Source organism: Schistocerca piceifrons, chromosome 10, assembly GCF_021461385.2.
Source record: "Schistocerca piceifrons isolate TAMUIC-IGC-003096 chromosome 10, iqSchPice1.1, whole genome shotgun sequence".
NCBI lineage: Eukaryota > Metazoa > Arthropoda > Insecta > Orthoptera > Acrididae > Schistocerca > Schistocerca piceifrons.
In genome coordinates this window covers 100,385,737-101,539,169 of record NC_060147.1, presented here as the reverse complement: position 1 = coordinate 101,539,169, position 1,153,433 = coordinate 100,385,737, and the positions used below count along the sequence as shown (strand labels likewise).

Here is a 1,153,433-nt window from a genome sequence, read left to right as displayed (position 1 = left end):
CGACTGATGTGGATAGATTTGACAGTGTCTAGCAAGAAAATTAGGATTGTGTCAGTATATTCGCATTGTGAAGGGGCAGATCAAGATAAGATGGATAGTTTTTATGAGGCACTCAGTGATGTAGTTGTTAAAGAACAAGGACAGTGTTCTGCTCATGGGTGATTTTAACGCCAGGATTGGAAATCGAACAGAAGGGTATGAAAAGGTTATGGGTAAATTTGGAGAGGATATGGAGGCCAACAGGAACGGGAAACAACTCTTGGATTTCTGTGCCAGTATGGGCTTAGTAATCACAAACTCCTTTTTTAAACATAAGAACATTCACCGGTATACTTGGGAAGGCAGGGGAACCAGATCTGTCATTGACTATATAATAACAGATCAGGAATTCAGGAAGGCTGTGAGGGACACACGTGTATTCAGGGGATTCTTTGATGACACTGATCATTATTTAATCTGCAGTGAAATTGGGATTGTGAGGCCGAAAGTGCAGGAGGTCAGGTCCATATGTAGGAGGATAAGAGTGGAGAAACTTCAGGATAAGGAAATCAGGCACAAGTACATAACAGCGATCTCAGAAAGGTAGCAGTTAGTTGAATGTAGTCAATTACAGTCACTGGAAAAGGAATGGACAAGGTACAGGGACACAGTACTAGAAGTGGCTAAAGAATGTCTTGGAACAATAGTGTGTAAAAGTAGGATGAAGCAAACAGCTTGGTGGAATGATACAGTCAAGGCAGCCTGTAAAAGGAAAAAGAAGGCGTATCAAAAATGGCTACATACCAGAACTCAGGTAGACAGAGAAAGTTATGTTGAAGAAAGAAACAAAGCCAAACAGATAATTGCAGCATCCAAAAAGAAATCGTGGGAAGACTTTGGAAACAGGTTGGAGACTATGGGTCAAGCTGCTGGAAAACCATTCTGGAGTGTAATTAGCAGTCTTCGAAAGGGAGGTAAGAAGGAAATGACAAGTATTTTGGACAGGTCAGGAAAACTGCTGGTGAATCCTGTGGATGCCTTGGGCAGATGGAGGGAATATTTAGAAGAGTTGCTCAATGTAGGTGAAAATGCGATCAGGAATGTTTCAGATTTCGAGGTAGAATGGGATAGGAATGATGATGGAAATAGGATCACATTTGAGGAAGTGGAAAAAATGGTCAATAGATTGCAGTGCAATAAATCGGCTGGGGTGGATGAAATTAAGTCGGAACTCATCAACTACAGTGGAATGTCAGGTTTTAAATGGCTACACAGGATAATTGAAATAGCCTGGGAGTCGGGACAGGTTCCATCAGACTGGACAAAAGCAGTAATCACACCAATCTTTAAACATGGAAACAGAAAAGATTGTAACAACTACAGAGGTATCTCTTTAATCAGCGTTGTGGGTAAAATCTTCTCAGGTACTGTTGAAAGGAAAGTGCGAGTATTAGTTGAGGACCAATTGGATGAAAATCAGTGTGGGTTTAGGCCTCTCAGAGGTTGTCGGGACCAGATCTTTAGTTTACGGCAAATAATGGAGAAGTGTTATGAGTGGAACAGGGAATTGTATTATGCTTTATAGATCTAGAAAAGGCATATGACCGGGTTCCTAGGAGGAAGTTATTGTCTGTTCTACAAGATTATGGAATAGGAGGCAAACTTTTGCAAGCAATTAAAGGTCTTTACATGGATAGCCAGGCAGCAGTTAGAGTTGACGGTTAATTGAGTTCATGGTTCAGAGTAGTTTCAGGGGTAAGACAAGGCTGCAACCTGTCTCCACTGTTGTTCATATTATTTATGGATCATATGTTGAAAACAATAGACTGGCTGGGTGAGATTAAGGTATGTGAACACAAAATAAGCAGTCTTGCATATGCGGATGACTTAGTTGTGATGGCAGATTCGATTGAAAGTTTGCAAAGTAATATTTCAGAGCTAGATCAGAAATGTAAGGACTATGGTATGAAGATTAGCATCTCCAAAACGAAAGTAATGTCAGTGGGAAAGAAATATAAACGGATTGAGTGCCAAATAGGAGGAACAAAGTTAGAACAGGTGGACGGTTTCAAGTACTTAGGATGCACATTCTCACAGGATGGCAACATAGTGAAAGAACTGGAAGCGAGGTGTAGCAAAGCTAATGCAGTGAGCGCTCAGCTACGATCTACTCTCTTCTGCAAGAAGGAAGTCAGTACCAAGACTAAGTTATCTGTGCACCGTTCAATCTTTCGACCAACTTTGTTGTACGGGAGCGAAAGCTGGGTGGATTCAGGTTACCTTATCAACAAGGTTGAGGTTACGGATATGAAAGTAGCTAGGATGATTGCAGGTACTAGTAGATGGGAACAATGGCAGGAGGGTGTCCACAATGAGGAAATCAAAGAAAAACTGGGAATGAACGCTATAGATGTAGCAGTCAGGGCGAACAGGCTTAGATGGTGGGGTCATGTTACACGCATGGGAGAAGCAAGGTTACCCAAGAGACTCATGGATTCAGCAGTAGAGGGTAGGAGGAGTCGGGGCAGACCGAGGAGAAGGTACCTGGATTCGGTTAAGAATGAAGTAATAGGTTTAACATCAGGAGAGGCACCAATGTTAGCACTGAATAGGGGATCATGGAGGAACTGTATAAGGGGGGCCATGCTCCAGACTGAATGCTGAAAGGCATAATCAGTCTTAAATGATGATGATGATGATGATGATGCAGTGTGTCCTAGAAATGTTGCGGCAAACTTCTAAGGGAGTGGGGCCATCGTGAGAATTGAGACTTGCTTAGCAACCCATGGCCGCAGACGTCGTTGTGCCGGAGGGGAACGTGAGGAGTTCCTCTTTTGAGCGCCAGCCAGCATACGGGAAGCACTGCTCAGTATACGATAGGTGCAGACATGCACTTAATGTACGGAATAGCCGAGGGCAGTGGATGCACAGCTGGGCGCATTTATCGAGAACGCTTTCCATACGGACATCAAACTCGCCACAGTTTGTTTGCACGTCTGCATCGAAATTTTTGAGAGTACAGGTCACTAAGAAGTGGCCGGTTTGGTAAGGTCAGGCCACGATCTGCGGGTTCAGATGCTGTGGAGACTAATCCAAGCACCAGCACACACCGGGGTCACGAAAGTCAGGGGGTGGTGACAGTACATACACTGATGGTGGTAGTACAGCGTACACAAGTTTTCAAAGGGCAGTGCATTGGCGGAGATGTCTATTGTACTCAGATGATTAATATGAAAAAGTTTCCGGCGTCATTATGGACGCACAATGGGAATTAACAGACTGTGGGGAAGGCTTACTAAAGACTGCGTTTTATTGGCAGGACACTTAGGAAATGTAACATATCTTCGAGGGAGACTGCCTACACTACGCTTGTCCATCCTCTTTAAGAATACTGCTGCGCGTGAGGGATCCTCAACAGATAGGACTCACAGAGTACATCGAAAAAGTTCAAAGAAGGGCAGCAAGTTTTGAATCATCGGGAAATATGGAAGAGGGTGTCACTAAAATGACACAGATTTTAGGCTGGACATCATTAAAAGAAAGGCATTTTTCGTTGCGACAGAATCTTCTCACGAAATTCCGATCACCAAGTGCGAAAATACGAGTATTTTGTTGACAACCGACCTACGTTCGGAGAAACGATCACCACAATAAAATAAGGTAAGTCAGAGCTCGTACGGAAAGATATAGGTGTTCGTTCTTTCTGCGCGGTATATTGGAATAATAGAGAATTGTGAGGGTGGTTCGATGAATCCTCTGCCAGGCACTTAAATATGATTTGCAGAGTATCCATGTAGATGTAGATGTAGATGTAGATGCGTGGGACATTCCATTTCGAAAGTCGTAAGGGAATTCGATATAACGAGATCCACAGTGTCAAGAATGTGCCAAGAATACCAAATTTTGGGCATTGCTTCTCATTATGGACAAAGCAGTGACCGACGGCCGTCACTTAATTACCGAGAGCAGCAGTGCATGCGTAGAGACACCAGTACTAACAGACAATAAACACTGTGTGAAATAAGAGCAGAAGACAGTGTGCGATGTACGACAAACGTATCCGTTAGGACAGTGCTACGAAATTTGGCGTCAGTGGGGTATGGTAGCAATCGATCGACGCGAGTGACTTCGCTTCCAGTGCCTCTCCTGGTCCCGTGAACATATCAGTTTCACCCTAAATGACTGGAAAACCGTGGCTTTGTTAGATGAGTCCTGATTTCAGATGCTAAGTGCTCATGGTAGGGTTCGAGTGTGGCTCAGACCCCACAAAGCCATGAAGCCAACTTGTCAACAAGGAACTGTGGAAGTTCGTGGTGGCTCAGAAGTTGATGGTGGCTCCATAATGGTGTGGGCAGTGTTTTGTGGAACGGACATGGTCTTCTGGTCCAACTGAACCGATCATTTGCTAGAAACTGTTATGTTCGGCTGTTTGAGGACCATTTGCAGCCATTCATGTTCGCTAACATGTAACTGGGCCAAACTGTTCACGACTTTTTTGAAGAACATTCTGGACAATTAGAGGCAGCCTCACAGGTTGCCCGACATGAATACCATCGAACATTTATGGGACATAATCGAGAGATCAGTCTGTGCACAAAGCACTGCACTGGTAACACTCTCGCGATTAAGGGCGACTATAGAGGCAGCATGGCTGAAGGGGACTTTCAGCGACTTGTTGAGACCATGCTGCACTACGCCGGGAAAAGGGAGGTCCAACACGATATTATGAGTATCCCATGTATTTTGTCACCTGAGTGACATGTCGTTGCCTCGGAGTTAAGAAAGTATCGTAGCAGTGTCTGGCGTCTTTTGAAATTCGAGTCCTCACACTCCTTTCACCTCCAAAGGGTACAGTTACTGCACCCAGATGACCGTCCTGCATGTGTGTTTCGCAGCCGGCCGGGGTGGCCGAGCGGTTCTAGGCGCTACAGTCTGGAACCGCGGCACCGCTACAGTCGCAGGTCCGAATCCTGCCTCGGGCATGGATGTGTGTGATGTCCTTAGGTTAGTTCGGTTTAAGTAGTTCTAAGTTCTAGCAGACTGATGACCTTAGAAGTTAAGGCCCATAGTGCTCAGAGACATTTGAACCATTTTTTGTGTTTCGCGCAGTAACTTCTACAACAAAGTGACCGAGACACACATTTTCCAGAATATGTACTGCTCACTGGTGACATCACATTCACTAACGGTGGCGGATTCAAACACCACAATTATCATCTGCCGTACCAGTAAACACCGTGGTGTATGGCACTACTCGGCGCGGGACCACTCCACAGTGAATGTGTGTGTGTGTGTGTGTGTGTGTGTGTGTGTGTGTGTGTGTGTGTGTGTTGTGTGTGTGTTCGGGGGTGGGGGGCGGAGTGGGGAGACTGAAGCGCCTAGAACCGCTGGGCCACAGTTTCTTCCCGGCATGCTTCAAGATGTTCTGGCAAACGTGTATGTGTTTCCAAAGCGATAGGGCTCCTACTCTTCTTGGACTGGCTGTTTGTAGGCATTTGAACAAGTCATTTCTGCATCGATGGGTTGGGCGTGGTGGACCGCTTCCCTGGTCTCCGTGCTAACGGGATTTATCGAGCACTGGTTTCTCCCTGCGGGGAGCCACGAAATCTCTCAAAGTATCGAGAGCCTGTAGAGTCTGAAATGAATCTCGTCGCAATAATCTTTTGCGCAGCTGCTACGATCAAAGAAACTGCCCGTGTGTTCGAGCGTGTCCTGCAGTCAATTCTCCGCCAGTGTCACGCACACTTGGCGTCTGATGGCACAAACTTCGTGCATCTGTTGTAACACTAGAGCTGTATTCACGTCGTACACCATGTTTCAAACGAATCACTGTCACGTTTCCGATCATCGACCTCTGCTGCCACTTATCCTTGACATTTGCGGCCATGGATGCTGTTGTTATTCCTCCCGTATAAATTTGTCGCAATATTTCTGGGATACTCTGTATAACATATAGGATTTAAATATCGTTTTTGTCCAAAGAGATTCTACTAAAACAACGCAAGAATTTAGATTATATTTTAGTCGACGGTAGCGCTTTTGGGCAAGGAAGAAAAACTGCTCAATGCATTGATCTTCATTACGAAGTTAAAATTTGCCCCAAATCTTACTAATGCTTCAAGAAGCTGGCCAACGACACCAATAACAGTAGCAAGTGGAGAAAGTAGCTTCTGTAAGTCAAAATCAATCACGCACTTTTTACATTAGACTACGTACTATACAAAATCGCTTTAATGGTTTGGGTTTGAAGCAACTGAGCGTGAAATTGCTTATCAAATAAATTTAAAAGTTGTAATAAAAAAGCTTGCAGAACAGAAAGTTAGAAAAAAAGATTTTTGTGATTTTAGTGTAGTTGATTCTTAAGGAGTGACAAACTGTTTTTTTGTCCAGGGGACGTACCTTCTAGAGCTGGCCCTTAACACTGACTCATTCTGTCGTAGTTTCACGTATCGTTTGAATTATTCGTTCGTTCTTTCAAATGAAACCCTCTTAATTTTGAATGCCGGATCAGTTTCAAATCTGCCACTTCACGGCACGCACGCGTCAGAGACGGTGAGTTCTGATGCAGGGGCCCTTCAGCGTGGCCAGTGTTTGGAGCACTCGTCGTCGGGTCCTCTTCTACGTGACGGAGGACGCCATCATTAAAGGCGAGAGAGCGGCGCATCAGCCGTACGGTGGGATGACGACGGTGAAAATTTGTGCCGGGCTGGCACTCGAACCCCGGTGTTCCCGGGTCGCCTTACCATTTGGCTGTCCGTACACCACTGACGGCCCGACCCAAGCTTCCTGAAGTCATCTGCCATGTGTCTACAACTCGTACATTCACCGTGTGCATTGCCGTACAGAGGAGACATTTTTCTTGAAAGTCGGTTGCCCCGTGTCGGCGGATAAATACGATATTGCAGCGCCTGTGTTATTCCGAATAACGATGCCAAGTTCCTTCGGACATGGAAGTACGTCGGCAGGACTACACACTGCGGCGAACACAGCCGTTATGAAATGCGTCAAGTAACAAGACGACCGTTAACGATAAGCGGGAAAATCCAGTTTTGAGTCGCAGTCCGGCACAAATTTTTGTTGTCGTCATTCCATTATAGAGCTGATGGTTGTCAGTTTCGCAATTGCGAATACAGTTCACGTATTTCATAACGGCTGTAGTCGCCGCTGTGCCTGTAATTCGGAATAACGCTGGCACTGCAATATCGTACATAGTTCTTAGTTTTTCTGTCGGTGGAGGCATCTATTCATTCGTTCATTGAACTGGAAGCACGGTCTAATGGTTTAGGTGACTGAGTTATCCAGTTATTCTTCTGGAGGGAAACCAATCTGTAGTACATTCATTAGGTGAGGTACAGCATTGGTACACAATACAAATCCGGGTACACATAGCCCTAGAGAGAGGGGGGGGGGGGGGGGGTACGGGAGGGGGTAGATGTAGTCTCATTGCCTGGTGTTCGAGAAGATACTTCAGTGGGTACACCAAAATTAAAATAAGCAATTTATATACGGTCGAAACTGGTTATCATGACGACGACGAAGTCGTTGTAGCCGGGTTTTTGCATTGTTTTTTGAAAAAAAAGTCGTATCAGTCAATTTTAGGCTGCCGAGGAGTTAACACTTCAAAAATTAGTAGAAATACAGAACACGTAGAGTATTTACAACACAGTATTCATGGAGAGGGACTGAAGAGAATTTTTTCCCGTATTTATGCAGTACGTTCAACGATAAAATTCCAGTGAAATGTAAAAACCTATAATAAGTGAAGAAAGACGTGGTAACAATGCAAATTGTTCTATAATGTAAAATGCAGTCCTGGGTAGTGAATGACATACAGTGTTGAGCACGTTTAAAGCTTACTGTAACTGCTGTTTACTATAATAGTCGTGAATGACAACTTCATTCCAGTTACGGCATTACAAAAATTAATCAACAATACCAATATGAAGAGACGGTAATCTGAGCGTAAATTTCACAAAGGCCCAGACTATCTCCTATGTTCCTCTTTAAAATGCTGTTCAGTTGTGATGCAATGTACCCAACACATTGAAAATATCTAACACACATAATCACAAAACATCAACACCGAATACACCATTATTCCGTTTCTGTACTTTGAAAAAATTACCCATATTCCAGTTTAGGTTTGAAATTTAAAAATGTATTAGTTTCAGTGTTTTTGCAAGTTCAACGCCTACGGGGGTGAAAACGGGATGGAAATTTTTAAGAAAATGTATCGTTAATTTAAAGAAATTATAAAGCTAAATCTATTACTACTGGTATTTCAGTGCTATGTTAAATACAAAGTAATATGTGCAAAGGGGGGAAACCACATTAGGGCGCTGGTTGAGACAGATTTTTTGAGATTTTTTTTTTTGTTTTGGTTAGGAAGAATTAATTAGAATTTAAACACATTTTGACATCATTTCATTCATATTTCGAACAGTTTTTGTGAATTTTTTTGAATAATTTCAGCCAAAAATAACAAAGTTAACGCTGTGATGTCCGCTGAAGGTTGTGAGTATAGTTTTTCAGTTACGTGCAGTGCAGCCATTCCGATTTGCATCTGCCATCCGAAAAGGTTTTGATTTTACATAAATAACGGATTTTCTAAGAATATGTTCCTCAACGCAGTTGAGAATAATGAAAATTAAAAATTTTGCAGGCGTTGGAACAATTTGCTTCGATTTTCACGATTTTTTTCTCTGATTACGCAAAGAAAACTACCCTTAAAATCAAGACATCATCTCACAAGTTGAATCATATACTTCGTAATTGTATAAAGAATTACACTAACAATTTTTATAATGATCGGTTCTATACTTTATGAGTTAGACTGCACGCAAATGTGATAAAAACCACTTTGAGGTGAGCGCGTTTGAAAAATAAATTCTCGGAAACTAGAAGTTTAAGGCTCTGGCTCTGAGCACTATGGGACTCAACTGCTGAGGTCATTAGTCCCCTAGAACTTAGAACTAGTTAAACCTAACTAACCTAAGGACATCACAAACATCCATGCCCGAGGCAGGATTCGAACCTGCGACCGTAGCGGTCTTGCGGTTCCAGACTGCAGCACCTTTAACCGCACGGCCACTTCGGCCGGCAGAAGTTTAAGGAAGTTAACAATGGCGTAAAATGCTTACCGATTAATCTGCGATTCCAGCACCATGTAGTAATCCCCCCTCATAGGCTTCGTTTTGCGCTTGCGGCAGTTCTTTCCGAGCTTTCTGACCTTCCTTCGATTCAAATGAACTACGTCGATTCTGCCGGCTCACGCGCTGGTTATCCATTTGTTCGGCATAATTGAAGCTTTGCGTGCCCCATTATTACAACCAACCCGGTCGGTTTTTTTTTTTCCCATCCCTAACGGCATGTGATTTCCCTAAATCGCTCCAGGCAAATGCCGGGATGGTTCCTTTGAAAGGGCACAGCCGACTTCCTTCCCCATCCTTCCCTAATCCTATGAGACCGATAACCTCGCTGTTTGGTCTCTTCCCCCAATCAACCAACCAACCAACCTAACGGCGTGGTGCCGCCGCCGTAGCCTCGAACTGCGGCTGCCAGGGCCAGGGTTGCCGCCGGCACGAGGAGGTGGCGCGGTGGCCGATGCAAGCGCAGAACTGCAGGAATCTGCCTACCTCCTCCCGCCGGCTGCTACCCTGACCCTCACTGCAGCAGGACGGAATGTATTCTTGTGCTTGCTTGCTTGGTCAACTTCGTTATACTATACAGGGTGAGTCACTAACTATTGCCACCTAGAATAACTCTGAAAGTATGTCAGTAGCTGAAAAGTTTGTGGGACAAATGTCGTATAGGACAATGGGGGCCATAATGTTTTTGTTGCTAGGTGGGGTCGCATCAGAGTCATGAAGTGAAGGTCAACTTTGTTTTTTTAAACGTTACATACCAAGTTCGGACTTGGAAAATTTCTGATCGCTGGCATCAGCCAAGAACTTGTAGATGTACATCGAGAACCAGGAGCTAAAGGATACAACAGTTTTGTCTATATAAGTAATGAGTTTGTTAAGAAGGCGTCAGTCTTCATGAAGCCGCACATGCAGTAGCATCAATGGCTTACAGACTGCATCCCATGTGGTTGATTGGGATAAAGGATATAATAATGCGTGAGATCAACCACGAGTTTAATTATTTTACACTTGTCAGCACCTTTCACCCACCCTGACACAGATTCAGATTCATTTATTTTACAATGATTCCTGGTCCTAAGAACCAAGGAAATTGACGACAGGTAATGTTTAAAAAAACAAAGTTGGTTGACCTTCATATCTCTGATGCGAGCCCACCTAGCAACAAAAAATCCAACGTCATATTACGGCCCCCATTCTCCCATGCAACATTTGTCCCACAAACTTTTCAGCTACTGACATACTTTCAGAGTTATTCTAGGTGGCAATAGTTAGTGACTCACCCTGTATAGTATAATGAAGTTGACCAAGCAAGCAGACGAGCACACAAGGGTACGTTCCGTCCTGCTGCAGTGAGGGTCGGGGTAGCAGCCGGCATCAGGAGGTAGGCAGGCTCCTGCAGCACTGCACTCGCATCGGCCACTGCGCCACCTCCTCGTGCCGGCTACATGAAGCCCTGGCCCTGGCAGCCGCAGGTCGAGGTTACGGCGGCTGCACCATGCCGTGAGGGATGGGAAAAAAACCGACCGGGTTGGTTGGTTATAATAAAACTGTAGTTGTAAATAACCGGTACTTTTCGGTCTTTATTTGTTATCAGGTATAACAGGGGTTTTTTACTTTACACGAATAACCATCTATATAAGCGAAATATCGATAACTGAAATTATCGATTTTTTTAAAAAAGGAGTAATTATATTTGCATTGTCTTGAAAGGAGAAACCGACCAGTTAAAACCGATACGGTATTTTAATTGTGAATAACCGGAATTTTTCGTCATTTTTTCTGTTACAATAAATATTATTTTTTACTAATTACCCAGAAAAATTAGACGTATCAATTAGGTATATAGCAGCAATCTAAAATAAACTTTTTTCTGAAAAAAGGATTTTTATATGTGAAATCTGCATTGGTTTTAAATATTGCTTTATTATAGAAAAATTGGAAAAGTGATCACTGCTATTTTAACAACAATGCTGAGAGAAACGAGCAACACATACATACCATTAGAACTGGTACAGCTTTGCTGAGACAATAATGTCCCTGTTGTGTGTGCAAGACTTTCGGTCCGACCTTGTCTAAATGGTAGTTTCTCGCTTTTATCGCCGGACACCCATTGTACTGCAGAATGGAACCAACCATAGTGTAGAAACATTTATATGACGTGATGTAGCAATGAAGTACAATGCTTCATTTGTTTTAAAAGATTACAGATTCGTCTGTCATTTCCATGAAATAATAAAAGAGGAAGGAAATGATGGTAACAGTAATTATTATTCACGAGTCATAAACATACAAATTTACAGTAGCTGTGCACATCAATACATATAAAAATTGCATTACATGTGTCCACTACTTTGCAACCTCCAAGGCATTTAGATTGGCTTGCATTAGATCAATCTTTTTGTGGGATGTTGGGCACAAAGGGCATTGAAGCATGTGTCTTTTGGTTTGTCCTTGTCTACAATAACAGGATATATCTTCTGTTATGAAGCCCCATCTCTTCAGGTTGTCTCTGGATCGTCCAACTCCAGATCATAATCTGTTTCAAAATTTCCACGCCAGTCAGAATCGTCAATGCGTTGCTGCATTGGCAAAACCGGTTTACAGATCACTCAAGTTAAGTGCAGTGGTGCTTAGTTAAAACTAGGGTGGATGTCCGTCAGGATCCGTTGCCAAGTGTGGAGTACTCAGACCATGTGAAGCAAACTGAGGAACTATTGACTGAGAAGTAGCGGCTCAGGTCTCATAAACTAACAACGACCGGGAGAATTGTGTGCTGACCACATGGCCGCTCCATATTCGCTCCCAGTGACGTGTATGGGCTGAGGATGACACGTCGGTCGGTCCGTGCCTTTTCCCCTTCTGAGGCCTGTTCGGACAGGGTTTACCTTCTAGTTTTTAATGTACGTACTGGTAAGTATTCTGTGCCACGAGTTTCACCGTGGTTTACAGAGTACGTATGCAGACGTAGTGGGGAGCATTCCTAAGGGAGGGCGGTGCCGGAGGTCCTCGACCTCTCTGGAAGCGCTAGAGGACTTCCGCGAGGTACTTCAGGCGTCGCCGGCAGCGGCAAGCGGCGGCAACCGGTCGCCGGCCTAAGCATCCAGGCGAGCCGGCTGCCAAGGACCGCCCCCACAGCCTCACACCTCACGCCTCACACCTTCCAACCGGTCCCGCTGTAGGGGCAGGGCGGACGCCGACCTGGCGGACTGACCGACCATTCCCAACAGGGGCGCGCAGCAGTGCTACACCACATCTAGCCTCCAGATACACAAAGTAACTTCGGGCACACCGCAGGGGTCTGTTCTAGGACCATTACTGTTAACAACACGTAAAAGAGACCAGTGTACAGTGTCGTGAGCTCTGTGAGGCTGCTCGCTGATGATGCTGTTGTATGTTGTCATTTTGAGCTCTATAGTGGAAGAGTGCTCTGGTGCAACTCTCCACACTACTCTACCCTGTGCATGTCTCTTCATAACTGCTGCAGGTACATTCTTTTGAGTCTGTTTACTGTACCGAAACCTTGGACTACATTTACCAATTTAACCTTCCCCGCTCCTCACTTATTTTCATGATCAAACTGACAATACCTTGATTCCTCCGGTTGTGTCCTATCAACCGATCTACATATGCATGTACATACTACTCCACAAGACACTGTACAGTCCGTGGCAGAGCGTATGTTGTACCATTACTAGCCATTTCCCGTCCTGCTCCGCTCCTAAATAGGGCGGGGGGAAAAGACTGTCTGTATGTCTCTCTACGTACCCAATTTCTCTTATTTTCGTGGTCCTTGCGCGAAATCTACACTACTGGCCGTTAAAACTACTACATCACGAGGATGACGTGCTACAGACGCGAAATTTAACCGACAGGAAGAAGATGCTGTGATATGCAAATGATTAGCTTTTCAGAGCATTCACACCAGGTTGGCGCCGGTGGCGACACCTACAACCCGCTGACAAAAGGAAAGTTTCCAACCGATTTCTCATACACAAACAGCAGTTGACTGGCGTTGCCTCTTGTTCGCATTGACGGTACTTTGAACAGTGGACGTTACATTTCAGATGTGTTACGACCCGTGGCTCTACCCTTCATTCGATCCCTGCGAAACCCTACATTTCAGCAGGATAATGCACGACCGCATGTTGCAGGTCCTGTTCGGGCCTTTCTGGATACAGAAAATGTTCGGCTGCTGCCCTGGCCAGCACATTCTCCAGATGTCTCTCCGTCTGGTCAATGGTGGCCGAGCAACTGGCTCGTCACAATACGCCAGTCACTACTCTTGATGAACTGTGGTGTCGTGTTGAAGCTGCATGGGCAGCTGTACCTGTACACGCCATCCAAGCTCTGTTTGACTCAATTCCCAGTTGTGTCAAGGCCGTTATTACGGCCAGAGGTGGTTGTTCTGGGTACTAATTTCTCAGGATCTACACACCCAAATTGCGTGAAAATGTAATAACATATCAGATCTAGTATAATATATTTGTCCAATGAATACCCGTTTATCATCTGCATTTCTTCTTGGTATAGCAATTTTAATGGCCAGTAGTGTATGTGGAAGGAGATATGTAAAAACAATACCAGAGTACGTCGTCACGGCCTCGAAGACACCATATGAATATTGGGTTTGTAAATGCCTAGAAGAACGTGGCGTCGACTCAACAAAATCCGCCGCGCGGAGTGGCCGCGAGGTTAGAGGCGGCGGAGTGGCCGCGTGGTGAGAGGCGCCATGTGACGGATTGCGCCGACCCCCCGACGAAGGTTCGAGTCCTTCCTCGGGCATGGGTGTGTGTGTGTGTAAGTTAGTTTAAGTTGTGTGTAAGTCGAGGGACCGATGAACTTAGCAGTTTGGTCCCCTAGGAATGCACACTCATTTGAACATTTGTACAAAATCCGACGTAGTCGCGGGAGAACTGAGTCCTTCATGTATAAACTCTCAGATTCTTGTGAAGATTCAGAGCAAACAGTTGATCACATTGTGGAGGTCTGTCCCCAGAGATGTTTCTGTGGAGCCTGGAAAGATAAAGTGTGACAATTATTGAACTATATGAAATAAAATCTTCATAACTTCTGAAACGTTCAAACTGCGCGGTTCGCCGCGAGGCATGATGGGAATTAGTATGCGCATGCGCATTTAGTTTAGCAACGAAGCCCCCTTTCATTTGGATTGTTTCGTCAATAAGAAAAATTCACTCCAGACAGAAGATGGAGTTACATTCATAAGCAAAATGGGCACATTTCGGAGACTGAGAATCCGCATTTCGCAATCGAGAAGTCTCTTCATCCTCAACCATTGACTGTGCGGTGTACAATGTCTAGTCACCGAATAATCAGTATGATATTCCTTTATGACACGGTGACCACCGAATGGTATGTGAAGGTTTTGGAAGATGATTTCATCCCCATTATCCAAAGTGACCCTTTCGACAAGCAAAACGGAGCTCGACCCCATCGAAACAGGTTGATGCCCTGGAGGAGCACTCTGGCTCTGGCATATCCAGAGGCCAGTGGCATGGGCCTTGATTGGCCGCCATATCCTCCGGATCTGAACACTATGACTCCTTTTTGTGGGACTGTATTAAAGACAAGGTGTACAACAATAACCTCAAAACTAGTGCTGAGCTGACAATGCTATTCAGGATCGGCAGCATCGATGTTCTGACACTCCAGTGGCTCACGCAGAATATCTCTCTTCGTCTGCGCCACCTCATCGCCAGTGATGTCGGCAGCGCGTGGTCTAGTGGCTAGCGTTGCTATCTCTGGATCGAGGGGTCCCGAGTTCGACTCCCGGCAGGGATGGGGATTTTCTTTGCCCGGGGACGGGGTGTTGTGTTTTCCTCATCATTTCATCATCATCGCCGGCCGCGGTGGTCTAGGGGTTCAGGCGCTCAGTCCGGAACCGCGGGACTGCTACGGTCGCAGGTTCGAATCCTGCCTCGGTCATGGATGTGTGTGATGTCCTTAGGTTAGTTAGGTTTAAGTAGTTCTAAGTTCTCGGGGACTGATGACCTCAGATGTTAAGTCCCATAGTGCTCAGAACCATTTGAACCATTTTTTTTCATCATCATCCTCATCATTCGTGACAGTGGCTAGATTGGACTGTGAAACAATTGGGACCTTGTACGGGCGCTGATAACCGCGCAGTTGAGCGACCCACAAACCAAACGTCGTCATCATCATCATCGCCAGTGATGGCAGGCATACTGAACATTTCATAACCTAAATCCGAATATCGGTAGTGACGTTTACATGTTGAATAAAGTGTGTGCACGCCGTAGTTTGTAACTAATTTACGTTTTTTTCATATAGTTCAGTAACTGTCATCCTGCCTCGTCAGTGCTACTCCAATAGCATTTCAGTAGATAGATTCTCTTGATATCACTTTGCAAGGTCAACTGAGGTCAGAACTCTTCCATATTCCTTTTGTACTTTATTGAATAATATTTCTGTGAACTGCGCAAATATTTCCATTGAATAAGTAATAATTAATAACCAGGCAGGAAAACCATTGTGTTAAGCAATTACCGTCTTGTAGAATACGATCCTTGACCACGGTTTCTGTATATCTAAATACACCGGAACAGGAAGACACCTCCATTAGCAAAAAAAACTTAGCACCATAACTGAGACAGAAGAAATAAACAAACACTTATAGCTTTAAGTAACCATGAAAATTACCAAAGTAATACAAGCACAAAAACTTTTAGTCACTTACTAAATTCACATCCTGCAGTGAATATTCATAAAATGGAGCCAAAGGCGTCGTCAGTAGTTAAATTAAAATATCACCTCCATCTGTACAACATAATTATAAAGAGATGGTCGATGCGAACACGGCATACTAACAGTACTTCGCCTGTGAACTAGCGTGAAGAGGGTGTGGAATCACTAGGGCAGACAGTTTCACCGAGAGAGGGCACTTGTGGTATGCGCGAGACACTCGCACACATTAAAACCCATGGATACATACTCATGCGCGTCAAAATTTTAAAGATTGTGCTAATTCAAACCCTCTGTCTTAATAAATAAAACATATCAGAGCCATTTAAAACACCTACATACAACAGAAAATATGAGCTCCTATTTGCCTGTGTCCTAGTGTCAAGTAGGTGAAGCTTGCGTTAAGGACCACATCTAACGAGAGAGAGCATTAGTGTTACGCGCGAGAATCTTGCGCAAATTAAAGACTAGGATACATACTAGCGAAAACGAACGAAATGTTGTAGTAAATCGAAACCATCTGTCGTCATGAATAAAAAACATAACAGAATCATTTAAACCGACATACACATCGAAAACCGCGAACAACAATCATCAAAAATACGTAAAATCACAAGACAGGAAAGGAGCATCTCACCAGCATCAACAGGCAAGAAAACTAGCTTATTGTCAGCCAGACTATATTGCGTTAGAGCAAGAAGGGGCTTGTTTCTAAGCTGCACCTGTTCGTTAAGAATAAATCCATCTTTTTGAGACAGATGTTTGAAAATTTCTAATTCCTCGAATAGGTCCAGTTTCTAGCCCTTACTGATTTCATATAGCAATTCTACGTCATCCAATTTACATGGCGTATGCTATAAGAGCAATGGATGTTCAGCAAACGTGGAATTGTACACGTTTTCCTTATTTTTACCTCGCATGTGTTCTTCATATCTTACTTTAATGGGTCTGCCTGTCTGTCCAACGTAATAGTTCGGGCAGTCGTTACAAGTAATTTTGTAAACTACGGACTTAGTGCCAAGTTCTTCCCGTGCCCCAATAGTATGAATCACTCTTTGTTTTAAGCTCTGATTTACGGAAAAGGCATCTCTGTAACCGTATTGCTTCTGAAGAAGTCTCCTTATCTTGGATGATACGTTCCCAAAAATGGAATATAAATAAAGTTATGACCCTCACTCTTTATCGCCCTGTTATCTCCTAAGGTTGAACATTTTACAGCTGTTTTTTCCTAACAATTTGGTCGTATCCATCGTTAGTAGCTATGAATTTCACTATAGATATTTCTTTTTCTAAACAATCCTGTTCTAATGGTGTGTTCACGGCACGATGAACTGCAGAGTGAAAGAAGGCAATTTTGTGAGTTTGTGGATGATAAGAATCTGCTGGGATAATATTATCCGGAAAAGCATTTTTACGAAAAATGTCGAAGCTAATTGTGTTGTCAAGTAACTTAAGCTCCAAACCAAGAAAATTGAGTTCTCTCTCATCGTTTTGCATCTCTTTTGTGAAATTCATTTTCTCGTGAAACCTGTTAAAAACATGAAACATTAGTTGCAGATCTTGGCCACTCCTTTGAAATGTTATGAGCAGATCATCAACGTAACGAGCACAGAAAGAAATCAAATTACCCAGCCGAATGGATGCTCATACTTTTTGCCATTAAACTGAAAGTAATTATAATCGAGCCCAACCTGCAATAGTGACATAAGTTCTGACAGTTGCGACTCACTTAAAGTTTTATGTTGTCGAATGTTATTTTCAATAATTTTAAAAGTAACCTCCACCGGACTTAACAACGTCGAACGGAGGAGGTAGTGAAATCTACCGCTTCTTTAATTGTTGTGTGTAGGAATTTCGCTGATTTATGGGGACTCTTTATTCCATTAACAATCGGACGAATTGGGTGTTGACTTTCGTGTACCGTAAATTGACTTCTAAGGGTAGGTGCTCTGGGGTTCATGTTAATTAAAGTTTTCCATTAGCTGTTTTAAACCCTCCCAGATCTTGCCACCATACGAGGTTTGTCCGGAAAATACGTATAAAAGCTGAATAATAACTTTATTTTACAATTATTCAGGTATTACAATATGGTCTCCTTCAAAGTACTCGCCCTGAGACTCGATACACTTCTGCCAACGCCGTTTCCACTGTTGATAACATTGCTGAAAGTCTTCAGTTGTGATGTTGTTCAATTGCCGTGTCGTTTCCGCCTTGATGACTTCCACATCTCCAAAATGCCGCCCCCGAAGCACCATTTTGCATTTCGGGAACATGAAGTCACACGGGGCTAAATCGGGTGAATAAGGCGCGTGGTCTGTCACGGTGATTGAGCTTCGGGCCAAAAACTCGCGCACAACGAGTGACGTGTGAGCGGGCGCATTGTCATGATGAAGGATCCACCTGCCCCCTTTTGCCAACTCCGGTCGAACTCGGGCCACACGAGCTCTGAGACGTGTCAGAACTTCAACGTAAAAATTTCCGTTCGGTCTCTGGCCGGGAGGGACAAATTCCTTGTGAACAATGCCCCTAGAATCAAAGAAAACAATCAACATTGTCTTCACATTAGACCTTGATTTTCGCGACTTTTTTGTTCTCGGTTCTCCTGCTAGTTTCCATTCCTTTCTTTGAGATTTGAGCTCCACATCGAATTCGTAAAACCAGGACTCGTCTCCAGTGATGACTCGGTTGAGAAAGTCCCCTCGTTCCTCTGCTTCCAACCAATCCTCACAGCACTCAACCCTCTTTGCTTTCTGTTCTGGCGTCAAGAGCTTCGGGACGATTTTCGCACACAATTTCTTCATTTCAAGTTTTTGTGTCAGGATTTCGTGAACGATTGTTTTGGGGATTGACAGCTCGTCAGCAATCATTCTGACTGTCAACCTACGGTCTTTAAGAACACAAGCCCGAATTCGTTCAACATTTGCATCGGAACTCGATGTCGACGGGCGTCCTGGGCGAGGGGTCATCGTTCACTTCTTCTCGGCCTTCCCGGAACCTTTTTAACCACTTGTTCACGGTTGATTCCTTCAGAGTATTGCCTCCGTAAACCTGTTTCAAACACTCAAAAATCTCACGGCCATTCTTGCCTAGCTTTGCAAGAAACTTGATGTTGACGCGCTGTTCCTCAATCAGAGAGAGCTCCATGACGGCGGCGGGTGAAAAAGGGTAACTGTCAACAAACTGCCGCACACTCCCACACTCCAGTGTGCTCTGACTCGAACCGAGCGTTGATGGGATTGATTACAGCAGTAGTCCCACCTGGCGGTGACTGCAACCTGTAACGTAAAGACATTATTCAACTTTTATACGTATTTTCCGGACAGACCTCGTATACGGCCTGCAATACTTATCACCGCCCGCTGGTCGCAAATCTCAGAATACTCGGTTCAGGATCGTCTACGGTTCTATAGTCTTCATAACTCTTGACGTTAGACGTTTGGTGCTTCCGGTGTAAAACTGCACGTCTCGCAGAAGGGGCGTTTAGCACGTGCTCAAGTTGTCGGCAGTAACGCTAGCAGCTCCGTAACGAGCAATCGGGTTAGGCGCCAGCTCGCGACGGCAGTTCTGTTCGCGGGCCGTAAACGCGGACAATGGCGTCTGCGTTTCCCAACTGACTGTTGGGAATAAGCGCGGACCGTTCCGTTCCCCTGGTTATGCCGACTAAAGGTGCCACGACACGTCGTAAAAGTCCCGCTTTCTCGCAGCCCGAGAAACGACGACCGGGCAGCAGCTGAAAAGACAGCCCTCGCTATGAGGTGCGGAGCTGGTGGCCGAACTCACTGCTTGAAGTCACAAATGTAGATTCCCTTGCTCCCCATATCACAGTAGGGCAGTGGCCCCCAAACTTTTGCTCTGAAGGAACACTTCGAGAATCTTGGTGCATTGATGGAGCACCGTGTTTGTGAAGATAAACATTTTAAAAAAATGAGAATAACTTGTTTTATTAAGGGATAATTTCAATTTTCAATCCTGTCTAATAACACAGTGCTTAATCATTTCCCACGGAACACCTGTGTTCTGCAGAATACTGTTGGGGAAATCCTGCTGTAGCGTCAACCCGCAGCCTAAACGGTGACACTAGATTACCGAAGACACCGACACATTCATGCACAATATAACACTGACGGAAAAAAATCGCAAGATGATGTCTATCCAGATTTCACACCAGTCACATAAAAGAAACACTATGTGATCAAAAGTATCCGGACATCCACAAAAACATACATTTTTCATATTAGGTGCATTGTGCTGCCACCTACTGCCAGGTACTCCATATCAGCGACGTCAGTAGTCATTAGACATCGTGTGAGACCAGAATGGGGTGCTCCAAGGAACTCACTGACTTCGAACGTGATCAGGTGTCATATGTCTGTACGCGAGATTTTCACACTCCCAAACATCCCTAGGTCCACTGCTTCCGATGTGACAGTGAAGTGGAAACATGAAGGGACACGTACAACACAAAAGCGTGCAGGCCGACCTCGTCTCTTGACTGACAGACACCGCCGACAGTTGAAGAGAGTTGTAATGTGTAATGGGCAGACATCTATCCAGACCAAACTGCATCAGGGTCCACTGCGAGTACTATCACAGTTAGGCGGGAGGTGAGAAAACTTTGATTTCATGGTCGAGTGGCTGCTCATAACCCACACATCACGCCAGTAAATGCCAAACGACGCCTCGCTTGGCGTAAGGAGCGTAAACATTGGACCATTGAACAATGGAAAAACGTTGCGTGGAGTGACGAATCGCGGTGCACAATGTGGTGATCCGATGGCAGGGTGTGGGTATGATGAATGCCCGGATAACGTCATCTGCCAGCGTGTGTAGTGCCAACAGTAAAATTCGGAGGCGGTGGTTGTGTCATTGTGTTTTACATGGAAGGGGTTTGCAACCCTTGTGGTTTTGCGTGGCACTATCACAGCACAGGCCTACATTGATGTTTTAAGCACCTTGTTGCTTCCCACTGTTGAAGAGCAATTCGGGGATGGCGACCGCATCTTTCAACACGATCGAGCACCTGTTCATAATGCACGGCCTGTGGCGGAGTCCCTGAAATGGACTGGCCTGCACGGAGTCCTGACCTGAATCCTACAGAACACCTTTGGGATGTTTTGGAACGCCGACTTCGTGTCAGGCCTCACCGACCGACATCGATACCTCTCCTCAGTGCAGCACTCCGTGAAGAATGGGCTGGCACTCCCCAAGAAACCTTCCTGCACCTGACTGAACGTATGCCTGCGAGAGTGGAAGCTGTCTTCAAGGCTAATGGTGGACCAACACCATACTGAATTCCAGCACTAGCGATGGAGGGCGCCACGAACTTGTAAGGCATTTTCAGCCAAGAGTCAGGATACTTTTGATGACATAGTGATCGAAGGTTCCTACAAGCTTGCTCTGTAACGATACAATCGGGTGGCGCCCTGCGACGACACCCTCCGGCTCGGTGATGCTTCAAACAGCAAGGTGTCGACACACTCGAACGAGCGGAAAGGTAGGTTAATGATGTCGCATTGGCATCAAATTTCACCACAATTCTGCCCACTTTGACCGCGGGAGTGTCACGCGCGGGAAGGTCGTCACACCCCCTCTTATCTACATTTCATCCCTTCTTTTGACGCCTCTGCGATGGAGGTCGGAACCGCAAAGCCGAGCGTTGAAATCACACGGTTTTCTTATGGGTGACCGAGGAAAACATTTTAGGCATACCAGAGGTCAGAAAAGGCAACAGAGGGTGGCATAAGAGGCGTCAATGAAACCACCCCTTCCCTTGGGGCGTTTAGTCCCACACATCTCGCGGTCGAAAACGATCTTTCGCAGTGTACGAGCAACAGGACGCCGTTCTTAACGAACTTTGACAGTGCTTACGCCCTCCCCCAGCTGGACGACTCAATCCTTAAGGATATCGTGGGACAGGAGCCCCTTTTAATGCGATCACACCCCTCTGGAGTGCACTGCGACCACAATATTTCTGCTCTGTACAACGTCGAATTTTGGGTGTAAGCGGTGACTTCCTCTTTATTCCCATCCCTCTATGATGGCCCCAGGTCTAGTGATGGGACAACCAGCTGGTTCTAACAACTAACTGGCCAGTCAATTGCTTTCTCGTTCTGTCGCGTGTTTTTTTTTTTTTTTTTTTTTTCAATCGAGTAAAAACACAGAACGACTAAGTCTCTGCGGCCACTGCAGCTATACGAATGTTCTCGGTCACCCTCCGGCTTTGAGTGTCTTCACTGAACGTAAGATACTGACTGACACATGTCTGTAGCGATTACGTCAGTTATATCAACGTTTTCATTCAGTCAGAGTGATTACTGTTACCTTTTTAACCTTTTCAGTTGTACACGAACCAGCGTTGCAACCTTTTTTAGACACAAATAATGTAACTTATTTCAAGGAGAAATCAGAGAACCGGAAGTTCGGGTTCGAATATCAACAATTACGAAAAGGATAGTTTCCTACTCATTGAAAGATACAGGATTACAATTATTGAACTATATAAAAAGAACGTAAATTAGTTACGAACTACGGCGTGCGCACACTTTATTCTAGATGTAAACGTCACTACAGATATTCGGATTTAGGTTAAGACATGTTCGATATGCCTGCCATCACTGGCGATGATGCGGAGCAGACGAACAGCGAAATGTTGCATGACTCGTTGAAGTTTCGGAACATCGATGCTGTCGAGACCTCTTGAATATATCCCCACAAAAAGGAGCCGCATGAGTTCAGATCCGGAGAATATGTTCTCCAGGACATCAAACTCTGTCCTGCTTCGATGGAGTCGAGCTCCGTCTTGCGTGAATTATATCTTGTCGAAATCGGGGTAACTTTGGATAATCGGGAGGAAATCATCTTCCAAAATCTTCACGTACCATTCGGCGGCCACTGTGCCGTCAAGGAATATCGCACCGATTATTCCGTGTCTGGACTCTGTACACCGCACAGTCAACGGTTGAGGATTAAGAGACTTCTCGATCGCGAAATGCCGATTCTCAGTCTCCCAAATACGCCAATACTACAATAACTACATCTTCTGTCTGGAGTGAATATTGTTTATTCACGAACCAATCCAGATGAAAGTGGGCTTCGTTGCTAAACCAAATGCGCATATGTGTACTAATGCCCATCATGCCCGCCGGCGAACCGTGCAGTTTGAACGTCCTAACGCAAACCGTTCAGAAGTTATGACGATTTTATTTCATGTAATTTAATAATTGTCACTCTGTACCCTTCCAGGCTCCACTGAAACATCTCTGGGGACAGTCCTCCACAATGTGGTAAATTTTCTGCTCTGAATCTTCACAAGAATCTGAGAGTCCCCATTTACACATGAAGGACTCAGTTCTCCAGCGAATACATCTGATTTGGTTCAAATGTGTGTTAATTTCTAAGGGACCAAACAGCTGAGGTCATCGGTCCATAGACTTACACACTACTTGAACTAACGTAAACTAACTTATGCTAAGAACAACACCCACACCCACCGTGCCACCAAGGAATTCTGTGACTGGCCATTGTACGCCACACAGTCACTTCTCGATTGCGAAATGCGGAGTCTCAGTCCACCAAATGCGCCAATCTTGCTTATTGACGAACCCATCCAAATGAAGGTGGGCAAGCGCACACTAATTCCCATCATGCCGCATGGCCATCCGTGCAGTTTGAATGTCCTAACACAAGCTGTTCAGAAGTTATGACGATTTTATTTCATATAGTTCAATAATTGTCACCCTGAAATACGCTCAGTTGCAGAAAGGCACAACAAAAAAGCCTTCTTCAGAAAAGGACGGCAAAATACATGTTCACACACACACACACACACACACACACACACACACACATACACACACGACCGCTATTTAGCCGGCCGCAGTGGCCGAGCGGTTCTAGGCGCTTCAGTCTGGAACCGCGCGACCGCTACGGTCGCAAGTTCGAATCCTGCCTCGGGCATGGTTGTGTGTGATGTCCTTAGGTTAGTTAGGTTTAAGTAGGTCTAGGGGACCGATGGCCTCAGAAGTTAAGTCCCATAGTGCTCAGAGCCATTTGAACCATGACCGCTATTTCCCACCTCTCTGCCCAGACGGATCGGAGGTAGCGGTCAAGAGTGTGTGACGTGTGCCTGCTTGTGTGAGTATATTTTCTTTTTTTTCTGAAGAAGGTTTTGGCTGAAACCTCAGTGCATAACAATCTCTCCGTTGTACCTGTCTACAACTCATTGTGTCATCATCATAACGAGAAGCAATGTATGCTTTTCATAATTGTAGTCATTTCAGGGAGAGAAGAACAAAAAGTATATTTCTAAAAAAGAAGTATTTTCAAAATCTCTACGTTTATTTACTTAAATAAGTATTATCAGTATTTCTGGCATTAAATATTTGTTTTTGGTTAGCTTTTGAAGTCTAATAACAGATGCTACAGAGATTTATGTTTAAATAAATGAACAACTGCTATACTTCAAATAGGTAAAAATGGAATACTTACAGGATCACCTTGTTGTTCCCTTACCTGTCTGTCAGTCGGTATGTTTGTTAAAAACACTTTTTCTCAGGAACAGGTAGATGTATCACATTGAAATTTGTGTCACTTACTAAGGTCTACAGTCCCCTCACCAACTAACAAATGAAAGCTTATAAGTCAACGCAGTCAAAATATTTTAAAACTAGCAAACTCACTCAGTAAAATCCATAGGGCACTTCTCGGTGATGTAGAATCGTGAAATTTGACAAGAAGCAGGGTTTCACTGTATTAAGTAAAGGAAAAAATTCGAAAATTGTTAATTTCTAATTATATCAAACGAGAAAGTATTTCTTTTGACGTTTGTTATCCAACTTCAGACTTGAAATTAAGACATCCTCGAAAGTCTTGGCACGCCTGGGAACGATATCGCACGCCTGGGAACGATATCTCACCAGTATCAATGTCGATAACAGGCAAAAATGTTCGAGATTCTCGATTCTCAGAATGGATGAACTGTGCATGTACGTAATTACATTTGTACAGAACCCTCAGTGTGCGAGTCCCACTCGAACCTGGCCAATGTTTTTTCTATCGGTCTCGTTTTTTTGTTTTTTGTTGTTTTTTTTTCTACCCCTTACAGATTAAGAACAGCAGAGGCCATATAGCACTTCCTTGTGGAGCCCCAGATGTAACTTCGATTTCACTAGGTGACTTCCCCTCAATTACCTCGAAATGAAACCTTTCGGATAAGAAATCATTGATCTAGTCGCACAATTGAAGTGATGTTCTGTGGTCACGCATTCTGATTAGAGGCAACTTGGAAGGAACAGTGTCAAAAGCCTTCTGGAAATCTACACATATAGAATGAACCTGAGCTTCTTGAGGATAAAATGAGTGCGAGCATAGCTCCTACTGAGTCACATAAGCAGCAATTCTTCCCTCATTCCATTTGCTGGTAGTGGCCTAATGTACACACCACCTTGCACTATACCAGGGACGCCACACTGGAAGGACTCTGGCTGCATACTTCCCCCACCACCACACCGCTCTGAGCGGGAGAAAAGCTAGAGAGGAAACTGCGAAATGTGCCGCATTTAAATGGAAATGCAGTCGCACTGTATAAGACTTAGTTTCATATTTCATATGTCTCAAAAACACACGTCACAAAAACACAGATTTTCAGTATTGCGTAATTACTTTGGTGCACTGAAGACATATAATGTCTATCTGGTGTATAATGTCGGCGTACGGGCAGGTGCAGACAGTTTCACAAATTTTCGCACTCAGGTTGCCACATAATCGTAAATTACTTAGTTTCATAATCGTAGAAAGCCTTTCATGCACATGTTCATCTGAATACTTTATCACGTTGGAAACTCATTATAGAGACATGTGAAAGTATCCTTTAAAATGTTTTAATACTCGTATAATCGTGAAGTCAGACAGTGAAATGTGCAAAGCTGCGTAATTGAGAAAGCTCACACTACACGATGCGAAATCCAGAGTAACCGTTCAATCAAACAATACGACTGCGAGCAAGAAATTTTTTCTCAATAAAATTTACATACACTATCTTACTCTGTGACAAAATGACTATGTGTTAAATGTTGGCCATGAATGTTCCGAATCTTTGTTGGATTAGAAAACAATTGCTGTAACAGAACTGTTTTCGTAGTTACACAAGAAATAATCACCGAATAAAATGCATCTGACCTTGTCAAATCTGTTTCGCATCACTATGTAGCACTTTCACAAAATACTTAACTCACATCAAACCTCTGATTCTCATAAATGCACTCAGACAATCATTGTGCCTGACTCCTTTATGAACTACAATGATAATGAAATATATGACTTACCTGTGCGCAATGGACTGTTCGTCTGCTCTGCAACCTTGTTTTTTATAAAATAATGATCTGACTGTCAAAATTAAGTTTCACTCACTGTACTCTCGACATGCAATACGAGTGTGCAGTCAAATAAAACCATGAATGCAAATGAAAAATAGGGTACTAATCTCACCAATAAGGAGATAACTTAATCGAAACTTTACGTTTTAACTGAGCTTCGTTAAGTCATAGCAGAAACATGGCAAAAACAGCTTTGCACATTTCTTACACATGAACTAATTCACAAAGTACTCTTTAGCATTTGTCATTGCAGGGGAGGACAGAACCATATAACTTCATTACAATAAACATTACAGTAAATCTAAACCATAAGCACTGTTATAACAACCAGCATAGTAAGTAATTACAAATATAACAAACTTATGTTACATTTTCTCCTTCATACAATATTCTAATCGTTCTGATTAATATTGCTATGTAAACATCATATTATAAACATTGCTCCAAATATTGCTGACTCCCCTCCAGGCAGGCTAGCTTCCGTCTGTTTTAAACCAAGTGCATTACCACACTGTTGCTACTAGTGTAACCTGTTAGTCAAGGCAAAGGCAGGATTCGATTACGATTGTGGACGGGGCCGTAATCAGTTGCTATTGGTTGCCTTTTATAGTTACACACATTTATTTTTAAAACAGTAATTCCAGACTCAACAATAAATAAAAAAATACCACACGTTATTAATGAAGGAATAATCAACTGAGTAAATAATAGTGTTTTCAGTACCTTACAATTTAGCAAATCACCATAAAATACAGATACAGATAACGCTAAAAAAAAAAGAAAACAAACCATTGTGATCACAGGTGAAGGCCGTACACGCCAAGAATGGCAATAAATTAAGAATGTTTAAGAACTCGCTGCAATTACAACTAACAGGCATTGAAAAATTAAAAAGTAAGTGGCCACAAACAGCAGAAGGTGTCAGACGCCAGGAATGGCAGTAAATAAGGTTTTAAGGTTTACTGCTAAAATACAAATATCGAATTATTTTTTAAAGCAAATGACCACAATCACGGCTGAAGACCTTACACGCCAGGAACGACAACTACATAAAAAATGTAGGATCCTGCTGTAAAACAGCAAATACAAGCAAAGGTTAATTAAAAGCAACTGACCACCAAACGGGTGAAATAAGATGATGGTACCTTGTAACACAACCCTTACACTACTAGACTTATTCCAGAAGGCGACCGGAACTATTAACTAGACATACATAACCTTTAATGTAGGCATTACAAGGTATGGTAATAAATAATACAATAATAAAAGACAAGGACCAGTCACAAAAAATGGTTCAAATGGCTCTGAGCACTATGCGACTTAATTTCTGAGGTCATCAGTCGCCTAGAATTAGAACTAATTAAACCTAACTAACCTAAGGACATCACACACATCCATGCCCGAGACAGGATTCGAACCTGCGATCGTAGCGGTCGCTCGGTTCCAGACTGTATCGCCTAGAACCGCACCGCCACTCTGGCCGGCTGACCAGTCATAGAGGGTGCTCCAGGAATCGACTTCTGAAAAGGTCCGGCAACAAACACTTTCGCGAGCGATGAGATAGGCAGCCAAGAGTTGTATTCAGTTCACAAGATGGTAACTCTGACGAGTGGCAGTCTAACGAATGACTAATGATAATTTTGCTGACGTCCAATAAACCAAATGCAAGAATAGAACAACACGGCAGAGCTGGAACCGGCGGTCTGCACTACACCCCCAGAATAGTGTGCTTAGAGCGCCCAGAACGAGAAAGGAATCACTACCACCAGAGTAGAAGAATCACAAATGGCCTAGAATCAAGAAAGCTGTGAAAACTACGCGCCTTACCGGACAGCAGCGGCAATACGAGGAAACGTACACTGCCATTACATACACTAACCCCCAGGGCAGGTAACTGGGGTGTTAGCGGCCACCGGGCAGGAAAAATACCGCTGGTTGAACTTGACAAATTGTAAAAAGCTGAACGCAGTAAATGATAATACGAAGTCGAGGAAAGCTAATCAGATCCGCCTTCGCCAAGCACTCCACTCGCTGCCCTTCGCCTCGGCGACACTACGAGCAGCAACACGACCCCGAGTCACTGGAGAATCGCGAGATGTCACAGTGGTGGAGTTTTCTCGACTTGAATTGAAATTCACTCATCTTAAAGCTTGCTGGATCCGGTTTACGACGAGGTCGTGCACCCCCGTGACCACAGCCCTTCCATCCGGCAGTCCATGCGTGCCGCCAGCGGTCCCGGCGTGTTCGCACAATGCTCCGACCTGGCTCCTCCTGAGTCCCCAACCGAACTGGTCCACTCACACGACACAGAAAAACAACGACGTCGCCCCAAAGATAGGGCAACAGTTACTGCATATCGATAACCGTTGCTGCTGCCACTAGCAGACAGGCAACGCTTGCGAAACGAGTGGCGCAAACATTGCAAACATTGCTTTAAAACAAGCGTTCAGCGCATAGTGTTGTGGAATGGGGAGAAAAACCGCAAACTGCCGTTCATAAGAAGAAGAACAACACCAAAAATGCAACAGGAGCGTAATATGTAGGAAATTGTCCACGCAATCTGCCACCGATGATGCCTTGCAGAAAATAAAGGCGAAACGCGTATGGCACTAAAATAGTGTTTTATTCATTTGCTGTCAGACGGTCCATAAGTAAAAATTATTAATATACCGCAAATGATTAGCTTTTCACAGAATTCACACAAGGTTGGTGCCGGTGGTGACACCTACAACGTGCTGACATGAGGAAAGTTTCCAACCGATTTCTCATACACAAAGAGAATTTGACCGGCGTTGCTTGGTGAAACGTTGTTGTGATGCCTTGTGTAAGAAGGAGAAATGCGTACCATCACGTTTCCGACTTTGATAATGGTCGGACTGCAGCCTATCGCGGTTGCGGTTTATCGTATCGCGACATTGCTGCTCGTGTTGGTCGAGATCCAATGACTGTTAACAGAATATGCAATCGGTGGGTTCAGGAGGGTAATACGGAACGCCGTGCTGGATCCCAACGGCCTCGTATCACTAGCAGTCGAGATGACAGGCATCTTATCCGCGTGGCTGAAACGGATCGTGCAGCCACGTCTCCATCCCTGAGTCAACAGATGGGGACGTTTGCAAGACAACAACTATCTGCACGAACAGTTCGACGACGTTTGCAGCAGCATGGACTATCAGCTCGGAGACCATGACTGCGGTTACCCTTGACGCTGCATCACAGACAGAAGCGCCTGCGATGGTGTACTCAACGACGAACCTGGGTGCACGAATGGCAAAACGTCATTTTTTCGGATGAATACAGGTTCTGTTTACAGCATCATGATGGTCGCATCCGTATTTGGCGACATCGCGGTGAACGCACACTGAATGCGTGTATACGCCATACTGGCGCATCACCCGGCGTGATGGTACGGGGTGCCATTGCTTACACGTCTCGGTCACCTTTTGTTGGCATTGACGGCACTTTGAACAGTGGACGTTACATTTCAGAATTGTTACGACACGTGGCTCTACCCTACATTTCAACAGGATAATGCACGGCCGTATGTTGCAGGTCCTGTACGGACCTTTCTGGATACAGAAAATGTTCGACTGCTGCCCTGGCCAGCAGATTCTCCAGATCTCTCACCAATTGAAAACGTCTGGTCAATGGTGGCCGAGCAGCTGGCTCGTCACAATAGGCCAGTCACTACTCTTGATGAACTGTGGTGTCGTGTTGAAGCTGCATGGGCAGCTGTACCTGTACACGCCATCCAAGCTCTCTTTGACTCAATGCCTTGGCGTATCAAAGCTGTTATTACGGCCAGAGGTGGTTGTTCTGGGTACTGATTTCTCAGGATGCACCCAAATTGCGTGAAAATGTCATCACATGTCAGTTCCAGTATAACATATTTGTCCAATAATACCCGTTTATCATCTGCATTTCTTCTTGGTGTAGCAATTTTAATGGCCAGTAGTGTACGTATATAACCACACCCTGTCAGTTACCTCCAACAGGATGGAACAACGGCCCATACAGCCGGTCATACCTGGGAGCACATTTACACAGTCTTCACTTCTGACAGATTTGTTAGCAGAGGTCAGTCTGGTCGCGGTCGTAGCTGGCCACCCAGGTCACCTGATCTGTTAGTGTGATTGCTTTGCGTGGGGAGCCTTCAAGTCTAAGATGTATCTAAACAGCACTCGCTGTCTTCAAGAACTGCAGCAGAACATTTCAGATGAGACTGCAGCAATTCCAGCAGTCCAGCTACGTTCCGCCTTCAGCAACTTGCTGACCGGGGCCCAAAAGTGCCAACAGATGAGTGGTTGTCACATTCAGCATCTACTATAACCAGATTAGTACTATATTTCCTTTCCTCTGCTGTGTTTCTTTGTACTCTGGAACTCTATTCTCCAGGCTAGCTTTATTTGCTGCACCCTGTACTTCAAGCATACAATGACGTCTTCAGAGCTCGCATGTTCAACGCCAGTGAGCTATGGGAATTTATCCTTTCCACAATGCGATTTTCTCTTTAAACGTATCCACATCAAATCAAGTAGTTTCCCGCCTTGCAATGTTTTGCTATGGGCAGTATGCAGTCAAGTCCAATAAAAATGCGAAGTCTGCAGTCCATTACGGATGTTCTAATTTTTTTTCCTGCTGTTCATTTCCCTTCGTAAATTCAACAATAGCGGATTTTAAGTTGGAAAATGGTTCCAGGCATGCCTCTTGACTGCAGTAATATGTAAAGTCTGCATACTCGTTCAATTCCGTCAAAAACTGCATATGGCAGCAGAATCAAGAGTACAACTTCAAAAAATTTTCTATTCGTACCACCAGTTTCATCGTGTGCCCCATTACTGAGAATTTAACACAAACTGCTTTTTGATGTGCCTTGCTGTGCTGGTACTGCGAACGGCTAAAAGCAAGGGCAAACTACGGCCGTAATTTTTCCCGAGGGCATGCAGCTTTACTGTAAGGATAAATGATGATGGCGTCCTCTTGGGTAAAATATTCCGGAGGTAAAATAGTCCCGCATTCGGATCTCCGGGCGGGGACTACTCAGGAGGACGTCGGTATCAGGAGAAAGAAAACTGGCGTTCTACGGATCAGAGCGTGGAATGTCAGATCCCTTAATCGGGCAGGTAGGTTAGAAAATTTAAAAAGGGAAATGGATAGGTTAAAGTTGGATATAGAGGGAATTAGTGAAGTTCGGTGGCAGGAGGAACAAGACTTTTGGTCAGGTGAATACAGGGTTATAAATACAAAATCATATAGAGGTAATGCAGGAGTAGGTTTAATAATGAATAAAACAATAAGAAAGCGGGTAAGCTACAACGAACAGCACAGCGAATGCATTGTTGTGGCCAAGATAGACACGAAGCCCATGCCTACTACAGTAATACAAGTTTATATGCCAACTAGCTTTGCAGATGATGAAGAAATTGATGAAATGTATGATAAGATAAAAGAAATTATTCAGGTAGTGAAGGGAGACGAAAATTTAATAGTCATGGGTGACTGGAATTCGAGAGTAGGAAAAGGGAGAGAAGGAAACGTAGTAGGTGAATATGGATTGGGGCTAAGAAATGAAAGAGGAAGTCGCCTGGTAGAATTTTGCGCAAACCATAACTTAATCATAGCTAACACATGGTTCAAGAATCATGCAAGAAGGTTGTATACATGGAAGAACCCTGGAGATACTAGAAGATATCAGATAGATTATATAATAGTAAGACAGAGATTTAGGAAGCAGGTTTTAAATTGTAAGACATTTCCAGGGGCAGATGTGGACTCTAACCACAATCTATTGGTTATGAACTGTAGATTACAACTGAAGAAACTGCAAAAAAGTGGGAGTTTAAGGAGATGGGACCTGGATAAACTGACTAAACCAGAGGTTGTACAGAGTTTCAGGGAGAGCATAATGGAACAATTGACAAGAATGGGGGAAAGAAATACAGTAGAAGAAGAATGGGTAGCTTTGAGAGATGAAGTAGTGAAGGCAGCAGAGGATCAAGTAGGTAAAAAGACAAGGGCTAACAGAAATCCTTGGGTGACAGAAGAAATATTGAATTTAATTGACGAAAGGAGAAAATATAAAAATGCAGTAAATGAAGCAAGCAAAAAGGAATACAAACGACTCAAAATGAGATGGAAAGGAAGTGCAAAATGGCTAAGCAGGCATGGCTAGAAGACAGATGTAAGGATGCAGAGGCTTATGTCACTAGAGGTAAAATAGATACTGCCCACAGGAAAATTAAAGAGACCTTTGGAGAAAAGAGAACGACTTGTATGAATATCAACAGATGGAAACCCAGTTCTAAGCAAAGAAGGGAAAGCAGAAAGGTGGAAGGAGTATAGAGAGGGTCTATACAAGGGTGATGTACTTGAGGACAATATAATGGAAATGGAAGAGGATGTAGATGAAGATGAAATGGGAGATATGATACTGCGTGATGAGTTTGACAGAGCACTGAAAGTCGAAACAAGGCCCCGGGAGTAGACAACATCCATTAGAACTACTGACAGCCTTGGGAGAGCCAGTCCTGACAAAACTCTACCATCTGGTGAGCAAAATGTATGAGACAGGCGAAATACCCTCAGACTTCAAGAAGAATATAATAATTCCAATCCCAAAGGAAGCAGGCGTTGACAGATGTGAAAATTACCAAACTATCAGTTTAATAAGTCACGGCTGCAAAATACTAACGCTAATTCTTTACAGACGAATGGAAAAACTGGTAGAAGCCGACCTTGGGGAAGATCACTTTGGATTCCGTAGAAATATGGGAACACGTGAGGCAATACTGACCCTATGACTTATTTTAGAAGCTAGATTAAGAAAAGGCAAACCTACGTTTCTAGCATTTGTAGACTTAGAGAAAGCTTTTGACAATGTTGACTGGAATACTTTCAAATTCTGAAGGTGGCAGGAGTAAAATACAGGGAGCGAAAGGCTATTTACAATTTGTACAGAAACCAAATGGCAGTTATAAGAGTCGAGGGACATGAAAGGGAAGCAGTGGTTGGGAAGGGAGTGAGACAGGGTTGTAGCCTCTCCCCGATGTTATTCAATCTGTATATTGAGCAAGCAGTAAAGGAAACAAAAGAAAAATTCGGAGGAGGTATTAAAATCCATGGAGAAGAAATAAAAACTTCGAGGTTCGCCGATGACATTGTAATTCTGTCAGAGACAGCAAAGGACTTGGAAGAGCAGTTGAACGGAATGGACAGTGTCTTGAAAGGAAGATATAAGATGAACATCACCAAAAACAAAACGAGGATAATGGAATGTAGTCGAATTAAGTCGGGTGATGCTGAGGGAATTAGATTAGGAAATGAGACACTTAAAGTAGTAAAGGAGTTTTGCTATTTGGGGAGCAAAATAACTGATGATGGTCGAAGTAGAGAGGATATAAAATGTAGAATGGCAATGGCAAGGAAAGCGTTTCTGAAGAAGAAAAATTTGTTAACATCCAGTATTGATTTAAGTGTCAGGAAGTCGTTTCTGATAGTATTTGTATGGAGTGTAGCCATGTATGGAAGTGAAACATGGACGATAACTAGTTTGGACAAGAAGAGAATAGAAGCTTTCGAAATGTGGTGCTACAGAAAATGCTGAAGATTAGATGGGTAGATCACATAACTAATGAGGAGGTACTGAATAGAATTGGGGAGAAGAGGAGTTTGTGGCACAACTTGACTAGGAGAAGGGATCGGTTGGTAGGACATGTTCTGAGGCATCAAGGGATCACAAATTTAGTATTGGAGGGCAGCGTGGAGGGTAAAAATCGTAGAGGGAGACCAAGAGATGAATACACTAAGCAGATTCAGAAGGATGTAGGCTGCAGTACGTACTGGGTGATGAAGAAGCTTGCACAGGATAGAGTAGCGTGGAGAGCTGCATCAGAACAGTCTCAGGACTGAAGACCACAACAACAACAACGATGTGCGAAATACTGAATCGCATCTGTCGAGCGTTGTAATTTTCGCTCTTTCATCGTAAACTAAGTCTTTAAATTGTTTCTGCCTGGTTTTTGTCATATCATTCCGTAGCAAATTTGCTATACCCGTCCATTATGTGACCGTACATCGGATAATGGGCACTGAGATTTTTTGTTCTTCTGTTCTGTCACTCCCATTCATTTTCATAGTCTTGTGGAGATAGATCGCTCGATTTCCTTTTTTTGTGAAAAACACTCACTTGGCTTATAATCATTTGCACCACGAACGAATAGTGAAGAGTAAACAGCACTGGCAACACGATTCTGCCGAACTGAAGAGAGTTGTGGCGACCGAAAAACGCTGCACCACTAATATAGAAATGTCGCACTCGAGCGAGTGCTTCCGAAAAGAACCGGGCACAGCCGGAGTGAGGGCGAGCCCCGGGCCACACAAAGGATTCGCGTGCAGATTGGCATGTCGTGGCCGATCCTCTGCTGCACAGGAGCTTGTGAAGTACACTAAAGCGCCAAAGAAACTGATATAGGCATGCGTATTCAAATATAGAGATGTGTAAATAGGCAGAATACGGTGCTGCGGTCGGCAGCGCCTATAAGAGGTGTGGCTAGAAAAAAACCGGACTAGTACTGGTGAAACAATAAAACGAATGCAATAAGCCTGAAAGTCGCGTGGCCTGTCACGTGACTCTCGCTCCGCCTACTGCTCGAGTTTCATCTGCCTCCTGCACTCAGTCTGCCCGTGGCGTCTGTTTTAAGTAGTTGACGTTTTGTCTGTGCGTCGGAAAATGTTGAGTGTACAGAAAGAACAGCGTGTTAACATCAAATTTTGTTTCAAACTAGGAAAATCTGCAAGTGAAATGTTTGTAATGTTACAACAAGTGTACGGCGATGATTGTTTATCGCGAACACAAGTGTTTGAGTGGTTTAAACGATTTAAAGATGGCCGCGAAGACACCAGTGATGACACTCGCACTGGCAGACCATTGTCAGCAAAAACTTATGCAAACATTGAAAAAATCGGTAAACTTGTTCCTTGTCAACTCCTGTTAACTCAGACACAGCTCTGATTGTTAAACGGCGATCTTGTCGAACAAGTTAACCGATTTTTTCAATATTTGCATCAGTTTTGCTGGCAATGGTCTGCCAGTGAGAGTGTCATCACTGGTGTCTTCGCGGCCATCTTTAAATCGTTTAAACCACTCAAACACTTGTGTTCGCGATAAACAATCATCGCCGTACACTTGTTGTAACATTACAAACATTTCACTTGCAGATTTTCCTAGTTTGAAACAAAATTTGATGTTAACACGCTGTTCTTTCTGTACACTCAACATTTTCCGACGCACAGACAAAACGTCAACTACTTAAAACAGACGCCACGGGCAGACTGAGTGCAGGAGGCAGATGAAACTCGAGCAGTAGGCGGAGCGAGAGTCACGTGACAGGCCACGCGACTTTCAGGCTTATTGCATTCGTTTTATTGTTTCACCAGTACTAGTCCGTTTTTTTCTAGCCACACCTCGTATAAGACAAGTGTCTGGCGCAATTGTTAGATCGGTTACTGGTGCTACAATGGCAGGTTATCAAGATATAAGTGAGTTTGAACATAGTGTTGTAGTCGGCGTACGAGCGTTGGAACACAGCAACTCTGAGGTAGCGATCAAGTGGAGATTTTCCCGTACGAACGTTTCACCAGTGTGCCGTGAACATCAGCAAATCTCCGACACCGCTGCGACCCGAAAAAGATCCTGCAATAACGGGACCGACGACGACTGAACAGAATCGTTCAACGTGACAGAAATGCAACTCTTCCGCAAATTGTTCCAGATTTCAATGCTGGGCCATCAACGAGTGTCAGTGTACAAACTATTCAACGAAACATCGTCGATATGGACTTTCAGAGCTTTAGGCTCACTTGTATATCCTTGATGACTGCGTGACACAAAGCTTTAGGCACCGCCTGGGGTCGTCAGCACCGACATTAGACTGGTAATGACTGGAAACATGCCTGGTGGGACGAGTCTCGTTTGAAATAGTATCGGGCGGATGGACGTGTACGGGTATGGAGACAACCTCATGAATCCATGGCCCCTGCATGTCAGCAGGGGACTGTTCAAGCTGGTGGAGGCTTTATAATGGTGTGGGGCGTGTGCAGTTGGAGTGATAAGGGACGCGTGATACGTTTAGATACGACTCTGACGGCTGACACGTACGTAAGTATCCTGTCTGATAACCTGCATTCATTCATGTCCATTGTGCATTCCGAGGAACTTGAGCAATTCCAGCAGGACAATGCGACACACCACACGTCCAGATTCGCTACAGTGTGGCTCCAGGCACGCTCTTCTGAATTTAAACACTTTCGCTATACTCCAAACTCCCCAGTCATGAACATTATTGAGCATATCTGGGATGCCTTGCAACGTCCTATTCAGAAGAGATCTCCATCCCATGGTATTGTTACAGATTTATGGACAGCTCTGCAGGATGCATGGTGTCTGTTCCCTCCAGCAATGCTTCAGATATTAGTCGAGTCCATGCCAAGTCGTGTTGTGGCACTTCTGCCTGATCGCAGGTGCCCTACACGATGTTAGGCAGGTGTGCCAGTTTCTATGTACGTAGACTTAGGTGGAAGTTGTGCCTAAAGAACGGAGAAAGTCCCTGTTTCAAACGACTTTGAAGAAGGGGAGATGATAATGGCCTGTTAGCTGCGAGCAGTTTCACGGAAACTACCGTAAGAGGCCCCATTACAAAGTCATCATAGTCATCATTAAGCGACAAAAGGTCATCGTCCGCTCACGGCACGTCACGTCGTCAGTATCTGTCGAGCTGAGGGGAAGCTGCCAGCTAAAGCTAACGAGTCGCACGCCCGTCGCCTTCTGGTCTGTTCTTAAGCACCTTCGCATGGATTGCAAACTGGATATGAGAAACGCTGAAAGTACAAAATGTAAGGAAAAAAGAAAAAAAAACTACGACAGATTCACATCACGAAACATTTTATTCGAAGGAATGCAAATTACGATAGTTTCAAATTATTTGTAACTTTTGGCAGATAAAGTGATGTAGAAGTGTAACAAGTTTACAGTTGACAAAATGTACAAAAATTGAAGTTTAGGTAAAGGTGTAAAAGCCATGCTTCACCTTCACAGCGTCACCTCACATATTTCGGCGCAGTAACAAAGAATATACACTACTGGCCATTAAAATTGCTACACCAAGAAGAAATGCAGATGATAAACGGGTATTCATTGGACAAATATATTATATTACAACTGACATATTTTCACGAGACGATTGGAGAATGTGCTGGCCAGGGCAGCAGTCGAACATTTTGTGTACCCAGAAAGGCCCGTACAGGATCTGCAACATGCGGTCGTGCATTATCCTGCTGAAATGTAGGGTTTCGCACGGATCGAATGAAGAGTAGAGCCACGGGTCGTAACACATCTTAAATGTAACGCCCACTGTTCAAAGTGCCGTCAATGCGAACAAGAGGTGACCGAGACGTGTAAGCAATGGCACCCCATACCATCACGATGGGTGGGACGCCAGTATGGCGATGACGAATACACGCTTCTAATGTGCGTTCACGCGATGTCGCCAAACACGGATGCGACCATCATGATGCTGTAAACAGAACCTGTATTCATCCGAAAAAATGACGTTTTGCCATTCGTGCACCCAGGTTCGTTGAGTACACCATCACAGGCGCTCCTGTCTATGTTGCAGCGTCAAGGGTAACCGCAGCCGCGGTCTCCGAGCTGATAATCCATGCTGCTGCAAACGTCGTCGAACTGTTCGTGCAGATGGTTGTTGTCTTGCAAACGTCCCCATCTGTTGACTCAGGGATGGAGACGTGGCTGCACGATCCGTTACAGCCATGCGGATAAGATGCCTGTCATCTCGACTGCTAGTGATACGAGGCCCTTGGGATCCAGCACGTCGTTCCGTATTACCCTCCTGAACCCACCGATTCCACATTCTGCTAACAGTCATTGGATCTCGACCAACGCGAGTAGCAATGTCGCGATACTATAAACCGCAATCGCGATAAGCTACAATCCGCCCTTTATCAACGTCAGAAATGTGGTGGTACGCATTTCTCCCCCTTACAAAAGGCATCACAACAACGTTTCACCAGGCAACGCTGGTCAACTGCTGCTTGTGTATGAGAAATCGGTTGGGAACTTTCATGTCAGCACGTTGTAGGTCTCACCACCGGCACCAACCATGTGTGAATGCTCTGAAAAGCTAATCATTTGCATATCACAGAATCTTCTTCCTGTCGGTTAAATTTCGCGTCCATAGCACGTCATCTTCGTGGTGTAGCAATTTTAATGGCCAGTAGTGTATATTAGGCGAGTGGGCAGAACACAACAGTGTCTTTGTGATTTTATAGAAACAGAACGTCTGTTTCCGTGCATAATGTCTCGTTTTTAAACAAAATGTCTTTTGCTTAAAGCACTAGGTCTTACAGATACCGCATCTGGTATGAAGGTAACAAGGCTAACAAAACAAAACAAAAAAAAAACAAAACAAAAAAAAAACAAAAAAAATGCTCTAAGCACTATGGGACTCAACATCTGAGGTCGTCAGTCCCCTAGAACTTAGAACTACTTAAACCTAACTAACCTAAGGACATCACACACATCCATGCCCGAGGCAGGATTCGAACCTGCGACCGTAGCTGTTGCGCGGTTCCAGACTGAAGCGCCTAGAACTGCTCGGCCACTCCGGCCTGCAAGGATGACATATTAGAAAACTCTGGTTATGGGGAAGGCCCCTACCCTCACACACACACACACACACACACACACACACACACACACACACACACACACACACACCAACCGACCGACCGACAAACTGGACGCTTGTAGACGCTTTGGCCAACCTGCCGACCACCTTTTCTTGTGGGGGTGGGGGTGGGGAGGGAGATGTTGGTAAGGTGGGACACTCTACAGCCAACCCCCCCTCCCCCCTCCCCCCACGAATCCACCTAACAAATTTTGTTTGTGCCTGTCGTGAAAACTGTCCGACAAATGTTCCTCGTTTGTCACTGCTCTAGAAATGAATTGCTGTTCTAATACACAGGGTGATTATAATTAGAGTGCAGCTACTTACGGAAGTTCAGGACAGATCGTAACTATGGCAGCGAAACTTGGTACATATTCAAATTTGTTAATGCACAATCGCTTTACAATGGGAAAAAATTTGTTCCAATTTTGGCAACCAGGTACAAATCTGGTGCTGTGAGTGCAAGAAAGACGTATAGAAATGTTTCCATGTGTAATGGATTAGGAATGGGACAACACGAACAAGTGAAAAAGGCGTAATGTTGATTTTATTATTAACACGGTTCGTTCAATATGAGACCGGAGACGACAACGAGTGCTGTACAGCGCCAGACTTGCACCTGGTGGCCAAAATTGGGACTACTTTTTTCACAGTAAATCGGTTCCGTATTAGTGCGTTAGCGTATCCTCCACGCCTCCACGTTTAGCTGGACCTGCGTGAGTAGCTGAACTTTGATTATAACCACCTGGTACATGATAAGAGTGTGAAGCGGGCGAAAATTTACCAATAGAGCTTCTGGAGAAATTTAAAAACTGCAGATGTTTGTGGGACATGGCAAGCGAGAAACACAGCGACTGGGGCGCAAGAAATGGAGCACTTTTTAATTTTTTAACGAATCCATAATGGTTATGTGTGGCACATATTTTATTAATAAAAGACCGGCGATCTCCTGCATTTCAGTTTTTAGGTTTTACTTCCGATACTTATCGGAAATGAAATGAAAACACCGAAATATAGACATACTATTTTAGATTTCATTTGCGAGACATACCAGAAGCAAAATCTGACAACCGAAATATAGACAGTTTATTCATAACATATACATGCTTTATTGTTACAAGTATTAAAATGTCCAGCCTGTATCCAAGCCTTCCATACGAAGAGCAAAGTGTAGGATATTTTTGTTTGTTTTTACTGTTCTAACAGTCGCTAAATGCTTCATTTCGTTTGTATGTCTTGTGTCCATTAGACGATGTGCGCCAGCACCAATTTTAGCCTTTTTTCTTCTAATCTGAAATGTGTTTCTTAAACGTACAGATACATCTTTTATGCTGCATGCATAAATAAATTAATATAGTTTATACGAACATGTTTTGTTTTATTTATTTTGCTTTACCATGCCGTGTTTCCTCAGACAACTATAAATGACGCTGCAGCTTTTAAGAACTATTTTAGACAATGACTGTGAGGAAACAAGAGCACAGAATTTGCCGTCCTTGTTACTTCTAACCAGTGGCTAGAAACCATAACGTAGGCAACAGCCTCTGCCTGCAGCTTTCGCCGTCTCTCATGACTGTATTCCCTTTCCTTGCAAATGATTTGATGATATTCATGAGGTCCAAAATGCATGTTTTATCCGTTCTTAGATAATTACGAAAAACATCGGCTATCAGCTCCTTCTGTAATAGGACGTGGGTGAGTTTCTTTCTTTGCATTAGCCACTTCTTTGCCCACAGCTTTCTCTAGACTTTTTTTGGTGTCTTACCTCCAAAACATCCAAGGCAAAATACCTCTCATAGAGCATAAACTCCGTGAATTTAAGATAAATAGATCCCAACAAAAGGCAGAAATTCACCCAAATTCTGTTGCTTAAGGAGCTGGGAGCGGATGATCTTAGTAAACATCCAAAAATGGGTGAAGCATATGTTTCGAAACTGCTAAAAATCATCAAACCATTCTTAAAGAAAAAGAATACGGTCGTGAGAGAGGTTGTAAACTGCGAGTAGAGGCTGTGAGCTACGTTAAGATATCTACCCACTGGCAGAAGATACAAAGGACGCCAAATTCAGTGCTGTTTGAACCCCAGAATTATTAACTAAAATAATTCCTGAAACGTGCAATTTGATTTATAGTTGACTGAGGAAATAGATCACTGAGCAAAATAAATAAAACGAAAGCCACTCATGTAAACGTTGTTAATTTATTTCTGTATGCAACTTAAAAGATGACCTGTAAGTTTAAGAACTGAAACATTTAGCATCTGTTTTTTTTCTTTATTGTTATTTTAACACCTGAACAATCAGGTAGGCTGGCAGCGGCATGCTACGCCGCTCTTCAACCATAGTGTTGACAATAACAGTACAATAATGGAGAATTAAAATGAACATAGTGACGGGCAAAAAATAGTGGTCACAGATACACATAAAACACGGAGCCGTTCACACTCGACGATAACGACACTGAAAACACGTTGACACGGCGCACATAACACTGATGAATCCGACGGCACAAGTGAACGTAGAAGCGTGGCGGCGGACACTAAAAACACAAAACGACGTCACACACACGAGACACTGATGGCGATTAGCATCTGTGAGAAGCGAAAAAATAAATCCCACACCTTGCTCTTTAGAGGGCTTGGGTATGGGCTGGACTTTTTTAACACTTACAACAATGAAGCAAGTGAATTTCATGAGTTAACGTGCTTTGATTGTCGATAGTTGGGTTTCTAGATTTATTTTATGGTAAGTATCGGTAATAGAACTTTACAACAGAAATACAGAGGGGCGGTGTTGTGTACATAGTTCCGCGTAGTTAGCGCGTACACAACTTTCCCACTGGAGCGCGCCCCGCTAAGCACAACAGCGCAGTCGCACTACGAGATGGCGCTGCCTTAGAGACGGACCAAATTCTGCTTCCGCCGATCCGCGTATTAATATGTCACGCAGCCAATGAGATTGCTGCTAACGTAGAACCTTTTCTCCTCGCGGATCACATTCGCGCAGTGATACCTGGACGCGCGAGGTATTATAACGAGTGTACAGACCTCCGATTAGTCAGTCTGCATTTGTCTGCACCAGTCTATAGTCAAGTTTCAGTCTGCGCCTAATAAGATTATCATATTCCTGTACATAGCCATGAAGATAAATGAATAGACACTTTATCAAGTATCAGAGATATGTGAGAATAAGATTAACGTACCAAGACCAAAGGAACTTCAGATTGTCAATTATAAACAGCATCCAGAATCAAGTTACGTAATATCTATGATTTTTATTATTTTAATAAAAGTGTGTGAAAATTAATCAAGTTCTGTTTAAAGTTGGTCACCGTCAATCTGCTACTCTAAGCGTGCAAGTGGCATTTCTATCGTCTGACCTAACGGCAGAAGATAAACACGCCACGATAAGACCACGAGACATATTGCTGACACTCGCCTACTTCGTTAGAGCAACAAGTCAAATAATCCGATGGTGTGTGTACCGAAGACCTTACAGTACGCACACCACAGTCGGCGAACTTTTATTTTCTCCGTATGCCACATGAAACCATTAAGAATTCGTTAAAGAAATGAGAAAGTGCTTCATACACTGAAGAGCCAAAGAAACGCACACATGCCTAATATCGCTTAGGGACCCCACGACCACGCAGAAATGCCGCAGAACAATGTCTGAAGTAGTGCTGGAGGGATTTGACACCACGAATTCTGCAGGGCTGTCCTTAAATCTGTAAGAGTACGACAGGGTGGAGATCTCTTCTGAACAGCACGCTGCAAGGCATCCCAAGTATGCTCAATAGGGTTCATGTCTGGGGAGTTTGGTGACCAGCGGAAGTTTTTAAACTCAAAGGAGACTTGCTGGAGTCACTCTGTAGCAATTCTGGAGGTATGGGTTGTCGCATTGTTCTGCTGGAATTCCGTCGGAATGCACAATGGACACGAATGGATGCAGGTGACCAGAAAGGATGCTTACGTAGGTGTCACTCGTCAGAGTCGTACCTAGACGTATCAGGAGCCCATATCACTCCAACTGCACACGCCCCACACCATTACAGAGGCTCCAACGGCATGAACAGTCCCCTGCTGACAAGCAGGGTCCATGGATTCAAGAGATTGTCTCTATGCCAGTACACGTCCATCCGCTCGATACAATTTGAAACGAGACTCGTCCGACCAGGCAACATGTTTCCAGTCATCATCAACACAACATTTTAACCGCCTGCCACCCTGGTTACTGAAGAGGCCCGGAGTGATTTTAGATTTATTGCAGTACAAGAGAGATTGCACTCCTGCCACCGTTTTTAATGCAGCATTTTCTGCCATTTTATCTGAACACCACGACTGTGTAGCTGTTTTTACGGATGGGTCTAAACAAGGGGATTCTGTTGGTTGCTCAGTTGTTTTTCCACATCGTGTCCTCAAGGTCCGACTGCCTCAGACTTTTACTGTCTTTGATGCAGAATTGTTTGCGATCTTGCGGGCACTGGAGCACATGAGACATTCTTCTTCTCCTAAATTTCTTGTCTGTTCCGATTCACTCAGTGCCCTTCACTCATTGCAACGTTTGTATCCGGCAGACAAAATTGTCCAGACCATCCAGGATGCCCTCCTCCGACTACAGCGACTGGGGAAGGTTGTAGCTTTCTGCTGGGTTCCGGGGCATGTTGGCATTGCTGGGAATGAAAGGGCAGATCTCGCAGCCAAGGAGGCGTGTCTCGCCCCACAAGTATCTCAGTGTGCTATCCCCTTGCACCCACTCACCTCGCTGTTGAGCTCACGGGTCATGCGCCGGTGGGAGGATGAGTGGCTGGAAGTGACTGACAATAAGCTCCGTATAGTCAAGCCCACAACGCGTGTGTGGTGTACTTCCTTTCAGCCCCGTCGACGGGACGAGATTCTCCTCACTCGGCTTCGAATAGGCCACAGCCCTCTGACGCACGGCTTCCTGCTCCGGCGAGAGGACCCTCCAATTTGTGGTGCTTGCGGCGTCCAGGTCACTGTGCGTCACGTTTTATTGGATTGCGTTTTATTTTCTGACCAGCGGGCCACGGCTGACTTGCCAGCGAACCTGCCGTCTCTTTTAGGCAACACTCGGACGAATGTGGTTAAAGTTTTTAAAGTTCTGTGCCATGTCAAATGTTTTCCCAAAGATTTTAGGGAGAGGATTTTAATTTGCTCACTGTGTGACAAGCTCGCCCATATTTTATGTAAGTGGCCAGCCAATAACAATTTCCTGTGACATTCTTGTTGCTGTGTTTCCCCTTTCCATAGGTTTTACTTTCTTATGTAGCATTTTCCTTCTTTTCCTGCTTTCTTTGAGTGTGCGCTTTAGTTTTCTTAGGTCTGTCCACATTCGTTCCTTTTAATGTGTGTCAGGGCGCTGATGACCTCGATGTTGAGCGCCCATAAGCCCCAACACACCACCACCACTCCATTGTCGGTGTTGACGGGCCCAGGTGAGGCTTAAAACTTTGCGTCGTGCAGTCATCAAGGGAACAGAGTAGACCTTGGGCTCCGAAAGCCCATGTCGGTGATATTTCGTTGAATGGTTCGCACGCTGACACTTGATGATGGCCCAGCATTGAAATCTGCAGCAATTTGTGGAAGGGTTGCATTCCTATGACGTTCAACGATTCTCTTCAGTAGACGTTGGTCCCGTTCTTGCAGGATCTTTTTCCGGCCACAGCGATGTCGGCAATTTGATGTTTTACTTATGATATTCACGATACGCTCGTGAAATGGTCGTACGGGAAAATTCCCACTTCATCGCCACCTCGGAGTTGCTGTGTCCCACAGCTCGTGCGCCACTATAACACCACGTTCAAACTCACTTGAATCTTGATAACTTGCCGTTGAAGCAGCAGTAACCGATCTAACAACTGCGCCAGACACTTGTCTTACTTACGTGATGCCGACCGTAGCGCCGTATTCTGCCTGTTTATATATTTCTGTACTTGAATACGCTTGCCTGTATCAGTTTCTGTGGCGCTTCAGTGCACTGATTTTCTGTTGCTATACTCCTCGCATGACGTGTCCTGCAAACATATGCTGTTTTTTAATATTTTTCCAGAAACTCTATTCTTTAAATTCCGTCCGCCTTTCATATGGTCACGTGTAAATTAATAGAACAACGTTTAATCCTGCGTGGAGTGACGGAGTGACACGGCTGATTTGTTTGGAGTGATTTGGGGAGGGGGTGGGGGGGGAGGGGGATTCCGCTGTTGGGTGGTCCAACCCTTCCAACATACCGACAAGGAAAGTTCGTCGGTCGGTCGGTCTCGAGACGCCTACACACATTTACTTTGTTGGTCGGTCGGTCGGTTGGTGCATGTCTAGGGGCTCTTCAGCATGACAGCAGACCGTGAAAGTAGTTAGCCCGGACTGGGGCATGGTTACTTGAAGAGCGCAGTATGCCTTCAGCAGGCGAGCTAGCAAGCTTTACGGCTACGACAGCGGACTCCGCTGCCTGGGCCGGTGCTGTAGTATGGCCTTTCACACCGGCGCCCCGGATTACATCGCATCAACACAGGACCACAACAACTTCTGACAACAGCAAGTTGCAGTAGCAGAGATTTGTCCAAAGATAACTAAAAAAATTGGTTAACATGGACCTACGTGAAGCATTCATTGCAAGCAATATTCCTCTTCACAAACTTACGAACCCTATTCTCAAATGATTCCTGCGCAAATATTGCTTGAGTCAAAATATACCAGATGAATGAACGTTGCATAAAAATTTACGTGAATGTTCTGGAAGAAATACGCAATGAACTCGACAGCTTTATGTGGATTTCAGTTGACGAAACTACAGACACTTGCGGCCGTTAAATTGCAAATTTAGTTGTTGGTGCTTCAAAAGAAGAACCTTCTTCTTCCTATTTAGCGGCGTGCAAAGAACTTGAAAAGAGCAAATAATACTACGATCGGCAGAGTTGTGAATGAGGATATTAGAAAAATATTTCCAGAAACTTATGCAGATGAAAGGATGTTTGTGCTTATTTCAGATGCTGCTCCCCATATGACCAAAGCAGGAAAAGCCCTCCGAGTATTTTATCCCAGTTTGATTCATGTGACGTGTTTTGCTCATAGAGTACATCGTCTCGCTGAAGAAGTACGTTTTAAGTTTCTGAATGTAAATAAACTGATTTCATCCACAAAGAAATTTTTTCTAAAGGCTGATGCTCGCATCAAGACCTACAAAGGAAAACTACCAAATGTGTCTTTACCTCCCGAATCAGTGGTAACTCGTTGGGGTACGTGGGTCGAGGCTTTGCTGTTTCCCACTGAATATATGGAGGCCATTAGACGGGTAGTAAACGAATTCGATAGTGCAGAGGTTTACGCAGTTTGCCGGTGCAAGGAAACTTTTAATGATGCCGGTATTGCTGTCATTAGCACTCATTTTCTCCATATATCTGCAAGTATTAAAAAGCTTGATACTCGAGTTTTGGCGTCAAATTAATCTATTCAGTTAATGAATAAAATTATTCTAATGAACTCCTCATTTCCAAGAAAACTTAAAGAAAAGTTTGAAAACATTTTAAACAATAAGCCTGGCTTTGTACCACTGTGCCAAATTGATAGTTTTGTTAAGGGGACAGGTGAACTTTTACCAGAAACTATAAGTGCCAACATAGCACTCAAATTCAAATACTGGCTAGTTACCTCGGTTGATGAACAACGGTATTTTTCTGTTTATAAAAATGTTTTGAGTTATCGAAGACACCATCTTACTAGCGAACATTTGGAACAGTACTTAGTCGTTTATGTTTACAATACTGGAAAAATGTAAAATAAGTTGTGAATGATGTTTTGGTCCAATGCTGTTAAAAATTACGATTGTATGTTTCTTTGAATAAAATATTGCCGAGTTTTTGAGCGTGTCTTCTACGTGCGATATACCTCGACGTTGATCCTGTACATACAGGGTGTTTCAAAAATGACCGGTATATTTGAAACGGCAATAAAATCTAAACGAGCAGCGATAGAAATACACCGTTTGTTGCAATATGCTTGGGACAACAGTACATTTTCAGGCAGACAAACTTTCGAAATTACAGTAGTTACAATTTTCAACAACAGATGGCGCTGCGGTCTGGGAAACTCTATAGTACGATATTTTCCACATATCCACCATGCGTAGCAATAATATGGCGTAGTCTCTGAATGAAATTACCAGAAACCTTTGACAACGTGTCTGGCGGAATGGCTTCACATGCAGATGAGATGTACTGCTTCAGCTGTTCAATTGTTTCTGGATTCTGGCGATACACCTGGTCTTTCAAGTGTCCCCACAGAAAGAAGTCACAGGGGTTCATGTCTGGCGAATAGGGAGGCCAATCCACGCCGCCTCCTGTATGTTTCGGATAGCCCAAAGCAATCACACGATCATCGAAATATTCATTCAGGAAATTAAAGACGTCGGCCGTGCGATGTGGCCGGGCACCATCTTGCATAAACCACGAGGTGTTCGCAGTGTCGTCTAAGGCAGTTTGTACCGCCACAAATTCACGAAGAATGTCCAGATAGCGTGATGCAGTAATCGTTTCGGATCTGAAAAATGGGCCAATGATTCCTTTGGAAGAAATGGCGGCCCAGACCAGTACTTTTTGAGGATGCAGGGACGATGGGACTGCAACATGGGTCTTTTCGGTTCCCCATATGCGCCAGTTCTGTTTATTGACGAAGCCGTCCAGGTAAAAATAAGCTTCGTCAGTAAACCAAATGCTGCCCACATGCATATCGCCGTCATCAATCCTGTGCACTATATCGTTAGCGAATGTCTCTCGTGCAGCAATGGTAGCGGCGCTGAGGGGTTGCCGCATTTGAATTTTGTATGGATAGAGGTGTAAACTCTGGCGCATGAGGCGATACGTGGACGTTGGCGTCATTTGGACCGCAGCTGCAATACGGCGAACGGAAACCCGAGGCCGCTGTTGGATCACCTGCTGCACTAGCTGCGCGTTGCCCTCTGTGGTTGCCGTACGCGGTCGCCCTACCTTTCCAGCACGTTCATCCGTCACGTTCCCAGTCCGTTGAAATTTTTCAAACAGATCCTTTATTGTATCGCTTTTCGGTCCTTTGGTTACATTAAACCTCCGTTGAAAACCTCGTCTTGTTGCAACAACACTGTGTTCTAGGCGGTGGAATTCCAACACCAGAAAAATCCTCTGTTCTAAGGAATAAACCATGTTGTCTACAGCACACTTGCACGTTGTGAACAGCACACGCTTACAGCAGAAAGACGACGTACAGAATGGCGCACCCACAGACTGCGTTGTCTTCTATATCTTTCACATCACTTGCAGCGCCATCTGTTGTTGAAAATTGTAACTACTGTAATTTCGAATGTTTGTCTGCCTGAAAATGTACTGTTGTCCCAAGCATATTGCAACAAACGGTGTATTTCTATCGCTGCTCGTTTAGTTTTTATTGCCGTTTCAAATATACCGGTCATTTTTTAAACACCCTGTATCTATTGTTTCGCTGCGACTCAATCGCATCGCATCCATCTGTTACCGACAGCAATAGCAAAGGAGGAACAATTCTTGAATCACGGTATGCCTCCCCATTTTGCAATTTTTTGGAAAATAATCCCAGAAAGGCCCCCTTCCTAACCTCTACCAGAAAGTATTCACATAATGATATCAGCATTCTAAAAGTACCGACTTTTCGCGAGGCTGGCTCTCTTCCTCGTAGTTGATATGCACAGTTTCGACTTTGAGATACAATGCAGGCGGTAACTACCATGTTTTTTTTATTATTTGATCATGCATATTTCGACACTTTTTATGCATTTCTTGAGCATTTTTCATGCGTAACTTAAGGTTTTTATGATGCATATAATCCGGTCTGTAATAATATATCCAATACATAAGTGGTACGTACATAAATAGTACTACGGCTTCTGACGAATCATCGCGTTTGTATTTGATCAGGTGTATGCTTATGATGAATAGAATATAGTGTATAAATAAATCCTAACCCGTACGATCGTGTTTCTTTTTTTCTGTAAAATTAGTGTAAGGAGGTTTTTCTCAGTATTTTTCCTGACCTAATTTTAAACTATAAATTAAATTAAAACTAGAAGTTCACGAAATCAAAACGAAAAAAAAGTCAGGGGTGAAATGGATAAATTGTCAATATTTGAAAATTTGAATTTTCTCATTTTGAGGGCAGTGAAGGCGTGATTCGTTTTACTTGCTAAAAACGTTCAACAGCCTACATAGCATAAAATATTTCTTTATTAAGGCAACTGTTTTCGACAGACTTCGCTGTTATCTACCCGCCTTAAAATGTGTGTGTGAAGTCCTAAGGGACCAAATTGCTGAGGTCATCGGTCCCTAGACTTACACACTACTTAAAGTAACTTAAACTAACTTTCGCTAAGGACAACACACGCACACCCTTGCCCCCCAATTTTGCGTGAGGTTCAGCGTCAAATTAACACGTTTTACAACAAAAAAGAACTGAAGTTAACGGTAAAGTCTGTCGAAACTGGTTGTTTAAAATAGATATATTTTATGCAACCTAGACTGTTGAATGTTTTACATTCCAGAAGTAGCAGGCAAGTGGATGCAGCCACAGGAAGTGCTCGATATGTCCGGTTCAGTACAATGACTCCATGAGCGGTGTAATGGGATGCAGACTTGCTTGCGTGAAGAGACGGTTCGATAAACAACTTTACAGGGCAATATCGATCGAGCAACATTTTTCTCCTAGCAGCGAGGCTAATAAAAACAAGAAAGAGGAGCAACAATCCGGGAGGAGGTTCAACGGACTTCTTGTTGTACAGCCCGCCCACACAAACGCCGCCATTGGCTGCTCTCGAGTTGGCGAGCGGAGCGAACGCCTATGGTGGGGGAGCCTGCTGAACAAAACACGGCGGTAGCGGGCCGTGATTCGCAGAGGGCCGACAGGAGCGCTGGCATCGGCGGAAGCGCGCCATTCGTCTGTCAGCCAGGTGCCATTTGACTATCTGAGCGCTCGCTTCTCTTTGAAGCTCAGTTCGCGACGCGACTCGTCGAATGGTGTACGCGGGCGGCTCTGTTAAGCAGACAGGAATGTTGACACCCGTTCTGTAGAAGCCGCGAGCTCGAAGCTTTTGCCGCACGGCAAATAACGTTACCTTACGCCGACGTTCTTCCTTCAAGGAGAACACAAAAGACTTTCACATCCTCGCGCGACCAAGAGCTGTAAACCCGTCTTACCTACTGCGCGGAGTCAGGTAAGTTTTGACAGTTAATCAAAGGTTAATACAACTGATCCTTTTTCTCTGTTCAAAAGATTGACAGAATATTGGGGGGAAAAGTTTCAGTCTGTTCTGCTATGCTTTCCGCGGAGAATAAAATTCTGTATCGTATCTATGCAAAAGAGATGTAGTGTGTGGACTCTTTCCACATTTTTAGCGAGTGCAGTATTGCCTCTTACTGCCATTATGAAATGATGTTATGGAAAAATTCGCCATAGACGATTCGTAGGTAGTTATCTCTAAGCTGTTTTTATGTTTTCCTCCGTCGTTCACATTTCGTATTGACATCATGTTATCTGCATTTTACAATTTCCGCATCGCTTACTTTCTTTACTGATGGTAAAAATGTGAGAGAGAACCTATAATTGCACATAAAATGTGTAATGTTGTTCTGGATTCATACGTAACTGTTCTGCGAGCAATTTAAACTGTTAGGTGCAGACCTATTTAGAAGCGCTTTGTTTCTAAGACAGCAAGACATCGGAATTTCTAACGGAAGTCACCGATTAATATCAGTAGTTTCTTAGGGTAAACTTAACACATTGGAAGAAACAGCGGTGATTTTTAGTACGAAATATACGTGCGTTTCTTGACAACTTCTATAACCATCTAAGGTGGAACTCATAATAAACTAATGCTTACTATATTAACTGAACAATCGCAGTTGATTTGCATGTTGTCAGTACTCGGACGTGTAATTCTCGCATTTCAACGGGGTTCATTTCTTTTTTTCTTTTCTTTTTTTTTATACTTCGGTTTAAAATCAAGTCATCACGTTTCTGGCTGTGGTAAGTGACTGGCCTTATGTTAATTCCACAAACTAGAGAACCACAGCCAATTAAGAGTGATGTTTGAAATCTTAGCTTTGAACACGCTGTAATTCAATAATATCATCGATATAAATATTCGACTGCAGACAACAGCCTCTAACAATGCATTTGAATAGGGTTTCACTAAAGTTTTCCATATAAGCTCTAGGACCGCGGTTTCTCCAGGGTTTTTTTTTTTTCCTGGTCCAGACTTAACATATATCCACATCCAAGAAGCTAACTGTCGAAGGCTCTTTAAATGTTTTGTCTTATATTAATTGCAACGGTTTTATGCATAAAACTTACGTAGACTTTTTGTTTCTTTCCCCCTTGTGCAGTGCTGCAGCCAGTGGGAATATAATAGTTATAGACTCCGAAATAATTAGAATCCCCCACCACAATGTACAAATTGTCCCAAATGTTTAGGGTCAAAGTTAGGAGCGCCCATTTTGGAAGACGAATTGTAAGTAGCCATAAAAATGTTCCATTTCCGACTCTGTTGAAACCTACGTAATGCCGAATTTTAAATCATTTCCTTGAAAAGAAAACAGCTGAGTATATTATGTTTTCTCCTTTCTCTGACAACTAGGAGGACACACGCAGCCCCCGCTTGCTGCGTGGCATGGGCGCCTTTGGTCAAAATTATAAGGAATGTAAATTAGTATTTGGGCATAGAGAACGAGTGGTCGGATCTTAGTCTGCATATATATTCCGAAAGTCACCACACGGTGTGTGGCGGAGGATACCTTTCTTGTTCTACCCGCGTATGGAGTGAGGGAAAAACAACTGCCTATATGCTTCCATAAGAGACCTGATTTCTCTTAGCTTGTTCTCGCAGTCCTTACACGCGGCTGACGTTAATGGCAGTAAAATGCCGGTTCTCTAAACTTTTCCCCAGTAACGTTTTGCGTTCGCTGCGTTTCCTCCATGTATTTCCATTTGATTTCACGGAGTATATCCATAACCCTCGCGTGTTGAGCGAGGCTGCCAGTAACATCTAGCAGCACGCTACTGAATTGCTTCGATGTCTTCATTTAAACTGACTTGGGGATCCCAAACACTCGAGCGGTGTTCAAGAATGGGTTACACTAGTTTTCTATAAGCGGTTTGTTTTAGAGATGAGCTATACCTTCCTAGAATTCTCCCAATAATTCCAGTCACAGTCCGTGAATTGACACCGTCATCCATCACTTTGAGCGCTTTCTATTGCTGCGCGATTGAAGATCTTTAACTTAATACCCACCAATTAGTTCCTTATCTCAAACTACTCGCTCTGTATAATTTTGATCAGCAGACTGTGTATTGCGGAGTATTCTGTGAATCAGTAAATAGAATCTGCCATAATGTCTTTAGCCACAAGACGTGTTAAAAAAAGAAAAAAAAATGGTTTTCTACTATTCATTTATTCGTATGAAGTAACGTTGAAAATAACCCTGTTTTACACCTACTCCAGCACTTTTTCAAATTCCTAAAATGTAGTTGGAACTCTATCGCTGGGGCATTTTTCAGCTCTCAGTAATGCTAGGGAAACGATGGTTCTTTAAGATTTCCTATATTTGTCGAAACAGACAAGTCATATGGGTCATGTACGGCGAATATGGAGGCCTGCCTGCTTCACGCAAACGGCGTTGTAATTGTAAGTACTACTTGTTATTGAGAGTTCGACTCACGGTGCACTGTGCCACTGGAATCGAAAAACAGTGATGGGTATAACGTTCCACTGGAACGACTGGGCTTAATTTTGACGTCGTATCCGTAATCCCATGTTTCATCACCTTTTATGACACGTTTCAGTAGTTCTGCGTACTTGTTGACTCCATCAAACGAAATCTGATCGTTTTTAATTTGCCACAGTTTTTGTTCGAAGGACAACCGTTCTGGGGCAAATTTTGCTGTCACACATTTCATACCCAAAACATCCGAAAAAAATTCATGACTGAGCCAGTTGGTATGCTAACATCACCGACTTCTTTGATTGTGATCCGGTGATCGTTCATAATCATTTATTTCACTTTTTTCACTTTTTTTATCTCTCGTTGATGTTCTGTGGCATCTAGGGCGCTCGCCATCTTCAGCGTCTTCACAGCCTTCTTCAAAACGGTTATACTCCTCAAAACCCTTATTTTACTCGTCAAAACAATATTTAACATTTCAAAATGGTTCAAATGGCTCTGAACACTGTGGGACTTAACATCTGAGGTCATCAGTCCCCTAGAACTTAGAACTACTTAAACCTAACTAACCTAAGAACATCACACACATCCAGGCCCGAGGCAGGATTCGAACCTGCGACCGCAGAGGTCGCGCGGTTCCAGACTGAAGCGCCTAGAATCGCTCGGCCACAGCGGCCGGCTAACATTTCAAAAAATTTACGCCTCTTCATTCCGTTATAACAAGATTAGGACAAAATAAATTCTCTTATCCATTTTCGTACAAAAAATATTATCACCGCTACTAGCAAAACACATGTAACCTCCTTAACCAGACTACATAAATATCATGTACGGTTAACAGTGTACAGATACTTGTAGGGTATGTTTAGCAACACGAAATCGAAAAAATCTGCCTGTCGGACGAATACAAAACTTGAAATTACAAATTGCGCGTTACTTTTTGAATACGTTTCGTGTATTTTTATAGGTAAGCGTCATGTGTTAATGAGTTTCTGGTGTTGCCACAGAAACCTATCTGTGTAGAGCAGTCGGACAAAAATACGGTAAGACGAAGGAATTACAGAATTTGGCTGCGACTGAGCATTGATTGAAATCAATGGGGAAAGTTGAAAATTTATGCCAGACCGGGATTCGAAACCGTGTCTCTTTGCTTCCAAGGCAGATGCTTTGATCACTTTTTTTTTTTAATCTAATTTTGTTCGTTGCGGACGTCCCATGACACCCGTTCAAGTTCATCGTTTACCCAGTCATTGAGTTTTTGTTTTACAGAAAGCAGTTAGTTAACCCTCTGACGGGACACGCTGGGCTACCGTGCCGACTACTACTGAGCCCTTTCCATCGAGTGGTCGTAGCAACTGCAGGGAGTACCACAGCACGCCTGCCGCCAGGCCCAAATTCTCTCACACACACAACAAATGTAGTGCCTCTTGCCCATTATCCTCAGTACTCGCAGCGTTTCGCCGATTTCCATGAGCTCGGGCCTGGTGTGCATCTGCGCTCAAGAGGTAATTGGTCTGTTCTTTCGGACATCGCGAGAAATGCATGCTAGAACATAAATGCAGATGCTAATCAAGCCGGTAGCTTGCGCTGCTGTTTTTGACCATAAACGGCTCCTGTGCTATGTCCTCAATACGTTGAAAGTATCATTCGTGCTGAGAACAGTGTTCTGCTTAGCTGCGAACGCATTATGTCGGAGCTAAGTGAATTCGAACGTGGGTAAATGGTTTGCGGTCGTGTGGTGGGTGCTTCCTTAACGAAGTGAGCCGAAGTGTTTGATGTTTCCGTATATTTACACCGCATACAGGTAAAGCAGGAAAACATTATCCGCTAAGTCACAACGCGGACGAAAACGTGTGTTGAGTGTTCGTGACAGACAGTCAGTGAAGAGGATTATGACGAAAACTAAGAGGAAGACAGCTGCAAAAGCCACTACAGAACTGAATGTCGCACTCGCAAACACCAAAACAACACTAAGATATTTATAAGCAGGGAAATGCAGGGCGAGTGGAATTCCAAAGCTACACTACTGGCCATTAAAATTGCTACACCAAGAAGAAATGCAGATGATAAACGGGTATTCATTGGACGAATATATTATACTAGAACTGACATGTGATCACATTTTCACGCAATTTGGGTGCATAGATCCTGAGAAATCACTACCCAGAACGACCACCTCTGGCCGTAATAACGGCCTTGATACGCCTGGGCATTGAGTCAAACAGAGCTTGGATGGCGTGTACAGGTACAGCTGCCCATGCAGCTTCAACACGATACCACCGTTCATCTAGAGTAGTGACTGGCGTATTGTGACAGGCCAGTTGCTCGGCCACCACTGAGGTGACCTTTTCAATTGGTGAGAGATCTGGAGAATGTGCTCGCGAGGGCAGCAGTCGAACATTTTGTGTGTGCAACATGCGGTCGTGCATTATCCTGTTGAAATGTAGGGGTTCGCAGGGATCGAATGAAGAGTAGAGCCACGGGTCGTAACACATCTGAAATGTAACGTCCACTGCTGCGAAAGTGCCGTCAATGCGAACAAGAGGTGACCGAGACGCGTAACTAATGGCACCCCATACCTTCATGCCGGGTGATACGCCAGTATAGCTATGACGAATACACGCTTCCAATGTGCGTTCACCGCGATGTCGCCAAACACGGATGCGACCATCATGATGCTGTAAACAGAATCTGGATACATCCGAAAAAATGACGTTTTGCCATTCGTGCACCCAGGTTCGTCGTTGAGTACACCATCGCAGGCACTCCTGTCTGTGATGCAGCGTCAAGGGTAACCGCTGCCAGGGTCTCCGATCTGATAGGCCATGCTGCTGCAAACATCGTCGAACTGTTCGTGCAGATGGTTGATGTCTTGCAAACGTCCCCATCTGCTGACTCAAGGATCGAGACGTGGCTGCACGATCCGTTGCAGCCATGCGGATAAGATGCCTGTCATCTCGACTGCTAGTGATCCGAGGCCGTTGGGACACAGCACGGCGTTCCGTATTACCTTCCTGAACCCACCGATTCCATATTCTGCTAACAGTCATTGGATCTCGACCAATGCAATGTCGCGATACGATAAACCGCAATCGCGATAGGCTACAATCCGACCTTTATCAAAGACGGAAACGTGATGGTACGCATTTCTCCACCTTACACGAGGCATGACAACAACGTTTCACCAGGCAACGCCGGTCAACTGCTGTTTGTGAATGAGAAATCAGTTGGAAACTTTCCTCCTGACAACACGTTGTAGGTGTCGCCACCGGCGCCAACCTAGTGTGAATGCTCTGAAAAACTAATCATTTGCATATCACGGCATCTTCTTCCTGTCGGTTAAATTTCGCGTCTATAGCACGTTATCATCGTGGTGTAGCAATTTTAATGGCCAGTAGTGTATACCGCATACAGGCAAAGCAGGAAAACATTACCCGCTAAGTCACAACGCGGACGAAAACGTGTGTTGAGTGTTCAAAAAAAAAAGGTTCAAATGGCTCTGAGCACTATGGGACTCAACATCTTAGGTCATAAGTCCCCTAGAACTTAGAACTACTTAAACCTAACTAACCTAAGGACTTCACACACATCCATGCACGAGGCAGGATTCGAACCTGCGACCGTAGCAGTCCCGCAGTTCCAGACTGCAGCGCCAGAACCGCACGGCCACCGCGGCCGGCGTTGAGTGTTCGTGACAGACAGTCAGTGAAGAGGATTATGACGAAAACTAAGAGGAAGACAGCTGCAAAAGCCACTACAGAACTGAATGTCGCACTCGCAAACACCAAAACAACACTAAGAACCCTATAAGCTGGGAATTGCAGGGCGAGCTGGAATTCCAAAGCCACTTGTCACTGAAGCAAATGCTCGTAACGGGAAACGTGGTGCCGAAGCCATAAAACATGAACTCTGGAGCAACGGAAGGAAGTCGTTTGGTCCGATGAGTCTTGTTTCACACCTTTTCCAACTTCTGGCCGAGTTCACGTCCCATGGCGGGCGCGGTGATGATTTGAGAGCCATATCGCGGTATTCCATGGGCTGCAAGGTCGCATTAGTGTCAAATATTATATGGCCATTTCGGCAGATCAGGTCCATCCCACGGTACAATGTTTATTCCCCAGTGGTGATGCTGGGAAGACATCAAGCATGATGGGATGCAGGTGATCCACAATATAGCTCACATAGTCCACAGCTGTTCAAAAATGGTGCAAATGGCTCTGAGCACTATGGGACTTAACATCTGTGGTCGTCAGTCCCCTAGAACTTAGAACTACTTAAACCTAACTAACCTAAGGACATCACACACATCCATGCCCGAGGCAGGATTCGAACCTGCGACCGTAGCAGTCGCGCGGTTCCGGACTGAGCGCCTAGAACCGCTAGACCACCGCAGCCGGCTCCACAGCTGTCATGGCACTTTCGACTACTACCACAGACCCTTTCGGTGCCCAGGTGAGTAATGTCCATAGCGCAGTACTGCCGGCCGATGTGGCCGAGCAGTTCTAGGCGCTTCAGTCTGGAACTGCGCGACCGCTACGTTCGCAAGTTCGAATCCTGCCTCGGGCATGGATGTGTTTGATGTCCTTAGGTTGGTTCTAGGGGACTGATGACCTCCGAAGGTAAGTCCCGTAGTGCTCAGAGCTATTTGAACCATTTGAGCATAATACTGACGCACTCACTTGCTTTCGTGTCGCGCTGCATGTTTCGAGCCGCCGTTCGCTTGAATGACTGCCTATCCAGACACGAACATCTACCCGTTGCAACAAGAAAAGGCGACAGGTTGCCGTTGATTAATGGCCCAATTTCGATTATCCCTTGTCCACTAGAGTTGCAACTGATGATGTTGGGTCAACATAGGAACACATTTGCTATCGTTTGCTGCGGTGTTTCATGTTCAACCATGAACGCTGAAAGGCGTTTTCTGAAACACTTGTATCTGCAGCATTGTACGAGGCATGTTCAGAAAGTAAGTGTACAGTTACCGTAACGGGCTGTGCTTTTTTTTTTTTTTTGAGCGTTGGCAATACTGAATGGTAGAGAGGGATTCTCTGACCATAGCGAACATCGCAGAAACGCGCCAGTACATAATGTCACGTTGTGGTGTCCATTTGCCTGAAAGATGTCGGTAAGAAATCGCGCCAAGTGCGAACCATTGATTCGCTTCCTATTCGCGAAAGGAATATACCTACTGAAATTGTATAGCGCGTCAAAACGGTTTACGACGAAGGTATTTAAGTGGTGTACGGAGTTTAGTGGAGGTAGAACAAATGTTCATGAAGAATAAAGGAGTGGACGACCTTCCATTTTGACTATTAGTTTGTTCAAAAAAATCGAGGAACCTGTTCGTGAAGACCGCCGTTTGTCAAAGTGGATGAAATTTCTGTGATGTTTCCACGGCCCTCCAGAACTCTCTTAGACGTGACCCACGCAGAAACGCCGAGACACCGGAAATCTGTGCGCAAGATGGGTCCCCAAACAGCTGCCAGAGCAGCACCAAAAAAATTGGGCCATTAGCGCCCGAGAGTTTCTTGAGGGACTTGATGTGGAAGGCGAGCATCTCTTGAGTTCTATTGTGACTGGAGACGAAACGTGGGTGGCTCATTAAACGCCTGAGACAAAAAGGCAATCGTCACAGAGGCGTCACACTAATTCCCCATCTGCCAGAAAATTCAAAACCGCAATTTCGAGCAAAACAAGATTATAGATTCAGTGTTTTGGGACCGAAAAGGCGTCATTTTGCTCGAATTTCTGCCTCAGGGGAGATCATCAACCCACAACTATATTGCGAAATTCCAAAAAAATCAAAAGGAACATTCGAAACAAAAGGAGGGGAATGCAGACGAGAGGAGTGTCCTTTTTGCACGATATAGCTCGTCTTCGCAGAGCCTTAGCAATCAAAGTGCTCCTGGTCCCATTTGGTTGGGACGTTATTAACCACACTCCCATACTCCCCTGACTTGGCGCCTTCAGATTATCGTCTTTTCATCTCCCTGAAGTGCACACATGAGTGGATCTAGATTTTCATCGACGAGCAGGTGCAGAAAGAGGTTCTGAAATGGGGAAAGGAGCTGGCGAGAGAGTTCTTGGAGGAGGGCATAAAGAAGCTTGCGTTATGGCTCACCATTTGCGTTGATCAGGATGGCGATTATGTTAAAAATAGTCAACAAATGTATCAACAATACCCTGTAACTTCTGGAATGAGATTTTCACTCTTCAGCAGAGTGTGCACTTCCTGGCAGATTAAAACTGCGTGCCGGACCGAGACTCGAACTCGGGACCTTTGCATTTCGCAGGCAAGTGCTCTACCAACTGAGCTACCCAAGCACGGCCCGTCCTTACAGCTTTACTTCCGCCAGTACCTCGTCTTCTACCTTCCAAAGTTCACAGAAACTCTTCTGCGAACCTTGAAGGACTAGAACTCCTGGAAGAAAAGATATTGCGGAGATATGGATTAGCCACAGCCTGGTGGATGTTTCCAGAATGAGATTTTCACTCTGCAGCGGAGTGTGCACTGATACGAAACTTCCTGGCAGATCATAACTGTGTGCCGGACCGAGACTCGACTCGGGAACTTTTCCTTCCGTGGGCAAGTGCTCTACCAACTGAGCTACCCAAGCACGGCTCACGACCGTTCACAGCAGAGTTTCATATCGGCACACACTCCACTGCAGAGTGAAAATCTCATTCTGGAAACATCCCCCGGGCTGTGGCTAAGCCATCTCTCCGCAAAAACCTTTCCTCCGGGAATGCTAGTTCTGCAAGGTTCGCAGAAGACCTTCTGTGAAGTCTGGAAGGTAGGAGACGAGGTACTGGCAGAACTGTAGCTGTGAGGACAGGTCGCGAGTCGTGCTGGGGTAGCTCAGTCAGTAGAGCACATGCCCGCGAAAGGCGACGGTCCCGAGTTTGAGTCTCGGTCCGGCACACAGTTTTAATCCTCCAGGAAGTTTCACCCTGTAACTTTTTTTCCAATACTCTTTTTCTAAAAAGATGTAGTACACGTATTTTCTGAACATGCTTTGTATTGTGTCATCGGGTCTGCCACAGATCGCCGCCATTCTGCTATACAGAGCAGCCAGGCCTCCGACCTACGCTTTCTGCGATGTGGCGTTGACGTCCAACACCTTGTCACTCCCTCGTAGGTTCACCGTCCTTCCAACACTACTTTCCCACACACGTTCACGACTGCAACACGCCAACAGCCAACCAGCTTCGCCGTTTCCAAGATACCATTTCCCACTTCAGAATTGATAATGTCCCCCTTTGCAACCCGTATCGACGCTCCAATGACTCCCCATTTGCTTCTGCTACGCTTATATCCTTTGTTGCATTACGAGACCGCAACGTTTGCAGACGGCATAGTCTCGTGGTGGGCAGTAGTCTGAATATTTTGGGTGATCACTTTATAAACCCGGAAGAGAAAACTGGTTAACAAAACGCGAATTTGGTCTTCCGCAAGTTGTGTTTCGTGACTGAGGCGGCAAGTCTGTCTAACCAGTGACCGTAACTGATGTTCCACTGAACGCTAGCACGTCGCCGAGTACCGTTGCATCGGACGACCTCGGCGCGTCCTCCGGATTGGCGTAACGAAGTGGTTCTGTACCTTGAACCGGCTGGTACGGATGAACAGAGATAACTAACAGCTCAACTGTAGGGTTTCCCATTTGCGATAGTCGAGCAATTAGCGATAGGCTTACTCTTTTAAAACTCAAAATAGCAGCTGCAAAATGCAGGGAGAGAAAGGTAATCAGCTGGGTTGGTTGATAAATCCTGGCGGTTTTGTTTTAAGTGAAAATTCTGCACGAAAAATAAAATGTTTTTTAGAGGATAATGTACTCTACACAACAGTGTGTCATTAAAATGAGGAGTCGACGTCTTCTGCTTTTTGCGTTTAATCGAGCTACCAAAGCCACAGAAACAGCTGGAGGGATTTGTAAAGTGTATGACGGAGAAGCGATGGCCATTAGCATGGCTCAAAATTGGTTTAAGCGATTCAAAGACGGCAATTGCAAACATCAAAGACATGGGTAATCCACCAGGAACTACTTGATCGTAACCAAGCAGTGAACGCGGAACATTACTTCCAACAAATGCAGCGACTCAGGAATGCTATGCAAGAAAAACAACCTTACCGGCGACATGGCATTCCTTCGTTACACGACAACAGTTTCACATCGCGAAGCAGATCGTTCAAACGCTTGACTGGGACGTGCTGCCACATCCTACATTTTCTCCTGATTTCCATCTGTTCCGATCCCCCTCGAAGTACTGCGTGGCGTTTCACTCAAAAATGGCGTGAAATTGAAAGCTTAGCTGTACGATTTCTTCGAGTGAAAACCAGGTGATTTCAACCGTCAAACCAGTGACCACCTTGTTAAGTGGTGGGGAGAAGTTGGAAACAATAACAGAGTATACCGAATGTAACTCTACAGTACCAGAAACCTTTTCAAGTCTTGAACTTCTATTACTTATACAGGGTGTCTCACCTAAATCTGCCATCTCAAATATCTCTGGAGCAGCAATAGATATTCAAAAATGGTTTTCACCAGCATAAATGTACATCAGGGGCTTAGGAAACCAAATACTATGCGAAATTTTAAAACGTAAACAAATACTATTTTCAACACAAACTTGTGTATTTTCAAACAGACATCACCTATTATTTCGTACGCAATCAATAGCATGAAAAATCACAAAAATCATGGCGTTGGTTACATCGCAATACGTCGATTACATCCCGAGAAATTGCGAAGCGAAGCTGACGCTTGAAATGAATGAAGCGCACAGCTAGCGCGCCTCCTGAGACTCAAGCGTGCACCTCACGCTGCCGGTAATCGTGATGTAATTGAGTACTACGTCAGTGGAGTATTAATGTGTGGTGTGGTATTGTATGACAACACATCATTGGCCCATATTTCATTGATGGCACTCCTAAAGGGGGTTAGTTTAGCCCTTTCTCGAGCTGTACCTTATTTGAACCGGTCCATCTCTCATAATGTGTCAAATAATGCGGTAACAGAATGATGGATGTCCTACGCGTAATGTTTATTGTGGCGAAATGACAACTAGAGGTACAATTAGTGGTAACACTCTTGGTTTCGCGTTTCTAAACCTCGTAAGTTCTGAAATATGTGCCCTGTAAAGGATAGCAACGGGGCCACAGTTTCTGACGTAATGCATCGCATGTAGTACTGTGCTCAGAGCAGGGGTTGCCTGCACTGGCGCCTGTATCCTGCCCTAAACATAACAATATCACCACGGCACGCTCTGTCTTCAGTGTACAAGTATCTCCTAATCTAGTCTGTTTAACTTCTCTCTTACTGTAACGTAATTTACATGCGTTGCCACATTAAAACCTGTTTTCTTGTGGCCTGTTACTTTTGCCGTCATCTAGTCGATATGCCGGCCTTCAGTAATGAAGAAAAACTAGATATTACACTCCTGGAAATGGAAAAAAGAACACATTGACACCGGTGTGTCAGACCCACCATACTTGCTCCGGACACTGCGAGAGGGCTGTACAAGCAATGATCACACGCACGGCACAGCGGACACACCAGGAACCGCGGTGTTGGCCGTCGAATGGCGCTAGCTGCGCAGCATTTGTGCACCGCCGCCGTCAGTGTCAGCCAGTTTGCCGTGGCATACGGAGCTCCATCGCAGTCTTTAACACTGGTAGCATGCCGCGACAGCGTGGACGTGAACCGTATGTGCAGTTGACGGACTTTGAGCGAGGGCGTATAGTGGGCATGCGGGAGGCCGGGTGGACGTACCGCCGAATTGCTCAACACGTGGGGCGTGAGGTCTCCACAGTACATCGATGTTGTCGCCAGTGGTCGGCGGAAGGTGCACGTGCCCGTCGACCTGGGACCGGACCGCAGCGACGCACGGATGCACGCCAAGACCGTAGGATCCTACGCAGTGCCGTAGGGGACCGCACCGCCACTTCCCAGCAAATTAGGGACACTGTTGCTCCTGGGGTATCAGCGAGGACCATTCGCAACCGTCTCCATGAAGCTGGGCTACGGTCCCGCACACCGTTAGGCCGTCTTCCGCTCACGCCCCAACATCGTGCAGCCCGCCTCCAGTGGTGTCGGGACAGGCGTGAATGGAGGGACGAATGGAGACGTGTCGTCTTCAGCGATGAGAGTCGCTTCTGCCTTGGTGCCAATGATGGTCGTATGCGTGTTTGGCGCCGTGCAGGTGAGCGCCACAATCAGGACTGCATACGACCGAGGCACACAGAGCCAACACCCGGCATCATGGTGTAGGGAGCGATCTCCTACACTGGCCGTACACCACTGGTGATCGTCGAGGGGACACTGAATAGTGCACGGTACATCCAAACCGTCATCGAACCCATCGTTCTACCATTCCTAGACCGGCAAGGGAACTTGCTGTTCCAACAGGACAATGCACGTCCGCATTTGTCCCGTGCCACCCAACGTGCTCTAGAAGGTGTAAGTCAACTACCCTGGCCAGCAAGATCTCCGGATCTGTCCCCCATTGAGCATGTTTGGGACTGGATGAAGCGTCGTCTCACGCGGTCTGCACGTCCAGCACGAACGCTGGTCCAACTGAGGCGCCAGGTGGAAATGGCATGGCAAGCCGTTCCACAGGACTACATCCAGCATCTCTACGATCGTCTCCATGGGAGAATAGCAGCCTGCATTGCTGCGAAAGGTGGATATACACTGTACTAGTGCCGACATTGTGCATGCTCTGTTGCCTGTGTCTATGTGCCTGTGGTTCTGTCAGTGTGATCATGTGATGTATCTGACCCCAGGAATGTGTCAATAAAGTTTCCCCTTCCTGGGACAATGAATTCACGGTGTTCTTATTTCAATTTCTAGGAGTGTATTTTAATTTATAGCGAATGTCACAGAAATGCAATCTCAGCTATGACACTGTATGCTGAACGCTACCCAGATCTGCAGTGTCCGTCACGTCGAACATTGGCAACATCTGCAAGGCACTCACGGAAACAGGAAGCTGGGCTCCCACAAAACGTCGACGTACAACGCCAGCGACCGGCATTGGAAACGAAATTGCTGCTGCTGTAGCGCACAATCCTCAGGTGGGTGTACGAGAAATTGCACGAGGTGTAGGTATAAGCCACAGTAGTGTGTGCGGACTCTTGCAGCGGCATCGGTTTCATCCGTTCCATATCTCACTGCACCAAGAACTGCACGGGGATGACTTTGAATCCCGCATTCTGTCGTTTTGCACTTCAGCAGTTTCAAGGTAATCCAGTATTCCTAAGCAATACGTTGTTTACGGATGAGACTCCATTTACAAATCATGGTAATGTGAATCTGCGGAACATGCACTATTGGTCCGGCGAAGGTACCGTGCGATGGCCAGCACGGTCCCCCGATTTGACGCCATTAGACTTATTTTTCTGGGGCGCAGTGAGAGAGTATATCAAGAACCCCCAACGACTGTAGAGGATATGCAACATCGTATTGCAGCGGCGTGTGCGGCAATATCTGTAGAAACTCTACAGTCTGTGCAACACTCTCTCATTATCCGTCTGCAAACGTGTATTGATGCGCCGGTCGTGGTGGCCGAGCGGTTCTAGGCGCTTCAGTCCGGAACCGCGCGACTGCTACGGTCGCAGGTTCGAATCCTGCCTCAAATGGCTCTGAGCACTATGGGACTCAACTGCTGTGGTCATAAGGCCCCTAGAACTTAGAACGACTTAAACCTAACTAACCTAAGGACATCACTCACATCCATGCCCGAGGCAGGATTCGAACCTGCGACCGTAGCGGTTGTGCGGTTCCAGACTGTAGCGCCTTTAACCGCTCGGCCACTCCGGCCGGCAATCCTGCCTCGGGCATGGATGTGTGTGATGTCCTTAGGTTAGTTAGGTTTACGTAGTTCTAAGTTCTAGGGGACTGATGACCTCAGATGTTAAGTCCCATAGTGCTCAGGCCATTTGAACCATTTTTGAACTATGGGACTTAGCTTCTGAGGTCATCAGTCCCCTAGAACTTAGAACTACTTAAACCTATCTAACCTAAGGACATCACACACATCCATGCCCGAGGCAGGATTCGAACCTGCGACCGTAGCGGTCGCTCGGTTCCAGACTGTAGCGCCTAGAACTGCTCTGCCACCCCGGCCGGCTCAGTACATGTACCAAAACAATATCGAAGATACAAAGCACAATAACTGACAACGTTGTCTCAAAATCTTCGTCGTTCAGCGAGTTTTGATGTGAGAACCAATGTACATGCTACCCTTCGCCTCGTGAAAATATCTCTGCAAGGATTTTGAAATATGTTTATTGCATACCTTTGCGCATTTTTGGCTTAAATTTCTCCCTTTTCAGAGCAGGGGTCAAAATATTTCTTTGTACTTTATCACTGCGAAAATTGTAACCAGTTTTGAGATTACATAAAAACATGAAACTTCCTGGCAGATTAAAACTGTGTGCCTTGCCCGCGAAAGGCAAAGGTCCCGAGTTCGAGTCTCGGTCCGGCACACAGTTTTAATCTGCCAGGAAGTTTCATATTAGCGCACACTCCGCTACAGAGTGAAAGTCTCATTCTGGATACATAAAAACACTTCACGAACTTGAACAGTACACAGAAAATATGTATATTTCACACAATTCCGCAGATTTTTTATGAGACACATCATCATTCAATTCATAATATTTAGACACAAACAAATATTGTCAAAGAGAACGTCATTCGCAGCGCTTGGTATTCACTGATTTACTCTCGAAAAATTTGTTTGCAACTTTTGGATATCTTTTAAAATAGTTTTATCCGTGAATCGAAATATTACTTCCTTTCACGTATGTTACCGTGCAATGAAACGCTGTACGTTTCACCTTAATGACACGGGGAGCGTGCCAGAGATAAGTCCCTGCAGTCGCAGTATCGTCTGTGTCCTCGGTGGTTCAGTCGGATAGAGCGTCTGCAATGTAAGCAGAAGGTCTCGGGTTCGAGTCGCGGTCGGAGCACACATTTTTCAACTGTCCCCGTTGATATTTATCAATGCCTGTAAGCAGCTGAAGGTCTGGATTTCATTATAATTTCATTCTTCGAGAGCTACAAGATCTTCATGAGGAAACTTCAACTGAAAATAATACAGTTATGATAAAGATACACCGACCAGTGTTCCAAAGTCGCCTGCAAATGGATGTTGGTATCAATGTAACGATGCAATGCGTGGTCTTCATCATTCATGATCCAAGATATATGCCCATGTGTGGCAGTATGCGCTATACTCTCCTTGTTGGGTTGCGTTGGGTTATTTGGGGGAGGAGACCAGACAGCGAGGTCATCGGTCTCATCTGATTAGGGAAGGATGGGGAAGGAAGTCGGCCGTGCTCTTTCGAAGTAACCATCCCGGCATTTGCCTGAAGCGATTTAGGAAAATCACGGAAAACCTTAATCCAGATGGCCGTACGCGGGATTGAACCGTCGTCCTCCCGCATGCGAGTCCAGTGTGCTAACCACTGCGCCACCTCACTCGGTCTTAGTCTCCTTGTAACTGATAAACTTAAGAGCACTGATAATGTCACAGCAGAAACAAAACCGAACCCTAAATTAGGGTACAGAAGGATATAGCAACAGTCATCATGTTGCAGGGACTGATTGTAAGATAAATATTCTGATATTACTTCGCTTAGTCGCTACTTAAGTAATCCTCTAACATTAGCCGCAGACTTATACACACACACACACACACACACACACACACACACACACACACACACACACGCACATCCCAAAAGTAACAAACAGTTGGATCACAGAATGAATTTTTGCTCTGCAGCGGCGTGTGCGCTGATTTCAAACTTCCTGGCACATTGAAACTGTGCATCCGACCAAGACTCGAACCTAGGACCTTTGGCTTACGCAGACAAGCGCTCCACTGAATGAGCTTAGGTTTTGGAACGACTCACGATCACCCTCACAGCTTTGTTTCTAAATCTATGTCCTGCAAGTTACCGGAAGGTGTGTGGCGGAGGGAACTTCTGGTACAACTTCCTTTTCTCCCTCCCCTCGCCCCCTCTTCACCCTTCCTGACTCAGTCACGAATGGTGCGAGGGAAGAATGATTAGCGGCCGGTATTAACCACCGCATTAGCTCTAATTTCTCTGGTTTTTGTCGTCCTGATCATTTTGCAAGACATTTGTGATTGATAGTAAAATAGTAGGCGACTGTTCCCGGAACGTATTCTGCGAACTTTCTTGGTAAACCTCTTCGTGATGCATAACGGCTCTCTTGTAGCATCTGCCACTGCAATTTGCTCATCTCTTCGTAACGTTCCCGCGCCGACTAAACGACTCCGTCACGAGACGCGCCGATGTCTGTTGATACTTCTCTCTCTCATCTATTAATCCCACTTGGCAAGAGCCCCAGAGTGATGAACAGTACCCAAGCATCGATTGAACGACTATTTTGTGAGGCGCTTCTTTCGCGGATGAATTACATCTCCTTAAGGTCCAACGAATCTCAGCCTGGCGCCTGCTTTCTCTAAATTTTTCATGTACAAGAATTTAAGAGAAACGAAGTACTCGGCCGCAATTTTGTACTGAAATAAGTTCATCGGTTACAAGTGAAAATTTGTGCCAGACCAGAACACGAACACGGACTACGCGCATTACGCGAGCGGTTACAATAACCTGCTCTTCCATCTGTACACGCTTCCCATCCGACCCACATTCTCAACTTGGCACACGTTACTAGCGTCCGCTGTCCACCCCCTTTGATCGTATATTTTGTCTGCCTCCCGCTAGAGTTCGGACGTACACTGAGGTGACAGAAGTAAAGCGATACCCTCTGATATCGCATCGGACCTCGTTTTAGCCGGCGAACAGCAGCAACTCGACGTGGCAAGCCGTTGGAAGTCTCCAGCAGAAAAACGGAGCCATGATGCCTCTACAGCCGTCCATAATCGCGCAAGTGCTGCCAATGCAGGATTTTATGCGCAAACTAAGCTCTCGATTATGTCTCATAAGTGTCCAATGAGACGCATATCAGGCGATCTATGTGGCCAAATTATTCGCTCGAGTTGTCCAGAATCTTCTTCAAACCAATCGCAAACAGTTGTGCCTTGATGAAAAGACACACAGTCGTGCATAAAAATTCCATTGTTGTTTGGGATCATGAAGTCGATAAATATATGCAAATGTTCTCCAACTAGCCGACATAAACGTTTCCAATCAAAGATCGGTTCAGCTGGACCAGAGGACCCAGTCCATTCCTCGTAAGCACAGCCCACACCATCAAGGAGCCCCAACCAGCTTGCACAGTGCCTCATTGACCACTTGGATCCATTGCTGCATGGGGCCTGCGCCACTCTCGAAGCCTACCATCAGCTCTTACCAACTGCCATCGGGACTCATCTGACCAGGCCACGGTTTTCCAGTCGTCTAGGGTCCAACCGATATGGTCATAACCCAGGACAGACGGCGCAGGCGATATCGTGCTGTTAGCAAAGGCACTTGCGTTGGTCGTCTGCTGCCATGGCCCTTTTAACGGCAAATTTCGCCGCACTGTCCTATCAGATACGTTCGTCGTACGTCCCACATCGATTTCTGTGGTTATTTCACGCAGTATTGCTTGTCTGTTAGCACTGACAAGTCTACGAAAACGCCGCTGCTCTCGGTCGTTAAGTGTAGGCCGTCGACCACTGCGTTGCCCGTGGTGAGAGGTAATCCCTGGAATTTGGTATTCTCGGCACACTCTCGACACTGTGGATCTCGAAATATTGAATTCCTTAACGATTTGCGAAAAGGAATGTCCCATGCCTCTAGCTGCAACTAACGTTCTGCATTCAGAGTCTGTTAATTGCCGCCATGCGGCCATAATCAGTCGGAAATCTTCTCGCTTATATTACCTGAGTACAAGTGACAGTTCCGTCAAAGCACTACCTTTACGCGATCCTACCGCCATCTGCGTATGTGTATACCGCACTCCCATGGCTGTTGACACCTCAGTGTAATCTAATCTTCAGCATTATTCTGTACCACCACGTTTCAGACCTTCTATTCTCTTCTTGTCTGAACTGCTTATCTTCTGCGTTTCACTTCTATACAAGGCTACACTCCAGACGAATGCCTTCAAAAAAGACTTCCTAACGCTAAAACTGACATCAGGTGTTTACAGATTCCTTTTTTCAGAAACGGTTTTGTCGCTCATGCCACTCTGCATTTGATATAGTTTCCTCCACTGACCCTAAACCACTGCCATCTGCAACTTCAATGGCGTCAAGCAAGAGACCGGTGGAGGGCAGGTTGGAGGTCTGTTGTGTTTTCTGATGAAAGCCGGCTCTGCCTCGGTGCCAGTGATGGGCGATTGTTGGTGAGAAGGACGCCAGTTGGGGGCCTTCAACCAACCTGTCTGTGTGCCAGGCACACTGGACCCACACCTGGACTTATGGTCTAGCAAGAGGGCTCTCGTGGTTATCCTCCCCAAACTGACAGCAAATTCGAACTGTTTTGTTGTCATTCATGAGCAGCATTCCAAGGGAGTGTTTTCTAACGGGATAACGTTCGCCCACATATCGCTGTTGTAACCCAGCTCGCTCTACAGACATTATGGACACATGTGCTTATGGAAATAGATATGCTTTCTTATAAAAGCACAATGGAACATTTCGTACGTATTGTTGAGGAATCGCCAGAAAATAAATGCCTTTTGCTAAAATGATATTCAATCTGTTACTCTTATGGAAACCGTCAACTAAATGACGCAGAGTGCAACAAAAATAGCAACTCACTTCACTATAATTCATTTCTAAAAAGAAAGAGCTGCCAATGCACATAAATTAAAAGTTTCAAACCTTTCAGCTGGCCAAATGTAACAACGATAACCGTCCGATTAATATTGGGTTAGTTGTACTACTCCACGTGTAATGTTTATACAGCAGATTGTTCGCTCCATTTCAGCTGTAAGTGTGAAAAACTGTAACTATTGGCTCCACCTATGGCAGAGACTCGGCATTTTGTCGTCCGTCACATGAATTAGATGTCGGCTGCAAACTTTTAATGGGGTAGAGGTAGGCGCGTGCACAATCTGCGACGTCCCCCGTCAGTTCAAAAAATTTAGAGACTGGGATGATGAAACACAGAACAAAGTTAAGATGGTGGTTTTAATGTTCCAGATGATCTACATAGTCTCATCCCCCCCCCCCCCATCCCCCCACTCATGTGCAACGCACAGAACGTTCACACGACCACGTGAAATTGGCAGAAAGGTCCTTTGGGACGTCGCCCACCTCGCGTGTCTACTCGTTCCTACTTCGGTCTTGCAACTTTCAGAGACCCAATTTGCACTTTCTCGCTTTGTGGCAGGTTCATATTGATATCACCGAGTCTCATCACGCGTGGTGTTTTTTTTTATTTTTTTTTTTAATTTTAATTTTAATTTTTTTTTTTTAAGTGAGCTGTCGCCGTTTTTCATTTAAGTCAAATTGCGGCAGGCGTCCACGCATCGTAGTTTCTGTTCGGGAGTCAAGATGTGCGGGACAAACTTTGCATAAACTTTTCTCTTCCTAGCCGGCCGGGGTGGCCGAGCGGTTCTAGGCACTACAGTCTGGAAACGCGCGACCGCTACGGTCGCAGGTTCGAATTCTTAGCTTTAAGTAGTTCTAAGTTCTAGGGGACTGATGACCTCAGAAGTTCAGTCCCATACTGCTCAGAGCCTTCGTTTCCTGGTCCCGGCGGAGGTTCGAGTCCTCCCTCGCGCATGGGTGTGTGTGTTTGTTCTTAGGATAATTTAGGTTAAGTAGAGTGTAAGCTTAGGGACTGGTGACCTTAGCAGTTAAGTCCCATAAGATTTCACACACATTTGAACTTTTTTTTTCTCTTACTCGGTACGTCCTGGAGAATGTCTTGAACACATGATGTAGAAATGTCACACGAAAACTTTGACCACAATGGCTTCACGCCCACTACTTAACAGTACCTGACACTGGAACATGATTTCGCTGCCTACTGATTATCGTGAACGATGGAGAATGGACTTACCTAACACAGTTGTTCCTTTTCTGCGAAGTAAATACGTCCTTTCTACATCTTGCCGTACAATTGCGTAGCATACCCGCCATTCGTAATGTCACAATGCTGAGAAGACTTTGTTGTGGAGAACCACAGGGAAATGGTTTCTCCATCAAAGTGGTGAATTCAGACAAGCATATTGAATATAAATCAGATTGAAAGGGAAGGTTATTGTTTTAAGTATACTGATGTACTGGTCAAACACACATTTTCTCTTAAATGCTACAATATCTCTTTTAGCCTACGTCATGAGAACGCCTACATCACTGATATTGTTCCAATAATGACAAAAAAGTGAAACCTCTGCAAAAACTTATACTATATGTTCCGGCAAAATAAAGTGAGTTTTGTGAGACACATTTCAAGCGATCGGCAAAATACTGTGAGTCTTATGAGACACTTTTCAAACACAAAAAGAAGACAATGGATGAGAAGAAAAACTGATTGTAATTAATTCATATGTCTTTCTGAAGATCCTTATTAGTTTTGCTCACATGTTTATTTTCTCATGTGAAATAGTATTATAAAAAATTTTCTGACAGTTTATTGTTTGTTCCATTAAAATTTTCAAAGCTCCTATAATACAGAAAAAATGAACAGAACTTTTTGTGGGAAATGTAATGTAGTTAAATTGTGTACTGGGATACGTTTTTGCTAGAGGACAAGATTCTCCAGTTGTTCAAGAAAAACGCATTCGAAGGTCACTTTTGTATGTTTTTCTTGAATAAATCGAAAATTGTAGCATATCTTGAAAACTTACTGCAGTACAAAATTTAACTTCATGTAATTTCCTACAAAAATGTTCAGTTCATCGTTTCTGTAGGACCAATTGTTTTCGCGTAACGAGCGAGAGAATATTAAAATCTCGCGCCTGGTTTTTGAAGGCGTTATGGGTTGCTTAAAAATCAAGTTTTATATAATGTACGATAATTGGCTGATATGTCACATGTTGGGGTAGTTTTCCTTTCATTATTGTGGCAAAACATGATTGACAAAATGCAGAAAAATTCCGCGTGCAAAGTTTGTGCTTCAAACCATCTCTGAAGTTTTCTGTATCTACTGAAAATTTTCGCTTTTGTTAGATATGCCTTTTCTGTTTCCTGTAGTTTGGTTGTATAAGCTCCCACCTTAGTTACTGCGCTAATATCGCTTATACGACAGAAATAAAGTTAAGTCTCTGAATTCCTAAGTGGATTTTATGATCTCAGGGCTATACACTTCTTGAAACCAATATTCAGTATAATCATACGAAAAAATGTGCTATGACCAACCCTAAGTGCGACACTGAATAACTTCATAGGGTTTTGTACCTGAATCGGTAAAAGTGGAACCCTTAAAGCATCACTGTGCTGTCTGTCTGTCCAACTGTTCAAAAGTCTTTTTATCAGGAACAAGTTGACGTATCAACTTGAAATTTATGTCACATGTTAATGTCTACGTCTCCTTGTTGATTTAAAAAAGTGAAGCAGCTGACTCAATGCAATCAAAAGACGCGGTCATTTATGCCGCACATTTTGTTATTCACACACACTCATCAAAACCTACAGGACACTTCCCGTTGCCGTAGGATCATGAAATTTGCCAAGAAGCAAGGTATCACACTGCAACCTAAGGAAAAATCTGAACATTGTTAATTTGTAATTGTATGACACGAAAATTTTTTTTGTCATTTGATATCAGACTGTCTGACTGTCATTCGTGTGTTAAGACCCCTTTTTCTCAGGGACGGGTAGACGTATCAAGTTGACATTTTATGTCACATACTGAGGTCTATAGTCCTCTGGTGGTGTAGAAATGTCACGCTTCGAAGCCAATTCAGTCAGAAGATACGGTCGTTTGTGTTGCATATTTTGATACTCGCAAACTCACTCATTAAAACCTGTAGGGTTGATGTATAATCATGAATTTGGCAAGACGAAAAGTTTCTCAACGCAAGTAGAGGGAAACAATCAAAAATTTTTATATCACAAGCACAAATGTTGCTTTTGTCATTTGTTATTCGGCTTCAAACATGAAATTAAATCGTTCTGGAAAGTTTTGGAAATCGTGGCACCGATATTTGCCAGTATCAATGTTGATAACAGGCAAAAATCGACGACAGCCTTGATTCCTGGAGTGCTCGAACTGTCTATATGTCTAAATACTTAATTAATTTGTAGGGTTGCCTCAGTGAGTGAGTCCTCCTCGCACCTACCGTTTTTCTTCATTTTTGTGTGTGTGTGTCCAATGACTGATGACGGCGACAATACTGAAACGGAAAGGTCCATTTTCACTCTTCTGTACTACACAACCCTATGTTTTTACGCCGTAACAGCTGAGTTTGTGGAAAGCTGAGATCTCTCCAAATAGTGTGTACGTAATAAGACTGTGGATGTTGCCTAGCGGAATCTGTGCGTGAGGGGGACGTTCCCGTCGACTTGTCTGGCTGCTCGCAGCGCTATACATGTCGCAGGACCTGTTGCACGTATAAACTGGTGGAGGGTGTAGGGGGGAAGAGGGGCGGTAAGGACGGGGAGAGAGAGTCAGCCAGCGGAATGCAAAAAGCCAAGGCTGCCCCGAGAGAGAATTTGAGGCCAAGAGGACTGCGCAAGGCGTTTTGCAACGAGCACCTCGCCTCTGCAGCTGGAGCCCTTAGAGTCTGGCCCGCTTTTAACGCTCAAGCTATTAGTATCTGTTCTGTTGGCAGTGTCGAGAACGTCGTCACAAAAAAAGAAAATCGCAATTATGAATATCTGTATTAAAGATCCCGCGGGCAATTTCAGAATGCGGTTCCCTGCGGATCGATACGAGGATCCGGGTGACAAAAGTCATGGGAGACCTCCTAATATCGTGTCGTTCCTCCTTTTTCCCTGCGTAGTGGAGCCCCCTATAGCCGTCCATAATTGCGCAAGCGTTGCCGGTGCAGAATGTTGTGCACGAACTGACTTCTCGACTATGTCCTATAAATGTTCTATGGGAATCATGTCGAGCGGTCTGGGTGGCGAAATCATTCGCTCGAACTCTCCAGAAAGTTCTCCAAACAAATCGTGAGGAATTGTGATTCGGTAACAGGGCGCATTGTCGTCCGCACAAATTCTATCGCCGGCCGGAGTGGCCGTGCGGTTCTAGGCGCTACAGTCTGGAACCGAGCGACCGCTACGGTCGCAGGTTCGAATCCTGCCTCGGGCATGGATGTGTGTGATGTCCTTAGATTAGTTAGGTTTAATTAGTTCTAAGTTCTAGGCGACTGATGACCTCAGAAGTTAAGTCGCACAGTGCTCAGAGCCATTTGAACCATTTGAAAAAAATTCTATCGTTGTTTGGGAACTTGAAGTCCATGGATGGCTGCAAATGGTCACCAAGTAGCCCAACATAACCATCTCTAGTCAATGACGGGTTCAGTTGGACTAGAGGACCCAGATCCGTTCCATGCAAACACAGCCCACACCGTTATGGAGCCACCACCAGCTTGCACAGTGCCTTGTTGACAACTTGGGTGCATGGTTTCGTGGGGTCTGCGCCACACTCGAACCCTACCATCAGCTCTTACCAACTGGCATCGGGACTCACCTGACCAGACCACGGTTTTTTAGTCTTTAGGGACCAACCGATATGGTCACGAAGCCAGGCGATGTCGCGCTATTAGCAAAGGCACTCGCGTCGGTCGTCTGTTGCCGTAGCCCATTAACGCCATCGACATCCTAAAGGATACGTTTGTCGTACGTCCCACTCTGATTTCTGCGTTTATTTCAAGCAGTGGTTGCTTGTCTGTTAGCACTGACAACTCTACGCAAACGCCGCTGCTCTCGGTCGTTAAGTGAAGGTCGTCGGCCACTGCGTTGTTCGTGGTCGGAGTAATACCTGAAATTTGGTATTCTCAGCACACTCTTGAGACAGTGGGTCTCGGAATACTGAATTTCCTAACGATTTCCGGAATGGAATGTCCCATGCGTCCAGCTCCAACAACCATTTCGCGTTGAAAGTCCCTTAATTCCCGTCGTGCTAGCTCCGCCAACACATTGCTCTTTTATACCTTGTGTTCGCGATACTACTGCCGTGTGTATATGTGCATATAGCATCCCTATGACTTTTGTCAGTGTATAGCTGTGTGTTCTATAGGCTGTGGTCGAAGGCACATTTCTCTGCGTCCTCTGCATGGTTCCGTCCCCTAATGCAGGAGTTGTCATCAGGGGCTATAAATGCTCTGAAAGCAGTTTCAAACTTAAACAAGCGCACAATCCGAACTGTTGATACATATCCATGCGACAGTCCGACTGTGACGTCACCACACCGCAGCCCAAGACTTACAAAGACCGTAGGTGCATGTAGAAGGCGCACGCCCCCTAACTCTAGCGTGTTGAGGTTTGAAGCGAAGATGAGAAATGGAGCCGACAGTTAAAGTTTCTCGCATTCATAGCTGAGCTGGACGCTTGTTGTCTTACACATGCAGTACCACAGTTAAGTTAATCTCTCCAAAAATTCGCAATATTAGTGTTATAAAAGAGTTCCTCGTCCAGGGCTTGAAGGTCCAAGGTATGTCGATTAGCCGCCATGTCATGCGGATGGGGGTGGGGGTTGGGGGGAAGGAGGGCGGGGGCATACTACAGCTAAGATAGAAAAATGTTCAAGAAGGAAGTTGCAGGACTTAAAAAGGTCCATCGATTGCTTTCTTTCATTTCGAGATGAATCGGAAAAACCGGTACAAATCGAGTTCTCTGCTACGCGATAATATTCACGTTCCCATACCTGCGCCGGCCGGTGTGGCCGAGCGGTTCAAGGCGCTTCAGTCTGGAACCGCGCGACCGCTACGGTCCCAGGTTCGAATCCTACCTCGGGCATGGATGTGTTTGATGCCCTTAGGTTAGTTAGGTTTAAGTAGTTCCAATTTCTAAGGGACTGATGACCTCAGATGTTGAGTCCCATAGCGCTTAGAGCCATTTGAACCATTTTGTTCCCATACCTGCAATTTAATGTGATCGTAACCAGCGCTAAGGCAAAAAAAAAAAAATTGTTGGTTTGAAAAATTTGGAAAAAATTGAAGAATTTTTCGAGATATGTCGACATCTTGAAAAAAAAAAAAAAAGGCGCTCTCGATTATTGGCTAGTTCTTCTCCGTAGATGACCTTATAATAACGGTCTTAGAATTATTTTCTCTGCAAGTTGTGCTATCATGATATTAAATAAATTTTAGGACTCTATTAATTGTAAGGATCAAAATACGACTTCCAAAAACTTGCATTTTGTTGCGCATGTTTCTTTAAATATCTAAATTTTTGTTGTGTGAAAATAACTTTTGAAGAAAGCAATTGCCGGCGTTTTCCACAAATTAAAAAAAATTACGACCTTCTGGATGTGAAGTAATGTTTATTATTATCATTATTATTATTATTATTACTTAATGAATGCAGTTAACATTCTACAGCAATGCGCTTGATGCAGATTTATATTGAATACTTATATTCTCCAGAAAAATACTACATGTGTTTAATTGAGTCTTAGTGTTAATAACTGAAGCGTGCAGTCACGGAATGCAACAGCTTGAGCGGCCGGTGGTGTGTGTGTGTGTGTGTGTGTGTGTGTGTGTGTGTGGATGGCCTGGGGGGGGGGGGGGGGGGGAGCAGCCGTCGCTCGCTCACTCGCTCTGAAAACTGATTGGAACGGTCTGCGCTTGCATAACCTGTGATATCTCGGCTTCTCTGGGTCACGTACAAACACTCCTTTTGCACTTACTGTGGGGTAGCTTGGAGAGAGATACACGAATGTTCTAGTCGTTTTCCTCTTAGAAGCAAAACAGCCGCAGAAAAATTTATTTAATTTTCAATTTTCTTACGTTTATCATCGTTATAATAATTTTTGTTACAACGGTACTTTTCACATTTACTTCATTACTTCAGTATTTAATTACTTTTGGTACACTCTGCTAACGCACTTCGCGCTTCCAACTTCGCTTTATCACTCAATTACTAATAATAACAATTAATGAAACACGTCCTAGCATTGTTCTTTAAACCTCCATCAAGATCATTGTCGCAAAATGTTACTTGCATGCATTCCCTGTATCAAAAAGAAAAAGGTTATTTCGCCTGCAGAAGATCGTAATTGTTTCTAATTTTGTGGAAAAATGTGAACACTTCCATTATTTAAAAGTTATTTTCATAAAATAAAAATTTATATATTTTGTTTTTAAAAAACGCGTACAATAAAAGTGCTTGCTTTTCGATGTATTATTTTAATCCTTCCAGTTGATAAAACCGTAAAGATATTTAATAGTGTTGTAGCACAACTCTTTGCGAAGAAAATAAATCCAAAACCATTACTGAAGGGCCGTGCGTTGAAATGTTCAGCCAGTTGTCGAGATTGTCTTGTTTTCAGACAAGCGATATCTCTCGAAAACTAAATAACATTTTTTTAATTTTTAAGAGAATACTTTTCTGACTTACCGCAGGCTATGGTTACAGTAAATAGAAAGTATGGCAAAGTGAATGTTAACGAATTGTAGAGAACACGCTTTTAACGGTGTTTTCGGTATATCTTTAAACGTAAGAAAGCAATCGATACCTACAAGAAAGTAATCGACAGATCGTTTTAAGCCCAGCAACTTACTCATTTAACATTTTTCTACCGGAGCTAATGTTTTTTACTTATTTGAGGAAAACCGTCGTCTGCACCTTTGCGAATTTTTTGACATTGTTCGCCATTCTTGTATCGAGTTTCATGAAAAAAAAAAACAGTTTAAAATTTGACTTCCTGTGCCATCGTCTTTTGTTGTTTTCACGTAATAATTTTTTGCAAATTTAACATAAGGCCGGCACAGAATGCTAGGACTGTAACAGCAACTATCAGACAATATGGCTTTATCTGGATATATGTGGCACTGTTCATAATACAGCATTGTGGTGGTGACAAGAAAGAATGAACAGTAGAAATCATCACATATTAAGCTTTAAATATTGTGAACAAGATACCATGCAACAAGTTGTAAACAGGAACCCACGCAACAATCTTAAAATCTGACACATAACGAATAGATAGGATTCAAAGACATTTTTGATTCATTTGAATGTGACGTTCCTCTACCAGATACGCTATTAAGCCCGAAGACTGGTTTGATGCAGCTCTCCACGGTAGTACAAACACGTCACTGGCTTCCTCCATTCACTTAATTTATACCTTAAGCGAAGTATCTGATGCGTTGAAACCTCGAAGTGGAAAAACATGGAAATGGCGAGATATCTCCAAGACTATCTCGCATCTCATCTTGCGCTAGCGTAACCAGCCACTTCCTGGCATTCATCTTGTCATTCAAACGAAGGATCTACAAGAACAGGGCAGCAAGGAAAAAATCGTGGCAGGTTCACACTCTGCGTTTTTAGGTTAAAGTCCATTTGTCTTCTGGCTTACTCCCCTTTTGCATCAAAATACTTTGTCAGGCGTATTTCCAATGAGTAGTTCGATCTCAGGAAGTCTCAAGTTTGCTGGCGAAAGCTCTTCATTGGGCTCGGAACGTATCCAGACAAAAAAAAAGTTTTGTACCATCTTCGTGTATGGAAACGCGTACAGATTCAAGTGATCAAAAGAATAAAAGAATAAGCCTTAAGAAACTAAAAAAAAGCTTTACTGCGAAACAAAAGCAAGATAGCAACTAAAATAAAGACCATCTAGTTGAAGGTACACGTCTTTGAAATCAAACTGACGCACAAAACTTGAGTCTTACATGTCTGAACATGTTTGGTACACAAATATTACATTTCTGGAGGTCGAAAATCTCATCTGCAGCAACCAACATGGGTTCCGAAAACAACGATCGTGTAAAACCCAGCTCGCTCTGTTGATCCACTAGACTCAGAAAGCAACAGATACGAGCGCCTAGGTTGTAACGTGTTATTTATTTATTTATCATAGTCCACTATCTTGAGTACAACAAAGGACCATTACATATAGAATTACATGTGCGTGTATTTTCATGTTAATCTATTTATTTTTCTATCCGTTTTTTCGTGTTCTAGCTGTGAAGTGTTCTTTGATTTCGGAAGGCGTCCGATAGAATTTCGCTCTGCCGCATAGTGAACCACATGAAAGTGAGCGAAATACCATGCCGGCTATGCGACTGGATTGCAGAGTTTTTAGCAAACAGAGTACGAAATGTCATTCTCAATTGAGAGAAGTCCTGAGATATTAAAGTAACTTTGGATGTACCCCAATGGAGAGTTATCGGACCACTGCTTTCCACAGTATACATGGTGAACATTAATGAAACCGGCAACAGCAGGGACGGATTCCTGATTGGAAGTGGAGGAAAAAAGTCTTATGAACACACGTCGCCACGCGGAGTGGCCGCGCGGTTAGAGGCGTCATGTAACGGATTGCGCGGTCCCTCCCGCCGGAAGTTCGAGTCCTCCTTCGGGCATGAGGGTGTGTGTTGTTCTTAGCATAAGTCAGTTTAAATAGTGCGTAAGTCTAGGGATCGATGACCTTAGCAGTTTGGTCCCTTAGGAATTTACACACATTTGAACATGTGTCCGGAAATGCGTCCGTGCCATGGTAAGCGGCGCTGACGAATGACAGTTCCTCTGACCAAGAGCCGTGTGTTCCTTGTGTGTTGCAGGCTGTGTGATTGACGCAGCGTACTGTAAGCTGCAGCTTGGCCCGGTATTCATGTCAGGAGCAATCTGAGACGGTGTTTGTGTACGGCTGAGCGGATGGAAACGGTCGACAGGCAGCACGGCTGTACCATACCAAATACCCTCACAGACAACAGCCACATTACACAACATTTCAAGCCCTTTTTGGGCATTTGTGTGACTATGGGTCCTTCCAGACAGACGAACGTGCAGGGAGGCGGTGGACTGTGCGTGCACGAGATTTGGAGGACTAGGTTCTACAGGCTATTGAGATGAACCCTAGTACAGGCTCCAGGCAACTGTCCGACCAAGCTAGAGTTGTATTGTGTGTGTCGTGCATGCACCGTGTATTCTCCCTATCACCTGCGACGAGTACAAGTATTATCAGCAGCAGAATTGCTCTCTGCGGGACGGATTTCGTCGACAGCTTTTGCACTAGATCATCACAATTATGGGATTTCTGTCATTAATCTTCTTTGCGGCCAACGGCCTTGTCGCAGTGGTAACACCGATTCCCTTCATATCACCGAAGTTAAGCGCTGTCAGGATGGGCTAGCACTTGGATGGGTGACCATCCGGTCTGTCGAGCGTTGTTGGCAAGACATTGTGAAGTAAACTGAAGAGCTACTTGACTGAGAAGCAGCTGTTCTTATCTTGTAAAGTGACATACGGCCGGGACAGCGATGTGCTGACCACATGCCCCTCCATATCCGCATCCAGTGACGCCTGAGGGTCGACTCGGCGGCCGGCCGGTATCGTTGGGCCTTCATGGCCTGTTCGGGCGGAGTTTAGTTTACCGACGAAGAAACCTTTACCAGAACTGGCATCATTGATCTGCATAATCATCATCTGTGGGCTACATGCAACCCTCGGGGAATGACTGAGTCATCTCATCAGCATCGATTCAGCATCAATGTGTCGGCAGGGAATCTAGGCAACCGCGTACTTGGACCAGTTATTATTCCACAAGGCCTCGATAGAGGAATGTACCTGGACTTTCAGCGGAATACTCTGCCTGGACTGCTTGAGAAGGTGCCTTTGGCAATACGACAGGTTAAATGGTTTCTGTAAGACGGAGCACCACCCCACTTCCGCATTACAGGTTCACCGACACCTCAACAGCATCTTAACTGGACATAGGATAGGATGCTGCTAGATTACCGGACTTCCGTACTTTTACCTCGCGCATCTGAAAATCATTGTGTATCCTGAACCAGTTCCTTATGTGCAGGCCCTTCAACAGCATGTTCACGACGTCTGTGATGCAATTCAGAGAGAGGCCGGAGTGCGTGAAGGGCTGTGGCAATCTATGACACGATGTGTCGACGTGTGCATTACATCTCATGACGCTCACTTTGAACATCTTTTGTAACGTGGATGCAGTGCAGTTCTGTACCGTGTTCTGGAACGATTTGTTGTCATTCCACCCACATCATCCATTTCCGGACACATGTTCGTAGGTCCTTCTTTCCTCCATTTCCGGTCAGGGATCCCTCCCCGTAGTTTGTGGGTTTTATTAATGTTCACCCTTTATACAAGCTGATTTAGCTGCCCCTACCTATGAGTTTTATGCAACGTGCAGTTCCTTCAAAAACAATGTGCGAGATTTTCGTATGCTCTTGCTCGTTATGTGTACACTACTAATAATACAAAAAAAATGAACAACACTTTTTTGTAGGAAATTTAATGTACTTTAATTCTGAGCTGGGATACGTTGTCGCTGGAGACCACAGTTTTAGAATTATTCAAGAAAAACGTGTTTGAAGGTGACTTTTAAACGTACTTTCCGAATAATTCGAGGACTTCAGTCTTTAGCGAAAGCGTATCCCAGTACAAAGTTTAACTACATTAAGGTTCCTACAAAAATTCATGTTCATTATTTCTGTAGGACTAATAGTTTGCACGAAGCGAGAAAGAGAAAATGAAAACTAGCATGTGATATTTGAAGGTGTTGCAGGTTGCTTAAGCCCGTAGGTGGGGGCAGCTGACTCACCCTGTATAAATGACATAATGGATAACGTTTAAAGTTATATGAGGCTTTTCGCGGACGATGCTGCTGCATACTCCAGAAAATTATAGCGAAACGCATGGAGAGCTCCTGGCGATGGACGCTTGGTGCAGGGCTCGGTGGTGGACCCTCATCACAAACGAATGTTCCATATTGCGCATAACTAGGCAGAAAAGTGCGTTGTTATATGATTACATGATTCAAGAACAATCACTGGAAACAGTCACAGCCATAAAATATATAGGAGTTTGCGTACAGAGAGGCTTAAAGTGGCACAACCACATAAAACTAATCGCAGGTACGGCAGATGCCAGACTTAGATTCGTTGGAGCAGTTTCACGCTTTCGACCCCTTAAAAACTCTTGAAGGGTCGACGATTCCTGTCGGACAGGGACGTGCAGTAGGTAGTTACGGACTTGTTCATGATGTTTCAGCAAGCGGTCTTCTTCAGTCCCTGGTGTGTCTGAGGAATCATTGCCTCAGTGTTCACGGCGATTTTGCCTGATTGGCATATCGATTCTGGGCTGTACGGCGTTTGAACGGAAACTTTTTGATCGTTCCTTATAGTTTCAAACATAGATCTGAACATGAGGAAGAATGTAGTTCTGGAGGGCAGCATTGTATGGATCTGAACTACGTAGTGTGGGAAAACTGAGAAGGACAAGAATGGAAACTTTTGTGTTGTAGTGTTACAGAAGAACGGTGAAAATTAAGTGGACTGACAAGTTGAGGAAAAAGGTAGCTCTCCGCCGAACCGGCGAAGACGGGAAACTGCTGACTACTAGAAGGGACAGGTTCCTAGGGTGTACATCTATATCCATACCGCGCAAACCAATGTGAAGTGCGTGACAGAGGGCGCTTCCCATTGTAGCGGTTGTTACATTTTTCGCATTCCATTCACGAGTGACTGCTTAAACACCTCTGTGTGCGATGGTGGTATATCCGTAGAATCATTGCTTAAAATTGGTTCTAGAAACTTTCTAAGTAGACCTTCTTGGGATAGTTTGCGTCTGTCTGCCTGTTCAGTTTCTTCAGCATCTTTGTGACACACTGCCACGGGTCAAACAGGACCATTCGTGCTGCCCTTCTCTGTATCCGTTCAACATCCCCTGTTAGCCCTATTTGGTACGGGTCTTACACTTTTCAGCAGTATTCTAGAATGGGTCGCACGATTGTTTTGTAGACTGACTGCATTTTTCAGTACTCTAGCAATGAACCGCAGCCTGACACCTGCCTTACCATCGACTGAGCCCATGTGATCGTTCCGTTTCATATCCGTACAAATTGTTAGAAGCAGGTATTTGTGTGAGTTGACTGATTCCAGTCGTTGCTCACTGATATTGCAATCACGGGATACTATTGTATTTCTGTTTGTGGAGTGCACAGGTATACATTTCTTAACATTTAAAGAGAGTTGCCATTCTTTGTGCCACCTTGGAGATTTGCTCCTCAGTTTGGTGCTACGGAAATAGACGTGTAAAATGAAATAATTAAAAAAACGTTGAGAAATACAACCATGATACTTGAGGGATCTGTGGAGGGCAGAAACTTTATGGGAAGACGGATATTGATATGCTGACGTCAAATAATTTAGGACGTTCGGTATAAGCCCTACTCTGAGATGAAAAAGCTGGCACGAGAGAGCATATCGTACCGGGCCACATAAAACAAGTCAGAAGATAAGAAAACAAACTTGGCGATCATATTTCTTCTGCGAAAACGCTTCAGAGATCAGGTAGGATAAAAAAAAATACGATGGTGCTGCAAATGATTGCTAGCAATCTTTATTCTGGAACTCACCACTTCACGAAAGATAGATCATTAAAAAAGCTTACTCCGGTGCAGAATTTCCTTCCTCTCGATGTTGCAGACACGTTTTCTTAACGAGGTCGCCGTAGAAGCAGTCGAACAGCGAGAGTTTTTAGGGTCGTCAAAGCAGGCCAAAGCGGGATTGTGTTTCATGCTACTACGATCGTTTCCTTATTGTCCGGGAAAATATGTATTGTGTCCCTTCAGAACGAGGTAGGCATCCGACCCGACATTTTCCGAAATCGGATCAGAACAACAATAAAAAACTGACTGACGCCATAAACGCCGTACTGCTGGTATGTAACATCCGGAGGTATTCAACGATCGCTACCAAAAATTGTGTTGCTAAATTGGCGACTAAAATCTTTGTCGTTCACTACCGCTATTTACAGTGAATAATATTTTGTTGCTTTATGAAAGATTTTTATGGGTGAAGGATCCTTTATTGGTCAGAAAGTGAGAGAGTACCCGTAGTTTCGTTTACGCTTGGGTTTTCCTCTTAGGTGACTGACGCTATCGCGTTGAGCCGATAAAAGGAACGCCAGATCCGTCCTGACAAAACTTATGTGATTTCTGTGCTAGTGAACTCGACCATGTTACTCAGATGGGTTTCCGAATTGTGCCTCATGTAGAAAACACGAGCTTACCGAGTAAAGGGCCTGATTTCTGATTGCATACAGCACTTCCTTGCAGAGAGAACTCAACACGCCGTTGTTTACTGAATAGAATCGATAGGCGTAATTTCGGGAACGTAGGCAGGGGAATATTACTGCGCCGTTACGGTTTACAGTTTGTTACGGATCTATTGTGTAAAGTTGGAGGTTCCGAGTTGTTGTCTTTAGGGTCGTCGCAACGCGAGAATCCTGTGGCGAAATGCGCCAAGGCTTACACAGTATCGACGCTTGGCGCAACTGACATTGCAGTTTACATGTAGCCTACTGCACATAAACAGTCGAAGATATTCAGTACCGTTGTGTTACCACTATTAGCGACAAATTACTGGATGTGGTAATTACCGTGAAATACCTAGAAGTGACCACCGGGTGCGACCTAAAGTGGAATAAACCCACAAGCTTGTCCGTCCCCTGCTACAATATTACTATGCAGCACGAGATCTTTACCACATGGGACTGACGGAGGACATCGAAAAGGTTCAGAGAAGGGCAGCTCGTGTAGTGTTACGGGGAAATAGGGGAGAGTCAGTCATTGAAGCAAAGGCGTTTTTCGTTGCGACGAGATCTTTTCCCGAAATTTCATTCTCCAACCTTCTCCTCCGAAGGCGAAAATAATTTGTTGACAGCCACCTACATAGGGGGAAACGATCATTGTAAATATGGTTCAAATGACTCTGAGCACTATGGGACTTAACATCTGAGGTCATCAGTCCCCTAGAACTTAGAACTACTTAAACCTAACTAACCTATGGACATCACACACATCCATGCCCGAGGCACGATTCGAACCTGCGACCGTAGCGGTCGCGCAGTTCCCGGCTGAAGCGCCTAGAACCGCTCGGCCACACCGACCGGCGATCATTGTAACAAAATACGAGAAATCAGAGCACACACGGGAAAGATTTTAGTATTCGTTTTCCCTGCGCGCTGTAAAAGAGTGGAACGGTAGAACAATATTATGAACGTGGTTGGATAAACCCTCTGCCAGGCACTTAATTCTGAATCGCAGGGTAATCACGCACATGTCGATGTAGATAAAAATGTAGGTAGATAAAAATGTAGGAAAAGCATATGTCTGGCTGAGATTCGTGAGAAGAGCCTTAAGTAAATTTAATTCATCCACGAAAGAAGTGGCCCACTTGGATATTATTTACCAGTCTGGGATCCTTACCAAGTAGGATTAATAGAACAGATGAAGAAGAACCAACGAAGAGCTGCGCGTTTCTTCACTGAATCGTTTTGTCGGCAGACGCTGCAAGAGAGGCGTTGTGCATCATGGAGACGTTTACTGTCGAAATTTCGAGAGCGATTGTTCCGGTAAGAGTCGGGCAACATATTACTGCCTCCCACACACGAAGCGTCTAAGACGACGGTGCAGTCTTTCGTCTCTGCTGTTCAGTCTACACGTCGAAGAAGCAATGACAGAAATAACGGAAAGGTTCAGGAGTGGGATAAAACTCAGGGTAAAAGGATATTAATAATAAAATTCGCTGATGGCACTGAAAGAGAAGAAGAATTACAGGACGTACTGAATGGATCGAGCAGTCTAATGTGCACACACTGTGGATTTAGAGCAAAGCGAAGAAAGATGAAAGTAGTGAGGAGTAGCAGAAATAACATTAACTATAAACTTAATTCCGAACTAATGACCATGAAGTAGTGGGAGTAAAACAATTCTGCTAACTTGGAAGCAGAATAACGCATGACAAAGGAAGCAAGGAGGACGAAAATGTTAAAGTAGCGCAGGAAAAGAGGGCATTCTTGGCCAAGTGAAGTTTACTAGTATCAAACATAGTACTTAGTTTCAGGAAGAAATTAAGAAATTTCTTAGAAATATAGTATTGGTTAAAAACAGTCTTGGTTGCAATTTTAGTTTTTTTATTTTTCAACGACGCGTTTCGCCTTATTTAGGCATCTTCAGGTTATCTTTTCTGGATGGACGCGAGAGGCACCAAGTTCTGCATAACGCGTTCCCATGAACGCGTTCATCTAGAAAAGATAACTTGAAGATGCCTAAATAAGGCGAAACGCGTTGTTGGAAAATTAAAAAAAACTAAAATTGCAACCAAGAGTGTTTTTAACCAATACTGTTAAGCACTGGTTTGCTGTTATGCCATATGTGGACTGGAAGAATTTCTCAGAAAGTATGTTCGGAGCACAGCATTGTATGGAACTGGGTGAAGGACTATGGATAAACCAAAAAAGAGGACAGTCGAAGTATTTGAGATGTTTTTATATGTCCATCCTTCTGATTGAAGGTTTTAGACACTTCGACCTTTCACTTGTGTAATAAAATGGAACACGTACAGCCGTCCTTTCTGTGTTATTTATTATATGGCTCCCATTGTCGGTGATTCAATACACCATCTTCAGGCCTTAACTAACGCTGAGGGGCATAACTTCAGTGTATACACGATTCCATTAGTGGCCAACATCTATGAACTATTTTCCGTGGAGTATAACAACGATATTGTGTCTCCAACCATGCTAGTAGTTGCTACAGTCTACGGAAAATAGTTTGTAGATGTTGGCCACTGACCGATTATTTTATACATTGGAGTTAACCCTGTGAGCGTCCGTTAAGGCCAGAAGATGGTGTGCTGAATCACCGAAACTAATTGCCGTACTACAAATTATATCGAAAAGACCTCTGTAGGTGTTCCATATTATTACATGCACTGAAGAGCCAAAGAAACTTAGAAGTGTCGCAACACTACGTCTGAAGTAGTGCTGGAGGAAGTGACACCATGAATCCTGCAGGGCTGTCCATAAATCCGTAAGAGTACGAAAGGGTGGAGATCTGTTCTGAGCAGCACGCTGCAAGGCATCCTACTTACGCTCAATAATGTTCATGACTAGGGAATCTGGTGGCCAGCAGAAGTGTTTCAACTCAGGAGAGTGTCCCCGGATCCACTCTATAGCAATTCTGGACGTGTGGAGTGTCGCAATGTCCTGCTGGAATTGCTCTAGTCTAATTCACAATGGACTTAAATGTATGTAGGTGATCAGACAGGATGCTTACGTACGTGTATCCTGTCAGAGTTGCATCTGTACGTATCAGGCGTCCCATATCACTCCAAGTGCACACGCCCCGCACCATTACAGAGCCTCCACCAGCTTGAACACTCCCCTGCTGGCATGCAGTGTCCATGGATTCATGGTGGTGTCTCCATACCCGTACACGTCCATGCGCTCGAGAAAATGTAAAACGAGATTCGTCCGATTAGGCAACGTCCAGTCATCAAGGGTACACGAGTGGACCGTCGGCTTCGAAAGACCATATCAATGATGTTTCGTTGAATGGTTCGCACGCTGACACTTGTTGATGGCCCAGCATCGAAATCTGCAGCAATCTGCGGAAGGGTTGCACTTCTGTCACGTTAAACGATTCTCTTCAAACGTCGTCGGTCCCGTTCTTGCAGGATCTTTTTCCGGCGACAGTGATGTCAGAGATTTGATGTTTTATCGGATTCCTGATATTCACGGTATACTTGTGAAACGGTCGTACGGGAAAATCCTCACTTCATCGCTACGCCGGAGATACTGTGTCCCATCGCTCGTGCACCGACTGTAACACCACGTTCAAACTCACTTAAATCTTGATAACCTGACATTGTAGGAGCAATAACTGATCTGACAACTACGCCAGATACTTGTTTTCTAATACAGGCGTTGCCGACTGCAGTGCGGTTTCTGGCTGTTTACATATATCCGTACTTGAATACGAATGCCTATACTAGTTTCTTTGGCGCTTCAATGTATTTGAAATGTGGTGCTACACAAGGATCTTGGAAGTTAAGTGGACTGATGAGAAGTGAAGATATTCTCCGCAGAATCGATAGAAGAGATGAACATACGGAAATAACTGACAATGAAAAGGGATAGGATGATAGGACATGTGTTGAGATATCTGGGAGTAACTTCCATAGTACGGGAAGAGAGAATGCATCCAGCGTATAATTGAGGACGTAGAAGAGATTAGCACAGTAGAGTAATTCGTGGCGGGTCGCATCAAACCATTCAGGAGACTAGTGGCAATTCTTGGAACTGCATTTGTAGTTCCCAAACAGAATGCGCTTAAACAGAACAGTAAAATATTGTGGCTGAAGTCGGCGTGTTTCTAGCCGAAACATTCTCAACCTTTAAATTGCAATCGCGGGTAGCCCTTGGCAAAATATTTGTTAATAATATCGTAAGGTAAGTTTTGATTACCATTTTTAATTAACCAAAAGCAGTGTAGGCCGATTCATCTTCGGTAATGTGAAATGCAACCCCTGTATTGAACAAGTGCTCATAGCTCTTAAGGTATGCATTTTAGAGCCCACGTATACTGCACATTTTTTTTCTTGTATTGCTTCATAATACCACCTCTGAAAGCTGCCTACGCTAAATCGAAACAACAACAGTACCGGTACATGTGTAACACTGTCACAGGTATCAGAACGATTTTCGCTTTTGACTTTCGACTCTTTAGTTTCCGGTACAGGGACCCTTTCCTCAAATTGATACATTTATCCTTCTCCATCATCCTTGAAAGTCTGTAACATCATCACGGAATCACCCCCTATACACTGTTGAGCCAAACCATTATGACCACCTGCTTAATAGCTTGTTTGTCCGTCTTTGGAACGAAATAAATCACTGATTCTGCGTATCAGATATCCGACAGTTTGTTCGTTAGTTTCTGACTGTGTGTGGCATTACATGTCTACCCACAGGTCATGTAATTCGCTTAAATAACGGGCCGCTGATTTGCGTACGCGGTGACGGCGGCCACTAGCGACCAGGATCTACATCAGGGGTTTTGGTAGCCGAGACATCAACGCACTATAATGGTTCTCAAACCACTGTAGCACGATACTGGCTCCTAGACACGGAGAGTTATACTGCTGAAAGATGACATCGCCGTCGGGGAAGACATAAGGCATGAACTGATGCAGGTGGTTCGCAGCTTTCAGCGAATTTTCGATTACTACCACACATCCCACGCAAGCGCAAGAGAATGTCTCCCATAGCATAATACTGCTCGCCCCTGCCTGTGCCAGTGGCGCCCTGCACGTTTCGAGTCACGACTCACCTCGATGACGGGGTTTGTGGAGGCAACAGTAGACCTAGTACGGCAAAAATATGATTAGTCCCAAGAGGACACACATAGGAGATGTGAGATAAGTTAATACATATGACAGACGTATAGCACCGACTTCAGCAGTTTGGTCATCTGTCGGATCCCGATGGTCCGTGCCCATTGCGATCGTAACTGACGATGTCATTGGGTCGACGTGCGAACACGTAGGAGTGGTCTGCTGCGAAACACTCTGTTCAACAATGTACGATGAATAGTGAGCTCCGAAACACGTGTGCTCTTTCGGCAGAGATGCCACAGATCACCATCCATCCTACTTTACAGATCAGACGAGTCTCCGAACCCCACGTTCTGTGAAGAGTAGAGGGCGTCCAACCATTTAGAGCCTACTGGTAGTTTCACTGTCCTACTTCCTTGCATAGATGCTCACGACACTAGCACGTTGGACCAGCTTCGCCGTCTTCGAAATACTCGTTCACAGGCTCTGCGTTATAATGTCCCCTTTGTCAAAGTCTCTTATGTTAAGGGATTTCCCAGTTAGCAGCTCACATCTTCGCCAGCCATTTACAAGTGCCAGCGACTATGACATTGACGCTCTGTAGCGTCGTTGGATGACTTTTACCGATATGGGTTCCGGCGTAGAACTTGATCTACCGCCGGCCGCGGTGGTCTAGCGGTTCTGGCGCTGCAGTCCGGAACCGCGGGACTGCTACGGTCGCAGGTTCGAATCCTGCCTCGGGCATGGGTGTGTGTGATGTCCTTAGGTTTGTTAGGTTTAAGTAGTTCTAAGTTCTAGGGGACTTATGACCTAAGATGTTGAGTCCCATAGTGCTCGGAGCCACTTGATCTACCACGTCTTCCCCACAACCTCCAGGAGTGCGTAACATGAGTATTGTGAAACATAGAATACATACATACATACACAGGTACTGGCGCCTTACTTCGACGCTATGATGCATCGCTGGATGACGTTTCCAGGCAGGGGTTCCTATACTCATTTTGTTCCTTAAGACACCTTCTACAGTTAGCACACTGGACCCGCATTCGGGAGGACGACGGTTCAGTCCCGCGTCCGGCCATCCTGATTTAGGCTTTCCGCGATTTGCCTAAATCGCTTCAAGAAAATGCCGGGATGGTTCCTTTGAAAGGGCACGGCCGACTTCCTTCCCCGTCCTTCCCTAATCCGATGAGACCGATGACCTCGCTGTCTGGTCTCCTCCCCTAACAACCCAACCCCCAACCCCTTCTACATTCGCTCCAAGTTTGTCGTCGTCGTTTTGAAATATGCCGTATATGCAAGCTCTCAAATTAATATATCAATATACCTCCCTCCCCACCCCAGATTTTTTAAAGACTCGAACTCCCACGTATAAAACAGCTTCAAGCTTCAGATTACTTTGCAGATGAGTTACTGCGTCAAATATTTGACGTTAATCATGTAACGAGCAAAAATGAGGAATGGTCTGAAATTATGCTTAAAGTTTGTTGGAAGTCGCTAAATGCTCTCATTGTCAAACACTGAATGAGTATAGTCTGCGCAATTTTCGCTCTGTTTTAGGAGAAGCTAGTTTTTCACAAATCTGAATGTTTATGACGTCATTTCTCCTGAACGATGTGCCTTACGTTGATATAATATTACAGGTAAACTCAGTGGAATAAGTGGATACTCTGTGCGAAACATGTTGGGACTAGAGACAGTAGTAAAGAAGTAATAAGTTAAAACGTTATATCTGATCCTGATGTTATACTGCACGAAGAGCGAAAATGTAGAGGGCGATAAACTTTTTACTTTGAATTTGCGGAGGATGTTAACGAGAAAAAGTTCCACGAAGGTTTGAAATTATCTGCAAGCCGTCTTCACTCGGGATGTGTTTGCCGTTGCGAGCTCACCAAACGTGATGTCCGTCGCGGTTGCCGCTCGTTCTGAAACAGCCTCCGTACGTCTCACGGATCACAACGCGCTCCTCAGTCCTCACCGTGATTTCTGATCGCAGCGCTCTCCGGCGGCACTTCCCGGCGTTACGTCTGTGGGCGGTTGTCCAAAGCAAACGGCTTGAACGGCGAACTGCTGCTAGAGGAACGCTACACAATGGCGTATGCTGTACAACGATCAAAGATACATACTAGTAGATGTTATTCGTTAACTCAACCGAATCTCCCATTTTCGGTTGTAAATTGAATGCGATAAAGGGCAGTATCTTGTCAGTTCGCGCATGAATAATATCCAAATTCTCGATGTTGCGTTGACCACCACCACTCTTAAGTAATGTACTTCAACACATCGATTTCGTAAGGCCAACCACTTCGCTTCCCACCTTTCCGAGGTCTTCTCCATCCCCGATGATCCCCACTTTGATTATTCTCTTTTCCCCACCGTCATGGAACGTGCTGATACCTCAGTCGCTCCACTTGCTCCTAGTCTCCAGTACTTGGGGCAGGTGCCCCCCTCCGACGTCAACACTCCCATCACAGCACAAGACATTAAACTTCTCCTCCAGTCCAAACGCAACACGGCCCCTGGTCACGACTGTGTCACCTACCGTCACCTTCGAGAAAGCCCCTATTCCTTCCTAACTGTCCTCGCCCATCTCTATAATGTCATCCTCTCTACTGGCTTCTACCCTGACCTGTGGAAGACCTCCCGCGTCCTCCTCTTCCTCAAACCCAACAAACCCCCTTCTGCCGCCTCTTCCTATCGTCCCATCTGCCTCACCTCCGTCTTCAGTAAGGTCCTTGAATCCATCCTCTCCCACCGTATCCATCGGCACCTTGCTCAACACCACCTCCTCCCCCTTACCCAGTGTGGCTTCCGACCCTCCTTCTCTGCTGACGACCAACTCCTCAACCTTGTTCACCTTCTGTCCCTCCAGCTCAACTCCCGTCACTCCGCCATTTTTGTTTCCCTTGACCTTCAAAATGCCTATGACCGTGTATGGCATCCCGGTCTCCTCTTTAAACTCCAAACCAACGCCCTGCCTATCAATTTTGTCCGTCTGGTCACTTCCTTCCTCTCGCACCGTCCTTCCTATGTCACCCTCCACAACACCAACTCCCGTATCTTTTATCCCACGGCTGGCGTCCCCCAGGGTTCTGTCCTCTCCCCTCTCCTTTATCTCTTGTATACAGCTGATATGCCCAAGCCACCCCCACCAGTTCACCTTCTCCAATATGCTGATGACACCGCCTTCCTGGCTCTCTATCCTACCCTTCAACGGTCTCAACGTACCCTCCAAACCCACCTTAACCAGTTCACCACTTGGTGTAACCAGTGGCTCCTCCGTCTCAACCCCTCCAAAACCCAGGCAATCATCATAGGCCGTACCACTCGCTCCTTTCGCCTCCAAGATTTCTACCTCACCCTTTATGGTCGTCCTATCCCACTCACCCCCACCCTGAAATACCTTGGCCTCACCCTTGACCGACACCTCACCTGGACCCCTCATCTCCTGACCATCCAGCAGAAAGCCCATTCCCGCCTCCGCCTGCTTAAACTCCTGTCCGGCCGGACATGGGGATTGCATCCTTCTACCATCCTCCACACCTACAAATCCCTCATCCGTCCTATCCTCTGTTATGCCAGCATCGCCTGGATCTCTGCCCCCACCCGCTTTTACAAGGCTCTCCAAATCCTTGAATGCCATGCGCTCCGCCTTGCCTTCCGTATCCGCCTTCCTTCCCCCACACGGCTCCTGTATGAACTGATCCCCTTCCCTCACCTCCTCTTGTTCCTCCAACATCTCCACATCCTTTACATTGTTCGCAGGGTTGATCCCCCCCACCCTCTGGTTTCCTCCTTCCTCTCCACCCCCCGCCCGTTGCCGCGCCTCTATCGCTGTATCCCTCCCTCTCTCCACCACCACACCCTCCATCTCCTTCATCAGGGCAATTTCCAACGCCTCCCCCTCCCGGATGACGAACTTCGCCGTGACATATACCCTTCCTTCCAACTATAACCCGGCCTTGTTCCCCCCCCCCCCCTCCCCAGGGCCCCCTTCTCCTCTTTCCTCCTTCTCCCAGAGCGGATTTTCCTCCATCCCCCCCCTCCCCTGAGACCCTGCACCCCATACTTGCCTCTCTCCTTCCCACATCCCTCCCTACCTGGCCCTCTTCTGAGCGCCCCCCATTCCCCTCCCCCATCTCTTCCCCTCCCTCCCTTCTTCAGGTCTCCCTCATCTCCTTGAACCTGGCAGATCCTCTGTATTGATCATCATCAGTGTGCCACGTCAGTGTTGTGTTTCGTGCTGTTTCTCGTGTGCGTCAAGAGGTGTGATTTTAATTGTGTACTGCCTTGAGGTTCGCCGTCAGTGTTACGTTGTGTGCTATGCCATCCGTCAACACCTTTATGCTCCAGTCATACTGTGCCTTGTGTTCTTTTAATCGTCGCAGTGTGTGGCTTTTTGTGTGTGCTACTTTTAAACAGTTTTTTATCTCCATTTTACAGTCACCCTGTTTTTTGTATATTGCCTTCCATGATGTTCTCCCTTTTTTATATCTATGTTCGCCTTCTTCTCTCCTTTGCTGTTTTTAAATGTCTTCTATTGTTTTGTTCTATGTCTTTCGGCTGAAGAGCAGCGCATATGCTGCTGCCAGTCCGCCCCGATGGGGAATTGAAATACAATAAAGAAAAAAAAAAAAAACCATCGATTTCAAGATCGAGATTCATTTCGTAATCTCATTTGAACAGAAGAGAAGCCACTCACCATCATTGAAAAAAATATTTACTGTGTGTGTGTGTGTGTGTGTGTGTGTGTGATATCATAAAAGCAAAAATACCACTGTTTAACTTGTGGTTACTGTCTGACACAGACTGGCAGTCCCATTGATTTCTGGCCATTGGGGAAACATTATAGCTGTCGGCCTATGCCACAACAAATGCAGCAAATACATTATTTATAATCAGTAACATCGACTTTTACGTAGAATAGTTCCATTAAGTTAATAGGAAAGACCCGTGGAAAGAAACCTGTACCTTTGTCTTCCCGGTTCATGACACTACCAGCTATACAACTTCGACGTGGTAGCCAGGTCTCCGTGTTTGTTGTATACATAGTACAGACTGTATGTGCAGATGTCATTGCTTCGGCTCACGACACTATCAATTATACGGCTTCGACGTGGCAGGCAGGTCTCCGTGTTTGTTGTATGCTGGGTACAGAGTGAATATACAGATGTCATTATGTGACATTTAGCTATGAAAAACAGTATCAAGACGACGCGCTTTTGATAGATAGTCATTGTGTCATAGCACTGAGACGGTATACTTTCATAATACATAATTTATAACGCTAAAAACATGAAACACACTAAGCCTTTAACTACCGATACCTAGTTTCCTCTTATTTTATTATAACAGATCGTATCTGAAACGACATGTTTTCTAGAGGTCCTCAATTTGTTGATCTCTTGAACCACATTATATTCATAGCACGTAGTCTATAATAATTTTAAAAAATATCGCACAAAATACGAAGTTCCGCTCTTTCCAATATGGCGGCTCCTAAGTTCTGCTTCTGACGTAAAAACGATGTTGCGTGTCATTGGCCACGCTTCTCTCCGCGAGGCAAAAATCTGACATGCGAAATTCTTCGTTTCACGCTTCGTAGTGCAGTGGAACATGGACTTCCACGCTACGACGTCACCAGCTCCTCCTCCAGGTCGCGTCGGATGACGGCTTAAAGCTTGTCAGAAGTCGCTAAGTGGTCTCATTGGCAATGCTGAATGAATGTAGTTTGGGCATTTGTGCGCGGCGAGTTGCGCTGCCTCAAGACATACTGGGTGATTCAACTACCCCTACCGATGTTTTATGCAACCCGCAATGTAACGTGTGGCCTCCATAAACCACGCGCAAACTATTAGTCCTATATAAAAAATGAATAAGACCTTTTTTCAGGAAATTTAATTTGAGATAAATTTTGTACCAGGTAACGTTTTCTCTAGAGGCTGTAGTTTTCGAGTTTATCAAGGGAAAATGTACAAGACTGACCTTCAGACTCACCTCCACTCCTACACTCAGTCCTCACCAGTCAGGATTTCCAGTATGTTGTTCGTGCCACTCCCTCCTACCACTGTGAAAAAATTTGCAATTGCACGAATTATTTCCCACAGGGAACCTTGTTTGGTCTTCATTCACTGCTCTTATTGCGCCACAGACTTAGTTGAGCACTTACAAATTGTTATAACCGACGTTTGTGTAAATTTTACCTAACAATTTTGTGCATTTTAATAGCATAATACAGTTAAACAATTACGCCGATGTATTCGTCAGGCCTTGTGACTACGAAACTATTGTGTTTGTAAAAGATTGTTTGGGTGGTGGTGTCAACGTAATTAGTTTTAGCGCAATGTTTACAAAAGTGGTTTTTATTACCCTCACAGGCACATTTAGTAAATAACGTTAACGAAATAGCCGTTTATGCTATTGGCGTAATAGCCCAATCAATAGAACCAAAAAAGTCGAGTAATGGGAATAGTTCATGTTGCCAGAAATTTTTGTGCAGTGGTAGGAGGGAGTGCCACGAACAACACAACTAGAAATCTCGACTGCTGAGGGATGAGAGTGGGGGTGGAAGTGCCTGTGAAAGTCACTTTTGTACGTTTTTCTTGAATAACTTGAAAACCCTGGGCTGCAGCTAAAACGTATCCAGGTTACAGTTTAACTGCATTAAATTTCCTACAAAAAGGTTCTGTCCATTTTTTTTCTGTAGGACTAATAGTTTGCGCTTAGCAAGCCAGAGAATATGAAAATCTCGCGGGTTGTTTATTGGAGGCTACACACTGTGGGTTGTATAAAACGACATCGGTAGGGGCAGCTGAATCACACACTATTCACAGTTTGTTGGGTTGGGTTGTTTGGGGAAGGAAACCAGACAGCGAGGTCATCGGTCTCATCGGATTAGGGAAGGAAGTCGGCCGTGCCCTTTCAGAGGAACCATCCCGGCATTTGCCTGACGCGATTTAAGGAAATCACGGAAAACCTAAATGAGGATGGCCGGACGCGGGATTGAACCGTCGTACTCCCGAATGCGAGTCCAGTGTCTAACCACTGCGCCACCTCGCTCGGTTTCACAGTTTGTAACTGTGAAGATAGAACCTCTTAATGACTAGATAGCAACAGCATTTCAGGTTTTTAATAACTGTATGAATTATTAAAAATCTAATTTTTGTTGCCCCTGGAAGCCGTCAGATAGTCGACAGTCCACTAGGTTAGATGTTTAGCAGTATGGATACCGTTTGGCCACAGGTTTACGCGCACTTTTCGGACGCATTGTGAAGTGGTACGTTTCTTTCTTGTCGGGACTGAATCTTTTTTCCCGCTATGGCACTTTTTTTTTCGCCGTTTTCTTGCGTAGCGCACTTGCGTCGCGTCTCGGCCGAATTTTCTCAGAACTAGACACATTACTTGAGCAGAGATCCGTCGACATCCCTCTGTTGTTGTTCGGTTGGGCAATAAAGGTGTGGAAAATCTTGCCAGAAACGATGACCGTGCCCGTCTCGAGGCAATAACACGCAGTCAGCGACAGAAACGAGCAGCATGTTCGCTCTTTATCTTAATGACCCTTCTCGCTCGCCGGTCGTTTCGCGTATCAGCCGGAGATTGTAAAAGCAAGCAGTCAGTATCCCCTTTGTTGCTGCGAGTGGTGCGCGCTGTAATGCCTCATTCCGCTCGCCAAGTTTTGCAAAGCCGAGAAACAGACAATGGACGGTACGCTGCCGCAGAACAGCCCGTGGCGTGGCGCGTCTCCGCGGGCCCCTCACATTCACGTCAGCAGGCGCTGCCTGAGGAGGTGAACATGTTGCGGAAACGCCGTGCTCCTCGTTTTGTTTGGCGCCCACGACAATGGTATCCATTTTACAGCTAGCGAGTTCGTTGTTTCGTAGTAGAAATTCCAGTGTGACATTTTAGGTATAGCGTCAGCCGCGTTTCTGTTCTTTCTTCTGTTTCAAAATCTGAGCATTCTTGTAAGGTTCACTAGTAGGAAATAACCCACCTGAAATAAAGTGGCGTACGTGGAAACTAGCAACCATTATGACTATAGAAGATATAGTCTTGTAAAATCTACATCACATTTAAGCGCTTGGGAGAGAATTCACAGAAGTACTTTCATAGTCTCTCTCGATCGTTCCACACGCGAATAGCACTAGGAAAAATCGTAACCTAAATCTTCCCGTGCCAGCTCTGATTTCTCTCATTTGATTACAGTCATTTCTGTAGTGGACTGACAAAGCAGCCAGTCCACAGTGACGGGTAGCCGAAAGAAAGGCACGCGTACACACACGCCGACTGGCGTGAGTTCTGGAACAGGATAAGTATTGAATGCTAATAAGAAAAGTATGCAGCTCCTCGAATACTTAACTTTTATTTATCCTTGTTGTATACATCGTTCTTCTTGTTGAGACATTTCATACGATAACTATCAAACTATGTAAGGCTAATGGCGCCTTGCTAGGTCGTAGCCATTGACTCAGCTGAAGGCTATTCTAACTGTCTCTCGGCAAATGAGAGAAAGGCTTCGTCAGTGTAGTCGCTAGCAAAGTCGTCGTACAACTGGAGCGAGTGCTAGTCCGTATCTCGAGACCTGCCTTGTGGTGGCGCTCGGTCTGCGATCACACAGTGGCGACACGCGGGTCCGACATGTACTAAATGGACCGCGGCCGATTTAAGCTACCACCTAGCAAGTGTGGTGTCTGGCGGTGACACCACAATTTCTCCCTACGTATATGGGAGTCAACGAAACATTTTCGCGTTCGAAGGAGAAAGTTGGTGATTAAAATTTCATCAAAATCTCGCCATAAAGTGCCTACGTTTCAGCGACTGCCACCTCAATTCGCGTATCTTATCCGTGAAGCCCTCTCCCCTGTTCCTAGAAAATACTAACGAACTGTGCTTCTCGTAAATTTGTATCCTGCGTCAATCCTGTCTGGTAACGATTCTTGCAGCAATCTCCAGAAGAGGACGGAAAAGCGTAGTGTAGGGATGGTTTTCCTTCCACACAACATTTTGTATGAGATGGTCCCAATTCACGTTGTTTGTAATTGTAATTCCAAGGTATCTAGTTCAATCGATAACCATACAATCGATGTGATTTTTCGTGTAACTGAAGTTCAACGGATTTTTTTTTAGTAGCGGGGAACTTTATTTTTCTTATTGTTCAGGTCAATTTCTACTTTGCACACCATGCAGATATCTTGTCTGAATCATTTTGCCGCTGGATTTTATCTTCCAGTGCATCTACTAGACGGTAAGCGATAGCATGATCTACAAACAGTCTAAGAAGGTTGCTCAGATTGTTTCTTAAATAGTTTCTGCTGTATAGCTTAAGAACTTGGGGAAACCCACATATCACATCAGTTTAACTCGATTACTATCCGTCAGTTATTACCAACTGTGCAAGTTCTGACACGAAACCACGAATCGAGCCTCACAACTGAAACCATACTCGAGAGCCAATCTGATTAGATGCTGCTTGTGTGGAACGATGTCAAAAGCCTCCTGGAAATCTAGGAGTGTAGAAAGAACTTGAGATCCACTGCCGATAGCACTAGTTACTTCGTGCGAATAAGGAAACTTTTGTGTTTTCGCAAGGATGTTATTTTCTGAATCCGTTGTCGTGTGACGTAGATCTTTTTTCCGAAATTTTTAATAATACGGTGTATGTTCCAAAATCCTGCTGCAAATCGATGTGAGGGATATGTGTCTATAATTTAACAGATTACTTCTGTTTCGTTCCTTGTGTAATGGTGTTACCTGTGCTGCTTTCAGTCTTCACGTACGGCTTTTTCGTGGACCGAGCCTCCTATACATCCAACCCATGGTCCCTAGTATTCTACAAGTTCCGAGATCTCGGTATGCGGTAGCACTGCACAGATATGGGACACAGACGCGCTGACGTTCAAAACTGCGTACTATAATGGTGTGCAAAATTGACGGACGAAAGTAACTTCTGCATGATGTGTCATTGCCAAGTAGTGAAACTTCGACCATATTTAGAAGAAATGCTACAATGTAGTACTGAAGGTAATTTAAAGAAATGGACAATGAAACGAACTGTTTATTCAGAGACAATAAACACATTGAAGTTATCGTCATTTATGACGGTCTCCTAGACTTTACAAAAGGCGGGACATGTTCTTGATAGGGTGTGTAATCACGAGAGACGGCAGTGCATGCCCTCCAACGTTTTCGAATGCCGGCCACAAGACTGGTCATGAGTTCTTCTGGTACTGCATTCCATTCCTCCATCAATGCGGTTGACAACTGCCGCATGGACAATGGTTCATCTGGACGTGATACAGTAAGTCGCTCTAGCGCGTCCACACGTACTCGAAGGGCTTTAAGTCGAGAGAACTGGCAGGGCAGTCCATTCGCCGAATATCCTCTCGTTCCAAGACCACCTCCACCTGTTGGATGCGGTCGCGCATTGTGGTACATAATAATGAAGTCATGGCCGAATGCACACCTGACAAGACGCAGATGGGGAAGGAGTACAGTGTCAAAATAATGTTGAGTAGCGAGTGTTAGGGTGAAACTTTCTGGCAGATTAAAACTGTATGCCGGACCGAGACTCGAACTTGGGACCTTTGCCTTTCGCGGGCTCTATCATCTGAGCTACCCAAGCACGACTCGCGACCCCGCCCTCACAGCTTCAATTCTGCCAGTACCTCGTCTCCTACCTTCCAAACTTTGTAGAAGCTCTTCTACGAACCTTGCAGAACTAGCACTCCTGAAAGAGGGGGATATTGCGGAGACAAGGCTTAGCCACAGCTGGGGGGGGGGGGGGGGGGGAGGGGGGGTTTCCAGAATGAGATATTCACTCTGCAGCGAAGTGTGCGCTGATATGAAACTTCCTGGCAGATTAAAACTGTGTGCCGGACCGAGACTCGAACTCGGGACCTTTGCCTTTCGCGGGCAAGTGCTCTACCAGTTGGCAGAATTGAAGCTGTGAGGGCGGGTCGTGAGTCGTGCCCGCGAAAGGCAAAGGTCCCGAGTTCGACTCTCGGTCCGGCATACCGTTTTAATCTGTTAGGAAGTTTCATATCAGCGCACAGTCCGCTGCAGAGTGAAAATCTCATTCTGGAGTGTTAGGGTGTTTAACGACCCGTCGACATCGACCCAGTGAGTACCAGGCATGCAACATTATGCCTCCTCAAACTATAACAGCTGGTCTGACAAAACCATCATGTTCGATGATGCTGGACGTACCCTCATGGGGCAACAGGTGGGAACACGTAGTGCACCTAGCAACATTGTCGAAGATGATCGTTTTGGTAGTCCACGTGTTACGGTGTAGGGAGGAATGATGTTGCATGGGTGTACTGACGTTTAAACCTTTGAACAAGGTACGCTCACCGGTCAGCGTAACTGTCACAGACTACTCCTTCCTCATGTGCGTCTTCCCGGGACTGAATCAGCCCTGAGTTCATTTTTATGAATGGCAATGCGCGGCTGCATCGAATAGCGCGGGCTCAAAATGGTTCAATTGGCTCTGAGCACTATGGGACTTAAGAGCTGAGGTCATCAGTCCCCTAGAACATAGAACTACTTAAACCTAACTAACCTAAGGACATCACACGCATCCATGCCCGAGGCTGGATTCTAACCTGCGACCGTAGCGGTCGCGCGGTTCCAGACTGAAGCGCCTAGAACCGCTTGGCCACTCCGGCCGGCAATAGCGCGGGTGGACGAGCTCTTGGAGCAAGAGGATATTCGGCGAAGGGATTGGCCTCCCCGTTTCGCCGACTTAAATCCCACCGAGCACGTATCCGATGCGTTGGGGAGACATAGTGCAGGAACGACCAGCTGGCTGTTTGCAATAGCGCTGGTGGACAGATGGAACGGCATACCACAAGGACTTCTTAACAACCTCCCACCCAGCACGGGAGCACATTGCAGAGCATACGGTGTCGTGTGTGGAGATCACACACCCTGTTAAGAATCATATCCCGCCGTGTGTATTTTCAAGAGGACCACCATGAATCGCGGTGGCTTCAGTATAATTATTGGCTCTGAATTAAAGCTTCATTTCTGCTCGTCTGCCTCCGTATTTCTTTCAGATACATTCCTGTATTGTACTGTAGCAGTTCTTTTCATGTCTGGTCCAAGTCTCATCGAGCTACGTTGTTTGGCAGTGACGCATACTGTGAAAGTTACTTTAGCGTGGCTGGAGCTACGGTCGCAATATCCTGGGAAGAACTGCAGTAGTGGTCGGTAGCGAGCTGAACGAGCGGGGCGCGCCGATTGCTGGACGATGCAAAATCTGGAGCGCCTGCGCAGTCCAGTTTCGCGGTCAAGGCGCGGCCTGGAATGCTGGAGCAGTGTCGCGCGGTGGCTCCAGACCAGGGAGGAGGCCTTGCGTCACGCTCTGCTGCCCGCCACTGGTCCCACCGGCGCGTTGGGCGCGAAACCGCTCTGCGTGCAGAATCTTTGTGGCGACTGTTGTGGGTCACACAACTCACAAGGGGAGGCCACGGCCTAGGGCTCATAGATTTACACCGTCAGTAGACCAGTGAAACAACATAATGTGCAAGTAGTAAGGGGCACTACTCTGGCAATTCAGAGAAAATCGTCTATTATGTAACAGGTGTATCTGTGCCTAGGTGCTAGACGTTAGAGTTCATGGTGGTCAAGTGGTTAGCGTTTCACTTTCATATAACGAACGTGTATGAGGCGATTGTTCGAATTCGCGCAAACTTAATTTTTAACCTTTTTTTTTCGTCACTGGTCATATTTTTTAATTTATATGACATTTCATGTTATTTGACTACTTACTGGTTTTAATTAAATTTAATTATTAGAACAAACATAAATATATCTATCGACAAGCAAATGAAGAAATGCATAGAGTTTTCCTGGAAATGTATGCCTGTATGCCTGTCGTGATTTGCGAAATCTCTTACACATGCAATGTGGTAAGGTACCCGGAACTGCTATGCACCTCGAGGCTTCGATGTCCAGAGACAGAGGCAGGCCCCATTTGGCAGTTAACCTGCGTAGCGGTGAGGCGTCGATTTTTTTGAATATCACAGAATTTACACTTGAACTGCAAAACCGAGCGAGATGGCGCAGTGATTAGCACACTGGACTCAAATTCGGGAGGACGGCGTTTCAAACCTTCCTCCAGTCATCCTCATTTAGGTTTCCCGTGATTTCCCTAGATCGCTTCAAGCAAATGCCAGGATGGTTCCTCTGAAAGCGCTCTGGCGACTTCCTTTCCCATCCATCCCAGCGATGACCTCGCTGTTTGGTCCCCTCCCCCAAATCAACCAACTTGTAATACAAAAATGAGGGTTTCAGCGGGAGTCGAACAGTCACCTCATACACGATCGCTTTACGAAGCTCGAACGTCAACCGTTGGACCACTATGGGCTATAACTTCCGACCCCCTAAGCACAGAGACATCCGTTACATAACAGACGCGTAAAACTTCTTTTGCGATTTTCTCGGAATCGCCAGAGTAGTGCACCTTACAGCTTGCAGATTATGTTGTTTCGGCGCTACAGTCTGGAACCGCGCCGCTGCTACGGTCGCAGGTTCGAATCCTGCCTCGGGCATGGATGTGTCTGATGTCCTTAGGTTAGTTAGGTTTAAGTAGTTCTAAGTTCTAGGTGACAGATGACCTCAGGTGTTAAGTCCAGTAGCGCTCAGAGCCATTTGAACCATTATGTTGTTTCAATGATCTACCAAAATTGTAAAAGGTTGGAGTAAACACTGCAACATTTCAGTCGGAGACTCGACACAATTCGGTGTAATTGGGATGTTTTCCTCTTTTTCGGCGCAACAGTCGTGATAAATTGTAAGAAAGACTCAATTTCTAGCAGGCTGTTCTGGTAGTATACCCCCATAATAAAAAATAGAGTATAGTGAAAACGGTAGTTTCAGTGCTGCAGGTGTTCTACGTAGTCTCTCTCTCCCGCTTGAGTACAACGTACAGGACGTTGCTACAACTATGTGAACTATGTCACAAAGTCCTTCTTCGGGATGATGTTCAACTCGCACTCCACTTTCGCATCTTCTTTGGTCATGCTAAACCACCAGAGACCCATTCTGAACTTTGTCGTTTTGTGATTGGTTCATATTGATAAGACCAAGTGCCGTCACCTGCGACGATTTTTTCCAGAAAAGAGCAGTCTGCCTTTTGCATTTCAAGCCGCAACTCGCGACCACGCTTCGTTGTTTTTGTTCTCGAATCGAGGAGTGCGGGACACACTTTCACACACTTTCTCTTCTTCAAAATACTCTGGAGAATGTCTTGGATACTTGATTTAGAAACGTTGCTCCATTGCGATTTGTATCACAACAACGTTGATACTCTACTGCCGCATGTCCATTACTTAACATTGGCTGCTCACATCCGACTGGTGGAATGCACATCTGTTGTTCACAGTTGTTTCTTCAGGCTGCTACCGTGGTTCATTGCGCTGACGCGAGGAATAAGAACAGTCTCAGAACGTTTCCTGCGGACTGAGTGTATGTGTGTGTGTATGTGTGTTTACATCTCTTAACACAATTGCCGAGTTCTGCGCCTACATTCCCACTCTGCAAACCACCGTGATGTGCATGGCAAAGGGAGCTTCCTATTCTACCAAGTACAAGGGATTCGTGCGTTTGATTTGCGTCTGGAGCGTGGGTGGGATGCCTTTGTGCGCACATTAATCAGGCTGATCAAGTGTTCGCAAATCCTACGGGAGCGATTTGTAGAACACTGTGGTGTATTCCTAGATTTCCCACTTCGTACTGATTCTTGAAACAGTTCAACAGCTGCACTTTCTTGATTTTTTTTCACTTATTTGTGTTTGTTTCCTTACCAATAGATTCGCTGCCACTGCTTCATTCTCGAGCGTCCGAGTATAAAAATAATAGGTAAAGACAGGGTCTAAGCACTAAAGTACAGTGTTCCGTAAATTACATTATACCAGTAATACGTAGACATTTATTTTCCCTCTTTACTTACTCATTCCTTCTCTCTGGGGGCCGGTTAGCAGCAAAGCCGCTCTTCAGACGTACAGGTTTTAAAGCGTACAAGAAGTGGTTAAAGTAATCGATGAGAGACAGCCCTAGATATCTGTTAAATCTTTATTTTACCAGTCTCAATTGCCAATTACAAAAAACTGGCAAGTAACTCCGATCGTTCAAGGATCCATTCTCTTAAGTCAACCTACATAATACGCTATCTCTACGAGTTTTTTTGGAAAAACTAATGAAGCAACTAGCGTAAATCTCGTATTTATTGATTTTGAACAACATTTTCTGATTTTTTTCTTAAGAGATTGTTATTATACGAGGAGTTAAAGTTGTTCTACCCAAAATGAGATGTGTCCACGACAAAAGTCCTGCAGTCTGGAAATCTTATCTGAAATTAAAAAACGAACAATTTTCTTACTCTATAATATGCTGCACACGGAGTAATAGGACAGATTTTTGAAATTTGACAAAATAATGAAATGAAGGGCATCTGAAACAAAGATGTAGTTTTGTCGTGTGTTTTTTGGTCATGCTTTGGCAATAATTAATGAATAAATTAAAATAAGTAATTAGAATATTACTCCTGCTGGACATGGCTGAGAGGTAATTCAGCCAAATTTCGTAAAGATCTCTTTATTAGGGTGCTTGCAGTCCATTCCGTCAGTTTGAGGTACACTGCAATACTCCCTGGGCATGTCCGCAAGGAGTAGTAGGTTAATTTTTTTATTTAAATTTATTTATTAGTTATTGCAAAAAACGTGACCAAAAATACACGACAAAATTACACCTTTGTTTGAAACGTCCTCCGTTTTATTATTTTGTCAAATTTCAAAAATCTGTCCTATTACTCCGTGTGCAGCATATTATAGAGTAAGAAAATTGTTTCTTCGTTTTGTAGATTGAACAGTCCCTGAGAATGTCGAAGATATTGCTCTATTTTACATTGTCGAACGCTTTTTCTATGTCGACAGCTCCTACGAAAGTGTCCTGATTTTTCTTAATTTTCGCTTCTATCAGTTAGCGCAACTGTCTTTCTGGTACATTTACCTTTCTTAAAAGCCAAACTGATCACCATCTAATAGATGTTCAGTTTTCTTTTCCGTTCTTCTTTATATTATTTTTGTTAGCAACTTGGATGCATGCATCGTTAAGCTTATTGTTCTCTAGTTCTCGCACTTATTTGCCCCTATTATCTTCGGAATTGTATGGATGATATTTTTTTGCGAAAGTCTGGTTCAAATGGCTCTGAGCACTATGCGACATAACATCTGAGGTCATCAGTCTCCTAGAACTTAGAACTACTTAAACCTAACTAACTGCGGCTGGTCCCGGCGGAGGTTCGAGTCCTCCCTCGGGCATGGATGTGTGTGTTTGTCCTTAGGCTAATTTAGGTTAAGTAGTGAGTAAGCTTACGGACTGATGACTTTAGCAGTTAAGTCCCATAAGATTTCACACACATTTGAACATTTTTTGAACCTAACTAACCTAAGGACATCACACATATCCATGCCCGAGGCAGGATTCGAACCTGCGACCGTAGCGGTCGCGCGGTTCCAGACTGAAGGGCCTAGAACCGCTCGGGCACTCCGGCCGGCCCGAAAGTCTGATAGTAAGTCGCTAGTCACATAGATTCTGCACACGGGGTTCATTAGTCGTTTGGTTGCCGTTTACCTCGGTGCCACTAGAAATTCTGTAGGGTTCTTATCCATCACTTTCGCCTTATTTGCTAAATTAGAACACGTATTTTCCGCTGCAGTGCTGTTGGCGTGTCTGCTGAGAAGCGGTTCGCTCGACGAGTACTGTGCCTCGGTGCGTTCTGCGGAAGATTGTTTGGTCTCGCCAGGTGCAATTCGATATATCGATCCCAGGCTGTTACGCGGCCGCGAAGATTACGCAAGCGTCAGGTAGGGGAATGAGTGAGCGATGGCAGCGGTCCAACCGCCGCTTCGTCCTGTTGCGTCCCACGGCGCGGGCGGGACATGCGTTGGATGAGGGCGACAGCACCGCTCTCTCCGACATAGTGCTGGTCACGTGAGAGGGGTCAGGGACTGTCGAGGTGCCTGGTGACCCGCTTATTCACGAATCTTGCACCAGAGACAACGCTGGAGGATTTGGGGACAAGTTCCCCACTACCAGGGTAAACACGAAAATAGTTATGGGCCGATGCTGGCCAATGAATGGATCTGCTCGACTGCATGCTCATCGGGTTCTTCCAGAAAGGTTTGAGTGGAGTATAGCTCTATTCATTAGGTTCAAATGGTTCAAATGGCTCTGAGCACTGTGGGACTTAACATCTATGGTCATCAGTCCCCTAGAACTTAGAACTACTTAAACCTAACTAACCTAAGGACATCACACAACACCCAGTCATCACGAGGCATATTCATTAGGATCATCATCATCAACGTGATCATAATCAACTATATGGTCACCATCAACATCACAATCACGACCATCAACAACGGCACGGTCAAAACCACCAACACCATCATGGTCAAAACCACCAACATCATATTCAAAACCACCAACAATACAATCATCACCACAATCAACATCATGATCATCAGTGGTATCAACAGTAATTTGGGCACTGACAATAACATGATCGTCACCAGTAAGAAGATGATCACATCAAAAACAACATAATCAGTATAATCATCAGCACAAGCGTCATCAGTAATAGCATCACGCAGAAAATCTTGTAGATAGGACAACCACAGCTGTGACTAATCATCTTGGGGATTAAGAAACTATTTCGGTTGTGTAGAACACAACTGGTTTTGTGGCACTGAAAACCACATCCTCAGTTGAGATGTAGCTATGTCATAAGAGCTAAGTAGCCGGTTGTATGGTATCCAGAATTCGTTGTCAGACCAAACTAATAAACCACAACTTAACTACATGACACCAGAGGATCTGGTTTTAAGTGTCACGAAACTATTGGTGATCTGGTAGTAAAAAGATTACATACAGTTGAAGCGTTTTTTTTATCCCCAAGAATATCATCATGATCATCAATGTAATCTTGAGCATCAGCAGGGTCATCATCAACATTACTTTGAGTAACAGCATGATTGTCATGCTCTTGGTGATCATTATTATCGTCAACATCAACACTATTGTCATCATAACCATAACAGTTGAAACATCCCCTCAGAAAAATTTATGAATGACTGTGCTGATAAAACTCTTACATTATTTGCTTTTCAAACAGCTGAGCAAAACTGAACGTACTCAGTCATTACTCTCTTTACGTATTCTGATCAACACTAAACTGACACACAATATTTTTAGCGCAACGCAGTCTGACTTTTAATAATCCCTACAAAAGAATGGCCCTGACTAACAATAACCTATACCTTTCATGAATCACTTACCTCACAAAAATCTTCGTTACTTGAACTACTGCAATACAGCGAGCGCCAATACTGCCAGCTAAATAGAAGATTCTAACTACTGAAGTCACTAACTACTGATAGGCATAGTTAGCAAATGAAAGATTTTGATAAAGAACAAACAACGTATTTACCTTAATAGTGTTCAAAAGTCATATATATACCACTTCATGACATCCAGTCTTACAAATTTACCGTCTCTGATGGACACACGTCCAGATCATCCGCTCTCAAAACTCCGCCATCTCTCTCTCCACATCCACCACTGATGGCGGCTCACCTCCAACTGCGCAATGCTACGCGCTTTTAACAGCCAACTGCCCAACACTACAATAGCAAATTCCATCAATGCAAACCAGCCACAGACTGCACACAGCACAGTCAGTGATTTTCATATAGAGCGCTACATGGCGCTACCAACATAAAAACCTAAACACTCTACTTACACAGTCATCATCATCATCAGTCATCATCATTACTGTTATCATGACTCTTATCGTTACTGTTGTCATCATCGTTATTGTTTTCATAATCAATCATTATCATCATCACCATCGCAGTTTCCATCATTATTGTCATCATCATCATAGTTCTCATCATTGTAATCGGCTATTCTGCATGCACTGTGGGATCAAGTCAACGTCAGTATCCATGAATGTTGCTCTTGCATGTGTTCTATTCTCACCTATCCACTCTTCATTAGGACTCGCATCGGACGTTTAGTATCTCTACAACCCACCTGAGCACTTCCTCCGTCCAGCTACGACCTCTTAGCGCCGCCACCTGTCCCGGTCATCTCCATTACACTGTCGTTACTGCCTCTCTCATTCTGTTCTGTGATCCATTTCCTTATGTCCTTGCCTCTTTAAATAATACTCAAAATGCATCTCTCCACATCTCTTTGAGTACCTTTCGTTTTGAATGATTTTTGCATTTAAAGTCCAACCGAGTGCCATAAGCCCAAAACTAGTGATACACAGTGGCTGTAAATTTCCTTTTTAGACGTACTGGAAGCTTTTTCTTGGAAACGGTATATGGTTCACCTCTTTATCAGGGGAATAACTACAGTCAAGGCGTCCCAGGTCAGGTGCTCCTCCACACCGGGTGGTGGCCTCTTTTTCAACTGAACTGAATGTCCCCACGCCTCATCAGTCATATCCTGCTTTCCCTCTTCTCTTTTTTTTCGTTACAGTTGTTATTCGTTTGCTAGTGCAAAATATCCGTTTTTCTATACAGAATTCTAAACATGCCTCAGAAGCTTTTGGGATTACGAAAAGTTTGTATGAACCTGGGTTGGAAAATCCTTCGGCAGGGAGTATGAAAGGATTTATGAATCACTAGCTGAGAAACCCGGCGTTGCCCGGGTATTTATTTATAGCTGTGCCTGAGAAATTTTACGTGTGGGATTTGCACTGAAGCGCCAAATGAACTTGTATAGGTGTGCGTATTCAAATACAGAGATCTGTAAACAGAATACGGCGCTGCGGTGTACCCTTGATGACGTCATCTCCGATGTAGCGATGAAGTGGGGATTTTACCGGACGACCATTTCACGAGTGTACCGTGAACATCAGGAATCCGAAAAACATCAAATCTCCGACATCGCTGCGGCCGGAATAAAAATCCTGCAAGAACGGGAGCAACGACGACTCAAGAGAATCGCTCAACGTGACAGAAGAGCAACTCTTCCGAAAATTGCTGCAGATTTCAATGCTGGGCCATCAGCAAGTGTCAGCGTGCGAAACATTCGGTGAAACATCATTGATATGGGATGTCGGAGCCGAAGGTCCACTCGTGTGTCCTTGATGAGTGCATGATACAAAGCTTTACGCCTCGTCTGGGCCCATCAACACCGACATTGGACTGTTGATGACTGGGAACATGTTGGCTGGTTGGACGAGTCTCGTTTCGCATTGTATCGAGAGGATGGACGTGTACGGTTATGGAGACAACCTCATGAATTTTGGACCCTGTATGTTAGCAGGGGATTGTTCAAGCTGGTGGAGGCTCTGTAACGCTGTGAGCCGTGCGCAGTTCCGGTGATACATGATCCTGATACGTCTAGATAAGACTCTGACAGGTGTTACGTCCGTAAGCGTCCTTTCTGATAATCTGCATCCATTCATGTCCACTGTGCATTCCGACGGACTTCGGCATTTCCAGCAGGACAATGAGAGACCCCACACGTCCAGAATTGCTACAGACTGGCTCCAGGAACACTCTTCTGAGTTTAAACACTTCCGCAGGCGACCAAACTCCCCAGTCATGAACATTATTGAGCATACCTGGGTTGCCTTGCAACGTGCTGTTCTCAAATCCTTCGTACTCTTAAGCATTTATGGACAGCCTCTGCAAGATTCATGGTGTCAATTCCCTCCAACACTACTTCAGACATTAGTCGAGTCCATACCACGTCGTGTAGCGGTACTTCTATGTGCTCGCGGGGATCCTACACGATATTAGGCAGGTGTACCAGTTTCTTTGGCTCTTCGGTGTATTTTGACTGTAGAGCTTCTTTACACACAGCATTTAAAATAATATGACTGGGGACATGTTCAAAGAGCTTGTTTGCTTCACTAAGATTGGAGAGAGACACGTAGAGCTGTCTCTGCGCAAAACAACTGCCACGCAGCGCCCGGCCTTATTAGGCTTCGTTTATGGTCATCGCGTATCATAAGCTCATCGGGAACTGTACACGTTCAAAGCAAAATAGTGAAATGTTAGGAGCAAGCGGGGTTTAGGGTATAAGAACTCTCCCACCTGCGCCATTTTCCGTCAGAATTTCCACTTCTATAGCGTTACAATTGGAGTAAAGCAAGTGAGTGAACGCCTCTGAGAAGCGAGATAATGCATGACGCTGTCGGTCAGTTACCACGCACCTCGCTTTCGGAAGGACTTACAGCCCGATGTTTTCCAGCCACACCACTCTCGCCTGATTATCTTCATTGGATTATTGAGATCACAGAGTCTTTTAGCCATTCTCGTCTATTCAGAACTACTCGACCGTTTCCTAGGCATTTTTATTCGTAATCTAAATGTATCAAAATTTAATGAACGGGAACACAAATCACAAAGCAAAGTTCAACAATTCGTTTTTCCTAGCAAAGATACGAAACTAAAACTACCGAAAGAAGCAAAGTACTGTCGTTAAATTTTTAGTACACAAAGTAAACTCAGGAAATCAGTATATCCTAGGCAAGTCAATTCGTTGGTAGTTTGTATTTGTACAGATAAGATTGCGGCGCATAATTTTGTGACATGTAAACTTCTGAAAATACATGAGTCACTGAGTTAAAAGAATTAACAACGCCATTCATTGGTTCTTTCGTGTACTGCACCGTGATGATTAAACATCCGAACTACGAAGCTAAGCAATTGGTTTTAGATAAAACTTTAGATTACAATATTTCTTTTTCCTGTGTTCCGATTTTGATGGAATTAAGCCTGTGCGTTGCGTCAAGTTACGCTCAAGTTATCTGTGAAACCCAATGAAAATTCGTCTTGCAGTTTTGTAGATTAGAGTGTTCAAAAAGACAGACACGACGGTATTGCAGTTTTATTATTAGCATAGACATGGAACTCACGAAAATGATACATTTACGAAACACATTTGCATTTTAAAGTATTGCTAGAAATGATTACCTGCTTCCGTGCATTCTCTGAGCCTGCGCTGCATACTTTACATACGTTGTGGAAAACTCCTTATGCCTTCCGTATCTCGTCAAATCCGTTTTGGGTACGCTCATTCAGAAGAAGGAGATTGGGAACGGAAGTTCAGTACAGCTGACAACTCTCATAGTAGTAGCACGACCTTGACGAAGATGGCTGATGAGCACGCTGTTCAGTGCCCAGCAATTTCAACACTTCCGAGACGGAGTCGAGTCTCACAGGCACGACGTTTTAATTTATTATTTCTTTCTACTAACTCCTATTCGCACCAATTCTTGCAGACAGAATCCACATTTGCAGCCGAATGTACCTGCAAAATTACATCATTTTACGGCACGTAGTTCAGAAGGTATGACCTCTATGGCTACCGGCCTGTGCCCGAGTGAGATTCGGGCCCCTCTCGAAAGTGTTAAATCAGTCCGTCATTCCATCCATCCACAGCGCGGATTTTAAATGTCCCCAAAGAAGAAATATCACTGGCTTCAAATCTAGTGATCGGACAGGTCATTATGTGGATGTCCCTGGACCAATCCACCTGTTTGGAAAATGGTTATCGAGATAATGGCGAAATTTCCGTGGAAAGTGAGGAGGAGAACCATTGTACGTGAACCATATTCATCAGATGCCCTCTAGTGGTACGAGAATTGGACAAAAATGAGTGTTTGAACATAAATGCAGATGCTAGAGAAGCCTACAGGTTGCGCTGTTGTATTTGACCAAGAATGGCACCTACAGCTACATCTACATTTATACTCCGCAAGCCACCCAACGGTGTGCGGCGGAGGGCACTTTACGTGCCCCTGTCATTACATCCGTTTCCTGTTCTAGTCGCGTGTGGTTCGGGGGGAAGAACGACTGCCGGAAAGTCTCCGTGCGGGCTCGAATCTCTCTAATTTTACATTCGTGATCTCCTCGGGAGGTATAAGTAGGGGGAAGCAATATATTCGATACTTCATCCAGAAACGCACCCTCTAGAAAGCTGGACAGCAAGCTACACCGCGATGCAGAGCGCTTCTCTTGCAGAGCCTGCCACTTGAGTTTGTTAAACATCTCCGTAACGCTATCACGCTTACCAAATAACCCTGTGACGAAACGCGCCGCTCTTCTTTGGATCTTCTCTATCTCCTCTTTCAGCCCGACCTGGTACGGATCCCACACTGATGAGCAATACTCAAGCATAGGTCGAACGAGTGTTTTGTAAGCGACCTCCTTTGTTGATGGACTACATTTTCTAAGGACTCTCCCAATGAATCTCAACCTGGAACCCGCCTTACCAACAATTAATTTTATATGATCATTCCACTTCAAATCGTTCCGCACGCATACTCCCAGATATTTCACAGAAGTAACTGCTACCAGTGTTTGTTCCGCTATCATATAACCATACAATAAAGGATCCTTCTTTCTATGCATTCGCAATACATTACATTTGTCTATGTTAAGGGTCAGTTGCCACTCCCTGCACCAAGTGCCTACCAGCTGCAGATCTTCCTGCATTTCGCTACAATTTTCTAATGCTGCAACTTCTCTGTATAGTACAGCATCATCCGCGAAAAGCCGCATGGAACTTCAGACACTATGTAGTAGGTCATTTACATATATTGTGAAAAGCAGTGGTCCCATAACACTCCCCTGTGGCACGCCAGAGGTTACTTTAATTACTTTAACGTCTGTAGACGTCTCTCCATTGAGAACAACATGCTGTGTTCTGTTTGCTAAAAACTCTTCAATCCAGCTACACAGCTGGCCTGATACACCGTAGGCTCTTACTGTGTTTATCAGGCGACAGTGCGGAACTGTATCGAAAGCCTTCCAGAAGTCAAATGACATCTACCTGGGGGCCTGTATCTAATATTTTCAGGGTATCATGAACAAATAAAGCGAGTTGGGTCTCACAAGATGGCTGTTTCCGGAATCCATGTTGATTCCTACAGAGTAGATTCTGGGTTTCCAGAAGCGACATGATACCTGAGCAATGTCCTCAGTACGTTGCAAGCGTCTGTCGTAAGAACAATTTTCTGTGTAGTTGTGAGTGCATTATGTCGGAACTGAGTGAATTCGAACGTGGTGCTCGTGTGGTGGGTGCTTCGATTACCAATGTAGCCGAATTAATGTTTCAAGAGGCTCCGTATCGAACATATATACCGCATACAGGGAAAGCGGAAAACATCATCCCGTAAGTCACAAAGCGGACTAAAGTGTGTGTTGAGTGTTACAGAAAGCGGTCATTCAAGAGGATTGTGACGAAAAATAAGAGACGGCAGTAGCGAAGGACACTGCAGAACTGAATGTCGCACTCGCGAACCCTGTCATAAATCAAAACACGAAGAGAGTTCCATAAGCAGGGAATTGTAGGGCGAGCTGGAATCCTAGACCACTCATTAGTAATGAAAATGACTCTTGTTTCATCTTGTTTCCAACCTCTGGCCGAGATTACGTCCCAAAAGTAAAACGTGACGGAGTGGTGATTTGGACAGCCATATCGTGGTATTTCACGGGCCCCTTGGTTACCCTACAAAGTCGTAATTCTTCCAAGGATTATCTCACCATTTTCGCTGATCAGGTCCATCCCATGGTACAATGTTCGTCCCGATGGGGGTGCCGCGTTGCGTTGTCCAAGACTGGTTTTGTTAGCAGTAGCATGCATTTTCGCATCTCTCCTGGGCCACCACATTCACAGATCTCAATATTATTGAGCGTTTGTGGTGTACTTTGGAGAACAGGGTGTTCTATCGCTATGTACAAAACTTCCATTGTGCAACTTTCTTACTGTATTACAGGAAGAACTATATATATTCCATCGAAAACGACACAGGATTCATTTTTATCCATTCCGAGACGACTGGAAGCTGCTTTGAATGCCAACAGCTTTCCTACACCTTAGCGGTCATAGTAGTACACTGTCCAGTCCATTAATGGGACCACCGCGAGACGTGCGGGAAGGGAGTTAGTGAGTGTCTGGAAGGTACCTGCAGGGGTGTGGAGCCATGCTGACTACAGTGCCTTCGACAGCTGTGCTAGGTTGAGTATGCGTGGCGCGAATAGCCCGATCGAGGTGGTCCTCCAGATTCTCTTTTGGGCTTTAATCCGGGGAGTTTGGTGGCCGGAGGAGCACGGTAAACTCGTCATGGTGCTCTTCGAATCATGCACTTAAGCTGCGAGCTTTGTTATGAAATGTTGTGTTGTCCTGGTCCCCAAATATATAGCTGCATACCTGCGTTTATCCCTTTATCCAGAATGACGGAATCACCCAGGGCATGCCTCAAAAATATTGCCCAGGCCATAACGCCCCCACGTGCTTTGGTCTGAGGTTTTACATCGTATATGTCGACGGCCATCTGTCCCATGGAGCATAAACCTAGAGTCATCTGAAAAGGCCACCTGTCGCCACTCAGTGGACGCCCATTTGCGGTAATGGCGTGCAAATTCCAGCCCTCGTCGGCGGTGAAGAGCAGTCAGCATGGGCGGACGAACCAGGCGCCTGCTGCGGCAGCCCATACGATACGATACAGCATTTGATACAATTGAAATTCCACCCACCCCTCCTTCTGAAATTGGGAAGATAATAAACTCTCTCAAGAATAAAAGCTCACATGCAATTAATGGCATTTCCAGCAGGATAATAAAAGCTTGTTCCCAAGAAATAAGTGGGATTCTTAGCCAAATGTGTAATAGCTGTCTGAAGCAGGGTATTTTCCCAGATAGACTGAAGTATGCCATTGTTAAACCACTGCATAAAAAAGAGGATACATCAGATGTCAACAACTACCACCCAATCTCTCTTCTGACTGCCTTATCCAAAATTCTTGAAAAAGTAATGTATTGTAGAGGATCTTCACACCTTTGTAAAAATAAAGTTTTAACAAAATGTCAGTTTGGTTTCCAGAAGGGTTTTTCAACGGCAAATCATATATATACTTTCACTAATGAAATATTAAATGCTCTGAGTAACCGTAAGTCACCCGTTGAAATTTTTTGTGATCTATCAAAGGCTTTTGATTGTGTAAATCATGGAATACTTCTAGAGAAGCTCAAGTACTGTGGTATGGATGGGGCAGTGCTCAAATGGTTTAGATCATACCTAACTGGAAGAGTGCAGAAAAGTTGAAATAAGCAGTTCACATAATTTGCAAAAAAACTGGTGATTTCTCAAACTGGGGAACAATCAAGAATGGGGTGCCGCAAGGTTCGGTCTTGGGTTCTCTGCTGTTCTTAATTTATATTAAAGACTTCCCATTCTATACTCACGAAGATGCAAAGCTGGTACTTTTTGCCGATGGTAGAAGTATAGCTATCACACCCAACAGACAAGAATTAACTGGTGAAATTATAAACGATGTTTTTCAGAAAATCATTAAGTGGTTCTGTGCAAATGGGCTCTCATTAAACTTTGACAAAACACAGTATATACAGTTCCACACAGCAAATTGAATGACACCATTAATAAATATAGACTTCGATCAGAAATCGGTAGCTAAGGTAGAATATTCTAAATTTCTTGGTATATGCATTGATGAGGGGTTGAACTGGAAAAAACACACTGAGGATCTGCTGAAATGTTTGAGTTCAGCTACTTATGCTGTTAGGGTCATTGCAAATTTTGGCGATATACATGTGAGTAAATTAGCTTACCATGCCTATTTCCATTGTCTGCTTTCGTATGGCATCATATTCTGGGGTAACTCATCATTGAGTAAAAGAGTGTTCATTGCACAAAAGCGTGTAATCAGAATAATTGCTGGTGCTCATCTAAGATCATCCTGCAGACACTTATTTAAAGAGCTAGAGATCTTCACTGTAGCCTCACAATATATATATTCTGTTATGAAATTTGTTATTAACAATCCGAACGAATTCAAAAGTAATAGCAGTGTACATGGCTACAACACTAGGAGAAAGGATGATCCTCACTACTCAAGGTTAAATCTAACTTTGGCTCAGAAGGGGATAAATTATGCTGCCACAAAAGTCTTTGGTTACTTACCTAATAGCATCAAAAGTCTGGCAGATAGCCATATAGCATTTAAAAGGAAATTAAAAGAATTTCTTAATGGCAACTCCTTCTACTTATTAGATGAATTTTTGGATATAGTAAGTGGTTAATTTCCCAACCTCCACAAAAAAAATTAAAAATATTGAGTGTCATGTAATATTTTGTGTAATGTAATATCTTGTATAGACACCTTTTATTAACTTGCCACGTTCCACATCATTACGAAGTGTCGTATTCATGAGCTATGGAACAAGTACTAATCTAATCTAATCTAATCATACGCAGTGACGGTCACTGAGCGGTCGTTGAGGAGACACTGTTGGTAGACCCCTGGTTCATCTGGGCGGTCGGCTTCTCACCAGTTGCACGTCTGTTCGCCCGTACACATCTCCGCAGCCATCTTTCACGCCTGTCATCTATGGTCCGTGGTGCATCCCAGTTGCCTCGACGCTGGTTTTGGGTAGCGCCATCTTGCCGTGCACGGTATACATTAAGCACGACGGCACGCGAACAGTTCACAAACATAACCATCTCGGAAACGCTTACTCCCTTGGCCAGAAAGTCCATGATCGTGTCCTTCTGGACGTTGCATAAATCGCTCCGTTTCCGCATTACGATGACTACAGCACCTCTTCCGCTCCCACACGACACGCTTTACTTACCCTCCACTGCTAGTGTTGCCACTTGACGTTTGTGAGTAGTTATTGCACGTTGACGTTAAACATAGGCGGTGGTTGCATCAGTGTTACTGGACCGAGCGTGTTGCGTTTTTGGTGTTCCGCATTTTTGTCGAACCTCTGTACATCGTCAACTAAAACAATCATATGTCTGAGGAACGCTAGTTACGTTTCTCTAGTAAGACGTCGTGGGAGAAAGAAAGCCGGACTGTTCGCCAGTCGAAATACCGGCGATGGTCCATGTGATGGTCAATCCACCCTAATCAGCCAATTGCTGTTGAGTGGGAGGGCCGGGCCACGTAAGCAACATTCACAGTTTATAGCAACAACACTTTTATTAAACATTTTTTGGGAAAATAAAATTTTATCTTTAAAATTTTTGTGATAAGGTAAGTTAGCAAAAACTCCTTACAAGCACGGGCAACCGCCCTATTCAAACAACATTGATCTTTAAACAAGCATTAAGTGATTCGCAAGTTAATTAAATTCTTTACACAGTAAAGCTCCCAGAAGGAGGCTACAATAATGAGATAAACTTTAACCAATAATGGATACTACAAAATTTTTTAACACAAAATTAAATACAAAAAGATACGCCCCTTCGTGACACATTTTCAAAAAAGGTGACGTCACATAGGCACGGGCAAATTCAAGTAGCAGAAGGGGGGCCCACTGGACACAGACCAGAGGCGGCTGGACCCAGAGCCCACAGCAAGCGGGCGAGCTGGACAGGGTGAAGGTCTTAAAGCCCGTGCTACTATAGAATTTCAGAGTAAGGGATGGGGGGGGGGGGAAGGGGGAGAAAACGGCAAACATTAATTCCTCAAACGTAAAATAACTACGATGTATAAAATGATAGCCTATTTCACGAACATTGAAATACAAGAGTCAAGCGGGAATCAATAACTAATGCCCTTGACGTAACCCTTAAAGGATCGGGGCGAATAGCATAATACCAAGTCAACTTAGAAATTTAAACTACACTAGTAGGATAACAGATGGTCACTGAAACTGGGGAGCTCATTTAAATTACCCCTTAACAGGATACTGATAAACTTAAACAGTCAAGTAAGGGTACCATTTCACGGTTTACGAGTGAACAAGTAATGCAATTAGATAACACAGAACGTACAGATTCAATGTTAAGCCTGTGACCGAGCGAGGTGGCGCAGTGGTTAGCACACTGGACTCGCTTTCGGGAGGACGACGGTTCAAATCCGTCTCCGGCCATCCTGATTTAGGTTTTCCGTGATTTCCCTAAATCCTTTCAGGCAAATGGTTCCTTTGCAAGGGCACGGCCGATTTCCTTCCCCGTCCTTCCCTAACCCGAGCTTGCGCTCCGTCTCTAATAACCTCGTTGTCGACGGGACGTTAAACACTAATCTCCTCCTCCTCCTTAAGCCTGTGCTTTGAACCAACTATAACAACGTCCACACGGCTCACTGTACCAGGAAAAATATTACAGTTTCACCATACTGGCTTATGCCGTCCGTCACTCCGAACAGCAGTAGTACCAATTAATACACGTCGCTTGCTCGGACTGTATCACATCACAAAATCGAGATAGAGCTTTAACTAAACACAATAACACGCGTTTACTTAAACAGCAAGACAACAGTTTCCGGTCATGGCGCCGATACTTGGGAAGCAAGGATCAGTATAATATGCGCACCAAAAACATGACAAGCAATTCTCACCAAATCTTTTACGAAATTCTTTACAGATCCAAATCAGGACCGCACGACTCGATTCGGGTATTGTGACCGAGTCCAGTTCCCGCACTACAAGCCAGGTTCGGTCTTGCAAACGTGTCAAACACACCACAACCTCTGCGTCGTGCCCCGGTCTGCTCAACAACGCTCGCCTCCGATTCTCCAGCGCCGCGCGGCTCTCTGGCTGTCCCTCTCGAGCGCCACACGTCCGTCGCGGCCAAAAGCCACGTCAAACGGCCGAGCCCAAAGATCACACCATGCCGACCCGATCGATCAATCGATACGAGCCGGCACGGCTCAGTCCAAAACATCACGCATTGCGGAAAGAACTAAGTGCCAATAAAATGATCATAAATGATACCACCAGACATGTTGAGGTTGAACCCCTGCTGATGTCGTCCAGAGTTTCCCGTAAGTTGTTTGAACATTTTATACCCCGCGAGAAATTCGAGATTCACAATGCAACGTCTCAATTACAGCCAAGGTGTCGAGATCCGCAGCTGTGAACGTGGGAAACGAGGAAAAACGAGCGAGTCCTTCAGCGCAGAGTCATTTACCCGAGAGAACTAACGACGTGGCAGTTTAACTAACGACATGGCAGTTAACGGCAGGCTCTAGACAGGCGAGCAGCGCAATATATGACCGGCTGGAGGAAGCGCTCACTCGCCCATTATGCTGACACGTGGCTCATTTTAGTCGAGAGTACACAAAGCCGTATCGCTGGAGCTCGGAGTAACGGCCGAGGAATAGCCAACACTGGGGCAGGTCTTTAGGAGGTATAAACAAGATTTGGGTGGTGTAAATGTCACTTCTACGTAATTCTGTGCAGAGGGAATACGGCACGAGATATTCACGAAAGTGTCAATCTACCTTATAGAAGAAAGGAAATGGTTCAAAAAAATTGCTCTGAGCACTATGGGACTTAACAGCTGTGGTCATCAGTCCCCTAGAACTTAGAACTACTTAAACCTAACTAACCTAAGGACATCACACACATCCATGCCCGAGGCAGGATTCGAACCTGCGACCTTAGCAGTCGCACGGTTCCGGACTGCGCGCCTAGAACCGCGAGACCACCGCGGCCGGAAAAGGAAATGGATTTTAATATCAATTGAAACAACAAATTGCGGTAACCGAACAAATTCACTCCGCATTTCAGTGCGTCTTCATCATGAGGATTTATGTTGATTATTTAATAAGGCACTGGCGCTCTAAATATACAAGTTTTGTGTACAAACAGTGGCACTGTCTTGCAGCGCAAGACAAAAATGTATGTCGATATTATGACATACATAACTAACCTAAGGACATCACACACATCCATGCCCGAGGCAGGATTCGAACCTGCGACCGTAGCGGTCACGCGGTTCCAGACTGAAACGCCTAGGACCGCAAGGCCCCACCGGCCGGCAAATCAGCTGTGACGGGACATGCCTTGTGGTAGGAAACCACAGCGTTCCATCTGATAAGACTCAGACTCTGGCAAGCACAAGCAGATACTACACAGTAGGTTGAACGGACGGGAGACAGAGGTTGCTACTCGAGCAAACAGTTTTATTCGGAAACAGGAATGCGCGAAACTCAGTGATGGCTGGTTTTTGGTTACGAAGAGGAACTGCACCAAACTTTGTTACATCTACAACTTGTTTGGCCACGGCGTACTATGGTAGTAGAATTCACAAATTTGATCTGCGAGTACGTTCAAGGTCATGCTCAACGCTTTGGCCTGTCAACGAACTCAGACTTGTTGATTTTCTCAAGACTCCGATAAACGTAATTCTTACAAATAAGAAATGTGGCGAGTGAAGTTTAGCGATCTGTCTTTTAAAAAAAATTGAATTCTAGAGCTTCGTTACCCTTTTAGTAGATCAATGCAAAGTACTAGAAAAAAATCAAGAGCGCATCAAATGTTATAAATCTGAATCTAAGGACGTCGCAGTTGCATATGATATGTGAGGAACTGCTCTATTAGAAACAGATTACTTGACGATGTACAAGTTACTTGACGATTTTTTAAATTCTTCTGGGCCCGCTGCGTAGAAGATGTCTCTCAACGACATTGTATAATTATATTTTTATAATTCGAAGTACGCTGCTAAGTGATTGCTTTTTTTTTACAATAGGCCTACTTCGGTTGAACTGTCATCAGATTATATCTGATGCTTTTGACGTGCACGCGATATCGGTAGTTCTCTATTTGCTTGTTAGTTACGTTCCGTTGGCGTTATTGTAGTAATAATAGTTAGTTACCACTTTATCTAACTTATTACTTTATGTAGTTCTCAGATTATATTCTATATATAGGGATTTTCGTAACACCTTCTATACAGATAAATAAAAATGCAACAAAGGCAAGTCTTCCACTCCAGAATGTATGCCAATTAGGTTCCTTTCAGAGTTTGCTGATGCAGTAGCTCCATACTTGGCTTTAATATACAACCGCTCGCTTGTAGAAAGATCCGTTTGGAAGAACACACAGAAAATGTAATGGGGTAGGCGAACAAAAGATTACATTTATATTGGCAGAACACTTTAGAAGATGCAACAGAACTACTAAAGCGACTGCCGACACTACGCTTGTCCGTCCTTTATTGGCGTACTGCTGCGCGGTGTGGGATCCTTACCAGATAGGATTAGCAGAGTATGTCGAGAAAGTTCAAAAAAGGGTAGCACGTGTTGTATTATCGAGAAATAGGGGAAATCATTAAAACAAAGGCCTTTTTCGTTGCGACGGTATCCTCTCACGACATTTCAGTAACCAACTTTCTCCTCCGAACGTGAAAATATTTTGTTGACGCCGACGTACGTAGGGAGAAACGACCATCATAATAAAATAAGAGAAATCAGTGCTCGAACGGGAAGACAGAGGCATTCGTTTCTTCCGCGCGCTGTTCAAGAGTGGAATAATAGAGAATTATTGTGAAGGTAGTTCGATGAACCCTCTGCCAGGCACTTAAGTGTGAGTTGCAGAGTAGCCATTTAGATCAGATATAGAATAAGACTGTGTTGTCTGTCAAACAAGTTGTCGCGAAGTTACAAGTATAAAGAATATAATCTCAGACTCCATGAAGTAACACCAACGGAACGGAACTAGCAAGCAAAATGACAGTGTCAGAATCATCGATATCGCTTTACCGTCCGTCATACCCTGATGATGGCAATTCAGCTGAAATAGGCCAACTGAAAACTGAAAGCAATCAAACTTAGCAGCGTACTTGGAATCATAAAATATAATTATACTTGACGGAGATTTTGACATCTGTGAAATACAGGGAGTACATGTAATAGACTTTAGGGGTTTATTGTTCACATAAAAACGTTACGAAAGGTTCATATGAACACGGGTCCGAAAATCCTTCGTTATGGAGATATGAAAGGAATTTCCCATAGTGACTTCTGACTTGTAATGAACCTCAAACCTGAATTTTCACTCACTTTTTTGTTTACAGTTAGTCTCGGCATTTGTTTATTTGTCTGATTCGCCTCTGTTTAGTTTTAGAGGAACTTCCATTAGAATACATCCCGGCAGTGTATTGAGTTTCTGAAATGATGAGTGTGCACTACATCTAAGGCGCAGCAGATGGGAATGCGGACACACTCGTAGACTTGGGTGCTATACGTTGCCCTGGGAGGCAGTTACGTTGTGCAAGAAAGTTTGTACGACTCTACCACCGGTTGCGAGAGACAGGCACATTTGAGGAGAGAATTGCAGATGGTGGGAGACCACGCGATGTACGAACGCCTGAGACTCAAGAACGGGTTTTCGTGCTGTGGGTGGTACTCCATCAACTAGTGCAAGGAGAGTATGGTGTGTCAACTATCGATGCGCCTTAATTTATCCTGAGTGGTTTGATCGAAATTCACTAACAGCCCTTACGAACTTGGATGCGCCTAGTTAGAGCTATCGATCCGAGTGGACGCTACACAAAGGGGCCTGGTAATTTGTTAACTATTTCAGTTAACTAACCCTCGATACTCTCTCCAATTGTCTGACTTCGTATTCAGCCTGAGAAGAAACCAGGACTACCACGACTGCTAAAAATTTCCGCTTCCACGGAACCTTAACGAATAAACAGTCTGTCACTTTGACGTAAATATTTTTACACTCAATAACCAATGTTCCTTCTCGATGTAAGACTTCCACCAAGCAAGCACATTAATAAGTTCACTCTATAAAGTCCACAGCTAAGCACAAATCAAGAACTTCAGTAAATCAGTAGTGGTATAAGCTATTCTTATTATTATTATTATATATACCAGCCGGAAAATACTACTGTCGGAGTACAGGAAACGCGAATATGTTCCTGTTTATTTATTAGTGGGGTACCAGCTGCCTCATTCTACTTTCCTCGACATTTGTAAAAATGTTCTCAAAAATTTTGGCATGTGAACATTGTTGCACTATTTATAACATGCAACTCACTTCAAACTCCCACAAGCTCCCCCAACCGTAACTCAGTCACACCCACCAGTCCATCGCTGTAAGTCACTCATACCCATCCACTCCCACTTGCCCATTCTCGCTCACTCATTCAGCTCAACTCGTCTTCTGTCTCACAGCCAGCGCTTCCTTCGTTCTGTCCTCTCCCTTTCACAGTCCCCCTCTTGCTCTCTCTCGCTGCCACTGTCCTTCCCACTGCTGCTGTCCTTATTGTCACTATCTCTCTCTTCTTCGTTGTCACTGTCGTACACTCTGTCCCTCATTATCACTGACTCTCGCCCACTTCCACTTTCTGCTTCTCTTTATTGCTCTCCCACTGGCACTGTGTCCTTCACTTTTTTTCTAGGACTGTTGTGCCGCTGTCAGCTCTGTTCCATTGCCATAGTGTCCCTCTCTTTCTCTCACACATAAGTTGCCTCCTTCGCTCTTTCTATAACACAACCACTGTCTACTGTCTTTCATTATTTATTACTTTTCCATCGCTTTGCCACTGCCACTGTCTTCTCTGTGAGCATAAAAAAGCGCTGGTATGTTTGCATACCAAAATTTTTGGGAAAATTTTTAAGGGTGTTACGGCAGCTGTGCCCCACTTTTCAGTCATAGCAGTTTAAAATAAACGGAAACATTTTCACATTTTTTGTGCTCCGATAGGTGCATTTTTCCGCTGCTTCCTTTCTTTACCCTGCTGCAGCAGGGCATGTCACTCATACAAAAAAAATGCGTTGCTCACTAAAATTTAGATGCTTCACTTAAGTGAAATTGAAATAACGCAAAACTAATTTGACGCTTCAGAACGAATTTTATGTGCACAGAAATTATGCGTGTGCTTGTGGTTCCCAGATGATAACGGAAACACTTTACACCATATTTTTACGTGCGTATTGTCCATGTACTAGTAGGATAAATTTTGAACTTCTGCATCTTGGAAACGGGTAAAAATATGATGAAAATTTTTAATGTTGTTCGAGAACGGGATCTTAGAAATACCGTGTAAAAATTACAGTCATCTGCTGTGCATAGCCGTGTCTGCGTCGTCGGATGAGTTTTGGTCTGCTGGTGATGGTGAAAATATAATAATAAGCCATTTCTGTGTGGTTTTCCGAGGAACCATACATGAAATAACGGTGCCTGCGAAAGTCCCATGAAGCTCACCGTAGACCACATCAAATGCAAAAAGAACCAACCGATTTGCTCCATTCGCCTAAGCGGGGAGAGGTTTGTAATATTTGTAGTTTGACCCTATAGTGTAGGGTAGTGACACTAAAACAATCCTTTTGTTGGGTATACAAATGGTCCCCAGCACAAGGGCTATCCAAAACACTTGAGACTACCTTTTTGTCACCAATAGAACCGGAACTATGAGCACCAGAAAGTACCATTTTTATTCGCGGCGTTTTTTAACAGGTTGGGTACACGCTATTGCATGCAAGTAGGTTATTGTTGTTGTTGTTGTTGTTGTTGTTGTGCTCTTCAGACCTGACACTGGTTTGATGGAGCTCTCCATGCTACTCTGTCCTGTGCAAGCTTCTTCATCTCCCAGTACCTACTGCAGCCTACATCCTTCTGAATATGCTTAGTGTATTCATCTCTTGGTCTCCCTCTACGATTTTTACCCTCCACGCTGCCCTCCAATACTAAATTGATGATCCCTTGATGCCTCAGAACATATCCTACCAACCGACCCCTTCTTGTAGTCGTGCCACAAACTCCTCTTCTCCCCGATTCTATTCAATACCTCCTCATTAGTTATGTGATCTACCCATATAATCTTCAGCATTCTTCTGTAGCACCACATTTCGAAAGCTTCCATTCTCTTCTTGTCCAAACTATTTATCGTCCATGTTTCACTTCCATACATGGCTACACTCCATACAAATACTTTCAGAAACGACTTCCTGACACTTAAATGTATACTCGATGTTAACAATTTCTCGCGCCATAATTCCCTAACTTTCAGTAATGTTTCGCTTCAAATTGAAATCAAGTAAATCTAGGGTGGGGTGTACAGCGAATACCAGACATCTTTCTTAACAAGACAATACGTGACTGGCCTTTTAACAATATTTTCAAATATTTTGAGACGACCACGGGCGCAGACGGACGTTCCTCGACCACCGCTGCATTACTGTCGCTGTCAGTGACAAGCTCGAGTAATTATATCATTCTCAAACAGTTTTAAGCCATGTAATACGCAGAAAAGCCCCCACCGCGGGTACTTTCTCGGCCTCCACAGTAACTGTTTAAAAACTTGCGGATTAGAGCGCCTTTTCTATTATTAAAAACAGCTTATAGCGTTGGACTTAAGCGATTCGTCGCATAAGAACGAGTATGGAAGGCGCTTATCACATGATGGTCTGGAACATTCTTCATGAGAATCTCGTGTACAGCCGGCCGCTGTGACCGAGCGGTTCTAGGCGCTTCAGTCTGGAACCGCGCAACCGCTACGGTCGCAGGTTCGAATCCTGCCTCGGGCATGTATGTGTGTGATGTCCTTAGGTTAGTTAGGTTTAAGTTAAGTCCTATAGTGCTCAGAGCCATTTGAACCAATCTCGTGTACCCGTACCACCTTGAACAAGAACAAGGATTAAATGAGACAACTTTCAGCCAAGAATAACGTTCTGTGCACGCATGTTAGCAGCGGTCTTGTCCTTAGCATTGCTGACACGTGATCACGGGGCCCCGGCTTCGATTCCCGGTCATCGACGAGAAAAACGAAAGAGAGACCTGCACCGGGCGGATGAACTCCCCAGATCTGGTATCCCGACCAAATATTAGGGTGGTGCATAAGTTCGTAACGCGTTCCTTTTGCATGTTGGTATTCCGGTTGCTATGGGTTTAGTTATCGATTGTTTTTGTTTTTTACTTGTAGTTCACTGTTGCTATTTGAGTTTACATATTGTCATTTTGTCATTTAGAGATGGTGTGTGGGCTATAGACGCTAGAAAATGGAGTGCCAAATAGAGAAACCGGAACGTTTCCGACGTATTCTTCTGTTCCGGTTCAGTAGAGCGGTGACAACCAGCTGAGGCAGCCAGAAACCTTAGTACTGTGTAAGGGGATAATGCCATTGGACAGAGCACGGCAGGAAAATGCTTTTTTCGTTTTAAGGAGGATCGTTTTGGTATTAGTGACTCTCCACGTTCAAGAAGATCTTCGGAGTTTGATGAAGATCGTTTAAACTCATTAATCCACAATGATGCATGTCAGTGTACTCGATAACTGACAAAGGTGATGGACTGTGATCCACCATCGCGTGACATTTGCACGCAATGGGAAAGTTTCAAAAACCGGCTGAGAGGTACCGCATATTCTGAGCCAAAATGACAAAAATCAGCGGGTTGCCGTATGTGCATCTGTGCTTGCTCTTCATCGACTGGCTCGTGTATAACACCGACCGTTCCCATACTGTATCGTTACTGGCGACGATAAATTGTATCTTTATGCTGATATAAAGAAGAAAAAGTAAAGGTTGAACCCAAGCAAAGCAGCAATTCCCAATACAAAGAACAGCGCCCATCCACAAAAGATAATGTTATGCAAGTGCGACTGTGTGGTGTACAACGAGGTGCTTCCCCAAGCTGTAACCATCTCTGCCGACATTTATTGTCAACAAGTGAGACGTCTTGCAGAAGCAATCCAAGACTAACGACGAAGAAGACAGCGTGAAGTAATGCTACTCCACGACAACACTACTCCACGATAACACTACTCCGACAAAAAACATTATACAGTAGTCGGGAAGTCATTCCGCACGCACCTTGTTCACCTGATATTGTGCAGATTCTCACCTTTTCCACTCTCTGTCGAGCAGCCTTCAAGGAACTTCCTTTTGGGATGAAAACACGCTCCGACCGTGGCTCGACGTGTACTTCGCCTCAAAACCACTTGATTTCCACAGTCGTGGAATCGGAAAGTTACTCCAGCGTTGGTAGGCTGTTGTTAACAGTGAGGAAAAATATATTATTGATGACTAAAGTCGCCGTTATGTTTATCTGTTGTATTTACTAAACTTAAGGAAAACAATACGAGCTTACGCTATTCACTGATGAGGCTAGCTTTTCACGTGATTGGATCTTCAGTTATCATTACAATCATGTCCGAGCTTATGAAAACGCTCATGGAAAGCGAAAAGAGTGTCATCAACAGAGGCTGAATGTCAGCATGTGGAGTGTAGTCATCCATCATCTCAGTGGCCCTTACTGTTTCCGGCAAAGCGTGACGTCTTCGACGACCGCCGAGTTTTCGACAGGTGAACACCCCGGCATTTTCAGAATACAAACGCAACGAGGGAGCGAAGTGCAACGAAATTTAAATCCTCAGAAAGACAACACACGCCGTAAGAACTAACGCCACCACACAACAAAAGACTACGTACATCAGAAGTTGTCGCTCTGTTGTTTGACCAGGAAGAGAGCGTGATTACAAGCAGAATTTAAGCAAAAATGGCCGTCTGTATTTATAAGGTCCCTTACTAGTTTAAGCTCAACTACTTCTTTACTAACACAATCCCAGCAGCCGGAACTGGACAGAAATGTTTGCTATATAATTTTCTTTTCTGTATTCGGTGTTTAATGGTTGCTAATATCACGTGATTTGGATCAACTTCTTTTCACTGTCATGACCATTCACCGGGGTAATTTGGTAGGCGTGTTTCTACGTCTGAAAGATGATGCCTATTGAAACTTCGCGATAGTCGCACAAGAGTGGCGCTATGAGGATGCATATCATGTTGGCTTTAAATACACATTTGACGGTCGTGAGCGTTAGTTACCTTTGAGGCTGGACGTGGTGAGTTGATGTCAGTCAAGAATGCCTTTAAAGCGACAAAGACGCCGTTATCGATACCTCACCGAGTTAAACGAGGTAGTGTAATAGGGCTACAAGAAGCTGGATACTCCTCCGATATTGCGGAAAAATTTAACGGGATACAGCCACTGTACATGATTGATGGCAGCGGTGATCAGGAGAATGTACGGTCGCAAGAAGAAAAAAATGGTTCAAATGGTTCTGAGCACTATGGGACTTAACATCTGAGGTCATCAGTCCCCTAGAACTTAAAACTACTTAAACCTAACTAACCTAAGGACATCACACACATCCATGCCCGAAGCAGGATTCGATCCTGCGAGCGTAGCGGTCGCGTGGCTCCAGACTGTAGCGCCTAGAACCGCTCGGCCACTCCGGTCGGCCCAGCATGAATCGTTCCTGTATTGAGCGACCAAGTTCAGGGCAGGGAACCCCATCTCACAAACTGACATCCGGCACCTGTACAACACAATGAACGCACATTTGGATGCTTGCGCTCTACATTGTGGTGGTTACCCCGATTAATAATGTACCAGCATTTCACATTTGCAGTGGTTTAGCTCACACTTGCGTTAACCTGTGATCTTCCGGTATTAATCACTTAAATGTTACGTAGAAAAACGTATTCCCGACATTTCATTACTCTACATTATTTTTTTGGTGTTGCGAATTTTTCCATCAGAGTGTTTAAGCTGACAAACTCTGGGAGGATGAACGGGACACCAAAACAAACATTTTTCTCTAATGTCACAATTGCCAATGAACTTTTTTTAATCCGGTAGAGGACGTAATCGCTATCAACACGCGTGCAATTATGCGTAACATGGGAAAGAATCAGACGAATGTAAGAAATGTCCTTGATGAGCAATTGATAATACATTTCATGTACAAGCTTATCGCAACCTGGAACTAGATGATTATCCACTGAGATCACAGTCTTCACAGTGGTGTCTAGAACAGTGTCAGATGCATCCTATATACCTGCCTTCGGTGCTGTTTATAGATGAAGCAACGTTCGGGCGTGATGTGTGTCTTCAGCATCCACAAATGGCACGTTTTGAGTGACATTAATCCACATGTCACGTTTAGTCGCGCTCATCACTTGCGGTTCTACGTGAATGTGTGGGCAGGTATTGCTGGTGACTACATAACTGGTACGTATCTCCTACCTAGACTGTTAAATGATAGGAATTATTACAATTTTCTCGTAAAAGTTGCTGGATGTGGTGCTACTCCCAAGACAGCGCATGTGGTTGCAGCATGACGGGATGACGGGGCCCCGGCATATTTCAGTCGTCCTCTGCGTCGGTTCTTGAAGCTACAGTTTCCGAAAAGTGGATTGGCAGACGTAGTCCTGTATCGTGGCGTACTCGAGTCCCTGATCTGAACCGTCTGGACTCTTTTGTGTGACGAGAGATGTGTAACCTTGTTTAGAAAACCCCTGTTGAATCAGAAGAGTATCTGGTTGCTCGACTAGTAACAGCAGCAACAAGAGTCAAGGACACTCCCGCAGTCTTTGACGTGTTAGACAGAACATGACCCACCTGTGTAACCTCTGTTTACAAGTCAATGGCAGCAATTTTGAAGCTCTACTGTAACTGAAGTACTTGTTTTGCGTTAATGTTGCTGTCTCTTGGTAATACTTGTTTGTTACTTTTTGTCCTCACTGGAAAACACCTCAGAAAATGTTTTCACTGTCCCATGCAATCTCTCAGAGCTTGTCAGCTTAATTACTTTTCTTCCAGAGAAATCTGCCTCCGCTTCTTTAAAAAATCCTCATAGGAAAGTATGACATTAAATAAAAATATTTATTTCGGTGTCTCGTGCAGTCTTCCAGAGTTTGTCGGTTTAAATAATTTTCACCCTGTAGAGATGACTGGGGTGACATCCACCTCGTAACCGCATTCGTATTATGGAGCTCTGGTGCTGTTTACTCGTTCTGACTCATTCGGCAGTTCCGGCTGAATGCGGCGATTAAAACATTCCTTTATTTGTTTGGGTTATTGTTCGCTCCCAGATCCATTCCTGCAGTGCTTGTTGGCGTATTTTCCGTACAGTCACTCCATGGGAGTGTAACTCCTCGGAATATGGCTTGAGGATTACTTTCTTCGGCATATCTCTCGGCTATTTTCGTTTCGATTGATGCATGAATGCCCTTTGACGCACACGAAGTTTACGTCGGTGTTGTGATGTGTTTGTGCAGCAAGCAAACGTTGCCAGAGGGCGCGGGTACGCTAGACTGGAGTCCAGTCTACTTTCTCCAGCGAGCAGCGGTACCGCGACCTGCATACACGGCGACACTTGTGGACACCCCTGCTGGCCGCTCAGCGTCTTGAAAGCTGCGCGTTTCGTCTCACCGCTGTCTAGTAGACCAAATCCTTCCTTGGTCACCTGACGGCAATAGAATTCTTGTGTTTTTATATACGTATATATCTATTTGTGGTACGTGAAGTTCAGAACTCAAATATCAATTTGAGGACTTCTATGCATCTCTCAGAAATTCTCGAGAAACTAGACGTAGAAGTTTTACCAGCGTCTTTAATACCTTAAAGTAACGACATACTTTGGACGAACTGCGTGCCTCTGTAGTAGACTGCATGCCTGCCACCTGTGAAGTACATTGCTTGTTATCAAAACATCTTCTTTTACTCGTATCTTATCGCCCGACTTTGGTTACGAAGCTGTACGGACACTCACTGAAGGAGTGCTGTTTCCAGCTTCAGTGTAGAAATGTCAGTTAGCAAAATGAACAGTAACCCACAGAAACCTTCATTGATGATGTCATCAACAGACGCCTAGACGCATTAGTTTGCTGTAAATGTAAGTAATTGCGTGCAATAAAATTATTTTATTGATTACCACAATTTTATTCTTTAAAATAATTTATAAACTTAGGCTATACCTACTTAGTACTTACAAATAATTTAATTAAATATCACAGATTAATAAAAATTTTTGAATATTATTACCATTGCTATATGTTTAGTATCGCATCACTAAAATTGAAGCCTAATGAAAAATAATTATTTAAATAACTTTTTCAATACAACACGTTTTTAAAACGGACTGAAAAGCATAGAATAATTTCTCCTAGCACCATGCAGATTCCTAATCCTCATAGAGAGAGCCCCGAAAATTTGTGCTTGTGAATTATTAATAGCTATGACAATACTTGCAAAATTAAAAATGAATAGTTCACACAAGTCACTGACAGTTTTATTGAACTGCAAATGGTATGAACAGCTGCATGATTCTTCTCAACGATGGCTACACTCTATACACGTCTATCGCATGCGTCCCACATCTTTCCTTATAAATTTTTCAAATACTGTCATAGCTATTAAAAATTCACAAGCATAAATTTTCAAGACTATCTGTTTGGGCTTAAGAAACTGTATGGATCTAGGAGAAATTATTTTATACTTTTTAATACGTTTTTAAAAAGTTTTGTGTTAGAGTTTTTACGTAAATAATTAATTTCTGCTTTTTAGTTTTGTGTATGGCAAATTTTTCAGTCGCTTTCAAACATTTTCACAATATTACAACAGAGACATGTGGCAAATTCCAGGTTTATTTCAGTTTTTTTTTCAGCTGAGTGAACTAATAGCTGTAAATCCTTTTCTCCTACGTACACTCCTGGAAATTGAAATAAGAACACCGTGAATTCATTGTCCCAGGAAGGGGAAACTTTATTGACACATTCCTGGGGTCAGATACATCACATGATCACACTGACAGAACCACAGGCACAGGCAACAGAGCATGCACAATTTCGGCACTAGTACAGTGTATATCCACCTTTCGCAGCAATGCAGGCTGCTATTCTCCCATGGAGACGATCGTAGAGATGCTGGATGTAGTCCTGTGGAACGGCTTGCCATGCCATTTCCACCTGGCGCCTCAGTTGGACCAGCGTTCGTGCTGGACGTGCAGGCCGCGTGAGACGACGCTTCATCCAGTCCCAAACATGCTCAATGGGGGACAGATCCGGAGATCTTGCTGGTCGGGGTAGTTGACTTACACCTTCTAGAGCACGTTGGGTGGCACGGGATACATGCGGACGTGCATTGTCCTGTTGGAACAGCAAGTTCCCTTACCTGTCTAGGAATGGTAGAACGATGGGTTCGATGACGGTTTGGATGTACCGTGCACTATTCAGTGTCCCCTCGACGATCACCAGTGGTGTACGGCCAGTGTAGGAGATCGCTCCCCACACCATGATGCCGGGTGTTGGCCCTGTGTGCCTCGGTCGTATGCAGTCCTGATTGTGGCGCTCACCTGCACGGCGCCAAACACGCATACGACCATCATTGGCACCAAGGCAGAAGCGACTCTCATCGCTGAAGACGACACGTCTCCTTTCGTCCCTCCATTCACGTCTGTCGCGACACCACTGGAGGCGGGCTGCACGATGTTGGGGCGTGAGCGGAAGACGGCCTAACGGTGTGCGGGACCGTAGCCCAGCTTCATGGAGACGGTTGCGAATGGTCCTCGCCGATACCCCAGGAGCAACAGTGTCCCTAATTTGCTGGGAAGTGGCGGTGCGGTCCCCTACGGCACTGCGTAGGATCCTACGGTCTTGGCGTGCACCCGTGCGTCGCTGCGGTCCGGTCCCAGGTCGACGGGCACGTGCACCTTCCGCCGACTACTGGCGACAACGTCGATGTACTGTGGAGACCTCACGCCCCACGTGTTGAGCAATTCGGCGGTACGTCCACCCGGCCTCCCGCATGCCCACTATACGCCCTCGCTCAAAGTCCGTCAACTGCACATACGGTTCACGTCCACGCTGTCGCGGCATGCTACCAGTGTTAAAGACTGCGATGGAGCTCCGTATGCCACGGCAAACTGGCTGACACTGACGGCGGCGGTGCATAAATGCTGCGCAGCTAGCGCCATTCGACGGCCAACACCGCGGTTCCTGGTGTGTCCGCTGTGCCGTGCGTGTGATCATTGCTTGTACAGCCCTCTCGCAGTGTCCGGAGCAAGTATGGTGGGTCTGACACACCGGTGTCAATGTGTTCTTTTTTCTATTTCCAGGAGTGTATATTTCGCAAAAAGACGGCGAAGGTAAAAATTAGAGAGAAATTCGAACTAGCACGGGGACTTACCAGCAATCGTTCTTACAGCGAAACATTTGTAACTGGAACAGGAAAAGGGGCAAACAGCAGTGGTAATCCCCGCCACGCACCAGGCACGAAACGAGTAAATATCGCATTAGCATCCAGCTGCGAGCCGTGTTGAAAGTTTCAAGTCTATAACTTATCGGGAAGTTACATTATGTGATCAAAAGTATCCGGACACCCCCCAAAACATACGTTTTTATATTGGGTACATTGTGTTGCCACCTACTGCCAGGTACTCAATATCAGGGACCTTAGTAGTCATTAAACATTGTGAGAGAGCAAAATGGGACACGTCTGTACGCGAGATTTCCACTCTCAACATCCCTAGGTCCACTGTTTTCGATGTGATAGTGAAGTGGATACTTGAAGGGACACGTACAGCACAAAAGCGTACAGGCCGACCTCGTCTGTTGACTGACAAAGACCGCCGACAGTTGAAGACGGTCGTAATGTGTAATAGGCAGACATCTATCCAGACCATCAAACAGGAATTCCAAACTGCATCAGGATCCACTGCAAGTTCTATGACAGTTAGGTGGGAGGTGAGGAAACTAGGATTTCATGGTCGAGCGGCTGCTCATAAGCCACACATCACGCCGGTAAATGCCAAACGACGCCTCGCTTGGTGTAAGAAGCGAAGACATTGGACGATTGAACAGTGAAAAGGCCCGGTGAACGTCATCTGTCAGCATGTGTAGTGCCAACAGCAACATTCTGAGGCGGTGGTGTTATGGTGTGGTAGTATTTTTCATCAAGTTGGGTTGCACGCCATATTGTTCTGCGTGGCACTATCACAGCACATCCCTACATTGATGTTTTAAGCACTTTCTTGCTTCCCACTGTTGAAGAGCAATTAGGGAATGGCGATTGCATATTTCAACACTATCGAGCACCTGTTCATAATGCACGGCCTTTGGCGAAGTGGTTACACGACAATTACATCCCTGTAATGGACTGGCCTGCACAGAGTCCTGATTTGTATCCTATAGAACACCTTTGGGATGTTTCGTGGCAGGCCTCACCGACCAACATCGATACCTCTCCTCAGTGCAGCACTCCATGAAGAACGGGCTGCCATTCTCCAAGCAACCTTCCAGCACCTGATTGAAAGTGTGCCTGCTAGGGTTGAAGCTCTCATCAAGGCTAAGGGTAGGCCAAAACCATACTGAATTCCAGCACTAGCGATGGAGGGAGCCACGAACTTGTAAGTCATTTTCAGCCAAGAGTTAGGATGCTTCTGATCACATAGCGTATTTTAAAACCAATTGCAGAATCTGAACCGAACGGAAAAGCAGACAAGAAAGCAACCTAAAAAAGTGTTAAAATGTGATACTATGGAATATCAAACCAATTGTGTAAGATTAAAGAGTTCCTAGGAAACAGAAGACAGCACGTCAACCTTGATGAAGTGAAATCTTCAGACGTAAAAGTAACTTAGTGGTTGTCGCAAGGAAATGCAGTAGGACTATTCCTGTTGCAAATATCTATAAATGACCTGGAGGATTACGTTGAAAGTTCCAGAGGCTTTTCGCGGATGATGCTGTTGTGTCAGATAAGTCGCAGCGCTAGGAAATTCTAGCAAACTGCTGGAAGACCAGTATGTGATGGAGCGTTGCTCCACTGAGTGACAATTGACCCCAACATAAACGAATTTATGTAATGTATTGCTCATAAATTGGCAAAAAGATACTTTATTGTCTAATTACATGTTTTCAGAACAATCACTGAAAGCAGGCATATCGATTAAATATCTTGGAGTACGCATACGGAGGGATTTAAAATGGAACGTCCACATAAAACTAGTCTCAGGTAAGGCAGATGCCAGACTGAGATTCATTGGAAGAATCCTCAGTGAAATCTCCCCACAAAGGAGGGAGCTTACAAAATCCTCGATCTACCAATATTTGAAAACTGCTCGTCAGTCTGGGATCTGGACCAGAGGGGAGTGACACAGCGCGTTTGCTTGCGAGTGCATTTAGTAAGCACGAGAGCTCTCGGGGATAGTCAACAAACTGCAGTGGCAGAGGCTGCAAGAGAAGCTTTTTGCATCGCCGTGTGGTTTATTGCTTAAGTTCTGAGAGCGTACGATCCTAGAAGAGTCGACCGAGATATTGCTTCCTCTAGCTTACATCTCGCGAAAATACTGTGGACGTCAATTTAGAGATATTATAGTTCACAAGAAGTCTCACCATGAATCCGCCTGTACACGGATCGGTCAGAACCTCAATATATGCTACGACACAGACTGCAGAGTCACACCCTCCGTAGCGGCTAGCAGAGAATATCTGCAGAACAAATTCCAGAGGCGTGCCGCGTACCAGTTACGACATGGCTGCTTCACGGTGTGAAGTAACGTGCGGGAGGCCTTGTAGACTTCCCAACAGCCGACAGAGCTGGCCGGACTGTTAGTGCACTGGACACGCATGCTGGACACGTCGATGCAAGTTTCACACTGGACATCTTTCAAAGTATCTTCCAAATTGTTTCAGTCTGTATTTACATCTACTTCTGCACTCCGCAAGCCACCTTTCAGTGTGTGGCGGAGGGTACATTGTGTATCACTGCCAACCCACCTTTTTCCTCACTCGCAAAGCAATAAACCGAGCGAATCAGTGCGGCACTCACGCCCCCTAACGGGGAGCCAGTCAGTCGGAGGATCCAAAGATAGCACAACGCCGCCGCGGCTCATTCTAAATGCTCCACTGTTTTCGTCAGGTGGTGCATGCGGTCACCAAATGTAACTGCACAACCCCAAACTGTATGAGTGAAGACGGGTTTTTCATGATCAACCTCGTGTAACACTAACCATTTTTTGTCTGTCAGTGAAACGAACTGAAATGGTACTTTCTTTGTTGCAGGTAAGCAGCTATGTTGGTGTCTGACGGAGGCTCATAAACGTGGTAAGATTAAAATTTTTGTGTTCTCATTGCATAACTTTTTTGAATGTGTGTCATCGAATAGATCGTTCTGGCGAGTTGCACTACTCACGAGATAGGCCCTCTGCAAGAGAACACAAACTTCGACAACGACCAGGCGAAACCTCTATCTTTTTAGTGAACGAGGAATATCCTATGCCTCCTAATATTCTGTTGTAGCCCTTTTATGCTACTGAAATTGAAATAAAGAGCAGTGCAGTATTCATCTAAACTGGTACAATGGAATGGACTTCCTCTGGGGTCAGGATGACAATGAGCCTCAGGATAGGTGCCACGTTCTCTTGCTTGAGCTGTAGTTTAAAATTTTTCGCTACACGGCCCACATAAGTAGTTTTTCTTGTATTTTCTGCAGTCAACTTCCAAAATTTTTATTTAAGCGCCGCAGAAGTTATTCTATCGAATTTTGACGAGAAAACAATAGACCCACATTTCAAATGCCTCCTTATTTTTCACTGTTAACGTCAACCTACTATTTGGTAAGGAGCACCGACCAGATTTGTGTGTCCACCTCTGGCGCTGCAATCCGTATTATTAACAACTTCCTGAAATTACATTAAAGTACTGCGAACATACTCTGTTCGACATTATACACCCACACCCCATAATCAGCGTTCAGACCTACAGCCATAGCTGAACCTGTTAGAGTGTCTTAAATCGTAAATGCATAGGTTAGTCGGCAGTAACGTTGCTAGCGAACAGCAGGGTTTCAATTTCGGCATTTGGCACGCATCATAAATTTTCATGCTAGCCCAATGTTTTCAGAATACAAATCGTGTTCAAAAAACAACAGCACTTTTTTGGAAAGAATTTGATTTGTCCGTCTACATCCCCCCGCAAAGTAGATTATTGTAGACTTATGCGAGCTTTTTTCTTTTTGGTCTCAAATACGGAAAAAGTTCTGGAATTCTATCTTTGGGACAGCTTTCAGTCCTCTCAGCGGCATGTTTTTGATCTTATTAGTGCTTGTAAAACCACTAAAACCACAGATTTTCTTTATTTTTGGGAACAGAAACTCACCAGAGGCCATGTCTGGCGAATATGGAGAGGCCGGGGCATCACATCATTGTTTTTGGCCTAAAATTCACGAACAAACAACGAACTGTGAACAGGTGCATTAGCATGATGCAAAAGTCATGAATTGTTTCGCCACAAACCCGATTTTTTTTTTCTCGGCGATCCAAATGAGAGTTAGTTTACACGTAAACTAATGTTTCAGGACTTCTGCATCGTCGTTGACTCCATCTAAACACGCCCGAGTAACGTGTCACTGTTTTCGTTCGAAGTTAAACAATTCGTCGTTAATCGTTTGTTTCACTTTCACCACGATTTGATCGGTTGATGATGTCCTGGGACGTGTAGGGCGTTCTTCATCTTTAACATCTTCACGGCCTTCTTCAGAACACTTACTCCGCTCGTAAAACATAGTCGACCCAACAAAAGCAACATTTAACGTTTCAAAGCCTCTGCTGCACTCCGTTCCGTTCTTATAGCAAAAAATTGAAACAAATTCTCTGAACCCTCTTCATACAAAATATGTCAGACGATAATACCAAAACACATGCAACCTTTTTGACAGCTGACAACAGACTAAGTATCCTATATGAGTAACAGTGTACAGATATCTCTAAGTTAGATACGTTTACTAAAACAACGATGAAAAAATTGCGCGAATCGGACTGGTGCAATCTATTGTTGCCTTGGACTGGATGTGGAGGAAAGTTTAGAGTGTAACCTCCCGTCGATGTGAAGAAGATCGAATTGGCGAATGGTGAGAAAGGTGTCCGTCACACGCTTTTGTGCGAGTTGTCTACAGGCCTTTAAGGTCGTTTCTCGCAATCTCGTATCCAGACTCGTCAATCGGTGCATAAATTTTCTTTCAAGTTACTTCGCTGCATACCCTCATTCACTTGATTTTTCCATTCTGTACAACATCTTACATCTTTCGTCATGTGTAGTCCATTCAACGAAGGAAAATTAAGAAAAAAAATTGCGTGTGGTCGCAAATTTTTGTATGATGGTAGGAGAGAGTGCGATGAATAACATACAAAAAATCTCCACCAGTAGGGTGTGAGCCCGGGGGTAGGAGGTATTTGAAGGTCATTCGTTTATGTTCTTGTTGAATAACCGTAAAACCGCGGCTTCTAGCGAAAATGTTTCCGAGTACAAAATTAAACAAGAAGCAACTACACGGTGTTTTATAAAGTTATACCGCCTCCCGCCCCCAGTTAGCGTACAAACAGGGCCTGGGGTGTTAATTTTCCACAACGTGCTTTAACCTCACTTGGAAAAAAGATATGAGATAACAGTAATACTAAAGCAAGAAAGGAATATGAACAGTGTGCGTAATCTCTGCACACTTTTCTAAGCTGCTAGAAGCGAAACTGATTCTTGGTCTTGTTCTACGGGAGTTGTAGCGTTCTTCTTTCACCACAAACTCTGCCCACTTTTCACTTTACAGACGGACTTTATCTCCCCAGCATTTCCTGTCCAGTTCTCTCAGATGGGTGGACACAATAACATCACTCAGCTCCTGTTTATATTGTGTAGTTATTTTCAGTTTCTAAGTGAGATATTATTGAAAATACGTTACTGTGAAGAATGACTGTGAAGCGTTTAATTTGTAAGTGTGATGCTGTCTGTGACCTTTGTAGTGATGATGGGAATGGGATTAGATTGGTAAATGTGGCACCTTGCCACTGTTTATCAGTGATAGCGTATTGTAAAGCCGCGTAATTGTACTGTTGTCAGCTGGTGGAGACTTAGTAATGACCAGATAGTTACTGAACTTCTATCACTATTAATTGTGTTACTAGTAGACTGCATAAATTTCGTCCATTCAGAAATTGTTGACACTTGCAGAGTGGGCTGCACTGAGTGGAACCTTCAACATCGCAGCGCCTCAGCAATCGTTGGTTAATATATTAAAAAACTAGAAACCCGCCTCGATTGCGAAAAAAGCACCTAGTGTTAACCTAGGTTTCGGCGTAGATAACTACACCTTCTTCAGAACACTTGTGGGTTTTATTGTTCTGAAGAAGGTGTAGTTATCTACGCCGAGACCTAGGTTAACACTAGGTGTTTTTTTCGCAATCGAGGCAGGTTTCTAGTTTTTTAATATGCACTGAGTGGAGACACTTGCCACACATGCACAGTATATCTTGCAAGGTGGGTTTGAATACTTCATATGGAATGGGACTGATCATGACCAAGTGTAGAACAGTAACCTGTTGCAATGCATTCCTTGCCATATTCGTATGTTGATATATCTGAAGCTCCGTAAAACCAAGGTGACCTACTTGTGTTAGAGGTTACTGGGTCTCTTCAGATGTTGGCAGAGCCGAGGCTGGGGTGATGCATTTGATATCCCTCATGATGCATGAAGCATTCCAGCCACTGATAAATGGATACAATGAAATCGACGTACTCGAATCCATATTGACACCATGTTACGCTTGGTACAGCCCCTCCAGTGTGGTAGAGACTTCACAGCTCAACTGTTGCTTTTTTGTGTGTAATAGCTCACTTTACAAGTGCAAATAAGTACCACCTTTACAAGTTGAAAGAATTTCTCCCCTTCTACAGAGGCTCTTGTGTCGTAGCCGTTTTTAACGGTTCTTTTAGTATAACTCCCGTACGCAACACTCCGTCTCTGAAGCTGAGTGGTCAACGCGGCTGACTGCCATGCAGGGTACCCGAGTTCGAGCCTCATTCCTAGCAGGAATTTTGGCAGGAGGACTGGTTGGGGTGCACTTAGCCTCGTGAGGTCAGCTGACCAGCAACTCGACCGATCGGTAGTGGTTTCAAGGTAAAGAAAGCCGACAACGGCTGGGAGAGCGCTGTGCTGACCACATGCCCGTCCATAGCGCCTCCAGTGACGTCGGTGACGGAGGATGAGACGGCGGTCGGCCGGAGCTACTGGAATTTTGTGGTAAGATCTTATGGGTCCAAACTGCTGATTTCATCGGTCCTTAAGCTAACACACTACTTAATCTAGCTTAAACCAACTTACGCTAATGACAACACACACACCCATGCCCGAGGCAGGATTCGAACTTCCGACGGGGGGAGCCGCACGGACCGTGACAAGGCGGCTCAGACCGCGCGGCTACAATCCGTTTAGTTAAGGTCTTCACTATGGTGTCAGTTACGTCTTTAACGAACGGCAGGAAAACCATGGATTTTGTACACGCCCGTACATTTCTGTGATCTTGTTTTGGCTAAGCTCTTTTCATCTCTACGAACGAATACCCAATCTTCATCAACGCACTGGTGAAATATCCCAATTTCGCATTGAGCAGCTCCCATTCACGTAACTGCACTATCGGCGAACCTGTTTATAATAGCTCACCTTTTTCGTCGGTGCTTATCTGGATCCCAATGTGGGTAATAGTCTACGTGCGAGGGCTTTCGGTTCACGGTGTTGCCTAAGCCATCACCTTCTTTCTTGAAGACTAGGAAATGTAATCTACCTTCTGCCTCTTGCTCCGACATACTGAAGTTAATCTTTGGATTAATCTCACAGAGATTTTCATCAAAACGAACCAGTTTCTTTCAGCCTCGTCCCCAGAACACAGACGCGTCACCCACATTGCGGAACTACATATCCGTTTTTTTGGCACTTGCTAATTCCTGTTCTTCGATTGTAAGATTAAGAAATTTGTTGACACCGGGATCGAGGGTCTCCCCCTTGGCAAGCCATTCGTCGTTTATTAAAACTCGCCGTTCCATTGGAAGTACGTGATCGTGACACAGTATTTAAACAGTTCTGTAATATCGACAGACTAAGACGAACCATGCTTAACAGCGGTACAACAAATTGACTACATCTGGCGACTGGAACAAGATGCCATTTAATTTTCCGATAAAGTGTGTCGAAATTCTTGATGTAAGAATCCAGTCGGCCTACATGCGCTCGTAATAGTAGTCAAGAACGTGGCGGTCGAATACATCTATGTACATACTCTGCAAGACACGGTACGAAGTGTGGCGGAGGGTACCTTGTACCACTACCAATCATTCCCTTTCCTGTCCATTGGCAAAAGAAGCGACGGAAAAACTCCTGTCTGTATTTCCCCATCTGAGTCCTCTTTCTGTTACCTTGTCCTCTCGGTGCTTAATGCGAAGTGTATGCTGGCGGCAGAGGAATGAATCTACAGGCAGCCGCAAATGTCACTTCTTTAAATTTTCTTAATAGCGTTGCACTAAAATAACGTAGTCTTCTCTCCAGGGATTTCCATCTGCGTGTTTGTTTGATCGAAAAGTTAAAAAATTTAGCTTCACGCCTCTGAATTGCTTCAATGTCTTTCTTTAATGCGACATGATGGGGATCCCAAACACTTGAACAGTCAGTACTCAACAATAGGTTGCGCTTGTGATCTATACACGGTCTCATTTGTAAATGAGCCACGCTTTCCGAAAATTCTCCCAATAAACAAACCTCGACCATTCTTGCTACGATCCTTTCGAGTGCATTCCACTTGATATCACTTTGCAACTTTGTGCCTGGATATTTAATCGAGGAGACTGTGTCAAGCACCATGCCACTAATACTGCAGTGGAATATTACAGGATTTTTTCCTCTACTCATCTGCATTAACTTACATTTTTCTACACTTAGAGTAAGCTGCAATTGATCACGACAGCTAGAAATTTTGCATACATATTCCTCAGTCCTGCTACAGTCACTTAATGAAGACACCTTACCCTACACCACAGCGTCATCAGCAAACAGCTGCAGATTGCTGCTCGTGAGATTACTTATGTGTGTAAAGAATAGAAGGGGTCCTATTACATTTCCCCGGGGGACTATGACGACGCTTTGATTAACAGTCGTCGTCCAGGAAAACGTACTGGATCCTATTAAGAAGTCTTTGCACTACTCACAGATCTGGGTTCCTATTTCATGTGCTCGGACCTTCGTTGAGAGTCTGCGATGCGCACAGTGTCAAACGCTTTCCGGAGATCTAGGGATATGGAACCTACCTGTTGCCCTTCATCCGTGGTTCACAGGACATCGTGCGAGATAGCAGCCAGCAATGCTTTGTAAACCTATGCTAATTTGTGGACAAATGTCGCATGGAAATTTATTAAATTTGAACTTAGAACGGGTTAAAGAATTCTGGAGCAAAGTGATGTCAAGAGTATTAGCCTGTCATTTTTGTGACCATTCTTTTAACCTCCTTGTTTACTAGAGTCACCCGCACTTTGAGTCATTTGGGGCTTTGTGATGGGTGATCCAATGCCATTACCATAAGTCTGAGCGGAACTTTTTCTTTATGATTTTTTGGCAAAAGCTTGGTGTTATAAAAACTTTACAAGAAGAAATAATAAATATTTAATGTCGCATCATAAGACATTAATTGGAAAATTCTCTAAAATTGTATATCTGAGGGTTAGTTACCACAGAATTTTCCCACATCACAGGTTGAGCCTAGAGATCCTAAATACGGCACTGTTTCTCTGATACAAATGTTCTCCTATCGAAACACACAGCCACGTCAGATTTTTGAATTGTAACTGGAAGCGAAGCCGTGGTTGTAACGTAAACAGCGGAACATTAAACTTTGGCCTGGGTTTAGTGAAAACGCGAGACGGATCGTTGACATGTTTCATCACTAACAGTACGTGGTTCAGCTACGTTTCGATTGGTAAAAAGCTCCACGATTCAGAACCAGTGTGTGAGTTGCTGCAGGTCTTACGGTATAAGAGCCGAGTCAGCTCCGCAGTGTGTTTTATCGCTCATAACGGTGAGCCGTTGACTCGGTCGTTAGTACATTCGTGCAAAAAGCTTTAGTCTGAGGAATGTGCACATGTTGGGCTAATCTCCTGTTAACATGCCGTGCAAACGCTTCTGGAAAATTTTCCATTGACGTTCTGGTGGAAACCGGTACTAATTCACAGCTTCACGGGAATGTGATGATTCTACACGCAGCTGCGTAACAAAAGGTAAATCTGCCATTTACCTTCTCTCCTCCTACTTCAGGTTTCCGTGGTCTGGTTTAGTCAGCTGCAGCGCTCTGTTCCCGCCTCATTTCTACACTCGTTCTCTTCCTCAGCGGTGTGTGGCGGAGGGTGCATACTACATACAATGTGACTCAGCTAAGCAGCTCAGACATTTCCGGCACCGTTTAAAATGTCATAATTCTCTTTTCACCCAGATGAAATGAGAGAAAGTGCTCTCTAAATTACGTACAGTTTCTTTTCATAGCTAAAAGTTGGTAAATCCCAGTTTCTATATATTGCAATATCTCTGAAAGTAGTAATCGGATTTTGGAACGCGAATCGGCGCTGAATATCTCTTTTAGAACTACGATACTAGCATCAGAAATTAGAACCGGTATATCTGTAATTAATATAGCTGTGAAAAGAGGGCTTTTTGACAATTAATTCTGATAAAAATATTGTTAAGATATCTTACACGGTTCAGGAAATATTTGAAGTGAATTTAGCTGAATCACCCTATATAAATCCTCCTTCGTATGTTTTCGCAGATGGTACTCGCGACAAAAGACTCTGTCATCTCACAAATTTTACCGTATCACTGTTCTTGTCTTAAGCTTTCTACATGTTTGCATACAAAAATCTGCAGAAATTTGCATGTACCCTTTTCGTTCTCTAAGGCTTCCTTACTTTTCACTCCCAATTAGGATAATTTTTGTGGCATTGTTTTCCCATCCCCCTCCTCCCCCCAATTTAAAAACTCACTTCCTTTCAGCTCTTCTTCCCGTACCACCAGCCTTAGATTGGTAAACATTAGGGACCTGTACCAAAGGTGTCCAACACTCCCAAAGATTACGGCTTTATGAAGATCAGTGCAGAACTACTCAGTAACACAAACTTTAAAAACACCAAAAATCGGTGTCGGGAAACAAAAATAGTCTTACGCAAGGAACCGTTCTTGCTCCCACAGTATCTAACTTGTGCACCAACGACGAGCACGTAACAAGGCTTGCACCTCATTTATTTATGCCGACGACCTGACCCTCTCGATCGCGCATAGTAATAAGGTAAATATTTAAAAACTTGCCTGCAGTTGGAAACGACCTGTGCAAAATCAAATGGCTCCAAGCACTATGGGACTTAACATCTGAGGTCATCAGCCCCCTAGACCTAGAACTACTTAAACCTAACGAACCCACGGAGATCACACACATCCATGCCCAAGGCAGGATTCGAACCTGCGACCGTAGCAGCAGCGCGGTTCCGGACTGAAGCGCCTAGAACCGTTCGGTAATAGCGGCCGGCAAGACGTGTGGAACAGCTCCACGATGCAACATGGAAATAGCCTGAAAATGGCGATAATGCCGAAATAGGAATATTGTTAATGTAAAACGTCTAGCAATTAGCAGTTATAGCATCATTCTGGTACATTACCGCCTTTTATTTTATTATGACTATTTGTTATACAGCACTGAATATAGTGTCTTTTCTCAAAATTTAGAATCCGGTTTCAGGCAACCACTAAATAGCTCTTTGGCAAACATTCTCTCTCATGGGTTTTATTATAACACTAGTATCAACTGCAAGAAGTACCAATTCCTCTTGATGAATGTTAAGGTCATTAACATATATAAGGGATAGGAGTGGCCCTAAAATTGTACTTTGTGAGACTCCCTTGGTGTTTCCTCCCCGGTCACTAAAATTTGCACTCCTTCCAAGATTGTTTACATTATTCAGCACGACGTTTTTGATACTGTTCTGTTAAATATGATTCAAACCACTTGTCTGTAAAGCCATCAGTTCCATAAAATTCAAGTTTTGGTAAGATAGTAACACGATCCTCGGAAACACCTTGGAAGGATCGCAAAAAAAATACCAACAAGCAATATTTTGTTATTTAGGGGTTGTAACATTAACGGCCACGCTCACTTGCATCTATTTGTTGCTTCCACGCCGAACTACTCTCTCTCTCTCTCTGTGTGTGTGTGTGTGTGTGTGTGTGTGTGTGTGCGCCTGTGCCGTTGCGATAGCTCGTGCTATTCTCCTGTGGGGTGTTTGTAGGTATCGTTGGGCCTCCATCCCGGATGTCACACGGTGCGAGGCGTGTTTGCCGGGATCGTTTCTACCATTAGGCAAGAGGAGGCGGCCGCCTAGCGCAGGAAAATTTTAGGGACGCCGATGGGCAGAAAAAATTAATTTCCATTCAAACAGCGAAAAAATTGAGCAAATGAGGAGAAAAAGATGAAAGAGGAGAAACTGAAACGTCTAATTGTTTTCTAAAGCGTGCGGAACACAAATTTTGTAAGTTGATTGACGAAAGTAAACACATTGCCTCTACATATCTCAAATGTGAAGTAGCCTCTACTGAATACAAAACGGAAACAAACGCTGGAGCGTGGCACATGTGCTGGTTTGCAATCATGTTGCGACTCAGATCTTCTTTTTGTTTTTTCTCTGCAAATCATTTGTCAAGCGTCAGTTGTATTGAGTGGGTCTGTTGATGATTTTAGTTGTACTATAGTTCCCTGCGGGTAATCGACTCACATATTCACAAGCTAGATATTGTGCTTCTCTTTCGCCAAAGTTAAAAGGAGCAAAAGGTAAGTGCAGTTGATGACACCCGTACGTAAAAATGAGTATGTGTCCGTCTGTAGGTTTATCTTTGAGTGTGTGAGACTCGCAGCACGAAAAAAGAACTACACTTTCTCAAACAAATTAGTTGTCGTTTTCTTAAAACTGAGGACAAGAAATAAGAAATTTGGGACATTTGTTGTCCTCAAGCAATTTTAAAGTAATCGAGGACAAAACATGAAGTTGAGGACTGTTCACAGAAAATACGACCGTCCGCTCATCTTAGTTTAATGATTAAAAGTATAATACGAGATCTGCCTTATTGTGCAGTTGGGTGTTGCTAATGGTGGAGGGGTGGAAGATACCGGAGAACTCGATGGAAATATAAAAGAGGAGGCTCATTTTTCAATTGTCACCTAGGGTGCTAGAACACCCAGCAACGGTGTTCAAGATGACTGAGGAGCAACCAGGGTTAAAATTTTATTTCTTTACTAATGGAAGTTGTTTGAGTAGTTTCTTCATATACCTTGTTATTATTCCTTATTGCTTTACTTACCTTATAATTCTCCAATTCGTATCAATTTCGATACTGAAAAATACAAATAAAAAAACAGCAGAATGTATTTGTAAATCTAAGACCTGTTCTCTCCAGTCAAATATCCTGCGCATAACATGAGCGGCGCTTTTGTAGAATAGCGTTCACCTTGCAGATGATTAAGTGGCGGTCTAACAGTTATATGAGTGTCCGTTTCTTTGTAATTCATACAAATCTACAGTTTTATTCCGACCTTGATGAAATTTTGCACACTTTACCCTCAAGAGAAGAGGTAGATCATTGTCTATCTAAGGTTCGTGATCTCACTTGAAACATATATGTATGTAATATATAAAGGGGGAAGGTTGTTACCAGAAATCTCTAAAAGTTCTTTTCCGATTTACTTGAAATTCCTACACGATCCAGTAGTGAACATTTAGGCGAACTTTTGTTACCTGTAATAGCAACATGGTAGCATGTGCCATTTTATTTACGACGAGTCATCGTGGCTTGGATGTAATTCCACTGAAGTTAGCTACACAGAGGCTGGAGTCAATCTGCACTAAACACATCAAAATTTACGACCGACGCTACCCGCCTCCTATCTTGTATCTCATCAATACTTACGGTCATGGAGCACGCAGTTACTGATGCAAACAACCCTCAAGTTATTTTTATTCCTAAAATGCATACAAGCGCTAAGGCAGGTCATGGTTATAGTACCAACAAAAGTCATTAGATCGCGGGCCGAACAAAAGATCGAACAAATCCCGAGATTTTCCGAACTGCGACGTAAACTGTTCGAACAGTTCAAGTCGTGCTAGAACACAGACCTATTTGAAACAGTGAAAGCTGACCTGAAAAATTGGACGACGATTTGTCCAAAAATAAAATTTGGTACTAATTGCAAAATATAACAGCCCATGTCGGAACTAATCATCTTTTCGTACATGTGAAGACGTATTGCCAGTGACTCAGATACACCCTTTGATTTAAAGCGATTGCAGTTTCCCATGCGGCTTCCATCCGCTATGGTCATCAACAGGGCAAGGTGGCAATCACATTGTGTGGTAGATATTAAAGATCCCGGGCAACGCCAAGCATTGCACCTACATGACGCCAAATAAACTGGTATAGGCATGCGTATTCATATACAGAGATATGAAAACAGGCAGAACACGGCGTTGCGGTCGGCAACGTCTGTATAAGACAACAAGCGTCCGGCGCAATTGTTAGATAGGTTATTGCTGCTACAGTGGCAGGTTATCAAGATTTAAGTGAATTTGAACATAGTGTTATAAACGGCGCATGAGCGATGGGACACAACATCTCCGAAGTAGCGATGAAGTAGGGATTTTCCCGTACAACCATTTCGCGAGTGTACCGTGAATATCAGGAATCCGGTAAAAATCAAATCTCCGACATCGCTGCGGCCGTAAAAAGATCCTGCAAGAACGGGACGAACGACGACTGAAGAGAATCGTTCAACGTGACGGAAGTGCAACCCTTCCGCAAATTGCTGCTGATTTCAATGCTGGGCCATCAACAAGTGTCAGCGTGCGACCCATTCAACGGAACATCATCGATGTGGACTTTCGGAGCCGAAGGCACACTCGTGTACTGTTGATGACTGCACGTTCCCTAGTCGGACGAATCTCGTCTCAAATTTTATCGAGCGGATAAACCTCAACAGTACATTAACTCTGCATGTCTGCAGGGGGCTGTTCAAGTTGTTGGGTGCTCTGTAATGGTGTGGGGCGTGTGCAGTTGGAGTGATATGGGACCCCTGATACGTCTAGATACGACTCTCACAGATGACACGTATGTAAGCATGCTGTCTGATCACCAGCCTCCATTCATGTCCATTGTGCATTCCGACGGACTTGGGCAATTCCAGCACGACAATGCGACACCCCACACGTCCAGAATTACTACAGAGTGGCTCCAGGATCATTCTTCGGAGTTCAAACGCTTCCGCTGGCCAGCAACTCCCCAGATATGAACATTATTGAGCATATCTGGGATGTCTTGCAACGTGATATTCAGAAGAGATTTGTACCTCTCGTACTCTTACGGATTTATGGACATCCCTGCAGGATTCACTTTGTCATTTACGCCCAGCACTACTTCAGACATTAGTCGAGTCCATGCCACGTCGTGTTGCGACACTTGTGCGTACTCGCGGGGGCTCTACACTTTATTAGGCAGGAGTACCAGTTTCTTTGGCTCTTCAGTGTAGTAAGGAATAATAATAACAAGGTATGCGAAGAAATTCTTCTGATAACTTGAATTAGTGAAGAATTAAAATATTAAGCCTCGTTGTCAGAAACCAATTCCGAGTAAGATTACCGCGAATTAATCACGAGGGACCACAGACAGCCGCGAGACGCTTGCTTACAGACAGATGCGAGATATTGCTTTGTATCCAGGCTTCAAAATTGCAGTGTGCTTGCGGAAACCGAGAGGGAATTGCCCAGCTGCGTGGATGCACAACGATTTACTGCATAATTTATTACCAACTTTTAGCACCGACTTCTCAGACGATGTTATGGTATGTGTGGTTGCACCAGTATATATAACATTGAAGGAAAAAAGTCGCAACACCAAGAAATAATTAATGTAGCGTAATGACATTTCTTGAAAACATTTGTCTAGGTAACATATGTAAGTAATTTACATTATAAGATCACAGTTCCATGTAAGCGCGAGATACGCCATTGTAAATTTGAAATGCTGGTACATTAATAACCGGTGTAATCGCCAGAATGTTGAATGCAAGCATGAAACATGCATGCATTGTGTCGCACAGGTGCCGGGTGTCAGTTTGTGGGATGGAGTTCCATGCATGTTACACTTGGTCGGTCAATATAGGGACGGTTAATGCTGGTTGTAGATGACGCTGGGGCTGTCCTCCGATGTTCCCTATGTGCACTACTGGAGATGGATCTGGTGATCGATCCAAGGCAACATATCGCCACTCTATAGAGCATGTTGGGGTAAAACAGCGATATGTGGACGAGCGTTATCCTGATTGAAAACACGCCCCGAATGCCGTTCATAAATGGCAGTAAGACACGTCGAATCACCAGACTGGCGTACAACTCTAGAATGAAGTGCGTGAGATAACCCTAGGAATGCTCCTACTGTAATACGAAATTGCAAAAATGACTATGGGACTTAACATCTGAGGTCATCAGTCCCCTAGAACTTAGAACTACTTAAAGCTAACGAACCTAAGGACATCACACCCATCCATGCCCGAGGCAGGATTCCGGACTGAAGCGCTAGAACCGATCGGCGGCACGAAATTGCACCCCAGGCCATAACTCCAGGTGTAGGTGCAGCGCGTCTAGCAGGCAGACAGGTTGGTCTCTTTCTAGTCAACACATGGCCACCACTGGCACCGAGGCAGAACCACCTTTCAGCAGAAAACACAACAGACCTTGTCTCTACCCTCCAATGATCTCTCGCTTGACACCACTGAAGTCGCAATTGGCGATAGTTTGGGGTCAATTGAAAGCACGCTACAGGGCGTTTGCCCCGGAACTGTCCGATTTGTAACCGTTCAGTTGGTGTGGTGCCAACTGCTGTTCGAACTGCTGCTGCAGATGCAGTACGACGCGCCAGAGCCATACGCCGAACGACCTTCCCTCTCGGTAGTGCCACGTGGCCGTCCGGAGCCCGGTCTTCTTGCGGCCGTGCATTATCTACATCTACAATTCTAGTCCGCAAGCCACCCAACTGTGTGTGGCGGAGGACACTTTACGTGCCACTGTCATTACCTCCCTTTTCTGTTCCAATCGCGTATGGTTCGCGGGAAGAACGACTGCCGGAAAGCCTCCGTGCGCGCTCGAATCTCTCTAATTTTACATTCGTGATCCCCTCGGGAGGTATAAGTAGGGGGAAGCAATATATTCGATACCTCATCCAGAAACGCACCCTCTCGAAACCTGGTCAGCAAGCTACACCGCGATGCAGAGCGCCTCTCTTGCCTCTGCCAACCCGATCTGCTACCAATCGCACACTGATGAGCAATACTCAAGTATAGGTCGAACGAGTGTTTTGTAAGCCATCTCCTTTGTTGATGGACTACATTTTCTAAGGACTCTCTCAATGAATCTCAACCTGGCACCCGCCTTACCAACAATTAATTTTATATGATCATTCCACTTCAAATCGTTCGCATACTCCCAGATATTTTACAGAAGTAACTGCTAGCACTGTTTGTTCCGCTATCATATAATCATACAATAAAGGATCCTTCTTTCTATGTATTCGCAATACATTAAATTTGTCTATGTTAAGGGTCAGTTGCCACTCCCTGCACCAAGTGCCTATCCGCTGCAGATCTTCCCGCATTTCGCTACAATTTTCTAATGCTGCAACTGCTCTGTATACTACATCATCATCCGGGAAAAGCAGCATGGAACTTCCGACACGATCTACTAGGTCATTTATATATATTGTGAAAAGCAATGGTCCCATAACACTCCCCTGTGGCACTCCAGAGGTTACTGTAACGTCTGTGGACGTCTCTCCATTGAGAACAACATGCTGTGTTCTGTTTGCTAAAAACTCTTCAATTCAGCCACACAGCTGGTCTTATATTCCGTAGGCTCTTACTTTGTTTATCAGGCGACAGTGCGGAACTGTATCGAAAGCCTTCCGGAAGTCAACGAAAATGGCATCTAGCTGGGAGCCTGTATCTAATATTTTCTGGGTCTCATGAACACATAAAGCGAGTTGGGTCTCACGCCATCGCTGTTTGCGGAATCCATGTTGATTCCTACTGACAAGAGAACCTCCCCATCGCACCCCCCTCAGATTTAGTTATAAGTTGGCACAGTGAATAGGCCTTGAAAAACTGAACACAGATCAATCGAGAAAAGTTGTGTGGAACTATGAAAAAAATAAGCAAAATATACAAACTGAGTAGTCCATGTGTAAGATAAGCAACATCAAGGAGAGTCTGAGGTCAGGAGCGCCGTGGTCCCGTGGTTAGCGTGAGCAGCTGCGGAACGAGAGGTCCTAGGTTCAAATCTTCCCTTGAGTGAAAAGTTTAATTTTTTATTTTCAGAAAATTACTATCTGTCCGTCCATGCGTCCGTCCGATGCGATCACTTTTTTGGGAGTGATTATCACATCCACAAGAAAACCTAAATCGGGCAAGGTAGTAAAATCTTTTTACCCATTCGCCAAGTGTACAAGTTACGTGGGTCGACAACATATTCCTGTCATGTGACGCACGTGCCGTCACCAGTGTCGTATAGAATATATCAGACGTGTTTTCCTGTGGAGGAATCGGTTGACCTATGACCTTGCGATGGTATGTTTTCGGTTCCCATTGGAGAGGCACGTCCTTTCGTCTACTAATCGCACGGTTTTGCTGTGCGATCGCAAAATACAGACACTAAACTTATTACAGTGAACAGAGACGTCAATGAACGAACGGACAGATCATAACTTTGCGAAAATAAAAAAAGCAAAATTTCACTCGAGGGAGGACTTGAACCGAGGACCTCTCGTTCCGCAGCTCTTACACTAACCACGGGACCACGGCGCTCCTAAGTTCTGAGAATCTTGATGTTGCTTATGTTCCTCAAGGACTACTCAGTTTGTATATTTTGCTTATTTTTTTCATAGTTCCACACAACTTCTTCCTGTTTTCTCGATTGATCTGTGTTCAGTTTTTCAAGGCCTATCCACTGTGCCAATTTATAACTAAATCTGAGGGGTGTGCGATGGGGCGGTTCCAGATTCTGGGTTTCCAGAAATGACATGATACGCGAGTAAAAAAACATGTTCTAAAATTCTGCAACAGATCGATGTCAGAGATATAGGCCTATAGTTTTGCGCATCTGCTCGGCGACCCTTCTTGAAAACTGGAACTACCTGTGCTCTTTTCCAATCAATTTTCTCGTGACTACTGCTGCCAGCAATCATGTTCAGTGGCTACATACCTACAAAGTCTTCTGCAATATCGCAAAAGGGATATCCAGCTTCTCGTAGTCCTGTTACATGACCTCGTCCAAACTCTGTGAGCTGTTGATAGAGACATCTTCGTCATCTTCAAGGCATTCTTCACTAATATCAACACGTCCAATCTCAAAGCTAACTAACGCTCACGACCGTTACACCGTTACAGCGTCTAATGAAAGCAAAAATGATGTGCATTCTCAAAGTGGCGGTACTGGCGCCACTCTTTTGTGACTGGCGTGAAATTTTAATAGACGTCGTCCTTCAGATATAGAATCACGCCAATCATCCTACGTTTATCTCGCACATCTCGTTGTTGGTGTCGGGATTTTTTTTGTCAGTGTCTTTTAAATGCAAACCGAGTCTGTTTTCGCCGAATCTTCATATTGAACGATATAGTTGCTCGAAGATGACATTGATTAGCTTTCCTTGGTGCCACGAGTATATTTGTATTGAACATTTACATAAGTAGCATCAAAGTAGTTGTTGGAAGGAGAGTGAGGACATTTAAAAATTAATTACATTGAAATGAATACCCCTAGCTGCATACAGGCGTTGATATAAGTCAACGGGGACAGTTGAAAATGTGTGCCCCGACCGAGACTCGAACCCGGGGTTTCTTGTTTACATGGCAGACGCTTTATCCAAATGAGCCACCGAGGACACAGAGGATAGTGCGACTGCAGGGACGTATCCCTGGCACGCCTCCCGTGAGAACCACATTCTCAGGTTATTGTCCCGCACTATATTCATAGTGCCCCTGCCCATTATACTCACTACTCGCGGCTTGTTGTTGGGAATGTGGTTATCACGGGAGGCCTGCCAGAGACAAGTCCGTGCAGTCTCATTATGCTCGGTGGCTCAGATGGATAGAGCGTCTGCCATGTAAGCAGTAGATCCCGGGTTCGAGGCTCGGTAGGGGTACACATTTTCAACTGTCCGCGTTGACATATCAACGCCTGTATGCAGCTAGGGGTATTCATTGCATTGTAATTTCATTCTAACGAGCTCCATGGTCACCGGTGGTATCTGATCTTTCGGACATGTCTGAAAGAACAGATACCATTCTCATATATATAAAATTTAATTCTTTGGTAATCGAAGTTGTATGAAAAATTGCTTCGCCTACCTTGTTGTTATTCCGTATTATGTTACTTACCCTATTAGCCCCCAATCCTCACAAATTTCGATGCGGAAAAATGCAAATAAACAACTGCAGAATACATTTGGAGATCGAACACAGGTTCTCTGTTTTGCAGCCAGATGCCTTGCTCACAAAACCAACTGCGCTATTGGTGAACAGGGTTACCGTATGGATGCATAAGCGACAGACGTAACAGTTCTTCCTCGATTTCTAGGAAAATATACTTTTGAGGACCATATATGTGATGATAAGAAAATGCTCAGTTTTTAACTATCTGTCGGTCCCATCAATTTAGAGCGTATAGCCTGTCACGAATTTTAGGGGTGCTTTTCTCGAAAACGTGTGGCCAGGGGGCGGTTGGGGGGGGGGGGGGGGCGTGGGGGGTAGCTGTTGAGCCGCAATATCGTAGCGTCTCTTATTTGCGTCCGGTCTACGGCCAGAATCAATGCGCCATTACCGATGTGCGGCGCTCGAAGCGAATTAGACGGCTTATTGTGCCACTAATTATCTAGCGGCCAGGATCAGTTCTCGGCATTGCTACACTTGTACAAGTTCCGCCTTTGCTAAGATTTAACAGACATGCGTTAGACGTCGACACTGACATGGTAGCCACGTAACTTGTCTGGTCGTCGAAGCGAGCCTAGTTGGGCGTCTGAGGCACTGACCAGGTCAAACTGGCGCATGTTGCGGACGCAACGCACGCGAGACGAGTTTTCTTTTTGGCAGTCGAGCAGGTAAGGTGTGTACGTACCCTCCGCCACACACCGCAAGGCAGCGTGATTTCGGAGTGCAAGTGTAGACGTCGGTTTGACCGCAGATCTTGACCGGACACATGGCAGCTGCCAGCCGCGAAATGTGAGTCTAGGACTGCACGCGCCACATGGCAAATAACCCGCCGCAGCGCAACATCAATTTCAATCCGGGCGCCTTTTATGAAGCGCGCGGAGTAAATTGCAAGCGACAGGCGGTCCTAGCATTTACCGCCCCTCCGCCTGAATTATGCCGGTGCTGGCAGCAAATAGGGCACACTAAACCCCCGCTATCGTTATTTACGAGGCAGTAAGGCGCCAATATGTTTCGCAAGAGCACCCGTTACAGGTGCGACATTTACGCGTGCCTCCAATACGGAGCAGAGTTCCCCTCCAGCGGCACTTACCGGTGTCTGGTTAAGCCTCGGGCATAAAGCGAGGTCCACACAGACACGATACGATACGATACGATACCCAGTGTCACAAGCGACACGAAGCAGGACATGGGCCGAGCACATATAAACGTAGCAGAAGCTACTTATACCTTTTCCATAGAACTTAAAAATTTTATTTTAAAAAAATAACATGTGTACCATTTTGTCAGAAACTCTTCAAGAGATTTTTTAAAAAAAATCACTGTTTAATCCTCTCATGAGGTTTTTTGAATTTATCGAATAGGAGAATTTTAATAACTTTTTACTTTAATTCTTCAAGTACAATATAAAATTCATGGAATATTCCATGCACTTTGTCGCATATCTCATTTTATACTCAGTTTCAAAAGTTGGTCTTGAGATAACATTTATTAAATTTATGGAAATAAGTGTACAGAATTTCATAATTATAGAAAAGTTCGGAGTAGGTATTAAAATCCATGGAGAAGAAATAAAAACTTTGAGGTTCGCCGCTGACATTGTAATTCTGTCAGAGACAGCAAAGGACTTGGAAGAGCAGTTGAACGGACTGGACAGTGTCTTGAAAAGAGGATAGAAGATGAACATCAACAAAAGAAAAACGAGGATAATGGAATGTAGTCGAATTTAAAGTCGGGTGATGCTGAGGGAATTAGATTAGGAAATGAGACACTTAAAGTAGTAAAGGAGTTTTGCTATTTAGGGAGTAAAATAACTGATGATGGTCGAAGTAGAGAGGATATAAAATGTAGACTGGCAATGGCAAGGAAAGCGTTTCTGAAGAAGAGAAATTTGTTAACATCGAGTATAGATTTAAGTGTCAGGAAGTCGTTTCTGAAAGTATTTGTATGGAGTGTAGCCATGTATGGAAGTGAAACATGGACGATAACTAGTTTGGACAAGAAGAGAATAGAAGCTTTCGAAATGTGGTGCTACAGAAGAATGCTGAAGATTAGGTGGGTAGATCACATAACTAATGAGGAGGTACTGAATGTGATAGGGGAGAAGAGGAGTTTGTGGCACAACTTGACTAGAAGAAGGGATCGGTTGGTAGGACATGTTCTGAGGCATCAAGGGATCACCAATTTAGTATTGGAGGGCAGCGTGGAGGGTAAAAATCGTAAAGGGAGACCAAGAGATGAATACACTAAGCAGATTCAGAGGGATGTTGGCTGCAGTAGGTACCGGGAGATGAAGAAGCTTGCACAGGATAGAGTGGCGTGGAGAGCTGCATCAAACCAGTCCCAGGACTGAAGACCACAACAACAACAGCCGTAATAGATTCTGAGAAAAAGGTAGGCATACATAAACTTTAAAAAGCTAATTTCCAAGAAAAGCTATTTAAAGTTGAACGTAACCGAAATATCAGTTAACCGTAGCAGCAGATTTGAAATTTTTCGTTTTTAAATAAATTAAAAAAAAAAGGATTGATCTTTATTCGTAAAATTTGCACTGATTTGAGATATTGCGTTATTATAGAAAAGTGGGAAAAGCGATCAGTGGTATTTTAATAACAATGCTGGCACAAACTAACAACAAATACATGGCATAAAAACTGGTATAACATTACTGTCCCTGTTGCCTTGTGTCGTGGCTTGAGGTATACGCGTACGTGCAGCGTGCAGGACTTGCCCCCCACCTGGTCTATACCGTAGTTTCTCGCTGTCGTCTCGCAGACATCCGTTGTATTGCAGAATGGTACCAACCCCAGTATCGAAACATTTTTCCGAAGTGACATAGCTGTGAAGGGCTTATCTGCCATTTCTGTGAAATAATAAAAGAGGATGGACATTATGGTAATAGTAATAAATTAATAACTCAACAACAGTTCATACATAGTATACAATAAAAGTAGGAAGTGGCTGATCTGCTGCCTGTGTCTACATAATATACCTTTATGTAGCTCTTGAAAACGGACAAATCAGACGAAAAACAGATTTATTCATCTAAGTTTTCACCCTTTGGCACTAACTACTCGTATTGCCCAAATAGTGGTATGATCCGCGATTACATGATTTTTGAGAAAAAATCAGTGGGTGAATACTGGCGATTTTCTGTAGTATTCCACCACTTATCACTTTTCGAAAAAAGCAATGTACAGTGGACAAAAAAAGTTTTCTTTTATTTGCCTATTTAATTAAATATTTTGATTTTATGCATCTTGAAACTGAGAAAGTTAAATTTTTTATCTTTCTTATGTGTCTCCGTTTGTTAGAGGAATAAAAAAACCGAAAATCGGTTATCTCAGAAACCGGTTATTCTCAGCAGTTTGAACACTCGGCTTAAACTGGAGTGGGAGGAAAAAACCGATATAACCGAACACCGGTTGTTTCAGCCATAATCGCCGTCCCTAACTGACATGCGTCGCGTTGCGCGACATGTATTGGATAGTGTCGTATCGCATACCTTATCGTCCCCGTGTGAGCCATGCCTCAGACCGGTGCAACTTCAGTCAGTAGCTGGCTGGCAGGAAGGTATCGGGTGCTTATAATTAAACTTTCCCTATTTAACACCTTATAACACGAAAACTAATTGCCGTACCAGTACCAAACTGGTAGCATTCATGTCAATGACATGGGAAAGAGAAATAATGCACAATCAATTCAGTTGAAACATTTTAATATGCTGCTACAGTACATCATCGCATTATATACCGGTTCCATTACTGCTACAAAAGGGGCCCAATTTGGCGCACATCAGTGTCCAGAGGGGTCTGAAAGCGCAGGATTGCATTCTGCACAGCAGAACGAAGCATCTCCGTAGGTATGTTAGCAATCTCTCATGATATGCCGCGCTTCAGATCAGCACGTGTGTGAATGTTCCCCTGGTAAACCCTGTCCTTCAGGTAGCCTCACAACCAGAAATTACAGGGAGTCAGATCAGTGATCGTGCCAGCCAAGCATATGGAAACGATCGGCTCATAATTCGATCGTTTCCAGTTGTGTTTCGGAGAAGCAGGTGAACTTCACGAGCGATGCGCGGTGAGGCCCTATCTTGCATGAAAACTGTTGAGGTCAATGCGTCTCTCTCCTGTAGGGCGGGCGTGACATGCTGGCGAAGCATATCGCAGTAACGCTGGCCAGTCGCACTGCACGTCTTTGGTCATTGGGCGCCAACCTGTTCAAGAAAGAATAGGCCGATGTTGAACGTAGCCGTGAAGCCACACCATAAGGTAATATGTTCACCGTACAGAGGAACTTCATGCACAGTGACTGGAGGTGAAGATCCACACACTCGGCAATTCTGTGTGTTCACCTCAACCGTCAGAGAAAAATGAGCTTCGTCTGTCCGAAGGATGGTCCAGGGCCCTCGTCAACTTCAACCCGTGCGAGAATGTGGAGAGAGAAGTCAACACGTCGTTGTGCGTCCTGTGGTACAAGCTACTGTATGATATGCATCTCGTACGGATCCATATGAGAACGGTTCTAAGCACCTTCCGTACAACTGTCGAGACACAGCACACGCGCTGCCAAACGATCGGGAATTGCGCGCAGCACTGTCTGCCACAGCAACAGCGATTTCATCAACCACTTCTCGTGCAACCGGTCATCGGCCTCTTTCCGGAGCGACGCCCAGTTCTCCAGCTGATTCGAATTTCTTCTTCATGCTCCGTAGAGTAGGTGGAGAAAGAGGACCCTTCCGTAATCTTTCCAGCCAGGCATATTTTTGAAGTGCACCTGCAGCATTACTTTCTTTTTGATAACGCAGCTTCACCAGTAATATTCTGCTCCTTTTGTCTAAGCTGATGTTGTCACGTCAACAAGTGCACTGCGACTGGTCAGGTGTGTGAGGCTATGAATCACGACGACTGATCACGGCAGCCGATGGCCGTGGTTGGAACTGGACGGTGGCGCTGTGGAAATCATGCACATTAATGCTGGCAAGTTTGGTACTCGTGGGGTAATTAGTTTCCGTGTTATAACGCGTTAAATATGGAAAGTTTAATTATAACCACCCGTTAGCACTACTGACTGTAGCGCCTGTCGACGCTGGTGTCAGCTCGCTCTTCTGGACTCAGCAGCCACCGGCTTAAGTTCGCAGCGGCGTCCTGGTCTCTCGATGCACTAGTGGTCATTAAAATCGCAACACCATGAGGCGGCACGCAACAGACGTCAAACTGACGTAAAATGTACTGCGTGCTTGCTTATGCAAATGATCAGCGTTACAGTGCAGCGCCATCTACATTCAGTGTGTAAGGAAACATTTTAAAATGGTTCAAATGGCTCTGAGCACTATGGGACTTAACTTCTGAGGTCATCAGTCCCCTAGAACTTAGAACTACTTAAACCTAACTAATCTAAGGACATCACACACATCCATGGCCGAGGCAGGATTCGAACCTGTGACCATAGCGGTTGCGCGGCTCCAGACTGTAGCGCCTAGAACCGCTCGGCCACTCCGGCCGGCAAGGAAACATTGCGCAGGAGGTTTCATCTACGTCTACATCATCTACATGGATACTCTGCAAATCACATTTAAGTGCCTGGCAGAGGGTTCATCGAATCACCTTCGCAGTTCTCTATTATTCCAATCTCGTATAGCGCGCGACAAGAATGAACACCTATATCTTCCCGTACGAACTCTGATTTCCCTTATTTTATCTTTGTGATCGTTCCGCCCTACTTAGGTCGGTGTCAACAAAATATTTTCGCATTCGGAGGAGAAAGTTGGTGATTGGAATTTCGTGAGAAGATTCCGTCGCAACGAAAAACGCCTTTCTCTTAATGATTTCCATCCCAAATCCTGTATCATTTCTGTGACACCGTCTCCCGTATTTCACAATAATGCAAAATGTGCTGCCTTTCTTTGAACTTTTATGATGTACTCCGTCAGTCCTAGGGGTTTGTGGGCGCACGACAGCAAGGTCTTCAGCGCGCACAGCAGTATTCTAAAAGAGGACGGACAAGCGTAGTGTAGACAGTCTCCTTAGTAGGTCTGTTACATTTTCTAAGTTTCCTGCCAATAAAACGTAGCCTTTGGTTAGCCTTCCCCACAACATTTTCTATGTGTTCTTTCCAATTTAAGTTGTTCGTAATTGTAATACCTAGGTATTAAGTTGAATTTACGGCTTTTAGAATGATTCATCGTGTAATCGGAGTTTAACGACTTCCTTTTAGCACTCATGTGTATGACCTCACACTTTTCGTTATTTAGGGTCAACTGCCACTTTTCGCACCATTCAGATATTTTTCTAAATCGTTTTGCAGTTTGTTTTGATGTTCTGATGACTTTATTAGTCGGTAAACGACAGCGCCAACTGCAAACAACCGAAGACGGCTGCTGAGATTGTCTCCCAAATCGTTTATATAGATAAATCGCTTTTGAATGTTGTTTGCGGAGAGATAGTATTACTCCTCGTGTAACGAAGAGAAACGCCTACCAGCGCGCATTCGAAATTCAGTAGCGGCAGGCTCGTGACCTATCGACACGGTGGCTAACAGTTTCACAGAACTCGTGCTTGCATTCGTTGGGGGTACAGTGACTGCCGTGGGGATCAGCAGAGTTATACCCGACGCCGTGCCGTGTTTCAGCGGCCCGGCGCGACTAGCACTCAAGAGGCGAGACACATTTTTCTCCTGTCAGTGCAAGACGGTACTTCCACGCCACATGACTTGTCTGCAACAAGACAAGTGTCCAGACGGATTGTGAGACGACGTCAGGAGCACCATGGAGTGTCACCGTGGCAACCAATTGGGTGGTGTCCTTTTGTCGCGGCAGGAGAAAGAGGCGCACCAACAGTGGTGCGACCAGTGGTGATAATGGGCACAGGAGTGGGCACTAGGGCTGTAGATATAAGACCGATTTATCAATATTTATTCCAAAAGATAACTACACTACTGGCCATTAAAATTGATACATCAAAAAAATAAATAAATAAATAAAATAAAATACAGATGATAAACGGGTATTCATTGGACAAATATATTATACTAGAACTGACATGTGATTACATTTACACACAAATTGGGTGCATAGATCCTGAGAAATCAGTACCCAGAACAACCACCTCTGGCCGTAATAACGACCTTGATACGCCTGGGCATTGAGTCAAACAGAGCTTGGATGGCGTGTACAGGTACAGCTGCCCATGCAGCTTCAACACGATACCACAGTTCATAAAGAGTATTGACTGGCGTATTGTGACGAGCCAGTTGCTCGGCCACCATTGAACAGACGTTTTCAGTTGGTGAGAGATCTGGAGAATGTGCTGGCCAGGGCAGCAGTCGAACAATTTCTGTATCCATAAAGGCCCGTACAGGACCGGCAACATGCGGTCGTGCATTATCCTGCTGAAATGTAGGGTTTCGCAGGGATCGAATGAAGGGTGGAGCCACGGGTCGTGACACATCTGAAATGTGACGTCCACTGTTCTTAGTGCCGTCAATGCGAACAGGAGGTGACCGAGACGTGTAACCAATGGCACCCCATACCATCACGACGGGTGCTACGCCAGTATGGCGATGACGAATACACGCTTCCAATGTGCGTTCACCGCGCTTTCGCCAAACACGGATACGACCACCATGATGCTGTAAACAGAACCTGGATTCATCTGAAAAAATGACGTTTTACCATTCGTGCACCCAGGTTCGTCGTTTAGTACACCATCGCAGGCGTTCCTGTCTGTGATGCAGCGTCACGGGTAACCGCAGCCGTCGTCTCCGAGCTGATAGTCCATGCTGCTGCAAACGTCGTCGAACTGTTGTCTTGCAAAGGTCCCCATGTGTTGACTCGGGGATCGAGACGTGGCTCCACGATCCGTTACAGCCATACGGATAAGATGCCCGTCATCTCGACTGCTAGTGATACGAGGTCGTTGAGATCCAGCATGGCGTTCCGTATTACCCTCCTGAACCCACCGATTCCATATTCTGCTAACAGTCATTGGATCTCGACCAACGCGAGCAGCAGTGTCGCGATACGATAAACCGCAATCGCGATAGGCTGGATCAAAGTGGGAAACGTGATGGTACGCATTTCTCCTCCTTAGACGAGGCATCACAACAACGTTTCACCAGGCAACGCCGGTCAACTGCCGTTTGTGTATGAGAAATCGTTTGGAAACTTTCCTCCTGTCAGCACGTTGTAGGTGTCGCCACCAGCGCCAACCTTGTGTAAATTTTCTGAAAAGTTAATCATTTGCATATCACAGCATTTTCTTCCTGTCGGTTAAATTTCGCGTCTGTAGCATGTCATCTTCGTGGTGTAGCAGTTTTAATGGCCAATAGTGTATTATATCGGCGGCGACATCTTTTCACCGATACATCGATAACCAAATGGCGTTATTTTTTTCGCAGTTTTCGGTAAATATTTGAAATTTTTCCTTTGAAACTGTAGTAGAACATAATTTTACTTTCACTTTGTGAAGGAATTTTACTTCTTTTTGAGCAATCATCACATACCGTGTTTTTCTTTGACTGTGTGAAGCAAGTATTGGTGACACAAAGAAGGAGTCTGATTGCACTAGGGCACATCGCCATTCTTCAAAAACTGTTGCTGAAAATAATGAACAAAAATCTAAGAGACGAGATTGGTCTTTGCGGTGAGCGGACACACGTGAGGGGAATTGCTCACGTAATTGGCGCTCGGCGCTACCGGCGGAAACTGCAACTTTTAACTTCATCACGTAGTTTCGACAGTAGAACTGCTAGGTCCCTGGCGTTTACAGAAATGATAAAGCCGGGAAGTCGACATGGAGCGCTCTGGACAAAACCGGTATGTGAGAAAACCAAACGACATGCCCATCGGACACTTTTTATTGAGCCACTTACATGCAGTTGCCATTGTTAACATAGTGATTACCACTAAGCGTGAACTTACATCGTTTTCCTTTCAATTCTTGCTCTAAGGGGAATAAGGAGGCTGTTAGCTTGTTGATGTTCAGTAAATCTAATAATAAATCAGTACTTAAATATACAGCTCTAACAACCCGCAGTATACGTATTTAGAACGTGCAGCCGATATTTTTATAGAGCGGTACGTCGATGTTCTTTCCGTCGATATATCGATAAATCGATACTTTCTTCGACAAATCAATGGCCGATAGTGACACTTTTTTAAATATCGGTATATCGGATATCCGATATTTTTAAAAAAGTCGACAGTCCTGGTGGGCACCTCATAGTCTTTATAGGCGAGTGCCTGTTCTGCGTACAACATCGTGGAGGACGTGTCCGTGTGAGGCCGCTCTGAGTAGAAACGATGTTGCGCGACTGCGTTAGTCATCGTCATATAGGCCTGTCACGTGTCTTGTGTGTGAAATGTGTGTGAAATCTTATGGGACTTAACTGCTAAGGTCATCAGTCCCTAAGCTTACACACTACTTAACCTTAATTATCCTAAGGACAAACATACACACCCATGCCCGAGGGAGGACTCGAACCCCCGGCGGGAGGGGCCGCGCAGTCCGTGACATGGCTCCTCTAACTGCGCGGCCACTCGGCGCGGCGGTTTACTCTCAATCAGTATAGTGTACTCATTCGACTGTTCATTCCACTCAATAGATCCTCCAATTCTTCTTCACTTTCATTAAGGATAGCAATGTCGTCAGCGAATCTCTTGAATTTTAATCCCGCTCTTGAAGTTTTCTTTGTTTTCCGTGATTCCGATCTGCCCTATGTATTCGTATTCGCAGATCAGTGCCCACGATAACGCGAGATGCTGTTATTTGGCCGTTCTGCATTGAAAATAATGTCTTCACAAATCCGTTACATATCTGCTCCATACAGTCGCAGCTGTCGTCTAGAACTTGATGTTGCGCAACTTCAGTTCCACAGTGTGCACAATTCCAGCACGTGGCCCTGATGAATTTACGGAGTATGTTTTGTATGCACCACGTCCTACTCTGTGACACCTGCGAAACAGTTTGTGTTTTCTGAGCGACGCGACACAGTACAAGGCTAATGCCTTTCTTCGCGCTGGTACGGTGCACACTTCAATTTAAGTGTTTTGCCCGTATCACCGCAAAGGAAAGCCAACCCAGGAGTCGTCACAGACGCCTACCCTTCGATTGATCTTCTTCTATGTATGAGAGGCAATGTCCTGACTGACTGATTGGCTGATTCATTATTGCCCAGCTCAAATCGCTATGGATAGAAACTTGAAGTTCGGAGTGAATGTGCATCTCATACTATAGGAGTCGTATAAGAAGGGATTTTTAGAGATTCCCACCCAAAGGGATTGAAATAGGAGATGAAGGGTTGTTTGAAAAATGTCGCGATTAAGGAAATTTTGAAACTAGAAATACGAAAACTGGTATTTGGTTTTTCAGTCAGAAAATAAAAAAAATACGTATTTCAGCATTTTTGAAAATTCAAGCACTGAAGGGGTTTAATAATGGGTGAAAGTCTATTTTTGAAAATAAATAGGTACTAAAGAACTACTAAAGGATTTTGAGGGAACATCTGTGTCAACTAGTATTTGACTTCTAGGTCAGAAATAAAGAAAACACGTGTTTCAGTGGTTCCGGAAATTCAACCCTTAAGGGAGTGCAATAAGAGATGAAAATTTTTAATAAAATATTTCGTTTCATCAAAACAATTTGAAAGCAAAAAATGGTTAAAATGGCTCTGAGCACTATGGGACTTAACATCTGTGGTCATCAGTCCCCTAGAACTTAGAACTACTTAAACCTAACTAACCTAAGGACATCACACACATCCATGCCCGAGGCAGGATTCGAACCTGCGACCGGAGCGGTCACGCGGTTCCAGACTGAAGCGCCTTTAACCGCACGGCCACAGCGGCCGGCAATTTAAAAGCAAAATTTATTAAAATTTGTATTTCACTTCTCGGTTGGATATAAAGAAATATTTGTTAGGTGATGAAAGTTGCTGTGAAAATATATCTACAAGAAAGCAAAAGGCATCAAAAATATAAGGGTGATAGATAACATTATGGGGAACAACTTTTGTTAGAGGCAAAATGGTCGCTGATACTTCCCGCCGATGTTAGAGTAGTTTTTTATTAGTTATGCCCCCGAGAGGCGCGGCGAGCGTATGTAATGCGTGTTGCTCATATTCCACAGTCACGTCTTCTGCGTGAAACGAGGTAGGCGGTGTAAATTATTTTCTTCTAAAAGATCGTTCTCCACTTAGATACTCATTCTTAGGGTTCTTTTTATTAAAAGGCACTCTGTATTTACTGAGATAGGTAGTATGCAAACGCGGTACATCTGCTAATTATGTGAAACTTCGTCGTCCCACGGCCGGAGGATTAAAGATAAAGACGCCTGATGTCGTCGGGAAACTTCGCCGAACATTTTGTCCCTAACAAAAATTTTGCCATTAATCTAGACGTTTGATGAAAAGGCTTTGAAACGCGCTATTCACAGGCTCCCTAGAATATTAGCTTTACATTTTAAATAATGGAAACAGTTTGTGTAACTGGAACCACTCAGAAGACTTTACAGACTTGGCGAGCTCGCCATAGAAGCACTCATTTCCCCCAGACTCCTATGTGATGATGCTGGAAGGTACTTTAAGAGGGGGGGGGGGGGTGTATTGATGACTTTGATGACGCATAGAGGCGGTGAAGCCCCGCAGTAGGCTGGCCTCGTGTATCGCGTGTCAGTTCTGCCGTAGAGGATTCCACTAGAGCTGTTTGTAAATACCAGGGATCAACTTTCACTGCCCGATGAGCATACGCGGCTAATGTTATGTAAGCATTACACTGGCTCGGGGATTCTAATTATAACACTGGCAAGTTATGCGGCCATCCGTAGGCAGTGCCATTGTCTCTCTCAGGCTCGTGCTGTGTTTTTATGTGCAGCGCTTAAGATCGATATAAAGTGTGGGTTATTCGCCACGGCTCTGCAGAAACTTCTGCGCTAAAGAAGTTTCGCTTTCTGGTCAACACTGCTGAGAGGTGAATGGTGTCGTACAGCAGCTTTTTTATATTCTCTGTACTTACAGAAACTCGTTCAGTTTTCCATTCTTCTGACTTGGCAGCTTCCTTCTTTATTCACATTTATTATTCCCAATTTGTCCCCCTCCCCTCCCCCGGTTCATTTATTTATTTTTAGGGTCATCTGTCTTCTATCAGTTTAATAAGCCATGGTTACAAAATACTAGCACGAATTCTGTACAGAAAAATGGAAAAACTGCTGGAAACCTGCCTCGGGGAAGATCAGTTTGGATTCCGGAGAAATGTAGGAACACACGAGGCGATGCTGACCCTACGACGTATCTTACAAGATAGCTTAAGGAAAGGTAAACCTATATTTGTAGCATTTGTATACTACAGAAACGTTTTGACAATGTTGACTGAAATTCTCTGAAGGTACCAGGAGCAAAATAAAGGAAGCGAAAGGTCATTTGCAACTTGTAAAAAAACCAGACGGCAATTAGAAGAGTCGAGGGTCATGAAATGAAGGCAGTAGTATAAAATGGAGTGTGACAGGTTTGTAGCCTATCCCCGACGTTATTCGATATGTACACTGAAGAAGCAGTAAAGGAAACTAAAGAAAAATTTGGTGTAGGACTTAAAGTTCAGGGAGAAGGAATAAAAACTCTGAGGTTTGTCGATGACATTGTAATTCTGTCAGAGACAGCTAGGCCTCGGAAGAGCAGTTGAACGGAATAGGCAGTGTCTTGGAAGGAGGATATAAGATGAACATCAACAAAAGCAAAACGAGGGTAATGGAATATAGTCGAGTTAAATCTGATGATACTGAGGTAGTCAGATGAGGAAAGGAGACGCATAAAGTAGTAGATGAGTTTTTCTATTTGGGCAGTAAAATAACAATAATGGACGAAGGAGAGAGGATATAAAAATTAGACTGGCGATGGCAAGAAAGGCATTTCTGAAGAAGAGAAATTTGTTAACATCAAGTATAGATTGAAGTGTTAGGAAGGCTTTTCTGATTGTATTTGTCTGGAATGTAGCCAGCTGTGAAAGTGAATCATGGACGATAAACAGTTTAGATAAAATAGAATAGAAGCTTTCGAAATGTGGTACTACAGAACAATGTTGAAGATTAGATGGGTAGATCACGTAAATAATAAAGAACTACTGAACATAATTGAGGAGATAAGGAAATTGTGCCGCAATTTGACCAAAAGAAGGGATCAGTTGATAGGACACATGATGAGACGTCAAGGGATGACCAGTTTAGTACTGGAGGGAAGTGTGTGTGTCTGTGTGTGTTGGGGGAGGGGGGGGGGAGGTTAAATCGTAGAGGGAGGCCAAGAGATGAAGAAAGCAGATTCAGAAAGATAATAGGTTGCAGTAGTTTTTCGGAGATATCTTTCCAACCTGAATTTTAATCCCACTCCTGAACTCTTTTCCGTGATCCGATATGCCTTATGTATTCGTATCTGCGCCTAGGACTTACTTCTTTCACCTTTTCGTTGCATTACACGTTTCCTAATTTAGCGTCTTCTACCATTCACAGAATGCTAACGACTCTAGCTGTAATGTATCATTTCCTAGCCGCCAACGTGTGGTAGTCCTGTTTACCACTGCACTCGTCTCGGCCTGTTCCCAGTAGCAGGGAGCAAGGTGTTTTATTCGGGCAGAAGATGATGGGCCTCATTTTCCCTAATCCTCCTTAATGGGTTGTGGCCGGACCCGACTACGCGGATTTCGAGGGCGGAGGTCTGGCGTTTTTCAACAGCCTTTGCAGACAGACATCTAAAAGTCGTGCCAAGTAGGAGCACCTTGCAGAAACGTTTTGAGTTCGAGCAGGAAATGACCACTGAAGTTGCCTACATTGTGTTCCTCATTCTGATCGGCTGGAAGGCCCAAACCTATACTACTATGCAAAGGTAAGACTTTGTTTAACGTTGTTACCAAAAATTCTCGAAAAGTGCTTGACCGATTTATTTAATTTTTACACGATGCTCTAATAAACTTCCAGACGGATAGAACATTTAAAATATTAGACAGATTGTTCCTCCTAGATACTTTCTTTCTGTTGAGGCTGGAATCCATGTGATGCCGTTGTGCGCAGCGATCGTTGAATACATTCTTTCTCTTCATATGTAATTTTAAAAAGAATTGTATGCACAACTATGTGCCGTCTTGTTTTCTTCGTTGCAGTCGGTTTTAAAAGCAAACAGGAAAGTTGTATTTATCACTTATAGGATGTTGTTGTTGTTGTGGTCTTCAGTCCCGAGACTGGTTTGATGCAGCTCTCCATGCTACTCTATCCTGTGCGAGCTTCTTCATCTCCCAGTACCTACTGCAACCTACATCCTTCTGAATCTGCTTAGTGTATTCATCTCTTGGTCTCCCCCTACGATATTTACCCTCCACGCTGCCCTCCAATACTAAATTGGTGATCCCTTGATGCCTCAGAACATGTCCTACCAACCGATCCCTTCTTCTGGTCAATGATTAGAATACTAATACTGAATGTGAGTCGTACGAAACTTTGTAATCCAACCCGTTTACAGATTAAAATTGTACGAACCACTGTCATTGAAGCTACTATCCTCATGTATCCAGCAGCTGGAGACATGTCTCTCATTCTCCGTATACCAGTTATCCCAACCGAAGGACGTACTCATTTTAAGTGACTTCAGTCTCAATCAGTGTTTCGTTTGCAATAAGAATAAACAAGTCTCAAGCTCAGAAGGAGGGGGGGGGGGGGCGGCAAAACGACATGGAGAGGGAGAAATTGGAAACGGAGAGAGAGAGATGAGGTGGAGGAGATGGACAGAGAAAAGAGGGAGGAGGTGATGGACAGAGAGAGAGGGAGTAGGCGATTAGGACGTACATGCAATAGCTATACATATTTAGCAACTGCAAAGCATTGCCGAATTCGCTAGTATCAGTTTTTTTCTTTACAACTAATTTAGTCCAGTCGTGAATCTGACTGTGTCATTTAAGCCATAGAGGTCTAGCCAAGACCTTGACAAATAGTTGTTCGCACTGTAGCATTTGGAGAGATGGTACTGGGGCGTGTGGGAGAGCTAATTTAGTTACAAACTAAGGCGTGCACACACTTTATTCAACATGTAAACGTCACTACAGATATTCGGATTTAGGTTATGAGATGTTCGATATGCCTGTCATCAATGGCGATGATGTGGCGCAGACGAATAGAGAAATTCTGCGTAAGTCACTGAAGTGTCCCAACATCAATGCTGTTTTTGACCTCCTGAATGGCTATTTTCAGCTCAGCAATGATTTTGGGGTTATTGCTGAACACCTTGTCTTTAACATAGCCCCACAGAAAGGAGTCGCATGTGTTCAGATCCGGAGAATATGGGGGCCAATCGAGGCCCATGCCAGTGGCCTCTGGGTACCCCAGAGTCGGAATAAGATCCCCAAAGTGCTCCTACAGGATTAAGCACTGTCCTGCTTCGATGGGGTCGAGCTCCGTTTTCCATGAACCACATCTTGTCGAAATCACGGTCACTTTGGATAATGGGGATGAAATCATCTTCCAAAACCTTCACGTACCGTTCGGTAGTCATCGTGCCATGAAAGAATATCGCACCGATTATTCCGTGACTGGCCACTGCCCACCACACAGTCACCCGTTGAGGGTGAAAAGACTTTTGGATCCCGAAATTCGGATTCTCAGTCCCCCAAATGCGCCAATTCTGCTTATTGACGAATCCATCCAAATGAAAGTGGGCTAAACCAAACAATGCGCATACTAATTCCCTTCACGCCCCGCGGCCAAACGTGGAGTTTGAACGTCGTAACATAAACCGGTCAGAAGTTATGACAATTTTATTTCATATAGTTCAATAATTGTCACCCTGTACATCGAAAGCACCCTTCTGTTTGTCCGTGAAATGCGCATTCCGGTGAACACAGCGTGGAGAGTATTGGTAGAGTATCAGCTAAAAACGGCGTGCGGAAGCAAAGGGACCAACTAATTTTAGATCCTGTGTTCAGTTCTGCCAAAGGATGGTGTTGCGGAACTTGTGTTGAGACTGGCGGTAGTCACTTTGAACACTTGCCTCGAGATTACGTTCTTGTCATAATGTGTGAGTCACTTATGACATTGGAAACGTAGATTCGTTTACGGCCATTAGTTCCTTATGTCAAGCCAGCGATGGTCTTTCATCTAAGGGTCTGACACGCGGTCTGGAAAGGAATATTGATGAATCTGCGTCTGTCCGGCAACCAGTAAATAAGCCCGAGGTCGTATCGACCTGCAGTATCGATGGTCGTCATTTTTCACAGGTCGTCAGGTCTGTTTTCTTGTCGTCTAGTTACATTAGACTTCCACTAATGGCATCCACCGCAAAGAAAATTAATCACAAAAGAAACAGTCGAAAGAAGGAAATAATTATCAAGTCTTTTTTTCTGTCTTAAGCGTGCTGTACTTTAATAGAAGGAAAAACCAGACGCGTTTCGCTTTAATTTACAAAGCGTCATCAATGGCGTTTTTCATGTGTTACTCATTTTTACATATTTTAAGTTATTAGCAAAGGTTGCAGTCGGAAAAAAAACTTGGTTGCACTCTCCGCCGCTGCAATTTGTCGACTTTTAGAAAACCACTCTTCCTTTTGGTGTATTTGCCTTGTTTGCAATTCAATTTTATAAAACTTCACACAACTTCCCTTCATAGAAATTTTACCTTGGTCCTACCTGTTTTGTATTCAGCGCTGTGTGTTTGTGTGCTCGTATGTTTTCCGTGTGCGTCGTATGCAAAGAGCCCAAATGCCGCAAACGGAATAGCAGGTTCCCATAAGCCAAAAAGGCGCAAAGGCAGAAAGCTAAGAACGATGGAGGTACTGTCGACTTTGGAAAAAAAAAAAAAAAAAAAAAAAAAAAAAAAACACCACTGATAATACTTTGCAAAATGCGCCTAACGTAACATACTCTTAAAGTGTAGTATACTCTAGACAGAAACGAAACACAAATAGTAATTGATATAAAACAGCTACTGCGTAAAGTAGTAACCCGAAAAAACGGTTAAGTTAATCTCTCTCTTCGATATCAGGCCAATTAGAGGCTAATTTAAAGCCGTACATTCCATGCCTCGGCGCTTTTGAGGATATGAAGCTTTTGATAAAGACGTAAAATGAACCAAGAGTATTTAATTCTAAGAAATACTGCTCCATATGGTCAAAGTTTTTAAGTTATGTCTACACTTAACGTCTTTTCCAGTAAATGTATGTGCAGTTAAAGTTTCCCATTGATCATGTAGTCATCCCACCTAGGAGATCACGAATTTCGTCTTCAGTTAGGTCCACTGCCCGACATACATTCACATCCACCCGAGTGCGAAGAGAGCCGCTCAAGAAAAAAAAGAAAAAAAAACACTTTGTGAAAAAATCACTCTGGAAAAACCTGTGCTGTGTGAGTTGAGATAATGTCATCGAATCCTTGGGTGACGCGCCCAGAGAACGAGATAGCTACTGTTCATTTCCTTATCGTGATATGTGCCGAGTTATGTTGGTTATATCAGACGTCGTTAAGGTGTCGAGAAATGTGGAATGCAGGACCAGCTGAAGAAGAGTACAGCATTCTAACACAGCGTTGGTTATTGTTGTTTATTCTTATCGAAAACTTAAGGAACGTTGTCAGTTAATGTGACGTGGAATGATCTCGACAAGTAACAGTTTTCAAAATGAATCATCTGATGTGTTTGGAATGACCAGTGTTTAGGTCATAACAGTTCAGACGTGCGGCAATGGCATCAAAAAATTGAGAATTGTTGACCGGGAAATTCCTACCCGATAAAACTAAACTCTTCGTTCCTAATGGGATGAACTCATCGGTTGTAGAAATACCGTCTGGACTGTGCACAGTTGACCATGATGATGTGGATAACATCAGATTCTCCGCGCAGCTATTCACGACGGTGGTATGATGTACGCTGTCTGATCAAAAGGATACGGACACCCCTAAGTAATGCGGAATCGGCCGATAGACGTTACGAAAGGCGGACCCGGCATTATAAAAGGAGGCATGGAGTAGTGTGTTGTCAGTACAAAAGCAGTAACAGCAAAATGTGTCATTCAGGACAGCTCAGTCACTTTGAAGATGGTCCACTCACTGGATGTCACCTGAGTAACAAATCAGTCAGGAAAATTTGAACCATTATAAAGTTGGCCGCGTCGACTGTTTGAGACGTGATCGTGAAGTGCCGTGGCAATCCCGTGGAGGAGTGTGTGTGTGTGTGTGTGTGTGTGTGTGTGTGTGTGTGTGTGTGTATGTGGAGAATTCCTGCCAACGTGTGTAGTGCGATGGTGGCATGGAACGGGAGTGTTTTTAGTGGCTAGGTTGTGGTTCTCTTATTGTGCTTAAGGAAACGCTAATGCTTTGTGTACTGCGTACAGAAGAGGAGCAGTTGTAGGACGATGACTGTATCAGCGTGATAATGCACCCTGTCACAGAGCAGCACCTGTGAAGCAGTGGTTTGGGGATAATGACGTTCCTGCAGTGGGCTGGCGCAGTCCCGACCAGAACCCAATGGAACACCTTTGGGATGTGCTAGAACGTGGACTTCGCTGCTGGTTCCAGAGTCCAACATCACTGCCTTCTTCGGTTTCGGCTGTTGAAGACGATTGCACTGCCACAGACGTTCAAGACAGTAGAGCTGAACTTCTTCATGTGACAACCGTTTCGATTTACTACTGATACACTGGAAAGGTAGTAATGCAGTCTAGTAAAAATCAAGCTGCGACCATAAAACTGGCTACGAACATAAACCCTTCCATAAATATTACACATTAGTACGACAGATTTTTTACTACAGTGGATCAGTTGTCGTAGACCTATGTTGTAACAGTCTGCATTTGGCCCTTTCGGAAACTTTTTGTGAATAAAACTTTCCAGATAACTTACACTACTGGCCATTAAAATTGCTACGCCACGAAGATGACGTGCTACAGGCTCAAAATTTAACCGACACGAAGACGATGCTGTGATATGCAAATGATTAGCTTTTCAGAGCATTCACACAAGGTTGGCGCCGGTGGCGACACCTACAACGTGCTGACATGACGGAAGTTTCCAACCGATTTCTCATACACAAACAGCAGTTGACCAGCGTTGCCTGGTGAAACGTTGTTGTGATGCCTCGTGTAAGGAGGAGAAATGCGTACCGTCACGTTTCCGACTGTGATAAAGGTCGGATAGCAGCCTATCGCGATTGCGGTTTATCGTATCGTGACATTGCTGCTCGTGTTGGTCGAGATCCAATGACTGTTAGCAGAATATGGAATTGGTGGGTTCAGGAAGGTAATATGGACGCCGTGCTGGATCCCAGCGGCCTCGTATCACTAGCAGTCGAGATGACAGGCATCTTATCTGCATGGCTGTAACGCATCGTGCAGCAACTTCTCGATCCCTGAGTCAACAGATGGGGACGTTTGCAAGACAACAACCATCTGCACGAACAGTTCGACGACGTTTGCAGCAGCATGGACTATCAGCTCGGAGACCATTGCTGCGGTTACCCTTGACGCTGCATGGTGTACTCAACGACGAACCTGGGTGCACGAATGGCTAAACGTCATTTTTTCGGTTGAATCCAGGTTCCGTTTACAGCATCATGATGGTCGCATCCGTGTTTGGCGACATCGCGGTGAACGCATATTGGAAGCGCATATTCGTCATCGCCTTACTGGCGTATCACCCGGCGTGATGGTATGGGGTGCCATTGGTTACAAGTCTAGGTCACCTCTTGTTCGCATTGACGGCACTTTGAACAGTGGACGTTAAATTTCAGATGTGTTACGACCCGTGGCTCTACCCTTCATTCGATCCCTGCGAAACCCTACATTTCAGCAGGATAATGCACGACCGCATGTTGCAGGTCCTGTACGAACCTTTCTGGATACAGAAAATGTCCGACTGCTGCCCTGGCCAGCACATTCTCCAGATCTCTCACCAATTGAAAAAGTCTGGTCAATGGTGGCCGAGCAACTGGCTCGTCACAATATGCCAGTCACTACTCTTGATGAACTGTGTTGAAGCTACATGAACAGCTGTACTTGTACACGCCATCCAAACTCTGTTTGACTCTATGCCCAGGCGTATCAAGGCCGCTATTGCGGCCAGAGGTGGTTGTTCTGGGTACTGATTTCTCAGGATCTATGCACCCAAATTGCGTGAAAATGTGATCACATGTAAGTTCTAGTGTAATATATTTGTCCAATGAATACCCGTTTACCATCTGTATTTCTTCTTGCTGTAGCAATTTCAATGGCCAGTAGTTTAGTTTAAAATGTGACTCGAAACATTTCTAGTCTTTTTACAGTAAATTCTCGTAAACAGAAGCCTCAAAAGCGGATTCTAATCAAATTGCGTGTGTGTGGAGTATTGTCTCAGTTGTGCGATTGGATTCGTAATTTCCCTGTCACAATTGTGGTAGCTGACGGAAAGTCAGGTAGTGAAATTGAAGTAACATCAGCGGTTTCGCAAGGAAGTAGTATTATGGGCACTCTGCTGTGCTTAATCTATGTACGCGACTTAAGAGACAATCTGAGCAGCCCTCTAAGGCTGTTTGCAAATGATGCTGCCGTATACATTCTAATGAAGTCTTCAGAAGGTCAAAAAGTATTGTAAAGTGACTTAGACACGATATCTACGTAGGGTGGAAAGTGGCTACTGACACTAAAGAATGAAAAGTGTCAGGTCGTCCACATGAGTACTAAGTAAACCTTAAGCGTCGGTTACACGACACAACACTCAAATAGAAATGTGTTCGATTCATATACATTCATTGGGGTTACAATTACGAACAACTTAAACTGAAACATCAGATAGAAAACGTTGTGAGGAAGGCGAACAGAAGAGTACTTTTTACTGGCAAAGCACATGGAAGATGCGACAGATCTAGTAAAGAGATTTCCTCTAGTCCGCATGTCTCTCCTGTTTGGAGTTTTTCGGTGCGGTATGGGATCCTCTCTAGACAGAATCGACGGAGGTCACCGAAAAAGTTCAAAGCAGGACAGCTCGTTTTGTAACATCGCGAAATAGGGGAGAGAGTGTCACAGATATGAGGAGCGAGTTGGGATGGTAGCCAACGAAACGACGGCTTTTTTCGTTGCGGCGAGATGATCTCCAACTTTCTCCTCCGAACGTGAAAATATTTTGGTGGATCCTCCTACACAGGGAGAGATGAACATCGTAATAAAATAAGAGAAATCAGAGCTCGCGTGGAAAAATTTAGGTGTTCATTTTTCCGATGTGCTGTACAAGACTAGAACCGCCTATAAATAGTCTGAAAGCGGTTCTATGAACCTTCTCACAAATACGTGAGTGGGACTTACAAAGCTCTCATGTAGATGTAAGAGAAGACTCTTTAAGTTTAAAAATGTGGGGAACTAGGCGACGTTGTTAATACATCTACACCCATACTCCGCATGCCACCTGACGGTGTGTGGCGGAGGGCACTTCGAGTACACCTCTGTCGGTTCTCCCTTCTATTCCAGTCTCGTATTGTTCGCGGAATGAAAGATGGTCGGTATGCCTCTGTGTGCGCTCTAATCTCTGTGATTTTATCCTCATGGTCTCTTCGCGAGATATACGTAGGAGGGAGCAATATGCTGCTTCACTCCTCGGTGAAGGTATGTTCTCGAAACTTCAACAAAAGCCCGTACCGAGCTACTGAGCGTCTCTCCTGCAGAGTCTTCCACTGGAGTTTATCTATCATCTCCGTAACGCTTTCGCGATTAGTAAATGATCCTGTAACGAAGCGCGTTGCTCTCCGTTGGATCTTATCTATCTTTTCTATCAACCTTATCTGGTACGGATCCCACACTGGTGAGCAATATTCAAGCAGTGGGCGAACAAGCGTACTGTAACCTATTTCCTTTGTTTTCGGATTGCATTTCCTTAGGATTCTTCCAATGAATCTCAGTCTGGCATCTGCTTTACCGACGCTCAACTTTATATGGTCATTCCATTTTAAATCACTCCTAATGCCTACTCCCAGATAATTTATGGAATTAACTGCTTCCACTTGCTGACCTGCTATATTGTAGCTAAATGATAAAGGATCTTTCTTTCTATGTATTCGCAACACATTACACTTGTCTACATTGGGATTCAATTGCCATTCCCTGCACCATGCGTCAATTCGTTGCAGATCCTCCTGCATATCAGTACAATTTTCCATTGTTACAACCTCTCGATATACCACAGCATCATCCGGAAAAAGCCTCAGTGAACTTCCGATGTTATCCGCAAGGTCATTTATGTATATTGTGAATAGCAACGGTCCTACGACACTCCCCTGCGGCACACCTGAAATCACTCTTACTTCGGAAGACTTCTCTCCATTGAGAATTACATACTGTGTTCTTTATCTAGGAACTCTTCAATCCCATAACACAATTGGTCTGATAGTCCACATGCTCTTACTTTGTTCATTAAACGAGTGTGGGGAACTGTACCAAACGCCTTGAGGAAGTCAAGAGACACGGCATCTACCCGGGAATCCGTGTCTATGGCCCTCTGAGTGTCGTGGACGAATAGCGCGAGCTGGGTTTCACACGATCGGCATTTTCGAAACCCATGCTGATTCCTACAGAATAGATTTCTAGTCTCTAGAAAAGTCTTTATACTCGAACATAATACGTGTTCCAAAATTCTACGACTGATCGACGTTAGAGATATAGGTCTATAGGTCTGCACATCTGTTCGACATTCCTTCTTGAAAACGTGGATGACCTGTGCACTTTTCCAATCCTTTGGAACGCTACGCTCTTCTAGAGACCTACGGTACACCGCTGCAAGAATGGGGGCAAGTTCCTTCGCGTACTCCGTGTAAAATCGAACTGGTATCCCATCAGGTCCAGTGGCCTTTCCTCTTTTGAGCGATTTTAATTGTTTCTCTATCTCTCTGTCGTCTGTTTCGATATCTACCATTTTGTCATCTGTACGACAATCTAGAGAAGGAAGTACAGCGCAGTCTTCTTCTGTGAAGCAGCTTTGAAATAAGACATTTAATATTTCGGCCTGTAGTCTGTCATCTTCTGTTTCAGTACCATTTTGGTCACAGGGTAACTGGACATATTGTTTTGATCCACCTACCGCTTTGACATAAGACCAGAATTTCTTAGGAAATTTTATCATGTTGTTGACGACGTGTGGCACTCGTTCCTTACGCCGCGAAGGCTATAATTGCAATTTCGACTTTATCGCAGAGTTACGTGACGAATCCGCGGCGTGGTTAACTCGCTTGCCGCGTATTGTCCGCCTGCCGGAAGACTGGGCTGTGCCCAGCTTCACACGGTCGCAGCTGTGTGTTCGTCCATTATGCCCACAGCCAGCAAAAAGGACGAGGAGCAAGAGGCGGAAGAGGAGGAGCAAGGCGGTGGGAGGCGAGAGCTCTTTGTGTGGGGGCGGTAGCGTAGCGTGAAACCGCGGCGAGTATTGCGTAATGGCGCTCCCATAGCTCGTAGCCGGCCGCAGCCGCCGTGGTTTACGGCAGCGCCTGTGCGGGCCTTGGACACCATCGAAGGCTCTCTACATGATCCTCTTCATGATTTTAAGGCCGCGCGGGGTAGCCACGTGGTCTAGGGCGTCTTGTTACGGATCGCACAGCCCCCCCCCCCCCCGCCCCCCGTTCGAGTCCTCCCTCGGGCACGGGTGTGTGTGTGTTGTCCTTAGCGTAAGTTGAAGTTAGATTAAGTTGTAGCGTGTAAGCTTAGGCACCGATGACCTCAGCAGTTCGGTCCCATTACCGCAAATTTCCAAAATTTCCATGTTTATACTTATTATTTAACTTAATCTCCCCACCTGTGGCACCATAATACTGGGCGCAAACTGTCAACTACATAAAAAAAGACTGTGTAGCTGCGTGTGTCTACAATGGCCACAATGTATATTATCTGTATTTCACTTCACATTTCACCAAGATTTTTGGTTATTGTCGAAGACCCATATGCATATTCAATAGGTGTTTGTGCAATATGTCAATAGGTACTTCCTTTCCTCCTGTCACCTGATGAATGCATGAATGAGTGTGTACAATATAAATTTCAACTTGTAGATCTGTGGGAGTGAAAGTGTGGCAACGGGCTTGCCGCAGCGAATACACCGGTTCCTGTGAGATCACCGAAGTTAAGTGCTGTCGGGAGGTGGTCGGCACTTGGATGGGTCACAGTTTAGGCCGCCATGTGCTGTTGCCATTTTTCGGGGTGTACTCAGCCTCGTGATGCCAATTGAGGAGCTACTCGACCGATTAGTAGCGGCTGCGGTCAAGAATACCATCTTACGACCGGGAGAGCGGTGTGCTGACCCCACGCCCCTCCTATCCGCATCCTCCACCGAGGATGACACGGCGGTCGGATGGTCCCGGTAGGCCACTCGTGGCCTGAAGACGGAGTGGGAGTAAAAGTAGTATGCTACTGTGGCAGAATAGCCAACCGTATTGAGCACGTACTAGGTAGCGAAGAGGTTTCTGTTCGCCTCGGACGGACTTTTTGTACAGATTGGCACCACAAGATTGGGAGGTCTCTGGGCATTTCCGGGGGAATGGGACGCGTGGGTTCCATAAGAGTTCGCACGGCGGTGTTGCGAGAGACGCGAGTCGGGCAACACCGACCAAGCGTGAGAGTGTCTGACCGTAGTTAATTCATTATCTCATTTTTATAGATTTCTGCTCCAGTCAAAATTAACGTCTTGCTCCCATCGCTCTTTGCTCATTGAGCGGTATACGGAATTTTCGTGGTAATTTCGGGACATTATAACCATGTGGACTCGTGATGTATCTTCTCGGTTCAGTCTGATTTACTTAATTGATTATCCAACGAGTGCAATATAACTGAACCGATTTCTGAAACTTGGCTAATTTCAGTTCGTAGTCTAGTTTCGACAATATGTATTCGTTGTCTCAGCACGTGTTAAGTGCGGATCTGAGAGACTTAAGTTCGGAGATCGTGTCCAATTTGCTTAGTTACTCAGATTTTTACCACACATTTTATGCACAATTTTTGTTTGTGACGACCACGTATTCGCAGATTGTGAGAATCGTTACGTGTCACTGTTACTGATTCTCGGTATAAAACTCCCAAAATTTCGTCTGTGGTGCCTAACGCTTCGTCTCGTAATGCTGGAAACATCGTCAGATGCAATTAAGCAGCTCTATACTTTAACAAGGTCAACAAGTGAAACAGTTTGTACGTATCCATATATCAGTCGGACCATGACGTAATCAGACTGCTGCGTCGACTTAGACCACAGATACAGTATGTGGTCAAAATTATCAGGGCACCCCTACGCAAAGCGCAACTGACCAACAAATTGCATGAAAGGCGGATCCGCCAGTACGAAGGACGGCGGGCAGTGCAGCCAGTAGAGAAGCAGAGTAACACCAGAGTGTGTCGGTCAGGAGAGCGCAGTCACTTCGAACGTGCACTGGTCATTGCACATCACCTGAGTAACATATCCACCTTACAAGAGCTGCCTAAGTTGATTGTCGGTGACGTGACTGTGAAGCGAAAACGCGAAGGACAACCACAGCTAATCCGGGACCAGGCGGCCCTAATGTACTGACGGATAGGGACCGCCGTGCGTTACTGAGGGTGGTTGTTAAAAATCGCACGAAGTCGGCAGAAGGAGTCACTCCTCAGCTCCAAAGTGCTACCAGCAGTCGAACAGGCACGATGACTGCTCGTAGTGACTTAAAAAGCATGTGGTACAATGACTGAGCAGCTCCTCATAGGCCACACGTTTCTGTGGTCAGCGATAGGCGACGCGATAGGCGACGGCTGAAAGAGCGGCGCCAGTGGACAGTGGATGACTGGAAACGAGCGACTCGCAGTGACGAATCACGCTACAGCCTGTGACAACGCGATGTGAGTTGCAGGGTGTGGGGAATTCCTCGAGAACGTTACCTGCCGTCGTGTGAAGTACGGATGAGGTAGTTTTCCGGTGTAGGGGTGTTTTTCGTGGTCAGGGTGTGGTCCCCTTATTGCGCTTGAAAAAACGCTAAAAGCGGCAGGGTGTGAAAACGTTTTACAGCATTGTGTGCTGCGTGTAGCAGAGCAGTAGTTCAGAGAAGAGCATGGACGACACACCCTGTCGTAAAGCAATGGTTTGTGGACAATAACATCCCCGTAATGGACTGATCTATCCAGAGTCCCGATCTGACCCCTATGATGAGTTGGAACGTTGATTCGCTCCAGGCCCCAGTGTCCAACAGCATTAACATCTTGGACTTGGGCTCTGGAACAAAACTGGGCAGCATTCCTCCGTAGACATTCAGACACGCATTTCAAAGTATTCCCAGCAGAGGCCCAGCCGTCACGAACCCAAAGGGTGTACACCCCATATTAATGTCCACTAGTAGATCTGTGGATACTACCGATCAGATAAAACAAACACCATCTGAACAAGCCGTGAAGGCCCAACGGTACCTACCGGCCGCCGTGTCATCCTGAGCCGTCACCGGATGCGGATACGGAGGGCGTTTGATTAGCATACAGCGTTCCCGGCCCTTGTCAGTTTTCGTGACAGGAGCCGCTACTTCCCAATCGAGTAGCTCCTCAGTTGGCCTCACAAGGGCTGAGTCCCATCCCGCTTGCCAACAGCGCTCGGATGGTGACTATCCATCACATAGTGTATATACTCACCGGTGCATATTCCCTCCTTCACTTTGCCCGGTACCCGTCTGCTAAGGACAGAACTACCATCTCTCAAATATGTTTCGAATGAGCTGTGGTGGGCGGTAATGCAGGCAGCGAGGCAACCAGGGCTGCAGTCTCCGCGCAACACGGGTGACCTGTTCCGCGGAGCGCTGAAGCGGCCACTCGCGCTTATTTCTCGCTGTTGCTTCGTCGCTCACTCGTTGACTCCCCCGCTGCATTCACTCACGTGTCAGGCGGAGCAAAACACGGCACGTCGCTTTCGACGAGGAAATTAGCTGTGAGGCAGTTGTGAAGGGCACAAAACACCGGCCGGCAGCCGGTTCCGCCGGGGTCCGTGGTTCTTATCCCTGCCGGAATTGAGTTTCTCAACCGCACGTACCGTCGCCGCCAGCTTTCGCGCATTTTGTGCTATGCTTGTCGCTATGCCGTATTTCATCGAGTGAGAAGGTGTTTAGTGACAGGTGTTTTATTGCAACAGTGTACGTGACTCACGTTTATCACCATCATCACTTGGTGTTTGACGGCCTGCATTTGAATTTGCCGTACATTACTGTCTTTAACCATTTTTTTTGTTTCTCGTTGACTTCAGTAAGCAACCTCTTTGGTCCACTTACCCACCATTCATAAACCTGGTTACATGTCCCAACCGCAACTGTTTAATTTTGTTTACTGTTGCCAGATACGTTTGCATATTCTCCTAAGTCTCACGTCAATCTCTCTGTTCGCTGAACATCCCTCAATTTTTGAATGACTTGTAGTTACCTTACAATGTGTTAAAACCGTTTCCAAAGTAAAAACTTCATGAATTTCCTTTCTTTTATCTGTTTATTTCTTTAACGCTCATGAAGAATACGCTTGTATATAGTCTTGTTGCTGTGAGCGATTATTATTTACTTACTATGTTATTTACTGGCCCTTCTCCGTAGCTAAGTGCTCAGCTCGGCTGACTGCCATTCAGAGGAACGGTCTTCGATTCCCGGTCCTTCCAGCGATTTTTCCTTGCTGGAACAATTGGGAGCGCTAACTGTGTGCTTGCTTTATTGTGTTAAACTTTTAATATAATACCCTCTTAATAAGTACATCAGCACAGCATTTTAAATTTTTAAATTCGATGTGTAATCAGGCGAAATATCGAAAATCGAATTCTTGTTGCCCCAACACTGCAACCGGTACCGGATTCCGGGTTCCGAGATTGCGTTTTGGTAATGTAGATTATTGGGCAGATTCTATAGGTGGAGTCACGAGCTGTGGCGGTCGAGTTTAGGGTCGTTCTGCGCTTCTACGTCAGGCGTATTTCGAAAACCAGTGAGTCTTCATGATGATGATTATGTTTGGTTTGTGGGGCCCTCAACTGCGCGGTCATCGGCGCCCGTACAAAGTCCCAATCTTTACACAGTTCAGTGTAGCCACTTTCACGAATGACGAAAAAATGATGAGGACAACACAAACACCCAGTCCTCGGACAGAGAAAATCCCCAACCCGGCCAGGAAACGATCGCGGGACCCCGTGATCCAGAGGCAGCAACGCTAGCCGCTAGTCCACGAGCTGCGAACAGAGAGCGTTCAGTACCGTTCTGAGCGCTCTGCTGTGAATGTCGTAGCCAGTGTTGTCGTTAAGCGTGGTCGTAGCGAGATTTTTATGAATTTTTATTCCAGTTGTTGGGAGTCGTCATCGCTGATGGCGGTGGTAATCGACAAATTTTGCATAAGCAAGCGAAACATAATTTGCGGGTTACACACTTTTGTCAAGTGCAAAGCACATGTACCGGACGGTTATAATAAAAGTGCAGCTACTCAAGGACGTTCATTGTGGACTCTAAGTATCGTGTGGCAGGGAAACTTGATAGATACTCTAATGTATAAATGCGGAATCCATTTAACCGGAAAAAATTAGTTCCAATTTTGACCACCCGGTGCAAATCTGGCACTGTACACTCCTTGTACGACAGTTGACATCCACAGTGTCATTTGACAAGCCATGACGTTTCGTAATATAGTAACTGTCTTTCTCAGTTGTTTGAACTTTTCTGCCCACGTCCCATTCCTAATCGAATTCACAGCACCATTCAGCACCTGGTGGCCAAAATTGGAACAATTTTTTTTACATTGTACATACTTCCGCCTTAACGCATTACATACCTACAAATTATCGTTGCCAAACAATATTACCGCCCACACTGGACTTCTGTAAGTGGCTATATTTTAATTATAACACACTCGCTGTGTGCGTACCGCTACTGTCGCTTCCAACCGGCAACACTACAATCCTCACCCATGGCTCGACCTGCGGAAACCGTCATCGTTCGTGAATCGGACTATAGTCCTCCTTAACCGTTCTGAGACATCAGCATGGTTGCAGAGGTGCTACGTCTGCTACACGGCAGCGGGGTTCTCTGGACTGTCGTTACGGACAGCAGACTGTTACACCGCAGGATTGTTTGGTCACGGAGGCATCAGTCAGCTTGACGGATCTCCGTAGTTGTTTGTAGTCCATGTGTGCGGGCAGTGCCCTGTTGAGTCTCGTAATCGACAAGCATCTCTTCTGTTCATCTACATCTACGTGGTTACTGTGCAATTCACACACACGTTTTTGCACAGGTTTCCACCGTTCCACTCTCGAATAGCAAGCGGGAAAAGTGAAGATCTAAATCTTTCTATGTCAGCCCTAAATTTGTTTTATTTATTGTGACGATCTTTTTTCCCTGTGTTGGAGGGTGCAACAAAATATTTTTGGATTTCGAAGGAAACCTCGTGGAAAGAACTCGCAAAACGAAAAATGCTTTCGTTTTAATGACTGACACCCTGTCTCGCCTATCTTATTCGTGGCACTCTATCCCCTATCGAATAATGCAGAACGGGCGCCCTTTCTTTGAATGTCCCCCTTCAGTCCTATCTGGTAAGGATCCACACTGCTCAGCAGTACTCCAGAAGAAGACGGACGAGTGTGGTGTAAAGAGCTTCTTCAGTAGGTTCCTTGCGTCTTGTAAGAGCTGGGCCATCAAAACACAGACATTGGTTTTCTACGCGATCTTTCCAATTTAAGTTGTTCGAAACTGTAGTTATCAGCTATTCTGTTCAGTCACCGACCTTTAAATTCGTGTAGTTTATCGTCTAACCGAAATGATGTTGTCGTGGTCTTCAGTCCTGAGACTGGTTTGATGCAGCTCTCCATGCTACTCTATCCTGTGCGAGTTTCTTCATCTCCCAGTACCTACTGCAGCCTACATCCTTCTGTATCTGTTTAGTGTATTCATCTCTTGGTCTCCCTCTACGATTTTTACCCTCCACGCTCCCCTCCAATACTAAATTGGTGATCCCTTGATGCCTCAACACATGTCCTACCAACCGATCCCTTCCTCTAGTCAAGTTGTGCCACAAGCTCCTCTTCTCCCCAATTCTGTTCAACACCTCCTCATTAGTTATGTGATCTACCCATGTAATCGTCAGCATTCTTCTGTAGCATCACATTTCGAAAGCTTCTATTCTCTTCTTGTCTAAACTATTTATCGTCCATGTTTCACTTCCATACATGGCTACACTCCATACAAATACTTTAAGAAACGACTTCCTGACGCTTAAATCTATACTCGATGTTAACAAATTTCTCTTCTTCAGAAACGCTTTCCTTGCCTTCGCCAGTCTACATTTTATATCCTCTCTACTTCGACCATCATTACTTATTTTGCTCCCCAAATAGCAAAACTCCTTTACTACTTTAAGTGTCTCATTTCCTAATCTAATTCCCTCAGCATCACCCGACTTAATTCCACTACATTCCATTATCCTCGTTTTGCTTTTGTTGATGTTCATTTATACCCTCCTTTCAAGACACGGTCCATTCCGTTCTCAGCTGCTCTTCCAGGTCCTTTGCTGTCTCTGACAGAATGACAATGTCATCGGTGCACCTTAAAGTTTTTATTTCTTCTCCATGGATTTTAATACCTACTCCGAATTTTTCTTTTGTTTGTTTCACTGCTTGCTCAATATACAGATTGAATAACATCGGGGAGAGACTACAACTCTGTCTCACTCCCTTCCCAACCACTGCTTCCTTTTCATGTCCCTCGACTCTTATAACTGCCATCTGGTTTCTGTACAAATTGCAAATAGCCTTTCGCTCCCTGTATTTTACCCCTGCCACCTTCAGAATTTGAAAGAGAGTATTCCAGTCAACATTGTCAAAAGCTTTATCTAAGTCTACAAATACTAGAAACGTAGGTTTGCCTTTCCTTAATCTAGCTTCTAAGATAAGTCGTAGGGTCAGTATTGCCTCACGTGTTCTAACGGAATTATTTCCGTACTCATGTGGAGAATCACACACTTGCATCGCTCAAGATCAGTTGCCACTTTTCGCACTATGCAGATCTCATATCTAAATAATTTTGTAACCCGTTCTGATCGTATGATGACTTTACTAGACGTAAATGTCAACATCTAAAAAGACTGCTCAGATTGTCTCCTAAATAGTTTATATAGATTATGAACAGCAGAAGTTCTTTCTTGGGAAAGGCCATCCTTGCGGAAACTCAGATATCACTTCCGTTTCGTTAAATGGCTTCCCGACAATTACTACGAACGGTAACCTTTTGACAGGAAATCACGAATGTAGTTGCATAAATGAGACGATACTTCATAGACACGAAATTTCATTAGAATTCGCTTGTGAAGAACGGTGTCAGAATCCTTCTTGAAACAGAGAGTTAATTTGAGAGCTCATGTCGATAGCACTCATTACTTCGTGTGTGTAAAGAGCCAGTTGTGTTTCACAAGAAAGATATTGTCTGGATCCATGCTAGTTCTGTATCGGTAGTTTTCTTCGAGCTAATTGATAATGTTCGATCACAGTACATGTTCCAAAATCGTACTGCTAACTGACATCGGCGGATTGATCAATTCAGCGGATTATTCCTATTTGGTTCCTTGCATACTGGTGCGGCGTGAGCTGCTTTCCAGTCTTTAGTTACGGATCTTTCACCGAGAGAACGGTTGTTTATGATTGCTAAGTATGGGGCTATTGTATCAGCATAGCCTGAAAAGAACCTAGTTGGTGCGCTATCTGGACCGCAAGACTTGCTTTTATTAAGTGATTCAAGTTTCTTTGTTACACTGACGATATCAACGTGTAAGGTACTCAGGTTGGCAATTGTTCTTCATTTGAATCTTGGAATATTTAATCGTCTTCGTAACTAGTGATGGACGTGTACACGTCGTCCATATTTGATACGGATTCAGAAAAAACACGAACAGCAACTAAATATCCATAAAATACAGACAGTACAATATCTCTGAACGGCTGGACACTATGGTGTTGGTGTTACAGGTTTCCGCATGACTTCAGTCTTTCATCGTAGATGGCAACATATCAAGAGAGGTTTCAGTCGATGGTAGGATTCTTCAGGCGGCTGTGCTCCGATCTCCGATCCATACTGATGAGCCAAAATGGCGTGGCCAGCATTTTGCCAGCGTGTTCGTCCACATTTCGAATGCACTACAGCAGCGGTTCTGTGTTGAATGAATTCAGAAGGTCCCTGGTAGGTTTCCGGAGGTACGTGGCAACAGATCTACACACGGGTCACGCAGTTCCCGTGAATTACGCATTGGTAGTTTTTTTTTTTTTTGGGGGGGGGGGGGGGGGGGGTGAGTGAGGTGGAACTGCCAACACACAGTGTCCCAGATATGTTCCACTGTGTGCAAATCACACAAATTTGGTGGAGGAGATCAAAGAGAGTTCAATAGCAGGTCTCTGCTGAAACCACTGTAGCATGATTCTTGCCATGTGAAATGGACAGTTAACCTTCTGGAAGGTGCTTTCTCCATCGAGGAGGACGTAAAGTATGAAGGGATGAAGGGATGCAGGCGCTCCGCAGTAATATTCACGTAGTCCACAGCTCTCATGGTGCTTCCGAATACCGTCTCAGGTCCCACAGTGTGTGTGTGTGTGTGTGTGTGTGTGTGTGTGTGTGTGTGTTTGTGTTTGGAGTTAACGGGCGCTCAAGAGTGAGGAGGTTATAAGCGCCCTTACACACATTAAAAGAAACGAATGTGAGTAAAATAGCGAAATGTTAACATATGCGCTAAGACAATCAAGAAATGTGCTGTACAGGAGATTAAAACACAAGTAAAGCGACAGAGGAGCTAAAAGAAAGGCAGGCACAGGGAAATGTCACTGGCTGACCACTTTAAAACCATTCCCCTAAAATCTCCGGAAAAATATTGGATAGTTCACGAAACTTTAAAACTCGAAACGCGTATGTTTGAATGTTACTTAAAACAGAGGGCGAAGCCGTCGGAAAATCCGCCGCTGCCCGCTGGTCGGAAAATAAAACGCAGGCACGGTGACCTGAAGCCGCAAGTACCACACATTGGAGGGTCCTCTCGCCGGAGCGTCATAGGGCAGTAGCCGATGCGAAGGCAGAAGGACCTCGCCCCGACGACGTGGCTGAAGGAGGTACGCCACGGCCGCGTTGTGGCTTTACTAGACACAGTTTACTCGTCCTCCCACTTACGCAAGACTTTCTATCTCAACAGTGAGCCTGGGGGATTGCACACTGAAATAACTGAAGATCACAACACGAGGTCCCATGGAAGCCTACGCGAATATGTTCCTTTACATAGTACAGCCCACATCGGCCTCTTCCGGTGGCGCGGTGCAGGTTTCGAGCATAGGTTCTACTCGATGACTCCATATCCGCACATGACCATTGACCTCGTTTATTAACAAACGCGCCGGCCGAAGTGGCCGTGCGGTTCAAGGCGCTGCAGTCTGGAACCGCAAGACCGCTACGGTCGCAGGTTCGAATCCTGCCTCGGGCGTGGATGTTTGTGATGTCCTTAGGTTAGTTAGGTTTAACTAGTTCTAAGTTCTAGGGGACTAATGACCTCAGCAGTTGAGTCCCATAGTGCTCAGAGCCATTTTTTTTAACAAACGCGAGACATCCGACCAGGTGACACATGTCCATTGTTCCAAGGTCCAGTTCCGATTATCCCGTGCCCAGTACAAACACAGTTGACGACGTTGCAGGGTCAATATGGGGATGTGTAGGGTTCGTCCGCTGCGGAACCCCAAGTTCAGGAACGTGCTGTGAGCAAAGTGCTCCGGAACGGAACACTTTTGTCTCCGTCGACACTGTACTCTATCGCCAGGTCTGCCACAGAACACCCTTTATCCGGCTTTGCATAGCGGCCAAGCGTCCGACCTCCACGTCCCAACGCCTTGTAACCTATTCGTGATTCCTCTGTCCTTCAGCTGCTTTTCACAGATGCACACCACAGCAACATCCGCCAAAGTCACTTGCTTATACCAGTGAGTTTCCCCGTTTGCGGCACGCATCGTCGTTACAACGGTTCCACATTCGTCTTTGCTCCGATGATATTCATTCCTTGGCATGCCACGAGCCCCCAACTTCATCAGTCGACATTTTGTCTCGCGGTGAGCAGCGGTCATAAAGTGTTGGTTTTTCACTGTATGTTCGCTGAAAGCTGCCTGCGAAGTATTGTCATCAGTATTCGTATTTAAAGAATCTTGTACAATTTATGTTTCTGAAGGTAACTGATTTTCCAGTATCCGTGTAACATACGCGGATCAGTAGTTGTCAGTGGGTGAAAACTATGTCATTATGTGCACTTGAGCATACATCTACACTGGAGGGACAAAAGTCATGGGGTACCTCCTAATAAAGTGTCGAACCTCCTTTTGTCCGGCATACTGCACCACCTAGATTTGGCATGCACTCAACAAGTCGTTGGAAGTCCCCTGCGGAAATACTGAACCATGCTGCCTCTATTGGCGTCCGTAATTGCGAAAGTGTTGCCGGTGCAGGATTTTGTGCACGATCTGACCTCTCGATTATGTCGCATAAATGTTCGATGGGATCCATGTTGGGCGATCTACCTGGCCAAATCATGCGCTCGAATTATCCAGAATACCCATCGCGAACAGTTGTGGCCTCATGACATGGCGCATTGTCATCCATAAAAATTCCATCGTTGTCTGGGAACATCAAGTTCACAAATGGCTGCAGATGGTCTCCAGATAGCTGAAGATAACCATTTCCAGTCAGTGATTGGTTCAGTGGGACCAGAGGACCCAGTACAACCCATGTAAACACAGCCCACACAATTATGGAGCCACCACCTGCTTGCACGGTCTGTTGATAACGTGGGTCCATGGCTTTGTGGGTTCTGTCTGCGCCACACTCGAACCCTACAATCAGCTCTTACCAAATGAAATTGGGATTCATCGGACCAGGCCACGGTTTTCCAGTCTCTAGGGTCCAACCGATAAGCTCACCAGCCCAGGAGAAGCGCTGCAGGCGACGCCTCACTTTTAACAAAGGCGCTCCCGTCAGTCGTCTAATGCCACAGCCCATTAACGCCAAATTTCACCGCTGAGTCCTAACAGATACGTTCTTCATACGTCCCACACTGATTTCTGCTGTTATTTCACCCAGCGTTGCTTGTCTGTCAGCAATGATATGCCAACACCGCTGCTCTCGTTCGTAAGTGAAGACCGTCGGCCAATGTGTTGTCCATGGTGAGAGCCAGTGCCTGAAATTTAGTATTCTCGGCACGCTCTTGACACTGTGCATCGTCCGGCCGGTGTGGCCGAGCGGTTCTAGGCGCGACAGTCTGGAACCGCACGACCGCTTCGGTCGCAGGTTCGAATCCTGCCTCGGGCATGGATGTGTGTGATGTCCTTAGGTTAGTTAGGTTTAAGTATTTCTAAGTTCTAGGGGACTGATGGCCTCAGTAGTTAAGTCCCATAGTGCTCAGAGCCATTTGAACCATTTTGCATCTCGGAATGTTGAATTTCCTAGCGATTTTCGAAATGGAATATCCCATACGTCTAGCTACCGCTATCGTTCCACGTTCAAAGTCTGTTAATTCACGTCGTGCTGCCATGTTCACATCTGAAACCTTTTCACATGGAACACCTTAGTACTAATAACAGCTCCGCCAATGCACTGGCCATTTATACCTTGTGTATGTGATACCACCGTCTTCTGCATGCGTGCGTATCCCCATCCCATGACTCCTGTCACCTCAGTGTGTAGTAGTAGTTGTAGTAGCAGTATTAGTAGTAATAGTAGTTTTATTCGTTCCGCAGATCTATTTTCCAAGAATATTGGACCTGTCTTGGTATTAAAATTTAAGATCAACAAAGATAAAGTAATTCACATATACAAACATTTTATTGCATAGTAACGTTTAAAAACGGAAAACGGCGTGCAACTACAGCTTTTAGATGTCAGTCCGTTGTGACTAAGGTTTGTGTGAACATGAAACTTCACAGCATTCTTGTCCAGATAGATTTCCATGCTGATCAGCAAGCTGCGCAATCGAAAACTGTATGAATAGAAATGAATATACTTGCATACGAGGTGAAACGTTTAATTTCTGTTATGAAATCAGTTGATTAACATATCAGTACCGTAAAGCTGAAATAGTACCCTCTTGTTTGCAGGTAAGGCGATACGATGGTGTGTGACTGTGCTTCCAAAATGTGGTAAGATACACTACCGTCAATTCTTGTTATTATACAACTTTTTTTTTTTATTTCCCATACTGCGGTAGTTCAAGCTCGCCAGTTGTGTTACTCATTGCCCGCATCTCGTGGTCGTGCGGTAGCGTTCTCGCTTCCCACGCCCGGGTTCCCGGGTTCGATTCCCGGCGGGGTCAGGGATTTTCTCTGCCTCGTGATGGCTGGGTGTTGTGTGCTGTCCTTAGGTTAGTTAGGTTTAAGTAGTTCTAAGTTCTAGGGGACTTATGACCACAGCAGTTGAGTCCCATAGTGCTCAGAGCCATTTGAACCATTTTTTTGTTACTCATTAATTTTGGTAGTAACCTCTCTGCAACAAAACACACCTTCGTCAAAACTTAGACGAAAGTTTTGCCTTTTCTTTCATGAGGAACGTAGCATGTTGCGTAATATCCTGTCACGCATCAGTTATGCAGCTGAAATGGTTACGCGAAACCAGTGCAGAATTCACCCTAAACACTTACATAACTGAGATAAATGTTGACATACTAAGTTTGTGTTATTTACTAGACAAGTGCTTAACGTGTTTCAACCATTTCAACTCGTAGTTAGAAAAAGATAATGACGTCACACGCGACGTTTCTCGAAAGTATTACATAACGTTTTACGTAAAATGATTCATCTTCTGTGCGTCCCAAGAAGAGAAATAACAGATATGCGGAATTCAGCGACTACCATAAGTTAGTATGACCTAACTTTATGGAACACTATATTAAAGTACTAATACGGGTTGCGACAACTGAGAGACGTTAAATGCTCGTTCCATTTCATATAGCATTTTAACATCACGCCTACATATTTAATCATGCAGCACACTCCTAATACCGAGCGAGGTGGCGCAGTGGTTAGACACTGGACTCGCATTTGGGAGGACGACGGTTCAATCCCGCGTCCGACCATCCTGATTTAGGTTTTCCGTGATTTCCCTAAATCGCTCCAGGCAAATGCCAGGATGGTTCCTTTGAAAGGGCACGGCCGACTTCCTTCCCTAATCCAATGAGACCGATGACCTCGCTGTCTGGTCTCCTTCCCCAAACAACCCCCCAACCCCCAAAATTATATTCAAAACGAGTCAGTGCACTACCTGACAAAGAAAGTGAAGCTCCCAGAAGGAGTGGAGGAAACAAAATGAAACTACACGGATTGAGACATAATGTGATGTTATTTCAGTGATTACAACATGGAATCAAATTTACAAAGAACTCGACAGTGTAGGCCCACTTATCAGTATGAAGTAGCACCCGATCTGGCCATTCAGTTGGGAAGTGTGTCATCAAGGCGTTGTGTCCTCTCCTGAGGCAAGATACTCCGCAGCTGTAATAACTGTTCCTTGATATCCTAGATACTGCCATTGGGACGGTGTTAATGTCCGATTTGATCCACAAGCATTCTATTGGGAACAGATTGCGGATCTAGGTGGCCACTGTGGTGCCTCAACATCTCGCGTAAGTTCATACACTGATGTCTCATGTGGGGAAGAACATTATCGTGTTGAAAAACGGCACAGCGATACTGTCACATGAGTGATAAAATTTCCTCGGGCTTCCAGCCGCGCCCAGTGGTTTAAAATCCACGAGCTTTCGCCGAGTTCTCCTCGGCCATTGTCAAGTGATACCAGTCGAAAAATTGCTGCTGCTGCCGTTCTTACATAGCCGCGCCGTCTTCAGTGACGTCACTGGTGCTCGCTCCAGTGCCATATACGAGGGTTATTCCAAAAGTAAGGTCCGATTGATTGCCAAATTGAAACCACAGTGAACATCAGAAATGTTTTACTTGTAACAATTTGCTACACCTTTCAGCTACTTCTCTACGTAGTCGCCGTTCTGACTTAGACTTTTGTCATAGCGTTGTACCAACTTTTCAATAGCCTCATCATAGAAGGCAGCCGCCAGTGCTTTCCGCCAATTCTCCACGCTGGCCTACACCTCGTTGTCTGTGTCAAAATGTTGTCTTCAAAGACAGCGGTTCATGTGACCAGAGATGAAACTCAGGGGGAGACAATTGCGGACTGTATTGTGGGTAATCTAACATTTCCATTTGAAAACGATGCAGGAGCATCTTCATTGCCCCTGCAGAATGCGGCTGAGAATTGTCGTGAAGACGAAACAGCACGACAGTTATGTAATGTTGGCTGCATGGCTTCAGGCGAAATTTCTCACCAGGCCCTCGTACTTGGCGGCAGACACTATTTTCTAGACATCTTTACGCACTCACTGCGAGCTCAGAAATGAGAAGAGCGACGTGATGCTAACTGGGGTTATACTAGAGACACTACCCAACACATCTGTGCAAAGCTTTATCGGATTTTCATAGTCGTTTCCATTTCGCGTCCGATCGGACCTTACTTTTGGAATAACCCTCGTATGTCCGTGTTGTCGTTGCGTGCTTGCCGCGCCCGCTTCTACTTTCCGATAGCCGGGTTCCAAGCTGGGTTTAGCTGCAGGCCGCCGTCTTTATTGAGGGTGCTGTCAAAACTTTTTTGACTCGATCGCTTGTTTTGTCACACTGTCCCAAAAACTAGTAGTCCGCGTAATAACAGATGTCTCGGCAAATGCAGTACGGTGTCTGTTTTCTAAAGCATGTTCCGCCACCGCTGATTTCCCAGATTTTCACGCTCATGAGGCCAGACTGCGAATGTTTCGTCGACGTTACGATAAAAACACGCGGGTTCCCATCAAATACTCTTTAGATTTGCTCTCTCAGTTATTTGACGATACTGTTGTGGCTTTATTTAAGCACACTCTGACATCATCGTATTTTTTTGTATGATGGAGTTTATTTTAACCAGACAGACGGCGTCGCGATGGGAAGCCCATTAGCTCCAGTTACAGCCAACCTTTTCGTGGAGCACTTCGAGAACATCGCCCTGGACACGGCTCCTGCAAAGCCTAGCTGCTTTTATCGTTACGTCGACGACGCATTCGTTGTCTGGCCTCATGGGCGTGAAGAGTTGGGAGAATTTTTCAGCCACATCAACAGCAACCATGATAACATCAGATTCACGATGGAAGTAGAGACAGGTGGTGCCTTGCCGTTTCTAGATGTCCTCGTCCGCCGGAAAGAAAATGGGTGTCTCAGCCACAGTGTTTATCGGAAAGCCACCCACACAGACGGATACCTGCATGCTACCAGCTATCACCACCCTTCGCAGAAAAGTTCTGTTCTGATGGGATTGGTGCATCGAGCGGAAGCCGTTTCAGATGCTGAAAGTTTTCCGAAGGAACTGAGCCACTTATGGAAAGTCTACAAAGAAAACTGATGCAAGAACCGGCAGATTTCGCAAGCTATGTTGCCGAAGAAAGATAAGCAGAAGACCTCCGACGAGGGCACGAAGAAGCTGACATTCCTCAATAACAGGAGTGATTAGCCGGCTTCTAGAGAAACACAAAATCGATACTGTTTTTAGGTCACCGGCCAAAATTTGTCAGCTAATGAGGGCTGTGAAAGACGATGTTGGACTCAGAAGAGTGTATAAGATACCGTGAGGGTGTGGACAGCTCTGTATCGGACAGACTGTATGAATAGCGCCGAGTGGAACAAGGGAGATGTTTTAGCCTACGGTTTCCTGAGCAGCGGTGGCGGAACATGCTTCAGGAAACTCGCACCGTATTGCATTTGGCGAGACATCTGTTACTACGCAGACTAGTAGCTTTTGGGACGGTGCTATAAAAGAAGCGATCGAGTTAAAAATTTCCGACAACACACTCAATAAAGACGGTGGCCTGAAGCTAAGCACAGCTTGGAACCCGGCCACCGGAAAGTTGAAGCGGGCGCGGCAAGCGCGCAATGAAAACATTGTCATTTATGGCGCTGGAGCGAGCACCAGTGACATCACTGGCATGCGGGTATATAAGGACGGCAGCGGCAATCATTCGACAGTCACAACTTGACAATGGCCGAGGAGAACTCGGCCGAAAGTTCGTGGATTTTAAACCACTGGACGCGGCTGGAAACCGGAGAAAATTTTGTCAGTATATATCGCCGCGAAACCATGCATTCGTATGCCACATGAGTGGTAACACGCGAGGACGCAGAACGTTGATGACGTACCGTTGTACCGTCAAAGTTCGCTCAATCGCTACGAGCTGTGAGCTGAAGTAATGGTTCTCCACACCATGGCGCCAGGAATAACACCGCAGTGCCTCTCCGAGACATTGCAAGTCGCTGCTACACTTGCCGATGATGGTCCTCCTGGACAGAGCAGAACGGCGATTCATCGCTGAACACAATGCGACGCCATCCATCAGCAGTCCATGCTGCCGGATCACGGCAATGCCCCAAGTGCACCCGGTTGTACGGTGGTGTTAACGGCAGCTTAAGCACGGGACGGCAGCTGCCTGCTCCGGCTGCTGCTGTTATCCAACCAATGGTGACGGATGAGACACAGTGTTGCAGGCAGTCTGTTACGTGTTTTCGCATGGGAGGAGCCGATGTGAAGGCGTTACGATGCAGTACGGCGATCGTGCCTCGTGCCCGTCAGACGAGGTTGAGTGGCACCTTGACGACAAGTAAACCTGTCCTCTTGTTCCGATGCAGTGCAACATCGGGCCACTTTCACATCCGAATGCCGCATAAATATGAATGTTTCACGATTAGGGCAGTCAGTCAGAGGTCCACAATGAGGTCCCTTTCATACTCTTCTCAGGTGCTGATAACGCTGTCTCATACGATACGCAGCATCTCAGTCCTCTTCAGTGATCACTGTATAGCTGACACTGTTCACGCCCCTTATACACCCTACCAGGCCTGGTAACATCACTAAACACGAAGAACGCTGATGCTCTATGGTGGCCGCTCTACCTGGCACAGAGAATTGCAACTCCAATCATTTACGTACCAGGGGATGGTGTGTATGTGTAGCAAGTTACATCGACATCCGACCATGTTTTTTTGGTGCTTGACCTTTTTAGTCAGGCAGTGTATATCAAAGTATGCTTTTCGTCCAGGTACAGAAGAAAATGTGGCGCGTTGTCGGACTTACGCAAGTAATTTTTAGCGTTTATCGATCAACTTTGCGCGTCAATTTCGGATAGAGTCCCAAACTTTGAGTGATTTCCTTCATCATCGTTGCTAGGAACTAGTTTTATCGCTGCCGAATTAAAAAATTAACATTTTTTAGTGATGATGATGTTGGTTTGTGAGGCGCTCAACATCGTGGTCATTAGCGACCGTACAAGTTCCAATCTTTCCATTTCCACTCTCGCCACTACCCAAATGAATATGAGGTGGTGGTGAGGACAACAGAAACATCCAGTCCCCAGGCGGAGAAAATCCCCGATCCGGACGGCAATCGAACCAGGGACCCCGCGATCCAGAGGCAGCAACTCTACCCACTACACCACGAATTGGACTGTTTTTGGTGCAACTCTATATTTTTTTCTGTGGAAATGGAAAGAGTCTTCTATAGGGATTCAGCGATATAAGACGTATGGAAGTTGTTCAGAAAGTAAGAATATAATAGAGCCACAAACTACCGTTTCTCTGTCAGGAAAAGAGAAGAGCTCCCACGAACATCTGACATCTTCAACCAGATGTAAGCGAACATGCTGCTCAGGTGCGGTTTGCGTGTTTGTTATTGTGACTGGCCTATCAGGGGCTCAGAATGTTGACAGGGAGCGTTGATATCAGGTGATGCATCCAAAAAAGCTATTCCGGACAGACGGTACTGCAACACTGCATTTATCGCAGCACAGGTCCATACTACACCTCGTTTCATGTATTTGGGTATCGCCGATGTTTGCTTGTAGACGTATTGTTCAATTTATGTCACAGACGAACATCCAGAGCTCTAAAGTCTATGACGTGCAGGACATTTTCTGTTTTCTGAGCGACATATCCAGTTATCTCCAAATGTTCTGTTAAGGTCTGTGATTATCTGTGTGGAATGGGTGGGACCGAGCGAAGTGGCGCAGTGGTTAGCACACTGGACTCGCCTTCGGGAGGATGACAGTTAAAATCCGCATCCAGCCATCCTGATGTAGGTTTTCTGTGACTTAAATCGCTTCAGGCAAATGTGGGGTGGTTGCTTTCAAAGGACACGGCCAACTTCCTTCCCATCCTTCGCTAATCCGATGGGACCGATGACCTCGCTGTTTGGTCCCCTCCCCCAACCCAACCAACCAATGGGTGGGACATCCACCATGGTGTGGCACATGTCCAGTGGCAAAGCTTGGAATAACTGCGGCACCATACGCTGTCTGATCAAAAGTATCCGGACACTAATACGGAGCTGACCACTAGATGTCAAAAATGGTTCAGCACTATGAGACTTAACATCTGAGGTCATCAGTCCCCTAGAACTTAGAACTACTTAAACATAACTAATCTATGAACGTCACACTTATCCCTCCCGAGGGAGAATTCGAACCTGCGACCGTAGCAGTCGCGCGGTTCCGGACTGAAGCGCCTAGAACCGCTCGGCCACAGCGGCCGGCCGCTAGATGTCACGAGAGGTGGATCCTCCAGTGTAAAAGGAAGCGGGGAGAATTGTGTTGCAGGTAGAGATGCAGTGACAGGAGAATGGGTCGGTCAGGAGAGGTCAGTCACTTCGAACGTGCACTGGTCATTGATACCACTTGAGTAACAAATACTGCTGCCCAGCTGGACTGTTGGCGGCGGGACTGTGAAGTGGAAACACGAAGGAACAGCCAGAGCTGAACCACGACAAGGCAGACCTCCTGCTCTGGTGGGCAGGGACCGCCAGACATTGCGAAGCGAGATTATAAATAAATCGCGTGAAATCAGCGGAAGGAATCACTCTAATTCCGATGTGCTGCCAGGAATCCAGCAAGCTCAGTGGGCGTAGGGAGTTAAAGAGAATGAGAGAATGAGGTGCAGTGGTCGATCTGCTCCTCATAAGCCACACGTTACTGTAGTCAAGTCGAGGAATTCTACAGACTCTTCTCAAGTGTTCCATTTCTAAAACTCTAAGTCTCTTTTTTATTTCCTTCGGGAAGTTCCCAGCACTCTCTACCATACCTTCCACGATGGATTTGTTTAAATGAATTAAGCCTGTAAACTAATTTTTGAGGACCGAAGTACAGGATTTAATTTTTGGATAGCCACCCTTACCTGTCTCATTCTTTGTTGGATACCTGTGTCACACCTAACATCACGTGACAGGATACTACTGAGGTACGTAAACTCTTCACACAGTCTAATAACTTTGTGTCTAGGAATCCTGCATACTCAGTTCGCTAGACAAACAATCATCAAGACAATTACAATACTTGACTTTCACAAATGTGTCACAGGAAAGGGCGACATACAAAATTGTCAGTCCTCTTCAGAATAGACAAATACAAGTCTGTGCTACGTAGAGAGTACTAATGATAAATGCCACGATGCGTCGCTAACGAAGTGGCTAACGTTGAAGCTGCTATCGAAGTGGGCTGTCACTAGTCCAGCGTGGCACTTATGTCCTCTTCAGCTAGTGGCCATACGCCTCGATAGCTAGGTGGTCAGCGCGACAGAATGCCACGCAAAGGGGCCCGTGTTCGATTCCCGGCTGGGTCAGAGATTGTTTCCGCTCAGGGATTCGTTGTTGTGTTCTCTTCTTCACCAACTCATCCCCATCGACGCGCAAGTCGCCGAAGTGGCGTCACCTAAAAAGATTTGCACCAGGCGACCGGTCTACTGGACGGGAGGCGCTAGCCACACATCATTTCACCTGGGGGCCGCTGCTGTCGCGTTGTCGTCCTGGGGGGACGTCGGTGAGCGTGTGGTTGGCTGACCTCTTCTCGTAGCCGTCTCTTCTCGTAGCCGTCTCTTCTCTGCATTCCCGACTGGCGTGCCGGCCCAGTGTCCAAGTTACTTGTCCCTTCTCCGTAAAATTCGCTTTTTCAAAATAATTTTCAAATTCTACTTTTGCTGCTCTTCCAACAACTTTCTAAGCATGTAAGATATATCCTCTTCATCGTTTCTTGGAATGACGTGATTGTCAGGATGGAGAAGTGTGTGTGTATATATGTTGGTTCTCTACTTAAGTCCCCATGCCCATGCATTTTCTACACCACAGATCTAATGCCTTCTTCACATACATCCTAGGAACTGTTGGAGACAGACAGCATCTTTGCTTCGCTTTCTGTGGGAAATGTTTTAAAACATGGTGCAGCACACAGAGGAACTTCACATTCTGGACACTAGTAAGATGTCTCTTATTGCAGACCTCTCCTCGTGCATACTCCACACCTCCTGGTTGGTCTTTCCTTCGTTGCGCTTGGAAAAAAGTGTAGAAAACGCCTCGCTATGAGGCGAGACACGTTTGGTGACCAAAGGGGCCGTCCAATGTTGTTGTCCACACAACGCTTGTTGTGGACGACCATCTGTTCCCCGAGGCTTACCGTGAAAGCCATTGTGCTTTCTCCGACATGTTTTTATTTACAGAAGATCTGCATTGAAGCATGCTACGTCCAATAAATGGCGAGAAATCTTTTGATAATATTTTTTTTTTTTTCAGTCAGCTCCTGGCCGTTTGGTACCTAGGCAACTAGGGCTCTCCTATCGACCCTTTCCACACTCCTGTTGTAATCCACAACACTTGGCGCTTCCATGATGCCATTCTTTGAGTTTACTTCTTGAAATCTGTCGCCAAGGAACGCGCTGGCCATCACGACGTCTCCATTTTAGTCCCTTTACATCGACGTCCGCTTGTTTCTGTGCGCCGTTACGTGTTCGCCCTTCTTCAATTTTTCGCTTTAGTGAACTAGGGAAAGTCCTTTCTGTTTTGACCCACTGTGCCCACAACTTCGATTTTCCTGCTAATTAGTTTGCCAATCAAATCTGGACTAGTGCACCCCTTTCCAATGCAAACATTAGCTAAGTCCAAACCAATTCGAGAAGTTGTTTATCTTCAGGATAATGACTATCATAACCTGTATATGCAATGAAGTCCACTGTTCTCATAATTCATAAAATAAATTGACTTGACTGTCGAGAGATACCACCTTGTGGAGCAAGCGGTAACGAATATCACTATAACACCTATCGCCCTCAAACCTGTAATCCCCACTGGCTACGAGCCACAGAATGATACCGAACTGAACAAAATATACTTTATGCTCCGTGAACTCTTTAAGTGACAAAATGTTTTTCCGCCATAACACTGAAATACATGGCAGCGTGTATACTATAATGAGCAGAACTGTTCAGTTATTGTTTATTTCTAAGTCCAGATATGAGGTGGTAAATATTCATATCAGTAACTCAGGAGAAAAAAAACTTTACGTGGTAGTTCCAGTAGCATATACAGGGTGCATCATAGTTCATGGCGTTAACGCATGCAATTGAAAGTACACGATACTAAATGCAAAAAAAAAATGTCTCAGTAAACATTGGATCGGGAACCAACCATTTACGAGATAATTACGACTTTGTGGTTACGAAGGAACACTGACGAGATTTTGTGTAAACACTGCATGCTGGTCCATGGTGTGGTCTGTTTACATCTTAGAGATGTATACAGAGTAGATACGACAGTAGCCCTACAGTACACAATCCACGCATTCCTGTTCTTTGCGGAGCGTCTTTCGTATTGTACGAATGTTTGTGCTAACATGGAACATTACAGAAACGAGGAACATCACAGAAACGAGGCGTTTATTGATATGCATTTCATGCGTCGTATGGCTAATGGCAATGCACGAGAGGCTGTACGCTTGTGCCAAGAAGCATACGAGCCGAAGGCACCCCGAGTGTCGAACGTTTGCAAGGGAGCATCGACGCCTCCAAGAATGTGGGAGCTTTGCACGTGCTGCGGGAGTCTGGTAGGCGTGCAGGAATTACAGCTGCGCTTATAAACACGTGGTGCGGTCGAACGTTTTCCAGGAATCTCAACAAGGAGAGTTGCCACACACATTTCTGGAATGAGCCACCGTGGTGTTTGCAGAATAATGCACCACAATGCAATGTACGCATACCACCTCCAACGAGTTCATTGTCTTAAAAAAAATTGTTCAAATGGCTCTGAGCACTATGGGACTAAACATCTGTGGTCATCAGTCCCCTAGAACTGAGAACTAGTTAAACCTAACTAACCTAAGGACATCACACACATCCATGCCCGAGGCAGGATTCGAACCTGCGCCCGTAGCAGTCGCGCGGTCATTGTCTTAGTCAGGCGGACTTTGATCCTAGGCTAACGTTCTGTCAGTGGATGCAACAACAAATTGTGGACACCTTAAGATGAGGCAGGTTCCACCCGCGATGGTGTGTTTAATTGTCACACCTTCCACGTTTGGAGTCATCTAGGCTCGAACCCACATGCTGTGCATGAGTGTACACAACAGTGTACCAGCGACGTTTCTCACTGATTGCGTGGCTAGTCGTGTTAGATGATCATCTTACTGGGCCGGACATGTTACCATACAGACTCAATGGACGGAATTACCTTAGGTTTCAGTAATATCATCTTGCAGGACTGCTTGAGGATGTTCACTCAGAGCAACACCAGAGAGTGTGGTACATGCATGATGGAACAGCGACACCTTTCGTTGCTACGGTGAGACGACGTCTCTAGTGCGCCAATATGGCCAAAGATGGATTGGGTGAGCTGAACTGTGGCCCCCAAAATCCACATATATGAACCCCATGGATTTCTATGTTTGCAGGCACCTTACAGGTGCTGTGTACACCACTCCAGTTAACACAGCTGAAGAACTGGGGCGGAAACTTGTCAGCGCTTGCCGAGAATTTCGAAATGATCCATGTATGTCTGAATGGATTCGAAACACATTGGAGGGGGGGGGGGGGCACGGGCACAGGACTGCATCTGCGTACAACGACAGCACTTTGAACGCATCCTTTAACTACGAGTACAGTCATGTAACTGTTGTTGTGTCCATTCAGAGCACTTGCACTTTTACCGAAGTATCGCTGAAAACTTTTCTTAATGTTGTACAGTATTGTTACCTTTTCCTAATTGGTATGACGTTTAAACAGACTCAAGTCAGTCGTGGCTGGTAACCACAAAGTCGCAGTTATGTCGCAAACTGCTCTATAGTTACTGCGTCTTGTTTGGTAACACTATCATGTACATCAGACTAAGAGCAGCCGACCAGTTGCAAAGGATAAAGTGATCTTTACCTAGGTTTCAATAGATATAAATCTATCTTCTTCAGAAGACGGCAATATTATAACATGAAGTGATATGTCCTTATCGTTTAGGCAAACATCTGCATAGTTACATTAATCATATAAAATATAGCCCTGAAAACAGGGTTTGTCGAACAAATAAAATAGGTACATGGAAGTTGCAGAGCGCCTAAGCGATTTTATATGATTAATGTAACTATGCAGATGTTTGCCTAAACGATAAGGACATATCACTTCATGTTATAATATTGCCGTCTTCTGAAGAAGATAGATTTATATCTATTGAAACCTAGGTAAAGATCACTTTATCCTTTGCAACTGGTCGGCTGCTCTTAGTCTGATTTACGTGGAACCGTTGCTGTAGCGCAGCTATGTTTAAAGTACTATCATGTACTTTACTCTAGCGACCTACGGGGGCAAATTCTTTCAGATAATTTTTGCAGAATGTTGCAGTTACCTTATCTGGTCCTGTGGCGTTTGCACTATTAAGCGATAGGTTATCCCAATTTTTTTCTCTTAGACGTTCGTACTATGAGTGAAAAGGTGTACCGTATTAGGATCTTCTGTGGTGAAACCATTTTGGAAGACCGAATTATGTATTTCCGCCTTCTCTCTATTATCTTCCGTTTCGGTGTGTGTAGGATCACTGAATGAGTCAATAAATGATTACGAACCACTCACTGATTTTACCTGAAACCAAAACGTCGTAGGGTTTTCATTTCACTCCGATCAGTTGACAAAATTTTACTTTCACAGTCATAGAACGCTTCCCTGATCCCTTTCCTTATGCTCATTACTGCTTCGTTTGTCAGCTATATTTTCACTTCTGCTGAATCTGTGATGAAGCTTTCTCTGTTTATGCAGCAGTTTGCTAACATGGCTATTAAACCACGTTGGGTCTTTATCATAGCTTAACACCTTTTAATGAGTCACAGTATGACACCTTTTTTGCATTAGTCTAATGTGGTCGTATCACTGTTTGCAGTGGTTTTTCGCCAATATCGTAATCGATCAGTAATAAAACTCACCATATTTTATTTGTGTTCACCATCAACTGCCATTCGCAGCACCAAGCGGCTATTCTCTGCAGACCTCGTAGTATTTCGTTTTCTGGAGTTGCAACATTTCTGTATTCAACAGCGTTGTTCGCAAAGAGTCTCACAGAGCTTCCGACACTACCCCCATATCATTCATATAGCGTGTATCATAATGAATAGCGAAAACTGACATAGGTGACATTACGCGACAATCGAAACGAAAAATTCCAGTGCACAAGGGTCTGCGAATAAGTCTTCTGCCAGGTAACTGCGAATGTGTAGTTATAACTCAGCACTGAATTGGGTCCGAAATATTTCCAAGCATTTGAAATATAAATTTTCGATTAAATTCCCATCCAACTTGGATCAATACACTTACTAGAAAGCATATGTTCGAGGACACAGAGTAGTTCTATACCGTACTACACATATACAACATTTAAAATTAAAATTTAAAACAGTCTTAATCGCAATCTTGTTAAAATACTTTTTTTCATTGAGGTGAGTGACCGGTTTCGACTCAATGAAAGAGTCACCTTCAGACTCCAGAGCCGTGGATGGACACTGCTAGATGAGTTTCGCCGACCCTCGAGCAGTGTCCATCCACCGCTCTGGAGTCTGAAGGTGACTCTTTCATAGAGTCGAAACCGGTCTCTCACCTCAATAAAAAAAGGATTTTAACAAGATTGCGATCAAGACTGTTTTAAATTTTAATTTTAGATACTTTTAAGATCGCTGACTATGTTTTCAAAAACCTTACATATACATCAGCGTAAATAAGGGTCGCCATTCTCACTTGGGCTCATGAGACAGGGTTTGAAGCAGTCGGTTCTACTATGCCACTGGCCGTTGACCTGTAGCATTTCAGTTCCTTTCAGAAGACTCTCAGATCCGACGACTGGTTTGGAAAACGAGCACCGCAATCCCTACATCCTCTGCAGTTGGTTTATAGCATGTCCTCTACCTTAAAACAGTACATCAGTCTGCAGTTATGAAACTTGCTGGCAGATTAAAACTGTGTGCCAGGTCGGGATTCGAACCTGGAACCTTTGCCTTTTCTGGCTAGTGCTCTACCATTTGAGCTATCCAAGCACGACTCACCACCCGTCCTCACAGCTGTACCTCTGCCAGTACCTCGCCTCCTACCTTCCAAATCTTACAGAATTTCTCCCGCAAATGTTGTGGGACTAGTACTACTAGAAGAATCGACACTGTGGAGATCTGTGTTTACTGAGTCTCTTGCATTACTTTCAACTGTTCGCGTCATTAGTTATGGTACGCTTTGTATACTAACGAGTGTCATAGGGTTTAGGGTTGAGGATGTGCGTGTAGCTGATAGTACCGCTGTTGAGTCCGGAAATGGCAACTTTGCGCATCTCGTGTGTTATGAATACACAGAGTGTTGAGTAAACACTGACTACACGGTTCGCAGAAGTGTCAGAGAGACGTGTTTACGGACGCCCACCGCCGAGCGTAGTTTAGCGCGCAGTAGAGGAGTTTGGCCGCGCGGTTACGCAACGGCCGTGTGAATGGGCCGTGGGGAATTCCGAACCCAGCCGTCCTCCGGGCAAGCCAGCGAGCTGTGTGGGCGTTGGAGACCAGACGAGTCGAGTTGTGCCCCCTGAATCACGCCCCTGTTGCCCCGTCTGCTTGACGATGAGTCAGACCGCGCGCTGACGCCGCCATTGACGAGTGCCACGGGCAGAGCAACCTTCAGTTGGGCACCAGTTGCCGCCGGATCAGCGCGAGGGCAGGACCTGTACTCTCTCCGCAGTCGTTCGTAGCCGGGTGAGTAACGTCTGCGGTGGCAACCCCGAGACGACTCGACCAGTCAGGTGGACACTGTTGGGCGTCGACATCTACACCCTGCAGACCACCTTGTGGTATGTGGCGGAGGGTGCTTTCTCTATCTCTGTGGCGTACTGTACCATTCCCTCACCGCATCCATTCAGCTAGTGCCGGTCGGTTTAGTGAACGCCAGAGCCGGTTTCAGGGGGACGGGAACTACGCTGGTACGCAAAAGTTAAAGATGAAAGTAACTTTTGCACTATGTGTCACAGCTAAGTACCATAGTTCTATGAGACTTGGACTAAATGTAGAAAGAACTGAAACTTCCTGCCACATTAAAACTGTGTGCCAGCCTGTGACTCGAACTCTGGACATTTGACTTTCACACGCAAGCGGTCCGGCACACTGTTTTTAATCCGGCAGGAAGTTTCATATCAGTCCGCACTCACTTACAGAGCAAAAATTTCGATCTGGAAACATCCCTGAGGCTGTGGCTAATCCATGCCTCCACGGTATCCTTTCTTCCAGGAGCTCTAGTCTTGCAAGGTTCGTACGAGAGCTACTGTGAAGATTGGATGGTACAAGGTGGGGTACTGGCGGAAGTAAAGCTGTGAGGACGGGTCGTGAGTAGTGCTTGGGTAGCTGAGCCGGTACGGCACTTGCCTGCGAAAGACAAAGGTCCGAAGTTCGAGTGTGAGTCCTGCAGACAATATTAATCTGTCAGGAAGTTTCATATCGGGGTACACGGCGCTGCAGAGCGTAAAAACCACTTTGGAAACATCTCCTATGTCTCCGCAGTATCCTTCCTTCGTGAGTACTAGTCCCACATGTTTTGTAGGAAAACTGGAAATTTGGAAGGCAGGAGCTGTGAGGAGTTGTCATGACTCATACTTCGGCACCTCAGACAGTAGAGCCTTTGCTGCAGAGGGCAAAGGTCCCAGGTTCGAATCCCAATCTGGCACACAGTTTTAATCTGGCAGCAAGTTTCGTAATTTCAGACTGATATCCTGTTTTATGTATAGAGGAGATGCTATAAACTAATTGTAGACGATGTAGCAACTGCACTGCCTGTTTCGCAAACCACTTGTCGGATGTGACAGTCTTCTTAAAGGAATCTAAATGCTACAGATCAATGACCAACAAATGCTTTCTAGTAAGTGCATTGATCCCAGTTGGCTGGGTTCAACAACGAAAAGCTCATATTTCATATGCCTTAAGAGCAATGCTGACTTATAAGCACACATTCGCAATTACCTCACAGAAATATACCTGTGTATACTGGAATTTTTCGTTTATATCGTCGCATAGTATCACCTTTGTCAGTTTTCGCTATTCATTATGATGCACCCTATATAAATGATATGGGGATAGCATCAGAAACTCTGTGAGATTCTTCGCGAACAATGCTGTTGAATGTAGAAACGTTGCAACGTCAGAAAACAAAATACTAGGAGACCTGCAGAGGACAGCCGCTTGGTGCTGCAAATGGCAGTTGATTGTGAAGACAAATAAAATATGACGTGTTGGGCGGCGAGTTTTATTACTGATCAATTACGATATTGGCGATAAACCACTGCAAACAGTGGAACGACCACATTAGACTAACTGAAAAAAAGGTGTCATACTGTGACTCATTAAAAGGTGTTAAGCGATGAGGAAGACCCTCCGTGGTTTAATAGCCATGTTAGCAAACTGCTGCGTAAGCAAAGAGAGCTTCATCACAGATTCAGGAGAAGTCAAAATATAGCTGACAAAGGAAAGCTGAACGAAGCGAAAATGAGCAGAAGGAATGGAATCAGGGAAGCGTTCGATGACTTTGTCAACCGATCGGAGTGAAAACCCTAAGAGGTTGGGGTCTTAGGTAAAATCAGTGAGCGGTTCGAAATCATCTATTGACTCACTCAGTGACCCTACACACACCGAAACGGAAGATAATAGAGAGAAGACCGAAATACACAATTCGGTCTACCGAAATGGTTTCACTGCAGAAGATCCTAATACGGTTCCTCCTTTCAGGCACTGTGCGAACGACGAAATGAGAAAATTTGAGATGACGGATCGCGGAACGGAGAGCGACTACAATCGCTTAGAAGTGGAAAGACAACAGGTCCAGAGGTAACTACAAGAGTATACCAAAATTATACGAAAGAACTTGCTTCTCTTGTAGCTGCAGTTTATCGTAGATCGCCGTTGCAAAGACGGGTACCTAGCGACTGGAAAAGAGCGCTGGTCATTCAAATCTTAAGGAAGGGTCGTAGGGCAGCCACACATAGTTACACGCCTATATCTTCGACGTAGATCTATTACAGTATTGTGGTATACATTTTCTACTCATGTATTATGACTTTTTGGAGATCGAAAATCTGCTCTATATGAATCAACAATGATTCTGCCAACAGAGATCTTGCGTAACTTATTTTGCACAGTTACTTCAAGGGGTCCACATCGCTGTAGACATCGGCTCTCAGGTTGATCCCGTGTTCCTCGACTTTAAAAAAGGCATTTGACAGTGTCCCGCACTGTCGTTTAGTTTTAAAAAAAGTAAGAGCTTGCAGACTATCGGGTGAGATTTGCGATTGGATTCAAAATTTCCTCAACACGTCGCCCGCAACGGAAAAAAATCGATAGATGTGAAGGTAATTTCCGGCGTACCCAACGGAGGTGTGACAGGAACGTTATTGTTTAGTTTGTGTATGTGTCATCTAGTAGAAAGCATGGGAAACCATTTACGGCTGTTGGCAGATGATGGGGTTGTCTGTAAGAGGCAAAGGTGTCTGTAAGAAAGTATTAACGCCAGAAGACAGTACTGATGTGCAGAATGACCCTCCGAGAACTGATGAATGTTGCAGTCCCTGGCAATTGGCCCTCAGCATGAATAAATGTAACACATGGCACATGCGTAGGAGAAGATATCCACTACTGTACACCTGGAGTATTGATGTCAAAGCGCTGGAAACAGTAACCACAGTGAAATATTTAGGAGCAACAATCCAGAGCGAACACATGCTAGAAGTAGTAGGAAAGGCTGTTGCCAGTACTGATTTAACTGTAGAAACAATCGGGTGCGCCGCAGGGAAGTGTATTATATATTAATAATTTGCAGACAATATTAATAGTTGCATCAGACTTTTCGCAGATGATGAAGTTACGTACAACTAACTTGAGTGCCCGGCATTGCGCTTCAAATCGAAGGGAATATATGAATCACTGGATGTCAACGGAATGCCAGACTGAATACGTCTTCATGAAGATAAAGTTCTGAGCTTGTGATTCTGACTTATGCAAATTTTAAACACCAGTTTCAGACCAAAATTTTAGTAACAACAATTACAGCATAAATTTTGCTTTGATTCCCATTTAAATTACAAATAAAAGTAATATATCTGTAATACATAATTTATAAATTGCGTATGTTAAAAAAATGTATCGCCTGTGTCTGCCCAAATCTTCGTTAGGGGATCGTGTAGAAATCTGAAGTAAATCGGCCAAGAACTTTTGGAGATTTTCAGTAACAATCTTTCCCCTTTATACATTACATACATACAGGTTTCAAGTCAGATTACGAAATGTTATGTAGACAGTGATCTTCCTTTTGTCTTGAAGGTGATGCATGCAAAAATTTCATCAAGATCGGAATAAACGTGTAGGTTGTTGATATAAACAGCCTCGGATGCAGTAATAAGTTACTCGGGATACGCGTAACCATGAAATCGTTTTCGAGTGAAGTGTTAATTTTGGGATGACGTTAATGATCTATCTTTAGTTTGCGTATGCCGTATTTTCACGTGCCGCCACAGGAAAGACATTCTACCATTATTAGCGTGGAGTTTGATGAACTTTATCATCAAATTATGGCGAGCATTCACTTAAACATTTAATTTGAACAGTTATAGTTGCATCAACGCATTAGACTCTGAACCGCTCTGGTAGTTGGATTGTGTGGATTCTTTTTGGTCTGTGACTTTCAGAATATAGTGAACATTTTAGAGAGAATGGTTTTTGATTATGAATACCACACAATCTCCTAATTCCTCAGAGCTATAAGCTGTAGCTATAAATGTATTTCTCAGATGAAGTGGGCACTAGGAATTCTAATTACAGGCTTCACGTTTTGCTAATCACTTTCTGGTTGCCAATATTGTAGTTAGAGAGCCAGTGTTGAGAACGGCAAACAGCATAAATACAAAACATTTATTCTATTATTCCACCCGCCGCCCCACATTTTTCTCAAACAAACTGAGAAACGGATATTCTTCTTTATATGTATAGACAGATGAAGTACTGTCTGTAAAAAGCTGTAAAACTATTCAGTCAGACTTGATACGATTTCAGAGTGGTGCAAAGATTGGCAAATTGCTTTAAATGTTCAGGAATGCAAATTGTGCAGTTCAAAAAACGAAAAAACGTAGTATCCTATGACTATAATTTGAACGATTTTCAGTTGGAATCGGTTATCTCTTACAAATAGTTACGGGTAACACTTAGTAGGGATATGAAGCTGAACGGTCACACAGGCTCAGTCGTTGGCAAAGCAGGTGGTAGACTTCGGTTTATTGGTAGAGTACTGGGGAAGTGCAATCTACAAAGGAGATTGCTTACAAATCTCTTGTGCGACGCGTCTTAGAATATTGATCAAGTGTGTGGGAGCCATACCATATAGGGTTAACAGGGGATATTAAACATCTACAGAGAATGGCAGCACGAATGGTCACAGGCTTGTTGGACAAGGGAGAGTGTCACAGACATCTGGAATGAACTGAACTGGAAAGCCCTTGAAGTCAGATGGAAACTGTCCCGAAAAACCTGCTTACAGAGTTCCAGTAGCCGTCTTTAAATGATGACTGCAGGAATATGCTGCAACCCTTTATGTATCGCTCACAGAACGATTTTGAGGATAAGACTGAATTAATTACATCAAGCAAAGAGGCATTCATACATCGTTCTTTCCTGCTCCCTACGTAAATGGGTCGGGAAGATGCCCTAATAGCTGGTACAATGGGAAACACCCACTGCCATGCACTTCACAGTGGTTTATACAGTATTGGATATAGACTTAGATATGGTTCATTGAGGTGGCTTACAAAACATTTTTTCGACCGATTCCTCAGAATATTGTTGGTCCGTTTGGTGCCCTTAGCAGATGGGATTGGTAGGAGGCTTAGCCCTGATCCAGCGCCGTTTGTCACGGGATCGTTTAGTGACTGCGAGAGCTTCACGGATATGCCGGCAGACGATACAAGAGAGGCGTTGTTGCACAGAGAGGTTTAGCATAAAAATTCCCTGAGCTTATGCCACTGGAATACTCTGGTGCCTTACATTACTAATCATCACAAACGTTTCGCGTAACTAGAGTTCATAAGGAGGTTCAGCGACACTCCACTCCATTTGCCAATGCCACAAGGACTATGGTAGATGTACCGTATGTACCCTCTGCCACGGACAGTAAAGTGGGTTGCGGGGTGTGTATGTAGATGCAGATGTGTGTGCGTAAAAAAGAAAAAAAAAGGCTCTTCATTTCTTACGTAGCCACCAACACCACGAAATTAACATCAAGCTGCACATGGTCCATAAAGTAATGTTTCTGTAACACCGTTTTTCTGATGATGATGAGCCTCCAGTGGCTGGAAAACTACTTCATGGTACAGAAAATAAATCGTAGCAGATTCCAAAAGCGAGTGTTTGCATCTCAGACCATCATTGTTCGTTGTCAAACTATCCTCTGATGTGATCCATGACTCATGTTTGATACTGGATTTCTTTAAATTCTGATACACTGTACGTTCATTCGACTAGACTAGAAACGTTTCGCAGCACATACACTCCTGGAAATTGAAATAAGAACACCGTGAATTCATTGTCCCAGGAAGGGGAAACTTTGTTGACACATTTCTGGGGTCAGATACATCACATGATCACACTGACAGAACCACAGGCACATAGACACAGGCAACAGAGGATGCACAATGTCGGCACTAGTACAGTGTATATCCACCTTTCGCAGCAATGCAGGCTGCTATTCTCCCATGGAGACGATCGTAGAGATGCTGGATGTAGTCCTGTGGAACGGCTTGCCATGCCATTTCCACCTGGCGCCTCAGTTGGACCAGCGTTCGTGCTGGACGTGCAGACCGCGTGAGACGACGCTTCATCCAGTCCCAAACATGCTCAATGGGGGACAGATCCGGAGATCTTGCTGGCCAGGGTAGGTGACTTACACCTTCTAGAGCACGTTGGGTGGCACGGGATACATGCGGACGTGCATTGTCCTGTTGGAACAGCAAGTTCCCTTGCCGGTCTAGGAATGATAGAACGATGGGTTCGATGACGGTTTGGATGTACCGTGCACTATTCAGTGTCCCCTCGACGATCACCAGTGGTGTAGGCCAGTGTAGGAGATCGCTCCCCACACCATGATGCCGGGTATTGGCCCTGTGTGCCTCGGTCGTATGCAGTCCTGAGTGTGGCGCTCACCTGCACGGCGCCAAACACGCATACGACCATCATTGGCACCAAGGCAGAAGCGACTCTCATCGCTGAAGACGACACGTCTCCATTCGTCCCTTCATTCACGCCTGTCGCGACACCACTGGAGGCGGGCTGCACGATGTTGGAGCGTGAGCGGAAGACGGCCTAACGGTGTGCGGGACCGTAGCCCAGCTTCATGGAGACGGTTGCGAATGGTCCTCGCCGATACCCCAGGAGCAACAGTGTCCCTAATTTGCTGGTAAGTGGCGGTGCGGTCCCCTACGGCACTGCGTAGGATCCTACGGTCTTGGCGTGCATCCGTGCGTCGCTGCGGTCCGGTCCCAGGTCGACGGGCACGTGCACCTTCCGCCGACCACTGGCGACAACATCGATGTACTGTGGAGACCTCACGCCCCACGTGTTGAGCAATTCGGCGGTACGTCCACCCGGCCTCCCGCATGCCCACTATACGCCCTCGCTCAAAGTCCGTCAACTGCACATACGGTTCACGTCCACGCTGTCGCGGCATGCTACCAGTGTTAAAGACTGCGATGGAGCTCCGTATGCCACGGCAAACTGGCTGACACTGACGGCGGCGGTGCACAAATGCTGCGCAGCTAGCGCCATTCGACGGCCAACACCGCGGTTCCTGGTGTGTCCGCTGTGCCGTGCGTGTGATCATTGCTTGTACAGCCCTCTCGCAGTGTCCGGAGCAAGTATGGTGGGTCTGACACACCGGTGTCAATGTGTTCTTTTTTCAATTTCCAGGAGTGTATTACTTTTAACATAGCGTGACAGATCTGTAGACCAAAACTTATGCACGTGGTTGGGATCCTACACTGACTACCTCCAGACAACGAACTGATGACCTGATGATATCGTCTTTTAAGCGAAACTGGTTGTCAGAAAAGAAGTATTTTCACTTTCTGCTTGTATTCAAAAAAATGGTTCAAATGACTCTGAGCCTATGGGACTTAACATCTGTGGTCATCAGTCGCCTAGAACTTAGAACTACTTAAACCTAACTAACCTAAGGACATCACACACATCCATGCCCGAGTCGGGATTCGAACCTGCGACCGTAGCAGTCGCGCGGTTCCGGACTGAGCGCCTAGAACCGCATGGCCACCACGGCCGGCGGCTTCTATTCAAACCCATTAGTTGCTTCAAAACACTTTTCTGATTAGTGTCAAAATAAAAATGAGCAGTATTCTCGGTTCAGGGCCTACAGGATTAGCTCATAGAAGCCATCCCCCTCGAAACTGTTGTGTCACTGCGAATAAGAGCAGATTATTGACTTCCTACATATTACTAAGGCAGGGGATTACTTCTGAAAGACAGCCCAAGTACGAAAACTTCAACCGCACGGAAAAAAGGAAGGGAGATTAGGGTTTAACGTCCCGTCGACATGTCAGAAGTAAACGCTCGGAATGTTTCATGAATAGGGAAGGATATCGGCCGTGCCCTTTGAAAGGAACGATCCCAACATTTGTGTGGAGCGATTGAGGGGAATCACGGGAAACGTAAATGAGGATTCCCAGACGCGGATTTGAACCATCGTCCTCCCAAATGCGAATCCAGTGTGATAGCCAATGCACCACTTCGCTCGGCTGAACCATAAGAAAAAAGCTATTAAACTTCTTTGTTCTTGTGATTCTTGAGTTTCTCCCGGCGTATTTGATAATCAAAATATCCACGGTTATGCTGCCGGTCTATAGTGTCCAACGGGCACAATATTTCGGCGATCATACATGTCGCCATCATCAGGTAAACTGACGGACTGAGCTCCTGTGAACGTGCCGGCACGGAGATTCGTACTCTATGGCTGCTCAGAGGGAACTGGGTTCGGTCGCGGCGGCGGCCGATTTAAATACCCTCCGCCCGCGGCGCGCACCCTCCGTCGTACGCGCCCCGCGCCACGGTCGCGCGGTGGAACAGATTGCGACGGCGTCTGAGATGACGTCGGTGTGATGGGTCTGTCCGCCGTGGTCGTCGCAACTATACGTTTGCTCAATTTACTCTTGATTAACCCGATCGCTGGTTCCCAAGCCTTGCTAAGATTATAGCCACAGTCACGGTTTATGAGGTCGTCATTGGTGCGAATTTCGATGGCCTCTCTAACAACGCTGTCCCAGTATCTCGACGTCTGTACCAGAATCCTCGTGCGGTCATACTCCATGGCGTGATTTTCCGACAAACAATGTTCAGCAACCGCCGACTTGCTCGGATACATCAGTCGAGTGTGCCTCTGCTGTTCACGGCATCGATCCTCGACGGTACGCATCGTCTGACCAATATACGACTTGCCACATTGACACGGAATCTGGTACACACCGGCCTTCCTCAAACTGAGGTCATCTTTGGCGCTCCCCACCAGTGCACGAGTTTTATTTGGAGGACAAAACACAGTTCCGACCCGGTGTTTCTTCAGAATGCGGGCGATTTTCCCCGAGAGTGCGGCTGTGTATGGAATAAATGCAGTGCCTACCTCCTCCCTCGTGACTTCATCCATCTCAACAGGTTGTGCTGCAGTGGTTGGGCGGAACTGTGTTTTGTCCTCCAAATAAAACTCGTGCACTGGTGGGGAGCGCCAAAGATGACCTCGGTTTGAGGAAGGCCGGTGTGTACCAGATTCCGTGTCAATGTGGCAAGTCGTATATTGGTCAGACGATGCGTACCGTCGAGGATCGATGCCGTGAACAGCAGAGGCACACTCGACTGATGTATCCGAGCAAGTCGGCGGTTGCTGAACATTGTTTGTCGGAAAATCACGCCATGGAGTATGACCGCACGAGGATTCTGGTACAGACGTCGAGATACTGGGACAGCGTTGTTAGAGAGGCCATCGAAATTCGCACCAATGACGACCTCATAAACCGTGACTGTGGCTATAATCTTAGCAAGGCTTGGGAACCAGCGATCGGGTTAATCAAGAGTAAATTGAGCAAACGTATAGTTGCGACGACCACGGCGGACAGACCCATCACACCGACGTCATCTCAGACGCCGTCGCAATCTGTTCCACCGCGCGACCGTGGCGCGGGGCGCGGACGGCGGAGGGAGCGCGCCGCGGGCGGAGGGTATTTAAATCGGCCGCCGCCGCGACCGAACCTAGTTCCCTCTGAGCAGCCATAGCGTACGGATCTCCGTGCCGGCACGTTCACAGGAGCTCAGTCCGTCAGTTCACCTGATGATGGCGACATGTATGATCGCCGAAATATTGTGCCCGTTGGGCACTATAGACCGGCAGCATACCGGTGGATATTTTGATTATTCTTTCTTCTTGTTGTGGTCTTCAGTTCGAAGACTGGTTTGATGCAGATTCGACGTTACTCTACGAGCTTCTTCATCTTCGAATAACTGCTGCAACCTACATCCTTTTGAACGTGCTTACAGTAATAAACTCTTGGTCTCTACAATTTTTACCCCCGCCCCACCTCTCTCTTTCTTCCCTCCAGTATTGAATTGTAATCCCTTGATGTTTCAGGATTGTGGAACACATTCTGCATGGTTTTAGAAAGCATTGTTCATGTCAAACTCAGCTTGCCCTTTTCTTACATGGTATACTAAGGATGAAGCGCAACAGGGAGATTCTATATTCTAAGTTTTCCGAAAACATTGACACGGTACCGCACTACAGACTGTTAATGAAGGTACGAGCACACGGAATAGGTTCCCAGATATGTGTGTGCCTCGAACACTTTCTTAGTAACATAACGCAGTACGTTGTCCTTGACGGCGTGTGTTAATCAGAGACAAGGGTGTCTTCAGATGTGCTCCAGGGAACTGTGACATAACCGCTATTATTTTGTGTGTACGTAAATGATATGACATATTGACAGTGCAGGCAGCAATATACGGTAATTGCTGATCATGCCGTGGTGTTCGGGAAGATGTCGTCGTTGAGTTAATGTGAGAGGATACAAGGTGAAATGGCTCTGAGCGCTATGGGACTTAACTTCTGAGGTCATAAGTCCCCTAGAACTTAGAACTACTTAAACCTAACTAACCTAAGGACATCACTCACACCCATGCCCGAGGCAGGATTCGAACCTGCGACCGTAGCAGTCGCGCGGTTCCAGATACAAGGTGACTCAGACAAAATTTCTGTTTGGTGCGAGGTGTGATAGCTGGCTGCAAACGCAAAAAATTGTAGGTTAATGCGGATGAGTAGGAAAAACAAACCCGTAATATTCGGGTACAACATTAGTAGTGTTCTGCTTGACACGTAACAGCGTTTAAAGGTCTGGGCGTAACGCTGCAAAGCGATATGAAATGGAACGAGCGTGTGAGGATTGTGGTAGGGGAGGCGAGTGGTCGACTTCGGTTTATTGGGATAATTTTGGGACACTAGTGCGACCTATTATTGAGCACTGCTTGAGTGTTTGGGACCCACACCAGGTCGAATTGAAGGAACACATCGAAACAATTCAGAGGCGGGCTGCCGTGTTACCTGTAGCTTCGAAAAACACGCAGGTATTACGGAGAAGCTTCGGGAACTCAAATGGAAACTCCTGGTGGGAAGGTGACCTTCTTTCTGAGGAACATTATTGACAAAATTTAGAGAACCGACATTTGAAGCTGACTGCAGAACGAACGTACTGTCGCCTATATACATTGCGCGTAAGATAAGAAACGAGAAATATGGAGGCATATAGATCGTCTTTGTCTCTCACTCTTGTCTGTCAGTGGAACACGAAAGGAAACGCCAAGTAGTGGTACGAGGTACCCTGCGGCACAACCTACAGTCGCTTGAGGAGTATCTGTGTTGATGTAGGTGTGTTCTATCAACCGATCCCTTCTCTTAGTCAAGCTGTGCCACAAATATCCCCACCCTCCACACACAATTCTATTCAACACCTCCTCATTACTTACATAACGCACCCATCTAATCTTTTGCATTCTTCTGAAACATCACATTTCAAAAGCTTCTATTCTCTTCTTGTCCGAACTGTGTATCGTCCACCTTTCACTTCCATACAAGACTGTACTCCACAAAAGACTTCCTAACACTTAAATCTATATTCGCTGTTAACAAATTTCCTGATGGAGACATCCTCCTGAGCACTCTCGGCCTGGAGATCAGAGTGGGGGACTATTTTACTTCACCCAAGAGCACACCATCGCTTAACCATACAGTAGAGCTGCACGCTCTCGGGGAAAAATAATGGCTGTAGTTACTCCTTCCTTTCACCTCTTCGCAACACCAACACAGCAACGCCATGTTGGTTGATGTTGCAAAGTGAGTCCAGTCAGTCTTCCAAACGGTTGCTCCTGCAACCATTGAAAAGGTTGCTACTCCCTTCAGGAACCACACGTTTGTCTGGACTCTCAACAGATATCCCTCCGTTGTGGCTGCACCTACGGTACGGCTGTCTGTACCGCTGAGGCACGCAGACCACGCACCACAGCAAGATCCGTGGTTCATGTATAGGTAGAGTTAACACATATAACTTTCAACTTCATGTTCTGCCTTACGGCAGGTCTTGTCATGGGGGAAGCCTCGTCAGAGAGGTCCATCGCATGAGCGTCTGGGGAAGTGATTCCAATAGTGGCTTTCCGTTGTCTTCCACTGATGATGATGAAATGATAATGAGGACAGCACAACACCGAGTCCCTGAGCGGAGAAAATCTCCGACCCAGCCAGGAATCGAACCCAGGCCCCTTGGCGTGACAGACCGCCGCGCTGACCACTCAGCTATCGGGGCGGACTAACACATATAAGGTCAGTATGAAAAGGGACACACAGTTTCAAACAATATTGTATACTGGCCGATAGTGTCTGTCATGTTTCATCAGTTAAAACTTTTACTACGCAGAATTTAGGTTACGATGAACAAGGCACTTTTCATGCGAAGCAGTCCGATGGAAATAGATCGATTAATTGGAATCAGTTTCGGATTCAAGAATTAGATCACATCCGCCTGCAAATCGTGGCCCATGTCGGCACGAATGGCGCCTGCCTTCTGGGTGCAGTTGGCATTCTAGCCTCTTACAGGCGGCTGCATATTTGGTGAAGACAGCTAGCTGCAGTGGAAGAACCAATCGTGGTCCTCTAGTCTGGAGCAGAGAGTAAGGTCTAAACCAGAGACTCAGACGATTCGGCGACGGTATCGGATGCAAATTTCTCTACCTCTGCTGTTGGGTGGAGAACTGTAGGGTTCCCATTAATAGGTCATGCACACACTACATGGCCGTCCGGGGCGGCCCAGCCGTTCTAGGCGCTTCAGTCTGGAACCGCGCGACCGCTACAGTCGCAGGTTCGAATCCTGCCATGGGCATGGATGTGGGTGATGTCCTTAGGTTAGTTAGGTTTAAGTAGTTCTAAGTTCTAGGGGACTGATGACCTCAGATGTTAAGTCCCATAGTACTCAGAGCCATTTTTTTGAACCAAAAACTGGCTTCGTGGTGTTTGCGCCACAGTCGAACCCTATCATCAGCTGTTAGGAAATGAAATCTGGACTCGTGTGACCCGGCTCGATAGTCTAGGGTCCAACCGATACGGTCACGAGCCAAGGAGAGACGATGCAGGCGACGTGCGCTGTTAGCAAAGACACTCGCGTCGGTTGTCGGCTGTCATAGCCCTTCGACGCCACAGTTCATCGTACCGTCCTAACGGATACGTTCGTCGTACGTCTCACATTGATTTCTGCAGTTATTTCAAGCAGTGCTGCTTGTCTGTTAGCAGTGACAACTCTATGCAGTAACTCCCCTGCACTCGGTCGTTAAATGACGGCCGTCGGCCACAGCGTTATCCGTGGTGAGAGACAATGTCTGGAATTTGATATTCTTGGCACACTCTTTACACTGTGGATCTCGGACAGTTGAATTTCCTAACGATTTCGGAAATGGAATGTCCGATGCATCTAGTCCCAACTACCATTCCGCGTTGGAAGTCTGTTAGTTCCCGTCGTGCGGCCGTAGTCTCGTCAGAAACTTTCTCACATGAATCATCTACACTACTAGCCATTGAAATTTCTACACTACGAAAATGACGTGCTACAGACGCGAGATTTAACCGACAGGAAGAAGATGCTGTGATATGCAAATGATTAGCTTTTCAGAGCATTCACACAAGGTTGGCGCCGGTGGCGACACCTACAACGTACTCACATGAGGAAAGTTTCCAACCGATTTCTCATACACAAACAGCAGTTGAACGACGTTGCCTGATGAAACGTTGTTGTGATGCCTCGTGTAAGAAGGAGAAATGCGTACCATCACGTTTCCGACTTTGATAAAGATCGGATTGTAGCCTATCGCGATTGCGGTTTATCGTATCGCGACATTGCTACTCGCGTTGGTCGAGATCCAATGACTGTTAGCAGAACGTGGAATCGGTGGGTTCAGGAGGGTAATACGGAACGCCGTGCTGGATCCCAACGGCCTCGTATCACTTACAGTCGAGATGACAGGCATGGCTGTAACGGATCGTGCAACCACGTCTCGATCCCTGGGTCAACAGATGGGGACGTTTGCAGGCAATAACCACCTGCACGAATAGTTCGACGATATTTGCAGCAGCATGGACTATCAGCTCGGAGACTATGGCTGCGGTTACTCTTGACGCTGCATCACACACAGGAGCGCCTGCGATGGTGTACTCAACGACGAACCTAGGTGCACGAATGGCAAAACGTCATTTCTTCGGATGAATCCAGGTTCTGTTTACAGCATCATGATGGTCGCATCCGTGTTTGACGACATCGCGGTGAACGCACATTGGAAGCGTGTATTCGTCACCTCCATACTGGCGTATCACCCGGCGTGATGGTATGGGGTGCCACTGGTTACACGTCTCGGTCACCTCTTGTTCGCATTGACGGCTCTTTGAACAGACGACGTTACATTTCAGATGTGTTACGACCTGTGGCTCTACCCTTCATTCGATCCCTGCGAAACCCTACATCTCAGCAGGATAATGCACGACCGCATGTTGCAGGTCCTGTACGGGTCTTTCTGGGTACAGAAAATGTTCGACTGGTGCCCTGGCCAGCACATTCTCCACATATCTCACCAATTGAAAACGTCTGGTCAATGGTGGCCGAGCAACTGGCTCGTCACAATACGCCAGTCACTACTCTTGATGAATTGTGGTATCGTGTTGAAGCTGCATGGGCAGCTGTACCTGTACACGCCATGCAAGCTCTGTTTGACTCAACGCCCAGGCGTATCAAGGTCGTTATTGTGGCCAGAGGTGGCTGTTCTGGGTACTGATTTCTCGGGATCTATGCACCTAAATTGCGTGAAAGTGTAATCACATGTCAGTTCTAGTAAAATATATTTGTCCAATGAACACCCGTTTATCATCTGCATTTCTTCTTGGTGTAGCAATTTTAATGGCCAGTAGTGTAACTACAAATGACAGTCCTCCAGTGCACTGTACTTTACCTTGTGTATGCGATACTACCACCAAGTGCATATGTGCACATCGTCATATCATGAGTTTTGTCACTTGAATGTAAATGTAGAGCTAACCCGTCTCCGTTCCAGAGATCTGAAAGAGAAGCTGCAAGGTAAAGCCTCCAAGTAACATTGTCGTCATCGAATGTGCCGAGACGCGCTATCCTTGCCCCTGCAGGCGGTTCGCCAGAGACGCAGGAACCTTACAACTCGAGGTCTTTGTCGAGTCGGATAGCGTCGCCAGCAGCCTCGGTTAGCGGGAGCAGGCCTTTCCGGGAGCACCAAACTTGGCCGCCGCAGCGCGCGGCTGGCGGTCGTTGCGCAGGTTGTTGTGGGCCCAGGTCCGGGCGGGCGGCGCGTAGCGTCCTTGGCGCCCCACGCCGGCGCCGCTGCACCCGAGTGAGTCACGGCGCGGCCAACTGCCGGCTAACGGGACGTCCAGGCCGGCCGGCGGGCAGACGCCGGGACCGCGGGCGCGCCTGCCAACAGGGAAAAAAGGCAGCGTCTGCAGAGCGCCTCGGTGTTGCTCCTCGTCACTGGGAGCCAACGTGCATTCGACTACAGCCTAGACTGTTGGTTGTCCACCTGGACGTTATCCGATTCTGGGGAGACGCTTTACTTCTCATTGCCGGACGCGGGACCGAGCGGTGCTAGTCGCTTCAGTGCGGAACTTCGCGGCTGCTACTGTCGCAGTTTCGAATCCTGCCTCGGGCATGGTTGTGTGTGATGTCCTTAGGCTTAAGTAGTTCTAAGTCTAGTGGACTGATGACCTCAGGTGTTAAGTCCCATAGCGCTTAGAGCCATTTGAACCATTTGAACTTCTCTTTGGAGCGGTGGGACGAAAGCGGGTGACAGGGAGAGCTGCGCAGAAAATACACGAACGTGAATTTCGTAAATATTCGTACCTTAATACATGAAAGCTGAAGCGAGAGTCATTGATTACAGTGATACACAATGCACAAGAGCACACTGGTCGTTTGGAGCGCTGTGGTTGGTCCAGAGCTGCTACAAGCCGTCGCCACCGCCCCCCCCCCTCCTCTCCCCACCGCTGGGATACGAGGTGTGTGATAAAATGAGACTGATTTTTATCTACCAAAGATTTTTTTCTCCAACGAACAGTATTGTCCTCTTCAGAGTAGTTCCTTTTGGCAGCTACACACTGGCGGAGTCTATGTTCCCAGTCTTGGTAGCAACCCTCAAAGGCTTCAACTGGTAGAGGTTGTAAAATATAGGTAACATTCTTTGTATGTTCTTTAAAGTCTGAAAATGGCATTTTTAAATTTAGGGAAAAGAGAAGAGTCACAAGGACTCAGATGAATAGGGAGATTCTGGAGCGACAGGAACGCTTTTCGGGTCAAGAATCCCGTGATACAAGTGGCCGTGTGACATGGGGTCATTCTTATGATATAGCATCCACTTGTCTGCAACGTCGTCTGGTCTCACTGGATTCGCCGGCCGCTGTGGCCGAGCAGTTCTAGGCGCTTCAGTCCGGAACCGCGCTTCTGCTACGGTCGCAGGTTCGAATCCTGCCTCAGGCATGGATGTGTGTGATGTCCTTAGGTTAGTTAGGTTTAAGTCGTTCTAAGATCTAGGGGACTGATGACCTCAGAAGTTAATTCCCATAGTGTTCGGAGGCATTTGAACCATTTGAACAGTCCCCTCTCTGAAGTACACCACAAAGGCTCAGTAATACTGAGATCTGGTGGCCAAGGGGGTGGGGGGGGGGGGGATGCAAGAATTCGTCCTCGTGCTCACATAACAAGTCATGCTCATAAAACGAGTGTGAACAGTGGCCCTGTCGTCTTGGTACACAGCATCACTATTGAGGAACAATCACTGTTCTGTAGGGTGCACCTGATCAGCCAAGTTATTCAAATGATCCTTGGGCGTAATGAGACCTTGCACAGTAACCGTGGGCCTGCACAGGTCATCAGTCCCCGCCATGTTTCACTCTGAGGAGGTCAACTCCAGGAGTTGGTTCAGATGGTTCAAATGGCTCTGAGCAATATGGGACTTAACATCTGAGGTTATCAGTCCCCTACAACTTAGAATTACTTAAACCTAACGAACCTAAGGACATCACACACGTCCATGCCCGAGGCAGGATTCGAACCTGCGACCGTAGCAGCAGCGCGGTTCCGGACTGAAGCGCCTAGAACCGCTCGGCCACCGCGACCGGCCCAGGAGTTGGAAACGGTGTGAAAGAAGACTTATCTGATCAAATGGCTTTCTTCATTTGCTCCATTGTCCAGCTTTCATTGCTTCGGCACCTCGTTTTCTTGTTTTGGGCATTTGCATCACTAATGAGTAATATTGGAATTCTAGATTGCCATGCAATTTCCCGTTTATGGATTTGCATTCGAGTTTTTTGGTTGCTGACAGAGTTCGCGAGTGCGACATTCAGTTCTACAGTGACTTTTGCAACTGTCGTCCTTTCGATCACAATTTCGTCCACGTTGTGACTCAGCGAATGGTGTTTTTCCGTTTTCCCTGTATGCGGTATAAATCTTCGATACGGTGCCTCTTGGAACACCAAACATTTTGGCTATCTTGGATATCGAAACATCCGCCGAGCACGAACAATTTACCCACGCTCGAATCTGTGGCGGCTGCTATGTAAGGACACAAAGCACGTGATCATCCTAACTTTTGACACATTGCCTGTTAACCGTACGGCACTAAATCTACCGCCCTGGGATATATTGCTTCTCTAGACTCACTGAAACTTGGCATCAGGCCCGCATCTCGTGGTCGTGCGGTAGCGTTCTTGCTTCCCACGCCGGGGTTCCCGGGTTCGATTCCAGGTGGGGTCTGGGATTTTCTCTGCCTCGTGATGGCTGGGTGTTGTGTGCTGTCCTTAGGTTAGTTAGATTTAAGTAGTTCTAAGTTCTAGGGGACTGATGACCATAGATGTTAACTCCCATAGTGCTCAGATCCATTTGAACCATTTTGGCATCAGGGTCGCGAGCACACCTTCACTCGTGAGGGTTTTCAGGAGCTTCTGCGCATGCGCAGTTGACGTGACGTAGTTGCCTTTCGGGCCAAATACATGCGGATTTGACGAACAATGTCAACGGTTGACTGCGGGCACTGCTTGCCGTGACTACTCAGCTACTAAGTAGTTTGTTGCAGTGCCACCTGGTGGTAGCACACTGCGGCAGACTGTCATCCACGTTCGGTTGGCATACATCCCGCTCACTCCACAAATATGCCAATTCACTCAGTATACAGTAAAATTAGATTGGACATCAGCATATGTTATAATTATACTGATAGAAAAACCTATATTTGGGATTCTGAATGAGATTCAGTGCGTTAAGTTTTGTATTTTATCATAGAGTAATTCTTTTGAGGCGCTGAGAACCATTACGTACATCATCGTCGACTGTGAGACTGTAGCGTTTATTCATGCTTCTGGCATCTGTCGATCCTATGGTGGCCCATATTGTACGTATATCTGAACAATCATGAAAAGCTTTTTCACTCGTTTTTCAGATATTCACTTAGTGAGCGGTCGAAGATGGTGCAGTTCTAGCCCTTATGGTTCTCAGCGCCTCATTTGTATTCTAGTCAAGTGACCTTGTTGGTAGATGAAACAACTTGAATTTAATAATTTCCGCAAACGGCAGTTTGTTATTGGTGTTCGTTGTTTACTGTGCAGAAATCGCTTTTCCTGTACAGTGTCAAGATCAATTCTGTTGAACCTGTATTAAGCGCAAACAGAAAAGAAAATTACCAGGAAGAGTTGGCCGCAAAGGAAGTAGGGCCTCCCAGACCAGACAAAGTGACGAAATCAGGCAAACGTGACTACAAGAGAACTTTTTAACAAAGAAAGGTATAACAAGCCTATGTTGTATGGGAGCAACGTAAGAATACCTGACTTTCAGCCCGGAAGGTAATTCGTTAACTAATACATGACTTAGGGATCTAGTACATTTGCCCTAAAAAATAAAAAAGCACGAAAACACCCACTTACACAAAAATGCAAAACAGTCAGTAGTGAAAGTTGAAACATTATTTCCTTCTTGCCACAAACAGTGCTTAATTATGTAGAAAACAACAAAATACCACAAAAACAATTCTTCCCTTGTTCAGACAAGTTATGCATATTATTATTATTATTGACAGCGGCTGAAGTTGCATAAATATTTTGATAAGTTGTTGTTGTTGCGGTCTTCAGTCCTGTGAGACTGGTTTGATGCAGCTCTCCATGCTACTCTATCCTGTACAAGCTTCTTCACCTCCCAGTACCTACTGCAACTTACATCCTTCTGAATCTGCTTAGTGTTTTCATCTCTTGGTCTCCCTCTACGATTTTTACCCTCCATGCTGCCCTCCAATACTAAATTGGTGATCCCTTGATGCCTCAGAACATGTTCTACCAACCGACCCGATCTTCTAGTCAAGTTGTGCCACAAACCTCTCTTCTTCCCAATCCTATTCAATACCTCCTCATTAGTTATGTGATCTACCCATCTAATCTTCAGCATTCTTCTGTAGCACCACATTTCGAAAGCTTCATTTCTCTTCTTGTCAAAACTATTTATCGTCCACGTTTCACTTCCATACATGGCTACACTCCATACAAATACTTTCAGAAATGACTTCCTGACACTTATATCTATGCTCGATGTTAACAAATTGATCTTCTTCAGAAACGCTTTCCTTGCCATTGCCAGTCTACATTTTATATCCTCTCTACTTCGACCATCATCAGTTATTTTGCTCCCCAAATAGCAAAACTCATTTACTACTTTAAGCGTCTCATTTCCTAATCTAATTCCCTCAGCGGCACCTGACTTAATTCGACTACATTCCATTATCCTCGTTTTGCTTTTGTTGATGTTCATCTTATACCCTCCTTTCAAGACACGGTCCATTCCGTTCTCAGCTGCTCTTCCAAGTCCTTTGCTGTCTCTGACAGAATTACAATGTCATCGGAAACCTCAAAGTTTTTATTTCTTCTCCATGGATTTTAATACCTACTCCGAATTTTTCTTTTGTTTCTTTCACTGATTGTTCAATATACTGATTGAATAACATCGGGGAGAGGCTACAACCCTGTCTCACTCCCTTCCCAACCACTGCTTCCCTTTCGTGTCCCTCAACTCTTATAACTGCCATCTGGTTTCTGTACAAATTGTAAATAGCCTTTTGCTCCCTGTATTTTAACCCTGCCACCTTCAGAATTTAAAAGAGAGTATTCCAATCAACATTGTCAAAAGCTTTCTCTAAGTCTACAAATGCTAGAAACGTAGGTTTGCCTTTTCTTAATCTAGCTTCTAAGGTAAGTCGTAGGGTCAGTATTGCCTCACGTGTTCCAGTATTTCTACGAAATACAAACTGATCTTTCCCGAGGTCGGCTTCTACAAGTTTTTCCATTCGTCTGTAAAGAATTCGTGTTAGTATTTTGCAGCTGTGGCTTATTAAACTGATTGTTCGGTAATTTTCACATCTGTCAACACCTGCTTTCTTTGGGATTGGAATTATATTCTTCTTGAAGTCTGAGGGTATTTCGCCTGTTTCATACATCTTGCTCACCAGATGGTAGAGTGTTGTCAGGGCTGGCTCTCCCAAGGCTGTCAGCAGTTCTAATGGAATGTTGTCTACTCCCGGGACCTTGTTTCGACTCAGGTCTTTCAGTGCTCTGTCAAACTCTTCACGCTGTATCATATCTCCCATTTCATCTACATCCTCTTCCATTTCCATAATATTGTCCTCAACTACATCGCCCTTGTATAGACTCTCTATATACTCCTTCCACCTTTCTGCTTCCCCTTCTTTGCTTAGAACTGAGTTTCCATCTGAGCTCTTGATGTTCATACAAGTGGTTCTCTTTTCTCCAAAGGTCTCTTTAATTTTCCTGTAGGCACCATCTATCTTACCCCTAGTGAGATAAGCCTCTACATCCTTACATTTGTCCTCTAGCCATCCCTGCTTAGCTATTTTGCACTTCCTGTCGATATCATTTTTGAGACGTTTGTATTCCTTTTTGCCTGCTTCATTTACTGCATTTTTATACATTGCAGGTACACGTAGCGCTGGTGGCAAAAAGGAAAAGATTATACCGTGAAGCACCAGTCTTATGTTCGTCACGTTAAACTTCCATTGCATTAGGAATTGACGTCCATCATCGATATCAATACGATATGTGGTAACCCAGGCAAGAATACACACTCGCATTCGTTGTGGCATGGAAATAGACTGACTCCATCATGTCATCTAAAGGGATTGCTTGCCACGTCGTAAACATCTGCTTTGTCCGTTCATGAAGATTGCAGGCTGGAATGAAATGTACCTCTTCCCGTCGCTTCTTCTCTGTGGGTGGCAAATCAAGATACTGCGTAGGGCAGTCAGGGATCCGTATTTTCCTTAAGGTATCTGTGGTGTGAGCTGTCGTGTGTGGTCTTGCGTTATCCTTCTGGAATATGCCATTGCCTACCCTGGTCACCAAGGGTATGGCAACAGGGCTTACCACTCTTGCCGCACACTGGCGGACATTCGGCCTCCCTTCAACGGTTACCACATCAGTCCTGTCGTCGTATCCAGTATCTCCACACAGACCACAATTCCACGAGTCGGAGAGGTACAGATCTCGAGACTCGCTGCTTCCTGCGGCCTTCTACCAGGCCACCTACGGACACGCTGGCGTCTATATCACCGCCACACACAGAACAGAGACTTTATCGCCATACACCACTCAGTGTCCCAATTGACTTACACTGTGCGCTGTGCTGTGTGATATGGTATCAGCAATAAACGTCGATGGCATATTCATTACTCACCCTTGTTTCCAATAATTCATTCCTGATGGTTCATGGTGATACTCTGTAACGTCTGCCAAGATTCCAGCTGTTATCACCTGGCTGTGGGTGTGAGGCAGACAAAGAATCGTTTGATCTCATCGTGATACTGTTGTTGTGGAATGATGGAATGACTCCTACCTATTCATGTTGCCACTGAGCCCAGCTCGTCACCACATGTTCTGCAGTCATTGCTCTATATAGATCTGTGAGCGTGATGCTCCCATCATTTGGCCTTTCCAGACTCCGAAATACGCCTATAAGCTGCACGTACACTTGTTCTGTGCTTCTGTGTTGCTGTCTCCACCTGAAAAGCTTCAGTAGCAAATTTTTTATCCAAATTATTCTTTGTATGTGAATTTCATGACATCGGCAGCAATGGGTTTGTGTGTATTACCCAAATGTGACATACGAAAATTTGGGCTGGACCATGACCCAAAACCAGATTGCCTGTTTATCGCGAGTGGTCACTGTAACCACTTTGGCTGTCCGTGCACGATTCCCGGCCCTATCGAAACCTCCCCACGTCACAGTTCTCGTCGGTAATATGATAGTCTTAGGTAGTCTCACATTAAGCTCGCAACATTACTTTATTCCCTCTTAGGAAGAATGACACCACGACAAGGAATCGAGACCATTTTCATCGTAGTATGCCCCGTCTCAGATTATGAAGAGCACTTAGCGAATAATGATATATGTGTAAAATGCATCGTCCCGACTGACTGCCTAACTCACTGATTCATCATCCCCTAGCTGAAACTGCCAAGGACAGAAACTTGAAATTTGGAGAGGGTTTTTATCGTTTAAGAAGGGTTTGTTCGAAATCCCACCCCTAAAGGGGCGAAATAAAAGATAAATGGTTTTCCTGAAGATACGTCGCTATGAAGGCAATTTTGAAGCTAGACCTACGAAAACTGTTATTGGTTTCTCTGTCAGAAATAAAGAAATTAGTGTTTCAGCATTTTTGGAACAAGCATTTTTGGAAATTCAACCTCTAAGAGAGTAAAATTGTGAGTGAAAGGTTTTTTTGAAAATAAAAATTATTAAAGAAATATTAAATCATTTTGAAGCTACATTTATGAAAACTGGTATTTGAGTCAGGAAAAAAGCTTTGATTTCTTAGGGAAAAAGTATACGTCTTCGAGCAGTTTTGGAAAGTCAGCTCATAAGGGAGTGAAATATAGGATGAAAAGTTGTATGAATGTACTTCGTTATGAAAGCATTGCCACTTTTTGGTCAGAAGTACATTCGGGAAAGACTATATTTCAATGGCCTTAATTAGCATGAGATGTTTAGAAGGTGTTGAAATTTGTGAAATAACCAAAGAAAGTTAATTTACATTCACCTTGACATGTTGGCTTTGTTAGAGTTCCATAGAAAAAGAAACGGATCGTCTCTGTTATAGAGAGTAGTTTCTTTGGGCTGCACAAGATGATGTTGATTGTTTTGTTTGTTTTCTGATTGGAAACTTCATCGAATTAGTACTTCTTTCAGCATTTTACTTTTGTGCGCTCTTCGGCCGGATATGGAGATTTTAAATATAAACGCCGAGTGGCTGCCTTACACATGAGCTATGGGCGTAACAGCATACAAATTCGATTAAAGAAAAAAAAATCAGCGATTGAAGGAGCGAGCTCCAAGCTGGTTGGTATATAATTGGGATTAACAAGAAAAATTGGCATCAGTCTTAATACAGTATATACAATTGCCGCAAATTGTGTTCATAAATATTCATATTTTTGCCTGATCACTTACTGCCACGATAATTCTTGCTTTTCTCTGCAAGTTGCCTTAATTAGTTAACTAGTCCATAGCATCGGTTTTCCAGCTTTTAATCAAATTATACTAACATTTACAAAAAAAATTATCATTGCCCCTCATTTCATCATGTTGATCGAGCGTTGCAAATTGACTGGTTATGTCAGCTGCATAAGAGATCTGGAAGCTCGTGATACCAAAACAAATCACTCCGTAAAACTTCTATTAGTCAGGTACGTTTTCTTTCAACGTAAACAACTGAGGGTCCCTTACACGTTAATCACAGTCATTTATCCGTCGATGCCATTGTATGTATACCTGCGTATAAACTGACTGAAATAATACGGATCCCTTACGTCAACGATTATTACTTCCGTACTCAGTAGGAACATCATGAAATAAGAACCGAGAAAAAGTACCAAGAACGCTACAGTTACATTATGATTAACCTGTAACGATACTACTGTTTTAAACGGAATATAAAAGAACAACCTCTACGTGGTGGAGAGCTAGTAATTACGTTCATATTGTGGCCACCACACTCAGTAAGCGCCGGGTGGCAATTTGTTTCGTCTCCAGTCACCCGAGATATCGCCAGCTGAATACGCGACGAGTTCACCCGCCAGGCACTTCTGCCTGTCACAACCTGCAAACTGTCGGCTCTCGGTGAATCCAGAATTTTCGATTCAGTTGTGTGTGCAGTAAATGCTCTCGCAAAAGAAATGACAACAGCAACAAAACGTCGTATGCGTACGGATATTATGGGGTGCCGTCGCGTGGCACACACACAATCGTTCGTAGGGGACTGAACTCACGTTACCCAAGGTGTGCGGAAGAAGTTCTTACAGCACTGATTTAATGCTCAATTTTGACGAAGTCTCTCTTCATCGGCATAGTAATAGAAGCGGATTTCCATTCTTCAAGACAGAAAGCTACCTGATATCTGTGACCTGGTGCTGCTATGTTTGTCGTCAACTTATTTCACCTGGCATAGTAAATATTACGAACGGACTAAATGCCGATGGGACCCCATGTCTAAGTAGCAGCTGTATGCAAGGTTTTGAGCTAATTGCGCTAAGTTCTGCTCAGTTATGCTCACACTGGTGGCTGCGAAACGTGGACGACACTTTCGTCATCTCATCGAATGGAGAAACATAGTGAACAACACTAGTCTTCGAAATGTGACGTCAAACGTTAGGTAGATGACGTCTCTTTCGTGTTTTCTTCGTGTAGATCGTTATGATGCCATTTTTCCAGTATGCCGTTTAGTTCTTGTGGTTGGTGACTCGGATCATGTTTTTTACTAAATGTTTGTCGGTCTAGTGGAGATAGCTTGGTTAGTGTTGTATACCAAACTTGTACGGGTCGAATATTGACTGTGGGAGTATTTGGCAAAAAAAAAAAAAACAGTATTTTGAAGCGCAACGCTACAGCTACCTCCATCTACTGACTGCATCTGAAAACTTCGATCTTATCTTTTGTTTAGACATGGAATTTAATTCACACGGGGTATTTGTGCACAAACGCGAGCTGCTGTTACCGTATTTTCCACACGTTATGTTGCCCGATGTCCCTGTCCCTGTCCCTCTCCCTCTCCCTCTCTGGACTCGCATTCGGGTGGACACATGTGGCCATCCAGACAGGTTTTCCATAATTTCCCTAAGTCGTTCCAGCCATATGTTGGGAGGGTTTTTTTGAAAAGGCACGGCCGATTTCCTTCCCCATCCTTGACACGATCCGTCTTCGATGACCAAGCTGTCGTCGGGACCCTAATCTTCTTTCTCTCTCTCTCTCTTTCTTTCTTTCTCATTTTCTCTCCCCTCCCTCTCCTAATCTCTTCCCTCTCTGCAACTCTCGTTCCGACTCCTCTCTCGCCCCTCTTTCGCTTTCTCACAATTCACCTTCTATTCTTATTCTTCACTACTACCTGACTTCTCTTTTCCTCTCTCTTCCCTCTATCTCACCACTATCCTCCCATCTCACGCACCCCCTCTCTCTTTACTTCTCCCCCTCTTTCTTTCCTTCTTATCACCTCCCTTTCCTTTTCCCCTTTTCTCTCCTCTCCCCACTCTTTCTCTTTCCTTATCCCGACTCTCTTTCTTTCTTCCTCCCCTCTCTCTCTTTCACTCAGCATCTCTCTACTTCTAACTCTCCCCCTTCACTCTTCGTCGCTCTCTCCTTCTCCCTCTCTCCCCTCCCCTTCTATCTGCCTCTCTCCCCTTCTCATACTCCTGCTCTCTGTCACCATCCTCTCTCTTCCTCTTTCTCTCATGCCTCTTTCTCCCTCCCTCACTCACCTCATGTCTCTCCCTCTTGACCCCCCGCCTGTCATCAACACTCTCCATCTCTCTCTCTCTCTCTCTCTCCACACACACACACACACACTTTTTTAAGCCTCCTGTACTAGTGTGGTATGCGTGTCCGGTTGCAGGATGCTCGCGGCGTGGTGGCTGTGTGTGGTGGCCGTGTCGCTGTCGGCGACGGCGCTCTCCGCCCTGGACCCTGAGCAGGAGGTGCGCGTCGTGGACCCGGAGCAGGAGGCGCGCCAGTACCTCGAGCTGCTAGACAAGGAGTACGGCCGGCGCGCCAACGTCGAGACGCTCGCCGAGTGGGGCTACGCCTCCAACATCACCGACGAGACGCTACAGTACAAGGTGAGTGTCTCACCACTCCTCCACGTACTGCTTCACAATGTCAAATATGAATCTGTTCATTGAGGGACACACTGCTGCAAACACTGGATATTGTTCCTTATTTTCTGTCACGGTCAATAGTTGTAGTAAGTAAAGTCTGATGGGTCGCGAAATGAAAACCACAGCGCATATGTGTTGGGCAGTGTCTCTAGTATGCTCGTCGATCACGTCACGTCGCTCTTTTCAGTTCCGAGCAGACAGCGAGCGTGTAAAGGCGTCTAGAACAACAGTGTCTCCCGCCAAGTATGGGTGCCCACTGAGAGATTTCGCCTGATTTCATACGACCACACTCAACGTACCTGTCATGCACGTCCTCCTTCATGACAGTTCTCGTCCACACACTACATGGGCAATGAGGGCGCCCCTACACCGTTTCCGATGGGAAGTGTTTGATCACCTACAATAAAGCCCCGACTAGAATCCCTCTGATGTTCACATCTCCTTACATGAACCACTTGCTATGAAGACAACATTTTCGCACAGACAACGAAATAGACCAGCGTAAAAAACTGGCGGAAGGCACAGGCGGCTGCCTTCGATGTCGAGGGTATTGGGAAGTTGGTACAACGCTACGACAAATGTCTAAGTGGGAGCGCCGACGATGTAGAGAAGCGAAATTAGAATTATATATTAATACCTTCAGCTGCTGACGGGCGTTGATATCAACGGGGACAGGTGAAAATGCGTGCGCCGACCGGGACTCGACCCCGGGATCTCCTGCTTACATGGCAGACGTTCTATCCATCTGAGCCACTGAGGGCACAGAGAATAGTGCGACTGCAGGGACTATCTCGCGCACGCCTCCCGCGAGACCCACATTCTCACCTTGTATGTCAACACACTACATTCGTAGTCTTCCACCCCAACTCAATCATTACTCGTGGAAGACATTCTTACCAAGTCCCGTAAGAGTTCGGTATTGCCAGAACTTTATGCTTATATGGATATGGTGTTTGTTCTTTCGGACATATCCGAAAGAAAGACACCATATCCATATAAGCATGTAGAGAAGCAGCTGGAAGGTGTAACTAATTGTTGCAAATAAAAAAAATTAATTTTGACTGTGGTTTCCATTTCGCGGATCTTACTTTCCGAATAGCCCTCGCAGATGCTACGAAATTACTCTGTCTAATGCGGTGAATAGTCACGCGTGACTCGAAAGGAGCGCAGGTCTCTACTGTCACAAGAAAGATCGGATGCACAGAATTACAGAACAATATCGGCGACGCCCGTCTGTTGCAGGATCCTGACCTAGAGCATACTTGAGCACAAATATATTATGACATACCTCGAGGCGAACAAGCTGCTCTCAGAGAATGGGCAAGCATTCAGAAGAAACCAGTCGTTTAGAACACAGCTTGCTTTATCCATACACCACATACTGGAAACAAGAGAACAGGTGAGCAGGTGCGTTCTGTGTTCCTAAATTTCTCACAGGCCTTCCACTGTGGAGCACAATGTAGGGTATTAACCAGGACACGATCATACGGAGTACTTTGCAAACATGTGAATGGCCCAGTGAATGTTTGACTAACAAAGCCTAGTACGTTATTCTGGACGGCAAAAGCTCTATAGAAACGAAAACGACATCGAATGTGCCCCAACGAAATGTAGTAGGACTCTAATGTTCTCAATATACAGGGTTACTATAAATGATTCATTCGTTTCAGAGTATCATATTTTACGAAGTACTGCGTGTACAAATGTTATTCATGCATGAATGGAAGCATAAGCTCACCGATTGTGTGTTCTGGCCACCAGTTAGCTTTACGGGTGCTGTGCCTTGACAAAATGGCGACTAAGCGAGAAAAGAGTATGTGTGCTGGAATATGCGAGACGTTTATCTTTTACAACAGTGTAGAGTGCGTCAGAAGGAATTACGGAAAAGAACCGCCATGCAGTCAGAGCATTGTGCATTGGTATCGAAAATTTAGGTTATCTCTGTAAACAGAAAAGTACCGGTTGACCAAGTGTGCCGGATGCAACCTTGATGAGGGTAAGGGAAATTTTCGTACGCAATAAAAAGATTTTGCGACAGCGGTTACAGTTCGAACCGTACCGTCTGCAGCTGGTGCAACAACTAAAACACAATGGCGGGCATCTCACAACGCAGTGCATTGCGTGAAGCACATGAGGAACATTTAGCTTCCAAGCTGATATTCAGTGACGAAGCAAACATCCATTAATCTGAAAAGCTTAAATGCCACAATGTGAGACTGCGGGGACTGAAAATCCTCATGAAATTTTGGGGCATGGACGAGATTCCCCGAAGGTTTCCTGTGCAGTGTCATACAAGAAACTGCATGGATCATGTTTCTTCTGTGATAAGACAATGACGGGCACCTCTTACCTTGTTGTGTTGCAGTTGTGGTTGTTTCCACAACTGACAGCTGATTCCGAGAATATCATCTTCCAACAAGACGGGCCACCCCTCGTCGGAGCATCGATGTTCGTCGCTACCTAAACGAAGAATTTCCAGATCGCTGGATTGGGCGTAATGGCGAAGATGATGATGATGCATTCCCATGACCTACAGGTATCTTGACCCAACACCTGACGACTTTTTCGTTTGAGGACACATTAAGGACCTTGTTTACGTAACCCCTCTGGCGAGAACCCCGGACAGCTCAGAGAACCCGTCAGTGCGACTGGGATGAGCATTGATAGGATGCTGCTGCATAAGAACTTGGCTACCGCTTGGGGCACTCGTGCAACATTTGTAGAGTGAAAAATGCTAACTTGCTTAGCTTGCGGTTGTATTTGTGCATCAGTCATACTTGTACACGTAATACTTTGGAAAATATCGACCTTTCAGTAAATCATTTATAGCCTCTGTGTACCTGAACGACTCGTCAGATGGGATCAGCAGCACTGTATGGTTGTCCGCTCGATGACGCTATTGTTTACAGTAAACTACCGTCGTTAAAGATTGTACAGCACTTCAGAAAGACTTAAAAAAATTTTTCCACGTTGTGTGTTGAAAATGGACAAATGTAAGAAAATGCGTATGACTAACAGAAGCAAACCGATTGGTCACAAGATTAATGGAGAACATTTTGCGAGTATCACATTATTAAGTATTTAGGGCTAATACTAAGATGCATTATGAAAGTGAACCATCACGTAAACTCAGTACTAAGATGAGGGAATAGAATATTAGGATCTGTTGGAACGATTATGAGAAGTGCAGTTCCTTTGTTAAGGGAATCGCATACAAGATACTGGTGCGACCAGTTCTAGAGTACTGTTCCAACGGTTGGGGTCTGCATGAAGCCAAGTTGACAACGGACATCCAGTGGATTCGGAAACGAGCTGCTAGTATTTTAACAGATTAGAATAGCCCATAAAAATATATATACAACAGAAATGCACGTGGAACTTAAATGGGAATCCTTAGAAAAAAAGGGACGTAGTTTTTGGTTCAAATGGTTCAAATGGCTCTCAGCACTATGCGACTTAACGTCTGAGGTCACCAGTCACCTAGAACTTAGAACTAATTAAACCTAACTAACCTAAGGACATCACACACATCCATGCCCGTGGCAGGATTCGAACCTGCGACCGTAGCTGTCGCTCGGTTCCAGACTGTAGCGCCCAGAACCGCACGGCCACTCCGGCTGGCTCGTAGTTTTTGGCAAAATCCTGTTGGGCAAATTTAGAGAACCTTTATTCGAGATGGCTTTTCTACCATTTTACAAGGAGTGATCAAAACGTTTCCGTTCAAGGGTGGTACAATCCAGAATCGGTATGGCAGTCAGAAAAAAATCACCGTGAGCATTAAGGAAATCATCCCATCGACGCCTACGGTTGAAGATACTCATTTGGTAAAATACAGCGTCCTACTGCGTAAATTCCCTTGTACCTGGTGCATATCCTCGTCAGACAGGAATTGCCGACACTTCTAGACCATTTTTAAGAGATCGAAGGCGCGATAATCGCATGGTAAAAGATCGTGACTCTAGGGCGAGTCCTCGAGTGTCTCCCACATGAGTTCCTCTCCCACTTGAGTTCCTCTCCCACTTGAGTTCCGTAACTTCTGTGTTACGTTTGCGATATGGGGACGAGCGTTCTCAAGAATCAGCAGCGCCGTTTGTCCCAGTTTTCCCGGACGTTTCGCCTTAACTGCATACCGCAATCTCTCCAGCTTGCGCAGTACAGCTCCCCGGCTTCATTGAATTCGGTAGCAGGTGGGCTCCTGTAACCAAAGAACATGTGAAGCATCACCTTTCCAGCAGGTGGCTGACTCATTAACTTCTTGGGACGGGGGGACGATGGATGACGCCACCGTAACGTTGGCGCTTCAACTCTGGTTCCCCGTGGCGGTAGGAACGCTCGTAGCCTGCCACAACGCGCTGAAGAAACTTGTTGACCCCGACACTGAAACGCGTCAGGTACTTCTTGTTCAGCATTCAACACCCGGCTGCGCAACTTACGATAGCCTTACTCCAACCGGATTCTGCGTTGCAAGATGCCGAAGTTGATGTCGAATCGCATCATCAACCGCCCTGGCCTCCCAGATGGAGCGGCGTCTTGTGTCGAACCGCAATCAGCTCGGAACTTGAAGCACCATTCCCCAATTGTGGTTTTCGACAGACATGGTGCCCAATACACATTCTTCATTCTCCGGCAGATACACTATGTCATCAAAAGTATCCGAACACCCCCAAAAACATATGTTTTTCATATTAGGTGCATTGTGCGGCCGCTCACTGCCAGGTACTCCAAATCAGCTACCTCAGTAGTCATTAGACATCGTGAGAGAGCAGAATGGGGCGCCCTGTGGAACTCAGAGACTTCGAACGTGGTCAGGTGATGGGGTGTCATTGTCTCATACGTCTGTACGCAGGATTTCCACATTCCTAAATATAGGTCCACTGTTCCCCGATGTGATAGTGATGTGGAACCGTGAAGGGACACGTACAGGCCGACCTCGTCTGTTGACTGACAGAGACCATCGACACTTGAAGATGGTCGTAATGTGTAATAAGCAGACATCTATCCATACCATCACACAGGAATTTCAAACTGCATTAGGATCCACTGCAAGTATTGTAGTAGTTAGGTGGGAGGTGAGAAAACTTGGATTTCATGGACGAGTGGCTGCTCATAAGCCACACATCACGCTGGTAAATGCCAAACGACGCCTCTCTTGGCGTAAGGAGCGTAAACATTGGACGATTGAACAGTGGAAAAACGTTGTGTGGAGTGACGAATCACGGTACACAATGTGGCGATCTGAGGGTAGGGTATGGGTATAGCGAATGCCCAGTGAACGTTATCTGCCAGTGTGCCAGTGTGCCAGTGTGTGTGGTGCCAACAGTAAAGTCCGGAGGCGATGGTGTTGTGGTGTGGACGTGTTTTTCATGGAGAGGCTTGCACCTCTTGTTCTTTTGCATGGCACTATCACAGCACAGGCCCACATTGATGTTTTAAGCACCTTCTTAGTTCCCACTGTTGAAGATCAATTGGGGGATGGCGATTGCATCTTTCAGCACGATCGAGCACCTGTTCATAATGCGCGGCCTGTGGCGGAGGGGTTACACAGCAATAACATTCCTGTAATGAACTGGCCTGCACAGAGTCCTGACCTGAATCCTACAGAAAACCTTTGGGATGTTTTGGAACGCCTACTTCGTGTCAGGCCTCACCGACCGACATCGATACCTCTCCTCAGTGCAGCACTCCGTGAAGAATGGGCTGCCAATTCCCCAAGAAACCTTCCCGCACCTGATTGAACGTATGCCTGCGAGAGTGGAAGCTGTCTTCAAGGCTAAGGGTGGACCAACACCATACTGAATTCCAGCACTAGCGATGGAGGGCGCCATGAACTTGTAAGGCATTTTCAGCCAAGAGTCAGGATACTTTTGATCACATAGTGTATTTACAATGAAGCACAGAAACTGGTATAGGCATACATATTCAGATACAGAGATATGTAAACGGACGGGATATGGCGCTGCGGTTGGTATCGCCTATATAAGACAAGAAGTGTCTGGCGCAGTTGTAAGATCGGTTACTGCTGCTACAATGGCAGGTTATGAAGATTTAAGGAGTTTGAACGTGGTGTTATAGTCGGCGCACGAGTGACGGGACACAGCACACCAGAGGTAGCGATGAAGTGAGAATTTTCCCATACGACCCTTTCACAAGTGTACCGTGAATATCAGCAGTCCAGTAAAACATCAAATCTCCGACATGACTGCGGCCGGAAGGAGATCCTGCAAGAACGGGATCAACGACGACTGAAGATAATCGTTCAACGAGACTAAAGTGCAATCCTTCCGCAAATTGCTGCAGATTTCAATGGTGGGCCAACAACAAGTGTCAGCGTGCGAACCATTCAACGAAACATTATCGATATGGGCTTTCGGAGCTGAAGGCCCACTCGTGTATCCTTGACGACTGCACGACACAAAGCTTTAGGCCTCGCATGGGCCCGTCAACATCGATATTGGACTGTTGATGTCTGGAAACACACTGCCAGGTCGGACGAGTCTCGTTTCAAATTGCATCGAGCGGACGGACGTGTACGGGTATGGAGACAACCTCATGAATACATGGACCTTGCATGTCAGCAGGGGACTGTTCGAACTGGTGGAGGCTCTGTAATGGTGTGGGGCTTGTGCTGTTGGAGTTTTATGAGACCCCTGACGTCTAGATACGAGTCTGAGATGTGACACATACGTAAACATCATGTCTGATCACCTGCATTGTATCGATGTCCATTGTGCATTCCGACGGACTTGGGCAATATCAGCAGGATAATCAGACACCCCACATGTCCAGAATTGGTACACAGTGGCTCCAGTTTAAACACTTTCGCTGGCCACCAAACTCCACAGACATGAACGTTATTGAGCATATCTGGGATGCCTTGCAACGTGCTGCTCAGGAAAGTTCTCCAGCCCCTCGTACTCTGGGCAGCCCGACAGTATTCATGGTGTCAATTCCGTCGGGCACTACTTCAGACGTTTGTCGAGTTCATGACACGTTGTGTTGCGACACTTCTGCGTGCTCGCGGGGGCCCTACACGATATTAGTCAGGTGCACCAGTTTCTTTGGCTCTTCAGTGTACTTGACATTAAGCTTCATGTATCATAGTTTAATTTCCATGATTGATTCATCATTATAGCTATTAGGAGTAGTATGTTTTAGATTGGTTAGTAGCTCCAAATACATGTGGCAAGAGTAAGCCATTAATACTCATTTTACCCTAGGCTGCAGGTCAGGTATTGAAATGTGGACACATGGACACAAAGCGGTTAGTCTATACTGACAGGCATAGTCCACTTAGTGGTGCAGTTAGGCCGTGCAGAAAACATGTGATAAAGTTTGTGATGTGCTTATAGGAATACTGTTCGACACAGAGAAAAAACAACAGATACTGATGTGTGTACATATTATGATACCGCATATGGAAATATCTGCTCTTATATCTGTTACATCCTGTACAAGAGAAACAGGGACGACTGGGGAAGCATTCTAGTGACGATACCGACCGCAAATCGGGAAATCCACTGACACAAGCATATTTGACAAAGGGCTAATTGTTATGGCCACATGCGTGTCAACGAACATCTCGGAAACGACGAAGCTGGTCGGCTGTTCGCGTGCCACTTTCGTGCGGTTCTAGGCGCTTCAGTCTGGAACCGAGTGACCGCTACGGTCGCAGGTTCGAATCCTGCCTCGGGCATGGATGTGTGTGATGTCCTTAGGTTAGTTAGGTTTAAGTAGTTCTAAGTTCCAGGGGACTGATGACCTCAGATGTTAAGTCCCATAGTGCTCAGAGCCATTTGAACCATTTTGTGCCACTTTCGTGAGCGTCTATGGAGTGTGGTTGTAAGACGGTGAAGCACTAGTAGACGAGTAGACGAAAAAGTGTAGAATGTCCATACGTCGGATCACACGCTTGCTCGCCCTGCAGAAATAGGCAGGCAGTACCACCTGTTGCATATCTGACGACAGGGTACCGTGCTGGCGCAGGCGGGAGTGTTGGAGCAATATGTCGAACACGAAACTCCGCAGCAGACAACCCCTACTTATTCCCATGCTGACCCAGTGACTCCGTAAATTCCGATTGTAGTGGGCAGGGGTTAATTGAAATGGGACCAGTGATAAGTGGAAAGGAGTCAGCTGGTCAGATGTATCATATTACATCAGGCCGTCATCCAGGCGAGTGTCTGTTTGAAACATGCACTGGTGGGGCCAGTATTATGCTCTGAGGGACGTTCACCTAAGCTTGCGTGGGACCGGTGGTAGTAGTCGAAGGCATCAAGACATCTGTGGACAATGAACATTAGTATGGACCACCTGCATACATTAATGCTTGATGTCTTTCCGACGGTGCTGGCAGCTTCCAGCAGGGTAATTCTCCGTGTCACAAGGCCAGAACCGTGCTACAGTCGTTTGAGCAGCATGATAACGAACTCATGTTGATGTCTTGACCACCAAACTCACCTGATATGAAAGCGATGGAACACATCTCGGACGCTACCGGGCGGCAGCTCCGCACCCACAAACCACCGCTCCGTAATTTACGGGAATTGATTGATGTGTAAGTAGACATATGGTGGCACATTGCTCCGGAAATATGCGAACTGCGTGCCGAATCAGTTCAGCGGGTTGGTCGTGAAAATGTCGGAGAAAGAATTACCTCCGCATTTACAATACGAGGGTGAGTCAAATGAAAACTTTAAGTTTGTAATAACAAATCGAAATTTCGCGCTCTTATCCTGTGAGTTGGTAAGCGTGCTACAAACCGCGTGCAGGATGGCCTGTAGGTGGCAGCATAGTGCAGATGCACACATACCGTCGTAGTATCAGTATAAAGATGGCCGCCTCACTTGCGACTTGCACCAGGGAAGAACAGCGCTCTGTTATTCGGTTTTTGCGTAGTGAAGGTGTGAATGAAGGTTCAGTATGATGACGCATGTTTGTCACAGCAGCAAGTCTACGAATGGAGAAGGAAGTTCGCAAATGGTGTGACTTCACTGGAAGATGCTCCTCGTCCAGGTCAGGCACAACGAGTTGTGACTCCACAGAACATGGCAGCAGTTGAAGCCATAGTGAAGGAAAACCGCCGAGTGACACTGAATGACATTGCAGCATGTTTACAGATTAGTCGTGGGTCGGCACACCACATTGTGCATGATGTGCTCCAGTTTCACAAAGAGTCTGGAAGACGGTTGCTACGGCAGCTGATTACTGAAATGAGAGAACGACGTGTTGATGGTTGTGAAGAACTTATTCGGCGCTTTGAACGAGAAGGTGATGGCTTCCTTGCAAGAATCGTTACTGGGGACGAAGCCTGGGTTCACTTCCACCAACCGGAAACGAAGAGAGCGAGCAAGGAATGGCGCCATTCCTCATCACCAAAACCAAAGAAGTTTCGAACAGAACCATCAGCAGGGAAGGTCATGCTGACTCTGTTTTGGGACGAAAAAGGCGTTATTTTGGAGCATTACACGCGTAGAGGGACTTCTGTCACCAGTGCGTCATACACAGATCTCCTAAAAAATCATCTACGGCCTGCAATCAAATCAGAGCGACGTGGATTGCTGTCAACAGGTGTCCTTTTGCAACATGACAATGCAAGGGCCCACACTGCCCGTACAACAGTTGCCACAATGACAGACCTGTATTTTGAGTATCTTCCTCATCCACCATACTCACCAGACCTTGCCCCAAGTGATTTCCATATGTTTGGATAACTCAAAGTCGCAATTGGAGTAAAGAAGTTCCGTTCTGATGAAGAAGGTACTCCACGCGGTGCATGAGTGGTTGCGCGGACTACCAAAAGAATTTTTTTCTAAAGGAATTTATGCACTTTGTAAGCGCTGGAGGACTTGCATTGAGCGTGGGAGAGATTGTGTTGAAAAGTGATACAGCTTTGTACCACGTCTGCACAATAAATAATATTTTAAAAAAATATTTAAGGTTTTCATTTGATTCACCCTCTTATTAGTAAGGACAAAATTTTCAATTACGGTACCTTTTTTATGTGATCCGATTTTGATGAAATAAAACCTAATTGTGCCCCAAGCTATACTAAAGTTGTCTGTGATAACCCCCATGAGACTGGAATAGAAGGGAGAACCGATAGAGGTACTCAAGGTACCCTCCGCCACACACCGTTAGATGGCTTGCGGAGTATGGATGTAGATGTAGATCAAAATTCGTCTAGTAGTAGTGAAAAGTTATTAGTGTAGATAACTAGACTTTCTCCGTACATCTTAATCGCATCACTCAGATTTCGGGTGCCATAAATACCACGAGCGCTGGCCAGAACAGGACGGTGTCATAAGGAAATCAGACGAATTATCGAATTTACGTCCCCTACACGTCCCACACAACTCCTCCACCCACAGAAACAGCTAGTCAAATGAGATAACTCATCAGTGGTCGGAAATGAATGACTATTCATTTATTGACATGAACAACTTACGGTTGATTGCTCCTTAATTAGTTTACAGTTGGCTGATGACCTGTTATAACTGTGCCTTCGCGTCGGACACACCACCTCCTGAACAAGGATACCTGTTTGTCCTTTAGATGTTTACCAGTCTGATGGGGGACACTCATAACATTGCTATATACGAGGGGCGTTGAATAAGTAATGCAACGCATTTTTTCTCCGCCAATTTCGGTTGAAAAAATGCGGAATATGTTGTGAGAGAGCGCGGAATGTTCCCGCTTCAGCCCATGTAGTTCCATGCAGTCCCGATAGGTCGTGGTGCTATACATAGACTTCAAAGTGGCGTCTGCAACGAAAGTGCGTTCCAAGCAGAGAGTTGTCACTCCGTTTATTTTGGCAGAATAGCAGAGCATCCAAATATTCATACACGCTTGCAGAATGTATACGGAGACCTGCCAGTGAACAAAAGCATGGTGAGTCGTTGGGCGAAGTGTATCATCATCGCTAAAATCTGTCCGATCTCGTACGTGCCGGCCGGTCGCACACAGGTGTGATCCCTGCAATGTTGGAACGTGCGGACACTCTCGTTCGAGGTGACTGATGGATCACAATCAAGCACCTCGCGCTGCTGAACTGAACGTATCTGTGTATCGTGCTGACACACTCGTCCACCATTTGGGGTACTCAAAGGTGTGTATCCGCCGGCTTCCATCTTACAGCCCGGATCTTGCACCTTCTGATTTCCATCTCTTTGGGCCAATGACGGGTACACGTCTCGGGGAGCAGTACGTGGATGATGGGGGGTTTGTTGATGCAGCAAGACGTCGGCTCCGACGTCTACCAGTAGAGTGGTGCCATGCGTACGGGACCTCACAGTCAGGTGGCGTAAGGCCATCCCATTGAACGGAGGTTATGTTAAAAAGTAGTATGTTTTAGCCCAAAGAGTGGGGAATGATATGGTGTACTGGAATCCTCAATAAAACGAACTTGCATTCAGCAAAAAATGTGTCGTAGATATGACATGATAAGGGGGCTCTGAGCACTATGGGGCTTAACAGCTATGGTCATCAGTCCCCTAGAACTTAGAACTACTTAAACCTAACTAACCTAAGGACAGCACACAACACCCAGTCATCACGAGGCTATGACATGATATTTACTTTTTTTACTGTGATGATGGTTTTTAAATGAAAGCGTTAGTGATTATAAATAACATAAAACAGCTGTTGTCATGTATTTTATAAAATATAGAACAGATATTAGCAATGGCCTTCAAAAAATATTTTAAATTCCTACTTGGTTTCTGCTGGGATGTAATGTACCAGCGGCTTCGCGTAGACCCACAGAAAAATACACTGCGGATGCAAGATAGACGATTGTCTGTTGATTCCGAAACTGGTGCCGCCAACGTAGATGCCGAAACACAGTTTACGAACACCAGGTGGCTCCCGTGCGTTTTTCATTCGAGACCTTGCGCCACATGAGGTATTTATTTCTGACCGTTCGTCCCTTTTCTCAATATACTCGGCCGAGAGCCCTGCGCCGTCCACGTAATTTAGACCCTAATGGTATGTGGGGACACACAGTGCAAGCGCAGCTGGAGACTTCTGGAGAAGGTCGTGGCTGGCACGGACTGCTACTGGTTGGCTATCTGGAGAAGGGATCGGCCAGGCACAAGTGCCCGACCTTGCAGCTCTCTGTAGACACACACACACACACACACACACACACACACACAGGTATTTTCATTGTTCTGTCGGTTTACCTGCAGGTCGGACACGATTTTGTGGCGTGACTTGCGAAGTATGGACAACAGTGTTGTTGCCATGCTGTATTGAGACTTCACGAACAAGGTTCTCTCTGTATCTTAACAAGCCTCTCGGTCCGCAATTCTCTTATCATGTTATCTAATATATCGCATATATTCCAAATACCATACTCGAATATTGATCTGTACCTAACCAGACTACAGTTACAAGAGTTGAATTAGGCGTACATGAAAGGAGGCGTCAACTGAGGAGGGAGTGAGATAGGGTTTTAACCAGGGTTGTGATGTAGCCCGACCCAAAAAAAGCTGCCAGTTTTTTTTCAACACATTTTTAAATAATCGCCAGAAAACCCAACTACAGGGTGGGCGAGAATTAATTGCTTATTTAATACTTAACCAGTTTTCATAAAACAAAAAAAAAATTATATAATTGTAGAGCTGCCACAAGGCGCATGTAACTTTTTCTTTATTTTGGATGTTTCACTCGACCAAGGCGAGCATCTTCAGAACTGTGGAAATACAATGTGTTTACACCACCATACAACAAGATAAATTAATAGATTCAACTTCGAACATGATAACTTACATTTCGTGGTCGTGGGCCACTCGTTACAAATAGCGGGCTGCGTATAGCGCCATTTTTATACATAAAACGGAGCTAACGTAAACTTTCTGATCAGGTGCATTCTAAGATTAAACAGCAAAACGTACCATTTCTTGTTGAGCTAGTCGAGACCCTATCGATATGCGCTTTTGCACACATGCGAGCAAAAAAAAGGTACGCAGTTATTAAAATAATTTATTTGACATAGTTTAATGATACTATTTATTTAATGAAAATTAATTAGTATCTAAAACATGTTTGCATTTTACAAATCCATATGATGATGATGATGAAAATATGCCGAAACATATTTCCGCGTTAAAAAAACTATAATAATTTACAATAATAGATGGACCTGAATTCTCTTAGTTTACTCTGAAAAAGATGCTGTTGCCAGACCTCTGAAATCAAAGTGACGACTATTTATTTCCGTTTTTAATATGTAGTAAGCTTTTCCCTGAGCCGGCCGGGTGGCCGAGCGGTTCTAGGCGCTACAGTCTGGAACCGCGCGACGCCTACGGTCGCAGGTTCGAATGCTGCCTCGGGCATGGATGTGTGTGATGTTCTTAGGTTAGTTAGGTTTAAGTAGTTCTAAGTTCTAGGGGACTGATGACCTCAGCAGTTAAGTCCCATAGTGCTCAGAGCCACTTGAACCATTTTTTCCCAGCGAAAGGAGAAACGTCGAAGTGTAGTGCGGTAACTCTATTTTCTGCAGTGGACTGCTGTGGCTAAGCGAAAATTTGCTTGTTGCTGACAGGGACTTGAACTTGTGTCGCATATTTCAAAAATGGCTCTGAGCACTATGGGACTCAACTGCTGAGGTCATTAGTACCCTAGAACTTAGAACTAGTTAAACCTAACTAACCTAAGGACATCACAAACATCCATGCCCGAGGCAGGATTCGAACCTGCGACCGTAGCGGTCTCGCGGTTCCAGACTGCAGCGCCTTTAACCGCACGGCCACTTCGGCCAGCTCGGATATTTCATAGCCAATGTGTTACCAGGTGAGCTATCTGACCAGACCGACCAGCGCGAGGCGTACGTCGTGAGCGTTTGCCCAGGACAGGGACGTAGTCGCCAGTATTCTCAGATTATTTTCTGAAGACGCCATTGTGTGCAGTGAGGAAATCCGTAACTACCTGGGCGGGATTTCCACGTTGTTGCACCGAATAGCGGCGTGTGCCTTTAAGGTAAATGAGAAGGTAATGCACACGTACAAAGGAAAAAAAGAAGAGTTGCAGCTGTCGAGTATTTTATAAGAGATCCCAATGTGCTTTATCGGCTAGCTGGGTAAATGTCGGACTTCAGATCAAAAGATGAGGCCTTCTTTATTCTATTTGTTTGGCCACTGGCTACCCAGCTATTTAGCCAATTGCACTGTTATGTATTATCTCACAATTACATACGAGCTGTTACGTAAACAGTGGACTTTGGACACATCTCACTAATGTGTCGGTGGTAGAGGAATCTAATAAAGACACCCAGACGTCTACAAGAAGATAACACATTAATAAGGTAAGATATACTATGTACACTTCCTCACTGAGACAGACATAATTTTGAAGTGCTGTAGGTTCAATGGGATACCGATATGCACGTACGATTACATAGATGGCGGTAGTATAGCGAACACTAGGTATGAAAGGTCAGTGCAGTGACGGAGTTGTCATTTGTACTCAGGTGATCCATGTGACAAGGTTTTCGACGTGGGTTATGGCTGCACGAGGGGAATTAATAGACTTTGAACGCTGAATATTAGTTGGAACTAGACGGATTGGACATTCCATTTTGGAAATTGCGAGGCAATTCAGTATTCCGAGATCCACTGTTCAGGAGTGTGCCGAGAATACCAAATTTGAGGCATTAACTCTCACTGCAGCCGGCCGTTGTGGCCGATCGGTTCTAGGCGCTTCTCTCTGGAACCTCGCGACCGCTACGGTCGCAGGTTCGAATGCTGCCTCGGGCATGGATGTGGGTGATGTCCTTAGGTTAGTTAGGTTTAAGTAGTTCTAAGTTCTAGGGGACTGATGCCCTCAGATGTTAAGTCTCATAGTGCTCAGAGCCATTTGAACCTCTCACCGCGGACAACGCAGCGGTCGACGGCCTTCACTTAACGACCGAGAGCATCGGCGTTTGAGTAGAATTGTCAGTGCTGACGAACAAGCAACACTGCGTGAAGCAAGCGCAGAACTCAATCTGGGACGTACGACGAACGACAGTGCTGCGAAATGTGGCGTTGATGGGCTTGGCAGCTGACGAACGGACGCGAGTGCTTTTCCTAACAGCACGGCATCGCCCGCGGCGCCACTCCTGGACTCGTGAGCATATCGGCTGGACTCTAGACGCCTGGTAAATTGTGGCTTGGTCAGATGAGTCCCGATTTCAGCTGGTAAGAGCAGATGGTAGGATTCGAGTGTGCTGCAGACACCACGAAATCGCGGACCCAAATTGTCAACAAGACACTGTGCAAGCTGGCGGTATCTCCGTAATGTTGTGGGGTGTGTTTGCACGGAATGCATTGGATTTCCTGGTCCAACTGAACGGCTTGGAGACCAGTTGCAGCCGTTCATGGACTTTTGTTTCCAAATAACTACGAAATTTTGATGCCACCAGGCCACAACTGTTCGTGATTGGTTTGAAGAACATTCTGGACAATAGCGAATGAATGGTTTGGCCAGCAAGAACCCCTCGACGTGAGTCCCATCTAACATTTATGGGACATAATCGAGAGGTCAGTTCGTGCACAAAATCCTGCTCCTAAAACATTTTCAAAGTTATTGGCGAATACAGGGGCAGCATGGTTCAGTATTTTTGCAAGGGACTTCCAGTGACCTGTTGAGTCCATTCCACGTCGGGTTGCTGCACTACGCCGGGCAAAATGAGGTCAGACACGATATTAGGAGGTGTCCCATGACTTTTGTCACCCCATTGTATAAATAGTGTTTAGTGGCGTTGTGCTGTGTAGACGCATTGCCCTCAGTGCGGTCTTCCGTACGAATGTTGGTAAGTCTACAGTACAGAAGCACTGAATCTGGAGGCGAACCTCTGACAAGCGAACCGCGCCTCCTCGTCATCACCAATTTCGTTCAAATTACAGTAGAAGCAGGGCTTGGATGTAAATGAAAGTGACAAATGAGAGCTCCAGGTAGCCACGTGTGCAGGAAAAAAGCGTTTTCGCACGGATTGGACGTTGCATGGGCCATTTATGGTAACGCAGTTTCCAGGTTCCGGTTGGGGTAGCGGAAAGAATACAGAAATTGTCATTGTCAATTAAATTCCCCAACAGCCGAGTAACTAAGATGTTATTTTATTTTATTCTGAAGGCTACCATTGTCAGAATTTCACAATGACACCTTAAAGCCCAATATGCATATCTCCAAATAAACGAAAATGTCATATAGTGCCTTAAATCCCTGGATATCGTTAATTAAAAATAAAATAAAATAACATCTTAGTTACATGACTAATGCAGAATTTCATTGACATTGACAGTTACTTAACCAGCCTAGTCCCCTGTCCATGATGAACCAACAGAGATAGAATACAGGACGATAATCCGAGGGTCATGGGTTTGAGAGCGTATGGGGAAATATTTTTATTTTCAATTTTTACGTTAAGTACACTGCAGATCAACCGAAATGATGATCAATGTACTCTATGCATTAATATTTCCATGAAAGGCGTGAAAGGAGAAAGGCAAATTTAGGATTGTAAATAATTTCCAGAAAGGGTTCTAAGCCATACACGAGAATTGCGTTTATGAAATTATTCTTTTATTATTTTACACATGATGATTTACACGCGCTGAGGTGATATTCATCGGGAAAAAAAACAGGATAAGCAGTAAATTTATCGGCACGTTGCACGAGTTATAGACGCCAGTTTTTACAGTTACATGAATCTTTTAAAGTGTCTATTGAAAGTTAAACGTCGTTTACATTCCTAAAAGGTTCATATTGGCGGCAAACCATGCCAAATACTGGTGAGGATAGCTAGAGGCTAGAGGCTATTTTGGTTCTGTCTCCTGGGGATGTGATTTCTTCTTGTCTCTCGATGAGATAAGAGCAATTTTGAAGCTTTTTGATCAATTCTTTACCTCTCGATAAAAATAGACATAGTAGGATTGCATTAACCCGACGAGGACTGCTTGAAGATCAAAATGAAACTAACAGAATACGAAGTCATTTACGCTTTAATTACAGTTCCTCCTTGGGAAGTTATTTGCAGAGTCCTCGTGGACGCTGACGAACTGGTGATGGAAATCAGCGACAAAATCTGTGAATATCATCGTTCCACAATTACGAAGCTTTCACAACATTTCCCCCAAATTTCACGGAGTGTGTTGCATGAAACTGTGATAGAGAAGCTTGGTTACCACAGATATTTTGCTAGGTGGGTTCCCAATATCCTAACAAAAGACCGCAAAAAAAACAGACTGGCTGCAGCAGTGATCTTCCTCAAAGATTGCGAGAATAATGGTTATAGACCACATCGTAACTGGGAACGGGACTTGGGTGCAGCATGTCAGTTGTGAAAGAAAGAGGCAGTCAATGGAAAGTGGACTTACATTCTCCCAAGAAACCAAGGAAGTGTTTGCAGGCGCTGTCCTCAAGAAAGTAAATGGCTTTTTGTTTTGGGACTCAAGAGAGTAATTCTCGTCGATTTCCTTAAAAGTGACAACAGTTAACTCAAACACCGACAAAGTTGAGGCGGGCGATACAAAACAAGCAGCGGGGAAAATTTATTCCAAAAGTATTTTTTTTTTTCCTCTCGCGACAACGCATGTCTACACACGGCTAGTCGTATCGGAGAGCTCCTACAAGATTTTGGATGTGAGGTGTTTGATCATTCACTCCACCATAGAGCCCGGATTTGGCGCCGAGCGACTGCCGCCTCTTCCCAGCAATGAAGACATTTCTCGCTACACAACGATTTGATACTGACGCCGAACTGCATGTCGGTACAAACCAATGGCTCCCATCGCAGGCGGCAGATTTCTACAGAACCGGTATTGAAAAACTTGTGCCACGGGACGATGTGCCTCAATTTGAGTGGCGATTATGTAGAAAAATAGCTTAAGACTGTGCTTTTAAAATGTATATAATAAAATTTGGATTTTCCATATTAATTTTTTATTTCAAAGGGTCTGTTACGTTCTGGATGCCCTCGTATATTTTCAGTCGCAGCCGGCCGAAGTGGCCGTGCGGTTCTGGCGCTGCAGTCTGGAACCGCGAGACCGCTACGGTCGCAGGTTCGAGTCCTGCCTCGGGCATGGATGTGTGTGACGTCCTTAGGTTAGTTAGGTTTAACTAGTTCTACGTTCTAGGGGACTAATGACCTCAGAAGTTGAGTCCCATAGTGCTCAGAGCCATTTGAACCATTTTTTTTCAGTCGCAAAATTTACTTTTCCCTTTGCCTTTGCTTTTCATGAAAATATTGGTAAATTCAATGTATTGGGCATTATTTCGGTTGGTTTGAAATGTTATAAACGTAAAAATTGAAAATGAGAGTTTCTGCTTCGGGACTCCATTCTACAACCGTCGGATTATCGTTCTGCAGTCTTTCCGCTGCGGCACCTCTGCCTGGAAGCTATGTCAACGCAAACAGTTCATGTCTAGCACGATCCACACCAAGGCTACTTTTCCTAAACGCTTGGTCACTTGTAGCGCCCACTTCTGTTATTCTCGTTTCTGGCCACGCCCTGCGTATGCTACAAATTTGGACGAAAAGGGTGACAACGAGTAGGCTCGATGTCCTTTTGAATTGCGACTGTTTAAGAAGGTGCGCCGGCCTCTCAGAGTCGCACGCAGTGAGGTCGTGCCCTGTGGTGGCGTGTAGGCGTGGCGCCACCCAGCGGAGAACGGCAGGTTTGAACATGTGTGCCGTTCCCCTCGAAGCTGAGAGGCAGCGTTATGTGCGTTCGGCGAAGCTGGCGTCGGTACCGCACTGCTTTTCTTAATTACATATTATCACTAGAAATAACACAAACTAACTTTTTTGTTCTGGTCTGTGGATAATACAGCGTGCAACCACGTTAATAGACCAGCTGTCAAAAGTCTGGAAAACCGCCTTCTGCAATGCGGACTACTACGATTGGTTGGTTGGTTGATTTGGGAGAGGGGACCAACCATCGAGGTCATCGGTCCCATCGGATTACGGAAGGATGGGGAAGTAAGTCGGCTGTGCCCTTTCAAAGGAACCATCCCGGCATTTGCCTGAAGCGAGTTAGGAAAATCACAGAAAAGCTAAATCAGGACGGCCGGACGCGGGTTTGAACCGCCGTCCTCGCGAATGCTTGTCCAGTGTGCTAACCGCTGCGCCGTGTCGATGGGTAGACTGCTATGAGACGTGCAGGAAGAGTGTCAGTAAGGTTCTGGAAGGTACCAAAAGAAATGTGGAGCCGTGCTGACTCCAGAGTCGTGGACAGCTGCGCCATGTTTCTCTGCTGAGGATCCATAGCGCGAACAGCCCACCCGAGGTGGCCGTCCAGATTCTCGAATGGGTTTGAATCCACGGAGTTTGGTGGCCTGTAGAGTAGGATAAACTCATACTGCTGCTTTTCGATCTACACACTTACACAGCGTGCTGTGGTACATGTTTCATTACCCTGCTGCTAGATACCATCGTGCCCAGGAAACACACACTGCGTATAGGAAAATCCAGTGTGGAATGTAGCAGTATTACGAAAAGGAAAGTTGCTACTCCCCATACAGCGGAGATGCTGCTTCAGTTGCCAGAGACTGCTGTCATGTGTGTGTGAGTTGCGTTTGCTTGAGTGTGTCTGTCGTCCATTTTTTGAAGAAGGTCTTGCTGGCCGAAAGCTTATTTGTGACACTCTTTTTGTTGTGCTATCTGCGCCTCAGCATCTCCACTACATGGTGAGTAGCAACTACCAGTTGCCAGAGAATGCTATCATATGCGTGTAAGTTGTGTGTGTGTGTGTGTGTGTGTGTGTGTGTGTGTGTGTGTGTGTGTGTGTGTGCCTGTGTGTTCGTGTGTGTGGTCCATTTTTTACGAAGGCTGTGCTGGCCGAAAGCTTATTTGTGACAAAAACAAAAGTGTGTGAATTCCTAAGGGACCAAATTGCTAAGGTCATCGGTTTCTAGTCTGACACACTACTTAAACTAACTTAGACTAACTTATGCTAAGAACAACAGACACACCCATGCCTGAGGCAGGACTCGAACCTCCGACGGGGGGAGCCGCACGAACCGTGGCATGACGCCCAAGACCGCGCGGCTTATTTGTGACAGTATTTTTGTTGTGCTATCTGCGACTCAGCATCTCCACTATATGGTGAGTAGCAACTTCCCTTTTCATAATATTGAAACTGCGTATAGGGGTGGACATGGGCCCTAGGGATAGATGCGTACTTGTGTTGACCCCTATTGCCTTCCAGAATGACCATATTACCCAGGGAATGCCACGAAAACATTCCTCAGACAATAAAGCTCCGGCCTGGGCTCTTCCGACGATTCTTCTTTGCTTTCAGACATTTCACTCCTTACACGCCGATGGAACATAAAACGCGATTCATCTGAAAAGGCGTCCGCGGCTAGTGGTCTTGAGGTAGCGTTCTCGCTTCCCGGGCACGGGGTCCCGGCGGGGTCAAGGATTTTCTCTGCCTCTAGATGACTGGGTGTTGTGTCTATTTCATCCTCATTCACTCGCCAGTCGCCGTAGTGGCCCCCGCGAGGGGTCTCCCGGCCACCAGTGCCATACGCTCATTATTATTATTATCTAAAAAGGCCACCAGTCACCAGTCAGTGGACGTCCAGTTGCGGTACCGGCTTGCAAACGGCAGTCAGCATGGGTGCATGAATCAGGCTCCTGCTGCGGAGGCCTATGCAGAGCAAAATTCTCTGAACGGTTGTTGGGGAGACACTGTTGACAGCCCCTTGATACATCTGGCGGTCATTTGCAAACAGTTACTCGTCTCCAGAATGAGATTTTCACTCTGCAGCGGAGTGTGCGCTGATATGAAACTTCCTGGTAGATTAAAACTGTGTACCGGACCGAGACTCGAACCCGGGGCCTTTGCCATTCGCGGGCAAGTGCTCTACCATCTGAACTACCCAAGCAAGACTCACGCCCCGCCCTTACAACTTTACTTCTGTCAGTATCTCGTCTCCTACCTTCCAAACTTTAAAGAATCTCTTCTCCGTATCTTGGTGGAGCACATGCCCGCGAAAGGCAAAGGTCCCGAGTTCGAGTCTGTGTCCGGCACACAGTTTTAATCTGCCGGGAAGATTCATATCAGTTGCTCCTCTGTTCGCCCGGACACATCTCCGCAGCCGTCGTTCGCCCGTCATGTATGACACGTTGTGCATCACAGTTGCCTCGTTGGCGGTTTAGGATAGCGCCATTTTCACATGCGCGGTTTACTTTAACCACAGCGGCATGCGAACAGTTTAAAAACTTAGCCTTTTCGGGAATGCTCCACCCATGGCCCGAAAGCAAATGATCATGCACTTCTGGACGACCGATACATCGCTGCGATTCCGCATTACGACAACGAGTACACTGTTTTTCGAATCCGCCTGACACGCTTAATATACCCTCCACTGTTAGTGCCGCCACCTGCTGTCTGTGAGTCGTTATTGTACGTTGGCATCGAACAAAAAAAAAAAGGTTCAAATGGCTCTGAGCACTATGGGACTTAACATCTGTGGTCAGCAGTCCCCTAGAACTTAGAACTACTTAAACCTAACCAACCTAAGGACATCACACACATCCATGCCCGAGGCAGGATTCGAACCTATGACCGTAGCAGTCGCTCGGCTCCAGACTGTAGCGCCTAGAACCGCACGGCCACACCGGCCGGCGGCATCGAACATAGGCGACTGTTATATTAATATGACTGGGTCGTGGAACTGGCAAGTCTTTTTCACTGTAGTGAACGTTGTGGGGATCATCCTTGGAATTAAATAACTAATCGGGCAAGAGATTAACACTGTACCCAAATAACCAGTTATAAAATGACTAAATGGTTGCATACAGTTTCTTCTTTTTCTTATGGTAGCAGCTGCTGGTGTTCACCACTGGGTCGGTGTATTCATAACTTGGAAGATAAATGTTTGTCTCTTGAAAGTTTCTTCCGGTGTTGACGCAGAGTTTTGGCTGTCGGGCAAGGTTCGTGACACTTCCAAGTGAAGGAATTCCCAGTTTGACGACTGCCTTACAAGGTTTGTCCTGCTGAATGACGTAGCCGAGCAGCAATTGATCAACTTCTGATGGGTGATCTTCGTGACATCGAGAGGTTAAAACTTTGATTCTGTAGAGGTGTGCAGCATTAACACCCCTGTCCATTTCGTATTGTTGTAATGGATGTTGTACTCCGTTGTGAAAGTTTAGTGTTCTTACTGTTCACTTCACCTCTAGTAACCATTTATGTTAATGTGAAACTATATCTGGCTCGGTCATTCAATCCCACGTTCAGAAGGACGATGCGTAATACAGCACTGAGGTCTTGAAGAAACCAACCTTTGGAGTGAATTCGCTTTAAATATTTTTAGTCCATTCGGCGGGTTTCTATATAAAAATTGCTTCGATGGCATTCAAAATAGTGTTTAATGATCTTTGCAAGCAGTACAGGTGTGTCTTAGATGTCGCTAGACGCAGCTGTGTTGTTTTCTCGATGTGTTTCTCGCCACAGCCGCCATGTGACTCCACTCTCCTCCTGTACCCTTCTAGCGTCGACCTCACTCTTTGGACAGAAAAAGAGTTTGCACGCGGGAAGGAGAAAGTTTCTCAGGAGCACGTTTCAGACGCCCGAGGTTTTCATACTTGCTAAATCCGCTTCTGAAGTAAGAAAACATCGAGAAATTGCCTGTCGGTTTCTGTCAGGGTTCTTCGGCCGACGTTTGTGTGGCGAGTTTTTTCTGACGTTTTCGCCAGCACGAGGTGGCTGGTATTGTCAGTGCTTCACTCTCCTTTGCCATCAGCAATGGAGGCTGGAACTTTGGTAGTGACAGCCACTCGTGCTGGTGGAACGTCAGAAAAATCGTCAAACAAACATCGGCCGAAGAAGCAGGGACAGAAACCAACAGGCACTTCGTCACCAAGTGACCACGAAAGCCTTAACAATTTTGTAAGAAAACATCACACAACACTTGCCCCTTACCACCACTGTGCTGATATTGAGTACGCCGACAAGTAGAACTGATGAGTATATCCGCCTGCTTCCGAAGTTCTTTCGCACTGTATACGCCGACAGTAGCTAGTTTTCCAAATTTATTTACGGATTTCACGGTCATTTTAATGCATTCAAAGCTAGACACGATTTCTACGTTCTTATACATTAGCCGCTATTTATTCTTATAAAACACCTGTTGGCCTTGTCCTTGCTTCTATGCCTTGCGCATACCTATCGCGTTTCATTTTCCCGGCTGCAACATTCAGTTCTCTGCCATGTCCGCCTGCTACACTTTCTTCTTTCTGTGCATATCTAAACCTTCAGCTAGCACATCTTTCATTACATCTAGCACAAAACTCAATTCTTATTCACTTTCAGCTATTACTGATGCATCACCGATGAATCGTTTTGTGCTAATTTTGTGCCCTTGACAAACAACAACAGTTCCTTAATTGCCTTTTCAACGAACAAATAAACATCAATGGTGACAATGAACTTTTCTTTCATCTTTCCTAGTTTGGAAGTCTTATACAAATCTGTCAGTGGAGACTATTCTAATTCGGGTTAAGGCAAGAGAGTGGATTTCCATCTCCTTACCTGAAAAAGCAAAAACATTTGATTTCATCCTAGATCGTAAAACATCTTTCCATATTTATAACGCCACAACAAGCACCGAAATACGACCCCGTTTGCATTTTGAATGTGGTTCTCCAGTCCATATACAAACACACCATCGTTTCGCTGCGTGTTTATACATGCTAGCGGCTTTCGCTAAACAGAAAATCGTTTTCTGTGATCAAATCTAAAGCGAAGCGCTAGATTTGTCAGATAAAGTTGACGGAAGGCAACATCTGACAAAAGTCCCCTATTGCACCATGGGAAATATATTTGACAAAGCAACTTTGTCAGAGGAATTTGATAGTGTAATACCGATCTAAGGCTGAGATCAGAGCATCACCGACAACGGTCGCCAGAGGTCGCCCGATAACATCGGCCGACAGCTTGGTCGCCGTGCGTCCAATATCCGTGGCAGGATGAAGGAGATTAGGATAAGTGAAGGTACAGCGTATTCTTTCGAGGAGCTTATATTTTAGCCTCCTTGGACGGAGTGGATTCCACGATGTTCCATGCTTCGAGACGTGCGCTACATCGCGGATTTTGCTGTTTAAAGGATGTGAATAAGCTAGTTCTGTCCTCAGTTATTGGAATAATCAGACAAGAATATATGAGATGAAGAGGGAAACGTTCTGTTATGTATTGTTGTGGTTCGTAGTGACATTGCAAAGCAAGATTACAAACACTCTGCACAACTTCAAGTGAATTCAGCAAAACAGACATGTATAAACTAACTTTCAGTGACTGTCATTCAGCGTATATGTGAGAGAGAAACATAAATTGTACAATAAGGTACTCTGGACACCTAAAGTACCGTACTGAAATGTTTCAAATGGCTCTGAGCACTATGGAACTTAACATCTGAGGTCATCAGTCCCCTAGAACTTAGAACTACTTAAACCTAACTAACCTAAGGACATCACACACATCGATGCCCGAGGCAGGATTCGAACCTGCGACCGTAGCGCCTAGAACCGCTCGGCCACCAGGGCCGGCACCTAAAGTACTGAAACGTGGAAACATATATACACCACATTTATGGTCACGTGCTATAAGAGAATCACCACGCTACCATTTATATTCGCTGTTAACAAATTTCCTGATGGAGACATCCTCCTGAGCAAAATGGTTCAAATGGCTCTGAGCACTATGGGACTTAACTTCTGAGGTCATCAGTCCCCTAGAACTTAGAACTACTTAAACCTAACTAACCTAAGGACATCACACACATCCATGCCCGAGGCAGGACTCGAACCTGCGACCGTCGCGGTCGCGCGGTTCCAGACTGTAGCGCCTAGAACCGCTCGGCCACTTAGGCCGGCCCTCCTGAGCACTCTCGGCCTGGAGATCAGAGTGGGGCAGCTGAGGAGAGCTCCGCCTACCATCCTCCAAGGAAGCCATGGGTCTGAATATGGTTATATAAATATAACCGAAACCGGTCACCTATGTCATTGAGACGTAAGTGTTGTGATCAAGACTGAACTTTAGTTAAAATATTTCATAAAAGACTTTCGCTGTTAGACGGTCGTAGTGACCGAGTGGTTCTAGGCGCTTCAGTCTGTAACCGCGCGTCCGCTATGGCCGCAGGTTCGAATCCTGCCTCGGGCATGGATGTGTGTGATGTCCTTAGGTTAGTTAGGTTTAAGTAGTTCTAAGTTCTAGGGGACTGATGACCTCATAAGTGCTCAGAGCCATTTGAACCATAATACAAATATTTTCTGTAATATTTGGTGTTATGTATGTAATAAGTGCGCGCTCTCTCTCAAGAGTGAGTTTCTCTGATTTTATGAAACTTTATAACCTGATATCCTTACTGACTGGCCATGGAACTTTCCAGTTTTTCCTATAATATTTTCGTGGATATTGAAATTTTTATTTTTGTATACGACAGACAGAACAATACTGTTAGCATATGGATAAGATAGGAGATGTGCCTTTTAATAGAGCTAACAGAGGGAATTGATTACTCGCCCACCTTCGTAAACAATCTGCGTGGTTTGCGAGCCAGATGCAACCGACAGCCGACAGCTGCCGCTGGAGAGAGCTGCAGCCACAAATCACGCTAACCGGCACGTCGCAAGATCCCCTATCTTCTAAACTGATACTGTTATTACTCAGCTTAGCCACGAGTCCGTAGAGGGTGGTATATGTGACGTACAGTATAACTGGTCAGCATTCCTACATGGAATTTGCGAGTGTAAGTCGGACCTTCCTTGATCCGCCTTGGTGGGTCGTGTCGTCGGATTTCCTCCTACCTGTGCGCGGTGCAGCTCTCGTAAATGTTGTCCCGCGCAGATTCTTCATTGGCGCATTGGATGTCTCTGTCGGTGGAAGCCAATTATCTGAAATTGCTGTCGATCAACTTTGGGGTGTCTGTTTATTCGAAATTAACATTCAGAATGCCGTAATATAACTTTTTTCCTATTAGATCAATAATGAAACACTCATGTCACAAACTACTCGTAACCGAGAATTTGGCTACCATCGAACAAGACAGGAAGAGCTCTTAACGCCGACTGCCGACTTAGGCGCGCAGTCCGTATCTCTTACTAGTTTCGTCACAGTTCGTGGATTTCCGATCAAGTTCGTACTTACGGTACTAAGATATGCGTTTGTTATTGAGCGGGTGTGAATTTTAACGAGGCAAAATTATGATAAATAGTTTTAAACATCCAGTGGCTCCTCCTAGTATTCATGTTCTCATAAATGACTTTAATTGTTAAATATAAATAAACAAAATCGGTGACTTTGGCGCCAAGATGGTGGTACTTCCGGTCATGTATATTTCCCAGGCTGACGCTTGTTGCTACGGTCCAGCGCCGAGCCCCACCCCACTACGCGCGACATACGGTCGCTTCGTCACCTAGCCAGCCAGCGTGGGAAATGCTAGCCGAATCATGGCTGGCTACGGACTACAGCACTTCCTAACTATCGTAAATACATCAATAAGAGACAATAATTTATTAAAACTGGTAAAAATGTCTTCCTCACGTAAGAGGCAACTTTCAACATCCCGTGAGATGTGTGCGCTGTGTGACGTGAGACTGCATTTCCCGCCCGCGTCCACGTCGGCGGTAGCTGCCCCGTCCCATGCACAGCTGAATAACGCGGATTCGGCCGCTCTCACTTGTGTGGCGTGGCCTTGCCGCTGGACGCGGCGTTCTGTCTGTTCAGTCCTTGAGCCATTTCAGTTATCACTCTTCAAGACGTGGGAACTCAATTCGCTGTGTCCGCTTCCTCCTTCCTTACGTTACAGTTTCAGTAATTTTAGTGCCTGCTTCAAGAGTCTCGGCAGCAAGTGTGACGGAATCCCGAGTTCGCTGGCTGCATCCTGTATTGTTTTTCCCACTCCACGTTCCACGGTATCGATAACACGCTTTTGTTCCGCCAAAGTAAAACAGTTGTACGTCTTTGAAGTCATTCTTGCAATTGGTTTGTGTACTGTAGTATGTTGTGTATCTGTTGAGGAAACAGATAGCGTCGCGAACACTGAAAAGAAGCAGCAGTTGTCTGCAAACTGACGAAATAGTTCGAATTACCAATTTTATGTGGGCCGTATTTTGCGGAAATATTTGGCCGCAGTAGCGTTTACCGTCTATATTGCTGCTATGTGGCTGCAGTAGAAGGCAATTTTGCGGTATGGCCGGGCAATATTGCTGATGTTGCAGATAGTTACCGAAGTACTGACGAGTGAGTGCCGGTGTTTTTTCACCAAGGGTCCTGCTCTCACCTTTCTTCCCTGCTGCAGTCACGTGTCAGAGAGAAACCTGTATCGTTTCGCTTCTGTTCCAGAGTTTGCGCGCATACATGTAGCACCCTGTTTTGCCTGTTGTAGAGTGGAGAACTGGACAAACGAGAGAACTATGAATTTCATAAATGCGTTTCGCCTACGACGAGAGCGATGTGGCATCGAAAGTAGTCTATACAAAGATCGCACTTTGAAAAAGGACAGTTGTCAAACTGTTGCCCATGAGCTCGGAATCACTTCTGATGAAGCATACAAAAATGCGAGACAGAAAATGTTGCCTAGGGAGAGTGGGAGCGCAGGTGTCTATTCCGACACGTGATTTGTATTTGATGTCTTGAGTATCATAGTGTCATTGTATGTATGTATGTATGTCCCACATATCTTCCTAAATCAACGTATCGATTGCAACCAAACGTACAAGGACAAGTCCCCAGCAATGAGATCGACGTTTTGAATCTTTGTGCATGTGATTTTAATTAACTTCTTACGTTTTGTCATCCTGTACTTCTGTCCACGTTATTACATTCATTATTTCGGTTCCTTATTTTGCTTGAATTTCGTTTTGTTTACAATCCCTTCTTTCATTTACATCTTCATCTGTGTTCCTTTCTCCATTTTGTAATACATTGCCGAGCAAACTAATTGTTATCTTGTAACGAAAAATAAATTTTTAACTCAATTGCAAAGTCAAAGGGCCGCCGGAGTGGCCGTGCGGTTCTAGGCGCTACAGCCGGGAACTGAGCGACCGCGACCTCGGGCATGGATGTGTGTGATGTCCATAGGTTAGTTAGGTTTATTAGTTCTAAGTTCTAGGCGAATGATGACCTCAGAAGTTAAGTCGCATAGTGCTCAGAGCCATTTGAACCAAAGTCAAAGTGAATAGATTATTTCGTCTTAAATCGGCATTTTCAAGTGTTGTTACATAAATAAAAATAATTAAATTCACACGCACAAAGACCTCAACTGGAAAAAGGGCAATAGAACAGAAAATGATTGCAATTTGAAAAAAATTAATATGGTGATTAAAATGATGTGACAAAGGAATAGAAATAACAATACATTTAACTCAATTAATAATTGAAAATAAAAAATTTCAAAGCACCTGACAAGATTGAAACCCACAACTTCTTGCACTTGCGGTCCGTACTTTAAGCGTTACGCTGCGCGATCAGTCTATTAACTCTCTTTTTTTTTAAAAAAAAAAAAAAAGCTGAAGACATCACGCGAAATTCCGAAATTTTTTGTCATCTATCTTTCGTAAACGACGGCCCACCAGGGTGAATGGCAGCGAAGTTTGATTCCTGGGACCTTAACCTACAGCACCACATAGATGATTTCAAAAAGTCAGTCCCTGCGCTAGGGACCTCTCCTTGTTAGTACACACATGACGTACTATATTGGAATAAGCACTGTGGGAATGACATGCACCTGCCCTCATAGGGGTTGCGGTGGAGGTGGCATGAAAGCATAACTCAGGAACGCCAGGAACATTTTCAATCAAATTTAGAGTTTATTTTTCACCCTGCAGCGGAATATGCGCTGATGTGAAACTTCCTGACAGAGTAAAACTGTCGGCCGCATTGGAGCACGAACGCGGCATGTGTGCCTTTAGCCGGCACTTTTTCTACCAGTAGAACTACGAAGCACGACTCAAGACCGATCCTCAAAATTTTAGTCACCTAGATGTTTCAACCGAATTTGGTGTGTACAGGAATGATTATTTGAGTAGAAATGCTGTGGGAGTAAGATAGCTCTAGAGGTAGCTTGGTTTGTTTGTTGGTTTGTGTGTGTGTGTGTGTGTGTGTGTGTGTGTGTGTGTGTGTGTGTGTGTGTGTGTGTGTTAGCTTCATGAATGAAAAGTTTTTATTGTTCTGAGACAAAATAAGATAAAAAGACTAAATTTAAGAAATTAATGTGCTTCGCCAAAATTTTAGAGCGTCTTCAAATCGAATAATATTTATGTTAGAAAATAACTGGCATATGTACATTACTCAGAAAACTTAGACACCTTAAAATAATGAAATCAGTGCCATTGGAGTGTTGCAGTGGAGGTCGTCGTCCCAGTGCTACATCGATAAATACATGTAGCTGTTTCTGTATCGTGGGCAGCATATATTAATGTCACAGTAGGACGTTATGCAGAGAATTGTAAAATAGGATGTTGCTTCACATTTTAGTTTGGTGTATAGGCTTACTTCGGCTTCATCGGCTTCATCAGTATATGTCCTGACGTTGTAGATGGACATATGTCGGCTTTCAGTAAACCGCTATTGTTGTCTGTAGTTGTTGGCTGTAAATATTTTTTTCAGCAAAGTTTTAAAGCTATTCAACAATTTGCTGTTGCACGTATATTATAATAGGTTTTCTTATCAGGTATTAAAAAATTTCTTATGATATACGAGCAACAGCAAATTATTGAACAATATAAAACGTTGCTGAAAATAATATTACAACCAACAACTACAGAGAGAGCAGTAATGGTTTACCCAAAGTTGACATATGTCCATCTACAACGTCAGGACATATACTGATGAAGGCGATAAAGCCGACGTAAGCTTATAATCAAAATAAAATACCAAGCAGGATACTGTTTTCCAGTTCTCTGCATATGTTGCTGTATTGTTGTGATGAAATAAAAAAAAATCGCTAATTAGATAGTTTACGGTATCTTGGGAAATTATAGCGTGTTCCAAATACATTCTAGTCCAAAATTACTAAAAACAAATAGAAATTATCTTTTTTTCTCGAAGACATGCTGACATTGCGATAAACAACTTCATTTAAGCAGATGTTGCTGCCACCTGCCGGAAACACGCAGAAAAGAAAACATGCAATGCACTGCAAGCGCATAATTTGTACACGCTACAGTCAGGCACAGAGACTTCCCTGACTTGGAAAAAAAATAGTATTTGGATGTGTCATTTATGCTTCAGAACGTCTGAGGAGGATAAATACTAGGTACCGTGCTGCAAAAGTCAGAAGGCTAAGTGTCCTGAAGCATGCTATCCTTATTTCTCGACACATGTTCTAATGTACGTTTTTGCTCTCCTTTGTTGCAGCTAAACGTGTCGGCGGAGCACGCCAAGTTCCAGAAGCAGCAGTGGCTGGAGACGATCAAGTACCCGTGGCACACGTACAAGGACCCCGACATCCGCCGCCAGTTCCAGAAGTACTCCGTGCTCGGCACGGCCGCCCTCTCCGAGGAGAAGTTCGACAAGGTCAGTCTCTGAAGATTGCCGTCAATTCTGCGAGCGAAACTTCACGCCAGCTGTAGTGTTTTTTTTTTTTTTTTTTTTTTTTGTTTTTTTCCTTCTTCTTCAGGTATATGGGTCAGTGTTATTACCTTGGTCTTCCAGGGGGGTTTCGGTAAAGATCACTCACACGGCCTGGAAGAGCCCTATCATTTGGCACTATGACTGCAGCACCTTAAGTGGCGTCACTGGCTCCTGAACACTTCGTGGTCCTTCCACGAAATATACATTGGCGGCAGTAGAAACGTTTTACAGTCAGCTCCAAATGCCGGTTCACTAAATTTTCCCAATAGCAGTCCTCGAAAACAGCGTCGCCATCCAGGCATTCCATTTGAGTTCCCGAAGCATCTTCGTAATATTTTCTTGTTGCTCGAACTTACCAATAACAAATCTAGCAGCCCGACTGTGAATTGCTTTGATATTGCCCTTCAATCCGACTTGGTACGGATCCCAAACAACCGAGCAGTACTCAAGTACAGATTGCACTAGCGCAGTGGCGCCCGCAGGAGGGCAGGGGGGGGGGGGCAGTTGCAGTTTATTGTTAACTTTTACAAATGCATTCTTGAACAAAATTTAAGCGTTTTCCCTGAAGGCACGCCCATTGTTCTTTCTTTACATATTAAGAGAGTCAGTTGTGTCATAAAGGGACGTTAAACACATACGTAAAAAAATGATATCTTCTTTGAAAAATAATCTACGATACAGTATCTATATGACGAAAAATACAAAATTAAAGATAGATATCTATAGCCGGAATATTCGAGACTTTAGTAACCGTAAACAATGCATATCTGATAAGGAAAGACCGTTTACATGTTAACAAACTCTGGGCATTACTAATAAGCTATAATAAAATAAAGCGAATCTGCCGATCGACAAACTACCACATGTGTACGTGGTCCCATTAAGAATGGTACCCATGGTGAGAGTTAATGTTGACTTACATGGTACTAAAATGTCACCCTCTCTGTTCCCACCTCACTAGGTACAAACCTCTTCATAAACTTCAACTGGCAACATAATACAATTGCACAACAAAACAAACTCGGCAAAATTTTATTCTTTCAAATTTCAAATAATGGTTAAGAATTGTCAGACGCTAATTTAAATTAGCGTATTGTATTATGTTCCTTTTCGTTTGCTGAAGAAGTGGTCGAGGGTACTGTGTGGCCACTAATATCGCTACTTGTCTGTAGAAGTAGGCAATATTCGTCATTGGAACTACTGTCAAAGAATGTGATTTAGCAAGGTGTGGCGTGAGCTACCTTCATTTCCGGAACGTTCTAGATGAGTCTTGCTATGTTCTAATAGGAACATATCGCATAAATATTTCCACATCCATCGCAAGAAACCGCTCCAAACGATCGCGCGAAACTCAAAGTCGCTGGCTTGCGGTCTAATGGACACCGCGCTGTTTCATTGTTGAACCAAAACCCCTTCCTCCCTCCCCCACTGTGGTACGATTTCAGCTTCTGTTCTTTAGTCATCGCTCAGTTTGGTTCGGCATCGCATCGCTTTAAGGGTTGTGTAAATTCATTGTGAGTTGTAAGTGCACGGTGGTGCATGATTGTGGTTTGCATAGACGTTTGTGCGTTGTGAAAGTAAAAGCGCATTGTATACAGTGGCAAAATGACCGATATACGTAAGTTTTTTGTACCTCATAAGCGAATGAAAACTACAAATGAAAGTGGAGGTGTCGAAGAAGATATGATGAGGTATCTGAGGAAAAGGGTGAGTCAAACGCAACCATTACTATTAAAAATTCCAGTAGTTGTGCTGATGGAGAAAATAAAGACGAAGCCAGTACCTCTGCTGGCTTCAAGTGCAGTTTACGCAGTTGAGTGTAGTGAACCGGTTTTTTCCGGACTGTTAACTTAAATCCAACTGCGTTCACTGCATGAGCAGTGTTTTTAAACGCTTTATATGGTGAACATTTTTTGCACCTACTGAGACAAAAACCTGCGGGCGCGCCTGCACTAGCGTCCTATATGTAGCCTCCTACAGATTAACTGTACTTTCCTGAAACTCTTCCAATAAAACGAAGTCGACCATTTGCCTTCCTCACTACAATCCTTACATGCTCGTTGCATTTCATATCGCTTTGCAACATTCTGCCTAGATACTTGAAGGACTTGACTGTTCAAACAAAACAGTACTAATGCTTTATTCGAAAATTATAGGTTTGGTTTCCTACTCATATGCTTTGGTTCACGTTTTTCTACTTTTAAGGCGAACTGCTGTTCATCGCACCAACCAGAAATTTTGTCTAAGTCGTCATGTATGCTCCTTCAGTCACTCAATGATGACATCTCCCCGGACACCACAGCATCATCAGCAAACAGTCGCAGATGACTTCTCGCCATGTCCACCAGATCATTTATGTATACAGAGAATAATAGCTGTCCTATCACACTTCCTGGGGCGCTGCAGACATTCTTGTCTCTGATGAACACTCACCGTCCAGGGCAACGTACTGAGTTATATTTTTAAGAAGGCTTCTAGCCAGCAAAGTATCTGGGAAACTGTATGGTCGAATCTTCGTTAAGAATCTGCTGTGGGGCACCATGTCAGACACTTTCTGGAAAACTAGGAATGTGGATACAATAATCTTACTTTTCTGGGGCGTCTTCGTCTCATATAGTTCTTCTGACAATGCGACTTAACTTCTGAGGTCATCAGTCGCCTAGAACATAGAACTAATTAAACCTAACTAATCTAAGGACATCACACACATCCATGCCCGAGGCAGGATTCGAACCTGCGACCGTAGCGGTCGCTCGGCTCCAGACTGTAGCGCCTAGAACCGCACGGCCACTCCGGCCGGCTTTCTCCTTTAGAGCCAGCCGCGTAGGAGGTCAGATAATGATATGATTATTAGAAAGATGCACGAGAAAAGCTGCTTATAAAAACTATTCTTCATTAACGACAGAATGTTTCAGCATTAATCACCAATGACAAGTAGCTGCGAATGCAATTTTGGTGAGGCCGTGTACAAATTCGAATATCATTTATATTAAAGTGACTATATTATACTCGTAGTATGATGTGACGTCCATACTACGTCGTTAGTGAACTGTCTTGTAACTGTCAATGTGTTGATTACATGGTAAATTACATAAATATATTGAAAATAATACGTCAACTATGGTTTGACAGTAGTTTGACAATTGTATGATTGAGTCGCTATTTGTTTACAAAGATTATACCGATGAACAGAGATATTATTTTACTAATTAAATTTTGTCACATTTATCTTTGGTAACACTAGAAATTTCAAACTACTGTCAAACCGTAATTAACGTGTCTTACCATATAATAAGAACACTGACAGTTGTAAGACAGCTCAATAATGACGTAATATGAACGCCACATTATTCTAGATCTGCGTACAGTATAGTCACTTCAATATAAACAAGTCAAAAAATGGTTCAAATGGTTCTGAGCACTATGGGACTTAACATCTAAGGTCATCAGTCCCCTAGAACTTAGAACTACTTAAACCTAACTGACCTAAGGACATCCGACACATCCATGCCCGAGGCAGGTTCGAACCTGCGACCGTAGAGGTCGCGCGGTTCCAGACTGAATCGCCTACAACCGCTCGGCCACATCGGCATGCATAAACGAGTCAAATTTATAAACAGCCTCACGAAAAATTGTATTGGCACATGCTTGACAGTGGCGATAAATGTCTAAACAGTCTGTCATTAATGAAGATTAATTATTATAAGCCGGCCGGAATCGCGCGACCACTCCGGTCGCAGGTTCGAATCCGTCCTCGGGCATGGATGTGTGTGATGTCCTTAGGTTAGTTAGGTTTAAGTAGTTCTAAGTTCTAGGGGACTGATGACCTCAGATGTTAAGTCCCATAGTGCTCAGAGCCATTAAATTAATTATTATAAGCAACTATTGTGGTGTACCTCTCTAATAAGTCTGTCACGTTATATTAAATGTTCAGTTAGCTGTTTGTGATTTCTTCCATTATACTCCCCAGCAACTTCAAATTTTCCAGCATTATGAGTTGTACCCCACCCACTGTCATGTTTACCGCATAGACCTCTTCTTTTTCTCGTTGTCACTATAGGCTGACATTTCTTTGCCTTAAATTTTCTACTATACCGTTGTACAACTTGTTCCTATATTGTTAGTAAATATGCAACTGAAGATCGGTGAAAAGTCGAGACGCTTCTTGGCGTAAATACAATTTTAAAAAAGCGACGGGTTGGTGTATTTGTTCTCGTGACAAACAATCAGAGAGTATTAGGAGTTTTTGGAGACGAGCAGCAGGCAATCACTCGCTGGGCTGCGCGACAGCCGATACGCGGTAAGCGGAGAGCGAAGCAATCAGCTGGCTGTGTTTGCTCACCGTCACCGCAGCCGAGCGCCACCCGATATGCCCGCAGGAGCGACGCCGAACGCCGACCTGACGCGTCGCCCGTCCACAGGGACGATCCGGCGTCAGGCATTGCTTTCCACTGCAAGCAGAGGCGCGACACTGTTTGAGTATGGCGATGCACTTCGAGCCAATGTGACAAGCGTGCGTAATACCGTGATAGGGATTTGAACAGTCCCCTGTTGACATGCACGGTCCATGGATTTGTGAGTTTGTTTCCATACCCGCACACGTCCATCCGCTCGATACAATGTGACAGGAGTCTCGTCTGACCAGGCAACATGTTCCCAGTCATCAACAGTCCAATGTCGGTGTTGACGGGCCCAGGTGAGGCTTAAAGCTTTGTATCGTGCAGTCATCAAGGGTACACGAGTGGGCCTTCGGCTCCGAAAGCCCATATCGATGATGTTTTGTTGAACGTTTCGCACGCTGACACTTGTTGATAGTCGAGCACTGAAATTTGCAGCAATTTGCGGAAGGCTTCCACTTGTGTCACGTTGAGCAATTCTCTTCAGTCGTCGTTGGTCCAGTTCTTCCAGGATCTCTTTCCGGCCGCAGCGATGTCGGAGATTTGATGTTTTACCGGATTCCTTATATACACGGTACACTCGTGAAATAGTCGTACGAGAAGACCCAGTTCATCGCTACCTAGGAGATGCTGTGTCCCATCGCTCGTGTGCCGTTTATAATACCACGTTGAGGCTCACTTAAATCTTGACAGCCTGCCAGTGTAGCAGCAGTAACCGATCTAAGAAATGCGCCAGACACTTGTTGTCTTATAAAGGCGTTGCCGACCGCAGGGCCGTATTCTGCATGTTTACGTATCTCTGTATTTGAATAACTATGCCTATACTAGTTTCTCTGCCGCATCAATGGAAATATATGAAACATGTAAAGGAGAAACGTTGTTAACCACAAATCTCTAGAAGTTGTGACTATGTGACTGATTTATAACAGATTTTTAAACGATACTTCAGTAAACGTTCAGACAGACAGTGGCTGTATGGTTTTTTTAAACAACAATGTGAGGGTTTTCTGTTAAAAACGGCTGCTGGAAAGGAAATGCTGTGCTCTGCTGTGCTGTGCAAAGGTACGGTTTCGATTTCTTTGTCGCAATCAGTCTTAACTAAAGTAGCAGATCATTTAAACCATTGGAAAAATAGTTTCTCCTACTCATATTCTTTCTCTTTCGACATAATTTTAAACAAAAATTACATACAGGACAATGTGCTGTGTTGATTTTTTCGTGGCCGGCCGCTCTGGCCGAGCGGTTGTAGGCGCTTCAGTCCGAATCCACGCGGCTGCTACGGTCTCAGGTTCGAATCCTGCCTCGGGCATGGATGTGTGTAATGTCCTTAGGTTAGTTAGGTTTAAGTAGTTCTAAGTCTAGGGGACTGATGACCGCAGATGTTAAGTCCCATAGAGCTTAGAGCCATTTTAACAATTTTTTTTTATTTTTTCCTCGCAGTCAGTTTTAACAGAAAACTGGAAAATTGTTTTAATGGCTCATCGCCTTATGATTACCATGGTACTACGGAAACGTCCGAAACTTCGTAATCCTACTACCTGTTCGTAGATTAAAAGTATGGGAAATACAGTAATTGAAACTACTATCCTTACAAATCCAGATAACAACACAAAAGCCGGCCGCTTTGGCCGAGGTGTTCTAGGCGCTTCAGTCTGGAACCGCGCGACCGCTACGGTCGCTGGTTCGAATCCAGCCTCGGGCATGGATGTGTGTGATGTCCTGAGGTTAGTTAGGTTTATGTAGCTCTAAGTCTAGGGGACTGATAACCCCAGAGGTTAAGTCCCGTAGTGGTGAGAGCCATTTGCACCATTTGATCCAACAACAGAAAAACGATTATACAACAAACCTTAACCAACACCGCCTACAAATTGAAGTGCAGAGGAGAGATGTCGGATGCCTTTGAAATAGGGACAAGAGTGAGACAAGGAGATGGATTGTCGCTGCTGCTTTTCAGCTGTGTTTCAGAAAAGATCATCCGAGACTGGCGGAAAAAAATAAAAAGTTCGGTGGTATAAAATGGGGCAGCGCTAGGATACTGATATATGAATCTCACAGTCGACTGCCTAGATGATGTAGTGATCTTTCCAGACAACATACAAATGCGAACAAAACACCTTAACCAAGTGAAGACACATGCAGCGAAGGCCTAGGTTCCGCGATATGTAAGTGGTTCGAAGACTTCTTAAGTACGTTGCACTCGATAGCGAGTGTTCATCAGATACAGGGGTATCAGTAGTACACCAGGGAAGTGTGGACAGAACCGCTATTGTACTTTGTATACATAAATGATCTGACGGACAGGGTGGGCAGGAATCTGCGGTATTTTGCTGATAATGCTGTCGCGCACGGGAAGATGTCGTTGAGTGACTTCAGGAGGATACAAGATAACTTAGACAAAGTTTTGAGTTGGAGTGTTATGCAGATGAGGAGGAAAAACAATCCCGTAATGTCCGACTGCAGAACTGATAGTGAAGCGTGACAGTCGTGTCGATTAGATATGTAGGCGTAACACTGCAGAACGATATGAAATGGAATGGGCACGTGGCTTAATGCGGACGAGTACGAGAAACAGTCATGTAACGTCCGAATACAGCATTAGTAGGGTGCAGCTTGACACAGTCATTTCGATTAAATATATAGCCGTAACGTTGCAAAAGGAAGCCGAACGCGCGAGTTCGTTTTATTGGGAGAATTTTGGGAAAGTGTAGCTCATCCACAAAGGAGACGACTTACATAACGCTAGTGCGACACGTTCTTGAGTACTGTCAGCGTTTTTGGGATCACCGCCAGGTCGGATCAAACGAAGACATCGAAGCGATTCACAGGGGGGGTTCGATGTGTTACCGATAGGTTCAAAAATGGTCAAATGTGTGTGAAATCTTATGGGAATTAACTGCTAAGGTCATCAGTCCCTAAGCTTACACACTACTTAACCTAAATTATCCTAAAGACAAACACACACACCCATGCCCGAGGGAGGACTCGAACCTCCGCCGGGACCAGCTGCAAAGTCCACGACTGCAGTGCCTGAGACCGCTCGGCTAGTCCCGCGCCCGATTGGTTCAATCAGTACACAAATATTCCGGAGATGCGTGGTGAACTCAACTGGGAATCCCTGGCGGGAAGACGATCGGCTTTCGGCAAAGCACTAATGCGCAGATTTAGAGAACCGGCGTTTGAGGCCGACTGTAGAACGATTTTACTGCCGCCGCCCTACATTTCGCGTAAGGACCACCAAGATGAAAGACATTAACGCTCGCACGGACGCTTTTAGGCAGTAGTTTCTCCCTCGCCCTATTTGCAAGTGGAACAGGAGAGGGAATGAGTTGTAGTGGTATAACGTATCGTTCGCCATGCACCGTGCGGTGGTTTGTGGAGTATGTATGTAGATGTAGATCTGGCTTTCACTGAAGAATTTAGTGCCAATTCCAGTTTGAAAACGGGGATCATAACAAATATTACGTCATGTTCTTCCTCTCTGAGGTTAGTTTCACTCCTGTGGCTATATGTTTAAGACCCTCAGCTTTCTGTTACGAAGGTAAGCCTTCAGCCATGTAAGAGGGATGCTATAAATGCCATAAAACTTTAGTTTTCCAAGTGTACTCTTGTGATCCACACTGTCACTGGCTTCGGCAGGGAAACAGCTGTGGGGTGTCCCATGCTTGTGTCGTTAAGCGGCCGTGTGGAAAGGCCGTTATGCATCGAAAGACTCGAAGCGAAAGAAACAGCGCCGTCTCACGCCAAAATAAAAAAAAGTAACAGACGGGGGCTTGTGTCTCTCTGCGTGACCAGCACGGGGCGCTGGAGCGGAGCGGTTCGCTGACCTGTGCCTGCAGCCTAGCCGCCTAGCGCCCAACTGGTTTGGCGCGGCCTCCGAGGACAGGGCGACGTTCAGCTGGCCGCGTGGTCACTGGCCTCTGCTGCCGGTGGCCGAGGAGGCGAGGGCCAGGCGGTGGCTACAAAAATAGACCTCAGGCTGTCAGAGACAACTATGGCCACAGTTATACGATTGATAGAGGATCGTGCACCCGTGTTCAGAAAAAAAACAAGGCACCTTGAACGACTAGAGATAGAACGTTCGTAGTCACGGAACATGTGCATGAGTACGTTCTGCAGAAGCATGAACCATGTCGGCCCGCGGGTTCAAGGTCAACATCGATATCGCGGCGCAGCACCACCTACCGTAAGATGTGCGTGCGGCTCTCATTGTCGCTGTAAACAGAAGGTAGCGGATCAGTGTGACTCGAGCAGACGTGTAGGGTACCTCGCAGATGTGCGCGAAACGGGTCGTCGAATCAGTGAGTTTAAAAGAGGGCGCATTATTGGCATGAGAGAATGTGATGCACCCATCCGGGAAATTGCTGCTCGTGTGGGACGAAGTGTTACGGAGGTGCAACGGGTGTGCGCAGAATGGTTCACGGAAGGCCGTAGATGGGTCAGGTCGCACCACCCAGACCACACTCCGAGAAGATCGACATCTCATCCGAATGGCATTGCAGGGCAGATCTGCGTCCTCCTCGACTCTGGCGCAATAGTGGAACACATGGTACACTGTCAGGGGTAACAGTCAGTCGCCGTTTATTACGGCACTGGTTGCGTGCGTGTCGTCCACTTCTCCGCCTACCTTTGACGAACGTGCAGCAACATGCTAGACGGCAGTGCTACAGGGAAAGATGTCACTGGGGATAGGAATGGCATCAGATAGCGTTTTCGGACGAATCCTGATTCAGTTTGTTTGAAAAAGATGGCCGTGTTGTAGTTAGCCTCTGGCAAGGGGAGCGGCATGGCAGTGAGTGTATTCGCAGAAGACATACGGCACCACCTCAAAGCCTTATGGTGTGGGGTGCTATTGACCACAAATACAAATCACAGCTGTGTCCAGGGCACTTTGATCAGTGTGACCTTCGTGAATGACATCCTACGAACCGTAGCCGCAACCTTTCTGGACACCACTCCACAAGCCATATTTCAACAAGACAATGCACGACCACATGTTGGTGCACGAACACGTGCCTTCTTGGTGTCACAGGATATCAGCCACGTGCCTTCTTGGTGTCACAGAATATCAGCCTGGACCGCCAGATGATCTGACTTGTCGCCAATCGAAATTGTGTGGGATATGGTGAAACGGTTGGTACAGCGCTGTGACCCAATCCCAACCACCACAGATGAACATTGGAACCAGGTGAATGGAACATGGGTGGCTATACCAAAGGACGCTATTCGCGCCTTATGCGCGTCGATGCCATCTCGTGTGGAACAAGTTATCAGGGCCCGTGGCGAACCGTGTGCTTACTAGGCAACAGGACACATGCTGAACAGAGGTGACTGAAATGCTAATCGTTTCTGCAGAACATAATGCTGTACATGTCCTGAGAATATGAACGTCCTATATCTAGTCGTTCAAGGTGCTCTGTTTTTTTTTTTTTTTTCTGAACGTAAGTGTATTTCGAGATCGGTCACCGATGGTCAGACAATATAAACGGCAACCAACTTTTCGCAGATGATGCAGTTATCTACACTGTCTGGCAAAAGAAGTGAAGAATCCAAAGGACATGGTGAGGTGTCAGAGTAACTTGGTTCAGGTGCACACCATCGGTGGTTATGCAAATGATTAGAATAGCAATACTCTGTGACAGGTAGAACGTCCAACAGAATGCATTACTTTTTAAATCTCGCAGCAGTGTGAAAATTTCATTCTGCATTAGTTTTGTTGTGTTTAGTGATGTTACCAGACCTGCTGGCGTAAATAAATGCCATTAACAATGTCATTCTGAACTACCTCGAAGAGAAGATTTATTGACAACTAGCCAACACGGGTTCAGAAAATATCGTTTTTGTGAAACGTAATTAGCTCCTCAGGAGTGAAAATTACCTATCAGTTTAATAAGTCACGGCTGCAAAATACTAACACGAATTCTTCACTGACGAATGGAAAAACTGGTAGAAGCCGACTTCGGGGAAGATCAGTTTTGGATTCCGTTAGAAATGTTGGAACACGTGAGGCAATACTGACCCTACGACTTATCTTTGAAGATAGATTAAGGACTGCTGAAGATTTTTCACAAAAGTGCTAGTCAACTAGGCCTATTTGACTAAGGCAAACACGTTCTTCGTTATTTCTAAGCGAGAGGTCAAATATCCATCACAGATTTAGTTTTAACAATATTTTAATATAAAGAAGTATTTTCATAAATATTTTCATCTCCTATTTCACCCCCTTAGAGGTTGAATTTCCAAATAATTGAAACACTTATCTTTTTAATTTCTGAACGAGGAGTGAAATATCAATTTTCGTAGATGAGGCTTTAATAATGCTTCAAAACAAAATCACCCCATTTTCTTCCCCTTACGGGTTGAATTTCAAAAAATCCTGAAGCAGGTATATATTTTTTATGTCTGACCGAGAAATCTAATACCAATTTTGGTAGTTATTGGTTTCAAATTGGCTTAATAGCGACATATTTTCAACAACCTCTCATCGTGTATTCCACCGTCTTAGAGGTGGATTTTCGAAAAATCTGTTCTTGAACGATCTCTCCGATGTAATATATCGACAAGCTCTCCAAATTTCAAGTTTCTGTCCTTGGCGGTTTGGCCGAGGCGATGATGGGTCATCGAATCAGTCAGGACATTTTCTTGTGTATATGAACGTATTCCGTCTTTTCTTCATTAAGAGGCAAAAGGAGGAGTCGTATGGCATTGTTGGGTGGGCGATGCCAAGGGCTAGGTTGTAGGTTCAGCCACCTAATCGCGACTGATGTACCCATTGCGTGAGCCTGTCCGTGGTGTCCTGTCTGTGTTGTTATGGATGGAGGTAAGGGTGCAGCACACAGCCTACTGCTCTAGCAAAGCACCTAGGGATGGCCGATTATAGTCGGTTAATTGGTCTTTCCAGTTCTTTAAACGAATCGATTAATCAAGCACACACAGCTTACATTTGAATAAGCCTTTATCACCTTTCTGAAAATGTTTCCATACTGCACTTGGTTTCTTTGGTTGACCGATTGTAACTTAGGGCATATGTACACACAGTAACTTGGAAAATGGACACAACGATAAGGCTTGGTTACGGACGGAAATTCGATTGGGTTATGGGGAGCAGAGGAAGAATGAAATTAATTTCCTTCATCATAATCGATGTTTTCGAAAAGCCTGCAACTGTGTGATTCATGATTTAAATAATGAAAAGCTGCACCAGTTATTTTTTCATGCTTAGCATCACGCGTTTCCAGAATTTATTCTGATTTTCAAGTGAATTTGTTTACATAAACATTGTTTACATGCAAATATCACAAGAAATATTTATGTACACAAATCACTCGAAAAAGAGAATAACTTCTCCAAATGCGTTGTGCTAAGCATGAAAAAATAAGGAGGAGATTAGCGTTGAACGTCCCGTCGACAAACAGATCGTTAAGACGGAGCACAAGCTCGTATTATGGAAGGATGGAGAAGGAAATCGACCGCGCCCTGTGAAAGAAAGTATCCCGCATTTGCTTGAAGCGATTTAAGGAAATCACGGAAATATTAATCAGGATGGCAGGACGTGGGTTTGAACCGTCGTCCTCCTGTATGCGAGTCCAGTGTGCTAACCACTGCGCCACCTCGCTCGGTATGAAAAAAAAAAAGTAAACTGGTGTAGTTTTTCATCGTGACTTCCAGTAAATAAATAAGTTCCGTGATAGCTGAAAGAGTTACCCACGCTTCAGTGAACACAATTCTAAAATCATAAGAGCTTTACGTTCGCCGGCCGGTGTGGCCGAGCGGTTCTAGGCGCTTGAGTATGGAACCGCGCGACCGCTGCGGTCGCAGGTTCGAATCCTGCCTCGGGCATGGATGTGTGTGATATACTTAGGTTAGCTCGGTTTAAGTCGTTCTAAGTTCAAGGGGACGACCTCAGATGTTAAGTCCCATAGTACTCAGAGCCATTTGAACCATTTCTTTACGTTCAAAACAGTGAATTAAGTTTCTGTAGTTACACGCTCTTCATTGAGCAGAGTCTTCAGGTTAGGTCGATACGGGAAAATAAGTTTCTCACTTTAGATTCGGAACCGGAGTACAAACCCTAGCTTCAGTCAAAATGAATATACATTTAACAACTATTATGGCGTTCTTTGCTAAAGAAGTGTTGAAAGCCAACAGTAATGAAATATCTAAGTCTGACACTATCTTGTCGGGTGGACGAACAACAGTACAGTTATACTCGTACCAAGTCCCAACGTGCACGTCGCTGAACCCAGCTGAGGAGGTGGCGTGCCCTCCAGAAGTGGATGGCGCAGTGATCATCAGGTTGCAGGCTGCGGCGGGACCGCTGTCCGGAACTCGCGCGCCGGGCTAAAGTAGTCGCCTCGCAGATGGATATTTGCGGACCTGTTTTCAGCAAGTGATACGACGGATGCATGAAAAAAATGGTTCAAATGGCTCTGAGCACTATGCGACTCAACTGCTGTGGTCATCAGTCCCCAAGAACTTAGAACTACTTAAACCTAACTAACCTAAGGACATCACACACACCCATGCCCGAGGCAGGATTCGAACCTGCGACCGTAGCAGCAGCGCGGCTCCGGACTGGAGCGCCTAGAACCGCACGGCCACCGCGGCCGGCCGGATGCATGAAGAAGTACGGTTTGCCAACGACCTCCACTGTCGCTGTATACACTGCCTGGTGAACTGGCCGGAGTGCTGTTGACGCCATCTGCTGGTCCGGCCACAGAGTTCTTGGGTTGCTGCGAAGTTCATGTCGTGTGCAGTGTAGGGGCTGAGCTCGCTGCAACCCGCATAACGAATGACTCGTGCGTGTTGCCGTCGTCAAGTGTTGTGTCAGACGCCACGGCGTCTCCCTTATCTTACACTGAAGAGCCAAAGGAACTGGTAGGTTAGTGTGTTAGTGTTGTTTTAACGTCACGTCGACAACGAGGTCATTAGAGACGGAGCGCAAGCTCGGGTTAGGGAAGGATGGGGAAGGAAATCGGCCGTGCCCTTTCAAAGGAACCATCCCGGCATTTGCCTGAAACGATTTAGGGAAATCACGGAAAACCTAAATCAGGATGGCTGGAGACGGGATTGAACCGCCGTCCTCCCGAATGCGAGTCCAGTGTGAGGAACTGGTACACCTGCGTAATATCGTGTAGGGCTCCCGCGAGCACACAGAAGGACTCGCCTAATGTCTGAAGTAGTGCTGGAGGGAATTGACACCATGAATCCTATAGGGATGTCCTTAAATCCGAAAGAGTACGAGGGGGTGGAGATCTCTTAAGAACAGCACGTTGCAAGGCATCCTAGATACGCTCAATAATGTTCATGTCTGGAGAGTTTGGTAGCCGCGGAAGTGTTTAAACTCAAAAGAGAGTTCCTGGAGCCACTTTGTAGCAATTCTGGACGTGTAGGGTGCGACATTGTCCTGCTGGAATTGTCGGTCGGAAAGCACAGTGGACATGAATGGGTGCAGGTGACCAGACAGGATGCTTAAGTACGTGTAACCAGTCAGAGTGGCATCTAGACGTATCAGGGCCCCGTATCACTCCAACTGCACACGCCGCACACCACTACAGAGCTTCCATCAACTTGAACAGTCCCCTGCTGACATGCAGGGTCCATGGATTCATGAGTTTGTCTCCATACCTGCACACGTCCATCCGCTCTATACAATTTGAATGGAGTCTCGTCTGACCAGGCAACATGTTCCCAGTCATCAACAGTCCAATGTCGGTGTTGACGGGCCCAGGCGAGGCTTAAAGCTTTGTATCGTGCAGTCATCAAGGGTACACGAGTGGGCCTTCGGCTCCGAAAGCCCATATCGATGATGTCTCATTGAACGTTTCGCACGCTGACACTTGTTGATGGCCCAGCATTGAAATCTGCAGCGATTTGCGGAACGGCTGCACTTCTGTCACGTTGAACGATTCTCTTCAGTCGTCGTTGGTTTCTTACTTGCAGGATCTTTTTCCGGCCGTAGCGATGTCAGAGATTTGATGTTTTGCCGGATTCCTGATTTTCACAGTACACTCTGGAAATAGTGGTACGGAAAGTTTCCACTCCACCGCTACTTCGGAGATGCTTTGTCCCATCGCTCGTGCGCCAACTGTAACACCACGTTCAAAAGCACTTAAATCTTGATAACTGCAATTCTAGCAACAGTAACCGATGTAACAACACTATAGACGTTGCCGACCTCAGCGCCGTATTCTGCCTGTTTACATATAGCTGTATTTTAATACACATGCATATACCAGTTTGTTTGACGCTTCAGTGTAAAATACTCCGTAGCTGTCTACCTTGAAAGTTTGTACACCCACATGTTTTGAAAACAATAATATTGTCTCGAAAACATAACACGATTAGATAAATATTCTCCTACTTCGGACCAATATTTTCATTAGGCTTCCAAGACAAATTAAGGAACTGTAAAGACTCCACTTGGATATATCGCTAATGCAAGTTCTCTGTCCACCGGCTGGGCGATGTAGCGCAGTGTGGCAGTTTAGTCACTGTATTGCTATTCAGGGGAAAGTGAGGTTCATGCCCACCACTTCTCGTACAGATTGGATTAACATGAAAACTGTGTTACTTTCTTTGAAAAAGCAATGTACAGTATTCTTCTTGCAAGAGTTGTTGATGAAATGCATGGAGCAAAAACGGTGATACCCGCGTTCGTAGCTGAGGTCGCTTACGTACGCCTTTGCGGTGGCGTTGGACTCGATTGCACGCCGGTTTGAATAGTGGAAAACAACCGACGCTCGGAAATCTGGTATTTGCTCGGCCTGGCAAGATCAATTCGGGCCTAACGGGGGAAACGACGGCGAAAATCTATTTTAGAAGTTTGATTTTGGTCTCCGCAAGTTTCGTCGCTAATGAACGTGGCGAGTGTGGAGACATGCCTAGTAGGATGCGAGCATAGCCGCGGCGGCGCAGGCGCGGGCGGAACCCGGAGGCCGCACGGCGTAGAAAGTCCCGGTTGACCTTGCCACGCCCTTCCACGGCCATCGGCCCGCAACGCCGCAAGATCGCCCGCCTTGCGGCTGCAGCTCCAGCTCCAGCGCTGGAGGCGGCCCGAAGTGGCCGGAGCGGAGGCGGAGGTGAAGGCCGCTAGAGGCGGACCAGCTGCTCGGCCGACGAACCGCCGCCACTACACGCTGTGACCCCGTGTGCAGCCGGAGCGGCGTCGGCCACGGCGTGGCCAGCAGCGCCATGTCTTGTGGCCTTCGGGTCCAAAATAAGCCAGCCATTCCACCTAGCCCGCTTTTACGTCAGCGCTCTTTGTCCAAGTTGATCCGTTGACGACACGGAAACTTTCGTTAATTTTGGGCCAGGTGCTCTTTTTAATCATTTTCTGTACCACTTGTGTGATTATTTATGTTGTTGTTGTTGTTGTGGGCTTCAGTCCTGAGACTGGTTTGATGCAGCTCTCCATGCTACTCTATCCTGTGCAAGCTTCTTCATCTCCCAGTACCTACTGCAACCTACATCCTTCTGAATCTGCTTGGTGTATTCATGTCTTGGTCTCCCTCTACGATTTTTACCCTCCACGCTGCCCTCCAATGCTAAATTTGTGATTCCTTGATGCCTCAGAACATGCCATACCTACCGGTCCCTTCTTCGTGTCAAGTTGTGCCATGTTTCACTTCCATACATGGCTACACTCCATACAAATACTTTCAGAAAAGACTTCCTGACATTTAAATCTATACTCAATGTTAACAAATTTCTCTTCTTCAGAAACGCTTTCCTTTCCATTGCCAGTCTACATTTTATATCCTCTCTAATTCGACCATCATCAGTTATTTTGCTCCCCAACTAGCAAAACTCCTTTACTACTTTACTACTTTAACTGTCTCATTTCCTAATCTAATTCCCTCAGCATCACCCGACTTAAGGGGCTCCGGAACGCCCTATACTTGCAATGTTAAAATAACGCTTATAAATTACATCTTTCCTCACAAAGTATTTGAGGTAGGAAGTTGAACTTTTTACAGATTATTTATTGGAATATGGGTGACAACACAGGGATTTTACAAAATTTTAGTTCAGTTATTAAAGATGATTTTTTTTCAATTGTAATGAAAATTCACAACATTTTTTTGCAATTTTTTATTTATATATTCAAAAATATACAGTTTTTTTGGAAAAAGGCTGTGTTAAATTATGCAGAAGGTACTGTGTAACATTTACTGAAAGTTTGAAACAAATATGTTTGGAAGATCCTTAGAAAACATGTAATTAGTATGAGAAAATAAAAGTTTTGGGAATCGAGCGACAAAGATTGGATTAACTTTTTAGTGCATTCCAGGTCCACAGGATGGATTATCTTCATCCCCTGCAAACTCCTCCTCCAGCTTCCTCTTGTTCCTCCTCCTGTTTACTCTTGCTTGTATTTCTAGACTCTTTACAGCCCTGTCTGCAACCCGAAGGCGTTCCTTGTCTAAAGCAAGCATCGCTCGTTGTTGTGTTCGTAGATTTTGCTACCATTTTCTTCAATTGCAGTTACTGCAACACTGTTCCAAAAGGTGGTCATGTATGAACACTTATCATATTTCAGTTGTATTTCACTAGCAAGTCCTACGTGCTTTATTATGGAGAGTTCCAGACCAACTTCACTACAATGAATACATCTTACACAGTTTGAAAAAATTCCTTTGAGAACCGACATATCAAATATTTCATTCACATCCGATTCGCCCATAAAACATTCATAGTTTTCACTCATTGAACCAAGCTTCTTCTGTGAAGTATTTTCTTTCCCACTTTGACTGCTATGGGCAGGTGTACTTGAGAGGTTAGGTTCACTCACTTGGTTATCGTCTTTATTCTTTACAGTAATAACACATACCTTTGGTTTTCCAACATTTCTCCTTTTCTTAAAAGCCTTTACAGGATTTCTAATTACTTTTACTCATTATTATACTTCAACAAAACAGAGACTCAAGAAACAGAATTAATTACGAATATTTTTGAGATAACGACAGAGTAAATAAACATGAAACAATCGACAATCACACCAGCGATATATATTGAACCATCACAGGTTAGCCACAACACATACTTTATCTCACATCACTAAAATGTACCTGATGAACACGGACGTTAATAATAACACCATTTGACAGCAGTTTAACAGCGCCACAGTGGGTCACGCCCATGTAGAACACATTTCAAAAAAAATTTAAAAATACTTGTAGTCTTCGGAATTGAATAAATTATATATCTATTAAAAGGTAATAGTCTGCAGATTCAGAAAAAGCAAAAAAGTAAAAATTGAACTTTTCATGATTTTGAGCCTTTCCGGAGCCCCTTAATTCGACTACATTCCATTATCCTCGTTTTGCTTTTGTTGATGTTCATCTTATACCCTCCTTTCAAGACACTGTCCATTCCGTTCAGCTGCTCTTCCAAGTCCTTTGCTGTCTCTGACAGAATTACAATGTCATCGGCGAACCTCAAAGTTTTTATTTCTTCTCCATGGATCTTAATACCTACTCCAAATTGTTCTTTAGTTTCCTTTATTGCTTGCTCAATATACAGATTGAATAACATCGGGGATATGCTACAACCCTGTCTCACTCCCTTCTCAACCACTGCTTCCCTTTCATACCCCTCGACTCTTATAACTGCCATCTGCTTTCTGTAAAAATTGTAAATAGCCTTTCGCTACTTGTATTTTACCCCTGCCACCTTCAGAATTTGAAAGAGAGTATTCCAATCAACATTGTCAAAAGCTTTCTGTAAGTCTACAAGTGCTAGAAACGTAGATTTGCCTTTCCTTAATGTTTCTTCTAAGATAAGTCGTAGGGTCAGTATTGCCTCACGTGTTCCAACATTTCTACGGAATCCAAACTGATCTTCCCCGAGGTTGGCTTCTATCAGTTTTTCCATTCGTCTGTAAAGAATTCGCGTTAGTATTTTGCAGCTGTGACTTATTAAACTGATAGTTCGGTAATTTTCGCATCTGTCAACACCTGCTTTCTTTGGGATTGGAATTTTTGTATTCTTCTTGAAGTCTGAGGGTATTTCGCCTGTCTCATATATCTTGCTCACCAGATGGTAGAGTTTTGTCAGGACTTGCTATCCCAAGGCTGTCAGTAGTTCTAATGGAATGTTGTCTACTGCGGGGGCCTTGTTTCGACTCAGGTCTTTCAGTGCTCTGTCAAACTCTTCACGCAGTATCATATTTATGTAATGTATACAAAAATGATCTGAATCAATAGAGAGAGTCGCTAACTTCAAATGCAGTTCTCTCGAGGAAACTGCACAATGAAGATCCACAGTACTTCGGATGTATCGACATTATTGGGATTCGAGGAGCAATGCACCTCATATAAACACCAGAACTACCACCTTATGAGGGATAAAAGTCCCCGAACCGCATTGTCACTTTTTTTTTTTTTTTACCAACTAGGATCACGTTAACAACTTCAGTTCCTCTTCTTCCTTTGTTGTTGTTTCCTATTTTTCCAGTATTCCCTCTTTTTACCTCGTGAAGTCTCTTCCTTTCTTCTGTCCATGTTGTTCCCGATTTTTTATTTCTTCTGCTTTGAAAGCCTTCCAAATTCAGTATTTTGTTTTTAAAACGGTTTCTTTCTGCTATTTATGATTCTTTGATGTTGTTTCTTTCAAGATCTTATCTTACTTCTGTAATCCATGCTATTGTCGATTTCTTCTTCCAGAAATATAGGAGTATTTGTTTTGTTAGTCTATTTCCATCCATTCGGTAGAGATGTCCAAAAAAGGTTAATCTTCGTTTGGCCATTACTTCAGATATTTTCTCTATATTTTTGTAGATCTCCTCATTACTTCTTATTTTCCAACCATCTGCAGTTTTCATTGCACCCATTATTTTTCTAATAATCCTTCTTTCCAGTACCTCTACTTTGTCCATCTATTCATCGTTAGGCATTCAGATCCATATAAACATTCTGGTCGTACCACTGTGGTTAGTGTTTTAGTTTTGTTTTTCTAGATATACATTTCTTGTTGTAAATATTTTGGTCAAACCATATGCTCTTTCCATTTTGTTAATTCTTACATCTGTTGCAGATTTTTCTAGTCCATTCTGTTGTATAGTTTCTCCAAGATATTTAAATTTATTTACTCGCTCTATTTTACCTATTTGTGTTTCTATGTATTTTGGTGCATTTTTTATATTTGTCATGAATTTTGTTTTTTGAGCTGAAATTTTGAGACCAGTTCTGTTTGCTAATTTTTCCAGAATGTTTATTTGAGTAACTGCTTCTGTCAGGTTTTCTGAAAGTATTGCGAAATCATCCGCAAAAGCCAAGCAGTTTACGTTAATTCCATTTGTTTTCCTTCCCAGAGTTATTGGTTCAATTTTGTGATTTTTTAGCTCCGAATTCCAGATCCTTACAATTTTTTCTAGAACACAGTTAAACAGTAAAGGTGATAAACCATCACCTTGTCTTGTTTTCATTTATATTTTAAAGGATTAGGGCTGTTTGGAAAGTTAGGTCCGAGAGGTCGCGAAATAGAAACGACAGTGAATATCCGATGAAGATTTGCGCGGTGGTGTTGGGCTGTGTCTCCACTATGCCTGTCTATCGCGTCACGTCGCTCTTTCCAGTTCTGAGCAGGCACTGAGCACATAATGATGTCTAGAATAGTACTGTCTCCTGCCAAGTATGGATGCTGCTGCGAGATTGCGCCTGGTTTCATGCGACCCCACCCACATACCTTTCATGAATTTCCTTCTTCGTGACAATTGTCAGTCGCTCACTGCAGCGTCTTCAGTGGGAAGTGAGCACCCACAGGACAACCCTAGCCGGCTGAAGTGGCCGAGCGGTTCTAAGCGCTTCAGTCTGGGGCCGCGCGACCGCTACGGTCGCGGGTTCGAATCCTGCCTCGGGCATGGATGTGTGTGATGTCCCGAGGTTGGTTAGGTTTAAGTAGTTCTAAGTTCTAGAGGACTGATGACCTCAGAAGTTAAGTCCCATAGTGCTCAGAGCCATTTGAACCATTTGACAACCCGTAACTGCTTTGCTCACATGAATCTCTAACTATGAAGACAACATTTTGTCACAGACAACGAATTGCAGACCGGCGCAGAAAAGTGACGGAAAGCGTAGGTGTGACTGCCCTCTGTGAGAAGGGCATTGGAAAGTTGGTACAACACTACGGCAAATTCTAAGTCGGAGCGTTGACTGGTTAGAGAAGCAGGTAGGAGATGCAGCGGACTGTTGCAAATAAAACATTTTTTGTTTTCACTGTGATTTCCATTCGGACCTTACTTTACAAAGAGCTCTCGTAGCTTTTTGCCTGCAGCTTAGCCTGGACAGGCATATATCACATACAGACTGTCTGACATAAAAAGTTAAGCACGTGGAAGACATGATCATATGCCAGAGTAACTTGGTGCACGAACGCATCATCGGTGGGTACGTAAATGATTATAGAGCTGCAGTTCTCTATCACAGGAAGAACAGCTATCAAATGCTTTAGTGTTGTTCGAATTTAGGGTTACTTCCAGGCGTGATAGGGTATATAACGGGCGTGAACAGTGTCAGATGTTGACTAATCGCTGTGAAGGACTCTGTTTTGCCACATACACATGTGAGATGGTTTTATCAACACCTCACAGGATTTGAAAGGCGCCACGCCGTAGGTCTCCATTTGGCCAGCTGTTCGACTCGTGCACTACCCAGATTCCTGTGGCATCCGGGTGACAAAGTGCTCTGATACTGGACTGCAGCGAAATGTGAGGGCAGGCATACCCGTTGTAGAGGTTCTGGGCGACCACTCCTGGCCACGACAACGGAGGATTGCCGTATTGTGCACCGAGCACATCGAAACCCTTCACATCCGAGCTTGCCATCCGAAAACAAGTAACAGAGTCCATGCAATGTTCGTGTCATCCCACACCATTGGTCAGACAATAACAGCAACTGGAGTAGTGAATACGATGCCATGCATAGGCTGCCATTAATCCTACAACACAAACGGCTGTGTTTGGAGTATTGCCATGGCCAGGGTGCATGAACTGCTGATGAATGGCGTCTATGTTCAGCGGCGAATCGCGATTCTGCACTGTCCGTGACCATGATTGGGCAGTATGGCAGCAGTGTTTCTGAGGAGAATAACACTAGCGGCGTGGGGAACCATCGGGTATGGTTTTAGATTACGGCTGATAATGACTAAGAGGACTCTCACTACACAACGGTACCTTAAGAACCTACTTTCGTCCTCGTCTGTTGCCCCTCATGCAACTGTATTTTGGTGCGATTTTTCAACAGGACACTGCTCGCCCACACATGACATGTACCTCTGCGGACTGTCCGTGTGATATTGAGGTATTGCTGTGACCGGCAAGATCACCAGATGTGTCCGCAGTACAACGTGTCGCACAAGCCAAGACGTCAACACTTTCCCACTGACAGGATCCAGGAATCGACAACCAGTTACAAAGATTATGGGCCAACGCGCCTCAGTAGAGGATACAATAGCTTAACAATAGCCTTCCCAATCGAATCAGTGACCATAGTGGGTGCAACATCATACTGTTAAGTGGACTCATATTGCTAAATCCTTATAAATCTGGCTCGATATTACAACTATTAAAATAACATATACCCTCCCAACCCATGAAGTTTCATCTCGATCTTTCCTCCCGTTCTGGGTGTTTAACTTTCTTTTGTTAGGCAGTGTATATTGAAGTACTGTCTGAAAGCAACCACATAAACAATCAGTCAGATCTTAACAATATTTCAAAGCGTCATTGGATCACTGTAAAATATTGAAATGTGCAGCTTGCAAGGATCGTTGCTCTTAGCGCCACGTGCTGGGGTTCGCCAGTGGAAAGTGCTGTCTGCCTTCCACACTTAAGTGCTCGACACACAGACGACACACAAACTGGTGAAAGCCATATATTGCCTTAACGCAGCAAATTGCTAATTACAGTAATTGAAAAAGCTCTCTGATCTTAAGACTGTATTGAATGCAAATGAGAGCAGTCTTCATTCGTCATTTCTCTTACAAATTATTAAATTTCCTACCACACATATATAATCTCTGTTTGGAAGGGAGAATTCATAACTTTCGCCACAGTGACGACCAAGAATTTCTCTCATCACGCTGAAACGCGCGGGAAGCCTGCCAACACTTCTCAACAATCGCTTACAGTATGCCCATCAACTGCCCAGCGGTTGGTACACTGTATGTGCTGTGTCGCCACTCATTGGTTCAGACATTTACGCTCCAGCGCCTGAGCTGACGACCCTTCTGATAGGCTGACACCGACAGCGCAGTTAGTATCTGGAATTTTCCCACAATGAACACAGCATAATGTGAGTGTCGTTTCCGCCGACAGGAAATGCAGATTCGTCACACCAGAAATGCTCCCGGGGACCTGTGGTCGCCGTTCTGTAACTTCCAAGGCCTGTGCCGCCTCGTGGACATGTGGCCACCAGCAGCACAGCAGGGCAGGGCTTGAGCCATCCCGTATTCGTACCTTTGCGACCACCCAGGTCCGTCACTGCATTCTCTCAGGCCATCCCCATATCTGAAGGGAAATTCACGAATCTTACATCAGAAGCCACTAATGATATATTTCCCTCCAGCACAGTTGAGAACATTAAGCTGCCAATTTTACTTATTACTGCAAAGCGATATGTTTAATGGTACTATCACTGTATTACTAATATATTTCTGAAAAAAATTAATTTGGAAAGACCGTAAAGCAATGAAACATGTTCACTCACGTAACGAAAAGCAACAGCTTCGGCGCTGCAAAGGGAATAAAACTTCAACTACTGAGCAATGGAAACATGATATGTTTGCCCTTACAATCTTCACCACCTGCGGACGTGTTGACGTATGCAGATCTACTTACAGTTCGTGTTCCGTTCTTACAGCGCTGATTCATCGAAGGCACTCTAAGGCGGTTTGAATCATCCTGTAGCGGTTTTCCAATGGTCCTAGCTCAACATTAAAATGAATTGTGGCTTGCATGCCTAAACCTCACATGACATCGCGAAAGCCATCAATGAAGGCAGTCAGGTAGATCCAGCATTTCTTGACTTCCGAAAGGCACTTGGCTCAGGACCACACATATCCTTATTATCGGAAGTACGATCATGTCGTATATGAAGCGAAATTTGCGACTACATTGAGAATATGTTGCTAGGGAGGTCCCAGCATATCATCTTGGATGGAGAGTCTTTGACTGAAGTAGAAGCAACTTCATGGATGATGGATCCTTGCCGTTCATGTTGTACAATAATGATATTGCATTCTTTAGACTCTCCGCCAGTCGTGTAGTTACCTGTGGTGAAGTACAAAGCTGCGCAAATATTCACGTACATCTTGATAAGATTTGAAATTGGAGCAAAGATTGGTCATCTGCTTTAGAAGTTCAGAAATCTAAAAGATTGTGCACTTCGCAAAACACAGAAATGTAGTGTCGTACGAGTTCGAAATCAGTGAGTCGCCGTTGCAATAGGCCAACTCGTACAAATACCTGGGTGTAACAGTTTGTAGGGATATGAAATGGAACGATCGTTTAGGCTCAGTCGTAGCTGAAGCGCATGGCAGAGTTCGGTTCATTGGTGGTATACCAGGCAATGCAGTCAGTAGAGGAAGAAGGTTGCTTACAAAAACACTCGTGTGACCCATCCTACAATATTGCTGTAAAGTGTAAGACCGTACCCAACAGGACTAAGAGGAGATATCGGACGTATACAACGAAGGACAGCACGAAGTGTCACGACTGGTTTGACCCGGGGGACAGTGTTATAGAGATGCTTAAGAAACTGAACTGGCAAACTCTTCCAGATAGACGCATACTGTGTCGTCAAAGCGTACTTACAAAGTTTGCAGAAGAATCTAGTAATATACGTTGGTGACCAAAAGTTAGAGTAACAAAGCTTAATGTAATTTGGATCTTACTTAGAAAGAACTGCGACAATATACTCGTAGTAAAGAAGGTAACTAAAACAAATACGCAGTGAGACGAACAGAAGTGACTTTTTTATTTGATTGCAGTAAGTGCACTGAAGCCATCGCTATTTCTGATGATCCTCTGGATATTACAAAAGGCGAGACATGGTTCTTGCGGGACGATGATGATGATGTTTGGTTTGTGACACGCTCAACTGCGCTATCATCAGCGCCCGTACAAAGTCCAAATTTTTTCACAGTCTAATTTTTTCAATTGTCCAGTGTGGCCACTGTCACGGATGATGATGGTGGTGGTGATGAAATGATGGGGACAACAGAAACACCCAGCCCCCGGGCAGAGAAAATCCCCAACCCAGCCAGGAATCGAACCCAGGACGTCGTGATCCAGAGGCAGCAACGCTAGCCACTCGACCACGAGCTGCGGACTTCTTGCTGGACGAAATCATATTTGGCGAAAGGTGGTGATACGCAGTGCGCCCAGGAACATTGTCGAACTTGATCGCTCTCGTGGTCCAGTTGATACAGTGGGTGGACGCATAATGGTGCACGGGCGTACTAACCCCGAAATCTTTGGATACGTTTCACTCATTGGTCAACGTTGTTGTGACATTGTTCCAATTCCGCATGTGCATCTTTTCAAGGGTTCATACGGCCCTGACTTCGTTTATATGAATGGCAATGCGCGATCCCATCGAAAAGCGCATGTGGAGGAGTTCTTGGAACAAGAGGATATTCGGTGAATGGACTGACCTCTTCCTTTCCCTGACTGACATCACACTGTGCACGTGTGGGACACGTTGAGGAGACTATTGCAGTACGTCCACACGCAACAACGACCGTCCAACAGGTGTCAACCGCGCTAGTGGTGGGATGGAACGCCCTACCACAAGAATTCTTTACCAACCTTGCGGTCAGTATGGAAGCACGTTGCAGATCATGCAGTGTCATCCGAAGTGATCACACACCCTATCAAGAACCATGTCCCGCTTTCTGTAATGTCCAGGAGAGCATCACGAATCGCGGTGACTTCATTGTTAATTATTGCCTCGAATAAAAGCGTCATTTCTGTTCGTCTGATTGCGTATTTGTTGCAGTTACCTTGTCTACTATGCTGAACCAGTTTTTTCTGTGTAGGGCCCAAGTTTTATCGAGCTTTGCTATTGGCAGTGATGCATCACACGAAAGTTAGTTTCGTCCTTAAGTTTTGCACTCTACTGTACTTCATCATCCTATGAACCGCCCCCGTAGGGTTCGCAAAGACAAGACTGCACAATTATAGCGGGCAGAAAGAGATATTACCCGCGGGCTTTGCGTATATGTGACGGGGAAGAAGCCTAAAACCTGGTAAGATGGAAAGAACCTTCTGCGTACAATTCCCTATGGTTCTGCAGAGTGTGGACGTAGATGTAGGTATAGAAAGTGGCGCCACGGTTATGACGCAGGCAGCTAGGCGTCGCCGGCCTAGCGGCTGCGCCTCCGCTTCTGGGAAACGGCAAGTCGGTTGCTACACGCCGCGTAGCAGCTGGCTGGAACCTCGCAGAAAACTGGCTACGCACCTCCGTGTTCTGCGAAATCGTCGCTGAAAACTGGAGCGCTCTAGAAAGCGAAAACCGTTCTGGACGCCCTCGAATGTGTCTCCTGCTGTTTAGGCTGCCTCCTGGCCATGAATCTGCATTCTCAGATCTTACGAACACGTAATTGTAGCCTGAAGTATTAACGTTTATGGTTGAAATGGCTCTGAACACTATGGGACTTAACATCTGAGGTCATCAGTCCCCTAGAACTTAGAACTACTTAAACCTAACCAACCTAAAGACATCACACACATCCATGCCCGAAGCAGGATTCGAACCTGCGACCGTAGCGGTCACGCGGTTCCAGACTGAAGCGCCTAGAACCGCTCGGCCACACCGGTCGGCTATTAACATTTATTTTCTAAACAACATCCACTCCGTTTCAAAATTCAGGCGTCAGAGTTACCAGCTGAAACTTTACCCCGCTTTCATTTGTACCGGCACACTATACGACGGACAGTCTGACTGTCGAGTCACATTAATGTCACTACTTGCCAGTAACCTGAATAAACACCTCTTGCAGCGCGGGCTGCCGCAAGATGTGCAGGAAGAGTGTCATTCAGGTCCTGGAAGCTACCGATAGGGATCTGGAGCCAATCCAACTCCAGTGGCCTTGCGGTTCTAGGCGCTTCAGTCCGGAACCGCGGGACTGCTACGGTCGCAGGTTCGAATCCTGCCTCGGGCATGGATGTGTGTGATGTCCTTAGGTTAGTTAGGTTTAAGTAGTTCTAAGTTCTATGGGACTGATCACCTCAGCAGTTAACTCCCATAGTGCTCAGAGCCATTTGAACCATTTTGAATCAACTCCAATGCCGTGGCCACATGCTATAGATTTTGTGGTTGAGTATCCACGGCGCGAATAGCCCGATCGAGGTGGTTCCACAGATTCTAAGTTGGGTTTAAATCTGGGGAGTTTGATGGTAAGGGGGGGGGGGGGGGGTACGGCAAAATCATGCTGGTGCTCTTTGAACAACGCACGCACACTAGCGAGCTGTGTGACGTGTTCCATTGTCCTGGTGGTAGATGCCATCGTGCCAAGAAAACACAAACGCATGTAGGGGTGGAAACGGTCCACAAGGATGGATGTTTATTCGCGTTGGTCCATTGTACCATCCAGAATGTCGAGATCAGCCTGGGACTGCCACTAAAACATTCACCGGACCATAATGCATGCAGGGTGTTTGTTTTCAGAGGTTCCGTGCCGAACACGCCAATGGCCATCTGTCCGATGGAGTACAAAACGTGATTAATCTGTAAAATCCGTGTATCACAGTGGACGTCCACTTGCAGTACTGGCGCACAAATTCCAGCCTTGGTTGCCGATGAAGAGCAGTCAGTATGGGTGCGTGAAACAGCGCCTACTGCAGAGGTTGATAGGCTGAACGATTGTGGAGAGGACGCAATTGACAGATGCCTGGTTCATCTTGGCGGTCAGTTGCTGAAACAGTTGCCCATCTGTTCGCCCTTACACATGTCCGCAGCCGTAGTTCACCCCTGTCTTCTACGGCCCGTGGCTCACCACAGTTGCCTAGGCGCTGGTTTTGCATATCGCCATATTGGGATACACAGTATACTTTAACTACAGCGGAAAGTGAACAAAATGGTTCAAATGGCTCTGAGCACTATGGGACTTAACTTCTGAGGTCATCAATCCCTTAGAACTACTTAAACCTAACTAACCTAAGGACATCATATACATCCATGCCCGAGGCAGGATTCGAACCTGCGACCGCAGCGGTTCCTGACTGTAGCGCCTAGAACCGCTCAGCCACTCCGGCCGGCGAAAGTGAACACATTACAAACTTAGCCGCTTCGGAAATGCTTCCAATCTTGGCCCGAACGCCAATGATCACGACCTTGGGAACATCAGATAAATCGCTCCGTTTTCGCGTTGCAACGACTGCACTGTCTTCCACGTCCCCCCGACATGCTTTATATACCCTCTACGGCTAGTGCCGCCCCTGCCGTCTCTTAGTGGTTACTGCACTTCGACGTCAAGCAGAGGCGGCGTGAGTTTACCATGTATTTGCTACCTAAGCAGGAAACGGAGTAACTAATTCGCACTGACAGATATCTGCACCTACCATCTTTGCCCACGAAGTAACATTGACTACGTATTCTTTGCAGTGTCCATAGAACATATCACAAGTGGCGGGTTTCGGAGAGCTTAAGCGTATAAATAGATGTATAATAAGGGGACGTGGCTCTACCGACTTACGGTACGTTGCTTTGAAGTCAGTGCCGTAATGTTAACATCAGAAGACCACTGTTTACGATTGATTCTTGTTCATAATTTCTGACGTGTGCTCGCCACAGTTTTTTTAAATAGAAAATGCTTTCGTGAACAACTCAGTGTCAGGAAGTACTTCCACAGTTTTTTCTGATCTTAAGTGCGTTTTTGCTCCAGTAATACAAAACATGTCGCCTCGTTAATGTAATTTTGTCTTTGATACCCTTTTAGAATAACCTAGAAGATAAATATGCGATGTGACAAGGGTCCTTTCGTAATCCAGCAGGACTGACGAAAGTGATGTTTGCTCTATGTTCTGCTCCTGAAAATGCTGACGACAAATTTCGCTGTGTTTTGTTAGTTTCCAATCATTCCTTTTCACAGCGTTTACCGATAGAGCTCTTCGGGCTGTAATGATAGGAAATCTACAGTCAGATGACAGAAATAAAGGAACTGTCGTAAAAGTAAAAAGCGCAACCAGAATTCACGTATACACGGTGTTACAAAAAGGTACGGCCAAACTTTCAGGAAACATTCCTCACACACAAATAAAGAAAAGATGTTATGTGGCCATGTGTCCGGAAACGCTTAATTTCCATGTTAGAGCTCATTTTAGTTTCGTCAGTATGTACTGTACTTCCTCGATTCACCGCCAGTTGTCCCAATTTAAGGAAGGTAATGTTGACTTCGGTGCATGTGTTGACATGCGACTCATTGCTCTACAGTACTAGCATCAAGTACATCAGTATGTAGCATCAACAGGTTAGTGTTCATCACGAACGTGGTTTTGCAGTTAGTGCAATGTTTACAAATGCGGAGTTGGCAGATGCCCATTTGATGTATGGATTAGCACGGGGCAATAGCCGTGGCGCGGTACGTTTGTATCGAGACAGATTTCCAGAACGAAGGTGTCCCGACAGGAAGACGTTCGAAGCAATTGATCGGCGTCTTAGGGAGCACGGAACATTCCAGCCTACGTCTCGCGACTGGGGAAGACCTAGAACGACGAGGACACCTGCAATGGACAAGGCAATCCTTCGTGCTGTTGACGATAACCCTAAAGTCAGCGTCAGAGAAGTTGCTGCTGTACAAGATAACGTTGACCACGTCACTGTATGGAGAGTGCTACGAGAGAACCAGTTGTTTCCGTACCATGTACAGCGTGTGCAGGCACTATCAGCACCTGATTGGCCTCTACGGGTACACTTCTGCGAATGGTTCATCCAACAACGTATCAATCCTCATTTCAGTGCAAATGTTCTCTTTACGGATGAGGCCTAATTCCAACGTGATCAAATTGTAAATTTTCACAATCAACATGTGTGGGCTGACGAGAATGCGCACACAGTTGTGCAATCACGTCATCAACACAGATTTTCTGTGAACGTTTGGTCAGGCATTGTTGATGATGTCTCGATTGGGCCTCATGTTCTTCCACCTACGCTCAATGGAGCACGTTATCATGATTTCATACGGGATACTGTACCTGTGCTGCTAGAACATGTGCCCTTACAAGTACGACACAACATGTGGTTCATGCACGATGGAGCTCCTGCACATTTCAGTCGAAGTGTTCGTACACTTCTCAACAACAGATTCGGTGACCGACGGATTGGTAGCGGCGGACCAATTCCATGGCCTCCACGCTCTCCTGACATCAACCCTCTTGACTTTGATTTATGGGGGCATTTGAAAGCTCTTGGTACGCAACCCCGGTACCAAATGTAGAGACTCTTCGTGCTCGTATTGTGGACGGCTGTGATACAATACGCCATTCTCCGGGGATGCATCAGCGCATCAGGGATTCCATGCGACGGAGGGTGGATGCATGTATCCTCGCTAACGGAGGACATTTTGAACATTTCCTGTAACAAAGTATTTGAAGTCACGCTGGTACGTTCTGTTGTTGTGTGTTTCCATTCCATGATTAATGTGATTTGAAGAGAAGTAATAAAATGAGCTCTAACATGGAAAGTAAGCGTTTCCGGACGCATGTCCACATAACATATTTTCTTTCCTTGTGTGTGTGAGGAATGTTTCCTGAAAGTTTGGCCGTACCTTTTTGTAGCACCCTGTATACGGAGGCTATTAGGAAAGTAAGGTCCGATACGTAGTGAAATGGAAACGATAGTGAAGCTTCGCACAGACGTGTTGGGCAGTGTCTCTAGTACGGCCATCGACTGCGTCACGTCGCTGTTCAAACTTGTGAGCGCACAGTGAGCACGTAAAGGTAGCCAAAAGAATAGTGGGGCAGAGAGGACGCCCCTGCGGCGTTTTTGATGGGATGTGCTTCATCACCCACCATACAACCAGGACTTGGCTTCCTCTGAGTTTCATATATGCTCACAAGAACTGCTGGCCAGAAAGACAACATTTTGCCACAGACAACGAATTGCAGACCAGCGTAGAGAAATAGCGGGAAGCCCAGGTGGGTCGACGGGGGTAATGGAAAGCTGGTACAGCGCTACGACAGATGTCTTAAGTCTGAGCGGCGGCTATGTAGAGTAGTAGGTGGAACGTGCAGCGAACTGTTCCAAATAAAACGTTTTTGATTTTCACTGCGGTTTCCATTTCGTGACTGATCGGAAAGTACTTTGCGAATAATCTTCGCAAAATAAAATATCACTTGAACGACTCCACTTACAAATGAAACTTGATTCTCTTACACTTTAGACTATAATCAGAACGATTAGTACACCCATAAATGACACTAGCTAGCATTTATGACCAAAATACTTCCATCAGAAGTTAATGTTCGGAGCAACTCACATGGTGAATGTCGACTTCAAGTTTGTAATGTCATGACAACTCTCCTTATACAGTATTATATGCATGAATATATGTGAACTCAAGGCTGAAACCGATGACGTGTCAGACAACGATAGAGGATGACATCGATATAAATCACAGAATGTCTAATTTCACTGAGAGAGCCAATAATTCGTACAATAAACACGCTCCTCTTCAAACCGTAAGATAAACTCTGCATCATAGCTTATTGATCACCTTAAACACCTCTTGGGCATCAGAGACAAGACATAGAAATGGCAATTCACTTCAAAAAACCCTCTCGCCTACAAGCAACTACACAACAGGATTAGTCAGTCTGAGAGAAATGCAAAACTCAGGTATCTACACTCGTTAAATAAGGACAAAGACAGGCCCGCCATTCTGTGGAAAAAATGTACACGGTTTAGAAACAGGCAGACCCAAACCTTTACCTGTACCTCTAGGTCCTACTGTAGATGTAAACCAATACTTCACCACACTGGCGCCTTTATTTGAACCACCCGTAAAGACGCAAAACATCAATTCCATGATAAAAACAGTGGTTGCTATAAGCGCAAGGCAGTTACTCAGTCGCATAACTGTTAATACAGACAGAAAATCCGCTCTACAAATCATTTCGGAAGCTGAGATGTTGCCATTACACTTAAATGATCAAATTGATTGTCGGTCCACTACATCTAAACACCGGCCCACTTGCACTGAATCACCGTCACCTAAGGCTTTAGAACTTACTAATTACTTCATCTGAGACAATCTTGGAGGGCCCCGTTTCAAATCTGCTACCGACCGTCCAGATCTAGATTTTCCGTGATTTCCCTAAATTGCTTTAGTCAAATACCGGGATGGTTCTTTTCAAAGGGCACGGCCGACTTTCTTCCCTAATCTGAGCTTGTGCTCCATCTGTAATGACCTCGTTGTCGATAGTAAAGAACCCTAATATTCCTTCCTTTCCTGCAAATAACCTTCTAGACGTAAACCAATCAAGTTTCCGCAAAGCTCACAGCATGATGACTGGTCTAATAAAGATAATAGACGAATTGGTATTAGCCATGCACAAACAAAAAGCGACTATTACACTATGTGATCAAAAGTATCCGGATACCCCCGAAAACATACGTTTTCCATATTAGATGCATTGTGCTGCCACTTCCAGCCAGGTACTCAATATCAGCGACCTCAGTAGTCATTAGAAATCGTGAGAGAGCGGAATGGGGCACTCCGTGGAACCGACGGACTTCGAAAGTAGTCAGATGATTGGGTGTCACTTGTGTCATACTTCTGTACCCGAGATTTTCACACTCCTCATTCCTATTTCCACTGTTCCTGATGTGATAGTGAAGAGGAAACGTGAAGGAACATGTACTGCACAAAAGCGTGCAGGCCGACTTCATCTTTTGACTGACAGAGACCGCCGACAGTTGAAGAGGGTTGTAATGTTTAATGGGCAGACATCTATCTGGACCATCACACAGGAATTCCAAACTGCATCAGGATTCACTGCAAGTATTATGACAGTTAGGCGGGAGGTGAGAACACTTGGATTTCATGTTCGAGAGGCTGCTCATAACCCACACATCATGCTCGCAAATGACAAATGGTGCTTCACTTGGTGTAAGGAGTGTAAACATTGGATGATTGAACAGTGGAAAAATGTTGTGTGGAGTGACGAATCACGGTACACAATGTGGCGATCCGATGGCAGGGTGTGGGTATGGCGAAAGCCCGGTGAACATCGTCTGCCAGCGTGTGTAGTGAGAACAGTAAAATTCGAAGGTGGTGATGTTATGGTGTGGTCTTGTTTCTCATGGAGGGGACTTGCACCCCTTATGGTTTTGTGAGGCACTATCACAGCACAGGCCTACATTGATATTTTAAGCACTTTCTTGCTTCCCACTGTTGAAGAGCAGTTCGGGGATGGCGATTGCATCTTTCAACATGACTGAGCACCTGTTCATAATGCACGGCCTTTGGCGGAGTGGTTGCATGACAATAACATCCCTTTGATGGACTGGCCTGCACAGAGTCCTGACCTGAATCCTATAAAACATCTTTGGGACATTTTGGAACTCCAACTTCATGCCAGGCCTCACGTATCAACAGCAATACCTCTCCTCAGTGCAGCACTCTGTGAAGACTGGGCTGCCATTCCCAAAGAAACCTTCCAGCACCTGATTGAAGGAACGTATGCCTGCGAGAGTGGAAGCTGTCATCAAGGCTAAGGGTGGGCCAACACCAAATTGAATTCCAGCATTACCGATGGAGGGCACCAAGAACTTGTAAGTTATTTTCAGCCAGGTGTCCGGGTACTTTTGATCACATAGTGTAACTCACATACATATTTCTATATACCACTACATAACAGCCATCCTCTTACATTCAGGAAACTAATGTGACAATGTCATTCAAAACCTTGGAGAAATTACAGTCCTTTCTATGTTACAACACGTTTCTGAAACACCATACTCACATTGGTAATCAGAAGTGAATAGTCTTGCTTAATTTGAGTGAGATGGTTAATATTTTGATGAAGAACTGCTCACACAGTAGATATAGAGATGGTGTTGGATCATGTAGTAGAAGATAAATTAGTAGCTACTCGTGATCCTGTATGTGGAATGCACACTTCCAAGAATACAGCTTCGAGAATACTATAGGAGCAACAGGTAGGCACAGTGTGTGCAAGGAGAGTGTCAAACCCACAGTTTAGTTATGTCAGTGGATCATTCTACACAGCAGTGCAATGCTGAGGCTCCTACTGTGTGTATTGCTCACGGATGAGGGCTCCTTCAAGTATGATGGTGTTTTCATGTGATGCAATAATAACATTTGGAGTGATGACAGTTTATATCCCACATCTGTCTAAGCATCAATGAGTCTCTGCAACTTGTAGGCAACAATCACACAAGAACTTTGAAAAAGCAGAACTCATCCAGTTTTGTTCTGTCAAAAATATCCCACCCCATATTGACCTGGTGTACCAATAAGAAATAATAAACAGAGTAGAAAGTTCTAAGTTCTTAGGTATTCATGTTTTCTAAGATTTATGCTGGAAAAAATCATATAGTAGAACCGCTACAACATTTAGGTTCAACTGCTTTTGCCGTAAGACCACAAATTTGAATTGTTGTAAGGTGTTAGCTGTTTATGCATAAAAAAAACTAAATTTTCATTTCAAACCATTAGATGCTTACCTCAAAGTGCTCAGCTTGCAGTTCCCCTTTCAAGTGTATATTTCTTATCTTAAAAGGTTTGGAAACACTCTGTGTGTAGGTGGGTCTCCATAGTCCTTCTATTCAGTACTGTTGGTGAATTATATACATGAACACTTTGGTTGTGTTGCAGCTGGAGAAGCTGGTCAGTGAGATGGAGTCCATCTACAGTACGGCCAAGGTCTGTGACTACAATGACGCCACCAAGTGTGACCTCAGCCTGGAACCGGGTCTGTATATTTCAGACACATAGTTTTCTCTTATCTTCTTGTGACACAATTGCTATTTTTTCAAATATTTCTCACATCAGTATCTTTGGTATTTGTTGTATCAAACTGTTCTCATTTCACTCAGAAATGGAAATTAGGGCTCAGGATCGTGTCAGCAATGTGCTCGTTAGAGATGGTGTACTGGGCTGGATCAGAATAGAATGGGGGAAGGAAATGGGCAGTGTCATCCTTAAAGAAATCATTCTGGCATTTGCCTTAAGGAATTTGGGGACACTTCAGAAAACTGAAATTTGAATGTCCAGACTGGGTTTTGAACTGCCCTCCTCCCAAATGCAAGTCCCATGTCTTAACCACTGCCCCAACTCAATCAGTGTTTCACTCACTCTGTGAAGAACTGTAGTGGAATAAGCATAGAGACTAATTTTGCTTATGACATTCTTAAATGGAGCAAGAATTGGGATAAATTTTTCTCAGCTTGACAGGAAGACTGTCCATTTTTTGAAGTAATCCATTTGTGGTCAATGCAATTCCTCCAGTGTACTGAGTGTATTGTATCCTTTAAGTGTGATAACAGAATGGCTGCCATAATCTTCTTTACTGAGCAACAGAATCATTTATATGGCGACTGGCAGGAGATGTCAAATCAGGTGTGGATCCACGCTTCGCTGCCCCTCCACTGTTTGTTTTTTGCTTTGATTTTGTCACATTTACCTTGAGTATGGTACCTTTTCTAACTACTTCTCATTAATTCACTTTATTTTTAACTATGAATTTAAGCTTGTACATCGTTGTTGTTGTTCCCTCAACCTAGGTCCAGGGTGACTGTTTCATAGAGGCCCTATCAGATTCTTTTTCCAGTCTTTTTTAATTGGCCAAGGTACTCCATGTTCTGATAGCTACTTAATTCCATGGCTTTTGTAGGATTCTGTGTCAACTGACCTGCTGCTGGCTCACAAATGGATACATTTACTTTTTTAATCACATTAGTATTAATTGGTTGTTGTAGCTTATTCATTCTCACCTAACAATGAAACCTGACATTCCTATATGAATTATTAAGCGGTTACTACAAAATGCTGGAGAACAAACACCACAATCAGTGCTAACTTACTTATTATCTCAATGCAGTACAATAGTCATTGTCGTAGGAAATTGTAATACAGCAAATTCAGGTCCACAGGTCTTTCTTAGATGCAAGTATCTTAAACTGGCTGGGTTTATATAAGTAATTTTTTTAATTGTTTCAAACTTATGTTTTATTCTCATTCATCTCAATACATTTATTACATTCCGATTGTCATTCACTACATAAATTCTTCCAATTACTCGCTATTATGTTCACATTACAACTTTTTGCTATGAACTGTACATAATGACTCTCTGTTGCAGAATAAACTATGCATCTGGTAAAGATGGTGCCAATCGAAAGATAACATATACAATCAAATGTTTAACAGCAAAACTGATCTCCAAGATATATTCTTAAATTTAACTTAATTATAAAAACGTTTCAATACTACAAAACAAATTAGCTAATTCACTTGCAAAATGTAGAAAAATTGCAATTTGGCTGGAATATATATATATATATATATATATATATATATATATATATATATATATATATATATGTATATATATATATATATATATATATATATGTTATTATAAAAGTGATTTGGATTTGACAGATCCACATTTATGTATCAAATATGCACTGTTCTGCCACTTACAAATTATAAATGATCAGAGTTACACACCACGTATCAAATCACAAAGTCTAATATCCTGATACTAGCTCTGAAAATAACAAATGATATGAGTGATATGCTGCATCTTGAAACACTGTAGTGAACATACTGATAACATTATATTGTACGTATATGCATCGTAGGAATTTACCTTGCCCCTTTATACAGTTTGTCAGTTTATGATCAAAGTCATCATGGTAATCATACTGATAGGTGCTTGTTTTGTGCCTGCAGAGCTGACAGAAAGACTGGCAGAGAGCCGAGACCCTAAGGAGCTGTCTCACATATGGGTGGAGTGGAGGCATGCTTCGGGAGAGAAAGTCCGCTCACAGTTTGAACATTATGTCGCTCTCAGCAATGAAGCTGCTGTCCTGAACAGTAAGTACCTACACGAAGATGACATTATTTCTGTTGAGACTATATTTATTCATTTAAACCACCATTAGCCTAAGGGACAGTGGTTTAAGTGCCACACTAAGGGTCTAAAGTTGCAAGGTTTAATCTCTGGTCACTCCCAGGATTTTTATCAGTCACTTACCACTTCTTATACTTCTGGCAGTGGTTTTAATTGTTGAAATGGTAAGCTGAACAGTGTTTTGGATGCTACATTAAACTATAGGCCATGCTATAACCTTCTGCGTAAGTCATTTGAGAGGTTGAAGGAAGACAAGCGCATACCAATTTCAACAGGCCATGCCTAGTAGAGTGCTATCATGTTCAAACCACACTATAGGTTGATGACAACTTTACCTTTTCAATTAGTCAAGTTCAGCTATATAGCCTTTTTATGAGGAAAAAGTCAATGTGGCACCCCAATGACAGTTTATCAGATAATCAAAAAATGTCTAGAGATGAGCTCTGTAAAACTGAAAACAGTGTATGTTCTCACTCATTACCAACCAACTGTTAATGCCAGTGTATTGGAAAAGATATATCTCAAAGATGCATCTGCACCATCTGTGACAACAGACACATTTGCCAACTCATTTACAAATTGTGTGCTCCATCGCACAGTGTGATGTGCTGGTTGCTGTTTGGGTGTCACATGACATAAATTTATGGCCTTGTACCATTGAAGATGACGTTGCACCTGTCTGAAACTTAACGTGTCATCATTACGGCAAGCAGCAATCTCTCTCTTCCTTATTTTGTTGATATTCCAGTCTGGAGTATCCATTGTTCAAAACTGGGCTATAGTGGTTTAAGTAAACACATACACAGCCTCAGTAGAAATAATGTCATCTTTCAAGAAGTTTCAAAGAACTATAGAACAAAATTTAAAAGGTCACTTCTCTTCTGCTTGCAATGGACATTCTGCACCAGGTACAAAAAACGTGAAGACCGCAGTTACAGGTTTAAATAAATTGCTTTCTGGGAAGCTGAGATGCACTCCAGTAATGGAAAAGTTCAGCTTCCAGCATTCCAGTGGTATTAATTGGTTCACAAGCTACTTTCCTGTTGGGAAATTCTGAGTCAGTGCAGCATTCTGTTCTTTCTTTCTCTTTTCACAACTGGGGTAAAAGAATTTTTGCTGGCTAGTTCACCAGAATAATACAATTTTATGCCATCTTTCAAATGTTGTGTATGAAAAAATTTATGCAGGAGGTACACAAATTAGGTATGATTACTTTAGACTGTTTTAACATCTTCATCTTTTGGACTGGTCCAAAAAGTAAAAATTATCAATATACCATAACTTTCAACTGTGACCATTCAGGTGTTAGTATCATACACAGTAACATGTTTTAAGCATCATATCCAGATAAGTTAGTGTTCCTACTTGATCTCAAAGTGTTCTAAATCTGGTTCTAACACAACAATCAATTATCACCTCATCCATAATCTCAAACGCTGTTCAGTATTTACCATAGCAGGAATTTAGAGCATCTCAGTTCCCCTACAATAGATAACCAAACAACAATTCTTCATGACTATTTTGTTTAGTAGCTGATGTACTTGTAATACAATTAACTTGAACTGGCTTTATTTATTGATCATAGCAAGGTCCCTTCACAAAATTTGCTGGTTTTTTTTTCTACATTTACATTGCTGCAGCCCTGTGCTGAAGTGATACACAGAACAACTGAGCAAACATCATATTGAACTGAAATTAAAATGTAGCATTTTACAATTTTAAATATAAAAATTCACAAGTAACTGTGTATAGTTGATAATTGTATTTCTTGCAGAGGTTAGGTTAGGTTAGTGTTTTTTAACGTCCCGTCGACAACGAGGTCATTAGAGACTGAGCGCAAGCTCGGGTTAGGGAAGGATGGGGAAGGAAATCGGCCGTGCCCTTTCAAGGGAACCATCCCGGCATTTGCCTGAAATGATTTATGGAAATCACAGAAAACCTAAATCAGGATGGCTGGAGACGGGATTGACCAGAAATGATGCAATGTATCAATTTTTTTCTTGACAGTTTTTGTCAGTTTCAGGCAGAGAGGGAGATGGGGGGCTGGGGAAGAGAGAGAGAAGAGAGAGAGAGAGAGAGAGAGAGAGAGAGAGAGAGAGAGAGAGAGAGTGAGTGAGTGAGAGAGAGACTGCACTTTTTAGAGATGTATGTGTAACTTCGACCTCGATTTTCCAGACTTCACAGATGCATCGGCATACTGGCTAAAGGACTACGAGGCAGAAGACTTCCAAGACCAAGTGAAGGCCCTCTGGGATCAGGTGAAACCACTTTACCAGCAACTGCATGCCTACGTCCGCCGCAGGCTGAATGAGAAATACGGGGATGATGTTGTCAACCGCCGTGGGCCAATCCCAGCCCACTTATTAGGTAATGTGTGTTGTTTCTGTACACTTTGACATGTGTCAAGTGCATCACAATGGGATAATCTCAAAAATATTTCATTCATTCAGATGTGACAGTTGTACTGTATTGTATGGAACTGGTGACCTAGAAACGATGGAGAGGCTTCGTCCCCGCCGTAGCCCTCAGTGGTTCACAACCCCATAAATAGGCTACAGCAGTCCACTCACCCCACCGCCACCCACACCGAACCCAGGGTTATTGTGCAGTTTGTCCTTAGTTTTATGTATGTAATTGATTTTCTAATTTATTTTGACTATTCCTGGTTAGTAATTTCATTATAGGGTGAAATCAGTAATTGTTTCATAACTTAAATTCTATTGTTGACTTATAAACATTTGTAAGATGAATTACAAGTAATCTTAAAGTATCTATTTGGCTCTCTTTGAAAACATGTTAGTGAAGCCAGCCTTTAATTAATACCAAAGTAATTATCAATTTTGTCAAAAGTATTGTTTGTATAATGATTTATGTTAATTTCATGATTCAAACAAATAATTCGGCTTAACCCTTGTAGGAGAAGACAATGTTAAAAAGAAACAATTTTTCGATGTATTCAGTTAATTTAATGAGTTAAGTTTTAATTGTAAATTCTGTAAATTAAATTTTGAACTATGTGTTGTTTCAGCACCTGTTATTGTGAGGATATATAAGGGCCCGATTTTTGCTCCCGAGACATTCAGTCCACGGTTGAGTTTCAGACGAGGAACCTGTATTGGTTAGATCAAGAACAATGCATCCATGAAATAAATGTAACACAATTAGGCCATGTGTTAAAACAAGAACAGTGCCTGTTCCATACATACCTGATTATTCCGAAAGAACTGTGAATTATGTGGTTATGTTTTTACTGCTCATAGATATTCAACAGTAAACTATTGTAGCAGTATGTGAATGTTTGCCTGAAAACTATTAATGAGGTTTACTGAAGGTTAAACAATAGTGCACTGGCCATATTAAATGTGTATATGGGGCGGCTGTGAAAAGTGAAAGTAAACAACTGTGAAATGCAAATGTGTACCCGTCAGCTACACCATTTACAGTAGACAGTACTGCACTTCCACCCCCCTAGTTTTTCAGCCAGTACATTGACACCAAGGACAACAAATGAAGAAATAAAGAAAGCAGGGAACGTCATCACAATCTTGCTTTACATACATGACATTTTATAGGTAAACCATGTGTATTTGCATGAACTTTCATTGGATTTCCAATGGTGTTCCACTGTTTACTAATTTTAATTATTACAATACATTTTATATTTACAACTATCAACAAGTCAATGACCAAATGTGTACAGTTTTCTTGAAAATGTACACATTTCAGATATTGTGAAATACCAAATACTACAATCAGATAAGGTGCCCAGAACTGCTTTGCAACTGTTTGCTTTGACCTGCAGACACATGTTTCAATGACGAGGGACAGCCTTGCAAAGCCCAAGTCAAATACTGACCCATAAAGGTGTGAATAACTTTATTCAGTTATACAATGAGTTACAATATACCAGTGTATAAAGGTAATGTACAAATAAATAATTGTAGGATAGGCTGATGAGAACAAATAATGTACATGCAAATTTCTTGAAAAACATTAAATTTACATTTTTACTGCAAAAATTGAGGTGACTCGTGATTATTCAACTACTGCAGATGATGAATGTCATTGCCAGCTAAAAGGTGCATTGGTGTACTGCGATAGTTTTCTTCAGGAAATGGACCTGGTTTGAAAATAACAGGCATACATTTTAAGGAAAACTATACATGTTCTGTGGTTTAGTTGTCAATAGTTATAAACATAATATTTGTAGTAATAATTACAGTTAGCAAACAGCCAAACAAAATTGGAAATTAATTAAACATTCATGCAAATTCACATGTTTTTTGTTATATTATCTTTCAAATGTCGTACAAATGAAATAATATGATCAGTATTGGGGGGGGGGGGGGGAGACCTTGAATAGAACCAGCAATTATGGACCTTGAATACTAACCACTTGACTGCAACCATCTCGACTCACTGTTGCAAAGCATCGGTACATGAATGCTTAAAGCTTCTCTTGCAATTTTCTTGCACTTGTCTTGGTAGTATGCCTTGCTACTTGTGCATCATGTTGTCCTAATAGACTACTAAAAGTGTACAGAGTTTGAAGTAAATCTGTAATCCATATGTCATGGCCTCCCCATGTTCGTGTTGGTTCTATGAACTATGCAAGTATGATTTCATGGGACAGTTGGTGTCTATCTTAAATCATCTGCTAGTTCTTGTTTTTCATTGTGTCCATGATGCTGTTCCATGACGCAAACAAAGCTGTGATCATTTGTGGCTGACCTGTACATTCAGTATCCCTTAACAGTCCTATATGGTATGGATCCCACTCATTTGAGGAATATTCTAGGATGGATTGTACAGAAGTTTTAGAAGTAGTCGCCTTTGTAGACTAATTGCATTATGAAAGTGAACCAAAGTCTGCCGCTTGCTTTACCTATGACTGACCATTTGTGGAATCTGAACATTTGGAGCAAGAAAGGTATCTGCTCAGCGGGAGAGTTTGGGGGATATGTGCAGGGGAGGCTGAGGAAGGCCATAAAGCAATCTGTGTGCATTTTCAGTGTTGATTTTCACACCTAATGTTCATTCAGTTTTGATAAGAGATGATTCTGTAACCACTATGTTGGTTGGTTAGTGTGGGAGAGGGGACCAAACAATGAAGTCATTGGTCCCAAACCACTATGTCTCTTACTCCACAAGAACCGTATGTGTCTGTAAGAAGTGGAATCAGGACTAAAGACTTCTTAATCACTACAGAGTTCTTGTGCACAGTTGTTTGTGATTCTACAAAATTGTCAGTTTAGACTATTCTGGCACTACTTTGCTGAGCATGATTGGGAAGACTGTTTTTGATAACTAGTACATAAGTTTAGTGGGTAATGATGCTGTTTACAATAAAGTATTTTTAGTACTGGTTACAAACTGTAGTTGCTGCACTTCACTTTTAGTACCCATCGAGAAAAGTTTGTATATGAATAAAAATATTTTTTCTTAATATTTCCTGTCTTTGTTTCTTAATTTGCGGATCTTCTGTTAGCTGCTGGTACTAGCTGAATTTAATGATGTGAGGATGTGATTTCACATCATAAACTTAAAGAATGACATCAATAATCATATTAATATTGTAAAAGTAAATGTTGATGACACTAGATACGAAAATAATCCATCTATTGAAATATTCAGTTGGTAATGGTCAGTCATTTGTGGTGTAAAACTGACCTCTTCACACATGACACATATTCAAACTCATTAACTCAATAGTAAATTTTAAAAATTTCAATTTTAGAGTCTTACAACCCTCCCACAAATGAATTTCCTTGGGTAGAGGATGAAGACATTGTATTCTGAGTGTGCTGAAATTAGGATCCCTGTGTCAGAAATAGAAGATGATAGGAAGATGGGGAAACATATGGAGAAGTGTGTACAGGAAAGTGAAGAATGGAACAGAAAGTAATGAAACACTTTCAGATCTTCAGTTGCTCTTTAAATTGTGTATTTTGCATTTTCAATTTCTGTTTCTTATACAGGGTGATTCAAAAAGAATACCACAACTTTAAAAATGTGTATTTAATGAAAGAAACATAATATAACCTTCTGTTATACATCATTACAAAGAGTATTTAAAAAGGTTTTTTTTCACTCAAAAACAAGTTCAGAGATGTTCAATATGGCCCCCTCCACACACTCGAGCAATATCAACCCGATACTCCAACTCGTTCCACACTCTCTGTAGCATATCAGGCGTAACAGTTTGGATAGCTGCTGTTATTTCTCGTTTCAAATCATCAATGGTGGCTGGGAGAGGTGGCTGAAACACCATATCCTTAACATACCCCCATAAGAAAAAATCGCAGGGGGTAAAATCAGGGCTTCTTGGAGGCCAGTGATGAAGTGCTCTGTCACGGGCTGCCTGGCGGCCGATCCATCGCCTCAGGTACTTGACGTTCAGGTTTCATAACTAACCTTTTTCATAGGACTCTCCATACAGTTGATTGTGGAATTTGCAGCTCTCTGCTAGCTCTGCGAGTTGATTTTCCTGGGCTGCGAACAAATGCTTGCTGGATGCGTGCTACATTTTCATCACTCGTTCTCGGCCGTCCAGAACTTTTCCCTTTGCACAAACACCCATTCTCTGTAAACTGTTTATACCAACGTTTAATACACCACCTATCAGGAGGTTTAACACCATACTTCGTTCGAAATGCACGCTGAACAACTGTCGTCGATTCACTTCTGCTGTACCCAATAACACAAAAAGCTTTCTGTTGAGCGGTCGCCATCTTAGCATCAACTGACGCTGACGCCTAGTCAACAGCGCCTCAAGCGAACAAATGTACAACTAAATGAAACTTTATAGCTTCCTTAATTCGCCGACAGATAGTGCTTAGCTCTGCCTTTTGTCGTTGCAGAGTTTTAAATTCCTAAAGTTGTGGTATTCTTTTTGAATCACCCTGTATTTTCCTCCCTTGTGCTTATCTTTCTTCACATCTCTATTATTATTATTATTATTATTATTATTATTATTATTACTATTATTTCTCTGATTGTGGTATGAGTAGCAACAAAAACTGAAACTGAAGACAAAGACAAAACTAAGAATATGAGATTCAGTGTGGAAAGATTAAGATGTAGGAGGATAAACCATACACACAGATGAAGCCGGAGGTATTGACAGTAAAGACTTGTATGAAGCTTGAAATAACAGGAACGCAGTGGCAGATTTCTTTCTCAGTAATCTAACAGAACAATAATCTCCATTTCTATCTTTTTGGGGACAGTGTGTTAAATCCTCATTGTCATTTAATTTATAGACACATGTATTTATTTTGCCCCCTTTACTTTGTTGCAGTTTTGGTCTCCACCCCATACAGACAGAAATGTACTAACCACTGATTTCTATCCACAGGTAACATGTGGGCTCAGACATGGAATAACATTTTTGACATCTCAGTTCCCTTCCCTGGAAAGCAGAACATTGATGTAACAGAAGAAATGGTTAAACAGGTGGGCTACTGTATTTTTCGTAAAATTTGTTGTATTTTATTTTGTTGTACCATATATGTCAGTAAATACACATGAAATGTGGGTTATCTGCAGATTTGCTGCCATGCACGTTCACTTTCTTATTTACAAGTTTCTAAAGAATATGTACTACAAAAGCAAGGAACATTTGTTTGAGTTGCATCATGCAACTTTTTGAAACTGTAAAATAATTAAAGTGATTTAAATTTTAGGGCTACACTCCTCTGAGAATGTTCAAGCTGTCAGAAGAATTCTTTGTTTCACTCAACCTTAGTGCAATGCCAGAAACATTCTGGAAGAACTCCATTCTTGAAAAGCCAGAAGGGAGGGAGTTGATATGCCATGCCTCAGCATGGGATTTCTATGATTCCAAGGATTTTAGGTGAGAAATTTGCAAGGCAGTGTCTTAGGTTAAGAATGTATCTGATATGTTGCTGAACTGTGGCTAGAGGTCAGATCCCAGCTACAGTGTGGGAAAACAAATTCAAATGATAAGGGAATTGAAAATGATACGGCATTTGATTCATTGCAACATAGCTGTACTGCGGGATACCTGCTGAAGTGAAAAAGACTAAATGATCATTCTCCAAGTAGTCAAATCTAAGTTGAAAAGTTTTCTCCTGGCTTACTTCTTCTATTCTGTTCAGGAGTTCCCTTTAGTACTTGAAAACTTTTCTCTGTAAGACGTTATTTATTCATGTACTCCACAGTTTTTTATGTTTTTCTAATTAGCATTCTGTAAACTGCGTACTGACTCATCCCATGACCAAGTAGCTATGGCTCAAGTGGCAGTCCCATGGGACCAGATAAATAAATATAAAACTAACCTCTAGGAAGGAGTTTACCCTACATGAAGTTTTCTTGTCTACCACTCTCTCCTGGGTGTCTTTCTCGTCTAAAATGTCCTTTTTTCAATGTGCAGTTTTACTTTCTTACTCAGAATGAGGAAACCTCTCATTTGCCATCATCATACTGATAGAAAAGAACTGGATTTTCCAGACATGGAAACTTTGCATAATTTATTTTGGAGTCTACTCGTTCCAGTTGGACAGGAAGTGCGGGAAGTTCAAATAGATGGATAGAGCTGCCAGCATTTGGTTTCTGTCAGATGTTTTTAATCTATTCGAATACAAAAAAATTCAAAAATTACAATGTTTGTTTGTGGTCAAATGGTACATATGGAGTCTAGCTTTATATGGGGGAGGATGTGGAGATTCAGAAAGACAGCAGCAGAATTTAGAAAATTTTGTTCTTCCCTGCATTTCTAATCTCTGTGAAGTATATCATCATCATCATCATCATCAGTAGTATATAGTGGTGGTCAGCATACACATTAAGCCCTCTCATTACACGGGAGATTTGCAGCTGCTGAGGAGTGGAGTAGCGAGTAACGCATGGCTCGACCACAGGTGCTCAAGAGTGAGACAACTCAGTCAGTTTTTTAACAGAAGGGAAACTGGCGTAGTGTGAAAATGAATAATCTCTGATTAAAAACTGCATGTGTGATAAGTACATGTTTAATGAGTACAGTATTCACCATCACAGTATTTTGATTTTTGCACTTTCTTGCTTAGAAACATCAGTGTCAGAGAATGGTCACATATTTTGTTTGTTTAGCATGTGTCTAGAAGCAAAACTCTGTGTGTTACAGTTATGCTCAGTTTACAAAATAAGTTCATGACAGTTCATTGGAAAAAATAATAATATTTATTTCAGCTACTATTGGGTATTAAAAATAGCAATAATAAACAATTGTTCTGTCAAGTATAGCTCCACTATTATTCTCTTACCTCTTTAAAATACTAAAGGAAAATTTTCAAACCTAGAGGGCAAGAGAAAAGCGCTGTGGAAAATATTATGATTATTATTTGCACAATGGTCCCAAGCTGAAACTTGGTCGACACTTCCTTCAGTAAATAAGAAATATCATTTAAAGTGTTTGAAGAAATCAAAGGAACACGTTTTCTAATTCCATTGTCAGCCTCCTTAGCTGAGTAGTCAATGCGTCTGACTCCCATGCAGTGGGCCTGGGTTCGATTCCTGACTGAGTCAGAGATTTTCTCCTCTTGGCGACTGGTGTTTTACTTACCATCATTTTGTCATCATCGACAAGCAAATCACCCAGTGTGGTGTCATCTGAAAAGACCTGCAACTCAGCAGCCAAATTATGCTAGCTGGGCTCTCCCTGCCATCAGTGCCATACAATCATTCTAATTCCATTCCTAAAAAATGTTTTATGTACTATGGCATGTCTTGATATTCCTGAAACCTCATTTGTGACAGAACTTTTTAGTGTATGTGGAACTGAGATAACTTAAATCAGAGAATGAGTGAAAGGGATGCATCAGTCTTGGTAATTGGATTACACTATCAGAAACTAAAAAAGGTATGAAAATAAAACTTAAACACTAATATTTCAACTAGTTGTATACATGAGCTAGGGAACCATCAATGAAATTTGATAACAGTGTCTGGAGTACTTCATCCATTGAATATGAGATTAAACAAATTACTAATAAAATTATAAACAACTCGTAGCTTGGAATTATCCCAGCTGTAACAATTCCAGTTTATTCCAGGTATGTCTACTAGAACATCTGCTAGCATTGGTAGAAAGTGCTCCTTCGTCACGGTGCCACTCTGACAATAGGCACTCCAGCGTCTAAGAGTCTCACAAGAGTGAATTTTGTGGCTGTGAGAATGCCACACGGCAGCCTATGAGTGAGTTTGAAGGCTGTAATGATCTTCTCTAGTAATAGTACTGCCTTGTGGCATGCCATGATGTGGTAATTTACTATCTCTCTCTGTACTGAGCTTTCATCTTCAGTTCTGTGCAGCTATCACTTTCCTCACACATTTTCATATCCAAAAGCAAAATAGTGAGTCATTGAACAATACTGCACTTTTTACATCTTTGTGAAAACAATGTAGCACAACTTACTGAAGCAGGTATCAGATCCACAGCAACCTGTGAATCAATGTCGGTTTTGTCCAAACCGCATCCGACAGTCACTGGCATTTGATGATAGTGCCAAATTTTATTAACAGTGACATCTGCCCAAAAACATGGGTACTTGATGATCCACTCTCATAGCTGGTCGCCCCCCCCCCCCCCAAGCAACCAGACACAATCATTCATCACCCTCCCCAACAAAACTTTATTACAGCATTAAATTGGCAGGGGAGGGGGGGGTCCACTTTTGAGAAATCCAACATCAGCTCCATTACCAACAGAGCAGAGTGTTCAGTATCAATATTGGCAGTCACTGCAGGCCTTATCTGCAGGTAAAAGTAGTTTTCTCCTTAGCTGATTGCATACTGACTACAATAACACAAACTGTAGTGTCTGCTATACAGTCACAGATATTTGCGAAGACCTTTCACCACCAAACTCCATTTGAATCACACAGGGCTCTTCTAAAGCACACAGAAATGTCATGGTATTACCATCTGGTAATAATTAGTGATGTGCTTATGAATCACTGACTCTGTTGAATACCTAATAGAACACTTCTCATCGAATCATCTGATGTTAAATATTACATTTACTTTTTCCCTTTTCTCAGCTACTGCCCAGAATGCCCTTTTCTTGTGTTTGCCACATCTTTGTGTGTGTGTGTGTGTGATTTTTTTATATATATATATATATATATATATATATATATATATATATCATGTACCGTGCAAGTAAGCAGTGGAAAGGTGTACCTAAATTATGTAATATAAGACATACTTGCTGTTAATACTGATACTGTTAGATGTGTTATTAATTTACATATTTTTGCAGTATATTCAGAAATATGTCAAATATATACTTTTTTAATGTAATGTTTCTGCTCTTTCATGATGTTAAAAAAATAGCACTGGCCTGATTCAAAATTTATAGTTAATTTTGCATACTGTCAGCCTAGCAGCTTTTTTTCCCTACATACAATCTCTTGCATATTATTTAACAGTATATGAATATTAATGTTCTTCTGTCTTTACAGGATAGATGTGCTATTTATCTGTTACTGTAATAATTGAAAGCATAAAGTTTTACCACATCTTAGGATTACAGCTTTATTTTTTCATCTGTTCTGGTACCTATTACCAAGCATAAAAACTGGCTAATCTCAGAAACAACAAGAAACTATATTAAACTTTAGTAGATGAAAAGCGAAGCAACTGCCTAAAATCCAGGGTGGAGAGCCCGCGTTTTTTTTTTTTTTTTTCCCCAGTCCACAGAGGAAATTTGTGATAGAATTTTGCAATGGAATTGTTTTAACACAGATATTTTAAACATTGTCAGTAAAGAAACAACAGCGCACACAGAGGCATATAAACAGCCATTCTTTCCTGCCACTATTTGCAAATGGGATCGAAAGATATCTTAGTATTCAGCACTATAAAAAGTACTCCATGTCTCAAACTTTATAGGAGAGAATTGTGCATTGAAATAACAAAATGTTGATACTTAAGCATGGCCCTGAAAATGTAAAAAATGTATATGCTGAAGATGCTTCAGTGCCTAAGCCATAAGGTTTCCTCTAGGAGTAATAACATAGTGTTCTTCCTTCATTAGCTCTTGTAATACCATTTTCTGGTTTTCGTTTTACTCATTTTCTTTAGTTCATCTTTTCTAGTATACAGTACTGGAAGTAACTAAGAAGGTGACGCCGTAAGTGTTGCACATGTAAGTAATATGACACTGAAGCGGAAAAAAAAAAACAGCTAGAGAGCATGTTATGTAATTTCTCAGTATCAGCACGAGCTTAAAAATATTCACATAAGGCAGCAACATTCTCTTCAGCAACCAATGGAGGAGGTTGACATGGATGGAAAGCTTCATTGAGGCTGGAGCTACCCATACAGGATACTCTGAACCATCTGAATGCGGTAGGGTTAAGTGATCCACCTTCTCCGTAAGCTGTGGGCATTACATTGATGTACAGTCACCTGTCCAGAAAAGTGTATCACAAAATTAGTTAGCACTTTTATTTTCTGCACTACAGCATGGCTTGATACTAATAACACACACCTGAATCTAGCAGGTGCAGCTGAACATTTGTACTACATTTCGTGCTTGGATGACTCTATACCTGCATAAAAGTAGGGTATGACATCCTGAATGTTCACACTGTGTTCATTAATCCTTCGCATGTTTGCAAAGTGGGTACTATTTTACACCAGAAGGCTGATGTCTTTAACCAACCAAAAATCCAGAACATCTTAATACTGGGTGGTTATAATTAAAGTGCAGGTACTTACAGAGGTCCAGTGTGTCTGTAACTATCATGCCAGCAAAACTTGGTAGATATGCTAATGTGTTAATGGAGAACTGATTTACACTGGAAAAACTTAGTTCCAATTTTGGCCACCAGGTGCGAATCTGGCACTGCAAATGCAAGAATGACGTACAGACATGTTTCAGTATGTAACAGATAAAGAACAGGTGTGGATAGAAAAGGTCAAACAAGTGTGAAAGGCATACTGTGGATTTTATTATTAACTACCACTTACCCAATTTGTTCAATATGTGCACCAGAGACATTGACGAGATACTGTACAGTACCAGATTTGTATCTGGTGGCCATAATTGGAACTAATTTTTTCAGTGTAAATCGGTTCTACAGTAGCACATCTACCAAGTTTCAGTCTTATGATAATTGCAGCCTGCACTGGACCTGTATGAGTATCTGCACTTTAATTATAACCACCCAATATGTTAGTGCATACAAAAATATCCAAGGAAGGGTTTTAGTACTACTAAATGGTGGACATATACTTAATATGTAGGAAAATGGGATACGAACCCGTTAGTTGTGAAATGAATTAAAAATCTGAATGTAAAGTGAATAAAATTTTTCCTCTTTTATGTGTCTGTCACAGCGTCTTCAATGGCTCCCAAAGTATTCCCATACATTTAAACATTAGTATTTTCTCCTATAACTCCAAAAATAGCAAAACTTTGCTCCTGAAAGCTTAAAATTCTACCACCTTGTTGGAATATTTGAAGAACAAATAAGGACTTTTTATGTAACTACTCTCCATAGTTTCAGCTTTGGCTACTTGTATATCATATTGTAATTGATTCCATTCCACCATTTAATTATTACCGAATTTTGTATGCATCACATACATAATAAATTAATGGCTTTTAAATTAAATTTGTTTCATGGGATAAATTGGTTATTCACAATTTTGGGAGTCAACAACCTGAAAATGTGATACAGAATGAGTGTGGTTTGCTATCACAAGTATTAAGCTTTTTATTTGTCATTTTAACTGATTTTTAATGCAAGGTACATACTCCATACTATTAGCTACTGGAGTTAAATATTTCACAGATCTAGAAAACTAGAGTAACCCTTCTTCACTAACTGTATGGACTGCTCTCCAAGGAACCTGAGTTGGCAGTCCTGTTTTCAACATTTTTGCTTTCAGTCTGGGTCACTCACTGAGCTAACTGTTGATTGTTTACTAACATGCAATGCACTTTGTTCTTTGCCCCAAATGACCTCTGCAGGATCAAACAGTGCACTGCAGTCAACATGGAAGACCTGTTCACAGCACATCACGAGATGGGCCACATCCAGTATTTCTTGCAGTACAAGGACCAGCCATTCATCTACAAGGAAGGTGCCAACCCAGGTAAACAGAGCCACCGTCCTGTAGCTCTGCGAAACTGTTGCTTCTTTAGTTGGGAACTTCCTGTGAAAACGCATCCTCTCCGTCTCTGCAACCATTCAGTAGCAACTTACATATTAGTTTAGAAAGCTTTGTGGGAATCAGCAAAGTTGTAAAAAATGTGTTCATATCCAGGTAAGTTAAGTGCTCTTGTTTGATCTCTGTAAGGAGCAGAGTTGTATATCAGAAGGTGTGATAGAAGTTGTACCACATAGGTCACCCTTTAATTATTTTCTTCTTGTTGTTGTTCTTCTTCTTTCTGTGTTTCTCTCTAGACTTCATATAACTGATTCTTGCTGCAGCTTTGGAGTTCACAAAACTTCTGTTGCCACAGTACAGGTGTGTACACCCTTCAGTGCCTGGTTTACACCTGTCTGACCTTTTTGAGGAACAACTCTTTTGTTTAGATTATCTGTACAGAATGAATCCATACAACACAGGGTGAACCACAATAACACCACATCCCTAAGTTTTCCTTTCCTGGACTATGTTATTAAATAGGCTTTCCAGATTGCTAAATTGATAGTTTAATTAACTAAAAGGTTGGCTATAACCTCATTAAAATTTGGGATCTGGTGCTGGTTGTGACAAGAACATGTTGATTACAGAGGATGGTGCAGCAATAGGGGTGAGATGTTCTCTGCAATACACAATGGTATTTGGCAATCCATCAGATTGCTTAGTCACCACTTCTCAAGGGACTGTGTAGCTGTCAGGGTGTAGGTGACAAAAACTGTTACTTAGTGCCAGAATTTGTAAATTTTGCTAAAAGAATTATAACCCTGTTGGTTCTTTTTTCCTTCTTCTTCTCAGTCACATATCACTTTTTTTCCCCTGTGGCAATGATTTCTATACTGCTGGAAAAAAAAAATAGTACACCATTTTAGAGGTTTCCATTTCACTCAAGAGTTACGATTGCCGCATTGCATATGGAGCATTACATTTACAGATCAATACCGTAAGTGGTTCTGAAGTAGCAGATATCAACCCATGCTGCAATACCCGTATTAGTACTCGGTGTAGCCTCCAAGGGCAGTAATGAAGGTGCTGCCTCTGGCATCCAGTCGATTGTGAAGATGGCAAATACTGCCATGGGATACATTATGCCATCATTCCTTGATCTGTTTACATAATTCTGTAGGAGTTGTTGATTGATGAGTCGCATGAGTCACTTGTCATCCCATCGTACCCCACCTGTGCTCGATTGGAGAAAAATCTGGAGATCGTGCTGGCAGGGAAGTTGTTTCATGTCTTGCAATGCATGTTGAGTTTCATGGGCCTGTGTGGGTGAGCATTATCCTGTTGGAACAACACATCACCTTCCTGTTGCAAGAATGGTAAAAGAAGGGGTCTAAAACATTCCACACATACCGAGTGCTGGTTAGCGTCCTCCAGAAACACCAAAGGTGACGAAAGTTGTCTCTTATCACACTCCATACCATAAGGTCTGGGAAAGTGCCAGTGTGTCTTGGACGAATGCACTCTGCAAGACAGTCCTCACCAGGTCCACATTGTATGCCCAAACAACCGTCACTTTTGTGCAGACAGAATCTGCTTTCGTCGCTGAAGACCATGGCACAGCATTCCATCTTCCCCAAGTTATCCTCTGATGGCACCAGGTGGGACATGCACATTGATGGTGTGGAGTGAGTGGAAGACAGGCTTACAGGCATGTGTACCCACAGTCCCACTTCTAATAACGAGTTCGCAACAGTTCATGTTGACACGTCTGGGCTCATAAAACACCTTATCTGTGTTGTCGTATCTGTAGGATCTGGCACTGCTGCCCTTACAATACAATGATCCTGGCAGGTGTGTGTGCTGCATGGACATCCAGAACCTCGTCTATGGGTGTGAAAATGTTCACATGACCACTGATACCAGCATTGTAGCATAACTGACACAGCATGTCCAACTTGTGTGGCAATTCTCTGCAAGGACCATCCTGCCACTAGGAAAGACACAATTTGACCCGTTTTAAACTCACTTAGCTGGGTTTAGGAAGCATGGGTGCATCTGCGTGATGTGTTTAACTGCTTGCTTCACGTGTTTGCACCATGCACCATGCTGAGCCCTTTGGCTGTGGGCATTCCCTATTAAAAGGCAAACACATATGGTGCTTTGGTAGCTGCCACTACTCTATCTGTTGACAAACAATGCTGAAACCATGATCAGGACATCTACTATCCCCCAGGTGGCATATGCCATTATCAGATCAAAATCGGTATCATCTTTCCAGGTGTACTAATTTTCTTTCCAGCAGTGTGTATGTGAAAAATGCCAAGTTGCACAGTGATTCATAATCCACATTAAACTGTAGATCCCCCTATAACTGGCTGGCATGGTCAATTCAAATGTCAAACAAAGGGACAACCATAGCTTCTCCAACAGGTCCACTCACGATAAATAACTGCAGTGTTCAAATCAACTATCAGATTGTGGGCAGCTCTGTCTTTAAAAGCTGTATGTAAGTAAAAATACACAAGAAATTGTAAATGCTGAAAAACATTAAAACAAATTCCTTTCATGAAAAAGAGAAAAGGGAGAGAAAATAGAAGAACAGGAAAGAATTTGTGAATAGTTGCGTTATTAAATGAGAACAAAGGAGAAACTCACTTATAAGTCAGAATTCATAGCCATCTTTATACCGGTTTAAATGCTGCACATTTTTAAGAAGATCCTTCCCACAGGCCTGTTAAGAGTCATCAGCCAGAAATATTCCTCCAGAAAGAGGTATTACTGCACTTAACATGCAGTGAAATTACAATGCTTGCAAAGGCAATAAAATTATAAAGATGGTCCAAGAAAAGATTAAGTGAGGAGGGTAGTACCTCACACTTTGTCAAAGCAAGTGGGTGTTTAAAAAAAATGACATCAGGTTCTCAGCCTTACGAAGGTCTCAGTTTGACAGTGCATCAACAATGAGGCTATGCCCTGGCATTCTGGTTTATGTTTTTTGTGGCTCCTCCAAATTGCTTTTGATGACTGCTAGGATGGCTTCTCTAACATGGCCCCATCTGATGTCTTCACTGTCTGTGTTCACCTGATCAGATATCTTGTCTCATGGTTTCATTCTTGGCACCATGTTCATGTTTATTTGAACTATGATCTTCTTTCTGTTGAAGAAAAAAGGAAAATGGGATGTTTATTCAACCCTCATATCTGCAAAAATCACAGGCAATGTAATGTTTTCCTTTACAAAATTTTAAAGTTGTATGTGCTAATGAAAGGATAATACTTCTGCCTCCTATACACAGATGTTTGGCTGATGTTGGCCTATCAAGAACTGTAGCATTATTGCCACTCCATTAGTCTGACATTTTGATGTTGTCACTCCACAAGTCAGATGTCAGATGTCACTCCACAGTCCAATTGTGATTGTAGGATACATTCATTTCAAAACTGTGTTTCACTTGTGAATCAACTGCACAAAAATTGGCTGGCTGTCTCAGTTTGTACATAGATGCAAGACATTTTGTTCACACTTCTTTTGTCAAAACATCTGACTTTTGGAGCGGCAACATCAAAATGTCAGACTTACGGAGTGGCAATAATGCTACAAATCTTGATAGGCCAATATCAGCCAAGCATCTGTGTATAAGAGGCAGAAGTGGTATCCTTTCATTAGCGCATACAACTTAAGACTGAGTACACAAAACATATTTGCCATTATTTTGATGTGCAAAACACAACTTTACTGTCATAAAAATAAATACGCTACCCATCCCACTCATGAACAATAATAGTTCACTAGCCAGAATTTGCAAAAAGCATGTTTTCTGTTTAGAATGTGACAGACATTGTTAACCAACATCGCTCATCTTCAGTTTCACCTGATGTGATGAATGGCACCTTGCTGTAGAAAAATGTAAGTTAAGTTAATGTGGATGAGTACGAAACACAATCCTATACCATTCAAATACAGCATTAGAAGTTTTAGGCTTAACACAGTCAAGTTGATTAAATATCTAGGTGTAATGTTGCCAAACAATATGAAATGGAATGAGCACTCAGGTTGGTAGTAGAAAAGACAAATGCTCAACTTCATTTTATTACGAGAATTCTGGGAAAGTGTTGCACATCCGTAAAGGAAACAGCATATAGAACACTAGTGTGACCCATTCTTGAGTACTGCTCTAGTGTTTGTGATCCCCCACCTGGTCAGATTAAAGGAAGACATTGAAGCAATTCAGAGACACGCTGCTATATTTGTTACTAGTAAGTTCAGTCAGCATGCAAGTATTATGGAGATACTTTGTGAACTCAAATGGGCACCCCTGGAGGCAAGACAAAGCTCATTTTGCAAGACACTATTGCAGAAATGTAGAGAAACAGCATTTGACGCTGACTGCAGAATGAATGTGCTGTCACCAATGTACATTTAGTGTAAGGACTATGAAGATAAGGTGCGAGAAATTAGGGCTCATGCTGAGACTTAGTCATTTGTCCCTCACTCTATTTGCAAGTAGAACAGGTAAAGAAATGACTAGTAGTGGTACAACGAGGTACCCTCTTCCATGCGATGTATAGTGGTTTACAGAATATGAATGGACATGAAGATGTAGAAATCTTTATACTCCATACACTACAGCAGACTTTGCCACAGCTGGAAGCAATAGTAATGTCAACAGCCAGCAAAACTGGAAATTCCTTTTGGCTAGTTAACTTCTGCATCTTGAACAGTTTTTTCTGACTTGCTTTTTTCTGCACCGAGCTTCAGAGGCAGGTCTTTATTAACAATGAAGCATTCTCTACACACATACAGAATTGTTCCTTCATACAAGAAGACTTTTGTCAGTCAGTGAAGACTGCCACTTCTTAGCAACTACAAATTATCATATCACAGGTGCAGCTGGACCTGTATAAAGTATGAGGGCCATTTTTCTTTTTCAACCTCCAATAGGCTATAAATAAAACACAAGTTCATAGAAAACAATTATTTTAATACCAAAAGTTTTGTACACTTATTGTTACTTTTCAACATAATCACCGAAAAGATTGAGACTTTACTGTAATGCCAGCACATCTCCTCCCCTCGGTGGCCAAATACAGACAGTGAAAATTTCATCCATCACCAGAATTCAAACCAACTTACCTCCAAGTTGAGTGCCCCTGTGCAACTGTGCGTTAGCGACCTCAGCTGTGGCGGCAGGTATTATTCCTGCTGAACATAGTAGATTGTTCCCAGCAAGACGATTTTGATTAGAATGACATACAGTGCTGCAGTAAATTGTTGCTGTTGAACTAAACGTTCTGCAGAATGGTTTGATGCAGCTCTCCATGCTAGGCTATCGTTCATATCTGCATAGCTCCTCCAACCTATTGAAACTACTCATGCTACTCAAGCCTCTGTCATCCTCTACAATTGTTACCCTCCCACCATCCCATAATTTCATCCAATACCAAAATAATAACTGTTTCATGATGCTTAAGGACGTGTCTTATCAGATTCTCTCTTCTTTCAACAGTGTGTCCCTTTCTTTTGTCTTTCTTTTTTTCACACTCTCTGATTTGAATTCAAAATCTCTTCGTCAATTCCAGTCCATCCCCATAAACTTCAATATTCTTCTGTAGTACCACATTGCAAAAAAAGTAGAACAAGGGTGATGGAGTACAGCCAGTTCACATCAGATGATTCTGAGGGAATTAGATTAGGAAACCAGACACTGAAAGTAGTAGGTGAGTTTTGCTATTTGGGGAGCAAAATTTATGATGATGACTTGAGCAGAGGATATAAAATACAGACTGGCAACAGCATCTTGAAGAAGACATCGAATACAAATTTAAGTGTCACTAATTCTTCAACTCCTCCTCCTGAAAACTGTTTTATTTGGAATGTTGCAATGCGCGCACATCTTCAGGGACGGACACTGTTCTGACAATTACAGCTGCAGTAAATATTACGAAATGGTTTCACATTTTGCAAATCCAGATTGTTGCCAGCTGTTTCCGACACATGTTAATTTATGCCGGATTGGTGCTTGAATCCAGATTTCCCACTTATCGTGAGCAATCGCTTTAACCACTTCAGCTAACTGAGCACACCTACAGAACCAATCCAAACTTCCACCTGTCACAGCATCCACAACTCTAACACTCGAGTGCATATTTCCTGATTTCCACATAGGGACAACAAATATTTTATTGTCATTTTAGCTCATCAACATATGGATTTGTGGTAAATATTACAAAATTGATTGATGCCAGCTGTTCGCAAAACATGAAAATTTCTGCCCTGTTTCGCGAACCACTTCGGCTGTCTGAGCATACCTCCAGGACCAATCCAAACCTCCATATGTCATGGGATCACAACCCTTATCCTCGTACACACCGTATAAACACAGATGTCAACGATGTCTCCAAGTCTCGATGGGCTATTAGATGATAAAATATTTCTCTCTATCTGTGCGGGAATCATGACATGTGCAAGTGTAAGAGTTGTGGACTCAATGACACGTGTAAGTTTGGGTTGATGCTGGTGGTGTGCTCAGATAGCTCACATTGGTTAAGGCAGCTGCACACAAAAAGTCGGAAATCTGGTTTCGAATCATGGTCTGGCACAAATTTTCACGTATTACAAACAGCTGATGTCAATTCATTTTTGCAAAATGTGAAGAACCCACTTCATAATATTTACTACAGCTGTAATCAGCAGAACAGTGTCTGTTCCTTAAGATGTGTGGAAGGCCAGATTTAAAAAAGTTCTGACATTTAAATTTGTCATCAATGTCTTTTTCAAGAAAGCTTTTCTTGCTATTGCCAGTCTGTATTTTATAGCCTCTACTTCAGTCATTATCATAAATTTTTGTTGCCCAAATAGCCAAACCCTTCTACTATTTTCAGTGTCTCATTTCCTCCTCTAATTCCCTCAGCATCACCTGATTTAAAGTGACTATACTCTGTTACCATTGTTCAACTTTTATTTATGTTCCTCTCATAACCTCTTTCAAGACACTATTCATCTGGAATTTTATGCCCTTTGCCATATCTGACGAAATTACAATGTCATGAGCAAACCTCAAAATTTTTATTTCTTGTTGCTGAACTGCAATTCCTTCCCAAATTTCTCCTTGGTTTGCTTTAATGCTTGGTCAATGTACATATTTAATAATGTCAAGGAAGTAAAATTAATGAAGCTATTTAATAGCATTTCTCATCCAGTGACATCCACAATCTACATTACAGTTCTTTAGCATTTCTTGCACTTGAAATTTTCTTGAGAAAACTAGAGCCACCGTATCTTGGCCTCTTACACACAAAGGGAATAAATTAAACAAATCTAATAGTGAAGAGAACACTTTCTCTTTGATATGTAAACACCAAAGAACACTGCACAATACACGGTAGTGCTCTAGCCATAGGAAAAAGCATTTTTACCTTTACTTCCTCAGAGGCTGCCATAAAGCTGCTGTATGCAAAATAAGCAATTTCTGAACAGGCCAGTGTTTCTCTCACAACACTGAAACAGTATTTTGTGCAGTATCTGGTGATATAGTTACATTGTGTGTGACACAGGATCAAGCAGTGTACGACTGTGACTATGAAACAGTTGTTTGTGGTCCACCATGAGATGGGCCACATCCAGTACTACCTGCAATACAAGGACCAACCAACCGTGTACAAGGCGGGTGCCAACCCCGGTGAGTCTCATAATGACAGCTGAATGGCGGGCAGTCTTTCTGCTCACACTCACTGCGCTGACAGTTTGTGAGTGTGGGTATTGAACAACAATTAACAAATCAGCTTTGTGGAGCTTCTGGGCAATCAATACAGCAGCAACTGTTGAAGGGCAAGCAGCCTGCTTCTAACAAAATACAATGCAATGGGCTATCTTGCATATGGTCAGATGTGTCCCACGCCTTGTATTAAGTAGACTGAGAAAATAATTTTGATGAATTCATTGTTGCAGAATACTAGGCATGTTCTGGGAAAAACACTTAAGTTTATGAAGGCACTACGGAAATCTGTGTAAACAAAGGACCTGAAAATAACTTGGGGAACCTCACAACATTAGAAAATCTAAAACTCCATGATTGTCTACTACACTAAATTATGGTTGGTATTGTTCTTGTACTTCTGTCTTTCTGCATTCCCTACTGTGACACATAATAGTAGAAAAACATCATCTTGTCCTGTCTCTATTATGCATGTTCTTTCTGTTTAATTTGTGTCTCCTTTTTCCTCCTACTTTATCATCATTTAAAAATTGCCACTTTTTAAACAACTGAAATGTCTTCTGTGAGTTTATCGTAATTATTATTACAGCATATTACAGATGATTATCATAGAAACATCTCTGTTTTGGTGCACTTATTTTTTGCTAGATAATAACAGTGATGATATATGTACAGCAGCTGTTATTTATTATTTTTTTGAAGACAGTCAAAAAATGGTCTGTAACTTTCATAACTTTTACCAAAGGCAAGTGATATCCCTTCATCCACAAGGCAGCCTGTCAGTGGGTAAAAGTTAACATGCACAAATGATGTATAACTTAAGTTAGCAGTGGGCAGTCACAAATAATTTCATGAACAAGTTTTTGAAGCTTTTCAGGTTCCCCCTCAGATCGACCATGCAGAAATTTACATTGACATACTTGCAACATGATACTGGATGCATCACCATGCTACAAGTCTGACCTTGTAAATTCCTGATGCTCAATCCGAAAAGAAGCCTGAAAATGTTCAAAAATTATTTCATGAAAATAAAGTAATGTTTGATAAGTGACTGCCCGCAGCTAACTGTAATTCTATTACACTGAATATGCTGTTACAGGATCTATGTATCATAATAGAAACAAAGGACAATTTCATTAAATGGAAATACCCATAAGAATCATTGCAGTCTGAGAAGATCAGACAATGAAACAATTGCCCCCCCCCCCTCCCCGTGTGACTGCAAATTGCTCAAGGTGAATTAGTTCAATTCACTATGATCATCAGTGGACATTCTCTACTCTATGAATTAGTTTTATAGTAAGATAACTCATTTTGTTAGTTTGTCAGCTAAGGATACTTGCTGTTATCTATAAAGAATTACTACTTATGATAATTTTCAACATGGTATAGTGTATAGTGGAATTATCTGCGTAGTTAGCTTGACATAGGTGAAGCAATATGTACAAGAGAACACTGGGGTGTTACAATATGTTGAGAACAGCTGCTGGGTGTTGTGTTGCAGAGGCTAAGATACTTGATAAGCATTCAAAATTCAAATCTCTGTCTTGCCATAATGGTTTAGGTCTTCCATGGCATTCACAATTTGAATATCTTGGCATCCTGCTAACCTCTGACAACACTGTAAAAGCTGAAATCAAATTGCAAATAAAAAAGGCTAACAAATGTTTTTATGGCCTTTTTAAAGTTTTCAAGAGGACTTGACTTCCTGGGAAATTTACATTGCACTAGTACAAAACATTAATTGCACCAGTTTCCTAGATATCAATCTGAAACCTCAACATTCACAATGAAAAGAAGAAAGTAAATTTAGGACATTTGAATGCAAAAATTTTTGGAAAATATTTTGACACTTAAGAGCTAGGAATAATAATGACTCAAAACTACCAAATAATGATCGAGTTTATACCAGACGTATTAACAAAAACTGAAGTCAAAAGTTTGCAGTGGCTAGTGCATGAGGTTAAGATAGCACCTACCAATATCATACAGATAGTGGCATAAGAGCTTTTCCCTGGAAGAAAATCTCTTGGACCTTTAAGTACAAGATAGTCTGACAATAGTCAATATTGTTCGGAAAAATGCAGAGTAAAAAGGAGAGAGAGAAATTAATTGTGAGGACAGAGAAAAGTGCCTTGTGCAGCCTAATAATAATGATATCCCTACAATGACTTGAGCTGAACACTGGAAAACTCCATTAGGCAAAGGAATTTAGTTAAATGGTTGCTGTGAATGTGGAAATAATGTTCCACTACTGCAGAACAAGAATCTTGAGGGGAGGGAGAGTTTTGAGTGGTGCTGGGCCAACTAAAATATAGAAGCCATGTCAAACTCAAAAGGATTCAATAGAATTAAGAACAGCAGCATGCAGGAGATGGCACACATACCTTGTGGTGAGACATCGGCAGCAGAGAATAATAGTAGTGAACATGTGCCAAATCTGGGTGTTCAGGGCACCAAAGATTGAAAAAAAAAAAAAAAAAAAAAAAAAGAAAAGGTGACACCAGTTAGCAGCTCAGAAAAACTGTTGCTCTGGTCACATCCCAATGGAAGCTGTACAAACATCTGCACAGAGTGGTTTGTACTGAGACCCTATAACATGTATCAGTGGTGACTGGAATAGGAGAGAGTATATCACTACTGATAATTTACCTTTCATCTTGATGAAATCTTCCCCAGTTATTACTCAACTAAGAGGTTGTTCATGCTGTATCATTTTGATGTGTTTCAATACTTGCCATCCTTTTTATGGCTGTTCAGATGAATGTGATCCTAACTGTTTTTATCTCATACATAAACTCCCTCAACACAATAAATTATGTGAAATTCAGGAATTTCTCATTAAGCTGTCTTTGACTACTGTACACAGATGAAATTGTGAGCTTTTCTACATAAAACATTCTCAGCTTTACATTGGACTCTCAACCAGTTAGAACCAGCTGTAATAAGTGATGTGAAGTGCAAACTCAGCTGTAATTAGTGTGTAGTGGAACACATTGCATAGGCAGTAAAAAACAAATGTCTAGTGACAAGCTAGAACATAGAAGAAACTATTTGTGGACAAAAATTAAAAACCTTCCCTTCCCTCCATGTAATACAAAAAATAATAGAATGTCACTTTCTGCAATATCAGTAAACCCACTATTTCTTATAGAACTGAACTCTCATGTGTAAAACAGCTTGAAACACCTGATTAGTTTACAAATGTGTTAACATATTAAACATGGGGCTCATTGCAAAGTTCACAACAAATATTTTTTGTCTTGAAAACGGTAGTAAATTAAAAATTCTGAAATATGCAAATGGAAGGTTTGTTCAGAAGTAAACATTATACATAGGGAGATAGATGAACACACACACAAACACATGCGCGCGCGCGCGCGCGCGCGCGCACACACACACACACACACACACACACACACACACACACACACACACACCACCACCACCACCATAAGATATACCACAAGGAAAAGACAAAACAAATTTTGTTGTTTCATGGTCAACTCACACTGTGGTCTCTCTTCATGCTTCATTCTCCTGGAAAGGACTGCCATCTAGCATTATGTCATGTTACTGTGGATTCTTGAGACACCTGATGCCGTGGAATGTGTGCAGTTTGTAATGTACTAATGTGTACTGTTGCAATTGACTATAAAACACATTTGCCACAACAAACTTTTTTCCGTCTTTTTTCTTATGCTACATCATTCTGGCAATGTAAGTGTTCATCCATCCCCTTACATGTAATGTTTATACATGAACTTACCTTCCATTTGCATATTTCACAACTTTTTAATTCATTACACTTTTCGAGACAGAAAGTAGTTGCCATGACTTTTGCAATGACCCTTGTATTCGATATTAAACTTTTGAGAAAATTTTTAGAAAAAGTTTGACATTGTGTTTCAAGTGTGTTACAAGTCATGAAATGATTTCATTCTCAAATAATGGATGAATATAGCCTGGGTATTTCCACACGGTAAGTTATGCTTCCCCAAGATATATGTACACAGTTCTTAACTGTGATACTTGTCTTGCTATGTTAATCCTCCAACATAAGACAATAACTCTTAATGAATAGATTAAGACCACATTTTAAATTTGGTCAATAACAATATAAAAATTGAAATTAAAAGTTTTGTTGCACCTGGAATCCATCATACAGGCAACTTGCAGTTGGGAAGTTTACCATGACTTTGGTTAGCTGTTTCGTAATATAGGTGCTTCACCTTGAGTTGGTGCTTTCTCAGAACACTGTACCAACAGGGAAATTCACCTGCAAAATTACAAGGAAACGGTATGGTTGGCCTGTACTTAGCTGCAGAAAGCGAAATTTCAATTGCTGCCAGCAGAAACATGCAACGAAACCTAGTATGTTGTTTACCAACTAATATCTTCAGATTTGTATATAGAATGAGCACCATTAAACATACACATAACCCATGAGCGGACTTGAAAGAACTGTCCACCTTGGAGACACCTAGTACCAAATTTCTGAATGTGCTCTACAGGATGACGTGAGGCACCTGAATGCCTGCTGCTATAACACCACACATGCTACATGGATCCTCCCACACATTATGGTTTTCCTAAATTCCAGAGATGGGAAGTTGCTCTCTGACACACTCTTGCATACCGCCAGTCTCTTGGACTTGACCTCCATTAATTATATTCACTCTATTTTACTCATTTTATGATAATATAATGTAACTGGATCGATAAAAGAAATCTACTCAGCATGCAGTCCCTTTAATCTATCATATTACATTACATTACCATAAATTGATTATTTTTGTTGATATACTTTTCTCATTTATAGAATTCAATACTTACATTATTTCTTCGTTTTTAATTTTTTCCAATTTCCTTTAGTTCTATTTTCCACTTAATTTCTCTTCCTCTTTATCTTTCTGCTTCTCATATTGTCCTACCATCTCCGGACTGAAGTTGGCACACTGCTTACCAGCGTACTATCTTTGACCTCCTACTTTCTCCCAATCTTGCCCTCCATCTTTACCTCCTCAAATTAAGATGAGCAACTAAAATGAGTACGGTGTAAATGGCATTTGTAGGCAATGCTACAGTCAATCTTTCACCACAACCTTCATTTGGAATTCACATTTTTTGGTTTTGCCAAGCCATAACACCTTTCCAGCTAACTTATTCCTCGGGATATACTACAAATCAGTCTATCACTACAACCAAACTGACCAGCTTTGGGCTAAGGGCAATTGTACCGTACACATTTTAAGATCTGATCACATCAGGTGTATCCTTTTTGACTTTGGGTCTGAGTGGCCTGCCCCTCCTCTCCCATTTTCTCCTTGTGCAAGCAACTAACAGATCCAGAAGTGAGACCAGTTTTTTCTTCTTGTCTTCTACTTTTAAATGTGTATGTTGGTGGAACTTGGAATTCTACTTTATAACACTAACATTCTAGTAACTACTGCAGTGCATAACCACACAATAATTAAGCTTTGTTAGTGTCGTGTGTATCACTTAATTAATGCTTTAGAGTTTGAATGGACACTTAACAGATACGCGTGCTTAAGCTCTTTTTACATGCATGTAAAATGTAACTTAAGACTGAAACAACAAATCATGATGATTGTACTGAATGATTTGTACAAGATAATTTGCCAAACTTTGTTTTTAAAATCAGGCTTCCATGAGGCTGTGGGTGATGTCATGGCACTGTCAGTGTCAACACCGAAACACCTGCGCAAAGTGGGGCTGTTGGACGGTGCGAGTACAGATGACCCCGAGGCGACCATCAACTACCTCTACCTGCAAGGACTGCAGAAGATTGTCTTCCTACCATTTGCTTATGTTGTGGACCTTTGGAGGTGGGCAGTGTTTCAAGGGGAAATAACAAGCGATGCCTACAACTGCAACTGGTGGAAACTCAGGTAAGCGGGACCACAGAGTGTGGGAATTTCCTCACTGACATACGTTTACAGTGGCAGATATATGCTGAGTATTAAGAATCAAACAATGGAAATTCCAGTAGGTATATCAACAATGTAGGAAAAGACAAATTGCTACTTACTGTAAAGAAGACACATTAAGTAGCAGACAGGCACAATTAAAAGACACTTACAAAGCTTTCGATCAGAGCTTTTATTGACAAAAGAGAAACACACACCATTCACACACAAGCTAGATCACCTCATCCACACATGACCGCCAACTCTGGCAGCTTGGGCCAGTTTCTGGCATACAGTTTTCCTACATTGAGCATTAAGAATATACTGTTATGCTATACACATTAGAATAATGTTTACAACATCAGAGTACTTATTCCTGTTTCATATTAAATCACAAAAGTACCTTACTGCATTCTGTTGATTACACATACCCACTGTGAGAGTATTTACCAGTCTCCCAAATAACAGAAAATTGTTTCAGTGCTTTTTATAATGTACGGGGGCTATCTGGAAAGTAACATCCGTTTTGAAGTAGTGTGGGAAGAAGTGCAAAGAGTGGGGCTGTTGCTGCGTGTACTCACACAGCAGGCCACTGTGCTTTTGTAGTGAGGAAATGATACTGGAGCTGCAGTAGTGAGGAAATGATACTGCTTCTCATTAGCTTACAAGTACCCATTTCAATTGAAAATTCTTCCATATGTGAAATCCATTCTACAATACAGTTTGTACTGATAAAAAATTTCAGGGCTGTTGACATCTGTTGTAAAATCGGTGTTGCATATAGACTGAATGTGATGAGTGGTCTCATTTGAGATTGGGAGGATGAATGTTCACAATAATGACAGACATGGCCAACCATCAATGGGCTGGTACAAAAAATTAACAAAAATATTTGTGTTACTGGTGTTTCACAATATCTCAGCAGTTGGACAACATTCTGCAAATGTCCGAAATGTGTAAGACAGTCTTCTTTCTTCTTGTTCCCGGACTTAATGGGTCAGCTTGTCAATTATAGCGTTTAGCAATGTTAGTGCTAGAGGGTTTTCTGATGCCCTCCTGTCACCACCCCTTCCCTCCCTAAGGTCAGAGTTTGTGTATCCCAGCTGTCTACCTGTCTACTGGTAACCCATTAAAAAGTGAGAGAACGTTCTTTAAATGTTTGTGAATCGTGTAATTCAGGCAACACATTGTTACCAGACTGGTATTCTCCTAGCCACTGGTATTCACCAAGCCACATGTGGGAAACAGCCAAAAGACACATCCAGGCTGGCCGGCACGGCACATTGGCCTTCGTCATTAATCTGCTGGACGGATCCGATCTGGCACCTCTCCAAATCCCGACTGCTTCTCTGGGTTTTCTTTTTCATTACAGAAGGAGGCAGCCTCCTGAACAGAAACATAATCAGTAATGAGACACGTGTTTCTTACACTAACATGGAGGGTAAAGAGTTGAAGGATATGGCTACCATTTTTTGGGAAGCTAAATAAATACTGTTTTCGGATGTCATGAACATGGGAAAGCAGTTAATTCTGAAGTGCATTGTGAGACATCATGAAAACAGAAGAGCCATTCAAAACAAGCAATGCAGTCTATTCCATACAGATGGTGTGTTTTAGAATGACAGCATTCACTCACACAAGATTTATTGAATAAGTTCGAATGGCACAGTTTTGAACACCTGCCTTACAGCCCAGACTTGACTGAGTGATTTCCACCTCTTCACGCACATGAAAAATTGGCCCATTTCCCAACATTTCGACTCTGATGAAGACCTTCAGGATGCCATCATAGGCTACTGCAATCTCAGGCGACACAATTTTGTACAGGGTGAAATTTGTCGACTCACTATGAGATGTGGTAAATGCTTAAATCTAAATGTTGATTATATAGACAAGTAATACAGAGATGGAGTTTTAAGATTTTTGTAAGAAACTTGCTGTAATTATTCCTGTATTTTATTTATATCTTACTGGACATTACCAGTACATCTTAGTAAGTTTGTGTACCTGCAGTTTTATGTATTACTGATTTCTCTATTTCTAGGGGCCAATACCAGGGTATTGAACCACCAGTTGATAGGACTGAAGAAGACTTCGATCCTGGCTCAAAATATCATGTCATTGCCAGTGTACCTTACATAAGGTAAGAATACAGTGTGCATGTATGTGGCAATACTTCTCAAACAACTTACCTGGAAAAATTTTTTCTCCTCCATACACTCAAGATGATATACATGTACCGACCTTCTATAAATCCTTACCTGTTTAGTTGTTATGTCTAACTTAAGTGGTGTCACAAGATGTAGTGCAGAAACAGGACTCTCTCTCTCTCTCCTCCCCCCCCCCCCCCCCTCGCCGTGAAGCCACTTAGTTTGAAAACACTGGTTGCCTTTTTGTCCACCCTGAAGAGAGTCAACTCCAACTTGTACTACAAAATACAAAATCTGCATAAGGTATGCTGCTAACTGTAAGATGCTCACTTTCTGTTGTTATTAGAATTATAAAGGAGAAGGTGACAGTAGGTTAATTTAGTTGGAGGGCATAGTGCAGGTAATTTTTGTGGTTGCTGGGAAAAAGCAGTGCTTACAAATACAGTGGCCATCTTCTAGGTTTTTATAAAACCAATAAAAGAAAAACATTTTGTTTTTCTCCTTTTTTCTTTTTGGATGGACCAGCTAAGAACCATATACTAGTTTCAGTTCTTTATCTGTTGTCCTTTTCTTTACTTCCACAGAATGCTCAATGCTCAATTTTCAATTATTGATCAGTCCCGTAAATTTTGACTCAACTGTGTGTCATGGACTTTTGGGGCTATTTTCTCAGAAATAGTGGGGAAGGTGGGGGGAGTATTGAGCCAAAAATCTTAGACATTTTAAGTTGTACACAAACTATAAGCCGGATATGAGCTCACATGGTTGGCCATGTCTGAGGCCTTCTCGTTGTGAGATGGTGTTACTATAATTACAAAACTGACACACCCAATATGACAGTGAGGGGTCACAATTATGATCCGTGGAATATGCAGATAATAAACAATATCACAAAACTGAAGTTGCATATGGCCACACTATTTGGTTGTGAATATCTTTAAGGAACATCTTTTAAAGGTAGTTCACCACAGCCTAGGTACATTTCGTAATTTATTTCCCCTAACTGTCTTTAGAGACTGTTTTTATAAACATTTATGACTTTATACTCAATTTTGGATTATGTTAAAATTTTTTTAGTACCTCAGAAACAAAGTGCTTAGAATAACTAACAGTAAAATCTTCTAAAAACTGTCAACTGGTATCTGATTTTTAAAAATTTTCAACAATTGGAGAGTACAACTTGTAATCAAACAGTGAGCTAAGCAAGTATTCTTTGTTCACAGGTATTTTGTAAGCTTCATAATACAGTTCCAGTTCCACCGAGCTCTGTGTATTGAGGCCGGAGAATACGATCCTCAGGACGAGTCAAAACCCCTGCACGAGTGTGACATTTACCAGAGCACCAAGGCAGGCAACTTGTTATCGTAAGTACAACACATACCATACACTGTTACTGTCATCACAAAGTTCAGTATTTTTTTAAAAAAAAAAAAAAAAAAAAAAAAAAAACCTCTAGATATTATCAAAGTAACAGAATTATCTTTATACAAATTAATGACACGTTCCCTGCTCATCAAACTTGTCATTATGCTGTGCAGAAACAATGCTATTGTTTCACAAGACCCATGTATGAGTGAAACTTGTATAAGAAACTTAGTGCATTCATTTCTGGCCAAATAGCTCTTCTGATGTTTTAACTGCAAATGTACATCACAATCAACAGAATTTTACTGACCCCATGAATATTTTCACACCTGATAGGCTTAAGCTATGGATACCAAACAAGTCCTACATTATACTTTACATGGGCATTAGAACTGATTGCATTATCGTGAGGCATAATATTCACAAGCCCCACCACCTTTTACCTACTCCGAAACACACTGCAAATGATTTTTAGGGCAGAAACTGTTTGCATGAGGTTCATTTTTTTAAGAATTTGAATGCCTTACTTGTATAGATTGTTGTCATGACCAAGTGAAGTGACACAGTATTAAGACAATGGATTTGTATTCCGGTGGACAACAATCTGACTCCACGTCTGGTTGGCCATATTGAATTTTTTTTCCTAAAAAAAAAGAAAGTAAATAAATGTCCTCTGAAAGGGAACAGCCTATTTCCTTTCCCAATCCATGCCCGAGTTCTGTTTCTAATGACCTCATCGCTGATGGTACTTTAGATTCCAATCTTCCTTCTTTCTCGGTGTTTTGATTCTGGTGTAACATAAGCCATCTTTGGCAATGAATTGAATGAAAAATTCATCACATTCATTACTGTATTCACAGTCATTACTGTATTACTCAAGGAAATACAAAGTACTGGCTACTCAATTGGTTTAGTCATGCGTGCTTAATGATACAGATAGCTGTATCATAGGTGCAACCACAACAGAAAGATGGTCCCCCATTTGGATCTCCAGGACAGGACCACTCAGGATATCATGAAAAACAAAACAGGCATTCTGTGGTTCATAGTGTGGAATGTTAGAACACTTTACCTGAATGGGCAGGCTAGAGAATTTAAAACAGAAATGGATAGGATGAAATTAGGTATACTGGGAATTCGTGAAGTACACAACTAGGAAGTAAAGGAATAATGGTCACATGAGTACAGACATGCAAGTAAACTACTATGAACAGCATGTTGCAAACATTATTGTAGCCGGAATAGGCAGTAAACCAACAGCCACCACAGTAGTGGTACAAGTTTATATGCTAACTAGCTCCATAGATGAAGAAGAGATTGAAAGAATGTGTGAGATAAATGAAATAATTCAGACAGTTAAGGAAGATGAAAAATTAATTGTGATGGATGACTGGAATTCCATAGTACAAAAAGGAAGAGAAGCAAAAAATAGGAGAACACGGATTGGAGAACAGGAATGAAAGAGGGATCCACCTTGTAGAATTTTGCACAGAGCATAATTTAATCATTGCTAACACTTGGGTTAAGACCCATGAAAGAAAGTTATATGTGTGGAAGAGACCTCAGGACACATGAATGTTTCAGATTGATTATACAGTGGTAGCACAGATATTTCGAAACCAGTATTTAAACTGTACATTTCCAGGGGCAGATGTGGACTCTGACCATAATTTATTAGTTATGAACTGAAGATTCAAACTGAATAAATTGCAAAACATTTGGGACTTATGGAGATGGGTCAGGGATAGATTGAAAGAACCAGGGGTTGCTGAAAGTTTCAGAGGGAACGACTGACTGAGAAAGTGAAAAGGGATACAATAGAAGACAAGTGGGTAGCTTTGAGAGACAAAGCAGCAGAGGATCACATAAGTATATAGACAAGGCATAGTAAAAATCTTTGGCTAACACAGATACACAATTTAACTGATGAGAGAAGAAATTATAAAAAGCAGCAAATGAAGCAGGCGAAAGGGAACACATATGGTTAGAAATTGAGATTCACAGAAAATGCAAAATGGCTAAGCAGGAATGGCTAGAGGACAAATGCAAGGATGTGGAAATATCCATGACATGGACAAAAATAGATGTTACCTACAGGAAAATTAAAAAGACCTTTGGAGAAAATGGAAGCAACTGTATGAACATAAAGAGCTCAGATGGCAAGCCAGTACTAAGCAAAGAAGGGGCCATATAAGGGAAACTCAAGGAAGAGATTGTAGAAAGAGAATAGGAAGTAGATGAGATGAGAGATAATTATACTGAATTAGAATAATCTGACACAGCACTGAAAGACCCAAATACAAAAAGTTCCCTAAAGTAGGCAATGTTTTCACAGAATTATTGAATCCTTGGAAGAGCCAGCCATGGCAGAACCAATAGGAAATGACCGACTACAAGACAAAGACACAGGAATGGAATACACCAGAAAGCCTTCTGTGATAGGTAGATACCTAGGAGAGTATGTAACAGGAAGAAGTAGGAGCAAAGAAGGAATAATAGAGAGGAAGAAGAAGATGAGGTGAACTTTCTGTATGTCCAGAGAAGTTTAAATATACAAGCACAAAGGCTGGACATTACAAAGCAATGTTGAGGAATGCAGTATTATTTGTGGCTCAGATGAAAACTATAGGAAGACATGGTGTGGAACACCTGGTGAAAGAAGAATGAATAACACTGAGCTCTAAAAGGCTGTGTGAAATGGATCCAAAGACCTAGGGAGAAGCTGCACCAGAGCATGAAGACAACAGCATGAGAAATCAGATTGAAAAGGACAAGTCTGGTGAGACATGGCAACAAGTAAAATATGGGTAGGTTAGCAAGAGTATAGGAAACAACACGTAAGGCAAGAGGAAAGTCATGAACCAGGTGGGCTGTTGAAAACCTGAAGGACTGGTCATCATTTAGGGACTGGGCAGAAGGGGAGGAAAACTGGAGATGCAAATAAAAATGGACCATTATGTCAGAGCTCAACGAAAGGGAAGACAATAAGATTTCAGGAGGAGGGCGGAATAGAAGGCGGGAAATGATAAAGAGGTTCCAGGAGGAGAAACGCAGTCCATGATGATGTTATCTGTGACCCTACAGAGGCTGTACAAAAGAAGCAAATCTTCTTGTATTATAATTAGCTGTTTATTGTGTATCTGAGGGAAAACAAACAAAAAATACCAGAAACTGCTGCCTGGCATGCTAGGTACAGTAATAATACGCACTGCCAAGTGAATTATACCCCAGTGGTAGCAAGTAATCCTCTCATATTCAAAAGGCAGGTCATAGAACATAATGATGATAAGATGTTCTGGGAAATCCTTTGATATTCACATTTATTGTATATTTAACACGATATGAATTATTGTGTTTTATTAGGAACATCCAGTGAATTGTGAAGTTCTTAGGCTACCTTCATTTCATTCAAGGAGACACACAAGAAGTATTTTCTCTTCTCCTTTTTCTCATGAACTGTTCCTGCCACTAACACCAATACACGTAATACACCACAAAATTAAATGAAAATTATTACTGTCTTGCTAAATTTCCATTAACTTTAATGTGTTTCAGAAAAATGCTGCAGATGGGCTCCTCAAAGCCGTGGCCCGATGCAATGGAGGTGGTGACAGGACAGCGGCTGATGGATGCCAGTGGTCTGCTAGAGTACTTCAGACCTCTGCACAAGTGGCTTGAACAGGAGAATGCCAAGACTAGCGAATACATCGGCTGGGATCCCACAGACAAACGTAAGTACTTTTCATCATTTTCTGTGCTCATCATTTAACTGTGTTGAAACATTCCTTCGTCTTTGAATTGGGAAAAAAAAGCTTCCCTGTTGTAAAACCAGTGCTGCGGCAGCATAGTTTCTTTAACCCTTTGAGTGCCAGTGGTATCTGCGTCAAACCACCACTTTATTAATTTTGTTTTGAAGTGCCAGTGCCTTGTGCATGAGACCACCGGTGCTCTTGCACGACAGAGGCATCCAACAGTACACTGAGGTGCTTCTAAGAACGTAGTGAATTTCAGCAGTCACTTATAGCATTCAATGCAACAGTCTGCACTGAGTTTTTGCTACATGGTTGAAGGAGATTGCAGTATGTGGATTTTTCTTATAGTGGCTATACTGAGATGATCATTGACAGTGAAAGTACATCTATCTAAAATTTAACATAAATTTGAGTTTGTATTACTGTGTTTTTGAGTGGTTTCATCATGAAATTACTAGGGGAAGTATTTACATTTATAAGTTTTGTAACAGGATATAAATTTATCAAATTTAGGTCCTTTTTTTTCTAATTATTTAGCACATTTTGTAGGCGATATGAGTTCATGGAAGTTTCATGATGTGGGAATGCGACTAGGATAAATGTAAAATTGCTTTCAGACATATTACATGAAGTGATAGGTGATTATGTTCCAGTGGTTCCAAACTTAAACCACCCTCTTAAAAAAGTGAATTTCTACTTTTGTCAATTTCTTGTTGTACTAATTGTTTACTATGATAGTAAAGTTTAATTTTGTGAAAAGTTCTAAACTTATAAATTGTTGGGACTCACAGGGCTAACCAGCATATACTTCATATATTTTGGATAAGCCAAATTTTGCACGTTGCTGTTTGGAGATATTTTCTGAATATTTTGATCTGTGGTCTTACCCATATTTATCTTTGTATCTGTATCGGACAGGAAATATCTGCAGAACAACACAATTGGGTGATATGCATTCTGGGTAAGGGTTCACTGAATTCGATGTGAGAGCTGTACGAGAAAAGTGAAGGAGGCACTACTGACAGTTTGTACAGTGAGCGGTGGAACCAGATCTTTCTGCATACAAAACTGACAGTGCATACTGTTGATATTTGCAGTGTAATGTGTGTGTTTTCAGTGCAGCACAGATACAATCAGGGTAAGAATTCTAGCAAAATACAATTATTCTGTAGAAGCCATAGGAGATCAAGTGCCCCTTATACCAAAATACCCAGAATATACATTGGACAGACTGCGAAATTTTATTGGTTCAACCCGTATACGAGGCGTGATTAAAAAGTAACAAGAATTTTTGTTTTTCATAAACAACCTTTATTTATTCATCATCAACAACTTTGTTGCTTTCAAAATAATCCCCTTGAGATATAACACACTTGTGCCAGCACTTTTTCTAAACTTGGAAGCACTTCTGGAGCTCACTTTTCATAATGATTTCAGTCAGCTCCTTCAGCAATTCTGTTTTTACCTCAACAGTGGTCTCAAAATGAAATCCCTTCATGGCACCATTAAGCCTCGAGAATAGAAAGAGGTCACATGGGGGGCCACGTCTGAGGCAACACAATGGTTTTGCTCTTTTCTCCAAAAATCATGAACAGGCACTAATATGTGAATGGGAGCATTATCGTGATGCAATTTCCACAAGTGGTTTTGCCGCAGTTCTGATCATTTTCTTTGGATTGCTTCACACAAACGGTGTGTAACTTCCAGGTAGTATTCCTTATTGACAGTACGACAGTATGGTAGGAACTCATGATGGACTACCCCATTATAATTGAAGAAATCAGTGAGAACAAGATTATCATGTGAGCAAACTTGTTGAATTTTTTTCAGTTTTGTCTCTTCAGGCAGCTTCCATTGGGATGACTGGGCCGCGGTTTCAAAGTCGTACCCATGTACCCATGTTTTGTCACCTGTTATAACCTTCTTTAGAAATTCTGGATCGTTGTCGACTTCACCCAGCAATTCCTGAGCAATGTCTATATGACATCGTTTCTGGTCGATATTTAACAATTTAAAAACAAACTTTGCTGCAACATGCACCCCCAAAAGATCCAAAAAAATTTGCGTGGCATGAACCAAAGGGTGTGTTGATATCATCAGCAACCTCTGTGATGGTGATTTTCCAGAACCATTGTCTTCACTACTTCCACACTGTCGTCAGTAATTGAAGCACTAAGGCATCCAGGGCAGCTGTCATCTTTAACTTCTCTACCCTCTTTGAAACTACCACTCCTAAACTTTTGTCTTACTCGTAGTAGATTTGCCAAAAGCCACAGTCTATTTAGCATACGGTCCAGCATTTAGAATGCAGTGCTGCACTTCATTCCATTTTCAAGCAAAATTTAATGCAAATTATTTGCAATATTTTTTTTTAAGTAAAAATTTGCCGAGCACTTGAAAATGCTTATAACCTTTTCGACTGTCAAAAATAAACTCAATATTCAAAACAGATGAAAATGCAAACATAGATCAAGAACTTGTGTACAAACATGGTAAAAAAATTTGAAAATCAAATGTATAAAGCCTACGAAATTAAAAAATTCCCATTACTTTTTGATCATGTCTCATATGTTCCTCACAGATACATGTTACTTCTTTTAGTTAATTTACAGAGTCATCAAGTTCAGCCACCTGTCAAGATTTTTGCATTCCTACTTTTTGCTGTGGTTTTTTCATCTGTGCGCTATCTGTACTGCCTGTAAGCAGTATGTTCCTCTTAAGGGACATCAGGTGCATTTTCTCTGGTATTACTATAAACAATACATTCAAGTTGGTTAGTATAACTTCATTACAAAGATTCTTTCTCCAGTTTGTGATTCACGCAGCTATTAAGTGCAACACATATTTTTTCACTCTAATAATTGAATTTTCACCCACGCGATACTTCAGAAGTAGCTTGTTTACAGGAAAGTGGAATAAAAGAAGCACACTGACCAGAAAGCTTATTAACTGTATGCTTCTTGTTCCAGATTGTGTGCAGACACGAGTGGAGCTTGAGAAATTGAAGGCACAACCTGTAGAGAAAGAAGACTCAGAGTAGCAGACCACTCCTGCTGTAGCATTAGAATAAACCCACTAAGATGATCTGTCAGAAAGGAGATGCTAATTACTGGAGCTGGTTAGGACATCCCACAAGATGTGAAATGGTGTGCTGCTTGAGACTGGAAATTCAACTTCATTACACATGTGATGTTAAATAAATTAATAAACAATAAAATTCTGTCTGTCTTTTGAAGATCACAATTCCCATCCACATCCCCAACCCTACTATGCATTACAAGTGACACCATCACCTACAGTGGGTTAATGTATGACATAGCTAATAAACTGTCTTAAAGATGAATAAACATTTCAGGAGAGGAACTGCCACTTATTTCTCACAGATGACTCAATTTGTCACAGACACGATTTTTTTTTTTTTTTTTTAATTCTTCTCTGAATCAGCTTGTTTCTTAAGCTTTACTACCCTATGTGACTGTAGGCTCTAACTGGAACTTGTTGTAATGTAATGGTTGAATTTTGTTTTGCATACAAGCAGTAAAAGTTTCTGGAAAAAATAAAAATCAGTACACCGGGAAAGCTTTAAACATCACATCAAGCAACTCTAGGGGAGGAAGTGATGGAATGTATCCGAAGATTCGACAAGTTACGTGAAAGAAGAGCGAGGCTGCTGAGCTCACTGATATTCTTATTAAGTTGCAGAGACAAGGGCATTATTCCAACGTTTGCAAGAATTGTGCATTTCATAAATACCGCTGCTGCAAACAACATCAAACGTAAATCAGGCATGGCTTTGGTGAGAGAAAGTATTCGTTTACAAACAATAAAATGGTTGCTTACATGCAACAAAATGGTAACAACTAAAGAGAGAAAAGTCTGTAGATCAAAACAATCAGATCTATACACTGAACACAATATCTACCTTCAGACTGTTGAAAAATTTGTCACAGCTCCAAAAAATTAGTGCAGGTGTGTACACTTTTGTTAAGAGAGATTCAGACAACTTTAATATAAATCTTGCTCCTGTGGAAATATTCCACAGCACAATTCTTAGTACATAAGCTGCATCAAATTTGATCATTTCCACTGTCAAAATATTTTTTGCTTATTGTGTTCCACAGCTTTGATAAATTACAGAAATGACATCATGTAACACCATAAGCCTCTTTTTGACTTATTCTTTAACAGCTGAATAGTTTCAATGAAACACAGTTATGCAGCACCTGTTGTACAAACGTCATGGATGCAAAACAATTTCAGGTGAAAGGGTGTATAAAACTGTAGTAAGAATACAAGCAATACTTACACGTTTTTGTTAACAGTGACATAAAATTTTAGCCAAATAATTATTAACTACAGGAAAAAGTTTACACTATTTTAAAATGTTTGGCTAATAAGATATTATGTAACATGTATTCTCATATGGAAGGAGGATAAATTTAAGTGCTATTACATACTTCCTTCTATAGAAAAGTAAAATTTTGGATTCGATTCTTTTGGGCATCAAATGTATTGTACTTGTATCTTCCTTTTTATACTAGTCTTCAGGTTTTATTAAGCGTGCATGCATATATATAAAAAAATTTATTCTGTGTGTCTACTTGTAGCAGATGTTTCCAGACAGGAAGTTATGCAATTCACATTCAAAGAAATATGTATTCACTCTTATCTGCTTGCTCTTGCAAAGCTAAGGAAGGCCTTGTGGCAGTGTCACATGATAGGTTTTCATGGAGCAGAGGGAAAAGGGGGGAGGGGGGGTGATGCACGGGTGGAATGTGTACAAATAAATCCTACCGGCTGTTTTTCTTTGCCGTTACTGGTTGAAGTTTGGTATAAAGAGGGCCCAGCTGGATGTTACAAAAGTATGTCATGAGATGGGCAGCTCCTTTCTTAAGTCAACTTCATGAAGTCACACATCAGGCTTCTGAGCCTGCTTAAAGATCAGGTTAAAAGAAGATTCTATTTCATAAAAATGTGTGTATGGCCTATTTGGCCAAGAGTTCCCTTTCAGGGAGTTCAGCCACCTGGCGCAAGTCTTTTTATTTGACACCACTTTGGCGACTTGCATGTTGATGATGATGGTGATGGTGATGATGATGAGCCCCCAAGTAAGTTCCTGAATTTACTGCCCTCCAGGAAGCGTGTGGCGTGCAAATTATTCTCGGGACTGAGACCTGGCTGAAGCCTGAGACAGGAAGTTCTGAAATATTTAGTGAGGGTTGGAACATGTATCGGAAAGACACCGTAGGAGGTGGTGTCTTCATTGCAGTTGACAAAAATATTGTGTCTACTGAGGTCGATGTAGAGTGTGATTGTGAAGTTATCTGGACACGTTTAACAGGGCTAGGGGAAATAAAGTTAATTGTTGGGTGTTATTACCGGCCACCAGGTTCCACCGCGACAGTTCTAGAATCATTCAAAGGGAGTCTACATTCTGTATCGTAGAGGTATCCGGATCATGCTATATTAGTCGGAGGTGACTTCAACCTACCTAGTATAGACTGGGATGTCTATGGATTCATAACAGGTGGTACAGACAAGCCATCGTGTGAATTACTTTTGAACACATTATCCAAAAACTGTCTTGAGCAGCTAAATCGACAGCCAACGCGTAATGGAAATATTTTAGATCTGGTAGCCACGAACAGACCAGACCTCATCGACGGTGTCAGTGTTGAGACAGGAAATAGTGATCATGATGTTGTCATTACGACTATGGTTACGAAAGTTAAAAAGTCGGTCAAGAAGGCTAGGAGAGTATTCTTTCTAGAAAGAGCAGATAAGCAGTTGTTAGCATCCCACTTAGTAAATGAATCGACTTCATTTACTTCTGATACGATGGACGTGGAAGAATTATGGGCAAATTTTAAACACATTGTAAATCACGCATTGGACAAGTATGTGCCGAAAAAGTGGGTTATGGACGGAAAAGACCCACCGTGGTTTAACAGCGCAATTCGGAGAATGCTCAGGAAGCGACGGCAGTTGCACTCGCGGTACAAGAAAGATTGGGAGAATGAGGACAGGCAAAAGTTAGCAGAGATTCGTGCTGCTGTAAAAAGAGTGATGCGCAAAGCATTCAACCACTACCACCGTCATACCTTAGCAAAAGATCTTGCTGAAAACCCAAAAAAATTCTCGTCTTACGTAAAATCGGTAAGCGGGCCGAAGGCTACCATCCAGTCACTCACTGATCAGTCTGGCCTGGCAACGGAAGGCAGCAAAACGAAAGCTGAAATTTTAAATTTAGCATTTGAGAAATCTTTCACGCAGGAGGATCGTACAAACATACCGCCGTTTGAGTCTCGTACAGATTCCCGTACGGAGGACATACTGATAGACATCCCTGGGGTTGTGAAGCAGCTGAATGGGTTGAAAATAAATAAATCGCCAGGTCCTGATGGGATTCCAATTCTGTTTTACAGAGAGTACTCTACTACATTGGCTCCTTACTTAGCTTGCATTTATCACGAATCTCTTGCCCAACGTAAAGTCCCGAGCGACTGGATAAAAGCGCAGGTGACGTCTGTATATAAGAAGGGTAGAAGGATGGATCCTCAAAATTACAGACCAATATCCTTAACATCGGTTTGTTGCAGGATTCTCGAAGATATTCTCAGTTCGAATGAACATATTCTCAGTTCGAATATAATGAATTTCCTTGAGACAGAGAAGTTGCTGTCCATGCATCAGCATGGCTTTAGAAAGCATCGCTCCTGCAGAACGCAACTCGCCCTTTTTTCACATGATATCTTGCGAACCACGGATGAAGGGTATCAGACGGATGCCATATTCCTTGACTTCCAAAAAGCGCTTGACTCGGTGCCCCACTGCAGACTCCTAACTATAGTACGAGCATATGGGATTGGTTCCCAAGTATGTGAGTGGCTCGAAGACTTCTTAAGTAATAGAACCCAGTACGTTGTCCTTGATGGTGAGTGTTCATCGGAGGTGAGGGTATCATCTGGAGTGCCCCAGGGACGTGTGGTACGTCCGCTGTTGTTTTCTACCTACATAAATGATCTTTTGGATAGGGTGGATAGCAATGTGCAGCTGTTTGCTGATGATGCTGTGGTGTACGGGAAGGTGTTGTCGTTGAGTGACTGTAGGATGATACAAGATGACTTGGACAGGATTTGTGATTGGTGTAAAGAATGGCAGCTAACTCTAAATATAGATAAATGTAAATTAGTGCAGATGAATAGGAAAAAGAATCCTGTAATGATGACTACTCCATTAGTAGTGTAGCGCTTGACACAGTCACATCGATTAAATATTTGGGCATAACATTGCAGAGCGATACAGAGTGGGACAAGCATGTAATGGCAGTTGTGGGGAAGGCGGATAGTCGTCTTCGGTTCATTGGCAGAATTTTGGGAAGATGTGGTTCCTCTGTAAAAGAGACTGCTTATAAAACACTAATACGACCTATTCTTGAGTACTGCTCGAGCGTTTGGGATCCCTATCAGGTCAGATTGAGGGAGGACATAGAAACAATTCAGAGGCAGGCTGCTACATTTGTTACTGGTAGGTTTGATCGTCACGCGAGTGTTACGGAAATGCTTCAGGAACTCGGGTGGGAGTCTCTAGAGGAAAGGAGGCGTTCTTTTCATGAATCGCTACTGAGAAAATTTAGAGAACCAGCATTTGAGGCTGACTGCAGTACAATTTTACTGCCGCCAACTTACATTTTGCGGAAAGACCACAAAGATAAGATAAGAGACATTAGGGCTTGTACAGAGGCATATAGGCAGTCATTTTTCCCTCATTCTGTTTGGGAGTGGAACAGGGAGAGAAGATGCTAGTTGTGGTACGAGGTACCCTCCGCCATGCACCGTATGGTGGATTGAGGAGTATGTATGTAGATGTAGATGTAGCAGAAAAAATGTTCAACCTGGCTGGAAATCAAACCTCATCCTCTCACATGGCATTCAGCCACACTGATCATCTCATAGTCAGTCAGCTGATGCCTCAACCAACAAACTTTTTTTTTCTCTTCATTGCTGAATTCTGCAAGATCCTGGAAAATAAGAAGTCTGACACTTTCATTTCAATGAGCTCAAACCTGGGAGACTTTTCTTTGCTTGTCTAATGATAAAGATCCAATTATCTGGTGCATAAATATGTGAAATTTCTGATAATAAGAATTTCTGATCAATGACTGTGACTTGACACTCTGATTTTGCCATAACTTCATGAGAGACAATGACAATTTAATGTTCCAGTTTCAGCCAATGCAATAGTCTGAGATTATTTTGTTATGTGCAGATGTTACACATCCTTACAGTTCTTACTCCAATCCGTAAGAAATATTTGAAGTTAATGCCTTTAAAATTTCCAGAAACAGCTCTTTTCTGAGGCCTCATAGTAGGACCTGGCTGAATGGATCCCTGAAGGCACATTTTGTTGACTGTAGACACTAAGTTTCCAGAAGGAATGAAATATGTTGATTGTAGCATTGCACCTTGGGAGCACTAGTAGGAAGGATTTTAGCTGGAACTCTTACGGCCTTCCTGGCCATGGTTCCACTGCCATTGCCTAATACTTCTCCTCCACTTTTCAGGATGAAGAGAACTACTTCTCCTTCTGCCCTCTGTTCCACATCAACTGCAGACATTATTGTCAGCTGTTGTGGAGACACTACCTTCCTCAGCAGCTGTGTTCTCTCTGCATTAAAAGAAAAAATATGCTGAGACAAAATACATGCCTGTGAAAATACCATAAAATATTGTTATCATACATTTAAGCTCAACAGCACAGTCTGGTTAATAATTCGTTAGTTAAATAGTCATCAGAGCTCACACACCAAAAAAAGGCAAACTATGACAAAGGATATGCTCTAGTCCTTTTCACTTAAAATTCTGTTGTACTCATGCTGTTTGTACAACAGGTGCTGGATAATGGTTGTTGACCGAAACCAATGGCCCATTGACACATTAAAGAATAAATCAAATAGCAGTGTACATGTCGTTTCTACAACTGCCACCGCCATTTGTAGAAAACAGAATTTGAGAGCCAGTTTGTGCCCTTTAGCTCTCCTTACATTCACAGAAGCTCTTGTTAATGGTGCCAGGTGCTCTCTTGTAGTCGGAGAAGTATTTCATCAAGATGTCTGAACTGCTACTATTTGGCAGTGGTCAGCCAGGCACAGTTGCACATAACTTGGAGTCAGTAGATGAGATGATGAAATGCGGGTTGCACTGCCACTACACATTATGCAGAGGTGTTACATGGCCTCTCAGCAACTAGTATCCTATTCCATGCTGTCCCTCTTGAAATTTCTGCCTCCTTGAATCACTGGATCCCAAAGTCTATTTATTTTATTCAGCTGAACATCTGTATCAGTGACAGTGTTGTAATACATACCACCGGATACACAGAAGTTATTGGAAGAAAACAGGACAACAAAACATGCAACTAAGAAATAGGAGAGTGAGAAATAACCCTGTAAACAACCTACATTGTAACAGATTAATCACTTTTACAAATCTTACACGGAGGCCTTACGTACTCTTCGCCCTCTTTAATTTTCCTCGCAACTGAAAGATTTGCAGGTTACAAGATTTTCAAAGCTGTAAGGTAAAAAAAATTCAGCATATTAACATAGATGTGAGTAGCTGAGTGTGTGGCACAAAACTTTGTCCATTCAATACTTTTAATAGTAACTTCTTTCTTGTATTTAAATTCCGTATTTATTAACAAATAATGGATCATATTTTTTTAAATACAAATAACATTTATACTTTTAATTTCTGCTCATATGATAATAAATTAAATTTTCATACATACAAGTGAAATGCCTCATCATTAAATGAAAAAACTTAATACATTTCATAACTGTTCAGTCTTTCGAAGTAAAAAATGTGTTTAATTTTCTATATGAATTTCCCATTTTTTACCAAATTTTAATTAATTTTAATTTCATGCAACTAATAATTAAAAATAAAATATTATTTTTGTTAATAAACTGTTTCCATCTCTTCTTTTCTAAATATGAGGGTCGCCCACAAAGTAAGTTCCGTTTGTATTTCTATCCGCAGCAGCACTACGATCGCAGTTCCGAGCATGCACAGCAGTTTCTCTGACTCAAGGAAAAGACATGTACGCCATTTTCACATCGATCCTGCCAACGTGTGCTTTGTAGTGCTTCTTTAAATGTCAGCTGTAATTGAAAATGCTGCTGCATGTGAAATCAGATCTGTGATTCGTTTTCTAAATGCAAAGAAAGTTAAACCAAAGGAAATTCATCAGCAAATCTGTGAGGTTTATGGACAAAATGCTATGAGTGATTCAATGGTTAGAAGATGGGTCAGACTGTTCAATGAAGGACATGATCACAAAATGGCAATCAATGGAATGGAGGCACCCTTCATCCCCAACGTAAGTTAAGCCTAAGCAAATCTTGACACCTCAAAAAGTAATGTGCATCATTTTTTGGGACAGAAAAGGCATTTTGCTGATTGATTTCTTACCACGAGTCCAAACAATAAATGCACATGGTTACTGCGAGACCATTAAGAAATTGCACTGCACAATACAGAACAATAGCGAGGATTACTGTCAAAAGGTGTTGTTTTTTTCCACGATAATGCCCGACCTCACATGGCGAATGTGACCAAACAACACTTATGGGAATTTCACTGGGACACATTTGATCATCCTCCGTACAGCCCGGACCTCGCTCCTAGTGACTTTCATCTCTTCTTACACCTAAAATCTGTCCTTGGTGGTCAACACCTCAACAATGATGATGAGCTGAAAGAACATGTTACCACATGGTTGAATACACAGGCAGCAACCTTCTATGAAGAAGGCATACAAAAACTTGTGCCACGCTATGACAAGTGCCTACAAAATTTCGGAAGCTATGTAGAAAATTAGTTTAACAGTTGTAGATTTTTGTACAATAAATATTTTTTTCTGTATCTGTACATGTTTGTTTTATATAACCAAACGAAACTTACTCTGTGGATGACCTTCGTATATAAACTGAAGTCTTCTGCTCGCTTCTGTTTGTCTATTTTGAACACTGTAAAGATATTGATACATTTTTACTCATAGACAGACCAATTTATTAGGAAGGTTTGTGTAAGTAATTTAAAAATACTTCATACAAACTGGCTGAATTACGATCAATTAAAGACAACTGCTGCTGTGAAAAATGATGTCATGCCACCCAGTGGTGAATCGCAGAACTCAGTGTGCACTGTTGCTGCACAATTGAGAGTGTCTGTTTCATCTTCACTGCTCCCTGCAGCAGCAACAGTTCTCTGCTCTTTTGTAACTGTGTGACCTACAGTCATTTTCTGTTCTGGGGTAAGCACATTTTATGTTATCCAGAAATCTTCAGGGGTCAAGTCAATGTTGTCCAGCCATTGAGACACACAAGACTGTTATTACCAGAATCTGTAAATCTATCAACTACTGTAGGGATTTCCTTGCAGTTTCCACTAATAGATACACTGATTCAGGGCAAACCATGTGGTACAGTAACTTGCAGCTTCCATTATTGCCATGAGATATCACTCCAAATGCCATTTAAGTATGGGACACACAACATTCATGCCTCCTGAAAACTTGCCTGATGTGTGCAGCTCACTTAGGTATATCAAAGTAATGTTCTTTAGGAGCCTAACAATGTTCTCTGAACTTTAATCTTAACTCTATGCAGTGAATACAAAATGAAATTACTGCTATGCCTCATACGTTGTCTGGCCATATATTTTTGGTGCATCCTTGCAAAGCTGGGATTGGTCACAGGTTCATTAATAAATATGGAATTTAAGTAAAAATAAAACAGATGGTGCTGCTAACAAGATTTGTAACAGCAACTGTTCAATTACTAGATTTCACCCTAGATACTCAGCTACCAGTGGCTGAGTTAATAAGGTAGAAATATTTTATAGCTACAAGCACTTGAATACCTTCTACTCTTCAAAGATGATTTATGAAGTTTTTTTGAGAATTGTGTCATATTGCATTAGGAAACTGATGCCTGGGCATTCAACTTCAAATCCTAGAAGTATGAAGAAAATAGAAGAGGGCCAGACCATAGAGTGTCCTTGTTAACAATGGACAATCAAAGCGGAGGGTGTTGGAAATGATTTTCATGGGAGCCATCCCGGAATGTGTGTGGAAACTTTGAGAAAACACGAACCAGGATGTGAGGTATGTGACAGGTTGAAGTATTGCTAAGCAACATTTTCTGTCCATTGATTTGGCTGCAGGCTTCTTGAATTATCTTAGTTCCTTACTGCCGGAATGTTCTACACAGCCTTTGTTAATAGCATAGTTTGTCCTACAACATTTTCACAGTATATTACAGACACCTTACCATGCTGAGGCCATATTTGTCTTTGAAAAGGCATAAAGTATCCTTAATTATTAGGAGGCAGCCTACAACAACATGATGGCAATGTTTGGCATTTAGGTGTAACATATAAGTACTGGCCGGCTGAGACATCTGCCCAATACGATGTCAACCAATTCCAACGCATAAAATGCAAGGAGGTAGCACAGTCTGGCACAGAACAACTCAATTTTGAATATTTTAGTATTTGATGAAAGCAAAAGGCCAATTACACAGTAAGTAAAATCAAATTCATATGAACGGAAGTCTTCTGGCATGTAACAATGGAAAATGAGAAAAATTAGAAGAATGAGAGCGGTGTGGGTGTCTCCTATTTCTTGTGGCAGCACCTAGCAAGACTGGTAAATGTGAAAGAGGTGTGTGGTCACATCAACCACCATATCAACTTGATAGCGATGCACAAAATTTATTCCATTTTCTAAATGTATACAAAGTATAATTTTTAGCTAAAACTTTACAATATAAAAATATTTTTTTTAAAATAAATAGTACCCCAAAGTCATCAACAACTGTAACTCAAAACAGCACCTACTAATATACATGTATAATTCCACATTCCAAGTACCAAGCTAATTCACAACTATTTTCTTGTATTCTGGAAAGCTGTCAATGGCCTTCTGTAAATATTCACATGTCAGCTTCATTTTGAGTTCGTTGTTGTGTACATAATCAAAGGCAGCCTGTAACAACGTGAAGACAAAATTTAAAGAGAAATTCTACAAGCCGCAAATACAATTTGAATGTGAATAGCAATAATATAAAAAGCTTTCCATACATGACTCGCCACTGTAGTTCACTTAGCAGTTGCCTCTTGTATGTTAAGATACCATTAGTTTTTAACATTACATCAGGCACACTATCACAATCTTTGTGTGTTTAACCACACTAAACTCTTGCTACTTTGGCCTCTCAGTAACCCGGTGTTTAGTCGCTTTCAAGGAGAAATGACAGGCTCAACAATGAATTATAGTGTGCAATGATGTTGTCAGTTAATTACAATGTCAAACAATGTTTGAAAATGTGGCTTTCTTTACAGTTCAGTACCACAGCAATAAAAGGAAACACCTCAAGCAGAAGCTTGAAATTTTAGAACTGAGGTTCTTTGAAGAGAAGCACTGCTGCGGAGTACAATTTTAATGAGTAACTATTTATGACATCAAAAAGAAACATATTATTTGACAATAAGAAACACAAATGGAGAGTAGGTTGAGACAACACAGGGTTATGCGAAAGAGTGAGAATGAAGAACTGGACGCAGTTGTTTACAGGTGGTTCACACAAAAACACAGTAAAGGAATTCCTGTCAGTGGCCCAATAATACAGGAAAAAGCAGTTGCATTTCACAAACAACTTGGATGTGGCAGTAAGGCTGGATATTAAACTAACTGGGAAGAGGGTGGGGGGGGGCATGGAATGGGCAGCTGACAGTCACCAGTGAAGTTAATCAGCTAATGACAAAGATACAGAAGAGTTTGTAAAGACAATTTGGAAGACAAAGAAGATTTAATTGCTGATGCCTTGCACAATGCTGATGAAATAAGTCTCATTTACAAGATGCTTCCTTCAAAGACATCACTCCCAAGAAAGAGAAGGATGGTTTTGGGCACAAACAACAGAAACAATGTGTAACATTAGTGGTACATATTAACACAAATGGGAGTAATAAACTACCACGGTGATAGGGAAATCCTAACATCAATGTTGTTTTCAATATGGCAACAGAAATACACTTCCAGTTCAATATTGTGCTCAGAAGCAAGTGTGGACAGACAGAAAAATATTCTCTCAGTGGTTCCAAAAAAATTTGTACCAGCTCTGAGAAAGAGCTGAAGAACAAAAAGCTTCTGAATGAGGAAAACTGAGAGACAGACGAAACTTCAACAGATGAGGAAATAATTAAAAGCAGGCAGGAAAGTAATGATGAAAGTGATGAAGAAGAGGACACAGGAGGAGAGAGCATGAATATTACTCACCCTGGTGCTCCTGAAGCTGCAGACACCTCCCTGGAGTACAATACACAACAACAAGATACCTGCAGTACTGACGTAATGCTTCTAAGACGGTCGCATGATAAACCGTGCCGCCACTGCATATAGCAACTAAAAGTTCAGGACAAGTTTCATAGTAAGTGCCACTACTGAATATGTACATACTTGAGGGCTCAGCTCTCGGCTGGCCGGATTGAATGGGTATAGTTCCCAGACACTCTCAATAAGAATTCAAATGGCTCTGAGCACTATGGGACTTAACTGCTGAGGTCATCAGTCCCCTAGAACTTAGAACTACTTAAACCTAACTAACCTATGAACATCACACACATCCAAGCCCGAGGCAGGATTTGAACCTGCAACAGTAGCGGTCGCGTGGTTCCAGACTGTAGCGCCTAGAACCGCTCGGCCACTCCGGCCGGCCACTCTCAATAATTCGGCACCTCTATTGTGAGGAATGGCCAGTTTAGCAGGAGTATAGTGTATTGATTCTCATCAGGAAGTGAAATGTATAGCAGCATCAAGAGACCCACCTGACAGTATGAGAGAAAGATAGGTTGAGGTAGTTCAAAATGGAAGGGCAAGTCACAAACATTACATGATGAGGACCCACCTGAGATAAGGGCGACAGTAAACAAAGAGGAAGGGGGCAGTTGGTACTGGCCAGCAGTTCTGTCTCTTAGTTTATCACTTTTCCTTCGATACAATTAACATTAGTTAATTATAAATTTTGATTTTTTTATTGCAATAACTTTCTAAAATACATGTACATTTATTCATGAAGGACAATTTTTCCGTATCTTTTATAAATAATAATGTCATGCAGAGTGATCTTAACACAATACAAACCAACTTAAATAACAAATGTTGCAAGTTTATCTCCCATAGAGAATAACTGTATTCTAGTTAGAGGATCGCTTATCTCAATTATACAGCTTTGAAAAATGAATACGATATGCCAGACTCAGCCTCAAATCCAGGCTTGTCTGAGAGGACGACTCATTTTGCGTACAAGCCTTAGTGTATGGTTAAGCCATAGACTGTGATATCCTTGCACCTAGGAATGTAGGTCTGACACAGTATGCAGGAGAGCATGTGTGAGCTGAGAAAAGTAGATAGAGTAACTGGCAGACAGAAGCTCTGATGGTGAGTTGTGGACTACCCTGAGTATCTCAGCCAGTTAAAGGCAAGACATAAGTTTACTTATACCCCAACAAAACAACTGAGAACTGTAGGAATTAAAGTCTGTATGAGTCCTCTGTTCTTAGGATCCTCAGTGAAACAAGTTCAAAGAATTTTAGTGGTAACCCTTCATGCAAAATCTCCCTTTTGCATTTGCTGTACATCTCTGTAATGCCACCAAATCATCGGCTAAGTTTAACACTAATTTCTCAGCTCTTCTATGAACCTTCACAATGCCTTAAGTCATATTGACTTAATAGGGATCTCTAAGCGGTCACGCAGGGAAGCAATTAAATGTGAATACTATGCCACATTACACCAACCTGCTTATACTTAAAATCAGCTGATAATCAACACTTCCACTGTCTAATTTCGTGAATGCCACTTGCATTATCAACCACACCATGTGTTATAAAGTTATAGAGGCACTCCTATTACCTGATACAACTTTTATAAATACTGTAATACATACAGCTAGATCCTCCACTTTTTTTCACACTATAGAACTGTGAAGAGCACAACAGAGGGTACTTACCACTGTAACACACATTAGGGTTTCTTTCTGTGCGTATGCTTATGCAGCATGAGAAGAATTATTTGTTAAATTCCTCTGTGCACCATGGGATTAATACAATATTTTCTTCAGAGATCCTATGCGAGTAATACACCCAATTCCTCACTTAACACATGGTCTTGAAACTAGGCTTTCACATTATAGCTAGCATCTATCTTCAATCACGTGCTATTTCATGTTTTTCAAGAGATCAGTGATGCTCTCACCTGGGTCAAACAAAACTGTAACCATTCGTGCTGTCCTTCTCTGTCTACATTCAATATCCCTTGTTAGTCCCACGTAGTATTGGGCCCATACACGAGCAATACTCTATGATGAGAGTCACATGAGTGTTTTGTATGCAATCTCTGTATGCAAACTCTTGCACTTGTTTTAGTCACCCCTGAGGCTGAGTGATCATCCTTTCATTTCCTCATAAATTAGCTCTCTAGATATTTATAGAAGTTGACTAATTTCAGTTGTGACTTACTGGAATTGTAGCCATAGGATACTATTTTTTTTTTTATTCCATTTTGAGAAGTGGTTACTTATATGTATCTTAACATTTGCAGCAAGTTTCTAAGTCTTGCTCTTCTTTCAGACACTGTGCAGCTCTTTCTGATACTATTTCATTATACAGGGTGCCCCAGAAAGAATGCTCAATATTCAGGAATTTGACACGCACAGTCATTTGAGCTAAAAAGGTCTAGAAACATGGTCTCTAAAATACATACCTTGAGAGCTATGAGCACTTTCTCAGTAGAAGAGGTATGTTTCACAGTGGTGAAGATGAACAAGCACTCATAGCTCCCACGGCATGCACTTCAAAGTCCATGTTTAGTAGGCATTTTTTCTCGTTTTCATCCATACTATCACCTCTCAAAATGTGGAAAGCAAAGAACTTGCAGTAGAAGAGATATTTGTTCCACAGTATCAAAGGTGTAGAAGTGCTCATAGCTCTTAAGGTATGCATTTTAAAGCTCACGTTTACTAGATTTTTTTGCTTTAAATGATTGTCACTTTCGTGTCCCTGAATATTGACCATTCTTTCTGGGTTACCCTGCAAATAGCTGCATCATTTGCAAAAGTCTGAAGTAACTCTTAATATTTTTTGCCATGTCAATAACATGCAACATGAACTATACAGGTCCCAACAAACTTCCTTGGCTCACAGCTTAAGTTACTTCTACACCTGTCAATGACCTTTCATCCAAGATAACATGCTATGTCTTTCCTACCAAGAAATCCTCAATCGAATCACAAATTTTGTTTGACATCCCGCAAGTGTACTGTCACTACTAAGCATTGGTGTATTGAGTCAAAGTCTCACCTTGATCCACAACCTTCCGTATATCACATGAGAAAACTGAAGGTTGGGTTTTGTATGACTGATGTTCACTAAATAACTATGCACAGCAAGTTTCAGGAGGCAATGTTGCAAAAAAGGACAAGATAGTATTGACCATTCAGAACGAAAAGACACACTCATTAGCATTTGAATTTAAGATACCTGCTATGTCTGGGCAGAGGGATTCCATTGTCACCATGGTGACATACTGCAACATGACCTGGTGGTGGCAGTCATAATGATAAGTGTAGTGTTCAATTGATGTAGAGGACATTGCACTGACCATTTCATTAACAATGTTTAAGAGTGCACTGAGAGTGCTTCATTTCAGGAAGAATTGTTGCCACTGGATTCATCTGTGGTGGGTAACAACATACTGATGAAAGGAGTTGGATGCTCAGAGCAGCAGATACCTGATCCACAGTGCAGTGAATCACTCACCAATTTACAACACAACTGCCTCACATGTGTACCTCTGTTTACTATATATCAAGGGCCACAGAGATTAGCACGAGTAGGAACACCACCAATGGATACTCTACGAGTGTAAAAAGGTTGCCTGGACTGACTATTTGCAGCATATATTGATAAGTTGAACACCGCAAGATACAAACATGCCAGAAACCACTATGATGTAGAATCCAACTTGCCAACAGTGCACCATTCATTCAGGTAGTGGAAGTATTTACATATGTGATGGTGACAATCATAATCAGTGCTCTTACTGCAATCAAGATACACATCTCGTGGTATGAGCAGTGTCTGTTCTCACAAGCAAAACTCTTGAGACAATTCCCCAGGAACACACAACCACACATTTCTTCAGAAAGCCTATGTTGACACACATTTGTGATTCATTCGTATTAAAAATCCATTAACTGTTTTGAAAAATGTCCTTGCTACACACTATCTGTTATATGGTTAGCTGACCACTTAAACAAAAAGGCAGGGGCCAAGTCAACCACTCTCAGCTCACTGACCTCCTCTCCCTAATACCTAAGGTAGGAGGCCTGACACTTCACAAAATATGGTAAAAGTCTAGAACAGGGTCAGTGGCGTACTTATGTTTTGTGAAGGAATGTTTTTAGCACTTGCTGTGAGGTACTATGGGAACAAGGGAAGATGTGTTGGCTGTTTATGTTACACAGCCAAAGTAAGAGCAGCAAGCAGATGATGTGTTTTGATTTAATACATCCAGAAAAAGGGTGAAACATTGCTGTAAACGACGATTATACATTTAATTTCTCCATGTTTGACTTGTAGCTATTTAAACTGTGATAGTATCTACAAATCCAAGACAGTGTCACAACCTATGATACATTTGAAAAAGCAGTGAAATATTTCTCTGCTTTGTGTTGTTACACAATCAGTCTGTGTGAGCAGATTAATACATCATACATGCTATTCTATTACGAATGAAGACTGATCCACTGCCTCCTCCCATGATTTAATTGAAAAACATTGATCCACTTTCTCAGTGTGTTTGTACAGATCAATCATGTGGTCATTTTACCACCACGTCTGACACATTTTCGTGTCCCTGCAATTAATCCATTAGACATGCACCAATGGATTTTGTCACTGTGCAGGATTAAATCACTTAAATCAGTCTACTTTATAGCATTTGCTGCCATAACCACAAAATATTTTTCTTGAAACTCACTAATACTCCAAAAAACAGTAAACAAGACAATAGTTTCAATTACACTGCTAGAAATACATTGTTTCTGTTCTTACCTCTCATCGGTTACGTCAAAGAACCATCCCACTGGCTACACAAAACACGTGGATTGCCAACCTATGAGCAGTAGATAAGCAGCACAGTGACTGCTATTGGCTCTGATCTAGACTTTAGCCCAGAATTTTAAAGCATGTATTATACCACTGCTGTTATCAGTTACAATGGTGACAGTTCTTCTGCCAACTACAGGGTTTTCCTTATGTCAGCATATGAAACAGTGAAATATTTATACAGTGGAAATATATCTTTGCTATCGTCTTTCAAGGACAAACAATACCAGAACCTAATATCAGATAATTTTCATTTGTCTGTCTACAAATCCTACAGATGACCTGTAGCTTCAGTAAAACAATGCACTACCCCACCATTTCCAAATTGTTTCAGAAAGGTTCATGCAACATCACATGGACGTGAAGATGATTGTGTGGCCCTGCTAGATTACCTGACCTCAGTCATCTGATTCTAACACACCACCACAGCTCCCGGAAATTTTGGGTTGTGGGAGTTGACTTTCTGATCATAAGTCAGAATGGATCAGAACACTTGACATGATGTGTTTCACTATCATTTGAGCAAAAGGAAGTGTTGCGTGCAAGTAGGTCCAGGTCTCTCAAGACTGCATGCTTCACTTTTAGTAGTTGGAACAAGACAGTACACTGATTAGCTGCGTAGTTTCTGTCTAAAACAGTTGCAAATGAAGCCCTTGGTGATATTTAAAAAAAATGATCTGTTCATTTAATATTCTTCCCACTCCTCAATAGCTTCATACAGCTGCTCCTCAGAAACCATTGAGACCAGAGTGCATATTTAATATGTCTCCCTTTTAGCAAAGTGTCCATATTAATGATTCTTAATGTATGTTCATTTCCTCCTCAAACATACTATATTAGATGCATTCATATGAAAGTGCAACATCTGCCAGACATTTATTTTTCAGAAGAAATAAAAATAAAAAATTCAGGTGCATTGTGTAGTGTTTGTACTAAACAGTAGACAATGTTGTGGCAATAGGCTCTCACACTGCACCCTCCCCCTCCTATTTTCCAGAATTAGTGAAGACATATTTAGTAATAGGAATCTCTTAATGATATGCAATTCCTCTCCTGTCCAAATCCCTCAGTTAACCAGTGAAGCACATCACTTTAATTTGTTCTGAATTGCATGTCTTCTATTTTCTGCTAGGTTGCTCACCTCGGCAGAAATTCTGTTCATACTGACATGGATTGGGAACAGTTTTTACCACAGCTATGTTGATCCCATCACAAGGCATTGAATTATCTTCTGGAAGAAGATAAAGTACAATAAATTTAATATTATCACTAAAAACACCTTATAATGACTATAAGAAAACAAGTGGTTGATGTTTATGACATGTTTACACGTAAAGAGTTCAGAAACAAGTGTAGGAAACAATTTTCAACATGACTACAACACTAGAAGCAGGTAATTACAAGCTTTCCTTTCATGGATTTGGAGCAGTTTTTCATACTTTATAGTGTGCAAATATAAAACTCTATAATCAGTTTAAAGAAGGCTATTTCACAGCAAGACCTCAATGCTGCAACATAATATGTACATTTCATCTTTGTGCGTATATGCTATTTATTATTCAGTAGCAGAAGTTTTAAATAATTGCAGCAATGAATAATGTACTTGGCACTATTTCCATGTTAAGAGTTATATATTGCACTGTACAATTTCTGTTTGTTGTTGACTAGTCCCTTGTACACAAAATCAGCAATTAAAACTGGCAGGCCTACAAAATGAGACGACAAAATTCTGATTCCGATACCAGCTTTGGTATACTAGCCTCTACTTTCAGCAAATAATATCAACAGATCATTTTGGTTATCTGACAAAATGATATCTCCCTCAAACCTGTATGAAAATTCATATTTTATTACAATCAAAGGACTCCAGCTACAAGCTGTAACTTCCCTGCAACCAAAAAGAAAAGAAAAAAAAGAAGGTGTAAACAGTCATCAAGCTAAACACGACACTGCAGCGTTGATGGAACAGTCCTATTGGTGCATGGTCTTGCTGCCTGACTGTCAGGCAATATGAACACAAACAGAAATGCAATCTGTGATTTTTCATATAAGTTAAGTAGTGGCAGATATGATAGTCATGTTGAGAGGGAGGGAGGGAGGGAGGGAGGGAGGGAGGGAGGGAGGGAGGGAGGGAGAGAGGGAGAGGGAGAGGGAGAGGGAGAAACATATCTTTCACACACTTATATCTATGGTCTCACTACCATGATGCAAACTCTTCCTCAAAGTACAAATTCCACATAGCCTACTCCACCAATCTCTCTATACTAATTGTGCTCAAGACAAAGCCAATCTGAAAGCAGAAAAACACACATTGCACCATAACATCTGAACACCAGACCACAACCCTCTCATTACCATGATATTGCAGTGCTTGTGTTATTCTGATTTATGATGCAAAGTTCCTCTGGACATGCATGGGTGTTGGAAGGAACAGGCACTTCGGCAACTACAGCCATTATTAAATACATTACATGTATTTGCAATTGCTAATATGGATAACCACCAGCTGTAGAATGGAATGACGACAATAAAAATTTGTGCTGGACTGGACTTGAACCCGGATTTCCCGTGTTTGCCTTCCTATTTTGCTGCCCGTGCATGCCTTACAGCCAGACCCATATTTGATGACATATGGAAGTTTGCGTCTGGCCATGAGGCATGCACGGATAGCGAAATGGTAAGGCGACCACTTGCAATAAGCAGTAAATCCGGGTTTGAGAACCGATCCAGCACAAACTTTCATTGCTGTCATTCTATTTTACAGCTGATGGTTGTCCATATTTGCAACTGTGAATACAGTTAACGTACTCCCATTCTCATCACATCCACTTTTCAGACACTCTTTCCAATTAACACCTCACAATTTTCAGCTTTCATGTTTTCCTTGGGCAAAAGGCATTCTTTATTTCTCTTTAACCACTTTCCATTGAAATCGTATTCTTTTCCTTCTGCTGTCACATGCTATACTGAGCAGATTCAACATGGAACATAGGTTATAATTTAATGTCTGTTAGTACCAAATTAAAATGAACATGTGGAAACAAACAGTGGCATCTTAAAGGATCCATCCTGATATTCATCTGAAGAAGCTAAATCCAGATGGTTAAACAGGGATACAAATCCCACTCCATCTGTACACAAATCCAATGTCTTAAGTGCTGTGACATCTCACTCTGTGCTCTCTCTTTCCACGAACCCTGGCAGAACACATTTAAATTAACTAAGCGTGACCCATCCCAGTACGACATTAGTTCCATTCAAAAAGAATAAAGAAATAGGAAATGGTAGGACACATTACCAACAAATTTCTGGGACAACTGTCAACAGAAAAAGAAGAATTCACCTTAGCTAGTATCCTCCCAACACCCTTTCCTTGGAAGATTGATGGGACTTCAGTATGTAGTAAGTCGACAACACCACAAGCGTCCTCATCGTATTGCAGGACTGCTCTTTCTGCAAAGATACAAAACCCAGGTAAGAAGAAATATTTTACTGATGTGGACTATCTTAAAACATCAATACTGCAGTAATGCAGTTCCTCTCAAATGTAAGCTTTTGTGGTCACTGTCAGTTAACATAAAAGTTTACTGCACGTAGACATGTTCTAGAAATAACTGTCTCTACATGGGTAAAATTGAAAGTTTGTACATGGTTGCAGTGGCCTGCCTCTGCACCTTCTAATGGAGAAATTGGCCCTGCCCCCTGTGCTGGACATGGCACCATACCAAAGTTTTAAAAACTGTTCATGTGATTGATCCGTAATGGTGAAAGTAGTTGGAAACCATAATACATTAATTTCTTGTCATGGCAGGAGTCGGTGTATGTTGATGCCTATAAGCCCATTCAGAATGAGTGACAGATGTCGAACTAAAAGTGTAACTACTGTGAGCTCCGTTGTTCTTCTCTCCCTCTGTCCACCTCCTCCTCCCCCTTCTGCCTGTTCATCTCCTCCTCCTCCTCCTCCTCCTATCTCTGACCATCTCCTCCTCCCACCTTCTCTCTACACATTATTGCCACCATACCAATACGAAGCTGGTGGTTCTTATCCCATTTTGTAACTAATATGTGTACCAAATTTGATTGATATTGTTCCAAGAGTTTGGGGTGAGTTTTTTACCCATGGTTTTTCCTGCATACACACCACAAGAAAAAGTTTTGCGTCACCTCAGTTCCAATAGTTCTGCAGCCTGTACAGAAAATTGGAATAGAGATCAATATAAACATCATTTCCGCCCTTTTTATTGCTCATGAAAATCACAAGTTGCATGTTGTACCACCATACAGAGAGACCTTCAGAGGTGGTACTCCAGATTTCTGTACATACTGGTACCTCTAATATACAGTAACACATCCTCTTGCATTGATGCATGCCTATGTTCATTGTGGCATACTCTCCACAAGTTCATCAAGGCACTGTCGGTCCAGATTGTCCCACTCCTCAATGGCAATTCGGTGTAGATCCCTCAGAGTGGTTGGTGGGTCACGTCGAGCATAAACAGCCCTTTTCAATCCATCCCAGGCATGTTCAATAGGGTTCATGCCTGGAGAACATGCTGACTACTCTAGCCAAGCAATGTCATTATCCTGAAGGAAGCCATTCACAAGATGTGCATGATGGGGGCATGAACTGTCGTTCATGAAGACAAATGCTTCGCCAATATGCTGCTGATATAGTTGCACTATTGGTCGGAGGATGGCACTCACATATTGTACAGCCACTACGGCGCCTTCCATGACCACCAGCGGTGTCCATCAGCCCCACATAATGCCACCCCTAAACAGCAGGGAACCTGCACCCTGCTGCACTCGCTGGACAGTGTGTCTAAGGCGTTCAGCCTGACCGGGTTGCCTCCAAACACGTCTCTGAAGATTGTCTGGCTGAAGGCATATGCAACACTAATCAGTGAAGAGAATGTAGCCTGACCGGGTTGCCTCCAAACACGTCTCTGAAGATTGTCTGGCTGAAGGCATATGCAACACTAATCAGTGAAGAGAATGTGACGCCAATCCTGAGTGGTCCCTTCGGCATGTTGTTCGGCCCATCTGTACTGCACTGCATGGTGTCGTGGAGGCAAAGATGAACCTCGCCATGGACGTCGGGAGTGAAGTTGTGCATCATGCACTCTATTGCGCACAGTTTGAGTCGTAACATGACATCCTGTGGCTGTACAAAAAGTATTATTCAACATGGTGGCGTTGCTGTCAGGGTTCCTCCTTTGGTTCACTCGGAGATGCCTGTACACATCACTTGTTGAGGGCCCTTCCTGGCACACAGTAACAATGCGGATATGATCAAACTGCAGCACTGACCATCTAGCATGAGTGAACTACAGACAACACGAGCCGTGTACCTCCTTCTTGGTGGAATAACTGGAACTGATCGGCTGTCTGACCCCCTCCGTCTAATAGGCACTGCTCATGAATGGTTGTTTACATCTATGGGCGGTTTTAGTGACATCTCTGAACAGTCAAAGGGACTAAGTCTATGATACAACATCCACAGTCAACGTCTATCTTCAGGAGTTCTGGGAACTGGGGTGATGCAAAACTTTTTTTGATGTGTGTATATTTCACATATGTTTAAAATATTTCACATGTATCTATTCCCATATTTCACCTGTATCTCTTGAGAATTTCCTCCTACAGTTTCATTTTCATGTAGCTCAATGTTTATGATAATGTACCTGCTCAACTATTTGTCGTACAATGACATAATTTTGCAAGTACATCTAGTGGTATATGTTCAAATGGCTCTAAGCACTATGGGACTCAACATCTGAGGTCATCAGTTCCCAGTGGTATATGTGTTTACTGTCTAAAATGTATTGTGCATAAAGTAATAGTAGCAGTAGTAGTAGTAGTAGTAGTAGTAGTAGTAGTAGTAAAGAGGTAACACATTAAAAGTCATGATCACGCAGCAGTTTTTCATGCATCTCAGTATTTGATGTCGCATATCCCGAACTATGTGTCACACAATGACACAGTTTTGTAAGTACATTCAGCAGCATTTGTGGGTCCTGTATGTAAAATATGTTGTGAATAGAGTTAGTAGCAAAGAAGTAGTAAATTTAAACATCATTCATGATGCAGCAGTTTTCCACACATCTCCTGAATACATTGCTGGTACCTTCAGTGGTGTACGTGAATACTGTCTACAAAATGTGTTGCAAATACAGTTAGTTGTGAAGAAGTAATAAATTAAAACATCATGCTTCATGTGGCAGTTTTACTGCAAAGACCATGAAAATCTTAAGTGATCCGACTTTTTATTCCTTTCATCATTTGATGGAGATTAAAAATGTCATAAAGGTTTGAATTTATGTGTATAGTTCATTGCAAGCCCTAAATGCAGTCATTCTTTAATACTGCATGAAGGCAGTAGGGTATTAGTGCGTCATGGGCCATGCTGTTTTTTTCAGCCCTCTCCCACCCCTTTGTTAGGTAAGTGGTTCTTACGCCCATTGTGATTCTTCCAGACAGTAAGTGATACATGTAACAAGTTTGGCTGAAATCGGTCTAGTGGTTTAGGAGGTGGTGAGTAACATACATACATAGGTACATATGTACATCCATTTTTATAATATATATGCACTTTTTAACAGATATCACTTAAATTCTCTATCTGATGTATCAATACAAGTGTAAATACAACAGCCATGACTCCTTTAGAAGAACTGAGAAAGTCAATCAAGTTCTACAATAACAGAACACAAATGTCACATCAACATGGATGACATTTCCACACATTCAATCAAGCTTTCACATTTGGTCTTCTGTGCGGTGCACGAGGAGCAATGTTAAACAGCAACAAGCCTTTATTTCTTAAATGTGTTGCCTTAAACTTTTAAAGTTTAGCAAACAATAAAAATGTCATAATGAGATTAGCAAACCAAATGTATGTCAGTCTTAAAGCAACATAATGCAAAGTTTGGAAGAACTGAAGTGTTTGATGCTGCTTCTCATCTCTCAACCAAACAGTCAACTCAGACCTCAGGCTGTGGATCAGTAAGTCATTATACCCAATATTTGACATTCGCAACCGTTGACTTCACCAATGCACAACTTAACTCACCTTCCAACCTAACATTGAGATCGAGCTCCAGTACAGATCAGTCTGTCAAGTCAACCAAGACAAGTGGTACTGGTTGCCAGCTTTGACTCTTGACATAATTGTGTTGTGTTACATGGTGTCATGACTGAGTGACACTCTCTAGTGTCGAATGCTGATGTTTCGAAGCTTGTTCAAAGTGTCTTTAGTAAGCGATACGGCTGGTGCACACGTTGTTTGTCAGGGTTCTATTCTACATGTTTGTTTTGTATTGGAATTGTCAGATTGGAGCACTGTTAGAAAGTGGTTGGGGTGTCAGTTCTTAGTCCCTACTGGTATGTCTTTGACTCTGGAATTGTTAGTTTGACATGTTGTTAATGGTTTGAGATTTAAATTTTTGTTTCGCATTTGTTGTAAGTTATGGGTATAATGAGGAAATTCATTAGCACATCGTTGCATGCTGCCTGGCATGCAGAGTTTCTCTCTCCATGTTCACAACTAATTGATATTGTCCTTCCTAATTACAGAGTAAATGTCTATTATTTCCACCTGTGATCATGAAATTGTTAGGTCCTTAGAGTAATGGTTACAGTCAGCAATGACCATCTTCAGATCTGATCTTAAAAGGCTATGCACAACATTTCTAGTCAATGGCTACAGCCTTAGGTCGATCCACACTGCCTTGTTGACGAACACAAGCAAGAAATAGATAAACTGCGGCCAACAGTGCGCTTACCTTATGTGAAAAATGTTACTGATAAACTTGGCAAACACCTTCGCTGGATTGGGGTGCAGGGGTCTTCTATGGTGGTCTCAGGATCCAGGATGTGCTAGGCTCCACTAAGGACAAGGTGGATGCATTACACACTGCAGGCGTGTACAAGGTGGAATGCGAATGTGGAGAGGCGTACATTGGCGAGATTGGCAGGCCAATAGCAACGCGCATTTGGGAACGTGAGTGCTATATTCGTCTAGGGCAACACAACAAATCTGCAGTGGCAGAACACCAGTGGGACTGCGGAAAAGAAATAAATTTCAGCAAAGCCTGTGTGTTAGCCAAGCAGCTGGTTATGACGAAACACAAAATCAGAGGGTCCATCGAAATACTCAAACACCCTAATAACATGAATAAGGAGGATGGACTCAGGCTTGCCCCATCTTGGCTGCCAGCAATCAGAGCTCAACAGACTGCACTGTCAACACGAGGTATGAGCACTACCAGCGAGTAAATGCAGCCGCGTGGCCAATGTCCAGTATTTGGTAAACAGCAGCCAACTTCTCATTCGACGGTGACCACCAATCATGGCAAATAACACAAGAGCCGATAGACAACTGAGGTTACGTTCTCCCTCCACTGCAACACCCTATTAAGATAAAGTTCCCTCTCCTTCTTCCATAAGTGACCAATGAAACGAACTATCTTTTTAAAATTATGACGTAATGGCATGCGTAGTGAACACTAACAACAAAATATAAAGGACACTGCATAGCTAGAACACACCAGTAGACCCAGAAGAAGGCTGCTGCAACTGTGGACGAAATTTTGGTTTTCTCAGTACCACATCCAGAAAACTTTTATGTTGATGTCTATTAACAGTTTCAATATGGAGCCCTAGTCTCCCTCAGTCACTGGCTATGGGCCAGTGCCGAGTGAGACTAGGGTCCATATAAAAGAAGTTAAGTCTCTGCATGTTGTACTGTCATTGCATAGTTATGCCTTTTGGTCTAATGGTAAATTGTGTCTCTGGGACTGAAATGTCCCAGGATCATATCCTGCCCAGACCACGGAATTTTTCAGTGTGCCTTTTACTGACCCTCCACCCTCCAATGACGTGAAGATTCACCAGGAATGAATTTCACACACACTGCAAGTCCCCTTGCCCCAGCAGGGGTGTCAGAAAGCTTTTGGTACCATTCCTCACAAGTAGCTTCTAACCAAATTGCATGCCTATGGTGTATTGTCTCAGCTGTGTGACAGGATCTGTGATTTCCTGTCATGAAGGTCACCGTTTATAGCAATTAACAGGAAGTCACCTATGAAACTGCAGTTACATCTACAGTTCTTCAAGAAGTGTTTAAGGCCCCCTACGGCTGTTACTCCATATAAATGATTTATAAGAATCTGAGCAGCCCTCTCAGACTGTTTGAAGGTGATGCTGTTGATCACCATCTAGCAAAGACACTGCAAAATTAAAACAAGTTGCAAATGTATTTAGACAAGATATCTGTCTACATGCTGTAAAAGTTGGAAGTTGGACCTGAAAGATGTAAAAAAACTGTGTAGTCCTCCACATGAGTACTAAAAATCATTTACTTTAGAGTTACATGATAAATCACACAAATTTAAGAGTTGTCGATTCAAATGAATACCCCAGGGTTACAATTAAGAGCATTTTAAATTTGAAACTCCACTCAGAAAGTTATTTGGGGAATGAGAACCAAAGACTGCATTTTATTGCCAGAACACTTAGAAAATGCAACAGTCTGCTATAGAGACTACCTAAGTACACTTTTCCATCATCTTCTGGAGTACTGCTGTGCAGTATGGTGTCCTTCAAGATAAGAATGACAGAGAACATAAAAAATGTTGACAGATGCGCTGCTTGTTTTGTATTATCATGAAATAGCGGAGAGAATGTCATGGATATGATAAGCAAGTCGGGATGGCAATCATTAAAACAGAGGCATTCTTCATTTGGGCGAGATCTTTTCACAAAATTACAAATTATAAACTTTCTCCTCCAAATGCCAAAATATTTTGCTGACTTGCACCTACAAAGGGAAAATGAGCATCATCATAAAATAAGGAAAATAAAAACCAGCACAAAAAATATTTAGGTGTTCATTTGTCCCATGTGCTATTTGAGAGTAAAAAAATGAGAAATATTCTGAAAGTGGTTCTATGAACCCTCTGCAAAAAATGTAAGTGTGAACTACAGAGCAATTATGTAGGTGTAAGGTTACTGAGCCAGTTAGGGGCACACAAGCTGCCGGAGTAGCGTCCAATTGAAAGACTTGCACCAAGTTGTCGAACCACAGAATTATTACACACATCGGATTGAATGTATGCGATGGACATTAATGGACATTAAAGACGGGAAGTGTCCACCTTCCTCCTTTACGACAGCTTGGACTCCACTGGGACAATTTTAGTGAGATTTCTGAATGTCTGTTGAAGCTTTGCAGCCCATTCTTTTTCAAGAGCCAAAACCAGTGAATGTAGTGATATCGAGCGCTTGGGGTAGGGAGCAAAGTCGAAGATTTACCTCATCCCAAAGGTGTTCCACTGGGTTCAGATTTGGACTCCAGGCAGGCTAATCCATTTCAAGAATGTTGTTGTCTATAACCATTGCCTTACAGATGCTGGTTTATGATGGGATGCATTGTCATGCCTCCCCCCATGAACCATAGACTTTGCCGTTGGTGGGGAGGCTTGTGTGCCTCAGCAATACAGATAGCCGTACTGTAGGTGCAACCACAATGGAGGGGTATCTGTTGAGAGGCCAGACAAACGTATGGTTCCTGAAGAGGGGCAGCAGCCTTTTCAGTAGTTGCAGGGGCAACAGTCTGGATGATTGACTGATCTGGCCTTGTAACACTAACCAAAACGGCCTTGCTGTGCTGGTACTGCGAACGGCTGAAAGCAAGGGGAAACTACGACCGTAATTTTTCTCGAGGACATGCAACTTTACTGTATGGATGAATGATGATGGCGTCCTCTTGGGTAAAACATTCTGGAGGTAAAATAGTCCCCCATTCGGATCTCCAGGTGGGGACTACTCAAGAGGACGTCATTATCAGGAGAAAGAAAACTGGCATTCTACGGATCAGAGCGTGGAATGTCAGATCCCTTAATCGGGCAGGTAGATTAGAAAATTTAAAAAGGGAAATGGATAGGTTAAAGTTAGATATAGTGGGAATTAGCAAAGTTCGGTGGGAGGAGGAACAAGACTTTTGGTCAGATGAATACGGGGTTATAAATACAAAATCAAATAGGAGGAATGCAGGAGTAGGTTTAATAATGAATAAAAAAAATAGGAGTTCGGGTAACCTACTACAAACAACATAGTGAACGCATTGTTGTGGCCAAGATAGACACGAAGCCCACGCCTACGACAGTAGTACAATTCTATATGCCAACTAGCTCTGCAGATGACGAAGAAATGTATGATGAGATAAGATAAATTATTCAGATAGTGAATGGAGATGAAAATTTAATAGTCATGGGTGACTGGAATTCAATAGTTGGAAAAGGAAGAGAAGGAAACGTAGTAGGTGAATATGGATTGGGGGTAAGAAATGAACGAGGAAGCCGCCTGGTAGAGTTTTGCACAGAGCATAACTTAATCATAGCTAACACTTGGTTCAAGAATCATAAAAGAAGGTTGTATACATGGAAGAAGCCTGGAGATACTGATAGGTTTCAGATAGATTATATAATGGTAAGACAGAGGTTTAGGAACCAGGTTTTAAATTATAAGACATTTCCAGGGGCAGATGTGGACTCTGACCACAATCTATTGGTTATGAAACGTAGATTAAAACTGAAGAAACTGCAAAAAGGTGGGAATTTAAGGAGATGGGACCTGGATAAACTAGCTAAACCAGGGGTTGTACAGAGTTTCAGGGAGAGCATAAGGGGACAACTGACAAGAACAGGCGAAAGAAATACAGTAGAAGAAGAATGGGTAGCTTTGAGGGATGAAGTAGTGAAGGCAGCAGAGGATCAAGTAGGTAAAAAGACGAGGGCTAGTAGAAATCCTTGGGTGACAGAAGAAATATTGAATTTAATTGATGAAAGGAGAAAATATAAAAATGCAGTAAATGAAGTAGGCAAAAAGGAATACAAACGTCTCAAAAATGATATCGACAGGAAGTGCAAAATGGCTAAGCAGGGATGGCTAGAGGACAAATGTAAGGATGTAGAGGCTTGTCTCACTAGGGGTAAGATAGATACTGCCTACAGGAAAATTAAAGAGACTTTTGGAGAAAAGAGAACCACTTGTATGAATATCAAGGTCTCAGATGGAAACCCAGTTCTAAGCAAAGAAGGGAGAGCAGAAAGGTGGAAGGAGTATATAGAGGGTCTATACAAGGGCGATGTACTTGAGGACAATATTATGGAAATGGAAGAGGATGTACATGAATATGAAATGGGAGATACGATACTGCATGAAGAGTTTGATAGAGCACTGAAAGTCTTAAGTCGAAACAAGGCCCCAGGAGTAACATTCCATTAGAACTACTGACAGCCTTGGGAGAGCCAGTCCTGACAAAACTCTACCATCTGGTGAGCAAAATGTATGAGACAGGCGAAATACCCTCAGACTTCAAGAAGAATATAATAATTCCCATCCCAAAAAAAGCAGGTGTTGACAGATGTGAAAATTACCAAACTATCAGTTTAATAAGTCACAGCTGCAAAATACTAACACGAATTCTTTACAGACGAATGGAAAAACTGGTAGAAGCCGACCTCGGGGAAGACCAGTTTGGATTCCGTAGAAATGTTGGAACACGTCAGGCAATACTGACCCTACGACTTATCTTAGAAAATAGATTAAGAAAAGACAAACCTACATTTGTAGCATTTGTAGACTTGGAGAAAGATTTTGACAATGTTGACTGGAATACTCTCTTTCAAATTCTTTAGGTGGCAGGGGTTAAATACAGGGAGCGAAAGGATATTTACAATTTGTACAGGAAGCAGATGGCAGTTACAAGAGTCGACGGACACGAAAGGGAAGCAATCTCTATATTGAGCAAGCAGTAAAGGAAACAAAAGAAAAATTCGGAGTAGGTATTAAAATCCATGGAGAAGAAATAAAAACTTTAAGGTTCGCCGATGACATTGTAATTCTGTCAGAGACAGCAAAGGACCTGGAAGAGCAGTTGAACAGAATGGACAGTGTCTTGAAAGGAGAATATACGATGTATATCAACAAAAGCAAAACGAGGATAATGGAATGTAGTCAAATTAAGTCGGGTGATGCTGAGGGAATTAGATTAGGAAATGAGACACTTAAAGTAGTAAAGGAGTTTTGCTATTTGGGGAGCAAAATAACTGCAGATGGTCGAAGTAGAGAGGATATAAAATGTAGACTGGCAATGGCAAGGAAAGCGTTTCTGAAGAAGAGAAATTTGTTAACATCGAGTATAGATTTAAGTGTCAGGAAGTCGTTTCTGAAAGTATTTGTATGGAGTGTAGCCATGTAAGGAAGTGAAACATGGACGACAAATACTTTGGACAAGAAGAGAATAGAAGCTTTCGAAATGTGGTGCTACAGAAGAATGCTGAAGATTAGATGGGTAGATCACACAACTACTGAGTAGGTATTGAATAGGATTGGGGAGAAGAGGAGTTTGTGGCACAACTTGACTAGAAGAAGGGATCGGTTGGTAGGACATGTTTTGAGGCATCAAGGGATCGCCAATTTAGTATTGGAGGGCAGCGTGGAGGGTAAAAATAGTAGAGGGAGACCAAGAGATGAATACACTAAGCAGATTCAGAAGGATGTAGGCTGCAGTAAGTACTGGGAGATGAAGAAGCTTGCACAGGATAGAGTAGCATGGAGAGCTCCATCAAACCAGTCTCAGGACTGAAGACCACAACAAAAACAACAACAACAGCAGCATTGTCATGCTGATACAATCATTATCTCAAAACTATACCTCTACTGTACATGGTACAAAATGCTGTAAAATGTGTTCATATCCTTTCACATTTATAGTTTTTTTAAGTGCTATAAGGGGACCATACCCTAAGCATGAGAAACAGCCACATACTGTAACCCCATCTCCTGTTGACACTACACATGATGGAAGGTACTGTTCGCCAGGCATTTGCCACACCCAAACCCTTCCATCACATTGTCACATGGTGTAGGTCAACCACTGTAGCCCCTTCTTTTTAACACCCTACGCACTGTTGTCGTGCTAGCTGGACTGCTGGTATCACTTTGGAACTCACAAGTGATTCCTTCCATTGATTCACAGAATTTTTTTACAACCACTCACCCCACCCCAAGCAAAGTTTGATTGCCCCTGTCTGTCATTGTACAAGATTTGCCTCATCTTTGTTTAGCTGTGGTTGTTCCTTCACATTTCCATTTAACAAACACATAATTGTCTGTTGACTTGGACAGCTTTAGAAACATTGAAGTGTCCCCAATGGATTTTTTACTCAGGTGGCATCCAATGACTAGCCAACATTTGAAGTCACTGAGTTCTACAGACTGCCCTATTCTGCTGTCACTGCTTCTCTACTGGAAACAGAATACTCCCTGCCTCCTTTTATACTGGTTGGCCCACCTCTTGTGACATGTAGTGCTCAATTCTGCCTTGCAGATTTACATCTAACAATGCAGGCCACCTTACGGTGTGTGGCGGAAGGTGCTTCTGGTACCACTATCCGATCCTCCATTCCCTTGTCTATTCGCAAACGGCACAAGGGAATAATAATTGTTGAGAAACCTCTCTGTTAGTTCTAATTTCTCAAATCTTCTGGTTCTGCTCATTACACAGGACATATATGGGAGGCAGAAATAGTTACCCAATTCTTCCCAAATCATACTCTCTTACAATTTCAATAGCAAATCTCTGAGTGATGCACAACACCTCTCTTGTAGCATCTACCACTGGAGTTTGTCGTGGATCACTGCAATGCTACCGTGCCAACTAAACCATCCTGTGACCAAATGCGAAGCTCCTCACTGAACTTACCAATCTCTTCTACTAATGTAAACCGATAAGGGTGCAAGACCAGTTGAACAAGTGTTTTGTACATTAGGTATGTCCGAATACTTTTGATCAGAAGTGTACAGTATATTACCCATCTTTCCCTAAAGCTTACACTGATTTTCCTAAGAATTTCAAAAATTTTGCACAGTTTTACATTCTTGAAAGCTTTTTCTATGTCGAGAAATCCTATGATTATGTTTTGATTATTCTGAAGTCTTGTTTCTATTATCAAGCGCGACGTCAGAACTGACTGACTGGTGGTGGTGCCTTTAACTTCCCTATAATTCACACAGGCCTTCATTTCAATGAACCTCAATTTTCTTTTCCAGTCTTCTGTACATTATTCTTATCAGCAACTTGCATTATGATACACTTTACTTTCTGTTCAATAGTTCTCACCTTCATCTACCCTTCCGTTCTCTACCTCTCCTATTAACCCAACATTGAGAGTGTCAGCTTCCCCCCCCCCCCCCCCCCCCAGCCTTTTGCCCTCCCTCAGACAGTGTGTGGCAGCTGCACAATGCCGGTCCTGAACGCTGGCGCTGGACGCCAACTGGGTGCCAACGTTTGTAGAGACGCGCACCACTATTACACATCTGCGCCACTACAAATGAGTCATTGTCGGGTCCCACACTCATAGCAGCTTTCCACTGTCAGATGTGTATTTCGTAGCTTCACTTTAGCCGCCTTGCTGTGTGCTGCAAATCTGTCTCGATGATTACAGTTCCGGCAGTGGCAACACAATACTCTCCGCCTCCTTTAATTCTTGCAGGTCAGCCTCTCTTTAAATCTAGTCGTTAATTCCAATTTACACAGGGGTTGATCGGACACTTTTGGTCAGGTATTGCACTAAAGGTATTACATGACAATATATATTTTACTACAAATGTGTGTGAATGTTTGGTCTGAGTCTTGGTTAAATGTGATTTACCCATGGATTTACCGAATCTACAGACTTAGAACGTACCTTTGCCCAAAGTAATAAAGAATTCCTTGACGCTCTTGTCGTGACTAACTTCAAGAGCGTCTGTGGAAAATTGCATTATTGCAATTGTACTCGCATTTGGTTTAACAGTTCTTGCCAAAATCCTTGCAGAGCGTCGAAGCATTGATATCGCTAAGGCTTGCACTTGTGTAGTAAAATAGACGAACCTTGCCGACAAACGTAGAATGTTTTTATTTACGTTTGCGTCATTGCGTGTCTTCAGTGCCACAGACAATCTACACACATCTCTGATATCAAGGATGTTAGAATTCTAACCTCTTGTCTGCTGTAAATAGCTGCGTTTTTCGTTTTCTCCCTGTTATACCAGTCGGGTGTTCATAGAACCGGTATTTCCACGTGGAAACGAGCTGCTAGGTTTCGAAGAAAGCATGCAGAAATTTTCAATGCGTGTAGGGGCCGCTACGATACTATCGAACAAACAACTACAAGTTTGCAGTGTTTTTGTTTTGCGAAGTTAGACTGTTTGGAATATCGTAGACAGCTGAAGGAATTAGAGAAAGATCTAAGTTGACATCGGATAAAAGAGAAAACAAAACTTATTATTTTAACTAGCATGGGGGACGTAAACGTGGAAGTGGAATACTGGTACGTTATATACAGTGCAGGACAACCGTTGAAAACAATGTTACTTTAACTTTTACGGACAGAAATTCCGATAGTGATGCATTGTGTTTGTGTTGCAGTGGTGGATGTGGATATCTCCCAAAATTCCAAGAGTTATCGGATAAGATTCGTGAATCTGTACCATCAGCGAACGTAACAGGAAAGGAGGGGCGAACAGGTAAGACTATTGTATACACATTGTTGCTTCTTAAGCTGCGTGATTTCTTTACATCAGAACTAAACCCCAGAGTGTAAGATGTGCGCTCGAGCAAAAGCAGCAGATGTATGCAGCGTGAGCCCGAAGCAGGTGTTCGCCTAACTCTTGTATTGGAGTATGGTTGTTTACAGTAGGAGAAGATAAACGAGTCCTTCGTGTACAATGAAGGACTAGATAATACAATGCGTTTGCTATATTCTTATCTAACAACAAGAGCCCAAGAACGCAATGTGTTAGTGATCGATATCTCTATGTAAATATGCCTGTTGTATGGGATTCTGTTAACTTAGGTTCAATGCAGTTCCTATTTACCGGCAGAAAGCCCCTGTACATTTTGTCTGAAATAATGCCCATGTTTCACTTCTGTACAGCGCAGCAAATACACAGATACCTTCAGAAATGACTTCCTGGTTATTTTTAAGCTCAGAATATGTTACACGATTACACAACAGTTGAATTTGAGTGACATTGGTATTTTTATGGATCACTTCTGCTATCCTTGTAGACATGTGTAATCAGTGCTTTCTTCCATTGGGTACAGTTTTTTTCTTCAAGGGATATACATTATGTTATGGTTAAAAGGCTCTTATGTAGTCACAGATTCTGTATGGGAATGATTGCAAATCCGTGAGGCCCAGGGAACATGTTCAGTTTCAGCTGTTTCTCAACACCACTGACACTAATGTCCGTTCATTCACTTTTGCAATGATGCGAGAATTAAAGAGGGGCAGTACTCCATTAACATCTGCCGTAATGGAACACTTGAAGGCAAACTTCAGCATTTCTGTTTTTGCTTTGCCATCCTCCATTTCAGTTCTTGTGCCATCCACGAGAACCTGCGACCATTATTACACACTAGTGATTACTACTATTGATAGCGAAGCTGTTCTTTGCTTGCTCTAACAGACTTAACACATGACAGCCTCTCTCTATCTATACTTTTGTGCTTTGCTTTACATGTATTGTGCCGTATTCACTGTTTCTTTACTGAGAGTGCATGCCATGGAGGGTTCCTTTCGTCATGAACTGTTCTGTTATATACATATATATCCATTGCTTACCCAACTGTTGTAATGAATTTGAGCTGCAGTTTCACTTCATCCCTCTGCCTAGAGCTAAATGTTTCAGGTTCTTCCTTGAAAAATGACAGTAATGTCTTTTTATGTAGTTTACTTAAAATGTAATTGTTTTTACTTTTTTTTAGTTGCTCTTTGTACTTCGGTACTCAACATTCCTACAATTGCCTCGAGGTCACAGATAAGGTGTTTCATCATTCCCATCGCTTACAAAAGTGTAACTACCCCAGTTAATTGTTCAGTGATTAAAGACTATTCCAGAGATGACAGCATGATTGCAGAACATATGTATTAGCAAGATGAGGTTATCTTTAACATTTTCGATTACACCTGGGAAATGAGTCTGATGGTTGACAGAAATGGTGATCATTAGAAGGACCCAAATAAAGTTCATGCCCAGTCTTGATACTGAGTCTTGCTCAAACAATTCATGTGCAGGTTCGATGAAGACTCCACATCCATTTCCCATTAGCATATCTTTCAGTACTTTTATGTCCCCCACCCCCTCAAATTTACTAGCTACTATCAATTTTTGGTTTTAGGTAGCTTTCTGTACCTAGTATCATGTGAACTCCACAAGGAGTGCTTCAAACTCGGGGTATTTTCTTGTGCATGCTTTGGTAGTTGGTCACTAGAACTTTAATAATCTCATCTTTGCATATAATGTCAGGAGGGGGAGGGGGGATGTCCTACAGGTATTTATACCTGAGTGGATGAAGAGTCACCTAATCTAAAATCCCCTGATATGCAGAATCTTTGGTCTCTTGCCTCCAAACTAAATGGCTATTATCGGCTCTGGAGCCAGTGGCACAGTGTGGGCTTTGTTGAAATTCTGTGAGCAAGGTTGGTTTTCTGAACATGCTTTGCCAGTCATTGATGTGATCCAAGAACAATCATAGAGCTCAAATGAAAGGGATCATTCGTTTAATGTGTGCCGCAATCTGCAGTTGGTTGCACCTGGTTCTTTCCAAGGCTGCCGGAACAGCCTCAACATGTTGAATGATACCTCAGACATACACACTTAGTGCGCAACCTGATCCTTCTTATCACTTGCTGTAATTTCCTTGAGGGATATCACTATTTACTGTATGTTCAAACTACTGACAATTGACTTTTGTGCTTGCTCTCTCCTGAGATGGGATGCAGCAGGCTTCCTAACTGGTGAAGTGTTAAGCACTGTTGCATTTTCAGTGGGAAACAGTACCTCAGTCTTGTTCATCAGGGCGATGGGTTTAATACCCTGAATTTTCAATGGGCAACATTTGCCCCTTGCAGAGGGGCCTTACATCTATAACATACACACCACTCGCAATCAAGTCAATGAGAACTTATTGGACTCATATTTTCTGGGGAGGAGACAGTATCCATGGAAGATGAGATACTGTCAAATTGCTGGATAGCAGTTGTCATGTTTCTCTTGTATTGGACCATGTTTTGTTTGCAAATTTTAACATTGTATTGGGACACCACAGTTAATAAGCAATATAAAAATGTAATAGCAATGGGTGAGAACTAGTTCCCACACTTGGAACACAGGCAGTGCTACAGGCTGCACCATATGGCAGTTGTGTGAGAAACAATGAGTAAGCTGAATGCCAGGGATGCACCAACATTTAAGGTGTGAAGAAGCCACCTTGAACATTTTAAATGCTGGAGGGAACCTAAGCACCATTAAAGTTCTGCTACTACAAATGGAAGTTGTTAATCTCCCAACAATGAATGAATAGTTCAAAGTTATGAAAAGGGTACTTAAGATTTCTGTTGTGCACCAGGCTAGTAGGTCAGTGTCAGGGTGCAATCCAGGCCCGATCTGTGTGTATGCCATGCTCTCAGTTTTACATAAATTAGGAGTTCTTTATGTTTAATGTTGTGATTGGTCGATACATGCCCCATAATGGCATCCCAAAATTTATTTGAAATACATTAGCTTCCCAAAATTCCAGTGGAGCCACATAGGTAGACTGTTTGCATCACCAAAGGAATCCAACAGTGCTACAAGAACTGCTTCAAAGGACTACGTTAGTGAAATCACTACACAGAATAATTAGGGAGGATTGTGAAGTGTTGACTCCTTATGTTGATACAGGAAAGCGTTAACTTCGCATTTTCAGTCTTAAGTGGGGAGGAATGTACAGTTGTGCTGTAATCATCTACACTACTTCACTCGTGGTTGGACTGAATTTGTATGGAGGTAGGGCCTATAGTATTACAGGGGGGGATCTTGCATTAGGATGATTTCCTGCTGTTTACAAGTAGCATCTAACTCATCTTGTACCCAAGAATAGCATTTTCAGTGGAATATAACCACTAATGTGGCGTGTATTCGAAAAAATAGTGGTTCTAACCTCACAAGATCATAAAACATTCACTTTTACAGTAAATATCATTCTGATAAATGCAGTTTATGAATTGCTGAAAATGTTGTTCATTCCATTTTTGGATTTCAGACTACTGTAAGTGATGACCTGATTTCAGTTCAGGTGCCATATAAAAATGAATTTTTAAAAAATGGTGTAATACAGTAGCAACAGGTAACAAAATAGTACAAAAGGATACGTGTATCAAGCTCTACAAATGTGTTGACTGTTCCAGCTTTGTTGTATTCACTGACAAAGCTATTCTATCATGATATTTTGCCGTATGTTTATTTGAAATAAAAAAATTGGAAGGTGGTGGTCATTGAGTGATAGTAGTCATTGTTTATTAAGACTAGAATACAAGTATAAAAGGCTGCTCAACTATAATTCTTCAGAAAACTATATCGGGCTGAAGTTATAACATGCAACAAACATGAGATGTACATAATAACTAATCACTGTCTGCTACATCACTGCTTGAACTCTTCATTAACTGTAACAGAGTTTATTTTTATGGTACCACATTTATTAAGAGCTCCCATCTCACCCACCATCAGTTCCAACCTAACCTAGGCATTGGGCTACTGTGACCTACACCAATGCACTTCCTTACTGTTCATCTATAGGGCACCTGGAAATTTTAGTCGAATGGAATTGATAATTTTCTAAATACACTACAAAATATCACCAAGCTACAGAGTTTCATATGGTGATATCTGTTTTCTTCCATTAATATACTCTTCTGGTGCTTTTGTGGAGACATCTGTTGATGGTCTTGTTGAGTAATTCTGTGTACATATACCATACTAAGTTCACAAAACTTTGTTCCAGGTTCATTTGAGGTTTCTGTGAATGGACAGCTCATCTACTCAAAGCTGCGAACCATGGCATTTCCTGATTTTCAGAATGTAACAGACATTGTGAATGATGCAGCAGCTGGTAGAGAAATAAAGTCTGTTGACAAACAGCAGCCTATAAACTGCATTATTTTGTAATTATCATATAATTTGCTCAAGAGTGTTATTGTTCAATGTTTAAGGATTTTTCTATAAAGAAGCTCAAGTATTGAGTCATTTTTCCAAGTGTATCTCTGTGTGATTTGCTAGTTAATATTGTGTGTATGTATTCACAAACCTTTAGTCACTTGTTTGAATCTAAATATTTTTATGGCATGTACAAACTGTAATATATATATAATATAACTATATGTAATAAATACATGAACTTCATCATTGTTTCCTAATTCAGATTGTTGTTGTCGTGCTCTTCAGTTCAGTGCAAACCTCTTAAACAAGTACTTCTTTTCTGTTACTGGCAGCTTGGGGTTATCAGGTTCGGTGAACAGTGGCAATGGAGTGTATGAGATCAGTGTCTAAAAATAACTTCAGTAAAATGGAAATCACACTCATGTCTCCCAAAGAAGTAGCATCCATTATAAAATCCTTAAAATCTAAGTAGTCCAATGGGTATGACAACATATCAATGAAGTTAATCAATGAGTGCTCATGCAAGTTGAGTTCTATCTTAAGTTATTTGTGTAAGCAATCAGTGGTACATTTCCAGACTGGCTAAAATATGCTGAAGTTAAGCCTCTTTACAAGAAAGGCGATAAAGAGATACCATCAAACTATTGACCAATTTTACTTTTGCCGGCTTTCTCAAAAATATTTGAAATGGTTGTGTTCAAGCGACTGAATAAGCATATGATGCAAATAATATATTTTCGAAGTCACAGTTTGGATTTCTTAAGGGTTCTGATCTAGAGAAAGCTATTTACACTTACAGTGAGAATGTACTTAATTCATTAGATAATAAATTAGAGGCTATTGGCATTTTCTGTGACCTGTCAAAAGCCTCTGACTATGTGAACCACAGCATTCTCTTAGTGAATTGGAATATTATGGTGTCACTGGAAATGCTGTGAAATGGTTTGAGTCTTACCTATCTAACAGGAAACATAGGGTGACATTGTGAAATACCAGTGCAGTAAGCTGTCTGTCTTCATCTGACTGGGAATTAATTACATGTGGTGTTCCTCAAGGTTCCACTGCTTTTTCTTGTGTACATAATGACCTCTCATCTGTTACATAGCCAGATGCTAAGTTTGTTTTGTTTGCAGATGATACACACATTGCAATAAGTAGCAAGTCAAGTACAAATTTAGAAATAACTGCTAATCAAATTTTCACTGACATTAATAAGTGGTTTAAAGTTAATTCACTGTCATTAAGCTTTGAGAAGACCCATTATATGCAGTTCAGAACCTGTAAGAGATTTCCTGCTGGCATGTGTATAGCATATGAAGACATGCAGATCAGAGAGTTTGACAGTGTTAAATTTCTGGAATTACAACTCAACAATAAATTCAGTTGGGAAGGGTACACTACAGAATTGCTTAAGTGCCTAAACAAGTCTGTATTTGCAGTGAGAATGATGTCAGATGTAGGAGATATAAATATAAAAAAAAACCCTTGCATACTTTGCTTACTTTCATTCTGTTACGTCATATGGGATCATATTCTGGGGCAACTCATCAAACCGAGCAAAAGTTTATAGGGTACAAAAGAGTGTGATAAGAATCATTTATGGTGTAAATTCAAGAACATCATGTAGAAATGTGTTAAAGGAACTTTGTATTCTAACCACTGCTTCTCAGTATATTTATTCCTTAATGAAATTAGTGGCAAGTAATACATCTCTGTTTCCAACCAGTAGCTCAAAACATACTATCAATACTAGGAATAAGAACAATCTACATAAAGACCTAAGATCACTTACCTTGGTCCAAAAAGGGGTCCAATATTCAGAAAAACACATTTTCAATAAATTGCCATCAACCATTAAAAACTTGGTTTCAGATAAAGCACGGTTTGAACAGAGTTTGAAAGACCAATTGATAGGCAACTCCTCCTACTCCATAGATGCATATCATAACAGAGGCTGTTAAGCCAGCTCAAGTAAAAATATCTGTTAGATTTCAGTTTTGACAGCACTTGGTCACAACAGTCAAGATTAAGTATATCGTGTATGATAAATTTATTAATAGTGTATAACAATGTTTCATTCTAACAGCATGTTAATTCTGTAAATATGAGCTGTTCCAGTTTACCTATTTCGACACGCTCCTGACAAATGATCAGGGTAGTAAGTACTATAATCAAATGTTTTATGTTATACTTTCTGATATGTTCCACACCCATGAGAATCACCTCATTTTTTGGTTCTATGGAACTAAAACCGAATCTAATCTAACCTTGATGCAGCTCTCCACACTATTCCACCTAGTGTAAGCCTCTTCATCTCAAAGTAATTATTGCAGTCTACATCCTTCCAAGTCTGCTTACTGTATCCATCACTTGGTCTCCCTCAACGATTTTTATCCCCCATGCATCCCTCCAGTACTAAATTGGTGATGTCTTGATGCCTCAGAATGTATCCTACCAATCAATCCCTTCTTCTAGTCATGTTGTGCCACAAATTTCTCTTGTCCTCAATTCTGTTCAGTATCTCATTAGTTATGTGATCTACCCATCTAACCTTCAACATTCTTCTGTGCACATTTCAAAAGCTTCTATTCACATCTTGGCTAAGCTTATCATCACCCATGTCTCACTTCCATACATGATTACACTCCAAACACACACTTTCAGAAAGGACTTCCTGGCACTTAAATCTATATTCGATGTTAACAGATTTCTCTTTTTCAGAAATGCTTTTTTGCCATTGCCAGTCTACATTTTATATCCTCTCTAGTTCGGCCATCATCAGTTATTTTGATTCACAAATAGCAAAACTCATCAACTTTAAGTGTCTCATTTCCTTATCTAATTCCCTCAACATCAACACATTTAATTCGACTACATTATCCTTGATTTGCTTTTGTTGAATTTCATCTTATATCCTTCTTTCAAGACGCTGTCTATTCTGTTCAACTGCTCTTCCAATTCCTTTGTTGTCTCTGACAAAATTACAATGTCATCGGCAAACCTCAAAGTTTTTATTTCTTCTCCCTGGACTTTTAATTCCTACTCCAAATTTTTCTTTGTTTCCATTACTGCTTGCTAAATATACAGATTGAATAACATTGTGGATAGAGTGCAACCCTGTCTTATTCCATTCTTCACCAATGCTTTCATTTCATGCTCTTCAAGTCTTATAACTGCCATCTGGTTTCTGTACAAATTGTAAATAGCCTTTTTCTCCCTGTATTTCACCCATATCACCTTTAAAATTTGAGAGAGAATATTCCAGTCAACATTGTCAAAAGCTTCCTGTAAGTCTACAAATGTAATAAACATAGGTTTGCCTTTCCTTAACCTATATTCTAAGAGAAGTTATAGGGTCAGTATTGCCTTGTGTGTTCCTACATTTCTCCGGAATCCAAACTGATCTTCCCTGAGGTTGACTTCTACCAGTTTTTCCATTCTTCTGTAAAGGATTTGTGTTGGTATTTTGCAACAGTGACTTATTAAACTGATAGTTTGGTAATTTTCATACCTGTCAGCACCTGCTTTTTTGGAATTGGAATTATTATATTCTTCTTTAAGTCTGAGGGTATTTCTTGCTCACCAGATGGAAGTTTTTCATGGCTGGCTCTCCCAAGGCTTCAACAGAATGTTGTCAACTCCCAGAGCCTTGTTTCAACTAGTCTTTTAGTGCTTTGTCAAATCCTTCACGCAGTATCATATCTCCATTCTCATCTTAATCTATGTCCTCTTCAATTTCCATAATATTGTCCTCAAGTACATCTCCCATGTATATATCCTCTATCTACTTGTTCCACTTTTCTGGTTTCGCTTCTTTGCTTACGACTGGTTTTCCATCCGAGCTCTTGATATTCATACAGGTCTCTCTAATTTTCCTGTAGGCAGCATCTATCTTACCCCTATGCTTCTACTGCCTTACATTTGTCCTCTAGCCATTCTGGCATAGCCATTTTGCTCTTCCTTTCAATCTCATTTTTTATACATTTGTATTCCTTTTTGCCTTTTTCAGGTACTGCATTTTTATGTTTTCTCCTTTCGTCAGTTAAATTCAATATTTCTTGTGTAACCCAAGGATTTCTACTAGCCATCATCTTCTTATCCACTTGATCCTCTGCTGCCTTCACTATTTCATCTCTGAGCTACCCATTCTTCTACTGTGTTCCATTTCCGTTTTTAAATTTTCTAGTGTACTGCCCGATTAAGGGCTCTGACATTCCACGATCTAATCTGTAGAATGCCAGTTTTTTCTGAGTAGTGCCTGCTGGGAGATCCAAATCAGGGACTATTTTACCTCCGGAATATTTTACCCAAGAGGATACCATACAGTAGTTGCATACCCTTGGGAAAAATTATGGCTGTAGTTTTCCTTTGATTTCAGCCATTCATAGTATCAGCACAGCAAGGCCCTTTGGTTGATGTTAAAAGGCCTGATCGATCAATCAATCATGCAGACTGTCGGCTCTGCTCCTGCTGAAAAGGCTGCTGCCCCTCTTCAGGAACCACACATTTGTCTGGCCTTTCAACAGATACCACTCCATTGGGGCTGCACCTGCTGTATGGCTGAGACACACAAGCCTCCTCATCAACAGTCCATGTTACCTGTAGTTTATGACTACAAAAAAACCAAATAATGTACTGCTACATGTACTTTAGTTGGCAAAAGTAAAACATTTAAATTACATTCTCATTTACTGGATGTGATTATAGAGTTTATAAGAGAGAACAAGGCTCATTATGTTTCACATGCTACATATTTGCCTGCTGTGTCAGTACTTAGTAATTAAGGTGACATAGTGTGTATCTTAAATGGTATTTTTATAACTTAATGCATAGCAGGGTACCTAGAAGGTTAGGGAATCAGGCCACCCGTGTAAAACAAATATTCTAAGAATGAATGATACTGGATACCTCACACAGTCTTGAGCCACAGTGGTAGTGAGTACACCATCTTTTTGAAAACAATTGTTGGTTGCGTCTCCTAAATGTGACACAGCTGCAGCATTTCAACATAATCGATAGAAATATCGGTCAACCACAATGGTGGCTTCAAATGTACACTGCCTGTTGGAATGAAACTGCTGTACTACTGGCATATCAAAAGTTGTAAGTATGCCTTTTCCCTGTTCTGTGTTAGGTATAAAGTGTCAGATTTGTTTGTTTGTTAATCTGTTCACTACATGGCACATTTTCTTTACCAGTTGTTACTGCTCATGGTATTCTGGGAGCATACACACAAAACATTTTGAATTTGTGGATCTTATAAGCCAGAAACTATTTAAAGCTATTATGACAGCAGGCACTGAGTGTACCATGGTTGTATGGTAATATGTTTTGAAACATCTACTAACCACTAAATTAGCAGTCAAAAGCTGATTAATAGCTCTCACTGTGAAAGCAATACAGTCATATGGTGATGAAAAAAATGTTCAAACAAGTTTCCTGTCATTACTAATCATATTTTTTAAGAATAGGTCATCACTTTAGTGGTTGGTAGCTGCTTTAAAACATAAGTCAACTATACATCTATGGCACTTCCTTTAGATGTGATATAACATTAAAACTGCAAAGTATCTTTTGAAATGCCTATTATTACATGCCCAGATTCCATTTAATGTGGGGGGGGGGGGGGGGGTAGTTGTTGTTGGAAGAAAATGGTATATGATATCATCACAACAGAGACTCAGTATGTGGGCACATCTTAAGTGGGAGATTTGTGCTGGATATTAATTGCTAGAAAGTGAACCCACAATCGAAAGAGATTTATCTTCCTATCAGTATACACAATGACATCAATTTTCTTCTCTGTTTGATTGAAACGGTGCCGCAATGGGCCAATCGATTCGCCCCATGAAGTAATCATTCCACTGATATATTATGTAATCACAATATACATTTAGTCAAAGCAAAAGTTTTGATAAAGACAAATTCTTTAAATGAATCTGTGGTCATTATGAATTTTTGCAAATAACAACATGTAGATCACTTAAATATTTTTATATATATAATAAATAAAATAATACAGGATGTCCACAATGAGACTCCAACATTTCAACTCATAAAATCAGAGTAAAAACACAATTTATTGACGAACAAATACAGGGAAATCATACAGCAGCTCATCAAGTTTTCATACACAAGTGGATGGTTCAGTACAATTTAACATGGGCACCACAGGTAGCGCGAAGAATATCAAGTCTATAATCGATTTCGTGCCATGTGTTGCGGAGCATCTGTTCTGTGACCGAGTTGATGTCAATTCTTATTCGCTGTTTCAAGTCTTGCAGGTCCTTTACTGGTGTAGCGTGTACCCGGTCTTTCACATAACCCCACAAGAAAAAATTGAGAGGGTTTATGTCGGGCGAACGTGGCGACCAAGGAGTTGGACCTCCATGGCCAATCCATCGTTGCGGGAATGTGTCATTTAAAAATTTTCGGACATCAAGGCTCGAATGGGGTGGTGCACTGTCCTGTTGAAACATCATATCTGGCTGCAGGTCTGTTATCCGTGGCATGGCAAAATGTTCCAACATGTCCAGGTAGATGGCTCCATCCACAGTCGGCTCCTGAAAGAAAAACAGCCCAACAATGTGATTTATCATCAAACCACACCACACATTAACTTTCGGAATGACCGCCGCACTTGTTCCACATGATGATCGCCGATCCCAGGCTTACCACCACCACACCCTTTTGCAACACTCCCAGTAGCCAAAAACTGATCACACCACTTCTTTATAGTCTTCAACAATGGGGACCCTTTGTTGTAAACTCGACGAAAGTTTCTTTGCAACTTGGGTCGCCGATTTTGTCTCTGCATACCACCATACTACTTGTGCACGCTTCTTCATATCGTCCATTTTGCTAAAACAATTGACTGCAGCTCCGCTACGGCCACTTGGCGTATCAAATCTGCACACCACAAACTTGTCGAGTTGCTCCGTCTGCCCCTTCAGGATTCACAGGTCCACAATCTGAAATGAGAAAGATATAGGGTATTAAAATGTTGGAGTCTCATTGTGGACACCCTGTACATTAAGTGAACCATATTATTTTACTGGGAAAAGAACCAGGTGCGTTTTAGAAGGACAGTTCTTAAAATAAAACAATCCCTGGTTCCGCAAGACACAACATTGTGACATTTTTGGTAAACTTTTGAAATAAAAATTCCAGTATCATAGCTAACAAAGTAGTGCTTTTCATTATTATTTGTCTGATATCTTGCACATACCACTTTTGGAGATCAGACATGGGCCTAGGAGTGCCACGGTTATTATAAATGAGTTGGTAAAGGTGTTGATGGTTCTATTCCATACTCAGATATATATAATTAAACAGATGTAAAGTATCATCACTTCCCCAGTAACATTGTTCAATGATAACAACTGTTGCTTAATTCTGCTGATCAATTTGGTAGTCATGAGACAATGCTGGGAAACCCTATTTAAGTGACCTCTCTTAAGAGAAAATCACACTGCAATTTATAAACATTTTGTCTGGACATCATCTATTGAAATATGCATACATTATTGACAACAATAGTATAAAAACAGTTGAGTTGTATGTGTGCCTCACACTATTCCATCACCGTTGGTGACTCGATGTGATGTGTGTTACAAAGTGTTGCTTTTTGGTGAATTCAGTGTCAAGCTAGTAATTTTTGTCAATTATTGGAAATTTTCCATAGATAATAATTGTTTTCCTTCAATGTGAAGTGGAACACGTCACTGGTTTACAAATGTAACACACTTTCTCAGTGAAAAACATGGCAGTATGCTGACCATTTAAATGATTTGTTTTTTACACGTGTCTTAAGTTACTGAAACCTTTTTTCCAAATCACAATTTATGCACTGTCATAGTATTATACATACAGAACTCTGTCTAAAAAATATGAGTAGATGCCGAGCAAACAATATATCGGTTAATGTTTCAAATTACTTTTATTTTCTATTACATTTTCACATCACTGTGTAAGTGGTTAAAGATTTTTATGGCAGAATATCTCTTACCTTTTTTGTGCTACACTAAAGATGGGTGATGAACAGTGCAAGTCACTTTTGCTTCTGGTTGTATATTTATAAATGTTGCTGATTTTTGTTACACGCATCAAAAAATGTTTTGCATCACTCCGGTTCCCAGAGCTCATGAAGATAGACGCTGACTGTGGATACTGTATCAAGATCCAGTCCCTTTGACAGTTCAGAGATGTCACTAAACCCACCCAAAGAGGTAAACAATTATGAATGAGCCATGACTATTACACGGAGGGGCTCCGACAGCTGATCAGTTCCAGTCATTCTACCAGGAAGGAAGTACAAGGCTCGTTTTGTCTGTAGTTCAACCACGCCTAGACGGCCAATACCTCGGTTCAATCACAGCCGCATTGTTACTTTGTGTCAGGAAGAGCTCTCAACAAGGGAAGTGTCCAGGCATCTCGGAGTGAACCAAAGTGATGTTATTCGGACATGGAGGAGATAAAGAGAGGCAGGAACTGTCGGTGACATGCCTCACTCAGGCTGCCCAAGAGCTACCTACTACTGCAGTAGATGACTGCTACCTACAGATTATGACGTGGAGGAACCCTGACAACAATGCCACCATGTTGAATAATGCTTTTTGTGCAGCCACAGAATGTTGTGTTATGACTCATACTGTGCGCAGTAGGCTGCATGATGCGCAACTCCACTCCTGATGTCCATGGCAAGGTCCATCTTTGCAACCACGAGACAATGCAGCGCGGTACAGATAGGCCCAACAACATGACGAATGGACTGCTCAGGATTGGCATCACATTCTCTTCACCGATGAGTGTCGCATACGCCTTCGACCACACAATCGTCGGAGACGTGTTTGGAGGCAACCCGGTCAGGCTGATGCCTTAGACACACTGTCCAGCGGGTGCAGCAAGGTGGAGGTTGCCTGATGCTTTGGGAGGGCATTATGTGGGGCTGACGGACACTGCTGTTGGTCATGTTTGTTTTGCTTTGCTTTAGGGCGCAAAAAACAACTGAAGTCATAAGTGCCCAATTCAAAACCATACAACACGAACACAGAGAAGAGTTAAATGACTATACGTCAGTCCCAGTGGACAGAACAGGAGACAGCTAAAAACAGGCATGTGGAAAACGGGCTAAAAGAAACACCATGAAGAAATGGGAGTTCCAGAACCAAAAATTAAATGGCCTAAGCCATATGGTTTCGGCGGATAAAAAGTAAAACACTGTCGACAGCCCGTGCGCCATTCGCTAAAACGGCCGATAAATCAGACGGCAAACCCAAGCTGGAATGTAAATGGTTAAAAAAAAAAAAAAGGGGGCATTCCAGCAGGAAGTGGCGGACAGTTAAAATTTGGGCATAATGTGTACAAAGTGGTGCGGTAGAGCCTTTTAGCAAATGACGATGACTAAAAAGGCAGTGACCAACACGCAGCCAAGTTAAAATAATCTCCTCCTGGCGGGAGGGCCGAGAGGAGGTGGTCCAAGGCACTGGAAGAGGCTTAATGAGCCGAAGCTTATTCCCGTGCTGTTGGTCACGGAAGGCGCCATATCGGCTGTACGATATGTGAATGCCATCCTCCGACCGACAGTGCAACCATGTTGGCAGCACACTGGTGAGGAATTCGTCTTCATGGATGACAATTCGCACCCCCATTGTGCAAATCTTGTGAATAACTTCCTTCAGGAACGACATGGCTCGACTAGAGTGGCCAGCATGTTCTCCAGACATGAACCCTATCGAAAATGCCTGGGATAGATGGAAAGGGCTGTTTATGGACAATGTGACCCACCAACCACTCTGAGAGATCTACGTTGAATCGCCGTTGAGGACTGGGACAATCTGGACCAACAGTGCCTTGCTGAACTTGGGGATAGTATGCCACGATGAATACAGGATGCATAAATGCAAGAGGACATGCTACTGGGTATTAGAGGTACCAGTGTGTGCAGCAATCTTTACCAGCACCTCTGAAGGTCTCACTGTATGCAGTGTGTGGCATGAGCAATAAAAAGGGCAGAAATGATGTTTATGTTGATCTCTATTCCAATTTTCTGTACAGGTTGCGGAACTCTTGGAACAGAGGTGATGCAAAACTTTGTTTGATGGGTGTATTATGGTTGGTTGTTAAAAGCAAAATTCATAGAGTGTAAATGAAGTGAGAGGTTGTAATCAGTCATCCCAACTGCTTAAGAATGCCACCTACAAGAAATCATGCTTCTGCTTGTTTCATGCAATGAACACTTTCTTTCTAAATGAAGTGTTGTCCCAGAACATGATGCTACATGACATTACTGAGTAAAAATAGGAAAAGTGAACACACATTTGAGATTTTCATGTCTTAAGTCTGCTATCATTCATAATACAAAAGTTGTATATCTTAGGCTTTCAAGAAAAATTACAGGATGTAACTTTTTGTTTAGGTTCTTAACAATATAAATGTCAAAGAATTTAGAATATAGTTTCATTTATTGATCTGATGAATTATCAATCAACCCAAATGAACAAACTAATAAAGTTTTATTGGAATTTTTTTCTGGTTCTTTGTAAATGTAGTGCAACTGAACTAAACAATACATTACAACAATTCAGTATTGTAAGCGACCTGATAACACACACACACACACACACACACACACACACACACACACACACACACACACACACACACGTTATCAGGTCTCTTACAATACTGAATTGTTGTAATGTATTGTTTAGTTCAGTTGCACTACATTTACAAAGAACCAGAAAAAAATTCCAATAAAACTTTATTAGTTTGTTCATTTGGGTTGATTGTAATACTAGCACTACAGCAAAGAGAAATAGTTCTGCTTCTTATACCATTTATCTATAAACAAGTCAAGAGTGGACCCAATAACTGGTAGTAATTAGTCACGAGTCTTAAGATTCTGTTTTGTTGTGTATACTCCCCAAGTTTTTTGATGTGACACATAGCATTTTTTTAATGAGACATGATGAAAGCACATTCCTAGCAGGGCAGAATTCACAACACCTCAGATCATTTGATGACTAACAGGCAGGGATATCCATATTTTGACCTTGGCTTACACATGATGGCATCTAATGCCATGTCACGAGTCTTATATGAGGCCAGGCACACATCTTTTTGCAAGCATGCACACAGAATTCAGTTTGTGATAGCCACTAGCCACCACGCCAATGCCATTGCTTTCCAGCTGGTGAAGGGTCCCTCCAGTGGAAGGTGGATAGCAACTGCTTATCTACAAAAAAGTCCGAGATTCTATTTCATCATCATTGTTCACTGTTGAAATAGTAGAAGTACTAATGCAGGTGTTGCCATGCACCTCCTGTGAGATGAAAGACTAATTATTCCTTTTTTATTTGTTATACTGAAATGTGAACCACTGGAAATGGAGGGAAGAAAAAAATGAGCAACATTTAACATGTATTGCTGTCGGAGAATTAAAATTAAGTCAGCATATAAAATATAAAATGAAGAAGTGCTATAAACAATAGGCAAGGACAGAACTCTGTAGAATAACATTACCAGAAGAAGGGGCAGGTTAGTGGGGCATCTGCTACAGCAACAAAGAATTGTTTATCTAACATTAGAAGATGCAGTAGAGGGGGGGGAATGGTGCAGGCAGGCAAAGACTAGGATAGCTTGCCTTCCTTGAGAAGAAATCAAACTCAATGTTTTTGTTTGTTAAATGGTAAAGTATGTCTCAACCAGTTCCAAAATGGAAAGACAGATGGAGAGTTACCAGCACTGGGGAAGGTAACAAACCATTTGCAGTTGTTGCTGTTGTCCAAGATGGTGCGAAATCTGATAAACGGAAATCTCCTTCAATTGCTGAAGAAGTTAAGATAACAAAAGCTCTTGCATGCAGTTTTACATGAAACTGTCTTCAAAATGCCAACAAAAAAACTAAATAAAACATATAAAGAAGGTATAGGACATGTTGTTCACTAACAGAACTGCTTTTGGGTTTCTTAATATCACAATAACTGGAGGTTAATATATGGTGAGCAAGACGGACAAAGACAGAGATAAGAGTACTGTCAAGAAGTTCTCTGCCAGCTCTGTGATGCAGTCTAGCACAAAAGACCAGCTCTCTTGAAGACGAAAAGCTGTCACTTTATTCATGCCAATATCCCTGCTCATTCACAGTGCTTGATTTAGACTTTCTTGGCTAAAAATAGAAATTAAGTTGTTTATAAAGGTTCACTCTTCTCCTTATATGGTTTCTTGTAACTTCGGGTTGTATTTGATATTAAAGATGGCACTAAACCATCCATCTTGAAATTAGAAATGTGCAATGTGATGGCAGAGCTGCAGGGCCTACTTTGAAGGGTATTAGAATCCCAACCCTGTCAGAAATGTGGTACATAACTTCTCGACCAAAGATCAGACACTCTTTAGATTGCCTTTATGGAAGTTGAGTATAATTTCCATCCATATCCAGTGGGAATAGCAGACTATAAGGTCGCCTTATGGTCATTATTACGTGGTACCATACACACTTCGCCCAACACGGCATATGCATTTATAAGGCCTCATCAAGGTGACTGGTGGCTCGAAAACAATAAGCATTATTCCTCTCCTTTGTCTTACATCAGCAGAATGGTGTGTCCTGTCTCAGTACGAGGGTGCTCTCATAAAGATATATATTTTTCATTGTCCTGGCACTATAGAGGTTTATTACTACAACTGCTACTACTACTACATTTACAACATAAATGTTCATGTGATTAAAGCGTTATTATTGTTACACAAATCTCTCTCGTAGCCTTTTTCAAACGTGACAACTATTTTAGTTTATGAACTTTTCACACCATACGAAATAGTCATGTTATTACAACATGATCCAACCCCCCCCCCCCCTCCCCACATTTCTCTTGTACTCATATTCTTGTTTGTCTATGCAGGGTGATTTCACATATCAAGAGCTCAGTTTTAAAGGTCCATTACATAAAGGACTGGATAAAGAACAATATTCTATGCAAGTTGTCAGCTTTGACCACTGATAGAGTAAACATGGGACAAAATCTGCAAACAACACAACTAAACTTGATATCAGTGGCGATATTTTTAAACAGGCTAAACACTTTTCTTTTGCTTTCACATTTGTAGGCTTCACCAACTAACACAAAAAGTGAAAATACTCATCCCAAGGATGATGTCACAGAAGCCATGAACATTACATCAGTGGTTTAAGTCGACAACTTTTACCAAATACTCCTATGGACTCAAAGGACTGATGATGTTAATGATGATTACAACTTAAAATACTTTTCATAGAAGACTTTTTGTTTAAATGCTTTTACAGTGGTGGAAGGCAAAGGAAAGTAATATGTAGGAATACAAATTTCAAGTCGACTTAATCTGTTGAAAGAAAACTTATCTTTATTTAAACATTCATGTTGTCAATATAGACACACATACTGTACCTGAAAATAATGGTTTTCTGTAACTAAATGCTGCCTGAAGACTGTCAATTCTATTTGTGCATATGGCACATTCAAACACGTATTTCATCAAACAAAATGGGATGCAGAAAAGGCACCACCATGAACAAAGTGTTCAACTTAATCTGTCCTTGGAACAAAATAAAAAGTTATTGCTTGACTAACACTGTAGTCAATAAGCTTCGGAATAATGCTTTTCTACAGAAAAATTCTTTTCTACGTTGCCTACTTTTTTAGTTCGGTTGGCACAATATGTCTCTACAGTAAGTGAGCTGCTCAATTTCAAGCTGTTTGCTGTAGAAAGACACATCAAAATTCCTCACTACTGTGGAGTACAGCATCAACTCACAAAAAATGAGCTAAATGCACAAAAAACAAAAAAATCTAAAATAAGTGACCTCCAAAATGTTAACTGCATAACCATCTGGCGATTTTTTTTTCTTTTTTTTATGAATAAAGAAGTGTTTTCTTTTGCATTAACGGGTTCCATTTTCCCCACTGAGTAGAACAAGTAAAGATGAATATCTCTATTACTTTACAAATAAAGGAAGCTATTCAAAGTCCTACCAAAAAGGCAAGAACTATGGCACATTTTTGGTTGCAATACACTTTTGTGAAATAAACCAACTGAAACAGTGTAAATAAAGAGTTGATAAGGAAGAATCGTCTCTATTACAATGAAGTAGCGGCTGCTTGGATACGGCAATAATCTGCATGTAATACACAGCTCAGATTTATTTTGTCATGCTGTCACTCGTATTGAGTGTGCCTGCAGTGAATAGTAGTACAGCTACTACTGAGCTACATAATTCAAGCTTATGCAAAGTGGTCACAAAGATAAAAAGATGTGTGTGTATAAAAAAAAGGCAGATTTTACTGTGTGTACACCTGTTGCAACTCCATACCAGCAAAACGGAGGAGAAATATTTATCACGTGAGCAGTAAACGATGTAACTATGACATGACTTAACAAGGAAGATGTACCAGCTCTATCATTATTGACAACAACGATTTAAATTCTAACCGTGGGTATACGAAAGTTTTCGTGCCTCAATAAATATTTAAACACACGCAATTACTCGAGTCACCAGTGTATTTTCTTTTTTTCGTTCTTACTATTGACCTTCTACAATTACAAGAGAACCAAGCCATGCACATTTCAACGCCTTCGTCATAGAGGTTGTCACATGTTAAAAACCAGCTGTTAGTTACAACTGCCTGGCTGAAAGATGGGAGGGTTCCATTTCTGTGGGATCATAAATCGCAGAATACGTTTCATAGACTACTACTGTCACGTACGCCCTACTCGTCCGACATTCTTCCAACGTTTGTAATTAAGTGATGATACTGTTAGTATATGCCTCTACGACATACAAAACCTCACTTTTATTCATACCTCTCACGATGTTTAAATACGAGTCAAATGTTAAAGCATAGCTGATGCATGGTGTTTGTGTTGCACTATGAAAAACGGGTAGTATGAAGATCAACCTATAACTATCTGACTCAGAACCAATAGTACATACATGTCCTTACTTCTGGCGCCTTGCAAGACAACAGTGATTACGTCGCAATAATTGACGGAACCACATATTCCATTCCTACTGCAGAAAACGTGTCCCATTACTGCTGAAAAACACACCAAACTTTATCAACGGCGCCATCTTCGACCTCAACGCTGCACGACACTCGTTTGTTGCTTCCCAGCACTAGCTTTCCCATTCAGTGTTTTTTGCTTCTTTTCTCGACAGAGGTGAGGCAGTCTCGCCGGCGCGTCCTTACAGTTGCTGCTATGGCGTGTGCAGGGTCGGGAAGGTTTCGTGCTAATGTGGAGAAACTAATAAACAGCATCCAGCAAGTCCGAAGAAAATCGTCGGCACATTCGAGATTTCGAGACCTGTTCAGCCTGCAGAGTTCTGGTTACTGCTCCGAAAGCGGAAAGGTCAGTCTAGGTGTAATAAAATCTTGATTTGGTTATTACTGCAGCTTCGGAGCCGTTATACAACGTAATGTATTTTTGTACCACTCCCCTTCGTATCGACTATCGATTACATAATTTTTTTTTACGGAGTCAAATATGGAAAAGTAAACTTTGTTTACATTTGTCTCGAATATTAGTTCCTACAGAATGTTGACTAACAAAATATCATACTTTAGTTTCGCCGATTGTGTACATATTTGTGTTACAAACTAGCTCGGTTATAACGCTGTTCACTCCCAAGATGCCAGTAACACAATCATTACGAACAACGGACAAGTTAGCATGTGGCATTTAGTATGTAACTGAAGAATATAAAGCGTCTTCATTTAAGAAAGCTGTGTCTGTGTGAAAATAACAATTCGAACCCATTGATTACTGCAAGCTACTTCGCGGTTCAGAAGGGGGCGGAGTTACATAACCCATTCGTTCTAGCAGACGACGCACGTTCAACTCACCCGTTTTTCGTCGCGTGTAAAATTTGCTAGCTGCGTTGTTAAGCTGGACATTACACTCGTACGCTCATTACAAATAGAAAAAATAAATAGACATTAACAAGCTGTTGATTGAACATACACACACAAAGTTAACAGCGATTTGTCTTGCTGTAGCAGCAAGCTTTTGCGCATGCGCAGATTGCAGAGTAGCGCTCAGCTGTCTTCCAAGCGGGAAATATGATCGCACCAGCGTTAAGTTGCGTAATTGATAACAATTGCAGATCATACAGTTCCATTGTAAAGCACTTAGCATCATCTGTTTTAAATTTTCGCGTCTGATTTGTTCTCTAACCACCCGTCACACATCTGTACGTTGAGCATTAACATACACTGACAATATTGTTATTGTGATAATTCTGTGTATGTACCAATGAGCTCGGAGATATTTTGGACTGTGGTGCTGTTTTAGGTAAAAGCTTCTCAATTTATTTGATTAATACATGCAAAAGATAATCACTACACAGGGATATTGGTATAGGTATCTCCCGAACTCTTCTCGTCCTTGCTCCGGTGGGAAATAGACTGACTCCACATTATTTTCACGAGGCAAAATATCTTTGTGTTCACTAATTATTATAAACATCCAAAATGAGAAAGCACACAGTATTACGTGCCCTTCTTCGCGTCACCATATTAGTAAGTTAATTTGATTTACAGCAAACGAAATTAATTTGTCTTTGGTGTTTGGCAGAACATGATAATACGAACAAAAAAATGAAACTATTTCTTTATTGTACATAAGTTTTTTTAACAAATTATTAGCTTTTTGTTTTCGTAGTTGTAGCAATTATTCTATTGTTTGTATTGAATCTCTGAACAAACAGCAATTTTTTCAGTATTTTTTCACCTTTCCCGGCCCACTCGTGTAAACTTTTGTCCAAATATAGTCCAGCTCTCGATATGCTAATAACGAACAAAGCCTTACCGGTTAGAGAAAGAAAACTCGTGAGTGAGTTTGAGACAAAGTTGTTTTCCGCCGTTAATATGTACACAGTCCTCACTTCTCGTACTGATTAAAAATACTGTTTTTGAAGCGACATAAATTGTTGCTCTTTCGGTTTTTCATTGACGTGCCTCATTAAATTAGGAAATCGATTAAACACTCTTTGTAACTCAACCGACCGTAGTTCAGTATCAAATTCCCACTGCCAATTCTGTTTGCATCGCTTGCTTCTTGCTTCAGTGAGCCAGTGCTCCTCTGTACTCAGGAATCTTCTCGTTCTAAGGCTGACCGTTTATGGGTTATTCTACGTAATACTCTTTTTTGTGGTCGTTGTCTTCTCATCACTTTTGTCAGCGCCATTCTAGGATTTTTTTATGTACCAATCCTGAAAAGTCCACTTTATTATTTCGGGCCCCATGTTGATTAGATTATCGTAACACAAGTTTTTTAGACCTAAACGTTGAGATGTAGCTCAATTTCTCAATATTCTTACTGCACAATTTTTGTAACACGCTATTTTTATTGTCATGTTTGTGTGATTACTGTACGTCATTTTACTTGCGTTTCGACTTTCGTATTGTATCAGAAGATTACTGTACCGTAATAATACCCCAAATCACATAATATGGGGTAATACTGCCTTATCACAAATTTAGGATTTTATTTGATTTGCCAGACACGTTCAGGGGTGCTGCTGAGGATAAAGCACAGACATCGTGTCCAGAAGAGGCAGGATTCGAAGTCCCGGCGAGTCTTTGTGCTTTACATTACTTTTTGTGCCCCTGAATCACTTGAAACGAATGGTGGTTTTGTTTTTTTAGCAGGCTGCTACCGATATCTGAAAACGATCCGTTTCTAGTGTGCTCTCTCGGTGTCTGCGGGAGTTTGAATTCACTATCGTTCAGTTTCCTTGTTTCACACTTTTGAAGCAACAAAAATGCATGGTTTGCTCTACTTTTCTTTATCGTACCTTGCCCTACTACTGTCCATGTATTACGTGTGTGTGTGTGTGTGTGTGTGTGTGTGTGTGTGTGTGTGTGTGTGTGTGTGAGAGAGAGAGAGAGAGAGAGAGAGAGAAGAAGAAGAGAGAGAGAGAACCACCTCCCCACCCCAACATAAACCTTCATTTTCTCTCACTGCTGCATTCCGCCGTCATCAACAGACCCCTATGTGCGCACAACAGTAAACAGGCTTTATAAATACGTAAAATTTACTTACGTATTCAGTTTCAGTGGTTGGAGTACATAATTCATAAATATAACTGCTTCACAGACAAGACTATATAACCAAAGAAAGTGGCGGTGCACCGGCGTGAAAGTGGTGAAAGTCATATCCAAGTCGACAGGTTGCTCCAAAATTTATAGTTTTGTATGTGAAAAGTCGTAACTTTGCTTCGTGCAGTTTTCCAACCGCCAGGAGAATCTGTATGCAAGAACTAGACGTTTGTGTATTCAAAAGAATCCACTCTGTGTACGAAAATTCAGGGTTGCGAAATTGTGAAGCTTTCAGCGGACTGCATTTCTCATCAGAGAAATGTACACAGGGTAATTCCTTGATGATATTACAAACTTTCATGGATGACGAGAAGGGTAAATGTTTCAATTTAAGGGAAGGGACCGTAAACCGGAAACGCCAATCGTCGAAAGTTAGACCCGAAATCTACTCAAGTTCAATCTTCTCCTTGGGCAGCGCTCAAACTAAGGGCCATTACTTCCGACCTCAATTCCCTCCTCTGTTGGACTAGTAACGGTACACGGAACTTGAGGACAGAGAGCCAAAAATCCTAAGTCTACGGTACAGTAATAATGAATTCCATTTACCTGCACAAGCTGCTACATCTACAACAGTTATTCAAAATGGCGTCCCCCAGCTTCTGTGCAGGCGTGGCATACAGTTCAAAGTTCTGTCGTGCCTGTTCTGACATATCCAGTGTCATTTGAACAGTGTCACAGGCAGCTAGAGCTCTTGCCAGGGGATCCCCTTCAGTCTCGACAGGCTTTTCGTACACAAGACTTTTTACATGAAGCCACCAAAAGAAATGCAGTGGGATGAGATCAGGTGAACTTGCTGGCCATGAAATGGGACATCCTTTGCCTGTACACTTCCTGTACACTTTTCAGGGAATTTCCGATCCAGGTGTTCACGAAGCCTCAGTCCAAAGTGAGGTGGGTCTCTACCATCTTGAAACCACATCCGTTGACGAATAACAAGTGGGACGTGTTCTTGGAACTTGTGTAGTATGTCTCCGATAAATACTATGTACACATGTGCATGTAAGAGGGGAGGAGGAAGAAACGGGCCTCGTGCGTAATCATTGACTATTCCGGGCCACACGTTAATTGATAAACTGTGTTGATGGCTCTTCCCAACTGTAGCATGTTGATGCTCACCGGCTATTTCGCATTCCGTCTCTGGTGGAACGGGGCTCATCCGCGAAAAGTACATACGCAGGGAAGTGAGGATCGACTGTGAGGCATTGCAAGAATCATGGGCTGAACGCGACACGAGGTGCGAAGTCAGCAGGAGTCAAAGCACGCACTTCCTGCGAATGGTGGGGATGTAGTTGCATTTCCCGTGATACCACACAGTACTCTGCGAACATTTATTTCACGTGCAACTGATAGAGTGCTGATTGCAGGCGTCTCGTGAAACGAAACGAGCAAATCGAGAGTCCGTATAATTCGTCGTCGTCCTCGGTCGTTGTACTGCGGGACCAATTGCCTTGTTTCACGTAATCGTTGGAATAATCTTGGAAACATGATGTGAGACGGATGTCTTCTATGCGGATATTTTGTCCTGTACAACCTTTCCGCTTCTCTGCTGCTTCCATCAACAGCTACAACTCCATTTCGTTAGGACTGATCGACTGTAGTACTTCAACTTGTAGACACAGACTGCAGTCTATTACAGTACGGACATGCACACAAGGATCTACATTAGATTAGTTGAGCTATTTTCGCTACCCTTACACCTAATTGGTTCCTCAGTTAATCTCGCCCCAACAAGTACAGAAGCCATAGTGCAGTGAAATGCAATTCGCAAGGGCACCGTACGAACGTCCCCCCCACCGCTTTGATTCACTTTGAGAAGTTGTGTGTGGCATGACCACGACTTCAACGTATGTAAACAGAAAGACGTAACTTTAACTGCTTTCGATAAAATCTAGTTTGAAAATTTTTAGCGAGATTATATACTTTGAATGGTTACTCGTGTCCAAGGAATCCGGAGCCGAACGAGTAGGCACATAGTTTCATACGCATAGCAATCAGGTCGATGCAGTATCTCATAGCAATCAGGTCGATGCAGTATCTCTTGATTTCCGAAAAGCACTTGACTCAGTACCGCATCTACGCTTACTGTCTCAAGTTCTGTCGTCGCATCAAGTGAAATTTGTGACTGGATTGAGGACCTATTGGAAGGCAGGACACAGTGTGTTATCTTGGATGGAGGATGAACGTAAGATGTGGAAGTAACTTCGGGTGTGCCCCAGGGAAGTGTTGGGACGCTTGTTGTCATATTGTATATTAATGACATCGCAGATAATAGTAACACCAGGCTTTTTGCAGGCGATGCAGTTATCTTTAATGAAGTACTATCGCCGGCCTCGGTGGCCGTGCGGTTCTAGGCGCTCCAGTCCGGAGCCGCGCTGCTGCTACGGCCGCAGGTTCGAATCCTGCCTCGGGCATGGGTGTGTGTAGTGTCTTTAGGTTAGTTAGGTTTAAGTAGTTCTAAGTTCTAGGGGACTAATGACCACAGCAGTTGAGTCCCATAGTGCTCAGCGCCATTTTTGAAGTACTATCTGAAAGAAGGTGCATAAATATTCAGTGAGATCTTGATAAGATTTCAGAATGGTGCAAAGATTGGAAACTTGCTTTAAATGTTCAGAAATGTAAAATTGTGCACTTTACAAAACAAAAAATCATCGTGTCTTACGACTACAGTATCAGTGAGTTACTGCTGGAATCGGCTATCTCTTACAAATACCTGAAGGGATATAAAATGGAATGATCACATAGGCTCAGTCATGGATAAGCCAGGTAAGAGACTTCTTTTTATTGTTAGATTACTGGGGAAATAAAATCAGTTTACAAAGGAGATTGCTTACAAATCACTCGTGCGGCCCATCCTAGAATTTTTCTCAAGTATGTGGGACCCATACCAAATACGACTAAAAAGGATATTGAACGTATACAGAGAAAGCATAGGTTTGTTTAATACGTGGTAGCGTGTCACAGAGATATTAAAGGAACTGAACTACAAGTCTCTCGGAGACAGACGTAAACTATCCCGAGAAAGTCTATTAACAAAGTTTCAAGAACTGCTTTTAAATGGTGACTCTAGGAATATACACACATAAAAAAGTTTTGCATCACCCAAGTTCCCAGAACTCCTGAAGATAGACGTTGACACAGTTCCTTTGACTGTTCAGAGATGTCACTAAACCCACCCAAAGATGTAAACAACCATGCACGAGCAGCGCCTGTTAGACAGAGGGTGTCCGACCCGATCGGTTCCAGTCATTTCACCAGGATGGAGGTACACGACTCATGTTGTCTGTCGTTCAACCATGCCTAGACGGCCAGCACCGCGGTTCGGTCACGTCCGAAATGTTAATTCGTGCCAGGAAGGGCTCTCAACAAGGGAAGTGTCTAGGTGTCTCGGAGTGAACTAAAGCGATGTTGTTCGGACATGGAGGAGATACAGAGAGACAGAAACTGTCGATGACATGCCTCGCCCAGGCCGCCCAAGTCCTACCACTGCAGTGGATGACCGATACCTACGGACAACAACGCCACCATGTTGAATAATGATTTTCGTGCAGCCACAGAATGTCGTGTTATGACTCATACTGTGCGCAGTAGGCTGCATGATGCGCAGCTTCACTCCCGATCTCCATGGCAAGGTCCGTCTTTGCAATCACGACACCATGCAGCGCGGTACAGATGGGCCCAACAACATGCCGAATGGACCGCTCAGAATAGGCATCACGTTCTCTTCACCGATGAGTGTCGCATATGCCTTCAACCAGACAATCGTCGGAGACGTGTTTGGAGGCAGCCCGGTCAGGCTGAACGCCTTAAACACACTGTCCAGCGAGTGCAGCAAGGTGGAGGTTCCCTGCTGTTTAGGGGTGGCATTATGTGGGGCCGACGTACGCCGCTGGTGGTCACAGAAGACGCCGTAACGGCTGTGCGACACGTGAATGCCATCCTCCGACCGATAGTGCAATCATATCGGCAGCATATTGGCGAGGCATTCGTCTTCATGGACGACAGTTCGTGCCCCCATCGTGCACATTTTGTGAATGACTTCCTTCAGGATAACGACATCGCTTGACTACAGTGGCCAGCATGTTCTCCAGACATGAATCCTATCGAACATGCCTCGGATAGATTGAAAAGAGCTGTTTATGGACGACGTGACCCACCAACCACTCTGAGGGATCTACGCCGAATCGCCGTCGAGGAGTGGGACAGTCTGGTCTTGATGAACTTCGGGATAGTATGCCACGACGAATACAGGCATGCATCAGTGTTACTGGGTGTTAGAGGTACCGGTGTGTACAGCTATCTGGACCACTACCTCTGAAGGTCTCGCTGTATGGTGGTACAACATGCAATGTGTGGTTTTCATGAGCAATAAAAAGGGCGGAAATGATGTTTATGTTGATCTCTATTCCAATTTTCTGTACAGGTTCCGGAACTCTCGGAACCGAGGTGATGCAAAACTTTTTTTGACGTGTGTACTAAAATCCCCTACGTATCGTTCACATAGGAATCGTGAAAATAAGGTTAGACTAATTACTCCACGGACAGAGGCATTCGATCAATCATTCTTCCCGATCTCCATACGTGAATGGAACAGGAAGAAACACTGAAAACTGGTACAATGGGACGTACGCTCCGCCTTATACCTCACTGTGTTTTGCAGAGTATAGATGTAGAAGCCTGGGGTCTCTGGATCGAATCTCCTGTCAGTACTTTTTTTTCTTTCCATGTAATTCTAACAATAGGCTTCTCATGACTATGAAGTTATGAATATTTAGTTATTCATTTATTATTTTCAAAATCTTTATCCTGAAGAAAGGAAAAATATTCGTAAGGAGATAGCAAACAAAAGCAGAATACAAGAGAACTTTCAATCAAATCAGTAGAGCATTTATATTTATACTATTGTATCTACATTTGTGACGAGCATAATGTGTGACATATGGAGTACTACACGTATCAGAATGATACTAATAGTAGAAACACGGAAAACAGTAATTATTACGGCATATAGCGTGTGTAATGGACCCCAGTTTTTTGTATGTTAATGGTGTTTTTCAGTGTGTGTGTGTTGAAAAACACATCTGATTCACAGTCATAGACGGTTCTCCGTCGTCACACAGTTTCGCGGCGTACCACGCGTATCGAAGCATATTACCGACTAATAGTGCAGACAAGTAATGGTGAACGATGGATTGAATTTTTATACAGTCTTCTCTGGAAACTACCCCTCAGTTTTGTTAGATAATGTACGCACAACTTTGTAGTAATTTTATAAGGTTCTTAACCTATAGTAAAAATAAACGTCTCAAGGTTGTACCAGCGGAGTACATTTTGACATTTTGGACGAACTGCTTTAATACTACACGTTGGCAGACCCTCTCCGTCTTGGAAAGTTTCGTCGTACAAACCGGGATTCGTTTGCCCTCGCCATGAATCTATAAGTAGGAACGAAAATCTTCTTCTCGCCGATTGTTACAAAATTCTTGTCTAATATTGTTGTGAGTTTGACAGACTTCAAAGATGTTGCAGTAGCGTACCTACGGTGTGCTTAGAAATTTCCGTTACAAACTTCTAGGACTTGTAGAGGGAAGTGAGTACTTAATATGTTGGATAGGAACCTATGTCCGGAAACGTACCGTTTCCGTTCTACGACTGTTTCAATGCAGGTTTGTGAAGCGCTCACGTCTGCCGAGGGAAATACAAAAGTCTCAGAGCTGCTTATCCTGATGTCCAAGAGGCTAGACAGGATGACGTGTAGTATGTCAGTCGGTCACCTGATGTCACCTTTCTGCGAAACGTATTCAATGTCTGTCTGTCTCCGACACAGTAAACATGGGTCGGTGCACTTTTCGGAATTCACAGACATGCTCCCTGTTTATGGCGAAACTCTAGATAACGGGAGAGCTGCTGGTCGGTTTTTTTTTTAAGCAGCGGCTCCGAGAAACAGGCACCTTCACCGTGAGCAGGCAGGACTGTGGTGCTCCACGGCCACACCGAGCCCCCGAATTCGAAGAAAATGTACTGCATCGCGTTGAAGAGAACCCGTAAACGAGTATGCGAAGAATTGCGCTTACAATGCGTTTTAGTCGCGTTATCGTCTGCAACGTCACGAACGAGCAACAATTACATCCGCACCACAACACGTTGCCTATTGCACGTGGATCCTGCACCACTGCATCGACAGATACCTGTTTCCACGTTGAGTTCTGTTCACAAATGACTGTAACTTCACTATGGACTTTGTTCGAAATTCGCGAAACGGCCATGTCTGGGCAGACGAAAACCCTCGTGCGACGCATGTTCAGGGATTTCAGCACCGGTTTGGTATTAACGCGTGGGTGGGTATTCTGGACGGTCGTGTGACTGGGCCGTACCTCTTTCCATTCAGGCCAGCTGGTCCTCCATACTTGACCTTCCTACAAAACGTATTGAACTGTTCTTGGAAGCTGTGCCACTGAATGCCCGTCAGGAGATGTGATTTCTGTATAATGGTGCACCACCTCAGATCTCACGTGCGGTTCGGAGACATCTCAACAGATGATATGGTTACAAAATGGATAGACGGAGGCGGTACAACCGCGTGGCCGCCGCGATCGCCAGATTTGACTCCTATGGACTACTTCTTGTGGCGTCGTATGCAACTAAACACCAATAGGGACCGAGGAAGTCTGCTGGCACTTCTGGCTGCTGCACTAGAACCTGAAGAGACACCAGGTGGGATGAAGAGTGTGTACCAATACCAGTACATCAGTACTGTTCTGTTCGTACAGTATGCTGGGCCCTCTTTTGTTCTGGAATAATTAAACACTTAATGTTTAAGTGTTAATATAAACAAAAGTGCTTTAGTGATAAATGGAGGTTTTGTTATATTTCCTTTCGAATTCGTTACGCCTGATTGAATTCCTCAAGCAGAAGTCGATGAGTTAAACATCTGAATTGAAACCGTCGGGGAACGGAAACGGTACGTTTCCGGACGTGGGCTTCTATTCAAAATATTATGTACTCCATCCCCTTTACAAGTCCAAGAAGTGGTAACGGGAATTTCCAACCACCCTGTATATTGGGCGCCTACTAAAGAACAACGGTACCAGCAGCGAAATGCGATCCAGAGACTTCGCGCGTGTAAAACCAAACGCATACTCGCTCGGCTGCGGGCACCTCGAGTACTAGCGACCATGCACACTGTGTAAGCACGCCTAAAATTTTTAAACACGATTTTCTCGAAAACTCCCAGTTGTGCACTACACACCTTGTCAATATGAGTCACATCGATTAGGGGACATTCGTAAGGTCCCTTTGCCAGTAAAAACTTTTTTAGACCTGAAATGTAGTTTGAGTGTAGAACTGCATAGGAGAAAGAGCGAATGAGCATACTAATGCATATGCGTTAACCTAAAAGTGTCGCCAGGAAGCATTATCTATGTGAATTAAACGACTCAAGTCAAAACGTGTATAGTAGAGGGTTTCCTTCGTAGACCTCAGAAGACGCCTAAAACAATTAGGTGAAACATGCCGCCTGGTTACACACAAAATTCTTTTGCAGATAAAGAGATTCTCTATAAAGTTATCAACCGTAACCTATCGTAGATCCCCGGAACAAAATTTTGCCCAGTAGCTGGTAGGAAGTACTGGTCACATCCGTCAACAAGAAGTGTAACAAAAGTGATCCTCAAAACCATCGTCTAACATCACTGACGTTGATTTGTTGTGGAATATTAGAATATAGCGTGAGGTCAAACTTCCATGAGGTATTTCGAACAGAATGATTTAGTCCATCGCAACTAGAATGGATTGGAAGAAATCGGTAATGCGAAACCCAAATTACGCTTCTCTCACAAGACACATTGAAAGTAGACTACTACGTAGGAAAAGTATTTGACTCATTACCATACCAACGTTTATGCATAAATACCCCGATCGTGCAATATTAGTTGGGGCGACAACCTACCGAGTAGCAAATTCAGGTCCTACGAAAAATCACTTAGCGACTTGAAAGCTGCTATCCAGTCACTCGCTGACCAGTTTGACCGCAAAAAGAAAGCTGAAGTTATAAATTTCGCAATTAAAAAATTATTCACGCAGAAGGAGAGAGTAGAACGTGTATTTCACAGTAGCGAAGAGAACAAGAGTTCATAACTCTTTTAGAGCCAATGTTTAGTGCACATTTTTTCTTGTTTTGGTCCGAACTACCACTTACGAAAGTTGCCTACCCTACAGTCTCAGCAGGAATTGTACCGGTGCATGCATTCCACTGTCAGGAGGTATCAGAACGATTTTTGCTTATAATTTTCGTCTTGGTCGTTGCTGGACCTCCTGGTTTCTTTACCTCAAGTTGATACATTTACCCTTCTCCATCACCCTGAAAGTTTGTTGTATCATCACGGAATCACTCTGCATAAGAAGGGTAAAAGGACGCACCCGACTACGGTCGCAGGTTCCAATCCTGTCTCGGGCATGGATGTGTGTGATGTCCTTAGGTTAGTTAAGTTTAAGTAGTTCTAAGTTCTAGGGGACTGATGACCTCAGAAGTTAAGTCCCATAGTGCTCAGAGGCATTTGAACAATTTATTTCCCTTCTCGAGCAGACTTAAACTCCATGATGGATGGTTTCGGCGTACTAGATGGATTTCCTGGAGTTATTGGAACAGTGGATTGTACGTACATAAGGGTATATTCTCCACGGGGTGATATAATGCGGAACTTTCGTGCAATAGAAAATCATATTTTTCATTTAACTGCCAAAACATCAATGACCACAATTTAGTAATACAGGATACTGTTGCTTGGTGGTCTGGCTCTGTGCACGACAGTACAATCACTGAAGGGCCAAATAAACTGGTACACCTGCCTAAATATCATGCAGGGCCCCGCGAGCCGCAACACGACGTGGACTCGACTAATGTCTGAAGTAGTGCTGGAGGGAATTGACACCATGAATTCCGCAGGGCTGTCCATAAATCCGTAAGAGTACGAAGGGGCGGAGATCTCTTCCGAAGAGCACGTTGCAAGGCATCCCAGATATGCTCAATACTGTTCATGTCTGGGGAGTTTGGTGGCCTGTGGAAGTGTTTAAACTGAGGAGAGTGTTCCCGGAGCCACAGTGTAGCAGTTCTGGACATGTGGGGCGTCGCATTGTCGTGCTGGAATTGCCCAAGTCCGTCGGAATGCACACTGGACATGAATGGATTCTGGTGATCAGACTGGATGCTTACTTTCCTGTCACCTGTCAAAGTCGTATCTAGACGCATCAGGGGTCCTATATCACTCCAACTGCACACGCCCCACACCATTACAGAGCCTCCACCAGGTTGAACAGTCTTCTGCTGCATGCAGGGTCCATGAATTCTGGAGGTTGTCTCGGCCGCAGCGATGTCGGAGATTTGATGTTTTACCAAATTCCTGTTATTCAAGGTACACTCGTGAAATGGTCGTACGGGAAAATCCCCATTTCATCGCTACCTCGGAGAAGCTGTGTCTCATCGCTCGTGCGCTGACTGTAACAGCACGTTCAAACTCACTTAAATCTTAATAACCTGCCATTGTAGCGGCAGTCACCGATTTAAGAACTATGCGAGACACTTGTTGTCTTATATAGGTGTTGCCGACCGCAGCGCCGTGTTCTGCCTGTTTACATATCTTGGTATTCGAATACGCATTCCTGTAATAGTTTCTTTGGAGCTTCAGTGAATGTTTAGTAACAGAAATTTATGAGTAAAATAGAATTTGATCTTACCTGGAGTGTAATGAAACTGTATTGAATATTTGACAACGCTTCCAGGTTCTCCCTAAAACTACATCCATCCAGGGTTTTTTTTCTAGATTTTTCATGTTAAAGGCAACCAACTCTAAAAAGTTATCAGTTTCAATATTGAGAAATTTGGCGACCTTTTTGCACTCCATTTCGCAGCAAAAATACCCTCGTCATGATGATAAACTGAAAAGACCGCACGTAAGTACCACAGTATCATTATCTTTGCATGTATAAGGGGCGTTCAAATGAAACCTGGTCATTTGTGTAAAGTAACAGTAACGATTTTACTAACTCAAAAATGTAATTATACACAGTACACATACCCAAAAATAGTCGCCAAAACTGTTGGCACATTTATCCCATTGCGACACTAGCCGGTCGATTACATCCTTGAAGAAGCTAGTAGGCTGCTGTCGGATCCAGGCCTAGACCCAGTCGCCGTCCGTTGCGAATCGATGTCCGCGAACAGCTTGTTTTAGAGGTCCAAACACATGAAAGTCACACTAAATCATTCACTTCCGCAACCATTTCCGGTGTGATGACGTGATGAGCCTGTCCAGGACGAGCATCGTCTTCCAGTGACTCGCGCCCCTCAAGGAATTGTTTGCGCCATCCCACAACACCTGAACGACTCATGCTGTGCACACCGTACACAGCCTGCATCCTTTGATGCAGTTGAGGGAGTTGGGGAGCCAGATACAGCCGACAGTTGCCGCTAGAGAGCGTTACAATTGCAAATCACATTAATTATCGCGTCCCGTGTGACGCAGGCGCTGTGGCCCGTGAGCCTGATTTTCGCGTCTGCGTCCACGTCAACGATAGCCACTCCGTCCCGTGTGAGACGGCTTTACTTATTACTTGTTCTTGAAACTTAGCAAGTAGGATTTCACGGGATAATTCGCTTATTATATTCAGGTGCCTGCCACTTCAAGTTATTCATCATCTCCGTGACGTTCTGTCATGCATTAAACGAACGTATGACCATACGTTCTGTCTTTGTTTGTATACGATCAGTATCCCCTGGTTGTGTGTCTGGAATGGGATCCACACACTTGAGCAGTATTCTATGATGGGGTGACAATGAATTTGTAGGAAGTCTGCTTTTTAGAGTGATGGCATTTTCACAGTATCTCACCTACGAAACGAAGTCTGCCATCAACTTAACCTCCGAGTGAGTCATTCCATTTCAAATCCACACAAAATGTTACACCCGGTATTTGAGTCGACTGAGTCCAATTGGTTCATTGATATTTTATTCTAAGGATACTACGTTTCGTTCGTTCTGTAAAGTGCACAATTTTACTTTTTGAACACTGGAAGCATTCAAAATTTTTGGTAATATTTTCTGGAAGCAGCGACCCTGTAATCTGTATAAAATCAGTGAAAAAACAGTCTAGATTGCGATGGTACTTTATTAAAATGACCGGTTTCGGCCTATGCTTTGGCCATCTTCAGACAACACTGTCAGCTGAAGTTGATGAAGCGTACAACAGCAAGTTGACCTCAGTCGCTGAAAGTGAAGTTTCAGCGGCATTCTTGTGTTTAATGCAAGTTTTCAATCTTTGCACCAGTTTGAAATCTTGTCGAAATCGTACTGAATATCTGTGCAGCGTTTTTGAGATGGCACTTCAACATACAGGGTGGTCCATTGATCGTGACCGGGCCAAATATCTAACGAAATAACCGTCGAATGAAAAAACTACAAAGAACGAAACTTGACTAGCTTGAAGGCGGAAACCAGATTGCGCTATGGTTGGCCCGCTAGATGGCGCTGCCATAGGTCAAACGGATATCAACTGCGTTTTTTTAAAATAGGAACCCCCATTTTTATTACATAATCGTGTAGTACGTAAATAAATATGAATATATTAGTTGGACCATTTTTTTCGCTTTGTGATAGATGGCACTGTAATAGTCACAAACATATGGCTTACAATTTTAGACGAGCAGTTGGTAACAGGTAGGTTTTTTACATTAAAACACAGAACGTAGGTACGTTTGAAGATTTTATATCGGTTGTTCCAATGTGATACATGTACGTTTGTGAACTTATCATTTCTGAGAACGTATGCTGTTACAGCGTGATTACCTGTAAATGACACATTAATGCAGTGTATGCTCAAAATGACGTCCGTCAACCTCAGTGCATTTGGCTATACGTGTAACGACATTCCTCTCAACAGCGAGTAGTTCGCCTTCCGTAATGTTCGCACATGCATTGACAATGCCTGACGCATGTTGTCAGCCGTTGTCGGTGGATCACGATAGCAAATATCCTTCAACTTTCCCCACAGAAAGAAATCAGGGGATGTCAGATCCGGTGACCGTGCAGGCCATGGTATGGTGCTTCGTCGACCAATCCACCTGTCATGAAATATACTATTCAATACCGCTTCAACCGCAAGCGAACTATCTGCCGGACATCCATCATGTTGGAAGTACAGCGCCATTCTGTCATGCAGTGAAACATCTTGTAGTAAAATCGCTAGAACATTACGTAGGAAATCAGCATACATTGCACGATTTAGATTGCCATCGATAAAATGGGCGCCAATTATCCTTCCTCCCATAATGCCGCACCATACATTAACCTGCCAAGGTCGCTGATGTTCCGTGGATTTTCCGTTGCCCAATAGTGCATATTATGCCGGTTTACGTTACAGCTGTTTGTGAATGACGCTTCGTCGCTAATAGAACGCGTGCCAAAAATCTGTCATCGTCCCGAAATTTCTCTTGTGCCCAGTGGCAGAGCTGAACACGACGTTCAAAGTCGTCGCCATGCAATTCCTGGTGCATATAAATATGGTACGGGTGCCATCGATGTTGATGTAGCATTCTCAATACCGACGTTTTTGAGATTCCCGATTCTCGCCCAATTTGTCTGCTACTGATGTGCGGATTAGTCGCAACAGCAGCTAAAGCACCTACTTGGGCATCATCATTTCTTCCAGGTCGTGGTTGATGTGGCTATACACTTCCTGCTTACTTATACAACGTAAATAACCGGCGAACGGTCCGGACACTTGGGTGCTGTCGTCCAGGATACCGAGTAGCATACATAGCACACGCCCGTTGGGCATTTTGATCACAATAGCCATACATCAACCGATATCGACGTCTTCCGCAATTGGTAAACGGTCCATTTTAACACCGGTAATGTATCACGAAGCAAATACCGTCCGCACTGGCGAAATGTTACTTGATACCACGTACTTATACGTTTGTGACTATTACAGCGCCATTTATCACAAAGCGAAAAAAGTGGTCCAACTAATATATTCATATTTATTTACGTACTATACGAATAAGTAATAAAAATGGGGGTTCCTATTAAAAAAAAAACGCCGTTGATATCCGTTTGACCTATGGCAGCGCCATCTAGCGGGCCAACCATAGCGCCGTCTGGTTTCCCCCTTCAAGCTAGACAAGTTTCGTTCTTTGTAGTTTTTTTCGTTTGATCCTTATTTCGTGAGATATTTGGCTCGGTCACTATCAATGGACCACCCCGTATACTGTCAAGTCATATTAATGTGACCGCCTGTCAGAAGCCTGAATAATCACCTTTTTCAGGGTGGGCCTCTGCGAGACGTGCAGGAAGAGAGTTTCTGAGGTTCTGGAAGGTACGGACATGTATGCGGAGCCATGCCAACTCCACTGCCGTGGCCAGATGCGCTACGTTTCTCGGTTTATAAGGATAAATGGCGCGAACAGCCCGCTAGAGGTGATTCCACAGATTGTGGATTGAGCTTGAACTCGGGGAGTTTGGTGGCCAGGAGAGTAAGGTAAACTCATCCTGGTGCTCTTCGAACTACACACGTACACAGCGAGCTGTGTGTCCTGCTGGTAGGTGCCATCCTGTTGACAAAAAACAAAGTGCATATAGGGCTGGATTGGTCCCCAAGAATAGATGCATACCTACGTCGATCTGTTATGCCTTCCAGAATGACGAGATCGCCCGGAGAATGCCACGAAAGTCACCAGACCATAACGCCCCTTCTTCCAGCGTCGCCATTTCCGACTATTGTTGCAGGTGTTTGCTTCCAGGCGCTTCACGCTGATGCAGCATAAAACGTGATTCATCTCAAAAGGTCACCAGTCACCATTCAGAAGACGTCCACTTCCGGTAATGGCTTGCAAATTCCAGCCTTCGTCGCCAATGAACAGCAGTTAGCATGGGTACATGAACCAGGTGCCTACTGCGGAAGTCCACACGCAGCAACGTTCGCGGAACGATCGTTGAGGAGACACTGTTGATAGCCAAAAAATGATTCAGATGGCTCTAACAAGGGAACCTCCCCATCGCACCTCCCTCAGATTTAGTTTTAAGTTGGCACAGTGGATAGGCCTTGAAAAACTGAACACAGATCAATCGAGAAAACAGGAAGAAGTTGTGTGAAACTATGAAAAAAATTAGTAAAATATACAAACTGAGTAGTCCTTCGGAAGATAGGCAACATAATGGATCATGTGAGCTTGGGAGCCCCGTGGTCCCGTGGTTAGAGTGAGTAGCTGCGGAACGAGAGGTCCTTGGTTCAAATCTTCCCTCGACTGAAAATTTTACTTCCTTTATTTTCGCAAAGTTATGATCTGTCCGTTCGTTCATTGACGTCTCTGTTCACTGTAATAAGTTTAGTGTCTGTGTTTTGCTACCGCGCCGCAAAACCGTGCGATTAGTAGACGAAAAGACGTGCCTCTCCAATGGGAACCGAAAACATTTGATCGCAAGGTAATAGGTCAACCGATTCCTCCACAGGAAAACACATCTGATATATTCTATACGACACTGGTGACGGCATGTGCGTCACAAGACAGGAATATGTTGTCGACCCATCTAACTTGTACACTTAGCGAATGGGTAACAAGATTCTTCTACCTTGCCCGATTTAGGTTTTCTTGTGGATGTGATAATCACTCCCAAAAAAGTGATGGAAACATAAGAGTTTGTCACATAAACTGAAAATAAAAAATTAAACATTGCACTCGAGGGAAGACTTGAACCTAGGACCTCTCGTTCCGTAGCTGCTCTCGCTAACCACGGGACCAAGGCGCTCCTTTACTCCCATTCTCCTTTATGTTACTTATCTTCGCATGGACTACTCAGTTTGTATAGTTTACTAATTTTTTCACAGTTCCACACAACTTCTTCCTGTTTTCTCGATTGATCTGTGTTCAGTTTTTCAAGGCCTATCCACTGTGCCTGCTCATAACTAAATCTGAGGGGGTGCGATGGGGAGGTTCCCTTGTAAGTACTATGAGACTTAACATCTGAGGTCATCAGTCCCCTAGACTTAGAACTACTTAAACCTAAGTAAGCTAAGGACAACACACACATCCATGCCTGAGGCAGGATTCGAACCTGCGACCGTAGCAGCAGCGCGGTTCCGGTCTGAAGCGCCTAGAACCGCTCGGACACAGCGGCCGGCTGTTGATAGCCTCTAGGTTCATATGGTCGGTCAGTTGCTCAACAGATGCACGTTTATTCGCCTGTACACATCTCCGCAGTTGTTGTTCACCCCTGTCATCTATGGCCTGTGGTGCACCACATTTGCGTCAGCGCCGGTTTTGGATAGCGCCATTTTGCGATCTACAGTATACTTTATTTTGTATCCCGTCTGGAAGGCGGCGCGTGGGTCTGCTCCAGGAAACTGAAAGGTTGGCCGAATGAAGGAAGCGAGTAGGAGCAGATGAGGTAAAACACGTCGGTGTCGGTGTCGTAGTGCCAACCTAATAACTTGCGCCTCGCCGTGGCATCTTAGCTATCGATACCACAACGGCACACGAATGGTTAAAGACTTGGCCCTTTTGGAAATGCTTCCACCCTGGGACCGAAAGATAAATCACTTCATTTCCGCGTCGCCCGGACATCCTTTATATACCCTCCGCTGCTAGTGATGCCTCCTGGTGTCTGTGAGAGGTTATTGCACGTTGACGTCGATTATAAGCGGTGGTCTCATTAATGTGACTGGACCGCGTATGAGGGGCAGTCATATGAAAAGTAAGTGAACTATTACTTGAAAAGTAATAGACATAATCGTCAATACATTTATCCGGTAGTGAGATAAGATGGTCGGTGCTTTCATGGAAAAATGTTTGCGTTTCCCTATGGATCTGTGACTGTACTCAGGCAGGTACCTCTTTGTCCGAAGCAGATCGACGACCACGAATGTCTTTCTTCAGGGCTCTAAAAATCTGAAAATCTCCTGGGGAGAGATTGGGACTGTATGGGGAATGTGTAATGGCTTCCCAGCAAAACGTCTGCAGCGTACTCGGAACAACCTTGGCAACATGTGAGTGGGCATTTTGTTGGCAGGTTGTTTCGGCTACGTTGCAAAAGTCTTGCTGGGAAGCCATTACACGCTTTTCATGCAATCCCAATCTCTCCTCATGCTATTTCCAGATTTTTAGAGCCCTGAAGAAAGACATTCGTGGTCGTCAATTTGCTTCGGACAAAGAGATACCTGCGTGGGTACAATCATAGATGCCTAGGCAAACGCAAACATTTTTCCATGGAGGCACTGACCATCTTATCTCACTATTGGATTAATGTATTAACAGTTATGACGATTACTTTTGAAATAATAGTTAACTTACTTTTCTCCATCTTTCTCATTTTAATTTGATTTTCCGTTCTAGATAACTGCATCATCTGTGGAATGTCTGAGGCTGCTACAAATGTTGCCTGCTAGGTCATTAATATGGAACATGAACAGCAAGTTCTTGATGCAATAATTTACCGACAGCCGTATGTATTGTAGAAATTTATTTTATTTTATGAACTTCTATGTGCTACCAGTTTCGGCATTACATTGATGCCATCTTCAGGCCCCACTCGTCATAGTCGTAAAATCGCTATACACGGAAGCCGAAACTGGTAGCACACAGAAGTTCATAAAATAAAATAAATTTCTACAATACATACGGCTGTTGCATCAAGAAGTTCATGCCAGCGGTCGTCCCACGATCCATAATGGATCAACGAAGATGAACAGCAAGGGTACCAACATACTTCACTGGGGCACACCTGATGTCACTTGTACATCGACAAAGCTTCTGTCCACGTATGACTACGCATTTGGAAAGCATCGCACGTGCGGAACTCAGTAGTCCATATTCCTATATTTCTGGGAAGTGTTTGTCATGGTGCCCTACTGCAGACTGCTAATGAAGGTCCGAGAATATGGATTAGGTTCTCAGATATGTGAGAGGCCCGAAGACTTCGTAAGAGATAGAACGCAGTACGGTGTCTTCGATAGCGAGTGATTTTCAGAGCCAAGGGTATCGTCAGGATAACCCCGGGGGAAAGTGGTAGGCCCGAGGGAGTAAGATAGGACCGGCTTTTGATGGATAGGGCGAACAGCAACTTGCGACTGTTTGCTGCTGACGCATTAGTATATGCGAAGGTATCGTCATTGACTGACTGTAAAACTATACACGGTAATTTATAGCCGGCCGTTGTCGCCGTGCGGTTCTAGGCGCTTCAGTCTGGAACGGCGCGACTGCTGCCGCCAAAGTACATTTCGCGTAAGGATCACGAAGATAAGAGAAATTAGGGCTTGTAAGGGGGCATATGGACAGTCGCTTTTCCCTCGCTCTAGTTGCGTGTATGGACTTACTCCATAGAAGGTAACATGATAGGTCCATTCTGCTAAGAAATCCTCAGTCCATCCAGAAATTCCATTTTGGATGCCGTACGATCATACTTCTGCGAGTAAGCATTGGAGTGGTACTGACTCAGATGCTTTTGGAACTCAAGCAATACTATATCTGACTGCCTTGATTCATGACGTTAACGACATCATGGAAGAAAAGTGCGCTTTGGGAGTCACATAATGATTGAAGTTCGTTGCTAGTGTACAGTAGTTAAGAAAATACAGAGACGAGAACATACTGTCAAGTTGACCGATGGCATCAAAAAACGTGCAGCTAAAACTTTGGGAAGTTTAGAGGCGGTTTTCATCCAGTAGTGCGTGTTGAATGGGTGTTGTTGGTGATCTATATCTACACTTTGTGACTAAATGTGAGATGCGTGTGTCGGAGGGTACTTTATGTTGTATTATTCATTAGGATTTCTTTTCATTGGCGTGTGACGAGTGGCTGCTTGCATGCCTCACCACCAGCTGTTATATCCTTGTATTTATCTGCGCAATCTCTACTAGAAAATAAGAACGGAAGAGAGTGAAAGAAGTGCTCGGATTCGACTGTGTATGAGACAGGGAGTAGTCTTTCTCACCTTCTGTTCAATCCAAACATCGGGATGCAGTCTTTCGTTCCTACTGTTCAACCTTCGCATGGGTTAAGTATCGACGGAAATGAAAGAAAGGTTCACGAGTGGGAATAAAATTCATGGTGAAATATCAAAGATAAGATTCACTAATGACATTGCTGTCCTGAGTGAAAGTGAGGAAAAATTGCTCGACCTATCAAATGCCTAACGAACATACACTATGGACTGAGAGTAAACCGAAGAAATACGAAACGAATGAGGCGTAGCAGAATTGAGACCATGAAGTAGACGAATTCAACGTAATCTGCTAACTCGGAAGTGGAATAATCAATGACGGACGGAGCAAGAAGTGCATACAAATAGAGACTAACACAGCCGGAGAGGGCATATCGGGTTCCCACTAGTCTCAAACATTGGTCTTAATTTGGGGAAGAAATTTCTGACAATGTACATTTGGAGCACAGCATTATATAGAAGTGAACATTGACTATAAGAAAATGAAACAGAAAACAATCGATGTGTTTGAGATGTGGTGTTATAGAAAAATGTTGAAAATTAAGAGGACCGATAAGGTAGGTTCTGTGCAGAATCGGCTAGGGTAGGAACTCGGGAAAAACATTGACAAGAACAATGGACAGGATGATAGAACGTATGTTAAGACATGAAAAAATAACTTCCATGGTACTAGAGGGAGCTGTAGAGCGTAAAACTGTAGCGGAAGACAGATACTGAAGTAGATCTAGTAAATAATGGAGGATGTTGGGTGCAAGAGCTGCACTGACAAGGAGAACACGGGAAGTGCCATAACCCGGTTTCCCAGAAACTTCACTAAGTGGAAGTGGGGTCAGAAAAGGCGGACTCAATTCCTATACTGTTGTTTTTCTATGCAAACACGGACCAAATGGAAGGGTTCCAAAAAAATGAAACAGAAAACAATCGATGTGTTTGAGATGTGGTATTATAGAAAAATGTTGAAAATTAAGAGGACCGATAAGGTAGGTTCTGTGCAGAATCGGCTAGGGTAGGAACTCGGGAAAAACATTGACAAGAACAATGGACAGGATGATAGAACATATGTTAAGACATGAAAAAATAACTTCCATGGTACTAGAGGGAGCTGTAGAGCGTAAAACTGTAGCGGAAGACAGATACTGAAGTAGATCTAGTAAATAATGGAGGATGTTGGGTGCAAGAGCTGCACTGTCAAGGAGAACACGGGACGTGCCATAACCCGGTTTCCCAGAAACTTCACTAAGTGGAAGTGGGGTCAGAAAAGGCGGACTCAATTCCTATATTGTTGTTTTTCTATGCAAACACGGACCAAATGGAAGGGTTCCAAGGTAAAGTAATTGTTATTCGTAGATATTCTACCACTTCTGAGTAAACGACGGTCAAAGTTTTACAGGTAATTTATATGCCTTTTAGCGAGTGAACACTTCAACTAAACCGGTAGTACAGTAGCTTTACGTTTTTGCGCCACTTGTTCGAAGTCAGATTATTATTATTATTATTATTTCATTTGTCTACACCCTGTCTCCACAGAAGATTACTACATGAATGTTTTGCAGTGTGTATTGAAACAACGTTGTCCTTATTCGTCCATTAATTGTAGATCTGGTGAATGCATCAAAAGAAAGAAAGGAATTGTTTCGGTGAAATTCCTGTAGTGTACTTCGATTCATAATCAACTGTATCCACCGGATTTCGGAAAAGCAATCGATTATGCGTGCTTTGTCGAGAAATTATTTCCAACGCGTGAAATCATCAGTACTGTTAACGACGTTCCTTTCACGAATGAGATTCATACGAAGAAATACACCCGCAAACCTGTCTTCGCACAATGCTGTGTTTCGAATGTTTGTACGACTCTTACATCCAAATGAATGCACCAAATCTTCTGAAGAATGAACATAAGAATAAAATATAAGAATTAAGAATTGATATAAGAATAAGAACATCACAATTTGAAAAGATGGTAATCCCTGAAGATACAATACACACTATTGTTGTTGTTGTTGTTGTTGTTGTGGTCTTGAGACTGGTTTGATGCAGCTCTCCATGCTACTCTATCCTGTGCAAGCTTCATCATCTCCCAGCACCTACTGCAACTTACATCCTTCTGTATCTGTTTAGTGTATTCATCTCTTGGTCTCCCTCTACGATTTTTACCCTCCACGCTGCCCTCCAATACTAAATTGGTGATCCCTTGATGCCTCAGAACATGTCCTACCAACCGATCCCTTCTTCTAGTCACGTTGTGCCACAACTTTTACACACACTATTAAATGATAAGTATATGACGGTTATTGTGGAACCTAGTTGTAATTTTACAGTTAACGTAACGCTTTTGTTCAAATGGTTCAAATGCCTCTGAGCACTATGGGACTTAACTTCTGAGGTCATCAGGCCCCTAGAACTTAGAACTACTTAAGCCTAACTAATTTACGGACATCACACACATCCACGCCCGAGGCAGGATTCGAACCTGCGACGTAGCGGTCGCGCGGTTCCAGACTGTAGCGCCTAGAACCGCTCGGCCACTCCGACCGGCTAACGCTTTTGTATTCCCTAACTTGATAAGACACATTCGTGTACTAACCTTCTATGAACATGGGTAGATAAATGAAAAAAAATATAATAACCAAAGACAATAGCCAGGTTTCGAATACAGGACACCAAAGCGAGAGACCGTGATGCTAGCCACTAAGCCAACAATTGGGCTGCGCTTGTCGCTCGCTGAAAGGCGATTTTTTTTTTCATGGCACTTGTCGTGTTCTTCTCGTGATGTGAAGAGGATGGCACAGGAGAGGAATAAGTGGCGGGCCACATCAAACGAGTCAGAAGACTGATGACCCAAAAAATGGAAGCTAACTTAGCCGTAAATTCTGTGTAGAATGTGACGGGGATTGCGTCGCGCCCTGGAGACTTGTTGGTGGTCTGCATTCCTAGCGGGGACGCTCCCTCTCATTTGTGGAGAGTGCCCTGCTGCAACACCTGGAACCTGTCTGGCAACACGGAGAGCGACGTGGTTTGTTGTTTTTCTGCCGTAGCCACGTAATCGGCTTCCAGGTACAGGTAGGTAGGTAGGCAGGCAGGCGGCTCTTTAATGGCCTTGGCCGCCGGCTGTGTGGGGTGGAACGCCCCAACACAGCCCTGGAGAAAGCCTCCCTGCAGTCCCGCTCGGGATAGCTGCTCCAGGGCCGGCCACAGGGTCATTACCATTGCTTTCGCCAATCACGAAGGGTGTACCGCAAGGTTCAATTTGGGGCCACTCCTACACCTCTACTTAACAACCATCAAGCTGTATTACCACTTTTTCAGACGATACTAATGTTACAATAAATCCCATTGGCGAGAAAGCAACAGAAAATATTGGGAATTATGTTTTTCGACGAATTATTAAGTGTTGTTGTTGTGGTCTTCAATCCTGAGATTGGTTTGATGCAGCTCTCCATGCTACTCTATCCTGTGCAAGCTGCTTCATCTCCCAGTACTTACTGCAACCTACATCCTTCTGAATCTGCTTAGTGTATCCATCTCTTGGTCTCCCTCTACGATGTTTACCCTCCACGCTGCCCTCCAATGCTAAATTTGTGATCTCCTGATGCCGCAGAACATATCCTACCAACTGGTCCCTTCTTCTTGTCAAGCTGTGCCACAAACTCCTCTTCTCGACAATTCTATTCAATACCTCCTCATTAGTTATGTGATCTACCCATCTAATCTTCAGCACTCTTCTGTAGCACCACATTTCGAAAGCTTCTATTCTCTTCTTGTCCAAACTATTTATCGTCCATGTTTCACTTCCATACATGGCCACACTCCATACAAATACTTTCAGAAACGACTTCCTGACACTTAAATCTATACTCGATGTTAACAAATTTATCTTCGTCAGAAACGCTTTCCTTGCCATTGCCAGTCTACATTTTATATCCTCTCTACTTCGACCATCATCAGTTATTTTGCTGCCCAAATAGCAAAACTCCTTTAGTACTTTAAGCGTCTCATTTCCTAATCTAATTCCCTCAGCATCACCCGACTTAATTCGACTACATTCCATTATCCTCGTTTTGCTTTTGTTGGTGTTCATCTTATATGCTCCTTTGAAGACACCGTCCATTCCGTTCAACAGGTCTTCCAAGTCTTTTGCTGTCTCTGACAGAATTACAATGTCATCGGCGAAGCCGGCTGGAGTGGCCGTGCGGTTCTAGGCGCTACAGTATGGAACCGCGTGACCGCTACGGTCGCAGGTTCGAATCCTGCCTCGGGCATGGATGTGTGTGATGTCCTTAGGTCAGTCAGGTTTAAGTAGTTCTAAGTTCTAGAGGACTGATGACCACAGCAGTCAAGTCCCTTAGTGCTCAGAGCCATTTGAACCAATCATCGGCGAACCTCAAAGTTTTTATTTCTTCTCCTTGGATTTTAATACCTACTCCAAATTTTTCTTTTGTTTCCTTCACTGCTTGCTCAATATACAGATTGAATAACATCGTGGAGAGGCTACAACCCTGTCTCACTCCCTTCCCAACCACTGCTTCCCTTTCGTGCCCCTCGACTCTTATAACTGCCGTCTGGTTTCTATACAAATTGTAAATAGCCTTTCGCTCCCTGTATTTTACACCTGCCACCTTTAGAATTTGAAAGAGAGTGGTTCTCTGAAAATAGGCTTTCCCGTATGTAGAGAAAAAACACTATATTCATATCTGTAAATGAAACGGTCATATCAACCATTGATGTAGCTTATTACATGGGTCAGTAAACAGGGTAGAACACAATTATTCGATTGCAACAGCTTCCTGTTTGGCGTCCCAGCGAATTCAGTGGTAGGGGCCGTCCCCGAGCCAATCATAGTTAGTTTATTCACAAGCGCCAGTAGCTCACGATATTGCCTGTTTTGTTGGTGCATGCAGAGTCCTGCCAAGCGTGGCACAGTGCACGCCAATAACGCTGCAATCTGGCAGTCGGAAAGTTACTTCATTCGAGTTATAACCTATTAAAGCGACACTATTCGGTTTTCCACGGTTAGAACTTGATATGGTCTTAATGTGGGCAATACACACACACACACACACACACACACACACACACACACACACGCAAGCACGCGCGTGCGCACAGTAGTTGCACGTATCGCGTTTGAAATAAGTTTTCAAAAAATAAACTATAAGAATGTAGGAAAGCACTGGAAAAGAGAGTCGACACATGGAAAAGATTGAAAAGTTCAGGAAATACGGAACACTGGGAAGAATTCAGGAAACAAAGAAAAGAAACATCAAGGATGCTGCGCAGAGTCAAACGATTATTTGAGAATGCAAAATTAGAAACGCTCCAGGACAGCTTTACAAAAAATAATAGCAGAGATTTCCTTCAAACTTTCAAAGACAAACTCAAAGGATACCAGCTGCCAAGTGTTAGCTTCAAAAATGAACAGGGCAAAATTGGATTGAACAAGCATGAAAATTGCAATATACTAGGCAGATACTTCGAGAAGACGCTCAATTGTCCACGTCCAACCACCAAACTGAAGCTTCTGGCTCACCCTGAGAACCTAGAGGATGATATGTCACCAACAAAAGAAGAAATAAAGGAAGCCCTAAAAAGTCTCAAAATAACAAGGCCAGCAGAGAAGACTTAATATTAGCAGAAATGCTGAAATGGGCAGAACTGGAAATCCTAGACGACCTACACAGAATCTTCCAGGAAGTATGGGAGACAGAAAAGCAGCCAGACGAATGGAAAACGGCACTGATCCACCCACTCCATAAGAAAGGCGCAAACAAGATGTAAACAACTACAGAGGCATGTCACTACTCCCAGTCACCTACAAAATCCTCTCAAAGGTACTGCTGAATAGAACTAAAGGAATCCTAGATAAACAGCTTGGAGAATACCAGGGTGGGTCCCGGAAAGGCGGCTCCTGTGCCAAACAAATTTTTAATTTGAAATTAATAATCCGACATAGAATCCGGAATGGCGAAAATATAGTGATTTCTTTCATTGACTTCAAAAAAGCCTTTGACTCGGTGGGTAGAGAGACCCTAGATAGGGTCATCAGAGAATTTGGGGTCAAAAACAAGCTGGCAAACATTATCAGAGAAACCTTAACAGGCACAACTTCGGAAGTGACTTTTATGGGATAACTGTCCCAACCATTTGAAATCAAGACAGGTGTGCGACAGGGTGATGGGTTATCACCAATACTATTTAAATGTGTCTTGGAGAGGACTGAGACAATCTGGAATTCCGAACTTGAAAATCAAGGGATTAGCCCAATCTGTCTAGGATGACAATCGGGAGTAGTCAGAGTCAACTGCTTGGCTTTCGCTGATGATTTTGCAATACTTAGAAGAAGTGGCCATACAAATCAACCTACTAGAAAGGATCGCTAGCAAGACAGGATCTCGAAAGAGAAGACCAAGTTCATGACAAGTGACAAACATGTACCACAATGCCTTGAATCAGAGACTGGACGGATCGAGAGGTTAAAAAAATTCAAGTACCTCGGTGAAGCCATACAAAAGAACGGACTGGAGATAGCTGCTGTGGGGTACCGGATCTCAAAAATTGAGAGCGCTTACGGATTAACTAAAATCATTTACAACAAAAAGTGCATCTCTTGGAATGCCGAAATAAAGCACAACAATGTTCTGGTAAAAACGGAGTGCCTGTATGGCAGCGGATGCCTCTCAATGAATTACAAATTGGAAAAGCTGGACATACTAGAAAGAAGAATATTATGGAAAATCATTGGTCCAACCCAGGTTGAAAGTGGCTGGAAACTTCGGAGCAAGAATGAAATCTACAAAAAGGTATAGAAAGTCTCGGAGACCATGAAAAAGAGGAGTTAATCATTTCTAGGACACCTGTACAGAATGGACAAAACCAGACTAACCAGAAGGATGTTCGACTACCTGTGGAAAAAGAAGACAACAACAGCATGGATTAAGGAAACTCGTAAAGATCTGGAAAGGTTCAACATTCAGGAGGTTCAGATGTTAAATGGGGATACATTTCGGACCATGATTCAAAATTTGGAAGGATCTGAAATCGAAAGAACTAGGAAGACTGGAAGAGCGTGGACCTATGAACAGAAGCAACAGCACAGCGTCCATGTGAAGGAGTGCTGGGGAAAGAGGAAACTTCAGACAAAGAAGGAATGAAATTTGTAGCGTGATCATAAGTGGTCAATTCGCAAATTAAAGAAAAAGGAAAAGAAAAACTGTAAGAGGCAATCAAATGAAAACGAGGCAGATGGACATACGGAAAAAAGTGAGTAAACTGTTTATTATTTCAAAGGAAACGCTGACACTGGTAATACATTTATCCCACTGTCAGACAACACGATCAGTGCCTTAATGGAAAAATTTTTGCGATTGCCTATAGAACCATCATAGTACCCAGATGTTCCACATGTTGCCAAGCTTGTTTCGACTACGCTCCAGAGGTTTCGCTGGAATGCCTTACACATCCTCCATACAGTTTCGATCTCTCCCGATGCGATATACATATTTTTGGAACCCTGAAGATAGACATTCTTGGCCGTTGATTTGCTTCGGACGAGGAGGTGCACGCCTGCGTATAATCATGGTTCCGGAGGCAGTTGTAAACATTTTTACACGAAGGCATCGACCGCGTTTGCACAAAGTGGGCCGCGCAGAGAGGCCGCGCCGTTTGAGGCGTCCTGTCACGGACTGCGCGGCCTCTCCCGCCGGAGGTTCGAGTCCTCCCTCGGGCACGTGTTTGTGTTGTTCTTAGCATAAGTTACTTTGAGTAATGTGTAAGTCTAGGGACCGATGACCTAAGCAGTTTGGTCCCTTAGGAATTCACACATATTTGAACATTCACACAATGGGATACATGTGTGAACAGTTACGGCGATTTCTTTTGAAATAATAAACACTCTATTTACTTTTTATGGATGCGTAACTCAATCGGTAAAAATGGAACCCTTATAGAATCACTTTGTTGTCCGTCTGGCTGTCTGTTTGTCGACTGTTAAAAATCCTTTTTGTCAGGAATAGATTGACTTATCAACTTAAAATTTATGTCACATACTATGGTCTATGGTCTGTTGGAGATGTAATAAACGTCAGCTTGAAGTCAATGCAGTCATAAGTTACGGCCATGTATGTCACATATATTGAGGCTCGTAAACTCACTCATAAAAACCTACAAGTTACTCCCCGTTGACCTAGAATCTTGAAATTTGCCAAGAATCAAGGTTTTACAATACAGTAAAAGAAAAAACCCTAAAATTGTTGATTTGTAATTGTATCATATGAGAAGCATTTTTCTGCCATTTGCTATGCGCCTATCTGCCTGTCGGCCTGTCTGTTGATACCCTTTTTTCTCAGGAATGGCTAGACGTATCATGTTGAAATTTACGTCACATGTTGAGATCTATAGTCCTTTGGCGGTGTAAAAACATTAACCTTGTAACTCGATGCAGTCAAAAGATGCCGCCATTTGTGTCACACATTTTGATGTTCGTATTCGCAGACTGACTCACTGACATCTAGAGAATACTTCCCGATGACACAGAATCATGAAATTTGCCAACAAAAAAGGTAACACACTAAAGGAAAAGAATAAGAAAATTGTTAATTTGTAATTATACAACACGAAAAAAAATCGTTTGTCATTTGGACTTGAAATTAAAAAGTTCTCGAAAGTCCTGGAATCTCTGGGACCGATATCAATGTCGAGGACAGGCAAAACTCGTCGAGATCTTCTGTTGCCGGAATGGATGAACTTTCTACATCTACATCTACATCCATACTCCGCAAGCCACCTGACGGCGTGTGGCGGAGGGTACCCTGAGTACCTCTATCGGTTCTCCCTTCTATTCCAGTCTCGTATTGTTCGTGGAAAGAAGAATTGTCGGTATGCTTCTGTGCGGGCTCTAATCTCTCTGATTTTATCCTCATGGTATCTTCGCGAGATATACGTAGGAGGGAGCAATATACTGCTTGACTCTTCGGTGAAGGTATGTTCTCGAAACTTTATCAAAAGCCCGTACCGAGCTACTGAGCGTCTCTCCTACAGAGTCTTCCACTGGAGTTTATCTATCATCTCCGTAACGCTTTCGCGATTACTAAATGATCCTGTAACGAAGCGCGCTGCTCTCCGTTGGATCTTCTCTATCTCTTCTATCAACCCTATCTGGTACGGATCCCACACTGATGAGCAGTATTCAAGCAGTGGGCGAACAAGCGTACTGTAACCTACTTCCTTTGTTTTCAGATTGCATTTCCTTAGGATTCTTCCAATGAATCTCTGTCTGGCATCTGCTTTACCGACGATCAACTTTATATGATCATTCCATTTTAAATCACTCCTAATGCGTACTCCCAGATAATTTATGGAATTAACTGCTTCCAGTTGCTGACCTATTTTGTAGCTAAACGATAAGGGATCTTTCTTTCTATGTATTCGCAGCACACTACACTTGTCTACATTGAGATTCAATTGCCATTCCCTGCACCATGCGTCAATTCGCTGCAGATCCTCCTGCATTTCAGTACAATTTTACATTGTTACAACCTCTCGATACCCCACAGCATCATCTGCAAAAAGCCTCAGTGAACTTCCGATGTTATCCACAAGGTCATTTATGTATATTGTGAATAGCAACGGTCCTATGACACTCCCCTGCGGCACACCTGAAATCACTCTTACTTCGGAAGACTTCTCTCCATTTAGAATGACATGCTGCGTTCTGTTATCTAGGAACTCTTCAATCCAATCACACAATTGGTCTGATAGTCCATATGCTCTTACTTTGTTCATTAAACGACTGTGGGGAACTGTATCGAACGCCTTGCGGAAGTCAAGAAACACGGCATCTACCTGTGAACCCGTGTCTATGGCCCTCTGAGTCTCGTGGACGAATAGCGCGAGCTGGGTTTCACACGGCCGTATTTTTCGAAACACATGCTGATTCCTACAGAGTAGATTTCTAGTCTCCAGAAAAGTGATTATACTCGAACATAATACGTGTTCCAAAATTCTACTACTGATCCACGTTAGAGATATAAGTCTATAGTTCTGGACATCTGTTCGACGTCCTTCTTGTAAACGGGGATGACCTGCGCCCTTTTCCAATCCTTTGGAACGCTAATAACGTAATTAAATTTGTACGGAACCATCAGGGAGCGAATCGTCCTCGCACCTGACCAATTTTTTTCCCATCTCTCTCGTTTTCAACTGACTACCCCACATATAAATTACACAACTTTGACTCGACTTATTTCTTTACCATTCGTTTATATTCTTTGAGCCAGTCTCTGCCTTGTGGTTAACACTCTGAAACTGCCTGGAGTGATAATGAGTGCATCAAGTGTGCACTCAGAATCAAGATGTTTCACTGAGGTCACGTTGTCGTGCTTGATTTACAAGTCATAATTCACAGAATCCTCGACGTCCGTCCGGAATTCATTTACAACGGAAATGTCATAAATCTGAAGATGCTACGTTCCCGACCTGCTATGTCGACAGCTTATTGATGAAGCTCAAACCAACCTTGGACCGCATGGCAGTCGGCGACGAGATGCGAGCAGCAGACGAATAGAGTGAATTGCCCAGTCACGCGTGTGGCTGTCCTTGGAAAGCTGTGCTACGTCATTGCGAGATACCGAGCACTTCGCCGTTGGACGTATTCCTTCTCAGTGGAGCGGTAGCGTGATTGTTTTCCAGCAGCCACATCACTGATTGGACAGTACTTCCGGCCCATGGGCATAGCTTTACCTGGCCCACCTTGTGTACTTGTTTCTTCCGACTGGTAAGAGAGAGCTAATTTCGACAGATGATCGTCTTCTATACGTAACTGACACACACAAACCAAGGGAAGGAAACTCCTCATAGACTATTCTGCTTGGCGAAGTTTGGGATTCTGCTACAGGACAATATACTCCTCAGGTAAAATTTTTTCTGCTCATAAATACAGAAGTAGCGTAGTCTACGAGGAGACAAATGGACTGGGTCGGTGGAATCTGCCAATAACGGAGGTCAGATTTGACTCGTGACGTAATGATGCGCAGAGACAATATCTATTTTGCTTGTATATTAGTTTTTGGACGATAGGTTGTGGCGAGAGATTAACACCTAGCTTAGAGGTTTATGTTAAATCGGGAGGTGACAAGAACGTTTGGTTGTGAGCTGACGGAGCCAACGAATGTGATGGCGTATGAATAATAATTATTATAATGCGTATTTTATGCGTAGGTCATTTCGATAGTGCAAACTGGCGAAGCAGGCAGCCTAGAGGACAAATGTAAGGATTTAGAAGCCTATTTCACTAGGGGAAATATAGATACCGCATGAGGAAAATTAAAGAGGCCTTGGGGAAAGAGAAGCAGCTCTATGAATATTAAGAGCACTGATGGTAAACCAGTCAGAAGTAAAGAAGGGAAGGAGTATATAGAGGGTCTACACAAGGGAGAGGAACTTGAAAGCAATATTATAGAAAGGGAAGTAGGCGTAGATGAATATGAAATGGGAAACATTATAGAGCGAGAAAAATTTGACAAAGCTATGAAAGATCTGTCGAAACAAGGCTGCGGGAGTAGATAGAGCTACTGATAGCCTTGAGAGAGCCAGCCGTAACAAAACTCTTCCATCTGGTTTGCAAGATGTATGAGACAGGCGACATACCCTCAGACTTCAAGAAGAATGTATTACTGTCAGACATAGAAAAGTACTTAGAAGAGCAGTTGAACGGAATGGATAGTGTCTTGAAAGGAGGATATAAGATGAACATCAACAAAAGTAAGACAAGAGTAATGGAAGGCACACGAATTACATCAGGCGATGCTATGGGAATTAGATTAGGAAATAAGACAGTTAAGGTATTAGATGAGTTCTGCTATTTGGGCAGCAAAATAAGTGATGATGGTCGAAGTAGAAAGGATATAAAATGTAGACTGGCAATGGCAAGGAAAGCGTTTCTGAAGAAGAGAAGTTTGTTAACATCAAGTATAGATTTAAGTGTCAGGAAGTCGTTTCTGAAAGTATTTGTATGGAGTGTAGCCATGTATGGAAGTGAAACGTGGACGATAAATAGATTGGACAAGAAGATTAGATAGGTAGATTACTTAACTAATGAGGAGGTATTGAATAGAATTGGGGAGAAGAGAAATTTGTGGCTCAAGTTGACTAGAAGAAGGGATCGGTTGTTAGGACATGTTCTGAGGCATCAAGGGATCACCAATTTAGTATTGGAGGCCTTTTCTGAAAGTATTTGTATGGAGTGTAGCCATGTATGGAAGTGAAACATGGACAATAAATAGTTTAGACAAGAAGAGAATAAAAGCTTTCGAAATGTGGTGCTACAGAAGAATGCTGAGGATTAGATGGGTAGATCACATAAACTAATGAGGAGGTACTGGATAGAACTGGGGAGAAGAGAAATTTGTGGTACAACCTGACTAGAAGAACGGATCGGTTGGTGGAACACATTTTGAGGCATCAGGGGATCACCAATTTATTACTGGTGGAAAGCGCGGGGTAGGGGGGGGGGGGGGGGGAATTGTAGAGGGAGACGAAGAGATGAACACAGTAAGCAGATTCAAAAAGATGTAGGTTGAAGTAGCTATTCGGAGGTGAAGAGGCTCGCAGAAGACAGAGTAGCATGGAGAGTTGCAGTCTTTGGACTGAAGACAACAACAAAATGATCTCGATAAGTGATTCAGGTTATTTAGTTTGATGTAAATTTACCTACATACTTCGCAAGGCACCATACGGTGCTTGATGGAAGATAACTCGTACCAGTGTGGGTCATTCTGTCTCCTGTTCCACTCGCAAATGAAACGAAAGATAAACGACTGTCTGTATACGAGGTCCTGCTGAAAGGTAATGCCTCCGAATTTTTTATGTGAAAAATAAGGAAGCTTTTTAAATAAAATAAATTTTATTAACATTTTACGTCTTTGTTATTCATGTCTTCATATTTATTCCTCAACTTAGCCACCCTATCGACGAACACATTTCTCCCAGCGAGAGACCAGTTTGTTGATGCCGCCACTGTAGAACCCTTAATGTTTTTGATGGAGCCACAACCACACCTCTGCTTGCACCGCTTCATCACCATTAAACTGAAGTCCTCGAACGTCTCCTTTAAGTTTTGGAAACAGATGAAAATCGGATGGGACCAAGTCGATGACAGCGAACCCAAGGCGTCCGATTGTTGCATATGTCGCAGCTCTCGTGTGTGTCGTCTGGCATTGTTGTGCTCAAGGAGAGGGCGATGCATGCCTGGACGAGCTCTTCGAATCCGTGTCTTCAGAAATTCGATTGCAACACGCTGTTTCTCGCGCACCAACGTAGTTGCGTTACATACCACCATGTTATGTTACAATTCGGAGCCCTCTAGCGGCAGAGCGAAGCGGGAAAGTCGACAGAATAATATTCGTGACATGTAATACCTCAACCGATATTGAGATCAGAATAAAAACTTCGGAGGCATTACTTTTCAGGAAGCCTTCGTACTTCGGTACGAACCCAGATTTTTTCGTACCTTTTTCGCGCTGTCCTTCCGCAAGATGGATATTGGTGGCAATAGGATTCTTCTTCATCCTGTAGCAAATGACGGTTCTCTAAACTTTCTCAATAATGATTCGCAAAAAGAACGTTTTCCTCCCTCCAGGGATTCGAAATTATATTTACAGAGCATTTCCATAATACTCACGTGTTGATCGACCCTGCTGGTAACAAACCTAGCAGCGTGCCTCTGAATTGCTCGGATGTCTTCCTTTAATCTAACCTGAAGGGAACCCCAAATACTCCAGCAGTACTCAAGAATAGGTCGCACAAGTGTTTTGATGTGATGACGTCATGGGTCAAAGCAGGCAGGTGGTATCAGCAGGTTCATTTTGTAGATTGACCTAACTAACTTCGTACCTGTATACAATATTGTTGGACCCAACAGTTATGTAAACGGTAGGGAACTTAAACTGAGTATTTGCAGATAAGGAAGCGATGGTCTTGCTGTCTTCGTAATTGTGTGGCTCATGTTTATCCGAAAGTTTTATGATACCATCATACACCATCATGAAATAGTTGGTTTATTGCCTATAGCCCCAATGATTTTAGAAATACCGATGGAATGTTGTCTGTCCTTTCTGCCTTATTTGATCTTAAGTCGTCCAAAGCTCATTTAAATTCCAACACCGCATGTTCAAAGCAGTTAATAATTGAACAATACTGCAGCATGACAGTGAATGTCGAAAGAAGCTGTCGCGGGCGGCGGCGATTCGGCAACTGCTATTCGTTCGATGTTCGATGAGACCTTTTAAAGACCGACCGGCACCACACATTATCAACTCCTATGAAAATGACGGCATCCGAAGGTGTTTACACATTTCGGTTCCTCCGTATGTCTGGAATTATTAGTATAAGGCTCTCAATTTCCTTAAATCTTTAATTTGCTGTTGAATTTCTGAGTACTCCGTAGTAAAATTAATATGTAATTAATGAAACGACAGCGGGTTGTTCCTCATCTAAGGGTCCAGAACCTGTCACGTGATTTATAGTGTACCCGCTGTTCCCGGCAACACATTGCTGTGGCTCTGTCTGGTTAAATGGAAAAGAAAGAAAAGAGAAAACACACGTTTGTAATTTGTATGGGAATTGGATATACGTCCCAATTCCTTCTCCTCTCTGCCTATCTCCTCCTCCCCTTCTCTTTGTCTGTCTTCTTCTGCTTCCTTCTCTCTCTGTCCGTCTCCCATCGCACACTATCCATCTTCTCCTCCCATCCCTCAGTCCGTCTCCAATCCCTCCCCCCCCCCCCCCCCCCCCTCTCTCTCTTTCTCAAACCTTGAGCCTTGTTTCTTGTTATTCCAAATTCAAATTCTATTGTAGTATTCTACTCATAGGCCGATAAGCCATCAGTACAGCTTACCTGTTTACTAACAACGTTTCACTGTTACATGTTTATCTACACATCAAAAAAGTTTTCCATGACCCTGGTTCCCATAACTCCTGAAGATAGCCATTGACACAGTTCCTTTTTGACTGCTCCGAGATGTCACTAAACCCGCCCAGAGATGTAAACAACCTTGCATGAGCAGCGCCTATTAGACGGAGGCTCGTGTTGTCTGTAGTTCAACCATGCCTAGACTCTCAATACCGCGGTTCGATCGCGTCCGCAATGTTACTTCGTGCCAGGGAAGGCTCTCAACAAGGGAAAGGTCCAGGCACCTCGGAGTGAACTAACGCGATGTTCCTCGGACATGGAGCTGATACAGAGAAACGGGAACTGTCGATGACATGCCTCGTTCAGGCGGCCCAAGGGCTGCTACTGCAGTGGATGACCGCTACCCACGGATTATGGCTGGGAGAGACCCTGACAGCAACGCCACCATCTTGAATAATGCTTTTCGTGCAGCTACAGGACGTCGTGTTACGACTCAAACTGTGCACAGTAAGCCATCTTTGCAACCACGACACCATGCAGCGCGGTACAAATTGGGCCAACATCATGCCGAGTGGACCGCTCAGGATTGGCATCACATTTTCGTCACCAATGAGTGTCGCATATACCTTCAACCAGACAATCGCTGGAGACGTGTTTGGAGGCAACCCGGTCAGGCTGAACGCTTTAGATCCACTGTCCAGCGCGTGGAGCAAGGTGGAGGTTCCCTGCTGTTTTGGGGTGACATTATGTGGGGCCGACGTACGCCGCTGGTGGTCATAAAGGCGATACGTGATTGCCATCCTCCGACCGATGGTGCAACCATATCGGCAGCATATTGGCGAAGCATTCGTCTTCATGGACGACAGTTGGCGCCCCCACTGTGCATATCTTATGAATGACTTCCTTCAGGATAATGACATCGCTCTACTAGAGTGGCCAGCATGTTCTCCAGACATGAACCCTATCGAACATGCATGGGAGAGATTCAAAAGGGCTATTAATGGACGTGACCCACCAACCACTCTGAGGGATCTACGCCGAATCGTCGTTGAGAAGTGGGACAATCTGGACCAACAGTGCCTTGATGAACTTGTGGATAATATGCCACGACGAATACAGGCAAGCATAAATGCAGGAGGACGTGCTATTGGGTATTAGAGATACCGGTGTGTACAGCAGTCTGGACCACTACCTCTGGAGGTCTCGCTGTACCGTGGTACAACATGCAATGTGTGGTTTTAGTGAGCAATAAAAAGAGCGGAAATGATGTTTATGTTGATCTCTATTCCAATTTCCTGTACAGGTCCCGAAACTCTCGGAACCGAGGTGATGCAAAACTTTTTTTGATGTGTGTATGTTAAAAATGTGCAGCCTATATGTTTCCAAACATTTATTACGGTAACGTGTAAAAATTTGAAGTCATTTGACGGAGTGCTTTTAGAGATTTTTGGTAACAATGTTTCTACTTTATCTATTAGATACATGTACAAATATATAGTCTATGTCTGTCCGAGTGCCCGTTAGAGTATTGTGTAAAAATTTGAAGTAAAACAGTCACGAACTTTTCGTAATAACGTTCCCCCTCTACAATTATTTATTTATACATTACATATATTCAAAAAAGATATATAAACCCGCGCTTGTTGGAATGTAACCGTGTGTCAGAATTTCAAAACTTTCGAAGATTCAAGATTCTGAACAAACGGACATTAACATTGATATATAGACATCATCTACAATTATTACATGTGCATTTATACATTACATGTGGCGCTCCAGTAGGAAGTTGAAAATACGCGCGTATTCGAATGTAACGTTGTGCCAAAATTTCTTAGCAATCGGTGAAGAACTTTCGGAGATATACGATTTTGAACAAACGAACATTTACAGTTTTATCTATGTAGATGCAAGTGTTCGTTGCACAGAATCTTAAATCTCTGTAAGTTCTTCACTGATTACTATTAAATTCTGACACAACTTTGCATTCGAATACGTGCATTTTGTTCTATACTTACGGGAGCGCCATGTGGTATATAATATACAACTCCAGTCTTCTACTGATTGTAAATACCTTATTCAACTTACCATTGACGAAGGCTTTTTATGGGTCCTCAAGAGCTAGGAAGGCATTTTGATTTTTCTGCGATATACCTTTTTATTACCAAGCGGAATGTCAGTGTTTCTGTGGTACCTTTTCCCTTTCTTGAAACCGAACTGATCTTCCTCCTGCGTAACTTCAAATTTCCTGTGTCTGTTTCTGAGTGTTTCTCTGGTCAACAGCTGACAAGCGTGACTTGTCAGACTATTTTTTGAAGCGAACTCAAATAATGCATTTTTTTAAATCGACATGAGATCTTGACTGTGTAAAACCACGGGTTAATTTTTACAAAAAAAGACAGCGCCGTTAGCAGCTTCGAAGCAACAGTTTGTTCGGCTGTCACGTTTATGATAACAATTATCTTACACTGTACGTGCTGTGTTGCTTTTTCTTCATTGTAACGAAAGTTCCTTGGGTGGTGGTACCCTACTGCGAAAAGAATGTGATAAAGAGAATTACATTGCTGTAACTGGACCTGACAATGAACAGAGATAATTTTTTAAAGATAACACCTATGATAATTTTGTGTTACTAATTTAGCTCTAATCGTAAAAAAAGCTGTTTAGTTCATTGTTAGATCCAATTATTTATAGCAGTCGTTTTCCCTACATCGTTCTTTGTCGTAGGACACCACCACTTCATTGCTTGTGTGTGTGTGTGTGTGTGTGTGTGTGTGTGTGTGTGTGTGTGTGTGTGTGTGGAAATTTGGGGCGCTCGACAGCGAGGTTATTACCGCCATTGCTAAAACAGTCCAGCGCGAATATGCTTAAATAAAAGAGTCAGACTGCAACTAACTAAAATACAATGTCACTTTAAAACTGCACCCACTCTCACCCATCTGTACTCCCTTCAAATTCCCATTCATACTAAACAGGAAATAAAGTAAAATTCGTTAATATATTATCTTTAAAAAAAATGTGTTAAGAAAATAGTAACTGAAGTGCAGCACAGATGGTGGACAGAAAAACTCAGGAAAGTGCGGCTGGCTGATCACTTACAAAAAACGGGATGAACCAACCATCCAGGTAACACATTAAAACTTAATCCCTGATAGGTTGGGGAGCAAGTCAGATACCTCCCAAAATGTTAAAAAGTCGTGTCACATATGTCTCATTGCTTGCTACAATAGTGGACAGATTAACTGGTAAACTAACCTCCGGTCTCTTGTCTCAAAACAAAATATGTTTATTTAAAATGTGGTCTATTGAAACTTGTACGCCAAAGCGGGGGGGGGGGGGGGGGGGACGAGCAGCACTAAGGAATTATCCTATTGGGCTGGAAATCGGTAGTTGTGATGTACATGCACGGACAAACAAATTATTACAATTTCAGAAGAATGGGATGATTTAGTCAAGAGAAAGAGCTTCACAAATTGAGCAAGTCAGTCCATCTCTCGCCCTTATGCAAACAGTTACTCGGATTGGCATTGCCTGAGTTATTGGATGTCCTCCTGAGGGATATTGCGCGAAATTCTGTGCAATTGGCGCATTAGGTCGTCAGATCCCGAGCTGGTTGTAGGACCTTACCCATTGTTCCCCAAACGTTCTCGGTAGGGGAAAGGTCCGGCGACATTGCTGGCCAACGTAAGGCTAAACAAGCACCAAGACAAGCAGTAGAAACTCTCGCCGGTCCGCGCAAGCTCTATCTTGCTGACATGTAAGCCCAGGATTGTTTGCCATGAAGGGTAACAAAACGGGACGTAGCATATCGTCGACGTACCGCTGTGCTGTAAGGGTGCCGCTGGTGAAAACGGAAGGTGTCCTGCCATGTAAGTAAACAGCACCCCAGACCATGACTCCTGGCTGTCGGCCGTATGGTGGGAGGCAGTGATGTTGTTACAGCACCACCGTCGGGGCCGTGTCCAGGCAGATCTTCGCTGGTCAGAGGGATCAGTTCGAAACGGGACTAATCACTGAAGACAATTCTTCATGAGATTCCAGGGCGAAGACGAGACTGGAGATGCCCCGGACAGCGGTGGGCTATCAGCGTGACTGCCTCGGGTCATACGGCCCGACAACCGGGAGTCGTGGTGTGGGGTGCCATTTCTTTTCATAGCAAGACCGCTTTGGTTGTCGTCCGCGGCACTCTTACAGCACAGAAGTACGTCGATGGTATTATACACCCCGTTTTGTTGCCCTTCATGACAAGTCATCCTGGGCTTACATTGCAGCAAGATAACGCGCGCCCGCACGCGGTGGGAGTTACTACTGCTTGTCTTCGTGCTTGCCAAACCCTGTCTTGGCCAGCGAGGTCGCGGAATCTCTCCAGAGTTGGGAACTTTTGGAGCATAAGGTCGAAATTTTGACGATCGCACCAGTTGGACACAATTTGGCACGACATCCCTCAGGAGGACATCCAACGATTTTATGAATCAATGCCAAGCCGTATAAGTACTTGCAAAAGGGCCAGAGGTGGATCAACGCATTATTGATTTGCTCAATTTGTGAAGCTCCTTTTCTTGAATAAATCATCCAGTTCCTTCGTATTGCGTCCCTCATTTTTTCCTTAGAGAGTTCAAAAATGGCTCGGAGCACTATGGGACTTAACAGCTGTGGTCATCAGTCCCCTAGAACTTAGAACTACTTAAACCTAACTAACCTAAGGACATCACACACATCCATGCCCGAGGCAAGATTCGAACCTGCGACCGTAGCAATCGCGCGGTTCCGGACTGCGCGCCTAGAAACGCGAGACCACCGCGGCCGGCTCCTTATAGAGTATTTTTTTGTTGGGTACATCGTTAATAGATTGAAGGACACAATGGCCACAATGAAAAAGAAGCATCATCGTATGTCTAACATGAGAGTAATGTAATTATAAAAGGGAGCAGCCGTCTGACGATAAACCAGTCGCTTAGAAACCGGTAACGGCGCTGTTTGTTCCTAATATACAGCATTATTAGCCCCAACAGTTGCTTCTTGCTCTTCTTACTTTGTGTAAAAAATAACCTTTCTTTTTTACACAATTGCGATCTCACCGTGTTAATTACCCTGCAACTTTATCAACCTTCTTGTTAAATTTACCACGCTATATATAATTGCTTGATGTCTCAGCTGCATTATTAATTTATGAAATAGTTTCTACAGTTTCGGTCACTTTTTGCATCTACATACATACTCCGCAATCCACCATACGGTGCGTGGCGGAGGGTACCTCGTACCACAACTAGCATCTTCTCTCCCTGTTCCTCTCCCATACAGAACAAGGGAAAAATGACTGCCTATACGCCTCTGTACGAGCCCAAATCTCTATTATCTTATCTTTGTGGTCTTTCCGCGAAATATAAGTTGGTGGCAGTAAAATTGTTCTGCAGTCAGCCTCAAATGCTGGTTCTCTAAATTTCCTCAGTAGCTGTTCACGAAAAGAACGCCTCATTTCCTCCAGAGACACCCATCAGAGTTCCTGAAGCATTTCCGTAACACTCCCGTGATGATCAAACCTACCAGTAACAAGTCTAGCAGTCCGCCTGTGAATTGCTTCTATTTCCTCCCTCTATCCGACCTGATAGGGATCTCCAACGCTCGATCAGTACTCAAGAATAGGTCGCATTAATGTTTTATAAACGGTGTCCTTTAGAGATGAACCACACCTTCCCAAAATTCTACCAATGAACCGAAGACAACTATCCGCCTTCCCCACAACTGCCATTACATGCTTGTCCCACTTCATATCGCTCTGCAGTCTTACGCCCAAATATTTAATCGACGTGACTGTGTCAAGCGCTACACTACTAATGGAGTATTCAAACATTACAGGATTCTTTTTCCTATTCATCTGCATTAATTTACATTTATCTATATTTAGAGTTAGCTGTCATCCTTTACTCCAGTCACAGTTCCTGTCCAAGTCATCTTGTATCCTCCTACAGTCACTCAACGACGACACCTTCCCGTACACCACAGCATCATCAGCAAACAGCCGCACGTTGCTATCCACACTATCCCAAAGATCATTTATGTAGATGGAAAACAACAGCGGACCTACCTAACCTCCGATGAACACTCACCATCGAGGATAACGTACTGGGTTCTATTACTTAAGAAGTCTTCGAGCCACTCACATATTTGGGAGCCAATCCCATATGGTAGTACCTTAGTTAGGAGTTTGCAGTGGGGCACCGAGTCAAACGCTTCCCGAAGTCAAGGAATATGGCATCCATCTGATACCCTTCATCCATGGTTCGCAAGATATCATGTGAAAAAAGGGCGAGTTGCGTTTCGCAGGAGCGATACTTACTAAAGGCGTACTGATGCATGGACAGCAACTTCTCTGTCTCAAGGAAATTCATTATATTCGAACTGAGAATATGTTCGAGAATCCTGCAACAAACGGATGTTAAGGATATTGGTCTGTAATTTTGAGGATCCGTCCTTCTACCCTTCTTATATACAGGCGTTTTAATGCACTTGGGAACATTCTGGATGCTAATAACGCTTTTTCGAAATTCGAAGCACCCAAGATGTTTAATTTATGAAATTAAAAGTAGTGTATGTTCTTACATAATGATGTAATCACAGTTGAAACATTAAAATCGCTTTCTCTCGAGTTTCATAAAAAAAAACTGACTTAGCTGTTTCTTTGTCCTGGCCCTTCATTTGACCACACATGTCGGGCTTTTTTCGAACTTGGCTGTCCAGAATGCTTCTACTGGGACAACTGAGCCTTAGTTTCGATCTGCGTTTCATCAGCTCTTGCGATACGTTCCAGCAGTGCAGTGGCAGTGACAGTATTTTCAGAAAATAGCAGCGTGCATCCAGAAGACCTCTGGATGACAACACGTTGCCCGCGACTTGCAGTTCAGAGGCGCTCTGGATGCACGCGGCGCCTGTAGGACAGTGACCGCCTTACCCGCCGTATGACTCGGCGTGGGGGAAAGTGCGAACCCGGGCACGCCTGCCTCCGGAACAGGAGAGCGGCCGAGACACGACAGGAAGCTGCGCAAGCAGGTCACGGCGAGCGTCTCCCCAGCGTGCGGCGCGCTCTGGAGCCTGCAGTCTAGGCCACCCTGCTGCCCTCCTTACTCCGCCCCAGCACTGCAGCATTGCATGTGGCTATCAGTAGTTAAAGTGCAGCTACGCGCGGAAGTCCAGTGTGGGTTGTGATTATCGTATGGGAGCGAAACTTGGTAAGATATGCTAATGCATTAATGCGAAACCGATTTACGCTGGAAAGAAAATTAGCTCCAATTGTAAGCATCAGGTCCACGTCTGGCGCAGTACACTGTTTGTATAACGTTATGACATTCACACTGTCATTGTTATTTTCAGCCATAATGGCTATGTTTGTGAACCGTGACTGTGTGGGATAATTATTTATTTCAAGTTTCTGCTACCAGTCACTTTTTATTTTATGCTTAATCTAACATAATGCAACGCGTTTCGAACATGTCCTGTTCATCTTCAAGCGTTTATACATGCTGTTGTGTACATAGTTCCGCGTAGTCAGCGCGTACACAACTCTCCCACTAGAGCGCGCCCCGCTAAGCACAACAGCGCAGGCGCAGCGCTCGTCCGTCTCTGCACTACGAGATGGCGCTGCCTTAGAGACGGACCAAATTCTGCTTCCGCCGATCCACGTATTAATATGTAACGCAGCCAATGAGATCGCTGCTAACGTAGAACCTTTTCTCCTTGCGGATCACACTCGCGCAGTGATACATGAACGCGCGAGGTATTATAACGAGTATACAGACCTCCGATTAGTCAGTCTGCATTTGTCTGCAACAGTCTGTACGAGTTCTACATTTGTCTGTACCCGTCTATAGTCAAGTTTCAGTCTGCACCTAATAAGATTACCATATTCCTGTTCATAGCCATGAAGATAAATGTATAGGTACTTTTGTCAAGTATCAGAGATATATGTGAGAATAAGATTAAGGTACCAATACCAAAGGAACTTCAGATTGTCAATTGTAAATAGCATCCAGAACCAAGTTAAGTAATTTTTATGCTCGTTATTATTTTAATAAATGTGTGTGAAAATTAATCAAGTTCTGTTTAAAGTTGGTCACCATCAATCTGCTATTTAAAGCGTGCAAGTGGAATTTCTATCGTCTGACCTAACGGCAGAAGATAAACACGCCACGATAAGACCACGAGATATATTGCTGACACTCGCCTACTTCGCTAGAGCGACAAGTCAAATAATCTGATGGTGTGTGTACTGAAGGTCTTACAGTACGCACACCACACATATATACATACATACATAGAGAAATGTTACTTAAAAATAAACAGTCAAACTAGATTAACCTAGAACGTTTTGTCCATTGTTTTTTACTGTACCTGCTGGTGTGGCATCTGGGGGGAAGGAGGGGGGCAGTGTATATCTATGATGAAATTGTAAGTGATCAACTGTCATATAAAAGCCTTTCACACTATTTTCGTAACACGTAACTGATGCAAATCTGTCTGCATCCGATACAGGCTGTGATGTACATAGTCAACAACAAAGAAGAAAACCAGCAGAAGATATCACTGATTTCGATTTCTAGATATACACTGTCCCCCTCGTTCCTCCCAAATGCCACACCAGCAGCTACAGTAAAAAACAATGGACAAAGTGTTCTAGGTTAATCTAGTTTGACTGTTAACTTTTAAGTAACATTTCTCTATGTATGTATGTATGTATAAACGCTTGAAGAGCCGGCCGCGGTGGTCTCGCGGTTCTAGGCGCGCAGTCAGGAACCGTGCGACTGCTACGGTCGCAGGTTCGAATCCTACCTCGGGCATGGATGTGTGTGATGTCCTTAGGTTAGTTAGGTTTAAGTAGTTCTAAGTTCTAGGGGACTGATGACCACAGCAGTTGAGTCCCATAGTGCTCAGAGCCATTTGCACCATTTTCAACGCTTGAAGATAAACAGAACATGTTCGAAACGCGTTGCATTATCTTAGATTAAGCATAAAATAAAAAGTGACTGGTAGCAGAAACTTGAAATAAATAATTAGCCACACTGTCATTTCACAGGCCATTACTTGAGTGAACAGTATGGCTGTCGAGAAGAGAGGGCGCATCAGAGGGGGCGTAGGATAAATGCTCCAGATGTGTGTACTTCCTCTGTTCCTCTTTTTTTAGTGAACAGCTTTTGTGGAATCAAGTACACAGTCTAAAGGCGACAAACAGTGATATAATGTGACATTACAGCCCACTAGGCTGCGTCTGCACCGCAATAGCCGGATACGTCCACCTTGCCGTTCAATTTTCGCAAGTTTTCGAATATTTTTGCTAAAAGTTTCGCTACCAACATGAGAAAGCGCAAGCGCTATATCATTTTACTCGTCTTTCCAATGCTTTCGAATGGTGTAAACATGTATATCTTTCTATTAGAAAACCATACCTGCCTCAGCATCTCGTATAACTCAAAAATAAACTGGGTTAAACAGAAAAATGTAATGTGTCCTCTGCATACCATCGCTTTCTTCTACAGTTCACGAAAAAAAGACCACGTTTTAGACCGCCCATCCTGTGTAGTGGATAATACCGTGCCGGCCGCTGTGGCCGAGCGGTTCTAGCCGCTTCAGTCTGGAACCGCGTTGCTGCTACGGTCGCAGGTTCGAATCCTGCCTCGGGCATGGATGTATGTGATGTCCTTAGGTTAGTTAGGTTTAAGTAGTTCTAGGAGACGGATGACCTCAGATGTTAAGTCTCATAGTGCTCAGAGCAATTTGAACCATTTGTACTAGACTATTTTCCTTCGATTGATTGTTCCTGGCCGGCCGCGGTGGCCGAGCGGTTCTAGGAGCTTCAGTCCGGGACCGCGCGACTGCTACAGCCGCAGGTTCGAATCCTGCCTCGGGCAAGGATGTGTGTGATGTCTTTAGGTTAGTTAGCTTTAATTAGTTCTAAGTTCTAGGGGACTGATGACCTCAGACGTTAAGTCCCATAGAGCCATTTGAACCTTTTTGATTGTTCCTTTGTTATCGCGGAATATTAACCGTTCCTCCTAGGGCACAATCTTTAACGGCTGGTTGTTTTATCCCGTCTCCGGTGCTGAATATTTTTAAGAAACCTCTAGGATGTGGAGACGATTAATATCTTTATGAAAGGAGTTGAAGACACAGATTTGAATGCTTTCATAATAGGGGCTTTTGCATGCGACGCTGTGGATTGCATCGCACAGGCGTTGCTCATCGCTATTTGCTTCGACACGCCAGCTGAGTAATTGTTTTGCCCGTTAATCTTAGTGGGGACAGGAAGCCAGTGAGTGACGTGTTGTGCAGTGGAGAAACTTCGGCGCACGGTGAGAGGATACGGATATCCGCAGGGCGATCGCATTCCGCAAAAAGCTGACGCGTTAGGAAGTCGTCTGCGGCGACCCCATTTGCAATCTGGCTTCTCGCTATACGCTATGGAGGACGCCGCTAGCGGCATGTTTACCACTCCCTTTCTCGCGTCGCCTTTGTTTACTTCCCGTAAGCGCTGTCCATTCACCTCGAGCAAGTGTATGAACTCACCTTGAGAAAGCCTTGTAACCCGTTGGCAGCAGTGTGGTGTGCCTTGCACATACTCACGTTCAAAAAATGGCTCTGAGCACTAAGGGACTTAACATCTGAGGTCATCAGTCCCCTAGAACTTAGAACTACTTCAACCTAACTAACCTAAGGACATGACACACATCCATGCCCGAGGCAGGATTCGAACCTGCGACCGTAGCGGTCGCGCGGTTTCAGACACTAGCGCCTAGAACCGCTCGGCCACTCCGGCCGGCCATACTCACGTCTCGTCTCTTTCTCGCGACTCGACTTTTTGTTAGTGCAGTTATGGCAGGGCTGTTGAGGAGTCTTAACTTCTTGTTCTGATGGCGCTGATGCGTTGGTTTTCCACTATAACGTACTCGCTTCGAATCTACTGACGAGCCGGCCGATGTGGCCGAGCGGTTCTAGGCGATTCAGAATAGAAAAAAATTACATTTAAACCAATTAACTGAATAAGAATAATGATCAAAGTCATTTCGATAAAGATTTAAAAATAAAAATAAATTACTGCACCTGACGAAATTCGAACCCACAACCATTTGCATGTGAAGCTATTATCCTATCCATTATACCACGCAACCAGACTTTGGCTGGCTCTGAGCACTATGGGACTTAACACCTATGGTCATCAGTCCCCTAGAACATAGAACTACTTAAACCTAACTAACCTAAGGACAGCACACAACACCCAGTCATCACGAGGCAGAGAAAATCCCTGACCCCGCCGGGAATCGAACCCGGAAACCCGGGCGTGGGAAGCGAGAACGCTACCGCACGACCACGAAACCAGACTTTTCTAACGTTATTGACAATCACGAAAATTCCGAAATTTTTTTCGTTAATTACTCACAAACGAGGCTGAATGACTGCAGGGTGTGATATCTGGGATCCTAATGTACATCATCGTATTTCTGGTTTCAAAAAGTCGATCCCACTGCTGGAGACCTCTCTTTGTCAGTGGTAAACGACGCTTAAGGTGACGGAAAGAGGAATGCCACTGCGCAGTGCAGGACTGGGAACGAGTGGGTTGGATTGATGAAGGGTTTATAAGTATAACGAAATTCAAACGAAGTGAGAAATAGATATAATGAACGCAATAATGTGGAGGAAAAAACAGAGTGAGAAAACAAAAGAAATTAATACATAAAATTAATTAAAAGTACATGAACGAAGATTTCAAGTGGAAAAAGAATGATAAGAAGAAAAAGAGCAAATGAATAAGTTGATATTATGATTAAAATAATGTGACAAAAGAATGGCAAAAGGAAACTGGATTTATATCAATTAATTGACTAAAAATGATGATGGAAGTTCTTTCGATACAGATATATCAATAAAAAAAGTACTCTGTGGTAGTCCTATGGAGGTATTTAGGATTGGCGAATGCCAGAAGAACATTACCAGCCGTCATATGAGTACCTGGGTCAGAATAACAAAGTGATTGACAGTTGAGTGTGAAAGGGGAGGGGAGAATGCAAGTTTGCCGTTTCATGTAAACGTAATATAGCTACGGCAGCAGCAGCAGCAACAGCTGTGCAGTTCCGTACTGAGAACGTTCGTACGTTCCCCGTTAACGTGAGCCTTGAAGTCGCTTTGTAGTCTCATAATACTGTTACCGCCGTCCGTAGTAATTTCACCGTTAACTTCACACATTCCGCAAGAGAAAGATACGGTCCTGAGAAGAAAAAGCATGACAGAACGTATCACAACAATTATGTTACAGCCTGCAGTTGTCGCCAGCTGCTGAGGATCCAGAGCGATATGACAGGTGTGCATAGGGCGGCGGGTGTGACCAAACTTGCGCTCTGATTGGCTGTTGCTATGACAGCTGACCTGTAAACAAACTAGTTGTCAGTCGCTTTGTTATTCAGATTCAAATATAGTGCCAATAGTGAAGCACAGACAAGGCAGTGTTACTGTACGAGGTGCGCCTAGAAAAAAACCGGACTGATGCTGGAAAAAACATTTATTTACAATTATTTACAATTTCATGTTATCTCCTTCAATGTACTCTCCTCCTCGGTCTCTACACCGCTCCATACGAATTTTCCACTGTTCATAGCAATGCTGCAGATCATTTTCGCTAAGTCCATACATTACTTCCGTCGCTTTTTCTTTTACTGCTTCAACAGTCTCAAATCTAGTTCCTTTCAAAGCTGACTTGACTTTAGGGAAAAGAAAAAAGTCACAGGGGGCCAAATCAGGTGAGTAGGGTGGATGATCTAAGATGGGAATGTTGTGTTTTGCCAAAAACGTCTTCACTGACAACGCACTGTGAGCTGGGGCATTGTCTTGGTCAAGGATCCATGACTTTTTTCTCCACAAATCGTTCCGTTTTCTCCGTACTCGCTCACGTAGGGTAGCCAGGACGCTAATGTAGTAATGCTGATTCACTGTTTGTCCCTCTGGTACCCAATCAATGTGCACAATCCCTTTGATGTCAAAAAAAAAACAATCATCATTGCCTTGATTTTCGATTTTGACATTCGTGCTTTTTTTTTGTCGTGGAGAACCAGGAGTTTTCCAATGCATCGATTTTGTAAGAAGGTGGGATCACTTTCAATGTTTTCCAGCATGTCAGAACAAATCATTCTTCGGCGTTCCTTCTGTTCAATTGTGAGACACTTTGGAACCATTTTTGAACACACTTTGTTCATGTTGAAACTTTCATGAAGAATCTGCCTAACACTTTCCTTGTCAACTCCTGTTAACTCAGACACTGCTCTGATTGTGAAACGGCGATCTTGTCGAACAAGTTTACCGATTTTTTCAATGTTTGCATCAGTTTTTGCTGACAATGGTCTGCCAGTGCGAGTGTCATCACTGGTGTCTTCGCGGCCATCTTTAAATCGTTTAAACCACTCAAACACTTGTGTTCGCGATAAACAATCATCGCCGTACACTTGTTGTAACATTACAAACGTTTCACTTGCAGATTTTCCTAGTTTGAAACAAAATTTGATGTTAACACGCTGTTCTTTCTGTACACTCAACATTTTCCGACGCACAGACAAAACGTCAACTATTTGAAACAGACGCCACGGGCAGACTGAGTGCAGGAGGCAGATGAAACTCGAGCAGTAGGCGGAGCGAGAGTCACGTGACAGGCCACGCGACTTTCAGACTTATTGCATTCGTTTTATTGTTTCACCAGTACTAGTCCGGTTTTTCTCTAGCCACACCTCGTATGTGGCTGTTTCACATGCTTAGTGTGTGTTCACCTTACAGTGCCTAAGAAAACGCTAAATGCGGAAGGATTTTATAACATAGTGTACTGCACTCAGTAGATCGACAGTTGGGAGACTGGCCTGTCCACAGCCCCGACCTGAACGCACTGGAACATCTTTGGGATGAGTTAGGACGTCGACTTGGCTCCAGACCCCAGCACCCAACGTGACTAGCTTAGGCTTTTGAGGGAGGATCGGCTGCCGTTCCTCCACAGGCACCTGATTGTTAATGTTCCCAGTAAGGTTCAAGTCATCATAAAGACGACGAGTGGACAAACCAGAAATTAATGTACATTAAGAGATGTCTGGCTGCTTGTGATCAGGTAGTCTGTCTGTGATCCAAGCTCACTTAGGTTCAATGCATAGCCAGGTTAGAGCCATTGCGGCTGCTGCCACCGGTGGCAAATATGTGTCCAAATTTTCGCGTCTTTTAAACCTCCAATTGATCTACACATGTATTCTTCCTATTATACTGAATATGCAAAATAAGTAAAATTTTGTTATTTGCTATCGTGCCGAGGTATCGACATTTTAATGGCCAGTGGTGTAGGCTCTAGCAGTCAACACTGTCTTCTGGCAAACTACTAGCTTACAATTTTGTGTGCTGGCCAGCCTGGATGTGGTTTTTAGGCGGTTTTCCACATCCTCCTAGTAGGTGAATACTGGGCTGGTCTCCCCGTCCCGTCTCAGTTACACGACTCACAGACATTTGAAACACATTCACACTATTTCACGATGTACACTAAACGCAGGCAGCTGAGGTACACTAATTCCGTCCTGGGGGGGGGGGGGAGGGGGCAGGGGTACGGGGTGGCGGCAGGAAGAGCTTCCGGCCACCCCTTACAATTAACATGCCAAAAACGGTTAACGATGGCCTACCCTGCGTAACCGCGGGACAAGGCGCACGCGATGGAAGGTTTGCCTCCTAAAAGCCCCGTGTCAGGAATCCAAGTAAAGTTGCGAGCGATGGGGTTGTAGACAGTATAACGTGTAAGTTTGGTCTGTCCTGGAAGTGTGTTAGGGTAGCCGAAGTCGTAAAGATGACCACTAGCAACAAGTTGGAAATACAGGTCCGACCCCGACCCGGCACAAATTTCCGTGTGCAATTAATAAGCAATATCTCCATACAGGCTGCTAATGCCGCAAATTTCATAAATTTTATCAGTTTGCTGATTTTCGTTGTCGAGAACGAGGGGAGGGGGATGGAAGGGAGAGGAGGAGAGATGAGGTGGCGGAGATGGGTGATGACTTAGAGGACTGCAGCAGGAGGAGGGGAGTTAATGGCGGAGAGGGTACGGCAGGAGCAGTGAATGAGTCGTGACGTATTCCCCTCAGCTGAAACTGCAGCAGTGGGATCAGCCGGCCGTGAAGCGGTAAGGCGCGTCGCGGGCTTGTCCGTGTTTGGCGGGATACTGGAGTGGGGGTAGGGTGCGCGGACGAAAGTGGATTGCCCGGGCGCCGTGAAAGCGAGTGCGTGGCCACGCAAGTGTTCCGCAGGGGCAGCCGGGCTGAATCAAGGTCGACGGCCGGAAAAGGCGGCGCGGGGGAAGAGGAGAGGAAAGTATGCGCTCCGCCGCAGTCGCCACCACGGCAGCGGCTGCCTGTCTACTGCCAACGTACCCTTATTCACCTATATTTTACGACTGGCGCTGTGACTCTGCCCCTTTCAGAGATGTACTTTGTCTGGACTACTTGGCAGACGCCATACTGCATTTCGTCGTTTTTAGTTGAAGTTGAGCCACGGAATGGCTCTGTGTCGGGCAAGATAAGCCGCCTGTTGAAAAGATTATTGAGACCAATTAAAGACGCAGTAGGCCTCAGAACACCTGGAGTCTACGAAATACCGTGTGAGTGTGGCCAGAAGTACATCGGACAAACAGTGCGCACTGTGGAACAACGCAGGAAAGAACATGAGAGGTATTATCAAATGGCTCTGGGCACTATGGGACTTAACCGCTGTGGTCATCAGTCCCCTAGAACTTAGAACTACTTAAACCTAACTAACCTAAGGACAACACACACATCCATGCCCGAAGCAGGATTTGAACCTGCGACTGTAGCTGTCGCGCGGCTCCAGACTGTAGCACCTAGAACCGCTCGGCCACTCCGGCCGGCAGAGGTATTATCGCCTACGCTATCCAGAGAAATCTGCGTTAGCTGAGCATGCGTTAGAAAACGGTCACCACATAAAATTTGACGATATCTCTGTCGTGGATCGCACTAACGGCTTCTGGGACAGTAATGAAGGAAGCATTGAAATAATTGAAATAAAAATTACCGCAAACACCCTGAGTAGAGACGGTGGCTTGCAGCACAGCGCTGCGTGGGAACCAGCGATCACGCGGTTGAAGAGGACACATCGAACGCCGACTCAAAACGTGCCCGTATATGCCAATGTCACGGGCACCAGTGACGTCACAGCCGGCAGGTAGCGTATATAAGGGCGCACCAACAGCCCACTGGCAGTCAAAACACTTGACAATGGCCAAGGAGTGCTTGGCCGAAAGCTCGTGTAGTTTTAAGCAATTGACGCGGTTGGAAACCCGAGAACATGTTATTCATACGGTACAGGAATGTTCCTGATGTTTCTTTTTCCCTTTGTTTCAGTTACTTTTAATTTCAAAGGGAGAAGTTTATTTTCCTCACAGTGAAAATTTTTGTATAAATTAGAACGTACTTCACCTAAGCATACTTTTGTTTGCCATCCGGGAGGGGGGGGGGGCGTTTATCATTAAATATATGATTAGGTTCTTTATGTAATACATATTTAAATAACGAGTTTGAGGTAGGCAGGTACTCACTCTCCAAGAAAGAAAAGGCAGCAATTAGTTTCAAAATTGTAGTGTAGAATGAGCTGTCCTTTTACTGAGTTACTAGAGAGGCCGCCGTAGTCACGATGTCGTGACGACAGGGAGTCTATCGGTGCCTTCGAGAAAGCCAAGGTAAGTCTTTAAAAGGAGCAGAGCCACACAGTACCTCTCGTAAAATCTGTGTTGATAAAGGCACGTCTTCCGGTAGGCGCTCTCAAATGTCTGAGCACGTATTTAACGAACTTCATGACTTTGACCGAGATAATGATGCACTCACAGATACACTCCCCCAAGTTAAAAGAGCACACTGGTCGCTTTGGAGCGACGTGGATGCTGTACAACTGATAGCAGATAGTCGTGTGATACTACACCGCAGGCGCAAGCCATAACGGTGGAGTAATGTGTGTGTGTGTGTGTGTGTGTGTGTACATTGCACCGTAGTAGTACGAGGTGCATTCAAGTTCTAAGGCCTCCGATTTTTTTCTAATTAACTACTCACCCGAAATCGATGAAACTGGCGTTACTTCTCGACGTAATCGCCCTGCAGACGTACACATTTTTCACAACGCTGACGCCATGATTCCATGGCAGCGGCGAAGGCTTCTTTAGGAGACTGTTTTGACCACTGGAAAATCGCTGAGGCAATAGCAGCATGGCCGGTGAATGTGCGGCCACGGAGAGTGTCTTTCATTGTTGGAAAAAGCCAAAAGTCACTAGGAGCCAGGTCAGGTGAGTAGGGAGCATGTGGAATCACTTCAAAGTTGTTATCACGAAGAAACTGTTGCGTAACGTTAGCTCGATGTGCAGGTGCGATGTCTTGGTGAAACATCACACGCGCAGCCCTTCCTGGACGTTTTTGTTGCAGTGCAGGAAGGAATTTGTTCTTCAAAACATTTTCGTAGGATGCACCTGTTACCGTAGTGCCCTTTGGAACGCAATGGGTAAGGATTACGCCCTCGCTGTCCCAGAACATGGACACTATCATTTTTTCAGCCACTGCCGGTTACCCGAAATTTTTTTGGTGGCGGTGAATCTGTGTGCTTCCATTGAGCTGACTGGCGCTTTGATCTGGATTGAAAACTGCCATCCACGTCTCATCCATTGTCACAACCGACGAAAAGAGAGTCCCATTCATGCTGTCGTTGCACGTCAACATTGCTTGGCAACATGCCACACGGGCAGCCGTGTGGTCGTCCGTCAGCATTTGTGGCACTCACCTGGATGACACTTTTCGCATTTTCAGGTCGTCATGCAGGATTGTGTGCACAGAACCCACAGAAATGCCAACTCTGGAGGCGATCTGTTCAACAGTCATTCGGCGATCCCCCAAAACAATTCTCTCCACTTTCTCGATCGTGTCATCAGACCGGCTTGTGCTAGCCCGAGGTTGTTTCGGTTTGTTGTCACACGATGTTCTGCCTTCATTAAACTGTCACACCCCCGAACGCACTTTCGACACATCCGTAACTCCATCACCACATGTCTCCTTCAACTGTCGATGAATTTCAATTGGTTTCATACCACGCAAATTCAGAAAACGAATGATTGCGCGCTGTTCAAGTAAGGAAAACGTCGCCATTTTAAGTATTTAAAACAGTTCTCACTCTCGCCGCTGGCAGTAAAATTCCATCTGCCGTATGGTGCTGCCATCTCTGGGACGTATTGACAATGAACGCGGCCTCATTTTGAAACAATGCGCATGTTTCTATCTCTTTCCAGTCCGGAGAAAAAAAATAGGAGGCCTTAGAACTTGAATGCACCTCATAGTATGTTAGTGAAATTTTATGTATGAAGTTCTTGCTTTCTTGCGAAACACTACGAGTTAACTATCGTATTTGTGGACACTCTGGTTTCCGCGTAGTTGGTGGAGAACAACGATCAAGGAGACACAGCCTGCTGTTCACTTTGGGTGTAGCGTAAAAAAAGATGCTTTTAAATGCCTACGAATCATAAAAAAACACACCATTACCGGCGCTACGCAACAAGCGTGTGTCGATGATTATCCAAGCGTACGCTAAAATGGAGCGCTTTATTTATTTTCAGTTGGCCAGTTGGATTAATAGGGTTCCGAACTGAATTATCTCCCTCGGATGCCTAGCAATAGGCAAATGAATGATCATGGGAAATGTAATAACGTTTGTCCCAGCTAGCTTGATCGGCGGAGAAACCGTAGATCCTGTTATTCTCTTCGAAAATCACTCAAACAATTGACTACCGGTTAGCGTAATGTTCGCTACGTTAAAATTTCAGAAAGCAGATACCAGTATTATCACTCCAATGCTGTTCACCCTCAATATTCGTTGATAATTTCAGGCTCTCTAACTATCTCCGGAACTTTTTCTTTTTCTTTAACTGATTTATCAGACTTCGGGAAAAATTGGGTTCTTTGGAACCATACGACGAATTCACTTTTTTGAATAAATCGGGTAAAACACAATTTTAATAATACTGACAAATAGTTTCAACATCCAGTTCACAATTACACATCCAATCTAAGCGATTAGAGCTAACGGAAGAGGTTCCTACAGAACAGATTTGAACACACTGAGAACGTACAATGAAAGTATAATATAAAAGAAGCTACTGCGTTGAGTTTTAATTTCTAATAGTACCTTTTCTCATAATTACTATCCTTCTCCTTGTAAACACTTTTAATTGAAATATTATTCAAATATAATTCGGAAACCTTTTGTTAGAAGAGGGAATGAATTAAAACTGTATCTTAATTACCCGCCGACATATGTGTATGTGTGTGTGTGTGTGTGTGTGTGTGTGTGTGTGTGTGTGTGGCCCGCGCGCCATGAGGTTGTGTGATTGTGTGACAAATGGGTGGATCTTCCTGGTAGATTAAAACTGTGTGCCGAACCGACACTCGAACTCGGGACCTTTGCCACCGCAATATCCTTTCTTCCGAGAGTGCAAGTTCTGCAACGTTCGGAGGAGAGCTTCTGTGAAGTTTGGAAGGTAGTAGACGAGGTACTGGCAGAAGTGAAGCTGTGAGAACGGATCGTCAGTCGTGCATGGGTAGCTCAGATGGTAGAGCACTTGCCCGCGAGGGGCAAAGGTCCCGAGTTCGAGTCTCGGTCCGGCACACAGTTTTACTCTGGCAGGAAGTTTCATATCAGCGCGCACTCCGCTGCAGAGTGAAAATCTCGTTCTGGAAATGGGAGGACGTAGAGATGTGAGACAGTGACGAAAAGGAGATCTTCTTCAACCAGAGGCAAACTGTTGTCGCCCAGTGACATGGCGCTTTGTCATCCATTAAAATTCCATCGTTATTTTGGTGCAAGTAACAGAACATGACTACACTACTGGCCATTAAAGTTGCTACACCAAGAAGAAATGCAGATTATAAACGGGTAGTCATTGGACAAATATATACTAGAATTGACATGTGATTACATTTTCACGCAATTTGGGTGCATAGATCCTGAGGAATCAGTACCCAGAACAATCACCTCTGGCCGTAATAACGGCCTTGATAGGCCTAGGGATTGAGTCAAACAGAGCTTGGATGGCGTGTACAGGTACAGCTGCCCATGCAGCTCCAACACGATACCACAGTTCATCAAGAGCGTATTGTGGCGAGCCAGTTGCTCGGTCACTATTGACCAGACGTTTTCAAGTGCTGAGAGATCTGGAGAATGTGCTGGCCAGGGCAGCAGTCGAACATTTTCTGTATCCAGAAAGGCCCGTACAGGAGCTACAACATGCGGTCGTGCATTAACCTGCTGAAATGTAGGGCTTCGCAGGGACCGAATGAGGGATAGAGCCACGGGTCGTAACACATCTGAAATGTAACGTCCACTGTTCAAAGTGCCGTCAATGCGAACAAGAGGTGACCGAGACGTGTAAGCAATTCACCCCATGCCATCACGCCGGGTGATACGCCAGTATGGCGATGGCGAATGCACACTTCCAATGTGCGTTCACCGCGATGTCGCCAAACGCGGATGCGACCATCATGATGCTGTAAACAGAAACTGGATTCATCCGAAAAAATGACGTTTTGCCATTCGTGCATTCAGGTTCGTCGTTGAGTACACCATCGCAGGCGCTCCTGTCTGTGATGCAGCGTCAAGTGTAACCGCAGCCATGGTCTCCGAGCTGGTAGTCCATGCTGCTGCAAACGTCGTCGAAGTGTTCGTGCAGATGGTTGTTCTCTTGCAAACGTCCCCATCTGTTGACTGAGGGATCGAGACGTGGCTGCACGATCCGTTACAGCCATGCGGATAAGATGCCTGTCACCTCGACTGCTAGTGTTACGAGGCCGTTGGGGTCCAGCACGGCGTTCCGTATTACCCTCCTGAACCCACCGATTCCATATTCCGCTAACTGTGATTGGAACTCGACCAACGCGAGCAGCAATTTCACGATACGATAAACCGCAATCTCGATAGGCTACAATCCGACCTTTATCAAAGTCGGAAACGTGATGGTACGCGTTTCTGCTCGTTACACGAGGCATCACAACGACGTTTCACCAGGCCATGCCGGTCAACTGCTGTTTGTGTATGAGAAATCGGTTGGAAACTTTCCTCATGTCAGCACGTTGTAGGTGTCGCCACCGGCGCCAAGCTTGTGTGAATGCTCTGAAAAGCTAATCATTTGCATATCACAGCATCTTCTTCCTGTCGGTTAAATTTCGCGTCTGTAACACGTCATCTTCGTGGTGTAGCAATTGTAATGGCTAGTAGTGTATTTCCAGTCAGTGATCGATACCAGTAGATGCAGTCCATTCCATGTAGACAGAGCCCACAGTATTATAGATCCACCAACAGCTCGCACAGTGCCTTGTTGATGTGTTGAGTTCATGGCTTCGTAGGGTCTACGCCACACTTGAACACAACCATCAGTCTTACCAACTGAAATCGGGGTACATCTAACGACGCCACGGTTTTCTAGTCTTCTAAGCTCCAACTGATATGATAACGAGCCCAGGAGCTGTGCTGCAGGCGATTTCGTTCTGTTGACAAAGGCACTCTCGTCGGTCGTCTGCTGCCATAGACCATTAATGCCAAATTTCGCCGTACTGTCCTAACGGATACGTTCCTCCTACGTCCCACAATGATTTCTGCGATTATTTCTCGCATCGTTGCTTATATGTAAGTAGAAATAACAGTACGCAAACACCGCTGCTCGGTCGTTAAGTGAAGGCCGTGTGGCACTGCGTTGTCCGTGGTGAGACGTAATGCCTGAAATGCGGTATTCTCTGCACACTCTTGACACTGTGGGTGTCGGAATAATTAATTCCCGAATGATGTCCAAATAGTATATCCCATGCGTCTAGTTCCAACTACCATTCCACTTTCAAAGTCTATTAATTACCGTTGTGCGGCCATGGTCACATCGGAAACCTTATCACATGAATTACCTGAGTACAAATGACAGCTCCGCCGATAAGCTCCCCGTGTATGTCTTGTGTGCGTGATACTACCGTCGTGTAAAATATAGAAGCGTATCGCTATCTAATGACTTTTGGCACGGTAGTGTAAATTGAACTGTTTACAATCTGAAAGATAGGGAAGGAACGTGTTGGTATAGATTGATAAAGGCAGCTAAATAAATAACGACATTGTGAGCTGTGGACTTGTCTCACGTCAGACTGTAGTTCATACATCTTAAGTCTGACGCGTAATAGCCGGCCGGGGTGGCCGAGCGCTTCTAGGCGCTACAGTCTGGAACCGCACGACTGCTACGGTCGCAGGTTCGAATCCTGCCTCTGGCATGGATGTGTGTGATGTTCTTAGGTTAGTTAGGTTTAATTAGTTCTAAATTTTTTTTTTTGACGCGTAACAGGTTAATGAACAGGAGACGTAGCGCTACTCTCTATTTAGCCAATTGTGGCGCATAAAAAAAGTACAGCTCTGCCCAAGGTGTGGTAGCAATAGTGTTTTCACTGTTCTGCTTGAGTTCTTAGAGGAAGATAGGGGCTACATGTACCGTCGACGACGGGGTCGTTAGATACAGGGCGCAAGGTTGGATTGGGGAAAGAAATCGCCCGACTCAATTTAATGAAACTATAGGAATCCTAAATGTGAATCGGCACATCGTTCGCTACTTGCTGTGCAGAGGGAGTCTGTCAAATTGCCTCAAAAGAAGAAAGAAAACAAATTCAAATGGTTCAAATGGCTCTGAGCGCTATGGGACTTAACTTCTGAAGTCATCAGTCCCCTAGAACTTAGAACTACTTAAACCTAACTAACCTAAGAATATGACCCACATCCACGCCTGAGACAGGATTCGAACCTGCGACCGGAGCGGTCTCGCGGTTCCGGACTGAAGCGCCTAGAACCGCTCAGCCACCACGGCCAGCAAAGAAAACAAGTCCCAGTAAGAGAGACGGGCGGTATTCGAGGCCAAGAGAGTCTACTGCTTCTGCTGAGTGTATTCTTAGCGAATACAGCTTGTGCCAATGACATTTTGTGCGATGTGATTGTGCTCCATGACGATTAGAATACGCTTAAAGCCGTCAATCTTCTGTAAATTAATCCACAAATAGATTGAACCGGTCAAGTTTAAACTAGTTTCCCGACTACGTATACAAAGATGGGTTTCGACTTCGGGTCAGTTCTGGGATTTAGTCTGTCATCTATCATTACTTTTGTTTCAGGCAGTATTTCTTAATGTGAAGAATGCCGGGTTTCGCCGTGGATTGGATTCGATGTTAAACTGTCTGTTCCACAATAACTAGTTTCGTAAGCCAATTCAAAGGACCTCTAACAGTACCGCGCCTATTTAAGCCCCATGTTCTTCAAACCAACCTTCTGGTTACAGCTAGTATTCGACACGAGCGCCTTGCTAGTCGGCATCCCTCCAGTCTCCTCCGCTGCCTCGATTTGCCTATACAGGCAGGCGCGTTGTATTCCGTAACTCCGTTCTGCTACCTTCACAGAGTCTTTGTTGCTTTCTAATTATAATAAACATCCGTTGTTGTCCTAAAATTTGTATTTTTTATATGTGGTAGTATTATTGGTGGTGGTGGTGGTGGTGGTGGTTGTGGTGGTAGTGGTAGTAGCTGCAGTTGTAGCTTTATCCATCCGTAGATCACTTTTACAAGGGTGTTGACATCTCTTTGAATTACAGTTTAAGAAGGAAAAAAAAAACAGAATTCATATATACAGGTATTTACATACAGGTCGTGCTTGACAAGGATGGGGCCTTATATTAGGGCATTCTGAAAGTAATGCCTCAAATTTCCCACTTGAAAAGCCTTTAAGTTTTTTAAGTAAATCAAACGTTATAAATATTCTGTATCTTTATCTTTCATGTCTATGTATTTGTAGCCCTCTGCCGCTAGAGGGCTCCGAACTGTAACGTATAAAATGGCAATGTGTAACGTAATTATCTAGGTGCTTGAGAAGCAGCGTGCTGTAATAGTGTTTCCAGTGTTTCCAGTTCGAAGAGTTCGTCCACACATGGAGCACCTTTTCCTTTAGCATGAGAATACCAGACCACTGACGAGAGCTGCGACATACGCATCAATCGGACGCCCTGGGTTCACTGTCATCGATCATCCTCCATACAGTCCCAGATTGCCCCCATCCGATTTTCATCAGTTTCCAAAACTTAAAGAACACGTTCGAGGAGTTGATTTTAATAGCGATGAAGTGGTACAAGCAGAGATGAGGCTGTGGTCCATCAACAAAGTCAAACATTGTATAGTGACGGTCTCAACAAACTGGTCTCTCGTTGGGAGAAATGTGTTTGTCGCTAAAATGGCTATGTTGCGTAATAAATACGTAGACATGAAAAATAAAGATGCAGAATGTTAATTAATTTTTTTATTTTAGAACTTGTTTTATTTTAGAAGATTTAAGACTTTCCATATTGAGAAAAATCGGAGGCTTGGCTTTTCAGCCCGCCTAAAGAACTATCCCGACATTTGCCTGAAATAATTGAGGGAAACTGTGTTAGAAAACCTAAATCAGGATGGCTGGATGAAGACTGGGGCCTCCACCCTTCCGAATACAGGGCCACTTGGTTAAAACAGTGCTACCTCGTTCGGTTTATTCCTAGTGCGCAATACTGTTTTGCAAAGAAGTTAAATATGTATAATGCTATTGTTCAAATGGTTCAAATGGCTCTAAGCACTATGGGACTAAACATTTGAGGTCATCAGTCCCCCAGAACTTAGAACTACTTAAACGTAACTAACCTAAGGACATCACACACATCCATGCCCGAGGCAGGATTCGAAACTGCGACCGTAGCAGCCGCTTGGCTCCGGACTGACGTGCCTAGAACCGCTCGGCTACTACGGCCGGCGCTATTGTTCATTCAGTACACACACTATACAACCATTGTTTCGTGATGTGACGCACACCCTATTAGCTGCTGTCTGGGCCATAACGACGATCTCTGGTTTCCATTATGTGCATCTCAACTTCCCATTTGCTAGCCTGAAAAACTGAGTCAGCGATCTTCTATAGCGAGTAAGACTTTGGATTCAGAAAGAGGATAAGGTGTTAGTATTATACATTGCGTAACTTTGGGGATACGTTTTCCCAGAAAAGAAAAAATAGTAGGAAAACATAGTGTGAAAGTGTTACGTGAAATAATGTTTTACTGTCGTTGTTTTTTCTGGTTTATGTGGGTTGATTTTTTACCAAACGTAAGTAATCTTCAGTGCATGGAATGTACTGCTTAACAGGTACTTTGTAACTGCCTTTTTAAAATAAGTTTGTTTTAGTAACCTCTCTAATCTCGTCGGGATTCCTTGGTAGAAAAATCTGTATTGAGTTTTATGTTTATTCTTTCGTGGTGGATTTTATAGGATGTAGCAATCGTATAGCATCAACATTATACATGTGCCATAAGATCTTAAAATGAGTTCTTTGTGTCAAGGAGCTCTTGGTTGTAAAGGAAAAAAATGTCGTAGTAGCGAGACACGGCGAAAGTGCTGGCCTTCGGACAACCTTCCCTTTTAATCCAACGATGATACTGTCCAGCCGACCAATTTTGCTGTTTCGAAGACACTTGTTCGCAGATGCGGGGCCATAACTATCTGGTCTCTGTCAATGTCGCTTATATCACTGGATTTCGCCATTGGAATATATTCTCACCTCTTGTTTCATGGGGTTTAAAAGTTGAGCTTATTCCTTGATTGTCTTCACTTTTACTTTGTATTCTTGCTGATTCGATTTCTTTAGTGTCTTCTGGTGCTAATTGGCGTTGCCAAGTAACTGGTTCCGGCACCTCGTTAACTTTGAGAAATGTTTTTTATATCCTAGCGCCTGATACTTCAGCTTTAACGTGACCTGCGTTTATCTGTAGGAAGATTGCACAGTTTCCCGGAAGCGATCACCGAGACGTGTAACGCCAGCAGTTCGCGCTCCACATGTAGCGCCAACCTTAGCGGTCAGCAAGCGAGGTGGCGCAGTGGGTAGCACACTGGACTCGAATTCGGGAGGACGACGGTTCAAACCCGCGTCCAACCATCGTGATTTAGATTTTCCATGATTTCCCTAAATCGCTTCAGGCAAATGCCGGGATGGTTGCTTTGCAAGGGCACGGCCGACGTCTTTCCCCATCCTTACCTAACTCGATGGGACCGATGACCTCGCTGTTTGGTCCTCTCCCCCAAATCAACCAACCAACCTTAGCGCTCTGTTGTGCAGAGCACGGAGCCTCCGGACATGCATTTTAACGGCGTTGCCCTTCACCACCGCAGCGTACTCGATTACAAGGCGAAGTTGCGCGTAGTACAAAATCACGCCGAGGTGTAGAGTTTGGATGTAGCACCGGATAGAAAGTGTGTTTCCGGCAATGCGTTGTCGCCACGTTAGACTCTTGTCCAGCTTGATGTCAAGGTAACGTGCTGTATTGCCCCAGAGAATTGCGCTGCCGACGCTGCTGATCCGCTGAAGGTTCGCTGGATCTCGTCGGCGAGTGATGACGATGGACTGGGTTTTGACCGCGTTGAAACGGATATGCCACTTGACAGCCTGAACGACGACAACATCACAGGCGCTTCGTAGTCGCGTTGGAGAATACGTGGACACGTTTTGCTGGGGAATACCGCCGTGTCATGTGCATAAAGCGCCAGCTGTACGCGATAGATCCTGGGTGAGTCATGGACTGATGACCCTGTAGTTTGGTCCCTTTACACCCCAAACAAACAAACCAACAAACCTGGGTGATTCGGCAGTGAATGGGGTGTACAATGGCCCGAGAACTAATCCCTGTGGTACACCAGCACAGATTCTTCGTTCTCTGGACGTGCCTTTTGTGCCCTCTCCCAGGTAACTTTGGAGCAGAGGTACGTATAGCAGTGGGACCCTATATACAAGACGCTTGTACGGAAGTCTGTCATGCCACACGCTTGCGATGGCTGTGGATACGTTCACTAAAACTGTTCCAAGGTACCTGGGGTGGTCAGTGGCGTCGATAGGGTCCTCTACCAAGCGTAGAAGCTGGTATACCGTCGGAACCCTACTGCTCTTCGCGTCTTATATATCCCGTGTTTTGTGCCCGCAACGCCGGCGGGTGGCATTATATCTCACAGTGTGCAGTTGACATAATGTGCACTGAGATAAAAAGAAAGCCACGCACCTCGAAGAAATTGCCCGAATAGGACGGCAATCAGTAAATATGACGTATACGTACAGACACGCAAATGATTACAATTTCAGCAAAATCAGATGATTTATTCAAGAGAAAGATCTTCCCAAATTGAGCACTGCTTTGGTCCACCTCTGGCCCTTATGCAAGCAGTTCTTTGGCTTGGCATTGATTTATAGAATTGTTGAATGTCCTTTTGACGGATATCGCGCCCAATTCTGTCCAGTTGGAGTATTAGATCGTCAGAAACCCGGGATGGTTAGAGGGCCGTACTTGTAATGGTATAAACGTTTTCAACTGGGGACAGAGCCGGCGACCGTGCTGGAAAAGGTAGGGTTTGGGAAGCTCGAGGACGAGTAGTAGAAACTCTCGCCTTGTAGGGGCGGGCATTATCTTGCTGAAATGTAAGCTCAGGATGGCTTGCCATGAAGGGCAACAAAACGGGGCATAGAATATCGTCGCCGTACCGCTGTACGTGTGCCGCGGATGACAATCAACGAGGTCTTGCTATGAAAAGAAACTACACCCCAGACCATCATTTCTGGTTGTCGGGCCGTATGGCAGGTCACAGTGACGTTGGTATCCCACTGCTATCTGGGGCGTCTCCAGACACGTCTTCGATGGCACTCGGGGCTCAGTTCAAAGCGGGTCTCATCACTGACGACACTTCTATTCCAGTCAATGAAATTCCCGCCCGAAGGTGTGTCAGGAGCCGCCCTCCACAGCTGTGGGATATTACCCTGACTGTCGCCCGCCATTTGGCCCGATAACCGTGAGCGATGGACTGGGGTGCCAACTCTTTTCACAGCGGGATCCCTTTGGAGTTGCGTGGCGGGAAGCTGTACACTATTCCTTGTTGACAGCCTGGACAGTCGGCGTTGGTACACCAACTTTGAAGTCACGGGCACTTCCTAACATGTTATCCCTTTTTTTTCCTTTTTTTCACGTTCCCACGTCGTACGCTCATAGTGTGCTGACACCGAACTGCCGACTGGAACGCAGACACCCTTGCTGTGGCATTACTTACGTCAGCAGTACAGGGCCACGTGACTGTCTGATAGTAGCTCCATACACCTCCATCGCTTCAAAACAACCAATGTTCTCTTTTAGGGGGGTAATACTTGGCTCGTGAGCTTATTAATGTGTTTGCCTAGTTCCATCTGCTCCATTTCACATTATAAATCTAATGTAGAGGGTGTTTGTTTTAACGTGGAGCAACTACATCTCTGGACGGATATGCATTGTATGAAAAAAAAAAGTTGCAGACGAAAAGTAATATTTTGGAAAGGAACATGTGTCTATCCTGAACTTGGCCATCCCTTAATCACACTCCTTACCTCCTCATGGGAGGGTCTCAACATTTTATTTTTAAGTGGGAACCCGCCCCGCCCCCCTTTTTTTTATTGCAGATTCGGATTTTATGCTAAAAAACCTAGGGTCTATCTGAAACAATTTTTTCTATTCGTAATACGAGGTGCGACAATAAAGTAATGAGACTGATTTTCTTTGCAAGATGTGGCAACCCTGCAAGCTTGCGTAGGCACAATATCTTTGGCCTTGGTCTATAAGTTGCTTCTAGTGCAAGCAGCACATCGATGCACTAACACGTGTTTGTGTCTCTCGTCATAGAAATGTAACTGCATAATATTGCGCAACGGTATGCCATTTCTTTTTGCGTTAAATTGGGTGAAAAATCGACGACAAATTACGGTAAGATTCAGAAGACTTCTGGAGAGGAGGTTATGTCAAGAGCTCAAGTTTTTCGTTGGCATAAAATGTTCAGTGAAGGCAGAACGAATGTTGAAGATGAAGACCGCAGTGGACGACCATCAACTTCACGGACGGATGTCAAGCTGGCCAGGGTGCGTGAAATCGTACGATCTGATCGAAGATTATCCGTGAAAATGATTGCAGAAGAACTGAACATAAATCGAGAAACAGTTCATCTAATAATAACTGAAGATCTTGGTATGAGAAATATTTGTGCAAAAATGGTCCCCAAAAAACTCACACCACAACAGCGAGAAACACGAAAAAATGTGGCAGCCGATCTGTTAGAGCAAACGGAAATCAATCCAGAATTGTTGAGCCGTGTTATCACTGCTGATGAAAGTTGGTTTTTTCAGTACGATCTAGAGGCTCAAAGGGATCACCCAGACCAAAAAAAGCTCGCATGTCAGCCAAAAGTGAAATGCATGCTTGTGTGCTTCTTTGATTCCAAGGGAATTGTTCATAAAGAGTAGGTGCCTCCTGGACAAACAGTTAACCAATATTACTACAAAGAAATTTTAGAAAGACTTCGTAAAAGAATTGTTCGTGTCCGTGCCAACATTGCTGATGATTGGATTCTGCATCACGATAGTGCGCCATCCCATACTGCTCTGTCAGTACAGCAATTTTTAACCTCAAAACAAATTTGACTACTACCACAGCCACCTTATTCGCCAGATATCTCTCCGTGTGACTTTTTTTCTATTTCCAAGAGTCAAAACGACGGTCAAGGGACACCATTTTCAAACAACGCAATATGTCCAAAAAGCTGTGACGAGGGTCTTGGAAGATATTACAGAAGATGAGTTCCAGAAATGTTACCATCAATGGCAGAAGCGCTGGAAAAAGTGTGTGCACTCAGAAGGGAACTACTTTGAAGGAGACAACACTAAACTTGACTAAAACGGTAAGCAACCTTTTTTTTCACATCAGTCTCATTACTTTGTCGCACTTCGTAGATGGCGCTGTAATCGGCGCGAGACTTACGGCGGTTGGACGAAGAACAGAAATCAGTTAACATGAAGGTGAGATTGAAGGGGACTCGCCGAAATCAAGCATCCTCATGGTGTGGGGCACTCAAGGAAATTAACCCTGAAGCGAACTTAAGATTATGTTATATTAAAAGTAACTTATTTGCCAGACATTTAAATGTCTAAAAGTAAAAGTATTACTGTGCAATCAAATTTTCAAAACAACATACTATTTTAGCAATAATATCCGCTGATTAGAGCAAAGAAGTTCATATTTTTAATCGAAAATGCAACACAGGCTCAATTGAGTCGGTTCTTAATTACAAAAACTGGAGAAATTGAATTTCGACAATTACAAGACCATCTACCACGAATGGAAAAAATGTTTTTGGTAAATCTTAGGTATTTTTTGCCGTAGAATGTGAATCTGCAATAGAAAAGTTGAGTGGGGGGGGGGGTGGAGGGACTTTAAGGGGTGCCCAGTTGTAGCACACACAGTTGTACCCCTTGAAAATACGAGGTTCCGATCATTCGCAAAATGGAAACCACTGTGAAAGTCTGATGAAACTTTCCACAGATGTGCTGATCAGTGTTTCTAGTATGACCGTTGATCGCGTCACATTGCTCTTTTTACTTTTGAGTGCACAGTGAACATGTAAAGATGCCTAGGAAATAGCGTCTGGCGCCAAGTATGAGGGGTCTGGTGAGAGATTTCGCCTGATGTCATGCAGCCCTCATAACACGACTGTTCTGCGGTTCCTTCTTCATGACAATTCTCGGCCGCACTCTGCAGGAGCAATGAAGATGCTCCTGCAGCGTTTTCGATGGGAAGTGTGTGATTAAAAACTGGCTGCCTTCTCTTACGAGAATACTGGAAAGATGGCACAACGCTACGACAAATGTCGTAAGTCGGAGCGGCGACTATGTGAAGAAACAGCTGGGAGGTGTAGCTAACTGCTGCAAATAAAATATTTTTGATTTTCACAGCGATTTCCATTTCACGATCGATCGGAACTTAATTTCTGAATAGTCTTCGTATTAACTTTCCATCTGGAACATTTTATTTTTTCAGACGATGACTATTTTTCTAGATATTTTGTTGTTCCAATTTAAAGCAAACACCCTGAATAAAAATGAATATTTATTTCTTCGTCTTCTGTACTTTCCTTTACCAATCATCCAATTATAATGAAACTTTACTGAATGGTTTTGACTTACCCACGGAGATTTCTGTGGAGGTAAGAACCACCTACCACCCTTAGGGTGATGTCAAAAGGGGGTGACTTGGAAGCTTAACTCAGGAACGTGTAGAGCAACTTCAAACAAATTTTTTATATACATCACTCACTATTTGTATGAAGATTTTGTGGGGATAACGTATCCTCCTATCCACCCATAGGGATGGGGCAGAGCTGTGACATGCAAAAATATTCGATGACGACCGATATTAGTATCACATCCATAGCTTTCGGCGTCGGTAGACTTATTAATGACAGTTTCAACCAAATTTAATATATACACGATCTATTATTGGTATAAAAATACTGTGGGAGTAAAGTACCATCTTGGGGGGGAGGGGGCGAAGATTAGAAGAGATGGATTTAGATACGTCCGTAAACGATCGGTTGGTATTTCTGTCCTGTAATATGTGGACTTGGAGCACATTAAAAGTATGAGGCACAATCTGTCTCTTATTTGCGTTGTTCGCTGCACATCACTTTTCGGGGCGAAAGATTATGCAACGCGGCTCAATACCACAGATACTTTTGATGTTTTCTTTAAAGTCGTATGGACTAGAACAGCGGAGAGTCAGACAGTTCCCAGCAACAGTCCTTTTGTTCTAAACGACAATCAATTACTGGCAGAATTAAAAGTTTGCTCAGAATTTATATGATCTGCAAATGACAGTTATAAGGGTGGAGGGACGTGAAAGGGAAGCAGTGGCTGAGAAGGGAGCGAGACAGGATTGAAGCCTATCCTCGATGTTATTTAATGTGTGTATTGAGCAAGCAGTAAAGGAAACAAAAGAAAAATTTGGGGTAGGAATCAAAGTCCAGAGAGAGGAAACAAAAAACTTTGAGGTTTATAGATGACATTGTAATTATGTCAGAGACAGAAAAAGACTAGGAAGAGTGCTTGAACGGCATGGACAGTGTCTTGAAAGGAGGATATAAGATAAACGTCATCTAAAGCAAAACGTGGGTAATGGAATATAGTCGAATTAAATCAGATGATACTAAGGAAATTAGTTTAGGAAATGAGGCACTTAAAATAGTAGAAGAGTCTTGCTCTTTGGGCAACAAAATAACTGATGATAGTCGAAGTAGAGAGGATATAAAATGTAGACTGGCAAAGGCAAGAAAAGTTTTCTGAAGAAGAGAAACTGGTTAAGATCGAGTGTAGATTAAATGTCAGGAAGTCTTTTCTGAAAGTATTTGTATGGTATGTAACCATGTATGGAAGTGAAACATGGACGATAAACAGCTTATACAAGAAAAGAGTAGAAGTTTTTGAAATGTGATGCTACAGAACAGTGCTGAACAGTAGACGGGTAGATCGTTAACGGCCGTGCCGCAGTGGTAACACCGGTTTCCGTCAGATCACCGAAGTTCAGTGCTGTCGGGCTGGGCTAACACTTGCATGGGTGATCGAGTGCTGTTGGCAGGCGATGTGCACTCGGCCCTTGTGAGGCCATTTGAGACGCTACTACATTGGAGAGTAGCGGCTCCGGTCATGAAAACAGACAAAAGTCCGGAGATCGGTGTGCTGATCACATGCTACATATCCGCATCGAGTGGCGCATGTGGGCTGAGGATGACACGACGGTCGCTCGATACCATTGGACGGAGTTTAGTAGATGAGAAGATCACGTAACTAATGAGGATGTACTGAACAGAATTGGTGAGAGAAGAAATTTGTAGTACAACCTGACTAGAAGAAGTGATCGATTGATAGGTCACATTCTGAGAGATCAAGGGATGGATCACCAATTTGGGGGAGGGGCGGGGGGATTAGAGAGGTAAAAATTACAGAGGGAGACCAAGAGATGAATGCAGGAAGCAGAGTCAGAAGGATGTAGATTGCAGTAGTTACTCGGAAATGAAGAGGTTTGCGCAGGAGAGAGTAGCATGGAGAGCTGCATCAAACCAGTCTTCAGACTATGACCACAAAACCAATATATATACACTGAAGCGCCAAATAAACCGATATAGGCATACATATTCAAATACAATCAGAGTGAATACGGCGCTGCGATCGGCAATGCCTATATGTGATAAGAAGTGTCTGAGGCAATTTCAGATTGGTTACTTCTGCTACAGTGGCCGGTTATCAAGATTTAAGTGAGTCTGATCGTGGTGTCACAGTCGGCGCACGAGCGATGGGACAGAGTATCTCAGAGGTAGCGATGAAGTGGAGATTTTCCCGTACGACCATTTCACGACTGTACTGTGAAATATCAGGAACACGGTAAAAATCAAATCTCCGGTATCGTTGCGGCCGGAAAAAGATTCTTCAAGAACGGGACAAACGACGACTGAAGAGACTCGTTCAGTATGACAGAAGTGCAATCCTTTCGAAAATTGCTGCAGATTTGAATGCTGGGCCTTCAACGAGTGCCAGCGTGCGAACCATTCAATGAAACATCGATATGGGCTTTCGGAGCTGAAAGCCCACTCGTGTACCCTTGATGACTGAAAGCTTTACACCTAGCCCGTCAACACCGACATTGGACTGTTGATGACTGGTAATATGTTGGGTGGTCGGACGAGTCTCGTTTCAAATTGTGTCGAATGGATGGACGTGTTCAGATGGAGACAACCTCATGAATTCATGGACCCTATATGTGAGCAGGGGACTGTTCAAGTTGGTGGAAGCTCTATAATGATGTGGGGGGAGTGCAGTTGGAGTGATATGGGGTCCCTGATACTTCTAGGTACGACTCTGACAGCTGACACGAGCGTAAGCATCCTGCCTGATCACCTACGAATCCATTCATGTCCATCATGCATTCCGAGTTGGGCCATTCACAGGGCAGTGCGACAACACACACTTACAGAATTGCTACAGCGTGGCTCCAGAAACACTCTTCCGAGTTTAAACACTTTGCTGGCCGCCAAACTCCCCAGACATGAACGTTATTGAGCATATCTGGGGTGCCTTGCGACGTGCTCTTCAGAAGATATCTTCACCCCCTCTTACTGTTACGGATTTATGGACAACCTTGCAGGCTTCATGGTATCAGTTCTCTCCAGCAATACTTCAGACAGTAGTCGAGTCCATGCCACGTCGTGGTGCCGTACTTCTGGATGCTTGCGGGTACCCTACACGATATTACGCAGGTGTACCACTTTCTTTGGCTCTTCAGTGTATAATGTGTGTGTGTGAATGTGTATGTATGTGACACATGCGTACGCCGGCAAAAATGAGGGTAAAATCTATAACTCACCGGCCACACGTCCTCACGGGACCATTCGTACCGACCAACTACAGTGTCATCCTCCACAAGTGTCGTCACTGGATGTGGTATGGAGGGACACGGGGTCAACACACTGTTCTCTCGGTCGTTGTCAGTTTTCATGACCTGGAACCGCTACTACTCGGTCAAGTACACTGCTGGCCACCGTAAATGCAACACCAAGAAAGACAAGAGGTAGCACAACAAAATTTATTTTGTAGATAACATGTTGACCAAGTATCAAATGATTACGTTTACAGACGTCTGTGACATGTGGTTCCTGCCAGAATCAGTAGCCAGAGTAGCCGCCATTGTTGGAGATCACCGCTGCCACACGTCTCGGCATTGAGTCAAAGAGACGTTGGATGTGTTCCTGGGGTACAGCAGCCCAAGCAGCTTCCACACGTTGCCAAAGATCATCTGGTGTGGCAGCTGGGGATGTAATCTGGGTCACTCGTTGAGCAACCATGGACCACATGTTTTCTATCGGCGAAAGATCCGGAGAGCGAGCCGGCCAGGGAAGCAAGGCAATCTGGTTATTGACGAAGAGCCTTTGGACAATGCGTGCCACGTGTGGTCGCGCATTATCCTGTTGAAATATGGCTGTGGCCGAGCCCTGAAGGTAAGGAAGGACAACTGGCTCCAGCACCTCGGATATGTAGCGTCGGCTATTTAAAGTACCGGCAATGCGTACTAGAGGCGTGCGAGAGTAATATCCAATACCGCCCCATACCATAATACCCGGTGCAAGACCAGTGTGGCGGTGCATAATGCAGCTGTCGAGCATCCTCTCTCCACGGTGTCTCCACACTCGAATCCGACCATCGTGGTGCTGCAGACAGAAGCGTGCCTCGTCAGTAAAGACAACGTCATTCCATTCTGCCGTCCACATCCGTCTGTCATCACACCATTGGCGATGGAGACGTCTGAGGTTCTGCGTCAATGGTAGACGAAACAATGGACGTCTTGCGGACAGACCACTCTGCTGTAACGGCGTCGAATGGTACGCGCAGACACTGGATGATGCGTTACAGACGCAATGTGCTGTGCTATGGTTCGGGATGTCACTGAGCGATCCGTCACTGCCATGCGCACAATTTGCCTATCAGCACGTGCAGTGGTGCACCGAGGTGAATGCGATCGACCACGTCGGTCCGTCGTACCCTCCTGCATCCAACGGTCACATACCCGCATTACAGTTGATGGTTTCGTCCAACACGACTAGCGATTTCTCTGTATGATAATCCACAATCTCGGTAAGCCACTATCCTTCCTCTGTCGAACTCGGATACTTGATCAAACGATGTTCGCTGTTGTCTACGAGGCTTAACTGATCGTCTTGTGAAACAACCACAAGGTAAACACACGTGCCGAACGTACACTCGTCGAAATCGCTAAGCCTTAAATGGCGCTATGAGGTGGCGCCACAGGCGCGCGTGATGTGCGTCTGCGCTGAAATTCTAATCAGTTGCATATCTCATCGCTGCAAACCCATGGTGTAAATTTCACTTGATTCGGATGCTTCCCAAAGGGTGTTGCATTTACGGTGGCCAGCAGTGTAGCTCCTCAGTTGCCATCACGGGGGTGAATGCACCTCGTCCCAATCATCCCACTAAAGGAATCGAACCCAGGTCCTCTGTGGTTGCGGTGACCACTCAACTACGTAGATAGACTTTTTAATAAGTACTTTATTTGAACACAGATTCTCACGTGCGCTAATCCGATCTGTTTTATCACTCCTTCTCCGTATTTTGTAATGATCAGATCGCAATTGGGAGTCATCGTAGATATATGGGGTGTTGTTCTTTCCGTGCACTCCCTGTACCCTTCGGCAGACACGGCGGCAACTTGTGAAGTGCGGAATGTAGACGTGGGAGAGCACCGCCTTGCCATTGACCTGCGCCACTTCCCATGGCGGAGGCCTGCCGCCCGGGATTCGCAGAACGGTTGGCGGCGGCGGCGGCAGTGGCCCTTGATATGCTAGCGGCGACGCGTGTGACGCCAGTGCGTGACGCAAGCAGGCGCGCAGGAGCGGAGACTCCTATAGGCAGGCACACGTGGCCGCGAGCAGAAGCAGACACCTCCTCCCTATGTACTGCTTGTTCTGTGAAACTGCTCTAAATCGGCCGTCTACGGAGCTACCGGGAAAGACTAGAGTTAACGTGAACGTATTGGCCGTACGCGGGGTGGCCAGAAGCAGTCTGAAAAGCTTGTAAGCATTTTACAGGGTAGATTGTGGAGACACTCAAATCTCCGGTTGTCAGATACTCAGATCGGTACCAAACGTTGTGTATCGATAGACTATCGACCAAAACACCGATTTAGTTCGTGGTGTGTGCTGTCGTCCAGTAGAACATCTGTGAATTGTAATTAAAAGTAACACCAGAACTACGAACTATAGCAAAAGCGCATCTGTGAGGAGCAAACGTCAATATCTCTGGTAGGTGAGTTGGTAGAGCGTCAGATCGTCGTACTATAGGTCTCGTGTTCGAAACGCACGGACGCCTATTTTTTTAACAGCTTACGCGTGAAATTGTTATATGAGACAACATTTCTGTGACATGTAAAGAGAACATTTCGGAGCTTGTTGCAATGTTCTTTTCGCGGTCTGTTTTCGCTTCGTTAGTTCAAAGTAGCAAACCTATAGCGTATATTTGTACAGGTAACACTACACCTATTTATACAAATGTACTCTATAGGTTTGCTACTTTCAGCTAACGAAGCGAAAACAGACCACCAAAAGAACATTGCTACAAACTCCGAAACGTTCTCTTTACATGTCACCGAAATGTTGTCTCATATAACAATTTCTTGCGTAAGCTGTTAAAAAAATCGTCCACAGTGTTTTTCGAGCTCGGGACCTTTAGTAGGACGATTTGACGCTCTACCAACTCACCTACGAGAGATATTGACATTTGCACCTCACAGATGTGCTTTTCCTGTACTCCGTAGTTCTGGTGTTACTTTTAATTTCCATTTACGCATCGTCTACTGGACGTCAGCATACAGCACTAACTAAATCGGTTTATATTAAAAATAAAGAAGTTCCTCCAGCTGTATTTACGGTGTCAATATAGCTGGAGGAATTTCTTCATTTTTAATATAAATTTATACCCGTTTACGTCCCATTGTCCTCCATTTCAACTATGGATGTACGAAGAAAAAACTAAATCGGTGTTTTGGTTGGCACTCTATCGACACACAACGTTTGGTACCGATCTGAGCGCCTGACATCTGGAGGTTTGGGTGTGAGGAATAATTGTTAAGAAAGAAATTCTATACGTTGCGCCGTTCCCGATCTGATTAGCGTTGACGTAAGCCCATCAGATCGTTGCGAGTGCAAATTCGAGCACTTGCACGCGCTAAAATGCGGTAATGCACAGACATCTGCGGATCCGTGAGCGCCATTTGTTAAAATGCTCATTGCCATTTGAAACGTGCCGTTTTAAGAAGTGCCAAATTTAAACTTTTTCAGCAAAAGCTACATTTCTTCGGTTTGAGGAAGCCAAAGGGGGAACACGTTTGGCGGCACTGTCTGCGGCAGGCTGCTTGAATTAGCGCGCGTGACCACCTAACTTGCTACTTTTAGTGGAAAAGGTGCAACGTATCGAGTTTTTCTTAACAATAATTTCTCGCCACAAACTTTACGGACTGTTTCCTGCCGGCCGCGGTGGTCTAGCGGTTCAGGCGTTCAGGCGCTCAGTCCGGAACCGTGCGACTGCTACGGTCGCAGGTTCGAATCCTGCCTCGGCATGGATGTGTGTGATGTCCTTAGGTTAGTTAGGTTTAAGTAGTTCTAAGTACTAGGGGACTGATGACCACAGATGTTAAGTCCCATAGTGCTCAGAGCCATTGACTGTTTCCGACCACCCTGCGTAGACAACAGGAACTCTTCAGGGCATTGTGCCCGCCTGACTTCATACTGCGCTGTAGATGATTAGAATAAAATTTGTCAAAAGTAAGAAATAAAACACATTGGAGAAACACTACCACATCTCTTCTCCTGTAAATGTTTTCGAAGTTTTTCGTAGGAGGGTCAAATGCTTCTATAATCTACACTCCTGGAAATTGAAATAAGAACACCGTGAATTCATTGTCCCAGGAAGGGGAAACTTTATTGACACTTTCCTGGGGTCAGATACATCACATGATCACACTGACAGAACCACAGGCACATAGACACAGGCAACAGAGCATGCACAATGTCGGCACTAGTACAGTGTATATCCACCTTTCGCAGCAATGCAGGCTGCTATTCTTCCATGGAGACGATCGTAGAGATGCTGGATGTAGTCCTGTGGAACGGCTTGCCATGCCATTTCCACCTGGCGCCTCAGTTGGACCAGCGTTCGTGCTGGACGTGCAGACCGCGTGAGACGACGCTTCATCCAGTCCCCAACATGCTCAATGGGGGACAGATCCGGAGATCTTGCTGGCCAGGGTAGTTGACTTACACCTTCTAGAGCACGTTGGGTGGCACGGGATACATGCGGACGCGCATTGTCCTGTTGGAACAGCAAGTTCCCTTGCCGGTCTAGGAATGGTAGAACGATGGGTTCGATGACGGTTTGGATGTACCGTGCACTATTCAGTGTACCCTCGACGATCACCAGTGGTGTACGGCCAGTGTAGGAGATCGCTCCCCACACCATGATGCCGGGTGTTGGCCCTGTGTGCCTCGGTCGTATGCAGTCCTGATTGTGGTGCTCACTTGCACGGCGCCAAACACGCATACGACCACCATTGGCACCAAGGCAGAAGCGACTCTCATCGCTGAAGACGACACGTCTCCATTCGTCCCTCCATTCACGCCTGTCGCGACACCACTGGAGGCGGGCTGCACGATGTTGGGGCGTGAGCGGAAGACGGCCTAATGGTGTGCGGGACCGTAGCCCAGCTTCATGGAGACGGTTGCGAATGGTCCTCGCCGATACCCCAGGAGCAACAGTGTCCCTAATTTGCTGGGATGTGGCGGTGCGGTCCCCTACGGCACTGCGTAGGATCCTACGGTCTTGGCGTGCATCCGTGCGTCGCTGCGGTCCGGTCCCAGGTCGACGGGCACGTGCACCTTCCGCCGACCACTGGCGACAACATCGATGTACTGTGGAGACCTCACGCCCCACGTGTTGAGCAATTCGGCGGTACGTCCACCCGGCCTCCCGCATGCCCACTATACGCCCTCGCTCAAAGTCCGTCTACTGCACATACGGTTCACGTCCACGCTGTCGCGGCATGCTACCAGTGTTAAAGACTGCGATGGAGCTCCGTATGCCACGGCAAACTAGCTGACACTGACGGCGGCGGTGCACAAATGCGGCGCAGCTAGCGCCATTCGACGGCCAACACCGCGGTTCCTGGTGTGTCCGCTGTGCCGTGCGTGTGATCATTGCTTGTACAGCCCTCTCGCAGTGTCCGGAGCAAGTATGGTGAGTCTGACTCACCGGTGTCAATGTGTTCTTTTTTCCATTTCCAGGAGTGTACTTTATTTCTTACTTTCAGACAAATCATTTTACAAAACAGTTCACCCATCATTTTACAGTTTTTTTTTTTTTGTTTTCTGTGCTTGTTCATTTTGTATCCCGCCTGGAAGGCGGCGCGTGGGTCTGCTCCTGAGATTTGCAAATTAGGCCGAATGAAGGAAACGAATAGGAGCAGGTGAGGTTAAGTACTTCGGTACTGCAAGTAAAGCTAAAGCGATGGTTCTCGGCCGTCTGCTCTTCATGAACCGGGCGACAGTGGAGCGGCGCTCGTAGAGCTGCACAGCGCCGGCTACAGGGCGCTGTCGTCGGCGAAGATCTTCCGCTCTCGTAGTGCCAACCTGCGCTGTAGCATCGGAACTATCGATACCACAGTTCAGAAATCTTGAACTATAATATATTCAAATAGGCCTACCGACTAATGTTCTGTTATTTTGTTAAATATCGTGATTACTTTCATTTATTGGCACCACATTTGTTTTCTTATCGTCTTGTGTTTAAAATGTTCAAATGTGTGTGAATTCCTAAGGGATCAAGCTGCTGAGGTCATCGGTCCCTAGACTTACACACTACTTAAACTAACTTATGCTAAGAACAACACACACAGTCATGCCCGAGGGAGGACTCGAACCTCCGGCTGGAGGGGCCGCGCAAACAGTGACATGGCGTCTCAAACCGCGCGGAGTGTTTTGTTCTTGAAATGTCTAAAGTTTAGTACTTGGTTCGAAGGAAGCCTTTTTGGCGGTTAAATATGACACTAGTGTAACTTTTCAAGCGTAAAATAGTTAGACCTTGAAAAGACGAACATTTTGAGGCTTCATTTACACAGCTTGCAGTCGTTGTATGTCAAATATCTAAGTTTTCACTCAAATCACTGATTAAGTATTTCTTAATGACCGTGAGCAATTTCAGACAATTAAATATTTTTTTCGAAACTAGACCTCACACTGGTGAATTTGATACCCCATTTGTCCATCATAATGTATGAAAATTCTTACAAAAACCCCTTGTGTAATTTATAGGGAGTCTTGTTTTCGCTCCGCAGATTTTCAATTTTCCCCATTGATTTAAATAAGTGTCCACTAGCAGCTGATGTCATTAATTCCTTTGTGTCTTCTTTAATAATGGCTGTGGGATCAACAATGTCGCTGTTCCTTCGGACACGTCCGAATTATTTCAAAACGAGTCGCCATAACTGTTAATACCTTTATCCCACTCGGAGACAAGACGGTCAATGCTTGCATGGAAAAAAAATGTTTGTGGTTGCTTACCGAACCGTGATTGTACCCAGGCGTCCACCTCTTCGTTGAAACCAAATCGACGGCAACAAATGTCTTTCCTCAGAGTTCCAAAAATATGGAAATCGCATGGGGAGAGATCGGGACTGTATAGAGGATGTGCGAGGGCGGGCCCAAATGTTGACAAAGTTGTTCCAACCTCGCTATAGAAGTTTCGCTGGGAAGCCCTTCACATGCCCCATACATTTCCGATTGCTTTCCGTACGATTTACATATATTTGGAGACCTGAAGAAAGACATTCGCGGCCGTCGATTTGCTTCGGACGAAGAGGTGCACACCTGGGTACAATCACGTTCCAGTAGGGAACCGGAGACATTTTTCCATGACGGCACTGACCGCCTTGTCCCACAGTGTGATACATATGTTAACAGTTAGAGGCGACTACTTTTGAAATAATTAACAGTTTATTTAACTGTTTTCCGTTTGTCTCGTGTTCATTTGACTGCCCCTTATGTTATATGTGACATTAACTGCGCTTCCGTAGACCTATGGTACTAATCGAATGCACCATAAGAATTGTGGTCTACGTGAACATCATTGCGGACGACTGCATCCCTCTGCCCTTGATATCTTCCCCGACATCGATGGCGTCTTCCAGCACGATAGCTGTCCGTGTGGTAAGGCCAGAATCCTTCCATCGTGGTTCGAGAAGCATGGCAGCGTACTCACGCTGATGTTTTGGCCACTCATTTCGACTGATCTGAGGCCGGTGGTGCACATCTGGAGCGCCATCAGGCACCAGCTCCATGTCGACAAGGCCCTCTCCACTGTCCTATACCTCCGACCCCTCACCTCCCTTCTCCTCCGCTCTCTCACCCAATTTACCGCAGCTACATGACCGATCCGTATATATTTCCTTCCACTTCCATCCAGAAATGTACCACGGGCTTTTCGAGTCCATGCCACGCAGAATCTGTGTTGTATTGCGTTGCGAAGGTAGAGCAACAGATTGTTAAGCAGGCGGTTGTAGTGATTTGGGTCAACAGTTTATATGTCGCGGAAAGAGAATAAAGTTACAATTAGGTCTGGAGTAGAATGGTACACAGAGCAGCTTCCACTACACATCATAATCTGGCTTGCAAGGAATAGATGGCTGTGAAAAATTCTTGTTTCATTTCTTCCAGCTCCGTAAGTAGCCTGTCTGATTGTTTTCTGTGTTAGGGGTGCGAAAGCAGGTGTGATTGACGTCCTGGATCTTTCCACTATGACAGTTTGATGATACATGATGTATATTTTGTGGAGGTGTCGGTTACATCCGTAGTTGGATTTCACTCTGGCGGTGGTCATCAGGAACTGCGTTGCGGTCCCTGTGCCAGTTGAGTTACGATTTATGTCCCACTTTTCAGCGTTCCATTACGCCTTTTCTTTTCTCATTTCCCACCATCCAGACATGCCAGCTTGCTCCACACAAATGATACCTCCGTGCCATTACAACTTGTTACCCTTTGCATAAACCAGGCAGATGAAAAAATAAGCAATTATTTCGAAAATAATTGCTATAATTGTTAATACATTTATCCTGCCGGCCGGTGTGGCCGGGCGATTCTAGGCGCTACAGTCGGGAACCGCGTGACCGCTACGGTCGCAGGTTCGAATCCTGCCTCGGGCATGGATATGTGTGTGATGTCCTTAGGTTAGTTAGGTTTAAGTAGTTCTAAGTTCTAGGGGACTGATGGCCTCAGCCCGCATCTCGTGGTCGTGCGGTAGCGTTCTCGCTTCCCACGCCCGGGTTCCCGGGTTCGATTCCCGGCGGGGTCAGGGATTTTCTCTGCCTCGTGATGGCTGGGTGTTGTGTGCTGTCCTTAGGTTAGTCAGGTTTAAGTAGTTCTAGGTTCTAGGGGACTGATGACCATAGATGTTAAGTCCCATAGTGCTCAGAGCCATTTTTTGATGGCCTCAGATGTTAAGCCCATAGTGCTCAGAGCCATTTGAACCATTTTTTGAACATTTATCCCACTGTGAGACAAGGCAGTCAACGCCGTCATGGGAAAATGTTTGTGGTTGCCCCCGGAACAATGATTGTGCCCAGCCGAGTACTTCTCCGTCCGAAGGAAATCGACAGCTACGAATGTCTATATTCAGGGCTCCAAAAGTCGCAGGGGGAGAGATGGGGACTATATGATGGATACATAAGGGCTTACAAGTGAAACTTATGCAGGGTAGTCGAAACGACAGGCACACAAGCTCCCGGAAAGTCATTATGACCTCCTTCTTTGGCTACAATTGCCCGCTGCTCATCGACTTTCCGGAACACGACGTCACAATTAACACACAGTGGTACGGGAAAGCTTTGCAAAAGTTCAAGCCCATTATCAATTCTAAACGCTCAGGAATGTTGACGGACGGCGTCATTCTGTTGCACGACAATGCCCACCCACATGTTGCCAAGGTTAGACATTCGTGGCTTTCGATAACACCTTTTTCCATCCGTCTCGTTTTCATTAGAATGTTCCTTGTAGATATTCAAAACCTGTGCAAGAGCTAAAGTACGTAATTAAGTTTATCTGCAGGCGCACACCGAAATTCCCACGCCACAGCACCGAAGCACGACGCTAGAGGAGCCAAAATAAAAGTCGCAGTCCATTGAGAAAGTGGAAACGGGCTGAACCATTTAGTTTTGCTGCCCTAGTGGCGTGCTGTGGACTACAGCGCGGGGATTTCAGTGTTCACCGAGACTGCAGACATGTGCTTCCAGATAGACAAAAAATTAATTACGTAGCTTTATTTTTTGGGGTGATAATTAAAACTTGATGACTAGCTGACGTAGTGACGAAACACACATCCTTGGAGCTCATTCGTCATTGCAAGTTCTGACGCTCTCGTGCCGCCTCCAACAGTATGTTTTGAATCGTAAACTTCGATGCATTTTATCCGAGTTAATTTTCGTCCTGTGCAGTTCCTGCTTTTCCTGTGACTGAAACTAAAGGAAACATTTTGATAGGACAACATCTCTCCCTCTAGAGTTGGTTACAGTTTTTGCAAGGTCCACTGAAAACCACCTGATATGGACTGCCACACATCCATACCTGAGGCAGGATTCGAACCTGCGACCGTAGCAGTCGCGCGGTTCCGGACTGAAGCGCCTAGAACCGCTCGGCCAATCCCCCTTTATTTTGAAACATTTTCTTAAGTGCGGCACAACGCCTAGACACAGATACGAAAATGACGAAGTGTTGACTCGTGACAATGTGCTCTGCGCTATGTCGAGCGTCGGTGTACAAGAAAGTGTGGAGATCCGATTAAATTTCACTTTAAACGTAACGCAGAGCACCTCTTAACAGGTAACAGGGATTGCCATCGAAAAGCACAGATCTTCGTAGCGTTCTGTAAAGCTGGACTGTAACAACAGCACCAACGTATGCCGTGCTGTTCACTAAACCTACTTATCTTCACACCATTAACTATATATTTAATGTCATTTGCGATAATACATACTTGTCATGTTCCATTTTAAGCTTTAAAGTCTGCCAAGTGATGACGAGCTGCTACAAAATAACGTTTTACAGCCCATTAATCTGAATATAATAGCATGCCGTGCCGGTAATGGTGAGCCATCTGTTGCATGACAGGGTGGGACCCTTGACAGTGGTGACTGGTCTGCCGGATTCTGAAGGAAGCTGTACTGTCGGTGGTGACCTGTCAGTCAAATGAGAACAGTAAGGTCAGCGGCCAAATCCCTAATGTTGTACAGGGGTAGGCTCAGTGCTGGCTCCAGTTTTCACGTCCTCCTTTCCTTTCACGTCAATTTATGCTCATCGCTGAGAGAATACTGCATTACACTGCGGCAGAATGACGACTGTAATCGGCAAGTTATAGATACAATCTGAACACCATATAGCCATTCGGAGGGAGGCAACGGTGAGCCATCTCCATTAGAACATCGCCCAGAATAGCAGTGTAGCTTTCCTCAACATCCATTGCTGAGTATGGAGTAAGCTTCGACCATCTGTACGCCAAGCTACGACGATTTTCATTTTTGAGAATCTATGGGCAGTTTGCAGCGTTTTCAAGTTTTCTGTAGAATAGTAGGGCCGTAATGAGTGAGTGATTAACCGGTTTATGCTCGGAGGGTACGCGTAACAACAGACGAAATCAGTGGACAAATCGGTTCAAATGGTTCCAATGGCTCTGAGCACTATGGGACTTAACATCTGAGGTCATCAGTCCCCTAGAACTTAGACCTATTTAAACCTAACTAACCTAAGGACATCACACACATCCATGCCCGAGGCAGGATACGAACCTCCGACCGTAGCGGTCGCGCGGTTCCAGACTGAAGCTTCTAGAACTGCTCTGCCATGCTGGCCGGCGACAAATCAGTATCGTCATCCTTAGACAGGAGCGTCTGTTGTCACACTATGTTATTATTTGAACGATTGCTAAGGCTATGTTTTTACTTTGGCACACTGAAGAGCCAAAGAAACTGGCACACCTGCCTAATATCGTGTAGGGCTCCGCGATCACGTACGACGTGGCATGGACTCGACTAATGTCTGAAGTACTGCTGGAGGGAACTGACACTATGAATCCTGCAGGGGTGTCCACAAACCCGTAAGAGTGCAAGGGGGTGGAGATCTCTTCTGATCAACACGTTGCAAGGCATCCCAGATATGCTCAACAATGTTCATGTCTGGGGAGTTTGTTGGCCAGCGGAAGTGTTTAAACTCAGAAGAATGTTCCTGAAGCCACTCTGTAGGAATACTGGGCGTGTGATGTGTAGCATTGTACTGCTGGAATTGGCCAACTCCGCCGGAATGCAAAATGGACATGAATGGATTCTGGCGATCAGACAGGATGCCTGCGTACGTGTCACCTGTCAGAGTGGTATCTAGACGTATCATGTGTCCCATGTCGCTCCAACTGCACGCGCCCCACACCATTACAGAGCCTCCACCAGCTTGAACTGTCCCCTGCTGACATGAAGGCTACATGGATTCATGAGGCTGTCTCCACACCCGTACAAAAAAAAAAAAAAAAAAAATGGTTCAAATGGCTCTGAGCACTATGGGACTCAACATCTATGGTCATAAGTCTCCTAGAACTTAGAACTACTTAAACCTAACTAACCTAAGGACATCACACACACCCAGTCATCTCGAGGCAGAGAACACCCGTACACGTCTATCCGCTCGATATACTTTGAAACGAGATTCGTCCGACCAGGCAACATGTTTCCAGTCTTGAACAGTCCAGTGTCGGCGTTGACGGGTCCAGGCGAGGGGTGAAGCTTTGTATTTTGAAGTCTTTCAGTTACGAATGAGGAAAATGTGACGGAAGGTTTCCGTGAAACGGCTGGTAAGCGATGTGTGTCTGGATTTCGAGCCAGGTTGACGACTAAAATTCGTCGACTGATGTAGTCGTGTTAGGTAGTAGGAGCTGTATGGTTTGATGGTGTGTTTCCTCGCTGCGTGCAGTTCGTCCAGAACGGTTGGCTACCGGACGGGAGGGCGAAGCTGCAGGTGTAGATTTGCCACTGATACGGCGGAACATGCATCTGACAGTGGAAAGCTGCCGTGAGTGAAGGGCCAGACAATGGGTCTTTTGTAGCGGCCCAGATGTGTCGTAGCGGCATATGCCTCGACAGACGCGCGACATCCGCGTTGCGTTCAGCGTCGGCGCTCAAGACGGCATTGTGCGGCTGCCGTGCTCCGACTCAGGGAAAGCTGAGGCTGTGAGGGGCTGTGCAGGCAGCCGCGACCGCCCACCGTCTCGCGGGGCACGCGTGTTTGTGCGGCGCGGCCAGACATCGGTCTGGGACTCTCACCAGGCTGGGTTAGTAGAACAGGCAGAGAAGGTAAAGCTGGATGAGTATCCAACAATCAGCTCAACGGCTCATTCATACAAGTTGCTGACAAGAGTAATATCCAGAAGACTGGAAAAGAAAATCAGAGACGGTAGAGCACTTGCCCGCGAAAGGCAAAGATCCCGAGTTCGAGTCTCGGGCTGGCACACAGTTTTAATCTGCCAGGAAGTTTCACATCAGCGCGCACACTCCGATGCAGAGTGAAAATCTCATTCTGGAAACATCCCCCAGGCTGTGGCTAAGCCATGTGTCCGCAATATCCTTCCTTTCAGGAGTGCTATTTCTGCAAGGTTCGCAGGAGAGCTTCTGTAAAGTTTGGAAGCTGGGAGACGAGGTACTGGCAGAAGTACAGTTGTGAGGACGGGGCGTGAGTCGTTCTTGGGTAGCTCAGTTGGTAGAGCACTTGCCCGCGAAAGGCAAAGGTCCCGAGTTCGAGTGAAAATCTCATTCTGGAAACATCCACCAGGCTGTGGCTAAGCCATGTTTCCGCAATATGCTTTCTTTCAGGAGTGCTATTTCTGCAAGGTTCGCAGGAGAGCTTCTGTAAAGTTTTGAAGCTGGGAGACGAGGTACTGGCAGAAGTACAGTTGCGAGGACGGGGCGTGAGTCGTTCTTGGGTAGCTCAGTTGGTAGAGCACTTGCCCGCGAAAGGCAAAGGTCCCGAGTTCGAGTGAAAATCTCATTCTGGAAACATCCCCCAGGCTGTGGCTAAGCCATGTTTCCGCAATATGCTTTCTTTCAGGAGTGCTATTTCTGCAAGGTTCGCAGGAGAGCTTCTGTAAAGTTTGGAAGCTGGGAAACGAGCTACTGGTAGAAGTAAAGTTGTGAGGACGGGGCGTGAGTCGTTCTTGGGTAGCTCAGTTGGTAGAGCACTTGCCCGCGAAAGGCAAAGTTCGAGTCTCGGGCTGGCACACAGTTTCACATCAGCGCACACTCCGCTGCAGAGTGGAAATCTCATTCTGGTAAAATCAGAGATATTTTATATGACGATCAGTTTTCCTTTTGGAAAGGTAAGGACAAAGAGAGGCAGCCCGAAAGTGGTGCTGGAAAATGAACCAGCACTTAAGGAGGAACGACAGGGTGACGGACGAAGATATTGCTCAGATTCGTGAATTTTTTTTTCTCCGTATTGGAATGTAATAGACAAATGGGGCTTGCTGCAATGAATAAAGCATAGATGAAAGTTTTTACTGAAAAATATTACTCTCTCTGCTGTGTAATTGGGATTTTTCCGAGACAGCTTTGGAAGAGGTAGATCAGCGGTCGTCACTGTAACTCCGGTTGTGGTTATCTGCAACATGAAATTAACATATCACCCTGATCCTTACAGACGTAATTTCAGTTCACATGACCACATCACGGGATGAACGTCCTCTTGTCCACATGGTCTTTACGGACCGTGCAGCGTCATCCATAGTGTTGGCTAGTCGCTGGAGCACTGCAAAGGGTGAGAACTTGTCTGCATCGGCGGTTCGTCGCCGTATGCTGCAGGTTGGACTGGTTACACGCATGCCGTTACGTCGGCTTCCATTGTCCAGAAACCACAAGCTCCTCCGACTGCAAGAACACGTGAACACCGTCACTGGGGTGCTGAGTGGCAACATGTAATCTTTTCGGATGAGTCCCGCTTCAGCGTGTCCTACAGTGATGGCTGCATACGTGTCCGGTGGTACCGTGGTTAACGCAACCTGGAGGGCTGCATTGTGGAGCGGCATAGCGGACTAACACCAGGTGTGTTTGTTTGGGGCGCCATTGGTTACGACAACCGATCTCGCCTCGTACGTTTTGCGGGCGCTTTGAACAGTAACCGCTACCTAACGGAGGTTGTGGAGCCTGAGGTACTCCCCCTGCTTCAGGCATCTCCACAGGCCACATTTCAACAGGACAGTGCCCGGCCTAAAAAAAAACGAAATTATAGATATTTGAAAAAATGGCTTATGGGAGTCTCCCATAAGTCCAACCCCTCGTCCAAGTCGTGGGAGATGGGCAACGGCACAAAGTAGGGGACTGCCTATAGGGGCGATGTACAGCGGGGACTTCGTGTGCCCCAGGACCGCTACGGTAGCTGGGAAGGCCCTATGGGAACCCTGAAACGTGACGGCTAACGGGGCTCTGGTGAAGCTGCGATAGGCCTAGCAAGCCAGTAGTGGATAAATCAACTGCTTTCAAAAAGGGAACATGCCTCGGATCACGGAACGGATTTAAAGGAAACCGACCAAGCAATGGAAAAGGATTACGAGATGGTTTACGACTGGGCACCTTAAACGTTAGGACTCTAACTGGGAAGTTAGAAGAAATTGTAGAAATGATGGAAAGGAGGAAATTGGACATCTTGGGACTTGCTGAGACTAGGTGGAGAGGAGTTGGTGAAAAACCACTAAGTAAAGGATGTAAACTGTACTGGATAGGGAATGAGAGGGGAAGAAATGGAGTGGCAATAGTGGTCAGAGAGGGTCTGCAGGAGGAGGTGGAAGGTATCAATGATCGAATGATAAAAGCCAGAGTACGAGTGAAAGGAAAAAGCATTGAAATCATCCAAGCATATGCCCCACAGGTGGGGTGTACAAAAAAGGAGGAGGAGGAATTTGAAGATGACATGCAAAAGCAGCTAAATGGAGGTAATCAGATTATAATAGGGGACCTCAATGCACATGTTGGCACAGACAGGAAAGGATTCGAGGAGATAATGGGACCAGAGGGCTGGGGGAACCGAAATAGAGAAGGAAAATTGTTGCTGGAATTCTGCAAGAGGAATGGGTTGGCGATCGCAAATTCCTGGTACAAGAAGAGAAGTAGCCACAAAATAACTTGGTACAGTGAAGACTGGTCCCAAATTTCAGTAGTAGACTATGTACTAGTGGATAGGCAGATGATGAGCAGCCTCACAGATGTTAAGGTCATTCCATCTGAGGCCTTAGACAGTGACCATCGGCTGTTGGTAGCCACCCTGAGAGAGAAAAAAGATAGGAGGGCAACAAACATACAGGAGAAAAGGTTGAAGACATGGATGCTGAAAGAGGATGAACGGAGGACCCAGTACCAGACACTGATCAGAAAGGAGCTGCCAAAGGAAGATCAGAGAACAGTGGAAGAAGAATGGGGAGATTTTAAGAGGGCTCTAGTTGAGGCAGCTGAGACTGTGTGCGGAAGAACTAGCACAAAGAGGAGAAGTAAGGAAACCCCATGGTGGAACAACATATGTAAAGAGGCAGTACTTCGAAAGAACAAAGCCTTCAGAGAATGGTTCCAGACCCGAACAGAGGAAGCTAGGGTAAAATATAAGGAAAGCAAGAAAGCGGCACAGACCATAGTAAGGGCGGAGAAGAAGAAGTGGATGGAAAAATGGACAAGAATGTTAGAAGAGGACAGTGAAGGGAACAAAAAAGTACTTTACACCATGGTAAGAAATAAGAGGAACGACAGAAGCGAGTGCCTGAGGATCATGGATAATAATGGAAGAGTTGTGGAGGAAATGCATGAGCTCAAAAAGATTTGGAAGGAGTACTTTGAAGATCTGTTGAATGCCGCCAGGCGGGTAACTAACAGCGATGGAGAGCCTAAGGCAGCAGACGATTATAATAGTGGGGAAATTGATGATCTAACTTGGAATGAAGTGGAAGAAGCCATAAAGAGGATGAAAGGGGGCAAGGCACCAGGTTGGGACGAAGTAACAGTGGATATGATACGAGCAGCAGGAGAAGTAGGAACCCAGTGGCTATACAGAGTGCTGAGGGTGGTGTGGAAGGAGAACAGAATTCCTGAGGATTGGAAGAAAGGAATTATAGTCCCGATCTTCAAGAAAGGGGATAAAAGGAGATGTGAGAACTACAGAGGAATCACCCTGCTATGCCACTGTGGAAAAATCTATGAAAAGATCCTGGAGAAGAGAATAAGAAGCAGTATTGAAAGTAGACTGCAAGAGGAGCAGTATGGTTTCAGACCGGGAAGATCAACAACGGACCTCATATTTGCGGTAAGGCAACTACAGGAAAGAGGCAGCAGGAGAAGTAGGAACCCAGTGGCTATACAGAGTGCTGAGGGTGGTGTGGAAGGAGAACAGAATTCCTGAGGATTGGAAGAAAGGAATTATAGTCCCGATCTTCAAGAAAGGGGATAAAAGGAGATGTGAGAACTACAGAGGAATCACCCTGCTATGCCACTGTGGAAAAATCTATGAAAAGATCCTGGAGAAGAGAATAAGAAGCAGTATTGAAAGTAGACTGCAAGAGGAGCAGTATGGTTTCAGACCGGGAAGGACTTAATGAGTACGGGAAGGACTTAATCATGGCCTTTTTAGATATTGAGAAGGCGTATGACAGTATCTATAGGGACAAGCTCTGGGATGTGCTGAACGCAAAAGGGATAGATGAAGAGATAACACGAAAAGTCAGAAAAGTGTATGAGGGAAGTGAGAGTTGTGTGAAAGTGGGGAGGGAACGTACTGCATGGTTCAAGCTGGAAAATGGGCTGCGGCAGGGAAGTGCACTTTCGCCTTTATTGTTTATTATTGTTATGGATGAAATCCTACAGCAAGTATCAGATGTAATTGGAGATCATAAAATGAAAGCAGTGCTTTTTGCCGATGACCTGATGTTATGGGGAAATTGCGAGAAGGAGGTGCAAGAGCAGTTAGATGTATGGGAGGCAACGGCAGCACAATATGGAATGCATTTCTCTGCAAAGAAAAGTGAAATAATTGTCACAACAAGGAAGAAGAATAGGCCAAATGTGGATATAACTTGTGGAGGGAAAAAACTACAAGTGGTAGAGAACTTCAAGTACCTGGGAAGCATGATTGAAAGTAAGGGGGGAAACGCAATGGAAATAAATGAAAGGTGCAGAAAAGCAGGGCAGTTCTTCAAATGCATTAGGGGGCTTATTTGGAGCAAGGAGGTGCCACAGAAATCCAAGGGAATTATATACCGAACCTACTTTGTCCCCATATTGGCATACGGAAGTGAGACATGGGTAATGCACAAAAGCGACAAAAGTAGAATACAAGCTAGTGAAATGAAGTTCCAGAGGAGCAGGTTGAGTGTAACAAGACCAGACAGATTGCGAAATGTGTATGTGAGGGAAAGACTAAAGGAGGAACCAGTACAGGACAGGATAGAAAAATCAAGAGCGCAGTGGTATGGACGCATGAAGAGAATGGATGAGGGAAGAATTCCAAAGAGGATGTTTGATCTGCAACTGGAGGGGAAGATGCCCAGTGGAAGACCAAGAGATAGATGGGTGAAGGGAGTGAAGGAATGTGTGGCGAGAAGAGGAGAGAACTGGACGAAGGTGGAAGAGGGGGAATGGTGGAAAGACAGAACACGATGGAGAGGCTTGTGTTCCCGACAGACCCAGCCAGTGGCTGGAAACTGTCCAAGATGATGATGATGATGATGAAAAAATGGCCATTTTTTGGACTCCTTTTTGGCCGATAAAAATACTACATATTAACATAAAAAACGGTTACGACGAACTGCAAAGAATTCAGTGTGCTTCAGGAGAGATCAAAAATCATTAAAATTGAATTAAAATAGCGTGGACGACGACAACCATGCCGAAAAACATGGTTTTGAGCAAAACACGTCTAAAGTTTGACAAGCATTTGTCATATTAAAAAAAGGGACAAAGCTTGAAACTTACGGGATATCATCGATCCCTGGCCGATAATAACTGTCGTCCTGGCTAGCGGATAGCCGCTTTCTGCTACCTTAACCTGATAGGCCCTCATTTTCGTCCTCGAAGCTCTTTTCGCCGCTGAGCCCATTCCCGCTTGCGTCTCTGTCTTCACAGAATCGGCGCACTTCATCGCCGATTTTGATTTGAAGTGCATTTGCTACGTGCATTAATGCATTATGGCCTACGTTGAATAGGCATACAAGCCAAATTTCAAGCGGTGTTGACAATTTCGCTTCGGCTGGATGTTATTTTTGGAGCGCATCTCGAAATGAAACTATTGAAACTTTCTTTCACATTTGAGTAAAACCGTCCAAACAACGCTTTAGCAAATCTGCTTTACTCAAATCGGTATAAATATGAGTCATGGCATCGATAACGGCTTGGGGCAACCGGTTCTCTAACGCTGTGGCGTGCCGTGCACGCTCGGCTTCAAACGTTCGCAGAATCATTACTTTTTGGAGTTCGCGCATAATATTTTGTGGAATAAATCTTCAGTGTCTATCATTCGAATTCCGTAATAAAAAATTCTAGTTTTTTTCGATCGTCACCCCGTCGTTCCGCTTTAAGCAATATCAAGAGACACTGATAGGAGTTGTCGATCTGGGAAAAGTGTTCGACAGCATAAACTGATGCGAGATGTTCAAAATTCGCAGGAAAACAATAGTAAGCTAACAGACAGACGGACAATATTCAGTGTGTACGAGAACCAAGAGTGAACAATGAGAATGGCAGAGGAGAACTAAGTGTTCGCCCCCTGCTATTCGGTCCGCAAATTGAAATGGCACAGACGGAAATAAATGAAAGGTTCGAGAAGTAGAATTAAAATTCAGGGTGAAAGCATATCCATTATAATATTCGTTGTTGGCATTGCTATCCTTCGTGAAACTGAAGAAGAATTACAGGACGTGTTGAATGAAATGAACTGTCAAATGAGTGCAGAACGTGGGCGAAGGATAACCTAAGAAAAAAGGTCTAATGAGGAGTAGCATCAGAGACAAGGGTATCGTCAGTAGTGCCCCTGGAAAACATAATAGCACCGCTATTGTTTTCTGTGTACATAAATGACCTGACAAACAGGGTGACCGGCAATTTACGGCTGTTTGCCGATGACGCCGTGGTGTAACGGAAGGGGGCGCCCTTGAGTGACAGTAGAGGGATACAAGATGGCTTAGGCAAAATTTATGGTTCTTGTCATGAAGTGCAGCTTGCTCGAAATGTAGAAAAATGTAAGTTAATGCGGATGAGTAGGAAAAACTATCCTGTAGCGTCCGAACATAGTATTAGTGGAGTGCAGCTTGACACAGTCATTTCGATTAAACATCTAGGCGTAACGTTGCAAAACAATATGAAATGGAATGAGCACATCAGTTTGGTGGTAGGGAAGGCGATTGCTCGACCTCGTTTCATTGGGAGAATTTTGGGAAAGTGTAACTCATTCGTAAAGGAGACGGCGTATAGAATGGTAGTGTGAGTCATTCTCGACGTCTGGAGTGTTTAGGATCTCTACCAGATCAGATTACAGGAAGACACCGAAGCAGTTCAGAGATGGGCTGCTAGATTTGTTGCCGGTAGGTTCAATGAGCAAATGGGACTACCTAGGGGAAGACGATGGTCTTTTCGGAAGGCACTATTGCGCAAATTTAGAGAACGGGTATTTGAGGCCGACTGGAGAACGTTTCTACTCCTACCAACGCATATTCCGCTTAAGGACCATGAAGATAAGGTGCGAGAAATTAGGGCTTCTACGGTGGCTTTTAGAAAGTCGTTATTCCCTCGCTCTCTATAGACGAACTGTAAAGAATGCTGTTGCCTTGTAAGCAAAATAACACATGTCAGATGAAATACGGAGGATATAAAAAGCATTGCACAGGCGAAGAGGGCATCCTGACCAAAAGAAATGTACTCGTATCAAACATAAACATCAATTAGAGGAAAAATTTACGGAGAATGTACTCTTGAAACACATCACTGTATGGTAATGGTGCTATTGCAGAATGTTGTAAATTGGGTGGACTGATAGGAAATTACGAGTTTCCTCTCAGAATCGACGAGGATAGCACTATGTGGAGCACATCGGAAATGAGAAGTGACAGGATGACAAGATAAATTATGTGTTAAGACATCAACAAATAACTTCCATGGTCATTAGGGAGGTGCAGAGGAAAAAGAACTGCAAGGAAAGACAGAGATTCGAATATAACCAACAAATTACGGAGGACATAAAATGACAGTGCTGTTCTGAAGTGAGAAGAGCTTGTGGCGGGTCGCCTGCGGATGACCTCATTTCTTATCTTATCAGTCCACCTAATTTTCAGCATCTTTCTAGACCATCACGTCTCAGTCGCTTCGATTCTCATGTTCTCAAGTTTCTTCACAGTCCGTGATTTACTACCACGCAATGCAGTGCCCCAAACGTACATTCTCAAAAATTTATTCAGCAGATTAAGACCTTTGCTTGATACTGCTGCACTCCTCTTGGGCAGGAATACTCTCTTTTACATTAACATATCATTTCCAGAGGTTATTATGAGAATAAACTACAGAAAAAAATCTGTAACTGATTGAGAGTTGACAAGCGAAACTTTCGACTTACAGCCTGAAACCCAATAAAGCAGCCACCAATACTCATACACATGATTAAGTATATAATCAGTAAATGACTACGATAGTAAAATCAGAGAATTTATATCTCTTATAGTTATCATTCCTTTCGCCCACCATTCGTAAGGGTGGTAAGGCAAGGTGGAAATGATAATGTTGCACGAGGTACCTCCCTCCACACGCCGGTAGGTATCGTACGGGGTATGGAAGGAAATGTAGATGACTTGATCGAACAAGTAGATGGAACCGTCATCGAAAGAAGTAACTTATGGTTTATTAACAGAATATGAACTACGCGTTGCCACCTGGCTTGCGACATATAACGCAAGTTTATGGGGGAAAATAACTGAGTTACGTAAGTTTAAAGTTGGCTCCATTATGCCATCCACATAATAGAATAACCTCACTGCGTGTTGCACATGTTCTTGAGGAAGTGGAGCAACACTCCGTTAAATTGTGAGCGCGAGTGTCGTAAACAGCATCCTTAAAGGATCACCACAAGAAAGAGTCAGGCTGGGATAGATCAGGAGAATGAGTGCACTACAACCTGTTCGAAATCAGTTGTTTCTCTGAAAACCTGGTCTAACAAAGTCTCGATGTTCTTGGCTGTATGAGCCATAGCACTGTCCGGCTGAAACCACGTGTACTGCACCTGGTCTTCAGGTATAGTGTCTGCAGACTGTGACATAGTCTGTACGCAGCTCTCACTGTTCATTTTGCTGTGAGAGTATGGTATGAAAATTTGCTTTCGGGACGTTGCGCGGAAAACACCAATCCTCTGCGCTTGTCGTGAGAACTCGTGTAGCTGATGTGATGTGAATTTTACGTAGCCCGAATACATCTGTTTTGAGCATTCACATATCCATCGGTGTGGAGCCGTGCCTCGTCGTATCACAACCAATCATAGATTTCTTCCCCTTCTGGCGGTTCAAATGAAATGAATCGCTGAAAGAAAGCAAATATTTTCGATTGTTTTCTGGTTAAAACACCACAACAGTACGAATACTGTACGGATGAGTCTTTAAACATTTGTACAATAACGTGTGAGAACTACCAGTAGCCGGCCGGAGTGACCGAGCGGTTCTAGGCGCCACAGTCTGGAACCGCGCGACCGCTACGGTCGCAGGTTCGAATCCTGCCTCGGGCATGGATGTGTATGATGTCCTTAGGTTAGTTAGGTTTAAGAAGTTCTAAGTCTAGGGGACTGATGACCTCAGAAGTTAAGTCCTATGGTGCTCAGAGCCATTTGAACTACCAGTGAAGAGACGAGATTGGCTACACAGACGTTGCACAGGCTTCATGGGACTCAAAGAATTATCACGTTGCACGTCACCTATCACGTTTGCTGGGTGTCGGTCGACATCATCTGCCACACTTCCTGTCTCCTAGTAATTGTTGTACTGCCGCTTGATAGGTTGTATCCTTATCACGCTTTTCTCTAAAGCCATTATGAGTCTCGATATACTTTTTCATAATGTGCTGGATGAAAATGAATACTCTCTGCTGTAAAAGGAACCCATTTATTTCTGAATTAAATAAGAATGATGCATGTAACTGGAACAGTCTTTCATAACGTTGGATCAATATTTGAACAACCATTATGTAACACAAACATGGGCGATGTTTGTCACATCTCTCGCGATGTCGGAATCTATCTGCACTGAATAGATTTTTAAAACCTGTTGTTTTATTTATTACTAAAGACATGTCCCAAGTGTCTAAAGCAGGTCGTACAATATGTTAAATACACCGAATATTCTCTATATAATACTAATTTTTTAATTCTCAGTTCTAATAATTCAGTAAAAAAGACAGTAGTTCATACGATATAAATTATTAAAAATTATATAAAATACTCTCTTATGTAGGAAGAATTTGAAATGGAAAGAAAACAACGATTGCGGTTAATGTATTCCTTTGATGCCTATCGGTTTGCTGTTTTTTTAATGGGACTTAACTGCTAAGGTCATCAGTCCCTAAGCTTACACACTACTTAACCTAAATTATCCTAAGGACAAACACACACACCCATGCCCGAGGGAGGACTCGAACCTCCACCGGGACCAGCCGCACAGTCCATGACTGCAGCGCCCTGACCGCTCGGCTAATCCCGCGCGGCGGTTTGCTGCTACCCCGGTATGTTTTTCCCGCATTGAGTGGGAAAAACTTCCACATTTGCTGTTTGTACTCTATAGTATCGTGAAGCCCTTCAGTTAATGTGTGGCTCTTTAACTCTCGAGCCCGTAAAACGCCGTACAGATTTAATACATAATCTGTTTGATAGTACTTACATAAGTAACTTTTCTATTAACTATCCAGCTATCTAGCGAGTTGGTAAAACCTCGAGTCATCACAGTTCTTAGCAGATTAACATTCTGTCCTATTAATAGATACTAATGCATTTGTTTTAAACTGAGTTACAATTACATATGCTTCTTTACATCATACTCGACACTTAAGTGATCTGACTGCATTTTTACATCACTTGTTAAATAATATTTAAGCATTTTTCCGTAGTCACTGTCATTTGCATATCATATCAAGATACGTATTCCTTCACCATCGGCACTGCTGACGTATATTCACACCTTCTCCATCATTGAGACATCTTCCCTGTCATTCACTCATTCCCTCTATGATAAAATCTCTCAGATTATTGTTTCTCTCTTTGTTGTCAACACCTACTCTGAACTACGTAAGTTCAATCCTACATTCGTCATTTATTAGGATTAAACTTATATGTATTGGTTTTCCTAATTAACAACTGCTTTTTACCGTGATGGAGGAGAGGGAGTCGTATCTCCAAGATTCCACTTGGAGAGTATAGGTGAACGCTACGTGCTCTCAGGGGATCTTAAACCACCACAGTAAGGGCCGTGTCCTGTGATAAGTAGACACCTCCTGGGAATGACGTGATTCATTTGGAGATTGTCTATCTCCACTGATCCAATCGCACTACCATACATCAAGTGTCCAGTTTCGAAGATCTGGCTAATTATTTATGCTTGAATTTGTAATTTCTTGTATTTCACATACGTTGTGCTCGCTGTAATCAATATGTGTGATGTCACCGGGACATATTCCCAGAATGACGAGAAGAGCCTCTGCTGGTGGTCCCCGTCAACCTTCGAACCGCTCGCTGCGTACTTCTTAGGGTTGCTCTGTGTCATGCCAGACACAGCCGCTGACTCTAAGCACTTGCTGCAAAGCCCACAATTGCAGTCAAGACTGCATTGTGCCATAGCTTTACAGCTGTAGCTGGCAGTGCTGGTTGGCAATTTACGGCGTGATTTTAGGCGTCTTTTGACAGAATGTGCAATAGTGCTGAAAACTTCCTTATGGCGTGCTGGACGACACAAGCTACTAAAAGGTGATTACCAGAGCAACTCACAGAGGTCAATACACCTGTATGGACCAAAGTTTTGGGACCTAGCAACTGAGCCGCTGGTGGAACTATTGGATGTAGCATCTTGGTCGTGATCGTAGACGGAGGCGTGGAGAAATTGCTGACTATTTGCTCTCAAAGATATAGCAGCAGTAATGAAGGAAGAACATTGCAAGTAAATTACCCAATTTACACTGCCAGAAAAAAAAAATTGCTCACCCTTTTAGAGATTTCTAGTTCACTCAGGATTTATTGTTGCAGCAATGCCTATGGAGTACAAAAATGGCTCTGAGCACTATGGGACTTAACATGTGAGGTCATCAGTCTAACATCTGAGGTCATCAGTCCCCTAGAACTACTTAAACCTAACTAACCTAAGGACATCACGCACATCCATGCCCGAGGCAGGATTCGAACCTGCGACCGTAGCAGTCGCGCGGTTCCGGTCTCTAGCGCTCAGAAACGCTCGGCCACAGAGGCCGGCTATGGAATACATATGGCAGCAATAGCACAAGCGGTGCTCAGGTACCATGTATCGAACTATGCTCAAACAATCATATTAGTACGTAGTTGTTGGTTGAGAAATCTCAGAAGTCATTTGTCGACCAATCATATCCCACCCGTGCTCGATTGGAGACAAGTCAGGAGGTCGTGCTGTCCATGGACGTTGCTGCGCGTCTTGCAGAGCACGTTGAGTTTAACGGGCAGTGGGCGGACGTTATCCTGTTGGAGCAACACATCATCTTCCTGTTGCAAGAACGGCAAAAGAATGAGTCTAACAACATTCTGCACGTACCGAGCACCGTTTAGCATCGTCTCCAGAAACACCAAAGGTGAACGGGGGTTGTAACTTATCACGCCCCAGACCGTAAGGCCTGGGGTGGGGCCATTGTGTCTTGAACGAATGTACTCTGTGAGACAGCACTCACCGTGTCTACGTCGTAGGCGCACACGGCCATCACTTGCGTGCAGTCAGAATCTGCCATCATCGCTGAAAGACTACATAGCGAGTCGTGCATGTCGATGCAGTGGCCTGAGTGGAACACGGGAAAGAAGTGTGCGTGCCTTTAGTCCCACTGCTAATAACCTGTTCGCATCAGTTCGTGGTGACACGTCTTGACTGATAAGGCCTCTTACCTGTGCTGTGGTAGCTGTACGATCTGTCACTGCTGCCCTTACAGTACGTCGATCCTGGCGGGCGTCTGTGCTCCATGGACGTCCAGAACCCCGTCTACGGATGTGAGAATGTTCAAGTAACCACTGATACCAGCATCGTTGCACAACTTGCGTGACAGTTCTTCCAAAGGACGATCCCGCTACTCGGAAGGCCACATTTTGACCCCTTTCGAACACACTCAGTTGGCCAAGTGCCTGGTTGCTTCATACGTTTGTACTACACTGATCGTCCCGGCTGTAAGCGTTCGCTATTGAAGGGTAGACACAGCCGGCACTCTATTGCATATCCAAAGCTGTTTCACAGAGGGAGACCGCACTGCAGTTCCTTCTCTAAATCCTCGCACGAACGAGAAAATGGCTGACATCGAAATAAGTGTCCAAGGAATGGAAAAGCAACTGAAATCACTCAACAGAGAAAAGTCCACTGGACCTCACGGGATACCAATTCGTTTCTACACAGAGTACGCGAAAGAACTTGCCCCCCCTTCTAACAGCCGTGTACCGCAAGTCTCTAGAGGAACGGAAGGTTCCAAATGATTGGAAAAGAGCACAGGTAGTCCCAGTCTTCAAGAAGGGTCGTCGAGCAGATGCGCAAAACTATAGACCTATATCTCTGACGTCGATCTGTTGTAGAATTTTAGAACATGGTTTTTGCTCGACTATCATGTCATTTCTGGAAACCCAGAATCTACTATGTAGGAATCAACATGGATTCCGGAAACAGCGATCGTGTGAGATCCAACTCGCTTTATTTGTTCATGAGACCAAGAAAATATTAGATACAGGCTCCCAGGTAGACCCCATTTTCCTTGACTCCCGGAAGGCGTTCGATACAGTTCCGCACTGTCGCCTGATAAACAAAGTAAGAGCCTACGGAATATCAGACCAGCTGTGTGGCTGGATTGAAGAGTTTTTAGCAAACAGAACACAGCATATTGTTCTCAATGGAGAGACGTCTACAGACGTTAAAGTAACCTCTGGCGTGCCACAGGGGAGTGTTATGGGACCATTGATTTTCACAATACATATAAATGACCTAGTAGATAGTGTCGGAAGTCCCATGCGGCTTTTTGCGGATGATGCTGTAGTATACAGAGAAGTTGCAGCATTAGGAAATTGCAAAGAAGTGCAGGAAGATATGCAGCGGATAGGCACTTGGCGCAGGGAGTGGCAACTAACCCTTAACAGAGACAAATGCAATGTATTGCGAATACATAGGAAGAAGGATCCTTTATTGTATGATTATATGATAGCGGAACAAACACTGGTAGCAATTACTTCTGTAAAATATTTGGGAGTATGCGTACGGAACGATTTGAAGTGGAATGATCATATAAAATTAATTGTTTGATTGGCGACTCCAGTTTATGTGATCGCTCTAAGCTTGTTGATACCAGTGCCTACCAATTTAAATTGTACATTACAGCACTGAGGATGGTCACTAAGTGACCGAAAATCGATTTTGCGGTTAATAAAACAAAAAATACGACCAATGCTGTCTCTCCTTCCAAGTTAATTAATTGTTGGTAAGGCGGGTGCCAGGTTGAGATTCATTGGGAGAGTCCGTAGAAAATGTAGTCCATCAACAAAGGAGGTGGCTTACAAAACACTCGTTCGACCTATACTTGAGTACTGCTCATCAGTGTGGGATCCGTACCAGGTCGGGTTGACAGAGGAGATAGAGAAGATCCAAAGAAGAGCGGCGCGTTTCGTCACGGGGTTATTTGGTAAGCGTGATAGCGTTACGGAGATGTTTAGCAAACTCAAGTGGCAGACTCTGCAAGAGAGGCGCTCTGCATCGCGGTGTAGCTTGCTGTCCAGGTTTCGAGAGGGTGCACTGACGCCGAGGAGGCTACACCACGTACTAATATGGGTGTTTGAGCATAAGTCGATAAATGGTTCAAATGGCTCTAAGCACTATGCGACTTAACTTCTGAGGTCATCAGTCGCCTTGAACTTAGAACTAATTAAACCTAACTAACCTAAGGACATCACACACATCCATGCCCCAGGCAGGATTCGAACCTGCGACCGTAGCGGTCGCGTGGTTCCAGACTGTAGCGCCTAGAACCGCTCGGCCACCCCGGCCGGCATACGTCGATACATGGTACCTCAGCACCGCTACTGCTGTTGCTGCCATATGTACTCCATAGGCATTGCTGCAACAATAAATCCTGAGTGAACTGTAAATCTCTAAAAGGGTGAGCAATGTTTTTTTTTTTTTCTGGCAGTGTAGATTGTGTAACTTACTTGCCATGTTCTTCCTTCATTACTGCTGCTACATCTTTGAGAGCACATAGTCAGCAATTGCTTCACGCTTCCATCTGGGATATATTGCTTCCCCCTACTTATACCTCCCGGGGAGATCACGAATGTAAAATGAAAGAGATTCGAGCGCGCACGGAGGCTTTCCGGCGGTCGTTCTTCCCGCGAACCATACGCGACTGGAACAGGAAAGGGACGTAATGACAGTGGCACGTAAAGTGCCCTCCGCCACACACCGTTGGCTTGCGGAGTGTAAATGTAGATGTAGATGGCACTATGTTATCTGTTGATGGGCGACGCTGAAACCATTGTCAGTGCATCTAGTATCCTCCAGGTGGCGCCATCGGATAAAAATCGACGTCGTCTTTCCAGGAGTACTACTCTTTTCCAGCCGTATATTTTCGGAGTCTCAAACAAAACCACGGTGATACTCCAAAGAGACGAGGCCGCCCGTTATCGGAAGACGTCCGCAGTGCTGACGGCACAGGCCAGGCAGGATGTGCTGAAACCCGGCCTCGGTATTCAGACCGGACGGGACGGGGGAGAAATCCCGCTGGACGGCGGCCATCTGCAGACGCCACCTTTGGCCCCAGCCTGGTGGCGCGTGGCACACGTGCCGCTCGCGTGCCCGGAAGCTCAAAGCCGCGCGGCCTTACCTGCGCGCGCCAGCCCAAGGCTGCGTCCACGGCACGGCGCACCAGCTGGCGGAGGAGCGCATCTGCATCGTAATGACGCGGCGTACAATTAGCATCCCACTGTCTCTCGACAAGAGACCAGCTGCCCGAACGTGATTTATACGCGCTCCTCCTGTTCAGTTTTACTCAATGACATGCAGACGAGGCTAAGTGACATTGGCACACTTCCGTCGAGTGCTGACGAGCAATGCATTGTGCATTAAAATACATCTGATTATTTTCACCACGATCATCAGCAGTGTCCATCTCCACCGTCAGTCATTCGGTACCAGCTGCTTGATAAAAACCACTTCCATATATTTCCATGCGTCACGGTCTTCATCTATAGCAGCGGTCGTCAAAATGCGGGCCGGCGTGCGATCCTCAGCCATGTTTTATAACAATATGCGTGCGTCTGACAGGCATTGGGTGGACTGATAAAGTTACACTACTGGCCATTAAAATTGCTACACCACGAAGATGACGTGCTACAGACGCGAAATTTAACCCACAGGAAGAAGATGCTGTGATATGCAAATGATTAGCTTTTCAGAGGATTCATACAAGGTAGGCGCCGATGGCGAGACCTACAACGTGCTGACATGAGGAAAGTTTCCAACCGATTTCTCATACACAAACAGCAGTTGACCGGCGATGCCTGGTGAAACGTTGTTGTGATGCCTCGTGTAAGGAGGAGAAATGCGTACCATCACGATTCCCACTTTGATAGAGGTCGGATTGTAGCCTATCGCGATTGCGGTTTATCGTATCGCGACATTGTTGCTCGCGTCGGTCGAGATCCAATGACTGTTAGCAGAATATGGAATCGGTGGGTTCATGAGGGTGATACGGAACGCCGTGCTGGATCCCAACGGCCTCGTATCACTAGCAGTCGAGAAGACAGGCATCTCATCCGCATGGCTGTAACGGATCGTGCAGCCACGTCTCGATCCCTCAGTCAACAGATGGGGACGTTTGCAAGACAACAACCATCTGCAAGAACAGTTCGACGACATTTGCAACAGCATGGACAATCAGCTCGGAGACCGTGGCTGCGGTTACCCTTGACGCTGCTTCACAGACAGGAGCGCCTGCGATGCTGTACTCAACGACGAACCTGGGTGCGCGAATGGCAAAACGTCATTTTTTCGGATGAATCCAGGTTCTGTTTACATCATCATGATGGTCGCATCCGTGTTTGGCGACATCGCGGTGAACGCACATTAGAAGCGAGTATTCGTCATCGCCGTACTGGCGTATCACCCGCCGTGATGGTATGGGGTGCCATTGGTTACACGTCTCGGTCACCTCTTGTTCGCATTGACGGCACTTTGAACAGTGGACGTTACATTTCAGATGCGTTACGACCCGTGGCTCTACCCTTCATTCGATCCCTGCGAAACCCTACATTTCAGTGGGATAATGCACGACCGCATGTTCCAGGTCCTGTACGGGCCTTTCTAGATACAGAAAATGTTCGACTGCTGCCCTGGCCAGCACATTCTCCAGATCTCTCAGCAATTGAAAACGTCTGGTCAATGGTGGCCGAGCAACTGGCTCGTCACAATACGCCAATCACTACTCTTTATGAGCTGTGGTATCGTGTTGAAGCTGCATGGGCAGCTGTACCTGTACACGCTATCCAAGCTCTGTTTGTCTCAATGCCCAGGCGTATCAAGGCCGTTATTACGACCAGAGGTGGTTGTTCTGGGTACTGATTTCTCAGGATCTATGCACCCAAATTGCGTGGAAATGTAATCACATGTCAGTTCTACTACATTTGTCCAATGAATACCCGTTTATCATCTACATTTCTTCTTGGTGTAGCAATATTAATGGCCAGTAGTGTATATCTTTTAAAACCGTCTTTGCTGTGTTATACTGGCCTAGAACAAAAATCAGATTGAAAACGGCTAGCTGCAGCAGCTTGGTATTCTTTCAGGTGGGCGTGAAGATGCCTTCGAAATATGCCCGGAAATCAGAACAACAAGCATGGAATCCTGTTGCGATGGCTTAGAGTGTGAATGATAGCCGCTACCAGCCGCAGTAAATAGCGATTTTACGTAATGAATGACTGGTTTCGTGCTTGTGACCATCTTAAGGTGGTTTTATACTTTTGCAAAGTATCTGAAAGAAGATGGCCACCAAGCCACATCCATTAGCGACAACCTGCAGGTACTACACACTGTCAGCAAAGGAAAGAAAGCGAATCTTCTCGAAGAGCTTTAAATTTACATGTATACCTCTAACTCGTCGCAGCTCTTTGTCAGTGAATGATTAGACCTGGCAAATAAGTCGTTTTTACATATCTTAAATGAAATTCTTAAAAACAAAAAGTTATTCCACACAACTAGTAAAAACACTGACAATGATTGCAACATTATGTAATTTGCCAGCAACCATTCTATATACTACGTATTATAAGTGACAGTGGGGTTCCATAATCATGCCTCAATCTCATTTTCATAATGGGTTATATCTGTTATGACTTGTTTTTAAAATGAAGAAAGATGAAGGATATTTATTTAGTTTGTGTGTGTGTGTGTGTGTGTGTGTGTGTGTGTGTGTGTGTGTGTGCGCGCGCGCGCTAGAATGAATGATGAAGGAATTTGTGGTGCATCGCAAGTGCTACCCACAACTCCTTCTCAGAAAAATTTAACTATCCACAATGAGGGTACACACCTGTTACAAAACGTGCTTCCCCTGCATTAAGCCTCTCCATTGCGGCACTTGCTTGTTCTGCACACTGCAACCCCATTTAAAATATAAGAAGTTCAGATGTGTGCACCGCACTTAGTGTTCGTAAATCACTTCATTGCCGAGCTCCTTACTTCTGAACTGGGAGAAATTGGACGACTTCAGGCTTTTGATGTTTGTGTCTAACCACAATAATAATAATAATAATAATAATAAAACTATGTACAGAAGTACAGTAGCTCTTATGTAGTTACTGCTGTGTCGTGCTGTCGAGCGATTCATTATCTGTTTCGAAGCAACTAATGAAGCAATTTCTAAACTAGTGCAGATAGTACCTACAACTTGGAGAAGATGTCTTCTTGAGATATTTAGCATTTGTTACGTATGTGTTTCACTTTTATCATCAGCGATGTACGGATCAAAGTACAACATACGTGTGTAGTGAGTGTACAGTATGAGGAACCTGTAACATCCAGCGCACTAATGCTGCTATTTGAGAAAAAGTAATTATTGATAACTTGTATAATCAGTATTAGTCTTACAAAATTGTGATAACACTAATGATCTTTTGAAAATAATTTAGTTTCGTGACTGAAACAGAATCGAATCGTTTAGTTTTTACTCCTCAGAAAATTTCATTTTTTCCCCACGGAGGGTAACTAGCCCCAGGTTGGGAACCACTGTTCTAAGTGTTCTGCCAATAAAATGCAGTCTTTATTCACCTTTCCCACAAAATTTTCTGTGTGTTCGTTTCTATTTAAATTGATCGTAACTGTAACCCCCAGGTATTTAGTTGAAACGATAGAGTTTAAAATTGTATAATTTATCGTGTACCGGAAATGCAACGGATTTTTTTATGTTCTTGTGGAGGACCTCACACTCTTTATTGTCCAGGGTCAACTGGCACTTTTCGCACCATGCAGATAAATTTGTAATTAGTGTAGACCTTCTGACGATTTTGCTAGACGGTAAACGGTAGCACCGTCTGCAAACGGCTTAATAGTGCTGCTCAGATCGTTTATATTGGTTAAAGAACAACAACAAAATGGGTCAGTTGGCTCTGAGCACTACGGGACTTAACATCTGAGGTCATCAGTCCCCTAGAACTTAGAACTACTTAAACCTAACTAACCTAAGGACAGCACACACATCCCTGCCCGAGGCAGGATTCGAACCTGCGACCGTAGCGGTGGTTCGGTTCCAGACTCAAGCGCCTAGAACCGCACGGCCACACCGGCAAGCTTAAAGAACAACAGGTGGCCTGTAACACTTGGGAAACTCCCCAATATCACCTCTGTTTCACTCGATGACTATCCGCTAGTTACAGCGAACTGTCTTATTTCTGACCGGCTATTATGAATCCAGTCACACAACTGAGACGATACTCAATAGGCACGCAATCGGATTAGAAGTCGCTTGTGAGGATTGGTGTCAACGGCCTTCTGTAAACCTGGCAGTATGGAATCAACTTGAGGTTTGTTGACGACAGCACTCATTACTTCGAGTTGTTTTTCACAAGACCGATATTTTCTGAATCGGTGCTGGCTGTGAGTCAACAGTCGTTTTTCACTCTAGGCTGTTCCCATCTCCTGTTAGCTCCCAGCATGCAACTCTCCATGGCGCGCAGAGCGATACTCAAATTTTGAATGGCTTCCACATATGTCGCTGCCACAATGCAAATCTGATAATAGGCACTGAGTGTAACCTTTAATTTTCAGACATAACGGAAGTTTAGTTTCGAAAACTCTTTTTAGTTTGGCAAAAGCGCTCCAAACCACTCTTTTATTTCTTTTGCTGCCGCTGCCTATCCAAAATACAAAAAAAAAGTCTACTGGTTGTATGAATTCATTGTTAATCCTGCTATTTCCCGTAATTGACTATTCCGTTGGTTCCTTGTGCAATATTTTATACATTATGAATGAAAAAGCGCACGACAGTGGTGTAATGTTTTACAGTATTTATTATTTTGCAAATGTGTCTTTTGCTTGTTATGCTATCATCAGGAGCAAAGATAAATATGTACGGCTGTGAAATTTTTGCGAGATCAGAGATCTCCATTCAAATCCGAAGACTACAGTTGTTGATTAGAACATTTAGGACTAAAAGAGGTGAATTATTTCGGAGAAAATGAAATGTAACTATATTTATCTCAGATAAAATATGTGACGCATTAAGTAATGAACTACATGCAAATTACAAGAATTGTTCTGACAAGAAAAATAAATCGAACAATGATACTGAAGCGGGCAAGTGAACAAGGTCCTTAACAATTTCAGTATTGCAAACAGGTAAAATTTTACGAGCGAGCTCTAAAAAAGTAAAGTAGTTATATACTTCTCTGCAAAACTTAAAGACGAGATAGATAAAATAACGTAATTACTCGGCGGAAACGAATCAGTGTTAGGGAGCACGTTGCCAGAGGTCTCCCCGTCGTTGTGACGATATTATAGTGTGCGTTAACTTGTGTAGCGTGTTCACGACAGTGCACATCACAGCTTTCGGTTTGTGGTGATGTGCGAGGCATGAGAAAGTGCCGGAGGACGGGGCGAACCGCCTGCATTACAACAGCGAGCTTTCTTCATCGTCGCCACAACCAGCGGGTTATACAGCCAACTCTGTGTAGCAACAACAACAACAACAACAGACGTATGACGCACGTTCAGCCACCGAAGGTATTTGGCGTTATCAGTCTGGGGACCCCGCAGGCGCCCATGTTACTTGAAGAATTGGTATTTTTTAGGGTTCCGTGCCTCAGTCGGTGATAACGGAACCCTTATAGTATCGCTTTGATGTCTCTGTCTTACAGTTTTTTCTCAGGAGCTGGTCGATGTATCAGGTTGAAAATTATAGTATGTCGTATACTTTGGGCTACGGTACTTTAGCAGGTTAAAAATTGAAGCGTCTAAGTCAATGTAGTCGAAAGATCCGGTCATTTATATAACATACGAGTACTTTAATACTGGAAAACTCATTCATTAAAACCGTTGACCCAAAATTATGAAATTTGGCATTAAAGTAGATTTCACAGTGCAAGTAAAGGAAAAAATCAGGAATTTGTTAATTTTCGATTACATCACACGAAAAAAATTCTTTTCTTATTCCTTATTCGACTCGAAACTTAAAATTAAAATACTCCCGGGGCCGTTATCGTGGCACTATCAGTGCCAACCGCAGGCGAAAATCTTCGACATTCTTAACTCTTGCCCGCGCGGGATTAGCCGAGCGGTCTCAAGCGCTGCAGTCATGGACTGTGCGGCTGATCCCGGTGGAGGTTCGAGTCCTCCCTCGGGCGTGAGTGTGTGTGTTTGTCCTTAGGATAATTTAGGTTAAGTAGCGTGTAAGCTTAGGGACTGATGACCTTAGCAGTTAAGTCCCAGAAGATTTCACACACATTTGAACATTTTTTTTCTTAACTATAGGGATGGATGAATTGCCTGTATGCATAACTTATTCTGTACGGAACCCTCAGTGTGCGAGTCCTAATCGCATCTAAAGAATTTTTTTATGATTTGTTGTTGTTATTGTTGTAAGACGAATGCAGTCGGGAAACAAACGAAAGATTTATCACACAGAGATTTACATGAAAATCACTACAAAACCATTGTGTATAGCATCTGCGATATGATTCAAACCATTACCAATCGTACAGAAAAAATTTCGCCGTTTTAAACAAGGAACACGCTGTTTTTGGAATCTGATATAGCGCAGTGGACCATTTGCATCTTGTTGACGAAATTATCCACCACCCTCCATTCGATTGTGGCCTTTCCGCACTTCTCGGAATCCTTCGTCCATCTGCCATACATTCACTTGGTCAGATGTCCGCCCCGATAGCTAAGTGGTCAGCGTGATAAATTGCCGTCGTACGGGCCCGGGTTCGATTCTCGGCTGGGTCGGGGATTTTCTCCGCTCAGGACTTGCCCGCGCGGGATTAGCCGAGCGGTCTCAAGCGCTGCAGTCATGGACTGTGCGGCTGATCCCGGTGGAGGTTCGAGTCCTCCCTCGGGCGTGAGTGTGTGTGTTTGTCCTTAGGATAATTTAGGTTAAGTAGCGTGTAAGCTTAGGGACTGATGACCTTAGCAGTTAAGTCCCAGAAGATTTCACACACATTTGAACATTTTTTTTCTTAACTATAGGGATGGATGAATTGCCTGTATGCATAACTTATTCTGTACGGAACCCTCAGTGTGCGAGTCCTAATCGCATCTAAAGAATTTTTTTATGATTTGTTGTTGTTATTGTTGTAAGACGAATGCAGTCGGGAAACAAACGAAAGATTTATCACACAGAGATTTACATGAAAATCACTACAAAACCATTGTGTATAGCATCTGCGATATGATTCAAACCATTACCAATCGTACAGAAAAAATTTCGCCGTTTTAAACAAGGAACACGCTGTTTTTGGAATCTGATATAGCGCAGTGGACCATTTGCATCTTGTTGACGAAATTATCCACCACCCTCCATTCGATTGTGGCCTTTCCGCACTTCTCGGAATCCGTCGTCCATCTGCCATACATTCACTTGGTCAGATGTCCGCCCCGATAGCTAAGTGGTCAGCGTGATAAATTGCCGTCGTACGGGCCCGGGTTCGATTCTCGGCTGGGTCGGGGATTTTCTCCGCTCAGGACTGGGTGTTGTGTTGTCTTCATCATCATTTCATCCCCATCCGGTGCGCATGTCGCCCAGTGTGGCGTCGAATGATATAAGACCTGCACCAAGGCGGCCGGACCTGCCCCGTAAGGGGCCTCCCGGCCAATGACGCCAAACGCTCATTTCCATTACCTGGTAAGATTTAGGCAGTGGCCTTGCTCCTTGCATTTTTGTAGTTAATGTGCGATACACAAGTACATTATGTACACGACCAAACCAAAAAAAGTGAAGCACCCAGAAGAGGAGGAGTAAACGAAATGAAACTTTACAAGTTGAGAGGGTGTGTAGTGTTATTTGAGTGACTACAAAATCGAGTGAAATTTACAAATAACTTGACAGCATGAGCCCACTTACAGCATGGTTGTGCACCCCTCTGGCATGGATAAACTCACTGATTCGCTTGGGAACGGTGTTGGTTGGTTGGTTGGTTCAAATGGTTCTAAGCACTATGGGACTTAGCATCTGAGGTCATCAGTCCCCTAGACTTAGAACTACGTAAACCTAACTAACCTAAGGACATCACACACATCCATGCCCGAGGCAGGATTCGAACCTGCGACCGAAGCAGCCGCGTATTTCCGAACTGAAGCACCTAAACCCCTCGACCACAGCGGCCGGCGATTGGTTGGTTGGTTGTTTCGGGGGAGGGATCAAATAGCAAGATGATTAGTCCCATCGGATTAGGGAAGGATGGGGAAGCAAATCGGTCGTGTCCTTTCAAAGGAACCATTCCGGTATTTGCCTGAAGCGATTTAGGGAAATCACGGAAAACCTAAATCAGAATGGCCGGACACGGGTTTGGACCGTCGTCCTCCGGAATGGGAGACTAGTGTGTTAACCCCTGCACCATCTCGCTCGGTTGGAAACGGTGTCACAGAGCTCTTGTTTGCTCTCCTGACGTAAACTGACCCATAAATGTTGTCAGCAGTCCTTGATATTCTAGATACTGGCTTTGGGACAGACTTGACTTCCGAGGTGATCCTGCAGACAGCTCTGGTGATCTTGCCGACCACAGGAGTAACTCAACATCACGCTGACAGTTGATAGAGACACGTGCCGTGTGTGGACGAGCATTATCCTGTTGAAAACTGGCCCCGCGATACTGTTGCAGGAGAGGTAAAGTACGAGGACGCTGCCTGTCCGTGAGGTACCACTGTGTCATCAGAGTTCCCCGACTCAAAACTAGCCGTGACCTGAAGTCGTACTCGTCAGCTGTTCACTCCCAGGTCTCCACCACAATCGCCCACGACGATCATCCGGGGTAGATGCAGAATCGCAAACGATCGTTGGCCGTAATGCGACCAGCCTTCGCGTGGGACGGTAATTTCCTAATCCAGCTGCTGCTAGTCACCGACTGATGGAGGGGGCGACACAAAACGCTGCAGGGAGACTCTTGTTCTCGGATGGCAAGCACAGATGTGAAGCGGTTACGACGTGCTTGTTGCAAAATATGGCGATCCTCCATCGTGGTGGTCAGACGTGGTCGAACGGAACCTTGACGGCGAGTATTCCTGCCGTCACGTTCCCATGCAGACCGACATGGGCACTGTCACGTCCGAATGCCCCCACAAGTATGGATACTCCATGATTCGAACAGACGGCGTAATGGAGCCCCGCAATGAGACCCCTTCCAAACTCTTGTCAGGTACTGATAACGCTATCCTACACGTGTACGTGGCGTCTCCGTATTCTTATCAGTGACCACTCCACATCTGACGCTGTTCACGCTCCTTATATACCCTTCCAGCCCTGGTAACAACAAATTTTTTTTTGTCAGGCAGTCTACACGAAGAGAATTGGTAAGAGCTTGTGTCTACGCTCTTTTCCGTACGATGTTGCTGCCTGCCGTTATAAACGGGTGAAAATCAGGCGCTTCCCATACGGGAACTGGTGATGTAAAATTACATTTGTAATTGAGTCTTACTTTTACTGTGACAATTTAGAGGAGAAAGCTGTGGTGGTTTCATTAGGTCTGGTTCTTTGCTGTGCAACTAAGGGAGTCAGTTATTTGGGGTAACTGAGGGAGCACCATTATGTTGGTCTAAGTGATACGTTCTCCACGTTTTGTCTATGGCTTTGCGAATCGAAGTCGTGTGGGAGTACACGTGTGAGTAATTTGCTATTCTATTGATGGTTATGTTGTCAAGACTGTTCTCTGGTGTGTTAACTCACGCGCTGATCTGTATCCAATCTAAGCAGAAGTTACCATTGCTACTTGCTTATGTGCTACTGTCCTTGTGATTGGCGTTGTTTGGCTTTTGATTGTGGGTGTGCTCACGTTAAAAAAAATTACGGCTACTATTCATAAGGGTTGCCTAGCAAGGAAATTGCTTAAGCTTTTATCATATGCTGGTCTGTTTGCCTATCACATTGGCTTTCTATGCAGTAACTGAAGGAATGTGTATGGTGATTCAAGATTGTAGGCTGACTAGTATTTGAACTGGTGTTGAGGTTAAGGGCGAGATCAGCATCCCGCACGCTGCGCGTGGTTGAATGTTCCGCGGTTGGGGAGCCGGCTCTCTGTTCTTGGATTTTGTAAGGATACGTGATGAGTGCATCGCTGTAATTTTTCGCGTGCTAAATTGCGGGGGTCGGTGCCGTCCTAGGGCTAGACTTGTGATGTATGTTATGTTGAAAGGGAATTAACTGTACCAAACTTAAGAGATATTTTAGTTTGTTTTAGGTCTGTACATGGAATGATGATATTTTGTCGATTGCAAAAATAACTTCCTGTGTGGGGACATCCTCTGAGGGACTTGTATTGTACTGTTGCAGTGCAGTCTGTCTGAAACGTGCTGCTTAAAACTTGGGACTGCAGCTCTCTTATGTTATGTATGACTGTTTAATCTTAAATGTCTTGGATGTAATATGGTTGTTGACGATTATGTAATTAATTTTGATCGCTGGTTCCTTAAAGGAAGTATTTCGTTTTAAAATATGTGCTCGGTCAGAGCCTATTTAAATATGATTTTAACTCATCATTCAAATTTTCTTAAAAGGCTTTCAGTTAAATGATTGCTATTTGCCTGTTTAAATGTTTGAGTGACTTAAAGGAAAAGAATATTATTTTGTAATTTGTACTGAGTGTTCCTTCCTGACTTATGTGTGCAATAAATGAGTGTCTAGTCAATGGTGGTGCACTCTTCTATTGCTAGCCTACCCTTTCCACTCCACAGCCTATTGAGCTGCTTTGTGTCGAAATTGTTTTCAGAACACCCCTCTGACCTGACGCCTCATTATCTAATAAAGGTTTTTCTGAATTTGTCTAGCTGTATAGTTTAGTATAATAAAGATACGTTAAATATGGCGCGAATGTAGACGTTTGGGTACTACGCTGCGGATGTGTTACCGGGACCTTCACTTTGCATTGACATTCGTTGACTTCGGCAGCTCACAACTAAATTGTCATGTTCCACAGGGGACAGGAGGACTGGAGGGGGCACACTTTCACACTTGGCAGCGGTCCCGCACAACACGATTTCATTTCGTTACAGTCGTAATTATGTACATCACGCCAGTCAGTTCCATGATCCAATTGCTTTTCCTTCTGCGTCTTTTGACTATTCCCAACATGCGTCTCTTCATTGCTTCCGAATGATTTTCGCTTTAAAATTCTCGCCTCACTGTCGTATGACAGAACTGATAATATTCATTGTATACTTTCCCTTTCTTACGCATCGGAAACTTAATTTGAGAAATCTTGTTTAGTTCTATCTAAATAATACTTCCTCTGACGTATAGATTTTCGTTTTCTAATTGTAATTTCCCCCTAAAAGTGGTTTACTAATGAAAAATAGGACTTAATTTGAAGCAGATATTTTTGAGGATGCAGGTCTGAAGCACAACATTCCATCGAAGTGAATTATGGACGGCAGGAAAGCACGAAGACAAAAAAAAATGGCTCTGAGAACTATGGGACTTAACATCTGAGGTCATCAGTCCAATAGAACTTAGAACTACTTAAACCTAACTAACCTAAAGACATCACACACATCCATGCCCGAGACAGGATTCGAACCTGCGACCGTAGCGGTCGCGCGGTTCTAGACTGAAGCGCCTAGAACCGCTCGGCCACACCAGCCGGCAAGCACGAAGACAAGTGAAGCGTTTGAGGTGCGATGTTACAAAAGGCTACTGAAAATTAGGCGCACTAGTAACATAAGAAGCGAGGTGTTCATCTGAAGAATCGGCAAGGAAAGGAATTGAGGAACACGGTGTCCAGAAGAAGGGACAAGTGGATAACTTCCACGTACTGGAAGCAGCGATTGGATCATATTCAACAAATAATTGAGGACTAAGAGTGTAAGTGCTGCTTTGAGATGAAAATGGCATGAATTCATGGCAGGACGCATCAAATCATCCGAAAGACTCATAACCCCACACTATCCTCCCAATAAATAAATAAATCCTTCTCTGTAGAGAGCAGAACGACTGTGTACATTACATAATCTGTAGGGATTTCGCAATCTAGCTAAGAAGAGTGGTTTCAGTTTGAAACTTCCTGGCAGATTAAAACTGTGTGCCCGACCGAGACTCGAACTCGGGACCTTTGCCTTTCGCGGGCAAGTGCTCTATCAACTCAGCTACCCAAGCACGACTCACACCCCGTCCTCACAGCTTTACATCTGCCACTACCTCGCCTCCTACCTTCCAAACTTTACAGAAGCTCTCCTGCGAACATTGCAGAACTAGCACTCCTGAAAGAAAGGGTATTGCGGAGAGATGGCTTAGCCACAGCCTGGGGGATGTTTCCAGAATGAGATTTTCACTTTGCAGCGGAGTGTGCGCTGATATGAAACTTCCTGGCAGATTAAAACTGTGTACCCGACCGAGACTCGAACTCGGGACCTTTGTCTTTCGCGGGCAAGTGCTCTACCATCTAAGCTACCGATGCACGAGTCACGCCCGGTCCTCACAGCTTGCCCGCGAAAGGCAAAGGTGCCGAGTTCGAGTCTCGGTCGGGCACACGGTTTTAATCTGCCAGGAAGTTTCATATCAGCGCACACTCCGCTGCAGAGTGAAAATCTCATTCTGGTTTCAGTTTATTTCTCGAAGGGTTTGCGGGGGAGGGAGGAGAAGCTGATATATATTCTTGTCGTTGTGGCTTTACTCGGAGACACCACAGGTATTGGTTTCGCCATTCCCTACACAAACAAGGAAATCCTCATTACTTTACAGGCCCAAGATCGCCTCATGGGCACAGCGAGTTTGGCATTCAGCGGCGTATGCCGGTCATCTGCGTTGTCCCTCGCAGTGCCGCTGCCAAGGCTGGCTGCTGACACCGAGATTCAGCCATTTTCTTCTTTTGTCTTCGTCAAGTTGCTCACTGCCGCTTGTAGACAGTATCAGGTGTATGATATGCATGCGTATTTCGTACCGAACAGAACGCTGTATGTCGTTCTCAATGAGTATTCATCGTAATAGACGAAAGAATTGTCGGTTAAATTTGTTTGTTTCGCAATATGTAAGAATTTCTTGTTGGATGACGTGGGCAGCGGACGACAAATTTGTGTGGGAGGTTTATTTATTAATAGCTGAGGTACCCGGCGTTGCCCAGGTGTTTATTTATTCCCTTCTATTTGTCCATCGCCACCTCCCTCCTCTCTCTGCCTATCTCCTCCCTTCCCCTCTCTCTATCCATGCCATCTTGTCCCCTCCGTCCATCTCCTCTTTCCCCCCTCTCTCACCTCTCTCTTTATCTACCTCTCCTGCCTCCTCTGCCTATAAAACCAACCCCTGTCATTTCAATCACCTCCGCCCCCCCTCTCTCTATCTCCTCCACCCCTTTCTCTGTCCACCTCCTCTGCCCCAAATCTCTGTCCACCTCTAACTCTCTGTACAACCCCTGAGCCGGCTGTTGTGACCGACCGGTTGTAGGTGCTTCAGTCCGGAACCACGCGGCTGCTACGGTCGCAGGTTCGAATCCTGCCTCGGGCATGGATGTGTGCGATGTCCTTTGGTTAGTTAGGTTTACGCAGTTCTAAGTCTAGGGGACTGATGACCTCAGATGTTAAGTCCCATAGAGCCACCTGCAAACTCCCCTGACCGCACTCTCTGTCCAGTTCTTCTGCCCGCACTCTCTGCTCATCTTCTCCTCCCCCTTTGTCTGTTTATCTCCTCTCCATCTCTCTTCCTCCCCCTGTCTCTCTCCATCTCCTTCTCTCCCCTTTCTCTTTCCATTTCCCCTCCCCTATCTCTGCCCATATCTTCACCTTCCCCGTCGCTCTCTGTCCATTTCTTCGTATTCCCTTCAGACTCACCCCAATAGGAGGCTGATGATTCTTACCCCTGTAGTATTTCTTACCAGATTGTAACTAACCAAATTTGACTGAAATCGTTCCAGGTGTTTCGGATGAGCTCTTTACCCGTTACTTTGCCCGCATTCGAACATGTCATCATATTTCACACGTATTTAACATATTTCACGCGTACTTATACAGATACGTCACCTTTGTGTCTAGCGGATTTCGCCCTGAAGTTTCACTGTAACGCAGCGTCATTTTAATAACGTTGTATCTCCCCAACTATGTTCTATACAGGGTTATAATTTTGCAAGTACTTCCAGTGGTATATGTGCCTACTTTCTGCGAAATGTGATGTGAATAGAGTTAGTGGTAAACAAGTAATAAATTAAAACGTCACGCATGATGAGGCAGTTTTTCACACACCTAGTACTTGACATTATTTCGCCTGAACTATGTGTCGTCAATCATATATTTTTGTAGTTACATTCAGAGGCATATGTGGATACTGTAAGCGGAAAGTGTTGCGAATAAAGTAGTAGCATTGAAGTAATAAATTTAAACGTCCTAACCGCAGCTCGTGGTCGTGCGGTAGCGTTCTCGCTTCCCACGCCCGGGTTCCCGGGTTCGATTCCCGGCGGGGTCAGGAATTTTCTCTGCCTCGTGATGACTGGGTGTTGTGTGATGTCCTTAGGTTAGTTAGGTTTAAGTAGTTCTAAGTTCTAGGGGACTGATGACCATAGCTGTTAAGTCGCATAGTGCTCAGAGCCATTTGAACCATTTTTAAACGTCCTGTATGATGTGGTAGTTTTTACGCATTCCGTGTTTATGACGTCCTATCTCCTGAACTAAATGTTTTACAATGATGTAATTTTTCTGGTACATTAAGTGCTACGTATGAATACTATCTGCAAAATGTATCGCGATTACAGTTAGTAGTTAAGAAGCAATAAATTAAAACGCCATGCTTTATGTGGCAGTTTAACTGTCTGAAGAACGATAATGAAGTAAACGCCAAACTTTTTTTCCTTTCATCATTTTGCGGGCTCGTCAGCGAGAAAAAGCTTCGTAGAAATTTAAAATTACGTGTAAAGTTTGTTGCAAGTCTCTAACTGCTCTCATTCTGAAACAATAGAAAACTAAAGTAGGTAATCTTGCGTCGCGGGCGACACTGCTTTTTTACCCACACTCCATCCCTTTCGTGTGGTGGTTCTTACCCTACCGTGTTTTCGATAGAGGGTGATAGTTATTGAGGTATAGGAAATAAATTGTCATAACCTCTGAACAGTTTGCGTTAGGAAGTTCAATCTGCACGATTGGCCGCGGGATATGATGGGAATCAGCTAGCGCGTATGGTTTGGTTTAGCGACGATGCCCATTTTCATTTGGATGGGTTCGTCAATAAGCAAAACTGGCGCATGTGGGCGACTGAGAATCCGCATTTCGCGATCGAAATGTCTCCTCACTCTCAACGGGTGACTGTGTGGTGTGCAATATCCAGTCACAGAATAATCGATGCGATTCTCCTTGATGGCACGGTGACTACCGAACGGTAAGTGAAGGTTTTGGAACAGAATGTCATACCCATTATCCAAAGTTACCCTGACTTCGACAAGATGTGGTTCATGCCAGACGGAGCTCGACCCCTTCGAAGCAGGAGAGTGGTGTCCTGGAGGAGCACTTTGGGGACTGCGTTCTGGCTCTAGGGTACCCAGACGCCACTGGCATGAATCTCGATTGGGCATATGCTCCGGATCTGAACACATGCGAATCCTTTTTGTGGGGCTTTATTAAAGACTCAAAGCAATGACTCCGAAACCATTGCTGAGCTGAAAACAGCCATTCAGGAGGTCATCAACAGCATCGGTGTTCCGACACTTCAGCGGGTCATGCAGGATTTCGCTATTCGTCTGCGCCGCATCATCGCCAGTGATCGCAGGCATATCGAACATGTGATAACCTAAATCCGGACATCTGTAGTGACGTTTACATGCTGAATAAAGTTTGTACACGCCGTAGTTTGTAACTAATTTAAATTTTTTTTCATATAGTTCAGTGAGTGTCACCCTGTACGTACATCCATTTGTATGGATTTATTTATTTTATTTATAGTATGACTTTATGAAATATTGAAAGCAAATACATAGAATGTAGATCAAAATGTATACAATGTAAAATCTTATAAACAGACATCTAGGTGTTTACGAAACCTATTGACTTTGGAGTCGCCAGTCCTCGGCCTACCATCGTACGGTATTGTGGGGTTTTGTGATGTTTGATGGGCTGCGTTTCGCCGCAGTCAAAGTGAGGGTGGTTGCTCGCTCCATTTGTGTAAAGAATATGCGCATCTGCCATGTTCGGCTCTAATTCTGTGGCGTGGCAATTCAAATCCCTGTGAGTTTTTGGGTGATACGAGACATATTATTATTTTGCTGTCCAGTCCATCCTTGAGGCGGCGCATTAGTAAGGCTGTAAGGCTGAACTCATTTTCCACAGTGTGACTGTTGCTGTTTTCCTGGTGGTCGTCTAGACCTAGTCAGTTACGGTTTGCATTGTCGGCATCTTGATAGACTGGTCGATTTTTATTATCCATGATCTTTTTGTACTCTTCCGTGGGAGTATTTATGCGTCACATTTGAGAGGGTGGAATGTGGCTTAGTACTGGCACCCATTCATTGATGTTGATTTGATAACATCAGCAATGATGCTCACGGCGTTATTTAGTTGGACATCTTTCTGATGTGCATGTGGGCTGTTTAGCCAAACTCTAGCACATTATTCAGCGGCTGAGAAGACCCAAAGCAGAAGAAAGTAGGGTAGATGCCGATGCTCCCCAGGTTGTACCACATAGCCTTTGAATGTGGTGGTCTGAATTAGATAATAACAGATATAGGAGTGACAAGTAACTAAATATCTAAAACAGGTAGTTCGCTGTAGTAGAGGAGGGGTTTCGTTAGCAGGAACCGAGATATCACAAGACGGAAGAAGATATGGTGGCTTATGGAGCATAAGGGCAGAGCTGAGAAGGTGTTCAGATGTAAGCATATTTCTTTGGGTGTTCAAACTGTGCGTAGGATACAAGAAGACATTCCTTTTTGGACTACTGCTTAGAAGCTTATAAGCCCACTGAAGAAATGGGGAAAGTAACCATTTCTGAAAAAGAGGAATTTACTGACACGGAATATACGTTTGAGTTAGGAAGTATTTTATAGAGTGTACGGAAGTGAAACGTGGGCGGTAAGCTATTCAGATAATAAGAGAACAGAAGCTTTTGAAATGTGGTGTTACAGAGGTGTGCTGAATTATTATTTAGGTAGATCGAATTACTAATGAGGTGGTGGTGCATCGAATTGGGGAAAACGAAATTTATGGCGCAACTTGGGTGAAAGAGAGTGTCGGATGATACGGCAGATCCTGAGGCATCAAGGAATTGCCAATTTGGCAATGGAGGGCAGCGTGGATAATAAAAATTATTCTAGGAGACAAATGCAGAATTAAGCAGTTTCAAAAGAAATGTCGGTTGCAATAGTCACACAGAGATGAAGAGGCCTGAGCAGGATAGATGGCGTGAGAGCTGCATCACATCGGTCTGCGGACTTAAGAACACAAGAACAAGGGATACTAAAACGCAAAAACAAAGAGCATTGACAGAGTTCTGTAAGTAAAATTATTGTAGCACGTGATATTTTTTATACTATTACAGTGTAAATTATTAGGGTGTTTCGTAATTCCAAGGGCATTCTTTAGCCAGTTTTCGCTGTTTCCTTGTACCTCGAGTTAGAGATGTGGCTGATAGTGTGTATTAACGAAAAACTATTTGAGGCGAACTTGCTGGTCCCTTGAACACTCGGTTACTCTAGTTCGACTGTATGCGGGTGAGGTGAGCTGTTCGCCTCAGATATTTCCGCAACCGATTAAGATATCGTAATTTGGTAGAGAAAAATGGTTCAAATGGCTCTAAGCACTATGGGACTTAACTTCTGAGGTCATCAGTCCCCTAGAACTTAGAACTACTTAAACCTAATTAACCTAAGGACATCACACACATCCATGCCCGAGGCAGGATTCGAACCTGCGACCGTAGCGTTTTGGTAGAGAAGTAACACATCTAACATTAACTTCTTTGGTGATAATACTCAGTAAATATCTGAAGATGGCCTTGTAAGCCGAAAACCGGTTAGCAATAAAAATAATATTGCAGAACACAAGCAAACTGGTGCTTTTCATTTATTATTATAATGTTGTTCTACCAAGAACCGACGGAAGATTCTGTTGATATCGTAATTTATTTTCACCGAAATGAATTGTGAAGAAGCTCTCACGAAATGACGTATAGTGTCTAGTCAATAGGTATATGAATTAGAAAGACATCCATACCAACTGTGCTTTTTTAAGCCTAACTGTAGTCATTCCTGCTGCTACTATAGTAGTTCTAATTCTTTCAAACAAACCAGCTCGACACACGTGAATAACACAGACAGGATGAAAGCTACATTCCTCTGTATCTCTTTTATATCCGTATCGCGGAGTGCAACACTTTCGTCTTTGTCCGACGTGACGTATTTCCTTATTTGGGTATGAAATCACGAATTTTAGTAAAAGACAGCAATTTTTTTAATTTTCAAACCAAATAAATCCAAAGTTCTAATTACTCCGCCGCTAGCAGTAATGAGACTGTCAAGAGTTAAACTCTGTTGAATTCAGCTCATTTAGAATTGCAATACTAGGAGCAGAATTTATTATAGTTCTTTTCGAAAACGAAGTTCATACCGCTGTCTCTCTAATCAGAGCTGCTATGAAAAGAGACTGTACGACATTCAGTGAGGCCTTCTCGCAGTTCATACGGGTGAAAACGGAATTACGATGTCGTAAAAGATTCCGCAAGTATTTGAGGTGAACTGCTCAATCTGCGGCGCGAATCCTTTATTCGGTGCGCCCCACAGTTCTCAGCCGCATTTTTATAAAAATACAGCAACTGCCAGCCGAATCCAGAAATGTTAACTAACGTTCAGAGCTCGTTAAAAGCGTAGTTTCGCTCTTCAGTAACAAGCGAAAATACTTATAGAGACAGTAGTATTTTAAGATGTGCTTAATTTTAATTGACGTTGGTGAAGTCGCCCGGGAGCTAAGTAAAGTTGGCAGCTTACTTCATGATCAGAGCGGTAGCAGCGTAGTCACTGCGGAGTTAGAGGATGTGAGAGGCGGAATGCTTTATTTTTGTCTTCCAGTACTGACAACCGAAGGGCGTGCGCGACTCGTACCGATCAGAGGTATGGCGTAAATTTCAAAATGAAGTAAAATTCGTACGTGATTGCACATTATACAGACGATCATCTTTAAATCCGGTATATATTTGTAGCAAGGAATATGAGTGAATATTTCGTCCGTAAGGAACGGCATTGTGATGATTGCGACTGTTGATAAATACAAATGAAACAGTTTCTGCGTCAATCACTTGTTTATTTTGCCATTAAGTGTTTCGATGGTTCACACCATCATCTTCAGGTGGAGAACTGTTTATTTACATAGCTGGTGTTGGTGAAAAGTACAGATGTCTTTTCACAGTAGCAGACCAAGGGCAGTGTAGTTTATTTTGCGTCTTTTGCTAATGATAAAGGTTGTTTACTTAAAAAAGGCACTTTTGACGTTAAAAAACATGAAGTCGTGACAGTGAATTGTACTGACAGGGGCGGTGGAGATGTAAAAAGTCTGCATAGCGCTGCCCGATGTATGTCCTCTCCACTGCACATTACGTTTACACTTTCACTTCCAAGATGATGTACATGTTACACATATGTTTGCTTACATTGTATACAAAGATAAGATATTAAATGGTTTCTACATGAATATGTTTTTCTTTTTTAGAAACATATGGAAAAAATTCGTGTGTATAACTATCTAACATAATAACTGAATTGTGTTGTTGTTGTTGTTGTTGTGGTCTTCAGTCCTGAGACTGGTTTGATGCAGCTCTCCATGCTACTCTATCCTGTGCAGGCTTCATCATCTCCCAGTACCTACTACAGCCTACATCCTTCTGAATCTGCTTAGTGTATTCATCTCTTGGTCTCCCTCTACGATTTTTACCCTCCACGCTGCCCTCCAATATTAAATTGGTGATCCCTCGATGTCTCAGAACCGATCCCTTCTTCTAGTCAAGTTGTGCCACAAGCTGCTCTTCTCCCCAATTCTATTCAATACCTCCTCATTAGTTATGTGATCCACCCATCTAATCTTCAGCATTCTTCTGTAGCACCACATTTCGAAAACTTCTATTCTCTTCTTGTCTAATATATTTATCGTCCACGTTTCACTTCCATACATAGCTACACTCCATACAAATACTTTCATAAACGACTTCCTCACATTTAAATCTATACTCGATGTTAACAATTTTCTCTTCTTCAGAAACGCCTTCCTTGCCATTGCCAGTCTACATTTTATATCCTCTCTATTTCGACCATCATCAGTTATTTTGCTCCCCAAATAGTAAAACTCCTTTACTACTTTAAGTGTCTCATTTCCTAATGTAATTCCCTCAGCATCACCCGACTTAATTCGACTACATTCCATTATCCTCATTTTGCTTTTGTTGATGTTCATCTTATAACCTCCTTTCAAGACAGTGTCCATTGTGAACATGTCTATATTGTGGTGCAGTCCATCCATATTTTTTTGAAAAGAAAAACATATTTACGAAGAAACCATTTACTCTTTTATGAATGTATCAAATGTAAACAAATATACGAAACATGTACGTAGTACATCATCTTGGAAGTGACGTGTAAAGGTAATGTGCAGTGGAGACGGCATACCTCTGGCAGCAGATGCAGACTTTATAGAACTCTGCCGTCCCTGTTAATACAACTCACTGTCAGAAATTAATGTTTTTTAATATCAAAAATGCCTTTTCTAAATAAACATTTTTACCGTCAGCAAAACGTGCAAAGTAACCTACACTGCTCTTTGTCTGCTATTGTGAAAAGGCGCCTGTACTCTACCCGAACACCAGCTATGTAAATAAACTATTTTCCATCTGAAGATAATCCTGTGAACCATCGAAACGCGTAGATATAAAATAAACAAGTGACTGACGCAGAAACTGTTTTATTTTTAATGAATGTGAAATTAAATTAAGGCAGTCGTAATACAACGCAATGATTAGAAGAAAAATTATATTCAAAACATTTAGTAAACATTAGTGATCGTGTTTGAATTGCATGATGAATTTAAAGATAAGTGCAGTTACTGTTATTAATCAGTTAACCGTCCGCTTAAACAGACAATACAACAACTTTTCGTCAGGCAATTACAGGGTCACAACTTTGGGATCGCTGAGGCTGGCGGCAGTCTGAAACACAGAACAGCCGATACGAAGTGTTCCGTTTGGTGCAGACTTTTAAACATCAGTAGTTGAAGGCTGACGCACAACCAGTCTGTTGGGGACTCATAACAGTATTTTATGCAAGCTACCAATTATTAAGAAGATCGGCACGTATGCTGCCCGAGTTTCCGCCCCATTTCACTGTTGGCTCTTGACCAAAAACGTTTTGAGGACCTGTGACTTAACCGAAGCACCTTGTTTATGACAGTCAGATACACTATGGCATAAAACTACTATTTCTTTCAGGAAGCGCTCAAGTATAGTTAATACTATTTCGCTTGTGCTGACCAATGTCATTATGCAACCCACCTATTTCTCGGAATGTGGTAGGACTACGGCTACGTAAGGACGGTTACACGAGAGGAGTGTGGACGCAAGGAGTTCAGGTGCGTCCACCTGGCCCGCGCATCTACATGGGAATGTCCCCAAGTCCCGGGAACTCGTTTTCGGGCGGGCGTTCACATTTGTCGCTCGCCCTCTTCCTTTACTTGTTAGCGGCGGGCCCTTTACGTCCGGCCGACACTAGCGTTGCGCCAGGGGTCTGAGACGTCCGCGTCGTCCAACAAACACCGCCACGTTCACACGGGTCGTTCACTCGTTTTGGGGTATACTACGTGTGTTCAGAAAATAATGAGAAGTTTGTACATTCGCGTGTTGCACTAGTCCGATTCCCACAATTATTTTGTTGTTCTGTTTGTCTGAAAGACACATGCGCACTGTTTGCCGTAACATATTTTGCCTGTTATCAGATGTCAAAAAGGTTACATGTGTTTTGTAGTGTCAGAAATTATTTATTGTGTACAAAAATTGATTACAGAATTTTATTAAATTTTATTGTAAGAACGAAATAAATGTCAGCAAAGTTTTAGAAACGTTAAATATTGCTTTTGGTGAGTCTGGTACGAGTAAAACAAGGGTTTGCGAGTAGTATAAGCGTTTAGAAGAAGGGCGTGAAGGAGTTAAAATGGCGAGCGCTCCAGAACATCAACAACTGATGAAATCTTGGAAAAAAATGGAAGGAATGATTATGAACAATCGCTGAACCAAAGAGAAGTCGTTGATGACATTAGCGTATCAGCTGGCTCATGCCATGAAAGTTTTTCACTGATCTTTTGCGTATGAAACGTGTTACAGAGAAATGTTACAAAATTCCTGAGCTTGGGAACAAAAGCAGCGGCGAATGCAAGTTGCTTCGGAGTCTGTAAGTGAAACCAACAACGAATTGTTGCTGAATTACTGAAACGTGTCATGACAGGGGATGAAGCATGGGTTTACGGATGTCACGTCGAAAATAAGGCTCAGTCACCTATCGGCACAGTGCAGCGTGAGCTATTGCTGCAACCAATAAGGAGTACGACTTATAAGTTCTACGACTTTTGCGTGAAGCAATTTGAAAGGGAAAAGAAAAACTGCACAGATTTATTGCGAAACGATTTATGGCTTTTGCACCACGATAAATGCACCTGCCCACGCTTCGTTGCTTGTATGTGAAATTTTGGCCGAAAACATACTGTGATGATGCCCCAGCCTCCATATTCACCAGAAATAGTTGTTTTAAAAGTATATATGAGATCACAGACACATCCCCGAGAGAGCAAAAATCTGTCCCAAAGATGGGCGTGGATAACGTAACCTGAAGTGGATAATGTGGTGTCACCGCCAGACACCACACTTGCTAGGTGGTAGCCTTTAAATCGGCCGCGGTCCGTTAGTATACGTCGGACCCGCGTGTCGCCACTGTCAGTGATAGCAGACCGAGCGCCACCACACGGCAGGTCTAGAGACACTTACTAGCACTCGCCTCAGTTGTAGAGACGACTTTGCCAGAAGGGGATCACTGACAAATACGCTCTCATTTGCCGAGACGATAGTTAGCATAGCCTTCAGCTACCTTTGCTACGACCTAGCAAGGCGCCATTATCCTTTGTTATATTGCTATTATACTTCTGTACAATCAAGAGCGATGTTCTACAATTATGAATTAAAGTTAAGTATTCCAGAAGCTACGTACTTTTCTTTATAGCATTCATTACGTATCCTGTTTCAGACCTCACGCCAGCCTGCGTGAGTTTAAGCGCGTGCCTTTCGGCTTCCTCTCATTGTGTCTAGACTGTCTTGCCTAGACACAACAGATAATATTGATGTAAACGAGCAAATAAAAATCTATAAATAATTTCCTGATCTTTGTTATTTCGAAAATCTCCATACACACTATTAAAACAACTGTAGTATTTTCGTGTCCTTTCCTCTGAGGGAAGCGCAGGAGATAGTTTTCACCAGTCACGATTCCTTTTCGTCACGAAATCAAGGGGAGTAATACAAGGAGTGAAAGCAACGTGTATAGGAACTACACAGCCATAATAGGATCGAAAGACTTGTAACGGAGGCAGTACTTAAGAGGGAGCTGGGACAGGGTGTAACCTACCCCCTCGTTAAAATGTCAAATCAAAAACACCTTCAGTCGTGTATATTTCCTATTTTATTTTACTTATGCGACCAGTTTCGACGTTTCACTACGCCATCTTAAATCCCCTGACCGTCGTGCAGGAAGAATCCAACCTCATGTGCAATCGAAATGGCAGCCAGCATTCAGTAACTCGTATCCGTAGACTTCTTTTAACAACGAGCAAGAGTCAGCAACTGATGAACGAAGGAATCACGTTATTAAAAGAAGTCTACGGATGTCACTTACTGAATGCTGACCTGTTTAGATTGCATGAGGTTGTCTTCTACCTACATGTCGGTCAGGGGGGCCTGAAGATGGCATAGTGAAACGCTGAAACTGGTTGCATAAGTAAAATAAAACCGGAAATACAGACAGTTGAAGGAGTTTTTGGTTCGACATTTTGTACTGAACAACCGAAGTCCCTCGTTATTCTACTTGTATATTCATCGAGCAGTAAAAGAAACCAAGGAGAAAATTGGAAAGGGAATCAAAGTTTATGGAAGAGACGTTAAAACTTCGGTATTTGTTTATGACACTGTAAATCTGTGAGGGACAGCAAAGCACATGGAAGGTCAGTTGAACGTAATGAATAATGTCTTGAAAATAGATTATTATATGAACGTCGGTTAATGAGCTGTTGTCGAACTAAGTCAGGTGAATTAGATAAGGATATGAGGCGAAAACAGTGGAAGACTTCTGCTATTTGGGGAGTAGAATAATTGACAATAGACGAAGCAGAGAGAATATAAAATTCAGACTGGTAAACGTAACAAAAATGTTTCTGAGAAGACGAATTTGTTAACGTCGAATATAAATTTAAATGTTTGCCAGTCTTTACCAACGGGATGTAGACAGTAGAACCTAACATGGAAGTGAAACGTGGACGATAAACAGTTTAGTCAAGATGAGAAGCTTTTGTTACATGGAGTTACGGAAGAATGCTGAAGATTAGATTAGTGAACGTTGTAACTGATGAGGATGTACTGCTTCAAATTGAAGAGAAAAGAGGTTTTCGAACGTAAGAAAGAACCAGGAATCCTCGAAGAACTCGAGAAAAAAGAATGCGGAGTCATTATGGCTGTCATGGGACCCAGTTACAAGAATGGCGTCCACCAAAAAAGATCCAGCAAGAAAGTGTTGTAAAAGAGAGAAGATTACAGGCACAATGCGCAAAATCCGTTTACTACTTCGCGGTCACCTCAAACGAATGGACGGGAACAGGTTGAGCAAGAATGTCTTGCACTCGTTTGGTTCAAGCCCCAAAACCACAATCATCTGGTTTAGATGTATCAAGGAAGACCGCAGTCTTGTTTAAATCAAACCCGAAGGCGACTGTGACAGGTATCTCTTCCGCAAGAACATAGTGAAGAATGGGCCGCATCGAGACGAGCAACAAAATGAAGGCGAAAGGCAAAGGTCCCGATTTCGAGTCTCGGTCCGACCACAGGTTTAATCTGCCAGGAAGTTTCATATCAGCGCACACTCCCCTGCAGAGTGAAAATTCATTCTGGAAACATCCCCCCAAGCTGTGGCTAAGCAAAGTCTCCGCGATATTCTTTCTCCCAAGAATGCTAGTTCTGCAAGGTCTGCAGGAGAGCTTCTGTGAAGTTTGGAAGGTAGGAGACGAGGTACTAGTGGGATTAAAGCTGTGAGGACGGACCGTGAGTCGTGCTTGGGTAGCCTGCCGCTGCGACCGAGCGGTTCTAGGCGCTTCAGTCTGGAACCGCGCGACATCTACGGTCGCAGGTTCGAATCCTGCCTCGGGCATGAATGTGTGTGATGTCCTTAGGTTAGTTCGGTTTTAGTAGTTCTATGTTCAAGGGGACTGATGACCTCAGATGTTAAGTCCCATAGTGCTCAGAGCCATTTGAACCATTTTTTGAACGTGCCTGGGTAGCTCACAGAGCACTTGCCCGTGAAAGACAAAGGTCCCGAGTTCTAGTCGCCGTCCGGCACACAGTTTTAATCTGCCAAGAAGTTTCAAACTGAAGAAAAGATGCCATGTCCCTTTGATGAAAGAGTGTAAGCAAGTCGATCCACAAAGAATGAAGAAAATCTGGGCTTCTAAGAAAGCAAAGTTGGCTGTCGAATGATCCTGGATAGCCGCGGCGAAATAAATATAGAGAAAGGACGAGTTTACAGGACACATCTTAAGTCATGGTGGAGTGGTTAACTTGACAGTGGTGGGAAGTGTGGTGTGGTTGACATTGTAGAGGAACACCAAGACTAAGCTAAGTGCAACTTTTATTCCGGTATAAAACGACGTGTATGAGATAGACTGCTGGGGAAAGTTGCATCAGACCATCTTAGGCCTGACGATTTCAGTACAGCTAATGACCTGCTGTGCTACCTCAGATGACATTTTCGACGACTATAAACTATCAAAGAAAATGAAATTGATTGTTTGCATGGCCCTCTTCCACAGTAGCTGAAGTACAGGGACCAGAATGAATCTTCACCTCGCTAGGCAATGTGCACTTAAACTTCGTAGCAGATTAAAACTGTTTGCGGGACCGGGATTCCAACTTCGGCCCTTTGCTTGCGCGGCAAGGGCTCTGCCGTCTGAGCTGTCCAACCACGATTCTCGATCGTTCCTCTCAGTCTTACCTCCGCCAGTGCCTCATATCCTACCTTCCAAACGTCACATAAGTTATCTTGCACACCTGAAAGAAAGGATATTGCGGATACGTGGTTTAGCCACAACTTGGAGGAGAGGTATGCATTTCTGCGAAGTTTGGAAGATAGGAGATGAGGTACTGGCGAAAGTAAGGTTGTGAAGGTAGGTCGCGATCGCGCTTGTATAGGTCAGTCAGTAGAGCAATGGCCGGCGAAAGGCACAGTTTGGAATTCCGGTCTGCCAGGAAGTTTCGATATACAGGGTGGTTCAGAATCACTTCTACAAATTTTGGAGACAGGGTGCTTGCACCAAAACAACAAAAGAGGACCATGTAAAGGTATGTCCGAAAATCGTTAGTTTCGAGTTATTAATGAACCGTCACAAATTCAACGGCTTTTCAGGTACAAGTCAACACCCTCAGTGTAATTTAAAAAAAGCTCATTGTATCCTCGTGCTCATCAGTGTCAGCTTAAGATTAATGTGTGGGCTGGAATTGTAGTTGACTGTGTGGTACGTCCATGCGTTCTCCCATCACATCTCACAGCTGCTATCTACAGGGACTTTATTCTCAACACTCTCTGAGGCAGTGGTTCCCAACCTTGTGGTAATTACCTCATGAGGGGTAAAGCGAAATTTCCTGGGGTGTAAAAACACGAAGAGTTAGATTACAGTTCAGTCACGTAATTAAATTGCTTCAGGAACTCAATTTCACTGCCTCATTAGACTAATAACTTTAAGATAGATTGCTACTTCTAAAAGTGTCAAAAATGAGCATTAACGCATAACTGAACGTGGCGGAGGCCACAGCGAATGTACTAACAAACAGACTTTATTGGAAGTTCGCGCGCAGTAGGCGATGGCACCTAGCTGCAGCTGGCTACCTGCCTCTATTGTTGCGGCAGGTCATTTTTTACTCCATCGACTTACCGGCTCGCCGATTGTCCTTCTTTCGTTAGTCAGTTGTTAGCTCGCCAACCAAGTCGTCGGGAACGAGGTGAGTGCCACCGATTTCACTACCTTCTCGACTTGTATATTGGACTGAGACGAGAAAGAGAAACAGTGCCAACTGTTGGGTAAGAAATTCCTAAATGACAGCACTGCTTTTCGTTTACTACTGGACATAGATAGCTGAGTCGATAAGATAGATGTGTAAGTTCCTGCCGGCCGAGGTGGCCGAGCGGTTCTAGGAGCTTCAGTCTGGAACCGTGCGACCGCTATGGTCGCACGTTCGAATCCTGCCTCGGGTATGGATGTGTGTGCCGTCCTTAGGTTAGTTAGGTTTAAGTAGTTCTAAGTTCTAGGGGACTGATGACCTCAGAAGTTAAGTGCCATAGTTCTCAGAGCCATTTGAACCATTTTTGTAAAGTCCTTTTTTTATCCGTGCTCCTGTTGCCACTGAACAGTAACCATAAAAATGTCACTGTAAATGACGTACACAGCTCCAATCTAAAAATTACTTCACAGTAAAGGCAGAAATGGAGTCAGGATGTGCCTCAAACTGACTTTTTCACTGCAAAGTAAACGTCGGAGACTTAGGTGTATGATTTCAGACGTGGGCATAATCGTGATTACAAGCTTGTGAGTCGAGGAAATATAGGGCGAGAAAAATCCTTACAGAGAACTGTGAGACGTATTTTGTTACAGTATTCCCATTAACATAAAAATAGGAAGAATTCACTTTCATCATAATATGGTGAATGGCTTCGCTTGTGATTAAGGTTACAACAGATTTAACAAGTGGTCGTGCTTCGAAAGAAAGCGCACACTTCGCGCTACGTACTGCTGTCTCCACTCCCGTTTTATCACAACGCTAGTGCTCGCCAAGCTGCCTCCTGGAAACACCTGATACAGACATACATAATAGAAGGTCACAACACTACTCCTGTACATCGCAGTAGGCAGTGATTCACAGCTGAAACTCATTGTCACAATTCTTCGTGGAAGACGTTTTCGCCCTGCCATACAAAGAATCGTGTATGCGTCTAGATTTCATTCAAGAAAGAAAAAAAAAAGCCTTATGTACAAGAACAAAAGCCACATTATTCGGTAGAGTAATTTTCTTTCGGAAAATAATTTATTTTTTGCATAAATAATTAAAAACTACACATTTTGGATTCGCATGTTTTTTCGCCATGCGGTCGCTGTCTAAGTACTGCACGGAAACTATTCGGTGAAAATACGAGTATTTGATTGTTTTGCATCTTAGTCTCATATCGCAGTCTGATAATGAAGTGGCCAATGTTTTCATATTGGTCATATTTATTACGAATATTCGAAGTTAAGTAACTCACTTCCTCCAGAATGAGATTTTCACTCTGCAGCGGAGTGTGTGCTGATATGAAACTTCCTGGCAGATTAAAACTGTGTGCCCGACCGAGACTCGAACTCGGGACCTTTGCCTTTCGCGGGCAAGTGCTCTACCAACTGAGCTACCGAAGCACGACTCACGCCCGGTACTCACAGCTTTACTTCTGCCAAAGGTCCCGAGTTCGAGTCTCGATCGGGCACACAGTTTTAATCTGCCAGGAAGTTTCAACTCACTTCCTGTTATCTGAAGATCATGCAGTGAATTATGAGTGCAAAGTGCGACTACTGATCCGAGGGAGGCAGAAACTGGAAGTCTGAAAAGTCTTTTTTTTTTTTCGAAATGTGTCCCCCAACCATCTCAACAAGCTTTTCGACAACTTTTGTAGTCATCCGCAAGTAATTCCTAATCCCATTCAATTCTTCATTTTTTAGATATCTATAAGATTGTACCCATGTGTCTTTCTTACGTTAAGAGCCTTATGCATCTACCAACGTTTATAAGCAATGCTGCTACTTTTCGGTTGTTGCACTTTAGCCAATATACTTCTGCAAACGAAGGTGGCTAACTTATCTCAATAATTTTTGATGTTCATGATGGACCAATATCTATTTCTCGTCAGTGGAGATTCGTTTACCAGTCTTCTCTATAATTTCAAAGAGTCCTATAAATAATCGGAATACGTTAAGGCGCGGCCACACTGAAAGGTCCGCGTTGAACACGTACCTTATCGGTACGTCAAAGGAATATGAGGATTCGCGCTCGCTCAGTTTGGGCGGAGCTGGGCCGCGCCGTGCATTGTGCATAGTGGTTCAAGTCGGGGCGCTGCACTCTCTCAGCTGGAGCGAGTTAAAGATCGCAAGTGCCGCATTTATTGTGCTGTACCGTCATCTGAAAAACAGCTGTTGTCAGTGGCTAACACAGTGTTAAAAAGTAGCGTAATGACCGGTGGAAATAATTTTTTCATTGTTGTAATTGTTGCAGAGGCTGAACAATTTTAAATTTTTTGTCGAATGTCGCTCAGAGACTTATGATCTGTTGTATATGAACCACAAATAATGGATACAGATTGCACAACTGCAATATCAAGCAAACTTTTTGGCAACGGCAGATTCCTTTAGGAGTTTCATGTACCTATTCAAGATATACGAAGTATATCATTATTGTCATTGAAGTGGCGGTTCACTGCCAGTTATCATTTAGTTTTGTTTTTGTGTGATACTCATTGTCCTTAGGGTCCCACCATTCCCGCTTTTCTCTACAAAGAGCTATAAGTTGTTCAGTTTCTTTGCGGTTACACTCCGTACTTAGTGAGAACACACGGCCGCATTGCGAATATGAACAATCACTAGGTCACTGCATCAGCGAACATTAAGCCATTTACGCAGTATGTGGTATGCTGTAACTTACCAGATTGTATTTTTTGTTGCAATTTACACAGTGTTCGTCCTGTGGCTGCCAATGGAAATCGTAAACATGTATAGACAGGTAACCATGCCATCCTTGCTGAATTTGGATCGTCCTGAGCTGTGTCTGGATTGTATTTTGTACCAAACGTGTTGTTTTTGTGTATGTGGAATGACGTTTTCTCCTGCTCGTTAGTGAATAACTACGTCACGTTTTTTTCCCATTCTCAGTTTTAGTTAAACTCTGTTGGGGGAATTGCTTTCTGTATGGTCTCGTTCAAGGGTAGTTGTCTCAAAAAGGCTGGGAACCACTGGTCTTAGACTTTTTAGAAGATGTGCGCCTGCAATTAAGAAGAAGCATGTGTTTTATGCGTAATGGGACTCCAGTGGATTTTAGTCCCACTGTTCAGGATGCAGTGGCCGGTATCTACCCTGCAGACGGATCAGTACAGAAGAACTAGTTCCTTGGGCTGCACTTTCTCTCGATCTCAGTTCTGTGGACTCTTATCTCCGGGGCCATCGCAAGTAACTGCTTTATGCAACAGACAATCAGGATGCAGAAAATCTTGATGGACGTGTCACGGTAGCTTGTAAAACCACTCGACACCACCAGGGATTATTTGAAAGGGTGCGACAGCCCATGATTTGCTGAGTGCATGCATATGTGGAAGCAAGAAGAGGACATTCTGAACAGTTTTATTAGGGGTACTGAGTTATTGACACTTTGAGTCTGTGTATAACTGATCTTTCCAAGATAAACTTTCGTTAGTAAACCATTGAGAATTTGTGTACTTACCGCAATGACTGTACATTTAAAGACAGAAGAAAACATTTAAGCCAGATAGAATTACACACCTCTCTCTGCCTCTCCACGTGTACGCAGTCATGCAGGGAAACGACACGCGCCTTTCGGTTTCTAATCGTGACGGCGCATTGCGCCTTTTGTAGGCAGTGCTCGTACAACTCCTGTTTACATAGCACGAACTGCTGCGTACGTTGCAGTGTGTAAAAGCGGCAATTTGCTTAGGAATCTTCCCTTAGGCAAGCCTTGTACAGTCTTGGCTACTATGTGCACAAACGCCGCTGCAAAGAGTTCGGACTGAACCGCCAAAGAAACTGGTATAGGCAGGCGTATTCAAATACAAAGGTACGTAAATAGGCACAATACGGCGCTGCGGTCGCAACGCTTACATAAGTCAACAGTGTCTGGCGCAATTGCTGGATAGGTTACTGCTGCTACAATGACAGATTAACAAGATTTAAGTGAGTTTGGACGCGATGTTATAGTTGGCGCACGAACGTTGCGACACATAATCTCCGAGGTAGCGTTGACGTGGGGATTTTCCCGCACTACCATCTCACGAGTGTACTGTGAATATGAGGTATCGAGTAAAATATCAGTTCTTCGACATCGCTGCGACCGGAAAAAGATCTTGCAAGAACAGTACCAACGACACACGAAGAGAATCGTTCAACGTCACAGAAGTGCAACCCTTCCGCAGATTGCTGTAGATTTCAATGCTGGGCCATCAACAAGTGTCAGCGTGCGAACCATTCAACGAAACATCATCGATATGGGCTTTCAGAGCCGAAGGCCCACTCGTGTACCCTTGATGACTGCACGACACAAAGCCTTTCGCCTCCCCTGGGCCTGTCATTGTCTCAGCAATGCTCTATCAATTTTTTAGCCATGTGTCTGTTGTTTGTTTCTGTCGGCATTGTTTTCCTCATTTTCTATAATAACGCAATATTCAGGCCAATGCAAATTTTACGAATAAAAATTACTCCTTTCTTCGTACTTAAAAACGAAAAAATGTAACACTGTTGCTGTGGCTGATTGGTATTTCGGTTTTTGGTTGGTTACTGGTAAAAGATAAACACTTGTAACTGAGACCAAACAAATACCGAAAAATACCATTTATTGAGAACTAAAATACCTGCTTTAGTTGTTTTAACTCGTCAGTTTTTCGAACCCCTGCTGCGCAAGCGGCATTCGCACTCAATCTGTACGCAGTGAGTGTTCGCCGCTGATCGCTGGTTAATCAGTGCGTACGAGAACAACATGAATGCGACAAGTGCAGCGGCTGCCTCCATACTCGCAAACAATAAGAAACCGAAACAAAAAGTTCGTTGGTGGATGAGGGAATCGTATCGCCGAAGAATGCAGTATGGAAACTGACTTACGCAAAATACGAATTTCAAAATTGTTGAAGACACAGTTATAACGTTACATGATATCGAACAATTAAAACCGATGATTGAGCAAAAAATAAAAAATATAGACCTCTAATTTCGAGAATCGATCGCAGGTACTGTGAAGGAGAGGTTCTTCTTTCTTATATAGGAAGCCAGTAAAGACGTCATTTCCTTTCTCAGTTCCTCAAATGGCATTTTCATTTCGCTGATTCTGTCCTTCCGTGCGTTCTCAGCGTATTTTTGGTGTGATAGTCGTGTTCTGTGAGTTCCACAACCCTCTTTTGTTTTCTACAATTCTAGCAGAATTTCTAAAATCATTGGGGGAAGTGCCAACAAAATGAATATTCACGTTGGTGTGTAGAATGTATGAGTCAGGCGACATACCGTCTGACATTTGAAAATATACCATCCACACAATTCCGAAGCCTACAAGAGCTAACAAGTACAAGAATTACCACACAATCAGCTTAACAGCTAATGCATCCAAGATGCTGACAAGAATAATATACAGAAGAATGGAAAAGAAAATTGAATATCTGTTAGATGACGATCAGTTTGGCTTTAGAGAAGGAAAGGGCGCGAGAGAGGCAGTTCTGACGTTGCGATTGATAATGGAAGCAAGACTGAAGAAAGATCAAGAAACGTTCATACGATTTGTCGACCTGGAAAAAGCGTTAGACGGTGTTAAATGATGCAAAATCTTCGAAATACTGAGAAAAATGGGGTTAAGCTATAGGGAGAACGGGTAATATACAAAGGTGATTTGAAAAGTCCTCGAAATCAGCACGAGAGGTCAGCGCTAGCCTGTTGCCTGTAAACACGTGCCACGTCAGTGCTCTTGGTAGAGAGCTGTGGCGGTGACGTGGCTGTTGTTGTTCCCGCGTAGTGATTTCGGAAGATGGAAAAAAAATCGATATTCGAGCAGTGATTAAGTACTTCGTAAAGAAAGGTATGAAAGCAAAGGACATTCATGCCGATTTCCACTGGCGGACTCTGCTCCTTCATATTGAACTGTTGCTAAATGGACAAATGGTCGGGAGAACTTAGATGATGATCGCAGTGGTCGGCCAAGATGTGTCACTACTCTAGAAATCATTGCAAAAGTGCACAAAATGGTCATGGAGGATAGCCGATTGAAAGTGGGTGAAATTGCTCACGCTTGCCAGATGTCATCTGAAACGCTATACCACATTTTAACTGAAATGAAAAAAAATTATTTGCAAGATGGGTGCCGCGACTCTTGATGGTCGCCCGCACACATGTGCCATCGCCATGGCAAAATTAAACTAAGGTACGAGTTGTTGCCACAACTGCCTTACTCACTTGATATGGCTTCGCCAGACTTCCATCTCTTCCCAAAACTGAAAATTTTTCTTGGTGGACGAAGATCCACTTCAAACGAACGATTAATAGCCGGAGTCGACAAATATTTTGCAGGCCTGGAGGAAACTCATTTTCGAGATGGGATCAAGGCACTGGAACATATTGCGCTAAGTGCATTAATCTACAAGCTGACTATATTGAAAAATAAAAATAAGTTTTAGTGATTTAACTACTTTTTTCTATTCCTTTCCGAGAACTTTTCAAATTTCCCTTGTACAATATGTACAAGAGCCAACAGGGAATAATAAGAGTGGACGATCAAGAACGAAGCGCACGGACTAAAAAGGGTGCAAGACAGGAATCGGTCGTTCCACACTACTGTTCAATCCGTGCGTCGAAGAAGCAGTGATGGAAATAAAAGAAAGGTTCAAGAGTGGAATTTAAATTCGTGGTGAAAGGATATCAATGATACGATTCGCTAGTAGCATTGCTATCCTGAATGAAAGAGTAGAAGAATTACAAAATCTGCCGAATGGAGTGAACAGTCTAATGAGTACAGAATATGGATTGAGAATAAATCGAAGAAAGACTAAGGTAATGAGAAGTAGCAGAAATGGGAACAGCAAGAAATTCAACAGCAGGATTGACAGTGGTGAAATAGATGAAGTTAAGGAATTCTGGTACCTCGAAAGCAAAATGACCTATGACGGACGGAGCAAGGAGGATAAAATGCCTCTGAGCACTATGGGACTTAACATCTGAGGTCATCAGTGCCCTAGAACTTAGAACTACTTAAACCTAACTAACCTTAGGACGTCACACACATCCATGCCCGAAGCAGGATTCGAACCGAGCGGTCGCGCGGTTCCAGACTGAAGCGCCTAGAACCGCTCGGCCACACCGGCCGTCAATGGAGGATACCAAAAGCAGACTAGCACTGGCAAAAAGGACGTTCCTGGCGAAGAGAAGTCTACTAATATCAAACATTGGCCTTAATTTGAGGAAGAAATTTCTGAGAACGTACGTTTGGAGCACAGCATTGCATGGCAATGAAACATGGACAGTGGGAAAAGCGAAACAGAAGAGAATCAAAACTCTTGAGAAGTGGTACTATAGACGAATGTTGAAAATTAGGAGGAGTGACACGGTGAGGAATGAGGAGGTTCTGCGCAGAATCTGAAAGGAGTAGGTGGGAAACACTGATAAGGAAAAGGGACAGGATTGTAGGACACATGTTAAAACGTTATTGAATGACTTCCATGGTACTAGAGGGAGCTGTAGGGGCCAAAAACTGTGGAGAAGACAGAGATTGAAATACATCCAGCAAATAATTGAGGACGTGGGTTGCAAGTGCCACTGTGAGATGCAGAGGCTGGCGCAGGAGAGGTATTCGTGGCGGACCGCATCAGACCAGTCAGAAGACTGATGACTCAAAAAAAAAAAAAAAAAGCTACGACAGGACACTTTAGTTTTGGCGCCCACGAACAGCAGGAAGCTACTGTCTCGACTGCACGAGCAGAGCAATGAATCCTATTTGCCACGGGACGATAGGCGGCTGCGCTACGGATCGCTGGTCGGCGGGTTCGACTGCGGGCGGAAGAATTTAGATTCACCTCGGCGACATTCTGCGTGACCTCATTATGACGTGTACACACCGAGTTTCCACCCTATGGGATATCTATGAACTGTGGAGATCGAATGGAGTCAGACCGCTGTGAGCCACTCGTAACACGAACCTCACATCTGGTCAACCTGCTGCCGTATCTCAACGGTTATTAGGAATAATGTGACTGGTTCCTGTTTTGAATACCTGATTATTTGCAAGCATGAAAGTGTGACTAACTAGGACATATTTAGTCTATAAATTTGCCTGCAGATACCCATCATTGTGTGTACATCATTATTGGTAATAATAAATGGATACGTGTTAATACATTTCGCACCAGTGGATAAATCACATCTTGCCACATTTTATACAGTTTGACGTGTTCATTGTCTTCGTTTTAATTTACTTGTTTATTCGTTCTGAGGACCATGTACATAACGTTATGTCGTTTAGTTAAATATACAAAATTAAACGTGCTTCGCACCCAAGAATAATAGTGTAGTATTCCATAACGCTCTTCTGAAACCGTAACAAGATTTTAAATAAGGAGTATCGTTGTGACTGTGGTAGCCGTTGTTGCACACGATTTAAAGCTGTAACTCATTATCTTCATTTGGTACATTCATTGTAATTTTGGAAACTGTAGCCGTCTTTCCTTTCTTTCAAAGTGACAACCTACCAACTTCATACTCGTTTTTATATGAATTACGTAGAGTACTTAGCAGTAAGCTTCCCCAATGGTAAAAGTACGGTGGATATGTGAAGTAGGTGCGAAATGTTATAATTGCGCTTAAAAATAACTGAAACAACGAGAAAAAACAGCAGGAGGAACATTTCTATACCAGTACCACGATACGTTTCGTCCGCACATGTATGTTAGTTGGAAACGTTCTTGTTTGGAAATGAAGTCTCATAAAATAACTATCTTGTAAATTTTCTTTTGTATTTTAAAGACGGTGGAGACTAAGTTACTTTTAAATTCCTTTTCAGATGTATCAGTCTTTTTTATACTTTATATATTGAGCCGTACCTAGTTTGTTTTACCGGAAGATCAACATGTTTGGAATATTTACTGGCATTTGCTTGTTTCTCGCTTAATTTGTAAATTATAGAGAATATCATCACACTCCTGGGAGAGAGCGCTCATATATGTACATAACATAATAATATTACAGGACATGATTTACGTAAATTAATAAGAAAGACTCACAGCCTTTTCGAATAGAGAAGGTAAAAAAAAAAAAAATTGAAGAAGCAGGACTTGAACCAGCGAAGAAACTTAGTTCTTCTTCTTAACCAGACATGTTCGCACTATGCCGTTGTAGACACCAGCAAAACGCGTCTTCGTCTTAGACCTCCTGACGGTTATAACCGTTGCTATGTTTTCACCTTACATTTAATTATAACAATTCGTACCAATAACGATGCGTTTTCCAGAGATCCTTAATATTCCAAGCAGCACATTTAAATAGGACATTCACTATGTGATCAAAATTCAGCATGGTGTTGGCCACCCTTAGCCTTGATGACAACTTCCAGTCTCGCAAGCATACGTTCAATCAGGTGCTGGAAGTTTTCTTGGGGAATGGCAGCCCACTCTTCACGGGGTGCTGCACTGAGGAGAGGTATCGATGTCGGTCGCTGAGGCCTCGCACGAAGTCAGCGTTCGAAAAAACTCCCAAAGATGTTCTATACGATTCGGATCGGAACTCTGTGCAGGCCAGTCCATTACAGGGATGTTACTGTCGTGTAACCACTTCGCCACAGGCCGTGCATTATGAACAGGTGCTTGATCGTGTTGAAAGATGCAATCGCCATCCCCGAATTGCGCTTCAACAGTAGGAAGCAAGAATGTGCTTAAAACATCAATGTAGGCCAGTGCTGTGATAGTGCCACGCAAAACAACAAGGGGTGCAAGCCCTCTCCATGAAAAACACGACCACATCATATCACCGCCGCCTCCGAATTTTACTGTTGGCAGCACACATGCTGGGAGGTGACGTTCACCGGGCATTCGCCATACCCACAGACCGTCATCGGATGGCAACATTATGTAACGTGATTCGTCACTCCACACAACATTTTCCACTGCTCAATCTTCCAATGCGTACGCTGCTTACACCAATCGCGGCGTCGTTTGATGTGTGGCTTATGAGCAGCCGCTCGACCATGAAATCCCGCCTAACTGTCATAGTACTTCCAGTAGATTCTGATGCAGTGTGAAATTCCTGTGTGATGGTCTGGATAGATACCTGCCTATTACACAGTACGACCCTCTTCAACTGTCGGCGGTCGCTGTCAGCCAACAGACGAGTCCGGCCTGTACGCTTTTGTGCTGTACGTGTCCCTTCGCGTTTCCACTTCACTATCACATCGGAGACGGTAGACCTAGAGATGTTTCGGAGTGTGGAAATCTCGCGTACAGACGTGTGACAAAAGTGACACACTATCAGCTGACCCCACAGTGCCCTTGTGGTCAGGCATTAACAGTGCTCCATGTTTTATTGTCGTGTCCCCGTTTTAGTCAATTTCGTGTTGTCCTGTCCCTGCCATCTACTTTGCCAGATGTTTTAGCTGATGACGCTCGAGCAGCTGCTCGTATTCTGCGTTTTATAACTTTGACTGGCTTGTCCAAAGACATCTAACTTTTTACTTATTTTATCTGCATCTTTGTCAGGTCCTTCTGGTGTCCCCCCATCCCCTTGAGTTTTACTAGATTCCATGTGCTCTGACAACAGTGACTGGGCGCTAATGACCTCAGTAGTTGAGCGCCCTTAAACCCCACCAAAAAAAAAAAAAACTATCAGCTGACAACTTTCGAAGTCCGTGAGTTCCGCGGAGCACCGCATACTGCTCTCTCACGATGTCTAATGACTATTGAGGTCGCTGGTAAGGAGTACCTGTCAGTAGGTGGCAGCACAATGCACCTAATATGAAAAAAGTATGATTTAGGGGTGTCCGGATACGTTTGATCACATAGTGTACTTCGTCATTTAAAACCTATCAGATACGAGATTTAACTAAGTGACGGAATCCGATGTGGCTTCTACCAATTCTCAGAACTTGATACGACATCGACAGTCGATAGACATCCCAGCGGTCGAAACTGGGCATGTACACGTCATATTTACGTCACGGAAGAGTGTCACCGAGGCGAATCTAGCTTCTCCCAACGCGAGCTGTAACGTGGTATTGATTACGTGGCTTACGAGGAAATAAAATTAATCCACGATAGAAGTATATCACGGATCACTTGCTAGAACTGTTGTTCAGCATTACTCATGGATGTAGTCCCCTCACCAGGTTGCTCTAATAAGAGATGGAGAAGATCCAACGAAATGCGTCACATTTCGCAACGAATAATGTCTCTGCGCACTATGGGACTTAACTTCTGTGGTCATCAGTCCCCTAGAACGTAGAATTACTTAAACCTAACTAACCTAAGGACATCACACACATCCATGCCCGAGGCAGGATTTGAACCTGCGACCGTAGCGGTCGCGCGGTTCCAGACTGTAGCGCGTAGAACCGCACGCCCATTCCGACCGGCGCTAAGGTCGCAGGTTCGAATCCTGCCTCGGGCGTGGATGTGTTGGGTGTCCTTGGGTTAGATAGGTTTAAGTAGTTCTGTTCTAGGGGACTGACGACCTCAGAAGTTAAGTCCCATAGTGCTCAGAGCCATTTGAATCACCCCGGCCGGCATTTCGTGACGAGATCGCATACTAAACATGTATGGAAATTTATCAATATTCTTCTCTCACAACAGTCGCGGATGCATCACGGAAGGGGAGAAGCTGTAAAGGTATCCTGTAGAGGTAACGTGTCTAGCGGAGTGTTGATGTAGGTATAGACGTAGGCTTCCGAGGCCACTGTCACATGTTCAGCAGTCAGAGCTCCAGCGTGCGCCCTATTGTTCCCTTGCCTGTTGTGAGCACCCTTACATAATTTGTCCCTGACTGACCAGAGGCGGAAGCTCCCAGCCCTGAGGGTGCTGTTCCGCCTTGCAGCCCAAACACACCCGTAACGGTCTTCTCCCGCGCCGTCATAACAAGTAATACTCGCGCCTCTGGTCGCTGGCCACAAAAACACGTGCACTGCTTCGTGTTAGAGGCGTACATTAAGACTTTGCGAAACAAATGACATGTTTTCCTACACAGTAATAAGGATATGGCGCCTTGTTTGAGACACTTACAGATGGGAAAATCCAAGGGCGTGTACAGAGCAGGACAGAAGAAGACAGCTGTTCCGTCCTCCCTTTTCCCGCCCCAGTAGGAAAACGCCCTTCGCAAAACCGAAGTCGGATCATAATCCGCTAAACACAAGGACGTTCTGTTCAGTATCTGTTTGAAGGAAGTGAGAACATGTAAGTGGATACTGATTAGTAACATGTCTACCCAGAGACGTTGTCGTGATATGTCAGAACTACCAGGTGTAGAAGTATGAAACCGAAATTTCATTATAGACGATAGCCGTCAGTGTAGGACTCGTGAAACCGCGTCTGCAGCGCCATCTCTTCCAGTAACGGCTGACGATCAACACACAGTAACCCATGTTCCATACATCGGTATCTGTTTCAAATCCGTAAACATGTGTTTCGGGCCTACGAACTACTATTTGCGGACACCATTGATTTTCTGTTACCATTTGAAGAAAACTGCTGCAGAATCGCATCAAATGGTTGTCGAAGCTTTCGGCGAACATGCAGTTGGGAAAACACAGCGTTTCGAGTGGTTCAAAAAAATTCAGAGGTGGCGATTTTGACGTGAGAAACGACGAGCGCGGGAAACCACCGAAAAAGTTCGAAGACAGCGACTTGCAGGCGTTATTGGATGCAGATGATACTCAAACTCAACAGGAACTCGAGGAACAATTGAATGTGACGCAGAAAGCCGTTGCTCTTCAGTTGAAAGCTATGGGAAAGGTGCAGAATGTGGGAAAATGGGTTCCGCATCAACTGAATTAAAGATAGCGAGCAAGAGCACTTGCGAAATGCTGCTCGCCAGATACAAAAGAAAGTCGTTTCTCCATCAAATAGTGACAGGTGATGAAGAATGGATATATTTTGAGAATCCTAAGCGTCGTAAATCATGGCTGAATCCAGGCAAACCAGCGACATCCCGTGCAAGACCAAATCGCTTTGGAAAGAAGGCAACGCTCTGTGTTTGGTGGGGTCATGAGGGTGTCATCTATTAGGAGCTGCTAAAACTGGTGAAAACGTAAACACTGCTCGCTACCAACAGCAAACGATCGGTTTAAATCCAGCATTACGTGAAAAACGACCGGAATATGGAAAAAGACAACACTGTCATATTGCTCCATGATAACGCCCCATCACACACAGCAAAACGGGTCAGGGAAACGGTCGAGGCGTTCGGTTGGGAAATACTAGGGCATGAGGCTTAGTTTCCAGGCTTGGCACCGTCCGATTATCATCTGTTTGCATCACTGGGACACGCTCTCGCTGAACAACGCTTCAAGTCGTATGAAAATGTACAAAAATGGCTCGGTGTCTGGTTCGCTTCAAAAGCAGAACTCTTTATTATTATTATTATTATTATTATTATTATTATTATTGGCGTGGCATTCATAGCCTGCCGGAGAGGTGGGAGAAATGTATGAATAGCAATGGAGATTATTTTCAATAAAATATTGTTTATCAGTTTCAATCAACAGAGTATAATTATTGCAACCAAATTCCGGTTTCATACATCTACACCTGGTATATTGCCAATAAATATTTTTTGTAGACGGTGTGGTCAGCTATAATAAAGGTTGGAATCTGCATCATGCAGGTAAGTAACTGTACTTACTTTTATTGTGACAATTGATTTCGGTAAAGATCTACCAGCCGGCCGTTGCGGCTGAGCGGTTCTAGGGGCTTCAGTCTGGAACCGCGCGACCGCTACGGTCGCAGGTTCGAATCCTGCCTCGGGCATGGATGTGTGTGATGTCCTTAGGTTAAGTTATAGGGGACTGATGACCTCACAAGTTGAGTCCCATAGTGCTCAGAGCCATTTGAACCATTTTGAAAACGGTCTGTTGCAGCCATTTGCCATTCTTTCAGATATCAGGGTGTGAAGGGTGCCGCGACACGTTTCTGTTACATTTAAACTGACTCACTTTCAATTGCTCTGTTTCCGAGTTAATTAACACTGAAGTTAGCTAATTAAGATGTGCGCGCGCAAATTCAAGTGGCCCGCCAGAGGCTGTGTCACCAAATGTGTTCTCAGTGTGGTTTTCTAAAACCAGACAAGAGAGCGATACAAAAATTAGACGTGGGATGGTAGTAAGGATCGATCCGAACCAAAGACTGAACAGTCTCGTGTGCTATCATCTACGCTGTGAGTACAACTGACACGAAGTGTATCTGGCGGGCGGCTCGAATTAGCGCGGCAACAGCCTGATTGGCTAATTTCAGTGCTAGTTAACTCTGAAACGGTGCAGCGTATTGAATTTTACAGTTAATTCTCAGCATAACCTACCCTGCAACACCCTTGCAAGCTTTTCAAACTCTTTCTGACTGTCCTGTATAAATAGACTCTAACCTTGCTTGATGAAATAAATGCATAAATCAATAGATAATTACCAAGCGATTTGGGTGGGGACAGTCGTTGAACTGGGCTTGCATGTAAGAAGAGAAAGCGCTTATTACTCGTAGAACACAGACAACCCGCTTATGTCTCTCGCAACTGCAAATGTTACCAGTGACACTGATTAGTTCAAATGGCTCTGAGCACTATGGGACTTAACATCTAAGGTCATCAGTCCCCTAGAACTTAGAACTACTTAAACCTAACTAACCTAAGGACAGCACACACATCCATGCCCGAGGCAGGATTCGAACCTGCGACCGTAGCAGTCGCGCGGTTCCAGACTGAAGCGCCTAGAACCGAGTGACACTGAATATGATCGTACTTTTATTAATAAGCGTTGATATGAACATGCTGCTCATATACTAGAGTATACACGTCGAAATTTCTTCATTTCCGTGGCATATGCTACAGAAATCATCAAAGCACGCAATAAGCATTTCTGGCGTGCTGATATCTCAATGAAATTTGCGTTGGTGAATTAAACAATGTATTGATAAGACAACAGACGGATTTGATTATTGGCTTTCCATTCATCTCACTGTTTCACTATTGCCAAGAATGGCTTCTATGAAGTACTGAGACATGCCTTTACTGGGACTCTTGGCATCGACTGGATCTTCGTTGACTGAGTGTGACACTAAACTTACCTTTCAGTTCACACAATACAGGGTGCTGAAGAGCTTACTTATATTCTTGCAGTTTTAAAAATTTTGCCTGTTACCATTTGGACTCTTGCAATTTATAGAAAATAGGATTGTGCACTGGGAAAAGATATCGACCATTGCCTTCTTTAAGGAACCATACTGGCATTTGTCACATGTCGCTTCAGGAGACCACAGAAAATAAGAAAGTGCTTTTGAATCGTACTGTTCCTGAAAGCGAGTCCACTATCGTAACTACTGCACTGGCCTTCGAATAACAGGGATGGCTGTTGAACCTTAAAAAAAATTAACCGTACTTTCCCCAGGAGTTACCAGTTGTTAGACCATTATAAAGCCATAATTGTTATGGCAGTCGAAAGCAAGTAAACAAGGCTAACACCTGTGTTAGCCATGTTTATCTGCTTTAAACTGACATAACAAATATGACTTAATAATAGTCTAACAGATTTTAACATTGTACTTGATAATGGCATAAAAGCCGAAATATGGATGTACAACAGTTAAACATAATAACACAGAGCCAAAGAGCGGTTTACTACCTTGAAAAGCAATAAAATTCTTTCGATTTAGTTTCTAATATATTATGAAAATTAACAAAGTCAAAGTAAGACACGCGTACTCTAATAATTATTTAAACATTTACAGAAAACAGCAAAGCAATTATCACATTGTACAAAAAGTCATGTATACTACAAAATAATAATGACGATTAAAAATTTCAGTGTACTGCAAAGTTCAAGGTTAATTTATTTCCAGAAATGGGATGAGGATGCTTTTGTTTTACAAGATTTCTCATCGGCATCTCTAAGAAAAAAACGACAGCCACCACTCATTATTGAAGGGCTCCAGCATGATGACAATGATGTTCATGGTAAGAATGTCTTCGTGGAAGCATTCGCCCTGTTCACCGCGAATAACTCGCCTGTTTTGCCAGAAAAAATGAAGGTACGGAATTCAAAAGTGTGTTTTTAATTACATTCTTCGCCCCATTTTTTGTAGTTGTCCAACCGTTCAGTCACTGCAAAATCATAATCCTCTTTTCTCTTTTTGTCCAAAAAGCTATGACCAATGGCTCTGAAAGATTTTTAGGTAAGTTACTGGACATTCGTGAGTTTAGCGTCATAGAACTCATTAGATCAGCAATTTTCTGATTTGTTGACCGATTAAGACTGCCTGCTTTGATCTTAACTACAATGATCTTGGGGAAACCTCTTTTCAAACGATAAAAAGAAATTCAAATGTGTGTGAAATCTTATGGCACTTAACTGCTAAGGTCATCAGTCCCTAAGCTTACACACTACTTAACCTAAATTATCCTAAGGACAAACACACACACCCACGCCCGAGGGAGAACTCGAACCTCCACCGGGACCGGTCGCACAGTCCATGACTGCAGCGGCTAAGACCGCTCGGCTAATCCCGCGCGGCTTAAATGATCGAAAGCCTGACTCTACTTATGAAGAGCCTTTGCAAAACTGTTGATCAGAGTGTGCAATATGATTTCATTTGGCACAACTAATAGTTTGGTCGTAACATTTTTCGTTTCTGCAAGAGCTGTATGTGTCATAGGCCATTCTTTGAAACTGTAGTTGTTTTTGGGTCCTCGGCCGTCCTGCAAACAAAATAACAAAATCAACTGAATATGTAGAAAAATTATGCACAATTTTAAACGTCACTAAAACCATACATGATACGACATTTCGAAGGGTACATTTTGATACTGTAAAAATTAATGCACCTGCAAATACGACGTCGAATTTGACCCGATAAGAGGATATAAAATGTAGATTGGCAATGGCAATGAAAGCGTTTCTTAAGAAGAGAAATTTGTTAACATCGAGTATAGATTTAAATGTCAGGAAGTCGTTTCTGAAAGTACTTGTATGGAGTGTAGCCATGTATGGAAGTGAAACGTGGACGATAAATAGTTTAGACAAAAAGAGAATAGAAGCTTTCGAAATGTGATGCTACAGAATAATGCTGAAGGTTAGATGGGTAGATCAAATAACTAATGAGCAGGTATTGAATAGAATTGGAGAGAAGAGAAATTTGTGGCACAACTTGACTAGGAGAAGGGATCGGTTGGTAGGACATGTTCTAAGGCATCAAGGGATCACCAATTTAGTACTGGAGGGCAGCGTGGAGGGTAAAAATCGTAGAGAGAGACCAAGAGATGAATACACTAAACAGATTCAGAAGGATGTAGGTTGCAGTAGGTACTGGGAGATGAAGAAGCTTGCACAGGATAGAGTAGCATGGAGAGGTGCATCAAACCAGTCTGTGGACTGAAGACCACAACAACAACGGAATATGCAACCTAGGGGAATAATAGATGTTCTTATAACGGTTTCGACGTCGTCCGCCAACAGATAGTGTAGTGACGTAGCTACAAGAGTGTCATCTGTGTCTACCTGTTAATAGGGAATGCTCACAACCAGAAGACCCACCGTAGTGCAAATATGTGAAGCGAGCAGGCAACCATGCCCACGGAGATGCACTCGTGCTTCCTACTACCAACTGAGCGAGTTTGAAAGGAGTCAAATTATGGCCTTCCGAGTGGCGGGATGATCCTTTCGGAGAACTGCCACACAACTTCACAAGTTGGACGTGCTGCGTCAGTTGTGCAACGATGCTTGTATCAGTGATCACGTGAACATTCTCACCCAAGTAGACGAGGTTCTGGACGTCCATGCAGCAAAGACGCCTGCCGGGATCGTCGTACTGTATGGGCAGCGGTGGCTGATCGTACAGCTACCACGGCACGGGTAATAGAGTTTGTCAGCCCAGAGATCTCAGTACTAACTGTTGCGAACCGGTTATTAGCAGTAAGATTACGGGCACGGATACCTTCAGCCCGTCTTCGACTCACGCCACAACATCGACGTGCATTACTCGCCTGGTGCCGTCAGAGGATCACTTGGAAGATGGAATGGCGCGCCGTGGTCTTCAGCGATGAAAGCAGATTCTACCTGCATGCGTGCGCTTACGACATAGACCTCGTGAGCGCTGTCTCGTAGAGTGCATTCGTGTGAGATACCGGCCTTATGGTCTCGGGTGCGATAAGCTACAGCTCTCGTTGACCTTCGGTGCTTCTGGAGGGGACGCTAACCTGCTCTCCGTACGTGCAGAATCTTGTAAGGCACATTGTTCTGCCGTGAAGTGTTCTTCCAAGAGCATAATGCTCGCTCACACACTGCCCGTGAAACTTATCGTGCTATGCAAGCCGTGCAGAAACTTCCCTAGCCAGCACCATCTCCGGACTCGTCTCCAGTCGAGCACGTGTTGGATATGATGGGACGAGAGGTGCCTCTTGTGACACGTCAACCAACAGCTCTTGCAGAATTACATGAACTGGCCGAAGAGGCGTGGCATAACGTATCTCAGGACAGTATTCGTCATCTGTACGATCGCATTGCTGCCCATGAAGGGTTGGGTTGGGTTGTTTCGGGAAGGAGACCTGACAGCGAGGTCATCGGTCTCATCGGATTAGGCAAGGAAGGGGAAGGAAGTCGGCCGTGCCCTTTCAAAGGAACCATCCTGGCATTTGCCTGGAGTGAATTAGGGAAATCACGGAAAACCTAAATCAGGATGGCCGGACGCGGGATTGAACCGTCGTCCTCCCGAATGTGAGTCCTGTGTCTAACCACTGCGCCACCTGGCTCGGTGCCCATGAAGGCTACACCACGTACTAATATGGGTGTTTCAGCATGGGTCGATACCTGGTATCTCAGAACGAGCTTGTGCTATTGATCTGTAAATGTAATCATTTCATGTACTTCATATAGATTGTTGCATCAATAAATCCTTCTTGAACTGGAAACCTCTAAAAGGGTATATGCGAACTGATACATGACGCACCATACACAAAATGGTTGTTGACCAATATAATCAGGACTTAATGCCTGTCGGTCTTGTACAAACGTCGGTCTGTGGAGGCTGCGGCTATTCCGGCCACTAGTTCCCGCCCCTCCAACCACCGGCCGGTCTTCCCCGGCGGCCGTATCGAATGGCGGGAGAAAGGCGCGCCATCTCAGGAACAGCAGTGAGCGAAAAAAAGCGAGAGGATGGCACGGCGAGCGGTGAGGAGGGGCCTTACTTAACGGCCGCTTGTGTAATGGCCGGCCTGCTGGATGGGTGTAACGGGATGCTGGGACCGGCGTGACGGTGGGCCGCGCGCACTCGTTAGCCCGGGAGCATATGCGGGCCGGGACGTTGCCTCAGACCGTGGAGTTCCCTCCCTTTGACGCAAGACCGCCCACTGCCAGACGAGCTCGTTTGTCTGCATCTACATCTGTGCTCCGCAAGCCACATTACGGAGAGTGACGGAGGTTACTCTGTGTAACGCTGCCACTTTCCCCACGTTCCTGTTTCAGTCGCGAATTGTCCGAGAGAAGAACGATTGTTCAGTGGTTTCACTGACGTTAGCCGCATTTGGGTGTTGAAATGAATCAGTGGTAACAGGTGAAAATTTGGGCTCGATCAGGACTCTCGAACCCTGATTTCTAACTGCTTAAGGGGCTCCGGAAACGCTCAAAATCATGAAGGTTCAATTTTTACTTTTTTGCGTTTTCTGAATCTGCAGACTATTACCTTTTAATAGATATATAATTTATTCAATTCCGAAGACTACAACTATTTTTAATTTTTTTTTGAAATGTGTTGTACATGGGCGTGACCCACTGTGGCGCTGTTAAACTGCTGTCAAATGGTGTTATTATTAACGTCCGTGTTCATCAGGTACATTTTAGTGATGTGAGATAAAGTATGTGTTGTGGCTAACCTGTGATGGTTCAATATATATCGCTGGTGTGATTGTCAATTGTTTCATGTTTATTTACTCTGTCGCTATCTCGAAAATATTCGTAATTAATTCTGTTTCTTGAGTCTCTGTTTTGTTGAAGTATAATAATGAGTAAAAGTAAAGTTATTAGAAATCCTCTGAAGGCTTTTATGAAAAGGAGAAATGTTGGAAAGCCAAAGGTATGTGTTATTACTGTAAATAATAAAGACGATAACCAAGTAAGTGAACCTAACCTCTCAAGTACACCTGCCCATAGCAGTCAAAGTGGGAAAGAAAATACTTCACAGAAGAAGCTTGGTTCAATGAGTGAAAAGTATGAATCTTTTATGGGCGAATCGGATGTGAATGAAATATTTGATATGTCGGTTCTCAAAGGAATTTTTTCAAACTGTGTAAGATGTATTCATTGTAGTGAAGTTGGTCTGAAACTCTTCATAATAAAGCACGTAGGACTTGCTAGTGAAATAAAAATGAAATGTGATAAGTGTTCATACATGACCACCATTTGGAACAGTGTTGCAGTAACTGCAACTGAAGGAAATCGTATCAAAATCTACGAACACAACAACGAGCGATGCTTGCTTTAGACAAGGAACGCCTTCGGGCTGCAGACAGGGCTGTAAAGAGTCTAGAAATACAAGCAAGAGTAAACAGGAGGAGGAACAAGAGGACGCAGGAGGAGGAGTTTGCAGAGGATGAAGATAAAACATCCTATGGACCTGGAATGCACTAAAAAGTTAATCCGATCTTTGTCGCTCGATTCCCAAAACTTTTATTTTCTCATACTAATTACATGTTTTCTAAGGATCTTCCAAACATATTTGTTTCAGACTTTCAGTAAATGTTACACAGTACGTTCTGTATAATTTAACACAGCCTTATTTCCAAAAAACTGTTTATTTTTGAATATATAAATAAAAAATTGCAAAAAAATGTTGTGAATTTTCATTACAATTGAAAAAAAAAATCATCTTTAATAACTGAACTAAAATTTTGTAAAATCCCTGTGTTAAGTTGTAGCCCATATTCCAATAAATAATCTGTAAAAAGTTCAACTTCCTACCTCAAATACTTTGTGAGGAAATATGTAATTTATAAGCGTTATTTTAACATTGCAAGTATAGGGCGTTCCGGAGCCCCTTAACGCGAGCGGTAGCGTTAACCGCTTCCCATCCGATCCAAATTCCCAGCCTGTAACATACTACTGATATAGCTAGCATCAGCCACCCATTAACTCCTTACTCGCAGTTCCTGATAGACGTAAGGGATCGGGCATGGGGTGCAGTGCAGTGAAAGATAGGATCTTTGGTCGTATATACTGGGTGATCAAAAAGTCAGTATAAATTTGAAAACTGAATAAATCACGGAATATCGTGATGACTGGGTGTTGTGTGATGTCCTTAGGTTAGTTAGATTTAAGTAGTTCTAAGTTCTAGGGGACTGATGACCATAGATGTTAAGTCCCATGGTGCTCAGAACCAAATCACGGAATAACGTAGATAGAGAGGTACAAATTGACACACATGCTTGGAATTAGCACCAAAAAAATACAAAAGTTCAAAAAATGTCCGACAGATGGCGCTTCATCTGATCAGAATAGCAATAATTAGCATAAAAAAGTAAGACAAAGCAAAGATGATGTTCTTTGCATGAAATGAAATGCTCAATATGTCCTCCATCATTCCTCAACAATAGCTGTAGTCGAGGAATAATGTTGTGAACAGTACTGTAAAGCATGTCCGGAGTTATAGTGAGGCATTGGCGTCGGATATTGTCTTTCAGCATCCCTAAAGATGTCGGTCGATGACGATACACTTGCGACTTCAGGTAACCCCAAAGCCAATAATGGCACGGACTGAGGTCTGGGGACCTGGAAGGCCAAGCATGACGAAAGTGGCAGCTGTGCACACGATCGTCACAAAACGACGCGCGCAAGAGATATATCACGCGTCTAGTAATATAGGGTGCAGCGCCATCCTGCATAAACATCGTACGTTCCAGCAGGTGTTTATCAGCCAGGCTGGGGATGACGCGATTCTGTAACATATCGGCGTACCTCTCACCCGTCACGGTAGCAGTTACAAAACCAGAATCAGGCATTTCCTCGAAGAAAAAAGGCCCGATAACGGTAGATGTGGTAAATCCAACCCATACCGTGACTTTCTCGTCGTGCAATGGAGTTTCCACGACAGTTCTAGGATTTTCGGTAGCCCAAATTCTCCATTTGTGGGCGTTAACAGACCCTCGGAGCGTGAAATGAGCTTCGTCGGTCCACGACACGTTACTCAACCAATCGTCATCTTCCGCCATCCTTTGAAACGCCCACACCGCAAATGCCCTCCACTTCACTAAATCGCCAGGTAACAGTTCATGATGCCGATGGATTTTGTACGGATAGCATCGGAGGTTACGCCTAAGTGCCAACCAAACAGTGGTGTATGGAATGCCGGTGCGACGTGCGACTGCACGAGCGCTGACTTCCCCGTGCATAGACGAACCCGCTACAGTCTCCATTTCGTCCTGAACTGTGTCAGCAGCAGTACGCCTTGTACTTGGCCGGCCACTACGGGATCTATCGTCTAAACAACCCGTGGCTTCGAACTTCGAAATCCTTCTCGCCACAGCTGCATTTGTCAACGGACCTTTATGGCGATAGGATCATAACGCTGAACTAGCATATTCTTCACTCTGATAAAACAGCTTCACTAAAAGCGCCTTTTCAGGTAACATTATGCGACTGCTGGCGCATCTGATTCTCTCTCATTACAGCTCCTTTTATACACGATTGTCACGCGCAGTCACTGACGTTTTGCTGTCCAGCGCCGTCTGTCGGACATTTTTTGAACTTTTTTTTTATTTTGGCTCTAATAAAACCCCATGTCATCCCAAGCATGTGTGTCAATTTTTACCTCTCTATCTACATTATTCAGTGGTTTATTAAATTTTCAAATTTATACTGACTTTTTGATCGTGCGTGCCTTCAGACATGTACGAAAGAACAGACACTATAAACAGGGTGTAACGGGTGTTTGTGTACATATTTCTATTGATGATTGTGGACGATGTACTGAATAACATTACATCAGTATTTACGTCATTTGCAGACTAGAAATTATATCTGTTATTTGTCGTATGTTGTTGAAACAAATTTCGGGCTTGCAGCCAGTCGTCGTGTATAATTCATTGCACCATATCTCTGCTGGGCACCTGCCAGTCATCTCCTGGTGAGCCATCGAAGACTGACGAAGACTTGCGCCTTTCCGCCATATATATAGCGCGCTGCGAATATTCCGCACTTAGGCGGACCGCAGTCCCCGGCGGCAGGTGGAACGGCTGAACTCAGCTGTGCTCTGCGTTACCGCTTGCCGCGGCCATTGCCGCTCTCTATCGTCGTTCATTAGAACAAATCGTGGAGATGATTCGGTTCCACGCACTGTCCAAATGGTAGCCGCTATCATCAGATTTTACATCAGGCCTATTTCCACGGATTCTTCAATAATGGTGTCCCAAAAGGACGTTGCTGTGGTCAGAATCATAGTTCTATCATACTCCATTGAATGACCAGTGGACATGCAGTGTTCGGCAATAGCGAACTGCTTGGCTACGTTGATATTCAGTGCAGCGTTCTTCCACATTACATGTCGCTTGTCCTATGTAAGCCGTACCACACTGACAAGGTATTTTAAAATTGACGCATGTCGTATGTTTTTTGGTTGGGTAGTACCTGCTGCAAGTACATGTGGCAAGAGCAAGCCGTTATTTTCCCCTTGGCAGCCGGTCAGTTGGTGAAGTGTGGGCACATGGACGCAAAATCGCTAGTCTATAATGACAGGGTAGTCCACTTAGAAATGCAGTTACGACTGTGCGGAAAACACAGGTAGTAAATCTTACGTCTTTGCGAGAAGACTGTTTGACGCAGAGAAAAAATAGCCAATATACTGACGTGTGTACATATTAGGAAACTATACACACACATCATTGTGTTGGCTATTTTTTTTCTGCATTGAACAGTCTTCCTGCAAACACTTAACATTTACTACCTATGCTTTCCGAACAGTCGTAACTGCATCTCTAAGCAGACTACCCATGTCATTATAGATTAACGATTTTACCTCCATGTGTCCACACTGATCAGTTGCCAAGGGGAAAATAATCATTAATGGCTTGTTCTTGCCACATGTACTTGCAACAGGTACTACCCAACCAGAAAACATACGCTGGAAACTCACCAGCTTTACCTTCACGATCTTTCACAAAATACAGGAAGGCGTGCTGAAATGTGACGCCTACGAACTTTTTAATTCTTTCCTCAACATCGGTTGCTCTGTTACATGTCATGCATATTACTCGGTCGATTTCCCACTTCGCGATGCAAGTTGCAGCCCCATGCCGCTAGAGGGCTCAGAATTGCAGCGTGTAATGTGACAGCGTGTAACGGGGAGCTATGTCGGTACGTGAGACACAGCGCGCAGTAATCGAGCTTCTAACCACTCACACATGCAGTAGTGTCTCCTTCAGTAAGACAATGCCAGACTACATACGAGAGCTGCGATATCTGCAAGAATGCGACGCCTTGGGTTCAGTGCCATCGATCATTCTCTCAGAACAGTCCTGGTTTGCCGCGAACAGAATTTCATCTGTTTCAAACATTTTAAGAACACCTTCGAGGATATCGCTTTGATAGTGGTGAAGCGGTGCAACCATAGGTGAGGTTCTTGCTCCGTCAGCAAATTCAAACATTCTACAGTGATGGTATCAACAAAGTGGCCCATCGTCGGAAGAAGTTTGCCCGTCGCCAGGGTGTCTATGTTGACAAAATGTGTGTGAATTCCTAAGGGACCAAACTACAGAGGTCATCGGTCCCTAGACTTACACACTACTTAAACTAACTTATGCTATGAAGAACACACCCACCCATGCGCGAGGGAGGACTCGAACCTCCGGCGGGAGGAGCCGTGCAGTCCGTCACATGGCGCCTCGAACCTCGCGGGCACTCCGCGCAGCTCTTTTGACAAATACAGGGGATAGGCAAAATAATGTGAACAGTGGTAGTAATGGGATGGTTGTGTTTGACGGTAAGGCACGAGTCGCGCTGGACTGTGCGTGTTCAGTACGGACTAGGCATCAGTGCAGGTTGTTTACGAGTAGTGCACACTTCGTATTTGCATTCGGAGGCCGTGGTCGACGTGCAATGAAAGACCTAACAGAGTTTCAAAGAGGTCAGATTGTGGGGGCCCCATTAGTTGGAGCATCAGTAACCAAACAGCCAACTTATTGAATGCTTCAAGAGCAACTGTTTCAACAGTCGTGACAGCCTACACACAACATGGAAAGACAACATCGTGTAAACGTAATAGTTGGCGAAAATCAAATTTATATGACAGAGATCGTCGTAAGCTAACACGAATTGTGTCAAAACAGCACAAAACAACGGCGCCTAAAGTGACTGCAGAGCTCAATAGCAATCTTCGAGACCCCGTTATCTATCGACATTGTCCGCTGAGAACTTCATAAAACGAATATTCATTGACGAGCAGCTATACCGAAACCATTAGTGATTCCAACCAACGCAAAGAAGCGTAAAACATGGTTCAAATGGCTCTGAGTACTATGGGACTTCTGAGATCATCAGCCCCCTAGAACTTAGAACTACTTAGACCTAACTAACCTAAGGACATCACACACAAACATGCCAGAGGCAGGATTCGAATCTGCGACCGTAGCGGTCGCGCGGTTCCAGACTGTAGCGCCTAGAACCGCTAGGCCACTCCGGCCGGCGTATAACATGGTGTCAGGAGCATAAATCCCGGACGGCTGATTAGTTGAAACACTCATATAATCCGACGAGTCAACGGTTTGATTATTTCGAACATCGGGCCGGGTTGTAACGTCCCCTTCGAAAAAACCGTGTAAATGACAGTGCTGGAAAACCTCTACGTTATTCGATTTTCAAACATCTGAGCGAAACTGAACGTACTCAGACATTTCTCTCTTGACTTATTCTGACCAACACTAAACTGACACAATATTTTTAGCGCAACGCAGTCTGACTTTCAACAATGCCTACAAAAGAATGGCCCTGACCAACAATAACCTATACCTTTCATGAATCACTTACCTCACAAAAATCTTCGTTACTCTAACTACTGCAATACAGCGAGCGCAAATACTGCCAGCTAAATAAAGATTCTAACTACTGAAGGCACTAACTACTAACAGGCATAGTTAGCAAATGAAAGATTTTGATAGAGAACAAACAAGGTATTTACCTTAATAGTGTTCAAAAGTCATATATATCTCCAGTATTACAAATTTACTCTTTCTGATGGACACACGTCCAGATCGTCCGTTCTCAAAATTCTGCCATCTCTCTCCCCACATCCACCACTGCTGGCGGCTCACATCCAACTGGCCACCACTACAATAGCAAATATTCCAGCAATTCAAACCAGCCACAGACTGCACACAGCACAGTCAGTGATTTTCATACAGAACGCTATGTGGCGTTACCAACATAAAAACTTAAACAGCCTACTTACAGGGTTTACGTCTGGAGAACGCCAAAAGAAGCCTACAATCCTGATTGCTTGATTCCAACGGTTAAGCATAGAGGTGGAAGTGTGATGGTGTGGGCAGCCGTACCACGGTATTCTGCTGGTCCCTTCATTACTCTCAGTGGCCGTGATACAGCCAAAATTATATGACTATTTTGGGTGATGATGTTCCCCAACAATGATGCCACATTTCAGGACGATAATGCACCCATTCACACAGCCAGGACAGTACACTCCTGGTATGAGGAGCATGCAACTAAACTGCAGCGTCTTCCCTGGCCAGCACAGTATCCCGACTTGAACGTTATCGAACCCTTGTAGCGGTATTGGAACGCAGGCTCCGGAGCAGATTTCCGCTTTCCTTGTCACTGTAGGAGGCATAACATACCACCGGAAACTGTACAGTCATTATATACCAGTATTTCACGAAGAATCGCAGTTGTATTATGGACAAACCCCTCATTAACAATCCATTCCCAAGTAACTGCAGGTGTTCACATTATTTTGCATAGCCCCTGTATATATGTAGACATGAAGAATAAAGATGTGGAATGCTAGTAACGTTTGTTTTATTTGACATTCTTGAACCACCTACACTTATAAAATTCGAAGGCATTACTTTTCAGCACACAATCGTATGTAGAACAATATATTGGTTGGTTTTCATAGGAAACTGCGCTCTTGGCGTATTAACAGTAAATTACAACGTGCTGCAGAACGCACCTCGTGCTGCAGCTGCCAATGGAGGCAGCTAAGCATCTCCTTTGCAATTTCGCGGTTCCTAAATGAGCCTGTAAAGAAACGCGCTGCTAATCTTTGGATCTTCTCTATTTCCTCTATCAATCCTGTGTGGTGCGGATCCCAGGCTGACCAGAAATATTCAGTTATAGATCAAACCAGGATTCTGTAATCTACCTCCTTTAAGGGTGGAATAAATTTCCAGAGGATTCCTCCAGTGTTTGTCCGACTGACATGCACCTGTGATCAGTTTTGTGTGGTCGTTCCGCTTTAAAACGCGCCATACGCATACTCCTTGGTATTTTATGTATCTGACTGTTACTAGTGATTTTTCTGCAGTCGGGTAATAATACAGTACTGGATTCTTGTGCCTATTATGCGCAGTACGTTACAGTTGTTTATTCCGTGCACCTGCACCCTCTGCAGGCGTCCCTGCATTTCGCTACAATTTCCAACGTTGCGGCGTCTGTGTACAAAAGAGTCATGGAGCCTCCAGCGCTATCGACTGTCTCCTTTATATAAATGTTCTCCAAACTAACTGTCCTATAACAACCTCTTGAGGTACGCCCAAAATTACTTTTACGCCTAAAGATGCCTCCTCCTTAAGAATGATATGCTGTGTTCTGTTCGCTAGAAACGCCTTCAGTACGGTCATATAGCGTGTCTTATATTTCGTATGTTCCTATTTTGGTCACTAGGCGGCAGTGCCGATCCATGTGAAACGCCTTCTGGAAGTCAAGGAACACAGAGTCAACCTGGGCGCCGGTTTATACCGGTTTCTGGGTCTCACGGACGGATAAGGCGGGCTCAGTTTCACACGGTTGTTGTTTTCGGAAACAGACGATGAAAAACAGCTTTCAGAATCACCTGAGTCGTCAGCACGAAACATTCATCCCAAAGAGTGGAAGTGAATGGACAAAATTCAAGAGTGTTTTACAAAATAGGAATGTGCCGAGCAAAGTTGTTAGGAGAGAAAGACCCGCTGTGGTTCGACAGTCCTATTAGAAAGCTGCTTCGAAAGCAAAGAGAGCTTCACTATGAGCTTAAATGCGTAAATATAAATAAGTCATGTATATTCCCAAAAACTATAGAGTGTGTAACTTCACTACTGGCCATTACTTCACTACTGGCCATTAAAATTGCTACACCACGAAGATGACGTGCTACAGACGCGAAATTTAACCGACAGGTATGCAAATGATTAGCTTTTCAGAGCATTCACAAAAGGTTGGCGCCGGTGGTGACACCTACAACGTGCTTACATGAGGAAAGTTTCCAACCGATTTCTCATACACAAACAGCAGTTGACCGTTGTTGCCTGGTGAAAAGTTGTTGTGATGCGTCGTGTAAGGAGGAGAAATGCGTACCATCATGTTTCCGACTTTGATAAAGGTTGGATTGTAGCTATCGCGAATGCGGTTTATCGTATCGCGACATTGCTGCTCGCGTTGGTCGAGATCCAATGACTGTTAGCAGAATATGGAATCGGTGGGTTCAGGAGGGTAATACGGAACGCCGTGCTGGATCCCAATGGCGTCGTATCACTAGCAGACGAGATGACAGGCATCTTATCCGCATGGCTGTAGCGGATCGTGCAGCCACGTCTCGATTCCTGAGTCAACAGATGGGGACGTTTGCAAGACAACAACCATCTGCACGAACAGTTCGTCGTTTGCAGAAGCGTGGACTATCAGCTCGGAGACCATGGCTGCGGTTGCCCTTGACGCTGCATCACAGACAGGAGCGCCTGCGATGGTGTACTCAACGACGAACCTGGGTGCACGAATGGCAAAACGAATTCAGGTTCTGTTTACAGCATCATGATGGTCGCGTCCGTGTTTGTCGACATCGCGTTGAACGCACATTGGAAGCGTGTGTTCGTCATCGCCATACTGGCGTATCACCCGGCGTGATGGTATTGGGTGCCATTGGTTACACGTCTCGGTCACCTCTTGTTCGCATTGACGGCACTTTGAACAGTGGACGCTACATTTGAGATGTGTTACGACCCGTGGCTCTACCCTTCATTCGATCCCTGCGAAACCCTACATTTCAGCAGGACAATGCACGACCGCATGTCCTGTACGGGCCTTTCTGGATACAGAAAATGTTCGACTGCTGCCCTGGCCAGCACATTCTCCAGATCTCTCACCAATTGAAAACGTCTGGTCAATGGTGGCCGAGCAACTGGCTCGTCACAATACGCCAGTCACTACTCTCGATGAACTGTGGTATCGTGTTGAAGCTGCATGGGCAGCTGTACCTGCACGCCATCCAAGCTCTGTTTGACTCAATGCCCAGGCGTACCAAGGCCGTTATTACTGCCAGAGGTGGTTGTTCTGGTTCCTGATTTCTCAGGATCTATGCACCCAAATTGCGTGAAAATGTAATCACGTCAGTTCTAGTACAATATATTTGTCCAACGAATACCCGTTTATCATCTGTATTTTTTCTTGGTGTAGCAGTTTTAATGGCGAGTCGTGTAGTAAGCTCCCTATTATTCAGAAAATAAATAGTTCTCTTATTAGCTCCATGGTTGGGAGGCCACCTTAGCTACATAGCAGGTTTTGAACAGCGAGTCAATATGCAGCATTAGTGTAGTCAATTTTTTTTAATTTGATTTCAAGCTAGCGCTCCTTTAGCCTTTTCTTTTTTTATGGCACCGAAAACGACTACGGATCATATAATCGCTCTGCCTCGGATCGGGAAAAATACCGGTTCAGTGTAGGCACTAACGACGGGCGACGTCGGACGGCATGATACACATTATCGGTCTACATAGAATCGTGAGAAATACCGGTCTAACTTGGGTGTTGCCTCTAGAAGTCCCCGCCACGCGCCGATTCGGAGCGCCACCTGTGGTTGCTAAGGCCGGTATTACACTATCAAATTTCTTTGTCAAAGATTTGATCAAAGATGTGATCAAATATTCCGTCAAATATATTTGTCAAAGATCTTTGACGTAGCGCTAGAAGGGGTATTACACTGTCATCATATTTTTCGTCAAGGTTCAACATGGCTGACAACAACAACTTGTTACTAACTGCAGCAGTTGCATGTACCACAATTGCACTGTGTGCACATGTGGAAGAGAAGCGGGGGAAAGAAAAAGGAAACATACCTGGGTTAAGCCGTGGGTTTTACGACGACACGATAAAAGCATTCAACAAAACTTGTTACGTGAGCTTATAGTGCAGGACGTCAAGTCGTACATCAATTTCTTAAGAATGGATTAGCTTACATTTCTGTATGTGCTCAATGAAGTGTATCCTCATATCACAAAGCACAACATTCACTTAAGAACTGCTACATCTGCAGAAGACAGACTCACTGTAACACTCCGATTCCTCGCTACAGGAGAGGGTTAGGTTAGGTTAGGTTAGGTTAGGTTAGGTCAGGTCTCCAATCTTCGTAATCTATTTTTGTATTCAGCGAGCCTCACGTTGTAAAGCGCCTCATCAGCCTCATACATCTCTATTAATTTTGTAGTTGTCGGCACACACCAATTGTATTTACCGGCAATGTTCATAAAAACACCACAGACGACAGAATGCAGCGATGCTAGCGCTCCATGTGGTAACGTGTCACATTGCAATGAACAGAAGACAAGCGACTTCTTTGATCAAATCTACAGCGAGGCCCTAGATTTGATCAAATATTGGACGACATTTGACAAAGTTCCCTATTACACCATCAAATATCTTTGACAAAGATATTTGACAAAGAAATTTGATAGTGTAATACTGGCCTAATGGATGTGCGCGGACGACGAAGCGACTTGTCGCCATCATGGCGCCTCTGTGTGCGCTGCTCCGATTGTTAACACGGGGGTAACTAGAAAGAGCGACGCGTCCCCGCCACATGTCCGCGCTGCTTCTGTGTGCATCGGGCCCTAGACAGTCCGGTTACGGCAAAATCTCGCGACAGGCGTGCAATGTTTGTTTTACGGCCCCCGGTCCCGCCAGCTTTCTCCGTGACTTAACAGTCGCTGGTCCTGGGACCGTTGTCGCTGTCTTCCGCGAAGAAACGGCCGGCGAAAAGCACGTCACCCTCTGCTGGTGTAACTCTCTCATCTCATTTCCATTTTCGTCACGGTAGCGTTTTTTGGCGTTAATGCGAATGGCGGGTAGTAGTTAGGAGCAGGGCCGTACCGAGAGAATGGCGAGACGGCTACCGGCCAAGGGCGCGGGCACAGAGGGGATGTGAAAAGTGGCCGAAAAAGGAAAACCAGGAATGGAGGACCGTCTAATTAACCGCGAGAGGTCCACGAGTCTCTCTCGTATTCCCATATTCTGCCTACGAAAGGAAGCATTTCGCTCGGCCTGAACGCTCGGCTGTGAACGCACGCCGCTGCCGCAGTGAGCTGCTACGTACACAGCTCTCCCTGATTCAACAATGTAGTTCTTGCTGCTGCTTCGCTACAGTATTGTAGGATCTCAAATGAGCTGGTACTGCAACAAAATGCTTGTTCCCTTCGCTCAAAGCTAGGAAATTCAAAGTAATACGAAAATAAAACACAGTTTCTGGAAAGATATGTAGCTTAAACTCTTGGTTATAGCACGTTTTCTTCTATTTCTTACTAGCCTGATACAGCTTCGCCTGTATACCTGTATGGCACACACATTGCACATACCTGCTCTTGCCCCGTAACTTAGTCCATATCCTCCGTCTCTCCTCCTCCTCCTCCTCTCTCTGTATATCTCCTCATCCTCCTCCACCCCCCTGTCTCTCTGTCCATCTCATAGTCCCCCTCTGTCCATTTCCTCCTACTCTCTATTTCTGTCCACTTTCTCCCCTTTCTTCCTTTTACATGTCCACTAATCATATCCTCTGCCTCATACACCACCCTTCCTCGCCCTTTCCTGTGTCCATCCCTTCCTACCCCTTTCTCGGTCCATTACCTCCTCCCCTTATTCTCTGTCCAACTTTCTTTCCCATATCACTGCCCATCTCCTCCTACACCTTTCTCTGTTCAACCATGCCCTTCCACACTTATGGCCCCAGGGATGCATTCGATACTATCTGCACAATGACTGTCATGCAGGGTAGCTTAGACGTCAGGAATTACCTATACTTCTCACCCCACCAACCCCCCGTACGGGAGATAGTGGCTCTTTCCTCACCCCCTCAGCACTTCTTCGCAGACAATAATTAGTATACGTGCCAAATTTGGTTGAAACCGATCCAGTGGTGTAGGGCAGTGATTCTCAAACTCTTTTCGTCTGCCCCCCCCCCTTTCATGAGGAAAAATAGTATCTGGCCTCCAGCCTGTTTTGCTAATAAAATAACAAAAAGCACTCCGTCTTCAGGCCACGAGTGGCCTACTGGTACCATCCGACCGCCGTGTCATCCTCAGGGAGGATGCGGATAGGAGGGGCGTGGGGTCAGCACACCGCTCTCCCTGTCGTTATGATGGTATTCTTGACCGAAGCCGCTACTATTCGGTCGAGTAGCTCCTCAATTGGCATAACGAGGCCGAATGCAGCCCGAAAAATGGCAACAACGCATGGCGGCCTGCATGGTCACCCATCCATGTACCAACCACGCCCGACAGCGCTTAACTTCGGTGATCTCACGGGAACCGGTGTATCTACTGCGGCAAGGCCGTTGCCTTGTTAATAAAATAGTCATTATTTATCTTTATTGCATTTTCATTCATTCGGAAATAATGAAATGAACTATATTTAAAAATTCAGCAGACAAATATTACAACTGCAATTTAAATTATTGAGTTCACTATAATCGATGAGCTTGATTTTGAGAACAAAGTTTCTCTAGACATGCTATAATTGCGGAAACAGTCACACGAAGATCTTGCTTACATTTAGCTTTAAATGGTAGTACGACTTCATAGCTGCCAAAACTGAAGCCAGTCTCTCACATGTATGTTGTTGCAAAAGGAGCCATGATCTTCATTGCATTTTGACTCAGAGTTGGGAATTCCTTGCTAATATGTATCTCAAAGTCCAACCAAGACACTTCATTAATAAAATATCACAAGTAAGATCAATAAGCGGTGGTTGCTCTTTTATATTTAAACATGATTGTCCAGGAGCATTTTTGATTGGGTTTTCAATCCATCTAAATTTCTCTCCATTCGGTTTTGCTACAGCTCTATTTTAAAAAACGCCTTCACTTTTTTATTCCAGGTGTTGGCAATATTTCAGTTTTCAAAAATGTCAGTGAGCTAAGCCATTTTCAGTAGAAAATCTCCGTTGCTGAAGCACTATGCCAATGTGTGACTTTTCCCCTTTAAGAAACATGTACCTCATACCTCAGTTCATTCTTTTTAGTACTATACCTCTTGAAAGCCACTATGCATTACTAGACAAGAGCAGTTGAGTGTGATCCTCACTTTTAAAAGTCTTGAATTCATAGATTTTGCCTTAATAATATTAACTGTTTCTATAACCGTTAGCAGCACAGCACTTCATGAAGGGGTGGGCTGAGTTCTTTAGTGGCCAGAGCCTCTCTGTGTATCATGCAGTGAGTCCACATTGCATCAGGAGATACCGCTTTAAATTTCGCCGGCAATACACCACGAATTTCAGACGCTGACCGAGCTCCATGTGAACATACTTCAGTCACCTACTCCATGGTATCTCGCTTTGATTTGAAAAAAAATATTGAACTGTAGTATTTGCTCTAGAAAGGCAATTCTTGGTTGGTTGGTTGTTTGGGGAAGCAGACCAGACAGCGAGGTCATCGGTCTCATCGGATTAGGGAAGGATAGGGAAGGAAGTCGGCCGTGCCCTTTCAGAGGAACCATCCCGGCATTTGCCTGGAGTGATTTAGGGAAATCACGGAAAACCTAAATCAGGATGGCCGGACGCGGGATTGAACCGTCGTCCTCCCGAATGCGAGTCCAGTGTCTAACCACTGCGCCACCTCTCCCGGTAAAGGCAATTCTTCTTGAATGTTAAATTCATCAACGAAACGAATAGAAGCAATCAAATGAGCATCTTTATGAATATCATTCGCTTCGTTCGCTTTAAGTGCAAAACTGTTGCAACGCAGTCGTCAGAAATGTGTAAAATTCGTCTACGCACTGTGTCAGTAGAGGGAAGAACACTTCTCAACTATTGAGCTGATGAGGACGCAAATATTTTTAATATTGTATCAATCACTGCTGGTAAAACCAGAGTTTGTGCAACTGTGTGTGGTTTCTTGCATTTAGAAATCCTATGGAAAATGTGGTGAGAGACTAAAAATACGTTAAAAGTCACATTCGTCGTATTACCAAAGTTCTTCTGAGGAGACAGTAAAACATCTAGTTTCCTGACAAAATGTTCTTTTCGTTTTCCATTAACTCGGGGTGTTTAGTTTCAAGATGTCTCTTTAACTTATTGGCCTTCACGCTATGAGGAGCTAAAATGGTTAAACAAATTCAACACGGCGGACGTTCTTCACAATTGATTGTAATTTTTGTGGAGCCTAGCAATAAATTGTTTTCATCAGACCTCGTTTTCGCCTGTGGGATATATCCTTCCCCTCTGCCGATTGATGGACCACAGGTGTCATCATGTCTGTCACTAACCAGGAACCGCTTCGTACTGCCGTCAGGTCTTCCTCGCCTAGTCTGAAAGACTGTAAAGGAGGCGTCGAGATACAGGAGACAAACCTTGCACCGCGCGCGATAGTCAGTCACAACGGGTGATACCGCCTGCGGCCGATGTCTCCCAGCTCGGCCGACCGTTTCAAATAATGCTATAAGTATGACCACGGTTTCACTATCGCCGATCGCAATTCAATCTAGATAAATGGCATCTTCTTTGCTCGAAAGAAAAGATAAACGTAATTGTTTGCTGACAGGTCTTTTTTTTAACATAGCGTGCCCCCCATCCCTCGCTCCCACCACCGCCACCCTCTACCCTCAACCTCCTCCGGGGGTCGCGCCCCACAGATCGAGAACCACTAGTTTAGGGGATGTGGAAAATACACATATAAATACACTCATTGTTATATATGTGTAAGGAGCGATCAAAAAGTTTACGTTCGAGGGCGTTGCTGCAGCGTACATGCAAGATAGCGCGACTCAAGTGCGGGTATATAAGCTCAGACATATAGGAAATTTAGGTGATTGGAGCTCATCAACACATAAACTCATAATAAATATCCGACGTGCCCTCCTCTTGCTTCTAAATACCCATGTACTTGTCGAGTCATGGACTGTTGCGCCCTTTCAAACACTCCATGACGTTTTCGGAATGGTTTTGCAGGCTTTCATGGCACGCTGATAAATTTCTGCATCTGGGTGTGCTGTATTGACCAATTGTTCAAGATGCGTCCACAGATACTAATTCGAGGGACTGTGGTCAGGGAAAGGTGCAGGCCAAGAAACTGGTCCTCCTCTACCTATCCATCTATCATGGTAGATACCAACCAGTGCATGTTGAACGCTGAGTCTGAAATGTGCTGGAGCTCCATCATACATAAACTAAATCGTCTTCTTATTTGAAGGGATCTTGGAGGGCGCTCCGAGTAAAATCCTTGTAGGTATCACCTGTAAGACGTGCTGAAAGAACGCATGGCCCCACCAAGCAGTCACCTACAATTCCAGGCCACGCATTAATCTTAAACTGACCTTGATATTTACTCTGTACTGCAGCATGAGGATTAGGATTGGGTCATATGTGTCGTTTGTGGAAATTTGGTATTCTGTTTCTTCCAAACGTTGCTTCCTCTGTAAACAAAACTGAATTGACAAGCAATGGATTAACGGTTGTCTAACAAACCAGCGACAAAAATTCTCCCATGGCGGATGATCGGTAGGCATAAGGCTCTGCACACAATGAAGATGATACTGACACATGAGTTGCTCGGGAAGTATCCTCCATGCTGATAATGGAGATGTACCACATGCCAGTGCCAATTATCTTGCGCTGATATATGGCTTTTCTTCGACAGCCCATAGAGTGTGCGCTTCCCAGCCGGGGTGAAGAGCAATACCTGGTCTTCCTCGATCAATAGTCTGTGGTGCACGGATCCTGTATCGGCAATGCGACGATACACAGCACCAAAGGTGATGGATGACTCGGCTGTCTTCGGTCTGGAAACACGGTCTGATACAGCTGTGCAGCCTCATGTCTTTACAGTTGGCGCCACAGAACATAAAAATCATGACTGCCTGCTCACGAAATTGATGTCCTGACTTGTTCGAACGGAGCACCTTCATCTAACGTACTTCCTGTAGTAGATGAACACAGTGGATACGACGAAGACAGATGAAAGACGCATGTAAACAAATCACCCTGGAAACACAGCGCCGTATAGGATACAACGAGTCAATGGGTGAATAGCTAAGTGAAGTTGCTGGGTAGTACCTGGAAAAGCATTGTATTTGATAACCCTAAAACCGAGGATTTTCGGACTTTTTTAAATGAACTTCTGTTGTTGTTTTTCTGTAAGGATCCTTTCCCCAAAGTTTCAAGAGTATTTTTGAAACACTTTATATATGTATATATACTACTGGCCATTAAAATTGCTACACCAAGAACAAGTGCAGATGATAAACGGGTATTCATTGGACAAATATATTATACTTGGACTGACATGTGATTACATTTTCACGCAATTTGGGTGCATAGAACCTGAGAAATCAGTATTCAGAACAACCACCTCTGGCCGTAATAACGGCCTTGATACACCTGGGCATTGAGTCAAACAGAGCTAGGATGGCGTGTACAGGTACAGCTGCCCATGCATCTTCAACACGATACCACAGTTCATCAAGACTAGGGACTGGCGTATTGTGACGAGCCAGTTACTCGGCCACCATTGACCAGACGTTTTCAATTGGTGAGAGATCTGGAGAATGTGCTGGCCACGGCAGCAGTCGAACATTTTCTGTATTCAGAAAAGTCCGTACATGACCTGCAACATGCGGTCGTGCATTATCCTGCTGAAATGTAGGGTTTCGCAGGGATCGAATGAAGGGTAGAGCCACGGGTCGTAACACATCTGAAATGTAACGTCCACTGTTCAAAGTGCCGTCAATGCGAACAAGAGGTGACCGAGACGTGTAACCAGTGGCACCCCATACCATCACGCTCCCAATGTGCGTTCACCGCGATGTCGCCAAACACGGATGCGACCATCATGATGCCGTAAACAGAACCTGGATTCATCCAAAAAAATGACGTTTTGCCATTCGTGCACCCAGGTTCGTCATTGAGTACACCATCGCAGGCGCTCCTGTCTGTGATGCAGCGTCAAGGGTACCCGCAGCCATGGTCTCCGAGCTGATAGTCCATGCTGCTGCAAACCTCGTCGAACTGTTCGTGCAGATGGTTGTTGTCTTGCAAACGTCTCCATCTGTTGACTCAGGGATCGAGACGTGGCTGTACGATCCGTTACAGCCACGCGGATAAGATGCCTGTCATCTCGACTGCTAGTGATACGAGGCCGTTGGGTTCCAGCACGGCGTTCCGTGTTACCCTCCTGAACCCACCGATTCCATATTCTGGTAACAGTCATTGGATCTCGACCAACGCGAGCAGCAATGTCGCGATACGATAAACTGCAATCGCGATAGGCTACAATCCGACCTTTATCAAAGTCGGAAACGTGATGGTAGGCATTCCTCGTCCTTACACGAGGCATCACAACAACGTGTCACCAGGCAACGCCGGTCAACTGCTGTTTGTGCATGAGAAATTGGTTGGAAACTTTCCTCATGTCAGCACGTTGTAGGTGTCGCCACCAGCGCCAACCTTGTGTGAATGCTCTGAAAAGCTAATCATTTGCATATCACAGCATCTTCTTCCTGTTGGTTAAATTTCGCGTCTGTAACACGTCATCTTCGTGGTGTAGCAATTTTAATGGCCAGTAGTGTATATATTTTGGTTTGCCTAGTTGTCACTTTATTTATGGCAAATCATGAAAATTCGTTGGTGCGGCTGCAGTGTCGGCGCTTTTCAGCAGTCAAGCTACATGCAGACCACCAACAGGACATGTTGGAATAATGTCTTCAACCTTTTCCTCTCGCTTCCTCGTTCAGCCCTTACAGAATTGCACAAAGGAGTCCGTCCGACATCCTGGCATACAGTTTCTGTCTCCTATTCCCAACACATTATAAACATGGCAGCAGCATACAGTTAATCAAGATTGTATCAGTATGTGTTCGTGCCAAATGGCTCGTGTTCCATTTGCTGTTCCACCTTCTTGCGTTATTTTGTGAGGAAATAAGACTTTATTACCTCTCTAGTTTCTAGTTCGTATTTCAATTGTCTTTCCACCTTCCTACAAGCCCTTAGGCCTGTGATTATTCTTTATCTGAGCTGGCTGTGAACGGAGCTTTTGACGATAGTGATTTAAATTGAACAGTGTCAGGTCGATACAAATATTTTGATATTTCAGAGTAAGTCTGCAATACTGAATAAACTCTGTTTATTTTTACTTCTAATTAAGATCTGATTACCTTTCGGCATGGTCTAGTGTTATCCAGAACATTTTTCTTGTTCTTCTTAAGGCGCCTTCAATTGACGGAGTTTGGCGGTACGTGTAGCCAGCAAGGAAGGCTTCTCGTGACGTGCAACTGTACCATCTCCGAATGTGCTTCAGACACGAGTTCCTTCGTCTTGCAACAGAACTTTCTCCTTGTAGTTTGCCTTTTGTGATGAGTTGTATTAACTGGTGTCTTTCGCCTCTTAAATTGTGTCGTAGATATTGAGTTTTTGTTTTATAGCGAGCGATAGTTCTTTTTGCTTTTTCAGTCGATGAAGAACTTTTTCATTTCAAATTTTCAGTATCCATGGTATGCATAAGACACGACAACAGAGATACATGTCAAAATCATCAATTCCTATCTCTAGATATTGTTCAAGGCTCCAGCTTACGCATACATAGAGAAAAAAAATTGAGAAAACTTAGCAACGAATCATTCGCATTCACAGCTGCAGACTAATATCCGACCTTATGAAAATTTTTTCTTGCTAATAAAATGTCTGCTGGCCTGTTCCATTCTAGATTTGATCTCTTTCTTGCAGCCACACTGCTCATCCATTGCAGTGCCCAAGTTCTTCAAAGAGGATGCTTGTTCGACCTTAGAATAGGCGTCTGGCCAATCAGATTTGTGTTCCCCGTGATTTCCCTAAATCACTCCAGGCAAACGCCGGGATAGTTCCATCGAAAGGGTGCGGTCGATTTTCTTCCCCATCCTTAGTGTAGTCAGAGCTTTTACTCCGCCTCTGATGACCTCGATGTCGACGAGACGCTTAATCATCTCCGTACCTAATGTGGTTGATTATCGTTACGCTTATAATTATCCCGTTGCCACTTCCGCCAACTCTTCTCTGAAAATCGCTTCGGTATAAATGTTAAACAAGAGAGGTGGTAGTGTACAGTCCTGACAAACGCCTTAACTGATTGTAGCTGCTTCTGATATTCCTTGGCCAGCTTTTACATCTGCTGTCTGACTCCAATACAGCACGCTGGTGCTGTGTAAATCGTTTTGGTCTGTACCAGTTGACCTCAATCTCCACCATCTTTTTATATCTCACGCAGTCAAAGGCCTTTTTAAAGTCGTTGGAACAAGCGTACACATTGACATTCATATCTCTGCACCTCTTCTCTAGCACATTTAATGAGAAGAGTGCTTCACGAGTTCCAACCTCATTTCGGGAGGCAAACTGGGTCACGTCCGTTTGGGATGCACATTTATCCAGAGCAACAGATATATGAAAAAAATGCCATGTTTTACGAGACTGGTCAAAAGTTAACCTGAATGAGTGTTTGACTCTATAGCAGTAAAACTGAAATTTTACTTCTATAAGGTACAATTAGTTTAATTTTCACTTACCCAAGGACTGAGTAACTATAAATTTAAAATATTATAATGTCTTTTGTGATGTGGAGATTGTTTGGTGTCCAATATTTTTAAAAAACTGAAAATATGGTATAACGTTACCCCAGTTGACTGTACGTGCGTCATTCCTCCCCGTTTCACATTAAGCACTCCCCTTGCTGCACAGTGGAATAACAATAGTAGTATACCTTTCGTCCGTGGACAAGGAAAACTCATGATGGACTGCTGATTCTTCATTCAGTTCTACACAACAAAGGTATTGCAGTGCACTTGAAAAAAAGAATAAGAAGAAGAAAAACAATCATGCCTTACTGTATGGGTATACATCTATAATTAATCCCAAATAAAGCACAATTTTCTGCGCTAGAAGAGAGGGGAAAGAAGTGTGGAATTTCAAGGTCGAAGAAATGTCCTCCCAATATTAGAAGGGATCCAAAGTGTATGCGTGCAACACGGCCCCACATACGGTCGCAGTACTATGAATTCTCCATTCCGTCAGAACATCTGCACAAACTGGTGAGGCGAGGAATGCTTGGTTCAGCCTTAGATTGCTAAAAGTTGATACTGACGGCCAACTTTAAGGTGGTTTTGGGATATTTCTCACATTCATCGTCTCGTATACTGGCACTGGGCTACACTTTACATTTAAAAAATGTAGATAGTAAAATCGATTTCCTTCATCTTCGATTATGCTGGTACAGTAAAAACTGCAAAGAATGAAAATAATGTCACAAGTCCACTAAAGTGATCAGATAAACTCCCAGAGTTTCGCACGTGGCATTAAAGTTCAATAGCCTTTATTTAAAAGTTTCGACTTCGAGGAGAATGAATAAGCATTTTCAGTCATATCGCCTTTTTTCCTGTTTCTGATATTGAATTTTCAGTTTCATCCAAACATTGAAGGAATGCGAAAGAAATATTTTTGTGAATATTTCATAGCTTTATTCCATAATTCATTGTATACCCTCGATTCTACTGATCTACTGATGGCCTTGGGAGAGCCAGTCATGACAAAACTCTACCATCTGGTCAGCAAGATGTATGAGACAGGCGAAATACCCTCAGACTTCAAGAAGAATATAATAATTCCAATCCCAAAGAAAGCAGGTGTTGACAGATGTGAAAATTACCGAACTATCAGTTTAATAAGTCACAGCTGCAAAATACTAACGCGAATTCTTTACAGACGAATGGAAAAACTGGTAGAAGCGGACCTCGGGGAAGATCAGTTTGGATTCCGTAGAAACGTTGGAACACGTGAGGCAATACTAACCTTACGACTTATCTTAGAAGAAAGATTAAGAAAAGGCAAACCTACGTTTCTAGCATTTGTAGACTTAGAGAAAGCTTTTGACACTGTTAACTGGAATACTCTCTTTCAAATTCTGAAGGTGGCAGGGGTAAAATACAGGGAGCGAAAGGCTATTTACAATTTGTACAGAAACCAGATGGCAGTTATAAGAGTCGAGGGGCATGAAAGGGAAGCAGTGGTTGGGAAAGGAGTGAGACAGGGTTGTAGCCTCTCCCCTATGTTATTCAATCTGTATATTGAGCAAGCAGTAAAGGAAACAAAAGAAAAATTCGGAGTAGGTATTAAAATTCATGGAGAAGAAGTAAAAACTTTGAGGTTCGCCGATGACATTGTAATTCTGTCAGAGACAGCAAAGGACTTGGAAGAGCAGTTGAACGGAATGGACAGTGTCTTGAAAGGAGGGTATAAGATGAACATGAACAAAAGCAAAACGAGGATAATGGAATGTAGTCAAATTAAATCGGGTGATGCTGAGGGAATTAGATTAGGAAATGAGACACTTAAAGTAGTAAAGGAGTTTTGCTATTTAGGGAGTAAAATAACTGATGATGGTCGAAGTAGAGAGGATATAAAATGTAGACTGGCAATGGCAAGGAAATCGTTTCTGAAGAAGAGAAATTTGTTAACGTCGAGTATAGATTTAAGTGTCAGGAAGTCGTTTCTGAAAGTATTTGTATGGAGTGTAAGCATGTATGGAAGTGAAACATGGACGATAACTAGTTTGGACAAGAAGAGAATAGAAGCTTTCGAAATGTGGTGCTACAGAAGAATGCTGAAGATAAGGTGGGTAGATCACGTAACTAATGAGGAGGTATTGAATAGGATTGGGGAGAAGAGAAGTTTGTGGCACAACTTGACTAGAAGAAGGGATCGGTTGGTAGGACATGTTTTGAGGCATCAAGGGATCACAAATTTAGCATTGGAGGGCAGCGTGGAGGGTAAAAATCGTAGAGGGAGACCAAGAGATGAATACACTAAGCAGATTCAGAAGGATGTAGGCTGCAGTAGGTACTGGGAGATGAAGAAGCTTGCACAGGATAGAGTAGCATGGAGAGCTGCATCAAACCAGTCTCAGGACTGAAGACCACAACTACAACAACCCTCGATTCCATCCCATGAGGATCTCTCTCTCTCTCTCTCTCTCTCTCTCTCTCTCTCTCTTTCTCTCTCTCTCTTTCTCTCTCTTTCTCTCTCTCTCATGATTACAGTTTCAGGAACATCGGATGATTCATTCAAGACAAAGAGCTTCACAAATCGAGCAATTCAATGACGCATTGGTCCATGTCTGGCCCTTATGCAAGCAGTTATTCGTCTTGGGCACAGATTGACAGAGTTGTTGGATCTGCTCCTGAGGGACATTCTGCCAAATTCTGTCTTATTAGCGCACTAGACAGCAAAGTGCTGGGCTGGTTGAAGGGCCTTGCTCCTAATGCTCCAAACGTTCTGAGTTGGGGTGAGATCTAACAACCTCGGTGGCCAAGGTAGGGTTTGGCGGGCACGAAGACAAGCAGTAGAAATTATCGCCGTGTTCGGGCGCGCATTATCTGGCAGAAATGTATGTCCAGGATGGCTTGCCATAAAGGGCAACAAAACGGGGCGTAGAATATCGTCGACGTACCTCTGTGTCGTAAGAGTGCCGCGGATGATAACCAAAGAGGTCTTGGAGTGAAAAGAAGTGGCACCCCAGACCATCACCCCTGGCTGTCAGCCGTATGACGGGCGGTAGTCAGGTTGGTCACCGATGTCATGGATGGTTCCAAAGACGTCTTCGACCTGGAGTCTCACTGACTGGAGCAGTATTGTCTTTAGTGATGAGTCCCGCTTCGAACTCAGCCCAGATGACCTGCGCCTACATGTCTTTCAGTTGAACTTGACAAGAGCTGATAGGATATTCAATAATTAGACGAACTACGATTTGTAAATTCCATCTTTCTAGAAGAATTACGTTTTCTTAAGATTATTCCAATGAATCTGAGTCCTGGCATGTAACCTAACTACAGCTGAGCGAAGATCGATCTTAAATCTCTATGGATAAATGTCAAATACGTATTTTAATCTCGATTGTCTTGCGATGGTGCACTCACAGTGACTTGCTCGCTTCAGTTATATTATGAATTTAACCTGTTTCTTAATATGCGTTAGGATATTACCAATTTTACACCTATTATTTTCTCTTTCAGGTAAACATGGCCACTTGAGAATGGAGGAGGTGTTTCGCCAGTGCTCATTCCTTCTGTGGTATGTACATGTTGAAAACTGTAGAGCCGTAATACAAATACTTACTGAACGAGCACTGCCGTTAGTGCTACTGAAAGACTGTGTCGCCATAAATTAGGTTAGACGTATGTATTGCGTTGTGAGAAATTGACATACCTGAAATACTTTGAAAAAGCTGCGGGACCATGTATATTTATCGGCTGATGGCAAATACTTCAGACGTGATTGCGGACTAGACTGTGTTTCTATTCACTGAGGCCGGCCAGAGTGGCCGAGCGGTTCTAGGCGCTTCAGTCTGGAACCGCGCGACCGCTACGGTCGCAGGTTCGAATCCTGCCTCGGGCATGGATTTGTGTGATGTTCTGGGGTTAGTTAGGTTTAAGTAGTTCTAAGTTCTAGGGGACTGAAGACCTTAGATGTTAAGTCCCATAGTGCTCAGAGCCATTTGAACCATTCTTTGTTCACCGAGGGATACTTCATAATTGGATTTTGAAGCTGTTCGCCAGATGGTCATCTTTGATAATTACTTATTGTTAGAAGCAATCGTTCGTAAACGTAAATGGACAAGGACCTCAGTGATTGCTTGAAATAATGTTGGAAATATGCAATGAATTCTATTTGTTGCAGTGGATCAGGATTTGAAACCTATTCCCCATTGGGCTCCCAGATTCCCGCATCTGGATCCTTGGGCTTGGTGCGTATACGTATGTATGTTCAAAATGGTTCAAATGGTTCTGAGCACTATGGGACTTAACATCTGTGGTCATCAGTCCCCTAGTACTTTGAACTACTTAAACCCAACTAACCTAAGGACATCACACACATCTATACCCGAGGCAGGATTCGAACCAGCGACCGTAGCAGTCGCGCGGTTCCGGACTGAGCGCCTAGAACCGCTAGACCACCGCGGCCGTCACGTATGTATGTACGCACATACATACATACATACAAATTTCCTGTGGTGCTATCTTTCGCAGTAACCATGTATGAACTGGAACAATTTACAAGAGATACCTTCTTGTATGCTTCGTGTATAAATTAAAAAAATCATGTACATCATAGAGAAGGCGTTTTCTGGTAAACTACTGCGGCTGACTTACGTACGAAGGTATGTTGACGTGTCTGCAGATACCGTAATCAGTTTCGTACATCATCAAAGAGCCCTACTGTAGGCAGTTCTGACCATCGTCACCAGAGTTTTCAAGTATTACTTCGATGAAAGTTTTAAATTAAATTCAGCTTCAGATCGCCCTTCAAGCACAGAAGTATTGGCGTAAGAAAAATTTGAACATACAATCATATCCTGCAGTTTCGCTGTAGGCCTCTATAGATACAAGTTTAAATAATAACAGGAATGATGAAAACGAACTTCCTGTACAGTGATCTGCGGATCGCGACGTACAAGAATACGAGTAATTAGTTCAGATAGTACCTGACCTGGAAACATGATGATCTTGTAGAATATAAAATGCCTAGCCTACTGAAAAAAAAGCGAGGTGTACCTTTAATGGAACCTGTATGTCTTATTTTGAGTATGTCCTCTGCTCCAGTCAGCAGTCACATCTTAACTGCATTCGATGTTTTAATTGTGAGGTAAGCAGTTAAGGCATTTCGTGGCATATTCGAGAAGTCTCCATTTATTACTTGCATACAGTAGTTACTGTATTTAAATAGCGGGTGCTCGTTTATACTAAGTGATGGCTTAACCCAAGTGTTGCAGTTTCACGTGAGAGGTGCGCAAAAAGCGGCACGGCGAAATTACTCTTGTACTTCGATCATTAGTTGCGGTTACCTCACCGACATATAGATCAATTGCTGGTTCTGAAAAACAGTTTGTTAATGAGACGTTTAATTTTTGGTTCCGAGTATTACCGGGCAATAGCAGCATTTGGCGGCCTTAAGATATCTTTTCTGAAGGCCAGAGCGCTACTGTGGCCTATGGAAAAACCAGCGAGGAGCTTACTTTAGTGCTGACAGTAAAACAAGGCGACGTTACACTGATGACGTCAGGTTGCAGCACTAGCTGCAGCGGATTGTGTATAAAATTCGGGGGCCGGGAAGAAGCAGTGCAGTCCTTATCGCACTGCGGAAACAGATTGATTTATCTGACGTCCAAAAGGACATGATCATTGGATTTCTGGACAAGAGTGGAAGCATTTCCAAAATCGCTAAATTTGTTGCTGCGCATGACCTCCCGTAGAAGGTGCCTGATTAATATACTCATGTTGACTGCTGATCGTCGGCGACGAAGGCTAGAATTTGCACGCCTATACCGCCATTGGACGTCCATTGAGTGGCAGCCGTTGGCCTCTACAGATGAATCACGTTTTATGCTCCATCGAAAGATGAGCGTTGGCATATACGGCGTGAAACGTCCAAAAGCGAACACCCTACAATAATCGTCGGAAGGAACCAGGCCGGAGGAGGGAACATTATGGTCTGGCGAATAATGTTCATTCTGCTGCAAGGCGCGATGGATCATTATACGAATGCATCTATGCTTGGGGGCCATATCCACCCCAACATGCAGTTTGTTTTTTCCTTAGCAGAATGGCATCTACCTCAAGGACAATGCAAGATGTCATACAGCTCATAATGTACACTACTGGCTATTAAAATTGCTACACCAAGAAGAAATGCAGATGATCAACGGGTATTCATTGAACAAATATATTATACTAGAACTGACATGTGATTACACTTCCACACAGTTTGGGTGCGTAAATCGTGAGAAATCAGTACCCAGAACAACCACCTCTGGCCGTAATAACGGACTTGATATTCCTCGGCATTGAGTCAAACAGAGCTTGGATGGCGTGTACAGGTACAGCTACCCATGTAGCTTCAACACGATACTACAGTTCATCAAGAGTAGTGACTGGCGTATTGTGACGAGCCAGTTGCTCGGCCACCATTGACCAGACGGTTTCAATTGGTGAGAGATCTGGAGAATGTGCTGGCCACGGCAGCAGTCCAACATTTTCTGTACCCAGAAAGGCCCGTACAGGACCTGCAACATGCGGTCGTGCATTATCCTGCTGAAATGTTGGGATTCACAGGGATCGAATTAAGGGTAGAGCCAGGGATCGTAAAACATCTGAAATGTAACTTCCACTGCTCAAAGTGCCGTCAATGCGAACAAGAGGTGACCGAGACGTGTAACCAGTGGCACCCCATACCATCACGCTTCCAGTGTGTGTTCACCGCGATGTCGCCAAATACGGATGCGACCACCATGATGCTGTAAACAGAACCTGGATTCATCCGAAAAAATGACGTTTTGCCATTCGTGCGCTCAGGTTCGTCGTTGAGTACACCATCGCAGGCGCTCCTGTCTGTGATGCAGCGTCAAGGGTACCCGCAGCCATGGTCTCCGAGCTGATAGTCCATGCTGCTGCAAACGTCGTCGAACTGTTCGTGCAGACGGTTGTTGTCTTGCAAACGTCCCCATCTGTTGACTCAGAGATCGAGACGTGGCTGCACGATCCGTTACAGCCATGCGGATAAGATGCCTGTCATCTCGACTGCTAGTGATATGAGGCCGTTGGGAACCAGCACGGCGTTCCGTATCACCCTCGTGAACCTACCGAATCCATATTCTGCTAACAGCCATGGATCTCGACCAACGTGAGCAGCAATGTCGCGATACGATAAACCGCAATCGCGATAGGCTACAATCCGGCCTTTATCAAAGTCGGAAACGTGATTGTACGCATTTCTCTTTCTTACAAGAGGCATCACAACAACATTTCACCAGGCAACGCCTGTCAACTGCTGTTTGTGCATTACAAATCGGTTGGAAACTTTCTTCATTTCAGCACGTACTAGGTGTTGACACCGGCGCCAACCTTGTGTGGATGCTCTGAATAGCTAATCATTTCCATATCACAGCATCTTCCTCCTGTGGGTTAAATTTCGCGTCTGTAGCACGTCATCTTCGTGGTGTAGCAATTTTAATGGCCAGTAGTGTACTTGCGTTGTTCAGAGAGCACGAGAGCGAGTTTACCGTACTCCCCTGGATACCAGACTCCACGGATTTAAATTCAGTCGAGAATCTGTGGGACAACCTCGATGAGTCTGTTAGATACAGTAATACTGAGACTTGGTGACTGTGATGGTGGAGCGAGACGCGATAATTCACCCTCGTGCTCACAAAACGATGCGAGGTGTGTGAACAGCGGCCCTGTAGTCTTCGTAAACCGCATCAGCATTGAGGAACAAACATTGTATCATGGGGTGGACATAATGAGTTAAAATACTGAAATTTCCTGGCAGATTAAAACTGTGTGCCGGACGGATACTGCAACTCGGGATCTTTGCCTTTCGCGGGCAAGTGCGCCACCATCTGAGCTACCCAAGCACTACTCACGTCCCGTCCTCACAGCTTTACTTCTGCCAGTATCTCGTCTCCTACCTTCCAAACTTTACAGAAGTTCTCCTGCAAACCTTGCAGAACTAGCACCCCTGAAAGAAAGGATATAGCGGAGACATGGTTTAGCCACAGCCTGCGGGATGTTTCTAGAATGAGATTTTCACTCTGCAGCGGAGTGTGCGCTGATATGAAACTTCCTGACGGATTACAACTGGCAGAAGTAAAGCTGCGAGGACAGGACGTGAGTCGTGCTTGGGTAGCTCAGATGGTAGAGCACTTCCCCACGAAAGGCGAATGGCCCGAGTTCGACTCTCGGTCCGGCACACAGTTTTAATCTGTCAGGAAGTTTCATATCAGCGCACACTCCGCTGCAGAGTGAAATTGTCATTCTAGTTAAAATACTCACCTAATACTTGGCAGTTAGAAAATGGCTCTGAGCACTATGGGAGTTAACTGCTAAGGTCATCAGTCCTCTAGAACTTAGAACTACTTAAACCTAACTAACCTAAGGACATCACACACATCCATGCCCGAGGCAGGATTCGAACCTGCGACCGTAGTGCTCGCACGGTTCCAGACTGTAGCGCCTAGAACTGCTCGGCCACAACGGCTGGCTTACTTGGCAGTAACGTGACCTTGCAGAATAACGATGGGGCCCATGGAAAACCACGATGTTATCGTCGTGTAACCACTCCGCCACAGGCCGCGAATTATGAACAGGTGCTCGATTGTGGTGAAAGATCCAATCGCCATTCTCGAATCGCTCTTCAACAGTGGGAAGCAAGAAGGTGCTTAAAACATCGTTGTAGGCCTGTGCTGTGATAGTGCCACGCAAAACAACAAGGGATGCAAGTCCACTCCATGAAAAACACGACCACACCATAACATCACCGCCTTCGAATATTACTGTTGCCACTACACACGCTGGCAGATGACGTTTACCGGGCATTGACCGTACCCACACCCTGCAAACGGTTCGCCACATTGTGTACCGTGATTCGTCACTCTACACAACGTTTTTCCACTGTTCAGTCGTCCAATGTTTACTCTCATTACACCAAGCCAGGCGTCGTTTGGCATTTACTGGCGTGATGTGTGGCTTATGAGCAGCCGCTCGACCTTAAAATCCAAGTTGTCTCACCTCCCGCCTAACTGCCACAGTACTTGTAGTGGATGTTGATGGAGTTCGGAATTCCTGTGTCATGGTCTGGATAGACGTCTGCCTATTACACATTACTACCCTCTTCAACTGCCGGCGGTCTCTGTCAGTCAACAGACGAGGTCGGCCTGTACACCTTTGTGCTGTATGTGTCCCTTCACGTTTCCACTTCACTGTCACATCGGAAACAGTGGACCTAGCGATGTTTAGGAGTGTGGAAATCTCGCGTACAGACGTATGACACAAGTGACACTCAATCACCTGACCTCGTTCGAAGCCCGGGAGTTCCGCGGAGCGCCCCATTCTGCTCTCTCACGATGTCCGATGATTACTGAGGTCGCAGATATGAAGTACCTGGCAGTAGGTGGCAGCACGATGCACCTAATATGAGAAACATATGTTTTTGGGGGTGTCCGGAAACTTTTGATTTGTTGTTGTTGTTGTGGTCTTCAGTCCTGAGACTGGTTTGATGCAGCTCTCCATGCTAATCTATCCTGTGCAAGCTCTTTCATCTCCCAGTACCTACTGCAACCTACATCCTTCTGAATCTGCTTAGTGTATTCATCTCTTGGTCTCCCTCTACGATTTTTACCCTCCACGCTGCCCTCCAATGCTAACTTTCTGATCCCTTGATGCCTCAGGACATGTCCTACCAATCGATCCCTTCTTCTAGTCAAGTTGTGCCATAAACTTCTCTTCTCCCCAATCCTATTCAATACCTCCTCAGTAGTTACGTCATCTACCCACCTAATCTTAAACATTCTTCTGTAGCACCACATTTCGAAAGCTTCTATTCTCTTCTTGCCCAAACTGTTTATTGTCCATGTTTCACTTCCATACATGGCTACACTCCATACAAATACTTTCAGAAACGACTTCCTGACACTTAAATCTATACTCGGTGTTAACAAATTTTTCTTGTTCAGAAACGCTTTCCTTGCCATTGCCAGTCTACATTTTATATCCTCTCTATTTCGACCATAATCAGTTATTTTGCTCCCCAAATAGCAAAACTCCTTTACTACTTTAAGTGCCTCATTTCCTAATCTAATTCCCTCAGCATCACCCGACTTAATTAGACTATATTCCATTATCCTTGTTTTGCTTTTGTTGATGTTCATCTTATATCCTCCTTTCAAGACACTGTCCATTCCATTCAACTGCTCTTCCAAGTCCTTTGCTGTCTCTGACAGAATTACAATGTCATCGGCGAACCTCAAAGTTTTTATATCTTCTCCCTGGATTTTAATATCTACTCGGAATTTTTCTTTTGTTTCCTTTTCTGCTTGCTCAATATACAGATTGAATAACATCGGGGAGAGGCTACAACCCTGTCTCACTCCCTTCCCAACCACTGCTTCCCTTTCATGCCCCTCGACTCTTATAACTGCCATCTGGTTTCTGTACAAATTGTAAATAGCCTTTCGCTTCCTGTGTTTTACCCCTGCCACCTTTAGAATTTGAAAGAGAGTGTTCCAGTCAACATTGTCAAAAGCTTTCTCTAAGTCTACAAATGCTAGAAACGTAGGTTTGCCTTTCCTTAACCTTTCTTCTAAGGTAAGTCGTAAGGTCAATATTGCCTCACGTGTTCCAACATTTCTACGGAATGCAAACTAATCTTCCCTGAGGTCGGCTTCTACCAGTTTTTCCCTTCGTCTGTAAGTAATTCGCGTTAGTATTTTGCAGCTGTGACTTATTAAACTGATAGTTCGGTAATTTTCACATCTGTCAACACCTGCTTTCTTTGGGATTGTAATTATTATATTCTTCTTGAAGTGTGAGGGTGCTTCGCCTGTTTCATACATCTTGCTCACTAAATGGTAGAGTTTTGTCAGGACTGGCTTTCCCAAGGCCGTCAGTAGTTCTAATGGAATGTTGTCTACTCCCGGGGCCTTGTTTCGACTCAGGTCTTTCAGTGCTCTGTCAAAGTCTTCACGCAGTATCGTATCTTCCATTTCATCTTCATCTACATCCTCTTCCATTTCCATAATATTGTCCTCAAGTACATCGCCCTTTTATAGACCCTGTATATACTCCTTCCACCTTTCTGCTTTCCCCTATTTGCTCAGAACTGGGTTTCCATCTGAGCTCTTGATATTCATACAAGTGGTTCTCTTTTCTCCAAAGGTCTCTTTAATTTTCCTGTAGGCTGTATCTATCTTACCCGTAGTGAGATAAGCCACTACATCCTTACATTTGTCCTCTGCCTGCTTAGCCATTTTGCACTTCCTGTCGATCTCATTTTGAGACGTTTGTATTCCTTTTAGTCTGCTTCATTGACTGCATTTTTATATTTTCTCCTTTCATCAATTAAATTCAATATTTCTTCTGTTACCCAAGGATTTCTACTAGCCCTCATCTTTTTACCTATTTGATCCTCTGCTGCCTTCACTATTGCATCCCTCAAAGTTACCCATTCTTCTTCTACTGTATTTCTTTCCCCCATTCCTGTCAATTGTTCCCTTATGCTCTTCCTGAAACTCTGTACAACCTCTGGTTCTTTCAGTTTATCCAGGTCCCATCTCCTTAAATTCCCACCTTTTTGCAGTTTCTTCAGTTTTAATCTACAGCTCATAACCACTAGATTGTGATCAGAGTCTACATCTGCCCCTGGAAATGTCTTACAATTTAAAACCTGGTTCCTAAATCTCTGTCTTACCATTATATATCTGATACCTTTTAGTATCTCCAGGGTTCTTCCATGTATACAACCTTCTTTCATGATTCTTGAACCAAGTGTTAGCTATGATTAAGTTATGCTCTGTACAAAATTCTAACAGGCGGCTTCCTCTTTCATTTCTTAGCCCCAATCCATATTCACCTACTATGTTTCCTTCTCTCCCTTTTCCTACTGTCGAAATATGGCGTTCAGATACAACGGCGCATTAAAGATACTAGAAAAACTCATCGCTGTGCTAAAACTGGTGGTAGGAAAAAGAATATTAAGTCCAACTTGGCAGAAGAAAAAGAACCGTTACCGCAGGGTTTCTGCTGTCGAGCAGAAATTGTAGGTCTATTGTTTACGCCATTCGCTCTCTGCGTTTCGTTTCGAAAAGTGGCAGGTTTCCTTAAATTTCAGTGTAAACGTGAACTCTGAAATAGCATTTGCTTTCTTATTCGCCTGTAGGAGTGGTAATACTTTCTAAATCGTTTTACATACCTTAAAATTATTAAGTGATGCTTTCATGTTACGTAATTGGCCACCGGGATCCGATTTACTGTTTTGTTTCGTTTCGCGCGCTGTTAAGAGAATGCATGTGGAAGATATTCTTGTGCATAACTTGCGGAGTCTCTCTCTTTTTTTCGTCTGATATATCAGCTTCACGAGTGAAGTTCACTTTGTAGTAGGCAAGACGTATGTCAGAAAACCTGAATTCTGTCACAGCAGTGTGAAATGCTGTTTCACTGCTCTGTACTTTTATTTAAATAATATATTTCCAAATTTTAAAGGAACAAGAGCCTGATAATGAAACTCCTAACACTAATTAAGGAAACGTTAACTGACATTGGCTCTAAAGTTAAGTTCATGGGAGGAATTTCTGAACCATTTGGTATAAAGACTGGCGTTGGAAGGGAGACGGACTCTCCCCATTACTGATGCGTGTTTTGGAAAAGGTGATCAGAGAATAGCGAGAACAAAAGTCGAGTCAAAATATAGATCAAGCAATCCAGTTAAGTAGAAGTAATGTTAGATTGATTCGCCTTTGCAGATGATTGGGCAATTTCTAACTAGAGATGTTACCACAGCTCAAAAAGAAAGTTCTTAAAGAAGTTGCATAAAAAGTAGGACCATAAATATCATTCGAAAAAACGGAATATATGACATGCAACAAACAAATACCAAAGTTTTTGAATACAAAATGTGGAAAAATAGAAAGGGTTTCTCAGTTTAAATAATTGGGGGAAATCATACAAGGAAATGATCTGGAAAAAACTGCAAACGAAGGTAGCTGTCAAAAAATGCAACTGCATTCAGATTAACACAAAATGTTTATGATAAAAAATCACTTTCTAAATTCAGTTATCTTAGGCATTAGAACCCTGTAATCAAACCTGAATGTCTCTATGGTACACAAACTTTAATTTTAAATAGAAAGAGAAATATTTAAGAAATAATTCAGAAAATAGAAAGATTATTAGGAAAATATTAGGCCCCAAAATTACTGATGGAGAAACTTATAGGTTGAGAAGTACTAAGGAAATAGAAGAATAGAGAGACATACAAGGATGATTTAAATTTTATGGGCACTTTAAAAATAGTTCAAATGGCTCTGAGCACTATGGGACTTAACATCTGAGTCTTAGAACTACTTAAACGTAACTAACCTAAGGATATCACACGCATCCATGCCCGAGGCAGGACTCGAACTTGCTACCATAGCGTTCGCGCGGTTCCAGACTGAAGCACCTAGAACCGCTCGGCGCACATTAAAAGAATGGAACCCACCAGGTTGACAAAACAAGTAGCAGAATTCTACGAAAACAGAAGTAAGGCCAAAACTGAGCCAATTAAATGGATCGCTGCGGTTAAGAAGGATCTTGAAGTAGCCAGTATAACTCGGGCAGGCATTACAGATAGAAAGACATTCAGACAAAAAATATTTGCTTGGGAAGTTTGTCAGAGGGAAATTAGAAAACGCACTTGAACACCGTGGTCTGATGAAAGATAGAGACCCTGTATATACTCCTTCCACCTTTCTGCTTTCCCTTATTTGCGTAGAACTGGGTTTCCATCAAAGCTCTTGATATTCGTGCAAGTGGTTCTCCTTTCTACAAAGGTCTCTTTAATTTTGTCGTATGCGGTATCTGTGTTACCCCTAGTTAGATAAGCCTCTACATCCTTACATTTGTCCTCTAGCCATCCCTGCTTAGCCATTTTGCACTTCTTGTCGATCTCATTTTGAGACGTTTGTATTCCTTTTTGCCTGCTTCATTTACTGCATTTTTATATTTTCTCCTTTCATCAATTAAATTCAATATTTCTTCTGTTACCCAAGGGTTTCTACTAGCCCTCGTCTTTTTATCTATTTGATCCCCTGCTGCCTTCACTATTGCATCCCTCAAAGCTACCCATTCTTCTTCTACTGTATTTCTTTCCCCCATTCCTGTCAATTGTTCCCTTATGCTCTTCCTGAAACTCTGTACATCCTCTGGTCCTTTCAGTTTATCCAGGTCCCATCTCCTTAAATTCCCACCTTTTTGCAGTTTCTTCATTTTTAATCTGCACACGAGTGATATAGCAAGCATTTCCATCCAGCATTACCAACACAACAGTGCTGATATGTTCGGCTGCAGAGAATGAACTGCTGTGTTTAGCAGCAGTGGCATTTGGTCTTCATATATCGTCGAATACGGTACTTGCAAAAAATGACTTACAAGACAATAGGAAGTATGATGTATTAAACATTTTTTGCATTTTTTTGGCAACTGTAGTTTCTTTTACATAATAGTACAATTTTTACTTACGCCAAGTGGGTAATGCACATCTCCGTAGTGTACTGATACAATCGTTTTTCATTTATTAGTGCTCAGTTTTCTTTTTCGTTCATTTGTTTTACAGTTTAACTGCAAGTGTTTACGTAATTTATTGTGTACCTTCGATGTGTCTACAGAAATGTTGTAACAGCAGCACTGCTGGTTACGATAACTGTTGTTACAAATTGTGTGAGGGAGGGTATGACTGTATGAAAGAGAACTGGCTTGAGTGTATCAGTATCATAGATTTGCCCACTTAATGTTACGGTACTGGTACTTCATTCTGTTTATAAGAACTGTAATAATGTAAGTGTTTAATAAATAACTCAAAATCTTCAGGCGGAGCCCAGTGTATAGTGACTATTACTAAGAACTCTCTAGCAGTTCTACAGCACGAGCTTCAAAATCACTGCGAAATCCGAAAGTGTATTTCGTAATACTACTTAATATAAATGACAACTGTGGCCTCCATTTCAGTTCTTAGAGTACTTCGTGGTCCCTGAATAACTATAAATTCTACAGTAAAGTTGTTACGCAACGTGGGAAATGAGAAACAAAGCGGAACTACAAGGCCACGTTTATTAACCAGACAAACGAATCGCAGCTCTCTTGTCTCACATCGTTGCTAATATGCCAGGCAGTTATACTGTATTCACGAATCACATGCGATCCATCAGACTGCCTGGGATTTCTACGCGTCCAGCGACCGATCGCTGCGATTTTCCCACACACTTGCCGTCCACGAAGCGGTCGCTGCGATCCGTCGATCATGTGGAGATTGGTTCAAATGGCTCTGAGCACTATGGGACTCAACTGCTGAGGTCATTAGTCCCCGAGAACTTAGAACTAGTTAAACCTAACTAACCTAAGGACATCACAAACATCCATGCCCGAGGCAGGATTCGAACCTGCGACCGTAGCGGTCTTGCGGTTCCAGACTGCAGCGCCTTTAACCGCACGGCCACTTCGGCCGGCGATCATGTGGAGAGCCCGTGCTGTTCTTCGCAGCAGCAGCAGCAGCAGCAGCAGCAGCATCCCAAGCATACATGTGGAGGATAGCAAAGTGGTTTACGTCCCCAATTACATGATACGCGCGGATGTTCATGATGCGAGTGCTCACTCGAACAGGAAGGTCTGGTTTTTTGTAGAGTCGTTTTTCATTCATATCAAAAATTTGGTAGGAGCAGGCTCTTTTTTTATTAAGTAAGGAGGTTTTCCGTTATGTAGCTACCATGGAATAATGTTGTTAGAGTACTGAATATGGACTCAACTTCTCGTTTTATTTCACAACATTTGCATGTACAAGCATATGGTTGTATATATTTACGTTTATATTGCATTTTTCAAATGGAGGACACAGCTATTTTTGCAGCTATTGCCGTGACAGTGGCCGCAACCGGTAAAATAAGGACATAACGACGACGCCGATGACGTGTAAAAGCCAGAGGTAGTTGGCCTCGACCATGGCTAGGAAGACGGGCAAGGGCATAGAGATAGGTTACTTATTAACGAAGGAGCTGTGGCGCGAAAATCAGCAGCAGTTTCGGCGAGAATGGACGTGCCTTGCTTTGACAAGCTGCTGTCGATGATAAAAGATGGAATTTTCTGAAATGACACAGAAAATGTGGGAAGCAATTTAAACAGATTGGAAGTAAAGATTAAACCATTTGCTTATTCGTTCGCTCTGTAATCGGACTCTCTTGTCGACTATTGCCAGTTCCTCCTTCCAGCATGAAGAAATGAAGCAAAAGATGAGCACGCGATATAGATGCTGCATTTTTACAGTTGCCACCGTTCCACTGCAATCTGAACGCAGCAGGACTGATCTGGAGCCAAGTAAGGGATGTGTTGCGAGAAATGACAAAACATGTAAATTGAAGGACGTACTGTAGGCTAACTAATGGACGAGGCTTAATAACACGTAACTTCAGGACGCTGGTGGGATTCAGAATGGCGCGCCGCTTGGGCAGCTTCGTGGCTACTACTGTTGATCAACTCGTGATCAACTTGACGGTGACAGTTCCAGTACTGGATTGTATTTCTTGGGTTCGGATATGGAAAGAGCTCAGAATTAGCAGTCGCCTAACGGTAATACCTTCAGTGGCTTCAATATTTAACTATACGATGAAATCGTTGCAATACACTTTCGAATCACACACACCCCGCGCAGAAAAATTACCCTCAGTTTATATCAGGAATTTTCATTGCTCTTGCTTTTAATTACAATATTATGTTAGCAGTTATTCCGTATGCCCCCGTAAGAAGCGTGGTGTATTGCTGGAATTTTTTCGAATATTGTATCATCGTGTTCAAAAATTAGATGACATCCTAAGCTATATTTTTCTCCGCTCGTCTCATTTTACTCGTAACTGCACCGGTTAGCTCGACCAGCTGGCTGGCCTGTGTTGTCCAATTTAAATGCGCCGGTAAAGCTGTTGTCCCGTATTTTGTCGCTCAGTCGATGTCATAAAACGTATCCCTGATATCGTACATAACTGTACTCTAGACGCACTTTGGTGTTCGCGGCACGTGGAACGAAGTCCAATGAGATTACAAGAAACGCCGAAGAATACGTGGTGTAATGTTTACATCAAGTTTATTCTTACGATGAACACTGTATAGAACTGCTGCCTATAACAGCACGCTGATAATGTGTCTGCTAATTCTCTTCGTTCCACCCGTGGTAGACCTGTTTCGTTCGTGGCAATGGGAATATGCTGTACGCTCCGGCCAGCCGGAGGCATCGCTGCTCTGTAGGCCTCTTCCGTGGCATACGTGACTGGAGACAGGATCTGGAGCTCCAGAGGCGGTATTTTTATTGGGCGGCCGGCATTCCAAGCGCTCTGGCGCACCTGTTGCTTTCGGCTGCACTGGAGCGGCGGAGCGGCTTCCGAGAAGGGCCTTCCCTCCCGGACATGTCCGGCTCTCATACCGTACCTAAAAGATACGGTGTCTTGAAAAGAGCTTATAAGTTAAATACCAACAAAAGTAAAACTAGGGTAACGGAATGTAGCCGAATTAAATCAGGCAATGCTGAGGGAGTTAGATTAGGAAATGAGACACTAAACATAATCGATAGGTTCTGCTCCATGGTCGAAGTGGAGAGTATATAAAATACAGGCTGACAATATTAAGGAAAGCTTTTCTCACGAAGAGAAATTTGTCAACATCGAATATATGGGGTGTTTCAGAATTACACCAACAAAATTCGGAGGATAAAGAAGGTGTTGTGAAGAACAAAATGAGGGCATGAACCCGTGTCCGGAAACGTCATCCAACGACGCTACAGAGCGTCGAAATTATAGACCCCGGTGCCTGTACACGTGTGTATACAGGATGCCCCACGAAACACCAACAGGCCTTAGGAACAGAATAAAATGTCTGGTGAACGTGTGGGCTCTAAAATGCATACGTTAAGAGCTATGGCCTGCCGCGGTGTTCTCGCGGTTCTAGGCGCGCAGTCCGGAACCGTGCGACTACTACGGTCGCAGGTTCGAATCCTGCCTCGGGCATGGATGTGTGTGATGTCCTTAGGTTAGTTAGGTTTAAGTAGTTCTAAGTTCTAGGGGACTGATGACCACAGCAGTTGAGTCCCATAGTGCTCAGAGCCATTTGAACTATTTTTTTTTAAGAGCTATGACCACTTGTTCGTCTTCGATGGTATTAAACAGATCTACTGCAAGGATATTGCTTTCCCTATTTTGGAAGGAGTTAGTGCGGATCAAACAACAGAAAAAAGTCCAGTCAACATGGGGTCTGAAGTGCATACCTTAAGAAGTATGAGCACTTGTTCATCTTCGCTAGTGTGAAAAACTTCTACTCGCAGTTCTTGAGGTATGCAGTTTAGATCCTATGTTTACTAGGCTTTTTCTCTTGTTTTGGTCCATACCGCGTCTTCGCAAAATATGGAAACCAAAGTCCTTGGAATTTTAGAGCCTACGTTCTTTTCCTTGGTTTGGTGTAAGAAACCTGTCCCTAAAGATTGTCGGTGTTTTTTTTCTTTTTTTTTTTACACCCTGTATACAGAAGGGTCATTCCTTGATGATCTTCCAAACTTTTATGGATGGTGGAGAAGGACTTTAAGTGTATCAGTTTCAGTTAAGGGGCCCTGGTTCGGAAACGAACGAATCGAAAACTACAGGCTAAAATCGTTCTGATACAGCGGAATAAGTGTATCGGTGCTGTTGTTCTATGATTGTAGAACAAGAAAAAAAGTCCAGTAAACATGGACTCTAAAATGCATACCTGAGAAACTGTGAGCACTCATTCATCTTCGCTAGTATACATCACGACTCCTTTATTGAACAAGTGCTCATAGGTCTTAAGGTATGCATTTTAGAGTCCATGTTTTCTAGACTTTAACTTGGAATGATCGTTCCTGTCATATCCCTGAATATTGACCGTTTCTGGGATAGCCTGTGTAAGTATGATGTTACTGTTAACATTGAAAGATCATTAATGTACAATATAAACTGCAAGGCTCCGGACACATTCCCTTGGGGCACACCTAAATTTAGTTCTTCATGTATCGATGACACTGTATCCAAGACAGCATGCTGCGTCTGCATCCTTCCTACCAAGATACCCTAAATCCAGTCACCCCATAAGGTCATACTTTGGATAATTGCTTCTGGCGTTTACTCGTCCTGTTGTTGTTGTGGGCTTCAGTCCTGAGACTGGTTTGATGCAGCTCTCCATGCTACTCTATCCTGTGCAAGCTTCGTCATCTCCCAGTACTTACTGCAACCTACGTCCTTCTGAATCTGCTTAGTGTATTCATTTCTTCATCTCCCTCTATGATTTTTACCCTCCATACAAATACTTTAAGAAACGACTTCCTGACACTTAAATCTATATTCGATGTTAACAAATTTCTCTTCTTCAGAAACGCTTTTCTTGCCATTGCCAGTCTACATTTTATATCCTCCCTACTTCGACCATCATCAGTTATTTTGCTTCCCAAATAGCAAAACTCCTTTACTACTTTAAGTGTCTCATTTCCTAATCTAATTCCCTCAGCATCATCCGACTTAATTCGACTACATTCCATTATCCTCGTTTTGCTTTTGTTGATGTTCATCTTATATCCTCCTTTCAAGACACTGTCAATTCCGTTCAACTGCTCTTCCAAGTCCTTTGCTGTCTCTGACAGAATTACAATGTCATCGGTGAACCTCAAAGTTTTTACTTCTAACCATTATATAATCTGAATACCCGTCCAGGCGTAAGTCAGGTTTTCATTGTCATTGATGTCTCAACTTGTGTTTTGCGAAGACTGCTGACAGAGGTACGTGGGAATAAGCATCTGGAGGAACCGATTTAGTGTTGGATTGTGACTTACCCTACCACTATGGATATATACAGTATCGGTTGCATTATACTTTCTGAATCATACGTATCGCTTGTGGCAGAGTAAGCTCCGTTGCTCCATGTTGTTTTTCTTCCGTACCGTGGGAGAACCTGTGGCCGTAATGTTCAGAATTAATAAGTGGAAACTTAAGTAACAGTGAAAGTTTGAGGCATATCTGGAGGCGTTCTTGGGTAGCCGAATAACTGAGCCGTTTTCTCGCGATAAGCAGGAAATTCAGTTTCGAGTCCCACACTGGCACAATCGGCACTATATATTCATAGTAAAGGGTGGTCATAATTTAAACTCCATGGCGTGTTGTGTGCACCACGACCAAATAGTGGATAGAATTGGAAGGAAAGTCAGCATTGGCCGTATTTTGTTGTTTTATTGTCAGCAAAATCGATTTTCGGTCACTTGGTGACCGTCCTCAGTGCTGTAATATACAATTAAAATTGGTAGGCACTGGTATCAAGCTATAACCACAAGCTTAGAGCGATCACATAAACTCAAAACAAAGTTTATGTGATCGCTCTAAGCTTGTGGTTATAGCTTGGTACCAGTGCCTACCAATTTTAATTGTATATTACAGCACTGAGGACGGTCACCAAGTGACCGAAAATCGATTTTGCCGACAATAAAACAACAAAATACGGCCAATGTTGATTTTCCTTCCAGTTCTATAATTTAAACTTTCGCTGCTTGACACAGTGTAAACGGAAATCTATTTACCGTATGGGTACCCAACTTCGTAGGAATGACGTTCAAACTGTGCGCTGCAGGATTTGCACTGCTAGTAGTGTCAGTGTCATGACTTCCCGTTAGGCACCAGTGTTGGTACGGCGACGTAGGATTGATATGCAAGCATCAGTGTGCATTGTGGTTGCAGGCAGTCAAGGAGAGCAGGGGTGGATGCATTAAAGGAATACAGAGAAGTCCTCTTTCCGGTCCAGGGTTGAAGAACAAGATTCGGAAGTTCGAATTAACTGGCGGTTTGGGAATTACTTCTGGGAGAGGCTGACGGTCAATAGCTCCACATGTTGTTGAAGAAGTTACTGTTTCGACTGCTGAGAATGCTGCACGCCGTGCCCGACCTTCAAGCAGTGCACGAGTAGTGTAACGACAGCTGAACATTCCGTTATCCACTATTGTTTTGGGCAGCAGTGGAGAAATCACTAGTGTGGTCCAGGCTATCGTGGATGCAGGTGGTCGTCATACTGAGCAACGCTTCAAACCTGGAACCTAAACATGCTACCTCTGTGTGGAAATTAAAATGTTTTTCTTTCAAAGGTTTGTTTGTTACTTCACTTCCGCACATCCTTACAAATGTTTTCACAAAGTTTCATTGTCCTTATACGATCATTCGTTTTTCATGGAGGCTTCTCGAGTAGCGAAAGTTTTATTATAACCACAGTGTACTTCGTACAGGCTTCCTCAGCACAAGCTATTCCCCTACTTGAGAGTTCGGAGAGCAGAACCAATATACGCCTCCATATGCCAGACGAGAAATAACACCAATTGACCTTTTAAGTGGGTATCAACTTGTGTCGCGACAATAGTGACCTTGCCCACGAACGTTCGACTTCGTACAGTACCCACGGGAAATCAATGTGTCAATGAAAAAATTCCTACTAAAGCTCGTCACTTTGTCGTGTGTTATCGAGAGCATGCATGTATTCAAACGCGTAGTTAAGAATTATTGAACTTGCTCCCTGCAGAAACGGCCGCTACCACTTTTAAGACAAGTAGTGCCACGTTCTGTGACGCACTCGGTATGGCCCGGGTATCCCGTTGGCCCCCGAACTGCCTCTAGTGACGTCACAGCCTTGGTGGCGCACGCAGCCGCAGTCGTTGCGGTACTATATAGCAGGCGACAGTGCGATTTCCGATGTGACATTCTGGTGCAGGCGTATGACCCGTCATATATTGTGTATCTCATACAGATTTGAAACTTCCTGGCAGATTAAAGCTGTGTGCCGGACAGAGACTCGAACTCGAGACCTTTGCCTTTCGCGGGCAAGTGTGTGAGTGAAATCTTATGGGACTTAACTGCTAAGGTCATCAGTCCCTAAGCTTACACACTACTTAACCTAAATTATCCCAAGGACAAACACACACACCCATGCCCGAGAGAGGACTCGAACCTCCGCCGGCGGGCAAGTGCCCTACCAACTGAGCCACCCAAGCACGCCTCACGCCCTGTCCTCACAGCTGCACTTCTGCCAATACCTCGTCTCCTACGGTCCAAACTTTACGGAAGCTCTCCTCCGCAGCAGAGCTTATGTAAAGTTTGGAAGGTAGGAGACGAGGTATTGGCAGAAGGAAAGCTGTGAGGACGGGGCGTGAGGCGTGCTTGGGTAGCTGAGTTGGTAGAGCACTTGCCCGCGAAAGGCAAAGGTCTCGAGTTCGAGTTTCGGTATGGCACACAGTTTTAATCTGCCAGGAAGTTTCATATCAGCGCACGCTCCTCTGCGGAGTGAAAATCTCATTCTGGAATCATACAGATGGAGAAAGGAAGGAAGGGTAAACACTGTTCAGCAATGTTCCTTGAAACATAACTTAGCTTCAAGGCGACCACTTCTTTCGTTACCGTGCTTTCATGGAATGTGCAGCCTTAGAATTTGGTCTGATGTCAAAAATACATCTTTTGTATCACGTGAAACAGAGAAACTAAGAAGGAAAACTAATAAGGAAAACTAGTAAGGAAAAGACACATCATCGCATAGAAATCATAATTTGTTTTGAATAGGTACAGTCAGTTTCACAAATTGTAGACCGTAATGTTAACTGTGACGTCCGCCTCGACGTTTCTGGTAGTGGTCTCGAATCTGTACTCAGTGCACTTTTGTACAGTGTATAGATAAGCAGTGTGAGAGGTGAATGTTTTGTTTTGTTGGTTGCAATTTTGGCTATTAGCACTTACTTGCAGCCAGTTTAAACGCTGAAAAAATATGCAATATTTATCAAAAATGCCTTCTGCAGTCCATTAAGAAGCGATTTTGTGGGATGTCCACGATGAATTGGCCAGCAATGTCTCCGGATGTTTGGTGATATGTTACGATGAAACTTAAAGGAGAACCAGTATATACTCTGAAGCAGCTGTCATATAAAATCAGGACAATATGGAGATCGTAACCAACAAAATGTGCAGAAAACCTCATGACAAACATGCCAAAAAGGTGCCAAGCTACAATCGATAATGGCGGCTATTGGATTAACGAGTACGTAATTGTGCAATTAGTAATAACATGTGTTTTCATGTAAACATATATTTATAATAGTGTCTTTTGTTTCATATAGATAACGGCGTACACTTTCTGTATACTGACTGTAATTAACTTCCGTCTACTCTGGTTGTTCGTTGTTTTAGAATATTTGTTTGTGAAAGTATTTCCCAAAATATGACCTATTTAGTGATTGCTGCCACATGTTCACCACAAGTACATGTCTCGGAAAAGCGAGTTTAGTCAACTGTCGTATCCAGAAGTTGATTAAACACTCACTGTGATTTGCGCTTCTTAGAAACGAACTTTCTGGGTTATCAGATGTGTTTGAAACGGGTGGTATCCTTCAACTAAAGTTTCACAACGGCCGGTGTGCGGGCCAGCCTGGGTGTGATTTATAATCGGATTCCCACATCCGACCAGGTGATTACTCCGCTGGACCAACGTCCCGCCTCAGTTAGACGGTTCGCAAACATTCCCGAAAAGTACTCACACTTACACATGGGGTAGCACTAGACGAGACGTATGAGGTACACAAATTCTGTACGGGAGGATGGGGGGCTGGGGGGACAGAACTACAGGAATGGCGTCCGCCCACTTTCTATCACTAACATTGCCAAACCGATGTGAACATACCGACCCCGTTCGGACATGAGAAAAGGCCAGGAAAAAGAAGGAAGCTATTATTTTAAGGCAACTCTGCGCAGTTTGACTAAATATTAGATCACATCCAAGTTACAGTGAACTCCTCACCTCTGCCAACCAGTAGTTTAGATTCATCGTACTCATTTATAAACTTTTATAAACAAAGCGATACGTAACCTCCTGTGTTCGATAGTACACTTAAATCATTCTGAGAGGTTTGTATTTTAATTCTTTATCCACGAACGTGCTGTAAAAGCGTAATAGGCCTATTCATTCTGTCAGTTTGTGGACAGTTTTCGCGTTCGAAGACAATCAAATCTAGAAACAAATTCAACTGTAGCATAGCTCTAACGCAGCTGTGGTCCTTGTGCAAACGTTAAACGCTCACTGAGAGCGTTGTGCCCACATCTGTTGCCTGCGAGATTAGGATTCGGCTGTAATTTAATTGCATTTCCAAGACTGCAGCGGGATTTCGCGTAAGACTCCACCCTGGCGCGGCATTGGCTTTGTGACGTCACGCGGTCTACCTATCAGCTGTCGCACGCTGCATTCTGTATCCCGTAGGCTACGGCTCGATGAATATGTCCATCCAGCATCCTATGTATAGTAGCTAGAGGGAATGACGAGTTCCAGGCCAGCAAGTGTTACAATATTGTTAATTAACGCTTGCTCCGCTAGATGGTGGCTCTCATCACTGTAGGCAATGTAGGAAGTGTATAAATAAAGTAATGAGACTGATACCTTGGTGTTCGATCCGGCATTGAACCACGCTAATGTCACGTTGTTTATCTGTAGCGCTTTTGCGTTCTCATAGTGAGTGAAACGAATTTCGAGCAATTCTGTGCGATGTGACCTTGATTTAGGCTTGGACAATGTGTGCAAAAATTCGGCAGGTCTACGGAGACAGCGTTTTACCGAGAGCCCAAGTGTTTCGGTTGTGTGCAGTGCCCTAATTATGTTGGATTATCAGTTTCGGATTACCCAACCATAGACAAATGAAAAAGTACCTTCGATGGTACAAATGGATACTGTGCGCAAGATGGATAGTTAGTAGAGAAGTAATAAGTTAAAACATCATGCCTGATGTGATGTTGCACGAACCCCGAAAATGTAGTAAGCGATAAATTTTTTTCATTTTTCTGTGGAGGTTGTCAGCGAGACGGGGTCTGAAATCATGGCAAAGGTTTGTTGGAAGTTGCTAAGTGCCGTTATTCTCAAATACTGTAGGAGTATAGTGTGGGCAATTTGTGCGCCATGAATTATGCTGCCTCAAGATATACAGGGTGTTTGGAAATTCCGTTACAAATTTCTACGATTTATAGAAGAGAGCGAGCACATAATATTTAGGATTGGAAACGTACCGTTTCCGTACTACAGCCGTTTGAAAACGTGTTTGCTAGGTAGGTTTGCGACAGGGTAGTCATGGTGGGGGGGTGGGGGGGGGATGCTTACGATGGACTGGCTGATGTCACTTGACATATGTCCTACCTTTCTGATCTGATTGGAGCCTTATTTGCGTGTCTGCGAGTGTTGGAGGCGGTGTGGACGTAGGTGTTGGTCATCAACAACATACGAGACGGTGCTGGGAGCAACATCCATTGCACGGGCGATTGCTCGTGTACTCGTAGACGGCTTTCTCTTCAACGTGATGCCGTACGGCCTCTTCCAATTCGGGTGTGTGGCATCTCTTTGGAGCACCACAGTGCGAACTGGAATCTCTCGGATTTTACTTGTATGGACTTTTTGGTGAATGTATGTAGCAACAAGCAATATATTGGTTTGCCACGTCTGTCTCTAACAGATGTGTGAACATTACACTTTTAATCTGCCCATGCTTTCCTGTTAGCCAGGCAGGCAAGCTGGTGCACGTTCACACCAGAACAGGCAAGCTGCTTTGCTCCTATCCAAGCCAATCGGTATCCACCCAAGCTCGCTAAAGGAGTCTTGCTTGCCTGCCCGTCTTCCCGCAATGCTACGTTACGTATGGTTTGCGCAAACAAAGTTGACACTCGGCGCGGTGGCTGATGGGAGCGACTGTAAATGGGAAATGCCTTTACGGTCGCTTCGAGTGTCAACTTTGCGCGTGTAGTAGCAGTTTGTTCTGTACACTTCCACTGTAGTGTTATGAGTAGGGTTCGGAAGTTGATGAATATACCTTGGAGTATCACAAGACGAGGCTCAATGAAATTTATCTTCATTTCTAGTCGTTGTAGGCCAGAAAATTGTGGATTTTATTTCTGCTTTTTTCCTTTTCGGCGTATTTCGGGCTTATTTATTTATTTCGATATGGACGGTTTTCCTGAAATTTCGCAATCTTTCGACACCTATGGCTATTCCCAATTCGAACCATCATCAGGTTACCTTTAATAAACGTTTTCGGTAGTGCCATCTTTGAAAGTCGAGATCCTTTGTACCTCAGAACCCGAAGATGTTTATTATACTGCAACAGCAACTAAAGTAAGGCTTTGGAAGTATAGTGTGTTTCAGCAAAATGTGTACCCAATTCCACCAGTTTTAATTACTTTTTCGAGGATGTGTATTGCGGGTTCGCAGAATTCACTCTAAGTGGCAAAAATAGTTCATTCTGAATTCCCCAAATGCATTGTAGCGAACACGAACTTCGTTTTTCATATTATGTTAATCTAAAAAGTACATGTGTGAAAGAAATAGCTTTCCTTTCATACTAAACTTTCTACGTACTACGTTACACACCACCAGAATGTGGTTTTTAATATCCACTGAATTATATGTTTTTTTCTCTTTCAGTCTATGTTTGCTCTAAATGTAGAAAGCCTATATAATGCTAAATGGCCACAAGTCCTTAGCACCCGTTTCCACACACTTGTCAGCCACTAAATCTGTGTCCTTGCACAAAATATTATGGAGTGAGGAAACAAAGATGTAACATAAGTTACTTCAGGTTCCTGGGTGAGTGTTTAGTAACTTCTTATACAATTTTCATTGATAGACACCCACCGATTTATTTAAAGTTGCCTCACAAACACACGACAAATTTTGCCCTGCTGAACTTGGGCACTGTTTCGTGACGCTATGTATTTCCCTGTTCTTAATTTCTCTTCAGTCTTCTTTAAGCTTGGTTTGTTCATTTTGCTGCTCCCACCGTAATGACAAATGAGCCGCACTGTAACTAACTATTCAGAAATACACCTCGCTATTCTAGTCACGTTGGACTGACAGCGTAATCTGTTGTCAGCTGCAGCAGACTGAGCGGGTCCCGTGAAGCTTGCCAGGCTAGCGGAACCCCAAGCTGGCCTGCTTTAACCCCTGTGCTTCAGTACACGTGTACTCTTATGCCACCGCTTCGGAGGTTGGGCTGCATCAGTGGTCGCTTCGGAGGTAGGGGGAGCAGGGTGGAAGGAAAATTTGTGCACCTCTTGCCTCTTAAGCTCTCGGGATTTTATTTGTAAACGATACCGTGATGGACAACGCCTTTCTTGTACCGTCCGCCTCCGCAACTGGTGGAGATGTACGTGACGCTTTCGCGCTCATTCAACGAACCCGTGACCAAATACTCTGTTCTTCCTTAGATCTTCTATTTCCACTGTCTTTCTTACCTGGTAAGGGTCCCAGACCCATGAGCAATGCTCAAGCAGTGACCAAACATGGGTTTTGTAAGCTACCTCCCTCTAGATAGACTAAACGTCCTGAGGACTCTGCTAGTGAACTGCAGTCTGGCACCAACTTCTCCTGCCATCATTTTTATGTGGTCGAAAAATGGCTCTAAGCACTATGGGACTTAACATCTGAGGTCATCAGTCCCCTAGAACGTAGAACTACTTAAACCTAACTAACCTAAAGACATCCCACGCCTCCATGCCCGAGGCAGGTTTCGAACCTGCGACCGTAGCGGTCGCAGGTTGAAGCGCCTAGAACCGCTCGGCCACTTACGTGGTCGTTCCAATTTAAATCGCCCCGTATGCATACTCCCAGATAACGATTATGAGTGCTTTCAATGAATGTTCGTTAAACACGTAATCAAACAATAACCACTTTTCAGCCTCTTTATGCACACTATGCTGTATTTATTCGTGTCAGAGTTGGACCGCAAGCCGCCTCACCAAGTGTCGATCCGCCGCAGGTATTGTCACTTTTCGCAAGAGTTGCGATTTCTTTGTATACAACAGCTTCATCCGCGAATAGCTTCTTGGAGCATCCGAAGTTAAACATTGGAAACAGATAAAGTGCTTTCACCTAAAAAGGAATAACATCGGAAAATAAGTGTATATTTCTTCAAAAGAAAAACGTGTTTCACAATAAAGCTAAGAAATTTATTTATTTTATCTGGTTCTGTGGGACCATCCGCGTATAGGTTCTTGGTCCCGGAACTTGTCTGTACGTAGTTTACTCGAAGCAATTAAAAATTTATGACAATTACAGGATTAATAATACAAAACAAATAGCACGTTACACAGAAAAGTTTTCAAGTACTGCAAGGAACCCCTGTACAGAATAGAAGAATGTGCCAGAAGTATACCATCCAACTTGTATTTCAATACTTGGGGTTTATCACTCATTCATTTCAATTCTGCTGGTATCCTAACGAAATTGAAACCTGCTTAATAGAACAGTGCTTAATGAAGTTTCATCTAAGGGAACATCGTCTTTCCGTCTTTTGTTCACTGATTGAACGTTGCAGTTTCTTCTGAATGAGCCAGTGTTGTTAAGAACAAATCCCTTGGTGGAGTATGTATACATTGGACGGCAGATTTATAATTCCTAGGCATCTGAACAACAGCCTACACGAAGTTCGCCAGCTGACTCTACTCGTCAGTCTGTCCGCCCTTTTCTGGGTTAAGAACGTTCTTGGTGAGTTTAGTAAGTTGCCCCCCCTCCCCTAAAAAAGCCATCGAGGTAATAGACTGAGATTAAGCAAAGGAAACAAGCCTTCCTGTTTCAGTGGAAATCATTCTTATACGAAAGACAACAGCAACCAGTTTCTCCAGAAAACCTTGAACATAATTTCGAAGAAAGCCTTCCGTCTATCTATTCTCTGAAATATGCGTTTTCCTCTTTTACTACGTCGTTATATTATGTTCCACGTCTTCCACATTAGCATTTGTATCATCTTCGAAGCAATAGAAATTTTTGAGTCGTCTGTCGTGTTCAGTGGCAAATCATTGATGTATGGCAAGAAAAGCACCGAACCCAGAACAGAAAGCTCATGCAGCACCCACTTTACATGATCGCAGTCAGGTTCCACCCCCTTCCACGTGTGTTGTCGCTGAAAGACGGTTTCCTGTTTCTGACTTTCTCTAATCCCATGATGTTGCAACTTACGCAAAAGTATTGCTTTGTTCACAAAGTCACATGCTTTTGTTAAATCAAAGAAAATACCTATAATCCGTAACATATCGTTTAGCCTTGCTTGTGACTATGACCCTGAAGAATTAACTGCGTTTATGTGGATAGTCCTTTCTTGAAGCCAGACTATGATCCTTCCTAATTAACTTTGTAAGCAATTATGCAAAGGTCAGCAGAATGTTTTCCGTGTGTTGCAATACGCGTGTTGTCAGCAGAAGAAAGTCAGTGCCACTCGGGTCTGTCGTCACCTTTGGCAGATTCTAGTGGTGACACAACTGTCGAAAACCCGCAAAGAGAACGGTATGCCGTTGAGCAACGGCCGTGAATCACCCTTAAGCAGAGTAACAAACTGTTCCCTCGCCTGCTGGCGTTAGCTGTGAGGTTCCTGTAAAAGCGTCAAGCTGTCCTCTTGCATCGCTTACGGCACCGCTTAGCACCCTTCGGGAATGGTCCTCAGCCGAGCTGTTACGCGTCTGTTATTTTTCACGTAGCGTTCCGTCGTCGTAAACTGAGATGACAAAGGTCATGGAATACCTCCTAATATCGTGTTGGACCTCCTTTTGCCCGGCGTAGTGCAGCATCTAGATGGGGCATGCAGCATCTAGATGGGGCATGGACTCAGCCAATCGTTGGAAGTCCCCTGCAACAATAGTGAGCCATGTTGCCTATATACCCATCCATAGTTGCGAAAGTGTAGCCGGTGCAGGATGTTGTGCGCGAACTAATGATTTCGTACAGATTCGCGTATGGAGGACATAGTGATAGACATCCTTGGGGTTGTGAAGCAGCTGAATGGGTTGAAAATAAATAAATCGCCAGGTCCTGATGGGATTCCAATTCGGTTTTACAGAGAGTACTCTACTGCATTGGCTCGTTACTTAGCTTGCATTTATTGCGAATCTCTTGCCCAACGTAATGTCCCGAGTGACTGAAAAAAAGCGCTGGTGACGCCTGTATATAAGAAGGGTAGAAGGACGGATCCTCAAAATTACAGACCAATATCCTTAACATCGGTTTGTTGCAGGATTCTCGAACATAATCTCAGTTCGAATATAATGAATTTCCTTGAGACAGAGAAGTTGCTGTCCATGCGTCAGCACGGCTTTAGAAAGCATCGCTCCTGCGAAACGCAACTCGCCCTTTTTTCACATATCTTGCGAACCATGGATGAAGGCTATCAGACGGATGCCGTATTCCTTGACTTCTGGAAAGCGTTTGACTCGGTGCCCCACTGCAGGCTCCTAACTAAGGTACGAGCATACGGGATTGGTTCCAAAGTACGTGAGTGGCTCGGAGACTTCTTAAGTAATAGAACACAGTACGTTGTCCTCGATGGTGAGTGTTCATCGGAGGAGAGGGTATCATCTGGAGTGCCCCAGGGAAGTGTAGTACATCCGCTGTTGTTTTCTATATACATAAATGATCTTTTGGATAGAGTGGATAGCAATGTGCGGCTGTTTGCTGATGATGCTGTGGTGTACGGGAAGGTGTCGTCGTTGAGTGACTGTAGAAAGGATACAAGATGACTTGTGATTGGTGTAAAGAATGGCAGCTAACTCTAAATATAGATAAATGTAAATTAATGCAGATGAATAGGAAAAAGAATCCCGTAATGTTTGAATACTCCATTAGTAGTGTAGCGCTTGACACAGTCACGTCGATTAACTATTTGGGCGTAACATTGCAGAGCGATATGAAGTGGGACAAGCATGTAATGGCAGTTGTGGGGAAGGCGGATAGTCGTCTTCGGTTCATTGGTAGAATTTTGGGAAGATGTGGTTCATCTGTAAAGGAGACCGCTTATAAAGCACTAATACGACCTATTGTTGAGTACTGCTCGAGCGTTTGGGATCCCCATCAGGTCGGATTGAGGAAGGACATAGAAACAATTCAGAGGCGGGCTGCTAGATTTGTTACTGGTAGGTTTGATCATCACGCGAGTGTTACGGAAATGCTTCAGGAACTCGGGTGGGAGTCTCTGGAGGAAAGGAGGCGTTCTTTTCGTGAATCGCTACTGAGGAAATTTAGAGAACCAGTATTCGAGGCTGACTGGAGTACAATTTTACTGCCGCCAACTTATATTTCGCGGAAAGACCACAAAGATAAGAGAGATTAGGGCTCGTACAGAGGCATATAGGCAGTCATTTTTCCCTCGTTCTGTTTTGGAGTGGAACAGAGAGGGAAGATGCTAGTTGTGGTACGAGGTACCCTCCGCCACGCACCGTATGGTGGATTGCGGAGTATGTATGTAGATGTAGATGTAGATTTCTCGATTGTGTTCCATAAATGTTCGATGGGATTCATGACAGCGATCTGGATAGCTAAACCATTCGCTCCAATTGTCCTTCAAACCAGTCGAGAACGAATGTGGCCCAGTAACATGGCACATTGTCATCCATAAAAATTCCATCGTTGTCTGGGAACACGAAGTGCGTGAATGGCTACAAATGGACTCCACGTAGCCGAACATAATCATTTCCACTCAGTGATCGTTTCAGTTGGACCAGAAGACCTAGTCCATTGAGTGTAACACAGGCCATGCCGTTATGGAGCCACTGCTAGCTTGCACAGTGCCTTCTTGAGAACCTGGGTCCATGGCTTCGTGGTGTCTGCGCCGTACTCGAACCCTACCATCAGCTCTTACCAACTGAAATCGGTACTCATCTGACCAAGCCACTGTTTTCCTCTGGTCTTGAGCCCGAGAGGCGCTGCGGGTGATATCGTGCTGTTAGCAAAGGCAAACGCCATAGCCCATTAATGCCGCATTTCACCACACTGTACTAACGGATACGCTCGTCGTACGTCACACATTTCGGTTACTTCACACAATGTTGCTGGTCTGTTAGCACTGACAACTCTTCTCAAAAGTGAAGGCTGTCGGCCACTGCGTTGTACATGGTGAGAGGTAATGCCTGCAATTTGGTATTCTCGGCACACTCTGTACACTGTGGTTCTCGAAATATTGAATTCCCTAACGATTTCCGAAATGGAATGTCGCATGCGTCTAGCTCCAACTACGATTACGCGCTCAAAGACTGCTAATTGCCGACGTGCGGCCGTAGTCGCTGTGGGAAAGCTTTTCACATGAATCACCTGACTACAAATGTCAGCTCCGCCTATGCACACTGTTCTTTTATACGTTATGAACGCGCTACAACCGCTATCTGTACATGTGCGTATCGCTATCCCAATATTTCTGTCACCTCATTGTATTTGATAATAGTAATCTATGAATTCGTTTACACTCGCTGAAATGATATGCAATCAGGAAGGGAAGAAATTACGATCCAGTGATGTGAAATGATGTAAGCGAATTTCACTCGGGAATGTAAACCACAGCCCACGGAAATTATAGTGCCAACTGGAATGTGTGTTCTTATAGGACAACTATCCAAGGATTTCCACCCAATAATATCCAAACAGCAGACTCTGTACACAATTTTTTAAATTGCCAATACTAAATTCTTTTAAATAACAACAAATTCATATAACTTACAGAACTTAACAAATGGTTAAAAAATGAGCTTTAAAAAACAATAACGGCGGCTTGCCACCATAATATCAAATAACCTTTTACAATTGTGCTTTTAGAGTTTACCCAAGAGACCAAAAACCGAATAATAAGTTAACTTGGCTATACAACCTAAGATCATTTACAAAAACCTTTAAGAATGATAATGAGACTTGGCACCATAAAATCGGAAAACATTAAGAGCAGTAATAAACTAAAATAATAATAAAGGCAACTTGGCACCATAAAATAAGAGAAATTTCTTCTGCAAGAACAAATTACAGTGGTGATTTAAAAGATTTTACTCCACAGACCAAGATCCAATAATAATTTAACTTGGCATTACAATTTAAAATCATTTATATAAAAAAAACTTTGAGAAAGATAATGGCACTTGGCACTTTAAAATCAAAGAAGCGCAACTCATAACCATAAATATAATAACAAATAATAATTTGATACAAACAAAGGGCAAGGGCAACTCCCAACGCAATCACAGACGATCGAGTTCTCAACATTTCGGAGCCTTCCCACTAGAAACGGCCCCCGAAATAAACTGCTGAGAGCTCCCCGACATGCCTCCCACAACTGCCCATCACTTACACACCTTGGTTATGTTCTGTAACACCCAACGGATAATATCAACACAAGATAAAATTCAAAAATCAAATAACAATATAACATCCCGACGCACATGATAACAACGGCGCCTTTATCTCGGGCGCTCTCAACAAGTGCCGGAAGCCAACACACACAAATCGTAATAAACAATTCTCGCTTCTTAAAACGAAACAATAAAAGCCAAGCGCACATGAATAGTCAAACCACAGTCTTAGAAGTGCCATAACGACACCAAACGCGTCTATTCCACCAAGTTAAATAATAACACAGTGAGATAAAAATACAGAACATACCACTAAATGCTGTTACACGAACCAAATTGACGATATCGTGTTGTTCAGTTCCCAGAAGACCACATATACCAAGCAGCAGTAATTCACTATGCATATACTGTCCAAAACCGCCTTTCTTAGGCAGGCTTTACCTAACACACCAAGTGCCAAATATACCATACATGAACGCAACTCCGGGCAGGTAACAGGAACCACGTACGTGAATTCCTTCAAAAAGGAACAAACAGGCACCACCAAAGGTAACGCTGAGCAGACTGGGTGGGCAACGACCCACCCAGCGGAATAACCAAAAGATATTCCACCTGAGCAAATAAATTAGCACCAACAATTATCGTAACGTGCCACACACACACACAGCAAAAACTTCCAACATCAGAATGAAGTTCAGAAACCGCTGCTGGAGCTTCCAGCGGAAAATCTGACGAGCCAACCGAGCCCACACTCTAACCTGGCAGACGACTCTAAAATTCAGCAACTAGTTGTCTCCGGGCCAGAGTATCACAGGACCCCACCGGATCTCCACAAGAGACAGGCAGGCAGAACAACTACGCCGACTCCAATTAATCACCACCGCATGGCCAGCACAGCGGCGAGTCGCCTCCGCCCCAGACCACTCTGCTCATATTGCGAGGCAAAATAACCTTAGCGCTAGACACCAGCAAGTCAGGCAGAGCGAACTTCTAGTTCCGTGGAATACCCGGAAACCGACTGCCCTCTCGCTTGCCGCCGGCCACCGCAAACACACGCCAGCGACGTAATGGCAAATCACCACCGGAGCGCCACCCGCACCAGAACAGCGAACAGTAATCGATTATAGCGCGCGCTCGAAACAAGATCACAGGATAGCGGCGCACGCCATATCACCAACTGAAAATGCGAGCCGCACTGCTACATGAACCCGGATTTCCTGCTTGTAGCGGTAGTCGCCTTCATAATGAGGGTATCTGAGTTCAACTTCCACTGAAACAGGCGTCTCCAACTATAACTGCCGAACACGGTAGAACGAGAGGTTCTCCGATGGTGTAAGTGAGAACACCACTGATAAGGGAGGGGTTGGGGAGGCGGAGGATTTGGTGACGAATTGGATTTTCCTTGCCGTAATAATACGCTGGTGACCCAAAAGATTATGAACTCTGTGCACTTGCCTGGTGGCTGTGCGGATACTTGCTGCGCTAAGGAACATGTATAGTTCGGACCAGATATGAATGTGGAATCGTTTTGGTGACGACACAGGCCGCAAATGGGATAATTCATTGAGATAAGGGACTTTGAGAAGGCACAGATTTCTATAACCTGGCGCTCGGGAACGAGCATTTCGGAAACGGCGAACTGGCTGTCAACACACGTGCTGTCGCCTGAAGCATCTGGAAAATTATTGAAGGACGTTGAAACCACGAGTACGGGACAGTGGTTGGACGTCCGCAACGCATCGTAGAACGGTAAGATCGGAGGCTTTTCCGTTCTGCAAAACGGACAGGCGATGATCTGTGATAGGTCTGACGACAGAGTACAGTGCTGGTACTGGCACAATAATTTTTTTCTGGGTAACCTGTTCAGCGAACATTGTTGGACATATGGCTGAGCAGTTGACGACCCTTACTTGTTCCCCAGTTAACCAAATGACGTCGTCAGCTGTGACTGCAGGGGACAAGGGATCATCGACGTTGGAGCGTGGATCAGTGGAAACATGTGGCCCTGTCGGATGAGTAGAGTTTCTCGTTTGGCCGTCAGCCAGACGGAGGGCTGCTACAGTGCGCAACAGAATTAAAGCCCCACTTTTTTGTAACCTTATAATTCCCACCCATCGAACGTGATCGCACGTATTTGGAGTGGAGCGCGACCGCAATTTTTACTCTCGTGGACAGGTTGGAACCCATAGGGACCATTCAAATCATTCGACGAAATTTGATCATGATTCTTAGTAGCTAAGGGTGATCATGCTTTTTCAGCGCTCCTATTTTGTGTCCACCTGCGGCATGCTTACGGGGGGATGGGACATTGACACATGCGTGAATGAAACACCAAACGATCTGTACAGGATGGCAGCCAGTCAAGGAATATTTTAGGGAGTTAGTTTAAAAAATTTATTTTAAAGGCCCAGTGGAATCTTTTTACAAGTTTTTTTCCAGAGTAAATCACGCCGTGCCTACTTGACACAGGTCGCTTGCCTTTCAAACTTGAGGCAGTTCTGTCCAGTTAAAGCTGCTGACAGGAAACGCCCTGAGACCTCAGCTGAAACCTAGCGAATTCACGCCAATAGCGGGCACGGGATACCGACCACGTGTGTGGACGCTGGAATCTTCTGCGGTGCCGAACACAGTTGCTTCTCGCTCTTGTAATCCAGACTTCGAGCTGAGCAGATGTCTTTTCACGACCGCCCACCAACGTAAGTTAAAACCGCTTCCCATTACGTTGCCCATTTTAATTAATTGTTCGAACTCCTAGACTGGCCTAAACCTGCTAACTTCCGACCCTAGGCGCGCCCTTTGTACTCCGTACACTGAAATATATCCTCTTTATTGTACTTAATTCCCCGTTTTGTCATTTAACGGCAGCGTTGGATGCCCACTATCAAATCCCGACCTCTCGACCTCCTGCACACTGCCGCCACGAGGCATATTTAACAGCCTTCTTCCCCCTTCCCTGCCATTTTATACATTAACAGTGGTGTCAGAAGTTACTCTCCCCATCCACAAACCACGTACTCTTTTACATTTGGTGTTGGAACTGGGATGTAACAATTATATCCCCCCTTCCCGGCACGTACCCTTTTACAATTGGTGACCAGAAGTGGGATGTTAGCGTCTGTATAACTTAACATCGGTTGCAGAAGTTCCTCATAAACTTCCCTTAACTTTACAGATCCCTCTAAGAGCCTCCCCCCCCCCTTTCCCCAGTATGGCAAAATGTTCAGTAGCAGCCGCCCCGTTTTATTCAGGATCAGGCAACGCCGGCCGCGGTGGCCGAGCGGTTCTAGGCGCTTCAGTCCGGAACCGCGCGACTGCCACGGTCGCAGCTTCGAATCCTGCCTCGGGCATGGATGTGATGTCCTTAGTTAGGTTTAAGTAGTTCTACGTTCTAGGGGACTAATGACCTCAGATGTTCAGTCCCATAGTGCTCAGAGCCATTTGAACCATCAGTCAACGCCGCACCCCTCCCTCCTCTTGACCGCGCCACGGACGCGAAATAGGAGGGATTAAAGAGCATAAGCACCCTATTCTGCTTCGGATCTCGTTCATATTTCGTCGAATGGTGCTGAACGGTCCCTAGTGGTTCCAACCTGTACACAAAAGCAAAATTTCTGGTTGCTGCGCTCCAAAGACTAACCTAAGGACACCACAAACATCCATGCCCGAGGCAGGATCCGAACCTGCGACCGCAGCGGTCTTGCGGTTCCAGACCAAGGAAATGGGCTGGTTTCACTGACGTCCTGTGTTTGACCCCGTGCGGCATTTTCGTGCCGATTCTGAGCTGTGATGTGTCTGTAATGCTTTCCTCGGCCACTCATAAAAAGACCGCGGGACCTCAACACTGGACGCCGCGGTTCTGACCTCACTGCAGAGGTCTCAAAAGAAGAGGTGAAATGCGGGTAATAGGGGATTTGACGATCTTCTCGTCGTTCACGATGGCACAGGGAAAAATTGTGGTGAAATTTGGAGCAAACCCACCTTACACGTCATGTGAATATCTCAGCTGTGGCCTTTTTTTCGCATGCGTCGACACTGTACTGTCTGAAAGTTCGTCGAGCCCGAGGGTGACGTTGCAGGACGCCTCCGCTTCTGCGCCATTACAGTGTAAGGTTGTACACACCTTTGAGCCAAATTTGAAACTTAAGCTTCGCAGTGGGTGAGAATTACGAGGTTTCGAGAAAAATGATCCTTTAATTCTGTTGTGCAGTGTAGAACCATGTCCCGCACCATAGACATAGATCGGTAGGAGCGGTGTAACGCTAGGACGGATACTCACCTGGACTTCCATGGAGCCTTTGGCAGTAGTCGAATGCACATGACAGCTATGGACTATGTGGACGTCATTATGGACGACCGTCATCCCTTCATGCTTGATGTCTTCCTCGACAGTGATGACATCTTCCAGCAGGATAACTGTCCAGGCCACGCCAGATCTGTCCAGGCCAGATCGCGCAACAGTGGTTTGAGAAGCATGATACTGAACATACTTTTACGTCTGGAGTGGCCACCGAATGCGTTTCATCTGAACATGATGGAACACATCTGAGACGATATCGGGCACCATAATCGCGCCCACAAATTACCGTCCCACGATTTACTGGATGGTTATAATTACAGTGCAGCCACTCGCGGAGGTTCACTGTGGGCTGTAATGATGGTATGGCAGCGAAACTTGTTTTATACGCTGATGCGTTAATGCAGAACCGATTTACGCTGGGAAAAAATTAGTTCCAATTTCGGCCACCAGGTGTAACTCTGGCGCTGTGAATGCAAGAAATAAGTATAGAAATGTTTCCCTATGTAATGGATTGGGAACGGGACGTGGTCGGAAAAATCTTCTATGAAGAGAATACAGCCAAAGGGACCTGTCAGCTGTACTGTCACATCTGCACGTTATCGAGACTTCCTCTTACAGCATGTGATTCCTGTTTTGGAAGAGCACAAATTTATGGAAACTGCTGTTTTAGTGCAACACCTCATATTGTTCTCCCAGTGAAAGGTCTGCTTAATGCAATCTTCCAGAAACGTGTTATCTCCAGGTGTTTTCCAGACGAATGACCTGCAAGATCACGATCTGTATCCATGTGACTTTTGTCTCTGGGGAGATCTAAAACAACAAATTCACCAGGGTCACGTTCGATCTCTACGTCATCTTATGCCCATTATACAGTAACACATGGCTCGTATTCCACCGGAGCAACTGCGAGCAGCTGTTGATCACTTCGTTTTACTGATGTAGCATCGACGTCTCCTTTGCTCATATTGAAGAAATTGTGTAATTGACGATTAATAATGAAATCAACATTGAGCCTTTCTCACTTGTTGTACCTATTCAGCGCACGCCCCGTTCCTAATCCATTAAATATGGAAAAATTTCTGTACATCTTTCTTGCATTCTCAACGCTAGATTTTCTCCTGGTGGCCAGAATTGGAACTAATTTTTTTCCAGCTTAAATCGGTTTCAAATTAACGCATTAGATTGTTTACCAAGTTTCATTGCCATACAATAATTACAGCCCACACTAAACCTTTGTGAGTTGCTGCACTTCATTTCTAACAATCCAGTATGAGACTGTGTCACCAGTGCGTAACCATCCTAACAAAGCCTTGTCGAACCATTGCCGCGCAGAATCACGGTCATAACGTTTTAGCTAGTTTGTGTATACACCAGTTAAATTCCCTGGCGCGAAATCAAGTTACTGGCGATAAAACTGATGTAGTCTCATGCGATGATACTTGCAGTAGGTTTGTGATTCTGGGAATATGCCTCGTCGACATTACTGTAGGACAAATGGCGGCTTCTAACTGATTTCGGCAACAAGTCCTAATTGGGTTCTATGAAGTCAGCCTACAGCGATGGAAACTAGGCGAGTGACAACTTCAGTGAGACGAACTTACTAACGCACGAAGTATTTATACTATATTACCGGGTATCAGGCAAACACTGATACTTTATCACATTGCCAAAACCAAGGCATAGTTAATATCAGCAGTGACCATGCCCGCAATATATGTTCGATATTGGGTTACAACTGTCAGAAATGTATGAACAGGTCAGGATCCCTAGGACGTAATCTTGTCTGCAGATAGCCAATGTCAGGGAACATGTCCGTTCGGACGACTTCTATAACCCAGTAAGAGATCCAAAACTGTAATCATTTGTGGACAGAGTTGTAAAGACCATCGAATACGGACCTCAGCAACTACCTTGTGCGAACTCTCACCAGTGATGCGGATGGAAGCCTTCGTTAAATGATTGCATGCGGCACATGCAGAAATAAAGTGTTTTTAAATTAGTTTTACAAAAGTAACTTTTCATTGTGAAAAAAGTAATTAAGTTACAGAAACTTTTGATACAGCACTGAATGGAGTTTATTTTCAAGTTTTATTTGGAGATGTTCAGTGTGGCTACCTTTTGCAACACGAAAAATGCGCTGTCTGTAATCAGTTCTCTGCCAAGTTCTATGAAGCAAGTCTTGATACACGGTGGCAACTGCTTGTGCTGGCAGTTGTCACAACTGGTCGACTTTTCCTGTAGGTGGAGTAACAAACTCCCCGTCTTTAATGTAACCTCATACACAGAAGTCAATTGGGGTTAAATCAGTTGATCGTGGTAGCCAGAATATTGTTCCACAACGTCCAATCAAAGTCGGCACATTCCTACAGAGATAGGCGACTACTTCACGATGATAATGTGGCTGCGCCATCTTGTTTGAAAATAAATTCTATGACCATATCCTGTTGTAACTGAAGCATTAGATAATGTTGATTTACCGGACTACAGATGTAAGACTGCCGAAGTTGCAAAATTGCGGCGCCAGAGGCTGCTGGGCGACCCTGGCCAGTTGCGGTGAAACGATTATAGCAATCAGTAATACACTCCTGGAAATTGAAATAAGAACACCGTGAATTCATTGTCCCAGGAAGGGGAAACTTTATTGACACATTCCTGGGGTCAGATACATCACATGATCACACTGACAGAACCACAGGCACATAGACACAGGCAACAGAGCATGCACAATGTCGGCACTAGTACAGTGTATATCCACCTTTCGCAGCAATGCAGGCTGCTATTCTCCCATGGAGACGATCGTAGAGATGCTGGATGTAGTCCTGTGGAACGGCTTGCCATGCCATTTCCACCTGGCGCCTCAGTTGGACCAGCGTTCGTGCTGGACGTGCAGACCGCGTGAGACGACGCTTCATCCAGTCCCAAACATGCTCAATGGGGGACAGATCCGGAGATCTTGCTGGCCAGGGTAGTTGACTTACACCTTCTAGAGCACGTTGGGTGGCACGGGATACATGCGGACGTGCATTGTCCTGTTGGAACAGCAAGTTCCCTTGCCAGTCTAGGAATGGTAGAACGATGAGTTCGATGACGGTTTGGATGTACCGTGCACTATTCAGTGTCCCCTCGACGATCACCAGTGGTGTACGGCCAGTGTAGGAGATCGCTCCCCACACCATGATGCCGGGTGTTGGCCCTGTGTGCCTCGGTCGTATGCAGTCCTGATTGTGGCGCTCACCTGCACGGCGCCAAACACGCATACGACCATCATTGGCACCAAGGCAGAAGCGACTCTCATCCCTGAAGACGACACGTCTCCATTCGTCCCTCCATTCACGCCTGTCGCGACACCACTGGAGGCGGGCTGAACGATGTTGGGGCGTGAGCGGAAGACGGCCTAACGGTGTGCGGGACCGTAGCCCAGCTTCATGGAGACGGTTGCGAATGGTCCTCGCCGATACCCCAGGAGCAACAGTGTCCCTAATTTGCTGGGAAGTGGCGGTGCGGTCCCCTACGGCACTGCGTAGGATCCTACGGTCTTGGCGTGCATCCGTGCGTCGCTGCGGTCCGGTCCCAGGTCGACGGGCACGTGCACCTTCCGCCGACCACTGGCGACAACATCGATGTACTGTGGAGACCTCACGCCCCACGTGTTGAGCAATTCGGCGGTACGTCCACCCGGCCTCCCGCATGCCCACTATACGCCCTCGCTCAAAGTCCGTCAACTGCACATACGGTTCACGTCCACGCTGTCGCGGCATGCTACCAGTGTTAAAGACTGCGATGGAGCTCCGTATGCCACGGCAAACTGGCTGACACTGACGGCGGCGGTGCACAAATGCTGGGCAGCTAGCGCCATTCGACGGCCAACACCGCGGTTCCTGGTGTGTCCGCTGTGCCGTGCGTGTGATCATTGCTTGTACAGCCCTCTCGCAGTGTCCGGAGCAAGTATGGTGGGTCTGACACACCGGTGTCAATGTGTTCTTTTTTCCATTTCCTGGAGTGTAGATTGTTTTTGAGATGGTGGCTTGCGGTATTTAGTCCTGAATCGCCTCTGAACTGTAGCAGCGGATTTGGTTGCGTGAAACCATAAACAACACTGCACGCACTCTGTACCTTTATACACTGAAGAGCCAAAGAAATTGGTACACCTACCTAAAATCGTGTAGGCCCCCGCAACCAGGCAGAAGTGCAGCATTACGACGTGGCACGGACTCGACTAATGTCTGAATTAGTGCGTGAGGGAACTGACATCATCAATCGTTGAACAGTCCCCTGCTGACACGCAGGGTCCATGGATTCATGATGTTGTCTCCATACCCGTACACGTCCATCCGCTCGATACAATTTGAAACGAGACTCGTCCGACCAGGCAACATGTTTCTAGTTATCAACAGTCCAATGTCGGTGCTGACGGACCCAGGCGAGGCGTAAAGATTTGTGCCGTGCAGCCATCAAGGGTACAAGGGTGGACCTTCGGCTTGATGATGATTCGTTGAATGGTTCGCACGCTGACACTTGTCGATGGCCCAGCACTGAAATCTGCACCAATATGCGGAAGTGTTGCACTTTTGACACGTTGAACGGTTCTCTTCAGTCGTCGTTGATCCCGTTGTTGCAGGTTCTTTTTCCGGCCGCAGCGATGTCTGAGACTGATGTAGTACCGGATTCCTGATATTCACAGTATACTCGTGAAATTGGTCGTACGGGTAAATCCCCACTTCGTCGCTACCTCGCAGATGCTGTGTCCCATCGCTCGTGCACCGAGTGTACCACGACATTCAAAGTCACTTAAATCTTGATAACCTGCCATTGCAGCAGCAGTAGCCGATCTAACAACTGCGCCAGACACTTGTCGCCTTATATAGGCGTTGCTGACCGCAGCGCAGTATTCTGCCTGTTTACATATCACTGTATTTGAATACGCACGCCTATACCAGTTTCTTTGGCGCTTCAGTGTATAAGCGGTGTGTACAATTTCGTGTTGGAATTACAGTTGCGTCAGCCTGCTTAGGCTTACGAACTCTTATCGAGATACGTTAACACTCCAAGGTCAAGACACGTTTAAAGGATCTGTCAGAACACTAAGATAGTCACGTATCCTTGAACACGAGTACAACAGAAATAAACGTGAAGTGACTACGCGTGATTAGTTCACTTTCTTTAGCTGATCATCAGTTTTTACCAATTTCATTCTGTTTCATCGTATTCATTGCATTATTGTGTTTTCCTTTGCTAAAACAGCTTGATAAATTGTTTTTTACAACAGTGCATTTGTTATATAGTGGCACTACAATAGATGCTCAAGAGCTACATGACTTCATAACACAATGGTAAATTCATAATAAAATTTCAGAGTACACACTATTATCTTTCAGGTCTTTCTTATGATTCTTCCTTGAGATGGCGGCAGTAGAATTACTTTAGAGCCCACCTCAATATTGCTTGTTTAAGCTCGCTGAATAACTTTTCACGTTAAAAGGCCTGTACGGACATTGCTTCATTCGTCTACATCTGCATCCATACTCCGCAAGCCATATACACTATTTGATCAAAAGTATACGGACACCTGGCTGAAAATTACTTAAAAGTTCGTGGCGCCCTCCATCTGTAATGCTGGAATTGAATATGACGTTGGCCCACCCTTAGTCTTGATGACAGCTTCCAGTCTCGCAGGCATACGTTCAGTCAGGTGCTGGAAGGTATCTGGGTAATGGCAGTCTATTCTTCAAGGAGTGCTGCACTGAGCAGAGGCATCGATGTCGTTCGCTGGGGCCTGGCACAAAGTCGGCGTTCCAAAACATCCCAAAGGTGTTCCACAGGATTCAGGTCAGGACTCTGTGCAGGCCACTCCGTTACAGGGATCTTATTGTTGTGCTCGATCGTGTTGAAAGATGCAGTCGCCATCTCCGAATTGCTCTTCAACAGTGGGATGCAAGGAGGTGCTTAAAACATCAATGTAGGCCTGTGCTGTAATAGTGCCACGCAAAACAACAAGGGGTGCAAGCCCCCTCCATGAAAAACACGACGACACCATAGCATCACCGCCTTCGAATTTTATTGTTGTCACTACACACACGCTGGCAGATGGCGTTCACCGGGCTTTCGCCATACCTACATCCTGCCATCAGATCGTCACATTGAGTACCGTGATTCGTCATTCCACACAACGTTTTTCCACTGTTCAGTCGTCCTATGTTTATGCTCCTTACACCAAGCCAGGGGTCGTTTCGCATTTGGCGGCGTGATGTTCAAATGGTTCTAATGGCTCTGAGCACTATGCGACTTAACTTCTGAGGTCACTAGTCGCCTAGAACTTAGAACTAATTAAACCTAACTAACCTAAGGACATCACACACATCCATGCCCGAGGCAGGATTCGAACCTGCGACCGTAGCTGTTGCCCGGTTCCAGACTGTAGCGCCTAGAACCGCACGGCCACTCCGGCCGGCGCGGCGTGATGTGTGACTTAGGAACAACCGCTTGACCATGAAATAACAAGTTTTCTCACCTCGCGCCCAACTGTCATAGCACTTCCAGTAGATCCTGATGCAGTGTGGAATTCCTGTGTGATGGTCTGGATAGATGTCCGCCTATTACACATTAGACCCTCTTCAACTGTCGCTGGTCTCTGTCAGTCAATAGACGAGGTCGGCCTGTACATTTTTGCGCTGTACGTGTCCCTTCACGTTTCCATTTCACTACCACTTCGGAAACAGTAGACCTAGGGATGTTTAGGAGTGTGGAAATCTCTCGTACAGACATATGATACAAGTGACACCCAATCATCTGACCACATTCGAAGTCCATGAGTTCCGCAGAGCGCTCTATTCTGGTCTCTCACGATGGCTAATGACTACTGAGGTCGCTGATATGGAGTACGTGGCAGCACAATGCACCTAATATGAAAAATGTATGTTTTGGGGGTTTCCGGATAGTTTTGATCACATACTACAATTGTGTGCGAAATACCATTGATACCAGAACCCGACCAGATGTTGGATGGAGGGGAAACGAAGATGATGATGAATACAATTGTGTGTTGCGGATGGTACTCTGTTACCATCCTCACTTTCCCATTTTTTTCGTGTTCCAGCCGCGAATAGTTTGGGGAAAGTACGATTCCTAGTAAACTTCGAAGGTCTCTAATTTTTCCTGCATGATATATGTAGGAGGAAGTAATATATTGATTAACTCCTCGAGGAACGTACGCTCTCACGACTTTAATATAAACCACATCGTGATGGAGAATGCGTCTTTTGTAGCGTCTCTCACTGGAGTTAGTCGAATACCTCTGTGACGCTTTCGCTATTTCTAAACGAAACTGTAACGAAACGTACTGCTATTCTTTGGACCTTCCGTATTTCCTCTCGCAATCCCATCTGGTACGGGTCCCTTACTGATGAACGATATTTAAGAATTGGTCGAACAAGTGTTTTGTAAGCTACCTCCTTTGCGGTTGGAATACATTTCCGGAGTATTCTTTCAGTGAATCTGCGTGGCATATGCCTAAGCTATGATTACTTTTATGTGGTCGTTCCACTTTAAACAGCTCCGTACGAATACTCCTAGACGTTTTATGGATGTGACTGCTTCCAGTGCTAGTTGCCCTGTCGTCTTCAATTAAAGTTCTTTCTGCCTATTAATGGGCAGTATGTTACATTTGTTTATGTTGGGGGTCGATTGCCACCCCCCGCACAAAGCGTCGATACTCTGTAGGTCTCCCAACATTTCCCTACAATTTTCTAGCGATCAACTTCCGGCGTTTTAGTTAGGTAATGGTCCCATAAGTCTCTCCTGGGGTACGCCCAAAGTTATTTCTACTTCTCAAGGCTTCTCTCCGTTGTGAATGACATGCTGCGTTCTGTTTGCTAGAATCTCATCAGTTCAGTCTCACAATTGGTCTGATATTCCGTACGCTCGTATTTTGTTCATTAGGCGGTAGTGCCGAACTACGAGTGATATTCGGAGAGAAAGTCCCGATCGGTCGTGAAATGGAAACCGCTGTAAAAACCCGATGGAAGATTTCCGCAGATGTGTTTGCAGTGTTTCTTAGCATGCTCGTCCATCGCGGCACGTCACGCTTTTCATTTCCGGCACCCAAACTCCCAGATGCACTCAGATCAGTACCAAATGTTATGTGTCGATAGAGCATCAGTCAAAACTTCGATTTAATTCGTGCTGTGTGCTGTCGTCGAGTAGAAGATGAGTGAACAGTAATTAAAAGTAACACAAGAACTACGGAGTGTAGGGAAATTATATCTGTGAGGGGTGACCGTGAATATCTGTGGTAGGTGAGTAAGTAGAGCGTAGGATTGTCGTATGAAGGTCCCCTGTTCGATACTCACTGATGGCGATTCTTTTTTAACAATTTACACGTGAAATTGTTGTATGGGAGAGCATTTTTCTGACATGTAAAAGGACTTTTCGGAGTTTATAGCACTGTTCTTTCGACAGTATGCTTTCGCTTCGTTAGTTTGAAAGTAGCAAACCTAAAGAGTACATTTATATAGATAATACCACATCTACGTGTACATGTACTCCATAGGTTTGCTATTTTCAAACTGAGGAGGCGAAAGCAGACTACCGAAACAACAGTGCTATGAACTCCTTGCCGGCCGCGGTGGTCTAGCGGTTCTGGCGCTGCAGTCCGGAACCGCGGGACTGCTACGGTCGCAGGTTCGAATCCTGCCTCGGGCATGGGTGTGTGTAATGTCCTTAGGTTAGTTAGGTTTAAGTAGTTCTAAGTTCTAGGGGACTTATGACCTAAGATGTTGAGTCCCATAGTGCTCAGAGCCATTATAAACTCCTTGAAGTTCTTTTGTTTACAAGTCAGAAAAATGTTCTCCCATATAACAATATCACGCGCAAACTGTTAAAAAAGAATCGCCATCAGTGAGTATCGAACTGGGGACCTTAATACGACAATCCTACGTCCAACTCACCTACCAAAAATCTTCACGGTCATCCCTCACAGATATAATTTCCCTACACTCCGTAGTTCTGGTGTTACTTTTAATTGCCGTTTACGCATCTTCTACTCGACAACAGAACACAGCACGAATTAAATCGATGTTTTTGATTGGTGCTCTATCGACACACAACGTTTGGTGCCGATCCGAATGTCTGACATCTGGGGGTTTGGGTGTGAGCGCACACTGAGCACCTAAAGATCTCTTGAAAATAGTGTCTCCCGCAAAGTATGAGGGCTTGCTTGGTGAGAGATTTTGAATAATGTCGTGCAGCCCACATAACATAACTGTCATGCGTTTCCTTCTTCATGACAGTTCTCGACCACACTCTGCAGGGGAAATAAAGATGCCGCCGCAGCGTTTTCGATGTGAAGTATTTGATCACCCACAACACAGCCCGTGATTGGTTCGCCCTGAGTCTCTTCTCTGCTCACGTGAACCCCTAGCTAAGGACAACATTTTGTCACGGACGACGAGCTGTAGACGAGCGTAGAGAATTGGCGGAAAGCACAGGCGGCTTTCTAAGGCGAGGTTACTGGAAAATTGGTACAACGCGACGACAAATGTCTTAAGTCGGAGCGCGATTACGGGGAGAAGTAGCTGAAGTAACTATTGCAGATAAAACACTTTTGATATTCACAGTGGTTTCCATTTCGCGACCAATCGGAACTCACTTTCCGTAGCCTTCGTATATCGAACGCCTTCCTGAAGTCTTGGAACACAGCATCAACGTAGGCGCTTGTACCTACTGCTTTCTGGGTCTCATGGACGATCAGAGCCAGCTATCTTTAACATGGCCGTTGTTTTCGGAACCAATGATCATTCCTACAGAAAATTGTCATAAAACATTCATAAAAACGATCATAAATTTTTCAGCAGACCGATGTGAGAGATATAGAGTGTAGTTTTCTTTCCTGAAAATAAGAATGACCTGCGTTTTTTCCGATCGATAGGAACGGTTCTCTCCTCCATTGACCTACCGTATAGTGCTCCTAGAAGAGGAGCGACTTCTTTAGCATATTCGTGGAATCGTATTGGTATCCCGCCACGTCCGGTGGTCCTTTCCTCTGTTGAGCAACTTCATTTGTCTTTCTATTCCAGGGTCACTTATTTCTCTATCTGTCATGTCGATTGCCGTTCGACGATTTAAAGGAGTATCTACAGTGCAATCTTCCTGGATGAAACGGTTTTTGAAAAAGATGTTTAATATTCGTAACTTGTGTCTTCTTTCAAGTACAAGATGTAGTCTCGTGGAATCATGTATATCGTTTTGAAAACGCTTTGTCAGCAAATGTCAGATTTCTCGCTTTGAGAAAGTACAATTCTCATCTTGCTCACAAGTGCGGCTTTTACGTGTGAAAGAGTCTGAGAAACTTTTAAGTGGGTAGAAGACTGAAGGCGACCTTCAGTTTTGGAAGGAAACATTAATGGCCCAAACATGGCAGAATTCGATGCTCCCAACATTTTCGTTCTAAATACTGAAGAGCTAATCTTAGTCGAAAGTTCAAGGTGTGGTTGCGGAGGACTTTAGGGAACGAAGCTTGTATTTTGCCAGGCTCCTTTTACACAGGATCGTTCTGTGTTCATGAAGTAAAAATAGCTGATGTGCTTGGAGGCGTTATTGAATAGACTAACAACACAAAACCCGTTTTCGGAGGAAATTATTGTTTTGTATTATAATGACGGGAATCTAGTGACGCAAGCACTGGCTGCGTCTTCACATACTTAGAGAAGCAGCGGCAGCTCCTCTTACACTTCAATTATGGACTTCCTGTGTGCAGATACGCTCAAACGTATTGCATGCCGGCCGCGAGAGTTTTGCAGAGAAAGTCCTTGGCTACGAAAAGAACTATTCCGAGACGCTCTGGGGAACAGGAAATACGTCATTATGTCTGCTGACATCGCTATTTTGTGTAATGTGATTTGAAACGGTGGAAAGTCTGCCTTGATAGTGCCTGTGCTTTCATATACATACTGCAGTACTTAACTTTGAAGGACAAAATTATACAGTCGGCGAAGTGTCCTAAACTATTTTGACATTGGACAGGGACAAGTGGTCGGAAATGAATATTTCAGACCTAACGCGGTCTTTAATGAGTCGTGTGTGGAAGGCACGTCTGCATACCGCTGTCAAGTGCAGGCGATTATTACGATCTACGTCTACATGATTACTCTGCAATTAAGTGTCTGCCACAGGGGTCATCGAACCACCCTTAAGCTACTTCTCTACAGCGCGCGGGAAAAACGAACACTTAAAACTTTCCGTGCGGGCTCTGATTGCTCTTATTTTGATGATGGTTTCTCCATATGTAGGTGGACGCCAACAAAATATTTTCACAGTCTGAAGAGAAAGAAGATGATTGAAATTTCATGAGAAGGTCCTGCCGCAACGAAAAACGCCTTTATTTTAACGACTGACTCCCCAATTCCTGTATCATTTCAGTGACCCTCTGTCCCCTATTTCGCGATAATGTAAAACAAGTTGCCCTTCTTTGAACTTTTTCGATGTCCACCGTCAATCCAGTCTGATGCAAATCCCACAACGCATCGTAATACTCCAGTAGAGGGCGGACAAGCTTAGTGTAAGCAGTTGCTTTAGTAGACCTTTTAAATTTTCTAAGTGTTCTGTCAGTAAATCGCAGTCTTTCGTATGCTTTATCCACAAGATTATCTATGTGATTATTCCAATGTAAATTATTCGTAATTTTAATCCCTAAGTATTTACTTGAATTTATAGCCGTTAAATTTTTGCATTTGAAGTGCAACTGAAATTTAGTGGATTCCTTTTAATACTAATGTGGATGACCTCACTTTTTTCATTATTTAGAATCAGTCGCCACTTTTCTCACCATACAGGTATCTTGTCTAAATCATTTTGCAATTGGTTTTGATCATCTGATGACTTAACATGACGGTAAATGACAGCATCATTTGCAAACAACGTAAGAGTGCTATTCAGATTGCCTCCTGAATCGTTTACCTAGATCAGGAAAACAGAACTGGGACGATGTTCCACAGACACGCAACTTCATTAGAAGACGCTTGGGGGGGGGGGGGGGGTGTCAAGAGCCCACTGGAAATCTAAAAATATGGAGTTAATTTGACGTCCCTGTCCATAGCAGTCATTACTTCGTGAGACAGTTGTATTTTACAAAAACGGTATTTTTGGAATTCGTGTTGGCTGTATGTCAATAAAACGTTTTCTTCAAGGTGATCCGTAACCTTCGAGCGCAGATTATACTCGAAAATCATACTGCAAATCGACGTTAGTGTCATGAGTCCGCAGTGCGTCGGATTACTCGTGTTTCCAGTGTTGGGTATTTCTGTGACTTGTGCATTTTTCCAGTCTTTGGGATACGGATCTTTAATCCACGATAAGATCATGGTGATGATGTTTTTCCGTTACCTGTCATGAAACGTGGAAGCCTATTGTGCTTTGAGAGATGTTAAGGCGGTCTATTTTTGTTCCGATGTTTTTCAAGAAGGGATTCAAAATTATTCTACAGCTCGTGGTCTCGCGGTAGTGTTCTCGCTTCCCGAGCACGGGGCCCCGGGTTCGGCGGGGTCAGGGATTTTCACCTGCCTCGAGATGACTGGGTGTTCTTGTGTCGTCTTCATCATCATCATCCATCCCCATTACGGTCGAAGGAAGGCAATGGCAAACCACCTACGGCGGTGCGGGTCTCCCGCATCGTTCCCCTACGTGCCGTCAAGCATTATTGGACTTCATCATCATCATGCCAAATGCGTACTAGTCGTTGTTGACTGTGTCGCGGTAGTCAGCGGTCGTTCGTGTGGAAGAACCCGTGCTTGATGCTAAAATGTGCGAATAGGAAAGCGGATAACGGGAAAGGTAATTTAGTGACAACAGAAAATTTAATACTAGCCAGGAATAAGCAACTAAATAAATGAATTTTCATTGTTCTAAATTCCACGCCTTGTTAAGTATTTTACCTCGTCGTTAGAGTTTGAATACTGTAAATTTCGTTATTTAGTTGTACATTCCTGATTACATCGTACTGCTAATACTGTGACGGCAATAAACTTGAGCGTGAGTACTTGGGAGCCTATGTTTCATGAACTGACTGATAGTAATAAATGACTAATATCGATTTAATTTTTGATTACAAGAAAAATCTCGACCCCGTAACACAGGATTTGCAGGACATTAAATTTGTAGACGAAATTTAACTGGGCCACGGTAATAATTGCTATTAGAAACAGAATTTAATAAATAAAATTTCATTTAGAATTTTAATATTGCGATCTGCAGTACCAAGTGATACACGTCTACATCTACAACGGCACTGTGCAAACTACTGTCAGCTGCATGGCAGAAGGCACCCCCCATTCTACCTGCAGTGCGGGCTTTCCCTGGTTCCGGTTCCGGAGAGCGGAAACAGTGATTGTTTAAACAAATTTGTGGCCATCCGTGCTACCCTTCTATGTATGCGTTCAATGTCCCATATTAGTCCTTGTTAATACGGATCCCACACGCTTTATCAGCATTCCAGGATGGATTACACGGGTGTTCTCTAAGCAATCGCCTTTGTAGACTGATAGCATTTTCCTAGTATTCTATTGATTTTATGTCATTTTCATCACAAAGACACGCAAGCAGCATCAAACGAATCTACCAACTGCTTTACCTACGACTGAGCCTAATTGATCGTTCCATTTCATATCTCTAAAATTGTTAGACCCAGTTATTTGTATAAGTTGATCAGTTCCAACTGTGACTCGCTGATGTATTCCTAGGGTACCAGTTTTTATTTGTTTTTGTGAAGTACAGTTTTCCGTTTCTGAGCTTTTAAAGCAGGTTGCGAATCTTTGCTCCAGCATGAAATCTTATCAAGATCTGACTGAATATTAATGCAGCTTTCTTCAGACAGTACTTCTTTACAGATAACTGCATCATCCGCGAAGCCAGATGCTATTGTCAATACTGTCTTAAACGTGATTATTATATAACATGAACAGAAAGAGCCTTCACACTACTGAAGTATACCTGAAATTACGTCTATTTTTATAGCTCTCCATGCTGTGTTTGCCCTCCCAAGAAGTCCACAAATCGTCACGTGTGTGCCTGTACTGACGAGTATTGTGTCGTCTGTGTTGTTGCTGTTATTGTTGTGGCCGCAAAGAAGGTAGAGAGTGGAACCGTAGCTACCACATAGCCTGTGTCTCTCGAATAGCACCTAGGGGACCGCCGAGCTTCACGTCCCCATCCGACGGACTGATATCCACCGAAAGTCCCAATCTGTGGCGGTGCGGAGAGGTTTGGGATGGCTTACGATTTTGTGTCGACGAACTGTATGGCGACACGCTTGCCCCTTTTGCAGGTCAAATGCTGGTGGTGATTATTTCTCCCACAATCGACATTCGAATACGATGCCTGTGAATCGAGAGCCACCATACTAAAGCGTGTTAGCGCCTGGGCTGCGGAGTTCAGTTTTCTGAATCTACACAGTCCAGTTCGAAGTCGAATGAGCGGAAAGAGATAATTCACTTTCATTTTATCTTTACATGTCTTACATCACAGTGCAGAAGCTTTCTTCGAAGCACAGAACATGCGTAGAGACGGGCGCCGCTGTCTACTGACAGCATTATACAGGACTATCTACAAAAGACGACACAGCGCGTGATGAAGGCTATAAATATCAACATTTATACAAGGGCAGGGCGGGACACTTACCTGATATCCAAGGCCAATCAGCATTTCTCTTAAAAAGGCTCTAGGAAATAACGCTGATATGAAACAGAGGCTGACAGTAGACAGGGATTTATATAACGCTGTAAAAAAGATGGTTTAGGTGTTATCTCACACGTGAAAGCTACATGGACGGTGCTTTACTTTGCTTCCGACGTTCTGCAATAGGGGACCGTACAAGCAAATAGCGGTTCAGGTGGTAGGTCGTGTCATACATTGAGCTAAGACATTTGTAAACATAACGTCATCTAAATATTAGTTGATTTGTGATTGCATCATAAAGTTATTTCCAGTTTTCGTTATTTGTGGCAAGTTTCAATTTTCTGTTTTAACATGAAGGAACCTGAGGCTGACGCTGATAAAGACCTATGGTGAGGAAAATATCAGCGAATGAACTTGCAGTGAATGGCTCAAATGGCTCTGAGCACTATGGGACTTAACTTCTGAGGTCATCAGTCCCCTAGAACTTAGAACTACTTAAACCTAACTAACCTAAGGACATCACACACATCCATGCCCGAGGCAGGATTCGAACCAACGACCGCAATGGTTGCGCGGTTCCAGACTGTAGCGCCTAGAACCGTTCGAGCTCGACTACCCCGGCCGGTTGCAGTGAATGGTTTCAAAACTTCAGAACGTCGAAGTCCGGCATGTAGACGAAAGAGAGAAGTGTTTAGAAGCCATTGAAACCAACGGAAGCAGTCACAAGATGACGTTATCGAAAAGAGTTGATGCGTCTCAGGCGAGCACTAAAAGACAATACAGCGATATACATGAAAAGGTTATCCCATGTAGCAAAACCCGACAAAACATAGTTGGAAACGTTGAAATGGGAAGTCCTACCCCACACGCCGCATTCCCCAGACATTGCTCCCTTGACTAACACCTTTTTGAATCAGTGGCGCACGGCATGGCTAACCAGTACCTCCGGTCATGTGAACGAGTGCAAGATTGGATTGATTCACGAATCTCCTCAAATAAGTCTCCACCACGTGATTCGTATGCTGTCCGAAAGATGGGATAAAGTAGCGACCAGAGAGGCACAATAAATTTTTTTGCAAGCTCTTCACAATAAACCCTCGAACTTCGAGAAGAAACGGCGGAAGAAAAATTGTAGACCTAGTATATACGGACGTTAGGCGCATTTGGCCGGGAGACCCCTTTAGAGCTTGTTCAGCCGTCTGAAACAAGTCTTTCTATTTGATGCTACTTGCGTGTCTTTGTGATGAAGATGACATAAAATTATTAGGACAACACGAGCACCCAGTCCCCCAAGCTAGAAAATCTGGCCAGGAATTGAACGTGGAATCCAGGGAACTAAAGAGGGGGGGGGGGGCTTCCCTAACCGCTAGACCACTGGTTGTGGACCATAACTAAAAAGTACTGGCTGTTGCTCCCGGATGACAGGACTCTAAGGGCATAACGTGCTCTTTGCTCGTATCTGTGTGTATTAACAGTATTTCTACCGAGAATCAATGTTCCTTTCCAGAAACTTTGTCTTTTGTTTCGCAATGTGTAGAGGTGCCACCACTTGTAACTTGCCACTGTCATTTTCCCCTCCTAAAAATGAAACTCTTGGCCTTTGTTTCCTTTTTGTGCAATGTATTATTTAATGCCAGGTGTGAAAATTACCGCACTATCAGTTTAATAAGTACTTCTGCAAAATACTAACACGAATTCTTTACAGACTAATGGAAAAAGTGGTAGAAGCCGACGTTGGGTAGACCACTTTGGATTCCGTAGAAATGTTGGAACACGTGAGGCAATAATGACGCTACGACTTATCTTAGAAGATAGATTAAGGAAAGGCAAACGTACATTTCTAGCGTTTGTAGACATAGAGAAAGCTGTTGACAGTGTGGACTGGAATACTCTCTTTCAAATTCTGAAGGTGGCAGGGGTTAAATACAGGGAGCGAATGGCTATTTACAATTTGTACAGAAACCAGATGGCAGTTATAAGAGTCGAGGGACAGGAAAGGGGAGCAGTGATTGGGAACGGAGTGAGACGGGGCTGTAGCCTATCCCCGATGTTATTCAATCTGTATATTGAGCAAGCAGTAAAGGAAACAAAAGAAAAATTTGGAGTAGAAATTAAAATCCATGGAGAAGGAATAAAAACTTTGAGATTCGTCGATGACATTTTAATTCTGTCAGAGACAGAAAAGGACCTGGAAGAGCAGTTGCACGGAATGGTCTTGAAAGGAGGATATAAGATGAACCTCAAGAAAAGCAAAACGAGGATAATGGAATGTAGTCTAATTAAATCAGTTGATATTGAGGAAACTAGATGAGGAAATGAGACACTTGAAGCAGTAGATGAGTTTTGATATTTAGGGGGAGCAAAATAACTGATGATGGTCGAAGTAGAGAGGATATAAAATGTAGACCGGCAGGGGCAAGAAAAGCGTTTCTGAAGAAGAGAAATTTGTTAACATCGAGTATAGATTTGTCAGGAAGTCTTTTCTGAAAGTATTTGTATGGAGTGTAACGTGTGTGGATGTGAAAAAAGGACGATAAATAATTTATATAAAAAGAGAATAGAAACTTTCGAAATGTGGTGCTACAGAAGAATGCTGAAGATTATATGGGTAGATCACGTAACTAATGAGGAGGTACTGAACAGAGTTGGGGAGAAGAGGAATTTGTGGCGCAATTTGACTGGAAGAAGTGATCGGTTGGTAGGATATGTTCTGAGGCATCAAGGGATCACCAAGTTGGTGTAGGAGGTCAGCAAGGAGGGTAAAAATCGTAGAGGGAGACCAAGAGATGAATACACTAAGCAGATTCAGAAGGATGTAGGTTGTAGTAGTTACTGGGAGATGAAGAAGCTTGCACAGGATAGAGTAGCATGAAGAGCTGCATCAAACCAGTCTCTGGACTGAAGACCACAACAACAACAATATTTATTGCATATTGACCAATTGTAAACTTGCCTGAGAATCACATATGCTTTCTCTGGAAGGTGTTAGCTTGTTTCTCCAACTCCTGCAAGCAGTTGGACAAGCTGTTGCGGGTGTGGCGGGGTTCGATTGGGTCGGCTATCCTGTCATGCGCCGTATGAAGAAGACGCTCATATGTTGGCTATGGGCGATAATCTATAAAGCGTATTTTGTATCGCGTTGTAGGACAACGTCACGTTTAAATAAAACTTTTTTTAAAAAGTTTCTAGCAGATTACAGCTGTATGCTGGGCTGGAAAAGAACTGCCTTTGCCTGGCAATGTTCTTACCCATCAAGGTATAGTTCTCAGTTGGAGAGAGGTACTGGCGAAAGTAAAGCTGTGAGGGCGGGAAGTGAGTCACACCTGGATAACTCGGTTGCTCAGAGCACTGTCCGCGAAAGGCGAGGTTCCGTGTTCGAGTTTCTACCCAGCACAGATTTGAAATCCCCCAGCAGCTCTACGCTGCCAAGTGTAAATTTCGTTCTGGGATCGAAGGTCGTTCTCATAAACAAATTTATTTTGACAGTATTCTATAGACGTCTAATCCATTGGGAACCGCGTGAATAGAAACAATTAGCCAGATTTTTGAGGCACCAGTAATCCTTCCCCCCCCCCTCCCCCCCCCCCCCACCCCCGCCCTGTCACTCCCGGATTCTTTAAACTATCGTGCACGCGTGTATAAAATAACGTCGAATGCCTGATCACGTTACAAATGAGTTAATGAGTTACTTACTTGACGTGAAGCGTCTAAACGAACACTTTGTGATGTATAGATAAAAGATTTTAAGAGAAACGAAGACATCGCCCACAATTGGGGTGAGAAATAACAATTTGTGCCGGACCAGGCCTCGAAGCCGAATAATCCCGTTTATGCGAGCGGTCGACTTAACCACCTCGGCCATCGGTACGTGCTTCCCATCTGACCCAAGTCCTCAACTTGTCACACGCTAGTAGCGTGCACTGTCCATTAACTCCTTTGCTCGCAGCTTTTGGCTCAGTCCCGCAAAAGTTCGGACATAGTGCGCATCGGCACTGAAGTTACCGTGAGCCGTTTGTGCTCATTGATTAATTACGTCTATATGTGTAATACCTATTCCGTTCGACATGTGCGAACAAGCCAAGAGCTGCGAGCAAAGGGGTTAATGGACAGTAAACACTTACAGTGTATACCAAGTTGAGAATTTGGATCGGATAGGAAGCGTGAACGGATGGCCCATGCGATTAAGATGACCTCTCTCGTAGAGCCGGAAATCTGGGTTAGAGTCTAGTCCGGCGCATATTTTCACTTCTCACCGCTGGATTTATTTCATTGCCCAATTGTGGTCGATAGTTTCTCCTAAAATCTTTATGTTCAGGGTAAACGTTAATGAAACCATCAAACTGCAAGGAACCGGTTCGTGAGTGGAAATGGAGGAAAAAAGGTCCTGTGAACATGTGTCTGGAAATAAACGGTGTGCCGGCAGCGACAACAAATCTTCTCGGAACGCAGTACAGAGCTGAATCGCGTTCACGTCACAACAGATGTTCAGAGTTGCAGGTGAGAGAGATAGTAGCAGTTGTCATGCAGGGTACACATAACCGTACTTTGGCTTATACCATGTTGGCGGGCCACTTGTGTGGAGCTTGTACTAGAGTTCGTTTCAATATCCTGCAGAACTCTGTCCTCCAAATCTTGTGTGCCCACATTTCACCTCCTCCCTGCACGTGCGTCTGTCCGAAAGGACCCATAATCACACAAACGCCCAAAAAGGGCTTGAAATGTTTTGTGATGTGGCTGGTATCTGTGAGGGTACTTCTTTTGCTACAGACGTACTGCCTCCCGACCGCTTCCATCTGCTTGGCCGTACACAAATACTATCTCGGCTTCCTCCCGACATGAATACTGGACCATTCTGCTGCTTACATTACGCTGCGTCAGTGACACAGCCTGCGACACACAAGGAACACACAAAACGTGCTCAGAGGAACTTGTATTCGTCAGCGCTGCCTACCGTGGTTACGGTTCATTTTCAGACACATGTTCATGGGACCCTTTTCCCTCAATTTCCACTCCGGAATGCGTCCCTGCAGTTTGTTGGTTTTTTTAATGTTCACAATAATATACAGGGTGTCCTGTTTGTCTTGACCACCCTAAATAACTGTTTGCCCAGACGCAAATTACAAAATGTTTCAAGCAAATGTTCGTTAGCCATCAGGGGGACAACAATGAGCATGATTGCCTTCGTTGTAGCTTTGTTTTTTACGAAGATATGAACAGCGGTATGACTTTTTTAAACGGCACCCTGTATTTGTTATTCGCTAATTCATTTCCTCTACTAAAGACGTATTCAAAACTATATCACGGTGTACCATCCACTGAAACACAACGTTATTAATTACATAACACAACATTGACGTTGACGCTCCCAGCGCTTAGTGCAGGTACTCGAAGTAATGGAACAAATCCACGTGCTGACGTTGACAAAGGACAAATGTAAACATGTCATTTTAAATACTGTTGTGTAGAGTAGGCTTACATTAAAGGCTGTCCTTCATACAATCTGCATCGACATAACGTTTGTTTTATTGTTGTTGTTGAAGGTAGGCGAAATGCTTTGCAGGCAGTGGAACTGTACAGAGAGCGATATCCTGACAAGAACCCACCTCCCCGACGGATGTTTTCTCGTCCTGTTGCTATGCTTCAGGAAACGGGAAGTTTCAACCCATGACAACACAATCGTCGTACCACTGGCACAGACGAAGCTGCCGAAGTACTGTTCTCGCTTCCGTTGCTATGAATCCACATGTTAGCAAATGACAGCTTGAACACGAGATTGGCATTCCTAAAACCAGTGTACATCGTATTCTTACACGTCACCGGTTCCATCCTTATCATGTATATCTACATCAAGAATTGCATGGGAATCTCAGTGGGCACAGCAGCAAATCCTCGCCAACTCGAACTTCTTCTCCAATGTTCTATTTACCGACGAATGTTCCTTCTCAAACAAGGGACGGGTAAATACAAGGAACATGCATTATTGGTCCAGCGACAACCCATGATGGCGTAGACAGGTCGAATGTCAGCGTCAGTGGAGAGTTAACGTCTGGTGTGGGATGCTTGGTATTACAGTTATTGGCCCTTATTTCATCAATGGTACTCTAAACGGCACAGCGTATGCCAACTTCCTCAGACGAATTCTTCCTCCTCTTGTCGACCAAGTGCCGCTAAGAACCAGAATGCTTATGTGGTATCAACACAATGGATGTTGAGCACATAATGCCTTACGCGCACATCGTGTTCTGAACCGAACGCATCCTGCCAGATGGATTGGTCGAGGAGGAACAGTTACTTGGCTCTAGACTTTTTCTTTTGGGATGCATTAAAGACGTTGTCTATCGCGATACTGGTCCGACGGAGGCTCGAGTCCTCCCTCGGGCATGGGTATGTGTGTTTGTCCTTAGGATAATTTAGTTTAAGTAGTGTGTAAGCTGATGGACTGATGACCTTAGCATTTAACTCCCATAAGATTTCACACACATTTGAACATTTTTTCTATCGCGATATTCCAACAGCTCCAGAGGACATGCAGGAACGTATCGTGCTTGCTTGTAATTCTCTTCAGCAGGCAACACTGGAAGCAGTAAATAATTCTTTCATTCAACGAGTGCACCAGTGTATCGGTGTCCTGGGTCACCACTTTGAGCACATTTGAATATTCTACTCTTGGCCAGTGATACAGGAGAGTCAAAGTAAATTTTGTGTTATGTTTTTAGTTGGTTTGCATTTGTTGTATGACAACTCCAGCAAGTGGACGAGTTTGTGAACCTGGGCTCAAAGTCAGTGTTGTATTATGTAATTAATAACGTTGTGTTTCAGTGAATGGTACACTGTGGTACATTTTTGAATAGGTCTTTAGGAGAGGAAATGAATTACCGAATAAAAAATGCAGGCTGAAATTTAAAAAAGGTATACCTCTACATCTACATCCATACTCCGCAAGCCACCTGACGGTGTGTGGCGGAGGGTACCTTGAGTACCTCTATCGGTTTTCCCTTCTATTCCAGTCTCGTATTGTTCGTGGAAAGGAAATACCGCTGTTCATATCTTTGTAAAAAACAAAGCTACAACGAAGGCAGTCATACTGATTGATGTCCCTCTGACGGTTAAAGAACATTTGCTTGAAGCATTTTGTAATTTGCATCTGGACAAATAGTTAGTTAGAGTAGTCAAGATAAATGGGACACCCCATATCTCTCTCTCTCTCTCTCTCTCTCTCTCTCTCTCTCTCTCTCTCTCTCTCTATATATATATATATATATATATATATATATATAAAACAGCTTCGGACGCCTGAGCACTGAACAAATGAGTTAATGTGTTACATATTTGACTTTAAGTTTGGAAGCGATAGGCACCACTTTGTGATATGCGTATGTATTCAGAATGAACCTCCCGCTGTCAAGTGGAATGTGCGCCAAGCCACTGCCACAACAGAAGCTACGGGACTTCTTTAGGGCTTGGGTTACTCAGTCGGTAAGAACATCGTCAGCGAATGGAAATATTACGTCCAGCACCCAGTTTTAATCGGCAATGAACTGTCAGTACATCTACATCTGTACTCCGGAAGGCGCATTATGTAGTGTGGCCAAGGGTATTTTGCGTGTAACTGTCACTTACTACTTCCCTTGTTTCACTTGCGAATGGTTGACAGGAAGAACGATTGCTGGCAAGTCACTGTGTGGGCTCGAAAATCTCTAATTTTGCCTTCACGGTCTTTTTGTAAGAGGAACCAATTAATGGTTGATTCTTCTAGCAACTTACAGTTTCTGAACATCAGCAGTAAACCACACTGACTTTTACAACGCATCACTTGCGTCGTGTGCCACTGGAGTTGGCAGAGCATGTCCGTGACGCTTTCGCGCTTACCAAACTATCCTGTCATGAAACGCGCTGCTCTTCTTTGGACCTTATCTATTTTCTCTCTGTCCTATCTGCTGCAGATCCCAGACTGACAATTAGTGGTCGATTGACGGTCTTGTAAGATACCTACTTCGTGGTTCGACTACACGTCCTGAGGATTCCTCCAATGAATGTCAATCTCGCGTCGTCTTACCTGCCATTAATTTTATGTGGTAGTTCTATTTCAAACTACACTGTACGCAGACTTCTATATTTTATGGATGTGACTGCTCCTAGTGATTGTTCTGCTATCGTGGAATCATACAATAATGCGTCTTTCTGTCTATGTATTCGGAATGTGTTACATTTCTTTTTTTTATTGTGAGGGATCAATTGCTTTAACCTACAACAAGCGCTGAGTCTCTGAAAGTCTTCCTGTATTTCGCTTCCTAGTGTTGCGACTTTTTTTCATACAACGGCATCAATCGCGAAAAGCCTCGTGGAACTTCCAACGTGCCATTACGTCTTATTTATTTGGGGAGAGTAATGGTTGACAGAGCAAAAACCAAAATAATCATCGTCGGAATCATCATCATCATCATCATCAACAACAATACCTCTATGCATTGTCACGGTGTATTGGTCGCGCAATAAGACAAGCCACGAGAAACCGTGGCAACAAATCGAAAAACATGCTACTTACCATAGACGCCACACAGTTTGGCATACTCCATACTGGCGACAGAGACGATGGTCACCAAGACAACTCCCAAGGAAAGTAAACGAAGGCGGCTTGGTCGGAATTTCGATTTTATTTAATGAACCGATTTGCAGGTTGTATTCAGTGAGGTATTCTGAACGTAGTGGTATGTGTGTCTGAAGATGGAAACTTCCTCTTCTGATAGATGCCAGTTTTAATGTCATCAAATTTTTTGGCGATTAACAGTAGAGTGTGGTAAATAAGAAATATTTTCGTAAATTGGTAAATCGTCAGTGACATCTCCATTCAGTCGAACGCGAGTCCTGCACATTACCCGGAGCGCCGACTCACTTGCTATGCATATTTCGCCATGTAGTGACTGTTTTAATGTCGCGCTGTCGTCGACAATGCAGTGAAACGGAGAGAGGCGTCCCGCACGAGAGTTTGTCCCCGGGGCACTGGTCAGAGTTGGCGGCTCGTGTTTTTGTCACGCTGTTTGCGACAGATTGCCCACCCTGTTTGCGTCCTTGGCCGCCTTCCCCGGCGCTGGACTTTCATGTACGTCCTCCGAGGGCGACAGTCGTCAACTCCTTACGGTGTATGTTCGTTCTCTTGTTTGCCTCCGTTCCCAGTGTTCGCCGGCTGGAGTGGCCGAGCGGTTCTAGGCGCTACAGTCTGGAACCGCGCGACCACTGCGGTCGCAGGTTCGAATCCTGCCTCGGCCATGGATGTGTGTGATGTCCTTAGGTTAGCTAGGTTTAAGTACTTCTAAGTTCTAGGGGACTGGTGACCTCATAAGTCCCATAGTGCTCAGAGTCATTTGAACCAATGTTCCTTGAATTGTCTCCCAACCCCGCCCCTCCTCTTCCCCTGTTCCCACCCTCCTCACGTGAAACTGAAGCGAAATTACAAACGTACTAAGAAAGGCCAGCAAGTAATAGCACAAAGAACCAAAACAGTAGTCTCCAAAACATGTGTTCCAAAGCAACCTTCGCGTGATGTGTCACTGCCAAGTAATATAGCTCGATGAAAATTGGACCTTACATAAAGTAACTGAAAGAAATACGCAATGAGACGAACAGGAGTGACAATTCTATTCAGAGACAATAATTGCATTGAAGTCGCCGCGATTCATGGAGGTTCATATATGGCTCTGAGCACTATGGGACTCAACTGCTGAGGCCATTAGTCCCCTAGAACTTAGAACAAGTTAAACCTAACTAACCTAAGGACATGACACACATCCATGCCCGAGGCAGGATTCGAACCTGCGACCGTAGCGGTCTCGCGGTTCCAGACTGTAGCGCCTAGAACCGCTCGGCCACCCCGGCCGGCCATGGAGGTTCCTTGGACATTACAGAAGTAGGGACTTGCTTCTTAACAGGGTGTGTGGTCAACACGAGCGGCAATGCCTGTTCTGCTACGTGCTCTCTTGCTGACCCAAAGCTGATAAGGAGTTCTTGTGGTAAGGCGGCCCATTCCTCCGACAGCGAGGTTTTTTTTAGTCGCCACTCTTCTGACTGATTTGATGTAGCCCGCCACGAATTCCTCTCCTGTGCTAACCTTTTCGTCTCAGAATAGCACTTTCAAACTACGTCTTCAAATGCTGGACGTATTACAATCTCTGCCCTCCCCTTCAGTTTTTGCCCTCTACAACTTCCAGTAGTACCATGGATGTTATACCTTGATGTCTTAACAGATGTCCTACCATCCTGTCCCTTCTTCTCGTCATTGTTTCTCATATGGTCCTTTCTTCGTCGATTCTGCGGAAAACCACCTCATTCCTTTCTTATCAGTTCACCTAATTTCCAACATTCTTCTGTAGCACCACATCTGAAACGCTTCTGTTCTTTTCTGTTATGGTTTTCCCACTGTCCATGTTTCACTACAGTGCTGTGCTCCAGACGTATATTCTCAGAAATTTCCTCCTCAAATTGTTCGATACCGGTAGACTTCTCTTGGCCAGGAATGCTCTTTTTGCCTTTGCTAGCCTGCTTATTATATCCTCCTTGCTCCATCCGCCATGGGTCATTTTTCTGCCTAGGTAGCATAATTCCTTTACTTCCTGTACTTCGTGGTCACCCATCCATGGGCGTACTAACCTTCAAATCGTTGAACACGTACACTCACCGCTCGACGTTATTGTGACACTGCAAGTCTTCCTCATGTGCGTCTTCTGGGGAATGCGTTGTGCCCTGTCTTCATTTTTGTGGATGACAATGCGCGACCTCGTCATGCAGCGCAGTCGAAGGATCTGCTGGAACGAGAGAATATTCGGCGAATGGACTGTTCTGTCTGTCCCCAGACGTAAATCTCATCGAGCACGTGTCTGATGTGTTGGGGAGACCAATTACAGCTAAGCTACATGCACCAAACGCCATCCAACATCTGGTAACCACGCTGACTGAGGAGTGAAACGCTCTGCCACAACTATTCCTTCCTAGCTTGGAAGCACGATGCAAGTAGTGCACTGCTGCCCGTGGTGCTGACACACTCAAGAACCATGTTCCGCCGTCAGTAACATCGAGGGGACAACCAGAAACCGCGGTGACTTAAGTGCAGTTACTGTCTTTGAATAAAAGGGCTAGTGCTGTTCATCTGATTGCGTATTTCCTTGAGTTATATTCTGTGCAATGCTGTAGCAGTTCTTTGCATGTATGGTCCAAGTTTCTTGGAGCTGTGTTACTTGGAAGTACACATCATGCGAAAGTTGGTTTCATCCTTAAGTTTCGCACACCATTGTACTAATACTGCAAAGGTTACCTCTACCGTAAGACTGATGCAGTAAATAGAACTGTAATGACCGAGTAAAAAGGGTTCTTTCGAATTACAGACTTCAAAGGGATTGTAGTGATCATGTCATATGCCTCAACGTTGTAGTGCAAGTCTTTTAGTTGGGCGTCACTTCAGCGAGTTGTGTGTTCATGAGCCAACTGCACCCGGTGATGCCAGCCTACCACACATCCAAGTACTAACCGCACTCGGTGGTCCTTAACTTCCGTTTGAAGCGCTCTACAACTACAGATTCTGCCCCAGGTGGCCTCCGATCACCATTTTTGATCGTTCTTTGATACTCAGTTCCACCCAGATTAATTCACATTCGGAATCCGTGATAACCTCACTAGACTTTAACAGATTTTTTACTGAAATAAATACACCACCATTGGCGACTAATACTCCGCTACACACATCATTAAGTGGCTTGCGGAGTATGATGTAGATGAACCTATCGTTACGATAAACATTCCAATCTGAACTTAGAATTTCGTTGTCATTGACGTCTGGTTTCAACCAGCTCTCTATTCCCAATACGATCTGTGCATTATAACCTTCAGTAAGCGATACTAATTCTTCGACCTTTCCTTGGATGCGCCTGTAATTTACTAAAATCATATTAATCTTTTCTATCTCTGATCTGCGAGGACCACTGTGACTGATTTAACAGGCAAATTGTCTTTGATCCCAAGGGAGGGGTTCTCTAACCTAAAAAGCCCCATGTGCACGCCACACATACTCCGCTCCCTGCGTGTAGTGCACGCCTGACCTATTAAGGGGAACCCTACAATTCTGTATCAGATAGCGGAGGTCGAGAAATTCGCGTCCGATACCGTCGCAGAGTCGTCTGAGCCTCAGGTTTAGACCTTCCACTGTATTCCAAACAAGAGAACCGATCAACCTTGAGTAAGGTGCTACAAATAGACAGCTTACCCAACAGCCCGCGTGCGTTGCCAGTAGCCTTCACCAAATCAGCCAGCCGCCAAAGGAGCGATGGCCTCAGAACCCAAGCGGTAGGCATCATTCGTGCAGACGCTTGCTACTGTATGCACCCAGTGAGCTCGATAGCCGCCGGCAGGGCCTCCTCTACGTCGCGGATGAGACCTCCCGGCTAACATACCGAATCCACACTGCAATTCTTTCCCGCCTTGCCTGCTGCCTCCCTAAGGGGTCAGTCACCCGCCTAACATTGGAGCTCCCAATGACTAGCATACCCACCCTCTGTACTTCTCCGGACTAGGCAGGAAAATCGACCGCTGATCCAACAGGAGAGGCATCCCGTGCTGGCTCATCAGCACTGACTAATCAACACTGGGTAGCACCTCGTGCCTGTTTGCTAAGACGTAGGGAGCCAGCCGCACGGCCTGCTCCCGCTTTCGCCTTCCGCGAACCCACAACTGCCTGCCACCCACTCTGGAGTAAGGACGGATAGGTAACAAGTTGCGAATCAGAAGCTGCAGCGACGTCCGGGTCACCAGGGGATTCCAGTAGCACCAAGGGTGTCGCAGGTCTCGTCATTGGCGCCCTGACGTCAACGCAAATTTGCAGTCAACCCGGGTTCCAACTGTTTTAGGACAGCAGCAAACTCTCCTTGTATCCGTTCACAACAAACACAGCCCCTAGCCATATCGTAATGTGTATAAAACAGATATAAGGTCTCAAACGGCGCTACTGAGTTTGAGATGTGTACAAAATATATCTATGGAGAATAAAGTAATACTAAAAGTTGCTGTGCAGATTTTTCACTGTTCTGTGAGACCGCTAGCTATTAAGGGGCTCCGGAAAGGCTCAAAATCATGAAAAGTTCAATTTTTACTTTTTGCGTTTTCTGAATCTGCAGACTATTACCTTTTAATAGATATATAATTTATTCAATTCCGAAGACTACAACTATTTTTAAATTTTTTTCGAAATGTGTTCTACATGGGCGTGACCCACTGTGGCGCTGTTAAACTGCTGTTAAATGGTGTTATTATTAACGTCCGTGTTCATCAGGTACATTTTAGTGATGTGAGATAAAGTATGTGTTGTGGCTAACCTGTGATGGTTCAATATATATCGCTGGTGTGATTGTCGATTGTTTCATGTTTATTTACTCTGTCGTTATCTCGAAAATATTCGTAATTAATTCTGTTTCTTGAGTCTCTGTTTTGTTGAAGTATAATAATGAGTAAAAGTAAAGTTATTAGAAATCCTCTGAAGGCTTTTAAGAAAAGGAGAAATGTTGGAAAGCCAAAGGTATGTGTTATTACTGTAAACAATAAAGACGATAACCAAGTGAGTGAACCTAACCTCTCAAATACACCTGCCCATAGCAGTCAAAGTGGGAAAGAAAATACTTCACAGAAGAAGCTTGGTTCAATGAGTGAAAACTATGAATGTTTTATGGGCGAATCGGATGTGAATGAAATATTTGATATGTCGGTTCTCAAAGGAATTTTCTCAAACTGTGTAAGATGTATTCATTGTAGTGAAGTTGGTCTGGAACTCTCCATAATAAAGCCCGTAGGACTTGCTAGTGAAATACAACTGAAATGTGATAAGTGTTCATACATGACCACCTTTTGGAACAGTGTTGCAGTAACTGCAACTGAAGAAAATGGTAGCAAAATCTACGAACACAACAACGAGCGATGCTTGCTTTAGACAAGGAACGCCTTCGGGCTGCAGACAGGGCTGTAAAGAGTCTAGAAATACAAGCAAGAGTAAACAGGAGGAGGAACAAGAGGAAGCTGGAGGAGGAGTTTGCAGAGGATGAAGATAATTCATCCTATGGACCTGGAATGCACTAAAAAGTTAATCCAATCTTTGTCGCTCGATTCCCAAAACTTTTATTTTCTCATACTAATTACATGTTTTCTAAGGATCTTCCAAACATATTTGTTTCAAACTTTCAGTAAATGTTACACAGTACCTTCTGCATAATTTAACACAGCCTTTTTCCAAAAAACTGTATTTTTGAATATATAAATAAAAAATTGCAAAAATGTTGTGAATTTTCATTACAATTGAAAAAAATTATCTTTAATAACTGAACTAAAATTTTGTAAAATCCCTGTGTTAAGTTGTAGCACATATTCCAATAAATAATCTGTAAAAAGTTCAACTTCCTACCTCAAATACTTTGTGAGGAAAGATGTAATTTATAAGCGTTATTTTAACATTGCAAGTATAGGGCGTTCCGGAGTCCCTTAAACAAATAAATTTCTCTATTGATACTGATGTGCACACATCAAAAAAAGTTTTGCATCACCTCGGTTCCGAGAGTTTCGAAACATCTAGAAAAAATTGGATAGAGATAAACATGAACATCATTTCCGCCCTTTTTATTGCTCATGAAAACCACACATTGCGTGTTGTACCACTATTCAGCCAGACCTTCAGAGGTGGTGGTCCAGATTGCTATACACACCGGTACCTCTAATCAACAGCTGTAGTACAGGTTTTATTATTAGCTTCCATTATAAGAAAAGGCATTATGATGTTTCACCTCTTCTATGACATGGCTGCTTACAGTGGAGGAATCTGCCATGACATCCTAAACGCACACTTCTCCATAATGTGCATCTAGACTTCCGTGGCCTAGTTCTTTGAAACCTTCACCAGAAACAACATCAAAATGTCTCAAAATGTCTCACATCTTTGGCACACTGCAACAAATTTTGCTGTTTTAGTCCGCAGCTCGTGGTCGTGCGGTAGCATTCTCGCTTCCCGCGCCCGGGTTCCCGGGTTCGATTCCCGGCGGGGTCAGGGATTTTCTCGGCCTCGTGATGACTGGGTGTTGTGCGCTGTCCTTAGGTTAGTTAGGTTTAAGTAGTTCTAAGTTCTATGGGACTGATGACCATAGATGTCAAGTCCCATAGTGCTCAGAGCCATTTGAACCATTTTTTTGTTGTTTTACTGCTGGTGTTCCTGAAGCAGCTGTTTCAGTGAAGGGTCTCTTACAACTGTGTTTCTTTAAATGAGTAGTTCCCGACTGGACGCACAAGAGTGTAGATTAGTTTATGCACGATACGTTCCCAGTGGACGTGGTGTTTTCATCTACAACCGACAGAAATTTATGCCATAGTTCGCTATTTAGACACTGCCAATCAGTGTCTTCATATTGGTTTCAGTGTTATTGTACTGACTTCCTGACGATGCATAGTTATAGACAAACACGCCACGAAGGAGACGCCTGTGCTGGGAATAGTTGCGCGCGGATGAAGACACGTTTAAGTTGTTAGACGTTCCCTGGCATTCGGTCATGGCTTCTGTGGTCGACAAAATAACTGGTGCGGTCAGCCTATCCCATCTCGCATTTTGTGCTTGCTTACTGGGTCATGCTAGGCTCTGCTGTCGAGTTCACAGGCTTGTTAACACGTCCCGCCATCTACATTTCCTGTCACTGTCATTGGTCGGGTGTTTCGTTGTAATTGGCAGTTCTTCCTAAGCAGTTGTCAAGAGTGTATCTAATGTATCCATATTCCAATATGAGACCTCAGTCTACCCAAATCGCTCATTGTATCAAACCCTTTCTCACAAAAACCGACAAACAGGTTTATTGATCCTTATCGCTCCAGCCTTCATACACGCAACGCTTTTAAAACCTCCTCTCCGACTCCGCTTCTAGCTTTGCGTGAGATGCCTGGTGACTGTCCATTTTGCGGGCTCCAAAACCACTCCACGAAATTATTTTAACGTACATGCCTTTCGCCCAGTCAGCTTGCAGGGCAGGATGTAGGCACTTAAACTGGCCATTTCCTGCTAACGCTCATAGTACCTGCTGTAAGGTGCTGTTTCTTGCCAGCGTTCTGAGAAGTTTATTTTCGAAAGGATATTAGGAAACACCGGTTGCGTAAATGACTCGCCTTTGAAAATAGCAAGATCAAGCTAGACAACCACCACTTAGCAAGATTGATGGGGGTTCGGTCTATTATCCACAGCCTGGAGAATAGTTCCTCTCCTGGAGACGGGAAAATCGACGCAAGCGGTCATAAAAGCGACCAGCACAAGGCGATGTGCGTGGTCGGGAAATGGTATAATTAAGAAACATTACCAGAGAATAATTTCTAGCACCTTCTCAGCTAGTTCTCGTTTTAATTAGTCTCTTATATCATCAGCATACTACCATTTTTTATGTGAGAAACGGGAATGCAGGTCCAGGTCGTCATGCACGATCCACGGCATGATATCCACGGCATGATTTTTAGAGTTCCGAACCTCAACTGCGAAAACGGTATCCGTATAGGATCACTTTGTAGTCCGTGTGTTAAGACCTCTTTTCTCCGGAAGCGGCATAGGTATCTAGTTGACCTTTATCTGAGGTACTAAGATCTATGAACCTGTGACGGTGTAAATACATCGAAGCGCCAAAAAAACTGGTATAGGCATACGTATTCAAATACAGAGAGATATAAACAGGCAGAATACGGCACTGCAGTCGGCAACGCCTATATAAGACTACAAGTGTTATTGTCGGCGCACGCGCGATGGGACACGGCGTCTCCGAGGTAGCAATGTAGTGGGGATTTTCGGGTACGACCATTTCACGAGTGAACCGTGAATATCAGGAATCCAGTAAAACATAAAATCTCCGACATCGCTACGGCAGGAAAAAGATCCTGCAAGAGCGGGACCAACGACGACTGAAGAGACTCGTGCAATACTTCCGCATATTACTGCAGTTTCAGTGCTGGGCCATCAACAAGTGTCAGCGTGCAAACCATTCAACGAAACATAATCGATATGGGCTTTCGGAACCGAAGGCCCACTCGTGTATCCTTCATGACTGCACAATACAAAGCTTTACGGCTCGCCTGGGCTTGTCAGCATCGACATTGGACTGTTGATGACTGGAAAGACGTCGCCTGGTAAGACGAGTCTCGTTTCAAATTGTATCGAGCGGATGGACGTTTACGGGTATGGCGACAACCTCATGAATCCATGGTCCCTGCATGTCAGCAGAGGACTGTTCAATCTGGTGGAGGCTCTGTAATGGTGTGGGGTGTGTGCAGTTGGAGTGATGTGGGACTCCTTATATGTCTAGATACTACTGTGGCAGGTAACATGTACGTAAGCGTCCTGTCTGTCAGCTGCATCCATTCATGTCCATTGTGCATTCCGACGGACTTGGGCAATTCCAGCAGGACACTGCGTCTCCCCACTCTTCACGAATTGCAACAGAGTGGCTCCGGGAACGCTCTTATGAGTTTAAACACTTCTGCTGGCCACCAGACTCCCCAGACATGAACAGTAATTAGCATATCTGGGATGCCTTGCAACGTGCTGTTCAGAAGATATCTTCACCCTATGGTACTCTTAGGGGTTCATGGTGTCAGTTCCCTCCAGCACTACTTCAGACATTAGTCGAGTCCATGCCACTTCGTGTTGTGGCACTTCTGCATGCTCTTGAGGGCCCTACTCGATATGAGGCAGGTGTACAAGTTTTTGGCTTTTCAGTGTAATTTAAACTTTCAAGTCAGGGCAATGAAAAGACACAGCCATACACATCACACATATTAATACTCGCAAACTCACTGACGACACAGTATAAATGAACTCTGTATACAGATGTCGGGCTTGACATGCTAGCCGGCCGCAGTGACCGAGCGATTGTAGGTGCTTCAGTCCGGAACCGCGCGACCGCAACGGTCGCAGGTTTGAATCTTGCCTCGGGCATGGATGTGTGTGATGTCCGTGGGTTGGTTAGGTTTAAGTAGTTCTGTGTTCTAGGGCACTGATGATCTCAGATGTTAAGACCTATAGTGTTCCTAGCCATTTGAACCATTTGACGTGGTAAGCGGCAAAGGGCGTTCCTGGAGACCCAGAGGGCGCGAGGTCGAATCTCGGTCGACCCCGGATTTTTCAGTATTCGTTTCAACTGAGCCTTCAACTCTCAACTATGTGACCAGTCGCCAGAAACAACACATAGTTCGGATTCCGCATTGATCTGTAGGTCCCCTTTTCCCTGTTGGATAACTTGGGTAGGTTAGGAACATGCAAGTCGCCGAAGTGGCGTCCAATTGAAAGACTTCCAGTAGGCCATTCAGCTACACGAAATTATCTTCGTTATGTGTATACATAATTAAGTTTGTACGGAACTTTCGGAGCGCGAGTCGCACTCGCACTAGACCGACTGTCAGAAACCACTTTAATATACTGATAAACGACAACTGTCTGTGTTGTCGAGTGGCGGACAGTCTTTGAAGTTTTTAATATGCCAACTGATTCTTCAAAAAAAATTACAGGTGAAAAGAACAATATTGCGTATGTCTTACAGAATAAATTTTGGTAACTGGTGTTCAATTTTCAAGGCCATCATCAGACATTAACTGATTATAGTCGTCCAAGAAGGTACAGTGTTCTGAACACTGGGAAGATCAACAGCGAGGCACAAACAAAGAGTAATAGAATGATACTGCAGTGCCTGTGTTATTCTAATTACGGTGCAAAGTACCTTTTGAGATGCATGCTTGTTCAAAGGAACAGGCACTGCGGTGACCACAGGCGTTACGAAGCACATCAGATGAATTCGCAATTACCATTGAGCTATCCGTGCACGACTCACGGCCAGATCCAAACTTCGATATATCATCAACCACGCGTCTACGACCTGTGCTCGTACATGCATTATGTATATTCCTGTACAGGTCAGAGGTTGTACTTGAAAGTGGCTTGCCCGCTATCGGCAGATAAATACGATATTGCAGTGCCTGTGTTACTCTGATTACGATCCAAAGTTCCTTTGGACATGGCCTTCAGCCGTGGAAATGAGCGTCAGGCGTCGTTGACCGGGAGGCCCCAACCGGGGAAGTTTGGCCACCAAGTGCAAGTCTTATTTCAGTCGACGCCACATTGGGCGACTTGCGCGCCGGTTATGAGGATGAAAGGATAATGAGAACAACACGAACACCCAGCCCCCGAGCGGAGAAAATCTCCAACCCGGCCGGGAATCGACCTCGGGCCAGCTTGCACGGGAGGCAAGCACGCTACCACCTAGCTAAGCAGGCGGACATCTCATTCTCGAAGGCACAGTGAATCAACACAAGTATGCATCTATTCTTGGGGACCATGTCCATACATTCATTTTTTTCCCCCGTGGCACAATGTCATCTGCCAGCAAGACGGTGCAACGTGTCACACGGCTCGCAGTGTATGCGTGCGTGGTTCGAAGAGCACCAGCATGAGTTTGTCGTACATCCCTGGCCACCAAACTTGGCTCGGCGCACCAGGGTACGCGTGCTGCTAGTACGAGGTGCATTCAAGTTCTAAGGCCTCCGATTTTTTTTCTAATTAACTACTCACCCGAAATCGATGAAACTGGCGTTACTTCACGACGTAATCGCCCTGCAGACGTACACATATTTCACAACGCTGACGCCATGATTCCATGGCAGCGGCGAAGGCTTCTTTAGGAGTCTGTTTTGAGCACTGGAAAATCGCTGAGGCAATAGCAGCACGGCTGGTAAATGTGCGGCCACGGAGAGTGTCTTTCATTGTTGGAAAAAGCCAAAAGTCACTAGGAGCCAGGTCAGGTGAGTAGGGAACATGAGGAATCACTTCAAAGTTGTTATCACGAAGAAACTGTTGTGTAACATTAGCTCAATGTGCGGGTGCGTTGTCTTGGTGAAACAGCACACGCGCAGCCCTTCCTGGACGTTTTTGTTGCAGTGCAGGAAGGAATTTGTTCTTCAAAACATTTTCGTAGGATGCACCTGTTACCGTGGTGCCCTTTGGAACACAATGGGTAAGGATTACGACCTCGCTGTCCCAGAACATGGACACCATCATTTTTTCAGCACTGGCGGTTACCCGAAATTTTTTTGGTGGCGGTGAATCTGTGTGCTTCCATTGAGCTGACTGGCGCTTTGTTTCTGGATTGAAAAATAGCATCCACGTCTCATCCATTGTCACAACCGACGAAAAGAAAGTCCCATTCATGCTGTCGTTGCACGTCAACAATGTTTGGCAACATGCCACACAGGCAGCCATGTGGTCGTCCGTCAGCATTCGTGGCACCCACTTGGATGACACTTTTCGCATTTTCAGGTCGTCATGCAGGATTGTGTGCACAGAACCCACAGAAATGCCAACTCTGGAGGCGATCTGTTCAACAGTCATTCGGCGATCCCCCAAAACAATTCTCTCCACTTTTTCGATCATGTCGTCAGACCGGCTTGTGCGAGCCCGAGGTTGTTTCGGTTTGTTGTCACACGATGTTCTGCCTTCATTAAACTGTCGCACCCACGAACGCACTTTCGACGCATCCATAACTCCATCACCACATGTCTCCTTCAACTGTCGATGAATTTCAATTGGTTTCACACCACACAAATTCAGAAAGCGAATGATTGCACGCTGTTCAAGTAAGGAAAACGTCGCCATTTTAAGTATTTAAAACAGTTCTCATTCTCGCCGCTGGCGGTAAAATTCCATCTGCCGTACGGTGCTGCCATCTCTGGGACGTATTAACAATGAACGCGGCCTCATTTTAAAACAATGCGAATGTTTCTATCTCTTTCCAGTCCGGAGAAAAAAAAATTGGAGGCCTTAGAACTTGAATGCACCTCGTACGACTACACCACGCGTACGGGATAACGCCTGCCTGTCGGCGCTCGCAGAGTCTAAGTCCGTTATCAGCTGCGTTACGTAAGCAAGGTCGTTCGCTGCCTATATAAGCGGGCAGTGCATATCAGCGGAACCATTCCGCTGTGAGCTGTAATTTAAACTGAATCGAGAATCTGTGGGGCCACCTCGGTCGAGCTTTTTCGCACCCTAGAACTTCAACCTAGAAACGTAGCGCAGCTGCCCACGGCAGTGGAGTCGTGTGTCTCCACATCTCCGTCGGTAGCTTCCTGAACCTCATCGATTCTCTTCCTGTACGTCTCGCACCGATCGGCGCTGCCAGAAGTGATTATTCAGGCAACTGACAGGTCGTCTCTTTAATGTGACAGCACAATGGGCGGCGGCGCGGTGCGTCGCAAAGTGTACCAAGTTCCACTCACCTTTTGCTGAATCTCTTCTCACACGCACGCCTCATTTAAGTTACTGGACTACAGTTCTCGCCGGGAAAAGTTACAAGAAAACAGCTCTACACTTCGTAACCCCCAAGTCACACTAAAATTGTTTTGTCGATGGAATTAATAGTTAAATGAAAAGTATTACGGTAAGCTTGCCTACACCAGTTACACTACGAAGACTCCGAATGTTCCTAATTACACCTTGTGCCTTAAATGGAACTCTCTCCGACACTTTACGGCACTTTTCAAAAATTTTGGTACCTAAATACCACAATATTAATAATTTTAAACGGAGCACGTATCAATTGCTCTGATCACTATGAGCTCCAAGCTCCGATTCTACTCATCTCTCTACACAAAAGAAGCTTCTGGCTCCCTAAAAACGCGCGAATATGCTAGTTTCATATTGGCAGAGAAACATCACAGCCAATCTGAAACCAGCATCAAACCCTCACAATCCCTCGCGTATATACAGAACCAATCAACATTTGACACTGAATCAGAACAGTAAATTATCATAAATAAATTTTGAAAACCGTCTAATATAGAATCCATTGCCCCTTCACAAAACTACTTTACGGAAATAATAATCTCCCTTCCCAGTACTGACGAAACAGCTGATAACAAATTCCCCGGTACGAATGACTAACACAGGTCATTCTCGAACTTTCCTCACGTGACCATTAACTTCACTGTGTAGTACACACATCAAATGGGTCAAATGGTTCAAATGGCTTTGAGCACTATGGGACTTAACATCTGACGTCATCAGTCCCCTAGAACTGCTTAAACCTAACTAAACTAAGGACATCACACACATGCATGCCCGAGGCAGGAATCGAACCTGCGACCGCAGCGGTTGCGCGGTTCCAGAATGTACCGCCTCGAACCGCTCGGCCACCCTGTTCGGCAGTACAAACATCAAAAATGTTTTGCATCATCTCGGTTGCGAGAGTTCCGGAACCTGTACAGAAAATTGGAATAGAGATCAACATAAACATCATTTCCACCCTTTTTATTGCTCATGAAAACCACACATTGCATACAGCGAGACCTTCAGAGGTGTTGGTCCAAATTTCTGTACCTCTAAAACCCATTAGCACGTCCTCTTGCATTGATGCATGCCTGTATTCGTCGCGGAATACTGTCCACAAGTTCATCAAGGCACTGTTGGTCCGGATTGTCCCAGTTCTCTACGGCGATTCGGCGAAGGAAGTCATTCACAAGATGTGCACGATGGGGGCGCGAATTGTCATCCATGCAGACGAATGCCTCGCCAATATGCTGCAGATATGATTGCACTATCGGTCGGAGGATGACATTCACGTATCGTACAGCCGATACGGCACCTTCCATGATCACCAGCGGCGTACGTCGGCCCCACATAATGCCACCCCAAAACAGCAGGGAACCTCCAGCATCCTGCACTCGGTGGACAGTGTGTCTAAGGCGTTCAGCCTGACCGGGTTGCTTCCAAACACGTCTCCAATGATTGTCTGGTTGAAGGCATATGCGATACTCAACGGTGAAGAGAACGTGATACCCGTCGTGAGCAGTTGTTGGGCCCATCTGTACCGTCCTGCACGGTGTCGTGAGTGCAAAGATGGACCTCGCCATGGACGTCGGGAGTGTAGCTGCGCATCATGCAGCTGCACGAAAAGCGTTATTCAACATGGTGGCGTTGCTGTCAGGGTTCCTCCTTCCCATAATCCGTAGGTAGCGGTCATCCACTGCAGTAGCAGCCCTTGGGCGGCCTGAGCGAGGCATGTCGTCGACAGTTCCTGTCTCTATGTATCTCCTCCATGTCCGAACAACACCGCTTTGGTTCACTCCGAGACGCCTGGACACTTCCCTTGCTGAGAGCCCTTCCTGGCGCAAAGTAATAATGCGGACGCGATCGAACCAAGGTAGGCATGGTTGAACTACAGACAACACGAGCCGTGTACCTCCTTCCTGGTGCAACGACTGGAACTGATCGGCTGTCGAACCCCCTCCGTCTAATAGGCGCTGCTGATGCATGGTAGTTTACGTCTTTGGGCGGGTTTAGTGACATCCCTGAACATTCAAAGAGACTGTGTCTGTGATGGAATATCCTCAGTCAATGTCTACCTTCAGGAGTTGTGGGAACCGGGGTGATGCAAACCTTTTTTTGATGTGTGTATAGTAACCGTACATAAAACAGTATTTCACATTCTCACCTTCATTCACTAACTAAGCACATTTATAGTAGTAATTAACAAACAATTTGAAAATAAAACAAACAGAACCGGAAATAAAATTGACAGTATTTTGTCTGCAGCTCAAACAATGTCCGTCAGCTGGTGACCTGTATCAGATCGCATAGAAACTACATACACTAGTGCAATCTGACTTTACCAGACCTGCGCGTGATTCATACTGCACGTCTGATCACTGCAGTGATGTCCCATCCGAATAGGTACGATGCAGAAGCGGTACGCCTCAAGTGTATATGAGGACTGTGGGCCAGATATTTGTTGACTTACGGAACTTACAGCAGGCTGAGATTTTGCCTTTGTTTACTAAGTGGAGGGCATGGGAATGTGGCTCATAACCTTGGCTCACTCTGTACATGCTCAGCAAATGTGGAGTCATAATTCTGCGACCCTCCAGCTGCGTTCATCTTGAGCCAACCTAGTTGCTAATATGTCCCAGGAAGATAGTCTTTCGTAGAGACCTATGTCCTCACTAAGCGTTTAGTCCATAGTGATGTTGAGGGCCGTGATTGGCAGCATCAGCTCATTATCGGCACACTGGTCCGGCATGCTCACCTGTGAGGCGCGATGTTTGGTGGTGCGGCCGCGGCGCGTGGTTTCACTGCGGGAGAAAGCTCGCGCGCTGACGAAACGGGGGAACTTGACCCAGTCTTACACAATACGGCCGCAGCGGCAGCGGCGAGCGCTTCTGGGAGGCGCGGGCCTGTACCACATACCTCCTGGGGGAGGACCTGCTACCACTGCCACTGCTGCTGCTGCATGTGTTATCAATTCCAAGGCCAATGCCCTGATCGCACCACAAAAACAACTCCTTTACTCTCAGTCTCTTAAGGGCACCTGCCCGCCGTGAATAATAAACTGACGGCAATAGATCCGGGGACCAAAGCAGAAGGATAACAAGAAATGTTTCCTCCATAGCAGAGAGTGGTAGGCACGACTGCTGTGTAATTAAGATAATTTATAAAAGAAATTAAAAAGTTATATGGCCACGTTCATGGACATGCGTAGAGTCGATGGTTGCCGAATCACGAACATACCAGTAGCGGCAATGTAGAATAGTGTAGTTATGGTGTCACCGCCAGACACCGCACTTGCTAGATGTTAGCCTTTAAATCGGCCGCGGTCCGTTAGTATACGTTGGACCCGCGTGTCGCCACTATCAGTGATTGCAGACCGAGCGCCGACACACGGCAGGTCTAGTCTAGAGAGACTCCCTAGCACTCGCCCCAGTTATACAGCCGACTTTGCTAGCGATGGTTCACTGTCTACATACGCTCTCATTTGGAGACACGACAGTTTAGCATAGCCTTCAGTTAATATAACTACTGTCTTCAAGAATGTATTCTGAACAGATAATATTGTGAATCATGTACCGTCAAGAGCGACGTTCATCATTAATGGGTTAAAGTTAAGTATCAAACTGATTACGCCCGCTTTCTGAATTCTCATAGCCGGCCGGTGTGGCTGTGCGGTTATAGGCGCTTCAGTCTGGAACCGCGTGACCGCTACGGTCGCAGGTTCGAATCCTGCCTCGGACATGGATGTGTGTGATGTCCTTAGGTTAGTTAGGTTTAAGTAGTTCTAAGTTCTAGGGGACTGATGACCTCAGATGTTAAGTCCCATAGTGCTCAGAGCCATTTGAACCATTTTTTTGAATTCTCATTCCTTGTCATGTTCCAGACCTCACGTCAGTATAGTTCTTCCCTCCTCACGCCAGCCTGCGTGAACTAAAACGCGTGCATTTCGGCCTCCACTCGTAACACGGTGTTGGCTCTTCTGCTAACACAAAAGTAGTAATATTAGTTCTGAATATAGTTAGTCGACAAACCTCGAGCTCTTCTGAGGCAGCTAGTGAGAGCTGCAGCAAATAAACTGGAAGTTAGTCACGTGGGACTTTAATTATACTTCTTTTTAATTACTTATATATTCATAATACTATTTTATTTTGTCGTGATACACTGTTATGCAAAACTTGTGGACGAAAGTAACTTTCACTTGTGTCACTGCCAAGTAACAGTCGATGAAAATTGGACCATTCATAGAAATAATAGTACAGTATAGAAAGTAACTGAAAGATATACGCAATGAGACGAATAGAAATGACAGTTTTATGCAAAGACAATAATGATACTGAGGCCAAAGCGATTTGCGATGGTTCCCTGGACACTAGAAAAGAGGGACAAGGTTCATAATAGTGTGTGTGACCATTATGGATGACACTGCATGTTCTACAACGTGCTCTCGTTCTGGCCACAAGGTTGGTATGGAGTCCTTGCGGCAGGGCGCTCCGTTCCTCTACCAGCGCGGTTTACAACTGCTGGATGGTCGATGGTGCATGTGGACATGCTATAATACTTCTCCCCAACGCATCCCACAAGTACTCGATGGTATTTAAGTCTAGGGAACGGGTAGGTCAGTCCATTCGCCGAATATCGTCTCGTACCAAGAGCTCATCCACTTGCACTGTTTGATGCGGTCGAGCATTGTCATCCATAAAAATGAAGTCCCTGAAAAGACGCACATAGGGAATGAATACAGTGTCGCAGTGACGGTGACCGGAGAGTGTACCGCGTTCAGGTATTTTATTCGTGTACGTAGCACCGCTACAAAACAAAACAAAAGAATTACGGACTACATGAAACAAATTACGTAAGGTGGACATGTCGCGAAAGAGGTGCATGGACAACCTCGGGGGCATGGGGAGCAGCCTGAAGTATGCTAATCACAGAAGATTATGACCACCTACCTAATAGCCGGTACGTCCACCTCTGGCACAGATAACGACGGTGACGCGCCTTAGCGTGGAAGCAAAGGGGCCGTGGTAGGTGACTGGAGGGAGTCGGCCCCACATCTGCACACCCGAGTCACCTAATTACCGTAAGTTCTGGGGACAGAGGCAATGAGCTCTGACGCCACTTTCAATCACGTCCCAGGTGGGTTCGATGGGTACGGATCTGGCGAGTTGGCGGGTATCGTTTATAGTACTACATTCCAATGAACGGTCACCCAGTGGCACCCTTCGCCATCACTATTTTTTGTACCAACTGTAGCCGGTATGGAGTCATGTGTAAACATTTGCTTAAAAACTCCCACACTGTCGTATTTGGCAACTGAAATTCTAGATTTGCTTTCCGATCGGGCTTCTTAGGACTACGCGGTCAACATCCTCTTCACTTTTGCTTGTCCCGTGCTTTTCCCTTTGCACACACATCCGGTCGTTTCGAAGTGACTTTACCATCGGCGGATGTTTTTCAAAAATGGTTCAAATGGCTCTGAGCACTATGGGACTCAACATCTCAGGTCATCAGTCCCCTAGAACTTAGAACTACTTAAACCTAACTAACCAAAGGACATCACACACATCCATGCCCGAGGCAGGATTCGAACCTGCAACCGTAGCGGTCTCGCGGTTCCAGACTGAAGCGCCTAGAACCGCTCGGCCACCAGCGGCCAGCGTGGATGTTTTTGCCACATGGGGGAATCATAGTCAAACTTGAAACGGAACTGACATTACAGATTCACTAATGGCAAACTGCAGAACACACAGCACTTTGTGCTAAGGAGTCATCATTTTGCGTGTGTTGCGTTGCAAGCGGGAAAGCAACAAAGCCGTACTTGCGCATGCGCTTGTCTCAAACTGAATTACCCTTTTTAATTGTGTTACCGAACCACTTCACTACAACGTTTACATTTGAGACTGGCGCATTCTTTTACGGACAACTTGCACTTTGAATGTTTTTGGAGTTCGATATCGGCTTCGTTCGCTGAGCAGTCGTAAACGATTACTATGAGGTTATAATTCTTCAGGCACTTCTACAAGTGATAAACTTTCTCCGTTGTGGTGGCGGGTCTAGCCGAGAGGTGTCTCTCATACTAACCGACCGGTTACTGCTCGCATTACCGTTCACGTCTGCATCCAGAGTGCACGCGGGCCCGTGTTCCTCCTCGCATTGACGCTTGCGTTCCGCGCATTCCTTCCCCCCGCTGCCTTCATGCGTGCCGAGATTAATCTCATCTTCGCTGTCCCTTTATGGTCGCTCGGTTGGTTGCTGCGGCGTGTAACGTGCTCCTCGCAGGAAACTGGTTTTCGAAGTTTTGTAAGTAGTGAGGCAACAGACGTCTTTCTTCAAGCGTCTGCCAGTGCGGGTCACTAGGTTTTTGTGCGGCACTTTCACTCAACTCCATCGAAGCGTTCTGCAATTGCGTGCACACTCTCAATTAGTCCACCTCTCAGTCGACCCAGACGGAACAATATTGCAACATGGCCGCAAATGTTTACTGAGCTGCACCCTTACATCTCTCATTAGACATACGTACTCCGCAGGCTACCATACGGTTCATGTCTAACCATTCCTTTCACTGTGCCGCTCGATAATGGATCGAAGGAAAACCACTGTCTGTGTCATTGGTTCCCAACCTGGGTGTAATTAACCCCTGATGGGTAAAATGAATTTTTTCTGAGAGGTAAAAACAGTTGATTAAATTATGTTTCAGTCATGATACTAATTATTTTTAAGAATCATCACTATAATCACTATCGGAAGACTGCAACACTGATCACAGGAGCCGCGCTGGATTTGCCGAGCGGTCTGAGGCGCTGCAGTCATGGACCGTGCGGCTGGTCCCGGCGGAGGTTCGAGTCGTCTCTCTGGAGTGGGTGTGTGTGTTTGTCCTTAGGATAATTTAGGTTAAGTAGTGTGTACGCTTAGGGACTGATGACCTTAGCAGTTAAGCCCCATAAGATTACACACACATATTTTTTTTTTTTTTTCATCACGGGAGTTACTTCTAATTGCATTTTTTTTGCAAGTGCTAGCAGTAATGCAATGCGGATTACAGCTTCTAAAAGTAATGTATGATCATGTTTCTCACATAGTCCGTATGTTACATATGTACTTTATACCTGCCTGCAGCTCGTGGTCGTGCGGTAGCGTTCTCGCTTCCCGCGCCCGGGTTCCCGGGTTCGATTCCCGGCGGGGTCAGGGATTCTTTCTGCCTCGTGATGGCTGGGTGTTGTGTGATGTCCTTACGTTAGTTAGGTTTAAGTAGTTCTAAGTTCTATGGGACTGCTGACCATAGATGTTAAGTCCCATAGTGCTCAGAGCCATTTGAACCATTTTGTACTTTATACCATGCATCTCTGGCAGTAAAATCGAGGCATGTGCAGGATGTAACGGGTATAAGAGCAGATATTTGTATATGTTATACTTTTAATGTGTACACATTTCAGTGTGTTGATCGTTTTTCCTCTGCATCGCATAGGCCTTCCACAAACAAGTCACAAACTTTACGACCTGAGGTTTTCTGCATGGCCGTACCTGCACCAAGTGGACTACGCCTTTCAGGATAGACTAACCGTTTTGCGTCCATGTCCCCACACTTCAACACCTGACTTGCTGTCCAGCGGAAAATAAACATTAATTGCTTGTCTCGCTACATGTGCTTGGAGGTACTAACCAACCTAAAATCATATGATTCTTGATAGCTACAATTATTAGTCTATAAATTACGTAAATACCTATGTAATGTTGTTCAGTACACCATCCTCAGTCACCAGTGGGAATACGTGTAGTTATACCCATTACATTCTGTAAGATCACATAGACCTGTGCTTAAATATTTCAGGAATATACCTTCTCAAACTATAGATAGTTCCCACAGTAGATGAGAAATTCCGTCATTGTTCACTTCGCCACAATAAAAGAACAAATTAACAGCGCAGCACAGCACAACGCAGCAGTATCTATGTGAACGCTGCTACATCGCTGTAGGGCCTCCACGGTATTCTTATTGGTGTTAGTGGCAGTGGTCAGCCCGAAGCCCGCCACTTACTGCCAGTAAAGAGTGCAACAGTCAAGTGACTAACAAATAGTGTATATGGTGCACACATTTAGCTTGGTTGATTTGAAATGACGGGTGAAGGGCATGGGTAAAGCAAGTGTCACACTCAGGGAGGAGTGATAAAAAAAGGCCTTCAGTGTGGATAGTTAGCTTTCTTTTTCTGGGAAGAAATCGTAGGTAGTACTCGAGATGGCTTACTCTTTCTCTAAAAACAAAGTTCTTAGAAATACCCAGTACCATTGTCTGATTACTTCGTGGTTCAGTAAAACACCTACGCCGGCCGGAGTGGCCGAGCGGTTCTAGGCGCTACAGTCTGGAACCGCGCGACCGCTACGTTCGCAGGTTCGAATCCTGCCTCGGGCATGGATGTGTGTGATGTCTTTAGATTAGTTAGATTTAAGTTCTAGGGGACTGATGACCTCAGCAGTTCAGTCCCGTAGTGGTCAGAGCCATCTAAAACACCTACAAAAACTAAATATATCTTATCTTTAGTCATATTAAAAATAAAAGCGTTTAAAAATTATTCCTCATTTTGAAGACTAGTTAGACGATGATGATGAAGGGGGAGGGGGGGGGGAGGTACTATCTGTGAGCGACGATGATGATGATGATTAATGGTGGGAGGGGGGAGGTATTACCTGTGCTTGCCCTCAGAAAGGTTGAGAACCACTGGTCTACATGCTTCTATGGATCCCTGGTTTTCATATATTTATCATCGCAGCCCTTACGCGAGGACTATGTTGGTGGCAGTACGATCGTTCTACAGGCTGTCACCTATGCCGGTTCCCTGAACCTTTCTCAGTAGTTTCGCGAGAAGAAAGTCTTCACTCCCCCGAAATTCCAGGTTACAAATCTAGCAGCACAACTCTGAACTGATTCTGTATCTCCCTTTAATCCGACCTGGAGGGAGGGGGTGGTTTCCCAAATACTAGAGCAGTACTCAAAAATGTGTCGCGCAAGTGTTTTGCATTGATCTTATTTATATATGAGCTACATTTTCGAAGAAACTTTCCAATAAACCGAAGTGGACCATTCGCTTTCCCTACAACTGATCTTACGTGCTTTTTCCATGACCTGTCGCTTTACAAATGGCTCTGAACAGTGTGGGACTTAACACCTGAGGTCATCAGTCCCCGAGAACTTAGAGCTACTTAAACCTAACCAACCTGACATCACAGACATCCATGCCGGAGACAGGATTCGAACCTGCGACCGTAGCGGTCGCGCGGTTCCAGACTAAAGAGCGTAGAACCGCTCGGCCACACCGGCCGGCCTGTAGCTTTACAGCTTACTCCTAGATACACTATGTGATCAAAAGTATTCGGACACTTGGCTGAAAATGACTTACAAGTGGCGCCCTCCATCGGTAATGCTGGAAATCAGTATGGTGTTGGCCCACACTTAGCCTTGATGACAGCTTCCACTATAGCAGGCATACGTTCAGTCAGGTGCTGGAAGGTTTCTCGGGGAATGGCAACCCATTCTTCACGAAGTGTTGCAGTGAGGAGAGGTATCGATCTCGGTCGGTCAGGCCTGGCACAAAGTCGGCATTCCGAAACATCCCAGAGGTGTTCTATAGGATTCAGGTCAGGTGTCTGTGCAGACCAGTCCATTACAGGGACGTTATTGTCGTGTAACCGCTCCGCCACAGGCCGTGCGTTATGAACAGGTGCTCGATCATGTTGAAAGATGCAATCGCCATCCCCGCAAGAAGGTGCTTAAAACGTCAATATAGCCCTGTGCTGCGATAGTGCAAGGGGTTCAAGCCCCCTCCATGAGAAACACGCCCACCCCATAACACCACCGCCTCCGAATTTTACTGTTGGCACTACACACGCTGCAGGTATCGTTCACTGGGCATCCGCCATACCCACACCCTGCCATCGGATCGCCACATTGTGTACCGTGATTCGTCACTCCACACAACGTTTATTCACTTTTCAATCGTCCAATGTTTACGCTCCTTACACCATGCGAGGCGTCGTTTGGTATTTACTGGCGTGATGTGTGGCTTATGAGCAGCCGCTCGACCATGAAATCCAAATTTAAAACTTTGAACATAGCTGCTAAGGTTCAGTGACAGTGTCAGAATTATATTGGAACAAATAAGCCCTCGGTCACAAATATTAAGTCAAAATTGACCTGGTTTCGACGCTACTATGAGCGTCGTCTTCAGAATTAGACTAACTGTTAGTCTAATTCTGAAGACGACGCTCATAGTAGCGTCGAAACCAGGTCAATTTTGACTTAATATTTGTGACCGAGGACTTATTTGTTCCAATATAAATCCAAATTTTCCCACCTCCCGCCTAACTGTCATAGTGCAGTTTGGAATTCCTATGTGATGGTCTAGATAGATGTATGTCTATTACACATTACGACCCACTTCAACTGTAGGCGGTCTCTGTCAGTCAACAGATGATGTCGGCCTGTACGCTTTTGTGCCGTAGGTGTCCCTTCACGTTTCCGCTTCACTATCACATCGGAAACAGTGGAGCTAGGGATGTTTAGGAGTGTGGAAATCTCGCGTACAGACGTATGACACAAGTGACACTCAATCACCTGACCACGTTCGAAGTCCGTGAGATCTTCGGAGCACCTCATTCTGCCCTCTCACGATGTCTAATGGCTACTGAGGTCGCTGATATGGAGTACCTGGCAGTAGGTGACTGCGCAATCCACCTAATATGAAAAACGTATGTTTTTGGGGGTGTCCGTATACTTTTGATCACATCCACTAATACTTCATTCGAACATTACAAGATTGTTTTTCCTATTCACCTTAGGTAACGCATATTTTTCCACATTTAGAGCAAGCTGACATTGACTACACCAAATATTAATTCTGTCCAAGTCGTCTTGTATCCTTCAGTCACTCAACGACGACGATTTCCCGTACACCACACCGTCATCAGCAAACAGATTGCTGCGCACTCTGTCCATTAGATCGTTTATTATACAGAGATCAAGTACAGTCCAGTCACACTTCCCAGGGTCACTCCTGACGATACCTTCGTATCTGACGATAAAAAAGGTGTGATAGGACCTCATTTGTTCTCTCTCTCTATATATATATTAATCAATACATAATACTAAATTAAAGTCACCGCCGCGATGTGCTTCCGTATATGAAGGCTAATCTCAAGAACGACTGTAGAAATTTTGTTGGGGTCTCACTAATGGACAGGCTGATGCATAAGGGACGTTTGTGTGTATAACTGCGCCAGGCAAGTCATCCGGCCGTAGATACTCCGTACTATCCTGCGAAGCTCGGGCAGGTCGCTAGTTTACGTATCATAAAATGCAACAATTAGACGCGTAAAGTAGCTGTTGTATCAGAATAGCACGTGGGAAATCTCTCTCACCTCTTTCCTATCACCTAGCCTGTGCTCTGCTTCTTACAATACAGAACTACGGCTTAAACTACGGCTTACAGTTGTTTACAAAATGACGAGATAGATTGTGCAGTGGTACTTTTATCTGTTGTAATTCTTGAACCGAAGCTATTGCTGCACATCTTTGAAGTAACTCTTGGCATATGACAAGAATCCTTGTGGAAGATAGTATCTTTGCATAGGAAAACTTGTAAACTTTTATGTTGAAAAGTGTGTAGTACTGTCACGTGCACCTCACTACGGTTGCATACAGCAGATATCTTCGCCTACATATGTAGTAAGTCCAGCTTCCACATACTGTAGCAGCTTCCACATACTGTAGAAAAGTGTGTAAATGTTTTCAATGGCTTAATTGTCGCTGACGTTGTTGCATCAGAGCGAGACGACACATAACGTCCCTGCCTCAGCGCTGGCTATCAAATAGATGACACATGTGTTACAAGCAAATTCAGCGATGCAGTACAGGGTGATTCAAAAAGAATACCACAACTTTAGGAATTTAAAACTCTGCAACGACAAAAGGCAGAGCTAAGCACTATCTGTCGGCGAATTAAGGGAGCTATAAAGTTTCATTTAGTTGTACATTTGTTCGCTTGAAGCGCTGTTGACTAGGCGTCAGCGTCAGTTGATGCTAAGATGGCGACCGCTCAACAGAAAGCTTTTTGTGTTATTGAGTACGGCAGAAGTGAATCGACGACAGTTGTTCAGCGTGCATTTCGAACGAAGTATGGTGTTAAACCTCCTGATAGGTGGTGTATTAAACGTTGGTATAAACAGTTTACAGAGAATGGGTGTTTGTGCAAAGGGAAAAGTTCTGGACGGCCGAGAACGAGTGATGAAAATGTAGCGCGCATCCAGCAAGCATTTGTTCGCAGCCCAGGAAAATCGACTCGCAGAGCTAGCAGAGAGCTGCAAATTCCACAATCAACTGTATGGAGAGTCCTACGAAAAAGGTTAGTTATGAAACCTTATCGTCTGAAATTGGTTCAAGCACTGTCTGCAACTGATAAGATTAAAAGAATCGATTTCTGTGATTTTACCCTTGCTCAAATGGAAACAGATGAATCTTTCGTTTCAAAGATTGTGTTTAGTGATGAAGCAACTTTCCACACTAACGGGAAAGTCAACCGTCACAATGTCTGTATATGGGGCACTGAGAATCCGCGGGAAACAACTCAATATGAACGTGATTCGCCTAAGGTGAACGTTTTCTGTGCCATTTCAGCCAATAAAGTTTTTGGTCCCTTTTTCTTCGAAGGTGCTACTGTAACTGGACTGCAGTATCTTGAGATGTTAGAGAATTGGCTGTTCCCTCAGCTCGAACAAGAAGCACAACAATTCATATTTCAGCAGGATGGAGCGCCACCGAGGCGATGGATCGGCCGCCAGGCATCTCGTGACAGAGCACTTCATCACTGGCCTCCAAGAAGCCCTGATCTTACCCCCTGCGATTTTTTCTTATGGGGGTATGTTAAGGATATGGTGTTTCGGCCACCTCTCCCAGCCACCATTGATGATTTGAAACGAGAAATAACAGCAGCTATCCAAACTGTTACGCCTGATATGCTACAGAGAGTGTGGAACGAGTTGGAGTATCGGGTTGATATTGCTCGTGTGTCTGGAGGGGGCCATATTGAACATCTCTGAACTTGTTTTTGAGTAAAAAAAAAAAAACCTTTTTATATACTCTTTGTGATGATGTATAACAGAAGGTTATATTATGTTTCTTTCATTAAATACACATTTTTAAAGTTGTGCTATTCTTTTTGAATCACCCTGTAGTGTGTTAATGTACCTGTTAATAGCATGACCATTGAGACACGTGCAAGTCTCCCTGTCAACCTGTTGCATTCGGAAGGACGACGGTTCAAGTCTCCGTCCGTCCATTCGGATTAGTTTTTCCGTGATTTCCCTAAATCAGTCCATGCAAATGTCAGGACGGTTCCTTTGAAAGGCACGGCCTATTTCCCGCCCCATCCCTGGATCAATTCGATCTTTTGCACCGTCTCTAGTGACCTCGTTGTCTATGGGACTTTAAAGCCTAATCTTCTTTCCTTCCACTGTAACACAAGGCAAACCTAAAAATTTTTTTTTGGAAAAAGGGCCAAATGTTTCTGAAATTATTTGCCTAAAAGTAAGAAAAGAAATAGATTACAGAAGCATTTGACACACCATTGAATGATGCTGGAAATCACATACCCCAAATGACGCACTCAAGATGTTTCTCCAGTCTGTTTTATTTCTTACTTTTAGACGAATCATTGCAAAAAACATTTGAAAATTTTTTGTTTCAAATCTTTTTATTTTGAAGTTTTCTTCAGGAAGCATGAACAATAATATATTTAAATGTTTATCGGTACTTTGTCATTATTAAGGGTATACAGATCAAGGGAAAGCAGTGAAGTTTCAATTTATTGTTATCCGGCTTCAAACTTAATTTTAGAACACTCTCGACAGTCTTAGAATTCCCGTAACTGATGTCTTGTCAGTATCAGTGTGGATAACAGGCGAATATTCTCGAGGTTCTCGATTAGCGGGATCGACGAACTGTGTGTACACGTAATTAAGTATGTACGGAACCCTTAGAACGCGAGTCCTACTCGCACGTTGGCAGTTTACCGGGGGCATTCGGAAACTAAGGTCAAAATCAAAAAAGTTTTATTTTCAACATTTAGCTACATCTTGTACAGGGTGTATACGACCCGCGACAACCGGGAGATCCGGGAAAAACCCGGGAATTTTTTCATCCGGAAGAAAAACGGGAAAAACCCGGGAATTGTTTACAATCCCGGGAATTTTTCATTGTTTTAGTTTTCAGTTAAATTTGTGTGATTTTGAGTGGTAAGAACCAATACTCTAACAAAGGATATTACTGTACCCCGCTACTGCAGAATAACACTGCAGCAACGAAACATCAACGAGGAAAAAAAAAAAGACGTAAAATAAACTTAGGTTGCAATGGAAATGCGCCGTATACAACAACAAAACACAGTGCTCAAGCGTCTGCCAACAGCAAAATGTGTCAAAGGCTTTGGAAGACTATGCAATGCCAAATAACAACAAATTGCCTCCGATGAGCGTGACGTGACAACTGTTTAAATTAGATTCCTTTGAGGAGTTGCGGGCGGGCTCTTGTGCATGCGTAGTAGAGTCGCGTATGAGTAGTACCTTCTCCCGCTTTTTCTTACAGAAGTGTGGCTTGGCGCCACTATCTAATATTGCCCCGGTTCGGAAATATAGTAAATCCGGGCCTGATGCACAGAGGAGTCTGAGTTGTGGTGGGGAGGTGGGTCGTCTCCATGTGACCTGTGTTTACGTTCAGTGATTTTGTTGTTTCCTCTTCGTTTATTGCTCTCACGTTAAATGATAAAACGGATTTTTGTGACCGGGAGATATCAAATGAATTAAAATACGTTAACATAATTGCGGATGGCTAAAATATGTCATTAGTTTCAGATTTTATTTCCACCTTTCTGACAGTCATGCATTAATCGCCTTGCAGAACAATGAAGTTATCTTTGTCAGTCTGCTAAAGAGATTTGGCTTTTATTAATCTTTTCTGCTGAGGCAGTCAGTTTATTTGAAACGAACTATTTAATTTCACACTGTTGGCTGGTTTCAACTGTTCACTGATTTCAAGTGCACGTATGACATTATGCCATAATAAAGAACAAAACATGAGATAATACGATACTGGTACTCCGCAAGAAAATTTACGTCCGAATCTGGACATACGAATGTGCACTTTAAGCCGAATTAGGGATTTTTGTGTGGTTCACGAAATTCCGATGCTCTTGAAGTATCCTTTGATGTCTTGTTTCTTTTATGACCTAATGTAAGATCTTTTAATGTTTTACATGTACGAACATATGGCCTTCCTGCGTCATCTCGCGGTGACGACTGTTATCTGGCGCTCTCTTGCTACTGCTGAAACGAACCTATTTCTAACAGGTAGCGGGAAAATATTGCGAACGGTGGTTTGAAAAGCGTTACATACATTAAAAGCAAATTTCCTTTTACTCAAGATGAACTATGTGCCAGAATGTACGATGAATTTCTTAAATAACAAAGCGTTTGACTATCATTTAAAAATCAACTCTTTGAGGACGGCCATTTAGAAGAATTTCGAGCTTCAGAAGATCACACATTTACGTCGTTATTAAAAATTTTACTGGCACATTTGTGTGATGAATATTAAAGTGTATCACGTGCAGAAAAGATCAACATTATATGTGGAAGCTTAGCTTCTCTTCCAGCTTATTAATCTTGGAGACCAATATTATATGTGAATGCTATGTATATTAATTTAAACCATTAACGTTTCTTATTTGTGTTTTCGGGCTACTTAAGAGTGATCTTGCTATTGGCTGACTACATCACGTGTCCTGTGCTGTCATCAGCTATCAGCTGGCGAGATCACTTGACATGAGTGATGAGTGGCTTACAAAAGCGCATAGCAATCTCGATTTCAGTGCTTCGTAAAGTAACATGCGGTATTTGGTGGAATTCAAATTTATACCTTCGCAATACGAAAATATGCAGCGTACATATTGCTGCACATCAAAGGTATTTCAAAACGTGTCCCCCCCCCCCCCCCCCCTCCCGAGTTCCGTTTTCTAAAGTGGCGGGAAATTCTACGTCGGTGTATAAAACCATAAACATTCAAAGGATTGAGTTTTACAGTGCCAAGGAATAGTATACGGTCACTTAACATGGAAAAAGTGTATTTTCGCCCCGGAGAAAGTGTATTTTTAACCGGGAAATCCGGGAAAAATCCGGGATTTTTTTTTCCTTGTCCACGTAGACACCCTGTTTGCAGCTACTTCTCTGCGTTATCGCCGCTCCGAATTAGATTTTTGTCTTAGTGTCGTAGAAAATTTACAGTACACTGGTCGTAGAAGACAGCGTCCTGTGCTTTCCGCGAGTTCTCTACTCTGGTCTACAGCTCGTTGTCTGCGCCGAAATGTTGTCTTCATAGTCAGCGGTTCATGTGAGCAGAGATGAAACACTGGGGTGAGCCAATTACGGGCTGTATTGTGGGTGGTCAAACACTACGCTGCAGGAGTATCTTCATTGCCCCTGAAGAGTGTGGTCGAGAATTGTCATGAAGGGAACGCATGGCAGTTACGTTACGCGGGTTGTACTAAATCAGGCAAAACCCCTCCACAGGACTTCGCACTTGGCGGGAGACATTATTCTCAATACATCTTTACGTGCTGACTGTACGCTTAGAACTGAAAAGAGCCACGTGACGCGATAGACGGGTATACTGGAGACACTGCCCAACGCTTCTGTGCAAAGCTTCAGCGTATTTTCACTGTGGTTTCCATTTAGCGCCCGACTGAACTCCGAATAGCCCTTGTATTTCAATATTAAAGAAATAATTCCACAAATTTTACAGCAGTGTAACTTTTTACGCGCAAAAGCTAGGCACTGTAGCAATTAACTTTTTGACATTTCATTTACATAGCTGGCAGCAGCGGTTCGTGAAATAGGTCTGTTTTCCCTCAGATCAGTTCTTAATCCTGTCATTGCTGACACTGGAAACATACAAACTTTCCCTCGCCGATGTGATTCGTATTGACTGTGTGTGTAGGGCACGACTTGGACTTCAAACAGACGTGAATAGGCAAACGCAACTCTCAAACGCTTTAATGAAAATTGAGTTCGAAATGTTTCGACCTTTTTATGTACTTTGTACTCATAGCTCATATGTAAGGAGTCCGCAGTCGAATGAGTAAGCGCGAGGTCTCTGGATCGAGTCTCGCTACCGGTACAACTTTTTTTGCCAACTTTCTGCATCGGTATCCGATACTATGCTTGGATATAGGTGATACGCTGCGAAATTGAGTGACGACCGAGGACCGTTTATGTATGTAAACCGAGTCTGTTTTGCAATAGATACACTGAACTAAACCATGGACATGCAAAAATACGGTGTTCCTTACATCTGCTGTATGCCGCGATAATTATTGTTTTCAATGTTTCTACGATCACTATCATCCTGATTCGTACGGTGTTCCATAGGTTACGCATTGTACTTGTCACAAATGTAGATACAATAGTACACTACTGGCCATTAAAATTGCTACACCAAGAAGAAATGCAGATGATAAACAGGTATTCATTGGACAAATATATTATACTAGAACCGACTTGTGATAACATTTTCACGCAATTTGGGTGCATAGATCCTGAGAAATAAGTACCCAGAACAACCACCGCTGGCCGTAATAACAGCCTTTATATGCCTGGGCATTGAGTCAAACAGAGCTTGGATGGCGTGTACAGGTACAGCTGCCCATGCAGCTTCAACACAATACCACAGTTCATGAAGAATAGTGACTGGCGTATTGTGACGAGCCAATTGGCCACCATTGACCAGACGTTTTCAATTGGTGAGGGATCTGGAGAATGTGCTGGCCAGGGCAGCAGCCGAACATTTTCTGTATCAAGAAATGCCCGTACAGCACCCGCAACATGCAGTCGTGCATTATCCTGCTGAAATATAGGGGTTCGCAGGGATAGAATGAAGGGTAGAGCCACGGGTCGTAACACATCTGAAATGTAACGTCCAATGTTCAAAGCGCCGTCAATGCGAACAAGAGGTGATCGAGACGTGTAACCAATGTCACCCCATACCATCACGCCGGGTGATACGCCAGTATGGCGATGACGAATACTCGCTTCCAATGTGCGTTCGCCGCGATGTCGCCAAACGCGGATGAGACCATCATGATGCTGTAAACAGAACCTGGATTCATCCGAAAAAATGACGTTTTGCCATTCGTGCGCCCAGGTTCGTCGTTGAGTACACAATCGCAGGCTCTCCTGTGATGCAGTGTCAAGGGTAACCGGAGCCATGCTCTCTGAGCTGATAGTCCATGCTGCTGCAAACGTCGTGGAACTGTTCGTGCAGATGGTTGTTGTCTTGCAAACGTCCCCATCTGTTGACTCAGGGATCGAGACGTGGCTGCACGATCCGTCTGTCATCTCGACAGTCATTGGATCTCGACTAACGCGAACAGCAATGTCACGATACGATAAACCGCAAGCGTGATAGTGTACAATCCGACCTTTATCAGTCGGAAACGTGATGGTACGCATTCCTCCTGCTTGCACGAGGCATCACAACAACGTTTCACCAGACAACGGTGGTCAACTGCTGTTTGTGTATGAGAAATCGGTTGGAAACTTTCCTCATGTCAGCACGTTGTAGATGTCGCCACCGGCGCCAACCTTGTGTGAATTCTCTGAAAAGCTAATCATTTGCATATCGCAGCATCTTTTTCCTGTCGGTTAAATTTCGCGTCTGTAGCACGTCATCTTCGTGGTGTAGCAATGTTAATGGCCAGTAGTGTATAAGTAAAATGACTGCGGACTTGATTGAAAGTGCTCGTGCATCCTTTTGTTTTTTTAACTTCCTGTCTCCTTAAGCAAAAGCTTCGTCCCTTTGTTCCAGGGTGAAGATTAGGAAAATAATAATGAATGATTAGATAGTGATAATTTGCAGCGTCATAATACCTGTTCCTGGAATTTCGTGGGAACGAAAAAAAAAACCTACCGACAGCGAGATTCGATCCGGAGACCTCAAGCTTATGAGCGTAAGCGCTCGCTCGCCTTTTTTTATCATCTCTTTTTGTTCGTAATTTTTCGTTGCATTCGTTCGTTGGCGGGCGTCCCTTGTCACCCGTTCAAGTTCATAGTTGATCGATTCACTCAGTTTATTATTATTATTTTTGTTATTATTATTATTACAGAGGGCAGCTAACCCTGTGACCGGACATGCTTAGCTACAGTGCCGGATATTTTCAAACTCTATTTTTCTCGAGAAATGTTGAGAATTACGTCTTCCTGTTTGCGTATGTTAAAGTCGTAGGCGCGCTCCACTTACATTGTCAATACGAATCAAATTTCTGAGGGGAAGTTGGTACGGTCCCCTAGTGGAGCCGCATGACAGAGCGCACGTCCGTGTGCGATCGGGCCGCTCCGCGCTCATCCCCCGCCGTGCTGGCCACGTTGTGGCGCCGAGTCGCAGTCATCGCACGCTCTTCTGTACTTATTTTCACCTATAAGTAGAGTGTACTTTGAATATTCTTTATTGTTGATGGCTCTAAAACGAGGTAGTATTACAAATATGTGCCGGCCTCTGTGGCCGAGCGGTTCTAGGCGCTTCAGTCCGGAACCGAGCTGCTGCTGCGGTCGCAGGTTCGAATCGTGCCTCAGGCATGGATGTGTGTGTATGTCCTTAGGTTAGTTAGGTTTAACTATTTCTAAGTCTAAGGGACAGATAACCTCAGATGTTAAGTCCCAAAGTGCTTAGAGCCATTTGAACGATTTGAATTACAAAGAAGCACATTTCAGAATTTTTCTTTTTTGTGTTATGTGTATTTCGACACAAGGACACGGTTCCGCATGACATTGTATGCAGCAGTAAAGCGTTTCCTATCGCTTTTTGTTCTTACCGAGCATGATGCACCTTATTAAAGGTCCGTGATATTTTACTAACAATTCATTGTTGCTTGGAAAGTGCCTATTTCGAAGCTGCAACGGATTTTCGCTACCTGATCGACGACCTTTCATATACTTTCCTTTCTTAGTGTTATGCATAATGCCTCACGATGAATTTCGGTGAATGAAATATTCTTCCCCGCATAATCCTTGCAAATGAAGTGGGAATTTAGCACATACATGTCTAAGGAGTGGAAAAAGAGGTTTTTTTTTTTACCATTTCAGTGCTTTCCGAAAACATTCCGTTTAGCTAAGTAGCATGTCGTTGTAATCCAACGCACGTTTTGTTTGAATTTTTGTATTAGTTTGGAGGGGAGTTTTTCACAGCTGATATTATGCAGCTGTATGGCATGTCGTCTACGTACTGACGTGTTTTATGTGTGCCACTTTTAAGACTCTCATAGCATCTGCTGATCTAAATTCCATCTCACCTCTTTGAGATTTGGCTTCAAGGTTTGGCATACATTTCCTGTTCATGCGACCTGCTCCTACTGCATTTGTTCTTCTTTCTTGCAAGTGGCGAAATAGAGACGGACTTATGTACAGCTGTACACATACAGCGTGTGTTTTTTATGTACCCAACCCGGGTACGCACCGGTACCATTAAGAGTCTACGGCGGATGACTTGACGCCATAGCGTATTTTGTTTGGGAGCCACGAATAGAATTCAGAGAACAACGCTAAGTGAGTGAATGTCATCAGTTTCATATAACGAACGCGATGTAAGCAGCTCATGCCAGGAAAATTGTCTGGAGGTATGAATGTTGTGTGTTCCACATTGAATTGGCGTTTGTAGTGACGTCTTATGGCAGTGACGGAGCACATCGTGACGTTAACTACACTCCCGGAAAAAAATTAGTACACGCTTTTAAAGGTTTCCAGTTCACTCAAGATTTATCGTTGCAACGGTACATATGGAGTAGACGAAATCATTACATTCGCAGCTCAACAGCACAAGCGGTTCTGAAGTCCCAAGTACCGACCCATGCTGAAACATCCACATTAGTACGTCGTGTAGTCTCCGTGGGCGGCAATGCAGGGGCTGACTCGGCATCCAGTCGATCGTACAGATGGTTGCTTGATTTGGGGGTGGCGACCAAACAGTGACGTCATCGGTCCCATCGGGTTAGGGAAGGATGGGGAAGGAAGTCGGCCGTGCCTTTCAAAGGAACCATCCCGGCATTTGCCTGAAGCGATATACGAAAATCAAGGAAAACCCAACTCATGATGCTCGGACGCGGGTTTGAACCGTCGTCTTCCTGAATACGAGTCCGATGTGCTAACCACTGCGCCACCTCGCTTGGTGTACAGATGGCGAATACTGTCCTGGGATACGTTATGCCACGCCTGCTCGACTTGTTCAAGTAGTTCTGCGAGAGTTGTTGGTTGACGAGTTGCGCGAGTCACTTCTCGTCCCAATCCACATGTGCCCAATTGGAGACAAGTCCGGAGATTGTGTTGGCCAAGGAGGTTGCTGCACTTCTTGCAGAGCACGTTGATTTCATGGGCAGTGTGTGAGCGAGCACGTGGCCAGCGCTGATCAGCGTCCCCTCCAGAAACACCAAAAGTGAACGAGAGTTGTATCTTATCCCAGACCATAAGGTCTGGGGTCGTACCATAGTGTTGTTGAGGAATGCTCTCTACGAGGCAGCATTCACCAGGCCTACGTAGTACACGCAAACAACCATCATTTGCGTGCAGGCAGAATCTCTGAAGACTACAGCGCGTCATTCCATCTTCCAAGTGATCCTCTGACGGCGGCTGTGCTGCGTGGAGTCCAGAACCTCGTCTGCCGGTGACCACTGATACCAGCATCGTTGCACAACTGACGCAGCACATTCAGCTTGTCTGACAATTCTCCGAAAGGCCGTTCCGCCCCTCGGAAGGCCACAATTTGACCCTTGATAAACTCACTCAGTTGTCGGTAGAAAGCACGAGAGCGCTTCTGTGACGTGGTTACATGCTTGATTCACACGTTGGCATCACACTGAGCCTTCTGGCTGTCAGCGCTCGCTATTAAAGGGTAGACACAGAAGCGCTCTGGTAGGTACTGCACTACGCTTTCTGTTGGCGGACGACGTTGATACCGTTATCAGCACATCTGCTATCACCCTAGTGGCATATCCCGTCATCGAATCAAAATCGACGTCGTCTCCCCAGGTGTACTAATTTTTTTCCGGCAGTGCAGTGTAAATATTCTATGGAACTCTGTGTGTGTGTGTGTGTGTGTGTGTGTGTGTGTGTGTGTGTGTGTGTGTGTGTGTGAGAGAGAGAGAGAGAGAGAGAGAGAGAGAGAGAGAGAGAGAGAGAGAGAACTTAAATAAAAGAAATAATCAGAAAAAACCATTCATGATCTACATGTGATGCATTGCTGAACCTTTCTACAGTTCTTGGTAGTGGAGTCGTTATGGCAGACTTCTTCGCCGTAGCACGCACAGAATCTTGTCCACATCTAGATTTCATTTAAGGAAAGTGGAAAGTTAAAACTTCAGTCATCTGCTGCGCTGTTGCAAAACTCAAGTGGCGATCGTGGCAATCAGTCGCGATGACTAAATAACAAACAGTACTGATAGGCGTTCCGCCTACGGTCCGTGAGCATACGAAAGTCATGTTTGTTGCCGAAGGGGTGGCCTGGTAGGAGACGCCCAACTTATAACTTGGACGTTCTGTAGTGTCATGGGATGACATTTTCTAAGTTCCTGTCGCATATATACGTCGTTAACACTGGAGGCACTAGGACTGCGCATAGATATATGCTTGAGTAGCAGCTTAAGAGTTAAGTTTGTCTTAATTACTCTGATTGCTTTCAACGAATCTCTTTTGTTGCAAGACGAGACCTCGCATTGGTCGGTTTGATACCCCATTTCACCACGTCTCACTCTTCGTTTGGGTATGAAAATTCGGGAAAAAATCCATGGTGTAATTTCCCCTCAGTTTACTACTTAAGTTTCCTTAATCACGCTGATTAGATTCAAACAGTTAAATCTTGCTTTGCTATACTTCACGCTAATCAGTGTGACATCTCATTTGCCTGTTTCCCTCCGTACGTTTGACAACGAGAAATGGGACATAATCCATTTATACCCTCTAGGAGATCTTGCTTTTGTTTCATTCAAAAATTTGGTCAAAAAAAGAATGGTTTTAAGTTTCACCGACTCGGGGTCATTAGAGACAGAGAAGTTGATTGATGATCAAGGATAGTGGAAGGAAGTGGGCAGTCAGTTTATCAAAGAATCAAAGGAAACATCGTGGCTTTCATCTGAATTCTTATTTGGGTTAATGACGGAAAACGTAGCTGAGGATGTTCGGACAAGGATTCTCCAAATGAGAATCCATTGTCGTAACCACAGCGACAACTTTTTTAAGCTGTGCCGAAGAACTTTTTCAGATGTCTTCGTCATTTTGTACCTTCCGACCAAGCCTTGAAGTACCGCAGTGCTGTTTTTTCCGAGGTTCTGCAGATTCTCCAAACCATAATGTAGAACGAGAGAAAGGAGAAATGAATTTGCACGGAATAGGTCGTGTTGCGGCTGCCGGCAGCGAATTGTGCGGAGATGAGGCTGGGGCCGCGTCAGGTGCGGTCTGCCGATCGCTGACCTTCAGGCTGCCGGGTGAAAGTTTTTCTGGGGCCACATTCTTCGGCAGAGTGGAAAGCGGCGGAGGAACCAAATTCCGCGAGCGGTTGCGTGTCGCTGCCGTCCGCCGCTTAAGTCAAATGTTTGGGTGCGACCTCCCAGGACATGCCTCATAGGGTCGGGTGCAATTCATCGCAGTTTGCGACCACTTTAAAATTGTAGATAAGTACACTGAAGAAACTGGTACACCTGCCTAATATCGTGTAGAACCTCCGCGAGCACGGAGAAGTGCATGGGCTCGACTGAAGTAGTGCTGGAGGCAACTGACGTCATGAATCCTGCAGGGCTGCCCATAAATCCATAAGAGTACTAGTGGGTGGAGATCTCTTCTGAACAGTACGTTGCAAGGCATCCCAGATATGATCAATAATGTTTGCTGGCCAGCAGACGTGCTTAAACTCAAAAGTATCTTCCGGGTGCCGCTGTCCGCGCCCGCCAATCGCGGCTCCCATGGTTCTCTCTGGTAGCTGGTGTTCCCACTGCCGTCCGCGCCCGGCTCGACTCGGCCGGTCTCTGGGGGCGCGGTTCTCATCTGTGGCGTCTGGTGCTCTGTATGCTGGTTGTTTCCATGGTCTCCACTTCTGTTTCTTGCTGGGCGCTTCGTAACTGGTCTGCGCCGAGGTCGGGTGTTTCGTTCGTGATCCGAGCCCGCCAGGCGCGTCCCCAATAGGTCCGTCTGATCGTTGGTGCTCCGATCGACGTCCACGCCCGACTGCTGGGGTCGTGGTCGTCATCTCAGGAGTGTCAGGACAAATCTGTAGTGTCTGGTGCTCTCTTTCGTGGCTGTTTTCTCGGTCCCCACTCCTGTTTCTTGTGAAATCTTGATGTGTGTGGCGTTGAGTTTTTCAGAAGTTCAAGAGCCAGATCCCAGGCCGTGCTGAGCTGGTATCCAGTACCACGGTTGATGAGATTCTCCGTGTTCTTGATCTCGATGGACTCTTTTATGACGCTGTCTTTGGTCTGTGTGACAATATAGGTGTCACTGTAGTTCATCAAGTGGCCGAGCTCTAGATAGTATTCTGCTATGGCTGATTTTGTTGCCTGCCTGAGTCTGGTGTGCCTCTGGTGTTCTTTACACCTGATGTCCACAGTACTGGTGGTCTGGCCAATGTATGACATCCCACACGCGCATGGTATGTTGTAGATGTCTGGCTTCCGTAACCCCAGGTCATCCTTTATATTCCCCTACATTGTCCCGCTTCCGTACGAGGCAAATATCTTTAGAAATGACTTCCTAACACTAAATGTTCGATGTTAACAAATTTTCCTTCGTCAGTAACGCTTTTCTTGCCATAAAAGTTGTAACGTGGAATTTTGTAAATCATAACATTTTTCGGTCGAAAATCCGCTTGTATGCGATGCCGTATTTTGACATTGCTTGTACATAATAAAATGGTGCGGTGTGGCCACTTATTATTTATTGTGGATGTTGCATTGTCGAACTATCTTGCAGGAATTGCTCACTTGTATTTCTTGCTAATGAATTCTTGCAGTTGTGAGAGAATTCGTTGGCTAAGAAGCAGCGTATCTGAGAATGTTAGACCTCAGGCACGTCGAAGCGGCGGGCCAATGAACCAGCGTTACCGAACACATGACGGGGTCGAGCAGGTGGCTCGAAGAAATGTTGTGCAACTTCCGCAACCGATTTCGGAAACAATTACAAGGACCACATTAACGTCATTCAATAGGATTTGACAGTCTCGCAAAATTTCATAAAAGACAGCGTGTTTGCATTGAACTATTATTGTGCTTTATTTTCCACCAGCATTACGGTTTTAGTCGCAAGTCATTATCAAATGGAATGCTGACAAGAAAGAGATACAAACCATGCAAATTATATGAACTCAACAGATTTTCGTAGAGAATCTTAAAACACGTATGCAAAGACTGCATACATAGCAGAGTGTGTGACGAGCGACCTTAATTTTCTTTCTTACGGTGAAGTTAATTCTTCCGGTTTGTACATACTTTGTATGTGGTTGGAAGTATATGCCCCGGGAAACTACATAGAATGTAGAAAACCTTGGAATGTGATACGTCAAAGACATCTTGAAATTTTATGTTGATAGTTCATGGTTTTCCACTGTCATGATAATAATTATGTTTGGATACTGGTTTGTTCTACACTTTTTCCATATTTTCGATAAAATCAATCTGCAAACAAAAATTTAACTTTTAAAACTGTTGGTTGGTGTGAAAACTTGAAAACGTGGAATTAGATTGGTTCGTAGGACGCATGTGTCACACCTCAACGATTCTGAAAATCAGAGAACTTTTGGTAGTCGAAGTGTATTGTTGGTCATAACGGAAGACAGTTTTGACCTTTTGTTTCTAGAATATATGTAAATTAATTTTAGCAGCTATTAGACTAATATTGATTCGTTTTTGCTAATCCTTCTCTTTCGCACCGGTACTGGTCTGTTTCCATACATAGTTCTCATTTCGTCACTAAAGATGTAATTTAATAAAAGTTCTCGGAAATATCCCTGCCCTACCGGAGAAGTTGTGACAAGTGTAGCAATATCAGAAATGAGCTCCGTAACCTCCCTTTAAATCCGCCAGCGAGTCCTTTGACGTCGTCTCCAAAATTGCCGCCTCCGTATGCCCCTAGACCCAACTCTTTTGAGTCCCCACCGCTGCCCAGTTGCCACTTGCGTCTGTTCTCGCTCAGAAGGAAAGCGACTACACGAGTTCACAAGTATATCTGCGGACTCGCAGCATTTCCGCTACATACGCAACCTTTCTGAAAGAAAGTTCCGCCATTAGATTGTAAAATACTATTCATTTTCGGTCATGAAACCGGCTATCTAGTCATTGTCAAGTACAAGATGAAATCTTACCAAATATCCGGCGAACCTAAATTACATAAGCAACCATTAGGCATGATGATTTTTAATAGCAATATAACAGCCCGTCAGTTAACAGCGCAAACTGTTCTCTTTATATACACTTTCTAGTAGGTGCTGACAAGTGAGTCTGTAACAACAGTTAAACGTGACACGACGATGAAGTGCAGTCTCTAAGTAGTGATTAATTATAACGGTCTCGAAAAATTTACAGAAACGAATAATAGGCTAAGCCCATAACTCGCTGTTAGTCCATAAAAGCAAGTTGGTATGACCTAAAGAATACAGAAAAAGCTCTCTTTAGGTCGCAGGGATATAACAGTGACACTGCTCTGTGCCCAGTTTTCGTCTGACGCAGCACATATACTTTCCCACGGTAGAGAAGAAATAAACAAGAATACAACCATTTTGTTTGCATTGAACGAAATATGTATGTTTCTCGTCTGAAGCTTCGACTACAGCATAAAACTTATTCCAGATAACACTCCTCCTCTAATGGAACGTATTTGGAATTGTGTGCATTGCATCAAGTAATTTTGTATTACACCCTCCACAACCTCACAAAACACAGTTTTGTTAAGCTACTTGATCCCGACAATCGGTCGTTTCACGTTGTCAGTGCTACTTTACAGTAGCAAGATCGTGTACTCATCTTCCGTACTAACAATACGTCACGACTGTCCTTACACTCCTGTGAGAGAGAACAAATCACATAGAGTATGAAACGACCGTAGCGAAACAGTTCTCGGATTTGTCAGACTTGCTACAGTGGTAACGAAGTAAGCCTCTTAGTACTGATGTAACAGCGACGACTTGATGTGTAAGTATGCAACCCGCAACATTACTTTCATACCCGTTCCATTTTTTCATCTCTAGTGTGCAGTCATGCTGCTGCCCCGCTGCTCGCATCGCTATCGCGCCCTTCTGATAGGGCGAGTGTAATTATGAGATAAGAAGTTAGTAATGTGTGTTGAGACGTGCTCGTTACCGGACGTGCTGACGGCATGTCCTTCATGAACAATAAATTGCCGGCCGGAGTGGCCGTGCGGTTCTAGGCGCTACAGTCTGGAACCGAGCGACCGGTTAGTTAGGTTTAATTAGTTCTAAGTTCTAGGCGACTGATGACCTCAGAAGTTAAGTCGCATAGAGCTCAGAGCCAACAATAAATTCGCTACCAAACGGTCGCAGTGATGCTGAAGGACATTGTATTGACTCCTGAACAACAGCGGTGTGCTAAAAACAGTGAACTGTGCCTATCAAGACGAAAAATGTTGTAGAATGTTGTTTATCTGGTCTAGGACGGGTCCGATTATCGAAAACCCAGAAACTCAGAAAAAGGTGTTACATTTGTAGCGGAGTGATATGTGAGTGCAAAGATAGGTTCATGTTAACAGAATCTTCCGTCGGTTCTGGTGATCTGGCGGGCCAGGGCAAAAGGCTGACACCCTGCGACACCAAGAAGGCACTCGTTCGTGCGCAACATATGGTCGTGCATTGTCTTCCTGAAATATTGTTGAACAAAAAAAACTTAAAAATCTATGAAGGTCCTAACTACTTTTTTACACTCATGATCAGAAATAATGAAGAAATAATTAGCCTTTCGGTCGCCTCGGTTCAGTATGTGTCCTATTATATAGTAGGCACGGGATCCGCCATGGGTCTTCATTACTTGTTCCATGTGTGATGGCATTGACGCGTATAAGGCGCGAATGGTGTCCTGTGATATAGCCATCTATGCTGCATTCATCTGATTCCATGATTCATCTGTGGTGGTTGGCATTGGGTCACAGCCCTGCACATGTCGTTTCACCATATCCCACACATTTTCAATTGGCGACTAGTCTGGTGATCTGGCGGGCCAGGGAAAAAGGCTGACACCCTGCGACACCAAGAAGGCACTCGTTCGTGCGCAACATATGGTCGTGCATTGTCTTCCTGAAAAATGGCGTCTGGGGTGTTGTGCAGAAAGGGTATGGCTACATGTCGCAGGACGTCATTCACTTAGGTATCTCTGGTTACAGTGCCCTGGACTCGCACCAACTGTGATTTGTGGTTGTATTCAATAGCACCCCACGCCATAAGACCTCGAATTGGCGCTGTATGTCTTGTGCGAATGCAGTCACTGTGAGACCACTGCCCCTGACTGCGGCAAACCAAAACGCGGCCATAATTTTCAGACAAACATGGATTCTTCGAAAATACTATCTGATGCTATTTCTGTCCCCAGTGACGTCTTTACATACACCATTGCCGTCTAACGTATTTCCGCAGATTCGTCAAAAGTATGTGCAGAGTGGACGATGCGCACATAACCCATGTCTTAATAAACGGCAACAGGCCCCTGATAGTGTACGACGTGTTACACTGTTCCATTGTTGCGCCAGAGCCGAGGAGGATGCAGATCTGTCCTGCAGTGCCATTAGGATGAGGTGTCGATCTTCTTGGGGGGGGGGGGGGGTCTGGGTGGTGCGACCTGACCCATCTCGTTGTGTTCTACGGCCTGCCGTGAACCATTCTGCATACATCCATTCCACAGCCGAAACACTTCGTCACACAAGAGCAGGAATTTTCCGGACGGATGCATCACTTACTCATGCCAATAATGCGCTCTCTTTCAAGCTCATTGATTTGGCAGTACACTTCACGCATACGTCATCGAGGCATCCTGCACGTCTGCTCAAAGCACACTGATCCATTACCTTCTGTTCATAGCGAGAACGAGAGCTCCAGGCACATTTTACCGGTAGGTGGTGTTGTACAATGGTGTGTTGACACTGAACCCGCAGACCGACATGGTTCAAATGCTAATCATCTCTGCAGATCATGCTAATGTACAAGCCCTGTGAATGTGAACGTCCTATCTGTAGCCGTTCAAGGTGTTCCGTTTTTCTGATCATGAGTGTATTATAAATTTTTTGATGTCTGGGAATTGGTTTCAGGACTAAAATTTGTTCTGGCGAAGATCTGTTTGATCTGAAGCCTGTTTGAAATTCGTCATTTTCATTCAAACTGATATATATGCAAAGCTTTCTAGATCTTTACAGTTTTCTTGATTGTTAAATACCAGCTTCCTATTTTTCTTCCTGAAGCACAGATTTTAGCGCAGATACCCATTAAGCTTTGTTTCAAATGACTTTCCTTTCTGAAGCACAGATTTTGGGCAAGCGTTGTTTCAAATGATTAGAAAAAGTCCTAGTGTTGTTTTTTGGAAGTCTTCTTCAGTTTCATGGAATTGATAGTTCGCATGTTGCCCTTCTGTTTATCTAATTGATTTCGAAACTTCCTGTCTACACTTAAACGCCAAAGCAACTGCTGTAGACATGCGTATTCAAAAACAGAGATATGTAAACAGGCAGAATACGGTGCTGCGGTCGGAAATGCCTATATAACAAGTGTCCGGCGCAGTTGTTAGATCGGTTACGGCTGCTAGAATGGTAGGTTATTAAGATTTAATTGAGTTTGAACGTCGTGTTAAAGTCGGCGCACGAGCGATGGGACACAGCATCTCCGAGGTAGCGATGAAGTGGGGATTTCCCCGTGCGACTATTTCGCGAATGTTTCGTGAATATCGGAAATCTGGTAAAACATAAAAACTCCAAAATCGCTGCGGCCGGGAATAGATCCTGCAAGAACGGGACCACCGACGACTGAAGAATTTTTTTCCACGTGACACAAGTGCAACCATTCCGCAAATTGTTGCAGATTTCAGTGCTGGGCCATCAACAAACATTGAAGGAATGCGAAAGAAATATTTTTGTGAATATTTCATAGCTTTATTCCGTAATTCATTGTATACCCTCGATTCCATCCCATGAGGATCTCTCTCTCACCGAGCGAGGTGGCGTAGTGGTTAAACACTGGACTCGCATTCGGGAGGACGACGGTTCAATTCCTCGTCCGGCCATCCTGATTTAGGTTTTCAGTGATTTCCCTAAGTCGCTCCAGGCAAATGTCGGGATGGTTCCTTTGAAAGGGCACGGCCGACTTCCTTCCCAGTCCTTCCCTAATTCGATGAGACCGATGACCATGCTGTCTGGTCTCCTTCCCCAAACAACCAACCAACCATCAACAAATGTCACCGAGCGAACCGTTCAATGAGACATATCGATATGGGTTCAAAATGGCTCTGAGCACTGTGGGACTTAACTTCTGAAGTCATCAGTTCCCTAGAATTTAGACCTACTTAAACCTAACTAACCTAAGGACATCACACACATCCATGCCCGAGGCTGGATTCGAACCTGCGACCGTAGCAGCAGCGCGGTTCCGGACTGAAGCGCCTAGAACCGCTCGGCCACTCCGGACGGCATATCGATATGGGCTTTCGGAGCCGAAGGTCCAAACGTATACTCTTGATGACTGCACGACACAATGCTTTACGTCTCGCCTGGGTCCGTCAATACCGACATTGGACTGTTGATGATTGGAAACATTTTGCTTGGTTTGAAGGGTCTAAATTGTATCGAGCGCATGGACATGTACGGGTATGCTGACAACCTCATGAATCCATGCACCCTGCATGTCAGCAGGGGACTGTTCAAGCTGTTATAGGCTCTGTAATAGTGTTGGGCGTGTGCAGTTGGGTACGTGTAGACACCACTCCCACAGGTGACACGTACGTAAGCATGAACATTATTGAGCATATCTGGGATGCCGTACAACTGCTGTTCAGAAGAGATCTGCACCCTATCGTACTCTTACGGATTTATGGGCAGCCCTGCGGGATTCCTGGTGTCAGTTCCCTCCAGCAGTACTTCAGACGTTAGTCGAGTCCATGCGACGTCGTGATGCGGCACTTCTGCGTGCTCGCGGGGACCCTACACGGTATTAGGTAGGTGTACCATTTTCTTTGGCTCTTCAGTTTAGTTACCAGGAATATGTCATGCACATCTTCTTATTTGATACTATTCGATATTTTGAATGCCTTGTGTCGAGATTTTTCTGCCTGTTCTCAATCTCCATTCCACCAATGATGTATTGTCCCTTTGGTAAAGGAATTTGATTTTGTGCAGGTTTCACGCACTTGTGTTTGAGTTGTTTCTGATTGTGTGCTAGCGTTTTCCCGATTTCGTTTGCCAATAATGCTATTCTTGTTTTAACCTCATTTTGGCCTGGAGTGTTTTATCTCCCTTCCCTGATAGTTTCTTTGTCTGTTTCTTCTGCAGACCTACTCAGTTTGTCGAACTGTAGTGTGCAGGAGGGAAAAGTCTTGAGCACGCAGATGCCTTCAAGGCCAGAGACGTGTATTCACTTGGCAGCTTCCCACGGAACTGAACGATGGAACATTGTTATAGTCCTGGGACGGTAACTCTCAGTAACAGCGTTTACTTTACTGAAGCATTAAAAAACTGGATAATGGGCAGTAACCACGCGCGTTTTTAGGCGCTGGCTCGATTTTCCCAGCGCATCTCGCACGCTACTGTTGCATGGTCGGATGCTTCCAAGAATTCTGTTATCTTGCACCGTGTAATCCAGAAAACGGAAATAAGCCACAAAAGCGCTCTGTCATGCTAGATGATTGTGTGAATTTTCTCTTCAGATCCCGTGTATCTTACAACCGAACCGTGTGTAACGCCTTGGTAGAACATTTCTCCTTTTTTTTCCCATAACAACTGCGTCTAATTCTGCTGGGTGCCAAAAATGCTCAGAAAGCTATGGTTGAAACTTACTGGCAGATAAAAACTGTGTGCCGGGACTAGAATTAAAACTGTAACGTTGCCATTTGCGGGACATGCCCTTACTGATTGACCTTGTAACACCATAGCTCAAATACTCTACTGATTTATTTGGCTTTTGTTTTATTTAATGCTACATCGTTGATCTTACGTAAATGTTTGTGATTGAATCGATAACATAAAATTGTATACTCCTTTCTTCGTAAGAACTTTGATGTCTTGACTTGATTCTATGCAATGTAGTGTATCTGTCATTTAAATTCTTTGTCCCGTTTGGAGGGAACAAAACTTACTATATATAATTGTAATTTCTGTGTGAATAATTTTTTGTAGAAATGTCAATATGTGCAAATGTTGTTTTATTTAATGTGTTTGTTCTCTGTTATGTAAACTGCTGACCTTCACTTAGGATTCTTAGTTAGTTTGTATGTAAAAGGTGTAGTGGTTCCTCTCAGGAACGGAAGTGTGTAGCGCGCGCAAATTGTGGTTGGCCTAAGTAGAAAAGGTGGAACTGAGAGTCAGTTGGGGACGAGCTACCAAACTGTGCACTGCCATGTAAAAGATGCATATTGTGCTGGTTCCGAGAGAGGCTTTTTTCTGCCGCTTTCCAATGCCTCGGATGGATGGATAAATAGCTGGAACTATTCTGGAATTTGTATCTATCATCGCCACCAAGAAATGACAGAGTCCAGCAATTCTACCTGCAATCCCACCTACCAACATGCCACCACATTGCGCAATCACTTTAATGGAGCACTATAGTAATGTACAGTGAAGGATCAGCTTAATGGATGTGTTAGTGTGCTCAAATATAAGGTACTTTATAATTGAATTTATGTACCTACCTTGATTTTTCTCCTTATCATAACACCTCTCAGGTTCCTCTCCGTTTGAACTAAAGTGATTTCCGAGTGTCCTTACTGAAAGAACATTAAAGCCCAGTGTTTTGCTGATTGATGCCTCTTGAACATAGTAAAAAGAAAGTTAAAGTTAATGTGGCAAGAGAGTGAGTTAAAGTTAATGATTCTTGCTGAAAATAATTTTCCTAGTAAAACTGCTTATTAATGTGTTGTTGCCAACTTCAAATTAAAAGTTCTTAAAACTGAGGCTTATAAAGTTTTGCTTAGTAAATGATCACATTACTGCCTGTTGTAAGTCGCAGAAAGTGAGTCAGTATCTTACATATATGTTAATTTTGTGTCTCACTGTAGTAAAAGTGGAAAACTGCAGTTGTGAAACGTTATATACTCATGTTTGCTAAGTGTTTGTCTCTCTTGTGTATTAGAAGTGCGTATTAATAGTATAACAGGATCCACAGTTTGTCTATTGTGTTAATGCTCGGTAACAAGTAACGGAAAGATCACTAATTATGAAAACCATAATTTATTTATTCAAAAGACAATGAAAAGTAACCTGTTAGTGGATTCCAATTAACTTTCATTTTAAATAGTAAAGTATTTAACTGAGAGAGTCTTAACCTATATCCAATTAATGATTCTGCAGTGAATAGTAACAATAACGTTATGAAGACCGTTCAGTCTGTATAAGCCCTGAAAGTAATAGTGTGTTTCGGTATCTGTTATAATTTTGCAAATAGTTTGTGCTGCTCTAACTGTTAGTTTCAATCTTACCGTAAACATATGTGTGTGTCAGAGTTCACTGCACTCGCATGTGACAAAGTATAGGTTGTGTTTATCCATTAAAGTTACTAATAACTATTTTCTTGAACGAGAATGTTAATCATTCTCTTGCCTAGTTAGGCTGGCGACCGTTTTCTTTATCAGTTAAACAGTGCAGATAGGCAAAATTTGTTTGTTACTGTTCAAATATTTACGTAATTCTGACTTTCATTTCCGATAAGCCACCTCCGTTAGGTACAACACGGTCAACATAACAAAATTCCTCTCAAGAGGGTAACACTGCTCTGTTGCTTTATACCATAATTGCTTTAACAAGATAGTTTTATTTCACGACCTGCCTACAACTTTAAGGTTATGGTACAGCAAAAGCAGACATGAGTGTTAAAACCTATCAATTTGACAGAATCTCTTCTAGCCTGTGGCTACTATCCAGGGGTGCTAGTTCAGCAAGGTAAGCAGGAGGGCGTTTGTGAAGTTTGAAAACTGAGCGTTACCGCCAAAAGTGAAGCTGCAAGACGGTCAGGAGTCTTTCCTCGATAATTCAGCCGGGAAGAACATTGCCCGTAAAGGAAAGGTCCTGGGTTCTTTTCCCAGTCCGTCAGTTTTAAAATGCTAGAACGTTTCTGAACACAGTCGGCTGCAGAGTGAAAGATTCATTCTGACGCGCTAAGATTGTAGCTATATTAAAACCTGGTAGAGAAAGAGACAGCCCTGAAAACAATTTGCGGATTTACTTGCTACAAGGGGTTGTATAAGCTAATCTTGCAACGGTTACTGGAAGAGGTTGGCCCATTTCTGAGTCCAGAATGAGATCAGGCTGGAATGCACACCTGAAGTTATAAACGGGGTCAAAAGTATAAAAGATATGTGTAAAAGAAACTGTACTATGGAAGCTGTCTGCGTGGACCTTAATGCAGCTCAATGTACTGTGAACCATCATATTTTATTAGAAAAAATCTTCCAGCATCACAAAACAGAACAGAATCTCCTTTGTAGAATTTCAAGGCCAAAGAAGCAATGAAGGAACTAATATGAGGTGCTCACGTAGTCATTATGTAGGCACCTTGCATATAAGTTCGACATCTTAATGTACCTGCACAATAATGTATTCGCCAAAAACAATGTCAATAAATAAGCCCGTCACAGTTTGAGAAGAGTAGACTTTCACACCTACAACGCAAAAAAATGCCTTCGCTCCTTCTTTGTCAGTGGCTCAGAAAGGATTTCAGTGTGCAGCCATAAAGAATTTTGATCACATGCCCGATAGTATAAAAAGTAGAGAGTCCGTAGATCATATTTTGAATCTCACGTAAAATCATTCCTTCTTGATAATTTGTTCTATTCTGTTTGCTAGTATTTAAACACTGGTAGTGAGATAGAAATATAATTAACATGTAACGTGAGCAATTTGTATGTTTATCGTTATTTATTTTTAACTAGCTACCCTCTCCGGCTTAGCACGGGTGAAAAAAGTTACGGAATACCTCCTAATATTGTGTCAGAACTCACTGTGCCGGACGTAGTGAGGCCAACTCGACGTGGCATGGAGTCAACAAATCGTTGGATGTCCCCTGCAGAAATACTGACACATACAACCTCCATAGCCATCCATAATAGCGGGGTAGGATTTTGTGCACGGACTCACTTCTCCATATGTCCCATAAATGTTCGATGGGATTCATATCTGGGTGGCCAAATAATTCGCTCCAGTCGTCCAGAACTTGCTTACAACCAATCGTGAACAACTGTGGCCTCATGACATGGCGCATTGTTACCCATAAAAATTCCATCGTTGTTTGAGAACATAAAGTCCATGAAATCTACAACTGGTCTCCAAATAGCCGAACATAACCAGTTCCAGCCAATGACCAGTTCGGTTGGACCAGAGAGCGCAGTCCTTTCCATGTGAACACAGCCATCAACTTTGGTCCTCTGCTTCGTAGCGTCTGCGCCACACTCGACACCTGCCGTCACCTCTTACCGACTGAAATCGTGTTTCATCTGACCAGTCGTCTAGGGGCCAACAGATATGCTCACCAGCCAGGAGAGACGTTGCAGGCGATATCGTGCTGTTAGCAAAGGCACTCGCTTCGGTCCTCTGCAGCCAAAGCCCGTTAACGCCATATTTCGTCGTTCTGTCCTAACGGATATGTTCGTCGTCCCACATTGATTTCTGCGGTTATTTCACGCAGTGTTGCTTGTCTGTTAGTACTGACAATTCTACGCAAACGACGCTGCTCTCGGTCGTTAAATGAAGGCCGTCGGCCACTGCGTTGTCCGTGGTGAGAGATTATGTCTGAAATTTTGAATTCTTGGCACTCTCTTGACAATGTGGATTTCAGAATATTTAATTCCCTAACTATTTCCGAAATGGGATGTTCCATGCGTCTAGCTTCAACCAACATTCCACTTTCAAAGTCTGTTAATTCCCGTCATGGGAACATAATCGCGTCGTAAACCTTTTCATATGAATTACTTGAGTACAAATGACAGATCCGGCGATGGACTGCCCTTGTTTCGCTTGTGCATGCGCTATTATCACCAACTAAATATGTGCAATCGCCATCCTGTGACTTTTGTCACCTCACTGTATAATCATACATTATTTGAAAATGAGCAGCGTCCAGCACACTTCACACGTAATTTAACAGGCCTTCGAAACTTTTTATAGCTGATACCCACCCACAGAATGATGAAAAGAAAGAAGTTTATCGTGTACTTCATTTTCGTTGTTCATGCAGTAAAAAACTTCAGCATCACACATCTTTTATCACCTCAGTGCAGTGCAGATGTGTATGACCGGACGACTTCTCAGGCGTAACGATAATTTCGTTTACGGGTCACTGCCTGGAGTTTTGATTTAACTCCTTCTGTCACGAATTATTTTTTCCTGAATAGTGGCTTTGCTGTCCAGTTCTTCGAATTAAATTATGATTTTTCAGATGTATAAATTATTCCTAGGTGCCCCCCAAGGGAGGACTTTGTGTTCAAGTGGGTGCAGTAGAAGTAGAAAACTCAAAGTATTTTATTTGATTTTATTTCATAAAAATACATAAGTTGAACAAAGCTTACTTAATGATTATATAAATAAACTATAGTGTGACACTTGTGAAGAATGATAATCAAAGAAACATTTTTTTCTATCCAGACGCAAGAGAATGTTACATTTTTACACATAAAAATTGGGTTTTCTTGCACCTGTCAAATGATTTTTTTTTTTGTCACTGACCACTGGAGGCCGCACAACGTTGTCCACACAAACATCAGATTCTGGACGAATTTCCGCATTGACTCGTTTTGAAGTACTTGGAGATGGCATTGGACTCTCACTAGTGGGACACCCCCTTTTCCTGGCAGCTGGCTTACCTATTTTTGTCAGTACTTTGACCACAGTTGCCCTAAAGTGTTAGGAACACCTAATTCTAACACGTTTTTCTTGTACTCAGTGCATGCATTTACACATGCAATGTCAACTGCATGAGTAAACATGGCTGTTGAAAATCGTGTTCGGTTTCAAAAGCAGCTAACTGCACGTTGTCTTCGAGTGCAAAGCCCGCTAAATGCCCAATAGGCGTGGCTGTCGCCCTGCACGTGAACAGACATAGACTTACCAATATGGACATTCAAAGCTACCTTTCAGTATGTTACGATTAGAGTAGGTATTTTTCTTATTCAGTTTTAGACTGGTTGCGCTGTAACAAATTCGTACGCAACGATAACATTGTCGCTGCCAGTTCATTGTCGTTTGGATGGGAAGAGTGTTTCGTGATTATCTCAGTGTCACTTACCATGCAGTTAGCGAGCTTTGCGTCTAGGCTGCTCAGCTTACAGCATACCGTATGGTATAAAACGTCTAACATTACCTCCATCATTGTCCTCAGGATCATCGGATACATCGTCAAGTTCAGATGAATTAAGGAGCTCTATAACTTCTTCTTCTGTAAGTGACCTTCGTCTATCTTAGACTCGGGGCATTGTGAAATCACCGTAAGATGACTAAAGAGACAGCGAAATAATGTCCTAAAGTTCTATGCTATTACAACCTGTCAATCACAATGTCCTCATTTGGAGACAGCGTAAAGTTATAAATATGTCACTTTTCGTTTAGTTTTCACCTTCAAGAATGCACGTTTCTATGCACAAATAGTTTTTTTTACCTAAACACAGAAGATATTAACCTGCTGAGGGAAGGTACAAAGATCACTGGGGAGCGTCTATGTGACTGTGCGCATTCAGTTTTGTTTTGTGGTACCACAGATCGACACGAGATGTCGACACCGCTCTCAAATAAACTCTCTGCTTGTGACAATATGAGTACAACAATCATAAATGGTAAAATTTAACGACTTTTAATGCATTAAGCATTTATGTGGTATGTCCTTACATGAGGACGCCATGACCGAAAGGGTTAAATTCGGAAAACAACGTTAGCCATATAATATCGTCAGTTTCGCATAACGTAAACGAGTCCAGCTATGCGCGCCAGAAAAGTTCTCAGAAGGCACTTTTGGAGAGAGATATCATGGCAGTGGTAGTGGCTGTGAGCTACTGTTTGACTGGTCTGGCCGACTGCAACGAAGTCGGCGCGAGTGACAGCCACTTGTCGGCCGCCCAACTTGCCAGTTTGGTGTGCGCTACTTTCCCTGTATGACCTTACCCTGCATTAAAGAACAACTATATACCAAATAATCTGTTCTTACAGGCTTAATATCTGATACGTCCATTATAACAGGTTGTTCAGGAATTTGGCAATAGGTCCCACCAGCCCCGGTACTACAGTCGGCAGCCTTACGCCTGTCTCCTGTACTCACAAAGCCTATGTATTAGCAAAAATCGCATCGAAATCCCTACAGCAGTTAAGCTGATTAGCTTTCACATACAGACAGAAAAACGATACGCCACATTTTAATTTATATTTGTATGGACGTTTGAGGAGTTCTCCCATTCACCACTGGATGACAGTGGCATCGTTTTCATAGATCATCCAGTTTGCACGAAATATTTATTAATTACGTACAAAACCTTCCCCGTGAATCGGTCTATATGTTAGAGAGAACCTCTCAAAATCCCTGGAATAGTTCCCTAGATATGCCCAAACAAGGTAATGGGACCACGACATAGGACATTATATATGTGTAGAAGATACAGGGTGTTTCAAAAATGACTGGTATATTTGAAACGGCAATAAAAACTAAACGAGCAGCGATAGAAATACACCGTTTGTTGCAATATGCTTGGGACAACAGTACATTTTCAGGCAGACAAACTTTCGAAATTACAGTAGTTACAATTTTCAACAACAGATGGCGCTGCAAGTGATGTGAAAGATATAGAAGACAACGCAGTCTGTGGGTGCGCCATTCTGTACGTCGTCTTTCTGCTGTAAGCGTGTGCTGTTCACAACGTGCAAGTGTGCTGTAGACAACATGGTTTATTCCTTAGAACAGAGGATTTTTCTGGTGTTGGAATTCCACCGCCTAGAACACAGTGTTGTTGCAACAAGACTAAGTTTTCAACGGAGGTTTAATGTAACCAAAGGACCGAAAACCGATACAATAAAGGATCTGTTTGAAAAATTTCAACGGACTGGGAACGTGACGGATGAACGTGCTGGAAAGGTAGGGCGACCGCGTACGGCAACCACAGAGGGCAACGCGCAGCTAGTGCAGCAGGTGATCCAACAGCGGCCTCGGGTTTCCGTTCGCCATGTTGCAGCTGCGGTCCAAATGACGCCAACGTCCACGTATCGTCTCATGCGCCAGAGTTTACACCTCTATCCATACAAAATTCAAACGCGGCAACCCCCCAGCGCCGCTACCATTGCTGCACGAGAGACATTCGCTAACGATATAGTGCACAGGATTGATGACGGCGATATGCATGTGGGCAGCATTTGGTTTACTGATGAAGCTTATTTTTACCTGGACGGCTTCGTCAATAAACAGAACTGGCGCATATGGGGAACCGAAAAGCCCCATGTTGCAGTCCCATCGTCCCTGCATCCTCAAAAAGTACTGCTCTGGGCCGCCATTTCTTCCAAAGGAATCATTGGCCCATTTTTCAGATCCGAAACGATTACTGCATCACGCTATCTGGACATTCTTCGTGAATTTGTGGCGGTACAAACTGCCTTAGACGACACTGCGAATACCTCGTGGTTTATGCAAGATGGTGCCCAGCCACATCGCACGGCTGACGTCTTTAATTTCCTGAATGAATATTTCGATGATCGTGTGATTGCTTTGGGCTATCCGAAACATACAGGAGGCGGCGTGGATTGGCCTCCCTATTCGCCAGACATGAACCCCTGTGACTTCTTTCTGTGGGGACACTTGAAAGACCAGGTGTACCGCCAGAATCCAGAAACAATTGAACAGCTTAAGCAGTACATCTCATCTGCATGTGAAGCCATTCCGCCAGACACGTTGTCAAAGGTTTCGGGTAATTTCATTCAGAGACTACGCCATATTATTGCTACGCATGGTGGATATGTGGAAAATATCGTACTATAGAGTTTCCCAGACCGCAGCGCCATCTGTTGTTGAAAATTGTAACTACTGTAATTTCGAAAGTTTATCTGCCTGAAAATGTACTGTTGTCCCAAGCATAATGCAACAAACGGTGTATTTCTATCGCTGCTCGTTAGTTTTTATTGCCGTTTCAAATATACCGGTCATTTTTGAAACACCCTGTAGATACAATACTAATTATTATACGAATGGCCAGCCTGTAGCATTGCAAGCCGAATACCGGTTAGCTAAGAAAATTAATGCAGTAGAACGTACAAAATATTGTGTTTTTCATTTTTAATTATGTTGTCCTGCCAAGAAGCGACGAAAAATCAGTCAACAGCAGATTAACTAAGATTTTGGCGTCCCTGAAGTGGTGTTCATACGACGTTGATCTGTAAACTGCTACATTGCCGGACTGAAACGGTTCTGAAATACAACCTAAAACTAAACCCGGCGTACAAAGTAATCCAGCATGAAGAGAAACAACGAAGCTATTTTTGTGTTGTCGCCGCGCGGGATAGCTGCGCGGTCTCAGGCGTCGTGTCACGGTCCGCGCGGCTCCCCCCGTCGGAGGTTTGAGTCCTCCCTCGAATATGTGTGGTATGTGTCGTCCTTACCGTCAGTCAGTTTAAGTTAGATTAAATAGTGTGTAAGCTTAGGGACCGATGACCTCAGCAATTTGGTCCCATACGACCTTACCACAAATTTCCAAATTTTTTTCTGTTTGCCTTTGCCACCATCAGTGAAACGAGCGATTGCCAATCGGCAGCCAGGAGGACAATAAGAGTCCATTCTCAAACTTTGTAATCAATACAAGGAAACGTCGGAAAACGAATGTGGCTGTTAATGAAAGGGAGGTATCGCTGCTGAAGGTCACTATAGTGAAGTACACGCAGAGGCCTGCATTCCTCTGGTATATTAACGAACTGTACTTCGAAGATTTCACTTAAGTGACATGATTAAAATTCAAGAATTAAACAACCTATCCAGTTAATTGGGAGGGCGGAATCGCCATACGGCGAGTAAGGAGAGCGAGAGGACGTTAAACCACACTGCACTCCCCTGCCAGCGACGGAAACACGCAGCGGGCTTCATACTTGTTCTGATGCTGGTGCAGGAGACGCCATAGCATCACAACGCTTCTGTCTGCTGCCCATATCTGGGTGTCCAAACTACTATTCGACGTGTGTGGAGGGTGTGGCGATTTGACAGTGGGTTGCTCAGTCAACCAGTTTTATTTAAAAAAGAAAGAAAGGAAGCTTCGATGTTAAGCTTTAGGTAAGAAGTGCAACACCGAGTGCATTTTTACAGTCTTCCTCCCCTAGTTCTCATTGGATGGACAGTTTAAGTGACCAAATACACAAAATGGCGCCATTTTTCCCGGTGACAAATCCTGCAGAACGATGGGCGTATTTTGTTGATAAATGCACTAATGGCCATTAAAATTGCTACACCACGAAGATGACGTGCTAAAGACGCGAAATTTAACCGACAGGAAGAAGATACTGTGATATGCAAATGGTTAGCTTTTCAGAGCATTCACACAAGGTTGGCGCCGGTGGCGACACCTACAACGTGCTGACATGAGGAAAGTTTCCAACTGATTTCTCGTACACAAACAGCAGTTGACCGGCGTTGCCTGGTCAAACGTTGTTGTGATGCCTCGAGTAAGGAGGAGAAATGCGTACCATCACGTTTCCGACTGATAAAGGTCGGATTGTAGCCTATCGCGATTGCGGTTTCTCGTATCGCGACATTGATGCTCGCGTTGGTCGAGATCCAATGACTGTTAGCAGAATATGGATTCGGTGGGTTCAGGAGGGTAATACGGAACGCCGTGCTGGATGCCAACGGCCTCGTTATCACTAGCAGTCGAGATGACAGGCATCTTATCCGCATGGCTGTAACGGATCGTGCAGCCACGTCTCGATGCCTGAGTCAACAGATGGGGACGTTTGCAAGACAACAACCATCTGCACGAACAGTTCGACGACGTTTGCAGCAGCATGGACTATCAGCTCGGAGACAGTGGCTGCGGTTACCCTTGACGCTACATCACAGACAGGAGCGCCTGCGATGGTGTACTCAACTACGAACCTGGGCAAAACGTGATTTTTTGGTATGAATCCTGTTTACAGCATAATGATGGTTGCATCCGTGTTTGGCGACATCACGGTGAACGCACATTGGAACCGTGTATTCGTCATCGCCATACTAGGATATCACCCGGCGTGATGGTATGGGGTGCCATTAGTTACACGTCTCGGTCATATCTTGTTCGCATTGACGGCAGTTTGAACAGTGGACGTTACAATTCAGATGTGTTACGACCTGTGGCTCTACCCTTCATTCGATCCCTGCGAAATCCTACATTTCAGCAGGATAATGCTCGACCGTATGCTGGAGGTCCTGTACGGGCCTTTCTGGGTGCAGAAAATGTTCGACTGCTGCCCTGGCCAGCACATTCTCCATATCTCTCACCAATTGAAAACGTCTGGTCAATGGTGGCCGAGCTACTGGCTCGTCACAATATGCCAATCACTACTCTTGATGAACTGTGGTATCGTGTTGAAACTGCATGGGCAGCTCTACCTGTAGACGTCATCAAAGCTCTGTTTGACTCAATGCCCAGGCGTATCAAGGCCGATATAACGGCCAGAGGTGGTTATTCTGGGTACTGATTTCTCAGGATCTACGCACCCAAATTGCGTGAAAATGTAATCACATGTCAGTTTTAGTATAATATATTTGTCCAATAAATACCTGTTTATCATCTGCATTTCTTCTTGGCATAGCAATTTTAGTGTCCAGTAGTGTAGAAGTGGATGGTGGTAAGTTCCTATGGGACCATACTGCTGAGGTCATCCGTCCCTAGGCTTATACTCTGCTTAATCAAACTAACTTACGCTAAGGGCAACACACGCACGCATGCTGGAAGGGGGACTCGAAGCTACGTCAAGGAGAGGCGCGCGAATCGTGGCAAGGCGCCTCTTACCGCGCGGCGATAGACAGAAATTTCGTGCAATTATTATGCTGTTCTCTGCTTAAATAAGCATTCCAGTGTCGGATAAGTCGGTGACTGCGTGACCGTTGTGGTACTTTCAAGCGAGCCTGACTCGTTTTCTCAATCTACGCGTGATGCGGGCTTGCTACTTGTGTTTCCTCATTGCCCTCCCGTCTTGTGTTCCAGGGCGCGCCTGCCTTCGCGGAGACAAAGAGGTGTAGCGGCGACGTGGCGGCAATGGTGAGTAACCAGTTCACAGATTCCGGTCTCGTGTCTATTTTTTTCTGGAAGAGCAATAAGCGTGGCTCCAAGTTTCGCTGCGATGTCTGGCTGTGTGTGTTAATAATATTTTCCTTTGAAGCGTGTCGATGATAAATATGCCGTTTTGAGTGTAGGTCTTCACCAGGTCACCTACATTTCATTATATTTAATGTAAAAATTGATCTCTAGCTAGACGTTGCAGGTGAGATTCCCACAGTATTTCATGGTGTAACTGAAGATATGGATCAGATGCGACGATGATATAGTGTGTGGTAATTTCACGATGACATCCGACGTCTCGCCCGAGAACCATTTATACAATTAGTCCGTCGGCAAAGAATCAACGAACACAATGAAAATAATGGCCGCTTGTTCGTTGATCGACATAAATTTTGAGTTCTTCCCAAGATTATCGATTTGCTTGGTGGCTTCCATTAGCAATGGATTATTTTTCTTGAGTCGGACTGTTTCTAGATATCTTGGAGCAACCTATTAAATTCCTTAAATTCAGATTATATTTTGTTGTGAGGTTCTGTAAGTAATATGAAGGCTGAAAGTGAAGCTGTGACTTGCGCACAAAAACTAGAACTCGCAATGCGCGGTGCTCGGGCATCGCAACGCGCAACGCGCTCCGTCGTTGCCTGTGATTGCAGAGCCGTTAGTATATACACTGCAGAACCAAAGAAACTGGTGCACTTCCCTAATATCGTGTAGGACCCCGCGATCAAGTACAACTGCCACAACACGACGTGACATGGACTCGACTAATGTCTGGAGTAGTGCTGGAGGGAACTGACACCATGCATCCTGCAGGGCTTTCCATAAACCCGTAAGAGTACGAGGGTGTGGAGATCTCTTCTGAACAGGTTGCAAGACATACCATATATGCTCAATAATGTTCATGTCTAGGGAGTTTGGTGGCCAGCGGAAGAGTGTTCCTGGAGCCACTCTGCAGCAATTGTTCTGCTAGAACTGCCCGTCGGAATGCAGAGTGGACATGAATCGATGCAGGTGATCAGACAGGATGATTATGTACGTGTCACTTGTCAGAGTCGTATCTGGACGTATCAGGGGTCCCATATCACTCACTGCACACGTCCCACACCATTACAGTGCCTCCACCATGTTGAATAGTTCCCTGCTGATTTGCAGGGTCCATGGATTCATGAGGTTGTCTCCACACCCGTACACGTCCATCTGCTCGATACAATTTAAAACGAGACTCGTCCGACCAGGCAACATGTTTACAGTCATCAACAGTCCAATGTCCATGTTGACGGGTCCAGGCGAGGCCTAAAACTTTGTGTCGTGCAGTCATCAAGGGCTCCGATGCCCATGTCGATGATTTTTCGTTGAATGGTTCGCACGCTGACACTTGTTGATGGTCCAGCCTTCAAATCTGCAGCAATTTGCGGAAGGATTGCAGTTCTGCCATGCTGAAGGACTCTCTTCAGTCGTCGTTGGTCCCGTTCTTGCAGGATCATTTTCCGGCCGCAGCGATGTCGGAGATTTTATGTTTTACCGGATTCCTGATATTCACGGTACACTCGTGAAATGGCCGTACGGGAAAATTCCCACTTCATCGCGACCATGGAGATGCTGTGTCCCATCGCTCGTGCGCCGACTATAACATCACGTTCAAACTCACGTAAATCTTGATGGCCTGCCATTCTAACAGCAGTAACCGATCTAACAACTGCGCCAGACACGTGTTTCTTTATGTAGGCGTTGCCGACCGCAGCGCCATATTCTGCCTGTTTACATGTATCTCTATTTGAATTCGCATGCCTATACCAGTTTCTTTTGAGCTTCAGTGTAGCTGTAAATACTCGGGAAATTATCAGCAATGTAGATTTTTAATAATCGCTATCTTCCGTCGATGTTCTTGTTGGAGAGTGGTAAGTATCTACTGACGAAATTAAAGGGTGAATATAATTAAACTTTCGGTGCTTGAGAGGGCCCCAAAGAAAAAGGAGTGATCGTAGAAGCTTTGTGGAAACATTTATAGGAACATGCGAAAGAGCAATAACGAATAAACCATTAAAAGTAACACATTTTAATTTCCACATGAGACTGTAACATTTATTAATTGCGTACCATGTTTACGATCCCAGGTTACAAACACTGCACAAGGTTAGACCATCTGCATCAACGACAGTCTGGAACCGCACTAGAGATACCATTTCACAGTTATTCGCAACATTTTTCGAAAGATGGACCATGAAATGTTAAGCGGTGGTGACACAGTTCGTGCACTACTTGGAGATCGCACTTGCGTCCAGCATTGTCAGCCATGGCACAGTAACTTCTTCAACAGTTTGTGGCGCAGTTAGTCATCGACTGCTTCCAGGAGAAATTTCCTGCGGAATCAGGACAACTCAGTATTCCCTTAATGTATCGATATTCGCGAAGAGCAGCAGCACTATTGCTGTTGTTGTGATAAAACAGTGAAGCCCTTCTCATCGTGTCCAGATTCATGTAGATTGTCTGCAATTGTTGTGGCCACTGATGCTTGTGTTTCACCCCTACGTCGCTGTGCCAGCACAGACACCTAACGGCAAGGCATGACACTAACATTGTTGACATCGCCAGTCCTGCAGCTCACAGTCTGAACATCATTCCTATAAAGTTGGATACCCGTACGGTAAGCCGCGCGGGGTAGCCGTGCGGTCTGAGGCGTCTTGTCAAGGTTCCAGCAGCTCCCCCCTTCGGAGCTTCGAGTCCTCCCTCGGGAATGTATGTGTGTGTGTGTGTGTGTGTGTGTGTGTGTGTGTGTGTGTGTGTGTGTTTTCTCCTTAGCTTAAGTTAGTTAGATTAAGTAGTCCGTAAGCCTAGGGACCGATGACCTCAGCAGTTTGGTCCTATAGTCCTTACCACAAATTTCCATACGGTAAACATTTGTCCGTCTACACTGACTCCTATAGAGTAATTTTAATTATAACCATCCTCTGTTTCGTTATATTGTCAATCGAAGTTAGGGTATGTCCGCGTTCTTTAGTGATTATATAAAATAGATGAATGAAGCTTGAACGTAATTCTCACTTTAAGAAGTGTTCATTCCCAACCAAATTTTGGTCGTTACACTAAATAACTTAATGGCGTATGCTAGGTTACATCCCTTGGAAAGGACAAGGCTGATAATCACCCTCCTCCCCCGTGCTCACACCCACACCACCAAACCACACCCGTATCCGAATTTGTGGTCTGTTACTAATGACACCTTCGTCGGCGGGATGTAAAACTTCAGTTTTACTTCCATAACTGAATTAAGATTTTGCAGCTCTACGCATCGGGAAGCATAACGGAACAAGAAGTAGCGAGAGAAATGGAAGACAATTAGACCTGACAAAGCACAATTTCTTGAGATAAGAACGGAGCAGGTTTCACGTTTGGGCCACGTTAACAGTGCCGTGAACGCCTTGACACCGAAATGCCGTAAACCGTGACTGGGATGCCTGTGATGTTGCCTTCCCTCGGTAAAAATTCCAGTTAACTTGTACCTTCACAGATAAAGATGCCGAAACCGGCAATGTGAACATTGTAATGAGTAATCGATCCCTACATTATAAATTACTGTACACTGACGCGCCAAAGAAGCTGGTATAGGCATGTGTATTCAAATACAGAGATATGTAAACGGGCAGCATACGGCGCTGCAGTCGGCAACGCCTATACGGGACAACAAGACCCTGGCGCAGCTGTCAGATTGGTTGCTGCTGGTCAATGGCAGGTTATCGAGAGTTAAGTGTGTTTGTGCGTGGTGTTATGGTCGGCGCAAGAGCGGTGGAACACAGCATCTCCGAGGTAGCGATGAAGTGGGAATTTTCTCGTACGACCATTTCACGAGCGTACCATGAACATCAGGTATCCGGTAAAACATAAAATCCCCGGAAAATGATCCTGCTAGAACGGGACCAACGACGACTGAAGAGAATCCTTCAACGTGGCAAAAGTGCAACCCTTCCGCAAAATGCTGCAGTTTCAGTGCAAGGCCATCACCAAGTGTCAGCGTGCGAACCGTTCAAAGAGACATCATCGATAAGGACTTTCGGAACCGAAGGCCCACTCGTGTACCCTCGATGACTGCACGACAAAAAATTTAACGCCTTGCCTAGGTACGTCAACACCGTCATTGGACTGCCGATGACTGGAAACATGTTGCCAATCGGACGACACTCGTTTCAAATTGTATCGAGTGGATGGACGTGTACGGGCATGGTGACACCCTCATGAATCAATGGACCCCGCATGGCACCAGGGCACTGTTGAAGTTGGTGGAGGCTCTGTAATGATGTGGGGCGTGTGCAGGATTAGCGATGTGGGACACCTGATACGTCTAAATACGACTCTGACAGGTGAGACGTACGTAAGCATCCTGTCTGGTCACCTGTCTATTGTGTCCGCCCCAGTAGCTGAATGGTCAGCGTGACGGATTGCCGTCCTCTGGGCCCGGGTTCGATTCCCGGCTGGGTCGGAGATTTTCTCCGCTCAGGGACTGGGTGTTGTGTTGTGTTCATCATCATTTCATCCCCATCCGGCGTGCAGGTCGCCCAATGTGGCGCCGAATGTAATAAGACCTGCGATATGGCGGCCGGACCTGCCCCGCGAGGGGCCTCCCGGCCAATGACGCCAAACGCTCATTTCCATTTCCATACCTGTCTATTGTGAATTCCGACGGACTTGGACAATTCCAGCAGGACATTGTGACCTCACACGTCCAGAATTGCTACAGAGTGGCTCCAGTAACACCCTGAGTTTAAACAGTTGCGCTGGCCACCAAACTGCTCGGACATGAACATTGTTGAGCATATCTGGGACGCCTGGCAACCTGTTCAAAAGAGATCTCCACCCCCTCGTATCTTACGGATTTATGGACAGACTTGCAGGATGCATGGTGTCATTTCCCTCTAGCACTACTTTAGACATTAGTCGAGTCCATGCCACGTCGTGTTGCGACACTTTTGCGTGCTCTCGGGGGCCCTACACGTTATTACACAGTTGTACGAGTTTCTTTGGCTCTTCAGTGCGTAAATCAAAGAAATCCGTTTCCTCCTTGCAGTTAAATGAGATATAAACTGTGATGTTTCTTACATAAATTGAAGTCTTATGGTTCCGAGATTAAAGAGTTGGCTAATTTGTTGGGTGACCTGCGTTTATATCCAGTTGATTTTAGACATGTCTGTTACTGCAGAGAGGCAAGATCTTTCCTCTCTGTTTCTTGTGTAGAATGTTGACAACTAGACAAATGGTTCAAATGGCTCTGAGCACTATGGGACTTAACATCTGTGGTCATCAGTCCCCTAGAACTTAGAACTACTTAAACCTAACTAACCTAAGGACAGCACACAACACCCAGTCATCACGAGGCAGAGAAAATCCCTGACCCCGCCGGGAATCGAACCCGGGAACCCGGGCGCCGGAAGCGAGAACGCTACCGCACAACCACGAGCTGCGGACGACAACTAGACAGATCTATAGCCTTTGCTAAATGACGTAAATTTAGTTGTCTTGATCTATCCTCTTGTGCAAAACTTACGCGCGAAACTATCTTTTTTCACGATTTGTCGCTGCCATGTAACACAGCTATACGAAACTTGGACCATAGAAGGAAAGAAGTGCTACAGTATAGTACATAAGGTAACTGAAAGAAATACTCAGACGAACTTAAATGACAGTTTTATTTAAAGACAGTAATTGTACTGGCGTCACCGCCATTTATTTTGGTCCTGTGGACGTTATCTAATATTGGACATGCTTTATGTTAGGGAGTGTGTGTAGCAGCCCTTTTTCTGTTTTCGCTCTTTCGTCTAATAGGTGAAAGTTTGATTTTATTTTCTACGCATTGACTGTCATTGAAGGGTTTTACTTTTATGTAATATTGTCCCGGCTAAGTATCAGTTTGATTACTTTTAAAACACAATGTTAAACGTGGATCACTACACGTATAGGCTTCCCAACTCTGAGAGAAAAAATCTTTAGTAGCTTTACTATCAATGTTTACAGACGACGATACTTTAACTTTTCGTTCAGTTGTTTTAGTTACGAATCGCTAGTTTGTTCTTGGCATAGATCACGTAACCTTAACGTTTATTAATCTAAGTTAAATTAATGTTCAAGACTTGTATTATGTTTCAAATTAACAACGTCAGTTTATTGACAAGAATTATTTATAAATAGGTTCACTCATACAATCTCGTTCAAAAAAGGTCTTTAATTAGATGTCTAAGTAGGATTCCCGCTAGCATCAGAGATGTTAGACAATATCCTGTCACTGTCGGTAAATAAGTTATTTTTATTTAATATCCGCAAACAGTCATTAACAATGACCACTAGTCGCGTGAAGTTAAAGTTTCCCACTATCACAATTCAAAGTCCGAATCCGGTTAAAACTCTCAATTCAGTAAAGCGTTTAAATATTCACACGAATTGACATTAAAGCCAAAGAGATTACTATTCACCTTCCCGTTTATCTAATCTGATAAATGTCCAATTTAAAGTCTTGAATTGACCATCCTCAATAACAATGTCACGACCTATTCTTGATCCCCGTTTAATAAAGTCCCAGTTGTTGTTCTTTAAAGCTGTACGTCCTAAATAACTTCCGAACTAGAACAGACTAGAGACTGGAGTATCATAATTACAACGTATGGCTATTTATACTTTAATAAACACTATCTTTGGTGTCCCAGACCTACGTTCTATGACTATAATATTGATTTTCTTACGTATTGGGAAACTAATATTTTAATATTTTTACAGTTTTCCCCCTTCCCATGTCTCTAAAATTTATAATTAAATTTTCCTTTTCTTTTCTTTTTCTGTACTAGATATTTACCTTTATTTATTTTTCGTAATTACTACTTGTGGAGGGACTTGGGTCATTTTGTGAATTGATATTTTAAGGACATGGGAGCTAATTTGGGAGCTAATGTGATAACCACGGACAGCCATGCGTGTTGCTGTACAACATGCGCCATGCCAACCACAGGATTGGTACGGAGTTATTCTGGTAGGGCGTTCCATTCTTCTAGCAATGCGATTTACAACTGCTGCATGGTCGTTGGTCCATGTGCATGGGCTGCAGTACCTGTCCCGAACGCATCTCACACGAGATCGATGGGTTTTGACTCTGCAGGCCATTCCGTTCGCCGAAATTCTCTCGTTTATGAGCTGCTCCAGCCGCGATATTCGATGCGACCACCCGCTGTCATCCATAAAAATGAAGTCAGGATCGAATGCATCCGTGAAGAGACGCACATGGGGTAGGCGTAATCACAATAACATTGACGGGTGAGTGTACTGTGTTCGAAGGCTCGGAGACCAGTACACCCATGAAACATTATGCATTATGCCTCCTCTCAACACAACACCTGGACCACCTAAACAATCATATTCGACAATGTTCCTGGGTGCGTTACGTGTTCCCGCCACTCATCGAATGAAGGTACGTCCAACAATGTCAAACACGACCGCTTTTGTGGTTCAGGTTGCAGTATCGTGCAAAGATGGCGTTGCCATAACAAAGTCGGCACCCTACATCGATACCAAAAAAGATAGTGATGGGAGGCGCTGGCCAAGCTACGGTCTCTCTCCCAGCTCCCCAGCGCCACCTCACGGAGGCCGGTATAGAACCGCATGTTGAATCGTTCGCCGCAGTTCGTGACCTCCGATGAAGCAGACAATATCAGGACACATGTGTTACTCATGTATTAGATTGAATCGTTACTGTGATTTTGTACTTCAAGCGAAGAGTGTAGCAAATCTATGCCTCAAATTAGGCTTTAATATTCAAAGATAGTTGTAAATATTCCGCACATTCCTGTGGAAATGAATTGTATAATGTATAAAGTAATTTTTTTATCGTTCTTGTAATAATATGCTACCATTCCTTCGTCACCTAGAGAAATCAAAAACCCCACAGTCATACCGGACAGTTATGACCGTGTTGACTCCTTCAGCATCAACTACAGCCTGAAGATGGCATAAAGCGCCGAAACTGGCAGCTACAAAATAAAAAAATAAGATCATAAGGACGGCTGTAGCTGTTTCATTTTCTTATAGCTGTAGTTTCGTTGGTGTTGGGAGGCATAATGTTGCATTGGAATACTGACGTCGAAGTTTTTGGACACGGTTTACTCATTGGTCGGCGTTATTATGATACCGTATTTCTCCTCCGTGTCCCCCTTTTCATGGGTAAATTCGGCTCTGACACCATTTGTAGCGATGAGAATGCGCGACCGCATCGAAGAGCGCAGGTGGAGGAATTTTTGGAACGAGAGGAAGATCGGCGAATTGACTGGCCTGTCCGTTCTCCTCACACGTGTGTGATGCGTCGCGGAGACGTATTGTTGCACATCCAGCTGGACTAACCACCATCCAGTAGGTGTTAACCGCACTGGTCGAGTAATGTAACGCCCTACCACAAGAACTCGGTACCAAACTTGGAATTATATTAACACCTTCAGCTGCTGACGGGCGATATATAAACGGGGACAGGTGAAAATGTGTGCCCCGACCGAAAGAACAGACACTACATCCACATAAGTATATAGTTCTGGCAGTACCGGCCATGGCCTTCTTCTTCTGTGGGGATGTACACACATTCCCCGAACTCTTACGGGACTTGGTAAGAATGTCTTCCACGAGTAATGAGTGTGTTGAGGTGTGTGGACATACAAGGTGAGAATGTGGGTCTCGCGGGAGACGTGCGCGAGACAGTCCATGCAGTCGCACTGTCCTCTGTGCCCTTGGTGGCTCAGATGGATAGAGAGTCTGCCATGTAAGCAGGAGATCCCGGGTTCGAGTCCCGATCGGGGCACACATTTTCACCTGTCCCCGTTGATATATCGCCCGTCAGCAGCTGAAGGTATTAATATAATTCTAATTTCGTCCTAGACGGCTGCGGGTCATCAATGATGTCTGTTCTTTCAGACATGTCCGAAAGAGCAGACACCATATCCATATAAGTATACGTTACCAAACTTGTAATCAGCATGGGAGCATGTTTCAGAGCATGCATTGCCGTTCTTGGTGATCATGCAACCTGTTAAAAACAAACTCTTGTCTTTTAAAATGAGCAGGGGACCATCATAAATGCCGGCCACTTTCGTCGAGCGGTTCCAGGCGGTTCAGTCTTGAACCGCGCTGCTGCTACGGTCGCAGGTTCGAATTCTGCCTCGGACATGGTTGTGCGTGACGTCCTTAGGTTAGTTAGGTTTAATTAGTTCTAAGTCCAGGGGACTGATGACCTCAGATGTTAAGTCCCATAGTGCTTAGAACCATTTTGAACCATCATAAATAGCGGTGACTACAGTGTAATTATTGTCTTCGAATAAAAATGCCCTTTATTTATGTTCGTCTCATTGCGTATTTCTTTCAGGTGCCTTCTCTATTCTACTTTATGAGTTCTTTCTATCTATGATCCGAGTTTCAACAAACTATGGTACATGGCAGTGACACATCATGCGTAAGTTACTTATGTCCTGAAGCTTTGCTCACCATTATATTTGGAAATCCTATTTTGACACTGATACGGATGTGAGACACGGAAGCATAGAGTCTAAGGCAACAAGTTTGTCTGTTTGTGAACAAGGGTATTACAGCGTCTGTTGTTTTATGTTTTCTATAAATTTTAAAAGAATGTATATTTGTACTGAAGGGGTTAAATGCAGGGAACGAAAGGGTATTGACAACTTGTACGGAAACCAGATTGCGTTTGTAAAAGTCGATTGGCATGAAACAGGGTTGAGAACGGAGTTAGGCAGGGTAGTAGCCTATGTCCGATATTATTAAGTTTTTACATTGACGAAACAGTAAAGGAAACTAAAGGAAAATTAGGAGTAGGAATTAAATTTCAGGGACGTAGTAATTCTGTCAGAGATAGCGAAGGAGGATATAAGATGAACAAGAGCAGAAGGTAGTACAAGGGTAATGGAATGAAGTCCAATTAAAGGAGGCGGTGCTGAGGGAATTAGATTACTTACTACTACTACTACTACTACTACTACTTAAAAGTAGTAGGCGAACTTGACTATTTGGGCAGCAAAGTAACTGATGATGGCCGAAGCAGAGAGAATATAAAATGTAGATGGCAATGCCAAGGAAAGCGTTTCTGAAGAAACATTTGTTAACATCGAGTAGAGCTCTAAATGTTAGGAAGTCTTGAGGATATTTCTCTGGAATGTAGGCATGTACGGAAGTTAAACATGAACATTAAACAGTTTATAAATAGAACCTTTTGCAATCTGGTGCTTCAGACGAATTCTGAAGGTTAGATGGGTAGATCACTTGACTGGAGGTATTGAAAAGAATTAGGGAGACAACGTTGTGGCACAATTTGACTGAACTGAGGGATCGTTAATAGGACACATTCTGAGACATTAAGGGATCACCAATTTGGTATTTGATGGAAGTGTGGGGAGTAAGAATTGTAGAGGAAGACCAAGAGAGAAATACAGTGCAGATAGTGGGATGTAGGTTGCAGTAGTTATTCGGAGATGAAGAGGGTTTCGCAGGATAGAGTAGCATGGAGAGCTCTATGAAACCAGTCTTCGGACTGAAGACCAGATAAGCAACATCGAGATTTTGTAGGTTTCTAGAACAAATATTTTGTTTGCTTGTTGCCGAGTAAGTCTTCCTGTCGCAAAACCTTGCCTGTGACGTGCGGCGTTTTGCGGTGCTGGAAGGGGCCGCCCGGTGAATACGGCCACCAGCAAGAGGCGTGGCCGCCCAAACTCTGTCGTGGTGTCGGTGCCCTACTTCAGTCGCCACACCTCGATACACTCTTGATGCTGGACGTCATCACATGCGAAACTTGTTGTTTCTGTCATACTCAGACCGGAGACCGGTTTGATGCAGCTCTCCATGGTACTGCATCCTATGCAAACCTGCCCCAAACAATTGCTGCAATCTACATCCTTCTGAACCTGCTTACGATACTCGTCTCTTGGTATCCCTCTGATTCACCCCCTCCCCCCCCCCCCCGATCACTCCCCTCCAATAAAAAAAAGCCACTGATTTCTTGACATCTCAGGATGTGTCCCATCAACCGAATCCTTCTTTCAGTGAAGTAGTGCTATACATTTCTTCCTCAATTCAATGCATTACCTCTTCATTAGTTACTCAATTTACCACCTAATCTTCAGCATCCTTCTGTAGTCCTACCTTTCAAAAGATTGTCATTTTTTTGCCTTAACTGTTTTTTCTTTTGTCACTTCTGTACAAGGCTTCAAGGCTACACTGTACAACAGACGAATTCCTGTCATTTAAAATTATGTTAGACGTTAATATGGTCCTCTTTTTCAGAAGCACGCTGCTTGCTGTTGCCATTTTGAGCTTTATATCTTCTTACCTTAGGCCATCGTCGGCTATCTTCCTGCCCAAATAGCCAAATTCACCTACCACGTTTAGTGTCTCATTTCGTAGTGTAATTTCCTCAGCACCACCTGATGCAACTCAGCTATATTGTGTTATCCTTCCATTACTTTTGTTGATATTCAACTTATAACCTCTTATCAAGACACTGTCCTTTTCTCTGAACTGTCCTTTGCTACCTCTAATAGAACTGCAATGTCGCTGGCAGTCATTAGTTTCTAACAAGCTTGTTCGCATATATTATTCACAAAACGAATAAGTTTTTATTTCTTCTTCCTGAACTGCAATATCCGATCGAAATTTTTCCCTAGTTTCCTTCCATGCGTGTTCAATGTACAGAAAGAATAACATTGGGGATAAACCACAACCATGTCTCGGCACCTTCTCGACTATTGCTTCTTTTTCATGACCTTCTACTCGTACACTGAAGCGCCAAAGAAACTGGTAAAGGCATGCGTGTTCAAATACAGAGGTATGTAAACAGGCAGAATACGGCGCTGCAGTCGGCAGCGCCTACACAAGTCAACAAGTGCCTGGCGCAGTTGTCAGGTCGGCCACTGCTGCTACAATGGCAGGTTATCAAGATTTAAGTGAGTTGGAACGTGGTGCTATAGTCGGCGCACGAGCGATGGGACACAGCATCTCCGAATTAGCAATGAAGTGGGGTTTTCTCGTACGACCATTCCACGAGTGTACTGTAAAAAAATCAAGTCTCCGACATCACTACGGCTGGAAAAAAATGCTTCAAAAACTGTACCAACGCCGGCCGCTGCGGCCGAGCGATTCTTGACGCTTCAGTCGGAAATAGCTCGACCCCTACGGTCGCAGGTTCGAATCCTGCCTCGGGCATGGATGTGTGTGATGTCCTTAGGTTAGTTTGGTTTAAGTAGTTAGTCTAGGGGACTGATGACCTCTGATGTTAAGACCCATAGTGCTCAGAACCATTGGAACCATTTTGAACAGTACCAACGACGATGAAGAGAATCGTTCATCGTGACATAAGTGCAACCCTTCCGCAAATTGCTGCAAATTTCAATGCTGGGCCGTCAATAAGTGTCAGCGTGCGAACCATTCAACGAAATATCATCGATATGGGCTTTCGGAACCGATGACTAAACGTCACAAAGCCATACGCCTCGCCTGGGCCCGTCAGTACCGACATTGAACTGTTGACATCGGGAAACAAGTTGTCTGGTCAGACGAGTCTCGTTTCAAATTGTATCGAGCGAATCGAGGTGTACGGCTATGGAGACAATCTCATGAATCCATGGACCCTGCATGTCAGCAGGCGACTGTTCGAGCTTGTGGAAGCTCTGTAATGGTGTGGGGCTTGTGTAGTTGAAGTAATATGGGACCGCTGATACGTCTAGATACACGTGCAGATGACACGTACATAAGCATTCTGTCTGATCACCTGCAGTCATTTATGTCCATTGTGCATTTCTACGGACTTGGGCAATTCCAGCAGGACAATGCGACACCCACACTTCCAGAATTGCTACAGAGTGTGCTCCAGCAACACTCTTCTGAGTTCAAGCACTTCCGCTGGCCACCAAACTCTCCAGACATGAAGTTTATTGAGGATATCTGGGTGCCTTGCAATGTGCTGTTCAGAAGAGATCTCCATCCCCTGGTACATTTACGAATTTATGGAGCCCCCTGCAGGATTCATGGTGTTAATTCACTCCAGAACTACTTCAGACATTAGACGAGTCATGCCACGTAGTGATGCGGCACTTCTTAAGTGCTCGCGGGGTCCTACGCGATATTAGGCAGTTGTATCGGTTTATTTGGCTCTCTAGTTTATGATTGCAGTCTTGTTTCTGTACAGGTCGTGAAGAACCTTTCGCTTCCTTTAATTTCAAAGAGTGTAGTTCTGTAAACAGTGTGAAGAGTGTTATGTAAATCTACAAATTATAGGTTTATCTTTCTTTACTGTATGTCGTACTATAAATTGTTGAATCAGTATTTCCTGACGTGTGTTCTGGGGAGTAATCGTTAATAACTGCGAGTGAAATTTTTTTAAGAACTCTTCTTTCGGAGAGCGGACCCAAACAAGGCAACTACGTCTGTATACATACTCTCAAGCTACACTCAGTGCATGACGAAGCGTACGTTCTACCACTGCTCAAAAAAATGTGTGTGAAATCTTATGGAACTTAACTGCTAAGGTCATCAGTCCCTAAGCTTAAACACTAGTTAACCGAAATTATCCTAAGGACAAACACACACCCTCCGCCGGAACCAGCGGCACTGTCCATGACTGCAGCGCCTCAGACCGGTTGGCTAATCCCGCGCGGCTGTCACTGCTGATCATTTCATTTCCTCACCCACTGCCAGATGGAGTGAGGAAAAAACGACCTCCATATGCATCCGCATGAGCCTTCGTATGTTATATGTGTGGTCTTTAACGAAATATAACTTGTTGGCAGTTCTTCAGGCAGCCCCAAATGTCGGTTCTCTAAATTTCCTCATTATTTTCGCGAAAAGGACGTCTTCTTCCCTCCAGGGATTCCAGTTTGAGTTCACGAAGCATTCAGTGACACTCGCGTGTTGGACAGAACCTATTGGTAACAAATCTCGCAGCAAGCGTCTGAATTGCTTCGATGTCTTCCTTTAATCACTCCTGGTGGAGACCCCAAGCGCTCGAGCAGTACTCAAGAATGAGTGACAAAAGAGTTCTACACGCGGTCTCTTATGTAGAGGGCTACACTTTGCGTAAGTTCTTCCCATAAACCGAAATGGGCCATTCGCCTGCCCGAGTAGCGGCCTTAAGTGCTCGTCCCGTTTCGGATCCCTATGCAGCATTTAGATTAGATAATCGCCCTGAGTGTGTCAAGCAGTGCACCAGTAATACGTCATACGAACAGTACAGGATTGTTTATCCTACTCACATTATCCTACTTACATTTTTCTATATTTCGAACAAGCTGCCATTCATCACACCAACTAGAAGTGTTATCTAAGTTATCTTGTAGTCCCCTACAGTCACGCAACGACGACACCTTCCCGTGTACGACGTCATCAGTAAGTAGTCGCAGATTGCTACTTACGCAGTTCGGCATATAATTTGTGTATATAGAGAATAAGAGTGGGCCTATCACATTTTCCTGTGGATTTTCTGACGACACCCTTGTCAATGGTGAACATTCGCCGTTGAGGACAACGCACTATTACTTAAGAAGTCTTCTAGTCACATACCTGGGAGCCTATTCCGTATGCACGTAGCTTCGTTAACAGTTTGCAGTGGGATACCGTGTCGAGTGCTTTTCGGAAATCTAGAAATATGGAATCTGCTTGTTGCCCATCATTCATGGTACGCGGGATACCATGTGAAAAAGGACAAGCTCAGTTTCTCACGAGAGATGCTTTCCGAATCCGTGCTGATTTGTGAACAGAACCATTTCTGCCTCAAAGAAATTTATTGTATTCGAACTTACATTATTTTCAAGAATTCTGTATCAAACCGATGTTGAGAATATATTAAACGTATTCTCAATTGCGAATATTGACAACCATCAGCTGTAGAATGGAACGACGACAGTGAAAATTTGTGCCAAATCGGGACCCTAACCAGGATTTCTCGCTTATCGAGAGCGGTCGCCTTACCATTTGGCTATCCGTGCACGACTCACGGACACACCCAAACTTCCATCTGTCGTCAACAGGTCGTCTACGATCCATACTCGTACATCGATTATGTAAATTACTGCCCATTAAAATTGCTACGCCAAGAAAAAATGCAGATGATAAATGGGTATTCATTGGACATACATATTATACTAGAACTGACGTGTGATTGCATTTTCACGCAATTTGGGTGGATAGATTCTGAGAAATCAGTACCCAGAACAACCACCTCTGGCCGTAATAACGGCCTTGATACCCCTGGGCATTGAGTCAAACAGAGCTTGGATGGGGTGTACAGGTACAGCTGCCCATCCAGCTTCAACACGATACCACAGTTCATCAAGAATAATGACTGGCGTATTGTGACGAGCCAGTTGCTCGGCCACCATTGACCAGATGTTTTCAATTGGTGAGAGATCTGGAGAATGTGCTGGCCAGGGCAGCAGTCGAACATTTTCTGTATCCAGAAAGGTCCGTACATGACCTGCAACATGCGGTCGTGCATTATCCTGCTGAAATGTAGGGTTTCGCAGGGATCGATTGAAGGGTAGAGCCATGATATGTAACGTCCACTGTTCAAAATGTGGTGTCACCGCCAGACACCACACTTGCAAGGTGGTAGCCTTTAAATCGGCCGTGGTCCGTTAGTATACCTCGGACCCGCGTGTCGCCATTGTCAGTCATTGCAGACCGAGCGCCGCCACACGGCAGATCTAGAGAGACTTCCTAGCACTCGCCCCAGTTGTACAGCAGACTTTGCCAAAGATGGATCACTGACAAATACGCTCTCATTTACCGAGACGGTAGTTAGCATAGCCTTCAGCTACGTCATTTGCTACGACCTAGCAAGGCGCCATTACCAGTTTATATTCAGATTATAATTAATGTATCATCAAGAGCGATGTTCTCCAATTATGGATTAAAGTTAAGTATTACATCAACTACGTACTTTATTTGCTACTATAAATTCCCTTTACTGTTCCAGACCTCACGCCAGTCTGCGTGAGCTTACCGCGTGCCTTTCAGCATCCTCACATAGTGACTTGGCTGTCTTGCCAAGTCACAACACAAAGTGCCGTAAATGCGAACAAGAGGTGACCGAGACGTGTAACCAATGGCGCTCCATACCATCACGCCGGGTGATACGCCAGTATGGCGATGACGAATACACGCTTCCGATTTGCATTCACGGCGATGTCGTCAAACACGGATGCGACCAATGGTTGTTGTCTTGCAAACTTCCCCATCTGTTGACTCAGGGATCGAGACGTGGCTGCACGATCCGTTACAGCCATGCGGACAAGATGCCTGTCATCTCGACTGTTAGTGATACGAGGCCGTTGGGATGCATCACGGCGTTCTGTATTACCCTCCTGAACCCACCGATTCCATATTCTGCTAACAATCGTTGGATCTCGACCAACGCGAGCAGCAATGTCGCGATACGATAAACCGCAATCGGGATATGCTACAATCCGACCTTTGTCAAAGTCGGAAACGTGATGGTACGCATTTGTCCTCCTCACACGAGGCATCACAACAACGTTTCACCAGGGAACGCTGGTCAACTGCTGTTAGTAAGGCGACCGCTCTCGATAAGCGGGAAATCCTGGTTCGAGTCCCGATCTGGCACGAATGTCCACTGTCGTCGTTCCATTTTACAGCTGATGGTTGTCCATATTCGCAATTGCGAATATGTTAATGTACTTCAAAACGGTTGTAGTCCCCACAGCGCCTGTTGCTTTCGAAAGGAACTTTGCATCGTCATCAGATTAACACAGGCACTGCAGTATCGATGTTGAGAATATTCCGCAGGCGAGCAGAAACACAAGGTGTGAGGAGACTCGTATTCTGGCCGCGACTGCGACCCTCTGGGAGGCCTCGCCATCCTTGCGCACCACGGGTCGCGCTGCCGGTGGAGAAAGCTGCGCCGGGCCTGCTCTGCTCTGTTCTAGTAGCCTTGAGCCTGCCGTCACCACGGTCATCCGCGTCATTTTGTGGCCATCACTGCCTCATCTGTCTCTCAGCGCTGCTCCGACTATTCATACATATTAAAATGGTGCTTGAGTTTTTACGTCGTTACACGACGCTTGACTACGACATTCATTATCATTCGTTACCTGGAGAGTTATGCTTGTAAATACGTATTGTTTGTAAAATAAATAAAGTGAAAGTGACAAGACTAGGGGGGGGGGGGGGCAGGAGATGAGCACTTCCGACGCGTCCTTATTGTTCATTTTAATAGAGGAACAAAGAGGGGGTAGCTGTCTCGCAGAGCATAAACAGTTATGACAGAAAGAGCATTGAAGCTTCTGAAATGTGTCACAGAAGAACGCGCAGAAATTGCATGGATAGATTGAGTAAGTAATGACAAGGCACTGAATCGAGTTGGGGAAAAACACACAACTTAACTAAGAGACAGAACTGTTGGTAGGGCATATCCTGAGGGATCAAGGATTCGGTCGGCCGGAGTGGCCGAGCGGTTCTAGGTGCTTCATTCTGGAACCGCGCGACCGCTACGGTTGCAGGTTCGAATCCTGCTTCGGGCATGGATGTGTGTGATGTCCTTAGGTTAGTTAGATTTAAGTAGTTCTAAGTTCTAGGGGACTGATGACCTCAGATGTTAAGTCCCGTAGTGCTCAGAGCCATCAAGCATTCGTCTTTTTGGTACTGGGACGACGTTTCAGGGCTAAAAATTGGGGACCAACTTTTGACAGTTCTCAGTAATCAGATGGTATTATATGGTTACAGAGTGTCTCAAACGTCTATGATGTATATGTGCTTCAGTCTCCGTATGTACATTGCTGTATGTAAGTTCAGGCCGAGGTACGGTGCAGTAGCTATGCTCAGGATAGTGTAGCGTGGAGAGCTGCATCAAACCAGCCTTTGGACGAAGGCAACAACAACATAGCGACTACTACTACTACTGCAAATACAACAACAACCCATCAAAATTTTGGAGGTTCTTCCAGGATATTTCCTGAGTGGAATCGACCCGTGGTCTCCGGTGGCTAGTTGCAGAGTAATAATGTAATTATGATTTATTCGTTTTGTCACTCCAATCACCTACAAAACATTGTCTTCCAGATCGGATGTTGTGGCATACCTCGTACAGCCAGTATTTTCTGTTCGAACGTGGTAGCACCCGGTTTCTCGTAGGCTCCTATGTACAGATTGAGCAGTACTGTGAAGTGGTGGCCGTCGTTGTGGGACAAAACTAGCGAGTTTCAAGCAGGACTCGAGCGCTGAGGGTTCCGTACAATCTCAATTATATAAGGGGCGTTCAAAAAGAAACGAGCCGGAGTCTGGAATGCGCAAACCGGTGACAGGAGGGTAATATCGCGGCGTGTGTAAGGTGGTGTGGTGCCGACCAGAGCGTGGAAGTTCACGCCCCGTCGCTAGAGGGCACGCTTGCGCGGCACGTGACTATTCAGAGCTAGCAGCCGTATGCATCAATCGTCCAACCCTGCCAGTCGCATTGCAGACATGGAGGAGTCAAAAGAAGACCAAAGAAGTGTTGTTCGTTTTCTGACGGCGGAAGGAGTAGGAGGAACGGACGTTCATCGACGAGTGTCACAAGTGTACGGCGGACACTGCATGTCCGTTCCAAGGGTCAAGTCGTAGCACAAGCTCTTCAGGAAAGGACGGGTGTCGTTAGCCGATGATGCACGGTCTGGAGCCTCACACTGCATTACCGATGACATCGTCCAGCTGGTGGATGCACCGATTACCCAGGAACGCCGTGTGAGACTGACAGCCATTGCCGCAGTGGTCGGATAGAGCGTTGGAAGTGTTCACACCATCATGAAGGAACGACTGCACACGCGCAAAGTGTGTGCCCAATGGGCGCCCCACAGTCCTCAACCACACCAGGAAGCGTGTCGAGTGTCGAGCGTGTCGAGCACTGTCTTGCTCATCTGCAGCGCCATGATCGGGTAAGGAATGCGTTCCTGGCACGAGTGGTGGCTGGAGATAAGTCATGGAAGTCTGCAATGGAAGCATCCAGGGTCACTACTACCAAAAAAAGCCAAGGCCATCCATACGAGTGCAGGAAAGCTTCTTGACCAAGATGGTCCCCTTGTGATTCATTTCCTGCAGCACGGGACAATCGTGAATGCCCAGCGTTACTTGCAAAGCTTTAGCACCCTTCCGCCGTCTGCAGCTCGTCGTCTCGCGGTCGCGTTCTCGCTTACCGAGCACGGGGTCCCGGGTTCGATTCCCGGCGGGGTCAGGGATTTTCACCTGCCTCGAGATGACTGGATGTTTGTGTTGTCCTCATCATTCCTGAAAGTGGCGATATTGGGCTGAGCAAAGGTTGGGAATTTGTACGGGCGCTGATAACCGCGCAGTTGAGCGCCCCACAAGCCAAACATCATCATCATCATCATCAAACATCATCACCCTTCGCAAAGCGATCAAATCAAAACCACCAGGCAATCTCATCCGTGGGGTCATTCTGCTCCGCGACAATGTAAAGCCTCATACGGCCAAGACAGTCGCGGCACTCCTCAGAAATTGGAGGTTCTAGGCCACTCCCCATACAGTCCGAAACTCTGTCCCCGTGATTACGCCATTTTTGGTCTCCTTAAAGAGGCTCTGAGGGGCAAACGATTCACCTCGGACGACGACGTCCAGCTGCACGTGCGCAACTGGTTTACATCGCAGGCTCGGGAATTTTATGAGACAGCCATTCATCGCCTTGTGTCACAGTGGTACAAGTGTCTCAACAGCCAGGGTCAATACTTGTAACATACAAGTAGTGGTTTCTGTAGTTATGCCTCCGGCTCGTTTCTTTTTGAACGTCCCTTAAAATTACAGAGTATCCATCCGTTCAGGGAATTGAGAATCTCGACGATTTTTGCTTGTTATCGACATTGATACTGGTAAGATATCGATTCCAGGATTCCAAAACTTTCGAAAATATTTTAATTCAGAATCGGATAACAAATCACAAGAAATACACTCCTGGAAATTGAAATAAGAACACCGTGAATTCATTGTCCCAGGAAGGGGAAACTTTATTGACACATTTCTGGGGTCAGATACATCACATGATCACACTGACAGAACCACAGGCACATAGACACAGGCAACACAGCATGCACAATGTCGGCACTAGTACAGTGTATATCCACCTTTCGCAGCAATGCAGGCTGCTATTCTCCCATGGAGACGATCGTAGAGATGCTGGATGTAGTCCTGTGGAACGGCTTGCCATGCCATTTCCACCTGGCGCCTCAGTTGGACCAGCGTTCGTGCTGGACGTGCAGACCGCGTGAGACGACGCTTCATCCAGTCCCAAACATGCTCAATGGGGGACAGATCCGGAGATCTTGCTGGCCAGGGTAGTTGACTTACACCTTCTAGAGCACGTTGGGTGGCACGGGATACATGCGGACGTGCATTGTCCTGTTGGAACAGCAAGTTCCCTTGCCGGTCTAGGAATGGTAGAACGATGGGTTCGATGACGGTTTGGATGTACCGTGCACTATTCAGTGTCCCCTCGACGATCACCAGTGGTGTACGGCCAGTGCAGGAGATCGCTCCCCACACCATGATGCCGGGTGTTGGCCCTGTGTGCCTCGGTCGTATGCAGTCCTGATTGTGGCGCTCACCTGCACGGCGCCAAACACGCATACGACCATCATTGGCACCAAGGCAGAAGCGACTCTCATCGCTGAAGACGACACGTCTCCATTCGTCCCTCCATTCACGCCTATCGCGACACCACTGGAGGCGGGCTGCACGATGTTGGGGCGTGAGCGGAAGACGGCCTAACGGTGTGCGGGACCGTAGCTCAGCTTCATGGAGACGGTTGCGAATGGTCCTCGCCGATACCCCAGGAGCAACAGTGTCCCTAATTTGCTGGGAAGTGGCGGTGCGGTCCCCTACGGCACTGCGTAGGATCCTACGGTCTTGGCGTGCATCCGTGTGTCGCTGCGGTCCGGACCCAGGTCGACGGGCACGTGCACCTTCCGCCGACCACTGGCGACAACATCGATGTACTGTGGAGACCTCACGCCCCACGTGTTGAGCAATTCGGCGGTACGTCCACCCGGCCTCCCGCATGCCCACTATACGCCCTCGCTCAAAGTCCGTCAACTGCACATACGGTTCACGTCCATGCTGTCGCGGCATGCTACCAGTGTTAAAGACTGCGGTGGAGCTCCGTATGCCACGGCAAACTGGCTGACACTGACGGCGGCGGTGCACAAATGCTGCGCAGCTAGCGCCATTCGACGGCCAACACCGCGGTTCCTGGTGTGTCCGCTGTGCCGTGCGTGTGATCATTGCTTGTACAGCCCTCTCGCAGTGTCCGGGGCAAGTATGGTGGGTCTGACACACCGGTGTCAATGTGTTCTTTTTTCCATTTCCAGGAGTGTATTTTTTCGTGTGATATAATTACAAATTAACGATTTACTGATTTTTTCCATCACTTGTAATGAGAAACCCTTTTTCCTCCTCAATTTCATGATTCTACCCACAAGTTTTTAATGAGTGACTTTGCGAGTATCAAAGTAGATAACATAAACGGCCGTGTCTTTTGATTTCATTGATTTACAAGCGCCACATTTTGATATCAGTAAGTGTCCGTAGATCTTAATATGTGACGTAACTTTCAACTTGGTACATCTACCCGTTCCTGAGAAGAAATTGGTCTTAACAGATGGACTGACAGACTGACGAACTGTCAGACAGATAGTAAATGACAAAAATTTTTTTTCGTGCATATAATTACAAATTAGAGTTCTTGGATTTCTTAATTTGGTTGTACTATGAAACCTTGTTTCTTGGTAAATTTCATGATTCTAGGTTAATGGGAAGCACCATGTATGTTTTGATGACTGAGTTTGCGAGTATCAAAATATGTGACATAAGTGGCGGTATCTTTTGGATTCATTGACTTAAAAACTTACGTTTACTACACCGCTAAGTGCCTTTATACCTTAGTATGTGAGATAAATTTCGACATGGTTTAAAAAGTGGAAAAGACAGACAGGAAGACAACAAAGTCATCCTGTAAGGGTTCCGTTTTTACCCTAACAATGAGCATATTGCCGTTGTGCCGTTCTGTGCTGTACTGCATGTATTAGGTACAAATCTGTTAACAGTACAACAACGTTTCATACTTTAAATGCGAACATTTTTAGGTTAGGCTTTACCGTGACTGTTACTGACATTAAATGAAACAACAAGTTTACTGTTACCAGTCACCGATTTATTTTTTCCACGACGCGTTTCGAAGGTTTAAACCTCCATCATCGGGTGGATTTATATTAGTTAGTATTACATATGTGTGTATGTTGTGTTACGACGTTTGGAGGAACTTGTGGCACTGCCTAGTGGAGAACAAGACACTATTTCAGAATATGGTTTTGGATAACTTTTGACAAAAAATTAAACTGATATTTAATGGTAAACTTTAATAAGTAAACTAGAGTACCTTCAGTGGTCACAGGTTCCTTTTTCTGTCGTAACACTTCACATGTATACTGCCACATTTGTAAACAAATATGGCGTCTGGAATCAGCTGGGTGCAAGGTTCGTACAGCAGAAGAGAAGACATAATCGCAAAGTGCAAAGAATATACATTGTAACAACATTATTACAGAATAATCGTTTAAACCATTTGGAGGTGTTTGTTTTGAGGTGTCAAATATATGTGTGTGTACTTCAGGTGGTATATAAATCCAATTTTGAAAGGTTAAAACAGCTAAACATTCGTACTCATTTATGCAATCAGGTGAAATGTTAAAATGGCTTAAACTTCATACTTGCTAATAACAATTAGGTAAAATGTTACAGGCTTGAATTACAATGATCATATTGGCTACAGCAGTAAAATCATACATAGATGACACTCTTTGAAGAAAGAAAGAGATAGAGAGAGAGAGAGAGAGAGAGAGAGAGAGAGAGAGAGAGAGAGAGAGGAAGGAGTGATTATATGAGAGCAATCATGTACATGGCAAGGAGTCTTAAGATTAGATGTTGCATATATTAGCTGCCTAAAGGTTGGGGTAATACACTGGTTAATGTTATAAAATATGCAGATAGATATACATTTGTGCCAGTAGTTGATGTACATACAGTTTTAAGCTGACAGGGGGTACAAGCTGTTGGTGTGATGAATTATCTGTGAATGAGGTCAATCTCTTGTACTCTTGGCGGCTGTCAATATTTATGAAGCACTACTCTGCAAAGGCTTAAAACACAATGTTCAAGCTCCGCTGGACCAAAAGAACCAAGAGAAGCTCATCACTTGTGTCACACAGATCTCGACCATCGCCTTTAAGAAGCAAACCGACAGAATAACAGCCTGCCACAAAATTAACTAAATCATTGAAAAGGAAATTGCAAAACCATTCCCAGCATACAAGAAAAGAGAAGAAGCCCTTACACGTACCATTAAGACTAAATAAAACATGAATAATGCAATAATTGTAAAAGCTGACAAGGGCAACACAACTGTTGTAATGGACAGAACAACATACATAGAAAAACTTTAGACTTCTTCCAAACCAGCAACATAACTGAAATAAATAAAGATCCAACAGCCAGAATACAAAAGGAGATTAAACACATTTCAAACAACATTAACTTTCTACTCACCATCCAAGAAGCAAGAAACATGGTAACAATGAGCCGACAAGCACCTTCTCTTAGGTCACAACCTAAGATACACAAAGATGGGACCCCCATCAGACCCATAGTGAACTGTAGGAACAGCCCAACATTCAAGCTCAATAAAATACTCTTCAGAATTCTCAAACAAGCATACACATTCAATAATGAGAGAACACTTAAAAACACAACAGAATTCACACAATATGTCAAAAACATACAAGTACCTGATGGAGCCACAATTGCCTCATTCGACATACAAAACCTTTATTCATCTGTGCCAATAGATCCCACACTACAAATAATTAATGCCAACCTACATAAACACAAAAAAATCCCTTCAACTCACATTAAAGAACTAATGGACCTGCTTGAATTCACACTTTCACACAACTATTTTAAATTTAACAATAAAATCTACAAACAAACAGATGGTCTGGCAATGGGCTCAAATCTTTCCGGATTGTTAGCAGAAATATTTATAAGTAACCTAGAAGACAAAATCTTGAATTCCAATCCCCACCTCCTCAAAAATATCATCTACAACTACAGATATGTAGATGATATAATAATTTTAATCAAAGGCACTAAAGATGACATCAGTGAGTTGAATCAGTTTTTCAACAACTCCCATAAAAGCATAAAATTCACAGTTGAACACCAAAAAGATGACAGTATAAATTTGCTAGACCTTACCATTACAATAAAGAATAACAGACATCAGTTTGAAATTTATCGTAAGCCTACCACAACACATACTACAATCCACAACTCCTCTTGCCACCCTGCAGCACACAAAATGGCAGCATACCGGTACATGATTAATAGAGCTATCCAACTACCACTCTCAGAAGATAAAAGTGATCAAGAAATTGAAATAATAAAACAAACAGCTATTGAAAATGGCTATAACAACTCCATAATAGACACTCTAAAACACTCAATAATGGCAAAGCAATCACAACACAACACATACTACAATCCACAACTCCTCTTGCCACCCTGCAGCACACAAAATGGCAGCATACCGGTACATGATTAATAGAGCTATCCAACTACCACTCTCAGAAGATAAACGTGATCAAGAAATTGAAATAATAAAACAAACAGCTATTGAAAATGGCTATAACAACTCCATAATAGACACTCTAAAACACTCAATAATGGCAAAGCAATCACAACACAAAAAACAAAAAGAAAATAATGTCTTGCATACAATCCCCTTTCTGGGTAACATTTCATACCAGATTGCTAATGTCTTCAAACGGAAAGGCATAAGCATATCCTTTACAACAGACAACAAGATTGGACAGAAGTTACCCCACAACATCGGCACACGAAACACACTTCATCACACAGGTGTGTACAAAATTGAATGTTTGGACTGTGACTGCTTCTACATAGGCCAGACAGGCAGATCATTTGAGATTAGGTTCAAGGAACACATGGCAGCACTAAAAAACAAAAAATTCCACACATCAGCAATAGCTACCCACCTACATGAAACAAAACACCATGTTAACAACACAAGTATTAGCATCCTACACATCTAACCAAAAGGTAGAAAACTAGACATCCTTGAAACACTCCAAATATACAAACAGCAAATGAAACAACCAGAATCCATCTTAAATGACAAAAATGACAATATTTACAATAGGATCATCTCTGTTTTCAGCAACTGCCTAAACTCTTAAAATACGCACACACACACACACACACACACACACACACACACGTGCACATATCCTAATATTTACCATAAATATTGACAGCCGCCAAGTGTACAAGAGATTGACCTCATTCACAGATAATTCATCACACCAACAGCTTGTACCCCCTGTCAGCTTAAAACTGTATGTACATCAACTACTGGCACAAATGTATATCTGTCTGCATATTTTATAACATTAACCAGTGTATTACCCCAACCTTTAGGCAGCTGATATATGCAACATGTAATCTTAAGACTCCTTGCCATGTAAATGTTTGCTCTCATATAATCACTCCTTTCTCTCTCTCTCTCTCTTTCTTCAAAGAGTGTCATCTATGTATGATTTTACTGCTGTAGCCAATATGATCATTGTAATTCAAGCCTGTAACATTTTACCTAATTGTTATTAGCAAGTATGAAGTTTAAGCCATTTTAACATTTCACCTGATTGCATAAACGAGTACGAATGTTTAGCTGTTTTAACCTTTCAAAATTGGATTTATGTACCACCTGAAGTACACACACATATATTTGACACCTCAAAACAAACACCTCCAAATGGTTTAAACGATTATTCTGTAATAATGTTGTTACAATGTATATTCTTTGCACTTTGCGATTATGTCTTCTCTTCTGCTGTACGAACCTTGCACCCAGCTGATTCCAGACGCCATATTTGTTTACAAATGTGGCAGTATACATGTGAAGTGTTACGACAGAAAAAGGAACCTGTGACCACTGGAGGTACTCTAGTTTACTTATTAAAGTTTACCATTAAATATCAGTTTAATTTTTTGTCAAAAGTTATCCAAAACCATATTCTGAAATAGTGTCTTGTTTCTCCACTAGGCAGTGCCACTAGTTCCTCCAAATGTCGTAACACAACATACACACATATGTAATACTAACTAATGTAAATCCACCCGATGATGGAGGTTTAAACCTTCGAAACGCGTCGTGGAAAAAATAAATCGGTGACTGGTAACAGTAAACTTGTTGTTTCATTTAACGTTTCATACTGCTGTGGATCACAGTTAACATGCAACTAACACTGCCGAAAAACAAACCCGAGACACTACTGAACGATGCTGGATGTAAGCTTAAGGGCGAAGAGTGAAGCGGGCATTACTGTCGTCAAAAGCAGGTGAATGGATCGAGGCAAACAGTGCAGCCCTCAACATTTGGACTTCGTGCCGATGTTTTCAGTGAAATACAGATAGAAAAATGAATAGGAGTCAAAAATCAAACGAAATGCAATTTCTTTGTAATGAGCCTGCAGAGACCGTGGGTCCCTTATACCAAAGTATTCTTTATACAACCTGTAGTCTTTTGTCGGTGGAATACTGGTGCGCCGTGTACATTACAAGACACCCTGCATGGCGGGGGATGCTGTCCTATTCCAGTCACGTATTGAGTGCTTGTAGAATGACAGTCAATAGACCTCTCTTATGTAATAATACTCCTGATCCTTTCACGAGATATTCGATGTTGGCAAGACAATTATCGCATTGTTTTCTTAAATACAAGTTGTCTAAATTCTGTGAAGCATTTGTGTTACACTTTGCAGTGTTGTTTACAGATCAGTTGCGATCCTGTCAGCGCATCCTATTGTCATGTCTACGTCATAAAGACTCTAAACACTGAACAGTACTGTAGAATTTGTCACATTAGCGTCTTATATGCGATAACCTTCATAGACACCCTCCACTTTTCGACGACGCGTCCGACTGTGATTATACGTGATCGTCTCATTTCAAATGACCTGATTGTATTCCATTTAACTACACTGCTGATTAATTGAAATGTATGCTCGATTAACACATAATGTCGTGTAATGTATAGTAGGAAGAATGCATGATAACATTTGTAGGTCATTTAGGAGTGTTCTGGTGCAAACTTTAGTACCTTGAGCCGGCCAGGGTGGCCGAGCGGTTCTAGGCGCTACAGTCTGGAACCGCGCGACCGCTACGGTCGCAGGTTCGAATCCTGCCTTGGGCACGGATGTGTGTGATGTCCTGAGGTTAGTTAGGTTTAAGTAGTTCTAAGTTCTAGGGAACTGATGGCCTCAGAAGTTAAGTCCCATAGTGCTCAGAGCCATTTTTTAGTACATTGAGCTGCCATCCTCTGGCAGCAAAAGTGGCTCCAGCCTTGTAGGCTGAGCTTGGATGGCAGTTACTTCAACTCTATACCACAGCCGATCAAACGGCTGGTGTGGGGTGGCGTGCCATTTTCTCGGTAATATATGACAAGTTGTTTTCAGTGGGTGAGAGATTTGGAGGACGTATTGGCAAGAGCAAGAATGGAAAACCCTCTGTATCGAAGAAGATCAGGACTGCAAGTGAAACATGAGGTCTAACATTATCACACTGATAGGTAACATCACGGATACCTCGAAGATAAAGCACAGCCACTGGCTTAAGTACGTCATAAATACACGATCCAGTCACTTTTATGGGACCGTCGGTCAGAATCCTGAGCAACCATGCGAGACGTTCAGGAAGAGAGTGACTGAGGTTCTGTAGGGTACCAACTGTGATGTGAGGAGCCGTGCCGACTCCAGTACCGTGGTCAACTTCGCTAGGTTTCTCGGTTGCGGATCCATGGCGGGAACAGTTGTGTTGATCCATTGTAGCTTCCAGAATGACGGCATCACCCAGGGAACGCCACTAAAACATACTCCATACCATAGCGCCCCATCTTTGCTTGCTTTCAGACGTTTTACGTCGAAGACCCCAACGACCGTCTGTGGGATGGAGCACAAATCATTATTCGTCTGAAAAGGTCACCACTCAGCAGACGTCCAGTTGCGGTAATAGCGTGCAAATTCCAGCCTTCGTCGCCGATGAACCGCAGTCAGCGCAGTGCATGAACCAGGTGCCTGCCGCGGAGGCCATATACAGCAACATTCGCTGAACGTTTGTCAAGGAGACAATGTTGGTAGTCTCTAGGTTCACCTGGGCGGTCAGTTGCCCAACAGTTGCGCGTTTGTTCGCCCGGACGCATTTCCGCAGCCGTCGTTCACCCATGTCATCTAGGACTCCTGGTACACCACAGTTGCCTCGGTACGGACTTTGGACATCGCCATTTTGCCATGCACGGTATACAAGGTTCAAAAGAGGTTCAAATGGCTCTGAGCACTATAGGACTTAACTGCTGTGGTCATCAGTCCCCTCGAACTTAGAACTACTTAAACCTAACTAACCTAAGGACAACACACACATCCATACCTGAGGCAGGATTCGAACCTGCTACCGTAGCGATCGCGCGGTTCCAGACTGTAGCGCCTAGAACCGCTCGGCTACTCCGGCCGGCGGTATACAGGGTGAGCACAATGCCTTGCCCTGATCATAAACAATTTATTACAAATAACCGTTTGACATAATTTACATTTGATGCCGTTACATAGGTTAGTGTTACTAGTGTATTTTTTTTTTCTTTTTTTTAAGATCACTTACGTTAGTAAACCTCAGCGTGTCGAGACGGTATTCCAGTTCCCGACAGGTGTTTCGTAACATGTGTTCTGTCACAGTACCCACAACCGGCCGGAGTGACCGAGCTGTTCTAGGCGCTACAGTCCGGAACCGCGCGACCGCTACGGTCGCAGGTCCGAATCCTGCCTCGGGCATGGATGTGTGTGATGTTGTTGTGTTGGCTGAAGAGCCAACACCGTGTTACGATTGGAGGCCGAAATGCACGCGTTTTAGCTCACGCAGGCTGCCGTGAAGAGGGAAGAACTAGAGTGACGTGAGGTATGGAACATGACAAGGAATGAGAATTCAGAAAGCGGACGTAATTAGTTTGATACTTAACTTTAATCCATTAATAATGAACGTCGCTCTTGACGGTACATGATTCACAATATTATCTGTTCAGGATACATAGTAACTGAATATGGCGCCTTGTTAGGTCGTAGCAAATGACATAGCTGAAGGCTATGCTAAACTGTCGTCCCTCCAAATGAGAGCGTATTTGTCAGTGTAGCATCGCTAACAAAGTCGGCTGTACAACTGGGGCGAGTGCTAGTAAGTCTCTCTAGACCTGCCGTGTGGCGGCGCTCGGTTTGCAATCACTGATAGTGGCGACACGCGGGTCCGACGTATACTAACGGACCGCGGCCGATTTAAAGGCTACCACCCAGCAAGTGTGGTGTCTGGCGGTGACACCACAGATGACCTTAGGTTAGTTAGGTTTAAGTAGTTCTAAGTTCTAGGGTACAGATGACCACAGCAGTTAAGTCCCATAGTGCTCAGAGCCATTTGAACCACACTACGCACAACAGCTTGTATCCTAGCCTTCAGTTTGTCGGCGTCAGCAACTGGTGTGACGAAGATTCCGTCGTTGATATAGCCCCAGAAAAAAAAAAAGTCAAGGGGCGTAATGTCTGAGAGTGGCGTGGCCAGGCTGTTGGACCGTTCCTTCCAATCCACCGATCCGGAAATGTTTCATACAGGAAATCACGCACTATCAAAGCCCAGTGGGAGGGGGGGGGGGGGGGGTAGTACTCCATCTTGCTGGAAAAGTATCAAAAAATGGCTCTGAGCACTATGGAACTTAACATCGGATGTCATCAGTCCCCTAGAACTTAGAACCACCTAAACCTAACTAACTTAAGGACATCACACACATCCATGCCCGAGGCAGGATTCGAACCTGCGACCGTAGCGGTCGGGCGGTCCCAGACTGAAGCGCCTAGAACCGCTCGGCCATTCCGGCCGGCGGTAAAGTATCCATGGTTGATATTCTTCTAACTGTGGGACAATGAACTAAGTAAATATTAGCGGTAATGGATTTTTCGCGAAGAAAAAAGTCCAAAAACCTTGTTATGCATGAGGCCGCACCAAACATTCACCTTTTCGCTGTCTCGAAGTAACTGTACAGTAGCATGTGGAGACTCTGACCCCTTATACGGACATTATGCGTGTTTACCATTCCATTGACATGAAAGGTGGATTCATCACAAAAGCATTTGCGATTTAAGTAATCATCAGCGCCATCAGTCCTGTTGAGAATCTCAGTTGCAAATTCAGCACGAGTTAGCAAATCATTTCGTTCCAAGGCCTGCATGATTTGCACTTTGTAAGCATGCAACCTAAACCTTTCATTAAGAATCTTCACCACACTTGCTTGCGGTATTTGAAGTTCACGTGATGATTGACGAGCTGATTTAGACGGACTCTGTTGAAATGATTGCCGAACACGATCAACAGTTGCATCACTCACACGAGGCCTGCCACTTCGAGGACGATCTTCAACGCTGCCTCTTACGTTAAACTGTGCATACCATCGCTTTATTAATTTAACGTCAGGAGGGCTGCGTTCATAAGAAACCCGAAATTTACGCTGAACACTGATGGGCAATTTCGTTTCGTGAAACCAAAACACACATTGCGCTTTCTCCTGCTTCGACACCATTTCGCTAGTAACTAACGTAAATTAACAGACCGCGTCGGTGTTGTGGAGCAGTAGCACCATCTATTGGTCACAATAACTAGTAACACTAACCTATGTATCGGCATCAAACGTAACTTATTGCCGGCCGCTGTGGCCGAGTGGTTCTAGGCGCTTCAGTCCGGAACCGCGCGACTGCTACGGTCGCGGGTTCGAATCGTATCTCGGGCATGGATGTGTGTGATGTCCTTAGGTTAGTTAGGTTTAAGTAGTTCTAAGTTCTAGGGGACCTCAGATGTTAAGTCCCATAGTGCTCAGAGCCATTTGATTTCGTAACTTATTACGTCAAACGGTTATTCTGTCATAAATGTTTATAATCAGGGTGAGACTTTGTGCTCACCCTGTATTTTAACCACGGCGGCATGCGAACGGTTTACAAAGTTAGCCGTTTGGGACAAGATTCGGCCCCTGACACGAAAGCCGATGGACATGCCCTGTAAAACGTCAGATAAATCGCTGCGTTTCCGCATTACTACAACGACTGCACTGTTTCTGCGTCCCCTCAAAAGGATTTATATATCCTCCACTGCTAGTATTGTTACCTGCCGTCTGTGAGTGGTTATTGTACTCGTACATTGACGGCGAGTGACTGGACGGTGTATATCACCGGCCGTCCAATTATCGGCTGTGCCAACCAGAGGCGATCTGTGTACTCTAATAGAAGCTGTACACTATGGCGACGTTCGTTCTCAAACAAGGCACGTGACACATCGGTCCATCCCACACGACCAAGCGAACAATATATTTGTCTCTCAGACTCTCGTAGCGAGCCACAGTTGAGGTTCAAAATGGCTCTGAGCACTATGGGACTTACCTTCTGAGGTCATCAGTTCCTTAGAACTTAGAACTACTTAAACCTAACTAACCTAAGGACATTACACACATCCATGCCCGAGGCAGGATTCGAACCTGCGACCGTAGCGGTCACGCGGTTCCAGACTGAAGCGCCTAGAACCGCACGGCCACTCCGGCCGGCCCACAGTTGAGGTCCTGTATGGCGCTGGCTATAACCTTCCTGAACCCATTGAACCTGTATGCACATCATAGTGGCATTCAGACCGAGCAGCAATATCGTGCAATGATGAATCGCAGTGTCGGTAGGCCACGATTCCGCCATAATTGAATTGCGGCACTTACTGGTAAACGTTTTGCTTCTTACAGGAGACATAACACGGTCACCTCACAAATAAACAACAGTCAAATCCGAAATCTGAATGAAAAACTCGCTGCGTACTCTTTCCATATGCACGGTGGTTTCGCTGAATACGAAAAAATTGCAGGAAACGTTACCTGTGGGGAAAGTAGCAGAAAAGGTAATATGAACATTACAGCCAGAAATGCATTCCATTTGGAGGTGGAGATAGAATGCGAGGCGCGTTCAATAAGTAATGCAACACGTTTTTCTGTAGGCAGGATTCGAATACACCATATTATTTCTCACTCTTTCAGCTATTAAACGCTATTTTTCAACATAATCTCCGTTTAGTGCGACGGTCTTAGGCTACCTTCCTGGGAGGCCTGTACGCTCACGTGGTACCACTCTACCTGTCGACGTTGGAGTCAACGTTTTGCTGCGTCACAAATCTCCCCATCATCCACGTACTGCTTCGCACAGATTATTTTTCTTTGCTCATTATGGTCTTCGCTTAGGGAGCATGGAACCGAGCAGGCAAACACCTTTGAGTACCCCAAGTGGAGTACTAGTATGTCAGCACTAGAAATAGAGACGTCGAAGCGTGCAGCGAGGTGTTTGTGATCCGTCAATCACCACGAATGAGTTTGTTCGCTTGCTCCAACATAGCAGCAGTCACGGCTGTGTTCTGGTCGGCCGGCACGCACGAACTTAAGGAATTATGCTACCCAGGCAGCAAAATTACTCACGGCGGACGGAGCAAGGAGGACATGAAAAGCAGACTAGCACTGGCAAAAAGAGTATTCCTGGCTAAGAGAAGTCTACTAGTTTCAAACATTGGCCTTAATTTGGAAAGGAATTTCTGAGAATGTACGTTGGGAGCACAGCATTGTGTAGTAGTGAAGCCGGCCGGCGTGCCTGAGCGGTTGTCTGGAACCGCGCGGCCGCTACGGTCGCAGGTTCGAATCCTGCCTCGGGCATGGATGTGTGTGATGTCCTCAGGTTAGTCAGGTTTAACTGGTTCTAAGTTCTAGGGGACTGATGACCTCAGATGTTAAGTCCCATAGTGCTAGAGCCATTTTTTGTAGTAGTGAAACATGGACTGTGGGAAAACCGGAACAGAAGATGATCGAAGCATTTGAGATGTGGAGCTACAGACGAATGTAGAAAACCAGGTGCACTGACAGTTTAAGGAATTAGGACGTTCTGCGCAGAATCAGAGAGGAAAGGAATATATGGAAAACACTGACAAGAAGAAGAGACAGGATGATGGGTCGTTAAGGCATTAGGGAATAACTTCCTTGGTACTAGAGGGAGCTATAGAGGGTATATTAAAAAAAAAAAGCACTGCGATCGTTTCTGTGTACTCAGTACATACAGCTAGTTGAAAACAATATAAACCCTCATATTTTCTAACAGCAAATATGTCAGCTGGTGAAACTGAATGAGGGATGCCGTGAGAAAATTAGTACGTTAGACTCCTTTTCCTGGAACTGGTCAGAGTTACCTGAGGGAAATCCATCTGGACTAGGCTTACAGTCTTTTCCGTTACTGTGACGCACGCCTCCGGTTGCGTGCCTACATCGCGTTTCCCATTGGGTCGATACATCATTACCTTCTGCCATCTCCCCTCTCCCTCTTCGTGTGGTAACCAAAGCGATTTTCTGCACTGGCTTAACATTTAGTTGTTCCCGTACGACGTTGTTTCGGATTTCAATATCGAGACTACATTTTTGTTCTTGTACAATTCCGAAGATAGGAAGCGCTGATAAGTGCGAGAACTACCGCACAATCAGTTTAACAGCCCGTGCATCTAAGATGCTGTGAAGAATAATAGCCGGCCGCGGTGGTCTTGCGGTTCTAGGCGCGCAGTCCGGAACCGTGCGACTGTTACGGTCGCAGGTTCGAATCCTGCCTCGGGCATGGATGTGTGTGATGTCCTTAGGTTAGTTAGGTTTAAGTAGTTCTAAGTTCTAGGGGACTGATGACCACAGCAGTTGAGTCCCATAGTGCTCAGAGCCATTTGAAGAATAATATACACAAGAATGAAAAAGAATATTATCTCTTAGATGACGATGAGTTTGGATTTAGGAATTGTAAATGTACCAGAGAGGCTGTGTTGACGTTGGGCTTGATAATGGAAGCAAGACTGAAGAAAAATTAAGGTTCGCTCATAGATTTTATCAAACTAGGAAAAGCGTTCTAAAGTGTAAAATGTTGCAAGGTTTTCGGAATTCTGAGAAATATAAGAGTAAGCTATAGGGAAAGGCTGATAATATACGACACTTGAAAGAACCAAGAGGGAACGATAAGATCGGAAGACCACGAACAGACTGCTCGGGTTAAAAAGAGTGTAAAACAGGGATGCAGTGTTTCGCCCCTACTGTTCAATGATAAGACTCGCTGATGGCATTGCTATCATTAGTGAAAGTGGAGAAGAATTACGGCATCTGCTAAATGGAGTGAACTGTCTAATCAGCACAGAATATTGAGAGTAAACCGGAAAAAATCAAAGATAATGAGAACTGTCAGAGTGACAATAGCGAGAACATCAAAATTGGTGATCACGAAGTAGACGAAGTTAAGGAATTGTTCTACTTTAGATGCAAAATAAACCGTGAGGAACGGAGCAAGGAGGACATAAAAACAGACTATAAAGTGGAATGATAGGGTAAGGAATGAGGAGCTACTCCTCAGAATCGGCAAAGAAAGGAACATATTGGAAAACGTGAGAAGGAGAAGGGATGGGATGATAGGACTTTTGTTAAGACATCAGAGAATAACCTCTATGGTCCTAGACGGAGCTGTAGAACATAAAAACTGTAGGCGAGATTGAAATATGTTCAACAAATAATTGATAACAAAGGTTGCAAGTGCCACTCTGAGATGAAGAGGTTGGCACAGGAGAGGAATTCGTGCGGGTCGCATCAAACCAGGCAGAAGAGTGACAACTCGAATAAAAAAAAGAAAAAAGAAAGTTTACGAATCATCCGCGCGTCAGAACAGTGCGGCACATTTGGAACCGCCGTAGTCCTAGATACTTGGTATTTCTTTCGGTGTTCTTGTTTTCAAGGGTTTAATTATTGTTCCCGAAATTGTTTTGAGCCTACTTGCTTGTTAGGGGATGCCTCTTTCGTAGGTCATATTACATCCCAGTTGTTTGAACTATTTGAGTTCTTGAAGTAGCATACTATCTACATTTTAGAGCATTGTTGTTATTTTCCAATAACGGCCGTTAATGTTTATTTATCTTCAGAAACGTGTCATATGTGATTGGCAACATATTGTGTATAAGTCGTGTACAGCTCCTTGTAAGTCCTCGTCGGTATCCTGCAGGATTATTTGGTGGTCCCCGAATGATATAGTACCTTAGCCCGGCTGTAACTTATATACAAGTTGTTACAAAAAGTATTTCATATTTTCAGGGATAGTATTGCGGACCAAAACAATGAAAAATGTCCAGTAAGCTTGAGCTCTAAACATCCATACTTTAACAGCTGTGAGCCCTTGTTCATCTTTGCAACTGTGAAACATCTATTGGAACATCAGCCCATTTTGTCCGCAGTGTCGGAGAACACCTCACGTAGACGTTTAATGGGAAGTGGATTGATTGGGGAGGTCCAGTAAGTTGGCCATCTCATTCTCCCGGCTTAATATCTTAGATTTTTGGTTGTGGGAACACTGGAGATCTTTGGTATATGTAAACCTCATTAATGATGTGTAAACACTACAGGAACCCGTCATCGATGCCAGACAGTGTATTCGCCACCCACCTGTATTTTTTGAGAGTGCGTGATTTCTTAAGGCGTGTGGCAGAAACGTTCCTTACTACGAGTGGACAACACATTAAGCACCTCCCTTAGCGATCACTCACACGTGTGGGTTGTATGTAATAGCAAGCAGATTGCTTGTAGAAGCTGTGCTGTTTATGATAGAAAAATTTTTTCTCATTTATTTATTCATTTGTTTACTGCATTCTGTTGATGGTTCGTAGGAGCAAAGCGCTTGCAGTAGAAGAGATGTGTTTCACAGTAGCGAAGATTAAAAAGTTCTCACTACTTTTAAGATACGCTTTGTAGAGCCCACGTTTACAGGACTTCAGACTTCCATGTGTTTGGCCCAATGAAGGGAGCAATCCGCGGGAAGCAGTAGGTGAATGATGCGGAGGTAACTGATGCGGCAAGACATTGGCTCCGACGTCGACCAGTAGAGTGGTACCATACGGTCATAAAAGCCCTCCCAGTAAGGTGTCGTAAGGCCGTCGCCTTGAACGGAGGTTATGTTGAAAAATAGGGTTTCATAGCCAAAAGAATGGGGAATAATATGGTGTATTACAGTCTTGAATAAAACCAATCTGCTTTCAGAAAAAAGGTGTTGCATCTCTTACTCAGCATCCATCGTATTTTTGAGGAAAGTTCTTCAATGCTGTTGTCAGTGTACAGAGCGTAAAACAGGTGTTTCCTTTTTCTTAACTTTTTATCCTCCTTACTTATGTCGTCATTTCTTATTTTGGAGCCAGAATGGCCAATGTCGTTACTACTTTTTATAGTGTCTCGTTTCCTATCTGAGTCCTTCATCAGAATTGGATAATTCTAATACACTTCACTGTTTTAACTTTATTCGTGTCCGTCTTATAACCTCTTCTCATCAAACTACACCTGATGTAATTGTTTTCCATCTGTGACAGAATTATAATGTCGTCGGCTAACTTTAAAGTTTTTATTTTCACCTTCAACTTTAATTCTCTTTGCAAATACCTCCTTGATCTCATTCAATCGTTACTCAACCTACAGGTTAAGAAACACAGAAGTTAAGCTGCAATCAAGTCCCGCTCACTTTTCAGTTATTGAATCTCTTCCATGTTCTTCAACCCTGTCGAAGGCAGTCTGGTTCCTGTAAATGTTGTGTGTCACGTTTCTCTCCTGTGTTTTTTCTCTGTCGAAAGTATTCTGGTATAAGACGAAAAGTTAGTGATATACCGTGTATTTGTACTCGTTTTGGAACCCCTGTACTTTAATTTATTTACAGTTCGATCCAACAGCACTGCCTTAATGATTGCACAAGAGCGCCGTAGACTGTCAGTGTAGTAGATGCCTTGCGGCGTTCGCATGTCCTCTACGCTCAATTACCGAAATCCCGAAATTGGCAGCTTGCGCAATATACGGAGCGACTGGGCATCCGGCGGAAAGCTCGCATCTGTCGTAATCCAAAGGTTAGGAGCGCCTCCTCTCAACTCTTTCTTTAGAGGTCAAACTGGTGAAATTTCATTCCGCAACCTTCATGCGTTGGACAGATACATGAATTTCTGCTAGATGCAGAAACTTCCGGTATAAAGTGCTCTCACTTTTGTACAGGGGTAATGTCTTAGAGATACCGCCACCACTATTCTGCAAGCGGGAGTTACTGTTAGGTATTCTTTTTCCTCTGAGGGGAAGCGCAACTAATGGTTCTAATGTTAATCTGCCGTGTGATTGAAAACTTTGTAACAATAGTGAAAACTTTGTATTGTGGCAACACTACTTGTAGATGGATAGATCTCCAGTCATGTCAGATGTGACCACCTGTCAAAAGCCTGAATAACCACCTTTTGGCCGGCCGAAGTGTCCGAGCGGTTCTAGGCGTTTCAGTCTGGAACCGCGCGACCGCTACGGTCGCAGGTTCGTATGCTGCCTAGGGCATGGATGTGTGTGATGTCCTTAGGTTAGTTAGGTTTAAGTAGTTCTAAGTTCTAGGGGACTGATGACCTCAGCAATTAAGTCCCATAGTGCTCAGAGCCATTTGAACCATTTTACCGGCTGAGTGTGCGTCTTTGAACTTTTTGGCGCCACTCCATGGATTGCCGTTTTGTTTTCGATTCGAAGTGACAACCAATGTTTCATCACCGGTGACGATTTTCGACAAAAAATGTCACTATCAGCCTCGTAATGCGCAAGATAGTCCTTCATTGCTCTTTATTGTCTTCCGTAAGGCGGCGAGCAACCCAGTGGGTGCACACCCAACTAGTGGACGAATGTGTCAGCACTTTCAACAGAGACGTCAATTGTGCACCGACGTGTTTGATTGTGATCCGTAGATCACCTCGAATGAGAGTGTCCGCACGCTCCGAAGTAGCAGGAGCCACGCCTTGTGCGGTGGGCCGGCAAGCGGGAGATCGGCAGGTTTGCGGTACCTCGTTGCGATAATAGACGCCTCGCCCAACTACTCAGCGAGCTTTTGTTCACTGCCAGATCTCCTTAGACAGTCTTCAAATGGATATCTGAATATCTGCGATGGTTTTCCGCCAAAAGAAACTCTGCTTGGAACACACCCCTGTTACAGACGCCATTTCGAAAGCTACGTGCAGCGCCGCCAGATGTCGGAACTTCATGAAACTATAGAGGCTGAAGCGGGAATATTCCACATGTCTCACAACAAATTTCGCATTTTTCAACCCAAATTGTCCGAGAAAAAAAGTGTTGTATTACTTATTGAGCGTATTTTGTATAATTGGGCGTGTAGCAAGTGCCGAGATGGTTATATTGAATATGCCGTTGGTCATTTCCTTCCCCCACTCGAAGTTTGAGCTGCGTCTCTGATGATCTCGTTGTCGACGGGACGCTAAATTCTAGTTCTGTTTCTCCTCCTCTGCGTGGTGATATTGTGTAAACGTGGCCGTAATAAGGCCACCCCCGCGGAGTGACTGCGAACTGCCTCGACTGACATTGCACTAGAATACTGCACCGGAAGGAAGGGTGGTAAGGGTTGTAATGTTGCTACCTCTTTCTGTTATATCCTATTACCGAAATACGTAATGAACTGGAAAATGAAATTATATCCTTGGCATAATGTAAAATGAAAAATAAATTATTACGCTCAGAGAAGTGGAAGTTTTACGTAGAAAGAGACATAATGTTAGACGAGGTTCTTTCTAGTGCGTTTGGCTACATCTACATATATATCCATACTCCGCAAGCCAACTGACGGTGTGTGGCGGAGGGTACTTTGAGTACCTCTATCGGTTCACCCTTCTATTCCAGTCTCGTATTGTTCGTGGAAAGAAAGATTGTCGGTATGGCTCTGTGTGGGCTCTAATCTCTCTAATATTATCCTCATGGTCTCTTCGCGAGATATACTTAGGAGGGAGCGATATACTGCTTGACTCCTCGGTGAAGGTATGTTCTCGAAACTTCAACAAAAGCCCGTACCGAGCTACTGAGCGTCTCTCCTGCAGAGTCTTCCACTGGAGTTTATCTATCATCTCCATAACGCTTTCGCGATTACTAAATGATCCTGTAACGAAGCGCGCTGCTCTCCGTTGGATCTTCTCTATCTTTTCTATCAACCCTATCTGGTACGGATCCCACAGCGGTGAGCAGTATTCAAGCAGTGGGCGAACAAGTGTACTGTAACCTACTTCCTTTGCTTTCGGATTGAAATTCCTTAGGATTCTTCTAATGAATCTCAGTCTGACTTCTGCTTTACCGACGATCGAATTTATATGATCATTCCATTTTAAATCACTCCTAATGCGTACTCCCAGATAATTTATGGAATTAACTGCTTTCAGCTGCTGACCTGCTATATTGTAGCTAAATGATAAAGGATCTTTCTTTCTATGTATTCGCAGCACATTACACTTGTCTACATTGAGAGTCAATTGCCATTCCCTGCACCATGCGTCAATTCGTTGCAGGTCCTCCTGCATTTCAGTACGATTTTCCATTGTTACAACCTCTCGATATACTACAGCATCATCCGCAAAAAGCCTTAGTGAACTTCCGATGTTATCCACAAGGTCATTTATGTATAAAGTGAATAGCAACGGTCCTAAGACACCCACTCCAGCACACCTGAAATCACTCTTACTTCGGAAGACTTCTCTGCATTGAGAATGACATGCTGCGTTCTGTTATCTAGGAACACTTCAATGCAATCACGCAATTGGTCATAGTCCATATGCTCTTACTTTGTTCATTAAACGACTCCGAACTGTATCGAACGCCTTGCGGAAGTCAAGAAACACGACATCTACCAGGGAACCCGTGTCTATGGTCCTCTGTGTCTCGTGGACCAATAGCGCGAGCTGGGTTTCACACGATCGTCTTTTTCGAAACCCATGCTGATTTCTACAGAGTAGATTGTCCACTTCGTAATGTTATGTCTAAGGAAATAAAAGGGGCTATCAAACGTTTCCTTGCATAGATCATACAGTCCACAATCGTATGCCAGTCAAGCAAAATCGCCGTGAAGATTGAGCCAAACATCCCACCGAGGAACCAGGGTGAAGATACCCGTCTGCTAAATCGCCGTGTCCTGCTGCCTACTGCACATCATCGTCCGACATGAATCGGCGATCCTGCAAGGCATTTTTAAGACACTGAAGGCGTGGGGTGTTCAGGACTATAGGGAGAGTGCTCGAGTGTCTCCCACTTGAAGGTGACCTCCCAAATCGCCACCAGGACGGAACTCGGCACACCATTCCACAAAGATGCTTTCCGACAGGCATGTTGCTCCATACGCATTCTTCATTCTCCGGTGGATGTTTATCGTTATTTTTCATTTAGCGGCAAGGAAAAGAGTAACAGCAAGTTGGTTCTGTTTGGACGCTTTTGGTAATGACGTCGCCATAGTTACAGTATCCGCATTTACCGTGCGCATGTCGGAAAGACAGGAATGGCACACTACTGCATTGCCTACATACCCTTACTTACACAGGGTGTCCCATGTATCTCGACCACACTAAATAACTGTTTGTCCAGATGCAAATTACAAAATGTTTCAAGCAAATGTTCTTTAGCCGTCAGGAGGACATCAATTAGCATGATTGCCTTCGTTGTAGCTTTGTTTTCTACAGAGATATGAACAGCGGTGTGACTTCTGTAGTGGCACCCTGCATTTTTTTATTCGGTAATTCATTTCCTCTCCAAAAGGCCTATTCAAAACTGTATCTCAGTGTACCATTCACTGAAACACAACGTTATTAATTACGTAATACAACATTGACGTTGGCGCTCCCAGCGCTTAGTGCAGGTACTCGGAGTAATGGAACACATCCAAGTGCTTGACGTTGAAAATGGTTCAAGTGGCTCTAAGCAGTTTGGGACTTAACATCTGAGGTCATCAGTCCCCTACAACTTAGAACTACTTAAACCTAACTAACCTAAGGATATCACACACAGCCGTGCGGTTAAAGGCGCTGCAGTCTGGAACCGCAAGACCGCTACGGTCGCAGGTTCGAATCCTGCCTCGGGCATGGATGTTTGTGATGTCCTTAGGTTAGTCAGGTTTAACTGGTTCTAAGTTCTAGGGGACTGATGACCTCAGCAGTTGAGTCCCATAGTGCTCAGAGCCATTTGAACCATTTTTGATATCACACACATCCATGCCCGCGGCAGGATTCGAACCTGCGACCGTAGCAGCAGCGCGGTTCCGGACTGAAGCGCCTAGAACCGCTCGGCCACAGCGGCCGGTGCTGACGTTGACAGAGGACAAATGTAAACATAACTAGAATGCACACCCGTCATTCTGTCAACCATCGCCAGCTGAAGAGTTGTGTGAGTAGAATGTGCACCAACGAAGAGAAGGTAGAAATGCTACTCATCTATGGGGGCAGGTCGGAGTGGCCGTGCGGATCTAGGCGCTACAGTCTGGAACCGAGCGACCGCTACGGTCGCAGGTTCGAATCCTGCCTCGGCCATGGATGTGTGTGCTGTCCTTAGGTTAGTTAGGTTTAATTAGTTCTAAATTTTAGGTGACTGATGACCTCAGAAGTTAAGTCGCATAGTGCTTAGAGCCGTTTGAACCATTTTGCACCATCTATGGGGAATGTAAGTTAGCAGTAATTGCAATACTGTTTTCGTATGTACAGGTACATTTAGTACAGTAGTTTAGTCCTTTTAAATACTGTTGTGTAGAGTAGGCATACAGTAAAGGCTGTCCTTCCTACAAACTGTATCGACATAACGTTTCTTTTATTGTAGTTGTTGTTGAAGGTAGGCGAAATGCTATGCAGGCAGCGGAACTTCACAGAGAGCGATATCATGACAAGAACCCACCTACCCGACGGATGTTTTCTCGTCTTGTTGCGACGCTTCAGGAAACGGGAAGTTTCAACCCACGAAACGCAATCGTCGTAGAACTCGCACAGACGAAGCTGCCGAAGTTACTGTTCTCGCTTCCGTTGCGCGCTACAGCTTGAACACGAGATTGGCTTTCCTAAGACCAGTGTTCTTACACGTCACCGGTTCCATCCTTACCATGTACACCTACATCAAGGATTGCACGGGAATGATTTCCAGAATCGTATTCAGTTCTGTCAGTGGGCACAGCTGCAAATCGTCTCCAATGTTCTATTTACCGATGAATGTTCCTTCTCAAAGGACAGGTAAATACAAGGAACATGAATTATTGGTCCAGCGACAACCCACGATGGCTTAGACAGGTGAAACATCGGCGTCAATGAAGACTTAACGTCTGGTGTAGGATGCTTGGTACTACAATTATTGGCCCTTATTTCATCAATGGTAGTCTAAACGGCACAGCGTATGCCAACTTCCTCAGACGAATTTTTCCTCCTCTTCTGAGATGAAGTGTCGCTAAGGACCAGAATGCTTACGCGGTATCGAAATGATGGATGTCTAGGCATAATGCCTTACGTGCACTGAACCGAAGGTATCCTGCCAGATGGATTGGTCGAGGAGGAACACTTACTTGGCCTGCTAGGTCTCCTGATCTAAATCCTCTGGAATTTTTTCTTTGGGACGCATTAAAGACGTTGTCTACCGCGATATTCCAACAATTCCAGAGGACATGCAGAAACGTATCGTGCTTGTTTGTAATTTTCTTCAGCAGGCAGCACTGGAAGCAGTAAATAATTCTTTCATTCAACGAGTGCACCAGTGTATCGGTGTCCAAGGTCACCACTTTGAGCACCTTTGAATGTTCTACTCCTGGACAATGGCACAGGAGAGACAATTTCAATTTTGTATATTTTTACTTGGTTATCATTTGCTTTTGACAACTGCAGCAAATGGACGAGTTTGTGATCCCGGGCTCAAAATCGGTGTTGGTTATGTAATTAATAACGTTGTGTTTCAGTGAATAGTACACTGTGATACATTTTTAATAGGTCTTCAGGAGAGGACCGCTGTTCATATCTTTGTAAAAAACGAAGCTGCAACGAAGGCAATCACTCTGATTGGTGTTCCCCTGACGGCTAAAGAACATTTGCTTGAAACATTTTGTAATTTGCATCTGGACAAACAGTTATATATTATGGTCAATATAAATGGGACACTCTGTATACCAGGATAGGAGTCGCGGAACGTGGCATGTGCACTACAGCAACGACCTCAAACGGAAACTTTAGAATCGCCCCTTGTAAAAAAAATCGGTACTGATTGTAATGCTTAGCATAAAAATTTTATTTTCTTCAATCTCAGTGCACAGAATGGCGACTAAATCGCTCGTAACAAACTATTCACGTTTTGCTATGCCAATTCCGGAAGATCTATACAATATTTCGTCTGGAGAGACTGGAGACATCATTTTTTCTAAAACATCGTAGTATTAAATTTTTTTTTATTTAACTGAGACTTTACAGAGTGTTCCGTTGACAACAGGATCATTAGATTCGGAAAGCAAGTAATAGAGCGAGCCCTTTTCAAAGGAGCCAGTACGTCATTTGCGTTAAGCGATTTAGGAAAATCACGGGAAACCTCAGTCCGCATATTCGAACGGGGATTTCCCACAATTCAAGTCCGTGCCTTACACAACTGTTCCACAACGTTTGAAACTGCACCAGAGGTCTCTTGGGGCCAAGTCAGATAATTAATTTCCAGAGTGTTGGTGCTCGGTTGTTGCGAGTGCACGTTGAGATAACTGGTTGCGGTAGCAATTTGAGGGACGCTGCGGCCGAGTGAAATGAGGAAGCGGTTCGGTGCAGCCCACCGCCGGATTCGATCCGCCCGCTGCACGCCTTCCTCGTCTCGACCGGACCGGACCGGGGGGCGGAACGGTCTGGCGGCTGCGGTCTTAGCAGATGGGCGGCCTTAGCAGAACATCAGCGTGTTACACCTGAAGGGGCAGTGACGATGGAAATCGTGCGAACCACGACTTTTGCTAAATGATAAAGCCTTAACTGTTGTGTGGGTCGTGATGTTAGAAGCAGGTGTGATTTATTTAAATGGAATGACGATGTTGTTGTTGTTGTGGTCTTCAGTCCTGAGACTGGTTTGATGCAGCTCTCCATGCTACTCTATCCTGTGCAAGCTTCTTCATCTCCCAGTACTTACTGCAACCTACATCTTTCTGAATCTGCTTAGTGTATTCATCTCCTAGTCTCCCTCCTCGATTTTTACCCTCCACGCTGCCCTCCAATGCTTGATGCCTCAGAACATGCCCTACCAACCGGTCCCTTCTTCTTGTCAAGTTGTGCCACAAACTCCTCTTCTCCCCTATTCTATTCAATACCGCCTCATTAGTTCCGTGATCTACCCATCTAATCTTCAGCATTCTTCTGTAGCACCACATTTCGAAAGCTTCTATTCTCTTCTTGTCCAAACTATTTATCATCCATGTTTCACTTCCATACATGGCTACACTCCATACAAATACTTTCAGAAACGACTTCCTGACACTTAAATCTATACTCATTGTTAACAAATTCCTCTTCTTCAGAAACGCTTTCCTTGCCATCGCCAGTCTACACTTTATATCCTCTCTACTTCGACCATCATCAGTTATTTTGCTCCTCAAATAGCAAAACTCCTGTACTACTTTAAGTGTCTCATTTCGTAATCTAATACCCTCAGCATCACCCGACTTTAAATTCGACTACATTCCATTATCCTCGTTTTGCTTTTGTTGATGTTCATCTTATATCCTCCTTTCATGACACTGTCCATTCCGTTCAACTGCTCTTCCAAGTCCTTTGCTGTCTCCGATAGAATTACAATGTCATCGGCGAACCTCAAAGTTTTTATTTCTTCTCCATGGATTTTAATACCTCCGAATTTTTCTTTATTTCCTTTACTGCTTGCTCAATATACAGATTGAATAACATAGGGGAGAGGCTACAACCCTGTCTCACTCCTTTCCCAACCACTGCTTCCCTTTCACGCCCCTCGACTCTTATAACTGCCATCTGGTTTCTGTACAATTTGTAAATAGCCTTTCGCTCCCTGTATTTTATCCCTGCCACCTTTAGAATTTAAAGAGAGTATTCCAGTGAACATTGTCAAAAGCTTTCTCTAAGTCTACAAATGCTAGAGATGTAGGTTTGCCTTTCCTTAATCTTTCTTCTAAGTTAAGGAGTAAGGTCAGTATTGCCTCACGTGTTCCAACATTTCTACGGAATGCAAACTGATCTTCCCCGAGGTCGGCTTCTACCAGTTTTTGCATTCGTCTCTAAAGAATTCGCGTTAGTATTTTGCAGCTGTAACTTATTAAACTGATAGTTCGGTAATTTTCACATCTGTCAACACCTGCTTTCTTTGGGATTGGAATTATTATATTCTTCTTGAAGTCTGAGGGTATTTCGCCTGTCTCATACATCTTGCTCACCAGAAGATAGAGTTTTGTCATGACTGGCTCTCCCAAGGCCGTCAGTGGTTCTAATGGAATGTTGTTTACTCCCGGGGCCTTGTTTCTACTCAGGTCTTTCAGTGCTCTGTCAAACTCTTCACGCAGTATTGTATCTCCCATTTCATCTTCATCTACATCCTCTCCCATTTCCATGATATTGTCCTCAAGTACATGGCCCTTGTATAGACCCTCTATATACTCCTTCCACCTTTCTGCTTTCCCTTCTTTGCTTAGAACTGGGTGTACATCTGAGCTCTTGATATTCATACAAGTGGTTCTCTTTTCTCCAAAGGTCTCTTTAATTTTCCTGTTGGCAGTATCTTATCTTACCCCTAGTGAGACAAAACTCTACATCCTTACATTTGTGCTCTAGCCGTCCGTGCTTAGCCATTTTGCACTTCCTGCCGATATCATTTTTGAGACGTTTGTATTCCTTTTTGCCTGCTTCATATACTGCATTTTTATATTTTCTCCTTTCATCAATTAGATTCAATATTTCTTCTGTTACCCAAGGATTTCTACTAGCCCTCGTCTTTTTACCTATTTGATCCTCTGCTGCCTTCACTACTTCATCCTATAGAGCTACCCATTCTTCTTCTACCTTATTTCTTTCCCCCATTCTGTTCCCTTATGCCCTGCCTCAAACTCTCTGCAACCTCTGGTTTAGTCAGTTTATCGAGGTCCAGTCTCCTTAAATTCGCACCTTTTTGCAGTTTCTTCAGTTTTAATCTACAGTTCATAACCAATAGATTGTGGTCAGAGTCCACATCTGGCCCTGGAAATGTCTTACAATTTAAAACATGGTTCCTAAATCTCTGTCTTACCATTATATAATCTATCTGATACCTTTTAGTATCTCCAGGATTCTTCCCTGTATACAACCGTCTTTCATGATTCTTGAACCAAGTGTTAGCTATGATTAATTTATGCTACGTGCAAAATTCTACCAGACGGCTTCCTCTTTCATTTCTTACCCCCAATCCATATTCACCTATTACGTTCCCTTCTCTCCCTTTTCATACTCTCGAATTCCAGTCACCCATGACTATTAAATTTTCGTCTCCCTTCACTACCTTAATAATTCTTTTATCTCATCACACATTTCATCAATTTCTTCATCATCTGCAGAGCTAGTTGGCATATAAACTTGTACTACTGTAGTAAGTGTGGGCTTCGTGTCTATCTTGGCCACAACTGTGAGGCTGAAGCTATTCGCAAAATAATCAGACACATGTTCTAAAATTGAAAGGAAAATCGGTATGAAACGGTATAGTGTTGCAAAGACCCTCATGCCAGGCTACGTCGTCCTTACGAAGTCTTTCGACTGTTTACGTCTCTGCGTTGCAGAACTTTTTTCTAGAAGGATCTGTGTCATGTGTCGGCAAGTCACGTCTGCTTCAATATTATTTACGTGCGGACATGTTTTTCGAAGAGGAGAAGTTAAACATGTTACTTTTATACGACGATTGTCTAAGGAATGGTCGAAACAGTCAGAGGACGAGGGCGAAGACGGTAACGGATAGAGCACATGGACAGGATGTTCTCGCTACGACCCATTGCCAAGGGATCTGGGACCAGCCAGACGAGTGTCATGCGTGTCTTGCACCGATATAAATCCCAGCCTTACAATATGTCACTACATAAGGCGTTCCGAGGACTGGTTTCGAACGTCGTGTAGAATTTCGTCACTTTGCTCTGTAGTGCCTGGAGGGTAACACTACGTTTTTCCAACGGGTACTCTGTAGCCTTGGACTAGGGATACTGTCTTTGATTAGTAATCAAAACCGCCTCAGTCTCGTGTTCGAACCCCGCCATCTCTTAAATTTTGAATAAAAATCATTAGCATTGGTGGATGAAGACTTCCGGTATAGGAAGTCACCATCATTCTGCCAACGCCCTTGTCAAAGAGGGCAGAGGAGCGGACAGAGGTTCAGGACATTCTCTTGCCCTTGGCTTGGAAAGCTGCGCCTAAAGGCGGAAGAATAAGCAGTGACTAACGGCATAAGGATGCAGAAGGCAATGGAAACAACTGCATTAAGGACACATGATGTGTATCCACAGGACATGTGGCCTGTAATTGAAAAACTGTTACGATGATGTCTTTGGCAAAAGATTCCAGAATAGTCCACCATTCGTGTCCCTGGGAGGGGACTGCCAAGGGGGAGGTGACCGTGAGAAAAAGAATGAATAACCAACGAAAGGATGAAGTTCTACAAGTCGGGGGCGTAGAATGTCAGAAGTTTGAACGGGGTAGGGAAGCTAGAAAACCTGGAAAGGTAAATGTAAAGGCTGAATCTAGATTTAGTGGTGGACAGTGAAGTGAGATGGAAAGAAGACGAGGATCTCTGGTCGGTGAGCATAGGATAATATCAACAGCAGCAGAAAATCGTATAACGGGAATAGGTAGATAGGGCAGCGAGTGTGTTACTTTGAACAGTTCAGTCACAGGGTTGTTCTCATTAGAATCGGCAACAAACCGACAGTGGTAGTTCGGGTATAGAAGCCGACGTCAGAAGCTGAAGATGAAGAGATAGGGAAAGTATAGGAGGATATTGAACGAGTAATTCACTACGTAAATAGGAATAGCTGGTTAGATAGTTCAGTTGAAGAGGAATGGCCATCTCTATAAAGAGCAACCACAGACGTTGGATAGAAAACCATACGTCAAAGAAAGTAACTGCGAAGGAAGCATGAGTAACAGAAGAAATACTTCAGTTGATAGGTGAAAGAAGTAAGCAAAAAAATGTTCGGGGATATTTAGGAATACCGAAATAAAAGTCACTTAAGAGTGTAATAAATAGGAAATATTACGTGACTCATTTTGTGTTAGCAGAAGAGCCAACACCGTGTTACGACTGGAGGCCGAAATGCACGCGTTTTAGCTCACGCAGGCTGGCGTGAGGAGGGAAGAACTATACTGACGTGAGGTCTGGAACATGACAAGGAATGAGAATTCAGAAAGTGAATGTAATTAGTTTGATACTTAACTTTAATCCATTAATGATATACGTCGCTCTTGGCGGTACATGATTCACAATATTATCTGTTCAGAATACCTTCCTGAAGGTAGTAATTATAGTAACTGAATATGGTGCCTTGCTAGGTCGTAGCAAATGACGTAGCTGAAGGCTATGCTAAACTGTCGTCTCTGCAAATGAGAGCGTATGTAGACAGTGAACCATCGCTGGCCAAGTCGGCTGTACAACTGGGGCGAGTGCTAGGGAGTCTCTCTAGACTAGACCTGCCGTGTGGCGGCGCTCGGTCTGCAATCACTGATAGTGGCGACACGCGGGTCCGACGTATACTAACGGACCGCGGCCGATTTAAAGGCTACCACCTAGCAAGTGTGGTGTCTGGCGGTGACACCACAACTCACCCTGTATAAAGTCTCCATTCTGTTTTTTAAATTCCATCGAAAACTGCAGGAGGTGATAGTGTAATAATGCGTGTGGCTTTAGGAAATTTACTAATCGTCCCACTAGTTCCACCACGCGCTCAGTGGTTGCAAATCTAGCACAGATGATGATGAGCGTGTGGCATTGTTGGCCGGGATGCCACCGAGTGCAAGTCTTATTTCGGTCGACACCACATTGAGCGACTTCCGTGCCGGTGATGAGGATGAAATGATGATGAGGACAACACAAAACCCTGTCCACGGGCCCGCTACATGTTAGGCAAGCATGTTACCTCTCAGCTAAGCAGACGGACAATCGAGAACAGAATGCTTATGGATATATATAAACTAATCTGTCAGTGGTTGTAATTTTTTGCTCTTTCCATTACCAACTAAATCTTTCAACTCTTCCTGCATGGTGTTGCAGTGCTATTCTATAGCAAATTTGCGGTATCCGTCGATTATGTGACTGCATAGTAGGTACTGAAAATTCTTATCCTTCCGTTTTGTCATTCCCTTTAATTTTTAAGGCTTGTGGCGATAGGTCCCTAGACTGCTTCTTTTTGTGCAAACAGCCACTGGGGCTGTGAACTTCTACCATACGACGAATAAATAGTGAAGGGTAAATAGTGCTGACATCACGATTTTGTCGAAGTGAAGAAAGTCTTGTCGACCAAAAATTTCGCACCGCAGTGCTAAATGAAATTTCGCGCTGTACCGAGTACTACTGAGAAGTAGCCAGCAAAGCAGACACAGGCCAAGCCTCGGGCTGCTCATCGAGATGTTGAGCAGTTTGGCACGCCGTGGCCGGCCCTGAGGTAGAGTAACCATGTCCTTGTGGCCTTGAGCCATCTTCATTATTATTATTTTTTTTCCCGAACGAGGTGGCGCGATGTTAGCACACAGGACTCGCATTCGGGAGGACGACGGTTCAAACCCTCGTCCGGCCATCTTGATTTAGGTTTTCCGTGATTTCTCTAGTCGCTTCAAGCAAATGCCGGGATGGTTCCTTTGAAAGGGCACGACTGATTTCCTTCCCCATCCTTCCTTAATCCGATGGTACCGACGTCCTCGCTGTTTGGTCCCATCCCCAAAACCAGCCAACCAATCGTTATTTTTTAAATTATTTATCTGTTATAGGTTTACTTCCAAGTATTGCTACGTAAGTGGAGACATAAAAGAACTCGATAAACATAAGGTGTTTAATGGGTTTTGAAACAAACATATGTTAATCAAGAACGTTTTTGTTTTGGGATAATAAATCATGCTACAGTGAAAAGGAGACTACCGCGTGATGATGATCAGTAATCTCATCTCTCTAGAGGGCGGGTCAGTTACCTATGCTGTCGTCTCTTCATCACCCCCGAGTATGCGGACAGTTGGGGAAAAAAAGAGAAAAAGGAAATTTAGGGCGATCGTGGTAACATGCTGATAAAGAGAGGCGATCTCATTTACGAAAACCTCCAAGAAGTGAAACTTTAGTCTGTTCGACTCAGGTTGAAGTACGCAGAATAAGATGTGGGTTTTATAAAAGCTCGCATTTTCTTTTTGCCAACATACGAAAGCCCAAAGCATGGGCCAGCATGCCTACATAAGTTTCTATTAATAAATCAACAAATAAAATTAGTACTTGACAAGGCTACATGAGGAGGTATAAAACATGGAGAGTGATAGACAAACCAATTAAAAGAAGAAACAATTTTCATTTCATTACCACTACACTGTCAAAGATGTTACTTACTGCATGTTACGCTTCTGTCTAGAAGTGTTACTTCTCTTCCAATGTTGTTTGCAAACTTTGTAACTTCTTTGGTGACAATACTCAGTAAATGTCTGAAGATGGCCTTGTAAGCCGAAAACCGGTTAACACAGTAAAAGTAATATTGTGGAACAAATAGGAATTTGGCGTGTACGCCTATCCCAGCTTTCCCCTACTTCATCCAACGACCTTTGGTTGCCGTTCTGTACTCTTACGTGCACCAGCCGCAACCCTGGAAATTATGTGTAGTATATCCTCCGATCCGTGCACTTTTTTTTTTTTTTTAAACGGACCACTTTGTTGTCTGTTTGTCTGCTCGGCTGAAAATGAAGCTTCTACACCAATGTAATGGAAAGATACGGCCTTTTACGTCACATATTTGGATATTCGGATTCCACTGGTCAAGCCCTGTACGATATTGTCAACCGAGACTCGTGAATTTGGCTGGAAGCAAGGTTTCAAGTAAAGAAAAAAATCCGAAAATTATGAATTTGTAATTATAACACAGTCTATGGTCCCTCGGTAGTGTACGAAATTTAAGTAATTGAAGTTTATCACATTGCGAAAATGGAGAAGCGATCTACATTTAACTTAAAAACTTTTAATTGTCAAGTTCGCAATTAATATTTATTATTGACGACCTGCTTCGACACTTGAAACTGTCATCGTCTGAACTACAAAAGATGTTTGGTTATAAATCCATTTTGAGTTTATTTATAATTCCATGTCGTCATTATGGCGGGATGTATACAGCACATCATACATTGGTTTGTCGAAGTTAAAACCGTACACAGATAAGAAGCACCTTGTGATAATGGGCACGTTCACACACGCAGCACTCCAGTAACAAGCGACAATGGAGTGCTACTTGTGTGAACGTGCCCATTTTCACAAGGTGCTTTTTTATCTGTGCAGAATGACCTGATTTTGTAGGTAATAATCACGAAATATAGAACGAGACGGCAAGAAAATGTGTGTTGTTTGAGTGGGCGTTGCCTAGAGTTTCAGGAAATCGCGATTAGATGTCAGTCAATGCGTCTTTTCAGTTTGCAGTCAGACAGAAGTAAGATGGCCTCCATTCTACAGAACGTGTTTTGTGTGCTGCAGTTTGCAAAGAGTGAGTCAGTTATTTCGATACAGGGTGCTTTTCGTCGACGTTTTGGCACTTATCCGCGTCCCCTGAAAACCATTCGTTGTTCCTATCGCCAAGTTCAAGAGACAGGATGCTTGTTTGCAGGCAAGGTTCAAATGGCTCTGAGTACTATGGGACTTAACATCTGTGGTCATCAGTCCCCTAGAACTTAGAACTAACCTAAAGACAACACACACATCCATGCCCTAGGCAGGATTCGAACCTGCGACCGTAGCAGTCGCGCGGTTCCGGACTGAGCGCCTAGAACCGCTAGACCACCGCGGCCGGCTTGCAAGCAAGCGATATAGATCAGATCGACCTCGCACTTCTCATGACATGATGGAAAGAATTCGGCAGACGTTTGAGTGGAGTCCACGAGTCTACTCGCCGCGCAAGCAGTGCATCTTACGACTGTCTAGTGAGTGTTAAGACGTCGTTTGGTCTATAAATCATATAGACCACATTAGTGCATGCTCTTGGGGTTAGTGATAAAAGAAAAATGCTCTGCTAGAGGACCTGGAAGACTATACATTTTTACCACGGTTAATTTTCAGTAATGAAGCAATATGTTACGACAGCGGTAAAGTAAACTGACAAAACGTGCGCGTGTGTGGAGACCAGGAGCCTCGTGATATTGTTGAGCACAAAGAGACTCACCTAAAGTGAACGCTTTTTTTGAGCCAGTTCTCGTGAAGAAGTATACTGTCCCTTCTTCTTTGAGGAAAACACTTCTTCTTTGAGGAAAGCACAGTGACTGAAATCAACTATCTTCAAATGCTGCAGAATTGGCTTTTCCCACAACGTCAGGAGGATTGCAGTGAGTGTAATTTCCAACAGGATGGAGCTTCACCACACCGGCACAACAATGTACGTCAGTTTCTCAGTGCCACTGTGCCTCAGCGCTGGATAGGGCGCTCGGTACCCTGAGACACTGACCCGCAGTCTCGGACACCAAGATCGCGAGACATGACCCCATGCGATTTTTTTTTTGTGTGTGTGTGGAGATACGGAAGGGAAAGTGTGTTCATTTACCTCGTAACATAGAAGTGAAGAGCAGAACAACAACCGCCATAATATCTTCTGTAAAGGAAGATACATTGTGTAATGTGTATGATTATAGATGTCGTCTAGACGTTGTTCGTGCTGCTACTGGTGGACAAACAGAACATTTGTAATAGCATAGCTAAAACTTTAAGATCTTGTGAGTGTTTTGCAATGTGTCCCATGTTTAGAGTATGTTTTTATCAATAAATATGTTGTTTTGAAATCAGGTCATTCTTTTCAAAGCACCCTATGCATGGTTTTACTTTTGACAAACTTGTGTGAATGTGCTGTATCTCCTCCTCCATAATGACAACATGGTATGATAAGCACATAATGGAACATGATTTACAACCAAAATTTTTTGAAGATCATAAGATGACAATTTCAGTAATAATAATAAATATTAATTAATGAGATCTCGGCCGTAAATTTCTTTCAATAATTTAAGCCTGTACTTCAATCTAATGAAAAGATGCGGCCATTCATCTCATATGTCATAATACATTGAGGAGCCAAAGATGGTTCAAATGGCTCTGAGCACTATGGGACTTAACATCTCAGGTCATCAGTCCCCTAGAACTTCGAAGTATTTAAACCTAACTAACCTAAGGACATCACACACAGCCATGCCCGAGGCAGGATTCGAACCTGCGATCGTAGCGGTCGCGCGGTTCCAGACTGAAGCGGGGGCCAAAGAAACTGGCAGACCTGCCTAATATCGTGTATGACCCCTGCGAGCACGCAGAAGTACCAGAAGACGTGGCATGGACTCGACTAATTTCTGAAGTAGTGCTGGAGGGAAATGATACAATGAATCTTGCAGGACTGTCCATAAATCTGTAAGAGTACGAGGGGGTGGAGATCTCTTCTGAACAGCACGGCGCAAGGCATCCCAGATATGCTCAATAATGTTCATGCCTGAGGAGCTTGGTGGCCAGCGGAAGGGTTTAAACTCAGAAGAGTTTTCCTGGAGCCACTCTGTAGGAATTCTGGACATGTGGGGAGTCGTGTTGGAATTGCCCAAGTCCGTCGGATTGCACAATGGATATCGGTGGACGCAGGTGATCAGACAGGATGTTTACGTACGCGTCACCTGTCATACCTAGACGTAGCAGGGGTCCGTATCACTCCACCTGCCCACGCCCCACACCATTACAGACCCTCCACTAGCTTGAACAGTACCCTGCTGACATGCAGAGTCTGTGGATTCATGAGGTTGTCTCCATACCCGTACACGGCCATCCGCTCGATACAATTTGAAACGAGACTCGTCGGACCAGGCACCATGTTTCCAGTGATCAACAGTCCAATGTTGGTGCTGACGGGCCCAGGTGAGGCATAAAGGTTTGTGTCGTGGAGTCATCAAGGGTACCCGAGTGGACCTTCGTCTCCGAAAGCCCATATCGATGATGTTTCGTTGAATTGTTCGCACACTGACACTTGTTGACGGCCCAACATCGCAATATGCAGCAATTTGTGGAAGGGTTGCACTTCTAACACGTTGAACAATTCTCATCAGTCGTCGTTGGTACCGTTCTTGCAGGATCTTTTCCCGGCCTCAGCGATGTCGGAGATTAGATGTTTTACCCGATTTCTGATATACAGGGCACACTCGTGAGATGGTCGTACGGGAAAATCCCCACTTCATCGCTACCTCGGAGATGCTGTGTCCCATCGCTCATACGCCGTCTATAACACCACAGTCACACTCACTTAAATCTTGATAATCTGCCATTGTAGCAGCAATAACCGATCTGACAACTGCGCCAGACACTTTTGTCTTATATAGGCGTTGCCGATCGCAGCACCGTATTCTGCCCGTTTAATATCTCTGTATTGGAGTAGGCATCCCTATACCAGTTTCTTTGGCGCGCCAGGGTATGTTGCCAGTATTGATAACGGCCAAAAATCGTCGAAAACTCTTCAGACGTAATTAAATTTTATGGAAGTGTCTTCCGTCTCTGCAACTAATTGAAGTTAGTTTGTTTATTGCCATACGCGTTTCGCTTCTTTTATTTGTGAAGCATTTGCAGTGGCGATTTCCAATGTTGTTATCCCATGTGTGTGGCCCTGTAGATGTGATCATCAGTCTCCGTGATCCAGTTGGTCGATTTACGGCATTATCTCACCCATATTTGTTTCATCACATCACTTAAGCGGAAACCCCCGAACTCTAGTATGGAGACTAATGAACACATTTCCAGAACCACACACATGGGATAACAACACTGGCCACTGAAGATGCTTCACAGATAAAATAAGCGAAACGCATATGGCAATAAACAAACGGCTTTCAATTAGTTGCATAGACGGATATACCTCCTTGAATTTTGAAGCAACTAAGAAACGATGGAAAACGGAAAAAATTACCATAATTAAGTTCCTACGTAATCCTCGGCGCGCGAAACCGACTCGCCTTATCCGGACTTTTTTGTAAACGCTTAGCCACCTCCCATCTGCAACTCTCATTTCTATCAGTTTCATTTCTGGCAGTCCCTGCGTGGGACGAGAATGCGCGGTACCCTCCTCCTAAACCGCGCTGTCAGTAGGGGACTGTCAGCTGCCCGCAGAACAGCAATGCAGAGAGTGTTGCCTATACGTGAGGCACGCGGCGCCCCATTTGAGCGGGGTCCCCCCCAGAAGCAGGTGCCCTCCTGCCCTCCCCTGGCGCTCTCTCTTCTGCTCCGCCACTCTGCCCGCCAGCCGGCGTCAGTCAGTCAGTCGGTCAGCGGCCGGCCGCTCAGTCGCCCGCCAGTCGCAGCCACCAGGACACCATGTCTCTGCGGGGCGCAGCCCTCCGGCTCCTGCACAAGGTACGCCGCACGCTCGACACGGATACGGCGCCGCCGACTCCACCGTCAGCCAGTGACCAGTGGCGACCGTCAGTGTTCCTCCCTCCACCCCGCACTCTCAGGTGGCTCTAGTGGTGTGCCTCGCATCGCGACTCAGTGCTCCTCGTCTCAGCTGAATTATGTTGCACTTAAACTCACTGTTCGCTTCTCGCAACAAGGCGGAACAGTCCGTGTCCGCAAATGGCTGTTCCCGGTTTCGATTCCCAGTGATGTTCAGGATTTTTCCCAGTGTGATATCTAGATAGGGATGCACTCGGCCCGTTGAAGAGAACCGAGGCGTTATTCGAAGGAAGATTTTTGGAAAGCCTACGTTAACGCCTGTAATGGGGTTTGCTAAGCATCTACCACTTCGTACTGGTCTACTTGTGGGAGATCGCAGAGCGAGACTGCGCCGTGGTGAGACACTGGACTCGTATTGGAGAGGTCGACGGTTAAAATCCCGATCCACCCATCCAGTTTTAATAGATGAATCTCCATCTTTCATTCAGGAGCGTGGGACAGCGGCTGGTACATGAAATGTAATAATTCTGTACCAGCAGCCATTATTTGATATTCTTTTGTTAGGCAAACAGTTTCAATCTTCCAGTCACGTCATCTTCAGGCCTGTCGCGACTATCACATGTGTGAAGAGAGCACCTGCTCATGAAGTTCGAATTTCTATGGACCCAGATACGATTATTGGTACCTTGTCGTGGACATACACGAGTGGTACTTGGTATCATTCATGCGACAGGCCTGAAGATGACGTTATTGGAACGTTGAAACTGTTTGCCGATAAAACAATATCAAAATAACGGTTGTTGGTGCAGTATTATTACGTTTCATCCTGATTTAGGTTTTCCGAGATTCCCTTCCCTTCGCGTACCCATTCCGAGCTTGCGCGCAGTCCCTGACGAGCGCGTCTTCGACGGGGCGTTAAACCCTAATCTTCCCGTGTCCCTTTCTTTTTGTCGGGAGCTCGTATGTATGGTGAATTTCGGTTTATTATGATGCGGCTTAGGCAAGATTCATTCCTTGACCTATTGGAAATAACTGTCAACTCTAAACTGTCATAACCACAGAAATATTTTTATCCAAATTTTAACTATAACAACATTTATTTCAAAAAAACTCGCTATTGCTCTGTGACAAATGCGGGTCTCAGTGTTGACGTATAATGCTCCAGATGATAGGTCGATCGCTGATAGCGCATGGTCCACGATGTCTGATGAATCTTCATTTCTATTTGTTTATTTCGTTTAACAAAGCTGTTGAAGATATGCATCGTCAGTTGTTTAGATGCTACGAAATGCTAGTTAACAACGGCAGAATCTGAAGACGATGGAAAAATAGCTCGAACGTAAGATGTAAACATTCATTTAGCGTGATCATCTCCACATAGCAAGCTTTTGAACAGTCTTCATCAGAGTGTCTTGTTCGCCTCTAATAAGCCACCTCCAGACATTTTGTATGGTTGTCAAATCTGCATTATGTCAGTAGAAAATATTTGAAGAACGCTCATTAAAATCCGAAGCTCGTTTTACAATACAAATAATCTTTCAAAATAGTTCCGTGAAGTACACACACACACACACACACACACACACACACACACACACACACACACACACACACACTATTAGAGAACCAGCGACAACTTTCATAAGCGTAATGTCGTTTTCCGTGAAAATTTTTCATTGACAAACTGTGGTTGCTTCATATGAATGCTAACGTATTCTGATGCCTTAGCTACGAGCGACGGGATGCAATTATCAGAAAGAAAATTGTCATCGATGTCTCATTACAATTTTCTTTCAAGTCTCATGCAGCGATTGTGATGCGCATTCCAATGCTGACATTTAGTTTTGAGCGGTTGCTAAGAAGCTGTCAGAAGGTACCATTTGTCAACATTTCGGCCTTACTGTGCTGAAGACGTCACAACAAGACAATCGTGGCACTAGATAAATGAATAGAAGATTATGTCTGGTTACCAATGTGCACCTCACGCTAAGATGTATCCCTCGTGTTTTCTGTACCTGCGATGTGTGACTCTAACGTGAAAGAGCTGCTCTTTCATTTAATCATTTATTCATTCATCCAATATGTTCTGCAGATTTCATCGTGAGGAAAAATATTCAAGAATGTGACGTACATCATGGTACACATCAGTACATGGAAGTAAGTTATTTATGTGAGGTATACTGTTTTAACCGTAAGCTATCGATATCTGATGATCTTTATTTGTAACTAAGTAGTATATAGAGGCGCATTTTATAAAAATGTGTAGAGCAGCTATTACTTTGTTAAAGCTGCTAATTTTTCCAGTTATTTAAGCATCTGTAAGTGTATTATTAATATAGTGGTTAATATTTACACGAGCAAGTCGATAAATTTGAAAAAAGATAATAATTACATTTATATTATGCGTGTGACATGCAGTGCTAGTCGCCATAGAGTTAGAAGTTATGTACCTCCGATTCCAACGCGGAATGACTATCCAACAACGTGTAGTGGAGCTATGGACACTTAACAGCGGTGACCAAGTCTCACTGAAACTACAGTTATAAGTACATGTTAATCTATTGTCACTGAAGCGAGAGAAGAAGCTTTTTCAAAGTGAAAGTGGCGTGCGGTTGTTCGTTGTTATCCTTGGACAACCGAATGTTTGAGGCACTTCTTTCCTCGTATAATGGAGGTCAGTTACCGTGGACAAAGCGTGACGATTGAAAAGGACGCAGTCCGTCGACACAACAGTACCGTTCGCTGGTAGCCGAAGAAGGCGTTTGAGTGATATGCAGTGGGTGCAATGTTCCCTCGGAGCACACACGACAAATCAGCCGTTGTATACACTTCTGATCTAGTCACTTCTTATGAATTTATTTTTGCTTTTCACGTACATCGTCCTGTGGTTTTGCAGGAAATTTTCAATGGTTCCGACTTTTGTACTGGGTTACGGACAGTGTATTAAGAACGGTATTAATGCCGAGAATGAACACCATTAGTGGTTTACACATTAAAACTTGAAACGATCCTTTGAAGTATAGTACGAAGTAAATATGTGGATACATTATGTATATAAATTAGACATAATTTCAGTGATGCTGTCCACAGCTCTTACATATTTATCGACTGCTGATACCGGTACCCAAAAGGTCTGTCTGAAATATTTTATTTGCGACCAATTTCAATCTTACAAGATAATCATCAGGCTAAAACAATTTCAGTACTAAAACATTTGGTTTTTACAGTATGATATCTAAGACAGAGCAAATATTCCTGTTTTGGAAACAAGAAGCCTGCTGACTAACAAACATTAAATTCTACCTGTTGATGTTTGTTCCCGGGCTGATTACTTTGGCAGGACATGAATATTTGCACAAGCTTGGACGTCAAAGCTGTAACAAACGAATGCTGAAATGATGAAACTGTTTGAGACTGATAGTGAACATTGGAACTGGCTGCAAATGAAGAATTTTTTGTAGTGGTTGTGGGTGACACTATAACATCTACTACAAAATGTACAGAAATTTCTCGCATTCGTTTACAAGCGGCTGTCCTTACAGGCATTTCGTGAATCTTTGGTTCCTTATAATGATCGCTAATTTAATGGACATGAATAATTCGTTGCGTAATGGACTAGCAAAGGGAACAGCATTTGTGTCTCCACAAAACTGAGAGGGGGTTATCATCTAGTGTTTGATGAACGCTTCGGGTGAACTATAAAGGCTCAAATGTTAGCTGTGACGAAGGAAACTAGAGCGTAGTGGCTAAGAGTTGACTGACAGGCCTTGCCAACTTAATCTTGTCCTATAGAATTCGTTCCTTCGTGCGTACTGTGTAAACTGTTTTAGAAAAGTAACAGGCTTTTTTATTTAGCAAGACTAAGATCAGCAAAAATTTCCCTCTTTGGTGTGCATGTACATTACCTATTTTGTAGCCTGGTAGCATGTTTGTGCTCGTGTCTCAGTGGATACACGCGAAATTACAAATGTAAGTGCCTAGGTAGACACTGGTTTGGAGTCCAGGTCGAAGCGTAGGTCCCTGTGTTATCGGGCTGACAACAGCTTATAACTCTAAACATGGTAAATGTGTACTAAGAATAGTGTCCACCGAGTGTAGTTTTTGTTTGTTTACAACATGTGTCAGTAACTTTTAGACGTGGTGAAAGTATATAGATGTCTATTATTAGTTACTGTTGATTTTTCCGCTGTGATTGTAATCGGAATACAATAATACGTTGACCTTTTTTTTTGCAGACCTATTGACCTGTTATGAGTTTTAATTTTTGTTGTGTAAATCAATGAGGGTGTTTTGGAGGTGGAAGGGGTTCGCTGGTGGAGGGGCATGGCCTCGGCGTGGAGAGGGGCGAGGTATGAGGTAAGAGGGGAAGGGGTGCTCCATAGAAAAAGAGAGGGAGGGGGGGCAACATGTTTTTGTCTGTGGCCGACCCCGTTTCATCACAGGGTGTCGTAAATCATTTCCCTGACTGTCCCGTACCACGGAGGGCTGTGTGTCAGACAGGCAGACTTTCTTATCGGCGCAACGGCTGGAGGCAGCTGACTGTATGCGTAGTACGGAAAAATGTAGAGAACGGTAACAGTCACCTTTCATTGGAAGGAGAGAGCCGTTAGCAACGCCGAGTGGTCGCTACCTCTGTATGTGTAACTGCTCTGTTCAGTCGCTGAATGCACGTGATGACGCCATTCCGAATATTTTGTGTTTCAGTTCTTTTATTGAATTCTTCAGTTTCGTGTGATACAAAGAGTGTCATTGCCATTTTGTTCTTAGGAAGACATCATCGGAGGATGCGTTTAGAAATTAAAAAAAAAAGGCATAGTAAAAGTGCTAGTAAACTAAATTACTGACAAACACATACTCAAAGACTTGTGTGTGCATATGGCTAAATGTGGGGCTTTTCCAAAAATTTACAAATGTTAAACGGGTAGACCTATAAACGAACGCTTTAAATAACATCGTAATGAAACAGCTTTTGTTCTGACTTTAAGAAATGCGTCCTTTAAATAGGACAAGTATATAGACATCTAGATATCTATCATTATGTTCCTAAAGGATGTCAGTTGGATACATACTGTCCTTGAAATATTTGCTACTGAAAGGGGGGGGGGGGGGAGCCACAGCATTTATTAAATGGCTGGCCGTTGTGGCCGAGCGGTTCTAGGCGCTTCAGTCTGGAACCGCGCGACTGCTACAGTCGCAGGTTCGAATCCTGCCTCGGGCATGGATGTGTGTAATGCCCTTAGGTTAGTTAGGTTTAAGTAGGGGACTGATGACCTCAGATGTTAAGTCCCAAAGTGCTCAGAGCCATTTGAACCATTTATTAAATGAACAAAGCGCTGTCCTTAACGAGTATTTTCTGACCTGCTATATGTCTCTTACCTCTGTTTTTTTGCCTTGCTTTGTTGATGTGCCTTTTCGTGTCAGCTCACACTTGGCTAATAGCCGTTTGGTGTTACATTTATTTCGTTCTGGATAATCAGTGTACAGTTCCTACCGCCAGCTACTGGTGTCTTTTTCGTGACTCGCATATGGAGGGCTGCTTCACCTATGCTGCTTCCAGTGTACATCCAACTTATCTACGCCAGTTATATAGTAACTTTTTACTTGTTTCCAGTTTGACAAGGCTTTTTCCCACAGCCGGTTATATGTTGTGAATATCTGAAATGTTTCATTTTCGATCTAATGATTCGTTACACCAACACAAGACGCACCGCACGACACGTACTTATACATACGTACATAACATCCACTCTCTTACACACAAAACATTTTAATTTTTGTTTAGTACCATGGATAACGTTGTCCCAGAAGGAAATTAAAGTAGTTCCATATCTTGGTTCCGGCCAAAGTTTTTGGGAAGTTTCCGCTGATTTTTAGATGAATGCCAGAACTACAAGTCCCGTCCCAAACATTCCTGCCGGCCGGGGTGGCCGAGCGGTTCTAGGCGCTATTGTCTGGAACCGCGTGACCGCTACGGTCGTAGGTTCGAATCCTGCCTCGGGCATGGATGTGTGTGATGTCCTTAGGTTAGTTAGGTTTAAGTAGTTCTAAGTTCTAGAGGACTGATGACCTGAGAAATTAAATCCCATAGTCCTCAGAGCCATTTGAACCAAACATTCCTGATGGAAATCCTCTCTGCCCCTCGCAGCCTAATCAGACATTGGCTAAAAATAACTGCGTCTCGTAAATGGTGCGGATCTCAAACACCCGCTCAACTCCTTGGACTAGAAAATGATGATGATGATAATAGTAGTAATAATAATAACTTTGTACTATTACGTCGTTAACCATAGCCTTCAGTTCCAACAACCACAGAGTAGATTCGTTTACATTGCGACCTCGGCTCGTGGCCTGTTCAGTTGACGAGTACTTAACTACCAGAAAAGATGTATTTCACAGTAACGAAGATGATCAAGTGCTCATAGCTCACCAGGTATGCGTTTTAGAGACCGTCTTTACTGGATGTTTTAGTCCATACTACACCTCCCAAAATGGGGAATACAATTTTTCAACAGCGTGAAGCAGCCGCACCGCACTTTATTTTGTCGAACGACTGGCGCACAATCGTCAAACTTGCTTACCCTAGTAGTAGCTGAATGTACGACACCTGGGTAAGCAAGCTTGACCACTACCTGGTGAAGGCACTTTCTACCGAAACTGGTAGTCAGTAGGCTCAATAAACTTGTGATTATAAAATAAAGCGAAAAAACGTTGGAAAATGTCAGCTAACGAACACTTGAAGAACGACTACGTCCACCTCGTGAAAAACTGCTTGAAAAACTTCCAGTGCAGACAAAATGAAGCAAACAGCAGCCCGCACAGGGGCGTTCGAAAGTGATTCTACTCGAGCTCCGGCCATGAATGGAACTCTTTGCAGTTATTAGCAGGATTGATGTAGACGAATACGAGTAGCTGTACGATACTGTTCACAAACTGGTCGTTGGCTCGTGGTGACGTACCAGAGCAGGTGAGTGGTACAGTGTTACAGTTGCAAGCATTCCCACTGCGGGAAACTGTGGATTCTCCGTTGGTGAGCGCAGTGGGACGTGCAGAGCGTTTGGGACTGGCTGCTCGAGTTAAGGCGGCTAGTTTCCAGCTGGTTGCAACAGGTGGGGAAGTGGAGCGAGCGTGCTGCAGCAGGAGCCAGGCCGGCCGTTGTGTCGAGAACACGTTTCGTCTGCCCGGCGCAATCCTACACGTCTTCCACCGTCTCTCTGCTGCAGCGCATACACTGTGCATCGGGTGTTACGTAATCCCCTCCTCACAACCATCTCTCTGTCTTTTAGGCACGCACTTTTCATCTCTATGTAACTTTTCATCTTTAATGAAACTGCTAGTGTAACTTTCAACTGTGTTAACTTTTCAAAGGAGAGTTTTTACATTTGCATCTCGGTGAAACCTATAGACTTTAAACTGGCTGTCTACATGATGTAACTTTATGCTCGCTAGTATCTGTACGTAACCATTACTTGTATTGCATATGGACCTTCTATGATTAAATTACTGACATGCGTAAGTGGCAGGGGTAAAGTACAGGGAGCGAAAGGCTATTTACAATTTGTACAGAAAGCAGATGGCAGTTATAAGAGTCGAGGGGTATGACAGGGAAGCAGTGCTTGGGAAGGGAGTGAGACAGGGTTGTAAACTCTCCCCGATGCTATTCAATCTGTATATGGAACAAGCAGTAAAGGAAACAAAAGAAAAGTTCGGAGTAGGTATTAAAATCCATGGAGAAGAAATAAAAACTTTGAGGTTCGCCGATGACATTGTGATTCTGTCAGAGACAGCAAAGGACTTGGAAGAGCAGTTGAACGGAATGGACAGTGTCTTGAAAGGAGGGTATAAGATGAACATCGGCAAAAGCAAAACGAGGATAATGGAATGTAGTCGAATTAAGTCGGGTGACGGTGAGGGAATTAGATTAGGAAATGAGACACTTGAAGCAGTAAAGGAGTTTTGCTATTTGGGGAGCAGATGGTCGATGTAGGGAGGATATAAAATGCAGACTGGCAATGGCAAGGAAATTTGTTAACATCGAGTAAAGATTTAAGTGTCAGGAAGTCGTTTTTGAAAGTATTTGTATGGAGTGTAGCCATGTATGGAAGTGAAACATGGACAATAAATATTTAGACAAGAAGAGAATAGAAGTTTTCGAAATATGGTGCTACAGAAGAATGCTGAAGATTAGATGGTAGATTACATAACTAATGAGGAGGTACTGAGTAGAATTGGGGAAAAGAGGAGTTTGTGACACAACTTGACCAGAAGAAGGGATCGGTTGGTAGGACATGTTCTGAGGCATCAAGGGATCACCAATTTAGCACTGGAGGGCAGCGTGGAGGGTAAAAACCGTAGAGGGAGACCAAGATGAATACTCTAAGCAGATTCAGAAGGATGTAGGCTGCAGTAGGTACGGGGAGATGAAGAAGCTTGCACAGGATAGAGTAGCATGGAGAGCTGCATCAAACCAGTCTCAGGACTGAAGACCACAACAACAACAACATGTACAGTCCTTATGAACACAATTCATTTGACTTACCAGTGAGAATATTATGTTGCTGTATAAACTTTACACGTAATTTCAATACTTGCACCTCCAATGCAGAACACTTACACAACCACTGAACTAAATAATATCAAAATGTATGTCCAACCAATTATACTTTCATTGCATGTTATCTGAATAGACAATCACTTAATATTAAATACACAGAACGAAGTTTAATTCTGGCCGTAAGAATCACATGACTTAGCTGTGCGACAAGGGATAAAACAGGCGGTTGCGACGCCATTGCATTTCTGTGGAATCAGGTGAAAGAAATCACGCTGCTTTTGCTATTCCTAAAATACAACTTGCAGGGTGCAATGGAAGTAATAATCGGGTCTCGCGAGCTGCAATATGAGTCGAAATTGCTATGTTTGTGGAATGTGGAGACGCAATATAGAATAATTTGAAAACTAATTGCACTTGAATTTTCTGTTGGCTAGCAGAACTTAGAAGATGTGAACATACGTACGTCGTCGGACATTGTTATTAAAAATAGTTAATACAAAAGGTCATGAAATTTAATACTCTAAAGATATTTACGTTCAGCGCTTTGAAACAAAAAGGGATAAAGAGTTATGTGATTCCTTCAGAGTATTTACATATTTTGCACTTCATGAAACGACAGTGCCAAATAATCAGACAAAGCGAGTTACGAAATTTACAAACAAAAATTGATAAGGTTCTTTAAACACTTTCCACTTCCTGCAAATCTAGCGCACGCGGCAATTACCTCTTTAATATATACCAAGTTGTAGCAACTGCATTCCGAAATCAGGCCTCCACACCAGCAACAAGCATCTGCTTCAGTCAACTCTCGACGTCGAAATCCTGTTCATGTGGACTGACTACTTTACAATACTACTTTGGACTCCAGAGTGTCTCCTTTCTACATGTACTCAGGAAAAGTGTTTACTGTGACAAATATCCCAAACAAAACTGACTGTTTCCATAATGCAACAACCTGTCAATCTTCACCACGTAGTCTAAGTTGATTCCACATCTACATCTACATTCCGGAAGCCACGTGGCGCTGTGTGGTGCAGGGTACTTCTGGTATCACTGTCTGTTCTGCCTTCTGTGTTTCATTTACCAACTGCGCGCGGGAAGAATGATTGCCGTTAAACCACCGTATTAGTTCTCTTTTCTTGAGAAGTGTGTGGGACGAAGCAGTATGTTCACCGACTACACCCGGAAAGAACTTTCTCGGAATATCAGTAATAAATCTAGAGATTTCCGTGATGCACTTCACCTCTTCAGCAGCGTCTGCAACTGGATTTTGCTGAGAACCTTCGCAAAGCTCTCGTGCCATCTAGACAATCCTGTGCCGAATCACGCCACTCTTTTCCGTGCATCTTCTCTATCTCTTCTATTAATCCCAACGGGTAAGGTCTCACACTGATGAGCAATATTCAGAATTCGTCGAACAAATGGTTTTTAAGCCATTTCATTCGTCAGTAATTTTCCTTACTATTCTTCCTATCCGATGTCTATGGCGCTCAGGGTCTTATGAACCTCTAAAATGCATTACTTTTTCCCACTCAACCCAATCACCCACATACTTTTTCGTCCCTCTTCGGATATAACGACTGTTTTCAGGCGGCTACTTTCTCTCTTTCATATTATTTGATACAAGATTCGCTTTGATGAAATAGACATCGTGAACAGCTATAGTTATAGGGTACTCACAGTTCTTTATTTGGAGATGCAAAAAAGTAGAAAATTAAACAGTGTGGATCTACAAAGATATGTGATAGAACAGTCTACATCAAAGCTGATTCGTCGTCGCTGTCATCGCCATCGTCGACGTTGTTGTTGTTGATATCGTTGTTGTTGTCTTTAGCCATACCACTGGTTTTCCATAGCTGACCACGCTACTCCATTCCGTGCCAACCTCTTCATCTCTACATAACAACTGCAGCTAGCATCTATTAGTACCTGCTTATTGTAGTCAAACCTTGGTCTCCCTCTACAATTTTAGAGCCCCGCGCTTCTCTCTGTTACCAAACTGACTATTTCTTCATGCCTCAGTATATGCCCTATCAACCGAACCAGTTTAGTCGATCATCCGATCTTATCTTCAACATTCTTCTGAAGCGTCATATTTCAAAAAATTTTCTCTTCTTGTACGGGCTCTTTATCGTCCACTTAATGCTACACTCCAGACAAATACATTCATAAAATGCTTCCTGATGTTTAAATGTTAACACATTTCAAAGGCTTTCGGAAAGCTTTTCTTACTAGTACGTCTACATTGTACATGCTCTTCACTTCTGCCGTTGCCAGTCACTATGTTTCCCAAAAACTCATCCACTACTTTCAGCATCTCATTTCCTTATCTGTGTGCCCCAACATGACCTAAAAGTTCAACCACACTTCGTTAACCTTGTTTTGTTGATGTTCATCTTATAATCTCGCCGCTATTCGTTCCCTTAGAAGTCCTTGGCCGTCTCTGATAGAATTACAGTCTCATCGGCAAACATGTCTTGTACCTGACTTTAGTTGCGTCACCACGTTTCTTCTTACTTTTCTTAACTGCTTATTCTACGTACACAATGAATAACATAGGCGATGAGCTACAACCTAGTTCATGTCCTTCGACTCTTTTAAGGCGTCTGGTTTGTGTACAAGTCGTATATTATTTTTTTCTGCCTGTATTTTATCCCTGATAACCTCAGAATTTCAGAGAGAGTATTACAATTGACATTGTCAAACATTTTTCTAAGTCAGCAAGTATTATAAACGTGGATTTTATGTCTTGCACTATCCTCATACGACTCACCATATCGTACGTCTTCAGTTTACTCCAATCGAGGAGACGTTAAATCTTCGTGCTTGCTAATCTGTGGTGGACTCCTTCGGGTTCATGAATATGTATGAGTTATTTGCATAATTCATAGGGAGTGTAATAGCCAACCACAGTAATTGACATCCATCTGAAAGATATAAGAAACTGCAGCACTAAAATAAACGTCAATTGATCTTTGCATTCAGTTCGGCACGAGAATTTGAGATGCGTGCAGTAGGTATGGTTGTCTGTGAACTAGGAGCCTAATACGCTGTGTTACCCGACAAACGACGTTTCACAACTTGCGTTAAAAAAGGAAAAAACCCCTTGTGCCGGAAACTTCATACTTACTGTGATTGGTCATTCGTATGAACTTAGAAGCTTTCTACCATTTATGTAGCGAATAGTCGTTACAATAGCTCGGGGCATCCCGTGTCGCATCAGACACTTTGATACAAAATCAAGATGCTTAAGTGTCCTTTCAGAATTCTAAGTTCATCAATTTGCCAAGTTCGCTGCTGAACTTCCTCCGTGTTTCTGCGTGTCGTTAAGTGTTTGTTAATTCTAGTAATTTTCACCATATAGCCTCGAAATTTGTGGGCACGCCGAAATTCACTATGCATGTAGGACTGAATTCGTAATCGCGATTCCATTCTCGGCATGTAGTGAATACGTCACCTATCTCAGCGTAGAGTAGGTAAATAAACGGAGGAAGCAGACGCCGGCAGACCGTGTTAAATGACAAACAAAAGAGCTGGGTGAGATTGTCGTAGACAGAACAACGAGATGAACACAGAAATGATTTTCCTGCTATAATTGGTCCGCATTTTCTGCCGTCTCTAATTGAGCCTTCAACAGTTGTACAGGGTGTCCGTAAAGTCTTTCCCTGATTACATAAATTGATAACTCAGGCTAGAGGTAAGATACAAATATGAAACTGGTGTCAAATTGTTTACGAGCTATTAATTTTTTTCACACATAAGTAAACTTCCACATGAGCACCCTTGGTAGCACGTAGCACATCTAGGCGATTTTCAGTTTCCGTCCACACATTAGCCAACATCACTGGAGGGATCGATTTAACGACTGTGGTTATGCGTTGCTGCAGGGTTTCAAGATCTGGTACACGTCTTCGGTAGACCTCGTCCTTGACATAACCCCATAAAAAAAAGTCTAATGGTGTTATGTCAGGAGAGCGTGGAGGCCAAACCGTTGGCCCATCACGACCAATCCATCGCCCAGGAAAGGTCATATCGAGATAGGCACGGACGTCCAAACCCCAATGAGGCGGTGCACCGTCTTGCTGAAACAAGACATCGGGGTAATACTGAAGCAGCTGAGGAACAGCATACAGTTGCAACATGTCCAGATACACTGCAGATGTGACGGTAGCATCAGCGAAGAAGAATGGACCGATAATTCGATCGTGTAATAGCGCGCACCAAAGATTCACGTTTGGACTGCCTCTGGTGCACTCCATGACCTCGCCAGAGGGTTGTGAACCCCAAATGCGCACATTATGGCGATTCACTATTCCACCGACAAAAAGGGTCGCTTCGTCGGAAAAGGCAATTCGTCTGAGATAATCATCACGTCCTCAATACGTGATAGCATTTCGGCCGCAAAGTCATATCGACGTGTACTGTCATTGGGCTACAAGGCCTGAACGATTTGCACTTTGTATGCACGAAACAATAAACGTTTGTGTAAAATGTCATGGAGAGAGCTTTTTGGCATCTGTAATTCACGTGACTGCCTTACAGCTTCCACCCTGTCTGCTGAGGCTCATGGTCGACCAGACCTCGGAAGGTCAGCAACCGATCCTGTGTTCTTGAACCTCTCATACCAGGCTTTAATGCTCTTGACATGAGGTGGATTCCTTCCAAATTTTGTCTGGAAGTGTCTCTGCACTGTGGTTGGTGATCGTGTCTCATGGTACCACAGGACACACTGTGCCTTCTCCTGATTGGTTAACGTGGCTTCTTGGGCACTGCACCTCATCCACTACTTACTCACTGCGAACCGAAAACAGAAAAAAAAGTTTGATAGTTGTAAACAATTCGACACAAGTTTCATATTTGTATCTTACTTCTAGCCCGAGTTATCAATTTATGTAATCGGGGAAAGACTTTTCGGACACCCTGTATTTTGCTGCCCACATAGTAAAACACATGTACAACTTTTAGTGTCTCATTTCCTAATCTAATTCCATCAGCACCACTCGATATAATTCTGCGACATTGCATTCCCCGTGCTTTGCTTTTGTGGATGTTCATCTAATCCTAAAGAGGATATCAAACGCAGACTGGGAATACAAGAAAGCGATTCTGAAAAAGAATTGTCGACATCGAATATAAATATCAGTGTTGGGAATTCTGGTATTCTGGTCGGTCTCTCTGAAGTGTAGCCTCTTACGGAAATGAAAGGTGAACGATAATGAGAATAGACAAGACGTGAACAGAAACTTTTGAAATTTGGGTCTATAGAAAAATTAGGGACGGGTTGATCGGATAATTTACGAAGAGTTACTGAATAGACTCGCGGAGAAAAGAAATTTAAGCCACAACTTGATTATTAGAAGGAATCTGTTAGAAGGACACATCAGTAGGGGAGAAGTGCTGTGTCCATCCCACGTGGTTCATCCTGTATGTTACAGTTCATTGTTTGCCACGAATGCATTGCCATGCAAGAGTGAGAACTGAAGGGGGTAGAACATGACTGGCTATTGATTCCACACAGTACATAAATTGGTCGTGTTGCCGGCGTAGGCGCAGTACAAAGCCGCTGTCAGCCTTCACCATGTGATAATTCGTCTCTTTAAGAGCACAATCGCATTGCAACTTGTCTGACCTGGCCTTATGCATAGAACCATAACCTGTAATTATAGTAAATTTAGGCCTGATGCTAGATAATTAAGGTAGAATGAGAGCGATGTTCTCATGATCATATTTCGTCATATGTTCGACTTTTACCTTTTACTTCTTATTGCTATATATATATCCGTGTTGCACGTGTTTAATTACTTTCCTGGTGTCTGCATGTACCTATTGATATTTTCCCTATTGATCCATAATTTGTTATTGCTTCTGGTGTTCCATTTTCTTTGTAACATGGTCTTTCCAGTTCTTTGATAGCCATAATCTTTTAGTTGAAATTTCTAGTTCGTGACTGATAGCTGTGTTGCGTGTTCCGTGTGACAGTCTATAGCTTGCTCCTGCTTTTAAAAACCGCATCTTTTCGTCTTGTATTCTGCGTTCATTTCGAGCTGTTATTGTCCGCGTCTCGCCGCCATACCATATTTATGGTACTGCCATTGTTTTATAGAGCTCTATTAGGATTTCGGATTTCTTTCCCCATCTTTTATGCAGCGTTATGTATACATTCCATTTCATTTCATTGGATCGTTCTAGTTTCTTCGCCATGTTCATTTGTTTGTGAATGAGATAATGTTTCTTAAGAAGCAGAACTCTTTCATTGTCTCTATTTTCTGACGTTCAATGTAATTTGATTTTCAAATCCATAAAGAAGTATACATTAGCTAAATTTATAATCGCGGCAAACTGTCACATGTAAAGAAGAAGAAGAAAGAAGCCTGACATTCTGCAATGGTGTAAAAAGTTAAAAGTCAAACAAGTGACTTATCGACGTAGGATTTCTAGCGATTAAGTAATTTTTTTAAACGGTGAGTGGATTGAGTAGAAAGTATCTGGGACTGCTAAACTCAAGACAGGATTGAGATAAGAAGTACGGCTGGTTATTTTGTGAATAATTAAGGAGATGAAAATGTGTTTGTGTTCTAGTCGGGCGTCGAAGTCTCCGCTTTTTGGTATGTTAAGTCTTCAGCACTGATCCACGACAATCGTCACCTGCCTCCTGTCCGTGCTTCGCCAGCGGCAGTCCAGTTATTTGTATGTACTTCCATTGACGACAGGGAAAGATGGTCCCTGACGACAGGGAAAGATAGTTAACAAATATAGTTACTGCTGAATTGCGACATAGTTATCACAAAGAAGGAAGTTTTGATTTTAGCGTCCTGTCGACGTCCTACTCATGGCAGTACCTCATCTGGATAAGCATTGCAAAGGAAAGGGTCCGTAGTCATTCTAAAGGGACAGCTCCTCAAATTACCGAAATCAAAAGTGTGGATGTACAAAACAATATTCCAACTTACCTGCTACCTTACACATTGATTCTGGTTTGGATGGATTGCTCAGTGCAAAGCAAGACGAAGGCTTGGAATTAGTGCGTAAAAAGCGTTGAGAGTAACGTATGAAGAGACGTTGTCGTAATTAAGAGGGAATCCAGCGGCCCTTGTGAGGCGCATGACGTTCTGTGTTGGTGAGTTTGTAGAAAGTCCACGTTAAGTAGGACGGCGAGGAAAGCTAAGCCCGTGGTGGCACACCTGCTCATTCGGTGTGAGGCTCAGCGCTCGCTCGCTGCTCTTCGCGTGGTGGCTTTCGCGCGCGGAAATTTGACTGTATCCAGAGATGACCATCTTTACGACTTGTTCTTACCTGGTCCCAATTAGTGTGACAGGATGCTGTTAGCAACGGTGGGCGGATACTGGATTTTCAGAAGAAATTCCCCTGTGCTGCACTGCCTGGTGGAAAGTGGGGTAACAGTTGGTAGGCAATTGCTCCGCATACCCATGTGTCAGGACATTGCACTGGATTTGGCGAGATATATTTTTCCGGGTCATTAATCTTGCTCTTGCTCTTCATCTCAGAGTGTCACTTGCACACAACTCCCTCATTTATTTGTCGGATAAAATGCAATATTCGTTCTCGCCTAAAGTTTTTGCCCTCTACGGCCTTCCAGTACCATGGATGTTATTTATTGTCTTAACACACGTTTTATTATCATGTCTCTTCTTCTCTTAAGTGTTTTCCATATGTTCCTCTCCTCGCCGGTACTGCGGAGAACCTCGTCATTTCTTATCAGTCCACCTAATTTGTATAGCACCACATCTCAAAAACTTTGATTCTTTTTTTTTGCGGTTTTCTCCAGAGACCATCATTCGCTGCCTTACCATGCTGCATTACTTTTTCAGAAATTCCTTCCCCAAATTATGACTGATGTCCGATTAGCACAATTCCTTCACTTCGTCTGCCTCAATTTTTATGTTAAATTTATCGGAAATCTCATTTTTGCTACGTCCATTCCTTTCCTCTTTCTTTGATTTACTGTCAATCCATATTCTGTAACCAATAGTGTGTTCGTTCCATTCAACAAGTCTTGCAATTCTTCCTCACTTTCACTACGGATAACAATATCATCAGTGAATATCACTGATATCCTTGCACCCCGAATTTTGATGCTACTCTTTATTTTATGTATGCCATTACCACAAGTGATTTAAACACCGACTTTGCGATCACTTTGTCAGATATAGGAGGATATGCTGCCATATAGTGTTTCACGTAAAGGGATAACGCCATGTACTTAGTTACCCACGCGGTCAGGCCCACAGGAGTTCGCGACATCACAATTAATCTGTTTCTGCCTTCTGCTGTCTGTCTCCAGTTCTAGACTTCTAGCTGCAGCTAGTCTTATCATACTTCATCCATACATCTGTTCATCGGTCTTTACGCAGGTCTGCTGCCTGATGGAATACACTCCATTGCGGTTTGGACCATCTCGTTTCACCCATTCGCACTACATGTCCAACTCATTGGGGTCTTTTCATCGCCTTTTTTTTTCATCGCCCCAGCGATGTTAGGGTACTTCTAGAGCTCTGCCAGTTTTGTACTGTGGCACCTTCTCCATTGTCCAGTTGCTGGATCACAGACTGGTCCATATATTACCCTGACGGTCTTTTTCTCAAATATAAGTATTAGTTGCTGAGTTATGTTTGCAGATTTAAATAATTTTATCTAGGTGCTGCGAATTTACTTTGTATACGGGATATCCGAAACCTAAAGGGTTAAAATTACACAGATGGTTTAAGACACTAAACTGTGAGACCGATAGTCTCGAATATTTCAGGCGGTGCCAGGTCGTGAACGAGCAACGCGTGAAGAGCAAGTGCTCCCGGCTGATGTGGCCGAGCGGTTCTAGGCGCTTCAGTCCGAAGCCGCGCGACTTCTACGGTTACAGGTTCGAATCCTACCTCGGGCATGGATGTGTGTGATGTCCTTAGGTTAGTTGGGTTTAAGTAGTTTAGGAGACTGGTGACCTAAGATGTTAAATACCATAGTGCTTAGAGCCATTTGAACCATTTTTGAGCAAGTGCTTGTAACATTAGCAATCGCCGGCAATACCTACAGGGGTCTCAGTGACTGTTAGGAAACAATCTATATACATGAAAATTTACGTGTTCGTTTGTCAAAATCTTAAATTTGCCAAAGTGCTTCGTCGACTGCTTTATAATTTTGACACAATGCTACTTTTTTAAGTGCGTACTGGAGCGCCGTATGATGGACGTAACAGCAACACACGCAACACTAAACATTGCTCCTGCCGGACACCGTTCTTCTTGACAGCTGCGGTTTCGTTTTCTTCCTCGCAGTCAGTTTTAACTTCGATACAAGGGCATTAAATCAATAGATAAATTGTTTCTTACGTGTATATATTTATCTACATCTACATGGATACTCTGCAAATCACATTTGAGTGTCTGGCAGAGGGTTCATCGAACCACCTTCAATCTCGTACGTCGCGCGAAAAAACCGACTATCCTTTCTCCTTACACTTAATTTAAACAAAATCTGTATATACAACAATGTTAACCTTTGGTTTTTTTCCTCGCAGTCGGTTTTAGCAGGTAACGGAAACGTTCTGTATATGGGCTTATCGGCTTAAGATTAGAATAGTACTATTGAATCTGAATCGTCCCGAACTTTGTAATCCCACCCGTTCACAGATGAAAACTAATGCAATACTGCCATTGAAGCAATTATACTCACAGATCCAGTAGCAGGTAAAGTCTCTTGTACCGCGTATTCCAATGATCCCACCCGATTTATCCATTCATTACAAGTGACTTCATTTCTCAATCAAGGTTTTCTTGGCAATAACAATAAACAAGGGTCGGTGTCAGAGACCAAGAGAAAGACAGAAAGGAACAGAGGATATCGACATAGAGACGGGGAACGAGGAAATGGACAGACAGGGATGGAGGGAGAAAAAGGCAGAGGACGAGGAGAAGAAGGTGATGTACAGAGAGAGGGGAAGGAGGAGAGGGTCAAAGAGAGGAGAGGATGGACAGATATGGGGAGAAGGAGAAAATTAGAAGGTCTGTTAAGTAAGAGCATGGTCGGAGTAATCAGCAGAAAACTGTATTTGACAAAAAACTAAAACATACATCACATATGAACAAAAGAAAACTGTCGTTACATTCAATAATACATCCAATCACCCACAGCACCGATAAACGCTGGGCATCTCCGAGGCATATTTGAAACCAAGTTTTCCGCGTATTCACGTGGAAGAGGCCTCCAAATGCGTCGAGGCTGCGTTGACCGCCGTTTCAAAGGGAATTTTGCTTGCACTTGACGCAATGTTAAGAACTGGTTTCCCGAAAAAAGGTTAATAATCATTTTTCCTCTTTTGGATTCACTTTACCAACTGAGCCACGTTCTTCAGTCATCCACGTTTTTAACCAATTTATAGCGTGTTACCCACTTTTGTACAAATGGCTTTGATTTCCCCACATATGTAGACGCCGCTCTACGACACATTTTCGGACATTTGGGGTGGCTACGGAGAGATACAGCCTCGAAGCACGACGCGTAATCTACACTTACGTCTCTTCTTGTGTATCTCAGTCAATAATTCGGAGTAAACTACTGTTTTGTGGACATTGCGTGCAGGACTGTGAAAGAAATGAGACGATATCTTTTACCATCTGTGTGTAATGTCGACCGCGGTCTTTCTTAACACGCTGGATCTGCAGTTCCCATACATATTTAGCAATTGCGAGGCATTGCTGGTCTCACTAGTACGCTATGTGATCAGAAGTGTCCGGACACCTGGCTCAAAATGACTTACGAGTTCGTGGCGCCCTCATCGGTAATCCTGGAATTCAATATGGTGTTGGCCCACCCTTAGCCTTGATGACAGCTTCCACTCTTCGCAGGCATATGTTCAGTTAGATGCTGGCAGATTTCCTGGGGAATGGCAACCCATTCTTCACGGAGTGCTGCACTGATGAGAGATATCGATGTCGGTCGGTGACGCCTGGCACGAAGTCGGCGTTCCAAAACATACTAAAGGTGTTCTTTAGGATTCAGGTCAGGTCTCTGTGCAGGCCAGTTCATTACAGGAATGTAATCGTTGTGTAACCACTCCGCCGTAACCACTCCGGCACAGGCCGTGCATTATGAACAGGTGCTGGATCGTGTTGAAAGAGGCAATCGCCATCTTCTAATTGCTCTTCAACAGTGGGAAGCAAGAAAGTGCTTAAAACATCAATGGAGGCCTGTGCTGTGATAGGGCCACGCAAAACAACCAGGGGTGCAAGTCCCCTCCACGAAAAACACGACCACACCATAACACCACCGCCTCCGAATATTACACCGGGCATTCGCCATACCCACACCCTGCCATCGGATCGCCACATCGTGTACCGTGATTCGTGACTGTTCAATAGTCCAATGTTTACACTCCTTAACACCAAGCGAGGCGTCATTTGGCATTTACCGGCGTGATATGTGGCTTATGAGCAGCCACTCGACCATGGAATCCAAGTTTTCTCACCTCTCGCCTAACTGTCATAGTACTTGTAGTAGACCGTGATGCAGCTTGGAATTTCTGTGTATTGGTCTGGATAGATGTCTGCCTATTACTCAACACGACTTTCTTGTACTGTCGGCGGTCTCTGTCAGTCAACAGACGAGGTTGGTCGGTACATTTTTGTGCAGTGTGTGTCCCTTCACGTTTCCACTTCACTATCATATCGGAAACAGTGGACCTAGCGATGTTTAGGAATGTGGAAATCTCGCGTACAGATGTATGACACAAGCGACACCCAATCACCTGACCAAGTTCGAAGTCCGTGAGTTCCGCGGGGCGCCTCATTCAGCTCTCTCACGATGTCTAATGACTCCTGAGGTTGCTGATTTGGAGTACCTGGCAGTGGGTGGCCGCACAATGCACCTAATATGAAAAACGCATGTTTTTGTAGGTGTCCGGATACTTTTGATCACATAGTGTATATAGACAAAAACCCCACTGATAGGGTATTATTTGACTTGTTTATGTTGAGGCTGGCGCTGAGCTGATGTTTAACTCTACCACGCTGCCATCAGGACAGCGGATATCTGATGGTATTGGAATTAGTCGAATATATCAAATAATACACGTCTTCGCCAACACATCATCCGCTCCACGAAGGGATGAGTGTCAGCAATGCGAGAAGCTTGTAAGACACTTTTGCTTCGAGTCCTGTCTCAGCTGACGTATTTTCCTGCCGGCTTGCCTGATAGCCTGTCAGCGGGCGACCCAATTAGCGTCGCAGGGGTCGGTGGCGGTATCCGGGAGAAAGGGCTGTCTCGTTACGGACTGGCCGGCGCCGGCGGTGGTAATTTCCAGTTATGTCACATCACCTGACCCGCCGCTCTTGGCCGTGAAAGCTTCTTTTGCCGTGTACCCTGACCGCCAGCCCTACTGCTGCCGTCACGGGTAGCGTCGGCGATGTACGTTGTTGTTGTTGTTTTTGTTGTTGTGGTCTACAGTCTGGAGACTGGTTTCATTGAACTCTCCACGCTAATCTATAAGGAACACGTCTTCTCGTCGCTGCATCCAATTGAACCTGCTTAATGCTTTCAAGTCTTTGCCTCACTACGCCTCAGTATGTTTCAGGTCACTCTACCATTTCTTTGATGCAGTACTTCTTCATTACTTACTTGATCTACCCATAGACTCTTTAGCATTCTTATGTTACACAACATTTCAGAGGCTTCAGTTCTCCTCTTGCGTGCACAGCTTGTCGTTGATCTGCAATACCATATATGAAGTAACGGGAAATTTTTAATATCGCGGGCATTCGATTTTCATTTTTAAAATCTTGTTGGCACACGTGTTCCTGATGTATGTTTGCATTTTCAGCTGTTTTGGCAATTTAGTTTATTGCTGACAGTCGAAACGGTTATACTGGTTTTCGAGTGTTCGGCGAATCTTTATTTTCGAAAAAGATGGCTCAAAGAATTCCCATTACATTTAGCCTGAAAAATGAAATAAAGTGCAGCGCCGCAGTCGAAATGTTGACTATGGCTTTTGGCGAAACCACTATGAGTAAGACAAAAATTTACGAGTAGTATAACGTTTCAAAGGGAGTTGAGATGTTGACGACCGCCATCGACGCTGTAGCACATCAATTATTGACGGCAGGGTAGAAGAAACAAAGAAATTGGTGCGGGAAAATCGCCGAATCAGCATTAGAGAGATTTCTGATTATGTCGGCATACCTTTTGGTTCATGCCAAGAATTTTTTTTTATGTTTTGGGCGTGAAGCGTGTAGCAGTAAAGTTTGTTCCGAAATTGTTGAATTTTGACCAAAAACGACGTCCCGTTGACATTGCTCAGGAATCGCTGAATGAAGCTGAAAATGATGCAGAACTACTACAGAAGGTGTCCGCCCCTGTAGCTGAGTGGTCAGCCTACAGAATGTCATGCAGAAAGGTCCGGGTTCGATTGCCGGCCCGGTCGGAGATTTTCTCCGCTCAGGGCCTGGGTGTTGTGTTGTCCTAATTATCATCATTTCATCCTGATCGACACGCAAGTCAACTCAAAAGACTTGCACCAGGCGAACGGCTACACAACGACGGTAGGCACTAGTCACAAGACGTTTCATTTTCCTACAGGGGGTTATAAAACGGGACAAAGCCAAGGGTATATGGGTATGACGTCGAAACCAAATCCCAGTCGTTCCAATGGAAAGTGGTTGTAGAACCAAGACCGAAAAAAATTTGAAAAGTTCACTCACATGTGAAGGTTTTTCTCACTGTTTACTTTGATTACAATGGGACAGTACATCTTGAGTTCCTGTATTAGGTCGTACGGTCAATAAGTAATACTACCTGAAAGTTATACGCCGTTTGCGTGAAACAGACAGAAAAAAAAGACCACAGTTGTGGTAAAACCACTCATGGAAATTGCATCACAATAATGCTCCCAATCACATCTCAATACTTGTTCGTGATTTTTTGGCAAAAAACAAATCCGTTATGTTGCCTTAGCCACCGTATTCGCCGGACACGGCCCACAACGACTTCTTCTATTTCCGAGGTTGAAAAGAACGATGAAAAGATGCCGTTTCGCTGCCAATGATGAGATAAAACCATATTCGCTGAAGGAGCTGAACAACATAACGAAAAGAGAGTTACAGAAGTGCTTCCAAATTTGGAAAAAGCTTGGCACAAGTGTGTTATATGTGAGGCAGATTATTTTGAATGGGACAGAGCTGACGTTGGTATTACAGAGATAGTAAGGGCGAAAGAATCACGGAGATGCTCAATGAACTCCAGTGGCAGACACTACAAGAGAGGGGGTGTGCATCACGCTGTGAGCTCCTGTCAAAATTCTTTGAGCATGCTTCCCTAGGCGAGTCAGTCAATATATTGCTTCCTCGTACGTAAATCTTACGAAATGGCCGTGAAAGGGAGAACCAGAGAAATTCGGGTTCAGACGGATTCGTACCAACACTCGTTCTTCCCGCGCATCATTCCAGACTGGAACAAGAAATGGGGGAAGTGACAGTGATACACAAACAATATGGGCATTTACAAACCGCTTTGAAAAGTTAATCTGAAATGTATCGAATAAGAGTAACAAGTGGAAAAATTATGCCAAACGGGATTCGAACCCAAATCTTAACGTAATTATCTTAACATTTTTCACTGGTAATATTTTACTCTGCGTTCTGCGTCATATCCGCCCCTCTGGTGTTGCTGTTCCCGCTTGGGGTCCATGTTGTTATTTAACCCGCCATAATAGGAGGGAAACATGAGTGACACTGACTTTTAGAGTCGGTTTTGGAGGCGTGCTCGGATGCTATGTTTGGCTAAGGCAGTGGTTCCCAACCACTGGTCTCATTACTCCTGAGTACATTTAGGCCCCTTTCTACCGTTTGTTGCCCGTCCTCCCTCCATTCCTCACATTATCACCATCTGTAGCACCTAACTAAACTGTAGACTGGTAGACTTTTCTTGGAACACTTCGGTTTTTTATATGATGAAAGGTGAATGATATTTAGTTTGTGTGTGTTTGTTTGTGTGTGTGTGTGTGTGTGTGTATGTTACAAAGAAAACTAAAAGTAGTGAGGGAAGACAAAACAAACTTCCCCCGCATTACTCCTCCCCATTGCGGCACTTGCTTGACCTCCACACTGCAGTCTCATTTAAAAATCAGCCAAGTTAAAATGTGCCCACTGTACTTACTGTGCGGCACTCACTTGATTGCTGCACCCCTAACTTCTGAACTGGCAGAAATTGGAAGACTTCAGGCTGTTAATGCTTTCTATCTGACCACAGCCACTAATATTAATCATAATAATAACAATGATGATAATAATAATGTGTACAGTATTATACGAGTATTAGCCCTTTTGTAGCTACTGCTGTGTCGTGCTGGCAATTAATTCATTTATCTGTTTTGAAACCAGTAATGAAGGTATTTGTGCTCTGCTCAGGTACTATCTAAAAATTAGAGAAGACATTTTCTTGAGATATTTAGCATTTGTTACGTACATGTCTCACCTTTAGCATCAGCGATGTATGGGACAAAGCATATGTGTATAGTGGGTGGGCTATGTAAGGAAACTGTAATCTCCACTGCCTTACTGCTACCATTTGAAAAAAAGTGATAATAGATAACTTACATAATAAGTATTAGAATATTACAAAACTTTGATAACAGTAATGATCTTTTCAAAATAATTTAGTTTCGTGGCTGAAACAGAGTCGCATCGTTTAGTTTTTACCGCTCATAAAATTTCGTTTTACCCCTCGGGGGGTAATTACTGCCAGGTAGGGAACCGCTGGCCTAAGGCGACTGCTTGTGATGTTATGGGTTCGCGTTTGGCCCAAATTCCGATTGGTCGCGACATATCGATGACACTAGCGGCAGGCTAGGCATGTAGCGCGCGCGCCGTGTGAGTGACGCAAGCCCGGCTGGTGTGGTCGGTGGCTCAGCCAGCTGCTGGCCCGCCGCTTTCTCGGGAGAAAGTGCCACAGTCGCCGCCGCCTCCGCGGCCTTCAAAGAAATCGCGAGCGCACCGCTTCGTCGTTCGCCCGCCAGGCGCGCTGCTTATCAGTAGCCCCTTTCAGGCAACAAGTTCTTTACTGGACTCATCTGCTAACGAGTTCTCTGCTGTATGTTTGGTTCACGCTACAGCTCCGTAATTAAACCATCATCACTCTACTACTCTCCGGATTGTACGTGAAACGAAAGAAAAAGTTTAAAGGAAAGGTGCTCCAAAGAGTCTGGAGTAGGCTTCATCAGGAGAGCCGGACGTTCGTAATTGAAAGACAATACGTAACAGCTAATTGTGGTGACTTCAACGCATGAGTAGAACAGCAACCCATTCTTGTTAGCTGAACAGCAAAACCCAACCAGTCCGGAGTTTATTATATGCCGGTTTGTGGGAGAGATCCGTAGACAGATTCAGTTCTATCGTGAGCTCTGAAGCGTCCGTGGTGTCTTCATCGTGGCAGCTCAGATGCCAGTGGGGAGTTGTGTCTCCGTCGAAGTCAAGGGAAGCCGAACTTACAAAGAAGTTCTCGGCAAACTGAAGCAGTGCTAAATCAAATCTCTAGAAACCAAAGCAGATTTTTTTTAATTTCATTTCTATGTTCGTGGTAAACCAATCATTAAGACACGAGCGATGTACACGAACGTTTTCCAGTTACATAACATAACAGAATTAAACAAGTTCATGTTAAATTGGATAGAAATTGCACCTTATGCATGTCACCGTTGGATTAATTTAGTTTTACCTAAACATGTTTCAACACTTTTTGTGGTATCTTCAGTGACCTTTAATTACTTTTTTCAGTGGGTTTTACTGAGTTTTCTGAAAGAAAATAATTAAAACCCACTGAAGATAGCACAGAAAGTGCTGAATTTTTTTTAACGAATTAAAACTAATTAAACGGGCTCTTTCTGTCGAATTTTTCGTAGCTAGCACGGAAAGTAATAAGAACATCATCCAAATATAATTATTTCATGTATAAGTAACATGAAGATGAGCTACACATCACTAATAACTTAAAATACGTCCACGTACACACTCAGGTGATCGTAAATAAACGAGAATAATACGCGTTAATATAACATTATCATAATTTAATATTTCAGTAAAAATTTATCTGAAAAGATCATTGTATTTGTGGATTTTTTATATATAGGAGAGACATGGTGGAAGTTGGTTGAGATAGTAGTTTCATATAGACATGCCTCTCATCTCTGCTTGCACCGTACTTCCAGCTAACGAGAATGATAGGATTTACATCTTCCGGGGACTGGAAAACCAGCAAATTAATGCTGAACAGAGCACTTCGCCTGACGCAACATATGTGGTTTCATTCTTCTTGCTAGACAGAGATCGCCCTTTACCTTAACACGGTTAAACTATGTAGACTGGTGTTCAGGATTCGGTAATAATCCTTTGCCAGTAGCTCATCAGCTCGTTTATTCTCTTCGATACCACGTTGTGCTTTAATTCAGATCAACACAAAAATTTGACTTAAGCACATCCATGATAGATTGCATGGGTGGGCGAGATGTATACGTTTGTGGTCTTGATCATTTTGTCGTTTGATGCAAACAAGATAATAATATTAGAGTCGGAGAATATTAAGCAGGCGCTGGAAGAAATGCATTGGCGGTATATAATGGGCTTCAAGATATCGCTAGTTTCAGACGGAGGAAAACAGATGCACATACTGCAAGTGTAATAATGGATTATTTGTAACTGTAGGCAGAAATACGCACAGCCCGGTTTGTCCATGTCGTCCGGTTTGGGTATTATGTAGACGTGTACTGAATTCGGCCGCAGCTCTCTGTGACGCTTTGGTGCATAGCCAACTACTTTCTTCATGCTAGAAAATGATGCCTGATTCTCTCGTTGATCGTCTTCTTCCTGAGGTAAAAGGGAGAGTCTCTGGAACATTGTCAAGCTGTTTTCGTAATCAGATTTTGCGACTAGCGACAGGCAAAAGCTTTCTGCTTGACTTACCCTATACTCTGGGGACTTGTTAGAGCAACACTTGTAATTAAGGTAGACGGAACTTGGAGCGCGAAAACAGTGGCGAAACTGTTTGCAATCTAATTTCCTTCCAAGCTGCGTCGCTGTCACGCGTTTCGTTACCCGCAGATTACAGCACAGTCGGCTCTCTAGGATCGTATCTCTTAAACTTTTGCCGTGATAACATTCGGAAAGATAAACTATAAATTTTATAAAGGTGCAGCTTGTAGATCTAACGAAGGAAATGTGCACCCAGCTGGTCGTGGTCACTGATTTTGCTGATCAGTGGACGATTGTAGTACGTACTTAGATCCAACAAACGCACTAGCGATGCGTTTCTCAAGCGTTTCGAGAAATCGAGGTTCAAAGTTTTACGAGCCTGTCGAGTACCACATGAGGGCGCCAGCTTTTTTATGAAATTTTGATTATTGTCTTACGGAATTACATAGCTAATCCAACATGTTAAATTGGAATTGATTTGACAGTTGACACAATAATAATAATAATAATAATAATAATAATAATATGTTACAAATTTTAATAGTGCTTGAGCGCAGTACGATCCGATAGTAACCAGATAATCGGTTAGTGTTCTCCAGCAAGAATCTGCAGATCATTCAGTCACCGTGAAGTCACCGTATCTTGCAACTCATACGTCAAACAACGTTGTTGTTGTTGTAGTCTTCAGTCCTGAGACTGGTTTGATGCAGCTCTCCATGCTACTCTATCCTGTGCAAGCTTCTTCATCTCCCTGTACCTACTGCAACCTACATCCTTCTGAATCTGCTTAGTGTATTCATCTCTTGGTCTCCCTCTACGATTTTTACCCTCCACGCTGCCCTCCAATGCTAAATTTGTGAGCCCCTGATGCCTCAGAACATGTCCTACCAACCGATCCCTTCTTCCAACAACGTTAACCACCACATAATCGTTGGTATGAGTAACTTGTCAATATATCCGAAATCCTACCACAGCATGTCTGTCGGCATTTAGGGCAAGCCTCCTTCAGTGTAAAATACGTCTGCTACTGTGGTTTGTAGAGTATGGATGTAGATGTATAACCCACTGCGGGAAGGTAAATAAAATACTTATTGTGCATTTATAACACTTGCGGAGTTCTCCGGGGCAGGACTCCTCCCACCAAGAGCGCTTCTGCTCATCATTTTACTAACCAGAGGGTGAGGTAGCTAAGAAAGGACACCCAAAATATTTCCAGAGCGACTAAGTACAGTGGTATTATAAAGCTACTGTACTAGAAAGACTGTCAAAGTATTTTTTTATTTGACTCTGGAGCCGACACATTAGTTTGGGTAACCACTCTCAGGGCCGCCACCGGCAATAGTTATTGAGAATGGCGGCAAGCCAGGCAGAGACAGCATTTTGCGTGCTACAATTTGCCCGTTTCCAATTGCATATGGTGGACAGAGAATACACGTCCGATATTCGGAGAATGTTAACGTTTTCTGTACCATGTTATACAAGACAGACTGTGGACTCTTCTTTGTCGCTGAAAGAACTGTCAGCACTATCATCTGTCTCGACATGCTCCATTTGTGGCTCGAGTCACGACTTGAAACCGATAGCAGAGATTTCATCTTTCCACATTTCCACGATTGTGTAGGAGATTACCTGAATGAGGCATCGCTAGATAGGCCGTGTTGTGGCACTGACCTGGCGCTATTCGAGTGTCCATCAGTGTCGCCCGACTTGCCTTGCGATTTTTCTTGTGGGGGATAGCGTTTATGTTCCACATATACCACACGACCTGGGAGACTTACGACACCGCGTCGCAGCGGCTGTCCTTACCGTCACTCCTGATACGCTGGGTAGGATATGGGCTTAACTGGGCTACCGATTAGATGTGTGTCGTGTGACAAAGGATGGGCACATAATCTATTTATAAACATTGTAAGAATCTTACAGAGTTGCTACGGTATGTGAAAGGACTTTAACAACCTACCATTTGTGCGTCTCTATCAAATAGTAACAAGTCACAACGCCTCAAACTACTGTCCCGCCGCCAGGACAAAAGATCCAATAGCGCTACAGGGAAAGACACTGGACTCGGTTTCAGGAAGACGCCGGACAAGATTTAGGTTTTCAGTGTCACCTCTAAATAGCTAGGACGAATTCTGGGATGGTGTCTTTGAAAGAACACCACCGACTTCCTCCCCCATACTTAGCCATCCGAGCTTGAGCTCCATCTCTAATGATCTCGTAGTTGACGGGACGTTAAAACCTAATCTCACTTCCTTTCGGTTGTATGATCGGCTTTATTTGGGGGGGGGGGGGGGAGGGGGGGCTGTCGTACTTTCCTCATACTGTATGCTAACAGGGGCATTCAGTAATTAAGCAAATAGCTGTACACGGGGTATATACGCCCCGGACAACCGGGAAATAAACGGGAATTTTACTTTATTTTAGTTTTCAGTTGAATCTGCGTTAAAGAATTTGACTTTAGCCCGCTATTGCAAAATAATACTGCTGCAATAAAACATAAACTAGAGAGCACCACCAAAATAAAACTTTAGATGGAAAGAAAATGTGCTATTTCCAACAACAAAACACAGTGCACATGCAAGCGTCCGCAGAAAGCAAAATGTGTCAAAGGCTTTAAGACGAAGACTATGGAATACTCCGTAACAGCAAAGTGCTTTCGTTGAGCGTGACGTCACAACTGTTTAGTTTTAAATAGGCCGCGGGAAAATATTGCGAATGGTGTTTTGAGAGGCGTTACTTAGCAAATTTCCTTTTACGCAGACGAATTATGTTACATGTGAGAATGTGCGATGAATTTCTTAAATCGTGGAGCGTTTGATTCTTTTAAAACTTAACACTTTGAGGAAAAATTCCAGGCCCGGAAGATCAGCAGCCATTTATGCCATTATTTAAAATTTTACTGGCTCATTCGTGTTTGATATGTCAGAAAGTGTACACACGCTATAAAAGACCAGTCTTCAGTGTTAGTTTTTCATATTTAATTTAGTTCTTTCATAGGTTACGAATTATGCAGTAACGATGGCAAAACTGCTGCTACTACGGAACTCTCGGAACCGAGGTGATGCAAAACTTTTTTTGATGTGTGTAAAACAACAACAGTGGTCTTTATAAAACACATATACCATTCGGTTTGTTTTCTCCATCTACAAACACTTCATTACAAAAAATGTTGATGTTAGTGTTTAATTTGCTCGTAAGAGCGAGAAATACAGAAGTCCTTACATTTTTTTGTCAACTTATGCCTTTAAACCATTGAGATCTCAAAATTTGTCAGGGAAAAATGCTAAAACTTGTCAGGGAATTTAACTTGGTGAAACGTGTGGCAACCCTGGATTGTTTAACCACTAAATGACCGGCGTATGTTTGTATTCGCACAATCCGCCCTCCACTTTCTGTCTGGAAGTGGCACAGCGCGACCCTGAGCGCCGGTGAAACCGGACGCAGCCTCCGTTATACGCGCTGCCCGCCGTGAGTCGGCAGCATCGGTCGCTAATGACGCGGAGCTTAGCGCCACGTAACCAGTGGCGTAAACACCAGCGCGGGCGGCAGCCCGTGGTCAGCTCGGGCGCGCCTGCGTCTGGGCCTTGCGTCATACGCTCCGCAGCGACTCTGGATGCGAGGGGCATCTGAGCTTCGTGTCCGATTCTATCGCTGTCGGCGCTTGCCGAGGCGGACAGCCGTCAGCCACGCACGGCGCGAAGGTCCGTGTCTTGCAAGGAGAGGCGAGAGCGTGCGACCCATCGAAGTCGATGAGCTTCCGCGTACGAGTCTGAGGCCAATCGAAACTACACTATTCGCCATTAAAAATGCTACACCACGAACATGACGTGCTACAGACGCGAAATTTAACCGACAGGAAGAAGATGCTGTGATATGCAAATGATTAGCTTTTCAAAGCATTCACACAAGGTTGGCGCCGGTGGCGACACCTACAACGTGCTGACATGAGGAAAGTTTCCAACCGATTTCTCATACACAAACAGCAGTTGTCCGGCGTTGCCTGGTGAAACGTTGTTGTGATGCCTCGTGTAAGGAGGAGAAATGCGTACCATCACGTTTCCGACTTTGATAATGATCGGATTGTAGCCTACCGCGATTGCGGTTTATCGTGTCGCGACATTGCTACTCGCGTTGCTCGAGCTCCAATGACTGTTAGCAGAATTGGAATCGGTGGGTTCAGGAGGGTAATACGGAACGCCGTGCTGGATCCCAACGGCCTCATATCACTAGCAGTCGAGATGACAGGCATCTTATCCGCATGGCTGTAACGGATCGTTCAGCCACGTCTCGATCCCTGAGTCAACAGATGGGGACGTTTACAAGACAACAACCATCTGCGAACAGTTCGACGACGTTTGCAGCAGCATAGACTATCAGCTCGGAGACCGTGGCTGCGGTTACCCTTGACGCTGCATCACAGACAGAAGCGCGTGCGATGGTGTACTCAACGACGAACCTGGGTGCACGAATGGCAAAACGTCATTTTTCGGATGAATCCAGGTTCTGTTTACAGCATCATAATGGTCGCATCTGTGTTTGGCGACATCGCGGTGAACGCACATAGGAAGCGTGTATTCGTCATCGCCGTACTGGCGTATCACCCGGCGTGGTGGTATGGGATGCCATTGGTTACACGTCTCGGTCACCTCTTGTTTGCATTGACGGCACTTTGAATAGTGGACGTTACATTTCAGATGTGTTCGACCCATGGCTCTACCCTTCATTCGATCCCTACGAAACCCTACATTTCAGCAGGATAATGCACGCCCGCATGTTGCAGGTCCTGTGCGGACCTTTCTGGATACAGGAAATGTTCGACAGCTGCCTGGCCAGCACATTCTCCAAATCTCTCACCAATTGAAAACGTCTGGTCAATAGTGGCCGAGCAACTGCCTCGTCACAATACGCCAGTCACTACTATCGATGAACAGTGGTATCGTGTTGAAGCTGCATGGGCAGCTGTACCTGTACACGCCATCGTAGCTCTGACTCATTGCCCAGGCGTATCAGGGCCGTTATTACGGCCAGAGGTGGTTGTTCTGGGTACTGATTTCTCAGGATCTATGCACCCAAATTGCGTGAAAATGTAACCACATGTCAGTTCTAGTATAATATATTTGTGCAATGAATACCCGTTTATCATCTGCATTTCTTCTGGATGTTGCAAAATTAATGACCAGTAGTGTAATTTCTGTGTAAGGGCTTAGCTCACTACGATTCCGTGTCTGAGAAAATAAATAAATAAACGGTCTTAGAGCGTGATGGAGGATTCGTTTCGGACTATCTGCATTAAGTTACGAGGGTTCTCCGGAAACTGATGTTACAAGGCATGTAGCTTTAGCACGAAAAGTTCTTGGGGGAAGTTGGTGCCACTGCCGCGTAGCGGGGAGCCAGCGGGAGGAACGAGCATTCCCAAAAATCAATAGCTCGACAGTTAGTGTCAAAAATGGCTCTGAGAACTATGCGACTTAACTTCTGAGGTCATCAGTCGCCTAGAACTTAGAACTAATTAAACCTAACTAACCTAAGGACATCACACACATCCATGCCCGAGGCAGGATTCGAACCTGCGACCGTAGCGGTCGCCCGGTTCCAGACTGTAGCGCCTAGAACCGCACGGCCACTCCGGCCGGCAGTTAGTGTCGTTTCAGTTTATGGAGAGGACGTAATGTCAAGACAGTATGTGACGAAAATGATCGGAATTTCAATTTTGGGCAGACGGAAATTCACGATGAAGACAGAAGCGGAAGACCTGTTGTGACTGATGATGTGCTGCCGAAAATTGAAGAACATCTTATTTCTTATCGCCGTTTGACAATTGACGACATGCATGCAGTGTGTCCAAACATTTCACGAACTGTTGTTCATCAGATCGTATCTGATAGACTAAGTAATCGCCAGTTCTGTGCGCGATGGATGCCCAAGATGCTTTCCGAAGCACACAAAATGAAGAGAGTTAGCGCCCCGCTCGAATTTTTTGACCGTTTTGAGACTGAAGGCGACGCTTTTCTCAACTCTATAGTGACAGGAGATGAAACGTTGGCTTAGCACCATACTCCAGAGAGCAAACGACAATCAATGCAGTGGCACCGTACTCATTCTTCTTCAGCCAAAATATTCAAAACTCAGCACACAGCGAGGAAAATCATGCTGTCGGTGTTTTGAGACAGAAAAGGGGTTCTGCTCGTTGATTTTTTTGGAAAGGGGTGAAACAATAAATGCTGCAGGATATTGTGAGACCATGAAGAAACTTCGCAGAGCTATACAAAGCAAACATCGCGGGATGCTGACAACGGGAGTCTGTCTCCATCATGACAATGCGCGTTCGTACACCGCTCATGCAACACAGTTGTTGACTTCTTTTGGTTGGGATGTTTTGGGCCACCTCTCACAGCCCCGATCTCGCACCTAGTGACTATCGTCTGTCCGCTAAACGGAAGGAACACCTTTGTGGAAAACACTTTTCCGACTACGACGAGGTGAAAATCAAAGTGTGAAGAACTGGCTGAAACAGGCGGCGAGAGACGTCTGCGACACAGGAATCCAAAAACTCGTACCACAGACCTACTCTATTACTAATGTAAATTTGATTGAAATAAATTCATTTTTTGTGCTTCCAAAAATTTTGTAACCTTACTTTCCGGAGAAGCCTCGTATTTTTTAGTCTTTTTGGCTGGTTTCATGCTGCTCGCCACGAATTCCTCCTCTACCAACTTTTTTATCTCAGAGTACCGCTTGAAACCAACGACCTCTAGCTGCATATTGGGTGTCCCAGGAGGAATGGCCCTTATTCAGGGATGTGACGAAAACAGTCATTCGAAGCAAAAGAGTCTAGAAAACGCAGGCTCCAAAAGGCCTACCTTAAGAGCTATGAACTCTGCATCATCTTCGGTACTGTGAAACACATCTCTTCCACTGAGCAAAGGGTCATAGCTCTTAACGTGTGCTTTTTAGAAACCATGTTTACGAGACAGTTTTTCCTGTTTTGGTTCATACTACTTCCTCCAAAAATATGGAAAGCAAAGAGCTTGCAGCAGAAGGGATTTTTTTTCACAATATTGATGATGAACTCTTCATAGCTCTTACGCTATTGTTCACTGCACTTCCTTGTTTCGAATGATTATTCTTGTCGTTTATCTGGATATTGACCATTCTTCCTGGAACATCTGTTTGTACCTAACTCTGTCTTTCCCTACAGTTTTTACTCTGTACAGCTCCTTCTAGTACCAGAGAAGTTATTCCTTGATGCTTTAACGTATACCAGAGAAGTTATTCCTTGATTCTTTAACGTATGTCATCTCATCCAGTTCCTCATTATTGCCAGTGTTTTCGACATGTTTCTCTCTCCCCCGATCCTGCGAAGAAACTCCTCACTCCTTATTAGTGCGCCTAGTTTTCAACATCTTTCTATAGCACCTCGTCTCAGACCATTCACCGAGCGATATGGAGCAGTGGTTAGCACACTGCACTCGCATTCTGGAGGACGACTGTTCAGATTGCCGTCCGGCCATTCAGATTTAGGTTTTCCGTGATCTCCCGCATTCTCTATAGGCAAATGATGGGGGATGGTTGCTCTGAAAGGGCATGGTCTATCACCTTCCCCAGTCTGTGGTTATGTCTCTAATGACCTCGTTGTCGACGGGACTTTAAACTCTAAATGTTCCTTTTTCCAATCTATTCTCATCTTTTCCAGTTTTCGTACAGTTCATTATTTAATTCTATACATTGCTAGGCTCTAAACGCACATTCTCAGAAATTTCTTCCTCAAATTGGTGAGGATGTTGTTGGTATTAATATACATCATTTGGTCATGAATACCCTTCTCACCTGTGCTATTCTGCTTTTTGTGTCCCTCTTGCTTCGTTGCTTCACGTGTTATTTTGCTTCACTTCATCAACTTCGTGGTCCCCAATTTTTATATTAAGTTCCTCTCTAATCTCATTTCTCTTACTCATCATTTATTTCGTCTTTCTTCGATTTGCTCCCAATCCATAGTGTGTGTGCTCATTAGACTTGCTCATTCCATCCAGCAGGTCCTGCCATTCTTCTCCTCTCCCACTGACAGTATTAGTGTTATCAGCGAATTTTAGCATTACTGTTCTTTCACTCTGAATTTTAATTCCATTCCTGAATCATTCTTTTATTGCTATCATTGCTTCGTTGACATACAGGTTAAACAGTTGGGGCAAAATACTAAATCACTGTCTCATACCCTTTTTAATGGGACCAATTCGTTCTTTGTGTCGGATTTTTGAATTAAATAAATTTTAAATGCATTAATTGTAAACTGCATTAATTTTAAATTAAATTAACTGTCGTGTAATATTTTTGTCTGGGAAATCCCACTGAGTGAATTTAGCCACCGATCGGAAAGGGTGTTTTTCTTCCGCCAACATGAGCTTCTTTGTAAATAGTCTTTACGGGTTTGCCGCCGGTTCACGTTGTTCAAATTCCACAATATTTCCTCGGACAGTTGCTCCGAGGAAACATTGTGGAATTTGTCGCCGAATCACAATGTGCAAATTCCACAATATTTCCTCGGAGCAACTGTGCGAGGAAATATTGTGGAATTTGGACAACGTGACCCGGCGGCAAACCCGTGAAGACTATTTACAGCACATCCGCAGGGAAAGCTTGAAGAGTCACATGGGCTTCTTTCCTTGAGGATATGTGAGAGTTGTATCGCGTGTGTATTTCTGGGGTGTACGAGAGTGTAATAGATGCGTGTGTAGCATAGTGCAATGATTGCATTGTATGTTTTCGCTGTTGTTGTTGTTCATGATGATGGTGACGATAATAATGATAATAGAAGGGAGAGGGTGAAACCCGGTGACAGCACACAGCGTGCTCCTCTCGAGTAGCACCAAAAGGACCGCCGAGGTTAACGTCCTCATCCGACGTACGGATCACCACGAAATGTGTTACATGCCCTTACTTCATGAGACGCTGCTGAGAGTTTTGAAATGTAATCCAAAACGATGGCACAAAGACTGTCACCACGAACTGATGGGAACGATCCAACCCCCTTTTACCGGCCAAATATTGACAGTGAGAATCCTTTCCTCCACCAGGATTCGAACCGATTTAACTCTAGCCACTAAGCACGAGGGCATTAGCGACCTCGCCAGCGGAGGCGGGTCTTTCCATAGCTATTGTGTTTTGGTTCTCGTACATTTGTATATTACCCCGTTTTCCCTATAGCTGTAAACTGACATACGGCTAGGTGAGCGGTGTGCTGACTACGTTCCCCTCCATGTCCGTCGGTCTGTATCGTTGGGCCTTCATAGCCTGTTCGGGCGATGTTCCGTTTAGTCTCCTATAGCTTACACACAGAAAGAAAACGTCGTTTAAATGACCTTGTGATGTTCAGCGGCACGGGAAAGTTGTGGAGTCCGTGACGGCTAGCCTATGGAAGTGAGTGGGAAAGTTGCCGCGATTGACGAGCATCATTATGGTGGACGTTAGGTACCGTCTGCCGCATGTCCAATCTTAAAGCACCACCTTCTTGTGGCGTGTGTGTGTGTGTGTGTGTGTGTGTGTGTGTGTGTGTGTGTGTGTGCGCGCGCGCGCGCGCTTGCGGGGAGAGGGGGGGCAGTTAACGTTTAACAGCACGAATAAATTTCAGTAGGCGTATTTGTGTCATATTATGGCACAGTGCAGCCCTTAACCTTGTACCTTGATACTATTACATACTCGACCTTACATCATTTTTTCACACTATAACAGGCCGGCCAAGAGAAATTTCCTGCGGAAACAGGACAACTCCGTATTCCCTTAATGTATCGATACTGGCGAAGAGCAGCAGCACTATTACTGTTGTTTTGATAAAACAGTTCAGATGGTTCAAATGGCTCTGAGCACTATGCGACCTAACTTCTGAGGTCATCAGTCGCCTAGAACTTAGAACTAATTAAACGTAACTAACCTAAGGACTTCACACACATCCATGCCCAAGGCAGGATTAGAACCCGCGACCGTAGCGGTCGCTCGGCTCCAGACTGTAGCGCCTAGAACCGCAAGGCCACTCCAGCCGGCACAACAGTGCAAACATTTACTTCTGTAATGTACCGTAACACGTCGCAGACATGCCACTGCAAACTGTTGTAGCACATTTCAAAGTCGATACAAATGTGACATGAAAAGTATAAGCTACAGAAGGTTAGCGTAGCGCCCTAAATTGATTTTCAAACTAAAATCATCATTCCATTGCTGTAGATTTCCCCGACTGACTGCTTGTAGAAACGGTTTTCGAGTGAGACATCGGACATCGTAAAATTCCCACCATATTTCGATTGGAAAACATCCGTAGTTCCTAATAATTATTTAATGTTGCGTATCACCTTCTTAGGGCATCGTCATATTATGTAGTAATTCTGAAAATAAGCATTCTTCAAAAAGACCATGTGAGAAAGAGCGTGAACCTGAAACACATAAGGACTGCGTTCGGGAAGATGACGGCTCAAATCCGCAACCGGCCACCCAGTATTAATTTTTCCATGACTGCACAATGCCGGGATGATCCCTTTAAAAGGACACAGCCGATTTCCTTCCCCCTGCTTCCTAATCCGATCTTGTGCTCCATCTCTAATTACCTCGTTGTCGACGGGACGCTAAACACTGATCTCCTCGCCCTCAGACAGCATTCGCAGACGCAGAAGCGCAGAAACAGGACAACGCTTACAAATCTGTACAAATGTGGCATCATCTGTGTACATGGCATAGACGTATAAACATATACGTCGTAGTGGTGCAGGTAGACATAACATAGAAATTACAGCATTTTAGTTATTACGGAAAGTTATAATACAGAACAACAATAAATAGATGTTTCAGGAAAGTCTGCAACTGCGTCAGTCATTATTTAAATCACAACAGTAAATACTACAAACGTTTAAAATAATTACTAATGAAGTCAGAAAAGATAATATGTGCAAAACACACTGATGTGGAATTTATGTACATGGAAAGACTGCTGCCGTAGAATTAATAGCCGACAGTGTACGCACTGACATGAATCGCCACATAAGATATAATTATCTGGTAGGAGAATAATTGTAAGGAGAAGTACAAGTAAATAAATAAATGTGCGAAATTCAGGATTAAAATACAAAGCCCCGCAAAAGCGGGGACGAGCACGTACGCAAGAAAACGGCCCTTATCCAAGTTGCGATATAAGGCAAGAATTTAAGCAGAAACAACCGTAAAAAAAATAAAAATAAATAAAAACAAAACACGCCAAGTTCACTGCGGCAGTCAAAAAGTGGTCGGAAGCTATAAAACGGAACGAAGAAAAACAAATAGGGATATAGCGAAGAATACGTTTAAAAAACTGACAATGTTCAATCGTAGTAGGACTGACTTTAACTGATCGTTGAGAAACAGTTCTTTAATGCTATGAGACTGTTTAATTATTTCCCTTTCTTCAAGGAGATTTAGCTTTATGACTTTCTGACCATAGAGTAAGATTCACAGATTGTCAAACGTAGGTGGTTGGTGCCTAGTAATCTATTTTACTACCAGATAATTGTATTTTACCTCATCTGGCAGTTCACGTTAGCGTCCACCACTAATTCTACTGCAGCACTCTTCCCGTGTATCCAAATTGCACATGAGTTTTTTTGCACTTATCGTTTCTGCCTTTACTTGTAATTCTTTTAAATGTTTGTAGTTTTTATTGTTTTTCTGTCTTACAACTCCTCATCATATCGTAAATGTTGTAATTTCTGTCTTACGTCTATCTGCGACAACTAGGCGTATTAAACGTCACGCGACGTACAGTTTTCCGCCAGTTCCTCGTTTGTGTTTATATGTCTGAGCTGTGTATACAGATGATGCTACATTGGTACAGATTTGTAAGCGTGGTCCTTTTTCTGCGCCTCTACGTCTGCGGATGCTGGCGTACTATGGGTCCGTGCTCTTTCTCGCACGTTTTGTGACGAAAGCTTATTTGCAGAATTACTTCATAATCTGATGATATCGGAAAAGAGGGAAACGCTATTATTTTCCAACTAAGGCTATTTTTCAAAAAAATGGTTCAAATGGCTCTGATCACTATGGGACTTAACTTCTGAGGTCATCAGTCCCCTTGAACTTAGAACTACGTAAACCTAACTAACCTAGGGACATCACACACACCCATACCCGAGGCAGGATTCGAACCTGCGACCGTAGCGGTCGCGCGGTTTCAGATGTAGCGCCTAGAACCGCTCGGTCAACCAGGCCGGCGGCTATTTTTCCTTTCAGAATTATTCATAACAGTTGCTGTACTAACGAGCCAATGTAGTGGAAAAGATTTTACCCACTGTATTTCCACAAAGACATCTGACATCTAGCTCGGGACGATTTCGAGAAATTCATCATTAACCAGTGACTGTTTGTTGTCTTTATTGCATTACCTAGTACACTTAAGCACTTGGCTTATACATGCTTTGATGTTGAGCAAGTTTAATGCAGTTTGCGTGTTTTAACTGTAGAGGCGGTCTCAAGAGGGAGAACGGCGACAGGTTGTTGTAATGGAGCCCACGGCCACAGCTGCGGGCCTGGCTTCCTACCCGGGCAGCCGCAGCCGCATGGGCTGTTTGCCCGCCTATTGCCGCCGCCGGCAGTCCTTGTCGCGCTCGCTCTAAGTGCGTTAGCAGCCGCCAACTCACTTCGGCGCTACCTTGGTCATGTATCCGCTGCATCATCCTGACAGCATCCTATTTCCAGGGCGACAATCACTATTAAATGGCATACTCCATGGTATGTTAGAGGAAACTGCCCTAGCTGGCCGGAGTGGCCGCGCGGTTCTAGGCGCTACATGCTGGAACCGCGCGACCGCTACGGTCGCAGGTTCAAATCCTGCCTCGGGCATGGATGTGTGTGATGTCTTTAGGTTAGTTAGGTTTAAGTAGTTGTAAGTTCTAGGTGACTGATGACCTCAGAAGTTAAGTCCCATAGTGCTCAGAACCATTCGAACCATTTGAAACTGCCCTAAACTGGACTCCTGCCTTAAAGCGGACCCCTTGTTGTCTTGGTGTTGTGTTTCGTGAACTCTTGTGGGATCAAATGTAAACAGAGGGCTAGGCTTCCACCACACTGTAGCGGGGTGAACAAGGCGCCTGCTTCGCTAGTTTTTTATCGTTCGTCATTACATGTTTTGACAACAGAAAAAGTTTTTACACTATAGCTCCAAAATTTTTATACGCCCTGAAAGTAAGATAAAAAATCTAGCTGTAAGATTCAAATACGAATTAACTATAGTGTTTCTCCAGGACCATGCTCAACGTACCGTTTAAGTGTTCTTCGTTTTTAAAAAATGAAATCGTTCAAAACGTTTCCTTAGTTAATGCTGTTCACGTTTCAAGCATTGCATGCCGCTAATTTTATGTTGTGGTGGCATAATATAATCTTTCCTCACTAGATGGCCTTCATAGGACGTCAACAGATCTGTAAACACGGTTACAGATAAGAGTGAGTCATGTAGTTATGCACGAAATATCAAAGAGTGAACTCCAGTGAGTGCTCAGTGTAAATATCGATAATGGACGAAGAAAGATGCTTTCAACAGAAAAACGTTCTGCAACTGTGTCTTTACGTGCAGCTTGTGTTATTATGGGACAAATAGCACGTCAAGAACATATTTCCTTGGGATGTGTCCATTATACCTTTCAGAGGCATGCGGATACTGACCAGAATATGGACCGACCTCGAAAGAGTAGGTCAAAAATTAAATCAAAAAGTGATGACAAATATATGGTAGTCATAAGTAAACTTGATCGCTTCAAAACACCGCCAATTTTGGTTGCATCCCTTAACTGGGATGTGGCGGCTAAGAAATCATTACTGGTGGTTAGTAAAAGGCAGAAGAGGCTACAATGGACAAGACAACATGAAAGTTGGGCAGTAAATCAGTGGAATTCACTGACGAATCCAAATTTGGGATCTCAGGCACAAAGCGACGCAAATTTCTTCGCCGGTTGCCAGGTGAACGAATGTTACACCAGTGTGTATCTCCAACACGGTCTGGGGATGTTTTGGAGGCGGTAAGACTGGTGATCTTGTACAAATAAACGGAACAATGAAGAAAGAGGATTACCATCCCGTTCTACAGTGTCACGCAAAGCCACGTGGAAGACGTTTAATTGGCAAAGGGAATCGTCCTGCAGAAAGATAACGACCCTAAACACACTTCAAAACCGTGTAAAACGTATTTGGAAAATTTAGAAAAAAAAGAAGGAATTGAAAAATATGATCTGGTCGCCCCAATCGTGTTGAAATGTAATTCTATTGAACTGCTTTGGGATCACTCGGGCAGAGCAGTTAAATCAAGGCCTACTACCGTCGTTTATCATCTCTGGAACAGACTACAAGAGGAATGGCGGCTTATCACCGAGCAAACCATGATGAAGCCGACAGCAAGAATACCTCGCGTATGCAGAGCTGTATTAAAAAACCAAAGGAGGATAATTTGAGGAGAATAAAATCTGACTGTATGTGTTTAGTTTCAATAAAATATTATTCCGAATCTGACTTACAAGTATTTCTGGTTCGAATTTGCATCCCTGACAGTTAAAGTTGCCTGGGCGCAGCAGCTTCGTGCGCCTCCTGCAGCCAGTCACGTTACTCGATTTTGTAAACGTCTCCGTAGCAACGCCGTAGTGTTGCCGGAGCGCTATAGACAGCTACTGAAAATGGTTCAAATGGCTCTAAGCACTATGGGACGTAACGTCTGAGGTCATCAGTCCCCTAGACTTAGAACTACCTAAACCTAACTAACCTAAGGACATCACACACAGCCATGCCCGAGGCAGGATTCGAACCTGCGCCCGTAGGAGCACCGCGTTTCCGTACTGCAGCACCTAGACAGCTACTGCTTTCGCCCACAATTGTTGGCGTTCTGTAGTTGAAACCTGGTACCAGTGTTAGCATCTGTCAGGGTTAAACTTATTTTTACGAGTTTCGGATTTTTGGGAAACTCGTAATTGCGAGACTCGAAATACCGGAGCTCTACTGTGCAGAGAAATTCTGTAACCTTCAGGAAGATCTTAAATTATGCCTACTTAGAAATTAGATTATGTTTTCTCTGCTTTAATATCTTTCCCAATTTTGTTTGTGATTTTTAGAAGGGGGTCCTATTTTTGCAACTATTTTTTAAATTCGCTAAATTTGAGGTTTCTGAAAATAATATTTTCATAATTTTTAATTATACTTTCTAAGAAGAAAATGTGAATGGCGCATAATATTATAAAGTAAATATCAGACGTTTTTAAACATTTTTTCTGTTCTCTATTTTTTAAATTAAAATCGTGAGGATCCGGTTTTGGGCACTTAGCTCTGCATTTCATCACTGACCTAGAACATATTTTTCGCATGTCTCTCGCTTTTTCACGACGTTAATGGACCATAACCTTTCGGTTATTGCTTATTCAAATGGATTTTTTTGTAAATAGCAGACACGCCACATGGCTTCAAGTTATACGAGTTGAGTTAAAAAATGTGAAGACTGTTCTCTTGGTAACAATATCTTTTTCTTATTACACGTCAAGGTTGCCTCCTCTAAAATAGTTGCCTTCGGCAGTTACGCAGCGACGGAAGCGCTACTTCCAGTCTTCGTAGCAGTTCTGGAAATCACCTGGTTAGTTCGTTGGTTTGTAAAGGGACTAAACTGCATGGTTATCTGTGCCTTTTTCCTTAGTGACACAGGTCCCGGATTAAAACAACACACCAAAAGAATTCTATTGCCTGAAATTCGAGGAAGGAACAAAATGAGTAAAACTACGTGGGTAACCACACTTCGAGAGAAAACGAACGTAGCAAGTCAAAATTGACAACATTGACTAAAAGTAAAAGAGCGGTAGAAGGTGTTAAAATAATATGGGAGACGGCGTGGGCTGGCTCATCGCGAGAATAAGAAAGGATGAACCAGCCACTCTGCAACTCACTAAAATCTCCAGCCTAAAAAGACAAGGCAAGAGAAACACAGATTGTGGAAAGACGAATACCAAGTCGAAAAGACAGCTCCAGAGGGAGCGAGATCAGACAGCACCAGAGGGGCTAGGAAGAGTTAAATTTCAGCTACGGTGAAGGCCTGGGAGAGAAGGCCACACGCCCACCCTCAGACTGAGTGATAATAAAACCCCTTTCGAATAAAACTTCAGACTAGATCAGCCGTTGAGGTATTGTCACCTAACACCATAGGTAGTGCGCCAGGGAGGTTAGAATTCTGCCTCATGGAGGCCAGATGTGGACAGTCCCACAAGATGAGGACTAGTGGGGAGTGTCAGGCGACACTGAGGTGGGTCCTCGCGACGGAATCTTCTGCTGCGCAACAAGAATGCCGCCTTTTCAGAAGAGAGTACATGTTCCGGGGTTGCTGCTGCGGTACGAATAACAGATGCATCACTGTGTGCGGGCGAAATGGTGCCGTAACTGGAAACGCACTCCAAAGTACGTCCGCAGCTCGTGGTCTAGTGGCTAGCGTTGCAGCCTCTGGATCACGGGGTCCCGGGTTCGATTACCGGCCAGTTTGGGGATTTTCTCTGCCCGGGGACTGGGTGTTTGTGTTGTCCTAATCATCATCATCATCATCATCATCATCATCATCACTGGGACCAAATGTAATGTTGCCTCCGGCCGTAGTGAATTGGTGCCAGCAATGTTGCCATGGTCACAAAGACGTGGGCGATGTCAATAGGGAAGGGAGTCAATCGACCTGGACCTTCGTCGACAGTGTCTAGGCAGCGAGTGTTCATTCGCAGCAACCGCAAAGTCACTATCGTGGATGTAGCTCATCACATGCGCATCTCTCGAGGGAGTAATCACTCTGCTGTCAGAGATCGTCTGTAGAACGGGAAATTGTGCTCGGGCCGGGTTCTACGACCACTGTCCCCTGTGCAGAAAGGCGCGAGGTTTATAGTTTCTCTGGCCCTTCTCGGGCGTTACTCCGTATAGGGCAATGGTTTTCTGAGCCACATCATAACGGACGATGGGAACTGAGTTTATCATTTCACATCTGCAACAAGGGAGCATCTATGGAATGAAGACACGCCGCTTCGCTTTCGCAGAAGAAATACAAAGTTGCGCCATCAGCAGCCAGGTCATGGCCACCTGTTTCTCCGTCTCTGTTGGAGTTGTGTACACAGATTTTATGGCAAAGGGCTCAACCGTTGATGACGATTCAGACCGTGCGACACTGACGTCGCTGCATGACGTCGTAAAGAACAAGAGGTGTGTACAGTTAAGCGAATTCATCGTTCTCCTACTCGACAGCGTAACACCCAGACGTCGCACGCTACACTAGCCTTATCTCAACGTTTTCGATGGGAGGTTTGGAAGCATGCGCTTTATAATCCGGATCTTACGCAAACAATGCTTTTTTTTTTTCTTTTCGGCTTTGAAGGAAATCTGGGGATGGGGAGAGGGTGGTGGGGGGGGGGGGGGGACAGCTGGTTGGACGATATTTTACATCTATGAAGACGTTCACACTGCGACTCTCGAATGGCTGCGCGACCATGGAGCAGATCTCTACCGTCAAGGAACTGGACACCCGGTAAAACGTCCCGACCGCTGTTTACAGAGATTTGGTGACTGTGTCGAAAAATAGTCCTGTATCTGGGACACACTGAAGTGTAATGCACCATACAATAAAAGTTTTCTTGCTCTGCCGTAATAATGTGTAACATACATTTTCAAGTCCTCTCGTCTTTATTTATAAGAATTCATTAATGGGGGCACAGCAGGGTACACTGTCATGTTGCAACATCCAAGTGCTTGCATTGATTGGTCCCACATGTGCAACACTTTTCCTGAGTTTTTCAAGGAATGCTCGATAAAATATTTTCCTGAATGAACAGATTCATTGTGGGCGACTGTCAGAAAAGAGCATCGATTTGATTTTTTGTATTATCATCGTCGCTTTCTTGCGGTAGGGAAGTTCGCAGCTTGCGGCTCGACGCTTTGAAGTTTCTTTCAGTGCCGGAAAGCGATGTCACACGTGATAACGTTATTGAAGGATTTTGACTGCCCTAGAGGCGATCATGAAGATACAGAAGACACGCATCCTATTGTTCTACGCAGTCGGGAGGTTCTTTGGAATCATCACAGTGCATTCATTTCGCGTGTCCTAATCCTTAATTAAAATTTGATCGATGCTTTAAGACTTTCGTATATATATATATATATATATATATATATATATATATATATATATATATCATTACTGGTTATTCTCAGCATCAGTAGACTCTCCGCTCTTTCTCCATCTTCTCCTCGGTGTTGCCAGTGTCGTTACTTTTGCGACACACGTCGTATACTAAACTAGAACTAGAGCTGATAGTGTCGTGTGTGAATAGATACGCATGATTGTTTTCTAGAACAACCAATTATTCTACGTCGAATAAATGAAAATATCAATAAAAAGTAAATAACCCGTAAAGTTCTTTGCATAATCTGATGAAATTATCTTGATAATTCAGTCGCTTCACTTTGTCAACCAAATAACTCAGTGATCATCTCCCAGGCATAACTGGTGAAGAGGATGTTGACCTTATGCTCTGGGCGCCGTTTAGGAAGGTATTTTTCGAAATTTCGCCTCTAAGAGGGTGAAATTGTGGATGAAATCTTTTTTTGAAAATATTTCACTTTGAAGACAGTTGGTGTTTGGTTTCTCAGTTGCAATAAATAAATCCTTGTTTCAGCATTTTAGGAGATTTAACCTCTGGGAGGCGGAGGGGGGAGGGGATGAAATAGTGGGTGATTTTCTTTTTTTTTGAAATAGAGCATTGTTAAGGAACTACTTAAATATTTTTGAGCTACATCGAAGAAAATTGGTATTTGACTTCTCGGATACAAATAAGAAAAACGTGTTTCAGTGTTTTTGGAAATACAACCCGTAGGGGGTGAAATAGAAGATAAATAAAATGTAAAAACCGTGTGGCTATGGCGTCCCGTCGGGTAGACCGTTCGCCTGGTGCAAGTCTTTCGAGTTGACGCCACTGCGGCGACTTGCGTGTCGATGGGGATGAAATGATGATGATAAGGACAACACAACACCCAGTCCCTGAGCGGAGAAAATCTCTGACCCAACCGGTAATCGAACGCGGGCCGTTAAGTATGACATTCCGTCGCGCTGACCACTCAACTGCCAGGGGCGGACAAAGGAGATAAAATGTCTCATGAAATATATCATTATGGACGCCTTTTCAAACGTAAATGTATGAAAATTTGCATTTGGCTTCTCGGCTAGAAATAAAAACTACGTGTGTCACTGTTTTGGCGAATTCAAAACGTTTAAGCGTGAAAAAGAGGCTGAAATTCTTAATGGAAATATTTCCATGTTAGAAATTGAAAAAAAGATATAAAGAAATGTGTTTCTGGGGATGAAAGTTCCTACGAAAATATCACCGCAAGAACGCCAAAGATATGATTAATAAAAACTGTAACAGAAACGCTTTTTGACCAGAAGTACATCGGTAAAAGGCCATGCTCCCATGACCTTAATTAGCGTGAAGAGTTAGGAAGTTTTGCAGTTTGTGACAACATAAAATGTTAATTAAAGAAAAACAAATAAAATCTGCGCAGACCTTGCAGACTACGCGAGCGAGGCAGCACTGTGGTTCGTGATACAAACACGTGGTGTTACCCAGATTAAAATCTGTTAGTACCGAACGTTGGGGGGGGACTTCCTCAGTGTCGTAACAAAAACTAGAATGTTACTTGTACTCAGTGGCAGTGTTGTAGTGTAGCGCCGCAAGATGTTCTATGTACACTCCTGGAAATTGAAATAAGAACACCGTGAATTCATTGTCCCAGGAAGGGGAAACTTTATTGACACATTCCTGGGGTCAGATACATCACATGATCACACTGACAGAATCACAGGCACATAGACACAGGCAACAGAGCATGCACAATGTCGGCACTAGTACAGTGTGTATCCACCTTTCGCAGCAATGCAGGCTGCTATTCTCCCATGGAGACGATCGTAGAGATGCTGGATGTAGTCCTGTGGAACGGCTTGCCATGCCATTTCCACCTGGCGCCTCAGTTGGACCAGCGTTCGTGCTGGACGTGCAGACCGCGTGAGACGACGCTTCATCCAGTCCCAAACATGCTCAATGGGGGACAGATCTGGAGATCTTGCTGGCCAGGGTAGTTGACTTACACCTTCTAGAGCACGTTGGGTGGCACGGGATACATGCGGACGTGCATTGTCCTGTTGGAACAGCAAGTTCCCTTGCCGGTCTAGGAATGGTAGAACGATGGGTTCGATGACGGTTTGGATGTACCGTGCACTATTCAGTGTCCCCTCGACGATCACCAGTGGTGTACGGCCAGTGTAGGAGATCGCTCCCCACACCATGATGCCGGGTGTTGGCCCTGTGTGCCTCGGTCGTATGCAGTCCTGATTGTGGCGCTCACCTGCACGGCGCCAAACACGCATACGACCATCATTGGCACCAAGGCAGAAGCGACTCTCATCGCTGAAGACGACACGTCTCCATTCGTCCCTCCATTCACGCCTGTCGCGTCACCACTGGAGGCGGGCTGCACGATGTTGGGGCGTGAGCGGAAGACGGCCTAACGGTGTGCGGGACCGTAGCCCAGCTTCATGGAGACGGTTGCGAATGGTCCTCGCCGATACCCCAGGAGCAACAGTGTCCCTAATTTGCTGGGAAGTGGCGGTGCGGTCCCCTACGGCACTGCGTAGGATCCTACGGTCTTGGCGTGCATCGGTGCGTCGCTGCGGTCCGGTCCCAGGTCGACGGGCACGTGCACCTTCCGCCGACCACTGGCGACAACATCGATGTACTGTGGAGACCTCACGCCCCACGTGTTGAGCAATTCGGCGGTACGTCCACCCGGCCTCCCGCATGCCCACTATACGCCCTCGCTCAAAGTCCGTCAACTGCACATACGGTTCACGTCCACGCTGTCGCGGCATGCTACCAGTGTTAAAGACTGCGATGGAGCTCCGTATGCCACGGCAAACTGGCTGACACTGACGGCGGCGGTGCACAAATGCTGCGCAGCTAGCGCCATTCGACGGCCAACACCGCGGTTCCTGGTGTGTCCGCTGTGCCGTGCGTGTGATCATTGCTTGTACAGCCCTCTCGCAGTGTCCGGAGCAAGTATGGTGGGTCTGACACACCGGTGTCAATGTGTTCTTTTTTCCATTTCCAGGAGTGTACTTTCATTCTGTGTGTGTTTACTTGTGCAAATATAAAAAAATATTATTATTGTTGTTATTTGTACTCAGTAGAATGTTCTTCATCATGATCAAAAGCGAGAGTTTCCAGTTATTGTTGACGAGTGCGAACGTTACTTTCGAATAACATAAAAATGTTTTGTATGAACTCAAAGTATTGAAGCGATGTTTGAAACGTTTTTGTGTTGCGTTTTTTAAAGTTTACCTTTTTTGTGGAAATTACATTTTCTAGTGGTATATAGTAATTCTGTTTTTAGTGTTATTGTTATTATTTTTAACATCACTCTGTTTCATGTTACAAATCAACAGTTTTCGAATAAAACCTGAATTAATCGTGGATAATTCCACGTTTGTTATAAGTACTTTATTTTTAAGTAACAGACAGGAGGATAGCTATATACAGAACAGATGTCCTGTAGATTTCATGGCCCTTTATAAATCCTCACCTAGTCTCTAAGTCGTTCACCGCTTCTCGTCTTCAGGGAAAAGGAGTTGGAGATTGATGATATACGCAAACGAAGAAATCGCAGTGAGGTAACTTAGGTTCGCAACACACCCAATGTACAGATGACGCAGTCAGTATCTTAACTGATCAGAGCTACTAGGAAATCTAACGTAGTCTACGCTTACTTACGATAGTCTGTAGTAGCTTGGTGTAGTTTTATGACTCTAGATGCATGACTTTTGATTATAGTCGTAACATACTTGCATTCAGCGGTAGGAATATTCGCGGATTTTGATGTCAGGCACTGTTGTGCCAAGCCTTGCTACATTACAAAGATTCAGGAGGAATGTGAGCAAATTATCCATTACTTTGCCGGTATCTACATCTACATCTGCATCTGCATGTATATTTTGAAAATCACTCTTAAGTGCGTAGCAGAGGGTTGATCGAACCATCATCGCAAAAATTCTCTATTATCCGAATCTCTAAAGGTGCACGGAAAAAACGAACACCTATACCTTTTCGTGCGAGCTTTGATTTCTCTTATTTTATGACGACGATCGTTTCTTCGTATGTTGGTCGGCGTCAACAAAATATTTTCACATTCGGAGGAGAAAGTTGGTGGCTGAAATTTCGTGAGAAGATCCCGCTGCGATGAAAAACGCCTTTGTTTTAGTGATGTCCACCCCAAATGCTGTATCATGTCTGTGACACTCTCTCCCCTATTTCGCGATAACACAAAACGTGCTGCTTTTCTTTGAACTTCCTCGATATACTTCGTTAATCCAGTATGGTAAGGATCCCAGACCGCGCAGCAGTACTCCAAAAGAAGACGGACAAGCTTAATGCAGGCAGTCTCTTTAGTAGATCAGTTACATTTTCTATGTGCTCTGCCAATGAAACGCAGTCTTTGATTTGCCTTCCCCACAATATTTTTTGTGTATTCTTTCCAATAAGTTGTTCGTAATTGTAATTCCTAGCTATTTGGTTGAACTTACGGCCTTTTTCCATTACTTAGAGACAATTACTATTTTTCGCACCACATGGATATCTTTTCTAAATGGTGTTGCCATTTGTTTTTATCCTTTGATGATTTTACTAGACGATAAACGACAGTATCGACTGCGAAGAACCTAAGACGGCTGCTCAGATTGTCTCCTAAATGAGGGGCAGAGAGGGCCTTCAACACTACGGCGGGGAACGCTAAAAACAACTTTTGTTTATGAACAGCAAAGTGAGGCCCTGCGCCGTTTCAGAACCAAGGCTGGCGTCGTTGGTTCGAGCCTCGACGAGTGGTCGGCGACTCGCGGGCCCCCCGTACAGAGGCGAGTGGGCGGTAGCCGCGCAGTGGGGCCCGGGACACGCTGGCGCCTCTCCCATCCGGCGACCTAGACTCGCTGCTTACTAATCCCGTCCCATCCCGACCGGAATGTGAAAACCACACTCGACTTTCGCTGTGCGCGTGCGGCACTGATGGTGTGGAATGCGTACCTGTGTATGAATCAAGCTGTCCTCGAGCTTCTCACCGCCTCTCCTCTGCTTCCGAAGTCTGTCACTCTACTTGCTGCCATATAGACAGCCGTCATATTCGATTTATTTTTCGGCAGAAAATTCTAAGAAGTTTTGGCCTTATGTCAAAGCGGTAGATGGATCAAAACAAAATGTCCAGACACTCTGTGACCAAAATGATACTGAAACAGAGGATGACAGACGAAAGGCCGAAATCCCAAATGTCTTTTCCAAAGCTGTTTCACAGAGGAAGACTGCACTGTAGTTCCTTCTCTAGATTGTCGCACAGATGACAAAATGGTAGATATGTAAATAGATCACAGAGGGATAGAAAAACTATTAAAATCGCTCAAAAGAGGAAAGGCCGCTGGACCTGATGGGATACTAGTTCGATTTTACACAGAGTACGCGAAGGAACTTGCCCTCCTTCTTGCAGCGGTGTACCGTAGGTCTCTAGAAGAGCGTAGCGTTCCAAAGGATTGGAAAAGGGCACAGGTCATCCCCGTTTTCAAGAAGGGACGTCGAACAGATGTGCAGAACTATAGACCTATATCTGTAACATCGATCAGTTGTAGAATTTCGCAACACGTATTATGTTCGAGTATAATGACTTTTCTGGAGACTAGAAATCTACTCTGTAGGAATCAGCATGGGTTTCGAAAAAGACGATCGTGTGAAACCCAGCTCGAGCTATTCGTCCAAGAGACTCAGAGGGCCATTAGACACAGGTTCCCAGGTAGATGCCGCGTTTCTTGACTTCCGCAAGGCGTTCGATACAGTTCCCCACAGTCGTTTAATGTACAAGGTAAGAGCAGACCAATTGTATGATTGGATTGAAGTGTTCCTAGATAACAGAACGTAGCATGTCATTCTCAATGGAGAGAAGTCTTCCGAAGTAAGAGTGATTTCAGGTGTGCCGCAGGGGAGTGTCGTAGGACCGTTGTTGTTCACAATATACATAAATGACCTTTTGGATAACATCGGAAGTTCACTGAGGCTTTTTGTGGATGATGCTATGGCATATCGAGAGGTTGTAACAATGGAAAATTGTACTGAAATGCAGGAGGATCTGCAGCGAACTGACGCATGGTGCAGGGAATGGCAATTGAATCTCAATGTAGACAAGTGTAATGTGCTGCGAATACATAGAAAGATAGATCCCTTATCATTTAGCTACAAAATAGCAGGTTAGCAACTGGAAGCAGTTAATTCAATACATTATCTGGGAGTACGCATTAGGAGTGATTTAAAATGGAATGATCATATAAAATTGATCGTCGGTAAAGCAAATGCCAGACTGAGATTCATTGGAAGAATCCTAAGGAAATGCAATCCGAAAACAAAGGAAGTAGGTTACAGTACACTTGTTCGCCCACTGCTTGAATACTGCTCAGCGGTGTGGGATCCGTACCAGATAGGGTTGATAGAAGAGATAGAGAAGATCCATCGGAGAGCAGCGCGCTTCGTTACAGGATCATTTAGTAATCGCGAAAGCGTTACGGAGACGATAGATAAACCCCAGTGGAAGACTCTGCAGGAGAGACGCTCAGTAGTCCGGTACGGGCTTTTGTTGAAGATTCGAGAACATACCTTCACCGAGGAGTCAGCGGTGTATTGCTCCCGCCTACGTATATCTCACGAAGAGACCATGAGGATAAAATCGGAGAGATTAGAGCCCATACAGAGACATATCGACAATCTTTCTTTCCACGAACATTACGAGACTGGAATAGAAGGGAGAACCGATAGAGGTGCTCAAGCTACCCTCCGCCACACACCGTCAGGTGGCTTGCGGAGTATGGATGTAGATGTACTGTAAACGAAGTAACGTAGGGAGAACTGTTGTCCCGGTCATTAGAAACTTACGATGTGCAAGCAGAGTTACTGATGACCTGCGCCTCGTGTCAACATTGACACATAACAATCGTAAATACACGAAAAGATTCGATGTCATTCGATTGTATACCCCCACTCCGTTTGAGACTGCAGACTGGTTTGGCATTTTTCCCTGCGCATTGATATACGAGGGTCTGTTTCTTTTTTCTCGTCAAACCTCCGGAAAGCCGTAAATAAGACACGTAAAAATGATTTTTTAAACTAAAAAATACTTATGGCTACTGTTTCGCATAATCACCGTAAAGACTGAGGCGTTTGTTGTACCTGCGGACAAGCTTCCTAATACCTTCCTTATAAAATATTGCTACCAGTGAACTGAAATCAGTCTTGATGTTGTGTTAAAACTCCTTGTTAGTTTGGAAGCCCTGCCACGCTAGCCACTTAATCAGTTCAGGAGAAAGATGGAAGTGACTCGGGGCCTGGTCGGGACTGTATGGTAGGTCATCGAAAATGTCCCACCGAAATTGTTCAAGGAGACGTTTGGGTGCACCAACACTGTGAGCACGGGCGTTGCCAACGCGTCAGAATCCAGAGCTGAAGATGACCCTAACTCTCCACAAACGTCGTAAGGTTCCATAATAAATAATTGCATTAATCAGCTTTTGATGTTACGGGCAACAGTCGTACAATATTTCTTATAGGAACATGCCGCCATTTTCCTGTTTTATTGTTTATTTAAGTACAACCCAGGTTTAGGCCTTTTACACCATTTTCGAGTATTTGATTTATGTCTTTAACATACAAAAAATGGTTCGAATGGCTCTGAGCACTATGGGACTCATCATCTGAGGTCATCAGTCCCCTAGAACTTAGAACTACTTAAACCTAACTAACCTAAGGAAATCACATACATCCATGCCCGAGACAGGATTCGAACCTGCGACCGTAGCGGTCGCGCGGTTCCAGACTGCAGCGCCTAGAAGCGCTCGGCCACACGGACTGGCGTTTAACATACATTTCAGGACACTAAACATGTTGTCAAGCTCAAAGTTGGCCATAAATTAAGAAAAATATCGGCTCCCCACGAAATGTCAGATATAAAATCACCGTCTTGTAACATATCCGTAAATTATCGTAGAGACAAGATAGTGATTTTACGTCTGGCATTTCGTTGGGAACCAATATTTTTCTTAAATTATTGCGAACTTTTAGCTTGAAAATATGTTCAGTGTCCTGCAATATATGTTAAATACATAAAATCAAAATGGCATAAAAGACCGAAACCAGGTTTGTACTTAAATAAACAATAAAACAGTCAAATGGCAGCGTATATTCATTTTAAAAAAGTTGCGTTAATAGTGGTCGCGAGCTGGATGAACTCTACAAACAACACACCTGTTTGGTTCCAAAAATGTGGGTTGTTGAAGCTCTCCTTTTTTTGTTGTCGTTGTGACTGTCGTTTCGTTTCGGGAGTGTCATATCGAATCCAGGTGTCATCTCCGATCGCAATTCATTTGTGGCAACATTTAATGAACAGGGTGTTGGAAAGTTAATTGGAAGGTAAACAATTGCCTCAGTCGTGTATGTAACTTTTATTTATGGCCTATCGGTGGTTAGACGGGGGTGAGGATGGGGGGGGGGGGGGACTCACACAATCTAGCGACCAGAACTCTACGCCACATATCTCTAACCGTTGCCGGCGAAATACTGTTGATGAAAATGCCATTACGCATCAGAATTCCAAGGCGGTGAGCGCTAGAGAAGCGTTGGCGTGTTTTGGATGCCTACGGAAGTGGCAGACTGCGATGGACCACTCAGCTGACTCGGCCAGGATAGGAAGCCGGTCGCTTTCACGGCAGAGTTTGTGCCGTGAGGAGCGGCTGACATTTCTGCGGTGGCCCACCAGGCGGAACTGAGGCGAGCCGGTCCCCGGCTGTGGCTCTGCGCACTTCGCTTTCACGGCTTAAAGCGAATGTGGCAGAGCGGCTGCCGCCGGAAGCTCTTGTTGAGCGCGCCGCCTGCTCCGTTTGCTGCGCAGCCAGCCGGGCGAGGTGCCTGCGGATCTGCTTACTTTCGCCACTCGTCTAAGGATAAGAACCGGAGATACTGTATACAGCTTCTACCACGTTTTATAAGTATGCCCAATCAGTGGTGGAATCAAAAAGTTTACGGCGATCACTTTTTAATAACGACATTTTGTGCACACCCCTAATTTGGGAACTATAGACTCTCCCTACCCTTCCCGATCTCTCTCATTCCTTCGCCTCTCTCTCCTCCCTTCCCTCATCGCTATCCCCCTCCCTTCCTTTCCATGCTTATCCCACTCCCTTCCCCTTCCCTCTCTCCTGCCACCTCCCTCTCCATCCATTCATCACCCTATCCCTTACCGCTCGGCCTTTTCCACTCCCCCGCACGCCCTCGAAGCCCTCTTCCCCTCACTTAACAGGGCACCTTCATCGATTCTGTTTACGTGCTTCGTCTGCAATGACACCCATGTCTATCCGACGTTTTATCCTGTTTGCCTTACTTCAGTTGCCTTATATACAGGGTGTTACAAAAAGGTACAGCCAAACTTTGAGGAAACATTCCTCACACACAAATAAAGAAGAGATGTCATGTGGACATGTGATCGGAAACGCTTAATTTCCATGTTAGGGCTCATTTTCGTTTCGTCAGTATATACTGTACTTCTTCGATCAAATTCTATATTTTCACAATCAACATGTGTGGGCTGACGAGAATCCGCACGCAATTGTGCAATCACGTCATCAACACAGATTTTCTGTGAACGTTTGGGCAGGCATTGTTGGTGATGTTCTTCCACCTACGCTCAATGGAGCACGTTATCATGATTTCATACGGGATACTCTATCTGTGCTGCTAGAACATGTGCCTTTACAAGTACGACACAACATGTGGTTCATGCACGATGGAGCTCCTGCACATTTCAGTCGAAGTGATCGTACGCTTCTCAACAACAGATTCGGTGACCGATGGATTGGTAGAGGCGGACCAATTCCATGGCCTCCACGCTCTCCTGACCTCAGCCCTCTTGACTTTCATTTATGGGGGCATTTGAAAGCTCTTGTCTACGCAACCCCGGTACCAAATAGAGTCTCTTCGTGCTCGTATTGTGGACGGCTGTGATACGATACGCCATTCTCCAGGGCTGCATCAGCGGATCAAGGATTCCATGCGACGGAGGGTGGATGCATGTATCCTCGCTAACGGAGGACAATTTGAACATTTCCTGTAACAAAGTGTTTGAAGTCACGCTGGTACGTTCTGTTGCTGTGTGTTTCCATCCCATGATTAATGTGATTTAAAGAGAAGTAATAAAATGAGCTCTAATATGGAAAGTAAGCGTTTCCGGACACATGTCCACATAACATATTTTCTTTCTTTGTGTGTGAGGAATGTTTCCTGAAAGTTTGGCCGTACCTTTTTGTAACACCCTGTATAATACGAATATGCTAATTTGTCGTGATCTGAAGGCGTGTGTAATCCAAAAGCTATATGGCTGTGAATCTTGGTGAGACAGATAGCTGGCCGGTGTGACCAAGCGATTCTAGACGCTTCAGTCTGGAACCGCGCAACCTCTACGGTCGCAGGTTCGAATCCTGCCTCGGGCATGGATGTGTGTGATGTCCTTAGGTTAGTTAGGTTTAAGTAGTTCTAAGATCTAGGGGACTGATGACCTCAGATGTTAAGTCCAATAGTGCTCAGAGCCATTTGAACCATTTTTTTGGATATTTTGTTGTAAAAGGACCATCGGTCTGGCGGCTCTTTACAGAATAGCCGCATTTCGTATGGTTTCTTGCCACCTTCAGCTTTCTATCTGTATTACACTAAAAATAGTGCATAACAAATGTTGACAGTATGCGTTGTGTGTCTGGTTGCCATTAGCTCACGGTACCTCATGCTGAGAAAGGTAAGGCCTTCCTTACTTCGTTTCCAGCAGATTTGTATGTAATACTGCTCAGTTATGTCTAGGGTTTTGTTTTTCCAGCAGTGTTAGTTGTGCGTGATGCGCAGCAGTACTGTGCGTAGGTCTAGTGATAGAGAGGTGTGAGACAAGCTCTTACTGTGTGGGCTCAGTGAATGGAATGGAACAACGGCAAAGTGACACAGCACTGGGCTGCTTCGGCACCGACGGCAATCACATGACAGCATGTTTGCGTCTGAGCGTTCACATTACTCTGCGTTATGCGTTTTATCTTTTGTTATTGCATGCTACAGACATCTTTACGGTTGTGAAGGTATGTTCACAGAAACAAGGATGACTGCTGTAACGAACGGACTAAATCATAATTGCACTATTGCTCTGTAACGATGCGCCAGAGACAGTGGCTGTGACAGAATACTCACAAGGTATCCCTAAACGACCTCTGAAAGTTTGTCGATGGAGGTTTGATTTGTCCTGTGTGTATATAGATCCCTGAGTCCCCATGGACTGCAAAATAATAATAACAATAATAATAACAATAATAATAATTTCAAATAGCACTGAGCACTATGGGACTTAGGTCATCAGTCCACCAGAACTTAGAACTACTTAAACCTAACTAACCTAAAGACATCACACACATCCATACCCGAGGCAGGATTCGAACCTGCGACCGGAGCGGTCACGCGGTCCCAGACTGAAGCGTCTAGAACCGCTCGGTCACACCGGCCGGCTCATAGACTGCAGTTATTGTTGTGACAAAAGTACCTAAACTTAAGACTTTCGTAGGTCTACTGTGTAATTTTTGCACTTTGAGTTTCATCTATTTCTGCACCCAATTATCGATCATATTTACTCGCTTTTGTTGATGCATTTCAGTTACCGATGACGTCATATTTCTGACGATACCAAATCTGCTGTCTTTCCATAGTTTGAAGTAAACCGATTTGTGCTGAACAATGTAATTTTCATAAAAAATGGTTTTTAGTATTGCGCAGTTCGTTACTTCTTAGCTCTGCTGAACATGGTTTGGATTTGAGGGAATTTCACATCCTGCTTTAAATAAAATGGAACGGTTCATGTAACATGAATCTGTGAATGCAACACTCTGCTCTTGCATCATAATTATTGGTACATCGGTTACATACATATCGATGTATTGTATATACATGAAACTTCTGTTTGACACAGTGTTATGGCACAATATAGCAGTAACCCAGTGAGGTGGCGTAATGGTTAATACACGGGATACGCTCCCCAAATCCGAATTTATGATTTATCTCTAATGACCACATTGTCGACGAGACGTGAAACCCTACCTTTCCTACATGTATTTAATAACGCGAAATAATCCAGAGGGTTATGCAGTATAATTTGAAATTTTTTAATATTTCGTGTGTGGCTACACCGGTTCCCGTGAGATCACCGGAGTTAAGCGCTGTCGGGCGTGGTCGGCACTTGGATGGGTGACCATCCAGGCTGCCATGCGCTGTTGCCATTTTTCGGGGTGCACTCAGCCTCGTGATGCCAATTGAGGAGCTACTCGACCGAATAGTAGCGGCTTCGGTCAAGAATACCATCATAACGGCCGGGAGAGCGGTGCGCTGACCCCACGCCCCTCCCATCCGCACTCTCCACTGAGGATGACGCGGCGGTCGGATGGTCCCGGTAGGCCACTCGTGGCCTGAAGACGGAGTGCTTTTTTCTTATGTTTTATGTATATGATATGTCAGTATTCTGTTATACCTGCTCGTGTAGCGTAAAGCGCAGTGTGCTAACTTGCGAGACAGGAAGGCGAGCGAGACCCGGATCTAATCGGTTTGGCCGATTAAGGGCCGTGGCTGGTGTACCGGCCAGTCTTTGGTTTTTACGGAGTTTCTCACTCTCGTTTACGCAAATGCTGTGCTGTTCTCCACCTTCCGTCTCAGAAAATATTGTACGCAACAGTTACAGTACTACCACACACACAATAAAGTTTGCCCAACTCACAGACAAGGGGCGCACACGACTTCACTCCCTTAGATAACTGACGACTGCGACAGGAAGGGCATCCAGCCGTAAAGTTAGATAAAATAAATTTGCCGAAACTTGAGTACAGCAGAGCCCGTACTAAACTGTGTAAGGGCTTAAGAAGAGGAATACTTCGTTATCTGAAAGAGGAGTAAAACCGCTTCTATGGACTAACATGTAGGCCTATCACCATTAGGAGCTGAGTCTGCGGGGCGTGGGCTGCTCTGCGTAACATTCGCCGCCGGCATCGGGAACGAAGGAAGAAATTCTACATCGGACGTTGAATGTCAGAGTGTCTCACGGGAGAATGTCATGATCGCATATACTATGCCATTTGCAAAAACCGCAACACTATGAGGGAAGCATACAGATATGGTGATGCTTGCAGGAGGATCAAAGCAAGGTGGGGCGTGTACGTGATTAGAATACAGAGCGCTGGTGGGTGCACGGGCACAACATCGCATGCTGAGCAGGCCTCCAAACAGGATAAAAGAAGGCATAACTGTTATCAGCCCTAAGGTTGTTTTGAGCGTCACTCTGGTTTATTATGCATGGTGGTACTGAAGTCCAAGGCACCGCCTTGTCATAACTCAGCCAACGGCGTCATCCGGTTGCTGTAAGGTGGGTCGTGGAGTCAGCGCACCGCTTTCCCGGCCGTTGTCGCTTTAGCAGAATTTAGTGCCACTGTTTTTCATTGAAGTAACTCCTCACTTGGCATCACGAGTGTAGCCCGGTCCAATCCTCGCACCAAGGAAGAATCCGTGGCAGTGCTGGGAACTGAACCCGGTTCCTCTGTACGCTCACCATTCAGCTACGGAGGCGGACAGTGTGAGGGGGACGTACAGCTCAACATGAACTCTGAACCACGGTACAGTGGTACGTCAGTTTAAACTGAGGATCATGAAGTACTGGAAAAGCTGCACCTCTCTCTTTCCCTGCATTTATCCCATCGGCAAATGGTTCGCTGTTTTTATGCTTTTGCAAATATACATTATGTGATCTAAAGTATCCGGACACCTGGCTCAAAATGACCTACAAGTTCGTGGCGCACTCCATCGGTAATGCTGGAATTCAGTATTGTGTCGGCCCACCCTTAGCCTTGATGACAGCTTCCATTCTCGCAGGCATACGTTCAATCAGGTGCTTGAAGGTTTCTTGGGGAATGGCAGCCCAATTTTGACGGAGTGCTGCACTGAGGAGAGGTATCAATGTCGGTCGGTAAGGCTTGGCACGAAGTCGGCGTTCCAAAACATACTAAAGGTGTTCTTTGGGATTCAGGTCAGGTCTCTGTGCAGGCCAGTTCATTACAGGAATGTAATTGTCGTGTAACCACTCCGCCACAGGCCGTGCATTATGAACAGGTGCTGGATCGTTTTGAAAGAGGCAATCGCCATCTTCTAATTGCTCTTCAACAGTGGGAAGCAAGAAGGTGCTTAAAACATCAATGTGAGCCTGTGCTGTGATAGTGCCACGCAAAACAACAAGGGTGCAAGCCCCTCCATGAAAAACACGACCACACCAAAACACCACCGCCTCTGAATTTTACTGTTGCCACTACACACACTGGCAGATGACGTTCACCCTGCATTCGCCAAACCCACACCCTGCCATCAGATCCCCACATTGTGTACCGGGATTCGTCACCCCAAACGTCTTTCCACTGTTCAATCGTCCAATGTTTATGCTCTTTACACCAAGCGAGCCGTCGTTGGCATTTACCGGCGCGATGTGTGGCTTATGAGCAGCCGCTCGACCATGAAATCCCAGTTTTCTCACCTCCCGCCTAACTGTCATAGTAGTTGTAGTGGATCCTGATGCAGTATGGAATCCCTGTGTGATGGTCTGGATAGATGCCTGCCTATTACACATTACGACGCTCTTCAACTGTCGGCGGTCTCTGTCAACCAACAGAGGAGGTCGGCCTATACGCTTTTGTGCTGTATGCGTCCCTTCACGTTTTCTCTTCAAAATCACATCGGAAACAGTGGACCTATAAATCTCGCGTACAGACGTATGACACAAGTGACATCCAATCACCTGATCACGTTCGAAGTCAGTGAGTTCCGCGGAGCGCCCCATTCTGCTCTCTCACGATGTCTGATGACTACTGAGATCGCTGATGTGGAGTACATAGCACAAAGCACCTAATATGAAAAACGTCCGGATACTTCTGATCCCATAGTGTAGTTATCATTATTACTAATCATTACTGTATTATGAGTGAAAGTGTAATATGAGACAATTTTTTTGTACTGTATTATGAGTGAAAGTGTCCGCCCCGATAGCTGAATAGTCAACGTGACGGACTGCCGTCCTAAGGGGCCCGAGTTCAATTCCCGGCTGGGTCGGGGATTTTCTCCGCTCAGGGACTGGATGTTGTGTTGTCCCACCGGCACGCGGGTCGCCCACTGTGGCGTCGAATGTAATAAGACCTGCACCAAGGCGGCCGGACCTGCCCCGTAAGGGGCCTCCCGACCAATGACGCCAAACGCTCATTTCCATGAGTGAAAGTGTTATATGAGACAACATGTTTATGACATGTAAAAGGGCTACTTAAGAGCAATGTACTCTTGGCAGTCTGCTTTCGCTTCGTTTCTTTGGAAGTAGTAAACATATAGAGTATATTAATGGTTGCATACGAAGAAGTGTGTGAAGCAAAGTACATACATCAGTTTTTCGCATAAAAAAAGAAAACAGTCTTCAAGGGGGTTTAAAAGCGGAATCTTTGGTACGGCCACCCCACGATCTGCCAACGCACCCACACGAGATCTACAAACAGTTACTGACTGATAAGGTTTTCCTGTGCTCCTATAGTTCTGCTGTTACTTCTAATTACCGTTTACGCATATTCTACTGGACGAGAGGACACAGCACTAACTAAACCGGTGTTTTGGTCGATACCCTATCGACACACAGCGTTTGGTACCGATCTGAGTGACTGACATCTGGAGGTTTGAGTGTCAGTTGCAAGCTGCCTATCTAGCGTCTTGCAGGGCCAACAGAAATTTGGTTTTCAATATTTCACGTAATTATTGACGAAATTTAAAAATTTAAAGTGCTGTCATAATGTACTCATGAAGAGATATAATCCTACGTTAAAAGTTTAACACAATAAGACAAGAATCGCAGTTAGAAACTGCGTGTTTGCTTTAAGGCAATCTAATTGACGGCGCGCAAATGCCGTAACATTATTCATCTAGTATTTGAGAATGAGATTACGAAGGGACTTCCAACAGACTTTGCACTTCATTTCAAAACTTTACGAAACGTTTTTGTCGATGATACACGCCTACTAATTGGTGAAAGGAAAAAGTTGATTGCTTACTACATTTTCACTGTTCATCCAATTAAACTTCAGCATCAGACAAAACTTTTTAATTTATTACGTCTTTACTTTTAACTCTGCTCGCATCAATATTTGTAGACAATATCCACAAATACCGTAGATTGACCTCCGAAATTGTGTCATTGTACAACACATCGTTCTGTAGATATGTTGTTTTAAACACGGAGTCGCGTGAAAAAATAGCTTCTGCTTACAATGAAGCGCAAATTACCCAGACTATATTCATCCAGTGTTTCGCAATAAGAGCCCTTAGCGACTTGCAACAAACTTTAAGCATAATGTCAAACATTTTCTACAATTTTTGTCGCTTAAATGCTTAATGTAAAGTATTTAGCAAATTAACTCATTTGTAAAGTAATCAGACGTTCGAAGCTGTTTTGCACATTGGAGTTTCATTCTAGAGAATTTGGGGTTTAGTGGTTTACTAGTAGCACAGAAATGAGAGCACGATGAAAGAGGTGCTGTCACTGAAAATGCTATTGAAATACCAGACATGGCTCATCTTGCTCAATGTAGTATGTATGTTTAATATGTCCATATTGATAAATTTATTTCTATCCTGTCACAGGTAATTTAATTTAAGTGGTTATTAATAATCTTCGTGAACAATATGACTAATAGTTGTTTCAACGTTAAAATAACGGTTGTAGGATGTGTAGAATATATTGTTTAAGAAACAATACATGCAATATTCGCAAGACAACATTTGTTAGATTTTTTGTATGCAAGGAAACGCGCTGTGTCTTTCGAGTGTGGCATTATACACACGGGGTGTTTCCGTAAAGAGCGCGCAAAAATTTAACAGGACGTAGCGGATGATGCACTGAAAAAATTTGAAACAAGGAACCTGGGGGTGAGAGAAGTGAGCTTAAGGAGATAATAGGAATAAAATCACATTACTCTCTACCATTTTTGTGTACGTTAGTTTACTGCAGATACCATCACTGACACAGTGAACGTACTATCTTAGAAGATGAGCTGAAACTGACGGCCATCAACGTCAATGCAAGTATGACATCGACGAACAAGAATCTGACGCACCCTGACTAACATTCCTGGTGTGTTTCGAATCACATCGAAGGCAGCTACAACTCTGGCAGCTAATTCCATCTCCGTATCCACTGGGGTCTCATACACAAGTGACTTTGTATATCCTTATAGGAAATAATAAAGAGTATTCAGGTCATGTGACCGCCTAGGCCACGGAATAAACTTGTGTCTGGCAGGTAGCAGGTCAAGTTTTAAATCTAGCTTAAAATCGTTGGACAACTCCTTCTATTTCATGGAGGAGTTTCTGTTTCAGAACTAGTAAAAAAAATTGTACCTCTAAATGTAGTTGCATGTGTAGATCTAAAAATTAAAGTAATATTAATATTAGCACTATTCATATGTGTGTGTATATATCTTGTAATCTGACTTGTTCCACATCATATCGATAAAATAATCGTAAAAATGATCTACGGAACATGACATAACTAAACTAAAATGAGCTAAACTACCCTCCCCCCCTTCTAATCCAGCGACTAGGAAATTCTGTACCCGTACTGCTACATCACATTGTACTGTAAATCTCTGATTAGCACTGAGTAAGCCGGCTGGAGTGGCCGAGCGGTTCTAGGCGCATCAGTCTGGAACGGCGTGACCGCGACGGTCGCATTTTCGAATCTTGCCTCGGGCATGGATGTGTGTGATGCCCTTCGGTTAGTTAGGTTTAAGTAGTTCTAAGTTCTAGGGGACTGATGACCTCAGATGTTAAGTCCCATAGTGCTCAGAGCCATTGAACCATTTTTGAGCACTGAGTAATGAATGGGCCTGCCGTTGATGCGCAGCACGTTCTGTCAGGGAAAAACGTAAACACGATGCAACAGAGCCACCTTATTGACAAGTAAAGTAAACAAAACCTGCGTCATGACTTCCTGGCAATCAGGCTAGTTCTCCTTGTTTCCTTGCAGGAAATAAAGAATGTAAGAACCTTCAACATCGCAGCGCGTCAGTAATCGTTGGTTAATATATTAAAAAACTAAAAAAAACCTCGATTGCGAAAAAAGCACCTAGTGTTAACCCAGGTCTTCTTAGCACTTGTGGGTTTTATTGTTGTTTTGAAGAATGAGTAGTTATCTACCCCGAAACCTGGGTTAACACTAGGTGCTTTTTTCGCAATCGAGGCGGGTTCTTAGTTTTTTAATATAATAAAGAGTGTTCATGTAAAAAACAGCACAGCACGTGTGAACTTGTACTGATGTTGGTTGTAAATAAACTGGAAAACAGTAAAGCTAGACAAAGCAGTAGACTACTCCCATACCTCTCTTCTTTAGCTGGCTTATCCGATCTCAGTTCCCCTACGTCAAATTGTTCAGTGCAGCATTTTCTATGTCCTGTTCCATTTTTGCATTCTATTACGGAAACACCTTATATAAAAAGATATATTTTCTATATTTGCTAGATGCAGAACACCAGCTATAGAAGACATTTTTATCTGTCATGGAATGTGCATTACTTCGCGTTCCTGTCACGTGAAAGAGAACTGAAAGATGTCAACACAGGGCTGGGGGCCTTGGCTGTCGGATTTGCATATCGGTGCTATGCGCGAGACACGCACTGGCCGCTGTGCGTAAGGCGCCAGGCGCTAGTCGCGTCGAGCAGGCGCGTGCGTAGCTTCGCATACGGCGGCCGCGGAAGCGTGCGTAGCGCATAGCTGTGCGCGCCGGCGCCAGAGCCAACCTAGCCGTATTGCCGGTACTAGAGCTAGGGCGCCCTCGCGTTTCTCCCGCCGCTTTCGCCGTGGGTGCAGAGCCGGCGCGCCGCGTCGCCGTATCGACTGTCCGATCACGGCGCCTTCCGGAAGGGCGCCGGCGATGAATTATGGAGCAGCGGGCGCCGGCCTTGGGCAAGGATGCGTGCCAGCAGACGCTCTCTCTGTGCGCGCCTCTCATTACGCTAGCGGCTTAGCGCTCGCTCTCATTAAGCAACGCGCCGTCTCCCTGCCGCTAATCTGGAAAGCAACCCTCGCTCTATACTCCTGACCGAGCTGCTACAACAGACCGCGGCACTGAGTTGGTTCTTGTGACCGTACTGCAAAGCTCTACAGTTCAACGTGGTATCTGAACCGTGTGTCGTTCCGCGGGACTCCTTTTGTCATTGTGAGGTAGAGGTTATATTAAGGCCAGACTGAAAATCTCCGCGGTCCGACCGGTATTCGATGCCGCAACCACTAGATTTCCAGCCGCGTGCTTTACCACTATAACATCAGGCCTGAAAAAATAAAGAAAAAGATAGTTCATTCTGCAGCGCATTAATTGTAACTTCTAATACTCGTAACATTTCTGTCAGTGCCTGTTGCGTAGCAAGTTTTTAGTAGTCTTCATTGTTTTTCAATTCCAGTTAGGATTTTTCATGTTGCAAATCTTTTCTCTGTTCATTTGTTCGGTTATACATCATGTTAGCCGCATACTGCTGCAACATTCTAGTCAGCAAGATCCTGTAACGAGAAATACTTCATCTTGCACTGTGTGTTGTTTTTAAGGGTGGCGACAGGGAATTTACCAGCGCGTGTTCATTCAAGACACGCACCGGATCTGATATAGGGTGTCGCAGTTGAAAGTGGCCTGCCTCCTCTTTTGAATGCCAATGCAGTATTTCGATTTCTGAAATAGAGTAAACAGCTACAACAGTGCACAGTTTTATGCAAAAATCGATTGTTTGCATTCTTCTGTAGGCATTTCAGTTTATCATCAGTGATGTTAGACATTTCTTTCTGCAGTCTGCAGAATTACTTTCTCAGTAGAAGAAAGATTTGAAATTGTGGAAGCATGTGTGAAAACAGGTTCGATTAAGGAAACTAGCGAAATTTTCCGGATCGAGTATCCGGATAAAAATCTGTCAGCAAAAAGAGTAATGCAGAGCCTGTATAAAAACTGGCGCACCTACGGATCTGTGCAAAATGGAAAACGACAAAGAATTGCTTCAGTTCGCACACCAGAAGTTATCGCAGAAATTCACCGAAGAATTCTACACAGGTGCATCTAAGTTGGAAGAGTTGCCAGCGTATACTGAAAAGTCTTAATCTAAAACCATATCGTGTGAAGATTGTGCAGCAGTTGCGGGAGGATGACAGTCAGCAACATGTAGATTACTGCAGGTGGGTTCTGAATTACATCAATGGTGGTTTATTAGACCCTATACATAACATCATGAGTGATCGAGCATGGTTTCATCTTTCCTGTTATGTGATTTCACAGAACGCTACGTAATGGGCAACGGAGAACCCTAACAATGTGTGTCAGCAACCACTTCATGATGAAAAAAATCTGCGTGTGGATCGGTGTAGGCCTAATAGGAACGCACGACATTGGACCGATATTTTTTAACACTACCCTCAACACAGTTGCACACATGGAAATTTTTGATACATTTTGTGCTCAGCTCACTGCATATGGAAGATAATACTGCTTCTTCCAGCAAGATGGGACGACTTGCCACGAGTCTAAGGTATTCCTGGAACGAGTCCATGTTGTCTTCACTGAGGAGCGATGTGTCAGCAAACATTTACGGCCACCACGTTCGCCGTACCTAACAACATGTGATTTTTTTCCCGTGCGGACACTTGAAGAGCAAGGTCTATGAAACAGATCCACACACAATAAAGGTACTGAAAGACAACATCAGCTGTGAAGTTGCCGCCGTCGATACCCGAATTTCAAGCTGGATATACCTGAATATCCATAGATGTGCACAGCTCTGTATTGATGTTGCAGAGGGTCACTTTCTACGTCATCTAGAAATTTATTGTTCTCGAATTTTCATTGTAAATAAATGCTACGTGCATTTCAGCTCTTCGTTTCTGTAATTTCGCGCCGGCCGCTGTGGCCGAGCGGTTCTAGGCGCTACAGTTTGGAACCACGCGACCACTACGGTCGCAGGTTCGAATCCTGCCTCGGGCATGGATGTGTGTGATGTCCTTAGGTTAGTTAGGCTTAAGTAGTTCTAAGTTCTAGGGGACTGATGACCTCAGAAGTTAAGTCGCGCGGTTCCAGACTTTGATTACTCAGAATGTATTGTGATCTAGATTTTACTGCGATCCTTAAAAAACATTTCGTCTGAACTAGGTTTTTCAGTATTATCCGAATTCATCTGATTTGTTATCATGTGTAACACGAAAACCACAGAAAAAAGTGCCCAAATTAAATTCCGAGTAGTGCTACTTCAACTTTTTTTTCTTTCTACTCACGAGACAAATATAGCGACATCACGTGATATCCAATTAAGACGTCCGTGTTTAATCTCGTTACATGTCCCTGAATATTACACCGAAGCGCCCAAATAAAGTGCTATAGGCATGTGTATTCAAATACAGAGATATGACAATAGGCGGTCGGAAACGTCTATAAAAGACAACAAGTGTCTGGCGCAATTTTAGATCGGTTACTGCTGCTAAAGTGGCAAATTATCAAGATTTAAGTGAGTTGGAAAGTGGTGTAACAGTCGGCGCCCATGCGACGGGACACAGCATCTCCGAGATAGAGATGAAGTGGGGATTTTCCTGTATGACCATTTCACGAGTGTACCGTGAATTTCAGGAATCGGGCAAAACATCAAATCTCCGTCATCGCTGCGGCCGGAAAAAGATCCTGCAAGAACGGGACCAACTACGACTGAAGAGAATCGTTCAACGGGACAGAAGTGCAACACTTCCGCAAATTGCTGCAAATTTCAGTGCTAGGCCATCAACGAAACATCCGAAGGTCCACTCGTGTACCCTTGATGACTGCACGACACGAAGCTTTACGCCTTGCCTGGGCCAGTCAACACAGACATGGATTGTTGATGACTGGAAACATTTGCCTGGTCGGACGAGTCTAGTTTCAAATTGTGTCGAGCGGATGGACGTATACGGCTATGGAGACAACCAGATCAATCCATGGAGTCTACATATCAGCGGGGGACTGTTCAAGCGGGTGGAGGCTCTGTAAAGGTCTGAGGCGACTGCAGTTGTAACCTCTGATATGTCTATATACGACTCTTGACAGGTAACACGTACGTAAGCATGTTGTCTGATCACCTGCATCCATTCATGTCCATTGTGCATTCCGACAGACTTGGGTATTTCCAGCAGGACATTGCGACACTCCACACTTCCAGAATTGCTACAGAGCGGGTCCAGGAACACTCTTCTGAGTTTAAACACTTCCGCTGGCCACCAGACTGCCCATACATGAACATTATTGAGCGTATCTGGGATGCCTTGTAACGTGCTGTTGAGAAGAGATCGCCACCCCCTAGTACTCTTACGGACAGCCCTGCAGGATTCATTATTTCAGTTCCCTCCAGCACTACATTATTCGAGTGTTGCGGCACTTTTGCTTGCTCGCGGAGCCTTACACTATATCAGGCAGGTGTTTCAGTTCCTTTGGCACTTCAATGTATGTGAACAAGATTATGCGTTAGTTTCGTATCACACAAGTGAGTCCCAATAAATATGGGTAGGCAAAGAGACTAGTTTTTCAGCATGTTTAATTTTTTCGTAGGAGTCCTCGTATGTTCAAAATTACAAGACCATTTTTAACACATGTAATATACTACTCCTGCTCATCATCTTCTTTATTCTCTAGAGTTTCCCCTTTGTCACGGGATTCACTTTTTCTGTATCGCTTTACAAGTGTCCTTTCTAACGTCTCAGCTGTATTCCTTCCTGCCCTATCAGTGGTAAATACTTACTTTTTCAGTCCAGTAAACGCCGTTGGTGGTATCCTGTTTACGCTGGAAACGACGTCCCGGCAGACAGATGTGCATTTTTGGTTGCATACGGATAAGGCGCAGACGTAATTCGTTTAGCTTTTCTCGTGGCTGAAAACTTACCCATCTTTTAGTCGAGCATTCTACATTCACGTTTGTGTTTACTGGCTTGCTTTACGTTTAGCTGTTTTTGTAAGTTAAGTAAAGCTCGCTTAAAAATTATGTGATAGAAATGTTCATGTTGTTATCAGTCCGTAGACTGGTTTTCTGCAGCTTGCACATCAGCCTTGCCTCCGCAACTCTCCTTGTCTCTGCGCATATATGGCGCCTTACTTCCATTTTGAATCTCCTTTCTGTGGTCATGCCAAGGCATCATTTGGCAGTCTGTACCACCCATCCTCCCCTCCATTACCAAATGAACTATTCGTTTATGCCTCGGGATGCGGCCAGTCAAATTATTCCTTCTTTTAGTCAAGGTGTGCGATAAAGCTATTTTTTGGCGATTAGATGCAGTACCTCTTCATTAGTTGCCCAATCTACCTACCTAATCTTTAGCATTATGCTGCAGCAACGCTTCCTCAAGACTTCTGCTCTTTTGCTCTTGTGTAATGTTTACTGTTATAATTTCACCTCCATGTGAGGTTTCACTCACCCACCAGGATAGCCGAGAGCGCTAACGCACTGCTTCCTGGACCCGGCTAGTATGGGCGCTCTCGCATGATTTCTCAGGCTACACCCACTCCAGCGACTTTTGATTGTGACGTGGATACCAAAATAGTGTCTTTTATGGTAACAAGTTGTGTTGGTACCTCTATCAACGCTTTCCAGCTGGAGGTTCTTCATTTGTAGTTCAATGGTTGACCTTTTTCCTGATCCAACAACCACTGTAGTCTGCTTTACTCTAGTCAACTATTTGGTCTGCTCCTTTTAAGTGTCCTCTATTTTGTGTTACTGCGGTGTTCGTTTTAGCTCTGTACCCCTTGGTGTTCTCTCCCTCTGGGTGCAGAGGTTACGCTTTTACTGTATAGGCCTTTTACAAGTATGTCTGTTTGGAACTGGGGACTGATAACCTCGATGTTTAGCCCCCATCAAACTCCAAAACCAACCAACAAACCTGGACTCTGGTAGGAGCGCCAGCCCCAGGTCGAATCCGCCTGGCGGGTTAACGACGAGTGTAGGTGTGCCGGACAGCCCAGATGGAGTTTTTAGGCGGTTTTACACATCCCACTAGGTGAATACCGGGATGGTCCCCACGTTGCGCCTCAGTTACATGGCTCGCAGACATCTTAACACATTCGCAGTATTCCATGGCTTACGCTAGATGCAGACAGTTGGGGTACACTAATTCCACCCCGGGGGGTACTAGGTGGTGACAGGAAGGGCATCCGGCCACCCATTAACGTGCCACATCCGATTAACCAACAGACCCCACAAGTAGGGATTCATGCTTCATGCTTGGAAAGAGAGGGGAGAGAGAGAGAGAGAGAGAGAGGGGAGAGAGAGAGAGAGAGAGAGAGAGAGATATGAGGATACACTCCAAAGAAACGCTTTCGGAAAAGACTTCCGAACACTGTCTATTCCTTTTTTTTTCTCAGAAACCCTTTTCTTGTTGTTCCACAAAATTTCGGACGAACTGCCGGATGTCTTCTGGTCATCTTGAGGTGATACTGGCGAAAACGCACTCAGCTCTGGTATTTAAGGCCCCGCCGGCACATGCGTGTTGGCGTTGCGCTTGCGCTACTTGAGCGCATTCTATTCTGCTACGCCGCGCGCCCTCCGTGGTGAAAACTCGCCGCATCGATATCAATTTGATTATCTTCCCGCAGGTCCATCACAGAACTACGCCGGCTACGGAGGTCACAAAGTTTTTCACCGATTGGATACCATGCCGAATTCAATTGAAATCCGTCGTCTCGATTAATAAGAGACTCACTGTCAGACAGTCGTATTTCCACGGATTCATTATTAACAGAACTCCAAAAGTTAAACATATGGGCCACAATTTTGGTCTCACTGTAATTCATTACATGACCAGTGGAAATGCAGTGTTCGGTGATTGCAGACTTACCAGGCTGAAGGAGGCGAGTATGCCGCTGATGTTCTACAATGCGATCCTGCACAGTACGCGTCGTATGCCCTACATAAGATTTGCCGCATTCGCACGGAATTCTGTAAACACCTGCCTTGCGCAACTCTAGGTCGTCTTTGACAGATTCCAGATAGCGACGAAAATTTTGCAGGAGGGCGAAAGATAGCTTTCACTTGTCGTAGTATTCTGCCTATTTGCGCTGGGATATTACAAATTTATGGTACATAGGCAATCGTTTTGAAGGTCCATTCCTCTTCTTTGCTCACAGGTCTGCAGTGCTCTCTCCACTTGCTGGGACGAATACCCATTCTTTAGAAATACAAGACTTTGAGGAGCGAGCACTCGCCTCGGCCACTTTTAAACCAACAGTTTTTTAGCGATATGTTGACGACACCTTTATAGTTTGGCCTCATGGTTTGGATCGTCTGCGCGAGTTCCTACAACATCTGAACTCCATACCCGAAAACATAAAATTTACTACAGAGTTGGAGAAGGTGGGTTGCCTGCCGTTTTTAGACGTCTTGGTGCGACGTAAGAGTGATGGCACACTTGGTCATTCAGTATATAGAAAGCCCACACACACACACACACACACACACAGACCTTTACTTGCAAGCCGCTAGTTGCCACCATCCGGCACAAAGTGTGGGTGTTTTGAAGACCTTGATTCACCGAGCCCACGTCATCTGTCACACCGATAGTTTGCAAACGGAACTGGAGAACCTGCAGAGCATAGTACGCTCGGTATAAGAGTGGCTTACTTTTGGATGATACTTTCTTGGTCCATACGTGTATTGCTGAGGCGATAAAGCCAACAACCCCACACCCCTTCCCCAGCCTCCCCCGCCTGACGAGACCAGGTTCCTGTGAGGTTGGCAGGGCACTGCCGGGTGGTTATAATTAAACTTTCCCTATTCAACACGGAAACCAATTGCCGTACGAGTACCAAACTTGGCAGCATTAATGTCTAGAGTATGGGTGCGTGATTTCCATGCGCCACAGCGCCACCATCCAGTTCGAACTATGGCCACCAGGTGCCGTAATCAGTCATCGTGATTCATAGTCCCACACACCTGACCAGTCGCAGTGCACTTGTTGACCTATCAACATGAGCTTGGACAAAAGGAGCAGGGCATTACTGATGAAGCTCTGTTATCAAAATAGTAGTAGTGCTGCAGTTGCACTCCCAGAATATCGCCGGCGGAAAGGATTACGAAAGGGTCCTCTTTCTCCACCTGCTGTGTGGAGCATGATGAAGAAGTTCGAATCGACTGTTGACATCACTTTCTACATTCTCGCAAGAATTGAAGTTGACGAGGGCTGGCCCTGGATCATCCTATGGACAGACGAATCTCATTTTTCTTTTGACTGGTGAGATCTATACATAGAACTGCCGAGTGTGGTGATCCTTACCTCCAGTCACTGTGCATGAAGTTCCTCTGTGTGGTGAAGTGTCACCGTGTGGTGTGGCTTCACAGCTACGTTCACCATTGGCCTATTCTGTTTTGAACAGGTTGGTGCTCATGGACCAAAGACGTGCAGTGTGACTGGCAGCGCTACATCGATATGATTCGCCAGCATATAGGAGAGAAACGCATTGAAGTCAACAGTTTTCATGCGAGATGGGGTCCCACCGCACATCGCTCATAAAGTTCACCTTCTTCTCCGAAAAAAATTTGGAAACAAACGAATTATCAATGCTTGGCCGACACGATCACCTTCTGATTTCTGGTTGTGGAGCTACCCGAAGGACAGTGTTTACCTGGGGAACATACAAACTTGTGTTGATCTGAAGCGCAGGATATCAAGAACATTCCTTCTGCTGTGCAGAATGCAGTCCTGCACTTTCACACTCTTCTGGACACTGGTGGACGCCATATTGAGCCCATTTTGTAGCAGTAATTGTACCGGTATGTAATGGTGTGATCTACCATAGCAGCACATTAAAAGCTTTCCAGTTGAATTGATTCAGCATTGTTTGTCTTCCCCGTGTTCTTGACATTAATGCTGCCAAGTTTGGTACTCGTACGGTAATTAGTTCCCGTCTTATAACGCGTTACATAGAGAAAGTTTAATTATAACCACCCGGTATTGCGAAGATTAGAAAAAAATTGGTCCACAACATTTTAAACAAGGTCCCCCTAGCCCACTCTCTCTCTCTCTCTCTCTCTCTCTCTCTCTCTCTCTCTCTCCCTCTCCCCCTCTCCCTCTCCCTCTCTGAGCACATAGTGGTGACAATCACTACGTCAGTGATATAAATGTGTATAGGACAAGTACAAGAGACCCGATAGCGCCTCATCGTGTAGGAGGATGGCAGTGGCAGTTTTGGCGTCCGGCGGCGGGTGGGTGTGTCCCGGAGCGTCCCGTTTTCTCCGGCCGGCATTCCGGCGGCCTGTGCTGTGCAGAGAAAGCTAAGCCCGCCCTGCCCTGCCGCGCTATGCCCGGCTTCGCTTTTCTTCGTACCCTGCCTTCTGTCTCTGTTTGCCAGAGACGGAGACAGTGCGGCGTCTGGTTTGTAAAGAGGTAGTAGCACCGTTACATACTTTAGGAGGTTGTAGAGGTGACTTACTATATCAAGTTTTACATGGGATACCATGTCCGGAAACTTCATCCAACGACGCCGGAGAACGTCAAAATTATACGCGCAGGCGCCTGCAAATGTATGTATACAGGGTGGTCCATTGATCGTGACCGGGCCAAATATCTCACGAAAGAAGCGTCAAACGAAAAAACTACAAAGAACGAAACTTGTCTAGCTTGAAGGGGGAAACCAGATGGCGTTATGGTTGGCCCGTTAGATGGCGCTGTCATAAGTCAAACGGGTATCAACTGCGTTTTATAAAATAGGAACCCCCATTTTTTATTACGTATTCGTGTAGTACGTTTAAAGGGCTTGAAGACAACTTATCGCACCTCGACTAGCGCGTTAAATCTAAAGATCAATTTGATAGAAAACAGCATGGGCTATGTAAAATGGGGTGGAACGTAGGCATACACAAAGAGGAATATGGGGCTAGCCTAACCGATGGAGCATTTGCAGGTCTTGTTCCATTGCTTTTACACTTTATCGTAAGCGACCAACTTATTCGAATAGATTTAGTGTGGCATTTGGTCAGAGAGCAGAGAACATTATGTTATTTATTAGAAAATTAAAGAAACCAAACTTCGGTTGTGTGTGAGTGTCAAACATGCGAAACTGGAGTTGAAAATGATTTTGATGTCTCTTTTAAAAAATATGGAGACTTACGGTATTCGTGTTCCCCATTAATAAAAATTAACTGCTCACGTAAACGTAAAAATGTAAAAATTACCTAATATACAAAAGAATTGGCAGAATTTAGAAAAAAAATTCTCATACGGTATCGAATACATAAAAATGAGAATAATCGAGGGACTGAACAGAGGGATTTGGATTACAATGCTTACCCTACAACAAAAAAATGTTACAAAGCTGGGCTCATACAATCTATATAAAAAAAAGTAAGTGTAAGGTAGTATTGGAAGTTATCAGACAAACACTGCTTGATGCAGAAGAACTGAATGACTACTTTGTCACATCACTCAGAGAACTCTGAGACAAAATTAAGGCCACAGGCACACATCTGCAAGCGATCTGTTTGGTCCCCAGTTGTCTGAATGGCCTTTTGTGCAAAACCACTGTTTTTTCTTGTTACCCAAACATGTTTAGGCACTTTCTGCCATCATCAGTGTGTTTTGTTTCTTGAAAACTGTAGAAAGTGAACATATTTTGGATTCTAACTAATATAACAAAGTGAGGTCCAAAGAAATATTATGTTCGTTTTTATTCTTACCGTGATTTTACATTACACGATTTTGGAGGAGCATCTGTATGTTGTCCTGCACTGATAGCTTGTCATGTGGAAACCAAACGATGTAAATGTGAATTTCATTGGCGAGTTGTGTTAACTCGCCGATGAACAGTTGAGCAGCACAGAGCAACAAAATATTGCTCTGTACTTTGGGCCCATATGGAAATGAATATCCGAGAAATAGGTAAGGCAGCTTTTCGTGGATGTTCATTTAAACAATATGGGCCTACAGATATAGATAAGGCTGGTTCATCATAAGATTAACAGATGTCAGAAGCATGCATACATGCTACAATCTCAAAACGGTGTGCTTTAGGCCCTTATGGTTCTCGACGTCACAGTTAATTAGTTGGAGCAAATGAAAATATAAGCAAGATCGAAACCTGATCTTGTGATTCTCACGAGCAGATCTGTTAACCATTTTGAAACACAGTTTCTTTGTTGTTTAACTAACTCTTGAGCATAGAAACTTACAGTGATGTTTATACAATGCTAATTCTTAAGAGAGCGGTTCTAGGCGCTACAGTCTGGAACCGCGCGACCGCTACGGTCGCAGGTTCGAATCCTGCCTCGGGCATGGATGTGTGTATTAGTTAGGTTTAAGTAGTTCTAAGTTCTAGGGGACTGATGACCTCAGAAGTTAAGTCCCATAGTGCTCAGAGCCATGTGAACCATTCTAATTCTTAATAAAAAGAACAATAAAAGTAATTTATATTCTGGGCAAGCCCTTTAGAATTTAGCCTTAACCGTTGCAAGTGATCCTTGTAGCCCCTGTAGCTCAGAAAAAATTGACATACGCCTCAGGAGGATGTCTTTGCCAATAACATAGCGACTTGACGAGTGACTCATCGAGAGCTTATTCTGTAATGCGGCTTATTATCGTAACAGGTTATGATGTTACGCTACTCTTAAGGTAACAGTTTTAATAAGCAATGAACTAGGGAACATCACAGCAAAAACTCGTCTAACGCAACCAGTCTGGGATACGAGTCTAGTGTGTTCCCCTAGCTTTGACTTTCCAGTTTAAGCAGTTTGCCAGTATTTGCGCTGTTTAACATAACTGGAATTATCCGGAGCAGGTGCACACACATGCACGCGATCGTCATCAATTACGTGGAAACTTTCGCTTACGCTGACCTTAACCCTTTAAGGGTGGTAGGACGTCAAACGGGCCAACTTGGAGCAGGAGAGACATCACAGGACATTTTAATTTCCAGTGTCTATACATTTACAAATAAATTCATAAAACTTTGTCAGCATCACCAGGAAGGATTCAGGATTCACACTCATTGCAGTGGAAGTTCGAAAACATAACAAAATAATTTTCTTTACGTGTGAAGTTTCATCATTTTTTCACTTACTAATGGCTGCATTTGTTGCTATAGGTACACTTTTCTTCATAAGTTAGAGAGATTCTTCGATGAATTTTGCACATCATACATACCATACTCACAGGTGTATGAAACTCGAGAATTTATTTAATTTATGAAAAAACGAATGAACTGTTATATTTTAAACTTCATGTTTAGGAAAAACACAAATTTTATAATTAATTACAATTTTCACCACAGTTTTAATAGATTTGGAAAATTCTTGAGTTTCATACACCTTTAAGTATGGTTTGCGAGCTGTGCACAATTAATCGAAGAATCTCTCTTACTTATGAAGAAAAGTGTACCTATAGCAACAAATACTGCCATTAGTAAGTGAAAAAAATGATGAAATTTCACATGAAAAAAAAAAATTATTTTGTTATGTTTTCGAACTTCCACTGCTATGAGTATGAATCCGTCCTGGTCATGCTGACGAAGTTTTATGATTTTTTTTTTGTAAACGTATAGACAGTGGAAATTAAAATGTCCTGTGGTGCCTCTCCTGCTCAAAGTCGGTCCGTTTGACGCCCTACCTCCCCCATGGCGGATGTTTCTATCCAAGGCCTCCTCTTTCTCAGGGAATTCGACAGGTATACCCGTCCGCACCATTCGGTGCTTTTTAGCTAATGGGAATGGCGAGTTTCAGGCCGGTAGGTGTTATATGCTATCAGTTGCCTGGTGCCACCATTCTGAACCCGAGGAAAAATGGAAAAGCAAACAGTGGAAATGTCCCACATCTCCCCCACCAAAGAAATTCAAAGCTGTTCACATAAGTTCCGGTAAGGTCATGATGACCTCCTTCTTGCACTGCAGGGACTTCTGCTCCTAGACTTCGTCGAGCCTGGAACAACAATCAATGCGCCACGACGTAAAACCGCCCAGGAATGTTGACGGAACCAACCTGCTGCACGATAACTTTCGCCCCCTCAGTGTCATTCGGACGAAGGCTACGCAAGAGCGATTTGGTTGGGAAACACTGTGGCATCCTCCATACAGCCCGGACCTTTCACCGTGTGATTTTCGTCTCTTTGGCGACCGCAAGAAAGACGCTCGTGGATATCGGTTTCAGTCGGACGAACAAGTGCAGGAGTGGTTGCGATTGTGGATCCCTCAGCGACCGATCGCGTTCTACGAAGCAGAAACTGATCGTCTCAGCTGCCAGTGAGATAAACGTCTTAACGCGTGTTGTGATTACTTTTGAATGGAACTATGCCATGGTCGCGTTGTGGAGGATGTTCGGTTTTCATTTGACTGCCTCTTATATATTATAGTTCATGCATTTGAACATAACTTGAAAAAAAAATTAAAAAAAACTTTAAATTAAATGTCCAGAGATTCCGGAACTGATCTGTCTAAAAGTTAGAAATGAAGTAGATTAGAGAAACATTAGATGCACCATTAAAATTGGTACACCACGAAGATAACGTGCTACAGACGCGAAATTTAACCGACAGGAAGACGATACCGTGATATGCAAATGATTAGCTTTTCAGAGGATTCACACAAGGTTGGCGCCGGTGGCGACACCTACAACGTGCTGACATGACGAAAGTTTCCAACTCATTTCTCATACACGAACAGCAGTTGACCGGCGTTTCCTGGTGAAACGTTGTTGTGATGCCTCGTGTAAGGAGGAGAAATGCGTACCATCACGTTTCCGACTTTGATAAAGGTCGTATTGTGACCTATCACGATTGCGGTTTATCGTGCTGGATCCCAACGGCCTCGTACCACTAGCAGTCGAGATGACAGGCATTTTATCCGCATGGCTGTCACGGATGGTGCAGCCACGTCTCGATCCCTGAGTCACCAGATGGGGACGTTTGCAAGACAACAACCATCTGCACCAACAGTTCGACGACGTTTGCAGCAGCATGGACTATCAGATCGGAGACTATGGCTGCGGTTACCCTTGACGCTGCATCACAGACACGAGCGCCTGCGATGGTGTACTCAACGACGAACCTGGGTGCACGAATGGCAAAACGTCATTTTTTCGGATGAATCCAGGTTCTGTTTACAGCATCATGACGGTCGCATACATGTTTGGCGACATCGCAGTAAACGCACATTGGAAGCTTGTATTCACCATCGCCATACTGGCGTATCACCTGGGGTGATGGTAAGGGGTGCCATTGGTTACACGTCTCGGTCATCTCTTGTTCGCATTGATGGCACTTACAACAGTGGCTCTACCCTTCACTCGATCCCTGTGAAACCCTACATTTCAGCAGGATAATGCACGACTGCATGTTGCAGGTCCTGTACGGGCCTTTCTGGATACAGAAAATGTTCGACTGCTGCCCTGGCCAGCACATTCTCCAGATCTCTCACCATTTGAAAACGTCTGGTCAATGGTGGCCGAGCAACGTCCTCGTCACAATACTCCAGTCACTACTCTTGTTGAACTGTGGAATCGTGTTGAAGCTGTATGGGCAGCTGTACCTGTACACGCCATCCAAGCTCCGTTTGACTCAATGCCCAGGCGTATCAAGGCCGTTATTACGGCCAGAGTTGGTTGTTCTGGGTATTGATTTCTCAGGATCTATGCACCCACATTGCGTGAAAATGTAATCACATGTCGGTTCTAGTGTAATATATTTGTCCAATGAATACCCGTTTATGATCTGCATTTATTCTTGGTGTAGCAATTTTAATGGCCAGTAGTGTAATATACCTCAATTGAGTTGCTGATTGAAAAGTTAAAATTCAGTATTTATGTGCTTTGAATGAGGATATTTGTGGTCTCCTGAAGTCAGTAATATATGAGCATTTCACCTTATGTACATGATTTTGAGCATCATTCAAAGTTGCATGAGATGTTTCTCTAATGTATGTCATTTCTCGCTGTAGGCAAATCATTTCACAAAACTTTTAAACTTGTTAAAAAAAACTTGATAATACTTTACATAGACTGCTAACTCGAGGAAAAACATTGGGTGTTGATAGTGGAACTGGAAGCGTTTAGAACTTAAGCTGTCTAGCACAGATAGTTGCGACGAGAATATCTGCCAAAAGCAAAATAGTTTCGATATTTTCCGAAAGATGACTTTGGTTCCTACTAACGGCTACCTTTACGAGTTGTGGCTTCCTTCAGACAGACATGTCTCCTTTTGTGACGGGCCAAGGGTGCTAGTTTAGTTTGCGGAGGTCATAATTTCTTTCTAGAGATGGAGGGACAGGTGCCCTCCTGTGCCCCTGTGTTGGTTCAAATGGTTCAAATGGCTCTGAGCACTATGGGACTTAACATCTATGGTCATCAGTCCCCTAGAACTTAGAACTACTTAAACCTAACTAACCTAAGGACATCACACAACACCCAGTCATCACGAGGCAGGGAAATCCCTGTGTTGGTAGCCGTAGATTATTTTATACATGTTAGTTTTTGTTTGTTTTGGCAGAGGGGTTGTCATTTTTACTTGGTTTTTCCACTGTTTATTTTTGTGATGAACATTTTTAGCATATCCCAGTATAAGATGGTTCAAATTTCCATCGCTTTTTCGATATTCATTTCTAACTTTTAGACAGATCAGTTCGGGAAACACTGGACATTTAATTTAATTTTTTTTACTTTTAAGTTATGGAGCTTCGCAAGAGAAACGTGCTTGCCACTACCTAAAAATGGTTCAGATGGCACTGAGCACTATGGGACTTAACATCTGAGGTCATCAGTCCCCTAGAACTTAGAACTACTTAATCCTAACTAACCTAAGGACATCACACACATCTATTCCCGAGGCAGGATTCGAACCTGCGACCGTAGCAGTCGCGCGGCTCTGGACTGAAGCGCCTAGAACCGCTCGGCCACCGCGGCCGGCGCCTCTACCTAATTTTTATTACTGTCGTCACTTGTCTTATCGTAAAATTCTTCTGGCTGTGTCCCGATTTTGTTGGCATGATGCTTTGGACTGCAATGTACGTCAACCTCTTGTCCTGCTGTGATATTAGCCATTCCTGTTCTCAGTGCAAGTGTGTCCCTTTTCTTAAAATTTGGAGAAAGACGGAATTCTGAATTAGTATGACTGGTCAACTGATTCTTCCGCCGCTTCTCGGTGTAACAACTTCATAATACTCGACTGTTTGTAGATTGTGAAACACTCAGGTGCCGAGATCTGCAACACGCTACAGCGTGGACGTAGACCCAACACCGCCTTCTCTTTTGTGACACGACAGGTTGGTGTGGAGTCGTCATACGATATGGAAACGTGCAACTTAATTGCTACTGTGCCTCGCCAACATCACAGGGAGGACATTTGAGTGCGTTCGAACGGGGCGGAATAATTGATTGGTCTCCGCGACGGGGGTCTGTAGTTTCGTGACATTGCAACTCGCACAAGGCACACTGCTAGAGCGGTGAGGCGCATGTGGAACCAGTAGAGAAAAGCGGGCCGTACACAGCTGCGGCGGGGTACTGGACGGTACAGTGTGACCATACCGCGAGATGACCGCTATCAGCTTCGTTCACAGTGTCGGGGCGACGTTGGTGCCCTGCCACTGGTGTGGCCATGTCTGCGTCCATGGTTCGACGCTGTCTTCTGCGGAGTGGACTGGTAGCACACATGCCATTGCGTCGGCTTCTGTTGATCAGAACCCACCAGCGCCACAGACTCCAGTGCGCCCTTGAACATCGACACTGGCATGCTGAGTGGCCAAATGTAGTGTTTTCGGACGAGCCCTTCTTCAACTTGTCCTACAGTGATGGCTGCAAACGCGTTTAATGCCGCCGTGGTGAACACAATCGGGTAGACTGCATTGTTGAGCGGCGTAGCGGACAAACGTCAAATGTGTGTTTTGAGACGCCATTGCCTATAACTCCCGATCTCGCTTCCTGCGTCTTGAGGGCAATCTGAATAGCTACTGCCACATCAAGGAAGTTTTACAACCCGAGCTACCGTCCCTTCTGCAGGTCTTTCCTCATTCCATATTCCAGCAGGACAACGCCACAGCCGCATGTGGCGAGGAACGTGCATACCTTCTTTAAATAATAGCGGTTGCCACTGCTTCGCTGGTCTGACATGTCGCCCATCGTTCTATGCTTGGAGTATGGTCGGTCGGCAACTTGTTCGTTCAGGTCCTCCTTCAGCCGCAATTGATTTGTGAACGCGCCTGAAAATCGCGTGGAAGAGTCCTTCCTAGCAACATATTCAGAAGACCTTCAAATCCATGCCACCACTTCTACAGGCTCTGATTACAGCACGTGGTGGCTCTTCTCCGTACTGAATTTACATACTCACAGTGCATATACAAGTCTGTAAATCTAGTCATTTGTGATGTCCCTAATTGGTGGAATAAATTTCGTTGTGATCATGTCTCTCTGTCTTCGTGTGTCGCTTTTTCCAAACTATAGTATATATAAAAAGAATTAAATATGTGTGTGTTCTACTGTTTTAACTTTGTTTATGTACCTTCAATAGATAATGCTCCCCAAGCTGTTCATTAGTATTCTTGTGTTATTAATTTTATTTTATTGTAATTACTAATTTTACATGAAACATTATATAGTCTGTTAGCTTGTTTTCTACATTTGTATGCTCTCTTCTGCTGCGTATAATTCTTTGCTAATGTTGTCCTCCTCACTTCCATCTCATATACGCGCACGCGCACGGGCGCACACACACACACACACACACACACACACACACACACACACACACAAGTTTCTCGATATTTGGTCTTAATGTTTTCTGTTTTTTTTTCCCATTACATTTATTTGCTGTTTTACATATTCACTTACATTACGGTTGCATTGACAAAGATTTACTCTGTGTATGCGCCTTGTTCTCGATTTGCAACATATTTTTCACTGTTGTTGGCAACTATCATGTTGTACCCGGTTTGACAACTATAGTCATTTACAGTCTGATGACAGTGTTGTAAGCCCAAGATCACAAATAAATGAATACTGTGAAATATAAACAATTTTACAATGCAATGCAGCCGTTATTCACGATATCGCTGATATTTGATTTCTAGACATAATCCCCCTCCCCCCTCCCGCATTTTTTTTTCGAAACTGACCATAATATAATTGCACTCAGCCAGACGAATTTCAATTTTTCGATAAATGCCGACAATCTTTAATGTAACTGTAGTTCTTGCTATAGATGGCTGTAGGAGAATGGCCAAGTGCTTGACAATCCGACATGTCTGACAGTCAGTTGCGCTAACCATCGGTCTCAGTGGAATGCTCTGCTTGTGAATCTTTGATAAATCATGCAGTCTCGGTACCGACACTTCTGATTTGAGAAGACCGTTCTTGTCGGTGGGAGAAGTTGAAGAGGCCTATATTAGCTTATACGTTATCCTGAGAACAGAAGTTGTTGGATCTCCTTTAAGTTTTATCTTCCTGGTTCCAATGAGTCCCGAATTTTACTCCCGTAGTCTTCTTTCTTCATTACCACTGTAGTATTGCCTGCAGTTCGGAACCTGTAAGAGATTTCCTTCCAGAATGTGTATAACATATGAAGGCATGCAGATCGAAGCGGTTGACAGTGCTAAATTTCTGGGAGTTCAACTCGATAATAAATTCAGTTGGGAAGGGCATACAAAGGAACTGCTCAAGCACGTGAACAAGTCTGTATTAGCAGTGAGCATGATGATAGAGGTAGGAGGTATAAATATAAAAAAAAAACTTACATACTTTGCTTGCTTTCATTCTATTATGTCGTATAGGATCGTATTCTGGAGTAATTCGTCAAATTGAGCAGAAGATTTAGCGTGCTAAAGCGTGTAATAATACTCATTTCTGAAGTAAATTAAAGAACTTGATCTAGAATCCGATTCAAGGAACTTGGCAGACTAACCACTGCTTCTCAGTATATTTATTCATTAATGAAATTTATTGTAAGTGATATATATTTCCAACCAATCTACGTAAAGACCGAATATCACTTTTCTTGGTCCAAAAAGGGGTCCACTTTTCAGAAACACACATTTTCAATAAACTGCCAGCAGCCATTAAAAACTTGATTTCAGATAAAGCACTGTTTAAACAGATTTGGAAATACTTTTTGATAGGCAACTCCCTCTATACTATAGATGAATATCTTAACAAAGGCTGTTAAACCAAATTAAATAAATGTTAGATTTCAGTTTTGCCAGCGCTTGGCCGCAACAGTCAAGATTAGGTATTTTGTGTATGATAATTTATTAAAGTGTGTAACTATATTTCATTGTGACTGTGTATTATTCTGCGAATATTAGCAGTCCCACTTCAAGGTAATGTATTCACATATTTTGACAATCTCCTGGCAGGTGATCGGTGTAGTGGGTATTACAGATATTAGATTCTATAGATAGTATTATAGATATTAGATTTTTTACTTGTTCCACACCCAGGAGAATCATTTCATTTTTTTGTCAGTGGAACGAAAACTGAATCTAGTCGATTCTAATTATGCACAGTCTGGTACTGTATGACTGGTATTTCGCTTGTTTGTTGCCGGCGTCCGCAAGGCCTCGCCTCTGAATCGGAGGACTTCGCGCGACTGGAGTCGAACGGCGCCCCGTGGCAAGTGGGAAAGCCCTGCTCTGCCCTCGCCGCCTGGCGCGCAGCCGGTGTCCCAGTTTTTGTTTACAACCGGTCCGGGCGACGCGAGAGTCGAAAGTCCGCAGTAGTTTAGGCGGCTGACTCACTCTATTGTCAGCAACTTACGCGAACGGAGCCTAGCGCAGGTCACAGAGCGCATTTTGCGGGGGCGGAAGGGTAATGTCATTTCAGTCGAATTGTCCGCAGGCGAAGGTCGCAGAAGGGGGGCAGGGGGCTGGGGTTACCATGGGGAGATCATGATCCCCTACCCAACTCCCCAAAAAATGTTTCATTAGAACCGTTCATGTTTTTACACTAGCAGACCGCCTCGGCTTCGTACTCATAGCACTAAGTACAGGGTGTCCAGAAAAGGACTCCCTGATTTCAAAATTAAATATCTCGAAAACAAAAATCGATAGAGGAACGCAGTAAACGGTATGTTTATTGTGAAAGCTGTAAGAAGTTTATACAGCAGTTTGAAATAATAGTTACAAAAGCTGCTAACAGATGGCGCTGTAATCGCCATACGTAATGCCTAGGATATAAATAGTGATCCGAAGCGCAGAGCGATCAGTTCCACTATTGAAACGTGAAAGGAGGTTAGCGTACCGAAAGAAGAGATTAAAACCATGTACTCCATTGAACAACGCGTTTTTCTGGTGCTAGAGTACCACAGGTTAGAAGAGAGTCTTACGGCAACAAGGCGAAGTTTTCAAGCACGATTTAATGTTCCAAAATGACCCGATGCGAAAACCATTCGTACGCTCTTCGCAAAATTTCAACGAACTGGTAGCGTAACTGATGATGTAGTGGGGCATGTTGGCCGCAAGCAAACCGCAGTTACGCCTGAAAATATCGCCACAGTTTCTGGAATTATTCAGCGAAATCCAATGTCATCCGTCCGTAGAATTGCATCTGAGACTAGTTTGAAGCGTTCCAGGACGCAGAAAATACTGAGAAAGAGCCTACACATGTTTCCATTCAAAATTCAAACGCACCAGGCCATACCCGTACGAGCTGTGCAACAAAGGGTTGCCTTTGCTAATCAGATGCTCACAATGATTGATAGTGAAGGATTTGATGTTGGCTGCATCTGGTTTACAGATGAAGCACACTTCCACCTGAATGGGTACGTGAATAAGTAGAACTGGCGATTTTGGGGTTCCGAAAAGCCATATTGGTGTGAAGCGAAACCCCTGTATTCTCCAAAAGTTACTGTGTGGGCTGCAGTATGCAGCAGATGCATTATTGGCCCTTTTTTCATTCGAGAAACGGTCACTGGTGCACGTTACGTTGCAATTTTGGAACAATTTGTCGCCACACAGCAAGCGTTAAGAGGATCGACCAGCTACTGAATGATTTATGCAAGATGGAGCCCGACCACATCGGACCGAACAAGCGTTTCACTTTCTTGAGGAATACTTAGGGAATCGAGTCATTGCTTTGGACAAATTTACTGGTGCAAGCATGGATTGGCCTCCATATTCGCCGGATTTGACTCCCTGTGACCTTTTTTTTTTGTGGTGCACAGTGAAAGACATGGTCTACCCGAAGCATCCCGCCACGCTGGACGACCTTGAATCGGCGATGTCTGTGGCATGTGAATCCACTTCGGTTGAGCCACTACGAAATGTGATGGCGAATTCCATTCTTCGTTTGCGCCACCTCTGTAGTGCCAATGGTGAACATTTTGAAAATATTGTGATGTGATTGTTTGCAACGATTGTTTTCATACGATTATTTCACTTGTGTATGCTGATATGAGCTGTACAGCGTACAGCGCCATCTGTTAGCAGCTTTTGTAACTATTATTTCAAACTGCTGTATAAACTTCTTACAGCTTTCACAATAAACATGCCGTTTACTGCATTCCTCTATCGATCTTTGTTTTCGAGATATTTAATTTTGAAATGAGGGAGCCCTTTTCTGGACACCCTGTATGTACCGCCTGACGACTTGACTGGCTCAGCGGTAATAAATTACAATGAAGAGTGAAAGAAACTGGTACACCTCCCTAATATCGTGTAGGGCGCCCGTGAGCACGCAGAAGTGCTGCAACACGACACGGCATGGACTCGACTAATGTCTGAAGCAGTCCTGAAGGGAATCAACACCATGAATCCTGCAGCGCTGTCCACATATCCGTAAGAGTAAGAGGGGGCTGAGAGCCCCTCTGAACACCATCTTGCAGGGATCCCAGATTCATGTCTGGAGTGTCTGGTGATCAGCGGAAGTGTTTAAACTCAGAGGAGTGTTCCTGGAGCCACTCTGTAGCAATTCTGCACGTGTGCGGTGTCCCATTGTCTTGCTGGAATTGCCCAAGTCCTTCGGAATGCACAATAGACATGAATGGATGTAGGTGATCAGGCAGATGCTCACGTACGTGTCACATGTCAGAGGCGTATATAGACGTATCAGCGATCCCATATCACTCCTACATCATTAGCGAGCCTCAACCTGCTTGAACAGTCCCCTGCTGACATGCAGGGTCCGTGGATTGGTTCAAAATGGTTCAAATGGCTCTGAGCACTATGGGACTTAACAGCTATGGTCATCAGTCCCCTAGAACTTAGAACTAATTAAACCTAACTAACCTAAGGACATCACACAACACCCAGTCATCACGAGGCAGAGAAAATCCCTGGCCCCGCCGGGAATCGAACCCGGGAACCCGGGCGCGGGAAGCGAGAAAGCTACCGCACGACCGCGAGCTGCGGACGGTCCGTGGATTCATGAGTTTGTCTCCATACCCGTACACGTCCATCCGCTCGATACAATTTGAAACGAGACTCGTCCGACCAGGCAACTTGTCTCCAGTCGTCAACAGTCCAATGTCGGTATTGGCGGGGCCCAGGCGAGGTAAAGCTTTGTGTCGTGCAGTCATTAAGGGTACACGACTGTGTGTTCGGTTCCCGATGGTGTTTCGTTGAATGGTCCGCACGCTAACACTTCTTGATGGCCCAGAAATTTGTGGAAGGGTAGCACTTTTGTCACGTTGAACGATTCTCTTCAGTCGTCATTGGCCCCGTTCTTGCAGGATCTTTTTGAGGCCGCAGCGATGTCGGAGATTTGATGTTTTACCAGATTTCTGAAACTTTTGAAGTAGTCGTATGGGAAAATCCCCACCTCATCGCTACCTCGGAGATGCTTTGTCCCATCGCTCGTACCCCGACTATAACGCCACGTTCAGACTCACTAAAATCTTGATAACCTTCCATTGTAGCAGCAGTAATCGATCCTACAACTGCGCCAGCCACTTGTGTTATATAGGCGTTGCCGACCGCAGCGCTGTATTCTGCCTGTTTACATATTCCTATATTGGAATACACAAGCCTGTACCAGTTTCTTTGGCGCTTCATTGTATACATACTATCCTTCCTCGTGAATCAGCCTAGCTATTAGTGCAATATGCCTACAGAGTTACTCAGATTAGCCTTTGCAGACAAACAGAAAGATGCGGCAGTCGACTTAAGTTTTATAATATGTGCAGAAGAAGAAGGAAAGTGTGTATATTCTGATAATAATTGTTTCATGGGGCTCAGTGCCTTGTGTCAGTCCTTCAAGTTGACACAACTTTCTGGGGGCTCCACTTTTCTCCCAGCAGTGTATTTGTTTCCACCTTTTTCTGGAATATGAATTTCCCTGTCGCTATCACTTTTGCATACTGTTCCGTAAGTTGCCAGACAGACAACCTTCCGGCACCATATATAACATGAAGAACAATCGTCGCAAAAGTTAAATAAAACTTCCTGGCAGATTAAAACAGTGTGCCGGACCTAGACTATAACGGGGGACCTTTGCAAAGGTCCCGAGTTCGAGACTCGGTCCGGCACACAGTTTTAATCTGTCAGGAAGTTTCATATCAGCGCACACTCCGCTGCAGAGTGAAAATCTCATTCTGGAAAGGTTAAATACATACAACTTTTGCGTGTCTTTTTTAACAATTACCTAAATAATGGTAGCTGGAAACAAGATAATACTGCGATATATGTAGCGGTCGCTGTCCGTTAACTAAATGTGTTGTTCTGAGTGGCACATCGATGGCCCACTTCCAACCAAGTGCATGCTGCCATCGTTCGATATGAAAGAAACGTCGTTCAGGCGGCTAAGACAGCAGAGTTATCGATAATTCTATCGCGGTACTAGGTTCGCTCATTCGTCTACATAACCAGTGACAAGCGGATTCCCTTTCTCGTTACCCATTAAAGGAACATTGATGGCGCTCAACACCAGCCGGAAACAATTAAAGACTTTCTGCATTAGTCTGCTACTTACTATGCTCATTCAGGCACCTCCATATGGAAAATTAAGGAAATTGATTTTGTCGTTAGTGACAAGTGCTGTATGTAGTAGTAGTAGCAGCAGCGTGCCTTTCACGCCTTGTCATGAAGTGTGCGTAAGAAGTGAAAGCGTGTGCTGCATCATTCGTACAGGGAAAAGCATATGCATTCACCGGCCGTCTCGTAGATCTTAATTGCTCTTCCTCCGCAGGACTGCACATTACATGTGCATCACTTGGTTTGTTACGGAAAAAACTCGATTCTGCTCATGACTGCCCGCTGAAAGAGCGTACTTTTCGTAATCTTTTACCTGAAGGTCACTGGAACACGGAATGGAGCATTCAATATGTGACTGACGTAGTAATCTGTTTAACTTGTAATTACACTGAAGAGCCAAAGAATCTAGTACACCTGCCTAATATCGTGTAGACCCCAGCGAGCACGCAGAAGTGTCTCAGGACGACGTGGCATGGACTCGACTAACGTCTGAAGTAGTGCTGGAGGGAACTGACACCATGAATCCTGCAGGGCTGTCCATAAATCCGTAAGAGTACGAGGGGGTGGAGATCTCTTCTGAAAAGCACGTTGCAAGTCATCCCAGATATGCTCAATAATGTTCGAATCTAGGGAGTTTGGTGTGCAGCAGGAATGTGTAAACTCAGAATAGTTTTCCTAGAGCCACTCTGTAGCAGTTGTGGACTTCTGGAGTGTCGCATTGCCCTGCTATAATTGCCCAAATCCGTCGGAAGGCACAACGGGCATAAATGGATGCAATTGATCAGACTGCAAACTTACGTACGTGTGACCTGTCAGAGTCGTATCTAGACATATCACGGGTCCCGCATCACTCCAAATGCACACGCCCCACACCATTACAGAGCCTCCAGCAGCTTGAACAGTCCCCTGCTGACATGCAGTATCCTTGGATTCATGAGGATGTCTCCTTACCCGTACACGTCCATCCGCTCGATACAATTTGAAACGGGACTCGTCCGACCAGGCAACATGCTTCCAGCCATTAACAGTCCAATGTCGGTGTTGACGATACCATGCGAGGCGTGAAGCTTTGTGCCGTGTTGTCATCAAGGGTACACGGATGGGCCTTCGGCTCCGAAAGCCCATATCGATTGTCGTTGAATGGTTCGCACGCTGACACTTGCATTGAAATCTGCAGCCATTTGCGGAAGGGTTGCACTTCTGTCACGTTGAACGATTCTCTTCAGTCGTCGTTGATCCTGTTCTTGCAGGATCTTCTTGAGGCCGCAGCGATGTAAGAGATTTGATGTATTACCAACCTCCCGATATACACAGTACACTCGTGGAATGGTCGTACGGCAAAATCCTCGCTTCATCTCCTCCTCGCAGATGCTGTGTCCCATCGCTCGTGCGGATATGCTGTGTACCATCACTCGTGCGCCGACTATAACACCACGTTCAAACTCGGTTAAATCTTGATGAGCTGCCATTGTAGTAGCAGTAACCCATGTAACAACTGCTGCAAACACGCTTTGTCTTGTACAGACGTTGCCGACCGCAGCTCCATATTCTGCCTGTGTACGTATCTCTGTATTTCAATACGCATGCCTAGACCAATTTCTTTGACCATTCAGTGTATATATATATATCACTTACAGCGTTGAGACTATAGTTATCAACGAAATAGTTACACGTCTCAAATAGTACACTATTTGTTTCTTGACGCCCTAGACCGTCTGTGACTAGTGGGCTAGTGGCATTTAATTCAGAAACGATTCCTGCCTGAGAGCAGCAGGTTTGTGTTCGTAACCACCGAAATGCCTTCACGGTCAGAAAATGTATCAGTCGTCTAGTAATCATCTAACTGCACATTTTAGCTTTATCCTATGGAGAAGCACGCCCAGTTTAGCAGCTCTTTCAAAATTATGCCGAGGCTTTTCATAGTTTTCCCATAGAGTAAATGGAAATTATCATTGTCTATGGGAGAAATGGTTTGATGAGAATGTTGAATTTCCAACTTTCCCTTTGATATGACGAGACCCTGTGACTTGTTGTACTTGAGCTCTGTACCTAGGTTTTGAGCCCGTCGTGATGCTGAATACAGCTATAGGTAAAGCTGTGTCTGCTCGCCTTGTCTGTGCCGACGACCGCCACGTCATCCTCTGCCAGCGGAAGGGTACGGCTTCAGAACACAGTTGTACCGGCTGTTGCCAGCTTCCCAGTTCTTGAGGCCGTTACTCCTCACTCAAGGAGCTCCTCAGTTGCCATCACGAGGTTGAGTGCCCTCCTTTCCAGTCCTCGCACCGGGGAAAACTCCCTCGCAATATCGGAATTGGAACTTTGCTCTTACTCGTATCAGTCAGAGTCGCTGACCAATCAGCTGCGGCGGCAAACATCTGATCAAAGATCCTGATTAACGGCTGGTATGGCAGATGCTGACGCTTACGTGCATTTGGATGCCGTTAGCATACTAGTATCTAGGGTGGATGTAATATCATTATTCACTTTTTCACCTCAAATAAGTTTAGATTCGTTAAATGTATTTGTAATCTGCTGTTAACTGTGTGAATGGTGAGCAGAGGCTGATGAACTGAAGTCCAACATTTTTCCTCTCCTTTATTAATGACTGATACACAACCAGCGATGATATAAAATTTTTAATTACATTTGTAGCATATCCAGAAGGTAAAGTACTTGCGGAAGTAAAGTGGTGAAGACGGGTCGTGAGTCGTGCTTGGATAGCTCTCAGTCGGTAGAGCACCTACCTGCGAAAGACGAAGGTATCAGGTTCGAGACCAAATCTGGCATACAATCTGCCAGGAAGTTGCATTTATTGTATTTCTGTGCCACAGCAGTATATTTAGACGTTTTAGTGATAATAATGTTTGCAGGTTTTACAAGTAATTAAAGAGTAAAAATAGACTGATTATGAGATTTTGTGGTGCTTTTATGGTCGTTTCAGTAGCACATTCCCGGGAAGTTTACGCAGTTGTCCACGGAAGCCAGCACAGCCGCGGCACACGATACGTGACATTTAATGTACTCTCTGTCTAAAGTGGCGTAAACTTCAAGGAGGCCTAATATTCGTAACGTCCCAACAACAGCATAAAAACGCCAATGTTCTATATATCTGTACTCTATGATTGCTAGTCAGACCTAAAATAGAATTTTACCACTGTATTTTTCCCACACAGATCTCTACCCTATCATAGGAAAAAAGAAGAATCCTTTACATTACAAAATGAAGGTGAAGTCTATAGCTCAATAAATCACGAAGTCTGGAAAAAGCGTCGGTCTTTATTTCATGAGCCCCAGGTCACTATTCGTCTAGGTGAAAGGATACTTGTAATATCTTTAACAAGTAAAAAGATTTTTAGAGCGAAAAAGTTGCGCACTTCACTCTGTGTGCAGACAGATAAGCTTATCTGACGGTTACACCTTTCAGACTGATCCTCACTGGTTCGCTTCTCGGTAGCAGCACCTTTTTTTTTTTTACTTTTCGTTAAATTCGTTATTTATTAACAAAATAATTGCAATGTTAAATAACAAATGTCGAGTCATATTAAAACAACCAGTTAGACAGCCCTCCCACCACGACTTTCGTTTCTTTCAAAAACCTTAATCTCGTACATAAAACAGGTTCAAACGTCTGAGTACTTTACAAACCATACAGCGTGTGAAATTGCTGCCGTTAAGCGTGCATGAACAGCCAAAATGTAGTAAGCGAAAACATTTTTCTTCCTTTCATCATTTTGTGGGCGGCGTCAAGGAGAAAATGTTTCTTAAGAGTTTACAAATGTGTGTTAAGTTTGTTTGTTGAACGTCGCTAAGTCTCCTATTCTCAAATACAGGACGAATATAGTCTGGGTAACGTCTGCGTCGTGAGTTACGCAGCCTCAAAAAGTGTACACAGTCTCTGGCTTTAATACTTGACAAACCATTAACTTAATAAGTAAATTATGATAGCATTTTAAGTTTTTAAATTTGGTGAATGATTATATGAAATGCTGAACATCAAATTTTGTCACTTATTTTTAGTTACTAAAATCTGAGTATTCACAGTAAATTAAAATTTGCTATAAATATGGGAATGATCCAATAGAAACTGAAATACTGTTTTGTTTCTCGAATGAACAGTGCTTTGTCTAATTTTTTGAGTTAACGGTAATGCATTATACTTGTGTGCACCAAACTTTTTTATGTACTATCTCTAATTAAAAAGTAAAGATTTTATTTATTTTAAAAATTGTGGTTCCGTGTCTGTTAATTAGGATTTCCATTTGATAACAAACACATAGTGTAAATAACAATTTAAAAAAGTTACCAGTAACGAGAATCGAACTAGGAACTTCAGAATTACAAGATTCGTATGCCGTCCACTGAGCTACTGGCGATTGTGTTTATAAACTTGAACTGTTGCATAGTTAACAAGGAAAACTCTACATCGCACCCCTCTCAGATTGAGTGGTAAAATTACGCAGTGGATCGCCCGTCATAAACTGAATACAGATCAAGGATTAAAACAGGAAGGTGTACTGAACTGTTAAAAAAAGAAGCAAAACAGAAACAGTGAACGATCCAAGCTCAAGATGTGAAACATCGAGCGAGTTATAAGAACCACGGGGTCGCGATTGTGTGCCGGTGTTGGACTGCATAGCGGGAGATCCGTGTTTAAAGTTCCCTCGTGCCTAATTTTTTTCACAAATTTATGAACTGCCCGTCCAGTCATTAACATGTCTGTTCTCATTCTGTAGTTTCGCAATTGTCATATTATAAATTGGTTGTAGAATATGAGTCTTGTGATGTGAAGAGTAGTGAGAGCAAACGAGATGCCGGAAAAATCTGTCACAGTAATGAAAAGGACAAATAAACTGTGAATTATGTCACAACAAAGGAATTCAAAAGTCAAAACTTAAAAAAGAAACAGAACGCAAGAGTCATAATCTGTGGTACTTGTGTAGAACAAATAGGGGGTATGTACGTCTGGAGGTCCCTTCCTTACACTTCACTGTTGCAAACTTACGTTACACCACAGGACAGAGCCAAATTTGGAAACAGCAAACAGACACATCAGTGACCAGAGGGAAAGATCATAATTTTCTGTGGCGAAAAACATGGGGCACGAGGGAGATTTGAACACAAATCTCCAGCTTTGCATGACGACGTGGTTCTTGCAGTATGCTTGATGTTGCACTTCTTGAGATTGAACCTTTCACTATTTCTATTTTGCTTCTTTTTTCTTTTTTCACCGCTCTAGTGCATCTTCTTACTGTTCTCGTGCTTCATCTGTGTTTAGTTTGTGACGGGCTATCCACCTATGACGGGCTATCCACTGGCGCATCTTACCACTGAATCTCAAGGGGGTGCAATGTGGAGTTTCCCTTGTTAGCAGCGGTCGAAAATCTTCTAACCTTCTTTTTTATTATTGCTTCGTACTGCTTTAGGAATGTGATATCCCAGCTCTGACTTTTAGATCTTACAAGTATGAATAATGTAGAAGATACTTTTGTAGGTGTGACGTCGTGTGTGATGTGCCGAGCTGCCCCTGTCTCTCCCTTTGCTGCCTGTTTGTGCGGACTCCTCACGATTGTGCTCTCGGCTGTTGCAGGCGGCGAGGGCGTCGACAGCGCAGACGTCGCCTGCGTGCGCGGCCCCCGCTGCACCGTGCCCGCCCCCCGCGCGCTTCGCGTGCTCGTCGGCGCCGTGCGCACCCTCCGCCACGCACCAGTGCCAGCCGCAGCAGCAGCAGCAGTCCCCGCGCCGCTACCTAAGCAGCATGCGCACGCAGCACCCCGGGCCGCTACCGCAGGTCGAGGCCGACCCCTACCGCCTGCTCGAGCACGACCTCAAAGACATCTACGAAGACATCCGCGAGGTGAGTACTCCACCACCGACTACATCCCGCCGACAACTACTCTACATATTTCCGGTAGAGGCTTACAGGGTGTAAACGGTATAAGCCGCCAAAAGTATCCTCTTATAAGAACACGAGTAATTGATTTAAAACGTCTAGTAACATGTTTGTCCATTTCCTACTGCTGTCCCAGGGAAAAAAAGATAACAGTTCATCACGGGACAATGTTTTTGGAAAAGTAGACACTGGACAGCGCACACGGATTAGTCGTGACTTGTGGAAACATAGTGCATAGCAGACTGGGAGAATTCATTGAGCAGGGTCAAAACACTACGGGGCGCCTGCTCCACCCCTCCCCCAACACAGGCACACCCACGCAAGCAATCGGCTCGTGTTATTTACCGCTGCGAGTGTTGATATCGCCAGCGTGAGTCGCAAACACGCAGGCAACAACGGCTGCTTGGTTGAGTCACTGTAATACGCGAGTTACCTGTGCAGACGGTATTGCAACGTAGGACGAAAGGGAGATTTACTATCACTGAATTATGCGATATTCATTTAACTTATGGCGAGGCAGCTATACGAATCTATCGAGAGCGCTTTTCACAACGAAGACTTCCTGCACGATCGACATTTGTTGCTGTTCGCCAAAGATTTGGATCGTTATAATTCTCTACTTTTTGCAAGAAGCAGAAGCATCGCCTGCCTAGTGGGTGTATCGCACACTGTCGTCCATCATCATTTGAAAGAGGAGCGTCTGCATCCTTACCACAATCAGTGCGTACAAGAGTTGGAAGAGCAAGATTTCCCTCCCCGACGACAATTCTCAGAGTGTTTTTTTGTTGCAAACAAAACTGCGCAGCATGATTTTGTAAAGAAAATACTTGTCACAGATGAAGTGTGTTCCACTCACGTCGGAATAACTAATTTCCTTAACATGCATAGTGGAGTGTATACAATCCGCGACACATTGGTCACAAAGTACGAAAGTTTTTGCATAGACGATTTTTGATAAAAAAGATGGGGCGCCCGGGGTGCCAAGGTCGCGATGGCGGCGTCACTGTCCCGCCGAGATAATTTGTCCTTTTAGGACAATTATGTGAGCAAGCACCCACGCCAGCAAAAGGTTGCCGGACACGTGTTGATAACAGGATTTGTTTTAACCGGCTGTACCCGAATTTTAGTATATAAGGAGGATGATTTGGAGCACAGCACATCATGTCCTCTGAACCTCTGAACCGACTCCGAGAACTTCTATTGTCGCTAACGAGCTGCCGGAAATAGTAAGTACACTTCTATTACAATGGAAACTTTGTACAAACTTGCACGAATTGCTGTTTGTGGAAGACTCCAAAATGCCTTAGATGTTTGTCAATTGGAGTTACCACAAACTATACGGGAAGATATTTTATTGGAATTTCGTGTTTCAAAATTTAATTTCGTATTAAATTCGTATAGGTTGCCAGAATGTTATATATTTAATGAAAGTGAGAATGTTCCCATGATTTGTGAAATCGTAAATGATGCAGTAGAAGCTTGTGCAAAAATAAGAGCGGGAATTCCAGTTCCATGGGAAACACTTGGTTTGATTACAATGTCTTCTTTTGACATTAGTACATTCTGGCAAAGTAGATTCAAAATTAAAGAATTTTTTTACGAAGTTAGTTACAAGCATTTCGTATATACTATTTGTGAGAACTGTTTATACAAATTATCCGATTCATGGCAAAACGCGCTACTGCAACCACTTCTTATTGGAATGAAAATTAATATGGTAACCAAGACACCATCATTTTCATATGGATAGGACGTTTTGGTCCACGTCGATGGCCAGCACGCAGTCCTGATATAATCCACAGGATTTTTACTTTTGTTGCCACATGAAGGAACTTATTTATGTTCAGCAAGTAAATAATGTGGACGAATTTACGCAGAGGATTTTCGATGCTGCCAATACTAAAAGGCAAATATGAATGTGAATGAACGAATGCGACGAAACTCGGTTCGCCGTAATGAAGCATGTGCCGAATCGAGTGGTGAGCGTTTTGAACACTTGTTGAAGTGTTGGTGTATCCGGAAACACACGAAACAAAGTAATTTTGGTTTCATTTTCGTTACGGTACCGTTGTAGAAAAGGTAAATAATCTGAATTTAATTGTCGTTACGGCATTGTTGTAAAAAGAGGAAACGGTTGATTATAATGAATGCACAGCAAATTAGTCGTGATTGGTCGATTTTGTACTAAGGGAAACATATTTTATTTTATGTTAGCTTTTATTTACTACCACGACCTTCGTTATGTTGTAAAAGAGAAAAAGTCTCGTTGTGCTTAATTCATTATTTACGTAAAACGAGTTACACGTTCTCGACAAATCAGTGACTATTTACATTGCTTGTTTCGGTTGTATCTATCCGCCGCGCCGCGTCCAATGTTTACATTTTTGTGGTTCGGCCGTTACTTTTCTTTGACCGCCGCATCGATTCGGTAGTATGCAGGTAAGGTCGTGTGCCGTCAGTTGACAATGTAAACAGAAATGCGTCTACTATCTAACGTATAAATATCTCTGTCTTTTACGCATACGAAAATAAAGAACGTGAAACAAAGATATTCATTAGATTTTTTTGTCAAGCGTAGCGAGATGTACCATCTGTATAATGTTGGCAGCTTATACCGTTTACACCCTGTACATCCGGGATATAAAATCTCAACTTTGCAAAGAAGCTACGTTTATCTCCATTTCCTTATGCGTGTTTAACATTATTTACAGCTGTTTTAGAACATGATCAGAGTACTTATAACGATGTTTAATTGTAGAACTTGTCTGCAGTCTTGGCATCTCGAAGTTAATTTGCAGACTCAGTCATGTGGTTGACGTGCAGGGGTTCCTGAATTTTTCGATGTCTTTTAAAACACTATTTCCTGCTAATTCCATTTTTATTCTTCTCCAATGATTGTTGTGCTTGCTAATTTTCCCGGAAGGAGTTACCATATTCACCTCGACAACTGGTACACCAGTCCAGGTTTGGTTGACAAACTAACGAGTAAGATCATTGACGTTGCTGGCACAATGCAGCAAAACTGAAACAAGTTATTTGACTTCATTAAAAATGCCAAAATGAAGAAGGGCGAATACGTAACAGCTTACATAAACTACAGATTTTGATGAAATGGAGGGGCAAGAGAGAGGCCGTGATAGCCAGCACGATTCAGGACGATACATTTGTAAAAGTAAGTTCAAAATTGGCAGTGCGCAAGAACCAAGTATTATCATGAGTTACAACAAGAATATGGGAGGTGTGGATAGGAGCGGTTCCCATTTGCAAAGTTACCGAATGGCCAGGAACAGACTAAAAAAATATTGTCCAAAGATTTTTTGCCTTTTATTGTACTTAATGTTTTGTAAAAAAAAATGGCGGCGAAAAAAGCAGATTGGAATTAACAATTAGCCTCGGGGAACAGTTGGCTCTGTTCTCTCCACAACAAGGGTCATCAATTGGACGTCCACTTCGAACACCGAATGCGACTTGCTTCTTGATCTCTCTGTAGCACAATATTTCTTATATTTCAGACAAAAAACCATCTGTAATTATATAATTCATTTTCATTTTCTTCTTTTATATATTCAGTTCGATCCAGATTCACTTTAGTTTTGGCCCACGCAATAAAACGACAAATAAATGTACGAGAGAGTGAGGAAACGTGCTAGTGCTAGGGGAAGTACCCACTGACACACAACAGCGCGCACCGAAACTACCCATCGTAGGGGCTAAAACTGCAATACGGCACTGCATTCAACAAACGGTAAATTCTTATTGCTTGGATATGAAAATCATTTTTATTTCAGCGCAGTCAAACAAAATAGGTATATGGAATTCCATTTACATTCTGTATATAAGGAAATACAGAAATCGCGTTTGAAAGCTTGTTGCTTCTGTCCATACCGGAGGAGAAACGTCGACCAGCAGCTGTCGAAATTTGGCAGCGGCCTATAGTCAGGAACTATAACGATGTGCGTTTTCGAGTCCAGTAGTAGAATGTCGAAATGTTGCTGAATACAGTAACATGGCCACATTGTATTACTCATTGCTTTCGGACCATTGGTAATTTCAGCGCTACCTCATGGGTCAAAACGTGTTTGGTATCTGTAATAAGATGATGATGTAGTGGAGCAGCACATAAAATTAATCCAGATCCGTCAGGAAAAGATTGTTACATAATGTTTGGAGCAATATGACGCTTAATTTGTCTCGTACACCATGAGTGCTTCGAATCCAGCTTCGGACGCTGGCGAGAATTCGCGCGCCATGTTTCATTATTTTGTATTGTCAGTTTAATACTGGTTTTCACTTACATTCGGATGAATTTTTTTACTATCTCACTTTGGTTCATAGTAGTGCTCTTTCTGCTCCTCACAATGACACCAGAATGAGTGTACTAGCCTGCCGCAGTGGCCGAGCGGTTCTAGGCGTTTCAGTCCGGAACCGTGCGACTGATACGGTCGCAGATTCGAATCTTGCCTTGGGCATGGATGTGTGTGATGTCCTTAGGTTAGTTAGGTTTAAGTAGTTCTAAGTTCTAGGGAACTGATGACCTCAGATGTTAAATCCCATAGTGGTTCAAAAAAAAAAAAATGGCTCTGAGCACTATGGGACTTAACATCTGTGGTCATCAGTCCCCTAGAACTTAGAACTACTTAAACCTAACTAACCTAAGGACATCACACACATCCATGCCCGAGGCAGGATTCGAACCTGCGACCGTAGCAGTCGCGCGGTTCCCGACTGCGCGCCTAGAACCGCTAGACCACCGCGGCCGGCATATGTCCCATAGTGCTCAGAGCCATATTTTTTTTTTTGAGTGTGCTAGCCTGTATTGGTCTCGAGGGAATCACACCCCATTCTTCCTGCAAAATAGTGGCAAGTTCAAATATTGATGAAGCATTTTGATAGCGATCGCGTACAATTTTCTCCAAAGTAGACGATAACCGCTCAATAATATTGAGATCTGACGGCTGTGGTGGTCAGAGGAGAAATGACAGTGCATCTTCGTACTCACAAAACCAGTCCTTTCCACGCCAGAGCAATCATGAGCATGCGTCTTCTCTGCTACGATGACGTCACATGGCAACAAATACTGCTTAACAAACAGGTACAGACATGATATATAGCCATTCGTAGTCTCACCCGTTGTTTACACGTTATTGGTCTCGTACTTATCAGTGATTCAAATCTAACGGTACTTTTTCTAATACAAGAAAGTTGGATCGATAAGCCGAAAAGAATCTTCATGTCAAAAATCTGCCTGATAAATTTCGCAATTTTGAGTTTGTTCTTATGAACACAGCTCAACACTCCTAATTGGTGGAAAGAGAAAAGTAAGTTTTTTCTATTCTTGACTCAAACTTGCTTCGCCACTGTTCGCGGAATCGTCAATAGGTTCTCACTGTTTATTCTGTTTCATCATCGTCTGATGGATAAGCATGAGGAACCCGCTAATGATACTGCTATTTCATGAAACGTGTGCAAGCCGGCCGAGGTGGACGAGCGGTTCTAGGCGCTACAGTCTGGAACCGCGCGATCGCTACGGTCGCAGGTTCGAATCCTGCCTCGGGCATGGATGTGTGTGATGCCCTTAGGTTAGTTGTGTTTAAGTAGTTCTAAGTTCTAAGGGACTGATGACCTCAGAAGTTAAGTCCCATAGTGCTCAGAGCCATTTGAACCATTTTGAAACGTGTGCAGACGAAGAAATAACGAAACGAAGACCGAATTTTAAAAATTCATGTTGGATCTCAACCCCACCTACAAATCTGCTGAGGTTATTAAGGAATATTTTGATCTTGTTTATGGTTCGTACCTGCCACAGCATTATGTTAGACAACATTATAACAGCGTTGATGTGTGTCCGTTGTGCGTAATATGTGTTGCAAAACATAATTTTAATTCACAGTCACGTAACGTGACGACAGGAGTATATGACTGCATACAGGGGATAGATAAAAATATGGAAACACTAAAAATGAATTACATTACCTTGTCTATTACGGTGTGGGAAAACCGTTGGCATTCAAACCAGCTCCGAGTAGTCTTGGAGTGGATAAATACAAGACCTTTGCGGTTTTCAAAGGATAAAATACGATTCTTCCTGAAAAATATTGGCGAGCTCAGGTACTGATGATGCAGCTGGATTGCGGTCAAGCACAATTCTCTCAAAAGTACACCAGAAACGCTCAGTACTGTTGGGTTCTGATGGCTGTTGTGGCCAGGGAAGATGTGACAACGATGTGAGATGTGTGAACATGGGCCCTATCGTCTTGGAACACTATTGGGTTACAAACATAGTCCAAGCATCGAACATGATCGATCGAAATGGACGCAACAACTTTGACAGTAATGCGACCGCACAAAGTAACGATAGTACTCATTGAATACCACGATATGGCTGTCCAAATCATGACCGTACCCCCCGCATGTTTCACACTTGGGATGTAAACTCGGCCGGAAGTTAGTTGCAATGGGAAACAATTCATTCGACCAAATGACTTCGTTTCATTGCTCCAGGCCAGTCCAGGTTTTATGACTTTGGCACCATGTTATCCTGTTATGAGCATTTGCATCACTGCTAAATGGCTTCGAGCTCGCCCTGCAGTTCCCAATTATGGAGCTCCCATCGTGTTGTTTCGGTGCTGACACGTATCGCGAGTGCGACACTCAGTTCTGCAGTGACTTCAACAACGGTCTTATTTTTCATCACAATCCTCTTCAGTGACAGTCTGTCACGATCACTCACCACGCACTTTCTTTCGCTTTGTGATTTGGCGGGCGACGTTTTTCCACTTTCCCCCTATGCGGTACAAATCTTCGATACGGTGCCTTTTAAAGACCGAACAAAACAGATATCTTGGTACGAAAGCACACGCCATGCGAGTACCAGCAATCTGCACACTTTCGAATGCTCTTGGCTCCAACATAATGCGCTCAGAGTTACACAGAAGACTGTTCTGACCACAACTGACATTTGCAATATAATGACGACATTGCAGAGGTGTCGTTCGTGGTTAAATACAAGAGCTAGCATTTGCGTTGATGTTCAGTCATGCATTTCTCTCGGTCTTCTGTCATTTTTGTCCGTCAGCTGTACTTGTTGTAATATTGCGACGACGACATGTCATTCAGACATGTCAGATATTTAATGACTCTTTCACTGTTGCACTTGTAATGGTTATAAAGTCGAAATCACGCTAACGTGAACTAGATGAATAGTGAAAAAACTTAAAATAAAAGCCGGCCGCGGTGGTCTTGCGGTTCTAGGCGCTGCAGTCCGGAACCGCGGGACTGCTACGGTCGCAGGTTCGAATCCTGCCTCGGGCATGGATGTGTGTGATTTCCTTAGGTTAGTTAGGTTTAAGTAGTTCTAAGTTCTAGGGGACTGATGACCTAAGATGTTAAGTCCCATAGTGCCCAGAGCCATTTGAACCATTTTTTAAAATAAAATAGCGGAAATTTCACTCAGGAAGTACATAATGATTGTGGCCCCTACGAAGAAAAGAAAAAACAAATAAGTAGGCTTTCGTGGTGGACAAAGAAACCTGTGACTATTGTTGCTGCTCATCTCTGTATACGTTCAGTATCCATATTAGTTCTGTATGGTGTGGGGGTCCCCAACGTCTTGAGTAATATACTACGTTGTGTAGCAGTAGCATTTACAAGAGGTAAACAACCTCCTTCGCCGAGTTAATGCATTTTCCTTGTACCCTAGCAGTGAAGTAAAGTCTACCACCTGTTTTATCTACGACTGAGATTATGTGACCGTTCCATTTCACATGCTCGGAAATCGTAACCCAACTGTTTGTACACAATCTGATGAAAAGTATCCGAACACATATATGTAATGCGGAATGAATGTCACGATGTCACATGACACGCCAATAAAAAAGGAGGCCAGAAGAGGTGCGTCGATCAGGACTTCGAACGTGGAATAATCTGTGGCTGTCATCTGAGTAACAGATCCATCAGGGATATTTCAACCCTTCTAAAGCTGTCCAAGTCGACTATGGGTGATGAGATTGTGAAGTGTAAATGCTTAAGAACAACCACACCTGAACAAAGACCAGGCATAGTTTATGAACAATAACTTTCCATAAATGGACTGGCCTGCACAAAGTCATGAAGCGCCTTAGGGACGTGTTAGAACGTCAGCTTCGCTCAAGAGCCCAGCGTCGAATATCACTACCGCCTCTGGTTATAGCTCTTAGGAAAGAATGGGCTGCCATTCCTTTACGCCGGCCGCTGTGGCCGAGCGGTTCTAGGTGCTTCAGTCCGGAACCACGCGGCTGCTAGGGTCGCAGGTTCGAATCCTGCCTCGAGCATGGATGTGTGTGATGTCCTTAGGTTAGTTACGTTTAAGTAGTTCTAGCGGACTGATGACCTCAGATGTTAAGTCCCATAGTGCTCAGAGCCATTTGAACCATTTTTGAATGTCCGCTAATGAGTGTCCACATACTTTTTGTCAGGTAGTGCCTGAGTCGTACCAATTGTGAGTCATTGATTTTGTGGTCATAGGTGACCTTTTTTCTGCGTTTTGTGAAGTTCAGAGTTTTATATAACTAAACAGTTATAGTTATCCATCAATCCTAATGGCATTTGAAATCTGGTCAAGACCTGCCTTTCTCCTGTAGCGCATCATTGTAAGCGCTGAGTAGATTCAAAATGGTTCAAATGGCTGTGAGCACTATGGGACTTACCTTCTGAGGTCATCAGTCCCCTAGAACTTAGAACTACTTAAACCTAAAAAGCCTAAGGACATCATACACATCCATGCCCGAGGCAGGATTCGAATCTGAGACCGTAGCGATCGCGCAGTTCCAGACTGTAGCGCCTATAACCGCTCGGCCGCTGAGTAGACCCAGTTAGTCCTATTTCGTTTATCCGCCCACCTGGACCTATCACTATAAATGGTCATCTCCTGCCTGAGACGAGCCCCCAACACGGAAAGCAAAACCTCCGTTCGAACAGACTTCGGAAATCTAAACAAGTCCGACCGACCGCCGTGTCATCCTGAGCGGATTGGCGTCACGGATGTGGATACGGAGGGGCGTGGGGTCTCCCTGACGTCATTTTCCGTGGTCTAGAGCCGCTGCTATTCGGTCAGATAGTTCCTCACTTGGTACCACGAGGGTGAGTGCTCCCCAGTACGTCAGCAACGCAAGGCGGCCCGGACAGTCACCCTTTCAAGTGCCAACCGTGACCGATTGCGCTCAAGTTTGGTGATCTGTCGGGATGTACGCACGGCTGCACGGGCTTTGTCAACAGGAAACGAGGGACTGTGCAGATACCACGTGGTGGGTCTCGCCTGTGCAGTGGGTCAGTGCGTGTCGGAGTGCCGGCAGTGGGCGAAGGTCGCGCGGCTGGCAAGGCCGGCGGCGGGCAGCGACCGGTCACCCACCAGTCTCCACTTTCCCGAGCCCTCTGCCGCTCTCTCTTTCTCTGGGGAAACGCGCCCAGCCCCTGGCTAGCAGGCCAACCCGCAGCGCACTCGAGCTGTCCTGGCTGTGGTGTGGCCGCACTGCACCTGCTACGTGCGCACTCCTGATCCGTCAGCTGGCAGTCCACCGGCCGTGACGCAACAATCGAGAGCGTTACGCATATGTCGTCTCGCGCAATGCGACAAACGCACACAAGCAACCTTTCGTATGAAATGTGAGCGGGGGTTACAAGACACATTGAATTACGTGAACAGCCGACTGAGCACAAAACCTGGATTGCGAGTATATTTATTTCTAATTAAATTGCGTGCATCTGGAGTATTGCGACAGTTGTGCGAGTGGATTCGTTACCTCCTGTCAGAAAGGTCACAGAAAGTCGTAATCGACGGGAAAACATCGAGTAAAACAATGATATACGGCGACGCCAAAGAAAGTGTTATAGGCCCTCTGGTGTGCCTAGAGTACGGTAACGATTACGAGACAATCTGAGCATCCTTCTTAGACTGCTTACAGATGATGCTGTCATTTACCGCCAAGTAAAGTAATTAGAAGATCAAAACCAATCGCAAAATGACTTAGACATGACGTCTGTATGATGTGAAAATTGGCATTATTCTCTGAGTAAAGCCGCGAATGGTAGCCGTGCAGTCTGAGGCCTCATTGCCACGGTTCGCGCGGCTGCCCCCGTCGGAGGTTCGAATCCTCCCTTGGGCATGGGTGTGTGTTTTGTCCTTAGCATAAGTTAGTTTAAGTTAGATTAAGTAGTGTGTAAGTCTAGGGACCGATGACCTCAGCAGTTTGGTCCCATAGAACTTACTACAAATTTCCAATTTTTTTCTCTGAGTAAGGAAAGGGAGAGGCCATCCTGTGGCGTTTATGCCACATCATTGCCCAAGTTTATTACATTTTTGTTGTAATGTTTTAATGCACAGTCTAGGAAGATTTTATTAGGTTAGGCTAGCGAATAGGTAGGATCCGTGAGGCAGACTCGTCGAACGACACGCCAGATGGTCACGTAGCGTAAGAAAGACCCAGCGATCAACAGTCGCATCGTAGCGAAACAGAATCAGTGTGGCTTCAGCTATAACGCTGGTCGCCAACAAGTAAGTTTTGCGTTATTTATATTTACCGTTTAAATATTAATATTGTAACAATAATAATTGGTAATAATTAAATAAATAATTAATTAAAAGAAAATCTACTAAATGAATAGTAAAATGAACCTAAATATTTCACACGCGCTCACACACCACTTTCTTAGTCTCAATAATGAAAATTAGTTGCCGTCAGAAAATGCACACGGTATTATCAACTACGTAAAAAAAAATCACTTCACTCCTTAGTTAATTCTTCCCTAAATCGTTTCAGGCAAATGCCGGGATGGTTCCTTTGAAAGGGCACGGCCGATTTCCTTCCCCATCCTTCCCTAACCCGAGCTTGCGCTCCGTCTCTAATGACCTCGTTGTCGACGGGACGTTAAACAACACTAACCTAACCTAACCTTAGTTAATTCTACTCTTTTTTATATTTTTTATTGTTTGAAGTGAAGGTCGGTAGACTTGTAGCGTGCTGAAAAACGTTTAATTTGGGTTTCTATAATCTCAGGGAAATTACTGTCACCTCGCCTCGCGATAAAATTGAGAATAGTTTAATTTCGTATGTATCACGTTGGCAACGTAAGAAAAAATTTAGCTAAGCAAAATCTGTAACATTTATAAATTGGGGATTGATGATAGTTACTATGAAATGAGCGCAGAAATGCCAAATTAAACAATTATTATTTAACGAAAGAAGCTTTTTATACGGACATCTGACATCTCGTGCATTAATCTCACAGTTTTGAAACATAACAAAGAATTTTTGCCGTATTCCGGCGAAATACGTGGAAATTACAATAGTCTTAGCCCGACTCTGGAGCGAAAGGAAAAAGTATTCATAGTGAAGTCAAATCAGTAATGGCGATAATAATGACTCAATTAAACAAATTCTTAACAGGAATATAATTTCAGTTCATTTGAAGAAAATGGAAGAAAATAAGAGTCTAATAGCGTAAGATGCTATCGGAAAGGCGCGCGACTAAAGAAGAGAGAGAAAAGACGGGCGCTCATTCTTATATAGAACAAAATACAGAAGATAATTTCGATAGGAAAGGAAAATAGTATAGTGGTTAAATTATATCTTTAACTCTTGATGTTTCGAGAGGAAAGAAAAATAGTATGTTATTACGTCGTGGGCAGGGTACAATATTACACTATACAGCTCCAACCGTGCTGATGGTTTTACTTGCACGGAGCACTAAAATCATCAGGAAATGATAATTACAAATTTCAGTTGTTGTCAATATTTAGTAATGGAAAGGATGGACCAATCATAAGAATGCCCTGAAAGGGCAGACGCCAAACTGTTAAGATAGCTCACTAGTAAGCCTACGGTTGGTTTTCGAGGTGGCAGCACGCGAACTGGTATGTGAAGTGCAACTCCGCGTGATTCATTGTTAAATTTGCCTCCGAAAACATACTTGTGCGATCTCATGTTCATTCTAAGATCGTGTGAAGTATTGTTGTGACTTTTGCGGTGCTCTGGAACTCATGATAATGACCGGGAATCTGGTTATGAATGTTAACGATAGACTGGCTCTCAGAACGTTTTTCTTGTTTTCTTTTTGGCTTCTATAAATTGAAATAAAATCCAGTGACATTCCAATACCCCGTTATTTCAATTTTAATAGCACAGAATTATTTTCCATTATCACTGGACGCAGAGAAGACGTATCAAATAGTCCTTGCCAGGTGTACTCTCTGTCGGAGCCTAGCCGGAGTTCTAGGCAGCTCGGCGCTCTTTTATGTGGGACCGAGTCCCATATCTTCTGCAGGACACAGAACGTACGTCTATCGGAAATACGAAGTGTGATAAAAAAATAACAAACTTTTTAATTTAGCGGGCTTTATACATCCGATTTTCAATTTTTTTGTTATGTTGTTGGTACACGCGTCATTGATGTACGCTTGCATTTTCGGCTGTTTTGAATATTCAGTTTGTTGTCGACAGTCGAAAAAGTGACATGGGTTTTCCAGCGCTCGGCGAATTTTTACTTTCGGAAAAGATGGACCATAGCATTTGCATTAAATTTTTCTTAAAAAATGTAACAAAATACAACAGCGCATTGGCAGTGTTGATTGTGGCTTTTGGCGATTCTACCATGAGTAAACGTTTCGAAGAGGGTCGAATAGACGTTGAAGACGACGATCGCCGTGGACGTCCTAGCACATTTATTACTAAAAAGAAAATGGTTCGGAAAGGTCGTCGAATCACCATCAGAGGGGTTGCTGATGTCGGAAAATCCTTTGGCTCACTTAAGCAATTTTTTCGGTAGCAACTAAATTTGTTCTGAAATTGTTGAATTTCGATAAAAAAACGACGTAGCGTAGAATCGCTCAGTAATTGCTGAATAACGTCGATGACGACCTAGAACTTCTAAAGAAGGTTATAACTGGTGACGAAATATAGATACACGGGTATGACCTCGAAACCAAGGCACAATCGGCCCATGGAAAGTGCCTGGAGAGTCAAGGCTGAAAAAAAATTCGACAAGTTCGATCACCTGTGAAGGCCCTTCTCACTGATTTTTTCGATTACGATGGGGTAGTGCGTCATGAGTTCATGCCTTTATGGTTGTACGGCCAATAAGAAATAAATACTACTTGGAAGTTACCCGCGTTTGAGTGAAGCAATCCGAAGAAAGCTTCCAGAATTATTGTAAAACCACTCGTGGAAATAGTATCACGATATGCTCTGCTCCTGCTCAGTGCTGATTCGTAATTTTTTGGCATAAAGCGCTATGTTGCTTCAGCCACCGTATTCGCTGAACATGGTCCCCTGCGATGTTTCCGAGACTGAAGGGAACCGTGAGAGGACGTCGTTTTGCCACCATTGATGAGATAAAAACAGGCTCGCCGAAGGAGCTGAACATTATAAGGAAAAATGAGTTCCAGAAGTGCTTCAAAGATTGGAAAAACCGCTGGCACGAGTGTGTTGTATCTGAGGAGAATTAGTTTGTAGGATAAAATGTTGATGTTGATGAATAAATAAAGGTTCCTTAAGAAAAAACAAAAATTCTCATTCATTTTGATCACACTTCGTTCAGTTATTTAAAGCAAATATGGCACGTTATGGCACTGTGATCCACGCATGAATGCATCGGTAACAAAATGTTGACTTCATCACCATTCCCTGTTATATCTCGATTGTATCACATTTGTTGTCTTACGTTCCGAAGAAACATATTCATTGTAGCGATTGAAGTATGTACTGAAAGACTAGAAAAAGATTTTAAATAAAAATCTTTTTTTACAATAAAACGTTTTTAAATCGGACTAAAAAGCATGAAATAATTTCTCCTAGTCTCATACAAATTGCTGAAGTACACACAGATAGTCCCGAAAATTTATTATTATGAATTTCCAATAGTCATGAAAATACTTGTAAGATTTAAATCGAAAAACTTCGGGTGCTTGCAAAAGACGATATAAGGAGAAGTCAAATGAAAACGAGACAGGTGGAATCTGTTTATTATTTGAAAAGTAATCGCCATAATTGTTAATACATCTATCCCATTGTGAGAAAAGACGGTCAGTGCCTTCATGAAAAAATGATTGCTATCACCCTACGGAGCTATGCTTGTACTCTGGTTGCACATCTGCATCCGAAGCAATTCGACGGCGACGGATATTTTTCTTCAGGGCTCTAAAATACGGAAATTGCGTGGGGTGAGTTCGGGACTGTATGGAGGATGGGCAAGGGCTTCCCAGCAAAAGTTCTACAGCGTAGTCGAAACAACCTTGGCAACATGTGGGGCCTCCCACACATACAGTGGCCATCTCTCCCCATGCGATTTCCATATTTTTTGGAGCCTTGAAGAAAGACATTCGTGGTCGTCGATTTGCTTCGGACGAAGAGGTGAACGCCTAAGAGCAATCATTGTGCCGTAGACAACTGCAAACATTTTGCCACGAAGACATCGACCGTCCTGTCTCAAACTGGCATAAACGTATTAACAGTTACGACGATTATTTTTGAAATAATAAACATTTCGCCTACTTTTTTTCCATTCGTCTTGCTTTCATTTGTTTGTTCATTATAGCAAAGAGGTGGATTACTTGGGCGTCATTCAAGTATTGCATCCGCCCCACGCTTTTGGAATGGGTTTATGAATCTATATGGGCCTAGGAGAAATTAGTTTATACTTGTTAGATGGATTTAAAAACGTGGTATGTTAAATAAGATATTGAAGTAATTTTTTTCCTGTTTTTAGTCCTGCATGTATAATTTTTCAATAGATTTCAGACATTTTCATGAGACTCCAACAGAGTCACTTGGTCAATTTCAGTTTTATATGTATCGCGAGAAGACTCTGAATATAGAGTTGGAGAGGTTCGATGCCACACGGAAGCACACCACCAATCGTTCTTCCCGCGAACCATTCGCCACTGGAACAGGAAAAGGGGAAAATGGCAGTGGTACAAAACTACCCACCGCCAAAAAACAGAAAAGAAGGCGAGTTAATGTGGCGTTGTCATCCAATTCTGAGCTATGTTGAAATTTTCAAGTGTCGAGCACATTTGTAAAATCAGTTACAAATATTGTATCAAACAAATGGACATAAAGGAAAGCGACCTAGTAAAAATGTGTTACAAAAGGAGAAATGATGAGACCGGAATGCAGTAGGGTCAAAAAGACTTGTGGTCTCCCGGCTCAGCTGGTTGCGCTAATACCACTTCACGACGGCTGGCGCTTTCATACGGTATTCAACAGACTCGTAAAAGTTCGAACCGCGATGTCTCGAACACGCTTGAGAAGCGCATCGTGTTAGAGCCGCATTTGTTACATCTAACAGGGAACCCCGTGAGTGCGAGGTCGCAAAACACCAGTGATGTTTACGGCATTCGGCGCCCCACGTATTGTCTGCCATGCAGCCACAATATTGGCTGCTAATGGCAACAGAGGGCTGGACTGGAGACATCCAGTGGTGAACACAGCGTTAGGCTATGGAGCGTAGTTGAACCGCTAGTCGACGAGCAATTCACAACACAGCTACAGAGGGGTGTAGATACAAAGCAGAGTAATGGCAACGATAAAAAAATCAAATATTGCATTATATCTACCACAGCATTTCGCGAAGTTGACATTTCGTCAGAAAGGAACCCAAGGAATTTCACAGAGTGAGAAAGAAGTTTCTTGTTTCTGCAAGATGAGTCAGTGGAATGTGTGGTGTCGTATACGCTCGACTGTGCGAACAATATACGTGGGGAGTACAGTGATGACAATACGTGCTTAATAAGTGAAATTGATATTGAAAGAGGTGTAGAGCCATGTGCTTTATCATCCTTGTCGGACAGGGAGTCGCAGATTCCGTCTTCAATGAAGCGTAATGAAGGACAACGGTTCTCCAACGGGGAGGCACCATACATAATTACGTACTTGGAAGATCGTCCGCAGCGTAGTAAAGAAACAGATTTCGTATGAGTCCGCAGTAATATGATTATTGATCTTCAAAGAACGACAATACGCACTTCTTACAAAAAGATATAGTGATTTCAAGGGAAGCAGTGTATGGTTGCACAACTTCAAACATTGCTGCAGAACTGGAAGATTTAAGATAACGAAATTCCCAACAAAGCATCAACTTGACGATGCACGGCAAACTGCTAAATTTGTAGATGAGATAAAAAACTTATCCCGTCGTTCAGTAAGAAATTTGTTTTCACCACAACCAATCGGTATTTGAAGATTGTATCAATATCAACTAACATAAATGTCTTAACGCATTCGTATACAATTGTATACAATTATGTCGGCTCTGAAACTGGATAGTAAATTGGCTGGAAAGTTATTTATCGTGCTGTTGGAGGTGCTTCATCCCGTGCGTGATCTTGCAATGGTCGTAGGGAATATTTACGTCACACAAGAGTCGGTAAATGGGCATAAGAGAACTACAACTATGGTATGGGCACAGCTTTTGTCAATAGTTGATCAAAAAAACTTGCTTTTGCTTGATTTCTATTCATCATCATCATAAACTAAAGGCTATGCCTTGTCGATTTAGCCACGTCCCTCTCTCCATTGTCGTCCTCTTCAAGTCTTTAAACGATTTTATCCCCATATCTTCTTTGATGTTATTAAAATACGTTGCTCTTGGCCTGCCTTTTGGTTTTTTCCCTAAAACTTTTCCTTCAAATACATTCTTTAGGAACTGGTTGTGTCTCATTATGTGCCCTATCATTTTTGATTTTCTTCTTCCTATGTAATTTAGCAGCGTTCTGTTCTCATTCACTTCTCTTAAGACCTGTTCATTACTTTTTCTATCTTCCCAGCTTGTTTTCGTCAAGCTTCTCCATATCAACATTTCCATTGCTTTCAGTCTCTTTTTCTCTGCCTTTTCCAGAGTCCACGCTTCACATCCGTATGTTAAGACACTCCAGACAAAAGTTTTGGCAAACTTTTCCTTATTTCTACGCTTATATGATTGTCTGTTAGTAAATTTCTTTTTTTTTTAATTCTATTGTGCGTATAAAAATTGTACTTCTGTATAGCAAGCTATCCCTCCTGAAAACGTATGATATTGCAATTCGTATCACCTGGAACCACTGGAAAAATTCAGCCTCTGGATGTTTTTTTTTCCCCCGTGCCTATAAAATATCTATCTGCAGCTACACCTTAGAGGATACCCAGTATCACGATAAGCTTCACGGCTGACTGTTTTACATTCGGTTGCGCCCCATCACATTCCATCAGTTCTCATCACTCCGTTACACCAATACGGTTATGCGTCCTTTAAGAGTGGATACCTAGCTGAACATCCTGTACGGTTTGTAACTCACAAGGCGTTCCCCTTCGATGTTGATGGTACATCTCCTTGTGATCACTGTGGTGCGCCATTTTTCAACCGTGTTCATGGTGCAAGTTAATGGTTTGTTCTTGAATGTCGACGATGCCCCATTTTGTGAAGGGCAATACATAAATCCCATACAGGGTTGATCTCTGCACTTCCCGGACACTCATTTTCTGTCGCCCTCCTGATGCACATGGTGAGTCATTAGCAACTTATATTTTTTCTGTCATAACTGCTAACACAACACTTTCAAATGAGTCATACTAAAATTTAACTTGCGACCTCACATTCAAGGCGTTCCCTGTAAGTGTGTACTACAATTGTCCGAAAGTTCAGCAAAATTCTGACTACGCGTGTGCGCTACGTTTGTTGGCGCCTACTCTCTCTGAACTTCACGGTATTTAACTCTAAACTTGCGTCCTTATTAATAACTTCCTGATGCGTATAAACGATGTTCTGGCAACGATTTAACGCCGTTCCATGTGTGTAACGAATCTGCATATGTCACGCCAAGGCCGCGGAGCCAAGTCCGGAACACAAAGATTGCGGCGGAGGCTTCACAGTTTAATTCCGCCGTAAAGACCGAAGGACGTGTTTTGCTTCTCCTCTTCGTTGTTTCGTATAAAGCAGCCATACATTTCGCGAACGCAGCGAGTTTTATCTGTCGTGACGTCCCTGAACCCTTGCCATTTATTTACTCACAAACAGTCTGAACTTTGCGTCCTTGGCCATAACTTCGTAATTATTGTCAATTTTAAATTTATCTGTAAAACTTTTCCCTATAACTCATCCCTCCCAGGGACACTACTAACTGTGCAGTGTTATAATGCCAGCTTCAATGGAGTTAGAAGTAGGTAAGAGATACTGCTGGCAGAGGCTGAGTTCCAGCGCGGAAAGGCAGAGAGATCTGGGTATTGCTACAATTAGAATATTGGTTTCGTTGCGTGCGTACTTTGCTACAGAGAAATGAATTTCGTCATACGATTTCACTGACATTAGCCTACGTAGGCACTTTTCAATGTGAAGGGAAAATTATTTGCTGCAGGCCGAAAATAGCCTCAAGAAGTTCGTATAAATATGAGATGCGTTTGTGAAAAGAGGTATCGAAGAGGACATACGAAGTGCATTTGATAACTTTGGTGAATGGAGCGTTATGTTGATGCTCGGGCGTTGTTTGATAGCAAGTCTTCCAAACTCTGACTACAACACTCGATCCCTTATGCCCAAAAATCGATGCCCATTTCGTCAGTCAAGTTATCATTAAATAGCTTGTAACCTGCGGACATTTTGATCAGAAAATAGGTCACGTTCGCTTTCTAATGCTTGGCTTTCCCGATGCGGTGATGCCAGCTTTAATTCCTGTTGACCACTCAGCCTTTTGAGCCCATATGATAAGTTCTTTAATAGAACAAACTGTTGTGTTGTAGCTTTATTAAAGGACTAACCGAGAAACGATTACAAAATAGTATACTTGCGCAATCTGTGCGTGGACAGGGATACAGGCGCATAGAGTAGCAGACGTCGGTACAGTTACATTCTGAAACTGGCTGTCATTTTGCGTGGTGCAGGAATAAACACTAAGGTCCCACGAGTAAAGACAGCATACGCATAATTTTTTTTTTCTGTACGGATAAGCGAATATGAGTAATTGTTCACACGAGAGGCGGAAGTTAAAGAGGAGCTCTCCATTTACACTCTAAGTAAAGGAAAAAAGAAAAGAAAAAGCAAATCACGAAGCAATAATCCGAATTGGACGGATGTACAGACGATATCGATAGCAATTTGAGAAACACTGGATGATTTATTCACGAGGAAGAGCTTCACAAATTGAGAAAGTCATAGCGCGTTGATCCATCTCTGGCCATTATGCAAGGAGTTATTTGACTTGGCATTGATTGACAAAGTTGCTGGATGTCCTCCTGAAGGATATCGTGCCAAATTCTGTTCAACTGGAGCCTTGTATCTTCAAACTCCTGAGATGGTTGGAGGGTCCTGCCCATAATGCTCCAAACGTTCTTAATTGGAGAGAGACGCGGCGACCTTGTTCGCCAAATAGGCTTTGGCAACCACGAAGACAAGCAGTAGAAACTCTCGCCGTGTATTTTCTTGACATGTAAGCCCAAGATTGCTTGCCATGAAGAACAAAATATGGGACGTAGAATATCTGGTGTGCTGTAAGGGTGCCGCGGATGACAACCCGTGATGGTTGGGTGTTGTGTGCTGTCCTTAGTTTAGTTAGGTTTAAGTAGTTCTAAGTTCTAGGGGACTTATGACCACAGCAGTTGAGTCCCATAGTGCTCAGAACCATTTGAACCATTTGATGACAACCAAAGGGGTCCTGCTGATTGCAGGGCCCTATGGATGGGGACAGTCAGGTTGGTATCTCAGTGCTGTCCGGGACATCTCCAGATACGTCTTGGGCATGAAATCTCGTAGAATGGAGTAGAATTGTCTTCAGTGATGAGTCCCGCTTCGAACTGAGCACCGATGACTAGCGGAGACGTGTCTGGAGAAGTCCTTGGCAGTGGTAGGGTACTACGTCGTGCCATTTCATATCACAGAAGGACCACTTAGGTCGTTGTCCGTATAACTCTTACAGCACGGCGGTATGTCGACTATATAATACGTCTCGGTTTGTTGTCCTTCAAAGTAAGCAGTGCTAGGCTTGTTTTCAGCAAGATACTACCCGTCTGCACATGGCGAGAGTCTCTACTGCTTGTCTTCGTGCTTGCCAAACCATACCTTGGCCAGCGAAGTCACCGAATCTCATAACAACTGAAAACGTATGGAGCATTCTGGACAGGGCCCTCCAACCAGCTCGGGATTTTGACGATGTAACGCGTCAGTTGGACAGAAATTGGTACGATATCTTCAACTTTTGTAGTCCTGGCTTCCTCAGTTGCGTGTAATATTACGGTATATTGATCATTTTTACTTATGAACCGTCTGACAGCAACTGAATAAAACGCAATCTTAGTGCCATACGCACATATGGGGAAAAAACCGCAAATTGGCATTCATAAGAAGAAGAACAACACCAAAAATGCAACAGGAGCGTAATATGTAAGAAATTGTTGACGCAACCTGTTAAGTACAGTTCAAAACATTACTACTTAATAGGAAATACCAACCACCAGGACTGTTTATAACCTATAGGTACAGTGACGAAAATGTAAATTAAATAGCAAACATGTGTACATATTGAGATTTTCACTCTGCAGCGGAGTGTGCGCTGATATGAACCTTCCTGGCAGATTAAAACTCTGTGCCGGACCGAGACTCGAACTAGGGACCTTTGCCTTTCGCGGACAAGTGCTCTATCAACTGAGCTACCCAAGCACGACTCACGCCCCGTTCTCACAGCTTTACTTCTGCCAGTACCTCGTCTCCTACCTTCCAAACTTTACAGAGTCGTGCTTGGGTAGCTCAGTTGGTAGAGCACTTGCCCGCGAAAGGCAAAGGTCCCGAGTTCGAGTCTCGGTCCGGCACACAGTTTTAATCTGCCAGGAAGTTTCATATGTTCATATTCCAGGCCACTGATGATGCCTTGCAGAAAATAAAGGCGAAACGCGTATGGCACTAAAATTATGTTTTATTCAGTTGCTGTCAGACGGTCCATAAGTAAAAATTATCAATATACCGTAATGGTACAATATCCCTGAGGAGGACATCCAACAACTATCAATCAGTGTCAAACCGAATAACTGCTTGCTTAAGCGTCAGATCAACGCGTTACTGGCCTGCTCAATTTGTAAAGCTCGTTCTCTTGAGCCATTTTTTTTTTTAAATCCAAGTAATTTGTTTCTACGTTACATTACATCTACCAATTACCGTCCCATTTGGATAATTCCTTCGTGGTGCGTCTCTTTTGTTTGTCTTAGAATGTGTCTTATGTAAGCGGCCAAATTTCCGTTCGCTATGAGATTATATAACATTTGTAGATTAATATGAAATTGTTTGAAATGTAAAATAGTTCATGATGACAATATGATGGTGATAATATGTATAGGCTCCCATTATGACAGTGATATAACGGGGGAACCTGGTAACTCCACGTTATTACATAACATCGGAAGTATTGGGGAGGATGTAATGTGGAAGTGGCCAGGAACTGGTTGTTGGGATGTAGGTCTTCGATTAGTAGGGTGCCAGCTGGGCAAGTTATGTGGCGGTTGGGGTAGGTTATGGTTGGAAGGTGGAGAACATTTCAGGGATGAGTACATGATATGTGAGGTTAAGGCGATTGAAAAGGAAGGCAGGGCGTGTGGCAGCAGTGCAGGACACTCAGTGATGGGACGGACTGTAGGGTGTTGGGATTCAAGTTTACTGAAGATGTAGGGGAGGTTGTTGTATTTCCGCTGTTAAGAATTGACATATGACAAAAAATTACAAGTTCCTTTCGTGACAAATTAAATAATTACTGTGTCAGATATTCTAACCGCGCAAGCTGTTACTTGTAGAAAGTTGCATGTTACGTTCGTAACAATTAAATTGATTCTTTTGTTTGTTCCATACGATACGATAAATGATAGCTGAAAAGTGGCATAAATGTTACAAGCTGCAGACTCCGCAAAGGAAGGAACAGGATAATAGGACGTGTGTTAAGGCATCGGGAAATAACATCCATGGTACAAGAGAGAATTGTAAAGGGTAGGGGAAGACAGAGATTTGAATACATCCAACAAATAATTGAGGACGTAGTGTGCAAGTGCTACTCTGAGATAAAGAGGATGGGGCAGGATAGGACCGCATCAAACCGGCTAGAAGACTGATGACTCAAAGACTAGTTTCTTGCAGGATAATGGAAAAGTAGCACTGCTTGCAGCAGGAGAAGAAGTTGTTGTGATGATGTTGGTTGCTGTTGATATAACACATGACTTTTGCTACTTCACCTCTATCGTGTTAACTGCAACAGATTTCGGCTGTGTGGCAGTCTGCGTTGCTGGTTCGCGCCCAAGGTTGCGACGCGGCCCTCGGAACTCGTAATTCGTTATGACAGGTATGCTACCTCCGTCCCCACAGTAAGCAGCGAAACTGATAGCAAGCAATTTAGGTAGCGTCATGTCGAAAGTCCTACACCACGTTGGGAACCACATGACTTTTTTCCTCTTAATCTCGGGAGATGTCGAAAACTGGTTATTCTGAGAGTCGCAGTATGCTAAAACTAAAATTCATACGCCTCATGAATAATAAATATAATTCACGCCTTGACAGTTTCCGAAGCCTCAAGGCTGCCTTCGGTAGTTTCTTTTTTCACAGGCTTAATGCAAATAGTATATACTTGCATCCAGGCAGGTGCAGTGAATTAGCCCTCGACCACAATAGAGGTAATACGTATGACACACACTTAGCGGCCGAAGGCCGGCGAGTGCAGCTGCCTCTCGACCTCGAAAGCTCCCCATCACTTCCTTATTGAATGACGTCACCAGTCTGGTAAAGTGCCATCGCGCTCTTGGATCTCCCCGTTATGCCAGCGTCCATCCGGGTGCTGCCCGCACCCACAGCTGTTTACGTACAGTGCATGTATTACCCGCTGTGTCTACATCTCCGCCCACGCTCTGCAAACCATTTTGAAGTGCATAGCATTAGATACTTACCACTGTACAACGTATTACGGCTTCTTCCCGTTCTATTCGCGTATAGAGCGCGAGAAAAATTATGCTGGAATGCCTCTGTGCGCGTTGTAATAATGAGTCTGATCTAGTCTTGGTGTTCCCTGCGGCAGCGGTATGTAGGGCACAGTAGTCGATTTCTAGATTCCTAACTTAATATTGCTTGCTGAAACTTTGCATGTAGGCTTTCGCGGTATTGCTGACGTGTATCTTTAGACATCTCCCAGATCGTTCAGAGTTTCGATGACCCCCCCCCCCCCCCAGTGAATTAAAAAGACCTGAGACCATTCGTGATGTCCTCCTGTGTATATGTTCAGTACCCTTGTTTGTCTTGCAGGGATTGGACAAAAATATGGGAACGCCGCGAGAAATGTGAGCTGGAACATAAATGTAGATTCTAGTCAAGTTGCGGCGCGGCACATTTCTTTTTTACCGCCCTGCCAATGTCCAGCAATGTTCATTTCTCTAGCTAAAAGCTGTAGTAGAAAGTACTAGACCACTGCTGTCTATTGCAGGTCGCAACATACATAGAATGGTCCGGTAAACGGGATGTGGCTAGCTACTGAAATAAAAGTTTTAACTTGGCAATGTAAATTTTCAGGTGAATTTTTACGATAAAGATCACTGTTAATACTGCCATGTCCGTACTAAGTGGCAACACAATGTAAAGTTCACACGCACACCACAATCACACACGTAGCCAGTTTATGGTATTTACACCCGTTACCGAAGTTAATAGAGTTCACCGGATTGTTTAGTTATGAAAATGCTCGCTCAAATGTTGTGCACTCTGCTCTACACGTAATACCTGTTCCAGTCTTAGATCGCACAACACGCCACGCGGTTTTAACTAACAGTCAAAAGCAATAATTTTGATATACTGTCCGAAATTCCACATGACTACCACTATACCGTTCACTTAAACACACTTTGTACTACTTCGCGAACTCGTAATTAGCATTTTTCCGCAATTTTACAGTACTTTCGTCGAAGCTGCTTTCAATGAGATGTTACTAGTTCGAACCCTCAGGCCCGACCCCCAGATCACTCCAAAGGCTTTGTTACCAGCATAGATTGGCGCGAGCCTGCATTTTTCTGATTGGCTGATACCACAAACAGCAAATCAGGTTGCAGTATTATCCCGCGCCAATCATAATAAAACATTTCTTTCTATGGCAATTGCTAAATAAATAAATTTAGAAAAGTATCAAATATAAAATTAATCCTTCTGAAATTACCGATTAATTTGTGTTCTACTCACGATTTATTAGTACCATAAACTGACTGCACATTTAAATATAGTAAATCTCCTGTATCGTTTAATTGGTACTTCGTGAATAAACAAAACAATTTTCATTTACTTCTGTTCTTCTTCACTCATACAGCACTCATACAGCACTCACACTGCTACTTACTACACATATAAAACAATTATAATTATGCAAATACATTAAATATTAATCAAACATAACTTTACAACATTGTTTTGACTACGACTGCTAGCACTGTCCGTCAAGTGCTGACCTCTGCCGCCTACTAGTGCAGCTCTGTAACTCAGGTCCATGTCAGCTGGTGACATCTGTCGATGACTCATGCCTACAACGATATCGTCCTAACAAATGACAGGAGCGATGCGAAGGCCTGCGCGTTGCGCTGTTGTACCTGACGATGAACGGCACAAGTTCAATGTCCTCAGTACGTAGCAAGTGGCAGTCGAGATCAGAACAGTGTTCTGTGTAGTTGTGACTACGTGTTTCAACGATAAGTGAATTTGAACTTGGGCAGATTGTTGGCGCTCGTATGGCGGGTGCTTTCGTAACCAAGATAGCGGAAGTGTTTGGTACTGAAAGAGGCACCGTCTTGAACATTTATACCACATACAGTGAAAACCGAAAAACATCATCGCTAACTCGCAACGCAGTCGAAGCACTGTGTTCAGTAGTCTTGGCCGACAGTCATTGAAGAGGATCGTGACGGAAAATAAGAGGCAGCAGCTGCAAAAGTCACTGCCAAACTGATTGTCGCACTCGCGAATCCTGTTAGTACCAAAACAAGAAGGTAATGCCATAAGCAGGGAATTGCAGGTTGAGTTGGAATTGTTCAAATATGTGTGAAATCTTATGCGACTTAACTGCTAAGGTCATTAGTCCCTAAGCTTACACACTACTTAACCTAAATTATCCTAAGGACAAACACACACACCCATGTCCGAGGGAGGATTCGAACCTCCTCCGGGACCAGCGGCACAGGCCATGACTGCAGCGCTTCAGACCGCTCGGCTAATCCCACGCGGCTGAGTTGGAATTCTAAAACCACTGATTAGTGATGCAAATAACCGTAACAGGTAAACGTGGTGCGGAGGTCATAAGACCAGGACGATGGAGCAATGGTAGAAAGTCATTTGGTCGGACGAGTTGTTTGACAACGTATCCAAAATTGTGGCCCAGTTTATGTCCTAAGAGTAAAATATGGCAGGAGGTTCGATGATGGTTTGGGCAATTCCATGGGTCTCATGATTACTCCGCAAGATCGGGTTAGTGCGAAGGCTTGTGCAACGGTTTCGGCTTCTCAGGTCTATTCATCCCATTCTACAATGTTTATTTCCCAATGGTGATGCTGTGTTCGAAGACGACTGGGGCCCCATTCACAGACCTCATATCGTACAGGACTGGTTTTGTGAGCACGAAGGTGAATTCTCGCATCTCCACTGGCTACCACACAGACCAGATCTCAATATTATTGAACTCCGGTTGTCCACTTTGGAAAGAAAGACGCATGGTCGCTATTCATTTCCATCATCTTTACTTGAACTTGCCACTATTTTGAAGGAAGAATACTATAAGATTCCCTTTAAAGATCAAACAAGGGAAAATCCAGGATGGAATGTAACAATACGAGATAAGGAAAGTTGCTACTCACCATATAGCGAAGTTGCTGAGTCGCGATAGGCACAATAAAAAGATTCACATAAACATAGCTTTCGGCCATAAGGCCTTTGTCAGCAGTACACACACACACACACACACGCAAACGCAACTTGCGCACACATCTGCAGTCTCAGAGGCCGCGCGGGATTAGCCGAGCAGTCTGACGCGCTACAGTCATGGACTGTGCGGCTGGTCCCGGCGGAGGTTCGAGTCCTCCCTCGGGCATGGGTGTGTGTGTTTGTCCTTAGGATAATTTAGGTTAAGTAGTGTGTAAACTTAGGGACTGATGACCTTAGCAGTTAAGTCCCATAAGATTTCACACACTTTTTTTTTTTTTTCTCTCTGTCAGAGAGCATTGTAGTTTCAGCTCTCTGAGACTGCAGATGGGTGCAGCTCTCTGAGACTGCAGATGGGTGCGCAAGTTGCGTTTGCGTGAGTGTGTGTGTATGTGTGTCCACTGCTGACAAAGGCCTTAATGGCCGAAAGCTATGTTTGTGTGAATCTTTTTGTTGTGCCTATCGCGACTCAGCATCTCCGCTATATGGTGAGTAGCAGCTTTCCTTATCTCGTATTGTTACATTCCCTTTAAAGACATACCAGAGCTATATTTATCCATTCTGAGACGACTGGAAGCTATTTTGAATGCCAACAGATTTTCCTCCAACTTATTAGGCCTGGTAGTGTGTCGTGTTTTCCGTGGGTCCAAATTTTTGTCCAACCCCCGTATGGAATAAGGGTCCTACACTCTACGATGGGCCACACGACTGTTTTCTCACAAGGCTCCTTTGTAGACTGACTGCATTTTCCCGGTATATTGCCAATGAACCGAAGTCTTCCATCTGCTTTACATACGACAGATCCTATGTGGTCATTAATTTTCATATTCCTCCAAATCGTTAGGCCCAATTATTTTTACGAACTGATTGATCTAAATATTGTGAGTATTGAAATATTGTGTTACCATTTACGTTATAAAAGTAATACTCTTCGTCACGTACACAAAAAGTTATATAAACACCACAACAAAATCAGCGCTGTCCTATCCTCAACGCACAGAACTCGTAGCTGTAACATATAGTTCATGCTGTCCTCACTAGATGTCAGATGGTACAAGAGGCATGAATTTTAAGGCAGTGGTACAAATTACAAGCTGGTACAAGATAGAAATGAGGAAACACTTGTTCGAAAGGCAATGTCAATCCTTGAAAAGGGTTTTAAGGAATAGAGATATAGCTTCACTAACAAAGATCCGTTTTGTAAGGACTATGGTCTTTCCAGTTGTGATGTATTGATGTGAGACCTGGACCAATAGATAGGCGGAACGGCGAAGAATGGACTCCTTTAACCCTTTGTGCGTCACATTTAGAAAAAAAATTGGGGAAAATTTTTTTGTGATGAATATTTACTGTATATGTTGCACATATGCCGTATCCATTGCAAAAGTTATTTTGAAGCTATTGGTTAATAAATAAAATAATGATTCCTAATGGCATCATTAGAAATTACATAATAATTACTCAAAAAATGCATACATAACTGTATTTTAAACTTACCGTATTTCTTTCCCTTGCCCTTGAGGAACTACGTAAAGTTGGTTCCATAACCAAGAATTTCACTATACAAAGAATAAAACTAAACATAACAGTTCTTGTTCACTCACAAATGCAGTAGCACAACTTACGACACTTCTCTGTTCTGCACTTCAAACAAACGGCGAGTCACGAAAGCAAATGCCACTGTGATCTGTTGGCCAAACTTGTAACTACTTGAAGCGATGCCAAACGGTATCATTGAAGCATTGGGAGGCTCAAAAAAGCCAGGAATACTTAATGATGCCACTTGGAATCGCAGACGCAGAAAGGGTTAAATTGTGGTGGTGGAGGAAACTTCTTAGAGTCCCGTGGACTGCAGAGTGAACAAATAGGTCAGTATTAGAGCAAATAAAACCAGAGTGCTCAACGGAAGGACTGATATTAAAACAAAAGCTAACCTACTGTGGACACATCATGGGAAGACATGTTTTACAAGAGAAAAAAAAACTATACTATTGGGGGAGATTGAAGGCTCTAAAAGAAGAGGACGTCAGAGGATGAGATGGATCTGTGATATCGCAGAAGTAATGTGTTCGAAACTGGAAAGTCTACGGGAGACAGTGCAGGAGAGAAGAAATTAGCGTGCTTTGGTACATGGGGTCCCGGAGAGTCAGAACCGACTAAACGAAGAGAGAGAGAGAGAGAGAGAGATAGGTAGGTAGATAGGCAGCTTTCCCTTAAAGTAAGAAATATCGTGTGTTATTCTTTCCTGGGAAGCCCCGCGAGATTAATCCACCTGAATATCTAATCACCAAACACATTGATACAATTGTTTTATGTGCGGTACCTACTGGCGACTGTTAACTTAGCTGAGAGAGTACAGTTTGTGTGAGATTTTTTTCCTCTTGTTATTTTGCTGTCAGGCAAGTGACGTTCAGGTACTTGCGAATGTTACCTATATTCATGTATTAGTAGTTTCCAGCATTGGCTCGTAACACGAGAAAAAACCTTGCGTATTGTAGGAACAACCATATTGCAATCTTTTAGATCCCAGACCTGGTATTTTCAGTTGCAAGACGAATAACGGCGATCCGCGAAATATTTTGATATTTCAATTGGCTCTGGGTGCACTAATAATCAGTATGCTTTACGTGGTCTGGCTTTCTTTAGACTAATTATGAACTGACACTCCTTTGGTGGCGCAGTTTGCGATTGTCATACTTTTTCCCTCGGAAGAAGAGAGGGAACTGGGAAGTACAACAGCTGTCCCTCGCTTCGCTGCCCCTCGCTGGTTTCACCTATTTGAGTCTGTTGAAAAGCAGTCGAAGAAATATAGTGCACTGTGCGAACGAAAGTAATTTGATCGGATTTATCGTACACCGTACAAGGGGTCTGTAGAAGCTACCAATAGTGCCGTTGGCGTCCACGAGCACGCGACTGTGACACGAGGCGTTTAGCTACGGACGATGAGGCGGTGCCATTCTTGCGTAGTCGCTCCCAAAGCGATAACGAAAGGGACAAAAAGGAGGAAAAAGCGGAAGGAGGCGCAGAATGTAAGGCTGTGAAAGTGTAACTCCTTTATGCCTGCGCCGCTAATCTCCCTCCTCTCTTTGTCGCGCTGCGTAAAGTGAAAGCAGAGCCAGCACGTGCGTAGCGAGTCCTGCGTGCGTCGCCATCTGCTTTCTGCAGTGCGGCCCAACATCTGCAGGCGTCGTTCCAGGGGAACGCTCTCTCGAGCGAGCTCATCCGCGCATAGCAGTTTCACTCTCTTGTAGTCCCGTGCTCACTAGCCGTTTCTTCTATCGACGTATGCACGATTTCTTCGTATATTTTCCAGATCACATTGCAACAGCAAATCTGAAAGGTATCTATCTTTTCCTCCAGCTTTGTAATGGCTGTTCACGTATTAAACTGTCGGAACACGCCTGAGAAGGCTCAACGGCACCGACTTTCTCATCGGATGTGCGGACACGGTCAGTACACCGCTCTCCCAACAGTTGTCAGCTTCTTAACCTAGAGCCACTACTTTTCAGCCAAGTAGCTCCTCCATTTGCCTCACAAGGGTCGAATGCACCCCGCTTGCCAACAGCCATGTCGCAGTGGATACCCCGGTTCGAGTAAGATAATCGAAGTTAAGCACTATCGCGCGTGGCTAACACTTGAATGGGTGACCGTCTGGGTCTGCTGTGAGCTGTTGGCTGGTGTAATATGCTTCCGATGAACTATGTTAGTTGCTCTAACAAAAAATAGACGTGTTCGATACATTCCAGATACAATCATTAAAATTACTTAGAAGGATAGCAAAATCGTGTTTCATTTATTGCACACGTACAGTACAGTATGAAGAATACGTGATAAAATTTGTAGGCAGATGGTAAAAAGGGAGCGACATTTAGTAGACATAGATGCCAGCTGTGGCAACAATAATGCGTCAAAAGCACACTCAGTTTGGATGACATACGGGTTCGTCATTCCATGTTACTTCAGTTCAGTGCCAGAGTTCATCAGACCTAGAGGCAACTGAGTGGTGGGGATCCAGTCTCTTAGCTACCCATGACCAGAGGTCTTCAACGTGTGGGATCGTCCAGCGATTGTGATGCCAGGCCAAACGTGACAACACGAATCAATACCACAGACATTAGCGGGGGCTCGCTACAATCCGCAACATCGTATGGGAGATGCCCCTAGCACTGCCGCGCCCTCTCACTGAGGTAAATATAGTGTCGAGCATGCGAGAGCTCAGCGCAGTTCGCAGGCGCAGCCGCAGGAAAATGGCTCTGAGCACTATGGGACTTAACTTCTGAGGTCATCAGTCCGCTAGAACTTTGAACTACTTAAACCTAACTAACCTAAGTACATCACACACATCCATGCCCGAGGCAGGATTCGAACCTGCGACCGTAGTGGTCGCGCGGTTCCAGACTGTAGCGCCTAGAACCGCTCGGCCACAGCGGCCGGCGCAGCCACAGTAATCAGCGTCACTGTGAAAGACCAACGCGTTATTAAAGTTTCAGATGAACTTGTGCTGCTGTAAATGTTGAACAAAGTACCTCAAAAGAACAGTTCGTTACTTAGTGCATCAAGAGATGTTATCACAGTCAATGACAGTTTTAAATTATCGGACACTCCTGTGCCAAAGAACTGTGTCAAAGTTGAGTAAATCTTTTATTCATTTATGTAGTACAGTGAACCAGAATTTCATGTGCTCCAGTGTGGTGAGCCTTCACCCAGAGCAATCAAGGAATCCATTGTTTTGGCCAGACGAAAGCAGTTTCGTCTGGTCGCACTACAACGAAGTAGAGATCTGGAAAACATCCCGGCTAGGGCAACATTCGAACACCCTGTTTGGTTCAAATGGCTCTGAGCACTATGGGACTTAACTTCTGAGGTCATCAGTCCCCTAGAACTTAGAACTACTTAAACCTAACTAACCTAAGGACGTCACACACAGCCATGCCCGAGGCAGGATTCGAACCTGCGACCGTGACGGTCGCGCGGTTCCAGACTGTAGCACCTAGCACCGCTCGGCCTCTGGCCGGCGAACACCCTGTTTGTTGAGGTAGATCCGCACAGTACGGACAGCGAGCGGCCTTCTGTAATCTTGTTGAAGATAACGTCTTGGAGACATTGAAGAGGGCACGGCAATTGTGTAACGACTCCTGTGCAAGTTACTAGCAATGCGAACCAGAGGCGCTCGTGCTGTGTACCCAATGTCATCGCGTATCATCACGGCAGCAACTGTGCCCGTGTGAGGATGACGAATGCAATCTAAACACGGATGGCTCCACACGCGGATACACCCATCCTGATGCTGTGCCTATAACGGGAGGTATTTGTCGTTGGAGGCTTCACTGTGTGTCTCCCTCTTTCTGCTGCCGCGTCGAGGGATGTCGCAACAGTGGTCGCTGTACGGACAGTCTGCGGCGCTTCAGAAGTCGTCGCACTGTCCATACGGAAACTTGCTGCAGATAAGCCCATTTTCTTACTCGAGGTACATGGCGCCGATGTCGGATCCTGTAAGACCATGCAAACAATACATTATCCCTCGGGCGCTAGTCGCTAGGTACTGGTCGCATTATGCGTGCCGTTGAGTACGACCCTCCTGAATCCATCGATTCCATATTCACGTGACTGTCACCAGTTCCCGAACAGTACGATCTGCAGTATTGTGGAACTATAATCCACAGCCACGATCTTGCCTCTGTCGAATTGCGACTGGTGCTCGTACACGTTGCTCCTGCTTACACGACGCACAACACAACCTTCTAACACAAAGTTTCCCAAACTGTGTTACGCGGGAGAGAATAAATACTTTGCGAAAAACTGTTAAAAATATGGCGTTTCTTTTTCGACGTTTTAGACGATAATAATATCTTTTTTTTTTTATTTCTGCTATGATTTCTGTGTTATACGTATTGTTTAAATTGAGTAAATCACTGAATAAAACAAGTTATTTTCATTTTTTACAATTTTGTTAATCGTAAAAATAAAAAAGCTGTTTCATCAGAGTGCCAGGACTGTCAGTCTTCTGTTAGAAAAAAGTTTGGGAACCCCTACTCTAACAAATAAACGACACTGAAATGCGATTTCTGAATGAGAAATACTCATGTCGTTAATACTGTGTACTTCGTCCGGTCGCGATGAAATGCTATCGATCGACATTTACTGCACTTGATGCCAATTTGACGTTTGTAACTTAGTGTCTTCCTGGGGCAGGAATGGAGAAAAACTACCGGTTACAACCGATACCGGTATTTTAATACTGAGTAACCGGTATTTATTAGGTGTGGGTTATAACAGGTGTATTTTTATTTTTTACTAACAGCGGGGTAAAAAAAAAAACGAAATATCAAATAGCCGTAGCAGCAGTGCTAAATTTTTCGTTTATAAACCTTTTTGAAAAATCGTTTTATTCGAGAACTTTGTGTTGCTTTGAAATACTGCATATTTATAAAAAAGGGCAAAAGGAATCAATGCTATTGTAATAACAATGCTGACAGAAACGAGCAACAAAAACGTGTAATAAGAACTGGTACAGCATTGCTGAGACAATAACGTACCTATTACCAAGCAGCGTAGCCTATTAGCTGGTACGCGTCTGCATGCAGTTATGCAAGGTTTTACCCCTTCTAGCGTATATGGTAGTTTCATACTATGGTCGCGGGACGTCCGTTGTATTGCAGAATGGCATCAATCCTAGTCTGGAAATATTTTACGAAGTGTCTTAGCAATTAAGTACAATGCTTCATTTACTTTAAAAGATTAAACATTTGTCTGCCATTTCTGTGAAATAATAAAAGAGGGAAGAAATTATGGTATTAGTAATAAATTATAAACTTAAAAATTCCTTCATAATTTGCAGTAAAAATACAAAGTAACTAATCTGTTACATATGTCTATATAATATGTCTTTACCTATTTATAGCCCTTGAAAACAGACAAATTAAAACGAAAAATAGAGTTATTCAGTCTCACACTTCACCCTTTAGCACTGACCATTCGTAATGCTCAGATAGTGAAACGATCCCCGATTACATCATCATTTTAGAGCAGAGTTTCAAAAACTTAGAATCGGCAGCAGAATACTGGTGGTTTTTTGTGTACTCAACGACATACCACTTTTCGGGAAAAGCAGCGGTAGGTGGTCAGACTAAGCAGCGGTAAGTGGACGGACTAACTCTTATTTGCTTTTTTAATTTAATATATTGCTTCTATATATCTTGAAATTGCGCGAGTCAAAATTTTTCAGTGGGACGCATCGCATTGAGGCTTCGAGACATCTTGGAGTCTAATCTCTCACTCTCTATTGTTTGCCAATTTTCCCACACGCCGGTTATCCACTTAGCATCGCGCGCCTGGATCCCACACCTCACTTACAGCTACACTGCGGTCCACCAACACGTCCGCACAAAGACGCTGTTCGACTTGGAGCGAAGGAGGTCCGCTGACTTATGCCGGTCGCTCCGAGACTAGCACAACCGCTTGAGCACAGGGTTACGTTTGTAGGTCACCACACACGGTTCGCATTCGATGACAAATTTCACTCGCCGTCACACCTCCTCTGCGCACAAAAATGAAGCAACGCCACGCTGTGCTTTGTGCTTGACGAGCCAACCGCAAAGGCGTGAGAAGACAAAAGCTACAACAATTAGACTTCGCAGTAATTACTGCCGAGAAACATTGTCTCGCTTGGTGCCAGGCTAAAGACTTCTTCAGACGCATCGCTGAGCAGTGAGGTGTCGGCTTCCGTCTTCTGTTCTACCTCTTCTCCATCTCCTCGACCCCCTTTAGTCTGTTTTAAAAGTGTTGACCCTTCACTGTGTCACAATATGTAGTCCCTAGTGCATCCAAAGCGACTTTTTTTCTAATTAATTTTAAGCTGTATGGATCACATAAATTAAGGATCTAACAAGCTGTCCCTTCCGGAAGATTCGAATGGGGAACTATTGTCTCCCAGTAACATTTTATCCAGCGGTATGCCATCATCAGTAAACCGTACAGTGGAACTACCGGGTGATCAAAGAGTCAGCATAAATTTGAAAACTGAATAAATCACGGAATAATGTAGATAGAGAGGTAGATTGACACACATGCTTGGAATGACATCTGGTTTTATTAGAACCAAGAAAATACAGAAGTTCAAAAAATGTCCGGCAGATGGCGCTTCATCTGATCAGAATAGCAATAATTAGAATAACAAAGTAAGACAAAGCAAAGATGATGTTCTTTACACGAAATGCTCAATATGTCCACCATTTTTCCTCAACAATAGCTGTAGTCGAGGAATAATGTTGTGAACAGCACTGTAAAGCATGTCCCGAGTTATGGTGAGGCATTGGCGTCGGATGTTGTCTTTCAGCATCACTAGCGATGTCGGTCGATCACGATACACTTGCGACTTCAGGTAACCCCAAAGCCAAGCCAATATTCGCACGGACTGAGGTCTGGGGACCTGGGAGGCTAACATGACGAAAGTGGCTACTGAGCACACGATCATCACCAAACGACGCGCGCAAGAGATCTTTCACGCGTCTAGCAATATGGGGTGGAGCGCCATCCTGCATAAACATCGTACGTTCCAGCAGGTGTTTATCAGCCAGGCTGGGGATGATGCGATTCTGTAACATATCGGCGTACCTCTCACCCGTCACGGTAGCAGTTACAAAACCAGAATCACGCATTTCCTCGAAGAAAAAAGACCCGATAACGGTAGATGTGGTAAATCCAACCCATACCGTGACTTTCTCGTCGTGCAATGGAGTTTCCACGACAGTACTAGGGTTTTCGGTGCCCAAATTCTGCAGTTGTGGGCGTTGACAGACCCTAGGAGCGTGAAATGAGCTTCGTCGGTCCACGACACGTTACTCAACCAATCGTCATCTTCCGCCATCTTTTGAAACGCCCACACCGCAAATGCCCTCCACTTCACTAAATAGCCAACAGTTCATGAAGCCGATGAAGTTTGTACGGATAGCATCGGAGGGTACGCCTCAGTGCCAACCAAACGGTAGTGTATGGACTGCCGGTGCGACGTGCGACTGCACGAGCGCTGACTTCCCCGTGCATAGAGGAACCCGCGACAGTTACCATTTCTTCCTGAACTGTCTCATCAGCATTACGCCTTGTGCTCGGTGTGCCACTACGGGGTCTATCGTCTAAACAACCCGTGGCTTCGAACTTCGAAATCATTCTCACCACAGCTGCATTTGCCAACGGACCTTTACCCGTTCGAATCCCCTTCCTATGGCGATAGGATCGTAACGCTGAACTAGCACATTCTTCATTCTGATAAAACAGCTTCACTCAAGCGCCTTTTCAAGTAACATCAACATTATGCGACTGCTGGCGCATCTGATTCTCTCTCTCATTACAGCTCCTTTTATACACGATTGTCATGCGCAGTCACTGACGTTTTGCTGTCCCACGCCATCTGTCGAACATTCTGTGACATTTTTTTTGTTCTAATAAAACCCCATGTCATTCCAAGCATGTGTGTCAATTTTTACCTCTCTATCTACATTATTCCGTGGTTTATTAAGTTTTCAAATTTATACTGACTTTTGGATCACCCGGTATATACCCTTGAGAAATATCAGCTATATTTTCCCTAGCTTTCAGCTAAGTGGCAGTACGGACTTAGCAAGACAATGTCGGCTAATGTTACAGTGGACAGTGAAAAACCTGCTCTCGCTCTGCAGCAGCCACACATGTTAGTTTGGCCTTTTCCTGGTAGACTTAACGTATTTTTCTGAACCCTAGCGCTATATGAAACTGAAACGTAAGCAGTTCAAATGGTTCAAATGGTTCTGAGCACTATGGGACTTAACTTCTGAGGTCTTCAGTCCCCTAGAACTTAGAACTACTTAAACCTAACTAACCTAAGAACATCACACACATCCATGCCCGAGGCAGGATTCGAACCTGCGACCGTAGCGGTCACGCGGTTCCAAACTGAAGCCCTTAGAACCGCACGGCCACACCGGCCGACAAACGTAAGCAGTAAACAGTAAATACGGGAATAGAATAAAAGCTTTTGGAACAAGGTGATAAAGAAGAATGCGGAGGAGACAAGGGTATTGTCAGGAGTGCCACACGAAAATGTGATAGGACCGCTTCTATTCTCTGTAGACATAAATGATCCGATGGACAGTTACCCCGCGCGGTTTGAGGAGCCTTGCCCCGGTTCGCGCGGTGCCCCTCGGCGGAGCTTCGAGTCCTCCCTCGGGCATGGGTGAGTGTGTTGTCCTTAGCGTAAGTTAAAGTTAGATTAAGTAGTGTGTAAGCCTAGGGACCGATGACCTTAGTAGTTTGGACTCATAGGAACTTACCAGAAATTTCCAAATTTTTTCTGACCGACAGAACTGTAAACAGTATGCGGCTGTCCGTTGGTGATGCTGTGGTGTCGGACAGGGTTATAAGCAATATGTGGCTGGTCGCTGATGATGTGGTTGAGAGACTGTAGTAGGATACAAGATGACAGAAAAATTTCTGGTTGGTGTGCTGAATGTCAGGTAGCTTTAAATGAAGTTGCAGATGAGTAGGAAAAACAATCCCATAATTTTCGAATTCGGGATTAGTAGTATAATGCTTGACACAGTCACCTCGAATAAATATATGGGAATAACGTTGCAAAGCGATATGAAGTAGAACTAACATGTGAGCAATGTTTATTGGCAGAATTTTAGGAAGATGTGGTTCATCTGTAAGGTGCGGTATATTCTTGAGTACTGCTCGAATTTTTGGAATCCCACCAGGTCGGATTAAAGGAAGACATCGAAGCAATTCAGAGCGGGCTGCTGGATTTGTTACCGGTAGGTTCGATCAACGCACAAATATTATGGAGATGAAACTTCCTGGCAGATTAAAACTGTGTATTTATTTATTTAGCTTATGGCATATAACACATCATATAGAAAAGACATAAAAATCATACGACACAGAAATAAAGAGTAGTCACAGTGTGTAACATATAGTTGTAGATATAGAAGTGTTTAAAAATAGTGTATATAACAAACAAAAGTTCACAAACAGACTGTGTGCCCGACCGAGACTCGAACTCGGGACCTTTGCCTTTCGCGGGCAAGTGCTCTACCAACTGAGCTACCGAAGCACGACTCACGCCCGGTACTCACAGCTTTACTTCTGCCAGTATCTCGTCTCCCACCTTCCAAACTTTGTCTCCGCAATATCCTTTCTTTCAGGAGTGCTAGTTCTGCAAGGTTCGCAGGAGAGCTTCTGTAAAGTTTGGAAGGTGGGAGACGAGATACTGGCAGAAGTAAAGCTGTGAGTACCTGGCGTGAGTCGTGCTTCGGTAGCTCAGTTAGTAGAGCACTTGCCCGCGAAAGGCAAAGGTCTCGAGTTCGAGTCTCGGCCGGGCACACAGTTTTAATCTGCCAGGAAGTTTCATATCAGCGCACACTCCGCTGCAGAGTGAAAATCTCATTGTGGATTATGGAGATGCTTTGACAAATCGAATGGGAATCCTTGGAGGGAAGGCGACGTTCTTTTCGAGGAACACTGTTTGGAAAATTTAGAGAACCGGCATTTGTAGCTGACTCCAGGACGATCTTATACATACATCTCCATAAAGGCCACGAAGATTCGAACTATTAGGACTCGTACGGAGGCATATAGACAGTCGTTTTTCTCTCGCTCTCTTTGCGAGTGGAACAGGAAAGGTAGATTATAATCGTAGATCGATGAACTACTGAACGCGTATTGGAGAGAATACAACTTAAGCATAACTAGACTAAATTAAGTGATGGTTTGATAAGATACGTCGTGAGACATCAAAGAATAGTCAGTTTCGTGTTGGAAAGAAGTGTGGGCGGTAGAAAGTGTAGAGGAAGACTAACACTTCACTACAGTAAACTGGTGAAAATGAATGTAGGATGTCGCAGTTACGCAGAGATTAAGAAACTTGAACGGGATAGAGTAGCGTGGAGAGCTGCATCAAAGCAGTCTTCCAACAAAACAACAATAGCAGCAGAATTTAAACGTGATAAAGCACGTTCGGACCACAAATTACAATTTTATCTGAGAGAATGGTCGACAGAATTCCGCGGTGTGTGACGAAAGGTCGCGTCATTAAGGTTCTTGACATGTTGATACATCGCGTGACTACATATGAACCCTAAAGTCCGTTCTTGTAAGGAGAGCCCATTATAGAGTTCGCTAGGTTGACTGGTAGAGGTTGTATTTATTCGAGCGGAATGACTGCAACTTTCTAGAAACTTCTGGAATTACTAAACGTTCAAAAATAATTTTTCTACCCCTGAACGTTCTCCGAAGTTGGGAAATTAGTGAACAATTGACAGCGAATAAATCAGCTGGTGCTAGGTGTTCGCAATATATTTATGAATCTGTCCTTACATGCGAGCGTACCGAGTAAGGTGGTGTTGTGGACAGGCACTGACCTAGTATGCCCAAAACTTTTTGATGGTTATATTGATGAAAACTTGGTCTGGACAAAGCGTTTTACTGAGGTACACAAACTTTTTTGTCGTCTCGTTGTCTCTGTAAAGCTGTACCATAGGAGCAAGGGGAGGATGTTCCCTCTTCAGTATAATCCACGTTAGCCTCACTGCTTATGGTTGCTATGTGCTGCCTGTCTCTGAGTTAGCGGCGGGGCTAACTACTACTGCGATTCCCACGGGGCTGCGACTGATGACACTTGAACATCCGGTCCGCGGCGGCGATCTTAAATACTGGCGGCCAAGAAGGCGTTGGCGGCGCGTTTCCTGCTAGCCTGTTTTTGGCCTTTATCGATCTTCTCGCAACCTCTATGCCACATTGTGTTCTGGCTCCAGCTTACAACCAAATTCAACGATGCTGTATGATATATATGTACTTTTTTAAGCCTTTTTGTAATAAAGATTCCCATTTATTAAAGTTATAAAATTTTTGTTTTACATGTATTAAAAATAGATAAATAAAAATACGTACTTATACCAATTGAACATTGTGTCAAAATTTCAAAGCAGTTGGTCTAAAACTTTCGGAGATTTGCGATTAGGTGCATTTACAGTTTCTATATAAGTACAAACTTAGATGTTTGTTTCTTCAAAATCTCAAATCTCCGAAAGTTCTTCATGGATTGCTTTGAAACTTTGACGCAACACTGCATTAAAATACTCACGCGTTCTTATACATTCGCTGAAACGCCATCTGGTATGTATGAAATACCTGAGTAACTAAAGGTGAAACGTTATAAAAACATATATGTTGGCTCGTTCGAAATCGTTAATCTCCGAAAGTTCTTCACCGATTGATTTGAAATTCTCACACGACGTTGAATTCTAATTCAGGCGGGATTTTAGGTGTTATATATATATTAGGTGTTATATATAATATATATATATATATATATATATATATATATATATATATATATATATAAGTGTGTGTGTGTGTGTGTGTGTGTAAACAGTCGAGATCGGTCAGACGGGTGGGAGGAAATAGATGGAAGAGTGTGAGGAAATAGACATAGAAAACGGGAAGGAGTAGGCGGACAGAGAGAGGGGGCAGGAGGAACTGGATAGAGGGGGGGGGGGGAGAGGAGAAGATGGACAGAGAGAGGGGGAGGAGGTGGTGAACGGAGAAAGAGAGAAGGGGGGATGAAGAGAAGATGGTCTGAGAAAATCGCGAGGGAGGGGTGGACAGAGGCAGGGGAGAAAAGGAGATTAGGACATATATCAGATTCGCGTACATGTTAGAAATGTTTTTTTTCTTCATTTAAACAGACTGAGCTGCAGCAAAGCATGGCCGATTACAGCTAGTTAATGATTAGTTTTATCATGTATACATTCCCTGTAAAAGGACTTGTGCAACATGGTTTCGTTAAATAAATTGCTCAGATGTTCCATGGAACATAGAGTGTTCGAGACGACGGCGGTTCAAATTCATATTTAGGTTTCCCGCGGTTTCCCTAAACTGTTTAAGGCGAATGCTGGTACGGTTCCTTTGAAAATACACGTCTTATTTCCCCGCCTTGTGCTCCACTGAGCCGGGCGCCGGCGGGAGGTAAAACCCGAATATTGCTTCTGACACGAGCTGCCTCGCACGCAACAGGGAAGCCCGCAGTTGAGCGGCCCCCCTGTCCCACCCACGCAAGAAGACGGGAGGTGAGGACCCACCTGTCGTTGCGTGTAGGCGCGCCGAGGCCGCCACCGTGACGTCATCACGGCCGGTGCGAGGCGCGTGGGCGTGGGGAAGCCGCCAGCCGCCATTCATGCCGCGCTCACCGGACTTCTCACCAGGCCACTGGCGACGTAAGCTTACGCTGCTCCCCGACAGACGATCAGCACATCATTATATCAGTACTGGCATAACTTCGAAGAAACTAAAATATTCATCATTTGGATTTGCAGCTCCTTGTGTTTACCGCGTTTGCAGTTAAAACAGTTGGATGTAACGTTCGCCAGTTATACAACACACCTTTGTTTCGAAGTTTCCAAACACGTTTCAGCACTTCTGTGCCATCATTGGTGGGTTTCTGTTTTCTTTAATCCGTAATGTGAACATTTTTACTAAATGATTACAAAATTATGTGGGTATTTATTTCAAACAAACAATTCGTTTCTCTTTGTTAATACCTTTACAGTCATTTTGCATAGTTTTTCAGGACCACTTGTGTATTATTTCGAGCGGTTGTAGGCGCTTCAGTCTGGAACCGCGCGACCGCTACGGTCGCAGGTTCGAATCCTGCCTCGGGCATGGATGTGTGTGGTGTTCTTAGGTTAGTTAGGTTGAAGTAGTTCTAAGTTCTAGGGGACTGATGACCTCCGATGTTACGTCCCATAGTGCTCAGAGCCATTTGAACTATTTTATTGCTCTGTTGTGTCAGCTCCGATTAAATACCCCCGATCCGAAATTCCCCAAGCTACGTCAGGTAATTGCATTGCATTGATCGCCACTTCTTTGCATAAATTTTTACATAGATAAGCAATCTTCATTCTGTTTGCACCATGATATGCGCGCTCAAATTCTCATCAAAAACATACATTATACAAATCTCTAGCTGCAATACTTTGGTCAGAATTAATGTTTTAATGTTTTGCAATTATACTTGCAGAGTGCGAAATTAGTTGTTGTCCATTTGTGCCACTAAATAACATTACAGTTGAAACTTCCTGGCAGATTAAAACTGTGTGCCCGACCGAGACTCGAACTCGGGACCTTTGCCTTTCGCGGGCAAGTGCTCTACCATCTGAGCTACCGAAGCACGACTCACGCCCGGTACTCACAGCTTTACTTCTGCCACTATCTCGCCTCCTACCTTCCAAACTTTACAGAAGCTCTCCTGCGAACCTTGCAGAACTAGCACTCCTGAAAGAAAGGATATAGCGGAGACATGGCTTATCCACAGCCTGGGGGATGTTTCCAGAATGAGATTTTCACTCTGCAGCGCAGTGTGCGCTGATATGAAACTTCCTGGCAGATTAAAACTGTGTGCCCGACCGAGACTCGAACTCGGGACCTTTGCTAGTTCTGCAAGGTTCGCAGGAGAGCTTCTGTAAAGTTTGGAAGGTAGGAGACGAGATACTGGCAGAAGTAGAGTACCGGGCGTGAGTCGTGCTTCGGTAGCTCAGATGGTAGAGCACTTGCCCGCGAAAGGCAAATGTCCCGAGTTCGAGTCTCGGTCGGACACACAGTTTTAATCTGCCAGGAAGTTTCATATCAGCGCACACTCCGCTGCAGAGTGAAAATCTCATTCTGGAAACATTACAGTTCTTTATGAGGCACCACTTTGCAACCGGATTTGAAGCGCTCTTTCTGAAGCGATCAGAATTTATGTATATACAAACGTTAAACAAGTATAGGCAAAACTATGCAAAATTATTGACAAAGACAACAAATAATAATTATAAATATTGCAAAATTAACAATGTTGAAATGTGTATGACGTACCCGCTCTCATACACTGCCCTGCTGTTCGTGTATCTGTCTTGTATTATTTGTTTTAATTAATTATTATATTAATGCTGAAAATTATACAAGTATCGGAGTCATTGCATTTCGACAAGTCCTTTAAAATGAGCACTCGCTCTGCTCTGTACCTGCACTGGTTCAGAACTTATAAATTATTCAGTGACTTGCGCATGTTGCAGATTTGTTTATTTAATATCTTTCGAGTAAAATTCGTATAAATCGTGTCTGTGTCTCGGCTGATTCGTCTCAACTCCTCTTTCATTTGTCGTAGTAATTTTCATTTGCGTGTAATCAGTGCAAAAGTGGATAGAGCATTGTCGTAAAGCCGTGCATTGGAACGGGGTACACCATCGTGACGCCACGTAACCGCGCGCCGCTTGAAACTGACAGGTGCACGCCACACGATTTGCCGCTGACCACTCGCTCGCCGCCCTCTTCCCTCACCAGCCGCCACACAGTGGGGCCAAAACCCAAAAAGCTGGCCAGAAGTTGAAAACGTTATAAATTAGGTTCGAAGACAGTATTTGGGGGTTTTCGGGGTCGCTGATTGTGAATCTGAAGCCAAAATTTGTACGCTGGAGCTTGCTGTACTTGCTGATACATGTGGCGCAACTAACAATGAAACTGCTTCTGGGAGCAATGACTTCGAGTTTTTTTCTAGGCAGTTCGCGCAAACTTGAAATAAATGGATCGGATATTAATATTAAGCGTAAAAAAAATGGCTTCCATTGTTTTGGCTCGACAACAATTTCGTGGCCTGCCGTGTAGCTGAGCGGTTCTAGGTGCTTCAGTCCGGAATCGCGCTGATGCTACGGTCGCAGGTTCGAATCCTGCCTCGGGCATGGATGTGTGTGTGGTGTCCTTAGGGTAGTTAGGTTTAAGTAGTTCTGAGTTCTAGGGGACTGATGACCTCAGAAGTTAAGTCCCATAGTGCTCAGAGCGATTTGAACCATTTTGAACAATTTCTTGCAAAACTTCACCAAACTTTTTTATGTATTTATTAGTAGACTCTTGGGCGTCTTCAGACATCTGCCCTATCGGCAATACATATGAGTTTATCACTTCTGCGCTATGAATCAATACGTTATGTACCGAAGTTGCCATGTAGAACCATGGATATAACTGCACGAAGTGGTTGGGGGGGGGGGGGGGGGGGTTGAAGGGACCAGACTACAAAGGCCATCGGTCCACTGCACAAAGTAGCGAGCTGTCTGTAAGGCATGATCTTGGAATTTTATGAAATCGATTTCATGGCCGCTTTAGATTGTTTTCAATAGTAAATGGAAACGCTTAATCAAGTCCTCATCTATCCCTGTTATATCAGCGGAAGTTCTTGAGTTTTGGAAAAATCTTCGAGCGGTATTCTCATAATTCGAGCTACCGAAACCAGGCTTTGGTAAAAAGACTATAAGACCTAATTCCATACGGAAACCCTTCTGTATACTGGTTTTTCGGATCGTTACTTGTTCCTTTTCTTTATCACTACGCGGTTGCCAGTTTTTAACAGCAAGGTTATATGCTACATGCGAACGGCATTCAAAACACAGTATCCACGCATGAAAAGTTGACAATCCAGATTGTAGATGATCTTCAGAGACTTCCTTTTCTAATATTGCATCATATTGTTAAATTCTTTGAAGTTGCAGTGCATAAATAGCATCGTTGAGTAGACATATTATGCGTGAGAGCATTACAAACTTAACCGTCTATCATGGCGAAAGCAAGTCGGAAAGAAATTCTTAATTCTTTTTCATCTACTGTTTTTTCGAAAAGGACAAGATTTTTCTCTTGCTTTTCAGCGTATTCCATTTCCTCAGGAATAGTTTCAGCGCTCTCGTGAAAAAATTGGATTCTAATTGGTCTTCAAAAACGAGGAGATGACGGCCTCGGATTTTTCCATAAAACTATCCTTGCGTTTTTTTCTTGGTCGTCTGATACAAGTTGCAATGGAACGATTGAGGTAAAAAAAAAATATATATATATACATTCATTCATTCATTTCATTGTTGCCCTTATGGACAGTGTTTGAACTCGAAAATCACATGATGACACAATTTTCACTTCTTTCCTTTCTTCCTCTTCTCTTCCCAAAATCTCTTCATCCTTTGGCTGTGCTCCTGTTTCCTTTGCTCTGTCCATAATGTTCCTTTCTTCTTTCTCTCCTTTACAATAAATTTTGCACTCCTAACTTTGTTTCTGAAGTATTTCCTGTCTCCTATCATTTGCCTGTTGATCCCTATCTGCCTTAAGTCTTCGTCTATTTCATGATACCAATTTGTTTTCTTGCTTGAGCTGTTTACTACATCAAAAATTTTCTTTGTAAGTATATATATATAGGATCTGACTTGCTTCCACGGCTGCCGCAAGACCAGAGAGAATGTGTTTGACGACTCTTACGAGACACATTGGGCTTATTCTTGTGCGGTTGTCGGTTCACGGAAAATTTTGGTAATATTTGAATTGCTACAGCGCATTAATTATTGACTTTGTAGTAGGGAGAAATTTATTGCTGTCTCGCGCTTGAAAAAATGGTTCAAATGGATCTGAGCACTATGGGGCTTAACTTCTGAGGTCATCAGTCCCCTAGAACAACTTAAACCTAACTAACCTAAGGACAACACACACATCCATGCCCGAGGCAGGATTCGAACCTGCGACCGTAGCGCTCGCGCGGTTCCAGATTGTAGCGCCTAGAACCGCTCGGCTACCACGGCCGGCTGCGCGGTTGAAAGCAAGGCTGGTGACCACCCTTGTTTAGAGCCGTTTGATGGTGTAACAAAGCAGAGAAATAATCTCGATCCGACAATAAATGTTTCAAATTAAATATGTGGACCAGACGCCCGCATACCGCGCGTAGATTCTGGCCGTGGACTCGAGAATGGCGTAGTGCAGCGCTATAGGAGCTAAAGGAACGTTTCAGAATATCCAGTCCATTCATTCCAAAACATTAAAAACCGTCTGCAGAAGCAGGAAGGCGTTGAGAGGCAGAGTCGCAGCTGCCCCTGAGCGCGGCGACACGTGATGTAGATGCATATCGCACGCTAGTGGCGTGTTTTCTCACGCGCCGTCCTCGCCGCAGCTCAGCGGGCAGCACGCTAAGTGCCGACAATGAGGTTGCCGACGCTTCCAGGTGTGTGTTGTCTCGGGGCAGTCATAGAGGACGGGGAGCCTCTGGTGACGGTCTGCGTGAACGCGAGGCCGCTCACGCCCGCTACCTGTCCGCCAGGAAGCAGAGTCACGTCACGCCTTCTCCAGTACTGCTCCACGGGCAGAGCGTTAACTCAGCTATCACACTATTAAGTACAAATATAGAAATACAAACAAGAAAATACACGGTGTATCAAAAAGAATCATCCGATTTAAAAAAAATAATGTGCGTGAATAAAGTACTGTTGGAAAGAGCAAACTCTCGAATTTTACACGGTTTCCGCTAGGTAGCAGCAGTGTGCGTCCATTTCAGTTCTAGTAAAAATGCTGTCGGGACAACAAAAATCGTTTTGTGTTCTGCGTTTTGCGCAGTGCATATCAGTAATAACTGTTCAACGTGGGCCGGCCGGTGTGGCCGAGCGGTTCTAGCCGCTACTGTCTGGAACCACGCGATCGCTACGGTCGCAGGTTCGAATCCTGCCTCGGGCATCGATGTGTATGATGTCCTTAGGTTAGTTAGGTTTAAGGAGTTCAAAGTTCTAGCGGACTGATGACCTGAGATGTTAAGTCCCATAGTGCTCAGAGCCGTTTGAACCATTTTTGAACAGCACAGAGCATTAGACGATGGCATGAACAATTCCGAGAAACAGATTTTTTATGTAAAGGCAAATCGCCGGTCGATGACCGAGTGTCTGGCACAGACGACGAACGCATCCGCCATAGTTTCACAAGGAGTCCGCAGAAATCCGTTTGCCGTACAGCTCCACAGCTCAACATGCTCCCGATGTCCTTCTGGCGTATGTAGCGTCGACGTTTACCCATGAAACCATACAAAATTCAGTTACTGCTATCTCCTCCTGAAGGTGACAAACAACAACGTGTGCAGTTCTATGGTTCAAATGGTTCTGAGCACTATGGGACTTAACATCTATGGTCAACAGTCCCCTAGAACTTAGAACTACTTAAACCTAACTAAGGACATCACACAACACCCAGCCATCACGAGGCAGAGAAAATCCCTGACCCCGCCGGTAATCGAACCCGGGAACCCGGGCGCGGGACGCGAGAACGCTACCGCACGACCACGAGTTGCGGACTGCAGTTCTATAATTTCGTACTTGGCAAGATGGTGGATGAGAGTTTTCTACCATGCTTAGTGTTTAGACAACATTCCATTTAAATGGAGAGGTGAACCGTCATAATGTGAGAATATGGCATACGGAACAACCACATGAAGTGCTACAACATGAGAAGGACTCTCCAAAATTTTAAGTGTTGTGTGCAGTTTCACGGGGAAAAGGCGTATGATCTACTTTTCTTTGCCGAGAACACTGGAAGCACCTATCTCGATATGCTTGAGAACTCCCCCCCCCAACACACACACACACACACACACACACACACACAGAGTTGGAGAGTGATTCAAACGATTTCATTTACCAACAGGATGGGGCACCGTCACACTGGCATCTGGAAGTGAGGGAAGTTTGAAATTAAAGGATTACTGAACTACGGATCAGTCTCACTGGACTAAATGATTCAGCCTCCAAGATAACCGGACCTGACTGTATGTGATTATTTCTTGTGGGTGCTTATACACTCCTGGAAATGGAAAAAAGAACACATTGACACCGATGTGTCAGACCCACCATACTTGCTCCGGACACTGCGAGAGGGCTGTACAAGCAATGATCACACGCACGGCACAGCGGACACACCAGGAACCGCGGTGTTGGCCGTCGAATGGCGCTAGCTGCGCAGCATTTGTGCACCGCCGCCGTCAGTGTCAGCCAGTTTGCCGTGGCATACGGAGCTCCATCGCAGTCTTTAACACTGGTAGCATGCCGCGACAGCGTGGACGTGAACCGTATGTGCAGTTGACGGACTTTGAGCGAGGGCGTATAGTGGGCATGCGGGAGGCCGGGTGGACGTACCGCCGAATTGCTCAACACGTGGGGCGTGAGGTCTCCACAGTACATCGATGTTGTCGCCAGTGGTCGGCGGAAGGTGCACGTGCCCGTCGACCTGGGACCGGACCGCAGCGACGCACGGATGCACGACAAGACCGTAGGATCCTACGCAGTGGCGTAGGGGACCGCACCGCCACTTCCCAGCAAATTAGGGACACTGTTGCTCCTGGGGTATCGGCGAGGACCATTCGCAACCGTCTCCATGAAGCTGGGCTACGGTCCCGCACACCGTTAGGCCGTCTTCCGCTCACGCCCCAACATCGTGCAGCCCGCCTCCAGTGGTGTCGCGACAGGCGTGAATGGAGGGACGAATGGAGACGTGTCGTCTTCAGCGATGAGAGTCGCTTCTGCCTTGGTGCCAATGATGGTCGTATGCGTGTTTGGCGCCGTGCAGGTGAGCGCCACAATCAGGACTGCATACGACCGAGGCATACAGGGCCAACACCCGGCATCATGGTGTGGGGACCGATCTCCTACACTGGCCGTACACCACTGGTGATCGTCGAGGGGACACTGAATAGTGCACGGTACATCCAAACCGTCATCGAACCCATCGTTCTACCATTCCTACACCGGCAAGGGAACTTGCTGTTCCAACAGGACAATGCACGTCCGCATGTATGCCGTGCCACCCAACGTGCTCTAGAAGGTGGAAGTCAACTACCCTGGCCAGCAAGATCTCCGGATCTGTCCCCCATTGAGCATGTTTGGGACTGGATGAAGCGTCGTCTCACGCGGTCTGCACGTCCAGCACGAACGCTGGTCCAACTGAGGCGCCAGGTGGAAATGGCATGGCAAGCCGTTCCACAGGACTACATCCAGCATCTCTACGATCGTCTCCATGGGAGAATAGCAGCCTGCATTGCTGCGAAAGGTGGATATACACTGTACTAGTGCCGACATTGTGCATGCTCTGTTGCCTGTGTCTATGTGCCTGTGGTTCTGTCAGTGTGATCATGTGATGTATCTGACCCCAGGAATGTGTCAATAAAGTTTCCCCTTCCTGGGACAATGAATTCACGGTGTTCTTATTTCAATTTCCAGGAGTGGAAAAGACTTCCTTCATGTGCCTCCGTTACCAATAACAATGGATGAAATGAGACATCACATAACAGCAATTGTGGGAGCTGCAACTCAAGAGATGGTCACAGCAGTGTAGTAAGAATTCGAATACCGCATTGGCATATGCCGTGCACTTCATGGGGGGCGTATTGAACACCTATGAAACGGTATAAAAATTAGTTTCCCGTTCATCAAAAAACGAAATTTATATTATATGTTTATTAGTTTCAGAAATATAGACTTGCCAAAAAACGGATAATTTTGATACATCCTGTATAATACTTGGAGAATCCGAAGTACATGGCAATTTGATGTAAAGAAGAGAAGTGCCTCCATAGGCGCACGTGCATAGTGAGCATCACAAATAGTTCCATTATCAGCTCTGCGAAAAGGTTGTTTTCCTGTCCTGGATTGAGAGGATGTCGGGATGTGGTGTTATCTGTACGTCTGGGTGTGATCACCTATTAACCCTATCGTGCCTAAAATTTATTTAATACAGGGTGGCACAAAAGTTACTGGGCACTGATTTAAACAAAAGATGGAATTAAAGTCTGAATACAGATACAAACAATACTTAGTTACTTTCCGTCTTCATTAATACCTCTTTGAAGTTTTTTAGGGGCAGTGTTACGTACTCTATGGCATAATGTGGTATCACTGCCCAAATCGTGTATGTAGTGTTGTAGTTGAACAATGGTCTGAGGCTTTTCAGAATGAACAGATCCTTGACGACACTCATAGAAAAAAATCCACGGGCGTGATATCTTTTGAACATCGACCAATCACTTTTCTTTGGACGGCAGTGGCATAATGTGGTTGAGCACAAGTTTTCAGCACACGTCACAAGTAATGGTACTACGTAATTCTAAAGAATATGCAAATAGTTATCTCGTGTCACTGATCCCTCAAAGGAAAATATGGTCCAAGTACACCAAATGATGATATTACCTTCCAAACACACACTCACCCCAGGTTGATTTAGTGATTGTTCTAACAAAATATTTTGGTTGTCACTGTATCAGTAAGTGCAGTTCTGCCTGTTAACTTGTCCGCTTAAATTAAAATTGACCTCGTCAGATCACACAATTTTATTGAATAGGCTAGGATCATGTTTCTGTTGCCCAAGCATCAATTCACAAAACTAAAGACGTCGATCTGGATCATCTTCAAGAAACCGATGTCGTAAACGTGTAATGTAAACTTTAAGCTTCTTTCTGTGTAACATACCTGCAATTCATTTTTCTCAGTTGTGACTGTTGTTAGGCTGCCAGATCTAGGTGCAGCCATAACAAATTCATGTTTTTCAAATCTATCTCGTATGTCGTACACGGGGTGTCTAGATGGTGGTTTTGATCTAAAGTGTATTTCCCATTCGTTAACAGCTGCAGTATCACCAGTTTTATTAAACTTTTTTAACGCGAAAGTCGTTTCTTCCTTCGTTAACTTCGCTCCACCGCATTATGCCACTGCCATCCGTTATTATTTACACGAAACTTTCCAAAGAAAAGTGATTGGTCGAAGGGCAGATGTCGTGTCTCCAGTTTCTCCAGATATCACGCACATGGATTTTTTCCTATGAGGTGTCGTCAAGGATTCTGTTTGTTCTGAAAAGCCGCAGATCATTACTGAACTGAATGACTAGATACACATCTCACTTTGAATAATTCACTAGTTAGTTATCGTGTTTGTTTTGTTTGTCATTCTGTTCTACATCAATTTGACAAGGCGTAATTGTCACCATTTGGTAATAAAAACTTAACGGGCTAAAACTTCTTACTGTACTACGTCTTGCTGTTACCTTTGTTTTCTTGTAACCAACTGTCCAGTGACTTTTGCGCCCCGCCGCGCGGCGCGATTCATGATAGTCCCTTCGACATTGCACGTGGTGTCGTATGGTTCTTAATAGGGTGTGTGATTACCACGGACGGCAATGCAGGCTCTCTAGCGTGCTAGCATGCTAACCACAAGGTGGGTAAGGAGTTGTGGTAGGGCGCTGCATTCGTCCACCAGCGCGACTGACAACTGCTGGATGGTCGTTGGTGCACTATGTCTCCCTCCGACACGTGCTCGATGAGATTTACGTCGGCGGACGGGCGGACCAGTTCATTCGCCGTATTTCCTCCAGAGCCTCTGTTCGGTGCGGTCGCGCATTCTCATCCATAAAAATGAAGCCAGGGCCGAGCGAACGCCACAAAACGCGCATGTGCTGAATGAGTACAGTATCACATTAAGTTGACCTCTGAGTGACCGTGTTTACAGACTTCGAGGTCAGTACGCCCATGGAACATTATGCCTGCCCACATTATAAAACCTGGACCACCAAAACGATCACATTCAACAATGCTGGAGTTACCTTCAAATGAGGAGAGGTGGGAATACGCAATGTTCCCAGGAAGACTGTCGAGCACGATAGTTTTGACGGTCCAGGTGTTATGGTGTGGGAAGGCGGAATGTTCCACGGGTGTATCGATCTCCAAATCTTTGAAGACGGTAAATTCAGCGGTCCACTTCTGTACACCTTTCCCAAGGGTGTCTTTTCAGCTGCGTATTCAGCAGTAACCAATATCAGAGTACTGCTCAGAGCTGCACTCTGATATTGGTTATTGGTAGTTGACGCCATACCGCGTGTATGAAGTTGCCTGCCTACTTTGATATTCTGAAGATAAGAATATTCAAAACGCCTCAAAAGTTGAGCTGCTAAACATCAGGTGAGTAAAATTTTTCTTCAACGATCTTAGCAGCAATGTATTAACATCTTTTGTAGGTTCCACGCAGTCCTCTTCCTTGGAGGTGTTTTATGAGTGCCATGTCTCGCCATTTGGATGAAGTATGGATGATCATGGTGGCAGCATATCGCTCTCTAGACCACTGTCAGCTCCCCAGATCCCTGGTCGCTGGTTCTCATTCAAGAAGCTCTTCAATTGGCCACACAAGGACAAGTACACTCTGTTCCAGTCCTCCCACGTAAAACTAGAGGGCAGTGCCGGGCTTTGAACCCGGGCCATCCACAATGAAATTGAATGACGTGAAATGGCGTCAGTGAACACCATTGAGCAATTATGAACCTGCGGTGATAGTGTCTAATGTACGTGGGAATTTCCAAAAAGTAATGTACCATCATTATGGCAGGCCAAAATAATTAATGCTGCCCACTACACTTCAAAGTGACACAGATACGTGACACTATTTTTCAACACAAATAAACGACGGCATTTTCTATCAGTCGTTCAGGTCATTGACGATAGAAATCTGCTCCATGGTCACGGAGCCATTCGAGAACCGCTGTGCGAATGTCTTCCTCGTCGGAAAATAGTCGATTGCAGCGAATCAGTTCGTCGACTGCCTGGAGATTATCCTCTGTGGTCCATGTCTGTGGCCATCCTTCCCGATCAGTGACACGTTTGTGTGGCCTCGGTCAAATTATTGGCACCATTTCACCAAGCCTGGATTTTCACTGTGGTTTCCATTTCACATCCGATCGGACCTTGCTTCTGAATAGCGCTCGTAATTGATAGATCCAGCGCAAAATCCGGAAAAAGCTAAGACGTTTTCTGTTTCTTGAGATTCGTACAACTTAATCTGTTTCGAATGACAAAAGCCCGTGGTGGGTATAATGCGGCAAATCAGTTTATGAACGTGTGTCCACTCCCACATTCGCGAGCGTAATTCCGCAGCCCAGTGTGTAGCATCCGCGCAAAACGAGCCAAGGGTAGATTCGGTGCGGGTCACGTCCGACGGACTCCTGCGATGCCAGAAAAGCGTCGGTCGCAGTCCTTGCCGGCAGGCGGCCAGAGGAATGTGCAGGCGTCGTCCTTGGCAGCTCGGCCTCTCGTTGAGCAAATTCGCAGTTTTATCTCCGAGGACTCTGGTGAGCCATTTCATTTCCAGATAGATCCATCAGGCTGCCAAGGGTCAAAGTCGGAATTTGTCTGGGCAATCAAATAGGGAAAAAATCTGCAAGTGACTGGTATTGTGCAAGAGAGGAACGTCTCAGGGATTTGTTTTTGGTCCCTAGTTTTATTACTTTGACGTTCTCTCTCCTAAGAGACGCCAGGCGCAATTTCTGTGGTGTCTCGTTTTTATATTGTGTAGCTGAAGTTAGTCCAAACAACTATTGCCGATCACATCTCATATGCGATGCCTAGTTTCGATGGTAAGCGTCGGTTTGTGTTCTGTTACAAATAAAATGATTTTCAAAGCGGAATTTTTCTTGATCATTCGATGTGTCGCTTCCAAAGAAACCTAGCTGAATAATTGTTTTGTGCATATGTATTAACAGGGACACTGAAACATTAAGAACAGCGAGTACTACAGCAGTGACTGAGTAGCACTCCTGCATGATGGTAGAAGAGACCGCAGGGCATGATGATAATTGGGACAGGGAAAGTTCTTCGTCTTTTGCTGTCCCTGATAACTCGTATGGCTAAAACGAGACTAATTTTGCGGCCACTCCATCGAATGGGCACACGAAATAACGCTTTAAAAATCATTTTGTTTGTAATGGGAAAGAAACCACCGCTTTCTGTTGATACTGGAAGTCGCATGAAAGACGTGGTGAATAGTACTTGCTTTACCGTCTCCAGCTACTCATTGCAGAAACGAAATTGAAAATATTTTCCGAAACAGCAGAGAAAATAGGCCCAACGACTGTCAGGAGAGACACCCTGTGTGCTTGTGTGTGTGTGTGTGTGTGTGTGTGTGTGTGTGTGCGTGTGTGTGTGTGCGAACATTTGAAGGCAAATTCATAGATGATCGTTAACTGAGCACTTTGGGATAAGGTACAAGTAATTGTCAAATAATATGTATTATATTTTGAGGAATCGATCATTTACAACTCTTATACATGTTTCGGAAATCGTGATTTGACTCAGTAGCTGTATCTCATGTATTAAAATACAACCAATTTCGGTCACACAACAGACTGTACTCCTGCATCAGGAATGCGTCCAAAAAGCATTTTTTTCTTTTTTTTTTTTGTAACGAGATCACTGTTATCTGTTAGCTGCATAAAAATTATAACATGTAGTAGAGTCCGTGAGTTACAATATGTTGCCACGGTGAAGCACATTCTATCTTTGTGAACAGAATTTTCCATCCAAAACGCTTCGGACATGGTAAAAGACTAATAGAAACGTACAACACCATTTATGAGAAGCTTTCATGCTACTTTTACATTCAGAGTTTTATGCTGAATGATGCCAATCTTACCAGCCAACTTTCTCCATTGTCATTGTATAGAAAGTGCTCAAAATCCAGTGCCAGAACTGACAGTATGATGACGAATACAAGAAATATATTTCTTTAAGCAATTAGGTGTCGGGAGTGCATATTGCGTGAGCACTGAATATCCGGAAATGTTAAATATGTCATTCCTTGAAATGTTCTGATCAGCGTTACAATAAATGATCAAAATGATAAGCATTAAGTTCAACGCTGAGGCGATATCGACGTAGCGAGTCGTCTTCTGTTCAATGGAAAGTATGTGGCTGTTCTGTATGTGTGTGGCTACTGCAAGAATCCTCGCTCCTCTTGAGTCTCCAGGGGAGAATGCACCTCGGTTAGCTCCAGAAAATCAAGTCTAATGGAGCGACGTCCGCGGATCTTGCAGACCAATGTAGAGGTTCCCCCCAGCCGATCTACCAATTGGCGGAAGTACGGGTTAACACTGCATGTAGTTCTACAAATTGCGCCTAGGTCCCATCATGCTGAAACCGCATCCCATCTCTGACACGTGGGGATACAATATAACGTCGACAGATGTCTTTCCAAGAAGTCTGTATCCTGGCCACTTGAGTCGTGGAGTAACATGTGGAACCTAAGAAAGTAGTCGCCCCTTCTGTTTACTACAAACTGTCTCTGATGATCTCGCTTAAGGACAGAAGGCACCTTGAAAATGATGAAATTATGAGTTAATTTTATTGATGATTGTGACGGTTTGAAGTATGCTTCCTAGGAACATAACAGTACTTTAGATCAAATCCTTATTTTAAGGTCTTGAATGGCAGTTTATAGAGTGAGACGCGCCCACTTGTTGCTCTGTGGCTTCTCTACTTTGAATTCATTGTCCTAGGGACATTTTTTGCGTTCTTTTGTGCTTTCAGCTATTGGCTACAGTGTTTGTATCTTGCATTTAGTTCTTTCCTATAGTAATAGCGTAACATACCTCTTTTTTATGCACAGAATTGGAAAATAGCATGCTGCTTGATACTTTAGTTCAGTATATAAGCTATTTCGGCCTTCATCAGTATATATCGTATCAAGCAGGATAGTGTTTTCCAATTGTATGAATAACGTCCTACTGTGACATAGTATATACTGCAGGTCTCACAATAAAGAAACTTACGGCAATACTTAATATATGTTTCGAGGTAAATAAATGCCGAGATCAACATCCCAAGTTGTCAAGAAATGGTCTCGAGGACCTTGTAGTACGAAAATAGTGAATGTAATGAAGAAAGCATTGTATTTGTGTATGACATTCGTACTGTTGCAGAGTGGCTAGCAGCAGGCAGAACATTATGTGCCATTATGAGCTTACCAAGCTTTCCTACATGATTTCAGAAATGTAATTATTTGCGGCGTGCTGCTTGCAAGTCAGTGGTAGAGGAATCTGTGATTTTAAACGATGAGTGCGTACCAGGATGTGTTAAAGACATCTTAAGTGCAATAAAACTTCCAACTCAGTTTCGCTTAACTTTAGTTATTTATGGCCTAATGTACTTTTCCTTTGAAACTATGTATCCCAGAGCTATGGAATTCCAAGTCAGTTGTATTAGTGTACATGCATGGAGTGACATTCTTTTAGTTTCATATTTTTATTGTAAAGAACCGTACTACCTTCTTATTTTAAAAGGTCATTATTGAAACATTTTTAAATTACAGTTTTAAAATATAGTCCTTAAAATGTCAGATTGTTAGCAAATCATGTAAATGTACGTGAAATAAATTTCATTGTTTTACTGTTAATGCCTCCTGAGAAAAGCTACATTAACAAGTCAATTTGACATGGCGAATACACAATGTTCCTTGTCCCTTTAGCTGTTGAACGTAGTTTTTCATCCGCCCTTCAACTTCGGTGTAACGATGTTAGAATAAGATACTTTTTGTTTTTCCGCACTGCAGGCGCACTTCCGCGTGTATAGTGCTCACTCAGTATGCATTTCCGACACTTGGTTGCTAAAAGAAATATTTTTATTGTTGTTTCCGTCATAAGATCTCTCAGTTTGGGCATTGAATTTTCGAACACCCTTTATTATGTGCTCGCAGAAACTGTGTATTTTCAAACCATTTCTTCACTCCGGAACGTGGTTCTGTGACCGGTCTTCGGTGTAACTTCGTCATTTTCGGGTAAGCCGCCGTTGTATCGTGTTGGTACTGTGACACTTCGTTGCTGAACGGTAAGCGTGTCTTACTGCCATCGTGAGGATCCGGATTCCGGGATCAGCTCCCTGTACTGACAGTGGATTTTCTTTGGCCGGAGGGGACGGCTTGCGTCAGCCTCGCGACGCCAGTTGAGGCTACTTGAGTGAGAAGTATCGTCCGGAAGGCCTTCAGCAGCCGTAGCAGTGGTCTTTCGATCACATGCACCTCCATACCCCGTCGAAACTTACGCCGTATTGCACAGGATGAAACAGCGACCGGTACCGTCGAGGATCATTTTGACTTGATTGCGAGGCTGCTACATACACTGATGTGACAAAGTCATGGGGCAACTGTACGTACATGTGCAGACGGCGGTAGTATCGCGTACACAAGGTAGAAAAGGGCAGTACTTTGGTTGAACTGTCATTTGGACTCAGGTAACTCATGTGAAAATGTTTCCGAGGTGATTATGGCCGCACGACAGCTATAACAGACTTTGAACGCCTAATGGTAGTTGGAGCTATATGCATGAGACATTCCAATTCGGAAATCGTTAGCGAATTCAGTATTCCGAGATCCACAGTTTCAAGAGTGTGCTGAGAATACCAAATTGTAGCCATTACTTGTCACCCCGGCCGCCGATCTTCGCTTAACGATCGAGAGCAGCGGCGTTTGCTACAATAGACAATAGAACTCCGAAATCATTGTGGGACGTTCGACGAACGTATCCGTTTGGACTGTGTGGCGAAATTTGGCGTTAATGGGCTGTGGCAGCAGACGACCGAAGCGAGTACCTTTGTTAACAGCAAGCCACCGAGCAAGGTGTCGCTGTGGTTAGCACGCTGGACTCGCATTCGGGAGGACGACGGTTCAAACCTGCGTCCGGCCATTCGGATGTAGGTTTTCCGTGATTTCCCTAAATCGCTCCAGGCAAATTACGGGATGTTTCCATTGAAAGGGCGCGGCCTATTGCCTTTCATATCCTTGGCACAGTCCGAGCTTGTGCTCCGCCTCTAATGACCTCGATGTCGACGGGACGTTAAACCCAATCTTCCTTTCTCCCTCGTTAACAGCAGGACATCGCCTCTCCTGAGCTCGTGACCATATCGGTTGGACCCTAGACGACTGGAAAGCCGTGGCCTGGTCAGATGAGTCCCGATTTCAGTTGATATGGGGTCATGGTAGGGTTCGAGTGTGGCGCAGAACCCACGAAGCTGTGGACCCAAGTTATCAACAAGGCACAGTGGTTGTGGCTCCATAATGGTGTGGGCTGTGTTTACATGCAATGGACTGGACCCTGTTGATTTCCGCTTACTTGGAAATCATTGCAGTCGTTCATGGACTTAATGTTCCCAACAACGATGCGTCATGTCGCCGGGCCACAACGGTTCTCGATTTGTTTGAAGAACATTCTGGACAATTCGAGCGAAAGATATGGCCATCTAGATCACCCGGCATGAATCTCAACGAACATTTATGGGACATAATTGAGAGGTCAGGTCGTGCACAAAGTCCTGCACCAGAGTTATGGACGGCTATAGAGACGGCATGGTACAGTATTTCTGCAGGGGACTTTTAACGACTTTTCAAGTTGATGCCAAGATGCCATGTCGACTGTTGCACTACGCCGGGCAAAAGGAGGTTCGAGACGATATCGGGAGGTATGCCATGACTTTGTCTCTGCAGTGTACAACGGTAATTCATCCAGAGTGATCTTTGACAGGTCAAATGTAGCCGTGATGCGATGGCCCTTGGCCGGATACAAAAAATAGTTCAGCTATCTCCAGAACGAATTTTGACTCTGCTAGGTAGTGTGAGCAGATTTGAAACTTTCTGGCAGAAACTGTGTGCTAGGACAGACCCGAACCTTTGTGTTCTTCCAGAAGTGCTTGTCCTGTTGGAGAACTGTGAAGTTCGGAAAGCAGGACAGTGTTGTTTGCGGAAGAAAATCTGTGATTCGTGCCTGGCTGGCAGAGTCGATAGGTCATTTGCCCGCTTGAGTACATAGTTTGAGTCCCGGTCCAGTAGAAACTGTCAGTCCGCCTCTTGTTGCCGTCACTGCCTGTAAATTGTTGGATGTATTCGTATTTCGATGCCATTGGACCGAATAACTTACATATTGAAAATTCCTGGCAGGTTAAAACTGTGTGCCGGACCGAGACTCAAACTCGGGACCTTTGCCTTTCGCGGGCAAGTGCTCTACCATCTGAGCTACCCAAGCACAACTCACGAACCATCATCACAGCTGTATTTCCGCCACTACCTCGTCTCCTACCTTTCAAACATCACAGAAACTCTCCTGCAAACCTTGCAGAACTAGCACTCCTGACAGAAAGGATCTTGCGGAGACATGGCTTAGCCACAGCCGGGGGGAGGGGGGGGGGGGTTAGAGCACTTGCCCGCGAAAGACAAAGGTCCCGAGTTGGAGTCTCGGTCTGGCACACAGTTTTAATCTGACAGGAAGTGTCATATCAGCGCACACTCCGCTGCAGAGTGAAAATCTCGTTCATTCAACTTACATATTCTTCTACAGAGACTTTGAAGACGTCGCCACACCCGATCCCCTCCAGTAAGTAGACGACACGTTGGCCTTAAACCCTACTCACCAGACAGCGTTGAGCGCGATGGGTTCAGAGGTGCTGCTTTTAGTCAGCGTCTGGCGAAAGTGAGAGGACCGTCAAGAGACCGTGGCATTTAGGTGAGCTGCAGCGTCTTCTGTAAGCCACGCCTGCTTCTGGAAATGGCGAGCAGCCGCCGCCTCTACAGCAGGTGCTCGGCTTTCGAGACCACAGCGAGCAGTGCGCATTCGGTGTGGGTAGGCCTACCCGGCCTAGGACCTGTTCTCGAGACCGTAGGGGGCTGACAGTAGGCCGGCGAGAGGAGTTCTCCCCTCCTCCAGTGAAAGGCACCTCCCTGTCATGAAATCTCGCATTATATACGGGATGTTTCAACACGAGCTGCCGCGCGGGGTAGCCGCGCGGTCTGGGGCGTTTTGTCACGCTCCGCCGCTGCTCCCCGCGTCGGAGGTTCGAGTCCTCCCTCGGGCATGGGTGTGTGTCGACCTTAGCGTAAGTTAGTTTACGTTAGATTAAATAGTGTGTAAGCTTAGGGACCGATGAACTCAGCAGTTTGGTCCCGTAAGACCTTACGACAAATTTCCAGTTTTTCCAACGGGAGCTGGATCCTCTAGTATACGTCACTTCGCCGGTACCATTCAGTAAGTGTAATTATCGCTATGGCAAAACATTTCCGCTCCTACTGCAGTAAATTTGAGTTCTTGAAATACGTTTAGGATCTCGTTTTTACACTTTCGGCCATGGATATGTGCAATTCCTCCAAGATATCCATTTTTCATCTCTGCTCTAAAGGGTTTCAGTACTTTTGAAATAGAAAATACGTAACGATTAATAAAACTATATTAATCTGTACGCTACGCTACGATATTGCAGTGCAATGTTCCTTCCTGTAGCAACCACAGAAGTTATGAAATACATGAATGTATTGGCAATTCGAATATGGGCAAACATCAGCTGGATAATGGAGTGAGGACAATGAAAATTTGTGCCGGACCGGGACTGGAACCAGGATTTCCCGCTTATCGCGAGCGGTCGGCTTAACCACAACCATCCTTAACAGCCAGACGTGAACTTCCATGTATCGTAAACTATGGTCTCTACAACCTGGACTCGTATATCTGTTGTGTATATTGCCGTACAAAGGAAACATTTTAGTTGAAAGTCACTTGCCCGGTGTCGGTAGATAAATACGATATTGCTGTGCCTGTGTGTTCAGAAGTACGACGCAGTGTTCCTTCGGAGATGCATGGATGTACGAGTGCTATTTGTAGACTCATGGTTGACAATACACTCCAACACACTTGTGTTACAGCCGGCCGGGGTGGCCGAGCGGTTCTAGGCGCTACAATCTGGAACCACGCGACCGCTACGGTCGCAGGTTCGAATCCTGCCTCGGGCATGGATGTGTGTGATGTCCTTACGTTAGTTAGGTTTAAGTAGCTCTAAGTTCTAGTGGACTGATGACCTCAGCAGTTAAGTCCCATAGTGCTCAGAGCCATTTTTGAACTTGTGTTACAGCTGCATTTATTAATCAGCAGTAGGAGACAGGCACCGCTCCCATTTGTAAAATGCCGTAACAGCCTTTCAAGGCGTGATGTGGGGAGTGAGCAGATATGATTTTACACGAGCGCTCCTGTTCCACTCGTACAAGGGAGATATGAACCGTCATTTATCACACCGGAAAAATATTTACTTAATTCCAGAATGAATTTTCATTCTGCAGCGGAGTGATTCGAAATTTCTGTGCCCGACCGGGACTCGAAGCTGGGACCCTCGCTTTTCGCGGGCAAATGATCAACCGACACACTTGTTTGCGGCAGAATATCTGTAAAGGATATGAGGTACAGGTAGGAGAAAAGCCGTGAGGACGGGTCGTGAGTCGTGCTTGAATAGCTCAGTCGCTGGAGCACTTGTACGTGGGAGGCAAAGATCCCAGGTTCGAGTCCATGTCTGTGACACAATTTTGATCTCCCAGGAAGTTTCAGTTGCGCAATTGTTTGTTTGTTCACAGGCACCTGTCTGCAACGTTGGTACCCCGTGCCACAATACCGTAGCACGCCGCTAGAGCAACGAGAACAACTCACTGATACAGTGGAGTATCGTCCGGTAATTCGTTTCCGGAAGCAACGGACAAGTCGTGTTATTGGCCTTACATAACTGCAACGTTTCCATTGCTTCTGGAAACGAATTATCGAACTCTACCAATGGGCTGTTCCCGTTGCTGTAGCGGCGTGCTACGGTACTGTGGCACGAGGTGCCGTCGCTGCAGATACATGCCTGCGAACAAATAAACAATTAAGTAACTGAAACTACGTAGCAGAAAAAAATGGTTCAAATGGCTCTGAGCACTATGGGACTTAACTTCTGAAGTCATCAGTCCCCTAGAACTAAGAACTACTTAAACCTAACTAACCTAAGGACATCACACACATCCATACCCGAGGCAGGATTCGAACCTGCGACCGTAGCCGCCGCGCGGTTCCAGACTGAAGCGCCTAGAACCGCTCGGCCGCAGCGACCGGCCTACGTAGCAGAGTTATCAATTTATTTCTTGTTTCTGTTACCTTTTGTGTGGGCAGAACAATCGGAGAAGCACGTTTGCGGAACGTTATGAGTGGAAAAGTTGACTTCATTCTCTTGGTCACTCTTGATACTTTTAATAATAAGCTCATTATCAGGAGCTAACTCAAAATGAAGTTCATGTGAGGCATTCAGTCAATTTCACAGAAAAATATCATTATTTGCAGCATAACTGCTGGAGTACTGAAATACTGTTTCTTATGTCACTTCCGTTTCTTCTCCCGATAACGGCTGGTTTATTTAAGATACGTTTTATCACTGCGATAAACACGCACAAATCGTGTTTTTTGGTGTGTTAGAAATACGTAGGTTTTCCTTCCACCTGAAAATGAAGTTAAAATACACTGAAGCGCCAAAGAAACTGGTATAGGCATGCATCTTCAAATACAGATATATGTAAACAGGCAGAATATGGCGCTGCGGTCGGCAACGCATATATAAAACAGGTGTCTAGCACAGCTGTTAGATCGGTTACTGCTGCTACAATGGCAGATCATCAAGATTTAAGTGAGTTTGAACATGGTGTTATAGTCGGCGCACGAGCGGTGGGACACATCTCCGAGGTAGCGATGAGGTGGAGATTTTTCCGTGCGACCATTTCACGAGTGTACCCTGAAAATCAGGAATCCTTTAAACGATCAAATCACCGACATCGCTGCGGCCGGAAAAAGATCCGGCAAGAACGGGACCAACGACGGCTGAAGAGAATTGTTCAGCGTGACAAAAGTGCAGCGCTTTGGAAATTGCAGCAGATTTTAATGCTGGGCGATCAACAAGTGTCAGCGTGCGAACCATTCAACGAAACATCATAGATTTGGGCTTTCGGACGCGAAGGCCCTTAATGACTGCACGACACAAAGCTTTACGCTTCGCCTGTGCCCGTCAGCACCGACACTGGACTGTCGATGACTGGAAACGTGGTGCCTGGTCGGACGAGTCTCGTTTCAAATTGCATGGACGTGGACAGGTATGGAGACGACCTCATGAATCCATGGACTCTGCATGTCAGCAGGGGACTGTTCAAGATGGTGGAGGCTCTGTAACGATGTGGTGCGTGTGCAGCTTGAGTGATATGGGACTCCTGATACGTCTAGATAAGACTGACAGGTAAAACGTACGTAAGCATACTGTCTGGCCAGCTGCTTCTATTCATGTCCACTGTGCATCCCGACGGACTTTGGCAATGCCAGCGGGACGATGAAACATCCCACATGTCCAGAATTGCTACAGAGTTTAAACACTTCCACTGGCCACGAAACTCCCCAGGCATGAACATTATTGAGCATACTTGTGATGCCTTGCAACGTGCTAGTCAGAAGAGATCTCCACCCTCTCGTACTCTTTACGGATTTAGGGACATCCCTGTGGGTTCCTGGTATCAGTTCCTTCCAGCCCTACTTCAGACATTAGTTGAGGCAATGCCACGTCGTGTTGCGACACTTCTACGTGCTCGCGTGGGCCGTACACGATATTACGCAGGTGTACCAGTTTCTTTGACTGAATAATATCTAGTTACTTGAACGCAAACTTTTGGGCGAGAGAAATCGCGTTCCCAATGTTTCTACACAATTATCTTCCACACTTCCAGGAAAAAAATTTGTTACTATTTCTAATTTTATCGTTTATAAAACAAAATGACTAGAAGTTGCAATGTATAATCTTACTCTGTCTGCCGCTCGTTGTCGAAGTCAGCATCTGGATTAAAATCTCTATGGCTCTGCAGAATTCCAACGATCGTCGAGTCTGAAAATTATTATAATAAACAGAGGCACAGTCGTACGCCGTGGGGAAGCCGTCTTGGGTGCTATGACGTACTCACTCTGCAGCATGGGAATCAGTGTCCAAGTTGTGAGTCAATTTCGATAAAGTCTAGAATTTAGTCTCTTAAAATAGAGCGTAAACGACCATAGCGAAGGCTCTACTGATTTTGCAGGATACAAAGTTTCCTATGAGGAACGAAACACCAAATAATGTTCCGAGCTACAGACGAGGGAGAAGTTAAAATAACCAAAGAATTGATCGTACCTTTTCCATTCATGAAGTTACATGTTTTCTATAAATGATCTCCATAGCTACATGTTTTCTATAAATTATCTCCATAGCTACATTTCAGTACACATCATCCTCTTGTATGAGATGAAATGTTATCATAATTAATCGAATTAGATTCAGTATTCTAAATGGCAGCTTACAACAATGCCGCTAATTATAGTTCCACTGCGATCCCGCCCTCCGCACTTCTCAATCAGAAGTACTCAGTCCATTGTGCGCGTAATGTTCCGTATTATATCCACAGAGTCAGAGATAATCTCTCTCTCGCAGTCATAACGAGTCTTCGAGCAATATAAATTATTGTCGCGATTGTACGTAAACATTTGCTCCAGAAGAGAAATGGCACACTACAGTACGATGACAGTGAAATTTAATTTTATGAAACCATACTTAAAACTGTCGGATAGACTTACGGTTAAGAGTGGATCCACAAGTGTTGTATTCTTAAAATTTCGTTTCCGTAATGTGTCTGACTTCAGTAACAAAAAAGTTTCCAGCGTGTAAAAAATTAGATAATGACTTCATGAAACGCGTTTTCCTTAATTGTCTGTATGTCATCTTTGTAATATGTTACCGTAAAAATTAAATGAAAGAAAACGTTGTGCAGTCCTTGCAAAATACATTGTGATGCCAATTCATTAATTGTATGCTGAATAGTTTGCGAGTTGGAGCGAGATGAGTGATACGAGAGATAACGTGCGTGTGTGTTGAGGGCTCAGGCAGCTCCGCTCCGCCACTGCACGTGCTCCTACTGAAGACGACTATAGTTACAAGACTAACACCTGAAAAGCGCAGCATACCGCCTAAACGCATCGTGCTACAGTAAATGTTGCTATGAAACGTGACTGAAGCAGCAAAATGTGTTGTTTATAAAGTAGAATAAGTCGGGAAGCGAAGTCCACTGCCGTGTTCTGTCGGCTCCAGGAGCTAGCTGGGAGCGCGCCGTTTAGGCCTACTATGCCCGGCTGTGGATGGGTCACCGACTGCCCGCTGCTACAGGCCAGAGACCTCGCTTTCGTTGGCCGGTGGATGGACCGGTTCCCTGTACTTAGCCCACTTCCCCTCCAGACGCGGACGGCCCAGCCTATTCCTTTCGCTGCCAGAGAGGACAGACAGGAGAGATCCTGTCGCTTCAAGTGCTTGTCTAGGCTTCTTCCTTAAATAAATACCTATCCAGTGGCGGGGAGATCAGCTTGGGTTCCGGAAAAATGGAAAAACACGCAAGGTAGTACTGACCCTAACGACTTATTTTACAAGATGGCTTTAAGAAAACGAAAGCTACATTTATAAGGTTTGTAGATTTAAAGAAAGCTTTTGTCAGTTGTGATTGCAATACTCTCTTTGAAATTCTTAAGCTAGCAATGTAAGATACGTAAGCTAAAGCCCGTAATGCTCCAAATGTTCTCAGCCGGGGATAGATCCGGCGGCCTTACTGGCCAGTGTAGCGTTTGGCAAGCACGAAGACAAGCAGAAGAAGCTCTCGCCTTCAGAGTGCGGACAGCGCATTACTTTCTTCATTTCTTCCTTGGTGCTTAAGGACATAAGACAGTCATAATCAAATGCTCTTAATCATTAGATATAGAGCTATGTACTGAACCAACACAGTCTGCGCACAAGAACAGCAGAGAGGTTAATGCATGTTATTGTTGTAAACCTGTGAAACAGGGAAAATTGTATTTACTTACTTACTTACTTCTTGTCGTATATGCTACAATATTTTGTAATGAAGACCAGCGTAGTTTTGGAAAAGGAATACCTTGTGCAAAATGTGTTTTGACCACTAAAAACTATTTATTTCTTTACGAAAACGCTTTTAACAGGGTTAAAAGAAACTCATATTGGAATGATTTAACACGATGAGGCATACCATAAAACGTTATTAATGCAATAGAATAGTTAGACAGAAACGACTCTGCAGGCATACGAAATTTAAGAATGCAGCAAGTGAAAAGGGTGAAAGGAAATGCACTCCGTCTTCAGGCCACAAGTGGCCCACCGGGACCATCCGACCGCCGTGTCATCCTCACATGAGGATGCGGATAGGAGGGGCGTGTGGTCAGCACACCGCTCTCCCAGTCGTTATGATGGTTTTCTTTGACCGGAAAGGAAATACAAATGTTGAAAAAATAAGATTGACAGGAAGTGCAAAGTGGCTAAGCAAGCATGGCTAGAGCATAATTGTAAGAATTTAGAAGCATATTTACATGGACGAAAATAAATTCCACCTACAGGAAAATTAAAGGGGCCTTTGGAGAAAAGAGTGCAGCTGAGATGGAAAAGCAATCCTAAAAAAAAGAAGGGAAAAGTTAAAGATGGAAGGAGTATGTAGGGAATCTTTACAAGGGGGATGGACTTGAAAGCACTGTTACCGAAAGGGAAGAGGATGTACACTACTGGCCATTAAAATTGCTACACCAGGAAGAAATGCAGATGATAAACGGGTATTCAATTGACAAATATATTATACTAGAACTGACATGTGATCACATTTTCAAGCAATTTGGTGCATAGAACCTGAGAAATAAGTACCCAGAACAACCACCTCTGGCCGTAATTACGGCCTTGACACGCCTGGGCATTGAGTCACACAGAGCTTGGATGGCGTGTACAGGTACAGCTGTCCATGCAGCTTCAACACGATACCACAGTTCATCAAGAGTAGTGAGTGGCGTATTGTGACAAGCCAGTTGCTCGGCCACCATTGACCAGGCGTTTTCAGTTGGTGGGAAATCAGGAGAATGTGCTGGCCAGGGCAGCAGTCGAACATTTTCTGTATTCAGGAAGGCCCGTACAGGACCTGCAACATGCGGTCGTGCACTATCCTGCTGAAATGTAGGGATTCGCAGGGATCGAATGAAGGGTAGAGCCACGGGTCGTAACACATCTGAAATGTAACGTCCACTGTTCAAAGTGCCGTCAATGCCAACAAGAGGTGACAGAGACGTGTAACCAATGGCAGCTCATACCATCACGCCGGGTGATAAGCCAGTATGGCAATGACGGATACATACTTCCAATGTGCGTTCACCGCGATGTCGCCAAACACAGATGCGACCATCATGATGCTGTAAACAGAACCTGGATTCATCCGAAAAAATGGCGTTTTGCCATTCGTGCACCCAGGTTCGTCGTTGAGTACACCATCGCAGGCGCTCCTGTCTGTGATGCAGCGTCAAGGGTAACCGCAGCCATAGTGTCAGAGCTGATAGTCCATGCTGCTGCAAACGTCGTCGAACTGTTCGTGCAGATGGTTGTTGTCTTGCAAACGTCCCCATCTGTTGGCTCAGGGATCGAGACGTGGTTGCACGATCCGTTACAGCCATGCGGAAAAGATGCCTGTCATCTCGACTGCTAGTGATACGAGGCCGTTGCGATCCACTCCATCGCAGTCTTTGCCACGTAGCACTCACAGCGCCTTTGAACGCTACAATGGGGCAAAGTGACCCAAAACAGACTACTGAAATACTGGTAACGGATCTGAAACGCAAAGAAAAAAGCAGTTCCAGAAAAGACGATTGGCCGACCGCTGATATAAAAATGGTTCAAATGGCTCTGAGCGCTATGGGACTTAACTGCTGAGGTCATCAGTCCCCTAGAACTTAGAACTACTTAAACCTAACTAACCTAAGGACATCACACACATCCATGCCCGAGGCAGGATTCGAACCTGCGACCGTAGCGGTAGCGCGGTTCCAGACCTTAGCGCCTAGAACCGCTCGGCCACTCCGGCCGGCTACTGATATAAAAAACTGGATGAGCAAGGGAACCAGTTCCTGTGCAACCGGTGGGGGGGTCAACGGGCGGCCCGCGGGCCAGACCAGATCCGGCCTGCGATCGCTTTCAGTCCCGCCGGGAGGACGGGAGAGAGTGCAAGAAAGGAAAGAGGAGGGAGCGAGGGGCGGAGAGGAACAAATAGGGGGAGAGAGGGAGTGCCTGGGATGTATTTTCAGGTATTCGCTATTCCCATTGTGCCAGTTTAGCTTCAGGATAATCCAGCTAATACACACAAAGTTCAAGCGATTTAGATTTTTTTTAATGAATAAAGAAATGATGGCTTAATTTCTTCAGTGTAACAGAAGCAACCCATGCGCATATGATCAGGCATGAAAAATATTTTTGGACCAATATTTAAAAAATGCTTGCTAATAGTGTGTGGACATTAACACACTAAATTTCAAGCATTATAAGTTAAGTTAGTCCTACCTGAATGTCGACTGTCTGTCTCACTGCCGTGTTTTGTTTTTGTATTCTTTCTGATATTAGCGCTAGTAAAAAAAATTTTTTTGTCCACTGTGGACGTATTAGTACATCGTAACTGTTGAAAATTGTACTAGTTCATAGTGAATTAGTTGCAGTATGTTTTGAGGCGTTTGCTTTTCATGATGGCATTCAAGATGCTTGGCATCCCTTCTTCGGATATTTAGATTTACTTACGTGTCATGAACATCCTTTCTTTTCTAATAGCTTTGCAGGCTTTTGCAATGGAAATTCTAAGACTTATACGGTATAACGTCGCAAGTCAAGAAACAATGATCACGTCACGTAAGTTAAACTTCTGGAGATGGGTAACATAAAGTGAATATAGTCTCAAAAACGAGAGTTTTGAGGCATAATTTGTTGTCGTGACGTGTCGAAAAAGAGGCACCATTAATATCGGTGCGATTCTCCCTAAACATTAATCACAAACGCTACAGTTTTCACCTTACCCTGGTGTCACGTCACGGCGTGATGAGGCGGCGCGCGGGCCTAAGTATGTGAGTCGGGCCTGTGAGTCACCGTAGTGTGTCCATGCCTGCTCTATGCACACTAGAAGTTTCTGTCCAAGAGGGTACGTAAAAGGGCAACAAAACACAAAATCGTAAACACGTCATCGCCTAAAATTGAGGTGAGATCTACGAATAAGCCGGCTTCTACCCTCTCGTCGTTACATAAACAACAATCAGTTAAAATGTCGCGGACTGTAATCGGCATTACGAATGCATCAACTGGCTGTTCTCCACGTCTGAGGAGGAACCCGCGGGAGACGAGACTGTGGCCAAAAGGTGACGTGTTACGCAGACATAACCACTTCGAACTGGCCGGAAAGAAGTGCGCCATGGCCTTATTGTCCCTTCTATTGATCGCAGCTTATCTATGGCATTCAGCCAAAAGACCTTCTCAGTATTGCACCCAGAGGGATAGGGCAGTTGGTTATCTTCGGAAGGATACTGCCTGTTTCGCTACGGTGTCCCCCAACTCATTCCCAGGAAGCCGCACGTGTCTCGTTACATTCTTTTTCTGTAGTTGCAACTGGAGGCGTTCTGGATGGCCCTATCGGCTGGGTACATATGCTCGATGGTCTGCAGGCTACTTAGTGATTCAATGAAGATCTGGAATTTGAAGCCACTATCACTGTTCATGTGATTAACAGCTTCAAGAATCGCATAGAGTCCAGCGTCAACGACGGTATACTCGCTCGACACACAGATACAGCTGTATGATTATTGTTTACTGTCCCGTCGACAACAACGTTATTGGAGACGGAGTACAAGCTCGGCTTGGGGAAGGATGGGGAAGAGAAGTGGTCGTGCCTTTGCGAAGGAACCGTTCTGGCTACAAGTGAACAGAGCACATAATGTGAGCCTGGAGACCTCTGCTCGAACTCTGGTTTGAGCAGAACGGACTAGACGTGGTGTGCCCACGGACTCCAGCACGCACTGGAGTGGGCAGCAGTGGCGGCAGGTGAAAGCGAGGCGGCCGCCGACAGACGCGTTCTTGCGCAAGCTGGAGGGCCAGCCACCTGAAGGAACGCCGCCTCCAGGACGACTTGGTGATCTGCCTCAGCAGTCGCTAATCTGGTAACACTTCGGTACCGTGATATCAATATGGCCTGAAGGCTGAATGCTAACGTGTCTTGCTACTGGATTTGCAGTTCTACGGAAAGATAAATGAAGCCTAATTGCCGTCGGAGAGCGACTTCACTGGAAGGTCTTGTCGACCTGGTCAGACAAACTACTTCTCAACCGAGTTGCTCCTCAGTTTGCCTCACAAGGGCTGAGTGCACCCCGCTTGCCAACAGCGCTCGGCAGACCGGATGGTCATCCATCCAAGTACTAGCCTAGCCCGCCAGTGCTTAACTTCGGTGACCTGACGGGAACCGGCATTACCGCTGCGGCGAGGCCGTTGGCACGACAGCGCATACAGATCCAAGAAAGAAACAGATAACGGACGGTATTCTGTGGCTAACACTGCGGAAAAAGCTTCACAGAAGTACGGTACTGTAATTTTATTACGTAAATGCATTATCTCCTTCGCTGTATGGCTTGTGAGGAAAAATCACTGTACGTTTCCTGGCGGAGGGTGGCCTGTACCACTACTACTCATTTGCTTTCCTGTTCCATTCGCAGATAGAAACAGGGAAACACTACTGTCTATATGCCTTAGCATGAGCCCTAATTTCTCTTATCTTGGTGGTGTTTACAAGTAATGTATGTTGGCGGTAGTGGAACCGTTCTCCAGTCAGCCGTTCTCTAGTCAGCCGGTTCTCTAAACTTTCTCAATAGTGTTCCTCGAAAAGAATGTCGCATTCCCTCCTGTGGTCCCCCGTTTGAGTTCGTGAAGCATCTCCGTAATACTTGAATGTTGTTCGAACGTACCAACCTACCGGAAACAAATCTAGCAGCTCGCCTCCGTTTTGCTTCGATGTCTTCCTTTAATCCAGCCTGGTGCAGATACCAAATACTCGAGCAGTACTCAGGAATAAGTCGCACCAGCGTTATATAGGGTGATTCAAAAAGAATACCACAACTTTAAAAATGTGTATTTAATGAAAGAAACATAATATAACCTTCTGTTATACATCATTACAAAGAGTATTTAAAAAGGTTTTTTTTTCACTCAAAAACAAGTTCAGAGATGTTCAATATGGCCCCCTCCAGACACACGAGCAATATCAACCCGATACTCGAACTCGTTCCGCACTCTCTGTAGCATATCAGGCGTAACCACCTATCAGGAGGTTTAACACCATACTTCGTTCGAAATGCACGCTGAACAACTGTCGTCGATTCACTTCTGCCGTACTCAATAACACAAAAAGCTTTCTGTTGAGCGGTCGCCATCTTAGCATCAACTGACGCTGACGCCTAGTCAACAGCGCCTCAAGCGAACAAATGTGCAACTAAATGAAACTTTATAGCTCCCTTAATTCGCCGACAGATAGTGCTTAGCTCTGCCTTTTGTCGTTGCAGAGTTTTAAATTCCTAAAGTTGTGGTATTCTTTTTGAATCACCCTGTATATGCGGTCTCCTTTACAGATGAACCACCCTTTCTTAAGTTACTCCTAATAAACCAAAGTCGACCATGCGGCTTCCTTACCACAATTCTCACATATTCGTTCAATTGCACACCGCTTTGCGACGTTACGTCCAGATATTTAAACGACGTGATTGTGTCAAGCAGGACATTACTAACGCTCTATCGGAACATTACGGATTTGTTTTTTCTACTCATCCATATTAACGTACATTTTTACACATTTAAAGCCAGCTGCCATTCATCACACCGACAAAAAATTTTGTCCAAGTGACCTTGTATCATCCTACCGTCAGTCATCTTCGACATCTTCCCGTACGTAACAGCGAACGTAAAAGTGATAGCCAACGGAATGAAGTTTTGAGATACTTTGTCGGATATAGTTTGTACTGGGAAGGAAAAGAAACTGCGAGGGTGGTTTGAAAAGTTCTCGGAACGGAATAGGAAAATAGTACTTAGATCGCTGAAACTTTTTTTTTCAGTGTAGCCTCCTTGTAGATTAATGCGCTCGTTCCAACGATGTTCCAGTGCCTTGATCCCATCTCGAAAATGAGTTTCCTCCAGCCTGCAAAATAGTTGTCAACTCCGGATATCAGTTCTTAGTTTGAAGTGAATCTCCATCCACCAAGAAAAATTTTCAGTTTTGGGAAGAGATGGAAGTCTGACGGAGCCATATCAGGCGATTAAGGCTGGTGCGGCAACGGTTCATACCTTAGTTCGTGTAATTTTGCCATGGCGACGTCACATGTGCGCGGGCGCGCGTCAGGAGTCGCGCCATCCATCTTGCAGATAATTTTTTCACTTCTAATTCATCAGTTAAAATGTGATATTCTCTTTCAGGTGACATCTGGAAAGCGTGTGCAGTTTCACGCACTTTCAATCGGCGACCCTCCATGACCATTTTGTGCACTTCTGCACTTATTTCTGGAGTAGTGACACATCTTGGCGGACCACTGCGCGGATCATCATCTAAGCTCTCTCGGCCAAATTTAAATTCATTTGTCCACTTGGCAGCAGTTGACTATGAAGAAGCAGAGTCCCGCTGTGTATTCTGGATATAGGCGTGAATGTCCTTTGCTTTCATACCTTTCTTTACGAAGTACTTAATCACTGCTCGAATGTTGATTTTTCTATCTTCGCAAATCACTACACGGGAACAGCAACAGAGCCACGTCACCGCCACAGCTCCCTTCCAGGAGCACTGTCGTGGGACGTGTTTACAGGCAAAATTCCAATGAATATCACGTGAACAACTCGTTGCGCCGGCCACGGTGGTCTCGCGGTTCTAGGCGCGCAGTCCGGAACCGTGCGACTGCTACGGTCGCATGTTCGAATCCTGCCTCGGGCATGGATGTGTGTGATGTCCTTAGGTTAGTTAGATTTAAGTAGTTCTAAGTTCTAGGGGACTGATGACCACAGCTGTGAAGTCCCATAGTGCTCAGAGCCATTTGAACCATTTGAACCAACTCGTTGCTGTAGTGCTGACCTCTCGTATAATATTTGCACAGAATAAATAATTCAGAGTATTATGGGACTAATGAAACACTGTCGGAGAAGATGGAATGAACGTAGCTTGAATGATAGCCGCTAGAAAAACTAAAACCATATGTGCCAAAAGAAAAACTATGCTTGGAACAAAGTGACATGATGCTAAAGTGCATGCTGCTAGTGGTGCCGTTGTCGTCGTCGTCGATGATGTTGGTGGTGGTGGTGTTCATGATCATGATGTTTTTATAAAAGAAATCGTGTTTATTGTTCATAAAGCGGATGGTGGTGGTCCAGTGATTTATTATTTCAGTTCACAAGAACACTACTGCTGATAGACGACAGTTCGTTTTTTCTCTCTTTTTTTTCTCACACCATCTTGTATGCTACTGCAGAAATACTTGTTGCAGTGCATTTTCACGTCAGTGGCGTATTAAACTTTGCAAAGTAGCCAAAATGTTTTCAGTGTTATAATAGTTCTACTCGGGAAATGTCCATACAATTTAATGACCCCCGTCGCGTTTCCCTGGCTCTTCGTGAAGGCTCATCTCAGAAACTTTCACGTGGTTTTTTATATGGCTTTCACTAAAGATACACTGATTCATACCGAGGAACGTTTGTGTATTTGATTTATTACCGCTACACTGACAATTCGTGCATTATATAGTTTCAGAACAAAAAGAAAGAAATCGTACAGAAACTGTGGAATGAGTTTTTGGCCTGTACTGAGGACTTTAAAGAGACTAGCGGCAGAGAACGTAAATAAACCCAGCGTCCTCCCCACGGCTGTTTTATGTATCGAGGACCGAAGAACTTAAAATGGAAATGGAAATGAGCGTTTGGCGTCATTGGCCGGGAGGCCCCTCGCGGGGCAGGTCCGGCCGCCATATCGCAGGTCTTATTACATTCGGCGCCACATTGGGCGACCTGCACGCCGGATGGGGATGAAATGATGATGAACACAACACAACACCCAGTCCCTGAGCGGAGAAAATCTCCGACCCAGCCGGGAATCGAACCCGGGCCCAGAGAACGGCAATCCGTCACGCTGACCACTCAGCTACTGGGGCGGACAACTTAAAATGAAGATGGACGTTTCATCCATGGCCAGTAACAAAGGTCACTCATTTCATTCAGGAATCCTATGTCACTGGTAGTCTTGAGGACCTCGCAGAATACGTTACGAAGTATTAAAATGCCGGAAGTGACATTTCGTTTCTCCTTGGTTGCACGTAGACTGCCTGATGTTAATGTTGCTTTTTCTGAGATAAAATGCTATGAAGAATACTTAGTCAGTGTAGCATCTTAGACAGACCTTCACTACAGAAAACACTGACCATGAATTGAAGGTGAAGTCTTCTAGATTTTAAGACCGCGTCATGTTTCTCTCCACTTTCGTTTTACACAATTGACCTTTAGGGCCCGTCAGCTGCGATCTTCTTTAGGATTTTCTGTAGTTCCCGGTTAGCTGAACACAGTCTTCAGATTTTACCTTTAATGACGACGGTCTGCAGAGTCACAAACTAGCCATAAATATTTTTTTTCACCTTTATCGAGCCTATATCCCATATTCGTTTCACACAACCGTCTTATGTGTCAGAGGTGACTGAGGTCTTGGAAATTGTGGACCCGTCTCTGGAATTGTGGAGACATCTTCTCGACGTCAAAGGGGGTGGCTCCATGCGTTTCATACCCAATAGAGCACTAAATTAGCCAGACTTCCTATGATACCTCAGGGTGGAAGAAAGATGGTGACTTTTCATGTAATCTCATTACTGTTAGCATCGGAGAAATTGGATTCTGTTAATTTCAGGCACGAAACACGTCTGGGGATCAGTAGACACTAGTGCGCATCTGTTAGAATGTTGTTGTTATTTTTGTTCTTGTGGCGGTCTTTAGTCGAAAGACTGTTTTGGTGGTGCTTTCCACACAAGTCCATCGTGCACAAGTCTCATAATCACCGAATAACTACCGCACTCTATATGCATTTAAAGCTTCTTACTGGCCAAACCTTCAGCATTCTTCTGTCACACCACATTTCAAAAGAGTCTATTCATTTCTTGTCTATTTCAAGTAAGTAAATGCGAGTTATTACACATAAATAATGGTAGGTATTAGTTACTGTCCTGATCTACTCTTGACGAAAAATTACTGGAAACAGTAACTACCGGAACCTATGAAGGCCGGCCGAAGTGGCCGTGTGGTTAAAGGCGCTGCAGTCTGGAACCGCAAGACCGCTACGGCCGCAGGTTCGAATCCTGCCTCGGGCATGGATGTTTGTGATGTACTTAGGTTAATTAGGTTTAACTAGTTCTAAGTTCTAGGGGACTAATGACCTCAGCAGTTGAGTCCCATAGTGCTCAGAGCCATTGGAACCTATGAAGGATTGATCATCCTAAGGAACGTAAAGTAGAATGCTCACATAAAACAAATTGTGGAAAACGGATGACAGACAGATTCATTGGGAGAATCTTAAAGAAACTTAATTTCTCCGTGAATGACGTAGCTTAAAAATCACTTGCTCGACCGATTCTTGAGACCTGCTCATAAGAACTTCCTGGAAGATTAAAACTGTGTGCCGGACCGAGACTCGAATTGCGGATCTTTGTCTTACGCGGGCAAGTGCTCTAACAACTGAGCTGCCCAAGGACGACTCACGATCCGACCTCACAGCTTTACTTCTGCCAGTACCTCGTCTCCTACCTTCCAAACTTCACATTCTGGTAATTGCTGATAAGTCTTGATCCCTTACCAACTAGGATTAATAAGAGATAGAATAGATCCAGAGAAGAGCGTCACGTTTCGTCATAGGATTGTTTAATGGACGCGAGAGCATTACGGAAATGCTCAAGAAAATTCAGTGGTAGACCTAAAAGAGAGGCGTTGTGCTTGGCGGAGAGGTTTACAACTGAAATTCCGGGAGTGTATGTTTCAAGAAGAGTCTGGAAACATATTGCTTTCTCTATATACGTCTCTCGTTATAGGCGCTAACGAGAATAGAATTTCTTCATTGTTTCTTGTCCTGACGCATTTCGGAATTATGCCATATACAACCGTTCGCTCGACGAAAGATCCGTACCCAAAGACTGGTAAGTTGCACAGGTCACACCAATATTGAAGAAAGGTAGTAGGAGTAATCCACTGAATTACAGGTACGTATCATTAACGTCGATATCTAGTAGGATTTTGGAACATATACTGTGTTGGAACATTATGAATTATCTCGAAGAAAACGGTCTGTTGACACACAGTCAGCATGGGTTTAGAAAACATCGTTCTTGTGAAACACAACTAGCTCTTTATTCGCATGAACTGTTGAGTGCTATTGAAAAGGGATTTCAGATCGATTCCGTATTTTTGGATTTCCGGAAGGCTTTTGACACTGTACCACACAAGCGGCTTGTAGTGAAATCGCGTGCTTATGGAATATCGTCTCAGTTATGTGACTGAACTTGTGATTTCCTGTGGGAGAGGTCACAGTTCGTAGTAACTGACGGAAAGTCATCGAGTAAAACAGAAGTGACTTCTGGCGTTCCCGAAGGTAGTGTTATAGGTCGTTTGCTGTTCCTTATGTGTATAAACGATTTGGGAAACAGTCTGAGCAGCCGTCTTAGGTTGTTTGCAGACGACGGAGTCGTTTATCGACTAATAAAGTCATCAGAACAAATTGCAAAACGATTTAGATAAGATACTCTTATGATACGAAAATTGCAATTGACCCTAAATAACGAAAAGTGTGAGGTCATCCACACGAGTGCTAAAAGGAATTCGTTAAACTTTGGTTACACGATGAATGAGTCAAATATAAAAATCCGTAAATTCAACTAAATACCTTGGAATTACAATTAAGAACAACTTAAATTGGAAGGAACACATAGAAAATGTTGTGGGGAAGGCTAAACAAAGACTGCATTTTACTGACAGGACACTTAGAACTTGTAACAGATCTACTAAGGAGACTGTCTACACTACGCTTGTCCGTCCTCTTTTAGAATACTGCTGTGCGGTGTGGGATCCTTACCAGATAGGACTGATGGAGTACATCGAAAATGTTCAAAGAAGGGCAGCACGTTTTGTATTATCGCGAAATATGGGAGAGTGTGTCACTGAAATTATAAAGGATTTGGTCTGAACATCATTAAAAGAAAGGCGTTTTTCTTTGCGACGGAATCTTCTCAAGAAATTCCAATCACAAACTTTCTCCTCCGAATTCGAAAATATTTTGTTGACAACGACCTAAATAGGGAGAAACGATCACCACGATAAAATAAGGGAAATCGGAGCTCGTACGGAAAGATATAGGTATTCGATCTTTCTGCGCACTATACGAGATTGGAATAATAGAGAATTGTGAAGGTGGTTCGATGAACCCTCTGCCAGGCACTTAAATGTGATTTGCAAAGTATCTATGTAGATGTAGATGCAGAAGTGAACAAAATTTTATTTTACATATGGTAGATGTTACAAGAATCTAATAAATAAATAAAGTAATGCCGGCTAGAGTGGCCAAGCGGTTCTAGGCGCTTCTGTCTGGAACAGCGCGACCGCTACGGTCGCAGGTTCGAATCCTGCCTCGGGCATGGATGTGTGTGAAGTCCTTAGGTTAGTTAGGTTTAAGTAGTTCTAAGCTCTAGGGGACTGATGACCTCAGGTGTTAAGTCCCATAGTGCTCAGAGCCATTTGAACCAATAAAGTAACAGCAATAAATTGTGAATCTCCAATCCATAGCGTAGGCCTATATATTTACAACTTGACTTTGACATACCAGTCGTGTATCGACAATTGAAGCTTAAGCTTCATCAGTTAAGAACTTAATGCCGACAGGAAACGTAATAGGCATAAGGCTAAAAAGTCGAACTGCGATGCAGAAGAAGACATGGCGCCCGCTAGAGAGCGTAGGAGAACAGACATGTGTGCCGAGCGTCACGAGTTACAAGTACTAATGATACCAACAGGAATGAAAGTGACTTCATTAATAAACAGTATTGGTGGGATTACTCGGCAGTTTGAAATTGACCAACGAAAAAACTCCAATTACGAATAGTGTTGGCCCCCTAAAAGATGGTTAACTCGCTTCGGGATCTCAAATGGAAATCACTGGATGGAAGGCGACGTTTCTTTTCGAGGAGCGCTATTGAGAAGATCTAGAGAACCGGCATTTGAGGCTGACTGCAGAACGATTCTACTGTCGCCGGGGTACATTTCACGTAAGGACCGCGAAGATAGGTTTACAGAGACTGTGGCTCGTACGGAAGCACACAGACAGTCGTTTTCCCTACGCTCTACTACCGAGGAAACAGGAAGGGACATAATGAGATTTTCACTCTGCAGCGGAGTGTGCGCTTATATGAAACTTCCTGGCAGATTAAAACTGTGTGCCGGGCCGAGATTCGAACTCGGGACCCTTGCCTTTCGCAGGCAAGTGCTCTACCAACTGAGCTACCCAAGCACGACTCTCGCCCCGTCCTCACAGCTTCACTTCTGCCAGTACCTCGCCTCCTACCTTCCAAACTCCTTTCTTTCAGGAGTGCTAGTTCTGCAAGGTTCGCAGGAGAGCTTCTGTTAAGTTTGGAAGGTAGGAGGCGAGGTACTGGCAGAAGTGAAGCTGTGAGGACGGGGCGTGAGTCGTGCTTGGGTAGCTCAGTTGGTAGAGCACTTGCCCGCGAAAGGCAAAGGTCCCGATTTCGAATCTCGGCCCGGCATACAGTTTTAATCTGCCAGGAAGTTTCGGAAGGGACATGACTAGTATTGGTTAGGATACACTCCGCCACCCACCATACGGTGTTCTTGCGGGGTATGTATGTAGATGTAGACGTGGATATAGACGTGGAGCTCGAACCAGAGGAGCTACGCCTGACGTTGTCCAGAGACTTTGGAAGTTCACTGAAGCCGGAAATGGAATTTCTGATACTGACGGTGGAGGAGTGAAGAGACAGTCGTCGTGGAAGTGCCCTCTGCCACACACCGTAAGGTTATTTGCAAAGTATGACTGTAGACGTGGTTCTGCAGTTCCTGTTGTGATGACCTAGACATGTACGGGGCATAAGCCCCGAGCTTCCTACCCCCTTCCCGCCTTCCAGAAATGCGAGGCTTATTCCTTTCAGTATTCACCCACTCTTAAGCCTCTCAATGTGGCAGTCAAGGTTGGCATCCATTACTGAGGCGGGTAGACCTCGTCCAGCCGAAGTCAAGCGAAAATTCATACACAGTGGCTATTGTGAATTCGGCAGGTCTCCCGTGTAGATTCCAGAGCCGATCTGCCATGCATGATTCATGGAGGCTACGTGCAAAACTACGCACTGGCTGGCCCGCGCCATTCGCGTTGAATAAAAGATTCCCGCCGTCTGCGCGAATCGCTCCTCCGTCTACGCCGGATGTCTCCGCCGCGGCAGTGACCAGACGGGATAGCCTCCACGGCCGCAGCGGGGCCTTGGATAATCTCGGCCTCCACTGGCTCCTACCGGCTCATCTGTCACGCCGCGGTAAGCATTTAGATAGGGCAGCGACAGGGGTGACCTACACAGTTTAATAAACACTGCTACCCAAGTGAATGCCGCATTCCTCTTACCATTCTAGACATACACTCTCGTAAGACAAAAAATACGATGCACCACAAAGGAATTATTCGAATGTGACGGAAATCGTATGTATGTGATGTATATGTAGAGAGACACAACTAATTACAGTTTCAGAAAAATTGGATAGTTTATTTAAGAGAAAGAGCGTCACAAATTGAACAAATCAACAACTCTTTGGTCCACGCTCCGTTTTGTTCACCTTCATGACTAGCCATGCTGGGCTTACATTACAGCAAGATAAGGCTTGGCCACACACGAAGACAGTTTCTACTGCTTGCTTTAGTGCTTTCCACACACTAGCTTGGCGAGCGAGGTCACCAGATCTCACCCCCCCCCCCCTACCAATCGAGAACGTTTGGGGTATTATGGGTAAGGCCCTCTTCCAGCCAGCTCAGGAATTTGACGATCTAACGCGCCAACTGGACTGAATTTGGCACGATATCCCTCAGTAGAACATCCAACAACTTTATCAGTCAGTGCCAAGCTGAGTAACTGCTCGCACAAGGGCCAGAGGTGGACCAACGCGTTACTGGCATGCTCAATTTGTCAAACTCTTTCTGTTGGATAATTCATCCAGTTTTTCTGAAATTCTGATCATTTTGTCTGTTCATGTACATCACATCTACAGAGTTCCATCCCATTTGGATAATTCCTTTTTTTTCCCTTTCTTTCCCTTATGGTGTCTCTATGAATCTATGATACGTCTGAAGGAAGATTAGGGTGTAACGTATGGGAAGGAGTTGCGACACTAGTGCTCCTAATCTACTTAAAGGGTTTTTCAGATGGAGCAGTAAATACACTCCTGGAAATTGAAATAAGAACACCGTGAATTCATTGTCCCAGGAAGGGGAAACTTTATTGACACATTCCTGGGGTCAGATACATCACATGATCACACTGACAGAACCATAGGCACATAGACACAGGCAACAGAGCATGCACAATGACGGCACTAGTACAGTGTATATCCACCTTTCGCAGCAATGCAGGCTGCTATTCTCCCATGGAGACGATCGTAGAGATGCTGGATGTAGTCCTGTGGAACGGCTTGCCATGCCATTTCCACCTGGCGCCTCAGTTGGACCAGCGTTCGTGCTGGACGTGCAGACCGCGTGAGACGACGCTTCATCCAGTCCCAAACATGCTCAATGGGGGACAGATCCGGAGATCTTGCTGGCCAGGGTAGCTGACTTACACCTTCTAGAGCACGTTGGGTGGCACGGGATACATGCGGACGTGCATTGTCCTGTTGGAACAGCAAGTTCCCTTGCCGGTCTAGGAATGGTAGAACGATGGGTTCGATGACGGTTTGGATGTACCGTGCACTATTCAGTGTCCCCTCGACGATCACCAGTGGTGTACGGCCAGTGTAGGAGTTCGCTCCCCACACCATGATGCCGGGTGTTGGCCCTGTGTGCCTCGGTCGTATGCAGTCCTGATTGTGGCGCTCACCTGCACGGCGCCAAACACGCATACGACCATCATTGGCACCAAGGCAGAAGCGACTCTCATCGCTGAAGACGACACGTCTCCATTCGTCCCTCCATTCACGCCTGTCGCGACACCACTGGAGGCGGGCTGCACGATGTTGGGGCGTGAGCGGAAGACGGCCTAACGGTGTGCGGGACCGTAGCCCAGCTTCATGGAGACGGTTGCGAATGGTCCTCGCCGATACCCCAGGAGCAACAGTGTCCCTAATTTGCTGGGAAGTGGCGGTGCGGTCCCCTACGGCACTACGTAGGATCCTACGGTCTTGGCGTGCATCCGTGCGTCGCTGCGGTCCGGTCCCAGGTCGACGGGCACGGGCACCTTCCGCCGACCACTGGCGACAACATCGATGTACTGTGGAGACCTCACGCCCCACGTGTTGATCAATTCGGCGGTACGTCCACCCGGCCTCCCGCATGCCCACTATACGCCCTCGCTCAAAGTCCGTCAACTGCACATAACGGTTCACGTCCACGCTGTCGCGGCATGCTACCAGTGTTAAAGACTGCGATGGAGCTCCGTATGCCACGGCAAACTGGCTGACACTGACGGCGGCGGTGCACAAATGCTGCGCAGCTAGCGCCATTCGACGGCCAACACCGCGGTTCCTGGTGTGTCCGCTGTGCCATGCGTGTGATCATTGCTTGTACAGCCCTCTCGCAGTGTCCGGAGCAAGTATGGTGGGTCTGACACACCGGTGTCAATGTGTTCTTTTTTCCATTTCCAGGAGTGTATGTTAGAAGTAGCAGAGACTAATTCGAATAAAACATCCCAATAACAAAGATCCAATTTTATTGATTACTGATATACAACAGTTAGAATATAATCCATACATTCAGGGACTGCACAAAGGTATGGAAACCCCGCGAGAAGTGCATGCTTCAACTTAAAATGCTTAAACTTAAAAAGCCTGTAGGTTGCGCTGCCGTATTTGACCATGGACGGCACCTGTGCAATGTCCTCAGTACATATAGCAGTTGTGTCACGCACAGAACAGTGTTGTGTGTCGCTATGAGTGCATTATGTAGGAGATAATTCGAACGTGGACAAACTGTTGCTGCTTATGTAGTGGATGCTTCCGTAACCACTATAGCCGAAGTGTTTTATGTTTCAAGAGGCACCGTCTTCATGATTTATAACGCATTCAGGGAAAGCGGAGAAACACCATCTACTATCAGACAACGCGGATGAAAGTGTGCGTTCAGTGATCGTGAGAGACGAGCCATAAAGAAAATCGTGAAGAAAACTAAGAAGACAACAGTTGTAAAAGTCACTGCAGAGCTAAATGCCGCACTCGCGAACCTTGTCAACTCCAAACCAACCCGAAGGAAGATCCATAAGATAGGAATAGCCGGGGAGCTGGAATTCACTCATCATTGATGCAAATTTACGTAAAATTAATGCCGAAGCCATAAAACGTGGGCTGCGGAACAATGGAAAAAAGTCATTTTGTCGGATGAGCCTTGTTTCCACACGGTTTCCGACTTCAGGCAGGGTTTACGTCCCAAGATGAAATATGGCGGAGGTTCGATCTAGATGTGGCAGCCATATCATGGTAGTCCGTGGGCCTTCCCATGGTACAATGTTTGATCCCCAATGGTGATGGTGTGTTCGAAGACGACTGGACCCCCCTGTTCACAAAGCTCACATCGTCCAGGCCTGGTTTTGTGGACACGAGATTGAATTGTGACACCTACCTTGGCTATCACAGTTACCAAATATCAATATTATAGAGCTTTTGTGATACTTTTTACATGGCTGTACGTTCAGAGACCGTGAATAGTTACAACTGATACCGAGGTTTTGGGATCTACGTTGGAGAGAAGGATGCTTGGTCGCCATGCGCATCCATCTTCGTTGCCTGCACTTGCGACTATTTTGCAGGAACAATGGTATAAGATTCCCTTAGAAACCACGCAGGACCTGTGTTTATTCATTCCGGCATTCCGAGAAGACTGGAAGCTGTTTTGACTACCAACGATTTACCTTCGCTGTATTGCGCATGGCAATGCGTTATGTTTTTTCCCCCACGTTTTTGTCCTCCCCCAGTACACTCAAAGGAGATGTTAAGCAAAGGCGAATGGTTAACTCCACCGTTTATTTTCGTAAGTTCCACCTCCGTCTTCAGTACAATTTCGAATTCCCTTGATAACATAATGTGTAGCCCTTCTGAGGATGACTTAACGTTATTTTATGGGGGCAACACTATTCATAATCCGAAAGATCAACAACAACAACATTTCCAGCGGATTCAACCCCTTCGAAAAGAAGATGAAGGTAGAAAATAGGAATTTTGTCGTCGACTAGTTGCACATTGCCGAGTAATCCCACCAATGCTGTTTCTGATAAGTCACCTTCATTCATGATATTAGCAACACTCGTAGCTCACATCGGTGGTACGACGATATATAGACACATTTTGAATAACGCTTCTCTGTAAATATGTGGTGTGACATGACTCACTTTATTGGATCCGCTGCGTTACCGTCTTGTGCTGTAGGAACCCGTTATCTAGACTTTTTTGAAAACGAGCTTCCAGCACCTTTGGAAGAGTTGCTTTGGGTACAAGACTGTATATTTTCTTATAGAGTGGCCATTCTAGCGGTCAGGTGACATATCATCTAAACCTAATATTTCTCGAAAGATAGATCGGCAGAAATGGTCTCAATTCTTGGCCTTCGAGGTCCTCGGCCCTTACCTCTATAGATTTTTGCCTGTGGGGATGGTTGGAAGGCGAAGTGTACAAAGACTTCGTTTGAATTATGCATAGTTCCGCCGCTATAAAAGAAGTCCAAGACGACCTCAGAGAAGTTACACGTGGTGTTGTCAAGAGAATTCGAAAGTCCATTGATGGAGGTAAAATTTTTGAAAATTAACTTTGAATTTAATACCATTGCTTAACGCCTTTCGTGAGTATTTCTTTGGGTTGCGTTTTAACAGCCGTATCTTTGTAACCAGTAATAATTGGAGATTCGATTTAGACTGTTCTAGATCTCCTGAAACACCGTGCATATAATTCTGATGTGTCTCCGATTTCACAGTGTCATTGTAAAAAATACAAATAATCCCAGAAGAATCCGCGGAGACTTCAATGCTAGAGCAAGAGGCGAACTCTCCGCTGGGAGAAAGTAAGGTTTACCGCGCCATAATAAACAGAGAAGAAAGCCGCCAGTTTATATAATGAAATATTGTTACTTCTGACGCTCTTAGTCGTTGTAATGGGGTGGTACAGCCAGTTCTGCGGTTCGTTACACGGCTGATCACGAATAATGAGAGAGCAATTTTCCGCATTAGGGTATAAGCACCTCTCGAGAAATTACACAAAATTGCATTTGAAATATCTCTAAAAAGTCCGCAACCATTCACGATCTATTTACAGGGTAATTAACGTAAGTAGAATGCGTGTCATTGCCCGCATCTCGTGGTCGTGCGGTAGCGTTCTCGCTTCCCACGCCAGGGTTCCCGGGTTCGATTCCCGGCGGGGTCAGGGATTTTCTCTGCCTCGTGATGGCTGGGTGTTGTGTGCTGTCCTTAGGTTAGTTAGGTTTAAGTAGTTCTAAGTTCTAGGGGACTGATGACCATAGATGTTAAGTCCCATAGTGCTCAGAGCCATGCGTGTCATTATGGAGTATAGTTTGCATGCTTATATCACGATTTAACCATCGACAGTTTTCTGTTTTCTCGTAATGTGACTCCTCATCAACGCTGCGCCAGTAACGTACTCGAAAAGAAGCTTCAGCTATTATAAAGATGTGGTAGTTCCTTGTCATACCACACACACACACACACACACACACACACACACACACACACTTTCAGAGTTTCTGTACAGTTTGTGATGAGAAAACCAGGAATATTTCGTGCTCGTATGATTTATTGTTGATATTTTAGACCTTTGTAGATTCTGACGAGGTGTTTGCGTCATCTTTGTATAAGAAATGTTAACATAAATCAAACATTACGCTGTGATGGCTTCAATAATGTGTGTACAGACACGGATACCCAAGTGTTAAAAAACGGATTGCTTGAGTAACGCTATAAATTGTGAATGATACATCACAAGAATTTCGTTATTACAGTAAAGTGTGCCAGTTATGAGTCTGACCAAATGATCTCTTTAAATGCGTTGAATAAAATACGACGTCACTGAATGATGTGTTTACCTCTAGTACAGAGAAACCGCAACAATTAACAGATAAAAGCGTGATATAGTGAAAGTAGACCCTAAAATCTGTTATGATAAGAGTAAAATACTGTTTAACAAATAAATCGAAAGGAATGTTGCGTGTAACATAAATGAAGCCATAGAACCTGCTGTTGAGTTGCTATTTTCGTCTTCTTCTGGTTGGTGTGGTACGAGTCTTAAGGATTTCCTTTCTTGTGCCAATTTCTGGACTCCAGAGCAGCAAGCACATTAAGTACTCAATTATTTATTGAATATATAACTCCTCCTGCACTTTTTAACCTCCACGACCCCCACTAATAGCATTTACATACAGGTATGTTTATATAAGTGAAATATGAACTTTCAATACGAAAACAATTCAAAAACTGTTATTTGCTCGGCGAACAATAGATGTGTTATGGGAAACGGTAGGATGGAGAGGTAAACAAACAGCACGAAGTGAAGTACTTCAGTAAGCCGTTACTGGAGGATCATTGATCCCTTCTGTCAAAATACTCCTCAAACGTCGGCAAACAACCTCTGAAAATCCGCAATAGAGTAGGTTATCCCGAAAGTATAACAAGTGTTGACCTCTCGGTCTTCCAGCCGAGGAAGTAGGACAAAAGGGCGCGACATTTCGACGACATTCACTGTCATCAACTCCTGTCGAAAAGTCGAGTTGACACCTAGTTGATCAATTCTAATAATTTGTCTATATATTTCTTATCTACACTGCACATAAATGAATTACTAACACAGATTTACTGATCAGAGCATTCCCTTTAATCAAATTCACGGATGTGAACTGAATAGCATCAATAAAATAATGAAGATGGCAATGGCATGAAATGATATTTCGCAGAATCGTTCTCAGACGCAAGATCAGGATTTTATTTCAGTGAATTTAATTCATTGTGTAGAGATTCTCGCAGATGGAAAAAATGCGATGTGCATCCGAACTGCTTGTGAAAGTGTCTTACCTACTGTACAAACGCAAATCTTTTTTCAGCGTCCGCGGGTGTTAAAATTTTGCATACCTATGTTGTATAGCAATACCGAGATACTGGCATGCACGTCCAGCTATTGGGACAATGTTATTAAGGAGGCTGTTTAGGTTAAATTAGCGAGAAACCTTGTAAACAGGGATGGAGGTTTTTGCTTAAACTCTACTTGGAATCCTGCCATAAATCCTGTCATAAAACAGAGGGACAGAGTCAATGTTACTTCACTTGCTACTTCGCTATCGATACCTCTGACTTTGGTCATCTTTGGTGGCACTAGTGTTCATTGTGTGTGTGTGTGTGTGTGTGTGTGTGTGTGTGTGTGTGTGTGTGTGTGTGTGTGTGTGTGTGTTTTTTATCTTTCCTGAATTACTCCAACAACCGGGGTTTTAAATTTGCCTGTACATCGCCTGTCCGTTGCAGTTTGTGCCTTTAAAATGGCGGAGAGTATTCCCGCCGATATATCGGCCGTCGCTGTAAACATTACCTGGCCAAATTCCCGTGAGTTTTTTTGAAAATTGTATACGCCAGGAGAAATTCAGGTCTCGCGTTTTAACACGTTATGTGCACCGGAGATCTGTAAGCAGGATTTCTCTGACCTGCTGAAGTCGGACTTCGTAATTTACGTTGCATAGAGAGAGAGAATATATAAGGCGATCGTGACCACATTTTACCGCAACATAGCCTGTTTTCAGGACACGTTCCTGATAGTACAACTGCCAGGAGCACGTGTAATTGTGTGGAAAACCAGTAGAAAGGCATGCTACCGTCTGCAGACCCTGCAGATGTCAACAACGCATCTACCCTTTCCAGGACACTTCGGGCTGAAGCCAATGATGTGACACACGGTCTCAAATGAGAAGTAAAACTGACTTAAATAACTATAAATATTATCGATCGCGTGTAATGCAAATAGAGAAAAGTCTTTAGATTGACACTGTCCTGTACCTTTTAACCACAAAGTAATACTTGCTAAGGATATCCACGTTCGTGCAGAGCCGGAGGAGAACCGTTATTTTTTCCCAAAGGAAACATCACAGCATTTGCCAAAAAGCGAACCCGTTCACCTCTCGAATGTAAGTTACATGTGTTAACCATTACGCAACATCGCTCTTTGTGGCCAATATGCGTTGGCGGACGAAGCGACTAAGACATTGGCAAGCGTGTTGCAATTCGCATTGGAGAGGTGCCATTAATCTGCATCACGGATGATCTGCGCCGCTTGGCAGCTAAGTAAGGTACACCGGCGCGTTGCTTACATTTGTTTACTGTGGGGAGTTTTTATTGCCTTGTGGAAGACGCTGTGTCAGTAGCCCGTACGGAACAGCGGCGCAGCGATGCGTGGAAGACTCCGAGAAAATTAAATCACTGGGGGAAACCTGTTCTGTCGCTCTGCGTTTCTACACAACTAGCCGGTTGCTTGCTACTCTGTATAAGATCTGGTTTTACTGGCAGAGGGCAGCGTGTGATGGCATGAGAGACATGCCTGCATGACTAACTGAACGGAGTGTTGTTCAATACATGGATCAGTCAGCTGTGTGTTTGGAATTCGCAGATAATTATACAACTTGGCTTAGTGTTTATTTGCGCTTCGAAACACGTTCTGAGTAAAAGAAACATGACAGACTCCCAAACAATACTAATTAGTTGGATGCATGGGTGAATTATTGTTGTTGTTGTCGTCTTTGTCCGAAGATTGGATTGGTGCACGTCACAACAGTATTTGTTCTGTGAAAGCCTCTTCAGGACTACCACAACGATCATCCGCGTGAACATGCTTATTGTAGTCAAACTTACCTTCGCTCCCGCCAGCAGTTTTGTCCCCCCCCCCCCCCCCTCGCAACACTCTCCACCGTTACACATTGACTAGTCCGTAATGAATCATGACGTATCCTATCGACTGATCCTTTACTTTAATAAAGATGTACCATTAATTTCTTAACCCCCTCCCCTTCGATTCAGTACCTCTTCATTAGTATGCATTTCTCTCAGTGTTTCCATATTTTTTGTCAGCTCATGTACTCTGTAATTTGGTAGAATTCCTTATCATTTTCAGAAAGACCAGAAAAATGGAAGTTATATACGAACAATAGAAACATGTTTAATAAAATTTTCCGGAAGGTAGTTATCATTACCCTCATTGCTCCCCCGTCTCCTCCTTGGATCTACATACGTACTAAGCAAGCCACCGTGGCACTGGGTACCTTGTACCACTACTAAGTCATTTCCTTCTTGTTCCATTCTCGTAAAGAGCTAGGGAAAAACTACTGTCAATACGCCTCCGTATCGCATAATTTCTCATATCTTCGTGGTCCTTACGCGAAATGTGCGTTGGCGGCAGTAGAATCGTTCTGTTGTAAGCTTCAAATCCCGGTTCTCCAAATTTTCTCAATAGTGTTCCTCGAAGAGAACATCGCCTTCCCTCCAGGTATTACAGTTCGAGTTCCCGAAGGACCTTTGTAACACATGCCTGTTGTTTGAACCTACCGATAATAAATCGAGCAGCTCATCTCTAAATTGCTTCGATGTCTTCCTTTAATCCTACCTATCTGGCACAGATCCCTAACACACGAGCAGCACCTGCATTAAAACTTACTTTTTTTTTTTTTTTGCTTTTGGAGCTAGCTGCCGTTCATCACACAAACTAGAAATTTTGTCCAAGTCATCTTGTATCCCCCTACAGTCACTATACGATGACATCTTCCCATACACCACAGCATCATCAGCAAACAACGTAGATAACAGCCCGCCCTGTCCGCCAAACTATATGTGTTTGCGGAAGGTAACCGGTTCTGTCAGGGTTCGCAGCTCGGGGTCGTGCGGTAGCGTTCTCGCTTCCCACGCCCGGGTTCCCGGGTTCGATTCCCGGCGGGGTCATGGATTTTCTCTGGCTCGTGATGACATGTGTTGTGTGATGTCCTTAGGTTAGTTAGGTTTAAGTAGTTCTGAGTTCTTGGGGACTGATGACCATAGATGTTAAGGCCCATAGTGCTCAGAGCCATTTGGTTCTGTCAGGCTTCCTTGGTGCACTGATGGTGAACTCTCGCCGTCGGGGACAACGTTCTGGGTTCTATTACTTAAGAAGTCTTCGAGCCACTCACGTATCTAGGAACCTATTCCGTATGTTCGCATCTTCATTAACAGTTAAGTCTGCAGTGGGGCATCGTGTTGAAAGCTTTTCGAAAATCTTACAATATGAAAAATGCCCTTTGCCCTCCACCATACTTCCGTACCTGCTGCCTTTCCTGACTAATAAGCTGTCAAAAGCATGTATACGTACTGGTCGTGTGGTATAATGTTAATCATTCGATCGCCAGGAGCCGCTGGGACTCGTAGCCTGTTGAAATGAAATCGTGGTTTAGGTTTGACTTCTGATAATCAGAGTGCTATAGTCTAATATCGAAGAGTCAGGCGAGTCAGGATGGACACTGAAGTCGAAACGCTCGCGCATCGCAAGACGCAAGATAGCAGCTAAAGTGGGCTGCCTCCGGTGATGACGACATTGCGCCAAAAGCTGACATTTGTGCACGGACATCCCCGGAGGCTGCCGGCTGGGCCCGCTGGCATCGACTGGAGGCCTGAACTGGAGCGGAACGTTGCGCAAGCGCAGGCGGTCGCTAGCCGGTGCCTGGCGTCCAGTATCTGGGACGAGCGCAGCCTGCTCCCCTGGGCGCTGGCAGCTGGCGGCTGGCGGCTGGGGCGCTCTGCCGCTGTAATGGGGCAGCATTCCTGCTGGGGCGTCGCTCTGTCTGCCCTGCCCTGGAGATCCCCGGCCAAAGCCACACAACACAAACACTCCTCACCGTTGCTACCAGTGATACACAGTCTGATGCGCATCGGTCTTCCGTCTGCAGGTCGCGAGTTCGTCTCCTGTCAATAAAACTTCTTATTTATTTACCAGCTGAGCACCCAGCATTGCCCGGCTATGTATTTATTCCAATATTTTGTTAGTCTACCTTCCTCCTTCCCCTCCCACTCCCACACTCTGGGATGATGATGACATTGAAACAGAGGATGACACGCGTAAAGCGGAAATACTGAACACCTTTTTCCAAAGCTGTTTCACAGAGGAAGACCGCACTGCAGTCCCTTCTCTAAATCCTCGCACGAACGAAAAAATGGCTGACATCGAAATAAGTGTCCAAGGAATAGAAAAGCAACTGAAATCACTCAACAGAGGAAAGTCCACTGGACCTGACGGGATACCAATTCGATTCTACACAGAGTACGCGAAAGAACTTGCCCCCCTTCTAACAGCCGTGTACCGCAAGTCTCTAGAGGAACGGAAGGTTCCAAATGATTGGAAAAGAGCACAGGTAGTCCCAGTCTTCAAGAAGGGTCGTCGAGCAGATGCGCAAAACTATAGGCCTATATCTTTGACATCGATCTGTTGTAGAATTTTAAAACATGTTTTTTGCTCGCGTATCATGTCATTTCTGGAAACCCATAATCTACTCTGTAGTAATCAACATGGATTCCGGAAACAGCGATCGTGTGAGACCCAACTCGCTTCATTTGTTCATGAGACCCAGAAAATAATTAGGCTTCCAGGTAGATGCCGTTTTCCTTGACTTCCGGAAGGCGTTCGATACAGTTCCGCACTGTCGCCTGATAAACAAAGTAAGAGCCTACGGAATATCAGACCAGCTGTGTGACTGGATTGAAGAGTTTTTAGCAAACAGAACACAGGATCCAGAATGAGATTTTCATTCTGCAGCGGAGTGTGCGCTTATATGAGACCTGCTCATAAGAACTTCCTGCAAGATTAAAACTGTGTGCCAGACCGAGACTCGAACTCGGGACATTTGCCTTTCGCGGGCAAGTGCTCTACCAACTGAGCACCCGCACACCCGAGGAGATCACGGATGTAAAATTAGAGAGATTCGAGCGGGCACGGAGGCTTTCCGGCAGTCGTTCTTCCCGCGAACCATACGCGACTGGAACAGGAAAGGGAGGCAATGACAGTGGCACACCGTTGGGTGGCTTGCGGAGTATAAATGTAGATTTTGATATAGATGTACATTTGCTCCTTCCTTCTCAGTCCATCTGCTCCTCTCCCACTCTCTATCCATCTCCTCTTCCCCCATTAAGTTCATTTCCTCTTCCCCATCTCAGTTCATCTCCTCGCCCGCACACTCTATCTCCTCGTCAAACTCTCTGTGTCAATTTCCTCATCCCCTCTTTCCATCCGTCTCCTACTGCTCTTTCTCCATCTCATCCTCTTCCGTTTCTCTGTTAATCTATTCCTTCCCATGTCGCTGTTCACCTTCTTCTTCCTATCCGTGTCTATCTCCTTCCCCCCCCCCCCCCCCCCCCCTCTGTCCTTCTCCTTCTCCCTAACTTCTGTCTACATCACAAAGTTCTCACTCCCACCTCAATAGGAGGTTGCTGTTTATTAACTCCACAGTATTTCTTTCTACAGGGTGATTTTTTTCCACCGTGTACAAAATCTATGGATAATCGATGAGAGGATGCGGAACAAAAAAGGTCTAATTAACTTATGTCCGGAAATACACTACTGGCCATTAAAATTGCTACACCACGAAGATGACGTGCTACAGACGCGCATTTTAACTGAGAGGAAGAAAATGCTGTGATATGCAAATGATTAGCTTTTCAGAGCATTCAAACAAGGTTGGCGCCGGTGGCGACACCTACAGCGTGCTGACATGGGGAAAGTTTCCAACCGATTTCTCATACACAAACAGCAGTTGACCTGCGATGCCTGGTGAAACGTTGTTGTGGTGCCTCGTGTAAGGAGGAGAAATGCGTACCATCACGTTTCCGACTTTAATAAAGGTCGGATTGTAGCCTATCGCGATTGCGGTTTATCGTATCGCGACATTGCTGGTCGCGTTGGTCGAGATCCAATGACTGTTAGCAGAATATGGAATTGGTGGGTTCAGGTGGGTAATACGGAACGCCGTGCTGGGTCCCAACGGCCTCGTCTCACTAGCAGTCGTGATGACAGGCATCTCTTCCGCATGGCTGAAACGGATCATGCAGCCACGTCTCGATCCCTGAGTCAACAGATTGGGACGTTTGCAAGACAACAACCATCTGCACGAACAGTTCGACGACATTTGCAGCAGCATGGACTATCTGCTCGGAGACCATGGCTGCGGTTACCCTTGACACTGCATCACAGACAGAAGCGCCTGCGATGCTGTACTGAACGACGAACTTGAGTGCACGAATGGCAAAAGGTTCTGTTTACAGCATCATGACGGTCGCATCCGTGTTTGGCGATGTAGTGTTGGCAGAAGAGCCAACACTGTTTTTCTAGAGGAGGCCGAAATGCACGCGTTTAATTACACGCTGACTGGCGTGAGGTCTGGAACAGGACAATATCTTGAGAATTGCAAATAAAGTACGTAGATGATGTAATACTTAACTTTAAAATCCACAATTGTAGAACATCTCTCGTTACGGTACATGCTTCATAATATTAATTATCAACTGCTATGGCGCCTTGCTAGGTCGTAGCAAATGACATAGCTGAAGGCTATGCTAACTATCGTCTCGGCAAATGAGAGCGTATCGGTCAGTGTAGCTTCGCTAGCAAAGTCGGCTGTACAACTGGGGCGAGTGCCAGGACGTCTCTCTAGACCTGCCGTGTGGTGGCGCTTGGTCTGCTATCACTGACAGTGGCGACACGCGGGTCCGACGTATACTAACGGACCGCGGCCGATTTAAAGGCTACCACCTAGCAAGTGTGGTGTCTGGCGGTGACACCACAGGCGACATCGCTGTAAACGCACATTGGAAGCTTGTTTTCACCATCGCCATACTGGCGTATCACCTGGCGTGATGGTAAGGGGTGCCATTGGTTACACGTCTCGGTCACCTCTTGTTCGCATTGATGGCACTTTGAACAGTGTACGTTACATTTCAGATGTGTTACGACCCGTGGCACTACCCTTCACTCGATCCCTGTGAAACCCTACATTTCAGCAGGATAATGCACGACCGCATGTTGCAGGTCCTGTACGGGCCTTTCTCGATACAGAAAATGTTCGACTGCTGCCCTGGCCAGCACATTCTCCTGATCTCTCACCAACTGAAAACGTCTGGTCAATGGTGGCCGAGCAACTGGCTCGTCACAATACGCCAGTCACTACTCTTGATGAACTGTTGTATCGTGTTGAATCTGCATGGGAAGCTGTACCTTTACACGCCATCCAAGCTGTGACTCAATGCGCAGGCGTATCAAGGCCGTTATTACGGCCAGACGTGGTTGTTCTGGGTACTGATTTCTCAGGATCTATGCACCCAAATTGCGTGAAAATGTAATTATATGTCAGTTCTAGCACAATGTATTTGTCCAATGAATGCCCGTTTATGATCTGCATTTCTTCTTAGTGTAGCAGTTTTAATGGCCAGTAGTGTATTATACAGAGTGCTGGTAATCAATGTGAACTAAAGTAAAACTTTGATACGTGTATCTCTTCCCTATAAGTTGTAAGTAAACACGTGGGCGCGTTGAAAAGTAATGCCTCCACATTTTTTACGTGTAAACTCTTAAAACTTTTTAAATGAAACTAACTTTATTAACCATCTTCATATTTGTTCTTCATGTCTGCATATTTAGTTCTCAGCGTAGTCACCCTTTCTCTCAACGAGAGACCAGTTTATTAATACTGTCACTGTAGAATGACTTTGTCGACAGAGCCACAACCTCATCTCTGTTTTCGCCGCTTCATCACTGCCAAAGTGAAGTCCTCCGAGGTGTTCATTAAGTTTTGGAAATAGATGAAAATCGGATGGGACCAAGTCGGGACTACGGTCGCAGGTTCGAATCCTGACTTGGGAATGGATTTGTGTGATGTCCTTAGGTTAGTTAGGTTTAAGTAGTTCTACGTTCAGATGGCTCTGAGCACTATGGGACTTAACTTCTGAGGTCATCAGTCCCTTAGAACGTAGAACTACTTAAACCTAACTAACCTAAGGACATCACACACATCCAGACTGTAGCGCCTAGAACCGCTCGGCCGCTCCGGGCGGCTACTAGTTCTAAGTTCTAGGAGACTGATGACCTCAGATGTTGAGTCCCATAGTGGTCAGAGCCATTTTGAACCAAGTCGGGACTGTATGGAGGATGATCGATGACAGCGAACCCACAGCGTCGGACTGTGGCAGATGTCGCAGCGCTCATGCGTGGTCTCGCATTGTCAGGCTGAAGTAGAGGGTGCTCCACGTGTGGACGGTTAGAAACTATATTACAGCACGCTGTTTCTCACGCGCAGGTATATTCACTTTACACGCCGCTACGATGCACGCTGCAATTCTGAGCCCTCTAGCGGCAGCGGACTTTAACGACGGGGGAATGCCGACCGACCCGGACTATAACAGTTGCAGGATGTTTGCTTTCTGACGTTTCACGCCGAACGTGCTAATGGCCTCCTGTCCTGTGGAGCATAAATCGTGATTCGTCTGAAAAGACCACCTGTCGCCCCTCAATGGACGTGCAGTTGCGGTATTTGCGTGCAGATCGCCGATGAAGAGCAGTCGGCATCGGTGCATGAACCAGGCGCTTGCCGCGAGGCCCACACGCAGCGTTCGCTGAACGGTCGTTGAGGAGAAAGACACTGTTGGTAACCTCTTCGTTCGTCTAGGCGGTCAGTTTCTCACCATTTACGCGTCTGTTCGCTCGTACACATTCCTGCAGCCGTCTTTCGCCCTTTCCATCTATTGTATGGCCCGTGGTGCACTACAGTTGCTGCTTTGGAAAGCGCCAGTTTACCATGCGCGGTATACCTCAACGCCGGCGGCACGCGGACAGTTGCCGTTTCGGAAGTGCTGCCACCTACGGCCCGAAAGCCAATAATAATGCCCTTTTGGATGTCAGATAAATCGCTCAGTTTCCGCAGTGCGACGGCCTGCACTGGTCTTCCGCTTTCCCCCGACACATTTTGTTCACGTTGAACATAGGCGGAGGTCACATTAACATGACTGGAGCGTGTATGCTCTTTGTGTGGGTGTGTACGTGTCTGTTTTCTTCCGTGGGTGTGACATTTTAAATGTACCAGTAAGTATACAGCTGCGAGCAAAAACTGACGTGAATAGCCTACCCTGAGCATTCTGTGAGCCATATCGTTCACAAGCGCGTGTACACTTAACAGAGCACAACAGTGCTCGCCGAAAAAACCGATAGCAGGCGTCTTGCGCCGAGTAGTTCACGAGCCGCTCGCGAACAAGGTAACATGCTCGCGAGCGTCATCTCTATAAGCACGTTGACTGAGTATCCTCAATCAAAGTGACCCAACAGAGTTATACATGTGGTGCACCGTCGAACATATTGATGATCAGTATGCAGAGTTTGGCATGGCAGACAAGTAAGCGAAAATAAAATTTTATTCGTTTAAACTGTAGTGTGATCTGATTGGAATGTGCATATACCACAAAAAAGCAGAGAATTATTATTACAGATAAAAGTCCAGTGAAGATACCAGAAATCTAAGTAGCGAAATATGTCGGGAATGTTAATAAATATAATATTTCAGCAATGAAATCTTCGAGACCCTAAAACGAATAATTACAGAACTAATTAGATGTACGCTATCAGTCCTAAAAATGTGTAAATACTTCTGAGACGGGAGGTTCAAGAGCCTCTCACGAACTTATTGCTCGCAATCGTATATGGACCTTAAGAGTCATCAGGTGTTTTTCTGTTTCGCACAAATGCAAGCACCCTAAGCAACTATAAGTTAGTGTTCAATGATGAGAAATAGTTGTTTGTTTATTCTTACAAACTACATGCCATTGATGTTTACAGGTCTGCGCTTATACAGCATTTGTTTATTGACATTACAGTGCCCCCCTTCCAATGCAGGAATCACGAAATGTGCGAGCGTAAGGGTCCTGGAGGTGAGCTCGGATAGCCAAAGTGGTTAAGAGGACCGCTCGCTGTGAACGGGAAATCCGAGTTCGAGTCCCGGTCCCGCACAAATTTTCATCAATTCTGTAAAAACTGCATATTGTCTAAACTGTAACTTTATGCATCCAGTGAACAGAAAAACTCAAAATTAATCTGAAGCTGTTTCGGTCTTGTGATACTTCTTCACGGCGGCTGTAAGACAAATTTAATAATGGTGTTTTCAGTAGAGACTCATTGTAAGAGCTGTGTGACGACAGCGTACCGCAAGACAGGAGCTGTACATCTCCACTGCTGAAAAGATAACAATCTACAGCGTCATACAAAAGGCACACACACACACACACACACACACACACACACACACACACACACACACACAGAGAGAGAGAGAGAGAGAGAGAGAGAGAGAGAGAGAGAGACAGAGACAGAGACAGAGACTTATACTCTAAAGAAGCGAGCGTTGTTGAAGTGGACATGAGATCTTATCGAAAAGCATCGTGACTAGTGAGAAGCTAATCGCTACCTTTCGCGTGCGTTCTGTGTTTCACCGCCACTGAAGTGAAATCCCTACTCTTCTTAGTCTGTCTGTAGCACTGTATATCCGGATAAACGCTGCACATGTATCCCTTGGAGAATCTGCCTTTTAATTAAATGTTGTAGCTTGTACATCCGATATTTCTTTTTTTGGCATAGGCGTGTTGGACACATCGCGGTCTTTCTCCAGCAGAGGTGGCAAAAATAACTTAACTGGAGTAAACGACCAGATTGCGAATATTAACAGTAGGCTGTTTTCCTATGTTACAAATACGACTGGGATTGTTGCTAGTCTGTGTGATTATAACATTCAGATAGCATTTTCGCTCAATATTCTCAAATGTTCAAATGTGTGTGAAATCTTATGGGACTTAACTGCTAAGGTCATCAGTCCCTAAGCTTACACACTACTTAACCTAAATTATCCTAAGGATAAACACATACACCCATGCCCGAGGGGGGACTCGAACCTCCGCCGATACCAGCCGCACAGACCATGACTGCAGCGCCTCAGACCGCTTGGCTAATTCCGCGCGGCGAATATTCTCGCAAGATATCTGTTATTTTTATGTAATTTAAGCTTAACAGTCATTAAATTTCCAGATTTGGTCCCGTGATCGAAAACGCTCTATTATCGGCTGAAGCTCTGGTGACGTCACAGGCTAGGAGTAAGACGAAGCTATACGTCTGATATTTAGGATTGTAAGCCGAAATTAGTAGTATTTTTTGTGCAAATAGTTCAGTTATTTAGTGATGGAAACGCATTTAAGACTTTTAAGTAACAGTGAGAAGTAATTTTGTGAAGGCTGATGTAGAAATCTTCTGAAATCTGGGGCATTTTTTTAATTATTATTTTTTATTAATTGTCTCTCCGTTATTCAAAGGCAACCCGGATTTAATATTCCGGAAATAAGGAACGTGAAAACTAGTTTGTAAGTAAAATATGCCTACATTTTATAGCTAGTTATTGTTAGAGATATTTTTATACAATTTAAAAAACATATATAACTGTTTGCGCCAAAAGATTGACTCTAAAGTCACTACAAACTACTATATATCATAAACGTGTGTGTAAATAAGGTCTGATACTTAAATTTATTCGTCGTTTTTCTACCAAATGCGTTTTGCTTTTAAAAGAACACTATCGTCACTGGTCGCAGTTAAGATTCACAGTATGTCCGCGTCTAGGCAATGACTGTTCGGATTCTGATTAATAGGTATGTATACGTAAATTCATCCTTTGCAGTTGTCACTTTTCACAAATCACTTGCACGTTTTTTCGTGCTGTTTGGTTCCAAAGAAACCTGCCAGGTTAAATCGTGTTAGTGGCACTCTGATTACTCTACTTATTGTATATCTTGAGGGACTTAAAATTAAACTTTTCTGTTTTCGTTCCGTAGGTTGACCATTCGTTCTGTGCCAAACACGCAGTTCAGGGAATACTTTCAGTTTTTTTTTCCATCAGTCTGCTGACTGGTTTGATGCGGCCCGCCACGAATTCCTTTCCTGTGCTAACCTCTTCATCTCAGAGTAGCACTTGCAACCTACGTCCTCAATTATTTGCTTGACGTATTCCAATCTCTGTCTTCCTCTACAGTTCCCTCTAGTACCATGGAAGTCATTCCCTCATGTCTTAGCAGATGTCCTATCATCCTGTCCCTTCTCCTTATCAGTGCTTTCCACATATTCCTTTCCTCGCCGATTCTGCGTAGAACCCCCTTATTTCAGTTTTACGTACTCGAAAATTGGTAGCAAGTTGTAACAAACAGAAAACTGTGAAACACGGCGAAATGCCCAGGATACATCTTTACAACACGTATACTCTCCCACAGTGGTCTGTGCACTGTCGAGTCGGGCTTGCTGGGTGAAAGCCAGCTGTCCTAGCCAGGAGACCTAATGCGAGAGACCAAGTGTAGTTCTTAATACGCTTATGCAGAGTTGAACGTCTGCACTGAGATATGGTTTCTTGAGTACTACACCTCAATCGGTAAAAACGGAACACTTATGGGATCACTAAGTCGTCCGTTTGTACGACTGTTGCCGGCCGCGGTGGTCTAGCGGTTCTAGGCGCTCAGTCCGGAACCGCGTGACTGCTACGGTCGCAGGTTCGAATCCTGCCTCGGGCATGGATGTGTGTGATGTCCTTAGGTTAGTTAGGTTTAAGTAGTTCTAAGTTCTAGGGGACTGATGACCACAGATGTTAAGTCCCATAGTGCTCAGAGCCATTTTTTTTGTACGACTGTTCAGAACTCTTTGTCTCTGGAATGGGTTGTCCTGTCGAGTTGAAATTAATGTCACATATTAAGCTCTTTGATTCCTTGGGGATGTAAAAAGATACGGCCATACATGCCACATACGTTTACATTCGCAAACTCACTCATTGAAAGCTGTAGGGTACTTCCACTTGACGTAGGAGCGTGAAATTTGACAAGAAAAAAGGTTTCATGGTACAAGTAAAGTGAAAAAATCAGAAAATTATTAATTTATAATTATATCACACGAAAAACGTTTCCTTTTTACTTTGTTATCCCACTTCGAACTTGAAATTAAAACATTGGAATTCCTGGGGCCGATATTTTTCCCGTACCAATGTCGATATCGGGCAAAAATAATCGGAATTCTCGATTCCGGAAAAGGAGGAACTGCTTAAATAAGTAATGAAGTCTGTACCGAATCCTCAGTCCACTAGACCTACTCGCACTTGGCTAATTTTTTTTTTTTTTTAATTTTGTTCGTTTGTCATTTTCGGTAAGTATTACGAAGTTATATATAGTGCTTAAGCTGATATACTGTAGTGTTTACTTAAATCAAAACGATCCTCACAGAACTAAACATACGTAGTAGTGACTACTATCTCGTTTGGACCTCACCGTGCGAATAACAACCACATTCTCATTCTTTGGTACTCTGAAGAACAGTTTTTGTAAAGGTGTTCATACAGTGTGGTACTATACGTAATTTGTAGCCCATTTCCCGAAACGTAAATTTCTAAACAAGCTATCACTATGCATGGTCTTTACGACAGTTGGAGCGGCGTGCTAGCCAGTGATGTCACAGGCATCACAGGACTCAAATGAGACTTTTTACCTGGCTTTCAAATTATATGAATTTCACTTCCATTTTTTTAAAAATACAGATTCGTGAGGGGAAAAAAGCATGTCATTAGCATAAAATGGCATAATTAACCATTTAAGACAATTTCCAATAAGCATTCAAATACAAATACAAATTGTTTTTATTGGTTACCCGACTGTACTGAAGATGTATTTTGTGAGCACAGTGACTAGTTGTGGTACAGACGTTAGAAAGGGTGACGACTGGGTGTTGTGTGCTGTCCTTAGGTTAGTTAGGTTTAAGTAGTTCTAAGTTCTAGGGAACTGATGACCATAGATGTTAAGTCCCATAGTGCTCAGAGCCATTTCATTTCGTTAGAAAGACGCAACGTGATCATAAAGTCAGAGCAGAGTAGGGGCGCGTCGAATCGTGCAGAATCTGTGTTACTAGACAGCTAAAACGGTCACCCAATTCTATGCTTGCATATGTAACGGCTTCTAGGGGCTGATTTTCATATTTTATGTAATTTATTGGCCGAATTTAAAATTTTTAAATGGTGTCATAATCTACTCATTAAGAGCTATAATCTTACTTTGAATCTTTAATACAGTCAAGTATTTAAGTCAGAAACTGTGTACGCAAGGTGTAACTGGTACATATAAGTGCAGATTTTTATGTGTGGTACTTTAATATGTACACATGTTAGTGCGTTGATGGTTCCTTCCCTGCGTCAAACAGTCTTCCCTCAAACACAACCTGATGTGTCCTGTACTGTTGTAATTGCGTACCTAACTGGACTAAGCCTGTTAGTATAGGCTAACCGCTTTGCCTCTACGTGTTCACATTTCAACTCCTGACCTGTGCCCAAGGGAAAATAAGCATTAATGACTTACTCTTGCCACGTATACTTGGAGCTATTAAGCGACCTAAAACGTACTACCCCTAACAGCTATAACTGTTAGTCCCCATATGAAGTAAATACTGATGTTATGTTATTCAGTGCACGGTTCTCAGTCACTACTAAAAATATCTACACTTACATGCATTAGTTCTTTTATATCTTGGGGCAGCGTAATTTTTTTTAATTCAATTAATTTTTAAGGTAGGTCGTAAGGGCAGTACTGCTTCTTAAGTTTTCAGGTTTCTCTGGAACCCAAACTGTCCATTCCCTAAGTTAAGTTGGCTTTATCGTGTCGTTCAATTCTGATGTAGATAATACTTCCTACCAGCCTCCGACTACGCCTGACCGTTTGGTAGTAGTCATACATTTCAGTGCCTGCGTTCTTTGATGTTGGGACTACTAGATTCTTCTTAAAGTATCTTGCTTGTCCCATACACTACTGGCAATTAAAATTGCTACACCAAGAAGAAATGCAGATGATAAACGGGTATTCATTGGACAAATATATTATACTAGAAGTGACATCGATTAGATTTTCACGCAATTTGGGTGCATAGATCCTGACAAATCAGTACCCAGAACAACCACCTCTGGCCGTAATAATGGCCTTGATATGCCTGGGCATTGAGTCAAACAAAGCTTGGATGGCGTGTACAGGTACAGCTTCCCATGCAGCTTCAACACGAAACAACAGTTCATCAAGAGTAGTTCAAATGGTTCAAATGGCTCTGAGCACTATGGGACTTAACATCTGTGGTCATCAGTCCCCTAGAACTTAGAACTACTTAAACCTAACTAACCTAAGGACATCACACACATCCATGCCCGAGGCAGGATTCGAACCTGCGACCGTAGCAGTCGCGCGGTTCCGGACTGCGCGCCTAGAACCGCTAGACCACCGCGGCCGGCCATCAAGAGTAGTGACTGGCGTATTGTGACGAGGCAGTTGCTCGGCCACCATTGACCAGACGTTTTCAGTTGGTGAAAGATGTGGAGAATGTGCTGGCCAGGGCAGCAGTCGAACATTTTCTGTGTCCAGAAAGGCCCGTACAGTACCTGCAACATGCGGTCGTGCATTATCCTGCTGAAATTTAGGGTATCCCAGGGCTCAAATGTAGGGTAGAGCGACGGGTCTTAACACATCTGAAATGTAACGTCTACTGTTCAAAGTGCCGTCAATGCGAACAAGAAGTGACCGAGACGTATAACCAATGGCACCCCATACCATCACGCCGGGTGATACGCCAGTAGGGCGATAACGAATGCACGCTTCCAACGTGTATTCACCGCGATGTAACCAAAAACGGATGCGACCATAATGATGCTGTAAACAGAACCTGGATTCATCCGAAAAAATGGCGTTTTGCCATTCGTGCACCCAGGTTCGTCGTTGAGTACACCATCGCAGGCGGTCCTGTCTGTGATGCAGCGTCAAGGATAACCGCAGCCGTAGTTACCGAGCTGATAGTCCATGCTGCTGCAAACGTCGTCGAACTGTTCGTGCAGATGGGTCTTGTCTTGCAAACGCCCCCATATGTTGACTCAGGGATCGAGACGCAGCTGCACGATCCGTTACAGCCACGCGGATAAGATGCCTGTCATCTCGACTGCTAGTGATACGAGGCCGTTGGGATCCAGCACGGCGTTCGGTATTACCCTCCTGAACCCACCGATTCCATATTCTGCTAACAGTCATTGGATCTCGACCAACGCGAGCAGCAGTGTCGCGATACGATAAATCGCAATCGCGATAGGCTACAATCCGACCTTTATGAAAGTCGGAAACGTGATGGTACGCATTTCTCCTCCTTATACGAGGCATCACAACAACTTTTCACCAGGCAACGCCGGTCAACTGCTGTTTGTGTATGAGAAATCGGTTGGAAATTTTCCTCATGTCAGCACGTTGTAGGTGTCGCCACCGGCGCCAACCTTGTGTGAATGCTCTGAAAAGCTAATAATTTGCATATCACATCATCTTCTTCCTGTCGGTTAAATTTCGCGTCTGTAGCACGTCATCTTCGTGGTGTAGGAATTTTAATGGCCAGTAATGTATATTACACGGAGTTGATTAACGGTGTTCTGTAGCATTAAAACGTAACACGACATTGCCTGAAACACACTTACAATTACCTATGTCTCTATGAATGATTCCGACCAGAATGGTGTACTACGCACTGCCTCTCGATAGGTCGTAGTCAGAGTTTTGGTAAGCGTGTTTGGGCCAAAAGACAAAATGGAAAGTTCTACGTGCTGGCGTGCACCGCCGCACTTAACGAGTTCAGTCGCGCTCCGCGACCTTAACGACCGGCGCCAAAAAGGCGAAGTGGGCGAGAGAGTGAGCGGCCGCCGTACAATGCAGGTAGCTGGCTGGCCTGACACGGCTGGCCAAAGCATTCCTGCCAGCCGCCGAGCTTCCGGAGCCGCTCCGGCCGTCCATCAGCGAGTGACGTCATCCGCTCAAGTAGGAGACCGAGTGACCTGCCATCCCTTGTATCGTTCGTCACGTCGCGGTCGGAATGGGAGACAGTGACTCACATAATTATTCCCTTCGTATTCACGATTTCAGTAACAATAAAGCACTGACGTAAAGGAAATACAAGTTCCTGTAAGGAATGTAAAAACTTAATGTCCATCGTGCGTCTAAAGAACACCTCAAATACAAACGTAAGAATTAACAAAGACAACAAAAACAATACCAGCGTTGTACAAAATTGTTCCGACGCCTTCCTTTCTACTTATGTTTCAAAAGTTCAGTATCTGTTAAGCGTTCCTGTCATCTTAATTACACTACTGGCGATTAAAATTGCTTCACCACGAAGATGACATGCTACAGACGCGCAATTTAACCGACAGGAAGAAGATGCTGTGACGTGCAAATGATTAGCTTTTCAGAGCATACACACAAGGCTGGCGCCTATGGTGACACCTACAACGTGCTGACATGAGAAAAGTTTCCAACCGATTTCTCATACACAGCCGGCCGGTGTGGCCGAGCGGTTCTAGGCGCTTCAGTCTGGAACTGCGCGACCGCTACGGTCGCAGGTTCGAATCCTGCCTCGGGCATGGTTGTGTGTGATGTCCTCAGGTTAGTTAGGTTTAAGTAGTTCTAAGTTCTAGGGGACTGATGACCTAAGATGTTAAGTCCCATAGTGCTCAGAGCCATTTGAACCATTTTTTTTCTCATACACAAACAACAGTTGACCGGCGTTGCCTGGTGAAACGTTGTTGTGATGCCTCATGTAACGAGAGGAAATGCAGCGTGGACTATCAGCTCGGAGACCATGGCTGCAGTTACTCTTGACGCTGCATCACAGACAGGAGCGCCTGTGATGGTTTACTCAAGGACGAACCTGGGTGCACGAATGGGTAAACGTAATTTTTTCGGATGAATCCAGGTTCTGTTTACAGCATCGTGATGGTCGCATCCGTGTTTGGCGACATCGCGGTTGTCGCACATTCGAAGCTTGTTTTCGTCATCACCATACTGGCGTATCACTCGGCGTTATGGTATGGGGTGCCATTGGTTACACGCCTTGGTCACCTCTTGTTCGCATTGACGGCACTTTGAACAGTGGACGTTACATTATAGATGTGTTACTACCCGTGGCTCTACCCTTAATTCGATCCCTGCGAAACCCTACATCTCAGCAGGATAATGCAAGACCGCATGTTGCAGGTCCTGTACGGGCATACAGAAAATGTTCGACTGCTGCCCTGGCCAGCGCATTCTCCAGATCTCTCACCAATTGAAAACGTCTGGTCAATGGTGGCCGAGCAACTGTGGTGTCGTGTTGAAGCTGCATGGGCAGCCGTAACTGTACACGCCATCCAAGCTCTGTTTGACTCAATGCCCAGGCGTATCAAGGCCGTTATTACCCCAGAGGTGATTGTTCTGGGTACTTATTTCTCAGGATCTATGCACCAAAATTGCGTGAAAATGTAATCACATGTCATTTCTAGTATATTATATTTGTCAAATGAATACCCGTGTATCATCTGCATTTCTTCTTGGCGTAGCAATTTTAATGGCCAGTAGTGTACTTCTCTGGGACGATTTGGAATGCTCGTCACTAACTTCCGGGTGTACTCGCGGAGATACTTTCTGTCACGCGTCTTGCAGTCTTTCAGCTGTTCTCGAGATGTGATTGGTGTTTTCCTTATTTCTTTTTCAAGTTTCTCCCAAAGCGTCTCAATCACATTCAAGTCTGGTGATTGAGGAGGCGGGTGAAGCACCTTTCGACAGTTAACACATTCCAGGCCATATGTTTTGGATCGTTCCCTTGATAAAACTTAAAGTGTTTGCCATTCTCCATGCTTCCTGCGCTCTTTTGCAAACTGTCCCACATATTCTAAGGTACTGATATTGGTTCATTTTACCTTCAATAAAACCCAGTTCACCAACTCCATTCGGCGACATGCACTCCCACACCGTTATATGTCGACCGCCGTACTTCACAGTTGTTTTGAATTTTATCTCTTGAAGCTGAATATTAGGTCGCTGCCAAACCGTTATTCTCCCATCAGATTGAAATATGTTCAATTTAATCTCGTCAGCATATAGAACGTCATTCCATCACTTATTGTCATCTCTATCACTTTCTTTGGCAAACAATGTTCTCTTTCTTTATTTATTTTACTTACGAATGGCTTCCGTCTTGCAAGATGACCGTGGAAGTTATCTCTTCTGTCCACCTTCCGTTTTGGGGGTGCATTCCATTTCGATGCCTTTGGCAATCTCAGTAAAGAGTTTTTTAGCATTTAACTTGGGATAATTTTTCGTTTTTCTGATGATGTAACACATTCTCGTGCAGAAAACGTCCTTGGACGTCCTGTATGCGGTACATTGTCAATCCTTTATTCCTCCCGGAATCTTATGGTTATATCGAAAACTGTACTTTTGTTCATTTGCAACATTTCAGCAATTTTCCGATAACTTTTGCCTTTAGCGTGGTGAAAAATTACTAGCTGGCGCTGTTCCAATGTCCTCTCTTTCCCTCTGCGGTCCGTCGGTACTTAGGCTGCACGCAGCACACTACCTCGCTGAATGTTGACGTCCGCACTGTCCGTGGCTCCTGAACACACGACCTCCGCAGGACAACTGTGTCCGAGTAACTTTCTTCACTCGCGTTAACGTCGTTTGGGGGTTGTATGGTCACTGGTTCTCCCCTCTTTCCTAAACGTAAACATTTTGCCATGGTGTTCACTCTGTCGAACAGGGATGTTAAGAACTAGTTTGCAGTACCAGTAGCAGTGTGGACCAATCGCACCGATGCCACGTAAATAATGTCAGCGGCAGACATGTGCTCGGTAGTGGAGGCGCGTCTTAATGCTATTACCCGACCACGATATTATTGCACTTGGCCAGCAGGGCCGATATCGGAAACACGCAGTGACGTTACAGTATATAAGCACAATGGTGACAAAGACTGTACATGATTTTAAGAAAGTGGTGCATATCCTATCAATTGGTTCAGCGTGTCCTCGTGAAATACCACGGTCAAAACTCACGATAAGCCTGCCGAAGCGCCCTCTCTCCCATGTGCAGTAATACTGCGGTCGACAAAATGGTTCAAATGGCTCTGAGCGCTATGGGACTCAACATCTGTGGTCATCAGTCCCCTAGAACTTAGAACTACTCAAACCTAACTAACCTAAGGACATCACACACATCCATGCCCGAGGCAGGATTCGAACCTGCGACCGTAGCAGTCGCGCGGTTCCGGACTGAGCGCCTGAACCGCTAGACCGCCGCGACCGGCACGGCACTGTCCAAATGACTGTATGACAACAGCATGCGTTAACAGTCGCGGTCCGAGGAAAAGACCTTCTCGTAGGTGAAAGCTGCGAACAGGAGATGTAGGAGAATTCAAATACGTCTCCCAGTTAATTCTGAAGCCATCTCTCTCTCTCTCCCCATCTCTCTCTCTCTCTCTCTCTCTCTCTCTCTCTCTCTCTCTCCTCCGCTTTTCTTCTTCTTCTTCTTTTTTTCGTGCTTTCTGAGCCTGCTCCATTGCGGGGGACGTCTCTCTTCACGCCCTTGGTTCTATCCTGCAACCGGCTACTACAGAACCGTTTCTTTTTCTTTTTTTTTGCCTTTGTTCGTCATTAACATCAAAAGCTCTTTGACCCTGTTTCCAAAAATACCGGAGTCTATTAATATCTGGCACAATGAAGTTGGTAAGCGTGACAAACCGATGGGTCCCCTTCTTAAATGAAATTCTCAAGCTTCGTAGGTCAAAATCAGCCATAAAAACCAACCATATAGATCTAGTAAATAATAAATTAAAACAAATTAAATGCAAAACATTTTTTAAAATATTTGTTGTGCCCAACTAAATAGCACGTTTGAACTCATTTAGCACTTTTCGTTTCTTTCCAGTATCTCTTCCCTTATTCGGCGTGTTTCTTTTGACGTTCTTCTGTCTGCCTTGGATTTTATCGAGTGGGCTTGTCAGCAAATTAGCTTTTGTGAAGTAGCTTTCTAACTTTTCTTCTATTGTGAGTCATTTCCTCGCGAATGCCAATTTCTTTTAGGTATCTGTGTAGCTGCCATATTATTATCTAAGGCTTTTAAACAACGTGACCCCTCTTTCTTCTGGCTTAGTAAGCTACAGTTTCTTGTTGTAATAACAAACTTTAGATAGGCACAGAAGGTAGATTCGGTCTTTATTCTTGAGGTGATGTGGTCGTGTGTTATCTTAAGCTGTTTCGTTACAGTTTCGTGACATTTATGATGTTCAAGACCATATCCAGCAATTTTTTTCAGAAACTTCCTTTCACTGAGGACTGGGCACCTTTCATTGCGATGTTTTGTGTGAATACATTGTGCTTACATAATTTGACATACAAACAGTGTAAAAATGAGCAACAAAACCAGAAAAGATGCTCGACCATTACAGCAACCTGAGGATGTACGTGAAGAAGGCTAGCAGCAAAAAATAGTTGCTCATCACTATTCTTTATATCAATTATTAAAAATGACAGTCACAATCGCATTATTTATTTTTCCGCCAACCGGTTTCATCCCGCGATGGGGTCATCTTCAGGGCAATTTACACCATTTGGTCGCTCGCTGGAGTCGTTACCCTGCCTGTGCACGGTTGGTAAATATCAACGAGTGATCAAAATGTTGTAAATTGCCCTGAAGGTGACCCAATCGCGGACTGAAACCGGTTGGCGGCAAAATAAATAATGCGATTGTGAGTGTCATTTTTAATAATTGGTTATAAGTAAATTAATCGCTGTTATCTCCACACAACAATTTCGTCTAAAAATTTAGTACTCTTTTTGGCAATGAATTCATAAGTGGCAGTCAAATGAAAATGAGACGGATGGAAGAAATTAAGTAAGCTATTTATTATTTGAAAATAATTGCCATAACTGTTAGTTAATCGATGTAGCGCACTGTGAGACAAGACGATCACTGCCTTCGTACAAAAATGTTGACTGTTGCTACAGAACCATGTCTGTACATATGCGGGCACCTCTTCGTCCGAAGAAAATCAACGGTCACGAATGTCTTTCTTCAGGTCTCCAGAAATGTGGAAACCGCATGGAGAGAGATCGGGACTCTATGGAGTATGTGCAAGGGACTCCAGCGAAACTCTTTCAGCGTAGTCGAAACAGCTTTGGCAACGTGTGGGCCCTCCACAGTCGGAACCGTCGATTTGCTTCGTATGAGGAGGTGCACGCGTGGTTCCGTAGGCAGCCACAAACATTTTTTCGTGACGGCGGATACAGTCTTGTCTGACAGTGGGATAAATATACTAACAGTTATGGGGAAAATAATAACCGTTTACTTACTTTTGTCCCATCTAACTCGTTTTCATTTGACTACTGCCCCTTATACAATATTTTTTGCCTATATAGATTGGAATGCAACTGGACAAGAAATCAGCGATCATTTAGTTAACAGCGGTCATAGTTGAAGCGTTTCGTATTTTGTGATCTGAAAAAGGGCACTAATGGCTCGAAACGCGTCGCGAATTAATAAATGTTATACAATTAATACTCGAGAAACATTGTTCTTGGTTGTGGTGTATAGAGCGAATAAACACGACCAGATATTAAGGTCAAAGGAGGGCAGGGACATTGAATCGACAGTGCATTCCCGATCTGTGGTTATTTCGGAAATTTTTCTCGATTCGACGTCCGCTACCCCACTTTGATAGTCTTAGCAAGTAGATTTTCTCCATCCAGAAGTACGAGGGCTACCCAGAAAATAACAGACGTTTTGGTCTCTTGGCTTGGGTCGGGGCAACAGCCGCCGTCTTCTTGTCATAGCGTTCCTACACTCAGTACGTATCCTGCGGTGGTAGCTTATGGTCTGTCTCTCTGCCGCTTGCAACTTGTGAGATGCCTTCTGTGATTAGGTTTTTGATGGCAAAAGCCTGCAAACTAGTTGAAATTTGTCGCGATCTTCTTAATGTGTACGGAAGAGGAATAATCACTGAAAGCCTAATGAGGTAATGGTGCAATAATTTTTTAAATGGCCGTACCAGTGTTCACACTGAGCACCGCAATGGTAGGCATAGCTTGTGAATAACTGGTGACGAGTCATAACATTTCTTCTCAAATTTAACTGAGTCTGGTGCATGAAATTTTGACGGAGAAGCTTGGTTACCACAAATTTAGTGCTAGGTCAGTTTCCAAAATCCTAACAGAAGACCACAACAAACAGACTTGCAGCACTGATCTTCCTCGAAGATTACGAGAAAAATGGTATGTTATAGATCGTATCGCAACTGGGGGTGAGACTTGGGTGAATGTCAATTGTGAAACAAAAGGGCAGTCGATGGATTGAGGATAGCCGGATTCTCCGAACAAACCAAGGAAGTGTTAGGGAATACTGTCAGCAAAAAAGATGACGGTTTCTGTGTTTTGGTGCTCTAAAGAAGTTATTCTCGTTAATATCCATGAACGTGGACAACAATTAACTCAGAGAAGTACTGTCAAACACTGACAAAGCGATCGGGCGACACAAAACAAGCGTCGTGGAAAACCTAGCGATGATGTGTTTTTTTATCATCCACGATATAGCCAGGATTCGGCGCCGAGCGACTATAGCCTCTTCCCACCAATAAAGACATGGCTCGCTATATAACGATTTGATGCTGACGCCGAACTGCATGCCGGTATAAACCAGTGGCTGCAATCTTAGGCGGCATATTTCACAGAGCCGGTATTGAAAAACTTGTGCCACGGTGCTATAGTGCCTCAATTTGAATAGCGATTATGTAGGAAAATAGCTTAAGAGTGTTCATTTAAAATTTATATAATAAAATGTGGTTTCTCCATATTGTTAATTTTTTTATTTCAAAACGCCTGTTACTTTTTGGATAGCCTTCGTGTTTTGGCCGAAACTATACTGTCACAAAATCTCACGTATTTATGCTTCGCGACCTTAATTAGGAGAGCAGTGAGCGGAGAAGGTGCAGATAGCCATCGGCTCTCATTTTCCTCCCACAATTGAGAGCCGGGCGTTGCTAAACATTAGACCTCGCCGGCCGTTCCATTTACGAAGGCAACGCCAGTGAGTGGTTGTGCAGCTCGTTAAGCGAACTCACGACAGGCACCCGGAAGATGTCACTCGGCTGCCCCGCGGAGAACAAAGACGGGCGGCCTCGTTACCATTCTCCTGGTCCACGACCTCGGCCAATGGGGCGCCGTTTGCACACTGGTCAGCCGTCCTCCACTCGGCCCTTTCATCCTGCGTGACTCCGCAGTACGTCCGGTGCGGTCTCTTACTGCCGACTCACTGCGTGCAGTAGGACTACGCATCGGCCTTCTCGCTGACGTTTCTCGAGATTGAGCTGTTGTGGAACTTTGTCCGCCAAGGATCAGCGGGCGTTTGAATGCGGGGAAGGGAAATGGAAAAACTTCCCTTTTTGGCATCCTCCGTCCCTTTGAAGATACGTGGGAAAACGATTTTGCGTAATGGGAACTATTGTAGGCCTTCCATACAGGCCTCTTTGTTCTCAGATGCTATAAGATGGTGCTGGAATTGCTCTCCGTGATTACCAGTCTGCCTATAAAGATAAGTAAGTTTCTGAAATGGGTTGCGGGAAGAAGCATACCAAATTAAACTCTGAAACCAGCTAAACCATGTCACAATACGTATATGCTATGGCGTTATTAGATTTTTTCATGCGCATTTGCAAAAACTACCACTATGTTCTTCAGATACGCTCTAGACATAATAATGAAGTTAATCACAAATGGTTCAAATGGCTCTGAGCACTATGGGACTAAACATCTATGTTTATCAGTCCCCTAGAACTTAGAACTACTTAAACCTAACTAACCTAAGGACATCACACAACACCCAGTCATCACGAGGCAGAGAAAATCCCTGACCCCGCCGGGAATCGAACCCGGGAACCCGGGCGTGGGAAGCGAGAACGCTACCGCACGACCACGAGCTGCGGACGAAGTTAATAACAATCATCGTCATCATGGTACATCTTTATCGTAGTGGATGGTCACCGTGGCAGTGGATTATAATCACCCGTGACAGTCGTGATCATGGCTATTGGATCATGATAAATCATGATCATAATGAATAGTTTTGCAGCATGAAAATGTAGCGTGAAGATGAATCGTGGTACATCATGATGTTGTACAGAAATAAATGATGCTCAACAAAACAAATCTAAGACAGATACCAGAGACCTGTAGTGGAATAATTTGAATGTACAGAAATGTAAATATCTTGGGGAGTGATAATGTCAACTAACTATTGTGCTACAGGAAAGCGTAAAAAAATGAAAACAGCGTACTAATAATGCCGAAACATCTGCACCAAAAAATGCAACACAGCCAACTCGAATCACTCTAAACAGAAAACCTTTGCTAGAGAACATAGAGGTAATGGGGAGAAAAATTATGAGAAAGATTGTGCAACCTAAAAAACATGGACAGTAATACAAATTACTACAGAATAAAGATCTATGTGAGAAAACTGAAAGAATCACATCCTTTGAGAAGTGTACAACGACCTTCTCTGGATACGTTAGAAGAAAGAGTGAATGAAGATGTAGCACAATGAACATGACACCAGAAGCCGTAAACAGCAGAAGATCGGAATATCATAAACGAAATAAAGTCGTTTGAAGATCGAAGATGACGAAACCTATGTGGTTCAAGGAACACAAGGAAGCCCATTCAGAATAACAGAACAAATACTTGGCTGAAAGCACGGGGAATCACAGAAATGACGTATGCTTAACTTAGTCCGCAGTTAACATGAATGGAAGAAGCGTTATACGTATTACAGGTTCGAAAGTTCTTCTTCTTCCCGTTCATCACCTCACGTATTTCTAAGTTCTCCATCGCTTCTCTATGTCTCTGGTTCCTACCGTCGCTTCTCTATGTCTCTGGTTCCTACGCAAGAGTTGATGTCTCATTTCCAGCAGGCCGATGTGGCCGAGCGGTTCTAGGCACTTCAGTCTGGAACCGCGCGACCGCTACGCTCGCAGGTTCGAATCCTGCCTCGGGCATGGATGTGTGTGATGTGCTTAGATTAGCTAGGTTGAAGTAGTTCTAAGTTCTAGGGGACTGATGACCTCAGATGTTAAGTCCCATAGTGCTCAGAGCCATTTGAACCATTTTCTTATATCCAGCCGTTAAAAAAAAAGTTCCACATGTTACGCTGAATTTGATAGTTATCTTGAAACCTGTTCTTTGATTCATTTACGTAGCCATTACCATATAATATCTGTAATTTGAGCGTACGCTTTAACTTTTCTTGTCTTGTTTTTGGATTATCAATCTTTTACTGGTTCGGTGATTTGCCACGGACCGCCACAACTTTCTGTCCTGTTCTCACCGCCTCATCCCAGAGTACAACTTACACCAACGGCCTTAATTATTTGTTGGATAAGTTCCAAGCTCTGTGTTCCTCTTCAGTTTTTACCCTGTACAGCTCCCTTTGGTACCATGGACGTTATTCCCTGATGTCTTAACATCCAGTCCCTTCTTAGTGTCGGTGTTTGCCACACGTTCCTCTCCTCGCCGATTCTGCGGAGAGCGTCCTGATTTCCTCGCTTTCGTCTTTGCCTGTTTCTCCGCAGTTCATGCCCACTTTCATACAAGGCTGTGCTCGAAGCCTGCATTCTCGTTAATGTCTTCGCAAAATTAAGGCCGAAGTTCAATACTGGTGGACTGCTATTAGCCAGAAATGATGCATCTTTGCCTGCGTTAATCTGTTTGATTTTCGTGTTTTTGTATTATTTTGCTTTCATTTTGCTTCGGCTACATTGTGGTCCCAATTTTGATGTTAAGTTTATTGCTGATCTCATTTCTGCTACTTGCCGACCATTTTCGTTTTTATCGTTGGTTTATTCACAGTCAGCAGTGTGTACTCATTAGACTGTTCATTCTATTCAGCAATTGTTCCTTATTTTCACTGCGGATAGCAATGTCATAAGCGAATCTTATCATTGTTTTTCTTTCAGGATCGTAATCTCACTCCCTAATCTTTGTTTTTTTTTCAATTATTGCTTCTTCGATGTGAAGATTGAACAGTAATCTAAAAGACTGCCTCACCGCCGTGTCTTAACTGAGCTCTTGTCCCGGAACCGGAATGCAGCTAAAGGTTGCCTATCTGACAGCTTCCAGGGGAAACAAACGTTTGATTTTTCACTATGTGGCGTATTTGTTGACCGAAATTAAAATTTTAAAATTTTGTCATAGTCTGCCCATAAAGAGGTAACAGTCTTATGTTAAAAGTTTAACACAATAAGACAAGTACTGTTAGAAACTGTGTTTGTCTTGAAGCAGCGTAACTGGCGGTGTGCAGATGCTCGGACTGTATAAACCCAATATGTCATAATGAGAGCACTTAGTGACTTCCACTAAACTTCGTGTATAACTGCAAACCTGTTACTTTTTCTCGCTTACATGCTTGATGTCAAATATTTAACACTTTAACCAATCCAATTTTTAAAGTAATCAGACGTTTGAAGCTTTTTTTGTACATGGGAGTTTGATTCTTCAAAGAATCGGGTGTTTACTGGTACATTTAATAATACAGTTACTTCGTTGTTGGTCTTCATTCCTATTTTTCTGTATTGGTTCTTGTACGTATTGAGTATTAAGCGTCTTTGGTTATAGCTTACACTCATTTTCCTGAGAATTCTTAACATTTAGGTCGACCGTTTCTGTTAATGGGTTTCCATTTTCTCGAGTCTTGTCTCCATTATTTGTTGCAACGAATATTTCTGTGTCAAAATCCATTTAGCTACATCTTCACTCTGCCGAAATATAAGTTCTGTATATTTTTTAGTAAAATTCTGATTTCCATATGTAAGTAGGGTTGGTCACGTTCTCATTTTGTGTGGTTGGACACAGGTGAATGTGGCTCGGAGGGAGGGCACACGAGACTGGCTCCCGGGCTGTTTACGCTACGGGCGTAGCTTTCTACTCTGTGGAAATCACACCAGCCTTGAGACGCACCCTTGATAGACCCCAGGGAAAACTGTTACGCAACAGGGATTCCTCCGTAAACGTATTGCCGCGAGCCTTGACGGAGAAGAGATTTCCATCTGTCCAACGTCCGGGGACTTCCACGTGGAACCGGCCAGAGTCCCCTAACAGCGACCTTCCAGATTGTCCACATGGCGGTATACCCAACCTTCTACGGAACCCGAGGAAGGAGATCCTGTTCCGTTTCGCGTCGGAAGAATCTTACTCGATTCTGCTTTAAATCTGTCTTCAGTCCGAAAGTTTGCTTCAGCAACACGACGCTTTACTAGCAATGCTTGCATTGAGAAGTATGACCTTACTTGCCTCTGCATACTGAACTTCATTACTCTGCCAACTGTAGGAGACCTACAGATTAACCTGGATTCCGGCGCAACTGGGCATTTTTCACGTGAAAAATTAGTGCAAGAGGTGAAAGTAGCGTTAAGTCACAGAAAAAGTCCTGTGACCGATTTGGGATCGACCTAGGCACCTTCAGGTCAGTAGTCTGGCATCTACTCGTTGTGCCACCGATCGTACTTACATACTTAGATGCGATATTGTATGTCGGAATCTGTCCTTTTTAAGCTTATGTAATATCGTACCAGGGTATAACTTAAACTAATGTTTACTCTGAATTGTCAAAACAAACTATGATATAACATTTCCAGTGTTGAAGTAGCTGCATGGGCACGATTCGAACGCCAATAAATTAAAAGAAGTGCGGCAGTCAAGTACTAGATTGTTACCTTGATTAATCGGCGTTAATCGCAAGGATATGCGTGAACCACAGGAGCGATACCAAGATCATAACACTGTGGAGAGCCCAAACTTGACTGCATAATTCATGTTTATTGTCCACCGATGATCACCCATTGGTATATCTTGTGATCTCTCAAAGGCGTTTGACTGTCTGAATCATGAAATTCTTCTAGATAAAGTTAGGTATTGTGGTATGAGTGGGACAGTGCACGAATGGTTTGATTCATATTCAACTGGAAGAATGCAGAAGGCTGAAATTAACAGTACAGATAATCTGCAAAGATCAACAGAGTTCTCTAATTGGGGAGGTATCAAGAATGGTATCCCACAGGGTTCAGTGTAAGGTCTCTTATTATTCTTAATATCTAGTAAGGAATTGCCACTATGTTTTCATGAAGATGCGAAGCTATTTCTTTTTTGCTGATGGTACAAGTATAGTAATCAAATCCAACAAACAAGAATTAGCTGAGAAAATTGTAAATAATGTCTTTAGAAAATTATGAAGTGGTTCTCTGCAAATGGACTCTTGCAAAATTTTGAGAAAACACAGTGTATACAATACTGTACAGTAAATGGCATAACACCATTGATAAATATAGCCTATGAACATAAGTCTGCTGCTAAGGTAGAATATTCAAAATTTTTGGGTGTGTGCAGTGAGGAGAAATTAATTGGAAGAAACGCAGTGAGGATCTGCTGGAAAGGTTAGGTTCAGCTACTTATGCTATTAGGGTTATTGCAAATTTTGGTGATAAACATATCATTCAATTACCCTGCTATGCCTGTTTTCATTCATTGCTTTAATATGGCATCATATTTTGGGGTAATCCGTTACTAAGAGAAAAAATATTCATTGCACAAAAGCGCGTAATCAGAATAATAGCAGTAGTTCACCCAGTATCACCGTGCAGACATAAGGAGCTCGGGATATTCAGAGTACCTCCGCAATACATATATTCACTTATGGAATTTGTTATTAGTAACCCATCCCAATTCAAAAATAATGGCGAAGTGCATAGCTACAACACTAGAAGAAAGGATGATCTTCACTATTTTGGATTAAATCTGACTCTGACACAGAAAGGGCGAATTATGCTGCCACTAAAATCTTTGGTCGTTTGTCAAATAGCATTACAAGTCTGACATAGCCAACCAACAATTAAAAACAAATTAAAAGAATTTCTGGATGGCAACTCCTTCTACTCGGTAGACGAATATTTAGATATGAAGTAGTAACAGTAAAAAAAAAAGTGCAATGAAGTTATGTTAAACTGACACGTTCCACGTCATGATTAATTGTCGTATTCATGATCTATGGAGCAAGTACTGATGTAATGTAATTTACATTTACTGTAAACGTTTATGTAAGGCTGTGATCTGCAGTTTTACCGCCATGCCACTGCGCAGACATCATCTGCGCAAATACTTTCCAATATATTACGACTTCAGTCAGAGGCGAAAGGTTTTTAATGTCTCTTGCGCCTTCTGATGCAGGGTCACGTTCCTTCAGACCAACAACTTGGATTTTACATGTTTCGTATTTCGGTTCCGTTACAGCACACAGAAACATTGGAAGATCATTATTATATGAAAGCACCATCAACAGCGTACATGATGCAGCATTCGCTCCGACGTACACAGAGGAAATAAAAGTCGATATACAAAAGGTCGACGAACATTTGCTTATAAAGTATACGACACTGCATTTCATGACTAGTTTGTATGTGCGAGACATCTACACAAAATTTGCGTATGCGTGAATGATGATGTTATTCGCAGATGTTGAAGTGTCACGTGCTATCTTCAATGAGTCTGTTAGCGGACTCATGTTTACAAAATGTAAGCTAGCCTTACGCACTACGGTCGTGTGAAGCGTGTTTGAGCATTCAGCGGGGAACGTTTCGCGCTTTGCGGATGAGAGGAGTCAACTGAGGTGCCGGTGACGCAACGCTGGCGTAACGCGCGCTCACCATCCCCAAACAAACTCACTTTCGTTGCCGCGTGTAGCCGCCAACCTCGTGAAGCGAGCTGACGGACACGGCAGCAGCCACCACTGAAAGGCAACCGTCTTATTCTCTGACAGTTTCTTGCTCAACCGACTGAGGCGAAATTCAGTAGTTCGTCCCTTGTAGGCGAGGGAACTACGCCACTCTGTTGAATACAGTACGACGTTGTGTCACGATGTGTGGAGACGATCACATTGTTTGTCGTTTAGAGGAATAAAGAATGGAAGAAGCAGGGTTAGGGTTTAACGTCCTGTCGACGACATAATCACTGGTGAAATTTTGTCCATCCGCCCAATGGAATGTGCCCCCAGAAAAGATCGAAGATTGGTCTACTAATCCCCCTACCCGAACCCCGCAACTTGCCTGATACGTACAAGAGACCGGAGCATTTACGTGACCTTTTACTTTATAAAAACTAATGAGGAAGGGGTCACGAGTGCTCGAACAAACACTGTAATGCCAAGAATTTTGCAATCGGAAGTGATCATGATTTATTTTATTTTGTACCTACGCAAACACTGATTCAGATTCTTACAGGATGCCAGTTATTGAACTATATGAAATAAAATCGTCATAACTTCTGAACGGTTTGCATTAGGACGTTCAAACTGCACGGTTGGCGGCGGTGCATGATGGGAATTAGTATGCGCATGCATGCTTTGGTTTAGCGACGAAGTCGACTTATAAGCAATTTTGGCGCAGTTGGGGGACTGAGAATCCGCATTTCGTGATCGAGAAGTCTCTTCGTCCTCAACGGGTGACTGTGTGGTGTGCAGTGTCCAGTCACAGAATAATCAGTGGGATATTCCTTGGTGGCTTGGTGACTACCGTACGGTACGTGAAAGTCTTGGAGGATAATTTTTTCTCCATAATCCAATTTGACTCTGTTTTCGACTTGATGTGGTTCGTGCAAGGCGGAGCTCGACCCCATCGAAGCAGGAGGGTGTTTGATGTCCTGGAGAAGCACTTTGGGGACCGCATTCTGGCTCTGGGGTACCCAGAGGCCACTGGCATGGGCCTCGATTGGCCTCCATATTATCTGGAGTAGAACAGATGTGACTCCTGTGTGTGGGACTATGTTAAAGACAAGGTGTACAGCAGTAACACCGAAACCGTCCGCGCCGATAGCTGAATAAGACCTGCACCAAGGCGGCCTGTATAAGGGGCATCCCTGCCAATTATGCCAAACGCTCATTTCATTTCATTACCCCAAAACCATATCTAAGCTGAAAACAGCCATTCTGGTGATCATCGACAGCATCGATATTCCGACACTTCATTGGGTCATTCAGAATTTCCTTTTTTCGTCTATCCCCATCGTCGCCAATGATGGTAGGCATATCGAACATGTCATAACTTACATCCGAAACTCTGTAGTGACGTTTACGTGTTGAATAAAGTGTGTGCACGCCATAGTTTGTAACTATCTTCCGTTTTTTTATACAGTTCAATAATTGTCAGCCTGTATCTATATTACGAAGCGACTAACCCGAGGCACACATTTATTGCACGTTTCCTATCGAATGGCTTTGAGGAGTAACAAAAACCTTATTTTCTTTATTCCATATAATTATTGGCCGAATTTAAAAATTTAAAATGCTGTCATTATCTTCCTTTTAAGAGGTGTAATGTTATGTTTAAAGGTACTGTTGGAAACGGTGTCATGAGGCAGCCTAATTCACGGCGCGCAAACCACTCAGACTATATTCATCCAGTATTTTAGACTTAGCGGCTTCCAACAAACTTTGCCATAATTTCACCCCTTTTCGGAACTTTTTACCGTCGACACCTCCACAAAATAATGAACAGAAAAGATTATTGCTTAGTATATTTTTGCTATTCATTCAATAAAACATTAGCATCAGTCATCATGTTTCATTACTACCTTACTACTAACTCAATTTGCAATAAATGTTGCAGACAGTATCTACATATACCACCGAATGTACCTGCTTAATTGTATCATTCTAAGACACATTGTTCAGGAGAAAAAAACATTGAGATGCGTTAAACTGATTTTTTTATGCATGGGAGTTCGATTGGGTGATGAATGGACAGTAAAGGTGTCACTAGTGTACTTCTAAGCGAACGTCATCCGGAGCCCCAGAGCGATGCACGTTTGAACTAACACCTTACAAGGTTTTCAAATTGCTCGGCAATGCGTTGATATCTCTTTCGAACAGAGTCAAATCAAAGCCCCCTCGACCTAGGTTCTCTTTACGATATTCTAGTGAACTTCATAGTGGCCACATGATTTGCCGCAGATGACCTCTGAAACTTCCAAATCGAGCAAAGAGGCAGACAAACACACAAGGCGCACGAATCGAACGAAGGATGATTATTCAAGCTGCCAACTACTTGAGTGGACGAGGACTTTCGGAGTGCATGTAGACCGTGACTTAGTAAGCAGGTATTGTCCAGAAATACAGTGCACAAATTTCACAGATTTTTGTACGGACGCAAATTTTGCTCGGCGCACGTTTCGTGTGTCCATTTGAAACGGAGCTCACACTCAGGGTCGGGAAAGTTTGGGAAGGTAATCGTCGGTGTCCAAACAACGATCCCTGCATTTCCCGTGTCAGACTTGGGAAAAATAATGGGAACTTGAATCTGGGTGGCCGAACAGGGAAATTCGTACTTCAGTTCATCGTCGTCATTGTCATCATCTGCGATGTGCACTTCTGAATAATGGCCTCCTCTGTACCTTAGTGCCGTCTTCAGCTAAACGCATTCAAGTTACTCTCTAGTTACAGGTGCCAATTATCCAACTACCATCAGGTTGAAACGTCCTGGCAGATTAAATCTGTGTGGCGAACCGAAAATCCTGAAATCCGCTGCTCAGTAGTAGCCTTAGGACAGCCACAATGCACGTTATTTGGGTCGTGATACACGTGTGTTTGCGTATATCGTGCAGAAAAACGCTCATATTCACTTGTGCATTGATTGAAGTACACTCCTGGAAATTGAAATAAGAACACCGTGAATTCATTGTCCCAGGAAGGGGAAACTTTATTGACACATTCCTGGGGTCAGATACATCACATGATCACACTGACAGAACCACAGGCACATAGACACAGGCAACAGAGCATGCACAATATCGGCACTAGTACAGTGTATATCCACCTTTCACAGCAATGCAGGCTGCTATTCTCCCATGGAGACGATCGTAGAGATGCTGGATGTAGTCCTGTGGAACGGCTTGCCATGCCATTTCCACCTGGCGCCTCAGTTGGACCAGCGTTCGTGCTGGACGTGCAGACCGCGTGAGACGACGCTTCATCCAGTCCCAAACATGCTCAATGGGGGACAGATCCGGAGATCTTGCTGCCCAGGGTAGTTGACTTACACCTTCTAGAGCACGTTGGGTGGCACGGGATACATGCGGACGTGCATTGTCCTGTTGGATCAGCAAGTTCCCTTGCCGGTCTAGGAATGGTAGAACGATGGGTTCGATGACGGTTTGGATGTCCGTGCACTATTCAGTGTCCCCTCGACGATCACCAGTGGTGTACGGCCAGTGTAGGAGATCGCTCCCCACACCATGATGCCGGGTGTCGGCCCTGTGTGCCTCGGTCGTATGCAGTCCTGATTGTGGCGCTCACCTGCACGGCGCCAAACACGCATACGACCATCATTGGCACCAAGGCAGAAGCGACTCTCATCGCTGAAGACGACACGTCTCCATTCGTCCCTCCATTCACGCCTGTCGCGACACCACTGGAGGCGGGCTGCACGATGTTGGGGCGTGAGCGGAAGACGGCCTAACGGTGTGCGGGACCGTAGCCCAGCTTCATGGAGACGGTTGCGAATGGTCCTCGCCGATACCCCAGGAGCAACAGTGTCCATAATTTGCTGGGAAGTGGCGGTGCAGTCTCCTACGGCACTGCGTAGGATCCTACGGTCTTGGCGTGCATCCGTGCGTCGCTGCGGTCCGGTCCCAGGTCGACGGGCACGTGCACCTTCCGCCGACCACTGGCGACAATATCGATGTACTGTGGAGACCTCACGCCCCACGTGTTGAGCAATTCGGCGGTACGTCCACCCGGCCTCCCGCATGCCCACTATACGCCCTCGCTCAAAGTCCGTCAACTGCACATACGGTTCACGTCCACGCTGTCGCGGCATGCTACCAGTGTTAAAGACTGCGATGGAGCTCCGTATGCCACGGCAAACTGGCTGACACTGACGGCGGCGGTGCACAAATGCTGCGCAGCTAGTGCCATTCGACGGCCAACACCGCGGTTCCTGGTGTGTCCGCTGTGCCGTGCGTGTGATCATTGCTTATACAGCCCTCTCGCAGTGTCCGGAGCAAGTATGGTGGGTCTGACACACCGGTGTCAATGTGTTCTTTTTTCCATTTCCAGGAGTGTACATGTCAGTGCAGAGATAGAAATTAAACTCATCAGATAACAAGCGCAACACACGCGATGCCGGATGCGGGGACAAAACCTGCAACATCCGCTTTATGACGCAGCGACATTAAGCCGGGAATTGCTTCGGCTCCAACGTACGGAAGATGGACCGTAGCAATGGTTTTGGGGGATATGGCGAAGTGAGCGCTGAGATGAGAGGGCTGGTAGCAGTTACGGCCGCAACATCTGAACTTTCTTTACGTCAAAGATGACAGTAATAACAGACCACAGGCGCCTCTGGAAGCCACGTTTAGACCGCAGGCTTAAATAGCTTTCTCCGTATTTGCGCGATTTGCAGCCATCCTGTAAGCGACCCTTTCAAAGCTAATACAGCGCCGCTGTTAATTACTTTCGTCATGTGAAGATGCCATGAAAGAGAATGGCGCGCACTCACACTCACACACACACACACACACACACACACACACACACTACCGCGCGCGCGCGTTCATCATTCGACAGAACTTGCAGAATTACCACCACACAAGGTGATGTACACTCTTAAGATAAAAAAATGCACCATGAAAGAGTTATGCAAATTGATATTTGTGCGGGTATCGACAGAAAATGCAGCATTGTAAACTTTGACGGCCAGTGGTCGAATGTTTACACAGCAGCACAATTTCACCGCGCAGCTTGGCGGGGTATTAAGTCTTTGCGAATTCCATTCCGTGTACTCATAATGGACTGTAACTGTGCCTCGCAGACAGGCGCATGAACAATGTACGCAAATGTCAGCATTTGAGAGAGGACGTGTGGTTGGGCTCAAAGAAGCCGGATGCAGTAATCGGGAATCGTTCGACATTTGAATGGAAGCGGTGCCACTATGTTGGCAGGAATGGGTGACTGTGGCCGAACACAGCGACTTTCGGTCGACATAGAGAGGCAACGGAACATGGGGATCGAGCAGTCGTCAGAAAGCCATTCAAGGCCGCGGATTCACCTTTATTCACTGAAGTGATATCAGGTGTTCCCCAGGGAAGCGTCCTGGGACCTCTGCTGTTCCTGATCTATATAAATGACCTGGGTGACAATCTGAGCAGTTCTCTTAGTTTGTTCGCAAATGATGCTGTAATTGACCGTCTAGTAAGGTCATCCGAAGACCAGTATCAGTTGCAAAGCGATTTAGAAAAGATTGCTGTATGGTGTGGCAAGTGGCAGTCGGCGCTAAATAACGAAAAGTGTGAGGTGATCCACATGAGTTCCAAAAGAAATCCGTTGGAATTCGATCACTCGATAAGTAGTACAATTCTCAAGGCTGTCAATTCAACTAAGTACGAGGGCAGTTCAATAAGTAATGCAACACATTTTTTTTCTCGGCCAATTTTGGCTGAAAAAACCGGAAATTTCTTGTGGAATATTTTCAAACTTTCCCGCTTCGTCTCGTATAGTTTCATTGACTTCCGACAGGTGGCAGCGCTGTACGGAGCTGTTAAAATGGCGTCTGTAACGGATGTGCGTTGCAAACAACGGGCAGTGACCGAGTTTCTTTTGGCGGAAAACCAGGGCATCTCAGATATTCATAGGCGCTTGCAGAATGTCTACAGTGATCTGGCAGTGGACAAAAGCACGGTGAGTCGTTGGGCAAAGCGTGTGTCATCATCGCCGCAAGGTCAAGCAAGACTGTCTGATCTCCCGCGTGCGGGCCGGCCGTGCACAGCTGTGACTCATGCAATGGCGGAGCGTGCGAACACACTCGTTCGAGATGATCGACGGATAACCATCAAACAACTCAGTGCTCAACTTGACATCTCTGTTGGTAGTGCTGCCACAATTTTTCACCAGTTGGGATAGTCAAAGGTTTGTTACCGCTGGGTCCCTCGTTGTCTAACCGAACACCATAAAGAGCAAAGGAGAACCATCTGTGCGGAATTTCTTGCTCGTCATGTGGCTGAGGGTGACAATTTCTTGTCAAAGATTGTTACAGGCGATGAAACATGGGTTCATCACTTCGAACCTGAAACAAAACGGCAATGAATGGAGTGGCGCCACACCCACTCCCCTACCAAGAAAAAGTTTAAAGCCATACCCTCAGCCGGTAAAGTCATGGTTACAATCTTCTGGGACGCTCAAGGGGTTATTCTGTTCGATGTCCTTCCCCATGGTCAAACGATCAACTCTGAAGTGTATTGTGCTACTCTTCAGAAATTGAAGAAACGACTTCAGCGTGTTCGTAGGCACAAAAATCTGAACGAACTTCTTCTTCTTCATGACAACGCAAGACCTCACACAAGTCTTCGCACCCGAGAGGAGCTCACAAAACTTCAGTGGACTGTTCTTCCTCATGCACCCTACAGCCCCGATCTCGCACCGTCGTATTTCCATATGTTTGGCCCAATGAAGGACGCAATCCGTGGGAGGCACTACGCGGATGATGAAGAAGTTATTGATGCAGTACGACGTTGGCTCCGACATCGACCAGTGGAATGGTACCGTGCAGGCATACAGGAACTCATTTCAAGGTGGCGTAAGGCCGTAGCATTGAATGGAGATTACGTTGAAAAATAGTATTGTGTAGCTAAAAGATTGGGGAATAACCTGGTGTATTTCAATGCTGAATAAAACAACCCCTGTTTCAGAAAAAAAATGTGTTGCATTACTTATTGAACTACCCTCGTAGCTGGGTGTTAAAATTACGAACAACTTCAGTTGGAAAGACCACATAGATAATATTGTGGGGAAGGCGAGCCAAAGGTTGCGTTTCATTGGCAGGACACTTAGAAGATGCAAGTCCACTAAAGAGACAGCTTACACTACACTCGTTCGTCCTCTGTTAGAATATTGCTGCGTAGTGTGGGATCCTTACCAGGTGGGATTGACGGAGTACATCGAAAGGGTGCAAAAAAGGGCAGCTCGTTTCGTATTATGACGTAATAGGGGAGAGAGTGTGGCAGATGTGATACGCGAGTTGGGATGGAAGTCATTAAAGCAAAGACGGTTTTCGTCGCGGCGAGGTCTATTTACGAAATTTCTGTCACCAACTTTCTCTTCTGAATGCGAAAATATTTTGTTGAGCCCAACCTACATAGGTAGGAATGATCATCAATATAAAATAAGAGAAATCAGAGCTCGAACAGAAAGGTTTAGGTGTTCGTTTTTCCCACGCGTTGTTCCGGAGTAGAATGGTAGGGAGATCGTATGATTGAGGTTCGATGAACCCTGTGCCAAGCACTTAAATGTGAATTGCAGAGTAATCATGTAGATGTACATGTAGATGTTACCATCGATCCGACATGCAACTGGTGCTTCAGTGACCGGATGGACCATCAATAACTGGCTCGAGAAAGGAAGTTGAGCTCACACCACCCCTTGTGCTGAGTACCATTGACCTCTGCACATCAACAAGGCGGTTGTTATGGTATCGAGCACATTCGCCCAGCAATCTCATTGACTGGAGTAGAATTGTCTTCAAGGATGAGTCCCGCTTCGAAGTGAGCACCGATGACCAGCGGAGACGTGTCTGGAGACGCCCTGGCCAGCAGTGGGATACCAGCCTCACCGTCGCCCCGACAACCCATTTCTTTTCAAAGCAGAACCCCTTCGGTTGCCATCCACGGCACCCTTGCAGCACGGCGGTACGTCGACGATACTCCACGTTCCGTTTTGTCCACCTTCATGCCGATCGAATCGTCAAATGTTCAAATCTGTGTCAATTCCCAAACTGCTGAGGTAATCGATCCCTAGACTTACACACTGGTTAAACTAAATTAAACTAACTTATGGTAAGAACAATACACACACCCGTGCCCGAAGGAAGACTCGAACATCCCGCGGGAGGGCCGCGCTATCAGTGACAAGGCGCCTCTAACCGCGCGGCCATGGCGATCCATCCAGGGCTTACATTTCAGCAAGATAATGCCCGCCCGCACACGGTGAGAGTTTCTACTGATTGTCTTCGTCGGATCTCTCCCCAATCGAGAACGTTTGAAGCTTTCTGGGCAGGACCCTCCAACCAGCTCGAGATTTTGACGGTCTAACGCATCAGTTCGACAGAATTTGGCACGTTACCCCTCAGGAGGATATCCAACATTTCTATCAGTCGATGCCAAGCCAAATTATTGCTTGCTTCAAGGCCAGAGGTGGACCAACGCGGTATTGACTTGCTCAATTTGTGAAGCTCCTTCGCTTGAATAAATGATAATTTTTCTGAAATTATAATCATTTGTATGTTCGCACATGTACATCACATCTACCGATTTCTGTCCCATGTTGATAATTCCTTCGTGACACATTGGTTTTTTTTTTGTCTTGAAGTGTAGGCCCATTAATGTTTTTTAGCACAATGAAGCTACCTCTAGTGCTCAGTAGCATGCTTTAAAAATGTATGTCTTTTAGGCCCATTGATGGTTTTTATTTCTATTTACAGAATGAAACCACCCCTAGTACCCAGTAGCCTGCACTAAAAATGTATGAAGCTACCTACGCCTCATCCGGAATGACTCGAAAACTAATTGTTACGTCTTCAGTATAAAGACTGGTTTTTGCAGTGGTTAGCACACTGGACTCGTATTCGGGAGGACGACGGTTCAATCCTGCGGCCGGCCATCCTGATTAAGGTTTTCTCTGATTTCCCTAAATCGGTTCAGGCAAATGCTGGGATGGTTCCTTTGCAATGGCACGGCCGACTTCCTGCCCCATTCTTCCGTAATCCAATGAGACCGATGATTTCGATGTTTGCTCTCTTCCACCAAATCAGCCCCAAACCCCCAAAGACTGGTTTTATGCAGATCTGCACGCTGGTCAGTCCTGTGCAAGGCTCTTCGTCTCCGCAAAAATGCAGCAACCCACGTGCATTTTACTGCATTTTACCTCCCACACTTTCCTTCATTACCAAATTGACAGCTACTTGATACTTCAGGATGTGTTGGGAGTTCACACGTTTACGCATGGGGCACGTTCATGCAGAGCACTTATCTCGGGAACCGCTCTTGGTACAGCGCTACCGACAATGGAAGATTAGCACTGACTGCTGTCACATCCTTGCGTAGAACGTATTTGTGTTTTTGTGCAAGGTGAGCAAAATTTTGTTACTCAAATATCGAAGATTCTCGGTAGCATACCTGGTAGAGTTTAGAATAGATAATTATTTGTTCGTATACAGGAGATTTTTCTACTTTACATAGTACTTTTGTATAGTTTCAAAGCCTGAAAAGTTACGACTGTAGTTTCGGAAATAATTCAAACATGGCGATGGCGCACATTTGCCCACTATTTGGACTGCCGTCGTAACTCATTTCCCAGCCAGAGTTACTTTAAGACAATAGCATTTGCAAATCCAATCTAAAAAAATGGAGGCAAAGATGAATAAAAGATATAAATTACTGAAAAATCTGTTTGAACCTATGTATCTCGAGGAGAAAGACTTAATTCTATGAGAACGAGGACTGATAATGGCACGAAATTTATAAAAGCATGTACAAGGAAAAAGGTGGACAGGTCTACTTCTGATTTCACCACCAGTGTTCTGCCCAAAGGCAGCCTTTCACATGATAACTGCTCTCCTGTCTTCTGCCATTCCATTCAGGTTCGCGTAATTCCGTTCCTTTACGTCGTCTATCTTCCTCAATCTGTCCCTCAATCTGCTCTCACCAACTAGACCTTCCACAGCGTCTGGTAGCAAGCACTCCCGTCTCAACGAATGCCCAATCCTGTTCATCTTTCTTTCTCTTATAACCTGCAGTTGTCTTATGGAGAAGATGAAAATAGCGATTGTACTTATTGCCTGAAATGATACAACCGGTCAAAAACAAATCAAGAATGGATCCAGTGCCTTAGATGTAAAATGTGGGCTCACAACGATTGTGTCACAGGAAGAACAGATTTTTTTGTGTGCATATCTTGCAACTGTGACAGTTACAATGCATAGGCCTTTAACACTCAGACTTCTGTGAAGAACATATTACGCTAAAAAGAGTAAGTTCGGCAAAAAAAATTGTTTAATGTCAGTAATTTTTTTTTATTTCCGCATGTTAATTGGTGTAAGTAAGTCTGTAGTTCTGTTTCCTATCAACAAAACGTATTTTGGAAATTTTAGTAGTGTGGTTTGTTTGCTCACAATTGTGTTCTATGATATGCGTAAACGATGCACGCGGCTTGAGCCTGTAACAAATTATTTTTTAATAAATGGAATGTTGAGTTAGAAGTATATATATCGAGTTATAGTTCAGTAAGCTTCTTATAAAACTAAACAATTTAAACACGATAAATTTAATCAAAGAATGTGAAAAATACCGAAGCGAAATCCACATTAATGTGTCCCGCTGTCCCGTTTTGCATACAGATACCTTATTTTTGTTTGATTCTACTATAATTTTTTTCCCCAGATCGATTCAGTACCTCTTCAGTAATTACTCGATCTACCCATCCAATCTTCAGCATTCGTGTGCTGCACCACACTTTCAAAAATTTGTATTCTCTTCTTGTCAGAATTGCTCATCGTCCACGTTCCACTTTCGTAGATAGCTACTCTCCAGACAAATATATCCAGAAAAGGCTTTCAATACTTAAGATTACCTTTAATGTTAACAAATGTATCTTTCTCATTTTTTAGTCTAATTCCCTCAGCGCCACCTGATTTAATTCGACTACATGCCGTTGCTCTTGCTTAAAACTGCATTTACGGTACGGCTACCGAGCGAGGTGGCGCAATGGTCAGCAAACAGGACTCGCATTTGGGAGGACGACGGTTCAAATCCGCGTCCCGCCATCCTGATTTAGTTTTCTCTGATTTCCCTAAATCGGTTCAGGCAAATTCCAGGATGGTTCCTTTGAAAGGGGACGGCGGACTTCCTTTCCCATCCTTTCCTAATCCGATGGGACCGATGGTCTCGCTGTTTGGTCCCCTCCCCGAATCAACCAACCAAGCAGTGGTACGGCTGTCTGTATCAGATCACCGAAGTTAAGCGCTGTCAGGCTGGGCTAGCACTTGGATGGGTGACAATCTGGCAGGCAAATTGAGGAGCTCCTTGACTGAGATGTAGCGGCTCCGGTCTCGTAAACTGACTTACGGCCGGGAGAGCGATGTGCTGACCACATGTCCCTCCATGTCCGCATCCAGGGACGCCTGTGGGCTGAGGATGAAACGGCGGTACCGTTGGGCCTTCGTGGCCTGTTCGGGCGGAGTTTAGTTTAGTTTAGTATTCTTGAGTTACCCCACGTCACCCCTAATGGTTGTAGGGATGGCTTTCATCCACGAGATATTTTAAGACCTATACGTAGGGACTTCAGGAAGTAAGTTAGACATCAATAAAATGTTTATTATTTTAGGTGCCACAGTCACAAATTCATTGGAATAAAATTACATTTTCCACCCTGGTTGTTATGCCATCACTGTCATTTATACCACGATCAACTGATTTCGGCCATTTTGAAGTACGTACTCATATTCTCGTACATTTTCACAGTATACTTTTGCTGGTGTATGCAAATATATTTTTCTGTAAGTTTGTATACATCCACAACGGGCGACGCCGTAAATTAACAAGCAAAGGAGAACGCATCTGAAAACGGCAAACGCTCGAATATTAGCTGGGTAGTAATATAAGTGAAACGAGGTGGAAATTTGTGGTAAGGTCTCATGGGACCAAACTGCTGAGGTCATCGGTCCCTAAGCTTACATACTACGTAAAATCTAACTCACGCTAAGGACGACACACACACACACACACATACACACACACACACACACACACACATGCCCGGGGGAGGACTCGAAGATCCAACGGGGAAGCCGCGCGGTCACACACACACACACACACACACACACACACACACACACACACACACACACACGCCCGGGGGAGGACTCGAAGCTCCAACGGGGAAGCCGGGCGGACCGTGACAAGACGCCTCAGACCGCTCGGCTACCCCGCGCGGCCTGAGACAGGGTTGGAGGGATCAGATAGTGGTACCGAAGGTACCCTCCGCCACACACCATTAGGTGGCTTGGGAAGTATGATGTAGATGAAATGACAGTGTCGTATAACAGCCAGGGTGTTGCAAAAGATAAGTTAAACATGTTGTCCAGCGCTAAGACTATCGCGCAAAAATCGTCGCATCTAGTCTCTGTTGATCCATTGTGGACGTGGGACAGCGGCTGGTCAAATATTTAACAAAGAAATTCGCCAAGCAGCCGTGCGGATTAAGAAGTTATTTTATTTTCGCTACCAGTTTTTGCAGTCCAATATTCCATCTTTAGTCACCACATGCACCCCTCAAAAACTGTCGATATTGGCGTACTGGGGTCATCTGTTTCTGCATGTCGTGAGTTCGTAGCTTGAAGTACGAATTCATGACATCGAGAAACAGATAGACCCGGTATGCGAATATCGGTATTCTTGTGAGAGGTGCAAATGGTGCCTGAATATGGCATATTAAATTGCCGAGACTGGTACTGCAAATAAATAAAAAAACTTCTCAGTCTGCACGGCTGTTTGGCGAATTTCTTTGTTAAATATTTGACCAGAGCTCGCACGGAAAGATATATGTGTTCGTTTTTTCCGCGCGCCGTACGAAACTGGAATAAAAGTTATTGTGAAGGTGGTTCGATGAACCCTCTACCAGGTACGTAATTGCAGAGTATCTATGTAAATGTAAATGTATATCGTCATCTATATGTGAGCATATCGCTATCCCATGACGTTTGTCACCTCATTGTGTAAACAGACGAGGTGATCGGTGAGGGTGAGAGAGCTGAGCAGCCGGTTGTGTGTTGTTGCAGGAGCTGGGCCGCAACACGAATGAGCCGGAACTGAACACGATAGCCTGCTACTACTTCGACGGGCAGGGCAAGGCGCTGCGGCCCATGGTCGCCATCCTCATGGCGCGCGCCGTCAACTACCACATCTACAAGGAGAAGAGGTAAGGCGCGGAGGACGTGTAACACATCAGAAAACTGAGGCACGGACGTGCATTCCGTGGATCCTAAGTGATACAGTGCTCAAGGAAGTGGAATAAATAAACTTGTTAAACGTATTATCATGTATCACTAGAGCCGTAGTATTTTTTTTTTTTTTTTCATCAGTCTACTGACTGGTTTGATGCGGTCTGCCACAAATTCCTTTCCTGTGCTAACCTCTTCATCTCAGAGTAGCACTTGCAACCTACGTCCTCAATTATTTGCTTGACGTATTCCAATCTCTGTCTTCCTCTACAGTTTTTGCCCTCTACCGCTCCCTCTAGTACCATGGAAGTCATTCCCTCATGTCTTAGCAGATGTCCTATCACCCTGTCCCTTCTTCTTATCAGTGTTTTCCACATATTCCTTTCCTCTCCGATTCTGCGTAGAACCTCCTCATTCCTTACCTTATCAGTCCACCTAATTTTCAACATTCGTCTATAGCACCACATCTCAAATGCTTCGATTCTCTTCTGTTTCGGTTTTCCCACAGTCCATGTTTCACTACCATAAAATGCTGTACACCAGACGTACATCCTCAGAAATTCCTTTCTCAAATTAAGGCCGGTATTTGATATTAGTAGACTTCTCTTGGCCAGAAATGCCTTTTTTGCCATAGCGAGTCTGCTTTTGATGTCCTCCCTGCTCCGTCCGTCATCGGTTATTTTACTGCCTAGGTAGCAGAATTCCTTAACTTCACTGACTTCGTGACCATCAATCCTGATGTTAAGTTTCTCGCTGTTCTCATTTCTACTACGTCTGATTACCTTCGTCTTTCTCCGATTTACTCTCAAACCATACTGTGTACTCATTAGACTGTTCATTCCGTTCAGCAGATCATTTAATTCTTCTTCACTTTCACTCAGGATAGCAATGTCATCAGCGAATCATATCATTGATATCCTTTCACCTTGTATTTTAATTCCACTCCTGAACCCTTCTTTTATTTCCATCCTTGCTTCCTCGATGTACAGATTGAAGAGTAGGGGCGAAAGGCTACAGCCTTGTCTTACACCCTTCTTAATACGAGCACTTCGTTCTTGATCGTCCACTCTTATTATTCCCTCTTGGTTGTTGTACATATTGTATATGACCCGTCTCTCCCTATAGCTTACCCCTACTTTTTTCAGAATCTCGAACAGCTTGCACCATTTTATATTGTCGAACGCTTTTTCCTGGTCGACAAATCCTATGAAAGTGTCTTGATTTTTCTTTAGCCTTGCTTCCATTATTAGCCGTAACGTCAGAATTGCCTCTCTCGTCCCTTTACTCTTCCTAAAGCCAAACTGATCGTCACCTACCGCATTCTCAATTTTCTTTTCCATTCTTCTGTATATTATTCTTGTAAGCAGCTTCGATGCATGAGCTGTTAAGCTGATCGTGCGATAATTCTCGCACTTGTCAGCTCTTGCCGTCTTCGGAATTGTGTGGATGATGCTTTTCCGAAAGTCATATGGTATATCGCCAGACTCATATATTCTACACACCAACGTGAATAGTCGTTTTGTTGCCGCTTCCCCCAATGATTTTAGAAATTCTGATGGAATGTTAGCTATCCCTGCTGCCTTATTGGACCGTAAGTCCTCCAAAGCTCTTTTAAATTCCGATTCTAATACTGGATCCCCTATCTCTTCTAAATCGACTCCTGTTTCTTCTTCTATCACATCAGACAAATCTTCACCCTCATAGAGGCTTTCAATGTATTCTTTCCACCTATCTGCTCTCTCCTCTGCATTTAACAGTGGAATTCCCGTTGCACTCTTAATGTTACCACCGTTGCTTTTAATGTCACCAAAGGTTGTTTTGACTTCCCTGTAGGCTGAGTCTGTCCTTCCGACAATCATATCTTTTTCGATGTCTTCACATTTTTCCTGCAGCCATTTCGCCTTAGCTTCCCTGCACTTCCTATTTATTTCATTCCTCAGCGACTTGTATTTCTGTATTCCTGATTTTCCCGGAACATGTTTGTACTTCCTCCTTTCATCAATCAACTGAAGTATTTCTTCTGTTACCCATGGTTTCTTCGCAGCTACCTTCTTTGTACCTATGTTTTCCTTCCCAACTTCTGTGATGGCCCTTTTTAGAGATGTCCATTCCTCTTCAACTGTAGTGCCTACTGCGCTATTCCTTATTGCTGTATCTATAACGTTAGAGAACTTCAAACGTATCTCGTCATTCCTTAGTACTTCCGTATCCCACTTCTTTGCGTATTGATTCTTCCTGACTAATGTCTTGAACTTCAGCCTACTCTTCATCACTACTATATTGTGATCTGAGTCTATATCTGCTCCTGGGTACGCCTTGCAATCTAGTATTTGATTTCGGAATCTCTGTCTGACCATGATGTAATCTAATTGAAATCTTCCCGTATCTCCCGGCCTTTTCCAAGTATACCTCCTCCTCTTGTGATTCTTGAACAGGGTATTCGCTATTACTAGCTGAAACTTGTTACAGAACTCAATTAGGCTTTCTCCTCTTTCATTCCTAGTCCCAAGCCCATATTCTCCTGTAACCTTTTCTTCTACTCCTTCCCCTACAACTGCATTCCAGTCGCCCATGACTATTAGATTTTCGTCCCCCTTAACATACTGCATTACCCTTTCAATATCCTCATACACTTTCTCTATCTGTTCATCTTCAGCTTGCGACGTCGGCATGTATACCTGAACTATCGTTGTCTGTGTTGGTCTGCTGTCGATTCTGATTAGAACAACCCGGTCACTGAACTGTGTACAGTAACACACCCTCTGCCCTACCTTCCTATTCATAACGAATCCTACACCTGTTATAACATTTTCTGCTGCTGTTGATATTACCCGATACTCATCTGACCAGAAATCCTTGTCTTCCTTCCACTTCACTTCACTGACCCCTACTATATCTAGATTGAGCCTTTGCATTTCCCTTTTCAGATGGCTCTGAGCACTATGGGACTTAGCAGCTGTGGTCATCAGTCCCCTAGAACTTAGAACTACTTAAACCTAACTAACCTAAGGACATCTCACACATCCATGGCCGAGGCAGGATTCGAACCTGCGACCGTAGCAGTCGCGCGTTTCCGGACTGCGCGCCTAGAACCCCGAGACCACCGCGGCCGGCATTTCCCTTTTCAGATTTTCTAGTTTCCCTACCACGTTCAAGCTTCTGACATTCCACGTCCCGACTCGTAGAACGTTATCCTTTCGTTGATTATTCAATCTTTTTCTCATGGTAACCTCCCCCTTGGCAGTCCCCTCCCGGAGATCCGAATGGGGGACTATTCCGGAATCTTTTGCCAATGGAGAGATCATCATGACAATTCTTCAATCACAGGCCACATGTCCTGTGGATACACGTTACGTGTCTTTAATGCAGTGGTTTCCATTGCCTTCTGCATCCTCATGTCGTTGATCATTGCTGATTCTTCCGCCTTTAGGGGCAATTTCCCACCCCTAGGACAAGAGAGTGCCCTGAACCTCTATCCGCTCCTCCGCCCTCTTTGACAAGGCCGTTGGCAGAATGAGGCTGGCTTCTTATGCCGGAAGTCTTCGGCCGCCAAAGCTGATTATTTATCAAAATTTAGGCAGTGGCGGGGATCGAGCCCGGGACCGAAGACGTTTTGATTATGAATCAAAGACGCTACCACTAGACCACGGGTAATTCTTAGCCTTAGTAGATACATCCTAAAATCTGTAACATAATTCTAGGGCGTTGTAGCCTCTCGTTGCCAAAAACACTCCAGAAGACTAACAGACATTACATTAATGTGCTGGAGATGTAGACTTTAGAACTCTCTGTATTATATATTATTAACGCCGGCCGGTGTGGCCGAGTGGTTCTAGGCGCTACAGTCTGGAACCGCGCGACCGCTACGGTCGCAGGTTCGAAAATCCTGCCTCGGGCATGGATGTGTGTGATGTCCTTAGGTTAGTTAGGTTTAACTAGTTCTAAGTTCTAGGGGACTAATGACCTCAGCAGTTGAGTCCCATAGTGCTCAGAGCCATTTTTTTTGTTAAGTCCCATACTGCTCACAGCCATTTGAACCATTATATGTTATTAACAATACATACGTCACTTGGTATTAATCAGAAAATTCGTTGTCACTGGAAGGACATGTCACATATCACCGTTTCCTTGCACTTCCCTCTTACAAGCGGTTTGTCGGTCGGTGTCAGTAACGGAATATCTATACTCGTATTTTATCTATGATGCTGGAGAGCTATTACGCTTCGGAATTACCACAATGTAAACGGAAACATACGCCTTAATTTCGTAGTCAGATTTCTTTGGCAGTAGCTGTTTTCAGTGGAGTGGTATTCATTTCATTTCATTTCTTTTTTATATTACTTGAGTAAATAGTTAGTCGTTCCCCTTTTAGTATACACTCCTGGAAATGGAAAAAAGAACACATTGACACCGGTGTGTCAGACCCACCATACTTGCTCCGGACACTGTGAGAGGGCTGTACAAGCAATGATCACACGCACGGCACAGCGGACACACCAGGAACCGCGGTGTTGGCCGTCGAATGGCACTAGCTGCGCAGCATTTGTGCACCGCCGCCGTCAGTGTCAGCCAGTTTGCCGTGGCATACGGAGCTCCATCGCAGTCTTTAACACTGGTAGCATGCCGCAACAGCGTGGACGTGAACCGTATGTGCAGTTGACGGACTTTGAGCGAGGGCGTATAGTGGGCATGCGGGAGGCCGGGTGGACGTACCGCCGAATTGCTCAACACGTGGGGCGTGAGGTCTCCACAGTACATCGATGTTGTCGCCAGTGGTCGGCGGAAGGTGCACGTGCCCGTCGACCTGGGACCGGACCGCAGCGATGCACGGATGCACGCCAAGACCGTAGGATCCTACGCAGTGCCGTAGGGGACCGCACCGCCACTTCCCAGCAAATTAGGGACACTGTTGCTCCTGGGGTATCGGCGAGGACCATTCGCAACCGTCTCCATGAAGCTGGGCTACGGTCCCGCACACCGTTAGGCCGTCTTCCGCTCACGCCCCAACATCGTGCAACCCGCCTCCAGTGGTGTCGCGACAGGCGTGAATGGAGGGACGAATGGAGACGTGTCGTCTTCAGCGATGAGAGTCGCTTCTGCCTTGGTGCCAATGATGATCGTATGCGTGTTTGGCGCCGTGCAGGTGAGCGCCACAATCAGGACTGCATACGACCGAGGCACACAGGGCCAACACCCGGCATCATGGTGTGGGGAGCGATCTCCTACACTGGCCGTACACCACTGGTGATCGTCGAGGGGACACTGAATAGTGCACGGTACATCCAAACCGTCATCGAACCCATCGTTCTACCATTCCTAGACCGGCAAGGGAACTTGCTGTTCCAACAGGACAATGCACGTCCGCATGTATCCCGTGCCACCCAACGTGCTCTAGAAGGTGTAAGTCAACTACCCTGGCCGGCAAGATCTCCGGATCTGTCCCCCATTGAGCATGTTTGGGACTGGATGAAGCGTCGTCTCACGCGGTCTGCACGTCCAGCACGAACGCTGGTCCAACTGAGGCGCCATGTGGAAATGGCATGGCAAGCCGTTCCACAGGACTACATCCAGCATCTCTACGATCGTCTCCATGGGAGAATAGCAGCCTGCATTGCTGCGAAAGGTGGATATACACTGTACTAGTGCCGACATTGTGCATGCTCTGTTGCCTGTGTCTATGTGCCTGTGGTTCTGTCAGTGTGATCATGTGATGTATCTGACCCCAGGAATGTGTCAATAAAGTTTCCCCTTCCTGGGACAATGAATTCACGGTGTTCTTATTTCAATTTCCAGGAGTGTAGTACGGCATTTGGACGCATCTGTGCGGTGCTGCTTTCTCTCTGAAACTTTCCTGTTAAAGACTTGAATCGACACACACATTGTGTGGCTTCGAAGCAAGTTTTATCCTTGCCATTTCCGAACGTTTTTTCGGTAGTAAACTAGTAACTGACACAACTGTCCAATTACATTTTATGATAACGTTTGTAAAGTAATGGCGAAGCATCACTTACCTATAGGCCCTTCTGTCTATGGTACATCTGCAGTAACAATCAACACTGTGACGCTTGTTTCTGATATCATTTCTTAATATTTTTTTGTTAATTTCACTTAATTTCAGTGAAATTAATTCAGTTGATATACGAGTATATCCCTTCACGTAGGGTAAGGCACGGTCCTTTACAGACTCCGTTGCTCCATTAGTCTCTCCTTGGCACCACCTGTGCTAGTAGTATTCGGAAATCCTAAGTGGCAACATCGGTTTATGGTTACTTCTTGCGTTTTGAGTCAGACCTGGAGGTGCGATAAGGTAACATTTTTCTCAGTTTGTTTATATCTTCACTAATTTCACACTTTAAATAATTCCGGTTGGAAATTTGCACTGTCAATGGTTCTTTTAGTTTTTATCGGTCCCTTCTCCTTCTTTTTCCCATTGTATCTTTTCGTGCATAGGTGTTTCACATGGTGTGATGTTTCTTCGATTACTATAATTTCATCTGAGTATGGAAAAATGTAAAAAAAAGTCTTATATTTGGTTAGTTTTAGACAAATAGTTCTTCGTTTCCACTTTCTGCGGATGGCGACACTTGTTTTTTATTAGTCTTCTAACCCAATTGCCGGCCGGAGCGGCCGAGCGGTTCTAGGCGCTACAGTCTGCAACCGCGCGACCGCTGCGGTCGCAGGTTCGAATCCTGCATCGGGCATGGATGTGTGTGATGTCCTTAGGTTAGTTCGGTTTAAGTAGTTCGAAGTTCTAGGGTACTGATGACTTCAGAAGTGCCATAGTGCTCAAAGCCATTTTTTTTTTCCTAACTCGTTTGATGCTGCCTGCCATGAATTCCTCTTCTCTCTCTCTCTCTCTCTCTCTCTCTCTCTCTCTCTCTCTCTCTCTCTGTGTGTGTGTGTGTGTGTGTGTGTGTGTGTGTGTGTGTGTGTGTGTGTATTCCTAAGGGACCAAACTGCTGAGGTCATCAGTACCTAACCTCCTGTGCCAACCTCTTCATCTCAGAGTAGCGCTTGCAAACTACGTCCTCAGTTATTTGTTGGTTTGGTTTATTCCAATCCTGGCCTTCCCATTCAGTTTTTATCCTCTACAGGTCCCTCAAGTGCCATGGAAGGTATTCTTCGATGACACGTAAATGTTAAAAATTCGAGATACTTTGTCTGACACCATTATTTAAAGTTATTTTTCTATCTTTTTTGTTTCTCAAATTATCTTTTTGTCCATTCGCCTGGACTTTTCTTCACTTTTGTCCACGTTGATTGTGATCCGGGCCATCATTGTTAACTTTTTGCGACAGTTTATTTGGTCCGTGGTAGCTTACGAACTTCTTACGCCATCATCATTTGACAGCTGATGAGATACTGAACCGCCACAGTTTCTGGTTGCATAATGTACGCAAGTACCGTGAGGCGTTCATTGGGCAAGCTTCCAGGCGTCTGCCCTTCTAAGGATCCGGGGATGTACCGGGCTGTGTACTCCATTGTCATCTGAGGACTGCCTCGGAGGCAAGGCGACACTTAATGTATTCTGCACGAAGCCAAGGTTACGTGACGTGCTGGACAACGATGGTGTCCGCCCTGTGGGCCGGTGATTCTGTGGCTGCATGCCACAACAACATCGAGAGGTCAGAGATTGGAAGGTTGCGGTACTCGTATTTAGGTGTTGGCACTTCGGTCTGCCGTTTTTCTCAGTTATTTGAGTTTTGTGACGCTTAGTTTTTTTAAAGAAAATACTGTTTTTTTTTAAGTATAGCGCAGCGGCGATGCCGTTGGTGACTCACATATGCGCGCTGTTAACTGCGTGCATTAGCTACCCACAGGTGCCATAACGAAAGCATTCGTCCGCTCTTGTTTGCCTTTACTTAATATACCTCAGTTAACTGAAAATCCTGCCGACTATGAAATACACGCAGAGATTAGTTCTGTGTGTACAAAGGGCTTGAAAACCGTCGAAGTTCATTATTAGATTGGTGAAGTTTATGAAGAAAACATTATGAACGACAGAATGGTAAAAATAATCTGCGTAAAGTTTCTAATTGCGGACTAATGTAGATGGTAAAGAACGAAAAGTGCAACATCCCCTATTACGGAAAACTTGATGCACCAAGGTAATACAAAAGTTCAAGAAAATAGACGCCGCATGATTATTTCCTTGTCTAATAGATCTGGTTTTGAGATGGTTTTTCCCCCTTCATGGCAATGTTCGTCCGTCTATGGCTCAACATACATATCATCGCATACTTTGGTGGAAACGATGTGGTAACCCTTTATATAGCTCTTACCTGACGCCCAGGATAACCAACTGCTGCTGCATTTTGAAAAATATTTGAAATTCAGGTGGTCGTTGGTCGTTATGATAAATGCCTTTATACTGGTGGAAATTATGTGGAAAATTATGTAGCTTTTATATATTAACAAAAATTTTTCAAAATGCACTTCTTTGTTTACTGTAAAGTGGCAGTGACTTGTAAAAAAAAAAAAAAATTCGCCTCATAATACCTTTATGTCCTCAAGATTCAAAAAAAATTCGTAAAAAATGCTGAGTAGAAGTATATTAGAACAGATATTAACTTGCTGAGACGATGGAGTCGTTAGAGATGTGGCACAATCTCGGGCAGGACAAAGAAACCGACTTTGTACTCTTCAAAGGAGACCACAGAAAATCTTAATCTCTACGGCCGGGCGGGAATTTGAACTGCGATACACTCGTATGTGAGTGCACTGAAGTGACACTGCGCAGCTTCGGAGAGACGAAAAGGGCCTCGGCAGATTCTATGCGTACTTCTTAACACAGTGCCCTTGCCATGAAGAAATACGCACAGAGCTTTGTACACCGCCGGGGTAAATAATTTCCGTTTAGGGCCAGGAGAGTTACCTTTTACCTATTCGTATAGTGTAACACATAAAAGCCTGCCTTACGAGAGACGGAGTCACATACCCGGAATTACATCATTAATCATTAGCGAGACTATTAGCTCAATTCAGATCCGAAGAAGGGAGACGATACTGGATTTTCAAACGAATTTCAATTTAGGGAAATTAGAGAGCCGGTCGGTTAGCACCTTTACTCTGTGAATCCTGTGTCTTACAAGGAGGACAGACAACAATCGGATATGTGTATTTTTGTATATTTATAGTGCGTGAAGAGCAGGAACCAAACACCAGTCAGCCAAAGCCGTTCGACACAACACTCAAAAGTTCTCAAGAAAATCGACTTTGTAGTCTTCCAAGAGCCTTTGTCCCATAAAGCAGTGATCGTCAAACTGCGGCCCGCTGGCCGAATTCTTACGGAGACAATAATACTTTAAAATAAGTTTAATTTCAGCTGACGTTGATGAATTCGGTCGTGAGCTAAATATAGTTGGCAGCTTACCTCAGGGACAGGGGGATAAATAGCGCGACCTCTGCAGGGTTAGAGGGTGTAACAGGGCGAATGTTTTCTTGTTTATGTCCCAGTATTGACAGTGGTGGACATGCACGACTACGACCGGCCAGCTGCTGGCTTAGCGGTGTTTTGTTCTGACACACTACGAATGTTGGTAAAAAGTTTCCGACCTTTTCCGCTCTAATGTTTTAGTCGTATGTTCACCTGAGGATGTGGCTTTTAATGAAACTGGTAGTAATCTACTAGTAAATACTAAATACAGCTGAAGCGGTTATTAATAACCAAAATGACTGTTCATAGCTGCGATTACCTTATCTACGAGGTTGTCTGCTATGGTATAAATTTTGACACATACGTAACATGGATTCGTGAATGCCCATTGCAGAGACGGTCATCTTCAAGTGCGGTACTTATTTGTGACAAGGAGCACTGAATTAATTAAGGCTATTGTAAAGCAGTGCAGTGAGCTGAAGACAAGTGGCGTTTAAAATATTTATGACATTTTTGTGATGGTGTCTCGTATTCAGTAGCGCATTTAAATATAAGTACACACACTTTTATAAATCAGAATCACACGCCGTGAGACCGAAGACACATCAACACGTAATTATCGTGTCACAACTGTTGGATCGCTGAGTTCGGCAGCAATGTGAAATAGATCTCAGTCGACACGGTGTGTTTCGAATAGTGCCAACCTTTAACGATCGGTAGTTACAGGCCGCCCTTACCATAGGTAATTTCCGTACATCCATTTTCTAAAGGATAGTGGGACAGCAGTTGTTTTATATATATGCAGCAGAAACATTACTATCAGCTGTGTGTGTTGGTTTTATGTTGCAGCCGGTTTCGGGGATACAATCCACTATCTTCAGGCCCCTCTACAACATAGGGAGATAAAGGAGCAGAAGCCATCACCGTCCGCGGAATTTTCGTTTATGCGGCAACAAGACGCACCGTAAACGAAAAGTTCCGTTGACACTGATGGTTTCTGCTCCTTTTATTCGAAATACGGTGATTATGCCCGCTGAAAGCATCGTCACCCTATGTTTCTGAGTGGCCTGAGGATGGCCCATTATGTCATCAAATCCGACTGAAATTAAATGAAACTAGTACTCACAGCTGATGGGGTTCTTGTTGCTACGCACTTGTTATGGCTAGTCTATTGGGGTCTCATAACATACTAGTTTATGTAAGTTACCGATTAATAAATATCTCTCTTGCTGCTTTGTGAGATTCGGGACATTGCATGGTCAAATATTTACAGACAAAAAACACCAATCAGTTGTATGTTTTCTGAAGTTATTTTATTTAGACGGCCAGTTTCGGCATCTCATTAATTCCATCCTCAGGCCCCTGTGCCGTCAATGTATAGACAGCCACATATACCGATACCCGCATAACTGGAGCCGTCATATCTGCATTCTGTGAATTCGTTTATGGAGTGTTTACCTGAAAGTCCAGACAACAAGCTGTGTGTTGCTGTCGAGTCTTCGAAGTAATCACCCCACAAACGAATTCACAGAATCCAGGTATGGTGGCTCCAGTTATGCATGTCCCGTTATATGTGACTGTCTATGCACTGAGTGCACAAGGGCCTGAAGATGGATTTATGAGATGTCGAAACTGGTTGTCTATTAAAATAACTTATGAAAATTTACGTCTGACTGGTGTTTATTCTTTGGTATATAAATAGTAGGTCGGGAAATATGGGGCACGAGGTGCCTCCGCACTATGTCAGTATTGGCTCTTGAGGGAAAAAGTTTGACAACCGGTGCCCTACCAACTAAGATCAGTTTTTAGATCAGTTTTTCGACTGGCAGTGTGTCCATCTCGTAGAATGTTTGCCTGATTTGTGGGCGGCCTGAGTTCGATTCCAGGTTGATGCAAGTTTTTAAACAGAGATACATCTTCTACGAGTATTTCCGTGACGTGTAAGATACATAAAGATGGAAGAAAAATAGGTTGAGCCCGAGACTGGCAATCGCTGGATGGCTGGTTCGAGTCTTGTTTCAATCGTTATTTTTTTCGTTTTGCCCCATTCAGTTCGAACACGTACATTATTTAAATATAAAGCTCAACAAATATACGCTAATTAAAACAGATCTAACTGTCATTTTTATTTCTTGTATAATTACAGATCACACAGAAAAATTAAGTTTTCATTGCAAATATATTATTATTTACCAATGTTTTATAAAAGATTAACTGAAGATAACCTTTTCTGATAATTTTTTCCATCTTCACAGAAATACTCATAGAACATGCTCTTTTGTTTAAAAATTTGCATCAGCCACGAATCGAACCCAAGCCATCCACATCTAAGACGAACATTCTACCACAGAACCACGCTGCCCATCGAAAAGTCGACCTTACTTGAAAACTTCCAAGTCGATTTTATCGAAGATTTTTTAGAGTTCTATTCAACTGCATTCGAGATTGACATTTGAGTTCTCAACGTCACGTACGATAAATATTAAAAAAATATATATATAAATCAGAATGCCGTGTGGTCTCCTTGTTATTCGTTTCACTGTCGCCCAGTATTTGACGAGATGGACCATGCCTAAAAGTTTCGTTCATTCAAGAGGTTCATCTCCCATCCATATTTAAAGTGTCGTGTGTGTCTCGATCAGATTTGAACGTGCAAGAACTTTGTTTCCGAGATGATAAGTAACATTACTATTATCATTATTATTGTTATTGTCAGTCATTCCCCTTTAGGAGAGCGTCTAAATTTGAACCAATCAAAACTTCATTTCCTTTTGTTCTTTTCTTCACAAAATCTGTTCATTAATTCACTGTGTTTTTTGTTCCTTTCGTCTGTCCATTTTTCCGCTGTTTTTCTCTCGTTGATACTTGTTCGCGTTTCTTGTTCTGTGTTTTACTTATCAACTGTTTGTCGCCCTAAATTTGTTCTTTTGAAATTTTCAGTTGTTTCAGGTCTACTTGTGTTACTTTCATACAGCTGGTCTTTCATTTCTTTGCATCTACGATGTTAAAAATTTTCGTGGTGATTCCGCTGTCATCCATGCTACATAGGTGTGCGTAGAACGTAGGCGTCTTCTCTTAGCTTTATGTGTGATGGTGTCTGTGTTTTGGTACAGTTCCTGTGTAGGTCGTGTCATCCAAGTTCCGCCTCTGAGAACAGCGCCGTAGATTTTTCTAAGAATTTTCATAATTTCGCGTCACGAGATATTGCTCTTCTCTCGTAGTGCTTCCATGTCAGTTTGTACGTTTTTTGCAGTTTGAATATTTTTTCTGTGTTGGAAACTGTGTAGTGCTGTGGGTTTGATGGTTTCTCGTGTGTGCTTGCATTGTAAAAGGTAAATGCGCTCCCGCCGTGGTGCTATTCTGTCCCCACAATTACAGGGGAGAGCCTGCGGTAGAAGTGTTCAAATGGTTCAAATGGCTCTGAGCACTATGGGACTTAACCTCTGAGGTCATCAGTCCCCTAGAACTTAGAACTACTTAAACCTAACTAACCTAAGGACATCACACACATCCATGCCCGAGGCAGGATTCGAACCTGCGAACGTAGCGGTCGCGCGGTTCCAGACTGAAGCGCGTAGAACCGCTGGGCTCACCGGCCGGCTTTTTATTAAAGTCCTGACTTATACCATATGCCTAATTTGTTTTTAAGAAGGTAGAACCTCAGTGAGGTGGCGCAGTAGTTAGCCCACTGCACTCCCATTCGGGAGGACGATGGTTCACATTCGCGTGCGGCCGTCCAGACTTAGTTTGTCTGTCATTTCCCTAAGTCGCTCTAGGCAAAAGGCAGACGGTTCTTTTGAAGAGGATACGGACGATTTTCTTCCCTGTTCTTTCGTAATCTGAGCTTATCCTCCGTCTCTAACTACCGCGCGGACGACGGCACATTGAAATTAGAAAAACCAAAGCTCTCGTACTTAAACCAAGACTGAACGTAATAGACTCTGGATCGCTAGAAGCTGACTTTGCTGACCGCTCAAGCCGATCAATTGCAGAGAACCGTTGCGCAGTACAGTAATTTCGCAGCAAACGTACAAGAGAATGACTCGCGAGTGGGTAGGCAATTGGGACACCGCGAGAGAGCGGCCATAAGAAGCCCTCTAACTGTAGCAACGCTGGAGCGCAATTACGAAGGAAAGCGAAACACACAGCGGCTTATTTTCCCGTCGAGTACGCATGGATTCCGTCCCTCCAACATAAACTACAGAAAATACAACTGAAACCGACGATCAGTGAGAATGCTTCGGATACCATTACGAGAACAAACTAAGGAATTTCTTGTGCCGCTTTAGATTTTCCTGGATTGTCTGGCACCATGTGCACGATGCCATTCGACTGAATACGCGAGAAGAATTAAAATGTAAGTAACTTCACGTATATCAGAAACTACATATACATCTACATCAATATTCCGCAAGCCACCTAACAACATTTGGCAGAGGGTGTGTTCCACACGCCAATGGCGGGTGGGAAGAAAGACTGTCGTTGACCCTCTGTATTAGCTCTAATTCTCGATTTTATTTCGCCGTCGTCATTTCGTATGTATGTGGACGGAAGTAACATGTTGTCCACCCCTTCCCGGAAAGTACTCTCTCTAAATTTCAATAGCAGACCTCTCAGTGATGCAGAACGCCTCTGCCGGCCGCGGTGGCGGAGAGGTACCAGGTATGCTGATTTTGGGTTTTAAGGAATATGAACGTAATACTAGAAAATTAATGTCAGATCGGAACAGGGACCCGAATTCCCTGGTTTCAGTGAGCTGACGTTTTAACTGTTACACATCTGCCCACCCCTCCAGTCCTGATGAGTATTTTTGAAATAGCTGATGTTTCCCCCTGTGGCTTAGGAACACTTCTAGCCGGCCGGTGTGGCCGAGCGGTTCTAGGCGCTTCAGTCTGGAACCGCGCGTCCGCTACGTTCGCAGGTTCGAATCCTGCCTCGGGCATGGATGTGTGTAGTGTCCTTAGGTTAGTTAGGTTTAATTAGTTCTAAGTTCTAGGGGACTGATGACCTCAGAAGTTAAGTCCCATAGTGCTCAGAGCCATGTGAACCATTTGAACACTTCTACCGCAGGCTCTCCCCTGTTATTGTGGGGACGGAATAGTACCACGGCGGGAGCGGATTTACCTTTCACAATGCAGGTTTGTTTTACAGGTCTCACTGCATATTTTATCTCCATTAATTTGATCCTAATAGATCCATCCACTTTATTTCAATGCATTTAATTCAAGTCTTTGCAGCACTTGTATCAGGGTGTATCAGGGTCCTGCAATGACTCCGTTAATTAATTAACCAGTTAGTTAATAAGTTACATGTTCCATAGATGATTTGAACTATTTTTTTTATCAATATGATGTGGGGCGAGTGAATTAATAGCAAATGTATACTTAATTAGTTTCAATGGATGTCTATATGCACACCGTTTACAAGTTCGTAAATAACACTCCGGCCTAAATGTAACGTTAATGAACGTCTTATTTTACAGTTTTACTCATGCAACTCTACTTTACTCTTTCACTACCAATATTTTTCCGAGTTAAAAACATTAATGTATGGTTACTGAAGCCGGCCGGAGTGGCCGTGCGGTTCTAGGCGCTACAGTCTGGAACCGAGCAACCGCTACGGTCGCAGGTTCGAATCCTGCCTTGGGCATGGATGTATGTGCTGTCCTTAGGTTAGTTAGGTTTAATTAGTTCTAAGTTCTAAGCGACTGATGACCTTAGAAATTAAGTCGCATAGTGCTCAGAGCCATTTGGTTACTGAAATTAATGTGTAGTGAGAAGTAATTGTAGGAAAAAAATATTTACCGCCGTGTCGTTTTCCAACACAGGGAGGGGGTACGTCCAAGATGTACGAAGTGCATTCAAGTTCTAAGGCCTCCGATTTTTTTTCTCCGGACTGGAAAGAGATAGAAACACGCGCATTGTTTTAAAATGAGGCCACGTTCATTGTCAATACGTCCCAGAGATGGCAGCACCGTATGGCAGATGGAATTTTACCGCCAGCGGCGAGAATGAGAACTGTTTTAAATACTTAAAATGGCGACGTTTTCCTTACTTGAACAGCGTGCAATCATTCGTTTTCTGAATTTGCGTGGTGTGAAACCAATTGAAATTCATCGACAGTTGAAGGAGACATGTGGTGATGGAGTTATGGATGTGTCGAAAGTGCGTTCGTGGGTGCGACAGTTTAATGAAGGCAGAACATCATGTGACAACAAACCGAAACAACCTCAGGCTCGCACAAGCCGGTCTGATGACATGATCGAGAAAGTGGAGAGAATTGTTTTCAGGGATCGCCGAATGACTGTTGAACAGATCGCCTCCAGAGTTGACATTTCTGTGGGTTCTGTGCACAAAATCCTGCATGACGACCTGAAAATGCGAAAAGTGTCATCCAGGTGGGTCCCACGAATGCTGACGGACGACCATACGGCTGCCCGTGTGGCATGTTGCCGAGCAATGTTGACGTGCAACCACAGCATGAATGGGACTTTCTTTTCGTTGGTTGTGACAATGGATGAGACGTGAATGCCATTTTTCAATCCAGAAACAAAGCGCCAGGTAGCTCAATGGAAGCACACAGATTCAGCGCCACCAAAAAATTTCGGGTAACCGCCAGTGCTGAAAAAGTGATGGTGTCCATGTTCTGGGACAGCGAGGGCGTAATCCTTACCCATTGCGTTCCAAAGGGCACCACGGTAACAGGTGCATCCTACGAAAATGTTTTGAAGAACTAATTCCTTCCTGCACTGCAACAAAAACGTCCAGGAAGGGCTGCGCGTGTGCTGTTTCACCAAGACAACGCACCCGCACATCGCGCTAACGTTACGCAACAGTTTCTTCGTGATAACAACTTTGAAGTGATTCCTCATGCTCCCTACTCACCTGACCTGGTTCCTAGTGACTTTTGGCTTTTTCCAACAATGAAAGACACTCTCCGTGGCCGCACATTCACCAGCCGTGCTGCTATTGCCTCAGCGACTTTCCAGTGGTCTAAACAGACTCCTAAAGAAGCCCTCGCCGCTGCCATGGAATCATGGCGTCAGCGTTGTGAAAAATGTGTACGTCTGCGGGGCGATTACGTCGAGAAGTAACGCCAGTTTCATCGATTTCGAGTGAGTAGTTAATTAGAAAAAAAAATCGGAGGCTTTAGAACTTGAATGCACCTCGTACATGCAAAAACTGCAACGCATACAGAAAACAGACACATACGTGGATAGAGCGTCTCTCCAAATTTGAGTCAGTTTACAAGTGCACAATATGAGACCGACTGTGGCGCCCAAATGTAAATATGTCGTGCAGTTCACTGACACGAACTGGCCGGGAATGCGTGATTGCCTACATTGACTGACGCTTAAAGTCTGAGCAGTGTGCACGCTGTGAGTTACGCTGCCTCCAGGCACACATAAAGGGCGTTCAAAAAGTTTTGCACAGTCGTCTCTATTTTTATAATTTTTTGCAGGAGGATAATGAAATTTTTTGTGAACATACATGGAACATTTAGCTATACATTGAGCCTACTCAAAGTAGCCTCCATCAGCTGTGATGCATCTGGCCCAACGTTCTTTCCATGATGTAAATGCACTATTGTAAAATTTTGGGGATTGACTTTTACACCATCGCTTGACACAATAAGGTCTTTCTCATTATCAAATGTTTTACCGCGCAGGTGGGCCTTCAGACGACAAAAGAGGTAAAAATCCGTCGCAGCCAAGTCCTGACTGTAAGGAGGATGAGGAACAATTTTCCAACCCATTTTCCTGATTTTCTCCTGCGCCATAAGGGCTACATGGTGTTTGGCATTGTCATGGTGTACTCTGATGAGTTGACCCTGAACCAGTGATACCACACTACCCAATGGGAAAACAGTCATTTCAGCAAGTTGTCGTGTCGTTACACATCTGTCTTTTTGGATGATTTCATCAATGGTCTCCTTATTCACATCACTCACTGCGGTCGATGGTCTACCGCATGGTGGATTGTCCAGTAGAGAGAAGGAATTCCGTCACCGCCCGTTGTCGCGACCTGACATCTACTTCACGGTCCATTATGGCTCACCTGTAAATAAAAGAAAATAGTTTTATATACCAACTTAACAGCTAAATCTTCTAAGTATGTTCACAAAAGATTTCATTCTCCACCTGCAAAAGATAAAAAATTATAGACGACTGTACAAAACTTTTTAAACGCCCTTTGTACATAGTTTCTAACAGTACTTGTATTAAACCTTTAACATACAATCGTAGCTCTTAATTGATAAATTATGACAGCCTTTTACGCCGGCCGAAGTGGACGAGCGGTTCTAGGCGCTACAGTCTGGAACCGCGCGACCGCTACGGTCGCAGGTTCGAATCCTGCCTCGGGCATGGATGTGTGTGATGCCCTTAGGTTAGTTAGGTTTAAGTAGTTCTACGTTCTAGGGGACTGATGACCACAGAAGTCAAGTCCTATAGTGCTCAGAGCCATTTTAACCATTTTGAACAGCCTTTTAAATTCTAAATTTAAGAGGTAATTATATGAAGTACGGAAAAATCAAATTCTTCTTGCTGCTGGTAGTCATTAAATAGGCAGCCTGCAACTGGAAACTTCCATTGTGCGCTGTTTTCGCCGTATAGTAATATACACCATCTGATCAAAAGTAATCAAACACCCTTATGTAATGAGGAAGTGTCCGCTAGATCTCGGGAGAGGTGGGGCTGTACATAAAAAAGGAGGCTGGAGTGTTCTGGTGTCAGTGCAGAAGCAGTAACAGCAGAATGGATCGCTCAGGAGAATTCAATGACTTTGAACATGGACCAGTGATTGGATGTCACCTGAGTAGCATCTCCATCGAGGCATTTCAGCGTTTCTTAATCTGCCCTAGCCGACTGTTGCCGATGTGATTCTGAAGGATGAACCGCATCTAAACCAAGAGCAGGCAGACCTCATACACCAACGGACAGGGATCGCCGAGCATTGCGAAAAGTAGTAGTGAAAAATCGCAGGAAATCAGCGGAAGGAATTGTTATTGAGTTCTTAAGTGCTACCGGCAGTCTAGCTGGACTGTGCGTACGATTCCAGAAAGAATGGAGTACAGTTTTCAAGCAGCTCCTCTCCGGTGAATGCAAAGCGACGCTTGAGGTGGTGTAAAGAGTGACGCCACTGTACAGTCATGAATCACGCTACACCCAGTTGCAAATTGGTTGGAGAGTTTGGGTTAGGCGAATGCCCGGAGAACGTTACCCGCCATCATGTGTGGTACCAACAGTAAAGTATAGTGGATCTGAACTCCGCCCGAAACAGGCCATCAAGGCCCAACGGTATCGACCGGCCGCCGTGTCACCCTCAGCGAATAAGGAGGGGCATGTGGTCAGCACACCGCTCTCCCGGCCGTTCAGTTTCCGAGGGAGCCGCTACTTCTCAATCAGCGCCTCAGTTTGCCTCACAAGGGCTGAGTGCACCCCGCTTGGCGACAGCGCTCAGCAGACCGGTTTGTCACCCTTCCAAGTGCTAGCCCAGCCCGAAAGCGCTTAACTTCGGTGATGTGCTGGGAACCGGTGTTACCACTGCGGCAAGGCTGTTGACGAAGTATAGTGGAGGTGATGCTGCTATGATATGGGTTTTTGTGATTGGGGTCTGGTCCCCTTACTGCTCTTATGAAAACGCTAAATGTGAAGTGATATGAATGCATTTTACAGCATTGCCTACTGCATACAGTAGAGGGTCAGTTCGGAGATAATGATTGTACCAGTATGAAAATGCACCGTGTCGTAAAGCAGCATGTGCGAGGCAATAGTTTGCGGACAACAACATTCATAAAATGGATTGGCCTATCCAGAGCCCCGACGCACGGAACATTTTCGAGATGAATTGTCTTCTTCTCGATGTCCAACATCACTACCCTCTCTGATTTCGGCTGTTGAAGAAGAATGGGCTGTTACTCCTCCACAGACCCGGACACTTCATTGAAAATGAAAGTCCAAGCATTCGTATAGGCGAAGGTTGATACAAAAATGGTTCGAATGGCTCTGAGCACTATGGGACTTAACTTCTGAGGTCATCAGTCCCCTATAACTTAGAACTACTTAAACCTAACTCACCTAAGGACATCACACACATCCATGCCCGAGGCAGGATTCGAATCTGCGACCGTAGCGGTCGCGCGGTTCCACACTTTAGCGCCTAGAACCGCCCGGCCACTCCTACCGGCGAAGGTTGATACACCCTATACTAATGTCCACTAACAGGTGTCCAGATATTATTGATCAGAGAGTGTATATGATGTGTATTAAAAACAATCTTTAAAGAATTTTATTTTTTGGTCTACGTCATTTTTATTCCCGTCAAAATTAATGACCCTTATATCGTACACATGTGACAGCGTTTTCTCAAATCCAAATAAAACTTTTAGCTCTCTCATCAGTCTTATCTGTGCTTGCGAAATGGCAGCCATTTATAGTTTCCTACATTTTAGCGAACAGAAAAAGGTCATACGGACCATGTCTGGCGAATGTTGAAGATTCGGCATCGTTACACTGTTGGTTTTGGCCAAAAACTGAAGAACAAGAAATGAAGTCTAAGCAGGTGTATTAGCATGGCCCAAAAAGTCATGAAGTGTTTCCTCACAAATCCGGGAGCTTTTTTTTTCGTAAATTCTTCTGTTGACCGGCTTTGAATTGGTTCTTTGTAGACCATATTGATCGATCGACCTTGTGGCCAGAACTTATGCTGCACTATGTCGTTATAATCGCAAAACCTTCACATTTGACCAGGGTTTTAAAAATGTTTGCGATCACTGCGATCAAGACTGCTGAGACAGTGGAGCCTTAGTTTCGACGTCACAGCCGTAAACCTGTATTTCATCACCTGTTACGACACCTATCAGTAACTGGAATTCGCCGCTGCTTGTGTTGGAAATTCAGCAGTTTTTGAACAAATTATTCTGTCACGCGATTCGTGCCCTAAACATCCGAAAAAATGTCATGGTATGAGCCAGTTGGTATGCCAGCATCATCAGCGACTTCCCTAATAATTGCTGATAGTCACTTCTTTCAGTGTTTCCACGATTTCATCTGTTAATTCTGTGCTAGGGCGTCCAGGGTGTTCGTCACCTTCTAAATCTTACGCGTCCTTCCTCGAAACGTATATACAGTCTATTAAATAAGATGGTGGTCCGGTTAATACGTAGAAAAATGTATTTGACAATAAACTAAAACATATACATACATCATATATGGACGAAAGGAAAAAGCAGTTAGAATTAACAATAAGTTCAGTCACCCGCAGTCTCCATAATTGCTTGGCATCTCCGAAGCATGCTTGAAATAAAGTTTTCCAAGTAACCACGTGGAAGAGACCTCAAAAAGCGTCGAATTTGCGTTTACAGCTCTTTCAAAGTTACGGTACTTTCTCCTTGCAACTTCTTTTTGATGTAAGACCATACATTTTCAGTGGGATTTGCACCAGGAGACTGTGAGGGCCATTCCAGTACCTGCACACCTTGCTTCTTTTTCAGTCGCTGCCAAGGCTGCTGCGGTGCTTCGGATCAGTGTCCTCCTGCAGTATCAATACTTCATTTTTGTCGATATACCAACGTTAGGCAGTCGAATTCAAATATCTTTGATAAACACAAAGCGTAAGCTACACTCGTGTCTCTTCCTGTGTATTTCAGTCAAAAGTTTAAAGTAAACTAATGCCTTATGGATATTGCGTGAAGGAAAAAGGTTCTTTCTGTTGGGATGTGGAAGAAATAAGGGGAAATCTCTTACAAGATGTGTGTAACGCAGACCACGCTCTTACTTGCCAGATTGTAAAGATGTACCATTCATAAAGCCTTTTTTCACTCATAATATACTCATCAAAGCCGATATTTAACATTTCTAATGGTTTGTTACACTATATACGCTCTTGTAGCGAATTTTAATACAGATTGACATAAAATACCATATGTGGGTAAGATGGTACAGACACTTTCGGACGTATTAACCAGTAACTCGAAAATCAAGCGAATAACACTAATACTACGCGTAAAACTAGGAAATTCCCTTAATTTTTGAACACACCTTGTGTGATTTAAACCGTGTTGTGATGTACACGTCAATAACGACTAGGATTCAAGATTTCCAGAATGAATTTTCACTCTGGAACGGAACGTGCGATAGTTTGAAACTTCCTGGCTGATTAAAACTGTTTGCCGGACTGGGAATCGAACCAGGAACCTTTGCGTTTCGCGGAATATGCTCTTCTCCTCTCCTCTGTTCTACTATTGTATACATTGTTAAAATAAGATATATTTCGTGCAAATTATGTACAGTAACACTACAAACACCAATGTGAATAATTAGACATTATCATATGTTAATGTTTATGTCCTTCACTCTCACTTCGAAAACATTCTCCTCATCTCCACTCTTCTCCTTTGTTCTATTATTGTATACATTGTTAAAATAAGATATATCTCATGCAAATTATGTATTGTAATAGCAAATGTCTATTGTAAATGATCATCTTAAAAGTGCAAAAAATGTAAATAGCACCTTTCCAGCAAGCACTTAGAATTGTAATAAAAGAAAAAAATTAAATTGTAAAACCTGCTACGGCTAAAAGGTGCTGTGCAAGCACTAGAATAGCCCGCCCTGTACAAAAAAAAAAAAAAAAAAATAAAAAAAATAAAAAAAAAAAAATGCGACCCACGTTGAAGCTGTACTTCCGTCAGTACCTCATATCCTAACTTTCCAGTAACTTTCAGGATTCAAGGTATTTCGGACGTCCATCTTGGCCTTAGTCTCCGCCTGCGTAGCTGAGTGATAAGCGCGTCTGACTACCATGAGTGTAACCCGGGCTCGGTTCCCGTTCTACTCCCAGGGATTTCTCCTTTACTCACGATCACATTAATGTGACCACTTGCCAAAGGCCTGAATAACCACCTTTTTCAGCGCGGACCGCTGCGAGACGCGCAGGGAGATTGACAGTTCTGGGAGATACCAACGGGGATTGGAGCCATGCCGACTCCAGTACTGTGGCATCTGAGCTACGTTTCTCGGTGGAAGATCCATAGCGCGAATGGTCTGATCGAAGTGGTCCCATAGACTGTGTTTAAATTTTGGCATTTTGGTGACCATCGGAGAACGGGTAACTCGTCCTGTTAATCTTCGAACCACACATGTACACTGTGAACTTGGTGACACGTTGCACTTTCGTGCTGGTAGATGCCCTCGTGCCGAGGAAAAACCAACTGTGTGTGCGGGAGTACTTGGTCTCCAAGGATAGTTGCATACTTGTTTTGATCCAGTGTGCCTTCCAAAATGACGAGATCACTCAGAGAATGCCAGGAAAACATTCATAACACCATAACCCGCTTCCTACTGCTTATGGGGCGAGTGATTTAGACGGTTCACGGCGAACACGACAGCGGCCTTCTGTCCGATGGAGCGTAAAATGTGATTCATCTGAGAAGGCTACCTGTCCATTGAACAGTCATTGACGACACACTGTTGGTAGCCCCATTGGTTCATTTGGGAGGTAGGTTGCTCAACAGTTGCACGTCTGTTCGCCCGTACACATATCCGCAACCGTCATCCGTCATTCACCCCTGTCATCCACGGCGCTTGATGCACTACAGTTGCATCGGTGCCGCTTTTGGACAGCGCCATTTTGCCATGCATTGCATACTTTCACCACAGCGGCACGCGAACAGTATGGAAATTTGGCCGGTTGGGAAATACTTCCATCCTTGGCCCGAAATCCAATGGTCATGCTCTTTTGGATGTCACATAAATCGCTCCGCTTGCTCTTTCAATGACTACACTGTTTTTCGCGTCCCCGCGACACGCTTTATATACTCTGCACTGCTAGTACTGCTTCTGCCTTCTGCCATTGTTGACGTCGAACACAGGTGATGGTCACATTAATGTAATTGGATCGTGCACTTGTATGAGAAGTAGCAGCTCCGAGTTCTGAAAAGCCGACAACAGCCGGGAGAGCGATGTGGTGTTATATCCCCATGCCACTCTACACAGCACAAAAATTATGATGATGCAGCGGCTGATCGGCACTGAATTTTATGTCAACATCATAGCCAGGAGCTGGTATATGAGCACTGTATCGTGTTAGGTTGCTGTTTGTATGAGTGTGCCTAGCAGTAGTAGAAGCCTGTTGCATAACTTGAGCGGGCAGTTCCACTTGGCTGGACCTGCCTAGAGGCACCAGTGCGTCACTAGCGCACGGCATAACGCCTCTGGCGGTTACCTACCTCGGAGCAGAGATAGCTGACCGGCATTAACCTGTTTCCTGCAACCAGCTGCCCGGCGCCTAGACAAACCGGCAAGGTCGCTAGTTCACTGCCGGACTATCAAGTTCACTTATGTAAACGGAATGCTGCTTGCCAGGAGCCCCCAGCCACCTGCGCTTCTGAACGATTTATTTTTCTCTTTAAACACCCAGCTCCCATATTACGGTTTTTGAAGTTGGCAAGGCATATCGGCATACGTTTTCAGGTTTCCACTTTTGTAACTGTCTAGTGGCTGAGATTCGCGCAACAGAGACCTTATTCATTATCCTATTCTTTGTCCGAGTGTGGAATAATTCCGCCATTCATGTTACGCACTGCGATTTTGCTCACTTTGTATACAATACTTAATCAAAAGTATCAGGACAGTGACTAGTGGACATCAATTTGGGGATGGTCCACCCTTCGCCCTTATGGCGACTTTGTTGGGTACTCTTTAAATGAGGTGTCTGAAGGTGTGTGGAATAGCAGCTCATGCTTCCTCAAGAGCCCAAACCAGAGACACTGCCGCCTGGAGAGAAGTCGACGTTCTGACACATCCCAAAGATCGTCCATTGGTTCAGGTCGGGCCTCTGGGTAGACCAATTCCTTTCAGCAATGTCATTGTTCACAGACCGTTGCCTCATACATGCTCGCTTATGACGGGGTTCATTGATATGCTGGTGCAAACACACATGGCGCTGAGCACTATGGGACTTAACATCTATGGTCATCAGTCCCCTAGAACTTAGAACTACTTAAACCTAACTAACCTAAGGACATCACACAACACCCAGCCATCACGAGGCAGAGAAAATCCCTGACCCCGCCGGGAATCGAACCCGGGAACCCGGGCGTGGGAAGCGAGAACGCTACCGCACGACCACGAGATGCGGGCTGCTGGTGCAAACAGTCTTGGTCTCCGAACTGTTCCTCTACAGTACAGTACGCAATATTGTAAAATGTGTTCATGACCTTCGGCATTTAGCATTTTCTTAAGCGCCGTAATGGGCTCATACTCTGACCACAAAAAACACACATATACCATAGCACTACCCCTTCGTACTTCAATACTGGCATTACATATGATGCCAGGTAACGTTCTCAAAGCATTCGCCAAAGCCAAACCTGTCCATCGGATTGCTACGGGGCAAACCGCGGTTTATCACTCCCAATCACTCGCTTCCAGTCGTATATTGTCCCTTGTCGTCACTCTTTTACACCACTTCAACCGTCACTTAACAACGACTATAGAAATCTGTGGCTTACGAGGAGCATTGTACCCCATTCTTTATAAATGCCTACGCTTAGTCTTTGAACTAGCTTGACGTGGTAGCACTTCGGAACTCAAGAATGATTCCTACGGCTGATTTCATGCGATTTCTAAACAACCACACTTCGCAATACTCGACAGTCCCGCCGGCCGGAGTGGCCGAGCGGTTCTAGGCACTACAGTCTGGAACCGCGCACCCGTACGGTCGCAGGTTCGAATCCTGCCTCGGGCATGGATGTGTGTGATGTCCTTAGGTTAGTTAGGTTTAAGTAGTTCTAAGTTCTAGGGGACTGATGACCTCAGAAGTTAAGTCCCATAGTGCTCAGAGCCATTTGAACCATTTTTTTTCGACGGTCCCAGTGCTTCGGTGCATGTGGTCATCTTGATCTTGTTTTACCTGTGATTCATCCTTCACCTGTCCGTTTCACAATCACGTCACTAACAGTCACTTGGACGTGTTATGAAGGGTTCAAATATCCTTGATGGATTAGTTACTCCCGCGAAATCCAGTGGCTAGTCCACATTAGAAGTCACTGAGCTCTACTGTCCGATTCTTTATGCTGCCAGTGCTTCCCTAAACAAAATACTCCCCGCCTCCTTTTATTATGGCGGGTCTGCCTTTCGTGACTAATAGTGATCAATTTCTTCTTACATAAGTGTGTCCGGATACATTTGATTAGAGAGTGTATAAAGATAAGGCTTCTCTAAAAAAATGGCTCTGAGCACTATGGGACTTAACATCTTAGGTCATCAGTCCCCTAGAACTTAGAACTACTTAAACCTAACTAACCTAAGGACATCACACAACACCCAGCCATCATGAGGCAGAGAAAATCCCTGACCCCGCCGGGAATCGAACCCGGGAACCCGGGCGTGGGAAGCGAGAACGCTACCGCACGACCACGAGATGCGGGCAGGCTTCTCTAAATGGCATAGTAGATTGGAACACCACTGTGTTTTACTGGACATTGATGTGGTACGTTCTTACCTCCCTCCAACCTTTGAACTGCCTTACCCAATCAGTTATAGGGAAACATTCAATTTAATGCCTATTACAGACCATCCTGCAACGTGGCATTTTTCACAGATTTTGAGATTAAGACTCTTGCCAGTTTGCCAGTTAATTACATCTACCACTACTCGGCAAACCACCTTATAACGTGTGGCGAAACGTTCGTTACCATCATCGTTTTCCGCCATCGCTGGTCCCTACCGAGTGAGGTGACGCAGTGGTTAGCACACTGGACTCGCATTCGGGAGGACGGCGGTTCAAATCCGCGTTCGGCCTTCCTCATTGATGTTTTCTGTGATTTCCGTAAATCGCTTCAGGCGAATGCCGAGATGGTTCCTTTGAAAAGGCGCGGTAGATTTTCTCTCCCATCCTTCCCTAATCCGAGCTTGTGCTCCGTCTCTAATGACCTCGTTGTTTGGCGGGCAGTTAAACACTAAACTTCTCCTCCTCCTCCATCCACGGGTGATGCGTGGGAAGAATGATTGTCGCTCAATCTCTGTTCCTCTGATTTTCAAAAAATGGTTGTGAAATCTTATGGGACTTAACTGCTAAGGTCATCAGTCCCTAAGCTTACACACTACTTAACCTAAATTATCCTAAGGACAAACACACTCACCCATGCCCGAGGGAGGACTCGAACCTCGGCCGGGACCAGCCGCAGAGTCTATGACTGCAGCGCCTTAGACCATCTTATTTTCATGTCGTGGTCATTTGTCGAGATGTGTGTGCGACAAAGTATAAGGTTATCGTACCCTTCTAGAAACGCACACTCTCCGACCTCCAACAGTAAACCCCCCCACATGTAGCCCGACGCATCTCTTGCAGCGCCTGCCACTGAAGTTTGTTGAGCATCTCCATAATACACAGACACACTTGCTAAGCGATCCCGTGACAAAACGGCCCGCTTTTCTTTGGCTCCTGGTAAGAGTACCAGGTTGACGAGAAATATTTAGCAATAATTTGTTTTGTAAGCCATTTCTTTCGTGGATGAATTTCATTTTCTTAAGATTCCTCCAGTACGTTTCAGGTTGGTACCCTATTTTCCTGTAACTCATTCTGAGAGGTCATTTCAGTTTACTTCGCTACTCCTCAGCACTTTGTTAATGTTTCCAGTGATTTATGACCAATAGTCATTAAATTAAAACATTTTAAATTTCGACATCGCTAATTTTCCGTCGACAACGGCGCTGGGCTGAACCCACAACTGTCAACTCTTACGTGGAGCACAGCCCAGGAAACGCGTTGTAGTAAAGTAACTAAAGTTAAGTAAGTGGCTACGTTGTGTTCCTTTGCTTTTACTTTCTTGTCTAACAACGAGTGTTGGTGTTCGCAGCCTGCTTGCGTCGCAGCGGCAAGTGGCTATGATCTGCGAGATGATCCACTCGGCGTCGCTCATCCACGATGACGTCATCGACCAGTCAGACTTCCGGAGAGGGAAGCCGAGCGTCAACGTGCTGTGGAACCACAAGAAGGTAGGCCGCAGCCGTAGCCGCCGCGCCACCTCACAGGCGGACGACTCAACATGGTTCACTTGTGTGTGGACCATGCGGTCTCATTAATATATAAAAAAAATTATAATATTGAGATCGGAAGGCATGTGTAAAGGAATTGTAGCGATGCGATCTAAACAAGTTTTATAGAGGAGTTTGAGATTTTCCACTCCAGCTGCGTGTCTCACTTCGATTTTTGGGAAAACTTGTAACATATCATTTCCTGACCGCGCCTTTGGTCTTCATGTGGCTATCGCCTACGCCAGTCGGTAACCGCGGGAAGGAAGTTCCTCCAGCCTGGCGGCGATGTGCTGGTCTTTCCCTAATCCTCGTGAATGGGCTGTGGAGGGGCCTGTGAGGCTGGCTCGGTGTTGAGTGATTCTCCCAGTATTTTGCAACGGGTTGACCGATGCGAGCGGGGAGTAGCCAGTGAAAGTGAAAGTGCCTACATCCTGTTCGTGATTCTGATTAGATTCTGTAGCTAAATCGTAAATAATTTCGTAAGCGTTCAAGGAGCTCACATAATCGTGGAGTCTGCTGACAGTCCTCACAGGAACAGGTGGCGTCGTGTGCCCTCCGGGGCAGAGGTAGTGTTCTAAAGTATGTTTCGTATGGCAGCAGATGATGATCTTCATTCATCACTCGACTTGTTTTACCAGTGCGGTAAGTCTTCAAGAATCTAAAGTGCACTCTAAGATGAGAGAGAGAGACAGAGAGAGAGAGAGGCACGACGAAGAAATTATCCGAATAGGACGGAAATCGGTAGATTTGGTCTACATGTGCAAACAAACAAAATGGAGCAAGTCAATAAAGCGTTGGTTCGCTTCTGGCCCTTATTGAAGCAGTTATTCGGCTTGACATTGACTGATACAGTTGTTGGATATTCTCCTGAGGGGTGTCGTGCAAAATCCTATCTAATTGGCGCGTTAGATCATCAAAAACACTATCTAGTCGGAGGGCCCTGCCCATAATGCTCTAACTTCCTCAGATTTGAGAGAAGTAGCAATTTCCAGCGGATACACAAAACCGGCATCTTATTCACCTGGAAAAATCTTGAAAGTAATAGTCTTTATACGTCAGTTGAAAATTAACAGAAGCTAAGTACGTGCATAAGATGATTTAATAAAATACATCAGTGATGTGAACGAAACGGTACTATTGTTGAACGCATGGAGAGCTTCAAACACAGCACAATAGTAAATAGGAAGAGATAAGTGATGTCCAGTATTAAATAAAATAAGACAGAAAACTGATCTTGAAAAACATTTGGAAAATAGCTCTTGGTGTGCACGGTGGTGTGTGTGTGTGTGTGTGTGTGTGTGTGTGTGTGTGTGTGTGTGTGTCAGTCCGACGTCCGAGACTGAGAGGAAAAGAGGGAAGGAGACAGGAGGAAGTAGAAAGTTCAGCGGTCTCACGGAGGCAGCTTTCGATCGCAAAAATTTATGACTGTCACTGGTCCCCGGATTCTTTTATAAATACCGTCTGTCTCTCTGCTAACATCTTGCTTTTTCTCTACAACTCCGAGTAAATGTCACGAAGAATCCAACAGGTTTCTCTTATACTGGTTCCCAGTGCGTTGGAAGTGCTTAACTCAAAGCATATGTGTTCTAGCCGCCAGCCTGCGGTAAATGCCGCAGCACTGCCGCAGTGCTAATGTTCTGCTCTCGATTTCGGGAGCACGCCGATTCAGATGTAACTGTTCCAGTGGTTTCCTTAAACGGCGCAAGGCGAATGCCAAGAGTGCTCCCGAACGTTGCCGATTTTCTAGTCCAGTTCCAAGTCGTACAAAAAAAGGAATTAATATAGCTCAGCCGTTCTGGCCCAGTTGGGCAAAATCAGATCCGACCGACCGCCATGCCATCCTCTTGCAGTGGCGTCATAGGATGCGGTATGGGGTGGCGTGGGGTCAACACACCGTTATTCGTGCGGTTGCCGGCATTATAGACATCAGAGCCACTACTTCTCACCCAAGTAGCTTCTGAGTTGGCTTCACGAGGCCGAGAGCACCACGTTCCAGTCCTCCCGTCAAGGATATATCCGTGGCAGTACCCAAATCGGACACCGGTCCTTCGAATAGCCGTCAGACACGCTGACCATTCAGCTGTGGAAGTGGACCAATTCGAGATTGTGCTCTGACTCGGAATACCTCGTCGCCGATGGGATGTAAAACTCTTAATCTTCCTCCGTCACTTTCTCCTACTTTTGAGATGGTGCACGGTTCACCTTGCATGAACACTCTTTTTGGTCATCCGGTGATTGCGGTAATGTGCGTCAACAAGAGCAGAGGTTTCAGCAGATGCAGATATTCGCAATTATTCGCAGTAATAGTATTTTTACTCCAATGAAAGTCAATTTCCTCAAAGCTTTACCTTTTATTTTTGTTTTAAAGTTCATCTTTTCTGTGCACACTCGATTTGAAGACAATAATGTCTCATCTTCTTAGGTATGCTTCGTGAATAGAGAGCTGCAAATACTTCAACTGTCGTTCCATCAAGAAAGGCGCTCACAATGCGTCCGCTACGCAGTCTGATAGTTCATGCCCAACGCCCTCCCCTCTGTGCGTCTTAAAAAAAAAAGAAGAAACGCAGGTAGTGGACGGTGTTTTACACGACCTATCGAAATGTGTCGCAGAAACATTATGGGGACGTCCCATGATGGAACGGCAGTTAAAGTACTTACAGCGTGCGATTCATGAAACAAGCGTAACAGGCAGTATTGCCTTCAAATTGATTGTACATATATCAGTTAGCAGTAAAAATAAAATAAGTGTTCCAGCTTCAAGGAAATTGGCTGTCGGATAAAAATATAACAGCTGAAAGTGCTATGGACAATCGGTACGTAGCAGACATCACGAAAGCCATAAGAATTGCTTAGCGGATGAAAGGCTGGGCCTATGCCAATATTCTCGGGTATATTTGCAATATAATTACACTGTAGTTAAAATTAAAGAATAATAGCAATATCGAGATATGCGTGTATTTTCATTACATGCTATCGAAAATAGAAATTATTATTGATTTAAGACATTATTATTACCCATTTGCTAAGGAGTGCACTGTGTCCTTAAGCGGATAGGGACGTTGTGGACTTGTATAAGGGCTAAAGAAGGGGACATGGCCTCCTTGATGTTTTTTCGCACCTTTTATGCGTGTATCCTGTTTCTGTCGTAACATCAGCTCCCTTGCATCTATTTCACTCCAGTTTCGTATGCAGCTTTAGATGTCGCTTATACTCTTATTGCACACTACTACAAAGCGACGAGACCGCTGTTCTCGGGCACTTCATCCATCGGAATCTTCGCTTCATCACCTAACTCCTTTTGTGTTTAATAAAAGAAAACATGTTCCGAAACAGGCTGTAATATGCACCCAATAAAGATTGTCTACATTACATCTTACTTCAGACGATGTTTCCTTTTATTAAGCATTTGGAGGCTGAAGATCCCCACAAAAACAAAATCATTTTTGTGTCACATGTACCCTCTGAGAGCGGAAAAAAAGATTACAATTTCAGAAGAAATCGGATGATTTGTACAAGAGAAAGATGCTCACAAACTGGGAAAGTCGATAACGCGTTCAAAAATGGTTCAAATGGCTCTGAGCACTATGCGACTTAACTTCTGAGATCATCAGTCGCCTATAACTCCGAACTAATTGAACCTAACTAACCTAAGGACATCACACACATCCATGCCCGAGGCAGGATTCGAACCTGCGACCGTAGCGGTCACGCGGTTGCAGACTGAATCGTCGAAATCCTTGTCTGGTTTGAGGGCCCTGCCTATAATGCTCGAAACACTCTCAGTTGAAGAGTGATCCGGCGACCTTACTGGGAAAGGTAGGGCTTAGCAAGCACGAAGACAAGCAGTAGAACCTGTCCCACATGGGGGCGGGCATGATCTTGCTGAAATGCAAGTCTCAGGATGGCTTGCCATGAAGGGCAACAAAACAGGACATAGAAAGACGTCGACGTACCGCTGTGCTGTGAGGGTGCCGCGGTTGACAACTGTGAAATGAAAAGACCCCCCAGACCATCACTACAAGTTGTCGGGCCGTATGGCGGGTGACATCGTCTTGGTATTCCACAGTTGTCCAGGGCGTCTCCAAACGCGTCTTCGGCCTGAAATCTCATTGGCTGGAGTAGAATTGTCTTCCGTGACGAGTCCCGCTTGAAATAGAGCCCCAATGCTAGCTGAGGAACCCAGCGAAAGAGGGGATAGATATAGTGCGTCCCTTTTAAGAGCTGTCAGCCGCAGTTTTCCAATTTCGTTTTTGTAATGTGTAGCTGGAGTCAGTCCAAGCAAATATTGCTCATAAAGTTTTTCATACGACTACCGGTTTCCACGGTAAGCGTCGTTTCAGTAATGTTAAACTGAAGAGAAAGAAAAAATAAAAAAAAATTATAAAGCGGATATTAACGTGCCTATTCGTTTAACGGTCCCAAATTAGAGAGATGCGATATTAGTTTTATCGATATGTATAAACAAAAGGCAGTAAAACACGAAGAGAAACCAGTACACAAGCAGCGACTGAGCAGCGCTACTGCCTGGTGGCAACAGTCGGCGCGGGCCAAGGCGGCGCGCAAGGTGATACTTGAGTACTGGTTACTCTTCGTGTTTTACTGCCTTTTGTTTATACATATCGATAAAACTAATATCGCATTTCTCTAATTTGGGAGCACTAAACGAATGTTGTTTTTGTTGTGGTCTTCAGTCCTGAGACTGGTTTGATGCAGCTCTCCATGTTACTCTATCCTGTGGAAGCTTCTTCATCTCCCAGTACCTACTGCAGCCTACATCCTTCTGAATCTGATTAGTGTATTCATCTCTTGGTCTCCCTCTACGATTTTTACCCTCCACGCTGCCCTCCAATACTAAATTGGTGATCCCTTGATGCCTCAGAACATGTCCTACCAACCGATCCCTTCTTCTAGTCAAGTTGTGCCACAAACTTCTCTTCTCCCCAATCCTATTTAACACCTCCTCATTAGTTATGTGATGTACCCATCTAATCTTCAGCATTCTTCTGTAGCACCACATTGCGAAAGTTTCTATTCTCTTCTTGTCCAAACTGGTTATCGTCCATGTTTCACTTCTATACAAAGCCACACTCCATACAAATACTTGCAGAAACGGCTTCCTGACACTTAAATCTATACTCGATGTTAACAAATTTCTCTGATTCAGAAACGCTTTCCTTGCCATTGCCAGTCTACATTTTATATCCTCTCTACCTCGACCATCCTCAGTTATTTTGCTCCCCAAATAGCAAACCTCCTTTACTACTTTAAGTGTCTCATTTCCTAATCTAATTCCCTCAGCACCACCCGACTTATCCTCGTTTTGCTTTTTTTTGATGTTCATATTATATCCTCCCTTCAACACACTGTCCATTCCGTTCAACTGTTCTTACAAGTCCTTTGCTGTCTCTGACAGAATTACAATGTCATCGGCGAACCTCAAAGTTTTTATTTCTTCTCCATAGCTATTAATACCTACTCCGAATTTTTCTTTTGTTTCCTTTACTGCTTGCTCAATATACTGATTGAATAACATCGGGGAGAGGCTACAACCCTGTCTCACTGTCTTCCCAACCACTGCTCCCCTTTCATGTCCCTCGACTCTTATAACTGCCATCTGGTTTCTGTACAAATTGTAAATAGCCTTTCGCTCTCTGTATTTTATCCCTGCCACCTTCAGAATTTGAAAGAGAGTATTCGAGTCAACATTGTCAAAAGCTTTCTCTAAGTCTACAAATGCTAGAAACGTAGGTTTGCCTTTTCTTAATCTAGCTTCTGAAATAAGTCGTAGAGTCAGTATTGCCTCACGTGTTCCCATATTTCTACGGAATCCAAACTGATCTTCCCCGAGGTCAGCTTCTACCAGTTTTTCCATTCGTCTGTAAAGAATTCGCGTTAATATTTTGCAGCCGTGACTTATTAAACTGATAGTTGCGTAATTTTCACATCTGTCAACACCTGCTTTCTTTGGGATTGGAGTTATTATATTCTTCTTGAAGTCTGAGGGTGTTTCGCCTGTCTCATACATTTTGCTCACCAGATGGTAGAGTTTTGTCAGAACTGGCTCTCCCAAGGCTGTCAGTAGTTCTAATGGAATGTTTTCTACTCCCGGGGCCTTGTTTCGACTTAGGTCTTTCAGTGCTACTAAACGAAAACATACAATACTCATTACGTCTTTCATGCGACTCACAGTGGCGACGGAAAGCATCGGTTTATTTCCAGCTACACACAAAATGATTTTCAAAGGCGACTTTAACGTACGTAACTAAACGAATAGGTATGTTAAAGTCGTCTTTGAAAATCATTTTGTGTGTAGCTGGAAATAAACCGATGCTTTCCGTCGCCACTGTGAATCGCATGAAAGACGTGATGAGTATTGTATGTTTGGTTTGACACCAGCTACACACTGCAAAAACGAAATTGCAGATATGATGCCGATGATTTTGCCGGCTTAAAAAAATTTGATGCTCTTCACGGGTATGCAGCCGGATTTTGCAGTCCGGACGTAACGATATTTCGACGGTCCAACTGGCCGCCATCTTTAGGTGAGATGGCAGGTGTAGAGTCACGCCAGATCTGATATTAGATACGGCGGCTCCTTTACACCCAGAGAACTGGCCGCTGCGCGTACACGGGAAGCGGAAGGGCTGTCCTGTCCGAACGGAAGTGCGGCGCCGCTCAAGCTACGATGTAGCCGGTAAAAAACCAGACCGTTGTTGTTTTATATCTAATAAAATAGGATTCCACATCTTGCTATATCTATTAATAATGTCATCGGACAATCGTATTTCGATGGATTCCTTAAGTATACAACCCCTGTAACGAGAACAGGGAACAATAATTTACGTGTCTTTAAACGGCATATTATGCACATCACTGAGGCAGTGGTCAGCAACGGCAGATTTTTCAGGCTGGAGCAAACATAGTGTGACGTTGATGTTTCATACGTCGGTCATGAACCGTACAAATAATCTGTCCTTTACAAGCCTTTCCGCAATGACAGGGAAGTTTATATACTCCAATCCCAAACCATCTTTAACAGATTCAAGAACGGCTGTAGTTTTGGCTAAAGACAATAGGATACTTTCAATGTCGTATTTTCTGAGAATCCTCAGGAGCAAGCAAGACGTGGAATCCTATTTTATTAGATATAAAACTACAGCGGTATGATTTTCAGTCGGCTGCATCTTAATTCGCGATTCATCGCTTTTGTTTGTTTCTACCACCTGGAGGATTGCAATTCTTCGCTTCGCAGAGGGCAGCCTTCCGCTTCTCGCACGCGCACACCGGCTTGATCCTGGGGTGTAAAGGAGCCGCCGTATTTGATGTTACCTCAGGCCAGACTTCTGGATTACAACCTTCCCCAACTCTCCACACTTACAAAATCGTGACCCATCCAGTGCTATGAAAATGCTGCATGGATATCCGCCACACCAAGTTTCTGTATGTCTCTCTAGATCCTCGAACGCCATGCGCTCTGTTTCGCTTTCCGCATCCGCTTACCTTCCCCCACAGAGATCCTCTATCAGATTACCAAATTCCCAACCCTCCTCACCCACATCGAACACCTCCGCATCTCCTATACTATCCGCAAACTAGATTTCAATCACGCCGTTGCCTCCCCTCTGATCACGAACTTTGGTATGCTGCCGCGCCTTCAGAAACACATCCCTCCATCCCTACGCCTACGCACACTCCATATCTCAACGCAACTACATCCAGCTCCCTCTCCCAGACAATGAGACCGGCCCCGATATGTATCCCTCCTACTTTAACCCTTCCCCACCTATGCCACTCCACATCAGGACTCCTCTCTCCTTTTCCCTCTCTACCCATCCCTATCTTTTTCTTGTACCCACACACCATTACTCCTCCTCACCCTCTGTCCTTCCCACCGTCTGTACTCGCATTATCCACTTCACCTCCTACCTATCAGACCTAACAGACCACTATCTCTTCACCCACAGGAACATATTCTGTCCTACCACAATACTTCTCATCCAGTGCTGGTCCTTCAGATGTTAAGTGGAACTCCAGTGCTGCAGTGCTTTTTTCATAGCAGTGGCGTTTTTAAATTGATATATCTTTCGTCATTTTATCTGACCGTCATTAATATTTTCAATTGAAAACGTACAGTTCTCACTTTTTCCATCGTCGTGGCTGAAGAGCGAAGTATTGTACCACTGATAGCCAATTCCCCGCCCACCTGGGGCATGGGGGATGAAATAACAATAAAGAAAAAAAATGTTACTTGAGTTCCCTTGTGACTATGCATCTAAAGATGGCGGGTAGTTGGACCGTTGAAATATCGTGCCGTCAGGACGATGAAATTAGGCTGCGTATCAAGGGCATCAACGAAATTGCAGATAAATGCCGAAACACCAGAGAAAATGCGTCTGATGACTCTTAGGAGGGACTTCCTGTATAATTTTTATTTCTGCTCGATAATGAACTTATTCGTGCTCGCATATCAAATACACTGCTTGATATGTGCAACGGATAATGCTAACGCATTCTATGACCGGTGCGCAGTAGTGAAACACTAGTGCTTGCTGTTGGTCAGTGCTCTACGGAAGTTGTAAATGAAAGGCTCAAGAGGCGCTAAAAAGCTTTTAGATACACAAATGCACAATTACTAGAAGCAGTAGCTCTTACACGAGGGGTGAAGGGATGGGAACATCATACTAAACTAAACACACAAGACGCGAAAATGCCTGAACTTGGGTAAATTCCGTGCGTTAAATCCCACGGGGGAATTTTTTTAAGATTAATAGAGCCGAACCTGAGCTGATCTGATCAACTGTAGCAAAACAGGTGCTGCGTACGACGAACAAAACAACATGTGGGTTGCAAACTGACTCCATAAATGATTAAACTACGAAATTTAGTAACTGAGAGAAATATCATGTCCATTATACGCCGTGGTCGGTTGATGAATCTGTGTCGATTCCCAAGGTTTCCTCTCCGACTGCGGGAGACATCTTCAAGGGGGTCCGTAGCTACAGTAGCGAGCCAGTGGGTATGTTGGACCTTCCATCGAGCTACGGAGCCGGCCGAAGTGGCCGTGCGGTTAAAGGCGCTGCAGTCTGGAACCGCAAGACCGCTACGGTCGCAGGTTCGAATCCTGCCTCGGGCATGGATGTTTGTGATGTCCTTAGGTTAGTTAGGTTTAACTAGTTCTAAGTTCTAGGGAACTAACGACCACGGCAGTTGAGTCCCATAGTGCTCAGAGCCATTTTTTTTGGGCGAGCTACGGACCCCCTTGAAGATGTCTCCCACAGTCGGAGACGAAGCCTTGGGAATCGACACAGAATTCATCAACCGACCACGGCATAACAGCCCGGATAGTTATAATGGACATGATATTTCCGGCCGTGAAAGTCTACATTTTAGTATGAGAGAAATACGTAACACAACTACAGTACTAGCAGTCGATGGGGAGGCTTTGTTCATAGGAAAAACAAAGATCTGTGATGAACGTGGCAATGCAGCCAGTATACATCACCCTACAGGCGGTGCTCCTCCAAGACGCCTGGTCGGATCTGGAAACGTCGGCCGAGAACTTAATTCACGCCGCCACACTAGAGCCAATCGCTCACAGTTAACTAAACTTTCGGGGCTGTAATTATTTGTTCGTACTACCTGCCTCGAAACTGCAGTTCCTCTGCTTCTTAGCGAAACTGTATCGCAGACTGGATGCACCAGATTATAAAATACTCTGGCCAGCATCCCGCGCGTTGGTCAAATTACGTAGAATGAACGCTAGTGGGAACCTAAATTAGTTTGATTTGGCTGATATTCCATGGAGCATTCCTTATGAGACGTTTCTCAGGAAAGGGGGAAAAACCGCAATAATAGCAGATGTATACCACCTGCAGACAACGTAATGTGGTTTACGAAATATAGATGTAGATGTTATGTGACGTGCATTAGCACCAACTCGTGTGCTGTGCCGTTTAAATAAATATCTTTAACGGGGGTTGTAACATCCCGTCACTTCGATCGGTTAAAGACGTGACTGTGTGAGCTTGCACGTATGTATTTTGGAACAAGGAAGTCAATTCCGAACATAGTCGAATCGACACGGCGAGTATGTACATTTCACTGCCAAGAATGATACGTACTCCACACTCAAAGTTTAAGGCCAGTTTGTTGATTGTAGCGCTTATCATAAACTTACCTAAAGCAGGTCAAAGTTCTTACAAAAAGTCAAGATTCTGATTCAGCCACTCTGCAGTTTCATCTGTACGGAAAAACATGTAGTTCGCTTTCAGTGCTCTTGAAAGGGAACAATTGCTGCATTGTGGAGGAAATGAGCACGCGAGACTTTTACTGCGTCCCTATGAACTTTCGCTAGTCACATTCGATAACAGAGAACCGGTGTCTGAGATGCGGTGTGCAAAGAAAGGAGTAGGTAGATAATTAGCTCCGATTCATTGCAGAGGACAGTGACTAAGCACACGGATGGCGAAACACAGGCACCTTGAATGAGAAACTGGGGTAATTTTCTCCTACGAGTCCCTGCAATTTTTTTTTAAAAAAAAAAAAAAAAAAAAAAAAGGGTCAGCTACCGGCACATTTGGTCTCAATGCCCTGATTCTACATTGCCTGACGAGGGGGAAAAAAGAAGGCACCCAGAAAGGGAGGAGGAAACGAAATGAAACTTCACTGGTTGAGAGGGTACGTGATGTTATTCCAGTGATCATAAAATCTTGTCAAATTTACGAAGAACTTGGCAGTATGAACTGACTTATCAAGCAGGATAACATTGCACTCCATCTGGCGTGAATGCATGCACTGATTCGATTAGGAAGGGTATCATAAAGCTGTTGTGTCCTCTCTTGAGGCAAGTTGGCTCACAAGTATTGTAGCAGGTTGTTGATATCATGGGTACTAGCCGCGCGGTGTGGCCGTGCGGTCTTTGGCGCCAAGTCACGGATTGCGCGGCCCGTGCCGCCGGAGGTTCGAGTCCTCCCTCGGGCATGGGTGTGTGTGTGTGTTCTTCTTAGCGTAAGTTAGTTTAAGTAGTGTAAGTCTAGGGACCGATGACGTCAGTAGTTTGGTCCCTTAGGAATTCACACACATTTGCACATGGGTTCTAGCGCTGGAATGTTGTTTATCTGTCGGGGACAGATTTAGGGATCTTACTGGCCGCAGAAGTACCTCAACATCACGCAGACAGTTCTAAGAGATATGTGTCATGTGTTTTCGTATGTCCATCGTTGTGATTGGAGGTCTGGGGGAATTTGGCCGTTCACTTATGTAAGAAATGAAAACCTGCGGCCGTCCTTATTATGTCATTTGTTATATGGCTACCAATTAATAGTTGATGGCTGGAGGGAGGACATCGTGGTTACAGGTAGTCTGCGTAAACCAGTTATAGATGTATGCCACTGATGCATCATGTATACAGATGGTGTTAACCCCTTCGGCATTAGCTAAGACCTGAAGATGGTGAACTGAAGCACCGAAAGTGGTAGCTGTACGATAAATGAAATCATAAGGACGGCTGTAAGTGTTTCATTTTCTTACGTTTGTGCCGTGTCAATGAACATTGTATTGTTGTAAACTGGTACCACGATACTGTCGCATTAGAGGTAACACACAAGGACGCAGGATGTCTGTGACATGCCGTGCGCCCTCAGAGTTCGTTCAGTCACTATCAGCCTTGACCTCAAGTCATCTCGATGACTCCACAAACAATGACTGATGTGCCTCTTCAGACGTTGGAAGAAAGGAATATGTTCCAGGTTGTTGTCATACTCGCAGACGATGGTCATTAGGGGTAGTGCAGAACCGCTATCTGAGTCGTTTTAAGGCCCATGCAACAAAAGCCGCCGTTTGGGACGCCCAGCTGAGATAGGCACCATGACTTCTAATTTTCTACACGGTGATTTTTTCCACCGTGTAACATACTCGGTGAGAGGATACGGAACAATAAAGATATAATGCACTTATGTCCGGAAATGCACGATTTCCATGCTAGAGACCATTTACTCAATCATACAGAGACTGCGATCCAATACGAACTATACGATGCAACCATAGTTACAGTACGCATGGTTTCCTCCTAGAGGGTGGTAATGTTCCTCATGCGTCATACCCTAGCGCCCTCTCCTGCCGTGGTAATTGGTAATGTTGTGTTCGATTTACTTGTCTTGCTGACTCACCTTGTAGTGGATGTGATACAGCGTTGCACACAATGGTTCCGTATTCGAATCGAGAGCTTGCCGACATGGCTTACGGAAAGGCAAATGGCAACGGGCGGCTGGCAACAGGCTTGTATCAGGATACCTAACCCGCCAACAACAACCACAACATTCAGTGTTTCGCCTTTTGTCTGAGACAGAGCCGTTTCGTACCCGAAATGTTCGGACTTTGAGGAAAATGTGATTAACACTGTGGAAGGTGACCGTTGCGTCAGTACAAGGAAGTTAGCCCGCCTGTACAGGGTAAGCCAGACGACCGTGTGGAACGTTCTCCATGACAATTGTTACTACCCTTATCACTTAAAACTTATGCAGGCCCTGCTAGCGACAGACTTTCCACATCGGGAGTAGTTTTGTCACTGGTGTCTTCACCAAGCAACCACGATTCCGGGATTTACGCTGAGTGGTGTCTTAAACTTTCATAACAGTCATCTGTGGTATAGTGTCCAGAACCCCCATGGTATGGTGACAGCGAATCATCAGCATCGGTGCAGGGGGAATGTGTGGGCCGGTATAACTGGCGGCCGTATTTTGGGACCAGTCTACCTTCCACGTCGCCTAACAGACCGGAACTATCGGCGTTTCTTGCGGGTGGCTTTGCTTCCCCTGCTGGAAAAAGGGCCATTGACGATTCAAAGGGTTATGTGGTTGCTACATGATGGTGCTCCAGTCCATCTCGCCGTTAACATCCGGACGCATCTCAGTCGCGTCTTCCCGGGTCGACGGATCGGATGAAGGGGTCCATTTGCGTGGCCTTCTCGTTCACCGGATCTCAACACGTGCTATTTCTGATTGTGTTCGGATGCAGCCTGGCCGATGTGAACGTTTGAGGTAGAACATGCTACGCCGCGTACATGCACGCGTTGAGCCAAATGGAAACAATTGTCAACACACATTTAACTGTGGCTGCATGGCACGGCTCGTATTAGATCGCAGTCTCTGTACGAATATATGATAGAATAAATAGTGTGTAGCATGGAAACCATGCATTTCCGGACATAAGTTCATTAGACCTTTTTTATTCCGTGTATTCTCATCGATCAATCCGTAGAGTTTGGATACTGTGGAAAAAATCATTCTGCATACGTGACGTATTACGTATAAGTACCGGCCGCTTGGCGCGTCAAGCTGAATGGAGTACTTGTACACAGTGCGTATCACAATTAATAGCTGAAGCTGACACGGGTGAAAGGATTGTATTGTATTGTATTGTATGGAACTGGGGACCTAGAAACGACGGAGAGGCTTCGTCACCGCCGTAGCGCCGGCCGCTTTGGCCGAGCGGTTCTAGGCACTACAGTCCGGAACCGCGCGACCGCTACGGTCGCAGGTTCGAATCCTGCCTCGGGCGTGGATGTGTGTGATGTCCTTAGGTTAGTTGGGTTTAAGTAGTTCTAAGTTCTAGGGGACTGATGACCTCAGATGTTAAGTCCCATAGTGCTCAGAGCCATTTGAACCATTTTTGAACGCGCCGTAGCCTCAGTGGTACACAACCCCACAACAGCCTACAGCAGTCCACTCACCCCTCCGCCGCCCCACACCGAACCCAAGGTTATTGTGCGGTTCGGCCCCCATGTGGACCCCCGGGAACGTCTCACACCGGGCGAGTGTAATCCCAATGTTGGCGCGGTAGTGATGGTGTGCGCGTACGTGGAGAAAGTGTTTGCGTAGCAATCGCCGACATAGTGTAACTGAAGCAGAAGAAGGGCAACCAGCCCGCATTCGCCGAGGCAGATTTAAAACCGCCATAAAAACCGTCCACAGTCTGGTCGGTACATCAGACCTCGACACTAATCCACCTGGCGGATTCGTGCGGGGACCGGCGCGCGTTGCTGCCCGGAAAGCAGTGCGTCAGACCGCACGGCTAACCGGGCGGGCGGGTGAAAGGATAAAAGGGAAAACTGGGGGCAGCAAATGATAAGTCGCTTGAGTCGAAAAACGTTCTCGAACCGGCCCTGACGCAGTTCTTTGCTGAACAGAATGGGACGCCATTCGTCGACAGTTCATGCTTCCCGTTAATGGCGCCACTCCAAAAGCAGTAGCTTGTGTTGTCGTGTTATCGGCCGCCTATGCATGGGATCTTCTAGTCCGTATGCTTTTGGTTTCAATGGTGCGTGATGACACAGTATGTTCCAGGGAGAACATTCTTGGATGGCAAGCGCAGATGTGAAAGGGTTACGATGCGCCTAGTGCACAATACCAGACTCTTCCATTCTGATGGTCAGGTGTGGTCGACCGGAACCTTCACAACGAGTGTGCAAACATTATTAAAAATTTTTTAAAGAGTGAACCGTCAGTTGACTCTGTATTACTGTGTTTATCTTTTGTACTATCTGGATTTTGGCTTTCATGCCATTATCAAGTATAATGCCATGAAACTCGAAATCTGGATAGTACAAAAGAGAGGTTTACTGTTTTAAAAAGCATTGCATGACTGTGGCTCAACGCCATCAAAAACTTTTTATTATTAAAAATGTCTGTGGTTCAGTTACTAAAATTTGGGGACTGGGAGTAGAGTATATACGCATTCATAACACCCTTTACTATTACAGATGACGTGCCCTTTATTCCTCCAAACTGATGCCAAGTATCCCAAGTCCATTTGCGGGAAGGGAATAGCATGGCTTAGGCCAGGACTAGAACCATAGAGCAATAAGTTAGTTTTTACTCATTCAAGAAACTACTGAGAAAAAAAAAACTATTTTTAGTGTAAAAATAAATTTATAAAACAATAAAGTGGGGGGCCTGTGACTTAGAATGAAACAGGTCTTATCGTGGACACGTGTCTCGCGCTTTGTTAGTTATGCTTTCCTATTCGTCTAACACACACAGTCATCTCACAGCGACATATTCATTAACTATACAATCAGTAAAATCGTTTCGCACAGTTGGATGCGATTCCGAATCAGTCGGTTAATGGGAAAAATTTGCTACATTCTCCCATGTCGCCATCTCTCCTTTGCGAAATGTACGCGTACAAGCCTATGGTGGACTTTTCATTGTTGTGTTTTTGAGAACGAAAGTTGAGGGTGAAATCTTGTATTGTCACATAGCCTACTCCTCTTGAATAACACCAAAGGAGTTAGAGAGCTTAATATCCCCATCGATATGTTTCTTCCTAAACAAAGCACAGTCGAAATCACATAACTTAATTAGTTTACATTGAGGCAGGATATTGTTCCAAAGCCACGAAGAATTTGTATACTAACTAACGTAGTAGCAGTAGTAGTAGTAGTAGTAGTAGTAGTTGTTGTTGTTGTTTTGTAACCTAACAAACATCAGCTTACACAGCACTCTGACAAACAACAGCGGTATAGACTAGATCTGCATGGACTGAACAAATTGAGTTTTTGCGAAGAGGAATGTTCGTGTGGATAATTATTAAATGAGTAACACCACATGCGGGCGCTGGACATCAATAGCAAGTCCCCTTCCTCGGGTGGTATTGGTGAAGGGTTATCTATATCTACTCATTCCTGTGTATTTTTATTCTCTTCTTAAATTATATCATAAATTTGTAATTTCCTACTTCCAATATCCTGTGTTTTTCTTTAAAAATAAGTGTAATCGCTGTAAGTAAAATAAGATAATACCAAAGTGCAGACAAAAGAACTCCTCGCAGCCCCACCTCCACGTGGTGCTGCATGGGCAACAGCGTAGCACAATTTTGCTGTGGGTGGTGGCCATTGGTACTTGCTAAGAGGTCTGTGTGGAGCACTACGGCCTTGAAGTAGTAAGGTAGCATGGCCTAGTAGTCATAATGCAGCTTAAAAAAAATGCAGTCGAAATCACGTATTTCATTTATGTGACTTGTTTCGGCCAAATTCGGTCAAATTCTCATCTAACAGAATACGATACCTGTCACCAGCACCAATTGGTGCGCATCATCGAGACTGAGTTATCATCCGTATTTGTGTACAGGGTGTTTCAAAGTCTTTGCATCAAACGTCTGGCATGGAAGACAAAACGTTTATTAATACTTCCTGACGAAGCTCGACAACCTTCTGTACTTGTTATGCCCCAGAGAGGCGAAAGGATATAGGCACTCTGCGGCGTGCCTATGCCTTGTGTGTTGCCTATAATCCATTATATTCTCCGTCTGAAAGGAGGGAGGGGCAGGTCCAGCAAAATTAAATTTCCTGATTCACTTCTAAAATATATTTCTTCACTTAGAGACACTAGTTCTTAACGTTTTCTGGTTGAAGATCACTCTTATCAGATACTGGGATGGGTAGTATGTAGTACAGCTGATTAGTAGAACTTGCTAATTCAGGGAAGTCTCGTCCTACCAGGGCTGGCCAATACTAAGGAACACCGGGAGGCGTCAACCAACATTTTATCTCTAACAAAAGTTTTTCGCCACGATGTGATTTATCACTTCCAGAAGTTTGACGCAAAGTCTTTGAAACACACTGTACATGAAAATACTTCGCCAGCTGTATCCACGACACTTATTAACAAAGGTGCAATCAGTCTGTCGCCAATATACTTTCACCACAGAGGCAAACGAATGAGCCACATCTCTGTAACGACGTTTCGGCTTTCGACTCATGTAATAGAAGATAATTGACAACAAGACCTCTCTGCTATATTAATCCGATAATATTGCAAAATAAGCGGCCACACTACAGTTTACACGAACGCTTCGAAATTAGAAGCTGAAAATATTGTAGGATGAACCTCTTGGTGTCCACTGATCCCTGTGTGAAAGGTGTTCAAGCTTCCTCGAGAATCCTGTACGTTGCTTTTGAAGTTTGTAAGAAGACTCCCGCGAAAAAGTGTTGCTATTAAAAGCTCGATAATACTAATAATAGTTTCGTGTGACTCAGTGGCCTGTTGTGTTTCATATGGACGCCACTTCGGCTCCTTGCATGTCCGTGATATACGTGCGTGTCCCTAACCTACCGCGGTTATCCAGCCGAGGAAAAGGACCTACAGTCTACCGTAGAATCCGTTATTTCAATTTCCAACGAGAATATCGCAACTCTTCTGGAATGACGAAATGTGCGAGACGTATTGTTGGTGTTTCCCTCCTCCGCCTTCGCTGTTACTGCGTGGTTGGGTTGTGGAGGTGAGACAGCTCGCTGCAGATGGATAAAAACCCAAAGTGGGACAGCTCTAGCCTCTGTTGCGACAACGCACAGGCGTACGGTGACAGCAAAAACCGACGACCTCAACACGTTCGGCTTTCTACTGGGCAGGGGTGGAAGAACTGCCCGGCGGGTGAGAACGTGTGTTTAAATGTCGTAAACAGAATAAGTGCCCAACAAATGGGGACGCAACATGCAAACGTAATGGAAAGCTACTGAAGCAACTCGTAGGCCCAATACTAGTCGAGCACGTGTGTTCCTAAAGCTAACAGTTCGTCGCATATATGACTGCTACAAATGATAAAAAAAAGCGGTGGATGAGCACCGATTGCATGGCAATTTTTCTATAAATGTAAACTCACGCTTTGGCTGACCATGAGCGCTAAACAATTTCATATTTTAGATCGTATGGTTCACAGACTTGTTATAAGCTCGTTTATTCGATCCTGCTTTCGACGATTTGCGTGTTAGACGCCACTGTACGTCAATGGCGGTGATTGATTTTTGCAATTAGCTTCGCTAAGAGATATTTAAAATACACTCAGCTTCTTACCATCTTCTTTCTTGTCCTAGTCTTCCAGTTCTTCCCCGACACTTCCTCCTCTCCTTCTACTGTTCTTCTTCTTCTCTTACTGTTTCTCCTCTTCGCCCACTATTAATTCCTTTCTCCTACTGCTCCTCCTCCTCCTCCTCCTCCTCCTCCTCCTCCTCTTCTTCTTCTCTTAATCTATCCAATTCATTTCTCCTACTTCTTCCTCCATTAATGTTGCTCTTCTTGTCTTGTCCTTTTGTTTCTTTTCCGACTGTTCATTCTGTTGTTCTTCAGTTCATTTGTCCTTCATCCTCTTCTTTTCTTCTCTTCTCTGCATGCACCCTTTCTTCTTCTTGTATTCCTCAAGTCAGCTGTATATGTAGTTATCGACCTGCTGCTACAAAGCACGGTTTTTCAGCATATTTCACGACTATCACTCTTCTGAGACGAGCGAATGGGGTGGCGCAGTGGACGGAGGTTAAAATTGAAATTCTTTCCCCATTTTCCTCAATTCGAGCTTCTGCTCCGGCTCTAACTACCTGTCCAACGACGTGACGTGAAAACCTAATTTTTCTTTTTATGTCTGTAGGCAGCAGTGGGAAAATATAGGATGCAATGTGTTGTTTATATTTTGTACGGAAATGAGGTGCAGTTATAATTATTGAAAGGCATCGAAGCGAAAACAAATATTGAGAAGGGAGTGAGACAAGATTGTAGCCTGTCCTCTGTGTATTTATCTTTAAATGCAAAATCTGACATTTGACTGTAAAGGTTGTTTGTTTATTGTACAATCATGATTTCGGCCTCTAGCCATTTTCAAGTACCACAATATTAAGCATGATCAGATTCCTTTAAACAAAGTCATCGTTGTAATATGTTAAACTTGCTTTTATCACCAGTGTTGTCTTAGATGGTGGTGCCTGGACATGTAGTAACTAATGACAAATGGATGTAACTTCCATTGACACAATATTATATGACTGACAATGACAACAAACCCTTTCGAAAGAAGAGAAATTTGTTAACACTGAATATGAATTTTAGTGTTAGGAAGTCTTTTCTGAAGGTATTTGTTTGGAGTGTAGCCTTGTATGAAAGTGAAACATGGACGACAAGCAGTTTAGACGAGAATGGTATAAACGTTTTAGAAATGTGGAGCTACAGAAGAACTTTGAAGATTAGGTAGGTAGACTGCGTAACTAATGGGAGGTACTGAACCAAATTGTGATCAAAAGTAGTTTGTGGCACGATTTGACTAAAAGAGAGGACCGTTTGATAGGACACATCCTGAGGCATCAAGGAACTGAGTTGGTAATGAAGGTAGTAAAGTGCGGAGGGGCCGGCCGCGGTGGTCGTGCGGTTCTAGGCGCTCCAGTCCGGAGCCGCGCTGCTGCTACGGTCGCCTCGGGCATGGATGTGTGTGATGTCATTAGGTCAGTTAGGTTTAATTAGTTATAAGTTCTAGGGGACTGATGACCACAGCAGTTGAGTCCCATAGTGCTCAGAGCCATTTGAACCATTTTTAGTGCGGAGGGTAAAAACTATAGAGGGAGATAAAGATGAATGCAGAAAGCATGTCCTGTGGGAAGCAGACTGCAACAGTCATTAGGAGATGTAGAGGTTGTAGAGAATAGAGTGGAGAGTTGCATCAAACCAATCTTCGGAATGAAGAGCCTACAAACGACAGAAAAGAGAGTCGCTGCCAAGAGCAGTAGTGTAAAAACCGCCTTATTGAAGTGTCTCAGTACGGAGCGTTGAGTTTTGCACGATGGCCAAAAATCGCGATAAGCGATGGAAGAACACGATCTGCAGCTCAGCGGGAGGTGTCCCCGTTATCCGAGATGGCGGGCCTCCTCTCACTTCTGCAGGGGAAGGCTACCACCAGCCGGCGCTCGCCAACTACCTTCTCCTGTCCGCCGACTGCTCCGTTCTCGTTTCGCCCAAAAGCCTGCATAAGGCACAATGTCTGTACTCCTCACTGGTCTAAGTAACGTAAGAGTTCCCTCTGTGTGTCTGAGTTATGCATTCGCAATTGCACATTTATGAGTTGTATATCCTCGAGCAATCCATCTTGAAAAACTTCACAGAAGCTCTGAAGTTATTTTATAGATGGGAATTCGATTTTTTAAAGAATTTGGAGTTTACTAGTATCCGTTTGACATGGAATAAGAACGGAGGTCCTAAATAGATATATGTGATGTGTGTTCTTTTGATCACGCCCGAAAGTACAACGTCATTTTGATCATGCAGCGACTATGAATTGAGACAAAGGAATTAAAGACGTTAGCTGCCAGAAAATTTGTGCCGGACCGGAAATCGAATCCTGGTCTCCTGATAACTAGACAGATGTGACCACTACACCATCCGGACACACGTGTCACCAAAACCCCACGGAGTATCCTAGCACGGCTCCCATCAGACGTGTCCGAAAGAACAGACGCCAGTGACGGCCAGTGATCCCTTCAGTACAGATGCACACCAAACTGGAACTTTTACGGGAATTGACGAGATGCTGCGATTAATGAGGCTAATGAGTAGGGGCTCTACATCAGTGGCGTGTGATATAAGTTGGGAATTTGGGTGTTACGTGAGGTGTGCTAGGGTAGTCTGTCCGGTTGTGGTGATCAAAAATGGTTCAAATGGCTCTGAGCACTATGGGACTTAACTTCTGAGGTCATCAGTCCCCTATAACTTAGAACTACTTAAACCTAACTAACCTAAGGACATCACACATCCACGCCCGAGGCAAGATTCGAACCTGCGACCGTAGCGGTCGCGCGGTTCCAGACTGTAGCGCCTAGAACCGCTCGGCCACCCCGGGCGTCTGTGGTGATCAGTGTGTTCGCGTGGCGTAATGCTCAGTGCATCTGCTAGTAAGCAGGAGACCGGGGTTCGAATCCCGGTCCGACACGCATTTTCAACTTGTCACATTGATATAAATCAGTGCCCACTGGTAGCTGAATTCCTTTGTGTCTTGGTCCTAAATACACTCCTGGAAATGGAAAAAAGAACACATTGGCACCGGTGTGTCAGACCCACCATACTTGCTCCGGACACTGCGAGAGGGCTGTACAAGCAATGATCACACGCACGGCACAGCGGACACACCAGGAACCGCGGTGTTGGCCGTCGAATGGCGCTAGCTGCGCAGCATTTGTGCACCGCCGCCGTCAGTGTCAGCCAGTTTGCCGTGGCATACGGAGCTGCATCGCAGTCTTTAACACTGGTAGCATGCCGCGACAGCGTGGACGTGAACCGTATGTGCAGTTGACGGACTTTGAGCGAGGGCGTATAGTGGGCATGCGGGAGGCCGGGTGGACGTACCGCCGAATTGCTCAACACGTGGGGCGTGAGGTCTCCACAGTACATCGATGTTGTCGCCAGTGGTCGGCGGAAGGTGCACGTGCCCGCCGACCTGGGACCGGACCGCAGCGACGCACGGATGCACGCCAAGACCGTAGGATCCTACGCAGTGCCGTAGGGGACCGCACCGCCACTTCCCAGCAAATTAGGGACACTGTTGCTCCTGGAGTATCGGCGAGGACCATTCGCAACCGTGTCCATGAAGCTGGGCAACGGTCCCGCACACCGTTAGGCCGTCTTCCGCTCACGCCCCAACATCGTACAGCCCGCCTCCAGTGGTGTCGCGACAGGCGTGAATGGAGGGACGAATGGAGACGTGTCGTCTTCAGCGATGAGAGTCGCTTCTGCCTTGGTGCCAATGATGGTCGTATGCGTGTTTGGCGCCGTGCAGGTGAGCGCCACAATCAGGACTGCATACGACCGAGGCACACAGGGCCAACACCCGGCATCATGGTGTGGGGAGCGATCTCCTACACTGGCCGTCGAGGGGACACTGAATAGTGCACGGTACATCCAAACCGTCATCGAACCCATCGTTCTACCATTCCTAGACCGGCAAGGGAACTTGCTGTTCCAACAGGACAATGCACGTCCGCATGTATCCCGTGCCACCCAACGTGCTCTAGAAGGTGTAAGTCAACTACCCTGGCCAGCAAGATCTCCGGATCTGTCCCCCATTGAGCATGTTTGGGACTGGATGAAGCGTCGTCTCACGCGGTCTGCACGTCCAGCACGAACGCTGGTCCAACTGAGGCGCCAGGTGGAAATGGCATGGCAAGCCGTTCCACAGGACTACATCCAGCATCTCTACGATCGTCTCCATGGGAGAATAGCAGCCTGCATTGCTGCGAAAGGTGGATATACACTGTACTAGTGCCGACATTGTGCATGCTCTGTTGCCTGTGTCTATGTGCCTGTGGTTCTGTCAGTGTGATCATGTGATGTATCTGACCCCAGGAATGTGTCAATAAAGTTTCCCCTTCCTGGGACAATGAATTCACGGTGTTCTTATTTCAATTTCCAGGAGTGTAGATCCTAACGGACTGGGACCAGAAACGAAATGACAATCGGATTCGAATCCTACAGGAATTGTTTACGTCAGTGAATGCAGGTCCTTTTCAACTAGTTTCTGAGCAAAGTATTCGAAGAGTGTTGCTTGCAATCGATATTTGGATCCGAGTAGCCCGCAAAAGGTCATTGTTCACACCGGTACATAAAACTGTACGTTTTCAGTGTGCCAACCAAATCAGAAACCGGATAGTGACTGGATTGTGGTGTGCAGTGTGGTCCGACAAGTCGCGATTTTTTTTCCATATGATGCGAGTCGTCGTGTACGCCAAGAGACCAACGACGCGTTTAGCTCGCAGGCTGTGGAGGCTGTAGTTCAGCCCGGAGGTGGCTCTCTCATCTTCTGAGGGTATTTTTTGAACCATGGCTTTTGTCCCCTCATTAGCACATTTTGGACCGAGGCCAAGTAGAACTCGAGCAGCGGCAATTAGCCAGACAGGCGGCGCTCGAGTCTAGTGCGTAATAATTCGTAGCTAACACTGCGCCTCCTGCCCTCTGTCGACTGCATGAAGAAGTGTCTATGCCACACGAGCGCTTGGTATGTTTCTGCTCTGTGATGAGTCCCATGCTGCTTTCGTCTGCTACCTGTAACTTTTTTGCCGGCTGAAGCAGCTGAGCGGTTCTAGCCGCTTCAGTCTGGAACCGCGCGACCGTTACGGTTGCAGGTTCGAATCCTGCCTCGGGCATGGATGTGTGTGATGTTCTTAGGTTAGTTAGGTTTAAGTAGTTAAAAGATCTATGGGACTGATGACCACAGCAGTTAAGTCGCATACTGCTCAGAGTCATCTGAACCATTTTTTTTGTAACTTTTTTGGCCTACTGCTCGCGCTCTTCATACGAGGTGTGCGAGAAAAGTAATGAAACAGATTTTTTATGTACCAAAGTTTTTCTGTTCTTCGAACAACAATATTGTCCCCTTAAAAGTAGTTCCCTTCGGCAGCTGTACACCAGCGGAGTCGTCGTTCTCTGTCTTGGGAGCATTGCTGAAAGGCTCCAACTGGTAGGGCGTATAACATGTTGGTCACATTCTTTTGAATGTTCTCCAGAGTCCCAAAATGACGTTCTTTTAAGACACTTTTCAAATTCGTGAAAAGGAAAAGTCACAAGGACTCAGATCAGGTGAGTAGAGAGGCTGTGGAGCAATAGGAATGCCTTTTGGTGTCAAAAATTCCATGAGGGAAGTGGCCGTGTTCATTCGTGCTTTTTCCGATCACTTTGTCTCAGGATAGTACTCAAAAATTTGGATAAAGGCAATGGCAAACCACCTCCACTAGGACCCTGCCTAGTCGACGGTGCGGGTCTCCCACAACGTCCCCTACGCTTGCATGTGCAAAACATCACTCAAAATTTTATGTATGGTGGAAGTGTTTTAGTTTAATATGTCATCCATCATCCCTATTGTTAAATGTCGGTCTGATCTCATAAGAGCACGTACACGTCCGACGTTTTCGTCGGTTTTTGAAGTTGGAGGTCTCCCTAAGTGAGGTTTATTTTCAACGTGTTCTCGGCCTTCCAAAAACTATTTCTGCCAGCGAAAAATGGCTCTGAGCACTATGGGACAACTTCTGAGGTCATCAGTCCCCTAGAACTCAGAACTACTTAAACCTAACTAACCTAAGGACATCACACACATCCATGCCCGTGGCAGGATTCGAACCTACGACCTTAGCGGTCGCGCAGCTCCAGACTGTAGCGCCTAGAACCGCTCGGCCACTGCGGCCGGCCTGCCAGGGAAAAGCTTGTGCTGTTGATGGGACTGTTGCCCATAGCCCTGTTTCAATTTTTCGAGGGTCACACTCGCAGATTCCCCATGTTTAAAACGAAACTTGGCGGCATAGCGCTGTTTCAAACTCTGCTCTTGAATTTTCGTAACACACAATAAAAATATAACTTCACTGATGGCGCTCATAAAAATCACTTGATGGTTTTACGGGGCTGAAACTCGGACTGAAAGCGTGGAAGGGATGAACACACCGGTCTACATAAGCAGAACAACACAGCGTTGCCAGATCGCTTGTAGTGTTGTCAGACTCATTACTTCTCTCGCACAGCTGGTAATTTCGATGATAGTAATGTTTCAATGCCCTGGAAGTAGAAATCGGCGATTCCAACTGATGATCCTGATGTTTATCCGCATTTCGATGTTCCTGTATGCTCGCAGTAAGTAGTAAATACAAGAAAACGAAAAGCAGCACCTAACACGTGACTGCAAAGTCTGTTGCGATGTCAGTAAGAAGGGGAAAACGTGCCGAAAATAAACATCCTGGTAGTGTCCAAATTTTGATGTAATTCGTTGTATGCCGTAGTGCCTTTTTATGCCACAATATACTACACTCAGGTAAATATAGTTTAAGGACAGTGCGTACAAGTTTTTCGTAATAAAAACATAATTCAGTGAAATATTTCCTATCTCTACTAATTTTAATATTGGTATTATCCGGCGGCGTTACGCGGTATTAAGGTGGCGCCTTCGGGGTTCGGAGAGGTGTGGATGACTATGTTTTTTGTCCGCTGTGGTTATGTGCCGAAACATGCATATGAGCTCTGGAAGGAGGATTACGTTTGAGTTTTGTATAAGGCATATTTAAAAGAAGAGTTCTGAAGATGCAGCACAGGGGGAGGGCAGGGTACAGGATGTAGGTGTTGGTGTGGTTGATAGTGAACCGTGCTGTGCTGTGGGTGGGGCCAGCTATAAGAAAGGACGGCGGTGCTCTGGTTTACGGAGCAGTCCGGCTTGCGGCAACCTGGTGGGAACGCTGCAAAAAAACCGCTGGCGCAACTAGTAGCCGACCTTTCCACTGGCCTACTGCTGACCAGAGGGGGCAGCTCCATCCGCCACCAAATTGCCCAATTTATTTACCGATACTAACAGCACAGCTTCGTACAGACGTGGGCTGTTGTGCTTCTGGGAGAGATTCAACGTTAACGTGCGACAAATACGCACGCTGTCACAAACCCTTTACTGTCAAAATTGTTGTGGCTGTAGAGGACTCGAAATGAGTATTATAAGATAGAGAATCAGTCGCTGGAAATCAGTATTTTTGTCGGCAGATGCTCTTGAGTGGGAAATGCGTCTGAGACTGTAACTCCTCATGTCTCATAACAATCAAATTCCTAACTAGTTTACTATCTTTTTTTTTAATCTTTATTACAAATTTATAATAATTATACAATCTTAACCCACTTCCTTAAATGATTGGTGGGTTCTAATTTTATCCAATATTAATTGCAGCTAGATACAAATTTTAAAAAAATGTTCAAATGTGTGTGAAATCTTATGGGACTTAACTGCTAAGGTCATCAGTCCCTAAGCTTACACACTGCTTAACCTAAATTATTCTAAGGACAAACACACACACACACACACACACACACACACACACACACACACACACACACACACACACACACACCCATGCCGGAGGGAGGACTCGATCCTCCGCCGGGGCCAGCCGCACAGTCCTTGACTGCAGCGCCTCAGACCTCTCGGCTAATCCCGCGCGGCTTCAAATTTATTTAATTAGTGAGTTACAGCTAAAACTAGGTAACAATGGGCAACCAATTTATTTATTATTATTAATGTTAACTTTATATGACCTACGCTTAACTAAACTCTACTGCCTGCAGGGTCACAGTTGTGTCAGTAGTTTATAAACCTACTTTTTAGAGCCTTGCTCATCGAGCTAATCCCGATGAGTGTGCCCCTGACAGTGGGCGGGCCAAGGATGTTATTCGCTGCAGGTTCCTAAACAGCTAATTTCCTAATTTAAGTCCTACTAACTAGTTCTAATCTAAGTCAAGTCCGGTGCTTTGTCCTGCATCGGTGATGTTGTACCCCACTCCCCCTAACCCTGTACGCGGCGGATTCCAGACTATGAGTAAAGTTGGCCTCTCCACGCACAGGCGGTATGGGAATAGGGCGCTAGATTCAGTTTTTGGTGTGTCTCAAATTGTTAATTTAGTTTATGTCCCTCAGGTATTCTTTTAACACTTTTCCTGATACCTCATCCGCCAATTGGTTAAGAGTTTGAAAAGTGTCTTCTTGTCTTTGTAACTGGTGTCATAGTCAGGTAATTGGTCCCGTAATGTGGATGCTATATCATTGAAAAGGAGGCACTCGTAGACCAGATGATCAGGTGTACCCTCTGATTCACCACATTCACACGCGGCTGTGGCCCTTTTCCCGAACCGACATAAATACATCTACATCTACATGATTACTCTGGAATTCACATTTAAGTGCTTGGCAGAGGGTTCATCGAACCACAATCATACTATCTCCATACCATTCCACTCCCGAACAGCGCGAGGGAAAAACGAACACCTAAACCTTTGTGTTCGAGCTCTGATTTCTCTTATTTTATTTTGATGACCATTCCTACCTATATAGGTTGAGCTCAACAAAATATTTTCGCATTCAGAAGAGAAATTTGGTGACTGAAATTTCGTAGATAGATCTCGCCGCGACGAAAAACGTATCTGCTTTAATAACTTCCATCCCAACTCGCGTATCATATCTGCCACACTCTCTCCCCTATTACGTGATAATACAAACGATCTGCCCTTTTTTGCACCCTTTCGATGTCCGCCGTCAATCCCACCTGGTAAGGATCCCACACCGCGCAGCAGTATTCTAACAGAGGACGAACGAGTGTAGTGTAAGCTGTTTCTTTAGTGGACTTGTTGCATCTTCTAAGTGTCCTGCCAATGAAACGCAGCCTTTGGCTCGCCTTCCCCACAATATTATCTATGTGGTCTTTCCAACTGAAGCTGTTCGCAATTTTTACACCCAGGTACTTAGTTGAATTGACAGCCTTGAGAATTGTACTATTTATCGAGTAATCGAATTCCAACGGATTTCTTTTGGAACTCATGTGGATCACCTCACACTTTTCGTTATTTAGCGTCAACTGACACCTGCCACACCAAGCAGCAATTTTTTCTAAATCGCTTTGCAACTGATACTGGTCTTCGGATGACCTTACTAGACGGTAAATTACAGCATCATCTGCGAACAACCTAAGAGAACTGCTCAGATTGTCACCCAGGTCATTTATATAGATCAGGAACAGCAGAGGTCCCTGGACGCTTCCCTGGGGAACACCTGATATCACTTCAGTTTTACTCGATGATTTGCCGTCTGTTACTACGAACTGCGACCTTCCTGACATGTCGGGTATGGCCCATGGCCAGTGAGAAAATGGAGCAGTCCTCGGGTAGGTTCAAAGTATCTCATGCCCAATCGTTGCCTGACGTTAGGAAGAAGTTCAAAAGTTCTGCGACCTGTTTCTTCGGCTTCCCATAATTCTTGTCACAATTGCTCGCCTCTTCGCCTTATCTCCCCCTTATCCTCAACCACAATGCCTAATCTCTCTTCTGTCTTTGGGGTATTCCCTTTTTTAGTCCAAAACCACGCAGCCTGTTTTCGAATTTTGATATCCAGGGGGCAGAGCCCCATTATGACTAACAGGGCTCCCCCCGGGGATGTTCTGTAGGCCCCCACAGATCTCAGTATCATATTTCTCTGAACCCTTCTCACTGTCATGGTGGGCACAACCCTCGTGAGCCTGTGTGCCCAGACTCCCGAGCCGTAACCCACCCTTACTATCTTATCACAAGTATCCGAACATCGGTGAGTAGGTCGAAATTGCTCACTCGGTGTCACGAGAGGCCCACCCGGCAGTACAAAAGGAGGTGCGGAGTATTGTGTCGTCAGTAAAGAAGCAGTAAAAATAAAACTGGTTCGTCAGGAGAGGTCACTGACTTCGATTTTGGACTAGTTATTGAATGTCACCTGGGAAGCAAATCCATCAGGGACATTTCAACTCTTCCAGACCTGCCCGAGTCGACTGCTGGTGATGTGACTTTGAAGTGGAAACGCGAAGAAACAACCGCAGCCTATCCAAGACCAGGCACACCTCTACTGGCGGACAAAGTCCGTCGACCGTTACACAGGATGGCTCTAAAAATCGCATAAATAAAACTCATGAGTTCCAACGTCCTACCAGTCTCCCCAGCACAATGGCTATGCGTATGGAGTTAAAAATATGCGCTACGGTGATCCAGTAGCTCCTCATAAGCCACACATTCCTGTCATCAATGCTAACACTCAAACCTTCAGGTGTCTGACACTCAGGTCCCAAACGTTGTGTGTCGGCAGAGTATTAATCAATACACCGATTTAGTTCGTGCTATGTTCTGTCGTCCAGTAGAACATGCGTAAACGGTTATTAAAAGTAACACCAGAATTACGGACTATAGAGAAACTGTTTTTGTGATTTCTGAATTCGAGCATCTCTGGTAGGTGAGCTGCTAGAGCATCAGGTGCTCTTTTTTTTTTTTAACAGTTTACTTTTGAAATTGTCATACGGGAGAACATTTTTCTGACATGTAAAAGGATGTTTCGGAGTTTATAGCAATGTTCTTTTGCGAGTCTACTTTTGCTTCGTTAGTTGATAGTAGCAAACCTTTAGAGTACATTTCTATAGAGAAGTACGTTGTTGTCTAGGTTCGCTGCTTTCAACTAACAAAGCGAAAACGGACTGCCAAAAGAACAATGCTACAAACGCCGAAACGTCATTTAGTCGTCAGCAAAATATTGTTTCATTTAACAGTTTCACGTGTAAACTGTTAAAATTAGAACCGCCGTCAGTGGGTTTCGAATTCGAGACCTTCAATATGACGATCTGGTGCTCTACCAACTCACCTACTACAAGTATTGTCATTCAGATCTCATTGACACTCTTTTCCTGACTCTGTGTGTGTGTGTGTGTGTGTGTGTGTGTGTGTGTGTTTTGTGTTAAACTGGGGACCTAGAAACGACGCCATAGCCCTCAGTGGTTCAGAACCCCACAGCAGTCCACCCACCCCACCGGCGCCCCACACCGAACCCAGGGTTATTGTTGACACCCCCCCCCCCCCCCCCCCCGCCTCCCCCCGTCCCTCCCCCGGTAACGTTTCATTCCAGACAAGTATAAACCAAAATGTGTGCATGGTAGAGTAATTATGGTGTACGCGTACATGGAGACAGTGTTTGCGCAGCAATCGCCGACATAGTGTAACTGACGCGGAATAAGGGGAATCAGGCCGCTCTCGCCGAGGCAGATGAAGAACCGCCTTAAAAGCCATCCACAGGCTGGCCGGCACACCGAACCTCGACACTAATCCGCCGGGTCGTTCGGTAAGCAGCGTGTTAGACCGAGGGGCTAGCCGGGAGGGCTTTCCTGACTGTGGTGTTACTTTTAATTACATTTACAAATGTTCTACTGGACGACAGCATACATCACGAACTAAATCGATGTTTTGGTTGATTATCGACACACAACGTTTGGCACTGATATCAGTGTCTGACGTCTGGAGGTTCGGGTGTAAGCTGTGCTTGAAGTGGTGTAAAGAGCGAGGCCACTGTATAGTGCATGACTGGATACCAGTGGTTTGTAGTTATCACACTGCACCTTGTGCCAATCAAATGGAAGGGTTTGGGTTGGAGAATGCTTGGACGACACTATCCACAATCACGGGTAGTTCCAAAAGTGAAGTACGAGAGAAAAAGTTTAGAAAAGTCCTTTAAATTATGTGGAAGTCGCTGAGTGCTCTGTGGATTGATATAGTCTGGGTAATTTGTGCAGCGTTTTAAGCCCAAGTTAATTTTGCGCTCTTCTCAGTGTTGATGACGTCATACCTCCTTCTCTGTATGTCGTACAGTTATGTAATTTTGCAGGTACACTGAGTAGTATATATTGATATTGCCTGCAACATGTGTTGTGTGTAGAGTCAGTAGTAAAACTCAGTAAATTAAAAGTCGTACCTGATGCTGATGTTTTACTGTATAAATAACGAAAATGTAGTATTCGATAAAATTTTTCCTTTCATCATTTTGTGGGGGGAATTCGTAAAGTTTCGAAAGTATGAGTAAGGCTGGCTCTGAGCGCTATGGGGCTTAACTTCTGAGGTCATCAGTCCCCTAGAACTTATAACTACTTAAACCTAACTAACCTAAGGACATCACACACATCCATGCCCGAGGCAGGATTCGAACCCGCTACCGCAGCGGTCGCGCGTTTCCAGACTGTTGTGCCTAGAACCGCTCGGCCACAAAGTATGTGTAAAGTTTGTTGGAAGTCGCTAAGTTTGTCATTCTCAAATATTGGTTTGATGTAGTGTGGGTAATTAGCGCGTCGTGAGTTAGAGTGCTTCGAGAGACGTAACACAATTTCTAACTCTAATACTTGACTTATCGCGTTAAACTTGTAACATACGATTATATCTTTCATTGTGTAGATTATGACAACGTTATAAATTTTTTAGTTCGGTCAGTAATTATGTGAAATAACTAAGGTGAAATATTTGTTGCTGCTGGAAGCTGTTAAATTAAGCAACCATCAACGCGAATTGGCTGTCTAAAGCGAGTTAGTGGCTTAGTAATCCGCTGTAAATTCCTTGTACGAGTTGACACGGTTGGCAGTCAATGTTGTTACATCAACAGATGGAGCAGTTTCATTCACTTTGTGGTCAAGGGCGCTTCCAAACACGACAGCCTATCCTGTTGCGCAGATTCATTTGTGGCATTTTGTGTTGTCAGTACCAGGACTTCAGACATGTACCTGCAAATGAGCAAAGAATTAATTACGCAACTTCATTTGGCCGACGTCGTAATTAAAACCTTATGACTATCCAAGGTCTGCCTCCGTTGCTGACAATTGAGTGGCCAACGCGCGTGACAGCCGTGCCGGGGGTGCCGGGTACGATTCCTGGTACTGCCAGAGATGTTTTCGTGGTGGGAGGACTGAAACGGGTTGAACTCAGTCCCGTGATGTCAGCTGAGGAGCTGCGTGACGAGCAGTTGCGGCACCATGCCTGCTAACCCGACAAAGGCCGGAAGAACCCACGCCCCTCCGTACCGAATATCCATGACGCCGTCGTTGAGGATGACATGGCGGTCGGTCGGCACCAGTTGGCCCGTGTGTGGCCAAAGAGGCGTTTTTTCCCGTGGCTGTCACACGCAGGTGGAAAGAGATCGCAGACATCATTGACGAATCAAAAGTGTGTAAGACGCACTGCCCCCCTCCCAATTAGTGGTTGACTGTTAGTCTGGCTGGCTGGTTGGAAAATTAGGCACCGGAAATTCATAAGCAGCCGATTTTGGAGGGCGAACTCCCAAGGTATATGTGCCGATACCTAAAGTTCTGACGCTGACCCCACAGCGTATGCCCTATCTATTCTCCCACACTGTCATTTAATGCATTCCCTACCAAAATATCCTAGTAATGTACGATACAGTTTAAATTCAAGTATCACATCCCTACGTATTCTGAGCGAGCGCATTCCCACTACAATTGCAGCTTCTATGAGTTCACTTATCCATCACGAGCTTACAGGAGTTTACCATTGCCGATTCCTGTCCGCCTGCTTAGCTGTGTGTTAACGTGCTTGCCTCCCATGCACTGGGCCCGGGTTCGATTCCCGACCGGGTTGGAGATCTTCTCCGTTCGCGACTGGGTGTTGTCCTTATCGTAATTTCATCCTCATCATCGGCCGCAAGTCGCCCAATGTGGCGCCGACTGGAATAAGACTTGCACTGGGCAGCCGAACCCGATTGGTACATCCCGGCCAACAATGCCATACCAGCATTTCATTGCCTACTCCTTACCGCACGAACGCCATTTAATTATACGAGTGCTGTTCGGAAAGTAACGTTCGATCACTCGCGAAATGGAAACTATAGTAACAACCAAAAATGTTTTATTTGCAACAATTTGCTACACCTTCAAGCAAGTTTACACTGTCGCCGATCCGACTCACACATTTGTCGTAGCGTTGTGCCAACTTTTCCAACACTTCGTCACAGAAGGCAGCCGCCTGTGCTTTCCGCCACTTCTCTACGCTAGTCTCCAGTTCGTTGTCTGTGCCATAATGTTGTCTCCATAGCTCATGTGAGCAGAGATGAACGTCACAGGGATTCAGATCGCTGCAGGAGCGTCCTCATTGCGGCCGAGGATTGTCATGAAGAAGGAAATGTATGACTGGAACGCTATGTAGGGTTGCATGAAATCAGGCGAAACCTCGCTGCGGGCACGCATACTTGGCGGGAGACACTATTGTTCTAGGCATCTTTAAGTGCACGCTGTCAGAAAAGAGCGACATGGAGTGATCGACAGGCATAATAGAGGCACTGGCCAACACATCTGTGCAAAGTTTCATCGGATTTTTCACTGTCGTTTCCATTTCCGGACGTATCGGACCTTATTTTCTGGACAGCTCTCGTATAACAACTCCCCTGATACGGAACCAATCCAGAGCTTCAACATTTTCACGTTCCTCTCACACATACGCGTCCAGGTCGCTTGATGGCTCTGACACGACTCCGTATAATCTTTCCACATAAACACTTCACATTTATCAAAACTAGACATGTTTGTCTCAATGGGAATTCCGCGATCGTTCATTAAATAAAATATGGCGTTTCAGTCTTCGATCGCTATTCCTTATTTTCAATTACCGGTTTCGGCCTAGCTGCCCATCTTGAGATCATATATTGTAGTTACAGAGTAACTTGTCCGTACAGAACACTCGGTTCGCTGTCATAAGTAAAGTAATAGCGATCGAAGACTGAAACGCCATATTTTACTTCACATTTATGCAGGAACCGCAAGAACCAGGGACCTGCCGTGCAGACCTACCCAGGCTGCATTCACTTACTCCTTCTTGCTAACCAATCTCCAGGCACCAGTCTTTCCTTTCTAGAACTATGGGGCAACACCGTCAGCAATGCTGCTGCGCTGTAGCAAGGAAGCGTAAGGATAGATTCGATCCGTCACCTACAGGATCCACATTGTACCCTTACAAGTGATTTGAGTGGAAAAAAGGTTAGGCGCCTCCCAATGTATGCGTCAGCAGTGAAATATCTTAGTAGTTGAGTTGTCGGTGGTAGTACTTTGGCTAGTGACAGTTACTCCCCTTTGAGCACGAGGTGGTTGTGAGGTGTGCGCCTGTTAACGGCCCTGGCTTCCTTACAGAGCGGGCCCCACCGGTACGCCTGACACCGTACACGGCGGCAGAGGCGCGCGTGATCCAGGCGTCGCCTTCCGGTGGGCGGGAGGTTCTTACGGCATAGGCTGGAATCGTCTGCGGCGTTCAACTACGGACGCCATACCTTGTCACCACGAAACTATCTCATCCTTTTTTTGCGGTCCTCTTCATTTCTCTACCATGACATCGTAGCTATTGAAATTCGCTCTGTGTTGCACATCTTGAGTTTGGACCGTTCATTTTTTCTATTTTTCTTCCTATTCTTCACTATTCGTTATGCCTGCTTGCTGTTTTCATGCTTGATCTGTGTTCAGTTTTTGACGGAATATCCACTTGTCCACCTTACATCTAAAACTGAGGGGGCCCAATGGTGAGTTTCCCTTGTTAGATAGAACACAGGTTAAATGAAGGCAAACTTACGTTTACATACTTACAGATTTAGAGGAAACTTCTGGCAATGTTGATTTGACTACGCTCTTTGGAATCCTGAAAGTAGGAGAGCTAAAACACAGGGGATAAAATATTAATCTACAGCTTGTACAGAAAGCAGACTGCAGTTCAATGACATGAAAGGGAAGCAGTGAATGGGAAAAGATTGACACAGGGTTGTAGCCTGTCGTCAATGTTACTCACTTAACACTGAGCAGGCTGTGAAAGAAACTAAAGAGGATTTTGGAAATGCAATTAAAGTACAGGGAGAACAATTAAAAACTTTGAGGATTTGCCGATGAACTGTAATTCTGGCAGAGACAACAAAGAACTTAGAAGAGCACTTGCACGTAATGGATAGTATGTTGAAAAGATGTTATCAGATGAACGTCAACAAAAGTGAAACGAGGCAGATGGATCATAGTCAGATTAAATCAGGCGATGCCCAGGTAATTAGATCTGGAAATGAGACGCTGAGGGTAGTAGACGGGTTTTGCTATTTTGGCAGAAAACTAGTCGATTGACGGTGGAGTAAGGATGTAAAACACAGACTGTTGCAATGAAACAAAGGTTTTCTCAAAAAGAGAAATATGTTAAGATGCATTCAAATTTAGGTGTTACGGAATCTTTTCTGAATATATTTGTTCGGAGCACAGCCTTATATCGAAATGAAACGTGAGCAATATACACTTCAGATAAAAACAGTTGCGGGGAATTTCAGAGTGATCCGATCTTAAAATGTATTTGATACCCAAACGGTACGTTCCCGGACGTGAGTTCCTTGTCAAAACTATTAGGACTCTCTAACCACCGTGTGTAGTAGCAAGCTGTTTCTAGCGATACAAAAGTAACTGCTTGTTTCCAGCGTTTGGTGAATTCGAAAACATAACAGTTACTTTGAGTACTCTACTCGACCCAGCGACGAAGACTGTAGTATTCAAAACAGTCTTTGATCGCAAAATTTTTGCTTTATTTTGTGACAATTTTCAATCCAGGAGACGATAATCAGATGCGGCTGTCATCCTATACTAGTAAACAAAACACCCTGGCTTCAGATTTTTTATGCTTTTTCTTCGTACTAGCTTAGGAGGAGAGCCCCATCCGATGATGATCCCATAGACTGAAGCTGGTCATAAAATAAGGAGCAAAATTTTGCTACAAAGGACTGTTTTGAATTCCACAAATTTTAATCTTTCATAAATAGAGCGTTAGCACTTTTCCCGCCGACCCGTTCAATTGAGAGCGTGTTGCGTATGAAATGCGTCGAGGTTCGAGTCTCGATTCGGTAAACAGTTTGAACTTGTCGCAGATGGTAATTGTGTTTAATTCTGGGCATTTCTGTTGCCACAATGCGGAATGACTTGGTAAGACTCCCTTCGAGACGGGGAAAACGCGCAGAGTTGTAGCACGGTGGAGGGCGGCTGGGCCGAACAGAGCTCGCTTTGGCGGAGGTCGGCGCCCGCCGTCTCACCGACGCTCGGGCTTGAATCGTCGCTTTCTCCGTCTCTTTCTCCTTCTGCTTCCCCGGGCCATAAACGCGCTCCTTTTGTGCCGCACTGGCGAAAGCCGACGCTCTTGCTGTCCTCTGGAAACCGCGGCCTATCCGACAATGCCGCACTAATGCGCGTCTCCGGCCGTATCTTCGCTGCCGATGCAGTTTCTATCAGCTTGTGTAGCCGGTAATTTGCAGCTAGCGGTATCCTGTTCACTGCCGTTGATAGGGAAACATCCCCAGTAAAGGAATGCCAACCAAGAACGAACATGCGGAGATGTCAGGCTATTAATGAGAAAGCACTTTGCGATGTCATTAGTGTTGTTAATTGCCAATCCTCTGTTGCATGTAATATTATAATAATGATGTCACGTTTTTGCGCAGCTGAATAAATGTACCGAATTTTTGGCTATAGCGTTTCACATCTTGAGTTGCCTGCAATACAAGTACACTGGTGTGCGAAACTTAAGGACGAAGGTAACTTTCGCGTAATGTGTCACTGCCAAGTAACATAGTTCGATGAAACTCGCACAATACATAGAAGCAACTGATACAGTATTGCAGACAAGGTCCCTCAAAGAAGTATGTAGAACAGAAATGACACTTTTATTCAAAGGCAATAATTGGCACTGAACTCAGTGCGTTTTATGATGGTCCCCTGCACATTACAAAAGGCGGGACATGGTTCTTAATAGCGTGTGTGATCACCACAGACAGCAGTGCATGCTCTGACAGGAGCTCCGATATCGACCATAAGGTCGGTGAGCAGGTCTTATGATTGGGCGTTTCATCTCTCCGCTGCTCTATGCGGTCGCGTTTTGTCATACATAAAAATGAAGGCAGGACCGAATGCCCACTGAAACGACACACATGGAGAAAGAGCAAAGATACCGATGAGTGTACTGTGTACGCCCGTGCAACATTACGCCTTCCCATACCACAACACCTAAACGCACCCTTATACAATACGTGATCAAAAGTATCCAGACACCCCCAAAAACGTACGTTTTTCATATTAGGTGCATTGTGCTGCGACCTACTGCCAGGTACTATATATCAGCTACCTCAGTAGTCATTAGACATCGTGAGAGAGCAGAATGGGGCGCTCCGCGGAAATCACTGACTTCGAACGTGGTCAGGTGATCGGGGTGTCTGTTGACTGACAGAGACCGCCGACAGCTGAAGAGTGTCGTAATGTGTAATAGGCAGACATCTAGCCAGACCATCACACAGGAATTCCAAACGGCGTCAGGATCCACTTCAAATACTATGACAGTTAGGTAGGAGGTGAGAAAACGCGGATTTCATGGTGGAGCGGCTGCTCATAAGCCACACATCACGCCGGGAAATGCCAAATGACGCCTCGATTGGTGTAAAGAGCGTAGACATTGGACGAGGAGTGGAGGGACGAATCATGGTACACAATGTGGGCGATCCGATGACGGGCTGTGGGTATGGCGAAAGCCCGGTGAACGTCATTAGGAGGCCGTGGGGTTATGGTGTGATCGCGTTTTTCATGGGGGGGGGGGGGGGGGGAGGGGGGCTCGCACCCTTTGTTGTTTTGCGTGGCACTGTCACAGCACAGGCCTACTACATTGATGTTTTAAGCACCTTCTTGCTTCCCACTGTTGAAGAACAATTCGAGAATGGCGATTGAATCTTTCAACACGATCGAGCACCTGTTCATAATGCACGGCCTGTGGCGGAGTTGTTACACGACAATAACAACCCTGCGATGGACTAGTTGCACGGTGTCCTAACCTGAATCCTGTAGAACACCTTTGGAATGAATGTGATTTTCACTCTGCAGTGCGCTGGTATGAACTTCCTGGCAGATTAAAACTGTGTGCCGGACCGAGACTCGAACTCGGGACCTTTGCCTTTCGCCGGCAAGTGCTCTACCATCTGAGCTACCCAAGCACGATTCACGCCCCGTCCTCACAGATTTACTTCTGCCATTCTGGACTCATCTCCCAGGCTGTGGCTAAGCCATGTCTCCGCAATATCCTTTCTTTCAGGAGTGCTAGTTCTGCAAGGTTTGCAGGAGAGTTTCTGTAAAGTTTGGAAGGTAGGAGACGAGATACTGGCAGAAGTTTTAATCTGCCAGGAAGTTTCACCTTTCGGATGTTTTGGAACGCCGACTTCATGCCTGGCCTCACCGACCGACATCGATACCTCTCGTCAGTGCAGCACTCCGTGAAGAATGGGCTGCCATTCCCCAAGAAACATTCCAGCATCTAACTGAACGTATGCCTGCGTGAGTGCAAGTTGTTACCAAGGCTAAAGGTGGGTGAACACCATATTGAATTCCAGCATTACCGATTGAGAGCGCCACGAACTTGTAAGTTATTTTCAGCCAGGTGTCCGGATACTTTTGATCACACAGTGTATATGCTTTAATGGGGGCTATCTGTAGAATAATGAGCTCCGGAAAAACTCCAAACAACCAAGATCGCTAGTGAAGTATTTACTTAGATGACCGGTTTCGATAACACTATGTCACCATCTTCGGGTCTGCAAGGACGGTACCAACGGTAAAACTTTTACGAAAGGTGTAACGAAACACAGTTGGCATTTCCATACGTATGGAAAAACTGCGCACATTCAACTTTACAATCCATATAACCTCCGCCATCTGCACTTTGTATCGTCTCATATCTTGCTCTGAGCACTATGGGACTTAACTTCTGAGGTCATCAGTCCCCTAGAACAGAATTATTTAAACCTAACTAACGTAACGACATCACACTCATACATGCCCGAGGCAGGATGCGAACCTGCGACCGTAACTGTCGCGCGGTTCCAGACTGTAGCGCCTAGAACCGCTCGACCACACCTGCCGCCTCTCATACCGGAAATGTATGTGCAAGCATCCTGGAACTTACTGGATGTCGGCATGTCAGAATTAAAATAGCTGTATCTACAAAACATAAAATTAATGCGCCGACTGCCAGTGTTCATGTTCATACCATAGCTGAATGCAAACTACGATGTCAAGTAATCCCAACCCTACAACCTAAGCTCATCAGCTGGCACTGCAGTAGCCGATTTGACCGACGAAAACACCCTGTATCCTAAGCTCATCAGATGGCACTGCAGTAGCCGATTCGACCGACGAAAACACCCTGCATCCTAAGCTCATCATATGGCACTGCAGTATTCGACCGACGAAAACAGATTTGAATTTCACCTATCGTCGTCCGATGTCTGTAAGTCCGAGCTTTCAGATCGCCTGTACTGAGACCACATATGTGTTGGGGTACTGATCCGACACCTTCAGCCGACGTCGGTCGTCGGCTGAATACAACTACGTCGGTACGACTGTGACCGCAGCCCAGACGGGAGCACCTGCTGCCCATGTGACCGCCCACGCGTGTCGCCGGGAGCGTGCTGCCAGCTATCTCCCCCTACAAGGCTTCGCCATCCGACGGCCGCATTCCGGGCGTGCCGCTTATCGCCGTCTCTCTCTCTCTCTCTCTCTCTCTCTCTCTCCCTCTCCCTCCCCCCCCACCCTCTACTCCTCTGAACGCGGTGGTGCGGTGGTAAAGACGCTGGACTCGCATTCGTGAGGACAGCGGTTCAGTTCCACGTCCGGCCACCACATTTAGATTTTACTAAGGTAAACGCCAGGATGATTTCTTTGGAAAAGACATGGCAGATATTCTTCCCTGTCCTACCCCTACCCAAAGCTTTCGCTCAGTCTCTAATGACTGCGGCGTCCACGGAATGTCGTTTAACTGTAATCTCCTTTAGGCCTTTTCCTCTCTCTACTCGCTCTTAATCCATTTTAACACGGGTAATGTATCACGAAGCAAATACCGTTCGCACTGACTGAATGCTACGTGATACCACGTACTTACACGTTGTGACTATTACAACGCCCTCTATCACAAAGCGAAAAAAGTGGTCCAACTAAAACATTCATATTTCTTTACGTACTACACGAATATGTAGTAAAAATGGGGGTTCCTGTTTAGAAAAACGCAGCTGATATCCGTTTGGCCTATGGCAGCGCCATCTAGCGGGCCAACCATAGCGCCATCTGGTTTCCCATTTCAAGCTAAAGTTTCGTTATTTGTAGCTTTTTCGTTTGACTCTTATTTCGTGAGATATTTGGCCCAGTCACGATCAATGGCTCAAATGGTTCAAATGGCTCTGAGCACTATGGGACTTAACTTCTGAGGTCATCAGTCCCCTAGAACTTAGAACTACTTAAACCTAACTAACCTAAGAACATCACACACATCCATGCCCGAGTCAGGATTCGAACCTGCGATCGTAGCGGTCGCATGGTTCCAGACTGTAGCGCCTAGAACCGCTCGGCCACTCCGGCCGGCGGAATATAGGTGACAGAGTTACGTTTGTGTTGGATGTTGTTGATGATGACGATGATAACTCGGTGCCAGCGCATAGTCTACTTCTCAAGTATAGCACAAAGGTAGGTGCACAGATTAACGGACTGATTACCATCAACAGAGTCGCATGCCCGCACTTCGCGAAACAGTGAGGAGAGATATGACATTTAGTCCAGGACATTAGCGCGTATGCTGGTGATCTGGGGCTCTATTCCCCTTGCCGGCCAAATACTGACAGTGAAAATTTCATTCACCGCCAGGATTATAATCGGCTTACGTCCGAGTCGAGCGTCATCGCACAGGCGTGTTTTAACTAACTCGGCTATAGAGTTGGATACGTTTCTGTTACAGCGGGTCGAAAGTCGAGTCCGGATACTCGAAATTTGAACTCCGCCATGGACATAGTGTTATGCCATGGACCATATTCAGTTGGGTTCCGTTGGATCTGTGGAAGTAATCAAAGGTACCGTGACAGCTGAGGTTAGCATTGTTGTAGACCACATGTGTCCATCCGTGCCTTCCCCGACGGCAATGACATCTTCCACCCGGATAACTGTTCCTGTCGAAAGACTAGAGGCGTTCTACAACGTTTTCAGGAGCGCGATAGCGAACTCACGTTGCTGCCTTGCCCTCCAATTTCACCTGATGTGAATCCGCCAGAACGTACGTGGGACGTTATTGCGCATCAGCTCAGCGCCCAGAAACCACCGGCCTGTAATTTACAGGACTTGCTGTCTGGTGCCACATACTGCCGGAAACGTACTGAGGACTTGTCGAATCCACGCTGCACAGAATCACTGCCGTATTTCGTCCATAGTTCGGAACACGGTTGAAGCAGATGGCCACATTGTTTCGGCTCGTCAGTGTACTTATTGTCTTGTACGTATCCCCTCAGGTCCAGTCGCATTTCCTCTGTTGGACGATTATATTTGTATTTCTTTCACGTGATCTGTTATTTTAGTATCAATTTGGACTTTGTGCGACGTTTGAAAGAAGAAACCGCAGTACAATATTCCTCAACTTCGGAAAACGAAATTTAGTATTTGAGCTTTCTCTCTCTGACACTCCGTTTTTGTGGTAGTGACGGCCAGACCATCCCAGGTCTCCCGCCGCACGGTCATTTCATTTCCGAGTTAGTATAGTCAGCGTAGATAGCTTTTATCTGTCTACTCTAGTGATGTAAAGTGAAACCTTGTTAGAATTTTTGTCAGCTTGGTAGACAAAATTTTACCGTCGAACTAGTTGAAGTTTCCTCGCATTTCGACTTCGTTCAGTTTTCGTTTGTGAATATGCCTTTGGATACGTTTATATCTGAGGCGAAGTTTTTTGCTTTTGGATTAATTTTCCAACACTACAACGGGGGTATTTCCGATCCCTCAGATTTGCTCGACGCCTACCTGTCTAAGGCGTATTGAATTATGTCCATTTATACTCATCATTTTTGGCCATAGTTTGCCAGCTTTGTTCGAATGACCGACAGAGGAATTCTCCGCGTACCGAGCACTCTGAAGTATGTTCTGTGCCAGAAGGCCGCTGTACTGCGGCTGACGACCATTCGTTATCCATTGTTAAGCTTACGTCGGCCAGCCTCGATCTTTCGCTGCGCAGGTTACGAGTCTGTAAAACTCCTGAGATCCTGCTGCATCACTTCCGGGACTATAAAATGACCTCCGCTGAGAGGGAGAGGGCTATAAGCAGTCCGCGTGTCGAGAATATTTCTCTCCGAGAGTTGCCTGCAATGTTAAAAGGCAGCTCCTACTCATTTTATGGTTGGCACTGAACCACTGTTTACAATTGGACTGGCATGCAATTTTAAATTCAAATTATGTTGCTGTTTTTCTATAGTAAGCGGATTTATGTCGTTGGTGATGCGGAACTTCTTTTTCAATGAGGGTCGTTGAATAAGTAATGCAACACATATTTTACTCGTTCAGTATCGGTTGAAAAAATGCGAACATGATGATATATTCCCGTTTCAGCCCGTATAGATTCATGAAGATCTTGTAAGAGACGGCGCTATACGTAGACTTCAAAATGGCGTCTGTAACGGAGGTGCGTTCGAAGTTCAGAGCTATCACTGAGTTTCTTTTGGTGGAGAACCAGAGCACCACAGATATTCATAGGCTCTTGCAGAATGTCTACGGAGATCTGACAGTGAACAAAAGCAGGGTGAGTCGTTTTTTTTTTTTTTTATGGCGTGCCGTCTGTCACCATCGCAACCAGGTCGTGCCAACCTGTCACGTGCTGGCCGGCCACACGCATGTACCAGGTGTACCGGTATGAAATGAGCGTTTTTTGTGAAAACGAAACACTAATTTTGAATTGAAAAGTAAAAACATTTTGTTCAAAGTACTGACCATTGCTTTCTATACATTTTGACCACCTATCTGGCAATTTGTGGACACCACGCCAATAGAAATGTTCGTCTTTTGAAGTAAACCAATCAGACACCCAGTTTTCGACTTCTTCGTAGTAATCGAAGTGTTCCTCAGCCAATGCGTGTCCCATTGATGAAAACAAGTGGTAGTCGGAAGGGGCCAAGTCTAGTGAATACGGCGGGTGGGGTAGCAGCTCCCAGCCAAGTGTTTTGATTGTATCCTGAATCAGTTTTGCTTTGTGCGCAGGTGCATTGTCGTGTAAAAAAATTACTTTGCTACGTCTTCTGGCCCATTCTGATCTTTTTTCGATCAATGCATAGTTCAAATTGATCATTTGTTCTCTGTAGCGATTAGTATCCACAGTTTCACCGGGTTTTAGACGCTCATGATACACCACACCTTTCTGATCCCACCAAACACAGAGCATGGTCTTCTTGCCTAATCGATCTGGTTTTGCAGTCGATGTTGTTGGTTGTCCCGGATTAACCCATGATTTTTCCCGTTTAGCATTTTTAAAATAAATCCATTTTTCATCGCCAGTAACAATTTTATGCAAAATTGATTTTCGTTCATGTCTTTGAAGCAAAATTTGACAAATGGTTTTTCGGTTTTCCATCTGTCTTTCACTCAATTCATGTGGCACCCATTTTCCACACTTTTGGATCTTTCCCATAGCTTTCAAACGGTCAGAAATTGTTTGTTGTGCAACATTTAGCATTGCTGCGGTTTGCTTCTGGCTCAATGAATCATCTTCATTCAATATTGCTTGCAATTCGGCGTCTTCGAACTTTTTTGGTGGTCTTCCACGTTCTTCATTTCTTACATGAAAATCATTGTTTCTGAACCGTTGAAACATGGCTTCATCATTTCGAACAGGGAACAAAACGGCAATACATGGAGTGACACCACACCACCTCAGGGTCGAAGAAAAAGTTCGAAGCCGCACCCTCCTTGTGGGACCCCGAAGGGGTTTTTCTATTTGATATCCTCCCTCAAGGTGCAACGATCAACTTGAAAATGTGTTGCGCTACCCTCAGGAAACTGAAGACACTACTGCAGCGTGTTTCATCGCCACAAAAATGCAAACGAACTTCCCTCCATGACAACGGAAGGCCTCACACAAAACCGCGCATCCGGGAGGAGCACACAAAACTTCATTAGACTGTTCTTCGTTATCCACTCTACAGCCAAATCTCGAACCTCCTGCCTGTTCAGCCAAACATTAGGTTCGGGAGCAGTAGGGCTCAAATCCCCACATGTACACTACTGGCCATTAGAATTGCTACACCAAAAGAAATGCAGATGATAAATGGGTATTCATTGGACAAATATATTATACTAGAACTGACATGTGTGTGCATAGATCCTGAGAAATCAGTACCCAGAACAACCACCTCTGGCTGTAATAACGGCCTTGATACGCCTGGCCATTGAGTCAAACAGAGCTTGGATGGCGTGTACAGGTACAGCTACCCATGCAGCTTCAACACGATAACACAGTTCATCAAGAGTAGTGACTGGCGTACTGTGACGAGACAGTTGCTCGGCCACCATTGACCAGACGTTTCCATTTGGTGAGAGATCTGGAGAATGTGCTGGCCAGGGCAGCAGTCGAATATTTTCTGTCTCCAGAAAGGCCCTTAGAGGACCTGCAACATGCGGTCGTACATCCTGCAGAAATGTAGGGTTTCGCAGGGATCGAATGAAGGGTATAGCCACGGGTCATAACACATCTGAAATGTAACGTCCACTCTTCAAAGTGCCGTCAATGCGAACAAGAGGTGACCGAGACGTGTAACCAATGAAACCCCAAACCATCAAGCCGGCTGATATGCCAGTATGGCGATGACGAATACACGCTTCCAATGTGCGTTCACCGCGATGTTGTCAAACACGGACGCGACCATCATGGTGCTGTAAACAGAACCTGGATTCATCCGAAAAAATGATGTTTTCCATTCGTGCACCCACGCGCTCCTGTCTGTGATGCAGCGTCAAGGGTAACCTCAGCCGTGGTCTCCGAGCTGATAGTCCATGCTGCTGCAAACGTCGTCGTCGAACTGTTCGTGCAGATGGTTGTTGTCTTGCAAAAGTTCCCATCTGTTGACTCACGGATCGAGACGTGGCTGCACGATCCGTTACAGCCATGCGGATAAGATGCCTGTCATCTCGACTGCTAGTGATACGAGGCCGTTGGGATCCACCACGGCGTTCCGTATTACCGTCCTGAACCCACCGATTCCATATTCTGCTAACAGTCATTGGATCTCGACCAATGCGAGCAGCAATGTCGCGATACGATAAACCGCAATCGCGATAGGCTACAATCCGACCTTTATCAAAGTCGGAAACGTGATGGTACGCATTTCTCCTCCTTACACGAGGCACCACAACAACGTTTCACCAGGCAACGCCGGTCAACTGCTGTTCGTGCACGAGAAATCGGTTGGGAACTTCCCTCATGTCAGCACGTTGTAGGTGTGGCCACTGGCGCCAACCTTGTGCGAATACTCTGAAAAGCTAATTATTTGCATATCGCAGCATCATCTTCCTGTGGTTAAATTTCGCGTCTGTAGCACGTCATCTTCGTGGTGTAGAAATTTTAATGGCCATTAGTGTATATACCGGATGGTCAGAAACATTCTGAAAATGTTGTGTGGGTGTTGCATGGGAGGTTGTGCTGAGAAATAATTGTTTAAAAAAATCGATACGTTGTGCCGTTTCCGAGTTATTTAGCATTGAAGTTTGCACCTCAGGTAGCTACTCGAGCATATTTAAGCACTTGCACGCACTAAAATGCGGATGTGCCCAGACATATGTAGGTCCGTTAATTACCGCGTGCTGAAATGTTCATTGCCAGTTAAAATCTGCCTTTTCGAAAATGATAAATTTAATTATGGTGAGCAAAAGCTACGTTTGTTCGGTTTGAGGAAACCACACGAAGTAGTAGTAGTTCGGCGACACTGTCTCTGACAGAGTCCTTGAATGTACGCTTGCGAGACCTGATTGGATAACTTCAGTGCCAAGTAACTCGAAAACTACTCAACGCATGGAATTTTCTTCATCGTAATTATTTCTCGGTTCTCAGCACAACCTCTCCTGGAACTCCCTTTTTTTTCAGACTATTTTTGACCACCGGCGATTTGAGCTCTACTAATCTCGACTTTGTCGTAAGTACTTTATAGCTCAGTCAGCGCTGGTACTTTGGGGAAAACTGAATCAGTAGCCGTAACATGAACCGTGATATTATATACTGCATTTCGGGAGCAATACTAAATATTTTTTGGAGGTGCTAACATATATACTAATGCGAATAAAACATTCCAAATAAGATGTGTCTAGTTTTTATTGGTAAAAGCGATACGGCAGTCAGGCTGTAGAGTAAACAAATATTCGCAGAAGCTGTTGATCAAAGGCAGCTAATTAAGTCGAAAATTGATATTCAAAATTTCTCCTTCTGATTTCTGTGCACTTCAGAATTCTCTTCACAGCCTCAAGTGTAGCTCTTCTGAGGTCATCTTGACGGTCGTTTATGGTGGCGCACTATTCGTAATACGAACGTGAATACGTTTCTTGTGTTTCCTTTTTGTTTGTAAGCTTCGCCTCTCAATCATCCCCACAGGCAAAAACCTAAAGGGATAAGGTCCCGATTGTCTTTTATAGTGGCTGCGGTGGCAGGTTTGAATCCTGCCTCGGGCATGGATGTGTGTGATGTCCTTAGGTTAGTTAGGTTTAAGTAGTTCTAAGTTCTAGGGGACTGATGACCTCAGAGGATAAGTCCCATAGTGCTCAGAGCCATTTTTTGTTTACTTTTTGTTTGTAAACTTCGCCCCACAAGCATCTCCCCAGACAAAAATCGAAAGAGATAAAGTCCAGAGATCTTGTTAGACAAGAAATGTGACGCTTTCTGCATATCCATCAGCCGGGGAATAACATGCTTAGATGATATGTCACCTCATTACTAGAATACGCAGGAAGAACATACCCAACCAAAGGAAGCTCATTCAGTAGCGCTGACACCTCGTATTCGACGAAGTATAGATAATGGGCCATGTAAGATGTTGTGGTCTAATCAGCCGATTGCCTATCATACCACTCGCCCATACAATTATAGAAAAGCTTTCTTGAAAATATGTCTCCGTAAAGTCATGTAGGTTTTCGTCGGACCATTGATGAGATGTGTGACTTGTTATTGACACTGTTACGAGTGAAAGTGGCTTCACCAGTAAACAGTTTTAACTGAAGTACTTGGCAATTTGAAATTAACCAACGCCAAAATTCCAATCGTCTAGCTTCAGCGGCTTCTTGAACGTGATGAATGATAAGGACAGAGCCCGTGCATTCGTAATGTCCGCCAGATTCTTGTGTGTGGAACACCGGTACATGTGCAAACTCTGTTGTACCAACTGAATATTGTTTCGTACTTCATCCACACTGTGCTCATTTGCATGTTGAGATGAGGTATGACAGTTGGACACGGCTGCAGTCCAGTGCAGTTTAGTGAAAACACGGGTAAACACTCCTGAATCCGGTAATCTGCGATTACAAAATCGTCCACCGTATTCTGTACAAGCAGCAGCAGCGGTTCCATTGTAGTACCTCTCCACAAATACTGTGTCGGCATACTCAGCATTCATAAATACAGGATGTGCGACTCCGGTTATTTTGCAATGACAAGTGCATTGTTTTTGACGAAGCAAGGAAAATAGCGTAGAAAATGTAGATGTGTGATTTTTTCGCAGACCTGAATTGCAAATGGTTCAAATGGCTCTGAGCACTATGGGACTTAACATCTATGGTCATCAGTCCCCTAGAACTTAGAACTACTTAAACCTAACTAACCTAAGGACAGCACACAACACCCAGCCATCACGAGGCAGAGAAAATCCCTGACCCCGCCGGGAAGCGAACCCGGGAACCCGGGCGTGGGAAGCGAGAACGCTACCGCACGACCACGAGATGCGGGCCCTGAATTGCAGAGCCAGCGCTCTCTTTGCATTTTTGCAAAATCTCGTACGTACATTGTCTATCGATTAAATCTTTACTCTGGCTCCTTATAGCAACTGAGGGGGGGGGGGGGGGACTTCTAAATCAGGGGACAGATTAGCGACGAGCAAATTAACCTTAAGAAAGGTTAGCTTGAATTTACATTATGTTTGTTAACACCGGAAGACGGATTAATGAATGTATCAAATTTTAATAGCTGCTGTATCTCAGATAGTTTCTGTTGCCTGTGGCGATACAAGCGCAGCACTGAAGGCTTTAAATACGGTACGTATAAGAAACATAACGTCAATAAAATGTGATTAATGTAATGTAAAATATACGAGTACATACAACCTATCACATAGGCTAATTGATAAAAATAACTTCGTAGTTTTCGAAGGGAAGATAGCGTGATCAATGCCGGCCGGGGTGGCCGAGCGCTTCTAGGCGCTACAGTCGGAACCGCGCGACCGTTACGGTCGCAGGTTCGAATCCTGCCTCGGGCATGGGTGTGTGTGATGTCCATAGGTTAGTTAGGTTTAAGTAGTTGTAAGTTCTAGGGGACTGATGACCTCAGCAGTTAAGTCCCATAGTGCTCAGAGCCATAGCGTGATCAATGAAAAAACGATTTTTATTTTTTCGGTTATTTCATGAAAAGCCACTAAAATAGCACTTATACATCTGTGATGTTATGACAACTACACTGAAAATCCAAAGAAACTGGTACACCAGCCTAATATCGTGTAGAGCCCCCGCGAGCGCGCGGGAGTGCCGCAACACGACTCATGGAATCCACTAATGTATGAAGTAGTGCTGGAGGGAATCAACACCACGAATCCTGCAGGGCTGTGCATAAATCCGTAAAAGTACGAGGGGATGGAAATCTTTTGAACAGCATGTTGCAACGCATCCCGGATATACTCAATAAATGCTACATTGTTATTATGGATAATCTGCAATACGTCACAGTTTTCAAGAGGAAACGATTTGTTTCAGGTGATTCAGAAACATTTGGGGCTTAGAATAAGAATATATCTTAAGAAATGTAGTAAAAATATAGAAATTATGTTAGAATCGTATAGATGTCATTTGTAAAATCGTTGACGTTAATGGAAAGAAATGTTCAAATGTGTGTGAAATCTTATGGGACTTAACTGCTAAGGTCATCAGTCCCTAAGCTTACACACTACTTAACCTAAATTATCCTAAGGACAAACACACACACACCCATGCCCGAGGGAGGACTCGAGCCTCCGCCGGGACCAGCCGCCCAGTCCGTGACTGCAGCGCCTTAGTGGAAAGATTACGGACCAAAAGCTCGTTTCTTGATTAGTTAAATTTAAAAGATAATAATTTAAAATGCAGACTCAAAACGATATGTAAGTCGTTCCCCATTGGCTGACGGCGATGCCTTAGGTCCGCTCTCTATCCCACATAACTCGTGGCTGCTTAGCCATCAGCATCAGTCACACTGGCTGAGGCATCCACAGCGGGTCAGGCGCCATCGCCGTCATCCAGAGGGGTAGCGCTGCATCGTTTTAGAGTATACTTTGTTGTCTTCTCTATGTAACATAACACTTTTACCTTTGTTATTACATACGGTGATGGCTCGTAATTAAAAGGCCGAAACCGCTCAGAAGTTAACATCGGCTGCGACCAAGACTGTTTTTAAATAATTTTATAACAATAAAGATCACTGTTCTCCAACAATATTATACAACACTAGAGAGAATGATCTTTCGCTCACTTGTGTTCGCTCCAGTGTAAACCGAGAGTTGGCCACGTATCTCTCTAGTCTTTGTAGGCTCACAGATTGGGGAGGTAGCCGCTCTAGAGTGGTTTTTCTATTGAGTACGTGCACTCTATGACGCCTCTTGTAGCTCGCACTTTGCTGCGGTTTCTTCACACGCTGCTCGGTCGGCCGCATTCTCAACGCAGTGTTAACGCCACTCACTACTCCAGGTGCGCGGCTGGGCTGCATTGCCAATCGCCGTGGCAACTAATTCCCCCGGCGTTGCTTCGTCTGACGAACACACTCATCACACTTTCACCTGTTGCAAAGCAACTTCCGTGTCGCTGCTGAAGCGTTCAGCTCACGGAGTGGATACAGCCATTAGAACAACGGTTACTTCAGTGTTTGAAATGTGAAAGCCAGCTATTTTTATTGTAACTTAATGTTTCGTGATTAGCTGGCTTGTCATTGAGTTGTTGTTGTTACAGATAATGTCTTCATTCCAAACACTAGTTTAATACAACTCTCCTCGTTAGTTTATCCCATGATTTTTTTTTTAAATCTTTGCTCAACTAACTTCACTATATACAATACAGTCACATTAATGTGACCGCCGCCTGTGTTCGACGTCAACATGCAATAATCACTCACAGACGGCAGGGGGTCGCACTAACAGTGGAGGGTATACTGGGTGAAAAGTATTTAAACCGACAAACCCTGGGAGGTTGTAGGGGACATCAAATCAAATATTTTCCCCTAATGTCATTTTTTCCTATGAGGAATATTTAAACTGGTAGAAGAAGATTTCTCTGGTGGCAAATTAACGAAACCAACAAACACTTTTCCATCTTTTTATAACCAAGAGGCAACACATTAACACAACCCAATTTCCATTACAGTAGATTTTCAAAAATGCCTCCATTGACACGTAAACAAAGGTTAAACCGTCGGATCATGTTCTGTCTGACATGGGCAAAAACCCCTGGGGTATCCTGAATTGTTCCTGCTGCTGCTACTATCCGGGCAACCAGATCCTCTTCTGATGTAACAGGAGTTGCATAAACGATGTTGTGCATCTCTCCCCACACAAAAAAGTCCAGAGGGGACATATCTGGGGATCGAGCAGGCCATGGTGCACGACCACCTCTGCCAGTCCACGTTTCTGGGAACCTTCGGTCCAGGAATCGACGCACACGACGACTGAAATGTGCCGGCGCCCCGTCATGTTGGAACAACATGCGTTGTCTTGTAGGGAGCGGGACGTCTTCCAGCAATTCTGGCAATGCTCTGGCGAGAAAACTGTATTAGTGCGTGCCATCTAATGGCGTAGGTAGCAGATACGGCCCAATTAAACAGACATCAACAACACCGACCCGCACGTTAACGAAGAACCACAGTTGATGAGCGCTAGTAACTGTGGCATGTGGGTTACCCCCACTCCAAACATGCGAATTGTGCATGTTGAAAACTCCATCACGCCCGAACGTTGCTTCATCGGTAAATAACACAGAGGATGGAAATGTCGGATACATTTCACCCTGTTCCAGTTACCACCGCGAAAACTGTGCTCTGGGTGCATAATCAACTGGTTCCAGGTTGGGGACACGCTGTAAGTGAAATTGACTTAACAATTGCTCTCTAAGGACTGTTCTTACATTCATCTGATTCGTCCCCATGTTAGGTGCAGTTGCACGAGTGCTGACTGAAGGATCCCGCTCCACATGCTGCAAGACAGCTTCCTCACAGTGCAGCGTTCTTACCGTGCGACGGCGTCCCTGTCCAGGTTATCTACTAAATGACCCGGTCTCACGCAGATGTTGGTACACAGCAGCAATGGTCGTATGATGCGGGATACGGCGATTAGGATATTGTTGTTGATAAACCCGCGTGCAGCTCGTCCGTTGTGGTGCGCTACGTAGTATGCACCAACCATATCATTGTACTCACTCCAGGTGTATCGCTTCATTAGTGAACACAGACATTGCGCTACTACACTGGCGGACAGCAGTTGCATATAACTGAAGATCGTAATACGGCCTCTAACAAGAGCGTAATACGGCCTCCACGGGTTTAAATAATCCTCATAGGAAAATATTTGTTTTGATGTCACCTACAACCTCCCAGAGTTTGTCGGTTTAAATACTTTTCACCCTCTATAAAACGTATCGGGAGAACGCGGAAAACACTGTAGTCGTCGCAATACTGAAACGGAGCAATTTATCCGACACGCAAAAGGGCGTAATCATTGGCTTTCGGATCAAGGCTCTGAGCTGCCGCGGTTAAAGCATACTGTGCATGGCAAAATGGAGCAATCCGAAACCGGCGTCGAGGCAGCTGTTGCTGCGTATGGGTCTCCGCATCAGGGTTCTGGTTTATGCACCCATGCTGACTGCTGTTCACCGGCGACGAAAGCTGGAATTTGCACGCCAGTATCGCAACTGGACGTCCACTGAGTGGCGACAGGTGGTCTTTTCAGAAGAATCACTTTTTGTGCCCCATTCGACAGATGGCAAACACCCCGCATCTGTGGTCGGAAGCGTCCAGGCCGGAGGAGGGAGCGTTATATTCTGGGAAACGTTTCCGTGGCAGTCCCTGAACGATCTCGTCCTCTTGGAAGGCACAAAGGATCAACGTAAGTATGCATATATACTTTGGGATAAAACCCATCTCTACAGACCGCTACGGTCGCAGGTTCAAATTCTGCCCCGGGCATGGATGTGTGTGATGTCCTTAGGTTAGTTAGGTTTAAGTAGTTCTAAGTTCTAGGGGACAGATGACTACTGCAGTGAAGTCCCATAGTGCTTTGAGCCATTTGAACCATTTTGAACCACCTCTACGTGCAGAGTCTATTTCCTCGGCACAATGGCAACTACTAGCAGGACAATGCAACGTGTCACAGCTCGCAGTGTACGGTTCGAAGAGCAGCAGGATGCGTTTACCCTATTCCCCTGGCCACCACACTCCCCGTATTTAAACGCAATCGAGAATCAGTGGGATGACCTCTATCGGACTGTTCGCGCGACGGATCCTGAACTGAGAACCCCATGCAGCTGGTCACGGCACTAGGGTCGACATGGCTCTACATCCCTGTCGGCACCTTCCAGAGCTTCACTGACACTATTCCTGCGCATCTCGCTGCGGTCCGCCCTGCAAAAGGTAGTTATTCAGGCTCCTCGCAGGTGGCACATGAATGTGATTGGTCAGTGTACACCCACCTGAACATACCTACTGCACGCAAGCGTTGATCCACCTCTACACTTCTTAGCTCTACGTTTCTGGACCGAGCCGAGACATTCATCGAAGAATAGCACTTTCAGTCTCTGTATTCCCCTATACTTTTATTGTGTGCAGCTCCTTCTAGTACCATGGAAGTTATTCCCTGATTCTTTAACACATTGCCTATCATGCTGTACCTTCATCTTGTTAGCGATCTCTGTGGTGTTACCGCCAGACACCACACTTGCTACGTGGTAGCCTTTAAATCGGCCGTGGTCCGTTAGTATACGTCGGACCCGCGTGTCGCCACTATCAGTGATTGCAGACCGATCGCCGCCACACGGCAGATCTAGTCTAGAGAGACTCCCTAGCACTCGCCCCAGTTGTACAGCCGACTTTGCCAGCAGTGGTTCACTGTCTACATACGCTCTCATTTGCAGAGACGACAGTTAGAATAGCCTTCAGCTACGTCATTTGCTACGACCTAGCAAGGCGCCATATTCAGTTACTATAATCTGAACAGATAATATTGTGACTCATGTACCGTCAAGAGCGACGTTCATCATTAATGGGTTAAAGTTAAGTATCAAACTAATTTCGTCCGCTTTCCTAATTCTCATTTCTTGTCATGTTCTAGACCTCACGTCAGTATAGTTCTTCCCTCCTCACGCCAGCCTGAGTGAGCTAAAACGCGTGCATTTCGGCCTCCACTCGTAACATCCTCATTGCTTATCTTAACGGTCCACCTAATTTCCAACAACCTTCTAAAGGCCCGGCCGGAGTGGCCGAGCGGTTCTAGGTGCTACAGTCTGAAACCGTGCGACCGCTACGGTCGCAGGTTCGAATCCTGCCTCTGGCATGGATGTGTGTGATGTCCTTACGTTAGTTAGGTTTAAGTAGTTATCTAAGTTCTAGTGGACTGATGACCTTAGAAGCTAAGTTCCATAGTGCTCAGAGCCATTTGAACCTTCTAAAGCACTACATCCCAAAAAAAATGGTTCAAATGGTTCTGAGCACTATGCGACTTAACTTCTGAGGTCATCAGTCGTCTAGAACTTAGAACTAATTAAACCTAACTAACCTAAGGACATCACACACATCCATGCCCGGGGCAGGATTCGAACCTGCGACCGTAGCGGTCGCTCGGCTCCAGACTGCAGCGCCCAGAACCGCACGGCCACTCCGGCCGGCTCACTACATCCCAAATGCCTCGATTCTCTTCTCTTCTGTTACTGTTTACCACCGTCCATGATTCACCACCATACAATTCTGTGCTTCAAACGTGCGTTCTCAAACATTTCTTCTAAAGTCGACGTTTGGTACTATCCGACTTCATTTGATTTGATACGGCAAACTTCGTTGTGTTGACAGATTGATAAGTAGGGCACCTCGACATGTAGGTGATGGTGGAAAGTGATAAATTGGTTTGGTTGTGTGTAGTTAAGATAGCGATTGTGAGCACCAAAAAATAGACTGTCGTAATATATTGATGATGTTGTTTGTTAATAAATGCAGTTAATTTTCCTCCGTTGTTTCTTCAATTAGGCTTCATCACGTGGATAAGAAAAAAATTCCGTTTTTTGCGACCAAATGTATTTTTTCTGTGTGTCACACATGCTGCCTCCATAGGAACAATATTTCATATAAAAGGCTATATAAAAAATTAAACATGCTCAATGAGTAAAACACGAAGGTCATTCGATAAGAGATGGGAACCATGGTATATCTTCGGATAATGGGAAAACATGACAGTTCAACAATGTTAATTGAACCGGAACGGAAATTTGTATCTGAATGCTAACGTAAATTAGGGTTCCAGTACAAGAGGCCACGGTAAAGGTTAAAATGAAACTTGTGTAAACTTATTGAGCAAGAATGTTAATGGAACAAATATGAATCGAAATCAATTACTGTGCTACAGAATAGTCCCCTAGTGCATACAAACAGCGATGTCAACGATTGGGAAGGCGTTGAATGACACTGATGTTGCCATTAATGAAAAAAATGTTCAAATGTGTGTGCATTCCTAAGGGGTCAAACTGATGATGTCCTCGGTCTCTAGACTTACACACTACTTAAACTAACTTACGCTAAGAACAACACACACACACACACACACACACACACACACACACACACACACACACACACACACACACACACACGCCCGAGGGAGGACTCGAACCTCCGACGGGAGGGGCCGCGCAATCCGTGACATGGCAGCTCAAACCGCGCAGCCACCATTAATGACGCCACCTGTACTAGAAATGCCGCGAGGACCATCCTCCCTGTTTGCAAACCGCCTCGCACGCAGTGGTTTCCTCAACGTGAAATGATGTCTAGGACGTACTGGACTGAGATCTGGTTAGTACTGTGGTTTTTTTTTTTGGGGGGGGGGGGGGGGGGCAACCTCACACTGAATGTTTGAGGCGCTGGTACAGAGCCATCTTCGCATGCGGTCGCAACCTGTCGGTTGATTTCGGTAATGTTTGCCTTGGGCTTTCGAATATATTTACTGCGATTATGGTGATGCCACACGTTCGCACGATATACCGTAGTTGCTGGGACTTATGGAATGACACTCGTAGCAATAACAGAACAACAGTATCGAAACCAATTCACATCTTATAAAATAAATAAATGCAAATCTCTCTCTCTCTCTCTCTCTCTTTCACACACACACACACACACACACACACACACAGTTTACGTGTAGTGAAATGTTTAAATGTGACCTCTCAATTGGAAATCTGGGGAGGGGGGAGTTAGTCTCTGATTAATATTCGGTTGACGACGAGGTCATTATAGGTGATGGCCAGATTGAGGAAATCGGCCTTGTTTCTCCAGAGGAACCATTTCAGAATTTGGTTTAAATGACTGAGGGAAAACTGAAATCTGAACAGCGGGCCCATAGTGTTGTCGGAGCGCAAGGTAGACTTCTGAGGCAAGAGATCAGCCTCTAGCGAAGGTTCATTATTTGTGTACAAAATGCTCCACAAAACACTCGCTGTGATGGGACAACGTGGTTGCACGATCCAGAGTTGGTACTTGTAACTCGCGAACACGTACGGCGACTCTGTGAAAGTTGGAAGGTACGGCTGTGACTCAATAGCTGAGCCGTTAGCGGACGAAAGTGACTACCACTTAGCTGTGTGTGTGTCGTCAGCTTAGGTGACTGGCAGCATCTGCTGCTTGCCCGTAAAGCGCTCGGCGCGTCCTGGAAGCAACCTTCACGAATCTCCCGTAAGCGACGCTTCCCAGTGTCTGCTGGCATTAGCGCTGCGGTCCCTGTAAAAGCGTCCGACTGTAAAGCTCTGCTCATGTGGCCTCTCATGGCAAGTGGTCGCCAGGTCCTTGTTAAGGTTACCACACACGTAACTGCTTGGTTGAAAAGCACGGATGATTGGGCATTTTGTGCAAGCTGGGAAAAATCACATTCGCCCCGCCTCAATGCGCAATCATCACGTTTGCTTATACAGGTGGTCCACGGGAAATACTACATTTCAACTGTCGGCGTCTAATTGTTGAGACGTGTAATCTTGCGTTAAAACTTTGATGCAATACGTTTATTTATACAGGGTGGCCCACGAGAAACAGTACATTTTCAGTTGTCAGCATCTAATTATTGACGTGTAATCTTGCGTATTGAGTTTCATACAGTACGACAAGGACTACAGTTAGAAACTGTGTATATGTCTAGCGGCAGCGTAAGTCACGGTGCGTAAATTACCCAGACTAAACTGAGGTAACAAAAGTCACGGGATACCTCCTATTATCGTTTCGGACCTCCTTTTGGCTGGCTTAGTGCAGCAACTTGACGTGGCATGGACTCAACAAGTCGTTGGGAGTCGCTGCAGAAATATTGAGCCATGCTGCCTCTGTAGTCGTCCATAACTGCGAAAGTATTGCCGGTGCAGAATTTTGTGCACGAACTGACCTCCCGATTACGTCCGATAAATGTTCGATGCGATTCACGTCGGGTGGCCAGATCATTCCCTCTAATTGTTCCAAGCAACCCAACATAACCATTTCCAGTCAATGATAGATTCATTCGGACCAGAGGACCCAGTCCATTCCATGTAAACACAGCCCACAGCTTACACAGTGCCTTGTGGACGACCTGAGTCCATGGCTTTATGGGGTTTGCGCCACATTCCAACTCTACCAGCAGACCTTACCAATTGAAATCGGGACTCATCCGACCAGGTCACTCCATTATCTAGGGCCCGAGGATATGGTCACGAGTCCAAGAGAGGTTCTGTCATAGCCCATTAACGCCAGATTTCGCTGCACTGTGATAATGGATTCGTTCGTGTTACGTCCCACATCGATTGCTGCGGTTATTTCACCCAGAGTTTCTTGTCAGCACTGACAACTCTACACAAACGCCACTGCTCTCGGTCATTAAGTAAGGGCCGTCGGTCACTGCGTTGTCCACAGTGAGAGGTAATGCCTGAACTTTGGTATTCACGGCACACTGTTAGCACTCTGGATCTCGGAATATTGAATTCTCTAACGATTTCCGAAATGGAATGTCCCATGCGTCTAGCTCCAACTACCATTCCCACGCCCGGGTTCGATTCCCGGCGGGGTCAGGAATTTTCTCTGCCTCGTGATGACTGGGTGTTGTGTGTTGTCCTTAGGTTAGTTAGGTTCAAGTAGTTCTAAGTTCTAGGGGACTGATGACCTAAGATGTTAAGTCCCATAGTGCTCAGAGGCATTTGAACCATTTTTGTAATAAAACTTCAGCATCACACATGACATTTTATTTTATTATTTCCTCACTACTAACTCTATACACAACGCTTTTCGTAGACAGCATCCGTGTATATCACTGAAAGTACCTGCAAGATAATACCATTGTACGACACATTGTTCGGGAGCTATGACGTTTTATACATGGGACTTCGATCCTTTAAAGGATCGGGAGTGGGTGAGTTCACTGGTTATAACATCTTGGCTTCGCGGAGAATGACGACATAAGTGTGTGATTTTACGACAACTCTGGACACTCTACGGCGCGTATCCAAGGGCAGGAGGAGTCGCGATGTCTCGACATCTCTGCTAAGGAAGATCAGCACTTTGCGGTACCACGTCATAGGAATCTGTCTTGGGGCAATGAATTCTACACACCTGTGAGTGCGCTGTTGGTGGAGGCAAGGGAGATGCCCCTTCAATTGCGGAGGACTTTCTTGGCTAAGAAATTCGTACTTAGTATAGCAGCGCAAACAGTTCATCCTCTGCTTCATTGAGGACAACGGGTACGTCGATAGGATAGAGGATGGCATTTCTACTAGTTCAATTCAATATGCGATACCCCTCGTCCTAAAACACTCTCTGCCTTCTGCATTTAACTTGGAATGCGAAATGCTGACCTACCGGTCCAAAGTCTTTTATACGCCCGGAGGGTCGGAGCCAACATTCAGTACTGGCGTTCCCCATCTGATTGCATCAGTGTGGCTGTCATCGGTCAAAATATTCAGTGGCGGCTCCAAGACAAGAGAGCGCAGCGGTTTTGATCACCTCTACGGGGATCCACCACCTTGGACTATATTCAAGCTTCCGACGGAAGGCAGCATCTTCACTGCCGAAGTTCTTGGAGTTAAGGAGGCCCTTCGATATGCAGCAAATCAGTTAGACTGCATGCTTATCGTCACGGATTCGAGGAGTGCGCTGGAAAACCTGGAAATGCAGCTGTGGGGCTCCAACACTTACGGCATATTATCGATGTAATTAAGTTAATCTATTAGTGTGAATTCAAAATAAAGTTATGCGGCTATTATGGATCAAGGGACAAGTTGTTATCTCGTGTGATGAGTTGGTGGACCACCTGGCGTAACATGTGTGGTTGATGGTGTTGGGACAGCAACCAGCCACAAATTTACTTTCAGTTCCTTTATTCAGAGGGTACCGTTACCGGTTTCGAATCGTTACGATTCATCTTCAGACGGTTTACATGCTTTCCTTATAATATGTGGTGAGAGATTAATTGTCGTGAAATGTCGGTTTGTAGTGTTTGTTTTCATAACATTCGTCGAACAGATGTGAATACATTCCCACTGAATTCTTATTGTTGTACACGTAAATTTTTCTCACTGAACACTTTAGATTTTTCACTGAAAAGCTTTCTACGACGCACCACATGTTTTGATACATACATATTTACGTGTACAACAATAAGAATGCAGTGGGAATGTATTCACATCTGTTGGACGAGTGTTATGAAAACAAACACTCCAAACCGACATTTCACGACAATTAATCTGTAAAAAAACGCACCACATATTATAAAGAAAGCATGTAAACCGTCTGAAGATGAATCATAATGATTCGAAACCGGTATCGGTACCCTTTGAATAAAGGAACTGAAAGTAAATTTGTGGCTGGTTGCTGTCCCAACACCATCAACATTTGTCTTCAAATAACAGCCAAGGCCTCCAACCATGTCATCATATGACAAAACTGCAAAAAGTGTGGTTGATGGTCAGCCATACCACACTTGCCTTCCACGCATAGATTTTGTTGCTGGTGCAAAGGAAAAAGTTCAGCACGAATGGTCACAGGCGTGGGAGATCTCAGAACAGTCCAAAGCAAGGCATTATGCCGCAATAGAGCCGAGCATTTCGCGAAAAATGTTCCCAAATCAAGCTATGTAGACATCATACCTATACTATAACGCTCATCCGGTTGGGACACGGCTGTTCTTTCACATCTTTACAGGATCAAAGTTGGGCCATGTCCATACCGCGGAGCCTACCCAGATGAGATCGCAGATCTCAACCATATGGTACTGGGCTATTCGCATTACGACAGATAACACCTCAGATTTCTCAGCACCTTTACTTGAGCAAGAGTTCCCCAACCTCACCTGTGACGGACATGTTCCGGCAGCTATTACGGACTATGTCAGTACCGTCCGGTTTCTGCAAGAAGCGGATAACTAGCTATAAGTCAGACACAAAGGATCAAGCGAGAGAAGTTGTGATATCTGGCGTGTGCTGAGTGTACCATGAAGTTTAACTGGCATTGATGTCTGTTCTTACTCACCTCTCTGGGTGTATAGTTGACGCCAAAGGCCAGTAATAAAAAAAATTAATAAAGTGGTGATCCTCCCCACTAACCTCCTTCCCCAAAGACATTTAGTGAAAGCGTTTCGGTTTCTACGTATATATATATTTCCAACCATATCAGCTAGCTTTCGGTGAGTAAATTATCATAAAAACCAAGCGCCTCGGAAATGGCAGGGAATTCTTGAGAAAGACATTCACAGGCTGTAACCGTAGCTGCCGCCGATAACAAACCCGATAGAGTTCCTGAGTCCACAAGTAGGACAGGTAAACCATAGGGAGTTGGGTTAGTCAACCCCCTCCCCACTAAAAATAACATTACCGAATTGATAATTTGCGGAACGTAGGCAGGAATAACTGAAGGAAATAGCATAGCCGTAGTCTGTAGATCTGTGTTCATAATCGCAGTGCTGAGAGAAATACTGACACTGGTGAATGTACACTTTGATGTATGTACACTATGATTTTATATTGTGTACATTTTGATGTGAGACCTTGTTGCTGTTGTAGTTCTTAAATCAACTGCAACATACATGTACTTCTCAAGGTTTTGGACGAGAAAGTTTCAAATGCTACATTTCACTGTTACGGTATTTCTTGGAAGTTGTGTAACAGCTATGCACTCATTAATGTAAACAAACTGATGTTATATTAAAATATGTTGTATATTTTGTTGTTATTATAATAATCATAATAATCTGTGACTTCTTAAAAGCGGGCGGCGACGGCAAGTTAAAATTTTTTTGAGGGGGGGGGGGGGGGGTGGAGGTTGTTAAGGTAGGGAAACACAAATAAACTGTGACCCGACCCCCCCCCCCCCCACTGCCCTAGAAAAGAAACCTGGGTGCAGTTGCTTACCACATAGCCAGTGGCCATCACATGTTCTGGTTTCGTTCAGACTGACACTTAATTGATTAGTCTGTCTGGAGGGACGGGATGCGTTCTCGGTTTGCTAATATTTAGCGTCTGGAGACTGGATACGCCCATGGTGACTACCGTATCCTCGCACTTTATTCTTCTGCCTTTCTGACGGATCTCTTAGTATGTTTCTGGTGTACTGTTAGCCAATGCTAATCCCCAACTCGCCAGATCTGAAGCCGATCGAACACATCTCGGATGTAATTGAAGGTGACGTCAGAGCTCATCCCCCCCCCCCCCCTCCCCAAGGAATTTACGGGAATTAGGTGAATTGTGTGTGCAGATGTGATGCCAACTCCCTCCACCGACCTACCAAGGCTTCATTGCTTCCATGCACGACATGTCGCCGTTATTACCGATGCCACTGGTGGATTTACTGGCTATTAGGCAGGTGATCGTAATGTTCTGGCTAATAAGTGAATGTATGAGTGCTTCTTCAGTAGAAGAGTTGTGTTTCACTGTAACGAAGACGAACAAGTACTCATCGCTTTTAAGGTATGCGGTTTAGAGACTATGTTTACAGGACACTTTTTTGTTTTGGTGTATACTACCAACTCTCAAAATACGAAAAAGTGTTTGACTAATAGCGCTCAAGGTACGCATTTTACAGCCCACGTTTACTAGACTTTTTTTTTCCTCGAATGATGATTTGCTGTCATGTGCCTGAATATTGAGTATTCCTCCAGGGACACCATGTAGATCGGCTTGGTATTTTTTGTATTTCTTCTTCAAACGTGACCATGCTACAAAGAATCCATACAAAACCCATCACGTCAGTACTGCCTTGATATTTATCAGTCTCCTGAGCTGTAAAACATGCCACAACTCTACAATACAAGGAGGACATAGCATAAAAATGTGAGGCAAAAGGTACTTTTTTTGTATTCCTCAGGGCCTGCAGCGTAGTAGATATCTTGTAAAGACATTTTATACACTGAAGAGCCAGATAAACTGGTGCACCTGCCTAATATCGTGCAGGGCCCCCGTGAACACGCAGAAGTACCGCAACACATGGCATGGACTCTACTAATGTCTGAAGTATTGCGGGAGGGAATGGACACCGTACATCCTGCAGGACTGCCCGTAAATCCGTTAGAGTACGAGGGGGTGGAGATCTCTTCTGAACATCACGTTGCAAGGCATCCCAGATATGCTCAATAATCTTCATATAGTATAATAATATATAATTGTTATACTAGGACGCTGTTATTTTATAAAGCGTTATTCAGGAGTTGTAAACTTAGCCGATAAGCTTATTTTGGCTACAAAAAAAAAAAAATGGTTCAAATGGTTCTGCACACTATGGGACTTAACTTCTGAGGTCATCAGTTCCCTAGAACGTAGAACTACTTAAACCTAACTAACCTAAGGACATCACACACATCCATGCCCTAGGCAGGATTCGAACCTCCGACCGTAGCGGTCACGCGGTTCCAGACTGAAGCGTCTAGAACCGCTCGGCCACTCCGGCCGGCATTTCGGCTGCATTGCCATGCTCAAGCGACCTGCAATTACATAGCTCTGTCAGTATATACAATTTTTACGTTATAGATCTGATTGGTACTTCGCTTTGAAAATGATACAGATTTTCCACTACAGTTTTTTACTGGATAAACAGCGTTTTGAAAAGGAAAAAGCAAGTAGCATCATAGAGTAACATGTAGGCAACGTTTCGGCACTAGAAACTGGACATTGGTCTTAGAGGTACATACTTCAGCGCGATAGCAGCTAAGCGTGGAGACAGATGTCGAGCTGGACCGGGCGAGATGCAGAAGTTTTTCTGCGCGTAATTGTGTCGTAATTTTTTGGGCCCGGCATCGGTGTCGGCGGTGAAAGCAACCCGCAGATGGCAGCGCGCAAACACGTTGCCAAACGAGCAAATAGCACAGCGGACCACGTGGCGGCACAGTTTCCACGGTGCCACTGCGTCCGCCTGATTGGCGGGAAGTCAAGAATGAGGAAAAGTAGACAACAACGTAGACACACAGTTTTTTTTTTTTCAGAAAACTTCGTATTAGAGTGCCGCCCACCATGATACACGTTGACAGATCCACAGTTTCGAAGAAAAGACCGAAGATTACAGGAACGTAAAGTAGAATCATTTACAAAGAATATCGATTGGAAGATTGTGTAATGAATCGCTTCATTACGATCCGGGAGGAGGAACATGTTTTGCCAAGAAGTGAAAGAAGTAGTGCCCGCACCAATATATTGCGTGGGACCGCCCTGAAGAAACGCTTTTTTGTTTTAATTCCCCAAAATATCGCCATTTTCAGTGGGTTTCTTTATTCTAAAACCTGAAAGTTAACATCATCACGTTACATCAGAATTATATGGCGTACTGTTTTGTTTCAGATGCATGTGCGAATAATTTTATAGTACCTTTTTTCTTAATAGTCTCTGCATATTTCTATGTTTGTTGTGGTCATATGCAAAGACACGAGCGCCTATCAATAATAAATGTGAAAATAAGAATTTAAATTTGCAGCTGTGATGTGTGACTGTATTCGCGGGCATTGTGTTATAATGTACACTGATTAGGCAAAACATTATCATCACAGACCACCGCGAGGTTGTGTGGTGCCTGATGACTCTGAGGGCACGTGACACGGTAAAATAAGTATATGAGCGGAGCAGAAACGAATGGAGAACCATGCAAGCGACGATGAGTGGCGCAAACGCGAAAATCCGCCGACTTAAGGTCGAAGGTTGTGTACAGACAAGCCGTTAGCCAGCCGAACGGTTGCTCGAAATATGCAGCGCGCCACGGATTCAGGCCGCTGGCAGCAGTATTAAACTACTGGCCATTAAAATTGCTACACCACGAAGATGACGTGCTACAGATGTGAAATTTAACCGACAGGAAGAAGATGCTGTGATATGCAAATAATTAGCTTTTCAGAGCATTCACACAGGTTTGGCGCCGGTGGCGACACCTACAACGTGCTGACATGAGGAAAGTTTCCAACCGATTTCTCATACACAAACAGCAATTGACCGGCGTTGCCTGGTGAAACGTTGTTGTGATGCCTCGTGTAAGGAGAAGAAATGGGTACCATCACGTTTCCGACTTTGATAGAGGTCGGCCTGTAGGCTATCGCTATTGCGATTTTTCGTATCGCGAAATTGCTGGTCGCGTTGGTCGAGATCCAATGACCGTTAGCGGAATATGGAACCGGTGGGTTAAGGAGGGTAATACGGAACGTCGTGCTGGATCCCAACGGCCTCGTATCACTAGCAGTCGAGATGACAGGCATCTTATCCGCATGGCTTTAACGGATCGTGCAGCCACGTCTCGATCCCTGAGTCAACAAATGGGGACGTTTGCAAGACAACAACTATCTGCACGAATGGCAAAGCGTCATTTTTTCGGATCAATCCAGGTTCTGTTTACAGCATCCGTGTTCAGCGACATCGCGTTGAACGAACATTGGAAGCGTGTACTCGTCATCGTCATACTGGCGTATCACCCAGCGTGATGGTGTGGGGTGCCACTGGTTACACGTCTCGGTCACCTCTTGTTCGCACTGACGGTACTTCGAACAGTGCACTTTACATTTCAGGTGTGTGACGACCCGTGGCTCTACCCTTCATTCGATCCCTGCGAAACCATACATTTCAGCAGGATAATCCACGACCGCATGTTGCAGGTCCTGTACGGGCCTTTCTGGGTACAGAAAATGTTCGACTGCTGGCGTGGCCAGCACATTCTCCAGATCTCTCACCAATTGAAAACGTCTGGTCAATGGTGGCCGAGCAACTGGCTCGTCACAATACGCCAGTCACTACTCTTGATGAACTGTGGTATCGTGTTGAAGCTGCATGGGCAGCTGTACCTGTACACGCCATCCAAGCTCTGTTTGACTCAATGCCCAGGCGTATCAAGGCCGTTATTATGGCCAGAGGTGGTTGTTCTGGTTACTGATTTCTCAGGATCTATGCACCAAAATTGCGTGAAAATGTAATCACATGTCAGTTCTAGTATAATATATTTGTCCAATGAATACCTGTTTATCATCTGCATTTCTTCTTGGTGCAGCAATTTTATTGGCCACTAGTGTATATTATGGGGGCTTCGTGGATATTATTAGGGCCCGCAAGTAATCCCGTATGCATGACGTCTTCCCCAACAGCGATGGAATATTCCTGCAGGACAACTTAAAAATGGTTCAAATGGCTCTGAGGACTATGAGACTTACCATATAAGTTCATCAGTCCGCTAGACTTAGAACTACTTAAACCTATCTAACCTAAGGACATCACACACATATATGCCCGAGGCAGGATTCGAACCTTCGAACTTAGCAGCCGCGTGGTTCCCGACTGAAGCGCCTAGAACAGCTCGGCCACCGCGGCCGGCTGCGGGACAACTGTCCGTGTCACAAGTCCCGAATCTTGCTGCAGTGGTTTGAGAAATATGACAGTGAACTCGCGTTGATGTCGTGACCGTCAGTTTCGACTGACATGAATCAGAAGGTTCAAAATGGCTCTGAGCACTATGGGACTTCACATTTTAGGTCATCAGTCCCCTAGAACTTAGAACTGCTTAAACGTATCGAACCTAAGGATATCACACACATCCATGCCCGAGGCAGGATTCGAACCTGCGACCGTAGCAGTCCCGCGGTTCTGGACTGCAGCGCCTAGAACCACACGGCCACCGCGGCCGGCGAATCAGAAGGAAGTCAGCAACTGGGACGCTGTCGGGCACCAAATCCGCGCCAACCAACAAAGCGCCCGTAAATTACGGGAAGTGTGGGGAGCGAGGTTCTTTTTTTGTTATTTTTTTTCTTTTATTTTCTTTAAATGTTTGTATTTCTTCTTTTCTCTTATGTTGATTAAATTTTTAATTTCTTGTTGTTTGTTCCTAAAAGTTTTGTTCTTGCTTGTTTATTCACTTTTTCTTTGTATTATATGTAAGTTTTGTTAAACTGAATGTTCTTTTTGCAGTAATTTGATTTAATTATCGAGTGATCTAGGATTTAGCAATTGATTTAGTATCGGCATAATTTGTGCCAGGAGCTGGGGCACCACATGTCTACTATTGATACAATTGAATATTATTGGGTTTTAACCAATAATGTTCACTTGTATCAATCGTAGACATGTGGTACCACAGACATTCGGAAACCTATCGTGTACTTGTCGAAACCATGGCACGCAGAATCACTGCTAAATCGAGTTCCAGGGAGGGACCAACACGCTTTTAAGTAGGTGCTCATAGTGGATTGTGTCGTGTACTCGTATTAGTTGGTCGACATCAGTTGATCCGAAAGTCACAGAAAAAGCACAGCTTCCTGTGACTCTGGTGTGACTCGTTGTTATGGTGGCTAGGAAAGGAAGCTACGAGCAAATCTGACTCAGTCAGTACATTCGAAGCTGTTGCTCCAGTCGCCGAGAAAGCGGCATCGGAATCGTGGAAGTGGAGACGCGTTTGCCGCATTGGGAAACCGACGCGACGCAGCTCGTCCTTGCGAAACGCGCCGGGCCCGTCGCGTCTTCCTCGCAGGTGAACACCCCGCCACCAGCCACGCTCAGTGGAATGGCCAACCATCTCGAAACTCCTGGGGCTGTCCGTTCCGAGGGCGCCAGATTTGTGACTGACAGCATGTGGGAGTTCAGTTTGGTACTACCGCTGCGTGTAATATTACGGGCTCACTTCCCACTGCAGGCGAAATAACATCTTCGTTGGAGTCAAAACATTTTGCAGCCACAAATTTCGTTAGGTATAGGTGTTCATTTTTTTCCATGCGCTGTACAGGATTTGAATAATAGAGAATTGTTGTGAAAGTAATTCGATGAATCTTCCGCCAGGCACTTAACATGTGATTTGCAAAATATCCATGTAGATGCAGATGTAGATTAGTGGAACTCAACGAAACTTGAAATTTAATGAATAGCGTAGACGTTCCGACGGTTGGTACTTCCAATAACATAGTTTTCTCATTGCGTTCGTGTGCTGACAATGTTCCTATTCAGTTTCTTCTTACACAATTCACGTTTGGACCCCTCTGCTGTGAACTTTGTGAACTTCAGATTGTCTGGTGTTACCTATTAACTCAACACTATCAGAGCTCATTGTCGCGTTCCGTCATGAATGGCCGGCCGCTGTGGCCGAGCGGTTCTAGGCGCTTCAGTCTGGAACCGCGCGACCGCTACGGTCGCAGGTTCGAGTCCTGCCTCGGGCATGGATGTATGTGATGTCCTTAGGTTAGTTAGGTTTAAGTAGTTGTAAGTTCTAGGGTACTGATGACCTCAGATGTTAAGTCCCATAATGGTCAGAGCCATTTGAACCTTTCTTAGAAATCTGAACCGCAACACGGACTTCCGTTCTACAAATGCCGTTGAAAATTACATATTGGCCGCAGTCCTCCTGATTCTCCGCTATCGCGTGGGGCGTTCGTGCTCTTTAATATGTTGTTCTATTGTCTTTAGTTTCGCCTATATTCAGATTGTCACACGAAGTGACGATTGTCTGTGGCAGTGTATAGGCGAAACTGGGAGGACGATAAAAGTACGTATAAAAGAGAACTGACGCCACATTCCAGAAAATTTTTCTTGACAGTGGAATTTTATTTTAATGCAGTACCATTGGCTTCCACACGATGCTTCGAATGCTGTTCCATTTGTGCAGTGAAATACTGTACCCACGCCTCAGCCAACAAACCTTTTACCACGGTTCAGAAGCTGAAGACAAACTCTTTCTAGTATTTGCTTTCGACTTTTGGCCAACGTTCAACAAATTCAACACCTACGCTCTGTGAGTCCCTATGAAGTGAATGGCGGAGGAAACTCTTCACTCTATCGTTCATTAAGGTTTCTGCCTGTTACGTTCTCGACTGCTCGTACGCCCTTGTGTGGGCTGTTACTTGCCTGACTTTTATCTGCCCGGTGTACGGCACAAGAAAGTAAACAAAAAAGGCAAAGCTCCGCATTCTGGCCCATAAGGGCCAACATGCACCGACCGACCACCGTGTCATCCTCTGCCAGTGACGTCATTTGTATTCGTGTGAAGGGGTTTGGGTTAAACACACCGCTCTCCCGGCCGTCGTAGGCTTTCATAACCTCGAAGCCGCTACTTCGCGCTCAAGTACCTCCTCTGTTGGAAACACGAGAATGAGTGTACCCCATTCTAGTCGTCCCACCAACGAATAGCCCCTGGAAAAACAGGGTTCGAATTCAGGTCCCCCGCATACCAGCAGACACGCTCACCATGAAGCTACGGAGCTGGACGATAGAATATTCTTAGTTTGTGGACTGAAAGACGCGCCTTCAAGTTCTCTAAGCTGCTTTCCGCGGAGTATGCGGCTTCTTTCTTCGAGTGTTCACCAGAAGAACTTTCAGTATCTCTGCTACACTCCCACTCGCCAGTCACCAAATGTTCGGCAAGTCAATCGGACACTTATCCTACTCTACAGTGCAACGTTTACCGACCCAAAACAAAATCTAAACATAAAAAATGACAACGCTACCTTCATACCAGGCTGAGAATTTACCGCCCCGCCCCCATTGCGCCTTAAATACCAGACTAGTTGGCAAACCCGGCATCGCTTGGGTATTCACTTAGACAGTTTTCTATAAGAAACGAAAGAAAAAATTAACTGTCTTTGTAGTGAAGTATCGATAAACTTACATGTATTTGTGGAAACAAGTCTGAAATTATGAAACAGTCGTACAAAGAAATGCACAGTCTTCATAGCTTTGTAGACGGCTATCGTTGTCGCCTACAGCCGTTTGCGCTTCGCAATTGAAAGCTATCAGAAGTGCTGCCAGGTGTCAGGAGTTTCCTAAAGTTGACGGTAGGACTTTCTTAGTAGTAAACAATAAATGTATTAAAACTTCATGCATGATGCGGCACTTTGTCACCTATCTCGGTGTTTATGACGTCGTAACTCCTGAAATGTGATGGATAGGTTGATCTTACCCCCCATAGCGACTGTTGCCTGACACTAAGGGATACGTGTACTAAACACACAAACACCCCTTTTTATAATATGTATGAATACATATTAACTGAAGTGCCAAATACACTGGTACTCGTGCCTAATATCGTGTAGGGCCCCCGCAAGCACGCAGAAGTGCCGCAACACTACTTGGCATGGACTCGACTAATGTCTGAAGTCGTACTGGAGGGCACTGAAATCATGAATCCTGCAGGGCTGTCCAAACCCGTAAGAGTACGAAAGGTTGGAGATCTCTTCTGAACATCACGTTGCAAGACATCCCACATATGCTCAATAAAGTTCATGTCTGGGGAGTTTGGTGGCCAACGGAGGCGTTTAAACTCAGAAGAGTGTTCCTTGAGGCACTCTGTAGCAATTCTGGACGTGTGGTGGTCGCATTGTCCTGATGGAATTGCCCAATGGACATGAATGGTGCAGTCATCAAGTGTACACGAGTGGGCCTTTCGTCGAATGGTTCGTGGTTCGCGCGGTGACACCTGCTGATGGCCCAGCATTGAAATCTGCAGCAATTTTCGGAAGGGTTGCACTTCCGTCACGTTGAACGATTCTCTTCAGCCGCCGTTGGTCCCGTTCTTGCAGGATCTTTTTCCGGCCGCAGCGTTGTCGGAGATTTGATGTTTTACCGGATTCCTGATATTCACGGTACACTCGTGGATTGGTCGTACGGGAAAATCTCCATTTCATCGCTACCTCGGAGATGCTGTGTCCCATCGCTCGTGCGCGAACTGTAGCACCACGTTCAAACTTACTTAAATCGTGATAACCTGTAATTGTAGCACCAGTAACCGATCTAACAAGTGCGCCGGATACTTGTTGTCTTACAGGGTGTTTCAAAAATGACCGCTATATTTGAAACGGCAATAAAAAACTAAACGAGCAGCGATAGAAATACACCGTTTGTTGCAATATGCTTGGGACAACAGTACATTTTCAGGCGGACAAACTTTCGAAATTACAGTAGTTACAATTTTCAACAACAGATGGCGCTGCAAGTGATGTGAAAGATATAGAAGACAACGCAGTCTGTGGGTGCGCCATTCTGTACGTCGTCTTTCTGCCTTAAGCGTGTGCTGTTCACAACGTGCAAGTGTGCTGTAGACAACATGGTTTATTCCTTAGAACAGAGGATTTTTCTGGTGTTGGAATTCCACCGCCTAGAACACAGTGTTGTTGCAACAAGACGAAGTTTTCAACGGAGGTTTAATGTAACCAAAGGACCGAAAAGCGATACAATAAAGGATCTGTTTGAAAAATTTCAACGGACTGGGAACGTGACGGATGAACGTGCTGCAAAGGTAGGGCGACCGCGTACGGCAACCACAGAGGGCAACGCGCAGCTAGTGCAGCAGGTGATCCGACAGCGGCCTCGGGTTTCCGTTCGCCGTGTTGCAGCTGCGGTCCAAATGACGCCAACGTCCACGTATCGTCTCATGCGCCAGAGTTTACACCTCTATCCATACAAAATTCAAACACGGCAACCCCTCAGCGCCGCTACCATTGCTGCACGAGAAACATTCGCTAACGATATAGTGCACAGGATTGATGACGGCGATATGCATGTGGGCAGCATTTGGTTTACTGACGAAGCTTATTTTTACCTGGACGGCTTCGTCAATAAACAGAACTGGCGCATATGGGGAACCGAAAAGCCCCATGTTGCAGTCCCATCGTCCCTGCATCCTCAAAAAGTACTGGTCTGGGCCGCCATTTCTTCCAAAGGAATCATTGGCCCATGTTTCAAATCCGAAACGATTACTGCATCGCGCTATCTGGACATTCGTCGTGAATTTGTGGCGGTACAAACTGCCTTAGACGACACTGCGAACACCTCGTGGTTTATGCAAGATGGTGCCCGGCCACATCGCACGGCCGACGTCTTTAATTTCCTGAATGAATATTTCGATGATCGTGTGATTGTTTTGGGCTATCCGAAACATACAGGAGGCGGCGTGGATTGGCCTCCCTATTCGCCAGACATGAACCCCTGTGACTTCTTTCTGTGGGGACACTTGAAAGACCAGGTGTACCGCCAGAATCCAGAAACAATTGAACAGCTGAAGCAGTACATCTCATCTGCATGTGAAGCCATTCCGCCAGACACGTTGTCAAAGGTTTCGGGTAATTTCATTCAGAGACTACACCATATTATTGCTACGCATGGTGGATATGTGGAAAATATCGTACTATAGTGTTTCCCAGACCGCAGCGCCATCTGTTGTTGAAAATTGTAACTACTGTAATTTCGAAAGTTTGTCTGCCTGAAAATGTACTGTTGTCCCAAGCATATTGCAACAAACGGTGTATTTCTATCGCTGCTCGTTTTGTTTTTATTACCGTTTCAAATATACCGGTCATTTTTGAAACACCCTGTATATAGGCGTTGCCGAACGCAGTGCCGTATTCTGCCTGATAACAATCTCTGTATTTGAATACGCATTCCGATACCAGTTTCCTTGGCGCTTCAGTGTACTTGTGGACACAGAACCGCGTGTCATATTAAAAGAGCCGGGCTAGAGTTTTGACGTTTGACAAACGGAATTGTCGTGGTGGGTCTCGGAGTGAGGATGTGAGGAGCAGTCAAGTGTCGAGAGTGAGTCTGTGTGCGGCTGTCTTTCAGCTCCGGCTGAACTGTGTGTCAGTGGGTCGGCGCGAGAAAGCGAAATCCGGGCAGCCAGCAGACGCGCGTTCGCTCTCGCGGGGAGAGACAGGGGCGGGGAGGGCAATAGCCCAGGGCGGCTGCGCCTTTACGAGCCTTCACTGACCGATACACAAGTTTTGCAACATCTTGCAGGCAGGCTTTAATCAAAGTAAGATTGAAGCATAGATACCAATTTTTAAGAACGGCATTTAGCAATGTGCCGGATAGTGCAGGTTGATGGGAGGGGGACGGGGGTGCGCGGTCGGTAGTGTGAGGATATTCTGATGCGTCACTAAATTAGATATTCCTGAGAAACCAACACACAACTGAAGCAAATGCAGTATATTCAAAGACTGATACATACAGAGCCCCTTTTCTACAATCGTATTGACCAACTAGGATCACGTTAACAACTTCACTTCCTCTTCTTCCTTTGTTGTTGTTTCCTATTTTTCCAGTATTCCCTTATTTTCTCCCCATGAAGTCTCTTCCTTTCTTCTGTCCATGTTGTTCCCGATTTTTTATTTTTTCTGCTTTGAAAGCCTTCCAAATTTAGTATTTTGTTTTTAAAACGGGTTCTTTCTGCTATTTCTGATTCTTTGATGTTTTCTTTCATGATCTTTTCTTACTTCTGTAATCCATGCTATTGTCGATTTCTTCTTCCAGATATATAGGAGTATTTGTTTTGTTAGTCTATTTCCATCCATTCGGTAGAGATGTCCAAAAAAGGTTAATCTTCGTTTGGCCATTACTTCAGATATTTTCTCTATATTTTTGTAGATCTCCTCATTACTTCTTATTTTCCAGCCATCTGCAGTTTTCATTGCACCCATTATTTTTCTAATAATCCTTCTTTCCAGTACCTATAGTTTGTCCATCTTATAGTTCATCGTTACGCATTGAGATCCATATAAACATTCTGGTCGTACCATTGTGGTGTAGTGTTTTAGTTTTGTTTTTCTAGATATACGTTTCTTGTTGTAAATATTTTTGGTCAAACCATATGCTCTTTCCATTTTGTTAATTCTTACATCTATTGAAGATTTTTCTAGTCCATTCTGTTGTATAGTTTCTCCAAGATATTTAAATTTATTTACTCGCTCTATTTTACGTATTTGTGTTTCTATGTATTTTGGTGCATTTTTTATATTGGTTATGAATTTTGTTTTTTGAGCTGAAATTTTGAGACCAGTTCTGTTTGCTAATGTTTCCAGAATGTTTATTTGAGTAACTGCTTCTGTCAGGTTTTCTGAAAGTATTGCGAAATCATCCGCAAAAGCCAAGCAGTTTACCTTAATTCCATCTGTTTTCCTTCCCAGAGTTATTGGTTCAATTTTGTGATTTTTTAGCTCCGAATTCCAGATCCTTACAATTTTTTCTTGAACACAGTTTAACAGTAAAGGTGATAAACCATCACCTTGTCTAACACCCGTTTTTATTTCAAAAGGCTGAGATACTTCTCCCATAAATTTGATTTTAGATACTGTACCTGTTAGTGTTTCACGAATTATGTTTGCTAGTTTTGATTTAACACCAGCCGGCCGCGGTGGTCTAGCGGTTCTGGCGCTGCAGTCCGGAACCGCGGGACTGCTACGGTCGCAGGTTCGAATCCTGCCTCGGGCATGGGTGTGTGTGATGTCCTTAGGTTAGTTAGGTTTAAGTAGTTCTAAGTTCTAGGGGACTTATGACCTAAGATGTTGAGTCCCATAGTGCTCAGCGCCATTTGAACCATTTGAAGCCATTTAACACCAAATTCTCTAACGACCTTATCTATCGTTTCTCTGTCTATACAATCAAATGCTTTCTTGAAATCTATAAATGACACTAGTATTAGTTTGCTGGTTAACATTCTGTGGCGAATTATTGACTTTAAGTTAAAAATTTGTTCTGCACAGGATCTTCCCTCTCGAAAACCACCCTGATATTCTCCTAGTTGTTTGTCTAAAGTATCTACCATTATGTTGAGGAGAATTTTTGATAATATTTTGTATGCCACTGGCAGAAGTGACACTCATCTGCATGTGAGCTGGGGACTGTTCAAGCTGGTGGAGGCTCTTTAATGGTGTGAGGCGTGTGCAGTTGGTGTGTGATGGGACTATTGATACATCTGCATACGACTCTTGACAGTCGACATGTACGTAAGCATCCTATCTGATCACCTGCTTCCATTCAAGCCGACGTGCATTCCGTCAGACATGGGCAATTCCAGCACGACAATGCGACAACCCACACGTACAGAATTGCTATAGAATGCCTCCAGGAACAAACTTCTGAGTTTAAACACTTCCGCTGGTCACCAAACTCCCCAGACATGAACATTATTGAGCATATCTGGTTTTGCTTGCAACGTGCTGTTGAGAGGAGATATCCACCCCCTCGTACTTTTATTGATTTGTGGACAGTCGTGCAGGATTCATGGTGTCAGTTCCCTCCAGCACTACTTCAGACATTAGTCGAGTTCATGGCACGTCATGCTGCGGCACTTCTGCGTGCTCGCGGGGGCCCTATGCGATATTAGGCAGGTGTACCAGTTTCTTTGGCTCTTCAGTGTATTTATTCACGTAAAGGTACATAGTCTGCTGAGAAAATTGTGGCCGCCGTTTTCTAGGGAACGTTCTGGTATCTACGAATAAGCCGAGACAAGTTTTGGCTTATTTTGAACCCTCGTTCAAGTGAGCGATGTTTGTAGGAAATCGGGTTATGGCACTTGCCGTGTTCTCGTCGTGCTTCCATTGTGAGGCCGCTCGGTGTGCGGCGACTGGCGGCTAGCTCGCTGACCAGCGCCGATCGGCTGGCGACCCCGTGGCCTCGATAGTCGGCAGCCAGCGGGCGGGCTCGGCTAGCTCAGCTTTCTCCACTCATTTCTTCGGCGCGGACACCGGGCGGCCTTGGCGCGTCGCAACGCGCGGGCCCGTCGCTGCCTTCCCACCAGGGGGGGGGGGGGGGCGGCGGTGCAAGTGCCACCGAGCGTGATAGCAGCGGCCGAAAGCTGCACCCCGCCAGGTGCCGTACGGCGGTGAGGAAATACTCCCCCCTACCCGGGGCGCGCATTTCATGTAATAGACCGCAATCTCGCCATCATTGACGAGAACTACGTATAGGTGTCACGGCGCGCCCACACACACACACACACACACACACACACACACAGAAAGAGAGAGAGACCTCTCAATCGACGAGTGAAGTTATTTGATCTGGGTGCACTTGTATCTGAAGAAAGCTGCACAAATGTTCAGTTAAATCTTTGAAAGTGGTGCAGAGATTGGCAGCTTGCCTTACGTGTTTAGAAATGTAAATGAAACTTCCTGGCAGATTACTACTGTGTGCCGGACCGAGACTCGAACTCGGGAGCTAGCCTTTCGCGGGCAAGTGCTCTACCAACTGAGCTACCCAAGCACGACTCACGCCCGGTCCTCACAGCTTCACTTCTGCCAGTACCTCGTCTCGTACCTTCCAAACTTTACAGAAGCTCTCCTGCGAACATTGCAGAACTAGCACTCCTGAAAGAAAGGATATTGCGGAGACATGGCTTAGCCACAGCCTGGGGGATGTTTCCAGAATGAGATTTTCACTCTGCAGCGGAGTGTGCGCTGACATGAAACTTCCTGGCAGATTAAAACTGTGTGCCGGACCGAGACTCGAACTCGGGACCTGCTCTTCGTAGAGCGAGGACAGTATCCCACGACTGCAATATCAACGACTCCTTCCAGTTTGGCCTATGTAGAACGTGCTACATAGGCCAAACTAGGAGTTTCACTATAACATACCGTGAGCATATGGATGCCTTCCGGGTCGGCCGGTTTGGCCGTGCGGTTCTAGGCGCTTTAGTCTGGAACCGCGTGACCGCTACGGCCGCAGATTCTAATCCTGCCTCGGGCATGGATGTGTGTGATGTCCTTAGGTTGGTTAGGTTTAAGTAGCTCTAAGTACTAGGGGACTGATGACCACAGCTGTTAAGTCCCATAGTGCTCAGAGCCATTTGAACCATTTTTGGATGCCTTCCGGCTAAATAATTTTGATAAATCCACCTTTGCAATGCACATGAAAGACCATGATCACTCAGCCACAGCCATTACAGAAAACCTACAAATACTGCACACTGTGAGCAAAGGAAAGAAAATGAATCTGCTTGGAGAGCTAGAAATTTATATCCACAGCTCTAACTCACCAGACCTTGTTCTCAACGAAGAAGTGGAACTTGCAAACATTCCTATCTTCACATATTTCATGAAATATTCAAAAACAGAAAATAATTATCCTCTGATAGAATAACAAAGTAATATTCTTTAGAAATTCGATGAAGCGGTCATACAACAGTAAAAGTGTCATTATCGTAATTTGTAACAGTCATATTGTAAGCACAAGCTGTAACTGGCATTGTATAATGTGTAATAGCTTTCAAAATTTCATGTGTGTAACATTATTGCACCCCCTAGATCTAATTTCTTTGACAACAGTGTGGGTCAAATCAGTTCTAGCTGTCATTTTTAATTTGTAATAGCTTTGAGTAATGTGGTATATATAACAACATTGTATTTCCCAGATCTAAACTCTCCAACAAAAAAAAAAAAAAATCATAATGTGTATCAAGAAACGTCGCAGCCTATAATAGCTTTTTAAATTTCTATTTATGCGTCACCCTTGCGCTTCCTGTGCCTAAGTTCTTTGACAATGACCTATAAGTTTCTGTATGAGCAACGTCTTTACATCTGGTACATTTAAGTTCTTTGACCACAGCCCACATGTTTGTATGTAAGCATAGTGCATTTCACGAGTGCACAACGTAATAGTGTAATATGAAGCTATACTTGGTAAAACTGAAATATGGACCTGAAAATGACCATAAGTGTGTAACTAAGTGGCAAAACTATCACCACAGCATAACTGTAATAATGGTGCTTCTTCTTTATGTAAGTACAGATATATTTTCGTCAAATGCTGCCCTACCACTTGCAATTGTCCCACTTGTATCTGTGTAGCCACCAGCAAATATCTTTTTTGTGATCTCCAAAAGTACAAACACGTACATGTATGTATAAGCACCTGAAGATGGGCGCAAGCCCGAAACCGGTCGTGTGACAAATAAATAACCTTTTATTGTGACTGGTAGCGGATATTTTTCTACACCCCAGCTGATACAGAATAATGGAATTGCGACAGTGCATTTGTTTATGAACCATACGTGAGTAACATTGGAAGAATATGGGTTAATGTAAGCCGGAGCTAAGCCATGGTAAATGTGTAATGTTGGTACATTAACAATCCCGTGTAACCGCCAGAATATTGATTGCAAGCATAAAAAAACGTTCATGCATTGTGTTGTACAGGTGCCGGATGTCAGTTTGCGAGGTGCAGTTCCATGCCTGTTGCACTTGGTCGGTCAGTAAAGGCGTGGTTAATGTTATTTGTGGGTGGCGCTGGAATTGTCGTCCGATATGTGCTCGATTGGAGGCAGATCTGGTAATCGAGCAGACCAAGGCAATACTTCGACTCTCCGTAGAGCACGTTGGGTTAAGACAACGGTGTGTGGGTGAGCGTCATCTTGTTGGAAAACGCCCCCTGGAATGCTGTTCATGAATGGCAGCACAACGGATCGAATCACCAGATTGAAGCACAAATTTGCAGTCAGTGTGCATGGGGTAACCACGAGAGTGCTCCTGCGGTTGTAAGAAATCGCACCCCAGACCATAACTCCAGTGTGACTAGCAGGCAGGTTGGGTGCAGGACGTCAACTGCCCTCCTTCCAACCAACAAACGGCCGTCACTGTCACAGAGGCAGAACCAGGTTTCGTCAGAAAAGAGAACAGACGTCCACCCTGCCCTCCAGTGAGCTGTCGCTTGACACCACTGAAGTCGTAAATGGCGGTAGTGTGGGGCCAGTGGAATGCACGCTACAAGGCGTCTGGGTCGGAGTTGTCCTCGAAGTAACCGATTTGCAACAGTTCGTTGTGTCACTGCGGTGCCAACTGCTGCTGCAGATGCAGTGCGATGCACCTGAGCCATACGCCGAACACGATGGTCTTCCCTTTCGGTAGTGTCACATAGCCGTCTAGAGCCCTGTCTGACCACCGCTGCCAGCACTCACGTCCAGTGGCTACATTCCTGTCATATCTTCCTGTAATATCGCAGAAGGAACATCCAGCGTAGCGTAGCCCTATTACATGGCCTCGTTCAGACTTAGTGAGGTGTTGATAATGGCGTCTTTGTCTCCGTAAGGGCACTCTCGAATGACATCAAATCACCACGTCCAGTCTCAAAGATAATTAACACTCGTGGACCGTTACAGCGTGTATGTAAACGAAATCTGATTTACTTCTTTATAGTGGCGCTATTTGCGCTACTCTTACGCGACTGTTTCAAAATGCGAATGGACATCATCTTTTAGATGTAGAAACACGACTACCAACTTTCGTTTATATCGCACTTTTCCTTCTGGGTGTTCCGATTTTTTTTGTCGTCAGTGTACTTCAGTGTAATCGTTTATAGGGATACAAAAAGTAATGATCACACAAGTGGGGTTGGGTTGTTTGAGGGAAGAGACCAAACAGCGAGGTTATCGGTCTCATCGGATTAGGGAAGGATGGGGAAGGAAGTCGGCCGTGCCTTTTCAAAGGAACCATCCCGGCATTTGCCTGGAGCGATTTAGGAAAATCACTGAAAACCTAAATCAGGATGACCGGACGCGGGATTGAACCGTCGTCCTCCCGAATGCGAGTCCAGTGTGCTAACGACTGCGCCACCTCGCTCGGTACCCAGGTCAGTCGTAGATAAAGTAGGTGGCACACTTCGCTATATTGGTAAAATAGTAGAGAAATGCAGTCAGATTGCTGGTAAATTGTGGGAAACTCGTACCAAACAGGGGTATCAGGGGATTTTGAACGAACGCACGGTAAATAAATAAATCGATCGATTGGGGGCGAAAACAAATAAACGCACAGTCCCTCCGTACAGTCTGATTTGGTTTATGGGATAGATGTCATTTAATTTTCATTGATTTCGCCACCCCGATCGATTTATTTCTTTTTTGTGCGTTTAATTCATTTCAAATGTAGCAATGTAAGAATGAATTGCTATGAGGCTGATTGACAAATATACCCATTAAAAATGTTTTGCATCACCTCGGTTCGAGAGTTCCGGAACCTGTACAGAAAATTGGAATGGAGATCAACATAAACATTATTTCCACCCTTTTTATTGCTCATGAAAACCACACATTGCATGTTGTACCACCATACAGCGAGACCTTTAGAGGTGGTGGTCCAGATTGCTATAGACACCGGTACCTCCAATACCCAGTAGCACGTCCTCTTGCATTGATGCATGCCTGTATTCGTCGTGGCATACTATCCACAAGTTCATCAAGGCACTGTTGGTCCAGATTGTCCCACTCCTCAACGGTTATTCGGCATAGATCCCTCAGAGTGGTTGGTGGGTCACGTCGTCCATAAAAAGTCCTTTTCAATCTATCCCAGGCATGTTCGATGGGGTTCATGTCTGGAGAACAGGCTGGCCACTCTAGTGGAGCGATGTCGTTATCCTGAAGGAAGTCATTCACAAGATGTGCACGATGGGGGCGCGAATTGTCGTCCATGGAGACGAACGCCTCGCCAATATTCTGCCGATATGGTTGCACTATTGGTCGGAGGATGGCATTCACGTATCGTACAGCCGTTACTGCGCCTTCTATGATCACCAGCGGCGTACGTCGCCCCGCATAATGCCACCTCAAAACATCAGGTAACCTCCACCTTGGCCGGCCGTAGTGGCCGGGCGGTTGTAGGCGCTACAGTGTGGAACCGCGCTACCGCTACGGTCGCAGGTTCGAATCCTGCCTCGGGCATGGACGTGTGTGATGTCCTTAGGTTAGTGAGGTTTAAGTAGTTCTAAGTCCTAGGGGACTGATGACCTAAGAAGTTAAGTCCCATACTGCTCAGAGCCCTTTGAACTATTTGAACCTCCACCTTGCTGCACTCGCTGGACAGTGTGCCTAAGGCGTTTAGCGTGATCGGGTTGTCTCCAGACACGTCTCCGTCGATTGTCTGGTTGATGGCATATCCGACATTCATTGGTGAAGAGAACGTGATGCCAATCCTGAGCGGTCCGTTCGGCATGTTGTTGGGCCCATCTGTACCGCGCAGCATGGTTCGTGGACCTCGCCATGGTCGTCGGGAGTGAATTTTCGCGTCGTTCAGCCTATTGCGCACAGTTTGAGTCGTAACACCTTCTGTGGCTGCACGAAAAGCATTATTCAACACAGTGGCGTTGCTGTTAGAGTTCCTCCGAGCCATAATCGGTAGGTATCGGACATCCACTGCAGTACACGCCTGGACACTTCCCTTGTTAGAGCCCTTTCTGGCACAAAGTAACAATGCGAGCGCGATCGAACCACGGTATTGACCGTCTAGGCATGCTTGACAACACGAGCCGTGTACCATCTTCCTGGTGGAATAACTGGAACTGATCGGGTGTCGGATCCCCTCCGTCTAATAGGCGCTGCTCGTTCATGGTTGTTTACATCTTTGGCCGATTTTAGTGACATCTCTGAACAGCCAAATGGACTGTGTCTGTGATACAGTATCCACAGTCAGGAGTTCTGGTAACCAGGATGATGCAAAACTTTTTTTGATGTGTGTTATTTTGCGGCTGATGCAGCTGGTGTTGAACCAATGAAAGGCAGTCCTTTCTGTTGGAGGTCGCTTACGAGTTGTATGAAGAGCAATTGCACCGTTTGAGAAACTGCATCATCCAAAACCATTTCTATGAACCTGCAGCGTGCTGCAGGTGAAAAATAGGTCCGCAGCTTTTCTTATAATTGAAAGAAATGGTTGTAACTTCGTTATAAGTTGCATTGGGAAGTACGTACTTTTTTAAACTTTTTTATAGTGACTAGTTTCGGACACCTATGTCGATTTTCAAACCATCCGTGCTATAAGTATGACAAATACAGAAACTGCCCCTGCAGTAATCAAAGCGATATGTGGCTGACTTAACAGCTGCAATATACACCACATAGCACGGACATTAGAGTCTCTTCAACAAGTTTCCTCACTTCTGACCTTTCCACTGCGGTTGTTCGACCTCCTTTAAGAGTTTTTACCGTTATATTCGTATTTCTTTCTCTTGTACAGTTTGTCGTTGTAAGAGTGTCCGTCGTTTATTGTTGAAATATTCGTGATGATAGGCTTGTTACGAGGCCAGGGTGTCAGCCATGTGCTCAACATCCAACCTGGAGGACCGGGCTTTCATTTGGGGCTTAGCACCCCTAGCACGCTTGACGACCAAGTATCTCCACACTGGCTCCTCCGCTGACGCCATCACGGCTAATTTCTAGGGAAGCTGTAGTCAGTCTGCTCCCTACGGCCCACCGGTGGGCGTTCTAGCTTTCGTGGTGTGCGACGGTCAGTGAAGAATTTAAAAACATTTTCATTAGCTGTTCATAAAATATTGACATATAGTATTTGGTAGGTAATTATTATTATATGTCTTAACTTGCTGTAGCTCTGTTTTATAAGTTTTATAAAGTGAAGTTACTTCTCCGCTTAGTAAATCGCTTTTCTGAGGAACCAGTGGAGAGTTAGAAAATTTTACTACTAACAGAGATTCAAAAGTGGGCAGTGGATAACAAAAGCTTGACTACTCTTGGTCTACAGTGACACTGCCAGTATCTACGCTACCTCTCGCTCAGGAACCAGCTGCTTAGTAGCAGCCTGGCATTGAATGTTCCCAGAAGGGTCCATCACAGCAATTCTTTGTGAAAAAACACGGCATCTTATGTAAAACCCTAAAATGAACGAACTTATATAGTAACGAGAATGGATGATATCAGTCGTAAGCATCATTAACTGTAAGTTCATTAGCATCATTAACCGTAAGTCAGTCAGTTTTAATGTGGAATAATCTGTAAATGTTCCTTGTGACGTGAAAGGTTCGTATTCTCACACTTCAGTTCTCCGACAGACTACAACAAGACACGGTGTATGCGTGTGGGTGTGTGTGTGGGGGGGGGGGGGGGGGGGGGACTGTTGAGCTATCGCACACGACGGCGATGGTATCTTGTAGAAAATAACTGTCCGTGTCATAACGCCAGAAACGTTTTGCAGTTGTTTGAGAAGCATGATGGTGAACTCACACTGCCGTCATGGCCTCCTGATTACCTGAGCTGAACGCGATGGAACACGTTTCAGATGTTATCTGGCGCTAGCTGCGCATCCAAAACCCACCGCTCCGTAATTTATGGGACATGCATGACGTATGTGTTGGCATCTGGTGCCACATACAAGGTGCGACAATAAAAGTAATGAGACTGATTTTCTTCGCAGGACGTGGCAACCCTGCAGGCTTGCTAGGCACAATATCTTTGTTTTTGGTCTATAAGCTGCTTCTAGTCCAAGCGGCACATCGATGCAACTGCTTATTCGTGATCTGTGCTGTAATAAGTCAACATGTGTTTGTGTCTCTCGTCACGGTAATGGAACCGCATAATATTGTGCAACGGTATGCCATTTATTTTTGCGTTAAATTGGGTGAAAACGCGACAACTTACGGTGAGCTTCAGAAGGCTTTTGGAGAGGAGGTTATGTCAAGAGCTCAAGTTTTTCGTTGGCGTAAAATGTTTAGTGACGGCAGAATGAATATTGAAGATGAAGACCGCAGTGGACGACCATCAACCGCACGGACGGATGTCAACTTGGCCAGGGTCCGTGAACTCGTACAATCTGATCGAAGACTATCCGTGAAACTGATTGCAGAAGAAATGAACATCAATCGAGAAACTGTTCGTCTGATAATAAGTAAAGATCTTGGTATGAGAAAGATTTGTGCAAAAGTGGTCCCCAAAAATCTCACACAACAACAGCGAGAAACACAGAAAAATGTGGCAGCCGATCTGTTAGAGCAAATGGAAATCAATCCAGAATTGTTGAGCCATGTTATCACTGGTGATGAAAGTTGGTTTTTTCAGTATGATCCAGAGACAAAACGCCAAAAGTTCGCAGTGGTACTCAAAGGGATCTACCAGACCAAAAAAGCCTCGCGTGTCAAAGTCAAAAGTGAAATGCATGCTTATGTGCTTCTTTGATTCAAGGGAATTGTTCGTAAAGACCGAGTGCCTCGTGGACAAACAGTTAACCAATATTACTACAAAGAAATTTTAGGACTTCGTAAAAGTGTTCTTCGTGTCCGTGCAAACATTGCTTGTAGTGGCGTGGCAAGACAGCCAAGCCACTTGGAGGTACCCGAAAGTCACGCGTTAAGCTCACGTAGATTGGCGTGAGGTCTGGAACAAGGTAAAGTAATTATCCTATAAAGAAAAGAACGTAGTTCTTGGAATACTTAACTGTAGTCCACAATTGGAGAACATCGCTCTTGTTAGACATTATTACACTGAATATAAACTGGTAATGGCGCCTTGCTAGGTCGTAGCAAATGACGTAGCTGAAGGCTAAGCTAACTATCGTCTCGGCAAATGAGAGCGTATTGGTCAGTGTAGCTTCGCTAGCAAAGTCGGCTGTACAACTGGGGCGAGTGCTAGTAAGTCTCTCTAGACCTGCCGTGTGGCGGCGCTCGGTCTGCAATCACTGATAGTGGCGACACGCGGGTCCGACGTATACTAACGGACCGCGGCCGATTTAAAGGCTACCACCTAGCAAGTGTGGTGTCTGGCGGTGACACCACATTGCTGATAACTGGATTCTGCATCACGATAATGCGCCATCCCATACTGCTCTGTCAGTACGGCAATTTTTAACCTCAAAACAAATTTCAGTACTATCACAGCCACCTTTTTCACCAGATATCGCGACTTTTTTCTATTTCCAAGAGTCAAAACGGCGGTCAAGGGACACCATTTTCAAACAACACAAGATGTCCAAAAAGCTGTGACGAGAGCCTTGGAGGATATTACAGAAGATGAGTTCCAGAAATGTGTATGTGTATGCAATCAGAAGGGAATTACTTTGAAGGAGACAACACTAAACTTGACTAAAACGGTAAGCAACATTTTTTTTTCACATCAGTCTCATCACTTTGTTGTCGCACCTCGTATGTACAGAAAGCTACCAAGAACTAGTCCATTCCATGACACGCAAAAGCGCTTCCGTGGTGCGCTCCCAAGGTGGACCAACGTGCTTATTAAGTAGCTGGTCATACCGTTTCGGTTCATCACACACTCCGCAATCCGACGTATATGGAATTTGGTATTTCGTTGGCAGTATTATCGATTTTCTTTTATATTCCCCATTCATGCATGGCTCAGTAAGAGCCCTAATCTCTCTTGTCTTATTCTCAAGATCCGCATTCAGTGAATACTATGATGGCTGCGTATAGTGATCACATAGTCTGTTTCGAATACAGGTTTTCTAAATTCATCGAGCATGATGCAGGTGATCCGCAAAAATGTTCACGTGAGACCTGAGTTTCTCCTGGCGTATACAACTTTCAAATAACTTCTGGGAATTCATCCAGGTAACACTTTCAGCGACCGCCGATATTTCGGCGGGAGAACACCCCGCGATTTTCAAGGCAAACTGCAACGGACAGGCGGCGTACATGCAAATTTAATACCTCGGTTCTCGGACCCAGGCAGGAAAGATAACACACACACTGAACACTAGTGCCACCAAAGATGGCCAAAGTCAGAGCTATCGATAGTGAGACTATGAATTCGCAGGTGAGGCAGCATTGAGTCTGTCCCTCTGTTTCTTGACAAGGGAGAGAGCCGGATTCCAAACAGAGTTTAAACAGAAACCTCCATCCCTGTTAACAAGGTTGCTCGCTAATTTAATCTCAACTGCCTCCCGAATCACACTGTCCCAATAGCTGGACGTGTTCCACAGATGGGATGATGCCTTCGATTACTACCACAGGTCCTATGGAAGCCCAGGTGAATGTCTGCCATAGCATAACTCTGCACCCGTCACACAGAGTCCTGTGGTACCGTGCACATTACTAGCAGCTGTTCACCATTGACCTGGTGTAACGAGAAACGTAATTCATCCAACCAAACATCACGTTTCTATCGGTCCACTGTCCAATTTAGATGATCCTGTGCCTGTTGTAATATACGATGTCGTTGGGTCAACGTAAGAAAACGTCGGGATCATATGCTGTGGAGCCCGATGTTCAACAGTATGCACTCAACGGTGTCCTCGCCAGCATTGTATTTTGTCTTCAGATATTGCACGTATCGTTGCCCATCCTGCTTAACAAAGCGATCAAGCCTCGACATCCACGTCGAACACGCTGTCTTCTACTCGTGGTTTCATCGTACTTCAACCACTTTCCATAGATGCTCACGGCGGCAGCGCGCGAACACGCTGTCGTTACCAGGCGGCGGGCCATAACAATCTTCCCTATGTCAAAGTCACCTGTGTCAGTGGATTTCCCCATTTGCGGCAGTTGCCGCCGCTGGAATGATGCCGCACTTCCGCACTTGTGCTTGCTCCTCTTACACAGTTTTCTTAGCGCGTCACGTGCCCTTGGTGGGCAGTGGACACCATGTTTTGACTCATCGGGTGTATGTACGAGGGGCGTTCAACAAGTAATGCAGCTTTTTTTTCTCAGCCATTTTCGATTGAAAAAAGTCGGATTTTGTTGTGAGAATTCGTGGACTATTCCTGCTTCAGCCCCTATAGTTTCATGAAGTTCGGATAGGTGACGGCGCTGTACGTAGTCTTCAAATTGGCGTCTGTAACGGAGATGCGTTCCAAGCAGAGAGCTGTAATTCAGTTTCTTTTGGCGCAGAACCAAGGCATCGTAGATTTTAAACCTCGGGTCAGGTTAAAACTGTATGCCGGACCGAGACTCGAACTCGGAACTTTTGCCTTTCACCGGCAAGTGCTCTACCAACTGAGCTACACAACCACGATTCACGACATGTCCTCACAGCCTTACTTCTGCCAGTATCTCGTCTCTTACCTTCCAGACTTCACAGAAGTTCTCCTGCGAAACTTGCAGCACTCCTGGAAGAAAGAATATTGCAGAGACGTGACTTTGCCACTGCCTGGGGGTAGTTTCCAGAATGAAATTTTAACTCTGCAACGGAGTGTGCGCTGATATGAAACTCGCTGGCAGATTGAAAATGTGTGCCGGACCGAGACTCGAACTCCGGACCTTTGCCTTTCGCGGGCAAGTAGTAGAGCATTTGCCCGCGAAAGGCAAAGTTCTCGAGTTCGAGTCTCTGTCCGTCACACGGTTTTAATCCGCCAGGTAGTTTCAGTGCACACTCCGCTCCAGAGTGAAATTTCATTCTGCGTCGTATACAGGGTGGTCCACTGATCGTGACCGGGCCAAATATCTCACGAAATAAGCGTCAAACGAAAACACTACGAAGAACGAAACTGGCCTAGCTTGAAGGGGGAAACCAGATGGCGCTGCAATAGGTCAAACGGATATCAGTTGCGTTTTTTAAAATAGGAACCCCCATTTTTAATTACATATTCGTGTAGTATGTAAAGAAATATGAATGTTTTAGTTGGACCACTTTTTTCGCTTTGTGATGGATGGCGATGTAATAGTCACAAACATATCGCTCATAATTTTAGACGAACAGTTGGTAACAGGTAGGTTTTTTAAATTAAAAAAATGGTTCAAATGGCTCTGAGCACTATGGGACTTAACATCTTAGGTCACCAGTCCCCTAGAACTTAGAACTACTTAAACCTAACTATCCTAAAGACATCACACACATCCATGCCCGAGGCAGGATTCGAACCTGCGACCGTAGCAGCGCCTAGAACCGCACGGCCACCGCGGCCGGCTTTTAAATTAAAATACAGAACGTAGGTATGTTTGAACATTTTATTTCCGTTGTTCCAATGTGATACATGTACGTTTGTGACATTATCATCTCTGAGAATGCATGCTGTTACAGCGTGATTACCTGTAAATACCACATTAATGCAATAAATGCTCAAAATGATGTCCATCAGCCTCAATGAATTTGGCAATACGTGTAACGACATTCCTCTCAACAGCGAGTAGTTCACCTTCCGTAATGTTTGCACATGCATTGACAATGCGCTGACGCATGTTGTCAGTGAATCACGATAGCAAATATCCCTCAACTTTCCCACAGAAAGAAATCCGGGGACGTCAGATCCGGTGAACGCGCCAATCCACCCGTCATGAAATATGCTATTAATACCGTTTCAACCGCACGCGAGCTATGTGCCGGACATCCATCATGTTGGAAGTACATCGCCATTCTGTCATGCAGTGAAACGTCTTCTAGTAACATCGGTAGAACATTACGTAGGTAATCAGCATACATTGCACCATTTAGATTGCCATCGATAAAATGGGAGCCAATTATCCTTCGTCCCATAATGCCGCACCATACATTAACCCTCCAAAGTCGCTGATGTTCCACTTGTCGCTGTCATCGTGGATTTTCTGTTGCCCAATAATGCATATTATGCCGGTTTACGTTACCGCTGTTGGTAAATGACGCTTCGTCGCTAAATAGAACGCGTGCAAAAAATCTGTCATCGTACCGTCCATTTTAACAGGGGTAATGTATCAAGAAGCAAATACCGTCCGCACAGGCGAAATGTTACGTGATACCACGTACTTATATGTTTGTGACTATTACAGCGTCATCTATCACAAAGCGAAAAAAGTGATCCAAGTAGAACGTTCATATTTCTTTACGTACTACACGAATATGCAATAAAAATGGGGGTTCCTATTTTAAAAAAACGCAGTTGATATCCGTTTAACCTATGGCAGCGCCATCTAGCGGGCCAACCATAGCGCCATCTGGTTTCCCCCTTCAAGCTAGACGAGTTTCGTTCTTTGTAGTGTTTTCGTTCGATGCTTATTTCGTGAGATATTTGGCCCAGGCACTATCAGTGGATCACCCTGTATATTGACAGGCACTTGCAGAACGTCTTCTGAGACCTGGCAGTCAACAAAAGCACGATTAGTCATTGGGGGAGGCGTCTGTCATCGCAACGAGGTCGCGCAAACCTGTCGTATCTCCCACATATCGGCCGACCACCACACACATCTGTGACTGGTGCAGTGTTGGAACGTGCGGACAGTCTCATTAGAGGTGATCGGCAGATCACAAATAAACATCTCGCTTCACAACTGGATATCTCTGGTGGTAGTGCTGACACACGTGGGATACTCAAATGGGCGTGCCCGCTTGGTTCGTCACAGGCTAACGGAAGACCAGTCTGGCCCAGTGAAGGATGCACTCCACGCGAAGAAGTACGTGGATGATGGCAAGTTTGGCTCCGACGTCGGCCAGTATGGTGATACCGTTCGGGCACGCAGGTGGCTAATGTCGTCGCACAGAACGGAGATTATGATGAAAAATAGGGTTTTGTAGCCGGAATAGTGAGGAATAATGTAGGTTTTTTGGCATCCTTAATAAAACCGACCTGTTATCAGAAAAAAATGTATTGCGTTACTTATTGAACGACCTTCGTACGAGTTGAGGCAGTGAGGGTGGGCGGTCGACGCCACCGTGTGACAGCGCCGGCGTTTCCCGGAGGAGTCCAGCACTGTGGTCGCGATCTGCGGACTGCGGATGTGAACCGGAGGAGCAGGAAGGCGGGCGAGTGCGGGTGCATGACCGTCCTTGCCCGAGCGAGCAGCGAGCAGCGCTCCTGCCACGGCCGACCGGAAATCTCCGTTGCGTCACGCCGTCTGTCTCCGCCGGCTGCCCCTCCATCTGGTCTCTGGCGTCTGCCGTCCGGCGGCGCTGCTGGAGAGCCTGTATAGGCCAACCGGCCGATACGGCGGCCATTTTTCTGCCAAACTGCGGGCGGGACTTTTGAATGGCCAGTAGTGGAGTACACACTCACCGAATCAAAAGCACAAGACAATATGGCGAAATCATTCGTTAAATGCCTTTCTTTAGAGCTGTAATATACTCGTCGTAGCCTACTACGTACAGCACAGGAAAATTTGATACAGTGGCTGTAAAAATTATTCGTTACTTGCATTTATCTCCTTTAAAGTTCGTTTACTAGATATATTGCAATGAAAGTAAGGTAAATAAAAAAAAATAGTGTATAGCATTTGTTTTGTATCGGAAGTTCATAACGCTAAAGATTTAACGTACCTGTATTACGTCAGATGAATGAAAGTCGTAAGCAGTTGTTTACTTGTGACATGCAAAAAGTGTGAGACGTATTAGTACTTCTTGTCACGTCATACTGAATACCTCTCAGGTAATGTTAAATGTAGACAACTGTAATAACGACCAAATATAACAAGAAAGCTACCGTATCCCTTCTACCCCACAGTAAGTATGCCTATGAAAAACTGTCTTCAAGAGTACCTACAATTATTTACTACAAATAATGTTTCACCAACCACGACAAAATGAAGACAGAAATCTGGGAAACTTCCTGGCCTAACAGCATTCATGAAATAGTTATAAAACTACAATCAGATTACCTGGAATTACTAACAGTGGCCTAGAAATCAAATGACACTCGTGGAAGTCTTCAATACAGTACTGTTAAAAAAAAAAAAACACCCTCATGACACTGAAGGACGTAATTATGACGTCTGCAGCTTAGCAAAATTCTTACACATTAGATACACAATCCCATATTAATTTTATGTTTATAAGAATAATGTGTCATAATAATTTTCAGCCAATTTACAGGTCTGTTTTCAAACTTAACTATGTATATTGCAAGTTGTTTTATATGTAGTAAAAAGCAAAAACAACTTCCTTCGCATAGATAAGAGTACTTGGTTGGTTTCCACAAGGCTCCTGTTTCATTTATGTCAGCCCTGTTGACTGCGACTAGCCACTGCTTTCGTTTTTCTTCATTGCGTGGAAATGTTAACATGCGAAATCCACCTCGCCTCTATTGGAACAACCAAATGCAGCACAACCTGGCATCGTTTACGAACGTCTACAGAACGAATTACAGATGTCAAAAACAATACTGTACAATTACTAACGTGTTTACTTCAAACATGTAGGCCTACCGACTTCATCACAAAACGCTTCATTATTTCAACTCGTATTTAACATCGCAAACGCTAATTACGTACTAAAAACGATATACAACTAAGTCGACCATGCATGCACAACGCATAACAAGTCTCTCAATAATTCAAATACGTGTTAATCGTTTCCAAAAGTTCTCTGAACTTCAACTCAAAAGCACGGCTCCATTTTTCTGCCAAACGTCTCTCGCGCTTCCTACGTTCGCCGTGCTTTTGAGTTGAATTGAAGTTCAGAGGAATTTTGGAAACGATTAAAAGGTATTTGAATTATTGAGAGACTTGTTACGCGTTGTGCATGCATGTTCGATTTAGTTGTATATCGTTTGTAGTACGTAATTAGCGTTTGCGTGCATACTGGTAGCATCACAAGTTTTTCTGAAGCCAATATCTGACAGTCCTTGCTGGAAACGGAAAGTTCCTGTAATTGTTGTGCCATGCTCATTCTACTTTTTAGCGGCAAACTTTATTTCGTTCCGAATCAGAACACTAGGCATTATTTTGGTTTCAGTATTATTGCCTGACTGTTGACGCAGGCAAGTTGTAAGCATAATGGGTTCGATAGAGCAGCAATCAGTCGTAGAATTAAGTTGCTTTAATATGACATTTATGGTCACAACGCAGATCAGATTTCGACCTGTGTCAGGTCATTATCAATGCAGTGCGGTATTGTAGCAATTGTTCGTGCTCAAGTGAATGCTTACACAGTTCAATGTAATGTTCAGTTCAGTAATGGTTGAACTGTGTAAGCATTCACTTGAGCACGAACAATTACTACAATACCGCACTGCATTGATAATGACCTGACACAGGTCGAAATCTGATCTGCATTGTGACTATACATGTCATATTAAAGCACCTTAATTCTACGATTGATTGCTGCTCTATCTAACCCAACATAACCACAGTCGTTGCGTGCACCCACCCCATGGAGGGCAACCTGATGAAGTTGTAAGCACGTTTTCCGCAGTTGTCGTGGTTGCTGAAACATTATTCGTAGTAAAGAATTGTAGGTACTCTTGAAGACAGTTTTTAATAGGCCTACTTACTGTGGGTTAGGAGGGATATTGTAGTTTTCTTGTTATATTTGGTCGTTATTACGGTAGCCTACGTTTAACATTACCTGATTTTTGTAATCTACGAGAGGTATTCAATATATATGAAAGAAAGTCGTAAGGAGTTGTTTACTTGTGACATGCAAGAAGTGTGAAGACGTGAGAAGAAGTACTAATACGTCTCACACTTTCTGCATGTCACAAGTAAACAACTGCTTACGACTTTCATTCATCTGACGTAATACAGGTACGTTAAATCTTTAGCGTTATGCACTTCTAAAAAATGGTTCAAATGGCTCTGAGCACTATGGGACTCAACTGCTGTGGTCGTAAGGCCCCTAGAACTTAGAACTACTTAAACCTAACTAACCTAAGGACATCACACACATCCATGCCCGAGGCAGGATTCGAACCTGCGACCGTAGCGGTCGTGCGGTTCCAGACTGTAGCGCCTTTAACCGCTCGGCCACTCCGGCCGGCTTATGCACTTCCGATAAAAAACAAATGCTATACACTATTTTTTTATTTACGTTACTTTCATTGCAATATATCTAGTAAACGAACTTTAAATTTCGTGCATTTTACCCCTGCCACCTTTAGAATTTGAAAGAGAGTCAACATTGTCAAAAGCTTTCTCTAAGTCAACAAATGCTAGAAACGTAGGTTTGCCTTTCCTTAATCTTTCTTCTAAGATAAGGCGTAAGGTTAGTAATTCCTCACGTGTTCCAACATTTCTACGGAATCCAAACTGGTCTTCCCCGAGGTCGACTTATACCAGTTTTTCCATTCGTGTGTAAAGAATTCGCGTTAGTATTTTGCAGCTGTGACTTATTAAACTGATAGGTAATTTTCACATCTGTCAACACCTGCTTTCTTTGGGATTGGCGCCGGTAGGCAACGGTAAAACTATACCTGTGACCGTTTGTCCAGCAATACGAGACTACTTGCTGTGGAAATACGTATATCGACGCTATTACGGTCGAAAGGTCTGCAGTAAGCTAATGCCGATACCAGACCGGTGCTGAGAACTCTTTCGCTGCCGGTGAAGCCTTCGGTCGGCGCTGGAGCAATCGGCCCAGACAGGCCCCTCACCGACGCCGCGGTCGCGTTTCACGCAAGCGGTGGCAAGTGGCGTGGCGCGGCCGAAACGGAGCCCCGAAATTATACTCTGCGCTATTAGTTAATACTGCAGGTCGCCGCTCGCCGGCTGCATCGTTTCGGCGCGAATCGGTGTCGTAATAGCGCGCACCGCGAGAAGCAGAGAGTGGTCGGCCTTGCTCGCCGGCGCGCCGTTGCGTCAGAACAGGTAATTCCTGTCCGTCTGCACTCTCCCCATCTCTCCCCCGGCGCTGGACGTGCCGTCACGTGGCTCCGTCAGCCCACTGCCACCTCTGCCCCTCTTTCATCCCCTCCGGAGTCACCGGGTCAAAGGACCTAGCGAGGTGGAGCTGATGTTGCAGTTAGGCTGTTCGACAGCGTTGTCATCAGCGCCCTTTCTGTATAATGTCAACATGCATTCGTCATGCTTTGGACGATATCTGTTCTCACAAGCGATATTCCTCTTTAGATTCTCCAGAAACACAGATTCACAGATTTCTTCGGAATTTCTGGGTCCTTTTTAGGTGTCTGCACGTCAGGCGGAAAAAAAAATAAAAAAAAAAACAAAACCGTTATAGGATCATTTTGTTGCCCGTCTGTCTGTCCAACTACTAAAACGCCTTCTTCTGAGCAGTAGGTATACGTATCAAGTTGAAATTTTTCACACATTAAGGTCTACAGTCCATTGTTGGCAGTATAAAAATTTTAAGCTTGTAAGTCACTTCAGTCAAAAGATACGACCATTTATGTCACGTATTTTGACACTCGCAAATTCACTCATCAAAACCTATAGGATATTTCTTCCCATTGACCTAAAATCATAACATGTAGCAAGACGCAAGGTTTCGTGATACAACTAAAGGAAAATCCCGTATTTGTTAATTTGTAAGCACATAACAGAGAAATTGTGTTTTTTCTTTATGTCTATCTGTCCGTTTGTCAAGACCCTTTTTCTCTGGAACAGTTTGGCGTATCAAATTCAAGTGTATGTCACATACTACGATTTATGGTCCCTGGCGGTGTAAAAAATTTATTTTTCTAAGTCAGTGCAATCAAAAGATACGGCCATTTATGTTCCTTACTTCGACACTCGGAATCTCACTCATCAAAACCTATAGGGTACTTCCACTTGACTCAGAAATATGAAATTTGACAAGAAGCAAGGTTTAACAGTCAATAAAGGAAGCCGACGGGGTGGCCGAGCGGTTCTAGGCGCTTCAGCCTGGAACCGCTCGACCGCTACGGTTGCAGGTTCGAATCCTGCCTCGGGCATGGATGTGTGTGATGTCCTTAGGTTAGTTAGGTTTAAGTAGTTCTAAGTTCTAGGGGACTGATGACCACAGCAGTTAAGTCCCATAGTGCTCAGAGCCATTTGAACCATTTAAACCAATAAAGGAAAACAATCAGAAAACTGTTATTTAGTTATCCCACAAAAAATATTCCATATGTTTTTTCTCATCCTACTTTACACTTGAAATGAAAACTTATCGAAAGCATTGGAATTCTTGGAAGCAGTATGTCCCCTGTATCAGTGCTGATAACAGTCAAAAGTCGTAGACATTCTCTATTCCCGGGATCGACAAACTACCTGTATACACAATTATGTTTGTACAGAGTCCTGCTCGCACGTGGCCAGCCTTTTACATCTCGACGCAGCAATCGCGCCCAACCCCCTCTATTGTTTGGCAGGTATGTTCCTTCCTGTACAGTTTTCACCCTCTGCAGCTCCCTCTAGCATCACGGAAATGATTCCCGGATGTCTTAACAGATGCCCTGTCCCTTCTTCTTGTCAATGTTTTCCACATTTTCCTCTCCTCGCCGACTCTGCGGACAATCTCCTCATTTCTTGTACATAAGGGTTATTTGTGATTGCGGAAAGCTAGAATTATACAATATCTTGCCGATGTGGTGTGGCTTACATAGGGCAGACCACGCCCTCCGTGGGACAACGCTGCACTGAAATTCAAGATCCCTATTGCCCGGCATTGTATCTCCACCGGACATTTATCGTAGTGTGAAAAACTGTTATTCACGTCACATACAGACTGTTAACAAATCCGTAGAAATATGCGTGACGGAAAGACTGATGAACGGTGGTAGCGGCTACCAGTTGGATAATGCGTGGAGTCGCGTCATCTCATCGATTTGCTGTAATCGAAAAAGACAGAGTACGTCGATGGCTGCAGCGACCGGCAACCCCGAGGACAGCTGAGAATTAGTTGCGTAGTTCCACCAGAAAACGCGTTGCGCTCTGGGTAGTGTGCCCGTCGTCACCGTGACAGCAACGAGATATTTTTGTTTGTTTGTTAATACTGTGGTCATAAGTCTTCGCTTGTGTGTGTGTGTGTGTGTGTGTGTGTGTGTGTGTGTGTGTGTGTGTGTAAAAGCTACTTCAGTGTTGGTGATCAAGCATGGGCTGGTTTATATGATACTGGTTTATGTTGGGTAGAGAGGTTGCAGTTTACCTTCTTTTTTTTTTTAAATCATCAGCCTTCTAACTGGTTTGATGTGACCTGCCACGAATTCTTCTCTTGTGCCAACTTCTTCATCTCAGAGTAGCACTTATAACATACACCCTCAATTATTTGCTGGATGTATTCCAATCTCTGTCCTCCTTTACAATTTTGACCTTCTACAGCTCCCTCTAGTACCGTGGAAGCCATTCCCTGAGGTCTTAACAGATGTCCTATGATTCTGCCCCTTCTTGTCAGTGTTTTCCACATATTCCTTTTCTCACCGATTCTGCGCAGAACCTCCTCATTCCTTACCTTATCAGTCCACCTAATTTTCGACATTCGTCTGTAGCACCACATCTCAAATTTTTCGATCTCTTCTGTTGCTATATTTCCACAGTCCGTCTTTCACTACCATACAATACTGTGCTCCAAACGTACGTTGTTAGAAAATTTATTCCTCAAATTAAGGCCTGTGTTAGCTACTAGTAGATTTCTCTTGGCCAGGGATGCCCTTTTTGCCAGTGCTAGTCTGCTTTTGATGCCCTCCTTGCTCCGTCCATCATTGATTGTTTTGCTGTCCACGTAGTAGAATTCCTTAACATCATCTAATTCGTGACTATCAATCATAATGTTAAGTTTCTTGCTGTTTTCATTTCTGCTACTTCTTATTACTTTCGTCTTTCTTTGATTTACCTGCTATACCTTTTATTAGTTTGGATAGCGTTTGATTGCTAATGTTTATGTAGTCATTTATTGTCTTTTATCTGAGACTGCCTTTTGAATTTGGAAAATTCCTTTTTGCGTTAAGAGATTTGTTTGTTACTGTGTCTGATGAGTCGGTAGTGGAGATGGCCAACAAACAAAATCAGACATCTGCAAAAAGATAATACAGTAATAACTTTATTGACAATAGGCACACTTAATCACTGAGATATGCACTATGTAATCGAAAGTATCCGGACGCCCCCAAAAACATACGCTTTTCATATTAGGTGCATTGTGCTGCCACCTGCTGCCAGGTACTCCATATCGGCGATCTCAGTAGTCATTAGACATCGTGAGATAGCAGAATGGGGCGCTTCGCGGTAGTCACGGGCTTGGAACGTGGTTAAGTGATTGGGTGTCACTTGTGTCATACGTCTGTACGCGAAATTTACACACTCCTGAACATCTTTAGGTCCACTGTTTCCGATGTGATAGTGAAGTGTAAACGTGAAGGGACACGTACGGCACAAAACTGTACAGGCCGACCTCGTCTATTGAATGACAGAGATCGCCGTCAGTTGAAGAGAGTCGTAACGTTTAACAGGCAGACGTTTCTCCAGACCGTCACACAGGCAATTCCAAACTGCATCAGTGTCGAATGCAAGTACTATGACAGTTAGGCGGGAGGCGAGAAAACTTGGATTTCAAGCAGGTAATTGCCAAACCACGCCTCCTCTAGTGTAAGGACGATTGAACAATGGAGAAACGTTGTGTGGAGTAACGAATCACAGCACGCAATGTGTGATCCGATGGCAGGGCGTGGGTATGGCGGAATGCCCGGTTAAAAACCCTGTATTCCAATAATGGCCTCCACACACACATCATTCCCGCCAACCACACTGGCGCATCTCGACACTCCCTCTCGCAACACGTCACAATCGATTGTTCGCCCTATCAACCTGTGCCGAGTTCAAAGTTGTAGTAAGGGCCTACGGACCCCTTCAGATCATCCGGCCCGCTGCAGTACTCGAGCATGCTTGATGAAACGGATGAAACACGAGATACAATTTAAATCCAAATATCATGTTTAGAGGACTAGGAGATCTTCACACGTGCGGAGATGTCGCTGCTGTGTGCTCATATTTCCCATGTTCAGTGCTCCAAAACGAAATAGATGTTTTCCTTATTAAAGAAGACAGAGCTGATCAATAGCTGTCAGATCCTTGCCTGGCTGTCAAAGTTGTCATTTTTGGTCGACATGACATCCGACATGAATTAGCTGACTTGAAACTTTATGGAAAAGATAAGCACCTCTGTGATCTCTAGAGAATCATCAGAGGATTTCGGGGAAAGCTGTCATTGTTTGTAGCACAAATGGAAGGAAAAACCCCTTTCATTTTCACTGTTTCAAAGAATTTTGTGTTACAATTTCAGATGATGTCAATCTCGATTTTCCGAAAAAACAATTATTTGTAACGTGAAACACTTTTTGGAGAGATTGTCTGATGCTGACAGAAATTCTTATGTTCCAGAAACCATTTGCTTGCAATCTTCACGATCCGCAAGTTGAACTACAGTTCGGGGTGCCTGATTTGCAAGCAAATGAAAGAGAAGCGCAGAGAAAGAAAGCTCATCGAATTTTATTGCTGCTTACCTGCTGTCGAGTTTCCGAAACTGAGAAATTTGCCACTGTTATGGCATCCGTGTTTGGAACAACTTTTGCCTGTGAACAATCATTTTCAAAAACGCTGTTAATCACTTCTGCACCTTTTTTCTCCCCTTCTTTGAGGCCCTCATTGTATTCCTCTTCTCTTTCCACTCTCCGACCTCCCATCTGCGTCTAACTGTGGAATTCCTGCTGCGCTCTAAATGTTCACGCGTTTGCTTTTAATGCCTCTGAAAGTTATTAGGTTGGTGCATAAGTTCGTAGCGTTTTTTGTTTTAGAGGTTGGCATTCGGTTGCTACGAGTTTATTTATAGATTGTCATTTTTTATTTGTACTTCACTGTTGCTATTGTCATTTGGAGGTACTGAGTGGAGCTATGGACGCTATAGAAAATGGAGTGTCAAGTGGAAAAATCGGAACACTTCGATCATATTCTTCTGTCTGAGTTCAGCGGATGGGTTACAGCAGCGGAGGCAGCCAGGACCACTTGCACCATGTATGGGAACAATGCGTTTGGACAGATCACGAAAAAAAAAAATTTCATCGTTTTAAGGAGGATCGTTTTGACATTAGTGACTCTCCACGTTCAGGAAGACCTTCGGGGTTTGATGAAGATTGTTTAAACGCTTTAATGCGCATCAGTGAACTCGAGAACTGACAAATATGATGAACTGTGATCATTCCACCACCGTGCGACATCTGCATGCAATGGTAAAGGGTCAAATATCGGGTGTATGGGTACGGGTTGCTCTAAGACAAAATCACAGAAATCAGCGATTTACCATATGTGCATCTCTGCTGCTGGCCTGTGTGGACGAGCGGTTCTAGGCGCTTCAATCTGGAACCGCGCGACCGCTACGGTCGCAGGTTCGAATCCTGCCTCGGTCATGGATGTGTGTGATGTCCTTAGGTTAGTTAGGTTTAAGTAGTTCTAAGTTCTAGGGGACTGATGACCTCAGATGTTAAGTCTCATAGTGCTCAGATCCATTTGAACCATTTTTTGCATCTCTGCTTGCTCGTCATCAACTGACTCGTGAAGAACACCGTCCATACCGGTCCTGTATCGTTACTGGTTACGAGAAATGGTAACATAAGGAAAAGAAAGGAACAGCTGAGCCCGAACAAAGCAGCAGCTCCCCGTACAAAGACCTGCGCGCATGCACAAAAGATTATGTTGTTCATCTGGAGAAACAGCGACGGTGTGGTGTACTACGAATTGCTTCCCCGAGATGTAACCATCACTGCTGACATTTATTGTCCACTACTGAACCGTCTTGTAGACGGAATCCAAGAACAGCGACCAGGAAGGCTGTGTGAAGTGATGCTTCTGCGCGGTAACGTCCGTCTGGGTTCTGCTAGACTGACACTGCGCAGGAGTTAGTTTCGGAATCATTCCTCACCCAACATATCCACCTGATCTTGCGCCCTCAGATTTTCGCCTACATCTAGATCTACATCCACATTTATACTCTGCAAGCCACCCAACGGTGTGTGGCGGAGGGCACTTTACATGCCACTGTCATTACCTCCCTTTCCTGTTCCAGTCGCGTATGGTTCGCGGGAAGAACGACTGCCGGAAAGCCTCCGTGCGCGCTCGAATCTCTCTAATTTTACATTCGTCATCTCCTCGGGAAGTATAAGTAGGGGAAGCAATATATTCGATACCTCATCCAGAAACGCACCCTCTCGAAACCTGGACAGCAAGCTACACCGCGATGCAGAGCGCCTCTCTTCCAGAGTCTGCCACTTGATTTTGCTAAACGTCTCCGTAGCGCTATCACGCATACCAAATAACCCTGTGACGAAACGCTCCGCTCTTCTTTGGATCTTCTCTATCTCCTCTGTCAACCCGACCTGGTATGGATCCCACACTGATGAGCAATACTCAAGTATAGGTCGAACGAGTGTTTCGAAAGCCATCTTCTTTGTTGATGGACTACATTTTCTAAGGACTCTCCCAATGAAAACCTGACACCTGCCTTACCAACAATTAATTTTATATGATCATTCCACTTCAAACCATTCCGTACGCATACTCCCAGATATTTTACAGAAGTAACTGCTACCAGTGTTTGTTCCGCTATCATATAATCATACAATAAAGGATCCTCTTCCGGTCTCTATCGAATAATTTTCAAGAAATTTTCTTCGCCTTAAAAGCAAGTGATTTATTCGGAATCGAAAAGTTACTCTAGCATTGGCAGATTGTTGTAAATACCGAAGGAGAGTATGTTATTAACGACTAAAGTGTCTATTACGTGTATCTATTGTGTCAATTGTGTAAAACGTCAAGAACTTAATGCACCAACCCAATATTTTGAGAGTGCTTAATAATAAGAAAGTAGGCTGAGATGAACTGCCTGTGGGACCATAACATCATACTCAGTAAAGCAGCTGGTGGTGGATGCGTGTTCTGCACTGTGACGCTTACTGGTGATGAGCGCGCGAGAGTGGTGCTGCCTTTGTTTGGGAGCCACGTGCACGGCACGTGTGTGTGCGGGTAGACGGCCTTGCCCTTGCCGCCCGTCGGCCTTGCCGTCTCTTCCTCACTGGCTGGCAAGCAATTGCTCTGTCTGCCGTAAGCAGGCGCCGCTTCAAACGCCATTCTTCTACAACTGGATCTAGGCACGCCGATAACGGACTCTGCGTGTGATACCTCCTCCTTCTGACAGGTCTTAACATTTAACGGTGCAGTGTGTAGCAGTGCCAGCAACGGGTGTTCACCTGCAGCTAGGCAATTACTGCAAACAGTAGCAACCGTACAATATCACTGCGCCGTGAAGAAAGGCGTCCATATTGATGCCGCTTTCCTCGACTTCCGCACTGCCGCCCGATGAACCACACACGAGCTTGTCGAGCATCGGACCACATATGTTAATGGATTCAGGACTTGCTTTCGCCAGAGCTCACGTCGACCTTATTTTCGTATACAGGGTATTTAAAAAAAACTGCCTAGGTGCGAATAGGACTCGAGCACTGAGGATTCCGTACAGGCTTAATTACGTGTACAGCCAGTTCATCATTTACGGGAGTCGAGAATCTCGAACGTTTTCCACTTATTATCGACATTGTTACTAGCAAAATATCGGTCCCAAGATTCTAAGATTTTCGAGAACGTTTTAATTTTTAAAATACACTGATGAGCCAAAACATTATAACCATCTACTTAATAGCTTGTTTGTGTCTCTTTGGAACGAAATACGTCACTGATTCTTCGTATGAGAGATCCGACAGTTGGTAGGTTTGTGGAGGTATGTAGCATTAGATGTCTACGCACAAATCGTGTAATTCGCGTAAATAGCGCGCACGTCATTTGCATACGCGGTGATAGCGCCCGAGATGGGTTCCATAGGATTTACATCAGGAGAACGTAACTATGACGCTCCTCAAATCACTGTAGCACGGTTCTGGCTCCGAGACATGGACAATTAAACTGCTGAAAGATGACATCGCCGTCGAAGGAAGACATCAAGCATGGAGACATGCCGGTGTTTCACAGCTGTCAGCGTGTCTTAGATTACTACCACAGGCCCCGAGCAAGTGCAGGAAAATGTCTCTCATACCTTAATAGCGTTCCCACCAACCTGCGTCCCTGGTGCGCTGCACGTTACGAGCAGCCGTTCACCTTGATGACGACGTTCATGGAAACGACCATCGACCTAGTGTAGCACAACTGTACTGGCACGTTTCCATTGATCGATGGTCGAATCCCGGTGGCCCCATGCCCACTGCAGGCGTAATTGACGATGTCGTTGTGAACACGTACGGGCTGTCCGCTGCGGAGCTCCATCTTCACAGATCACCATCTATCTTACTTTACAGAGCATAATAAGCCTCAGAACCCCACGTTCTGTGAAGAATCGTGGACATCCAACCATTTACCACCTATGATAGTTTCATTGTCCTACTACCTATACGCTGGCCGGAGTGGCCGTGCGTTTCTAGGCGCTACAGTCTGGAACCGCGTGACCGCTACGGTCGCAGGTTCGAATCCTGCCTCGGGCATGGATGTGTGTGATGTCCTTAGGTTAGTTAGGTTTAAGTAGTTCTAAGTTCTAGGTTAAGTCCCATAGTGCTCAGAACCAACCTACTACCTATTTCCGTAGATGCTCACGACGTGAACATTCGACCAAAAAAAATGGTTCAAATGGCTCTGAACACTATGGGACTTAACATCTGAGGTCATCAGTTCCCTAGAACTTAGAACTACTTAAACCTAACTAACCTAAGGACATCACACACACCATGACCGAGGCAGGATTCGAACGTGCGACCGTAGCAGCAGCGCGAGCGTCTAGAACCGCTCTGCCACAGCGGCCGGCCCATCTACTGGCGAAACAGCCATTTACATTGAGGAGGAAGATTAGAAAAGTGGCAAAAATAGCCAAGCGCCCTCCCCCCCCCCCCCCCCCCCCTCCGCCCAACATGAGCGGAGTGGGCGGGTGTAGGCGTCCGTCGTCCAGGATGGCTACATTACATTATGCATGTTCTGTTCCCACCTAGCCAACTCAACCTCCAGGTAAGAAAAGTGGCGTATGTCAGTTTTGATGCCTTAAGTTACTGGATCGTGGTATGTGGGCATTATCTGCCTATGAATTATTATTATTCTGCTTGCTGATGTTTTTGTGCCATTACTGTCGTGATTCTGTTATGTGACGTGGTTTGCAAATTTGGTGTGCGTTTTCACTTTTCAGTGCTTTAGATGTTCACAGTGTTTTATACTTAATTTATATTTGTCTTCCACACAAACGCTGAATGAGAGTCATTTGGGGTTAATTGATGTAAGTCTGTTGTACTTAATTTATCTGAAGTTGTGCAGACTACTTCTTATCTTCTTTTTCAATGTCAGCACAAACCATCTTCAGCATGTAATAAAACGTTTATCTTTTAATCTCATACATTTGTAAAACTTACTTAATTAGCCCTGTAACTGGGGAAGGAGTGTGTATCTTTCGCCACGTTAGAATAGATACTAACCTTCTTGATCTCGTCAAAAACTGACCATGGAGATCGGACGTACTGTCGCCAAAATGTCGGAAATTATTGGAACACGCACGTGTTGGCGAATGCAAATCATCGATAATCGTGGAGCTGAGGCATCAGGATCGCTTCAGTGTCAATACGAGGGCAGAAATTGTGGGCGAAAGAGTCAAAGGGCCATGCACTTTTCCCAAACGTTATCCATGTAGAAAGACAACGGCCGTGGTTTATGCTCAACGGAGAAAGACCCCGCGATAAATTGGTCGAGGAGGTCTCGTGGTATGGGCTTCCCATTCACTGGACCCGAATTTCTTGGATTACTGACAGTGTGTTATTGGAACCTGTGACCAATGCGTGTGTGACAATCCGAATAGGACTAGTTGCGGGATTCATTGCGGAAAAAAGCTGAAGGATGTGTCAGGGTTGCTTGCTAACCACATGCAATACTGCCTATGCTATGTGCTTCTTTCTAAGAGACAGATGGGAATGAGAGGATAGTTTGGCTCGTATCTCAACACCTGTTGTTTTCTGGGCATATAGTAACTTTTTTTCTAGTTTTGGCGCATATTACCTCCTGTGGAAATAAGTGACACCTTTTTTTTTTTAAACACACAGTAGACTGTGTGTTGAAGGAACTGTATCACCAAGTTTTTCTTCTGGATAACTTGTTGGTACCCTACTGGCCGTTGAAATTGCTACACAAAGAACAAATGCAGATGAGAAAGGGGTATTCATTGGACAAATATATTATACTAGAACTGACATGTGATTACATTTTCACGCAATTTGGGTGCATAGATCCTGAGAAATCAGTACCTAGAACAACCACCTCTGGCCGTACTAACGGCCTTGATACGCCTGGGCATTGAGTCAAACAGAGCTTGGCTGGCGTGTACAGGTACAGCTGCCCATGCAGCTACAACACGATACCACAGTCCATCAAGAGTAGTGACTGACGTATTGTGACGAGCCAGTTGCTCGGCCACCATCGACCAGACGTTTTCAGTTGGTGAGAGAATTGGAGAATGTGCAGTCGAACATTTTCTGTATCCAGAAAGGCCCGTACAGGACCTCCAACATGCGGTCGTGCACTATCCTGCTGAAATGAAGGTTTTGCAGGGATCGAATGAAGGGTAGAGCCACGGGTCGTAACACATCTTAAATGTAACGTCCACTGTTCAAAGTGCCGTCAATGCGTACAAGAGGTGACCGAGACGTGTAACCAATGGCACCCCATACCATCACGCCGAGTGATACGCCAGTATGGCAATGACGAATACACGTTTCCAATGTGCGTTCACCGCGATGTCGCCAAAAACGGATGCGACCATCGTGATGTTGTAAACAGAAACAGGATTCATCTGACAAAATGACGTTTTGCTATTCGTGCACCCAGGTTCGTCGTTGAGTACACAATCGCAGGCTCTCCTGTCTGTGATGCAGCGTAAAGGGTGACCGCAGTCATGGTCTCCGAGCTGATAGTCCATGCTGCTGCAAATGTCGTCGAACTGTTCGTGCAGATGGTTGTTGTCTTGCAAACGTCCCCGTCTGTTGACTCAGGGATCGAGACGTGGCTGCACGATCCGTTACAGCCATGCGGATAAGATGCCTGTCATCTCGACTGCTAGTGATACGAGGCCGTTGGGTTCCGTATTACCCTCCTGAACCCACCGATTCCATATTCTGCTAACAATCATTGGATCTCGACCAACGCGAGCAGCAATGTCGCGATACGATAAACTGCAATCGCGATAGGCTTCAGTCCGACCTTTATCAAAGTCGGAAACGAGATGGTACGCATTTCTTCTCCTTACACGAGGCATCACAACAACGTTTCACCAGGCAACGCCGGTCAACTGCTGTTTGTGTATGAGAAATCGGTTGGAAATTTTCCTCATGTCAGCACGTTGTAGGTGTCGCCACCGGCGCCAACTTTATGTGAATGCTCTGAAAAGCTAACCATTTGCATATCACAGCATATTCTTCCTGTGGGTTAAATTTCGCGTCTGTAGCACGTCATCTTCGTGGTGTAGCAATTTTAATGGCCAGTAGTGTTTAACGCTTTTTCGAGGAATAAATTGAACATGGAAGAAACAACGTAATAGATCTAGTCTGTTAACTGTAGTAATGAGGCTTGACTCGGTTCGCTTTGTTACTACAAAACTGACTAACAGGTAAACAGTCGTTGATCCTGTGTGTGTGTGTGTGTGTGTCTGAGCGCCTCTCCGTGCGTGCATCGCACTTCACTTTCACTGTTCACTCAGAACCTGCGCTGAAGGCAGTGTGCAGAACTCCACTGTTTTGCAAGCTGCATAACAAGCAGGAGCGTAACGTTTCCCCTTCACAAGTTCGCTAAAGTCCGGCGCGAAGACCTGTCGTGAGGCTTAAAAAATAGAGACTGGGAAATTTAGCGGCGAGCTATGCCACTGCACTCTTCGAAGGACGTAAATATTGCTACGTAAAATGAGCAAGTAACTCTTCATAGTGGACTACTAGAATGAGCGGGCACAGATGGCGATTTTAAGTTGTTACTGTGATGGTGGACTTCAGAGAAGATACGTCATAGATCATCAGACTCGCGTAACCCACATTTGGCCTGAATTTACGAAGCAAACACCAGGCATTAAGAGTCTATACGACTGTTACCGTTGGACGAATGTATTTACAGAATGTATTTAACAATATGAACTTTGAAGGCAGTTGACACATTTCAACTTTATATCGATTATTTCAGTGAATCATTACAGATTTCGAATATATGTACATCACAAGCTGTGACGTAGTTCCTATGGATGAATTTCTTTTATTTCCATCTCTGCTCTGTTTTGGTCCATATTTGTCATTCATTATGAATTTGGTCTTTTCTGTCGAGATCGTCGACCCCAGTCCTTTATCATAATAATAATAATAATAATAATAATAATAATAATAATAATCATTAAGGAAAGTGCCCAAACCTGGACCTACATTTTGTTTTTGATTTTTAAAATTTAGAAAATAGAAACCACTTATGTTTTAAATCCATGGAAAATATAATTAAAGGTTATTGTGGAAAAAGAAATTATTTTCAAAAACATTTGAGTAGTAATTGCCAAAATAGGAACATTGTGTTAACAAACAAAATAAAGCTGAATAAAATTAGAAAAGGGTATTACATTAGAGAAAACATAACGTAATTTCAAAGTAGGTTTAATATAAGATTATAGAATGTCTCTGTGTTTTCTTCGATGAACCCACAAGCCCTGCTGTAGAATATACCTACAATAGGCTTTCTTTCTGACAGTAAGTGTCATTTAAGAAAAAGACTAATCTAATTTTTCTCGCCAATTTCGCCTTTGAAAGGGTGTTCGCTGTTTTTCTCTCTGCAATTACACGGTCATTCTTCATTAGTCATTACGCGTAAGACCAAAGAAAAGAAGCTTCCATACCAATACTAAACCAGTTTATTTTCAACATGTTTAACCAAAACTGTAGATCTGTCCCTCTTTGTCTTTGCTGCTTCCTCAGGTGTACCGTACTTCACGTTCAACTACCTCATAGGTGTCGTTTTTGGAACATTAAAGTGTTACTGGCCTTCTTCCAACCCATCTTCATTTTCAGAACTGTGTCAATAGCTTTACTCATTCTTGGACTCCATTTTCTTTGATCAACCTTCCCCATTATTATTTTGTAAGATGCGAAAGAGTACCAAGAGAATAAGAGTATGTACTAATAAATTTAGGCTTTAAACATCGAAGAGTAAGGGGTCCGATTTAAGAACTGGAGGGGATCCAATTTACTGTGGTATAGTGTACATTTTGTCAGCCCAATAAATTTTTGACTGGACATCTAAATGAAACAGTCATAAACGTTAACCATAGACCTTACTATTGAAGAGCACATAAAGGTTGAAAGGCTTACCTGCCAATATCTAGTAGAAATAACGAAAAGTGCAGCGCAGTATAAAAACTTTTTCCATTGTGAAAACATTTAATGGCAAGCTGATAAGTAACAAGTGAAGCGAGCGACTCGTGCGCGCCACTACAGAGTGATAGAACTACGATGTACAAATGGTCCCACTAGAATCCAGGAGAATTCATATCCAAGAGGACATAAAGAGTCCGCCTTAGGGGGCTGGGGAGTCCAGTTTAGGACTTCCTTGGATCATACGGTGCCGTTAGATCCCTTTTAATAATTTTCCATGTGGCTGCCATTCGCTCTCCGCGCAATTTTTCTTTCTTCGGCCTCTTGTTGTACTGCTCAGCAGTTTCACTTTTGACTAAGCGGATTCCTGTCTTCTACTTCCTCAGTTCCTATATGGGCTTTCTCGAGGTCTTATTCAACTTATTGTATACATGGTATATTCTTTAATTTTCTTATGTATGTCACAATTTTTTGAGTAGACATGATTCTTTAGAGACTCCAGACATTTGCATAAAATTTTAGTCCTCGTTTTCTAATGTATGCTCCCAGGTTTGATTATTTCTCCGTTGTTTCACGGTATTTCAGCCTGTATCCGCCCTCCGTCTTTTCTGTGACAAGAAAAATTACTCTGTCGAAAGAAATCCAAATCTTCAAGGACAAGATTATTTGATTAGTAATTGATATATGGCAGGTAGATCATCATTGTACGAATATATGATAACAAGTTCAGAGCAAATGAAATACACTAGCGGCAACTCAGGCGTGTATTCTTGCGTGCCAGCGAACATAAAGGTCCCAAATGGTATTCTGCGATAGACTGCCCCAAGCATCTTATATCCTTTGTTGCAATTCAGCAATGACTCTTGCAGGTTCTGGAGAGCGAGTAAGTTACTGCTTCATCATGTCCGATACGTGTTCAAAAGGCGAGAGATCTGGTGATCTTGTACGCCAGGGCAGTTCTTGTACATTATGTTACGTAGCAAGAGCCGTATGTGGTCGTGTATTGTCCTGCTGAAAAAGCACATAACTTTCCTGTCGAAGAAATGGCAGTGATACCTGTGCATATACTACTTACTTGATCCTACAGAGAGATAAGTATCGAAGAAAACTTAGAGATATTACGTGTTGCCGAAAAAGGAATACAGATGAATTTTTTTAGAGGAATTGGACATGTATAACCACATTCACAATAAGCTTGACTGCATACTCAATGTTGTCTAGAATTAAAAAACCAAATCTACCTCCAAAATTTCGTACATCTCATATAATTTGAAATGATAGAAATAATAAGTAACTGACGGAGACAAAATTCTTCATTGACCATTACCAGCATCTTTCAGACCTAAATAACTAAACGTATAACTCTATAAAATGATCTGTACTACGAAGAAGAATATTTGTAGTAACTCCAGAAGTGGGCCATATCGTACACCTATCACGTTTTGTGACACATCTTATCAGCAGCCGATGTAAACAAATGTGTCCTTCATCTTGTATTTGGTGTAGTTCATTGATCAGCATGGATCGTAAAAGAAACTCAAACTCCCGTCTTTTAATATGTAAAGGACGGTTTTTATTAGGTAAGTACAATGTACAGAGCATATACAAGTGTAAAACTGTGTAACAACAAAAACTTTATTAGATTTTAAGACGCAATGTAAAACATTTTGTAAACTTTGCAATCACAAAAACTTCGTTATATTTTAGGACACAAATATAAAACTTGCAAAGAAGTCAACGCTACCGTCTGACGATGGGCACTAGTCGCTGTACAATAAAATTATTTCAAAAAACTTTTAAGTGATTGCAATATTTCCTACAGCTGCGATGTTCTCTAACCAAAATGGATTAAAAAAAATCGCTGACAGGTATAAACGTTTAATCCGCACGTAAGATACGGTAGTGCCACTGAACGGTCCTTGTGCGTGTTGTATCATTATTGTCATGCCCTTATGTGCATGAAGAGATGTGCACCAAATTGTGGAAGGAAGCCTAGGCTTTGTCGTCTCATAGACGACTAGGTTAGTGTAGGCGGGGAAGGTGTTCGGCATGCACGAAAATGTGCGATGCAATAACTGCTCCGGAACTCTCCCGTATTGATTCAGCATGTTGTTGTTGTTGTTGTTGTTGTTGCGGTCTTTCCAAGGCTGTCAGTAGTTCTAATGGAATGTTGTCTATTCCTGAGGTCTTGTTTCGACTTAGGTCTTTCAATGCTCTGTCAAACTCTTCACGCAGTATCGTATCTCCCATTTCTATATTCCTCCCGCCTTTCTGCTTTCCCTTCTTTGCTTAGAATTGGGTTTCCATCTGAGCTCTTGATGTTCATACAAGTGGTTCTCTTATCTCCAAAGGTCTCTTTAATTTTCCTGTAGGCAGTATCTACCTTACCCCTAGTGAGATAAGCCTCTACATCCTTACATTTGTCCTCTAGGCATCCCTGCTTAGCCATTTTGCACTTCCTGTCGATCTCATTTTTGAGACGTTTGTATTCCTTTTTGCCTGCTTCATTTACTGCATTTTTGTATCTTCTCCTTTCATCAATTAAATTCAGTATCTCTTTTGTTGCCCAAGGATTTCTACTAGCCCTCCTCTTTTTACCTACTTGATCCTCTGCTGCCTTCACTATTTCATCCCTCAAAATTACCCATTCTTCTTCTACTGTATTTCTTTCCCCCATTCCTGTCAATTGTTCCCTTATGATTCAGCATAAGGGAAAAAAATCAGGCTGGCAGACCGAAGGTTAAAATGGTCTCTCTTTACCCCTGTGTCACTTGCCTCGGTGCCGCAGACCACGTATCTCATTACCTAAGGTTTTCTTAAATGGGAAAAAAATTTTCGAGTCCCAGTAGGAACAGGCCGTGGCGTGACCTTTCGTGCCGGATTCGGCGGCGAAGCGTTTGTTTCGCAATACTGGGGGCCGTAAGATCAGAGTTGGCCGACAGACGCGTGAAATTTACGTACCGTACGCAACGTGTGGGGGTCCGAGCGCAGACTTTCGCCAGCAGCCGCTGCCAAGTCTGTCCGCACGTGCTGCCCGCCGGCCTTTCGCACTTCCGACCTCGGCTGCCAACACGGCGAAGGAAGAAAGTGTGCCGGGTAGGGGACCACGTGTGGAATGAGAACTCCTGAAAACCCGGAATAATCTTCCAGAAGATAATAAATGTAAGAGTCGTAGGCTATTGTTGACGAGGATATTCCACAGGGTGGGTTCACCCACCTATCGGAAAGGGCGTCCTTCCTCCCTTCCCTTTGAGAGCCCTATCGCATGTGTATTTGAAGAGTGTGGGTGAGTGTGATGTCCGCCTCCGTAGCTGATTGTGAGTGGTCAGCGCGAGTAACTGCCATGCGGAGGGCCCGGGTTCACTTCCCGATATAGTCTGCAGGTAAACTGAAGAGCGAGCGAGCGAGTCCCCACTCTGCCTACCCTGCTACGTCACAGGGCGCTTCTACAGGCTGTTTCACAACGTAGTACCGTCCCTGCCGCGGCGCGCGCGTTAAATCTGTGGCGAAGCCGTGTACAGATGCGTCCCGGCTGCTTTTATTTTTAGACAAATGCGTTAAGAGTAAAGGAAAACAAAAGACGATAGCTTCTTTCGAAACACAACGTTATAGAGTAGATAATATTAACATAAGAACGGAAGTCAGGATCCTACTACAAACATAAAACCGAATGCCTATTCATGTGAATGTATCTTCCTCTATTCGTAAGACGAACCAGATATAGTGCAATCAATCTGTAGAGTTTAAGGCTTGTTCTTACTTTGTGTTTCTACTTGAAGGTAGAAATTTTCTTTGAAGGGCTGCATTGAAACATAACAATTCCTGCCACACGAAAAGTGTTTAAAAAGTAACCAGAAATTTATAATTTCGTGTGTTGTATTAGTTCGATTCGCACTGTCTTCGTAAACATGTCTGAAAAGTATTTTCAAGTAAATCCCATGTCACGCAATGTCTTGTGTAAAACATCTTTCTGCCAAGGAAAATGTATTTTTTGTTTCACGGCGGTAAATAATTTCCATGGTGTGAGCACTATTTTTTGGTTATGTAAAAGTCTTCCATCGTTTGACGAATGACCGATTTTGTGAAACTGTCTATAACGATGGGTTTCGTCCCTAAATTGTTAGTTTTCCTTCGCGGTGATTCCAGTAAGCCATGCGCCTTGTTTTCGCGTTCCTTCCTTATGCGTCCTATTGTGGCGAGGCTGACATTTGCCCTTTGATTGAGACTGGTAATTTTTGTGTCGCCTCCTTAACACACGCTGTAATAACGTTAGAGACGATCGAACGCTCGTTACTCCGCAAATACCTCCTCTTCTTCGTATTCTGCACGTTTTCTTGCAATGCAGGGCGATTATCAATCACTTCCGGATACTGAATTATATCAGTGAGCACACAAGGTCAACTGACACTGGCAACTAAGATCCTACGAACAGAAACGACGTATATCACTGCACGCCTAACTACAACGCTAGACAGGTAACGGGCAACTGATTTTGGGTGGCCCTTTAGGGCAGTGGCAGGGTTCTTCCGGGAAAGGCCACTTCCCCCACCGGAAGCGCTGCTCGGTCTTGAGTTTACAGACTATACCGCCAGGGATATTTTCTAGGTAGGGAGAATGCAACGGTGTGCACTCGGCTTTGTGATGCCAAATGAGGAGCTACTTCAGCGAGTAGCAGCGGCTCCACGCTACGAAAACTGACCCCCACACCCCTTGACACCGCATCCAGTAACGTCATTGGCGGAGGAAGACACGGCAGTCGGTCGGTACCGATGGGCCCGCGAGGGCCTGTGGACACAGTTGAAAGGATGCAGGTGTTGTGTGGCGTTGCGTTTTGGCTTGGATGCTGATGGTAATGGTGGTGGTGGTGGTGGTGGTGGTGGTGGTGGTGGTGGTGGTGATGATGATGATGATGATAGAAGGTGCGGCACACAGCCTACTACTCTCGAATAGCACTAAGGGGGCCACCGAGATTAACTAACGTCTCCGCCCGACGGACGGATCACCATCGACAGTGTTGCGTCTCCTCACTTCATGAGACACTGCGGAGAGCATTGAAATTTTATCCAGGACTTTGAAGCAAAAGCTGGTGGTCACAAATGTTATGCCTCCCCACTGCCGGCCTAAATTCTATCAGTGAAAATTTCATCCACCACCAGGATTCAAGCCGGCTTACCACGCCACCACACAAGTGTGCGTCAGCGACCACAGCTACGGAGGCGGGTTTTCTAGAAGGCAGAAAACTTCATTCTTAAAGACGCGAAATAGTTACATGTGCAAGTAATTTGGGACGTACCCCAAAAACGTTTTACCGATACTGTACAAGATACATAGGGTGAACTCCAACACCACTGACACACATTCGGAGGGTGATCAGGGATATTTGAGTATTTTGTTAAAATAAACCTGTGGTCACAGATGGCTCGTTAGAGAGCAATTGCTTTTAGTTGGAGTTCTTACACCCCTCCCTTTTCTTCTTCGTATTTGTATTACACTGAAAATACGTGTAAAACAGCGGAAATATCGACGATATGCGCTGTGTGTCTTGTTTGGAAACAAACTTGTTTGATTCACTCTTCGCACTTGCTGTTAGCAAAAGTAACGCCCACTTTACTCTTCGCTTTCAAGCTTGCATTGAGTATTACACTTCTGTCACGGATTTGTCTTCTCGGCTATGATACTTGTACAATAATAGTGATACAAAGCTGTATGAAGAGGTTGGACTGTCGAGGAATCCATTTGTAGGTGCTTCGTATCCTGTAATACGATAACTGGTCTAGAAGACCAGAAATATGTTTTTTCCACCATTACATGTCGCAGACAAGTCAGACATATTTTAACTTTTCAACATGTATTTGAGAACGGCTACAAGCCGAACTCATGATTGTGTAAAATAAATGAACAGTCAAAATTTCTTAAAAAAATAGAAACCAATTAAATATGTAAAGGAACTATTAATATGAATCCCAATTTTGTAAAAATGAAAATCGTGCAAACATTGAAGTTAACGCTATTGTCCTGTAGCACAACTGCACCAAGCCTCTAGTGTGTCCCTCCGTGAAGCGTTTCCACTGGGCAGCGTGATTTTCGTAAGAGAAGTCGCAGCAGTACCAAAAGCGCCACATCTAATCAGTTCGACACAAAATTCGTCGTAGTGCAATAGTAGATGGCCAGTACCGCTGACATAATGATCGGCACCCGATGAAGGATAGCGTTAAGGTGATAATAAAAACGAACAAGCGAGTTTAATATATAAATCCAAACTAAAGAAATTGGAAGGAAAACCAGAAGAGGAAGGAGCTTCATTTCTTGCAGCCAGAAATGCTTAGGTTTTCTTAAATCGATTAAGGCAGTGCGTGGTGCTTAGCGACGAATCTCGGTTTTGCACTACCTCGTATGACCATCGCCGGGGAGCGTGGCGGCGACTCAGGGAGAGATTCCATTCTTCTAATATTTTGGAGAGGCTCTTCGGTGTTACTCCTGGGTTCTTGGTGTGGGGAGTCATCCATTACGACTTGAGGTGACGCTTGGTGGTGCCAGAGAGAACTCTGACGGCACAAAGGTACACCATGCATGTCCTGCGTCTCACTAGTAACTTCTCGTGTGACAGTATCGTGGTGCCATTTTCCAGCAGGACAATGCTCGTCCACACGTACCACGCGTGTCCAAGAACTGTCTCCGTGATGTTTAGGTACTCCTTCACCCAGCAACATCCTCAGCTCTGCCTCCGATAGAACACGTATGGTACCAGGTCATACATCAGCTCCGTCCCAGTGCCAGTATGCAGGATATCAAAGACCAGTTACAACATTAGTGGGCCAGCTTGCCTCAAGAGACAATACAGCGGCTTAGACACCGTCCCGAGCCGAATCAGTGAATGCATCCAGGGCAGTCGGGGGCGTAACACCATACTGATAAGTGAGCTTAAAGTGCCTAGTTATTTGTAAATTTACTCAATTTTGCAATCACTGAAATAATATCAAATCCCTACCCAATCCGTAAAACTTCATTTCGTTTCCTACTCTCTTTTTCGGTGCTTCCATTTTTTCAGGTAGCAAGTGATCACAAAGTCACTATAAATTTGAAAACTTAATTAACCACGGAATAATGTAGATAGAGGAGTAAAAATTGACACACATGCTTGGAATGACATGGGGTTTTATTAGAACAAAAAAAAAGACAAAGTATTGCGACGCGTGAAAGATCTCTTGCGCGCGTCGTTTGGTCATGATCGTGTGCTCAGCCGCCACTTTTGTCATGCTTGGCCTCCCAGGTCCCCAGACCTCAGTCCGTGCGATTATTGGCTTTGGGGTTACCTGAAGTTGCAACGACCGACATCTCTAGGGATGCTGAAAGGCAACATCCGACGCCAATGCCTCACCATAACTCCGGACTTGCTTTACATTGCTGTTCACAACATTATTCCTCGACTATAGCTATTGTTGAGGAATGATGGTGGACATATTGAGCATTTCCTGTAAAGAACATCGTCTTTGCTTTGTCTTACATTGTTATGCTAATTATTGCTATTCTGATCAGATGAAGCGCCATCTGTCGGACACTTTTTGAACTTATGTGTTTTTTTTGGTTCTAATAAAACCCCATGTCATTCCAAGCATGCGTGTCAATTTGTACCTCTCTATCTACATTATTCCGTGATTCATACAGTTTTCAAATTTATATTGACATTTTGATCACCCGGTAGTGTATGTATGAAGGGCGATCAAAGATTTGCTTTCGAAGGTTTGCAGTCCAGAGTCAGTATGCCAATCTGGCACTGAGGCAAACATCCCACCTGCGCACTAGGTTGAAGATACCATTTGGTAAAAGACCGTGTCTGCAAGAGGGTGCTGCACTTTCTTGCCCGACACGAATCGTCGACCCCTCAAGGCCTTTTTTAAGGAACCGAGGGCATGATAACCGTGGAGATGTCGGGGCTGAAGGGCGGGTGCCCGAGCGTTGGCGTCGACTGATAAGGTAAGGAATGTGAGGAGGTTATGCGCCGAATCGGAGAGGAAAGGAGTATGTGGAAAACACTGACAAGGAGAACATATGTTAAGACATCAGAGAATGACTTGCATCGTACTAGGGGGAGCCGTTGTGCGCAGAAACTGTAGAGGAACACAGAGTGGAATACATCCAGCAAATAACTCGGGGCGTAGATTGCAAGTGCTACGTTGAGTTGAAGAGGAGAGGAATTAGCAGCGGGCCGCATCAAACCAATCAGAAGACTGGTGTTTCAAAGAGAGAGAAAAAATCTGCGTTACGATATACGCGATATGGGAAATGCGTTATCATGAAGAAGCAGCACACCATTCGAAAACGGTGGTTTTCGACAGAGATAGTGCCCCCATACGCATGGGTAGCGTTCTCGCTTCCCACGCCCGGATTCCCGGGTTCGATTCCCGGCGGGGTCAGGGATTTTCTCTGCCTCGTGATGGCTGGGTGTTGTGTGCTGTCCTTAGGTTAGTTAGGTTTAAGTAGTTCTAAGTTCTAGGGGACTGATGACCATAGATGTTAAGTCCCATAGTGCTCAGAGCCATTTGAACCATTTGAGCCATACGCATGCCTCATTCTCCAGTGGATATCTAGTGGTGTTTGTCCTTCGGCAGACAAGAAAAGAATAACAACACGTTGGTCTTGTTTGGACGCATTTGGTAATAACGTCGGCGTAGTATCGCCCATGTTAGGTTAGTTTGATTCTGCTTGCCAAGTGTTCTTGTTGTACGCCATTCAAGAGGATCCCTGTGCCAACGTATATGTTATATTCCAAGTATAACACCCAGACATGGTCGAATCTGCACAAGCGTTGAGCAAGAAGATTCCTAGGCAGACGATGAGGCAGTGTTTACTCAGAATGCCAATGTCCTGAACGAAGGACGCGAAAACATGTTTGGAAACCGAAATAAACGTCTTCCATAGAGGTGCCGACTCAGTAAAAAAAGAAGTTTGTATTTAGTAAATAGAGTAAATGAAAAAAAATGAAAGGAAGATGAAGTGTGAAAGTGTGCACATCCCTAAAAAGAATTGGGAATTGCTGAGTAGGGTAGAGGCCGCAGTGTAAACAGTCCCGCACCTGTGCCGTCTCCTCGCTGTGGGTTTGTGGGTTGGGCCTCGTCCAGCGTCTGGAACGGAGCCAGCGGGGAAAGTCGCCTCACATCTGGCTAGCGTCAGCACGCTACGGAACCTGCTGCTACACTAAGGTGTGTGGCGGGGGGGGGGGGGGGGGGGGGTACATTCACAAACACCCTCCTTTCCCGTATCCTCACCTCTCTGCTTAATTTCCGAATAATGCATAAGAGGAATGACATACAAAAAAATCTCCAAATGGACTCTTCGTGGTCATTTCGCGAAGTGTATGGGGAGGAAGTAATATGCTCGACTCTTCTCGAAACGCACATACTCTAAAATTTAGCAGTAAATCTCTTAATGATGAAGGACGCCTCACTTGTAGCGTCTGCCAGAGCAATTGCATGAGCATTCGTGTGATGCTATTGCGTTGTTAAATGAACGTCTGTCCTGCGGCTCTCGGTCTATTAGAAACTTTGCAATACGACCCCACTTTGGGACCGAGCGAGAATACGCAGTGGTCAGCACACCGTACTCGCATTCGGTCATCCAGATTTAAGTTTTCCGTGATTTCCCTAAATCATTTTAGGCAACTGCCGCGATTGTTCCTTTGCAAGGGCATGGTCTGTTTCTCTCCCCATCCTCCCTTGATCCGATCTTGCGCTCCGTTTGTGATGACCTCTTCCTTCTTTTCTTTTATCCACTTCGAACTTGCGTGTAAGGTGTTTTGCGGGTAACAGTTCAGTGGAGGTAGCTGTAAGAAGTGTTGTAGAAGTTGATGGTGGTAGAAGGGAGACGGTGTAACACGGCATAGAAGCAAAAGCTTAACATCCCTATCCGACGGACGGATCACCCCGTGGAGAGATTTGGAATTTACATTTGTGCACAGCTCTATAAGGAACCGTGTGCCGCTACGAGCACACTAAATATTGAGGATGTAAGGCCCGTCGACGACGAGGTAATTAGGGACGACGCTCATGTGCGGATCAGGTACGTGGTAGAGAAGGTAGCGCTCGGCGTTAGCCTTCACAGATAGATCCTACAAGGCATTAACACGCCGTCCTCTTCCATTTACCAGCCAAGTATAGCTCATCGTCATCATTATCATCAGTATTAGTACTCCGTCTTTAATAATTGAAAATTGGTGACCCATCACAATCATCTCAACAGTCTCTCCATTTTTCCCAGTCTTCTGCGTCTCGGAGTAGCTGGCTTCATGTTTGGTTTGTCTCCTCTTTTTCCTAGTCCATCCATCGTCTCGGTGGTCTCCCCTGCACTCTTTTCTTTCGTCCTTGTCTTGGATAACCATCTTTTCCCAGTAGTCCTCCTGTCGTCGAACTACGTAACTAAGGACTGCAAGATTCGCTGGAAACAAACACTGGACAATCTCTTCTTCACCCTGAGTTCTTGAAGAATTGATTTGTTGGTTCGTTTGTCCACCCGTGATATTCTTAGCAACCTCCTGTATCACCACATCTCGAAAGCGTCAATTCTTGTACATTCTCATTCAGTAATTGTCCGCATTTTAGCTCCATAAAGGAAAATTGGAGAGATTTCACCACTCTCAATTTCGTTTGTCTGGCTAGAGCAGTCTTTCCAAATTACTGTCAGTATAGGTATAGGTACTGAAATTTATTCTTCCGTCAGAATTCGAACTAGCGATCCCGTCCACAGAGAGAGGTTCTGAAGAAAGGCACTTGACAGTTCTTTCTTTTTTTTCTTTTGTTTCCATGAATGGCTTCACTTTTTTTTCAATGTCTAGTGTAAATCCAACCATTATTAGAATATCGATCGGTCGCATGTCTAAGTAGCAGCTAAAGTGTGGTGTGGGTCGGCATGCTTTCCACGTCGACTATCGGAAGCTGATAGTATCTGGCACAACGTGTATCTGTGGCTTCACGAGACACACAGGAGAGCCGTCTGGGACCTCTGTGTGACCGCTGGCCTCATTGGCCAATCCCAACACGCCGCTTGTCGCAACTGCGCGCCTTGCTTCACACTCGCAGACTCTTCAGAGCCTTCTTTACAAGAGCGGCTTTCTGCTCAAAGTGGGCTCCCCGCGGTAAGTGTGTACGACTTGCCTGGCTATAAATCAGCTGCCGCCATCCAGGTTGCGAATGGGCCGATGACGCGAAATGTCAATTGACTGTGCAGTGTGTAGAATTCTAAAATCGTGAATATCCAAAAGACTTCCTCATGTGCAGAAAGTAGCGATGGGGCCGTCGTCTCTCAACGTCGAAAGTTAATTAATTAAAAGACATTCCATTTCGCACCTTGGCCATGTCCTCGTAATTTTAAACCGTCACCCTGGATGGGTGTGTACAATGTGCGCCTGTCATCCACATGCTTCTACTTTACATGTTGCAAAGGCCTTGTAGATCATACGCCTGATCTACGAGCCACTTCCATTTCTTTCTGTCGAGTGCACTGTTTATCCATTGTATGTTGATGTTCATCCTAGCTGTATCCTGCGGGATGTTATCTCGCCAGCTAATTCCGGGTCTTCTTCTTCCTCTCGTTCGTCCAGCTGCCCTGCAGAATGCTATTCTATGTATTCTATTCTCCGTCGTCCTTACTATGTAGCCTGCCCAGTTCAACCTTCTCTTCTTTAACACTTCGACGATGTTAAGGTATTTGTATAGCTCTCTTAATTTGATATTTTTTTCTTATCCTCCATTACTCGGTATTTTCATCATACACAGGTCAAAAAATTTTACTCAGTATTTTCCTCAAATATTAACAGTTTTTCGATTCTACACAGAGTACGCGGAAAGAACTTGCCCCCCTTCTAACAGCCGTGTACCGTAAGTCTCTAGAGGAACGGAAGGTTCCAAATGATTGGAAAAGAGCACAGGCAGTTCCAGTTTTCAAGAAGGGTCGTCGAGCAGATGCGCAAAATTATATGCCCATATCTCTGACATTGATCTGTTGTAGAATATTAGAATGTGTTTTTTGCTCGCGTATCATGTCATTTCTGGAAACCCAGAATCTACTATGTAGGAATCAACATGGATTCCGGAAACAGCGATCGTGTGAGACCCAACTCGCTTTATTTGTTCATGAGATCCAGAAAATATTAGATACAGGCTCCCAGGTAGTTGCCATTTTCCTTGACTTCCGGATGGCGTTCGATACGGTTCCGCACTGTCGCCTGATAAACAAGGTAAGAGCCTACGGAATATCAGACCAGCTGTGTGGCTGGATTGAAGAGTTTTAGCAAACAGAACACAGCATGTTGTTCTCAATGGAGAGACGTCTACAGACGTTAAAGTAACCTCTGGCGCGCCACAGGGGAGTGTTATGGGACCATTGCTTTTCACAAAATACAGTGTGATCAAAAAGTCAGTATAAATGTGAAACTTAATAAATCATGGAATAATGTAGATAGAGAGGTACAAATTGATACACATGCTTGGAATGACATGGGGTTTTATTAGAACCGAAAAAATACAAGGTTCACAAAATGTCTTGACAGATGGCGCTGGGCAGCAAAACGAATTTGGGCTACCGAAAATCCTGGAACTGTCGTGGAAATCCCATTGCACGACGAGAAAGTCACGGTATGGGTTCGATTTACCACATCTACCGTTATCGGACCTTTTTTTCTTCGAGGAAATGCGTGATTCTGCTTTTGTAACTGCTACCGTGACGGGTAAGAGGTACGTCGATATGTTACACAATCGCATCATCCCCAGCCTGGCTGATAAACACCTGCTGGAACGTACGATATTTATGCAGGATGGCGCTCCACCCCATATTGCTAGACGTGTGAAAGATCTCTTGCGCGCGTCGTTTGGTGATGATCGTGTACTCAGCCGCCACTTTCGTCATGCTTGGCCTCCCAGGTCCCCAGACCTCAGTCCGTGCGAATATTGGCTTGGCTTTGGGGTTACCTGAAGTTCCAAGTGTATCGTGATCGACCGACATCTCTAGGGATGCTGAAAGACAACATCCAACACCACTGCCTCACCATAACTCCGGACATGCTTTACACTGCTGTTCACAACATTATTCGTCGACTACAGCTATTCTTGAGAAATTACAGTGGATGTAAAGAACATCATCTTTGCTTTGTCTTACTTTGTTATGCTAATTATTCCTATTCTGATCAGATGAAGCGCCATCTGTCGGACATTTTTTGAACTTTTGTATTTTTTTGGTTCTAATAAAAACCCATGTCATTCCAAGCATGTGTGTCAATTTGTACCTCTCTATCTTCATTATTCCGTGATTTATTCTGTTTTCAAATTTATACTGACTTTTTGATCACCCTGTATGTAACTGACCTAGTAGATAGTGTCGGAAGTTCCATGCGGCTTTTCGCGGATGATGCTGTAGTATACAGAGAAGTTGCAGCATTAGAAAATTGCAGCGAAATGCAGGAAGATCTGCAGCGGATAGGCACTTGGTGCAGGGAGTGGCAACTGACCCTTAACATAGACAAATGTAATGTATTGCGAATACATAGAAAGAAGGATCCTGGTAGCAGTTACGTCTGTAAAATATCTAGGAGTATACGTGCGGAACGATTTGAAGTGGAATGTTCATATAAAATTAATTGTTGGTAAGGCGGGTGCCAGGTTGAGATTCAATGGGAGAGTCCTTAGAAAATGTAGTCCATTAACAAAGGAGGTGGCTTACAAAACATTCGTTCGACCTATACTTGAGTTTTGCTCATCAGTGTGGGATCCGTACGAGGTCGGGTTGACGGAGGAGATAGAGAAGATCCAAAGAAGAGCGGCGCGTTTCGTCACAGGGTTATTTGGTAAGCGTGATAGCGCTACGGAGACGTTTAGCAAACTCAAGTGGCAGACTCTGCAAGAGAGGCGCTCTGCATCGCGGTGTAGCTTGCTGTCCAGGTTTCGAGAGGGTGCGTTTCTGGATGAGGTATCTAATATATTCCCCCCCCCCCCCTCCCTACTTATAACCCCCCCCCCCCCCCCCCCCCCGAGGAGGTCGCGAATGTAAAATTAGAGAGATTCAAACGGGCACGGAGGCTTTCCGGCAGTCGCTCTTCCCACGAACCATACGCGACTCGAACAGGAAAGGGAGGTAATGACAGTGGCACGTAAAGTGCCCTCCGCCACACACCATTGGATGGCTTGTGGAGTATAAATGTAGATGTAGATGTAGACATCTTTCTTTCTAAATATTAATGCTTCACATGCTGTAATGTTACTGCCATGACAGTCGGTTGACACAAGCCATTTTGAAGTTAGTACAAGTGATCTTTTCTTTAAGATTTTGATAAAACTCAAAAATATGTTTCTTTCGCTATTGTTAGACAGGCATCTACTTCTGCATCTGCTCTATTGTTGTTACTGAAAAGACTCCCTAAGTATTTGAAGCGGCCAACTGTCTTGAAAGTGATTCCATATACAGGCAAAGGTGCGGCACTTCAGGTTTTCTTACTTATGACCAGATATTCTGTCTTTTTTTCATAAACACCTAATCCTGTCTTCTCAACGATTTTGTGACACCTTTGTATCATTCTTGTTAATTCTACTTTGGAACTACTTATTTATGCTACATGATGTGCGTAGGCTACTCTAGTAATGTTCACGCTCTGCATTTGGATCCCTTGTGGATTAATGTCCAGAGTACATCTTTAAATTTTCAGTTTCTCCCACAGGTGTCTTTATACGACATGAAGCCTGTTAGCGTGAATAAATGATCTAATGTGGATCTGTCACTACGGAAACCGCACTGGTAGTCCCCAATTGCCGGCCAGAGTGGCCAAGCGGTTCTAGGCACTTCAGTCTGGAACCGCGCGACCGCTACGGTCGCAGGTTCGAATCCTGCCTCGGGCATGGATGTGTGTGACGTCCTTAGGTTAGTTAGGTTTAAGTAATTCTAAGTTCTAGGGGACTGATGACCTCAGATGTTAAGTCCCATAGTGCTCAGAGCCATTTGAACCATTTAGTCCCCAATTAATTCTTATTAAATTTTAATTACGGGTGTATGAGTGACCACTTGGAAACGGCACATCACCGAGATCATCTGACTGTGTGAAATTACAGTGATCGTAATACAGCCAAGGCGGAAAATGGAATTGTCTTTTAACTAACTTGCGGCAGTGGCACACAATATGAAGAAACTTACGGGAAGTTGAAATCTTCTCGCTACGCTCAGTCATGTCAAGTCATAGTAACGGACTGTGCGTTCGTGTTTTCTTAATATTTATTGTATTGTTTGCTTTGTTTTGGTGGCGCATTGCAGAAGTTCAACAAGGACTTGATGTTTTCCCTACTTGTCTTCTCCCACAAGAGATGCCAAATATATTACAGCAGAAAGTCAACATTAACCTCTCAAACCCCGTCCTCCCGCGCATCAAATTACCAGTCGAACGCGTTTGGCAAAATCAGTAAGACTTGAGATAATAGCTTACAAAATTTTGATAGTATGAAAGGAATTCGATTTCCCGGAAAACAATTTTCTTCCGTAGCTTATTTCAACCAAACCAGGACACACAAAATTCAATACCTCCTGTCGCTAAACGTGAATGATTGTGCTACTGAAGGTGGAGAAAACATTTTCGGATGCCTTTACTAGTTAACGAGATATTTATTTTAGGGAACGTACAAGATTTCTTAAGATGTATAGCGTCTGACAGATAACTTGCTGCCTCTACATCTACATTTACATCTACATTTATACTCTGCAAGCCACCCAACGGTGTGTGGCGGAGGGCACTTTACGTGCCACTGTCATTACCTCCCTTTTCTGTTCCAGTCGCGTATGGTTCGCGGGATGAACGACTGTCTGAAAGCCTCGTTTCGCGCTCGAATGTCTCTAATTTTACATTCGTGATCTCCTCGGGAGGTATAAGTAGGGGGAAGCAATATATTCGATACCTCATCCAGAAACGCACCCTCTCGAAACCTGGCGAGCAAGCTACACCGCGATGCAGAGCGCCTCTCTTGCAGAGTCTGCCACTTGAGTTTGCTGAACATCTCCGTAACGCTATCACGGTTACCAAATAACCCTGTGACGAAACGCGCCGCTCTTCTTTGGATCTTCTCTATCTCCTCCGTCAACCCGATCTGGTACTGATCCCACACTGATGAGCAATACTCAAGTATAGGTCGAACGAGTGTTTTGTAAGCCACCTCCTTTGTTGATGGACTACATTTTCTAAGGACTCTCCCAATGAATCTCAACCTGGTACCCGCCTTACCAAGAATTAATTTTATATGATCATTCCACTTCAAATCGTTCCGCACGCGTACTCCCTGATATTTTACAGAAGTAACTGCTACCAGTGTTTGAATTTCCGCTATGTATATCATGAGAAACAGAGTCAGGTAAACAAAAGTGTTTAAAAAGATACGACTACCAATCGGAAACGACTCTAAAAATTTGTCAACATCGCTATTACAGAAATCTAACGTCTGTATCCCACATGGTAGCGCAATGCACAGAATTGCCGTGACAGCTGTATCAGTTATTGTTCACAGACAACAACAACAACACAACAGCAGACCAAAGCTGAGCCTTTATCTCGTGTTTACACGTTGCCAGCGTCTTCGTTACTGGATTTGGCCATTTTTTTATTTTATAAATCCAGTCACGGAACACAAATTTTTACAGTCTGTTTACTAATTTGTCAGCGATGACCATCTTCAGACCTGAGTACCTGCAGTACATTACACATATCGTGCTATTACTAGGTAGATGGTACAATCACGATAATTAGCCATACAAGATTCGTCACCAGGTTACAAATTTTGGGCGCGCGGTTAACGGCGCAATGTCATGGATTGCACGGCTCTTCCTGCCGGAGGTTCGAGTCCTCCCTCGGGCATGGGTGTTTGTGTTGTCCTTAGCGTAAGTTAGTTTAAATTAGTTTAAGTAGTGTGTAAGTCTAGGGACCTATGACCTTAGCAGTTTGGTCCCTTAGGAATTCACACATACTTGAACAAATTTTGGGTAGCATGACCACTATTGCGACAAACTTCGAGGAAAATAGCTATATACACTACTGTTTAGAAGAAGGCCGAGATGAAATTTATTTAGATTTAAGTGCCGTGCCTTTCAGTTTGCAGCATCTAGAGGGTCTTGCAACATCAAGGGCGATGTACTTGAGGGCAATATTATGGAGGTGGAAGAGGACGTAGATAAAGATGAAATGAGAGATATGATACTGCGTGAAGAGTTTCGCAGAGCGCTGAAAGACGTAAGTCTAAACAAGGCACCGGAAGTAAACATTGCTTTAGAACTACTGATAGCCTTGGGAAAGCCAGCCTTGACAAGACTCTACTACCTAGTGAGCAAGATGTGTGAGACAGACGAAATACCCTCAGAATTCAAGAAGAATATAATAATTCCAATCCCAAAGAAAGCAGTTGTTGACAGGTGTGAAAATTTGTTGGAACACGTGAGGCAATACTCACCCTACGATTTATCTTAGAAGATAGATTAAGGAAAGGCAAACCTACGTTTCTAGCATTTGTAGACTTAGAGAAAGCTTTTGACAATGCTGACTGGAATACTCTCTTTCAAATTCTGAAGATGGCAGGGGTAAAATACAGGGAGCAAAAGGCTATTTACAATTTGTACAGAAACCAGAAAGCAGTTATAAGAGTCGACGGGCGTGAAAGCGAAGCAGTGGTTGGGAAGGGAGTGAGACAGGTTTGTAGCCTGTCCCCGATGTTATTCAAAGTGTACATTGAGCAAGCAGTAAAAGAAACAAAAGAAAAATTTGGAGTAGCAACTAAAATCCATGAGGGAGAAATAAAAACTTTGAGGTTTGCCGATTTTAAATAAACAGTCGGCAGATGATGACTGAAGTGATCGCTATAGCAAAACTCTACTGATACCAGTATTGCTGGCCCCTGACCGAGGTAGAATATTTTTGGTTTTGAAGGACGTGTCTGTTTCATCTTTTAGTGATGGTGGTTTCGCCAGCTCTTCCAGACAGTTTTAAAAGTGGAGTTTATGTTTTCTGTTTTTTTTTTTGGTCGGACGACATTTGCTTGTGGCTTAAAGAGGTGGTTCAGAAGTTTGCTGAGATTCTGGGGGAAGTGGTTCAAACTCAGTTGATTAGTTATCGCCAACGTTACTACAGAGATCGTTATTGGATCCGCTCATACGTTACTGCAATTTTCCAAATTTTCTGTGTGAGATATAACATTTGAAAAAGTGTTCCCTTCATTTTCCACGGATTCTAGCAATCTCACCCCACCGTAGTAGCTCTCTCTCTCTCTCTCTCTCTCTCTCTCTCTCTCTCTCTCTCTCTCTCTCTCTCTCTCTACGGTTGCAGGTTGTGTGTGATGTCCTTAGGTTAGTTAGGTTTAAGTAGTTCTAAGTCTGGAGGACTGATGACCTCAGATGTTAAGTCCTATAGTGCTTAGAGCCATTTGAACCATTTGAGGGCACGAAGCAACACGCCGGGCGCATTACAGGTACGTCCAACGCGGCGCACAATTTCTGCTCCTAGGAAAACACGGTTGTACGGTGACTGTCACGACACGAGCCGCACGGCAGTATCGATCCGTCTAGCCAACGGTACTCTTCTAATGTAACTCAATGCAACCGATTCCAATGGCGTGTCTGTAGTCGCGCAACAGCAGACAGACACATTGCCGAGCACAGCTACCGCATTGAAATCGGACGTTTATCGGCGAGCGGCGCAAATCACGTGACGCACTGGTCGGTTAGTAAGTAGCAAGTGTTTATCTGCGAACCTAGTTTAGTGTTCTTTACCGCTACTCTTACAAAACAGTCTTAAGGAGGGTCACCAACCTTGCTACGACACACTACACGGAAACGAGTGATAATCCACAATGGATGGACAACGGGATGACATGAACAGTATACTCCTACTTTCTGTACAAACTCACAATAAACGTAACATGTCACACACACACACACACACACACACACACACACACACACACACACACAGCCAGACAGGTACGCTGCGTCTTGTGCATTGCGTCAGGCACGTCTCAACAAACTTGTAAGCGGTCTGAGGCGACTACGTGCGCAAACTGCACTTTATGTCTGTCTGTTCGGTTGCTGCAAACATTCTCGCTCTTCAAGAATTCGAGAGGAGAAAAGATGTAGGGCCACTGCTCGTGCCGTTACAGATACAAGCGTCCCTTGGCACGGGTGAGGCCGCTTGTGTTGCAGACTCCTGAACACGGCCTTCTATGTTCAGTGGTCCGAATGAATCTTTCTGTGGCGTAGCTGTACGTGTTACGTTAGCGGAGACTTCTTCAGTTGCGAGAACAGAATTTTGACGCGCAACTGTGTTAATATGTTCCACCCGGCATGCAGACGATATCTGGTACAGAGGTACCCTTTCACTTATGTTTTCGGATACTAACAGACGCCCACTTTTTTCCTTGTCAGGCTACGTCCGATACCTCTTTGAATGCTAAACTGGGATTCATTCTCAAAGAGCACGCCCTTCTACAACGTAGCGTACAATAGGCATATCCACTCCAAGCGCTTCCCCTGCTTGGAAGTCACATCTTTTTTTTTAAGAATAATTACGCTATCTGGTCAAAAGTATCTGGTAACCATTTAGTGTACGCTGGTAAGGAATGCATCCATCCTTCGCCTTTATGACGCCTCGAATTCTGTTGGAGTAACTTTTCAGTCACGTGTCTGAATGCATGTGGAGGAATGGCAGCCCACAGTTCCTCAAGAGTCGAAACCAGGGAAGATAGTGATCCTGAATGACGGAGTCTAAAGCGAAATCGGCGTTCTATCCCAAATGTGGTACATTGGATTCATGTAGGGTCTCTGGACAGGCCATTCCATTTCAAGAATGTTACTGTTCACAAACGGTTACCTCACAGGTGCTGCTTTGAGAGGGTGCGTACTCATGCTGATATAATCATCACCTCCGAACTGTTCCTCCACAGCACATTGCTGTGAAATGTGTTCTTATATTTTCGCATTTAGCGTATTCTTATGCACATTAAGGAGACCCCGACAAACAATACCATATTGTATAACGCCCTCTGTTGGCACCCAGATCACTCGTTTCCAGTCATTCTCGCTCTTTACACCACTTCAAACGTCGCTTTGCACTGACTACAGAAATGTGTGGGTTACGAGAAGTTGCTCGCCTTCGTACCCCATTCTCTTTAACTCCTTGTGCACAGTCATTGTGCTGACTGAAATTCTGACAGCATTTTGGAACTCTCGAAGTATTCCTTCCGCTGATATCGTGCGATTTTTTTACAGTCACCCCGCGTCTACTGCCGCTGTCCGCCAATCCATGAGGTCTGCTTCTTCTTGATTTCGCTGTGGTTGTTGCTCCTTGTTTCCGCTCCACAATCACATCAGCAACAGTCGCCTTGGGCAGCTTTAGAAGGGTTGAAATGTCCCTGAGGGATATGTCTCTCAAGTGATATTCAGTGACTAGTCCAGGTTACAACTCCTGACCTGCTGTTACTGCTGCTCTACTGACAATACAATACTCCCCGCCTCCATGCATACAGGCAGTGTTCGGCGCTCGTTACATCTAGTTCACAGTACCGCATTGCATGTGCAGTCTAAACTGCTGCTCTTTCGCAGATACATTGCTGCTCTTGCGCCTGATATTGGTCATCCGGAAACGGAGAGTGTCGAAAGATTACCGGTCTGCGAGAGCCTAGGACGTCTTCATGGGTTCTGTCTATACAGGTGCACTTTTAAAATTCTCAATAAAGGTGGACGGGCGCCACCGACGGTTTTGCGTAGCTAGGAGTCTTCGGGGGACCCTTGCTGTTTTATTCACGCATGTGTCTGTGTCGCATCCCCCTGTGAACGTGCTACAAGAAGATACAAAATAGCAGCGCTGAAAAAACGTGGCACCCTTAACTGCTTTGGAACACGTTCAAATTTCGTCGAAGTGTTTTGAACTGTCCCAAGTGGTTCCAGCCCGTACAACTGGGGTCGCGCTGCGTTCGAAACGTGTGAGATAACGTTCGATGGGAATGCAACCCCCACAAAGTCCTTACAAGGGAACCTCCCCATCGCACCCCCCTCAGATTTAGTTATAAGTTGGCACAGTGGATAGGCCTTGAAAAATTGAACACAGATCAATCGAGAAAACAGGAAGAAGCTGTGTGGAACTATGAAAAAAAAAAAAGCAAAATATACAAACTGAGTAGTCCATGCAAAAGATAGGCAACATCAAGGAGAGTGTGAGCTCAGGAGCGCCGTGGTCCCGTGGTTAGCGTGAGCAGCTGCGCAACGAGAGGTCCCTGGTTCAAGTCTTCCCTCGAGTGAAAAGTGTACTTTCTTTATTTTCGCAAAGTTACGATCTGTCCGTTCGTTCGTTGACGTCTCTGTACACTGTAATAAGTTGTGTCTGTGTTTTGCGACCGCAACGCAAAACCGTGCGATTAGTAGACGAAAGGACGTGCCTCTCCAATGGGAACCGAAAACATTTGATCCTAAGGTCATAGGTCAACTGATTCCTCCACAGGAAAACACGTCTGATATATTTATTCTATACGACACTGGTGACGGCATGTGCGTCACATGACAGGAATGTGTTGTGGACCCACCTAACTTGTACACTTGGCGAATGGGTAAAAAGATTCTTCTACCTTGCCCGATTTAGGTTTTCTTGTGGACGTGATAATCACTCCCAAAAAAGTGATTAAAACATAAGAGTTTGTCACGTAAACTGCAACAAATGAATGCAACAAAATGGTTCAAATGGCTCTGAGCACTATGGGACTTAACTTCTGAGGTCATCAGTCCCCTAGAACTTAGAACTACTTAAACCTAACTAACCTAAGGACATCGCACACATCCATGCCCGAGGCAGCATTCGGACCTGCGACCGTAGTGGTCGCGCGGTTCCAGACCGTAGCGCCTAGAACCGCTCGGCCACCCCGGCCGGCTGCAACAGTTTCACAATGGCACAGTTTTCCCTGTGCTCTGTCAAAACATATGTTTGTAACGTTTTCAAATTTTTCCGTGTGTAGACCGTCAAATCCTGCATATATCCAAGCAAATCTGAACATGTCCTGGAATTTTGGAGAGCGAAGTTGATTATGTGTGTGTGCCTGAACTTTGATAATTGTCTGAAAATAAAAAAAATAAACTCTTCACTCGAGGGAAGGCTTGAACCAAGGACCTCTCGTTTCGCAGCTGCTCAGTCTAACCACGGGACCACGGCGCTCCTGAGCTCACACTATCCGTGATGTTGCCTATCTTGCGCATGGACTACTCAGTTTGTACATTTTGCTTATTTGTTTCATGGTTCCACACAACTTTTTCCAGTTTTCTCGAATGATCTGTATTCAGTTTTTAAGGGCTATCCACTGTGCCAACTTATAACTAAATCTAAGGGGGGTGCGATGGGGAGGTTCCCTTGTTCGAAGAGGTTTAAAACGACCGAAGTTGTCAACAGTGTCAAAGGTTGTGATGAACGCATTCCCGGTGCTCACCGCACAGCTGTCGTTTTCGTCAGCGAAATGTGCGGGAATTGATGCCCAAGGGAAAGGGGTGGGTTCATTGATGCCTTTTCTGCCACCCCCTGCGACCTTCTCGTGCCGATTCTGAACCGCGGTGTGTCTGGAATGTTTTCCTCGCCCTCTCACAATAAAAACGGGCGATGGCAGCACTGGGCGTCGCGGTTCTATCTTCTACATGTACATCTACATCTACATACGTACTCCGCAATCCACCATACGGTGCGTGGCGGAGGGTACCTCTTACCACAACTAGCATCTTCTCTCCCTGTTACACTCCCAAACAGAAAGAGGGAAAAATGACTGCCTATATGCCTCTGTACGAGCCCTAAAGTCTCTTATCTTTGTGGTCTTTCCGCGAAATGTAAATTGGCGGCAGTAAAATTGTACTGCAGTCAGCCTCAAATGCTGGTTCTCTAAATTTCCTCAGTAGCGATTCACGAAAAGAACGCCTCCTTTCCCCTAGAGACTCCCACCCGAGTTCCTGAAGCATTTCCGTAACACTCGCGTGATGATCAAACCTACCAGTAACAAATCTAGCAGCCCGCCTCTGAATTGCTTCTATGTCCTCCCTCAGTCCGACCTGATAGGGATCCCAAACGCTCGAGCAGTACTCAAGAATAGGTCGTATTAGTGTTTCATAAGCGGTCTCCTTTACCGAGGAACCATATCTTCCCAAAATTCTACCAATGAACTGAAGACGACTATCCGCCTTCCCCACAACTGCCATTACATGCTTGTCCCACTTCATATCGCTCTGCAATGTTACGCCCAAATAGTTAATCGACGTGACTGTGTCAAGCGCTACACTACTAATGGAGTATTCAAACACTACTAATGGACTATTCAAATATTACGGGATTCTTTTGCCTATTCATCTGCATTAATTTACATTTATCTATATTTAGAGTTAGCTGCCATTCGTTTTTATCAGTCAACTATTGTACCAGTAGCATTATATGGATGTGAAGCTATTACATTCAGGAAAAAAGATGAAGAAAAACTGTTGATATTTGAAAGAAAAATACTAAGAAAAATATTTGGACCAATCTTCGATGAAAATGTCATGGAGTGGAGGATAAGGAAAAATGAAGAACTACGGGAGCTGTACAAACATGGAAATGTTAAAGAAGAGACGACTGAACTGGGCTGGTCATGTAGCAAGGATGCCGGAGAACAGACTACCCAAAATAGCATCCACTAAGAAATTAGAAGGAAAGAGAACAAGAGGAAGACCTCGAATTAGGTGGATGGAGAATATCCGGGAAGATGCAGCTAGGATGGGCATCAACTCTGATTGGACAACAATTTCCCTGGATAGAAATAATTGGAAGAGGCTCGTAGAGCAGGTGTATGGTCGATAAGGCCTTAGCCACGTGTAAAGTAAAGTAAAGTAAAGTAAGCCATTCGTTACACCCATCACAAATCCTGTCCAAGTCATCTTGTATCCCCCTTAGTCACTCAACGACGACACCTTCCCGTACACCACGGCATCATCAACAAACAGCCGCACATTGCTATCCACGCTATCCAAAAGATCATTTATGTAGATAGAAAATAACAGCGGACCTACCACACTTCCCTGGGGCACTCCAGATGATACACTCACCATCGAGGACAACGTACTGGGTTCTATTACTTAAGAAGTCTTCGAGCCACTCACATACTTGGGAACCAATCCCATATGCTCGTACCTTAGTTAGGAGTCTGCAGTGGGACACCGAGTCAAACGCTTTCCGGAAGTCAAGGAATATGGCATCCGTCTGATACACTTCATCCATGGTTCGCAAGATATCATGTGAAAAAAGGGCGAGTTGCGTTTCGCAGGAGCGATGCTTTCTAAAAGCCGTGCTGATGCATGGACAGCAACTTCTCTGTCTCAAGGAAAATCATTATATTCGAACTGAGAATTGTTCGAGAATCCTGCAACAAACCGATGTTAAGGATATTGGTCTGTAATTTTGAGGTGCGCTTTTTTCCAGCCGCTTGGGACTTTACGTTGGGCAAGAGATTCGCGATAAATGCAAGCTAAGTAAGGAGCCAATGCAGTAGAGTACTCTCTGTAAAACCGAATTTGAATCCCATCAGGACCTGGTGATTTATTTATTTTCAACCCATTCAGCTGCTTCACAACCCCAGGGATGTCTTATCACTATGTCCTCCATACGGGAATCCGTACGAGACTCAAACGGCGGTATGTTTCTTCCATCGCAGAGGCGTCAGAACAAGGGGAGAAATGTGGTAAAAGGGGGTGTGACTACCTCCCCATCGTGTGGCACGTCCACAGCAGCGGTGGGCAGAATTGTGGTGGACTTTGGTTCCAGAGTGGCCTTACACGTCAAATGAACTTCTTTTGCTCCATGTGTCGACACCTTGCCGTTTGAAACGTCGTCGAGTCCGAGTTTGACGTCACACAGCGCAGCTCTTTGGTACCGTTACAGAGGAAGGTTGTGCGCAGCCTTCTACATCTACATCAACACTCCGCAAGCCACCTGACTGTGTGTGGCGGAGGGTACCTTGAGTACCTCTATAGGTTCTCCCTTCTATTCCAGTCTCGTATTGTTCGTGGAAAGAAGGATTGTCGGTATGCCTCTGTGTGGGCTCTAATCTCTCTGATGTTATCCTCATGGTCTCTTCGCGAGATATACGTCTACCATTTCGTCATCTGTGCGACAATCTAGAGAAGGAACTACAGTGCAGTCTTCCTCTGTGAAACAGCTTTGGGAAAAAGACATTTAGTATTTCGGCCTTTAGTCTGTCATCCTCTGTTTCAGTACCAATTTGGTCACAGAGTGTCTGGGCATTTTGTTTTGATCCACCTTCCGCTTTGACATAAGACCAAAATTTCTTAGGATTTTCGTCCAAGACAGTACCTAGAACTTGATTTTCGAATTCGTTGAGCGCCTCTCGCACAGCCCTCCTCACGCTACATTTCGCTTCGCGTAGTTTTTGTTTGTCTGCAAGGCTTTGGCTATATTTATGTTTGCTGTGAAGTTCCCTTTGATTCCGCAGCAGTTTTCTAACTCGGTTGTTGTAACACAGTGGCTCTTTTCCATCTCTTACGATCTTGCTTGGCACGTACTCATCTAATGCATATTGTATCATGGTTTTGAACTTTATTCACTGATCCTCAACACTATCTGTACTTGAGACAAAACTTCAGCTAAATTTCGAACTTCAGCGTCCAAATGGGTGGTAATTACGGGGTTTTGAAAACGTTAGATTATATGGTGCGTCTGGGTGTGTTTCCTAGCGTTTTTTTTTTTTTCCTCGCTGAACGAGGTTCGCTTGTCATGATTTGGGAAACTTTTTGTTACGTCCTCAATCCAGTACCGTTTGGTCTCGAGATCGGCAACTAGAAGCAGAGACTGACGCGTGCGTTTCACGGCAGCCTCCTATATATCCGGCTGTTGCCCACAACATACCGGTCGAGTCCCGCCTGGACGGGGCACCTGTGGCCAGGGCAAACAGCGGCGTGGCCAGCAAACAGCAGCCTCAGCACGTGTCGCCCGGCTCCAGGGTCAGCCGCTGCTGCACGTGGACTTCACAATGTCAGGTCCTCCTCTGAGGAAAGCGAAGGACAGAGAAACGAGGGACGAGAAATTAGTCGCTTTCTTATATAATGGCAAGGCAGAGGATTCGAAACCAGATTTTAAACTGCAAAACATTCTTCTGCCTGGTTTGATGCAGATCGTCACGAATTCCTCTCCTGTGCCAACCTCTTCATCTCAGAGTAGCAACTTGCAGCGAACGTCCTCAAATATTTGTTGGCTAAACTCCACTTTCTCAAAAAACAGTTCAAAAGGGTCTGAGCACTATGGGACTTAACTTCTGAGGTCATCAGTCCCCTAGAACTTAGAACTACTTGAACCTAACTAACCTAAGGACATCACACACATCCATGCCCGAGGCAGGATTCGAACCTGCGACCGTAGCAGTCGCGCGGTTCCGAAGTGAAGCGCCTAGAACCGCTCGGCCACCGCGGCCGGCTTTTGTTTTGTCTCGGAATCATCGGTCGACATTTGTTGAAGTTTCGCAACCACGAATGGCTGGCATTATACAAGGTTTATTCTCCATTGATGTCTAAACACGTTCGGTTATCCTGTTCCTCCTTTTTGTCGGTGTTTTCCGTATTCTCATCTTCTCGCTAATTCTGCGGAAAACCTCGTTCCGTATCTTACCAGTCCACCTAATTTTCAACATCCTAGTATAACACCACATCTCAAACGCTCCGATTCTCTTATTTTCTAGTTTTCCCGCAGTCCACGATTCATGAGCAGCGACGCGAAAAGAGAGGATACTTGATAAGGCATGTTGCGGCTCGAACAGACAGGGGCATATACCGGCCACGTAAGAGATGGAAGTCCACCACGAAGGCAAACGCCGCGCCTCCAACGTCTGACGGAGCCTGCGTAATGAGCCAGGCGGTCAGTTGGTAATTCTGGTCTCGTGGAACGTGGAAGGCGCGCCTTGCGCCACCTGAGTCAATAGGCGGACCATCCAATCCACTAAACACAGAGCACACACTCTCTCTGCCGAGGCGGATGTCCGCGCCACGTGTGCCGGTGGGGAATTACGATTTATTTACAGATTTTTCACGGCGCCTCCATTCGCCATCGCATGGGAGCAACGCGAGGACCATCGCGTGTTTGGAGTCTCCCCCCCCCCCCCCCTCTCTGTCTCTCTCTCTCTCTCTCTCACACACACACACACACACACACACACACACACACACACACACACACACACACAGAGAGAGAGAGAGAGAGAGAGAGAGAGAGAGAGAGAGTGAGGAAGAAGGCAGCGAGCTGAGATCCTGCACTAGCACTCGAACTCCCCGCGCTCAGGACCGTATTTGGGATTTATAGAGCCTTCCGCTGCTCCTGTGGCGCGGGCACGTCCGTGGGAAATTTTGTGATAAAGAATCTGCAGAAATTAAATTTTACAGCAATTTTCGAATTAAAATCCTGTAACTCAGCATGTATATGATTAGGAAACGAGATAATTATAGTAGTAGATGACTACTTTTGCCATTTGGGAAGCAAAATAACTGATGATGATCGAAACAGAGAGGATGTAAAACGTAAACTGGCTATGGCAAGGAAAGCGTTTCTGAGGAAGAGAAATTTGTTAACATCGAGTATATATTTAACTGCCAGGAAATCATTTTTGAAAGTATTTGTACGGACTGTAGCCATGTATGGAAGTTAAACATGGATGATAAATAGTTTAAACAAGAAGATAATAGAAGCTTATGAAATGTGGTGCTACAGAAGAATGCTGAAGATTAGATAGGTAGACCAGGTAATTAATGAGGTACTGAACAGAATTGGGAAGAAAGGGAATTTGTGGCACAACTTGACTAAAGGGATCAGTTGGTAGGACGCGTTCTGATGCCATTTTAGTATTGAAGGAAAACGTGGAGCGTAAAAATCGTAGTGGGGGACCATGAAATGAGTACACAAAGCAGATTCAGAAGGATGCAGGTTGCAGTAGAAGAGGCTTGCACAGGATAGAGTAGCATGGAGAGCTGCATCAAACCAGTCTCAGGACTGAAGACCACAACAACAACAGGTTTCTTCAGAGTTAGTCGACCACACTTTTAGCTATCAGTTCCTAATCGTCTACAAATAATAATGTTCGCACTCTATGTTTTGTCAGTTTTTTGCTTGATGTAATTGTATTTTCCATTCCTCAGTTATTTAATCAATATAAATAATTAATAACAGCGATGTAAGCCACACACTTTTCTAATTTCCACGATAGACTTCTGTGGCTTTTGTATATTTTTCATGATGTAATTTAATGTTTGCCTCTGTAGAACAGCATAAAATTTCTATTGCAAAGACTAAATTATTTAGGAGATGATAATTTTTACCTCAATGTATGTCATTTAACTCAGTCACAAACCGTTAAACACAAAAAATTGAATGTATAGGGGACTGTTAAACACAGTTATCTGTGTACAAACGCCCTTTCTAAATCTGTATTTTTCTTATCCAAGCTTTTACTCCACTGTTTCCTGTCATTTTCTTCCAGGACGGAAGCATCAGTCTTACCTGCTGTTGTTAGTACTAATAATGACGTTCCCATATAACTCTGTAGTGTGGAACTCCACTGATTGTCTTTCTAAAGTCGCAATTTTTCTGGAGTCATTAATGATTGTGGCAGATGTCAGTCTACTTTTAAGGGAGCACCCAGATGAAACCGTTGCTAAGTAGGTGGTGCCTACCATCTAGTCACTATTTCCTACCATGCGCAATACATTTGCAAAACAGTTTCCAGTCTGCACTACTTTAAATTTATACTAAGTGATTTTCTGTTATAGGTGGCAATGGCAGGCGACTTCATCCTGGCGGTGGCGTCCATGATGATCGCGCGTCTCAGGGATGATGACGTCACCCTGACGTTGAGCGAGGTAAGGCATGCGCTACTCATTTACGGGCACCTTAAAGTGCGCGGTAAAGCGAAAGGGAGAGGTCCCCTTTGGTTAGACGTGCCACAAAGCATTCCTCACTACTTCACGCACCGATAGCAAGCAATCGTGGCCTCGAGTGTTAATAGGAAACGAACAGTGATTCCTTTCTCTATATTATACGTTGTGGGGAAAAAAGACCGGCCCTTGTAGGTGAAAAAAAAAAAAACAGAATAAATTATTTTTGAGGACACATAATTGAAAGTAATAAAAATAACAAATTTGATTACACAGAATACAACTACCAAGTTAAAAGTACCTGTGCACCTGTTAGTGAAAATTGATGTGAGCTGTGTCCACCCTTTGTCTAGAAAAGATGGCTTGAAATCTTTTGGAGACGAATTCAGTGAGGTGTCTGAATGTCTGTGGAGGAATGGCAGCTCATTCCTCCTAAAGCCGAAAGCAGAGAAGGTGGTGATGTTGGACGCTAGGGTCTGGAGCCAAGTCGACTTTCTAACTCATCCCAAAGGTGTTCCATTGGGGTCAGGTTGGGACTCTGGGCAGGCCAGGCCATTTCAGGAATGCTTTTGTCTACGGACCATTACCTGACAAATGTTGCTTTAGGACAGTGGGTGTGATCACGTTGATACAAACGATCGCAGTCTCTGAACTGATTCCCTACTGTCTGAGTACACAATGCTTTAAAATATGTTAATATCCTTCTGCATTTAGAGTTTGGTTAATTGCAATAAGGGGAACACACACTAACCACAAAAAGCGCTTCCGTGCCGTAACACCAGCTCCTCTGCGCTACACTCGATGGCAGGTGACGTTCTTCAGGAAGTCATCAAATCCAAACGCTCATATCGGATTGCCACAGGGTATAGCGGGATTCGTCTCTCCGAATCACTCGTTTCTAGGTACCTACTGCCCAGTGGCGTCACTCTTTACATCACCTCATGCTGCATAGCACTGATTCCAGAAATGTGTGGTTTAAGAGGAGCTGCCCGAACATTGTACTCCATTCTTATGAACTCTCTACCCACAGTCATTGTGCTACCTGGACTCCTGGTAGCACTTTGGAACTCACGAGTGATTCCTTCCACTGAGTGCGTGCGATTTCTTTTACGACCGTCCTCCGAAATGCTTGATGGCCCCATCTGTCAGCACACGAGGCCTGCCTGGTTTTGAACTAGGTGTGGTTGTCCTTCGCATTTTTGCTTCACAGTCACATCACAGGCAGTCGACTTAACCAGCTTTTGAATGCTCGAATCGTCCCTGATGGATTGTTACCCAGCAGACACCCAATGACCAGTCTCCGTTCGAAGTCATCGAGCTCACCTGGCAGACTGCCGCTACTGGTTCTCTACTGATAAAACGGTATTTCCAGATCCTTTTAATAATGGCAGGTTCATCTCTCGTGGTCAGTTCCACATAGGAGTGTCTGCATACTTCTGGTCAGATAGTGTACCCACACATATTATAAAAATGGATTTGTGTATTTTCCTCATGTCTTCCTAACCCACTGACCTGATTTCAACCAAACTTGGTACACATATCCCTTACTGTCTAGCAACAATCACTGTGTGGGTAAGAACTACGCACCCGACATGGTGAAGGAGATATGACATCATAAACAATGAGATGCATGAAAAACTGCCGCATTGTGTACGACTTTAAAACTATTACTTCTGTGCTGCAACTCCACGTGCAATAGACCTCTCAGAAAGTATCCACATATATTGCTGGATGTACCTATTCAAATATATCACTATAAGACACACAGTTCAAGAGATATGACACCATAAATGCTGAGAAACTGCCACACCGTACGTGAATTCTTTACTATGAAGACACTGCTACAGTTAAGTCAGCTTAAGGAAATCCCTGACACCTTGCAGCACTGTTGACAGCTTTCGGCTGTGAAGTGCGAATGGCTTGGGGCGAAAACAGTAGCTGCCTATAGAATGATGAAGAGGCATTGCGAAGAGACTTTTACAATATCGCTTCATAGATACGTAAAGTAGCTGAGCCCAGCGCATAGAACTGTACACTATAAACGCAATTCCTTTTTTGTTTTCATTTCTTATCGAAGATTGGCTACCAACCCAGTTTTCACCTAATCAGATGTGGGAAACCACCTAAAAATCACATCCAGTCTTGTCAGCACACCACCCCTCACCATTAATCCTCTGGACAGATTCGACCCGGAATCAGCATGCCGATGTGTGCCACTATCCGGGTGGCATATTAGTTTAATTTTCTAAATAAGGGAAATGAATGAATCTGAGTAGACTTCAACTTAATAATGTCCACCCCCAGTAGCTGAGTGGTCAGCACAACAGAATGCCAATCCTAAGGGGCCAGGTTTGATTCCTGGCTGGGTCAGAGATTTTCTCCACTCAGGGACTGGGTGTCGTTGTCCTAATTGTCATCATTTCGTCCCCATCGACACACAAGTCGCCGAAGTGGTGTCAAATCGAAAGACTTGCACCTGGCAAACGGTCTACCTGATGGGTGGTCCTAGTCACATGACATTTATTTAACTTAATAATAAATCACAATAAATTAAATGTAATTTTCATTTTGTCACTATTTAGTAACAATATTAGTGTGATGCTCATACAGTGTAAGCTTTCATAGCTGGTACTGACATCACTTAAAACTTTTGTGCTATTAGGCCATGGTTGATGTATAAAACTTTATCCTAATGTTTCCTCTCTGACTGGAGACATCTTCATAGGTAAAATGGTTAACTGCAGTTAGGCATTTTACCTCTGTAGATGTCTCCCACAGTCAGAGAGGAAATGTTAGGTAAAAGTTTTAACACTGACCATGTCCTGCTAGTCTGAAAGTTTTAAGTGTTATTAGTGCAATGCCATTCATGCATTCACACAGTAAACCTCGGGTGCCATATTGTTGTCTTAACTTAAGACGCTTGAGAATGATAATGTGCTGCCAAAATGGTTGAGCTTTACTAGCAGTCCCAGGTGAGTAGTGTATAAAGGAGAAAAGCTTATCAAACTTAATTGACTTCAGTAACACACAATTAGATCACTGATAGTGGAAAAAAGTTTTAAATTTTAATAATTCTGCTGTAGGTTAGTATTTGAAAATACAGAAGTGTTACAGAAAACTTTCCTTAAAATTAATTCTAGTTGCAACACCTGGGTTGCACTGTGCATGATGATTTTGTGATGTCTGCTGATGGTAATTCTGCCTTGTTCCTGTGACAGTTACAGCAGATCTAAAATATACAAAATTTAGAATCAGATCCAGTTGATGACATGTGTACAAGACTAACATTTTCTTTTGGCAACACTAAACATGTCGATATGGATTTGCAAAGGGAACTACACTTTTGTTTTTTTTGGGGGGGGGGGGGGGGGGGCATTGTGGAAGAGTTTGCAACATGAGAATTGGTCCACATGAAGTAAACCAAATTCACCTGACAAAATTTCGGAGGTTGCTCAAAAGTACGTTCTGAGCATTTTGGTAAAAGGTCCCAGTGGCTGATTACAAAGTAACTGTATTTTGTTTTCATTTGTTGCTCCCAATATCTTTGTATCTATATTGTTCTGAAAACATCTTCTCAGCAGTAAAATTGTTCATGGTATGTTCTGCATATCTTGTATAGAAACAAAATTGTTCAGTTCTCTAACAGTACTTGTTTTTGAAAGCAGTGATGCTCACTTTAATTTTGCCTCTCAAGCTTAAATTTGGTGCTGCAATTTCTGTCTCATTATATTGCTATGGCAGTTAACTGATCATTGACAGTGATATGCAGCAGTACAGAATGGTTTAGTGATGAAGAGTTCAGTGATATGCTCTCATGTGTGGGTTATTTAGTGATTGCATATTACAGGCTGTCTCACTGTTATGAAGGTATTTCCATAGAAATGAAGTTAGCTCAGGTGACAACTGGAATGAATCATAATTAAATTATTTGTAATGAACCAATAGAGATGATGGGCTGTTATACTAAAATACACAGAAAATATCCGACCAACTCTGTTGCTCAGGTGACAACTGGAATGAATCATAATTAAATTATTTGTAATGAACCAATAGAGATGATGAGCTGTTATACTAAAATACACAGAAAATATCTGACCAACTCTGAAATTTGGTTACTGTAGTACTGAGTAGCCATCAGAGAACCCACAACTGTCAGCCCCTGAGATAAGAGGACAACTACTTGTTAAGATTGACTGATTGATTGATTGGATGATGATACTCTGCCCAGGATACCTCTCCTATGTGTAAAAGTTCATACAGCTGCAGACCCACCCCTCTGCATCAGCAATAAAATTAAGAAATTGAGTTCTGCTGAGAATTAAAAATTCTGATTTACTTACACTTATATTTTAAACTATTTTTCAGTTATTGAAGCTTTTTTTAATGCTCCCATATTTTAAAACTTTTTTATGTTGCAAATTTATTACTTTTTCGTGAAGACATTGGCTTTGGTCTCACAGAGAGTCCTGTTTGCAGGTGGTGACTGACCTGGTGCAGGGTGAGTTCATGCAGCTGGGCTCCAAGGAGACGGAAAACGAACGCTTCGCGCACTACCTCACCAAGACCTACCGCAAGACAGCCAGCCTCATAGCCAACTCCGTCAAAGCGGTATGTATGTGGCACTCTGTCTCTCGAGTTGTGGAGCATGTGCTAGGTGACATTTAGTATGTGGTTTCTATGTACTGTGAGCTTTACTTGACTTCATTTCACAGTAGTGTAGTGTTCCACAAATGGTCAATCCTGTTAAACCACCATCCTGAATATTTCCCAGGTGGAACATGGAAACTGCATGTAGTTTTGACAAACAGTTGCTAGCAAAGTTAATATATACAGTGATTCTAAACATTGTGGGAAAAATGTGTTATTGCTCCATGGTTTCATTTTTTAAACATAATATGGTCCATCTTTACACTGAACCAGCTGTATACATTATGGGTGTTGTCTGTCCCATTAGACCAACAAGCATGGCATCTTTTCCCATCAGTAAACAGCTCAGAAAGAAATGAATGGAAATGGCTTCTGGAAAAGTAAGAAGAAATAGAAGAGGGCAGAAAAATGATCAGCATGTAGGAAAGGCAGAATATCTTTCTGAAAATTTATAAGCAGAAACATCAGCATTAAGAGTGCAAAATTGATACCACCATTAAATGCAACAGAAAGAGTGAATAAGTGGAAGCAATATATTATCAGCCTGTACAAGAGTAGGAACTGTCAGCTAATTTGATACAAGGAGAGGTGGGTGTTGATACAGAGAACATAAGAAATCCAGTACTAGACTCAGAGTTTGACAGAGCTTTGGAAGGCTGGGATGGACAACAGTTTTTCAGTAACTCCAAACAGCTTAGATGATTACTAAGAAATTGAAGTCCAGTCATGCCATGGAGGAGGATACCGAGATAAGATTGGGGTGGGGGGAAGGTTTAGCAGACGGTTGTCCTCTTATGCAAAGGCAAGTCTGTAAAGGAGCCTGGATCTTTAGTAACTTACCTACCCTGCAGCTGGTGAAATATTGAAATATGCCTGTATGCCATCAACTGGCTTTTGGTTCTGTAAGGCTTCTGAAACGAGTGTGAACAGGAAACTAAACATAGAGTACCCTGCCCACTGAGGTTTCGGTGAAGCCCTAGCCACTGGAAGAAGAAAGTACAGAAATACAAGTAAAAAACCACAATGAACAATTTTGTTTGTATCATAAGATAAACAGTTATGTAAAGAGTATGATAACAAGAGCAGTTAATGATGAAGTCCATCAAAAGGCAATGGACAAACAAACAGCTAATAATGCATGGAATGCCTTAAAGCAGCAATTTGAAGCCACATCCAAAGTTTGTTTAAAATTTGTACAATGTTTTTCTTTTTAAGTTGGCTACCAGCTGAACATATTTCAACCCATATAGCAAATCTGAAATTTTTTTGGAACGAGTTGAATTACAAACTTGCATCTAAAAATGTAAATGTTTTGCCAGATCTTACACTGTTTTGCAAAACCGTGTATACTTTGCCGAGTGAGTTTAAAATATTTCAGTTGATTTGGATATTACTAACATAGGATGAAAAGAGAACATTCAGTGAATTAAGAATCCAATTTTGTGTACTTGAAAGGAATATTATGAAGAACTCAAACAGTGACAAAACGCAAAAAGAAATATTTGTGGTAAATGAAAAAAGCAAAAATAATATGACAGAGGCAAATTCATTAAGAAAGAAATGAGAAAAATGACGTCTGGAATTACTGTATGAAAATGGGGGAGGGGGTGGGGGTGGGGGGGTGGGGGCACTGTATGAAGGAAAGTTGATTTTGGATGGGAGAACCAAAAATAAATATAAACGGATGACAGTTGTGAAGATGCTAGTGGTGTTCTGAGATCTATCTGTGAAGAGTCCTATTAAGTTGAAGCAGATACAGCAACACGGTGGGTCGGCAATGGTGCTATAAGACTTCTAACCAACTGTCCAGATAATTTTAAAGACTTTCTAAAATTTGTTGGTCCATGTAGTGTAAAGGCAGCTGGGAAAGAACCTTAGTGACAGTGAGGAAAGGTAATATTTGGTTATCATCTGCTATTGGTGGGCTGGATATGATGCTGCTGGATGTACGGTTTGTTCCGTAGCTGTCTAGAAATTCGTTTGCAGTGTTAGCTGCTCAGACTGAAATCCCAATAGTGAATTCAAGTCATGAACAATAGAATGTTGGCTTAATATTGGTGACAAAATAGTGCTACATTGAATCCAGGAAATTGTGTAAGGCAGACATTCAACCCACTTTGCCCAAATAAATTGCAGAAATAACCACCATTGAAGAGATTTCATTATCGCAGCTGTATCGAGAAGGATGGGGACATCAGGATCAACACAATGCAAATTGACATTTGCACAGAGAAAGAAGACAACCAACTCCAATGGAATGTCTGTGGACATTTTAATAAATCTTTTCAAGAGATGAAGCATATGGCCGTGTTCAAGGACAGCTCCATGAAATTTCAGTATTGCTGTTTCATAAGGCAGAAATCTGAAGTTAAGGATGAGTTGAAACATTTTCTTGGACATTAAAATATATTGGATCATTTAATCAAAAAGCTACTAAGTGACAACAATGAACTAAGTAGTAAGGAAATCAGGACATCATGCAAATAGAAGGTGTTCCTCAGAGACTAACAGCACCTACATACCACAACATAATGGTGGAAGTCAACAGGAGATGTGAAGTATAGTTGAAATGGCAAAATTTCCAAGTAATCAAATAACGAAACCAATTTCCCAGCAGTCATGTGGGCTGAATGGTTTGAAGTGTCAGTGTACATTCTAAAGCTAACTCCAATATAATCTGTGGAAGGAATTAGTCATTTTTATGTGTGGTTTGGTAAGAAGCCAAGAGTAAAGTGGTTCCAAGAATAAAATGGGTTCTACATGCTGTACCCACACCCCATTTCAAAGAAGACAGAAAATGGATAAAAAAGCTGTCAAGAGGTACCTCGTGGGGTAGAATGGAGACGAGCATTACAGAATCTAGTTGAAAGAAGAGAGCAACCAATTGTCAGCAGAGATGTAATCTTCCATGAAAGCCCTGGAGTTGTGAAGAACAAATCAAATTACCATTATATGATGTTTATCAAAATAATCAGGGAAAGTACGCAGCTAAAGAAGTTAAAGAGTCAGACAAATCGAAGATTGAAAAGGAACAGAGAAGGGGAACTCTTAATCCCACCTCATAGACAACTGCATAATCATTAAATATTAATGAAACCTTCATGGCCAAATGACTTTGTAATGTTCGCTGAAAAGATAATTAATAGAACAAAAGGAGAGCCAAAATCACAAAGAAGATATCAGTAGAGATATTCAGTTATTTCTCGAACAAAATAAAACGTCAGTGCAAAACAGTTAATCAGCTAACTACTCGTATTAAATTTAACATTTTTGTACAACTAGTTTCTAAACATACTTTATAAAAGACGGTTTATTTAGTTAGCTAGGTGATGAACCGCCAGGAAAGATTAATAAATGTAAAATAAAATAATATAGAATTTAATTTAAAAGGTTTAATGCTTAAAACAAATTTATCTTTAGGCATATTTAGGACAGATGACTGATTCCCATCAGCTTTCATGTCATAGCAGATGCTTGGCACTGACATGTAACGAATTGCAGATGGCGATGCTGGCGGGCGCGAGTCAAGAAGTGGCTGAGCTGGCTTTCCAGTACGGACGCAACCTCGGTCTGGCGTTCCAGCTGGTGGATGACCTTCTAGACTTCGTTTCCTCCACAGAAGCGATGGGAAAGCCGACTGCCGCAGATCTGCGCCTGGGGCTCGCTACCGCTCCAGTTCTCTTTGCATGTGAAAAGGTGAGGTTGTTTACTGCCCAATTGTTGCTAGTAATGTAAATATGCGTATTACTTTGAAATTAAATTAGCTAATGTAAGAAGAGCCTGAAAAACATTATCCATAACTTTTCCAGCAGGTGAAATCTTCTTTGCCATTTTTGATTCAGAGCACAAACATCCTCCCAGTATTTATTGTTGTTTGGTATCTCAGGTGAAGTAGTGATCCACATCTCATCTACAGTAACAAACTGGTGCTCAAAATCAGCTGTTTTTAAATTTCTCTAAACATTTTAGAGGAATTTGTTAAGAAGAAGGAGAGAGAGAGAGAGAGAGAGAGAGAGAGAGAGAGGGAGGGAGGGAGGGAGAGCACTTTATGATATCAATACCATCCCTGTATTTCTCATATTCATTTGCGAGGAATGATGTTTACATTTCCCTCCAGTAAACAATATTTTGGTTGTCTGTAGTTTTCCTGACAGGATATAGGTTTCCACTGTAGCTGACAATCTGGTGTGTGTGTGTGTGTGTGTGTGTGTGTGTGTTGTATTTTAAAACATGCAGCATATTATGCCCTTGAGGTTAACACATTGATTATATCATTAGTCAAAGCCAACACCTTGTATTATACAGCTGAGTGAAATAAATTGGTAGTATCCATTTCAAAGGGACCATTCCGGCATTCATCTTAAGGGTTTTTGGAAGACTGCAGAAAACCTAAATCTAGATTTGCGTACAAAAATTTGATCCCCTCATTGCCCATCTGCCATGGTTCTTATATAATGCCATATGGCCCAGATTAAGACTTAAGCTAAAGTGGAACGTAAAAAGAACAGGGTGGGAAATGACTGGCTGGGTGACAAAAATTGCAGCACATTGCTCAACATCCTAGTGGGACTATGTGTGGACTAGTGAAAATTCTGTTTTGAGAGCTCCAGACTTTGTAATTAATTCATATCACAATAGGAAGTGAGAGCAATTTATGTAATTTGGACAGAAACAGTCACGATGGCTCTTTATGGAGTACTGAAATTATGGGACAAATTAGGGAAATCATCCCCTTCTCAACTCATATCATTTTGTAATTTCACATAAAAACAGCCATCATCACCATTATTGTTGTCTTCAGATATCTGGGGCTGTATCACCATCACTATCTTCTTGGTTTTGTGCACATATCTGGTTTTGCATGTTATGCCTACGTATAGAGATTACTCTAAGTCCTCCCGTTGGTTTTTGGGTCTCCCTATGTTGTCCTCTTGGTTTATATTTGTATAGTATAATTTTCATGTAGAGATATTAATCCTAATTCTGCTCATATTTTCCATGTGGTTTCCTTTTGATCTTTCAGATCCTGCTAAATGTGTGAGAAATCTCATTTTTGCTCTCTTGACCATAACGTATCCTCATTTGCTGTTGCCCACATTTAAATTCCATGCAGTAAAACTATGTATCATAAAATTTGAGAGGTTTCTCTTTCCTTACTTTCCCTTTTAAGGGTTGCCTAATAGTACCACTCATTAAGTTAAATTTCTATTATGTCATGTTGAAAATCAGTTTTGTTTTCATTTAATGTCTTGCATCTTAAGTATTTAAAATTTGTTACTTGCACTACTGCTTTTGCATTAAATATAGATTTGAATTTATCAGAAAAATAATTTTATTTTTTCTGTAAAAAGCTCTTAACTTTGTTTTGTTTATGAGATCTGCAAATTGTCTGATGCACAGATTTTTTGTGATTGATATCCTGTTATTTGTAGAGTATTCTTATTGTTAGCAATATTTACCAGGTTGTCTGCAAGTAACATTGTCAGCATACAGTCTGGATTTTCAAGATTGTAAGGTAAAATGATAGTTCATTTATGTAGATATTAGAAAGTACAAATGATGCTATACACCTTGGTCTTACACTTAGGTTGGTGCTCTGCCATTTCAATTCCTTTTCCCTGAAATAGATATATGTGACTCTTCATATATACTTTTTATGACTTCTGGAATTTCAGTTGTGTGATATTCATCCACAGTATGTATGAAAAAATCAAGAGATATTGTAATAAAGATCACAATAGAGATTGCAGGGGTAATTAAAACCGCAGGAGCTGTAAAGAAGCTCAGCAGAGGTGTTGTAATAACATTTGTATTTTCACAGAGCACGACCTACACTGTTCATTTTGTACATTTCAGTACCCGGAGCTGAATCCGATGATAATGCGGAGATTCCAAGAGGCAGGTGATGTAGAACGCGCCTTCGAACTGGTGCACCGGTCGCGGGGCCTCGAGCAGACGCAGATGCTGGCGCGCAAGCACTGCGCAGAGGCGGAGCGACTGGCTGCGCGCCTGAGCGAGTCACCCTACCAGAAGGCACTTGGCGTCGTCACCAGCCTCGTCATCAACCGCATGAAGTAGCACTGGCTACCGCCGCAGGTGAGTCCTATTATGTACTCATTACTGGCCTATCCGCCCAGTTTTGGCCAAATAGAGGGAGGCAAAAAGCTCTGTGCACACTTAGCAGCATTCTGTGGGGCAAATGTAGCAGTGAAATTACACTGTCGGTCATTAAAATTGCAGTACAGTGAATGCAGCATGCAAAAAACATCAGATTGTCTCGAAGTCTGCTACACACGAGGAGAGTGAGAAACGTAACAAGAGTGACAACACTGACCAGTGTCTTCATCCCTCACAGATGCTCAGTCTGAGTTTCAGCTCTGTACAGCCATTGAGTGATTTTTGAAGAGTTTTTATTGTGTGTTACAAAAATGGAAGAGCAGAATTTAGAGGGATGTTATGCAATCTAGTTTTGTGTTAAACTTAGGGGATTGGCAAGTGTGTCCTATGAAAACTGGAACAGGCCTACGGAGAATACTCCTTATCGAGAGCACAAGTTTTTGCATGCTCTTGAGAGATCAGACCGACATTTAACAATAAGGATGATGGGTGACCTGTTAAATTTAAAAACTTTCACCATACATCATACATCAAATTTTGACAGAAGATTTGCATATGCAAAAGGTTTGTGGCAAAATGGTGCCAAATCTTTCTGACCGAGCAGAAGGATGGCCGAAGAAATGTGTATGAAGATCTGGAGAAGACTGCCAATTACCACGAGTGGATCTGTTGTGTGATCACAGGTGATCAGTCCTGGATTTTTGAATATGATCCTGACAAAAGGCAGCAAAGTGAGGAGTGGACAATTGAGATATTTCTTCAGCCGAAAAAAGCTTGAATGAGCAAATCAAAGTTCAGAATGATGCAGATTTGCTTTTATGACAGTAGGTGTATTGTGTGTAAAGAATTTGTGCCTCCGAGACACTGTCGATAAAGTATTTTACAAAGATGATGTTGAAAGGCTCAGGGGAAGGGTGAATCGAGGGAGACCAGAAATTGCAGACAAGTGGATGCTGCGGTGTGACAACACCCCATGTCAGACGGCCATTTCCATCACAGAATTTTTGACCTCAAAATGCATTCCTCTTGTTCCACAGCCCCCCCTCCCGATCTGAGTCTTTGTGATTTTTTTCTTTTCCTGAAATTGATAAAATGTTTTAAAAGTGTCCTTTTGGTACTATGGAGAACATTCAAATGTGACTGGCATGTTAAAGGCCCTACCAGTTGAAGCCTTTCAGTGCTGCTACCAGGACTGGGAACGACGACTTCACCGGTGTACAGTTGCCGAAAGGAACTACTTTGAAGAGAACAGTACTGTTGTTTGGAGAAAAAAAAATACTTTGGTAGACAAAAAATCAGTCCCAGTTCTTTCCTCACATACCTCATACACAGATATGCGTATTATTGGTATTTGTGCACAGTTGCACAAAGGAGGGGGGTAGTGCCATCTACATTATGTATGTAGGGAAAAGTAATACAGTGTGTGTCTCATTATAGCATTCAAACATTAGAGGTTTGCAAGAAGGTTGTGTTGTGCCTGTGTGAGGAGGAGAAACATGGACCAGCAGTTGTAAGAATTTGACAGTGGTAGTAGCATAGTGACATATCCAAACTGCAGTTTTCCATTCAGCGATGTTGGTACTCATTTTGATCAGGATCCCACAAATGTAATTCAACTATGAAACAGGCTTAGGAATTCCAAATTTGAGAGATTAGTTTTTAACATCCTGTCAACAACAAGGTCATTAGAGACGGAGTACAAACTCGGGAAGGAAATCAGCCGTGCCATGTTGAAGGAACCATCCCGGCATTTGCCTGAAGTGGTTTAGGGAAATCACGGAAAATCTAAATCAAGATGGCCAGATGCGGGTTTGAACCGTCATCCTCCTGAATGCGAGCTCAGTGTGCTAACCACTGTGCCACCTCACTCAGTCAAACCACTGTGCCACCTCACTCAGTCAAATGTGATGCTGTGCAGAATCTGTGGCCCCACATGGTTAACAACCAAGTGGACGGATGTGTTGTCCACTTAGCCGTGCAAGTTCATATGGCCAAAGCACTTACTTTCAGTCCAGAAATGGGCTTTTTTTGCAGAAAAATGGGTATCTACACAGACAGTGAAACGATATCAGGAGGCGTCCAGCAGAGAGAAGTGTGCCCAATGACAGCTTTCGTATCGATACAAGGCACCTTTGAGCACACGACACAATCATTCTGGTTTGCATAGCCAGTAATTAGGACAACATCTGTTACACTTATGATGATTTAAGATTGGCGGATGTGCCTCATCTTTGAGGTCAGCATTGTGCCAGAGTTGATTCATCATAGTGGCTGACAAGGGGTGGCATGCCGGTCTCTTGGCAATCCATAGCCAGATGTGTTCAATGGCTGAGATATCTGGAGAATGTGCTAAGCATGGCAACAGTTGATCACCTGTGTATGAAGGTAAGCCAGTCCAGTGTGGGATACACATTCTGCATTAATGTGGACAATTCGGAGCTTGTTGTGGTTATAAAGTGATAGCTACATCACTATTTGAAACTTGGTAATGGATGCTTGCCATCTGAAACCGGTCACTGGTAAACTGTAAAGTACCTGTAAGACTGTATAGTAAATACTATATACAATCATGTTTTGGAATGTGAAGCTGCCAGAGAAAGGAAGAGAGATAACTCTACCTTTTTTATTGGACCTCTTCAACAAGAAGCTGAAGGAGATACAGTTCCATTTCATGAAAAAGAAAGTGGTGTTTCACCTTCACATTGTGTCAACACCTTCGTCTGGAGTTGTATTTCCAAAACAGCATGAGTTGTGTTATGAATTGCTTCTCCTTCCCACTATCCCCTGTACTTTCTCATTGTGCCTACGTGCAATTTTTTCTTGTTCCCAAACATGTGGAAATATCTCATAGATAAAAAATTCTATTCAGATGGGGAAATCATCATCAAAAGAAACACACTTAGCAATTTTATTTTTGGAAAGGTTAAAAATAGGCCAACTCATTGAGAGAAGTATTTCTCCCCCTAATTGGACTCAATGTTGAAATTAAAATTAGTTTTGAAGAGAGAAATAAGTTGTTATTCTTTAGACATATATTTATTTAACTCTCTCTTATTGCAGTGTCTTCAGTGTAAGTCTGGTATGGAGAGCAGTCATGAGTTTATGGGACTTGGTATGTGTGGTGGTACAGTGTGAAAAGTTTCCAATTACATTTTGAGTTAATAGAAAGAATATTTATCATTTTATTTGTCCCTTCAATTATCAATATTCTCCTAATTTACCTAAAGAACAAGCAAACCCACATATTTGGTAAAAATAAGATTTATTTTTAGAGTGATCAAACTTTGTGTTTAGAATTAAAAGGGTGTAAATATTCAGAGAGTGAAACCATAACTGACAATAAAGGCATACGGTCCACTCGCACAGAATTAAAATGGCGTTCTTGTGCTTTCCATGTTCTTGAATGAAATCATTTTCTCTGAGGCAGTACTTCAAAGGCAACCATTTACTGGCAAATGGCAACTGGTGATGTGGTCACGTAACTACTACACCCATAGGCACTGGCTGTCCAGGTGTGAAGTTTTCCATATATGTCAGATGAAACAAAAATATAATATTTAACAACCTAGGAAAAGATAGATTGCTATTTACTGTGAAGAAGACACGTCAAGTTGCAGAGAGGCGCAATTGAAAGACTTACATATAGCTTTCGGCCACAGCCTTTATCAGTAAAGAGAGACAGACAGACAACATTCACACACACACACACACACACACACACACACACACACACACACACACACACACACGACCGCCAGCTCAAGCATCTCAGGCCTGAATGCATTCTGGCTTGAGATGCTGGATGCTGGAGTTGGTGGTCGTGTGTGTGTGTGTGTGTGTGTGTGTGTGTGTGTGTGTGTGTGTGTTTTTCTCTCTTTACTGATGAAGGCTGTGGCTGAAAGCTATATGTGAGTATCTTTTAATCGTGTCCGTCTGCAATTTGAAATGTCTTCTTTACGATGAGTAGCAATCTATCTTTTCCTACATTGTTGATATTGCTACCTGGAATTTCCATTGTTTGATGTTTAACAACCTCATGCCAATAAGGATGGCAGATTAATCACTTATATAAACAAGCAAAGGTGTTGGATGTACACTCCTGAGGCAGGAGCACCTTTTCATTTAATGCAGAAAAGTGTCTGGAAATGTTGTTCCAAAAGAAATTCAGTAGAAGTCATATGCTTTTCATCAGATAATTACTTTAAATTAGTGACAAATTAAATGCAGTAGTTTTTTAAAACAGGTTAGACAAATGCACACTTCCTAAGCTTGCCAAAGCTTAGGAAATTATATTAGACATTTTCAGTAATTACATGATGATGCTCCTATTCACCTATGCTTATAAACTAAGTCCATCTAGACTAGATCACATGTATTACTTCTTTCATATACACATACAGACAGTTTCACCCCCCCCCCCCCTCCTCCTCAGCTTCCACATGCATTTTTTATTGAATTTTTATCAATGTTTGAAAAAAGATAAAATACAGTGCCAACTTCAAAATGAATGTAACAGAAGTGTACTACAAAGTCTTTAAAGTATAGCAGGTCATAGAAACTGGCAGAGGGCAACATTATATTGATGTGTATCATTGTATCTGTTCCATCAGTCAAAGATGATGTGGTCTGCATCATCTTCTGTACCAGAGTTACGTAATGGATATGCTACTGAGCCCATCCAAAGTAAATGTTTCCTGTAGCAGCTGTTGTTGAAGGCGTGGTTCTTGAGTCTTGCAGACTATTGATGTTCTACATACCAGTAGACATCAGCACTAGGGATTGTTTGTAATTGGATGTGCTTTGATATTCCTCATTCCACATATCTCTAATTACAAGACTGAGTGAGTTTAAGGATAACCATGCTCTATGCCACAGATTATTGTTCTGTGTGTGTGTGTGTGTGTGTGTGTGTGTGTGTGTGTGTGTGTGTGTGTAGGCGGGGGGAGTTGTTAGGTGAAACACATTTTGACAAGTTTCTTTTTGCCTTTTGCAGGTGGCCAATATGTCATAGTACTCCACTGTAGAATGTAGAGCACAAATGCAGGAACTGTATGCATTTGCAACACACTCCCGGCCCTGCATACGGCAGGGAGGTCGGAGCCATTTCTGCGGTACGCCTCCTCTAATAAACCTGCGAGCACAAAACTGCAGCAAAGCTGAAAGAGTAGTCTTAGTAACGTGTTGTTCAGCTGCCCGATTTCCTGTGGCATTCTCGATGGATTCATCATCAAATATCTTTCGGGACACTTCGTGTGAAGCCATTCTGGATATAAGGAAAATGATGCCATGCCATCTGTTGATAATTTCATTATATTTTGTGGCTGGAACCACAGCAGCGTTTGATATCTTGGATGATCTAAATAGAGGATTTTTGAATGGTTACTAAATATAATCTCATAATAGTCCACTATTTATCTTTCTGAAGTGGCTCCATTTTCCTTTTATCTTTTCCATTTCATTGAACACTGCCAATGTGTACTACAATAACTTATATTGTGGTTTGTCCTTCACTGTGAAAAATGTGTGTTCACTTGCCAATGTACACTGATAGCACATTGTAACCTGCAGTCCATGAAATATTTCCATATGTAGTGTCAGAAGGCAATTTTTATTTTTATTTTTATTTTTGGAAAAACAAATGTGCATTCTTGGGAAGTGTCTGCTTTTATGCAAAACATGAAGCTACATATTTCTTGTTATATATAGAGTATACATTTTTATTATTGCAGTTTAATGATATTTGATTGGTGTAATAAAGTTTCCTGGGTAATGTATAAAGGCCTATACACAAGATTCTGTGTTTGTTGTTTGTCGAGAATAATGCATGTGTGCTATACATGATGAAAATAAGGGTGAAAATCTAATACACTTATTGCCTTAAAGCTACCTGAGATGTTAATGAACAGTTATTTTCATATTATAAGGGGAAACACAGTCTGAATATTTGGCAGATTATAAAATAGAAAAAAATAGTTTTTATACTTTAGATAGTTTGCCACATTTACCTGGAACAGAAAATTTGTTCATATGTATGTATAGACTGCCCTGTATGTATAGATTGCCTTATAGTAGAAAATGAATTATTAAGTTTCTCTGTCAGTGTCATGCCTGAATATCGGACCGGCAGCAACTGAGAGTTTGTTCTCAGTGAATCCTTAGGACATACTCATTCTAAACTCTACAATTAAAAATGCAAGCTCAAGATGATTTTAAATTTCTCAGAAAATTGATATGTAAAATGAACAACCTTCTCTTTCATCTGCCTACTTCTCTTCTCCTCTTTCCCACATACATTTATGTCCAGAGAAACCAGCCTTATTCTATCCCAGTGTAATGAAGAGAGCGCTGTAAAGCACTGTCACATGGAAATAATGCTTCTGTCACCAGGGGCCAAATAAAAACAAAAACTTAAAATTTAGTTTTATCCAGCTGCTGTTACAGGAATCATGTCAGCTGGTGCATGGTTACAGTTAAAGTTACCTGGATCATAACTAAGAACAAAATGTTCTTCAGATATGAGCTGTGGCCAGTCATGTTCAAGTTTGTATTGTTGCTAATATGATAAAAGTATATTTTTGTGCATCATTTTAACTGGATTTAAAGGCAATGTATTTGTTGGCAGCATATCGTAAAAGTAATGCTCACACCAGTTTTGTGTACCTTGTTATTATAATTCATAATTGTTATATACCCATATTTTTCAACATTTCAAAAATACTTTAATTATTCTTCAAATATTGTATTGTTAAATTTTGTTAACTCATATTTTATACATAAATCTAATTTCTTATATGAAGGAAAGTTATCAACATGTGTATAATATAAAAGTATACCATTTACTAATTTTGAAAAAAAAAAATGAATTGTTGCTCACTTAAAAGTTTGCCACCTTTTTTTCGTTTTTTGTGTATCTGTGGCTTTGTTTCATGACAACGTGTGTATGCACTAGGAAGACACAATCAACATTTAATTCAAATGGACACCTATTAAGTACCCACATCTTATATATGTGGTAGTAACAAGAAGCAGCTTTTGGTTGGATACAAATTTTAAACTTTGCTGTTACAGTCGTGTGTTAGTGTTATTTATATAAATATATATATGTATATATGTATCCATCCAAAAGTGCTTTCCTACAATCACAGAACGTTTTCTCAAATCAGTTGCTTCTTGGAACTCAGTAGAAGATGAATCTGTATTTCACAGATTCTGTAAATATTATTTTGTAACAGAGTATGTACATATATGTATTGAACTAAAACACAAGCTCTGCGCAAGTGCGAATATTTATCTGTGGTTAAAGGGACAGGATTTGGACATGTAGACTACATATGTATATTGGGATCATCATTATCAGTGTATCTCTTTTTTTATAATAAAATGTTATAGAAACAATTGTGACGCATTTACTTAACCATATATGAACCCTTAGAATAAATAAATATGCATATTTCAGCATAAAGGACATTTATTTGGGTGATCTCTTACAAGTCACAGGACATAGTTAGGTGAGTATCATGCCGGTTCCCCATTCCTACTTTAGATACATGATGACAGAGGAAACAATTAAACATTTAAGAACAGAGAATGTAGCATACACAGATCCCAGACCAAAGAAAGCTACTGATCTTCCCTGAAAGGTATTTGATTCTGTCCTTGCTGAACTGCATAATCATATCTTGTTCAGCTTCAGATTAATAGCATAACCCCCCCCCCCCCCCTGCCCCCTACACACACACACACATACATACACACACACACACACACACACACACACACACACACACACACACACACACACATAAACACCTATACCCCTACATGGTGCCAATGCTATTTTGCACAGGTCTTATCTCCAGATTGGCTGCCCCCTACACACACACACACACACACACACACACACACACACACACACACACACACACATATAAACACCTATACCCCTACATGGTGCCAATGCTATTTTGCACAGGTCTTATCTCCAGATTGGCCTCACCATCCTTCCCCTGGTCCCTTCCTAAGAACACTAACCCTTCTGCAGCAGATAGGACAGCCATAGATAACCCTACCTGAAAACTGATCCAGATGTAATCATCCTCCATGCAGACAAAGGCTCCACTACTTTCGCGATGAGTGGCAGTCACTACCTGATGGAAGGCTTTTACCAGCAGCCTGACTGCCCACTTACAAACTCTGCAATAGTGATACCATCCCAAAAGTCTCGCATAACCCAAATCCCAACTGAGATTCATAGGCTCTTCCCAGAACCTCTCACCTAAGTCCATCTCCTTCCTCACCCACAACACCACCTTGGACACACATCTTTTACATGCTCCTCGAAATACACAAACCCAACAATACTGGATGCCCCACTGTAGCTGGCTGTTGTGCTCGCATAGAAAGAATTCCCACTCATGTTGACAAATACATCCAACCAGCTGCCTGAAACCTAGCCTTCCATGTCAAAGTTACTAACTGCTTCCTTCACAGACTTTCTACCATCCTCACACCTGTATCTCCCAGATCCCTAAACATCACTATTGTTGCCACATCCCTGTACTCCAGCGTCCCTCATGCCTATGGCATTGCCACCATCGAACACTTCCTCTCCCAGTGTCCTTCAGAGTCCAGACCCACCACTTCATTCCTTACACACCTTACCAACTACATACCGATCCACAACTACTTTTCTTTTGAAGGGAAGGTTTACATACAAATCTGTGGCACAGCCATGGGCACCCACATGGCACCCTTCTATGCCAAATCCCATAAAGGGCCATATACAAGAAACATTTGTAGCCTCCCCAAACTCCCAACCCCTATTCTGGTTCAGGTCCGTTGATGATACTGTCATTATTTGGGCTCAGAGCCGAGGCACCCTATCCATATTTCTTCACAACCTCAACACCTTTTCTCTCATCTTCTTTACCTAGTCCTCATTTGCCCAATGTGCCACTTTCCTGAATGTTGACTCCAGCTATCTGATGGCTCCATCCACATTAAACTCACTAACCTATAACAGTACCTACATTTCGACAGCTGCCATCCCTTCCATACCAAAATTTCTTCCCATACAGCCTATCCATCTGTGCACAACATATCTGCAGTGACAAGAACTCCCTTTCCCAGTATGCTGAAGACCTCACAAAGACCCTCACAGACAGGCAACACTCCATAAACCTAGTCCAAATCACATTTCCTGTGTCATATCCTCCCATCATCCCGCAAGAATCAGCTATAAAGGCAACCCCCCCCCCAAGTATCACCATGAACTGGAACAACGAACCATATCCTTTGCCAGGGCTTTGTTTATCTCTCATCCTGCCGTGCCCTGAAGTGAGGGACATCACACCCTGATCCTTCCCACCTGAAATGGTGTTCCATCGCCCACCCAACCTATACAACATCCTAGTCCATCATATATACTTGTGACAGACTAAGGTGCAAGACCTGCCCAACCCAACACCTCCTACTCCAGTCCTGCAATGGGCTTATACAGTGGAACCTTGCTTAACGAGCACCTCCTATAATGAGGAACTCATATAACAAGCAAAACGAATATAAAAAGTGACTCTCTTAACAGAGCAATGTTTTGCGTAACAAGCGACGACAATTTAGTGTGACATCACTAGCTGTTCGCGTGCAGTGGGAGAAATGTTCAACAATATGAGAAATGTTCAACAATATGAGCACCTATCATTGTCAGTAGTGGCGTATGAGCAATTCCTTTAATCCATACTGCAGTTTAGGTTTAGCACTCTTTCTGCTACCATCTTAGTGCAGCTTGTGATAACACAATTTTCTAAACTTGTGTTCACACAGTGTTTTCTTGTGTTTAAATTTTAGTAACCTTCATAGAATGCCCTCAGAGATAAACTGCGAGAGGACAACCATAAGAAAATGATCTTGGAAATGAAACACAAAATCACGGAAAAATGCAAGCGTAGTACGATCATTGCCGATTTAGCACACACATACAATCTATCGATATCAACTATTTGCACTATCCTCAAGAACAAGGACAAGATTAAGGAGATAATGCTGCAAACAGAGTGACAAAGAGTATCTAAACATCAGTTTTGTATTCTGGATTATGTCAAAAGGTTCACCTCATATGGATAAATAAAAATCAACTGCAAGGCAACACTATCAATAAGAACATTGTTTGCAACAAGACGAGAATGATTTTTGGCAACCTTGTTAAGAAGATGGCAGGATCGTCAGTGTCCGAAGAAGTGTTTAAGGGAAGCCGTGGGTGGTTTGAGAAGTTTAAGTGAAGAACCGGCAGCATTGTGAGGCACGGTGAAGCAGCCTGCTCTAGTACAAAGGCAGCAGAAAACTTTATCAGCAACTTCAAGATGCTGGTAGATTTTGAAGGTTATCTGCTGCAGCAGATTTTTAATTCTAACGAGACAGGTCTATTCTGGAAACATACCTTTACAGCAGCAGAACATCTGCTGCAACAGGTTTTTAATTCTGACAAGACGGGTCTAGTCTGGAAACGTACCTTTATAACAGCAGAGGAGAATACATTGCCCAGTCACAAGCCAATGAAAGACTGTCTCACACTGCAATTCTGTGCCAATGCAAGTGGCGATTTGAAAATTAAAGAGCTGCTTGTTTACGATTCAGAAAATATCACTTCAGTATCGTTGCCTGCATCGAGATGATCGAAAAGGCGTGGGAAGGAGTTACCGAGCTAACTCTCACTTCTGCTTCGAAGACGTTTTGGCCGGAGTGCGTTGTCGCATCTGACTTTGGAGCATTTGAGTCAGTACCTGTGGAACCTGTATTCAACAAGATTGTATCTTTGGCCAAAGCATGGTACTAGAAGTGGATAACAATGATATGGATGAGCTTGTGGGCAATCACAGCCAAGAAGAGCTTATGGAGTTGCAGTACGTTTCACAGCAGGTTGTGGAGAGGAGTTCTTCAGAGGAGCAGGAGGAGGAGGATGGGGTAACAGCAAAGCAGCAATCTTCTGGCACAATAAGAGAAAAGCTGAAAGCATGGTAATTGGTTGCATCGTACATTGAAAATCATCACTCCAATAAAGCAGTTGCTACGAGTGAATTTGTTTGACAATAATGCTGTGACACATTTTCAACAAGTGTTAAGTGTCAGCAGAAACAAATGACTATAGATAGCTTCCTAGCAAAAAAGAATTAGCTGTCTATCATCAATAATAAAGTACAAAATACTGTATGTATAATTTTTGTTGAATAAATGGCAGGAAAAAGATAAAACTTTTAGTACTTTTTCTGCATAGAATGCATTATCTTATTTTACATTAATTTATATGGAGTAAGTTGTTTTGCTATGTGAGGTACGCAAACACTGCACAACGTTTTATGTTGGTTGATTACCAACCAGCTGTCCACTGGGATGAACGATCACCACCAAACTTTCGTCAAGAACAGAGTTGACCACCCGATGGTAGAACATATAGCTGGGCACAATATGGTCAATTTCAATAGCTGCTTCACAAACTAAGTCATCTGGATTCTTCCTTCGACCACCAGCTTCTCCGAACTACGCAGATGGGAGTTATCCTTACAACACATCCTCAGCTACCATAGTCATCCTGGCCTCAATCTCAGGTTACCCACTGTCTCTGCTCCCTCCAGTCAACAGTTTCCCCTTCCTCCATCCTGTCACCCCCTCCCAGTTCACATCACCTTCAGTATGTGCCACTACACATCGGTCACTACAGCTATACCTGCCGCCACCCCCGTCCCCCCTCCCACCGCTTTCTTAGCCGGCAAACTGGTCTCCCTCTGAGCTGCTAGCCACCCACCCACAATCCCTCACCTTACCTCCTGCATCCTTCTCCACACCCTACCTGACACTACACCCCCCACAACCAACCCACTTGCAGCAAAATAGGATTGGCACTGTCAGTCTAGCGGGTGCCATGTAGGGCCATAGCTGTGTGTATGTAAGTAAGTGTTTTCTGTGTGCATTTTACTCTAGCTCATCAAAGAATAACCCCAAAAGCTAACAAGGTTTCTTTCTTTTGTGTGTGCACATTGATGACTCAATACTTCTGCTTTTCAGGAAGTGTTCTCCTTTGATCCTAGATTATTAGTGTATGACAGTTTGTGGAAGATGAATAATTATTCAATAATCAGCACTTAAAATAGATTTCAGTTTTCACAGATAATTTACAGCCACAACAAAAAGCAATGATGGTGATGTCATATTTACAAAGGTAATATCTATACTTATCACCATTATTATCATGATGAAGAAAATGAAGGAGACAGTATCTTAAGAATTACGCTCACCATAATCCTTAACATTCTATGTCTTGTTAACATTGTATGAAAAGCTCAAATCTGATTCATTCTCCCATCATCCACATCCAACTGTAATTTTTCTGCAAGTGTGAAAGCATCACTCTGTTAACTTGTTAATTAACAAAATTACCAATTAATGTGGCAGTTATGTAATGCACAGCCAACAAGCATAAGTTTCAGCATACTCAGTGAGACTAATTTGAGAATTTCATGTTTACACCACAAGCAGTTACATTCCAGACACTGTTATCTATAAATATTGCATAAGATATCAACATATGTGTGATCCAATGTGTCTGTGGTAAAGGGTGGATAACTACTTTAATTTTCAGCCAGTGTTAAGCTTGCATTTTTTATGAGGGACATATTTATAAATGTTTGTCTTATATGTATAGCTATCTCCTAAATTACTTCCTACTATGATGAGGTCAAGAAAACAGGTAAATGACTTATGTTTGTTCTTATTTACTCCCCCCCCCGCCCCCCCCCCCCCAGATACATTCTTAATGGTTTTCCATCGTAAGTCACTTTTTGTTATCACACACTGAACCCAGCACATGATCTCTCTCTTGGGAAACCTGGTTCTGCCAGGGTGAAGAACAAGTGACAGAGAAGTAACAACCTCCTCAGCAGATACACCACATAAAGGCTTTTTATCAGAGTTACAGTGAAGATTGTGATCAACTTAGAGGCACTGTGGGACCATGTGCTCACTAGTATGGCGGTTGTTCATGAAGTTTTAGTTTTTGTTGTTGTTGTTGTGGTCTCTGCAACGTACATCTATTTGAACCTGTTTACTGTATTCCTTCTACAATCTCCCCCCCCCCTCCCCCCCCCCCCCCCCCCCCACACACACACACACAGAGTTCAGTTTGAGAAGAATCTAAAGGATTTATTGCTGGCCAGTTCCTTCTACTCCATTGATGAATTTCGTAGCAGAAGTGATTGATGCAGTGTACTTTCTACACAGGTTGTGAATAGGTGTCTTTATATTACCAATATAAACCTGTATGAATAAAATCGCAGTTTAATCTTAGTTTAATTAAACAGTGATAAAATAAACTTATATTATGTGAGCTAAATTGCAGTTTAATTAAACAATAATACAACAAAGTTTCTTTGTATCACTCTGTTGTCGCATGTAAGTATTACCCCACAGTAATGACCCCTTCAGAGTGTTAAGCAGCATAGTTGCATCAGATTCCTGCCACATGCTTACTCGATTATTAATTATCTATCATGGGATTATGTTCATTGGAGATGGGAATAACATCAGAAGTGCCCCAGGGAAATGTGATAGAACTGTTACTGTTTTCTATATACATAAACGATCTGGCAGACAGGGTGGGCAGCGGTGTGCAGTTTTTTGTTGATGATGCTCTGGTGTACAGAAAGATGTTGAAGATAAGTGACTCCAGGTTGATACCAGATAACCTAGACAAAATTTATACTCTGTGTGATGAATAGCAGCTGGCTCTTAATGTTGAAAAACATAAGTTAATGAATAATAATAATAATGAGCGTATGGCATTGGTGGCCGGGAGACCCCTCGCGGGGCAGTTCGACCGCCGCTCCAAAAGTTCTTTAACGCAACTACAGCAACTTGCGAGTGAATGAGAATGAAATGATGATGAAAGCACACAACACCCAGTCATCTTGAGGCAGAGAAAATCCCTGACCCTGCAGGGAATCGAACCCAGGACCCCGTGTGCGGGAAGTGAGAATGCTACCACAAGATCACGAGCTGCGGACTAAGTTAATGACGATGAGTAATAAAAACAAACCTGTAATGTTCAGATACATCATTAGTAGTATCTGCTTGACACAGTCGTGTCATTTAAATATATGGACGTAACATTGGCAAAGTGATACGAAATAGAATGGACATATGAGGATTGTGATGAGGAAGGCAAATGAGGAAGGCAAATGAGGAAGGCAAATGACTTCAGTGTACTGGGAGAATTTTAGGAAAGTGTAGTTCGTCTGTAAAGGAGGCCATATATAGGATGCTAGTGCAATCTATTCTTGAGTACTGTTGGAGAGTGTTTGCAATGTGCACCTTGTCGGATTGGAAGAAGACAAGAAGACATCGAAGAAATTCAGAGGCGAGCTGCTAGATTTGTTACTGGTAGGTTTGATTAGCATGCAAGTGTTACTGATACGCTTCAGGAGCTCAAGTGGGAATCCCTGGTGAGAAGAAGACATTCATTTTGAAGAATTTTACTGAGAAAGTTTAGAGAACTGGCATCTGAAGCTGACGGCAGAACAATCCTAGTGCTGCCAACAAACATTTCCCATAGGGACCGTGAATGTAAGATACGAGTGGATGTGAATGTAGATGTAGAAGTAGATTGTGCTGCTAGCTCAGAATTTTGGTCCTTTTCTTGCATCGATTGCGAATTTTTTCTCACTGAGCATACTGTTTTTTTAATATTACTGTCTCTCACTTGGGCCTATGACAAAACAGCTTATCACTGTGTTAGCTGAGGCAGTGATGAAGGAATAGATATGGAGTTGCCATTTTAAAACAACAATGGAATGGTAGAATACGATGTTTGTAGTTGGCGCTCTTTATAAACGTGTGCACCCGCTCGAGGGTGAAAACTGTTTTTGAGAATGAAAATGCTGTGCTGTGAAAATCGGGGATTTCGTTTTCCTTCTCACAGCCAATTTTAACTATGATAGCAGGACATTTAAACCATTACCCAGTTTGTTTCTCCTGTATATATTCTTTCTCATTATATATTACTTACAACAAAAATTGTATACACAACTGTGTGTTTTGTCTTTTTTTCCCCTCCTCACAGTTGGTTTCAACAGAAGTCTGGCACGTTGAATTTATGGTTTATCTCAACTTATGATTATAACACTGCTATGGAATCTGAATCATCAAAAACTTCGTAATCCTAGCCATATGTGGACTGAAACAATGTGAAATATTATCATTGAAACTACCATCCTCACAGATTCAGCAGCTGGAGATGTCTCTCTCATACCCTATATACAAATGATCCCAACTGATTTACCCATTAATCATTTAGATGGACAGAAAGAGGGGGAGGAGGAGGAGGAGGAGATAGACCAGAGAGAGGGGAGGAAGAGGAGCAAATGGACAGAAAGAGGGGGGGTAGGAGAAGAATATTAGGACATATATCCAATTCCCATACATATTTAGCCATGGTAAAGTGTTGCTGAGTTTGCTAGTCATGAAACAAAATTTGCAAAATCTGAGAAAATAGACACCATGCTAAATGGGGTAAATGTTATGGAAAAACATAAGGAACAGGTACACGTCTCCAATCCTGGTATTTATCAGACCCCCTCGTGCCACAGCACTTACGATTCTGCTAGAACGGACAAAACAAAGTTGAATATGGTCTGACAGTTTGGTTCTGGAAGCAGAGTTAGTGTTGCAGCCATGTGAGGCCAATCCAGGCTTTCACAGCAGTTGTTTGGCTTATCCAACAATACTCCACTTTATCACTGGTCTTCACCATTTTGCTCGAACTGCTCTAGTGGTGTGTTATGGAACTGTGATGCAGGATTTCAGTGTATACCAGAATTGTAAGCTTACACCTGCAAATGAACAAAAAAATGAACTGTGTATTTTATTTTTTCAAAGTGGTCTCGTCAGAACTATCCAAAATGGATTGGAACAATATGGAAAGGACAGACTGCTACTCACAATATAGAGGAGGCACTGATTTGCCGACAGGCACAATGAAAAGCATTGTTACAATATTTAAGCTTTTGGACGAAGTGCTTCTGAAGGAGGAAACGTAAACAAAATTCACATAAGCACAGCTCACATACACATGGCCACTGTCTCCAGGCGCCACATTTTGTGTGTATAGCCACTCCTTTCCTTTTTCATGGCTACAGTAATGGGTTACAGACTTGCATCCACCTAGTGCAGTTTTTGTGACTTGAAAACAATGATCTATTATGCATAGCACACACATAAAAATATCTTAGATTTTATAGTTTCTTGTGATATGAGAATTTGACTTTATAATATTAGCTGGCTTATTCTTTTTTGATGGGCTTATTTTTTTATGAAAAAGGACGGGTTTATTGTGATTGTTACGGTTTCTGCTGTTCAAGCAGCAGTAGAAATGTTGCAGTGTGTCAGGCCCAGAGGCAGATAATGCCTAATCTCTGTTGACGAGTGTGGGCCATTTTATTGTGACTCGAAGACAAAGGAGCAAATGGGCAAGTTGATGCTTCATGCTTTTTGAGCCTGTGATCTTGTGATGCTAAGAGAGTATGCTCATAAGGAATAAAGCAAACTACCACAGGAGCATACTACCGAACCCTCCCGACTGACAAGGCTACGAGAAGCCTTCAACATTCAATGCGGGGAAACTTTTCACAGGGGTATTTTTACTGTGCAACACCAGCACAGCTGGTTCTACCAGATTTCGCCTCACCTTACATATTCTCCTGATATGTCACACAGCGATTTCTTCCTCTTTCCTTAGATGAAGAAACCATTGTATTTCAGGCATTTCTAGAATGATGACAATGTCATTTTGGGAGTGGGATATTTCCTGAACAGTTGAAGTGCAGACTTGTGCAACCAAGCCATCCATTGCTGGGAAATATGTTGCACTGAAGGGTATATTCAGAGTGTTTCCGTAAGAGTGTGCAAAAATTTAACAGTACATAGAGGATGCTCTACTGAGCAATTTGAGGTAGGGAACCTGGGTCAGAGAAGCCAGCTTAAGGAGATAATAGGAATAAAATCACATTACTGTGTACTTTTTTATTTACATTAATTATAGTTAACTACAAATACCATCATTGACACAATGAATGTACCATTGGTACTTTATCTTACAAAATGTGCTGAAACTTACAGCTGTCAACTTCAGTGCAAGCACGACATTGGTGAATGAGATTCTGATGCACCCTGACAAATATCCCTGGAGTGTTTCTAATCACATCACAGGCAGCTATAATTCTGGCAACTAATTACACTTCTGTACCCACTTGGGTCTCATACACAAGTGAATTTAGATATCCCCATAGGAAATAACCAAGAAGGGTATTCAGGTCAGATGGACCACACATGCCATCAAACAAGACTGCCCCTTCCAATCCAGTGACATGGCTGCAGACATCTACATAGAAGTGATGTGGTGCACCGTCATGTTGTATCCGTATCCTCTCACAAACAGCCAAGGGCACGTCCTCCAGCAACTCAAGTAGAACTCTTTTCACCAACCTCAAGTAGAGGTGGCCATTCAAATGAGCATGTAGAAGTATGTGACCCAGTGAGATTTTTGCCTACAAAGCCATCCCAGATATTCACAGCAAAATGTACTTGATGGTGTGACTCTATTACAGTGTGAGGGTTTTCCTAATCCCATTCATGGCTATTCCTTGTGTTCGAAATACCATCATGCTCAAATGAGGCCTTCTCAGTAAACTGCACAATTTGGAGGAAATCCAGTTGATCAATCCATAGCTGGAGCAACCACTGATACAATATGACCCTTGGTGCAAGGTAGGTCACCAGCTTTGCATAGACCCGTTGAGGGTGACACGGGTGTAATTGTTGTTCGTGGAGTACTTGTGACACGCTGCTGTGTGCAGTGCCCATTTCACATGCTTCATGTTGCCGGGTCCCTCGTTTCTTCTTTCCAATGAACCAGTCTCCCGCATTCGTCGATCAAGAGAAATAAACGCTCGGCGTGACGGATGATGATGGCTGTTAGGATATCGGTTCCTGTACAGCGTTTCAGCAGTCAGCAGTGAGAGCATTGCAGCGTACTTCCCTATTCACGAGATGCATGTCAGTGAGTTCTGCCAAACTGTACTGGTACTGCTCCATCGTATTGTACTGTACATCTCTCAATAGCACTTAGTAATGAATGGGTCTGTTGTCGATTTGTAGCACATTGTGTCGTGGGACAATGTAAAAATGATACAATAGAGCCGTCTTATGGACAAGTACAGTAAACAAAACAAGCATCATGACTTCCTAGAATTCAGGCTCTTCCTCCTAGTTTTCTTGCAGGAAATAAAGAATGAACATGTAAATAAACAGTACAGTACATATAAACTTGTACATATGTTAGTTGTAAATAAGCTGTAAAACAGTAATGCTAGACAAAGCAGTTTACAAGTTTAGTGCAGTATCTCTCTAAGATGGCTTCTCTGACCCCAGGTTCCCTACCTGAAATTGCTCAATGGAGCATTCTCTATGCCCTGTTACATTTTTGCATGCTCTTACAGAAGCATCCTGTACATAGAAGAGGTTACCAGGTTTTCAGGCGACAGGCTGATTTTTCTGAGGTGGTAATTAAACTTTGTGACTATTCCTTGTTGTACCTGGAAAGTATATGCCCAGCAGATTCATTGGAAGGAAATATATTTCACCCATGAGAGGTAGGTAAATCTTGTTTGACTAATACCTGAGTGTTGCCCCTCCATCTAAGACACACAATATATCAACCAAAATTTTATACTGTGCTTTGACTTCAAAGATTCAAGTGTATTTCAGGACTGTGCAGGTTCAAAAAAGAACAAAAAAATATGTTGACAGTGAACAGCTTCTGTGACATTGATGATTTCCTGGAACATCAACATTAAGTGAAATATAATTCATGAAATTTCTAAATTAATTCCCTTGTAACATATGATAAAATGGTGGTCTCAGTGAGCACTGTGACAATTACAGTGACATATTTTTTTTCTAAATGATATGTAAACCTGCTAAAAAATACAATATGATTAGGATACAGTTTACAGTATTTTTAATAGCATATAAATTTAAGTTGCACAAATATGTAATATGTTGTTGTGGTCTTCAGTCCAGAGACTGGTCTGATGCAGCTCTCCATGCAACTCTAACCTGTGCAAGCTTCTTCATCTCCCAGTTCCTATTGCAACCTACATCCTTCTGAATCTGCTAAGTGTGTTTATCTCTTGGCCTCCCTCTGTGATTTTGACCTCCTACGCTGGCCTCCGATACTAAATTAGTGATCACTTGATGCCGCAGAACAAGTCCTACCAACCGACCTCTTCTTCTAGTCAAGTTGTGCCACAAACTTCTCTTCTCCCCAATTCTGTTCAATACCTCCTCATTAGTTATGTGATCTACCCATCTAATCTTCAGCATTCTTCTGTAGCACCACATTTCAAAAGCTTCTATTCTCTTAACTATTTATTGTCCATGTACTTTTAGAAAAGACTTCCTGACAAATCTACACTCAAAATTAACAAATTTCTCTTCCTCAGAAATGCTTTTCTTGCCATTGGCAGTCTACATTTTATATCCTCCCTTCTTTGACCATTATCAGTTATTTTGCTCCCCAAATAGCAAAACTCCTTCACTACTTTAAATGTCTTATTTCCTAATCTAATTCCCTCAGCATCACCCGACTTAATTTGACTTCATTCCATTATCATCATTTTGCTTTTGTTGATGTTCATCTTATATCCCCCTTTAAAGACACTCCATTCCGTTCAACTACTCTTCCAGGTTCTTTGCTATCTCTGCCAGAATTACAAAGTCATTGGCAAACTTCAGAGGTTTTATTTCCTCTCCATGGATTTTAATTCCTACTTCAAATTTTATCTTATGTTTCCTTTACTGCTTGCTCAATATACAGATTGAATAACATTGGGGATAGGCTAGCTGTCTCACTCCCTTCCCAATCGCTGCTTCCTTTCGTGCCCCTCAACTCATAACTGCCATCTTGTTTCTGTACAAATTGTAAATAGCCTTTCGCTCCCTGTACTTGACCCCTGCCACCTTCATAATTTGAAAGAGAGTATTCCAGTCAACATCGTTAAAAGCGTTCTCTGAGTCTATAAATGCTAGAAATGTAGGGTTGCCTTTCCTTAATGTATCTTCTAAGATAAGTCTTAGGGTCAGTATTGCGTCACGTGTTCCATAACTTCTACAGAATCCAAACTGACCTTCCCCAAGGTCGGCTTCTACCAGTTCTTCCATTCGTCTGTAAAGAATTTGTCAGTATTTTGCAGCTGTGACTTATTAAACTGATAGTTCAGTGATTTTCACACCTGTCAATACCTGCTTTCTTTGGGATTGGAATTATCATAGTGTCATGTAGAAGAAGGTGTAATTAGGTGAATGTTGAACACTAACTTCCCTTAAAGAAGGTTTATTCAGCACTTGCACATACAAGAGTGCGGAGCAAACTGCCTCTGGCCAGAACACATAATGTATATATACAGTTAAAGAACATTCCAGTACAATGATTCTTGACGTTTGTGGATACTTCTAGAATGTACTCGAACCCAATATAGAAATTAAAATTTTACAGTTCAGTTGAGTTTTGAACTCACAACCCTCCATGCAACAGTCTTTATCATAACCATTACACAACAGTGACTGTGCTACTCAGTTTCTTTTGTGACATTGCTCCCTCCTTAAGAGAACAGCATCTTGGGTGTTACGTCCTCCTAGTCCGGGAACGAGTCATCGGTCCTGCATACTCCGACTCCCAATGACTGATGTTCGCCCTGCTGGTGATCTTCTTAGAAATTCCTTTGCCGCTACGCTCTTCGTGACCTTTCCACTTGTTGCCTGTTCCTCGAGCTTCGAATTTACTCTGGGTTGCAGGATCCATTCGAAGGATGTGGACCGCGTCTCCGGGCTTTCGTCGTCTTGTGTCGGGGTCGCAATCTTCAACTTCATAAGTAACATCAGACAACTGTTTTACAACCTTATAAGGTCCAAAGTAGTGCCTGAGGAGCTTCTCAGAGAGACCAACCTTCTGGCCAGAGTTGAGCTAACTGCCGAGCTTCCTCAGCTGGGCCAATGTAGTCATCATCCACATCATCAGGATGTAACAGAAACACAGTGTCCATCATTGTACTCGCCTCACGCCCCTGCACCAGGAGAAATAGCATAAATCTTGTGGTGTCTTGTTTGGCGGTGTTGTAGGCAAACGTCACGAAAGGTAGCATCTCATTCCAGTTGCTCTGCTCAACATTGATGAACATTGATAGCATCTCGGCCAAGGTCTTATTAAGGCATTCAGTAAGCCTGTTAGTTTGCGGATGGTAGGCAGCCGTCATGTGATGAGTAATGTTTCACTGACAGTTTCTCTCTGTCACAAGATTCAATTGAAAAACTTTCCCACAATCCATAATTAATGTCCTTGGGGCACCGTGTTTTAATACAATCTCTTCCACGATGAATTTGGCTACCTCGAATGCTTCGGCTGTTTTCGTGGCTTTTGTAATGGCGTAGTGTGTCAGGTAGTCAGTGTAAACAATAATCCATCTATTTCCACTAGCAGATGTTGGAAATCATCTGAGGAGGTCAATCCCAACATGCTGGAAAGGCGTTTCAGCTGGTGGAATTGGTATGAGTCGGCCAGGTGGTTTCTGAGGAACTGCCTTTATGGTCTGGCACTTTCAACAGTGTGACACATAGTGACGGACACTCCTAAATAAACCTGGCCAGAAAAATCTCTTGTGAATCCTATCGTATGTCTTAATAAATCCTAAATGTCCGGCCTCAGGTGTGTCATGGAATTTCTGTTGAACATCTAAGTGCAAATGTTTAGGAATCACTGGTCGCCACCTCTTTCCAAACAGATCAAAGTTTAATCCATTAATTACCTTAAATTGTCCTTTCACAGCCTCTGACTGATTTAAGGCAAGCGTAATTTGAGATATCTTGGCGTCCATCTTCTGCTAAGCAGAGAGATCCTGGAGTGCAGCGAGACAGTCACTATCTTCATCAAAGTCTTGATGGTCTTGCACAGAGTTTCTTGAGAGACAGTTGGCATATTGGTGTTTTCTTCCACTTTTGTGCACTATGGTAATGTCATACTCTTGAAGATGTGGTGCCCACCTGGCGAGTCATCTTGATGGATCCTTAAGACCTGTCAACCAACAAAGTGAATGGTGGTCTGTAACAACTGTGAATGGCCTTCCATAGAAATACTGCCAAATCTGCACATTGCCCAGATCACAGCAAGACATTCTCTTTCTGTAGTTGAGTGGTTTCTCTCGTCTTTGGTAAGTGTCCTTGAAGCATAGGCTGTAACTTTCTCTTATCCATCCGAAATTTGCACCAGAACAGCACCGATCCCATACCCACTGGCATCTGTGTGTAGTTTTGTGGGTGCTCTCTCATCATACAGACCAAGTACACGGTCAGTCGTCAGAGCTTTTTGCAGCACATCAAAAGAATGTTGTTGAGCAACACCCCAGATAAATTTAGCATTGGCTTTTAACAACACTTGGACTGACCTGGCTTTGATACAAAAGTCTTTGATAAAACGATGGTAATAAGAACATAATCTGAGGAAGATTTTCTCACATCTCTAATACTTTTAGGAATAGGAAATTCAGTTATAGATCCCACCTTTTCTGGGTCTGGCTGCACACCTTTGTTAAACACAAGGTGTCCAAGTATTTTGATTTCTTTTGCTCCAAAGAAACACTTTCTTGGATAAAGTTTCAGTCCACCTTGTTGGAGACACTTAAGAACGGCCCTCAGTCTTTTTACGTGTTCACCAAATGTCTCTGAGAACACTATAATGCCACGTATATAACAAAGACACATCGTCCACTTCATGTGACTTAGAAGATTATCCATCATCTGTTCAAAAGCTGCAGGTTCATTACACAAACCAAACAGCATTACCTTAAACTCATACAGGCCCTCAGGGGTGATGATGGAAGTTTTCTCACAATCAGCCTCATCTTCTTCAATTTGCCAGTATCCCGAGTACATGCCCATGGTTGAGAAAAACTTAGCCCCCTTCAGACAATCTAGTGTATCGTCAATTTGTGAAAGGGGGTAAATGTCCTTTTTAGTTATCTTATTAAGCTTCCTGCAATCAACACAAAAGCACCAACTGCCATCCTTCTTCCTGACGAGGATCACTGGTGACGACCATGGGCTCTGTGAAGGCTGAATGATGTCATTCTTCACCATTTTCTCTACCTCGTTGTGAATTACTCCACGTTCTGTTGCTGACACACGGTACGCTCTCTGGCTTATTGGTTTATGGTCTCCCGTGATAATCAGGTTCTTCACCATCAATTTGTCTAATTTGATCTTCACCTACGGATTGAAGAATTCAGAGAACTCTTGAAGAATGCCAAGTAGCTTCTTCTGTTGTTCCTTAGTGAGATCTGGTGATAGTCGAGCTAGAAGATCTTGTCTCGTAGTTGGCTTGTAGTGGTAGCACCAATTTCGCCCACAGACTCGGCATGGGAGGTTTCTATGACATTCAGGTGTTCGGCAATTAATGGCTCAGCATTTGCTATGCACATGCGTCTTTGAAGGATCTGCAGTTCTCAGCAACAGTTAACTATCCACAATTCACCGAATCCATTCTTAAACGAGACGACAGAGGTTGGTATGACCAAGTTATTCTTCAGTGGTATGCTTCTCTTACATTCCACTACAAGATCCATGGGTTGATGCATGGCATGGCACATGACAGTTACCTTTCTAATGCAGACTGCAAGAATGATCACTTCATCCAGCACACAGTCTCCACTCACTCAGATGTGCATCTTCCTGTCCACAGTATCTCATCTCATCTAGCACAATCTTCAAGCAACCACAGTCTATAATTGCCTGAGAAGCTTTCAAAAAGTCCCATCCGAGAATGACGTCATGACTACATTCTTGTAAGACGATGAATTCTAAGGGCTGTGTATGGCAAGTTATACCCACACAAATGACACATCTTCCTGTAGGTTTTACATATCTCTCATTAGCCACCTTCATCAGAGATATTTTGTTGTCAACGAATACGGTTTTCTGCAACTGGTGACAGTACATCTCCGAAATGACTGAATATGAAGTTCCTGAGTCCTTAAGAGCTTGGGCTGGTCGGCCATCGATGAGGATATCGACGTAGTTTCGTATCATTTTTGTAGTAATCGACGGCGGAGGATTTTTCTCTTTGGCGGCCTCACCTCCAAGGAGGGTCACTGGAGCTTCTAAATGGCAATGGAGACCTGGTTGGGGAGCATCCTCTCCAGCAGCTAGCTTGCGGAAATGGTGACCTACATCGTCCTGCATCCACATCTTCTTGTTCATCTTCATCGTCCCAGAATTGGCATCGGCTAAGATCGGTCTGCTGTCTACTGGTGTGGGTGTCATCAAAAATCCGCCACCTTTCTCGACAATAGCACACCACATATCCCGGTTGTCCACAGTGGAAACATACTGGTTGGTTATCCTGGGTCCTCTAGATGTCAGTCTACCTTGGTGCCCAAACAGGTTCCTCATGTGGCATTGTAGGAACTTTTTCACCATTTTAAAGGGAAATGAAGGGCAAGAGATTGGGTTCAATGTTAGTTCCACTTCCTTCCTTATGACCTCTTGAAGTGTCTCGGTTTTTTTCTCACCGTGCAATCCAAGTTCCTTCTGAACTTCCTCTCTCACTATCTGACGAAGAACATTTGTGAAATCAGTTCCTTCCTCCATCACAGTCATCGATACAACATTTGGAAGCCATTCAAACTTCTTGCGTGTAATTCTTTTTTGATCTTATGAAGTTGCCTGCTGTCGGCAGGGGCTTGATACATTTCCTCAGCAACACCCTGCATGAGATGTGCAACCTTAGCTTCCTCCTTCATTCTAGGATCCACTATTTTACACAGCTCCAACATGTCTCAAATGTAGGATGCTGTCATTTCTCCTGGACTCTGTGCCCTGCACTTTAATTTATCTTCAGCCTTGTACTTCTGTCGCTGTGTGTCACCGAAATACTTGTGCAGTTCCGCCTGGAATACTTCCCAGCTTGTGAACTTCTCCTCATTGTTCTCATACCATTGCTTGGCAGTGCCCTCCAAGTAGAAACATACATTAGCTAAACACACAGTGTCATCCCATTTGTTAAATTTGGCTATATGCTTATATACCTTCAGCCACTTGTTTGGATCTTGGCCATTGTCACCAGAGAACCCAGAAGGGTGTCTCATGTGGTGGCACAAAGTTGTTGTCATCGTAATGTCCTCTTCTCCTTCTGTCTCCGATAGATTGCGATCTGTCGAATATGGCTTGAACTCTGGTTTCTTGCCACCTAAACAGCGGCCCTGTTATGACCAGATGGGAGCCACAGTGTCCATCGATAATGTGCGCTATCACAAGTTCCAACACCCAGTGTCTCCACCAGAATAATGTCACGTAGAAGAAGGTGTAATTAGATGAATGACAAACACTAACTTCACTTAATGAAGGTTTATTCAGCACTTGCATACACAAGAGCGCAGAGCAAACTGCCTCTGGCCAGAACACATACAGTATTTATACAGTTACAGAGCATTCCGGTACAATGATTTGTGACATTTGTGGATACTTCCAGAATGTACTTGAACCGAATATAGAAATTAAAATTTTACACTTTAGGTGAGTTTTGAACGTATGACACTCCTTGCAACAGTCTAGTATCATAACCACTACACCACAGTGACTGTGCTACTCATCTTCTTCTGCGACAGTATTCTTCTTGAAGTCTGAGGGTATTTTGCCTGTTTCATACATCTTACTCACCAGATGGTAAAGTTTTGTCAGGGCTGGCTCTCCCAAGGCTATCAGTATTTCATAAGTAACATAAGGTATGAAAAACTGTATGGATGTATTTGTGTCTATTTTAACTGTGTATTCGAGTCTAATTAATCAGTGTACATATTCAAATGAGGTCTGTAAAATGCATATTGTCTGTATTTGGGTAAATAAATAACATGGAAGAGGAAAGAGATGAAATGAAAGGGGTGACTGAAATGTCCTCTGACTTCTCGGTTATAAATGCTGATGTAGATAGCAATGAGTGGGGGCTGATGGCCAAGCATCAGTGAAGGCAAAGTTGATTTCATCTTTCATACTTTATTACTTGTGCTTTTATTGAAAGCAAAAAGGTTTTTGCCAAATAGATGACTGCACAAAGAGTGAAAAAGAAATAATTAACACTACACAACTCTTCAGGACTAGCTGGATGCAAAATATGTAAAAAGTTTGGATTGGGAAAAAAATCTGTCACGCTGGCAACGCACCTGTCCTGAAACTGTAGAAGTTAAGAAATCTGAAAATTAAGTACTAGAAGCAGAAAGAGCATTTCATTCTGTAGCAATGTGGATACAGTTTTCAATCTTCTTAGCAGATCAGAATTTTGTGCTGCACTGGCAATTGAGTGAGAAACATTTAGAGCTGAGGTTATGGCACTTGTAGTTGGTATTTTGTAGACCTTCCAGAATTGTATTTCAAAGATGGAAAACAACACTGGACAAAGTAACAGTAACTTCAGGCATTTTCCAAAGGACGCTTTATTTATTTATTTATTTATTTGTTGAGTCATCAGTCTTTTGACTGGTCTGATGCAGCCTGCCATGAGTTCCTCTTCTGTGCCAAACTTTTCATCTTATAGTAGCACTTGCAACCTAGGCCCTCAATATTTGCTGTCTGTATTCCAATCCCTTTTTTCCTCTACAGTTTTTACTCTCTACAGCTCCTTGTAGAACCATGGAAGTTATTTCCTTATGTCTTAAGAGACGTCCACCATCCTGTCCCTTTTTCTTGTCAATGTTTTCAATATGTTCCTTTGCTTGCTGATTCTGCAGAGAACCTCCTTGTCCCCCACTTTATCAGTCCACCTAATTTGCAGGATTCGTCTGTAATGACACATCTTTAAGGCTTCAATTCTCTTTTGTTACAGATTTCCCACAGTCAGTCTCTCACTACCATGCAATGTTGTGCTCCAAAGTATATTTTCAGAAATTTCTTCCTCAAATTAAGACGTATGTCTGATATTAACAGACTTATCTTGGCCAGGAATGCCCTTTTTGCCAGAGATAATTTGTTTTTTATGTCCTTCTTGCTCCATTCATCATGGGTTATTTTGCTGCCTAGGGATTTGGACACTGAGGGACAGCAGAAAGGTAGGCTCGATACTCATACAGATGTGGGAGTGGGAGTTTCAAACCTGGCACCAGCTGCTCGTGCCATTCATGTCACAAGGAACTGCACAAGTTGCTTTCTGTACTTATTGTACAATTCCTTGATGACAGAAAGCTGCTCCTTGGGCAAGGAGCCATTCGTGAACCACTGTGTGAACGTCCTCATCATTGGAAAATTTAATTGTCATCCTCCCTGATGTCCTTTCAGCTTGCTGAAGATACGGAAATCAGGTGGTGTGACACCTGAGCTATAATTCCAAACCTCTCAATGTCAAAGCAGGCTCGTGTTATGCGCACCGTATGGAATGTTGCATTGTCGCGGCAGGACAAAAGTCCCTCGCTTAATTTTCAATGCCTCTTGTTCTTTATGGCATTATGCAGTGATATCATTGTTGCACAGTGCAAATTGGCATTAACTGTTGTACGCTCGGGCGTAAACTCTGTTTACACAACACCTTCACAGTCAAAGAAAATAGTGGCTGTGACCTCCGTAGCTGATGGCGCAACTTTGCGTGTCTTCCACCGATGTAGCCTCTATTCCATATATGCTCTCTGTTGCAGGTGTGAAATTGTAGACAAAAGTTCATCACCTTTGACGATGGAGCTTCATCTCTGCTATCACACTATCGGAATCCCAGATGCTTCGTAAACCTTGTGCTTTTGTGTGCAAATGACAGTGACTGTGGAACACAGAGTGAGCACAACTTCTGATACTACAGATGATGGAATGAAACCTACCTACTGAGGTGTACAACTGCTGAGCAATGTCCAGGATAGTCACTTTGCGATTGCTGCAAATCGGATCCTCTTGTATGGTCAATGTCGATGACCTTCCTTCCTGATCAGTATCACACACTTCTGTGTAGCCTCAATCAAATTGTTGCCACCATTTCACTACAGCTGGACATGACACTGCATTTGCTCCGTATACTGCCAATATTTAATGGTGAATCTGTGTGAAATTTAGAATTTTACCCACCAGAATTGTATTGTCCCATGTACTTCAACTCTGGAGTACATTTTCAGTCGATACGCTACTTCACTCACACCCTGTGATGCACCTGTTGTACGTACCATGACAGAACAGTATTGGCAGCAAACTGAAACCGTTCTGCAAGAAACTGAAACATGTACTCTCTTCCAACAATGTGCTACTCTTGTTGCACAATGGCTGTGGCATGTGACAACACGTGTAACTTAATTTCTGAAGCCCCCTTTGCCATTTATAATAAAAGCTAAGTAATTTTTCATAATACAAACTTTTCTGACATGTCTGCCTCGAAGTGACACATTATTATGTCAAAAGGGCCTTTTACTGTTGGGCCTATAAATTTTCACCTTGTATTTGTAACAGTCAAATGGCTTATCAGACAAGATGAATTTTTCTATGGTGAGGCAGTTGCTGTTTGCCCTCTCACAGTTTTAATGGTTATAAGGTTCCAAACACCTAAATGTAGCTCAGTCATAATGTTTGGAGGTCCCTTAGCCTCCATCTCAATGTTTCATTTCCACCTCTCAGATGGTACTTTGAACCATTTTCTTTCTCATCTTTTATTGTTCTCGAATCAGTAAGTGACACGTTCATGTCACTTGTTACGTGCGTTGGTTACTACAGCACAGATGAGCCAGATGGCAAGGAACTGACAGAATGCCACTATGAAATATTCGCTTTGTTTGGACATCATTTACTGTCAAATACACAGTACACTGTCTCACAGTATTACTGTGAACTCTTACCATCCTTGTGGAGATCTCACCACACATAAAGAACATAAGTATTTGTATGTCATCTCTTTAAGTGAGGATGACAAGATTTTAACTACACTGGCTCCATCTGTTTCCATGTTTGTGTTAAACCTTGGTATATATCAGTGACACATATACACTCTACAGGAAATAGCATGGATTCCAATTTACACTAATGAGAGTGTGACTAAATGTTTTTAAAGTGAGACATGTCTTCATTTAATTAATCTCTTGACCACAAACTACATATTAGGCAAAGTTGTATAAGCTGGCACATGGCACATGGCCCTGTTTTTGAATACTCTACAAGAATCCAATGTTTCTCAAAGAGACAGCCCTGCTCTTCATAAGTTGTAGATGTGTCTCTCATGAAAGAATCTGTTCCACTTGATTATCAAATCAAAAACTTAAAACATTCATTACAGTCTTTGATGTTAATCAGTTGGTGTACCATGACACTGTATTGTCTAGACAGTATTTCTTGAGGAGTGTTGCAGTGCATGGCTTGCAAGATGCAGAGCACCAAATACTGCCACAATAAGTTACAGGAAATAGAATTTATGTATGACTTCACACACAACTTTCTTTGCATCATATCAATTTGTCTCTTAACTAACAATACATACAAAGACAACTACAAAGGATGCTAAATAGAGATCAAAGATAAGCAGATCAAATTGGTTACTACTGTGGCTGAGTTTTTAATTTAAGTCTGGACTTCTGGAATTTTAACAATTATTTCCATGTCAGGGAATTAATAATACTATTAAAATAAACTTGTCAAATCAGAATACAAAACTTGTGGATATCATTAGGATGTATGAATTAAATTGACGTTGAACAACATAATGTAATGGACAAGTAACTGTTTGTAGCTCCTTAGCATCATTTGTGCATAAAACGAATAGTTGATTTTATGAAGTTTAAAACAATCTCTAGTCTCAGATGCTTTTTAGACATGGAAATGCATATATTCTGTGTAGCTGTTCTGATGATGATACTGGCAGTGTCTCAAATAGGCCCACTATAATTCTATTTCTTTTGTCAATGAAGTTACACAATTTAGGAATGAGACTTGGTACTTGGCAAGGTCAGGCATCACTCTCCTCATTTTCTCTCAAGTACTGCAGACCAATTGCTATCTACTCTGAGCTTGCACACTGTAACTAATGACCCCATATTAAAACCTTGAACATAGTTCCTCCCATTTAGCATTAAAAACAGCTCACATTACATACTTAATTTTGACATGCACCTTTTCATATTAAATTATAATATGTGAAGGAATTTTGTCTGTATAACACACACTACTGGGAACATTTTTCTCTTGATGGGGGTTAATGTCACAGGGAGCTCTCCCACACATTTAGGACGAATGAGCTACTGGGGCATTTGGACACTTCATGCCACTGTCAACACTTGTTAAAGTGTGTAGTAAGTTGTATATACCCCTCACCACCCACAGCCATCTATACAAAGCCACTCATTTTTGAGTCTGTACTACTCTGTTCTATCAGATGGAATTAATTACACTCAAAGAAGATGAACTGTAAACTTTGTTGCTGCCAACGGAATAATATTTTAAACTATCTATTTTCAACTCTGCAACATAAAAATGTAGACAGCATCTTATACTTTGTTTATCTCAACATTATTTTAGAGTTTTATAATACGAGATGAGTATAATCTCATTGTTATTCATATTAACGATAGAATATTGAAACATTAGAAAGCAAGAAGTTGATTACCATGTAAATACAAAATCCAGTTACGGAAGAAAAAAAAAATCCAATGGAAAATATATGAAAACTTGCACTGTCAAAAGAAAAATGAATAGTGGTGAGTACTTTGTAAGCTGTATACAGCAAAAAGAAACATAATCTTACTCACTAGTAAAGTTGCTGGTTATGTGTGTATCACTTACACTGGTGCTGTTATGATTCAATGAATAACACTAAAACAGTGATTTTTCAATTTCTTGTTTTTCTTTTTTTTCAAGTTACATGAGTACAACAAAAATTTCTTTTTATTTGGATTAATTTAATAGAAAGAATGTACTCATAATTATAACCATTACCAATGGTTTCCTGCACTAATCAAATAGTACTTTCTTGAGTATAATGTGAAATTACAAAGCAGTGAATGCAAGAGCATCACCTTTTTTTGGCATTTTCATGATTTCAAAATTGAGGCTTTCCACTGCAAGAAGAGTAGGCCTGCCAGGTTATCTGAAAATTAGATAGATTGTGATTATGAGGATGATCTTGGCAACTGAGATTGGGAAAACTTTGGATTACCTCACTTTTATGAGCAAGGTAAGCATGGGATCACATATGAAATAGTGCCGAAAGTGTGTTAGTGTCTGGCAGGGGCCATGTAAGGAAGTTCCAAAAAGATACTGGTCATTTTTCTCACCATAAAATTCCTAACAAGGTGTAATAAACACAGTAGATGAGACATAATGATTAAATAGAAGGTAATGTGTGAAGAGAGGCATCAATCCTCCCTCATGACATATATTCCAAGGTCTTTAATAGAGATTTAACCATTTTATTTCAATCAGCTTTGTCGAAAATGAACCAAGCATTCAATGAGTGATTGAACTGCTTCAAAAAATGAATAAATAATACTTGTCTGTAAGACATCATCAGAATAAAGCGGACTGAAGCTTACACTATTAAGATTCCAATTGGGAATAAGAAGTGTAGAGTGTAGTTGCTATTTGGTAACATTTGGACACTGGACAAGCACTGGCCACTCCGAAGCTACTAAATGAAGCAATCTCTTATCTCTAGCAGTTTTTTGTATACATTCTCAGAATTAACACATGCAACATTGGCACTTCCTTTATGTGTTATGTGGCCACTAACAATGGAATCCATAGAATCCTGTAAAGTGGCTTCCTGCTTGTAAACTTTATTTTCAGATTACTGTCCAGAAAAAAATGAGATAACCCTTGTATTACACTCTTGTCTGTTGATGATACTAAGTGTTATTTCATCATACTATGGCACATTTACTTACCTAGTGAAAGGGACTTTGAGCTGTCAGAGAAAAAAAAGTAAGGTCTACATAGCAGATATAAGTTAGATACGTGTACATTCCAAAGTCATTCTGTCTAGTGAGGATGAAGAAGGAATATTACGAGAACTATCAGGCCATGAACTTATAAATAGTGAAGTGTAAATGCAATGCTGCTGCTGAATTACCATCACTGCTCTTCAAAGTAAGAGACAAAACAGTTTCACAGCATCAAAGTGCAGATTTCGATGAGCAGGCTGAAAAAATTTAAGAATAAAATATATTATCCCTATCTTCAAAACTTTTCAAATACTTTAATTATTTTACTTTAAAACTACCTTTTGTATAATTAATTTGCTGTTTTAAAGTCAAATTTAGGTTCAAAAAAGTTAAAAAATTTGTTTATTGTATTTTCCAATTACCTACACTACATAAATGCCACATTGAACTAAGAAAATTCTGCAATTTGGGAATGCTGTTAGTTTGCTCAGCAAATGAAGAAATGAAATGTTTCCCTGATGACTACAGTAACCCACTGCAATTATCAACAAGATAAATATTGAGATTGCTACTGAATATTCAGTGTTTTTGGGTTATCACACTGTGGACCTGCTGGAAAGCATCATAATTCACTACATGAATATTACATAATCGCAGGTCTGTAGTACTTGCTGTTTTATTGCTTTGCCTGAACATTGAGTAAAATTCAAACATTTCCTTTATATATTTTACTCTGGGTAATACATTGTGGAGTGCAAAGAAGATATACAATACGTTAAAATTTGTATTTAGTTGTAATATATAAACAAATATTTACATAGGAGAGATTCAGTCAAATTATGGTAACAGTTGTTAAGTGAGTACAATTAAACTTAAATACTTAATAACTTTGTCATCAACATTTGCAACATTCATTTTCTCTGTCATTCTGTCTTTTTGTGTAACAATAAATCTAACAACACTTTTTCCAACATGCATATAAACTAAATCCTCATTAAACACATTTAAATTATATAAACCATAACAGTTGATACATATCACAGGCAGTGCACAATTCAATGATGAAACAACAAATTTATCATGATAATAAATGGTGCTAATGTACAGATTATATAAGTTACACAATTTTTATTTTAGACAGTTTTCTTGTACATACAATTTTTTTCAAATACTCTTCATACTTCAGGTGAGGAAGTAGTGAAGGTTCATGCTCTATGGTGGTCTAATTAAATAGACATGTCACAGTGTATAAATCTTGCAAGCAACAGATATTATCATAAACATTTGCTGAACTGCAAGCTACAAAACAGACTTTTAAAAGTAACAAGAAACATATGTTTATCTCATTATATTTAATTTCATATTTTCTGCAAGACCTTCAATTTTAGATACAAAGTGATTTATATACCAAGAGTAAATCAATAAAAAATTATTTTGGAGGCTCTTGATGTGTTTTATTTGATACAAAATAGATACTGTGATATAGAAAGCAGAAAAGGCACAGTGATATTAGAAGCTTTGCTTTAAGAGTTGTCAGCTATAGTCTTGGTGAATTTCAAATGACATACCTTCATTAGCATCTGAATATTCAGCCTTCAAAAAATGTAAATCCTGCACTAAAGAGGGTTGCTGCTTTGACAATAGATTTAAATTTCAACTTCTGTGGGACTGACACTAATAGGTTGAACAAACAGAAGAACTTTCTACACTACATATTCACTCCTGAAACATCACTTGTCGTACCCTCAGAAGAAAAGCCTTCTCCATTCAACAACTTACAATAGCAAAAATTCACAGTCAATAAATAATATCACCTGCTGATACTTATAGAGGTTCCAGGTTGAAAACAAAAATGAGGAATTGCAGGAATGTTTAAATGACTGATGAGTGATGTGCAGTATTAGTTTTTGTACTACAGTTCAGTTTTCTGGACTGTTACAACACATCACCCCTCAAACATCTGCAAGTGAATGGCTGTCTTCCCACATTTTTGTTTGTTCATGAGATTATTTAACTAAATGTATAACAATAAATGGAACTGCTAAATTTTGTTGGGCTTGTAGAAAACCACAATTTATTGGAGCCCCTATGTCAGAATGAAGTACTAAGTCATTCCATGAGATGGGGAAATTTGCTGTGAGGCTCAAAGATGTGTTTTAAGGGGAAATCACAACCATCTTACATCCATCAGGGATTTAACTTATCTCATTCTCTGAATGTATTTGGAAAATAAACAGATACAATTTTCAAGGTATCTTTGGTAATCGAACACAATATAATATTATTGATCACAAAGTAACAAATTTCATTGCCCACCTGTTATATTATAATTACAACCAGAATAGAATGTATTACAGTCTGCATTTTAACTCTGAATCTGGAAATTTTCAGTAAAATATAAAGCAACACACAGAAAACCATCTATTTCTGATGGCTAGGCTGAACAGCTCATCTGGGATGTCTCTGTGACTTTGAAGACAGCACACCAGCTATCGTCACTCGCTGTTGAAAATACCAACTGTTTTCGGTGTTTTGCTATTGCATTCAATAAATATATTTTGATCAAATATTGAAGAGGACAAAATTAGACTACTGATGAAAATATCAGTTTATCTTATATTATAAACAAAATGTTTACATGCAATGAAACATGAGCACTTTGCATAGTTTTGTTTATGCTAACTCCAGCTACACATTTTTATTCTGAGAAAAAGAATATATCTTAAGATACTGGTACTGCATAAAGTTTATATGTCAGAATGTGTGTATAAGCAGCCATGTTTTCCAAATTGTATGCCCTCCCATCACTCTCTCTCTTTCTGTGGCCCTCCTGTGTATTTCATTATATACCTCTTCATTACTCAGCACTCACAGTGTAACGCATATAAGATTTTAGCACTTATAGACTTCAGTTTATATTTCCCTACTGATTTACCCAATAACCCGCAAACATCGAACAGGATAAATTTGTCTGCAAACAAGTGATACAGCTCAATTATTTCATCATAATTATCAATTAAATTAGACAATCATAAACAGAATAGTCATTCATAGTGAATTTGGATTTTCATGTTCCTCGACAGTGCGCTACTGAGAAACATTTAGTTGGCAAAACATCACCTGGTAGAATGTTGGAGAAAATACATCACTACTTGTGAAACAGTTGCTTCTTTGTTTGGAATATGAAGAAGTAAATAAAGCCTTTGTTACACTAGATAGAAATAATGTCACACATGATGCAAGAAGTGGACACGATTGAATGGAATTACTGTTTTTGTGTGATATGCCATAACTGAGCAGCGGCTTCAAGTGAGTAACAATCTTATCAAATTTAGTTGCAGATGTTGATCATTACTGATGAGGTAGAAATGGGGTGAAAGGGGGATGGAGGAGAGATCTGCAGACTAATACTTATGAAAACAAAGTCAGAATATAGTTAGACTAAATTCCATTTTCAGGCGATAAGGTTCTTCTCTTACGAAGTGTGACACAAACTCTGCCTACAAAGGAAGAATATTAAACGAGAATATTAAATGAGAAATTGCTTCACTGATCAAGACCTAAGTAACAGCTTTACAAGGAGTCAGTAAACCACATTAGTGTTCATGCAATGCACATCACATCTAAATGCAAAGAGCAATACTACCATTGGAAGTGTGTCACATATTATGGTAACTAGGCTGAACAGAACAGAATGAGAAGCCTAATAAGGAGGACTATCACATATTTAGTGTTTAGTAAATTTGGACACTGTAACAATTCTGATAGTTTTCACAATTGATAAGTGATCAGTATGTTCAGCAAGATATTTTACTTGTGGATATTTAATTTTTAAAATGTATGTGGTTACAACACACATTTCTACTGTAATAGTATAGCAAGTATGAATTGCCACGCTGAGCTTTACAGTTGAACGCAAAGGAAACAAAAATACCCCATTCAAAATGACTTTTTTTGTTAAAAGCACTTAATGGAGAAAACTGAAAGGAAATGTATGAATTTAATACTAGTTTCATATTTGGCTCTGTGCTAAGGAAGAGGCACATGTTCCTTGTAGAAAAAAGGGGAATAATACTTACATTGCAAAGGATGCACAAGAGGGAGTCAGCGGAAAAGATATAATACAAGAAAAGAGAAAGTAGCATTCCATAACAAAATACTGTGATTCGATGATGATGAAAGAACATGAACTAAGATATATTCAAAAAGTCATATGATATGCTTCCAGATGATGGTTGCTTTAAAACCGCTTTAGCAACACAGACCT

General features: G+C 44.0%; 4 protein-coding genes, 2 non-coding genes and 1 pseudogene across 9 annotated transcripts; 3 read left to right on the top strand and 4 right to left on the bottom strand.

Moving 5' to 3' along the window:
* The first annotated feature begins 49,861 nt into the window (after nt 1–49,861).
* On the top strand, nt 49,862–334,306 carry LOC124718909 (angiotensin-converting enzyme-like). Of its 2 annotated transcripts, none has more exons than XM_047244559.1 (14): nt 49,862–50,183; nt 228,755–228,977; nt 259,361–259,519; nt 293,812–293,908; nt 295,894–296,037; nt 298,250–298,441; nt 303,432–303,529; nt 303,760–303,929; nt 317,732–317,856; nt 323,558–323,804; nt 325,867–325,965; nt 327,196–327,336; nt 330,893–331,068; nt 334,059–334,306. In XM_047244559.1, exons 2-14 carry the CDS (start codon nt 228,756–228,758, stop codon nt 334,127–334,129), a joined length of 1,941 nt encoding a protein of 646 aa, XP_047100515.1. In that variant the 5' UTR covers nt 49,862–50,183; nt 228,755; the 3' UTR covers nt 334,130–334,306. The 2 variants fall into 2 exon arrangements, with proteins under 2 accessions (XP_047100515.1, XP_047100514.1); XM_047244558.1 differs by lacking the exon at nt 317,732–317,856 and adding an exon at nt 310,056–310,180 and having other exon boundaries at nt 49,863–50,183.
* On the bottom strand, nt 58,937–59,013 carry Trnar-gcg. Its single transcript has one exon. It is a non-coding gene; the product is annotated as a tRNA-Arg (tRNA).
* Nucleotides 334,307–343,845: 9,539 nt separating the features above from the next.
* Nucleotides 343,846–366,359, bottom strand: LOC124718997 (protein NATD1). Of its 2 annotated transcripts, none has more exons than XM_047244667.1 (3): nt 366,077–366,350; nt 353,665–353,774; nt 343,846–344,139 (listed from the first exon to the last, which is right to left on the bottom strand). In XM_047244667.1, exons 1-3 carry the CDS (start codon nt 366,216–366,218, stop codon nt 344,029–344,031), a joined length of 363 nt encoding a protein of 120 aa, XP_047100623.1. In that variant the 5' UTR covers nt 366,219–366,350; the 3' UTR covers nt 343,846–344,028. The 2 variants fall into 2 exon arrangements, with proteins under 2 accessions (XP_047100623.1, XP_047100624.1); XM_047244668.1 differs by lacking the exon at nt 343,846–344,139 and adding an exon at nt 351,469–351,552 and having other exon boundaries at nt 366,077–366,359.
* Nucleotides 366,360–366,391: 32 nt separating this feature from the next.
* On the top strand, nt 366,392–371,615 carry LOC124718998 (migration and invasion enhancer 1). The gene is made up of 3 exons (XM_047244669.1): nt 366,392–366,700; nt 366,799–366,896; nt 371,200–371,615. The coding sequence occupies exons 1-3, from the start codon at nt 366,669–366,671 to the stop codon at nt 371,361–371,363; spliced, it is 294 nt and encodes a 97-aa protein (XP_047100625.1). The 5' UTR covers nt 366,392–366,668; the 3' UTR covers nt 371,364–371,615.
* Nucleotides 371,616–386,553: 14,938 nt separating this feature from the next.
* On the top strand, nt 386,554–1,124,589 carry LOC124718836 (all trans-polyprenyl-diphosphate synthase PDSS1). 2 transcript variants are annotated; one of them, XM_047244458.1, is made up of 10 exons: nt 386,554–386,741; nt 669,076–669,129; nt 817,023–817,289; nt 945,631–945,770; nt 973,031–973,169; nt 1,106,325–1,106,414; nt 1,110,906–1,111,037; nt 1,114,578–1,114,772; nt 1,116,933–1,117,172; nt 1,122,187–1,124,589. In XM_047244458.1, exons 1-9 carry the CDS (start codon nt 386,592–386,594, stop codon nt 1,117,152–1,117,154), a joined length of 1,389 nt encoding a protein of 462 aa, XP_047100414.1. In that variant the 5' UTR covers nt 386,554–386,591; the 3' UTR covers nt 1,117,155–1,117,172; nt 1,122,187–1,124,589. The 2 variants fall into 2 exon arrangements, with proteins under 2 accessions (XP_047100414.1, XP_047100415.1); XM_047244459.1 differs by lacking the exons at nt 386,554–386,741; nt 669,076–669,129 and adding an exon at nt 724,721–724,774.
* Nucleotides 544,822–544,939, bottom strand: LOC124719279 (annotated as a pseudogene).
* Nucleotides 894,042–894,116, bottom strand: Trnar-gcg. Its single transcript has one exon. It is a non-coding gene; the product is annotated as a tRNA-Arg (tRNA).
* Nucleotides 1,124,590–1,153,433: the final 28,844 nt, after the last annotated feature.

Bases quoted from the DNA above. Each gene is read 5' to 3' on its own strand.
- LOC124718997 (XM_047244667.1), bottom strand. From the start codon at position 366,218: ATGCTTCGACGCTCTGCAAGGATTTTGGCAAGAACTGTTAAACCAAAT. The intron at 353,775-366,076 runs GTACGTTCTAAG...GTATCTTTGCAG, and splicing joins CTTTATTACTTTGGGCAAAG to AAAGAGCAGTCCTGCAATAC. The intron at 344,140-353,664 runs GTGAATTCTTCT...ACGTTGTTACAG, and splicing joins TTGGGAGGATACTAGCTAAG to GCTGCCTTTGATTATGTACA.
- LOC124718909 (XM_047244559.1), top strand. From the start codon at position 228,756: ATGCTCGCGGCGTGGTGGCTGTGTGTGGTGGCCGTGTCGCTGTCGGCG. The intron at 303,530-303,759 runs GTGGGCTACTGT...TTTAAATTTTAG, and splicing joins CAGAAGAAATGGTTAAACAG to GGCTACACTCCTCTGAGAAT. The intron at 325,966-327,195 runs GTAAGAATACAG...CTTTGTTCACAG, and splicing joins GCCAGTGTACCTTACATAAG to GTATTTTGTAAGCTTCATAA.
- LOC124718998 (XM_047244669.1), top strand. From the start codon at position 366,669: ATGGGGGACGTAAACGTGGAAGTGGAATACTG. The intron at 366,701-366,798 runs GTACGTTATATA...TTTGTGTTGCAG, and splicing joins AACGTGGAAGTGGAATACTG to TGGTGGATGTGGATATCTCC. The intron at 366,897-371,199 runs GTAAGACTATTG...ACTTTGTTCCAG, and splicing joins AGGAAAGGAGGGGCGAACAG to GTTCATTTGAGGTTTCTGTG.
- LOC124718836 (XM_047244458.1), top strand. From the start codon at position 386,592: ATGGCGTGTGCAGGGTCGGGAAGGTTTCGTGCTAATGTGGAGAAACTA. The intron at 386,742-669,075 runs GTCAGTCTAGGT...CTTGTGTTCCAG, and splicing joins ACTGCTCCGAAAGCGGAAAG to GGCGCGCCTGCCTTCGCGGA. The intron at 1,106,415-1,110,905 runs GTAAGGCATGCG...TCCTGTTTGCAG, and splicing joins TCACCCTGACGTTGAGCGAG to GTGGTGACTGACCTGGTGCA.